Source organism: Ursus arctos, unplaced genomic scaffold (assembly GCF_023065955.2).
Source record: "Ursus arctos isolate Adak ecotype North America unplaced genomic scaffold, UrsArc2.0 scaffold_16, whole genome shotgun sequence".
In the NCBI taxonomy this organism is placed as follows: domain Eukaryota; kingdom Metazoa; phylum Chordata; class Mammalia; order Carnivora; family Ursidae; genus Ursus; species Ursus arctos.
The window spans coordinates 49,288,489-50,364,685 of NW_026622830.1; the positions used below are offsets into that span (position 1 = coordinate 49,288,489).

General features: G+C 47.7%; 12 protein-coding genes and 8 long non-coding RNA genes across 89 annotated transcripts; 11 read left to right on the forward strand and 9 right to left on the reverse strand.

The window, feature by feature from the left end:
* Positions 1 to 20,611: 20,611 nt before the first annotated feature.
* LOC130543822 (uncharacterized) lies at positions 20,612 to 34,618 on the forward strand. 3 transcript variants are annotated; one of them, XR_008959456.1, is made up of 3 exons: positions 20,612 to 20,824; positions 28,580 to 33,480; positions 34,158 to 34,618. It is a non-coding gene; the product is annotated as an uncharacterized LOC130543822 (long non-coding RNA). The 3 variants fall into 3 exon arrangements; XR_008959455.1 differs by lacking the exon at positions 28,580 to 33,480; XR_008959457.1 differs by lacking the exon at positions 28,580 to 33,480 and having other exon boundaries at positions 34,169 to 34,618.
* Positions 22,445 to 33,366, reverse strand: LOC125281392 (DENN domain-containing protein 3-like). 3 transcript variants are annotated; one of them, XM_048214693.2, is made up of 4 exons: positions 33,204 to 33,366; positions 32,178 to 32,292; positions 29,795 to 29,937; positions 22,445 to 22,777 (listed from the first exon to the last, which is right to left on the reverse strand). In XM_048214693.2, exons 1-4 carry the CDS (start codon positions 33,364 to 33,366, stop codon positions 22,770 to 22,772), a joined length of 429 nt encoding a protein of 142 aa, XP_048070650.2. In that variant the 3' UTR covers positions 22,445 to 22,769. The 3 variants fall into 3 exon arrangements, with proteins under 3 accessions (XP_048070650.2, XP_057168772.1, XP_057168771.1); XM_057312789.1 differs by lacking the exon at positions 22,445 to 22,777 and adding an exon at positions 26,417 to 26,819; XM_057312788.1 differs by lacking the exons at positions 22,445 to 22,777; positions 33,204 to 33,366 and adding an exon at positions 26,417 to 26,819 and having other exon boundaries at positions 32,178 to 32,352.
* Positions 34,619 to 81,350: 46,732 nt separating the features above from the next.
* Positions 81,351 to 201,116, forward strand: LOC125281389 (ral guanine nucleotide dissociation stimulator-like). Of its 33 annotated transcripts, XR_008959444.1 has the most exons (13): positions 86,116 to 86,213; positions 132,770 to 132,914; positions 147,818 to 148,090; positions 154,564 to 154,638; positions 156,314 to 156,681; positions 157,455 to 157,670; positions 158,048 to 158,151; positions 159,327 to 159,401; positions 159,833 to 159,907; positions 160,093 to 160,187; positions 160,933 to 161,046; positions 161,246 to 163,721; positions 165,889 to 175,812. XR_008959444.1 is itself a non-coding variant. In XM_057312761.1 (11 exons), exons 5-11 carry the CDS (start codon positions 147,940 to 147,942, stop codon positions 168,252 to 168,254), a joined length of 582 nt encoding a protein of 193 aa, XP_057168744.1. In that variant the 5' UTR covers positions 81,351 to 81,487; positions 83,103 to 83,218; positions 86,116 to 86,213; positions 132,770 to 132,914; positions 147,818 to 147,939; the 3' UTR covers positions 168,255 to 175,812. The 33 variants fall into 33 exon arrangements, 14 of the variants coding, with proteins under 14 accessions (XP_057168744.1, XP_057168737.1, XP_057168743.1 ...); XR_008959445.1 differs by lacking the exon at positions 159,833 to 159,907; XR_008959438.1 differs by lacking the exons at positions 159,833 to 159,907; positions 160,093 to 160,187 and having other exon boundaries at positions 161,246 to 162,073; positions 163,651 to 163,721.
* LOC130543824 (uncharacterized) lies at positions 190,960 to 191,561 on the reverse strand. The gene is made up of 2 exons (XR_008959459.1): positions 191,419 to 191,561; positions 190,960 to 191,226 (listed from the first exon to the last, which is right to left on the reverse strand). It is a non-coding gene; the product is annotated as an uncharacterized LOC130543824 (long non-coding RNA).
* On the reverse strand, positions 191,792 to 215,298 carry LOC125281405 (ral guanine nucleotide dissociation stimulator-like). 2 transcript variants are annotated; one of them, XM_057312750.1, is made up of 16 exons: positions 215,210 to 215,298; positions 214,356 to 214,571; positions 213,883 to 213,987; positions 213,306 to 213,375; positions 212,896 to 212,977; positions 212,615 to 212,781; positions 212,251 to 212,283; positions 211,749 to 211,870; positions 199,389 to 199,493; positions 197,863 to 198,047; positions 195,825 to 196,546; positions 194,831 to 195,046; positions 194,359 to 194,462; positions 193,782 to 193,851; positions 193,102 to 193,173; positions 191,792 to 192,638 (listed from the first exon to the last, which is right to left on the reverse strand). In XM_057312750.1, exons 11-16 carry the CDS (start codon positions 196,224 to 196,226, stop codon positions 192,492 to 192,494), a joined length of 1,011 nt encoding a protein of 336 aa, XP_057168733.1. In that variant the 5' UTR covers positions 196,227 to 196,546; positions 197,863 to 198,047; positions 199,389 to 199,493; positions 211,749 to 211,870; positions 212,251 to 212,283; positions 212,615 to 212,781; positions 212,896 to 212,977; positions 213,306 to 213,375; positions 213,883 to 213,987; positions 214,356 to 214,571; positions 215,210 to 215,298; the 3' UTR covers positions 191,792 to 192,491. The 2 variants fall into 2 exon arrangements, with proteins under 2 accessions (XP_057168733.1, XP_057168734.1); XM_057312751.1 differs by having other exon boundaries at positions 197,863 to 199,493; positions 212,615 to 212,977.
* On the forward strand, positions 202,084 to 205,253 carry LOC130543826 (uncharacterized). Its single transcript, XR_008959461.1, has 2 exons — positions 202,084 to 203,608; positions 204,140 to 205,253. It is a non-coding gene; the product is annotated as an uncharacterized LOC130543826 (long non-coding RNA).
* A 2,516-nt stretch (positions 215,299 to 217,814) lies between the features above and the next one.
* On the reverse strand, positions 217,815 to 571,274 carry LOC125281391 (focal adhesion kinase 1-like). 20 transcript variants are annotated; one of them, XM_057312771.1, is made up of 14 exons: positions 560,704 to 571,274; positions 551,697 to 551,794; positions 522,819 to 523,091; positions 513,440 to 513,514; positions 511,407 to 511,771; positions 510,418 to 510,633; positions 509,937 to 510,040; positions 508,596 to 508,754; positions 508,174 to 508,248; positions 507,306 to 508,059; positions 507,026 to 507,147; positions 504,855 to 505,427; positions 488,240 to 488,469; positions 482,854 to 483,344 (listed from the first exon to the last, which is right to left on the reverse strand). In XM_057312771.1, exons 3-8 carry the CDS (start codon positions 522,967 to 522,969, stop codon positions 508,721 to 508,723), a joined length of 945 nt encoding a protein of 314 aa, XP_057168754.1. In that variant the 5' UTR covers positions 522,970 to 523,091; positions 551,697 to 551,794; positions 560,704 to 571,274; the 3' UTR covers positions 482,854 to 483,344; positions 488,240 to 488,469; positions 504,855 to 505,427; positions 507,026 to 507,147; positions 507,306 to 508,059; positions 508,174 to 508,248; positions 508,596 to 508,720. The 20 variants fall into 20 exon arrangements, with proteins under 20 accessions (XP_057168769.1, XP_057168770.1, XP_057168754.1 ...); XM_057312773.1 differs by lacking the exon at positions 560,704 to 571,274 and having other exon boundaries at positions 507,306 to 507,407; positions 507,529 to 508,059; positions 551,697 to 552,009; XM_057312782.1 differs by lacking the exon at positions 560,704 to 571,274 and having other exon boundaries at positions 507,306 to 507,706; positions 508,680 to 508,754; positions 551,697 to 552,009.
* On the forward strand, positions 359,209 to 482,865 carry LOC125281409 (ral guanine nucleotide dissociation stimulator-like). Of its 3 annotated transcripts, XM_057312747.1 has the most exons (29): positions 359,209 to 359,354; positions 360,945 to 361,060; positions 363,957 to 364,054; positions 387,009 to 387,117; positions 389,212 to 389,443; positions 393,522 to 393,862; positions 423,228 to 423,276; positions 427,720 to 433,299; positions 435,552 to 435,678; positions 439,098 to 439,324; positions 449,516 to 451,082; positions 454,012 to 454,160; positions 455,814 to 456,051; positions 458,461 to 459,477; positions 459,845 to 459,948; positions 460,456 to 460,525; positions 460,854 to 461,581; positions 461,960 to 462,081; positions 474,339 to 474,443; positions 475,785 to 475,969; positions 477,286 to 477,491; positions 477,640 to 478,007; positions 478,787 to 479,002; positions 479,371 to 479,474; positions 479,982 to 480,051; positions 480,661 to 480,732; positions 481,193 to 481,911; positions 482,286 to 482,407; positions 482,600 to 482,865. In XM_057312747.1, the coding sequence occupies exons 20-27, from the start codon at positions 475,818 to 475,820 to the stop codon at positions 481,337 to 481,339; spliced, it is 1,335 nt and encodes a 444-aa protein (XP_057168730.1). In that variant the 5' UTR covers positions 359,209 to 359,354; positions 360,945 to 361,060; positions 363,957 to 364,054; positions 387,009 to 387,117; positions 389,212 to 389,443; positions 393,522 to 393,862; positions 423,228 to 423,276; positions 427,720 to 433,299; positions 435,552 to 435,678; positions 439,098 to 439,324; positions 449,516 to 451,082; positions 454,012 to 454,160; positions 455,814 to 456,051; positions 458,461 to 459,477; positions 459,845 to 459,948; positions 460,456 to 460,525; positions 460,854 to 461,581; positions 461,960 to 462,081; positions 474,339 to 474,443; positions 475,785 to 475,817; the 3' UTR covers positions 481,340 to 481,911; positions 482,286 to 482,407; positions 482,600 to 482,865. The 3 variants fall into 3 exon arrangements, 2 of the variants coding, with proteins under 2 accessions (XP_057168730.1, XP_057168731.1); XM_057312748.1 differs by lacking the exons at positions 359,209 to 359,354; positions 360,945 to 361,060; positions 363,957 to 364,054; ... (3 more) ...; positions 427,720 to 433,299; positions 435,552 to 435,678 and adding an exon at positions 404,775 to 405,143 and having other exon boundaries at positions 449,516 to 449,683; positions 450,365 to 451,082; XR_008959435.1 differs by lacking the exons at positions 393,522 to 393,862; positions 423,228 to 423,276; positions 427,720 to 433,299; ... (19 more) ...; positions 482,286 to 482,407; positions 482,600 to 482,865 and having other exon boundaries at positions 359,221 to 359,354; positions 387,776 to 389,594.
* On the reverse strand, positions 464,226 to 471,690 carry LOC130543823 (uncharacterized). The gene is made up of 2 exons (XR_008959458.1): positions 470,219 to 471,690; positions 464,226 to 469,696 (listed from the first exon to the last, which is right to left on the reverse strand). It is a non-coding gene; the product is annotated as an uncharacterized LOC130543823 (long non-coding RNA).
* A 71,753-nt stretch (positions 571,275 to 643,027) lies between the features above and the next one.
* LOC125281407 (focal adhesion kinase 1-like) lies at positions 643,028 to 716,296 on the forward strand. Of its 2 annotated transcripts, XM_057312821.1 has the most exons (6): positions 643,028 to 643,175; positions 659,192 to 659,321; positions 665,007 to 665,123; positions 668,245 to 668,342; positions 702,638 to 702,864; positions 713,024 to 716,295. In XM_057312821.1, the coding sequence occupies exons 5-6, from the start codon at positions 702,670 to 702,672 to the stop codon at positions 713,192 to 713,194; spliced, it is 366 nt and encodes a 121-aa protein (XP_057168804.1). In that variant the 5' UTR covers positions 643,028 to 643,175; positions 659,192 to 659,321; positions 665,007 to 665,123; positions 668,245 to 668,342; positions 702,638 to 702,669; the 3' UTR covers positions 713,195 to 716,295. The 2 variants fall into 2 exon arrangements, with proteins under 2 accessions (XP_057168804.1, XP_057168806.1); XM_057312823.1 differs by lacking the exons at positions 659,192 to 659,321; positions 665,007 to 665,123; positions 668,245 to 668,342 and having other exon boundaries at positions 643,161 to 643,175; positions 713,024 to 716,296.
* A 23,540-nt stretch (positions 716,297 to 739,836) lies between these two features.
* LOC125281418 (uncharacterized) lies at positions 739,837 to 744,567 on the forward strand. 2 transcript variants are annotated; one of them, XR_008959491.1, is made up of 5 exons: positions 739,837 to 740,072; positions 742,482 to 742,644; positions 743,283 to 743,498; positions 743,866 to 743,969; positions 744,471 to 744,567. It is a non-coding gene; the product is annotated as an uncharacterized LOC125281418 (long non-coding RNA). The 2 variants fall into 2 exon arrangements; XR_007188632.2 differs by lacking the exon at positions 743,283 to 743,498.
* Positions 744,568 to 744,645: 78 nt separating this feature from the next.
* On the forward strand, positions 744,646 to 789,343 carry LOC130543827 (ral guanine nucleotide dissociation stimulator-like). 6 transcript variants are annotated; one of them, XM_057312791.1, is made up of 20 exons: positions 744,646 to 745,231; positions 745,563 to 745,595; positions 745,970 to 746,091; positions 758,559 to 758,663; positions 760,004 to 760,188; positions 761,505 to 761,710; positions 761,859 to 762,226; positions 763,005 to 763,220; positions 763,589 to 763,692; positions 764,200 to 764,269; positions 764,879 to 764,950; positions 765,412 to 765,766; positions 766,099 to 766,131; positions 766,510 to 766,631; positions 779,254 to 779,395; positions 781,572 to 781,778; positions 784,688 to 784,859; positions 785,003 to 785,122; positions 786,357 to 786,469; positions 788,567 to 789,343. In XM_057312791.1, exons 5-12 carry the CDS (start codon positions 760,037 to 760,039, stop codon positions 765,556 to 765,558), a joined length of 1,335 nt encoding a protein of 444 aa, XP_057168774.1. In that variant the 5' UTR covers positions 744,646 to 745,231; positions 745,563 to 745,595; positions 745,970 to 746,091; positions 758,559 to 758,663; positions 760,004 to 760,036; the 3' UTR covers positions 765,559 to 765,766; positions 766,099 to 766,131; positions 766,510 to 766,631; positions 779,254 to 779,395; positions 781,572 to 781,778; positions 784,688 to 784,859; positions 785,003 to 785,122; positions 786,357 to 786,469; positions 788,567 to 789,343. The 6 variants fall into 6 exon arrangements, with proteins under 6 accessions (XP_057168774.1, XP_057168780.1, XP_057168779.1 ...); XM_057312797.1 differs by lacking the exons at positions 779,254 to 779,395; positions 781,572 to 781,778; positions 784,688 to 784,859; ... (1 more) ...; positions 786,357 to 786,469; positions 788,567 to 789,343 and adding exons at positions 755,851 to 756,027; positions 766,824 to 767,087; XM_057312796.1 differs by lacking the exons at positions 779,254 to 779,395; positions 781,572 to 781,778; positions 784,688 to 784,859; ... (1 more) ...; positions 786,357 to 786,469; positions 788,567 to 789,343 and adding exons at positions 755,851 to 756,027; positions 766,824 to 767,087 and having other exon boundaries at positions 765,412 to 766,131.
* Positions 777,128 to 788,753, forward strand: LOC113246787 (SH2 domain-containing adapter protein F-like). Its single transcript, XM_057313036.1, has 7 exons — positions 777,128 to 777,142; positions 779,254 to 779,395; positions 781,572 to 781,661; positions 781,701 to 781,778; positions 784,688 to 784,859; positions 785,003 to 785,122; positions 788,567 to 788,753. The coding sequence occupies exons 1-7, from the start codon at positions 777,128 to 777,130 to the stop codon at positions 788,751 to 788,753; spliced, it is 804 nt and encodes a 267-aa protein (XP_057169019.1).
* Positions 783,493 to 1,016,871, reverse strand: LOC125281422 (dual oxidase 1-like). The gene is given in 48 exon segments (XM_057313037.1): positions 783,493 to 783,599; positions 791,432 to 792,366; positions 792,611 to 792,766; positions 793,818 to 793,976; positions 794,221 to 794,453; positions 794,885 to 794,958; positions 794,960 to 795,036; positions 798,134 to 798,261; positions 799,657 to 799,677; positions 799,680 to 799,705; positions 800,002 to 800,101; positions 800,651 to 800,711; positions 800,713 to 800,771; positions 800,774 to 800,842; positions 801,015 to 801,196; positions 801,740 to 801,871; positions 802,288 to 802,357; positions 804,291 to 804,466; positions 804,709 to 804,799; positions 805,070 to 805,295; positions 807,369 to 807,474; positions 807,476 to 807,528; positions 808,154 to 808,278; positions 808,281 to 808,352; positions 809,087 to 809,200; positions 809,884 to 810,021; positions 810,616 to 810,734; positions 810,945 to 811,120; positions 811,888 to 811,974; positions 812,888 to 813,002; positions 814,327 to 814,351; positions 814,354 to 814,422; positions 814,570 to 814,630; positions 815,058 to 815,230; positions 815,332 to 815,403; positions 815,406 to 815,526; positions 815,664 to 815,851; positions 817,124 to 817,288; positions 817,478 to 817,558; positions 937,090 to 937,143; positions 941,976 to 942,096; positions 943,630 to 943,704; positions 944,880 to 944,983; positions 954,927 to 955,199; positions 970,096 to 970,240; positions 971,777 to 971,926; positions 983,459 to 996,545; positions 1,016,780 to 1,016,871. Coding segments are annotated over 43 exon segments (4,779 nt in total). The 5' UTR covers positions 955,078 to 955,199; positions 970,096 to 970,240; positions 971,777 to 971,926; positions 983,459 to 996,545; positions 1,016,780 to 1,016,871; the 3' UTR covers positions 783,493 to 783,599; positions 791,432 to 792,192.
* Positions 837,283 to 871,776, forward strand: LOC130543833 (uncharacterized). Of its 4 annotated transcripts, XR_008959494.1 has the most exons (6): positions 837,283 to 837,580; positions 842,572 to 842,650; positions 855,775 to 855,823; positions 865,650 to 865,848; positions 868,110 to 868,237; positions 871,667 to 871,776. It is a non-coding gene; the product is annotated as an uncharacterized LOC130543833 (long non-coding RNA). The 4 variants fall into 4 exon arrangements; XR_008959492.1 differs by lacking the exon at positions 842,572 to 842,650; XR_008959495.1 differs by lacking the exons at positions 837,283 to 837,580; positions 842,572 to 842,650; positions 855,775 to 855,823 and adding an exon at positions 867,794 to 867,960 and having other exon boundaries at positions 865,070 to 865,848.
* Positions 886,290 to 908,877, forward strand: LOC125281417 (ral guanine nucleotide dissociation stimulator-like). 2 transcript variants are annotated; one of them, XR_007188628.2, is made up of 9 exons: positions 886,290 to 886,540; positions 888,396 to 888,633; positions 891,033 to 891,195; positions 891,834 to 892,049; positions 892,416 to 892,520; positions 893,028 to 893,097; positions 893,426 to 894,152; positions 894,533 to 894,654; positions 906,904 to 908,877. XR_007188628.2 is itself a non-coding variant. In XM_057312819.1 (5 exons), exons 1-5 carry the CDS (start codon positions 891,103 to 891,105, stop codon positions 893,473 to 893,475), a joined length of 534 nt encoding a protein of 177 aa, XP_057168802.1. In that variant the 5' UTR covers positions 890,681 to 891,102; the 3' UTR covers positions 893,476 to 894,133. The 2 variants fall into 2 exon arrangements, 1 of the variants encoding a protein (XP_057168802.1); XM_057312819.1 differs by lacking the exons at positions 886,290 to 886,540; positions 888,396 to 888,633; positions 894,533 to 894,654; positions 906,904 to 908,877 and having other exon boundaries at positions 890,681 to 891,195; positions 893,426 to 894,133.
* LOC125281421 (uncharacterized) lies at positions 888,286 to 890,894 on the reverse strand. Its single transcript, XR_007188636.2, has 2 exons — positions 890,786 to 890,894; positions 888,286 to 889,328 (listed from the first exon to the last, which is right to left on the reverse strand). It is a non-coding gene; the product is annotated as an uncharacterized LOC125281421 (long non-coding RNA).
* LOC130543836 (uncharacterized) lies at positions 896,832 to 904,267 on the reverse strand. Its single transcript, XR_008959498.1, has 2 exons — positions 902,789 to 904,267; positions 896,832 to 902,264 (listed from the first exon to the last, which is right to left on the reverse strand). It is a non-coding gene; the product is annotated as an uncharacterized LOC130543836 (long non-coding RNA).
* LOC130543829 (ral-GDS-related protein-like) lies at positions 909,735 to 910,859 on the forward strand. The gene is made up of 2 exons (XM_057312803.1): positions 909,735 to 910,056; positions 910,205 to 910,859. Exons 1-2 carry the CDS (start codon positions 909,804 to 909,806, stop codon positions 910,759 to 910,761), a joined length of 810 nt encoding a protein of 269 aa, XP_057168786.1. The 5' UTR covers positions 909,735 to 909,803; the 3' UTR covers positions 910,762 to 910,859.
* Positions 1,016,872 to 1,054,235: 37,364 nt separating the features above from the next.
* On the reverse strand, positions 1,054,236 to 1,055,399 carry LOC130543830 (ral-GDS-related protein-like). The gene is made up of 2 exons (XM_057312804.1): positions 1,055,199 to 1,055,399; positions 1,054,236 to 1,055,050 (listed from the first exon to the last, which is right to left on the reverse strand). Exons 1-2 carry the CDS (start codon positions 1,055,293 to 1,055,295, stop codon positions 1,054,494 to 1,054,496), a joined length of 654 nt encoding a protein of 217 aa, XP_057168787.1. The 5' UTR covers positions 1,055,296 to 1,055,399; the 3' UTR covers positions 1,054,236 to 1,054,493.
* Positions 1,055,400 to 1,076,197: the final 20,798 nt, after the last annotated feature.

Consider the following 1,076,197-nt stretch of genomic DNA (forward strand, 5'->3'; position numbering starts at 1 on the left):
TCCCCCGGGAACCCACACTCCGAGGCTGGCACCTCCTCCTTCCCGCAGCATCCTTGTTAACAGTGTCGGCAGCCAGCGTGGTCACCGTAAGGGGGAAACCGAGGCAAGGAAGTGCCTCACTCAGGGCATCAGCAAATCAGCACCAGAGGTGTGTGGGACACAGGAGTTCTGGGCAGAACCCAGCCAAGAACGGGGATTACCTCATGCTAAATCCACTGTTTGTTGAACGACTGAATGAAGGTTTCCCTATGTACTCCTTTCTCCCCGTGAATATGTACAGTGTGTTACCTTTGACCCTCTGGCTGTGGTTAAAGTGAAGAGAAAAAAGAAAAAAGAAAAGAAAAGAAAAGAGAAAAGAAAGAGAGGTTTTTCTTTGTGATGAGAACTCTCAGAACTTGCTCTTTTCACACCTCTCAAATACACCATAGAGCAGTAATGAACTGTAGTCCTGGGGTGTACTGTAAATCCCTATTCCTTATTGATCTGAAACTGGAATTTGTACCTTTTCATCATTCACTCAATTCCTGCACCCCCTCCGCCCTCTGCTTCTGGTTACTTCAATCTGATCTCTTTTTCTGAGTTAGTCTTCCTCCTTTTCTCTTCTTTGTCTCAGATTCCACAGAGAAGGGAAAAATAGCTCTCTGTCTCTCTCTCTAGACAGGACCGATCTCTCTCTCTCTCTCTATGCTTCTCTACAGAAAGTCTTTGCCCTGTCTCCCTTATTTCACTTGGCAGCATGCTTTCAAAGTCCGGTACTGTTAGCACACTTAGCGGGATGTCCTTTTCTTCTGGCTGATTCCTATGCTATTCTCTAGGTACCACTTCTTTCCCTACTCAGCACTAAAGGGCACTGATGTTTTCCGTGTCCTGGCTATTGAAAATAATGCTTCTTGAACATGGAGGTGCAGGTGTTGCTTGGACATATTCCTTCATTTTCTATGGGTATGTTCCCAGAGGTGGAACTGCTGGATCATCCGGTAGTTCTCTTTTTAATTTTTGGAGGGACGTCCACAGTGTTCTGCATAGTGACAGTACCAATGTGCATTCCCACCAATGGTGCCCAAGGATTCCCTTTGCTCCACCTCCTCACCAGCATTTGTTATCTCTCGACTTTTGGAGGGTCGCTATTCCCAACGATGTGATGTGATGCCTCATGATGCTCTTGGTTGCATTTTTCTGTGGGTTAGTCATGTTGAGGAGCGTTCACTGTGTCTGGGGCCCAGGGACAAGTCTAGTCTGCATTAGACCTTCAGTTCCTCGTTTAGACACACAGGGGTGGGTGCAGCAGCACTCTTCTGGCTGAGGTGCGGGTGCTGGAATCGTAAAGAGGACACCATGGGAGTGGACAGAAAAGGAGGAAAGGGAGGGTTCTGAGGTCCTTTACTCTGCCCAGGGAGCCTGGAGATCCTGCTCCTTTGCTCTGTGACTCTGCAAAGGCACTGTGTTGAGGACCCCTGAGAAAAGGCATGGCTTTTTTTGCTGGTGTGCCTGTGTGGAGCTGTGCCACCAGAGCTGGAGAACTGGATGCAGGGCGCTTCCTTGTCCATGGTACCTGGTGAGTTCTGCTGGAGGAACTGGAGCAGGAAGAGTCAGGCAGAGGCCATTGTGGTTGTTGCCCCTGCCCAGAAACAGCTTGAAAGTTTTAGTAGCATTCTGCAGTCTAGGTGCTTAAGAGGGGAGGTGGGCTCCAAGATCTTCTCAATTATTCATTCAGTAACTACACACTGAGCACTGCCCTATGCCAGGTATCTTGCTGGGCCCGTGCGCGGAGCTGAAATTACCTAGGGCTCCTTTGCTTTAGGAGCTCCCAGTCTACACATGGACCAAAGCTCCAAAGAGAACGCACGTGAAAGAAAAGAGCAAGCGCTCTGTACTAGGAATGAAGTGTGCTACGGAGGAAGGCTGGGGAGTCACTGCATGGAAAGATATGAAAGGCCTCACTGAGGCTGAGGTTGCTGAGTACAGATTGACCAAAGGGAGCTAGACCTGCACACGTCAGGGAGCAGCGTTTCAGGAAGAAGTGACTTGTGCTGCAGACACTCAATAACAGAAGCCAGTTTGGCCAGAGGAGTGAAAAAGGCAGCCAGGGTGGCTGCAGGGACACTAGCAGGAGAGCAGAGGGGAGGGAGGAAGGCAGGGACAGATGCTGAGGCCTGGGAGACTGTTACTTATCTAGAGTTGCCCCGGGACTGCATTGCCCTGATACCCTGCATGTGCAGGTGCATCGCTTTAATTTCTAACAGTATTTGTGGGTGAAGAATGCGGGCCCAAATTAGCATGGTTCCCCAGGCTCAAGGTGTGTCAGTGGCTGCGGCTGTGACCAGGGCCATACTGGAAGAGGATTTTGTCATAAGTTGGCTCACGTGACTCGGGATGCCATCTGGACTCAGAACCTGAGTTCCTGTGTGTCTTTTGGCCTTGGCACTGCCTCCGTTCTCTGTCCTGTGAGCCTCTGTAGGGGCAGCTCAAAACATCGGTGCTTGGTTCTGGTTCAGAGAGAGAGAAGAAGAAGGGAAAGGGAAGGAGTGAGTAGTGGAACATGATGGAAAGTAACTAGGGAGTGAGAAACTCTTTGCATGACATGTAGAGAAGCTCTAGGCATGGTACTTGATCACGTTGAATATGTCCTGTGGGTCAAAAGCCAGTCACTGACCACTTAGCGGTTACAGTCTGATGCCTATACCACAGGTCAGGATCCCTAGGAGCCATGTTGAAAGCCGCTCCCCTCATAGACCCAAACGAGGTAACGGGGTCTCGTTCTTCATATAACGGGAAACAATTGCATGGTTTTACTATAGAGGATGACAATGCCTGCATCTTCTTGCTTTTCCAGGCCATCATGGTGCCCACCTTAAAATGAGGCCAAGAGGGAAAGTGACAGTTGCAGTATTACACGGCTGGAACCCAGGCCTCTTCTGAGCGGCCCTCCATGCCAAGTCCCACCCCTTCTTGTAATTCTTCCATCTTGAAAATTGTGCCTCAGATACACAGGGGATCACCCCACACATGTAATAAATACTCTTATCCACAGACACCAGAGGATGTCCCAAGGAAGTAGATTCTAGCCTGATCCCCACACTGCAGGCTGGGAAAGTGGGGACTACGTGAGAGACGCAATGACATAGGACACACAAGTGCGCAAAGAAACACAGAACGTAAGGTCTGAATTCAGCTCTGCCTCCTGAAGCTTCGGACCCTAGTTCCATTTCCAGAGAGTGGTGGCTGTGGCCTTTTTGGCTCATTGTGTCCAGTTAAGGAGATGACATGGGGGAGAAAGCTAAGGAGTCAACTGCCAAGAAGGGGCTCTGGATAGGTCTGACTGAACACATGGTCCCAGGGATTAGAATCTTGAAAGAGTGACCTCACTTCCTCTGTGATAGGCCCCAACTGAACTTAGAACTCTGGTAACCGGGCACCCAGATTCAAAAGACAACCTGCTCTCCAGCTCACTTGGGTGGAGACGTTCGAGAGAGCAAGATGTTCTCTTGCTGTGTTCCTCCCTTCAGGGTCTCTGGGCCCAGGCATGCCCAGAGAGAGAGACTTTCAAATAATTGTAGACGTCGGCTCAGCCCGCTTTTCCGAGCCCTCTGGACATGTGGCAGGAGACACCAACAGGTAACACGAGGCAGCTCAGGGCAGCCCACTGGAGAGCAGGCAACAACTGTGATGTCACCTCAGCAGGCCCACACCTCTTGCCCCTCATTATGTGTGTCCCTGTGTGTGTGTTGGGGTGGGGGGCTGGTTGTCTATGTGTAGAGAAGGGGACAGAGGATGTGGGACACACCCTTCCTGGGCAGAAGGAAGCTGCCAGGTGTTGGAAGCCTGGCCCATCTTTCATGTTCACACCCCAGGTCATAGCAGGCAGGATGAGAAGCTGAGCACTGGGGACCAAGTTCAACTACCTCGATGTTAATCACGAGCTCTAGAATTTCATCCGGCTACCTCCTTGCTCGATGTCTTTTCAGCTGCCCCTCTTTGCCTCAACTGGAGAACAGGATTTCTAATGCGGGTGGCCCCTTGTGGCAATGTCCCGGGAGGACACTAATGTCTCTTGACCCCATGTCTATGGGGCACTGCATTTTCAGAGCTGCACCCAGGAGGTCATCGAAGAGCTGGTCTGGGACTTCAACTACAACGCCCTAGACAAGTGGCAGGTGCACCAGGCCACCCAGGATCAGTGCCGCTCTGAGGTGAGAATGGGAAGAGGGTTCCACACGCCCAGGGCCCCCACACAAATGTGGGGACAAACCTGGGGCCCTCCCATGGTGTTTCCACATGAGTGCCCCACAGGCCCAACCACAAAGTCATCCCAGTATCCACACCTCCACCACCAGCTGTGGGAGAAGGTAGGAAGACACTCTTCCCATAGGTGGGAATGGTAGAGAATAGTGTTCATGTTTTTTGCAGTTTGGGGCGTGGGTTATTCTGTTTCATTCTGTTTTGTGTGACTTTTCCCACAGCCATGAGTGTCTTTGCATTTTGCTACTGTTTTGAGTATTTTCTTGACTCACCCCAGCCATCCTGTGTAGAACCCAGCTCCACTGTCCTTGGAGAACGTGTCCAAGGCCTTATGAATCCTCACCCCACACAGGGTGATTGAACATAAAAGGAACGGTGGGATGAAGCCATTCTATATGTTCCTCTGTAACGTATCACCTCTCAGAGCACATCGACTCATTGTATGTCCCCCGGGTCACAAGCTGTGTCCTCATATGTCTTTTTGGACCTCCGTATGGGAGGTTGTCTGCCGCCGTGAATCAGCCTTTCAAGCACGGATTGGGTGCAAGGCCTCTGATGCCTCCTGGCCCAGGTAGTGGACTCTGTCTTTTCAGAGTTCAATCCAGGCCATCTTTGAGGAGCTGCTTGCTCCAAAGGCTCAGCTACTCCATCTCCCTTGACAAGCAGCAGGTGCCTCGGCCCACAACAGCATCCAATGCTGGTCTGGGGTGAGAACAGGTCCAGATTGATGTCCAATCTCAGGACCCACAGATGATCACGGCAAGGCCAGAACCCACACTAGAAACAACCGGCTCCCCTGGGGCCTGCCGAGGAAGGTGGATTTCCCCTGAACCTTTCTCCCCACCTTAGGAACAGACCAGGCCGCAGCAGCCTAGGGAAATGCCATGCATTCCATGCTCTGGACAGTTCTCAGGCCCAACGTCTATGATCTCGAGCAGCGTTGGAGATGCTAAGCCTCTGCTTTCTCCTGTCTGCAGTAGGGATGTTGACTGATGACTCAAAGGCATACAGTTCTTAATAAAGCCTATTCAGAGAGAGAAAGGCTGTGGTGGCTCAGCTAACAAGATGTGTTGAAGTGACCAATGCTTTCTCATTTTACCCCTAAAGGCAATTGTACTTTCAAGCCTAGAGCCTTTTTCTGGGTGGGCCCTCAAGTCCCTTTTCTTGCACAAATTCCCGAAGGGATGGGACTCTCTGGTCTGAGCACCAGACCCTGATCATCCTGGTGGTTCGTGGTGTTGAAGCTGACTCCATTGCCCCCCACACCCCCCTTCTCTACCTGGTGGGAAAAGGAATCATCCCTGTCCCTGGATGAGGCCCAGACGATGCTGAGGCTCCGAGAAGGCACAATGGAGCGTTTCGTACAGTCCCTGGTGCCATCCTTCCCAGATGGGAGCATCTCAACCACCTCAACGATCTTCTGCATGTACGAGATGTTCACTTCAGCCACACAGGTCCTGGGCCAGCAGTTCAATAGGTGAGTGCCCACCCCATGCACAGCACAGGGTGAGCCTCCCATCTACTGGGTGTACATCTCGGGAATGGCCCTACCCCTCTCTGACCTTCCCTTCCCTCTTCTGAAAACTGGGGTTGTTAAGAGGATGAACCTCATACAGTTACTGTAGGAAATCATGGGAGGAAACATGGCACGGGCTACTCTGGTGCTTGGCTCTGTAGAAAGGGCTCCTGGACGTGCTGGGCATCTTCTTGCTTAATAGTTCTCTCTCTCCGGTCAAGAAGCTCTCAAGTGCAACCCTCACAGGCCGGTAGCCCTTCTGGGTTGACGAAAGGAAATTCAAAGCAGGCAGTTTCTCTATGTGCAAAGGACTTCTGAGATTCCATCTAGTTGGTTCTGGTAGTTGTCCTTTGTGTGAGCAGCTCAGGGGCACACTGGGAGCAGGCAGACCAGCTCACGGGCCACTCCGGATTTGGAAAGTGCGGGCTGGGAAGTAGTCATTCAAGAATGTATATTAAGCACCTAGGAATGTGAATGGAGAGAGGAGATACAGTGTCTGGGTCTCAGTTCTATTCAGAGGGTCAGATAGGCACTCTGCACACCCTAAGCATGCATGTCCAATGGTTGTTAGATGTGACATCTTCGTAGCCTCCTCTAGCTTTGAAAGGATCCACCGAGAGCTGGATCATAGGACAGATGAAATGATCAAGTAAAACTGGGACAGGGGTTTGGGTCCAGAAGCAGGGCTGGCTGCCTCCACAGAGCAGGGTGGGGGACTACAGGGGTGGTGGCTGGGGAGGGATTTGCCGAACCAGGGATCTCACCGATCTCTTGATTTCCAGTGGGTGGGCTTCATCTGGGGGGCTTCATGTGAAGAAGCAAATGAGTCAAAGAAGGCTGTGGACGGGGTCCCGGGCCCTCTGGGCGGCAGAGCACAGTCTGGGCTCAGTGGGTGCCTGAAACACCCATCCTTTTGACGGTCCCAACTTGTTCTGCCTGCCCCTCCCTGCTGACCACCCCAACCGGGGCCAAGAACCGAGGGTGTGCTGAGCCGACCACTCACAAATCTGCCTCCAACCTGAGCCTTGATACTGGTGTGCATGGAGGATAGAGTAGATCAGGCCCATGGCCAGGTCGAGGAGAGGTGAAGTGGACAAACCAGACTCATTCAGGTTTTCTGGAGGACCAGGCCTTCCACTACGAGGGCAGCTAGAGAGGGGTTGGAAGTGGGCTGGGGCCATCCTCTGGGACCCATACAGAAAGAACGGTGCTGTGGGAGTAGCATGTGCAATGCAAGGCCAGGCCTCTGACTCTGTTCCACATATGACTCTCCCCAGCACCCTGTCTCCCTTCTTGGGTACCTGGCCTGACCAGAATTTGCAGGCTATCTATCAGTCCCTGGGCCGTGACCGTGTCGAGATCAAGGTGGCCTATGTGCATGGGGCCATGGTTCTGAAGTGGCATGCCTGGGACCTGACAAACCATGTCCCCCTTCTCCTGATGCAGCGGGAACTTCTGGCGCTCACTGAGGCAGAGGTGGAGGGTAAGGGGGATGGCAAGCTGGGAAGGCTAACTGGGATGGGGTTCATGGGCTGGGTATTCCTTTCAAGGCCATGGGGTCTGTCCTGGTTTTGCAAAGGCATCCGGAAAGTCAGTGATGTGGATGAACCTTTCTCTGTCTCCTGCCCCAGTGCCAGCTCCAGGGCTCCTTCCAGCGGCAGAGCCAGGAACAGGGCCTCCTATAGAGCTAGAGGCGACCCCGGCTCTGTGTCAACTGTCACCTGCGGTGTCAGAGATAGCCTCCCCTCCGTCAGCTGTTCCAGAACTGCAACCCGTGCTCCCATCTTCTGCATGTGTGCCGGGTGCTGAGCAGCAGTCAGCTGGACCACCCTTTTTGCTGGAAAGTTTCACTCAGGCAACAGCCACAGAGCCCACCGAGGCCCCAGAGGCTTCCTGCCACGGCTGTGTCACCCCAAAGAACCAGCTGGGTGAGGAGAAGCCCGACCTCCTGGACTTCCCTCCCAGGCTGGTGGCAGAGCAGCTCACGTATATGGATGCGGTGAGCAGCTGGGCTCTCAGGGTGGGCCAGGGGCAGGCCTTCCTTCTGCTCTCACCTGCCCCACACCTGCCTTTCGCTGATGTGGACTCCTATGGTCTGGGACCAAATCTCAGCTCCACCACTTCCCAACCCTGTCAGCCCATCAAGGCTCTTAGCCCCAAGCTTTCACTATCCAGCTGCGGACTGTAGCGAGAGACCCTGATAAGCACTGATACGGAGGTACTAGGGAGAAGAAATGAGCCAGAATGGAGAGACCAATGGGCAGGCCCTGGTCCCGTGGGTGGAGGAGGGCAGCTCCCTGTGTTCAGTCAAGTCCATGGGTCACCCACTCATGTGCCTTGGAGGATGAGTACCCTCAGCATTGATTAGGCATCTGATGTGTCCATGAGGACAGGGCAGACGGAAGAACGTGTGGTTGCAGCTCCCGTGTGAGAATGTGCATCTGAAAGGGGGGGAAGGACCAGGGGGATGACCAGTTGGAGGGGAGGGGAAGAAGCCCCCTTGGGTTGGACCACCTTGCAGTGCCACCTGGAGCTGGGAGTTCCTGAGCATGATCAGGGTGCCAATGCCCTCCTTCCTTCCCTTGCTCTGTTTGCTCCTGGGTCATTGTGTACTGGGTTCCCTCAGGGAAAAACAATGGAATGAAATCCACGGTCTCCAACCAGGCTCAGGCCAGATTCTCAGCTCCCTGAGGTCCAGCTCTGACCTGTGACCCCTACGTAGGACATGAGTCTTGCATGGGAAATGGCTGGGTGAACCAAGGTCCGCCTGTTCTCTAGGAGCTGTTCAAGAAGCTGCTGCCCCATCAGTGCCTGGGCTCCGTCTGGTCCAAGCGCAACAAGCCTGGCAATGAGCACCTGGCACCCACAGTCCGGGCCACTGTCGCCCAGTTCAACGGTGTGGCCAAGTGTGTCATCACCACCTGCCTTGGCAACCCAAGCATGACAGCCCGGGACAGGGCCATGGTGGTGGAGCACTGGATCAAGGTGGCCAAGGTATGCAACGGGAAGCCCAGCCGAGGTGCTCTCCTGAGTCTCGGGCACTGCTCTTCCCTTGATCAGGTCTCAGGGTGGAAGGCCCTGGTCTTTGCCCTAGGGACTGTGCAGTCCCTAGGCTCTTCCGTCCAGGGGCATGCTGACCTCGCCTTGCATGGCCCCATGCTGGGATGCTCCGTTTCTGCCTGGCTCCTTCCTTGGAGTGAGGTAAAATCTTCCTCCTCCTCTGGGCCTCACGTGTGCCCTTCAGCAGGTCCCTGGACAGCGGCTTCCTCCAGCAGGAGCGCTTTCCCCTGAGGGGGACTGAAGCTTGAGAGCCAATCAGGTGCTGGCTCCCCACGTGACAGCCCATTCTCTTCCCTCCCCAGGCCTGTCAAACCCTGAGGAACTACTCGTCCTTACGTGCCATCCTCTCGGCTCTGCAGAGTGTCTCCATTCACCGCCTCGAGAACACGTGGGGGAAGGTTTCCAGGTGAGTAGGCCTCTCTCCATGGAGGGACCAGGATGGACGAGGGAGCTCCCAGAGGCTTGTCCTCTTCCTCGTCAGGCAGCTTGGACCTTCTGGGAGGCGGCAAACCCCGACCACAGGACCTGGGCTGGTGGGTGGGTCTCTCAGCCTTCCTGGTGAGGAGGTCACCATGCCTCCCGCTTTAGAAATCAGTTTTGCCAAATGTCTCACATGGGGCTGAGCTGCATTAAATCTCTTCACGTGTTTCCTTGACAGCCACTAAGCTCTCTGCCCATTTGAACCCCAAATTGACCCAAACAGCGTTTCTCAATGAATATGGGAAGGGAGGCCCAGGACGAGCACATGAGAGCTCCCTCCCATGTCCTACAAAGACCTTAGTGCTCAGAGGATCCCAGAAGAAACCCTCAACCAGGCAGGTTGACACTCTGGGGTTCTCAAAGAAAAGGCACTCGCACTCAACCCTGCCACATTATTCGTCCATTGATCCTGCCTCCCTTGCCTCTCTTCAGGAAGCCATTGAGGATCTTTCAAAAGCTGTGCAGCAAGGACACTGCACAGGGCAGGAACCTGCTCATTAAGGTAGCCTGGATGGTGCAGGTCTGGAAAGAGAGGAGGGGTGGGAGGGAACAGGGTCCTGAGTGGATGAAGTCGGGAATGGTCTGAAGCATTCCTTGGGGAGGGGAAGCCTTTGTCATGAATGTGGCGACAGCCTAGGTGAGGATGCCGTTGGCGGCGAGGGGGCAAGCAGGTGGTGTCCAAGCAGACTCCCTAGCCTAGACACCCTCTCTCTCTGTGTCGACAGCTGGTCCAGGTGGGGGCCTCTACAAACCTGGAGAGCCCAGAGGACAGACCTGTGCTCAGTGATGGGGTTGGGCTGGGTTGAGGGCCACAACAATGATGAGAGTAATAGGACCCTGAGTCCTCAGGAGACCATGGGAGATAGGTGGAGTTGTCACGTTTCCCGATGAGAAAACAGGCTCGGGGATGCCAGGCTGCAAGGTCAAGTTCACACATGGAGTGAACGTTGGAGTGAGATTGTTCTGGAATCACTCACGGCCTGCTTCTGGATAATGGGGCCTCAGGATCAGTATGAGTTAGGTCAGATGTCTAGGTTCTGATGTCCAAGATGGTGGGGGCAAGTGGCCTGAGGGTATGATGGTCTCAAGGAACTTGTCCTTGGCCCTGCAGGAACGACCGTCCAACAGATTTGCCACCCTGGTGATGGCCCTCTGGGGAGCCCAGAAGAGGATGCAGAAGAAGGTGAATGTGCCTGAGGCCCAGGGCCTCCAAAGTCAGAGGAGGAGGAGGGCTCCTCCCTGAGGGCTGGAAGCCTCCCAAAAAGGAAAGATCAGGAAGGGGGGGGCGTCCTTCCCACTCCAGCTGCGGCTCCTGGGGCCACAGCTTCTACAATTCTTATTTCAAAAGAACCAGGAGGAGGGTCCAGAAAGGTCCATAGAGAATGGGTTTTGCGGGTGGAGAGGGACCGGCCTAGTGCTCCATTCCCTGGCATTTTTGAAAAGCAGGCCCTGAAGGTGATGAGGAGGAGTCTGATGTTCTGGGGGGGAGGGGAAAGGGAACCCGTGGGGGGAGGCTGCTAAGGGTCCTAGGCTGCTCCACGTGAGCCCATGGGGTGGGCTAGGAGGCTGGAGCGTTTTCAGTGGAGGGTCCCTGTGGACACCAGCGAGCAGGGACTCATCCCAACCCTCCCCCTCATGACACAGGGTGTCGTGCCTTTCCTTGGCACTTTCCTCACCGAGCTGGTGATGTTAGATACCGCCATGGAGGACTATCTGGAGGTGGGTGAGCCTGAGGATTGTGGGGGAGGGACCAGAATCCGGAGGTTTGGGAGCAGAACGCCCCTGTACTGAGCCCTGAGCTCTCAGGACTCGGCAAACCTCCCGTCATGACAGCCTCACGGCTACCCTGTGAGCCTGGGGGCTGTTGCCCATCTCAGGGATGAGCGAGGTGAGGCTGCAGTTAGGCCACGGCTCCCGGTGCCGAAGACTGGTGATGCAGCAGAGCTTCCTGAAGGCAAAGCTGCATGAGGTCTGTCTGAGTGGACCTCAGCCTCCCCCGGTGAGTTTGCCCGTGGGGGGAGAATGAAGTCAGGACCCTCCACGTCAGCAAGCACCTCAGTAGCCGCAGCAGCCCCTTCCTGCCTGAGGCTTCGGCCTCCCCTACTGTCTTCCGAGAGGGTGGTGCTGCAGGGTCCCGACCTGTAGCCAGTCCATCTGCCCCATGTCCTCCTTTCTCTGGACCCCAGAGCCTGGCCTAGATCCCAGGCCCACTATCTGTGTATGCACGGCCCCCTCATGGGTCCTGGCCATGGTGCAGCATGAGAAGGGATGGGAATCAAGTGCTCCTAAGAACCAGGGGCCTCATTCTGATGGACTTTGTCTGCATTCCAGGGAAATGAGATCAACCACCACAAAAGAAATAAGGTGAGCATATGTGGCGCTTCCCGCAGGGAAGGGTAGGGAGTGGGCCTCAGAGATGTCCCTGGGAAGAACATTGCTTGGCTCCATCCCCTCCACCTCACATTTCCTGGGATCCCTTGAGAAGAAAGCAGTGCAAGTCTCATCCCGTTAGGAGATGGGGACAGAGCATGGCATCCAGGAGAACTTCCCGGAGGAGGGGCTACTGATATTCACCTCTGAGAACAGGTGGAGACCAGATGAATCTGCAAGCAGGAGGGTGGCCATGTGTGCCAGGACCTGGGATAGGTCCCCAGTCCCGCTCCTCAACCGTCACCAGGCCCTCCAGCTCCCCCCCCACCCCAGGCTCCCTATGCATCCTGTGCTTCTCTGTCTGCTCAGGAATACCAAGTCATGACGGACATCATGCTGCTCCAGGTGGCTGCCGAGAATTACACCCTAGAGCCCGAGGATCATTTTTGGGCCTGGTTCCAGGCTATGGAGCCGCTCAGCGAGGCTGAGAGGTGAGGCCCATCAGGAGCTGAGTCGGTGAGGTTCGGGGTGGACTCTTTCTGCTGGCCACTCCTGGGATCCTCCTTCCCTGGGCAGCCTCAGGCCTTGTTGCCGGGGCGCCAGACTCCAGCTGTGGGCAAACACTGGCAGGGACTCTTGAATGGAAGCTCCTGGGCAACTCACAGGTGTCCCTCTGTCCTTAGCTACACCCTGTCCTGCCAGCTGGAGCCCCGGTCCTAGCTGGTCAGCAGCACTCAAGAAGGAGAAGAACTGGCCGCAGTCAACCTCAGGGCTGAGCAAGTGTCCAGTGGCCCTGCAGGGATTCCTCAGCAGCTGCATCCTTGCGCCCATTTTCTCCACACCCCTTCCCCCCATCTATTTCCTTATGTAGGGGGCACCATTTAGTTGTTTTAAATAGTACCGTGATAGATTTGCATGTTAGGAGATTAAAGCCCTTGTTTTGTTTTAGAGCCCATGTGTGTGGTTTGGGTCTTTTACTTCCTGCAGTAATGGAAAACTTGCACAGACTCTCATATTCGTTCCTGACGTAGGAAATCTTCCAGAGTCATCAGCTACTGTATGTGGGAGGAAGGAGAAGTGGCAACCCTTCTCCCTAGCCACTGGAGGGCACCCCAAAATCCCCCTTACTCAGAGCACGGGTCCATTTCAGTCAATGAATTTGGGCAAACAGCAGAGACAGCCCCTCAGAACTCCTGAGATTTAGAGGTTGCAGGGACTTTCCCAGGAATAGCAACAACCACTGAAAGTGGGAGTCTTTAAGACTTCTCTGCCCCAGACCTCCTTCCTGCCCCAGGACTGGGGTTGCCTTTCTCCACTCTAAGGCCAGGAAGACTGTGTCCTGCTTCTTCCATTGAGATGCTTTTTTAGTTTTGTGTTTGGTTTTGGAACTTGTCGTATTGTAGTTCAATCTCTGGAACTGCATCAGCACCTAGTGGGGAAAAACACGGAAGGAGATCAAATCCTGCGTGTGAAGGGGACAAAGCCAGAGGAAGATAATTTGCAGATGGACTCAGGGCAGGCAGGACTTTCCAGCCTCAGTCTCCCCGTTGGCCGTTTACCAAGTTTGGAATCTTTCTGGGATTCTTGTCAATGATCTCTGGATTCCCTTTCCTGCTTGTTTTGTGTGTTGGGAGAAGATGGGAGGGGTACCTTAAAGGGCACACCTGAGCCTGGTTCCATGAACATCTATGCTGACGTAGGAGCCAAGATTTCCAGCCTTCGTGCATCTCCTTATGCGGTTCTTCTGAAGCAGCAGTTCCCTCCAGGCCCCAGGCTCTGGGTCAGATGCACAATAGCTACTGTTCCCTGGCTGGCATCTGATGGATCAGGGATGGGTTCTCTCTTGCCAGGATAATGGGAATTTTTTTTTTAATTTTTTTATTATGTTTTGTTATTCCCCATACAGTACATCATTAGTTTTTGATGTAGTGTTCCATGATTCATTGTTTGCCTATAACACCCAGTGCTCCATGCAATACGTGCCCTCCTTAATACCCAGCACCGGCCTAGCCCAATCCCCAACCCCCTCCCCTCTGAAACCCTCAGTTTGTTTCCCAGAGTCCATAGGGGAAGACTTTTTTAAACAAACCCAATTTGATGAGTTTTGACACATGTATATACCCATGATAATGAACATAGTCATCATTCTCAAAAAATTCCCTGATGCCCTTACAATCCTTCCCTCCCCCAACCATCCCGTCACCAGGTAATCACTGGTCTACTTTCTGTCTGTCTGTCTGTCTGTTGGTTGGTTTATTTTTATGCAAGGGTGCTCTTTATTTTTTTATTTAAATCCAATTAATTAACATATAATGTATTATTTGTTTCAGAGGTAGAGGCCAGTGATTCATCAGTCTCATATAATACACAGTGCTCATTACATCACGTGCCCTCCTTAATGCCCACCACCCCATCCCCCACCACCTCCCCTCCAGCAACCCTCAGTTTGTTTCCTATGATTAAGAGCCTCTTATGGCCTGTCTCCCTCTCTCTCATCTTGTTGTATTTTTCCTCTCTTCCCCATGATCCTCTGTTTTGTTTCTTTAATTCCACGTATGCATGAGATCATATGATAATTGTCTTTCTCTGATTAATATATTTTGCTTAGCGTAATCCCTCCAGTTCCATCTACATCATTGCAAATGGCAAGATTTCATTTTTTGATGGCTGAGTAGTATTCCATTATACACACCACATATATATATCCATTCCATATATACCACATCTTCTTTATCCATTCATCTGTCAATGGACATCTGGGCTCTTTCCATAGTTTGGCTGGTGTGGACATTGCTGCTATAAACATTGGGATGCAGGTGCCCCTTCGGGTCACTATATTTGTATCTTTGGGATAAATACCTAGTAGTGCAATTGCTGGGTCATAGGGAAGTTCTGTTTTTAACTTTTTGAGGAACCTCCAAATTCTTCTCCAGAATTAGGTACCAGTTTCCACTCCCGCCAACAGGGCAAGAGGGTTCCCCTTTCTCCTCATCCTTGCCAACATCTGTCATTTCCTGACTTGTTAATGAGGTGGTATCTCATTATGATTTTGATTTGTATTTCCCAAGTGATATGGAACATTTTTTCATGTGTCTGTTGTCCATTTGTATGTTTTCTTTGGAGAATGTCTATCCGCGTCTTCTGCCCATTTCTTGCTTGGATTATTTATTCTTTGGGTGTTGAATTTGATAAGTTCTTTATAGATTTTGGATATTAGCCCTTTATCTGATTAAGACATTTGCAAATCTCTTCTCCCACTCCATCGGTTGTCTCTTGGTTTTGTCGACTGTTTCCTTTGCTGTGCAAAAGCTTTTCATCTTGATGAAGTCCCGATAATTCATTTTTGCCCTTGTTTCCCTTGCTTTCTGTCACTTTAGGTTAATGTTGCATCCCCTGGAATTTTATATACACGGAAACAGGATGGACAGTATGTCCAGTATGGTTTGTTTTACTCACCCTAATACTTTCCAGATTCACCTTTGTTGTGTGCACCAATAGTTTGTTACTTTCCATTGTTGAGGAATATTCCATTATATGGATATACTAAAATTTGTTTATCCATTCACCGGTTGATGAAAATTTCAGTTTTGTCCAGTTTGCTTTTCTACATTAAGCTGCTATGAGCATTCATGTTCACATCTTTGTATGGACATACGCTTTCATTTCTCTGGGAATGGAATACCTAGATCGAATGGGAAACACATAACTTTTTAAAAAACTGCCAAATTATTTTCCCAAGTGGTTTTACACTTCTATCAGCAGACAGCACGGGATGGGGCCACTTTGCCGTCACAAGCTGGAAACTGTGAGACTGGACCCTAGAGCTTCAGGTGGGGAAGCAGCCTCGAGAGATGGGCCTTAGCCAGCCTGACCCGAAGTTCGATGAGTGAGTGAGTCTAGTCCTTTTTTTTTTTTTTAAGCTTTTATTTGTTTATTTGAGAGAGAAAGAGATAGAATGGGGAGAGGAAAGTGGAAGCTGGGAGAGAAAAAACAAAGCTGAGAAGATGGGAGAAGTGGGAAATCTCCAAGGGCAGTCTGCTCACCTTGCAGACACCGGAAAGCGGGCAGCCTTCTGTGCTGAGCATGACAAAATCTGCAGAGAGAACACTGCTTTCGTGGGGATTTAATACTGATAATGACTTTTGTCCAGCCCACGATAGAAACAGGTCCAGGGGAGCCCCTGCAACTGCATTGTCTTTGCTAAACCAGGATGCACTGCCTGTTCACCCTGGAGAGAAGGTGGGGGAGCCTCCTCTGGACTCAGAACTGGTCCTCCCCTCCCCCGCCCTGCCTTGGGAGGCTGAGGAGCTCAGTAACTGAGAGCACAACTTTGGAGCCACATGAGCTGGGTATGAATCCTTTCTCTGCCATTTACTTGGGTAGACTTGAGCTGGGTAGTCATCACCTTCTGGCCTCAGTTTACCCATCTGGAAAATGCATTTAATAGCACTTATCTGATGAGTTGTGACAATGAAATGAGAGAACCAATGGTTTGGGGCAGAATTTCCCAGAAAATGTACATCTTTTCTTCTCTAGAGGCTGGTGCAGGTATGTGGGTGCTCTGGATGGAGGCTAACTTGAGCCCTAGCTGCAAGTTTTCCAGGCCAAATGGGCATTTCCGGTCAGGAAGATGGGAGGTTGTCCCCGTCCGGGACCTGCTGAGTGCTGTAGAGGGAAAGGGTTTCCCCTCTGTGTGTTGAGGGGGGGGGCGGGTTGTGAGTAATGGGAAGTGGGTGTGTGGCCCAGACCTGAGAGCAGTATCCCTGGAGAGCCCCACGGGTGAGGTCCTGGGGTCACTGCTATAGGCGGCTTAGCCCCTAGGGCTGAGCCTCTGGACAGGGCCTGGAAGAGGTCCAGCTAGTGTGCCCTGTATCCCAGGGACCTGGAACGCCATGGCGGGGCAAGGAGTGGGGAGATCTGTGTGAGCAGGTGAGCAGGAGTGCCTGGGGCACCCCTAGCTCCAGCTGAGGATGAAACCACACCTGGGGCAAATCGTTCACATGTCCCCTCAAAAGAGCTGCATCCACTGCAGGCACTACTGGGGGGCATGACCCTTCCCCCCACCCAGAGGAGTTAATAGTCCCACATTCCAACATCCCTACATTAAATTCCTGTGGGAAGTGAAATTTCAAACATATTGTAAAACGTCCATCAGCAGCCTAGTTTTGAAAGTCCAGAATGTTCCCTCCTGGGCAAGGTGCACATGGTGGTTGTGGCCCATCTTGCTTTTACGCTGGCCAGAGTTGAAGGAGGGAATCTGGCTTCTGGTCCCTCAAATTGTCCCTCCTTTGTTGTGCTTCCCCTTTGAGCATCTTCCCTAGGGGTGCCCCCTGGCCCCTTCCCTTCTGCTCTTGCAGCCTCCCCCCTCCCCATTTCACTGATGAGGAAGTTTAGACTCAGAGAGGTAGAGCAGTCCCCTTAGGGCCACTGGGCTGTCACGTGGGGGAGCTGGGGGTTGAACCAGATTGGTCGGACTCCTCTCTCTGTTCTTCTGCAGGGTGTCCCTCTTCCCTGACCAGTCTCCTGGTTCTGACCACCTGAGGGCCAGCATCCCCGGAGGGCAGGTGGCACACCCATACCTCCCAGTGGCCCATCTTACTGGATCTTCGAGTGCCCCGGGCACCGGTTTCCTGGATCCCACTTTTTCTCATTCCAGTGTCTCTGTGTGGATCTGCAGGCTGGTCAGCGCCTTGATGTGGGCAATAATGTGGGCTTCGGTGTGTCCTTGGTGACACCAGCTTCTTACCGCCCACCCTCTTTACTGTGCACCCACCCCCAGTCTTAAAGTGTGCTTCTGTTTCCACTATGAGCAAGTCCCTCCTAGGGACAAGCCCTCATCAGACTAGGGAGGTGGGAGGGTGCTTTTCAAGGAGGAAGTGCTCCCAGGATGCAGCTGCTTTGCCAATACACAGGAAGCCCTTCCTGAATGCTTCCCACATAAGGTCAGCGCTCAGCCTGTGTGGCGCAGTGCAGGAAGGGGAGAAGCCGCATGGTCTTGTGTGTTTTGTTTTTTTATGTGGGGTCTGAGTGTAGCAGAGGCTGCACAGGGAGAGGGAGGAGTGCATGCTTTGCAGTGGGACAGCCTGCAGCTTTGAGCTCCAGCCCTGCCACCTGTCCCATCGCTTGCATTTTTCCTTTGTCACGGTTTTCACAACAATAGAATGAAGATGATGTTAACATGCCCGTGCTGCAGGGCTGCTATGAGTTTTGGAGACTGTGGACACAGCATCTGACCCACAGAGCTGAGGAAAATCAGCTTTTATTAACACTGCACTCTGGGCGGTCCTTTGAATGATCGCCCCTCCATGATCAAGATGAACAGTAACCTGTACAGGAATGCTATTGCTACCCCATGATACTTATGGAGGGTATATTGTGCCAAGCACTCTGCCGAGTGTTTGACAGGAACAGTTCATTTTCTCCCCACAACAACCTAAGGTTATGGAGCTTCTCTGTAACCTCTATTAACAGATGAGCAAGGACGTTATGCCACCTGCTCAGTGTCTGACCCTGGGGAACAGTTGAACTGGAGTCTGCTTCACTGGGTCTGCTTCACTGTCCATGGACTCCTGAACCTGAGCTCTTGGGCACCACAAAGTATGCTCAGGGGATGAGGAGGGTCTCTGCTGCACAACCTGCTGCTCATCTCCTCCGTCTACCTTTCGTCCTCTTTGTATCTGTTTGCATCACTTTTTGTCTTGCCCTTTCCTGATTTTCTGCTTTTATTAGGCAGAGGAATAATCAAAGCCGGCCTCCAGAACATCAGTTTTGAATGCATCATGATAAGGTTGAGGTCATCAAATGTGTCAGTTATCCATGGCTGTGTCACCACGCTAACATCTAGGGCTTAAAACCACAAGTATTTGATTTGCTCGTGATTCTCTGGTTGGCTGGTTGGGGCTGAGTGCATCTCCACAGTTGTGCTGGTCTGCCTGGGTCTCTGGTGGCCGCAGCTGGCTGACTACTTGGCTAGGGCTGGATGGTCAAGCACAGCCTCACCCACGTGTCTGGCAGGTGGCAGCTTGTCAGCCAGGGAGGATCTGCGCTCTTCTACGCGGCCTCCTCACCAGACCTGCTTGGACTTGTTTAGAATCAGGTGACAAGAAAGCCAGACCATCTCCTGCAGCTTCGGCTCAAAAGTCACACCACATCCCCTGTGACACATTTTCCTGGTCAAAGCAAGTTACAAGAGCCATCCGCATTCCAGGGGTGAATGACTGGATTCAATCTCCTGTGGGGAGCAGCGTCAACAAGTTAGTGGCCATTTTTAGTCTACCAAAGCGCCCCCACCGCCCTGCAAAGATCCCCTCACTATAATCCCCTTTGTCCCTCCACTCCCTTCCCTGACTCCCACTCCCTTCTTATACTTTAAATAACAGTTTCTTACTTCCCATCACCCAAAGCTGTACTCAGTTACTCCACAATATCTCATTATGTGCCAGGGACCCAGAAGTGAACAAAGTCCCTGCTTGAATGAATCTAACGTTCTGGGAGAGGGACACACAACCAAGAAATAAACAAGCACACAGTGTAGGGCTGTGGAGGACAACAGCTGCTTTGCAGAACAACAGAGCAGAGTCAGGGGGTGGGGGGTGGGGGTTCCTATTATACACAGAGTGGTCAGTTGGCATCTGATGAGGTGACACATAAGCCTCAAAGACATGAGGGAGTGACACGCTCCAGAGGGAGGAGAGTTCCAGGTGGAGCAAACTCTGGGGACCAAGGCCCTGGGGCTCACATTCAGAGACACACTTCCTTGCAAACTTGGATGGAGTTAAAAAAATTCTACAAATAACCATAATACATTTCATTAAAGAACAACAAAAACATATATAGTAAAACTCTTGCTAAGCAAAATTGTTTTATTTTACCTGCTTCTGTTACAACTAGAGTCAAATGATAGCTTCTGAGGACAGAACGGTGGGTTACCTTTTTGGGCTTCAGGAGTTCACCTTTGAAAAGGAGTGTGGCCCTAACCTGCCTCCTGGCTTGTGGTGAGGATCAAAGTGACACCATAAAGATGAAAGTTGCCCTGCCTCTGGTTTCATTTCCTACCGCAAGGTTGTCATTTTTTTTTTTTTTTTAAAGAACACAAATCAGATATTACTTCCTGCTTGAAACCCTCCCCAGGCTCCCTGCGGCCTAAAGAACAAAGGCCAGGCTCCTAAGGATGCCTGAAGAAGCCCCTGGACAAGTGCATTTTTGCCCCTTCCACTCGGCGTCCTGGTTCTGCTCAGCTGCCCTAGGCCTGGTGACTCCCAGATCCCCGGGGTCCTCCTCTTCTGTCTCCAGCCCTGAGACCAGCGCGCAGGCCCCACATCTGTCTACCTCCAGCCACCTCCCACAGCCTCTTTCAGGCCGTCTTCCAGGGTTCAATCTAAGTACAGCCCAGCATTAGCTGTGATGCCACGGAACACACCCCTGAGCCTCACTCTCCTGTGTGCAGAGGGGCCCGGGACACCTAACTCCTCGGGGTGGGCAGGAAGCCTGGCGAAGACACGCGCGAGGACTCGGGCCAGGCCCCGGCCCACTGCGGGGCTCGACTGCGCGGGTTCCGGCCCTGGGGCTGGGCTGCAGGGCGGCGGGCTAGGGAGGCCCTGCAAAGGGGCCACGTCCGGGCTGTGGGGGGCAGGGCAGCGGGTGGGAGGGCTTCCCCGAGATCGGTCCAGCCCCGCCGGCCCAGAGTGCCGCCGGTGGGAGCCCCGGGACCTCAGCTCGGCAGGCCGCCCCTCCCGGCCCCCGCCGAGGCTTCCCTGGACCCGGCCACCACATGCGCGCTCAGTCCCTTGCCGTCCTGAATTCCCGGCGCGACTGTCCGGCGCGGTCTCGGGAGCGGAGCCCCGTGGCGTGCAGGGCATGCGCGGGCTGCGGGGCGCATTCCCGGTCCTCCCAGCGGGGGGGCAAAGATCGGTGCGGGGACTCGGCCCGGCGCGCGCCTAGGCGGTGAAGCCCGGCTCAGCCGGTCGCCGCGCACGCGCGGCCCGCGCCGACGGACGCAGCACGGCCCCGAGGGTGCAAGCCCGCTGCCACCGCTGCCGCCGCCGGGCCGGGACGGCTGTGCGCCTGCGGCGTGAGGCGTGGGAGGGAGGGCCGCCCGTCGGTTCGCGGCGCCGCCTCGCAGTGGTCTGCCCTCGCCTCCCGGCGCCCCGCGCGGTCCGAGTGAGTGCGGGGCTGGGGAGGGGGCCGGGACGCGGGCGGGCGGGCCGGCTCCTGGAGCTGGGGGTTGGCGGGGCCGAGCGGGGCCAACGAGCCGGTCCGCGCGGCGGATGTGGCGGAGACGGGCCCCTCCCGCGCGGGGCTCGGGAGGCCGAGGATGTGGGGAGGCCGGAGAAGTGGGGAGGACGAGGGAGGGGCCCGGGGAGGACTGCGCTGTGGGGAGGACCGGGGCGCGGGCCGGTCGGGAGATGTGGGGCGGACTGGCGGTCTCCGGGAGGACGGGGATGTGGGGAGGCCGGCGGGGGGACAGGAGAGGCCAGGGAAGGGGGACGAGGGGGCGGGTTCTGGGAGAACGGGGATGGGTGGAGGACGGACTTGTGGGGAGGTCGGCGGGCTCCGGCAGGCCAGGGGACGAGGGGAGGCTGAGGGCTCGGGTAAACGGGGAGGTTTGGGGGACATGAGAAGGCCTGGGGGGCTTCGTGAAAGATGGGGAGGTTGGTGGATTCGGGGGTCTCGGAGAGACAGAGGGGCTGGAGGCCGGAGCGTACAGGGAGGTTGGGAGCTTGGGGAGGCCAGCTGGCTTTCTTGGGAGCCAGCGGATTGCCTCAAAAACAAAAGCGGGGAGAGAGGAAGGAGGAGGAGGAGGGAAATCCATAGACGGGGCGTCTTCCAGTAGGATGGTCCACAGCATTACTGAACAACAGAAGCTTAACCAGAGAAACACACGATCTGGACCGGGACACTGGCTGCTGGGGTCTGCCAAGCCCTTCTCCTGTGCTGGCGTTCCCCTGTGCTGGCGGGTGCGGGGTGGTCCCCACACAGAGCCCGGCCCAGGAGGACATGCCCACTTTAGAGCCAAGGAGGCTGAGTCTCAGTAAGGGCTGGCACCTCACTCAAGGCCACAAAACTAGAAAGCAGCCACGGCCAGGCCGGTTAGCAGGCTCCATCAGTGCCGACACCCACACTCTCCTCGCTGGAGCCCCGGGAATTTAAGGGGACTGGCACGTGACACGGAGTCCCGGCGCCCAGAACCCCCCAGCCTCGAAAACACGCGGAGGACTGCAGGAGGATGGTGCAGACCCGTGACAGCACCCCGCGTGCGTGGAGCCCAGAGCACGAGCCCGAGGGACAGGAGTGCCCACCCTCTCCCTGTGGCCAGGGCACGTGGCCCTCCCTGCAGGGCCCTTTGGAAGCCCCTCTCCGCCAGTCCCCGCAGGGGTCACAAGGATCTGACATTCTACAGCAAATGGCCAAGGCCTAACCTTGCTGACTTCTTCAAAGTAGTCGAGGTGGCAGCCCATGAGGAAGGACGTCGGTGCCATGATGAAGTCTAGCATCTGGCTCGACAAGACGGGCACGAACGTGTGCTGCCACTGCAGGAGGTGCAGGTAGGCCAGGAAGCACTCGGCGACCAGCGGTAGCAGCGCCCAGCTGGAGGAGAAGAACACCATCCGCTGCTCCATGAGGAGGCACGTTAGGATCTGGGGGAGATCAACGACACCGTGTACACACCTCTGACCACGCGCCATGCACTGAACATGTGTGTGAATGCGCCACCAAAACCACGTGGAGCCTAGGTCTCACCCGGTTTCCCTGCTGTTTGCCAAAACAAAAGCCCCTTTAACCCCCAAAAGCACTGCTTGTAAATGGTGTGCACAGTCCTGAATGTCTGCTTGAAGCCAAAAAGCAACTATTCCCAGTGTGTTGTGGAACATTCGGAACATTCTGGAATGTTCTGGAACACACGTGCCCTGGAATCACCCTCCAGACGATGACAGCTTAGATGCCCCACCAAGCCAACCAGCACGGACGCCCCAGGTCCGGAGGGACGCTTACCTGCCGCACTTTCTCGGGCCTGAAGCACAGCAAGGGCAGGTGAAGGTCCAAGTCGATGACCGGGCTCTCAGGGTCCACGTGGGAGGGAAACACGATCTGTAGTGGCTTCATGTTAAATATCTGTGACGACCAAGTTCCGTAATTAGTTCAGAGAGCCGCTCCCAGCAGAGGCTGAAATGCACTGAGACTCTCCGTTCTGGCACCAAGGGTGTCTGACCTAGGATACGTGTTTGAAGACTCACGCTATCCCCGTATATGTCACAGAACCAAACAGTCCAGAGACACACAGAATTGCTGAGCAAGGCTCAGACGTGAATCAAGTACTGAATGTCTTTTTCGGTCAAACTTCCCTAAACTCTTTACTTCATTAGCAGACTGCCCATCGGCAAAGATAAACTGACACCTGGACATCTGTCCCGATCAGCACAGGTTCTAAGTCAAACACGATTGGGTTAATCTCAGAACACTTACTGCATATTACAAATTCTCTTAGTATTTTCAACGTAATTGTCAAAGCTCTTTAAAGACATGCACTTTAAGAAATCGCTGAGAAAGACTTTATTTTTCTCAATGATGGTATCTCAAAATTACACTTTGATTCAAATTCAGTATCTGCAGAATGCCCCTTCTGTGTAAAAGGACGCGGTAGACGGAGGGGGACGGTAGGGGCCCCTCCACCGAGAAGCCTTCCAGCTCATTGGCAAGTTCGTTCCTGACCGTGGGTGTCAGCCTTTTGGGGGGCACCCAGGAGCGTCCCTGGAGCCCTGGGGACCAGCAGAACGGAGTGACCCAAGTGTGAGGAGCACCGGGCCACAAGCACAGAGAAGATTCGAATCTGAGCACAGAGAAGCTCCCGCCAGGAAAAGTGTGGAAGGAGGACACACGGAGAGATGCGGAGCACTGGCTGGAGAACAAATGTTCACGTGCTCACACCTGTGTCACCACGGCTCTGCGTGAACGCTCGTGCAAAGAACCTGAGGGCAGGAGAAGCTTTCTTTCTGCAAGGGCCCCCCGACGGCACCGTCTTGTCACCCACTGGCCCACAGAAGTAAGACACATCAGAATCAAGGCGGACGCGCTGTGTGGACAGTAACATCCTTTTTATTTAAAACAAAACACGGTAGAGCAGAGTTACATGCTCCCAGCGGTGATGAACTATGAATCATTGTAAAGTTTATATGAAAAATTCCCCTCAATATTTCAAAAAATAAACGTATCGACCAGCTTCCCAACTACAGGTAGAAACTAATACAAACACCAGTCATTCTACCAGGGACGCTGTTGGGCCCCCAGGATGCCAGCGACCTCACGTGCGTGAGACCCACACCCTCTGAGCTGGGCTCTGCTGTCCACCCCACCTCTCAGGTGAAGAGACTGAGGAGGGAGAGAGATTTCGGGGAAACACTTTCCAAAGTTCAGCTTTGACTGTAGCCCCACGCAGACAATAGGATCCACGCACAAAGCAACACAGGAAGTGAGTCCGGTAGGGTGAGACGGAAAAGGCGCATTTCGCGTGCACACCCAGCGACTTGGCCGTGCTCTGAAAGCACGTAAAATCAGACCCGCTGGTGGGCAGAGAAGCGGCAGAGCGGGCCCAGGGACGCGGGTGTCTGCTGCTCTCGGGCCGGTGGTCCAGGCGCCGTCCGCGAAAGGGCACCGAGCCAGGCCTGGTGGAGGCTGGGCGCCACCGCCCCTGACGCAGACAGGAGATGCCCCACCCGGCGCCCACACGCTTGATTCACAGGAACCACAGCTCCTGACCACTAGCTACACAGCCTCTCCATCAATGTTTGCTTGTAGTGGGTTCTGGAATTCCATGCTGAATCGGCTCCGGGGTTAGAGAAGAACCTTGGCCTTGCGTTTTTCCAAAACAAGGAACAGCCACAGTGGTTCAACACTCCCAAAGATGGGTCAGGATCACGTATCAATGGGGACCCCAGAGCTGGTGAGGCTGCACAAGGGGGATCACAGTGGCTAGTCTGAGCCAGACTCGGCTCATTCGGACAAATGCGCAAGAACCAAGACGCAGGCCCTGCTCTGTGAACAGGACAGGCTAACACCGAAACACGACCCATCCGTTCATTCATTCACTCGACAGCTGTGGGAGCAGCAGGCATGGTAACAGCGTCACAAATGCAGCTCTGAATGGGGCCTTTTCCTCATGCAGCTTGGAGGCCGATGGAGAAGATGGACATTGAACAAAACACACACGTGTGCGGGCCCTAACTGCAGACCATGCTGGGCTCTGCAGGAAGGGAGCAGGGCACAGAGAGACGGGTGGGAGGTCACACAGAGGCCATCCCGAAGAACCTGACTTCCAGGAACAGCATATGCAAGGGCCTGGGGGCAGCACCTGCGAGGGACTGAAGGAAATCCAGTGTGGCTGGACAACAGTCAGCAAGGAAGTGAGGACATGAGACAGAGCAGGACACTGATACAGGGGCTAGGGATGCAGGACTGCGGCAGCTACGCAGCGAGAAGCCATTGTGGGGTTTTACGCACAAGAGGAGAGTCCAATGGATAGATGTTAACAGTCCCTGCAGCCACTATGCAAAGGATGAACTGAATGAAGGGTCAAGAATGGACGTGACCAGACCAATGGCTCCCCAAGTCACACAGGTGGGACCCAGTGGCCCTGCAGCCACTATGCAAAGGATGAACTGAATGAAGGGTCAAGAATGGACGTGACCAGACCAATGGCTCCCCAAGTCACACAGGTGGGACCCAGTGGCCCTGCGTGGGGTGGTGGCCGTGGCCAACTAGAGGCAAACGCCAGGAGCTGGCCGGTCAGGGATGAGCCATGGATGGAATGCAGGGGTGAAGAGAAGAGGCATCAAGAACGACCCCCAGGAAACTTTCTCACGGGGGTGGTAAAAGTCGGAGAACCAAATATGAATTCATCCAAGACTCCGAGGTACAGAAGATGGGTATGGGTGCGGTTCGTGCATTACTCATGCTCAAAGGCGGAACATAGTACATACGGTTAACCCTCAAACTGCCCTGAACTCGGCTTTGTTCACTGCTTAGCCGGTCCTCAGGGAACACTTGTTGAGTGATTAGAGCAAGAACAGAAACTTTGATGACTTCACTGAACCATAAAAAAATACCAATTATCCACATGATAAAGATGAGAGCCTTGCACAAAACAAGAACCCAATAAACGTCCCTACAAAGGTTTCTGGGAGCGGAACCAAGGTCCTGGGGCAACTCTGTCTCTGGGCCTGGAATGCATCTGGCAGGGTTCCCTCCCCCATCCCACACACTGTAGTGTGATATTAAAAATATACATTTTAAGTTCATGATCACATGTCTCCTGCGAAATAAAATTAATTTTTCAACTGTGAATAATAATCAATACGTAGAGAACCGAGATCTCTATGTCTAAGCTTCCAGAAAGGACTGAGTGAAGCAGAGTCGACATCTATGACCTTCTTCCAGACACTAATCTGGCAGGTGCTTGTTTGAGAACGAGGAAATGCCCGGTGGTTGCGTCAGTCTGCAAGATGCCAGGCCAGACAGGTGTCATCACAGCTCAGCCGTCTTGGCCCATTACTCGGCAAAGGGGGAACGTGGGCTGCCTTTCTGCAACTGTCCTTAGCCCGAAACCCTCAAGTGGTGAAAGAGCCAACAACATCTCAGGACGAGCGTGTCAGGGAACCCAGACCCACGGAAACACTTGGCCACTTATTCAACAACACGGTGGCACTGGGAAAAAACAAAAAATAGGAAGCCAGGTACTTTTCATTAATCACCCCGGACAGGAGAAAACATGAATCAGTTTAATACAATACCCAATATTCCAGACAAATAAACCAAATGAGCCGGTGTGTTAAGCACTAAGGGGGCCCATCACCAGCTCCACACCACGTATCACGGGCCGCCCGGCAAACGCATCTCTAGAAACAGCGTAATTAGATGATTCTGTAAGGAACCTGAGAAGCGTAATTTAAACACCCTGGAACGTAAGAAACAGTTTAAAACATTAAAACCATCGTCGACATAGGACTTTTACTATTCATAAAGAAAAGACAAAATTCCAGATTTAATGACCAAATGAAGCGGTCCAGGCGGCGGGCTAGGTGTCAAAGACAGTTTTGCAGCAAAATCTTTTATGTGATTGTCAACTTCAAAATCTTTACAGAGCTTCAGATGAGTCAATAAACTAAAATAAAAAAAAATCAAATCACAAAATAAGTATGAGTATCCAATTGTCATCTTAGCATTTCTTTTTTTATAATAATTTTTTATTATGTTAGTCACCATACAGTATATCCTTAGTTTTTGATGTAAAGTTCCATGATTCATTACTTGCGTGTAACACCCAGTGCTCCATGCAATACGTGCCCTCCTTACTACCCGTTACAATGGAATATTACTCAGCCATCAGAAAGAACGATTACACAACATTGCAGTGACATGAAGGGGACTGGAGGACATCTTAGCATTTCTAATCAGCGCTGACCTGTCTGCCAGTGCCGGCAGCCCCAGGGCCTTCCAGGCTGGGGGTGGGGGAGGTGGCGGGAGGACACTGACGACAACCCTAGGCCTCAGACGGCAAGGTGAGGCTGCCCGGGGTCAGGACCTGCCTGCAGTGGGGCACAGGAGAGGTGGGGCGTGGGGGGGATGGGGGCTGGTCATGTTCTGTTTCTTGCTGTGGGTGCTGGTTACACAGCTGGAATTCATGCAATTTTCTGTCTGGGTCATACTTCAGCAGCGAGTAAACATCTCAAAGGAAAGTGCTTGGCCACGTTTGTTTCCCAAATGCATTCTGACTTTTGAAGTACGGTTGGCCCTTGAACAATGTGAGGGGTTAAAGGTGCTCTCCCCCATGCAGTTAAAAACCTGCATAGAACTTCTCAACCCCCCAAAAAACTTAATTGCTGATAGCCCGCTGCTGACCTAAAGCCTTACCGACGACACGAACGATCGATTAACAGGTATTCTGCATGTAATATGCATTATATCCTGTATTCTTAGAATAAAGTACGCTAGAAAAGAGGAAATGTTTTTAAGAAAATCCTGAGGAAGAGAAAATACATATACAGGACTGTACTGTATTTGTTGAAAAAAATCCAGGTGTACGTGGACGCGCACAGTTCAAACCGCGTTGTTCAAGGCACAGCGGCAAGTGACTGAAACACGTGACGGACCAGCAGGTGCCTGGGGGCAGGCGGCTGGGAAGCGACCACAGGGTGTAAGGGAACTTTGGGGCGTGGTGAAAATGTTCTCTGTCTTAATGGCAGTGGTGGTGACATGGTCTCTACATTAGGCAAAATTCAGCCAGCTGCCCTGGAAACCCCACCTCTGTGCCCTGGGGCGGTCCCCGGACTCACTCGCCACAGCAGGGCCACAGCAGGGCCCACGCGTGTCCCGCAAGCCAAGCGCTTACGCTGTTACTTTAAGTAACAAATCATAAGTCCGCCTGGGGTCAGTCAGGGCGCCTAGGTGGCGCGGTCGGTTAAGCAGCTGACTCTTGATTGGAGCTCAGGTCACGATCTTAGGGTCATGAGATCAAGCCCGTGTCAGGCTCTGCACTCAGCATGGAGCCTGCTTGGGATTCTCTCTCTCTCTCCCTCTGTCCCTCCTCCCTGCTCTCTCTCTCTCTAAAAATAATAAATGAATAAATCTTTAAAAATAATAATAGCTCTTCCTGAAGTTAGTGTCAGGAAATGGAGATAATTCAATATTCTTCCATATTTTAATTATTGTCAAAGAATAGTATCGAGTTAAAAAAAAAAAAAAACCAGACTCTCCATAATCTAATTCCCCAAATACAACTAAGCATTCTCTCCCAATTTCTGTCCACACAGAGGCCTAGTTTACACGCCACCATTATAGCAGAAAAACAGATTTTAAAAATCTATAAATCTGTATTTATAAACTGCCTTTTGCATTTCTGTCATCTGTTTTTCTGTTTTCTAGTTCGGGTCATTTAGCAACGACCATCAGGAGACAGAAAACTCGAGGAGCAGGGAAACTGAACACGTTTTTCGAGTTAAATGTTCCTTTGCATTAACGTCTAGCAGGATGGTATTTGTTGCCAGTCACACGTGAATGATCACGCGTACAAAGGCCGAGAAAGTGAAGCAGGTGCTGTCCTCCCCGCAGGCCCGAACCCGTTCCGTTCGAGAAAGGGTGGCATCACCACCCCCAATTCACAGAAGAGGAAACGAGATGGGTGCACAAGCCACCTACCCTCAGGTGCTGAAGATTACCAGTTAATTAACGAAAAGGGACCCTGTCCTAATTTATCATCCTATCACTGCCCACGCCCGGGCAGACATGCCCTACTGAGCACGCAGTCCCGGAGGGAGACCCGGCGAGCGCTCTGTTCTGTGTCGGGGGCAATAAAACGCGGGCTAGACCCAAACTATGGGCAAACACCAGCCACATTTTGAAAACTAAAACATTAAGGCGCTGGAACTTGAGCTCCGAAGGTGGTGAGTTTGGTCAGGAAGGATTCCTGCTCATCCCTCTGACCACAGTGTGAGAACCAAAATGATGGTCTTTCCAGAAGTCTGCGACTTGCCAGGGGTGGAGGGTGGGTATTACAGCATTAAGGCAAACCTCCGTTGGCCGCCTCTGTCGTTAACCAAACCACTGAGAATTCCAAGACTAGAACTTTGTGAGAACGAAAACCAGGCGGCCAGGGCGCGTGTGGCCGGGGGACGGACCGTGTCCACACGCCACAATCATCCCCCGACGACAGGCGGCAAGTGCGCCCGACGCGATTCTCTCTAGAGTTTTCAAAACTTCTCTACGTCCTCAGGCTTTCTACTCAATATCATCAGCATTAAGGCACTTCAAGATTCCACCCCAAGAAAAGATAATTCGTTAACTGTCATGAACTTAACAGGACTGACAGCAGCGGCAGCCTGATTTTCTCAGATAACAGGAGAAGAGCTATTTCTGATGGACGTCTTTTTTAAAAAACCAAACAACATAAAATCCTCCATACTAATTTTACTTCCCACAGTTTGGTTTCATCTTCCCTTGTCTGGCAGACCTTCCCCACAGGCTACCGCCTCGGGAAGCCTCTGGGCCTTCACGGGAGCTCCCGTCACCAAACCAGAGCCCGCCCACCACCGCCAGCGCCAGGCGTGGCCTCGCAGACACGCGGGCACCGCACGGGCTCACCAGGACAGGCAGTCCTTGAGGGCGTTGTAGTAGGGGAGCTTGGAGACCACGCACACCGCGAACGGTCCGAAGCAGCCAGCCACGCCCGCGGTCGGCCAGGATGGCTCCCAGTGCGCCTTGCCGTTGTAGAAACACGACTCGTCCTGGAGAGAAAGCAACAGGCCCGTGTCACCCTCCGATCCAGCTGGTCCCAGCTTCTATCCTCAGCAGTGTGGGCCTCTGCAGACAGAAGCGAGAGGGCAGGGGCCCAGACAGCATCCTGCTCCCCTGCCACCCGGCTGGCGCCCCCTCCGGTGTCACCGCAAGTCCCAGTCAGCGTGGATGCCCCCCGCCTCTTGTCACCGGAGTCCCAGTCAGCGTGGATGCCCCCCCTGTGTCACTGGGAGTCCCAGTCCTCGCAGATGCCCCCCTCCCCCAGTGTGTGATGTGCTGAGGTGGCAGAGACAATGACACGTCCCGACCCCAGATGGGAACACAGTGAGAACACAGTAAGACACAGAAGGGGCCATGGGCTCTGCTTACACAGGAAAAAAGCTCCAGCACTGGGCCATATGTGTGTGTGTCGGCGGGGGAGGGGGTGTTCTCAGCTGGAGAAAAGTACCGGCACCGAGATTCCAGAAGGCACAGACCACTGCAGAGCTTACGAGTGGCGCCTCACTGAGGGCCACAGTCTGGCCCCCGTGGAAGTTGTTTGGGGTTTTTCAGTAGGGATGGCGGACCGTGATAACAGCTCCACCTGGGGATGGTGTGAACGCGAGGGTCTTGCAAGACAGGGGGAGAGCCCGGCAAGCAGTGGGCACGCCATTCGTCTACCCACCAACATTGAACCAAGGCCCTCAAGTCAGTGTGCTGGGCCCCCAGGCAAGTCCCCTCACCTCCCTGTGCGACTGCCTGCTCCCTCAGCGGTAAAATGGGGATGATGCTGAGAGTTCCCAGCCCCGTTCGCTGTGGATTAAATGAACGACTGTGCAGGAGGGTCGTCGGCACCGGGCTGAGCACACGGGCAGCTGGCATATGAGGACCACAGTGCCGTCTGCACTCCGGGCGGGGCTGCGCGTGCAGTCCACGGAAAGACAGGAGCGCAGGACAGGGCGTGGCTGGTCACTGGGCACGAGGGGAGGTGGGGAGGCCAGCATGTAGGGCCCAGAGTCACCCTGAAACCACGCAGGCACTGAGAGGATGGGCGAGGGGTCACGCACACCCCAGCAGCCAGGTGTAGTGGGGGAGTCACAGGCAAAGCAGAGGCTGTGACCTTTTTAAAATGTATTTAAGGATAAGAGAAATAACATGTACTTCTCATGCGATCACTTCACAGACAGGCTCCCAAGCACCTTCCTGAATAATCCAGCCTCCCATCCTGTCTCTGCCGGAAGCGCTGGCCAGGGAGGGGCAGGAACTCGGCCCCCGGCTCGTCTCCCACCCCTACCGAACCCAGGCAAGCAGGCAGGCTGCCAACGCCGCAGGCCCAGCAGCCCGCACACACGGCCATGAGGGGTGGCCTCCCCGCGCTGCCCACTGCCCACCCTAGTCCAGGGGTCCAGGGGACGCCTAGTCCAGACACGGAGGTCGCGCACTCAGACATCAGCAGAATGCTGGACTCCCACAGGTTTCCGAGGCACATCCACAGGCGTGAAGGGACAGAGCCCATCGAGTTGAGCCTTATGCCGTGACACTTAGGGATAATTCTCCCAGCACACCTGGCCCAGCCTCTGACAGCAGAGTGGGGAGGAACAACCGGGCAGCCACCGCCCCCTCGGTGTGGGATTCCTGGACTTCCCCGGGGTAAAGCACTGCTGCTTCTGGAAACCCTCTGGACACAGGCCGAGGGTCACCCCGCCTCTTCAGGTGCACGGCGGCCCCTGCGACCTCCAGGGGCCGGCTGGCTCGCACTCGTGGCCCTGCCGGGCGGGGGAGGGCCAAGTCATGCTCTGGAGGCCCAAAGCCGTCACCCCGCATACAAGAACACAAATGTCCCTCCATGGACATGTGGGAAACAAGCTGTGGCTCACATACACTGGGCGGTAGGACTCGGCCGTAAGACAGAGGTGCTGCTGCCCCAACGTGGATGAACTCTGACCCCATCCACTGAGTGCACGAAGCCAGACACAGAAGCCACATGCAGCCTGAGTCCACTGACACCAGGTGTCCGAAGCAGGCAAACCCATGTGGGCAGAACGGGGGCCGGGGGCCGGGGGCGGGACTTCCGGGGTGATGAACGACTTTTGCAACCAGACGCGGCAGGGGCTGCCCGCCAGCGGGAGTGTACTTAGTGCCACTGACCCACACACGCTAAAATGATTACAATCGCGGTGATTGCGGGAAGCGTGTTTCAGCAAAAATAAACACCAGCAGATTTCAGAGGGAATTCACGGCGGTCACGTACGTGCGGGGGTCGGGAGTACTGGGCAACCACGGCATACTTCTGTTCCCACAGACATCGGTCAGCACCAGGAAGTGCACACAGTCCTCCTTCGGTTCGGAGGCCACGTACACGCCCCCTGCGGGTAGAGAAAGAAGAGGAAATCTCGGCACGGCCCCGTGGCATCCACCTCCGAGGCTGGGCTCTCCGTGAGCCCACTTTGCGGCCTATAGAACCTGTCCTCGCCCTGCCAGCTGTGGCACTTGGGGGGTCGGGCCGCCAGCCAGCCGTGGCCCCCTCCGTCCCTCCGTGGGTGCCCATTTCTCAGCCACCCTCTGTGCTCTGCAGAATTTAGCGAAGGAACATAAGAACAACCGCAGACAAACCCTCTGGGGTGTGCCTGGGGGAGGCGACCGTTTCTGAGCATGGCAGGTGCAGGGGTTGTCCCAGCTGTCCCCGGGTTGTAATCCCTGAGACCGGGAGACAGCAGCCATTCCCGATGGAACCTCCCAGACAGGGAATGACGGACGGGAAGTCCCTAGTCTGAGTCTTCTACACCAGCCACTCAGCATTTCTCAAAGACCAGTGAAAAACATGAGGGCCACCCACTGCCGGGAACAGGCCAGGTGGGGAAAGCATGTGAGCCCGGGCTGCAGGCCCCGGGGTCCCCGGAAAACAGGGGCCAGGGAGCCCGGCGGAAGTGCACTCTGGGGGGAGATGCTGCAGGCTAACTGGACTCATCCTGACCCACCGGCCGGACCTCTGGAAGACGGGCCTGTCAATCAGAAGTGAAAATCCTTGGAAAGCACCTCTACCAACCGTGCTGGCGATCCCGACAGCCCTTCGTCTGGGATTCGCTCTCCAAAACATGGGGGCTGCACTATTGGGCTGCACGTCCTTCAGCTCCCAAACCCCCAAGATTAAGAGAACTGAGACCTGCAGTTTGGCCTCGGGGCTGCCAGGGGTAACCAGCCCCCCGTCTGTCACCCTTTCTTGACTTGGTTTCTAGAAAGCACCGTGGGGGAGTTGGGAAAGCAGGGCGGGGGATACCTGGGAAGCAGAGCTGAGGCAGGCCAAGCAGGTCCACACCGTTGGGGACACTAATGTCTTCAGGAGGGAGGCCCTTCCAGGGCTCCGTTTTGGGCTTGTCCCTCTTCTTTCTGAAGGAGCGCCTTCTGGTCTTGCTCAGAGTCGCGGAGGGGGCGCCAGCCATCTGACTGTCATCCTTACTGACGAAAGGAGGCACAAAAACCGACAGGACCTCCAGATCGAGAGAAGAGGGGCTGCTGACCCCCTGCTTCAGGGACACCTAAAGGGAGTAATACGAGTAAGCCAACAGCGCTCACCCTTGCTCCGCTGTGCGCCTTCTGTCCAAGCACCCACTGTTGCTCTGTTCCCCTTCGACCCGCCAGAGTGCCGGTTCCGCACCCACGTGTGTGTGTGGCCTCACCCACCAGTGGCCCAGGACAGGAAGGACGGCAAAGAAGCTGCTTTTAGGGACCCATCAGGCCATGCGTTCAGGCAAGTCACCCACAGCACAGGGTCTGGCTCTCCGGCTGCCCCTGGGCACACAGCCCGGCAGTTGCCAGCCCAGGACTGACAGGCAGACCTCAGTTCACATCCAGCTCTGCTTGGACTGCAGCAGCGAACGCCGCATCCCTGAGCTTCCCTCTCAAGGGGGCAAGGTCGCAGGTCAAAGGCTCAACCCCAGCCCCCACACCAGAGGCCCCAGTGCCCTCCCAGGTTGGGGGGGGCCGCATACTGTCCAGCCCAGTACAGATGGGGTGCCGGCGTCATGCCCCATGCCAGTGGTCCTGTTGCCACTGACCTGGGGACACGGACCGAGGGGTGAGAAGAAGGACTGCCAGCCTCAGAGAGAAGAGACACACCCTTCCTCCAGCAACCAAACGGTCACCCCAGGTCTACACAACAGGGTCATTCAGCCTGAACACTTTCGAACTTTAACTTGGTACCCGATTTTTACAAAACCTTTTGTCTTTTCAGTCTTCCCCCAGATAATATGAAGAGCACGGGCTCTGCCTCCGACCTCCGTTCTGTCTAGCTACGATGCCTGAGACGGGCCACTCCGCAGAGGCAGTTGCCGGGCTGCTCCCCGAGCTCCCAGAAGAGGTCAACAGGCCGTGACAGAGAAACGGGCAGGTCAGCTCCAAGCTAGTGGAGAAACAGAAGTCAAGGGCAGGATTCGCTGGGTGGCAAGCATGTGGGAAGGTGGGAGGATGCCGGGGTGGGGTGGGCTGCGCGGAATCAAAGATCTCTGAGGGACTCAGAGAGGGCATGAGGAAGGACATCGTTGTCACCAGGAGAAATGGAATTGTCACCGGCAGGGAAGGGACAGCCAGCATCACCGTTTCAGTAAGAATCGTGGAGCCAAAGGGGAACTCTTACCCTTGAGAGGATTCATACAAGGAACTCCCATCAGTAAATACACTCTCTAAACTCAAAAAGCTTATTTTTATTCTGTATAATTTAAATTCAGGCAATAATTTCTTTATATTTGGAAAAAAGTTTAGTACCAGTGGGAACAAAGACCAAACATGGGAAATCCATAGTACTGGATAATGTTTACATCTTTGTGTATCAGGCATGAAAGGAAACCACGTCTTGAGTTCTACAAAACCTTTCTAAAACTTTCCTTATCACCATCCAGCAGTTCGGACCTACTTAACTATGAAAGTATGCACGTCCGCTCCTTCCTCACGTCACACATCACATCGGTGAGCACTGGGCACAGGTGGTCACAGCGTGGAGCCGGCCCCTTGCCTGCAAACCCCCCTCTGCTCTTCCCCTCTGCCCTGACGCTCCTGGGTAGGGCCCCGGCAGACCCCTCCTTCCAGGCTGTGACCCCCCCAGGGCTGACTCCTTGCCCCTCCTCAAGTGCCCCGCCTGGCTGGCAGTCTCCACACTCACATGGTGTCCTCACCTAGGGACGGCTCCCAGAGTCCCACTGCCAGCTCAGACCTCTTGCCAGTCCCAGACCGCACCCAGCTGCCTCCAGACATACCTGGCGGGTCCCTTAAACTCACAGCTTCAAAAATTAAGCTCCTGCTGATTTCCCTAAAACCCAAGCTTCCGCCCATATGCTTGCCTGTGATAAAGACAGTGACCCTCGGGTCTTCGGAGCCACCAACCTCAGAAAGGTCTCTGAAAGCAGCCCCAGTGCCAGCCCAGCTGCGCACCTGCAGACCAAGCAGCCACCCACCCCGGGACTTAGAGCAGCTACAGACTCCACAAACTAATCCTTCAAGGGTTCTGCCATGAGAATGGCATCGCCTCCTCCCGCCCGGCCCAGGGCGCCCGACCCGCACTGTCCACTCTCACAAAGGGGGGGCACCTGGGTGGCTCAGTCGATGAAGTGTCTGCCTTCGGCTCAGGTCATGATCTCAGGGTCCTGGGATGGAGCCCCAGGTCCGGCTCCCTGCTCAGCGGGGAGCCTGCTTCTCCCTCTCCCTCTGTGCCTCTCCCCTCCCCGCTGTGTTCACTCTCTCTCAAATAAATAAATAAATAAATAAATAAATAAATAAATAAATAAATAAAAATCTTAAAAAACAGAACACATGTGACCTCATCACCTGCCCCAACGGGCGGTGGCTCCTGCCACTGGCACCAGCTTTTTACCCCTGCAGACCCTTCGATGGGTCCAAACCAGCCTCACACACCATCTCTGTCCCTCCACCAGAATGAAAATGGAATCTGTTTCCATACATTACCGTTATTACCACGTATTCCATGTATGTGGCACACGTGTGCTACGTCACAGGGCAGGACGACGACCTGCATAGTACGCCTGAGCAGCAGGCCAGCCTGCTTCCAAAGCCAGGGTGCCCCCAAAGCCGTGCCCCGCTGAACCTCTCGGTCTCCAGACACAAGCGCCCATGGTCCAACGCTGTGCTTTTTCCCTGCTCTCCACTCCGCCGGACTCGTGCTCACCCCCTCCCCGCTCCTCCTCTTCACCAGGGATGCCCCCTCCACCCCCACTGGAGGGAGACTTTCCTCACCTGAGCCAGGACAAGGCGCCTCTTCTAGACCATCAAGCCCCTGGCTCCTCACCTTCTTCCACCACCTCCACCTCCCCTCCTCACCTCCTTCAGCACCTCCATCCATCACCTCCACCTCCCCTCCTCACCTCCTACAGGACCTCCTTCCATCACCTTCACCTCCCGTCCTCACCTCCTACAGCACCTCCTTCCATCACCTCCACCTCCCCTCCTCACCTCCTACAGCACCTCCTTCCACCTCCCCTGCACCTCCTCCCTCCTCACCTCCTAGAGCACCTCCTTCCGCCTCCCCCTGCCCTGGCTCAGCACCTAGAGCACTGATGCCCTCCACGTTGTACTCTATCACCTTCAGAGCTGTTGGTGGGCTGGGCCGGGAACTGTGTGGTCTCTCTGTGTCCCCACATTCAGCCAGCCGACGGCTCTCAGCGGAGGTTGCTCATCCATTCACATCCTCGCGCTCCGCGACCTCTTAGAGCGCAGCAGTCCGGATGCCGTAGGGAATGCGGTCACCATGCTGACGGCAGGAGACTACCTCTCGCCCCGCCATTTATCTAGTCCCTTAAAGTAAGATGGCCTAAATTCAGCCAACTTGGCATTTGGCCATACATCTCACATCTGTTTTTCCACCGAACGTATGTCCTTGCGTCTTTTCTGGTTGGATAAGCAATACAGTCTCATGTTAAAAGCTAACGACAATACAGGAAGAATAAAATACATAAGAATAGAAAGGAAAGGCCTTCCCCCTAATTCCACGAAAGGGTGGGTAATACTATGCACAGCGGAGATTACAGCCTTCCCGTTTCTTATGTGCGTATATATCAATATGATTTGTCCCCCTACATACAATCATCTCCTTTTACTGGTTCCACTAGCTTTTTTCTCCACTTCAGCATATGGGGTGGCTGATTCCCTGTCACAGCTGTATGGTGCCACACGGGGACGACGCAGTAACAGCCCTACCGAGGGACAGCTGGCATGCTCTCTTCTTCGTCACACGCACAACCTGAGCAAAGGCAGCGGTGAACAGTGTCTGCCATACATATGTGCACGTGTCCGACTGGGTCATCAGAGTAAGTTCCTGAACGCACAGTCCTGGATCCCAGAGCATTGCAACGGCCCCTCCCCTACGGGCGAGACAAGGTCTGTTCTCACAGCCTGGGGACAGTCACTCCTGCTCTTCTCTCGCCCACACTGATTTACTAACCCCTCCCCGGGAACAACCATTTCAGTCCAAAAAACCAGAGCTAATTAAAAAAAATGAGACACACACACCCTAATTGATAGCATCACAGATTTATTTCTTATTCCTTTTTTTTTTAAATTTTATTTATTCATTTGAAAGAGAGAGAGACAGCCCGCGAGAGAGGGAACACAGGCAGGGGGAGTGGGAGAGGAAGAAGCAGGCTCCCAGCGGAGGAGCCTGATGTGGGGCTCGATCCCAGAACGCCGGGATCACGCCCTGAGCCGAAGGCACACGCTTAATGACTGAGCCACCCAGGCGCCCCCACAGATTTATTTCTGTTAGATTATAGAACGGCACTGATCTTCACACAGGATGGGCCATAATCTGTGAAATAAAGCAGAAAACAGATTTGTTTAGCACTCTAGAACTTGCTGTCCACCACCGTTAATAGCCACGTGGCTATTGAAATTGAAATTAAAATTCAATGAAGTGTAAAATCCAGTTCCTCAGTGGCACTAGCCATGCCTCAAGCACCTGGTAGCCATGTGTGGCTAGTGGCCGACACACGGATGGCACAGATGAGGAACACTGGCGTCATCACTCAGAAAGTTCTGGTGGACAGCGCTGCTCTAGAAACCGAAAGCTGGGACGCTCTCCACCAAGAACCGCTACAATGTTGCCTTCACACCAAGAATTACGCCAGTGAGCTACTCGAGGCACGGAGCTCTCGGCCCACTCGGAGGGTTAGTGGTGGATCCTTCCACACCCCACGCCTCGTCTCCACGGCAACCACGGAGTAGAGAGAGATGTAACCAAGCCAGAACCTCCCATGGGGTGGACGTATTCTCCAAGTCTTTGTCACTACCCTCACAAAACACCACCCATCTAAGAAATGAAATGGAAAGTTAGGACTCCTTACTACCCTACCAGGAAGTGGAATGTTTCTCATACCTCCAGGCTTGTTTTCATCTGTCACCCAGCAGGAATGCCTCAACGACAGAGAAATGGTGATTTTCAAAGTTATAAAAAAAGCCTCAGACGTTAGAAATAGAACTGCTATAACAGCAGAGTGGCCAAGTGAAGTCACATGTTTAGGTAACTGTAACGTCAATATCGGCCTTAAAGGAGGCTCAGCCCAGGAAGTTGGATCCGTCCCGAAAGGCTGCCTTTTTCCTACTCCAAATATTTGCGCTCCACCTCTTGCTGAACCCCTAACAGAATCAGCGTGTAGGATAAAAAGGGTAATAGCTAAAATGCAGAGTAGCAAACTGCCACTTGCCTGGGAAAGCCGTGGCCTGTTTGGGGCAGGAAAGCACCACCGTGCCATTCACCCTGCTCTCGAGACACGTCTCACCCTGGGGCAACCAACATGCATGCCGAAATCACCCAAGAAGCAACTGAAACCAGGTCATTTCCTATCAGAAGAAAAAGGAGGCAATGCCATTGGCAAATTAGAGGCAGGGAGATAACTCAGTCAATGAGGGTCAGAGGAGACAGAGGTCAAAAGGGGATGCAGACATCACCGGGATTTGGGGAGTAAGAAAGGAGGAGGGAAATGCAGAAACCATCGAAGTTGGCTCTGTATTAAGGGAGACAGGTCGCCTGGGTGGCTCAGTCAGTTAAGCATCTGCCTTCTGCTCAGGTCATGATCCCGGGGTTGTGGGTCCCTGCTCAGCGGGGAGTCTGCTTCTCCTTCTCCCTCTGCCCCTAGCCCCTCTCCTGCTCTATCTCTCTCTCCCTCACTCAAATGAATAAAATCTTAAAAAAAAAAAAAGCTAAGGAGACTCCCAAGACATTAAGAGACATTTATCCAGTTAATTTGAGCAACATCTAGCTTCTCCTGATGACCTCGACCCTTTCCGCTGCACCCCTAAATACCCGGGTGCCTTCCTGTGCCTCTCACTGCTGTTGTCCAGAATGAGATGAGGACTTGCCCAGGTAACTGGGCGGTAGAGCCGGAATCTCGGAGTACTCTGGGCATCACCACTAACCAGAGAAAAATGCCACAGATAGGGTCATATGGACATCCTGGACCAAGAGAAAAAGAGGGCCACAAACCGATTCAAAAGAAAGCCTGGGTTACACAACCAAGAAAAAGCAGGGGCACAGTAAAGAAACACAGAGAATGAGAGTGTCCAAAACTGCTGCTTTCCGGGAAAAGGGTTTGTCACTCTGGCTGCTAGCACACAGAGAAAGAGAAAAGGGCCCCGCGGCGGGGGGGGGGGGGGGGGGGGGGGAGTAGGCAGCCTTTTCTGCAAGCGAGAAAAACAGGAAGGTTTCATCGCAAAATGACTAAATGCAGAACATTTGAAAGTGCCCCTTACATCTAAAACCCCAAACCTCACGATGCTGTGCCTGGCACAGCACCCACCACCGAGGAGACAGTAAGTCCGGGATAACGAATGAAATCCTTTCTTCCGCCACGTAACCCCAGGCGCCCCGGCGCACCCCCGCCTCCCCCCATCAGCCGCCTTCACCCTGCCCAGGTGTGCTTCCCGAAGACCGAGCGGCCGAAGGCGGAGCACCCGGAGGGGCGTCCTCCGAGCCCGCGCTCCTCTCCGGCGAGGGCTCCCCAGTCCGCAGACCCCCGCGACTCCTCCGCGGCCAGGACAGCCAAGGTCCCCGCACCGGGCGGGCTGCGGTGGAGGGGGGGGTCTGGCCGGAGCCCCGAGCACCGCCCCCACCCCGCAGACGCCCGGGATGCCGGGGCCAGACCAGCGCTCCGATCGTAGCCGCCGCCCGGCCGCGCCCCGCCTCCGTTTCCCCACCGGCCCCTACCTGCTCGGGGCCGCGGGGGCTGTCCCGGGAGGGCCCCAGCAGCGCGCACGACTCCAGCAGCCCTGAGGGCAGCGTCAGGTGCTGCGGTGCGGCCTCCGCCATGGCTGCTTGGCGGCTGCGCCCCGCTGGGCGCACCCCACTCGGGCGCCTGGGGCCGCCGACCCCGACCCCAGCCTGGCGCCCCGCGCAGCGCCGCCTGCACAGCACCCAGGCGGCCCACAGCCAGCCGCCGGGTTCGCGCAATGAGCAGTCTGTGGAGCGGTACCTCCCCCGGGGAGGGGCCTCCTGGGGGCGGGGCCTCCATGGGGGCGTGGCCGGCTGCGGCGCGCGGGGTCCGGTGGGGGCGGGGCCTCTGTGGGGGCGGGGCCGGCGGAGCCCTAACTGGGCCTGGCGGGGCGGGGCCTCCCCGCGGCGGCGCCCCCAGAGGGGCGGGGTCTGGCAGGCGCGGCCGCGGGGCCCCGCGCCAGGTCGTCATTTCCTTACCGGCTCGCGGATCCTGGCGCGTGCGCCGTGTCTGTGCTCGCGCATTCCCTCCCATTGGCCCCGCCTCACCGGCAGCCCCCTTCCCGGGGAACGGAGGAAAGTGGGCGGAGTCCCCAGGTGGCAGGCGAGGGCGCCCAGCCCCCGGGGCGGAGGACATGAAAGTCACCTGCTCTGGCGAGCCCTGGGTCGGCTCTACAGGGCGAGGAGAGACCTAGGCCGGGCGTGATCCCGGCTCTCGCTGCCTCCTGGAAGCCCTCCTGTGCCCTGGACTGCGGAGTTGGTCGGGCGTGGACGCAGAAAAGGCTGACGGGGAAGGGGTAGAAAGATCCATTCCTGGTTAACCCGGTTAACCTTGCTGGCTCTGTCTAGTGAGAGGTTGAGCAACATTCGGCAGGAAACCCCGCGGGGTGGGCACCGCTGGAATGGATGGAGCCTGGGAGCACAGAGATGAGGAGGGTCTGAGAGGAGACAGGGCCCCTATCTGGCCAGCTCCAGACTGGCCTGTTCCGGGGGGCGGGGGGGAGGGACCGTGGGCCTCCCCCAGCCACAGACTGGGGCCAGGAGGCTGGCTTTCGTGGCTGGTCCCAGTCCCAGCTCTGCCTGCCCGCCAACCTTGGCACATCCCTATCCCTCTCTGCAGGCCAGCATAAGCATCTATAAAACCGAGCGGGTAGGGCACTTCGGTGGCTCAGTGGGTTAAGTGTGTGCCTTGGGCTCAGGTCATGATCCTGGGGTCCTGGGATTGAGCCCCACATTGAGAGCTCTGCTCATAGGTGAGCCTGCTTCTCCCTCTACTGCTCCCCCTGCTTGTGCTCTCTCACTCTAGCTCTCTCAAATACATAAATAAATAAAATCTTTAAAAAAGAAAAAGCGGGAAATGATATGAAAGGAACTTTTCTAGTTCTAATAATCCATGATTCATTTTTTAAAAACCACAAATGTTTAATGATAATGTCAAACATCTGTCATCAGCCTAAGATGAAAAGGAACAAAGCAATGTCAGAATCACAAGGGGGATGGGTGGGCCTGGACCTGGGAGTGCAGTATTCCTCCAACCTTCCCAGCCTGGTGAGGCCCTCACTGCCCGCAGCCTGACTCATGGGTTCTGAGTTTCACTCACTAAGTCACCTATTTATTGGCTGTGGGTCACTGCTGGTTCTCACTTAGGTCTGGCATCCGCGATCTCATTGGTAGTTACCAATGAGCCAAGTAGTTACACTCACTGACTTCCAAAGCAGGACAGATTTTGCTCATACTTGTCTGGCTCTCTCCGTGGTGTTTTCGTTGTTGGTGGCCTCAGCACAGGGCAGAGTGGAGATACCCATGAACCCCCAGTGCCCAGGAAAGGCTCACTGATGCGGCTTGGAGGCATGAGCCACTCCAGGAAGGCAGCAAAGCCCTGGGCTCTAGGGACCTGGGCTGGAGCCTGGCTCTTGTGCGAGCTGTGGGACAGCCAAGCTCTTCACTGGCCCTAAGCCTCGGCGGTTTCCTGTTTGTTCAAATGCTGCTGGGTGTGGTCAGGACTCGGGGAGGTAAACACTTGGCGGCTGTCAAGAAGACCTAAGTGAGGCTCGGGCGAGAGCAGTGTCCCTTTTCCTCCAAGAGGTGCAAGGGTGGGTTTGAGGAAGGGAGCTCCGGGTAGGAACGGGTCCGGGCCTGGCTCCCGCCGTGCACGGGGCCTGCGAGGTTCTGCTTCTCTGGGCTTCACCCTTAACACCCGAGAAGGCCACAGGTCCTCCACAGGGCTCCTTCTTTACCCTGTGCTTTTCGGTGAGTCCCCAGTGCTCGTGCTGCAGACGCCTGCCCTGTCCTTGAGTGCTGATGGGATTGGACACAGAAGTGCAGATAACCAGCCACCAAAGGCACAGGTGGAAAAGCCACATAACGGCCATCTAGAGGCAGAAGATGCAGGCAAGGGAGAAGCGGGAGCACGCAGAGCCTGGCTAACGGGGCCACCTGCAAGGGCGTAACACCGCCCCACGCTGGAGCCAGGGAAGGGACAGGTCGGACTGGCTGCAGAGCTCGCTGTTACAGGGGCTCTTGCTGCGGGCACCCCCATCCCGAGGAGCAGCCTTGCTGCTCTGTCTCACTCTCAGGATTACTGTGAAGAGCAAAGGAGAAAATAGATATGAAAATTGTTTGTAAACCGTAAAGGACAGAGGCAAAATAGGGGGATGGGCACACCGTTGTGAGTAATGCTGAACAACACCAAACTGTCGACTTCGAAAAGGTTACTTTTACGCTATGGAGTTTCATCTCAATAAATTTTTTTTAATGGAGTTTATTTTTTTTAAAGGTTTATTACTTAGCGCGTGCAGTGTGGGGGAGGGGCAAAAAGAAGGAGAGAATCTCCAGCAGATTTCCGGTAGGGCTGGATCCCACAACCCCAAGACCCCCACCTGAGCCAAAACCAAGAGTCTGACGCCGACCGACTGCACCACCCAGGCATCCCTCTAACGGAGTTTAGGAGGACCCGGTCTCAAACTGTGGTATATAGCAGCACGCCTTGTGCGTTTTAGCAGTGGTTTAGGTGTTAAAATTCTTTTAAATATAGGGAATAGAGGGAAGCTTCATGACGTTGGATTTGGCAATGATTTCTTGCATATGACAGAAAAAACACAGCCAATGAAAGAGAGAGAAACTGACTTCATCAAAATTAAAACCTTTTTGTGCATCAAAGGATTCTATTAAGAGCATGAAAAGGCAATCCACCGAAGGGGACAAATATTTGCCTGTTCCCTTATCTGTAAAACAGGGATGACCCCCACCTCACCGGCTGTTGGAAAAATTGAACCTACCGGTGACTGTGGAAGAGCCTCGTGTAGAGAGCGGGGACATTTGAATATTTACAAGTCCGACCCAGGAGGCATATGGGCCTTTCGAAGTCTGGGCCCCCATGTTGCCAGCCCCACCCCTCCCTGAGCCTGTCCTGCACTACCCAGACTTGGTCAGGGCCCCCCCACCAAATGCATGGTGCTTTCCGCCTCCCTGCAGGGCTGCCCAGAACACACCTCGGCTGAGGGCTGCACCTGTGTTCTCCTACCTCCTCCCCCAGTGGGAGGGGCTATTTCCCTCCAAGCTACAACCCTGAACTCAGGGTTCCGGCCTCCTCATTCTCATACCCCTGCTGCAAATCCTGATTCCAATATGTGCTGTCTTTGACCTTGGGCAAGTGACTTTCTCTCTCTGGGCCTCGATTTCTTGTCTGTAAGATGGAATAGTACTACCTACTTTGCAGGGTTGTTCTGAGGGTCCAGCGTCACATACACCACAGTCGATGGTCAGGTGCGATCGGCATGACCTTCTGCTCTCATGGTTTATAGGAATCATCTACAGGGCCAGTCCTCTGACTTAATGGTAAGTGGACACTGGGTCATGTTGACATGTATAACCGTAAGCGTCCACACACGACAGAGCCGAAATGCCCACTGCAGCGTTCGGGTGCTCGTCACCATGTTCCAGCCGGTGTTTATTGTCCTCAAATCATTGCCCTTTTTACACCTCTGGCCGAGAGCTCCAGAGGTAATGTGAGTTTCTTCCATCAAGAGTTGAGGTGCCCCATTGCCCTTAAACCTGGTTGCAAATTATTTGACTCTTAACCTATGAAACTTTAATCCTTTGTGTATGTGTGACACGTGTTCATGAGAAAATACATTTAAGCAAAAAGAAAAAGCTCACACCACCCAGGATAAGCAGTTAAGTTTTTGATGTACGTCCATACACACACATGCTCCGCCCACACAGTTTGGGACTTAGTCCTACATTTGTGAGCTGATACTAAACAGACTGCTGTGTAATCTGTTGTGTTTTGCTTTACAGTCTAGAATGAATATACTTTCGCGCAGATGTGTGAAATCTTCCAGTTGAAAAACAGACCTGGAGAACAGGTCAAAATACAAAATCCAGTGCGATGCTGGTAACAAGGAAAGGACCTAACACGAAATTCCACCAGATGATTAAAAGTAAAACAAAGGTCAGGGGTACCCCAGAAACGCTAACAGAAAGAAATCAGGGGCCAGATTTTCACATGAGGCAAAGCAGGAACTCAAGGCCTAGAGCACACACGGTGAGGACAGCTGAAGGAGTGTCTTGGCCTACGAGGCACCAACACAAACTTGTTTCTGACTCTTCTTCTCTCTTCCCTAAGCCTTTCGGGCTCAGCTACTCCTCTGGTCCTTTCTCCAGGGTCCAAATGCCCCAGGGGCGTGTCCTCTTTCCACCCGTGGCCAGGCTGGGTCCGCCCTCCCCGGAGGTTTTCTGTGTGACCTCCTTCTGCTCCCAGGGCATAGCTTCCGGAGGACAGGCTGTCTTGGCCTTTGGCACTTCATCCGATGTTCGCCTATCGAGCATTCTTCTATTTCTTTGGAATAAATTAATCCTGCAGGGATCCAGAGCATTTTCCTCCCCCAGGGCCCAGGAGAACAAGTGTTCTGGAAGGATCGGGGCACTTCTTTCCTTCTCCAGCAACACGGAACTGCACTACAGCTAAAACAGTTAAATTATTTATTCCTCACAAAAGTCCTGAGCTGAGGGCTAGCTGGTTTTCCACGTGAAAATATAAGCCAGGCTTTGACTTTTCTTGGTAAAGTTTACATATCCATAAACAAAGAAAAACATGAGTCTGAATAAAGAGTTTTCTCCGGGGAACGAGAGGACCAGCACATCAGGAGAAAATGTTCGCTATGAAGAAGTCAGACGTGACCGCTCCCAGACCCAAGCTGTCCGAAGGCGCTCGCTGGGAAGCCGCTTCCCCTCCTGAGCCTTCGCGTGCTCAGTTCTATTGGGATGTTTACTGAGCACCTACTATACGTCTGGTCCTGTGATAATAGCTGGGCCCGCAAAGAATAAAATACAAGCCCTCCCCGGCCCTCCCCCCGGAGCTCCCTGGGCAGCAAGTGCATACCAGGGAAGAGAGGGGGGCAGAGGCGCTAAGGAATCAGAGCAGGGCTCCGGCGGGGGGCTCGGGCAAGAGGAGAAAGCCCTGAGACCAGCCAGGAAGGTGAAGAGGCATTTTCCAGGGAGAAAAGGCCTGGAGAGCACGGCAGGCAAGGCAGTGGGGACGGTGTGGCGTGTGCAGAGCCCCACAAGCAAGTCCTTGGGTCCCGCAGCTGAGGAGCTGGTGGGCAGGTCTGTCCTGCCGTTGGCTCTGCCCTGGCCCCGGAACAGGGTCCAGTGCATGGGCTCCAGCGCACATTGGGGAGGGATGAAGACAGCGGGAGAGGGGGCGGGGGCCAGGTTGGGAAGGCTCAGGCGCCATGCTTGGGAGGCTGGCATCTGTCCTGGGGATGGTGGCAAGAGGCTGAGGACTTGGCCCAGGAAGACATGGAGCCAGTGAGGTATTTGAGGAGACTGACCCAGGCTGCAGGGCAGAGGCCGGAAGTGGGATCTGAGCTCTACAGTCATCAGGCTGGTGAGCGAGGGGTCCGAGTGAGCAGTGGGTGCAGAGTGGGGAGGGCCCAGAGTGAGGAACCCTTGGGAGGCAGGATGGCAGGACAGGGACGGGGCTGGGGGGGAGGTGTGAGTCCAGGCTTCTCCTCTGTGGCCCCACAGATGACGGGCCCCCGTGCCACCTCCCCAGCGTGGACAACACCGTCCTCTAGAGGCCTGATGTTCTGCCCTCGTGCTGGTCCGTCCGCTCCCAGGGCAGGGACTGTGGCTGAGATGCCCGCTCCCTTGGAGCCCAGCACAGTGATCGCACAGGAAGATCTCTCTTGTCGGGACCAGGCGGGTGAGCGGGGCAGAGGAGCCTCAGAGGGACTGATGACCTTGACGGACTTGTGAGCATCTAAATGGGGCATCCTGGGGGCTGGGTGTGTGTGTGCATGTGTGTGCACGCGTGGTGAGCAACTCGTGTACTCCTGTGCCTCGGGCTGGGCCTCTTTCGTCCGCTCCCACGGTGCAGAAGGACAGGGATTGCGAGAGAGCCAGGGCGCAGCTCCAGCAGAGGGGACGCGGAACGGCTGCACAGCCGATGAAGCCCGAGCGCCCTCCGGAGAGATGGGGTCGCAGCAAAGCCACGGGGCCGCCACGCCTCAGGGGGGCCGCCTTGCCAAATGCCTCCGACCTGCCCAGACAGCCCACCCTAAGCAGCTAGAGCCCCGCTGTCGAAAGTAGTTTTCTCTTTCAAATATTCGTAAATGAGAGGAAGCCATGTGTTGGTAAATGCTTACCGCCTGTTCACTCGGAGACTGCGTAATCTCTGAGCTCAGCATCTCACAGGGTTTGCACGGGTCCAAAGGGCGGCCCTTCACCCTGGCGTCAGGTCCAACAAGCCCTCCGCCAGGCACCCCCGCGAGCGGTGGAGGGCCATGTGTCGGGCCGGGCCCTGTCGTCCTGCAGGGATCGAGGCCATGCCTGGGTCCAGCCAGGCCTCACGAGCACAGGGCCAATGCTCTATGTCGTCAGTGGTGAAATGAAGTGAGAGTACTTCCCTCCCCTAAAGAGCAACATTCGGTCTGCACAACAAACATTTATTGAGTGTCTAGTGTGTACGGGCCGCCGTTGTGCCTGGCTGTTCTGGGGCGTAGTGGGGTTGAAATCGGACCTGTCCCGACATGGACCCAGCCCGGCTCCAGCAGGCTAGGGGCCCCCAGGCAGGCTCTCTGTGCTCCGGGCACGTTACTTCCCGGGTCCCGGCTCTGCGTCGGGCACAGAGTAATAGGGGTTCAAGGAGTATTTGATGAAAAGAAGATCAAAGTCCCCCTGTCCACTGGTTAGGGTCCAGCTGGGCTGCAGGGTGCCTGCCCTTCAGCAGGGATTTTCCCCGGCCTAATACTGAGTAAAAGGATAAAGTCACAGGAGAACCCCCGCTATGGCATCATTTAACAAAGTCCAAGCGTGGACAGGACACACCTTGGTAAGAGTATGAGGCAGAGCGGGGTGCTGACGCTGAGTGCGGGCCGGGCGCAGTGGCCGTCTGAGGGTTCAGCGGGTGGGCCAGCGGTGCCCGTGTTACAATTAGACATATTCTTTTTTTTTTTAATGATTTTTTATTATATTATGTTAGTCACCATACAGTACATCCCCGGTTTCCGATGTAAGGCTCGATGATTCATTAGTTGCGTATAACACCCAGTGCACCATGCAATACGTGCCCTCCTTACTACCCATCACCAGCCCATCCCATTCCCCCACCCCCCTCCCCTCTGAGGCCCTCAGTTTGTTTCTCATAGTCCATAGTCTCTCATATTTCATTCCCCCTTCTGATTACCCCCCTTTCTTTATCCCTTTCTTCCCCTACCGATCATCCTAGTTCTTATGTTCCATAGATGAGAGAAATCATATGATAGTTGTCTTTCGCTGCTTGACTTATTTCACTTAGCATTATCTCCTCCAGTGCCGTCCATGTTGCAGCAAATGTTGAGAATTCGTTCTTTCTGATAGCTGAGTAATATTCCATTGTATATATGGACCACAACTTCTTAATCCAATCCTCTGTTGAAGGGCATCTCGGCTCCTTCCACGATTTAGCTATTGTGGACAATGCTGCTATGAACATTGGGGTGCATATGGCCCTTCTCTTCACTACGTCTGTATCTTTGGGGTAAACACCCAGTAGTGCAATGGCTGGATCATAGGGTAGCTCAATTTTTAACTTTTTAAGGGACCTCCACACTGTTTTCCAGAGTGGCTGTACCAACTTGCATTCCCACCAATAATGTAGGAGGGATCCCCTTTCTCCACATCCTCTCCAACAATTGTTGTCTCTTACCTTGTCAATTTTTGCCATTCTAACTGGCGTAAGGTGGTATCTCAGTGTGGTTTTGATTTGAATTTCTTTGATGGCTAATGATTTTGAACATTTTTTCATGTGTCTGTTAGCCATTTGTATGTTTTCATTGGAAAAGTGACAATTAGACATATTCTTTGTAAATAAAAAATACTTTGTATATATGAAGAAAGAGAAAGCCAACGGTCTCGTCTATTTCTGGAGCACCATTGTGTTTGAAACGATGCAGTTGCATGGAGGGTACTTCCCCACTTCAGACACCGTGCACCTGTCCCAGACGCCCCGAGACAGCGGGCAGGCTGAGAGAATGGGGACAAAAGGTGACTTCCACAGGAAACAGGGAAGCCAGCCCTGCCCAACGGGTCGTTGGCTGCCACTGTGGTCGGCTGCTGCCGGGTGCTCAGGCGGGAGGAGAGGACAGATGCGAGAACTATCTTAACCCATCCAGACCAGGAATTAAGACAAGTAAAAATAGACAGCTAACAGTAAATGGGGAGAAAAGAGGAAGTCAGGCGCTAACCTGCACTTGAGAGAGGCCCAAGGTGACTCAAGGTAATTTTCCTCTGCACCTGCTGTTCCTGTTGCCCTAGAACGCTCTTTCCCCTTCCCTCCCTGATAACTCTGACCTACCTTTCATTCGTTCAGATACCACCTCCTCCAGGAAGCCCCCTGAACCTGCCTCCCTGATTCCCAAGTTAGGGTGACCCTCTGCACCCCAACACACCCCTCAGTCCCTCGTCACGTCCCTCTGACCATGAGGCTCATGTCCTCTGTGCCTGTCCCTGGGCTTCCGACCTACTGGCCAGCCTCCCCCTCACTGGCTCCTGGCTCCGGAGCCTCGGTTCAGCCCCTCTCACACGGCACTTTTCAGAAGACAGGGTGCTGCCCTACATCCCGTCCGGTGCAAAGAGCATGGGCATTAGAGGCAGAATGACCCCTACAAGCCCACCCTCAACCCTTCACCAGCTGCAAGGGGGGAGAGCCAGGCAGACCCCACGAGGCTGGCATGAGTGATAGGTGGACCCTCAGGAAAAGTCAGACGCTCCTGCTCCACCCTGCCCTGGACTCACCCCTCCTTGGGACCGTCTGCAGTGCTACCCAGCCTGTCCGGGTTCGACGGAGGTGAGGGGCAGGCTGTGGTAATGACGGCAAAGTCTGCGGACTGCTCGCCCAATCGCTGCTCAGTGCCTGATGCATACACAGGCCTTCTCTTATCGATTGTCCCTGCAACGCGACGACAATGTGCCACCCCATCTGGTAGATCAGGACCGAGGCTCATCTTGTCAGCTGTTGACCCAGGAGCGAACGGTGGGCAGTGTGAGGATACGCACCTGGGTCAGTCTGCCCCCAAAGCCCAGGCCCCTGCCCGAGGCCGACCTGCTTCTCTGTGCGTGGTTGGAGCCTTCCCCGGCTGGACAGGCTCACCCCGTGGGCCATTCGGCTCCTCTTCAGGGGGTTCTAGCATTCGCTTGGCAGTTAACAATAGCTCCCTCACTGGAATACTGTATTAGTAGGGATTTTCAGACCATTTGGCCAAAGTCGATCAAATCTATAGCTCCAGGACCGTGAGAGTTCAAGGCCATCACCTCACAGTGCTCTGTAAATCCACTGGGACCTGTCTCCGCACACACAGTGCATGTTGGCATAGACACTGGGGTGGCCTGGTGGCTTCCCTGTCTCCCCACGACCCAGGGCAGTGTTTTCAGCTGGGTCCTGAACGAAGCTCAGAGAGGACAGAACAGGGCCTCAGGAACCCAGAGCAGGGCCTCCAAGGCCAGACTGGAAATACCACCTTCCCAAAAGAGAGGGGATTCATTCTCTCAGGGCTCTTGAGGGAGCCTGTGGAGGCCAGTCCATGCAGGTCACACTCTCTCTCACCAGCCCAGGAGGGTGGTCCTTCTCCTACCCACAGAGAAGGCTCGGAAGTGCTGGGCTTGCCTGGGCCCCGGCCAGGAGCTGGGTCCCTTGGGCCAGCTCAGGTCAGAGTGGCAGTGGGGCTCTCTTGTCCCATCTCTGTCCCTCTTCACCTCCAAAGCCAAAGCCAGGCTGACCCCAGGGTCAGGGAGGGGCAGAGGCCTGGAGGCCCCCCTGCTGCCTAGCCCCAACCCTCCTTTCCAGGTGTGCACTTACACCTGTGTGTTTGCCTCTGCACGTGCACACCTGGGAGGAGGGAGACCGAGAGCTAGCTGGTGGACAGCTATCCCTGGGACCCGGGTCACCCCCTCCTCCGTTCACCCCGACCCAGAGACGTCCTTAGTCCTTATCAAGCACTGGAGCCCTTCCAAGGCCTACGCTCAGCTCAGCTCGGGGCTTTACAGAAGGAAGGTGCCCCTTCCACTTCCCCCCACGCATCTAGGAACATTCCTGCTAAGAGGGTGGAGGCCGCAGGCACTGAGCAGGGGCTCCATGGGAGAGACACCCCACCCTGCATGGGAGGACTGGGGACGCTGACATCAAATGGTCTGGAAGGGCCTGGCCGGGAGAGTCAGCCAAGGTGCATTTTGTTAAAAGCAACACAGGCTTTGGGTCCCAGGCATTTTCATTACCTGAAACACAGCCCTTGACCTGCGAGTGGGTTTAAGAGCTCGTTCCCGCTCCTACTGGGGATCAGACCCTGGAGAAGGAGACAGCTCCTCCCCCGCCAGACAGGGGGCTGCAGGCAGGATGGTGTCCACCTGCTCCCCTTTCAATCAGGGACTGGAAACCCAGGAGAGGGGGCACAGGAACCTAGGGGCATCTTGCACCTCGTCCCCCCACCCAGAACTTGCCCGCAGCCTTCACCTGCAGCATCCCACACTGACCCCCACCCCTCCTCTACTCCTCTCTAGCCGCATCCCCTCCTGGACTGGCCATTCTTGGTTCTGACCTGGGCCTCAATGCCCAGCCTCAGGTCAGCACCATGACCTGGGTTCCCTGGACAACGGAACCAGGTCTGCCCTCCGAGGCAGCCCCTGCATGTGGGGGCGTGGCACACCCTCAGGGCCCCTCCGTGTCCCTCACCCTAGCAACCAGATTGGGGACTGAGGAGGTCAGGGGCCAGGCCAGCCTCCTGCAATGACCTCTGGGCCCCAGGACTTGTCCTTGAGCATTCTCAGTACCACCCGGTGTCTCTCCTTCCTCCAAACCTGCCCCCACAGAGCCCCCCCCCCCGACGCCTGTCCAGCTGGCAGCCAGTCTTGGGCCTGTGGGAGCCACTCTGGATGCCACTCACCCGCCCCACCCCTGGACAAGCCCCAGCCTCTCACCCCACAGCTCTGTGCGTCAGCCCTGTGCCCCTGAGAAGCAGACCTCACATGGGACTGTATCAGGGGACAACTGTGAGATAATACAGGGAAGAAGCAGGAGCGCCCATCAGACCCTCGGCCGGAGGGAAAAGGGTCCCTCGGAATCCACATCCCCTGAGCCTCGGAACGTGACCTTACTCGGAAATAGCATCTTTGCAGATGTGAAGCCACGGTCGGACGAGGTCATCCTGGATTAGGGCAGGCCCTAAACCCGACCTGAGGACAGCTGCCCTTCTGTTTTTCGTGCACAGTGTTGGCCCGTATTTAATGAGTCTCTGAAAGGGGATCTAGAGACAGATTCCCCAATGCACCTACAATGGTGTTCACTGAGTGTCCACTGTGTGTGTCAGGGATGCAGAGACAAGTCAGCAGGTGCCCGCACCCCCAGACCTCCCCACAGTGCCAGGGCCCTGCTCCAGGCCACGCTCCAAGGCGGTGGGGAGGCAGGCCTCAGGCCCGGGTCTAGGGCCCCTGCTCTGCATGCTTGCCCCCAGGGGTGCTAGGAGGCTTGCTAAGCCTGGTGTCAGTCCTTCCTTCTCAGAGACAGCCATTCAGCCCGTGCCAGGCACAGAGAAGCACAGAGCTTGGAAGCAGCAGGGCGTGGCCCCCCCTGCACTGCTCCCCAGCTGAGTGACCGAGTGACCGTCTCGTGCCACTGCAGGGATCTAAGTCAAACGGGGCGACCCTCCCCAACGCCATGGCACCCTGCCCCAAACAGAAAGAGGACTCTGGATTCGTGGGTACTGTGGGGGTTTTCCTACAACCATTTGGAACCGGTTCTAATGAAATGCTTTTTAAAGAATCATAAATGGAAGTGCCGAGTCGACCCGTAATTCTGCTCTTTCCCTTACTGTGAAACCTTTCTTTAGTCAAAAGTGCATCGATGTAAAATAACCTCTCCTCCAACAGACCAAGTGCTGCCCTGATCTCTGCATCCGTCTTCCCAACCCCCAGACGGGTCAGGAGGCCGCCTCACCACTTCCCCGTGCTGGCGGCAGCCGGCTCCGGGGTCCAGTCTTCCCGAAAGCAGTTTGTTCTCACCCTGAGTTTTGCCAGCGTAGCACGAAGGCTAAGCACCTGCCCTCACCGCATCGGCGCCCTGGCTTAACTTCCTGGTTTATCTGTGTTTGACGTGTTGGACGAATGCTCAGCTGATGATTCTGTGGGAAAAAATCCACCCAGAGAAACACATGAAAGACACGTGCGGCGACGCTCTCAGATCCTTTACGCTTGCAAACCTTAGCAGAGCTCTTCCTAAAATCTCAGCATTTGCAGAGAGACCCGCAGGGTGACGATAGTGCCATCTGTCAAATCGTAGCGTTATCTACGGACTTTATTATCGGATCTTCACCACATTTCTTGAGATAAGAACGAGTATCCCATTTCACACCACAGAACGTTGGGGGCTAGAGCTGCCCAGCGTCTTGCAGCTGGTGATTATTGGAGCCGAGGGTTCCTGGATGCCTGCTCTCTTCGAGGGTCTCTGGTCAAGCCTCTCCCACTGACCCCCACCCCACAGCACGCTCTGGGCCAGGACTCCCGTTGGACCTACTTCAGAAAAGTCAGGCGTGGAGGCGTCCCGAGGCAGCTCTGGAGATGGGAGCCAGGGCCACGTGTCTGTCCATCCCCAGAGGCCCGGTGAGCCCTCGGGGCACAGCGGAGTGGAGCATCGATCCTTTGCCACCAAATCTGATCCCCATCACGCACCAGCACCTTAACTCAGGACATCTTTGTTATCCTGGACTTCCGGCACGTCCCCCACCTGCGTCCTAGCCAGGGCTACTGGTGGCCACAGGGCTGCCCTCCTTGTCCAGCCTGGCACTCAGGTCCCCAGCCTGGCCTGGTGGAGCCCCCTTTGCCCCCAGCTGGGGCCTTGGCTTGACCTTGACTGCCCTCCTCAGCGGACGCTATGGCCATAGGGAGCCCGCCAGGCCCCCTAATAGCAGTTGCCCTGCTGGACAGCTGCTTGCTGGCAGAGGGGTCCAGTCCTCACTGCTGCCTGCCATGGGACGTGGCCCTTGGTGCAGGCCGAGCTGAGCAGAAGGCTGGGGGGTGGCACCCAGAGTCTGGCAAGGCTGTCCAGCTGCTCTGCCCACGATCGGATTGTCCTATACCTCCCCGCCTAGGGTGCTCCATGGCTCCCTGGTGCCCTCAAGATGACCTGCAGCCCTCGGCGTGGCCCATGCAAGGCTGGCCTGTGCGGTCTCAACTCCTGCTCCCCACACACCCAACTGCCTCCCAACTAGAAGAGGCTCGGCAGCGTCTAATTCTCCAGGCCCTTCCAGACCCGTCCATGCCATTTTGCCTTCCCCATGTCCCCAGGCAGCAAGCCTCCTCCTTGGAAGTACCCTGGCTTACCCAGCAGGTGCACCCCGGCCCGTGTCCTATCTCACTTTGTAATTAGAAGGAGTGACTCTGAGAACAGGGTGCTAAGTCGGGGTCTAGGGATGGCAGGCACTCAGACACGGACGGAGCCAGATCACGGAGGCACCAAGGGGAGACAACTGCTGGCCCAGCAAACGGACGCAGAAGCAGTTCACCCAAAACAAGATGCTAAGTGAGGTCGCCAGCGTGTTGCCAGGCAGGGAGGGGCCCCCTGGAGTGGGCGGGGTGGGGGGGGCATATGAGCAGAAGCTGGGCTGCCTGCCGCCTGGCTTACCCAGGACTGTTCCTGCACTGAGAGCCCCACTCCCCAGGATCCCCTCCATCCAAAAGGTCCTCGTGGAGGCCCCTTCGTGGCTCAGAGGCAGGACCATCAGGCGAACAGGCTGGGGACCTTACCATGGGCCCTTGTTATTGACCAGGTCACTGAAAACTCCCAGTGAGCTCAGAGCTGGGTGCTCCCCACACAATTCTACACACCCTCCCAGACCCTGTACACGTGGGCCCCATCGGACAGTGAGAGCCCCACTGGGTGGGCTTCGGTGTGAGTCACGTGAGACAGCAGGTTTGGGCCTGGGTGGTGGTCTTACATGAACGAGTGAGTATGTGGCCTCCCCTTCTCTTTAAAGCTGCTTTGCAAATCAAGGACTGAGCCCAGGTCGCTCCTGCCTCGCCCCCGCCCCTCCCCTGACAGAAGCAGCCCTTAATCGGACCCTGTCCTTGCCCTGCCTCCCCTCTCGGGACAGCAGCCAGAGCCGCTCTGGGAAGCCTAAGGCAGCGCTCTGGCCCAGAACTCCCAGTGTTCCCAACATTGGTGTCATCGAAACCGCATCCAGCTGGTTAATTCTACACGTATCTATTTTTCACCATGAAGAAGAAAGGCCCTACCGGAAGTGTGGCGGGTGGCCTGGGATAAATTGTGGCAAAGCCAGGGTGGCTGATGCAGGGGAGCGAGGGGCGAGCAGCCAGGGGCGAGCAGCCAGGGCGGAGGTCACGGAGGACATGGGATGAGAGCCGTTCTGGGCTCAGAATCTCCAAAGCGTCATAGCCTGGAGCCAGCTGACCACAGGGAGCTGGCCTTGGCCACACGATGCCACGGAGCACCTTCCCAGCCCGGGCACCCAGAAAGGACATGGGGTACTCTTCTCTCTTCATGGCCCACTCCGTGGCCTGGGAGTAGGGCTCTAGCTCGCTGCTCCTGGGGGCTCCCTCTCAGGGCATCTGGGCTGCCGAAGGTGGTGACATGCAGCCCCTCCTCTCCCCCATGTCCCCTCTGCACTGCCTTCTGGCCTCCTCCATGTTCGCTTTGGCTTAGGGTCCAGTGTGAGCAGGGGCTTGCTTGCTTGCTTTCTTTCTTTCTTTCTCTCTCTCTCTCTCTCTTTCTTTCTTTCTTTCATTTTTTTTTTAAGATTTTATTTATTATTTGAGAGAGAGAATGAGAGAGAGAGAGCATGAATGGGGGCAGGGTCAGAGGGAGAAGCAGACTCCCTGCTGAGCAAGCCTGATGTAGGACTTGATCCCGGGACTCCAGGATCATGACCTGAGCTGAAGGCAGTCACTGAACCAACTGAGCCACCCAGGGGCCCCAGGGCCTTCCTTCTTTGCTTTTGGTGCCATCCTTGTGAAAAGAGGGTCATTTTAAAAAAATCTATTTTAGTTCTTTTTTTTCTGACATTCAGTTCCTTATATTTGGTTAACGATTACAGTTAATAGAGCTCCTTAACCATGAGGTTGAGGAGGGTGTGTAGGAGACTGTTGGTCTCCCAATATCCATTATCCCCTTCTCCCTTTCTAACAGAACTTTTATATTGCTGGAGATGGCAATGTGCCCAACTGAAAAATGACATTTCCCATCCTTTCTTCAAAATAGGAGTGAGGAGCCATTATGTGAGGCTTCTAGGAACGTTTAAATGCATGACCCTCTTCCTCATTCCTCCTTCCTGTTCCCCAGAGGTAGGATGTGATGGCTGGATCTCTAGCAGCCATTTTGTACCACAAGATGATAGGATGGCAGTGCAGAAAGATCGGAGGCACCTGGGTCTCTGGTGACTGTAGTTCCAGATTTTTCTAACATGAGAAAAAACAAACTTCTATCTTGCATAAACTGCCACTATTAGAGGTTTTCTGTCACTTGTTGCCTAGTCTTAATGGCTACAGAAGGTATAATCCTGATCTCCGTTGTACAGAAAGCAGCATCATGCACCCACTCTGGGCTGGTCCCCAAGCTGAGATCTGCACACACTCTGCCTCAGTAGTCCTCACTGTGGCTCTGTGAGGCAGCTGCCAGGGCCCCTGATATCGGGGAGGAGACTGAGACCAGAGAGAACAGAGGACTTGCCACGACAGAACTGAAGTCCCCCTAATCGGGGTGTCCCTCCTGCTCCAGCCGAGACACCCCAGGGAGTAAACACGTGATGCCGGAGATGTGGGCTTCTGGACACACAGCGAGAAAGCGACTTGGGTAAGTCGAGTATCCTGAGCCCCAAACCACAGGATTGAGGCCTTGTCTGTTCATGGCGGCAACAAGTCATCTGTGCAGTGGTGGCTTGAACCCTTGGGGACTGAGTCTCCCCACCCTTGAAGGGGGCGGGATGGGTGGGGCTGCTGTCAGCCATGGAAACCCCTCCCGGCTCTGGGATTCTGGTGCTGTGCGCTCGAAGACTTCTGCCTGCTTTGTCTGTTTCTAACCCTCCCTGTCCCACAAAGGGGGCAGCCCCAGAGAAGCTCACTGAGCCCCTGCCCAGGCTGGGAGGGAAACTTTTCTGTGGTTCGAGAACCTTCTGAATCAGGCAGGAGCCCTGTGGAAGCGAAAGAGGAAGTGTCCTTGTGTCTACCTCCCTCTGGTGACATCATGCTTCCTTGCTTTGTGCAGAACCTACAGGTCTGCGGCCCGCCCGTCCCCTGGGAGCACCTCACGCAGTTGCTGTTCCGGAAGGGCACATACACAGCCCTGGGCCGGCTCTCCTGGAAACAGGAAATGCTGGTGTGGGGCTGGAGATCCGTTCAGAGGGTTTTCTGGTCTCCTTAGGGGAGGACGGCTCCTTGAGGTCAGTCAGGTCCTGTTCACCAGCACATCCCACGGGGGTGGCCCTCAGTGCAGGGGAGGAGGCCAGCTGGAGGGTCCTGCAGGTGAGTCTGGCAGGCCTCGGAGGGCCCAGGAACCACAGACGGGACAGGTTCCAGCCCCAGCTTTGCATGTAGGAGCCAGGTGACCCCGGGCAAGTTGCTTGCATCTAGTAACAGCGCTTCTCCCCAGGAAGGTGGAAACCGGATGACCCCAAGGGCCCCGTGTGGATCCCGGCACCGCCGGCCAGCTACGCAGCCCTGGGCAGGTCAAGACCTTGATCTCTTCATCTGTCAAATGCAGCTCGAAGCAGTTCAGGCCAGAAAGAAAACTGGGCAGCACGGACTTGAAAGGCCCCCCACAACGGAGCAGGCTCTCGCTGAGCCCACCATGATCACATACGCCTCCACTCTGTGCACGCAGCAGGCACCAGTGAATGAGCGTGCCGGACAACTGTGTGCGATTACACAGTGGTGGAGAAGCAGGCGCCGGGTCAGACACGCACACACTCACCGACCACCCCCCTCTGTGTCCGCTGAGTGCCTACTATGTGCCAGGCCGTGGCAGGGGCTGAAGGTGCCACCACCCACGAGAAGGGCATAGTGTCCTCTCTTGGATCTTACACTCCAGCAGGCGGGGGACATAAAACAAATACAACAATGAAAGCCTTTCAGTCTGTATCAGAAGCCAGGATGCGGGAGAAGAGACCGAGGGAGCTGGAATCTAATGATGAGAGAGGCAGACTGGGGCAGAGCCCCCAACGGGCCCACATGTCATGTCCGGTGTGGCTGGAGAGTGTGCTGAGCGGGAAGAATGGGACAGGAGAGGAGGCAGTGACGAGGCAGGGCCAGATGAGCCAAGGTCTTCCTAGTCAGGGTGGGGAGGCTGAGTTTATTCTAAGTGCACTTGGCAGAAATAGGTGGTTTTCAACCAGGGGAGGGACGTGGGTCTGACATGGCCTCTGCCACTTACTAGCTCTGCACCAGGCTCTCCTTACCCTGTCTGTGCCTCAGTTTCCCCTTCTGTAGAATGGCACCCACACTGCCAACAACTTCAGATGGTTTTGGCTATTCGTGCCTTTACACGGTACCTAGCACGGAGGACGTGCTCAGTAACTGTCAGTGTGGTGGTTTTTAAAACAATGACTGCAAAATCTTGGGCACTCATCCCGCTGAGAGCAGGGCTGTGTGTCCTGTCCCCTCGAGTCTCCGGTTTGGTGAGCGCTCTAGCACTGTGCAGCCGAGGTCACGCAGCACGGCCTCCCGAGGCTGGGTCACGAAAGCCCTTGGACCGTCTGTCTGGTTTCCTCGGACAACTCGTCTCCAGATGTTTCCCCTTGGGATGCTCAGACGTGGCCGCCACGTGGTGAGGAAGCAAGGCCCCACGGTGAGGCCGCACGGCGGGCTCCCGCGGCCTGTCCCAGCTGAGCCCCGTCACCCTGGCATGGGAGTGAAGAAGCCTGCAGGTGGCTGCAGCCTCCAGCTGCTGAATGAGCTCCGTCACAGCTGGGGCCCTGGGTGTCATGGAGCAGAGACAAGCTGTTCCCCTGAGCCCCGTCCAAACTCATGCCCCCAGAATCCGTGAGCCCAGCAGCACAGTGACGAGTTCTGAGGGCTGGGACACAGCCACAGAGGATGGGGAGAGTCCGCCCCTGATGTGACATCAGCCACGCCCGCCTGGCCCACGTTGTCCTCACTCCTCAGGACATCTGCCTGTCTTGTCTTCTCTAGCCCTCACTGTGGTCTCTAACCATAGATAATCTAAACTTGTGGTTTGAGAACTTGTTTTTTAAAGATTTAATTAATTAATTAATTTGTTTGAGAGAGAGAGAGAGCTCGCAAGAGAGCACGGATCGGGGGCGGGGCGGAGGGAGAGGGACAAGCAGACTCTCCGCTGAGCAGGGAGCCCGACTCGGGCCTCGATCCCACGACCCTGAGATCACGACCTGAGCCGAAACCACGAGTTAGACGCTTAACCGACTGAGCCACCCAGGCGCCCCAAGAACTTGTTTTTAAAATGGCAGGATTCTTGGCTTCAAATGAAATCTCAGGCAAATCCAAGTGGAACTGGGGTGGTGAGGCCTGAGTGACCCTCCCCCGCCGCCGCCCCCCACCCCCTGGCACGGCGGCCCCTGGGCGGTCTGGGCACTCGGGGCCCCGGGAGCGCAGTCCTCCCTGGTGTGGACAGGAGGGTCTCTCTGTCTGTCCGGAACTAGAACGTGATCAGCAACAGGGGGCGTTACCGCAGCGGCAGCCGCCTTGCTGGCCGACGGCTCGCTGCACACGTCACACCCAGCCTCTGGTTTGCAGTCTGTCCTCGACACCCCAGGACACAGAGTGGCCATGTCACCCGCCCCTCCAGTCCTCTGCCCCTGCAAGGAATTGGCCTCAGGGGGCTTTACGGAATTCCATGAAGGGGTATAGAGAGAAGTCAGCCCAGGGCGAAGCGTGCGGGAGCTGCTCAGAAATGACCGACCAGGGGACATTCGTACGACATCATAGGTGCTTCACAATGATTCAGGGGTCTCAGCTTCCTCGGGAATCAGAACACCTGAGTGCTGCTCTGGCGGCTCCATCCCCCTGGTGTGCCTCAGTTTCCCCACCAGTGAAATGAGGGGCCTGAGCTCAGTGCCCGAAGAGCCCATATGGCACCAGGCTATGGCTCCGGGCCGCACAGACTGGACTTGTTGGGGTCAGGGACGCTGTCCCTGCGGGCCCCTGCTCGGCCACAGCCTGGCACTTCTCTCTCCGGCTCCGGGTTCTTCTTAGGCTGGCGAGGGTGGAAGCACGTGTTCTAGCACCAGGGGGTGTCTGTGACCATCCTGCCTCCTGACTCTGGCCACAGCTGGAGTCATGGGGCCCCCAGCCATGACTCCCGGCAGGCCTGCAGGAGTTCGGGTGGGAAACAGACTCCCATGGGGCCTGGACCAGCAGCCACTCTGGTCTCTCACAGGCCCAAAATCCAAAGAAAGGAGAGGAGGACCTACAAGCAGACACACCCAAAAGTTCTGGGTTTCTTGTTCATTTCTTCTTTGCTTATGCTTCTCTAAACCAGTGATTCTCAACTGGGGAATTCTGTCCCCAGGGGGCATTTGGTAATACCTGGAAACATTTAATGTCCCAACTGGGGGAGGAGGGGTTGCTGGTGTCTCGTGGATAGAGACCGGGGTGCTGCTGAAATCCTGCAATGCATAGGGCAGCCCGACAACAAAGAATTCTCCACCCCAAATTTCAACAGTGTCAAGGTTGAGAAGCCCTGGTCTAAACCAAATCCCATCCACTCTCCAAGCTTCACCTCCTCCAGGAAGCCATCCTTGGTCTGCTGTCCCTGATTATTCCTACTGGCCTTTAATCAGGTTTTCCAGCAATAGTAACCAGCCTCCCCCACGAGGGGAACAGCGTCTACCACCTTAAAAATCACCTTTCTTTGTTCACGTTTGTATCGTAAGATAAAACATCTACAGAGAAACACACATAACCTATGTACAACTTAGTGAAGTGTCATCAACGGGATCCCTTTTAACTGCCGTCCAGGCCAGGAAAGGAAACTGTCGCCCCGCCTCAGCTGCTCGACGGGCCACGTGACGTCATAGCCTTACCTGCCCTGAAGCAAACGCCGCCCCGTACAGAAATGGCTTTCCTGCAGGCTCTGTCTCCCCTTGTCATCTCCCATTGCCATCGCTAGACAAGGTGGTTCAACTGCGCCCTTTGGAAATACTAGAGTCTTTCCTTTTCGTTGCCAGTGTGGAAGTAATGAACTGACCTGCTTTCACCCCATGCAGGTGACCAGTCAGGGTCTTTGTTTACTCAGCCTGGACACATGGATGTGGACGTAGTTGAAAGTCTCAATCAGTTGCAAGTACGATGCTTTTTCCAGCTGAACTTGACCATCTTTGGCCAGTGGACACGTCTGCAAGTTTGGACCCAGAGATCTTTCAATATGACCCTGGTCTGTGGCGGCTTTCTTGCTCTCTGGTGTGTCCAGATGCTCCAGGCTCATCTTGTCTATTTCCTGCTGCAAACCCCGAATCAGCCATTTCTCCAAAAAGCCTTGGTTTATTTCTGTAAGAAACTGCATTTCAAGAGCACAGTGTGGACCCAGGGACGCTCATTTATACTGAGTTAGTCCTTTTTTTTAAAAAAGGCTTTTTTGGGGACACCTGGGTGGCGCAGTCGTTAAGCGTCTGCCTTCGGCTGAGGGCGTGATCCTGGCGTTCTGGGATCGAGCCCCACATTGGGCTTCTCCACTAGGAGCCTGCTTCTTCTTCTCCCACTCCCCCTGCTTGTATTCCCTCTCTCGCTGGCTGTCTCTCTCTGTCAAATAAATAAATAAAATCTTAAAAATAATAATAATGAAAATTTTAAAAATTAGAAGTTTTTTTGGTGGACAGAGCTAGGAAATATACCAATATTTCTTTTAACTATAAAGTGCTTCATGAGTTCAAACTGATACTTCCAACTCAAACTCCAGGCCTCCAGCATTTTGACTTAAAGTCTGTCGCACACCTGCTACCCCTTTCCTTGCACGTTTAGAATTCAGGCTCAAAGAACCTGATAATCACATCACAGTATCTCATAATTACTCATTTGCTCTCTCCCTCATCCCACACTCCACCGGCTTGGAGTAACAATACCAGTGTTACTACCACAGGGATGATTCCTGAGACAACCCACCGTCTCGCAGGCTCTCCCCAGTCTCACTCTGGTTTCTATGTCTCTCCTGTGCCTATGCCGTTGGTAGGATCTGCGATCCTGTGCGATCCTGTGCAATCCTAGATCCTCACAGACGTCTCTTAGCTTTGGTCCTAGAGCCAATCTTCCTTCCAGACTTTCCCTGGTTGCTCATTCTCCAGATGGTTTTTTGGGACCCTCAGACCCTGGCGGGAGCAGTCCCTGACTCCCCGCAGCCCGTGCCCGCTCACCTCTCCTGCCGGAAGGTCTGGTTTGCTGGAGGCTCGGTACTGGGCTCACATTTACTTTGCTGGGTATCTTACACATGCTTCTCCACTTTCCTCTGGCAGGAAGCATTGCCATTGGAAAGTCTGAAAACAATCGAATTTTCATCCCTGTAAGTCCCTCACTCTTTTTACCTAAATTCCTGAGGGATTTTCCTCCTTTTTCTTTAAAGGATTTTACTAGAATGTGTTTATATTCTCAAATACACGGTGTGCTCTTGATACGTAGTTCCAGCTCCAATTTCAGGGAAGTTGTCTGGAATTTCAGTGTTAGCGTTTGTCCATTCCTCGTCCGTGACCGCCTCGTGCAGGGGCTCCTGCTACCTCTATGTTGGATCTTCTTTGCCAACGGACCTCTGGTAGGCGAGGGTCAGCTTTCTCTGGAATGCTTTTTACCTGCGCCTTTGTTTCTTTTTGGATTTTAAGAGCGTTCCTCCTAGTCACTGTTTTGTTTCTCGCAAGGCTTTATCTACCGTGCTCTTTCTATTTTAGTCTTTATTTCCACAGTTGTTTATTCCTTTGTTTTGAATCTTTCCTGAATTTTGGTGCCTCCTATCCTGGGTTTTCTATCTCCGGTCTACACTGCTCTTTTCCTGGCTTTTACTGTGTCCTTAACATCTGTCAGCTCACCTTGGAATGAAGAGCAGGTTACTTTTCTCCTTTTTCATTTCACGTGGATCATTTTTGGTCCTGAAAACGGTAGGTCACAACTTTGGTCTGGTTTGTGGTGTGTCTTTCTGGACTGCTTTCCTTGTCTACCTGGGGTATTATTCTGCCTTTTATTCTCTCTTTTTACATAAGAACATCATTATGGAATTTTAATCTCAGTGCTTTTCTGTTGCTCACATTTGGGTGAGATTAGTTGGTTTCTGAGCTTTTAGGTGCTATGGTCTGGGACTGCTTCTCTAACTCTCTGAGCCTGCGTCTGCCTGCATCGGGCAAGACACATGGCTCGGTGTCTCACATTCGGGGCTCCCTGGTCATTCTGAGGGTTCACGAGGCTCGGCCCCCACACCTCCTGCAGCCCTTGTGCTCACCTGCTTTGGGACAGTGAGACTCCTGCAGCCAGCGGCTGTCCTCTGAGGCTGTGCACGCTGCTGGCAGGGTCCTGGGGCCGCTTGAGGGCTGTCCTGTTGTCAGGCCGCCCAGCTGCATCCTTCTTTTCCACCCATATGGATGTAGGGTCCTTTGGGGGCCAAGCCCCTACTCTGAGGCCCATCCTCTGACGGGTGGAGTGACGGAACTCCAGATGGGTTTAGGGAAACTGAGATCAGAGGGACCTGAGCTCCCTTTTCTGGGGAGAACCTGAACACTGTCAGCTTATCTCCACTTACTTCTATTTTGGGGGTCATGGGGACATCTTTATCTGAGTCTTGTCATAAATGCTGTTCTTTGATTTTGCTCTCCAATTGTTCTTTTTTTTTTTTTTTTTAACATGGGGATTCGGGGGTATTTACAGCTAGGCTGCCCTCCAAACTGCCATCACCTGGAGGCTTCACAAGCCCTTCCATTCCTATGCCTGTTCCATTTGCTCCTCCCGGTAACCCGGAGCAGCATGCCATGTGACCGGCCCCGAGGGGGAAGCAACCTGGCCAAGGGCCCTCACCTGACCTGTGGCCAGCTGGGATTTGTCTCGGGAGATGACATCGTGGGCCGTGACAGCACCTGGCACCGCACCTGACAGCTAGCGAGCCACCCGGCATCCCTCACTTGCTGAGCACCTACCATGTGCCACACCCCGCGTGAGGATGGGGGTGGGGAGGGCAACTCACCACTGGGCAGCCCAGACTGTGGCCCCCACCACCTGCTGATTCTCCACCCAGACACCTCGCCGACCAGCCACTGCCCCTAGCGGGACCTCACCGCTGCTCCCTGGACGACAGAATATTGTGTGGTCTCTACCTTCACCCCATACCCGTTCAGTGTCCATACAGCCAGAGCCCTCTGGGGCTCCCTGCTCCCGAAGGACCCGGACCAGCCCCCTGGTGGGGCGTTCTGGACCATCTTGGCCTTCCTCATGTCTGTCTCTCTGGCCACATCTGAGCAGGGCTGTGTGCGGGCTGATACTCATGAGCTGCTAACCGCTCAGGGTTTCCCCTAGACTTCCTGCCACCTGCAGCACTTCCCGGATCTGGCCGCGGCCTGGAGGAGAGTTCCAAGCTCCCGGCCCGGGGAAGGGCTGACGGAGCAGTTCACAGAGAACGAGAGAGCCGGCTGCAGGCCGCCGCGCACCTCCGCGCTCCACGCTCCGCAGAAACACATGGGTGAGAGGCACCTGCCTGCCCCCGGCCCGGCCTGCCTCCCACAGTGGAGGCCAGCCAGCTTCCGTCCCCGGCTGAGTCCCCTGTGACAGTGAGGTGGGGATGAGGAAACCCCGGAGAATGCGGGGAAACTGAGGACAGAGGGGATTGGAGCCCTGGCCTGCACCTTCACACTGGGCTGAGGCAGCCTCACGGACATCTCTGCACCTCAGAGTGTGACAGAGTGTGGGTCCCCATGGGCGCGGCAGTGGGCGCCCCACAGAGGCCTTGCTGTTGAGCACAGAGCACGCGGCCATTCTCTGTGTAGACCAACACCCAAAGGTGACAGAAATGGGGCCACTTCAGCCACGTCAGGGCAGGTAGGTGAGGACTCAGAGGGTCAGAGACCCCACATCCAGGCCCCCACCCCCGGGAGCCCAGGACAGAGGGGCAGCGCTAGGGGACCAAGAATATGCCCACAGCTGGGAGCCAGCTGGCCACAAACCCATGTGGCACTGAGCCCGCCCCAGAGCCACGTGCCACATTTGGCACATGGTAGGAGCTGATCAGTGTTTGCAAAGCTGGAAATCCCACGAACACAAACAGAAGGGTACTCTGTCTCACAGATGAAGAAGCTGAGGGACTTGCACGGGTGACCCAGCAAGACTGGCAAAGCTAGGGTCTGACCTGGGGTTCTCTGAGCCCAGAGCCCTGGCTCCCAGCTGGTCCACATGTGGCAACATGGTCTGGACAGGCCACAGGGGCCCTGAGGCCAAGAGAAAGTGCCAGGTGCTGCCAGGGAGGGTACCTGTCCGGCCGGGGAGTCCCAGGCCCTTGCTGCGGTGGAATTGAGGCCTGGGTGAGTGCGGCCTGGCTCGGCAACCCAGAGTTTTCGGGAGGGAAGGACACCGCCTGCCCCCTGCAGCACTACAGGCCTTCCCTCCTGCCCAGCCCCTCCACATGCCGAGCTGTGCTGGGAAGAGGAAGAGCGTCTCAAACCAGTTCCCCAGGGTCTGGCCTGGCCCTGGGCCCCAGCTGTCCACCCTCCTGAGTCAGCTCTGACTTCCTGATGGACAGGAGCCGGGCCGGGGGCTACCTGGGCCCCGCGCCCTCTACATCCGAGCCCTGGCAGGCTGCCCGGGGCTGCGCCCGCATCCTCGAGCATGGACTGCATGCGCGCTGCGTGGCGGGTGCCAGTCTGGGTGGGGTGGGTGCAGCCAGAGCAAAGCTGAGGGGCCGCCTGGGAGTCAGAGGCCACGGGGCTCCGCGCGGAGACGCGTTATTGTCTGCGGAGGAGAGTCTCAGGTGCCGGAGAGGATGGTATCTTCCCAGGGCCCCCCAGCCAGCACACCGCTGCCCTGGACTACGTGCTTGTGTCACCCCAAATTCGTGGTGACACCCTAACCCGCACTGGGGCAGTATTAGGAGGTGGGGCGTTAGGAGATGGTTAGGTCGTGAGGGCGGAGCCGGCCTCGCTCCACCATGTGGGGGCACAGTGAGAAGACTGAACCAGGAGGAGCCCCCCAGGAGCTCCCCCCAGCCGGCTCCCTGCTCTCAGGCCCCTGCCTCCAGACTGAGGATAAGTGTCTGTGGTGCCCGTTACAGTAGCCCGAGCTGACCGAGCGGGGGCCGAGCCCGGCTGTGAGTCCAGGAAACCTGAACCCCAAGTTCATGACAAACACGTGAAATAAATAGTATGTTAGGTGAGGATACATGCAGGCAGCAAAGTAAAGCAGCAGGGGTGGAGTGTGTGTGTGTGTGCGTGCTTGTTCCCGTCTCCGTGTATAGATGTGCGTATCGCTGCGTGTGTGCATGTACACACACGTGTCTGCCTGTGTGTGTGCACATCTGTACCTGAGTGTGCAGCACGTGTGTCACTGTGCATATGTGCACGCACGCGTCTGCATGAGTGTGTCTGTGTGCATGCATGTGTGTGCACGTCTGTATCTAGGTGTGCAGGCACGTGTGTCACTGTGCATATGTGCACACACGCGTCTGCATGAGTGTGTGCGTGTGCGTACCCGGGCATGCTGGGGGAGGTGGGCCGGTCTTCTCATGGCTGGAACCTGCCCTGCGGTGGAAGCTCCCACTTGACCTTGCTTGTTCCTGGGGTCTGTCCCAGGCACGTGGGGCAGCTCTGTCTCCTGTCTTTACTCCCTCTCTGCACCCGGGCCTGGCTGGGGGCTGACCCACGCAGACCTCGCCCGCTCTCCATCAGCCTGGGGCTGGAGGGGGGGCAGCTCGGCCCCGGCAGCGAGGGAAGTGGTGAGGACGAGGCCAGCAGCACTGAGCCTCCGTGGAGCACCTGCTGCCCGCTGGGCACCGTGCCGGGGCCTTAGTGGCATCGCCCTGAACCCTCCCGAACCGGGAAACCTCATCATGCCCACGTGAGGGCTGAGGATTCCAAGGCCAGCAGAAGTAGCATTTCATGCCCAGGGTCCCAGAGAACAGGCTCCCCACACCGGAGTCCCCTGCCACCAGACCTGGAGGTGGCTCGCCCAAGGGCATACGGGCCTGGAAGCCAGTCTCCTTTCTGCTGCAGCCCAGGCAGATGGGCCCAGAGATGGAGCATTCATTCATTCATCCATCATTCATTCTCCATGACAAGGTGGCCAGCGGTGCACCGTGAGCCCCGAGGACTGGCTAACCCAGAGGCAGGAGACACGCTCCGCTCCAGCTCTGCTTCTGCATCCGAGAAGTGAGGGTCCTAACACCTCCCTCATGGCGAGATCAGGGCTGGCGTCCTGCCAAGTGCACAGGCTGCCTCCTGAGATGCCCCTCCCCTCCTGCCCTCAGTGTCGCAGGGGAGCTCTGGTCTGAGGGGCCAGCAGTCTGCCCCGTGGGAGGACGAGGGGCTCCTCCAGAGCGAGCCCAGCCGCGAGAGTGTGCCCCACAGGAGGGCACGGCGGGGAAGACCCCAGGGTGGGGAGCCAGGGCCCCGTCACCTCCACGCCGCAGACTCACCCCAGCAGCTGGGCCATCGCTCCGGCGACACAGGGTTGCACCTGGAAGGGCTTGGCAGGGAAATCTGTGATGTGGAATGCCCTGCATACCCGTCTAAATGGCACGTGTGGGAGCGGCCTGGAGGCACACTGTTTGAGATACCGCGGTGTAGACAGCCACACCATGACACGCTTTGTTTTCTTTAAAGACTGATTTATTAGGGCTCCTGGGTGGCTCAGTCAGTTAAACATTCAACTCCTGATTTTGGCTCAGGCTCTGATCCCAGGGTCATGAGAGGGAGCCCTGTGTTAGGCTCAGCAGGGAGTCTGCTTGGGATTCTCCCTCTCTCCCTCTTCCACGGCCCCTCCCCCATAAAATAAATAAATAAATCTTTAAAAATAAATAAATAAATAATTTTAAAAAGAGAAGATATTCTTCTATTTTAAAAAAGATTTTGATTTATCTGTTTGAGAGAGAGAGAGTGTGAGAGCGCCCGGCAAGGGGAGGGGCAGAGGGAGGGAGAGAATCTCGAGCAGACTCCCTGCTCAGCGACGGGCCCGAGGCGATGCTCCATCCCACGACCCTGAGGTCATGAGACCTGAGAGGAAACCAAGAGTCAGGTGCTCCGCAGACTGAGCTGCCCGGCGCCCCAGCCGTGACATGCTGGGGGCGGGGCACAGATGAGAGGTACTGAGGTACTGAGGCGGCCCTCTCTGTAAATGCACGTCTCTGTTTGGTTCATTTTTGTACCCTGGGCACATAGTAGGTGCTCAGTAAATCTCTGCTCAATGAACAGATCAACAAAGGACGGGCGCTGCTGAATGGTCGTGGGATGACAGGTGGTTTTTCTTTCTTTTTGCCTATTTTTACATTTTTTTGGCAATAATTACATAGAATTTTTAATGTGAGAAAAAAAGAACCGCAGAGATTTCAAAACCTCGTCACTGCACATCTGGTGTGGCCACAAGGAAGTGAAGGGGCTTTGGGGCAACAGCAGCTCTGTGAGGCCCCAAGGGTCACAACGGCCAACGTGACATCTGCATGTGGCTGAGACGCACAGAGGGTCTGGAAGGAACCAAGCCATGGGAGCTGGGGGGCTTTTCTTCCCTCGCTCATGCCCCCTGCTTATCACACTGCTGGGGTAATGGGTCTATTCCAGGAAGGGACACAGGACTGCGGGGCACGAGGGACACGGCTCCAGAGCCTCTCACTTCACTCCAGGGGCCTCGGTTTTCCCACCCGTGAAATGGGCTGACGACAGAGCCCTCGGCCAGTGTGAGAAGTGACTGCTGCCGTCCCAGGGCTTGGCCCCCGCCGTGTCATCAGGCGCGCTTCATTTCCTTCCCTTTTCCTGCCCTGCTGTTCCCAGGGTTAAGCAAGACGTTGCCCATACACGTTACTGCCGGTGGCAGAGGCGCGGGAGAAGGGCCCATTCCCGCATCACTGAGGCTGGCCCGGGGAGAAGGAGGACAGGAGGGTCCTGGGCAAGGAGCGGGGCTGAGCCCACAGCCCAGGGCTGGGTCTCAGCTCGGCCACTCAGCAGTGGGCACAGCACCCCTCTGTGAAGGGGGCACGGCGGGGCCCACCTGTCAGGGCTCTTGAGATGGCTCGCTCTTCCGGTGGGTACCCCCCCCCCCGTGCCCAGAAGACCCTCTGTCCCCACCCTCCTGTGCAACCCTGGCTCAGCCGCCAGCCTGTCTCTGCCGCCCGCCCTTCTCCTGCATCCACTCTCCAGCAGGCCCGGGGCTGGCCTGGAGCACAGCTGGGCCTTTGCTCTTCTCCCTCAAAGCCCAAACTCAAGGAGCTTGACTCACGGTACTGACTGGTCTGCTTCCTTGTGGTTTGGGAGGAAAGGAACATGTGAGACACAACATCGGAGCCTTGGGGCCCATCTCTCTGCTCAACGACCCTGTGCCGGTCCCGCTGCTCGTGGCCCTGCGTAAGCGCTGGTGGGCCCACTGTGTGTGGGACTTCGGTGGGACCGCAGGGAGCACTGGGGAAGCCCAAGAAGCCACGGCCCGCTTCCGTGGAGGATCAGGGAATGTGCACCTGCCCAGTGCCACAGAAACTGTGCGGTTTGTGCGGGGTCATTTGCCAGGATGTGTTCCACAGCAGGGTGGGGGCGGGGCCTGCAGGTCCCTGGATCGAACCAGTCCTGATGCCAACCCACATCTCCTATGCCCCACCCCACGCCAGCCACACTGGGGTGGGTGAACAGCTCCGGGCAGGCGCCCACTCAGGGTGTCACCTGCCGGCCCCTCGCCTGGGCCCGGGATACATCCCACCTGCGTCCTCCCCAAGGCTTCTCCCCAGGTGGGAGGCCCTTGGGGGCAGCTCCACGCTTGAGCAGTCATGCCCGTGCAGCCACCCCTAACCACTCAGCCAGGGGAGAAGCCAGTGGGTAAATGCTGCCCCAAAGACAGTTCTGAGATCCCTCCACAGGCTCCCCGGGAGCTGACACAGGATGGACCCCGGGTGCCCCGGCCGAGCCCAACATGACACCTGCGCCTCAGTTCCTCCTCTGACCCTGCTCCCTGAGGTCAGACTGCGGGCTCTGCAGAGTGGCCACCCCTGAACCGGTTACTCCTGGCTCCTGGGTTCAGAGCCACCCTTCTGATCCACTTGCAATCAGAAGGAAGGAGGACGGCAGTCTCCTGTTCAGAGCAGGGGCACGAGGGGGGCCTCCTGCCGGACAGCGGCTCAGGGACGGCTTTCTCAGAACGGGGGGACCCTGGAAGGAAAAGGCCACCAAACGTGTGTGCCAGCCGGCTCTGCTGGGGAACAGAGTCCCCCACAGTGAACACCCATCCTCCCTCCGAGGGCCTGGGATCCGGGACTGAGCCGCCGGCTGCTTCTGCCCCAGGTCTCTCACCTGGAGTCTGGACTGGGCTGACGTGCCCTCGGCCACGCTGTCGCACTCACGTGGCTGTCCTCCCCACGCGGGCCTCTCCACACGCGCCCGAGCGTCCCCACGGCCCGGCGCGCCTCCCCTGCAGCGGCGGTCCGGGGCCAAGACGGAGGCCACGCCGCTGGCTTCCGCCGCCCCCATGGGTCACATGGGTCAGCCCGCCCCCGATGGGAGGCCACTTCACGATGTGAGTCCCAGGGAGCGGGCTCACTGGAGGTCAGCGTGGAGGCTGGCTGCCCCTGCATAAGAGTAAAAGCTCTGTGACCCGGGTGTCTGAACCGAACCAGCTGATTTGGACACAATGTTACATTTCCCCGTATAAACACCAGAACTAAGTCCCTGCGAGCTCCTTCCTTCGCCCCCTGATCTGCTGCTTCTCGGTTGACACGTCTGGGCAAGGACGGAGAGCATCTAGGACTGGCCTGGTGTTCGCTGGGCCCATGAGAGGGTCCCTCGGTCCCCCCAAAGCCCCCGGTCTCCAGGCCCTGGGCTGGGGGAGGCTGAGCAAAGAGGCGTGACGTTCAGGCACATGGTCAGTAAGAGGTGGGGTGGGGATTTGGACTAGGCTGGCCAGAGCCCAGCCATACGCTGCCCAGGGGAGGGGACAATCTGCAAATAGGGTTGACCCTGGGTCCCACCCCAAGTGTTCGTGTGCCATAGGGCCCCATGCCCCAGCCTCCCACCACCAAGCCCTTTTGGGGCCCTTCCCGCCCCCCCCCCCCCCGGCCACTGGCTCATGAGCTCCTGTGCCTTGCAGCTTGGCTCTGCCCCACATGCTGTGACCTCGTTTGTCCTTCCCAGACACTGCAGCCCAGCCCAGGCCATTTGGCCTGACCCAGTCAGTCCCCTCCAGGGGATGGAGTCTGGAGACTGCCTTTGGCCCCACTAGGGCCAGAGACCCACGGTCTGGAAGCCCTCAGCACTGCTCCCAGCAGGTCCTATCTATTCCGTGTGCACCTACTGTGTGTCAGATGCTGCGCTGGGCCCTGTGACAAGCGACGCCTCGTGCCTGCTCTCAGGGAAGTTACGGGCAGCAGAGGGGACAGGCAGAAAACCAGCGAATGCCTGGATACATTGGGCTCCTTGTTATAAGTGCCTCCTGGCTGGTCACTGGATTCTGTAAGGGGGCTGCGGGGGCGGGGGTGGGGGAGGGGCTTTCCAAGGAGGTGACATTCAGGCTGAGATAGGAAGAACACCAAGGAGTCGCTGAGGCACATAGCAAGGGGAACAGAGCTCTAGCGAGGAGACAGCAGTGCAAAGGCCCTGAGGTTGGAACACTTGGCACAGTGGAGGGACTGGGAGAGGCCAACCAGGTAGGCACCCCCGCCCCGACCTCGCCTCTCTGACCCCAGCCTGTGTAGGAAAAGAGAGATAATAAACCTAGTCCTGGGAACTGAGGATGACGAGGGTGGAACGTCTGTGTGCTCCGTGACTAGCGCTAGTATTAACGACAGTGCAGGGGCACCCAGGAGGCTCAGTCAGTTAAGCGTCTGCCTTTGGCTCAGGTCATGATCTCAGCGTCCTGGGATCCAGCCCCACATGGGGCTCTCTGCTCAGCGGGGAGCCTGCTTCTCCCTCTGCCTGCTGCTCTCCCTGTTTGTGCTCTCTCCCTCTCTCCCTCTGACAAATAAATAAATAAAATCTTAAACAAAACAAAACAGTGTAGACAGGCAGTGGGGTGGCAGGGGCAGCGCGGTCCTGGAAGGAGGGGCCGAGATGGGGTCTTGCAGCTGACCCTTCCCTGCCTGTGACTTGGGGCCGGGTTCCACGGTCAGATGAAGTTGTATGCTCAGGAACAATGCCCCCGGGGGCCAAGCATCTATTTTGTGCGATCCAGACACAGCCCCCGTGTGCCAGGAAAGTGGGGCTCAGAGGTGGGTGCGGGAGTGGGCCCTGGGTCTGGGCTTCCACAGGCCGTCCTCACCCAGGCCACCCCGTCCCTGCACAGGAGCAAAAGAGAGTGTCTCAGGGATCCGGAAGCTGTCCCACCAACCACAGGACAGCTGTGGGCCTAGAGGCTGAACAGCAGACATGGATGGTGGGGGAGCTGTTGTCACATCATCCCTGAAAGGTAAGCCTGGACCAGGGGAGGGCCATCTGTGCAGGAGGAGCTGTGTGTGGGGAGGGTGGGGACACCTGCTTAGAAGCTGGGGTGCTCCCCTCCTCCCTAAATGAACTAGGCCCAGAAAGGGTCTGGAGGACAGAAGCTGGACCCTTGAGGCCCCACTGTGTGCTGGGCTGTGTCTCTGCCCAGCTCCATGCTCAGCTCCATGCTCAGCTCCATTGGGCTTCCATCCTGCTCTGTCCTGGCCTCCTTCTGGTTTCCAAAGCTTCCAGGAAAGGGCAGGAGGAGGGAAGTGGTGGGATGGGCCGGGAACTGCCTGTTCTCTGAGTTCCACTGGGACAACCCAGAAACTGGGGCAGGGAGGCCCAGACAGAAAGGAAAAAGAGGGGAGGGGAAGGGAGGGGAGGGAAAGCAGGGGAGAAGGAGAGGAGGAAGGGAGGGGAGAGTGGGAGGGGAGAGGAGAGGAGAGGGGGAGCAAAAGGGAGGGAGAGGGAGGGGGGAGAGGGGAGAGAAGGCCAGGAGAAGGGGAGGAGAGGGAGGAGAAAGAGGGGTGGAAGGGAGGGGAGAGGAGCCCAGAGAGGGGGAAGGGAGACCTGGCATCCTGGAAGATGCTGTTTGCACACTCGCTAGGGGGAGTGTCTGGCGTGAATGGCGGCCAGGAGGGGTCAGTGTGGGTGTGTGGAGCAGAGCATGTGAGCAGGAGTGTGTAAGAATAAGTGTGTGCTTGTGAGTGAGAGCAAGCGAGGGTCTGTGTGAGTGTGTGTGCAGGTGTGAGGGGTGCTGTGGTGACAGCCAACAGAGCCCAGGAGGCCCAGGGACCAGGAAGGCCCCCCCACCCTGTGCAGGACTTTCCCAAGGCTCTGCCCTCAGCCCAGGAGCTGGGCCCCCCACTCCTGCGTCATCCCCATTCCCCTGGGACAGAGAGGGCCTGTCCCACCTTGGAGGGGACACCCCCACGGGCCCAATGCTGAAGTCACCCCCAGCAGCCCCCTGCAGAGCATCACCCGTTTCACTGACGAGGGCGACTGAGGCCCTGGCAGGGTGCGGCTGAGACGGGAGGTTCACCCCATCGCCCACCTCCTGCCCGGTGGCAGTGAGGGAGCCACGGGGCCGGGCCGCAGCAAGCCCAGGAAGGCCCAGGGTCGCTGGGCAGGACTTTCTGCAGGCACTGGGTCCTAGGAGGAGCCTGGAGGGATAGCAGGACCCTCGGCCATGGCAGGCAAACACAGGGACATGACCTTGTCCTGCATGCATGCACGTGTGTGTGTGTAAGTGTGGCTGGGGGGGAGAGTGGGGAACAGGGACCCTCATCTCCTGGCTCAGTCCCATCTTCCTTTTGCTGGTTCTCCCCCAGCACTGACCCACCATCCCCTGAAACCCCGCCCCACCCTACCCTCTGGGATCCCCGTGGGAGTGCTCCTCCCCAGGACCTTGGCTTCACCCCTGCCAGCTCCCCCACCCCGGCTGCCCAACAGGTTGGAGGGGGTTGAAGTGTCCCCCCAAAATTCATGATCCCCCAGAACCTCGGAATGTGGCCTTATTCGGGAAAAGCATGTTTGCAGATGGCATTAGTTAACACGAGGTCATGTGGGAGCAGGGCGGTCCCTACTTCTAGGGACTGGTGTCCTTGTAGGAGGAAGGGGGACTCACAGAGACACGGGAGGAGGCCACATGGAGACTGAGGCAGAGACGGAGGGGTGCGGCCACAAGCCAGGGAGGCCTGGGGGCCCCAAAGCTGGACGAAGCAGGAAGCATGCTCCCCCAGAGCCTCACAGGGACCCGCCTCGGGGACACCTTGACTTCAGAGCCTCCAGACCCTGGGAGGGTATTTCCTGTTTTCTAAGCCACTTGGTGGTCATTTGTGGTGCAGCCCCAGGACCCAGACACAGGGCTGCCCCCTCCTTCCCTGTCGCCTCCTCACTTCCACCGAGTTCTGGAAAGAGCAAAGCCCCAGTACCTCGGCAGAGGAGGGTTTGTGCAGTGGGGCGGCCCCAGACCCCCACTCAGACCCCCAGCTACAGGTGGCCGCCACCACCCCGGCTTCCCACTCGTGGCGCAGCCCCGGTGTCCCCTGGGTGCTCCAGGGCAGAGACTGAGGCTGGGGAGGGCCACGAGCTCCGGGAGAGGTGCAGGCCACCTCTGATGGGCCACTGGGCTGCAGGACTCCCCGATGGCCTTGCATAACGGAAAGGGACCACGGAATGCTTACGGGCTCCCTCCCTTACCGCACAGACTTGCCCCACAATCCTGCCTGGGCATCTGCTCCCTGGGGGGCCCTGTTCAGTGCTGCCAACACTGCATCGCTCTCCCCACACTGCAGACGCCAAAACCGAGGCTAGAGCAGAGCGGCCTCTCCTGGCCTGCACCCCAGCCTACCCCCTCCGCTAAGCAGCTCTGGGGCAGGCAGTTCCCCCCAGCTGTGGGCCTGGTTGCCATGGCTTCGGAGGAGAAGAAAGAGGAGAGGATTCCTGAGCTGCATCCAGAAAGACAGGCTCGCCCCCCCCCCCCGCCCCTCCTTCCTCACTCCCTTTCTCTGACGTCAAAGTGGCCCTTTGTGTAGCCAGAGGCCCGTGCCACTTCCTCCCCGACGGCCATGGCCGGGAGCAAAGGAGGTCAGAGAGCCCAAGGGGCCAGGAAATGAGTCAGGGGACCCCAGCCTGGCCAAGACTTCCTAGAGTGAGGGCTCCAGACCCTCCTTCCCACAGGGAAGGGCCTCCAGCAGCTCTCCTACTAGCCGCTGCTCTCTTGCCTCTGTGCCTTCGGCTATGCAGTTCCCTCCATGTGGGCAGCCCTTCCTCACCCCTCACGTCCAGCCCCACTGGGAAACGTCCCCCTGCATTCTGCACCTGCCTCCATCCCTGCGTCTTCATGGGGCTCTGAGGTCTCCTTTCCACCCGGTGTTCCCAGGGCCGGGATAGGCTGCTGCTCAGTAAATGAGTAGATGTTGCTTCATTGTTGCAATGTCCCCTTCCAGATGAAGAAGGGAAGGAAGGAGGGAGCTGATGAGATGTCAGTCCCCCTGGTTATCCTCCCCCATTCGCACTGGACCCAGCACGTGGGTCCGGCTGTCCTCGTGCTTCCCAGCACAGATCTCCACCCTTTGTGGTCTGTCAGCTTCCTGGCCTATGAGAGTCTCCTTCCTGGGGGAGTGGGTGCTCTCTCCACACCACAGAAGAGTGGGTGCTCAGAGAATGTGTGGGAAGGAAGGAAGGAGGGAAGGAGGGAGGGAGAGAGAGAGGGAGGGAGAGAGGGAGAGAAGGAGGGAGGAAGGAGAGAAGGAAGGAAGGAAGGAAGGAAGGAAGGAAGGAAGGGAGGGAGGGAGGAAGGAAGGAAGAGAGGGAGGGAGGGAGGGAGGGTAGGAGGGAGGAAGGAAGGAAGGGAGGGAGGGAAAGAAGGAAGAGAGGGAGGAAGGGAGGGAGGAAGGAAGGAAGGAAGGAAAGGAGGGAGGGAGGGAGGAAGAGAGGGAGGAAGGGAGGGAGGGTAGGAGGGAGGAAGGAAGGAAGGGAGGGAGGGAGGAAGGGAGGGAGGGAGGGAGGGAGGGAGGGAGGAAGGAAGAGAGGGGGGAAGGGAGGGCTGGAAGGAGAAGGAGGAAGGAAGGGAGGCAGGCGGGCGGGAGGAAGGGACCCCAGGTTCTGGTCGGGTTCAGGAGTCTCACCCAACCCGTCCAGGACCAGGAGCTCCGGCAGCCCTGACTCTGAGCCAGCCTCAGGGTAAGCAGGAGGTGGCAGGAAGGATGAACATTCGTCCAGGTCTCGGCAGCCCCCACAACGACGCGGGCAGCTAGGTTGAGGGGCTAGAGATGAGGGCACAGGGTCAGGGGGCACGGCTGCCGGCCGCAGGCAGACTGACCGGCACCAGCCACCAGGAGCAGGTTATGCTCAGAAGCCCTCACCTGGGGGGCTGGCTGACAGCAGGCGGGCACGCGGCGGAGGGCCCCGAGCGGTCCCCTTGAGGGCGAGTCCTGCACGCTGGGCTCCAGGCCCAAGGTGGGGAGAAACCAGTCCAACTTTCCACTGAAAATAAATACCCCAGCAGGCCTCTGTGGGTAGGGAGGAGGGCTGGCTGTGTGAATGGCTTGCTTTGCACACTTCCATGATTATCTGAATTTTTACCAAGAGCATAGATTATATACATATTTGTTGAAGAAAAGAAAATAAATATCTGATGACCCCAAGGCCTCTGCCTTCCCTGGAAACTTCTACACTGCTGGGCAGTTGTGACAAAGCCCCAGAAGATCTGTCTTCCCTGGCCCTCAACCCACCTGGGGAACATGTCCTATGGGCTAGACCCCTCACCCAAAGGTGGCCATGCATTTTTTATCAATTTGCTTCTTCATTCCTTCACTACTCTGTGTCAGGCCCATGTCCCCTGAAAGCTGCCAGTCTAACAGGGAGACAGGTACGAGGACCACATACCCACCATGCCACCGAAGAATGTGGTGTAGAAGTATAGCTGTGGGAGTAGTCAAGGAGGGCTTCACAGAGGAGGTGACCTTTGAATGGGGCCTTGAAGAGCGAGTAAGAGTTTGTCAGAAGGAAAGCGGGTAGGGGAAGGACGTTCCAGGCAGCAAGGAGAGTGTGAGCTCCAATGTGGATGTGATCGAGGTGCCAGGAGGAGTCTGGGGCAAAAGGGACACGAGTGTGGGGCAGGGTGGTTAGCAAGAGATCAGGCTGGATGGGTGTGGAAACCAAAATCACAAAATGCCTAGATGCCGGGCAAGGGGCTTGCAGATTTTCCTTTGGGCCAATGACTGTGAACTTGCTCACCAAGGACACAGCTTTGGGTTTTGGGTTATTTATTTTTTTTTCTAAGATTTATTTATTTATTTGTCGGAGGGAAAGAGAGCACAAGCAGGGGGAGCAGCAGGCAGAGGCAGAGGGAGAGGCAGGCTCCCTGTGGAGCAAGGAGCCTGCTGTGGGACTCGATCCCAGGACTTTGGGATCGTGACCTGAGCCGAAGGCAGACGTTTAGCCGGCTGGGCCACCCAGGCGCCCCTGGGCTCTGGATTCTGACCCACAGGCCACGGTGGGAAGTTCCCAGCTGGTTCTGACCAACTCCCGGGGTTGGTGTCCACTGCTGTAGCTGGGGTCATTGCAAATGTGAGAGTGACAGGATCCGGCTAAAGGCTTGGGAGGACAGTGATCTGCCTGAGGCCCCAGGGATAAGGGGCAGAGCCGGCCTCCAACCCAGGTCACTCTGACCCCAAGACCACCCCTGCTGTCTGTCAGCGTGGGCTGGGGCCTCGTGCTCCCTTTGCTCATGTGCTCAGGGGCTTCCAGGGTCTGGCCCTGCTGCGCTCAGGGACACAAAGGTACCAAGTCATGTTTCAGGCGCTTTGTCTCCAGAAGGGAGCATGAAGCTGTCCTCCGAGCTCCCACTCCCAGCCCCTTCCAGGGGCAGCTCCTGACTTCCTTTCCCTCTCCACACAGCATGGGGTGTCCTCGGAGGCTACCCTGAAAGAGCAGACTTTGGCATGAGACAGACCCGAGTTCACGTCCAGGCTGTACCTGGAGGGGACAGGAGGGTCTCAGGCAAGCACGTGCTCCTCCAAGCTTAGCGTCCTCACCTGTAAGCAGGGGTGGAGGGTGGGGAGAGAAAGCATCCCTCAGGGGATGGGGGAAGAGCTTCAGCACAAGGACCTGGGCGCGGGGCCAGGTGCGGAGCCGAGCCTGAGCAAAGCTCACTCCCTTCCCGCTGCCTGCAGGTGCGCCCGGGCTCCACACCTGCCTCACCCTATTTGGAGCAGGATCATGGGGGAGTTTCCACGCGGAAGGGCTGTGTCTGCTGCCAGTTAGGGTGCAAGGGAATTACACGCAGGTTGCAGACGTGTTCTCTGATGACTTCATGAGCGAGGCATGCTTGGGCAGAAAGGTCTCTATTCTCTGAGGCCGGGGACTGTAAAGCTGCAAGACTCTGAGGACTGACCCTGAGCAGTGGTGTTCAGTCCCCTTGGGTGCTGAATACGTTTTGCCAGCAACGCCTTGTGTGGGTGCCCAGTCTATACAACGGATAAAAACTGGGCCGCTCTGCTTGAAGAGGGGGTGTTGAAGGCGGTCCTGGGGAAAGGTCCAGGGTCCCATTTTCCCTGTAGCCCTGGATCCTGGGGAGATGGGGTTGGAGCTGCTCCTGGCTGTGGATCGGGGTAGCTGGGGAGCAGAGCACTGTGGACAGAGTCCAGCAGCCGATATTTACCAGCTGGTATGAAAGGACTTCTGTATCCTCAAAACCGCATGCTGGTGCCAGTGTGGCTGGGCCAGGGAGCTCATGTTTCACAGCAAGAAGTCAGTCTCTACAACAACAATGATCATATGTCTTTGTGAAAAATCATAATGATGTCAACCTTTTAATGTCCCCACGGTCTCTTCTCTTAAACTTGAAGGGATGTTTTATTGAAAACCTCTCTTGTCTAGAAGAACTATTCATATGAATCCAGCAATTCCATTAGCTTCCCTTTCTTTTTCCTTTGTTAAATTCAAGTACAATTACATAAATATAGTACCAATATATGATTCTTCTGGTTTTGTAAGTCTTTCTACCTATCTGTTCCTCACCCATCCTTCTGTTTGTGTATTTGCATGTAAGTCCCCCGAAATGATGTTCACCTAATGCCAGTGGTTATTTCTGGCAGGTGGGACCGGGGCTGGGTTCTCAATTCCATCTTGGGGATTTTGGGCATGTTGTGAATTCTTTGTTATGAGCAGGTAGCACTTTTATTTTGTTTTAATGGTTTTTTTTCTTAAAAAGTAAGATGGAAAGAAAGCATTAAGATCATTAACCAGAATTCATTCTGGAAACTGAGTACTGAGTACTAAAGCCAGTGATGACTGCTATTTTTCTTTTTAATTTCTAAAATCAAGGGAAAACTATTTTACTTTTAAAATGAGGGGGAAAGGACATTGTGGAGATCGTGAATCAAAAGCGGCTGGCAATGATCTATTCATCGACAAATATTTATTGAACAACTTAATGCCAGGGTCCCGTGTTTCCCGTTCTCTTATAACTTCAGGTTTTCAGTCCCCGCATTCTGTAAAACCTTTTCTATCACACAGTCCCTGTAATTCTTATAGGCTGCCACTAGGTGGCAGTATGCACACCCGTATTCTGGGTGGCGCTGTGCTGAGCTGCTCAAGTCAGGTAAGATTTCAGTTCAAGACACCTATTACTGCTTTGTAAGTTCTCATTGGCAGAATTATGTCATATATATCGATATGCATATATCGATATATACCTATATAGCTACATCTGTGTCTATATCTATATCTAAAATCTGCAGTATCTATATACAAATACAGATATATTTTAGGATTGGGAACATTACAATTAAGGGTGCTCGACTACTTGTCTTCCTCGAATAAACACTCCAGACACAAGTCAAACAAGAGACTAAAGCAAACAAACACGATACTTCTGCACACGAGACAGGGTGGCCTAGAGGCCAAGCACCCCAGCTTTGGAAGCCAACAGATAGGAGTCCAAATCCTGGATTCATCCATCATTTGCTTCATCACCTTAGTCAAATTACTTGAGATCCTTTGGCCTCAGTGTCCCTGTTTCAGTGCTGGGGATCTAATGGAGTCTGAATCACGGGGTTGTTCTGAGAGTTAAGTGAAATGGGGTAGGGAAAGAAATGAGGATCTAGCTGTTAGTATTCCTGCAGTCATTTCCACCTAGAAAACTCCTACTCATACCTGAAGACCCAGCTCAAAGGTCTTCTCCTCAGTGAAGCCCCTGCTAACTTTCTCGCAGGGAGTGAGACACTCCAGAGGGAGGAGAGTTCCAGGTGGAGCAAACTCTGGGGACCAAGGCCCTGGGGCTCACATTCAGAGACACACTTCCTTGGAAACTTGGATGGAGTCAAAAAAATTCTACAAATAACCGTAACACATTTCATTAAAGAACAACAAAAACATATATAGTAAAACTCTTGCTAAACAAAATTGTTTTATTTTACCTGCTTCTGTTACAACTAGAGTCAAATGATACCTTCTGAGGACAGAACGGTGGGTTACCTTTTTGGGCTTCAGGAGTTCACCTTTGAAAAGGAGTGTAGCCCTAACCTGCCTCCTGGCTTGTGGTGAGGATCAAAGTGACACCATAAAGATGAAAGTTGCCCTGCCTCTGGTTTCATTTCCTACCGCAAGGTTGTCTTTTTTTTTTTTAAAGAACACAAATCAGATATTACTTCCTGCTTGAAACCCTCCCCAGGCTCCCTGCGGCCTAAAGAACAAAGGCCAGGCTCCTAAGGATGCCTGAAGAAGCCCCTGGACGAGTGCATTTTTGCCCCTTCCACTCGGTGTCCTGGGTCTGCTCAGCTGCCCTCGGCTGGTGACTCCCAGATCCCCGGGGTCCTCCTCTTCTGTCTCCAGCCCCGAGACCAGCGCGCAGGCCCCACATCTGTCTACCTCCAGCCGCCTCCCACAGCCTCTTTCAGGCCGTCTTCCAGGTTCCAATCTAAGTACAGCCCAGCTGATGCCACGGAACACACCCCTGAGCCTCACTCTCCTGTGTGCAGAGGGGCCCGGGACACCTAACTCCTCAGGGTGGGCAGGAAGTCTGGCGAAGACACGCGTGAGGACGCGGGCCAGGCCCCGGCCCACTGCGGGGCGCGACTGCGCGGGTTCCGGCCCTGGGGCTGGGCTGCAGGGCGGCGGGCTAGGGCGGCCCTGCAAAGGGGCCGCGTCCGGGCTGTGCGGGGCAGGGCAGCGGGTGGGAGGGCTTCCCCGAGATCGGTCCAACCCCGCCGGCCCAGAGTGCCGCTGGTGGGAGCCCCGGGACCTCAGTTCGGCGGGCCGCCCCTCCCGGCCCCCGCCGAGGCTTCCCCGGACTCGGCCACCACACGCGCGCTCAGTCCCTCGCAGTCCTCAATGCCCGGCGCGACTGTCCGGCGCGGTCTCGGGAGCGTAGCCCTGTGGCTTGCTGGGCATGCGCGGAGCGCCGGGCGCATGCCCGGTCCTGGGGAGGGGGGGAGGGCGGAAGCTCGGCGCGGGGACGCGGCCGGGCGCGCGCCGTGGCGGTGAAGCCCGCCTCAGCCGGTCGCCGCGCATGCGCGACCTGCGCCGACGCAGCACGCCCTGAGGGCGCTATCCCGCCGCCGCCGCCGCCAGCCCGCCGCCGCCGCCAGCCCGCCGCCGCCGCCAGCCCGCCGCCGCCGCCGCCTCCGCCGCCAGTCCGCCGCCGCCGCCGCCGCCGCCGCAGGGACCGCTGTGCGCCCGCGGCGTGAGGCGTGGGAGGGAGCACCGCCTGTCGGTTCGCGGCGCCGCCTCGGAGTGGTCTGCCCTCGCCTCCCGGCGCCCCGCGCGGTTCGAGTGAGTGCGGGCCTGGGGAGGGGGCCGGGACGCGGGCGGGCGGGCGGGCCGGCTCCTGGAGCTGGGGGTTGGCAGGGCCTAGCGGGGCCAACCAGCCGGTCCGCGCGGCGGATATGGCGGAGACGGGCCCCTCCCGCGCGGGGCTCGGGAGGCCGAGGATGTGGGGAGGCCGGAGAAGTGGGGAGGACGAGGGAGGGGCCCCGGGAGGACGCCGCTGTGGGGAGGACCGGGGCGCGGGCGGGTCGGGAGATGTGGGGCGGACTGGGGGGTCTCCGGGAGGACGGGGGGGACACGAGAGGCCAGGGAAGGGGGAGGAGGGGGCGGGTTCTGGGAGAACGGCGCTGGGTGGAGGACGGACTTGTGGGGAGGTCGGTGGGCTCTGGCAGGCCTGGGGACGAGGGGAGGCCGGGGGCTCGGGTAAACGGGGAGGTTTGGGGGACATGAGAAGGCCTGGGGGTGTTCGTGAAAGATGGGGAGGTTGGTGGATTCGGGGGTCTCGGAGAGACGGAGGGGCTCGAGGCCGGAGCGCACAGGGAGGCCGGGGGCTTGGGGAGGCCAGCAGGCTTCCTTGGGAGCCGGCCAATTGCCTCAAAAACAAAAGGGGGGAGAGAGGAAGGAGGAGGAAGAGGGAAATCCTTGGGGACCTGGAGGGGGGGCGGGGGAATAGCCCTGACCCTATATGGGGACTCACTGGCCCTCAGGGAAGGGCGGGCTTCGCACCCGGGTCCGCGCGGGCTCCTTCCCCGCAGCTGGCGCGCAACTTGCTGTGGCCCTGTGGTTTTCGGGGCGAAAGCCCTGGAGACCTCGTTGATTCATTGTGCCTCCAAGTTTACCTCTTCCCAACCCAGCCCCCAGCTCTGCTTCTGGCTTAGGTGGAAGAAGGACTTGCTGTTTCTTTCTCTCTCCTTTCCTTTCTTTCCTCAGGAGGAGGAGTGAGTGTGTGTGTGTGTGTGTGTGTGTGTGTGTGTTACTTGGTTTTATTTAATTGGAGGATTTAGCTTAATGCACTAAGGGTAAAAAGAAATTTTTTTTAAGTCATTTCAACAGTGTCTCATTCTTGCATAGTTAGCCTGCAGCTGGGTTTTTGGCAGTGAGACTAAGATAATAGTAATGTAGTAATTGTGGGAACTGGTTGAAATACATTCAAGCTGAAGGCGGTGTAAGGATTTGGGGATCTGTACTTAAGACGACCAACGCTGGGATTCTTAGGTAGAATGTTGGGATTTTCTCTTCTTCAAAAGGAGTAATTCTAAAGTACTAGAAAGCAGGTGTCCTGATACCCAAGCCGGCACTCTTTTCATATTACGCAATGCGTACAATGTCAAGCAAGTGTCATCAGGTCTTGGGTTCCATATCCATTAGTGATAGCCAGACTATTAAAGTTCTGTAAGCCCCTGGTGAACTTTTCATCTTTTGGGGAGAATGAGGATATAGGAGAAATATTTGTTTTCTCAGGTGTGAAAAAAAGTTGTAACTCTTTAAAGGCAAGCAAGGCCCATATGTCCTTGAATTTTAGTTCTCCGGAAGGATAGCAGGTATGTGTAGTAGATACTCAGTAACCAAATAAATGCAAAAAAATAAAAAAAAACCTTTGCTTTTGTGTATACCCTTGTAGCAGGCGTTGTACTGGACTCTGCAGGGTGATAACTGGATGAGAAATGATCCTCTCCAAAGGTCTTTGCAGCCGAGGGAGGGAGACAGAGAAGTCAGTCAGTGATGATGGTACAGTGGGTAAGTCCTGTGATAGAGGTGTGCCCAGGGCATTATGACGGGTACTCATCTTTCTTCAGTCCCCCACATTCTTAACCCTTTTTATACCTATTGTTATTTCCCCTCTACCCCAGACCTATTTTCCCCATACCTTCCAGTAGCCTCTTAGTAATTTTTCTTCATGGTCATACAGACTCATCTCTTCTTCACATTTGATTTCTGGCTTACAGTTTCCTGGAGATCTCCGTTCTCTTCTTTTCTGAGCTGCTTGCTCCTTCGGTCTTTTATTGTGTTGTCCCTGGATGTTCCTTTGTTCTCATCGTTTGGCTTTTGTCCAGAGTTGGATTTTATGTTTGTGGCAACTCTTGTCTTTGTCTTTCTTCACTGACTTCTTCCTTTTGGTGGCGTTAATTACTTTAAAAAGATAGTACAGTGTTTTTGGACAAGTTGAAGACAGCCTTCAGCATGCCTTCCTCTTGAGCAACACTGCTCCGGCTTGGACTTGTTTCCCTCTCTCCTGGTGCACAGCCACCATTCTGGAATCTCCCTTCATCGTCGTCCTGGGGATTCCCTTATCCCTTCTAATGGAAGCTCATGCCTTGCTCATTTTTTGTTGATGCTCGTGTTTTGGTGGAAGACTTTCTCCAGGGGCTTTCTGACATAGGATGCTTAGGAGGCAAACCTTTTGGGACCATGCATGATTGAAACTTGATTGATGGTTTCGCTGGGTATAGAGTTCTGTATTGGAATTCATTTTTGTTCATAAATTCAAAGATTGCTCCATTGCCTTCTTGTTTTCATGTTACTGTTTTAGAATTCAGAAGCTATTCTCATTTTTCCTTCGTACTAAACTTTTACCCCCCTCCCATCTTTAGAAGCTTGTAGGAGTTTTACAATTTGTCCAAGTCTTTTGAAATATCGTGATGGTGTACCTTGTGTGGTCGGTTTTCATCCACTGTGCTGCATATTCAGCGGGTCCCTTCATTCTGGTAACTGGGAGTTTTCAGTTCTGGGAATACTCTTTGGCATTACTGTGCTGAGGTTTTCTCTCTTGCTTTTCCTTATTTTGTTTTTCTGGAAGTCTTATTATCCGGAACTTGGCTGTCCTGGGCAAAGGTTGTAATTATCTTAATACCTTTTTCTTCTTCTTCTTCTTCCTTCCTTTGCTCCTCCTTTTCTGCCTTTTTTTTGGGGGGGGTCTTTTTATTCTCTGTTCAGAGAGGTGACTTCAGTTTGACTTAACCTTTTCTTTAGTTTATTATTTCTGATTTCAGAAAGGTTCTTTAGATTTCCAAGGGCTCTTTTTCTATTTTTCTAGGAGAACATCCTGTTTTTCTTTATTGATTGCAGTGTTGTCTTACCTCTATATTATTGATAGTTTGTATAGTCTCTGTTTCTTTTAGGTTGTTTCCTTCCTTTTCCTGTCTGACGTGGTGGGGCCCTTTGACTTTTACATCAGGGTATTCTGGGTGGGCCATGTGTTGAGGGTCCCCAGGGTTAGTATCTTTAGATCTGTCTTTTGGAGCTGATCAGATTCCCCAGAAATATTCTCCAGTCTCTTTCCGGCACAATTCTGACTTCAGAATCTGGAAGCCAGCGGTGTGCGTGTGTGGTCTGTTGTAGGAGAGCTGGAGAATTCACTGTTCACTGTATATACGGTCATTAAGTCCAGCTCTGTTCAGTGCAGCTGGGCAGGGTGACTTCAGTCCATAGACGCCTCTACTTTTCCGGGGAATGCCCCCTCCCATCTTCTTTCAGAGTGAGGGGGCGTCACGTTGTGCCTGGCGTTGAGGTTCTGGTTTCAGCTTCCATGGCCTTCCCCGGCTCCTCTGTATTTGAGGCTATGCCTTCTTTACCCCCGTTCTGTCTACACTGCTGCTGCCACTTCTGGTCTTCTAGGACACTGCTGTGCAAGTGGAAGTGGTTCCCGTGTGTTCCACTGCTGAATTAGGACCTGGCTTTCTTGGGCCTGCTGCCTCCTTTACTCTACTTCAGTCTGTTATAGTTTCTGTCTCCTCCAGGTTTCTTCTTTTTACTTTTTTGTTTGGGTCTCAATCTTCCATGTTAGAAGATTTCCTCAGTACTTCAAAAATCTTGGCTTTTTTCTCCTTTCAGTTCTCCCTGTGCTGTTTCAAACATTTTTTAAAAAGATTTTATTTATTTACTTATTTGAGGGAGTGAGTGTGTGCACACGGGAGAGAGCAGAGAGCACAAACGGGGAGGGGCAGAGGGAGAGGGAGAAGCAGACTCCCTGTTGAGCAGGGAGCCTGACCTGGGGCTCCATCCCTGGACCCTGGGATCATGACCTGAGCTGAAGGCAGATGCTTAACAGACTGAGCCACCCTGGCACCCCTGTTTAGAACATTTTTAAAAAATATCTCTGTAGTATAGTTTTGATGGAAGGCAGTGGAACAGATGTCTATACTCTGTCATTGTATCGTGCACTTATTAGCCAACCACACCCTGTTAATTTATGATTTTTGATATGTTTGAATAGTTTCCAGTTGCTTCACATGTATTTCTTTTTTTTTTTTTTTTTTTAAGATTTTATTTATTTATTTGACAGAGAGAGACAGCCAGTGAGAGAGGAAACACAGGCAGGGGGAGTGGGAGAGGAAAAAGCAGGCTCCCAGCATAGGAGCCTGATGTGGGGCTCGATCCCAGGACTCTGGGATCACGCCCTGAGCCGAGGGCACACGCTTAACGACTGAGCCACCCAGGTGCTCCTTCCTGTGTGTTTCTTAAGTAGAAATAGGTTTGAAGACAGGGACGTGGTGCCCTCTTCTCACCCCTCATCCCAGGCGTTGCCCAGTAGGCTTGCGTGGGAGGTGATGGAACTGGCTGAGGGGTGAGTTCAGTAGAGCTTCAAGAAGTGAAAGGAAGGGGGTTTTAATGCGCATGTTGTCTCTCCTTGTCAGGTTCTCTGAAGACTATGGAAAGAGGAAAGAGAAACCGGGAGCATTTCCTTTAAACCCACGTTTGATTTCTTCACAGAGTTACCGTGGCCTTCAGAACTGTGAGTATAATTCTCTTGCTACATTTGTGTTTTGGTTTTTCCTTTTGTTTTGATTTTTCTTTCATCTGTCTTAAGGTTTCTTTGACATATACTAGAAACAAATAAAAGCTAGTTGATTTTGCAGAGTAGGTGAGGGAAGAAATATTAGTTGTTTAGTGCCTTTTATGTGTGGAGAGAGGCAGGCAGGATGACAGTCCTGTCCCTGATAGTTGTGACAGTAGCAGCATGTGCCCTAGAAGAGTGGCCCAACAGGGTCAGCACTGGGCCATCCAGCTCCTAGGTGAGTCTCTGGCAGTAATCCCCTGAATGAGGCTACCCTTTGCCCCTGTTTCACATTTGCATAACTGAAACAGAGGTTAAAGGTTACTAAGTTAGTAAAAAGCAAAGCTGGGATTCAGACTCAGTATGGCTTTGGAGCCTGTGCTTTTTACTTGTGTTTTATTCTTATGGGCTCTGGATTCAGATGTTGGCTTGGCTGCTTACTTACTAACTTCACTAACTACCGAAACCTAGTTTTCTCTCCATGCGAACTCTTCACTGACTACTTAAACCTAGCCCTTTCCTCTGACAAAGGGTGCTCTCCCAGGGTTGTGGTGAAGATGCCATAAGAAATGTGAAATGTGCTCAGCATTCACAAATGTTAGCAATTGCTATTTGGTGGCAGTTCCCCCACTTTAATGAGAGGAAAACTAAGCCCCAGAGATTGGGTTATTTGTGATTTGTTAATTTGTAACCTTGGCACTTGTGCTGCACTCCACAGTTGGGAGGTTATAGAATTGAGATTCTATTCCAGTTTGTCTTATTTCCAAAGACTGCTCTTTCTGGTAGGCCTAGTGGTAAATCGAGGACAGATCGTTGATAGAAGATTCATCAATCTGTCTTGTGGTATTAGCATTGGTAAGATTTTCGCAATACATTGCTTTGGTGTAAAAGCCCCATAAACTTAGACTTCATGGATTCAGAATTCAGAATCATTTATAATTACGTTGAATTTGACTTTGGCATTGTGTTTGTCTTAGGTGTCCAAGGGGCAGGACCCTGGATTGTTTTTCCATTTCCTTCTGGGGGTCAGTTCACTTTCCTCCTTTGTTCTCTTTTCTCCCCCAAACCCACTTTTGTTTCTGCCAGGATTAGGTATTAGGGAAGGGAAGGAAAATTGTGTCACGAAGTTTCAGTTTCCAAGTAAGGCCTGGAAGTCTTGCTCCTTTTCTCTGATTCCTTCTACCCTTTCTTGGCTATGAGAGGCACCTGTTCTGTGTGCTGTGCCAGGTGTGACTCTGCTGTCTTTTGGAGAAGGCCATGCCCAGCTGTTTACATCCCTTGTCTCCTCCCCAGCCTCCCTGCACATTTCGATGTTTCTTCCTGTAACAGTGGGCTATATTTATTGGGTACAAGTCTGTTTCTGCATCTTTAAGGGCAAAGATTTTGTTATTTCGTTTCTGCATGTTTTCTGCTTGACCCATGGGTAGTTTTCACTAAAGGCTGGATGAAGTAGTGTTTAATGCTTGCCACAAAATAAGTTCTCTTTTCTTAGTGGATCCAAACAAGAGGGAGAATATCAAGTATAACTTTTCATCAGCATTAGCTATTAAAAATCGTTCGTCATGTAGAGCCCAAGACAGTTTCATATTTAGCAGAAATTACACAAAATTTTTCTTCTTAATGTGATGTGCAGCGGAACGAAGGCCTGACAGGGAACTGAGAGCCCCGTTCTTGGCTCACTGGAACTTTGAGCACCGGGATATAATCTGCTGCTTCTAGTTTGGCCCTCCCCTCCCCTCCACCCCTGTTTGAAAATATGTAAACCCAGGAAAAATACCTTATAACCAGTGTTTCTATAATTGTTTCCCCCAATTCTGGACAACTGGTGAGGCCACACGAGTAAGCCTGGCTTTGTACAGCATCGACTTAATGGTGTTCCTCTGAGATCCGGGGCCCTTGATGTACCTGAGGGCCCTGGTCCACTTGAGCCCCTGCAGGATGGATCAGGTTCTTGGTTCTTGATTTGTTTTGGGGTGTTGCATTCTTAAGGCAGAACTTGGGATGGAGGTGTTTTACAATCAGAATTCTAGGAAAGCAAAGTAACGTTTTGGAGGAGTTGAATTGCTGGGATATGTATGGAGATTATTTTCAGGGTTAATGGGGTGTGGGGAGGCAGTAGACAGAAAGGAAGGTTGCCCGGAGACCCATCTGAAACCCCCCCATTTGATGAATAAAGATAGGTTATTTAGCGTCAGGGCAGCTAAGAACAATTGACATAGATTGAACTGTGAGGTTCTGGGGCTGTTTGTCGAAACAAAGAGTTGCTAGGGTAAGGCGGTGCTGGCTTTCGGCTCCGGAGGGCAGCTGTCCCTCCCTCAGTGTTGAGCCCTGAGATTCGGCTGAGGTTTGAAAGGCTAGTGTGTTGGGAATAGACACTGGTGGTGGGGGTTGGAGGGTGGGGGAGAGTAGAGGACAACCAGGAGGTTATCGGCACGCTGTTCAGGGAACCAGGTGAGCAGCAGCGGAGGCTGGGATTGGAGCAGGAAAACTGGAGGTGGTGAGAAGCAGTTGGGCCTTGGATGTATTTCAAAGGTAGAAGCAGTAGGATTTGCTGACAGATTGGATAAGGGGTGTGAGGACAAAGGGAGGAGTTGAGTTGACTAGAAGGCTCTTGGCCTGGGCAACTAGATGGGGGGAAGGCTGTGGGTGGAACTTGGTTTAGAGGGGCAGATGGGGAGCTCACTGTAGGCATTTTAAGTTTGTGATTCTGTTAGGGATCCAAGTAGAGATGTCATGTAGGCAGTTGTAAATAGGCATTTGGAGCTTGGAAGAGAAGTCTGAGCTGGAAGTGGCCATGAAAACGCAGTGACGGTCTGTGGTCACCGAGGGAGTGAGCACAGAGAAGACAAGCAAGCCTGAGCCTCGGGTCACTCTGCCATCGAGTGCTCAAGGACGAACATGAGCAGTGTTTGGCACAGAGCAGGTGTGAAGAAGACCACAAGCACTGGCACCATGGGAAGAAGGGAAGAAGTGTCCAGGAGGAGGATGTGATCAACTCTCTGAAGTGTCAGGAAAGGTCATGATGAGGACTGAGGTTTGGCCTTCGGGTTTGGCGACTTGGAGGACACTCTGGCAAGTGCTCGGCGCAGTGTGGGGGCGTGGTCAGAATGAAAGCCCGCCTGGACGGTGGTGTGAAGGGGGAGAGGGTAGTGAGACAGATTGCATCTGGGTGACTTAGGTCCAGGGTGTACGGTCATCCTCACACTTACTCACCGTCTGGGTGCTGAGCAACGCAGCCGGGTCCCTGAGGTCCGTGGTGGTGTCTTCATGTCACGGGCGGGGAAAGGTCAGGTTCAGAGCTTACAGTAGCTTTCTCAAGAGTACGGAGCCGGCAGGCTGATGCCAGGTCTCAGGCCATGCACGCTGTCCTCAGCTGCCCTGCGTCCTGAGGGTGGAGAGACACTATTGAAGGGGGAAGGGGGTAGTGTGGTTGAAAAGTTGTAGGAAAACGCTTATGTCCTGCTGGAAGTGCTTCTGTTAGAGAATCTGTTTCTTTTTCTTACTTAGAAATTTCACTTCTATCAGAGGGTGGTAGGTGCATGTGTTCAAAAGTAAAACAGTGTTGAATGGTTCATGCAGAACCCAGCGGGCTCCTGTCCTGCCTCCACCATCCGCCTCCCAGAGCTGCCTGGAATCCTGCTTATCTGTTTCTTGTAGCATTTCTGTCCACGGTTCCCAGCAATATCTATGTAGAGGCAGGGCCATCGATGCGTCACTTTTAGAAAAAGTTACATTTTGAACTCCCATCTTCCCCCACATAGTTGTAGCACAATTTTTGTTTAGAGCCATAATTTGGCGAACTGTTTTGACTTTGTTAATGTTGCTCACTATTGAGCTGGTGAATGTAGCATGATTATATTCCCTTTTAGTTCCACTTTTTGTTTTCCTGTTTTCTTGAGCTTAACAGTTGCCACTTTTTTTTTTTTTTTTCTGTTTGCTTGATATTCTTAAGAGTTCTCACTCTCCCTGACAGTAAGGCCTCTTAATAAAATTTGCCATCTGCTCATGTGTATTCCTTCTGTCTTCACCCCCAGGGACATCTGTTTTCTTGCATGCTGGACAGGTTACTCTCCCATGGTAGCAGGGTTGAGGTGCGTAGGGCAGATCCTGCAGGAGCAGGCGAGACCGGGTAGAGAATCCTGATGGGGAAGACAGTGATGGGGAGATCAGAGGGAGGGGGACGGTGTCCTCCTGAGGGAGCAGGTCCGGGCATGGTGAGTGGGGCTCGTGGTAGTTGGGGAAAGGAATTCCAGGTGGAGAAGGTGAGAAAAAGCAGAGCGGGACGAGATCGGTTACTTTTTGTTAACCTACAAAGCCTGTATTGTGGCGCCTCGCTAGGTGGTACATGTTAACTTAGTTACTGACTCTTCCTTTAAGACCTTTAAATAGATTTCCATGGAAAATGTGACATTCAGATCGTTAAACATCTGTCATAAATTTTTTATTTTTTGAAAGATTTTATCTTTTAAGTAATCTGTACACCCAGTGTGGGGCTCAAACTTACAACCCCGAGGTCAGGAGTCGTACACTCTACTGACTGAGCCAGCCAGGGGCCCCCGTCATAAATTTTAATATTTTCTTAAAACCTGCGCATAGGATATATCAAGACACTTAAATCCAAGAGATCATCTTAAACTGTTGATTCCATGTATTCGTTCATGGCAAAATCTTTATGGACTATCCCGTCACTGAGGCGGCCCAGCCAGTCATCGTGCAGGCGTGACCAGTGCAGCCCCCCGCTGCGGTCGTCAGGCGGGAGCAGGATGAGCGACCACAGGACGTTTCAGAGGCTGCTCTGTGTCTAGCTGGATGCGCAGGATGGTGTGCAGGGAGGCCGCGGTGTTGCAGAGGCGGGCAAGCGCAGCCCTGTCTCCGTGGCTCAGTTAGGGAGGCCCGTCGCGAACTCGGGAACGAGTTGGTGCAGAACCAAGAGTGAGTGGATTGGCTTCTTTTGAAAAGAAGCATCGCGCAGTTTGAAATGCTGAGGCAGGATTATAGGAAATAAAGTCCGTAAGTGCCTTTCAGGACTGCCAACTCCAGGGCACCTTTTACGTAAATGTGCTGCACCTTTTATGTGGGTGCCTGGCTATTCTCATGGACGGTCAGGAGCCTGTGTTTAGTTCAGTGGGTCCGCCGTGTCCAAATGTTACCTGCTTCCTGAAGCTTCTGCTTTATGCTCCAGGCTTTGCGCAGGACACCCTTTATCTTGCCAATAGTAGTTACGTTTGTGATTCAGGAATTCTACGTGAGGGAAGTCGTCAGAATTGTGATACCTGCCGTTTATGTGTGTCATTCATCGTGTGTTTTGAGTTGTGTGTAGTGTTTATAATAACAAGGTAGTGATTACTGCCCCCACGCTGCAGAGGAGAGCCCGGAGCCAGATACCAGTCAGCCCGAGGCTCCACGTGGTGGTGGCAGGCTCTCCTGTTCCTTTACATGAAAGCTTAGCCCTTGCTCTGAAGTGCACGTGGTGCTCCTGTGTGCGGGCTCTGCCTGTGATAGAGAGGGGGAGGGCTGCCGCCCACCGAGCGGTCTGCAGACCCTCAGTATTGTCACGTGCCAGCCGTGCTTCCGCCACGTCGGGATGCGTTGTCACTAGTGTTGCCAACCATTGCACGTGGTTCCCCGTCATTGGTGTTTCTGCTCATACTGAAGAAAGATTATGGATTCATCCCATACTTGTAAAAATGGGAAAATACGTCTGTTTCTGACCCTAGTAGTAGGCAGGCAGCTTTTCCTGTGATTCTTACACTCTGACTAAGGGGGAGAGAGGATGTTTCTTTCTTTCTACCTGCTTTGGCATATCGTTGCTATCTGCCAGGGGGGAGGGGCAAGTGGGGCGTTGGGAGTGGCGATGGCAAGGAAACATGTTAGATTTGTGTCTCCTGCTCATGAATTCTAAGTGCTTTAACAAAATAGACAAACTTTCCATCATTTCTTCTTTGATAAACTGTCTATTAAAAGGATAGGTGTCTCAGCAAAAAATTCAACTGGAAAAATGGTGAGAAGCTTTGAGTAGATACTTCATCCATTTCCTGTAGATAACAACATGCACACAAAAAGACTCTCCCCATCATCCCTCATTAGGGAAGTGCCCGTGACAGCCGCAGTGGGTAGCGCTGCAGTCCTGTGAGAATGCCTCCCATTCCCACAAAACAAAGCAGCAGAAGGGGACAGTGCCCAGGTGCAGGGCTGTGGGACAGCTAGAACTACAACGTGCTTTGCTGGTGGGGATGCAAAGGGTTATAACCACTTTGAAAAAGTAGTGTGGCAGTTTCTTATAAACTTGAATATATACTTCTCATACGATCCAGCAGTCCTACATGAAGGCCTTTACCCAAGAGACATGCAAATTTATCTCTACACAAAGGCCTGCATATGATTGCTTATAGCAGCTTTATTCCTATTTACCGAAGATGGAGAACAACTCGGAGGTCCGTCAGGTGGGAAATGCGTGAACAGGTTGCGGTGCACCTGTGCGGTGGGGCAGTCCTTGTACAGCAACACAGAGGTACTGACTGCTGACATCCTCAGCAAAACAGGAGCGCGTCCAGAGCGTTCTGTTACGGGCAAACACAGAGCTCTGTACAACTGTGGTTCCCCCCTGATAACATTCGGATAAAGGCAAAACTATGGGAACAGATTGGATCAGTGGTTGCCGGGGGCTGAGGCTAGGGGAGGAGAGGACTGAGTACAGGAGGGCGTGAGGGTGCTTCGTGGGTGATGGAAGTAGGCCATGTCTGCCCTGTGATGGTGGTCATACACTGACTGTGTCAGTCAGAACCCAGCGAACAGTGTTTTACTGTATGTAAATTTTACCTCAATAAGCCAAACCCAAAAAAAGGTGGATGACTTATGTATATACACACGTAGGTATTACACACACACACAGGCACACACATTTATACCCACGCTTGAGCTCCCTTTTTCTTTCCAGTGGATTAAATTTAATTTTTCTGGATTAGGTATCCTGAAAGTTTAAATGAAATAGATTGTAGCACAGACACTTTGTGAAAACAGAGGATCTTGGAGTCTTTGGTTGATTTTTACATTCTTATTCACGACCTGAAGGCTTTATAATGTGGTTTGTTTTTGTATAACATGGTTATGTAGTATGGATGTCACGTAATTAGCATAAATAAAAGATGTTTTATCAGTTAAATTATTTTAAGATTCCTTCCATGTTGTTCAGGCTCTTGTAGCTGTGGAGAAAAATAGTTTTACTAGCTTTAAAAATTAATAAATGTTTTCTTTGATTCATGACAAACTTAATTATACAGTCTTCAGCTCTGTCTTTAATCAGCTGTAATTGTAGGGTATGATTATATTTCAAACCGCTAGACCTAAGAATGTACACAGAAAATAATACAAGTTAGCTTCACCAAACGTAAGGCTTCATTGTAGTTGCGAGTCAGGTCTCTTCACAGTATGTAAGAGGGTCGCTTGTTATTAGTATGTGGTGCTTTGCGATGCCCTGCAGAGCAGTTGTTCAGCATTTTTTCCTAATAAACCCTTCTTAGCAAAGCCACAACAGTGGGCAGGGAGGGGGATTAGAGTGGAAAGTTGTGTATTTACTTTTCATTTAAAAATCAAAATCTGACTATAGACAATAAGAAGGCCATTCATTTAAATGATGAGGTCTTCATTATTTTGCGATCAGAGGATATTGCCGTGTGTGGTTATAATGGAATCTGATACAGTAAGATGCAGTGTAAGAGGCCCTTCCTGAGCTGCTTTATGTTTGCTTATCCCGTGCGCTGCTCTGGGGGCTGGGGGCTGGCTTCACTGTCTCTGGTAACCTTGTCCTCTGAATGGTCATCACGTAGTCAATATGCACTAACGGCCTCCGTGACCGTTGTGTTTGGGAACAGAAGGAGTAGGCTGTTCTGCCTTGCGTTTGTTCTCGTCTGACTGTCCCTGTGTTTTGCTGTGGGAATCTGTGCGCTGACTGGTTTTGAGGGTTTGGCCCCTGCTGGGATGCTTCTTACAACTGGCGACCTTTCCAGCTGCTGTCCGCCAGGTGGCTGTCCTGCTGCAGTTGTCACCGTGCCGCCGCAGGGGCGCTGTGTGGGTCCCAGTGTGAGTGGTGTGTGCCGCTGGACAGCCCGCCCACGTGGGGGGATGTCTGCGAACAGCTTACAGTGTGACTCGCTGTTCCACTGAGAGGTTGTATTTGTAGAATAGAAGAAAAACGGATGTGGAGCATGAAGTTTGAAAAGTGTTTAACCGTGTTTGTTTTCTCTTGTGGTTCAAAAGGGTACTTAACGGGTCATCTTAAACAAAATGTACTAAAAGATATTAAACTCCTTTGGGGTTTTTCTGGATGACTCAGGATCCTCAGTACGAACACCTGTCATTTTCAGCGTGTGGTGGCCCCGCTTCTGCTATTTTCCTCAATATCAGGCTGTGTGGCGGGCAGCCTCTGAACGCCCTTCTACCACCCTTTCTAATTTGCTACTCCTTGTTTTTGTTGTTGTTGTTGTTTGTTTGGTTTTAAAATGAAGCCTTGTGTGTTTTTCTGGAAAAGTTGTAAGTAGTATAGGCAACTTCCAAATACCCTTTCACCTAGATTGACCAGTTGTTAACATTTTGTGACATTTGCCTGCATGGCCCCCTCCCCCCACCTCTGGATATAGAAGTACACGTGGCACATTTATTTTCACACACTGGAAGAGAGTAAGTTGCACACTTCACGCCCTTTACTCTTAGGTACTTCAGGAAGTATTTACCAAGAACAAGGACTTTTGGGGCGCCTGGGTGGCTCAGCCATTAAGCGTCTGCCTTCGGCTCAGGTGATGATCCCAGGGTCTAGGGATCGAGCCCTGCATCGGGCTCTCTGCTCTGCTGGGAGCCTGCTTCTCCCCTCACACTCCCCCTGCTTGTGTTCTCTCTCTCGCTCTCTCTGTCAAATAAATAAATAAAATCTTAAAAAAAAAAGAACAAGGACTTTTTACATAGCCCAAAATAATCAGTATAGTTATCAAATTGGCAAATTTAACATGGGCCACTCTGTAGTTTACAGTCCATATTCACAGTTGCTCTGTTAATTACAGTAGTTTTCCCCCATACAGGACCCAGTCTAGAATTACATGTGGTATTTATTGATGTTTCTATGGTCTTTTTAGTCTGGATATGTTTCTCAGCCTTTCTCCATCATGGAGACTGTTCTAATTGTTTTGTAGGTCTTTCTTCCGTTTGGGTTCCTGTGATGTTTTCTCATGATTAAACTCAGATTACGCATTTTGGGGGCCAGGCTATCAGAGAAGTGGTGCTGTGCTTTTCTCAGGGCATCATATCATTTCTCATATCCATTATTCGTCTCAGGATGGCACATGATGCCGGCTTGTTCTGTTATTGGTGAGGTTAACATCTAGGAATTTGTGGGGCTGCAGATTCTTGGACCCTACTCCTGACCTGCTAAGTCAGAAACTTAGGGCTTGAGCCTATGTTTTTAACAAGCCCAAAAAATGATTTTGATGTATTCTAAAATTTGAGAATTACTGATCTCAGGTGATCAAGTTAGGGCGGCATCTGCCTAGTGTCTGCTCTCTAAAATTAGCGTTTATCCTTTGTAATGAATGAGGAAATCTGTAGGGAAATATTTGAGGCTCTGTGACCTTTTGAGCTTTTAAACTGATCGTTTGGCGCCCCCACGGATGATTCTTGCTTGAACTAGTTATTACTAGGTAGTCGTGCAGTGGGGACGCTGTTCTTCTCACCTGTCAGCTGGCATTCTCCCTTAAGGAGAGTTTCCCCTCCTTTGTTGACTCACTCAGTTGTTCACCCAGTAGTACTTCACGGATTCTTGTTTGATTCAGGGGCTTATAGTCCTTAACTCTCATTCATTTTGATGCTGGAATGCCCCCTGATTTGGTTTTCCAAATCATCTCCTGTGTTGTTTTGACACGTCCCCATTCTTTTCTGAGCACGACCTTCCTTTTGGCACAGTAAGATACTCCCAGCATTTCCTGTAGTTTCTCTGCCCCTGTGGTGCAATCAGCTATTTCTCCAAGATTCCCTGGTTCCTTTTGGTGGGAGATGGAATTTAGAGGCCGGGATCTGAGTGGGAGGTGTGCTCCTTTGCTGCCAGCTATTACTGCTTCCCAGCGCTTCCTGTGTGTGTGCACGTGCTTGTGCAGCTCTGCTCCAGATGCAAACATCTTGTTGTGTTCGTAGGAGCCGACGAGTCTCCGATCAGTTTCATTGGCTTCCAGTTGATGCATTTTCTTCCCTTCTCTTCTCTTTCTTTCGCAGTCTCACATGCACCTTTCTACTTCGATGGTTAGTCAAAGGTTGGAGTAGAATGTATTCTCAGATTTGGGGGTTTATCTTGGGGTTCCCCTGCTTCCAGCATCCCTCCTTTACATATCAGTTGGTCCTCCAGCCCCCATTTCTTTCTTCTGAGACCTCACACCAGTAAGACTTTTGCTTTCTGCCAGTAGAGCTCGCCCTGGGTTGGGAAGCACGTTTAGTCAGAGGAGCAGCAAACTGGCAGATGTCCTGGGGTAACTCCATTGTTCAGGGGAGAGCCTTCAACTCTGGTGTGTGCTTCTGGGCTTCCTGGGTTGTCCTGCCTATGCGCATTTCACTGTCTGCCAGGGATTTGGGCAGTGTATTTATATTCAGCCTTGGAGCTCAGCATTTTGCAGCCCTCTTGTTTCCAAAATTTCCCCCTTAAATTTATAGCCAGTGTGCTGCGCATTAAGGTGGTACGGTAGGGCTGCAGTCCTGCCCTCCCAGAGTTGGGGCTCACAGTATTGCCAGGCAGGAAAGTGACAAACACTCCCTGGTTTGTACCAGATGCAGGGACAGTTCTGACAGTAACTTCTTCTCAAGTGCTTGCCTGCCTTTGGTCATTTTCCAGTTCCTTCAGATGGTTGGTTTTAGTGATTTTGTCTGATTTTTATAATGATCTATGGAAGAAATTGCTCCATTGTCTTCATGTAACCATTACGGAAGGCTCACTCTCCCTTTTGTCTTATTCTTTTCCTCTGAAATCTAGCTTCATCTTTATTTTTGTACCCAACGTTTCATTATGGTAATTTTCAAACAAATGGCAAAGTTGTAAAAATTTATGGTTAACATCCATAGACTTCTCAATCCCCTGGATTTTACCTATCATGTGTTATTATTCTTGCTTTCTCACGTAAATAACCAATTATCCATTTCTCCATATAGTAATCCATTTTATTTTTTAGGCTGTATTTCAAAGTGCGGATATCAGTATACCTCACCCTATGTGTTTCAGCGTGCATATTGTTTACTAGATAGAGTTCATTGTTTGTTTAGCGTATTTTTCTTTCAGTGTAAAATTTCTATACCAGCTGCACATAACTCAAGTATACATTCACTGAACTGTGGCAAACGCATCCACCTTTGCAACCCAAACACTTATTGAGACATAGACCATTATCATTTCCCCCAAAGGTTCCTTCGTGTCCTTAGTATTCACAGTCCCTGCCGCAACCCCTGCTGCCATTCTCACCCTGACCCCTGACAACTGCTGCGTTCGCCCCCTCAGTTCAGTTCTGCCTGCCCAGGGGTTTCCTGTCAACAGAATCATACCGTGTACATGGTGTACGAGGCTTGTTTTAGCATAGTGTTGCTGAGCTTATCCATGTTGTTAGTGTATCTGTAATTCATTCCTTTTTAAATTATTATTTTTGGGGGGAGGGCAGAGGGAGAGAGAGAATTTTTTTTTTTAAAGATTTTATTTATCCATTTGACAGAGAGAGAGGAGAGGGAGTGCACAGGCAGGGGGAGCAGCAGAGGCAGAGAGAGAAGGCTCCCTGCTGAGCAGGGAGCCCAACTCAGGACTCGATCCCAGGACCCTGGGATCATGACCTGAGCTGAAGACAGACGCTTAACCGGCTGAGCCACTCAGGGGCCCCGGAGAGAGAGAACCTTAAGCAGGCTCCACACTCAGTATGAGGCCGTGTGGGGTTCGATCCCATGACCCTGGGATCACAACCTGAGCCGAAACTAAGAGTCGGATGCTCAACCAACTGGGCCACCCAGGCTCCCCCTTGTCCTTTTAATCACAGAGTTGTGTTACGTTGTATGAGTCTGTCATATCTTGTTTATCCGTTCCTTTCTTGATAAACAGTTTTATTTTTGAAAGAAACTTTTGCTGGATGTGTAGAATTCTAGGTTGATGGTTTTTTTCTTTCAGCATGCTAAACATACTGTCATTATCTTCTCATCTTTGTGCAGATTTCTGAAACTCATTTTCTACAACTTTTCCATCTCTGATACTCTACCTTGCAAATTTGAGCCACTCAGCTTCCCAAAACTTGGAAGTTTTCTCACCTTAACTCCCTGAGGCTGCTGCGCCGTGCTTGGATTCCCTTCCTGTGCCCTGCGCCACGGTGGTTCCCAGCTGAACAGAGAGGGGACGGTGGGGCTCACAGGCCTGTGCCGCTCACTGTCTCCAGATCTGAAAAAAATAGTTTCATGGATTTTTACCGTTTTTCTATTTGTTTACCATGGCGGGGTGGGGGTGGGGGGCATCGTTTTCCGTACCAGTTACTCCTGCACGTCTGAAGTGGATGTCCCTAAGTCAATGCTTTTTAATGGAAAGCAGTTCGTATGCTCTATTTCTAAATTTCCTGGAAAATATTGTGAAAGAAATTTACTTGTTTTAATTTTTTTTTAAAGATTTTATTTATTTATTTGACACAAGAGAGAGACAGCCAATGAGAGAGGGAACACAAGCAGGGGGGCGTGGGAGAGGAAGAAGCAGGTCCCCAGTGGAGCAGGGAGCCCAATGCGGGGCTCGATCCCAGGACCCTCAGATCAAGCCCTGGGCTGAAGGCAGACGCATAACGACTGAGCCACCCAGGTGCCCCTACTCGTTTTAATGTTGATTTAGCTACCGATTTTACGATCTAGAAAATCTCAGGTTGGTTTCCATTTTGACAGAGGGGAACCTGTATTTTGGGCAGACTTTCATTTTAGTTATTTTGTTATTAAACTGGCTTAGGGTAATTGGTTTATTCTGCATCGTATTTAATGGAAAGTAGCATTTCTTGCCTGCCTTAGCAAATGCTGTCCGGTTTGTCATGAACATAACAGTTAATCCCAACTCCAGGAAAAGCCTGTTTGTTCCGGTCTCTTGCCCACCCTGTTGGTGCAGTGTTAGTGTCTCTGAGCCGCAAGGATAGCTGGGCCTGGTAACACGTGAGCATGAATAGGAGGAAACGTGCGAGGATCTAGTCACTCATTCTGCACGTAGCTGAGCTCCTGCAGTGACCCAGGCCCCGTACAGAGGTACTGTTCCTTTTTTCCTCTGATCTTTCAGATGATTGGTTGGAGATTGGGAATTGTTTCTGGCTTTTCTCCTAGTTTTTGATATAAATTTTAGTACCTAAGTCTATGCCTTTAAAAAATACCTTTGTTAATTTGTGAAATTGAGATTATCATTAATAGTTAATGCTAAAACTGTGAGTATTAATCAAAATAATTTTTTATGATATAAATCTTTTATGAAACGACATACCATAAAATGAGTGTGTACGTACCTCGTCGTTTTTACCTACTAGCGATGGCTGCTTTGAAATAGAAAGCCCAGTAGAGTAATGGTGTTTGGGTGTGCGACATAAGTTAGGACCTACTCGAGAATGAGGGACTGACGGTGATTTCTGGGCCCCATGGCTAGACTAGTACTTGAAACTTAATGGGGAAGGATTTGGGCACCTGGAAATGATAATTTTGTTCTGGACCTGCAGTGTTGTTGGAGACCTACCTGTTGCATATTTGTGGAAACTGTTGATCCTACATTTATCATCTTTTGGTGGACCTAGGGCAGATGAGACTTGGTCAGCCCTCAAGCTGAACTTTCTTTACCTGGGAAAACTTTAATCACTCTTGTGTGCGCTTCATTTTGTCATAAATCCTGATATAAATTTCTTGAATGAAAAATTCTTCATTAGTGAGTATATAAGATTTTTAAAATTAATAACTATTGGTCCTCTTGAATTTGACTTTTAATCTTAAATATTTAGATTTATGAAAGATTAGAATATACTTATTAGGCAACGAAGGTCATTTTCTGTTATGGCGTAGACATCTGAAAGATCGTTCGGACAGTTGAAGAAAATATATCCTCCTTTCTGTTTGCCCTCACCCCCTACCTTTTTCCCCCACCTTACTTTTATTTAAGTAAGAAGATGTGAAAGGGAAAGATGGCAGTGTATACCTTTTTATGCAAAAAAAAAAAAAAAAAAAAAGGTGGAGCTAGTTGATGAGTGGATTTTATCAGGAGGGGAGGATAAAAAGCCTGGCCGGGTGTTTGCATGGCATTTACACAGTGATCCTGATGGCTGATTTCATATTAGGACCTATTGTGGCTGCTGCCACGAATCAGCCCCCATGGGGCCGCAGACTTGTTTCCTTTGCTGCTGTTTGTGGGCTTGGTGACTGGTGCCTTCTGTCTGCAGCCTGTGACCTTGTGTAAGGGGGTGGGGATGGGGCTGCGATAGGTGCACACAAGGGAGAGAGCGTGCTGTCGTCTCCCGGAACTGTGAGCCTGAGCCTGGGCTCAGCTGAGCGGGAGGTTGTTAAGAATGAGAGTGTAGGGGCGCCTGTGTGGCTCAGTTGTTAAGCGTCTGCCTTCCGCTCAGGGCGTGATCCCGGGGTCCTGGGATCGAGCCCCACATCAGGCTCCTCCGCTGGGAGCCTGCTTCTTCCTCTCCCACTCCCCCTGCCTGTGTTCCCTCTCTCGGGGGCTGTCTCTCTCTCTGTCAAATAAATAAATAAAATCTCTAAAAAAAAAAAGAGAGAGAATGAGAGTGTACACAGTGTAGTTTTCCACTGTATAGAAAGATCTCGTTGTATGAGGTATGGATTGTAGCTTTGAGGTCATGTGCAAACAGCTGGCAATGTTCTGTGTAAGTTTCAGGCCTAGGAATATGTAGTTCTGTTTTACATTAAACCCTGCAGGTATTGATGCTGTGATTTTTGTGTTCTCTTACTCTTGTTAGATTAATTCACATTTCTGTTATTTACTTAAAGACGGTATTTGATTTCCATAGAAAGCTTGGGAAATATGCGTTAGGAAATTCCTATACTCAGAGGTGGTTCTTAGGGGGGAATTCAGGATGCCAATGAAAGGAGTATGCCTTAAGCCACCTGTGATTCTGTCCAGACTTTATATGTACTTAGAGCAAAAAACAAACTTACTTTCTCTCATAAATAATTTAAATGCACTTTATGTAGACAAAGTCATTCAAAGCTTTATTTTCAGCACAGTGAGGTGTAGAAATACTTAAAACCATAGCAGAACTAAATTATAGTTTCCCTGGGAAGTAAATATAAAAGCATGCAATCATGATTATAAGAAGGAAATTTAAATACTTTTAACATATTTTTCCAGTTCCTTGGTCCTTCTCTCCCCAGTCATTCAATGGGAAGTAACGTAGATTTTTTTAAAAATATTCAAATTATACATACATATATGTATATCTGTGTATACGTGTGTGTATTCAAATTAAACATACATATATGTATATATGTATACATATATGTATATGTGCATATGCATGTATTGTGTGTATATATGTACATGTGTGTGTGTACACACACATGTTTTAAGTAACTCTTGTATTATAGGAGATCCACTGTTTCCCCTTAGGATCAGATTTTGAATGTGTTCAGTTGTTGCTGTTAATTATCTTTCCATTGTTTATGATGTTTAGTTTTCCTGCTTTTAGTGACCACTCTTATTATCTATAAGATGCATGGAAAGACTGCATCCCAGAAGAGCAGTAGTCAGTATTATAATGGTTTTATTTAATTAACTGAAAAAGGTTTTTTTCCTAAAATAATATCTTTCTAGGAAGTTAAAAAAATGTTCTCCAGAATACCTTCTATCTTAATGGATTGAAGGCTGCAGGTACAGGTAATTTTTTAGATTTCAACCTTTTATGGGGCTTAAGTTGAAAATGTTGTATAGTGTTTCAGCTTATAATTTTGCCTACTTTTCAAATGTAGTACACTAAAGGGCATGACTGTGGGACTGGTAAGTTTTGAGTTGCTTTTTTACATTTGCTCTTGGAAGTGTGCAGAGGCCTTATAAGGAGTTTCAGTTTGGGAATTAGGAACAGACAGACTGTCCTTGAGGTAGGTCAGGATCTGATCTTCTTCTCAGGTCAATTAAGGTCCCTCAGTGGGACAAGCGGAGGCAGGAAGGTGCCCACAGTTCGTGTCCCAGGTGAAATGGATTGCCAGCCGGTTGCTCCTTTTGTCTTGGTTGGGGTGTCTTTTCCAGCACGGCTCCCGACCCGCTCCCCAGTCTTACCTGTTAGCCACTTGTAGACTTTGTGATGCTCTGTGCATTTAGCTATAAATGTTGCTTCATCTGTACGTGTTTTTCTTCTGTTGACCTCCTCAGGGGTTTTAGATTTATAAAAAGTAAAATGCCCGTTGCGTCTTCTGGTTTGGCCACTGTTGATTGTATTAGTTAAAAAAAGATTTGAATTGAGAAAGGTTTGACCTACTCTGAGAGGATAAAGACATACTGAGAATTAAGATTACATAGATTGTCAGCACATTAAAAAAAAGTACTTCCCTTTTGTTGGTTTCAAATAACAGAGTGAATCTGAGATAGGGCTTCAGAAGCCGGTTTAGAACTGGATCTTGGCTTCAGATCCCTGAATCCCTCGTAGTCCGCCCAGGATGAGATAACCCTGTATGAGCAGGGAGGTAACTTCCTTATGGGAGGACGTGTCCAGTCAGGGGTCCCTGCAGCCAGAGAGTCATGGATACATCCGAGTCTCCGTATTGTTTATACTGAGAATCCGTCAGGATAAGTTATGATGAGACCTACCTGCTCACTTCTGCACCAGGGGAGCTGCACCTTTGGTGAATTGTAATCTTGATTCTGGATCCCTTCTCAAGACATTCGTGTGAACATTTTTTCCCAGAGTAGCCTGTGCTATAATGTGTGTAATAGAGCAGTTTCCTGGAGCATTGCACGGGTGGGAAATGTTGCTTCTTTCTCCATTTTGGTTCTCTCAGTTGTGGATGGCTTGCCTGGCAGACATGCAGAAAACATCTGTATACTGCTGAAGTTGTTCTGCCCCCACACTTTCCTTTAAAACTCTCTGGATTCTGATTGGCTCTACACGTTAAACATACTGACTTCTGATTACGGGCTTAGGGTGTGTGTGACAACGTTGTATTTACAGTGCTGCTTCATCTTTAACTCAGTTGGGTGTTAGAAAAATAAATGTGTGTGGTAGGTGTTCCCTCAGTTCTTTTAAAAGACTTTTTGTGGAAATTTTGGAAAAATTGGATAATGAACCCTTTTTCAACCTTCTGCCCTTGTTTGTCCTATTTCTTCTCTCCCAGACTTTTGTTTCCTGGGGTATTTTATTACTTTTAAAATTTTTTTTATTTTTTAAAATATTTATTTGAGAGAGAGAACACAAGTAGGGGGGAGTGGCAGGCAGAGGGAGAGGGAGAAGCAGGCTCCCCACAGAGCAGAGAGCCCCATGCGGGGCTGGATCCCAGGACCCTGGGATCATGACCTGAGCTGAAGGCAGACGTTGAACTGACTGAGCCACCCAGGCACCCCAGATTGACTCCTTTCAATATGATTTATTGCCCAGTTTGAGGTATACTATGTGTGTCAGAACATGCCATCTAAAACATACCTGTCTATATGCAGAAAGTCAAACATAATATAATCATTATGTAAGATAGTGTTGTTCCCCAAGTACTACCATTAATAACAAAGTTCTAGCATTTTTTTCAAATGTTTAAGAATTAAAATATACCAGGATAATTAAGAATAATGTTTGGCTCTTTATTTAATTCAGCCTGAGGATAAACCTGAAAGATTAGGGGCCTTAAGATATTTTTCTTTTTTTTCTTTTCTTTTTTTTTTTTTAAGGATTTTATTTATTTGTCAGAGAGAGTGTGTGCGTGCGTGCTTGAAGGGGGAGTGGCAGGCAGAGGGAGAGCAGGCTCTGTGATGAGCAAGGAGCCCAATGAGGGACTCGATCCCAGGACCCTGAGACCATGACCGGAGCCAAAGGCAGACACTTAACTGACTGAGCCACCCAGGTGCCCCTGTTTCGCTGGAGTATTTTAGAGCTAATCCCAGACATTGTATAAAGTTTCACCCATGAAAGTTCATTGTATGTCCCTAACAGATAAAATATATAACCATAATACCTTTACCATGCCTCACATAGTTAAAAGTAATTTAAAATCTTTTCTCTCAGGGCACCTGGGTGGCTAAGTCGGTTGTGTGTCCAACTCTTGATCTCAGCTTAGCTCTTGATCTCAGGGTTGTGGGTTTGGGCCCTGTGATGGGCTCCACACTAGGTGTGGAGCCTACTTAAATTAAAAAAAGAAAGGAAGAAAGAAGGAAAGAAAAAAGTAATAAAATCTTTTCTCTAATAAAACTCGGTAATGTTTAATTTTCAAATTTCCCCATTTTTTAAAAAAGTCTTTGACCTGTCAGTTGGCATATCTCTAACATTTCCCACTCCTGCCTTGCACCCTTTCCGTTTTATTTTTAAATAACAGCTTTTGTTGATGCTCTGGAAGAAACTGTCATTTATCCTATAGAATCTCCCACATTCTGAATTTGGCTGATTGTATTATGTGATGTCATTTAATTCATAAAGTTTAAAACTGGTTGCTAGAAGTCCAGCTAGAATGAGCTTCAACTCTGGGGGTAAGAATACTTGCTGTTGGCTTCACCTCTTAGGGACGGTGACATTAATCATTTGTTCAGATGGTGGTGTGATCCTTCCACCTTGTGGCTTTTGTGGGTGTTGATGGTGGCTGCCTGGGTACTTTGTATCAGAATTGCAGACACGGTGACGATCTGATTCTGCCTTCTGTATTTGTTTGCTGGAGCCCGTGCAGAAAAGGTGGGATAAATGGATAATTCTTGTATTTACTAGCTTCAGAATGAGTTCTCTACAAGTGAAAATTATTTTTAGTCTCATAAATGCATAGATGTTAAAATGACCTATATATGTGTATGTGTACACACATACGTAGATGTTAATTTACTGCATTCTTTCTGATGGTCAGATTGCCCTTCAGAGGTATCTTCTGTGTCATATGCAGACAATGAATCATTGCCACTAGATCAAAAACTAATGACGTACTGTATGGTGACTAACGTAACATAAAAAAAAAAAAAAGATATCTTCTGTGTCCTTTGGAAATGGCTCCAGTAATGTTTTTATAGTTTTCTTGTTTATGGGCACTATAAAATAGTTTCAGACTCAGTTTGTACCCTTATTGCCGCAGACCTGAAACCAGCCATCTCTCTAAGGAGCCTTGATTCCTTGTCACGTTTTAGTGGGAAATGGTGTTCAGGGACTAGAATCTGGATACTGTGATAGGTAATGCTGGAATCTTATTTCTTCTGGGCTTTTTTAGGGTATAGAGATAGGAAGTGTGTATTTTTCAGAAAGAAAAAAAGTCATGAGTTTATCTCGATACTTCCAACTTAAATTTAAGATTACAGTGGGGTGCCTGGGTGGCTCAGTCAGTTGGGCACCTGCCTTCTGCTTGGGGTCATGGTCCCAGGGTCCTGGGATCTGCCCTGCGTCGGGCTCCCTGCTCAGCGGGGAGTCTGCTTCTCCCTCACCCTCTGCTGCTCCCCCTGCTCGTGCTCTCTCTCTCTCTCTCGCTCTCAAATAAATAAAATCTAAAGTAAAAAAATTATAAGATTAAAATGGTTTACTTCTTTGATTTTATGTTTGTATGTCATTTCTCTTTTGCTTAAAATCTTGGTTCTTAACACTAACACGTTTGTGTCATTGCTTCATCATTCATGTCTGTGAAACTTGCGTGTCATTTCAGAATAACAGTGCCAGTGTTGTCACTAACAAGACCTCTGAACGTGTTTGAACGTGGTTTCTCTGTTTCATCTTGGTTTCAGTGATGCTATTACTAAAAGCAGTGTTAGACTTCATTATAGCTCTTGTACGCCATAGGGTGTAGCGCACTGGGATGTACGGTCAGATTACAGCTCCGCGCTGAAGTTACACCACGCTTTGAAAGTTAGGCTTATTTCTTTCGTTTTTGAAGGTTAAGGAGCAGTGGGAACTCTCAGACACAACTAATGGGAGTATCGTTTTGTACGTCCACTTTGGACAGTAGTTTGGTGGCACTTACTACAGTGGAACATGCACACTGGCCTCGTGGTTCCGTTCCAGGTGGACACACAGCAGAGATGCGTGCACGCGTGTACCAAGAAACAAGTGATTTGTGCTAGTCCCAGACTGGAACGGAGAGAGAACTGGGGTACATTCATATGATGACGTGCTCTCCAGCAGTGACTGTGAAGCTCCAGGACACAGCGTGGGTGCTTTTCACAGCATACTTTGTAAAGAATGGCTAAGCCCCAAAGGATACATACTGTGTGATTTTCTTGTAAAATAAAAAAAAAAGGATGTTTTTGAATCTCCATGTTCTAATGTACACGCGTGCATATTTCTCAGTGTAGCTCATCTTGACCGCTTTATTTCACGCTGCAGCCTGCATTCCCCTGCGCGCACACTTCCTGTCCCTCCGACCCTGCTGAACTTAGTAATTTTTAAAATAACACCACTTGACAATATACCGTATAATTTAGTTATTTATGATTTTATTGTTGTCTGTCTCGCCTAATAGAATGTAAACTTCATGTGGGCAGAAAAAATTGTGTGTGTGTGAGAGAGAGAGAGAGAGAGAGAGAGACAGAGAGAGAGAGAGCTACAGAGTCGGTGGTAGCTGGTTGACGCCGTATTGGTAGCTTGAAACCGAACAGGGTGGGTGTATTTATACCACAGAAATCAGCACACACCACAGAGCGGGGCTGCCCCCACTGACTCCGCACAGAGCCAGTTGTTACACACTCACCAGGGCGTCCTGGTGCACATCTCTGTCTTTGCACACACACTGAGGTAGGGATTCATGGTATCGGAACAGTGCCCGGCATGCAGGAGGTGCTCACTAAATTCTGAGGTGAATTTTATTATTGAAGAAATGTTGAGGTGCAAATGGCAGAAACTTACACTAGCTAAAGTGAAAAAAGGGAATATATCATTTTATGTAACTTGGAGTGTATTTAACGAATAAGTTACCGGTTGGTATCTGGAAATAAGTCTCTAGAAAGTCAAATGAGAAAAAGAAGTACCAGTAAATCCTAAAGGAACTGTAACTACCGTGGAAAATAAATAAGAAGTCTAATAGTTCTTTGATGTAGCCTTGTTTAAAATTACAAGAAGTTAAACATCAACTCCCAGTCCGCCCAGCGCCGCCAGCTGCACACCCGCTGGTAGTTGCTGCATCCGTCTTTCTCCCCAGCCCTCGGCAGCCGACCACTGAGCTCTCTGACCCACAGATGTGCCTGTTGTGCACATTTCATGTGATCGGAATCCCGCATCCCGTGCTCTTCCGTGTCCAGCATCTCACTTAGGCTTCCATCCACGTGGGAGCACGTGTGGGCACCGTTGCTTTTTGTCGTGAGTGACGTGCAGCCGTGAAGACGCTGCGTTTGCCTCTGGGTGTCCGGCCCGCCGGAGCGTGCGAGCTGCCCTGGCCTCTGGCGGCAGTCGTGTGCGCGGAGCCCGGGTTCCACTCGTTCCCCAAGTCGACAGATACGTGGCAGAGGTGGACGCAGCTGCGGAGGCCCAGCCCAGCTTCTCGGCTCTTGACCCTCTGAAGCTCTCGCGGCCTCTCTTGTCCCCACTGCCTCAGCAGCTCTCTGAACGGTGTATTTTATGTGCTTTTCACCATTTTCTACTGCCAGCTGTTGCATCCGTCTTGGATTCAGAAATCTCACGTCTCTTTTTTTCATTTTACCTGTTAGAGACTAATTTTTTGATTTAAAAGAAGGAGGAAGGAGGAATGTTTTAATAAGTCAGCCATTTACAAATGTCCTTTTGTGTCAGTCTGGCCCTGATGAGGTTCAGCGTGGCTTGCGGAGTGGAGGCGTTGCTGCTGTCAGTCAGGCCCTTTGGATCGAAGTAAGAAGGAAAGAACTACGATTTCTGCCATGTCAGGGGACATGGGAATATCCACAATCAAGCATTGATTTTGCTAACAGATTTTTAGGACTTACCTCCTTTATTTAAATTCAGACATTTATAAGTCATCGAGTTTTCTGGTCTAATGTAAAAAATTCATTATAACTGTTTCAAGTAAGATAAGGCTCTGACAGTTGAGTTACTGTAGTTCTGGTCCTTGAAAAAGAAACGTTAAGTACCTTTTTTGTCCTCAGAAGAGAACTTTAAAAATTGAGTGATTGTATTTAAGATGCATTGGGCAGAAATGTTTCTAGTTTTACAGACCCCTTAGGTGATAAGGCCTGGACGTGGGGAGCCTTGGAGTCGAGGTGGACGGAGCCACTGGGAGAGAGTGAAATATGGGGAGGACCAGGATTTTGGGGAGGCATTGGTGGAGCCAGTGAAAACCTCGGTAGTCAAGATAAGTAATAGCTTGATGCAGCGTTTACAAAAAAAAAAAACAAAAAAAAACCTTAATGCAAAAAAATCCATGGTGAACAAGATACTAAAATTTTAAATAAAGATAAGAGCAGTATTTTTCATTTTTCCTTTAGCCTTATGTGTTAGCTAATGTGCAGCATTGCTCCTTATTCTGTCTTTATTTCTACTTAGAGTTTAATTTGCTCTTATTTTTCTTACTTCTTTAGACAGTTGATGTTTTTACCTTTTAAATAGAAGCACTTGAAGTTTGAAATGTCCCTCTAAATACTCTCAGCTGTGTCCCAAAGATTTTGATGTTCTAGTTTTATTATCACTGTGTTCTGAACATTTTCTGATTTCTTTTTTGATTTGTTATTTGATGGGCGTGTTACTTAGAAAGGATTGCTTTCTTGGGAAATAGTGGGGACTTCACTAGGTACTGTATCTTTAAAATAGTTAGTTTTTATGTTCACTTATTATTTTGAACAGAAATATAGATGGCACAATATTCAAATGGGCAGGCAGGGAATCCTAACCCTCCCCCTCTTTAACCCGATTTCTGCTGAATTCTGTCTGGAAGAGTCACTGTTCATAATTGTGTAAATGTCTGTGGGTGATCTGTGCATATAACAGGAAGCACATATGTGCATGTATTTTTCCTTTACAATGAAATACCACAGTCTACATACTCCTCTATACCTTTTTTATTATTTGAAATATATATCTTGGGGTTCCTGGTGGCTCAGTCCTTTGAGCGTCTGACTCTAGATTTTGGCTCAGGTCATGATCTTAAGGTCGTGCGATCGAGCCTTGTGTAGGGCTCTGCTCTGGGCAAAGAGCGTGCTTGGGATTCTCTCTCTCCCTCTGCCCCCAACCCCTAGCTTGCATGTGCTCTCGCTTGCTCTCAAAAAAATTTTTATATAGACAGGTATATATCTTGAAAATGTATGCATTTTAGGACTGGGAGTTACAGTTTTCTTTTATACTATGTGGACTTTTTTCATTGATGAGTGTTTTCCAGTGTCAGTGAAGAATTTTCAGTGAGTATCTTTTTCCAAACTTTATTTACTCATTTCTTTTCTATTGACATGTAGGCTGTTCCTAGTTTTTTAGTTTTGTGAATGAACCTATGATTCATTTAAGCCTCAAACTGCCTTAAACCTTAAAGGGGATTACTGGAGGTTTCTTGGACCAGTCTGACGGAAGCTGGATCTGTGGGTGCAGTGACTTAAGTGCTTGTCTTCTTGTGGGCTCTGAACTCCTTAGGGGCCAGACCTCTGTCCGTATTGTCTTCCAATCCCTGATGCTTAACTCATTGCACCAACACAGAAGATGTGGAACAGTGCCCTAGGCACGCAGCACTCTCAAAGCCCTTGATGCTTGTAATACTTAATTCTCATAACAACTGTTTATAACTTTATTTAACTGATGAGAAAACCAAGTTCTAGAGAACAGTTTTTTAAGAAAGTGCCCAGAGTCCTATATCTAGTATGTTGCCACGTGGGGATTCAGGGAGTACTTACCAATAAGCTGAATGGACAACACTGGACTTTCAGGTTGAAGGTGGTGGAAAGATGAATGAGTTTGAGCTTTGGGGTCGTTGATTTTACAAGGTCCGATCTTAACTCCAAGTCCTTTACCTCTGTCAGCCTCAGCTCCCTCTTTCTTGAAAATAATGTTGTTAACCTTGAAAATAAAACTGCCAGTCATTTTACCAGCGAAAATGGGTTTATTTGGGAACAGCAAAGAATTGCAAAGGCAGGCAAGCAAGCAGGGAGGCAGCACAAAGGAGAGGACTGCTCTTTTATAGAGGAAAGGTGGGGAGTTGGGAGGGAGGAGGAACCTTCCTCCCGCTGGGTTAGTCAAGTGGTATCCGCCTGCAAGGTGCACCTCTCCTTGTTGGGCCTGCAGTGGGGGAGGAGTGGGGAGGTGAGAGCTACCCCTGCTGGCCTCCAGACTCCATCCTAAGTGGGGCCTCCTGTTATTAATCTTCACGACGTATTGGTAATGACCTCAGAGTTTCTTAAGGAGTTAACTTTTCCTCGTAGTATTGGACTAGTGTCCTGTCTTTACTCAAGGACCGGTGGTTGTCATTCCCTTTTGCTGCTTCTTGCGCTTTGGGCAAGTTCTAGCGTCTCAAGGCTTTTTTCCCTCATCTACAAAAGTAGACATAATTATATTCGCCAGCTTGTTGTAAAATAAGCAAGAGACACTCCATTAAAGTGGTTTTAGCATTCTTTGAATTTTTATTGTGGTAAACAAAAAACAAACAACATAATTTATCCTCTTAACCATTTTTGTACAGTCGTGTTACATATATTTACATTGTTGGGAACCAGATGGCTGGCACTTTTTATCTTGCACACTGAAGCTCTGTCCCCATTGTTTTCTGAGGTGATAGCACCCTGGGTCACACCATTTTATATTCCCACCCATGGTGCACAAGGGTTCCGGCTTCTCAGTGTCCTGGCTAACGCTTGTTATTTCCTATTTCCATTTAAAAAAAAAAAAAAGAAGAAGTAATCATCCTGATAGGTGTGAGGTTATTTTTAACATTTTTTAAGATAAAAAGTTTTAGGGAGAATTGGAAAAATGACTTTAAATTTCTTGCTAAATCGGAATAGTATCTGTTGATACCACTGTGAGAAAACCAAAAGCATAGAGGAGGGCCTTTGAGCAAGAGGACCCACGACTGTGTATCTGTGTTTGGGAAGAAAAGTCGCCTTCTTCAGGGCTCTCCTTAGGATACAGCTGGGGGAGGACTGGACCCCTACGATGCTGCTGATCCTTCCTGAAAATGGGCAGTGTAGGTGGTAGAAGGGACCTGCTCGCCAGCAGGGCCCCCTGCCACCCACGGGCCTTCCCGTGTGGCTGTGTGGGTGTCACCGCACAGCCGATATCCCGCAAGCCACCACTGTTTTCTCAGCCGCAGTCCCAACAGGGCACTCTGCTGTTTGCTCGGTCAGGTGAGCGATCACACTGGGGGTAAACTGGATTTCCCGGGTAAAATAAGAATCTACGGGGACAAAATGATAAAGTAAGTTGGCTGTATATTGATGTTCACTAAAACAGGAGTTGCAAAGTTTATTCGAATGGTGTTAACATTCAAATAAATAATGGCTTGTTTTTCAGTGTTTGTTACTTGGTCAGTATACGCCAAGAAACCCCACTCTGTTTTATAACACGTACAGTTAGGGTGACAATTTTGGTCAGTTTCTGGCCCCGTGCTGTGTTATGCCTCTACTAGTATATTTGAAAAACTCAAGTGGCGTCTTCTTTGAGATTTCAGGAGCCTTTTTTGGTGGCAAATAACCTCCCAGCAGTTTCTAAACCTAGAATTAGCTTTCATCTCCTCTTTGGCAGAACACATGAGAAATGGCCATTAGTGTCTGTGAAAATACTCTAGTTGAGTATTGTCTAAATTGATAAGAAGTTCAGAATTTTCTGCCTCTTGCGGTTGCAGTTGCCCTTCTATTTTATGTATCTTATTTTGCTTAATTCATTGCTACGTGTATTTCCTGGTGATTGTGGTGCATCTCCCCAGTCCCCGCTCCATGTCCAGCATGTACTGTGTTGGCTTGTATCCGCAGTCGGGGGATCGCAGACTCGGGAGGACTGTCATGGGAGCCGCAGAATTTAGTGAGTTGGAGTGCTGCATGGGGATGAGAGCAGCCTGTCTGTCTCATATTCTTTCTGTGATTCAGTCATCCTTTGTAAGCCGAGGGAGGCCTGTTTCCTGGTTCTCTGGAAGCCTTTGCAGCCTCCGGAGGTGGTGTCGTTACCGGTGGTGGCTTGAGTGTGTGCTCTTGGCAGGTGTCCCAGTGCTGGGGCCAGCTCTGCCGCCGACCAGTTAGCTGTGACGTCAGGCACGTTGCTTCATTTCTCGGTTCCTCGGTGTGTCCGCCTGTCAGGTGTGCCTTGTGAACTTGCTGGTTGTTGGAATTATTGATTGAGAAAATAGGTGAAGTCCTGCAGTGGGTTAGCGAAGGAGCACACGCTGGAGGCTGACTGCCCGAGCGCGATGTCCAGCTCGGCTCCGCAGGAGGTCTGTGACCTCAGACAAGTTACCTAGCACCCCATGCTTCTGTTTGTCATCTCTTACACAGGGGTAGTAGAACCTACCTCATCAAGTTGGTTATTAATACCTGAGTCCATATGTTTAAAGTATCTAGGATAGGGCTTGGCACAGAGTAAGCATTAACTTGGCATCCCCATTGTATCATTATCATTATCTTTTCTTTGTCATCAGTGTTGTTGTTATGCTATTTGCTGACTGCCACGTAGTCCCTACTCACGTGATAGGTATTGTCATTGTCCTTGTGGAAGTTCAGGATGGCGAAACGAGTCTTTCCTTGTCTCACAGATGGAACTGGAGTTCCTTTGTATCTTCCAGTTGCAAATTTAGTGCCTTCCTCAACTTCCCCAGAGTTCCTTCAGAGTAACAGAAGGGAGGAGGTATAGTAATTGTTAGAAACTCTGCAAGAACGGCAAATAACACCGTCACCTTTTGGAGTATGTTGTATTTTGATACCTATTATCTGTTTGTCTTCGGAATATGCTTATATCCATTCTTATGACTAAATTTCTTTAGTCCTTATCAAGTCTTAATTTTTGTTGATAGATTAAAATTTTCAGAAAAGTTACTTCTGTTTTGTGGTGGAAACAGGCACAAAGACATAGGAATGATAACTCTCTGAATCGTAATAGAATTAAGTTTAGGATAGCACACCCAGCTTTTGGAAGTCAGGGTGTGTTGTAGTGATCAGCTGCTAATTGGAGCTATCGTAGTCTAATAGTGTTGGTTTTACTTAGATCTAGAACTGTTGATTAAAGCAAACATAAAAGAAGTAAGAGAGGTAAATTTTGAATTCTGTATGTGTAATATGAATTCCAGTTTTCTTTCACATTCCTCCTGTTAGCTGACTTGGAAGCATTGACTAGGGCTTTCCTCTTCCCAGAAGTACTGCCCTCAAGTATTAAGGCCAGCAAATAAAAGCATACAACTGTATGAGAAATGTGCGAGTCAGACTTGGATTTGTGTGATGTGCTTTTGGTGATATTTATAAGCAGCTTTTTTTTTTTTTTTTTTTAAGATTTTATTTATTTGAGGGAGAGAGAGAAAGTAAGCACAAGTTGGGGGCAGGGGCAGAGGGAGAGGGAGAAGCAGGCTCCCCTGACATGGGACTCTATCCCAGGACCCTGAGATCATGACCTGAGCTGAAGGCAGATGCTTAACTGACTGAGCCACCTAGGCGCCCCTCCTCCACCTTTTAAAAGATTTTATTTATTTGCGGGAGAGAAGCAGCTTTTTCCTTAGTCGTTCTTTCCGGTGACTTTCTCACCTAAGACCAGGTTTCTGTAGGGAAGCTGTAGTGGACAGTACTGCACAGTGTATGAAGGGCTTTGGATTCCCTTTTCTCTCCCTGATCTTGCTCATCACCTTGTTTGCTGGCCTTCTAATGATTTCTGTCTAATCTTGCACAGTATTGTCACTTTTGTCATCCTGAAATTTGAAGTGGAGGTTCTCATGGGAGTACCAGAATACTACAGTTGTGTGATTTATTTTTTATGTGGGATGGGGAGAGGTGGTCTGCATGGTCTTCCTAGATTTTGTGTCAGTTTTTCTTTTCCAATTTTTATATTCTTGAAAAAGCAACATTTTCATATGGTTTACTTCTACTTATTCGGTGAATACTTACCAAGCACCTGAGCTGAGTGGGGTCTCAGAGGTAAAGCAGTGCCCAAGACTGAGGCAGGCCATGCTGCCACTGAGCTTAGTGCCAAGTCCTGACATCTAGAACGTCTAGATGCTTTTTTTGTGACCACGGCCTCTAAAAGAGAAGAGAAATTCCCTCTGTTCTCTCCTTGTTGCCTGTAGGTGACTGATGGATGTGTGGGATGTGGCCTGTATCTCTTCCTGGTCACTTCGGTAAGAAGTCCTGGAAGACAGTATGTGCAGAACAGATCAGATTCTTTCCTATTGTGGAGATGGGGTTGTAGTGGGGGCAGCTGGACAGCAAACGAACGTACTGTGTCAGTCAGTCCCGTGGTATTTGAGAAGGTGTAAGTGCCGTGGGAAATGAAGCAGGGTAAGGGCATGGGGCAGGCAGTATAAAGGTGGGCACGGGCCTGGTGTGGGCAGAGGACAGCAGGGAGGTCAGTGTGCAGTGTGTGGAAGGCCACGAAACAGGAGCCAGGCCGTGGCGAGACAGAGGGTGTAGGTGCGAGGGGAGCCACCTGTACAGGGCCTTGCGGACCATGCTGAGTATGTAGTTTGCACTGCTTCTGGCAGAATTGGGGAGCTGTCGGTGAGTTTTAGCGCAGTGAAATGGTGTGATGGGCGTCACGCAGGGAACTGGTTGGGAACAGAGTATAGGGCCTGTAGCAGGCAGTGGTGGCACATGAGGCCTGTAGCCGCGGCCTGGTGGCACATGGCAACAGCTGGGCTGGTGGTGGCAGCAGACGTAGGGGCATGTGCACGGTCCAGATTGGGGTCCAAGCAAATCGTAGTCTCTTTCTTGTAAGTTTTAATGAGTTTACCTGTGAGGGAGGACTTCCCAGAGTTGCTTTTAACTATACTGATACGATAAAGAGTTTTTTAAAGAAACTAGAACCTTTTAAGGAATGATGGCCTTTATGTTAGTGTGTGAGTTTCTTATTCGGAGCGCATAAAGGGACTGCTCACCTTTTTCACTTAGGCCACCATTAATGTAGGCCTTTCCCGCTCTTTTCAAGACCTCACCGGCTCGAGAATCTAAGAGCCTCATTGGTCTTTCCTGTTTATCGAGAAGCAAACAGGAGTGGTGCCGTCCCAGAGTGACGTGTCCTCGTGTAATTTCTCAGCCCTTTGGCCGTAGGCCCGCGCCCCACTGCCTGAACCACACTCTCCTCTTCGCTGCACGCGGGGAACGAGCTGCTGTGTGTCGGGAGTGACGTGCGGCGGTTTTCTCTGTGAGAGCGCCCAGCGCCCTAGCTTCTCCTCGGTGTGGCGGAGCCCCGTCCTCTCCTGCCCGCCCGTTCTTCTCAGTGGCCCGAGTGCTTCTCGGCTCTTCCGGGCTGCTGCTTCCGGCGGGGCTCTGCTTGGTGGCCTGGAGGGGTCTTGGCCTCTTTCGTCTTGTCATCTTTTGTATCCTCAGAACTCTGCACATTAGGAGGTGATATTTGGATATTGAGATAAATATAAATTAGCTCGAGGGGTGGGAGAGAAAGCTGCCGCCCACTGGTTACTTTGCAGTCAGAGAGTTGGCTTCTCCTCTCTGTCACCTAAAGAGCTCCCACGTCTGTCCTCTCGTCACCTCCTCTACTGCTGTGGAGGCTCCAGCCGCCGTGCCACTTGCTTGCACCAAGCCCTCTCTCTCCCGTGCAGGTGGTGCCGTGGCATTCATTCAGTCTGGCTCAGAAACCTTTTCTGGGTGTGTGCGTACAGGAAGACCTCTGGCTTCTTGGATGACAGGTGGGCTCTGCGAAGCCGTGTCTCTTCCTAGCTAAACGACTCCATCTTTAACTCCTCTTTCAAAGATGTGACAGCACCGGGGCGCCTGGGTGGCACAGCGGTTAAGCGTCTGCCTTCGGCTCAGGGTGTGATCCTGGCGTTATGGGATCGAGCCCCACATCAGGCTCCTCTGCTATGAGCCTGCTTCTTCCTCTCCCACTCCCCCTGCTTGTGTTCCCCCTCTCGCTGGCTGTCTCTATCTCTGTCAGATAAATAAATAAAATCTTAAAAAAAAAAAAAAAAAAGATGTGACAGCACCGATGTTCCTCAGAAGACATGAAAATTGGGTGTGTAAAATATCGTTGGCAACTAGTAAAGGTAGCTTTTGTTTTTTTAAGTCTAGAGTCGTAAGTTCCAAGAGAGACTCCGAGTTTGCCTTTGTGGTTGGCACGTCTGTTACTTGATGGTTCAGATTAAACCCGAAGCCATTCTCAGGGGCCTGGGTCAGATACCAGACTTGCTCCTGTGGCGTGCTTGGATTCCTCCTATGATGAGAGTAGGCCTTTGTGTCCCGAGTGTCCTCAGTAATGGTGATCTTTCTGCTTGTTTCTTCTGTTTCTTTCCTAGCTTGCTTGCCTGTGTTTTTCTGGAGCCCCTTTTCTTCCCAGTGTTGCCTGGGGTCAGAGTTCCTTCTGGTGAATGATATGTTTTCACTGGGGGCATCTAAGAGGTTATTTGAGCTCTGACTGCTATTAGGAGGCTGAATGTAACGCCTGGAGACAAAGCCATCATCGAGAGTAGTATGTCAGAAATGAAACTAGCTGTCCTGGGGCATCACTGGACACAGATAGGCCTCTTGTTCCCCTAGCCTTTTTCAGCTCTTGTTTTCACAAGTTAGTGAATTCATAAAACCCTGGTCGTGGTCACAGTTAAGCAGAGGACTCGATTTTTTCTTCGTTAATGGGATTTGCTACGGACAGAATTACCCGCGTAGTAGGAGAGCTGAACTGTCTATGTCTTGAATGTGTATCACGTGTGCTCAGACAACAGAGGCTGTAGGAGCCCAGTTTCTTACTGTCTCACTGCCAGAGTGGAGTGTGTTTAAATAGCTACATTTTAGAGATGACCCAGACTCTCAGTTTGAATGGAAAAAGTGTAAGTAGCTTTACATTTTTTTGAAAAAAACTTACTCGTACAGATTGTTAAGAGTGTTTTTCTGTCTTCCTTCTTCAGTATGAGTTTAGTACTCACTCATGTTTTGAAATTAAGAAATTGGGCATCTTGAATTCCTCAATATTCCCTAAGCTAGTTTTAAAAGAATCTCGCAACTTCAAATTCTTGTTCTTGTGTGTTTTCTAAATACTTTTATAAATTTGCAGACTTAAAACTATCGATCTGAAAAAACCTTTACCTTGGAAATATCTGGGTTCCTATAGACATAGTTTCTACAGATTTGTTTTTAATGTTGATCAAGATGTTTTCCCCTGCATTATTCATTTTTCATCAAGACAATTACCTTAAGTCTTAAGGTCAGAATTAGGCTGGAAAAAGGCCAAAGGCATGGCTTTGAAAACAAAAATAGTCAGAGGAGCCATCTACAGACATGATCTGGGTCAGACTTGATTTGCAGCTTACTCAATTTTAGAATCGCCTGTTGGTTTTGTGAGCAGAGGTCTGCCAGATGAATTGAGCAGAAGGGTGGGATTAGCATATTAATCAGGTGCTGGCTACTGGCCTTCTTTTTCTCCTCCCTCTTTCCCCTCCCTCCCTCTCTCCTTCCCTGAATGATCTAGGAACACAGGCCCCTGGGGTCACATTACTGGCTGGTTTCCTTCTGCTCTGGAGCTTAATCTAGCCAGGATGGTCTGTGTTTCAGATCGCAGAAGCAGAAGATTCTGTAACTGAGAGGCATTCTTCAGGCTGCCGGAAAATATTACAGAAGGAGCACCTCCCAAATTTTGCTTCAAGCTCTGAGAAAAGGAGCACACAGGGGAAGCTTAGTGTGGCTGTGGATGGAAGCGAACGCTGTGGGAGCGATGAAAGGGGACTTGGTGCGCGGACGCCTGGTCTGATCTTGAGGCCTGAGTTTATGTTGCTGGAACTGGCGGGCCAAGAGGCCCTGAGACCAGCAGGTGCCGTCTGTATGGGGAAGAGCGGCTGTAGTCCCATTTCCGACGTGTTGGGCTAAAGGTATAGGTAACTTAAAAATCTGTTTGGTTTAAATTTTATTCAGATTCATGCTTTTGCATTAAAAAGGTGGATAAGAGTTTTTCAGACCTTATTTCAAATAGATTTACAACGAAATTTAAGGAAAAATGGAAATCGATGTACTGCAGGTTTGCAGCTCTTGGCATAAAACCAACTAGATAGCTTTTAGAAGTAAATAAAAATATTTTTATCAAAGTGCATTTTAAGTAAGTTATCTTTTCTATTCTGTGTCTCTTATAGTTTTATGTTTTATTTCGTGTGTTAATTAAGGCACCCATATCCGTTCTGTGATGTGGAAGTCGAGGCTAATTTTAACTTCAATAGGATTGGAGGGAAAAAGTGATGTGGTTTTTCTTTTTTCAAAAGTTGGTTCTCTTTACTCACTGTAAAGATTTTGTATTTAATTTGAAATTCCATATTATCGTAAGGTGGTCTTATCACTAAGGGTTAGTAATACTTGGATAAACATTTTCCAGTTTAATGTTTTTAGGGTTTTTATTTGTATAAAAATATAAAATACAGCATTTTCATTGTAACATTCAAGACAGTATTTGGGAAGCATGTTTAGAAGTTAAAAATGCCGTGTAATCCATGTATGAATAAGACCAAATAATTTATCTGCTTCTCTTAAAGTATTAGTGAATATTATTCCTGGGGGATGAAGTCCGTAATAAAGAATTTAATACGGATACTGGTATTTTAAAGAGTATATTCAAGTATCACGTTAACCTACTCAGGAAAGACTTTTACAAGGAAGAAACCTGCGCTGGGTGAAGACCTGAAGTATTATAGCAGACCTTCAGGCTGATTCGGCTCAGTGTTTGGCTTGGAACTTTCAGAGCCGCCAGGATGTGGGGGTGCTCGCGCCCGCCAGACCACGGTTTAGATCGCTGTCAGATCGCGTCTCATTTACCAAGTTGTCGGCATCATCTAGTAATTCTTGTCTAGGCTTTTAAACATTTCCCCTTCCTTCCTTCCCTTCTCTTCCCTTCCCTTCCTTCCCTTTCTTTCCTTCTTTTCCTTCCTTTCTTTGCTTTCTTTCTTGCTTTTTAGGTAATCTCTACACCCATCGTGGGGCTTGAACTCACTAACCCCAAGATCAGGAGAGTCGCCGACTGAGCCAGCGCCACTTTTAAACATTTCTAAAACATGTGACGCCAGACCTCAGATGTCAGACCAAACAAAACGCCTGTCACTTTATTACCTAATTAGGTATTTAGAGTAAAGATTTTGCTGAGTTAAATTCAAATTGTTGAATTTTAAAGGGCTTTGGGTATGGAAACTTCTGAAAACTGTAATTTCTCACCTGAGGACTGCACAGTATAATTGAGCATGACCAGTAACGAGTGCTCAGAGGCAGAGAGCTCTTTACTATTCTTGTTGAAGATTTTGGTCTCTCCCAGACTTGTTGGGACCCGTATGCACAATGCTGCCTCCGTGGTGTGACAGTCCTCTGTTAGCCCTGATCCTTAGCAATAAGGCTCTGATTTCACTAAGTCTAGGCTAGATTCATGTCTATGAATCCAGTAGCAATGGATATTAAATAGTTGGCTACTGGGTTTTTAAGAAATTCAAGGTGACTTTAGAAATATGAGCTTCAGAAGGAAAGAGAGACTGAGGTGCTTTTGCTCATCCCAAAGCAATTGATAGAAGCAGCTTATTTCCCAGTATGTTTACTGACTGGCAGAGCTCGTGAGGAGAGGCGTTTTTCACTGAGACGTCATTTCGATAGCGGTCAGGGTTGGGTAGGAGAGCAGAACCACGTGTATGAAAGAGGGGAAGAGGTAGGGACAGCATCAGGCTTAGATCATTGCATTTGCAGGCTGGAGCAGGCCGTCACCTCTGACGCATGGTCTTGTTTCTGGATTGTGCAAGAGGAGTTTTCTGACAACACTAAGGAGGTTGTCACCCTGTCCCCTTCTCAGGGCTGAGTACACCATCTCCCCAGGGGCACGCAGTGCTTATTGCTGTATTGGGATCAAGTGCCATTTAAAAAGTCCAGTCTCATTAAGTGTATGAGTTTCATGAGTCATTGAGTTTTATGGCTTCACAGGTAGGTGAAGCTGGTTACTCCCACCTAGTGAGATGGCCTTTGTCAGGAGCTAGGGAATTACAAAACAACTAACGTGTATATAATGCCGAAAGCACTCTTGACAAGCTGATTTTATCCCCACGGGAGTCCTACGCTGTAGGAACCATTGGTGGCCCTATTTCTGAGATTGAAATTGAGGCAGAGAGTGCTTAAAAAAAACTTGTCCAAGGCCCTATAGCTTCTAGACTTTAGCCAGGCAGTCTGCTCTGGACGTTTTTGCCCCCAACCTTTGCTATTGCCTTTCAGCTAAATAGGGAGAAATAATTGTCAACAAGAGGTTTTAGCTGGACAAAGGAGAGGGAGAGGGTAGCTTTTGGTGTGGTTTATAGATTATTTTCTGGATAAAATGTAAAAATAATAGGAACGGTTTATTGGCTCTTGCTTGGTGGTAAAGGAGAATGAGAAATTAAAGATTTCTTTAAAAATTCAGGAGTGGGGGAGCCTGGGTGACTAACTCTACTAAGCGTCTGCCTTGGATTCAGGTCATGCTCTCAGGGTCCTGGGATCCAGCCCTGCATCAGGCTCCCTGCTCAGTGGGGAGCCTGGTACTCTCTCTCCCTCCTCCTCTCCCCCAGCTTGTGTTCTTTCTCTCTCTCAAGTAAATTAAAAAAAAAAAAAAAAAAAATTCAGGAATGACCCCAGCTCTGTAAAGGTATCTGCTGGTTGTTTCTGTGTGGTTAGTTTGAATGTACTTCTCTGGGGTTCGTGATGATAGTAAGGCAGTGTGCTGGTGTGTCTGTGCCCAATGCTGAAAGTCACCACCCCAGAGGCAGTTTGAGGCCTGAGCTCTGTTGTTCAGCACCTGTCCCCCGTCTCTACTGCTCACCACGAGTGCTATTTGAGGGAACTGCAGTGAGCTCCTTCCCGGGGAAATTGGCAGTTTGACGTTCAGTGCCACTCACTCCCATCATTTCTCACCTGACTACTTAGCTTCCCACTCTTTTGCATTCCCAGGGTGATGCTTAGTTTTTTCTGGTTTTGATTTATTCGCCCTTGTCTCTGAGGCCTTTGTGTGGTTCAGATTTGAGTTGGGAGGCCAGATAGGAGTTCTGCCCACATCTCTGACTGACTGTGTTACCTTGGGCAGGTCACGGGAGATCTAGAACCCGTGGTTTCTTTATCTTCATTGCACCTGCGCCATGTACCTCACAGGGTTATGGGTGAGGGCCAAAAAAAAAAAAAAAAGAAATTCCTGAAAGTGTCTTTTGAAGTATAAATGTATAGCATTATTAATGTTCCCAACCTCCCCAAGTTTCTTTGTCTACTCCCTGCTTTGATGCCATGCATAAGCTTTGGTCATGGTACCTTTTGCATTACTTGTTTACCTCTGTACCCTCAAAGGCCCTGTGTCTTACTGTCTTTGAATTTCCTAGCACTTGGCTCAAGGCACGTTGGAATGGGTACTGGCTCAGTAATGTTCAAATGAATGAGTAAAGAATGTCTGTCTAAGGGATGTTTCTGGTCATAGTTGTTTTTGTCGTTGTTCATCGTTTTTTCTGAATGAAGACTTCCTCCTTGTCTCTATGCTTCTTGAAGTTAGCCTTGTTAAAAATCTGCCCTTTCTTACTTTCTTGTGTTCCCTTTTGCAGGATGTTAAATTCCAGTATCTGTGGCCTCCTTCTTCAAGGGCTAGGCTTACTTTTAAATATTCATCTGATGAGTCTTGCTTTTAAACAGTCAGATAAACAATCAGATAAATCAGTTCTTCCAGCTATTGACTTAGAGATAGAAAATATTTAATATTTATTGTTTGTGTATTCATTTAACAAATACGCCTTGAGTACCTTTTGGGTACCAAGCTCTGTTCCTGGGGCTAGGAACAGAGCAGTGAACAAATTGGATGAGATTCCTGGCCTTATGCAGCCTCCGGTCTAGTGGCGTGTCAGTCAGTGAAGAAGGAAATGAATACATAAGAGAATTTCAACGAATCTTAAGAGCTGTAGGAGGGAATCACGTGAAGAGGGCTTCTAGACCAGTGAGCAGTCGTCATATTTATAAATAAAACTGAATATGTTACCGATGTCGTGCTCTTAGTTTCCCTTTGTATCAGGTTACCTGAAAGGTATCTAATGGTGTTGATGGTGAGTACTTGAAGCTCTAGCCCATCCATGCCTCATCCACAAGAAAGATACAGAATGGCTGAGGAGGAAGGTGGCTATTCCCTGGACTTTTGGTTTCATGAGAGCACCTCAGTCTGTATGAGTGCTCCTCAACCTTGACTAGAACCCTCTTTGTTCAGGTAGCTCTTTTTGAGTATCTCTGATGGACCAAGGGGGACCCAGGAAAGATAAGGGAGTCATCGATCACCCAGTAACTTCGCTGTGCCATCTTGCTGTGTGTCAGTGCACCCACATCCTCAGTGCCAGGGAAACTGCTTGCTTATGGCATTGTGTGTCCACATTCGTTCTCCACATTGTTTACAATGTGCTCTGGATTATAAAGAAACAGTACAAATAAAATATGCCCAAGCCAACACCAGAGTATTTCATTAAGTACATAAGGACTTCCTAAAAAAATTTACTTTTACATGAGTAATTAAAGAGGAATAGACTTCTTCTGACAAAAATTTTTAACAGAAACTGGTAATAGTGACTTCCCCCCACCAAGAAAGAAACTAGGAGGGTAGGGCACAGAATTTGGGATCACAAATTAGCAAATGGTACAAATATAGCAAATAACAGGAAAATCATTCTCTTCCTGGACTAAGGCCTGTTAGGCCACCTCCTAAGTAAATATGTCTTTAACCTGTTCACTTTCTACTTAGTCCAGGTCACCTCTGCTGTCACCTGCATGGCCAGCATGCCTCCCTCTCCTCTTGATCCCCTTGTCTACTGTCCACGCAGCAACTAGGGTGATCTTTTAAAACACAACCATGCCACCAGCAGCCTCACGTGCTTGAAATTCACACCTGGTGTCACCCTTTGCCTGTTTGCTAAGCTTCGGCCATACTGCCCTTCTTTAACTATCACTGTCCTGAGCACCCCACCCTCCTTCAAAGCTCAGGGCCTTTGCATATGCTGCCCCCTCCACCTAGGACGCTGTCTGCCTCACTGAAGCAGGCTTCTCCTTTAGATCTCAGCTGAAATGTTTCTTCCTTGGAGAGAACTTCCCTGATTCCTCAATCCAAGTCTATCTTTAATTAATTATTCTCTCTCGCAGAACTCTGTTGTTTTCCTTCATGGCATGTATTCCAATTTGGTGTATCTGTATTTATTATCTGTCTTCTGCATTAGATTGTGAGGGCTATGGGGGCAGACGTCTTTACTGTGTTGTTTACAGCTGAAATACCAGAGCCACTTATTAGCACGTAATCATTTAGTACATATTTGTTACATGAATTAATGAATGAACAAACTGCTTGGGAACTTGAGTTCAGGACTTTATATCTGCCTTACGCATACTGTAAACCTGCTATGGTTCCGTTCCTCAGTCCATTGGTGAAGATTTTGCTGTATCTCTCCTTAAACATCGCAGTTGGAAAATGCTCCCATTATTCATGTGCTCCACAGATCTTACCAGCATGTTACTGATTTCTATGCCCAAGTAACTGATAAAAACACTGTACCTAACAAAGCCAAAAATGAAACATCAGGTCACAGACGGATGTCTCTCTAGGTTGAGAGCTGAATATCTCACTTCTGATCCTGGAGTTGATACTCCTTTGTGTCTTACTCTTCGCCAAATCAAGAGAACCTATGAAGTTTGTCACACAGCCAAATTGTCCACTGTGCCACCACCACGCTCAGCTCTCGATGTTCTCTAAACCTAGAGCCCTCTCACACACCGCACCGTGGCCTTCTGTAGCACGGATTCTCGGGGAGCTCCACTCAAGCTGCTGGAAATCACTGCTGCTCCTGTTAAGTGTACACATCTCCTGTTATCCCTTTACTGCGCTAAGGTAGCTAGTAGTGAAAATGAGCAGGGGAAACTATAGGTTTCACTTTGTTAGGATTTTTATTTGCTCCTGTCTCATCTCTTTTAGATTCACTCTAATATCTTGCAAGTCGTATCATTCAAATAAATATTTACTGAGCATCTGCTGTGGACCATGCACTATTTGAATCCCCATAGATTTAGGGCGATCAACACAAACCCCCTCAGTCCTGTATAGCTACAGTATGATCAGGCGCACAGAGAATTAAAAAAAATCATATCTAAAAACTGATGGAACATTATCTGATTTCAGTATCCTATTTCTTAAGTTGCTTTAAAATACCAATCTCATTAGGGTGCCTGGGTGGCTCAGTTGGCTGGGTGTCTGGTTCAGGTCATGATCTTGAGGTCCTGGGATTGAGCCCCATGTCAGATTCCCTGCTCAGCAGGGAGCCTACTTCTCCCTCTCCCTTTGCTCTTTGCCCCTGCTCGCGCTCTCTCTCTCTCAAATAAATAAAAAATCTTAAAAAAAAAATCAATCTCATCAAAACTTACACATCAGACTGGTTTTGTTCATATAAAGCTTTCATCTCCTCCAAAACTTGCCTGAGTCCATCCTCCTAGAACATACAAAATGATATTGATACACGTCCATTAATTCCACCAAGTCTGTAGCAATGTCTGATCTACTCTATGTTTATCTTTGATTCATATATCTTATCAAAAAGCAGTACCTGTGGGAATGCCTAGAACAAGTGTTGGTGAGGATGAGGAGAAAGTGGAACCCTCATACATTGTAGGGAGGAATATAAAATGGTGCAGCCCTATGAGAAACAGTCTCATGGTTCCTCAAAACGTTTAACATAGAATTACCATATTATCCAGCAATCCCACTTGTAGGTATACTCAAAAGACTTGAAAACATATGTTCATTCAAAAACTGTGTATAAATGTTCAGAGCAGCATTCTTTATGGCAACCCCGAAGTAAAAACACCCAAACATCCATCAACTGATGAACTAATAAACCAAATATGGCATATCCGTTCAATGGAATATTATTGGGGCATAAAAAGGAATGTAGTCCTGCATGCGTCAACATGGATGACCTTTGGAAACATTATTCTAAGTGAAATAAGCCAGACACAAAAGGATAACTATTGTGTGATTCCACTTACCCGAAATATCTAAAATAGGCAAATTCGTGAAGACAGAAAGTAGATTAGATGTTACCAGGGGCGGGGGGAAGAGGGAAATGGGGAGCTATTGCTTAATGGTTACAGAGTTTCTGTTTCAGTTGATGAAAAAGTTTTGGACAGAGGAGTGATGGCTGCACAATGATGTGAATGTAATTGAGGGCACTGAAGTGCACACTTAAAATTGGCTAGACTGGCAGCTTTTATGTTATATTTTACCACAATAAAAAATAGAGGAAACAAGCAATAAAAGGAATGAATTACTGACAACGTAAGCAATCAACATACTGATGAAGGATATTCTCAAATACACTGTACTCAGCAAAAGAAGTCCGATACAAAGGAGTACATACTGTACGATCCCTACTGGCCCTTCCCAGAAAAAGTATGCAACTCCTGGCACCCTGAATCCAGACACCTCCCCGCAAAAAAAGACAACTATAATCTGTAGTCGCGGAGAGTACATCAGGGATTGCCTACGGCTACAGAGAGTAGGTAGCTACAAAAGGGGAAAAGGGAACCCTTGGGGTGACAGAATCCTTGACTGCGGCGCTAGTTATAAGGATGTATAAATTCATAAAAAACTAAAAAAATCTGCTAAATTTGTATTTTGTTGTATATAAATTATATCTCAATAAAATTAACCAAAAAAACCCACCACTCCTTTAGAAGCAATAAAGCATGACAAAAGTATGTAAATAACTTTAACGAAAACAGATCTTAAAAAATTACTACAAGGGTAGTAGTGATACCTAGTCCTGGGATCAAGTCCCCCATCGGGCTTCTTGCTCAGCGGGGTGTCAGTTTCCCCCTCTCCCCCTGCCCCTCCCCTGCTTCTGTGTATGCTCTCTCTCTCAAATAAATAAATAAAATCTTAAAAAAAGTCACTACAAAAAATGAACACTTTGGTTTGCAACAACAGAAGGACCAAAGGTGTTTCTCTACTATCCACCTTGGGGCAAATTTTTAAAAAAATTTCCTTTCGAAGGATAAAAATATTAAAATTCTGAAGTTCATAGATATTACACAGTAGGTCTGTCAGCAATCCAAAGATAAGTGACCCAACTACTTTTAGGGCCAACATACATGTAGCAAAAACATTTTGGCGCTATTGGTATAACTACAAAATCAAGAACTTAACCCTCTTCAAACATAAGAAAATTACGTAATTCCCAATGAAAAACGTAAGCATGTCTTCTATCTTCCCTTTCATCAAGTAGTTAAACAGAGATCATGGAAAAGTCTGATTTATTAGAATTCAGTTAAATATTCCTATTATCAGCAAATACTATTTTAAGGAATAGCTGAAACTCCTGTATGATTCATAGATCTGCAGGTATACAAAAGACATGTGTGAAATAATTTTTATAAAAATACACACATGGGGGCACCTGGGTGGCTCAGGCGGTGAAGTGTCTGCCTTCAGCTCAGGTCAATCCCGGAGTCCCAGGATTGAGTCCCACACTGGGCTCCCTGCTCAGTGGGGAGTCTGTTTCTCCCTCACCCTCTGCCCCTCCTCCCTACTTGTGTTTTCTTTCTCAAATGAATAAAATCCTAAAAATAAAAACACACACACACACACATATGCTGGGGCCCCTCGGTGTCTCAGTTGGTTAAGTGTCTGCCTTTGGCTCAGGTCATGATATTAGGGTCCTGGGATCAAGCCCCATGTTGGGCTCCCAATTCAGTGGGAGTCTGCTTCTCTCTCTCCCTCTCCCTCTGCCCCTACCCTCTGCTCGTGTTCTCTATCAAATGAATAAAATCTTTTAAAAAAATTAAAAAAAGAAAATACACACATGCTTTCAGATTTAGATTTATCTATAGTAAAAATTGTACTGTTTTGTGTTCCCACCTCAGGCTGGGAGCCCAAGATAATTTTTCTAAAACCTCACTTAAACTATTAGCAGTTCTGCATATAGAAAGTGGACAATTATTTCAGTTTGCTGAATACAGCACCTAACCTTGAGGGCGTGGAATGAACAAGGCAGAGTCCCTCCTCTAGACCCAGTGACTATCATCTTCCTGGGAACAGTGATTCTTGAAAGGTCCTGTGGGTCATGGGCCTATCAGCCCTCACATCAATCAGATAGATTGGCCTGTCCCCGCTTGGCTGTGTCAGAGACTGGCCAACCTCCTCAGGCCGAGTCTTCCAGGCCGCTGAGTCACCTGAGCAGACGGGTTTGTTAGTGGAAGGTGCCTGTGCGGCAAAAAGCTGCAAAAGGTGCTCTGCCAAACTAAAACCTAGAAAAAGGAGTGATTTTATAACTTTTAAGTTTGCCTCTGAACCCCCCAAAAGTGGTAACTTAAGATTTGAGTGAAACAGAGAGCTGCATGGACTGAAGGTCTGAAGAGCCAGTCGTAAGGCCGGGGCGGCCAGCTCCTGCTGGACGAGTCTGTGTCTCTTTGGGCTTGTCTCCTCATGTGTTACATAACCTCCAAAGTGCCTGGTTGTCTGAGTGCAGCATGGGGTCGTATTTTAGAGCCTGCGTGCCTTGGCATTCTGGCATCTCTGCTGCCCGTCCCACCACTGTCTCCTAACTTTTTAAATGAAGTAACTGTTCTGAAAGAACAACAGACAGGAAATCTAGGAAATCTGTGTTCAAGGTGAGGCTTTGCTCCAATATGCTGTAAGTTCAGACAAGTCCCTGAACTTGATCTATAATTTCTTTTGGCTCAGTCTCATTTGCAAAATGACCTAACTGTTCGACCAGGCACTCTCTAATGTTCAAAACAAAACTCACCTTTCCCCAAACACTCTTCCTCCTGATCTCTGATGCTGTATCTGAGAGAGAATCCCCTCAAGATCCTCTGTGATTCCTCCTTCATTCATTACCCATCCCATCTCCACCCCTGTTCTAACAGTTACAAGTCCTGTTTGCCTCATCTCTGAAACCCAGACACTGATTTCTGGGCCCAGCGACCAGACACAGTTTGGACCATACGCAGCTCTCACAGTAGGTCTGTCAAAGAGCGATCATAAGCACCCCTGCCACTGTTCTTTCTTATCTCCAATCTATTCCATGTAGTGCTGCCATCACCACCCTCAAAACGTAAAAAACTGTCCTGTCACTTCCCTGTCTAAAATCCTTTACCAACTTCCAAATGCCTTATACATGAATACACAACTCTCCTAGGCCTAGAACCCACCTTTGTAGCCTCTGCACACACATCAGTCCCCCCTTCCTATGTGACCATGAGTCTCTGCACGGCTGTATCCTTCAGCTGCATTGCCTATCTTCCTTCTCAGAGTGGGGACCTCATCCTTCCAGGCGTGGCCCCAACGCCCCCTCCTCTACCCCAGCTCCTACCAGCATTTCTCCTTATGCTCCTGTGTACACCTCTCTAGTGTCCTCACACTGCATTCTAATACTCACATTTCGTGCCCAGCAGAACATGCCCGGTATCCACGCAATGGCTGCCCTGTGTTAGGGAAAGTAGTCAAGGATGGAATTTAAAGTGCAAGTTTGAAACCAGACTGCCATGGTTTAAATCCTAGTTTCACTTCCCACTGGCTATGGCCAAGATACTTAATCTCCCCAAGCCTCTGGATACATGGCTGGAAGAAATGGTTTAAATCTCAAAGTGTTCTTATAAGAACAACGGGTAACATAGGCCACGTGCTTAGCACCCTTTTGAGGTAGTAAGAGAAAAATAAGAATAATGGTAATAAGTAGTAGTGAGTAAGGGACAGGCAGGGCTAGGTAGGGAGAGAGAGGTAGGGGGCTACGGGATCAAGCTCATACAAATCTCAAAAATTCAGAGATATAAGGAAACCAGAGCTAAGGGAACAAACCAGACCATCCTGTCCCAGGTGTGGGAGCTGGGGTCTTATTATGACAGCTACGTGTGACCAACAAAGAATTACAGGACGCTAAAAAGGAAGCAAGCCACTGACGATGTTATCACTAGTCCTTACTCAAGGGTGCTATCAATAGAGAAGTAAAAAAGATTTAAGTTCCCTGGTTAGCTTTCTATAAAAGACCAACCCTAAAAGCCCACAAGGGTAAACCTGTCAGGACCCCTCCCCCTCCCGAGAGCTTCTTCTGTTTCATCACTTACTGAACCTCTATCGGTTTACTCTCCTTTGTCTGAGAGATTCAGTCTTCGACTAGGTGAGACAAGAACCTCGCTGGTCTCCCACTTCAATAGCAGCGGCAGTGGTAGACAGAAAATTAATAGCAAAGACTGACGTCGCTGCTACTTGTATGTCAGGCATTGTCCAGAGAAGCTGACATATATATATATACCACTCCTAGGGCCCTCGCGACAGGAAGAGTTGAGTACTATTATTATACTCTTTCCCATTTTTGCAGAAGAAACGGACAGCACAGAGAGTCTGAGTAACTGCCCCGAGGTCACAAGTAGGCTCCATGCCCAAAATGGGGCTTGAACTCAGGACCCTAAGATCAAGAGTTGCAGGTTCTGACCACTAAGCCAGTCAGGCACCCCAACCACTGAACAGACAACTTATCCAAGGTTACTCAGCTTCTAAAGTGGCAGACTTTGTATGTAAGCTTTCAACCCCACAGAAGCTCCTTTGATTTTAGAAGAGTCATTTTAAAACATTTGGAAAATAGCTCTAATGGTGAAGTCTACAAAGGGGGGAAAATACCCAGATTCACACGAATTCACACAGCCATAATTTACCTATATGATTATGGAAATTTTCATAACCATATAGAATCAAAGGTGGAAATTACTGCTATAGAAACAGTTTGTTTTACTTGGTTACCTTTTAAAAAGCAACATTTCTAAAAAGAAAATATGACTGCATTCTAGCTAACCCCAGAAACTATGTTCCTCTTTTGCAAATAAAGATACAATAGCTGTGTAATCTGAATTGAGTGACATTTCCTTTTCAGCTCTACAGTCAGGGATAATTTAGCTAAGTTTTATTAAATACACAGATCTATAGTGGACTGTGCTACAGAACTGTATTCCAAAAATCACCAGTACCCACAACCTTCCTCATATACCTTTTTAATTTCAGAATCTCGGCCTGAGCTTCTTTTCCTTACCTGTACAATGGGGCCAACAGTACACACTTCTAAGGGGCTGTGGTGATTGATTACTCTTTAAGCAAATATTCATGAAGTGCTTACTCTATGCTGCATATTGTTCTAGACACTGAAAATAAAGTAGTGAACAAAGTACTTGTTCTCAAGTCTACGTTCCAGCGTGGGATACAGATATACTGATGATAAATATATTAGTGAAAAGTGCTAAGGAGAATAAGCCAAGGCAGGTAAATAGAGTGATGATGAGAGGACCTGAGGGTTTTGTTGGTGTTCAGAGAAGGCACAGACCTGCAGTGTGGAGCGAGTAAGGCATGTGGAAACGGGGCCATAGGTTGGGTAGAGAATTACGGGCAGCAGGAATGTAAGTAAAAGGCCCCAAGGAGGGGAATGGGTGGCTCACACACGTGCCACCCACACCTCTCCTTGGGGTCCCCGCATCAGCAAGGAGGCAGTGACACTGGAGCAGAGTAAGGGAGGGAGACCCTGGTGGCTGATATCAGAGTGAGGGCTGGAGGCCATGTCAGGTAGGACCCTTGTAGGCCCTCTCACAAGTTTTCTGTTTTATTTTCAGTGAGATGGGAAACCATACAGGTATTTTGAGCAAACAAGTGACAGGATTGGAGCTACGTCTTTAAAAAGAACTTTCCGACGGCTGACTTAAGTAGACAAAAGTTGACAATGGTGGAGGCAGGAGACCACTTATGCTATTAAAATAATCCAGGTGAGAGAAGATGGCAGCTTGGGCCAGGGTGTGGATGGAGGCGGTGGTGAGAAGTGGTTGTGTCCTGGATAGATTTTGAAAGGAGTGCTAATACAGACATAAGAAGAGAGGATTCAAGGATGATCCCAGGGTTTTGACCTACGGAAATGTAAATACAAGGTTGCCCTTCCTGAGGTGAGGAAGGTTACACGTGGAGTTGGGGGAGGGAAAAGAGTTGGGAGCTCAGTTTTGAACATAGGAACTTTAGGTGCCTACAGGATATTAGAGTGGATGAGTAGACCATTAGATAGAGGAGCCTGGGGTTCAAGGAAAGGGTATGGACTAGAGATACAAATGTGGGTGTCACCAGTGTAGCATGGTATTTAAAGACCATACAGAAAGTCAATGTGGAATATCAGGAGCAAGAATTTCCTGTCCCCTTCTAGGTCCGTCAAGCTGTACTAAGAATCAAATTGATATGAGACAGATTAACAGGAGAAAATCAAATTTAGTTTCCTACATACAGGGAATCCACACTGACATGGAAATTCCAAAGATAGGCAAAATAAGGTGTGTGTGTATGTATCCATCCTGAACTAAAGAGAATCAGGTGGGGGTCTGGGACTTTGAAGGGAAAGAATGCAAGTCACAGGGCAAGAAGAGCGAATGTTTGGTAATTAGATGCTTGCCTTGCCATATAGATGGGTCACTTGGATAAGACTTATTTCTGGTAATAACCATTATTAAATTGGGGAAAGACCCCAATTTAGATTCTTCTATTAGTCAAGGAAGGGGCAAAAAGTTTCTTTCATAGGGAGGAAGTCCATAGGGTCTTGATTGCCTTTAGGTCAAAATAATCTTCAAGCCAAAGTGGCCCACCTTGGAGCAGCCTGGCCCTTGGCCCCTACAGGACCAAGAGTTGAGGACTGTACGGGTAAGGCCCAATGCCAGCCAGACTCAATAACCCTCACATTTCTCTCTTCTCAACAGCCCTCCCTTCCTTGCTTTTTTTTTTTTTTTTTTTCAATTAAAGAGGATTTTGTGAGTGATAGGGTCAGTTTTTTTTTTTTTTTTTAACTTCGGTTTCTGGATTCCTAATCTCCAGTATGTGCATAACAGTTTAAAGAATTCACCATTTAAATTTTAAAATTGTATTTGAAGCTATCCACACAAATATGAATGCCAGTTGTGATATTTTTTATAACACTGTCAATGAAATTCTTTTGCAATTTAGAACTATCATTACAAAGCTAATAGAAGGAGCTATGAAATTTCTAAAGGCATTTCTAATTGATCTTAAATTTATCAATTGCCAATCGTTTTCAACTTACAGAAATGTTGAAATTTTGAATGTTGAAAGTTCACTTTGTGATAAGTAAGCCAATCTCTCGGTTGTAGATCCTTTCCAAGAAATATTAAAGAATGCCAAAGCTGTAACACTAAATTTGTGAAACAGCTCTTTTCTTTGTAAGATGAATTGAATTAGTTCTTATCTTGGGTTCCACAAGTGTAAATTTATCTTTGAAACAGATTTTTTCCTTTTTTATTTTTTTTAAAGATTCTTCAGTGATCTGCACACCCGACCTAGGACTGGCACCTACAAAGCCAGATCAAGAGTCCTGTGCTCCACCAGCCAGGCGCACCTCCACCAGCGACTACTAACTGCTTTACACAACTCTAAAGTCATATACAGATTTTAAGAAGTAAGTTGTTTAATGAGTTCAGTTTTCATAAATTCAGCCCAATATTTTAAAATTAAATTATCTATATGCTTGTGTTAAAAAAAAAAAAAGTACCTGAGAGCGTATTTTTTAAATTAAAATCTTGTGGAAAATAGTTATGAATCATGAGAATGGTGATTTGTTACCGTTTGCTCTTTGTTTTCATAAGCCATTACAGAAACCTTTCCGAGGGGTTCATTCGTACTGGCTTCCCAGCATTAGGGAAAAATCACAATCTGGGGCGGGAGAGGTGGGAGCCCGCTTTCCTCTGCGGCTCGGGCTCGCTGGGTGCTTTCCGGCCGGCGTCCTCCCACGTTCGGGCCACTGATTTGGGGCAGGACCGGCTGCGTTGGCTCCTGGCGCTGAGCACCCAGGCAAAGGCGGCCCTCTCACCCGCGGCGACCGAGCTCAGACCTCTCAAGGGCACCACCGGTCGCTCGCCCGAAAGCGACTGTGACTCCCCGCAAGGCTTCTCCCGCCCTTCTCCAAAATGGGGGCAGGTCGGCGCCGGGGACGCTGGGCGCGCTCCCGGCGGAAGCATGGAGGGGGCGGGGCCGGTGGGAGCCCGGCGCTGATTGGCAGGCGCGGCCGACCTGATCCCAGGCGCGGGTCGGTAGAGTCGGGCGCCGCGGCCTGGGGCTGGGATGTGAGGGGCTGCGGGCTCCGGGCGGCAGCTGCTCCTGCGAGTCGCGGCGACTGCAGCGCGGGCGGGCGGGCGAGGTCAGCGGACGCCGTCGGCGGCTGGCCCTGTCGGCCGCGGGATGAGGAAGCGGACGGAGCCCGTCGCCTTGGAGCATGAGCGCTGCACCGCCTCGGGCTCGTCCTCGTCGGGCTCGGCCGCCGCGGCGCTGGACGCCGACTGCCGCCTGAAGCAGAACCTGCGCCTGGCGGGCAAGGGGCCGGCAGAGCCGCGCTGCGCCGCGGACGCGGGCATGAAGCGGGCGCTGGGCAGGGGAGGCAGGGCGCAGGGGCGGGGCCCCCTACCTGGCCCGCAGGCAGCTCTTAAGCCCCCCGCCCCTCCGTACGTTTCTTGCCTGCAGGAGCGCCCCACGTCTACCCTGCATTCTCACGTGTCCTCTTTCCCTCGCCTGGCCCGCCAGTGAGGCCCGCGGGCATCCTTTCCCCAGATAGCTGCTTGCCGGAGGGCCCCCGACTGTCCCCTTCCCTCCCCTGGTGCCCTTTTCTGGCCCTCCGCGGAGCCCAGCCCCGTGCCCTTACCCTCCCCAGGTGAGCCAGTGGTACCCCGTCCTCGACCGGCTGGACCAGCGTCTTTCCCAGGGGCTGGGAGCAGGGGGCAATCACGACCCCACGTTGTAGAGTAGAGGAGGGCGTGGGGGGCGTCCCTTGTGAGGCTCCTGGACGCCTCTCACGTAAGAGGTGGGACGTGGAAGGGCAGGCTCCAGAGCCAGAGAGCATTGGGATTCTTGGCCTCAGATCTGCATAGAACTCAAAACTGAGCGCCCCTCTTGCTGGGCTGGCCTGTGCGGAAGCTTACCTTTTCCCGGTTTCTCACTTTGGTAATTTTTTCTCGGGTAACTAGTTGTCAGAAGTGGCATTCTCTGCTGGACCTTTGGGGGAAGGTTCAGTGGTGTGATGTGGCCAGGGGTACACCGCATCGTCAGCTGTTGGAGGGAAACCTGTCGTTGCTTGTGCAGATGGCTAATGGTGCTTGAAATTGGATTACACTGAGTTGTCTCCTTAGGAATCTCTGTAGAATCTGGAAGTCTTAGTTTTTTTTGCGTTGTCTGAATAGGAGATGAATGCATCCAGGTAAAGCTGATTTCAGAATTAAGATAGTGTATTTCACAGGGACAGATCTCTCCATATGCTAGCTTTGTAATTAATCTGGCTGTTCACAGAACGTATCATTCATGGCAAGTTTGAAGTCTGGGTGTTTCACGGTTTTGAACAGGTTAGTATGTAATGTTCTCAGGTGTTGTTGCAGAGTCGTTTCTTTTGGGGTCAACTGGAACGCCCTTAATTGACACTGGCCACTTCAGTGTCAAATATTTATTAAAATAGCCTCTAAAAATATCAATATCATTGCCTAAAAGATCATGAAATTGAAATTGAAAATATTTGGATAAATAATATTTATCCAAATAAATAAATATTTATCCAAATAGGCACTTCAACATTTCAACCTCATTGCTTAAAAGGTTATGAAATTAAACTATAGTCTTCTCTAAGTCAGTGGTTCGCATTCTTGCCAGAAGGGCAGGGACTGACAGTATTTTTTTTTTCTATAAAATTATCTAGTAACTGGTCAATATCTTTTGTGAAACTAATTCTAGCTTGAATGTACTTTTGTAAACAGGTTTGGCATTACACCTAGATAAGTTTGGGAATTCTTCCTTTGAAGAAATGAAATTATTAGGCACAATAGTGTTTGGGGAAACAGTGCTGGCCCGAAAGATGTATTGTATTTCAAAGATACGTTTATTTTCATTTTTGTATCAGGACAAAGAAAGACATTCAAGAGGTGCTCATATCCTTTGGAGGAACGAAAGACTGTTAGGGAATAAAAAGAAAAGCAGAGGGCAGGAAAGCCAAATGTATGTGTTACTCCGTGGTTTCCTTCCCTATTTCTTGGAATGTTCTCCTGGTCATTCTTCTCCTTTGTTTTCTTCTTCACCCAGGTCTCTGCCCAACTGTCACGTCCTCAGAGAGGCCCATCCAAAATAGACTTCTTGCCACTCCCAGCACCCTTATTCTGTTTGCTTTTTTCATCACACTTATCTCCCTTGACCTTGCAATTGTCCGTGTACTTAATTGGCTTTATTGGTTCTCTCCTCCCCTACAATAATGGAACCCTATGAGAGCAGGGGCCTTGTTTCCTCCACTTTTCTGTCTCTAGTGTGTGGCCATAGTAGGTGGCGGAAAATACTTATTGAATTAGTATCTCTAGCATAAATTCCTAAGAAGTGAAATTGCTGGGCCACGGAGTGTGTGTTTATAATTTTGAAAGGTGAGGCCAAGGAGTCCTCCAAAGTACTGATGGATACTTTTTCCCCGGCAGGTCAGTTACTTCCTTTCCCCCAAATACTGAATATCACCAAATATTTGGATCTTTTCTCTATTTGATTGATGAAAATGACATCTGATTTGTAGCTTTAATTTGCATTTCTAATTGTTAGGTGGCAATTTTTGTGTGTTTTTATAAGCCTATTGTGTACCTTTGAGTCTCTCAGTACGTGCCTTTGTTTGGGTCCTATTGTGCACATTTTCAAATACACAAAAGTAGGGAAGAGAATATAATGAACCTGGATGTATCCATCACGTCTTTTTAAACAGTTTGCCATGTGTTGCCAATCTTGAATCATTTGTCCCTCTTCCCTCCATTTCTTTGTAGGGTGGGGGACTAGAATGTTTTAAAACAAATGATTTTATTCGTAACTACTTCAGAGTATAACTTGGGAACTGGAACAAATAGAGACTTTTGAAATATATATAACCTCATTGCTATATTTATCAAAACTTTTTTATATTTATCAAAATTAACAATTTATTGCCTAGTACTAATTTAATGTAATATCCAATCTACATACACATTTCTCCAGTTGTCTCAGAAATGTCTTTAAAAGGTTTGTGTAAAAATCCTGTACATTTCTTAAATTTATTCCTAGTTGATCTTTTTTGTTGTTGAAAATAGGACCCTTTCTTATATTACATATTTTTATTATTGTACTTTACTAATTTTTATTTTATTTATTTATTAGAGAGAGAGGAGCACAAGTAGAGGGAGTGGTAGGCAGAGGGGGAGGAAGAAGCAGGCTTCCTGCCGAGCAGGGAGCCCCATGCGATGTGGGGCTTGATCCTAGGATCCTGGGATCATGACCTAAGCCCAAGGCAGATGCTTAGCCGACTGAGCCACCCAGGTGCCCCTGTACTTACTGATTTTTCAAGCAGGAACTTATGTCATCATATTGTTTCTAGTAGTTTTTGCAGTTGGTTCTCTTGGATTTTCAGGTATAATATCATATCAGTTACAAATAATAAGAATTTCATTCCATGTTTTTTACTTTTTATGTCTCTTGTTTCTCTTTTTTGGTTGCTTTGTATTTCCAGGACAAGATCAAATACTAAGTCAGAATGATAGTGGGTACGTTGTCTTGTTCCTTACTTCACTGAGAATGCTTTTAGTGTTTCTGCCACAGTAGTTATTTTACTAAGGGCTGTGTTGTTGCTCTTTGTTTTTTTAATCAAAAATGGTTGTTGAATTTTATTAAATACTGTTTTAGCATCTGTGAAATTATACAGATGTTCTTCCTTGACCTGTTCATATGAATAATAGTAACAGATTTTGTGTTATTGAATCATGGTCATATTATTGAATCATCAGTGAAAACTCTGTTAGTGTGTAGCCAGATTCTAGTAATATTTTACTGAGTCATTTTACATTGTGATTTGTGAAACCAGTTTGTAATTTTGTTTTTAATGTAATCTTTATCAAGTTGTTTTAGTGCTTTCCTTAGCTTTATTAAAAGCTTTCTCTGCTTTAGCCAGTTTAAATACTCTTGAAATGATCTGTTTCCTTAAATTTGGTGGAATTCCCCAGTAAAACTACCTAAGCTTGGTGCTTTTGGGGCGCCTGGGTGGCTCAGTTCTTAAACCTCTGCCTTCGGCTCAGGGCGTGATCCCAGCGTTCTGGGATCAAGCCCCACATCAGGCTTCTCCGCTAGGAGCCTGCTTCTTCCTCTCCCACTCCCCCTGCTTGTGTTCCCTCTCTTGCTGGCTGTCTCTCTATGTCAAATTAATAAATAAAATCTTTAAAAAAAAAAAAAAAGCTTAGTGCTTTTTTAGATTTGCTATCATTTTCTGGTTTAGTTTTGGTGATTTATACATTCATAGAAAATCATCTGTTTTCTCCAGCTTTTTCCTCTGTATCTGGGGCTGTTATCCCTGTCCTGTTCCCTGATTTTGTGTGCTTACGTTTTTTTCCTTTTTCCCCCTTTCATTTATTTATTTATTTATTTTTTAATAAAGAATTTTCTTTTTTTCTTTTTTTTTTCTTTTCTATTATATTATGTTAGTCACCATACAGTACATCCCTGGTTTCTGACGTAAAGTTTGATGATTCATTAGTTGCGTATAACACCCAGTGCACCATGCAATACGTGCCCTCCTTACTACCCATCACCAGTCTATCCCATTCCCCCAACCCCCTCCCCTCTGAAGCCCTCATTTGTTTCTCAGAGTCCATAGTCTCTCATGCTTCATTCCCCCTTCTGATTACCCCCCCTTTCTTTATCCCTTTCTTCCCCTACCGATCTTCCTAGTTCTTATGTTCCATAGATGAGAGAAATCATATGATAATTGTCTTTCTCTGCTTGACTTATTTCACTTAGCATTATCTCCTCCAGTGCCGTCCATGTTGCAGCAAACGTTGAGAATTCATTCTTTCTGATAGCTGAGTAATATTCCATTGTATATATGGACCACAACTTCTTAATCCAGTCATCTGTTGAAGGGCATCTCGGCTCCTTCCACAATTTAGCTATTGTGGACAATGCTGCTATGAACATTGGGGTGCATATGGCCCTTCTCTTCACTACGTCTGTATCTTTGGGGTAAATACCCAGTAGTGCAATGGCTGGATCATAGGGTTGCTCAATTTTTAACTTTTTAAGGGACCTTCACACTGTTTTCCAGAGTGGCTATACCAATTGCATTCCCACCAACAATGTAGGAGGGAACCCCTTTCTCTACATCCTCTTCAACCTTTGGTGTTTCTTTCCTTGTCCGTTTTTGCCATTCTAACTGGCACAAGGTGGTATCTCAGTGTGGTTTTGATTGGAATTTCCGTGATGGCTAATGATTTTGAACATTTTTTCATGTGTCTGTTAGCCATTTGTATGTCTTCATTGGAAAAGTGTTCATATCTTCTGCCCATTTTAGGATTTGTTTATTTTTTTCTCGTGTATTGAGTTTGAGAAGTTCTTTGTAGATTTTGGATACTAGTCTTTTATCTGTAGTGTCATTTGCAAATATCTTCTCCCGTTCCGTGGGCTGCCTCTTAGTTTTTTTGACTGTTTCCTTGGCTGTGCAGAAGGTTTTGATGTTGATGAAGTCCCACAAGTTCATTTTATCTTTTGTTTCTCTTGCCTTTGGAGATGTGTCATGAAAAAAGTTGCTGTGGCCGATGTCGTAGAGGTTGCTGCCTGTGCTCTCCTCTAGGATTTTGATGGATTCCTGTCTCACATCGAGGTCTTTTATCCATTTGGAGTTTATCTTTGTGTATGGTGTGAGAGAGTGGTCAAGGTTCATTCTTCTGCATGTAGCTGTCCAATTTTTCCCAGCACCATTTATTGAAGAGACTGTCTTTTTTTCCACTGGATGTTTTTTCCTGCTTTGTCAAAGATTTTTTGCCCAAAGAGCCGAGGGTCCATTTCTGGGTTCTCTATTCTGTTCCATTGGTCTATGTGTCTTTTTTTGTGCCAATACCATGCTGTCTTTGTGATCACAGCTTTGTAGTACAGCTTGAAATCAGGCAACGTGATGCCCCCAGCTTTGTTTTCCTTTTCAAGAATTCCTTGGCGATTCGGGGCCTTTTCTGGTTCCATACAAATTTAAGGGCTGTTTGTTCCAGTTCTTTGAAAAATGTCATTGGTATTTTGATTGGGATAGCATGGAATGTGTAGATTGCTCTAGGTAGCATAGATATTTTAACGATGTTAATTCTTCCGTTCCATGAGCATGGAATATTTTTCCATCTTTTTGTGTCTTCTTCAATGTCTTTCAAGAGCGATGTGTAGTTTCTAGAATATAGATCCTTTACATCTCTGGTTCAGTTAATTCCGAGATAATGTATGATTTTTCATGCTATTGTAAATGGAATGGATTCCCTAATTTCTCTTTCTTCAGTCTCATTGTTCTTGTATAGAAATGCAACTGATTTCTGAGCATTGATTTTGTATCCCGCCACATTACTGAATTGCTCTATAAGTTCTAGTAGTTTGGGGGTGGAGTCTTTTGGGTTTTCCATATAGAGTATCATGTCATCTGCGAAGAGAGACAGTTTGACATCTTCTTTGCCGATTTGGAGACCTTTTATCCCTTTTTGTTGTCTGATTGCTGCTGCAAGGACTTTTAGTACTAAGTTGAAGAATAATAGTGAGAGTGGGCATCCTTGTCGTGTTCCTGACCTAAGGGAAAGGCTTCCAGCTTTTCCCCATTGAGAATGATATTCACTGTAGGCTTTTCATAGAATATGAAATTGAGGAATGTACCCTCTATTCCTACAGTCCGAAGGGTTTTAATCAGGAAAGGATGTTGTATTTTGTCAAATGCTTTTTCTGCATCAATTGAGAGGCTCATATGGTTCTTGACTCTTTTCTTGCTGATATGATCTATCACACTGATCGATTTGCGAATGTTGAACCACGCTTGCATCCCAGGGATGAATCCCACTTGGTCTTGATGGATAATCCTTTTAATGAACTGTTGCCTCCTATTAGCTAGGTAGGATCTTGTTGAGAATTTTGGCGTCCAAATTCATCAGGGATATCGGTCTGTAATTCTCCTTTTTGATGGGGTCTTTGCCTGGTTGGGGGATCAAGGTAATTCTGGCCTCATAGAATGACTTTGGTAGTTTTCCTTCTATTTCTATATTTTGAAACAGCTTCAGGAGAATAGGTATTATTTCTTATTTGAATGTTTGGTAGAATTCCCTGGGGATCCGTCAGGCCCTGGACTCATGTTTTTGGGGAGGTTTTTGATCACTGCCTCAATCTCTTCATAATTAATCGGTCTGTTTAAGTAACCAGTTTCTTCCTGTTTCAGTCTTGGTTGTTTATAGGTTTCCAGGAAGGCATCCATTTCTCCCAGGTTGTTTAATTTATTGGCATAAAGCTGTTGATAAAAAGTTTCTAATGATCCTTCCTATTTCATTGGTGTAGGTTGTGATCTCTCCCTTTTCATTCATAATTTTATTAATTTGGGTCCTTTCTCTATTCTTTTTGAATAAGTCTGGCCAGCGGCTTGTCGATCTTGTTGATTCAAAGAACCAGCTTCTAGTTCTGTTGATCTGCTCTGCTGTGCTCCTGGTTTCTAATTCATTGATCTCTGCTCTAATCTTGATCACCTGCCTTCTTGTGCGTGGGTTAGACCTGTTCCAGTTCCAGCTTCTTGAGGTGTGAATATAAAAACTGCATTTTAGATTTTTCTATTCTTTTGAGTGAGGCTTGGATGGCTGTGTATTTCCCCCTTAGGACCACCTTTGCAGTGTCCCATAGGTTTTGGACCGATATGTTTTCATTGTCGTTGGTCTCCATAAATTGCTTAAATTGATTTTTAATTTCCTGGTTTACCCAATCATTCCTGAGCAGGATGCTTCTTAGTTTCCAAGTGTTTGAGTTTCTTCCAAATTTTTCCTTGTGATTGAGTTCCATTCTCAAAGCATTGCGGTGTGAGAATATGCAGGGAATAATCTCAGTCTTTTGGTATCGGTTGAGACCTGTTTTGTGACCCAGTATGTGATCTATTCTGGAGAACGTTCCCTGTGCATTCGAAAAGAATGAGTATTCTGTTGTTCTGGGGTGTAGTGTTCTGTATATATCTATGAGGTCCATCTGGTCCATCTGGTCCGTTCAAAGTTCTTGGTTCTTTGTTGATTTTCTGCTTAGGTGATCTGTCTATTGCTGAGAGAGGAGTGTTGAGGTTCCCTACTATTAACGTATTATTATCTATATCTTCCCTACTATTAACGTATTATTATCTATATGTCTCTTTATTCTGGTTAAGAGTTGGCTTGTGTATCTAGCTGCTTCCCTGTTGGGAGCATAGATATTTATAATTGTCATATCCACTTGTTGGATACATCCTTTAAGAATAATATAGTGTCCTTCTGTATCTCTACCTACCGTCTTTAGTTTAAAATCTAATCTGTCAAGGTACAACACCCAGTGATGACAAAAATACTCAACAAAGTAAGATTAGAGGGAACGTACCCCAAAATAATAACAGTAACCATATATCTAAAACACACAGCTAACGTCATACTCAATGGTGAAAAACCAAAAGTTTTGCTTCTAAGATCAGAAAGAAGACAAGGATGTGCACTCCCAGCACTTTTGTTTAATATAGTACTGCAAGTCCTGACCTCAGCAATCAGACCAGGAAAAGAAAGAAAAGGCATCTAAATTGGTAAGGGAGAAGTAAAACTGTCACTATTCGTGTATAGCACGATAGCACGATACTATATCTAGAAAACTCTAAGGACCCTACCAAAAAAAAAAAAGTCACTAGAACTCATAAGTTCAGTAAAATTACAAGATGCAAAGTTAATACACAGATCTGTTCCATCTCTATGCACTACGAATGAAATAGCAGAAAGAGAAATTGAGAAAGAAATCCCATTTACAACTGCACCAACGATTAAACACACACACACACACACACACACACACACACACACACACACACTTGGGAATAAATTTAATGAAAGAGGCTTTAAGACCGGGACTCTGAAAACTATAAATACACTGATTTAAAGTCATGACACACACACAGAAAGTAAAGACATTCGATGTTTGTCGATTGGAAGAATTAATATTCTTAAAATGTCCATACTATCTAATCCACAGATTTAAGGCAATCCCTATCAAACACCAACAGCATTTTCCACCGAACCAGAACAGACCTAGAATCTGTATGGAATCGCAAAAAATCCTAAATATCCTGGAACATGGCTGGAAGTATCACAATTCCAAACTTTAATTTACGGTACAAACATGTCGTAATCAAAACAGTATGGTACTGGCACAAAAATAGACACACAGAGCGATAGGACAGAATAGGAAGCTCAGAAATAATTCCACAACTATATGGTCAATGAATCTTCAACAAAGGCCACAAAAGTATACAGTGGGGAAAATAAAGCCGCTTCAGCAGATGATCTTGGGGAAACTGGACAGCAACGTGCAGAAGAATGAAACTGGACCACTTTTTTTCCACCATAGACAAAAATTAACTCAAAAAGCTTAAGGACCTAAATATGAGACCTGAAACCATAAAAATTTTAGAAGAGAGCACAGATAATTTCTCTGACATCAGCTGTAACAACACTTTTCTAGATATGTGTATATGATCCTTTTAGTGTATTACTGAATTTGGTTTGCTAATATTTTGTTGAGGATTTTTGTAAGTGTATATTAGGAATATTGGCCTGTAATGTTTTTCTTGCAGAATCCTTGTCTGGATCAGGTATCAGAAGAATTCCAGTTTTATAAAATGAGTTTGGAAGAATTCCCTCCTCCTTTATTTTTTGGAAGAATTTGAGTATTAATTCCTTTTTGAATATTTTGTAGAATTCACCTGTGAAACCATCTAGTCCTGGAGTTTTGTTTTTTGGAGGTTTTCAATTACTGATTCAACCTGCTTACTAATAATCTGTTCAGATTTTCCATTTCATCAGGATTCAGTCTTAGCAAGTTGTATGTTTCTGGGAGTTTTATCAATTTCCCTTAGATTGTCCAATTTTTTGTATATAATTGTTCAGAGTAGTTTCTTATGATCTTTGGCATTTCTCTGGTATCACTCTTTCATTTTTTATATGAGTTCTGTCTCTCCCTCTCTCTCTCTCCTTGTTTTTGGGGGTGGGGGAAATCTAGGTAAAGGCTTGTCAATTTTATTTTCAGAGAATCAGTTCTTAGTTTCGTTGGTATACTCCATTATCCTTTTAGTCCCGCTTCATTTTTCCCTGCTCTAATCTTTGTTATTTCTTTCCTTCTAATAACTTTGGCCTGATGTGTTCTCTTTCCAGTGCCTTAAGGGGTAAAGTTAGGTTGTTTGTTTGAGACTCATCTAGTTTCTTGAGGTTTCATTTATTACTAGGCATATGTGGTGTTTTAAATCCATTTATGAAACAGAAATGAACACTACATTCAGTCATAAATTAAAACAAAACCTAAATATCTTTTGGGGCGCCTGGGTGGCACAGCGGTTGAGCATCTGCCTTTGGCTCAGGGCGTGATCCCGGCGTTATGGGATCGAGCCCCACATCAGGCTCTTCTGCTATGAGCCTGCTTCTTTCTCTCCCACTCCCCCTGCTTGTGTTCCCTCTCTCGCTGGCTGTCTCTATCTCTGTCGAATAAATAAAATAAAATCTTTAAAAAAAAAAAAAACCTAAATATCTTTAGAGTTCAGTAATTCATCTGTTGTGTATAACACTCAGTGCTCATCACAAAACCCAAATATATCATGAGGTTTCATGTGTCCTCACACTTTTCTTTAAGCTTCTAAAGCATATTGTAGAATTTTTTATAAATTGTAAATTTTCCGTATGAGATATGTGAGTTTGCCTGTATTTTTTTAATCCGTTGCTTTTATTGAGTTTATGGAGATGACTATGACTAATTATCCACCCTTGTCTTTGTGCAAACAATGAAAACAATTAAAGCAGTGTTTCTCAAACTTTGGTGTGCATTAGAATTGCCTGGAAGACTTGTTGATGCCAAAGGTAAATCCCACTGGATTCTGATTCAATAGTTCTCTCGAGGGCTAGAGTATTTGCATTTCTGACAAATGTGTAGGTAATGCTGCTGGCTTTGGGGCCATCTTTTTGAGAACTGTGGAATTTGTCGAGCCTCTGGGACCTTAACTATCATCTAATAATTTTTTTTTATTTTTCATACACATCATAAATATACTTTAAACTATATTATAGGCAGCTTGTGTTGAAAACATAGTGCGTTAGTACTGTTAGAATCAGAAAGGCAGTTTCTATCTAACTGAATTCTGACTACGACAAGTAAAGGGTATGGAGTCACAGGGTCAGAAGAGTTAGTGAATAAAGGATATTTGGCTGTGTTCCTGGAATATAGATGCTCCTTCCAAGTGTTCTGTATTATGGTAGCAATTGAAAACAGCAACGTGGGAGCTCTGTGACCTTGGGCTCAAACCGTTTGGATTAAGCTTGGGATTCCTAATATTTCAATGAGGTTGAACTAGAGGACAGCAACTTTCAGCTACAACATGCAGCAGTGTTAACTACAGTGATTGTGTAGCACATGACATTCTCAGGACTTACAGCTGTGGTTTGTACCTTTGATCCCCTTCATTCAGTTTTCCCTCCCGTCACCCCGTGCCTCTGGTAACCATAAATCTGATCTCTTTTTCTATTTGTTTTTCTATTTGTTTTATGTTTTAGGGTCCACATATAAGTGAGATCATCTAGTATTTGTCTTTCTCTGCTGACTTATTTAGTATAATGTCCTCAAGGACCATCCGTGCGGTCTCAAATGACAGGATTTCATTATTTTTATGGCTGAATAGTATTCCATTGGATATACAGACTACATTTTCTTTATCCATTACTCTGTTGATAGATACAGGTTGTTTCCATATCTTGGCTATTGTAAATAATGCTGCTATGAACATGGGGTGGCAATACCTCTTCAACAGGCTAACTTCTTTTTTTTCAACATGTTAATCTCATTTTGTTCAGCTATGTAACCAGAAGTGGAATTGCGGGATCCTTTGGTTATTTTATTTTTAATATTTGAAGAAAGTTCATAGGTTTTTCCATACTGGCTATGCCAATTTACATTCCCACCAACAGTGCACAGGAGTTCCCTTTTTTCTACATCTTCATCAACATTTGTTATCTTTTGTCATTTTGATAATAATTATTCTAACAAGAATGATATCTCGTTGTGGTTTTTGTGGTTTTGATTTGTATCTTCGTAAAGATTAGATGTTGAACACCTTTTTTTTTTTTTTTTAAGATTTTATTTATTTATCTCACAGAGATACAGACAGCCAGCGAGAGAGGGAACACAAGCAGGGGGAGTGGGAGAGGAAGAAGCAGGCTCATAGCAGAGGAGCCTGATGTGGGGCTCGATCCCATAACGCCGGGATCACGCCCTGAGCCGAAGGCAGACGCTTAACCACTGTGCCACCCAGGCGCCCCTGAACACCTTTTTTATGTGCTGGTTGTCCATTTGTCTTCTCTGGAGAAATGTCTATTTAGGTCCTTGGTCCTTTCTTTAGTTGGTTTCTTTTTTCTTTTCTTTATTTTTTTACTTTCTTTCTTTCTTTCTTTCTTTTTTTTACATACAACTGAGTTGTATGAGTTATGTATATATTTTAGGTATTAATTTCTCTTCAGATACATGATTTGCAAATATTTTCCCATTCCATATGTTGCATTTTCATTTTGTTGATTATTTCTTTCACTGTGAGGCTCTTGAGTGTAGTACCACTTTTTTTTTTTTTTATTTTGTTGCTCGTGCTTTTGGTGTTATTTTTAAAATATACTTACCAAGACCAATGTCAAGTAGTTTATTCTCTATGTTTTCTTGTAGGAATTTTATGATTTCAGGTCTTCCCTGTAAGTCTTTTATCTATTTTGAGTAAATTTTTGTGGATGATGTAAGATAGGGGTCCAGTTTTGTTCTTTGACATGTGAATATCCACTTCTCCCAGCATCATTTACTGAAGAAGCTGTTTTATTTTTCTCCATTGAGAATGCCTCCCTTCTCAAAAACCGTATGTGTCTGGGTTTATTTCTGGGCTCTCTCTTGTGTTCATTAGTCTATGTGTTTGTTTTTATGCCACTACCATAAGATTTTGATTTACTATAGCTTTATAATACAGTTGAAATCAGGCAGTGTGATGCCTCCAGCTTTATTCTTCTTTCTAGAGATTGTTTCGGTTATCCAAAGTCTTTCATTGTTTCATTCAAATTTTAGGATTTTTTTTTCTTACTGCAAAAAAAGTCATTGGAATCTTGATAGGAAATTCATTGAGTCTATTGGTGGCTTGGGTAATTAACATTATTTCTTGCAATTCATAAACATGCAATACCATTCAATTCATTGGTGGGTTTCTTTTTTTGTATCTGTCATCAATGTCTTGTTTTCCGTGAAGAGACCTTTCACCTCCATGCTCAAGTTTATTTCTAAGTATTTTGTTGTTTTTCTCCCTAACATAAATGTTCTTTGTATCTTTTCCCTTATATCTTTTTCAGGTAGTTTGTTGTTGGTGTATAGGAATGCTACTGCTAGGTGTACATTTATTTTCTATCCTACAACTTTACTGAATTCATTGATTAGACCTAACAGGGTTGTTTTTATAGTCTTTAGGATTTCTATATGTCACCTGCAAATAGAGACAGTTTTAACTTCTCCCTTCCCAATTTTTATGCCTATGATTTCTTTGTCTTGTCTGATGGTTCTGCTAGGACTTCGAGTACTGTATTGAATAGGAGTGTTGAGAGTGGGCACCCTTGTCTTGTTCCCCATCTTACATGACAAATTTTCAGTCTTTCACCAATGAGTGTGATGTTTGCCGTAGCTGTGGGTTTGCCGTATGTGGCCTTTATTGTGTTGAGGTACGTTTCTTCACGATCCAATTTGTTGAGGGTTTTTATCATGAATGCATGTTGTACTTTGTCAAATGCATGTCAAATGCTTTTTCTGTATCTATTGAGATATTCATATGATTTTTATCTTTCATTCTGTTAATGTGATGTGTCACACAGTGATTGATTTGCATATGTTGAACCATCCTTGCACCCCCTGGACAAATCCCAGTTGATCGTGGTATATGGTCCTTTAAGATGCTGCTGAATTCAGTCTGTTAATACTTAAAGAGAATTTTTTCATCTATATTCATCGGGGACACCAGTATATAATTTTCTTTTCTTGTAGTCTTTTTATTTGGTTTTGGTATCATGGTGATACTGGCCTCTTAAAATGTGTTTGTGTGTATTCCTCTTATGTTGATATTTTTGGAAGAGTTTAAGTAGTATAGGTGTTAATTCTTCCCTTACGGCAGGTCTAGTAGTGAGGAACTCATTTAGCTTTTCTTTGTTTGGAAAAGTCTTTATCTCTCCTTTATTTCTGAAGGACAGCTTTTCCAAATAAAGCATTCTTGGCTGACAGGTTTTTTTCCAAGTGGAGATGTTTTGACCTGGAAGTTTCATTGAAGAAAGGTGACCGTGATCTTGCTGCCCTAGGCCAGAGTTTTCTGCACAGCCGTATTTCCTCTGACCCTCTAAGGAGGCATGGAAATCTGCCAGGGAACAAAGCCACACAGACAACCTCCTCACGTTAAACCCAACCCCCTGACAAGGGGTGGTGAAAGGCCAACCAGGCAGAGCAGCCTGAACAGCCAAGCAGCAGGCCCCTCCCCCAGAAGACAGACCGGAAGAACAGGTAAGTGACACGCTTATTTCCTACAGGACTGCAAAACTCCACAACATGGGTGAACTTTTACATTAAGTGCATTCATAAAAATGCAAGCTTTGACTCCACTTTTGGGACCTACCCAAAGTAGATTCATAAAGACAGAAAGTAGAATGGTGTTGCCAAGGGCTGGAATGAGGCAGTAATGGTAAGTTTCTGATTCATGGTGTAGAGTTTTAGTTTCACAAGATGAAATGAGATGTGAAGTTGGGTTAGACGGAGGTTGTAGAAAGGGTATTAATGCATTTAATACATTTAAAATGTATTCCATGAACTTAATGTACTTAATGAAATATAAACCTATAAATGGTAGATTTGTAGACGGTAGATGGTAGATTTTTGATTATGTGTATTGTATGTCAATAAAAATATTTTTTCTTTAAAAACTGCAAATACAGAGAAATGAACACAGGACCATTTAGTCTTGCCATTTTGGTGCTGCTATTTTGTCTCACCCATTTTCCTGGAGACAACTTTGATCCAACAAAATGTTCTCATTCTGTGCCCACTTAAAAGCTTAAAATCAGAATTTTCCAAAACATGAAAATTTTTTCAAAACGGTATTTTCAGAGTTAATTTAATAAGACATTTTATTCCTTGATCAATTTTTAAAAATGTAGCACAATTTAAAATTCTATTTTATCTACTTTAACTTTAATTCACTGATTTTAAAAATCAGAATCAATTTTTTATGCAAATGGCTTGGATTTTTTATCCATATCATAGTCTACTGACTGTGGGTTCTGCTGTTTTACATTTTGCTTATGTGTCATTATTTTTACCAAGTCAACTTTCCTGATGCCCATTATGAATATTAAAATATTTTTTGCCCAGTTTTATTGATATAATTGATCACTGTATATAATTGACACACTGTGTATGTGTAAGCTATTATGTGATAAGAACTCTCAGAATTTACTCTCTTAACACCTCTCAAACCATAGAGCGGTATCAACTGCAGTCATCATGTTGTACTGTAAATCCCTGTTATTTATCTTAAAACTGGAAGTTTGTACCTTTTCACCATTCACTCAATCCCTGCCCCCACCCTCCCCTCTGTTTCTTGTTACTTTAATCTGATCTGTTCTTCTGAATTAGTTTTCCGCCTTTTCTTTTCTTTGTTTTAGATTCCACATAAAAGGGGAAAATGTCTATGTATCTATCATCTATATAGTATCTGTCTCCCTATATATATCTATACCTACACATATGTAGTGTTTGCCTTTCTCTGTCTCACTTGTTTCACTTGGCATAATGCCTCTAAGTCCAAAACTGTTATCACACTTAGCAGGATTTCCTTTTCTTATGGCTGATTAATATTCCATTATGTAGGTAACACTTCTTTATCCATTCACCACTAATGGGCACTGATGTTTTCCTTGTCTCAGCTATGGTAAATAAAGCTTCTTGCACATGGAAGTGCAGGTATTTCTTAGACATATTCCTTTGTTTTCTATGGAATGTTCCCAGACGTGGAGCTGCTGCACATACCGTGGTTCTGTGTTCAGTGTGTTGAGGACGCTCCATACTGTTTTGCACAGTGCCGGCGCCAGTGCGCATAGGCTCCTTTGCTCCACATCCTCACCAGCATTTGTTGTCTCTTGTCGTTGTTATGACAGCTGCTCCAATTGATGTGATAGGTCATTGCGCTTTGGGCTTGCGCATACCTGCTTATCATTTGTTTATGTTCTCTGGGAAAGTGCCAGAGCACTGAACACTGTCTCTGGGGTCCAGGGGCAAGACCAGTCTCCATTAGACCTTCAGGGTCCTCATTTGGACATACAAGGGTGGGTGCAGAATCACTCTTCTGGCTGAGGTGAGGGTGCTGGAATAGTAAAGAGGACACCATGGGAGTGGACAGAAAAAGGAGAAAAGGGAGGTTTCTGTGGTCCCTTATTCTGCTCTTGGAGCCTGGAGATCCTGCTCCTTTGCCACTCTGACTCTGGAAAGCCACTGCCTTGAGGACACCCAGATAAAAGCACCCCTTTCTTTGGTGGTGTGCCTGCCTGGGGCTGTACCACTAGAGACAGAGAACGTGATGCAGGGTGCTTCCTTGTCCATGGTGCCTCATCAGTTCTGCTGGAGATACTGGAGAAGGAAGAGTCAGGCAGAGGCCATTGTGGTTGTCCCCTTGCCCAGAAACAGCTCGAAACTTTTAGTTGCGCTTCTCCCTACAGTCTAGCTTGTTAAAAGGGGAGGTGGGCTCCAAGATCTTCTCAGTTATTCATTCAGTAACTATACACTAAGCACTCCCCTATGCCAGGTACCTTGGTGGACCCATGAGGAGAGCTGAAAATACCAAGAGCTCCCTGCTTTTAGGGGCTCACAGTCTAGAGATGGACAAAGCACAAACCAAAGACGTGAAAGAAAAGAGCAAGTGCTATATACGACGACTGAAGTATGTAATGAAGGAAGGCTGGGGAGTCATTGGATAGGAAAATATGAAAGGCCTCACTGAGGGTGACATTGCTGAAAACAGATTGACAAAAGGGAGCTAGACCTGCACAAGTCTGTGTGCGGTGTGTCAGAAAGAAGGGACCGCTGTTGCAGACACTCACTAACAGAGCTGGTTTGGCCAGAGGAGGTGAAAAAGGCAGCCCCCGTGGCTGGAGGGACACTAGGAGGAGAGCAGAGGGGAGGGAGGAAGGCAGGGAGAGGTGCTGAGGCCTGGGAGACTGTTACTTATCTATTGTTCCTATGTTACTGCCTTGCCCCAGTAGCCTGAATCTTAAAATGTATATATTTAATTTCTCACAGTTTTTGTGGGTGAGGAGTCCAGGCACAAATAAGCATAGTTCCCCAGGCTCAAGGTGTGGCAGAGGCTGCAGCAGTGACTGAGGCTAGACTGGCAGAGGATTTTCTCCCAAGTTGGCTCACATGATTCGGGAAGCTGTTTGGACTCAGAATCTGAGTTCCTGTGTGTCTTCTGGCCTTGGCACAGGCCAAGTTCTCTGCCATGTGTGCTTCTACACATGGCAGCTCAAAATATCTGTGCTCGATTTTTGGTTCAGAGATCAAGAAGAAAAAGGGAAAGGGAGTGAGACGCAGAACACAAGAAAAGTAACTAGGAAGTTAGAAACTCTTTGCAATTGAAACTTAGACATCACATTTCATCGCATTGGCTGCATCCTATTGGTCAGAAGCCAGTAACTAACCACCTAATGGGTAGAGAGTGATGCCTATACCACAAGTCTGGATCGGTGGGAGCCACTGTGAAGGCTGTTCCGCTCATAGACAAAAATGAGGCAACTGGGGCGCCTGGGTAGCGCAGTCCTTAAGCGTCTGTCTTCGGCTCAGGGCGTGATCCTGGCGTTATGGGATCGAGCCCCACATCAGGCTCCTCCGCTAAGAGCCTGCTTCTTCCTCTCCCACTCCCCCTGCTTGTGTTCCCTCTCTCGCTGGCCGTCTCTCTCTGTCAAATAAATAAATAAAATCTTTTTTAAAAATTTTAAAAAAATGAGGAACTGGGTCTCATTCTAAATATAATGGGAAACAATTGAACAGTTTAACTACAGAGGACAGCAATATCTGCTTCTTCGTTCATTTCCACCCCATCATAGTGCCCACATTTACACAAGGCCAAGTGGGAAAGTGTTCCAATATTACATTGTTGGAACCCAGGCCTCTGTTGAGCGGCCCTCCATGCCAAGTCCCACCCCTTCTTGTAATTCTTCCATCCTGAAAATTGTGCTTCAGATACACAGGGGACCACCCCACCCATGTTACATTATCCACATACACCTGATGATGTCCCAAGAAGTGGATTCTAGCCTGATCCCCACTAAGCAGCTTGGGAAAGTGGGGAATATGTGAGAGACACAATGATTTAGGACTCAGAACTGGGAAAACAAAGAAAAAAGGTCTGAATTCAGTTCTGTCTCCTGAAACCTCAGACCCTGGTTACATTTCCAGAGAGTGGTGGCTATGGCATTTTTGGCTCATAGTGTACAGTTAAGGAGATGACATGGGGGAGAAAAGTAAACAGTTCGTTGCCAAGAGACGGCAGAGGCCAAGGTACTGGAATCTTGAAGAAGCGACCTCACTTCCTTGGTGATAGGCCCCAATTGAACTTAGAACTCTGGTAACCAGGCACATCCATTCAAAGAAAGCCTGCTTTCCAGCTCACTTGACTCGAGACGTTCAAGAGAACAAGATGTTCTGTTGCTGTATTCCTACTTTCAGGGGCTTTGGCCCAGAAAGTCCAGAGAGAAAGACTTTCACATCATTGTAGTCGTCGTCTCAGCCCGCTTTTCCGAGCCCTCTGGACATGTGGCAGGAGACACCAACAGGTAACACAGGGCAGCTCAGAGCAGCCCACTGGAGAGCAGGCAACAACAGTGATCCTACTTCAGCAGGCCCACACCTCTTGCCCCTCACTAAGTGTGTGTGTGTATGTGTATGTGTGTGTAGAGGAGGGGGCAGAGGAAGGATGCCCTTCCTGGGCAGAAGCAAGCTGCCAGGTGTTGGAACCTGGCCCATCTTTCATGTTCACACCCCAGGTCATAGCAGGCAGGATGAGAAGCTGAGTGCTGGGGACCAAGCTCAACCACCTGTATGTTAATCATGAGCCCTAGGGTTTCATCTGGCTTCCTCTTTGTTGGATGTCTTTTCTGCTGCTTCTCTTAGCCTTAACTGGAGAACACGATTTCTAATGGGGGTGGCCCCTTGTGGCAATGTCCCGTGAGGCCACTAATGTCTCTTGGCCCCATATATATGGGGCACTGCATTTTCGGAGCTGCACCCAGGAGATCATTGATGAGCTGGTCTGTGACTTTAACTATTCCAACTCCCTAGACAAGTGTCAGGTGCACCAGACCACCCAGGATCAGTGCTGCCTGAGGTGAGAATGGGAAGAGGGTTCTCCACACCCAGGGCCCCCACACAAATATGGGGACAGACCTAGGGCCCTCCTATAGTGTTTCCACATGAGTGTCCCTCAGGCCCAACCACAAAGTAATCCCAACATCTACACCTCCACCACCAGCTATGGGATAAGGTAGGAAGACTCTTCACATATATGGGAATGGTAGAGAATATAATTAATGTTTTTTTGCAGTTTAGGGGCGTAGGTTATTTTGTTTTGTTGTGTTTTATCTTACTTTTCCCGAAGCCATGAGTGTCTTTGTACTGTTTTTATTATTTTCCCTACTCACCCAGGTATCCTGTGTAGAACCCAGCTCCACTGTCCTTGGAGAACTTGTCTAAGGCCTTATAAATCCTCACACTAAATAGGGTGATTGAACATAAAAGGAATGGTGGGATGAAGTCATTCTATATGTTTCTCTATAACGCGTCATTTCTCAGAGTACATCAAATCATTGTAGGTCCACCAGGTCACAAGCTGTGTCCTTATATGTCTTTTTGGACCTCCGTAAAGGAGGTCGTCAGCCACAGTAATTCAGCCTTTCAAGGCTGGTGGAACTTGACATGATTCAATTCTGTTGCCATTTCAGCAATGCTGCAAGGAACACTTAAGTGTCTTAACAAACTTTTTTTAGCTGCTAGATCTGCCAGAACATAGAACCACAGATTGGGTGGAAGGCCTCTGATGCCTCCTGGCCCAGGTAGCTGGCTCTATCTTTTCAGAGTTCCACCCAGGACATCTTTGATGAGCTGCTCCAAGGGTTCAGCTACTTCATCTCCTTTGACAAGCAGCAGGTGCATCAGGCCACCAACAACATCCAGTGCTGGTCTGGGGTGAGAATGGGTCCAAATTCATGTCCTATCTCAGGACCCACAGATGATCAGGGCAAGGCCAGAACCCACACTAGAAACAATTGGCTCCCCTGTGGCCTGCCAAGGAGGGTGGTTTCCCCTGAACCTTTCTCCCCATGTCAGGAACAGACCAGGCCTCATCAGCATGGGAGGAATGCCATGCATTCCATGCTCTGGACAGTTCTCAGGCCCAACGTCTATGATCTCAAGCAGCGTTGGAGATGCTAAGCTTCTGCTTTCTCCTGTCTGCAGTAGGGATGTTTACCGATGACTTAAAGGCATAGAGTTCTTAATAAAGGCTATTAAAAGAGAGAAATGCTATTGTTGCTCAACTAACAAAATGGGTTAAAGGGAACAATGGTTTATCATTTCACCCCTAAAGCCAATTGCACCTTTAAGCCTAGAGCCCTTTTCTGGGCGGGCCTTCAAGTCCCTTTTCTTGCACAAGTTCCCGAAGCGTTGGGAGTCTCTGGTCTGAACGCCAGACCCTGATCTTCCTGGTGGTTCATGGAGTTGAAGCTGAGTACACTGCGCTCCCCCCCCCCCCCGTCTTTCTGGTGGGGAAAAAGAATTAATCCTGTCCCTGGACGAGGCCTGCACGATGCTGATGCTCAGAGAAGGCACAGTGGAGCATTTCGTACGCTCCCTGGTACCATTCTTCCCAGATATAAACATATCAAATATCACAATTTTCTGCATAATACCATGTGTTCACTTCACCCCAACAGGTCCTGGGCCAGCAGTTCAACAGGTGAATGCCCACCCCAGGCACAGCACAGGAGTGAGACTCCCACCTACTAGCTGTATGTCTTGGGAATGTCACTGTACCTCTCTGAGCTTCACTTTCCTCTTCTGAAAAATGGGGTGGTAAGAGGCTGAATCTCATAGGGTTACTGTAGGAAATCATGGGAGAAAACACGGCACGGGCTTATCTGGGGCCTGGCTCTGTAGAAAAGGCTGCTGAACATGCTGGGCATCTTCATGTTTAGTAGTTCTCGCTCTCCAGTGAAGAAGCTCTCAACCTCAACCCTCACAGGCCTGTGGCCCTTCTGGGTTTACAAAAGCAAATGGAAAGCTCATAGTTTTCCTGTTTGCAAAGGACTTCTGAGATTCCATCTAGTTGGTCCTGGCACTGGTCCTTTATGTGACCAGATTAGGGAGTCACTGGGGGCAGGCAGAGCCGCCCAAGGTCCACTCAGTATTTGGAAAGTACTGGTTAGGAGTCATTCATTCAATAATATGTATTAGGCATGTAGTAATGCAGGCACTTTCCAGTCACTAAGATAACTCAGTCGACAAAGTAGATACAATGTCTGGGTCTCAATTTTAGTCAGAGGGTCAGATAGTCACTCTACACATCATAAGCACCCATGTCCATAGTTCATTAGATGTGACATCTTCATGGCCTACTCTAGGTGTGAATAGATCCACCCATGTTTGTACCATTATGATGGACTATAACAAGTAAAAACACGGTCTTTGGGTCCAGAAGGAAAGACTGCTGCCTCCACAGAGCAGGGTGGGAGATACAGGGGTTGTGGCTGGGGAGGGACTTTCAGAGCCATAGATCTCACAGATCTCTTGGTTTCCATGGGAGGGCTGAATTTGGGGGGCTTCCTGAAGAAGCAAATGAGTCAAAAAGAGCTATGGATGGGCCTTCAAGCCCTCTGGGAAGCAGAGCACAATCTGGGCTGAGCTGGTGCCTAAAACATCCACCCCTTTGATGGTCTCATCTTGCTCTGCCTGCCCCTTTCCGTATCCACCTCTGCTGACCACAACTGGGGCCAATAATAGAAGCTGTGGTGAGCAGACCACTCACAAATCTGCCTCAAACTTAAGCCCTGATACTGGTCTGCATGGAAGACGGAGTAGACTAGACCTATGGCCGTGAAGAGTGTAAGTGGAAAAACCACTCATTCAGGTTTTCTGGATGAGCAAACCACTGCAAAGACAGCTACAGAGGGGTTGGAAGTGGCCTGGGGCCATCTTCTGGGACCCACACAGAAAGAACGGTGCTGTGGGAGTAGCATGTGGAATGAAAGGCCAGGCCTCTGACTGTGCTCCACATATGACTTGAGGTAAAGCGGGGGGGGGGGGGGGGGCTCTGTACATCTGAAGTGCCATGACTGGGACCTGAAAAACCATGCCCCCATTCTCCTGCTGCAGCGGGAACTTCTGGAGCCTGTAGAGGCAGAGGGTAAGGGAGATTGCAGTTTGGGAAGGCTATCTGGAATGGGGCTCATGGATTGGAAATTCATTGGATATATTTTTTTAATATTTTCTTATTATGTTATGTTAGTCGCCATACAGTACATCCCAAGTTTTTGATGTAAAGTTCCATGATTCATTACTTGCGTATAACACCCAGTGCACCATGCAATACGTGCCCTCCTTAAGGCCATGGTATATGTCCTGTTTTTGGAAAGGCACATGGAAAGTCAGTGATGTGGATGAACCTTTCTCTTTAACCTGCTCCAGTGCCAGCTCCAGGGCTCCTTCCAGTTGCAGAGCCAGAAAAAGGGCCTTCTATGGAGCTAGAGGCAACCCCAGCTCTGCATCGACCATCACCTGCAGTGTCAGAGCCAGCCTCCCCTCCATCAGCTGTTGCAGAACTGGAACACATGCTCCCATCATCTCCATGTGTGCCGGGTGCTGAGCTGCAGTCAGCTGGACCATCAGCTTTCCCAGGAATTTTCACTCCAGCTCTGACAATAGACATAGAGCCCACTGTGACCCCAGATGGTTCCTGCTGTGTCACCCCAAAGAACCAGCTGGGTGAGGAGAAGCCTGACCTCCTGGACTTCCCTTCCAGGCTTGTGACAGAGCAACTCACATATATGGATACGGTGAGCAGTTAGGCTCTCAGGGTGGGGCAGGGACAAGCGTTTCTTCTGCTGTAGGCTGCCTCACACCTGCCTTTCCCTGATGTGGACTCCTATGGTTTGGGACCAAATCTCAGCTCCACCACTTCCCAACCCTGTCAACCCATCAAGGTGCTTAGCCCCAAGCTTTCACTGTCCAGCTGCGGACTGTAGCGAGAGACCCTGATAAGCACTGATACGGAGGTACTAGGGAGAAGAAATGAGCCAGAATGGAGAGACCAATGGGCAGGCCCTGGTCCCGTGGGTGGAGGAGGGCAGCTCTCTGTGTTCAGTCAAGTCCATGGGTCGCCCACCCACTTGTTTTGGAGGCTGAGTACCCTCATCAATTACTAGGTATCTGATGTGTACTTAAGTGCAGGGCAGATAGATAAACCTGTGGTTGTAGCTATCATGTGAGAATGTGTATCTGAGAGGGGAGTAGAACCAGAGGGATGAATAGTTGGAGGGGAAGAGTCCCCCTTGGGAGGAGCCACCTTGAACAGCAGCGTGGAGCTTGGAGTTTGTGAGGATGATCAGGATGCAAATGCCCTCCTTCCTTCCCTCGTCTCTATTTGCTCCTGGGCCATCCTGTCCTGGGCCCCTCAGTGAAAAAGAATGGAGTGACATCCAGGGACTCCAACCAGGCTCAGGCCACATTCTCAGCTTTCTGAGCTCTAGCTCTGACCTGTGACCCCTATCTAGGACACTACTCTTGCATGTGAAATAGCTGGGTGAACAAACCTCCCCCTGTTCTCTAGGAGCTGTTCAAGAAGCTGCTGCCCCATCAGTGCCTGGGCTCCGTCTGGTCCAAGCGCAATAAGCCTGGCAGTGAGCACCTGGCACCCACAGTCCGGGCCACTGTCGCCCAGTTCAACGGTGTGGCCAAGTGTGTCATCACTACCTGCCTTGGCAACCCAAGCATGACAGCCCGGGACAGGGCCATGGTGGTGGAGCACTGGATCAAGGTGGCCAAGGTATGCAACGGGAAGCCCAGCTGAGGTGATCTCCTGCGTCTCGGGCACTGCTCTTCCCTTGATCAGGTCTCAGGGTGGAAGGCCCTGGTCTTTGCCCTAGGGACTGTGCAGTCCCTAGGCTCTTCCTTCCAGAGGCTGACTGTGACTTGCATGGCCCAATGTTGGGATGCTCTGTTCCTCCTTGACTTCTTCCTTGGAGTGAGGTAAAATCCTTTGTCTCTCAGCATTGGGACTCTTTGGGCCTTATATGTGCCCTTCGGCAGGTCCCTGGACATCTGCTTCATCCAGGAGGAGTGATTTAAACTGAGGGTGACTGAAGCTCTAGAGAAAATCAGCCTCCACTACCCACGTGACAGCTCATTCTCTTCCCTCCCCAGGCCTGTCAAATCCTGCAGAACTACTACTCCCTGAATGCCATCGTCTCGGCTCTGCAGACTGTCTCAATATACCACCCCAAGAAGACATGGGAGAACGTTTCCAGGTGAGACGGTCTCTCTGCATGGACGGACCAGGATGGATGAGGGATCTCCCAGAGGCCTGTCCTCTTCCCCCTCAGCCAGCTTGGACCTCCTGGGAAGCAGCAATCCCTGACTACAGGACCTGGGCTGGCAGGCGGGTCTCTCAGCCTCCCTGGAGAATAGGCCACCATGTCTCCTGCTTTAGAAATCAGTTTTCCTAAATGTTCCCCCACAAGGCTGAGCTGAATAAATATTTTCATGTGTTTACAACCACTAAACTCTGCCCAATTGAAACCAAAATTGACCAAAACAGAGCTGCTCAATTAATATGGGAATGGAGTCATAGGATGACCTACATCAGAGCTCTCTCCCATGTCCTACAAAGACCTTAGTGCTCAGAGGAACCCAGAGAAAACTGTTATCCAGGCAATTTGACACTTTGGGGTTCTCAAATAAAAGGGACTTGCACTCAATCCTGCCACATTAGTCCTCCAATCGTCCTGCCTCCTTTCCCTCTATTCAGGAAGTGCTTTCAAAACTTTAAAAAGCTGGGCACTGAAGACAACCCACAGAGCAGGAAACTAGTCATCAAGGTAGCATGGAAGGTGCAGGTCTGGAAAGAGAAGAAGGGTGTGAGGGAACAGGGTCCTGCATGGATGAAATAGGGAATGGCCTGAAGCATTCCTTGGAGAGGGGAAGCCTTTGGCATGAATGTGGTGACAGGCTGGGGTGAAGATTCCATTGGGGGTGGAACAACCAGGTGCTGCTCAACCAGATTCGCTAGCCTAGACACCCTGTCTCTCTATGTTAACAGCTAGTCCAGATGGACACCTGTACAAACCTTGAAAGCCCAGAGGACAGGGCTCTGCTCAGTGAAGGGGTTGGGATGGGTTGAGGGCCACAACAATAATGATAGTAATACGATACTGAGTCCTCAGGAGACGATGGGAGGTAGGTAGAATTCTCACTTTTCCTGATGAGAAAACAGGCTCAGGGAGGCCAGGCTGCAAGCTCAGGGTCACACATGGAGAATGTTGGAGCTGAGATTTTTCTAGAATCACTCATGGCATGCTTAAGGATAATGTTTATCAGTTATCAGCGGACTTAAGTCAGATGTCTAGGGTCTGAATTAAAAGATGGTGGGGGCAAGTGGACTGAGGGTGTTACGGTCTCAAGGATCTTGTCCTTGGCCCTACAGGAGCAACCATCTAATAAATCTGCCACCCTGGTGATGGCCCTCCAGAGAGCCCAGAAGAAGAGGCTGCAGAAGAAGGTGAGTGTGCCTGAGGCCCAGGGCCTCCAAAGTCAGAGGAGAGGGGCTTCTCCCTGAGGGCTGGAAGCCTCCAAATCAGTACAGTTGGGACTTCAACTCCAGCTCCACTTCCTGTTGCTTCTAAAATTCTTGTTTCAAAGTGACCAGCAGGAGGGTCTAGAAAGCTGGATCCAGAATGTGTTTCGGGATGGGGAGGAGCCCAGGACTATATACCCTGTGATTTTCTAAAAGCAGGCCCTGGAGGTGATTAGAAAGAGTATGATGTACTTGGAGGGTGAGGGGAAAGGGAATTGAGGGGAGACTGCTAAGGGTCCTAGGCTGCTCCATGTGGGAAACTGGGGTGGGCCAGGAGGCTGCAGCATTTTCAGGGGAGGGTCCCCATGGGCATCAGAGAGCAGGGACTCATCCCAACCCTACCGCTCATGACACAGGGTGTTGTCCCCTAACTTGGCACTTTCCTCACTGAATTGGTGATGCTGGATATTGCAATGGAGGACTATCTGGAGGTGGGTGAGCCTGAGGATTGTGGGGGAGGGACCAGAATCCGGAGGTTTGGGAGCAGAGCGCCCCTGTACTGAGCCCTGAGCTCTCAGGACTCGGCAAACCTCCCCTCATGACAGCCTCACAGTTGCCCTTGTGAGCTGGGGTCTCTTGCCCATCTCAGTGATAAGTGAAGGGACGCTGCACTTAGGACACGGCTCCCGGTGCCGAAGACTGGTGAAGCAGCAGAGCTTCCTGAAGGCAAAGCTGCGTGAAGTCTGTCTGACTGGACCTCAGCCTCCCCTGGTGAGGTTGCCCGTGGGGGGAGAATGAAGTCAGGACCCTCCACATCAGCAAGCACCTCAGTAGCCGCAGCAGCCCCTTCCTGCCTGAGGCTTCGGCCTCCCCTACTGTCTTCCGAGAGGGTAGTGCTACAGGGTCCCGATCTGTAGCCAGTCCATCTGCCCCGTGTCCTTTCTCTGGACCCCAGAGCCTTGCCTAGATCCCAGTCCCATTATCAGTGTTTGCAGAGCCCACAAATGTGTCTTGGCCTTAGCGCAGCATTAGAAGGTGTGGGTGTAAGGTGCTAGTAATAACCAGGGGGCTCCTTCTGATGGACTTTGGCTCTCTGCTTTCCAAAGATGTGAGATCAACCACCAGAAAAAGAATAAGGTTGTGTGTCACTTCCTGTAGGAAAGGGTAGGGAGTAGGCCTCAGAGATGTCCCTGGGAAGAACATTGCTTGGCTCCATCCCCTCCGTCTCACGTTTACTGGGATAGTTTGATAATAAAGAAGTGGAAGACCCATCTAGTTAGTAAGTGGGGATAGAGGAATGCCATCAAGGATAGCTTCCCGTAGGAAGGGCTATTTATACTCACCTCTGAGAACAGGTTGGGATTGGATGAATCTGCAGGCAGGAGGGTGGCCATGTGTGCCAGGACCCGGGACAGTTCCCCTCTCCCATTGCTCAACCCTCACCAGGCCCTGCAGCTACCCCCCCCCCCCCCCGCCCCAGGCTCCCTATACATCCTGTGCTTCTCTCTCTGCTCAGGAATACCAAGTCATGACGGACATCATGCTGCTCCAGGTGGCTGCCAAGAATTACACCCTAGAGCCCGAGGATCCTTTTTGGGCCTGGTTCCAGGCTATGGAGTCTCTCAGTGAGGTGAGAGGTGAGGCCCATCAGGAGCTGGGTCGGTGAGGTTCGGGGTGGACTCTTTCTGCTGGCCACTCCTGGGATCCTCCTTCCCTGGGCAGCCTCAGGCCTTGTTGCCGGGGCGCCTGACTCCAGCTGTGGGCAAGCACTGGCAGGGACTCTTAAATGGAAGCTCCTGGGCAACTCACAGGTGTCCCTCTGTCCTTAGCTACACCCTGTCCTGCCAGCTGGAGTCCCGGTCCTAGCTGGTCAGTAGCACTCAAGAAGGAGAAGAACTGGCCGCAGTCAACCTCAGGGCTGAGCAAGTGTCCAGTGGCCCTGCAGGGATTCCTCAGCAGCTGGGGATTTGCGGTGCATCCGCCCCATGTGCTCCACATCCCTTCCTCCCATCTATTTAGTTATTTGACGGGGGGCAATATTTATTCTCTTAAATAGTAAGTGGTAAATTCAAATGTTATTATATTAAAGCCCTTTTTTCTTTTAGAGCCCGAGAGTGTGGTTTGTTCTTTTACTTCCTACAGTAACGTAGAAGATATAGACTCTCATATTCATTCCTGAACTAAGGAATCTTAAAGCGTCATCAGCTATTGTATGTGGGAGGAAGGAGAAGAGCCAGTCCTCCTCCCTAGCTACTGGAGGGTACCCCCAAATCCCCTTTACTCAGAGGACAGGTTCATTTCAGTACAATAAATTTGGGCAAACAGCAAAGGCAGCCCCTCAGAACTCCTGAGATTTAGAGGTTGAAGGTACTTCCACAGAAATAGCAACAACCACTGAAAGTGGGAGTCTTTAAGAGTCACACTCCCCAGAACTGCTTCCTGTCCAGGACAGGAGCCGCTTTTTTCCACTATAAAGGAAGGTGGACTATTTCCTGCTTCCTTTGTTGACGTGGTGTTCTTGTTTTGTTTTTGTTTTGACCCAGTATCGAGAACTTGTAGTTTTCTAGTTCAATCTCTGGAATTGCACCAGCACTAAGTGGGGAAAAACATGTAAAGAGATCAAATCCTGCATGTGGAAGGGACAAAGCCAGAGGAAGGTAATTTGCAAATAGTCTGAGGGCAGGCAGGACTTGCCATCCTCAGTCTCCCTCTAAGGGCTCCAGGTTCACCATTTACTGAGACTGGAATCCTTCTGGGATCCTTGTCAATGATCTCTGGATTCCTATTCCTGCTTGTTTTGTGTATGGGAAAAAGACGGGAGGTGTACTTTAAGGCCACAGCTAAGCCTGGTTTATTCACATCTATGCTGACCTATGAGCTAGGATTTTCAGCATTCCTGCATTTCCTTACGCAGTTCTTTTTAAGGCAGAAATTCCCTCAAGGCCCCCGCATCTTGGTCAGATACATGGTAGCCACTTTTCCCTGGCTCGGACCTGATGGATCAGGGACTGGTTCTCTTGTGACAGGATAATTGTCCATATCCTTGACCAGAAAAACCCCTCTCTCCTTGCAGGTCAAGGTGATTTTAAGTCCATGTTGTTCTGAAGTCCATGGTCTCAAACATTCACCAGTTTACACATCCGGTCTCAGTTCACACGCTTACACTGGCTTGTCCGAAATTGCTAACTGAGGTTGACTCCTTAGATCCTGGAGACCCTGAGATAGCTCTGCTCTTTTCAGCAGTCTTGTGCTTAGATTATGTCATGGGGTGTATGAACTTCTCCAGTCAGGAGCTTTGAAAGATGATGAATGAGAGGGGAGGATTCAGGGGGTTTCATCAAGGAAATGCCACCAAAGAGATGACCAGAGTAATCAAATGGCAATAAATACAGTCTTATCAATAATTACTTTTTTTAATGTTTTTTTTTTTTTTATTATGTTAGTCACCATACAGTACATCCCTGGTTTCTGATGTAAAGTCTGATGACTCATTAGTTGCGTATAACACCCAGTGCACCATGCAATACGTGCCCTCCTTTTACCCATCACCGGTCTATCCCATTCCCCCAACCCCCTCCCCTCTGAAGCCCTCAACTTGTTTCTCAGAGTCCATAGTCTCTCATGCTTCATTCCCCCTTCTGTTTACCCCCTTTCTTTATCCCTTTCTTCTCCTACCAATCTTCCTAGTTCTTATGTTCCATAGATGAGAGAAACCATATGATAATTGTCTTTCTCTGCTTGACTTATTTCCCTTAGCATTATCTCCTTCAGTGCTGTCCATGTTGCAGCAAATGTTGAGAAATCATTCTTTTTGATAGCTGAGTAGTATTCCATTGTATATATGGACATCTGCTTAATCCAGTCATCTGTTGAAGGGCATCTCGGCTCCTTCCACGATTTAGCTATTGTGGACATTGCTGCTATGAACATTGGGGTGCATGTGGCCCTTCTCTTCATTATGTCTGTATCTTTGAGTGTTTACCCTGTTTAGATGGATTATTTCACATAAATTAGATTCCACTTAGCTAGAAAGCCAAAAGCTCTGTTTTTCACTCCCTTCCTGCTCCTCTCTTTTGCCTTCATTCATACACCAAGGAGGATGGGACATCAGCAGCTCACCTTGCCTCTTAATCACATCCATACCCTCTTGCCCCATGTCCACATCAATCAGAGCTCCCTGAGTAATTTCTGAGCAGCACCATCGGTGTCCTGACAGTTACTCCATGTCCCCCAGACCCCCTGGAGTGCCCATTGGAGGACCTTTCCAGTGACAAGGCAGAGAAAGGGGTCCCATCTCTCCCCCAGGTAAGCTTGACTTCGTCCAAAATAGAAACCTTGCTTCATTTCTTTGTTTTGGGGCCCCTGACTCAACCACTGGTTCCCATCAGGTTTCTTAGAGAGAACAAAAGACTTGTACCAGCAGTGTTTAGGATGATGCCATCCTCATAGTGTTTTGCATTTTTTTAATTGCAGATGAATTCAACAGGAAATAAAAGCATTCCATTTTTTTATAATCACTCATTGAGAAATAATCTACGTGATGAAAAAGGTGGGGCTTTCTTGTCTGCTTTGGTCTGGAGAGCCACCCTGATTCTGGGTTCTTGCTAGGAATGAAGGTTGAGTGTGTAGTGGGAGAAACCAACTGTCCAGTAAAGAACTATGACCATGTTCTACAGGCCCCAGAACAACTAGGTCATTTAGGTTGTGTGGTTTATGTGTGAGGGCTAAGGGGTGTCTATGTGGTGTCAATGTAAATGTGATTGTATTGAGTATGTGTGTGTTTCCTCAGGAGGTATTTCCCATTTACACAGAACAATGCAATGTCAACTTTGCAAAATAATCTCCTCACCACTGAACACTTCACATACAATCCCGAATTCCTCCATCACCACAACTGTGCCTGGAAGTTTGTTGAATGTTCCCTTCCTCAGATGGAGATAGAGCAGAAAAGACTGTCCCAGGTCTTGACCTCCTAAGGAGGAAAGTCAAAGTGTGGACCTAGGCCTGTATCCCCGTTGCTGATGCTCTGTGCTACGGATCTGCACTTATCACTCAGCTACGGGATCGTTAGTCACAGAGCAGGGGGGTTTCAGCATCCGTGTACACTCCCAAAGTACTGAAGTGTACACATGTCCCAAACACTGACCACGTTATAAGGTGGCCTCAATGGTCACATAACCCAGAACAACTATAGATGGATTTAACAGCCAGCTCTGGCATAGTCATTAGAGTGAAACTCACATAGAAAGTCCACATGCTCCTGGTCAGTCCACTGATTCTGAGAGCTAAGAGGCCCCATGTAGGACAGTGCAGGCCAACAGCTGTCATAGCTGAGGTCATTGCTTGTACATGGCCCAGAGCAGTTAAGAATCAGGACGATAATTTAATGTAATTTATGACATCACCATACCATGAGAAATGCTCAAATCCTGTAAGTCCATACCCAAGGTACAGTGGCAAATAGGAATTTAAAGTAAAACTTGGCTTTTAGCTTGGTGCCCATCACCCTTGTTGCAAATCTCCTAAACAGCTGGGTTAGGGAGTGTCAGTGTTCACTCCATGCCTCCTTTACTTTCCCCATTGTGCAATCTTGGCACCCTTGTCACAGATCATTTATCTATGTACGTGTGAGTTTATTTGGGGGCTCTCTGCTCTGTTCCACTGGTCTATCGGCCTGTTTTTATACTAGTACCATTCTGTTTGATTACCGTAGCTTTGTAATATGCTTTAAAGTCAGGAAGTGTGGGGACTCCATCTTTGTTCTTCATTCTCAAGATTGTTTTGGTTATTAGGGGTCCTTTGTGGTTCCATAAATATTTTAGGGTTTGTTTGTTTGTTTCTATGCAGTGACATTGGGATTTCTGTAGGTCGCTTCCTCTAGGACCTGGTGGTTGACCTTACTGTTTAGTGTCCCAGAGTCTTAAGTTGTGCCTGTCATGTGTGCATGAGCCCAGAAATGCCTATACATGAATGATCAGATCAGGCCAGCAAACTACAACCAAGAAACAACCAGCGGAGGGCAAGTGACCTCTTTTTCATCTTTGGATTCTAGAACTGTGCTCTCCAGGGTGCTAGCCTCTAGCCACATGTGTCTGCTTATAATTAATTTTACACCAACATTCAGCGAATTAAAATAACACCACATTGCTCACTCACACTAGCTACATTTCAAATGTGCGCATACTAATTTGAATCTCAGGTGGTAAGTTTGGAGGTAAGAGCTGCAATGTGCCTGTAGAACTGAGAGTGTGAAAGCTGATTCATTCAGCATCTCTGTCTCATTCGAAGGTTTGTAACTGTGATCAATTCTTGTTGAAGGGCTCTGACTCCACCAAGTATAGAGAACTTCTGAGAACCCACAGGAAATATCAGGTTGATGCCGTATGACCCACACAGCCTCAACTAGAGGAGGAGGAAAGGGTGAGCCCCTCTAATTGATGTGTTTCTATATATCATATTTGTGTTTCTATAGATTTTCTTGTGGAGAGCATTCAAGATTCCAGTAGTGAGGAGGATGACTCTCCAGGTAGGGAACAACACTCAGGTAGGAAGCAATGCAAGAGGGTTCCGGGTACAGTTGGGTTGCACCTGCTGCTCTGGAGACTGAGGAAGGTGGATAGGAAAGCAGAAGGGGTAGGGAAATATATGTACAAGTCTAATTTGTTCATTTCATATTTTAATGACATATTAGTAAGAGGAATGGAGTCCATAGGCATCAGGTGTGCTGTGTTTGCAATCATTTTTGCTTTCCTATTTAAAAATTCTTTCCCATGGGGGCGCCTGGGTGGCACAGCGGTTAAGCGTCTGCCTTCGGCTCAGGGCGTGATCCCGGCGTTATGGGATCGAGCCCCACATCAGGCTGCTCTGCTATGAGCCTGCTTCTTCCTCTCCCACTCCCCCTGCTTGTGTTCCCTCTCTCGCTGGCTGTCTCTATCTCTGTCGAATAAATAAATAAAATCTTTAAAAAAAAAAAAATTCTTTCCCCTGAAACCTGTACTTCCTTCTCTTTCCCACTGCCAGATGTCAAAGCTTAGGTTCTGTTTCATTAGCACCTCTTGGGATTTTGGTATCTTTCTTGTTATTAACCTTGATGGATGTAATCCTGTGCGACCCAACAGACACTTGAATCTGGATACAAAGTTCTAGCATGAGCCAGGAGGTAGATGAGAGGTCAACTCTCTCCCTTTTAACGTACAGGACTAGTAACATTATGTTCCTGTCCTGTTTGCTCCTCCTTAAAGGCCACTTCCATAGCTAGGTGAGTTGAAGAATCGTTCCTCTGAAATTATGCATATGCTCCAATGTCCTTTAGCTCATCCCAGCCTCCATACCTCACCCAAGTCTGAACTGTGAATGTGCTTCCGTCTGAAAGAGGCCCATGTGCAGCTGCCCTGGAGACCCTCCATGGCCGGCAGGGATTCTAGAGGACTGTATGAGGAGCTGCTGGGCCTATTTCACACACCAGCTTTTACAGCCCTGCTGACCTGGTCACCTGGCATTGACCACAGGACACGACCTCTCTCTGGGCAGCAGGGCAGGGAGTCAGTGCTCCTCTCAGAACCCACTGCCTCAGCCACACATTGGCCCTGCCCCCCACACCTTGGTCATGCCTACCCCAGGCCTGCCCAAAGCCCACCCTCCCAGTCCTTCCAAGGTTCAGGGCAAACTGTGGCAGGTACTGTGTGTTTATGTGATCGCATCAGCTGTAGAGCCCCTGTTGCCCCACGTATAGACTAAGGGAATTTAGACAAGTTAGCTTACTTCTGATTTCATGTTCATGCTCTCTAGGGGGCTAGGAAACCTATGGGATTTTTTGAGAACGATCTTCAAGTAACTGCAATTACCCCAGGCCCAGGACAGGTAGTATGTGGAACTCATTGCCATTCTGTCCCATAGGGCCCAACAAAACCCCAGTCCCATTACAGGTGCCCCCTGGGTTTGCATGGATTGGTTAATTGATCAATTGATTGATGAGGGAGGGTGGCAGTGTACCCATGATCATTCCTCCGGTGTCCCCATATTTTAAAATAACATGGCTGGTAGAGGCTGACACGGAGAAGGACGATGAACACTAAATAGTGGAGAGAAGTGGAAGGGGAGTACTGAGTCATGAGTACTGAGGAAGGCAACATCACACACAGAAATGCATGCGGATAGTGACTGCCTTCTTGTAAGGACAAGATGACACAGGAGTTCATTCATGGTCACAGTTATGAAATTTGAAGGCTGGAAAAAATATGTTGCAGATCACAGAGACCCATTCCCTCATTGCAGAGGTGAAGACAGAGTCATCCCCAGGTCGGCCTTTATCCTGCCAGGAGCAGTGGGTCCAAGTTCTCACCCCAACCCTGACTGTCCCCGTCCTTTCCCAAGGCTTCCTCCTCCCCACTCCTACAATTATCCATGCACAGGATTACATGCAGGGAGCAAAACTGTGCATGCAATTTATTTCCTCTTTCCTCTCTTTTCACTTTGTTTTTGCTATCTATAAGCTCCTCTTTGTAGCTCTTCCCCCATTCCCTCTTTATAATTCTCATCCTGTAGTATGTGGTCTCATACAGGCACTTAAGGTCCTTGGATCAATGTCTATAAAACCTCCTGCAGCCTACCTCATTCACATTCTTAGTGTTGCTCTGGCCCCTTACGCTGGGTCTGTACCACGGACTCCTGCTGCGCAGCCCTGAATGGCCCCAGCCAGGAGCTGGGCTGGGAGTCGGAAGGGTCCCTGCTGGAGGGGCCCCGGGAATTCTGGATCTGCTCTCAGCATCCTCCACTTAATGGTTACCTGCCCTGGGCGGCTCTGGTTATGCCTGATTCTTGTCTTCCTTTCAGCTGTGAACAAATTTTTTTGTAATGGACTCAAAAGAAGGAAAAGACAAAGCAAATTGGGGCAAAGAAGAACAGGAAGAGGAAATGTGAGTGCAGGGCACTTGGGATGAAAATGGTAAAGCAAACGAGTGCACATGTTCTCCGTTGCTTCCCTAACTTCCTTGTTGGCACCGCAGGAAAACCAACCAAACACTGGGGTGACCGCTGATGCATGCGGCCACAAAAGCGGAGACAGGGTGGTGGTAATAGTACATACAGGCAACATAACTACCTTCCAAGGACGCTGCCACACTCTTTCTGAGCTAATTATGTGTAATCGTTGTGCCTAGACTATACATGGAGTAGATGATTTTATTCATGTAACCTAATAAGTTAGATATTATTCTTAAGTCCTTCTATAGGAGGCTGCCAGGGTCCTGGAGATGCTCTGTGTGTCACATTGGTGTTGGCAACAGATGCATTTATATTACAGGAAACCATAAAGCTAGACATTTAAGATTCGGGGACTTTACAATATGTAAAGTAAACATCAATTAAAAAACAAACGTAAAACTATTTTTTTCTACAAAACAAACTCAGGCACAGATCGTTTCCTCTGATTTCTACAAAGTGTTTTAGAAGTGATGCCACTCTCCGACATCCTCTTCCAGAGAACATATGCAGAGGGAACACACCTACACTGCTTTCATCAGATCAGGAGAATTTGGATGCCACCTAGCAATAGACATCACAGTAAAGGGAAATCACAGGTTAACTCTTCTGAATGTAGATGTCAAGATCCAAAACCAAACATCAGCGGTCTATAAATCCACAGAGTTTTTATAAAGGAATGAAACTGGGATTTCATGGAGTGATTTCCATTGGTTGATGTGAACAGGATTACTGGGTGTTTGGGTGCTGCCTGGGACAGTGGTGAGAAGGGACAATGCCATTGGGTTGGTGGAATGAACATTTGGTGGCAGAGGGAAGAAACTCTCTCCCTGCAACTGCAAGGTCTAGAGAAGGGTGAGGAGTCTACAGAGACTTCAGAGTTTGGGGAGCGGGAAGTGCACACTCAGAGTGTAGGCTCTGCCTGCTCAGGCTATTGCTCAGATCAGTGGTCAGAAGAGAGTGGAGGACATGTCAGCTTCATCTATTAAACCAGCAAAGCACCAGTCCATCAGGTCACTTTCCTCATTAGCTAGTGGTTCATCCAGGGTTGGTTCTTGAAGGCCAAGCTGATTCATTAGAGAGGAGTTATATGTGCAAGTTGGCTTGGAAAATCCTGGGCTCTGGGCCACATAGGAGTCAAGCAGAGCACTGGTCACACCGTCGGTCTGCCTTGAGGCAGCTGATGTGTGATGATGTGGGAGGAGGAGGGATTTTCCCCCTGACCTGTTAAAGGGACTTCCTTTCAGGAAAATATCATAGCTTTTGGGTCAGAGATTGAAATGTTTGGGTGGAGGCATGTGCCCTTCTCTTGGCTCCAGCACCTTCTATGTCCTGGCAGCAACTTTGGGGCAGGAAAATTTGGGGAATGGAGGGAGGGTAGCCCTTGGTTCAGAAGTCCAGCACATGATCTGGAGGACTCAGGGAAGGCGGTGGGGGTTGTTCAGGGATCTCTGTCCCCAAGGAAACAACTACTTTCCTATCTCAGATCTGTCATCAGCCTTGTGACTCCAGGCGTCATTTAAAATCTCTACAATTTAGAGCCATGAATCACAAAACAGGGGTCACAGCACCTACCCTGCATAACCCATGAGGATGATGGGGGATGACAGGAAATGATGACAGATACTCTCCATGAGCTGTAAAGCATCATGCCCATGTGAGGGCTGAAATGTCACCTTGCACCCTCCCCTGCCCTGTATCCGTTCGAGTTTCCTCTCCGGAGGCAGCCACTCCTGTATTCCTTGCTTATTCTTGCAGACAGTTAATGCTGGAACACTTACACAGCACTTACGCAGCACCGGTCATTTTCTCCAGGTGATGTCTGGACTGTCTTATATTAAGCTTCGTAAGGGAATACTAGTAAATAGGCCTCATGCCGCAGAACAGGGAACCAGGGACAAAGGGGTTAAGTAACTTTCCCAGGTACATGTGTCTTCTAGCATGAGTTGATACCAGCCACCAGACACCAGCTCTCATGCTCTCTCTCTCTCTCCGTCCCTGTGCTGTGCTGCCTTTCTACATTGTCTCATCCTCATAAAATCACAGCCCCATCACAGATCATAATACCCCTCTTTGCTCATAGAACAGAAGTGCAGCATAGGAATGAATGAATGTGCTCCCAGGGTCTTCTCTCAGCTGCATATCAACAGTTCTATTTTCAGTATGTTTTCTAGGATTGTGGCTCAGGTTATAAAAAGAAAAATCATAAGGGATTCAAACACGGGATTCACAATATAACTATTTGTGTTTAAGAAGATCTGCTGGCTGTCCACTGTTCTGCTGGCTGTGCCCACAGTGGTTCAGCCACATTGAAATGGGCATCTGACCAAACAACATGGTAGGGCCACAAATATCACCCCCACTAACTACTCCATTGAAGGTGGCATGGGAGTAAAATCAGTAATTAGATTCAAGAAGAAGGACTGTAGTTTGTACAAAAGACACTGGATGTTGGAAAGGAAGGAGTGAGCAGGGAAGGTGCATACTCAAGGGCCAGTGTGGCTACTTCCTGCTCTCAGCCATGCCTTCCGTAGTGGCTGCTCTGAGGGTGGGTCAGATAGTCAGGGAGACACTGGAGGTGTGTAGATTTCATCCACTAAGCCACAAAAGTCCAGCCTGGCAGACCCCTCTCCTAGTTAATGAACTGCTCATCATCCAAGTTTGGTCAGTTGAAGACGAAGCTAGTTCTTTGGGCAACTGTCACGTGGGCAGTTGGTTTAGAATGTCCTGGGTTCTGAGCCAGTTGGGAGGCAAGCAGACTACTGGTCATTCAGGGTGATCACCTGACCACCAGGGAGTCTCACTGAAAGGCAGCAGATAGAATCAAGTGCTGGGGGCAAGTGAGGGGAGATGGAGACATGCTCAGATCCCCCCACTCCATCAGGGGTTGTTCTTCATTTGGAGGAAAGACAATGTATTTTGAGTCAGGGATTGAAACACAGAGCCAGGAGTTGGGTCAGGATTTGAGCCATCCTCTTGGTGCAGGCACCTCCTTGACATACCAGGTGTCTGCCTGCAGAAACCTTGGGGCAAGAGGATATGAGCAAGGGAGTGAGGAAAGGGCTCAATTCAGGTGTCCAGGACCTGATCTCGTATTCAGGTGATCAGGGATCTCTATCTCCAGGGAACCGTCTGTATCCCCTGACTCAGAACCATCATTCAGTTGCAGTTGAGCTGCAACTCTGAGAAAGTCACTTAATCTCTAAATTTCAGTACCTGCACCATGAAATATGGATCTCAGCCCCTACTCCTCCCACCCTGTGAGCATCACAAGAAATGACTTTTCACTATTGGAAGTTGAATATTGAAGCCTCCAATTGTTGAGGGGTCTGTTTCTCTTCATTTTTGTCAGTTTGTTTTATATATTTTGGAGTTCTCTTGTAAAACGTTTATAATCTCGAAGGATGGGCCCTTTTGTCATTATAAAATGTCCTTTTTTTTTCTAGAAGAAAAATGTCATAAAAGTTTGTCTTATATTATCAAAGCCAGTCTCGTTCTCTTTTGGTTACTACTTGCTTAGCATTTATTTTCCTTTTATTTTCAACCTCTCTGTCTTAGACTTAAAGCGTGACTCCCTCATAGGCAGCAAATAGAGATTATAGGGTTTTTTTAAACCCATTCTGCCAATATCTGCCTCTGAATTGGAGTATATAATCCATGAATATTTAATTACTAATCAGCTAGCATTGGTATCTGTTTTTTGTTTTGGTTTGGTTTTTTGGCTGTATATGTCATCTCTTTTCTAATAGTCCTCCATTACCGGTTTTTTATGTTATGTTCTAGCGTACCGAATACATTTCCATGGTGCTTCTTTTGCTATATATTCTGGGTTATGTTCTTAGTAGCTTCCCTCAGATTATAATTAACACCTTAAATTATAACATTCTAATTGGATTAATACCAGATTAATTTCCATGGCATATAGAAACTACCTTCATGTAGATTCAATGCACACCCTCCCCTTATTGCCATGGTCATACAAATTATATCTTTATACACTGTGTGCTCGTCAGCATGTTTATAATATTGACTTCAGGTGGTGCCTTTTAAATCAGGAGAAAATAATACATTGTTTACAATTATACACATCTTACATACTTTTATATTTTTTATTTAAATTCATTAGCCAACATATACATACTTATATATTTACACTTTCTTGTATATTAACCTATGCAACTCTTTATTTCTTCATGTAGAATTAAGTTACTCTGTTGTCTTTTCATTTCAGCTTGAAGGGCCCTTAGTATTTCTTTGTAGGCCTTGTGAAAGCAGTGGGTTCTCTCAAATGCTATCTGGGAATGTCTCAACGTCTCCTTTATTACTGAAAGACATCTGCTAGATGCAGAGCTCTTGGCTGACAGTTTCTGTCTGTTGGCACTTTTCATGTCATCCCACTGCCTTCTGGCCTCTGGTTTCTGATGAAAATTAGCCATAAAATTGAGGAGCCTTTGTGAATGATTAGTTGCTTTCCTGATTTTCTCTTTGTCTTTGGCCTTGAACAATTTTATTATGAGGTGGGTTTATCCTGCTTGGACTTTTTTGAACTTCTTGAATATTTTTATTAATGTTTCTCATGAAATTTGGTGAGATTTTGGCTATTGTTACTTCACATATCTTCACTGTCCCTCTCTTTTATTTATTTTATCTTTTACTTATTTTATATTTCATTCCCTGTCTTTTCTTTTTCTGGGGACTTTTCTTTGTGCATATGTTGGCATGCTTATTGTATTATACAGGTCCGCGAGGCTCTGCTATTTTTTTCTCCCATCCATATTTTTTAACTCACTGTTCATCAGACTGGATCTCTATTAATCTATCTTCAAATTTTTGTCTTTTTCCTGCTCAAATCTGTTGTTCAGCTTTGTTGTGGCTTTGTGTCTCCCCAAATTATACATTAAAGTTGTACCCCACAGTACCTGTGAAAGTATCCTTATTTGGAAATAAGGTCTTTGCAGATATAATCAAGATAAGGTTACACTGGATTAGAGTGTGCCCTGATTGAATGGCTGCTGTCCTTATAAGAGCAGGGAGGTTTGGACACACAGACACAGAGGGGAGAAAGCCACCATGTGATGACAGAGGCAGGGTTTAGAGTGATGCAGATGCAATCCAAGGAAAGCCATGAATTTCCAGAAACTACCAAAAGATAGCAAGGGGCAAGGAAAGATAGTTCTCTAGCTCTTTCAATAGGAAACAGAGCCTAAGTTATAGCTTGACTTCAGATTTCCAGCCTTCAGACGTGTGAAAGAGTAAATTTCTATTGTTTTAGCCCATGTAGAGTGTAGTAATTTCTTACAGCGGTCCTAGGAAGTGAATACAAGCCCCTTTAGTGACATTTTCAGTTGTTACTATACTTTTCAACTCCAGAATATCTGTTTCTCTTTTATAATTCACATCTTTTTTATTGTTATTCTCTACTTGGAGAGATATAAGTCTCATACTATGTTTTAGTTCTTTAAATATCATTTCCCTTAATTCTTTACATATACTTAAAAGAGCTGATACAAAGTATCTGTCTCGTAAGTCCAGTGTCTGGACTTTGCTTAGGGACAGTGTGTATTCATTGCTTTTTTCTCCTTGTATATCAGCTTATGTGTGGGGGACAGCCCAAGAGCACCTCCAACATCCGTCCCTCTAGAAAGACTAACTGAACTCAGTATATAGCCATCCTGATAGCTGTGATTTATTACAGTGAAAGCACACTAAGCAAAATAAGCAAAGGGAAAGGTGCATGGGAGGTTCAGAGAAAACCAGCCACAAGCTTTCAAGAGAACTGCTCCAGTGGCATCACAAAGGTACACTTCATTCCTCCAGCAATAAAGTGTGAAACATCTTCCAGGAAAGCTCATTAGAGACTTTGTACTCAGAGGTTTTTAGTGGGAACTGGTCATTTAGGCACCCTCTGCCTCGCACATACCTGAATTTCAGAGTTCTATCAGCAAAGATATGTGCTGCATAAACCGCAGGGTTTGCACCAACAGTCTAGGCACAGCAAGCCACACTTACCAGAGAATGGTGGGGACCCTCTTGATTCCAAGTTCCCAGACTTCAGACAGGGTCAGTCTGACAAGCAGGCCTGTCATAGGAAAGCACACTTGGCCCTGGTATGCCAACTTTTTTCTGCACAGTCAGACTTCTGGTTTCCCTGCAGGTATCTTGTTACTGGGGAGGGGGACTGTAAATTGGTTATTTAAAATAATATCATATGACAACTCTAGAAATCGGATTCTCACTCTTCCCTAGGATTTGTTGGCTTTGCTATTTTTTGTCATTGCTTTCTCATTAGTGACTTTAATGAACTAATTCTCCAAAGTCTGTATTCTTTGTCACGTGTGACCACTGTAGTCCCTGCTCAGCTCTATGGCGGTCAGCTATTGGCCGGAGAGAGATCTCACGAACAGCCTAGAACTAAGTCATTCAGTCTTTGTCGAAGGGCTTCGTGAGCATGTTGAATCGTATCTTCAAAATTCAGCTGGTAGCTGAAAACCTTCATTGTTGCTTGTGCAGAACATCCAGGTCAGGCAGGGGGAGAGCTAAGGGCCTTCTAGGGTCTCTCCTGGGTATGCTTACAGTGTTCTAGATTCGTAAGAATAAGTCAGAACTTTTCAGATCCCCTCATGGAAATCTCATTTTTTGGTGGTCCTTGTAAGCTTTCTATTACTCTATTGTTTGCTCCAACTAATATCTATCACTTTAACCAACCAACCACAAGTTAAGCAACTGCCTATAATTTCTTTTTTGACAATTATGCTGGGAAAAGGCTTTTTGTTCTGGGCAAGCTCCAAGTGAGATTAAACACAAACAGTCAAACAAGTAGGGTCTTGCAGACATCCCTCAGACCCATTAGTGGTAATTCTCTAGAAATGAGGTTTTGAGGGAGCTCCGGACCCATTCTGTTCTCTCCAGTGGCTGCCGCATTGCTGTCTTTCACTGTGAACATGGGCTTTAGTTTTCTGAACTACTCTGCAGCCACAGGGCAGGGGATGGGACTAGGCCATGTTAAAACAGCACAAAACTCATGGTTCTGACTGAGACTCACCTGTTTTTTTTCCTCCCTCTTCCACCAGTATCAACATTCCCTCTACTGCTGCAAGTTTGAGTTTATTTCCAGAGTTCTTAAGATGTTGGTGGCAATTTTTGCCAGTTTCCTCATTGATTTTTTTTTGAGGAGAGAATTTTTGGAGGTCTTTAAGCTGCCATTTGCACTAAAGTCACTCACCACATCATACTCATACTCAAGCCACAGTCCATGACTGATTATCCTCAGGTGTTTGCAGGAATCACAGTTCAACGTAAACTGTGTCTCAGAGAGACTCCTCATGCAGTTGTGTGCACACTGTTAGGTCACAGACATGAAACTCAACTTCAAAATAGAGTGTCACTTTAAAAGGAATTAAATTTTAAAAAAATAAAAGAATTTTCTTAAACTCGTATACTGAATAATATGACGTGGCACCTCTGGATAATAGTGACCAACCAGATCCTCAGGTTGAATTTAGGTCATTAAACAGGGCTTTGTTGTTATATTCTTCCTCCAACTTAAAAAAAACTAAAGCTTATCATATGCACAATTTTGTAATGGTAGAGTTTGGATATTTAATATATGTATGATTTCTTGAACTTGTAAATTTACTTAATTCATCTTCACAGTCATAGAGAAAGTTATTTGGGAATAAAATCAATTATCTTTGGTCATGTATATTTTACTTATCTTGATAAGGCTTGTACTATATAGAAAGAAAACATGAAGATATACAGAGATTCCAAGATATGGTGTAAAACTGCCTATCATTCTAAATCCACACTGTATCTTTAAAATATATGTACAGGCACCGGGGGGGCTCAGTCGTTAAGCGTCTGCCTTCAGCTCAGGTCATTATCCCAGGGGCCTGGGATCGAGCCCCGCATCGGGCTCCCTGCTTGGCGGGAGGCCTGCTTCTTCCTCTCCCACTCCTCCTGCTTGTGTTCCCTCTCTCGCTGTCTCTCTCTCTGTCAAATAAATAAAATCTTTAAAAAAAAATTAAAAAAATACATGTAAAATTGCTCCAAATTGCCCAAGGCCTCGCTAGAGCAGTCAAGAGGAAGTAGCTGATTTTCATCATCCTGTTTGCCTGGAGACCACTCCAGACACGTACATCACACTGACGTGTGTGCAGCAGACGGTTTGGGAAGGACTCGGCTTCTCGCTGGGCCTCATGTCACAGTGGAAGTCTGAGCCTCACGACAGCATTACTGTGGCTTTGAGTTGACCGCACTGAGCTGTGTCTAGGCAGCATGCGGTTTGCTTGGTTGGTTACGAGTTGTCTGTTGACTGCGAAACAGCTCCAGTCACATTGACCTCCCATCGCCTCGTCCTCAAACTTTCCTCATCGCCTCCTGATTCCATCCATACGATGTTCTTTCTGCAGGCATCACCTCCTCCTCCACTGCCCACTCCAGCCACTACCCAGGCTGCACCCCAAGTTACCCTGAATGCATTCCTCAGATAGGGGTTCAGTCAGCCCCTCTTCCAGAGAACCTCCCAAAATCTCCCTGACTAGAGCTGTGCCCAGGTCATCTTTTTCAGGGATCTCCTATTAGTTGAACTTTTTATTGTGTGGTTATTTTATGTATATCTTCCCAAGAATAATTAGGATCCATGGAGGGAGAGAATGTGAAGTTCTTACCAGTAATCCTGCACTTACCTCCTTGCACCTGGTGAACGGGACAGAGATTCTCCAGAGACAGTGCAGTGAGGACAACACGTTGCAGTGGGGAGGGTGCAGGATCTGAATCTGCATGGTCTGCACCATGCCTCGCTCTGCCATTCACACCACATGACACACAGCAGGATCAAAAAACATTTCTAGGAGACGTCTCCTCATGTCGAAAACAGGACTAACAGTCATTCCTCAAGGGGGCATTTGTGAGGAGAGAGAAAAGTTGTATTCATGTAAGATCTTGGGATGTATCTGTCATGCTACCCTTCACTAAATGTTGGTTGGTGGCCTACTGACAGCCTAGTCTCACATTACTGGGTCATGTCCTCTGAGCAAATCATGATCACTCAGAGAGGCATGCGCCTCTCTGCAGCTCTGAGATCCTTGTCTTGTCACAGCTGTCTCTCTCCATTGTCACAGTCAACCCCAGTCATCCTATGTTATGGGCATTATTTTCTCAGTTCTTTCTTTTGTGTCTGACATTTTGTCTTTTTCCCTGCCACTTTTTCTTAAAACATGGGTGGCTACAGCTGGATGTCTCTCCTGGAGTCTAGAGGATGTAGGATACATAGTAGCACTGCGGTGTCACTGCCCTCCCGGCCAGGTTGACCACGGTCTCTCAGGGTTTTTCCAAAGACCCACCCTCAGGGGTCTTCCACATGTCCTAAGCAGTCAATGCATTTGTTCATTTAGTCCAAACTTGTAAAATAAGTTTGGTCACCTCTGCATGCAGCCTACCTGCAAAGGAGTTAAGTGACTTGTCCAAATTGAGGCAAAAAAGCATGGTTAATCCTATAGTCACGGAAGACATGGGATGAGTCATCAAGACAATTTCCTAGAGAAAAGAACTCACACATGAATCCTTAGAGGTCACTTCTTACATCGATCTATTCAATGAACACATCATTCTAAATATACTCAGTTTTCCGTTGAATAGGACTTTTCACAACTAACTGAAGCAGCATGCATCACCAGAATACCAGAGGAAGCTAAGTGCGGGGGCTTCAGAGGGTCACAGTTTTGAGGACAGCATTCATCCTGTGCCAAAGTCCAATGACGCACTGCGAGCCCAGTGCGAGACACAGCACCTCTCTGTCCAGGAGACCCCGACACTGAGATTCCCGAGACGGTGTAGACTGTGCCCAGGGCCCTGAAATGGAAAGAGACACAGGGATGGTGAGTCTGAGGTCATATGATGTCTATAAGAAGGAAGTGGCAGGGCCTCCCCTGATCCACTGTCAACAAATCACCTGAGCAGAGAGTGAGAGGAGTGGGGAGGAAAGAGGACGAGGCTGTGATGGAAAGACCCTTCGAGTTCTGCTTCCCGCGGGGCCCAAAGTTGATTTTACCTACTGGCCCCACTCAAAGGGAGGACAGGGAAGTCATGCAGATCCTTCCCCTCCCCTTGATGGCCTCCCACAGCTGATGTACCCCAGGGGTTTGTGGCAAGGCAGGCCCACAACTCCTCCTGCTGTGTTAGGGCCAGATGTACATACAGAAGGGGACCTTGGAGAGTGAGTTGCATGCCCATCCACCTGTCCACTATCCCCTCCTCCCAGAGTGGGGTCTCTTCACTGCCCAGGAGCCTCCTCTTAAGACTGCAGCCTCTTCCACAGCCTTGTACTCAGTGAAGTGACCTCCACAGCTTCTTCCTCCATTGTAGATCACTGTAGAGGGGGATCCAGAGGGAACCCAACCTCAGAGAGAACTTGTTCCAGATTCAGAACAGCAGAAGGGGCCCCTGGGTAGCGCAGTCGTTAAGCGTCTGCCTTCGGCTCAGGGCGTGATCCCGGCGTTCCGGGATCGAGTCCCACATTGGGCTCCTCTGCTGGGAGCCTGCTTCTTCCTCTCCCACTCCCCCTGCTTGTGTTCCCTCTCTCACTGCCTATCTCTCTGTCAAATAAATAAATAAAATCTTAAAAAAAAAAAAAAAAAAAAAAAAGAACAGCAGAAGGACCAAAGACCATGACAGATCAGCCAAGACCAACCCACTTTCCACTGTGGCAGTCAGGGGGATCCCCTTCACCTCATCCTGTGTTGCTCTCTCTCCATCATTCCTGATTGGGGGACAAAATAGGGAAGGCCTCAAGGAGAGGGAGAGAGCGCTAAGCACATCTTGTGGGTGCTCCACTCTGAGGAATGGGAGGGACCACCCAGCCCTCTTTGGCACACGCCAGTTAACCTCTGCCTGATACTGGACCCAAGGGTTGATTGGGTCTGTTGTTTGGGTGTACACATATGGTATCAGGAAATTGGAGGGAAGCAGAACTTTCAAGGGAAGAAGAGGGACTCTGCATTTTTTTCCCAGAGCAAAGCTGGTTCCAGTCACTAACATAATAATCCACACCAATACTTCCAGTGCAGGACTGAGTGATCTGACCAAAAGCTCCAGAAATTGTGGACAGCTGGGTCAGCAAACCATACCCAGGATCTTAGAAATGGGGGTGCATCAACCACACAGTATCAGAGAACCAGAGGAGAAAGGACGGCCCCCATTACACTACTCCAGAACTCAGCAGCAGCCACTTGCCCACAAAATGACAGCAATAACTCTGGACAGTGAGAAGGTACAGACAGCCAACAGGTTTTTATCTCACTTCCCTGTGGGCCTTGAGGACAATGTAGGCATCAAGCTGCTGTCCCACACTAAGCAGTAATAATCAGCCTCTTTTCCAGGCTGAAGCCCAGAGATCAAGAAGCCTGGCTGCCTGACCTGGAGCCCAGGAAGCTCTTCTGAGAGGCAATTGCAAATCTGGGGGTCAGGAGTTTGGCAACAAAGCCCAGGTGTTGCTGAAGCTGAGCTGCTCCCCTAGTGCACGTGTTGGTGGCCATCTCTCCTTGGCCCTTGGACACTGAGGGTGGCTGAGTCAACCCCACCTGGACCACAGACCCTGGCATGGGGGAGGGACAAGTAGAACAGTGAGTTGGGTGAATGAGGGAGTGGACCAGAGCTGAATGAGGGGCCCCCCACAAATCTTCCACCCAGAAAAGTTCAGCTCTCATCTGTGCAGAAAGTGAGGAGCACAATGAGAGGGGCACAGGTCGTGTATAGATGCTCAAGAGCTCTGCTCCCTGAGATTCCAGAAAGGGGCAACCCTAAGTCCCTCTTATTCTCTCCCTAGGCACCATGGGGAGATGGGCTCCTGCATTCATATATGTCCCTGCTCCTTGACACTCAGCCCTGGGTACCATCTCTAGCAGAATGATGCCCCCCACAAATGTCCATGTTCTAATCCTTGGAATCTGCCCGCATGTTGCCTTACATGGGGAAGGGGAATTAAAGTTGCAGATGGAATTAGGTTGCCAATCAGCTCACATTAAAATCAGGAGATGATCCTGGATTATCCAAGTGGTCACAAGGTCATTAAAAGTGGAAGTGCAGCAGAAGAGTCCACTAGGATGTGGGGCAGTCAGTCAGCTATTGCTGGCATTAGAGGTGGAAGGGGCAACTAAGCAGGGAGTGTAGACAACCTCTAGAAGCTAGAAAAAGCCAGGAACCAGATTCTCTCCCAGCGCCTCCAAAAAGGAACACCCTACAGACGTATTTATTTTAGTCCAGTGAGGCCCATATGAGACTCTAACCTGCAGAAGTGTAAGACACTATATTTATGAGGTTTGAAGGCAATACATTTGTGGTAATTGGTTACAGCAATGGGAAACTGATACAGTAATTCCCAAGTCAATGGACTGAAGAAGAAGAATCTTGATCATTTCAGCAGATACAGAAAAAGCACTTAGGACAATTCAACATACATTCAAGATTTTAAAAACTCTCAGCAAAATAAGAATTAAGAAAGACTTTGTCAACTTGATGAAGGACACTTACAGTTTATAGTTAACATAATAGTGATGGAAGATAAAATTATTTCCTCTGAATTCAACACGACACAGGAGTTGGTGACTATCATAACAAATACTAGGGTCATCTACTGATTTCATTTCCTTTGGATGTATCCCTAGATATGTGATTACTGGATCATATGGTGGTTCTATTTGCAATTATCTGAGGAAACTCAGTACTGTTTTCCATAATGGCTGTACCATTTTACATTCTCACTAACAGTATATGAATGTTCAAATTTCCATTTTCTTACCAACATATATATAAACCATCCTAACAGGTGACATGATATTGTCCTTTGATTTGGATTTCTCTGATGATTAATGATGCTGAGCTGCTTTTCATATGTCTGTCAGCCATTTGTATTTCTTCATTGGAAAAATGTCTATTGAAATATTTAGCCCATTTTTATGTTGGGTGAAACACTTTCTTAAAAGATTCATTTATTTTGAGAGAGCGAGAGAAAGCACAAGAGGAGGGAGGGTCAGAGGGAGAAGCAGACTCTGCTGAGCAGGGAGCCTGATGTGGGACTTGATTCCAAGACTCCGGGATCATCACCTGAGCAGAAAGCAGATGCTTAACCAACTGAGTTATTCAGGCGCCCCTGGATTAAACACTTTTATTTTAATGATTAGTAGCAGTTTCTTATATATTTTGGATATTAGCCTCTTTTTTATTTTTTAAAGATTTTATTTTTTAGAGAGAGAGTGAGCAAGTAGTAGGTGGGGCAGAGGACAAGGTAGAGAATCTCAAGCAGAATCCAAAATGAGTATGGAGCCCAAAGCAGGGCTTGAACTCATAACCCTGAGATCATGCCCTAAGCTGAAATCAAGAGTTGGATGCTTAATCAGCTGAGCCACCCAGGGCCCCTAGTCTCTTTTCTGATACAAGGTTTGCAATTGGATTCTCCCATTCTATAGACTGCCTTTTCATTCTGTTGATTGTTAAAGAGACTATCCTTTCCTCATTGTGTACTCTTGGCACCCTCATCAAAGATCATTTATCCATGTATGTGTGAATTTATTTGGGGGCTCTCTCTTCTGTTCCATTGCTCTATCTACCTGCTTTTTTTTAAAAAAAATTAATGTATAGTATATGTTTCAGAGGTGAAGTTTAGTGATTCATCAGTTGCATATAATACCCAGTGCTCATTACATCACGTGCCCTCCTTAATGCCCATCACCCAGTTACCCCATCCGCCCATCCAACTCCCCTTCCGCAACCCTCAGGTTGTTTCCCAGAGTCAAGAGTCTCATAAGGTTTGTCTTTCTCTGATTTCTTACCCTTCAGTTTGCAAAGAGCAATGGACAGATGATCTAAGCAGAAGATCAACAATCAACAAGATCTCACTCTTTGCATCAAAAAACAAGGGCTTTGGATGACACACTGGACCAGATGGACTTTAGAGATATATTCAGAGCACTTCATCCTAAAGGAGCAGAATGCACATTCTTCTCAAGTGCACATGGAACATTCTCCAGAATAGATCACATACTGGGTCACAAATCAGGTCTCAACAGGTACCAAAAGACTGGGATGGTTCCCTACATATTTTCAGACCACAATAATGTAAAACTTTTTTTTTTTTTAAGATTTTATTTATTTATTCGACAGAGACAGAGACAGCCAGCGAGAGAGGGAACACAAGCAGGGGGAGTGGGAGAGGAAGAAGCAGGCTCATAGTGGAGGAGCCTGATGTGGGGCTCGATCCCATAACGCCGGGATCACGTCCTGAGCCGAAGGCAGACGCTTAACAGCTGTGCCACCCAGGTGTCCCCACAATGCTGTAAAACTTAAAGTCAACCATAAGAAAAAATTTGGAAGACCACAAATACATGGAGCTTAAAGAACATCTTTTTTTTTTTAAGATTTTATTTATTTATTCGACAGAGACAGAGACAGCCAGCGAGAGAGGGAACACAACCAGGGGGAGTGGGAGAGGAAGAAGCAGGCTCATAGCGGAGGAGCCTGATGTGGGGCTCGATCCCATAACGCCGGGATCACGCCCTGAGCCGAAGGCAGATGCTTAACCGCTGTGCCACCCAGGCGCCCCAGCTTAAAGAACATCTTACTGAAGAATGAAGGCGCCAAGCAGAAAATTAAAGAATTAAAAAAAAAAATGGAAGCAAATGAAAATGAAAACACGACAGTTCAGAACCTTTGGAATGCAGCAAAGGTAGTCCTAAGAGGGAAGTATATAGCAATACCAATCTTTCTCAAGAAACAAGAAAATTCTCAAATACACATCCTAACCTTACTCCTAAAGGAGATGGGGAAAAAACCCAGCAAATAAAGCCTAAAGCCAGCAGGAGAAGAGAAATAACAAAGATTAGAACAGAAATCAATGATATAGAAATCAAAAGAACAGTAGAACAGATCAACAAAACTAGGAGCTCATGCTTTGAAAGAATAAGATTGATAAACCCTAGCCAGACTTATCCAAAAGAAAAGAGAAAGGACTCAAAATCACAAATGAAAGAGGAGAGATCACAACCAACACTGAAGAAATACAAACAATTATAAGAACATATTATGAGCAATTATGTGCCAACAAACTTGGCAATCTGGAAGAAATGGATGCATTCCCAGAAACATATAAACTACCAAAACTGAAACAGGAAGAAATAGAAAACCTGAACAGACCCATAATCAGCAAAGAAATTGAAGCAGTAATTAAGAATCTCCCAACAAACAAGAGTCCAGGACCAAATGGCCTACCAGCGGAAACCAAACATATAAAGAAGCATTAATAACTTATTCTCCTGAAGCTGTTTCAAAAAATAGAAATGGAAGGAAAACTTCCAAACTCTTTCTATGAGGCCAGCACTACATTGATCCCCAAACCAAAGACCCCACCAAAAAGGAGAATTACAGACCAATATTCCTGATGAACATCGATGCAAAAATTCTCACCAAGATACTAGCTAATAGGATCCAACAGTACATTAAAAGGATAATTCACTGTGACCATTTAGGATTTGTTCCTGGGCTGCAAGGATGGTTCAACATCTGCAAATCAATCAATGTGATACACCACATTAATAAAAGAAAGGTCAAGAACCATACGATCCTCTCAATTGATGCAGAAAAAGCATTTAAGAAAATACAAAATCTTTTCTTGATAAAAACTCTCTGCTGTGTAGGGATAGAGGGAACATGCCTCAGCATCATAAAAGCCACATATGAAAAACCCATGGCAAATATCATCCTCAATGGTGAAAATCTGAGAGCTTTTCCCGTAAGGTCAGGAACATGACAAGGCTGTCCACTCTCACTGCTGTTGTTCCACATAGTACTGGAAGTCCTCGCCTCAGCAATCAGACAACAGAAAGAAAAGACATCCAAACTGGCAAAGAAGAAGTCAAACAAGGTACTCTATGGAGAAAGTCCCAAAGACTCCACCCAAAAATTGCTAGGACTCATACAGGAATTCAGCAAAGTGGCAGGATATGAAATCAGTGCACAGAAGTCAGTTGCATTTTGATACACTAAGAATGAGGCAGATGAAAGAGAAGGCATCGATCCCATTTACAGTTGCCCAAAAAACCCATTAAATTACCTAGGAATAAACAGAACCAAAGAGGTAAATGGTCTGTACTCTGAAAATTATAGAACCTTATGAAAGAAATCGAGGAAGACACAAAGAAATGGAAAAACATTCCATGCTCATGGATTGGAAGAACAAATATTGTTAAAATGTCTATGTTACCCAAAGCAATCTACACATTCAACACAATCCCTATCAAAATACCATCAGCATTTTCCATAGACCCAGAGCAAACAATCCTAAAACTTGTATGGAACCAGAAAAGACCCCAAATAGCAAAAGTAATATTGCAAAAGAAATCCAAAGCTGGAGGCATCATGATTCCAGACTTCAAGCTATATTACAAAGCTGTAATCATCAAGACAGTATGGTACCAGCACAAAAACAGACACATAGATCAATGGAACAGAACAGAGAATCCAGAAGTGGACCCTCGACTCTATGGTCAATTTATCTTCCACAAAGCAGGACTGAATACCCAATGGAAAAAAGACGCTCTCTTCAACAAATGGTGTTGGGAAAATTGGACAGCTACATGCAAAAGAATGAAACTTGACCACTCTCTCACACCATACACAAAGATAAACTCCAAATGGATGAAAGACCTAAGTGTGAGACAGGAATCCATCAGAATCCTAGAGGAGAGCATAGGCAGCAACCTCTAGGACAGCAACCTTTTTCATGACACATCTCCAAAGGCAAGGGAAACAAAAGAAAAAATGAACTTGTGGGACTTCATCAAGATAAAAAGCTTCTGCACAGCCAAGGAAACAGTCAAAAAAACTAAGAGGCAGCCCACGGAATGGGAGAAGATATCTGCAAATGTCTTAATCAGATAAAGGGCTAATATCCAAAATCTATAAAGAACTTCTCAAATTCAACACCCAAAGAATAAATAATCCAAGCAAGAAATGAGCAGAAGACACGAATAGACATTCTCCAAAGAAAACATACAAATGGACAACAGACACATGAAAAATGTTAAATATCACTTGGGAAATACAAATCAAAATCATAATGAGATACCACCTCATTAACAAGTCAGGAAATGACAGATGTTGGCAAGGATGAGGAGAAAGGGGAACCCTCTTGCCCTGTTGGCGGGAATGGAAACTGGTACCTAATTCTGGAGAAGAATTTGGAGGTTCCTCAAAAAGTTAAAAACAGAACTTCCCTATGACCCAGCAATTGCACTACTAGGTATTTATCCCAAAGATACAAATATAGTGACCCGAAGGGGCACCTGCATCCCAATGTTTATAGCAGCAATGTCCACACCAGCCAAACTATGGAAAGAGCCCAGATGTCCATTGACAGATGAATGGATAAAGAAGATGTGGTATATATGGAATGGAATGTATATACGTGGTATGTATAATGGAATACTACTCAGCCATCAAAACAATGAAATCTTGCCATTTGCAATGATGTAGATGGAACTGGTGGGATTACGCTAAGCAAAATAAATTAATCAGAGAAAGACAATTATCATATGATCTCATGCATACGTGGAATTAAAGAAACAAAATAGAGGATCATGGGGAAGAGAGGAAAAATACAACAAGATGAGAGAGAGGGAGACAGGCCATAAGAGGCTCTTAATCATAGGAAACAAACTGAGGGTTGCTGGAGGGGAGGTGGTGGGGGATGGGGTAACCGGGTGCTGGGCATTAAGGAGGGCACGTGATGTAATGAGCACTGTGTATTATATGAGACTGATGAATCACTGGCCTCTACCTCTGAAACAAATAATACACTATATGTTAATTAATTGGATTTAAATAAAAAAATAAAGAGCACCCTTGCATAAAAATAAACAGACAGACAGAAAGTAGACCAGTGATTACCTGGTGACGGGACGGTTGGGGGAGGGAAGGATTGTAAGGGCATCAGGGAATTTTTTGAGAATGATGACTATGTTCATTATCATGGGTATATACATGTGTCAAAACTCATCAAATTGGGTTTGTTTAAAAACGTCTTCCCCTATGGACTCTGGGAAACAAACTGAGGGTTTCAGAGGGGAGGGAGTGGGGGATTGGGCTAGGCCGGTGCTGGGTATTAAGGAGGGCACGTATTGCATGGAGCACTGGGTGTTATAGGCAAACAATGAATCATGGAACACTACATCAAAAACTAATGATGTACTGTATGGGGAATAACATAACATAATAAAAAATTTTTAAAAAATTTTCCCCTAGAGCTGATAAGGGGGTGTGGTACCTGGCCCATTTGGTACTCCTATTCTGGAAAATTCTACTCCTTACCTGGCATTCTTAGAGAGGTATTCCACCAAGGCTTCCAAATTGTCTTTCTGTAAAAATATTTTTTCATTATTTATTGATTTAAGAGAGAGAGCGCGAGCACGAGCAGGGCCAGAGGGAGAGGGAAAAGCAGACTCTGCTGAGCAGGGAGCCTGATGTGCAACTTGACTCCAGGCACCTGGGATCATGATCTGAGCTGAAGGCAGACGCTTAACTGACTGAGCCACCCAGGGGCCCCCAAATTATCTTTTGTAAACAGAATGGAATGGAGTAAGTATGTACTTTGATCTGCCTTCTGCTGTAGGCCTGCCAACTCCGGAACCTAGAGTCAACCTCTGTCCCCAGCAGACGAGGAAAATGAAAGGCAATGGGCTGCTCCAAGGTCACTTTCAGGTCATGGCCAACCCAGTGGTTTGTCCTCCCACATGCCAACTGTGGGCCTGTGCTCAGGTCACTGGGACACCTGGCTTCCTAAACCCTTCATAGATGTCCATTGTTTTTCTGGTACGTGTTTTCCCTGTGAGGCTGGATTGAGACCATTTTCTCTGTCGTTCAGAGTTTATAAGGACGCTCTTGGAAACCGGTCTCAGTTTCAGGGCAATGGTATTCCATCCTTCCATTGTATCCCCAGGTCACAACTCTTTCGTCCTCCTGAGCCGCTTTGGTCATTGGTGCCTTTATCCCAACTCTTTACGTGGCCAGCCTCACCCCTCTGGAGACCTCATGAACCCAGACTCTGCACAGGCAGTCTGAGGATCAGGCTGACATACCTGTGCTTGGCCGGGGTAATAAATGCCTTCATTATCCCGGACCACCCAGCTAATATTTTATCTTCAATATGAATGCCTCACTCCACAAAGGCCCTGTTGTTCTCACCCTTAGGCTGTGGCAAAGCCTGACCATAATCTCCCTGTTCCTAAAGGACTCACAGGGCTCAGGTTCAAACTTTTGTGAGCACTTGCAAAATCCTTTGGGAAATCAGTGTAGTTTATAGCAGTGTCTTATGCCACACCTCTCAGGCTCATCTGCCCCACTTAGTGGATTTCCAAGTGAGCCCGTGCACCACACACAGAGTGGCCCCTAGCACCTGCCTCTGCCCACGTGTCAGGGCTGACTCAGGAGCTCAGGCTCCTACCTTACCTCCTTTCAGCCTCGGCCACCCCTCTTGAAAGGACTATGTGCTCTGCACACATCGCAGAGATACGGGAGGGCACAGGAAGGAAACCCACTGAACTAAAGAAGCTCATAAACTATTGACCTCCTTCCATCCTGCCTCCATATACCCCGGAAGAGAAGAGCAGGAGAGGCCTGCCGATGTGGACAAAGACCTGCCCTGGCTGTTTATCTTCCTGACAATAAAAAGGCCTCCTCATTGTAGCCAAACTGTTGCTGAAAATTCTGTTTTCACTGGTGAAACAGATAACTTTTGTCGAATGGCCCGCTGGCTCCTTGTTCTCAGTGTGGTCCGTGGACAAGCAGCCTCGGCATCTGCTGGGAGTATGTTGGAAATGCAGAGTCTCAGGTCCCTCCCAGTGTTACTGAATCAGAATCTGTATTTTCATGAGATCCTCAGGGGATCCGGGCCTAAGATGATGTCTCAAAAAACCACTGTTGAATGTTCCCCAAAGAGAAAGCTAATCAGCACCTTGGTATACCAAATGGGGAAGGCATGGTTGTTTCCTGGGCCTTTTTGGCAGTTTCTAGCATTCTAGAATTCCATAAAGGGTTGATTCTCCAGTGGCCCTGATGGGAATTTTTCTGGAAGAAGGGAAAGAACACCATCCTTGCCGGGAAATTGAGCAAGGACGGAAGCTATGCATGGGCCCAACAGCAAGAGCTCCAACGCGCCAAGGCTGATCCCCTGCTCTAGAGCTCTCTGCTGTTCTTATGCTAGATCCCTTTGTGTCAGGTGATGGGATGGGAGATTGTTCTTGCTTCTGTATTGCTGTAACCCGTCCTCTAAGATTCACTTTTGTTGTACCCCAAAGTTTTGGGACCCATGTCTTATCGTTGTTCTTTACTTCCATTTAATTTTTACTTCATCTTAGAATTCCTGCTTGAATCACTAATCGTTTGGGAGAATGTTCTTTGACCTCCATGTATTCATGGTCTTCCCTGGTGTTTTCTTGTGGTTGATTTCTAGTCCATAGCATTGTGGTCAGAAAAGATGCATGCTATGATTTCCATCTTTTTAATTAGTGGAGACTTGTTCTGTGGCCTAATAGTGATCTGTTCTGGAGGACGTTTCATGTGCACGCAAACGGAATGAGTGTTCTGCTGTTTTAGGACGGGATGCTCTGCATGCGTCTGTTAAAAGCAGTGCATCACCCAAAGCCACTGTTTCCTTGTTGATTTTCATTTTGGATCAAGTCCACATTAATAGAAGTGGGGTGTTAGAACCCCTACTGTATTGCATTACAGTCAATTAGTTGCCTGCTGTTTTTTATTAACTATTTTTTTTTTTTTAGATTTTATTTATTCGACAGAGATAGAGACAGCCAGTGAGAGAGGGAACACAAGCAGGGGGAGTGGGAAGGAAGAAGCAGGCTCATAGCGGAAGAGCCTGATGTGGGGCTCGATCCCATAACGGCGGGATCACGCCCTGAGCCGAAGGCAGACGCTTAACCGCTGTGGCACCCAGGCACCGCTTATTAACTATTTTATAAAAGTATTTGAGTCCTCCTATGATGGGTGTCTAAATATTTAAAATTGTTCTATCTTCTTGTTGCATTGTCTCCATGATTATGACACAGTGTCCTTCTTTGTGTCTTACTACTCTTTTTTTTTTTTTCATTCTGTTTTGTCTGATAGAAGTATTCCTACCTCTGCTTTGTTTTGGCAACCACGTGCATGCTAGATGCTTCTCATCTCCTCACTTTCAATGTGCAGGGGACTCAGTAGGTCTGGGGGCTCAAGCTGAGTACCCAATTTTGGACAAATTGGTGTAAGAGTGGAAACTGAGACTAAGTGTGTAAACTAGAGAATGTTTGAGACATGGACTTCAGAACAACATGGACCTAAAAGTCCCCTTGACCACCAAGGAGAGGGTGGGTTTCTCTGGTCAAGGATATGGGCCATGGGGCACCATCGTGGCTCTGCCTTTAAGTTTCTGCCTTCGACTCAGGTCATGATCACAGGGTCCTGGAATGCAGGACTGCATCAGACTCCCTGCTCCAACAGAAACCTGCTTCTCCCTCTCACACTCCCCTGCTTCTGTTCAATCTCTTACTATCGCTCTCTGTCCAATAAGTTTTAAAAAACTTAAAAAAAAAAAAACGATATGACCCATTATCCTGGCAAGAGAGAACCCATCCCTGATCCACCAGATGCCAGCCAGGGAACAGTGGCTACCATGGATCGGACACAGAGCCTGGGGCCTGGAGGGAACTGCTGCTTCAGAAGAACTGCATAAGGAGATGCACGAAGGCTGGATATCCTGGCTCCTAGGTCAGCATAGATGTTCATGGAACCAGGCTCAGGTGTGCCCTTTAAGGTACCCCTCCCATCTTTTCCCAACACACAAAGCAAGCAGGAAAGGGAATCCAGAGATCACTGACAAGAATCCCAGAAAGATTACAAACTTGGTAAACGGCCAACGGGGAGACTGAGGCTGGAAAGTCCTGCCTGCCCTGAGTCCATCTGCAAATTATCTTCCTCTGGCTTTGTCCCCTTCACACGCAGGATTTGATCTCCTTCCGTGTTTTTCCCCACTAGGTGCTGATGCAGTTCCAGAGATTGAACTACAATACGACAAGTTCCAAATACGGGGGCAATACAAAACCAAACACAAAACCAAAAAAGCATCTCAACGGAAGAAGCAGGACACAGTCTTCCTGGCCTTAGAGCGGAGAAAGGCAACCCCAGTCCTGGGGCAGGAAGGAGTTCTGGGGCATACAAGTCTTAAAGACTCCCACTTTCAGTGGTTGTTGCTATTCCTGGGAAAGTCCCTGCAACCTCTAAATCTCAGGAGTTCTGAGGGGCTGTCTCTGCTGTTTGCCCAAATTCATTGACTGAAATGGACCCGTGCTCTGAGTAAGGGGGATTTGGGGGTGCCCTCCAGTGGCTAGGGAGAAGGGCTGGCACTTCTCCTTCCTCCCACGTACAGTAGCTGATGACTCTGGGGGATTTCCTAGGTCAGGAACGAATATGAGAGTCTGTGCAAGTTTTCCATTACTGCAGGAAGTAAAAGACCCAAACCACACACCTGGGCTCTAAAACAAAACAAGGGCTTTAATCTCCTAACATGCAAATCTATCACGGTACTATTTAAAACAACTAAATGGTGCCCCCTACATAAGGAAATAGATGGGGGGAAGGGGTGTGGAGACAATGGGCACAAGGATGCAGCTGCTGAGGAATCCCTGCAGGGCCACTGGACACTTGCTCAGTCCTGAGGTTGACTGCGGCCAGTTCTTCTCCTTCTTGAGTGCTGCTGACCAGCTAGGACCGGGGCTCCAGCTGGCAGGACAGGGTGTAGCTAAGGACAGAGGGACACCTGTGAGTTGCCCAGGAGCTTCCATTCAAGAGTCCCTGCCAGTGTTTGCCCACAGCTGGAGTCTGGCGCCCCGGCAACAAGGCCTGAGGCTGCCCAGGGAAGGAGGATCCCAGGAGTGGCCAGCAGAAAGAGTCCACCCCGAACCTCACCGACCCAGCTCCTGATGGGCCTCACCTCTCAGCCTCGCTGAGCGGCTCCATAGCCTGGAACCAGGCCCAAAAAGGATCCTCGGGCTCTAGGGTGTAATTCTCGGCAGCCACCTGGAGCAGCATGATGTCCGTAATGACTTGGTATTCCTGAGCAGAGAGAGAAGCACAGGATGCATAGGGAGCCTGGGGGGTGGGGCGGGGAGCTGCAGGGTCTGGTGAGGGTTGAGCACCAGGACCGGGCACCCATCCCAGGTCCTGGCACACATGGCCATCCTCCTCCCTGCAGATTCATCCGGTCTCCACCTGTTCTCAGAGATGAGTATCAGTAGCCCCTCCTCCGGGAATTCCTCCTGGATGCCATGCTCTGTCCCCATCTCCTAACGGGATGGGACTTGCACTGCTTTCTTCTCAAGGGATCCCAGGAAATGTGAGGTGGAGGGGATGGAGCCAAGCAATGTTCTTCCCAGGGACATCTCTGAAGCCCACTCCCTACCCTTCCCTGCGGGAAGCGCCACATATGCTCACCTTATTTCTTTTGTGGTGGTTGATCTCATTCTCCTGGAATGCAGACAAAGTCCATCAGAATGAGGCCCCTGGTTCTTAGGAGCACTTGATTCCCATCCCTTCTCATGATGCACCATGGTCAGGACCCGTGAGGGGGCCGTGCATACACAGATAGTGGGCCTGGGATCTAGGCCAGGCTCTGGGGTCCAGAGAAAGGAGGACATGGGGCAGATGGACTGGCTACAGGTCGGGACCCTGCAGCACCACCCTCTCGGAAGAAAGTAGGGGAGGCCGAAGCCTCAGGCAGGAAGGGGCTGCTGCGGCTACTGAGGTGCTTGCTGACGTGGAGGGTCCTGACTTCATTCTCCCCCCACGGGCAAACTCACCGGGGGAGGCTGAGGTCCACTCAGACAGACCTCATGCAGCTTTGCCTTCAGGAAGCTCTGCTGCTTCACCAGTCTTCGGCACCGGGAGCCGTGGCCTAACTGCAGCCTCACCTCGCTCATCCCTGAGATGGGCAACAGCCCCCAGGCTCACAGGGTAGCCGTGAGGCTGTCATGACGGGAGGTTTGCCGAGTCCTGAGAGCTCAGGGCTCAGTACAGGGGTGTTCTGCTCCCAAACCTCCGGATTCTGGTCCCTCCCCCACAATCCTCAGGCTCACCCACCTCCAGATAGTCCTCCATGGCGGTATCTAACATCACCAGCTCGGTGAGGAAAGTGCCAAGGAAAGGCACGACACCCTGTGTCATGAGGGGGAGGGTTGGGATGAGTCCCTGCTCTCTGGTGTCCACAGGGACCCTCCACTGAAAATGCTCCAGCCTCCTAGCCCACCCCAGGGGCTCACGTGGAGCAGCCTAGGACCCTTAGCAGCCTCCCCCCCACGGGTTCCCTTTCCCCTCCCCCCCCCCCAGAACATCAGACTCCTCCTCATCACCTTCAGGGCCTGCTTTTCAAAAATGCCAGGGAATGGAGCACTAGGTCGGTCCCTCCCCACCCGCAAAACCCATTCTCTATGGACCACTCTGGACCCTCCTCCTGGTCCTTTTGAAATAAGAATTGTAGAAGCTGTGGCCCCAGAAGCCGCAGCTGGAGTGGGAAGGCCCCCCCCTTCCTGATCTTTCCTTTTTGGGAGGCTTCCAGCCCTCAGGGAGGAGCCCTCCTCCTCCTCTGACTTTGGAGGCCCTGGGCCTCAGGCACACTCACCTTCTTCTGCATCCTCTTCTGGGCTCCCCGGAGGGCCATCACCAGGGTGGCAAATCTATTGGATGGTCGCTCCTGCAGGGCCAAGGACAAGTTCCTTGAGACCATCATACCCTCAGGCCACTTGCCCCCACCATCTTGGACTTCAGAACCTAGACATCTGACCTAACTCATACTGATCCTGAGGCCCCATTATCCAGAAGCAGGCCGTGAGTGATTCCAGAACAACTCACTCCAACGTTCACTCCATGTGTGACCTTGAGCTTGCAGCCTGGCCTCCCCGAGCCTGTTTTCTCATCGGGAAACGTGACAACTCCACCTATCTCCCATGGTCTCCTGAGGACTCAGGGTCCTATTACTCTCATCATTGTTGTGGCCCTCAACCCAGCCCAACCCCATCACTGAGCACAGGTCTGTCCTCTGGGCTCTCCAGGTTTGTAAAGGCCCCCACCTGGACCAGCTGTCGACACAGAGAGAGAGGGTGTCTAGGCTAGGGAGTCTGCTTGGACACCACCTGCTTGCCCCCTCGCCGCCAACGGCATCCTCACCTAGGCTGTCGCCACATTCATGACAAAGGCTTCCCCTCCCCAAGGAATGCTTCAGACCATTCCCGACTTCATCCACTCAGGACCCTGTTCCCTCCCACCCCTCCTCTCTTTCCAGACCTGCACCTTCCAGGCTACCTTGATGAGCAGGTTCCTGCCCTGTGCGGTGTCCTTGCTGCACAGCTTTTGAAAGATCCTCAATGGCTTCCTGAAGAGAGGCAAGGGAGGCACGATCAATGGACGAATAATGTGGCAGGGTTGAGTGCGAGTGCCTTTTCTTTGAGAACCCCAGAGTGTCAACCTGCCTGGTTGAGGGTTTCTTCTGGGATCCTCTGAGCACTAAGGTCTTTGTAGGACATGGGAGGGAGCTCTCATGTGGCTCGTCCTGGGCCTCCCTTCCCATATTCATTGAGAAACGCTGTTTGGGTCAATTTGGGGTTCAAATGGGCAGAGAACTTAGTGGCTGTCAAGGAAACACGTGAAGAGATTTAATGCAGCTCAGCCCCGTGTGGGACATTTGGCAAAACTGATTTCTAAAGCGGGAGGCATGGTGACCTCCTCACCAGGGAGGCTGAGAGACGCACCCACCAGCCCAGGTCCTGTGGTCGGGGTTTGCCGCCTCCCAGAAGGTCCAAGCTGCCTGAGGGGGAAGAGGACAAGCCTCTGGGAGCTCCCTCGTCCATCCTGGTCCCTCCATGGAGAGAGGCCTACTCACCTGGAAACCTTCCCCCATGTGTTCTCGAGGCGGTGAATGGAGACACTCTGCAGAGCCGAGAGGATGGCACGTAAGGACGAGTAGTTCCTCAGGGTTTGACAGGCCTGGGGAGGGAAGAGAATGGGCTGTCACTTGGGGAGCCGGCACCTGATTGGCTCTCAAGCTTCAGTCCCCCTCAGGGGAAAGTGCTCCTGCTGGAGGAAGCCGCTGTCCAGGGACCTGCCGAAGGGCACACGTGAGGCCCAGAGGAAGAGGAAGATTTTACCTCACTCCAAGGAAGGAGCCAGCCAGAAACGGAGCATCCCAGCATGGGGCCATGCAAGGCGAGGTCAGCATGCCCCTGGACGGAAGAGCCTAGGGACTGCACAGTCCCTAGGGCAAAGACCAGGGCCTTCCACCCTGAGACCTGATCAAGGGAAGAGCAGTGCCCGAGACTCAGGAGAGCACCTCGGCTGGGCTTCCCGTTGCATACCTTGGCCACCTTGATCCAGTGCTCCACCACCATGGCCCTGTCCCGGGCTGTCATGCTTGGGTTGCCAAGGCAGGTGGTGATGACACACTTGGCCACACCGTTGAACTGGGCGACAGTGGCCCGGACTGTGGGTGCCAGGTGCTCATTGCCAGGCTTGTTGCGCTTGGACCAGACGGAGCCCAGGCACTGATGGGGCAGCAGCTTCTTGAACAGCTCCTAGAGAACAGGCGGACCTTGGTTCACCCAGCCATTTCCCATGCAAGACGCATGTCCTACGTAGGGGTCACAGGTCAGAGCTGGACCTCAGGGAGCTGAGAATCTGGCCTGAGCCTGGTTGGAGACCGTGGATTTCATTCCATTGTTTTTCCCTGAGGGAACCCAGTACACAATGACCCAGGAGCAAACAGAGCAAGGGAAGGAAGGAGGGCATTGGCACCCTGATCATGCTCAGGAACTCCCAGCTCCTGGTGGCACTGCAAGGTGGTCCAACCCAAGGGGGCTTCTTCCCCTCCCCTCCAACTGGCCATCCCCCTGGTCCTTCCCCCCTTTCAGATGCACATTCTCACACGGGAGCTGCAACCACACGTTCTTCCGTCTGCCCTGTCCTCATGGACACATCAGATGCCTAATCAATGCTGAGGGTACTCATCCTCCAAGGCACATGAGTGGGTGACCCATGGACTTGACTGAACACAGGGAGCTGCCCTCCTCCACCCACGGGACCAGGGCCTGCCCATTGGTCTCTCCATTCTGGCTCATTTCTTCTCCCTAGTACCTCCGTATCAGTGCTTATCATGGTCTCTCGCTACAGTCCGCAGCTGGATAGGGAAAGCTTGGGGCTAAGCGCCTTGATGGGTTGACAGGGTTGGGAAGTGGTGGAGCTGAGATTTGGTCCCAGACCATAGGAGTCCACATCAGGGAAAGGCAGGTGTGGGGCAGGTGAGAGCAGAAGGAAGGCCTGCCCCGGGCCCACCCTGAGAGCCCAGCTGCTCACCGCATCCATATACGTGAGCTGCTCTGCCACCAGCCTGGGAGGGAAGTCCAGGAGGTCGGGCTTCTCCTCACCCAGCTGGTTCTTTGGGGTGACACAGTAGTGGCAGGAAGCCTCTGGGGCCGCGGTGGGCTCTGTGGCTGTTGCCTGAGTGAAACTTTCTAGCAAAAAGGGTGGTCCAGCTGACTGCTGCTCAGCACCCGGCACATATGCAGAAGATGGGAGCTCGGGTTGCAGTTCTGGAACAGCTGACGGAGGGGAGGCAGGCTCTGACACCGCAGGTGACAGTTGACACAGAGCCGGGGTCGCCTCTAGCTCTATAGGAGGCCCTGTTCTTGGCTCTGCCGCTGGAAGGAGCCCTGGAGCTGGCACTGGGGCAGGAGACAGAGAAAGGTTCATCCACATCACTGACTTTCCGGATGCCTTTGCAAAACCAGGACAGACCCCATGGCCTTGAAAGGAATACCCAGCCCATGAACCGCATCCCAGTTAGCCTTCCCAGCTTGCCATCCCCCTTACCCTCCACCTCTGCCTCAGTGAGTGCCAGAAGTTCCCGCTGCATCAGGAGAAGGGGGACATGGTTTGTCACGTCCCAGGCATGCCACTTCAGAACCATGGCCCCATGTACATAGGCCACCTTGATCTCGACACGGTCACAGCCCAGGGACTGATAGATAGCCTGCAAATTCTGGTCAGGCCAGGTACCCAAGACGGGAGACAGGGTGCTGGGGAGAGTCATATGTGGAGCAGAGTCAGAGGCCTGGCCTTGCATTGCACATGCTACTCCCACAGCACCGTTCTTTCTGTATGGGTCCCAGAGGATGGCCCCAGCCCCCTTCCAACCCCTCTCTAGCTGCCCTCGTATTGGGAGGCCTGGTCCTCCAGAAAACCTGAATGAGTCTGGTTTTTCCACTTCTCCTCTCCTCTACCTGGCCATGGGCCTGGTCTATTCTATCCTCCATGCACACCAGTATCAAGGCTCAGGTTGGAGGCAGATTTGTGAGTGGTCGGCTCAGCACACCCTCGGTTCTTGGCCCCGGTTGGGGTGGTCAGCAGGGAGGGGCAGGCAGAGCAAGTTGGGACCGTCAAAGGGATGGGTGTTTCAGGCACCCACTGAGCCCAGACTGTGCTCTGCCGCCCAGAGGGCCCGGGACCCCCTCCACAGCCTTCTTTGACTCATTTGCTTCTTCACATGAAGCCCCCCAGATGAAGCCCACCCACTGGAAATCAAGAGATCAGTGAGATCCCTGGTTCGGCAAATCCCTCCCCAGCCACCACCCCTGTAGTCCCCCACCCTGCTCTGTGGAGGCAGCCAGCCCTGCTTCTGGACCCAAACCCCTGTCCCAGTTTTACTTGATCATTTCATCTGTCCTATGATCCAGCTCTTGGTGGATCCTTTCAAAGCTAGAGGAGGCTACGAAGATATCACATCTAACAACCATTGGACATGCATGCTTAGGGTGTGCAGAGTGCCTATCTGACCCTCTGACTAGAACTGAGACCCAGACACTGTATCTCCTCTCTCCATTCACATTCCTAGGTGCTTAATATACATTCTTGAATGACTACTTCCCAGCCCGCACTTTCCAAATCCTGAGTGGCCCGTGGGCTGGTCTGCCTGCTCCCAGTGTGCCCCTGAGCTGCTCACACAAAGGACAACTACCAGAACCATCTAGATGGAATCTCAGAAGTCCTTTGCACATGGGGAAACTGCCTGCTTTGCATTTCCTTTCGTCAACCCAGAAGGGCCACCGGCCTGTGAGGGTTGCACTTGAGAGCTTCTTGACCGGAGAGAGAGAACTATTAAGCAAGAAGATGCCCAGCACGTCCAGGAGCCCTTTCTACAGAGCCAAGCACCAGAGTAGCCCGTGCCATGTTTCCTCCCATGATTTCCTACAGTAACTGTATGAGGTTCATCCTCTTAACCACCCCAGTTTTCAGAAGAGGAAAGGGAAGGTCAGAGAGGGGTAGGGCCATTCCCGAGATGTACACCCAGTAGATGGGAGGCTCACCCTGTGCTGTGCACGGGGTGGGCACTCACCGATTGAACTGCTGGCCCAGGACCTGTGTGGCTGAAGTGAACATCTCGTACATGCAGAAGATCGTTGAGGTGGTTGAGATGCTCCCATCTGGGAAGGATGGCACCAGGGACTGTACGAAACGCTCCATTGTGCCTTCTCGGAGCCTCAGCATCGTCTGGGCCTCATCCAGGGACAGGGATGATTCCTTTTCCCACCAGGTAGAGAAGGGGGGTGTGGGGGGCAATGGAGTCAGCTTCAACACCACGAACCACCAGGATGATCAGGGTCTGGTGCTCAGACCAGAGAGTCCCATCCCTTCGGGAACTTGTGCAAGAAAAGGGACTTGAGGGCCCACCCAGAAAAAGGCTCTAGGCTTGAAAGTACAATTGCCTTTAGGGGTGAAATGAGAAAGCATTGGTCACTTCAACACATCTTGTTAGCTGAGCCACCACAGCCTTTCTCTCTCTGAATAGGCTTTATTAAGAACTGTATGCCTTTGAGTCATCAGTCAACATCCCTACTGCAGACAGGAGAAAGCAGAGGCTTAGCATCTCCAACACTGCTCGAGATCATAGACGTTGGGCCTGAGAACTGTCCAGAGCATGGAATGCATGGCATTTCCCTAGGCTGCTGCGGCCTGGTCTGTTCCTCAGGTGGGGAGAAAGGTTCAGGGGAAATCCACCTTCCTCGGCAGGCCCCATGGGAGCCGGTTGTTTCTAGTGTGGGTTCTGGCCTTGCCGTGATCATCTGTGGGTCCTGAGATTGGACATCAATCTGGACCTGTTCTCACCCCAGACCAGCATTGGATGCTGTTGTGGGCCGAGGCACCTGCTGCTTGTCAAGGGAGATGGAGTAGCTGAGCCCTTGGAGCAAGCAGCTCCTCAAAGATTGCCTGGATTGAACTCTGAAAAGACAGAGTCCACTACCTGGGCCAGGAGGCATCAGAGGCCTTGCACCCAATCCGTGCTTGAAAGGCTGAATCACGGTGGCAGACAACCTCCCATACGGAGGTCCAAAAAGACATATGAGGACACAGCTTGTGACCCGGGGGACATACAATGAGTCGATGTGTTCTGAGAGGTGATACGTTACAGAGGAACATATAGAATGGCTCCATCCCACCGTTCCTTTTATGTTCAATCACCCTGTGTGGGGTGAGGATTCATAAGGCCTTGGACACGTTCTCCAAGGACAGTGGAGCTGGGTTCTACACAGGATGGCTGGGGTGAGTCAAGAAAATACTCAAAACAGTAGCAAAATGCAAAGACACTCATGGCTGTGGGAAAAGTCACACAAAACAGAATGAAACAGAATAACCCACGCCCCAAACTGCAAAAAACATGAACACTATTCTCTACCATTCCCACCTATGTGAAGAGTGTCTTCCTACCTTCTCCCACAGCTGGTGGTGGAGGTGTGGATACTGGGATGACTTTGTGGTTGGGCCTGCGGGGCACTCATATAGAAACACCATGGGAGGGCCCCAGGTTTGTCCCCATATTTGTGTGGGGGCCCTGGGTGCGTGGAACCCTCTTCCCATTCTCACCTCAGAGCGGCACTGATCCTGGGTGGCCTGGTGTACCTGCCACTTGTCTAGGGCGTTGTAGTTGAAGTCCCAGACCAGCTCTTCGATGACCTCCTGGGTGCAGCTCTGAAAATGCAGTGCCCCATACACATGGGGTCAAGAGACATTAGTGTCCTCCCGGGACATTGCCACAAGGGGCCACCCGCATTAGAAATCCTGCTCTCCAGTTGAGGCAAAGAGGGGCAGCTGAAAAGACATCGAGCAAGGACGTAGCCGGATGAAACTCTAGAGCTCGTGATTAACATCGAGGTAGTTGAGCTTGGTCCCCAGTGCTCAGCTTCTCATCCCGCCTGCTATGACCTGGGGTGTGAACATGAAAGATGGGCCAGGCTTCCAACACCTGGCAGCTTCCTTCTGCCCAGGAAGGGTGTGTCCCACATCCTCTGTCCCCTTCTCTACACATAGACAACCAGCCCCCCACCCCAACACACACACAGGGACACACATAATGAGGGGCAAGAGGTGTGGGCCTGCTGAGGTGACATCACAGTTGTTGCCTGCTCTCCAGTGGGCTGCCCTGAGCTGCCTCGTGTTACCTGTTGGTGTCTCCTGCCACATGTCCAGAGGGCTCGGAAAAGCGGGCTGAGCCGACGTCTACAATTATTTGAAAGTCTCTCTCTCTGGGCTTGCCTGGGCCCAGAGACCCTGAAGGGAGGAAGGCAGCAAGAGAACATCCTGTTCTCTCGAACGTCTCCACTCAAGTGAGCTGGAGAGCAGGTTGTCTTTTGAATCTGGGTGCCCGGTTACCAGAGTTCTAAGTTCAGTTGGGGCCTATCACAGAGGAAGTGAGGTCACTCTTTCAAGATTCTAATCCCTGGGACCATGTGTTCAGTCAGACCTATCCAGAGCCCCTTCTTGGAAGTTGACTCCTTAGCTTTCTCCCCCATGTCATCTCCTGAACTGGACACAATGAGCCAAAAAGGCCATAGCCACCACTCTCTGGAAATGGAACTAGGGTCCGAAGCTTCAGGAGGCAGAGCTGAATTCAGACCTTACGTTCTGTGTTTCTTTGCGCACTTGTGTGTCCTATGTCATTGTGTCTCTCGCGTAGTCCCCACTTTCCCAGCCTGCAGTGTGGGGATCAGGCTAGAATCTACTTCCTTGGGACATCCTCTGGTGTCTGTGGATAAGAGTATTTATTACATGTGTGGGGTGGTCCCCTGTGTATCTGAGGCACAATTTTCAAGATGGAAGAATTACAAGAAGGGGTGGGACTTGGCATGGAGGGCCACTCAGAAGAGGCCTGGGTTCCAGCCATGTAATACTGCAACTGTCACTTTCCCTCTTGGCCTCATTTTAAGGTGGGCACCATGATGGTCTGGAAAAGCAAGAAGATGCAGGCATTGTCATCCTCTGTAGTAAAACCATGCAATTGTTTCCCGTTATATGAAGAACGAGACCCCGTTACCTCGTTTGGGTCTATGAGGGGAGCGGCTTTCACCATGGCTCCCAGGGATCCTGACCTGTGGTATAGGCATCAGACTGTAACCGCTAAGTGGTCAGTGACTGGCTTTTGAACCACAGGACATATTCAACGTGATGAAGTACCATGCCTAGAGCTTCTCTACATGTCATGCAAAGAGTTTCTCACTCCCTAGTTACTTTCCATCATGTTCCACTACTCACTCCTTCCCTTTCCCTTCTTCTTCTCTCTCTCTGAAGCAGAACCAAGCACCGATGTTTTGAGCTGCCATCTACAGAGGCTCACAGGATAGAGAACGGAGGCAGTGCCAAGGCCAAAAGACACACAGGAACTCAGCTTCTGAGTCCAGATGGCATCCCAAGTCACGTGAGCCAACTTATGACAAAATCCTCTTCCAGTATGGCCCTGGTCACAGCCGCAGCCACTGACACACCTTGAGCCTTGGGAACCATGCTAATTTGGGCCCGCATTCTTCACCCACAAATACTGTTAGAAATTAAAGCGATGCACCTGCACATGCAGGGTATCAGGGCAATGCAGTCCTGGGGCAACTCTAGATAAGTAACAGTCTCCCAGGCCTCAGCATCTGTCCCTGCCTTCCTCCCTCCCCTCTGCTCTCCTCCTAGTGTCCCTGCAGCCACCTTGGCTGCCTTTTTCACTCCTCTGGCCAAACTGGCTTCTGTTATTGAGTGTCTGCAGCACAAGTCACTTCTTCCTGAAACGCTGCTCCCTGACGTGTGCAGGTCTAGCTCCCTTTGGTCAATCTGTTCTCAGCAACCTCAGCCTCAGTGAGGCCTTTCATATCTTTCCATGCAATGACTCCCCAGCCTTCCTCCGTAGCACACTTCATTCCTAGTACAGAGCGCTTGCTCTTTTCTTTCACGTGCGTTCTCTTTGGAGCTTTGGTCCATGTGTAGACTGGGAGCTCCTAAAGCAAAGGAGCCCTAGGTAATTTCATCTCCACGCACGGGCCCAGCAAGATACCTGGCATAGGGCAGTGCTCAGTGTGTAGTTACTGAATGAATAATTGAGAAGATCTTGGAGCCCACCTCCCCTCTTAAGCACCTAGACTGCAGAATGCTACTAAAACTTTCAAGCTGTTTCTGGGCAGGGGCGACAACCACAATGGCCTCTGCCTGACTCTTCCTGTTCCAGTTCCTCCAGCAGAACTCACCAGGTACCATGGACAAGGAAGCGCCCTGCACCCAGTTCTCCAGCTCTGGTGGCACAGCCCCACGCAGGCACACCAGCAAAAAAAGCCATGCCTTTTCTCGGGGGTCCTCAACGCAGTGCCTTTGCAGAGTCACAGAGCAAAGGAGCAGGATCTCTATTTTTCCCTTCACTGTGGAATCTGAGACAAAGAAGAGAAAAGGAGGAAGACTAACTCAGAACAAGAGATCAGATAGAAGTAACCGGAAGCAGAGGGCGGAGGGGGTGCAGGAATTGAGTGAATGGTGAAAAGGTACAAATTCCAGTTTCAGATCAATAAGGAATAGGGATTTACAGTACACCCCAGGACTACAGTTCATTACTGCTCTATGGTGTATTTGAGAAGTGTGAAAAGAGCAAGTTCTGAGAGTTCTCATCACAAAGAAAAACCTCTCTTTCTTTTCTTTTTACTTCATTTTTGTATCTCTAGAGATGATGATGGCGGCGGACTAAATTTATTCTGGCGATCGTTTCACAGTATACGAAAGGAACATCATTACGCCAGGTATCTTAAACATACACAGTTCTGTATGTCAAATGTATCAAAACAACTGGAGCAAAAAAATATTTTAATATTCATAGAGAGCATCAGGAAATTGGACATGGTAAAAAGAACGTCACGTAAACAAAACTGAAAACAGCAGAACCGAAAGCCAGTAGGTTATCCTAGGGGTTAAAAACTTCAAGCCATTGGCATAGAAAGTCGATTCTGAAATTAAAAATCAGTGAATTAAAATTAAAGCAGATGAAATAGAATTTTAAAATTTTGTTCCATTTAACAATTTGTCAAAGAATAGAAAGTCTTAATAAGTGACCTCAGATAGTAACTTTTGAAAAAACTGTTCATGTTTTGGAAAATTCTGATTGTAAGCTTCCAAGTGGGCACAGAATGAGAACATTTTGTTTGATCAAAGTCGCCTCATGGAAAATGGCTGAAGCAAAATGTCTGAGATGGGACCTAAACAAAAGGATATAAATGGCTAGACGAAATTGTCCTGAGTTCGTTTCTCCGTATTTGCAGTTTACATTTATTTTCATGTCGTTAAGTCCATTAAGTTCATGGAGTACATTCTAAGTGTGTTCCATGCATTAATATGTTTGAACAACCTCCCTGTAACCCAGCTTCACATCTCATTGTATCTTGTAAAATTCAAACTCTATACCATGAATCAGAAACTTCCGATGACCGCCTACTTCCAGCCCTTGGCAACACCATTCTACTGTCTTTGGCAATTTACTCTAGGTAGGTCCTAAGAGTGAAGTCAAAGTGTGTATTTTCATGAATACTCATCTACTTAGCATAATATCCTCAAGGTTCACCCATGTTGTGGCAAATGTCAATGTCTTCTTCCACTTTGAAGAATGAATGCTATTCCAATATGTGTACGTACAACATCTGTTCCTCCCTCGACAGATACTTGGATTGCTTTCATGGTATAGCTATTATGAATAATGATGCCATGAAAATGTGTGTTCAGATATGTCTTCAAGACCATGCTGTCAATTAATTTGGGTATACACCCCAGAAGTGGAGTTACTGGAACACATAGTAAGTCTAATTTTAATTTTTTTTGAAACTACCATACTGATTTCACAACTATGCTGTTAAACATTCCTACCACACACACTGAATAAGGCTTCCATCTTCTCCACATCTTGGCCAACACTTGCTCTTTTTTTCCCTTCTGATTGCTTTTTTTTTTTTTTTTTTTTTTTTGGAAGAGTCATCTTAAAGGATGTAAAATGGTAACTCATTGCTTTTTATAATTTGCATTTCCCTTAACATTAGTGATGTATCTTTTCAAATTTCTTTTCACGTGCACATCTTTGAGGATATGCCTATTCCCAATTTGCACATTCACGCATTGCATTCATTTTGTTGTCTGTTGTTGAGTTCATGTGATCTCTATTCATTCTGGATATTGAGCCCCTGCCAGATAGACAGTTTGCCAATATGGTCTCCCATCTTGTGGATTGTGTTTTTACTTCATTGCTAATGTCTTTAACGTCACAAAGATTGTAAGTATTCTGAATGTCCTGTACGTGAATTTATTTTTCTTTTCTATCCTGTGCCTTGCAGGTCATATCCATTAAAGCATGGCCAAATCCTATTTTGTGAAGCTATGAAAATGAATATTATTGGACTGCACTTCCGAGATGAAAAAGGTTCATTAGTGGAGTAAGAGAGCAGCATGAACTGGAGAAGCACGGGCATGATGATGGGGTCATGACGCTATGTGATCGCAAGAGGATAGGAATATGTATGATGGGCCAGCATGAGCTGTGTACTGGAAATGGGACCTTGTCCATTTTGTGCAGCACCTACGTGGATGATGGGAGCAGTGAGACATATGACTGGACGGATCCCCGAGCTCAGCCCTTCTTCCAAGTTAGACTTTCATTGCACTCTGATCCATTAACGTTTGAAGAGTTTCTTAATCAGATGAGGGACATAGTCTTACATGCTAGAAGGTGATGAACGTGGTGTGTGGGCGTGTCTGCAAGGAACTCCGTATCCCTCCCGTCTTGGTGAGCCACTGTCTGGAGTCCATGGCAAAGAAGGTTAGAGTACTAAATTACACTGGGGTCAAACCAAAGGGGAACAGTATGTCCCTCCTATGCTGAGCTGAAGTCAGGCAAGACCTTTATATGTTTGCTCTGTGTTCCCAGTTCATGGTCCCTAAGTTCTGCAGGTTCCTCTCTGGGAGAGAGGAGATGGACATGTTTGAGGGGGAGCTGGAGAGCTGTATCACCACCAGGAATGAGACCGAGAGCCGACTCCCAGTCATCGTGCAAGTGAAAAAATGGGATCAATGTCATCAAAGAGAAAACCATCAGCCACCAGTATTCATGCCGCCTGTGAGGAAATCTTGTCGAGAGGCACTTGTAAGTGATGGAGGGTGCACACCTGTAGTAACTCTGTGGCAAGTACAGATGTTACCTGCTTGAGGTGACCCACCTTGAAGAGACAAAGTTTTTGCCACCCTGTCAAGGGTGCTCGGAATGGACTCGAAGGGCAAGAGGCCTGGAACTGAAAGCATGTTTGAAAGTCTCTTTAGGGCTGAAATGAAAAAGGCAGCATGCCCTGAAAACTGCCTCACCTTGAATAGGCTAGCTCCCTTCATTGCTTGTGGGAAGAAAAGAAATCATCCGGTATTTTTCGTATTGAAAACAAGAAAACACAGAACCTTGGATTTCCGTTATTTTTTTATTGAAATTCGATTAGCCGACATACAGCCCATCCTTATTTCAGATGTAGTGTTGAATAACTCATCAGTTGCATATACCACTCAGTGCTCATCACATCACGTGCCCTCCTTTATGCTCCTCACCCAATTGCCCCATCCCCCCACCCAGCTCCCCTCCAGCCACCCTCAGTTGTTCTCTGTGCTTAAGAGCCCCTCATGGTTTTGCTCCGTCTCTGATGGCTTCCCGGTCAGTTTTCCCTCCTTTCCCCTATGATTATCATCAGTTTTCACTCATATGTGGAACGTAAGAAACAGTGTAGAGGATCATAGTGGATTTTCTTTAAAAGGATGTTATTTTCTGTCTTTCCATGTTTGACTGCATTTCACTTTTCTTTAAAAATGACACGTTCAAATGATATGTCCATTGACCCTGGAGGGTTGGGCGTTCTTCACACTTCCTCAATGAGTTAGGACCCTGAACCAGGTGTCAGGAGAACCTCCTCTGTGTTATTGTTCCCCGGGTGCCCTTGTTGGGCTTCAGCTTCCTTATCTGTAATACGATGAGAGATACGAATGCTAAATATTTTCCGAAAGTTGTTCCCGCTACAAACGTTCGATGGCTACCGATAGTCGAATATTGCTTCATCCACGAGACAAAGGTTAGGAATCGTTATTTCAATTACTTCGTGAAGACACACAACCAAGTAGAATGAGAACACCAGAGGAGCATCGCTCCAATAGGACTCGAGTGAAACTCTGCTCCAACTGCCAGTAGCATAGGACGTTACCTTTTACGTGAACACAGAGGTGGGCCCTGGCCTTTCCATAGAAACAGACTGTCCTTTTGTCTTTGGACATTTTCATTTACCTTTCATGTGGATTGACGTTCAGCCCGATGAGACCTCATGAGGAAACTCTGCGTATTCTAAGCTTAGATCTCATAGGACCGATTTTTCTTAAGTTTTGAAACTACACTATAATTGAAAGACAGTGTTATATTCCTTTCAGGTGAACAGCAGGGACTCAATAGTTCTGTACATTACACAGTGCTCAGCACCATAAGTGTACTCTTAATCCCCATGACCTATTTCACCCATCCCCCCACCTGGCCATCCCCAGTCTGTGCTCTACATTTGAGACTGGTTTTTTGTTTGTTTTCTCTTTGTTCTTTCTTTTTGTCTCTTAAGTGCCACACAGGAGTCAAACCCATGTTAACATAACACACATCGACTTTAAAGCTTACCTCCGTTTCATGGTCTGGATGAAATGTGGTGACTATACCACCACGTTGACTCCACAGTGGCTCCCAGGGATCCCCACCCGTGCTATATACCTCCCTGTCTATCCACTGCCTGGTTGCTAATAGGTTTCTGACCAAGAGAATATGACAGAACATTGTCACTTTCCTGTTACTCTCTTCTGTTCCCTTCCTTTCTTTCCTGTATCCCTGCACTGGGGAAGCAAGCACTGGTGTTTAGAACTGCCCTACATAAAGGCCCACAGAGGAAGGAACCTAGGGAGTGCCCAGGCTAATAGGCAGAAAAGAACTCAAATTCAGGATTTCGCTTAAACCCACTTTGTTGAGTCTGAGCTAAATCCTGACATTAGTCACATCAGTGACTTGGGAGCAAATCTTACCACAGTTGGGCCTCGGGTGAGGCGCAGATTGCATCACACAGAGACCTGGGGGCAGAAACACCCAGTCTCAACTGTGCAGAGATTCCAGGCCCCCCCGAATTGGGAGCTAGGAAATATCACGCTTCAGAAGTGCTAAGCTTTCTAGTAGTGTTCTCAGAGACAAACAGATAGCTAACTCAGTCGACCAGGCTTCGGCACCTGGCCCTCCCATCCACTGCCATCTCTTGTTCTCACCTCCCAGCCTCCACCAGCCACTCTGGCCACTTTCCGAATCTTCTTTCGTCAAACTAGTTTCTGTCTGAGAGATTTGGCCCCAGCGGTGCCCTCTCCCTGACACACTGTTCCCAGAGGTGTGCAGCTCTTGCTCCCTCTTGTCAATCTGCTACCAGCAGATGTCACCATGTGGAGGCCTTCCAGACCCTCCTCTCCTGTGACTCCCTAGCCCTCCCTACTACACTGTGCTGGTAACTGGAGTATAATATCTGCTCTGTTCTTTCACACGTCTTGCTTTCAAGGTGTTCTCCATCAGAACAGCAGAAACAACTTGGCCATTTGCAGACTGCACTGGGGCCCACCAACTCACCTGGCACAGGCTGAGCGCTCAGAGCATAGTTGCTGAAAGAAGAAATGGGAAGGTCTTGGGGCCCTGCCTTCCATCCTTGTCACCATGTCCATTCCTGAGCCCGTTATGCTAGCACTGGGATGGGCAATGTGAGAGGCTAGAATGGATATCAAGTGGCCAAGATGTACTCGGCTGCTTAGTGCCTTTTCCAGGTTGAATGCGCTTGGGCGGATGTCAATGTGTGATGCAAAGATCATCATACCTGGTGCCCACTCCCATGGGTCCACCTACATGTCTGTTCCCCAGGACTAATTGTCATAAATCTTCTTCCTCCCAGTCCCTGACCAACGAGCCAAATCATCTACCACTGCCACGAGCCAATGTATATTCTTTCCTCAGGCTGCTTTTCTTTCCATACCACCTGAAAGAATTGAAAGAATTTTGAAATGCTTGAAAGAATTTCCCGTCGCTGCATTCTATCAAGACTACCCTGAACGGGGCTGTAGTATATCTGCAGCCACTTTCCATCCTGCAGCCACATCCAAGCCCATTCAGCCATGAACCAACCTGTCTTTTCCCTCCTCTGTCGCATGGAGCAATATTGGGTCTTCTGCTCGTCCTCTCTGAAGCTCCTCTGGCCCGTTCATGGGGACTTGCGAGGGAGCCCGTGCACCACACACAGAGTGGCCCCTAGCACCTGCCTCTGCCCACGTGCCAGGGCTGACTCAGGAGCTCAGGCTCCCACCTTACCCCCTTTCAGCCTCGGCCATCCCTCTTGGAAGGACTTTGTGCTCTGCACACATTGCAGAGATACAGGAGGGCACAGGAAAGAAAACCCACTGACCTAAAGAAGCTCCTAAACTATTGACCTCCTTCCATCCTGCCTCCATATTCCCTGGAAGAGAAGAAGAGGAGAGGCCTGCAGGTGTGGACAAAGCCCTGCCCTGGCTGTTTATCTTCCCGGCAATAAAAAGGCCTCCTCGCTGCGGCCAAACTGTTGCTGAAAATTCTGTTTTCAGTGGTGAAACAGATAACTTTGGTCAAATGGCCTGCTGGCGCCGTTTGTCAGGGTGGTCCGTGGACAAGTGGCCTCAGCATCCGCGGAGAGCGTGTTGGAAATGCAGAGTCTCAGGTCCCTCCCAGTGTTACTGAATCAGAATCTGTATTTTCACGAGATCCCCAGGGGATCCAGGCCTAAGACGATGTCTCAAAAACCACTGTTGAATGTTCCCCAAAGAGAAAGCTAATCGGCACCTTGATATACCAAATGGGGAAGGCACGGTTGTTTCCTGGGCCTTTTTGGCAGTTTCTAGCATTCTAGAATTCCATAAAGGGTTGATTCCCCAGTGGACATGGTGGGAGTTGTTGTGCAGGAAAGGAAAGAACACCATACCTGCTGGGAAATGGAGCAAGGACGGAAGCTATGCATGGGCCCAACAGCAAGAGCTCCAACGCGCCAAGGCTGATCCCCTGCTCTAGAGCTCTCTGCTGTTCTTATGCTAGATCCCTTTGTGTCAGGTGATGGGATGGGAGATTGTTCTTGCTTTTGGAGCTGGCCTGTCTTGCTGTAACCGGTCCTCTAAGATTCACTTTTGTTGTATCCCAAAGTTTTGGGACGCTTGTCTTGTCATTGTTTTTGGATTCCATGTAATTTTTTTTCCTATTTTGAATTCCTGGTTGACCCACTCATTTCTCGGGAGCGTGTTCTTTCACCTCCTTGTGTTCATGGTCTTTCCAGGTTTTTCTCTTGTGGTTGATTTCTAGTCCATACCATTGTGGTCAGAAAAGATGTATGCCATGACTTCCATCTTTTTGAATTAGTAGAGACTTGTTCGGTAGCCTAATATGTGATCTGCTCTGGAGGACGTTCCATGTGCAATCGAAAGGAATGAGTATGTGCTGTTGGAGGATGGAATGTTCTGCATGCGTCTGTTAAAACCAGTGCATCACCCAAAGCCACTGTTTCCTTGTTGATTTTCAGTTTGGATCATGTGTCCATTAATAGAAGGGGGGTGTTAGATCCCCTACTGTATTGTATTACAGTCAATTAGTTGCCTGCTTTTTGTTATTAACTGTTTTATGTATTTGGGTCCTCCTATGATGGGTGTCTAAAAATTTAAAATTGTTCTATCTTCTTGTTGCATTGTCTCCATGATTGGGACACAGTGTCCTTCTTTGTGAGTCACTACTCTTTTTTTTTTTATATTCTGTTTTGTCTGATAGAAGTATTCATACCCCTGCTTTGTTTTGGCAACCAGTTGCATGCGAGATGCTTCTCATCTGCTCACTTTCAATGTGCAGGGGACCCAGTAGGTCTGGGGGCTCAGGCTGAGTACCTAATTTCGGACAAGTCAGTGTAAGTGTGCAAACTGAGACTGAGTGTGTAAACTGTTGAATATTAGTGACAATGGAATATTACTCAGCCATCAAAAAGAACGATTTCTCAACATTTGCTGCAACATAGACGGGACTGGAGGAGATAATGCTAAGTCAAGTCAAACAGAGAAGGAAAATTATCATATGGTTTCACTCATTTATGGAACATAAGAAGTAGGAAGATCAGTAGGAGAAGAAAGGGAAGAAGAAAGGGGGGGTAAACAGAAGGGGGAATGAACCACAAGAGACTATGGACACTGGGAAACAAACTGAGGGCTTCAGAGAGGAGGGGAGTGGGGGATTGGGATAGGCTGGTGTTGGGTATTAAGGAGGGCACCTATTGCATGGTACACTGGGTGTTAGACGCAAGTAATGAGTCATGGAACTTTACATCAAAAACTAGGGAAGTACTGTATGCTGACTAACATAATAAAAAAAAATATTATAAAAGAAATAGAGATGATGGACTTCAGAAAACATGGACCTAAAAGTCACGACGGACAGCAAGGAGAGTGTGGGGTTTCTCTGGTCAAGGATATGGCCCATTATCCTGGCAAGAAAGAGCCCATCCCTGATCCATCAGATGCCAGCCAGGGAACAGTAGCTATTGTGCATCTGACGCAGAGCCTGGGGCCTGGAGGGAACTGCTGCTTCAGAAGAACCGCATAAGGAGATGCACGAAGGCTGGAAATCCTGGCTCCTAGGTCAGCATAGATGTTCATGGAACCAGGCTCAGGTGTGCCCTTTAAGGTACCCCTCCCATCTTTTCCCAACACACAAAACAAGCAGGAAAGGGAATCCAGAGATCACTGACAAGAATCCCAGAAAGATTACAAACTTGGTAAATGGCCAACGGGGAGACTGAGGCTGGAAAGTCCTGCCTGCCCTGAGTCCATCTGCAAATTATCTTCCTCTGGCTTTGTCCCCTTCACACGCAGGATTTGATCTCCTTCCGTGTTTTTCCCCACTAGGTGCTGATGCAGTTCCAGAGATTGAACTACAATACGACAAGTTCCAAATACAGGGGCAATACAAAACCAAACACAAAACCAAAAAAGCATCTCAACGGAAGAAGCAGGACACAGTCTTCCTGGCCTTAGAGCGGAGAAAGGCAACCCCAGTCCTGGGGCAGGAAGGAGTTCTGGGGCGTACAAGTCTTAAAGACTCCCACTTTCAGTGGTTGTTGCTATTCCTGGGAAAGTCCCTGCAACCTCTAAATCTCAGGAGTTCTGAGGGGCTGTCTCTGCTGTTTGCCCAAATTCATTGACTGAAATGGACCCGTGCTCTGAGTAAGGGGGATTTGGGGGTGCCCTCCAGTGGCTAGGGAGAAGGGCTGGCACTTCTCCTTCCTCCCACATACAGTAGCTGATGACTCTGGAAGATTTCCTAGGTCAGGAACGAATATGAGAGTCTGTGCAAGTTTTCCATTACTGTAGGAAATAAAAGACCCAAACCACACACATGGGCTCTAAAACAAAAAAAGGGCTTTAATCTCCTAACATGCAAATCTATCACGGTACTATTTAAAACAACTAAATGGTGCCCCTACATAAGGAAATAGATGGGGGGAAGGGGTGTGGAGAAAATGGGCACAAGGATGCAGCTGCTGAGGAATCCCTGCAGGGCCACTGGACACTTGCTCAGCCCTGAGGTTGACTGCGGCCAGTTCTTCTCCTTCTTGAGTGCTGCTGACCAGCTAGGACCGGGGCTCCAGCTGGCAGGACAGGGTGTAGCTAAGGACAGAGGGACACCTGTGAGTTGCCCAGGAGCTTCCATTCAAGAGTCCCTGCCAGTGTTTGCCCACAGCTGGAGTCTGGCGCCCCGGCAACAAGGCCTGAGGCTGCCCAGGGAAGGAGGATCCCAGGAGTGGCCAGCAGAAAGAGTCCACCCCGAACCTCACCGACCCAGCTCCTGATGGGCCTCACCTCTCAGCCTCGCTGAGCGGCTCCATAGCCTGGAACCAGGCCCAAAAAGGATCCTCGGGCTCTAGGGTGTAATTCTCGGCAGCCACCTGGAGCAGCATGATGTCCGTCATGACTTGATATTCCTGAGCAGAGAGAGAAGCACAGGATGCATAGGGAGCCTGGGGGGGGGGGGGCGGGGAGCTGCAGGGTCTGGTGAGGGTTGAGCAGCGGGACCAGGCACCCATCCCAGGTCCTGGCACACATGGCCATCCTCCTCCCTGCAGATTCATCCGGTCTCCACCTGTTCTCAGAGGTGAGTATCAGTAGCCCCTCCTCCGGGAAGTCCTCCTGGATGCCATGCTCTGTCCCCATCTCCTAACGGGATGGGACTTGCACTGCTTTCTTCTCAAGGGATCCCAGGAAATGTGAGGTGGAGGGGATGGAGCCAAGCAATGTTCTTCCCAGGGACATCTCTGAAGCCCACTCCCTACCCTTCCCTGCGGGAAGCGCCACATATGCTCACCTTATTTCTTTTGTGGTGGTTGATCTCATTCCCCTGGAATGCAGACAAAGTCCATCAGAATGCAGCCCCTGGTTCTTAGGAGCACTTGATTCCCATCCCTTCTCATGCTGCACTATGGCCAGGACCCGTGAGGGGCCGTGCATACACAGATAGCGGGCCTGGGATCTAGGCCAGGCTCTGGGGTCCAGAGAAAGGAGGACATGGGGCAGATGGACTGGCTACAGGTCGGGACCCTGCAGCACCACCCTCTCGGAAGACAGTAGGGGAGGCCGAAGCCTCAGGCAGGAAGGGGCTGCTGCGGCTACTGAGGTGCTTGCTGACGTGGAGGGTCCTGACTTCATTCTCCCCCCACGGGCAAACTCACCGGGGGAGGCTGAGGTCCACTCAGACAGACCTCATGCAGCTTTGCCTTCAGGAAGCTCTGCTGCTTCACCAGTCTTGGGCACCGGGAGCCATGTCCTAACTGCAGTCTCGCCTCACTCATCGCTGAGATGGGCAAGAGACCCCGGCCTCACAGACGCAGCTCTGAGGCTGTCATGAGGGTAGTTTAGCCGAGTCCTGAGAGCTCAGGGCTCATTACAGGGGTGCTCTATTCCCAAAGGTCCAGATTCTGGTCCATCCCCCACAATCTTCAGGCTCACCCACCTCCAGATAGACCTCCAGTGCGGTTTCCAACATCAGCAACTTGGTGAGGAAAGTGCCAAGGAAGGGCACGACACCCTGTGTCCTAAGGGGGAGAGTGGGATGAGTCACTGTTCTCTGTTGCCTACAAGGACCCTCCCCTGAAAAAGCTCCAGCCTCCTGGCCCACCCCAGGTGACCACGTGGAGCAGCTGTCGACACTAAGAGAGAGGGTGTCAAGGCTAGGGAGTCTGCTTGGACACCACCTGCTTGCCCCCTCACCGCCAAAGGCATCCTCACCTAGGCTGTCGCCACATTCATGACAAAGGCTTCCCCTCCCCAAGGAATGCTTCAGACCATTCCCGACTTCATCCTCGCAGGACCCTGTTCCCTCCCACCCCTCCTCTCTTTCCAGACCTGCACCTTCCAGGCTACCTTGATGAGCAGGTTCCTGCCCTGTGCGGTGTCCTTGCTGCACAGCTTTTGAAAGATCCTCAATGGCTTCCTGAAGAGAGGCAAGGGAGGCAGGATCAATGGACGAATAATGTGGCAGGGTTGAGTGCGAGTGCCTTTTCTTTGAGAACCCCAAAGTGTCAACCTGCCTGGTTGAGGGTTTCTTCTGGGATCCTCTGAGCACTAAGGTCTTTGTAGGACATGGGAGGGAGCTCTCATGTGGCTCGTCCTGGGCCTCCCTTCCCATATTCATTGAGAAACGCTGTTTGGGTCAATTTGGGGTTCAAATGGGCAGAGAGCTTAGTGGCTGTCAAGGAAACACGTGAAGAGATTTAATGCAGCTCAGCCCCGTGTGGGACATTTGGCAAAACTGATTTCTAAAGTGGGAGGCATGGTGGCCTCTTCACCAGGAAGGCTGAGAGACGCACCCACCAGCCCAGGTCTTGTGGTCGGGGTTTGCCGCCTCCCAGAAGGTCCAAGCTGCCTGAGGGGGAAGAGGACAAGCCTCTGGGAGCTCCCTCCTCCATCCTGGTCCCTCCATGGAGAGAGGCCTACTCACCTGGAAACCTTCCCCCCACGTGTTCTCGAGGCGGTGAATGGAGACACTCTGCAGAGCCGAGAGGATGGCACGTAAGGACGAGTAGTTCCTCAGGGTTTGACAGGCCTGGGGAGGGAAGAGAATGGGCTGTCATGTGGGGAGCCGGCACCTTATTGGCTCTCAAGCTTCAGTCCCCCTCAGGGGAAAGCGCTCCTGCTGGAGGAAGCCGCTGTCCAGGGACCTGCCGAAGGGCACACGTGAGGCCAAGAGGAGGAGGAAGATTTTACCTCACTCCAAGGAAGGAGCCAGGCAGAAACGGAGCATCCCAGCATAGGGCCACGCAAGGCGAGGTCAGCATATCCCTGGACGGAAGAGCCTAGGGACTGCACAGTCCCTAGGGCAAAGACCAGGGCCTTCCTCCCTGAGACCTGATCAAGGGAAGAGCAGTGCCCGAGACTCAGGAGAGCACCTCGGCTGGGCTTCCCGTTGCATACCTTGGCCACCTTGATCCAGTGCTCCACCACTATGGCCCTGTCCCGGGCTGTCATGCTTGGGTTGCCAAGGCAGGTGGTGATGACACACTTGGCCACACAGTTGAACTGGGTGACAGTGGCCCGGACCGTGGGTGCCAGGTGCTCACTGCCAGGCTTGTTGCGCTTGGACCAGACGGAGCCCAGGCACTAATGGGGCAGCAGCTTCTTGAACAGCTCCTAGAGAACAGGGGGACCTTGGTTCACCCAGCCATTTCCCATGCAAGACGCATGTCCTACGTAGGGGTCACAGGTCAGAGCTGGACCTCAGGGAGCTGAGAATCTGGCCTGAGCCTGGGTGGAGACCGTGGATTTCATTCCATTGTTTTTCACTGAGGGAACAGGGTAGAAGGACAACAGCCCCAGGCATGTAAAGCTCCACTTCCCAACAGAAGCAAGGCACTTCAATATCCCCCTCCAGTCCTGCAAACTATGTGCATTATTCTCTTTTTCTGTGTTGGAACAGTGCCACACTAAGATTCACGCTGCTCAACAACATGATGCAGCTGTGCGATTACTGAGAATCTATTTGTTTTAGGCTTCTAACAAAATATCTATTTTCTCTCTTTTGCACATATATCTCACTCAGTAGTGACAGCTCAAGTTCTTTTTCACAATGAATGATTCAGAAATAAGTATCAAAAACAGATTTGAAGAGAACAGAAGAGACAATTAAAAGATACGGAAACATCCTACTTAATAAAAGGCCATGTATTTATGTTCTGAGTCGAATTTTAAAGCTTTTAAAACATTTTATTCCTATAAATCCATCTTAGATAGCAACTGGACCTCACAGAAGCACTTAAATAAACGTTTACCAGTTGTATCCTGGCGAACAATATTTCTTGCTTTCTCAGCTCCTGGTGCCCCAGATGTGGTGGCGCTCCTCGATCGCACTGGCTCGGCCACATCCGGGTGGCTCCGCCAGCTGAGAGAACAGGATCTCCCCACGGTGGCTCCTTTCGGAGAATAGAACACAGCCTGATAAAGGATAAGACAAGAAAAATAATCTAAAGGCTGACTTCCTTATCATTCATTGCACAGCCTGTGTTACTCAGCAGATTTCATAAATCCAACTGTATATAATCGGCAGCTTCTCTTGTTGCAAAATTAGGTATCACTTCTCTGCTTTCCTCTCCTAGAGCTCTGGTCAAGTATTTCAAATGAGTGGTCAAGGATCCAAGAGAAATACAGGAGATAAGAGACCGAGACAGAGATTTCTGCACAGGTAATGTGCTGGTGGCTGCCACCTATGGGTCGTTTTCACACCCAGGTTCCTGAGAGTATATTTTGTTTCCACAAATCCAGTGCTTAGAAGGCAAGTATTTTTATAATGAACATTTGAATTCATTTTTATTTTTAATTAAAAAAATTTTTTTAAAAATATGTTAGTCACCATACAGCACATCCCTGGTTTTTGATGCAAAGTTCGATGATTCATTAGTTGCGCATAACACCCAGTGCACCATGCAATACGTGCCCTCCTTACTACCCATCACCAGCCCATCCCATTCCCCCACCCCCCTCCCCTCTGTAGCCCTCAGTTTGTTTCTCAGAGTTCATAGTCTCTCATGCTTCATTCCCCCTTCTGATCACCCCCCTTTCTTTATCCCTTTCTTCCCCTACCGATTTTCCTAGTTCTTATGTTCCATAGATGAGAGAAACCATATGACAATTGTCTTTCTCTGCTTGACTTATTTCACTTAGCATTATCTCCTCATAAGCAAGATGATAGATCAATCGGAAATATTTGCCAAAGGCATTAATTACATAATTGAATTCATTCTGTATCATTCCATAAACAGTGTTTTTCAGATTGTTTACCTTCCTATAAATAAATACAGCCACTCACAGACTGCAGCGAAGATATTATAAGAATCAGTCCCATTAATGACATGTTTATATGGTTAAGTAATCACCATAATTGGTTCACACCTCCCCACATCCACATCCTCTGTGGGCCTCTCCCACAATGACCCTGGGCTTCATCACATGACTTGCTTTGCTAGCAAAATGAGCAAGCAGAGATTTGAAATGCGTTGGAAAATCTGGGCTTGCCCTGTTGCTGCTCCTGGAAACCTAAAACCTCACCAAAAAAGCCTGAGCTGGCCTGCTGGGCAATAAAAGGTATGTGGCCAAGTCCCCCCATCACTGCCCCAGCTGACAGCTGGCCAACCCTAGAGCTGCCTGGCTGATTATTTGACAGCCTAGCTGACTACAAACACAGGAGGGAATCCAGCAGAACTGCCCAACTGTGTCCAACCCAAACTGCCAACTCATAAAATCATGATTTAAACAACTGGCTGTTCCTTTAAGTCACTATGTTTTGGGGTGATCTGTCACACAGGAAAAGCTGATACAGTCTATAATAAGGCTATTGTTGAGGCTATGTCTACCCAAAGCAAGCAATGTATACTTTATGCATCTTGGGAGAAGAAACTCCTCCCAAGTTTTAGGACCAAGAAAAGCTATGTATCACCTAAGCTGTCGATGTTCCCCATTTGGAATCTGTGATCCTCTGCTGTAACCCTGTGAAGATCAGAGTCACATCTAAGCTTGCTCCCCTTCTCCCTCCCTAGCAAGCATACAGGGCTCTCTGGCATGCATTCTGGCATCTTAACCACTCCGGCAACTCCGCTCCCTTTAAATTTGCCCCAGTGTCCTTACCCATTTTATCTATTGTATTATAGGTACTTCTATGAACTGCCTCAAAATCTTTACACAATAAATTGGAGTACAAGGGAATTAATCCCAAGACTGTGTCACAGCCTTAAAACAGTAATGAAGACAAATTGTTGTCCCCAGTAGAAACCACCATGGATGTTTTCCACCTTGATCTGACTCGAGGTCTCAAAACAACTTTTATCTAGAAACAAAAAAAGCCAAAATGACTCCCATCTGAAACACTCAGAATTTTTCTACCTTGCCTAAGCAGGCACTGGAATACGTCTTTCTAGTGTGGTGCCCGGAGCTGGACTTGCCCAGCTTCGATTTCTGGCTTTCCCACTTCTCAGCTAGGTACCTTGAGTGAGCCCATCACCATGGACTCTCTGTACTTCAGTTTCTGTCTGTGATACCTGGATAGTAACTCAGAAGTTACCAAGAGGGCGAAGAGAGAGAATACATACAAGCACGAGCCATTATTATTATTCCTGTTGCTACTACTGCTACTCCCCTTCATCTTCTTTCTTCCTCCACAGCCCCTTCATAAATTCATCATCCTTACTACGAGGACAGAGTGCTATGAAACACCATCCGACACCACCATTAAAAAGACACGGCCTGTATGGTTTATTCCAAAATTCCATGCATTAATTGCCTATATGTATAGACACACTCCGCCTCCATCTCAGACATCTGGTATTTCTCTGTAAGAGTAGAAGTACCTTTGTCTCGCTGCTTCTTTTCCTTTTGTTCACTTAGTTTGTCTAGAGGTAGGTTTGTCATCTCAACTCCGTAAGCAGTTCTCGCCAGCACTGCTGTCTAGGAGTCCATGACGTTGGCCCACTCGTTTATGAGTTCTTCCCATTCCGTGAGGGAGGACAGCACACCAAGGAAGTCATCCCAGAGCTCTTGAGAAATGTACACACACAGGTTTGCTCGGATCCACGCCACCATGAGTGTCTAAAACCAACAAGCCAACAAGAGAACTGAATCACCCTCATTTGGAAGAAGAATGAGTTTTAACAAAATATTTTAAATTACTAGGAATAAAATGAACTTTAAAATAAAAAGCACTTGATCTTGATTTTCTTTTAGCGTCTCAAAATTTATTTGATCAACTGTAATCAGGATCTGAGCTACGGAGAAATCAGCTATTATCATGAACAAAACTACTGGTTCAAAATCCTCTGGTGTCTGCAGCTAGTCCTGGCTGTAACTTGGGAGAAGACAAAACTCTCGGTATAACAACTATTCTACTTCTTTTTTTTTTTTTTTTTAAAGATTTTATTTATTTATTTGACAGAGAGAGAGAGACAGCCAGCGAGAGAGGGAACACAAGCAGGGGGAGTGGAAGAGGAAGAAGCAGGCTCCCATCAGAGGAGCCTGATGCGGGGCTTGATCCCTGAACACCGGGATCACGCCCTGAGCCGAAGGCAGATGCCCAACGATTGATCCGCCCAGGCGCCCCTGGAATTTACATCCTAAAATAATCATTTTGATTCCTGTGGTTTCTGTACCAGTGAACTTGCTACCTGATGGGATTCCTTTGGGCCCACCCTCCCTTCATGGGAGAAAGGAAAAGGCTGGACTCCACAGCCCTAGGGGCCCCTGCCAGGTCAGTCCTGCCTCATTTCTATGCTTTCCACCAGGTGCACACAGAGCTTTCCCTTTAGTGCTGACTCAAGGACATCCAGAAAAAGCATCCAGGGGACACCTGGGTGGCACAGCGGTTAGGCGTCTGCCTTCAGCTCAGGGCGTGATCCCAGCATTATGGGATCGAGCCCCGCATCGGGCTCCTCCACTGTGAGCCTGCTTCTTCCTCTCCCACTCCCCCTGCTTGTGTTCCCTCTCTCGCTGGCTGTCTCTATCTGTGTTAAATAAATATATAAAACTAAAACTAAAAAAAAAAAAAGAAAAGAAAAAGCATCCAGAACACAGGTGTGGTAACGGGGCCCCACTGAGGACTTCCAGGAGGGAAGTGGCCACCAGAGCTGGTTTGCAGCAGCCCTGAGCACTGAGCACAGAGGCCAAAGCCCACTGACAGCAGGGCTGACCCAGCCAGGCCGCCCCAGGGCAGCGATGGGTGGGAGGAACACGTAAAGGACGGGCTGGAGAGGCATTTTACAACTAGAACTGAGGGGCATGAAGAAAGAGGGTTACAGAGTGGCTCTGAGGTCTCTGTTGCTGACAACGTCTGAAAGCACCTCCTAAGCTGGAGTGATGCGCTCATCATGGGACGGGGGCGTGGGAAAAACCCACAGCACTGTGTACTTTCGGGGTATTATAAATACAGAGACACCAAACAAAAACAAAGGAGAAAAACGAAAACATTTCGCATAAGCACATTTTCATGACGCCACTATATGTTTGACGGTACTATTATTCGGTCATTCTGACAGTCTGTCATTTCAGATAATTGGTTTACCAAAGTGAATTCAAAGCTTCAAATTGGAAGCAATAAAAATCAGTTAACAGCATTTCAGAGCAATTAACAACCGCTCCTGGGCTTATGAAGAAGGATAGAAAACACCAGTTGCATTGCTTTTCCACAAAGCAGTCTGATGACAATTTAAAATGGAAAAATCTACTATTAAGTAATATGACTACTTTTCATTCAGTAACATTTTTAAAGCCAATAATAAAAATAAACTATCAAAGTGCTGGATACTTACCTTCTTCATAATTCACAGAAACTGTTACAGAAGATTGATTATCATCTTACTGTTCACTTTGTAAAGCCATCAGTAAGTGGAGGCTTTGACGTTCTAATTATTATGTTGAAAAACAGAAACATGTTTTACAGAAATAATGAATTTGAAATAAACTTACCATGTCTTTTTATTCATTGTAAGCTCCATTATCATGCGCCTACGAATAATCAAAACAGCTTTACAGGCATCAGCTTGTTCTCTTAAGAGCATGGGAACTTCAGGACATGGTTCCAACAAAAAGACGTTTGCTGCATTGGTCAAAAATACCTTGAAATCAACAAATTTTACAGTAAACATATAAATGTAACTAAACACATAAATCTGAACAAATTTTTCTTAAAGATAATGATATTAATTTCCCTCTACTAAACAATCACCTTGGAGTCATTTCAACTAAGGCAAGTGGTACCAACACATACTCAAGATTCTTTAAAATGCTTCTCTTAGAATCACCTGACACACTTGAAAGACCTTTCCTAGAAAAAAATTATTAATACAAATTAATAGTGCAACTATAGAAAATTTATGAATCAGAAAACTTTCTGAAGACTTCTTTTTACATTACCTCAAAAGAAAAGGGGAAAACAGTAAGATAGGATCACTGCTTCTGGGTGAGAAATTTTGGGGTCGGGGACGGGGAGAGGAAGAGGAGCAGTGGTCAGACAGTGGCTGGGAAAAACCATCTGATTGCTGTGGAATCTCCCAGCACATGAACTTTGCAGGTAGGAAGCACGGCCAGCACCACCCAACATGGGCGCAGATCTCTAGTAGCTGTAGGGAGGCAGGAAACCGGCAAGGCCACATGGTCAACAGTACATAGCTTCCAGGTGCATATACCTTGACTAGGAGAACGATATTAGGCAGTAGGATATAAAACCTATGTGAATTCTTGAGATAAAAACAGATTTAAAAAAACTTAGATGACCAGCCAACAGCTCTACACTCTACCTCAGACCTTTGGGGTACAAGTTCACTGTCCATTCCTGTCAGGGGTGTTTCAGTAGAAAATGGTGAGATGCACAGATGTGGCCTGTTACGTAGTCGTAAGTGACTGCTTAGGGGCACTACAGTAAAGTTACCACTGTGTTACTACTGACACAGACGACTCCAGTGACCCTTCAGTTTAGGAGACTGAGTTGTCAGTCTGGTGATGAAGGTGGATGGGTACCATCTACCTAGATCCTATGCCTTCTTAAGTCTCCCTTGTGTTCAGCAGTACAAATTCAAAGGATCTGGGAACAAACAGAATTCTCTGGCTCACCTGGGAATGAAATCTATCAACACAACATCTTAAAATAGATGCACAAACGGACTGAAGAAATTAAAATAAACATGCTCAAAAGTCAAGTGGGTGAATTTAAATATTGACAGCCTCTAAGATTATCTTGTGCAAGATTAAAAAGGTGTCAGGGCCTACTTTTCTAGAAAGAATTACTAAATAAGCACTGTAATAATTGGTAACAGATGATAACAGCAATTGTGAAGACTTTCCTAGCTTTCAAGTGGGAAAAAGGAAAACAAAGAACTTTTTGACTAACCAACTCTAGCAGTGGTAGTATAATTTTAGTGGCCATTTTATTTTTTTACTACCCTGACTGAGATCAAGACCTGAGCTGAGAGATCAAGAGTCGGAGGCTTAACCGACTGAGCCACCCAGCTGCCCCTCGGGGCCATGTTTTTGGAAGACGTATGGCATAGACGATCTGCTGCAAGACAGATCTTTCACTCAAGGTATTTGGTTTCTTGATGTGAATTGGAAACTTTGCATACTCCCAAGTAAAAGTGAGGAGTCTTCATATATTATATTCTCCGCTCATTTTCTTTTTTAAAAAAGATCAAAATGCCAACTCCATGAATCTTTCTTACTACCATGTCAGTACTGGTTAAGGTAAAAATTAAAAAAAAAATTAATACGTCCAAATTGTACCTCTCAACAGCAACTGGAGAAGAGTACTAGCTTATTCAACCTGTACTTGGCCACTTTTTCCTAATGAACCAAGGAAAGGACCAAAGATACTGGATACAAAGAGAACAAACACAGCTATTAGAATCCAAACTAAACATTTTTGAACACTGTTGTGCTACAATCAAGTGGAAAGTATTTTTTCTTGGTTTGGCCAAGTCGATGTAACTCATCCTTTCAGAAAACAAATTAACACTCTCCTGAACCTAGGGAGATACTGGCAGTGGGATGGCTGAGGATGGCATATGGCAATCCACTTGGAGGACAAGGAATACCAAGGGACACAGGCTAGGGACTCCGGCATGCACTTCTCTGGTGAGGGCACAGATTTTCCTAACAACTGGCACCAGAGTTCTTTGAAGCTACTCAAGTAAAATCATCTTCATTTTGTTTCAAGTTGATTTCCAATTATTTGCTGATTTTCACTGAAAAATGAGAAGATTCAATAGTTACAGAGTATTAAACTGCTAATGAACCTGAAAGCAAAAAGGATACCATGACAAGGAATCCTACTGAGAGATGGATGACAAAAGCATGTCACTGAAAATTGGGCAACAGGCAAGCTATGCCTATGCTACCTCAGGTGGATATGGGGTAGAGGGTGGGCGCCAGGGAGCAGGGGAAAAAGAGGCATTCTGTGTTTTCACTTAGAGACCTAACAACCTTCCACGTAGATGGGGGCCAAGAGGTAATCAATCTCCCAATCCCCATTTTTGAGGTAAAATCCTGAGGTCTGGGAAGATTAAGTGATCAGCCAAAGTTGTTCTTTCCAATGTTCCCAAATGGCACTGGTTCTATTTAAATATTCATACAGATAAAGATTTAAAAAGTAGAGCATTTATCATCAAACAGGCAATTTTTAAGAAGAATATTCTTTATGGGATTATAGAATCACCATGCTTGTCTTGCAAATTAGAGTCCAGATGATGGACTAACTCCCCATATGTGTTCAGGACATGCTTTTTAAGATTTGGATCTCAGTCATTTCACATTCACTGCGTAATAATCCCTCTCAAAAACCTGCAACCGGCTCATAGGTCTCCTTCGACTAGAAAAGAATCTTTACAAACTGAAGATGAGCGGTCAGGAAGAAAACTCAGAATGAGAACTTAAGGGCTGTTTACTGACAGGTAGATACAAATATCCCCGTACTTTAATGATGCTATCACAATAAACAAAATGTTCAAATGGACTCCAAGCGGAGGTCTTTATGTTTCCGGCCAGCCACGTACCTGCACCATAGCCTGGGCCCCGGCTTTCCCGTTCTTATTTTCTTCTTGCGTCACACATCCTCTGCTCACTGCACTCGTGAAGGAGTATGTTCGTCCCCAACTGGAAGATCGCTTATGACGAGAACCGTCAGATGAGGTCTTTAGAAGATAAAAACCAGTTCACGGAGAGGGAAGAAGTACATGTTCACATATTTAATTCCTTACACTCACCAAAGTTCATGAGAATAGAGGTTTTAGAAGGGCGAGTCTTTTTTCCATTTTGTTCACCACCTCCAGCACCTCAAACAGTGCCTAGTGTTTAGTATGTGCTGAAGAAATAAACGCAGGTCCAGTAACTGAATGAGTCTCTAAAACAGACCTTTAAAATGTGTGATAAATTCCATTTGCTTATCTATTCATTTTGACCTCATGACCAGTTATTAAAATGATTTCACCAATATTAAAAAATCAAAAATTATGGAATTGATACAGATATTTAAAAGTGATATGCCTTTGATTACAAATAGTCTTAAATGTTTGTTGTTAATTGCTGCAACACCCACTTTTAGAAATAATTTCTCAGGGGCGCCTGGGTAGCACAGTGCTTAAGCGTCTGCCTTTGGTTCAGGGCGTGATCCCGGTGTTCCGGGATCGAGTCCCACATCGGGCTCCTCCGCTGGGAGCCTGCTTCTTCCTCTCCCACTCCCCTGCTATGTTCCCTCTCTCGCTGGCTGTCTCTCTGTCACATAAATAAATAAAAATCTTAAAAAAAATAATTTCTCAGACTAGTTTCAAAACAGCATGCCAGAAATAGAAATATGACAGATATTTTGTTTCAGGAAGAGATCCCACTGTGTCGTTTTAGTTTTATCCAGCCTCTAGCTTTACCTAACCAGGACGAAAAGTTCCATTCCAGCAGCACTCACTCTGAGGACAGCACCCAGCCCTGAAGTGAGGCTTCTTAAGAGAGGAGATAGCACTCATTATTGGGTTAGTCCTTTCGGCTGCTCTGGGCAGGCCACTGCACAAGACAAGACTGCCAAAACATTCTAAATTTAGTTTCTCAAATGCTATTTGTTTAAACATGTCAATACCAATACGGCAGTGACATTTTTAGTCTCATACGCAGACGTGTGAACATACGATGGTTCATAAAACAAGTCTGCCGCCACAGTGAATGAAAGCTGCCATGCACAGCCGGACCTAGCCTGAGGGGAAGGAGGTGACCAATGATCCTGAAGACAGCCCAGAAGCAGCCTCACTGAAGCAGGTCCTCACGGAACTCAGCAACTGGAGAGCAGCAACTACGATAAAAGAGCCCCGCTGGCCTGTGCCCCACTGACTGGCACCCTCGCCCGATCGGGTAGACTTTGCTAAAATACGTGTACTCCCAACTGAAACAAGCGACAACGTATTACCTCTTCGCTGTCAGTCTCTGAAAATCCTAATTTTTCAGCATCTTCTAGGGCAGCTTCTTTTTTATCTGGTTCTTCCATGAACACAGGTTTGTCCTGGAGGATCCACTTTCTGTACACTGGAACTACCTTCCTTGTTACAGCGATGTCACAGGAAGGCAACAAAAACGCCTAAAATAAAAAGAGAAGACTTCCTTTAACTCCACACCTGCTCAGATCACTGTAACAGACGCATAACAGACATTTCTAATCACCACCACCAAGTTCAGACTTTCCTCTGAAACAGACGGAGCCAGATATTTTTGTGCACACCCAACTTGCTGAAGAAAAAAGGCATTTTCAATTGGGCCAGAAAATGTCATGCAATTTACAAATAACTTCTGTATTCTGAATATTTTTTTCACAAAAATAGCCAACATGCACGCCTACACAGATACTTTAAGTGGCTATATAAACCATAACAGTTATACAACCCAATGAATTAGAAATTGAGTATAAGACAACAGACAGACTACTGCAGCCAGCTGCAGCCAACTGTCACTCCTCCGCCTAACTCCATGTGCAGGGATGTCGTGCTGGTGACGGAAGGATTATTTACACCACAGAAGTTGGCAAATGCTAATAATTGGAGCCTTTCTTTTTTCTTCCCCTTTGTCTTTCTCTTCCTTCCTTCTTTTTTGCCCCTCCCTTCCACCTTACCATCCCTTTCTGGGAGCCCACATTCACCAGCATACCAATGAGTCAAGACTGTACTCAGGTGTTCTGTACTCGCTGGTATGCTAGTGAATGCGGCTCGCAGAAAACACATGAAAGAGAGCCTCTGGCCAGCTGTAGCACTGTGCACATTGATGTGAACTTTCTTTTTTCCGATTTCTCACATTTATTTGAGAGAGAGAGAGAGAGAGAGAGAGAGCATGTGCCCAGCAGGGGAAGGGCAGAGGATGAGGGAGAGAGCAAGCAGACTCCAGCACTGAGCACAAAGCCTGACACGGGGCTCAATACCATGATGCTGAGATCACTGCCTGAGCCAAAACCAAGAGTCAGACTTTAGCCGACTGAGCCACACAGCACCCCATGAACTTTTGAACATTACAGACTCTCTTTACACATATGCATGTAAGACTTCTGATTTAATGTAAGAGTCCAAACATATAAACAAAACGGTAAAGGAGAAATGTATTTGCCTTTTGAGTATTAGCTCTAAGGAATATTTCTGACTGAGGGGTAAACACAAAGGAGAGGAACTCAATACTACAGAAGTGTTTTCATTCCATAGATGAAAAATTAAGCTGAGGCTCAGAACACATGAGATATTTTCCCAAGGTTACAAAGTAAGTTAGCGATGATTCTAGGTCTTGAAATCTCAAGATTCAGAGATTTCATACTGTCCTTAATGTTCACGCTACAGGATCCAATGACAGGGAGACTTTAGTGTAACAAGGATTCATGCAATATATATATTTCCATTGATGTCACATCAAATTCCAGAATAGAGGAGTCTGTGTTATAACAAGAAGGTAACATATCAATGTGACAAATATTCTGACTTGTATCTCAAGAACAATCAACAAAGACAAAGAAGAATATGACAAAGTACAATGTTGTCCCAGTCTAATGTTGTTCCAAATTGTATTACAAATATTTTCACACATACAATAAAGTAGAAATACTTTAAAGTGAATACCATGTACTGCCGCCTAGATTCTACCATTAGCATTTGCTAGATTTGCTTACCACATACCTATCAACCCACCCCTATTTATCCTTCTTTCAACCCATTTTATTTTTGATGCATTGCAAAGAAATCTGCAAACATCAGTACATTTCACCCCTAAACATTTCAACATGCATATCACTTCCTTACAGTTCAAAATTTCTTTATGGTACTTTACATAAAATTTCTAAATCAGGAAATGCACAAATGTTAAGTGAACCATGTGATGAGTTTGGACAAATGTAGACAATGAGGTAATCCAAATCCAAAATCAAAGGTATATCATGTTATCCTCCTCCTAAGAAGCAAAGAGAAATGTTCTCTAAGGTCACAGTAAAACCCAAATGATTTGTACAAACTGTCTGGTTAATATGATATGTAGCATATTCATTAAAAATCAGAAATATGAGAAAAGAAGTCAACATTAACAACACCACAATAAAAACCAGACAATACTTTAAAGACATAGGAGATCAGGATAAAGAAAGTTTCAAAAAGAAATGGAAATGGAATTGAAAAATAAAATAACCAAAATGAAAAACTCAGTGGGTATGGATTGACAACAGAATGGACATGGCTGAAAACAGGATGAAAAAAACAAAGGAAACACCCAGAGTGAAGCACGGTGAGACGAAAGGACGGCCTACTCAGAAAGGAAGGCAAGAGAGAGAACACAATGAAAAGCTGCTCCTATACTTGGCTGCAGAGGCACAAGGAAAGAAGATTAGCAAAAGAGGGCAGAAATGATATTTGAGGAGAGAATGCCCGAGAATTTTGCCAAAATTGGTAAAAGATGTCAATCCACAGACTCAAGAATCACAAACAAGCAGGGTAAATACAGAGTACCTTACAGTAAAAGTGCTGAAAACCAAGAACAATCAGAAAATCTTACAAGCTTCCAGAGGAAAAAAGAGACATTTCCTCCAAAGGAGCAACCACGTGACCTCACATGACTTCTCAAAGACAATGCAACAAATACTCAATGTGCAAAGAGAGAACAGATGCCCGGGTAGAATTCAATATCCAGAAAAACTGCACTTCCAAACCAAAAGCAAAATAGAGAAATTTTCAGATACAGAAATGAGAAAAACTTTTACCAGGAGATCTGACCTAAGGGAAATACTAAAAGTTATTCTTTAGGCAGAAGGAAAATAATTCTGGATCAGAGATTTAGGAAGAGATGAAAGTGCAATAAACAGGTAATTATTTGGATAACTCTAATTGGATAAAATATATATATATGAATATATATATATAAAAGAATAAAACCGGGTAAAATAATAAATATGAAAGAGATAATATATGTGTATACATATAAATAATATATTCATAATATGGAATTCCAATACAGATGGTCCTCAACTTAGGACAGTTCAACTCAGAAGTTTTCAACGTTATGACAGTGCGAAAGTCACGCATATTCAGTAGAAACTGTACTTTGAATTTTGATCTTTTCCTGGGCTAGGGATATGTAGTATGACACTCTCTTGTGGCGCTGGGCGGTGGCAGTGGCTACAGCTCTCAGTCAGCCCTGGGATCGCAAGGATAAACACCTGATACACTTACTACCGTTTTGTACCCATATAACCATTCTCTTTTTCACTTCTAGTATGGTATCCAATAAATTCCATGAGATATTTAACACTTTATTATAAGCTAGGCTTTGTGTTAGATGAGATCGCCCAACTTGTAGGCTAAAGTAAATGTTCTGAGCATGCTCAGGGTCGGTGAGGCTTAGCTATGATGTTCGGTAGGGTAGGTGTATTAAATGCATTTCTGACTTACTCTATTTTCAACTTCTGATGGCTTTATCGGGACAGAACTGCATTGTGAGTTGAGGCAAATCTGTACATAGCAGGGGCATATGAACTGAGAAGGAATAAATGGAACTGGAGTGCATACTTACAGGGTAAAAGTTGAAATTAATGCTAGATTTTAAGTTAGGGATGCAAACAATAAAATATTACAAATGAGTGTAAAAACACTAAGCTTGAAGAGAAAAACGGGATGCTAAAAACAACCAGCCTGAGAGAATTCAATACAATCAGCAATACAATTAGAGAGCAGAAAGTAAGATAGTGAACTTATACACCATTACAGTAGTTGTTATGTCAACTGTAAAGGGAATAATGCTCCAATCAAAAGATAGAAATTATAAGGTTCGATTTTAATAACTATTAAAAGACCATATGCCATTTATAAGGGGACGCCAAAAACATCCGGATGTAGAGAGGTTGAAAGTAAAAAGAGAGAGATACACCATGCAAACACTAACCAAAAGAAAACTGGTAGAGCTATATTAAGAATAGGCAAGACTGACTTTGAGGCCAAAAAGGAAAAAAAAAGTATTAATAAAGAGAAAAAATTCTTCCTGATGAAAGAATCAGTTCAAAGGAACATATGACATTTGTGAATCCATACTGAAACTAATAATTTTGCCTCAAATATATATATGTGTGTGTGTGTGTGTGTGTATAGCAAATACTGATAGACTTTGAAAAAAAATAGACCAATCCACAGTTATAGTAGGATATTCTCAGTAACTTGCAGAACAGCAGATCAAAAAAATAAGGATAGAGAAGAATGGAACACACGCTTCCTACCTTCTCACCGTATTCTCCATGTCTCGACCTCTCGTATTTTTCATCTTTGTCTCTCTGGGGGACAGTTGGGATAATTTCTTCAGGTCTGTCATTCTGTTTATTCAGTCCTCAGCTGTACCTAACCTGCTATTAAACTCACCCACTAAGGTTTTCCTTTACTATTTCAATTATTACTTTTTTTTTTTCATCTCTAGGAGTTCTGTTTCCTTATTATTCAAATCTGCTTAGTCGTTTGTTATAATTTCTTGTTTCCTGGAAACATTTCCAAGTTGTCTTTTATTACTTTAAACATGTTGAAGGTATTCATACTGAAAATTCTAGAAAAGTTTTGACTTGAAAATTCCTAATTGGAAGAAAGGGTGATCTGAAATTATTATACCCAGTTAAACTGTTTTTCATGTGGAAAAGCAAAAGGGAAACATTCCTCATCACAAAAGAACTCAGGGACTAGAGCCTCAAGACACCTTCTTGAAAACACCCACTCAATGACAAAAAAGGCCATCCAAGAAGTGCATCAAAGCAAGCATGTTAGGACTCAGGACACCAGGAGGAGAGTGTAGCTAAATTCAGAACCAAGACTGAACAACTCTGCACATCAGAATTCCAAAACTGACTGCAAATAATAGTAAATTCAGGCTCACAATTGATAATATAATGAAATAAGTGGATGGGAACAGGAGGCTGAAGAAAATACCAGGCTGATAATTTCTTCAGATTTCTTAAGAAATCAATAAGTGCTATCTAAAATTACACCATGGGGATAAAAACTGATGCCACCACCTTAATGTGATTTTAATCTTCTCATTATAGATAAATATTTTGGTAATTAATATTTCTTGTGTTAAAGGAAATGTTTATTTGAATTTCTACAATTCTGTTTCTCTTTATTTTTTCTGCTGTCAAATTCAAATAAAATAAAATTCAGAGCTCTTCATTAAAAACGCACAAAAGCATCATTAAGAATTAAGATTCCATTGTCATAAAGTTACCTGTCAATCCTTCACCCCCACCCCGGTGCCTCCACATACCCTCCCATTGTCTCTGCCTTTACCTCAGTCAGCCTCTGTCTGGTTTTACCTTCACCCATCCATGGCTGGCTGCCTGCGTGTCCATCTTTTTTTTTTTTTTTAAGATTTTATTTATTTATTTGACAGAGAGAGACAGCCAGTGAGAGAGGGAACACAAGCAGGGGGAGTGGGAGAGGAAGAAGCAGGCTCATAGCAGAGGAGCCTGATGTGGGGCTCGATCCCATAATGTCGGGATCACGCCCTGAGCTGAAGGCAGACGCTTAACCGCTGTGCCACCCAGGCGCCCCTGTCCATCTTTAACTGCCTGCCAAATTCTCTGTCTGCCTGTCTGTCTGCACCTACGCACCTGTCCATCTACACCTCCCTGCTCACTTCCACCTCTGCCAGCTGGCCTGTCTACACCTACCTGTCTCATCTTCTATGCCTGCCTGCCAGTTTGTTTACGTCCATCAGCTCCTCTGTAAGCCTTCCTGTCTGTCTGCCAGGCTGCTCTCTGTTTATATCCTGCCTTACCCATCTCCTCTCTGCCAGGCTCTTATTTGCTTCTCTAGCTAGCCAGGCCAGCAGTCAAATAGACACACGTAGGAATACCTGGAATGATACTCTACAAACATCAACAGGGGTTGCTTAATGGCAGTATTTTGAGTGATTGGCTTGGGACTCTATTTGTCTAATGAATATTCACTTTTTTAAAAATAAAGTTATTTTTTAAAACAAAACCAACACCAACAAAACAACATAATCGACAAATAACCTTTAGAGCAGTGCTTTGAACTTTTCAGACCCATAACCTAAGTAAGACATTTTACAGAAGCATATATGCATTTGGATAATAAATGTTGTTTTAGAAGGTTTACAAAGAAATACTAATCCTTAGAATATGCAGGGTACTCTGAAATGTTTCAGTCCATCCTATTTATTCTCTTCTATTCCATTATTTTAAAACAATACTGGCCTTTTTTTTAAAGATTGTATTTATTCATCTGGGAGAGAGAGACAGAGCACAAGCAGGGGGAGAGAGAGAGGGAGAAGCAGACTCCTCGCTGAGCTGGGAGCCCAGTGTGGGGCTTGATCCCAGGACCTGGAGATCATGACCTGAGCCGAAGGCAGACGCTTACCCATCTGAGCCACCCAAGCACCCCAAAAGACTGGCTTTTGATAAGTTGACTTCATGACCTACAAATGGTCACAACAGGTAAGAAAAACACTGGTAAGAAGACAAGTTTCCAGCGGAGTGACCCCGAGACCAGAACTGCCCCACCTGAAGCTTCTACCACTCACTGTTAGCCTGCCTGCTGGGGGCAGCAGTAAACTGAGGCTGCCCTGAGCACCACTGAACCTCGTCTCCCCTCATTTACCATCTATTTCCACTGCCTGCAACCTACCGAACCATCCAGGCCAAGGAGACTTGCACAGTTAGCCCCTGCCACGAGCCTCTCTGCGCTCGGGGCCCCTTGTCAGCATTTATTTCGACACCACACCCATGGACATCTGACCTTCCTCCATCATGCACTGTTCTCTGGTGCATACACACACATCTTACCTCCTTCACTGAGAACACGAGCTTCCTGAATGTACATTTTAAACTTTAATGGCCTTTAGGCCTAAATATTAAATAGTCAATGAACACTTTAAAATTGAAAACGAAATCACTAGGAAACAAGTCACATTTTGCCATCCTGAAAAGAACAATACAGAGAAAGACAATTATCATATGGTTTCACTCATTTATGGAACATAAGAAGCAGGAAGATCGGTAGGAGAAGAAAGGGAAGAAGAAAGGGGGCGTAAACAGAAGGCGGAATGAACCACAAGAGACTATGGACTCTGGGAAACAAATGGAGGGCTTCAGAGGGGAGGGGGGGTGGGGGAATGGGATAGACTGGTGATGGGTATTAAGGAGGGCACGTATTGCATGGTGCACTGGGTGTTATACGCAAGTAATGAATCATGGAACTTTACATAAAAAACTAGGGATGTACTGTATGGTGACTAACATAATAGAATAAAAAAATATTATTAATTAAAAAAAAAAGAACAGACAAAAAAATCCCGCCCCCCCCAAAAAGAACAATACATCGTTGACCACAAGAGGGCAATAGAATGCAAATGTTAAAACCCATGCCCCTTCAAGAATCTCTACTTCGTATTTTCACATGCACAAGCCTTACAGTTTAAATTTCACATATATGCTTTCAAATTAGATTTGATGAAGAATAATGAGAAGGTGTAAATAAAATGTTTTTTGGCTTCACGGCACAAAGATGTCTCAGAAGTTCGGTCATAAGTAGTCTGCAGTTACCTACTTGGCCCAAGCTACTTCTGAACTGAATTTAGATTGGAGTGAGGACTAAATGGAATGCAGAATTTAGAGCACCCTCTGCCAGCGGTGCAATGTCAATAATGGATGCAGACAAAACTTTCCATATAGTAAATTAACAGTTTACACAATAAAGGTAAAACCACATCAGTTTAGCATTATCTCGTGTGCAAAACTTACAAGCTTTGTCAATCATATCTAGTCTTACAGTAAGCACTGGCGTCCAAGAGCTTAAAACATTGCTACAGATCAGGGCCTGCAAAGTATGGCCTGTCATCCAAATCCAGCCTGCCAAGTGACTTTCCTAAATAAAGTTCCCCGGGAACGCAGCCACGCTTCTTCGTTATGTGCTGTCCATGTCTCCTTTCTCACTACAAAGACAGAGCTAAATAGCTGTAACAGAGTCCGTGTGATCAACAAAGCCTGAAATACTATGATCTAGTCCTTTACTCTATAAAGAATATGACCTCTATCCTCAATTATATGACCGTGATCACTTGAACTCAAATTAAATGGTTAGAAGTACCTTCCGTGGGTACAACAGAATGCAACAGGGCAACGTTAATGGACAGACTAGGGTAGATTTTTAAGTCCTGGACTATTATGATAAAACAATGTTTTGGCAGCATGACATATACAGTATAGGCTAGAAAGGGATGACACAGCAGGTGTGGGGCTCCAGGGAGCATGCTGCTAACCACGGCCAAAGGAAAAGGAAGGAGCAGGAGTGCGAAAGCCCCCTGCATGGCTTGTCCAGGGATGGCTCAGTGGAGGAGCTGGAGACGAGCAGCATGGGAGGGCTGAAATTAATACGCACACAAGGACACGAGCCCCGTTAAAGAAGTGGTCAAGTCATGAGGAGAAGCTGATGTTAGGGAAGAAAATAAGCTCAGCTCTGGCCTCATCATCATTAAGACAGCACTAGAATGTCAGTCAACGTCACCAGGGGGCATTTTAAAAGGCAAGTGTGCAAACAAGAAGCAAGGTCCAGACAAAAAGCTTGAGTGAGAGTCTCATGCCACATGGCTGCTGGCTCCGAGCCCGAAGGAGGCAAGTGTGGACTTACAGCAGAAGAGGCTCAAGCCCAGAACTTGGTCAATTCTTGGAATCTGGGGTCAAAGAAAACAGAGGCCAGGAAATGAGACAGAGAAGACACAGTCAGGGAGTGAGAATATTACGAACCTTTGTATTCACTAAAATACAAAATACGTGAAAACCTCCAGATTGCTGTGGATTACACTGGGACTTTCATTGTTGGTTGATTTTTCCTTAATGACAGTCTCAGAAGTGAAAGGGTTCATCGCTATCTAGAAGTCTTGCCCCTCCTCGGAAAGCTCTGCATACTGCACATGCACCGGTCACGTGTGTGCACAGGGCTCCTCCCCTTCTCCCCACGGACCACAGGTCTCTGCCATTCAGGGGCCTCACCTTCAATGCGTGTGCCCAGACTCAACAGCTACTCACCATCACATGCACACACCCACAAAAGAGCCAGGCTGTGTCTCCCAGGGCACCGGTACCAAGATGCAGGTGGCCAGTGGCTCCAGCCCACACCACAGGTCTGCTGTCTTCTCCGCTGCACCGCGGGTTCTGTTTCCTCTGTCAGAGCTTCTCCACAGCAGCACGACTAACATTTGAGGCCTGATGTTCCCTGTCGTGGGCGAGTGCAGGCCCTGTCCTATGCCTGTAGAATAATCACTGGCTACTACCCACTAGAGGCCAGCAGCATTGCCCTCCCTCCAGTTGTGATGACCAAAAATGTCTCTGGACAATGCCCCTGGGGGGGCAGAGCCAGCCCCGGTTGTAGCTCAGGGCTGCTAATCGTTGCCCGGCCTCTGGTCTCTCTCTGCCATCTTCTTCCGCACTTGCACCTGCTTTCTTGTTTGTACTTCCCCTCCCTTTTCACTCACCACAGTGGCCACCACCAGGGTGCTGTACCAGCGTCATCCCTTGCTTTCCCCTTATTCCCCTCCCCAGCCAACTTTTTCCTCTTACGTCATAAAAACCTCAATCACACGTTCATGCCATGCGTGTTTGCAGGGAAAGTACAACCATCTGCAGAGCCTCCACAGAGCTCCCTCTGGCCCTTGGGACAACACCGGCCTGGGGCTCCTCTTTGCCATGTTCATTGGTTGATGAGTATTCAGCAAGAGCTTTCTTCCCACCTACCTCTGGGTTTCAAGTTCCTTTCCGACACGTGAGGGTATTTTTGGAATGATTTGCTCAGATATAGAATTTCCCCTCCACATGTAGGAATTTTACAAAAACAAAATCTTAAAGAATCATACACAAAATCACAACACTCCGCATGAGAAATTAAAAGCAGGATTAGAGGGATCATTATTCAGTCCAGTAATGTAGCCCAACTCATCAGTAGTATTTCTTGCAGGACTATGCGCAAAAGAACAAGTCTCCTCAATTTCATGAACTTATCTCACACACACACACACACACACACACACACACACACACCTGCGTTAGCAGATGTCACCTATCCGGGAGCTGAAGAAGCCACACCAATTCAAAGTCCCATCAGCCTGGGGTGTTCTGGATCCTCTCCACCCCCACCTCCACCCGGCATTTCTCTTTCACCGTGGTCACTGATATTTACGGCAGTAAGTGTAGAGAGGACTGGGAACACCCTCATTTGATGACTGGCCATTTTGGAAATCTCCTTTTGTGAAACACCTGTTTTTTCTAAAGAGTTGTCATTCCCCCTCCCCAACCCCCATCTGACCTGTAGGCATGCCTTACATATTCAGGGCACGAGGCCATTGTTAGACTCCTATCTTCTGCCACTCCAAGACCTGTCTTTCACTCTCTTGGTGGTATCTTGCAAAACTTATTTTAAAAATCTTTTTATTTTAATGTTATCTTTTGAGGAAGAAAGTTCATAATTTTTATGCAGCCCTATTTATTCGTTTCCTTTTTAGGAAATTCTTTTAATGTTTTGTTTATAAAATATTTGCCTACCCAAACGTTATAAGAAGATCTATTTTTTCTAAAGTTTTATTACTGACGTTTAAAAAAATGTAATAGTCTCACAAGGAAAACATGCAAACAAAGTAGTAAATACAATTCTTTTGGTTCAGTTAAGGGTGGAAAAAATGCAAGGTACACACAAGTTCTGCTAAGAGTCTTAAGTGTCCATCTTCATTAAAATACACAACTGCCGAACAATGAGTTTCCCTTCTACATCTACTCAGAGCGAGGTCAACAATTTACTGCAGATATTCTGCGTGGGGCGGTCATTTGTGGAAGCACACCAGAGTTCGTTTTGAACCGAGGACTTACCAGGCACTTCACATGCACTCTCTCCTAAGCCATGCAGCTGTCAGAGAACAGAGTGCAGTGAGCCACGCTTGGCAGGCCAGGAATCGGTGCTCTGCAAGCAGCAGCGGTCGGTCCCGAGCCACGCCTGGCAGGCCAGGAGACGGTGCTCTGCAAGCAGCAGCGGTCGGTCCTGAGGCTGCACGCTCAGGGTCAGACAGGACACAGGAGGCTTTCACTAGGAATGTCATCTCATTTAATGATAAGGAAACAGACTCTGGATCAAACACTGGGCAGCCTGGCTGCACATCCCTGCTGTGACCAGCCAGCACCCTGACGATGCTGACGATGGCCTCAATGGACACATCATGACTACTCAGGGCCTGACAGTGATGGTTATGAGGACGTGACCCACAGCCTCCTTGTAGTCAGCCATGGGCCTGACAGAAGCAGGAAGGACGTGGGCTCTGCACCGGGACCGCCTGGGCTGGGACTCTGGCTCCGTGGCCCATCCACGGTCTGCCATCGCCTCTCTGCACCTTGGTGTCTTGGCAAGGTTGTCGGGAGCGCAGAACACCGAGCACACGCACCGGCACACAATAATCGCGGGCTCCACGGATTACTTATCACCCTAGTAGTCACTCCACAAATACTGACTCCAGCACCAACCCCATCCTAGGTACAGCTCCCGGGGTTGGGAAGACACCAGTAAACAGAGCAGGCAAAGTGCCGGCTCTCTAAAAGTTTATATACAATTTGTGGTGAAAGTCAGACAGCAAATACACAAACAGCCGTGGGGTGGCAGTAAGCGTGACAAAGACAAATAAGCGAGTTAAGGGTGAATAACAAGTGATGAAGCATTATTCCACACAGGGTAGCTGGCAGAGGACACTCTGATTCAGTGACATCTGAATGAAGATCTGAGGGGAGGAAAGGAGTCGTTCAGTCATGTGCAGGGACAAGAGTTCTGACCTGTTGGAAGAGAATGGGTGACAGCCCTGAGGCTAGAGGATGTGTGGGAAGGCAAAGGCAGCTCGAGCCCAGAGCGCAAGCACTGACTAGGAGGGCTGCAGGGAGAGGTAGGATCGGGAAGTGGCAGATCACAGAGGGCCCTGCACGTCCTGACTACGGAGCTCGGAGCACTGGGAGCACAGCAGGGTCGTCACAGGATGTACGTTTCTCAGACCAGGCAGGTGACAGTGTGTAGGACAGACAACAGGGCCCAGAGGAAGAAGCAGGAGGCCCGGAGGCGAGCACAGTACCCTGGCTGAGAAGTAATGAACCAGGTTAGTATCTCACCCTGTTTTCACTGATGGGAAAGACGCTTCAGGGCTTTAGGTAAGTGGCCCAAGGTCCCACAGGTAGGAAGAGGCAGACAGGGATTCCTCTGCAGCAAGTACATGCACAAATGCCGCGGAGCAGAATGAAACTAAGAGAAGGCCCCTGTGGCTCAAAAACAGAGGAAGAGAACTGACCTTACGCTTGTGCTGGCAGGCCAGCTCTTCAGATCGTGGGAAGGATTCTGGTCCCTGCTTCAATCGGTACAGTCTGGCTTGTCTGTCCCCCCACAGCCCTGCTGAACTGCCCAAGGTTGCCTGATCTAATCGCATTCCATCACCCTGGTTCAGTCCTTAAACCACAGCACCCAACCCCCACAGCCTACTCGTCCACGAGTGCTGACATCCCCACTCCCCTCTCGTCCATGAAACTTACCATTCTCCTTACCCTTCCGTTACTATTCTAAGAGCCTGGCTGCATCCTGAGACACATTTCCACTATTCTGCTGTCTGCCATTCCATGGATTTCTGCATAGCAGCTAAATATAACAGGCCCCAAATACATCGTCCTTTTGCTTCTTCTAAGAAATAACTTCCTATTAAGGCCACTGACACTAACCTCCTCAGTCTTACCACCAACAATGAGCACCAAGATATCCATAAGCTAATCAACTAATGGCGAGGTGGAGTAGGAAGTGTTTGGACAAAGAATCTGTTAACCTTGATACTGAGAAGGGTCAGCTAGCCAGTCTGTGTGTAGTGAAATAAACAAACCACCATTTCCAGAAACAACACAGATATTGTTGTTTCTTGATGGGTCCTGCAAATAATGTGGTATTGGACAACTCTTTCTTACAACAGACTTCCATTTAAAAATCCTCAAAGAAGGATAGAGATAGAAATTCATCATTAGGCAAAAATTACAGCAGTAATAGCTGTAAGAATCATCAATAGTACTGAGATTAATGGGTGAAAATCAATGAGAAACAGAATACCTGCATAGTCTCAATATATCCCCCAGCACGTACTTCTAATTACAAAAGAGAAAACAGTAACTTCACGGTGGAGAAACCTGGCCAGCACCTTAAACCAAGTGATCCAAGTGCAAATCACCTGTAAAAAGGAGTCGCCTCATCATCACAGACTTCCCGATAAGCTGTGCTGTGACGGCTTCAACAGCCTGGCTGTCGTACTCTTGCCAACAACACGCAACGTCAATATAACCATGAAAAAAACCCCAGACCAACCCCAATTGGCAGACACGGTACAAATAACCAGTCACGATTCTTCAGAAGTGTCAAGTTCATGAAGGACATAGACAGACTGAGGAACTGTCCCAGATTAGAGAAGACTTAAGGAGACCGTGAACAGCCACACGGTATCCTAGACCAGGAAAGGGATGGTAAGTGGGACACCTGTGGAAATCTGAGTAACATCTGTAGATCAGTTAATAGCACTGTATCCATGTTAAGTTCCTGGTTTCAATTACGTACTATGTTTATGAAAGTTTCAACATTTTAGGGGAGCGAGGTGAAGAGTATGCAAGGCTTCTGTCAACTATTCTTCCAACTTTTGATACATATTGAGAATCAAAAGAAATTCGCAGACTGATTGTTCCATAACCGTGGTAACAACACCCATAACACCCACCAGAACCGCTCTCCAACCAGCCTCTCTGGAGCCAATCTGTGGCCGCAGACCCACCGGACACGGACGGACACTGACCTATCTCCCTGGTGCTCGTATCTGGTGCAGAAGCATCCAGTACATGTTTAACACCAGCAAACTGAAAGTCCATCCTCGTTTTAAAGGTATCACTTCCAAACCCGTCAGAGCGCTCCTCTCTTTGTTGTCTTTCTGCTTTAAATCTCAGCAATGCAGGATTACAATGAAAGACTTACTTTTAAATGAAGGCATGAGCAGAGGCAGTGTCATTTCAAGGTAACACAGGAAACCATGAAGCATAAATGAAAGCTTCCTAAACTATCATTATTCATTTTCACTTGTCATCTTTGAAAAATGGCACCTTTCCTCTATAAAAGACTTTTTCTCCTGCCGAGGTCTGAAACCAGTGGTGTCCTTGCAGAGCAAGGGGCTGCTACACGGCAGGGACAGAGCAGCGCTAAGCAGGACCGTGTCTTGGTAACAATGAGGAGGGTACTCTGCACTTGCTCGGCAAAGCCCCACAACACTTTCTCAAAGGCCACACGAGCCATGTCTCAGACCTGGCCCTCGAAGCCCTGGATTCGACATCAAAAGGACTGGACCATTTCCCCCAAAGCTCAGACAGTCTATTTATACCTGACTAAGCCAAACAGACCACTCTACACAGGTGACTCCAGATACCCAAATTTAATTACCAAAATTTGGTTCATTAGAAAGATCTAAGTGCTAAACTTCGAAGTTGAAATCTGTCTGGTGGAAATCTCTCAAAACTGCAGGACACTGTTTGCTGCAGTATCGATTAGGACGGTATTGTGACGTCCTGGGGTGTCTCCCTTATGGAGACTTGGGGGGCAAGCTGCTCCTCCCAGAGAGGCTCTGGATGACTTCCCTCTGGTCCTTTACTTACATGAGCCACATTGTCTTACTTAACTGATGTGTTCCCAACAATATTCTTTTAGGGTTTTTTTTCTTCACTTTATAAAAGCTTATCATGCTGTATGTCATCTTCTGGGACTTACTTTTTTTTAAATTAAGGTAAAATTCACATAACAAAAAATTAGCCTTTTCATAAAGTGTACAGTTCAGTGGTACTTAGTGTACTCACAACACTTTCCTGGAAGACTCAATTCTGCCACGAAGTTACGTAGCTAAGATTCGTCCATACTGCTGCACATCCCTACTGTTCGTCCATTTTCACTTGCATGACGTTCTTGCAACTCTAGCCCGGAACAGACACCTAAGAGTCTCTCAAGGACAAAATCTGCAGTGGAAGTGCATAGAGTGGGCAACGCCCGATTTTCAAGCTGTTCACCAGATGGCTGTACCCATTTACCTTCTCACCAGCAGTGCAGGCAAGAGCCTGCTGGAGCCACCGCCTCTCCACTGTCAACAACTTACTTTTGGCCACGCGGAGAGTGGCAGACGGATCGTGCGGCCCAGATGCCCATCTCCCTAATGGGCGAATGAAGCCGACAGTGGCTGCCTATGATTACTGGCCAGACTTGTGTTCTCTTTATGACGATACCGTCGTGTTTCTGGCCCATTTAGTGAATTGTCTGCAATTTTCATATCAACCGGAAGAACTCTTGACACCGTCTTTTGTTCATTACATATGTTACAAATATCACCTCTCACTTGCAACTTGCTTTTTGCACTTTTAAAAATATACCTTTTGATATACAGAAGTTCTTTATCTTAATAAAGTCAAATCTGCTTTCTTTCCATTGATAGTGAACACTTTGGGGGTATTAAATCTTCCTACTGCAGGACCAGAGACACAGTCAACTCTACTTTCCATTAACCTTTTTTCTCACTTGATCCATCTCACATGGGTGTCTGTGTATTATTTGAGGTAGGATCTAACTTTGTTGTTCTTCCCACAAGGAGAGCCGTTCATCAAATCAGCCCTTTCGTTTCCCCAGTGGCGAGTCATGATGCCTCTGTGAGGTCACACTGCCTGCCTCAGTTACAACCCACTGTGTTCTGCAAGCTAGCTCACAGAGGTGTTTGAAGAGCTGAGGACTCAGGAGAGCACGCTTCTATCTCAGGATTACTGGACCATATCAACAGAGCCTATAGCAGAGAGTCCAAAAAAAAAAAAAAAAAAAAAATCTATGTTCAAAAACCTCCCGAGAATGGAGATTGACATCCAATTATTCTGGTGAGTCCTTTGACTAAGACCTTACTTCTCAAAACTAAAGCCAGGCGTGCGGCTGCCCTCACAAAGCCACCCATGAACTGAGAAGACGCCTGCTAGCGAGGAGAAAACACTATCAATCGTTCATTTCTTGTCCGTACCTGTTTTACACAGGAGTAGACAAGAAACAGCTGAGTACATGGACTCCACTCTCTACCCTCCACCAGTGGAAGCTGTAGGATGTCAAAGAAGCTGTTAATAAACCTCTCAGAACAGCAGGTTTCTCACAAGTAAAGTGGAAAAAGGTGAGTACCCACCCACTTGATAAAACTATCATAATAAGAATTAATTTTGGTAAAGTAAGCCAAGTGCTTCGCACAACGCCCTCCACATAGTAAGCAACATGTATTAGTGTGAAAACACTGCAACGGACACACACTAGTAAAGAATACACGTTACTATTCCACCATACTGTGTTTCCTCTTACTTGACACTCTCATCACCACTAATTCACTTCTCACTTAAAAAGTTTTTACTGGGTGCCTACTACTTACCAGGCACAACTAGCTAGAAATGAGGCACAGATCAGACAGTAAGACCAAGGCCCTGTGGGAGAAAAGTCATCCAGTGGATCGGCAGTGGGCCCTACAGACAGAACGGTTGGAGAAGACCACAGGAAGAGGGGAGAGCAGAGCACTCGCCCTAAATGATGGGAGGTCCAAGCCATGCTGGAAACAGCAGGGGAGCACATTCACCAGAGTCCCAGCAGGTACAAAGACTCCAAGGAGCAATACACACTTGGCTTGTTCAAGAACCAGGAAGAGAGCCATGTGGCTAGGGTGGAGCAGGTGGAAAGTTCTCCAAGATAAAAGTCTGTCCCATTCACCAGGCAAGAAAGCTGGCGGCAGAGAAGATCCTGACCCAGTACTTTTGAAAAGGGAACACTGAAATGTCAGAGTGCAAGCCGCCGGAGTGCAGGAAGGGGAGTGAGAGCAAAAGGAGATGGGGCTGAGAGATGATCAAGACTCTCGAGTTGGCTCCACGGATGATGAGGAACTACTGGAAGCCTCTGCAGAAATGATTTACATATTTCCCTGGATGTGTATACTTTTAAAGACTTTTCAGCAAGTCCTATGAGCTCTACCTTAAAAAATCCTTGTATAACTGCTTTTCACTCCTTCTATTACTGCTTCCGCAAGCTACCAGCTTTTAGGATTTTTGTCTGGTTAGGCAAAAACTGGTTTATTGGTTTCCTGTAGGTCTATTGAATGAAAGTGTGATTTCGATGCCAAACGCAGGTCTACAGAGAAAAGAACGAGGAAAAAAGGTCACTGGAGCAGCCCCCAAATTTAAATGCTAAGCAGAAGACAGTGAATGGTCAGTAAAGTAGGAGGGTTGGGCACACAAGAGGTGAAGCACAGAACACTGTTAGGTAAGAAATGACTGACAGCATCAGCTCCTACAGGAAGGTGGACTGGAGGGCGAAGGGGAGGAGCCCATGGGAGGAATAGAACAAGGCAGCAAGCCAGACCCTCAGCAAACTGGGAGTTTTACTTGGAACCATGAACTATTTAGGAATGTGTTTTCAAACTGATTAACACATTGCCATGTGCAGGCCTCTGTATTTCCATGTTAAAAAGGATAGTGAAAATCATAATTTAAAAATTGTTTACTATTGTTTGTTTTCTTTTTAATTATTAGGAGAGCTAAGTTTTAATCTTTTATTACTATTTTTGCTTTATGTATTTTGAGAAATGTCTTTAGAAACTTACAAGTTTAATAGTTCCATCTATTTCTACTCTTCATAAATTCTTGTGAAATGAGCCTTTTATTACTATGTGGTTGTTCTCCATATCCCTAAGAATGTTTTTCTGTCTTGAAACTTTTAAAACAGGATATTAATAAAGCAATACCAATCCCCTCATCCCCCTGGTGAGTAGGTAGGAAAATTCTTCTATTCATCCATCCATCCTTCTCCTATCTATCCATCCACCCATCTCTCCATCCATCCATCCATCCATCCATCCATCCATCCATCCATCCTTCTCTGTATCTATCCATCCACCCAACTTTCTATCCATCCATCTACCCAACACCCATCCATCCATCTCTCCAAACACCCATCCATCTATCTTTCTATCCATCCATCCTTCTATCCATCTATCTATCCATCCATCCCCTTCTCTAACTACCCATCCACCCACTACCCATCCATCTTTCTATCCATCTACCCATCCACCCACCATCCACCCACCCATCCATCCATCTTTCCATCCATCCATCCATCCATCCATCCATCCATCCATCCTTCTATCCATGCATCCACCCACCCACCCATCCATCCATCCACCTGCCCACCATCCATCTATCTAAATAAAATTAAACAGAATAGAATGCCTCTGGATGAAAACCTTAGAATTCAGTGTTCTAGTGAGGCTGGGTATGGTTTTGTGAAGTACATATGTAGACCTATATGTACATAGTTCTGAGACACGCACATGTGTATGTGTACCGCATCTTAAGGTAAAATATTTCTTCCTGTAAGTCACATAAAAATGTCTTCAACATCACTGTTTTAGATACCTGTCATAAAGAGCAGATAGCTGGACTCTATTTTTTAATCACACACTAACAATCTCTGACCAGTTACTGTTAGTCTGCTTGAGCTTATTTCCAAAGTCTAGTCTGTGACTCCTCTTTGTCCTGCTTTCCAGTCCCTTCCTTCTCTCCTTGCTGTGGGTCCCTAACACCTACTCACCCACATATTATTTAGCTTCTAAAATCTACTTCTAATGTTTCATGGCTGTCTTAATATACAATCTTTTTATTTTTTATTTTTTTAATACATAATTTTAAAACGTGGTTGAGAGCTACAATTCTGACAGCCTCTCTTCTGACATGCATCCACTATTTGGGTTCTACTTTTTTAATATAAAAAAATCAGTTCTTATCATTATTTGTTTTTAGAGCCAATGCTTACTTTGAACCACCCAAATTTTTCCCTAGTACTCCTTCCTGTATCTGAAAACCTCCTTCGGAAATCACTTTTCTTTCTCCTGAAATATGTTTGTAGGGTGGCAAACTCTCTGAGGAAAGTACCTCTGTCACCCTGCTCTTGAATGGCAACTGAATCTGACGAACAAATACAGGTCGCCAGTTACTTTTTCTCACCACTTGGAGAGAAATGTGGAGAACTGTGAATTTTTCCCTGGTTGCTTTTAGCATCATCTCTTTTTCTTTTGTACACTATTTGACTAAAATCCACCAAAGTGTAGATTTATTTCATTAACCCTGTTTGGGATCTTACGTTAGTCCTATACCTGAGGACTTCTGGTATTTGCCACTTCTAGAAAATTCTCAGCTATTGCCATTATCTCTTTGGGGTATTTCTTTTTCCTCTTTCTTTCTATTCTCTTTGAGAGCCCTGCCCAGAAATGGGTTGACCTTCTCATTCTTCATGCTACATAACGTGCTTTCATACCTACCACATGTTTATCTCTGTGGGCTATCTTTTGGGAAAATTTTCTCAGATCCACACTTCTGTTTACTAATTTTTCAGCTATATCTAATTTGCTGTTTTATCCATCCAGTGGTTTCTAGAACTTGTGTTTGGTCTTTTTTCAAATCTACTTGGTTCTTTTTAGAATAGTCTCCTGTTTCTTACTGACACTTTAAGTTCCGCCTCCTTTGGCATGCATGGACAGGCAGTATAAAGCCTAACCCTCCCAGAAGCACCTACAGGGCCCACCTGTGCCTCCAGCCTCTTGTCCACACACCTTCACTGGTGCAGACAGTGCACTGTCAGACCACTTCTTGGAGCTAAAACTGCAGCAGTCCTCCTGAGATGGGCACGTTCATTGAAAAAGCCTGCACCGTGAAGTCAGCTACATTCAAGTCAAGCTGTGTCCCGAGCTCTGTCCGTAATTGGAACTTAAATCAAGTTTGTTGCTTGTTTCCTCCGTCTTCACCTTATAAGACTGGAGAGAGCTATGTGACATACATATTTTACAGGCTGCAAATGTACAAAGAGTGCACAGCTGGCCTGGCGCCTGGCTCCAGCCACGACTCGGTGACGATACAGCAGTGGCGGCATCTTCACACCTCTGTCAGCGTCAGGTTCAGCACTGCGTGTGGCAAAGTTCTACCTCGCCCAGTCTATGCTTGCCTTTCTTTTGAGGGTTCAGGCTCCATGAAAAAGAGTAGTGCCCACTCACCTTTACTTGATATCAAGCAAAATAAATTGGCTTAAAAGAACAGAAACAGAGCTTGTATATGCAGAGGTCTACACTCCGCATCTTACTGAGCACTAGGGCTACCGTCATAATGCACTGTGCCTCTGACTTGTCCATATAAATTAAGAAGGAAATAGAATTGTATGGAATAAAAAAACCTACAGGTATTTTTAACTAACTTCTAGGTATTCCTGGCTTTTAAACACTTATTTGATTGACTGGCAAAAGAGCTGGAGGTCAAATCTCTGCTAGCCATTGATGTAACCCAACCAAACTATATTATCACGGAATATCCTGTTAGCTTGTCAGTTCCAGCTGTTTGATAAAGCTGAAAATACAAGCATATTTCTCTGGTAAACTGTAACTAGGACAAGATCGCATTTGACTAGAGATTTATTAACCTTCACATGTTTGTTTTTCTTTTCGAATGTGTCTTCTAATCGATTTGGGTGCTGAACTGAAAGTGACCAACACTGAGTACCGTCCCCAATCCACAACCACCTTTGTCTCTGTGACTGTGTCTACAAAAACGAGGGTGCCTGCGCACGGGGCTCACCTCCTCTCACACTCTAGTGTTTTACACATATGGTTTCCGGCTAACGTGTTGCTCTGCTTAACAGTGGAAAAAATTATTATTTTTTGGAGAGAACCAGAGAAAGGACAATTGTAGAGAATCCTTTTAATTCACTTTCAGTCACAGCAGTCTCACTAAGGTCAGGACGAGTCACTACCTCATTTAATTGTAGCACGTGAATGTCAAGTACACACCCAGTCCTCTCAGGCGAGCCGGAGCGTACCGGGCTCGCGAGCCATGCTGCCCGTTCATGAGATAATTAGATGTGGTCTCCTCAGGGCTCAGGAAGTCCTGCTGCACAAAAGAATGCTAACAGGACAGAAAGGAAAAGAATGAGGAATTGAGCTCTTCGAGCGGAGGCTGAAACAAAGGAGTCCTGACAAGAGAAGTGTGACTAGCCAAAGGCCATCACCACAGAACCCCTGAGAAGCTCAGGCAGTCCAGAGTCGGTGGTGCCACAAAGACAGACGGAACAGAAGTCTAGAAGAGATCACTGGTTAATCATTACCAGCCAATTTTATTTACACAGGAGTCGTAATTACAATCAGTAAGAAAATTAAGCAAAGATGTTCATCCTCTTGTGTGTGATTTAATATGCAAACAAATCAAGTGTGAGTCACGCCAAAGTAGGTATGTAATCTTACTTCCACTCCTCTGGTGGGTGTGCAAGTTCATACTTCTCCCTCACATTGGAGACACCCATATCCAAATGGAGCCAGTGAACCTCCTCTGACCGCAGGTGACTGAGGCGAAATCCATAGCAGGCCATGTGCTTTACTTTGTGACTGTCCACTATCTTCTGAATGATCCCCTAAAACATACCCCCCACAAAAATGACTGTTATAAACAAACAGAAAAAAAACAACTGTATGCTAAAAATTAATGCAATGTGCATTTCTTTTAGTTAGTTAGCAGAAATCTTTGGTAAAAAGAGTATCAAGTTAAATAAATTACTTCATTTTTCTCAGGAATCTTTTTTCTCAAATAGTATTTTTATGAACAAGGAAGAGTTCTGAATAAAACACAAGTGGCTCTTCCCTTTTCATTAGTGATAACCGAGGCACGGAAACGTAACATGCATTTCTGCAGCTCTACCTCTGCGGCACCCCCAAAACCTGACCAAGCATTCCGGCCGCCCCCTGGAGGTCACGTGCTGAGAACTAGACCTAAGGAGGGGGTCCCACTTTCTGAACCCAGGACAGCATACTGGTTTAGACCAGGCTACAACTTCATGTCATTTCTTAAGAAACACAGTTAGAAACATACAATGAAGGCCACGCTTCTGATAGTATCCATGATGTAGGAGAAGTTACTGGAAGCTAGGCCTACCCAATCTACTATGAGCTCTCTGTCGCTTACAATGCAGCAATCTAAAATAGTCCCCAAACCTAATGCTCCTGACACACGTGCCCATGAGTTCAGAGTTGAAGGCGGCAGGGAAGGCTGCCTCGCAAAGATGAAGCTTATCCTGGGACGAGGGCAAGGAAGCCGTAACCCCGAGTCTTGACCTGTGCTCTCACGGTTGTGGAGGTCTCGTGCGTACAGGGATGTAAATGGGCAGCACATATGGAAGACTCACAGGGGAATACAGCAGAGACCATCCGCTCCCTTACGTGAAGGTGTGCTCATGATAACCACTGCACTCTTCTCAACACTTCAGGCCATTCATAATTTTTAATGAGGCTGCTATTAACATGCAAATGACTGCTAAAGAAAATCACTGTTTTTTTAAATTAGCAATTAACTGAAAGCATCATATTACTTGTAATATAAGGCACATCTTAAAAAGTTCCTACGTATACTAAATATGTCTATATTAGGGCATGATGCTGTTGATAATAAGAATGTTCCTATCCCTACTCATGAGAAAAGATAAGTAACGTGTCCTATATATGCAAAACCTGTCAAGGACCCAGTGTGTCCACACTAAAGGCATCATCACCTGCCCGTGGTCAGCCTCCCCTTCAGACTACTGGATCCCAGGAGAAGGTTGTGTATCAAGCACGGGAGAGTGACATCATCGGGGAGAAAGCACGGACAAAGGACAGGCTGGAGGAGTCAAAGGCAGATGAGCTCTCTGTGGGACAGGAAGGATGTGTGCAGCCTACAGATGTCTGGGTAAAACTGAAGTAAGCATAAATGTCCTTCCTGGCTTTTGATTCAAGGCCCAGAATTTCTGTCAGGCCACCACGAAAGACGCTGCAGGTTGTGTCTACCCAAGGGCACCCAGCCACGGGGCAGCGGGAGCCGAAACCCAGCCCGCCCCCTAGTCTTCACCTCTTGTGCTCTGGGGCAGGGGATCTGCCTAGGGGGAAGAGACAGCCATTTCGAGTAATTCTTTCAGCGGCAACTTCTGCAGCTTCTCCTTGCCAACAACACAAATCCCTGAGCTGCACAGGACAGGCACTGGCACCGCTTTCGAATTCCCACGAAAGCGCTTTGTCTTCCTGTCCCAGCTCTGCCAATTCACTACCGAGAGCACACCGACACCGGTGGCCCTCACTAAAGCTCGGGTTTTAGCACATCTCTTTACTCCACAGCAGCTCCCTGCTAGCACAGACTCCAGAGCTGCCTCTCTGCTGTTAGGGCCGAAGTCTATGTTCACATCTGTCCCCAACCCTCTGTCTCAGCAGGTCTATCCTTCGGGGACAAACAGTTTCTTACTGTTGATGTACCATCCACAGTCTGAGGGAAATCCCACCCTTTCTGGATGCCCTCCCTGATGACCCCTAGCAAAGGTTATCTTCATGACCTCTCAAGGAATGGGCACACAGATGCCTACCTGCAGAGAGGCAAGTGTACGGACGCTTAGTCCAGAGCTGTGGAGCCCAGGGGAAAGGCAGGCTCCCAATCTGGAGTTTTATGGGATAGATACAGTTTTAGTCCATTCACTTGATCACGCCACCTGAAGACACCCAGTGTGACCTCAGGTTGGGTTCTGTTGAACAAAGAGTTCCCATCCTGCAGGACCTCCTCATTAAACAAGGTAGCAACTTTCACTTTCCACTAAAAAATTAAAAGCAATAAACACACAGACATTTCCCTTTATTTCACGTTTTGCTTTTTCTTTATGCTTCCATACTGTGTTCTGTCCTGTTTCTCTAGAACTCCTGAATATCTCACTGCTGACTCAGTTTGAATGGTGGCCAAGATTATGAATACACAAGGACTTCTATATTTGAAGCTCAGTACATACACTCAGTAACTTAAATAATTTTGAGAACCAAATAGTTGGTTCTGCATAACTGAAAAATAACTTTGAGGACTAGGTATTTAGTAAGGAATGCATACTCAAAAAAAAAAAAAAAAAAAAAACCCAAACCCAACAGTACTACCATATGGAAAAGTATGCATGTATTATTTCTGGAAGACGTACATTCAGAAAAAGATCTCTAGGGAGATAACAGGACAAGGCTTTATAATTTGCCACTAATGGCAGCTGAATTACATTTAAATTTCTCATCCTGGTTTGATGTCCCAGGACAATCCTACCCTACAGTATATAAACCTACACTTTGCTACTCTGAACTATCCCTTTACTCATCTGTATCATATCCCAGAATTTGGAAATATATAATTTTCCTGATTAATTTTCACATGAGATATTCGCAGGAAAAGAATTCTTCTTGAGGATGAAAAGACACTAGCCAGTGCGTACACGAGGCTTCCATCTCATCAGGAACAGAGCACGTAGCCTCAGAGCCATTCTACTACGGGGGGACAGTTATTGTCTTGTCAGCTTCCTTGCTCCGGGGGAGAAAGGGAAGTGGAGGTGCACGCAATTCTGCTATGAACGAGCTTCTAGCTGGCATCGTACACATGCAGCAGCACTGCTTAGAAACAGACGCACTGGGTCAAAAGCTACTTTAAAATGTGACGTTTTGGAAGTATGGCCACCAGGGAAACTATACCAATTATACTTGGCACACAATGTTAGAGACTGTCCTTCACCTCATGCCAATGCTGGGTAAAATTAATCTTAAAGTGTTTATCGATGTGACGGACCATAGAAGGGGGGGCATTTCATTATTATAATTTACATTTCCCTCATTATATACTAGTGAGATGACACTGTACTTTCATTTCTAAAAGTTCTTTTTATGATTCTGCTTGGTTCCACTTGGTCACTTATCTTTCAGACTATGCTCTAGAAAGAAATAATGACCTTTCCACTGGTAGAAAGAAATCCTGCAAACCATTCCTTCATGTTCATCCACTCTTGAATGTTCACTCACTCTTTTGGTCATTTGCATCTAGCCTACATCTGGTGGTAAGACAGCACCCTTAGCCTCCAAAGCCTTAATCTAGAAGGAGAGAGGTGAGCATGAACAGTCTGTGGGGAAGGTGGCAACAAGATAACAAGAGATACTTGCTGTGTCTAGCTGTCTTCTCACAGTGATTTGCAAGATGTCTTTATTCTGAGAGAGATCTAAAACCACACACTGTGTTGTGAACAGTGCTCGTGTCTCTACTTCCCCCCAGGAGTTACAAGTGCACTCATCACTACTGATCTGTTTGTTACAACATCCAGCCGTTATTTTTCTGCGTCTCTCTTTCAGATGCTCCTCACAGTAAGGAAACCGACAGCTGTTACTGTCCTCGGCTCCTCCTGTGCAGGTCTTTCTGTACCACAAAGAAGGCGTGGAGATCCACACCCTGCTCTCCAACATGAGCGCAGCCCTTCTGTCGGCTCAGCACTCACGCAGAAGTCGGCCCCAACTCGGCCAAGACAAAGCACGCCTGTGTCTATCTGCTCCCTACTGCTGCTGTAACCAATAACCACACACGGAGGGGCTTAAAAGAACACAAACGTATACTTCTCCGTTCTGGAAGATCCCAAATCTGAAATGGGTCTCACTGGGCTAAAATCCAGGTGTTGGAAGGGATGTGCTGCTTTCTGGAAGCTCTCGGCCGGCCTTCTCCAGCTGCTAGAGGCCCCTCTGTGCGTCTGCACTGCAGCCAACCCTTCATCCGCAGTCCCCTCCCTCGGACCACAGCCAGTAAAGGTCTGCGGCTCCTCATCTCCCCCATCTCAAGGTCATCTTCATCTCGGTAACATCTTCAAAGTCCCTTCTGCCATGGAAGGTCACATATACACAGGTTCTAGATTAGGATGTGGACCTCTTTAAGGGCCATTCTTCTCTCTACCACAATCGCCATCTCTAAGCATCTAGTGATAAGAGAATTCTTTCTCATGCTCTTACTGTCTCATATTCTTCTTAACACTGCTTTTGAGTCTGTTTTTTTCCTTAAGGATTTTCTTTCTAGTTTCTTCCTGGATGATACTCTCCCTCCATTAAAGGAATAATTTAACTAAAATCTCTGTAGTCCTTTCCTGCACCAAAGTTATCTGAAAAACCATAATCAGTGTTCGAGCTTTTAAATGCACATTCACCCGATCCTCTATCAGACAGAAAAAGTTTACGTTTGAGACACACATAAGGCATCTGTGACACCACCTAGCAGTGAACACTGGAGACCACGGGACTACCACACACTGAGTTCCCCAGGCAGCCCTCTGGGCTGAACTCAGGGAAAACTGCCTGCTGGCTGCCTTCCCCTACGGCCACTAGCCATTCTTAGCACAGCACTGTTCACAGAGCTCCTAACTCCCACAAACTCAGAGAATCCCACACTGTTCACGTGTCTGCCCACTCTGGTCAGCAAGCCGATTTTAAATTGATCAGAATGCTTCTCTCTACTGTTATTCTTCCTACTACCAGCTTGGTTACAATAGTTAGTCCTAATCCAACCAACTCCATTCACCTTTTAGCAAACTACAGGACTGAATTTCTTGTGTTCACTTCCTCTTGCAGGTTCAGGTAATTACATCACCTTCCTCTAGAGGCTCACGACGAGCACTGAAACCTCGCAGTGTACTACGTAGTCAGGAAAGGGCACTGGGCCTGTTAATAAACTTGAAGATAACTTTGAAGGTGACAAGAATATTGTCCAACAACTCAACTGCAACTTAATCTTTAGCAGCATTATATGGTACTTGCCCAGATTTGGTGTCTGGGTATAAAATGGATTATTCTAGACCCTGTGATTTAAGGAAAATAGTAACAAGGTAGGAATGAAGGTCTGACAGAAGTTATCAGTAAGGACAGGTATGGTTTTCAATAGGTATAATCTCTGATTATCAATTCAATTTCTTTTACGGTCATCAGTCTACTACTTTCTACTTCTGCAACCAATGTTCCTAATTTACATTTCTATCAGAAGTACTCCATTTCATCTAGGATTCGTGTAGTTACTAAAATGGGGCTCTGTCAAGCACCAGTCTGTGTGCCTGCTAGGCCCTGCTGAAGATGCCGGGGACAATACCAGGAGGCAGAAAGGCCCCTGCTGTCACAGAGCTTACGGTCTAGGGGAAGAAAGCAGAGAATAAAAGAGCAAACAAATCAAGAAACAAGACAATCTCAGCAAGGACAAATCATCATCAAAATGGGGTGATGGGCAATAGAAAAGGTGGCAGAGAGGGAGCTCTCTGGGGCTGAGAGGCCGAGGGAACGAGGGCAGTCACTGGAAATAAGAACAGGCCACAAAGAGCCAGATCCTGTAGGTCCTCGTAGGCTGCTGAAGGAATCTGGCTTTCCTCTGAGAGAAATGGGGAGTTGCTGGAGGTTTTGAGCAAATGACTGATTACAAGACTGGCATGTTAGAGAAACGGCGCAGGAAGCTGAAAGTCAAAGGGAGCGAGCTGGAGGAGAGAAGGTCATGGGGCGCGACAGGGAGAGGAGAGTCAGGGGCTTCTGAAGGACCTGAACGTTCACCCTACATGAGACAGGAAGCCACAGGAAGGTTCTGAGTTGAGGAGTGACACGCTCTGGCTTTCATTTTCATAGGGTCACCTGGCTGCTGGGCTGTGAACAGACTCAGGGGTTCCAGGGGGACAGCGGGATGTCAGGAGACCATGTGGCTCGAAGAAGGTGTCGCAGTAGGGGTCAGATGAAGTGGGTGGATTCTAGGTGCATCTGGGGACCGTGTGGCAGGACCGGCTAACGTACTGGGTGTAGGGCGTAAGCAAAGGAGGAGCAACAGATGATTCTAAGTGTCTGAAAGAAGGGAAGCCCTCAGACTGACACACAGTCCTTTCAGAGTCAGAAGCGTAGAGACGGAGGAGAGGGGCAGATGCAGCTGGGCGGCACACAGGTCCCAAGTTCAGAGGGAGACCAGTCAGAATGAGGGCAGGTGTGGAAAAGGCAGAGCTGGATTAAATGGTGGTCACAGCTTGAAGAGACCAAGAAGATGGAGGAGAGGTGCACGGGGGCTGCACGGAGACCACAGCACGGTGGTGACCTGTGGCCGCCTGCATCCCTACAGCACTTCTTTCTGGGTTCACGGATCTGTTCTATTATGTCTCCTGTTTTCTTAAAGACAGCCTGTGGGATTAACGTTCTACACCCTTATTTCTCTAAAGACACCTTCATTCCCAGTCTTCATGATTGGTAGTCTGTCTGGAAGACTTCTGCGGTACAACTCACTTTCCTGAGCCCTGAGAAGATGCTGTTCCAGTGTTGTCCTGCATCCAGCATTGCTGATGAAAAGTTTGATGTAAATGTCATTCTGTTTCCCAAGTAGGGGATTCCTCTGGTAGAATCTGGAATTTTCTATACACCCTTATTATTCTGAAGTACCACTACAATGTTTCTAGATGACCATTCTTATTCAATATAGTCCGGCATGAGTTAACCCCAATCTGAGCTCTGGAGCTGCCTGGGCCTTGCTACTGACCCGGGGCCAACGCTATGGCCGAGGTAGGTGATGTCTGCCCCCATGGGCTGCTGCTTATTTAGGGGCAGGATGCGCCAGTCTGCCAGCACTTGGCAGGAATCATGACCGGCGTTATGACTCGCACCTGATTTTGGTCGCATCTGGGCAGCCACACCAGCCAGGTTGAGGCAGATGACGTAGACAGAACGTGCTTACGTGCCCATCTCACAGAAACCCCCCCCCCCCGAAGAAGGTGCTGGGCCTCCTCCTACACAGGTGGCCACGTGGGCCAGGGATGGCCTCCGAGTGTCCGAGGCCATGAGGCCTGCACCTGAGACACTGCTTTGTACGCTTTGCCTATAAATGGTGGAGTCCTAGGAATCCTTTCAACAACCATTTAAATTAATTAAAATAAAGTAGCACATATCTGTAAAAGGAGTAAAATTACTAACTGCAGCATGAGAAATAAAACCTCTATAATGAATTACAACAAGAATCCAGATATTTTCTCAACGCCTCCAAAGGTGCTGGTTCTTGAGTCAAGCAAATTACTTTCTACTGAGCACAACTGTCTAGCAGAAATGAAAATGCAAGCTGTACATGTTCCTTTAAAATTTCTAAAAATAAATAAATAGAAATGGGTGAATTCCATTTTAATAACATATTCCATTTAACCTACTATATGTCAAGAACATGATCTTTTCAACAGGCAATCAAAACAGGTTATTAATAAGATATTTTACCTTCTTTTTTCACACTAAGTCTTCAAAACCTTGTATTTTTACACTTACAAGACATCGGCTAAGACTGGCTACGCCCGGGTGTCCACCTGCTGCACACAGTGCCCAGAGCAGGCAGTGCAGCAGGGTGGGGTCTGAATCGAATTATTCAGCTCCTTTGGGTTGTTTTCTAATATTCGGTTACTTTGGATAACAGTAAGCTATCTCTTTTCAGAAACTGGGTGGCCTGGCTTCCTCTTTGCTACCATTATTAAATGGTCTGTTGCTTTCTACCAAGTGCCTATGCTTCCAATCTGAACTCAGCCCCGCACCCATTTCTGCCGGAGGTCACTGGGCCTCAAACGCAGCCACGTTCCTTCCACTGTACCCCTAATGATATATGCCGGTTCCTTTATCTGTAGTGTTCCTTGTGTGGTGCTTCTTGGGGAGAAAGACTGCATGGACATGTGCTTCAGTACTATTCTGTTCAGTTGTGCAAATCCATTACTTTAGAATTAAACTACTGCATTTTCAAATGTTATAGCATTAAATGAACATGAGTGATGAATAACGCCCACCTTCCATCACAGGAAAAGCTGTGGTGAACCAATGCCAACTCAGAGTTCTTTGCCTCAAGGTGAAATCATCAACTGATGGGACCTATTTAATTTCAAACATTTATCAATTACTATGAAGTAAAACCACCTGGTTCTCAGTCACATGGATTTGCTCATATTGATCTTCATAAAGGTCCGACGAATATGTTCTCATAACTTAGGAATGTGAATCTGGTTTAAGTTCTTCTTCACAATATAAACGTTTTCATCTGGTAAGTTTGTAACATTGGCTAAAGGCTTGACATGTGCCCAGGGATCATTGGTTTTCTCCTTGATATGGATCCTCTTGTGTATAGTAAATTTGATACCAAAACACCTTTGTCGTGGAGCCTTTCCACGGTGCATTTTCAGTTATAATCAATCTTGAATGTTTGCTAAATGTCTTGTCAAATTCACATCTCTGAAAGGGCTCCCCTCCTGTACAAATACTCGGAAGTTTATTAAGGCTGATGCAGTGCTTTAAGAGACTTCCTCATTCACTGTAACTGAAATTCACAAAGACTAGAACATATACTAAGAGCCTTCCCATAAGCTCTACATTTGCAAGGTTTCTCTCCAATATGAATCTTCCAATTAACATTAAGGTAGAACACTGGCTGCTGGCCTTTCTACCAAGTGACTCTGTTTATAAAATTAAATATAAAATAAAACTATGGGAAAGCTAGAAAAAGCTATCGAGCTTCATAAAAAGTTGAAGCTTTTTAAAACAAGAGACTACTATATTTCAATTATACCACAAGTAGATGTTAGTACATATTTAAACCCTGAATGAATTATTCACCTTTGAATAATTAATCCACCTGAACAGTGAGTACTGCAATATTATAGAGGTAATGGAAATTACATAGAACTTCAATGTAATACTGTGCCCTTCAATCTAAATTCTGTCAATCCCTTTAATTTGCTTAAAAGTACTTAAGGCATATAAGTTTAAGAGCAGCAGATTAAATAGCTTCATTAGTATAAAAAGAAAGGGGGGAAAAAAGATGTATCTGTTCATCCTGGCATTGGACACTGTCCTCCTTAGAGAAGAACACGGAGTAGGCAGAGGGAAGGAAGGAGCAGTTTCTCTGTAACACCTGGCCAAAGTAAACACCTGCTGAAAACTGGCGTCCTGAACTCAGTTGTCTGAAACCACACCGCTACCCTCTCACCCCCCACTCTCAGCAATCTTGGCCCACGAAGCGCCTCTCACCTCTCTTGGCCACGATGCTCACTGACCGCCCACAGGCTACCACCCACACTCAACATTACTCACACAGGCAACCTCGCCACCAGGATTGCCTTGGGAAGCACACTCTGCACTGCAACTAAGGCCATGGGTGTCTCCTCCCCACCACAGTAGACAGTAAGCTGTATGAGCAGGGACCCTTTATATCCCCAGAACCTTGACAAATGTCTGGTGTGTGGAACCAATCAGTTTTTGAAGAACCTATCCTATCTGGAGTCATGCAGATACCTTCAAAATTCACTTTATAGAAAATAATTTATTTCCTAAGTATTAGAGGTTGTTTTAATTGCTTTGTTCTCTTATGTCCTAAAATGTTAAAAAAAAAAAAAAAGAGAGAAAAACATCAATAGCATTATATGAATAACATGATTCAGTTATTATTTTCCTAAGATATGTTACAATTAAAATTCTGTCAGTCACATATTAAGTGAATAAATAATATAAAGAAAAAGTTAACATCACTGTAATATGGGAATAAAAATTTTTATCTTTTTTGGTGTGTGCCATTAACCTAGGCCCATGTAACTTTAATGTCCATGAAGGGTCTCTCCCAGGAAAATGCACTTACCCTGACATCGGTAGCATCTCCATGCCTGATCATACTGGCCCAAGCAGCTGGCTCACTGCTGTTTTCAAAATAATGAAAGACCTTCAACACTCGCTCCATTGCCCCAGGGGAACATTCCACTCCGGTACCCAGGTGAGTTGTGGTACTCGAATTTGGTGTGTGATTCAAGTTTGGGTCAAGGTAAGCAGCTGCCATTATTTTGCTAGATGCTATGTATCTGTCATACTCTAGAAGGGGGGAAAAAAAGCTGTCAGTGTACCATATTTGAAATCTATTAAAATGTGGTTAAAATCTATTAAAACATGATATACTGATCCTTATATTAACAACACTGCTCTATGTTCTTCCCCTATGGTCATGTCATATGCAGAAGGTGAGCATCGGGAGAGCAGAGACCTGACTGACCAAGATAATCGCTGTACTCTCCTGCACCCAGAGCACTACCGAATTCACAATAGCATAACAAATATTTGTTAAATTTTCTTAACAAATTAAAAGACCAGGAGTCCTATTTTAGCTCTGTCAAACATTCACCATGTTATCTATGAACAATGTCACCTCACCGTCCACCCTTTTAAAATCACAGCCTTTAAATCTGTGGGAAAACCTCCCAGGAAAGCCAAATATGTTAATTTTGCTGACTACTTCTGAAAACCTATACATGAGATGCAAGTTCTTTCTTCATACAATAAAAATGCAATGAGTGGTCATGACACATACGAGGCACTGGTGACAAAAACCCCAGAGTTAAAACCAAGTCCTCCCACTTATCCAGTCCCTCAGCAGGAGAGTCAGACAAGTCACAACTGAAAATAAAACGAAACCAGAAAGCACAAACCAACCACTGTCTGGTCTGTCGGTGTGATAGGAAGACTTCCATTTGAATGTGGGGCAATAGCTTGGCCAACATGAACACTCCCACTGAGAAAAGTCAGGTTAAAAACCAGACCAACGGGGCGCCTGGGTGGCACAGCGGCTAAGCGTCTGCCTTCGGCTCAGGGCGTGATCCCGGCGTTGTGGGATCGAGCCTGACATCAGGCTCTTCTGCTATGAGCCTGCTTCTTCCTCTCCCACTCCCCCTGCTTGTGTTCCCTCTCTCGCTGGCTGTCTCTGTCTCTGTCGAATAAATATATAATATCTTTAAAAAAAAGAGAAAAAAAAAAAACCAGACCAACGTTTGGAGTCCAAGATATTGTGAGGCAACCAGGACAGCAGGGGACATAGGTGGAGACATGAAGAGACACTGAACAACAGCTGCCTCTTCCCAAAGGGCATTTGCCAATTCTGGGCCTTCAAGAGCCTGAAGATCCAAGAAAAAGCCACCAATGAGAGAGAAACCAGCTGAGCTTTTGGCAGTGAGAGACCAAGTTATGAGCATGGGGACCCTAGGACTCTGGTGAGCAGGACAGGCTGGAGAACTGAGCCACACACTCCGCTAGTTGTCCCTTTAAGATAGTTACCAATCCTGAAACCAAGCCCAACGGGAGCCATTAGAAGCTCAGTGAAGCTGAAGACAGGCAGAAGAGACTAGGAGTCCACCTGGGCCCAGCAGACAAAACGGGAACAGCATGACAGACAAACTCAACCTAACCAACAGAAAGCACTACACCCAAGCGCAATTCACCTCCGCAAGAGAAGTACCCACTAACTACGCACAGGAGGCAGTCACTAAAACTGACCACGTGGCGGGTGAAAGAGCAAGATTCAATAAATATCAAAGGACTAAAATTATTAAAAGTATATTCTGTCTCTAGCATTAAAGCTGGACAACAACAAAATAATTAAAAAATCACCAACTGTCTGGAAAAAAATCACCGTTTGGAAATTAAGCAACATATTTCAAGTAACCCATTAGCCAAAAAGAAACTCAAAGTATTCTCAATTCAACAATACAATTAAAAAGAAAGATCAATACTACATGCAGACAGAGCTGTCATTAGAATAAAATCTACGCTTTTATTATTTTTTTTAAAGACTTCATTTTTAAGTCATCTCTACACCCAGCCTGGGGCTTGAACTTACAACCCTGAGATCAAGTGTTGCACGTTCCACCTACTGAGTCAGCCTGGCGTCCCTAAGATCAATACTCTTAAATGCATGTATTAGAAATGAAGATTGGAAATTAATCATCTAAATATCCATATTTCACAGTACAATTTGGAAGTTGAACAAAATCAAGGTTTGGTTTTTTTTTTTTTTTTTTAACAAGAATAATGCAACTGATAAACCTCTAGCAAGACTAATCAAGGAAAAAAAAGATAAGGCGAAAACTAATGACAGCAAGAATGAAGCAGAACAGATAACAGAATGTTAATAATAGGAAGTAATGATAGAATATCAGATATTATTAAGAATATCATGAACTATGTCAATGAACATAAAAGTTGAGATGCATACACAATTCTTTTTTAAAAGATTTTATTTATTTATTTAACAGAGAAAGAGCACAAAAGCTGGCAGAGGGGCAGAGGGAGAGGGAGAAGGAGGAGGAGGCACCCCAGTGAGCAGGAAGCCTAGCTTGGGGCTTGATCTCAGGACCCTGGGATCATGACCAAAGCCGAAGGCGGACACCTAACCGACGGAGCCACCCAGGTACCCTGAGATGGGGCATACACAATTCTTTACAAAGTACAACTTAAGCCCAAGCCATTAGAAACTGCTGCTGTACGAAACCAAAACCATAAATATAAAGCCCATTTAAATAGACCTATTCCGTTAAAAATGGTCAATCTGCAATTAAAATTCTTCCCACAAAGGAATATCTGAATTCTTCCAATAATTTAAGGAAGGATAATATTAATCTTACAGAAATTCTTCCACTGAACAAAAAGGGAACATTTCCCAACTTATCTTATGAAACCAGCAAAACACTGACACAAAACCAGTCAAGGACAATATGAGAAAGGGTACGAATCAATCTTTCTTACAAACACAGGTGCAATAATCTTTAAAAAAAAAAAAAAGATCAGCAAATGTCATCACGCAATATTTCATAATGTATCATGACCAAGAGGGACCCGTCAGAGGAAGGCAAGGGTGGATAAACACTCAGACAGAGGTCTCTGTTTGCAGCAGTCTTCGTCACACTGTCAGAGCACGGGAGCCACCAAGACACCCTACAGCAGGTGAAAGGAAAAAAAACACTGTGGTCTATCCAGGCAATGGAATATTTAGTGCTAAAAAGCAATGAGCTACCAAACCATGAAAAGACTTGGAGGAAACTTCAATGCGTATTACTAAGTGAGAGAAGCCGATCACATTATATGATTCCAAATATATGACATTCTAGGAATGGCAAACCCACAGAGACAGTAAAAATTTCAGTGGATGCAGAGTTTGGGGGGGGGCAAGGATGAAAAAGTGGAGCAAAAAGGACTTTTCAGGCAGCAAAAAGATTATGTAGGACAGTATAATGAGGATACATGTCATTATATATCTGTGCAAACCCGCAGAACGTACACCACAAGAGTGACCCTACAGTAAACCGTGGACTTCGGCGATAACTGATGGGTCCATGTAGGTTCACCAGTTATAACAGATGTACCACTCTGCTGGGGGATGCTGATAATGGGGAAGTGTAGCAAAAAGCCTCGCTTGGGACTTCTCATTCCATAGTTGAGACCTGCTCAGGCATCAGAGCTCTGACACTCAGCACACTGCCCCAGGCAGCACTGCGGGGAGGGTGGGGGAGGGGGGTGCAGGGCAGGGCTTCCTAAAACGGAATGCTAATCTCGCTGCTGACTATCGGAGCCTCCGCTCTCCCTTGAACACAGAAGATAGACACCTTTTCTGCTCTTGAAAGAAGTAGGGCAGTCCCAAGTCAGGGTGTGAGGAAACAAGGTGCTGACAAAACCTGGAGTTCAAGCTGGGCCTCACCCCACAGTCTGATATAAATACTCCATAAAATAGCACAGATGCAAGAGAGGAAGCAAAAAACTCCCAGAGTTCCCTAGCTGATATTCACTATAACACCCCAAGATCCCACCAAGACAGCAAACTGATTCTCCTTGAAATATGCCAGCCCTTTAATAAAACTTGAGATGTCTGCCAGAACATGAGAGAAGGAGCAAAGAATGCAAACTGTTACAGCTCAATTTTAAAAACATCAGACATAAACAAGTTTGGAGAGTTTTTAAGAAGTTGGTGATGACCCTAGTTACAGGAAATCCTTAAACAAACTAGACTGCTGTAAAAACCTTCCTCTCCCAAATGTTGTTCTTTCACACAAGATTCGGGTTTCTCTTCTCATCAAGAGTCTAATCTGAATACACTAAATTTCCTATATTGATTTTACTTAACAAAGAGCTAACGTTACTTAAATATTTAATGTTATATCAATACGTGACCGCCTGTATTTTCCAAAAGTCGCTGTGAAAGTGCCTCCTGCTCCAGTGTGACTCTGCCTCTCTCTTCCACAGGTGGAGGCCACGTTCCTTCCCCTCACATCTGGGGGGGCTCCTGACGCACCTAAGAAACATCCCGCGCCAGGTATTAAGAGGCAAACTAGGTTCCCTTGGTTCTCTTGGGCTGCTCGCTCATGAAACCCAACCACATGCTACCCAGAAGCGCAAGAAGCCCGAGAACTGAGCTCCAAGAACCAAAGCCTGAGCTGAGCTGCCCGCTGACAGGCAGCATCGAGTTCCGAGGCCCGTGGCAGAGCCAGCCTCCGAGTGGGCCCTCTGGCTGCCCGCTGTGCCTCCTGAGCTCCCGCCACATGGAAACAGCTGTCCCTGCGGAGCCCTGTCCAGACAACAGATTGGAACAAAATAATTCTTGTCATTTTAAGCCACTAAGTGTTGGGATGACTTGTTATCAGCAAAGATAACTAATATCGCATGGATCCCAACTAAAGGAAGCACGGGTGGTTCTCGCTTTGCACAGGAGTGTGGGGCCTACGATGACTTGACAAAAGTGGTTTGAACAGCACTTGCCTTCTTCTTCCCCTCGCTCTATGACTAAAGACACGGAGTAAGTATCTTTCCAATGCCTTGGCAAACTGTCATGCTCCTTTCTAAGTTTTGGGTCAGCCTCCATCATTATAGCCTCGTACATTCAGTGTCATAAGCCACCTCCGAAAGCGCCTCTGCTGCGAACTTTCTTGCCACGTCTCCTCCTCCAGAACATCCTCTTTTTTGTCACAACTCTCTTCCTCACTTGTCAATAAGTTCACCTTTATTTGCAAAGCTCCTCTGACCACACAACTAGAAAGTCTGGCTCCACAGCAAAGTCAACATTCCTACAGTCAGCTATCTGCTTCTGTGACCGTCTCAGTCAGAACGCTGCACGGTGACCCGCACGGCGCAGGAAGCTTCTGCCGCACCGCACACCACACACTTACACTCTCCGTTACTTCCCGCCGCACTGCTGGGATTTCTGCGTCCGCATCACCTCCAGCTGTAGCACGCAGAGCCTGCCCAAACTCCACACACCGGCTTTAAGAGCTGAAATAACTGCTGGGTCCACTGGCCAGAGTAACGCAACTAAGTCCGCTGGTTCCTGGGGCGGCTTCATGCAAGCCGAGGGCTCGGCTGCTCCCGCTCCACGGTCACCAGCTTCACAGGACCTCGGCCCGGTCAATTTCACTTCCAGTGTTACCATTTCCTGCTTCAACGCTGCAACTCATCTTTGTTGTCCAATTCCCTCCTGTGATGATCCATTTTTGTAAAATGTCACAGGGGTTTATCCCTGGCAAACAAGAAGGCACCACGACTACACATTTGCTGTCTGTGTATAAACTGAGTAACAGACGCAGGGTGGCCAGTCAGCAGCAGACTGGGAAAGAGCTACCGTGACCGGCTGCTGGTCACACTTCACATCTGTTGCTTCTGTAGTGATCTGCAGACCGAGTCTGTACTTGATGCAATTGCCCACAGGTGATACATGTGTTAACTAAAACGGAACCATTCTGTTGAGGACGGGCATTATTTAAGCCACAGAAATTGATATTCGTACATACTGGAACCATGCAAAGCATGGACTGCCGGCATAACAATTCAACGAATATCTTCATTACACAGACTGTTTTTTGGATTTCGGATAATATGGCAAACTATGTAAATCATTTACTTTACTTGAGATATCACTATAAAAATTTTAATGCTATATATCTCATGAAAATATTCAACATTAGTCTTTAATATCAACTATAAATTAATTTCTAAGACTGCTAACACCGAGACCTTGAAAGTAATTGGTGAATAATTTCTGGAGACTTAAAAAAATTCCTAAGGAAATGAGGAATGGCAAAATATAAAGAATACAACTGTGCTGAGTTACATACAGTCTTACTTAATTCAGCCAATTTAAACATGTTATTTGTAAAACCCACATTAACAAAGTGTTGTTAAGATGAACATGTTTTAAATCTAAAGTTAATGTGACAAGTGTAGTTAAGTCATAGCAGTTAAGTCATCATAACCTACTTGTGTTTGTTTATGTATTTATGTTTTAAAGATTTTATTTATTTACGAATGTACGTTATGGGAGATTACTGACTCAATGAAATGATCCAATGTCAGAATCATCAGCATCCCCGAGGGGGTGGAGAAAAACAGAGGTCTAGAAGAGATATTTGAACAAACTGTAGCTGAAAACTCCCCTAATCTAGCAAGGGAAACAAACATTCGTGTCCAAGAGGCAGAGAGGACCCCTCTCAAGCTCAACCACGACAAACCTACGCCACGTCACGTCATAGTGCATTTCGCAAATATTAGATCCAAGGATACAGTATTGAAAGCGGCCAGGGCAAAGAAATTTCTCACGTACCAAGGCAAAGGCATCAGAATTACGTCAGACCTGTCTACACAGACCTGGAATGAGAAAAAGGGTTGGGGGGGCATTTTTAAAGCTCTTTCAGAGAAAAACATGCAGCCAAGAATCCTTTATCCAGCAAGGCTGTCATTCAGAATTGATGGAGAAATAAAGACATTTCAGAATCGCCAGTCATTAACCAATTTCATAACCACGAAACCAGCCCTACAGGAGATATTAAGGGGGGTTCTATAAAGGTAAAAAGGCCCCAAGAGTGATACAGAACAGAAAGTCACAGCCAATACAAACAAAGACTTTACTGGCAACATGGCATCATTAAAATCATATCTCTCAGTTCTTAGAGCCAATCAAATGGTTTAAACACTCCCATAAAACACCACAGGGTTGCAGATTGGATAAAAAGAAATGACCCATCCATTTGCTGTCTACAAGAGACTCATTTGAAACCCAAAGATGCATTCAGACTGAGAGTAAGGGGATGGAGTACCATCTTTCACGCAAATGGACCTCAAAAGAAAGCTGGGGTAGCAATTCTCATATCAGATAGACTGGATTTTAAACGAGAGACTATAGTTAGAGATGCAGAAGGGCACTATATTATTCTTAAAGGAAGTATTCAACAAGTGGATATGACAATTATAAATATATATGCCCCCAACAGGGGAGCAGCAAGATACACAAGCCAACTCTTAACCAGAATAAAGAGACATACAGATAAAAATACATTAATAGTAGGGGACCTCAACACTCCACTATCAGAAATAGAACACCCCGGCAAAAACTAAGCAAAGAATCAAAGGCTTTGAATGCCATACTCGACGAGTTGGACCTCATAGATATACATAGAACACTACACCCCAGAACCAAAGAATACTCATTCTATTCTAATGCCCATGGAACATTCTCAAGAATACACCATGTTCTGGGACACAAAACAGGTCTCAACCGATACCAAAAGATTGAAATTATCCCCTGCATATTCTCAGACCACAACGCTCTGATTGGAACTCAACCAGAGGAAAAATTTGGAAGAAACTCAAACACTTGGAGACTAAGAACCGTCCTGCACAGGAATGACTCGATAAACCAGGAAATCAAAAATCAACTTAAACAATTTATGGAGACGAACGAGAATGAAAACACAATGGTCCAAAACCTATGGGATACTGCAAAGGCAGTCCTAAGGGGAAAATACATAGCCATCCAAGCCTCACTCAAAAGAATAGAAAAATCTAAAATGCAGCTTTTATATTCTCACCTCAAGAAGCTGGAACAGCAACAGAGGGACAGGCCTAATCCACTCACGAGGAAGCAGTTGACCAAAATTAGAGCAGAAATCAATCAATCAGAAACCAGAAGTACAGGAGAGCAGATCAACAGGACTAGAAGCTGGTTCTTTGAGAGAATCAATAAAATTGACAGACCACTGGCAAGACTTATCCAAAAGAAAAGAGAAAGAACCCAAATTATTAAAATTATGAATGAAAAAAGGAGAGGTCACGACCAACACCATTGAAATTGGAAGGATTATTAGAAATTTTTATCAACAGCTATATGCCAATAAACTAAGTAATCTGGAAGAGATGGAATCCTTCCTGGAAACCTATTAACTACCAAGATTGAAACAGGAAGAAATTGATTTCTTAAACAGGCCAATTAATTATGAAGAAATTGAGTCAGTGATAAACAACCTTCCAAAGAACAAAACTCCAGGCCCAGATGGTTTTCCTGGGGAATTCTACCAAACCATTCAAAGAAGAAATAATACCTATTCTCCTAAAGCTATTTCAAAAAATAGAAACAGAAGGAAAGCTACCAAACTCATTCTATGAGGCCAATATTACCTTGATCCCCAAACCAGGCAAAGACCCCCTCAAAACGGAGAATGACAGACCGATTTCCCTAATGAATATGGACGCCAAAATCCTCAACAAGATACTTACTAATAGAATCCAACAGTACATTAAAAGGATTCTCCATCATGATCAAGTGGGATTCATACCTGGGATGCAAGCGTGGTTCAATATTCGCAAATCAATCAGCGTGATACATCATATCAACAAGAAAAGACTCAGGAACCATATGATCCTCTCAATTGATGCCGAAAAAGCATTTGACAAAATACAGCATCCTTTCCTGATTAAAACCCTTCAGAGTGTAGGAATAGAGGGTACACTTCTCAATCTCATAAAAGCCATCTATGAAAAGCCTACAGCAAATATCATTCTCAATGGGGAAAAGCTGGAAGCCTTTCCCTTAAGATCAGGAACACGACAAAGATGCCCACTCTCGCCACTATTATTCAACATAGTACTAGAAGTCCTTGCAACAGCAATCAGACGACAAAAAGGGATCAAAGGTATCCAAATCGGCAAAGAAGAAGTCAAAATGTCTCTCTTCGCAGATGACATGATACTCTAAATGGAAAACCCAAAAGAAGCCACTCCCAAACTATTAGAAGTTATAGAGCAATTCAGTAACGTGGCGGGATACAAAATCAATGCTCAGAAATCAGTTGCATTTCTATACACGAATAACGAGACCGAAGAAAGAGAAATGAGGGAATCCATCCCATTTACAATAGCACCAAAAACCATACGTTACCTTCAAATTAACTTAACCAGAGACGTAAAGGGCCTATATTCTAGAAACTATAAATTACTCTTGAAAGACATTGAGGAAGACAGAAAAAGATGGAAAAATATTCCATGCTCATGGATCGGAAGAATTAACATAGTTAAAATGTCCATGCTACCCAGAACAATCTACACTTTCACTGCTATCCCGATCAAAATACCGAGGACATTTTTCAAAGAACTGGAACAAATAGTCCTTAAATTTGTATAGAAACAGAAAAGGCCCCAAATCTCCAAGGAACTGTTGAAAAGGAAAAACAAAGCTGGGGGCATCACAATGCCGGATTTCGAGCTGTACTACAAAGCTGTGATCACAAAGACAGCATGGTACTGGCACAAAAACAGACACATAGACCAATGGAACAGAACAGAGAACCCAGAAATGGACCCTCGGCTCTTTGGGCAACTAATCTTTGATAAAGCAAGAAAAAACATCCGGTGGGAAAAAGACAGTCTCTTCAATAAATGGTGCTGGGAAAATTGGACAGCTACATGCAAAAGAATGAAACTTGACCACTCTCTCACACCATACACAAAAATAAACTCCAAATGGATGAAAGACCTCGATGTGAGACAGGAATCCATCAAAATTCTAGAGGGGAGCACAGGCAGCAACCTCTACGACATCGGCCAAAGCAACCTTTTTCATGACACATCCCCAAAGGCAAGAGAAACAAAAGATAAAATGAACTTATGGGACTTCATCAAGATAAAAAGCTTCTGCACAGCCAAGGAAACAGTCAAAAAAACTAAGAGGCAGCCCACAGAATGGGAGAATATATTTACAAGTGACACTACAGATAAAGGACTGGTATCCAAGATCTACAAAGAACTTCTCAAACTCAATACACGAGAAACAAATAAACAAATCAAAAAATGGGCAGAAGATATGAATAGACACTTTTCCAATGAAGACATACAAATGGCTAACAGACACATGAAAAAATGTTCAAAATCATTAGCCATCAGGGAAATTCAAATCAAAACCACACTGAGATACCACCTTACGCCAGTTAGAATGGCAAAAATAGACAAGGCAAGAGACAACAATTGCTGGAGAGGATGTGGAGAAAGGGGATCCCTCCTACATTGTTGGTGGGAATGCAAGTTGGTACAGCCACTCTGGAAAACAGTGTGGAGGTCCCTTAAAAAGTTAAAAATTGAGCTACCCTATGATCCAGCCATTGCACTACTGGGTGTTTACCCCAAAGATACAGACGTAGTGAAGAGAAGGGCCATATGCACCCCAATGTTCATAGCAGCAATGTCCACAATAGCTAAATCGTGGAAGGAGCCGAGATGCCCTTCAACAGATGACTGGATTAAGAAGTTGTGGTCCATATATACAATGGAATATTACTCAGCTATCAGAAAGAACGAATTCTCAACATTTGCTGCAACATGGACGGCACTGGAGGAGATAATGCTAACTGAAATAAGTCAAGCAGCGAAAGACAACTATCATATGATTTCTCTCATCTATGGAACATAAGAACTAGGATGATCAGTAGGGGAAGAAAGGGATAAAGAAAGGGGGGGTAATCAGAAGGGGGAATGAAACATGAGAGACTATGGACTATGAGAAACAAACTGAGGGCCTCAGAGGGGAGGGGGGTGGGGGAATGGGATAGACCGGTGATGGGTAGTAAGGAGGGCACGTATTGCATGGTGCACTGGGTGTTATACGCAACTAATGAATCATCGAGCCTTACATCGGAAACCGGGGATGTACTGTATGGTGACTAACATAATATAATAAAAAATCATTAAAAAAAAATAAAGATTTTATTGATTTGACAGAAAGAAAGAGAGAGCACAGCAGGGGGAGGAGGAGGGGGTAGGGGCACAGGGGACAGACAGAAGCAGACCCTGATGTGAGGCTCTATCCCAAAACCCGGAGACCATGACCTGAGCTGAAGGCAGACCAACTGAGCCACCCAGGTGCCCCCACTTGCATATATTTAAACTCAGAAACAGAGAGGTGGCCACTGGCCAACACTGTCATCTATAAAAGGAGGAAAACTTAGAAACAATCAGAAATAACCTTTTCCATGGATCCAATTAGCTAAACACCTAAAACAAATATGAAAGAGATTCTATCTTGGGATCCAGATGGAAAACTGATCTTTTCCTTTCGGAATATTATAGTAACTTTCTACATTGGACATTTCTAACATTGCTAAGCCCTTCTCATTTTTTGTACTTGACAAAAACCAAAACTATACAACTGCTTTGTCAATTTAGAATATTAAAAATAATTAAGGCATACCCTGTGCTGGATTTCCTAATTTTTTTTAAAGATGTATTCATTTATTTGAGAGAGGGAGGGAAGGGGAGGGAGGGAAACATGTGAGCAGGGTGGGGAGAGGGCAGAGGGAGAGAGAGGATCTCACACAGACTCCCTGCTGAGCGCAGAGCCCAACATGAGGAGGGATGCAGGACTCATTGCCGGGCTCAATCCCATGACCCGTGAGACCATGAACTTAGCGGAAACCAAGGGCTGGACATGCAACCATCTGAGCCACCCAGGTGCCCCTGGATTTCTAAACTTCTGATTGCTATGTTACGGAAGCCACCTCTGTGTGCTCGGGTGGCTGCACTGATGGCTCTAACAGGCGTATGTCCTCCCATTTAAAGCCTGAAGCCTGTACTAACACCTGTGAAGGTAAAAGGAGAATCCTGGAGGCCCTACACACAACAAGCAGGTCTTATGTTTCTACTATTTCCGGTATCATGAAACAGTTGTCCAGTTCGATTTAATGAAGCCAGAAGGACTTCAATCAGATAACCCAACTGACCCTACCAAAACTCACAGATACTAGACATCTTTATCTTATGTTGGTTCAGTCTACTAACCTGTTCAGTGACCGTTCCAGTCCTCTCTGCCCTCCTACTATCTTTCCCTTTCCCTGTCTTTCCAAAACAAGCACATTAGCGGACAATCTGTCCAACTGTCTATTTGATTCTCTATCCCTACAACTTTCTAACAAGGACCTTAGAACTGAAGCTAGGAACACAAATGGTACTGTACTTCACCCAAATCTAAGAATCACATTTCCTTTCACCTCCAATACCAGAATATTATTAACCCCAAGACACCTAAACTAGGCTCCAGGCGCCACTAACTAACCAACAATACTGGTTATTTCCCTGAGCCCCAACGGAGCTCAGGGACTCTGAGGAATCGGGAGAACACGTGACCCCGAGGATCAACAGTCTGGGCCAGCAGCCTTCCTCAGAGAACTACACCGACACTAGTATGGCTCTATTTAAATTCTCTCAGGGTATCTGTATGCCCCACCGAGACCAATTTAATTACAGACTGACTGTTAAAAGCCAGGTATCACATGCAATAGATGTATATCCTCTCAAAACATAACCACCCAACTATTCTTTGTGGAATCAGGTGATCGCCCCCAGCGTACCTGATCAAATGAACTCTGCAGTTCCTTGTATTTAGTAACGGTCGGAGGGTCTGAAAACCTGTAGTTCCCCGGTCTGTAGGAGGGTCTCTACGCCGGCTAGGAGCTCCCAGCCGAGAGCACGGGACCATGTTACCGGTAGCTACGGCCCACGGAACACGACACCAGCCCAAGCTCTAAGGGCTCACCTCACCAGCAAAAGTTCATCGGCTCACAGGCTTAGATGTTATAGTCATTCTCGACCATTCACTGGATAGCCAAGGCGGAACTGTACAACAGGTATACTGGGTCAATAATTTAGAAAAGGGGAAATAACTGACGGATTCGAGGGGAAAAAAAAGTCCACTTTGTTATCCAAGACGGACCAACCTGATCCAAGAGACTTTTTCTCTCAGGCCTTAAGCGAACTAGAAAACCAGCCATAATGAAGGTTCCCCCAGTTTCTCGTGACTGTTGTGTTAGCATCTTCTTCTGTGTTAGGTAGCTAGATATTTAAATATTGTAACAAAGCCACTGTGCTGAGCTAAGATCCAATTAACGCTACAGTAACAAAAGGAACCGAAATGGATAAAAAGGTGGTCTGGAGAAACCATGATGAGGAAAATGGCCCAGAAGTGGCCTAAAGAAGAAGGGCCTCCAAGAGGCCACTAGCCGAAGAAGTCACCCAATAGAGGAACGTGTCACGCACACTGCACTGTTTCTAGGAGCACCCGCAGGGAACTGAGGCTGCCTCCCAGACGCCATCCATGTGCTCCAAGCAAACTTCGATAAACTGCAGCCAATCAGCCAGAGGTCAGATCAAGACACAAATGTAAAGGTGCTGCTTAATAATTTCCATCTTCTCTATTCTAACAGAACAATAACATTTAGTGATATGAATGCTGAAACAAACTGGCCTACCCATACAACAGAGCAAAGAAGAGCATTCAGCCATAACAAGGACAAAGTCCTGGTACCACTACACCATGGATAAACCTTGACGTCATTGGGGTAAGTCAAAGAAGCCAGACAAAAAGCCGTATGTTGCAGGATCCATGTATATGACAATCCCAGAAGAGGCAAATCCAAGGGGACAGAAAGCAGGTACGTGCTTGCCAGAGGCTGGAGGGAGGGAGATGGGGAGTGCCTGGCTATCGGTATTGGGTCTCTTTTTGGGGTGACGGAGCCGGACAGCGGCGATGGTCGCACAACCCTGTGTGTACACTTAAAACCACATGGAGAATTTCATGTCACATGTGAAATTCTGTTATGTGAAATTTATCTCCATTTTTAAAATTTATTTTTTAAGTATAGTTTTTCTATGGCTCCAAAATCTTAAACACCAACAATGCTAATAAGCGTGGCAAAGATGTGGAGCAAATAGAGCTTTTCTATGCTGGTAGCTGGGCTATAATCTGATACAGGCCTGTCGGAAACGATCTCTGCTACAGCTGGAGAGCACCGGGACACACACTACAAGCAGCCACTTCACTCTTAGGTACATGCCGAAGAGACACCCAGGCGCAGGGCCACCAGAAGACGCATGCAGGGGGCGCCTGGGTAGCGCAGCGTTTAAGCATCTGCCTTCGGCTCAGGGCATGATCCCAGCGTTCTGGGTTCGAGCCCCACATCGGGCTCCTTAGCTAAGAGCCTGCTTCTTCCTCTCCCACTCCCCCTGCTTGTGTTCCCTCTCTCGCTGTCTCTCTCTGTCAAAAATTTTAAAAAATCTTAAAAAAAAAAAAAAAAGAAGACGCATGCAGTATTCATAGCGGCACCATTCACATAGCTCAAAACTGGAAACAACCCAACCATCCATCAATAATAAAACAAACTGTGGTATATTCTTAAATGGAATACTATATAGCAATGAAAAATGAGGAAGTGCTACATGCAACAACTTGGATGAATTTCACGGACATTATGATAAATAGGCAAAACAAAGTCATGGTGACAGAAATCAAAATGTTGGTCACCTTCCCAGGGATATTGATTGAAAGGAACCATGAGGGAGGCTGCTGGGGCTGGCGACGTTGTAAACACTGATATGGAAGGTAGTAGTTAAACCTACACCAGGATACACAAGACGTATGCATTTTACAGTACACACACACACACACACACACGCACACATTTATTTACAAAATGAGAACAAAAATTTTCCCAGAAGACAAATGACCAAAAGCAACATGCCATGCCAAATGCACTGGCTAAAATCAACTGCCTGAGCCACAATTATCAACCTAGCAAAGAAACGATTCACGTGGGCACATTTCATAAACGGCAACTGTTCTTGATTTTTACGTTTCTGCCTAGGCCTCTCTTCTAATTGTACATGAACATGTTATTGTGCAAAACAGGTAAAATGAATGATGCTTGCAAATACCAAATTACCATTCATTTACCATCTTCTATGAAAGGAGTTCTTTACACACATACTGACATACATATGACAGAGATCTTTGAGAATCTGTTGAAAAATATGAACATTTTCAAGAGAAAATGCATATACATTAAAACACAAAATTTTGTATATGATTGAAAAGTTCATGGATCCCCTAAAACTCAAACTTGGACCCCAGCTCTAAGACCAACAGTCCAATCAACGGAGGCAAATGTCTGCCACTGCCAACACTCATTACAAACAAAATTACTACTTTCTGGGTGACTCTACATGCAAGGAGGACATAGGTCATCTCGGTTAATTTCATTTCCACCTCAACTGCTAGAGGTGGGTGGTGCTTGCCTGGTTACAGCGACATAAAAGTCTAAGATGAAAGACACTGCATGTTCCAAGGACATAAGTCTCCTCCATGGCCAGGTGGTGACAGTGTGACACTGGGGCTCTGAAGTCCTTTCAGTTAAGGTACACCATACATCTAAACACTAGGGAGCCCTTTCACCCCCACCTAACAATGTTCTCTGCCCCTGAAACCCTCGACCTGGGGGAAGCAGCCCACTTTCATCAGTATGCACACATGCGCGTGCACACACACAACTACTGTAGTCCCCACACTAGGAGTAAAAGAGTGTACCCTGATGGGTGCGGCACATCTTGTCACACCTATGGCAGGAAAGGCCAGAGAAATCTGGCACATCCTGGAACGGGGCTTCCTACTGCAGCTTCCCCGCGACTGACTGGCAATGGGAAGAAGAAGGCAGGAAGACATCTTTTTCCTTATCACTCAATCACTGGTAGCTAAAGTGATGAAAAGAAATAGAGGAAGTATGGCCAGATGGAACGGGTGGACGGCCGGTGGGAGGCTGGATTGGTGTGTCTGTGTCACACGACAGGACCCCCAGGTTTCCTGGAAATCACAGCAGTAAGGGCTGTCCCCTTAAAGCCAGGCTGAGGAGGTCCATGCCTGGTTCCTAATTACTTCTACTGAGCACATCAATCAATGATACACATTCTCGAGCACATCTTTGTTACTAATTGCAAATCTCCCAGAGGAAAGAAACACAGCTAAAGTATTTTTCTATAATATTACTTGATAATTGAATTATATGTTTAAAAATGTAAAATAAAAGAGTTAATGCAGGCGTTCAAAATCCATGCAGAAAACGTACATAACTAATTCCTCCAGCACTGCAACATTTCTGAGCTTGTATCTATCATTGTGCACACTGCATCCAAACACTTTCCTTACAAAGAAACTATCTCAATACGAGGCCTTCGAAGAGCAGAAAAATCACGCTTGTAGCCGGGGGCAGGGTGCTCCTCCGGAACCTCTTCTCTACAGGCGTGAGCACTTGGGCTACACCGGCTTCAAGCACCCACGTTCTCCTCGCCATGTTCCACAGCCGTACTCCAGAGCAGTCTTCCCTAACAGGGCTCTCATGCTTCCCCCATTTCCTTGCTACCTCCTGTTCTTAGTAATGCTTCAAGCTTGGCTCCTGGATCCCCTGTGATGAGCCCTGCTAGGCAATGCGCCCTGTACTGGATCCCTGAGCCCTGGGAGGGTTACAGATGCTGAAGCGTCATGTCTGTTCCCCTGAAAGCACTTTCCAACTTGAAAGAGGTGTGACAACAGCGCCTAGCCCTCTGTGATGTCTAGAGACAGACAGGGAAAGCTCCTTGTTACCAGAGGAAACGAAGAAGCTGCAGCCAGTGGGCTAGGAGGTAAACCGAGAGGCTGAGAGACCAAGTCAAGGAAGGAGGTGCCAAACGCACGACCTGGTCAAAGGAAGAACCTCTCTCTGCACCCCAGTGCAGTGATGGGGGGAGGAAATGCCTGCTGAGAGGGAGTTCCACAGAGCTTATAAAGAAAGGAGGTGCAGGCAGGACACGCAAGGAACTCATGGCATTTTGCTGAAAAGGGAGAATGCAGACATGGGGACCCACCTGCAGAGAAGGCAGGGACTTCTGCTGGCCCTGTGCGTGGCACATGAAAGCCACACAACAGATATACCAACTGGAAACAGGTCAGGTCAGGTTTTGCAGATGTTCACTGAATACATGACTAAAATCTCACTGTACTCGAACACAGTATATACTCAGCCTCTACTAAATAAGAAAAAACTTGGGGCACCTGGCTGGCTCAATCTGTAGAGCATGAGACTCGAACTCAGGGTTGTGAGTTCAAGGCCCACATCGGGGGTAGCGTTTACTTAAAAAAAAAAAAAAAAAGGCAAAATTGAGTCTAGTATTATAAGGTAAAAAACAAAAAGCCTTTTACTGAATATTGCCAATGTGCTAGCCACCTAAGCAGTTTTTTATATACATTACTCACTTAATGTAATCCCGATACAAATCCTAACAAGTACACATTAACCCTCCCAACACAGGAGAGAAAAATGAAGACATAAAAATGAGGGAGGAGCAGGGTCTGGATGGACCACCCTCCTCAATAAGCAGCTAGAAAACTGCACAGAACATGGGAAGCAGCTGCTTTTACCCCGACACACGCAGCACCTCACCATGACCTCTGAAGGAGGGGACAGATGGAGTGAGACCTGGCTCTCTGCCAGGGGGCAGTTTCTGGACAGCAGCGCAGGGAGGGTAACCCAAACAGAGCCTGATGAGCTCAAGAAGAACAGAGAGGCAGGACAACTAGAATTTGCCAGAACTCGTGCGGAGAAAAAGTTCCAAATTCTCCATGGAACTCCCCTTGAACATTTGGGTATTTGAATTCATTCGTTCATTAAAATAGTCCTGTCCAGTGGTTTACAAAGAAAAAATTAATGTTTTTAATGGGCTTGGATCATCATCTTAACATTTCAGTCTCTTAAAACTAACTCCAGAACTTAGTGTGAAAAATTAAGTTAGGAGGGGCTACGGTATCACGGTGCTGAGACAGAGGTCTGGGCTGGCTTCAAATCCAGCTCCACGAACATGCGGTTAACATGCCAACAGGACATTTAACCTAGTTGTGAACACCAGTGTGCTGACAGCAGGACAGCAGTGACTTCACAGGACTATCACACGGATTGAATATAAAAACATATACAAAGACAATGTGATCTAGAATGTGCTACATACACAACGAGGAAGCCAATGCCAATGATTCATTTGGTCATGAACACTTGTCCACCAGGCAGCAGGAACTGATGTGCTCAGTCTGAGGGTCTGATCCGCAACCCCACCCCACACGGCAGCTCCCAGGAGTAGCCTCATCTGGGGGCGCAGACAGTGAGCGGCTGCACGACTTGCCCCAGACCCTGCGACTCCCTGTGCTGGCTCACAGTCTGTCTTTCCCTTCCGCACTAGACACCCGCCAATTCGAGGACGGTCCACGGACTAGCAGCACAGGCATCCTATCATCAAGAGGCTGTAAGAGCCCTACCACAAACCTACTTAAGAAGAGTCTGTGCTTTAGAGACGCCTGGGGGGGGGGGGCTCAGTTGGTGAAACATCTGCCTTTGGCTCAGGTCATGGTCCCGGGGTCCTGGGATCGAGCCTGGAGTCAGGTGCCCTGCTCGGCGGGCTGCTTCTGCCTCTCCCCTCTACTCGTGCTCTCGCTTGTGCGCTTACTCTCTCCAATAAATAAAATCTTAAAAAAAAAAAAAAAAAAAAGAATCTGTACTTCAACAAAACTACCATGAGATCCCTATGCAAGTTTTGTCTGGGAGCCACAACATTAGGTACCTGTATCAAAACAAAGAAACGTTCTAATTTTCTTTACTGTATTTATTTACTTCCCACCTACTCATTCATCCCCTCGCCCCAACCAAAACGTATTATAGTAGACTATAAGGTGCTTTCCTGGGCATCAGGGTATCAGGACAGACTGATACTAGGAAAGAGACAGACTGGTCATCAGGACAGAGCAGGACACAGGAAATAGCCCCTGCCCCTATGGCCCTTATAAGAAAGACCAGCACAGACAAGTACATGAAGAACATGGTGTTAGGGGTGATGCCGGGAAAACAGGTACCGCCCAGACATGGGGCATGGTCGAGTTCCTAGAATATGAGTTCCAAGCCGGGATCTTGAGAATGGGTACGTCTAAAGTTACACCCAACAAAAGACATGGCTACAGGTGTACATTAGTGATCCAGGGAGTCAATGCAAAGGTCAACACGGCTTTAATTCAAACAGCAGAGAAGCTAGACAGGCCCAGCTCCAGAGGCAGGTGGGGAGCCTGAACGGTCTTAGGATATGCACCTGGGCAGCAATTAAGCCCATACAGACCAATCTGAAAGCTTCTGTTATAATCCTGACAGCACTAACTATGGCCCAAGAAGTGGAAAGATTTGAGAGCTATAAAAAAATCAAGAGGACAGGGAGTGACTAGATTGCCCACATACAATTAAAGGAAAGTCAGCAACCATTTTTCTTGCTCAGGTAACTGAGTGGAAAAGTGATACCATTCCATGGAGATATAGAACACAAGAGGGGCAGAAACTGTCAGAGAAATGAGGATGAGCAATAAACAGAAGAGTTACTTCGGTTTGGTATTTGTTACTGGGAACAATACAGCCCCACATGCCTGAACTCATGCGAATGGAGATGCTTCCTGCCTGGAGTCAAGGAGTGGGGAGCAGGGAGCTGGACTTCTGGAAGCTTACTCTGGGAAAGGGAATAAGGCTTGGTGGACCCCATCTGCTCTCAGGCTGGGGGGTGAAGGGGGAGGCATCTGATATTCTGACTGGGGCTCTTTGAAGTCTTCCAAAAAAACCCTATAATTTCACAGCTATAACAGAGTCTTTGTACTCCTAAGAAAGAGACGTAAATTTACCTTTGGGAAAATATTTCCATAGGTTCTTTCTTTGGCGAGCATTTTGCAAAAGCAAAACAGCATAATGACAAAGACTCCCAATGTGGAGTTAAACTGCTGTGCCTAATAAAAGAGCAATTTCCCTACTATACAAACACTGACCTGGACCTCATCATGGTAAAAACTGCTCCTGAGACAGGAAGGTTTGCATCTAGACTCAGGGCTTCCAGAGGTTTCTGTAGGTAATTGTTGATGCAACATTACCATGCCAAGACTGTTCTAAGAACTTAAAAATGAAATAATTTAATCCTCATAATAACCTTATTTTGGGGGGGCGCCTGGGTGGCTCAGTAAGTTAAGTGTCCGCCTTCGGCTCAGGTCATGATCCAGGGTTCTGGGATCAAGTCCCACATCGGCAAGGAGCCTGCTTCTCCCTCTGCCTGTCCCTCCCCCTGCTTGGGTTCTCTCTCTCTCTGACAAAATAAATAAATAAAATCTTAAAAACAAAACAAAGCAAAAGACCTTCTTTTTCCCCACTTTCCACATGTGGGAACAGAGAGAAGTGACCCGCCCAAGGCCACATGCCTCCTACATAAGCCTCACAGCCAGGCAGTCTACCTCAAGACTGGGCTCTTGCTTGCCAAGCCCTGCTGCTGCTGGATTCCCATCCTCTCTTGAAAACACTGTCACTGGCGGGTCTCACTCCTGCGTGGCAACACACAGTGGAGTGGCAACAGGTATTCGCCCATCATGTTGTTACCACACACCCCTGTCCTGGGCCAAGGGTCAGCTGGATATGGTATTGCTACTGCCCGCTTTTCCATGGCCACAATGCTTCATGTAGTCATCCAGCCATGCCTGTCCCCCAGGGGCAAATGAATGTGCCACACCACCCTTAGATTAGTTAAGTTGAAAATACTTACTTTACCAAATACTAGGCTAGGCACTGGAACAGATGTGTGGATATATATATATGACCCTACCCTGCAGAGCTCTCAGCCTAGTCAAGGGAGATACACACATGTGACTAATTACAACTGTAATAAATACTACTAAAAAATGGCAAGAGTAGGAAGAGTTGTAAAGGAAGAGACCTCACCCCTTCCACAGTTAGAACGTCACAGCTGCACAGGTGCCGCAAGGCCGCAAGGAGGCTGTCTTGCCACGGGAAGGGTGGAGGAGGAGAGGCCCAAGGGGTAGCCACGGGGCTTCAGTATCCAGGAACCTGCAATCTGGAAACCCTTACCCTTTGCTTCCAGAAAATGTCCTTGTATCAGATCTTTGATGATTTAATCCTTTTGTCTCTTTCTACAACTCTTATTATTTGGATGTTGGACCTTCTCAACTCATCATCCTACTTGCTTTCTTTTCTCCCTCATTTTTCTTTCCTACACATGTTCTGAGAGATATCTTCCACATTATTTCCCACTGCTCTTACTGAGTTTATGTCTACTTTGATGCTTTCAATTTTCCTCTTCTTTGAATGCACTTTTTGAAAGAATTCTAGGGGTGCCTGGGTGACGCAGCTGGTTAAAGCATCTGACTCTTGGTTTTGGCTCAGGTCGTGATCTCAGGGCTGTCGGAGCGAGCCCTGCGTCAGGCTCTGCGCCCAGCAGCAGAGTCTGCTTGGGACTCTCTCCACCTCTCCCTTTGCCAACCCCCCAAAAATAAATAAATAAATCTTAAAAAGAAAAAAAAAGGATTCTGTTGGTCTTTCATGGATGCAGTTCTACTGACATTTAAATTTTTTATCTTCTTTTAGCTTCTTTCTGCTTGTGGTTTCCTCTTTGTTACTCAAAACTGTTTTCTCTCTCTGTTTTGGCCTCACATTTTGAAAGCAAAGGCTGTCTTTATTTTTTTTATCGAAATATAATTGGCATACAACATATTAGTATTAGGTGTACATGTAATGATTCGACATTTGTATACAATATGAAATGATCACCATAACAAGTCTAGTTACCACTTGTCACCATAAAAAGTCACCCAAAAAAAGAACTTTTTTCTTGTGATGAGAGTTTTTAAGATTTACTCTCTCGGCATCTTTCAGGTATACACTACAATATTATCAACTACAGGGAGCATGCTGTACGTTATAGCCCCACAACTTATTGATAACTGGAATTCTGTACCTCTTGACCCCCTCACCCATTTCGCCCACCCCTCCAAGCCCCCCTTGAGCAACCACCGTTCTTTTCTCTGTATCTAGTTTTATTTGTTCGTTTGTTTTGGGTTTTTTGGTTCCACTCGTTACTGAGATCACAAGGTATTTGTCTTTCTCTGAAAGATTAGTCTTATTTCATGTAGCATAATGTCCTCACAATCCATCCCATGTTCTTGCAAATGGCAAGATTTCATTTTAATGGCGGAATAATACTACACGGTATGTATTTATATGTGTGTGTACGAACGCACACACAATCTTCTCCACCTATTCACTCATTAATGGACACTTGGGTTGCTTCCATGTCTTGGCTATTGGAAATAATCCTGTAGTACACATATATCTGTTCAAATTAGTATTTTCACTTTCTTTGGATAAATACCTCATAGTGAAACAGCTGGATCATATGGTTAATTCTACTTTTAATTTCTTGAGGAACTTCCATACTGTCTCCACAGTGGCTGCACCAGTTTGTATTCCCACCAGCAGTGCATGAGGGCTCCTTTCTCTCCACATCCTCAGCAACACTTGTTATTCTCGTCTTCGTGATCACAGCCATTCTGACAGGTGTGAGGTGATACCTCACGGTCGTTTTGATTCGCATTTCCCTGACGATGAATGATGCTGGGCATATTTTCACGTATCTGTTGGCCATCCGGATGTCCTCTTTGGAGAAATGTCTACTCAGATCCTCTGCCCATTTTTTTCAACACTTTTTTTTTTGGTATCGAGTTGTATGAGTTGCTTATATATTTTAAATATTAGTCCTTTATTAGATATATGATTTACAAATATTTTCTCCCATTCTTCAGGCTGCCCTTTTCTTGCCCTTTGGTTGATGGTTTCCTTTGCTGCACAGAAATTTTTAGTTTGGTGTTGTCCCACTTGTTTCTTCTTGCTGTGCTGCAGAGGCTGTCTTTAAACACCTGCTTGTCGAGGAGCCCTGTACATGCGGGTGACCTGATGATCTCTGCACTGAGCAGAGAATCAGCTGCTTGGCTAGAGACCCCAGAACGTTAGTCTGCCTTTTCTCTTGGACCAGTCTCCTTATAAAAGAACGTTTCCATCTCCTGCTAGGATCAGGTAAAAGACTCCTCACAGGATTCTGGGAGCCAAAGAGAAAGAAAGCGTGGCTAACTTCACTTAATCCCCAATTTTGAGTGCAAGAATGCAATTTCCAGGGGCGCCTGCGTGGCACAGAGGTAAGTTAAGCGTCTGCCTTCGGCTCAGGGCGTGATCCCGGCATTATGGGATCGAGCCCCACATCAGGCTCCTCTGCTATGAGCCTGCTTCTTCCTCTCCCGCTCCCCCTGCTTGTGTTCCCTCTCTTGCTGGCTGTCTCTATCTCTGTCAAATAAATAAATAAAATCTTAAAAAAAAAAAGAATGCAATTTCCATAGTAAAACTGTTAACAACCCACAATGGGGAAAATAATGTACTACAATAGCATTTCAACTATTATGGCTTTGACGACTTTCAGTGGTTAGGCAGGCACATCCCTTGGATTATCAAGACTATTAAAGCATCTCTGCCTTGAGCCATCCATTTACTTTCTATGGGCAAGACACCCTAGAGATTATAGGACACCTAAAACTTCACCTAAATCACACAAGTAAACCTTTAAAAGAATGAGCCCAATCTAGTCCCTGAGCCTATAACTGAAGAAGGCTGTGAATTCTACCGAAGAGACAAGTCTCAGTGACGGTTCCAGAGGCCGTGACGTCCGAGCAAGATCCCGACTGAGAAGCAGTGCATGTTACTAATGTTAAAGACTATACCTGCCTCCCCCGCTCCCAACAAGTGACTCTTAAATTATTAGAGGCTCCTTGTCTGCAGAGCACAAGCAGTAACACCCACCATCCTAGAGGAGATAATGAAGGTAGAGTGCTTATTACCAAGATATATTAGAGACAATGTCAGCAACCAATCCGTGGCAGCAGTGCTTAGGAGGGATAACCTGAATTCTCTAGGCCGATGAAAGGGAAATGCTAAGATTGTTTTCAAAATGGAAAGCCTAAAAGGCCCCCCCCATTTAATTAATACTTCAAAAGTCCCATCATAGCCCTAAAAAGCATCTTTCCTGCTACACTTCAAAGCTTTATGAATTCTTGTCAAAAAAAGAAAACAACAGACTATCATTCCCACTATAATACTATCTGGTATGTTTGAAATCTGTAATTAAACCCAATGACCAAATGAAGCACAAGTGTTCCAAGAATTTTCCGCTAAACCTTGCCCTATAAAAAGATAATATGCATTTTTCTAAACTGAAAATATACCAGCAGTACACCATTCCATCATGATCTTACATAAAAGTTAAAACAAACAGAATACCCGACAGTCTGATATTATCTTCTCAATGATTCTGTCAACTTTACAACAGGTAAGATTTTCACAGTAGAAAAGTAAAGTTAGTATATGATATTCTGGCAGTATTTTGTTTCTCTTAAAAAAATTTAAAACGGTTAACAAAACAGACCTTGGGGGAAATACAACATACGGCCTCATCCTGCTTAACAAGGTCCTAAGTTTTTTCCTTGGTTTTTGTTTGTTTGCTTTTAATATAAGACAGACTATGTATATCTTTCAATACAACATTTTTCTGGCCAACATAAATATAAGGAAAGTTTATATTCACGTCCCCTAAACTCATTACATAACATTAAACAAGACTGTGTGAAAAAGTCTCAAGCTGCAACCCAAATAAAATCTGCAGGTCACTGAAACCACCTACAGTCTGAAAAGCAAGGTGTCCGAAAATCAGGGGAACCCTCCCTGTGGAAGTGACTGCTGCAGAGCTCTTTCTTCCGTCAACATCCTGACACCTCTCACAGCACCGCACAGAGACATTACAGTATAAGCGATGGGGGTGTAAACACAGCTCCGGTCTGAAATGTTTCCACCTGCAGCATCAGCCACTGACGGAAGCTCATCAGATGTTCCCAGCAGCAGAGCCACACAGAAGGAAGCACTGGGCCTCTCTGGCACCCGCTCCAGTCCGACTCTGCAGGAGCCGCCCTTCATCCCCTGAATCTCTGCCCAGCAGCTCTCGGCCCCCTTCCTCAACATTCAAGCCTCAATTCTTCTCCTTGCTCCCTGGTTCTAGGAAACGGTTTCCTTTTCTGTTATAAGTTTTGGTCTGCATTTTTTTCTAACAAATTCCTTTAACGCTGTACCACTTTATTACACGTGTAATATTAGGGTATTTTTAAGCATTTAAAATCTCGTATCTCAGATTTTATATATACTCTTTTCCCTGGGCTTTAGGAACCTGGCTTAAGATACCGTGTTGATGCGTCTGATCTTCCCTTTCCAAACTGAGCACAATGCCAGACCTCCAGAGCTGCATCGCTGCGTGGGGGCTGCACACACGGTCCAATTCTGCTAGTCCGGACTGGAGCCTAACGTGTGAGATGCACAAATCCCGAGCTCAGAGCTCCACGGCTTCCTACATGAGCACACACATACATGCGTGTGTGCATCCCCATCCCTGGAATACAACTACACAAGACAACACATTCCTGTTGCTGCTTTACAGCCCTTTGTGACTAGTACCTCGCCACCAAATGGGACTAAGACTCCCAGTACTGCCACGAGAGATTAGTGTCCCTAACTTTACATACACTGGTCATGCAAACGGAAACGTAAGGGGACACCTCCCAGCTTGTTCTATGAGAATGGCGGTACTTGAAATGAGAGCACCACAAAAAGGTCACAAGAAAAAAAATGACAGATTGATACCCCCACGCAAATAGATACAGATTTCCTAAACAAAATATTGCCTATTGATCTAACAATATATAAAAGGATAATACAACATGATCAAGTGGGATTTACCTCAGAAATGCAAGGCTGATTCAACAATCGAAACGTAATTCACCCATTATTTTATAAAACAGAAAATTTCTACAAGCAATTCAATACACACCGAAAAAGCACTTGACAAAATGCAACACCCTCTCACGATTTAAAAACAAAAACAAAAACACAACACCTCTCAGAAAACCAGGAGTTAAAAGGAAAATTTTTACATTCAGCGGAGGACCTCTACCAAAACAAAGACAAAACGAGGACTAAACCCTACTCGACACTGAGAACTTGCTCCCTGAGGCCAGCACATGACAAGAACACTGTAATGAAGGTGCCGGTCAAGGCGAGAGGGCAAGACAGAGAAATAAAAGACATAAAGATTGGACAGAAAAGGTTATTTTCAGATTACACGAGCATAGATTTCTTTGGATTTTCTACTTGCTCCAGTAAACCACCAGAACCAATAAGTGAATTTATATTAAGGCCACGAGATAAACGAACAAGGTGAACCACTGCCACACATAAGCCAAGCGCTGCCCCTTACAACAGCGTTGGAACAGCACGAAGCCCTCCAAACTGAGACGTACCGCACACAACTGAGGGAGCTCACAGACCTCGCTACCTGGACAGGTTGACCAGAAGTCACACTATTGTTCACAGGCCAGTTCGCCCAAATCGATGCACAGATGTGACAGGGCCCCAGGTGAAACAGAAGGGAACCCGAAGCCTGTCAGCTGCGGAAGCTGCTGTCACTGGCAAAGCACCGCCCCCTGACCAACGACTCTGCCGCAGACTGTGCGCAGAGGGCGACACGGACACACACTCCGGAGCGTCAGAGCACAGGAAAGAAGCCAACGGCACGCTGGTCTTCACGCTCAAAGGAAAAACTTACCACCACTGCTTGGTTTTCAATATCAAACTCCTATAAAACATTTAGAATAGGACTCATTTTCTACAACTTTTCAGGAAGAAAGGTACAGAAATGCAGACGTGTATCATCTGAAGAAGGTAAAGAAGATAATGTAGACGGGCATATAAACCTCCGCTCTGGGAGCTACAGTCAATCACACGACCATTTATACAAATATTACTCAAAGGCAAAACAAAACCACTCAGTGATAATTGATTCAAAATGGATTTTTCTCTTTAACTGAAAACAGATAAAGTTATGAAATACAGAAAACTGTTAAATTTACAATAAATTCCTAATAGTTTGAACAATTACAGATGAATTTGAAAGGAAAGATTTGTGAAAACTGCTTTAAAAACTCAGTGTCACTAACCATTCAGGCACTACAAAGTAGTTTTTTAATTTTCACAAAAACCTCCATGACCCTTCTCATCTGCCTCTAGTGATCTGAACCTCTGTCTCTGCAAGCAGACAAGGTGACTAAATCCATCAATCTACTCATCGGCTCACTACAGGAGTCTAGCAGTGTGAGGCCCTGGGGGTGCAGCATTAATCTGGAATGAGCAGTTCCTTGCCTGGTGGGGGGTGGTGCATTTCACTGCAGGACAGCAAACAGTGCAAACAAGTAGACCCCAGAGTGTGCCGGCTGGTGAGAAGGGCGAGCAGGAGCGGGCGCCGGGACAGATGGGGACAGTGGTGCCGGGAGGAGGGTGACCGGGGGGACGACACACTCTACGGGTTCATATAATTACTGCTCAACCAGGAGACTGGGGGCGGGGGCCATGACAGACGGACGGAAGCCTGCGATAAAGCATCAGCTGGTGCACACATTGCCTGGCGCGCGCTACGTGAAACGAAAGGTCCTACGTGAAACGAAAAGCTCTAAAACTGCACATGAAAAGAACACGGGGAAACCAGCAGCTTCTTCTCCAAACACAATGAGGAAAGTGAAACAATCTGAGAGACAAATTATAATACCCACCATATTATTTCTGAGCATAAGGAAGTTGATGTTAATAATATCCAAACTAGGGCTGAAAGGGGGCTCACTGTACTCTCTCGGTTAAGACCTCAGAAGCAAAGGTGAGCCCTTCACGGAGAACACGCTGGCCACGCTGTGCTCCCGTCTCTGTCCAAGCACTGCCCTACTGCGGTGCTCCACCCTGCACCATGTGTTCAGTCCCCTAGCCCAGCCCGCCTCTTTGCAGCACCAGAAAGGCCTACTTAACACGAGCTCCCCTCTTCTGCACACCTACCACATGCTGGGGGCACAAGCACATTTCACTGACGCTTACCAACAATTCGGATTGACAAGGAAAGGAGCACACACTAGGAATCTAAGCTAGAATGGCTTGGTGGTTTCCAGGGTGTCCCCAGGTACAGGGGAAAGGCACTGGTGACCAGGCAGCGGGGGACAGAGGTAGACAAGGTGTGCAAAGCCAAATGGTGGGTGAGCCTCCCAGGAAAAGAGAGAACAGTGTCAAGTGGGTGGACAGGGATAAGACAAAAAGGCTGGAACCACACCTGGGGAGCACAGATCTTTAGGGGCAGGGTAAAGGCTTACAAGAGCCCCGCCCTCACCCCTTAGAGACAGTGGGCGGAGGAGCAAGCCTTCCCTACTCACCTCTCTCCACGAACCTTAACGCAGCCTCCAACTATAATCAGCAGGAAAGCCCATGTTTGCCTAAACACTCCACACACAAGTTCATTTCCCAGTGCCTTTGCCCCCAGAATTCCTACAGTATGGAAGACTCTCCCCACCGTCTCCACCGGCATGAAACAGCACCTCCTTTAGAAAAATGCCCCAGATTTCAACAATTCGGGATTTTTTTCACTCAACAATCACTGAGTGCTGATAACATGTCAGATCACATGGATTCAAAAAGCAGTAACGCTAGAACTTGGCCCACGAGAACTGACAACCAAGGAAGTGAGACAAGCAAATAAAGAAAGTTGAATGAGTTACCAGCTAAGCCTGTGTGTGCAGAGCTGATGCACAAAGATGCCAAAGCCCAGCCCTGTGGTCCAAATGAGAGAGAGGGAGACAGGCAGACACACACACACAGAGCCATGCCCTAGGGCAGAACCCTCAAAGTTTCCCCTTTAAAAAGAATGAATGTTCCAAGCAGAAAAGGAGAAACAAAAGCATAACGGGGGGGGGGGGGGGTGTGGCATGAAGAGGCACCAGCCCGCAGTGCTGAGGCTGGAGCCCATCAGAGCCGAGCTGAGGGCGAGGCCCGTGCAGAGGAGGCAGTGTCTCACAACATCGCTGGCATCAGGGCAAGCGGGGGACAGACTGGAGCTCAGCATTCATTCTCACTGAGGGGCTACTGTGTGCCAGGCACCACGAGCTGTTCCCTCATGCTGGGCACTCCTAAAACTTCATCACTCTTCTGAAAAGCATTTAACACCTTTTACTGTAAACGTATAGATGTCCAGATTATTTACATAAATACAATTATAAAATAAATTCACAAGCTCACATATAAATGTATTTTTAATCTGTCTTCCCCACAAGTCAACTAGCAACTTAAGCTGTCAGACCCGATGGCCACGATCCCAGAGGAGTGGCAGAGGCCCACGGAGATTAATTCCCAGGGAAGCGATCAGGCCCTGGGAGCCCAACCGAGGCCCATCTGTTGAGAGAGCTAGAATGCGGTGTGTGCTGCTATAGGAAGAGACTCAACCACCAATCTACAACTCGCACCCCTGCACGATGAGGCTGGGCCGCCTCAGTGACGGGATATCCATAAAGATTTTTCCATGAACAAATACATGGAATCAACAGTTTAAGATGATCTCTTGGATTTAAGTGTCTTGATATATCCTATGCGCAGGTTTTAAGAAAATATTAAAATTTATGACGGGGGACCCTGGCTGGCTCAGTCAGTAGAGTGTACAACTCTTGACCTTGGGGTTGTAAGTTTGAGCCCCACACTGGGTATACAGATTACTTAAAAAATAAAATCTTTCAAAAAATAAAAAATTTATGACAGATGTTTAACGATCTGAATGTCACATTTTCCATGGAAATCTATTTAAAGGTCTTAAAGGAAGAGTCAGTAACTAAGTTAACATGTACCACCTAGCGAGACGCCACAATACAGGCTTTGTAGGTTAACAAAAAGTAACCGATCTCGTCCCGCTCTGCTTTTTCTCACTATCTCCACCCAGAATGCCCTTCCCCAACTACCGCCAGCCCCACTCACCATGCCCGGACCTGCTCCCTCAGGAGGACACCGTCCCCCTCCCTCTGAGCTCCCCATCACTGTCTTCCCCATCACAATGCTCTACCCGGTCTCGCCTGCTCCTGCAGGATCTGCCCTACGCACCTCAACCCTGCTACCATGGGAGAGTAACCTGTCCAGCATGCAAGAAAACAGATGTCCCTGGGGGTGAAGACAGAAGGAATACACATGAGCAGATGGCAAATTTTATTAAGAGGCCCTACTGTCAGGGAGAGTGAGAACTCTAAAGAATATCAAGCAAACAGAAAAAAAAAAAAAAAAAGTGGCAACTGTTAAGCTCAAGAAAACAGGAAAACAAAAAGTGTAACTAAAAGGGAATGTAATCATGCTACATTCACCAGCTCAATAGTGAGCAACATTAACAAAGTCAAAACAATTCGCCAAATTATGGTTCTAAACAAAAATTGTGTTACAACTATGTGGGGGGAGATGGGAGTTCAAAATGTAACTTTGTCTAAAAGTGACGCATCGATGGCCCTGCCTCTACATAGATATTGCTGGGAACCGTGGACAGAAATGCTACAAGAAACAGATAAGCAGGATTCCAGGCAGCTCTGGGAGGCGGATGGTGGAGGCAGGACAGGAGCCCGCTGGGTTCTGCATGAACCATTCAACACTGTTTTACTTTTGAACACATGCACGTACCACCCTCTGATAGAAGTGAAATTTCTAAGTAAGAAACAGAATCTCTAACAGAAGCACTTCCAGCAGGACATAAGCGTTTTCCTACAACTTTTCAACCACGCTACCCCCTTTCCCCCTTCAACACTGTCTCTCCACCCTCAGGACGCAGGGCAGCTGAGGACAGCGTGCATGGCCTGAGACCTGGCATCAGCCTGCCGGCTCCGTACTCTTGAGAAAGCTACTGTAAGCTCTGAACCTGACCTTTCCCCGCCCGTGACATGAAAACACCACCACGGACCTCAGGGACCCGGCTGCGTTGCTCTGCACCCAGACGGTGAGTAAGTGTGAGGATGACCGTACTCCCTGGACCTAAGTCACCCAGATGCAATCTGTCTCACTACCCTCTCCCCCTTCACACCACCGTCCAGGCGGGCTTTCATTCTGACCACGCCCCCACACTGCGCCAAGCACTTGCCAGAGTGTCCTCCAAGTCGCCAAACCCGAAGGCCAAACCTCAGTCCTCATCATGACCTTTCCTGACACTTCAGAGAGTTGATCACATCCTCCTCCTGGACACTTCTTCCCTTCTTCCCATGGTGCCAGTGCTTGTGGTCTTCTTCACACCTGCTCTGTGCCAAACACTGCTCATGTTCGTCCTTGAGCACTCGATGGCAGAGTGACCCGAGGCTCAGGCTTGCTTGTCTTCTCTGTGCTCACTCCCCCGGTGACCACAGACCATCACTGCGTTTTCATGGCCACTTCCAGCTCAGACTTCTCTTCCAAGCTCCAAATGCCTATTTACAACTGCCTACATGACATCTCTACTTGGATCCCTAACAGAATCACAAACTTAAAATGCCTACAGTGAGCTCCCCATCTGACCCTCTAAACCAAGTTCCACCCACAGCCTTCCCCCCATCTAGTTGCCCAGGCCAAGAGCCTTCTAGTCAACTCAACTCCTCCCTTTGTCCTCACACCCCTTATCCAATCTGTCAGCAAATCCTACTGCTTCTACCTTTGAAATACATCCAAGGCCCAACTGCTTCTCACCACCTCCAGTTTTCCTGCTCCAATCCCAGCCTCCGCTGCTGCTCACCTGGTTCCCTGAACAGCGTGCCGACAATCTCCTGGTTGTCCTCTACTCTCCCCCACCCTCCAACCCCCACCACCAGTGTCTATTCCCAACACACTAGCCTTTCAAACCTCAGCCGAATCTCAGGGCTCAACACTGAGGGAGGGACAGCTGCCCTCCGGAGCCGACAGCCAGCACCGCCTTACCCTAGCGACTCTTTGTTTGGACAAACAGCCCCAGAACCTCACAGTTCAATCTATGTCGATTGTTCTCAGCTGCCCTGACGCTAAATAAGCTATCTTTATTCACCAAATGGGGGGTTTCAGATGGGTCTCCGGGCAACCTTCCTTTCTGTCTACTGCCTCCGCACACCCCATTAACCCTGAAAATAATCTCCATACATATTTCAGCAATTCAACTCCTCCAAAACTTTGCTTTGCTTTCCTAGAATTCTGATTGTAAAACACCTCCATCCCAAGTTCTGCCTTAAGAATGCAACACCCCAAAACAAATCAAGAACCAAGAACCTGATCCATCCTGCAGGGGCTCAAGTGGACCAGGGCACTCAGGTACATCAAGGAACCCAGATCTCAGAGGAACACCATTAAGTCGATGCTGTACAAAGCCAGGCTTACTCGTGTGGCCTCACCAGTTGTCCAGAATTGGGGGAAACAATTATAGAAACACTGGTTATAAGGTATTTTTCCTGGGTTTACATATTTTCAAACGGGGGGGAGGGGAGGGGAGGGCCAAACTAGAAGCAGCAGATTATATCCCGGTGCTCAAAGTTCCAGTGAGCCAAGAACGGGCTCTCAGTTCCCTGTCAGGCCTTCGTTCCGCTGCACATCACATTAAGAAGACAAATGTTGTGTAACTTCTGCTAAATATGAAACTGTCTTGGGCTCTACCATGACGAACGATTTTTAATAGCTAATGCTGATGAAAAGTTATACTTGATATTCTCCCTCTTGTTTGGATCCACTAAGAAAAGAGAACTTATTTTGTGGCAAGCATTAAACACTACTTCATCCAGCCTTTAGTGAAAACTACCCATGGGTCAAGCAGAAAACATGCAGAAACGAAATAACAAAATCTTTGCCCTTAAAGATGCAGAAACAGACTTGTACCCAATAAATATAGCCCACTGTTACAGGAAGAAACATCGAAATGTGCAGGGAGGGTGGGGAGGAGACAAGGGATGTAAACAGCTGGGCATGGCCTTCTCCAAAAGACAGCAGAGTCACACCTGGCACAGCACACAGAACAGGTGCCTCTCATAGCCAAGAAAGGGTAGAAGGAATCAGAGAAAAGGAGCAAGACTTCCAGGCCTTACTTGGAAACTGAAACTTCGTGACACAATTTTCCTTCCCTTCCATAATACCTAATCCTGGCAGAAACAAAAGTGGGTTTGGGGGAGAAAGGAGAACAAAGGAGGAAAGTGAACTGACCCCTAGAAGGAAATGGAAAAACAATCCAGGGTCCTGCCCCTTGGACATCTAAGACAAACACACTTGCCAAAGTCAAATTCAACGTAATTATAATGATTCTGAATTCTGAATCCATGAAGTCTAAGTTTATGGGGCTTTTACACCAAAGCAATGTATTGCTAAAATCTTACCAATGCTAATACCACAAGACAGATTGATGAATCTTCTATCAACGATCTGTCCTCGATTTAACACTAGGCCTACCAGAAAAAACAGTCTTTGGAAATAAGACAAACTGGAATAGAATCTCAATTCTATAACCTCCCAACTGTGGAGTGCAGCACAAGTGCCAAGGTTACAAATTAACAAATCACAAATAACCCAATCTCTGGGGCTTAGTTTTCCTCTCATTAAAGTGGGGGAACTGCCACCGAATAGCAATTGCTAACATTTGTGAATGCTGAGCACATTTCACATTTCTTATGGCATCTTCACCACAACCCTGGGAGAGCGGTCCCATCACCAGCACCCTTTGTCAGAGCAAAGAGCTAGGTTTAAGTAGTCAGTGAAGAGGGGCGCCTGGGTGGCACAGCAGTTAAGCGTCTGCCTTCGGCTCAGGGCGTGATCCCGGCGTTATGGGATGGAGCCCCACGTCAGGCTCCTCCGCTATCAGCCTGCTTCTTCCTCTCCCAGTCCCCCTGCTTGTGTTCCCTCTCTCCCTGGCTGTCTCTATCTCTGTCAAATAAATAAATAAGATCTTAAAAAAAAAAAAAAAGTAGTCAGTGAAGAGTTCGCATGGAGAGAAAGCTAGGTTTCGGTAGTTAGAGAAGAGTTAGTAAGTAAGCAGCCAAGCCAACATCTGAATCCAGAGCCCATAAGAATAAAACACGAGTAAAAAGCACAGGCTCCAAAGCCAGACTGAGTCTGAATCCCAGCTTTGCTTTTTACTAACTTAGTAACCTTTAACCTCTGTTTCATTTATGCAAATGTGAAACGGGCAAAGTGTAGCCTCATTCAGGGGATTACTGCCAGAGACTCCCTGAGGAGCTGGATGGCCCAGTGCTGACCCTGTTGGGCCACTCTTCTAGGGCACATGCTGCTACTGTCACAACTATCAGGGACAGGACTGTCATCCTGCCTGCTTCTCTCCACACATAAAAGGCACTAAACAACTAATATTTCTTCCCTCACCTACTCTGCAAAATCAACTAGCTTTTATTTGTTTCTAGTATACGTCAAGGAAACCTTAAGACAGATGAAAGAAAAATCAAAACCAAAGGAAAAACCAAAACACAAATGTAGCAAGAGAATTATACTCACAGTTCTGAAGGCCACGGTAACTCTGTGAAGAAATCAAACGTGGGTTTAAAGGAAATGCTCCCGGTTTCTCTTTCCTCTTTCCATAGTCCTCAGAGAACCTGACAAGGAGAGACAACATGCGCATTAAAACCCCCTTCCTTTCACTTCTTGAAGCTCTACTGAACTCACCCCTCAGCCAGTTCCATCACCTCCCACGCAAGCCTACTGGGCAACGCCTGGGATGAGGGGTGAGAAGAGGGCACCACGTCCCTGTCTTCAAACCTATTTCTACTTAAGAAACACACAGGAAGGAGCGCCTGGGTGGCTCAGTCGTTAAGCGTGTGCCTTCGGCTCAGGGCGTGATCCCAGAGTCCTGGGATCGAGCCCCACATCAGGCTCCTACGCTGGGAGCCTGCTTCTTCCTCTCCCACTCCCCTGCCTGTGTCTCCTCTCTCACTGGTATCTCTCTCTGTCAAATAAATAAATAAAATCTTAAAAAAAAAGAAAAGAAAAGAAATACATGTGAAGCAACTGGAAACTATTCAAACATATCAAAAATCATAAATTAACAGGGTGTGGTTGGCTAATAAGTGCACGATACAATGACAGAGTATAGACATCTGTTCCACTGCCTTCCATCAAAACTATACTAAAGAGATATTTTTTTAAAATGCTCTAAACAGGGGCGCCTGGGTGGCACAGCGGTTAATCGTCTGCCTTCGGCTCAGGGCGTGATCCCGGCGTTACGGGATCGAGTCCCACATCAGGCTCTTCCGCTATGAGCCTGCTTCTTCCTCTCCCACTCCCCCTGCTTGTGTTCCCTCTCTCGCTGGCTGTCTCTCTCTGTCGAATAAATAAATAAAAATCTTTAAAAAAAATAAATAAATAAAATAAAATAAAAATAAAAATAAAATGATCTAAACAGGGGCGCCTGGGTGGCTCAGTCTGTTAAGCATCTGCCTTCAGCTCAGGTCATGATCCCAGGGTCCAGGGATGGAGCCCCAGGTCAGGCTCCCTGCTCAACAGGGCGTCTGCTTCTCCCTCTCCCTCTGCCCCTCCCCGTTTGTGCTCTCTGCTCTCTCTCCTGTGCATATACTCACTCCCTCAAATAAGTAAATAAAATCTTTTTAAAAAATGTTTGAAACAGCACAGGGAGAACTGAAAGGAGAAAAAAGCCAAGATTTTTGAAGTACTGAGGAAATCTTCTAACATGGAAGATTGAGACCCAAACAAAAAAGTAAAAAGAAGAAACCTGGAGGAGACAGAAACTATAAAAGACTGAAGTAGAGTAAATGAGGCAGCAGGCCCAAGAAAGCCAGGTCCCAATTCAGCACTGGAACACACGGGAACCACTTCCACTTGCACAGCAGTGTCCTAGAAGACCAGAAGTGGCAGCAGCAGTGTAGACAGAACGGGGGTAAAGAAGGCATAGCCCCAAATACAGAGGAGCCGGGGAAGGCCATGGAAGCTGAAACCAGAACCTCAACGCCAGGCACAACGTGATGCCCCCTCACTCTGAAAGAAGATGGGAGGGGGCATTCCCCGGAAAAGTAGAGGCGTCTATGGACTGAAGTCACCCAGCCCAGCTGCACTGAACAGAGCTGGACTTAATGACCGTATATACAGTGAACAGTGAATTCTCCAGCTCTCCTACAACAGACCACACACGCACACCGCTGCCTTCCAGATTCTGAAGTCAGAATTGTGCCGGAAAGAGACTGGAGAATATTTCTGGGGAATCTGATCAGCTCCAAAAGACAGATCTAAAGATACTAACCCTGGGGACCCCCAACACATGGCCCACCCAGAATACCCTGATGTAAAAGTCAAAGGGCCCCACCACGTCAGACAGGAGAAGGAAGGAAACAACCTAAAAGAAACAGAGACTACACAAACTATCAATAATATAGAGGTAAGACAACACTGCAATCAATAAAGAAAAACAGGATGTTCTTCTAGAAAAATAGAAAAAGAGCTCTTGGAAATCTAAAGAACCTTTCTGAAATCAGAAATAATAAACTAAAGAAAAGGTTAAGTCAAACTGAAGTCATCTCCCTGAACAGAGAATAAAAAGACCCCCCCCCAAAAAAAAAAGGCAGAAAAGGAGGAGCAAAGGAAGGAAGAAGAAGAAGAAGAAAAAGGTATTAAGATAATTACAACCTTTGCCCAGGACAGCCAAGTTCCGGATAATAAGACTTCCAGAAAAACAAAATAAGGAAAAGCAAGAGAGAAAACCTCAGCACAGTAATGCCAAAGAGTATTCCCAGAACTGAAAACTCCAGTTGCCAGAATGAAGGGACCCGCTGAATATGCAGCACAGTGGATGAAAACCGACCACACAAGGTACACCATCACGACATTTCAAAAGACTTGGACAAATTGTAAAACTCCTACAAGCTTCTAAAGATGGGAGGGGGGAAAAGTTACATATGAAGGAAAAATGAGAATAGCTTCCTAATTCTAAAACAGTAACATGAAAACAAGAAGGCAATGGAGCAATCTTTGAATTTATGAACAAAAATGAATTCCAATACAGAACTCTATACCCAGCGAAACCATCAATCAAGTTTCAATCATGCATGGTCCCAAAAGGTTTGCCTCCTAAGCATCCTATGTCAGAAAGCCCCTGGAGAAAGTCTTCCACCAAAACACGAGCATCAACAAAAAAATGAGCAAGGCATGAGCTTCCATTAGAAGGGATAAGGGAATCCCCAGGACGACGATGAAGGGAGATTCCAGAATGGTGGCTGTGCACCAGGAGAGAGGGAAACAAGTCCAAGCCGGAGCAGTGTTGCTCAAGAGGAGGGAATGCTGAAGGCTGTCTTCAACTTGTCCAAAAACACTGTACTATCTTTTTAAAGTAATTAACGCCACCAAAAGGAAGAAGTGAGTGAAGAAAGACAAAGACAAGAGTTGCCACAAACATAAAATCCAACTGTGGACAAAAGCCAAACGATGAGAACAAAGGAACATCCAGGGACAACACAATAAAAGACCGAAGGAGCAAGCAGCTCGGAAAAGAACAGAACAGAGATCTCCAGGAAACTGTCTGCCAGAAATCAAATGTGAAGAAGAGATGAGTCTGTATGACCATGAAGAAAAATTACTAAGAGGCTACTGGAAGGTATGGGGAAAATAGGTCTGGGGTAGGGGGTAAATTACAATAGGTATAAAAAGTGTTAAGAATGTGGGGGACTGATGGGGCACCTGGGTGGCACAGTGGTTAAGTGTCTGCCTTCAACTCAGGGCGTGATCCCGGCGTTATGGGATCGAGCCCCACATCAGGCTCCTCCGCTGGGAGCCTGCTTCTTCCTCTCCCACTCCCCCTGCTTGTGTTCCCTCTCTCGCTGGCTGTCTCTATCTCTGTCGAATAAATAAATAAAATCTTTAAAAAAAAAAAAAAGTGGGGGACTGAAGAAAGATAAGTACCCGTCATAATGCCCTGGGCGCACCTCTATCACAGGACTTACCCACTGTACCATCATCACTGACTGACTTCTCCGTCTCCCTCCCTCGGCTGCAAAGACCTTTTGGAGAGGATCATTTCTCATCCAGTTATCACCCTGCAGAGTCCAGTACAACACCTGCTACAAGAGTATACACAAAAGCAAAGGGTTTTTGTATTTTTTTGCATTTATTCGGGTACTGAGTATCTACTACACATACCTGCTATCCTTCCGGAGAACTAGAATTCAAAGACATATGGACCTTGCTTGCCTTTAAAGAGTTTCAACTTTTTTTCACACCTGAGAAAACAAATATTTCTCCTATATCCTCACTCTCCCCAAAAGATGAAAAGTTCACCAGGGGCTTACAGAACTTTAATAGTCCGGCTATCACTAATGGATATGGAACCCAAGACCTGATGACACTTGCTTGACATTGTACGCATTGTGTAATATGAAAAGGGTGCCGGCTTGGGTATCAGGACACCTGGTTTCTAGTACTTTAGAATTACTCCTTTTGAAGAAGAGGAAATCCCAACTCCTTGATATGACCTTTCGGTCCCTGAATGATCAAGCGCAGTCTGACTGTCATGCTATCTCCCGTGAATCCTACAAAGCAGCAACATTAAGCCATTTTCGGTGTACAGAACAACCTGTGCCCTCCTCGACACCTCCTCCACCTGGACCTTCTTCCCCGGGATGACCTGGACGCATGTGCGGTGGGAGCCTTGCCCTTCCCCCAGGTGAGACACCTCTCTCCTGTCCCCCTCAGCACGCCTTCACATGACACCAGTATCTGTGGAGTGGCTGACAAATGCCATGCACGGCCCCAGGCCCCAGGACACAAGGCAATAGACGAGAGAGACGCAGGACTCTGCGGTGGTGGAGCTTCCTGTGCAACAAACTAGAGCGGATGTTAAATCTGGCCTGTCAGTGTCTTCCTCCACCCAAGCAGCAAGATTCTGGGGACAACGACAGCCTAAGTTCCGCAGCCTCAGCACCGCCATCCCAGACAAATATTTAAAGCACTATTAAATAAAACCAAAGTGAAGGTCAAAAAGCCCCAGTGCCTGCAGCAGGTGAGTACCATTTGCTCTTTAAAAGCCCTCTTTTTCTACTGTCGTTGTTTGTTTGTTTGTTTATTGCCTCTTGTCTGTTAGGAGTATAAACCTGAAAATGTCATTCAGGGAAATCTCGCGAGTCCGCTGGAACTGGCTTTATTCTCCTTACTAACCGCAAACACAAGACAGCCCAGTTACTCCCCACGTCTGGTTTCTGTTCGCCACTCTATAACCAACAGCGCGCACTGGACCGAACACCTAAAACACACGATCAGAACACATGCACTTGATGCGTGAATGACCTAATGATGAATAAATGAGCGTATACACTGGCTTTGAGGGCCTTATAATTGCTCCTCACTCTAGTTTCTATTTTAAGGAGAATTCAAGCAGATAGCAACACCGCATTTATCAACACTGGACCTGCTGGATGTCTGCCATTTGAACAGCGGGCAGCTTAGGGCCACGTCCAGCATGGAACTACTAAAATACAAGCATAACAATTTGAACTAGTTCAACTAGGGCAGAAAACTAGGTATTTCCCCAATCCTATAATTAAAATGCTTAAATTCTTTTGCTCTAGACAAAGAAAAATTAAACTTGGTTCATTATACAATGAAATAAATTGCCAGCTCCTTGAAGGTATTTGTAAGATGGACACTCTCTACGTTTCTGGCATAAGTGGGGACATTTATACGTACACGGGGTCCTCAGGCTACTCTGAACTCTCTTCCCCCTAACATGCAAATGAGAATTTCCCACCAGTCACAACACACTCTGAATCTATGCTTCCTGAACAGGTAACATACTCCACACGATCACTTTGCTTCTAATCGTCTCGTTTCAGTGCACAGTCCAACCTGGACAGTCCCTGACACCCGCCTCTCACTCACCCGGACAACAGTGACAACCTGCCATCTGCGGAGGGTGTGGTGTCATAGCAGTCTCTCCCAAGTGCTTTACAAGCACCAGCTCTGGAATCCTCACAGCCCTAACTGATTACTACTCTTGTTCCATTTTGCATGTGAGAAAACAAAGTCCAAAAAAACTTAAGACATTTTCCAAGGTCACACAGCAGACAAGGGAGAGAGAGATCAGGCATTCAAACACCAGCTTACCTTAGAATCACGATGCTATTCTGGCTTCCCAAGTTACCCAGATCTTATTACTGTTAAAACAACGGACATGATTTGGGCTTTCCAAAGCAAACATGACAGAAAGATTCTTTCTGAAGCTGAGTAACAGTCAACATGACACACTGCCATATTAGAAGATCTCTGGCTTGAATTAACCATGCAGGCTGAGCCCCTGGCAGGAAATGGTCCGCTTGATGCTAACTGCCAAATAAAGCCCAAAACCACTGTTTCTCAATGCACAACATTCTAACCATTTAAATTATCTGTGAAGGTCTCTAATGTCCAAAATATATAACCACTTCACACAGGTGTCCCTTCCTCTAAGCTCAGTGTACCAAAGGTTTCTGCACTCAGGCAAGCCGTAGTAACCTGTACTCTGAAGAACACAGGTCAGAAGAAACTTTCTGAAAAACCAAAAATGTATAAAGAACGCAAACATGATTATGAAAGTTATCTGGGCAAACAAAAGCTTCTTTACGCTTCAAAATAATTTTCTAGTCAAACACATTCTAATACTAGACAGTGGAGCAGCTCATAGGTCATAGGTCACTGCATCCCATTCATCTGTGTGCCAGCGCATGGAACAGGGTCTGCGGTCCAACCGGTAGTAAGCTACTGATGATGTGAATACATTAGGGAAATGAAGAGGCAATATTACTAATTGCTGAAAAACCGGTATTAGGAACAACAACAACAACAATAAATCGCCCGTTCTACATGCAGAGTACACGGTGAATACCAACTGCTTGCACTTCTTAGATACGCTGGTCAAACTCATCAGGGAATAAGATTAGCTTTTAAATCCCCACAACAGAAATAACTACATCACTGGGAACTGTATTTGCTGAACCTCAGGCTGATTCTTCTCTAACTAGCCATGTACTAAGAACTATGTTCTGTCACATTTGTCAAAGAGTTATGATAATCTCCACTTAACAGATAAGAAAACAGATTTAGAGCTTAAGGAACCTGGTCAACATGCAGGGAATAAGAATCGAATCTGAGGTTCAAAGCAAGACCTATCCAACACCCATCCTCTTAACCACCATTCTGTTCTACACTGTAAATAATATCCATAGAAAATTCCACTGCGCAAAGGCTCATTAAAAATACGAAAGAAACACTATTCTACTCAAATTAATTAATAGGCACAGTTAACATATTCAAGACAAGACAACGCTTCAATTGTACACAAATGAACGAATGGGCTACTAAGGTATACCTAAGGGTCATTCTGTCTACCTGAGAGAGGCACCAAAGGAAGGACCCATGAACCAAATGCGTGCAGTACTTAGCAGGAAATCTCCTGCAAGGCCTGGGAGTGGTAAGTGATCAAGAGACACAGTCGTGCGGGCATCACTGGCCTCGGTGGAACTGGAGATCACTACCTGGACAAATGGAAGCAGTTTGCAAAGCGAAGGGTCCCAGATCTAGGTAAGGAAGACGAAGCACATTCCCTCCTGCCTCTCCTAGAAAGAGCAACTAGGAAGGCTGGAAAGAGTAACTGCAGAAGCTCTCTGACCACTCTGAAAAGTAAACTGGAGCAGGGGGATTAGGAAGCAAGACTGGATTTAAACCACGACCAAAATCAGCAGATTTCAATACAATGGAAAGTCTCCTTGCATGATATCCTAAATGGGGAGGGCACACCCCAAACTTATTCAGCATAGGAAGAACCAGAAAAGCGTCAATTCCCGTGGGAGGAGAAAATCAACACAAGCCAATATCAAGAAGGGAACAAATATGACAATCAGCCCAGAGGGACTTTAAAACAACTACTGTACAAATAATTCCACAAACAAGCATACACACAACATACTCGATATCGCAAATTCTTCTTTTCCTTTTCTCTCTTAAACCCACTGGCTCTGGCCCCCACCACTCCACGAACTTCTCCCTCTAAGACTACCAACGACCTCTGCACTGCTCAATCCAATCATTAGAGCCCAGGGCTCGTCCTTTCGACAACTGACAAGAGCTGATCTCCCACTCATGTTCTCGTGATTTTCTTCTTACCCCACCGATGGCTCCCTCCTTCCAGAGTCGCCCAGGGCTCTGTCCTTTCTCCTCTCAGCTATGCTTACCTCCCAGGCAAGCTCATTCAAATGCTGCTTCTATGCTAACAAAGCTAAAACTTGTCCCTCCGGCTCAGCCCGACTGCCTGGCCTTGCGCTGGACTGACCGCTGTTCACTCTGCACCGCAGCCCCACCGCGGCCTGCTCCTGCGCATCACCGAGACGGCAGAGCTACTTCTCCCAAAACCCCTTCCCGCTACAGCTCAGGGCGGCGGGCAGGGAACGCTAATAAGAGGCAACGTGGGCAAAATGAAGAGAAACATCATTCTCTTCAACTCTGCCAGCCCTCCCAGCGGTAGGGATGGATTCTAATTCCCCGTACGACTAATTGTCGAGAATGGCCCGGGTTTTCCTGACCAAACCCTGGCAGGTGTACTCTCTGCCGGGCCTGCTTGTAGGCTCCTTGGGGAAGTGGAGCATCACCGAAGAGAACTCAGTGAAACGTCCGACACCTCCAAGCCCAGGTGCTGACTGGCCCGCCCCCTCCACAAACCTTCCTACACACAGCCTTCTCCGTTCACGACAACGTCCGCCTTCCAGCTGCTGAGGCGAGAAACAACGGACGTCATCCCTGCCGCCTGTCTTCCTCCCACATTCCCCATCCGGTCTTGTCAGCAAGTAATGTTGGTTCTTCCCACAAAAGAGGCCCAGACGCTGTCCCCTCGCCATCATGCTCACCAACACCATCGTGACCGGAGCCACCATCCCTCACCGAAATGACTACAGCACTCCGGAACAGGCCTCCCCGCTCCCAGCCCTGCCACCCTAGCATACACGCTCACCACGGCAGACCGATTCCAAGCCTAGATCAGACGGCATCGCTTCTCTGCTCCAAACCCTAAATGGTCCCTCATCTTACATGGATGACAACAGAGAGTCAGTGAAGGAACGAGGCGAAGGACTGAGCCAACAGGTGCTCCCCACACTGCTAGGCTGTTTGTTCAAGAGGTCAATGGGACTGAAGAAGGGGCCTCTGAGGGCAGTCAGTGTGGAACTGCTGGTGAGAACACTTTTAAAGATATTAAGAAAACCCTGATTTAATACAACCTGGAGTAGAATCTGCTAAGACACATTATAACTGATGACAGTAAAAATATCTGCAGAGCAGAAAAAGGGTTAGCTGGAAAATTTACAATGATGAAAATATAAGTTGCTTAAAGCATTTAAACTATGGTTATTCAGTCTATCATTCATGAGCAGGAGCTTTGTGGAAAGTATTCGAACCCATCATGTGTTACTGAGCCAGTAGCACCAACGGCAACCTCATGAAAATAGCCTGACTTGTCCTACCACACTGCAGTTCAATGGTTTGTGCAAGGCTCTGTTGTGACTTTTCAACCGCAGAGCCAAGACTGAAATCTACTTGAAAAAGACCCCCCCTTTACTCATCACTATTACCAAACACTCAATTGCTTCGGAAATTAGCTTTTGCTCCTACATGTTAACATTTCTTCATGAGCTCAGCCTAAATTGACAAGGCACAGCAGCGCTCATATGAGGGACTTCGGGCAGTGAAGGCATTTCAGTGGCTGCAAGCATCTTACTCACAAGCAACGTCCGACGCGGCCACACGGCTCCCCCGCCGCCACAAGTTAGAGCAGCGCCTGCTGACTCACTCGGAGGAGCGTGCAACTCCTGACCTCAGGGTGGAGTTCACGCCCCACGCTGGGCATAGCGGCTAATTAAAAATGAAAAAAATTAAAAGTTAAAGAGAGAAGTGGATTTATGTCCCCACACAAACGTGTAGCAGATGTGTTTTGAGCTCAAACTACAGTTCCAGCGGCATTTCTCAAACCTCAATGCAAGTACAATGAAAATTCACGTATCTCAAACCCACTTCACCGAGCAACTGAGGCACTTCCATCAGACCATCCATCGGAGAGAGGAATCTGCGCTGTAATGACGTGCGGAAAGGCAAACATCAAAAAGAATCTAGTGGAATTCTATCGATGTCTGCCAAACGATGAATACACTAAACTGAAATGATATGCTCCCGAACTGGTATCAGTGTGCAAGAGCACCTACGAGTATGCAGACACTGTCAGAGATGACATCTGTAACCTTCCGTGACGATCAGCCCCGAGACTGAACATTTGTCATTGGTTGTGATGATACGGAACACTACCTGTGAGCTCCAATTACAAAACATGTTATCCAACCCTCCCCCCAAAAAAAATTCCATTCTTATTAGACCTGTATTAAAATATATATACATACTCAACTATTATTTGAAATTCTGTCAATAAAAATTTTATAGATATTAGTGTTCTCTCCTGTTATGTAAGTACTTACATAATATCCTTCATTTTGCCTCTTAGTCTGCAAAACCTAAAATATCTACCATCTGCCCCTTCACAAAGAAGCCTGCCGATCCGTTTCAGTCATCTTCCCCAGATCTTCTGACCACAGGTACAGCTAAGGCACATACCACATATCTTTAACTTCTCAGCTGTTTTTTTCTTTTTAACTTAAGTCTGTCATTTTACCTTTATTCCTTATAAATTTTACCTTGTTGATTTTAGCACTTCATTACAACCTGTCGAAGTATTTTCAAATCCTGATTCTAAAAATGAACGGTCTCCCAGCATTAACTCCTGTTCTTTACTCAAATTCTTGATGAAAACATTACGACAGGTGTCAAGTATGACACACTTCTGGAGACATCTTCACTTGGGTGCAGAAATTCTGGTATTTTAGTTTTGTGGCAAATTACACTACATGTGGTTGCAATGTATCTTCTACCTACAAGCAGTAATTTCTTTTCTTTTTTTTTGGAAGATTTTATTTATTTATGTGACAGAGAGAACACAGCAGGCGAGTGGGAGAGGAAGAAGCAGGCTCCCAGCGGAGGAGCCCGATGTGGGACTCGATCCCGGAACGCCGGGATCACACCCTGAGCCGGAGGCAGATGCTTAAGGACTGCGCTACCCAGGCGCCCCAAAAGCAGTAATTTCTTGAACTCCCTAGTAATGACAGGAATAACAATTTACTTTCTAGGCTGTATGCAGGAAAGGATTAAGCTTGCCCCAGGGAAGATTTGGCCATTGCCCAGCTCCTGGGAAGTCACCTCTGAGCCTTTGGAATCCCCTGCCTGATAAGGCGGTCTTTGTTTAGCTGGGGGCCTTCGGCCACACCAGACAGTCCATGCTAACAATTTGATTTCTGGTGGAGCCTTGCGCCACACACGACACCAGTTTGATCTCCAGAGGGACTGGAGACTAAACTCAGCCATGTAGGCAGTGCCTATGGGACAACCCCCAATACATATCCTGGACACCAAGGCTCAGGTGAGCTTCCCTGGTTGGCAGCATCGGTGCTGGGAGAAGTCAGCACACCTGCACTGCGAGAGGACAACTAGAAGCTCATGCTTGGTCTTCCCTGGACTTCGCCCGGTGTGCCTTTCCTTCACTGACTTCTGTCCGCATCCTTGCCCTGTAATAAACCATAACCATGAGGATAATGGCTTCTCGCAGTTCTCTAAGTCCTTCTAGTGAACCACGGAACCTGCAGGTAGTCTTGGGGGCCTCCCAAACTCTAGGTCCTGATGATTTACAACGTCCTTACAGCAACACTACAGCAGTGTTCTTTCAGCACGAGGAGATGCTAGTTTAAAATGCAGGTGACAGGGGCGCCTGGGTGGCACAGCGGTTAAGCGTCTGCCTTCTGCTCAGGGCGTGATCCCAGCATTATGGGATCAAGCCCCACATCAGGCTCCTCTGCTGGGAGTCTGCTACTTCCTCTCCCACTCCCCCTGCTTGTGTTCCCTCTCTCGCTGGCTGTCTCTGTCTCTGTCGAATAAATAAATAAAATCTTTAAAAAACAAATAAACTAAACTAAAATAAAAAATAAATAAAATGCAGGTGACAGGCGTCCACATCAGCAATGATCATCCAACATCTCTGTGGGATAACACCAGGCATTTGCATTAAAAAAAATTTTTTTTTTGAGAAAGAAAAAGCCAGATCACGAGGCGGTGGGGCAGGAAAGGAGACTCCACACTGAGCACAGAGCCTGACACAGGGCTGGATCTTATGACCCTGAGATCATGACCTAAGCCCAAAACAAGAGTAGGACGCTTAACTGACTAAGGCACCAGGCCCCCCTGCCTGCATCTCTCATATACTCTCCTTGGTGATTCTTACATACACTACTTTCAGGACCACTGACGTACCCAAAAGCTTCCTGAGGCAGTGACCGTCTTTTTTTTTTTTTTTTAATTTACTTACTTACTTACTCACTTATATAATCTCTACACACAACGTGGGGCTCAAACTCACAACCCCAAGATTAAGAACCACATGCTCCACCCACTGGGCCAGCTAGGCACCCCAGGACTGTCTTCTTTTTAATGAATCCCCATCAGGACAAGATGCTCAAGAGTCAAGAGTGACTCAGGACAATGCTCTAAATCTGGTAGAGAAGTGAGAACAACTGGCATTATTAGTCTTCTAAAACTTAGACTATATACACGTGTGAGATTTGTTTTGTCATTCCTCAAATATCCAAGACAATGTAGAAATAAATGACTGAATGCAAACCACAAGTTACTTGGATACAGTGTGAACAACGGATTCAACGGTGTCCATTTCTCACCCATTTTTCAATTACATCCATTTTTTTCAATCTCCTGACAGTTAATAGGAAACCTGAGTTTTAGAAGCTGTCTTCATACCCTTCTCATCTACTAAAAAGATCACCCATGAGCTAAAGGTCAAGACAGCTGAGAGAATCTTGAGAGTTCTCCTCTGTCAGTATCAAGGAGCCATTTACCCAAGGAGCCTTACCCTGTTATTTCTTCCTCTCTACAGTGGGAGCCCCGGACCAGCTGATCCCTAAATTTAGATCAACCTCTAAAACCCTAGACTACCTAAAACAATAAAAATAAAGGAGGCAAACACCCAGTGGAAAAGTTTAGAATTTCCAATGAAATAGTTGAAAGGGCAGACTCAAAGACGAAAATCAAACATCAACTCTTCACCAACCAAATCATCAACCGTCACCCGACAAAAATTAATTCATATGTAGACAACTTGCATTTAAACTAAGTTACTCCTGCTACCTCTTTTATCAAGTCAATTCCTTAGGACACAACTAATGTATTTTTCCCAAAGCAGAAAGCAAAGCTTTTTTTTGCCATGACACAGCCAAGGAGACGCCAAACTTTTTACCTACACTGGAATCACAATTATCCCCAGCCTGAAATCTTAAGGGTGATATTTTAAACAGCCTAGGGGTTTTCACTTCTAACGTCTACACCACCACTGAATTCCATCATTTCTTAGATCTTTGCCATTCATGACACTTGGCCCTTAATGGAGGTCACAGTCCTGTCAACAGGAAAAGGGAAACTTTCTCAGACATAAACCCATTTCCAAACGCTCCCCTCTAAGCCTCAACTTCTATAGGGCAGCCATATATCACCAAAAACAGCAAATCTCTGCACGGACTGCTATAATCTAGAGTCTGTAATTCCTAAATTACATATAACGCTAATGTCAAACACGAACCAATCCAGTTTAGACTCCAGGACACCACATTCATCTGCCTGGTGCGAACATAAACCACCAGCTGCCCAGTTCCTCCTGCATCTGTTCACGGAAGAGCTAACTGTAACAGGACGAGTTAGGTACTGTCTTACAACTATTAACTATCAACGCACTTCTGAGCGGACAGAAAAACTACACTCCTTTTTGGAACTAACACAGCCAACTAAAAGTGACACTGGTCCATCTCTCAGAGCCATGGGACTGTTAAGATATTCCTAATAGTTTATAAACTTTAGCTTCATCTCATGTACAACAGCATGTTGAAACATCCATGCCAACGAGAGTCCCAAACTCTCCTGGCTGGCCTTCTATGTACAAAAACCGGGCCTTGTTTTGTCTCTCGGAGGCCAGGGGAGACATCTGCACTGCTGGCTGGTAGACCTCGGTTGGTACAGTTGGGCTCAGGTGACAGCTTCATGGGCCTGTGTTTTATGTAGCGGTCTGGGATGTATGACACTTACAGTAACAGTCCTGTGATTTGGATGCTTAGCTTTCCCTTACAGCCTCACACCCGGGCAGAGTGTCAGACATCCACAGTCCAATAACAAGGAGTGCCCCCGCCTCGGGCTGGGCTCACTTTTGATAATGGGACGAAAGCCCAAGCATCCTACCCCAGGAAAACAGCTCATGTGCATACACACAATTCTGCGTACCGTTTCTGGGGTTCATGGACCTAGGAGACAGCATTTCCTCCTTAAGCAACAAACAGTCTGATCAGTAAGCACTTAAAAACAAAAAGATCTTCATGGACTTTTCACCAAGGGAGAAATCTGGGAGCCATCCTGGAATTGCTCTGGACACCCCCTCTCTCAGCCCTGGCTCTTCATTTCCCAGGTCAGAGCCTGGAGACTGGCTGAGAAACAGGCTTCAAATCACCCTCTCTCCAGTTCGTCAGTCACGCCCTTAATTAAGGCCTTCTTCACTTGTGTGTACAACGTAATTGCAGAATTAAAAGGACACAGGCTGTTAGATTGGACCATCTGAACTTTGCCCATCACTTTACTAGCTGGGCGACAGACACCGGGCAGCCGTTCCCTTAATGACAAAGGCTGGCTCCTCTCCCTTCTGAAGCGCATGACTGCAACAGCTCCTTGACCGACCCTTGTACTAGTTAACCACCCGCTTGCCATAGGAATCTGCTCCCGTCAGAATCAACCACACGCTGCTCTGATCTTGTCAATAGTATCAACCCTACCTCCTTCTCGACCCAACCCTTTCTGTACTCCTAAACACTAGTAAAAACATCCAGTCTCACAGACCCCAGCCTCTCCCGCCTCTGCACCGTTAGAGCGGGCATGTCCTCCACGAGGCCCTGCCTGCTTCCCACCTTCCACTCTCTTTCTACAGATCCCTGCAGACAGCCAGACCTGCAGAGGTCACGGCATCTGGTCCACAGCCAGTTTCTGTATGGTTCTGGGCTAATCAAGGTTTTTACCCTTTTAAAGGTTGTTTAAAAAAAAAAAAAAGGCAGCTATGTGACAGGCCCTATGTGGCCTACAAAGCCTGAAATGTTTACTATCTGACCTTTAACAGAGAAAGTTTGCTGACCTCTGAGCGTGACCGTGACGGGGACATGCCCTCCAGGTCCTCAGAGCACTCTGCTCTGGCACTATCACTGTAGGCATCACACTGCACGCTGACTGCCTCACTCCCCTCCTGTCTGTGCCCCCAGGGGCTGACACTACACCAGGCACAAGACAGGTATTTAATACTGTTGACGCCTCAACAACTGGGTCCACGTATGCACAGATTTTTTTTTGATACATGCCGCATAGTAAATGTAGTTTCTCATAATTTTCTCAACATCCTCTTTTCTCTAACTTACCTTTTTATAATACAGTATATGATACACATACAAAATATGTGCTAACTGCCGATTCTCAACTATGGGGAAGGGTCCGGCGGCCCGCAATGTTCAGGGGTCAACTGTCCTGGCACTTTACATGTGTACACCATCCCACATAGTAACTGCACGCAGAGCTTCAAAGATCACAGATACTAGAGTTTATATAGACAGTATCAGAAGTCACGTGACTAAAGGCAACGCACCAGTATTTGTACCTCAACCTCCTGTTTCCTAGTTAAGATGCTCTTTCTACTAAAAAGACCTGCGTCTCTACACAAACTATGATACCTAGACATCTTTGATTACTAATACCTGAGACTTTAGCTAAGGGTAAAATTTAATTTTTGACTCGCTATTTAATTTTGATAATTTTTAAATTACTGCTACTTTTTGTAAATTAAAGAAAAAAGAAAGAAACAGACACCCTAAGGAAGCACTAGGCAGGTATTTGTAAATTAAATATCAGTACTTAGTGGTTTTCTACTCAGTGCACCACAGCCTCCCATGATCCCACCTATACCGGTCTGAGAACCCACACCACCTTAGAGACAGGCTCCATGATACGCCTGTCAAAGAGGCTCAATCCTCTGTCTAGCTGTGCCTGCTCTAGGCAGACTTCGGAAAAAGTCAAGAGTCCGGCCAGCACTGTGTAAGAGAACGCTCCATGACGATGAAAATGTCCCATCTCTGCACTGTCCGAGGTGGTAGCCACTAGCCACACCTGCATACTGAGCACCCAAACTGGGGCTAGTGTCACTGTCAAACAGAACTTTTCATTTTATTTAATTTTAATTTAAATAGCCACACATGGCTAGCAACCACTACAGGAGACACAGATCCAAGTCTAGACTCCAAACACTGCAGTGAAATAAAACACACTTTTCCCTGTATCCTTAACTACAGGCTATGTTATCTGGCCCAATCATTCCCCTGAAAAAGACTAAAAAAGATGGACAGAATACTTTAAAATCTTAAAATCAACCAGAAACTGACAAGACAATAAGGAAAGAACAGGCCAAAATTAAAGTGAAATCAGGAACCCAAAGAGATGAACAAGCACAGAAACCACCTCTGCCCTGCAGTCATTTGCCAATTCTGAAAATTTTCAACTTTCATTTTTACAACCATTCAGGGAAAGAGGAGTAAGAATCAAAAGCTGGGTCCCTTAGGGTGTTTAACCAAAAACACTCCCTCCAGAAGCAGGGCCCTAAAGGCTACAGAGCTCAAGATAAAAGAAACCAGAGGTGAATCACCTCTCCAGTAAAATCACAGCACTGGGCGGTCCAAAATACCTCAAGCCTTAAACCTGCTTTAAACTGGTTGAAGCAAAAAAGAAGAAAAAAAAAAAAAGAGCTCTCTGGAAGGAGCTATATCTTCATTCTGTGCCTCAATAGACTCCTACAAATAATCAGAACTAAGTTAAGAATCCTACAAATAATATCCTACACCATAAATAAAAATGAATCACAGACCTAAATGTAAACCTGAAACTTTTCTAGAGGGGGATGGAGGGAAATAAAGGAGAAAACCTTTGTGACCTAGGATTAGGCAACAACTTCTTAACTAGGACACTGAAAAAGCACAGTCCAGGGGTACCTGGGGGACTCAGTCAAATGTCTGCCTTGGGCTCAGGTCATGATCTCAGGGTGCTGAGATTGAGTCCCAAAGGCAGCAGGCTCCCTGCTCAGCGGGGAGTCCGCTGCTCCCTCTCCCTCGGCCCCTGCCCCCATCCCGCTCTCTCTCCCTACCTCGAATAAATAAATAAAATCTTTAAAAAAGAGAGAGAGAATGCAAAAACAAACCATAGCATGAGAGAAAAGCACAGCACACATCTGACAAAGACTTGTATCCAGAATATATAAAGAACCCACCAATAAGAAAAAAAATTTAATAGGCAAAAGATTTGAACACCAAAAGATACACAGGTGGCAAAACCACAAAGAAAAACCATTACACACCTATCGGAATGGCTGAAAAGCTAAAAGACTAACCATACCAAATGTTGCCCCAACGATCCAGCGTGACTGGAACTCTCACACAAGGCTGGGAGGAATATGAAATGGTTCAGCCATTCCAGGACAGAGTTTGACACTTTCTCAAAAAGCCAACATAGGCCTACCACAGGATCCAGCCATTACAGTGCTAGACCCAACCATTTCCAGGAAAAACAAAAGCCGATGGTCACATGAAGACTTGAGCAAAATTATTCAAAGGCTTTATTTGTAATAACTCAAACCAAGAAACGACTCTCCACACACTGATCACGTTCGACGTCATCCCAAGCAACAGCAGGAAGAAATTCCTTGGAACTCAGCAAGGGATTCTAAAACAGATACAGATCTGCAAAGGGTCAAGGATGGCCAAGGTATGCTTAAAAAGGAACCAAGTGGGAAGAGTTCCACAATAAGACCTGTTATAAAACTAAAATAATTGAAGCAACTTAAACTGGGCAGTACCAGTGGAATTCAACAAAGTCCAAAACAGATGCACATACACACGGACCTTTCATTTCCAAGAAAAGGGGCACTGCAGAGCTCTGGGGGAAAGATGCTCTTTTCAATGAATGGTGTTCGGACAACTAGCCTGTCCACATGTTAATGAAGCTGGATTCCTTCTTCAGATTATGCACCAAAACCAATTCTGAGAGAATTACAAAGTTAAAGGTTAAAAGCAAAAGTATAAAAGCATTTAGAGAATAAATGAGGAACTAGTTCATGACCTCAGGGCAGGGAAAGACACAAAAAACTTACAAAAGACTGACAAATGGCACTAATTAAACTTAAGAACTTCTATTCATAAAAAAAAAACACACACACAAAAACCACTGAGTCAGTGAAACTGCATATGACAAAGTGGGAAGAGACAGCAGCAAAATACACAACCAACAAAGAATGTGTGTTCTGAATATATATAGTCTACAAATCAATTTAAAAATAACCTAATAGAAAAATATGGGCACTTCGAAAAACAGTGCATCCGAATGGCCAGTAAATGTATAAAAAGATGTGCAACCTCATTGTAACCAGGAAAAGGCTATTGAAAACCACAAGGCAGCAACACAGCAGAAACCACCAGAAGGGGCGGGGCGGGGCGACTGACACAAGACCAGAGCAGGGCTGAAGCAGTCATTAGAGAGAAGACTGGGGGGCGGCTGGAGCCTCCCAGCACAGCGGGGAGCAACAGGAGACTCCCTCACTGAGAGGTGCTCCAGGCCAGGCGCTCTGATGTACATTTAGTGGGGTCACAGTCTATAACTGACTATAAACTAGAACTTTAACTTCACTTGACCAATGTAAGGAGAAAGAAACTGTTTCAGATCACTTTTTCCCACCAGCTCATTCCTTTTATTTTCTCCATCACAGGGCTACACCACTGACTCAGTCTGATGGGGGCCAGAAGAGGTACGTGGAAACATCCTTTGTACTTCGCGTCCACATTATGGTAACCTAAGTCCACCCGTCTGTCCCTAATTCTCTTCTCTACCTTAGTAACAACTTCCATGTACTTCAAGGTCACAAGGCCCCCTCAGCAGGAGCACAGACTCTTCTTCAATCATTAAACCAATGACTGAGGGCCAACCCACTACAGTAGGAGGAGGAAGCTGTGAAGGACCCACAGATACGTACAGGATAATACAGAGTCCCTGTCCCTGAGCTCACAATATTCTATTTGCCTACAGGTGCGTCCAACTCTGCATAAGACATAGCAGAAAGTAAGCATATCACCAATTCCATCTTTGAACACTAACTTTTATCTAGCTCTGATCTTAGGGAAAAAATAAAGGACAAAGGCAAAACAATACATATTAAATTTAGGTATGACTTTAATGCTAGGCATAGAATCAATTCACACAATACTGTTTTAGTAGTCACCCCAAGACTTGGAAATCATCCTGACTCTAGTAGAAGCAAGCCAATCTCTCAACACCAAAACAAAACCACCAGGGAACACGTGCCTTGAGCACCCACATATACACACTTTCCTGCTATCTGCCAAAAACCACAAGTCCAGGGGCCATACAAATTGCTATTTCAATGCAAAATCATTTATTTAAAATCCAACCAAGAATTTAATGACCTCAGCATAAAACATTCAAAATCCCTAAACAAAATTAGTTGTGAGGTCTTCCCAAGACTCTAGAAAACCTGAAAAACATACTGAAAAAGAGTCCTGAAGTGAAGGCAAATCTAAGTGGTCAGAAGCCAAACACATGCCTCTGCCATTTACGACTGATTTTTTGCCTGCTACGACTTGCATTTCTCTTAAAACACTCTCGAGTAGTGGTTGACAGACATTAGCATGCAACAAAAGCTCCTGGACAGCATGTTCAAACAGACTGCGGGCCCCACCCCCCGAGTCTGATTCAGGAGGTCAGAGGTGGGGCACGAGCACAGGCATTTCTAACCCGGCCAAGTGATGGTGATGCAGTTGTACTTTGAGAACCACTGCAAACAACCAGTTTACTGGTTTACTGTGGTGTGCGCACGCACGTGTTTCCCTTCGCAATAAGCAAGACCAAGGGGAACTTGCTGAGGAAGAACAAACTCTTTTTTTTACCCAAATACTGACTTTTCTTGCCTGAGTGAAGGTAAGTGACCTGTTGCTCAAAACGTTTACTCTGAACAACAACGTAAAAGACTCTCTAAGCAGATCATCGGAAGGCCGGTGTGTCATGGAACTGGCATTACAGTGTTAGGAAGATGGATTTTTTTTTTTTTTAAGATTTTATTTATTTATTTGACAGAGAGAGACAGCCAGCGAGAGAGGTAACACAAGCAAGGGAAGTGGGAGAGGAAGAAGCAGGCTGCCAGCAGAGCAGGGAGCCCGATGTGGGGCTCGATCCCAGGACCTTGGGATCATGCCCTGAGCCGAAGGCAGATGCTTCACAACTGAGCCACCCAGGCGCCCCTGGGAAGATGCATTTTTAAAAATGGTTTCAGGGCATAATGTAAAACCCTTGTAAAGTACATGATGAATCCAACTGATTAGTAGAAGATACATTAGAGCTTCTAGACCAGTCATCAAGGATCTTTTATAAATCCCAACTTCCTAGGTCTTCAGAACATAGAATGAGTCCTAACGAACACATGACCAATTCCTACAAAATTAATTTCTAGAAAAAAAAACATTTGAAAACTATAAAGGGACAGAGAAATGCCTTTTTCCCGCAGCTCAAGTTTGATGATATTTGTAATCTAAAATAAAGCAGACAAAGATAGAAACAGATAATCCAAGTTCTCCCTGGTATCAAGTCCTACCTGGTTTGTAAGTAAGGTTCTTTACCAAGGCAAACAAAAAACAGTGGACTGCTGACTGACGCAGGAACAGTTCTCCAACAACGAATGAGCCTGGGTTCTTTCATTCAATAAATATTGTGTCAGACACTGGGGATGCCATAGTGTGTAAAACAAAGTTTCTGCCCTCGTGTTGCTTAAATTCTATAAAAAGACACACAATGCACTACAAATATGGAATGTATAAAACCACGTCAGCTCTTTCTTCAGTCCATCAAAGACAAACACATGGTGCTTTGGTCACAAGTAGACCCAACAAGCACCTACCGTTCACAGCACAATCCAAAGCACCAGATGGCAGGACTTTTAAGATAGAAAATGGAGGCAGAAAGGAGATCCTAGGCACAGACAGCCCATAGATACAACTTTTTAGGTTCTTCTGAGCCTTGGTTTTGGTCCACTGGCCCTAAATAAAGGAGGACAGAGTACGTCAAGTCTTAAAAGCACGATGGAAAATTCTAAATCGGCGAGAACGAGCACATTCACTTCAGAAACATTTATAGAGCAGCAATGTGTTAGAGATTATAAATTCTAGGATTTACTACAAGGGGATGAAACCTGCATGAGAAATTTACAATTTACTTTTCCCTCACATTACACCTTGCTTCCCACAAAACTATATTCATAAACACTGACACCCCCCCCAAAAAAAGTCACCAATGAAAAAACTCTGTAACAATGTAGAGGTTACTAAAGCACAACCTTGAACAAATAAGCGTCAATCACTGCACTATGCATTATATATTTGTATTTAACTGATTTTAAATTAACTTAAAATAAACAATTTTGGTATGTTCATTAAAATGTTTACCTACACCATGTTGGCCAGATCACAGCTTCATGATATGAAAGCATCAGATTCAAACAGAAAATATAATTATTTCAACTCTCCCAGACACGGTACTTACACCTGCATGCTACTCACTCCCCCTTCGGAAGGCTGGGTTCAGATCTGTGAGACTACTGCTGCTCTAGTCCTGTCTGGTCCTAGAAGCTGCACAGAGAGTTCAGCAGGCCCAGCCAACAAGGACCTACCCCTTGTGGGCCAAGAGGCCCACGGCAAGCTCCTCAAACTCCAAACTTCCAGTGTCTCCTCTGCAAAACTGAGGATAGCAATAGCACAATCAATGGTTCTCAGGAGGAATAAAGGAGAAAAAGCATGAAAGCAATCACCTCAGGTCTGGCACGTGTCATCTCCCAGATTTAATTCATCGGTAAAAAGGTAGTGACACCTACCAACAACACACAATACCCCACACGTAGCAGTAACATTACATCTCCTCCCCTATCAGTGGATAACATTCACATGTATGACTTTGGTCATTTTTCTTGTTCTGAAAAATGAGTTTACAGTAAATGCCAATGTATATCAATAAGATCTAGGCAGAATTTGTTTCGTTCAATACAAAGCTTGCAAGGAAAGACCTTCATGTCCTGACAAATAAGTAAACTCTGTGATGATGCTACTTGTTTCCTTCTCGGAGGCTTTCAACTGCTAAAAAGTGGCAATAGTGCCACCCAGCCAAAAACATCTATTTCATACTTTCCTCTAAAAACCATTTCATTAGTGTTTATGCAAATCAGACCATAATTAACAGCACTTGCTAAAAATCTCACCTATCCTGAAAGTTGAATTACATATGCCTATCTGAATTTTATTTCCATGATAGAGCCTAGCAAAAAAAAACAATACAACTGTTACAGACAGGAAGAGAGGGGGTTCTTCTGGTACTTTATAATCAGAAACACATTTATGTAGTTCTGAATGGTAAGATTTGGCACCATTCCTAGAAATTAATGCCACAAAGTGGTAGACAGCAATTTCATTTCTCCTACACTAGGTTGCCTTTTGGTAGTCATGAAATGGAAGAGAGAAAAAAAAAACCTTGCACAAATATTGGCAGAGAGAAAAAGCCACCAACGGTTTAAATAATCCACTACGAAACATGGTTTTCAGAAGAGACATAAAAAAACAACTACTTAAGGCAGCTGGCTGAGGCACTGAAACACAGGTACACCCAAACAGGAGCTGGAACCGCTCTCATCCTCTTCCACCGAGGATCCTTCTAAGGACAGAGATGCGACTTCAGATTTGAATGCTTACTGCACTCACAAACTTCCTGGAATTTACTACTATTCACTCAAATAAGGTCATTTACTTTGCCCAAGTTTTCAGAATTTGCATTTTAAATAATTTCTATAGGCATCAGTAAAAATTCCCAAAGACCCCCACAGCAATATTTTGCTAATTATTTAAGGGATTTTAGAAGCACATACAGTAATGAAATAAGTTCTTAAGCTCGAGCTTTAAGACAAAATAAACTACTACAGAAACTAAACTTTACTGGTTTACAAGCCAAAAAAAACCCCTCATTTCACAAATGATAGAACTTTTAATTATATTGAAATTTAAAACAAGATTTTAGCTGAAAACTGTCTAAACTGAAAATGTTTACTTTCAAAAGTTAAAGACTTACATATTAAGACTTTGACTCTCATCTTTCCTGTGTTACCCTTGAGACAAGTATTTTCTCAAAATTAAGACACTTAAAAATACAGGAAAAAAGGTTTCCATAAAATCTTTAGAGATAGAGAAGTAGCAACTCAAAACTAACATCCAAAAAAGAAGAGTCATGTTCAAAATGACTCTTTACTACACGATGGAACATATACAGTACACAGAAGACACTATAATTTTTCCTGCGGGAACTAATCAGCATTTTTTTAAGGGGATATCTTTAACAATACAATTGTTATTTAGACAATTTCTCAAACTTCCCAGCGAGAAAAGTTATGTGACTTGCTGAAGAACCCAATTTTAAGAATTGGGATGTCAAGTTCTCTAATTTCCAACAATGGGCATGGAGTGCTAGAGAAACGATGTTAGTGAGAAATGTTCTAATGATCCTCACTGCAGCTCCTAACTTCTGGTTTCACCGGACACTTCCACCCCATCGCACTCATGGAGCTTCACTCCTAATCACGACTCACCTTCAGCGGACCGCCGGCCTGAAAAGAGGCTAAAGTCCTCTCTCCTGTAGGGCTCTGCCCCAGGACTCTTGGTCCCAAACCTTAAACACTAAGTTCTGGATTCAATGTCTTTATTTATCCAAGGACTTGCTTCTTGATGCATCATAACCTCTGAACAATGCGTAGGTCCTTTTATTCAGTGTATATACTCAAGTCTTAGGTTGATTGTGGGACCCTTTAAAAGACAGCAATGGGGGGGCGCCTGGGTGGCACAGCGGTTAAGCATCTGCCTTCGGCTCAGGGCTCTGCCTTCGGCTCAGGGCGTGATCCCAGCGTTATGGGATCGAGCCCCACATCAGGCTCCTCCTCTATGAGCCTGCTTCTTCCTCTGCCACTCCCCCTGCTTGTGTTCCCTCTCTCGCTGGCTGTCTCTATCTCTGACGAATAAATAAATAAAATCTTTAAAAAAAAAAAATAAAATAAAATAAAAGACAGCAATGGGTTTTAAACAATCTTTCCCCAGTTTTCATTATTAAATCAGAGTATATGATAATCACCGGAAAGATATTACTTAAAGAATGTGTAACATGGGATCTTGCTGCTTCAACAACATTTAGCACACAAATGTATTCAAGACACGAGTGGTAGGCTCATTCAGTGTTTCACCTCCAAGGACAGCCACAAAGAGAAAACAACGTACTCATAAAGACACCGGAACGCAAACTTTCTTCAGAAGTTTCATGTGTTTAAATATTGCAGGATGTTAAAAATTATCTCCAAAGCACAATGGCATGAAAAAATCACCTACATTGGATCTCAACAAAAATAAGGTGAATGCTAATTTGCAATGTATCTTTCCATCACTTCATCCACCTTTCAGGTTTTCAAGAGATGAGACAACTGACCAGAGTTCACACATTTCCAAGAGAAGACTGCTTCCATTATGAGTTTTACAAATAAAATATTAAGAGTGAGGCTCTGGTATTTCATTTCAAATAGTAATGGCCTATTTTTCCAACCACGAAAATGTTGACATTCTACCTAAGAATCCCAGCGTTGGTCGTCTTATGTACAGATCCCCAAATCCTTACACCGCCTTCAGCTTGAACGTATTTCAACCAGTTCCCATAATTACTACATTACTATTATCTTAGTCTCACTGCCAAAAACCCAGCTGCAGGCTAACCATGCAAGAATGAGACACTGTTGAAATGACTAAAAAAATTTTTTTACCCTTAGTGCATTAAGCTAAATCCTGCAATTAAATAAAACCAAGTAACACACACACACACACACACACACACCCCTCCTCCTCCTCCTGAGAAAAGAAAGGAAAGGAGAGAGAAAGAAACAACAAGTCCTTCTTCCACCTAAGCCAGAAGCAGAGCTGGGGGCTGGGTTGGGAAGAGGTAAACTTGGAGGCACAATGAATCAACGAGGTCTCCAGGCCTTTCGCCCCAAAAACCACAGGGCCACAGCAAGTTGAGCGCCAGCTGCGGGGAAAGAGCTGGCCCGGATCCGGGTTCGAGGCTCGCCCTTCCCTGCCGCAGGGCCAGTGAGTCCCCATATCGGGTCAGGGCTCTTCTCCCCCCTCCAGGTCCCCAAGGATTTCCCTCTTCCTCCTCCTTTCTCTCTCCCCCCTTTTGTCTTTGAGGCAATTGGCCAGCTCCCAAGGAGGCCGGCTGGCCTCCCCAAGCCCCCGGCCTCTCTGTGTGCTCCGGCCTCGAGCCCCTCCGTCTCTCCAAGACCCCCGAATCCACCAACCTCCCCATCTTTCACGAACCCCCCCAGGCCTGCTCATGTCCCCCAAACCTCCCCGTTTACCCGAGCCCCCGGCCTCCCCTCGTCCCCTGGCCTGCCGGAGCACGCCGACCTCCCCACAAGTCCGTCCTCCACCCATCGCCTTTCTCCCAGAACACGCCCCCTCGTCCCCCTTCCCTGGCCTCTCCTGTCCCCCCGCCGGCCTCCCCACATCGCCGTCCTCCCGGAAACCCCCAGTCCGTCCCACATCTCCCGACCCGCCCGCGCCCCGATCCTCCCCAGAGTGCCGCCCTCCCCGGGCCCCTCCCTCGTCCTCCCCACTTCTCCGGCCTCCCCACATCCTCGGCCTCCCAAGCGGCGCGCGGGAGGGGTCCGTCTCCGCCGCATCCGCGGCGCGGACCGGCTGGTTAGCCCCGCTCGGCCCTCCGCCCGCGGGCCACGGCCCTGCCAACTCCCAGCAGCAGGAGCCGGCCCACCCGCCCGCTTCCCGGCCCCCGCCCCCTCCCCGCACTCACATGGACCACGCGGGGCGCCGGGAGGCGAGGGCAGACCACTGCGAGGCGGCGCCGCGAACCGACGGGCGGCGCTCCCTCCAACGCCTCACGCCGCGGGCGCACAGCGCTCCCGGCGGCGGCGGCGGCGGCGGCGGTCGCGGCGGCGGCGGCGGTCCCGGCGGCGGCGGCGGCGGCGGCGGTCCCGGCGGCGGCGGCGGCGGCGGCGGCGGCGGCGGTCCCGGCGGCGGCGGCGGCGGCGGCGGCGGCGGCGGCGGCGGCGGCGGCGGCGGCGGCGGCGGCGGCAGCAGCAGCAGCAGCAGCGGCGGGCTTGCGCCCTCTGGCCGTGCTGCGTAGGCGCGGGCCGCGCATGCGCGGCGACCGGCTGAGGAGCGCTTCACCGCCACGGCGCGCGCCCGGCCGCGTCCCCGCGCCGAGCTTCCGCCCCCCCCCCCCCCCCCCCCCGGAGGACCGGGCATGCGCCCGGCGGCCCGCGCATGCCCTGCACAACACGGCGCTCCGCTGCCGAGACCGCGCCGGACAGTCGCGCGGGGCATTCAGGACTGCAAGGGACTGAGCGCGCATGTGGTGGCCGGGTCTGGGGAAGCCTCGGCGGGGGCCGGGAGGCGCGGCCCGCCGAGCTGAGGTCCCGGGGCTCCCACTGGCGGCACTCTGGGCCGGCGGGGCTGGACCGACCTCGGGGAAGCCCTCCCACCCGCTGCCCTGCCCCCCACAGCCCGGACGCGGGCCCTTTGCAGGGCCGCCCTAGCCCGCCGCCCTGCAGCCCAGCCCCAGGGCCGGAACCCGCGCAGTCGCGCCCCGCAGTGGGCCGGGGCCTGGCCCGAGTCCTCGCGCGTGTCTTCGCCAGGCTTCCTGCCCACCCCGAGGAGTTAGGTGTCCTGGGCCCCTCTGCACACAGGAGAGTGAGGCTCAGGGATGTGTTCCGTGGCATCACAGCTAATGCTGGGCTGTACTTAGATTGAATCCTGGAAGACGGCCTGAAAGAGGCTGTGGGAGGTGGCTGGAGGTAGACAGATGTGGGGCCTGCGTGCTGGTCCCTAGGCTGCAGAAAGAAGAGGAGGACCCCGGGGATCTGGGAGTCACCAGGCCTAGGGCAGCTGAGCAGACCCAGGACACCAAGTGGAAGGGGCAAAAATGCACTCGTCCAGGGGCTTCTTCAGGCATCCTTAGGAGCCTGGCGTTTGTTGTTTAGGCCGCAGGCAGCCTGGGGAGGGTTTCAAGCAGGAAGTAATATCTGATTTGTGTTCTTAAAAAAAAAAAAAAAATGAAAACCTTGCAATAGGAAATGAAACCAGAGTCAGGGCTACTTTCATCTTTATGGCGTCACTTTGATCCTCACCACAAGCCAGGAGCGTCCTGGGATGGATCCATGCATTGGTCTCCCCACTCAGAGGGGAGTCTGCTTCTCCCTCTCCCTCTGCCCCTCCCCCTGCTCTCTCTCTCTCTCTCAAATGAATAAATAAAATCTTTAAAAGAACAAAGGTAATAAATATCCCAAACTCATCATTTCCTAATGGCTTTACTACATACTGCCATCATCTACGCTCTCGTCTGTTGTATCTTTACAGCAGAAATCCACGGAAATGACATGAGCCGCTGACGTCTCTTCCTGACTGTGTTCAGTAAGGGCAGGCTGGGAGCTTGAAATCAGCCACGGTGGGAATATGCACCCCATGGAGACTGGCACACGCCACAAATCAGCACCCCCCCCCCCCCCGCGGGAGCCTGTTATATTTACCAGCATTGCACGGTCTATGTGCTGCATGGTGAGATGACATACAGTCTGGAAACAATGAGACAGGGACATTTAAAACAAAGCTTCATTTTAGTCCAACGAAATGAAATGCGTTCTGAGCACCTGCGAATTCCGGGCCCACCTCTCGCTTCCTCCGCCGTTGACTCTCCGTGATGACAGCTGTGATTTGTGAGCACCTGGTAGATGCCAGGCGTATGAAGTTGTATTCTCTTATTATCACTTTCCGGTTCAGTGTGAATATTGTCCCATTTCATGAATGAGAAAACGGAGGCACAGAAGGGTTAAGACACTGCCCAGGATCAAACCTTTTGCTCCCTGCCTCAGGGCCTCTTGTCTGGCTCCGTGTGTACCGTCCCCCTTTCTTGCCCGAAGCAACCCAGAATCCGCGACTATGTCATTGGACATGTCGTCACTTTAAGTTCCAATTGATCTTCATATCCACTTGTTCTGCGTTTTCTGAAATGTCATTTATTCTTTGGCTTGAGCGATTTTCCTTTCCATCTTCTCCACTCTCTGTGATTGCATTTAATGGCGACGTTGATAAAGCCCTTTTCTTTAGGGTGATCTTGCCAAAGCGAGGGGTACTTTATAACCTTCAACAGATAATTAATGCGTGTGACAACCCACAGACATTGCACACACTTCAGCAGGAGGATTAGGAGGAGTTCACAAGCACCGGAGCTGGAAATAAATTACAGGGGAAAGGCTTGCACCCCCTCCCCCGGGAACCCACACTCCGAGGCTGGCACCTCCTCCTTCCCGCAGCATCCTTGTTAACAGTGTCGGCAGCCAGCGTGGTCACCGTAAGGGGGAAACCGAGGCAAGGAAGTGCCTCACCCAGGGCATCAGCAAATCAGCACCAGAGGTGTGTGGGACACAGGAGTTCTGGGCAGAACCCAGCCAAGAACGGGGATTACCTCATGCTAAATCCAGTGTTTGTTGAACGACTGAATGAAGGTTTCCCTATGTACTCCTTTCTCCCCGTGATTATGTACAGCGTGTTACCTTTGACCCTCTGGCTGTGGTTAAAGTGAAAAGAAGAAAAGAAAAGAAAAGAAAAGAAAAAAGAAAAGAAAAGAAAAGAAAAGAAAAAAAAGAAAAGAAAGAGAGGTTTTTCTTTGTGATGAGAACTCTCAGAACTTGCTCTTTTCACACCTCTCAAATACACCATAGAGCAGTAATGAACTGTAGTCCTGGGGTGTACTGTAAATCCCTATTCCTTATTGATCTGAAACTGGAATTTGTACCTTTTCACCATTCACTCAATTCCCGCACCCCCTCCGCCCTCTGCTTCTGGTTACTTCAATCTGATCTCTTTTTCTGAGTTAGTCTTCCTCCTTTTCTCTTCTTTGTCTCAGATTCCACAGAGAAGGGAAAAATAGCTCTCTGTCTCTCTCTCTAGACAGGATCGATCTCTCTCTCTATGCTTCTCTACAGAAAGTCTTTGCCCTGTCTCCCTTATTTCACTTGGCATCACGCTTTCAAAGTCCGGTACTGTTAGCACACTTAGCGGGATGTCCTTTTCTTCTGCCTGATTCCTATGCTATTCTCTAGGTACCACTTCTTTCCCTACTCAGCACTAAAGGGCACTGATGTTTTCCGTGTCCTGGCTATTGAAAATAATGCTTCTTGAACATGGAAGTGCAGGTGTTGCTTGGACATATTCCTTCATTTTCTATGGGTATGTTCCCAGAGGTGGAACTGCTGGATCATCCGGTAGTTCTCTTTTTAATTTTTGGAGGGACGTCCACAGTGTTCTGCATAGTGACAGTACCAATGTGCATTCCCACCAATGGTGCCCAAGGATTCCCTTTGCTCCACATCCTCACCAGCATTTGTTATCTCTCGACTTTTGGAGGGTCGCTATTCCCGCCGATGTGATGTGATGCCTCATGATGCTCTTGGTTGCATTTTTCTGTGGGTTAGTCATGTTGAGGAGCGTTCACTGTGTCTGGGGCCCAGGGACAAGTCTAGTCTACATTAGACCTTCAGTTCCTCGTTTAGACACACAGGGGTGGGTGCAGCAGCACTCTTCTGGCAGAGGTGCGGGTGCTGGAATCGTAAAGAGGACACCATGGGAGTGGACAGAAAAGGAGGAAAGGGAGGGTTCTGAGGTCCTTTACTCTGCCCAGGGAGCCTGGAGATCCTGCTCCTTTGCTCTGTGACTCTGCAAAGGCACTGCGTTGAGGACCCCCGAGAAAAGGCATGGCTTTTTTTGCTGGTGTGCCTGCGTGGGGCTGTGCCACCAGAGCTGGAGAACGGGATGCAGGGCGCTTCCTTGTCCATGGTACCTGGTGAGTTCTGCTGGAGGAACTGGAGCAGGAAGAGTCAGGCAGAGGCCATTGTGGTTTTCACCCCTGCCCAGAAACAGCTTGAAAGTTTTAGTAGCATTCTGCAGTCTAGGTGCTTAAGAGGGGAGGTGGGCTCCAAGATCTTCTCAATTATTCATTGAGTAACTACACACTGAGCACTGCCCTATGCCAGGTATCTTGCTGGGCCCGTGCGCGGAGCTGAAATTACCTAGGGCTCCTTTGCTTTAGGAGCTCCCAGTCTACACATGGACCAAAGCTCCAAAGAGAACGCACGTGAAAGAAAAGAGCAAGCGCTGTGTACTAGGAATGAAGTGTGCTACGGAGGAAGGCTGGGGAGTCACTGCATGGAAAGATATGAAAGGCCTCACTGAGGCTGAGGTTGCTGAGAACAGATTGACCAAAGGGAGCTAGGCCTGCACACGTCAGGGAGCAGCGTTTCAGGAAGAAGTGACTTGTGCTGCAGACACTCAATAACAGAAGCCAGTTTGGCCAGAGGAGTGAAAAAGGCAGCCAGGGTGGCTGCAGGGACACTAGGAGGAGAGCAGAGGGGAGGGAGGAAGGCAGGGACAGATGCTGAGGCCTGGGAGACTGTTACTTATCTAGAGTTGCCCCGGGACTGCATTGCCCTGATACCCTGCATGTGCAGGTGCATCGCTTTAATTTCTAACAGTATTTGTGGGTGAAGAATGCGGGCCCAAATTAGCATGGTTCCCCAGGCTCAAGGTGTGTCAGTGGCTGCGGCTGTGACCAGGGCCATACTGGAAGAGGATTTTGTCATAACTTGGCTCACGTGACTCGGGATGCCATCTGGACTCAGAACCTGAGTTCCTGTGTGTCTTTTGGCCTTGGCACTGCCTCCGTTCTCTGTCCTGTGAGCCTCTGTAGATGGCAGCTCAAAACATCAGTGCTTGGTTCAGGTTCAGAGAGAGAAGAAGAAGGGAAAGGGAAGGAGTGAGTAGTGGAACATGATGGAAAGTAACTAGGGAGTGAGAAACTCTTTGCATGACATGTAGAGAAGCTCTAGGCATGGTACTTCATCACGTTAAATATGTCCTGTGGGTCAAAAGCCAGTCACTGACCACTTAGCGGTTACAGTCTGATGCCTATACCACAGGTCAGGATCCCTGGGAGCCATGGTGAAAGCCGCTCCCCTCATAGACCCAAACGAGGTAACGGGGTCTCGTTCTTCATATAACGGGAAACAATTGCATGGTTTTACTACAGAGGTTGACAATGCCTGCATCTTCTTGCTTTTCCAGACCATCATGGTGCCCACCTTAAAATGAGGCCAAGAGGGAAAGTGACAGTTGCGGTATTACAGGGCTGGAACCCAGGCCTCTTCTGAGCGGCCCTCCATGCCAAATCCCACCCCTTCTTGTAATTCTTCCATCTTGAAAATTGTGCCTCAGATACACAGGGGACCACCCCACACATGTAATAAATACTCTTATCCACAGACACTAGAGGATGTCCCAAGGAAGTAGATTCTAGCCTGATCCCCACACTGCAGGCTGGGAAAGTGGGGACTACGTGAGAGACACAATGACATAGGACACACAAGTGCGCAAAGAAACACAGAATGTAAGGTCTGAATTCAGCTCTGCCTCCTGAAGCTTCGGACCCTAGTTCCATTTCCAGAGAGTGGTGGCTATGGCCTTTTTGGCTCGTTGTGTCCAGTTAAGGAGATGACATGGGGGAGAAAGCTAAGGAGTCAACTGCCAAGAAGGGGCTCTGGATAGGTCTGACTGAACACATGGTCCCAGGGATTAGAATCTTGAAAGAGTGACCTCACTTCCTCTGTGATAGGTCCCAACTGAACTTAGAACTCTGGTAACCGGGCACCCAGATTCAAAAGACAACCTGCTCTCCAGCTCACTTGAGTGGAGACGTTCGAGAGAACAGGATGTTCTCTTGCTGCCTTCCTCCCTTCAGGGTCTCTGGGCCCAGGCAAGCCCAGAGAGAGAGACTTTCAAACAATTGTAGACGTCGGCTCAGCCCGCTTTTCCGAGCCCTCTGGACATGTGGCAGGAGACACCAACAGGTAACACGAGGCAGCTCAGGGCAGCCCACTGGAGAGCAGGCAACAACTGTGATGTCACCTCAGCAGGCCCACACCTCTTGCCCCTCATTATGTGTGTCCCTGTGTGTGTGTTGGGGTGGGGGGCTGGTTGTCTATGTGTAGAGAAGGGGACAGAGGATGTGGGACACACCCTTCCTGGGCAGAAGGAAGCTGCCAGGTGTTGGAAGCCTGGCCCATCTTTCATGTTCATACCCCAGGTCATAGCAGGCAGGATGAGAAGCTGAGCACTGGGGACCAAGCTCAACTACCTCGATGTTAATCACGAGCTCTAGAGTTTCATCCGGCTACCTCCTTGCTCGATGTCTTTTCAGCTGCCCCTCTTTGCCTCAACTGGAGAACAGGATTTCTAATGCGGGTGGCCCCTTGTGGCAATGTCCCGGGAGGACACTAATGTCTCTTGACCCCATGTCTATGGGGCACTGCATTTTCAGAGCTGCACCCAGGAGGTCATCGAAGAGCTGGTCTGGGACTTCAACTACAACGCCCTAGACAAGTGGCAGGTGCACCAGGCCACCCAGGATCAGTGCCGCTCTGAGGTGAGAATGGGAAGAGGGTTCCACACACCCAGGGCCCCCACACAAATGTGGGGACAAACCTGGGGCCCTCCCATGGTGTTTCCACATGAGTGCCCCGCAGGCCCAGCCACAAAGTCATCCCAGTATCCACACCTCCACCACCAGCTGTGGGAGAAGGTAGGAAGACACTCTTCCCATAGGTGGGAATGGTAGAGAATAGGGTTCATGTTTTTTGCAGTTTGGGGCGTGGGTTATTCTGTTTCATTCTGTTTTGTGTGACTTTTCCCACAGCCATGAGTGTCTTTGCATTTTGCTACTGTTTTGAGTATTTTCTTGACTCACCCCAGCCATCCTGTGTAGAACCCAGCTCCACTGTCCTTGGAGAACGTGTCCAAGGCCTTATGAATCCTCACCCCACACAGGGTGATTGAACATAAAAGGAACGGTGGGATGAAGCCATTCTATATGTTCCTCTGTAACGTATCACCTCTCAGAACACATCGACTCATTGTATGTCCCCCGGGTCACAAGCTGTGTCCTCATATGTCTTTTTGGACCTCCGTATGGGAGGTTGTCTGCCACCGTGAATCAGCCTTTCAAGCACGGATAGGGTGCAAGGCCTCTGATGCCTCCTGGCCCAGGTAGTGGACTCTGTCTTTTCAGAGTTCAATCCAGGCCATCTTTGAGGAGCTGCTTGCTCCAAAGGCTCAGCTACTCCATCTCCCTTGACAAGCAGCAGGTGCCTCGGCCCACAACAACATCCAATGCTGGTCTGGGGTGAGAACAGGTCCAGATTGATGTCCAATCTCAGGACCCACAGATGATCACGGCAAGGCCAGAACCCACACTAGAAACAACCGGCTCCCATGGGGCCTGCTGAGGAAGGTGGATTTCCCCTGAACCTTTCTCCCCACCTTAGGAACAGACCAGGCCGCAGCAGCCTAGGGAAATGCCATGCATTCCATGCTCTGGACTGTTCTCAGGCCCAACGTCTATGATCTCGAGCAGCGTTGGAGATGCTAAGCCTCTGCTTTCTCCTGTCTGCAGTAGGGATGTTGACTGATGACTCAAAGACATACAGTTCTTAATAAAGCCTATTCAGAGAGAGAAAGGCTGTGGTGGCTCAGCTAACAAGATGTGTTGAAGTGACCAATGCTTTCTCATTTCACCCCTAAAGGCAATTGTACTTTCAAGCCTAGAGCCTTTTTCTGGGTGGGCCCTCAAGTCCCTTTTCTTGCACAAATTCCTGAAGGGATGGGACTCTCTGGTCTGAGCACCAGACCCTGATCATCCTGGTGGTCCGTGGTGTTGAAGCTGACTCCATTGCCCCCCACACCCCCCTTCTCTACCTGGTGGGAAAAGGAATCATCCCTGTCCCTGGATGAGGCCCAGACGATGCTGAGGCTCCGAGAAGGCACAATGGAGCGTTTCGTACAGTCCCTGGTGCCATCCTTCCCAGATGGGAGCATCTCAACCACCTCAACGATCTTCTGCATGTACGAGATGTTCACTTCAGCCACACAGGTCCTGGGCCAGCAGTTCAATCGGTGAGTGCCCACCCCATGCACAGCACAGGGTGAGCCTCCCATCTACTGGGTGTACATCTCGGGAATGGCACTACCCCTCTCTGACCTTCCCTTTCCTCTTCTGAAAAGTGGGGTGGTTAAGAGGATGAACCTCATACAGTTACTGTAGGAAATCATGGGAGGAAACATGGCACGGGCTACTCTGGTGCTTGGCTCTGTAGAAAGGGCTCCTGGACGTGCTGGGCATCTTCTTGCTTAATAGTTCTCTCTCTCCGGTCAAGAAGCTCTCAAGTGCAACCCTCACAGGCCGGTGGCCCTTCTGGGTTGACGAAAGGAAATGCAAAGCAGGCAGTTTCCCCATGTGCAAAGGACTTCTGAGATTCCATCTAGATGGTTCTGGTAGTTGTCCTTTGTGTGAGCAGCTCAGGGGCACACTGGGAGCAGGCAGACCAGCCCACGGGCCACTCCGGATTTGGAAAGTGCGGGCTGGGAAGTAGTCATTCAAGAATGTATATTAAGCACCTAGGAATGTGAATGGAGAGAGGAGATACGGTGTCTGGGTCTCAGTTCTAGTCAGAGGGTCAGATAGGCACTCTGCACACCCTAAGCACGCATGTCCAATGGTTGTTAGATGTGACATCTTCGTAGCCTCCTCTAGCTTTGAAAGGATCCACCGAGAGCTGGATCATAGGACAGATGAAATGATCAAGTAAAACTGGGACAGGGGTTTGGGTCCAGAAGCAGGGCTGGCTGCCTCCACAGAGCAGGGTGGGGGACTACAGGGGTGGTGGCTGGGGAGGGATTTGCCAAACCAGGGATCTCACCGATCTCTTGATTTCCAGTGGGTGGGCTTCATCTGGGGGGCTTCATGTGAAGAAGCAGATGAGTCAAAGAAGGCTGTGGAGGGGGTCCCGGGCCCTCTGGGCGGCAGAGCACAGTCTGGGCTCAGTGGGTGCCTGAAACACCCATCCCTTTGACGGTCCCAACTTGCTCTGCCTGCCCCTCCCTGCTGACCACCCCAACCGGGGCCAAGAACTGAGGGTGTGCTGAGCCGACCACTCACAAATCTGCCTCCAACCTGAGCCTTGATACTGGTGTGCATGGAGGATAGAGTAGACCAGGCCCATGGCCAGGTAGAGGAGAGGAGAAGTGGAAAAACCAGACTCATTCAGGTTTTCTGGAGGACCAGGCCTCCCACTACGAGGGCAGCTAGAGAGGGGTTGGAAGGGGGCTGGGGCCATCCTCTGGGACCCATACAGAAAGAACGGTGCTGTGGGAGTAGCATGTGCAATGCAAGGCCAGGCCTCTGACTCTGCTCCACATATGACTCTCCCCAGCACCCTGTCTCCCTTCTTGGGTACCTGGCCTGACCAGAATTTGCAGGCTATCTATCAGTCCCTGGGCCGTGACCGTGTCGAGATCAAGGTGGCCTATGTGCATGGGGCCATGGTTCTGAAGTGGCATGCCTGGGACCTGACAAACCATGTCCCCCTTCTCCTGATGCAGCGGGAACTTCTGGCGCTCACTGAGGCAGAGGTGGAGGGTAAGGGGGATGGCAAGCTGGGAAGGCTAACTGGGATGAGGTTCATGGGCTGGGTATTCCTTTCAAGGCCATGGGGTCTGTCCTGGTTTTGCAAAGGCATATGGAAAGTCAGTGATGTGGATGAACCTTTCTCTGTCTCCTGCCCCAGTGCCAGCTCCAGGGCTCCTTCTAGCGGCAGAGCCAGGAACAGGGCCTCCTATAGAGCTAGAGGCGACCCCGACTCTGTGTCAACTGTCACCTGCGGTGTCAGAGCCAGCCTCCCCTCCGTCAGCTGTTCCAGAACTGCAACCCGAGCTCCCATCTTCTGCATGTGTGCCGGGTGCTGAGCAGCAGTCAGCTGGACCACCCTTTTTGCTAGAAAGTTTCACTCAGGCAATAGCCACAGAGCTCACCGCAGCCCCAGAGGCTTCCTGCCACTGCTGTGTCACCCCAAAGAACCAGCTGGGTGAGGAGAAGCCCGACCTCCTGGACTTCCCTCCCAAGCTGGTGGCAGAGCAGCTCACGTATATGGATGCGGTGAGCAGCTGGGCTCTCAGGGTGGGCCAGGGGCACGCCTTCCTTCCTCTCTCACCTGCCCCACACCTGCCTTTCCCTGATGTGGACTCCTATGGTCTGGGACCAAATCTCAGCTCCACCACTTCCCAACCCTGTCAACCCGTCAAGGCACTTAGCCCCAAGCTTTCACTGTCCAGCTGCGGACTGTAGCGAGAGACCCTGATAAGCACTGATACGGAGGTACTAGGGAGAAGAAATGAGCCAGAATGGAGAGACCAATGGGCAGGCCCTGGTCCCGTGGGTGGAGGAGGGCAGCTCCCTGTGTTCAGTCAAGTCCATGGGTCACCCACTCATGTGCCTTGGAGGATGAGTACCCTCAGCATTGATTAGGCATCTGATGTGTCCATGAGGACAGGGCAGACGGAAAAACGTGTGGTTGCAGCTCCCGTGTGAGAATGTGCATCTGAAAGGGGGGAAGGACCAGGGGGATGACCAGTTGGAGGGGAGGGGAAGAAGCCCCCTTGGGTTGGACCACCTTGCAGTGCCACCAGGACCTGGGAGTTCTTGAGCATGATCAGGGTGCCAATGCCCTCCTTCCTTCCCTTGTTCTGTTTGCTCCTGGGTCATTGTGTACTGGGTTCCCTCAGGGAAAAACAATGGAATGAAATTCACGGTCTCCAACCAGGCTCAGGCCAGATTCTCAGCTCCCTGAGGTCCAGCTCTGACCTGTGACCCCTACGTAGGACATGAGTCTTGCATGGGAAATGGCTGGGTGAACCAAGGTCCGCCTGTTGTCTAGGAGCTGTTCAAGAAGCTGCTGCCCCATCAGTGCCTGGGCTCCGTCTGGTCCAAGCGCAATAAGCCTGGCAATGAGCACCTGGCACCCACAGTCCGGGCCACTGTCGCCCAGTTCAACGGTGTGGCCAAGTGTGTCATCACCACCTGCCTTGGCAACCCAAGCATGACAGCCCAGGACAGGGCCATGGTGGTGGAGCACTGGATCAAGGTGGCCAAGGTATGCAACGGGAAGCCCAGCCGAGGTGCTCTCCTGAGTCTCGGGCACTGCTCTTCCCTTGATCAGGTCTCAGGGTGGAAGGCCCTGGTCTTTGCCCTAGGGACTGTGCAGTCCCTAGGCTCTTCCGTCCAGGGGCATGCTGACCTCGCCTTGCATGGCCCCATGCTGGGATGCTCCGTTTCTGCCTGGCTCCTTCCTTGGAGTGAGGTAAAATCCTCCTCCTCCTCTGGGCCTCATGTGTGCCCTTCGGCAGGTCCCTGGACAGCGGCTTCCTCCAGCAGGAGCGCTTTCCCCTGAGGGGGACTGAAGCTTGAGAGCCAATCAGGTGCCGGCTCCCCAAGTGACAGCCCATTCTCTTCCCTCCCCAGGCCTGTCAAACCCTGAGGAACTACTCGTCCTTACGTGCCATCCTCTCGGCTCTACAGAGTGTCTCCATTCACCGCCTCGAGAACACGTGGGGGAAGGTTTCCAGGTGAGTAGGCCTCTCTCCATGGAGGGACCAGGATGGACGAGGGAGCTCCCAGAGGCTTGTCCTCTTCCCCCTCAGGCAGCTTAGACCTTCTGGGAGGCAGCAAACCCCGACCACAGGACCTGGGCTGGTGGGTGGGTCTCTCAGCCTCCCTGGTGAGGAGGCCACCATGCCTCCCGCTTTAGAAATCAGTTTTGCCAAATGTCCCACACGGGGCTGAGCTGCATTAAGTCTCTTCACGTGTTTCCTTGACAGCCACTAAGCTCTCTGCCCATTTGAACCCCAAATTGACCCAAACAGCGTTTCTCAATGAATATGGGAAGGGAGGCCCAGGACGAGCCACATGAGAGCTCCCTCCCATGTCCTACAAAGACCTTAGTGCTCAGAGGATCCCAGAAGAAACCCTCAACCAGGCAGGTTGACACTCTGGGGTTCTCAAAGAAAAGGCACTCGCACTCAACCCTGCCACATTATTCGTCCATTGATCGTGCCTCCCTTGCCTCTCTTCAGGAAGCCATTGAGGATCTTTCAAAAGCTGTGCAGCAAGGACACCGCACAGGGCAGGAACCTGCTCATCAAGGTAGCCTGGAAGGTGCAGGTCTGGAAAGAGAGGAGGGGTGGGAGGGAACAGGGTCCTGCGAGGATGAAGTCGGGAATGGTCTGAAGCATTCCTTGGGGAGGGGAAGCCTTTGGCATGAATGTGGCGACAGCCTAGGTGAGGATGCCATTGGCGGCGAGGGGGCAAGCAGGTGGTGTCCAAGCAGACTCCCTAGCCTAGACACCCTCTCTCTCTGTGTCGACAGATGGTCCAGGTGGGGGCCTCTTCAAACCTGGAGAGCCCAGAGGACAGACCTGTGCTCAGTGATGGGGTTGGGCTGGGTTGAGGGCCACAACAATGATGAGAGTAATAGGACCCTGAGTCCTCAGGAGACCATGGGAGATAGGTGGAGTTGTCATGTTCCCCGATGAGAAAACAGGCTTGGGGAGGCCAGGCTGCAAGCTCAAGGTCACACATGGACTGAATGTTGGAGTGAGATTGTTCTGGAATCACTCACGGCCTGCTTCTGGATAATGGGGCCTCAGGATCAGTATGAGTTAGGTCAGATGTCTAGGTTCTGACATCCGAGATGGTGGGGGCAAGTGGCCTGAGGGTATGATGGTCTCAAGGAACTTGTCCTTGGCCCTGCAGAAGCGACCATCCAATAGATTTGCCACCCTGGTGATGGCCCTCCGGGGAACCCAGAAGAGGATGCAGAAGAAGGTGAGTGTGCCTGAGGCCCAGGGCCTCCAAAGTCAGAGGAGGAGGAGGGCTCCTCCCTGAGGGCTGGAAGCCTCCCAAAAAGGAAAGATCAGGAACGGGGGGCCTTCCCTCTCCAGCTGCGGCTCCTGGGGCCACAGCTTCTACAATTCTTATTTCAAAAGAACCAGGAGGAGGGTCCAGAAAGGTCCATAGAGAATGGGTTTTGCGGGTGGAGAGGGACCGACCTAGTGCTCCACTCCCTGGCATTTTTGAAAAGCAGGCCCTGAAGGTGATGAGGAGGAGTCTGATGTTCTGGGAGGGGGAGGGGAAAGGGAACCCGTGGGGGGAGGCTGCTAATGGTCCTAGGCTGCTCCACGTGAGCCCCTGGGGTGGGCTAGGAGGCTGGAGCGTTTTCAGTGGAGGGTCCCTGTGGACACCAGCGAGCAGGGACTCATCCCAACCCTCCCCCTCATGACACAGGGTGTCGTGCCTTTCCTTGGCACTTTCCTCACCGAGCTGGTGATGTTAGATACCGCCATGGAGGACTATCTGGAGGTGGGTGAGCCTGAGGATTGTGGGGGAGGGACCAGAATCCGGAGGTTTGGGAGCAGAACGCCCCTGTACTGAGCCCTGAGCTCTCAGGACTCGGCAAACCTCCCGTCATGACAGCCTCACGGCTACCCTGTGAGCCTGGGGGCTGTTGCCCATCTCAGGGATGAGCGAGGTGAGGCTGCAGTTAGGCCACGGCTCCCGGTGCCGAAGACTGGTGAAGCAGCAGAGCTTCCTGAAGGCAAAGCTGCGTGAGGTCTGTCTGAGTGGACCTCAGCCTCCCCCGGTGAGTTTGCCCGTGGGGGGAGAATGAAGTCAGGACCCTCCACGTCAGCAAGCACCTCAGTAGCCGCAGCAGCCCCTTCCTGCCTGAGGCTTTGGCCTCCCCTACTGTCTTCCGAGAGGGTGGTGCTGCAGGGTCCCGACCTGTAGCCAGTCCATCTGCCCCATGTCCTCCTTTCTCTGGACCCCAGAGCCTGGCCTAGATCGCAGGCCCGCTATCTGTGTATGCACGGCCCCTCACGGGTCCTGGCCATGGTGCAGCATGAGAAGGGATGGGAATCAAGTGCTCCTAAGAACCAGGGGCCTCATTCTGATGGACTTTGTCTGCATTCCAGGGGAATGAGATCAACCACCAGAAAAGAAATAAGGTGAGCATATGTGGCGCTTCCCGCAGGGAAGGGTAGGGAGTGGGCCTCAGAGATGTCCCTGGGAAGAACATTGCTGGGCTCCATGCCCTCCACCTCACATTTCCTGGGATCCCTTGAGAAGAAAGCAGTGCAAGTCCCATCCCGTTATGAATGGGGACAGACGCATGGCATCCAGGAGAACTTCCCGGAGGAGGGGCTACTGATACTCACCTCTGAGAACAGGTGGAGACCGGATGAATCTGCAGGCAGGAGGGTGGCCATGTGTGCCAGGACCTGGGATGGGTCCCCGGTCCCGCTCCTCAACCCTCACCAGACCCTGCAGCTCCCCCCCACCCCCAGGCTCCCTATGCATCCTGTGCTTCTCTGTCTGCTCAGGAATACCAAGTCATGACGGACATCATGCTGCTCCAGGTGGCTGCCGAGAATTACACCCTAGAGCCCGAGGATCCTTTTTGGGCCTGGTTCCAGGCTATGGAGCCGCTCAGCGAGGCTGAGAGGTGAGGCCCATCAGGAGCTGGGTCGGTGAGGTTCGGGGTGGACTCTTTCTGCTGGCCACTCCTGGGATCCTCCTTCCCTGGGCAGCCTCAGGCCTTGTTTCTGGGGCGCCTGACTCCAGCTGTGGGCAAACACTGGCAGGGACTCTTGAATGGAAGCTCCTGGGCAACTCACAGGTGTCCCTCTGTCCTTAGCTACACCCTGTCCTGCCAGCTGGAGCCCCGGTCCTAGCTGGTCAGCAGCACTCAAGAAGGAGAACTGGCCGCAGTCAACCTCAGGGCTGAGCAAGTGTCCAGTGGCCCTGCAGGGATTCCTCAGCAGCTGCATCCTTGTGCCCATTGTCTCCACACCCCTTTCCCCCAACTATTTCCTTATGTAGGGGGCACCATTTAGTTGTTTTAAATTATACCGCGATAGATTTGCATGTTAGGAGATTAAAGCCCTTGTTTTGTTTTAGAGCCCATGTGTGTGGTTTGGGTCTTTTACTTCCTGCAGTAATGGAAAACTTGCACAGACTCTCATATTCGTTCCTGACCTAGGAAATCTTCCAGAGTCATCAGCTACTGTATGTGGGAGGAAGGAGAAGTGCCAGCCCTTCTCCCTAGCCACTGGAGGGCACCCCCAAATCCCCCTTACTCAGAGCACGGGTCCATTTCAGTCAATGCATTTGGGCAAACAGCAGAGACAGCCCCTCAGAACTCCTGAGATTTAGAGGTTGCAGGGACTTTCCCAGGAATAGCAACAACCACTGAAAGTGGGAGTCTTTAAGACTTGTACACCCCAGAACTCCTTCCTGCCCCAGGACTGGGGTTGCCTTTCTCCGCTCTAAGGCCAGGAAGACTGTCCTGCTTCTTCCGTTGAGATGCTTTTTTGGTTTTGTGTTTGGTTTTGTATTGCCCCCGTATTTGGAACTTGTCGTATTGTAGTTCAATCTCTGGAACTGCAGCAGCACCTAGTGGGGAAAATCACAGAAGGAGATCAAATCCTGCGTGTGAAGGGGACAAAGCCAGAGGAAGATAATTTGCAGATGGACTCAGGGCAGGCACGACTTTCCAGCCTCAGTCTCCCCGTTGGCCGTTTACCAAGTTTGGAATCTTTCTGGGATTCTTGTCAATGATCTCTGGATTCCCTTTCCTGCTTGTTTTGTGTGTTGGGAAAAGATGGGAGGGGTACCTTAAAGGGCACACCTGAGCCTGGTTCCATGAACATCTATGCTGACCTAGGAGCCAGGATTTCCAGCCTTCGTGCATCTCCTTATGCAGTTCTTCTGAAGCAGCAGTTCCCTCCAGGCCCCAGGCTCTGGGTCAGATGCACAATAGCTACTGTTCCCTGGCTGGCATCTGATGGATCAGGGATGGGTTCTCTCTTGCCAGGATAATGGGAATTTTTTTTTAAATTTTTTATTATGTTATGTTATTTCCCATACAGTACATCATTAGTTTTTGATGTAGTGTTCCATGATTCATAGTTTGCCTATAACACCCAGTGCTCCATGCACTACGTGCCCTCCTTAATACCCAGCACCGGCCTAGCCCAATCCCCCACCCCCTCCCCTCTGAAACCCTCAGTTTGTTTCCCAGAGTCCATAGGGGAAATCTTTTTTAAACAAACACAATTTGATGAGTTTTGACACATGTATATACCCATGATAATGAACATAGTCATCATTCTCAAAAAATTCCCTAATGCCCTTACAATCCTTCCCTCCCCCAACCGTCCCGTCACCAGGTAATCACTGGTCTACTTTCTGTCTGTCTGTCTGTCTGTTTGTTGGTTTATTTTTATGCAAGGGTGCTCTTTATTTTTTTATTTAAATCCAATTAATTAACATATAATGTATTATTTGTTTCAGAGGTAGAGGCCAGTGATTCATCAGTCTCATATAATACACAGTGCTCATTACATCACGTGCCCTCCTTAATGCCCAGCACCCGGTTACCCCATCCCCCACCACCTCCCCTCCAGCAACCCTCAGTTTGTTTCCTATGATTAAGAGCCTCTTATGGCCTGTCTCCCTCTCTCTCATCTTGTTGTATTTTTCCTCTCTTACCCTATGATCCTCTGTTTTGTTTCTTTAATTCCACGTATGCATGAGATCATATGATAATTGTCTTTCTCTGATTAATTTATTTTGCTTAGCGTAATCCCTCCAGTTCCATCTACATCATTGCAAATGGCAAGATTTCATTGTTTTGATGGCTGAGTAGTATTCCATTATACATACCACGTATATACATTCCATTCCATATATACCACATCTTTATCCATTCATCTGTCAATGGACATCTGGGCTCTTTCCATAGTTTGGCTGGTGTGGACATTGCTGCTATAAACATTGGGATGCAGGTGCCCCTTCGGGTCACTATATTTGTATCTTTGGGATAAATACCTAGTAGTGCAATTGCTGGGTCATAGGGAAGTTCTGTTTTTAACTTTTTGAGGAACCTCCAAATTCTTCTCCAGAATTAGGTACCAGTTTCCACTCCCGCCAACAGGGCAAGAGGGTTCCCCTTTCTCCTCATCCTTGCCAACAGCTGTCATTTCCTGACTTGTTAATGAGGTGGTATCTCATTATGATTTTGATTTGTATTTCCCAAGTGATATTGAACATTTTTTCATGTGTCTGTTGTCCATTTGTATGTTTTCTTTGGAGAATGTCTATCCGCGTCTTCTGCCCATTTCTTGCTTGGATTATTTATTCTTTGGGTGTTGAATTTGATAAGTTCTTTATAGATTTTGGCTATGAGCCCTTTATCTGATTAAGACATTTGCAAATCTCTTCTCCCACTCCGTCGGTTGTCTCTTGGTTTTGTCGACTGTTTCCTTTGCTGTGCAAAAGCTTTTCATCTTGATGAAGTCCCAATAGTTCATTTTTGCCCTTGTTTCCCTTGCTTTCTGTCACTTTAGGTTAATGTTGCATCCCCTGGAATTTTATATACACGGAAACAGGATGGACAGTATGTCCAGTATGGTTTGTTTTACTCACCCTAATACTTTTCAGATTCACCTTTGTTGTGTGCACCAATAGTTTGTTACTTTCCATTGTTGAGGAATATTCCATTATATGGATATACTAAAATTTGTTTATCCATTCACCGGTTGATGAAAATTTCAGTTTTGTCCAGTTTGCTTTTCTACATTAAGCTGCTATGAGCATTCATGTTCACATCTTTGTATGGACATACGCTTTCATTTCTCTGGGAATGGAATACCTAGATCGAATGGGAAACACATAACTTTTTTAAAAACTACCAGTGGAGTTAAGATGGTGGAGGAGTAGGGGACCCCTTTTTCATCCGGTCCCCCGAGTCGAGTTGGATAGGTACCAGACCACCCTGAACAACCACAGAACCAGCCTGAGACGCAGGAAGATACATCTGGATCTCTACAAATGAACATCTCCAGCACTGAGTATTGAGGTACGAAGCGGGGAGCTGTGAAACTGCGCACAGATATCGGAAGATAAACGCAAGGGGGAGGGAGCCACCCTGTTTTGGCGTTGGGAAGCGGTAGCCACCTGCTTGGGGAGCTGGTGGACTCGCTGACCGGCACCCACAAGAGAGCAGACTGAGACCGTGAGCCAGGAACGCATTCCACCGGACTGAAATGGAACTCCGGTGTGATCACTGGAACCAGGCTGAGACCGGGAGCTCCGGGAGCACGCGGGGCGGCTGGCGGCTGGCGGTGTTAGAAACACAAAGGACAGAGACGCGCTGGCCCTGGAAGTGAGGGCTGGGATGCCGGGTGTGGGGCACACATCCCGGGACGCTGCAGGGTTGAGCAGCACCAACAGAAACAGATTAAAATGGCAAGAACATCAGTGGAGAACGGTCCGCAATCCCTCTGTTCTGAGACAGAGGCTGAGATTCGGCCACTGCTGCTCTCTCAGAAGAGGCACAGCAAACTGCCAGGGAAAGCCACCAGGGAACAAAAGCCTGGAAATACCAGCTCACAGGGTGCCCATCCCCATCCCCCCTCGAGGGGACACAGAGACTCTACCCAAACAGGATTGCCTGAGTATCAGCGCAGCTGGACCCTCCCCCAGAAGGCAGGCTGAAAAATCAAGAAGCCCACGTCCCTAAGATCCCTATAAAACAAGTGCGCATGGCCTGGGTCCTGGTCAATAATTTGGGGTCTGACCAACCCCGCAACCTCTCATCATCAGAATGACGAGAAGGAGAAATCCCCCCCACCAAAGAAAAGACAGTGAGTCTGTGGCCTCTGCCACAGAACTAATGGATATGGATGTAACCAAATTATCAGAACTGGAATTCAGAGTAACAATGGTCAAGATGATGTGTAGACTTGAAAAAAGTATTAACGAAAATGTTAATGAGAATATAGAAACTCTAAGGGCGGAAATGAGAGCGAATCTGGCAGAAATTAAAAATTGTACGAACCAAATGCAGTCAAAACTAGAGGCTCTGACGGCCACGGTGAATGAGGCAAAGAACATATCAGCGAATTGGAGGATGGGTTAGTAGAAGAGAAAGCTAAAAGAATCTGGGCTCAAAAAAATCCATTCTCAAGAATGTAGGTTACGGGAGATTACTGACTCAATGTAACGTTCCAATGTCAGAATCATCGGCATCCCCGAGGGGGTGGAGAAAAAGAGAGGTCTAGAAGAGATATTTGAACAAATTGTCGCTGAAAACTTCCCTAATCTAGCAAGGGAAACAAACATTCGTGTCCAAGAGGCAGAGAGGACCCCTCTCAAGCTCAACCACGACAAACCTACGCCACGTCACGTCATAGTGCATTTCACAAATATTAGATCCAAGGATACAGTATTGAAAGTGGCCAGGGCAAAGAAATTTCTCACGTACCAAGGCAAAGGTATCAGAATTGCGTCAGACCTGTCTACACAGACCTGGAATGAGAGAAAGGGTTGGGGGCGGCATTTTTAAAGCTCTTTCAGAGAAAAACATGCAGCCAAGGATCCTTTATCCATCAAGGCTGTCATTCAGAATTGATGGAGAAATAAAGACCTTCCAGAATCACCAGTCATTGACCAGTTTTGTAACTTCTGCGTCGGAGAAGTGAGGGTCCTAACACCTCCCTCGTGGTGAGAGCAGGGCCGGCGTCCTGCCAAGTGCACAGGCTGCCTCCTGAGATGCCCCTCCCCTCCTGCCCTCAGTGTCGCAGGGGAGCTCTAGTCTGAGGGGCCAGCAGTCTGCCCCATGGGTGGACAAGGGACTCCTCCAGAGCGAGCCCAGCCGTGAGAGTGTGCCCACAGGCAGGCACGGCAGAGAAGACCCAGGGTGGGGAGCCAGGGCCCCGTCACCTCCATGCCATAGACTCACCCCAGCAGCTGTACCATCGCTCTGGCGACATGGGGTTGCACCTGGACGGGCTTGGCAGGGAAATCTGTGATGTGAAATGCCCTCCATATCCATCTAAATGGCACGTGTGGGAGCGGCCTGGAGGCACGCTGTTTGAGATACCGCGGTGTAGACAGCCACGCCATGACACGCTTTGTTTTCTTTAAAGACTGATTTATTAGGACGCCTGGGTAGCTCAGTCAGTTTAACATTCAACTCTTGATTTCGGCTCAGGCTCTGATCCCAGGGTCGTGAGAGGGAGCCCTGTGTCGGGCTCAGCAGGGAGTCTGCTTGGGATTCTCCCTCTCTCCCTCTCCCACTGCCCCTCCCCCATAAAATAAATAAATAAATCTTTAGAAATAAATGAATAAATAAATAAATAATTTAAAAAAGAAAAGATATTCTTCTATTTTAAAAAAGATTTTGATTTATCTATTTGAGAGAGAGAGAGAGTGTGAGAGCTCCCGGCAAGGGGAGGGGCAGAGGGAGGGAGAGAATCTCGAGCAGACTCCTTGCTCAGCGAGGGGCCCGAGGCGATGCTCGATCCCACGACCCTGAGGTCATGAGACCTGAGAGGAAACCAAGAGTCAGGTGCTCCGCAGACTGAGCTGCCCGGCGCCCCAGCCGTGACATGCTGGGGGCGGGGCACAGATGAGAGGTACTGAGGTACTGAGGCGGCCCTCTCTGTAAATGCACGTCTCTGTTTGGTTCATTTTTGTACCCTGGGCACATAGTAGGTGCTCAGTAAATCTCTGCTCAATGAACAGATCAACAAAGGACGGGCGCTGCCGAGTGGTCGTGGGACGACAGGTGGTTTTTCTTTCTTTTTGCTTATTTTTACATTTTTTTTGCAATAATTACATAGAATTTTTAATGTGAGAAAAAAAGAACCACAGAGAGTTCAAAACCTCGTCACTGCACATCTGGTGTGGCCACAAGGAAGTGAAGGGGCTTTGGGGCAACAGGAGCTCTGTGAGGCCCCAAGGGTCACAACGGCCAACGTGACATCTGCATGTGGCTGAGACGCACAGAGGGTCTGGAAGGAACCAAGCCATGGGAGCTGGGGGGCTTTTCTTCCCTCGCTCATGCCCCCTGCTTATCACACTGCTGGGGTAATGGGTCTATTCCAGGAAGGGACACAGGACTGCGGGGCACGAGGGACACGGCTCCAGAGCCTCTCACTTCACTCCAGGGGCCTCGGTTTTCCCACCCGTGAAATGGGCTGATGACAGAGCCCTCGGCCAGTGTGAGAAGTGACTGCTGCCGTCCCAGGGCTTGGCCGCCGCCGTGTCATCAGGCGCGCTTCATTTCCTTCCCTTTTCCTGCCCTGCTGTTCCCAGGGTTAAGCAAGACGTTGCCCATACACGTTACTGCCAGCGGCAGAGGCGCGGGAGAAGGGCCCGTTCCCGCATCACTGAGGCTGGCCCGGGGAGCAGGAGGACAGGAGGGTCCTGGGCAAGGAGCGGGGCTGAGCCCACAGCCCAGGGCTGGGTCTCAGCTCGGCCACTCAGCAGTGGGCACAGCACCCCTCTGTGAAGGGGGCACGGCGGGGGCCCACCTGTCAGGGCTCTTGAGATGGCTCGCTCTTCCGGTGGGTACCTCCCCCCCCACCCCGTGCCCAGAAGACCCTCTGTCCCCACCCTCCTGTGCAACCCTGGCTCAGCCGCCAGCCTGTTTCTGCTGCCTGCCCTTCTCCTGCATCCTCTCTCCAGCAGGCCCGGGGCTGACCTGGAGTACAGCTGGGCCTTTGCTCTTCTCCCTCAAAGCCCAAACTCAAGGAGCTTGACTCACGGTACTGACTGGTCTGCTTGCTTGTGGTTTGGGAGGAAAGGAACATGTGAGACGCAACGTCGGAGCCTTGGGGCCCATCTCTCTGCTCAACGACCCTGTGCCGGTCCCGTTGCTCGTGGCCCTGCGTGAGCGCTGGTGGGCTCACTGTGTGTGGGACTTCGGTGGGACCGCAGGCAGCACTGGGGAAGCCCACGGAGCCATGGCCCACGTCCGTGGAGGATCGGGGAATGTGCACCTGCCCAGTGCCATGGAAACTGTGTGGTTTGTGCAGGTTTTCGCTCTGCTGGTGAGAAGAGAATGCGTTTGCATGTACAACCCACGGAATACAATTTGTATGGTCTGGGTGAGTCTGCACACGAGCTGAATGCTTGTATTTAAAACTGGCATCCCACAATATAAACACGGATGACAAAATTCAGCATTTTATTTTATTAGCATTATTAATTTGATCAGTACTTATTCAACAAACCAATGATGTGAAAATTTAACATTTAATGTTTCACTACTCAGAACTTTTCCTTGTCATCCTTCTGTACTTTCTTTTTAAGTTTTTCGCCATTATAACTTTCACCTACTCAAAAAATAAAATTATATTGAAAACCAATCTTGCCATGTTAATGGGTCAAAACACTTAACATTCTTAAGATGGCAACGCTTCTCCAAGTTCATGTACAGACACTATGCAATCTCTATCAAAATTCCAGACCAGAGGAGACCTTGGGCTACCAGACCCTGCTTTGTCCACACATGCAGACAGTCAGAAGTGGCTGGGAATTCACATCTCCCTAGAGTTACCTTCCATGCAGAGATGGACAAGCTGACCCAAAATTTCACATGGAAATTGAAGGGACCCAGAAAGGCTGAAACAATCTTGAAAAAAGAACAAAGTTGGAGAACTCAGACTCCACCGTTTCAAAAGTTACTAGGAATTATGGTCATTCGAGGCTGTGTGGTACTGCCATAAGAATGCAGGTATAGGCAGGTGAAACAGAGTTGAGGGTCCAGAAATAAGCCCTCACATTTTCGGTCAACTGATTTTTGATAAGCGTAGAAAGAATAATTTTTTCAGCAAATGATACTGGGACAACTGGATGTTCATTTGCAAACAGAATGAAGTCGAACCCCTACCTCACACCATGCGCAAGAATTAGCTCACAATGGATCGAAGATCTGAATCTAAGGGCTAAACTATAAAACTCTTAGAAGAAAACATAAGGGTTAATCTTCATGATTTTGGATTAGGCAATGGTTTTAGATATGACCCCAAAAGCACAGACAACAGAAAAAAATAAGAGGCAAATTGAATTTCATTAAAAATAAAACCTTTTGTTTTTCAAGGGGCACCATCAGGAAAGTAAAAAGACAATCACAGAATGGGAAAGAATCTTTGTAATATACAGCTGATAAAAGACTTATATCCAGAACATATGAAGAACCTTAAATGCAAAAATAAAAACGCAAATTTAATTTAATCCAGTTTAACAATGGGCAAAGGATCTGAATATACAAGCACTTCAAAGAAGACATACCAATGGCACCTAGCACCTGAAAGATCGCAGCATCGTTAGCCGACAGAGAAGAGTGAATCAAAACCAAAATGAGATGCAACTTGTATCATCCAGCTCAGCTGCTGAAACAAACACCACAGGCCAGAGGCCGAAACAACAGTAACTTATTTCGAGAAGTCCTGGAAGTTAGAAGTTTGACATCAAGACATTATCAGGGCCAGGGGCGCCTGGGTGGCGCAGTCGTTAAGCGTCTGCCTTCAGCTCAGGGCGTGATCCCGGCGTTCTGGGATCGAGCCCCACGTCAGGCTCTTCCGCTATGAGCCTGCTTCTTCCTCTCCCACTCCCCCTGCTTGTGTTCCCTCTCTCGCTGGCTGTCTCTCTCTGTCAAATAAATAAAATCTTTAAAAAAAAAAAAGAGACATTATCGGGGCTGGTTTCCGGCAAGGCCTCTCGTCCTAGTGTGTGGACAGCGACCTTCTTGCTGCGTCCTCACGTGGCCTTCCCTCAGTGCGTGCTCACACACACACACACACACACACACACACGAGTCTGCTATCTCTCATCTTATAAGGACACCACTGCTACGGGGTTAAGACCCACCCTTATGACCTCATCTAAACTAAATGACCTCCCTACCCTCAAACACAACTTCACTGAGGGTTTAGGGCTTCAACATATGAATTTGGGGGAACACAATTCAGTGCATAACACCACGCATGCCCCTAGGACTGGCTTATTCAAAGAGACAGATGATACCGAGTGTTGTAGAAAGCATGGAGGGATTGGAACCCTTATGTTCTGCTGGTGGGAGTGCCAGGTTCCACAGCTGTATGCCTTGGGAACAGTCAGCAAAAGATGAGTTTTTGAACACCAAAGATTCTTTTTTTATTATTATCGTGATAAAATACACGTTACATGAAATTTACTATTTTAGCCATTTTTAAGTATATGGCATTACGTAAATTCAAATTCCCTTGCAGCCATCACCACCATCTATCTCCAGAACTTTTCCATCTCCCCAAACTGACAATCGTCTCCCCCAACACTAACCCCCCCCCCCAGGTGCCAGCCCCTGGCTCCACACAGTCCTCTGTCTCTCTGCACCTGACCACTCCAGTTCTCTCTCAAGTAAGCGGATCGGGCTCTGTTTGTCCTTTTGTGTCTGGCTTCTCTCAGCCTGTTGTCTTCCAAGGTTATCGTGGTTACATGTGCCAGAATTTCTCTCCCCCTTTCTTTTTTTTTTAAGATTTTATTTATTTATTTGAGAGAGGGAGAAAGAGAGAGAGCGTGGGGGGGATCAAATGAGATGACGTAAGCAGCTGCTGGGCAAGCAGCCTGTGCCTGAGTCAGAGCCCCACCGTGGGGCTGCTATGATCCCACGCCACCTCTCCAGCCTCCCAGCTGACCCTCTTCTCCCGTGCCCCTGATCCCCAGGGCGTCCACGCCCCTCAGCATCACCCCATTTACATCTCCAACATCTTCTCTCGCCTGCTCTCCCCAAACTGAAGCCACCCCCCCTGCCAAATGTGAATGAGTCAACTTCACCTCCTGTTGTGGGTCAAATCGTGTCCCCCAAAAAGATATGTTCAAGTCCTAATCCCTGGTACCTGTGAACACCATCTTATCTGGATATAGAATCTTTGCGGATGGAAGCAAGTTCAGATGAAGTCAGACTGGAATGGGGTGGGTCCTAATCTAGTGACTGCTGTCCTTATAAGAGGGACATTTGGACAGAGATTGGAGGGGTGTCTACGAGCCAAGGAGCGCCAGCGACAGCTGCCAACCACCCGAGGCCGGGAAGAGGCAACGAAGGATCCTCTCCTAGAGGCTTCTGAGAGAGCATGGCTCTGCCAACACCCCGATTCCAGACTTCTGGCCTCCAGAGCTGTGGGACAATACATTCCTAGTGTTCCAAGCCTCCTTGTGGCACTTTGTTAGATGGCCCAAGGTGACTAACACACTTACACAGTCCCCTCCCCAGGATCCCTTCCCCTCAACATCTCCCCCGTCCCAATACTATCTCACCCTTCCAGGCTAGCCTCAAGAGCCTCCTTTTCCTCCAGGAAGCCTTCCCTGAACATCACTCCCCCTCCTCCCCTCCCACGGCTGCTTCTGCAAGTGTGTGCCCCCGCCCCCAACATCTCATAGTGCTTTGTACCCAACTTAACATGTACCGCGTTCTGCCCTAAAGTAAACTGTGTGAGAAGACCTCCTGGAAGGGAAGATGCTTCCTTCCTGAAAGAGGTGTCCCTGAACAGGGTTCTGCAGGATGAGTAAGAGTTTGCCAATTGGCCTAGGATTTGGCAGCTTTGTGACAGTCACTGAGTACATTTGTTTAGTCATGTCTTCACTCAACAATCATTTATTAAGTGACTTTGCCCAGACTTGTTCACCAGAATGTGGCCCCCAGGGGCAGGGCCGCACCTCATTTATCTCTGGCTGGGCCCCCCTGCTCCCAGGATCTCCTAGCTCAGCTTGACTTTATGCCCAGCGAAGTTTGTGACTTGAGGGCATTTTCCAAGGGCGGATGAAGCCTTGGGCATGGGAGCGTCTGGCAGGAGGGAGGGCAGAAGGCCACAGAGCCTCCCAGGTTAGCGAAAATAGGACTGCTCTGTGTTGGAAGCACAGAGGCTAGGGAGACGCTCTTGGTTCCAAATCCCGACCCTGCTACTTCCCAGCTGAGAGATCTGGCGGCGCTAAGGTTCTGGTCTGTACCTGTTAAGAGGGGGTAACAGTGCCCGGGGTCAGGTGGGCACTCGGGGCCAGAGGATGACTCTGCCTCCCGCAGTAACGGCACTGGCCAGCAGGGGTCTCCAGAGCGACTTGAATGCTCTGGCTCTGGCTTTGGCGCAGGGTGGGCGGGAAGCTGGAGGGAGGCTGTGTGGCAAGGTCTGTCCACCTTGCACTCAGCCGACAGGTCCCCCCGCAGAGCTCCAGGACACGGCGGGCGGGTCAGGCTGGGACACTGTGCACTGAGCCGGCCTATGGACCGGCCCTGGGGACAGCGCAAGGTGACACACGTTTCTGCTTCCAGCGGGGTCACCGCCCACGGGTGTCTCACAGGGCCACAGACGATGCCAGCCAGGGCCGTGGGGTGGGGGAGGCCACAGGGCTCTGATGGTAAAGACCTCGTGCTTTGCGCAGCTGCCCAGGCCCAGGCACACTTAACTCATGTGAGCCTTCCTGCAGCCCGTGTTACACGTGAAGAACCAGACACAGAGAGGTTAGGAGCTTGCCTGAGGTCACACAGCAGGTCGGTGGCAGAGCTGGGATGACAACCCAGATGATGTGGTAATACCCACACTCTGACCACCGTGCCTCATGCCTGGTAAAAGCAGCCCTGGCTTCCTGATTAGGCGGGGGTGACAGCCAATGACAACTTAACAGAGGAAAAGGAGAGGAAGGAAGTTCCTGTGGAGGGAACTACATGAGTGGAGGCTCAGAGGCATGAGAATACAGGCAGAGAGGCCAGTCGTGCAGAGGAGCTTCACGGGAAGGAGGGTGCAGAAGGGAACTGCTGTAGAGCTGAACGCAGGGGACTCACAAGGTCAGCTCTGTGGGTGGAACCTTCCCGGCGGCTGTGGGGTGGGCAAGGACTAGGGGGGCCAAGTGGGAAAGCCAGGGAAGAGGCCAGCACTGTCTCCGGGAGGAAGCTGCAGCAGGTTCTGGAGCCTCGGTCAGGCCTCCCTTGGTGACCAGAGACAGAAATCTGCAAACGGCAGTTTTGAGGCTCCAGGAGCATCCCCTCCATGGGTGGCCATGCAGCTGGCCCCTGAAACTGAAATCAGGGCGTGGAAAGCCATAAGGATCCTGTCTGTCTGTCTGTCTGTCTGACCAGCTCCTCTCGGCCCCGGGGCTTCCTCCCTCCCTCTCTCCTGCACCTGTTCTCCACATGGCAGTATATGTGGCCCCTTCAACTCCCAGTGCAGGCATAAAGTCCCACAAAAGGAAGCCACTGGCCTCACATGGGGCAGATGCCCACCCCAGACGGGTTCTGCTGTGGGCGGGACAGATTGTGCAAACGTGTGGCAGGTCCCCGGGAACCATGTGGCTGGAGCTGGGAGTAGTGGCTCCCAGAAGGAAAGAGTAGGGCCACACCAGACCTCTGGAGCCAGCAGACCTCTGCCCTGGCCCGAGCTTGCAGACACCTGGCCTTAAAATCCAGCTTCTCTGAGCTCAGGTAAATGTGAGGTGGCCCAGCCAGCTGGACAGGTCAGTCCTGGGCACAGTTCCACCAGCGTGAGCTTACTTGTCTCTCCAGTGTCTCTGCACCAGGGGGCTTGAAGGCATCAGAGAGCTCTAGGTTCAAATTCTGGTTTGGTCACTACAGTAGTTTAAAGGTGACCATAAATTCTTTGATGTCCTTTCTTTGATAGTCAGGTCCCATAACTGCTTGACCAATAGAATATGGTGGAAGTGACGGCGTCCTTATTTCTGGGCCTGGGCTTTTAGAGAGAGCTGGGTTCTCAGCTCCTGGAGCACCTGCTCTAGGAGCCAGGCTCCCCTACTGTGAGGAAGCCCACGCGAGAGGCTCCCAGCAGAGCCAGGGCCCGCTTGGTGGTGGGGAGCGGACCGTCCAGGAGGCGGGTCCCCATCCAGCGGCCCTGGCTGACGTCGTGGAGCACAGAGCAGCCTTCCCCACTGAGTCCTGCCAACATGCAGGCTTGGGAACAAAACAACATGATATGAAAGGTTTTCAGCCACTGAGTTTGGGGGTGTCTTGTTATGCAGCAAGAGCTCACTTGAAGTAACTTATCACCTGTGTGGCCCTGGGAGGAGGACGCGTGGTTTCTGGAACCTGTTTTCTCATCGGAGAGCAGAGAGAGTCTGTACGTCGCGGGGTTTGGTCAAAATTGAGCATCCAGGGGCGCCTGGGTAGCGCAGTCGTTAAGCGTCTGCCTTCGGCTCAGGGCGTGATCCTGGAGTTCCGGGATCGAGTCCCACATCGGGCTCCTCCGCTGGGAGCCTGCTTCTTCCTCTCCCACTCCCCTGCTGTGTTCCCTCTCTCTCACTGGCTGTCTCTCTGTCACATAAAAAAAAAAAAAAATCTTAAAAAAAAAAAATTGAGCATCCAGAACACTGCTCAGCACTGTCATCCAACTCCCGAAACAGCGTCGAATCAGCGAATCCCCACGTCACAGGCAAGGCTGCTGAGGACGCTTGCCCAGGTCACACACCAGCGAGCAGCCGCACAAGGATTCAAACCCAGGATGGGGCTACAGTGCAGTCCCAGAATTTTCCAGACACAGCCCTGCCTCTGCAAAGCACACACCCCTAAGACAGCCTTCGGGTCCCACTGACTTTGCTTCTTTTCCCAGAAACCACCGTCTTCCCTTTCCAGAGAAATCCCAGCTCCCCAAGAACGGCTGCAGCAATGCTCCCAGCCTCAAGTTGAAGGGCAGATGGGCAGACCCCCTGGGCCCAACTTTCCTGACCGATGGCACGTCCTTCTCCGTGGTGACACTGCCCTGGCCCTGAGACCTGCTGGCCTGGGAGCAGCCCTCCCCGATGGTCACACTGCTGCCGGCAGTGACCCCGAGCAGCGGATGGCAGCTCTGACTCAAGGCTCAAGAACTTCCGGGGGTCTGAGTGCCCACCTGGCATCTGCACCCCTGTGTCGACCGCACCTCCCCCTTTCCTTTCCCTCCCAGAGCGGCTGGAGGACCAGCCCCAGGCAGGACTTGGGAGGCTGGTGACAACATGAGGTTCAGGGTTCAGCAGGGTACCTGGGGCTGCAGGGGAGCCCCAGGAGTGCTGTGCCCTGGGCAGGGGCCTCCAGGGGGCAAGTGAAGGTGTGGAGAGGTGGGGCAGTACTGGGAGCTGGGATCGGTCAGCACCCGTCCGCAGGTCCATTTCTCACCACGTTCATGCGGGAGGTCCCACGGGTGGTTGGCAGAACGCTGAATCAATTTTCTTTTCAAGGTAAAAACAAACAAACAAACAACAACAACAACAAAAAAAAAAGGAACAACTCGGCAAAGAAGGCAGGCAGGTAGAAGCAAAGAATAAATAATGGTGTTGTGTATTCTAAGCCATAGCTGGGGAGACAGGGCCCCCGCCCCAATACAGTGTGATCCCCAGGGAGGTCACCAGCCTGGAGGGATGGGAGGGGACAAAGAGAGCAGTTGCCCAGAAGCTGCAGCGAGGAGTTCCCCTTGCCAGGCCCAGGCCGAGGCCTGCTGTGACCCGCGGCCATGTGGTTTCTGAACCGTGCGTGGTTAGGACACGACACAGTGCACTGTAACGGGACAGTGCTCTTCCCTGTGGCTGAGGCACGGTCACACACAGCTGGCTGGGGGCCAAGGCAGGCAGCCGCAGGGCGACGGGGCACTTACCCAGAGGTCACTGGGAAAGGAGACACGGCCACGGCCAGGGCATTTCCAGCTCTGCTCATTTTCTGCTGTGTGCCCTGGAGGAAGTCCCTCACCCTCTCTGTGCTGAGTGGCCTGGCCTGTAAAATGGGCCCTGGCTGTTCCACACAGGAGTGTGGGGTGACCGTGCGTGCGCCCCACCCACCCCGAGGCTTCCTCTCCCTGGCCTCCCCACCGCCTCACCGTCCTCCCTGTGAGCCCTGCGGGGACTGCCGAGGGCTCCCCTCTGGACTGCCCCCACGGTCCTCTGGAAGGGGCCACTGCTGTCCCTGTCTCCTCTCCAGATGGCACCACCACCTCCCCCGCGGGAGACGTTTTTCTGGAAGGGCTTCGGGCAGGAGACCATGGCCAGGCGTGGGAGCAGAGCTGAGAGAGTCTCCAAGGGAGGCGGCACCCCAGAAACAGACACCACGGAGGTCCCTGGGGCGGCCCCGCCTCCTGCTACAGACAGAGGGACGCTTCCCACCTGACACATCATACGTGCTGCGGGCCGCGTGCTGCTGCTCCAGTGGCTCCCTCACCGCCCCAATGTCACCCCACAACGTCAGCACACACCCAATGCACCGAAGGCCTTTCTGGGCGGCCGAGAGCCCACCTGGCACCTGCACCCCTGTGCCTGCCGGCTCCCCTACCAGGTGTGTGCGCAAGTCCGGCAGCGGGAGCCGACGGGGCTGGGCGGCTGGGTCCAGGGAACCATCTGGAAATGCACATGGAGTTGGGGAGCAGGTCCTGCCCCCGGCCGTTGTAACAAACTCCTGCAGACTCTGTGGCCCAAAACAACTGTGGTCATTTTCTCACTGTTCCAGAGGCCACAAGTCTGCACGCGGATCCAGTGACCAAAATCAAGGTGTTGGTAGGATGTGCGCTCCAGCGGCTCTGGGGGGAGTCCGTTCCCTGCCTTCTCCAGCGTCGGGAGCTGCCTCCCTGCCTCCCCGGGGCCGTCCTGCATCTTCAGCGCCAGCAGGGTGAGCACTGCCTTCTGTCCCTGTCAACTCCCACCCCGCTTCCCTCTCCGACACTCGCGATTGCATTCAAGGCCCATCCAGACAACGCGGGGCAATCCTCCCATCTCAAGATCCTTAACTGAATCACACCGGCAAAGTCTCTTTCGCAGAGCAGGTAATATTCACGGGTTTAGGGGATCAGGACCTGGCTATCCTGGGGGACCCTGATCCAGCCTACCGCAGTGTGGAAACGGCTGGGGGGCTGCTGCACTCTTGTCCGTGCCTGTCATTTATGAGGACTGAAGCCCTTCTCCCACACAGCCTGTGCACAGCCGCAGGAGCCTTCTTAACCCAACACTCAGGCCGCCATTTACCAAGAGGTCAGAGTTGGTTCACAAGCGGAAACTTAGGTGCTTTCTCCACAGTAGGCATTTGAAATCACTTAATTAACCTAAACCATGAGAGGAGTCACCGGGCAATGTTCCCCCGGTGTTAACTTTACCGTACAAACTATTTTAACACATTCTTTCAGCAGAGTTGTGTAAAAGAGAGCTTCTGCAAGGAGAATGAGCAAACCTGAGTCCTAGGGTCATTTGCCAGGATGTGTTCCACAGCAGTGTGGGGGCGGGGCCTGCAGGTCCCTGGATCGAACCAGTCCTGATGCCAACCCACATCTCCTATGCCCCACCCCACGCCAGCCACACTGGGGTGGGTGACCAGCTCTGGGCAGGCGCCCACTCAGGGTGTCACCCGCCGGCCCCTCGCCTGGGCCCGGGATACACCCCACCTGCATCCTCCCCAAGGCTTCTCCCCAGGTGGGAGGCCCTTGGGGGCAGCTCCACGCTCAAGCAGTCATGCCCGTGCAGCCACCCCTGACCACTCAGCCAGGGGAGAAGCCAGTGGGTAAATGCTGCCCCAAAGACAGTTCTGAGATCCCTCCACAGGCTCCCCGGGAGCTGACACAGGATGGACCCCGGGTGCCCCGGCCGAGCCCAACATGACACCTGCGCCTCAGTTCCTCCTCTGACCCTGCTCCCTGAGGTCAGACTGCGGGCTCTGCAGAGCGGCCACCCCTGAACCGGTTACTCCTGGCTCCTGGGTTCAGAGCCACCCTTCTGATCCACTTGCAATCAGAAGGAAGGAGGACGGCAGTCTCCTGTTCAGAGCAGGGGCACGAGGGGGGCCTCCTGCCAGACAGCGGCTCAGGGTCGGCTTTCTCAGAACGGGGGGCCCTGGAAGGAAAAGGCTATCAAACGTGTGTGCCAGCCGGCTCTGCTGGGGAGCAGAGTCCCCACAGTGAACACCCGTCCTCCCTCCGAGGGCCTGGGATCCGGGACTGAGCCGCCGGCTGCTTCTGCCCCAGGTCTCTCACCTGGAGTCTGGACTGGGCTGACGTGCCCTCGGCCACGCTGTCGCACTCACGTGGCTGTCCTCCCCACGCGGGCCTCTCCACATGCGCCCGAGCGTCCCCACGGCCCGGCGCGCCTCCCCTGCAGCAGCGGTCCGGGGCCAAGACGGAGGCCACGCCGCTGGCTTCCGCCGCCCCCATGGGTCACATGGGTCAGCCCGCCCCCGATGGGAGGCCACTTCACGATGTGAGTCCCAGGGAGCGGGCACACTGGAGGTCAGCGTGGAGGCTGGCTGCCCCTGCATAAGAGTAAAAGCTCTGTGACCCTGGTGTCTGAACCGAACCAGCTGATTTGGACACAATGTTACATTTCCCCGTATAAACACCAGAACTAAGTCCCCGCGAGGTCCTTCCTTCGCCCCCTGGTCTGCTGCTTCTCGGTTGACACGTCTGGGCAAGGACGGAGAGCATCTAGGACTGGCCTGGTGTTCGCTGGGCCCATGAGAGGGTCCCTCGGTCCCCCCAAAGCCCCCGGTCTCCAGGCCCTGGGCTGGGGGAGGCTGAGCAAAGAGGCGTGACGTTCAGGCACATGGTCAGTAAGAGGTGGGGTGGGGATTTGGACTAGGCTGGCCAGAGCCCAGCCATAAGCTGCCCAGGGGAGGGGACAATCTGCAAATAGGGTTGACCCTGGGTCCCACCCCAAATGTTCGTGTGCCATAGCGCCCCATGCCCCAGCCTCCAACCACCAAGCCCTTTTGGGGCCCTTCCCGCTCCCCCCCCCCGCCCGGCCACTGGCTCATGAGCTCCTGGGCCTTGCAGCTTGGCTCTGCCCCACATGCTGTGACCTGCTTTGTCCTTCCCAGACACTCCAGCCCAGCCCAGGCCATTTGGCCTGACCCAGTCAGTCCCCTCCAGGGGATGGAGTCTGGAGACAGCCTTTGGCCCCACTAGGGCCAGAGACCCACGGTCTGGAAGCCCTCAGCACTGTTCCCAGCAGGTCCTATCTATTCCGTGTGCACCTACTGTGTGTCAGATGCTGCGCTGGGCCCTGTGACAAGCGATGCCTCGTGCCTGCTCTCAGGGAAGTTACGGGCAGCAGAGGGGACAGGCAGAAAACCAGCGAATGCCTGGATACATTGGGCTCCTTGTTATAAGTGCCTCCTGGCTGGTCACTGGATTCTGTGAGGGGGCTGCGGGGGCGGGGGTGGGGGAGGGGCTTTCCAAGGAGGTGACATTCAGGCTGAGATAGGAAGAACACCAAGGAGTCGCTGAGGCACATAGCAAGGGGAACAGAGCTCTAGCGAGGAGACAGCAGTGCAAAGGCCCTGAGGTTGGAACACTTGGCACAGTGGAGGGACTGGGAGAGGCCAACCAGGTTGGCACCCCCGCCCCGACCTCGCCTCTCTGACCCGAGCCTGTGTAGGAAAAGAGAGATAATAAACCTAGTCCTGGGAACTGAGGATGACGAGGGTGGAACGTCTGTGTGCTCGGTGACTAGCGCTAGTGTTAATGACAGTGCAGGGGCACCTGGGAGGCTCAGTCAGTTAAGCGTCTGCCTTTGGCTCAGGTCATGATCTCAGCGTCCTGGGATCCAGCCCCACATGGGGCTCTCTGCTCAGCGGGGAGCCTGCTTCTCCCTCTGCCTGCTGCTCTCCCTGTTTGTGCTCTCTCCCTCTCTCCCTCTGACAAATAAATAAATAAAATCTTAAACAAAACAAAACAGTGTAGACAGGCAGTGGGGTGGCAGGGGCAGTGCGGTCCTGGAAGGAGGGGCCGAGATGGGGTCTTGCAGCTGACCCTTCCCTGCCTGTGACTTGGGGCCGGGTTCCACGGTCAGATGAAGTTGTATGCTCAGGAACAATGCCCCCGGGGGCCAAGCATCTATTTTGTGCGATCCAGACACAGCCCCCATATGCCAGGAAAGTGGGGCTCAGAGGTGGGTGCAGGAGTGGGCCCTGGGTCTGGGCTTCCACAGGCCGTCCTCACCCAGGCCACCCCATCCCTGCACAGGAGCAAAAGAGAGTGTCTCAGGGACCCGGAAGCTGTCCCACCAACCACAGGACAGCTGTGGGCCTAGAGGCTGAACAGCAGACACGGATGGTGGGGGAGCTGTTGTCACATCATCCCTGAAAGGTAAGCCTGGACCAGGGGAGGGCCATCTGTGCAGGAGGAGCTGCGTGTGGGGAGGGTGGGGACACCTGCTTAGAAGGTGGGGTGCCCCCCTCCTCCCTAAATGAACTAGGTCCAAAAAGGGTCTGGAGGACAGAAGCTGGACCCTTGAGGCCCCACTGTGTGCTGGGCTGTGTCTCTGCCCAGCTCCATGCTCAGCTCCATGCTCAGCTCCATTGGGCTTCCATCCTGCTCTGTCCTGGCCTCCTTCTGGTTTCCAAAGCTTCCAGGAAAGGGCAGGAGGAGGGAAGTGGTGGGATGGGCCTGGAACTGCCTGTTCTCTGAGTTCCACTGGGACAACCCAGAAACTGGGGCAGGGAGGCCCAGACAGAAAGGAAAAAGAGGGGAGGGGAAGGGAGGGGAGGGAAAGCAGGGGAGAAGGAGAGGAGGAAGGGAGGGGAGAGTGGGAGGGGAGAGGAGAGGAGAGGGGGAGCAAAAGGGAGGGAGAGGGAGGGGGGAGAGGGGAGAGAAGGCCAGGAGAAGGGGAGGAGAGGGAGGAGAAAGAGGGGTGGAAGGGAGAGGAGAGGAGCCCAGAGAGGGGGAAGGGAGACCTGGCATCCTGGAAGATGCTGTTTGCACACTCGCTAGGGGGAGTGTCTGGCGTGAATGGCGGCCAGGAGGGGTCAGTGTGGGTGTGTGGAGCAGAGCATGTGAGCAGGAGTGTGTAAGAATAAGTGTGTGCTTGTGAGTGAGAGCAAGCGAGGGTCTGTGTGAGTGTGTGTGCAGGTGTGAGGGGTGCTGTGGTGACAGCCAACAGAGCCCAGGAGGCCCAGGGACCAGGAAGGCCCCCCCACCCTGTGCAGGACTTTCCCAAGGCTCTGCCCTCAGCCCAGGAGCTGGGCCCCCCACTCCTGCGTCATCCCCATTCCCCTGGGACAGAGAGGGCCTGTCCCACCTTGGAGGGGACACCCCCACGGGCCCAATGCTGAAGTCACCCCCAGCAGCCCCCTGCAGAGCATCACCCCGTTTCACTGACGAGGGCGACTGAGGCCCTGGCAGGGTGCGGCTGAGATGGGAGGTTCACCCCATCGCCCACCTCCTGCCCGGTGGCATTGAGGGAGCCAGGCGCCCGCGGCAAGCCCAGGAAGGCCCAGGGTCGCTGGGCAGGACTTTCTGCAGGCACTGGGTCCTAGGAGGAGCCTGGAGGGATAGCAGGACCCTCAGCCATGGCAGGCAAACACAGGGACATGACCTTGTCCTGCATGCATGCACGTATGTGTGTGTAAGTGTGGCTGGGGGGGAGAGTGGGGAACAGGGACCCTCATCTCCTGGCTCAGTCCCATCTTCCTTTTGCTGGTTCTCCCCCAGCACTGACCCACCATCCCCTGAAACCCCGCCCCACCCCACCCTCTGGGATCCCCGTGGGAGTGCTCCTCCCCAGGACCTTGGCTTCACCCCTGCCAGCTCCCCCACCCTGGCTGCCCAACAGGTTGGAGGGGGTTGAAGTGTCCCCCCAAAATTCATGATCCCCCAGAACCTCGGAATGTGGCCTTATTCGGGAAAAGCGTGTTTGCAGATGGCATTAGTTAACACGAGGTCATGTGGGAGCAGGGCGGTCCCTATTTCTAGGGACTGGTGTCCTTGTAGGAGGAAGGGGGACTCACAGAGACACGGGAGGAGGCCACATGGAGACTGAGGCAGAGACGGAGGGGTGCGGCCACAAGCCAGGGAGGCCTGGGGGCCCCAAAGCTGGACGAAGCAGGAAGCATGCTCCCCCAGAGCCTCACAGGGAGCCCGCCTCGGGGACACCTTGACTTCAGAGCCTCCAGACCCTGGGAGGGTATTTCCTGTTTTCTAAGCCACTTGGTGGTCATTTGTGGTGCAGCCCCAGGACCCAGACACAGGGCTGCCCCCTCCTTCCCTGTCGCCTCCTCACTTCCACCGAGTTCTGGAAAGAGCAAAGCCCCAGTACCTCGGCAGAGGAGGGTTTGTGCAGTGTGGTGGCCCCAGACCCCCACTCAGATCCCCAGCTACGGGTGGCCGCCACCACCCCAGCTCCCCACTCGTGGCGCAGCCCCGGTGTCCTCTGGGTGCTCCAGGGCAGAGACTGAGGCTGGGGAGGGCCACGAGCTCCGGGAGAGTTGCAGGCCACCTCTGATGGGCCACTGGGCTGCAGGACTCCCCGATGGCCTTGCATAACGGAAAGGGACCACGGAATGCTTACGGGCTCCCTCCCTTACCGCACAGACTTGCCCCACAATCCTGCCTGGGCATCTGCTCCCTGGGGGGCCCTGTTCAGTGCTGCCAACACTGCATCGCTCTCCCCACACTGCAGACGCCAAAACTGAGGCTAGAGCAGAGCGGCCTCTCCTGGCCTGCACCCCAGCCTACCCCCTCCGCTAAGCAGCTCTGGGGCAGGCAGTTCCCCCCAGCTGTGGGCCTGGTTGCCATGGCTTCGGAGGAGAAGAAAGAGGAGAGGATTCCTGAGCTGCATCCAGAAAGACAGGCTCGCCCCCCCCCTCCTTCCTCACTCCCTTTCTCTGATGTCAAAGTGGCCCTTTGCGCAGCCAGAGGCCCGTGCCACTTCCTCCCCCACGGCCACGGCCGGGAGCAAAGGAGGTCAGAGAGCCCAAGGGGCCAGGAAATGAGTCAGGGGACCCCAGCCTGGCCAAGACTTCCTAGAGTGAGGGCTCCAGACCCTCCTTCCCACAGGGAAGGGCCGCCAGCAGCTCTCCTACCAGCCGCTGCTCTCTTGCCTCTGTGCCTTCGGCTATGCAGTTCCCTCCATGTGGGCAGCCCTTCCTCACCCTTCATGTCCAGCCCCACTGGGAAACGTCCCCCTGCATTCTGCACCTGCCTCCACCCCCTGCGTCTTCATGGGGCTCTGAGGTCTCCTTTCCACCCGGTGTTCCCAGGGCCGGGATAGGCTGCTGCTCAGTAAATGAGTAGATGTTGCTTCATTGTTGCAATGTCCCCTTCCAGATGAAGAAGGGAAGGAAGGAGGGAGCTGATGAGATGTCAGTCCCCCTGGTTATCCTCCCCCATTCGCACTGGACCCAGCACGTGGGTCCGGCTGTCCGCGTGCTTCCCAACACAGATCTCCGCCCTTTGGGGTCTGTCAGCTTCCTGGCCTATGAGAGTCTCCTTCCTGGGGGAGTGGGTGCTCTCTCCACACCACAGAAGAGTGGGTGCTCAGAGAATGTGTGGGAAGGAAGGAAGGAGGGAAGGAGGGAGGGAGAGAGAGAGGGAGGGAGAGAGGGAGAGAAGGAGGGAGGAAGGAGAGAAGGAAGGAAGGAAGGAAGGAAGGAAGGAAGGAAGGAAGGAAGAGAGGGAGGAAGGGAGGGAGGGTAGGAGGGAGGAAGGAAGGAAGGAAGGAGGGAGGAAGGAGGGAGGGAGGGAGGAAGGAAGAGAGGGAGGAAGGGAGGGCTGGAAGGAGAAGGAGGAAGGAAGGGAGGGAGGCGGGCGGGAGGAAGGGACCCCAGGTTCTGGTCGGGTTCAGGAGTCTCACCCAACCCGTCCAGGACCAGGAGCTCCGGCAGCCCTGACTCTGAGCCAGCCTCAGGGTAAGCAGGAGGTGGCAGGAAGGATGAACATTCGTCCAGGTCTCGGCAGCCCCCACAACGACGCGGGCAGCTAGGTTGAGGGGCTAGAGATGAGGGCACAGGGTCAGGGGGCACGGCTGCCGGCCGCAGGCAGACTGACCGGCACCAGCCACCAGGAGCAGGTTATGCTCAGAAGCCCTCACCTGGGGGGCTGGCTGACAGCAGGCGGGCACGCGGCGGAGGGCCCCGAGCGGTCCCCTTGAGGGCGAGTCCTGCACGCTGGGCTCCAGGCCCAAGGTGGGGAGAAACCAGTCCAACTTTCCACTGAAAATAAATACCCCAGCAGGCCTCTGTGGGTAGGGAGGAGGGCTGGCTGTGTGAATGGCTTGCTTTGCACACTTCCATGATTATCTGAATTTTTACCAAGAGCATAGATTATATACATATTTGTTGAAGAAAAGAAAATAAATATCTGATGACCCCAAGGCCTCTGCCTTCCCTGGAAACTTCTACACTGCTGGGCAGTTGTGACAAAGCCCCAGAAGATCTGTCTTCCACAGGCCCTCAACCCACCTTGGGAACATGTCCTATGGGCTAGACCCCTCACCCAAAGGTGGCCATGCATTTTTTATCAATTTGCTTCTTCATTCCTTCACTACTCTGTGTCAGGCCCATGTCCCCTGAAAGCTGCCAGTCTAACAGGGAGACAGGTACGAGGACCACGTACCCACCATACCACCGAAGAATGTGGTGTAGAAGTATAGCTGTGGGAGTAGTCAAGGAGGGCTTCACAGAGGAGGTGACCTTCGAATGGGGCCTTGAAGAGCGAGTAAGAGTTTGTCAGAAGGAAAGCGGGTAGGGGAAGGACGTTCCAGGCAGCAAGGAGAGTGTGAGCTCCAATGTGGATGTGACCGAGGTGCCAGGAGGAGTCTGGGGCAAAAGGGACACGAGTGTGGGGCAGGGTGGTTAGCAAGAGATCAGGCTGGATGGGTGTGGAAACCAAAATCACAAAATGCCTAGATGCTGGGCAAGGGGCTTGCAGATTTTCCTTTGGGCCAATGACTGTGAACTTGCTCACCAAGGACACAGCTTTGGGTTTTTTTTTTTTTTTTTTTTTTTAAGATTTTATTTATTTGTCGGAGAGAAAGAGAGCACAAGCAGGGGGAGCAGCAGGCAGAGGGAGAGGGAGAGGCAGGCTCCCTGTGGAACAAGGAGCCTGATGTGGGACTCGATCCCAGGACTTTGGGATCGTGACCTGAGCCGAAGGCAGACGTTTAGCCGGCTGGGCCACCCAGGCGCCCCTGGGCTCTGGATTCTGACCCACAGGCCACGGTTGGAAGTTCCCAGCTGGTTCTGACCAACTCCCGGGGTTGGTGTCCACTGCTGTAGCTGGGGTCATTGCAAATGTGAGAATGACAGGTTCCGGCTAAAGGCTTGGGAGGACAGTGATCTGCCTGAGGCCCCAGGGATAAGGGGCAGAGCCGGCCTCCAACCCAGGTCACTCTGACCCCAAGACCACCCCTGCTGTCTGTCAGCGTGGGCTGGGGCCTCGTGCTCCCTTTGCTCATGTGCTCAGGGGCTTCCAGGGTCTGGCCCTGCTGCGCTCAGGGACACAAAGGTACCAAGTCATGTTTCAGGCGCTTTGTCTCCAGAAGGGAGCATGAAGCTGTCCTCCGAGCTCCCACTCCCAGCCCCTTCCGGGGGCAGCTCCTGACTTCCTTTCCCTCTCCACACAGCATGGGGTGTCCTCGGAGGCTACCCTGAAAGAGCAGACTTTGGCATGAGACAGACCCGAGTTCACGTCCAGGCTGTACCTGGAGGGGACAGGAGGGTCTCAGGCAAGCACGTGCTCCTCCAAGCTTAGCGTCCTCACCTGTAAGCAGGGGTGGAGGGTGGGGAGAGAAAGCATCCCTCAGGGGATGGGGGAAGAGCTTCAGCACAAGGACCTGGGCGCGGGGCCAGGTGCGGAGCCGAGCCTGAGCAAAGCTCACTCCCTTCCCGCTGCCTGCAGGTGCGCCCGGGCTCCACACCTGCCTCACCCTATTTGGAGCAGGATCATGGGGGAGTTTCCACGCGGAAGGGCTGTGTCTGCTGCCAGCTAGGGTGCAAGGGAATTACACTCAGGTTGCAGACGTGTTCTCTGATGACTTCATGAGCGAGGCATGCTTGGGCAGAAAGGTCTCTATTCTCTGAGGCCGGGGACTGTAAAGCTGCAAGACTCTGAGGACTGACCCTGAGCAGTGGTGTTCAGTCCCCTTGGGTGCTGAATACGTTTTGCCAGCAACGCCTTGTGTGGGTGCCCAGTCTATACAACGGATAAAAACTGGGCCGCTCTGCTTGAAGAGGGGGTGTGGAAGGCGGTCCTGGGGAAAGGTCCAGGGTCCCATTTTCCCTGTAGCCCTGGATCCTGGGGAGATGGGGTTGGAGCTGCTCCTGGCTGTGGATCGGGGTAGCTGGGGAGCAGAGCACTGTGGACAGAGTCCAGCAGCCGATATTTACCAGCTGGTATGAAAGGACTTCTGTATCCTCAAAACCGCATGCTGGTGCCAGTGTGGCTGGGCCAGGGAGCTCATGTTTCACAGCAAGAAGTCAGTCTATACAACAACAATGATCATATGTCTTTGTGAAAAATCATGATGTCAACCTTTTAATGTCCCCACGGTCTCTTCTCTTAAACTTGAAGGGATGTTTTATTGAAAACCTCTCTTGTCTAGAAGAACTATTCATATGAATCCAGCAATTCCATTAGCTTCCCTTTCTTTTTCCTTTGTTAAATTCAAGTACAATTACATAAAAATAGTACCAATATATGATTCTTCTGGTTTTGTAAGTCTTTCTACCTATCTGTTCCTCACCCATCCTTCTGTTTGTGTATTTGCATGTAAGTCCCCCGAAATGATGTTCACCTAATGCCAGTGGTTATTTCTGGCAGGTGGGACCGGGGCTGGGTTCTCAATTCCATCTTGGGGATTTTTGGCATGTTGTGAATTCTTTGTTATGAGCAGGTAGCACTTTTATTTTGTTTTAATGGTTTTTTTTCTTAAAAAGTAAGATGGAAAGAAAGCATTAAGATCATTAACCAGAATTCATTCTGGAAACTGAGTACTGAGTACTAAAGCCAGTGATGACTGCTATTTTTCTTTTTAATTTCTAAAATCAAGGGAAAACTATTTTACTTTTAAAATGAGGGGGAAAGGACATTGTGGAGATCGTGAATCAAAAGCGGCTGGCGATGATCTATTCATCGACAAATATTTATTGAACAACTTAATGCCAGGGTCCCGTGTTTCCCGTTCTCTTATAACTTCAGGTTTTCAGTCCCCGCATTCTGTAAAACCTTTTCTATCACACAGTCCCTGTAATTCTTATAGGCTGCCACTAGGTGGCAGTATGCACACCCGTATTCTGGGTGGCGCTGTGCTGCGCTGCTCAAGTCAGGTAAGATTTCAGTTCAAGACACCTATTACTGCTTTGTAAGTTCTCATTGGCAGAATTATGTCATATATATCGATATGTATATATCGATATATACCTATATAGCTACATCTGTGTCTATATCTATATCTAAAATCTGCAGTATCTATATACAAATACAGATATATTTTAGGATTGGGAACATTACAATTAAGGGTGCTCGACTACTTGTCTTCCTCAAATAAACACTCCAGACACAAGTCAAACAACAGACTAAAGCAAACAAACACGATACTTCTGCACACGAGACAGGGTGGCCTAGAGGCCAAGCACCCCAGCTTTGGAAGCCAACAGATAGGAGTCCAAATCCTGGATTCATCCATCATTTGCTTCATCACCTTAGTCAAATTACTTGAGATCCTTTGGCCTCAGTGTCCTTGTTTCAGTGCTGGGGATCTAATGGAGTCTGAATCACGGGGTTGTTCTGAGAGTTAAGTGAAATGGGGTAGGGAAAGAAATGAGGATCTAGCTGTTAGTATTCCTGCAGTCATTTCCACCTAGAAAACTCCTACTCATACCTGAAGACCCAGCTCAAAGGTCTCCTCCTCAGTGAAGCCCCTGCTAACTTTCTAGCAGGGAGTGAGACACTCCAGAGGGAGGAGAGTTCCAGGTGGAGCAAACTCTGGGGACCAAGGCCCTGGGGCTCACATTCAGAGACACATTTCCTTGGAAACTTGGATGGAGTTAAAAAAATTCTACAAATAACCGTAACACATTTCATTAAAGAACAACAAAAACATATATAGTAAAACTCTTGCTAAGCAAAATTGTTTTATTTTACCTGCTTCTGTTACAACTAGAGTCAAATGATACCTTCTGAGGACAGAACGTTGGGTTACCTTCTTGGGCTTCAGGAGTTCACCTTTGAAAAGGAGTGTGGCCCTAACCTGCCTCCTGGCTTGTGGTGAGGATCAAAGTGACACCATAAAGATGAAAGTTGCCCTGCCTCTGGTTTCATTTCCTACCGCAAGGTTGTCATTTTTTTTTTTTTTAAAGAACACAAATCAGGTATTACTTCCTGCTTGAAACCCTCCCCAGGCTGCCTGCGGCCTAAAGAACAAACGCCAGGCTCCTAAGGATGCCTGAAGAAGCCCCTGGACGAGTGCATTTTTGCCCCTTCCACTCGGTGTCCTGGGTCTGCTCAGCTGCCCTCGGCTGGTGACTCCCAGATCCCCGGGGTCCTCCTCTTCTGTCTCCAGCCCCGAGACCAGCGCGCAGGCCCCACATCTGTCTACCTCCAGCCGCCTCCCACAGCCTCTTTCAGGCCGTCTTCCAGGTTCCAATCTAAGTACAGCCCAGCATTAGCTGTGATGCCACGGAACACACCCCTGAGCCTCACTCTCCTGTGTGCAGAGGGGCCCGGGACACCTAACTCCTCGGGGTGGGCAGGAAGTCTGGCGAAGACACGCGTGAGGACTCGGGCCAGGCCCCGGCCCACTGCGGGGCGCGACTGCGCGGGTTCCGGCCCTGGGGCTGGGCTGCAGGGCGGCGGGCTAGGGCGGCCCTGCAAAGGGGCCGCGTCCGGGCTGTGCGGGGCAGGGCAGCGGGTGGGAGGGCTTCCCCGAGATCGGTCCAACCCCGCCGGCCCAGAGTGCCGCCGGTGGGAGCCCCGGGACCTCAGTTCGGCGGGCCGCCCCTCCCGGCCCCCGCCGAGGCTTCCCCGGACTCGGCCACCACATGCGCGCTCAGTCCCTCGCAGTCCTGAATGCCCGGCGCGACTGTCCGGCGCGGTCTCGGGAGCGTAGCCCTGTGGCTTGCTGGGCATGCGCGGAGCGCCGGGCGCATGCCCGGTCCTGGGCGGGGGGGGGGGGCGGAAGCTCGGCGCGGGGACGCGGCCGGGCGCGCGCCTTGGCGGTGAAGCCCGCCTCAGCCGGTCGCCGCGCATGCGCGACCTGCGCCGACGCAGCACGCCCTGAGGGCGCAATCCCCCCGCCGCCGCCGCCGCCAGCCCGCCGCCGCCGCCGCCGCCGCCAGCCCGCCGCCGCCGCCGCCGCCGCAGGGACCGCTGTGCGCCCGCGGCGTGAGGCGTGGGAGGGAGCACCGCCTGTCGGTTCGCGGCGCCGCCTCGGAGTGGTCTGCCCTCGCCTCCCGGCGCCCCGCGCGGTCTGAGTGAGTGCGGGCCTGGGGAGGGGGCCGGGACGCGGGCGGGCGGGCCGGCTCCTGGAGCTGGGGGTTGGCAGAGCCTAGCGGGGCCAACCAGCCGGTCCGCGCGGCGGATATGGCGGAGACGGGCCCCTCCCGCGCGGGGCTCGGGAGGCCGAGGATGTGGGGAGGCTGGTGAAGTGGGGAGGACGAGGGAGGGGGCCCCGGGAGGACGGCGCTGTGGGGAGGACTGGGGCGCGGGCGGGTCGGGAGATGTGGGGCGGACTGGGGGGTCTCCGGGAGGACGGGGGGGACACGAGAGGCCAGGGAAGGGGGACGAGGGGGCGGGTTCTGGGAGAACGGCGCTGGGTGGAGGACGGACTTGTGGGGAGGTCGGTGGGCTCTGGCAGGCCTGGGGACGAGGGGAGGCCGGGGGCTCGGGTAAACGGGGAGGTTTGGGGGACATGAGAAGGCCTGGGGGGGTTCGTGAAAGATGGGGAGGTTGGTGGATTCGGGGGTCTCGGAGAGACGGAGGGGCTCGAGGCCGGAGCGCACAGGGAGGCCGGAGGCTTGGGGAGGCCAGCAGGCTTCCTTGGGAGCCGGCCAATTGCCTCAAAAACAAAAGGGGGGAGAGAGGAAGGAGGAGGAAGAGGGAAATCCTTGGGGACCTGGAGGGGGGGCGGGGGAATAGCCCTGACCCTATATGGGGACTCACTGGCCCTCAGGGAAGGGCGGGCTTCGCACCCGGGTCCGCGCGGGCTCCTTCCCCGCAGCTGGCGCGCAACTTGCTGTGGCCCTGTGGTTTTCGGGGCGAAAGCCCTGGAGACCTCGTTGATTCATTGTGCCTCCAAGTTTACCCCTCTTCCCAACCCAGCCCCCAGCTCTGCTGCTGGCTTAGGTGGAAGAAGGACTTGCTGTTTCTTTCTCTCTCCTTTCCTTTCTTTTCTCAGGAGGAGGAGTGTGTGTGTGTGTTACTTGGTTTTATTTAATTGGAGGATTTAGCTTAATGCACTAAGGGTAAAAAGAAATTTTTTTTAAGTCATTTCAACAGTGTCTCATTCTTGCATAGTTAGCCTGCAGCTGGGTTTTTGGCAGTGAGACTAAGATAATAGTAATGTAGTAATTATGGGAACTGGTTGAAATACATTCAAGGAAGGCGGTGTAAGGATTTGGGGATCTGTACTTAAGACGACCAACGCTGGGATTCTTAGGTAGAATGTTGGGATTTTCTCTTCTTCAAAAGGAGTAATTCTAAAGTACTAGAAAGCTGGTGTCCTGATACCCAAGCCGGCACTCTTTTCATATTACGCAATGCGTACAATGTCAAGCAAGTGTCATCAGGTCTTGGGTTCCATATCCATTAGTGATAGCCAGACTATTAAAGTTCTATAAGCCCCTGGTGAACTTTTCATCTTTTGGGGAGAATGAGGATATAGGAGAAATATTTGTTTTCTCAGGTGTGAAAAAAAGTTGTAACTCTTTAAAGGCAAGCAAGGCCCATATGTCTTTGAATTTTAGTTCTCCGGAAGGATAGCAGGTATGTGTAGTAGATACTCAGTAACCAAATAAATGCAAAAAAATAAAAAAAAACCTTTGCTTTTGTGTATACCCTTGTAGCAGGCGTTGTACTGGACTCTGCAGGGTGATAACTGGATGAGAAATGATCCTCTCCAAAGGTCTTTGCAGCCGAGGGAGGGAGACAGAGAAGTCGGTCAGTGATGATGGTACAGTGGGTAAGTCCTGTGATAGAGGTGCGCCCAGGGCATTATGACGGGTACTCATCTTTCTTCAGTCCCCCACATTCTTAACCCTTTTTATACCTATTGTAATTACCCCCTACCCCAGACCTATTTTCCCCATACCTTCCAGTAGCCTCTTAGTAATTTTTCTTCATGGTCATACAGACTCATCTCTTCACATTTGATTTCTGGCTTACAGTTTCCTGGAGATCTCCGTTCTCTTCTTTTCTGAGCTGCTTGCTCCTTTGGTCTTTTCTTGTGTTGTCCCTGGATGTTCCTTTGTTCTCATCGTTTGGCTTTTGTCCAGAGTTGGATTTTATGTTTGTGGCAACTCTTGTCTTTGTCTTTCTTCACTGACTTCTTCCTTTTGGTGGTGTTAATTACTTTAAAAAGATAGTACAGTGTTTTTGGACAAGTTGAAGACAGCCTTCAGCATGCCCTCCTCTTGAGCAACACTGCTCCGGCTTGGACTTGTTTCCCTCTCTCCTGGTACACAGCCACCATTCTGGAATCTCCCTTCATCGTCGTCCTGGGGATTCCCTTATCCCTTCTAATGGAAGCTCATGCCTTGCTCATTTTTTGTTGATGCTCGTGTTTTGGTGGAAGACTTTCTCCAGGGGCTTTCTGACATAGGATGCTTAGGAGGCCAACCTTTTGGGACCATGCATGATTGAAACTTGATTGATGGTTTCGCTGGGTATAGAGTTCTGTATTGGAATTCATTTTTGTTCATAAATTCAAAGATTGCTCCATTGCCTTCTTGTTTTCATGTTACTGTTTTAGAATTCAGAAACTATTCTCATTTTTCCTTTGTATGTAACTTGTTTCCCCTCCCATCTTTAGACGCTTGTAGGAGTTTTACAATTTGTCCAAGTCTTTTGAAATATCGTGATGGTGTACCTTGTGTGGTCGGTTTTCATCCACTGTGCTGCATATTCAGCGGGTCCCTTCATTCTGGCAACTGGGAGTTTTTAGTTCTGGGAATACTCTTTGGCATTACTGTGCTGAGGTTTTCTCTCTTGCTTTTCCTTATTTTGTTTTTCTGGAAGTCTTATTATCCGGAACTTGGCTGTCCTGGGCAAAGGTTGTAATTATCTTAATACCCTTTTCTTCTTCTTCTTCCTTCCTTTGCTCCTCCTTTTCTGCCTTTTTTTTGGGGGGGGGGTGTCTCTTTATTCTCTGTTCAGGGAGATGACTTCAGTTTGACTTAACCTTTTCTTTAGTTTATTATTTCTGATTTCAGAAAGGTTCTTTAGATTTCCAAGAGCTCTTTTTCTATTTTTCTAGAAGAACATCCTGTTTTTCTTTGTTGATTGCAGTGTTGTCTTACCTTTATATTATTGATAGTTTGTATAGTCTCTGTTTCTTTTAGGTTGTTTCCTTCCTTCTCCTGTCTGACGTGGTGGGGCCCTTTGACTTTTACATCAGGGTATTCTGGGTGGGCCATGTGTTGGGGGTCCCCAGGGTTAGTATCTTTAGATCTGTCTTTTGGAGCTGATCAGATTCCCCAGAAATATTCTCCAGTCCCTTTCCGGCACAATTCTGACTTCAGAATCTGGAAGCCAGCAGTGTGCGTGTGTGGTCTGTTGTAGGAGAGCTGGAGAATTCACTGTTCACTGTATATACAGTCATTAAGTCCAGCTCTGTTCAGTGCAGCTGGGCAGGGTGACTTCAGTCCATAGATGCCTCTACTTTTCCGGGGAATGCCCCCTCCCATCTTCTTTCAGAGTGAGGGGGTGTCACGTTGTGCCCGGCGTTGAGGTTCTGGTTTCAGCTTCCATGGCCTTCCCTGGCTCCTCTGTATTTGGGGCTATGCCTTCTTTATCCCCGTTCTGTCTACACTGCTGCTGCCACTTCTGGTCTTCTAGGACACTGCTGTGCAAGTGTAAGTGGTTTCCGTGTGTTCCACTGCTGAATTAGGACCTGGCTTTCTTGGGCCTGCTGCCTCATTTACTCTACTTCAGTCTTTTATAGTTTCTGTCTCCTCCAGGTTTCTTCTTTTTACTTTTTTGTTTGGGTCTCAATCTTCCATGTTAGAAGATTTCCCCAGTACTTCAAAAATCTTGGCTTTTTTCTCCTTTCAGTTCTCCCTGTGCTGTTTCAAACATTTTTTAAAAAGATTTTATTTATTTACTTATTTGAGGGAGTGAGTGTATGCACAGGAGAGAGAGCAGAGAGCACAAACGGGGAGGGGCAGAGGAAGAGAGAGAAGCAGACTCCCTGTTGAGCAGGGAGCCTGACCTGGGGCTCCATCCCTGGACCCTGAGATCATGACCTGAGCTGAAGGCAGATGCTTAACAGACTGAGCCACCCAGGCGCCCCTGTTTAGAACATTTTTAAAAAATATCTCTTTAGTATAGTTTTGATGGAAGGCAGTGGAACAGATGTCTATACTCTGTCATTGTATCGTGCACTTATTAGCCAACCACACCCTGTTAATTTATGATTTTTGATATGTTTGAATAGTTTCCAGTTGCTACACATGTATTTCTTTTCTTTTCTTTTTTTTTTTTTAAGATTTTATTTATTTATTTGACAGAGAGAGATACCAGTGAGAGAGGAGACACAGGCAGGGGGAGTGGGAGAGGAAGAAGCAGGCTCCCAGCGTAGGAGCCTGAGGTGGGGCTCGATCCCAGGACTCTGGGATCACGCCCTGAGCCGAAGGCACACGCTTAACGACTGAGCCACCCAGGCGCTCCTTCCTGTGTGTTTCTTAAGTAGAAATAGGTTTGAAGACAGGGACGTGGTGCCCTCTTCTCACCCCTCATCCCAGGCATTGCCCAGTAGGCTTGCGTGGGAGGTGATGGAACTGGCTGAGGGGTGAGTTCAGTAGAGCTTCAAGAAGTGAAAGGAAGGGGGTTTTAATGCGCATGTTGTCTCTCCTTGTCAGGTTCTCTGAGGACTATGGAAAGAGGAAAGAGAAACCGGGAGCATTTCCTTTAAACCCACGTTTGATTTCTTCACAGAGTTATCGTGGCCTTCAGAACTGTGAGTATAATTCTCTTGCTACATTTGTGTTTTGGTTTTTTCTTTTGTTTTGATTTTTCTTTCATCTGTCTTAAGGTTTCTTTGACGTATACTAGAAACAAATAAAAGCTAGTTGATTTTGCAGAGTAGGTGAGGGAAGAAATATTAGTTGTTTAGTGCCTTTTATGTGTGGAGAGAGGCAGGCAGGATGACAGTGCTGTCCCTGATAGTTGTGACAGTAGCAGCATGTGCCCTAGAAGAGTGGCCCAACAGGGTCAGCCCTGGGCCATCCAGCTCCTCAGTGAGTCTCTGGCAGTAATCCCGTGAATGAGGCTACCCTTCGCCCCTGTTTCACATTTGCATAACTGAAACAGAGGTTAAAGGTTACTAAGTTAGTAAAAAGCAAAGCTGGGATTCAGACTCAGTATGGCTTTGGAGCCTGTGCTTTTTACTCGTGTTTTATTCTTACGGGCTCTGGATTCAGATGTTGGCTTGGCTGCTTACTTACTAACTCTTCACTAACTACCGAAACCTAGCTCTCTCTCCATGCCAACTCTTCACTGACTACTTAAACCTAGCTCTTTCCTCTGACAAAGGGTGCTCTCCCAGGGTTGTGGTGGATGCCGTAAGAAATGTGAAATGTGCTCAGCTTTCACAAATGTTAGCAATTGCTATTCGGTGGCAGTTCCCCCACTTTAATGAGAGGAAAACTAAGCCCCAGAGATTGGGTTATTTGTGATTTGTTAATTTGTAACCTTGGCACTTGTGCTGCACTCCACAGTTGGGAGGTTATAGAATTGAGATTCTATTCCAGTTTGTCTTATTTCCAAAGACTGCTCTTTCTGGTAGGCCTAGTGGTAAATCGAGGACAGATCGTTGATAGAAGATTCATCAATCTGTCTTGTGGTATTAGCATTGGTAAGATTTTAGCAATACATTGCTTTGGTGTAAAAGCCCCATAAACTTAGACTTCATGGATTCAGAATTCAGAATCATTATAATTACGTTGTATTTGACTTTGGTAAGTGTCTTTGTCTTAGATGTCCAAGGGGCAGAACCCTGGATTGTTTTTCCATTTCCTTCTGGGGGTCAGTTCACTTTCCTCCTTTGTTCTCCTTTCTCCTCCAAACCCACTTTTGTTTCTGCCAGGATTAGGTATTAGGGAAGGGAAGGAAAATTGTGTCACGAAGTTTCAGTTTCCAAGTAAGGCCTGGAAGTCTTGCTCCTTTTCTCTGATTCCTTCTACCCTTTCTTGGCTACGAGAGGCACCTGTTCTGTGTGCTGTGCCAGGTGTGACTCTGCTGTCTTTTGGAGAAGGCCATGCCCAGCTGTTTACATCCCTTGTCTCCTCCCCACCCTCCCTGCACATTTCGATGTTTCTTCCTGTAACAGTGGGCTATATTTATTGGGTACAAGTCTGTTTCTGCATCTTTAAGGGCAAAGATTTTGTTATTTCGTTTCTGCATGTTTTCTGCTTGACCCATGGGTAGTTTTCACTAAATGCTGGATGAAGTAGTGTTTAATGCTTGCCACAAAATAAGTTCTCTTTTCTTAGTGGATCCAAACAAGAGGGAGAATATCAAGTATAACTTTTCATCAGCATTAGCTATTAAAAATCGTTCGTCATGGTAGAGCCCAAGACAGTTTCATATTTAGCAGAAATTACACAAAATTTTTCTTCTTAATGTGATGTGCAGCAGAACGAAGGCCTGACAGGGAACTGAGAGCCCATTCTTGGCTCACTGGAACTTTGAGCACCGGGATATAATCTGCTGCTTCTAGTTTGGCCCTCCCCTCCCCTCCACCCCTGTTTGAAAATATGTAAACCCAGGAAAAATACCTTATAACCAGTGTTTCTATAATTGTTTCCCCCAATTCTGGACAACTGGTGAGGCCACACGAGTAAGCCTGGCTTTGTACAGCATCGACTTAATGGTGTTCCTCTGAGATCCGGGGCCCTTGATGTACCTGAGTGCCCTGGTCCACTTAAGCCCCTGCAGGATGGATCAGGTTCTTGGTTCCTGATTTGTTTTGGGGTGTTGCATTCTTAAGGCAGAACTTGGGATGGAGGTGTTTTACAATCAGAATTCTAGGAAAGCAAAGCAAAGTTTTGGAGGAGTTGAATTGCTGAAATATGTATGGAGATTATTTTCAGGGTTAATGGGGTGTGGGGAGGCAGTAGACAGAAAGGAAGGTTGCCCGGAGACCTATCTGAAACCCCCCATTTGGAGAATAAAGATAGGTTATTTAGCGTCAGGGCAGCTGAGAACAATCGACATAGATTGAACTGTGAGGTTCTGGGGCTGTTTGTCTAAACAAAGAGTCGCTAGGGTAAGGCGGTGCTGGCTGTCGGCTCCGGAGGGCAGCTGTCCCTCCCTCAGTGTTGAGCCCTGAGATTCGGCTGAGGTTTGAAAGGCTAGTGTGTTGGGAATAGACACTGGTGGTGGGGGTTGGAGGGTGGGGGAGAGTAGAGGACAGCCAGGAGATTGTCGGCACGCTGTTCAGGGAACCAGGTGAGCAGCAGCGGAGGCTGGGATTGGAGCAGGAAAACGAGGTGGTGAGAAGCAGTTGGGCCTTGGATGTATTTCAAAGGCAGAACCAGTAGGATTTGCTGACAGATTGGATAAGGGGTGTGAGGGCAAAGGGAGGAGTTGAGTTGACTAGAAGGCTCTTGGCTTGGGCAACTAGATGGGGGGAAGGCTGTGGGTGGAACTTGGTTTAGAGGGGCAGATGGGGAGCTCACTGTAGGCATTTTAAGTTTGTGATTCTGTTCGGGATCCAAGTAGAGATGTCATGTAGGCAGTTGTAAATAGGCATTTGGAGCTTGGAAGAGAAGTCTGAGCTGGAAGTGGCCATGAAAACGCAGTGACGGTCTGTGGTCACCGAGGGAGTGAGCACAGAGAAGACAAGCAAGCCTGAGCCTCGGGTCACTCTGCCATCGAGTGCTCAAGGATGAACATGAGCAGTGTTTGGCACAGAGCAGGTGTGAAGAAGACCACAAGCACTGGCACCATGGGAAGAAGGGAAGAAGTGTCCAGGAGGAGGATGTGATCAACTCTCTGAAGTGTCAGGAAAGGTCATGATGAGGACTGAGGTTTGGCCTTCGGGTGTGGCGACTTGGAGGACACTCTGGCAAGTGCTCGGCGCAGTGTGGGGGCGTGGTCAGAATGAAAGCCCGCCTGGACGGTGGTGTGAAGGGGGAGAGGGTAGTGAGACAGATTGCATCTGGGTGACTTAGGTCCAGGGAGTACGGTCATCCTCACACTTACTCGCCGTCTGGGTGCAGAGCAACGCAGCCGGGTCCCTGAGGTCCGTGGTGGTGTCTTCATGTCACGGGCGGGGAAAGGTCAGGTTCAGAGCTTACAGTAGCTTTCTCAAGAGTATGGAGCCGGCAGGCTGATGCCAGGTCTCAGGCCATGCACGCTGTCCTTAGCCGCCCTGTGTCCTGAGGGTGGAGAGACACTGTTGAAGGGGGAAAGGGGGTAGCGTGGTTGAAAAGTTGTAGGAAAACGCTTATGTCCTGCTGGAAGTGCTTCTGTTAGAGATTCTGTTTCTTTTTCTTACTTAGAAATTTCACTTCTATCAGAGGGTGGTAGGTGCATGTGTTCAAAAGTAAAAGAGTGTTGAATGATTCATGCAGAACCCAGCGGGCTCCTGTCCTGCCTCCACCATCCACCTCCCAGAGCTGCCTGGAATCCTGCTTATCTGTTTCTTTTAGTATTTCTGTCCACGGTTCCCAGCAATATCTATGTAGAGGCAGGGCCATCGATGCGTCACTTTTAGACAAAGTTACATTTTGAACTCCCATCTTCCCCCACATTTGTAGCACAAATTTTGTTTAGAGCCATAATTTGGTGAATTGTTTTGACTTTGTTAATGTTGCTCACTATTGAGCTGGTGAATGTAGCATGATTATATTCCCTTTTAGTTCAACTTTTTGTTTTCCTGTTTTCTTGAGCTTAACAGTTGCCACTTTTTTTTTTTTTTCTGTTTGCTTGATATTCTTAAGAGTTCTCACTCTCCCTGACAGTAAGGCCTCTTAATAAAATTTGCCATCTGCTCATGTGTATTCCTTCTGTCTTCACCCCCAGGGACATCTGTTTTCTTGCATGCTGGACAGGTTACTCTCCCATGGTAGCAGGGTTGAGGTGCGTAGGGCAGATCCTGCAGGACTAGGCGAGACCAGGTAGAGAATCGTGATGGGGAAGACAGTGATGGGGAGCTCAGAGGGAGGGGGACGGTGTCCTCCTGAGGGAGCAGGTCCGGGCATGGTGAGTGGGGCTCGCGGTAGTTGGGGAAAGGCATTCCAGGTGGAGAAGGTGAGAAAAAGCAGAGCGGGACGAGATCGGTTACTTTTTGTTAACCTACAAAGCCTGTATTGTGGCGCCTCGCTAGGTGGTACATGTTAACTTAGTTACTGACTCTTCCTTTAAGACCTTTAAATAGATTTCCATGGAAAATGTGACATTCAGATCGTTAAACATCTGTCGTAAATTTTTTATTTTTTGAAAGATTTTATTTTTTAAGTAATCTGTACACCCAGTGTGGGGCTCAAACTTACAACCCCGAGGTCAAGAGTTGTACACTCTACTGACTGAGCCAGCCAGGGGCCCCTGTCATAAATTTTAATATTTTCTTAAAACGTGCGCATAGGATATATCAAGACACTTAAATCGAAGAGATCATCTTAAACTGTTGATTCCATGTATTTGTTCATGGAAACATCTTTATGGACTATCCCGTCACTGAGGCGGCCCAGCCAGTCATCGTGCAGGAGTGACCAGTGCAGCCCCCCGCTGCGGTCGTCAGGCGGGAGCAGGATGAGCGACCACAGGACGTTTCAGAGGCTGCTCTGTGTCTAGCTGGATGCGCAGGATGGTGTGCAGGGAGGCCGCGGTGTTGCGGAGGCGGGCAAGCGCAGCCCTGTCTCCGTGGCCCAGTTAGGGAGGCCCGTCGCGAACTCGGGAACGAGTTGGTGCAGAACCAAGAGTGAGTGGATTGGTTTCTTTTGAGAAGAAGCATCGCGCAGTTTGAAATGCTGAGGCGGGATTATAGGAAATAAAGTCCGTAAGTGCCTTTCAGGACTGCCAACTGCAGGGCACCTTTTACGTAAATGTGCTGCACCTTTTATGTGGGTGCCTGGCTATTCTCATGGACGGTCAGGAGCCTGTGTTTAGTTCAGTGGGTCCGCCGTGTACAAATGTTACCTGCTTCCTGAAGCTTCTGCTTTATGCTCCAGGCTTTGCGCAGGACACCCTTTATCTTGCCAATAGTAGTTACGTTTGTGATTCAGGAATTCTACGTGAGGGAAGTCGTCAGAATTGTGATACCTGCCGTTTATGTGTGTCATTCATCGTGTGTTTTGAGTTGTGTGTAGTGTTTATAATAACAAGGTAGTGATTACTGTCCCCACGCTGTAGAGGAGAGCCCGGAGCCAGGTAACAGTCTGCCCGAGGCTCCACGTGGTGGTGGCAGGCTCTCCTGTTCCTTGACATGAAAGCTTAGCCCTTGCTCTGAAGTGCACGTGGTGCTCCTGTGTGCGGGCTCTGCCTGTGATAGAGAGGGGGAGGGCTGCCGCCCACCGAGCGGTCTGCAGACCCTCAGTATTGTCACGTGCCAGCCGTGCTTCCGCCACGTCGGGATGAGTTGTCACTAGTGTTGCCAACCATTGCACGTGGTTCCCCGTCATTGGTGTTTCTGCTCATACTGAAGAAAGATTATGGATTCATCCCATACTAGTAAAAATGGGAAAATAGGTCTGTTTCTGACCCTAGTAGTAGGCAGGCAGCTTTTCCTGTGCTTCTTACACTCTGACTAAGGGGGAGAGAGGATGTTTCTTTCTTTCTACCTGCCTTGGCATATCGTTGCTATCTGCCAGGGGGGAGGGGCAAGTGGGGCGTTGGGAGTGGCGATGGCAAGGAAACATGTTAGATTTGTGTCTCCTGCTCATGAATTCTAAGTGCTTTAACAAAATAGACAAACTTTCCATCATTTCTTCTTTGATAAACTGTCTATTAAAAGGATAGGTGTCTCAGCAAAAAATTCAACTGGAAAAATGGTGAGAAGCTTTGAGTAGATACTTCATCCATTTCCTGTAGATAACAACATGCACACAAAAAGACGCTCCCCGTCATCCCTCATTAGGGAAGTGCCCGTGACAGCTGCAGTGGGTAGCGCTGCAGTCCTGTGAGAATGCCTCCCATTCCCACAAAACAAGGCAGCAGAAGGGGACAGTGCCCAGGTGCAGGGCTGTGGGACAGCTAGAAGTACATCGCGCTTTGCTGGTGGGGATGCAAAGGGTTATAACCACTTTGAAAAAGTAGTTTGGCAGTTTCTTATAAACTTGAATATATACTTTTCATACGATCCAGCAGTCCTACCTGGAGGCCTTTACCGAAGAGACGTGCAAATTTATCTCTACACAAAGGCCTGCATATGATTGCTTATAGCAGCTTTATTCCTATTTACCGAACATGGAGAACAACTCGGAGGTCCGTCAGGTGGGAAATGCGTGAACAGGTTGCGGTGCACCTGTGCGGTGGGGCAGTCCTTGTACAGCAACACAGAGGCACTGACTGCTGACATCCTCAGCAAAACAGGAGCGCGTCCAGAGTGTTCTGTTACGGGCAAACACAGAGCTCTGTACAACTGTGGTTCCCCCCTGATAACATTCGGATAAAGGCAAAACTATGGGAACAGATTGGATCAGTGGTTACCGGGGGCTGAGGCTAGGGGAGGAGAGGACTGAGTACAGGAGGGCGTGAGGGTGCTTCGTGGGTGATGGAAGTAGGCCATGTCTGCCCTGTGATGGTGGTCATACACTGACTGTGTCAGTCAGAACCCAGCGAACAGTGTTTTACTGTATGTAAATTTTACCTCAATAAGCCAAACCCAAAAAAAGGTGGATGACTTATGTATATACACACGCGTAGGTATTACACACACACACAGGCACACACATTTATACCCACGCTTGAGCTCCCTTTTTCTTTCCGGTGGATTAAATTTAATATTTCTGGATTAGGTATCCTGAAAGTTTAAATGAAATAGATTGTAGCACAGACACTTTGTGAAAACATAGGATCTTGGAGTCTTTGGTTGATTTTTATATTCTTATTCACGATCTGAAGGCTTTATAATGTGGTTTGTTTTTGTATAACATGGTTATGTAGTATGGATGTCACGTAATTAGCATAAATAAAAGATGTTTTATCAGTTAAATTATTTTAAGATTCCTTCCATGTTGTTCAAGCTCTTGTAGCTGTGGAGAAAAATAGTTTTACTAGCTTTAAAAATTAATAAAAAATGTTTTCTTTGATTCATGACAAACTTAATTATACAGTCTTCAGCTGTGTCTTTAATCAGCTGTAACTGTAGGGTATGATTATATTTCAAACCGCTAGACCTAAGAATGTACACAGAAAATAATACAAGTTAGCTTCACTAAACGTAAGGCTTCATTGTAGTTGCGAGTCAGGTCTCTTCACAGTATGTATGAGGGTCGCTTGTTATTAGTATGTGGTGCTTTGCGATGCCCTGCAGAGCAGTTGTTCAGCATTTTTTCCTAATAAACCCTTCTTAGCAAAGCCACAACAGTGGGAGGGAAGGGGATTAGAGTGGAAAGTTGTGTATTTACTTTTCATTTAAAAATCAAAATTTGACTATAGACAATAAGAAGGCCATTCATTTAAATGATGAGATCTTCCTTATTTTGCGATCAGAGGATATTGCCGTGTGTGGTTATAATGGAATCTGATACAGTAAGATGCAGTGTAAGAGGCCCTTCCTGAGCTGCTTTATGTTTGCTTATCCCGTGCGCTGCTCTGGGGTCTGGGCGCTGGCTTCACTGTCTCTGGTAACCTTGTCCTCTGAATGGTCATCACGTAGTCAATATGCACTAACGGCCTCCGTGACCGTCGTGTTTGGGAACAGAAGGAGTAGGCTGTTCTGCCTTGCGTTTGTTCTCGTCTGACTGTCCCTGTGTTTTGCTGTGGGAATCTGTGCGCTAACTGGTTTTGAGGGTTTGGCCCCTGCTGGGATGCTTCTTACAACTGGCGACCTTTCCAGCTGCTGTCCGCCAGGTGGCTGTCCTGCTGCAGTTGTCACCGTGCCGCCGCAGGGGCGCTGTGTGCGTCCCAGTGTGAGCGGTGTGTGCTGCTGGACGGCCCGCCCGCGTGGGGGGATGTCTGCGAACAGCTTACAGTGTGACTCGCTGTTCCACTGAGAAGTTGTATTTGTAGAATAGAAGAAAAACGGATGTGAAGCATGAAGTTTGAAAAGTGTTTAACCGTGTTTGTTTTCTCTTGTGGTTCAAAAGGGTACTTAACGGGTCATCTTAAACAAAATGTACTAAAAGATATTAAACTCCTTTGGGGCTTTTCTGGATGACTCAGGATCCTCAGTACGAACACCTGTCATTTTCAGCGTGTGGTGGCCCCGCTTCTGCTATTTTCCTCAATATCAGGCTGTGTGGCAGGCAGCCTCTGAACGCCCTTCCACCACCCTTTCTAATTTGCTACTCCTTGTTTTTGTTGTTGTTGTTGTTTTAAAATGAAGCCTTGTGTGTTTTTATGGAAAAGTTGTAAGTAGTATAGGCAACTTCCAAATACCCTTCACCTAGATTGACCAGTTGTTAACATTTTGTGACATTTGCCTGCATGGCCCCCTCCCCCCACCTCTGGATATAGAAGTACACGTGGCACATTTATTTTCACACACTGGAAGAGAGTAAGTTGCACACTTCACTCCCTTTACTCTTAGGTACTTCAATAAGTATTTACCAAGAACAAGGACTTTTGGGGCGCCTGGGTGGCTCAGCCATTAAGCGTCTGCCTTCGGCTCAGGTGATGATCCCAGGGTCTAGGGATCGAGCCCTGCATCGGGCTGTCTGCTCTGCTGGGAGCCTGCTTCTCTCCTCACACTCCCCCTGCTTGTGTTCTCTCTCTCGCTGTCTCTCTCTGTCAAATAAATAAATAAAATCTTAAAAAAAAAAACAAGGACTTTTTACATAGCCCAAAATAATCAGTATAGTTATCAAATTGGCAAATTTAACATGGGCCATTCTGTAGTTTACAGTCCATATTCACAGTTGCTCTGTTAATTACAGTAGTTTCCCCCCCATACAGGACCCAGTCTAGAATTACATGTGGTATTTATTGATGTTTCTATGGTCTTTTTAGTCTGGATATGTTTCTCAGCCTTTCTCGAGAACATCATGGAGACTGTTCTAATTGTTTTGTAGGTCTTTGTTCCGTTTGGGTTCCTGTGATGTTTTCTCATGATTAAACTCAGATTACGCATTTTGGGGGCCAGGCTATCAGAGAAGTGGTGCTGTGCCTTTCTCAGGGCATCGTATCATTTCTCATATCCATTATTCGTCTCAGGATGGCACATGATGCCGGCTTGTTCTGTTATTGGTGAGGTTAACATCTAGGAATTTGTGGGGCTGCAGATTCTTGGACCCTACTCCTGACCTGCTAAGTCAGAAACTTAGGGCTTGAGTCTATGTTTTTAACAAGCCCAAAAAATGATTTTGATGTATTCTAAAATTTGAGAATTACTGATCTCAGGTGATCAAGTTAGGGCGGCATCTGCCTAGTGTCTGCTCTCTAAAATTAGCATTTATCCTTTGTAATGAATGAGGAAATCTGTAGGGAAATATTTGAGGCTCTGTGACCTTTTGAGCTTTTAAACTGATCGTTTGGCGCCCCCACGGATGATTCTTGCTTGAACTAGTTATTGCTAGGTAGTCGTGCAGTGGGGACGCTGTTCTTCTCACCTGTCAGCTGGCATTCTCCCTTAAGGAGAGTTTCCCCTCCTTTGTTGACTCACTCAGTTGTTCACCCAGTAGTACTTCACGGATTCTTGTTTGATTCAGGGGCTTATAGTCCTTAACTCTCATTCATTTTGATGCTGGAATGCCCCCTGATTTGGTTTTCCAAATCATCTCCTGTGTTGTTTTGACACGTCCCCATTCTTTTCTGAGCACGACCTTCCCTTTTGGCACAGTAAGATACTCTCAGCATTTCCTGTAGTTTCTCTGCCCCTGTGGTGCAATCAGCTATTTCTCCAAGATTCCCTGGTTCCTTTTGGTGGGAGATGGAATTTAGAGGCCGGGATCTGAGTGGGAGGTGTGCTCCTTTGCTGCCAGGTATTACTGCTTCCCAGGGCTTCCTGTGTGTGTGCACGTGCTTGTGCAGCTCTGCTCCAGATGCAAACATCTTGTTGTGTTCGTAGGAGCCGACCAGTCTCCGATCAGTTTCATTGGCTTCCAGTTGATGCATTTTTCTTCCCTTCTCTTCTCTTTCTTTCGCAGTCTCACATGCACCTTTCTACTTCGGTGGTTATTCAAAGGTTGGAGTAGAATGTATTCTCAGATTTGGGGGTTTATCTTGGGGTTCCCCTGCTTCCAGCATACCTCCTTTACATATCAGTTGGTCCTCCAGCCCCCATTTCTTTCTTCTGAGACCTCATGCCAGTAAGACTTTTGCTTTCTGCCACTAGAGCTCGCCCTGGGTTGGGAAGCACGTTTAGTCAGAGGAGCAGCAAACTGGCAGATGTCCTGGGGTAACTCCATTGTTCAGGGGATAGCCTTCACCTCTGGTGTGTGCCTCTGGGCTTCCTGGGTTGTCCTGCCTATGCGCATTTCACTGTCTGCCAGGGATTTGGGCAGTGTATTTATATTCAGCCTTGGAGCTCAGCATTTTGCAGCCCTCTTGTTTCCAAAATTTCCCGCTTAAATTTATAGCCAGTGTGCTGCGCATTAAGGTGGTACGGTAGGGCTGCAGTCCTGCCCTCCCAGAGTTGGGTCTCACAGTATTGCCAGGCAGGAAAGTGACAAACACTCCCTGGTTTGTACCAGATGCAGGGACAGTTCTGACAGTAACTTCTCAAGTGCTTGCCTGCCTTTGGTCATTTTCCAGTTCCTTCAGATGGTTGGTTTTAGTGATTTCGTCTGATTTTTATAATGATCTATGGAAGAAATTGCTCCATTGTCTTCATGTAACCATTTCGGAAGGCTCACTCTCCCTTTTGTCTTATTATTCTTTTCTTCTGAAATCTAGCTTCATCTTTATTTTTGTACCCAACGTTTCATTATGGTAATTTTCAAACAAATGGCAAAGTTGTAAAAATTTATGGTTAACATCCATAGACTCCTCCACCCCCTGGATTTTACCTATCATGTGTTATTATTCTTGCTTTCTCACGTAAATAACCAATTATCCATTTCTCCATATAGTAATCCATTTTATTTTTTAGGCTGTATTTCAAAGTGCAGATATCAGTATACCTCACCCTATGTGTTTCAGCGTGCGTATTGTTTACTAGATAGAGTTCATTGTTTGTTTAGCGTATTTTTCCTTCAGTGTAAAATTTCTATACCAGCTGCACATAACTCAAGTATACATTCACTGAACTGTGGCAAATGCATCCACCTTTGCAACCCAAACACTTATTGAGACATAGACCATTATCATTTCCCCCAAAGGTTCCTTCATGTCCTTAGTATTCACAGTCCCTGCTGCAGCCCCTGCTGCCATTCTCACCCTGACCCCTGACAACTTCTGCGTTCGCCCCCTCAGTTCAGTTCTGCCTGCCCAGGGGTTTCCTGTCCACAGAATCATACTGTGTACATGGTGTATGAGGCTTCGCCCGCCCTTCTCCAAAATGGGGGCAGGTCGGCGCCGGGGACGCTGGGCGCGCTCCCGGCGGAAGCATGGAGGGGGCGGGGCCGGTGGGAGCCCGGCGCTGATTGGCAGGTGCGGCCGACCTGATCCCAGGCGCGGGTCGGTAGAGTCGGGCGCCAAGGCCTGGGGTTGGGATGTGAGGGGCTGCGGGCTCCCGGCAGCAGCTGCTCCTGCGAGTCGCGGCGACTGCAGCGCGGGCGGGCGGGCGGGCGAGGTCCGCGGACGCCGTCGGCGGCTGGCCCTGTGGGCCGCGGGATGAGGAAGCGGAGGGAGCCCGTCGCCTTGGAGCATGAGCGCTGCGCGGCCTCGGGCTCGTCCTCCTCCGGCTCAGCCGCCGCGGCGCTGGACGCCGACTGCCGCCTGAAGAAGAACCTGCGGTGGCGGGCAAGGGGCCGGCAGAGCCGCGCTGCGCCGCGGACGCGGGCATGAAGCGGGCGCTGGGCAGGGGAGGCAGGGCGCAGGGGCGGGGCCCCCTACCTGGCCCGGAGGCAGCCCTTAAGCCCCCCGCCCGCTCCTCCGTAAGTTTCTTGCCTGCAGGAGCGCCCCACGTCTACCCTGCATTCTCTAGTGCCCTCTTCCAGTTCTCCTCCATCCTTTTTCCTCGCCTGGCCCGCTGGTGCCGCCCGTGGGCATCCTTTCCCCAGATAGCTGCCTGCGGGAGGGCCCCCGACTGTCCCCTTTCCTCCCCTGGTGTCCTTTTCTGGCCCTCCGCGGCGCCCAGCCCCGTGCCCTTACCCTTCCCAGGTGAGCCAGTGGTACCCCGTCCTCGACCGGCTGGACCAGCGTCTTTCCCAGGGGCTGGGAGCAGGGGGCAATCACGAACCCACGTTGGAGAGTAGAGGAGGGCGTGGGGGGCGTCCCTTGTGAGGCTCCTGGACGCCTCTCTCGTAAGAGGTGGGACATGGAAAGGCAGGCTCCAGAGCCAGAGAGCGTTCGGATTCTTGGCCTCCGATCTGCATAGAACTCAAAACTGAGCGCCCCTCTTGCTCGGCTGGCGTGTGCCGAAGCTTACCTTTTCCCGGTTTCTCACTTTGGTAATTTTTTCTCGGGTAACTAGTTGTCAGAAGTGGCATTCTCTGCTGGACCTTTGGGGGAATGTTCAGTGGTGTGATGTGGCCAGGGGTACACGGCATCGTCAGCTGTTGGAGGGAAACCTGTCCTTGCTTGTGCAGATGGCTAATGGTGCTTGAAATTGGATTACACTGAGTTGTCTCCTTAGGAATCTCTGTAGAATCTGTAAGTCTTAGTTTTTTTGCGTTCTCTGAATAGGAGATGAATGCATCCAGGTAAAGCTGATTTCAGAATTAAGATAGTGTATTTCACAGGGACAGATCTCTCCATATGCTAGCTTTGTAATTAATCTGGCTGTTCACAGAACGTATCATTCATGGCAAGTTTGAAGTCTGGGTGTTTCACGGTTTTGAACAGGTTAGTATGTAATGTTCTCAGGTGTTGTTGCAGAGTCGTTTCTTTTGGGGTCAACTGGAATGCCCTTAATTGACACTGGCCACTTCAGTGTCAAATATTTATTAAAATGGTCTCTAAAAATATCAGTATCATTGTCTAAAAGACCATGAAATTGAAAATGAATATTTGGATAAATAGAAATATTTATCCAAATAAATAGAAATATTTATCCAAATAGACACTTCAACATTTCAACCTCATTGCTTAAAAGGTTATGAAATTAAACTATAGTTTTCTCTAAGTCAGTGGTTCGCATTCTTGCCAGAAGGGCAGGGACTGACAGTATTTTTTTTCTATAAAATTATCTAGTAACTGGTCAATATCTTTTGTGAAACTAATTCTAGCTTGAATGTACTTTTGTAAACAGGTTTGGCATTACACCTAGATAAGTTTGGGAAGTCTTCCTTTGAAGAAATGAAATTATTACGCACAATAGTGTTTGGAGAAACAGTGCTGGTCTGGCACCTTCCTCAGAAGATGTATTGTATTTCAAAGATACGTTTATTTTCATTTTTGTATCAGGACAAAGACATTCAAGAGGTGCTCATATCCTTTGGAGGAACGAAAGGCTGTTAGGAAATAAAAAGAGAAGCAGACGGCAGGAAAGCCAAATTTATGTGTTACTCTGTGGTTTCCTTCCCTATTTCTTGGAATGTTGTCCTGGTCATTCTTCTCCTTTGTTTTCTTCTTCACCAAGGTCTCTGCCCAACTGTCAAGTCCTCAGAGAGGCCCTCCCAGACCAGCCCATCCAAAATAGACTTCTTGCCACTCCCAACACCCTTATTCTGTTTGCTTTTTTCATCACACGTATCTCTCTTGACCTTGCAATTGTCCGTGTACTTAATTGGCTTTATTGGTTCTCTCCTCCCCTACAATAATGGAACCCCATGAGAGCAGGGGCCTTGTTTCTTGCACTTTTGTGTCTCTAGTGTATGGCCATAGTAGGTGGCGGAAAATACTTATTGAATTAGTATCTCTAGAATAAATTCCTAAGAAGTGAAATTGCTGGGCCACGGAGTGTGTGTTTATAATTTTGAAAGGTGAGGCCAAGGAGTCCTCCAAAGTACTGATGGATACTTTTCCCCAGCAGGTCAGCAGTTACTTCCTTTCCCCCCAATACTGAATATCACCAAATATTTGGATCTTTTTTCTATTTGATTGATGAAAATGACATCTGATTTGTAGCTTTAATTTGCATTTCTAATTGTTAGGTGGCAATTTTTGTGTGTTTTTATAAGCCTGTTGTGTACCTTTGAGTCTCTCAGTACCTGCCTTTGTTTGGGTCCTATTGTGCACATTTTCAAATACACAAAAGTAGGGAAGAGAATATAATGAACCTGGATGTATCCATCACGTCTTTTTAAACAGTTTGCCATGTGTTGCCAATCTTGAATCATTTGTCCCTCTTCCCTCCATTTCTTTGTAGGGTGGGGGACTAGAATGTTTTAAAACAAATGATTTTATTCGTAACTACTTCAGAGTATAACTTGGGAACTGGAACAAATCGAGACTTTTGAAATATATATAACCTCGCTGCTATATTTATCAAAACTTTTTTATATTTATCAAAATTAACAATTTATTGCCTATTACTAATTTAATGTAATATCCAATCTACATACACATTTCTCCAGTTGTCTCAGAAATGTCTTTAAAAGGTTTGTGTAAAAATCCTGTACATTTCTTAAATTTATTTCTAGTTGATCTTTTTTGGTGTTGAAAATAGGACCCTTTCTTATATTACATATTTTTATTATTGTACTTTACTAATTTTTATTTTATTTTATTTATTTATTAGAGAGGAGACAAGTAGGGGGAGTGGTAGGCAGAGGGGGAGGAAGAAGCAGGCTTCCTGCTGAGCAGGGAGCCCCATGCAATGTGGGGCTTGATCCTAGGATCCTGGGATCATGACGTAAGCCCAAGGCAGATGCTTAGCCGACTGAGCCACCCAGGTGCCCCTGTACTTACTGATTTTTCAAGCAGGAACTTATGTCATCATATTGTTTCTAGTAGTTTTTGCAGTTGGTTCTCTTGGATTTTCAGGTATAATATCATATCAGTTACAAATAATAAGAATTTCATTCCATGTTTTTTACTTTTTATGTCTCTTGTTTCTCTTTTTTGGTTGCTTTGTATTTCCAGGACAAGATCAAATACTAAGTAAGAATGATAGTGGGTACGTTGTCTTGTTCCTTACTTCACTGAGAATGCTTTTAGTGTTTCTGCCACACTAGTTATTTTACTAAGGGCTGTGTTGTTGCTATTTGTTTTTTAATCAAAAATGGTTGTTGATTTTATTAAATACTGTTTTAGCATCTGTGAAATTATACAGATGTTCTTCCTTGACCTGTTCATATGAATAATAGTAACAGATTTTATGTTATTGAATCATCGTCCTATTATTGAATCATCAGTGAAAACTCTGTTAGTGTGTAGCCAGATTCTAGTAATATTTTACTGAGTCATTTTACATTGTGATTTGTGAAACCAGTTTGTAATTTTGTTTTTAATGTAATCTTTATCAAGTTGTTTTAGTGCTTTCCTTAGCTTTATTAAAAGCTTTCTCTGCTTTAGCCAGTTTAAATACTCTTGAAATGATCTGTTTCTTTAACTTTGGTGCAATTCCCCAGTAAAACTACCTAAGCTTGGTGCTTTTGGGGCGCCTGGGTGGCTCAGTAGTTAAGCCTCTGCCTTCGGCTCAGGGCGTGATCCCAGCGTTCTGGGCTCAAGCCCCACATCAGGCTCCTCTTCTAGGAGCCTGCTTCTTCCTCTCCTACTCCCCCTGCTTGTGTTCCCTCTCTCACTGGCTGTCTCTCTATGTCAAATTAATAAATAAAATCTTAAAAAAAAAAAAAAAGCTTGGTGCTTTTTTAGATTTTCTATCTCTTTCTGGTTTAGTTTTGGTGATTTATACATTCATAGAAAATCATCTGTTTCATCCAGCTTTTTCCTCTGTATCTGGGGCTGTTATCCCTGTCCTGTTCCCTGATTTTGTGTGCTTATGTTTTTTTCCTTTCTCCCCCTTTCATTTACTTATTTATTTATCTATCTATCTATTTATTTATTTATTTTAATAAAGAATTTTCTTTCTTTTTTTTTTTATTATGTTAGTCACCATACAGTACATCCCTGGTTTCTGATGTAAAGTTCAGTGATTCACTAGTTGCGTATAACACCCAGTGCACCATGCAATACGTGCCCTCCTTACTACCCATCACCGGTCTATCCCATTCCCCCAACCCCCTCCCCTCTGAGGCCCTCAGTTTGTTTCTCAGAGTCCATAGTCTCTCATGCTTCATTACCCCTTCTGATTACCCCCCTTCTTTATCCCTTTCTTCCCCTACCGATCTTCCTAGTTCTTATGTTCCATAGATGAGAGAAATCATATGATAATTGTCTTTTTCTGCTTGACTTATTTCACTTAGCATTATCTCCTCCAGTGCCGTCCATGTTGCAGCAAATGTTGAGAATTCGTTCTTTCTGATAGCTGAGTAATATTCCATTGTATATATGGACCACAGCTTCTTAATCCAGTCAACTGTTGAAGGGCATCTCGGCTCCTTCCACGATTCAGCTATTGTGGACAATGCTGCTATGAACATTGGGGTGCATATGGCCCTTCTCTTCACTACGTCTGTATCTTTGGAGTAAATACCCAGTAGTGCAATGGCTGGGTCATAGGGTAGCTCAATTTTTAACTTTTTAAGGGACCTCCACACTGTTTTCCAGAGTGGCTATACCCACTTGCATTCCCACCAACAATGTAGGAGGGATCCCCTTTCTCCACATCCTCTCCAACACTTGTTGTTTCTTGCCTTGTCAATTTTTGCCATTCTAACTGGTGTAAGGTGGTATCTCAGTGTGGTTTTGATTTGAATTTCCCTGATGGCTAATGATTTTGAACATTTTTTTATGTGTCTGTTAGCCATTGGTATGTCTTCACTGGAAAATGTCTGTTCATATCTTCTGCCTATTTTATGATTTGTTTATTTGATTCTCGCATATTGAGTTTGAGAAGTTTTTGTAGATATTGGATACCAGTCTTTGATCTCTAGCATCATTTGCAAATATATTGTCCTGTTCCGTGGGCTGCCTCTTAGTTTTTTTGACTGTTTCCTTGGCTGTGCAGAAGTTTTTATCTTGATAAAGTCCCACAAGTTCATTTTTTCTTTTGTTTCTCTTGCATTTGGAGATGTGTCATGAAAAAGATTGCTTTGGCCGATGTCCTAGAGGTTGCTGCCTATGTTCTCCTCTAGGATTTTGGTGGATTCCTGTCTCACATCAAGGTCTTTCATCCATTTGGAGTTTATTTTTGTGTGTGGTGTGAGAGAGTGATCAAGTTTCATTCTTTTGCATGTAGATGTCCAATTTTCCCAGCACCATTTATTGAAGAGACTGTCTTTTTCCCACCGGATGTTTTTTCCTGCTTTATCAAAGATTAGTTGCCCAAAGAGCCAAGGGTCCATTTCTGGGTTCTCTATTCTGTTCCATTGGTCTATGTGTCTGTTTTTGTGACGGTACCATGCTGTCTTTGTGATCACAGCTTTGTAGTACAGCTCGAAATCCAGCATTGTGATGCCCCCAGCTTTGTTTTTCCTTTTCAACGGTTCCTTGGTGATTCGAGGCCTTTTCTGCTTGATACAAATTTAAGGACTATTTGTTTCAGTTCTTTGAAAAATGTCCTCGGTATTTTGATCGGGATAGCATTGAAAGTGTAGATTGCTCTGGGTAGCATGGACATTTTAACTATGTTAATTCTTCCGATCCATGAGCATGGAATATTTTTCCATCTTTTTATGTCTTCTTCAATGTCTTTCAAGAGTGATTTATAGTTTCTAGAATATAGATCCTTTATGTCTCTGGTTAAGTTAATTCCAAGGTAACGTATGGTTTTTGGTGCTATTGTAAATGGGATGGATTCCCTCATTTCACTTTCTTCAGTCTCATTGTTCATGTATAGAAATGCAACTGATTTCTGAGCATTGATTTTGTATCCCACCACATTACTGAATTGCTCTATAACTTCTAGAAGTTTGGGGGTGGATTCTTTTGGGTTTTCCATATAGAGTATCATGTCATCTGCGAAGAGAGACAGTTTGACTTCTTCTTTGCCAATTTGGATACCTTTCATCCCTTTTTGTTGTCTGATTGCTGTTGCAAGGACTTCTAGTACTATGTTGAATAATAGTGGCGAGAGTGGGCATCCTTGTCGTGTTCCTGATCTTATGGGAAAGGCTTCCAGCTTTTCCCCATTGAGAATGATATTTGCTGTAGGCTTTTCATAGATGGTTTTATGAGATTGAGGAATGTACCCTCTATCCCTACACTCTGAAGGGTTTTAATCAGGAAAGGATGCTGTATTTTGTCAAATGCTTTTTCTGCATCAATTGAAAGGATCATATGCTTCCTGAGTCTTTTCTTGTTGATTTGATGTATCATGTTGATTGATTTGCGAATGTTGAACCACGCTTGCACCCCAGGTATGAATCCCACTTGGTCATGATGGATAATCCTTTTAATGTACTGTTGGATTCTATTAGCCAGGATCTTGTTGAGGATTTTGGCGTCCATATTCATTAGGGAAATCGGTCTGTCATTCTCCGTTTTGAGGGGGTCTTTGCCTGGTTTGGGGATCAAGGTAATATTGGCCTCATAGAATGAGTTTGGTAGCTTTTCTTCTGTTTCTATTTTTTTGAAATAGCTTTAGGAGAATAGGTATTCTTTCTTCTTTGAATGTTTGGTAGAATTCCCCAGGAAAACCGTCCGGGCCTGGAGTTTTGTTATTTGGAAGGTTGTTTATCACTGACTCAATCTCTTCATAATTAATTGGCCTGTTTAAAAAATCAATTTCTTCCTGTTTCAATCTTGGTAGTTAATAGGTTTCCAGGAAGGCCTCCATCTCTTCCAGATTGCTTAATTTATTGGCATAAAGCTGTTGATAAAAGTTTCTAATAATCCTTCCAATTTCATTGTTGTTGGTTGTGACCTCTCCTTTTTCATTCATAATTTTATTCATTTGGGTCCTTTCTCTATTCTTTTGGATAAGTCTTGCCAGTGGTCTGTCAATTTTATTGATTCTCTCAAAGAACCAGCTTCTAGTTCTGTTGATCTGCTCTACTGTACTCCTGGTTTCTAATTCATTGATATCTGCTCTAATCTTGGTCAGCTGCTTCCTCGTGCATGGATTAGGCCTGTCCCTCTGTTGCTGTTCCAGTTTCTTGAGGTGAGAATATAAAAACTGCATTTTAGATTTTTCTGTTCTTCTGAGTGAGGCTTGGATGGCTATGTATTTCCCCCTTAGGACTGCCTTTGCAGTGTCCCATAGGTTTTGGACCGTTGTGTTTTCATTCTCGTTGGTCTCCATAAATTGTTTAAATTGATTTTTGATTTCCTGGTTTATCGAATCATTCTTGAGCAGGATGGTTCTTAGTCTCCAAGTGTTTGAGTTTCTTCCAAATTTTTCTTTGCGGTTGAGTTCCAATTTCAAAACGTTGTGGTCTGAGAATATGCAGGGAATAATTTCAGTCTTTTGGTATCGGTTGAGACCTGTTTTGTGTCCCAGAACATGGTCTGTTCTTGAGAATGTTCCATGGGCATTAGAATAGAATGAGTATTCTTTGGTTCTGGGGTGTAGTGTTCTATATATATCTATGATGTCCAAATCGTTGAGTATGGCATTCAAAGCTCTTGTTTCTTTCCTGATTTCTTGCTTAGGTGATCTGTCTATTGCTGATAGTGGAGTGTTGAGGTCTCCTACTATTAGTGTATTTTTATCTATATGTCTCTTTATTGTGGTTAAGAGTTGGCTTGTGTATCTTGCTGCTCCCCTGTTGGGGGCATATATATTTATAATTGTCATATCCACTTGTTGCATACATCCTTTAAGAATAATATAGTGCCCTTCTGTGTCTCTAACTATAGTCTTTAGTTTAAAATTCTATCTGTCTGATATGAGAATTGGCTACCCCAGCTTTCTTTTGAGGTCCATTGGCATGAAAGATGGTATTCCATCCCTTTACTTTCAGTCTGAATGTATCTTTAGGTTCAAAATGAGTCTCTTTTAGACAGCAAATGGATGGGTCATGTCTTTTTATCCAATCTGCAACCCTGTGGCGTTTTATGGGAGCATTTAGGCCATTTACATTGAGCCTGATTATTGAGAGATATGATTTTAGTGATGCCATGTTGCCAGTAAAGTCTTTGTTTCTATCGGTTGTGACTTTCTGTTCTGTATCACTCTTGGGGCCTTTTTACCTTTATAGAACCCCCCTTAGGATCTCGTGTAGGGCTAGTTTCACGGTTACGAAATTGGTCAATGACTGGCGATTCTGGAAGGTCTTTATTTCTCCATCAATTCTGAATGACAGCCTTGCTGGATAAAGGATCCTTGGCTGCATGTTTTTCTCTGAAAGAGCTTTAAAAATGCCCCCCCAACCCTTTCTCTCATTCCAGGTCTGTGTAGACAGGTCTGACGTAATTCTGATACCTTTGCCTTGGTATGTGAGAAATTTCTTTGCCCTGGCCGCTTTGAATACTGTATCCTTGGATCTAATATTTGCGAAATGCACTATGATGTGACGTGGTTTAGGTTTGTCATGGTTGAGCTTGGGATGGGTTCTCTCTGCCTCTTGGACACAAATGTTTGTTTTCCTTACTAGATTAGGGAAGTTTTCAGCTACAATTTTTGCTTTTCTCCACCCCCTCGGGGATGCCGATGATTCTGACATTGGAACGTTTCGAGTAAGTAATCTCCCGTAACTTACATTCCTGAGCGTGGATTTTTTTGAGTCCAGATTCTGTTTTCACTTTTTCTTCTACTAACCCATCCTCCAATTCGCTGATAACGTTCTTCTGCCTCATTCACCCTGGTCGTCAGAGCCCCTAGTTTTGACTGCATTTAGCTCATAGAAGTTTTAATTTCTGTCAGATTCGCTCTCATTTCCACCCTTAGAGATTCTATATTCTCATTAACATTTTTGTTAATACTTTCTTCAAGTCTACACATCATCTTGACCATTGTTCCTCTGAATTCCAGTTCTGATAATTTGGTTATATCCATATCCATTAGTTCTGTGGCAGAGGCCACAGACTCATTGTCTTTTCTTTGGTGGGGGGGGATTTCTCCTTCTCGTCATTCTGATGAGGAGAGGTTGCGGGGTTGGTCAGACCCCAAATTACTGACCGGGACCCAGGCCGTTTGCCCTTGTTTTATAGGGATCTTAGGGACGTGGGCTTCTTGATTTTTCAGCCTGCCTTCTGGGGGAGGGGCCAGCTGCGCTGATACTCAGGCAACCCTGTTTGGGTAGAGTCTCCGTGTCCCCTGTGAGGGGGGATGGGGATGGGCACACTGTGAGCTGGTATTTCCAGGCTTTTGTTCTCTGGAGGCTTTCCCTGGCAGTTTGCTGTGCCTCTTCTGAGAGTCAGAGCAGCAGTGGCCGAATCTCAGCCTCTGTCTCAGAACAGAGGGATCGTGGACCGTTCTTCACTGATGTTCTTGCCACTTTAACTCTGTTTCTGTTGGTGCTGCTCAACCCTACAGCGTCCAGGGATGTGCGCCCCACACCCAGCGTCCCAGCCCTCACTTCCAGGGCCGGGGCATCTCTGTCCTTTGTGTTTCTAACACCGCCAGCCACCAGTGCCCCCCCCCCCCGCCCCCCGCGCTCCCGGAGCTCCCGGTCTCAGTCTGGTTCCAGTGAGCACACCAGAGTTCAGTTTCAGTCTGGTGGCGCGCGTTCCCGGCTCAGGGTCTCAGTCTGCTCTCTCGCGGGTGCTGGTCCGCGAGTCCGCCCGCTCCCCTGTGCAGGTGGCTACCGCTTCCTGGCGCCCAAACGCGGCAGCTCCCTCCCCCTTGCGTTTATCTGTGCATGGTTTCACGGCTCCCCACTTCGTACCTCAATACTCAGCCCTGGAGATGTTCATTTGTAGAGATCCAGATGTATCTTCCTGGGTCTCAGGCTGATTCCGTGGATGTTCAGGCTGGTCTGGTACCTATCCAACTCGACTCAGGGGACCGGCTGAAAAATGGGTTCCCTACTCCTCCGCCATCTTAATTCCTCCTCTAATTATAGTTTTTAATATTATTGAACAGTGCTGTGATATCTGTACATAGAAGGTGCTGTGATGGGTACCTATGTGCATATTTAAATTTTCCTCCTATTTCTCTAGGTTGGTTCCTATATGGGAAATTATAAGGCTAAAGAATATAGACTTATTTAAGTCCAAGTTGCTTATTGAACTGTCTGAATTTATGCTCTGACCAGTGATGTTTCAATGTGCTCATTACACTGTTCATTTAAAAACCACTTTGCTGACTTAGGAGAAAAACGGCATCCCAATTTTGTTCAATTTGTAGTTCTTTGCTTGGTAGTGAGATTGATAGTTTTTTTTGTATTTCTTCTGTGAATTATTTTATTTATACCTTTAGTTCACTTTTATATTGGAATTTGTGTGATTTTCTAATCAATAGTATGAGATCCATAGACACTAGAAATAGAAACATTTGGTCTATTGGATTAATTGCAGGTATTTCTCTTTCCTATCATTAGACTTTAAACTTATTTCCTGGGCTTTTATGAAACTTGCCCACGTGTATTTCTGGTTTGTAAAAATGACTCCAATGTTTGCATTTGATTCCTTACCAGCTCCAGAACTTATTCTGATAGAAATGGCCTACTTTTACAAGGAAATTACATTAACAACTATTTCACTAAGTACGTTAGGTAAAGAACACTAGAATTTTTCTTTTTTAAACTGATAACTAATGTTGTACTTTGTCCAAAACTGGAAACAGAAGGGCCCACACATGCTCTTTGTTTCCTCAGAACTGTAGATTCATGTTTTGGAAAACGACTGACCAAAAAGCCTTCGGAAAGCTTAAGTGTTCCTTCAAAACTATCGTGGGATCGTGGAAAGGCTTGTTTGTCCCTTGGGGTAAGTAGAGACCACCTAATGCTCTAGTCTGGGAGTTTTCTGTGGGTGTGGGAAAACTCAAGCACGGAAGCTTTCCACGTGTCCTGGCTTAGTGATAATTCTGGAAGGTTGGGGACTAGAGGAAGCCCCTTTTTATCAGGCGATAGTCTAATACAGGAATGTTTGCCCTCTTGAATGAAGCGATGATCTATTTGTGCAGAAGAGGAAGCATCAGGCACGGTGGTCTCATGGTTGCTACTCAGCTGTGGTGGGTTTTAGGTGTTCAGCATGAACGTAAAATTTAAAATGTTCCTCACACAAAAAGATTCCCCAGCTCACCAAATTGAAAGTAGTTCATTGATATCAGTAAATTAATGGTGACATTTAAGTAGTTCATGAGGAGCTGGCCTTCCTCCATCATTTTGTTCTAATACTGTAGTGGCTTTTGTGGGATGTTTTTGTTTCCTCTGTGGACATTCCCTGTAGTTGTCATGATGGCTCAGCCTGCAAAACAAAGCAAAAAACACAAAACACAAAACAAAAACAGAGAGAGAAAGCAGAATGCAACTGAGTGCCAGGGAGGCCTGGATGCATGTCAGCCTTGATCCCTGAAGCCAACTCCACAGCTGGACGTCCTGGTTGCATGACATAAAAAATTCCCTTTTCTTTCTTCCACTAGCTTGATTTGGCTTCTTCAGAGTTACATTGGAAAAAGTCTTCTCTGATGCTGTTCTGCTGTTGTACTCCAAATATACTTCTGGCGAGTTTCAATCTTCCTTACAATTCAATACCAGTTTTATCTCATTGTTTTACCTTGGGGTTGTTGAAAGTGGGATTTTTAAAAATAACATATTGAACAATACATCTGAAACTAATGATGGACTCTAAGTTGGTTAATTGTTTTAAAAAAAATAAGATAAAATAACTTTTTGTTTTCCATACAACAAAATGCACAATTCTTATATCCAGGTCAAGGATCTGTGACACATGTGTGCACCTGTGTAACAACTGCTCAGAACAATGCAGAATCTTTCCGTTTCACCTGGGAGAGGTCTCACACTTTTCGAGACAGTCTTCACGCCCTGCATGCAGAACCAAGCTGTGATTTCTGTAACTAGAAATCGGTTTTCCCTGTTCTAGAACTTTGTATAAATGGAATCGTAGAATATGTATTCTTTTGTGTCTGGCTGCTTTCACTCAACAGAAGGTTTCTGAGGTTCACCCATGTCCTTGCATGAACCAGAAGTTCTTTCCTCTTTATTGCTGAGTAGTGCTCCGTGGTATCAATGGGCAATTTATCCATCCTTTTTACTGTTGCAATCTGCGTTCTTTCAGAGATCAGATGTTTTTTTCATATTCACGGCACACAAAACTCAGGGGCCCAGCGTGACTCCCATAATATCACAGACAGGAAGACCCACATGTCAAGATCTGGTTTCTCAAATAGATGCTCATCAGAGAGCGTGGACACGATAAATATACCACAGAAGAGCACGACAAACCATAAAGAGGACAGTCTTGTCTGCCTGAAACAGGCAGATGGAGTTCGTCCAACACACATCTGCTAGTGTCCGTTATACTCCAGCCACTCTTGACAGCAGTAAATAAAACGACACCCTGGCCACCGCGGAACTCACGCTACCAGAGGTGCTTTTGTTATGGAGAGCTGTCTGCACATACTTGCACTTGAACAAGATCATTCTGGTGTGCAGGAGGGCCAGGCACTCCTTTAGTTTGGGGGACCTGGGAAGGCCCCCCAAGGTGGTGATGCTAAAGAGGAGGTGGGACAGCAGAAGGCAGCTGTGTGCAGAGCAAGGACTGCCTTTCTCCCAAGATGACAGCAAGGGTAAAACCATGAGGTGGGAACATTCTAGGGAAAGAAAACCAGTATGGACTAAGTGGGGCAGATGAGGGAGAGAGTGCAGCGAAAAGCCTCTGAGGGGTTAGGGTATGACAAACATGCAGGACTCTACAGGCATCTATGGCTTTACTGCCCAGAAGCTCCTCATGAGCAGAAGGAAGCATCCCCGGAGATGCAGCCTACCTGGTGGGCCGTGGACCCTTTCTTGTCTCCAGCGCCCTCTCTCCCCTGCTCCCCTGGCCTCTTCTTCACAGGCCCATTTGGGATGAACCCAAGATGCTGGCAGTGCCTTTGTGTTAACACCCCCACAGAGCACTCTCCAGACCTGGCTCGGCTCTCTCTCCACCTCTGCTCTGTCTACTCCTGGTGACCTCAGGCTGAGTGCTTCAGGGAAACTGCCCTTTACCTGCACTCAAGAGTCTGACTTGGAAAAATGATGCAATTTCGGTCCTGTGCAGGTTGGCGCTTGCAAGGCCCCAAAAGAGGGTAAGTCCACCCTAAACCGTGTTACCTTGACACCTCCCCACTGGCCCATCTCCTATCTGTTGCCCCATGCTGGGATTTCACCCAGGATGCCTTCACTGCTATGAATCACACTTGGTCATGTTAAGAGACTGGTGATTTTGCTAGAGAAAAAGTACCATTGGAACCTAGGTTCTTAAAGCATTTTATTTACAGCGTCTGTTCCAGTGGCTTCTCACTTAGCTTTTCTTGTCTCTTTGCTCTAAAGTAGAAAAGTCTGGATCAGGGGTGCCTGGGTGGCGCAGTTGTTAAGCGTTTGCCTTCAGCTCAGGGCGTGATCCTGTCGTTTCAAGATCGAGCCCCACATCAGGCTCCTCCACTAGGAGCCTGCTTCTTCCTCTCCCACTCCCCTGCTTGTGTTCCCTCTCTCGCTGGCTGTCTCTCTGTCTAATAAATAAATAAATAAATCTTTAAAAAAAAAAAGAAAAAAGTCTGTATCATTTCTAATTCCAAGCCACACAAGGACAACTGATAATTTTGTCTTTTTCTTTGGGCACAAAAGGACATATCTTACCTCCTTTTTCTAACTTACTTGATCTTCAGATGGTCCCTGCGTCTGCGTCAGAGGCAGAGCCTTTAAATATATAAAATCCTTGCCCCATAAGTCATTTGCAACTGTTAGCTAACACTTCAGAAGAAGCTTGGTAACTAGGAGAAATGGGATTCTTGCATGCACTGCCCATAATCTACAGAAGGACCTTGATTAAGGACTTCTATTTCCCCCGAGAAAAGCAATCATTAACGTCTCTGGCTTCACAAAATGATCTGAGTTAAAAACCTTGGCTCTACCATTCCATAGCTGTGTGACCATTTGCAAGTTACCTGCCCACTCTGAGCCTCAGAATGGCAAAGGAATCAAAAAGGTAAAGTGAAGAACCAGACCGGTTGGGGTCAAAAACCAGTCTAATACTTAGTAGCTGTGCAACTTTAGGCAAGTTACTTACCTCAGCCCCCTCATCTGTACAATAGGGATACTAGTAATCTCTACCTCCTAACAATACTGTGTGGATTAAACGAGATAATGAAAGCACACACACATACACACACATACACACACACACTTAGTGCTTCATACATATTATGTGCTTAATGAATCTGAGCTATTTGTATTTTTAAAGTATTATTTCTTTTGGGTGAGTAAGATAAACTATTGACGGCCTGATATCTGCTAGTATAGACATGCCTTCAGATCTCATTAATATTTTAAAAATACTTTGAAATCTCTGAACTGAGGGGACACTCAGAAAGGGGAAGATTTCATTCTTCAGGGTATCACCTCTAAACAGCAGCAGGCGTTGCCTTGATTAGGTAATCAGTGTCCGCCAAACAGCTGAATCATAGCCCCGATTCCTCCTAACGGAAACTCACATGGTCATTGTGCTCACTTTCTATTTTTGAAATATACCTTCATGGATGGAATTTTTGGTGAGGAAGTGAGGAAAAGCCAGGGTTATTTAATTTGGAAACCTTGTGTGCGATCACATCAATTTGGCAAAAATAATTTTTTTGCTCAGAGTTAACTGATTAGAGGTGGGAGAGGAATAATAGCCACTTTATCTAATTCTGAGCAAGAATAAAGAAGTGAAAAGGAATGAAATAAGCCAAATCAACCTGCTATTATTCTAATCAAGTAAGACAGAGCAAGCCAAATCCTGAGTCACCGTCCTGGCCAACTGTTTTTATTGACTTGAAATCACAAAGGATGAAAGCCTGAAATGACCTAGATCACTTTTCTCACAAAGCTGCTTGGTTTCAGTGCCCAGTGCATGAAGCATATCCTGGAATTCCCCGACAAGTGAGGACTGTTTACTTAAGTTGATATTCTGGAAATGGACCTTTTAAGAAGTTGGGAGACAAAGAAAAAACCTAGAGAAAACTTTTGTCAGCCACAGATTAAATAATTTTGTTTTGCAGACTTTGCACAGGACTGATTCTTTAGTGCATGTTTCTTGGATCCAAGAGTAATGATAGTGTGTTTGAGAGAAAATTTTAACACATCATGACAACAAAGTGAAGACAGAAAATGGTGTTTCTTGGCTGATTCAAAGCCAGAGTAGATTCATATATTTTAAAATATGAACAATGTATTTTGGGCGCACAAAGACATAGCAATGATGAGACAAATGCCCATTGAACAATTGCGTTCCTTCCAAGGAACTTGCTGTCACTATGCCCACCACCAGAGGGGACCACCATTGTGGATTTGGTGTCTTCCACCCAACAAGCCCACTCACATATACATGTCGTAGAGATCCTCTGTGTGCACACATATACACACACATACGTTGGGGTGAGGCACAGACAGGCACGTTACATGGTAAAGAGTAGGGACTGTCTTTCCTCAGCTTTGCAATTTGCCTGCCTCTGGCCCCCAGGCTAAGGTCTCAACTTACAGGTCCCATAGATGGCTGGAGCCATCCTTCCCTCCAACTGCCTGTCTGTCTACCTGTCGCCTACTTAGGAGCCCGAGGGTTTGTCTTGCTTGAATCTCATGAACTTAATTCACTTCCATTTAGCTTTTCATAACAGTTCCTAGTTTGCTGAATTCAACATTGGCAAAGATCAACTGTGCAAACCCTAGGTATTATTCTGCTAAAACCTTAGCTCATTATTTTGACTGTGTTCTCTTATGAGGCTGTGTGCTAGCTTGGGATGAAACACAGATCTGAGAGCAAGTAGTTGATTTGGTGGCGGGGTGGGGGGAGTATCCCAGGAAACATAGGCAGGGGAGTGGGGAAGTGAGACAGGGCGGGTTAGGTAACCCAATAGGGTGCATTATCAAGCAGGGAACCAGTACAGTCTTCAGAGTTATTCTACTCCAAAGGTGAGGGAACTGGGATCTTTATCCATCAACTGTTGGTCTGTCACGGGTGCTTATGAAAGCAACAGCTCTCTGGCATGTCCATGGCATGGATGAAATATGCTCCCATGATGAAAAAAAGGCTTTCAGGCAGAGAGTCACAGTGTTTCACAGGAAGTGGCCTTCGGGTGTAGAGGTAAGTGCAGGGGCAGTTGGGTAGAGCACCTAGAACATCTGCTCCGCTCTTGAGTGAAGATTACCAGAGGAAGTCTTATATTTGCCAGTATTTTCCAACCAAGTTCCAACTTCTCTCGTCTCCCAGAGCCAGTTAAATACAAGCTACTGTTTCCTAAGCGTTCACTTTCCAAAGCAAGAATCATACACACCCTACAAATATTGCATTGAATGCCACACTTTTATTGGAAAAATTCCTTTGCATGGGGATATTGGACACATTTCCAGGGGTCAAGGTTTCTAGAAGGTGGGGACTCTCTCATCAGGAACTCATCAAATGTAGCTTTTATAGCTAAAGAAATGTTCACAGGGGAGGACTGCTAAAATCTGAGTTTATCAGTGGGATCACCACGAGTTTGGTCTCTGGAGTTTGGCTATTCAGGTCCAGAAACTCAGTGTTATCATGTCTGCTTGTGGTTTTCAGGCTCTGAGTAGCTAGCCCATACCAAACAACCCAATTCATAACAGACTTTATAAAAAGTCAGGCACAGTCAGAGCATTGGGAATTGGTAGTTCTTAAATGATATGCTGTACCTTCCAACAGTTTTCCCCTTGGTCACCATTAGACTTACGACAGGTGCACTGTCTCCCCACCTCCACCTTGGAAGTCCTAGATAAACACTGGCCATATCCTACTATCTTACTTGCCTTTTAATCAATCATCCAAGTCCCTCTTACTTTGTAGTAGGGAAAGTGTACTATAGCTAAGTCTATTCTACTGTTCTCATCCCAGCAATTCCTTCCTAAAAATACACCTGGGTCTTGTAACAGAGACTTGGAAAAGCCACTAGTACCACCATCAGCACTTTTATTCCCTACCCCTCAGGACAGCCTCCTTCCCCAGACTCCAAAGTCCAGTGGTCTCTATGTGTTTTCAAAAAGGCAGGGGACATTGAAGGGTGGTCACCAAAGGGTAGTCATGAGAATAACCAGGTGGAAATACGAATTCCTTTAAAGTTTGTGGAGAGCAAGATGGAGTCACTCATGTTGAGCAATACCTTATTTCAGGCAGTGATGCCAGCAACCAAGGGCATTGCAGCTAAGACCAGATATTGTCAAGATATTGCCAAAACTGGCAACAGCTAGAACTGACACCCAGCAGAACCAGAGGACATCTGCAAAGGCCCAAGACTCATTAAATCCTAAAAACGGAGGATTTTTGCAGCAAACTATCTAGATGCTGACCCTTTCATATCTGACCACATCACAAAGGCAGCTGCGCCCAAATGCTCCGCCCGATGGATCTCCGAACATCACAGATCTTCCACTACCTGAACATAATAAACACGTGCCAAGAGCTGACCCGCGCCAGTCCGAGGCCTTATCTCACAGAACTGACTTCGTGTTTGGTTCGTTAACTTCCAGTTCCCCTGTTCTGTCTTGTTTGTTGTGCAACTTGTCTTATGCTTTGCTTTGTGTGACGTGTAAGACGCCAAGTTAACATGTAATGAAATGTCATTAGTTTGGAATCTTGAGCCCGCTTTATCATTATTGTCACCTTGCTTTATGACGGAATGAAGCGGGCATTGGGGAGAGACAGAACTTGCGTGTGCGCCGTCATAGCGTGCTCACAACCACGTTGCAAAAGGACTGAGGATCATGCCTAGCAGCAGTCACTCCTTGTTGAAGAGGCAGGCTTCCTCTGCTTCAGTGACCCAGGGGTTAATAATGCTGCCTCATCAGACCCGAGAGCTCCTTCAAAAGGCTCCCTTTTCCATTGTCAAGGTTGATATTTACAAAATAACTTCCATGGTAGATTAATGGTCATAATTCTTTTTGTGTGTGTGTACTGATTTATTGTCCACAAAGATGGAAGTGAGGGAAAAGGGGGAGACAGGAGGGGACCTACTCTCCCACTGGAACTCTGGGGCCCACTGAGGCTCCATTACTGGGGATTTCAGGGTGCCTAGCCATTGCAAATTCTTTCCCCATCAGAGGTCCCTGAAAGAGCCCCGTACGCCTGCTCCAGACCTGTTCATGCACACTAGTCCTCACACACAGACACACACACACGGAGGCAATAAATATGTTCCATACCAAAAGTGCTCCCAGTCTGACATTTCAGGTGGGGCCCCGAAAGGGAGGTCTTGTAAGTGCTCAGTTTCTTCAGGGATGTGGAGGAAGAACTGGGGAGGGGAAGGGCCAGACTCTGCTATCTCCATTTCCTGGTTTGAGGCAATTGGGGTTTTCCCTGGAAGAGAGGGTGGGGAAACCAGCCATTTTTCTAAAGGCCCTGGGCTGCCCTTATCCAGCCAGAGCCCAGGATAGGGGCTTTCCCCCACCCTGCCTCAAATATTCTTGGACCCTCCAGGGGAGGGAGAAGCAGAGTGCTGTGCTTAAAGCTAATACTGATTTGGTTGGCAGCAGCAAGAGGACTGCCTGGGGCAGGGGAGGGGGCAGGAAGGGGGGCGGTGTCTCACCATCCCGGGGTGATGCTCACAGTAACTGGTTTTTCCCTGGCCAAGAAGGAGGGGGCAAGAGAGGCCAGCCCAGCAAGCGGGAGAAGTGCCTTTTAGCTGCATGGGGAGAAGCCCTTGGTACTCAGAAAAGATGGCCCCAACAGCTGGTCCCCAAAGTCCCCAGTCCCTAGCCTTTGCAGCCAGTGCCCCACCACTGAGCACTGGAAAGGAGGAATGATTCTCAGCAATGGGCTGCCTGGTCACTAGGCAACTCTCCAGCAACCGGGACGGTGGCCTTGGCGACCGCTCTGGTCCACTCTGGTCCCCTCCGTCGCCGGGGCTCGGCCTCAGCATCCTGGAGCCCAGCCCTTCATGACCGCGGTCTCGCCCCACCCGGCTCAGAGGCACATTGATCTGCTTGGAGAGCTCTCGCTCCAGGTCCAGGATGAGGGTGTCGAAGTCTTTGAGGTTCAGGTGCGGGTTGAAGGGCACCTCGAAGTCGTCGTCGAAGTCCACGGCGCCCGCTGGCTCGCCCACCTCCTCGTCCTCACCCTCGCTGTAGCTGCCCGTCACGTGGTCGTAGTCCGGCCTGGACAGAAAGTCCTGCCTGCGCGGCAGGATGTCCAGTCCCCAGACGCTCTAGTCACCCACTTAGCGGTTGTTCGGGGGCTCTCGGGGCCGCCCCGGCCGCGGGGCCGACCCACCACTTCGGGGCAGCGAACAGCAAGTGCAGCGGCGCCTGCCCTTTGGGCCGCAGGCATGGGGCGAGGTCCGGAGGCTCCGGGGGCCTGCGGGGATCTGGCCAGGCCTGCGGCAGGTAGTGCAGGACCTGGATGTGGCGCTTGAAGTCCACTGCGTTGGTGAGGCCCGGGCTCGGGGCCTGGCGGGCGCCTGGCGCGCAGGCAGCAGCACAGGACCGAACCACATGGCCAGATTCTGCGGGGTCGTGCGGTTGTGGGCGTGGAAGGAGGAGACGAGGCGCAGGTTGTCCAGAAGTGTCAGCGTGGCCCTCTCCACATCATGAAATGTCATTAGTTTGGAATCTTGAGCCCGCTTTATCATTATATTCACCTTGCTTTATGACTGAATAAAGCGGGCGTTGGGGAGAGACAGAACTTGCGTGTGCGCCGTCATAGCGTGCTCACAACCACGTTGCAAAAGGACTGAGGATCATGCCTAGCAGCAGTCACTCCTTGTTGAAGAGGCAGGCTTCCTCTGCTTCAGTGACCCAGGGGTTAATAATGCTGCCGCCTCAGACCTGAGAGCTCCTTCAAAAGGCTCCCTTTTCCATTGTGAAGGTTGATATTTACAAAATAACTTCCATGGTAGATTGATTAATGGTCATAATTCTTAACCCTTCTCTGTATCTATTCCTTTTGCCCTCCTCCTCTCACTCTTGGCTTAGCCTTGTGAGTTGCTTTGGCCAATAGGATAATGGCAAACATGACAGGCAGGCTTAAAAGTGCTTAAAACGGCTTGTGCGATTGATTTTGCTCACTTCTGCCCTGTGTCATCACCAGTAGAAGGACATGTCCAGGCTAGTCCCTGGTCCCAGGAAAAGGATGAGGAAAATATGGACCAGAGCAGAGTTACCTCAGTTGTCCCAGGAAAGGCCACCCTAGATCAGCGACACCAGATCAGCCAAGATAAGGGATCTCAGCCAAGAGCAGCTAAGCCTGACCCAGATTGGATGAACCCCACAGGCCTGTGAGCTGAATAAATGTTTATTGTCGTAGGCCACTGAAGTTCTGTGGTAGGTTGCCACGCAACACTGTGGTGATATAGATAAATGATATGCCCTCTTCCTGACTCTTCTGGAGCTCCATCTATGCTCCTGCCTGCTCACCAGCTGCAAGGAACTAGTTACAAGTCCAGTACATTTTACAGTGCTTCCTGTAATATGGAATGAATCAAAAGTTAATGTCTCGAGTCAATTTCTGTTGACTTGCATATCTCAGGCTCCTTGGTGCTTTTCCTATGGATATTCGCTTAATTAATCTGTAAATACCTCCCGATGTCCTTTGTGGAGACAAACTCGGAATTTTCTTTCCTTGTTGCCAGCACCCAAACCCTTGGAGCTTCTTCTTCTGTCTGCCTCGACCTCTGGCAGACCATTCTCCCCCCCTTCTTGTCACCTACATTTCTAATCCTTGGTGAGAAAAACAATCCCTGTCAGGCCAGTCATCTTCGGGGTGGGGGGCAAAAATCTCTTTATCATGTAGACACAAGGCTTGTTTAGAGTCACAGGGATGAGCCACAGAGAGTCACAAGCTCAAAGAATTTTAGAACCGAAGGATGTTAGAGATAAGCCAGTGGATGCAGTGTGTGGCTTTGTCCAGCTGAGGAGATAAGTCTTCAGGATTTGTTAGTTCCAGATCCTTGGGGCCATCAGCACACACCTTCTCTGTTTCAGCTACTTATTGGTATGTGACAAATCATCTCCAAACTTAGTGGTACACTCCAACACCTTTCCGTTTAACCGTTCACAATCCTGTAATTTGGGTAAGGCTTGGCTAAGACAGTTCCTCTCTGCTCTACATGGCTGATAGGTTTGACTAGGGCTCAAGGGTGTCCTTGCAAGATGGCCCCGCTCTCAGGGCTGGGAAGTTGGTGTTAACTATTGGCTTGAAGCTCAGCTGAGGCTGTTAGCCAGGAGCTTCAGTTCCTTTCTAGGTGGTTGCTCCACGTGGCTAGATTAGACATCTCACAGGGTGGCAATCTCCAAATAGTCAAACTTCTTACATGGTGACTGGCTTCTTCCAGTGTGCAAAAATGAAAGCCAGCAGGCGTTTTTAAGGCTTAGAATGGAAACTGGGACCCTGTCACTTCCTCTATGTTCGATTGGTTAAAGAAGATTCCAGAATCAGCTCAGATTCAAGGGGAAACGAAAAATACAGGGGTATAAACACTGGGATTGTGGTTCGTTGAGAACGACCATTGTGAAAGATTAGCCCACTCTCCTTCCAGCTTTTACTAAAAATTGAGCTTCCACTGACCTTTCTAGCCAGCAAATAATGTGGTTAAGGTGAACATTGGCCCAGGAATCAAGACACCTGAACTTCTTACCTAGCTTGACTATTAATTAACTTTAGAGATTTGGAAAAGTGACCTGACTCTGAAGTTTGCCTGGATAAACTCTAAATTAGCCTCTGGTTCTAAAGGCAGTAAAGTCTTGGTAAGTTTTAGTTCCCGGGCAAGCCTTTGCATTCTCCTTCATGAGTCTTTCCCACTCTTTTTGAACTGGTCTATCTTGATCTCCAGCTGCCAGGAGACCAACCAGGTCATTTATTTACTTCTTATGCTCTGCTGATCTAAGTCCTTCTGATTCGTCCTTTTGACCTGCTTCTTGTGAGCTGGATGACCTTGGGCCAGCCACACAACTTCTCTTAGTCTCGATGAAATGGGGATGAGAACCCCAGCTTCACGGGCTGTGCTGAGGATTGAATGGGAGAAGGTGCACAAAATTGCTTTGCAATATGGTACTGGGAGGAGATGGCATTGTCCAGCCCCCCTAATGCCACCAGCACATGTTGGATTCAGGTAAATGTTTCCATCCCCAGGTCTGGGGACAACCAACCACTAACCAACTTTGGTTCTTATTTTTCCTTTTTATAATGAGGGAATACACCTGTCAGTCACATTTTACTCTCAACACGTTCTATGACTCCAGGATTTCCTTGCTGATGACACTCGACAATTAGGTGAAATTATTTCGCCTACAGCTATAGTAGGCAATATCCCACCCAGGGCTGAGGTGGAGCAGGGCAGAATTATACAAAGGTAAAGTAAATGAGGGGCTTCTCTTAATACTTTCTGGAAGTTAAAAATAAAAACAGCTTCATATTTATTTTGTAAGCTGTCATCTTTGGAGAGTTTACCCAACCAGATAGTGAGCACCTCAGGAACAGGGATCTTGTCCTTTTTTTTTTTTTTTTAATCTCTATCTATTCAGTGAATAAATGCCCATCAGAAAGAAACTCAGCAAATGCTTTGTAAATAAATGAATGAATGAGAAAAGCCTCAGATTGTGAAAAGGCTCAAAAAAAAAGGGGGCTTATTATTTTGATTGTTAAAATGAATATTTAAGTGACGGAGAAAAATGTCAATTCGCATCTTTTGGATAGATTATTTAAACCAAACCTTTCACACTGCAGGGCGTTACTTTGTTGTTTTGTGACTGTTATAGCGAAATTATTAATTTGATTTATTATAATCTGATTTATAATCATCTGAATTATGACTATAACTTTTGAGAAGACCCATAAAGTATTCATGGCTTTGGTCTTACAGGAATCAGAGGAAGTAAAATATGCCCCGAAACAAACTGCTGAGTCACACATTATGTCCTTTCCCTTAGCCCGCATTCCTAATCCGGTATCATTGACCACCGGGAAAAGAGCAATATTTCACCTGGTATGATGGCGGCATCAGTGAATATGCTCCTCCTTCCCGAGGAGTACTTGTAACAAATGTGTGAAATAAAGGGTTCTGGGATATTACTTCGACCTGTTTTGATGGTGTTCAGATTCGATTATGTAAAACCACGAGAAACCACAGCTGAGTAAACCTCTCCTATTCAACACATTTAGAAATCAAGTGTGCACAATCTTAGCAAGCAGAATTGCCTTGTTTGTATTTTCTCGGTGTAGAGGAGAAAAGAAAAAAATAATAATCATCATTGAACAACATTTTTGTACCAAGCATTGTGTTCAATTCTTTTTATACTCATTTACTCCTTAGAATAAATAGCCCAACGTGAGTTTCTCTCCATTTTATAGATGAAGAAAACTGAGGCTTGGAGAACTGAGTCAACCCATTTCAGATTACACAGCTAGTAAGGGGGAAGGACTGAGATTCAGAGCCTTTGCTTTTGCTGTCTTCCCATCCTGCTTCTACAGAGTCAAAAGAAATTCACTTGTCTCTTCCAGCTTTGGCATCATCACCTTTTACTCTCATTTGGCCCTCTGTTTTTATAAGGCTACAGGAACACACACCCATTATTGCAACCCCTACATTATGCCGAGTACAACCACAAGCACAAACTTGGGTGGCAACCACACAAAACCACACCAGAATGCTTCTGGTGATCTTCACACAGCCCATTGCATTTTCCCCCTTGCCCCGCCTGTGGTGTGCTCATCTCCTTTCTCCAGTTCAGGTGTCACCTCCTCCAGGAAGCCTTCTCTGATACTCCCCTCATCTCTAGTGCCCAGTCCTCCTGGTATCTCCCAAAATGTCCTGCATGCATTGCTCTTATTACTTATTATTATCTAGTTAGGTGTCCATCTCCCACATTAGACTGTGAGCTCTCTGAGGTCGGGGCTACATCTGGCTTCTCAGCTAGACTATGACTACTCTGGGGATTGAGACTGTATCCTCATTCTATTTGTAACTTCATTGCTGTGTATAAACTAGCACAGAGTAGGGACTCAGTTAAGTCTATTGATTGGATCAAAAAGATTACCAAAAAGGACTTTAAAACATGATAAAAGTGTGGCTAATGGAGGGGTTCTTCAATTCAGAGAAAAGAAGGATAATAAAAACATAGTAAAAAGGATAATATAAAAGGAGGTACTTAGTAATGTTCCCTGTGGCATTTGAATTCTTCAAATGTTTTGACTACACAGAAACAACATGATTCAATTCTTTGCAATTAGTCACTATGATGATTTTAGTAATTGCATAATTCACACATATCCTATATCTTAAGTGACATCAGTGGTTTCCCAGTTAAAATTTGGGGAAAAAACTATCAAATGTAAGTCTTCCTTAAAGATTTACTGACAGCAGTAAACTGTGTCTTCCATCTTGTACTAAAGTACAGATCTTAATTATAAATCATTTTCATATTCCAGGGCATATGTTAATTTATGTCAAACAAATCATCGCTTATGATTCACTTTGTTCTTGTTTTTGTTATGGTTCACTCTTTACTGTTGTTGTTATTTTAGCTGCTCAGCATCCAAAATCCCTTCCTCCAATAATACGCTCCATTGTGCTTTGGGGGTATGTCCTATCTTTATAGTCTTGGTATACAAGCGGCTTAGCTAGAGAGATAGCACCTCAGATTTTCTGACCCAGGGCAGCCAGGTGGGTGGACACATGCGCTAGGCACCCAGCTAAGGCTTAGCCAACCGGACGTTCTTGAGACTTTGAGTTTGAAGATGAGCAGGACGGTGGGAGGTCTTTCCTTGTCACGGAAGCCTTGGTATGCTGACCCATGTGCTCTGCTCTATGACTTGTCCAGGCCTCCCAGAGCTGCCTTGGTATCTAATTTTCTAGTTATTTTCCAAGCCTGGATCTCCAAACTCCCATTGATTTTGGGAGCCTGGTATTCTTTGGATGAATCATCTTTACCTAAAAAGCCAGTCAATTTTTGTTGCTTAAAACTGAAAATGCTGTCTGAGACATCAGGTAAAAGCTTTCTCCATTTAGGACATATGTTTACATGTAGATTAGCAAAAAAAAAAAAAAAAAAAAAATTGTATTCTTGTTTTGTGGTTAATAGGCATTATTGTTCTCTAAGAATTATTTTGAGATTCATTTTTCTGAAAATTATAGGAATGTATAAGTAAAACTGTGTGATGGGTTTCTCCATTTTGAATGAATAGTTTTTGTTGACATTCTATAATCTACATTCATTTTTAGAAAATCTAGCACCTGGTTCTAAGTTAGGGAGTAAATCTTATCTAATATTAAACCTAATGGTGGCCTTTTGTGTATTGGGGGAAGAGGTGAGGTAATGAGCACATTTTCACAGGTTTCTCACCTATGAAACTTCATCTCTCTCTAGCCTTTGTACATCATCCGTCTATTCAAGTTGTATTTACTGTTTAGATAGTTTCCATGATTCCTGATTTTTCCAACATTATCATTCAAATATATGGTTTTTTTTTAATTTATAAAAGTTCTTCTGATACTTACTTATGGGCTTATATTTTTCTAATGTTGACGTGTTTCCACGATTCACCATGGAAATATTAATACTATTCTGACGATTAAAAACATGAAAATATATCCAAAGCAAATGACATTGTGGTTGAAATGCACAGCTGTGAATACATCTGCTCGACTAAATTTAGAGAAACGATTAGGTTCTTTTCCCTTAAGGCATTGCTTTGTTATCGCGCATCCATCAGACATATCAACATGGCTAGTACATTTTCAAAAACTTTTTCAAGTCTGTCCTGAAGTGAAATTCTCATATAAAATGATTTATAGTCAAGTTCAAAGGTAAGTATTAGATCTCTTCCTTTGACAGATATTTGGAAAGAAAAGAAACTATTAGGAAATGTTTTTGGAGGAGAAGAAAATCTATTTCCAGTGTGTACAGTAATACATCCTCTGGAAAACGAGGACGTTGGGTTTCTTGTTTCGTAAGTGTTGAGTTTGGCATTTCATTCTCACAGAGGGGCGTCCCTTCTTCCTTAGGGATTTTAGATAGGTGCAGGTTCTCAGGGGCACGACATACACATTGAATGAATTCAGCATTTCAGGGTAAAAGCCGATATTAGAGAAAAATTGCATTTATTAGGTCGTAGCTTTTTGTTTTTTTAAAGAAACTAAGAATGCAAAAGTCGAATGATCAATAAAAATAGTCTGTGTCCCTGGGGTGCCCAGGGGCTGGCTCTCGGGGGCAATAGCATTCAAATGAAGATGCGCAGTATGTCTGACGCGCGAAGAGATCTGACTCCTGAGCACAGGCACCGTGAGCTCATCTGATAGGAGAATCTGCAGCTGGACGTTGAATTTTTCCATATACTAGAATTAATAGAATATTTATCACAACTGGGATTAATGTGCAGGCACAAGATATTTTAGTCAATCTGAAAAAACCCCAAATCCTTCCAAACTGAAGAAAGAGAGAGCACAAGCGGGGGGAAGGCAGAGGCAGAGGGAGAAGCAGGCTCTCTGCTAAGCAAGGACCCCGGGACCATGACCTGAACCAAAGTCAGACACTTAACTGACTGAGCCACCCAGGCACCCCGGAGTTCTACATTTTCATCTGTAAGTAAAAGCTAGGTGTAATGGATGAGATTAATTTAATGCATGGATACCTGTTTCTAATACTACCAAGTTTTGACAGTGTCACATATTTACTGTATGTTGTCCTTTATCTCTTCATTTATTTAGTTGTTCTGCCCCTCAACTAGATTGAAAGCCTTGGAGGACAGGAGACTGCATCTTATACATCTTTTCATCTCCAAGTTTTAGATTCATGCCTTGCACATAGCAGGTCCTCAATAAATGTTCGATGCCAGTGGCAGGTTGCTGTATGATAGACAATTTGAATTCCCTAAGGCAAGTGCATCCTACTTTTTTCAATCAAAGATATCTTCTAAGGGGATGGGGCAGCGAATACTCTGACGTACTATGTGCAACCAGGTACAGGCTAAGTACTGTGACAAAGGCACTCAAAATGCCTTAAAAGAAAAGGCTAGTTCTCTCTTGCAACAGTTTTGGAGGGTTTGTGGCCCTTTTTGAGATGTCATCTGGGGACCCAGGCTGGCATCATCTTGAGTGTGGGGCTTCCATATCTAGATCCGAGATTCATCCATGTTATTGGGTTTATTAGTAGTCCATTCCTTTTTAGAGCTGAATAATATTCCTTTGTATGAATACATCCTGGTTCTATCAATGCTATTTGACAACTCTAAAAATAGAGAGGCTCTAACAACTAGAAGATATGTTTTTGCTTGCCTGGATGAGATAAACAGGACTATTTTAGCTTTCATTCCATTTTATTTAACAAACTTTAAGTGAGTGCTTCTAGAGGCCATATATTATGCTAGTTATGAGAATAAAAAGCTATGTAAATCTCTGGCTTTTCCCCCAACTTACAGATTCCCCTGAATGAGAAAAAGTTGTGTTGTCCCAGTTGGATGGAAAGCATATGATTTTAAACAGCCAGCTTAAGTACTCGCTCCAATGCTGTCAAAATTTGGAGCATCAAAGGATCCAGATGCCAGTAAATAATCCTACAGATCTCTTGTAAGGAATCTCCAGGCCATTTTCCATCTCAAAGCTTTGCTCCAGGTTACAGGCTCGTAGCCTTACAAAACATACCAGTCTGAGAGTCAGGTCCCTCAGGTTCTGGTTCTGCTACTGGATTGCTATGCAGCCTTGCACAACACAGAGAACATGCACTTCCTGCAAAGCAAGACACAAGATCCTAAAGAGCCCTCTGAGCAAGGGACTCGAATACCCCAAGTGAAGCTGGACCCCACAAACCAAGGGGACTGGCTGGACTCCTCACCCAGCGTCTAGGGATGTCCTTCCTGACGCCAAACCCATTTATTTTAGGGTGAAATTGGACCTCTGGTTTTAGTGTGGTCAAAGGGACTTCCCTCCTTGGTGTGAATCTAGAAGTCAAAAGGCAAAATAGTTTTCATTTTAAAAGCCTTGAAATTTTCTTACTGAGATGTTCTTGTTCAAGTGATACTAGAGGAACCTCGGTTGGTAGAATGGACCAAGGGGTGAAGCTTTGGGAGCACTGGGCCTCTCCGGGGGTGGGGATGGGGGTGGGGGTGCGGGGTGAGGGGAGTGGTCAGAGGCCATCCAGCCTTTGGGGGACACCGGAAAGGTAAGTCACCGCGCCTCGCTCCCTGGAGAACTACATTTCCCTAAAGGCCGTGCGGCACACAGCAAGTTGAGGAGGAATGACGTGCTCAGACCCAGCCCATTTACTTCCATCGTGCCTAAGACACACCACCCTGATTGGAGGGCTCTGTCGCTATGCATCCTGGGACTTGTAGTACAGCGTGTTCATGCTCCAAGCTCCTTTGTGATTCGCGGTGCCGACTCTGCGCTCCAGGCGCGCCCTCGCGAGGCGGATCCAAATCGCGTGCGTGTGCGCCGCGCTCTTAGGGCCGACCGGCGCCCCCCGCGGGGCGGGGCCGTAGTTTCCGCGCCGACACCGCCTTCCTGCCCCGCCCTTCGCCGTACCCGGCCCGCCCCTCCTTCCTGGAGCCATAGTTGAAGCGGCGGCGGAGGCAGCGGCGGCAGCCCGGCGGGGGGCGGCGAGTGGCCCGCGCGCCACACGCACCAACCCAGACAGTATGTAGTGATTAGCGCAGGGCAGGCGCCTCCTGCCCCGCCGGCGGGTCCCGGGTTCCCCGCAGCGGGATGTTCTCCCGAAGGAGCCACGGAGATGTGAAGAAGTCCCCCCAGAAGGTGCTGGACCCCAAGAAGGACGTGCTGACGCGCTTGAAGCACCTGCGGGCGCCGCTGGGTGAGGAGCGCTCTGGGGCGCCCGGCTCGGGGGCACCTGCCCGGACGTGGGCCGGACGAGGGTCGGGCCTGGGATGCGGACGGTATGGGGGTGGGGTGCGGTGGGGGTGGCGTGAGACCCTACTTTCCCGGCCCAGCATTGTTCCACGACAGTGGGCACTCTGGCCCTGGGGCTTTGCCCTGTCGCCCAGAGTGTAAACTTACCCCGGATTCACGCCGGGTCACCTCGAGGCCGGCCGAGCCTTGACTCTCTCCCCTCCCCACCAAACCTGCACTCCAGGTGCTCCTGGGCCACACACGCACACGCACACACTGAACTGTCACCTCCCCTCTCGTTTTTTAACTTTAATTTTTAACTCTGACGCCCTAAGTGACTGAGTCTCCAAGTGTTCCCACAACAGACTTAATTGAACTGTCATCTCTTTTGTGGGCCCCCTGTCCTTAAATTTTATTTTTACTTTTGAGTCGGAGTTTTCAAATACACTGAGCCTCGGAGCGCTCCCAGGATAAATTTAATTTAGCTGTCATCTCTCTTCCTATGCTCCTCTTTTTATTTTTATTTTTATTTTGGGTCTGGCTGCTTGGGTTTCTTCGTGTCCTTGGTGTGACGTGGGCTCCTCCTGTCGGAGGAAGGGGTGGCTTTCCTGGGTTCAAGGAGGCGGCTGCTTCTTTATTGCCAGGATGGCAGTGATAGTTATTTGCCTTCTTTCGTTTTTATGGACTGCGGGGTGGAGGTTCTGTGGAGCCCAGGGGGGCCCGCTGTTAACCTGAGATGAAGCTCATCCTTGTGGCTGTGAAGTGTCCACGAGGCTTCCTGTCACCTGCTGCATGTGATCTCTGCCTTGCTGAGCTGTGTTTTGTTTTCTATTTTCTTCCCTACTTAGCCTTAACTTTTGTGAAGGACTAAACACCTCTGCTGTCTGTAGTGTTTTGAGGGGCTGAGAGAAGGACACCTTGTTTCTTCTAGATGTCTTTTTTATTCTTAAAATGAGGAAAAAGCATCTGATTTAGGACACGTAGTCTTAATGTGTCTGTCACTTGAAGAAATATGACATAAAAGAATTCATTTTATATGTGAGAATTTTAAATAAAGATCTTGCTCATGAGATTGAAAGTTGCCAATTATTTCTATTTGTACCCTGCGAAGTACCTCTGAGGAAACACACACACACACACACACACACACACACACACACACACACGGTTTTGCCAAGTTATTCACAGTCTCGGATTCCTTGAGATTTACACTATCTTGTTCAGTTTGGAATGAAATGTAAATTAATTACTTACTGTTAAGAGGGATTAGTTTTAGTTTTCAAGACTTTTGAAAGTGAAGTGTGGTGTCCTTGGTAAACTGCAGCGTCTCCTCCCTGTAGTAAAATCTCATGCACACACAGGTTGTGTTGTGCAGAGTTCTTAGTAGTGACTGATTAACACCTACTGCAGGGACATTTTTGATAGAGGAAAGTTGAACAGTATTTTAAAGCATTTGATGCTCTGGGACTTTTTCTGTGCTAGAGAATTCAAACTTTTGTCCTCGGTCTGCAGGATTAAGTTCGCTCCATTTTGTAAAGGCAGAATCAATTAAACCTAGATCAGTTTGGCTTCTTAGAGATGCACAGTACATTGTTACCATTCTGCGAAAGTAGTTCGTTTTCAAGGCTCTGTAATTGTGGTTTCACTTTAAGGTGCAGTATCTTATTTTGAGGAACTTTCTTTTTTCATTTCATTGAGCTCATTATGACTTCAGTTTTGTACCATAGAGAGGTTCTTTGATATTAGGTTGTTTTTTGTGGATGCATTTGTTTGTGGAATGACCCAGTGTACTTTATTTTTGCAATCTTTATCCGTAGGGACTACGTTTTTGTCAATGTGTCTGAAGAATTCTAGTCATGTCTAACGTAAACTAACACTAACAACTGTGGTGTAAAGACTTTAAACAGTTCATTAAGGTCCTAGTTCCTGACACGTAATATACACTATTTATTTGCTACTTAAAAGTCTATGTAGAAAAAATGGCCTCCTGATCTGAAAGACAGGAATTAGCCAAGATCAAGAAAACTATTTGAAGGAAATGAATGGACATTATTGTTGTATTTTTATTTGCATATTTATGTAATACTCTTGCTTTTCACCTGTTTCGTCTTCAAGCGATAATAAAGATGTTCTTTTTTACATACAAAGATGATACCATTGATCTGGATTTGCAGCCTGTGGCTGCATCACTTTGGCTGGTTACTTAGCCTGTCTTTGAACCTCGGTTTCTTTACACTGTCAAATGGGTATGGTAATGTCTACCTTGTAAAGGTTATTCCAAGTATAATGTATAAACTACTTCAGCTTTCAGCAGGCATGTAAAGTTTCCTCTGCCATTGCTTGCATCCCATCATTAATAGGCTAGGACAAGTATTTTGATAGGTACTTTCCCACACCACCCTTTATATTTTGATAATTGCTATGAATTTGTTCTCTCTTTATAGAAATTAGTCTGTGTTTAAGACAATCGGCTGAGAGATACACATTCATGGTAATGGCTCCAGTTAGAACTTGCTTAGCTACTTTAATCTGGCTACATATTGTAGATTGGCCTGAAATTATTAACTTTATTTGACAAGGAGGGAGACTGAGGCGCAGACAGACCTTACATGGGGCCAAGCTACGGACTAAATGGCCTATATGTATTGTGTTAATTACAGGTAGAACAAAGAGCTATTAGGTCCCCTGACTTCCATTTCTCCCTGCATAGTTGAAATCATCAATGGAAGAATAAATGAGTAAATAAAACAAACCAGAAACCAAAAAAAATTCTGTGCATTGCTATCTTGCTCCAGCAAAGATTACATGCTTAATTAAAAGTTGGGTACCCACTACAAATCCCCATATAGAAATGGTATTGATGTAGCAAGAAGAATTGATGTAATAGTAAGCATATAGTATGGTATGTAATTAGATAGTGGCTTATATGTTGGACTCCATTATAGGGTTTCAAGGGATCAAAAAAGATCATTAAGAATGGCACAAACAGAAGGGCGTCTTGAAGGAGTTTTACTCGTGCTGGTCCCTGAAGGATGGCTAGACTACTGAGCCACATGTGTAACTTACAATTTTTTAGTAGCCCCATTTAAAAAAGTAAAAAGAAACAGGTGAAATTAATTTTAATAATACATTTTATTTAATCCTGCAGATCTAATCTGTATCATATTAACAGGTAATCAATACAGGATATTAATATATTTTACGTTCTGTTTTTCATGCCAAGTCTTTGAAATCCAGTGTGTTTTGTACACTTATAGCACGTCTCATTTCAAACTAGCTGCTTTTTAAGGGCTCAGTATCTATATGTGGCTAGTGGCTGCACACTGGACAGAGCAAAGTTAGAATTTGGGAGGGGCAGCAGGAAGACAGTTCAGGCAAGGGGAGATGGGAGCTGGTAGTGGAAATACACGTGGCAACGATGTAGAAAGGTGAGGAACACCAGGCTGCTCCTCCTCCAGTCCAGTGAGGGAGTCACAAGGTGATGTTGGTCATGAGATGCAGTGCGAGAATTCGTGCCCCAAGGGTGTTCACAGTGTCAGATGCGTGACTGGAGTGCTATGTAGGCCAGGGGTAGGGACAGGAGAATGAGTTGGACTGGGGGATCTTGGTGGGGGGAGAGGAGTGGTGGCCGGACGGGCAGAAGCTGAGGCAGTTTGGGGGCCAGATCAGAAAAGGTCTTGTTTGTCTGAGTTGGAAGCTTGTATCTTACCTTGCAGGTGAGAGGGCCCGCTTGAAGAACTCTTAGTAGGTCAAATGATAAGATTTGAGAGCTGCCTGCCTGTTAGCAAGGCCAGGAAATTGGATTGGGGGGTGACGGGACAGGTGACACTGCTGGCAGCAAGGGAAGAGACAAATGAGGAAGGTCTGAACTAAGGTGCTCCATGAATGGAGGGGGTGGTGCGATTTCAAAGGACCAATGCAGCAGGAGCTAGTGGTTGCCTAAGTGAAATGATGAAAGAGGTTTGTAGAAGCCAGGCGAGGAGTGATCAGTCTGAAGCAGAAGAGATCTGGGATAAGAGGCCATGGTCCAGGCAAATCAAGTGACATCGGGCTTGGGCCAAATATTTGGAGACACAGAAGAGAGAACAGTTTCTCACAAATACTCTCTATATATTGACAGAGTAAAATGGAACATTTTGGTATATTTCCTTTAAAGCATCTGCTGCTTTAGGTAGGGACAAGTTCAATGACAATTTTAAATGTTGCCATTTAAACTTATTTTATTATTAGCATGTTCCTCTCATTTTTATTAACTACAAACATTTGTCGAAATTGTGTACCGTAAGTTAGCTTACCCTTTCCTGGATTGTTAAATTGTTTCCTTCCTTTCTCTCTTTCTTTTGTACTTTTTTCTCTGATATGAATAATACCACTCAAAACATCTTGGGAAGCAGCTTTTTCTATATTTTGTGTTATTTCCTTAGGACAGAATCCATTGAAGTCAAATGGCTGGGTTTGAACGTGTTTCTGACTTGATTCACTGTGCTCTTTCCTAAGTGTTGCTCCCAATGAGCCTGCCAGCAGCAAGGATTGAGACGACCATTTCCACTGTAGTCCGAGTGGCAATAAACACATTCGTGTAATTTGATAATTGGCGGTAGGCATTTTGGAGAACGGGAGTGTCAGGGAGAGGGCCAGAGGAGTTAGGAGGAGATCCTGGCTAATGATAGGGGAAGGTGAATTTGGTGTTCGGGGTGTTGAGTTTGAGAAAAGGGCAAGATCTAAGTGGACACGTCTAGGAGGTTGTTGGACATGGGGTCTGGAACTTAATAAAAGGATAGAAAGCTGTGGTATGGTTGTTTATTGTCATCATGGTTCCATCAAATCTTCCCACAACCTCTGATGCAGGTTGTGTTCCTACCCTCAACCTGTAGATGAGAAACTGAGGCCCAGCGAGCGTAACTACTTGTCTGTGAGCACCCGGTCGGGAAGTGGCAGAGCTGGGATTCCTGATTATAAAGCCCATGTTATGCCTCTGCTAGTTATCTGACTCAAAAGTATATTTATATATCAGAAAATATATTTACCCACCACAGTGAATGTTAATATGTAAACAAAAGCCCTAGAGTTTTTGCATGTCTCCCAAAAATGTTGCTTTGACTTGTGCTGCTCTCTTCCTGGTCTGTTTTACTAGATTCTTCTAGGGAGACTTGAAGCTATATTCGATTTCAGCATGGCAGAAGATTAAAAGACTCCTTTTGGGGGCGCCTGGGTGGCTTAGCGGTTGGGCGTCTGCCTTCGGCTCAGGGCGTGATCCCAGCATTATGGGATCGAGTCCCACATCAGGCTCCTCCGCTATGAGCCTGCTTCTTCCTCTCCCACTCCCCCTGCTTGTGTTCCCTCTCTGGCTGGCTGTCTCTATCTCTGCCAAATAAATAAATAAAATCTTAAAAAAAAAAAGACTCCTTTTGTGTTTTGCTGTTCATTGGCCTCTCTGTGCCCTTGGTGGGCCTAGCAGGTGGTAAAAATATTTGCATGGACGTTAGTGCCAAAGGACCTTCTACAACCAGAGCAGAGCCCGAGGTGTCATTTCAGGCTCCTCAGCCAGTCTTATTTTGTCTCTCTCATTCAACCTTGTTTGAAGCAAAGTCATTTTGCCATAAGGCTCCCTTTGCTAATTTTTCATCAATTACTGACATTTTATATCTGTAGCTTCTAAGATGTAAGATGGACTTTGGACACAGATATGTGTATCACACATACACCAATCCCTGCCTCGAGGGCTCGGGGATGTCTGGAGTTCTGAAGAGAGAAGGGTGAACCTAGGATAAAAGTCCAGTCGAGCTCAGATGGTTTGTTTGGGACAACTGAAAATGGTTGACTTGCTCCTTTTATTCTGGGAAAACAGCTAATTGATCGGCCCAGAATATTTTGACGTAAACTTTTGTAATTTGTATTTTTATTTTGTTTGTAAGTGCTTTACTTGCAGTTGGGCATAAATACTTTTACTGGCTGTTTAGAGTACTGATCTTTCCATAGATAAAACTGTAGAGAATTGTTTATTTAAAAAACGGACTCTCAAAATAGCAAATTGATTCAATTTTTTAAATTATGCTTTAAAGGAGGAATATGTTATTGTATTGTAAAATTAGTAATCTATAAATGTGGTAGACAACTATGCTGTCTTTGGATTTTAAAAAAGTTTCAGTTCCACAGACATTTTTTTCAAGAGTGTATGAGTGAGTGCGTGTGTGTGTCTGTGTCTGTCTGTCTGTTTGCTCAGGAGGGCTGTGTGTTCAGAGATGAATAAGGCAGAAGCCCAGGACCTCTGGTTTAATAGGAGAGGTAGACACAGAAGCAGCTACATTTCCCATGAAGGTGTTAGTGCCTCGGTGGAGCGGGTGAAACCGTAGAGGTGGCCACACGCACGGTGCAGAGGAGGCACAGCAGAGAGGCCTCTTGGAGAGCCGCCAGTGCTTCTTCCTGAGGCAGATGAGGTCCGAGGTGGGTTTGGAATGACGAATACGGGGTTTTCCCAGTGGACAAGTCGGGGACGAAGGGACTGCAGAGAGAGGAACTTGTGTGAAGGTCATGGTGTGGCCACCATGGAGTTACGTGTACAATGGCTTTTATCCTGTGATGTGTGTAGATGTTGGGAACCGGGAAGATGTAGGTAGAGAATAGGAGCCAAATCTGATGTGTCCCCTTGGTGAGTGGCCCGAGAGTGTCAGACTCCCTGATTTTGAAACATGGGTCCCGGGAAAGTGAGAGCTTCCTTCCTTTTGGATTGCAAACCCTGAGGGTGTAGCACGGGCTGCCAGCGTTCATCTTTCCCCAGAGTAGAGGGAACCCACCACAAATTGAATTCATAATCAAAGGGAAGTGGGGCAGAGGGATGGAGGGTGAGACGAGTGCACTGGACCTGTGTGAGCTGAGAGGTTCCCAATGTCTGTGCCATCTCCACCCCTGAGCGTCTCGGTCGCAGGTGCCAGTAACTCCCTGTTTTAGCTTTAGTTAGCTTGAGTCCTATTTCTGGGTCATGGGATGGAAAGAATACAGATTAATATGCCTGAAAGAGAGGGGGGAAATCCCAGATCAAGGATGGGTGGGTGGGTGCATATGTGTGGATATGCTTTTCATATTTTTTAAGAGCTGAGCAAATTTCCGTGTAGATATACGTAGAAGAAGGAACTAATAAAAGAGCAAAATTGAAGAAACAATGCAGAGAAAGGGAATACAAATGGAGAAAGGCGGGGTCTTCAGTGGGATCAAGAGTGTGGGACAGGAGATCAGGCTTGACAAGAGGGACACTGCTTCCTCTAAGGCCACTTGGAGGAGTTAAGAATGGGGTCCTAGATGTGGAGAGAGTTCTCACACCATGGCTTGTGTTTTCTCTGCGAAGGTAAGAGGTAGAGCCAACCAACTGCTGAGCCAGTTTTCTTGCTGGTGAGGTGATAGGAACTGAGGATGTCTTGTTCCCTCTCCTGTGCCATGCATCCCCTCATAAATGCATTTAACTTATGCATTCAGTACTGGGCCAGAAGCCAGGGAATGTATATATATAAAACGAGGACAGTTCAGCTAGTGCACATATTGTCTGGCCTTCCGCACAGTGACCATGTATCGCAGAGTGCAGCAGGTGGGCCCAGGGAAGTGCTGTGTTCTCAGTGGTCTTCTTTCTTTCGTGTCTCTCAACTATGGGGCCATCTGTCCTACTGGGTGTGGCTCTAGTGGTTAGGGGTAATTTTGATCTTCTCCATTTTTGCCGTGAATGCGGTTTAACCTCACGTAAGATGTGCTTTTGCAAAATGTTTTCTAATATTCTCATTGGATCAATATGCTGCCTTAAGCTACCAGTTCAGAAAGGACTTACCTTTTGGATTCTTAGTCAGGCTTTGTTTCTGACTTAGTTCTGAATGCCCATTTCAAGTTTTTAACTGTGATTTTTACAAAAGAGGTATTTCATAACCATTTTTATGTCTTTTATATTTTTTTAGAAACTGAAACCACATCTGAGAGATATTTTAAAAGTAGTTGTAATTTTTAACAGTAAATACGTAATTTCGCTATTGCAACCATGGTTTAGCTTAAAAGATAGGGAGCCCTTTTATGTTGTCTTGTGTTTGATTTTAAGTGATGGTACATATTCACTGAACTTCAACCATGGTTTGAAGGACACATAGGTACTAGTGACATTGCCTGTGCCCAAGCGTGGGAGCCGTGAGAATGTGCCACTCAGGTCTCTGCTGTGGGGATCATGACTGACTAATAGCTCCAGCTGCTGCTCTCTGATTCACCAGCAAAGCTTAGCCAAAGCTAGGCTTCTCTCGGGTTACTTGCAGTTACTGAGCAAGCAGGAGTACTAATGTGGTCCACTCATGCAAGAGCCACATGCCTCTGAAGGGTGACTTTGGCTTGAGGACTCCGCATGGGTGTGGTCAAGACCTTCTCAGGACTGAGTTGGAGTCTGAGACTCTTCCTCCCCAACCCTTCTTCCATCCCCCTCTCCTTCGCCGGGGGTCAGACCTGCACTGTGGTTGAATCCTCTCCCGGCCTTCTCAGGTCTCTCCCCTTTCCCTTCACAGACAGTTCCCCCAGTCAGTCTCCTACATGTGTAATCCTGTCTTGGTGTCTACTTCTCCGGGAGCCCAAAGTGACACACCGTCCCTTTCCCAGAAGGTGTTGCCCATCCTACCGTCTAAAACCCTTCCGGGAGACAGCACGAGCACACTCCATCTTCCACATAAACTCGATCTATCCCTCCGCCCTGAAGTGCTATTTCCTCAGAATTCCCACAGCATTTGGAACTTTGCGTTTGGCGTTGATGGCCTTTGGCTTTGTGTCTGCAGGATATCACCTACTAGTTGATAAATACACTGAGAACATGAAGAGCTTCTTGTTCATCTTGATTCCTTTTGGTAACATACTTCCTTATTTGTAATCGTAGTAATTAGCATTTAATCAGCACTCTCCAGGTGCCAAACACTGCCAGAAATACTTTTACATGGATTAACTCATGTAATCCTCCCAAATGGGATCGGTAATATTATTATCCTCATTTTACAGATGAGACACAGAGAGGATAAGAATCTTGTTCAAGGTTATGCAGCTGGTAAGTGACAGAGTCAGGACTTGAACCCAGGCAGCTGGCTCCAGAGTTCCCTTGTTCATTTAGCAGTTATTTTTTATCCAGACAGAATATGTGCCAGGGGCTATACACAGTGTTGGGGATGCCAGAACTTGCAATCCAAGTCTAGAATAAATAACTATTAAAAAAGCAAACAAACCCAAAATGTGATTTCCAAATAGACGGGTGTAAGTCTGTGGGGGAGTAGCAGCCACCTGATGTTTTGAAAATTTTCTAAAAGCTTTCCTGCACCAAAGATTGTTTTCACAAGCCAGATGTTCCCATCATTAGTGATTTGAGACCGAGAATTAAGGCCTCTTGAAGGAGCCCCCTAACCTTCTCCCTTGTGTACGTTCACTCATTATCAGACCCACCCTCTGATCCCAAGGGGAACAGCTGTGAGAAAGGACTATTTGTGTGGACAAAAGGGAGAAGAGGTTGGGAAAAGAGGTCTGGGGAGAGGGGCAGCCGGACCAGAGGGCTGTGGGTAAGGATAGCCTTGGGTGAGGCTTCTTTCATGGAAACAAAATTGCAGAGACACTATTGTAAAAATTTAAATATACAGAAACCGAAACTGAGTCACTGTCCCCCCAAAAGGACTGGTTATAAGTAGTAAAAATTCTTTCAATGAGATCTTTGATAGTGTTTTTAAGACAGCATGGAAGAGAGGGGAACAGATGACCTATGTTCCTTCGTTACAACTTTTTAAAGGGATTAACGTGTTTTATTTATGTCTGGTCATATTTCTGGAACAAACAGTGTAGACCTCTATTTTCCATGGACTTCATATCTGATAAGATAAGGATGTGTTTGGGTTAGTTCGGCTGATGTAGTAGAACTTGTGCTGAACTTCGGGGTAGAAGTAAAATATCACCTCGTGTGTGTGTGTGTGTGTGTGTGTGTGTGTGTGTGTGTCAGGTTGCAGCTATTTGTTTTGGAAAGAATGGTTCCATTCCTCTCTTTCTGCTCCTTAAATAAATATGTACCCAAACAGACACATCATTTTAACTGAAGTAAGTAAATAACGAACTGGAAAAATATTTGAAATTTATGGGAGAGGATGTAGTTATAACCTCAGTACATAGAGAGCTCCTACATATTAATAGGAGAAATTAGAACAGATGTTTAAAATATACATATATATGTCACAAATGAAGAAATGACAAGAACCAATGTTTTAAATGTCACTTCAGTTATCTAGGATATATAAACTTACAAATAAAAAAGCATCTACCGATGATTTTAGCAAAGTTGCTGTTTCTTCCCTTAATCATTCCTCCTGGTTATCTGTATTTGCTTTCCAATACACCTTTGATAGGATTCTGATTTGGTATGATCTCTCTGGAAAGTAATTTGTTGGTATGTGCCAATGGTCTTAAAAAATGTACATATCATTTGACTTAATTTCCTTTTGTAGGAAATGATGATGGGTTTACTTAAAGGCGATTAAGAAATGCATTGCAGCATTGTTTTCACGTTTAAAATTTTGTTTATTGAGGTAAATTTCACATAGTATAAAATTAATCATTTTCAAGTGAACAATTCACTGGCATTTAGAACATTTGCAGTGCTGTGTAATCACCACACCTCTGTCTAGTTCCAGAGCAGTTTATCACTCCAACAGAAAACCCTGTACCCATTAAGCAGTCGCTCATTCCCTCCTCCCTCCAGCCCCTGGCAAGCAGCTCTGTGTGTGTTTAACCAGCTGAGGTTTTTTTTTTTCCCCCTAAAAATCATTCTGCTCCACCAGGGTGATAGTACAATAGACCCTTGAACAACGGGTTTGAACTGCATGGGTCTACTTCTATGTGGATTTTTTTTTATAATAACAGTACAGGACTGTAAATGTATTTTATCTTCCTTATGATTTTCTTAATAACCTTTTCTTTTCTCTAGCTTACTTTATTGTAAGAATACAGCATATCATGTGCATATTACATACATACAAAATATGTGTTAATTGTTTATGTTATTGGTGAGGCTTCTGGTCAACAGTAGGCTGTTATGAGTTAAGTTTTGGGGGAGTCAAAAGTTGCATGGAGGGAGCAGACAGCCCCAATCCTTGCATTGTTCAAGGGTCAGCTGTATATGTTGAGCATATTTATATGAGTGAGGACTCTTGGTTGCAAGTGGCAGAAACTCAAACTAACTTAAAAGGGGGAGATTTAATGATACACACAACTACTGTAGGGGAACATTTGGCTTTAAGTACATATGACTGTTGATAGGGATGTAAGTGGAGTCCAGGACACTCACTCATTCTCACCTCCACTCTCTTTTTTGACCTCCCTCTTGGTGAAAAATACTCCTTCCACTCTTGGTTCTATGTCCATTTGTTTCCTTTCTGTGGTTTTCCTTCGTTCTCAGGCTGACTCTTCCAGGTGCAGGAGAGATGGTCCCTGAAAGCTAGTGACCCTTGAGAAGAGTGTGGCTCCTCTAGGGCCCCAGGTCCTGAGACCATGCTGATTGGCTTTACTTGGGTCATGGGCCCATTCCCGTGGGAGATGGGGTACTCTGCTTGGCCGGCCTGGATATCATTTGCCCCGTTCCTAGAAACGGAATCTCATTCTGGCTCATATATTCCTGAGAAAGTAGTTCTGGAAAGGCATTCTGATACATTCCCACACAAAATAGTACTGCTCGTATTTCTGCTCATGCCCATGTATATATCACAAGGGCATTGACTTTTGTGTTGATAATCCTCGGGCATTGAGAAAACTTTACATGACGTTTTATAAGTTCTACTTAAGACTGTGGGAGTTATATTTGAGGATTTATCTAATTTGAGGGAAGTAAGGGTTTTCCTTGTAATAAATGGATTTGCCACTCTTTGAATTCTATCTGTGTTAGTATACATTTTTTTAAGTCATTCCACAGGTAGATACTGAGGGTTTGCTGTGTGCCAAGTAAACCTCCAGTTTAATGAGCTTTTCATTCATTCGGGCAGATGGACAATAAATAACAAGTAAATGTATAATTTCAGGTAATGATTATAGAAAAATGAAGCTTGATGGGGTATGTGTACGCTGGTCTAGGCAGCAGGGTCAGGGAAGGCCTCTCTGAAAAGGGGTTAGAGTCAAGATCGGGTTAAGCAGGGAATAGCTTGGTGGTTATTTATGGGAGTAGTGTTCCAAACAGAGGGAACAGTAAGTGCAAAGGCTCTGAGTCATAAATAGGCTTGAGAATCTAATGGAAGTCAGTAGAGTTGGAGGAGTTGTGGGTGGGAGAGGAAAGGGTAGGACCAGGTGGGGCTTGTAGGTCTCATTGAGGATTTGGGATTTACCTCTAACTAAGGTGAGATGGGGAGCCCCAGGGGGGGGACGAGCAAGGGAGTGACCTGAGTTGAACTTCAGGACCTTTCTTTGTAAAGCGTTTCTTTTCTTTTGGCTTACTTTATAAAAAGTGTGATCCTTTGCCCCAATTCTTAGCAGTGACTGGAGACAGAAAAGGGAAGAGGTAAGAGAAAGAAGTGGTGCTGGAGAAGCGAAATGAGTAGCTGTGGAAGCCGTGGCAGAAGCAGGTTTTGCAGAAGGTGGGCACATGTGGCCCGTGTCTGTCCTTATTGTGGCAACAAGCAGTGATGAGAAGACAGGCTGGGAACACTGCAGGCCATGGGACAGGAAAGCTAGACTGCTGTGGGGCCATGTAGAGGGACCCACACAGCAGCCCAAGCTTGTAACAGTATGGAGGTGGACTTGCTGTGTTACCCCAAATTTCAGGAAGAGGCAAGAAGCAGATATATTAGAGAGTACCCCTGGGATGGCTGGGTGGCTCAGTTGGTTAAGCGTCTGACTCTTGATTTCGGCTCAGGTCATGATCTCAGGATTGTGAGATTGAGCCCCGCATGAGCTCTGTGCTGGGCTCCTGCATAAGATTCTCTCTCTCAGTCTCCCTCTGCTCCTGCTCTCCACCGCCCCCCTCCCTGGTGTGCACACAGTTTCTCTTTGTCTTAAAAAAAAAAAAAGTACCCCTGATTTTGACAAAATGTGGAGATAGATCTGCCAGTTGCCAGAAAAGAATGAGCACAGGAAAATGTTGATTGGTCAGGGTCATATTAATTTATCTATATCATGATTGCAAAGAGGAGCCAGTGGTTGGCTCAGTTTCAGGAACCGACCAAATTAGGGCCCCATTTGTACTTTATATTGTGTTTCTTAATGGAAAGACCTGAGGGAGACTTGATCTCTGGCTCAGTGTAACTTGAAGAGATGTGATTTTTATCTCTTATATACCTGTGTAAAATATTCCTTGAAAAATCAAGCCAATAATGTCACTCTGCACAGTCTGTTCTGTATTTAGGCGACAGGATAGTGTAGCCTGGGGAGCTAGACTGGGTTTGGATCCTGGTGCTGTTCTCCCAGCTGTTGCTCCTTGGTCAAGTGACTTCACCTCTCTCTGACTCAGCTTTCTCCTGTCAGCCTCAAACAGGTTAACATGTATCCTGGGATTTCAGGACAGAGTATGGCACATAATATGTGCTCAGTAAATATTAGCTGCCGTCATCACCTTCTTATTTGTTTTATGTAGTCTATTTTGGAAATCCTTACATGTTAGCACACTTATTTCTACCTCAGTCTTATTTATAAAAAAATCTTTCTTTTACTTGAGTAGAGTTGACACACAGTATCACGTTAGTTTCCGATGTACAACGTAGTGATTGGCTCATCACAAGCGTAGCTGCCATCTGTCACCGTACAGCACTATTACAGTAGCACTGACTGTATTCAATATGCTGTGCCTTTCATCGCCGTGACTCGTTCATTCCATAACTGGAAGCCTGTGCCTCCCACTCCCCGTCACCCATTTCACCCATCCCTCTACCCCCTTCCTTCTTACAACCATCAGTTCGTTCTCTGTATTTATAGGTTTGATTCTGCTTTTTGTTTGCTTGCTTATTCACTTGTTTTGTTTTTTTTAGATTACACATGTGAGTGAAATCATACAGCACTTGTCTTTCTCTGACTTATTTCGCTTAGCATAATACCGTCTAGGTACTTCCATGCTGTTATAAATATCAAGATCTCGTACTTTTTTATGGTATGGAGTAATATACCCTCGTACGTATGTACCACTTCTTCTTCTGTTGATGGACACTTGGGCTGCTTCCATATCTCAGCTATTTTAGTAATGCTGCCGTGGGCATAGGGACGCATATATGCTTTCACAATGTTGAGTCTGGTTCATAAACTGCCACAACAGTTGTGGGAACTCTGGAGGGGAGCCAGGTTCGGGAGGTAGGAGGATGAGTGCAGCTTTGGCAGTCTGAGTTGTGGTGCCCGTGGGACACCCAGATGTGGGTTCTGGCTGGGCAGTAAAAATGTAGGAATGGGAGCGTGGGAGAAGAGAGGTGCAATCATGCTGTTGCCAAGGGATGTGTTCTTCATAGAGAGAGTGACAGTTAAGGATTTGGGGTAACTGCTTCTTTTATTGGGCAGATAAAGGAGCAGTGTGTGGAGCTGGGAAGGGGCTTCGATGCCAGGAAAGCAGTTTGTCACAGAAAGCCAGAGAAGAGTGAATTTCAAGGAATGAAATGTCGGCAATGTTTAAGAATGCAAAAGTTGTGGGGCAGCTGGATTAGGAAGTGGTAGTGCATCAAGGAGCTTGTCACTGAGCACTGAAAGAAAAATCTAGGTGAGTGGTGGGATCCTAAGCCAGCAGAGAGATGGAGTGAGTGGGGGTGAGACTGGAGGCTACACACAAGAATACCCTTTTAGAAAGTTTGATGGTGAAGACAGGGGACTGTAACTCAAGGCGTAGCGTGGTCAGGGGAGGGCTTTACAGGCTGCATTTACTGTTTGCAGGCTGACTAAAGGGAGATAACTGATGGTGCACGATGGTGGGGGATGTGGGCTGATGTAGGGTCAGGTATACAGAAGAGGATGCAGAGAGGAATGTATGGGTGTCCTGACCGCTTCTGCAGAACCTAAGGCAGACGTCAGGCATGGAGGGGAAAGAACGTGGTGCGAGGCGCTGTGGCGGTCTCGGACACAGACCAGATGGCTCAGAGTCTGACAGAATGCTCCAGCTTCTAGACGGTCATCAATCAAATACGGGCACGTGCCCAAGGATGCCAACAAGGGGTTTTGTTTTTTGTTTTTCAATGAATTGCTCAGTTTTTTCTCCTGTGAGTTATAAATTGACGTAAATCTTGAGCTTAATTTTTTTCCAAATTGGTAGAAAATTCAAATACGAAACAATCTGACTTTTATCTTGTTTCCTAGTTTTGCTCCACTTAACTTTTTTTCACAGGTGTGTGGAGGAAAAAAGTGTGATATTATGGGTAATCAAAATAGCAAAGAAAGGTATTAGAATCCCTTTTTTAAGAAAAAGCCTTAAACCATGGGGCGCCTGGGTGGCACAGCAGTTGGGCGTCTGCCTTGGGCTCAGGGCGTGATCCCGGCGTGATGGGATCAAGCCCCACATCAGGCTCTTCTGCTGGAAGCCTGCTTCTTCCTCTCCCACTCCCCCTGCTTGTGTTCCCTCTCTCGCTGGCTGTCTATATCTCTGTCGAATAAATAAATAAAATCTTAAAAAAAAAAAAAAAGAAAAAGAAAAAGCCTTAAACCAAAAAACCCCATTTGAAAGCTCCTCTGTCCCTCCTTCTTTCCCCTTTTGCTCTTTCTGTCCTTTTAGAAAAAAATGTAGTTGTTGAAGAGTGTATCAGTTAGTTTGTGCTGCATAACAGATTGCATTACAAACCATCCCAAAGCTAAGTGCCGTAACAAAACAACCAGTCATTTTGCTTACAATTTTCTGGGTTTCTTGGGCAGTTCTGGTTTAGGCTTGCACATGCCTCTCACATCGGCTGGTGGTAGATGGCCTCATTTACGTGTCTTTTGGTTGGCACGCTGTTGACCAGGGCACTCCATGCTTGCAGGCTATCTTGAGCTCCTTTCGATGTTGGCCATAGGGTTCCAAGCTTAGCTGGTGCATAAGGTTTTTCAAACTCGTGCTTGCTTCACGTTTGTTAATGTCACATTGACCAGAACAAGCTCCGTGCCTCTCTGATGCAAATAGAGAAATAGACATCTCTTGCTAGGAGAGGAAAACTCTGCATTCTTGCAGTCTACTACAAAGAATCATCATGAAGAACCAATAAAAATAGGATTGAGATTTTAAAGTTTCTTGCTTTTAATACAATTTGTGTTTTGATTGGAATACCAGGAAGAAAATATACCAAAGAAACAGAAAGAAGGAAAATGTTTGCTGTGAATCATGAAATCATCTTATGATAACGTCAGCCTTCCGTTATTTAGGCCAAAACCCGAGTTTATTGGCTCTACCTTCAAATATATCCAGAGTCATTGGCCTCTTCTCACTGCCTGTGCTGGTATTGCTGATGCTCCCATTATCCTCACGCAGATTAGTGCAGTTATTCTCAGAAATGGTCTTCCCCTTTCCACACTTGTGACCTACTCCCCCCCCCCCCCCCCAATCCCTGCCAGAGTCTCTTCAGAAGAGCAGCTGGAGTGATGCTTTAAAAATATGACTCTGCACCCTCAAATAGCTTCCCAGTTGTGGAACTCATTACAATGGCCTCAGGCCCCACCTACCTGCCAGCCTTTACCCTACCCGCTTTCTAACCTCACCTGCAGCAATTCTCCCCCTTCGCTGTAGACTCAAGGGCCTTCTCGCTGTTTCCTGACCATGCCAGACTTGCTCATAAGGAGTTTGCACGGTCCAATCCCTCTGCCCGGAACAAATTTCTCCCAAATGTCCATATGGCTTATTTCTTTACCCCCAAATGTCCATGTGTTTCTCTTCCTTACCTGTTTCAGATCTTTGCTCGGATGTCATCTTATCAGCAAGGTGTACTTCCCTGGTCAGAATTGAATACTGCCTGTTTGGGCATTCCCCATTAGCCTTTCCTCTTGGTTTTCTCATTTACTGAATGCCTCCTACTGCCAGAATATAAGCTTCCTCAGGGCATGGTTTTTTGTGTTTTGTATCACTCCTGTATCCTCAGGGCCTGGAAGAATCTCTGACACAGAGACATTCTTTTGTGTTTGTTCAATGAACGAATGCCATCTTACCTTACTTCCTAGAGCTGTGGGCATTCCGTTAGATCAGGGGTCCACAACTTAGAACTGGCTGCTTGTTTTGACAAATAAGTTGTTGGACACAGCCATACCAGTGCATTTATGTTACCCATGGCTGCTTTTGCACCATCGTGGCAGCATTAAATGATTACAAGAGGGGCCTAAAACATACACTCCCTGGCCCTTTGCAGAAAAGGTTACCACTTCCCAAGTTAGATGCTGAATGGCAAGCCCTTAGCGCAGGGCCCCCGGCAGAGAGACTGGACAATAAATGCAACTGGCTGCTGTAGGTTTTGTATTTTCTCTTATTGTCACTATCGAAAGAACAGTGCATGTGACCTGAAGACATGCGTGGCTTTTCATAGTTATGACTGCTCTGTGCCTCTTCACATCAAAAAAGCTAGAACTCTTTCTTTGCATCTGCTGTGCATTCCTTCATAATTTGAGCTCATAAGTAATTGAGAAACAAATAAATTGCATTCCACGGGTTGACGTGAGTTGGGAAACGTGGAGGCTGTGGTTAAACAGCTAGCGAAGAATGGCTCTGCTAGGTGTGGACTCAGGTGCTGTGGCTTGGGTGTTTATCTACATTCCCAACAAGGGTTCCATGCTACCTCCTGGTAGTTTTTGAATAAATGAGTGTGTGTTCAAGCTTCAGTGTTTTCAAGATAACATAATTTTTTTTAAAAGATTTTATTTATTTATTCGACAGAGATAGAGACAGCCAGCGAGAGAGGGAACACAGGCAGGGGGAGTGGGAGAGGAAGAAGCAGGCTCATAGCAGAAGAGCCCGGTGTGGGGCTCGATCCCATAACGCCGGGATCACGCCCTGAGCCGAAGGCGTCTGCGCTGTGCCACCCAGGCGCCCCCAAGATAACATAATTTTTAATATCTTAAAATGTACACATTGTCATGATAACTAATTTTTTTTTATACATTCTAGGGAATAAGAAGTCAGAAAGGGAGGAGCTGGACTCCATCCTCTTTTTGAGGTAAGTTTTTGTTAAATTCATTTAGCTTTTGAGATTCTTGTTGAAAATGTGGTACTTTAGCTCTTTAATTTTACTTGAGGACATAAAAAATGATGGACATGTATTTCCTTCCTTCCTTCCACTTTTAAAAACAATGCTGCAAAGAATATTCTTGTGATTTTTAATTTTTTTTGCAAACATGTGGGAGAATTTTTCCTGTATGGTTACCTAGATGTGAAGTTCTTAGATGGAAATGTATCCACATTAAACTACTGATATGACCAAATTGAAGGTCATATAAATTTATATGGAAACTTTTATGGAAGTTGTGTGTAAATTTCCCTAAGCAACACTGGCGATGATTTTTTGTGTGTGTATATATGCAAACTGACATGTTGAAAACCCACTGTTTTTAATATGTTGTTCCTGACTACTAGTGAGATTGCAATCTTTGTATGTGTCTGTGTGTCCGTGTGTGATCACATATTCTTTTCAAAGTTGGAACAGTGTGTTTGGGTGTGGTTCTTGGTCTATTAAGCTTACAGTCTCTCTTGTCCACATGTATTAGACAAGCGGCCAGATTACTGATACCTTGAGAGCTACACTAGAACTAAATTGTAGGTTCTGCAAGTTAATTGTTGGTTATCTAGAAATTATTCATGGTTTGAAGAGACATGTGCTTAGGCTGGTGTGCGATCAACTTTATGACGATAAAAGGAAGGCCTAACGTATATTTGTTGCAGAGCTGGCTGGAGGGAGAGGCCAGGGGAGAAAGCTCTCCAGGGGCTTTTTGGGTTTGTGGAATAAAACAGATCTGAAGACCTCCTGCCCAGTACTTGGCTCCTGGCTGGCCCTCAGTGACTGTGGTTCCCCTTTCTCTCCTTAAAGGGCTGTACTCCTTCCCCAGAGTAAGAGACATTGATTCACTGTTTATGTTATGGTGGTTATTGTGTTTCCTGTGGTAACCCTGCTGTGAATGAAATTTGTACAGAGGAGCTGTCTTTAACAGGAGCTTTAATTAAGCCTGTCACTTAAATATGTATCCATCATTTGTTTGAACTGTCCCATTAATTTAAATTGTCTGGTTTATGTAGCAGTTGAACATTTACTAAAGAATCTATAACATATATGCAAGTTATGAGGCATAGTTCTAAAGCCCCTTCTCTTGACACCGTCCCCCCCCCCCCCATTTTAAGAAGTAGAAGCTACTTCTCCTTGATCCTGTTCTTTTTCTCCTCTGAAGGCAGCCACTCCTCTGCATTATGCCGTTACCCTTCTTTTTTAAAAATGGTTTTTTACCACAAGTACTCGTATCCCTAAACAATGCATTGTGCAGTTTTGTTTGGTTTTGAGTATAATAAAAATGGTCTCACGTGGTGCATAATCATCTGTGGCTTGCTGTTCACATTCAACGGTATTTCTGAGATTTATCCCTGTTTGTGAGTTTAGCTCAAGTTCATTCATTCCATTCCCACTGCTGGATTAAGCGAATATATATGATTTATTTAATTTCAGCGTATTGTCTGCAGATTTTTTGTTTGTGTGTTTTCTTGGTGGACAGTCATTGTCTGTGAATAATGACAAGCTTGCCAGTGAGTCTTTTCTTGTCTTACACTGCTGGCCTGGCCCTCCAGTACGTGGGTAAATAGACACAACAAAGACGGTCATCCTGCTTCTGATTTAAAGTGTTCTGTGTTTTTTTATATAATAATATTTTTTTATTATATTACGTTAGTCACCATACAGTACATCCCTGGTTTTTGATGTAAAGTTCGATGATTCATTAGTTGCGCATAACACCCAGTGCACCATGCAATACGTGCCCTCCTTACTACCCATCACCAGCCTACCCCATTCCCCTACCCCCCTTCCCTCTGAAGCCCTCAGTTTGTTTCTCAGAGTCCATAGTCTCTCGTGCTTCATTCCCCCTTCTGTTTACCCCCCCTTCTTTATCCCTTTCTTCTCCTACTGATCTTCCTAGTTCTTATGTTCCATAGATGAGAGAAACCATATGATAATTGTCTTTCTCTGCTTGACTTATTTCACTTAGCATTATCTCCTCCAGTGCCGTCCATGTTGCAGCAAATGTTGAGAAATTGTTCTTTCTGATAGCTGAGTAATATTCCATTGTATATATGGACCACCTCTTCTTAATCCAGTCATCTGTTGAAGGGCATCTCGGCTCCTTCCACGATTTGGCTATTGTGGACAGTGCTGCTATGAACATTGGGGTGCATATGGCCCTTCTCTTCACTATGTCTGTATCTTTGGGGTAGATACCCAGTAGTGCAATGGCTGGATTATAGGGTAGCTCAATTTTTAACTTTTTAAGGGACCTCCACACTGTTTTCCAAAGTGGCTATACCAACTTGCATTCCCACCAACAATGTAGGAGGGATCCCCTTTCTCCACATCCTCTCCAGCATTTCTTGCTTCCTGCCTTGTCAGTTTTTGCCATTCTAACTGGCTTAAGGTGGTATCTCAGTGTGGTTTTGATTTGAATTTCCCTGATTGCTAAAGATTTTGAACATTGTGTCATGTGTCTATTAGCCATTTGTATGTCCTCATTGGAAAAGTGTCTATTCATATCATCTGCCCATTTTTTGATTTGATTATTGGTTTCCCGTGTATTGAGTTTGAGCAGTTCTTTGTAGATCTTGGATACTAGTCTTTGATCTGGAGTGTCATTTGCAAATACCTTCTCCCATTCCGTGGGCTGCCTCTGAGTTTTTTTGACTGTTTCCTTGGCTGTGCAGAAGCTTTTTGTCTTGATGAAGTCCCACAAGTTCATTTGTTCTTTTGTTTCTCTTGCCCTTGGAGATGTGTTAATGCATGGAATACACTTAGAATGTACTCCGTGAACTTAATGGACTTAACGACATGAAAATAAATGTAAACTGCAAATACGGAGAAACGAACTCGGGACAATTTCGTCTAGCCATTTATATCCTTTCGTTTAGGTCCCATCTCAGACATTTTGTTTCAGCCATTTTCCATGAGGCGACTTTGATCAAACAAAATGTTCTCATTCTGTGCCCACTTGGAAGCTTACAATCAGAATATTCCAAAACACGAATAGTTTTTTCAAAAGTTACTATCTGAGGTCACTTATTAAGACTTTCTATTCTTTGACAAATTGTTAAATGGAACAAAATTTTAAAATTCTATTTCATCTGCTTTAATTTTAATTCACTGATTTTTAATTTCAGAATCAACTTTTTATGCCAATGGCTTGAAGTTTTTAACCCCTAGGATAACCTACTGGCTTTCAGTTCTGCTGTTTTCAGTTTTGTTTACGTGACATTGTTTTTACCATGTCCAATTTCCTGATGCTCTCTATGAATATTAAAATATTTTTTTGCTCCAGTTGTTTTGATACACTTGACATACAGAACTGTGTATGTTTAAGGTACCCGGCGTAATGATGTTCCTTTCGTATACTGTGAAACGATCACCAGAATAAATTTAGTCTGACGCCATCATCTCTAGAGATGCAAAAATGAAGTTAAAAGAGAAGAAAGAGAGTTTTTTCTTTGTGATGAGAACTCTCAGAACTTGCTCTTTTCACACCTCTCAAATACACCATAGAGCAGTAATGAACTGGTTTCCCAGCGATCATGTCATCCCGAGGGCCCTGTACGCTGGAGACACTCATCAGTCCTAACCCTAGTGTGGCTGATGGTGAGTAGCATTAGCAGACCTTACAGGTTGAAATGACTCTTGAAGTTACATTGAGGAATTCCTCGGTTTGCCATTATCATGAATAGAAATCTCTATTTCATAGATGGGTTCAAAGTAGGACTTACTCCCTGCTCATATTCACAGTAAAGTCTTATGGACATTAGAATTGGAAGAATCAGAGCCTATTTTATATGAAATGATGACAGGAGAAATTTACTGAAGTGGTGGAAACAGGAATGGAAGGGAAGGGACAGATGTTGGCAATAGCAAGAAGTAGAGACACGTGGTGTGTCTGGAGTGTTTTCGTGGCTGTTAATGAGATTTAAATCCACCATCCTGAACTACTGTTTATTGTCCTCATGATGATTGTTTCATGAGTGGACATTCATCTGCTCACCCAGGCTCTTTTTGGCCAGCTCTGTATTTTCATGCAGCATTCATGGAAGGACAGTAGTGGCCTCCTGGGAGTATTAATGGCAGCCATTTGAGTCCTGTGAGTTTTCAAGAAACTTGGCAGTTAGGGCCACTGATTTATTAATGCATATCACTTGACTGCCCAATGGCAGGTACTTGATCTTAGGCTGACCAAAGCAGAATTTGAAAGAGAGGGAGAGGGGGCGTCATGGACATTTGTACCATATTTCGAAGCCCTTCATGCACAGTGGCCTGGAGTACAGTGTGAGCAGGTTCCAACGGAGCAGCAGATGTATTTCAATAGCGGCCATTTTTAAAAAGTCCTTTTAACTTTGGTGAAAGAGCTCTCCTTTTTTCCCCACTCTGCAGCAGAGATATATCCAGAAGAAATCACTCCTCTCCTGCCAGCCATATGAGGGGAAAAGATTACTGAGGACCAAACACGCTTTTTTCTTCAGATACTGTTGAAATATATGGTTATTCACGTAAGAGCAGAATCATGGATAATTCAGTAATGGTCTTACTCTTGATGGGAAAGAGAAGACGTTACTTCTTTTCTTCCTGCTTATCCATATTTTGTATCTTTGCTTTTTCCTTGAGGTGATTCTTTGTGATACTTTGCTAGAAATAGAATATGTGTCAGTTCACATCAGCAAAGACCTGGCATACATACCATTTTGTGTGAGTGTGTATGTAAAGGAAAAAAATTCAGTTCTCCATTGCTTTCATATTATTACCACATTCACAGAGAGCACTTTGCTTCTAGCACTTACGGTGGGTAAATGTTTGGGTTTTCCCCTCACCAGACAACTCTGCAACACCAGCTGGATGTCCTGTAGTTTAACTCAGCTTTGATGCTGTCTGCCTTGAGATGGCGTCAGATCCCACAGGTTAAGGGCTCAGTCCCATGAGACTGTTCCATCACATTCAGGTGCTAGTCACAAGTAGGAGGGCCCCAGGTTACCCACAGCTTCTGAACAACTTGACTAAAAATCAGAGGTTCCCACAACTCCTCCTCAGCTTTGACTGATTTGCTAGAGTGGCTCAGGGAACTCTGGGAAACATTTGTTTTCATTGACCATCTTATTAAAGGATATGATAAAGGATACAGATGAATAGCCAGATGCAGAGACACAAGGGATACAGTCTGGGAGGGTCCCAAGCACAGGAATGTCTGTTCCTGTGGAGCTGTCACCCTCCCGGTACGTGGATATGTTCATTCACCTGGAAGCTCCCTGAAACCCCTGCTACTGGGATTTTTATGGAGGCTTCCTCACATAGACATGGTCCACTTCCAGCCCCTCTCCCCTGTCTGGAGGAATGGAGGGGTCGGGATGGGGGTGCTGAAAATTCTAAGTTCTAATCGTGGCGTGGTCTTCCTGGTGACCAGCCCTCTCACTCAGGAGCCATCTGGGAGCCCACGAGACCTCTACAAGCTGTGTTATTAAAACAAAAGAGCTCCTCGTGCGCTTATCACTTAGGAAATTACAAGGGTTTTAGGGGCCCTATGCCAGGAAGTGGGGCAGAGACCCATATATATTTTGTATTCCCTCATAGTATATTCATCTATTCTTGCCTCTTTTCTTCTTCCTGACCCCTAATCCTATGCTAGCAAGGCAGGATCGGGGAGGAGGCAGGCCTAGAAGCTGAATGGGCAGATCAGGAATAGGCAGGGCAGGCCGGAAGATGGGGCGAAAGCATATGGAGGTATCTCTTTGTACCACCAGCCCAGAACAACTTGATGTCACATGTTCCTTTCTCTGATGTTTACCAACTGAATATGGAGTTATGATCATTAGTTCATGATTTCAGTAGGTGATCCCTTCCCCTAGTCTACATTTCTGATATGGTTCAAAAACAAACTACTGAATTCTTTTCTCTCAGCCAACACTTCTGTCTCTGAGTTCTTCCTGGGAACTCTGTCCAGTCTCTGTGTCCTCCACAAGCAAGTTTGTTGATGTTATAATCTTTGCTCAGCCCACTTCCTCTCCTGAGACTCACTTCTACCTGCCCCTTCCCTGTCACTGCTGAGAAGGGGAGTCAAGTCTAGTGGTCAAGTCCGGAGGAAGGACACTTTAGTGTTTCAGGTGATCTGACAATGACTGCCCCTGCTTCATGATCTCTCTCTTCCCCTAATGTTTTCTTCCTTCTTTCCTCCTCCCTTTCTTCTTGCCAGTTTTCTTTAGGGGTCTGTTTCTCTCTGCTGTCCCTCAAGATTCAGTCCTTGCCTCCCTTTCTGACTACTCTTTCCTGTTGGGTAATCTTGTCTGCTCTCCTCTCCCATTTCCTTTATCCAGCACCAGAAACACAAGGACTCCAAAATCCCGAGAGCAGACTGGAGTATTCTCTTGTCCTCTAGAAGCTGTGTATTTTGGCCCTACTGGCCCATTGCACCTGCATTTCAGACTCCACCTGTTCAGAAGTGGTAGAGTATTCCATCTGTCCCCGGAAATTGGCAGGGAGTATCGAGAAGTTGAATGTGTTGGGGCACTTGGGTCTCATTCTAGATGTGTCACTAATGAACTGTGCAACCTCAGATATGACATAATCCCCAGAATCCCACTGGAGGAAGGATGCCGGTGATAGAGGGTGAGGATTTTTATGTAGACTGTGAACCCCCTGAATAGTGTGCAGACTTGTATGTGCATGTCCATCCCACACTTCTTCCCTCCCTTCTCTCTACTGAGTCCTCAGAACAGAGTTTCTCTCTTGGCTCAGCCCGGAGAACTGCTGCCAGGTTGCTGACAGGGAGCCCCTCTGCCCCAGGGGCAGCCAAAGCCCCTCATCCTTTGACCTTAGATGTTGCACAGTTGTTTCCACTTTCTAAGTGGGCTACGGCGTGAAGGAGGTCGGGAAGCTCTGCTTTAGAGTACTCTGTGTGCTAACCAGTATTAGGAACCTGTGACAGGGGCACCTGGGTGGCTCAGTCGTTAAGCGTCTGCCTTCAGCTCAGGGCGTGATCCCAGAGTCCTGGGATCAGTTCCCATATCAGCCTCCTCCACTGGGAGCCTGCCTCTTCCTCTCCCACTCCCCTGCTTGTGTTCCCTCTCTCTCTGCCTGTCTCTCTGTCAAATAAGTAAATAAATAATCTAAAAAAAGAGAAGAAAAGGAAAAAAGAACCTGGGACAGGTGTAGCTGGACTGGCAGGCCTGGCTTATTTTAGCCTGTGGATTCCTTTTAATAAAGACAATGCACTTTTCAAGTTTCTGTAGCTTTGCCTTCTGATGATGATTTTTCACGTACCCATGTAACATTGTGTGAAATTCTTGTGAGGGATTATTTCCTTAATTCCTGTTTACTATAAATGGCCCTTTTTGAGTTAAAAAAAATAGAGATTACATCTGACTAAATATTTTAAGGGCAGAAAGAATGTTAAATCATTATAGAGAGGTGGAAAAAAATACAGGCGTGATGAGTAGAGCAAGTTTAAAAACATGATATCTTTGGGTGATTTTTTTTTAATTCTCAGTAAAAATGTCTTTAACATAGTTAACTACTTTGTTTTAAGATATTCATTCTTGTCATCGTTTGAGTTTTAAGATATGATTTCAGGCGCGCCTGGGTGGCACAGCGGCTAAGCGTCTGCCTTCGGCTCAGGGCGTGATCCCGGCGTTATGGGATCGAGCCCCACGTCAGGCTCCTCCGCTATGAGCCTGCTTCTTCCTCTCCCACTCCCCCTGCTTGTGTTCCCTCTCTCGCTGGCTGTCTCTATCTCTGTCGAATAAATAAATAAAATCTTTAAAAAAAAAGATATGATTTCATTACATGATTGTCAAGATTATTTGTCACCATAATTTGTCACGCTTGTTTTTTAATTTAGGATAGGAATTTTAATAAGATAACAGCATTTCAGTTTAGTAGACATTAAGTTGAAATGTAAATGTATGTATGTTCTTTCCCACATATTATCCAAAGGCTGCAAGCTTGGAGTGGAAGAATAAGGAGAATCAAGATACTGGTTTTAAATTTCTTTTTACATTGTTTCGAAAGTATTATCTTCCTCATTTATTTCCATCATTTACTAAGTTAAACAAACATCCACAAACCTGTACTTGGGAAGTACTGATTGGGCCATGTGTAGAGGATGTCCACAGGGACAAAACAAAGTGACCTTTGTTTATTTTTAAGTAAGATAGTCATTTTATTCTTATATTTAACGGTCACTTTATTATAAGAAGTTTAAGGGTTCCTAATAAACGATTTTACCTGTTTGTACAAACTACCTATTTGTAGCTGAGCTCATAGTAGTAAAGGGGAACTGTGGCTCCTGTACTCAGAAAGAGTTCAACACGTGTCATGATTTTTTTTTGGCGTAATTATATTTCAAATCTTTGAATGTTAAAATAAAGTTTCCTTAAGTCTTCTCTTCCAGGTGGTGGGGTACGGTGACCCCAGACCTTGCTCAGTGGCGAGGCAGGCCAGCCTGGGCCACGCAGCTGCCCATAGTAGGCCTTTCTTTTATCTTGGATCTTTCATCCAGCAGGTGCTACTTACAGCTTCTTACGGAGGGGCCGATGTTTGGGCAGCTGGGCAACCTAGGGAGAGTAAGCCCCGGAAAGGAAGGAAACATAAGGAAATTTCTAATTTCACTGCTAAAGTTTTTCTTCTATGAGAAATGAAGGCTCACAGGACACAAGTATCCCTTAGATTGATGCCGGGGTGGGGAGGCAAATTTTCCTCTCCCAGTTAAAGCAGGCAAAAATTAGTTAAAATGAATAATCAGGAACAATGTTGGAGGGGAGAAGGTCACAAAAGACATTAATCCATCTGGGGGATGTGGACTACTAATCCAGTTGTCTGTGGGTGTTTATATACATACACACACACGTGCACGCTTGGATCAGGGGAAAACAGCAGAAGCTTGATGCATTTTGGAAGACGTAGAAGTACTAACCTTTCCAGGTACTGAGATATGTATTTGTTAGCTGTCTATATGTGGGTATTTTTTTCAGAACTTGTTTCTGATTTTATAAAATAGTCTTATTCACTGTGGAACATATAGCATACTTTAATATGGTGAAATTAAAAGTGATTCGTTGAGAACTTGTCTTCCTCATGCAGGTACCTCCAGTTGTATAAAAGTTAGTAAGAGAGTTGGACAAATCCAATACCGTGTAATTTTTTTGTATGGATTATGAAATAGAAAGAATGATAAAGGGACTTCTTATTAATTCTTTGGAAGTGGTGGTGTTCGATATCTCAAAGGTGAATTCTTTCAGACATAAAGTAGTTTATACTGATTCTATTCTTTGGATTCATCTAAAGGGAAAAGGATATAAAACTAAAGTCCCGTGGATTTGATTAGTGTAATATTGGATGTTAAAATACCTAAAATGATTTAAAAAATAATAAAATACCTAAAATGATGAAAAATGTCTATACATGCTTTTAGATTTATTTCAGTCATAAAATGAGATTAAATTAGTTATAAGGTATGTGAAAATATTTTTACTATTATAATCTCATGTCATGTCTCAAATTTGTTACAAAGAGTTATTAGCTTGGTACTTCCATAGCTCTGTGCCATTGCTGTAACAAGCAAACAGTAACAGTAGCCACCGTCCCATCTTGGTCAGGTTGCAAGGCAGAATCAGAAACAAGTCTACCAAAAGATGTCATCTTTTATAATTTCTGGTTCTTTAATTTTAGTTGCTATTCATACAACCAAATACATATGTGCTCAGTAAGAAACTGAACCATTCGTGGGGGTTACACTCACGAACCTAGTCATGTGTTCTTTTTTCTTCCAGACATCCCCCATTTGAGACCAAAGCCAGTGTACATTACTACAACACGAGACGATGAAAACATTTACAGTACAAAAATTCCATACATGGCAGCTCGCGTTGTTTTTATTAAATAGATTGTAACTTTCTTTTTCAAAAAAAGTATCTAACTACAACACAAAACACTAAAAATGGAGTTGATGTACTGCCCAAAATCATGCAGGTATGCCATTCATCTTATCTTTTACGTAGGTAAAAATATGCTAACACGTACCAAAGTAATTGATTATTAGGGTTTTTGGTTCTTAAAGAATGTTGGTTATGGGGATTGGTTTTATTGGTGGGCTCTCTCTGTATTGCTGAGGTGTCAGAGGGAGCTCTGAGGTAGCACTTGCAGTGCTCTGTTGACATTGCCATGACAAGGCGATCTTGGGGGCCAGGGAGACATTTTGAGGAGGTGGCTGTGGTGTGCAGCCTCCTGGCCCCCTCTTATTTTCCCTCCTTTGATCAAGTACCGGTGACCTCAGAGCATAAGATCAGGTTGCCTTCACCAATCCCCAGCACCAGGAAGGCCCTCGAGAATCATGGAGGTGGGCCATGGGAAGGACCGCGAGACTGCCAAGTGCCCTCTTGGGATCTCAGGGGAAGGAGTTGAAGAGCATCTCAGGATTTCAGGATGCCATGATGGAATCCCTGCAAGAAAAGGCTGTCTCCCTCCAAGGCCTTCAGTGAAGACCTCTTTCTGTGTGGGGCCCGTGGTGTATCTTCCCTCTCTTGCGGTCCTCGGTCACAGACAAATGGGGCTTTCCCAGCAGACTGAGTTGCTTAGGGACTTTGCACTGGGTAGAGCAGAACCACTTGAGGAGGTTTGAGAGCAGCTGCTTCATGGCAGGGACACGTTTTATGCACAAAGTGTGGTCCACTTAGAGCAAGTTTGCTGATGCCCTGGAGTTCCCAGAAGCGTGACTAGGCCTGAGCCGGAAGAGTGACACACACCCGAGTGACAATGAGCATCTTCACAGAGAAGCACCGCTTTGATAAGAACTGACTGAAGAACTGGAGAAACTTCGTTTCAAAGAAGTCTGAGGGGGATATAATTGCAGTAAGAGCAACAAAAGACTTACTGAAGATTTTAAGAGAAAGATTTGGGGCGCCGGGGTGGCTCAATCGGTTAAGCGTCTGCCTTCAGCTCAGGTCATGATCCCGGGGTCCTGGAGTCAAGCCCCGCATAGGGCACTCTGCTCAGCGGGGAGTCTGTTTCTCCCTCTGCCTCTCCCCCTGCTGGTGCTTTCTCTCTCTCTCTCTCTCTCCCTCTCTCAAATCAATAAAATCTTTAAAATAAAATTAAAAACTTTAAATTCATTAGTTTAAAATTTTAATAGGTAAACTGTAAACAGTAATGATCACTGCTGAGAACAAAATTGATTTTCCAAAGGAATATCTGACAACACTGAGGAAAAATTCAAAGAAATGGAAATCAGAAATGAATAAATAAGATCTGAGGAGAGGTCCAGACCTACCTTACAAGTATCAGGAGGACAAAAGGAGAAAAAATCAGAAGTGATCATTGAACTAATGCAAAATTTACTTGAGCTGAAAAAAAGTCATGCCGTAGACTAACAAGGCCTTCGAGTCCCAGGGAGAATTAGCTAAACAGACACAAACCTAAACAGACATAAACCTATTTGACTTTAAGGAATTAAGAGAAAAATTATCAGAGTTCCAGACAGAAACCACAAGTTCCTTCTAGAAAATGAGACAGAGTAGCATTGAATTTTGAATCTAATCTATAACCCTCAGAGCTGAAAGAACTGTCAGTCTGTCTGTCTTTCTCTCTCTCTCTCAGAACCTTGCTTCATATCACATAAGCAGATGTCGGATTGATTTAAGTCCTAAATTGATTTAAGGTCTAAGTATTAAAAAAATAATAAAGAATTTAGTAGACAATCTAGGGGAATATATACATTTGGGAAGTGGTAGACCACCTTAGGTAGAGATAAGACCCGCAAGCCACAGAAAAAATGAGGTCCCACTTTACTTTACAAACTTGAAAAAGTTTGCATGTCAAAAGGTACAGTAAAGCCACACTCAGTCAACAGATGGTGAAAAGCATCTGTAACATCAGAGCTGTTAAAAGAGTTCATGCCTCTGATATATAGAGAGTGCCTACAAACCGATGAGAAGACAAACAGCCGATTGAAAAACAGACAAAAGGAGATGAAAGAGAAGATCACGGAAGAGAAAATAGAAACGACCCTGAATTTCACTGAGCCAGGGAACACCATTAGTTCTGGACCATGCTGAGAGACCTTTATTCACCCATCAGGTAGGCAAAAATTTGTATGAAATCATAGATAAGAAACACAGTCCCATTCTTTGATAAATTTTACATTATATCTTGTGTGATTGTTAAGTCAATTCAAAGTAGTCTGTTTAAAGGCTGTGACTTTTTCCTACCTCGTTTCAAAATTTCAGAAAACCATCACTGAAAATAAGTTTCTCGTTCTTGAAGAATACATTTGGATGATGATAAGTAGCAAGAATAGCAGATTAACCACGGATTCAAGGTTCCAGTTTTTTCCTTCGTTGGTCATTCACACTTGTGAGTCATCTACTTTTATTATCTGGCTTTCTTAGTGTCCTAAAGGTCTGACCCCCGAATGAGTTTGGATGGTTGTATCATCCTAACAGAAGAAGACTCCATAACTCAAAGTGTCTTAAAGGTAAAAAAGAAGTATTTTAATCTCCTATAGAAGCAGCTCATGGCAGGGCTGGCAGAGAATGTGGGTTATTCACACTCTCTCCATGATTCTGTACAGTTTTCCCTACTCTGCCCTTTCCCTCTGGCAGGGTTGGCTTCCACTCCCTGCTGATTGTAAGACGGCGGCCAGCAGCAGGGGCACTGCCTTCCTTGTTCGTGTTCAGAGACAACCCAGATATTTCTGTAAAGCTCTTACCTTTTGTCTGAGTGGGACAACCTAGTTTACTTGTCTCTCCTGGCACAGTAACAAGGCGCTGACTGATTCGAAGCTGGCTATGTGAATGGCCCACGAAACAGAACCGTTCCCTGGTCCTGTGGATGGGGCCAGCTTCCTGTGAGTCACCTGGGCTGCAGGGGAGGAAGCACACAGAGCCCTGGGGTTCCATTAAGGAGGGGGAGTGGATTCTGGCAGACAACTGTCCAGCCCAGCGCTGCCACACGCTGCAGATGGCCGTACCTAGAAATGGTCACCGCCATCGTATAGACTCTCAGTCGGCCTCACAGTGAGTTGTTATAGTAGTCTTCTAGTGCCATTGCAGCAAATGACAAACTTTCAGTGGCTTGAAACAATGCATTTTATGACCTTGCAGCTCTGGAAGTCAGAAGTTCAAAATCAGTCTCGGTGTGGTAAAATCAAGGTGTTGGCAGGTGTGCGGCTCTGCCTTCTGGAGGCTCTCGAGGAGAATCCATTTTCTTGCCTTGTCCAGCTTCTAGAGGCTTCCTGCATTCCCTGGCTTGTGGCCCTTCATCATATCACCTTTTCTCCCTCTGTTTCCATCTTCCCATGGCCTTGTGTCTGATCCTCCTGTCTCCTTATGGATACTCATGATTACATTGGGGCCACCCAGATGATCCAGGATAATCGCTCCCTCTCACACCTGAATTTAATCCCACCTTCTAAATCCCATTTGCCGGGTAAGGTGAGATACTCAAAGGTTCTGGGGATTAGGGCATGGACATCTTTACGGGGGGGGTCATTATTCAGCTAATCAGCTGCCTCCTGTACTCCTGTTTGTGCCTCGCAGCTGTGTTTCCCGCCTCATCTCACATGTGTCTCCTGTGTTTCTCTCTTCATTTGCATTGTACATGAGAAAAAGCAGCAATTTAAACAATTGAATAAGATTCTGGAGACAGAGTTGCAGGAATAAAAGCACATATAATTTCATTTGTCTCCTGAAAGTTTTTGTTTGGAATTTGAAATTTAATATAATTTTGCCTATGTAAAGTGAATATTAGTGAAACAGTTGATCTGAAATCTCTTTTCAAAGAATATACTGTTCTTGTAAAAGCCCTTCAAAACAATATTTTAAGTGCTGTTTCCAAATGGAGTTTATACTTTTGCCCTTATTATTGTACTGAAGGTCTGTTTGAGGGTGTGTGTGTGTGTGTGTGTGTGTGTGTTTTTCCCAAAGTGAATTTGCTTCGGGATCTACTAATACCTTTAATTTTTCACCAGGGAGGAGATGAATTAGTGCATCTTCTAGACTAGGTTTTCTTAGCACTTGGAGAATCTGGTATAACAAATATTCATGGGAGAACGGAAGGACAGTGGCTCTTACATCCCATATACTTTTGACAGCAACAGCATAAACCTGAACAAACTGTACATTCTTGGTGCATCACTTCAGCTGATAATGTGTTCTGTGAAGTATTCTTTAGTCCTTAGTAATTCATTTTTGTATGAGATAAAAGTACTTCAACATACATTAGAGAAAGCAGAGTGGTGATTTTAAAATTTCAGCAGTGACCATTTTTTAGCAGTTCTATCAGCATATTAATTGACGTTAAAACCCATCAAAGCCCATTTGGGAATGAAAAAGTTTGAGATGGTTCAGTTTTGTGTATGATATTTGTATTTATTTGTATGATAACACTTAGTTATACTTTTATTAAGTCTCAGTGCACCATTCAATAATGATTCGTGGGCTGTGGGTTTCCTGAAATTGTATTTCATGGAATGAGCAGTTAGAAAAAGTGAATCTGCACAGCCAAGGAAACAGTCAAAAAAACTAAGAGGCAGGGGCACCTGGGTGGCACAGCGGTTAAGCGTCTGCCTTCGGCTCAGGGCGTGATCCCGGCGTTATGGGATCGAGCCCCACATCAGGCTCTTCTGCTGTGAGCCTGCTTCTTCCTCTCCCACTCCCCCTGCTTGTATTACCTCTCTCGCTGGCTGTCTCTATCTCTGTCAAATAAATAAATAAAATCTTAAAAAAAAAAAAAAACAACTAAGAGGCAGCCCACGGAATGGGAGAAGATATTTGCAAATGACACTACAGATCAAAGACTGGTATCCAAGATCTACAAAGAACTTCTCAAACTCAATACGCAAGAAACAAACAAATCAAAAAATGGGCAGAAGATATGAAGAGACACTTTTCCAATGAGGACATACAAATGGCTAACAGACACATGAAAAAAGGTTCAACATCATTAGCCATCAGGGAAATTCAAATCAAAACCACACTGGGATACCACCTTATGCCAGTTAGAATGGCAAAAATTGACAAGGGAGGAAACCACAAATGTTGGAGAGGATGTGGAGAAAGGGGATCCCTCCTACATTGTTGGTGCAAATGCAAGTTGGTACAGGCACTTTGGAAAACAGTGTGGAGGTCCCTTAAAAAGTTAAAAATTGAGCTACCCTTTGATCCAGCCATTTCACTACTGGGTATTTACCCCAAAGATACAGACATAGTGAAGAGAAGGGCCATATGCACCCCAATGTTCATAGCAGCATTGTCCACAATAGCTAAATCATAGAAGGAGCCGAATGCCCTTCAACAGATTAAGAAGATGTGGTCCATATATACAATGGAATATTACTCAGCCATCAAAAAGAATGATTACACAAATTTTGCAGCAACATGGACGGGACTGAAAGAGATAATGCTAAGTGAAATAAGTCAAGCAGAGAAAGATAATTGTCATATAGTTTCACTCATTTGTGGAACATAAGAAGTAGGAAGATTGGTAGGAGAAGAAAGGGAAAAAGAAAGGGGGATAATCAAAAGGAATGAACCATGAGAGACTATGGACTCTGGGAAACAAACCGAGGGCTTGGGGAGGGGGGGAATGGGATAGGCTGGTTATGGGTATTAAGGAGGCACGTATTGCATGGTACACTGGGTGTTTTACGCAAGTAATGTGTCATGGAACTTTGCATCAAAAACTAGGGATGTACTGTATGGTGACTAACATAATATAATAAAAAATATTATTATTAAAAAAAAGACAAAGAAGTGGTAATGGCTTTCTTCCAGACCGTTGGTGGTGGTGTGGGGCAAGAGATGGTGGCAGAGCTGGATGGCGGCGGCCTGCAGAGCCGGAGAAAAACCATTCCAACAGCAGCACCTTGTCTGACTGAAGACTCAGCAACTCCAGCCATTGTAGCATTGAAGAAGAGCACCGCCCCATGTATGAAATGGTGCAGCGGATTCTCTTGTCAACGCGAGGTTATGTCAACTTTGTGAACGAAGTCTTTCATCAGGTTAGTGTGTGTGTGTGTGTGTGTGTGTGTGTGTGTGATAAGTTCATGAAATTGAAGAGACTTGTTCTTGGTCTTTTGCGCATAGTCCTGCAAGAAATACTACTGATGGGGCGCCTGAGTGGCACAGCGGTTGGGCGTCTGCCTTCGGCTCAGGGCGTGATCCTGGCGTTATGGGATCGAGCCCCACATCAGGCTCCTCTGCTATGAGCCTGCTTCTTCCTCTCCCACTCCCCTTGCTTGTGTTCCCTCTCTCGCTGGCTGTCTCTATCTCTGTCGAAAAATAAATAAAATCTTTAAAAAAAAAAAATACTACTGATGAGTTGGGCTACATTACTGGACTGAATAATGATCCCTCTAATCCTGCTTTTAATTTCTCATGCGGAGTGTTGTGATTTTGTGTATGATTCTTTAAGATTTTGTTTTTGTAAAATTCCTACATGTGGAGGGGAAATTCTATATCTGAGCAAATCATTCCAAAAATACCCTCACGTGTCAGTAAGAAACTTGAAACCCAGAGGTAGGTGGGAAGAAAGCTCTTGCTGAATACTCATCAACCAATGAACATGGCAAAGAGGAGCCCCAGGCCGGTGTTGTCCCAAGGGCCAGAGGGAGCTCTGTGGAGGCTCTGCAGATGGTTGTACTTTCCCTGCAAACACGCATGGCATGAACGTGTGATTGAGGTTTTTATGACGTAAGAGGAAAAAGTTGGCTGGGGAGGGGAATAAGGGGAAAGCAAGGGATGACGCTGGTACAGCACCCTGGTGGTGGCCACTGTGGTGAGTGAAAAGGGAGGGGAAGTACAAACAAGAAAGCAGGTGCAAGTGCGGAAGAAGATGGCAGAGAGAGACCAGAGGCCGGGCAACGATTAGCAGCCCTGAGCTACAACCGGGGCTGGCTCTGCCCCCCCAGGGGCATTGTCCGGAGACATTTTTGGTCATCACAACTGGAGAGAGGGCAATGCTGCTGGCATCTAGTGGGTAGTAGCCAGTGATTATCCTACAGGCATAGGACAGGGCCTGCACTAGCCCACGACAGGGAACATCAGGCCTCAAATGTTAGTCGTGCTGCTGTGGAGAAGCTCTGACAGAGGAAACAGAACCCGCGGTGCAGCGGAGAAGACAGCAGACCTGTGGTGTGGGCTGGAGCCACTGGCCACCTGCATCTTGGTACCAGTGCCCTGGGAGACAGAGCCTGGCTCTTTTGTGGGTGTGTGCATGTGATGGGGACTAGCTGTTGAGTCTGGGCACACGCACAGAAGGTGAGGCCCCTGAATGGCAGACCTGTGGTCCGTGGGGAGAAGGGGAGGAGCCCTGTGCACACACGTGACCGGTGCATGCGCAGTATGAAGAGCTTTCCGAGGAGGGGCAAGACTTCTAGATAGCGATGAACCCTTTCACTTCTGAGACTGTCATTAAGGAAAAATCAACCAACAATGAAAGTCCCAGTGTAATCCACAGCAATCTGGAGGTGTTCACGTATTTTGTATTTTAGTGAATAAAAAGGTTGGACTTAAGAAAATATTAGTGTAATATTCTCACTCCCTGACTGTGTCTTCTCTGTCTCATTTCTTTGCCCCTGTTTTCTTTGACCCCAGATTCCAAGAATTGACCAAGTTCTGGGCTTGAGCCTCTTCTGCTGTAACTCCACGCTTGCCTCCTTCGGGCTCGGAGCCAGCAGCCATGTGGCGTGAGACTCTCACTCAAGCTTTTTGTCTGGACCTTGCTTCTTGTTTGCACACTTGCCTTTTAAAATGCCCCCTGGTGACCTTGTCTGACATTCTAGTGGTGTCTTAATGATGACGAGGCCAGAACTGAGCTTATTTTCTTCCCTAACATCAGCTTCTCCTCATGACTTGACCACTTCTTTAACGGGGCTCGTGTTCTTGTGTGCGTATTAATTTCAGCCCTCCCGTGCTTCTCGTCTTCAGCTCCTCCACTGAGCCATCCCTGGACAAGCCATGCAGGGGAGCTTTCACAGTCCTGCTCCCTCCTTTTCCTTTGACCGTAGTTAGCAGCATGCTCCCTGGAGCCCCGCACCTGCTGTGTCATCCCTTTCTAGCCTATACTGTATATGTCATGCTGACAAAACATTGTTTTATCATAATAGTCCAGGACTTAAAAATCTACCCGAGTCTGTCCATTAACGTTGCCCTGTTGCGTTCCTGTTGTACCCACGGAAGGTACTTGGTAACCATTTAATTTGAGTTGAAGTCAGCAAGGTCATATAATTTAGGATAGAGGTCATATTCTTTATAGAGTAAAGGACTAGATCATAGTATTTCAGGCTTTGTTGATCACACAGACTCTGTTACAGCTATTTAGCTCTGTCTTTGTAGTGAGAAAGGAGACATGGACAGCACATAACGAAGAAGCGTGGCTGCGTTCCCGGGGAACTTTATTTAGGAAAGTCACTTGGCAGGCTGGATTTGGATGACAGGCCATACTTTGCAGGCCCTGATCTGTAGCAGTGTTTTAAGCTCTTGGACGCCAGTGCTTACTGTAAGACTAGATATGATTGACAAAGCTTGTAAATTTTGCACACGAGATAATGCTAAACTGATGTGGTTTTACCTTTATTGTGTAAACTGTTAATTTACTATATGGAAAGTTTTGTCTGCATCCATTATTGACATTGCACCGCTGGCAGAGGGTGCTCTAAATTCTGCATGCCATTTAGTCCTCACTCCAATCTAAATTCAGTTCTGAAGTAGCTTGGGCCAAGTAGGTAACTGCAGACTACTTATGACCGAACTTCTGAGACATCTTTGTGCCGTGAAGCCAAAAAACATTTTATTTACACCTTCTCATTATTCTTCATCAAATCTAATTTGAAAGCATGTATGTGAAATTTAAAATGTAAGGGTTGTGCATGTGAAAATACTAAGTAGAGATTCTTGAAGGGGCGTGGGTTTTAACATTGCATTCTATTGCCCTCTTGAGGTCAATGATGTATTATTCTTTTTTTGGGGGGCGGGATTTTTTTGTCTGTTCTTTTTTTTTTTAATTAATAATATTTTTTTATTCTATTATGTTAGTCACCATACAGTACATCCCTAGTTTTTGATGTAAAGTTCCATGATTCATTACTTGCGTATAACACCCAGTGCACCATGCAATACGTGCCCTCCTTAATACCCATTACCAACCTATCCCATTCCCCCATCCCCCTCCCCTTTGAAGTCCTCAGTTTGTTTCCCAGAGTCCATAGTCTCTCATGTTTCATTCCCTCTTCTGTTTACCTTCCCTTTCTTCTCCTACGGATCTTCCTGCTTCTTATGTTCCATAAATGAGTGAAACCATATGATAATTGTCTTTCTCTTTATTGTTCTTTTCAGGATGGCAAAATGTGACTTGTTTCCTAGTGATTTCGTTTTCAATTTTAAAGTGTTCATTGACTATTTAATATTTAGGCCTAAAGGCCATTAAAGTTTAAAATGTACATTCAGGAAGCTCGTGTTCTCAGTGAAGGAGGTAAGATGTGTGTGTATGCACCAGAGAACAGTGCATGATGGAGGAAGGTCAGATGTCCATGGGTGTGGTGTCGAAATAAATGCTGACAAGGGGCCCCGAGCGCAGAGAGGCTCGTGACAGGGGCTAACTGTGCAAGTCTCCTTGGCCTGGATGGTTCGGTAGGTTGCAGGCAGTGGAAATAGATGGTAAATGAGGGGAGACGAGGTTCAGTGGTGCTCAGGGCAGCCTCAGTTTACTGCTGCCCCCAGCAGGCAGGCTAACAGTGAGTGGTAGAAGCTTCAGGTGGGGCAGTTCTGGTCTCGGGGTCACTCCGCTGGAAACTTGTCTTCTTACCAGTGTTTTTCTTACCTGTTGTGACCATTTGTAGGTCATGAAGTCAACGTATCAAAAGCCAGTCTTTTGGGGCGCTTGGGTGGCTCAGATGGTTAAGCGTCTGCCTTCAGCTCAGGTCATGATCTCCAGGTCCTGGGATCAAGCCCCACACTGGGCTCCCAGCTCAGCGAGGAGTCTGCTTCTCCCTCTCTCTCTCCCCCTGCTTGTGCTCTGTCTCTCTCTCCCAGATGAATAAATACAATCTTTAAAAAAAAGGCCAGTATTGTTTTAAAATAATGGAATAGAAGAGAATAAATAGGATGGACTGAAACATTTCAGAGTACCCTGCATATTCTAAGGATTAGTATTTCTTTGTAAACCTTCTAAAACAACATTTATTATCCAAATGCATATATGCTTCTGTAAAATGTCTTACTTAGGTTATGGGTCTGAAAAGTTCAAAGCACTGCTCTAAAGGTTATTTGTCGATTATGTTGTTTTGTTGGTGTTGGTTTTGTTTTAAAAAATAACTTTATTTTTAAAAAAGTGAATATTCATTAGACAAATAGAGTCCCAAGCCAATCACTCAAAATACTGCCATTAAGCAACCCCTGTTGATGTTTGTAGAGTATCATTCCAGGTATTCCTGCATGTGTCTATTTGACTGCTGGCCTGGCTAGCTAGAGAAGCAAATAAGAGCCTGGCAGAGAGGAGATGGGTAAGGCAGGATATAAACAGAGAGCAGCCTGGCAGACAGACAGGAAGGCTTACAGAGGAGCTGATGGACATAAACAAACTGGCAGGCAGGCATAGAAGATGAGACAGGTAGGTGTAGACAGGCCAGCTGGCAGAGGTGGAAGTGAGCAGGGAGGTGTAGATGGACAGGTGCGTAGGTGCAGACAGACAGGCAGACAGAGAATTTGGCAGGCAGTTAAAGATGGACAGGGGCGCCTGGGTGGCACAGCGGTTAAGCGTCTGCCTTCGGCTCAGGGCGTGATCCCGACATTATGGGATCGAGCCCCACATCAGGCTCCTCTGCTATGAGCCTGCTTCTTCCTCTCCCACTCCCCCTGCTTGTGTTCCCTCTCTCACTGGCTGTCTCTCTCTGTCAAATAAATAAATAAAATCTTTAAAAAAAAAAAAAAGATGGACACACAGGCAGCCAGCCATGGATGGGTGAAGGTAAAACCAGACAGAGGTTGACTGAGGTAAAGGCAGAGACAATGGGAGGGTATGTGGAGGCACCGGGGTGGGGGTGAAGGATTGACAGGTAACTTTATGACAATGGAATCTTAATTCTTAATGATGCTTTTGTGCGTTTTTAATGAAGAGCTCTGAATTTTATTTTATTTGAATTTGACAGCAGAAAAAATAAAGAGAAACAGAATTGTAGAAATTCAAATAAACATTTCCTTTAACACAAGAAATATTAATTACCAAAATATTTATCTATAATGAGAAGATTAAAATCACATTAAGGTGGTGGCATCAGTTTTTATCCCCATGGTGTAATTTTAGATAGCACTTATTGATTTCTTAAGAAATCTGAAGAAATTATCAGCCTGGTATTTTCTTCAGCCTCCTGTTCCCATCCACTTATTTCATTATATTATCAATTGTGAGCCTGAATTTACTATTATTTGCAGTCAGTTTTGGAATCCTGATGTGCAGAGTTGTTCAGTCTTGGTTCTGAATTTAGCTACACTCTCCTCCTGGTGTCCCGAGTCCTAACATGCTTGCTTTGATGCACTTCTTGGATGGCCTTTTTTGTCATTGAGTGGGTGTTTTCAAGAAGGTGTCTTGAGGCTCTAGTCCCTGAGTTCGTTTGTGATGAGGAATGTTTCCCTTTTGCTTTTCCACATGAAAAACAGTTTAACTGGGTATAATAATTTCAGATCACCCTTTCTTCCAATTAGGAATTTTCAAGTCAAAACTTTTCTAGAATTTTCAGTATGAATACCTTCAACATGTTTAAAGTAATAAAAGACAACTTGGAAATGTTTCCAGGAAACAAGAAATTATAACAAACGACTAAGCAGATTTGAATAATAAGGAAACAGAACTCCTAGAGATGAAAAAAAAAAGTAATAATTGAAATAGTAAAGGAAAACCTTAGTGGGTGAGTTTAATAGCAGGTTAGGTACAGCTGAGGACTGAATAAACAGAATGACAGACCTGAAGAAATTATCCCAACTGTCCCCCAGAGAGACAAAGATGAAAAATACGAGAGGTCGAGACATGGAGAATACGGTGAGAAGGTAGGAAGCGTGTGTTCCATTCTTCTCTATCCTTATTTTTTTGATCTGCTGTTCTGCAAGTTACTGAGAATATCCTACTATAACTGTGGATTGGTCTATTTTTTTTCAAAGTCTATCAGTATTTGCTATACACACACACAGACACACACACATATATATATTTGAGGCAAAATTATTAGTTTCAGTATGGATTCACAAATGTCATATGTTCCTTTGAACGGATTCTTTCATCAGGAAGAATTTTTTCTCTTTATTAATACTTTTTTTTTCCTTTTTGGCCTCAAAGTCAGTCTTGCCTATTCTTAATATAGCTCTACCAGTTTTCTTTTGGTTAGTGTTTGCATGGTGTATCTCTCTCTTTTTACTTTCAACCTCTCTACATCCGGATGTTTTTGGCGTCCCCTTATAAATGGCATATGGTCTTTTAATAGTTATTAAAATCGAACCTTATAATTTCTATCTTTTGATTGGAGCATTATTCCCTTTACAGTTGACATAACAACTACTGTAATGGTGTATAAGTTCACTATCTTACTTTCTGCTCTCTAATTGTATTGCTGATTGTATTGAATTCTCTCAGGCTGGTTGTTTTTAGCATCCCGTTTTTCTCTTCAAGCTTAGTGTTTTTACACTCATTTGTAATATTTTATTGCTTGCATCCCTAACTTAAAATCTAGCATTAATTTCAACTTTTACCCTGTAAGTATGCACTCCAGTTCCATTTATTCCTTCTCAGTTCATATGCCCCTGCTATGTACAGATTTGCCTCAACTCACAATGCAGTTCTGTCCCGATAAAGCCATCAGAAGTTGAAAATAGAGTAAGTCAGAAATGCATTTAATACACCTACCCTACCGAACATCATAGCTAAGCCTCACCGACCCTGAGCATGCTCAGAACATTTACTTTAGCCTACAAGTTGGGCGATCTCATCTAACACAAAGCCTAGCTTATAATAAAGTGTTAAATATCTCATGGAATTTATTGGATACCATACTAGAAGTGAAAAAGAGAATGGTTATATGGGTACAAAACGGTAGTAAGTGTATCAGGTGTTTATCCTTGCGATCCCAGGGCTGACTGAGAGCTGTAGCCACTGCCACCGCCCAGCGCCACAAGAGAGTGTCATACTACATATCCCTAGCCCAGGAAAAGATCAAAATTCAAAGTACAGTTTCTACTGACTATGCGTGACTTTCGCACTGTCATAACGTTGAAAACTTCTGAGTTGAACTGTCCTAAGTTGAGGACCATCTGTATTTGAATTCCATATTATGAATATATTATTTATATGTGTACACATATATTATCTCTTTCATATTTATTATTTTACCCGGTTTTATTCTTTTATATATATATTCATATATATATTTTATCCAATTAGAGTTATCCAACTAATTACCTGTTTATTGCACTTTCATCTCTTCCTAAATCTCTGATCCAGAATTATTTTCCTTCTGCCTAAAGAATAACTTTTAGTATTTCCCTTAGGTCAGATCTCCTGGTAAAAGTTTTTCTCATTTCTGTATCTGAAAATTTCTCTATTTTGCTTTTGGTTTTGAAGTGCAGTTTTTCTGGATATTGAATTCTACCCGGGCAGCTGTTCTCTCTTTGCACATTGAATATTTGTTGCATTGTCTTTGAGAAGTCATGTGAGGTCACGTGGTTGCTCCTTTGGAGGAAATGTCTCTTTTTTCCTCTAGAAGCTTGTAAGATTTTCTGATTGTTCTTGGTTTTCAGCACTTTTACTGTAAGGTACTCTGTATTTACCCTGCTTGTTTGTGATTCTTGAGTCTGTGGATTGACATCTTTTACCAATTTTGGCAAAATTCTCGGGCATTCTCTCCTCAAATATCATTTCTGCCCTCTTTTGCTAATCTTCTTTCCTTGTGCCTCTGCAGCCAAGTATAGGAGCAGCTTTTCATTGTGTTCTCTCTCTTGCCTTCCTTTCTGAGTTAGCCGTCCTTTCGTCTCACCATGCTTCACTCTGGGTGTTTCCTTTGGTGTTTTCATCCTGTTTTCAGCTATGTCCATTCTGTTGTCAATCCATACCCACTGAGTTTTTCATTTTGGTTATTTTATTTTTCAATTCCATTTCCATTTCTTTTTGAAACTTTCTTTATCCTGATCTCCTATGTCTTTAAAGTATTGTCTGGTTTTTATTGTGGTGTTGTTAATGTTGACTTCTTTTCTCATATTTCTGATTTTTAATGAATATGCTACATATCATATTAACCAGACAGTTTGTACAAATCATTTGGGTTTTACTGTGACCTTATTTTCCTACAGAGAACATTTCTCTTTGCTTCTTACGAGGAGGATAACATGATATACCTTTGATTTTGGATTTGGATTACCTCATTGTCTACATTTGTCCAAACTCATCACATGGTTCACTTAACATTTGTGCATTTCCTGATTTATAAATTTTATGTAAAGTACCATAAAGAAATTTTGAACTCTAAGGAAGTGATATGCATGTTGAAATGTTTAGGGGTGAAATGTACTGATGTTTGCAGATTTCTTTGCAATGCATCAAAAATAAAATGGGTTGAAAGAAGGATAAATAGAGGTGGGTTGATAGGTATGTGGTAAGAAAATCTAGCAAATGCTAATGGTAGAATCTAGGCGGCAGTACATGGTATTCACTTTAAAGTATTTCTACTTTATTGTATGTGTGAAAATATTTGTAATACAATTTGGAACAACATTAGAGTGGGACAACATTGTACTTTGTCATATTCTTCTTTGTCTTTGTTGATTGTTCTTGAGATACAAGTCAGAATATTTGTTACATTGATATGTTACCTTCTTGTTATAACACAGACTCCTCTATTCTGGAATTTGATGTGACATCAATGGAAATATATATATTGCATGAATCCTTGTTACACTAAAGTCTGCCTGTCATTGGATCCTGTAGCGTGAACATTAAGGACAGTATGAAATCTCTGAATCTTGAGATTCCAAGACCTAGAATCATCGCTAACTTACTTTGTAACCTTGGGAAAATATCTCATGTGTTCTGAGCCTCAGCTTAATTTTTCATCTATGGAATGAAAACACTTCTGTAGTATTGAGTTCCTCTCCTTTGTGTTTACCCCTCAGTCAGAAATATTCCTTAGAGCTAATACTCAAAAGGCAAATACATTTCTCCTTTACCGTTTTGTTTATATGTTTGGAATCTTACATTAAATCAGAAGTCTTACATGCATATGTGTAAAGAGAGTCTGTAATGTTCAAAAGTTCATGGGGTGCTCTGTGGCTCAGTCAGCTAAAGTCTGACTCTTGGTTTTGGCTCAGGCAGTGATCTCAGCATCATGGTATTGAGCGCCATGTCAGGCTCTGTGCTCAGTGCTGGAGTCTGCTTGCTCTCTCCCTCATCCACTGCCCTTCCCCTGCTGGGCACATGCTCTCGCTCTCTCTCTCTCTCTCAAATAAATGTGAGAAATCGGAAAAAAGAAAGTTCACATCAATGTGCACAGTGCTACAGCTGGCCAGAGGCTCTCTTTCATGTGTTTTCTGCGAGCCGCATTCACTAGCATACCAGCGAGTACAAAACACCTGAGTACAGTCTTGACTCATTGGTATGCTGGTGAATGTGGGCTCCCAGAAAGGGATGGTAAGGTGGAAGGGAGGGACGCAAAAAGAAGGAAGGAAGAGAAAGACAAAGGGGAAGAAAAAAGAACGGCTCCAATTATTAGCATTTGCCAACTTCTGTGGTGTAAATAATCCTTCCGTCACCAGCACGACATCCCTGCACATGGAGTTAGGCGGAGGTGTGACAGTTGGCTGCAGCTGGCTGCAGTAGTCTGTCTGTTGTCTTATACTCAATTTCTAATTCATTGGGTTGTATAACTGTTATGGTTTATATAGCCACTTAAAGTATCTGTGTAGGCGTGCATGTTGGCTATTTTTGTGAAAAAAATATTCAGAATACAAAAGTTATTTTTAAATTGCATGACATTTTCTGGCCCAATTGAAAATACCTTTTCTCTTCAGCAAGTTTGGTGTGCACAAAAATATCTGGCTCCGTATGTTTCAGAGGAAAGTCTGAACTTGGTGGTGGTGATTAGAAATGTCTGTTATGCGTCTGTTACAGTGATCTGAGCAGGTGTGGAGTTAAAGGGAGTCTTCTCTTTTTATTTTAGGCGTTTTTGTTGCCTTCCTGTGACATCGCTGTAACAAGGAAGGTAGTTCCAGTGTACAGAAAGTGGATCCTCCAGGACAAACCTGTGTTCATGGAAGAACCAGATAAAAAAGAAGCTGCCCTACAAGATGCTGAAAAATTAGGATTTTCAGAGACTGACAGCAAAGAGGTAATACGTTGTCGCTTGTTTCAGCTGGGAGTACACGTATTTTAGCAAAGTCTACCCGATCGGGCGAGGGTGCCAGTCAGTGGGGCACAGGCCGGCGGGGCTCTTTTATCGTAGTTGCTTCTCTCCAGTTGCTGAGTTCCGTGAGGACCTGCTTCAGTGAGGCTACTTCTGGGCTGTCTTCAGGATCATTGGTCACCTCCTTCCCCTCAGGCTAGGTCCGGCTGTGCATGGCAGCTTCGTCATTCACTGTGGCGGCAGAGTTGTTTTATGAACCATCGTATGTTCACACGTCTGCGTATGAGACTAAAAATGTCACTGCTGTATTGGTATTGACATGTTTAAACAAATAGCATTTGAGAAACTAAATTTAGAATGTTTTGGCAGTCTTGTCTTGTGCAGTGGCCTGCCCAGAGCAGCCGAAAGGACTAACCCAATAATGAGTGCTATCTCCTCTCTTAAGAAGCCTCACATCAGGGCTGGGTGCTGTCCTCAGAGTGAGTGCTGCTGGAATGGAACTTTTCGTCCTGGTTAGGTAAAGCTAGAGGCTGGATAAACCTAAAACGACACAGTGGGATCTCTTCCTGAAACAAAATATCTGTCATATTTCTATTTCTGGCATGCTGTTTTGAAACTAGTCTGAGAAATTATTTTTTTTAAGATTTTTATTTATTTATGTGACAGAGAGACAGCCAGCGAGAGAGGGAACATAGCAGGGGAGTGCGAGAGGAAGAAGCAGACTCCCAGCGGAGGAGCCCGATGTGGGACTCGATCCCGGAACACCGGGATCACGCCCTGAACCGAAGGCAGACGCTTAAGCACTGTGCTACCCAGGCGCCCCTGAGAAATTATTTCTAAAAGTGGGTGTTGCAGCAATTAACAACAAACATTTAAGACTATTTGTAATCAAAGGCATATCACTTTTAAATATCTGTATTAATTCCATAATTTTTGATTTTTTAATATTGGTGAAATCATTTTAATAACTGGTCATGAGGTCAAAATGAATAGATAAGCAAATGGAATTTATCACACATTTTAAAGGTCTGTTTTAGAGACTCATTCAGTCACTGGACCTGCGTTTATTTCTTCAGCACATACTAAACACTAGGCACTGTTTGAGGTGCTGGAGGTGGTGAACAAAATGGAAAAAAGACTCGCCCTTCTAAAACCTCTATTCTCATGAATTTTGGTGAGTGTAAGGAATTAAATATGTGAACATGTACTTCTTCCCCCTCCGTTAACTGGTTTTTATCTTCTAAAGACCTCATCTGACGGTTCTCGTCATAAGCGATCTTCCAGTTGGGGACGAACATACTCCTTCACGAGTGCAATGAGCAGAGGATGTGTGACGCAAGAAGAAAATAAGAACGGGAAAGCCAGGGCCCAGGCTATGCTGCAGGTACGTGGCTGGCCGGAAACATAAAGACCTCTGGTTGGAGTCCATTTGAACATTTTGTTTATTGTGATAGCATCATTAAAGTACGGGGATATTTGTATCTACCTGTCAGTAAACAGCTCTTAAGTTCTCATTCTGAGTTTTCTTCCTGACCGCTCATCTTCAGTTTGTAAAGATTCTTTTCTAGTCGAAGGATACCTATGAGCTGGTTGCAGTTTTTGAGAGGGATTATTACGCAGTGAATGTGAAATGACTGAGATCTAAATCTTAAAAAGCATGTCCTGAACACATATGGGGAGTTAGTCCGTCATCTGGACTCTAATTTGCAAGACAAGCATGGTGATTCTATAATCCCATAAAGAATATTCTTCTTAAAAATTGCCTGTTTGATGATAAATGCTCTACTTTTTAAATCTTTATCTGTATGAATATTTAAATAGAACCAGTGCCATTTGGGAACATTGGAAAGAACAACTTTGGCTGATCACTTAATCTTCCCAGACCTCAGGATTTTACCTCAAAAATGGGGATTGGGAGATTGATTACCTCTTGGCTCCCATCTAGGTGGAAGGTTGTTAGGTCTCTAAGTGAAAACACAGAATGCCTCTTTTTCCCCTGCTCCCTGGCGCCCACCCTCTACCCCATATCCACCTGAGCTAGCATAGGCATAGCTTGCCTGTTGCCCAATTTTCAATGACATGCTTTTGTCATCCATCTCTCAGTAGGATTCCTTGTCATGGTATCCTTTTTGCTTTCAGGTTCATTAGCAGTTTAATACTCCGTAACTATTGAATCTTCTCATTTTTCAGTGAAAATCAGCAAATAATTTGAAATCAACTTGAAACAAAATGAAGATGATTTTACTTGAGTAGCTTCAAAGAACTCCGGTGCCAGTTGTTAGGAAAATCTGTGCCCTCACCAGAGAAGTGTATGCCGGAGTCCCTAGCCTGGGTCCCTTGGTATTCCTTGTCCTCCAAGTGGATTGCCATATGCCGTCCTCAGCCATCCCACTGCCAGTATCTCCCTAGGTTCAGGAGAGTGTTAATTTGTTTTCTGAAAGAATGAGTTACATCAACTTGGCCAAACCAAGAAAAAATATTTTCCACTTGATTGTAGCACAACAGTGTTCAAAAATGTTTAGTTTGGATTCTAATAGCTGTGTTTGTTCTCTTTGTATCCAGTATCTTTGGTCCTTTCCTTGGTTCATTAGGAAAAAGTGGCCAAGTACAGGTTGAATAAGCTAGTACTCTTCTCCAGTTGCTGTTGAGAGGTACAATTTGGACGTATTAATTTTTTTTTTTAATTTTTACCTTAACCAGTACTGACATGGTAGTAAGAAAGATTCATGGAGTTGGCATTTTGATCTTTTTTAAAAAAGAAAATGAGCGGAGAATATAATATATGAAGACTCCTCACTTTTACTTGGGAGTATGCAAAGTTTCCAATTCACATCAAGAAACCAAATATCTTGAGTGAAAGATCTGTCTTGCAGCAGATCGTCTATGCCATACGTCTTCCAAAAACATGGCCGCGAGGGGCAGCTGGGTGGCTCAGTCGGTTAAGCCTCCGACTCTTGATCTCTCAGCTCAGGTCTTGATCTCAGTCAGGGTAGTAAAAAAATAAAATGGCCACTAAAATTATACTACCACTGCTAGAGTTGGTTAGTCAAAAAGTTCTTTGTTTTCCTTTTTCCCACTTGAAATCTAGGAAAGTCTTCACAATTGCTGTTATCGTCTGTTACCAATTATTACAGTGCTTATTTAGTAATTCTTTCTAGAAAAGTAGGCCCTGACACCTTTTTAATCTTGCACAAGATAATCTTAGAGGCTGTCAATATTTAAATTCACCCACTTGACTTTTGAGCATGTTTATTTTAATTTCTTCAGTCCGTTTGTGCATCTATTTTAAGATGTTGTGTTGATAGATTTCATTCCCAGGTGAGCCAGAGAATTCTGTTTGTTCCCAGATCCTTTGAATTTGTACTGCTGAACACAAGGGAGACTTAAGAAGGCATAGGATCTAGGTAGATGGTACCCATCCACCTTCATCACCAGACTGACAACTCAGTCTCCTAAACTGAAGGGTCACTGGTGTCGTCTGTGTCAGTAGTAACACAGTGGTAACTTTACTGTAGTGCCCCTAAGCAGTCACTTATGACTACGTAACAGGCCACATCTGTGCGTCTCACAATTTTCTACTGAAACACCCCTGACAGGAATGGACAGTGAACTTGTACCCCAAAGGTCTGAGGTAGAGTGTAGAGCTGTTGGCTGATGATCTAAGTTTTTTTAAATCTGTTTTTATCTCAAGAATTCACTTAGGTTTTATATCCTACTGCCTAATATCGTTCTCCTAGTCAAGGTATATGCACCTGGAAGCTCTGTACTGTTGACCATGTGGCCGTGCCGGTTTCCTGCCTCCCTACAGCTACTAGAGATCTGCGCCCGTGTTGGGTGGTGCTGGCCGTGCTTTCTACCTGCAAAGTTCATGTGCTGGGAGATTCCACAGCAATCAGATGGTTTTTCCCAGCCACTGTCTGACCACTGCTCCTCTTCCTCTCCCCGTCCCCGACCCCAAAATTTCTCACCCAGAAGCAGTGATCCTATCTTACTGTTTTCCCCTTTTCTTTTGAGGTAATGTAAAAAGAAGTCTTCAGAAACTTTTCTGATTCATAAATTTTCTAAAGTTGCACTATTAATTTGTATTAATAATTTTTTTTCTAGGAAAGGTCTTTCAAGTGTGTCAGGTGATTCTAAGAGAAGCATTTTAAAAAATCTTGAGTATGTGTTGGTACCACTTGCCTTAGTTGAAATAACTCAAAGGTGATTGTTTAGTAGAGGGAAATTAATATCATTATCTTTAAGAAAAATTTGTTCAGATTTATGTGTTTAGTTACATTTATATGTTTAATGTAAAATTTGTTGATTTCAAGGTATTTTTGACAAATGCAACAAACGTCTTTTTGTTGGAACCATGTCCTGAAGTTCCCATGCTCTTAAGAGAACAAGCTGATGCCTGTAAAGCTGTTTTGATTATTTGTAGGCACATGATAATGGAGCTTACAATGAATAAAAAGACATGGTAAGTTTATTTCAAATTCATTAATACTGTAAAACAGAAGTTTCTCTTTTTCAACATAATAATTAGAACATCAAAGCCTCCACTTACTGATGGCTTTACAAAGTGAACAGTAAGATGATAATCAATCTTCTGTAACAGTTTCTGTGAATTATGAAGAAGGTAAGTATCTAGCACTTTGATAGTTTATTTTTATTATTGGCTTTAAAAATGTTACTGAATGAAAAGTAGTCATATTACTTAATAGTAGATTTTTCCATTTTAAATTGTCATCAGACTGCTTTGCGGAAAAACAATGTAACTGGTGTTTTCTATCATTCTTCATAAGCCCAGGAGAGGTTGTTAATTGCTCTGAAATGCTGTTAACTGATTTTTATTGCTTCCAATTTGAAGCTTTAAATTCACTTTGGAAAACCAATTATCTGAAATGACAGACTGTCAGAATGACTGAATAATAGTACCGTCAAACATATAGTGGCGTCATGAAAATGTGCTTATGCGAAATGTTTTCGTTTTTCTCCTTTGTTTTTGTTTGGTGTCTCTGTGTTTATAATACCCCTGAAAGTACACAGTGCTGTGGGTTTTTCCCATGCCCCCGTCCCATGATTAGCGCATCACTCCAGCTTAGGAGGTGCTTTCAGACATTCTCAGCAACGGAGACCTCAGAGCCACTCTGTAACCCTCTTTTTTCATGCCCCTCAGTTCTGGTTGTAAAATGCCTCTCCAGCCTGTCCTTTACGTGTTCCTCCCACCCATCGCTGCCCTGGGGCGGTCTGGCTGGGTCAGCCCTGCTGTCAGTGGGCTTTGGCCTCTGTGCTCAGTGCTCAGGGCTGCTGCAGACCAGCTCTGGGGGCCTCTTCCCTCCTGGAAGTCCTCAGTGGGGCCCTGTTACCACACCTGTGTTCTGGATGCTTTTTCTCGATGTCCTTGAGTCAGCACTAAAGGGAAAGCTCTGTGTGCACCTGGTGGAAAGCATAGAAATGAGGCAGGACTGACCTGGCCGGGGCCCCTAGGGCTGTGGAGTCCAGCCTTTTCCTTTCTCCCATGAAGGGAGGGTGGGCCCAAAGGAATCCCATCAGGTAGCAAGTTCACTGGTACAGAAACCACAGGAATCAAAATGATTATTTTAGGATGTAAATTCCAGGGGCGCCTGGGTGGATCAGTCGTTGGGCATCTGCCTTCAGCTCAGGGCGTGATCCCGGTGTTCAGGGATCAAGCCCCGCATCAGGCATCTCTGATGGGAGCCTGCTTCTTCCTCTTCCACTCCCCCTGCTTGTGTTCCCTCTCTCGCTGGCTGTCTCTCTCTCTCTCTCTGTCAAATAAATAAATAAAATCTTAAAAAAAAAAAAAGAAGAAGAAGTAGAATAGTTGTTGTACCGAGAGTTTTGTCTTCTCCCAAGTTACAGCCAGGACTAGCTGCAGACACCAGAGGATTTTGAACCAGTAGCTTTGTTCATGATAATAGCTGATTTCTCCATAGCTCAGATCCTGGTTACAGTTGATCAAATAAATTTTGAGACGCTAAAAGAAAATCAAGATCAAGTGCTTTTTATTTTAAAGTTCATTTTATTCCTAGTAATTTAAAATATTTTGTTAAAACTCATTCTTCTTCCAAATGAGGGTGATTCAGTTCTCTTGTTGGCTCGTTGGTTTTAGACGCTCATGGTGGCGTGGATCCGAGCAAACCTGTGTGTGTACATTTCTCGAGAGCTCTGGGATGACTTCCTTGGTGTGCTGTTCTCCCTCACGGAATGGGAAGAACTCATAAATGAGTGGGCCAACGTCATGGACTCCTAGACAGCAGTGCTGGCGAGAACTGCTTACGGAGTTGAGATGACAAACCTACCTCTAGACAAACTAAGTGAACAAAAGGAAAAGAAGCAGCGAGGCAAAGGTACTTCTACTCTTACAGAGTAATACCAGATGTCTGAGATGGAGGCGGAGTGTGTCTATACATATAGGCAATTAATGCATGGAATTTTGGAATAAACCATACAGGCCGTGTCTTTTTAATGGTGGTGTCGGATGGTGTTTCATAGCACTCTGTCCTCGTAGTAAGGATGATGAATTTATGAAGGGGCTGTGGAGGAAGAAAGAAGATGAAGGGGAGTAGCAGTAGTAGCAACAGGAATAATAATAATGGCTCGTGCTTGTATGTATTCTCTCTCTTCGCCCTCTTGGTAACTTCTGAGTTACTATCCAGGTATCACAGACAGAAACTGAAGTACAGAGAGTCCATGGTGATGGGCTCACTCAAGGTACCTAGCTGAGAAGTGGGAAAGCCAGAAATCGAAGCTGGGAAAGTCCAGCTCCAGGCACCACACTAGAAAGACGTATTCCAGTGCCTGCTTAGGCAAGGTAGAAAAATTCTGAGTGTTTCAGATGGGAGTCATTTTGGCTTTTTTTGTTTCTAGATAAAAGTTGTTTTGAGACCTCGAGTCAGATCAAGGTGGAAAACATCAGTGGTGGTTTCTACTGGGGACAACAATTTGTCTTCATTACTGTTTGAAGGCTGTGACACAGTCTTGGGATTAATCTCCTTGTACTCCAATTTATTGTGTAAAGATTTTGAGGCAGTTCATAGAAGTACCTATAATACAATAGATAAAATGGGTAAGGACACTGGGGCAAATTTAAAGGGAGCGGAGTTGCCGGAGTGGTTAAGATGCCAGAATGCATGCCAGAGAGCCCCGTATGCTTGCTAGGGAGGGAGAAGGGGAGCAAGCTTAGATGTGACTCTGAGCTTCACAGGGTTACAGCAGAGGATCACAGATTACAAATGGGGAACATCGACAGCTTAGGTGATACATAGCTTTTCTTGGTCCTAAAACTTGGGAGGAGTTTCTTCTCCCAAGATGCATAAAGTATACATTGCTTGCTTTGGGTAGACTATAGCCTCAACAATAGCCTTATTATAGACTGTATCAGCTTTTCCTGTGTGACAGATCACCCCAAAACATAGTGACTTAAAGGAACAGCCAGTTGTTTAAATCATGATTTTATGAGTTGGCAGTTTGGGTTGGACACAGTTGGGAGTTCTGCTGGATTCCCTCCTGTGTTTGTAGTCAGCTAGGCTGTCAAATAATCAGCCAGGCAGCTCTAGGGTTGGCCAGCTGTCAGCTGGGGCAGTGATGGGGGGACTTGGCCACATACCTTTTATTGCCCAGCAGGCCAGCTCAGGCTTTTTTGGTGAGGTTTTAGGTTTCCAGGAGCAGCAACAGGGCAAGCCCAGATTTTCCAACGCATTTCAAATCTCTGCTTGCTCATTTTGCTAGCAAAGCAAGTCATGTGATGAAGCCCAGGGTCATTGTGGGAGAGGCCCACAGAGGATGTGGATGTGGGGAGGTGTGAACCAATTATGGTGATTACTTAACCATATAAACATGTCATTAATGGACTGATTCTTATAATATCTTCGCTGCAGTCTGTGAGTGGCTGTATTTATTTATAGGAAGGTAAACAATCTGAAAAACAGTTTATGGAATGATACAGAATGAATTCAATTATGTAATTAATGCCTTTGGCAAATATTTCCGATTGATCTATCATCTTGCTTATGAGGAGATAATACTAAGTGAAATAAGTCAAGCAGAGAAAGACAATTATCATATGGTTTCTCTCATCTATGGAACATAAGAACTAGGAAAATCGGTAGGGGAAGAAAGGGATAAAGAAAGGGGGGGTGATCAGAAGGGGGAATGAAGCATGAGAGACTATGAACTCTGAGAAACAAACTGAGGGCTACAGAGGGGAGGGGGGTGGGGGAATGGGATGGGCTGGTGATGGGTAGTAAGGAGGGCATGTATTGCATGGTGCACTGGGTGTTATGCGCAACTAATGAATCATCGAACTTTGCATCAAAAACCAGGGATGTGCTGTATGGTGACTAACATAATATATTTTAAAAAAAATTTTTTTAAATTAAAAATAAAAATGAATTCAAATGTTCATTATAAAAATACTTGCCTTCTAAGCACTGGATTTGTGGAAACAAAATATACTCTCAGGAACCTGGGTGTGAAAACGACCCATAGGTGGCAGCCACCAGCACATTACCTGTGCAGAAATCTCTATCTCGGTCTCTTATCTCCTGTATTTCTCTTGGATCCTTGACCACTCATTTGAAATACTTGACCAGAGCTCTAGGAGAGGAAAGCAGAGAAGTGGTACCTAATTTTGCAACAAGAGAAGCTGCCGATTATATACAGTTGGATTTATGAAATCTGCTGAGTAACACAGGCTGTGCAATGAATGATAAGGAAGTCAGCCTTTAGATTATTTTTCTTGTCTTATCCTTTATCAGGCTGTGTTCTATTCTCCGAAAGGAGCCACCGTGGGGAGATCCTGTTCTCTCAGCTGGCGGAGCCACCCGGATGTGGCCGAGCCAGTGCGATCGAGGAGCGCTACCACATCTGGGGCACCGGGAGCTGAGAAAGCAAGAAATATTGTTCGCCAGGATACAACTGGTAAACGTTTATTTAAGTGCTTCTGTGAGGTCCAGTTGCTATCTAAGATGGATTTATAGGAATAAAATGTTTTAAAAGCTTTAAAATTCGACTCAGAACATAAATACATGGCCTTTTATTAAGTAGGATGTTTCCGTATCTTTTAATTGTCTCTTCTGTTCTCTTCAAATCTGTTTTTGATACTTATTTCTGAATCATTCATTGTGAAAAAGAACTTGAGCTGTCACTACTGAGTGAGATATATGTTCAAAAGAGAGAAAATAGATATTTTGTTAGAAGCCTAAAACAAATAGATTCTCAGTAATCGCACAGCTGCATCATGTTGTTGAGCAGCGTGAATCTTAGTGTGGCGCTGTTCCAACAGAGAAAAAGAGAATAATGCACATAGTTTGCAGGACTGGAGGGGGATATTGAAGTGCCTTGCTTCTGTTGGGAAGTGGAGCTTTACATGCCTGGGGCTGTTGTCCTTCTACCCTGTTCCCTCAGTGAAAAACAATGGAATGAAATCCACGGTCTCCACCCAGGCTCAGGCCAGATTCTCAGCTCCCTGAGGTCCAGCTCTGACCTGTGACCCCTACGTAGGACATAAGTCTTGCATGGGAAATGGCTGGGTGAACCAAGGTCCGCCTGTTCTCTAGGAGCTGTTCAAGAAGCTGCTGCCCCATTAGTGCCTGGGCTCCGTCTGGTCCAAGTGCAAGAAGCCTGGCAGTGAGCACCTGGCACCCACGGTCCGGGCCACTGTCGCCCAGTTCAACGGTGTGGCCAAGTGTGTCATCACCACCTGCCTTGGCAACCCAAGCATGACAGCCCGGGACAGGGCCGTGGTGGTGGAGCACTGGATCAAGATGGCCAAGGTATGCAACGGGAAGCCCAGCCGAGGTGCTCTCCTGAGTCTCAGGCACTGCTCTTCCCTTGATCAGGTCTCAGGGTGGAAGGCCCTGGTCTTTGCCCTAGGACTGTGCAGTCCCTAGGCTCTTTGGTCCAGGGGCATGCTGACCTCGCCTTGCGTGGCCCTATGCTGGGATGCTCCGTTTCTGCCTGGCTCCTTCCTTGGAGTGAGGTAAAATCCTCCTCCTCCTCTGGGCCTCACGTGTGCCCTCCGGCAGGTCCCTGGACAGCGGCTTCCTCCAGCAGGAGCGCCTTCCCCTGAGGGGGACTGAAGCTTGAGAGCCAATCAGGTGCTGGCTCCCCACATGACAGCCCATTCTCTTCCCTCCCCAGGCCTGTCAAGCCCTGAGGAACTACTCCTCCTTACATGCCATCCTCTCGGCTCTGCAGAGTGTCTCCATTCACCGCCTCGAGAACACGTGGGGGAAGGTTTCCAGGTGAGTAGGCCTCTCTCCATGGAGGGACCAGGATGGACGAGGGAGCTCCCAGAGGCTTGTCCTCTTCCCCCTCAGGCAGCTTCGACCTTCTGGGAGGCGGCAAACCCCGACCACAAGACCTGGGCTGGTGGGTGCGTCTCTCAGCCTTCCTGGTGAAGAGGCCACCATGCCTCCCGCTTTAGAAATCAGTTTTGCCAAATGTCCCACACGGGGCTGAGCTGCATTAAATCTCTTCACGTGTTTCCTTGACAGCCACTAAGCTCTCTGCCCATTTGAACCCCAAATTGACCCAAACAGTGTTTCTCAATGAATATGGGAAGGGAGGCCCAGGACGAGCCACATGAGAGCTCCCTCCCATGTCCTACAAAGACCTTAGTGCTCAGAGGATCCCAGAAGAAACCCTCAACCAGGCAGGTTGACACTCTGGGGTTCTCAAAGAAAAGGCACTCGCACTCAACCCTGCCACATTATTCGTCCATTGATCGTGCCTCCCTCGCCTCTCTTCAGGAAGCCATTGAGGATCTTTCAAAAGCTGTGCAGCAAGGACACCGCACAGGGCAGGAACCTGCTCATCAAGGTAGCCTGGAAGGTGCAGGTCTGGAAAGAGAGGAGGGGTGGGAGGGAACAGGGTCCTGCGAGGATGAAGTCGGGAATGGTCTGAAGCATTCCTTGGGGAGGGGAAGCCTTTGGCATGAATGTGGTGACAGCTTAGGTGAGGATGCCGTTGGCGGTGAGGGGGCAAGCAGGTGGTGTCCAAGCAGACTCCCTAGCCTAGACACCCTCTCTCTCTGTGTCGACAGCTGCTCCACGTGGTCACCTGGGGTGGGCCAGGAGGCTGGAGCTTTTTCAGGGGAGGGTCCTTGTGGGCAACAGAGAACAGTGACTCATCCCACTCTCCCCCTTAGGACACAGGGTGTTGTGCCCTTCCTTGGCACTTTCCTCACCAAGTTGCTGATGTTGGATACCGCAGTGGAGGTCTATCTGGAGGTGGGTGAGCCTGAAGATTGAGGGGGATGGACCAGAATCTGGACCTTTGGGAATAGAGCACCCCCGTAATGAGCCCTGAGCTCTCAGGACTCGGCAAACCTACCCTGATTACAGCCTCAGAGCTGCGCCTGTGAGGCCGGGGTCTCTTGCCCATCTCAGCGATGAGTGAGGCGAGACTGCAGTTAGGACATGGCTCCCGGTGCCGAAGACTGGTGAAGCAGCAGAGCTTCCTGAAGGCAAAGCTGCATGAGGTCTGTCTGAGTGGACCTCAGCCTCCCCCAGTGAGTTTGCTCGTGGGGGGAGAATGAAGTGAGGACCCTCCACGTCAGCAAGCACCTCCGTAGCCGCAGCAGCCCCTTCCTGCCTGAGGCTTTGGCCTCCCCTACTGTCTTCCGAGAGGGTGGTGCTGCAGGGTCCCGACCTGTAGCCAGTCCATCTGCCCCATGTCCTCCTTTCTCTGGACCCCAGAGCCTGGCCTAGATCCCAGGCCCGCTATCTGTGTATGCACGGCCCCCTCACGGGTCCTGGCCATGGTGCAGCATGAGAAGGGATGGGAATCAAGTGCTCCTAAGAACCAGGGGCCTCATTCTGATGGACTTTGTCTGCATTCCAGGGGAATGAGATCAACCACCAGAAAAGAAATAAGGTGAGCATATGTGGCGCTTCCCGCAGGGAAGGGTAGGGAGTGGGCCTCAGAGATGTCCCTGGGAAGAACATTGCTTGGCTCCATGCCCTCCACCTCACATTTCCTGGGATCCCTTGAGAAGAAAGCAGTGCAAGTCCCATCCCGTTAGGAGATGGGGACAGAGCATGGCATCCAGGAGGACTTCCCGGAGGAGGGGCTACTGATACTCACCTCTGAGAACAGGTGGAGACCGGATGAATCTGCAGGGAGGAGGATGGCCATGTGTGCCAGGACCTGGGATGGGTCCCCGGTCCCACTGCTCAACCCTCTCCAGACCCTGCAGCTCCCCGCCCCCCCCCCCAGGCTCCCTATACATCCTGTGCTTCTCTCTCTGCTCAGGAATATCAAGTCATGACGGACATCATGCTGCTCCAGGTGGCTGCCGAGAATTACACCCTAGAGCCCGACGATCCTTTTTGGGCCTGGTTCCAGGCTATGGAGCCGCTCAGTGAGGCTGAGAGGTGAGGCCCATCAGGAGCTGGGTCGGTGAGGTTCGGGGTGGACTCTTTCTGCTGGCCACTCCTGGGATCCTCCTTCCCTGGGCAGCCTCAGGCCTTGTTGCCGGGGCGCCAGACTCCAGCTGTGGGCAAACACTGGCAGGGACTCTTGAATGGAAGCTCCTGGGCAACTCACAGGTGTCCCTCTGTCCTTAGCTACACCCTGTCCTGCCAGCTGGAGCCCCAGTCCTAGCTGGTCAGCAGCACTCAAGAAGGAGAAGAACTGGCCGCAGTCAACCTCAGGGCTGAGCAAGTGTCCAGTGGCCCTGCAGGGATTCCTCAGCAGCTGCATCCTTGCGCCCATTTACTCCACACCCCTTCCCCCCATCTATTTCCTTATGTAGGGGGCACCATTTAGTTGTTTTAAATAGTACCGTGATAGATTTGCATGTTAGGAGATTAAAGCCCTTGTTTTGTTTTAGAGCCCGGTGTGTGGTTTGGGTCTTTTACTTCCTGCAGTAATGGAAAACTTGCACAGACTCTCATATTCGTTCCTGACCTAGGAAATCTCCCAGAGTCATCAGCTACTGTATGTGGGAGGAAGGAGAAGTGCCAGCCCTTCTCCCTAGCCACTGGAGGGCACCCCAAAATCCCCCTTACTCAGAGCACGGGTCCATTTCAGTCAATGAATTTGGGCAAACAGCAGAGACAGCCCCTCAGAACTCCTGAGATTTGGAGGTTGCAGGGACTTTCCCAGGAATAGCAACAACCACTGAAAGTGGGAGTCTTTAAGACTTGTACGCCCCAGAGCTCCTTCCTGCCCCAGGACTGGGGTTGCCTTTCTCCGCTCTAAGGCCAGGAAGACTGTGTCCTGCTTTTCCGTTGAGATGCTTTATTGGTTTTGTGTTTGGTTTGGTTTTGCCCCCGTATTTGGAACTTGTCGTATTGTAGTTCAATCTCTGGAACTGCATCAGCACCTAGTGGGGAAAAACACGGAAGGAGATCAAATCCTGCGTGTGAAGGGGACAAAGCCAGAGGAAGATAATTTGCAGATGGACTCAGGGCAGGCACGACTTTCCAGCCTCAGTCTCCCCGTTGGCCGTTTACCAAGTTTGGAATCTTTCTGGGATTCTTGTCAATGATCTCTGGATTCCCTTTCCTGCTTGTTTTGTGTGTTGGGAAAAGATGGGAGGGGTACTTTAAAGGGCACACCTGAGCCTGGTTCCATGAACATCTATGCTGACCTAGGAGCCAGGATTTCCAGCCTTCGTGCATCTCCTTATGCGGTTCTTCTGAAGCAGCAGTTCCCTCCAGGCCCCAGGCTCTGGGTCAGATACACAATAGCTACTGTTCCCTGGCTGGCATCTGATGGATCAGGGACGGGCTCTTTCTTGCCAGGATAATGGGCCATATCCTTGACCAGAGAAACCCCACACTCTCCTTGCTGTCCGTCATGACTTTTAGGTCCATGTTTTCTGAAGTCCATCATCTCTATATTTTTTATAATAATTTTTTTATTATGTTAGTCAGCATACAGTACTTCCCTAGTTTTTGATGTAAAGTTCCATGACTCATTACTTGCGTCTAACACCCAGTGCACCATGCAATATGTGCCCTCCTTAATACCCAACACCAGCCTATCCCAATCCCCCACTCCCCTCCTCTCTGAAGCCCTCAGTTTGTTTCCCAGTGTCCATAGTCTCTTGTGGTTCATTCCCCCTTCTGTTTACCCCCCCTTTCTTCTTCCCTTTCTTCTCCTACTGATCTTCCTACTTCTTATGTTCCATAAATGAGTGAAACCATATGATAATTTTCCTTCTTTGTTTGACTTGACTTAGCATTATCTCCTCCAGTCCCGTCTATGTTGCAGCAAATGTTGAGAAATCGTTCTTTTTGATGGCTGAGTAATATTCCATTGTCACTAATATTCAACAGTTTACACACTCAGTCTCAGTTTGCACACTTACACTGACTTGTCCGAAATTAGGTACTCAGCCTGAGCCCCCAGACCTACTGGGTCCCCTGCGCATTGAAAGTGAGCAGATGAGAAGCATCTCGCATGCAACTGGTTGCCAAAACAAAGCAGGGGTACGAATACTTCTATCAGACAAAACAGAGTATAAAAAAAAAAAGAGTAGTGAGTCACAAAGAAGGACACTGTGTCCCAATCATGGAGACAATGCAACAAGAAGATAGAACAATTTTAAATTTTTAGACACCCAGCATAGGAGGACCCAAATACATAAAACAGTTAATAACAAAAAGCAGGCAACTAATTGACTGTAATACAATACAGTAGGGGATCTAACACCCCCCTTCTATTAATGGACACATGATCCAAACTGAAAATCAACAAGGAAACAGTGGCTTTGGGTGATGCACTGGTTTTAACAGACGCATGCAGAACATTCCATCCTCCAACAGCACATACTCATTCCTTTCGATTGCACATGGAACGTCCTCCAGAGCAGATCACATATTAGGCTACCGAACAAGTCTCTACTAATTCAAAAAGATGGAAGTCATGGCATACATCTTTTCTGACCACAATGGTATGGACTAGAAATCAACCACAAGAGAAAAACCTGGAAAGACCATGAACACAAGGAGGTGAAAGAACACGCTCCCGAGAAATGAGTGGGTCAACCAGGAATTCAAAATAGGAAAAAAAATTACATGGAATCCAAGAACAATGACAAGACAAGCGTCCCAAAACTTTGGGATACAACAAAAGTGAATCTTAGAGGACCGGTTACAGCAATACAGGCCAGCTCCAAAAGCAAGAACAATCTCCCATCCCATCACCTGACACAAAGGGATCTAGCATAAGAACAGCAGAGAGCTCTAGAGCAGGGGATCAGCCTTGGCGCGTTGGAGCTCTTGCTGTTGGGCCCATGCATAGCTTCCGTCCTTGCTCCATTTCCCAGCAGGTATGGTGTTCTTTCCTTTCCTGCACAACAACTCCCACCATGTCCACTGGGGAATCAACCCTTTATGGAATTCTAGAATGCTAGAAACTGCCAAAAAGGCCCAGGAAACAACCATGCCTTCCCCATTTGGTATATCAAGGTGCCGATTAGCTTTCTCTTTGGGGAACATTCAACAGTGGTTTTTTGAGACATCGTCTTAGGCCTGGATCCCCTGGGGATCTCGTGAAAATACAGATTCTGATTCAGTAACACTGGGAGGGACCTGAGACTCTGCATTTCCAACACGTCCTCTGCGGATGCTGAGGCCACTTGTCCACGGACCACCCTGACAAACGGTGCCAGCAGGCCATTTGACCAAAGTTATCTGTTTCACCACTGAAAACAGAATTTTCAGCAACAGTTTGGCCGCAACGAGGAGGCCTTTTTATTGCCGGGAAGATAAACAGCCAGGGCAGGGCTTTGTCCACACCTGCAGGCCTCTCCTCTTCTTCTCTTCCAGGGCATATGGAGGCAGGATGGAAGGAGGTCAATAGTTTAGGAGCTTCTTTAGGTCAGTGGGTTTTCTTTCCTGTGCCCTCCTGTATCTCTGCGATGTGTGCAGAGCACAAAGTCCTTCCAAGAGGGATGGCCGAGGCTGAAAGGGGGTAAGGTGGGAGCCTGAGCTCCTGAGTCAGCCCTGGCACGTGGGCAGAGGCAGGTGCTAGGGGCCACTCTGTGTGTGGTGCACGGGCTCCCTCGCAAGTCCCCATGAACGGGCCAGAGGAGCTTCAGAGAGGACGGGCAGAAGACCCAATATTGCTCCAGGCGACAGAGGAGGGAAAAGACTGAGGTTGGTTCATGGCTGAATGGGCTTGGATGTGGCTGCAGGATGGAAAGTGGCTGCAGATATACTACAGGCCCGTTCAGGGTAGTCTTGATAGAATGCAGCGACGGGAAATTCTTTCGAGCATTTCAAAATTCTTTCAATTCTTTCAGGTGGTATGGAAAGAAAAGCAGCCTGAGGAAAGAATATACATTGGCTCATGGCAGTGGTAGATGATTTGGCTCGTTGGTCAGGGACTGGGAGGAAGAAGATTTATGACAATTAGTCCTGGGGAACAGACATGTAGGTGGACCCATGGGAGTGGGCACCAGGTATGATGATCTTTGCATCACACATTGACATCCGCCCAAGCGCATTCAACCTGGAAAAGGCACTAAGCAGCCGAGTACATCTTGGCCACTTGATATCCATTCTAGCCTCTCACATTGCCCATCCCAGTGCTAGCATAACAGGCTCAGGAATGGACATGGTGACAAGGATGGAAGGCAGGGCCCCAAGACCTTCCCATTTCTTCTTTCAGCAACTATGCTCTGAGCGCTCAGCATGTGCCAGGTGAGTTGGTGGGCCCCAGTGCAGTCTGCAAATGGCCAAGTTGTTTCTGCTGTTCTGATGGAGAACAGCTTGAAAGCAAGATGTGTGAAAGAACAGAGCAGATATTATACTCCAGTTACCAGCACAGTGTAGTAGGGAGGGCTAGGGAGTCACAGGAGAGGAGGGTCTGGAAGGCCTCCACATGGTGACATCTGCTGGTAGCAGATTGACAAGAGGGAGCAAGAGCTGCACACCTCTGGGAACAGTGTGTCAGGGAGAGGGCACCGCTGGGGCCAAATCTCTCAGACAGAAACTAGTTTGACCAGAGAAGATTCGGAAAGTGGCCAGAGTGGCTGGTGGAGGCTGGGAGGTGAGAACAAGAGATGGCAGTGGATGGGAGGGCCAGGTGCCGAAGCCTGGTCGACTGAGTTAGCTATCTGTTTGTCTCTGAGAACACTACTAGAAAGCTTAGCACTTCTGAAGCGTGATATTTCCTAGCTCCCAATTCGGGGGGGCCTGGAATCTCCGCACAGTTGAGACTGGGTGTTTCTGCCCCCAGGTCTCTGTGTGATGCAATCTGCGCCTCACCCGAGGCCCAACTGTGGTAAGATTTGCTCCCAAGTCACTGATGTGACTAATGTCAGGATTTAGCTCAGACTCAACAAAGTGGGTTTAAGCGAAATCCTGAATTTGAGTTCTTTTCTGCCTATTAGCCTGGGCACTCCCTAGGTTCCTTCCTCTGTGGGCCTTTATGTAGGGCAGTTCTAAACACCAGTGCTTGCTTCCCCAGTGCAGGGATACAGGAAAGAAAGGAAGGGAACAGAAGAGAGTAACAGGAAAGTGACAATGTTTTGTCATATTCTCTTGGTCAGAAACCTATTAGCAACCAGGCAGTGGATAGACAGGGAGGTATATAGCATGGGTGGGGATCCCTGGGAGCCACTGTGGAGTCAACGTGGTGGTATAGTCAGCACATTTCATCCAGACCATGAAACGGAGGTAAGCTTTAAAGTCGATGTGTGTTATGTTAACATGGGTTTGACTCCTGTGTGGCACTTAAGAGACAAAAAGAAAGAACAAAGAGAAAACAAACAAAAAACCAGTCTCAAATGTAGAGCACAGACTGGGGATGGCCAGGTGGGGGGATGGGTGAAATAGGTCATGGGGATTAAGAGTACACTTATGGTGCTGAGCACTGTGTAATGTACAGAACTATTGAGTCCCTGCTGTTCACCTGAAAGGAATATAACACTGTCTGTCAATTATAGTGTCGTTTCAAAACTTAAGAAAAATCGGTCCTATGAGATCTAAGCTTAGAATATGCAGAGTTTCCTCATGAGGTCTCATCGGGTTGAACGTCAATCCACATGAAAGGTAAATGAAAATGTCCAAAGACAAAAGGACAGTCTGTTTCTATGGAAAGGCCAGGGCCCACCTCTGTGTTCACGTAAAAGGTAACGTCCTATGCTACTGGCAGTTGGAGCAGAGTTTCACTCAAGTTCTATTGGAGCGATGCTCCTCTGGTGTTCTCATTCTACTTGGTTGTGTGTCTTCACGAAGTAATTGAAATAACGATTCCTAACCTTTGTCTCGTGGATGAAGCAATATTCGACTATGGGTAGCCATCGAACGTTTGTAGCGGGAACAACTTTCGGAAAATATTTAGCATTCGTATCTCTCATCGTATTACAGATAAGGAAGCTGAAGCCCAACAAGGGCACCCGGGGAACAATAACACGGAGGAGGTTCTCCTGACACCTGGTTCAGGGTCCTAACTCATTGAGGAAGTGTGAAGAACGCCCAACCCTCCAGGGTCAATGGACATATCATTTGAACGTGTCATTTTTAAAGAAAAGTGAAATGCGGTCAAACATGGAAAGACAGAAAATAACATCCTTTTAAAGAAAATCCACTATGATCCTCTACACTGTTTCTTACGTTCCACGTATGAGTGAAAACTGATTATAATCATAGGGGAAAGGAGAGAAAACTGACCGGGAAGCCATCAGAGACGGAGCAAAACCATGAGGGGCTCTTAAGCACAGAGAACAACTGAGGGTGGCTGGAGGGGAGCTGGGTGGGGGGATGGGGCAATTGGGTGAGGAGCATAAAGGAGGGCACGTGATGTGATGAGCACTGAGTGGTATATGCAACTGATGAGTTATTCAACACTACATCTGAAATAAGGATGGACTGTATGTCGGCTAATCGAATTTCAATAAAAAAATAACGGAAATCCAAGGTTCTGTGTTTTCTTGTTTTCAATACGAAAAATACCGGATGATCTCTTTTCTTCCCACAAGCAATGAAGGGAGCTAGCCTATTCAAGGTGAGGCAGTTTTCAGGGCATGCTGCCTTTTTCATTTCAGCCCTAAAGAGACTTTCAAACATGCTTTCAGTTCCAGGCCTCTTGCCCTTCGAGTCCATTCTGAGCACCCTTGACAGGGTGGCAAAAACTTTGTTTCTTCAAGGTGGGTCACCTCAAGCAGGTAACATCTGTACTTGCCACAGAGTTACTACAGGTGTGCACCCTCCATCACTTACAAGTGCCTCTCGACAAGATTTCCTCACAGGCGGCATGAATACTGGTGGCTGATGGTTTTCTCTTTGATGACATTGATCCCATTTTTTCACTTGCACGGTGACTGGGAGTCGGCTCTCGGTCTCATTCCTGGTGCTGATACAGCTCTCCAGCTCCCCCTCAAACATGTCCATCTCCTCTCTCCCAGAGAGGAACCTGCAGAACTTAGGGAGCATGAACTGGGAACACAGAGCAAACATATAAAGGTCTTGCCTGACTTCAGCTCAGCATAGGAGGGACATACTGTTCCCCTTTGGTTTGACCCCAGTGTAATTTAGTACTCCAACCTTCTTTGCCATGGACTCCAGACAGTGGCTCACCAAGACGGGAGGGATACGGAGTTCCTTGCAGACAGGTGTCGCCCACACACCACGTTCATCACCTTCTAGCATGTAAGACTATGTCCCTCATCTGATTAAGAAACTCTTCAAACGTTAATGGATCAGAGTGCAATGAAAGTCTAACTTGGAAGAAGGGCTGAGCTCGGGGATCCGTCCAGTCATATGTCTCACTGCTCCCATCATCCACGTAGGTGCTGCACAAAATGGACAAGGTCCCATTTCCAGTACACAGCTCATGCTGGCCCATCATACATATTCCTATCCTCTTGCGATCACATAGCGTCATGACCCCATCATCATGCCAGTGCTTCTCCAGTTCATGCTGCTCTCTTACTCCACTAATGAACCTTTTTCATCTCGGAAGTGCAGCCCAATAATATTCATTTTCATAGCTTCACAAAATAGGATTTGGCCGTGCTTTAATGGATATGACCTGCAAGGCACAGGATAGAAAAGAAAAATAAATTCACGTACAGGACATTCAGAATACTTACAATCTTTGTGACTTCAAAGACATTAGCAATGAAGTAAAAACACAGTCCACAAGATGGGAGACCATATTTGCAAACTGTCTATCTGGCAGGGGCTCAATATCCAGAATGAATAGAGATCACATGAACTCAACAACAGACAACAAAATGAATGCAATGCGTGAATGTGCAAATTGGGAATAGGCATATCCTCAAAGATGTGCACGTGAAAAGAAATTTGAAAAGATACATCACTAATGTTAAGGGAAATGCAAATTATAAAAAGCAATGAGATACCATTTTACATCCTTTAAGATGACTCTTCCAGAAAAAAAAAAAAAGCAATCAGAAGGGAAAAAAAGAGCAAGTGTTGGCCAAGATGTGGAAAAGATGGAAGCCTTATTCCATGTGTGTGGTAGGAATGTTTAACAGCATAGTTGTGAAATCAGTATGGTAGTTTCAAAAAAAATGAAAATTAGACTTACTATGTGTTCCAGTAACTCCACTTCTGGGGTGTATACCCAAATTAATTGACAGCATGGTCTTGAAGACATATCTGAACACACATTTTCATGGCATCATTATTCGTAATAGCTAAACCATGAAAGCAATCCAAGTATCTGTCGAGGGAGGAACAGATGTTGTATGTACACATATTGGAATAGCATTCATTCTTCAAAGTGGAAGAAGACATTGACATTTGCCACAACATGGGTGAACCTGGAGGATATTATGCTAAGTAGATGAGTATTCATGAAAATACACACTTTGACTTCACTCTTAGGACCTACCTAGAGTAAATTGCCAAAGACAGTAGAATGGTGTTGCCAAGGGCTGGAAGTAGGCGGTCATCGGAAGTTTCTGATTCATGGTATAGAGTTTGAGTTTTACAAGATACAATGAGATGTGAAGCTGGGTTACAGGGAGGTTGTTCAAACATATTAATGCATGGAATACACTTAGAATGTACTCCATGAACTTAATGGACTTAACGACATGAAAATAAATGTAAACTGCAAATACGGAGAAACGAACTCAGGACAATTTCATCTAGCCATTTATATCCTTTCGTTTAGGTCCTATCTCAGACATTTTGCTTCAGCCATTTTCCATGAGGCGACTTTGATCAAACAAAATGTTCTCATTCTGTGCCCACTTGGAAGCTTACAATCAGAATTTTCCAAAACATGAACAGTTTTTTCAAAAGTTACTATCTGAGGTCACTTATTAAGACTTTCTATTCTTTGACAAATTGTTAAATGGAACAACATTTTAAAATTCTATTTCATCTGCTTTAATTTTAATTCACTGATTTTCAATTTCAGAATCGACTTTCTATGCCAATGGCTTGAAGTTTTTAACCCCTAGGATAACCTACTGGCTTTCGGTTCTGCTGTTTTCAGTTTTGTTTACGTGACATTCTTTTTACCATGTCCAATTTCCTGATGCTCTCTATGAATATTAAAATATTTTTTTGCTCCAGTTGTTTTGATACATTTGACATACAGAACTGTGTATGTTTAAGATACCTGGCGTAATGATGTTCCTTTCGTATACTGTGAAACGATCGCCAGAATAAATTTAGTCCGCCGCCATCATCATCTCTAGAGATACAAAAATGAAGTTAAAAGAAAAGAAAGAGAGGTTTTTCTTTGTGATGAGAACTCTCAGAACTTGCTCTTTTCACACCTTTCAAATACACCATAGAGCAGTAATGAACTGTAGTCCTGGGGTGTACTGTAAATCCCTATTCCTTATTGATCTGAAACTGGAATTTGTACCTTTCACCATTCACTCAATTCCTGCACCCCCTCTGCCCTCTGCTTCTGGTTACTTCAATCTGATCTCTTTTTCTGAGTTAGTCTTCCTCCTTTTCTCTTCTTTGTCTCAGATTCCACAGAGAAGGGAAAAATAGAGATCCTGCTCCTTTGCTCTGTGACTCTGCAAAGGGACTGCGTTGAGGACCCCCGAGAAAAGGCATGGCTTTTTTTGCTGGTGTGCCTGCGTGGGGCTGTGCCACCAGAGCTGGAGAACTGGGTGCAGGGCGCTTCCTTGTCCATGGTACCTGGTGAGTTCTGCTGGAGGAACTGGAGCAGGAAGAGTCAGGCAGAGGCCATTGTGGTTGTCGCCCCTGCCCAGAAACAGCTTGAAAGTTTTAGTAGCATTCTGCAGTAGGTGCTTAAGAGGGGAGGTGGGCTCCAAGATCTTCTCAATTATTCATTGAGTAACTACACACTGAGCACTGCCCTATGCCAGGTATCTTGCTGGGCCCATGCGCGGAGCTGAAATTACCTAGGGCTCCTTTGCTTTAGGAGCTCCCAGTCTACACATGGACCAAAGCTCCAAAGAGAACGCACGTGAAAGAAAAGAGCAAGCGCTCTGTACTAGGAATGAAGTGTGCTACGGAGGAAGGCTGGGGAGTCATTGCATGGAAAGATATGAAAGGCCTCACTGAGGCTGAGGTTGCTGAGAACAGATTGACCAAAGGGAGCTAGACCTGCACACGTCAGGGAGCAGCGTTTCAGGAAGAAGTGACTTGTGCTGCAGACACTCAATAACAGAAGCCAGTTTGGCCAGAGGAGTGAAAAAGGCAGCCAGGGTGGCTGCAGGGACACTAGGAGGAGAGCAGAGGGGAGGGAGGAAGGCAGGGACAGATGCTGAGGCCTGGGAGACTGTTACTTATCTAGAGTTGCCCCGGGACTGCATTGCCCTGATACCCTGCATGTGCAGGTGCATCGCTTTAATTTCTAACAGTATTTGTGGGTGAAGAATGCGGGCCCAAATTAGCATGGTTCCCCAGGCTCAAGGTGTGTCAGTGGCTGCGGCTGTGACCAGGGCCATACTGGAAGAGGATTTTGTCATAAGTTGGCTCACGTGACTCGGGATGCCATCTGGACTCAGAACCTGAGTTCCTGTGTGTCTTTTGGCCTTGGCACTGCCTCCGTTCTCTATCCTGTGAGCCTCTGTAGATGGCAGCTCAAAACATCAGTGCTTGGTTCTGGTTCAGAGAGAGAGAAGAAGAAGGGAAAGGGAAGGAGTGAGTAGTGGAACATGATGGAAAGTAACTAGGGAGTGAGAAACTCTTTGCATGACATGTAGAGAAGCTCTAGGCATGGTACTTCATCACGTTGAATATGTCCTGTGGGTCAAAAGCCAGTCACTGACCACTTAGCAGTTACAGTCTGATGCCTATACCACAGGTCAGGATCCCTAGGAGCCATGGTGAAAGCCGCTCCCCTCATAGACCCAAACGAGGTAATGGGGTCTCGTTCTTCATATAACGGGAAACAATTGCATGGTTTTACTACAGAGGATGACAATGCCTGCATCTTCTTGCTTTTCCAGACCATCATGGTGCCCACCTTAAAATGAGGCCAAGAGGGAAAGTGACAGTTGCAGTATTACACGGCTGGAACCCAGGCCTCTTCGGGTTCCATGAGCGACCCTCCATGCCAAGTCCCACCCCTTCTTGTAATTCTTCCATCTTAAAAATTGTGCCTCAGATACACAGGGGACCACCCCACACATGTAATAAATACTCTTATCCACAGACACCAGAGGATGTGCCAAGGAAGTAGATTCTAGCCTGATCCCCACACTGCAGGCTGGGAAAGTGGGGACTACGTGAGAGACACAATGACATAGGACACACAAGTGCGCAAAGAAACACAGAACGTAAGGTCTGAATTCAGCTCTGCCTTCTAAAGCTTCAGACCCTAGTTCCATTTCCAGAGAGTGGTGGCTATGGCCTTTTTGGCTCATTGTGTCCAGTTAAGGAGATGACATGGGGGAGAAAGCTAAGGAGTCAACTGCCAAGAAGGGGCTCTGGATAGGTCTGACTGAACACATGGTCCCAGGGATTAGAATCTTGAAAGAGTGACCTCACTTCCTCTGTGATAGGCCCCAACTGAACTTAGAACTCTGGTAACCGGGCACCCAGATTCAAAAGACAACCTGCTCTCCAGCTCACTTGAGTGGAGACGTTCGAGAGAAGAAGATGTTCTCTTGCTGCCTTCCTCCCTTCAGGGTCTCTGGGCCCAGGCAAGCCCAGAGAGAGAGACTTTCAAATAATTGTAGACGTCGGCTCAGCCCGCTTTTCCGAGCCCTCTGGACATGTGGCAGGAGACACCAACAGGTAACACGAGGCAGCTCAGGGCAGCCCACTGGAGAGCAGGCAACAACTGTGATGTCACCTCAGCAGGCCCACACCTCTTGCCCCTCATTATGTGTGTCCCTGTGTGTGTGTTGGGGTGGGGGGCTGGTTGTCTATGTGTAGAGAAGGGGACAGAGGATGTGGGACACACCCTTCCTGGGCAGAAGGAAGCTGCCAGGTGTTGGAAGCCTGGCCCATCTTTCATGTTCACACCCCAGGTCATAGCAGGCAGGATGAGAAGCTGAGCACTGGGGACCAAGCTCAACTACCTCGATGTTAATCACGAGCTCTAGAGTTTCATCCGGCTACCTCCTTGCTCGATGTCTTTTCAGCTGCCCCTCTTTGCCTCAACTGGAGAGCAGGATTTCTAATGCGGGTGACCCCTTGTGGCAATGTCCCGGGAGGACCCTAATGTCTCTTGACCCCATGTCTATGGGGCACTGCATTTTCAGAGCTGCACCCAGGAGGTCATCGAAGAGCTGGTCTGGGACTTCAACTACAACGCCCTAGACAAGTGGCAGGTGCACCAGGCCACCCAGGATCAGTGCCGCTCTGAGGTGAGAATGGGAAGAGGGTTCCACACACCCAGGGCCCCCACACAAATATGGGGACAAACCTGGGGCCCTCCCATGGTGTTTCTATATGAGTGCCCCGCAGGCCCAACCACAAAGTCATCCCAGTATCCACACCTCCACCACCAGCTGTGGGAGAAGGTAGGAAGACACTCTTCCCATAGGTGGGAATGGTAGAGAATAGTGTTCATGTTTTTTGCAGTTTTGGGCGTGGGTTATTCTGTTTCATTCCGTTTTGTGTGACTTTTCCCACAGCCATGAGTGTCTTTGCATTTTGCTACTGTTTTGAGTATTTTCTTGACTCACCCCAGCCATCCTGTGTAGAACCCAGCTCCACTGTCCTTGGAGAACGTGTCCAAGGCCTTATGAATCCTCACCCCACACAGGGTGATTGAACATAAAAGGAACGGTGGGATGAAGCCATTCTATATGTTCCTCTGTAACGTATCACCTCTCAGAGCACATCGACTCATTGTATGTCCCCCGGGTCACAAGCTGTGTCCTCATATGTCTTTTTGGACCTCCGTATGGGAGGTTGTCTGCCACCGTGAATCAGCCTTTCAAGCACGGATTGGGTGCAAGGCCTCTGATGCCTCCTGGCCCAGGTAGTGGACTCTGTCTTTTCAGAGTTCAATCCAGGCCATCTTTGAGGAGCTGCTTGCTCCAAAGGCTCAGCTACTCCATCTCCCTTGACAAGCAGCAGGTGCCTCGGCCCACAACAGCATCCAATGCTGGTCTGGGGTGAGAACAGGTCCAGATTGATGTCCAATCTCAGGACCCACAGATGATCACGGCAAGGCCAGAACCCACACTAGAAACAACCGGCTCCCATGGGGCCTGCCGAGGAAGGTGGATTTCCCCTGAACCTTTCTCCCCACCTGAGGAACAGACCAGGCCGCAGCAGCCTAGGGAAATGCCATGCATTCCATGCTCTGGACAGTTCTCAGGCCCAATGTCTATGATCTCGAGCAGCGTTGGAGATGCTAAGCCTCTGCTTTCTCCTGTCTGTAGTAGGGATGTTGACTGATGACTCAAAGGCATACAGTTCTTAATAAAGCCTATTCAGAGAGAGAAAGGCTGTGGTGGCTCAGCTAACAAGATGTGTTGAAGTGACCAATGCTTTCTCATTTCACCCCTAAAGGCAATTGTACTTTCAAGCCTAGAGCCTTTTTCTGGGTGGGCCCTCAAGTCCCTTTTCTTGCACAAGTTCCCGAAGGGATAGGACTCTCTGGTCTGAGCACCAGACCCTGATCATCCTGGTGGTTCGTGGTGTTGAAGCTGACTCCATTGCCCCCCACACCCCCCTTCTCTACCTGGTGGGAAAAGGAATCATCCCTGTCCCTGGATGAGGCCCAGACGATGCTGAGGCTCCGAGAAGGCACAATGGAGCGTTTCGTACAGTCCCTGGTGCCATCCTTCCCAGATGGGAGCATCTCAACCACCTCAACGATCTTCTGCATGTACGAGATGTTCACTTCAGCCACACAGGTCCTGGGCCAGCAGTTCAATCGGTGAGTGCCCACCCCATGCACAGCACAGGGTGAGCCTCCCATCTACTGGGTGTACATCTCGGGAATGGCACTACCCCTCTCTGACCTTCCCTTTCCTCTTCTGAAAAGTGGGGTGGTTAAGAGGATGAACCTCATACAGTTACTGTAGGAAATCATGGGAGGAAACATGGCACGGGCTACTCTGGTGCTTGGCTCTGTAGAAAGGGCTCCTGGACGTGCTGGGCATCTTCTTGCTTAATAGTTCTCTCTCTCCGGTCAAGAAGCTCTCAAGTGCAACCCTCACAGGCCGGTGGCCCTTCTGGGTTGACGAAAGGAAATGCAAAGCAGGCAGTTTCTCTATGTGCAAAGGACTTCTGAGATTCCATCTAGATGGTTCTGGTAGTTGTCCTTTGTGTGAGCAGCTCAGGGGCACACTGGGAGCAGGCAGACCAGCCCACGGGCCACTCAGGATTTGGAAAGTGCGGGCTGGGAAGTAGTCGTTCAAGAATGTATATTAAGCACCTAGGAATGTGAATGGAGAGAGGAGATACAGTGTCTGGGTCTCAGTTCTAGTCAGAGGGTCAGATAGGCACTCTGCACATCCTAAGTACGCATGTCCAATGGTTGTTAGATGTGACATCTTCGTAGCCTCCTCTAGCTTTGAAAGGATCCACCGAGAGCTGGATCATAGGACAGATGAAATGATCAAGTAAAACTGGGACAGGGGTTTGGGTCCAGAAGCAGGGCTGGCTGCCTCCACAGAGCAGGGTGGGGGACTACAGGGGTGGTGGCTGGGGAGGGATTTGCCGAACCAGGGATCTCACCGATCTCTTGATTTCCAGTGGGTGGGCTTCATCTGGGGGGCTTCATGTGAAGGAGCAAATGAGTCAAAGAAGGCTGTGGAGGGGGTCCCGGGCCCTCTGGGCGGCAGAGCACAGTCTGGGCTCAGTGGGTGCCTGAAACACCCATCCCTTTGACAGTCCCAACTTGCTCTGCCTGCCCCTCCCTGCTGGCCACCCCAACCGGGGCCAAGAACCGAGGGTGTGCTGAGCCGACCACTCACAAATCTGCCTCCAACCTGAGCCTTGATACTGGTGTGCATGGAGGATAGAGTAGATCAGGCCCATGGCCAGGTAGAGGAGAGGAGAAGTGGAAAAACCAGACTCATTCAGGTTTTCTGGAGGACCAGGCCTCCCACTACGAGGGCAGCTAGAGAGGGGTTGGAAGGGGGCTGGGGCCATCCTCTGGGACCCATACAGAAAGAACGGTGCTGTGGGAGTAGCATGTGCAATGCAAGGCCAGGCCTCTGACTCTGTTCCACATATGACTCTCCCCAGCACCCTGTCTCCCTTCTTGGGTACCTGGCCTGACCAGAATTTGCAGGCTATCTATCAGTCCCTGGGCCGTGACCGTGTCGAGATCAAGGTGGCCTATGTGCATGGGGCCATGGTTCTGAAGTGGCATGCCTGGGACCTGACAAACCATGTCCCCCTTCTCCTGATGCAGCGGGAACTTCTGGCGCTCACTGAGGCAGAGGTGGAGGGTAAGGGGGATGGCAAGCTGGGAAGGCTAACTGGGATGCGGTTCATGGGCTGGGTATTCCTTTCAAGGCCATGGGGTCTGTCCTGGTTTTGCAAAGGCATCCGGAAAGTCAGTGATGTGGATGAACCTTTCTGTGTCTCCTGCCCCAGTGCCAGCTCCAGGGCTCCTTCCAGCGGCAGAGCCAGGAACAGGGCCTCCTATAGAGCTAGAGGCGACCCCGGCTCTGTGTCAACTGTCACCTGCGGTGTCAGAGCCAGCCTCCCCTCCGTCAGCTGTTCCAGAACTGCAACCCGTGCTCCCATCTTCTGCATGTGTGCCGGGTGCTGAGCAGCAGTCAGCTGGACCACCCTTTTTGCTGGAAAGTTTCACTCAGGCAACAGCCACAGAGCCCACCGCGGCCCCAGAGGCTTCCTGCCACCGCTGTGTCACCCCAAAGAACCAGCTGGGTGAGGAGAAGCCCGACCTCCTGGACTTCCCTCCCAGGCTGGTGGCAGAGCAGCTCACGTATATGGATGCGGTGAGCAGCTGGGCTCTCAGGGTGGGCCAGGGGCAGGCCGTCCTTCTGCTCTCACCTGCCCCACACCTGCCTTTCCCTGATGTGGACTCCTATGGTCTGGGACCAAATCTCAGCTCCACCACTTCCCAACCCTGTCAGCCCATCAAGGCGCTTAGCCCCAAGCTTTCACTGTCCAGCTGCGGACTGTAGCGAGAGACCCTGATAAGCACTGATACGGAGGTACTAGGGAGAAGAAATGAGCCAGAATGGAGAGACCAATGGGCAGGCCCTGGTCCCGTGGGTGGAGGAGGGCAGCTCCCTGTGTTCAGTCAAGTCCATGGGTCACCCACTCATGTGCCTTGGAGGATGAGTACCCTCAGCATTGATTAGGCATCTGATGTGTCCATGAGGACAGGGCAGACGGAAGAACGTGTGGTTGCATCTCCCGTGTGAGAATGTGCATCTGAAAGGGGGGGAAGGACCAGGGGGATGACCAGTTGGAGGGGAGGGGAAGAAGCCCCCTTGGGTTGGACCACCTTGCAGTGCCACCTGGAGCTGGGAGTTCCTGAGCATGATCAGGGTGCCAATGCCCTCCTTCCTTCCCTTGCTCTGTTTGCTCCTGGGTCATTGTGTACTGGGTTCCCTCAGGGAAAAACAATGGAATGAAATCCACGGTCTCCAACCAGGCTCAGGCCAGATTCTCAGCTCCCTGAGGTCCAGCTCTGACCTGTGACCCCTACGTAGGACATGAGTCTTGCATGGGAAATGGCTGGGTGAACCAAGGTCCGCCTGTTCTCTAGGAGCTGTTCAAGAAGCTGCTGCCCCATCAGTGCCTGGGCTCCGTCTGGTCCAAGCGCAACAAGCCTGGCAATGAGCACCTGGCACCCACAGTCCGGGCCACTGTCGCCCAGTTCAACGGTGTGGCCAAGTGTGTCATAACCACCTGCCTTGGCAACCCGAGCATGACAGCCCGGGACAGAGCCATGGTGGTGGAGCACTGGATCAAGGTGGCCAAGGTATGCAACGGGAAGCCCAGCCGAGGTGCTCTCCTGAGTCTCGGGCACTGCTCTTCCCTTGATCAGGTCTCAGGGTGGAAGGCCCTGGTCTTTGCCCTAGGGACTGTGCAGTCCCTAGGCTCTTCCGTCCAGGGACATGCTGACCTCGCCTTGCATGGCCCCATGCTAGGATGCTCGGTTTCTGCCTGGCTCCTTCCTTGGAGTGAGGGAAAATCCTCCTCCTCCTCTGGGCCTCACGTGTGCCCTTCGGCAGGTCCCTGGACAGCGGCTTCCTCCAGCAGGAGCGCTTTCCCCTGAGGGGGACTGAAGCTTGAGAGCCAATAAGGTGCTGGCTCCCCAAGTGACAGCCCATTCTCTTCCCTCCCCAGGCCTGTCAAACCCTGAGGAACTACTCCTCCTTACATGCCATCCTCTCGGCTCTGCAGAGTGTCTCCATTCACCGTCTCGAGAACACGTGGGGGAAGGTTTCCAGGTGAGTAGGCCTCTCTCCATGGAGGGACCAGGATGGACGAGGGAGCTCCCAGAGGCTTATCCTCTTCCCCCTCAGGCAGCTTGGACCTTCTGGGAGGCGGCAAACCCCGACCACAAGACCTGGGCTGGTGGGTGCGTCTCTCAGCCTTCCTGGTGAAGAGGCCACCATGCCTCCCGCTTTAGAAATCACTTTTGCCAAATGTCCCACACGGGGCTGAGCTGCATTAAATCTCTTCACGTGTTTCCTTGACAGCCACTAAGCTCTCTGCCCATTTGAACCCCAAATTGACCCAAACAGTGTTTCTCAATGAATATGGGAAGGGAGGCCCAGGACGAGCCACATGAGAGCTCCCTCCCATGTCCTACAAAGACCTTAGTGCTCAGAGGATCCCAGAAGAAACCCTCAACCAGGCAGGTTGACAATCTGGGGTTCTCAAAGAAAAGGCACTCGCACTCAACCCTGCCACATTATTCGTCCATTGATCGTGCCTCCCTCGCCTCTCTTCAGGAAGCCATTGAGGATCTTTCAAAAGCTGTGCAGCAAGGACACCGCACAGGGCAGGAACCTGCTCATCAAGGTAGCCTGGAAGGTGCAGGTCTGGAAAGAGATGAGGGGTGGGAGGGAACAGGGTCCTGAGTGGATGAAGTTGGGAATGGTCTGAAGCATTCCTTGGGGAGGGGAAGCCTTTGGCATGAATGTGGCGACAGCCTAGGTGAGGATGCCGTTGGCGGCGAGGGGGCAAGCAGGTGGTGTCCAAGCAGACTCCCTAGCCTAGACACCCTCTCTCTCTGTGTCGACAGCTGGTCCAGGTGGGGGCCTCTACAAACCTGGAGAGCCCAGAGGACAGACCTGTGCTCAGTGATGGGGTTGGGCTGGGTTGAGGGCCACAACAATGATGAGAGTAATAGGACCCTGAGTCCTCAGGAGACCATGGGAGATAGGTGGAGTTGTCACGTTTCCCGATGAGAAAACAGGCTCGGGGAGGCCAGGCTGCAAGGTCAAGTTCACACATGGAGTGAATGTTGGAGTGAGATTGTTCTGGCATCACTCACGGCCTGCTTCTGGATAATGGGGCCTCAGGATCAGTATGAATTAGGTCAGATGTCTAGGTTCTGACGTCCAAGATGGTGGGGGCAAGTGGCCTGAGGGTATCATGGTCTCAAGGAACTTGTCCTTGGCCCTGCAGGAACGACCATCCAATAGATTTGCCACCCTGGTGATGGCCCTCCGGGGAGCCCAGAAGAGGATGCAGAAGAAGGTGAGTGTGCCTGAGGCCCAGGGCCTCCAAAGTCAGAGGAGGAGGAGGGCTCCTCCCTGAGGGCTGGAAGCCTCCCAAAAAGGAAAGATCAGGAAGGGGGGGGCCTTCCCACTCCAGCTGCAGCTCCTGGGGCCACAGCTTCTACAATTCTTATTTCAAAAGAACCAGGAGGAGGGTCCAGAAAGGTCCATAGAGAATGGGTTTTGCGGGTGGGGAGGGACCGACCTAGTGCTCCATTCCCTGGCATTTTTGAAAAGCAGGCCCTGAAGGTGATGAGGAGGAGTCTGATGTTCTGGGAGGTGGAGGGGAAAGGGAACCCGTGGGGCGAGGCTGCTAAGGGTCCTAGGCTGCTCCACGTGAGCCCATGGGGTGGGCTAGGAGGCTGGAGCGTTTTCAGTGGAGGGTCCCTGTGGACACCAGCGAGCAGGGACTCATCCCAACCCTCCCCCTCATGACACAGGGTGTCGTGCCTTTCCTTGGCACTTTCCTCACCGAGCTGGTGATGTTAGATACCGCCATGGAGGACTATCTGGAGGTGGGTGAGCCTGAGCATTGTGGGGGAGGGACCAGAATCCGGAGGTTTGGGAGCAGAGCGCCCCTGTACTGAGCCCTGAGCTCTCAGGACTCGGCAAACCTCCCGTCATGACAGCCTCACGGCTACCCTGTGAGCCTGGGGGCTGTTGCCCATCTCAGGGATGAGCGAGGTGAGGTTGCAGTTAGGCCACGGCTCCCGGTGCCGAAGACTGGTGAAGCAGCAGAGCTTCCTGAAGGCAAAGCTGCATGAGGTCTGTGTGAGTGGACCTCAGCCTCCCCCGGTGAGTTTGCCCGTGGGGGGAGAATGAAGTCAGGACCCTCCACGTCAGCAAGCACCTCCGTAGCCGCAGCAGCCCCTTCCTGCCTGAGGCTTCGGCCTCCCCTACTGTCTTCCGAGAGGGTGGTGCTGCAGGGTCCCGACCTGTAGCCAGTCCATCTGCCCCATGTCCTCCTTTCTCTGGACCCCAGAGCCTGGCCTAGACCCAGGCCCACTATCTGTGTATGCACGGCCCCCTCACGGGTCCTGGCCATGGTGCAGCATGAGAAGGGATGGGAATCAAGTGCTCCTAAGAACCAGGGGCCTCATTCTGATGGACTTTGTCTGCATTCCAGGGGAATGAGATCAACCACCAGAAAAGAAATAAGGTGAGCATATGTGGCGCTTCCCGCAGGGAAGGGTAGGGAGTGGGCCTCAGAGATGTCCCTGGGAAGAACATTGCTTGGCTCCATGCCCTCCACCTCACATTTCCTGGGATCCCTTGAGAAGAAAGCAGTGCAAGTCTCATCCTGTTAGGAGATGGGGACAGAGCATGGCATCCAGGAGAACTTCCCGGAGGAGGGGCTACTGATACTCACCTCTGAGAACAGGTGGAGACCAGATGAATCTCTAGGCAGGAGGGTGGCCATGTGTGCCAGGACCTGGGATGGGTCCCCGGTCCTGCTCCTCAACCCTCACCAGACCCTGCAGCTCCCCGCCCCCCCATGCTCCCTATGCATCCTGTGCTTCTCTCTCTGCTCAGGAATACCAAGTCATGACGGACATCATGCTGCTCCAGGTGGCTGCCGAGAATTATACCCTAGAGCCCGACGATCCTTTTTGGGCCTGGTTCCAGGCTATGGAGCCGCTCAGCGAGGCTGAGAGGTGAGGCCCATCAGGAGCTGGGTCGGTGAGGTTCGGGGTGGACTCTTTCTGCTGGCCACTCCTGGGATCCTCCTTCCCTGGGCAGCCTCAGGCCTTGTTCCTGGGGCGCCTGACTCCAGCTGTGGGCAAACACTGGCAGGGACTCTTGAATGGAAGCTCCTGGGCAACTCACAGGTGTCCCTCTGTCCTTAGCTACACCCTGTCCTGCCAGCTGGAGCCGCGGTCCTAGCTGCTCAGCAGCACTCAAGAAGGAGAAGAACTGGCCGCAGTCAACCTCAGGGCTGTGCAAGTGTCCAGTGGCCCTGCAGGGATTCCTCAGCAGCTGCATCCTTACGCCCATTTACTCCACACCCCTTCCCCCCATCTATTTCCTTATGTAGGGGCACCATTTAGTTGTTTTAAATAGTACCGTGATAGATTTGCATGTTAGGAGATTAAAGCCCTTGTTTTGTTTTAGAGCCCATGTGTGTGGTTTGGGTCTTTTACTTCCTGCAGTAATGGAAAACTTGCACAGACTCTCATATTCGTTCCTGACCTAGGAAATCTTCCAGAGTCATCAGCTACTGTATGTGGGAGGAAGGAGAAGTGCCAGCCCTTCTCCCTAGCCACTGGAGGGCACCCCAAAATCCCCCTTACTCAGAGCACGGGTCCATTTCAGTCAATGAATTTGGGCAAAGAGCAGAGACAGCCCCTCAGAACTCCTGAGATTTAGAGGTTGCAGGGACTTTCCCAGGAATAGCAACAACCACTGAAAGTGGGAGTCTTTAAGACTTCTCTGCCCCAGAACTCCTTCCTGCCCCAGGACTGGGGTTGCCTTTCTCCACTCTAAGGCCAGGAAGACTGTGTCCTGCTTCTTCCATTGAGATGCTTTTTTAGTTTTGTGTTTGGTTTTGGAACTTGTCGTATTGTAGTTCAATCTCTGGAACTGCATCAGCACCTAGTGGGGAAAAACACGGAAGGAGATCAAATCCTGCGTGTGAAGGGGACAAAGCCAGAGGAAGATAATTTGCAGATGGACTCAGGGCAGGCACGACTTTCCAGCCTCAGTCTCCCCGTTGGCCGTTTACCAAGTTTGGAATCTTTCTGGGATTCTTGTCAATGATCTCTGGATTCCCTTTCCTGCTTGTTTTGTGTGTTGGGAAAAGATGGGAGGGGTGCCTTAAAGGGCACACCTGAGCCTGGTTCCATGAACATCTATGCTGACCTAGGAGCCAGGATTTCCAGCCTTCGTGCATCTCCTTATGTGGTTCTTCTGAAGCAGCAGTTCCCTCCAGGCCCCAGGCTCTGGGTCAGATGCACAATAGCTACTGTTCCCTGGCTGGTATCTGATGGATCAGGGATGGGTTCTCTCTTGCCAGGATAATGGGAATTTTTTTTTTAATTTTTTAATTATGTTTTGTTATTCCCCATACAGTACATCATTAGTTTTTGATGTAGTGTTCCATGATTCATTGTTTGCCTATAACACCCAGTGCTCCATGCAATACGTGCCCTCCTTAATACCCAGCACCGGCCTAGCCCAATCCCCCACCCCCTCCCCTCTGAAACCCTCAGTTTGTTTCCCAGAGTCCATAGGGGAAGACTTTTTTAAACAAACCCAATTTGATGAGTTTTGACACATGTATATACCCATGATAATGAACATAGTCATCATTCTCAAAAACTTCCCTGATGCCCTTACAATCCTTCCCTCCCCCAACCGTCCCGTCACCAGGTAATCACTGGTCTATTTTCTGTCTGTCTGTCTGTCTGTTTGTTGGTTTATTTTTATGCAAGGGTGCTCTTTATTTTTTTATTTAAATCCAATTAATTAACATATACTGTATTATTTGTTTCAGAGGTAGAGGCCAGTGATTCATCAGTCTCATATAATACACAGTGCTCTTTACATCACGTGCCCTCCTTAATGCCCAGCACCCGGTTACCCAATCCCCCACCACCTCCCCTCCAGCACCCCTCAGTTTGTTTCCTATGATTAAGAGCCTCTTATGGCCTGTCTCCCTCTCTCTCATCTTGTTGTATTTTTCCTCTCTTCCCCTATGATCCTCTGTTTTGTTTCTTTAATTCCACGTATGCATGAGATCATATGATAATTGTCTTTCTCTGATTAATATATTTTGCTTAGCGTAATCCCTCCAGTTCCATCTACATCATTGCAAATGGCAAGATTTCATTTTTTGATGGCTGAGTAGTATTCCATTATACATACCACGTATATATATTCCATTCCATATATACCACATCTTCTTTATCCATTCATCTGTCAATGGACATCTGGGCTCTTTCCATAGTTTGGCTGGTGTGGACATTGCTGCTATAAACATTGGGATGCAGGTGCCCCTTCGGGTCACTATATTTGTATCTTTGGGATAAATACCTAGTAGTGCAATTGCTGGGTCATAGGGAAGTTCTGTTTTTAACTTTTTGAGGAACCTCCAAATTCTTCCCCAGAATTAGGTACCAGTTTCCATTCCCTCCAACAGGGCAAGAGGGTTCCCCTTTCTCCTCATCCTTGCCAACATCTGTCATTTCCTGACTTGTTAATGAGGTGGTATCTCATTATGATTTTGATTTGTATTTCCCAAGTGATATTTAACATTTTTCATGTGTCTGTTGTCCATTTGTATGTTTTCTTTGGAGAATGTCTATTCGTGTCTTCTGCCCATTTCTTGCTTGGATTATTTATTCTTTGGGTGTTGAATTTGAGAAGTTCTTTATAGATTTTGGATATTAGCCCTTTATCTGATTAAGACATTTGCAAATATCTTCTCCCATTCCGTGGGCTGCCTCTTAGTTTTTTTGACTGTTTCCTTGGCTGTGCAGAAGCTTTTTATCTTGATGAAGTCCCACAAGTTCATTTTTTCTTTTGTTTCCCTTGCCTTTGGAGATGTGTCATGAAAAAGGTTGCTGTCCTAGAGGTTGCTGCCTATGCTCTCCTCTAGGATTCTGATGGATTCCTGTTTCACATCGAGGTCTTTCATCCATTTGGAGTTTATCTTTGTGTATGGTGTGAGAGAGTGGTCAAGTTTCATTCTTTTGCATGTAGCTGTCCAATTTTCCCAACACCGTTTGTTGAAGAGAGTGTCTTTTTTCCATTGGGTATTCAGTCCTGCTTTGTGGAAGATAAATTGACCATAGAGTCGAGGGTCCACTTCTGGATTCTCTGTTCTGTTCCATTGATCTATGTGTCTGTTTTTGTGCCGGTACCATACTGTCTTGATGATTACAGCTTTGTAATATTGCTTGAAGTCTGGAATCATGATGCCTCCAGCTTTGGATTTCTTTTTCAATATTACTTTTGCTATTTGGGGTCTTTTCTGGTTCCATACAAGTTTTAGGATTGTTTGCTCTGGGTCTATGGAAAATGCTGATGGTATTTTGATAGGGATTGTGTTGAATGTGTAGATTGCTTTGGGTAACATAGACATTTTAACAATATTTGTTCTTCCAATCCATGAGCATGGAATGTTTTTCCATTTCTTTGTGTCTTCCTCGATTTCTTTCATAAGGTTCTATAATTTTCAGAGTACAGACCCTTTACCTCTTTGGTTCTGTTTATTCCTAGGTAATTTAATGGGTTTTTTGGGCAACTGTAAATGGGATCGATGCCTTCTCTTTCATCTACCTCATTCTTAGTGTATCAAAATGCAACTGACTTCTGTGCACTGATTTTATATCCTGCCACTTTGCTGAATTCCTGTATGAGTCCTAGCAATTTTGGGGTGGAGTCTTTGGGACTTTCTCCATAGAGTACCTTTTTTTTTTTTTTTTAAGATTTTATTTATTTTATTCGACAGAGATAGAGACAGCCAGCGAGAGAGGGAACACAAGCAGGGGGAGTGGGAGAGGAAGAAGCAGGCTCTTAGTGGAGGAGCCTGACGTGGGGCTCGATCCCGTAACGCCGGGATCACGCCCTGAGCCGAAGGCAGACGCTTTAACCACTGTGCCACCCAGGCGCCCCCATAGAGTACCTTTTTTGACTTCTTCTTTGCCAGTTTGGATGTCTTTTCTTTCTGTTGTCTGATTGCTGAGGCGAGGACTTCCAGTACTATGTGGAACAACAGCAGTGAGAGTGGACAGCCTTGTCATGTTCCTGACCTTACGGGAAAAGCTCTCAGATTTTCACCATTGAGGATGATATTTGCCATGGGTTTTTCATATGTGGCTTTTATGATGCTGAGGCATGTTCCCTCTATCCCTACACAGCAGAGAGTTTTTATCAAGAAAAGATTTTGTATTTTCTTAAATGCTTTTTCTGCATCAATTGAGAGGATCGTATGGTTCTTGACCTTTCTTTTATTAATGTGGTGTATCACATTGATTGATTTGCAGATGTTGAACCATCCTTGCAGCCCAGGAACAAATCCTAAATGGTCACGGTGAATTATCCTTTTAATGTACTGTTGGATCCTATTAGCTAGTATGTTGGTGAGAATTTTTGCATCGATGTTCATCAGGAATATTGGTCTGTAATTCTCCTTTTTGGTGGGGTCTTTGGTTTGGGGATCAAGGTAGTGCTGGCCTCATAGAAAGAGTTTGGAAGTTTTCCTTCCATTTCTATTTTTTGAAACAGCTTCAGGAGAATAAGTTATTAATGCTTCTTTATATGTTTGGTTTCTGCTGGTAGGCCATCTGGTCCTGGACTCTTGTTTGTTGGGAGATTCTTAATTACTGCTTCAATTTCTTTGCTGATTATGGGTCTGTTCAGGTTTTCTATTTCTTCCTGTTTCAGTTTTGGTAGTTTATATGTTTCTGGGAATGCATCCATTTCTTCCAGATTGCCAAGTTTGTTGGCACATAATTGCTCATAATATGTTCTTATAATTGTTTGTATTTCTTCAGTGTTGGTTGTGATCTCTCCTCTTTCGTTTGTGATTTTGAGTCCTTTCTCTTTTCTTTTGGATAAGTCTGGCTAGGGTTTATCAATCTTATTCTTTCAAAGAATGAGCTCCTAGTTTTGTTGATCTGTTCTACTGTTCTTTTGATTTCTATATCATTGATTTCTGTTCTAATCTTTGTTATTTCTCTTCTCCTGCTGGCTTTAGGCTTTATTTGCTGGGTTTTTTCCCCATCTCCTTTAGGAGTAAGGTTAGGATGTGTATTTGAGAATTTTCTTGTTTCTTGAGAAAGATCGGTATTGCTATATACTTCCCTCTTAGGACTACCTTTGCTGCATTCCAAAGGTTCTGAACTGTCGTGTTTTCATTTTCATTTGCTTCCATTTTTTTTTTTAATTCTTTAATTTTCTGCTTGGCGCCTTCATTCTTCAGTAAGATGTTCTTTAAGCTGGGGCGCCTGGGTGGCACAGCGGTTAAGCGTCTGCCTTCGGCTCAGGGTGTGATCCCGGCGTTATGGGATCGAGCCCCACATCAGGCTCCTCCGCTATGAGCCTGCTTCTTCCTCTCCCACTCCCCCTGGTTGTGTTCCCTCTCTCGCTGGCTGTCTCTGTCTCTGTCGAATAAATAAATAAAATCTTAAAAAAAAAAAAAAAAGATGTTCTTTAAGCTCCATGTATTTGTGGTCTTCCAAATTTTTTCTTATGGTTGACTTTAAGTTTTACAGCATTGTGGGGGCGCCTGGGTGGCACAGCTGTTAAGCGTCTGCCTTCGGCTCAGGGCGTGATCCCGGCGTTATGGGATCGAGCCCCACATCACGCTCCTCCACTATGAGCCTGCTTCTTCCTCTCCCACTCCCCCTGCTTGTGTTCCCTCTCTCGCTGGCTGTCTCTGTCTCTGTCGAATAAATAAATAAAATCTTAAGAAAAAAGAAAAAAAAAGTTTTACATTATTGTGGTTTGAAAATATGTAGGGAACCATCCCAGTCTTTTGGTACCTGTTGAGACTTGATTTGTGACCCAGTATGTGATCTATTCTGGAGAATGTTCCATGTGCACTTGAGGAGAATGTGCATTCTGCTCCTTTAGGATGAAGTGCTCTGAATATATCTCTAAAGTCCATCTGGTCCAGTGTGTCATCCAAAGCCCTTGTTTTTTGATGCAAAGAGTGAGATCTTGTTGATTGTTGATCTTCTGCTTAGATCATCTGTCCATTGCTCTTTGCAAACTGAAGGGTAAGAAATCAGAGAAAGACAAACCTTATGAGACTCTTGACTCTGGGAAACAACCTGAGGGTTGCGGAAGGGGAGTTGGGTGGGCGGATGGGGTAACTGGGTGATGGACATTAAGGAGGGCACGTGATGTAATGAGCACTGGGTATTATATGCAACTGATGAATCACTAAACTTCACCTCTGAAACATATACTATACATTAATTAAAAAAAAAAAGCAGGTAGATAGAGCAATGGAACAGAAGAGAGAGCCCCCAAATAAATTCACACATACGTGGATAAATGATCTTTGATGAGGGTGCCAAGAGTACACAATGAGGAAAGGATAGTCTCTTTAACAATCAACAGAATGAAAAGGCAGTCTATAGAATGGGAGAATCCAATTGCAAACCTTGTATCAGAAAAGAGACTAGGGGCCCTGGGTGGCTCAGCTGATTAAGCATCCAACTCTTGATTTCAGCTTAGGGCATGATCTCAGGGTTATGAGTTCAAGCCCTGCTTTGGGCTCCATACTCATTTTGGATTCTGCTTGAGATTCTCTACCTTGTCCTATGCCCCACCTACTACTTGCTCACTCTCTCTCTAAAAAATAAAATCTTTAAAAAATAAAGAAGAGGCTAATATCCAAAATATATAAGAAACTGCTACTAATCATTAAAATAAAAGTGTTTAATCCAGGGGCGCCTGAATAACTCAGTTGGTTAAGCATCTGCTTTCTGCTCAGGTGATGATCCCGGAGTCTTGGAATCAAGTCCCACATCAGGCTCCCTGCTCAGCAGAGTCTGCTTCTCCCTCTGACCCTCCCTTCTCTTGTGCTTTCTCTCTCTCTCTCAAAATAAATGAATCTTTTAAGAAAGTGTTTAACCCAACATAAAAATGGGCTAAATATTTCAATAGACATTTTTCCAATGAAGAAATACAAATGGCTGACAGACATATGAAAAGCAGCTCAGCATCATTAATCATCAGAGAAATCCAAATCAAAGGACAATATGTCACCTGTTAGGATGGTTTATATATATGTTGGTAAGAAAATGGAAATTAGAACATTCATATACTGTTAGTGAGAATGTAAAATGGTACAGCCATTATGGAAAACAGTACTGAGTTTCCTCAGATAATTGCAAATAGAACCACCATATGATCCAGTAATCACATATCTAGGGATACATCCAAAGGAAATGAAATCAGTAGATGACCCTAGTATTTGTTATGATAGTCACCAACTCCTGTGTCGTGTTGAATTCAGAGGAAATAATTTTATCTTCCATCACTATTATGTTAACTATAAACTGTAAGTGTCCTTCATCAAGTTGACAAAGTCTTTCTTAATTCTTATTTTGCTGAGAGTTTTTAAAATCTTGAATGTATGTTGAATTGTCCTAAATGCTTTTTCTGTATCTGCTGAAATGATCAAGATTCTTCTTCTTCAGTCCATTGACTTGGGAATTACTGTATCAGTTTCCCATTGCTGTAACCAATTACCACAAATGTATTGCCTTCAAACCTCATAAATATAGTGTCTTACACTTCTGCAGGTTAGAGTCTCATATGGGCCTCATTGGACTAAAATAAATACGTCTGTAGGGTGTTCCTTTTTGGAGGCGCTGGGAGAGAATCTGGTTCCCGGCTTTTTCTAGCTTCTAGAGGTTGTCTACACTCCCTGCTTAGTTGCCCCTTCCACCTCTAATGCCAGCAATAGCTGACTGACTGCCCCACATCCTAGTGGACTCTTCTGCTGCACTTCCACTTTTAATGACCTTGTGACCACTTGGATAATCCAGGATCATCTCCTGATTTTAATGTGAGCTGATTGGCAACCTAATTCCATCTGCAACTTTAATTCCCCTTCCCCATGTAAGGCAACATGTGGGCAGATTCCAAGGATTAGAACATGGACATTTGTGGGGGGCATCATTCTGCTAGAGATGGTACCCAGAGCTGAGTGTCAAGGAGCAGGGACATATATGAATGCAGGAGCCCATCTCCCCATGGTGCCTAGGGAGAGAATAAGAGGGTCTTAGGGTTGCCCCTTTCTGGAATCTCAGGGAGCAGAGCTCTTGAGCATCTATACACGACCTGTGCCCCTCTCATTGTGCTCCTCACTTTCTGCACAGATGAGAGCTGAACTTTTCTGGGTGGAAGATTTGTGGGGGGCCCCTCATTCAGCTCTGGTCCACTCCCTCATTCACCCAACTCACTGTTCTACTTGTCCCTCCCCCGTGCCAGGGTCTGTGGTCCAGGTGGGGTTGACTCAGCCACCCTCAGTGTCCAAGGGCCAAGGAGAGATGGCCACCAACACGTGCACTAGGGGAGCAGCTCAGCTTCAGCAACACCTGGGCTTTGCTGCCAAACTCCTGACCCCCAGATTTGCAATTGCCTCTCAGAAGAGCTTCCTGGGCTCCAGGTCAGGCAGCCAGGCTTCTTGATCTCTGGGCTTCAGCCTGGAAAAGAGGCTGATTATTACTGCTTAGTGTGGGACAGCAGCTTGATGCCTACATTGTCCTCAAGGCCCACAGGGAAGTGAGATAAAAACCTGTTGGCTGTCTGTACCTTCTCACTGTCCAGAGTTATTGCTGTCATTTTGTGGGCAAGTGGCTGCTGCTGAGTTCTGGAGTAGTGTAATGGGGGCCGTCCTTTCTCCTCTGGTTCTCTGATACTGTGTGGTTGATGCGCCCCCATTTCTAAGATCCTGGGTATGGTTTGCTGACCCAGCTGTCCACAATTTCTGGAGCTTTTGGTCAGATCACTCAGTCCTGCACTGGAAGTATTGGTGTGGATTATTATGTTAGTGACTGGAACCAGCTTTGCTCTGGGAAAAAAATGCAGAGTCCCTCTTCTTCCCTTGAAAGTTCTGCTTCCCTCCAATTTCCTGATACTATATGTGTACACCCAAACAACAGACCCAATCAACCCTTGGGTCCAGTATCAGGCAGAGGTTAACTGGCGTGTGCCAAAGAGGGCTGGGTGGTCCCTCCCATTCCTCAGAGTGGAGCACCCACAAGATGTGCTTAGCTCTCTCTCCCTGTCCTTGAGGCCTTCCCTATTTTGTCCCCCAATCAGGAATGATGGAGAGAGAGCAACACAGGATGAGGTGAAGGGGATCCCCCTGACTCAGTGGAAAGTGGGTTGGTCTTGGCTGATCTGTCATGGTCTTTGGTCCTTCTGCTGTTCTTTTTTTTTTTTTTTTTTTAAAGATTTTATTTATTTATTTGAGAGAGAGATAGGCAGCGAGAGAGGGAACACAAGCAGGGGGAGTGGGAGAGGAAGAAGCAGGCTCCCAGCAGAGGAGCCCGATGTGGGACTCGATCCCGGAACGCCGGGATCACGCCCTGAGCCGAAGGCAGACGCTTAACGACTGCGCTACCCAGGGGCCCCTTCTGCTGTTCTGAATCTGGAACAAGTTCTCTCTGAGGTTGGGTTCCCTCTGGATCCCCCTCTACAGTGATCTACAATGGAGGAAGAAGCTGTGGAGGTCACTTCACTGAGTGCAAGGCTGTGGAAGAGGCTGCAGTCTTAAGAGGAGGCTCCTGGGCAGTGAAGAGACCCCACTCTGGGAGGAGGGGATAGTGGACAGGTGGATGGGCATGCAACTCTCTCTCCAAGGTCCCCTTCTGTATGTACATCTGGCCCTAACACAGCAGGAGGAGTTGTGGGCCTGTCTTGCCACAAACCCCTGGGGTACATCAGCTGTGGGAGGCCATCAAGGGGAGGGGAAGGATCTGCATGACTTCCCTGTCCTCCCTTTGAGTGGGGCAAGTAGGTAAAATCGACTTTGGGCCCCGCGGGAAGCAGAATTCGAAGGGTCTTTCCATCACAGCCTCGTCCTCTTTCCTCCCCACTCCTCTCACTCTCTGCTCAGGTGATTTGTTGACAGTGGATCAGGGGAGGCCCTGCCACTTCCTTCTTATAGACATCATATGACCTCAGACTCACCATCCCTGTGTCTCTTTCCATTTCAGGGCCCTGGGCACAGTCTACACCGTCTCGGGAATCTCAGTGTCGGGGTCTCCTGGACAGAGAGGTGCTGTGTCTCGCACTGGGCTCGCAGTGCGTCATTGGACTTTGGCACAGGATGAATGCTGTCCTCAAAACTGTGACCCTCTGAAGCCCCCGCACTTAGCTTCCTCTGGTGTTCTGGTGATGCATGCTGCTTCAGTTAGTTGTGAAAAGTCCTATTCAACGGAAAACTGAGTATATTTAGAGTGATGTGTTCATTGAATAGATCGATGTAAGAAGTGACCTCTAAGGATTCATGTGTGAGTTCTTTTCTCTAGGAAATTGTCTTGATGACTCATCCCATGTCTTCCGTGACTGTAGGATTAACCATGCTTTTTTGCCTCAATTTGGACAAGTCACTTAACTCCTTTGCAGGTAGGCTGCATGCAGAGGTGACCAAACTTATTTTACAAGTTTGGACTAAATGAACAAATGCATTGACTGCTTAGGACATGTGGAAGACCCCTGAGGGTGGGTCTTTGGAAAAACCCTGAGAGACCGTGGTCAACCTGGCCGGGAGGGCAGTGACACCGCAGTGCTACTATGTATCCTACATCCTCTAGACTCCAGGAGAGACATCCAGCTGTAGCCACCCATGTTTTAAGAAAAAGTGGCAGGGAAAAAGACAAAATGTCAGACACAAAAGAAAGAACTGAGAAAATAATGCCCATAACATAGGATGACTGGGGTTGACTGTGACAATGGAGAGAGACAGCTGTGACAAGACAAGGATCTCAGAGCTGCAGAGAGGCGCATGCCTCTCTGAGTGATCATGATTTGCTCAGAGGACATGACCCAGTAATGTGAGACTAGGCTGTCAGTAGGCCACCAACCAACATTTAGTGAAGGGTAGCATGACAGATACATCCCAAGATCTTACATGAATACAACTTTTCTCTCTCCTCACAAATGCCCCCTTGAGGAATGACTGTTAGTCCTGTTTTCGACATGAGGAGACATCTCCTAGAAATGTTTTTTGATCCTGCTGTGTGTCATGTGGTGTGAATGGCAGAGCGAGGCATGGTGCAGGCCATGCAGATTCAGATCCTGCACCCTCCCCACTGCAACGTGTTGTCCTCACTGCACTGTCTCTGGAGAATCTCTGTCCCGTTCACCAGGTGCAAGGAGGTATGTGCAGGATTACTGGTAAGAACTTCACATTCTCTCCCTCCATGGATCCTAATTATTCTTGGGAAGATATACATAAAATAACCACACAATAAAAAGGTCAACTAATAGGAGATCCCTGAAAAAGATGACCTGGGCACAGCTCTAGTCAGGGAGATTTTGGGAGGTTCTCTGGAAGAGGGGCTGACTGAACCCCTATCTGAGGAATGCATTCAGGGTAACTTGGGGTGCAGCCTGGGTAGTGGCTGGAGTGGGCAGTGGAGGAGGAGGTGATGCCTGCAGAAAGAACATCATATGGATGGAATCAGGAGGCGATGAGGAAAGTTTGAGGACGAGGCAATGGGAGGTCAATGTGACTGGAGCTGTTTCGCAGTCAACAGACAACTCGTAACCAACCAAGCAAACCGCATGCTGCCTAGACACAGCTCAGTGCGGTCAACTCAAAGCCACAGTAATGCTGTCGTGAGGCTCAGACTTCCACTGTGACATGAGGCCCAGCGAGAAGCTGAGTCCTTCCCAACCCGTCTGCTGCACACACGTCAGTGTGATGTACGTGTCTGGAGTGGTCTCCAGGCAAACAGGATGATGAAAATCAGCTACTTCCTCTTGACTGCTCTAGCGAGGCCTTGGGCAATTTGGAGCAATTTTACATGTATTTTTTTTTTTTATTTTTTTTTAAAGATTTTATTTATTTGACAGAGAGAGAGACAGCGAGAGAGGGAACACAAGCAGGAGGAGTGGGAGAGGAAGAAGCAGGCCTCCCGCCAAGCAGGGAGCCCGATGCGGGGCTCGATCCCAGGCCCCTGGGATAATGACCTGAGCCGAAGGCAGACGCTTAACGACTGAGCCCCCCCACCCCCCGGTGCCTGTACATATATTTTAAAGATACAGTGTGGATTTAGAATGATAGGCAGCTTTACACCATATCTTGGAATCTCTGTATATCTTCATGTTTTCTTTCTGTATAGTACAAGACTTATCAAGATAAGTAAAATATACATGGCCAAAGATAATTGATTTTATTCCCAAATAACTTTCTCTATGACTGTGAAGATGAATTAAGTAAATTTACAAGTTCAAGAAATCATACATATATTAAATATCCAAACTCTACCATTACAAAATTGTGCATATGATAAGCTTTAGTTTTTTTTTAAGTTGGAGGAAGAATATAACAACAAAGCCCTGTTTAATGACCTAAATTCAACCTGAGGATCTGGTTGGTCACTATTATCCAGAGGTGCCACGTCATATTATTCAGTATACGATTTTAAGAAAATTCTTTTATTTTTTTAAAATTTAATTCCTCTTAAAGTGACGCTCTATTTTGAAGTTGAGTTTCATGTCTGTGACCTAACAGTGTGCACACAACTGCATGAGGAGTCTCTCTGAGACACAGTTTACGTTGAACTGTGATTCCTGCAAACACCTGAGGATAATCAGTCATGGACTGTGGCTTGAGTATGAGTATGATGCGGTGAGTGACTTTAGTGCAAATGGCAGCTTAAAGACCTCCAAAAATTCTCTCCTCAAAAAAAAATCAATGAGGAAACTGGCAAAAATTGCCACCAACATCTTAAGAACTCTGGAAATAAACTCAAACTTGCAGCAGTAGAGGGAATGTTGATACTGGTGGAAGAGGGAGGAAAAAAAACAGGTGAGTCTCAGTCAGAACCATGAGTTTTGTGCTGTTTTAACATGGCCTAGTCCCATCCCCTGCCCTGTGGCTGCAGAGCAGTTCAGAAAACTAAAGCCCATGTTCACAGTGAAAGACAGCAATGCGGCAGCCACTGGAGAGAACAGAATGGGTCCGGAGCTCCCTCAAAACCTCATTTCTAGAGAATTACCACTAATGGGTCTGAGGGATGTCTGCAAGACCCTACTTGTTTGACTGTTTGTGTTTAATCTCACTTGGAGCTTGCCCAGAACAAAAAGCCTTTTCCCAGCATAATTGTCAAAAAAGAAATTATAGGCAGTTGCTTAACTTGTGGGTGGTTGGTTAAAGTGATAGATATTAGTTGGAGCAAACAATAGAGTAATAGAAAGCTTACAAGGACCACCAAAAAATGAGATTTCCATGAGGGGATCTGAAAAGTTCTGACTTATTCTTACGAATCTAGAACACTGTAAGCATACCCAGGAGAGACCCTAGAAGGCCCTTAGCTCTCCCCCTGCCTGACCTGGATGTTCTGCACAAGCAACAATGAAGGTTTTCAGCTACCAGCTGAATTTTGAAGATACGATTCAACATGCTCACGAAGCCCTTCGACAAAGACTGAATGACTTAGTTCTAGGCTGTTCGTGAGATCTCTCTCCGGCCAATAGCTGACCGCCATAGAGCTGAGCAGGGACTACAGTGGTCACACGTGACAAAGAATACAGACTTTGGAGAATTAGTTCATTAAAGTCACTAATGAGAAAGCAATGACAAAAAATAGCAAAGCCAACAAATCCTAGGGAAGAGTGAGAATCCGATTTCTAGAGTTGTCATATGATATTATTTTAAATAACCAATTTACAGTCCCCCTCCCCAGTAACAAGATACCTGCAGGGAAACCAGAAGTCTGACTGTGCAGAAAAAAGTTGGCATACCAGGGCCAAGTGTGCTTTCCTATGACAGGCCTGCTTGTCAGACTGACCCTGTCTGAAGTCTGGGAACTTGGAATCAAGAGGGTCCCCACCATTCTCTGGTAAGTGTGGCTTGCTGTGCCTAGACTGTTGGTGCAAACCCTGTGGTTTATGCAGCACATATCTTTGCTGATAGAACTCTGAAATTCAGGTATGTGCGAGGCAGAGGGTGCCTAAATGACCAGTTCCCACTAAAAACCTCTGAGTACAAAGTCTCTAATGAGCTTTCCTGGAAGATGTTTCACACTTTATTGCTGGAGGAATGAAGTGTACCTTTGTGATGCCACTGGAGCAGTTCTCTTGAAAGCTTGTGGCTGGTTTTCTCTGAACCTCCCATGCACCTTTCCCTTTGCTTATTTTGCTTAGTGTGCTTTCACTGTAATAAATCACAACTATCAGGATGGCTATATACTGAGTTCAGTTAGTCTTTCTAGAGGGACGGATGTTGGAGGTGCTCTTGGGCTGTCCCCCACACATAAGCTGATATACAAGGAGAAAAAAGCAATGAATACACACTGTCCCTAAGCAAAGTCCAGACACTGGACTTACGAGACAGATACTTTGTATCAGCTCTTTTAAGTATATGTAAAGAATTAAGGGAAATGATATTTAAAGAACTAAAACATAGTATGAGACTTATATCTCTCCAAGTAGAGAATAACAATAAAAAAGATGTGAATTATAAAAGAGAAACAGATATTCTGGAGTTGAAAAGTATAGTAACAACTGAAAATGTCACTAAAGGGGCTTGTATTCACTTCCTAGGACCGCTGTAAGAAATTACTACACTCTACATGGGCTAAAACAATAGAAATTTACTCTTTCACACATCTGAAGGCTGGAAATCTGAAGTCAAGCTATAACTTAGGCTCTGTTTCCTATTGAAAGAGCTAGAGAACTATCTTTCCTTGCCCCTTGCTATCTTTTGGTAGTTTCTGGAAATTCATGGCTTTCCTTGGATTGCATCTGCATCACTCTAAACCCTGCCTCTGTCATCACATGGTGGCTTTCTCCCCTCTGTGTCTGTGTGTCCAAACCTCCCTGCTCTTATAAGGACAGCAGCCATTCAATCAGGGCACACTCTAATCCAGTGTAACCTTATCTTGATTATATCTGCAAAGACCTTATTTCCAAATAAGGATACTTTCACAGGTACTGTGGGGTACAACTTTAATGTATAATTTGGGGAGACACAAAGCCACAACAAAGCTGAACAACAGATTTGAGCAGGAAAAAGACAAAAATTTGAAGATAGATTAATAGAGATCCAGTCTGATGAACAGTGAGTTAAAAAATATGGATGGGAGAAAAAAATAGCAGAGCCTCGCGGACCTGTATAATACAATAAGCATGCCAACATATGCACAAAGAAAAGTCCCCAGAAAAATAAAAGACAGGGAATGAAATATAAAATAAGTAAAAGATAAATTAAATAAAAGAGAGGGACAGTGAAGGTATGTGAAGGAACAATAGCCAAAATCTCACCAAATTTCATGAGAAACATTAATAAAAATATTCAAGAAGTTCAAAAAAGTCCAAGCAGGATAAACCCACCTCATAATAAAATTGTTCAAGGCCAAAGACAAAGAGAAAATCATGAAAGCAACTAATCATTCACAAAGGCTCCTCAATTTTATGGCTAATTTTCATCAGAAACCAGAGGCCAGAAGGCAGTGGGATGACATGAAAAGTGCCAACAGACAGAAACTGTCAGCCAAGAGCTCTGCATCTAGCAGATGTCTTTCAGTAATAAAGGAGACATTGAGACATTCCCAGATAGCATCTGAGAGAACCCACTGCTTTCACAAGGCCTACAAAGAAATACTAAGGGTCCTTCAAGCTGAAATGAAAAGACAACAGAGTAACTTAAATCTACATGAAGAAATAAAGAGTTGCATAGGTTAATATACAAGAAAGTGTAAATATATAAGTATGTATATGTTGGCTAATGAATTTAAATAAAAAATATAAAAGTATGTAAGATGTGTATAATTGTAAACTATGTATTATTTTCTCCTGATTTAAAAGGCACCACCTGAAGTCAATATTATAAACATGCTGACGAGCACACAGTGTATAAAGATATAATTTGTATGACCATGGCAATAAGGGGAGGGTGTGCATTGAATCTACATGAAGGTAGTTTCTATATGCCATGGAAATTAATCTGGTATTAATCCAATTAGAATGTTATAATTTAAGGTGTTAATTATAATCTGAGGGAAGCTACTAAGAACATAACCCAGAATATATAGCAAAAGAAGCACCATGGAAATGTATTCGGTACGCTAGAACATAACATAAAAAACCGGTAATGGAGGACTATTAGAAAAGAGATGACATACACAGCCAAAAAACCAAACCAAAACAAAAAACAGATACCAATGCTAGCTGATTAGTAATTAAATATTCATGGATTATATACTCCAATTCAGAGGCAGATATTGGCAGAATGGATTAAAAAAAACCCTATAATCTCCATTTGCTGCCTATGAGGGAGTCACGCTTTAAGTCTAAGACAGAGAGGTTGAAAATAAAAGGAAAATAAATGCTAAGCAAGTAGTAACCAAAAGAGAACGAGACTGGCTTTGATAATATAAGACAAACTTTTATGACATTTTTCTTCTAGAAAAAAAAAGGACATTTTATAATGACAAAAGGGCCCATCCTTCGAGATTATGAACGTTTTACAAGAGAACTCCAAAATACATAAAACAAACTGACAAAAATGAAGAGAAACAGACCCCTCAACAATAACAATTGGAGACTTCAATATTCAACTTCCAATAGTGAAAAGTCATTTCTTGTGATGCTCACAGGGTGGGAGGAGTAGGGGCTGAGATCCATTTTTCATGGTGCAGGTACTGAAATTTAGAGATTAAGTGACTTTCTCAGAGTTGCAGCTCAACTGCAACTGAATGATGGTTCTGAGTCAGGGGATACAGACGGTTCCCTGGAGATAGAGATCCCTGATCACCTGAATACGAGATCAGGTCCTGGACACCTGAATTGAGCCCTTTCCTCACTCCCTTGCTCATATCCTCTTGCCCCAAGGTTTCTGCAGGCAGACACCTGGTATGTCAAGGAGGTGCCTGCATCAAGAGGATGGCTCAAATCCTGACCCAACTCCTGGCTCTGTGTTTCAATCCCTGACTCAAAATACATTGTCTTTCCTCCAAATGAAGAACAACCCCTGATGGAGTGGGGGGATCTGAGCATGTCTCCATCTCCCCTCACTTGCCCCCAGCACTTGATTCTATCTGCTGTCTTTCAGTGAGACTCCCTGGTGGTCAGGTGATCACCCTGAATGACCAGTAGTCTGCTTGCCTCCCAACTGGCTCAGAACCCAGGACATTCTAAACCAACTGCCCACGTGACAGTTGCCCAAAGAACTAGCTTCGTCTTCAACTGACCAAACTTGGATGATGAGCAGTTCATTAACTAGGAGAGGGGTCTGCCAGGCTGGACTTTTGTGGCTTAGTGGATGAAATCTACACACCTCCAGTGTCTCCCTGACTATCTGACCCACCCTCAGAGCAGCCACTACGGAAGGCATGGCTGAGAGCAGGAAGTAGCCACACTGGCCCTTGAGTATGCACCTTCCCTGCTCACTCCTTCCTTTCCAACATCCAGTGTCTTTTGTACAAACTACAGTCCTTCTTCTTGAATCTAATTACTGATTTTACTCCCATGCCACCTTCAATGGAGTAGTTAGTGGGGGTGATATTTGTGGCCCTACCGTGTTGTTTGGTCAGATGCCCATTTCAATGTGGCTGAACCACTGTGGGCACAGCCAGCAGAACAGTGGACAGCCAGCAGATCTTCTTAAACACAAATAGTTATATTGTGAATCCCTTATGATCTTTTTCTTTTTATAACCTGAGCCACAATCCTAGAAAACATACTGAAAATAGAACTGTTGATATGCAGCTGAGAGAAGACCCTGGGAGCACATTCATTCATTCCTATGCTGCACTTCTGTTCTATGAGCAAAGAGGGGTATTATGATCTGTGATGGGGCTGTGATTTTATGAGGATGAGACAATGTAGAAAGGCAGCACAGCACAGGGACGGAGAGAGAGAGAGAGCATGAGAGCTGGTGTCTGGTGGCTGGTATCAACTCATGCTAGAAGACACATGTACCTGGGAAAGTTACTTAACCCCTTTGTCCCTGGTTCCCTGTTCTGCGGCATGAGGCCTATTTACTAGTATTCCCTTACGAAGCTTAATATAAGACAGTCCAGACAGCGCCTGGAGAAAATGACCGGTGCTGCGTAAGTGCTACATAAGTGTTCCAGCATTAACTGTCTGCAAGAATAAGCAAGGAATACAGGAGTGGCTGCCTCCGGAGAGGAAACTCGAATGGATACAGGGCAGGGGAGGGTGCAAGGTGACATTTCAGCCCTCACATGGGCATGATGCTTTACAGCTCATAGAGAGTATCTGTCATCATTTCCTGTCATCCCCCATCATCCTCATGGGTTATGCAGGGTAGGTGCTGTGACCCCTGTTTTGTGATTCATGGCTCTAAACTGTAGAGATTTTAAATGATGCCTGGAGTCACAAGGCTGATGACAGATCTGAGATAGGAAAGTAGTTGTTTCCTTGGGGACAGAGATCCCTGAACAACCCCTACCGCCTCCCCTGAGTCCTCCAGATCATGTGCTGGACTTCTGAACCAAGGGCTAGCCTCCCTCCATTCCCCAAATTTTCCTGCCCCAAAGTTGCTGTCAGGACATAGAAGGTGCTGGAGCCAAGAGAAGGGCACATGCCTCCACCCAAACGTTTCAATCTCTGACCCAAAAGCTATGATATTTTCCTGAAAGGAAGTCCCTTAACAGGTCAGGGGGAAAATCGCTCCTCCTCCCACGTCATCACACATCAGCTGCCTCAAGGCAGACCGACGGTGTGACCAGTGCGCTGCTTGACTCCTATGTGGCCCAGAGCCCAGGATTTTCCAAGCCAACTTGCACATATAACTCCTCTCTAATGAATCAGCTTGGCCTTCAAGAACCAACCCTGGATGAACCACTAGCTAATGAGGAAAGTGACCTGATGGACTGGTGCTTTGCTGGTTTAATAGATGAAGCTGACATGTCCTCCACTGTCTTCTGACCACTGATCTGAGCAATAGTCTGAGCAGGCAGAGCCTACACTCTGAGTGTGCACTTCCCGCTCCCCAAACTCTGAAGTCTCTGTAGACTCCTCACCCTTCTCTAGACCTTGCAGTTGCAGGGAGAGAGTTTCTTCCCTCTGCCACCAAATGTTCATTCCACCAACCCAATGGCATTGTCCCTTCTCAACACTGCCCCAGGCAGCACCCAAACACCCAGTAATCCTGTTCACATCAACCAATGGAAATCACTCCATGAAATCCCAGTTTCCTTCCTTTATAAAAACTCTGTGGATTTATAGACCGCTGATGTTTGGTTTTGGATCTTGACATCTACGTTCAGAAGAGTTAACCTGTGATTTCCCTTTACTGTGATGTCTATTGCTAGGTGGCATCCAAATTCTCCTGATCTGATGAAAGCAGTGTAGGTGTGTTCCCTCTGCATATGTTCTCTGGAAGAGGATGTCGGAGAGTGGCATCACTTCTAAAACACTTTGTAGAAATCAGAGGAAACGATCTGTGCCTGAGTTTGTTTTGTAGAAAAAAATAGTTTTACATTTGTTTTTTAATTGATGTTTACTTTACATATTGTAAAGTCCCCAAATCTTAAATGTCTAGCTTTATGGTTTCCTGTAATATAAATGCATCTGTTGCCAACACCAATTTGACACACAGAGCATCTCCAGGACCCTGGCAGCCTCCTATAGAAGGACTTAAGAATAATATCTAACTTATTAGGTTACATGAATAAAATCATCTACTCCATGTATAGTCTAGGCACAACGATTACACATAATTAGCTCAGAAAGAGTGTGGCAGCGTCCTTGGAAGGTAGTTATGTTGCCTGTATGTACTATTACCACCACCCTGTCTCCGCTTTTGTGGCCGCATGCATCAGCGGTCACCCCAGTGTTTGGTTGGTTTTCCTGCGGTGCCAACAAGGAAGTTAGGGAAGCAACGGAGAACATGTGCACTCGTTTGCTTTACCATTTTCATCCCAAGCGCCCTGCACTCACATTTCCTCTTCCTGTTCTTCTTTGCCCCAATTTGCTTTGTCTTTTCCTTCTTTTGAGTCCATTACAAAAAAATTTGTTAACAGCTGAAAGGAAGACAAGAATCAGGCATAACCAGAGCCGCCCAGGGCAGGTAGCCATTAAGTGGAGGATGCTGAGAGCAGATCCAGAATTCCCGGGGCCCCTCCAGCAGGGACCCTTCCGACTCCCAGCCCAGCTCCTGGCTGGGGCCATTCAGGGCTGCGCAGCAGGAGTCCGTGGTACAGACCCAGCGTAAGGGGCCAGAGCAACACTAAGAATGTGAATGAGGTAGGCTGCAGGAGGTTTGATAGACATTGATCCAAGGACCTTAAGTGCCTGTATGAGACCACATACTACAGGATGAGAATTATAAAGAGGGAATGGGGGAAGAGCTACAAAGAGGAGCTTATAGATAGCAAAAACAAAGTGAAAAGAGATGAAAGAGGAAATAAATTGCATGCACAGTTTTGCTCCCTGCATGTAATCCTGTGCATGGATAATTGTAGGAGTGGGGAGGAGGAAGCCTTGGGAAAGGACGGGGACAGTCAGGGTTGGGGTGAGAACTTGGACCCACTGCTCCTGGCAGGATAAAGGCCGACCTGGGGATGACTCTGTCTTCACCTCTGCAATGAGGGAATGGGTCTCTGTGATCTGCAACATATTTTTTCCAGCCTTCAAATTTCATAACTGTGACCATGAATGAACTCCTGTGTCATCTTGTCCTTACAAGAAGGCAGTCACTGTCTGCATGCATTTCTGTGTGTGATGTTGCCTTCCTCAGTACTCATGACTCAGTACTCCCCTTCCACTTCTCTCCACTATTTAGTGTTCATCGTCCTTCTCCGTGTCAGCCTCTACCAGCCATGTTATTTTAAAATATGGGGACACCGGAGGAATGATCATGGGTACACTGCCACCCTCCCTCATCAATCAATTGATCAATTAACCAATCCATCCAAACCCAGGGGGCACCTGTAATGGGACTGGGGTTTTGTTGGGCCCTATGGGAGAGAATGGCAATGAGTTCCACATACTACCTGTCCTGTGCCTGGGGTAATTGCAGTTACTTGAAGATCGTTCTCAAAAAATCCCATAGGTTTCCTAGCCCCCTAGAGAGCATGAACATGAAATCAGAAGTAAGCTAACTTGTCTAAATTCCCTTAGTCTATACGTGGGGCAACAGGGGCTCTACAGCTGATGCGATCACATAAACAGACACTACCTGCCACAGTTTGCCCTGAACCTTGGAAGGACTGGGAGGGTGGGCTTTGGGCAGGCCTGGGGTAGGCATGACCAAGGTGTGGGGGGCAGGGCCAATGTGTGGCTGAGGCAGTGGGTTCTGAGAGGAGCACTGACTCCCTGCCCTGCTGCCCAGAGAGAGGTCGTGTCCTGTGGTCAATGCCAGGTCACCGGGTCAGCAGGGCTGTAAAAGCGGGTGTGTGAAATAGGCCCAGCAGCTCCTCATACAGTCCTCTAGAATCCCTGCCGGCCATGGAGGGTCTCCAGGGCAGCTGCACATGGGCCTCTTTCAGATGGAAGCACATTCACAGTTCAGACTTGGGTGAGGTATGGAGGCTGGGATGAGCTAAAGCACATTGGAGCATATGCATAATTCCAGAGGAAAGATTCTTCAACTCACCTAGCTATGGAAGTGGCCTTTAAGGAGGAGCAAACAGGACAGGAACATAATGTTACTAGTCCTGTACGTTAAAAGGGAGAGAGTTGACCTCTCATCTACCTCCTGGCTCATGCTAGAACTTTGTATCCAGATTCAAGTGTCTGTTGGGTCGCACCAGATTACATCCATCAAGGTTAATAACAAGAAAGATACCAAAATCCCAAGAGGTGCTAATGAAACAGAACCTAAGCTTTGACATCTGGCAGTGGGAAAGAGAAGGAAGTACAGGTTTCATGGGAAAGAATTCTTTTTTTTTTTAAAGATTTTATTTATTTATTCAACAGACATAGAGACAGCCAGCGAGAGAGGGAACACAAGCAGGGGGAGTGGGAGAGGAAGAAGCAGGCTCATAGCGGAGCAGCCTGATGTGGGGCTCGATCCCATAACGCCGGGATCACGCCCTGAGCCGAAGGCAGACGCTTAACCGCTGTGCCACCCAGGCGCCCCCATGGGAAAGAATTTTTAAATAGGAAAGCAAAAATGATTGCAAACACAGCACACCTGATGCCTATGGACTCCATTCCTCTTACTAATATGTCATTAAAATATGAAATGAACAAATTAGACTTGTACATATATTTCCCTACCCTTTCTGCTTTCTTATCCACCTTCCTCAGTCTCCAGAGCAGCAGGTGCAACCCAACTGTACCCGGAACCCTCTTGCATTGCTTCCTACCTGAGTGTTGTTCCCTACCTGGAGAGTCATCCTCCTCACTACTGGAATCTTGAATGCTCTCCACAAGAAAATCTATAGACACCCAAATATGATATATAGAAACACATCAATTAGAGGGGCTCACCCTTTCCTCCTCCTCTAGTTGAGGTTGTGTGGGTCATACGGCATCAACCTGATATTTCCTGTGGGTTCTCAGAAGTTCTCTATACTTGGTGGAGTCAGAGCCCTTCAACAAGAATTGATCACAGTTACAAACCTTCGAATGAGACAGAGATGCTGAATGAATCAGCTTTCACACTCTCAGTTCTACAGGCACATTGCAGCTCTTACCTCCAAACTTACCACCTGAGATTCAAATTAGTATGCGCACATTTGAAATGTGGCTAGTGTGAGTGAGCAATGTGGTGTTATTTTAATTCGCTGAATGTTGGTGTAAAATTAATTATAAGCAGACACATGTGGCTAGAGGCTAGCACCCTGGAGAGCACAGTTCTAGAATCCAAAGATGAAAAAGAGGTCACTTGCCCTCCGCTGGTTGTTTCTTGGTTGTAGTTTGCTGGCCTGATCTGATCATTCATGTATAGGCATTTCTGGGCTCGTGCACACATGACGGGCACAACTTAAGACTCTGGGACACTAAACAGTAAGGTCAACCACCAGGTCCTAGAGGAAGCGACCTACAGAAATCCCAATGTCACTGCATAGAAACAAACAAACAAACCCTAAAATATATATGGAACCACAAAGGACCCCTAATAACCAAAACAATCTTGAGAATGAAGAACAAAGATGGAATCCCCCCACTTCCTGACTTTAAAGCATATTACAAAGCTACGGTAATCCAACAGAATGGTACTAGCATAAAAACAGGCCGGTAGACCAGTGGAACAGAGCAGAGAGCCCCCAAATAAACTCACACGTACATAGATAAATGATCTGTGACAAGGGTGCCAAGATTGCACAATGGGGAAAGTAAAGGAGGCACGGAGTGAACACTGACACTCCCTAACCCAGCTGTTTAGGAGATTTGCAACAAGGGTGATGGGCACCAAGCTAAAAGCCAAGTTTTACTTTAAATTCCTATTTGCCACTGTATCTTGGGTATGGACTTACAGGATTTGAGCATTTCTCATGGTATGGTGATGTCATAAATCACATTAAATTATCTTCCTGATTCTTAACTGCTCTGGGCCATGTACAAGCAATGACCTCAGCTATGACAGATGTTGGCCTACACTGTCCTACATGGGGCCTCTTAGCTCTCAGAATCAGTGGACTGACCAGGAGCATGTGGACTTTCTATGTGACTTTCACTCTAATGACTATGTCAGAGCTGGCTGTTAAATCCATCTATAGTTGTTCTGGGTTATGTGACCACTGAGGCCACCTTATAACGTGGTCAGTGTTTGGGAAATGTGTACACTTTAGTACTTTGGGAGTGTACACGGATGCTGAAACCCCCCTGCTCTGTGACTAATGATCCCGTAGCTGAGTGATAAGTGCAGATCAGTAGCACAGAGCATCAGCAATGGGGACACAGGCCTAGGTCCACACTTTGACTTTCCTACTCAGGAGGTCAAGACCTGGGACAGTCTTTTCTGCTCTATCTCCGAGGAAGGGAACATTCAACAAACTTCCAGGCACAGTTGTGGTGATGGAGGAATTCGGGATTGTATGAGTAGCTAGGGAGGAGGACTGGCTCTTCTCCTTCCTCCCACATACAATAGCTGATGACGCTTTAAGATTCCTTAGTTCAGGAATGAATATGAGAGTCTATATCTTTTACGTTACTGTAGGAAGTAAAAGAACAAACCACACTCTTGGGCTCTAAAAGAAAAAAGGGCTTTAATATAATAATATTTGAATTTACCACTTACTATTTAAGAGAATAAATATTGCCCCCCGTCAAATAACTAAATAGATGGGAGGAAGGGGTGTGGAACACATGGGGCGCATGCACCGCAAATCCCCAGCTGCTGAGGAATCCCTGCAGGGCCACTGGACACTTGCTCAGCCCTGAGGTTGACTGCGGCTAGTTCTTCTCCTTCTTGAGTGCTGCTGACCAGCTAGGACCGGGGCTCCAGCTGGCAGGACAGGGTGTAGCTAAGGACAGAGGGATACCTGTGAGTTGCCCAAGAGCTTCCATTCAAGAGTCCCTGCCAGTGTTTGCCCACAGCTGGAGTCAGGCGCCCCGGCAACAAGGCCTGAGGCTGCCCAGGGAAGGAGGATCCCAGGAGTGGCCAGCAGAAAGAGTCCACCCCGAACCTCACCGACCCAGATCCTGATGGGCCTCACCTCTCAGCCTCGCTGAGCGACTCCATAGCCTGGAACCAGGCCTGAAAAGGATCCTCGGGCTCTAGGGTGTAATTCTCAGCAGCCACCTGGAGCAGCACGATGTCCGTCATGACTTGGTATTCCTGAGCAGAGAGAGAAGCACAGGATGTATAGGGAGCCTTGGTGGGGGGGGAGCGGGAGCTGCAGGGTCTGGTGAGGGTTGAGCAGCAGGACCGGGCACCCATCCCAGGTCCTGGCACACATGGCCACCCTCCTGCCTAGAGATTGATCCGGTCTCCACCTGTTCTCAGAGGTGAATATCAGTAGCCTCTCCTCCGGGAAGTTCTCCTGGATGCCATGCGTCTGTCCCCATCTCCTAATGGGATGGGTCTTGCACTGCTTTCTTCTCAAGGGATCCCAGGAAATGTGAGGTGGAGGGGATGGAGCCAAGCAATGTTCTTCCCAGGGACATCTCTGAGGCCCACTCCCTACCCTTCCCTGCGGGAAGCGCCACATATGCTCACCTTATTTCTTTTGTGGTCGTTGATCTCATTCCCGTGGAAAGCAGACAAAGTCCATCAGAATGAGGCCCCTGGTTCTTAGGAGCACTTGATTCCCATCCCTTCTCATGCTGCACCATGGCCAGGACCCGTGAGGGGGCCGTGCATACACAGATAGCGGGCCTGGGATGTAGGCCAGGCTCTGGGGTCCAGAGAAAGGAGGACATGGGGCAGATGGACTGGCTACAGGTCGGGACCCTGCAGCACCACCCTCTCGGAAGACAGTGGGGGAGGCCGAAGCCTCAGGCAGGAAGGGGCTGCTGCGGCTACTGAGGTGCTTGCTGACGTGGAGGGTCCTGACTTCATTCTCCCTCCACGGGCAAACTCACCGGGGGAGGCTGAGGTCCAGTCAGACAGACCTAATGCAGCCCTGCCTTCAGGAAGCTCTGCTGCTTCACCAGTCTTCGGCACCGGGAGCCGTGGCCTAACTGCAGCCTCACCTCGCTCATCCCTGAGATGGGCAACAGCCCCCAGGCTCACAGGGTAGCCGTGAGGCTGTCATGAGGGGAGGTTTGCCGAGTCCTGAGAGCTCAGGGCTCAGTACAGGGGCGCTCTGCTCCCAAACCTCCGGATTCTGGTCCCTCCCCCACAATCCTCAGGCTCACCCACCTCCAGATAGTCCTCCATTGCAATATCCAGCATCACCAGTTCAGTGAGGAAAGTGCCAAGTTAGGGGACAACACCCTGTGTCATGAGGGGGAGGGTTGGGATGAGTCCCTGCTCTCTGGTGCCCACAGGGACCCTCCCCTGAAAATGCTGCAGCCTCCTCGCCCACCCCAGTTTCCCACATGGAGCAGCCTAGGACCCTTAGCAGTCTCCCCTCAATTCCCTTTCCCCTCACCCTCCAAGAACGTCATACTCTTCCTAATCACCTCCAGGGCCTGCTTTTAGAAAATCACAGGGTATATAGCCCTGGGCTCCTCCCCATTCCGAAACCCATTCTGGATCCAGCTTTCTAGACCCTCCTGCTGGTCACTTTGAAACAAGAATTTTAGAAGCAACAGGAAGTGGAGCTGGAGTTGAAGTCCCACCTGTACTGATTTGGAGGCTTCCAGCCCTCAGGGAGAAGCCCCTCTCCTCTGACTTTGGAGGCCCTGGGTCTCAGGCACACTCACTTTCTTCTGCAGCCTCTTCTTCTAGGCTCTCCGGAGGGCCATCACCAGGGTGGCAGATTTATTAGATGGTTGCTCCTGTAGGGCCAAGGACAAGATCCTTGAGACCGTAATACCCTCAGTCCACTTGCCCCCACCATCTTTTAATTCAGACCCTAGATATCTGACTTAAGTCAGCTGATAACTGATAAACATTATCCTTAAGCATGCCATGTGTGATTCTAGACAAATCTCAGCTCCAACATTCACTCTATGTGTGACCCTGAGCTTGAAGTCTGGCCTCCCTGAGCCTGTTTTCTCATCAGGAAAAGTGAGAATTCTACCTACCTCCCATCGTCTCCTGAGGACTCAGTATCGTATTACTATCATTATTGTTGTGGCCCTCAACCCATCCCATCCCCATCACTGAGCAGAGCCCTGTCCTCTGGGCTTTCAAGGTTTGTACAGGTGTCCATCTGGACTAGCTGTTGACACAGAGAGACAGGGTGTCTAGGCTAGGGAATCTGGTTGAGCAGCACCTGGTTGTTCCACCCCCAACGGAATCTTCACCCCAGCCTGTCACCACATTCATGCCAAAGGCTTCCCCTCTCCAAGGAATGCTTCAGGCCATTCCCTATTTCATCCATGCAGGACCCTGTTCCCTCACACCCTTCTTCTCTTTCCAGACCTGCACCTTCCATGCTACCTTGATGACTAGTTTCCTGCTCTGTGGGTTGTCTTCAGTGCCCAGCTTTTTAAAGTTTTGAAAGCACTTCCTGAATAGAGGGAAAGGAGGCAGGACGATTGGAGGAATAATGTGGCAGGGTTGAGTGCAAGTCCCTTTTATTTGAGAACCCCAAAGTGTCAAATTGGCTGGATAACAGTTTTCTCTGGGTTCCTCTGAGCACTAAGGTCTTTGTAGGACATGGGAGAGAGCTCTGATGTAGGTCATCCTATGACTCCATTCCCATATTAATTGAGCAGCTCTGTTTTGGTCAATTTTGGTTTCAATTGGGCAGAGTTTAGTGGTTGTAAAGTAAACACATGAAAATATTTATTCAGCTCAGCCTTGTGGGGGAACATTTAGGAAAACTGATTTCTAAAGCAGGAGACATGGTGGCCTATTCTCCAGGGAGGCTGAGAGACCTGCCTGCCAGCCCAGGTCCTGTAGTCAGGGATTGCTGCTTCCCAGGAGGTCCAAGCTGGCTGAGGGGGAAGAGGACAGGCCTCTGGGAGATCCCTCATCTATCCTGGTCCGTCCATGCAGAGAGACCGTCTCACCTGGAAACTTTCTCCCATGTCTTCTTGAGGTGGTATATTGAGACAGTCTGCAGAGCCGAGACGATGGCATTCAGGGAGTAGTAGTTCTGCAGGATTTGACAGGCCTGGGGAGGGAAGAGAATGAGCTATCACGTGGGTAGTGGAGGCTGATTTTCTCTAGAGCTTCAGTCACCCTCAGTTTAAATCACTCCTCCTGGATGAAGCAGATGTCCAGGGACCTGCCGAAGGGCACATATAAGGCCCAAAGAGTCCCACTGCTGGGAGACGAAGGATTTTACCTCACTCCAAGGAAGAAGTCAAGGAGGAACTGAGCATCCCAACATTGGGCCATGCAAGTCACAGTCAGCCTCTGGAAGGAAGAGCCTAGGGACTGCACAGTCCCTAGGGCAAAGACCAGGGCCTTCCACCCTGACACCCGATCAAGGGAAGAGCAGTGCCCGAGACTCAGGAGAGCACCTCGGCTGGGCTTCCCATTGCGTACCTTGGCCACCTTGATCCAGTGCTCCACCACCATGGCCCTGTCCCGGGCTGTCATGCTTGGGTTGCCAAGGCAGGTGGTGATGACACACTCGGACACACCGTTGAACTGGGCGACAGTGGCCCAGACTGTGGGTGCCAGGTGCTCACTGCCAGGCTTGTTGTGCTTGGACCAGACAGAGCCCAGGCACTGATGGGGCAGCAGCTTCTTGAACAGCTCCTAGAGAACAGGGGGACCTTGGTTCACCCAGCCATTTCCCATGCAAGACTCATGTCCTACGTAGGGGTCACAGGTCAGAGCTGGACCTCAGGGAGCTGAGAATCTGGCCTGAGCCTGGTTGGAGTCCCTGGATTTCACTCTATTCTTTTTCACTGAGGGGCCCAGGACAGGACAGCCCAGGAGCAAATAGAGACAAGGGAAGGAAGGAGGGCATTTGCATCCTGATCATCTTCACAAACTCCAAGCTCCACGCTGCTGTTCAAGGTGGCTCCTCCCAAGGGGGACTCTTCCCCTCCAACTATTCATCCCTCTGGTTCTACTCCCCTCTCAGATGCACATTCTCACATGATAGCTACAACCACAGGTTTATCTATCTGCCCTGCACTTAAGTACACATCAGATACCTAGTAATTGCTGAGGGTACTCAGCCTCCAAAACAAGTGGGTGGGCGACCCATGGACTTGACTGAACACAGGGAGCTGCCCTCCTCCACCCACGGGACCAGGGCCTGCCCATTGGTCTCTCCATTCTGGCTCATTTCTTCTCCCTAGTACCTCCGTATCAGTGCTTATCAGGGTCTCTCGCTACAGTCCGCAGCTGGACAGTGAAAGCTTGGGGCTAAGCGCCTTGACGGGTTGACAGGGTTGGGAAGTGGTGGAGCTGAGATTTGGTCCCAGACCATAGGAGTCCACATCAGGGAAAGGCAGGTGTGAGGCAGCCGAGAGCAGAAGAAATGCTTGTCCCTGCCCCACCCTGAGAGCCTAACTGCTCACCGCATCCATATATGTGAGTTGCTCTGTCACAAGCCTGGAAGGGAAGTCCAGGTCAGGGTTCTCCTCACGCAGCTGGTTCTTTGGGGTGACACAGCAGGAACCATCTGGGGTCACAGTGGGCTCTATGTCTATTGTCAGAGCTGGAGTGAAAATTCCTGGGAAAGCTGATGGTCCAGCTGACTGCAGCTCAGCACCCGGCACACATGGAGAAGATGGGAGCAAGTGTTCCAGTTCTGCAACAGCTGATGGAGGGGAGGCTGGCTCTGACACTGCAGGTGATGGTCGATGCAGAGCTGGGGTTGCCTCTAGCTCCATAGAAGGCCCTTTTTCTGGCTCTGCAACTGGAAGGAGCCCTGGAGCTGGCACTGGAGCAGGTTAAAGAGAAAGGTTCATCCACATCACTGACTTTCCATGTGCCTTTCCAAAAACAGGACATATACCATGGCCTTAAGGAGGGCACGTATTGCATGGTGCACTGGGTGTTATACGCAAGTAATGAATCATGGAACTTTACATCAAAAACTTGGGATGTACTGTATGGTGACTAACATAACATAATAAGAAAATATAAAAAAAATATATCCAATGAATATCCAATCCATGAGCCCCATTCCAGATAGCCTTCCCAAACTGCAATCTCCTTTACCCTCTGCCTCTACGGGCTCCAGAAGTTCCCGCTGCAGCAGGAGAATGGGGGCATGGTTTCTCAGGTCCCAGTCATGGCACTTCAGATGTACAGAGCTCCCCCCCCCCCTTTACCTCAAGTCATATGTGGAGCACAGTCAGAGGCCTGGCCTTTCATTCCACATGCTACTCCCACAGCATCATTCTTTCTGTGTGGGTCCCAGAAGATGGCCCCAGGCCACTTCCAACCCCTCTGTAGCTGTCTTTGCAGTGGTTTGCTCATCCAGAAAACCTGAATGAGTGGTTTTTCCACTTACACTCTTCACGGCCATAGGTCTAGTCTACTCCGTCTTCCATGCAGACCAGTATCAGGGCTTAAGTTTGAGGCAGATTTGTGAGTGGTCTGCTCACCACACCTTCTATTCTTGGCCCCAGTTGTGGTCAGCAGAGGTGGATATGGAAAGGGGCAGGCAGAGCAAGATGAGACCATCAAAGGGGTGGATGTTTTAGGCACCAACTCAGCCCAGATTGTGCTCTGCTTCCCAGAGGGCTTGAAGGCCCATCCATAGCTCTTTTTGACTCATTTGCTTCTTCAGGAAGCCCCCCAAATTCAGCCCTCCCATGGAAACCAAGAGATCTGTGAGATCTATGGCTCTGAAAGTCCCTCCCCAGCCACAACCCCTGTATCTCCCACCCTGCTCTGTGGAGGCAGCAGTCTTTCCTTCTGGACCCAAAGACCATGTTTTTACTTGTTATAGTCCATCATAATGGTACAAACACGGGTGGATCTAGTCACACCTAGAGTAGGCCGTGAAGATGTCACATCTAATGAACTATGGACATGGGTGCTTATGATGTGTAGAGTGACTATCTGACCCTCTGACTAAAATTGAGACCCAGACATTGTATCTACTTTGTCGACTGAGTTATCTTAGTGACTGGAAAGTGCCTGCATTACTACATGCCTAATACATATTATTGAATGAATGACTCCTAACCAGTACTTTCCAAATACTGAGTGGACCTTGGGCTGCTCTGCCTGCCCCCAGTGACTCCCTAATCTGGTCACATAAAGGACCAGTGCCAGGACCAACTAGATGGAATCTCAGAAGTCCTTTGCAAACAGGAAAACTATGAGCTTTCCATTTGCTTTTGTAAACCCAGAAGGGCCACAGGCCTGTGAGGTTGAGGTTGAGAGCTTCTTCACTGGAGAGCGAGAACTACTAAACATGAAGATGCCCAGCATGTTCAGCAGCCTTTTCTACAGAGCCAGGCCCCAGATAAGCCCGTGCCGTGTTTTCTCCCATGATTTCCTACAGTAACCCTATGAGATTCAGCCTCTTACCACCCCATTTTTCAGAAGAGGAAAGTGAAGCTCAGAGAGGTACAGTGACATTCCCAAGACATACAGCTAGTAGGTGGGAGTCTCACTCCTGTGCTGTGCCTGGGGTGGGCATTCAGCTGTTGAACTGCTGGCCCAGGACCTGTTGGGGTGAAGTGAACACATGGTATTATGCAGAAAATTGTGATATTTGATATGTTTATATCTGGGAAGAATGGTACCAGGGAGCGTACGAAATGCTCCACTGTGCCTTCTCTGAGCATCAGCATCGTGCAGGCCTCGTCCAGGGACAGGATTAATTCTTTTTCCCCACCAGAAAGATGGGGGGGGGGAGTGCAGGGTACTCAGCTTCAACTCCATGAACCACCAGGAAGATCAGAGTCTGGCGTTCAGACCAGAGACTCCCAACGCTTCGGGAACTTGTGCAAGAAAAGGGACTTGAAGGCCCGCCCAGAAAAGGGCTCTAGGCTTAAAGGTGCAATTGGCTTTAGGGGTGAAATGATAAACCATTGTTCCCTTTAACCCATTTTGTTAGTTGAGCAACAATAGCATTTCTCTCTTTTAATAGCCTTTATTAAGAACTCTATGCCTTTAAGTCATCGGTAAACATCCCTACTGCAGACAGGAGAAAGCAGAAGCTTAGCATCTCCAACGCTGCTTGAGATCATAGACGTTGGGCCTGAGAACTGTCCAGAGCATGGAATGCATGGCATTCCTCCCATGCTGATGAGGCCTGGTCTGTTCCTGACATGGGGAGAAAGGTTCAGGGGAAACCACCCTCCTTGGCAGGCCACAGGGCAGCCAATTGTTTCTAGTGTGGGTTCTGGCCTTGCCCTGATCATCTGTGGGTCCTGAGATAGGACATGAATTTGGACCCATTCTCACCCCAGACCAGCACTGGATGTTGTTGGTGGCCTGATGCACCTGCTGCTTGTCAAAGGAGATGAAGTAGCTGAACCCTTGGAGCAGCTCATCAAAGATGTCCTGGGTGGAACTCTGAAAAGATAGAGCCAGCTACCTGGGCCAGGAGGCATCAGAGGCCTTCCACCCAATCTGTGGTTCTATGTTCTGGCAGATCTAGCAGCTAAAAATGTTTGTTAAGACACTTAAGTGTTCCTTGCAGCATTGCTGAAATGGCAACAGAATTGAATCATGTCAAGTTCCACCAGCCTTGAAAGGCTGAATTACTGTGGCTGACGACCTCCTTTACGGAGGTCCAAAAAGACATATAAGGACACAGCTTGTGACCTGGTGGACCTACAATGATTTGATGTACTCTGAGAAATGACGCGTTATAGAGAAACATATAGAATGACTTCATCCCACCGTTCCTTTTATGTTCAATCACCCTATTGAGTGTGAGGATTTATAAGGCCTTGGACAAGTTCTCCAAGGACAGTGGAGCTGGGTTCTACACAGGATACCTGGGTGAGTAGGGAAAATAATAAAAACAGTACAAAGACACTCATGGCTTCGGGAAAAGTAAAATAAAACACAACAAAACAAAATAACCTACGCCCCTAAACTGCAAAAAAACATTAATTATATTCTCTACCATTCCCATATATGTGAAGAGTCTTCCTACCTTATCCCATAGCTGGTGGTGGAGGTGTAGATGTTGGGATTACTTTGTGGTTGGGCTTGAGGGACACTCATGTGGAAACACTATAGGAGGGCCCTAGGTTTGTCCCCATATTTGTGTGGGGGCCCTGGGTGTGGAGAACCCTCTTCCCATTCTCACCTCAGGCAGCACTGATCCTGGGTGGTCTGGTGCACCTGACACTTGTCTAGGGAGTTGGAATAGTTAAAGTCACAGACCAGCTCATCAATGATCTCCTGGGTGCAGCTCCGAAAATGCAGTGCCCCATATATATGGGGCCAAGAGACATTAGTGGCCTCACGGGACATTGCCACAAGGGGCCACCCGCATTAGAAATCGTGTTCTCCAGTTAAGGCTAAGAGGAGCAGCAGAAAAGACATCCAACAAAGAGGAAGCCAGATGAAACCCTAGGGCTCATGATTAACATACAGGTGGTTGAGCTTGGTCCCCAGCACTCAGCTTCTCATCCTGCCTGCTATGACCTGGGGTGTGAACATGAAAGATGGGCCAGGTTCCAACACCTGGCACCTTGCTTCTGCCCAGGAAGGGCATCCTTCCTCTGCCCCCTCCTCTACACACACATACACATACACACACACACTTAGTGAGGGGCAAGAGGTGTGGGCCTGCTGAAGTAGGATCACTGTTGTTGCCTGCTCTCCAGTGGGCTGCTCTGAGCTGCCCTGTGTTACCTGTTGGTGTCTCCTGCCACATGTCCAGAGGGCTCGGAAAAGCGGGCTGAGACGACGACTACAATGATGTGAAAGTCTTTCTCTCTGGACTTTCTGGGCCAAAGCCCCTGAAAGTAGGAATACAGCAACAGAACATCTTGTTCTCTTGAACGTCTCGAGTCAAGTGAGCTGGAAAGCAGGCTTTCTTTGAATGGATGTGCCTGGTTACCAGAGTTCTAAGTTCAATTGGGGCCTATCACCAAGGAAGTGAGGTCGCTTCTTCAAGATTCCAGTACCTTGGCCTCTGCCGTCTCTTGGCAATGAACTGTTTACTTTTCTCCCCCATGTCATCTCCTTAACTGTACACTATGAGCCAACAATGCCATAGCCACCACTCTCTGGAAATGTAACCAGGGTCTGAGGTTTCAGGAGACAGAACTGAATTCAGACCTTTTTTCTTTGTTTTCCCAGTTCTGAGTCCTAAATCATTGTGTCTCTCACATATTCCCCACTTTCCCAAGCTGCTTAGTGGGGATCAGGCTAGAATCCACTTCTTAGAGACATCATCAGGTGTATGTGGATAATGTAACATGGGTGGGGTGGTCCCCTGTGTATCTGAAGCACAATTTTCAGGATGGAAGAATTACAAGAAGGGGTGGGACTTGGCATGGAGGGCCGCTCAACAGAGGCCTGGGTTCCAACAATGTAATATTGGAACACTTTCCCACTTGGCCTTGTGTAAATGTGGGCACTATGATGGGGTGGAAATGAACGAAGAAGCAGATATTGCTGTCCTCTGTAGTTAAACTGTTCAATTGTTTCCCATTATATTTAGAATGAGACCCAGTTGCCTCATTTTTTTAAAATTTTTAAAAAAGATTTTATTTATTTATTTGACAGAGAGAGACGGCCAGCGAGAGAGGGAACACAAGCAGGGGGAGTGGGAGAGGAAGAAGCAGGCTCCTAGAGGAGGAGCCTGATGTGGGGCTCGATCCCATAACGCCAGGATCACGCCCTGAGCCGAAGACAGACGCTTAAGGACTGCGCTACCCAGGCGCCCCAGTTGCCTCATTTTTGTCTATGAGGGGCGCAGCCTTCACAGTGGCTCCCACCGATCCAGACTTGTGGTATAGGCATCACTCTCTACCCATTAGGTGGTTAGTTACTGGCTTCTGACCAATAGGATGCAGCCAATGTGATGAAATGTGATGTCTAAGTTTCAATTGCAAAGAGTTTCTAACTTCCTAGTTACTTTTCTTGTGTTCTGCGTCTCACTCCCTTTCCCTTTTTCTTCTTGATCTCTGAACCAAAAATCGAGCACAGATATTTTGAACTGCCATGTGTAGAAGCACACATGGCAGAGAACCTGGCCTGTGCCAAGGCCAGAAGACACAAAGGAACTCAGATTCTGAGTCCAAACAGCTTCCCGAATCATGTCAGCCAACTTGGGAGAAAATCCTCTGCCAGTCTAGCCTCAGTCACTGCTACAGCCTCTGACACACCTTGAGCCTGGGGAACTATGCTTATTTGTGCCTGGACTCCTCACCCACAAAAACTGTGAGAAATTAAATATATACATTTTAAGATTCAGGCTACTGGGGCAAGGCAGTAACATAGGAACAATAGATAAGTAACAGTCTCCCAGGCCTCAGCACCTCTCCCTGCCTTCCTCCCTCCCCTCTGCTCTCCTCCTAGTGTCCCTCCAGCCACGGGGGCTGCCTTTTTCACCTCCTCTGGCCAAACCAGCTCTGTTAGTGAGTGTCTGCAACAGCGGTCCCTTCTTTCTGACACACCGCACACAGACTTGTGCAGGTCTAGCTCCCTTTTGTCAATCTGTTTTCAGCAATGTCACCCTCAGTGAGGCCTTTCATATTTTCCTATCCAATGACTCCCCAGCCTTCCTTCATTACATACTTCAGTCGTCGTATATAGCACTTGCTCTTTTCTTTCACGTCTTTGGTTTGTGCTTTGTCCATCTCTAGACTGTGAGCCCCTAAAAGCAGGGAGCTCTTGGTATTTTCAGCTCTCCTCATGGGTCCACCAAGGTACCTGGCATAGGGGAGTGCTTAGGGTATAGTTACTGAATGAATAACTGAGAAGATCTTGGAGCCCACCTCCCCTTTTAACAAGCTAGACTGTAGGGAGAAGCGCAACTAAAAGTTTCGAGCTGTTTCTGGGCAAGGGGACAACCACAATGGCCTCTGCCTGACTCTTCCTTCTCCAGTATCTCCAGCAGAACTGATGAGGCACCACGGACAAGGAAGCACCCTGCATCACGTTCTCTGTCTCTAGTGGTACAGCCCCAGGCAGGCACACCACCAAAGAAAGGGGTGCTTTTATCTGGGTGTCCTCAAGGCAGTGGCTTTCCAGAGTCAGAGTGGCAAAGGAGCAGGATCTCCAGGCTCCAAGAGCAGAATAAGGGACCACAGAAACCTCCCTTTCCTCCTTTTTCTGTCCACTCCCATGGTGTCCTCTTTACTATTCCAGCACCCTCACCTCAGCCAGAAGAGTGATTCTGCACCCACCCTTGTATGTCCAAACGAGGACCCTGAAGGTCTAATGGAGACTGGTCTTGCCCCTGGACCCCAGAGACAGTGTTCAGTGCTCTGGCACTTTCCCAGAGAACATAAACAAATGATAAGCAGGTATGCGCAAGCCCAAAGCGCAATGACCTATCACATCAATTGGAACAGCTGTCATAACAACGACAAGAGACAACAAATGCTGGTGAGGATGTGGAGCAAAGGAGCCTATGCGCACTGGCGCCGGCACTGTGCAAAACAGTATGGAGTGTCCTCAACACACTGAACACAGAACCACGGTATGTGCAACAGCTCCACGTCTGGGAACATTCCATAGAAAACAAAGGAATATGTCTAAGAAATACCTGCACTTCCATGTGCAAGAAGCTTTATTTACCATAGCTGAGACAAGGAAAACATCAGTGCCCATTAGTGGTGAATGGATAAAGAAGTGTTACCTACATAATGGAATATTAATCAGCCATAAGAAAAGGAAATCCTGCTAAGTGTGATAACAGTTTTGGACTTAGAGGCATTATGCCAAGTGAAACAAGTGAGACAGAGAAAGGCAAACACTATACATGTGTAGGTATAGATATATATAGGGAGATAGATACTATATAGATGATAGATACATAGACATTTTCCCCTTTTATGTGGAATCTAAAACAAAGAAAAGAAAAGGCGGAAAACTAATTCAGAAGAACAGATCAGATTAAAGTAACAAGAAACAGAGGGGAGGGCGGGGGCAGGGATTGAGTGAATGGTGAAAATACAAACTTCCAGTTTTAAGATAAATAACAGGGATTTACAGTACAACATGATGACTGCAGTTGATACCGCTCTATGGTTTGAGAGGTGTTAAGAGAGTAAATTCTGAGAGTTCTTATCACATAATACCTTACACATACACAGTGTGTCAATTATATACAGTGATCAATTATATCAATAAAACTGGGCAAAAAATATTTTAATATTCATAATGGGCATCAGGAAAGTTGACTTGGTAAAAATAATGACACATAAGCAAAATGTAAAACAGCAGAACCCAGTCAGTAGACTATGAAATGGATAAAAAATCCAAGCCATTTGCATAAAAAATTGATTCTGATTTTTAAAATCAGTGAATTAAAGTTAAAGTAGATAAAATAGAATTTTAAATTGTGCTACATTTTTAAAAATTGATCAAGGAATAAAATGTCTTATTAAATTAACTCTGAAAATACCGTTTTGAAAAAATTTTCATGTTTTGGAAGATTCTGATTTTAAGCTTTTAAGTGGGCACAGAATGAGAACATTTTGTTGGATCAAAGTTGTCTCCAGGAAAATGGGTGAGACAAAATAGCAGCACCAAAATGGCAAGACTAAATTGTCCTGTGTTCATTTCTCTGTATTTGCAGTTTTTAAAGAAAAAATATTTTTATTGACGTACAATACACATAATCAAAAATCTACCATCTACCGTCTACAAATCTACCATTTATAGGTTTATATTTCATTAAGTACATTAAGTTCATGGAATACATTTTAAATGTATTAAATGCATTAGTACCCTTTCTACAACCTCCGTCTAACCCAACTTCACATCTCATTTCATCTTGTGAAACTAAAACTCTACACCATGAATCAGAAACTTACCATTACTGCCTCATTCCAGCCCTTGGCAAACACCATTCTACTTTCTGTCTTTATGAATCTACTTTGGGTAGGTCCCAAAAGTGGAGTCAAAGCTTGCATTTTTATGAATGCACTTAATGTAAAAGTTCACCCATGTTGTGGCATATGTCAGTGTTTTCTTCCTCTTCTGAGATATTATTCATTCTTATTCCATCGTGTGTATAAACAACATCTGTTTCTCCTTGGACAGATAGTGGATTGTTTTCATGGTTTAGTTATTATGACTAATGATGGCATGAAAATGTATGTTCAGACAGATCTTCAAGACCATGGTGTCAATTAATTTGGGTATATACCCCAAAAGCAGAATTACTGGAACACAGGGTAAGTCTAATTTTAATTTTTTTTAAGAACTACCATACTGATTTCACAACTATGCTCAAATATTCCTACCACACACAATGAACAAGGTTTTAATTTCTCCATATCTTTGCCAACACTTGTTCTTTTCTTTTCTTCTAATTCTTTGTGTGTGTGTGTGTGTGTGTGTGTGTGTGGAAGAGTCATCTTGATGAAAAATGCTATTTCATTGCTTTTTTAAATGTGGATTTCTGGGGCATCTGGGTGGCTTAGCCATTAAGCATCTGCCTTCGGCTCAGGTCATGATCCCAGGGTCCTGGGATCAAGCCCCGCTTCAGGCTCCCTGCTCAGTGGGAAGCCTGCTTCTCCCTCTCACACTCCCCTTGCTTGTGTTCCCTCTCTCGCTGTCTCTGTCAAATAAATATTTTTTAAAATAAGTAAATAAAATAAAATGTGGATTTCCCTAAAAATTAGTGAGTCAAGTATCTTTTCAAATTCCTTTTCATGTGCGTGTCTTTGAGGATGTGTGTATTCACATTTTTTTGCACATTGACACATTACATTTGGTTTGGTTTTTGTTGCTGAGTTTATGTGTTCTCTGTATATTCCGGATATTGAGCCCCTTTCAGACACATGGTTTGCACTACGGTCTCCCGTCTTGTGGATTGTGTTTTTACCTCAGTGATAATGTCTTTTAAGTTGTTTCTATTTTGATCTTCTGCTTAGATGATCTGTCCATTGTTGTGAGTGAAGTCGTGAAGTCTCCCACCATTAACGTATTTTATAGATAAGTTTTTTTACTTTGGTTATTAATTGGTTTATATAATTGACTGCTCCCACATTGGAAGCATAGAAATTTATAATTTTTAAGTCTTCTTGCTGGATAGGCCCTTTAAGTATGATACGGTGTCCCCCTACATCTCTTACTACAGCCGTTAGTTTAAAATCTAATCTGTTTGATATGAAGATTGCTACCCCAGCTTTCTTTTGAGGTACATTAGTGTGGTAAATTGTTCTTCATCCCTTCACTTTCAATCTGGAGGGGCTTTAGGTTCAAACCGAGTCTACTGTAGACAACATACGGATAGGTCTTACTTTTAAAATCCAATCTTCTACTGTTTGTCTTCTTATTGGAACATTCAGAGCATTTACATTCAGAATATGTATTGAAAGCTATGAATTTAGTGCCATTGTATTTAAAATCCCTGTTTCTGTAGATTGTCTCTGTTACTTTCTGGTCTGTTACCCTCGGGATCTGTTCGCCTGCAGTATCCCCCTTATTATTTCTTGTAGGGATGGCTTGGTGGTCATATGTTCTTTCAGTTTGTCTATCCTGGAAACTCTTTATCTCTCCTTCCATTCTGAATGATAGCATTGCTAAATAAGGTACTCGGCTCCATTTTCTTCTCATTTATTACCCTGCCCTTTCTCGCCTGCCAGGTTTCTGTGGACAGGTCTGATGTTATTCTGATGTTCCTCCCTCCGTATGTAAGAAATCCCTTCCCTCTAGCTACTCTCTGCATAGCTTCCTTGGTTTTAGGATTTGCAAGCTTCACTATTATATGTCGTGGTGTTGAACTATTTTTATTGATTTGAGGAGGAGTCCTCTCTGCCTCTTGGACGTGAATGCATGCTTCTTTCCCCAGATTTGGGAAGTTCTCAGCCATGATTTGATCAAATATACCTTCCAGACCGCCTTCTTTGTCCTAATGATCCTGATATTGGTTCTTTCCAATGTACCATTAAATTCTCTAAGTCTCTCTTCATGTGTTGTGGGTTGTTTTTCTCTATTTTCTTCAATTTCCTTCCTTTCCATCAGCCCATCTTCTAGATCACTTATTATCTTTGCTGCCTCACTGACCCTGGCTGTCAGAGCGTCCAATTCAGCCTGCATCGCATGCATAGCATTTTTAAGTTCAGCCTGATTAGATCTCATTTCTGCCCTTATATATTACATATTGTCATTAATGCTTTTTCCTACCCTAGCTATTGATTTTATGATTGCTATCCTGAATGCTACCTCTGACATCATGCTTATATCCTTAAAATTAGTTCTGTGGCAGAGGACATGGTCTCCGGTTCTTTTCTTTGTTGAGAGTTCTCCTTCTAGTCATTCTATTGAGGGATGGTTGAGCGAATACACAGAGTCCAAAATATCAACCACAAACCAAGGAAGACGCACTCTAGAAAATACTCCAAGTGGTCGGAAGCTACCACAGATACTCAAACAAAGCCACGATTATCCTAAACAGTCATTACAGTGGGGCAGAGAGACTATAAGCACTCAGGGTGGACAAGGCGGGGTGATCTGTCTGTTCCTGATTGATTTTTGGTCTCTGTCTTAGAAGACACCATGTCCCAAAATTGCAAACAATCTGGAACTTATATATATAACATATACATTTCACATACATAACAAAATGGAGTAGTGTGAAAAGGATTGGTATGAGGTATAAAAAGTATAAAAGGTAGATATGAAAATATAAAAACCCACTTCAAATCATAAATTGGGAAATAACAGTATTTGAGATGGTAACAAGGTAAAAAAAATTAAATAAATGTAAAATTTTAGCTTGAAGTATAAATGAGTCTTGAGGGAACACCTGGACCTCAATATATTAGTTTCCCCTGGCGCTGGAGTTTTGCAGTCCTGTAGGAAATAAGCGTGTCACTTACCTGTTCTTCCGGTCTGTCTTCTGGGGGAGGGGCCTGCTGCTTGGCTGTTCAGGCTGCTCTGCCTGGTTGGCCTTTCACCACCCCTTGTCAGGGGGTTGGGTTTAACGTGAGGAGGTTGTCCGTGTGGCTTTGTTCCCTGGCAGATTTCCATGCCTCCTTAGAGGGGCAGAGGAAATACGGCTGTGCAGAAAACTCTGGCCTAGGGCAGCAAGATCACGGTCACCTTTCTTCAATGAAACTTCCAGGTCAAAACATCTCCACTTGGAAAAAAACCTGTCAGCCAAGAATGCTTTATTTGGAAAAGCTGTCCTTCAGAAATAAAGGAGAGATAAAGACTTTTCCAAACAAAGAAAAGCTAAATGAGTTCCTCACTACTAGACCTGCCGTAAGAGAAGAATTAACACCTGTACTACTTAAACTCTTCCAAAAATATCAACATAAGAGGAATACACACAAACACATTTTAAGAGGCCAGTATCACCATGATACCAAAACCAAATAAAAAGACTACAAGAAAAGAAAATTATATACTAGTGTCCCCGATGAATATAGATGAAAAAATTCTCTTTAAGTATTAACAGACTGAATTCAGCAGCATCTTAAAGGACCATATACCACGATCAACCGGGATTTGTCCAGGGGGTGCAAGGATGGTTCAACATATGCAAATCAATCACTGTGTGACACATCACATTAATAGAATGAAAGATAAAAATCATATGAATATCTCAATAGATACAGAAAAAGCATTTGACATGCATTTGACAAAGTACAACATGCATTCATGATAAAAATCCTCAACAAATTGGATCGTGAAGAAACGTACCTCAACACAATAAAGGCCACATACGGCAAACCCACAGCTAACATCATACTCATTGGTGAAAGACTGAAAATTTGTCATGTAAGATGGGGAACAAGACAAGGGTGCCCACTCTCAACACTCCTATTCAATACAGTACTCGAAGTCCTAGCAGAACCATCAGACAAGACAAAGAAATCATAGGCATAAAAATTGGGAAGGGAGAAGTTAAAACTGTCTCTATTTGCAGGTGACATATAGAAATCCTAAAGACTATAAAAACAACCCTGTTAGGTCTAATCAATGAATTCAGTAAAGTTGTAGGATAGAAAATAAATGTACAACTAGCAGTAGCATTCCTATACACCAACAACAAGCTATCTGAAAAAGATATAAGGGAAAAAGATACAAAGAACACAATCCATTTATGTTAGGGAAAAAAAGAACAAAATACTTAGAAATAAACTTGAGCATGGAGGTGAAAGATCTCTTAATGGAAAACAAGACATTGATGACAGATACAAAAAAGAAACCCACCAATGAATTGAATGGTATTGCATGTTTATGAATTGCAAGAAATAATGTTAATTACCCAAGCCACCAATAGACTCAATGAATTTCCTATCAAGATTCCAATGACTTTTCTTGCAGTAAGAAAAAAAAATCCTAAAATTTGAATGAAACAATGAAAGACTTTGGATAACCAAAACAATCTCTAGAAAGAAGAATAAAGCTGGAGGCATCACACTGCCTGATTTCAACTGTATTATAAAGCTATAAGAAATCAAAATCTTATGGTAGTGGCATAAAAACAGACACATAGACTAATGAACACAAGAGAGAGCCCAGAAATAAACCAGACACATACGGTTTTTGAGAAGGGAGGCATTCTCAATGGAGAGAAATAAAACAGCTTCTTCAGTAAATGATGCTGGGAGAAGTGGATATTCACATGTCAAAGAACAAAACTGGACCCCTATCTTACACCATCCATAAAAATTTACTCAAAATAGATAAAAGACTTACAGGGAAGACCTGAAATCATAAAATTCCTACAAGAAAACATAGAGAATAAACTACTTGACATTGGTCTTGGTAAGTATATTTTAAAACTAACACCAAAAGCACAAGCAACAAAATAAAAAAAAAAGTGGTACTACACTCAAGAGCCTCTTCACAGTGAAAGAAATAATCAACAAAATGAAAATGCAACATATGGAATGGGAAAATATTTGCAAATCATGTATCTGAGGAGAAATTAATACCTAAAATATGTACATAACTCATACAACTCAGTTGTATGCGAAAAAAAGAAAGAAAGAAAAGAAAGTAAAGAATATAAAAGAAAAAAGAAACCAACTAAAGAAAGGACCAAGGACCTAAATAGACATTTCTCCAGAGAAGACAAATGGACAACCAGCACATAAAAAAGGTGTTCAGGGGTGCCTGGGTGGCACAGCATTTAAGCGTCTGCCTTCGGCTCAGGGCGTGATCCCGGCGTTATGGGATCGAGCCCCACATCAGGCTCCTCCGCTAGGAGCCTGCTTCTTCCTCTCCCACTCTCCCTGCTTGTGTTCCCTCTCTCACTGGCTGTCTCTATCTCAGTCAAATAAATAAATAAAATCTTTAAAAAAAATAAAAAATAAAATAACCAAAGGATCCCGCAATTCTACTTCTGGTTACATAGCTGAACAAAATGAGATTAACATGTTGAAAAAAAAGAAGTTAGCCTGTTGAAGAAGTATTGCCACCCCATGTTCATAGCAGCATTATTTACAATAGCCAAGATATGGAAACAACCTGTATCTATCAACAGAGTAATGGATAAAGAAAATGTAGTCTGTATATCCAATGGAATACTATTCAGCCATAAAAATAAGGAAATCCTGTCACTTGAGACCGCACGGATGGTCCTTGAGGACATTATACTAAATAAGTCAGCAGAGAAAGACAAATACTAGATGATCTCACTTATATGTGGACCCTAAAACATAAAACAAATAGAAAAACAAATAGAAAAAGAGATCAGATTTATGGTTACCAGAGGCACGGGGTGACGGGAGGGAAAACTGAATGAAGGGGATCAAAAGGTACAACCCACAGCTGTAAGTCCTGAGAATGTCATGTGCTACACAATCACTGTAGTTAACACTGCTGCATGTTGTAGCTGAAAGTTGCTGTCCTCTAGTTCAACCTCATTGAAATATTAGGAATCCCAAGCTTAATCCAAACGGTTTGAGCCCAAGGTCACAGAGCTCCCACGTTGCTGTTTTCAATTGCTACCATAATACAGAACACTTGGAAGGAGCATCTATATTCTAGGAACACAGCCAAATATCCTTTATTCACTAACTCTTCTGACCCTGTGACTCCATACCCTTTACTTGTCGTAGTCAGAATTCAGTTAGATAGAAACTGCCTTTCTGATTCTAACAGTACTAACGCACTATGTTTTCAACACAAGCTGCCTATAATATAGTTTAAAGTACAGTTTATTTATGATGTGTATGAAAAATAAAAAAAATTATTAGATGATAGTTAAGGTCCCGGAGGCTCGACAAATTCCACAGTTCTCAAAAATATGGCCCCCAAGCCAGCAGCATTACCTACACATTTGTCAGAAATGCAAATACTCTAGCCCTCGAGAGAACTATTGAATCAGAATCCAGTGGGATTTACCTTTGGCATCAACAAGTCTTCCAGGCAATTCTAATGCACACCAAAGTTTGAGAAACACTGCTTTAATTGTTTTCATTGTTTGCACAAAGACAAGGGTGGATAATTAGTCATAGTCATCTCCATAAACTCAATAAAAGCAACGGATTAAAAAAATACAGGCAAACTCACATATCTCATACGGAAAATTTACAATTTATAAAAAATTCTACAATATGCTTTAGAAGCTTAAAGAAAAGTGTGAGGACACATGAAACCTCATGATATATTTGGGTTTTGTGATGAGCACTGAGTGTTATACACAACTGATGAATTACTGAACTCTAAAGATACGTAAGTTTTGTTTTAATTTATGACTGAATATAGTGTTCATTTCTGTTTCATAAATGGATTTAAAACACCACATATGCCTAGTAATAAATGAAACCTCAAGAAACTAGATGAGTCTCAAACAAACAACCTAACTTTACCCCTTAAGGCACTGGAAAGAGAACACATCAGGCCAAAGTTATTAGAAGGAAAGAAATAACAAAGATTAGAGCAGGGAAAAATGAAGCGGGACTAAAAGGATAATGGAGTATACCAACGAAACTAAGAACTGATTCTCTGAAAATAAAATTGACAAGCCTTTACCTAGATTTCCCCCACCCCCAAAAACAAGGAGAGAGAGAGAGGGAGAGACAGAACTCATATAAAAAATGAAAGAGTGATACCAGAGAAATGCCAAAGATCATAAGAAACTACTCTGAACAATTATATACAAAAAATTGGACAGCCTAAGGGAAATTGATAAACTCCCAGAAACATACAACTTGCTAAGACTGAATCCTGATGAAATGGAAAATCTGAACAGATTATTAGTAAGCAGGTTGAATCAGTAATTGAAAACCTCCAAAAAACAAAACTCCAGGACTAGATGGTTTCACAGGTGAATTCTACAAAATATTCAAAAAGGAATTAATACTCAAATTCTTCCAAAAAATAAAGGAGGAGGGAATTCTTCCAAACTCATTTTATAAAACCGGAATTCTTCTGATACCTGATCCAGACAAGGATTCTGCAAGAAAAACATTACAGGCCAATATTCCTAATATACACTTACAAAAATCCTCAACAAAATATTAGCAAACCAAATTCAGTAATACACTAAAAGGATCATATACACATATCTAGAAAAGTGTTGTTACAGCTGATGTCAGAGAAATTATCTGTGCTCTCTTCTAAAATTTTTATGGTTTCAGGTCTATGGATTTAGGTCCTTAAGCTTTTTGAGATAATTTTTGTCTATGGTGGAAAAAAAGTGGTCCAGTTTCATTCTTCTGCACGTTGCTGTCCAGTTTCCCCAAGATCATCTGCTGAAGCGGCTTTATTTTCCCCACTGTATACTTTTGTGGCCTTTGTTGAAGATTAATTGGCCATATAGTTGTGGAATTATTTCTGAGCTTCCTATTCTGTCCTATCGCTCTGTGTGTCTATTTTTGTGCCAGTACCATACTGTTTTGATTACTACGTGTTTGTACCGTAAATTAAAGTTTGGAATTGTGATACTTCCAGCCATGTTCCAGGATATTTAGGATTTTCTGCGATTCCATACAGATTCTAGGTCTGTTCTGGTTCGGTGGAAAATGCTGTTGGTGTTTGATAGGGATTGCCTTAAATCTGTGGATTAGATAGTATGGACATTTTAAGAATATTAATTCTTCCAATCGACAAACATCGAATGTCTTTACTTTCTGTGTGTGTGTCATGACTTTAAATCAGTGTATTTATAGTTTTCAGAGTCCCGGTCTTAAAGCCTCTTTCATTAAATTTATTCCCAAGTGTGTGTGTGTGTGTGTGTGTGTGTGTGTGTGTGTTTAATCGTTGGTGCGGTTGTAAATGCGATTTCTTTCTTAATTTCTCTTTCTGCTATTTCATTCTTAGTGCGTAGAGATGGAACAGATCTGTGTATTAATTTTGCATCTTGTAATTTTACTGAACTTATGAGTTCTAGTGACTTTTTTTTTTGGTAGGGTCCTTAGAGTTTTCTAGATATAGTATCGTGCTATCGTGCTATACACGAATAGTGACAGTTTTACTTCTCCCTTACCAATTTAGATGCCTTTTCTTTCTTTTCCTGGTCTGATTGCTGAGGTCAGGACTTGCAGTACTATATTAAACAAAAGCGCTAGGAGTGCACATCCTTGTCTTCTTTCTGATCTTAGAAGCAAAACTTTTGGTTTTTCACCATTGAGTATGACGTTAGCTGTGTGTTTTAGATATATGGTTACTGTTATTATTTTGGGGTACGTTCCCTCTAATCTTACTTTCTTGAGCATTTTTGTCATCACTGGGTGCTGTACCTTGTCAAATGCTTTTTTTTTTTTTTTTTGAAATGATCATATGGTTTATATCCTTTACTCTTGTTAATGTGATGTATCATGTTGATTGATTTGTGAATATCGAACACCTTTGCATTGCTGGAAAAATCCTACTTAATTGTGGTAAATAATTTTTTAATGTATCAGATTTGGTTTGCTAATATTTTGTAGACAGTTTTTGTATCTGTGTTCCTCAGAGATATTGGCCTGTTGGTTTTTTCCCCCCTTTTTTGGTAGTGTCTTTATCTGCTTTTGGTATCATGGTAATGCTGGCTTTGTAGAACGAATTTGGAAACTTTCCTTCTTCCGTTTTTTAGAATAGTTTGAGGTGAGTAGGTATTAACTCCTATTTGAATTTGGTAGAACTCACCTGTGAAGCCATCTGATCCAAGACATTGGTTTCGTGGGAGTTTTTTGATTACTGGGTCATTTCACTGCTAGTAGCTTGTTCAATTTTCTATTCCCGACTTAGCTTGGGAAGTTTATATGTTATTAGGATAAACCTTTCTTCTGGGGAAGGAGAAAAGATGGCGGAGGAGTAGGGGACCCCTTTCTCAGCTGCTCCCGAGTCGAGCTGGATATCTACCAGACCAGCCTGAACACCCACGAAATCAGCCTGAGATACAGGAAGATACATCTGGATCTCTACAAATGAACATCTCCAGTGCTGAGTATTGAGGTATGAAGCGGGGAGCCATGAATCTGCACACAGATAACGGAAGATAAATGGAAGGGGGAGGGAGCCGCCACACTTGGGCACTGGGAAGCAGTAGCCACCTGCATTGGGGAGTTGGCCAGACTCGTGGACCAGCACCCGCGAGAGAGCAGACTGAGACCTGGGAACCCGTGTGCAACCAGACTGAAAACCGGAGCTCTAGAGCGCACACTCCAACTAGACTGGAAACCGAGAGCTTGGGAGCGTGCGTGCAACCACACTGAAAATCGGCACTCTGGAGTGCTCACTGCAACCGGACTGATCTTGGGAGTTCGGGAGCGCGCGTGACCAGACTGAAAACCGGCGCTCCAGAAAGCGCGTGAACAACACTGAAACAGGGAGCCTGGGAGCGTGCATGGAAACAGGTGGCAGCTGGCAGTGTTAGAAGCACCAAGGACAGAGACGTGCCAGCCCTGGAAGTGAGGGCCGGGAGAGCGGCTGTGGGGCACACAACCCGGGATGCTGTAGGGGTTTTAGCAGCAGCAACGGAAACAAAGTTAAAGTGGCCAAGAGAGCTCCGTGGAGAGCAGACTGTGATCTCTCTGTTCTGAGAAGAGGCCAGGATACGGCCACTGCTGCTCTGACTCTCACAAGAGTCACAGAAAACCGCCAGGGAAAGCCACCAGAGAACAAAAGCCCGGAAATACCAGCTCACGTTGTGCCCATCCCCAAGGGGGGATCCCTTGCAGGGGACAGGGCGACTCTACCCAAACAGGGTTGCCTGAGTATCAGCGCGGCAGGCCCCTCCCCCAGAAGGCAGGCTGAAAAATCAAGAAGCCCACATCCCTAAGGTCGCTATAAAACAAGTGCACACTACCTGGGTTCTGGTTAATAATTTGGGCTCTGTGCATCCCCGCAACCTCTCCTCATCAGAATGACGAGGAAGAGAAACCCTTGGCAATGAAAGGAGACAGAGACTGTGGCCTCTGCCACAGAAATGATGGATATGGATATAACAAATTGTCAGAGATGGAGTTCAGAGTAACAGTGGTCGAGATGATGCGTAGGCTTGAAAAAAATATTAATGAAAATATTAACAAGAATATAGAATCGCTAAGGGTGGAAATGAGAGCGAATCTGGCAGAAATTAAAAATACTATGAATTAATTGCAGTCTAAACTAGACGCCCTGATGGCCAGGGCAAATGAGGCAGAAGAATGAATTAGTGAATTAGAGGATGGGATGGTAGAAGAGAAAGTTAAAACAGAAACTTGGCGCAAAAAAATCCAATCTCAAGAATGGAGAATACGGGAGATTACTTACACAGTGAAATGTTCCAATGTCAGAATCATCGGCATCCCCTAGGGGTTGGAGAAAGACAGAGGTCTAGAAGAGATATTTGAACAAATTGTAGCTGAGAACTTCCCTAATCTGGCAAAGGAAACAAGCATTCATGTCCAAGAGGCAGAGGGGACCCCTCCCAAGGTCAATGACAACAGAGCTACACCACGTCACGTCATAGTGCATTTCACAAATATTAGATCCAAGGATACAGTATTGAAAGTGGCCAGGGGGAAGAAAATTCTTACGTACAGAGGGAAAAATATCAGAATAACGTCAGACCTGTCTACAGAGACCTGGCAGGCTAGGAAGGGTTGGCAGGGTATTTTCAAAGCTCTATCTGAAAAGAACATGCAGCCAAGGATCCTTTATTCAGCAAGGCTGTCATTCAGAATTGATGGAGAGATAAGGACCTTCCAGGATTGGCAGAAACTTACCGAATTCATAACCACCAAGCCAGCCCTACATGAGATATTAAGGGGGGGGGTGTTCTATAAAAGTAAAAAGGCCCCAAGAGTGATACAGAACAGAAATTTACAATCTATAGAAACGAATACTTCACAGGCAACATGAACTCATTAAAATCATACCTCTAAGAATCACTCTCAATGTGAATGGCCTAAATGTTCCGATAAATGCCACAGGGTTGCAGATTGGATAAAAAGACATGACCCATCCATTTACTGTCTACAAGAGACTCATCTTGAACCTAAAGATACATCCAGACTGAAAGTGAAGGGACGGAAAACCATTTTTCATGCCAATGGACCTCAAAAGAAAGCTGGGGTAGCAATTGTCATATCAGACAGATTAGATTTTAAACTAAAGACGATAGTTAGAGATACAGAAGGACACTATATTATTCTTAAAGGATGTATCCAACAAGTGGATATGACAATTATAAATATCTATGCTCCCAACAGGGAAGCAGCTAGATACACAAGCCAACTCTTAACCAGAATAAAGAGACATATAGATAATAATACGTTAATAGTAGGGAACCTCAACACTCCTCTCTCAGCAATAGACAGATCACCTAAGCAGAAAATCAACAAAGAACCAAGAACTTTGAATGACATACTGGACCAGATGGACCTCATAGATATATACAGAACACTACACCCCAGAACAACAGAATACTCATTCTTTTCGAATGCACAGGGAACGTTCTCCAGAATAGATCACATACTGGGTCACAAAACAGGTCTCAACCGATACCAAAAGACTGAGATTATTCCCTGCATATTCTCACACTGCAATGCTTTGAGAATGGAACTCAATCACAAGGAAAAATTTGGAAGAAACTCAAACACTTGGAAACTAAGAAGCATCCTGCTCAGGAATGACTGGGTAAACCAGGAAATTAAAAATCAATTTAAGCAATGTATGGAGACCAACGACAATGAAAACACATCGGTCCAAAACCTATGGGACACTGCAAAGGTGGTCCTAAGGAGAAAATACATAGCCATCCAAGCCTCACTCAAAAGAATAGAAAAATCTAAAATGCAGTTTTTATATTCACACCTCAAGAAGCTGGAACTGGAACAGGTCTAACCCACAGACAAGAAGGCAGGTGATCAAGATTAGAGCAGAGATCAATGAATTAGAAACCAGGAGCACAGCAGAGCAGATCAACAGAACTAGAAGCTGGTTCTTTGAAAGAATCAACAAGATCGATAAGCCGCTGGCCAGACTTATTCAAAAGAATAGAGAAAGGACCCAAATTAATAAAATTATGAATGAAAAGGGAGAGATCACAACCTACACCAATGAAATAGGAAGGATCATTAGAAACTTTTTATCAACAGCTTTATGCCAATAAATTAAACAACCTGGGAGAAATGGATGCCTTCCTGGAAACCTATAAACGACCAAGACTGAAACAGGAAGAAATTGGTTACTTAAACAGACCGATTAATTAGGAAGAGATTGAGGCAGTGATCAAAAACCTCCCCAAAAACATGAGTCCAGGGCCTGACGGATCCCCCAGGGAATTCTATCAAACATTCAAAGAAGAAATAATACCTATTCTCCTGAAGCTGTTTCAAAATATAGAAATAGAAGGAAAACTACCAAAGTCATTCTATGAGGCCAGAATTACCTTGATCCCCCAACCAGGCAAAGACCCCATCAAAAAGGAGAATTACAGACCGATATCCCTGATGAATTTGGACACCAAAATTCTCAACAAGATCCTACCTAGCTAATAGGATGCAACAGTTCATTAAAAGGATTATCCATCAAGACCAAGTGGGATTCATCCCTGGGATGCAAGCGTGGTTCAACATTTGCAAATCGATCAGTGTGATAGATCATATCAGCAAGAAAAGAGTCAAGAACCATATGAGCCTCTCAATTGATGCAGAAAAAGCATTTGACAAAATACAACATCCTTTCCTGATTAAAACCCTTCGGACTGTAGGAATAGAGGGTACATTCCTCAATTTCATATTCTATGAAAAGCCTACAGTGAATATCATTCTCAATGGGGAAAAGCTGGAAGCCTTTCCCTTAGGTCAGGAACGCGACAAGGATGCCCACTCTCACTATTATTCTTCAACTTAGTACTAAAAGTCCTTGCAGCAGCAATCAGACAACAAAAAGGGATAAAAGGTCTCCAAATCGGCAAAGAAGATGTCAAACGGTCTCTCTTCGCAGATGACATGATACTCTATATGGAAAACCCAAAAGACTCCACCCACAAACTACTAGAACTTATAGAGAAATTCAGTAATGTGGCGGGATACAAAATCAATGCTCAGAAATCAGTTGCATTTCTATACAAGAACAATGAGACTGAAGAAAGAGAAATCAGGGAATCCATTCCATTTACAATAGCACGAAAAATCATACATTATCTCGGAATTAACTGAACCAGAGATGTAAAGGATCTATATTCTAGAAACTACAAATCGCTCTTGAAAGACATTGAAGAAGACACAAAAAGATGGAAAAATATTCCATGCTCATGGAACGGAAGAATTAACATCATTAAAATATCTATGCTACCTAGAGCAATCTACATATTCCATGCTATCCCAATCAAAATACCAATGACTTTTTTCAAAGAACTGGAACAAACAGCCCTTAAATTTGTATGGAACCAGAAAAGGCCCTGAATCGCCAAGGAATTGTTGAAAAGGAAAACAAAGCTGGGGGCATCACGTTGCTTGATTTCAAGCTGTACTACAAAGCTGTGATCACAAAGACAGCATGGTATTGGCACAAAAAAAGACACATAGACCAATGGAACAGAATAGAGAACCCAGAAATGGACCCTCAGCTCTTTGGGCAAATAATCTTTGACAAAGCAGGAAAAAACATCCAGTGGAAAAAAAGACAGTCTCTTCAATAAATGATGCTGGGAAAAATTGGACAGCTACATGCAGAAGAATGAAACTTGACCACTCTCTCACACCATACACAAAGATAAACTCCAAATGGATAAAAGACCTCGATGTGAGACAGGAATCCATCAAAATCCTAGAGGAAAGCATAGGCAGCAACCTCTACGACATCGGCCACAGCAACTTTTTTCATGACGCATCTCCAAAGGCAAGAGAAACAAAAGATAAAATGAACTTGTGGGACTTCATCAACATCAAAACCTTCTGCACAGCCACGGAAACAGTCAAAAAAACTAAGAGGCAGCCCACGGAACGGGAGAAGATATTTGCAAATGACACTACAGATAAAAGAGTAGTATCCAAAATCTACAAAGAACTTCTCAAACTCAATACACGAGAAAAAAATAAACAAATCCTAAAATGGGCAGAAGATATGAACACTTCTCCAATGAAGACATACAAATGGCTAACAGACACATGAAAAAATGTTCAAAATCATTAGCCATCACGGAAATTCCAATCAAAACCACACTGAGATACCACCTTGTGCCAGTCAGAATGGCAAAAACGGACAAGGAAGGAAACACCAAATGTTGAAGAGGATGTAGAGAAAGGGGTTCCCTCCTACATTGTTGGTGGGAATGCAAGTTGGTATAGCCACTCTGGAAAACAGTGTGGAGGTCCCTTAAAAAGTTAAAAATTGAGCAACCCTATGATCCAGCCATTGCACTACTGGGTATTTACTCCAAAGATACAGACGTAGTGAAGAGAAGGGCCATATGCACCCCAATGTTCACAGCAGCATTGTCCACAATAGCTAAATTGTGGAAGGAACCGAGATGCCCTTCAACAGATGACTGGATTAAGAAGTTGTGGTCCATATATACAATGGAATATTACTCAGCTATCAGAAAGAACGAATTCTCAACGTTTGCTGCAACATGGACGGCACTGGAGGAGATAATGCTTAGTGAAATAAGTCAAGCAGAGAAAGACAATTATCATATGATTTCTCTCATCTATGGAACATAAGAACTAGGAAGATCGGTAGGGGAAGAAAGGGATAAAGAAAGGGGGGTAATCAGAGGGGGGAATGAAGCATGAGAGACTATGGACTCTGAGAAACAAACTGAGGGCTTCAGAGGGGAGGGGGTTGGGGGAATGGGATAGACCGGTGATGGGTAGTAAGGAGGGCACGTATTGCATGGTGCACTGGGTGTTATATGCAACTAATGAATCATCAAACTTTACATCAGAAACCAGGGATGTACTGTATGGTGACTAACATAATATAATAGAAAAGAAAAATAAGAAAAAAAGAGAAAATTCTTTATTAAAAATAAATAAATAAATAAATAAATAAATAAATAAATAAATGGAAGGGGGAGAAAGGAAAAAAACGTAAGCACACAAAATCAGGGAACAGGACAGGGATAACAGCCCCAGATACAGAGGAAAAAGCTGGATAAAACAGATGATTTTCTATGAATGTATAAATCACCAAAACTAAACCAGAAAATGATAGCAAATCTAAAAAAGCACTAAGCTTTTTTTTTTTTTTTAAGATTTTATTTATTAATTTGACATAGAGAGACAGCCAGCAAGAGAGGGAACACAAGCAGGGGGAGTGGGAGAGGAAGAAGCAGGCTCCTAGCGGAGGAGCCTGATGTGGGGCTTGATCCCAGAACGCTGGGATCACGCCCTGAGCTGAAGGCAGAGGTTTAAGAACTGAGCCACCCAGGCGCCCCAAAAGCACCAAGCTTAGGTAGTTTTACTGGGGAATTCCACCAAATTTAAGGAAACAGATCATTTCAAGAGTATTTAAACTGGCTAAAGCAGAGAAAGCTTTTAATAAAGCTAAGGAAAACACTAAAACAACTTGATAAAGATTACATTAAAAACAAAATTACAAACTGGTTTCACAAATCACAATGTAAAATGACTAAGTAAAATATTACTAGAATCTGGCTACGCACTAACAGAGTTTTCACTGATGATTCAATAATATGACGATGATTCAATAACATAAAATCTGTTACTATTATTCATATTAACAGGTCAAGGAAGAACATCTGTATAATTTCACAGATGCTAAAACAGTATTTAATAAAATTCAACAACCATTTTTGATTAAAAAACCAAATAGCAACAACACAGCCCTTAGTAAAATAACTAGTGTGGCAGAAACACTAAAAGCATTCTCAGTGAAGGAACAAGACAACGTACCCACTATCATTCTCACTTAGTATTTGATCTCGTCCTGGAAATACAAAGGAACCAAAAAAGAGAAACAAGAGACATAAAAAGTAAAAAACATGGAATGAAATTCTTATTATTTGTAACTGATATATTATACCTGAAAATCCAAGAGAACCAACTGCAAAAACTACTAGAAACAATATGATGACATAAGTTACTGCTTGAAAAATCAGTAAGTACAGGGGCACCTGGGTGGCTCAGTCGGCTAAGCATCTGCCTTGGGGTTAGGTCATGATCCCAGGATCCCAAGATCAAGCCCCACATTGCATGGGGCTCCCTGCTCGGCAGGAAGCCTGCTTCTTCCTCCCCCTCTGCCTACCACTCCCCCTACTTGTGCTCCTCTCTCTCTAATAAATAAATAAAATAAAAATTAGTAAAGTACAATAATAAAAATATGTAATATAAGAAAGGGTCCTATTTTCAACAACAAAAAAGATCAACTAGGAATAAATTTAAGAAATGTACAGGATTTTTACACAAACCTTTTAAAGACATTTCTGAGACAACTGGAGAAATGTGTATGTAGATTGGATATTAGATTAAATTAGTACTAGGCAATAAATTGTTAATTTTGATAAATATAAAAAAGTTTTGATAAATATAGCAATGAGGTTATATATATTTCAAAAGTCTCTATTTGTTCCAGTTCCCAAGTTATACTCTGAAGTAGTTACGAATAAAATCATTTGTTTTAAAACATTCTAGCCCCCCACCCTACAAAGAAATGGAGGGAAGAGGGACAAATGATTCAAGATTGGCAACACATGGCAAACTGTTTAAAAAGACGTGATGGATACATCCAGGTTCATGATATTCTCGTCCCTACTTTTGTGTATTTGAAAATGTGCACAATAGGACCCAAACAAAGGCAGGTACTGAGAGACTCAAAGGTACACAACAGGCTTATAAAAACACACAAAAATTGCCACCTAACAATTAGAAATGCAAATTAAAGCTACAAATCAGATGTCATTTTCATCAATCAAATAGAAAAAAGATCCAAATATTTGGTGATATTCAGTATTTGGTGGAAAGGAAGTAACTGACCTGCTGGGGAAAAGTATCCATCAGTACTTTGGAGGACTCCTTGGCCTCACCTTTCAAAATTATAAACACACACTCCGTGGCCCAGCAATTCACTTCTTAGGAATTTATTCTAGAGATACTAATTCAATAAGTATTTTCTGCCACCTACTATGGCCATACACTAGAGACAGAAAAGTGGAGGAAACAAGGCCCCTGCTCTCATAGGGTTCCATTATTGTAGGGGAGGAGAGAACCAATAAAGCCAATTAAGTACACGGACAATTGCAAGGTCAAGGGAGATAAGTGTGATGAAAAAAGCAAACAGAATAAGGGTGTTGGGAGTGGCAAGAAGTCTATTTTGGATGGGCCTCTCTGAGGACGTGACAGTTGGGCAGAGACCTGGGTGAAGAAGAAAACAAAGGAGAAGAATGACCAGGAGAACATTCCAAGAAATAGGGAAGGAAACCACGGAGTAACACATACATTTGGCTTTCCTGCCCTCTGCTTCTCTTTTTATTCCCTAACAGTCTTTCGTTCCTCCAAAGGATATGAGCACCTCTTGAATGTCTTTCTTTGTCCTGATACAAAAATGAAAATAAACGTATCTTTGAAATACAACACATCTTTCGAGGAAGGTGCCAGGCCAGCACTGTTTCCCCAAACACTATTGTGCCTAATAATTTCATTTCTTCAAAGGAAGAATTCCCAAACTTATCTAGGTGTAATGCCAAACCTGTTTACAAAAGTACATTCAAGCTAGAATTAGTTTCACAAAAGATATTGACCAGTTACTAGATAATTTTATAGAAAAAAAAAAAATACTGTCACTCCCTGCCCTTCTGGCAAGAATGTGAACCACTGACTTAGAGAAGACTATAGTTTAATTTCATAACCTTTTAAGCAATGAGGTTGAAATGTTGAAGTGTCTATTTGGATAAATGTTTCTATTTATTTGATAAATATTTCTATTTATCCAAATATTCATTTTCAATTTCATGATCTTTTAGACAATGATACTGATATTTTTAGAGACTATTTTAATAAATATTTAACACTGAAGTGGCCAGTGTCAATTAAGGGCATTCCAGTTGACCCCAAAAGAAACGACTCTGCAACAACACCTGAGAACATTACATACTAACCTGTTCAAAACCGTGAAACACCCAGACTTCAAACTTGCCATGAATGATATGTTCTGTGAACAGCCAGATTAATTACAAAGCTAGCATATGGAGAGATCTGTCCCTGTGAAATACACTGTCTTAATTCTGAAATCAGCTTTACCTGGATGCATTCATCTCCTATTCAGAGAACGCAAAAAAACTAAGACTTCCAGCTTCTACAGAGATTCCTAAGGAGACAACTCAGTGTAATCCAATTTCAAGCACCATTAGCCATCTGCACAAGCAAGACAGGTTTCCCTCCAACAGCTGACCATGCGGTGTACCCCTGGACACATCACACCACTGAACCTTCCCCCAAAGGTCCAGCAGAGAATGCCACTTCTGACAACTAGTTAACCGAGAAAAAATTACCAAAGTGAGAAACCGGGAAAAGGTAAGCTTCCGCACACGCCAGCCCAGCAAGAGGGGCGCTCAGTTTTGAGTTCTATGCAGATCTGAGGCCAAGAATCCCAACGCTCTCTGGCTCTGGAGCTTGTCTTTCCACGTCCCACCTCTTACGCGTCCAGGACCCTCACAAGGGACGCCCCCCACGCCCTCCTCTACTCTCCAACGTGGGGTCGTAATTGCCCCCTGCTCCCAGCCCCTGGGAAAGACGCTGGTCCAGCCGGTCGAGGACGGGGTACCACTGGCTCACCTGTGAAGGGTAAGGGCACGGGGCTAGGCGCCGCGGAGGGCCAGAAAAGGACACCAGGGGAGGGAAGGGGACAGTCGGGGGCCCTCCCGCAGGCAGCTATCTGGGGAAAGGATGCCCACGGGCGGCACCAGCGGGCCAGGTGAGGAAGAAGGATGGAGAAGAACTGGAAGAGGGCACGAGAGAATGCAGGGTAGACGTGGGGCGCTCCTGCAGGCAAGAAACTTATGGAGGGGCGGGGGGCTTAAGGGCTGCCTCCGGGCCAGGTAGGGGGCCCCGCCCCTGCGCCCTGCCTCCCCTGCCCAGCGCCCGCTTCATGCCCGCGTCCGCGGCGCAGCGCGGCTCTGCCGGCCCCTTGCCCGCCACCGCAGGTTCGGCTTCAGGCGGCAGTCGGCGTCCAGCTCCGCGGCGGCTGAGCCGGACGAGGACGAGCCCGAGGCGGCGCAGCGCTCAGGCTCCAAGGCGACGGGCTCCGTCCGCTTCCTCATCCCGCGGCCGACAGGGCCAGCCGCCGACGGCGTCCGCGGACCTCGCCCGCCCGCCCGCGCTGCAGTCGCCGCGACTCGCAGGAGCAGCTGCCGCCCGGAGCCCGCAGCCCCTCACATCCCAGCCCCAGGCCTCGGCGCCCGACTCTACGGACCCGCGCCTGGGACCCGGTCGGCCGCGCCTGCCAATCAGCGCCGGGCTCCCACCGGCCCCGCCCCCTCCATGGTTCCCCCGGGAGCGCGCCCAGCGTCCCCAGCGCTGACCTGCCCCCATTTTGGAGAAGGGCGGGCGAAGCCTCATACACCATGCACACAGTATGACAGGAAACCCCTGGGCAGGCAGAACTGAACTGAGGGGGCGAACACAGCAGTTGTCAGGGGTCAGGGTGAGAATGGCAGCAGGGGCTGCGGCAGGGACTGTGAATACTAAGGACATGAAGGAACCTTTGGGGGAAATGATAATGGTCTATGTCTCAATAAGTGTTTGGGTTGCAAAGGTGGATGCATTTGCCACAGTTCAGTGAATGTATACTTGAGTTATGTGCAGCTGGTATAGAAATTTTACACTGAAAGAAAAATACGCTAAACAAACAATGAACTCTATCTAGTAAACAATACGCACGCTGAAACACATAGGGTGAGGTATACTGATATCTGCACTTTGAAATACAGCCTAAAAAATAAAATGGATTACTATATGGAGAAATGGATAATTGGTTATTTACGTGAGAAAGCAAGAATAATAACACATGATAGGTAAAATCCAGGGGGTGGAGGAGTCTATGGATGTTAACCATAAATTTTTACAACTTTGACATTTGTTTGAAAATTACCATAATGAAACATTGGGTACAAAAATAAAGATGAAGCTAGATTTCAGAAGAAAAGAATAATAAGACAAAAGGGAGAGTGAGCCTTCCGAAATGGTTACATGAAGACAATGGAGCAATTTCTTCCATAGATCATTATAAAAATCAGACGAAATCACTAAAACCAACCATCTGAAGGAACTGGAAAATGACCAAAGGCAGGCAAGCACTTGAGAAGAAGTTACTGTCAGAACTGTCCCTGCATCTGGTACAAACCAGGGAGTGTTTGTCACTTTCCTGCCTGGCAATACTGTGAGCCCCAACTCTGGGAGGGCAGGACTGCAGCCCTACCGTACCACCTTAATGCGCAGCACACTGGCTATAAATTTAAGCGGGAAATTTTGGAAACAAGAGGGCTGCAAAATGCTGAGCTCCAAGGCTGAATATAAATACACTGCCCAAATCCCTGGCAGACAGTGAAATGTGCATAGGCAGGACAACCCAGGAAGCCCAGAGGCACACACCAGAGGTGAAGGCTCTCCCCTGAACAATGGAGTTACCCCAGGACATCTGCCAGTTTGCTGCTCCTCTGACTAAACGTGCTTCCCAACCCAGGGCGAGCTCTACTGGCAGAAAGCAAAAGTCTTACTGGCGTGAGGTCTCAGAAGAAAGAAATGGGGGCTGGAGGACCAACTGATATGTAAAGGAGGGATGCTGGAAGCAGGGGAACCCCAAGATAAACCCCCAAATCTGAGAATACATTCTACTCCAACCTTTGACTAACCATCGAAGTAGAAAGGTGCATGTGAGACTGCGAAAGAGAAGAGAAGAGAAGGGAAGAAAATGCATCAACTGGAAGCCAATGAAACTGATCGGAGACTCCTCGGCTCCTACGAGCACAACAAGATGTTTGCATCTGGAGCAGAGCTGCACAAGCACGTGCACACACACAGGAAGCGCTGGGAAGCAGTAATACCTGGCAGCAAAGGAGCACACCTCCCACTCAGATCCCGGCCTCTAAATTCCATCTCCCACCAAAAGGAACCAGGGAATCTTGGAGAAATAGCTGATTGCACCACAGGGGCAGAGAAACTACAGGAAATGCTGGGAGTATCTTACTGTGCCAAAAGGAAGGTCGTGCTCAGAAAAGAATGGGGACGTGTCAAAACAACACAGGAGATGATTTGGAAAACCAAATCAGGGGGCATTCCAGCATCAAAATGAATGAGAGTTAAGGACTATAAGCCCCTGAATCAAACAAGAATCCGTGAAGTACTACTGGGTGAACAACTGAGTGAGTCAACAAAGGAGGGGAAACTCTCCTTAAGGGAGAATGCCAGCTGACAGGTGAGAAGAACAGCGTCCCCACTGCACGACTACCTAGTAATAACTAGTTCAAGCAAGAATCATCCGTGGGGGCGCCAAACGATCAGTTTAAAAGCTCAAAACGTCACAGAGCCTCAAATATTTCCCTATAGATTTCCTCATTCATTACAAAGGATAAACGCTAATTTTAGAGAGCAGACACTAGGCAGATGCCGCCCTAACTTGATCACCTGAGATCAGTAATTCTCAAATTTTAGAATACATCAAAATCATTTTTTGGGCTTGTTAAAAACATAGACTCAAGCCCTAAGTTTCTGACTTAGCAGGTCAGGAGTAGGGTCCAAGAATCTGCAGCCCCACAAATTCCTAGATGTTAACCTCACCAGTAACAGAACAAGCCGGTATCATGTGCCATCCTGAGACGAATAATGGATATGAGAAATGATATGATGCCCTGAGAAAGGCACAGCACCACTTCTCTGATAGCCTGGCCCCCAAAATGCGTAATCTGAGTTTAATCATGAGAAAACATCACAGGAACCCAAACGGAAGAAAGACCTACAAAACAATTAGAACAGTCTCCATGATGGAGAAAGGCTGAGAAACATATCCAGACTAAAAAGACCATAGAAACATCAATAAATACTACATGTAATTCTAGACTGGGTCCTGTATGGGGGGAAAACTACTGTAATTAACAGAGCAACTGTGAATATGGACTGTAAACTACAGAATGGCCCATGTTAAATTTGCCAATTTGATAACTATACTGATTATTTTGGGCTATGTAAAAAGTCCTTGTGTTTTTTTTTTTTTTTTTTAAGATTTTATTTATTTATTTGACAGAGAGAGACAGCAAGAGAGAGAACACAAGCAGGGGGAGTGTGAGGGGAGAAGCAGGCTCCCAGCAGAGCAGAGAGCCCGATGCAGGGCTCGATCCCTAGACCCTGGGATCATCACCTGAGCCGAAGGCACACGCTTAATGGCTGAGCCACCCAGGCGCCCCAAAAGTCCTTGTTCTTGGTAAATACTTACTGAAGTACCTAAGAGTAAAGGGCGTGAAGTGTGCAACTTACTCTCTTCCAGTGTGTGAAAATAAATGTGCCACATGTACTTCTATATCCAGAGGTGGGGGGAGGGGGCCATGCAGGCAATGTCACAAAATGTTAACAACTGGTCAATCTAGGTGAAGGGTATTTGGAAGTTGCCTATACTACTTACAACTTTTCCATAAAAACACACAAGGCTTCATTTTAAAACAAAACAAACAACAACAAAAACAAGGAGTAGCAAATTAGAAAGGGTGGTGGAAGGGCGTTCAGAGGCTGCCCGCCACACAGCCTGATATTGAGGAAAATGGCAGAAGTGGGGCCACCACACGCTGAAAATGACAGGTGTTCGTACTGAGGATCCTGAGTCATCCAGAAAAGCCCCAAAGGAGTTTAATATCTTTTAGTACATTTTGTTTAAGATGACCCGTTAAGTCCCTTTTGAACCACAGAAGAAAACAAACACACTTTTCAAACTTCATGCTCCACATCTGTTTTTCTTCTATTCTACAAATACAACTTCTCAGTGGAACAGCGAGTCACACTGTAAGCTGTTCGCAGACATCCCCCCACGCGGGCGGGCTGTCCAGCGGCACACACCACTCACACTGGGACCCACACAGCGCCCCTGCGGCGGCACGGTGACAACTGCAGCAGGACAGCCACCTGGCGGACAGCAGCTGGAAAGGTCGCCAGTTGTAAGAAGCATCCCAGCAGGGGCCAAACCCTCAAAACCAGTCAGCGCACAGATTCCCACAGCAAAACACAGGGACAGTCAGACGAGAACAAACGCAAGGCAGAACAGCCTACTCCTTCTGTTCCCAAACACGACGGTCACGGAGGCCGTTAGCGCATATTGACTACGTGATGACCATTCAGAGGACAAGGTTACCAGAGACAGTGAAGCCAGCGCCCAGACCCCAGAGCAGCGCACGGGATAAGCAAACATAAAGCAGCTCAGGAAGGGCCTCTTACACTGCATCTTACTGTATCAGATTCCATTATAACCACACACGGCAATATCCTCTGATCGCAAAATAAGGAAGACCTCATCATTTAAATGAATGGCCTTCTTATTGTCTATAGTCAAATTTTGATTTTTAAATGAAAAGTAAATACACAACTTTCCACTCTAATCCCCCTCCCTGCCCACTGTTGTGGCTTTGCTAAGAAGGGTTTATTAGGAAAAAATGCTGAATGACTGCTCTGCAGGGCATCGCAAAGCACCACATACTAATAACAAGCGACCCTCTTACATACTGTGAAGAGACCTGACTCGCAACTACAATGAAGCCTTACGTTTAGTGAAGCTAACTTGTATTATTTTCTGTGTACATTCTTAGGTCTAGCGGTTTGAAATATAATCATACCCTACAGTTACAGCTGATTAAAGACAGAGATGAAGACTGTATAAGTTTGTCATGAATCAAAGAAAACATTTTTTATTAATTTTTAAAGCTAGTAAAACTATTTTTCTCCACAGCTACAAGAGCTTGAACATGGAAGGAATCTTAAAATAATTTAACTGATAAAACATCTTTTATTTATGCTAATTACATGACATCCACACTACATAACCATGTTATACAAAAACAAACCATATTATAAAGCCTTCAGGTCGTGAATAAGAATATAAAAATCAACCAAAGACTCCAAGATCCTATGTTTTCACAAAGTGTCTGTGCTACAATCTATTTCATTTAAACTTTCAGGATACCTAATCCAGAAAAATTAAATTTAATCCACTGGAAAGAAAAAGGGAGCTCAAGCGTGGGTATAAATGTGTGTGCCTGTGTGTGTGTGTAATACCTACGTGTGTATATACATAAGTCATCCACCTTTTTTTGGGTTTGGCTTATTGAGGTAAAATTTACATACAGTAAAACACTGTTCGCTGGGTTCTGACTGACACAGTCAGTGTATGACCACCATCACAGGGCAGACATGGCCTACTTCCATGTCTCACGCCCTCCTGTACTCAGTCCTCTCCTCCCCTAGCCTCAGCCCCCGGCAACCACTGATCCAATCTGTTCCCATAGTTTTGCCTTTATCCGAATGTTATCAGGGTGGAACCACAGTTGTACAGAGCTCTGTGTTTGCCCGTAACAGAACGCTCTGGACGCGCTCCTGTTTTGCTGAGGATGTCAGCAGTCAGTACCTCTGTGTTGCTGTACAAGGACTGCCCCACCGCACAGGTGCACCGCAACCTGTTCACGCATTTCCCACCTGACGGACCTCCGAGTTATTCTCTATCTTCAGTAAATAGGAATAAAGCTGCTATAAGCAATCATATGCAGGCCTTTGTGTAGAGATAAATTTGCATGTCTCTTGGGTAAAGGCCTCCATGTAGGACTGCTGGATCGTATGAAAAGTATATATTCAAGTTTATAAGAAACTGCCAAACTACTTTTTCAAAGTGGTTATAACACTTTGCATCCCCACCAGCAAAGCGCGATGTAGTTCTAGCTGTCCCACAGCCCTGCACCTGGGCACTGTCCCCTTCTGCTGCCTTGTTTTGTGGGAATGGGAGGCATTCTCACAGGACTGCAGCGCTACCCACTGCGGCTGTCACGGGCACTTCCCTAATGAGGGATGACGGGGAGCGTCTTTTTGTGTGCATGTTGTTATCCACAGGAAATGGATGAAGTAGCTACTCAAAGCTTCTCGCCATTTTTTCAGTTGAATTTTTTGCTGAGACACCTATCCTTTTTAATAGACAGTTTATCAAAGAAGAAATGATGGAAAGTTTGTCTATTTTGTTAAAGCACTTAGAATTCATGAGCAGGAGACACAAATCTAACATGTTTCCTTGCCATCGCCACTCCCAACGCCCCACTTGCCCCTCCCCCCTGGCAGATAGCAACGATATGCCAAGGCAGGTAGAAAGAAAGAAACATCCTCTCTCCCCCTTAGTCAGACTGTAAGAAGCACAGGAAAAGCTGCCTGCCTACTACTAGGGTCAGAAACAGACCTATTTTCCCATTTTTACAAGTATGGGATGAATCCATAATCTTTCTTCAGTATGAGCAGAAACACCAATGACGGGGAACCACGTGCAATGGTTGACAACACTAGTGACAACGCATTCCGACGTGGCGGAAGCACGGCTGGCACGTGACAATACTGAGGGTCTGCAGACCGCTCGGTGGGCGGCAGCCCTCCCCCTCTCTATCACAGGCAGAGCCCGCACACAGGAGCACCACGTGCACTTCAGAGCAAGGGCTAAGCTTTCATGTAAAGGAACAGGAGAGCCTGCCACCACCACGTGGAGCCTCGGGCTGACTGGTATCTGGCTCCGGGCTCTCCTCTGCAGCGTGGGGACAGTAATCACTACCTTGTTATTATAAACACTACACACAACTCAACACACACGACGAATGACACACATAAACGGCAGGTATCACAATTCTGACGACTTCCCTCACGTAGAATTCCTGAATCACAAACGTAACTACTATTGGCAAGATAAAGGGTGTCCTGCGCAAAGCCTGGAGCATAAAGCAGAACCTTCAGGAAGCAGGTAACATTTGGACACGGTGGACCCACTGAACTAAACACAGGCTCCTGACCGTCCATGAGAATAGCCAGGCACCCACATAAAAGGTGCAGCACATTTACGTAAAAGGTGCCCTGGAGTTGGCAGTCCTGAAAGGCACTTACGGACTTTATTTCCTATAATCCCGCCTCAGCATTTCAAACTGCGCGATGCTTCTTTTCAAAAGAAGCCAATCCACTCACTCTTGGTTCTGCACCAACTCGTTCCCGAGTTCGCGACGGGCCTCCCTAACTGGGCCACGGAGACAGGGCTGCGCTTGCCCGCCTCCGCAACACCGCGGCCTCCCTGCACACCATCCTGCGCATCCAGCTAGACACAGAGCAGCCTCTGAAACGTCCTGTGGTCGCTCATCCTGCTCCCGCCTGACGACCGCAGCGGGGGGCTGCACTGGTCACTCCTGCACGATGACTGGCTGGGCCGCCTCAGTGACGGGATATCCATAAAGATGTTTCCATGAACAAATACATGGAATCAACAGTTTAAGATGATCTCTTGGATTTAAGTGTCTTGATATATCCTATGCGAAGGTTTTAAGAAAATATTAAAATTTATGACAGGGGCCCCTGGCTGGCTCAGTCAGTAGAGTGTACGACTCTTGACCTCGGGGTTGTAAGTTTGAGCGCCACGCTGGCTGTACAGATTACTTAAAAAATAAAATCTTTCAAAAAATAAAAAATTTACGACATGTTTAACGATCTGAATGTCACATTTTCCATGGAAATCTATTTAAAGGTCTTAAAGGAAGAGTCAGTAACTAAGTTAACATGTACCACCTAGCGAGGCGCCACAATACAGGCTTTGTAGGTTAACAAAAAGTAACCAATCTCGTCCCGCTCTGCTTTTTCTCACCTTCTCCACCTGGAATGCCTTTCCCCAACTACTGCGAGCCCCACTCACCATGCCCGGACCTGCTCCCTCAGGAGGACACCGTCCCCCTCCCTCTGAGCTCCCCATCACTGTCATCCCCATCAGGATTCTCTACCTGGTCTCGCCTAGTGCTGCAGGATCTGCCCTACGCACCTCAACCCTGCTACCATGGGAGAGTAACCTGTCCAGCATGCAAGAAAACAGATGTCCCTGGGGGTGAAGACAGAAGGAATACACATGAGCCGATGGCAAATTTTATTAAGAGGCCCTACTGTCAGGGAGAGTGAGAACTCTTAAGAATATCAAGGAAACAGGGGCGCCTGGGTGGCGCAGTCGTTAAGCGTCTGCCTTCGGCTCAGGGCGTGATCCCGGCATTGTGGGATCGAGCCCCACATCAGGCTCCTCCGTTATGAGCCTGCTTCTTCCTCTCCCACTCCCCCTGCTTGTGTTCCCTCTCTTGCTGGCTGTCTATCTCTGTCAAATAAATAAATAAAATCTTTAAAAAAAAAAATATCAAGCAAACAGAAAAAAAAAGTGGCACTTGTTAAGCTCAAGAAAACAGGAAAACAGAAAGTGGAACTAAAAGGGAATATAATCATGCTACATTCACCAGCTCAGTAGTGAGCAACATTAACAAAGTCAAAACAATTCACCAAATTATGGCTCTAAACAAAAATTGTGCTACAACTATGTGGGGAAAGATGGGAGTTCAAAATGTAACTTTTTCTAAAAGTGACGCATCGATGGCCCTGCCTCTACATAGATATTGCTGGGAACCGTGGACAGAAATGCTACAAGAAACAGATAAGCAGGATTCCAGGCAGCTCTGGGAGGCGGATGGTGGAGGCAGGACAGGAGCCCGCTGGGTTCTGCATGAATCATTCAACACTGTTTTACTTTTGAACACATGCACGTACCACCCTCTGATAGAAGTGAAATTTCTAAGTAAGAAAAAGAAACAGAATCTCTAACAGAAGCACTTCCAGCAGGACATAAGCGTTTTCCTACAACTTTTCAACCACGCTACCCCTTTCCCCCTTCAACAGTGTCTCTCCACCCTCAGGACGCAGGGCAGCTGAGGACAGCGTGCATGGCCTGAGACCTGGCGTCAGCCTGCCGGCTCCGTACTCTTGAGAAAGCTACTGTAAGCTCTGAACCTGACCTTTCCCCGCCCGGGACATGAAAACACCACCACGGACCTCAGGGACCCGGCTGCGTTGCTCTGCACCCAGACGGTGAGTAAGTGTGAGGATGACCGTACACCCTGGACCTAAGTCACCCAGATGCAATCTGTCTCACTACCCTCTCCCCCTTCACACCACCGTCCAGGCGGGCTTTCATTCTGACCACGCCCCCACACTGCGCCGAGCACTTGCCAGAGTGTCCTCCAAGTCGCCACACCCGAAGGCCAAACCTCAGTCCTCATCATGACCTTTCCTGACACTTCAGAGAGTTGATCACATCCTCCTCCTGGACACTTCTTCCCTTCTTCCCATGGTGCCAGTGCTTGTGGTCTTCTTCACACCTGCTCTGTGCCAAACACTGCTCATGTTCGTCCTTGAGCACTCGATGGCAGAGTGACCCGAGGCTCAGGCTTGCTTGTCTTCTCTGTGCTCACTCCCTCGGTGACCACAGACCGTCACTGCGTTGTCATGGCCACTTCCAGCTCAGACTTCTCTTCCAAGCACCAAATGCCTATTTACAACTGCCTACATGACATCTCTACTTGGATCCCGAACAGAATCACAAACTTAAAATGCCTACAGTGAGCTCCCCATCTGCCCCTCTAAACCAAGTTCCACCCACAGCCTTCCCCCCATCTAGCTGCCCAGGCCAAGAGCCTTCTAGTCAACTCAACTCCTCCCTTTGTCCTCACACCCCTTATCCAATCTGTCAGCAAATCCTACTGCTTCTACCTTTGAAATACATCCAAGGCCCAACTGCTTCTCACCACCTCCAGTTTTCCTGCTCCAATCCCAGCCTCCGCTGCTGCTCACCTGGTTCCCTGAACAGCGTGCCGACAACCTCCTGGTTGTCCTCTACTCTCCCCCACCCTCCAACCCCCACCACCAGTGTCTATTCCCAACACACTAGCCTTTCACACCTCAGCCGAATCTCAAGGCCCAACACTGAGGGAGGGACAGCTGCCCTCCGGAGCCGACAGCCAGCACCGCCTTACCCTAGCGACTCTTTGTTTAGACAAACAGCCCCAGAACCTCACAGGTCAATCTATGTCGATTGTTCTCAGCTGCCCTGACGCTAAATAAGCCATCTTTATTCACCAAATGGGGGGTTTCAGATGGGTCTCCGGGCAACCTTCCTTTCTGTCTACTGCCTCCCCACACCCCATTAACCCTGAAAATAATCTCCATACATATTTCAGCAATTCAACTCCTCCAAAACTTTGCTTTGCTTTCCTAGAATTCTGATTGTAAAACACCTCCATCCCAAGTTCTGCCTTAAGAATGCAACAGCCCAAAACAAATCAAGAACCAAGACCCTGATCTGTCCTGCAGGGGCTCAAGTGGACCAGGGCACTCAGGTACATCAAGGAACCCGGGTCTCAGAGGAACACCATTAAGTCGATGCTGTACAAAGCCAGGCTTACTCGTGTGGCCTCACCAGTTGTCCAGAATTGGGGGAAACAATTATAGAAACACTGGTTATAAGGTTATTTTCCTGGGTTTACATATTTTCAAACAGGGGTGGAGGGGAGGGGAGGGCCAAACTAGAAGCAGCAGATTATATCCTGGTGCTCAAAGTTCCAGTGAGCCAAGAACGGGCTCTCAGTTCCCTGTCAGGCCTTCGTTCCGCTGCACATCACATTAAGAAAAAAAATTTTGTGTAACTTCTGCTAAATATGAAACTGTCTTGGGCTCTACCATGATGAACGATTTTTAATAGCTAATGCTGATGAAAAGTTATACTTGATATTCTCCCTCTTGTTTGGATCCACTAAGAAAAGAGAACTTATTTTGTGGCAAGCATTAAACACTACTTCATCCAGCGTTTAGTGAAAACTACCCATGGGTCAAGCAGAAAACATGCAGAAACAAAATAACAAAATCTTTGCCCTTAAAGATGCAGAAACAGACTTGTACCCAATAAATATAGCCCACTGGTACAGGAAGAAACATCGAAATGTGCAGGGAGGGTGGGGAGGAGACAAGGGATGTAAACAGCTGGGCATGGCCTTCTCCAAAAGACAGCAGAGTCACACCTGGCACAGCACACAGAACAGGTGCCTCTCGTAGCCAAGAAAGGGTAGAAGGAATCAGAGAAAAGGAGCAAGACTTCCAGGCCTTACTTGGAAACTGAAACTTCGTGACACAATTTTCCTTCCCTTCCCTAATACCTAATCCTGGCAGAAACAAAAGTGGGTTTGGAGGAGAAAGGAGAACAAAGGAGGAAAGTGAACTGACCCCCAGAAGGAAATGGAAAAACAATCCAGGGTCCTGCCCCTTGGACATCTAAGACAAAGACACTTGCCAAAGTCAAATTCAACGTAATTATAAATGATTCTGAATTCTGAATCCATGAAGTCTAAGTTTATGGGGCTTTTACACCAAAGCAATGTATTGCTAAAATCTTACCAATGCTAATACCACAAGACAGATTGATGAATCTTCTATCAACGATCTGTCCTCGATTTACCACTAGGCCTACCAGAAAGAGCAGTCTTTGGAAATAAGACAAACTGGAATAGAATCTCAATTCTATAACCTCCCAACTGTGGAGTGCAGACAAGTGCCAAGGTTACAAATTAACAAATCACAAATAACCCAATCTCTGGGGCTTAGTTTTCCTCTCATTAAAGTGGGGGAACTGCCACCGAATAGCAATTGCTAACATTTGTGAATGCTGAGCACATTTCACATTTCTTATGGCATCTTCACCACAACCCTGGGAGAGCGGTCCCATCACCAGCACCCTTTGTCAGAGGAAAGAGCTAGGTTTAAGTAGTCAGTGAAGAGTTCGCATGGAGAGAGAGCTAGGTTTCGGTAGTTAGTGAAGTTAGTAAGTAAGCAGCCAAGCCAACATCTGAATCCAGAGCCCCTAAGAATAAAACACGAGTAAAAAGCACAGGCTCCAAAGCCAGACTGAGTCTGAATCCCAGCTTTGCTTTTTACTAACTTAGTAACCTTTAACCTCTGTTTCAGTTATGCAAATGTGAAACGGGCAAAGTGTAGCCTCATTCAGGGGATTACTGCCAGAGACTCACAGAGGAGCTGGATGGCCCAGTGCTGATCCTGTTGGGCCACTCTTCTAGGGCACATGCTGCTACTGTCACAACTATCAGGGACAGGACTGTCATCCTGCCTGCCTCTCTCCACACATAAAAGGCACTAAACAACTAATATTTCTTCCCTCACCTACTCTGCAAAATCAACTAGCTTTTATTTGTTTCTAGTATATGTCAAAGAAACCTTAAGACAGATGAAAGAAAAATCAAAACAAAAGGAAAAACCAAAACACAAATGTAGCAAGAGAATTATACTCACAGTTCTGAAGGCCACGGTAACTCTGTGAAGAAATCAAACGTGGGTTTAAAGGAAATGCTCCCGGTTTCTCTTTCCTCTTTCCATAGTCCTCAGAGAACCTGACAAGGAGAGACAACATGCGCATTAAAACCCCCTTCCTTTCACTTCTTGAAGCTCTACTGAACTCACCCCTCAGCCAGTTCCATCACCTCCCACGCAAGCCTACTGGGCAACGCCTGGGATGAGGGGTGAGAAGAGGGCACCACGTCCCTGTCTTCAAACCTATTTCTACTTAAGAAACACACAGGAAGGAGCGCCTGGGTGGCTCAGTCGTTAAGCATGTGCCTTCGGCTCAGGGCGTGATCCCAGAGTCCTGGGATCGAGCCCCACATCAGGCTCCTACGCTGGGAGCCTGCTTCTTCCTCTCCCACTCCCCCTGCCTGTGTCTCCTCTCTCACTGGTATCTCTCTCTGTCAAATAAATAAATAAAATCTTAAAAAAAAAAAAAAAAAGAAAAGAAATACATGTGAAGCAACTGGAAACTATTCAAACATATCAAAAATCATAAATTAACAGGGTGTGGTTGGCTAATAAGTGCACGATACAATGACAGAGTATAGACATCTGTTCCACTGCCTTCCATCAAAACTATACTAAAGAGATATTTTTTAAAAATGTTCTAAACAGGGGCGCCTGGGTGGCTCAGTCTGTTAAGCATCTGCCTTCAGCTCAGGTCATGATCCCAGGGTCCAGGGATGGAGCCCCAGGTCAGGCTCCCTGCTCAACAGGGCGTCTGCTTCTCCCTCTCCCTCTGCCCCTCCCCGTTTGTGCTCTCTGCTCTCTCTCCTGTGCAAACACTCACTCCCTCAAATAAGTAAATAAATAAAATCTTTTTAAAAAATGTTTGAAACAGCACAGGGAGAACTGAAAGGAGAAAAAAGCCAAGATTTTTGAAGTACTGAGGAAATCTTCTAACATGGAAGATTGAGACCCAAACAAAAAAGTAAAAAGAAGAAACCTGGAGGAGACAGAAACTATAAAAGACTGAAGTAGAGTAAATGAGGCAGCAGGCCCAAGAAAGCCAGGTCCCAATTCAGCAGTGGAACACACGGGAACCACTTCCACTTGCACAGCAGTGTCCTAGAAGACCAGAAGTGGCAGCAGCAGTGTAGACAGAACGGGGGTAAAGAAGGCATAGCCCCAAATACAGAGGAGCCGGGGAAGGCCATGGAAGCTGAAACCAGAACCTCAACACCAGGCACAACGTGACGCCCCCTCACTCTGAAAGAAGATGGGAGGGGGCATTCCCCAGAAAAGTAGAGGCATCTATGGACTGAAGTCACCCTGCCCAGCTGCACTGAACAGACCTGGACTTAATGACCGTATATACAGTGAACAGTGAATTCTCCAGCTCTCCTACAACAGACCACACACGCACACCGCTGGCTTCCAGATTCTGAAGTCAGAATTGTGCCGGAAAGGGACTGGAGAATATTTCTGGGGAATCTGATCAGCTCCAAAAGACAGATCTAAAGATACTAACCCTGGGGACCCCCAACACATGGCCCACCCAGAATACCCTGATGTAAAAGTCAAAGGGCCCCACCACGTCAGACAGGTGAAGGAAGGAAACAACCTAAAAGAAACAGAGACTATACAAACTATCAATAATATAGAGGTAAGACAACACTGCAATCAATAAAGAAAAACAGGATGTTCTTCTAGAAAAATAGAAAAAGAGCCCTTGGAAATCTAAAGAACCTTTCTGAAATCAGAAATAATAAACTAAAGAAAAGTTTCTCTCTGTTCTCCCTGAACAGAGAATAAAAAAGCCCCCCCCCCCAAAAAAAAGGCAGAAAAGGAGGAGCAAAGGAAGGAAGAAGAAGAAGAAGAAAAAGGTATTAAGATAATTACAACCTTTGCCCAGGACAGCCAAGTTCCGGATAATAAGACTTCCAGAAAAACAAAATAAGGAAAAGCAAGAGAGAAAACCTCAGCACAGTAATGCCAAAGAGTATTCCCAGAACTGAAAACTCCCAGTTACCAGAATGAAGGGACCCGCTGAATATGCAGCACAGTGGATGAAAACCGACCACACAAGGTACACCATCACGATATTTCAAAAGACTTGGACAAATTGTAAAACTCCTACAAGCTTCTAAAGATGGGAGGGGAAACAAGTTACATACGAAGGAAAAATGAGAATAGCTTCTGAATTCTAAAACAGTAACATGAAAACAAGAAGGCAATGGAGCAATCTTTGAATTTATGAACAAAAATGAATTCCAATACAGAACTCTATACCCAGCGAAACCATCAATCAAGTTTCAATCATGCATGGTCCCAAAAGGTTTGCCTCCTAAGCATCCTATGTCAGAAAGCCCCTGGAGAAAGTCTTCCACCAAAACACGAGCATCAACAAAAAATGAGCAAGGCATGAGCTTCCATCAGAAGGGATAAGGGAATCCCCAGGACGACGATGAAGGGAGATTCCAGAATGGTGGCTGTGCACCAGGAGAGAGAGAAACAAGTCCAAGCCGGAGCAGTGTTGCTCAAGAGGAGGGAATGCTGAAGGCTGTCTTCAACTTGCCCAAAAACACTGTACTATCTTTTTAAAGTAATTAACGCCACCAAAAGGAAGAACTCAGTGAAGAAAGACAAAGACAAGAGTTGCCACAAACATAAAATCCAACTGTGGACAAAAGCCAAACGATGAGAACAAAGGAACATCCAGGGACAACACAATAAAAGACAGAAGGAGCAAGCAGCTCAGAAAAGAAGAGAACGGAGATCTCCAGGAAACTGTCTGCCAGAAATCAAATGTGAAGAAGAGATGAGTCTGTATGACCATGAAGAAAAATTACTAAGAGGCTACTGGAAGGTATGGGGAAAATAGGTCTGGGGTAGGGGGTAAATTACAATAGGTATAAAAAGGGTTAAGAATGTGGGGGACTGATGGGGCGCCTGGGTGGCACAGTGGTTAAGTGTCTGCCTTCAGCTCAGGGCGTGATCCCGGCATTATGGGATCGAGCCCCACATCAGGCTCCTCCGCTGGGAGCCTGCTTCTTCCTCTCCCACTCCCCCTGCTTGTGTTCCCTCTCTCGCTGGCTGTCTCTATCTCTGTCGAATAAATAAATAAAATCTTTAAAAAAAAAAAAAAAAGAATGTGGGGGACTGAAGAAAGATGAGTACCTGTCATAATGCCCTGGGCGCACCTCTATCACAGGACTTACCCACTGTACCATCATCACTGACTGACTTCTCTGTCTCCCCTCCTCGGCTGTAAAGACCTTTTGGAGAGGATCATTTCTCATCCAGTTATCACCCTGCAGAGTCCAGTACAACGCCTGCTACAAGAGTATACACAAAAGCAAAGGGTTTTTTGTATTTTTTTGCATTTATTCGGGTACTGAGTATCTACTACACATACCTGCTATCCTTCCGGAGAACTAGAATTCAAAGACATATGGACCTTGCTTGCCTTTAAAGAGTTTCAACTTTTTTTCACACCTGAGAAAACAAATATTTCTCCTATATCCTCACTCTCCCCAAAAGATGAAAAGTTCACCAGGGGCTTACAGAACTTTAATAGTCCGGCTATCACTAATGGATATGGAACCCAAGACCTGATGACACTTGCTTGACATTGTACGCATTGTGTAATATGAAAAGGGTGCCGGCTTGGGTATCAGGACACCTGGTTTCTAGTACTTTAGAATTACTCCTTTTGAAGAAGAGGAAATCCCAACTCCTTGATATGACCTGTCGGTCCCTGAATGATCAAGCCCAGTCTGACTGTCATGCTATCTCCCGTGAATCCTACAAAGCAGCAACATTAAGCCATTTTCGGTGTACAGAACAACCTGTGCCCTCCTCGACACCTCCTCCACCTGGACCTTCTTCCCCGGGATGACCTGGACGCATGTGCGGTGGGAGCCGTGCCCTTCCCCCAGGTGAGACACCTCTCTCCTGTCCCCCTCAGCACGCCTTCACATGACACCAGTATCTGTGGAGTGGCTGACAAATGCCATGCACGGCCCCAGGCCCCAGGACACAAGGCAATAGACGTGAGAGACGCAGGACTCTCCGGTGGTGGAGCTTCCTGTGCAACAAACTAGAGCAGATGTTAAATCTGGCCTGTCAGTGTCTTCCTCCACCCAAACAGCAAGATTCTGGGGACAACGACAGCCTAAGTTCCACAGCCTCAGCACCGCCATCCCAGACAAATATTTAAAGCACTATTAAATAAAACCAAAGTGAAGGTCAAAAAGCCCCAGTGCCTGCAGCAGGTGAGTACCATTTGCTCTTTAAAAGCCCTCTTTTTCTACTGTCGTTGTTTGTTTGTTTGTTTATTGCCTCTTGTCTGTTAGGAGTATAAACCTGAAAATGTCATTCAGGGAAATCTTGAGAGTCCGCTGGAACTGGCTTTATTCTCCTCACTAACCGCAAACACAAGACAGCCCAGTTACTCCCCACGTCTGGTTTCTGTTCGCCACTCTATAACCAACAGCGCGCACTGGACCGAACACCTAAAACACACGATCAGAACACATGCACTTGATGCGTGAATGACCTAATGATGAATACATGAGCGTATACACTGGCTTTGAGGGCCTTATAATTGCTCCTCACTCTAGTTTCTATTTTAAGGAGAATTCAAGCAGATAGCAACACCGCATTTATCAACACTGGACCTGCTGGATGTCTACCATTTGAACTGCGGGCAGCTTAGGGCCACGTCCAGCATGGAACTACTAAAATACAAGCATAACAATTTGAACTAGTTCAACTAGGGCAGAAAACTAGGTATTTCTCCAATCCTATAATTAAAATGCTTAAATTCTTTTGCTCCAGACAAAGAAAAATTAAACTTGGCTCATTATACAATGAAATAAATTGCCAGCTCCTTGAAGGTATTTGTAAGATGGACAATCTCTACGTTTCTGGCATAAGTGGGGACATTTATACGTACACGGGGTCCTCAGGCTACTCTGAACTCTCTTCCCCCTAACATGCAAATGAGAATTTCCCACCAGTCACAACACACTCTGAATCTATGCTTCCTGAACAGGTAACATACTCCACACGATCACTTTGCTTCTAATCGTCTCGTTTCAGTGCACAGTCCAACCTGGACAGTCCCTGACACCCACCTCTCACTCACCCGGACAACAGTGACAACCTGCCATCTGCGGAGGGTGTGGTGTCATAGCAGTCTCTCCCAAGTGCTTTACAAGCACCAGCTCTGGAATCCTCACAGCCCTAACTGATTACTACTCTTGTTCCATTTTGCATGTGAGAAAACAAAGTCCAAAAAAACTTAAGACATTTTCCAAGGTCACACAGCAGACAAGGGAGAGAGAGATCAGGCATTCAAACACCAGCTTACCTTAGAATCATGATGCTATTCTGGCTTCCCAAGTTACCCAGATATTATTACTGTTAAAACAATGGACATGATTTGGGCTTTCCAAAGCAAACATGACAGAAAGATTCTTTCTGAAGCTGAGTAACAGTCAACATGACACACTGCCATATTAGAAGATCTCTGGCTTGAATTAACCATGCAGGCTGAGCCCCTGGCAGGAAATGGTCCGCTTGATGCTAACTGCCAAATAAAGCCCCAAACCACTGTTTCTCAATGCACAACATCTAACCATTTAAATTATCTGTGAAGGTCTCTAATGTCCAAAATATATAACCACTTCACACAGGTGTCCCTTCCTCTAAGCTCAGTGTACCAAAGGTTTCTGCACTCAGGCAAGCCGTAGTAACCTGTACTCTGAAGAACACAGGTCAGAAGAAACTTTCTGAAAAACCAAAAATGTATAAAGAATGCAAACATGATTATGAAAGTTATCTGGGCAAACAAAAGCTTCTTTACGCTTCAAAATAATTTTCTAGTCAAACACATTCTAATACTAGACAGTGGAGCAGCTCATAGGTCATAGGTCACTGCATCCCATTCATCTGTGTGCCAGCGCATGGTACAGGGTCTGCGGTCCAACCGGTAGTAAGCTACTGATGATGTGAATACATTAGGGAAATGAAGAGGCAATATTACTAATTGCTGAAAAACCGGCATTAGGAACAACAACAACAACAATAAATCGCCCGTTCTACATGCAGAGTACACGGTGAATACCAACTGCTTGCACTTCTTAGATACGCTGGTCAAACTCATCAGGGAATAAGATTAGCTTTTAAATCCCCACAACAGAAATAACTACATCACTGGGAACTGTATTTGCTGAACCTCAGGCTGATCCTTCCCTAACTAGCCATGTACTAAGAACTATGTTCTGTCACATTTGTCAAAGAGTTATGATAATCTCCACTTAACAGATAAGAAAACAGATTTAGAGCTTAAGGAACCTGGTCAACATGCAGGGAATAAGAATCGAATCTGAGGTTCAAAGCAAGACCTATCCAACACCCATCCTCTTAACCACCATTCTGTTCTGCACTGTAAATAATATCCATAGAAAATGCCACTGCGCAAAGGCTCATTAAAAATACGAAAGAAACACTATTCTACTCAAATTAATTAATAGGCACAGTTAACATATTCAAGACAAGACAACGCTTCAATTGTACACAAATGAACGAATGGGCTACTAAGGTATACCTAAGGGTCATTCTGTCTACCTGAGAGAGGCACCAAAGGAAGGACCCATGAACCAAATGCGTGCAGTACTTAGCAGGAAATCTCCTGCAAGGCCTGGGAGTGATAAGTGATCAAGAGACACAGTCGTGCGGGCATCACTGGCCTCGGTGGAACTGGAGATCACTACCTGGACAAATGGAAGCAGTTTGCAAAGCGAAGGGTCCCAGATCTAGGTAAGGAAGACGAAGCACATCCCCTCCTGCCTCTCCTAGAAAGAGCAACTAGGAAGGCTGGAAAGAGTAACTGCAGAAGCTCTCTGACCACTCTGAAAAGTAAACTGGAGCGGGGGATTAGGAAGCAAGACTGGATTTAAACCACGACCAAAATCAGCAGATTTCCATACAATGGAAAGTCTCCTTGCATGATATCCTAAATGGGGAGGGCACACCCCAAACTTATTCAGCATAGGAAGAACCAGAAAAGCGTCAATTCCCGTGGGAGGAGAAAATCAACACAAGCCAATATCAAGAAGGGAACAAATATGACAATCAGCCCAGAGGGACTTTAAAACAACTACTGTACAAATAATTCCACAAACAAGCATACACACAACATACTCGATATCGCAAATTCTTCTTTTCCTTTTCTCTCTTAAACCCACTGGCTCTGGCCCCCACCACTCCACGAACTTCTCCCTCTAAGACTACCAACGACCTCTGCACTGCTCAATCCAATCATTAGAGCCCAGGGCTCGTCCTTTCGACAACTGACAAGAGCTGATCTCCCACTCATGTTCTCGTGATTTTCTTCTTACCCCACCGATGGCTCCCTCCTTCCAGAGTCGCCCAGGGCTCTGTCCTTTCTCCTCTCAGCTATGCTTACCTCCCAGGCAAGCTCATTCAAATGCTGCTTCTATGCTAACAAAGCTAAAACTTGTCCCTCCAGCTCAGCCCGACTGCCTGGCCTTGCGCTGGACTGACCGCTGTTCACTCTGCACCGCAGCCCCACCGCGGCCTGCTCCTGCGCATCACCGAGACGGCAGAGCTACTTCTCCCAAAACCCCTTCCTGCTACAGCTCAGGGCGGCGGGCAGGGAACGCTAATAAGAGGCAACGTGGGCAAAATGAAGAGAAACATCATTCTCTTCAACTCTGCCAGCCCTCCCAGCGGTAGGGATGGATTCTAATTCCCCGTACGACTAATTGTCGAGAATGGCCCGGGTTTTCCTGACCAAACCCTGGCAGGTGTACTCTCTGCCGGGCCTGCTTGTAGGCCCCTTGGGGAAGTGGGGCATCACCGAAGAGAACTCAGTGAAACGTCCGACACCTCCAAGCCCAGGTGCTGACTGGCCCGCCCCCTCCACAAACCTTCCTACACACAGCCTTCTCCGTTCACGACAACGTCCGCCTTCCAGCTGCTGAGGCGAGAAACAACGGACGTCATCCCTGCCGCCTGTCTTCCTCCCACATTCCCCATCCAGTCTTGTCAGCAAGTAATGTTGGTTCTTCCCACAAAAGAGGCCCAGACGCTGTCCCCTCGCCATCATGCTCACCAACACCATCGTGACCGGAGCCACCATCCCTCACCGAAATGACTACAGCACTCCGGAACAGGCCTCCCCGCTCCCAGCCCTGCCACCCTAGCATACACGCTCACCACGGCAGACCGATTCCAAGCCTAGATCAGACGGCATCGCTTCTCTGCTCCAAACCCTAAATGGTCCCTCATCTTACATGGATGACAACAGAGAGTCAGTGAAGGAACGAGGCGAAGGACTGAGCCAACTGGTGTTCCCCACACTGCTAGGCTGTTTGTTCAAGGGGTCAATGGGACTGAAGAAGGGGCCTCTGAGGGCAGTCAGTGTGGAACTGCTGGTGAGAACACTTTTAAAGATATTAAGAAAACCCTGATTTAATACAACCTGGAGTACAATCTGCTAAGACACATTATAACTTATGACAGTAAAAATATCTGCAGAGCAGAAAAAGGGTTAGCTGGAAAATATACAATGATGAAAATATAAGTTGCTTAAAGCATTTAAACTATGGTTATTCAGTCTATCATTCATGAGCAGGAGCTTTGTGGAAAGTATTCGAACCCATCATGTGTTACTGAGCCAGTAGCACCAACGGCAACCTCATGAAATAGCCTGACTTGTCCTACCACACTGCAGTTCAATGGTTTGTGCAAGGCTCTGTTGTGACTTTTCAAGCACAGAACCAAGACTGAAATCTACTTGAAAAAGACCCCCCCCTTTACTCATCACTATTACCAAACACTCAATTGCTTCGGAAATTAGCTTTTGCTCCTACATGTTAACATTTCTTCATGAGCTCAGCCTAAATTGACAAGGCACAGCAGCGCTCATATGAGGGACTTCGGGCAGTGACGGCATTTCAGTGGCTGCAAGCATCTTACTCACAAGCAACGTCCGACGCGGCCACACGGCTCCCCCGCCACCACAAGTTAGAGCAGCGCCTGCTGACTCACTCGGAGGAGCGTGCAACTCCTGACCTCAGGGTGGAGTTCACGCCCCACGCTGGGCATAGAGGCTAATTAAAAATGAAAAAAATTAAAAGTTAAAGAGAGAAGTGGATTTGTGTCTCCACACAAACGTGTAGCAGATGTGTTTTGAGCTCAAACTACAGTTCCAGCGGCATTTCTCAAACCTCAATGCAAGTACAATGAAAATTCACGTATCTCAAACCCACTTCACCGAGCAACTGAGGCACTTCCATCAGACCATCAATCGGAGAGAGGAATCTGCGCTGTAATGACGTGCGGAAAGGCAAACATCAAAAAGAATCTAGTGGAATTCTATCGATGTCTGCCAAACGATGAATACACTAAACTGAAATGATATGCTTCCGAACTGGTATCAGTGTGCAAGAGCACCTACGAGTATGCAGACACTGTCAGAGATGACATCTGTAACCTTCCGTGCAGATCAGCCCCGAGACTGAACATTTGTCATTGGTTGTGATGATACGGAACACTACCTGTGAGCTCCAATTACAAAACATGTTATCCAACCCTCCCCCGAAAAAAAATTCCATTCTTATTAGACCTGTATTATAATATATATACATACTCAATTATTATTTGAAATTCTGTCAATAAAAATTTTATAGATATTAGTGTTCTCTCCTGTTATGTAAGTACTTACATAATATCCTTCATTTTGCCTCTTAGTCTGCAAAACCTAAAATATCTACCATCTGCCCCTTCACAAAGAAGCCTGCCGATCCGTTTCAGTCATCTTCCCCAGATCTTCTGAACCCAGGTACAGCTAAGGCACATACCACATATCTTTAACTTCTCAGCTGTTTTTTTCTTTTTAACTTAAGTCTGTCATTTTACCTTTATTCCTTATAAATTTTACCTTGTTGATTTTAGCACTTCATTACAACCTGTCGAAGTATTTTCAAATCCTGATTCTAAAAATGAACGGTCTCCCAGCATTAACTCCTGTTCTTTACTCAAATTCTTGATGAAAACATTACGACAGGTGTCAAGTATGACACACTTCTGGAGACATCTTCACTTGGGTGCAGAAATTCTGGTATTTTAGTTTTGTGGCAAATTACACTACATGTGGTTGCAATGTATCTTCTACCTACAAGCAGTAATTTCTTTTCTTTTTTTTTGGAAGATTTTATTTATTTATGTGACAGAGAGAACACAGCAGGCGAGTGGGAGAGGAAGAAGCAGGCTCCCAGCGGAGGAGCCCGATGTGGGACTCGATCCCGGAACGCCGGGATCACACCCTGAGCCGGAGGCAGACGCTTAAGGACTGCGCTACCCAGGCGCCCCAAAAGCAGTAATTTCTTGAACTCCCTAGTAATGACAGGAATAACAATTTACTTTCTAGGCTGTATGCAGGAAAGGATTAAGCTTGCCCCAGGGAAGATTTGGCCATTGCCCAGCTCCTGGGAAGTCACCTCTGAGCCTTTGGAATCCCCTGCCTGATAAGGTGGTCTTTGTTTAGCTGGGGGCCTTCGGCCACACCAGACAGTCCATGCTAACAATTTGATTTCTGGTGGAGCCTTGGGCCACACACGACACCAGTTTGATCTCCAGAGGGATTGGAGACTAAACTCAGCCATGTAGGCAGTGCCTATGGGACAACCCCCAATACATATCCTGGACACCAAGGCTCAGGTGAGCTTCCCTGGTTGGCAGCATCGGTGCTGGGAGAAGTCAGCACACCTGCACTGCGAGAGGAAAACTAGAAGCTCATGCTTGGTCTTCCCTGGACTTCGCCCGGTGTGCCTTTCCTTCACTGACTTCTGTCCACATCCTTGCCCTGTAATAAACCATAACCATGAGGATAATGGCTTCTCGCAGTTCTCTAAGTCCTTCTAGTGAACCACGGAACCTGCAGGTAGTCTTGGGGGCCTCCCAAACTCTAGGTCCTGATGATTTACAACGTCCTTACAGCAACACTACAGCAGTGTTCTTTCAGCACGAGGAGATGCTAGTTTAAAATGCAGGTGACAGGGGCGCCTGGGTGGCACAGCGGTTAAGCGTCTGCCTTCTGCTCAGGGCGTGATCCCGGCATTATGGGATCAAGCCCCACATCAGGCTCCTCCGCTGGGAGTCTGCTACTTCCTCTCCCACTCCCCCTGCTTGTGTTCCCTCTCTCACTGGCTGTCTCTGTCTCTGTCGAATAAATAAATAAAATCTTTAAAAAACAAATAAAATAAAATAAAATAAAAAATAAATAAAATGCAGGTGACAGGCTTCCACATCAGCAATGATCATCCAACATCTCTGTGGGATAATACCAGGCATTTGCATTAAAAAAAATTTTTTTTTTGAGAAAGAAAAAGCCAGATCACGAGGCGGTGGGGCAGGAAAGGAGACTCCACACTGAGCACAGAGCCTGACACAGGGCTGGATCTTATGACCCTGAGATCATGACCTAAGCCCAAAACAAGAGTAGGACGCTTAACTGACTAAGGCACCAGGCCCCCCTGCCTGCATCTCTCATATACTCTCCTTGGTGATTCTTACATACACTACTTTCAGGACCACTGACGTACCCAAAAGCTTCCTGAGGCAGTGACCGTCTTTTTTTTTTTTTTTTAATTTACTTACTTACTTACTCACTTATATAATCTCTACACACAACGTGGGGCTCAAACTCACAACCCCAAGATTAAGAACCACATGCTCCACCCACTGGGCCAGCTAGGCACCCCAGGACTGTCTTCTTTTTAATGAATCCCCATCAGGACAAGATGCTCAAGAGTCAAGAGTGACTCAGGACAATGCTCTAAATCTGGTAGAGAAGTGAGAACAACTGGCATTATTAGTCTTCTAAAACTTAGACTATATACACGTGTGAGATTTGTTTTGTCATTCCTCAAATATCCAAGACAATGTAGAAATAAATGACTGAATGCAAACCACAAGTTACTTGGATACAGTGTGAACAACGGATTCAACGGTGTCCATTTCTCACCCATTTTTCAATTACATCCATTTTTTTCAATCTCCTGACAGTTAATAGGAAACCTGAGTTTTAGAAGCTGTCTTCATACCCTTCTCATCTACTAAAAAGATCACCCGTGAGCTAAAGGTCAAGACAGCTGAGAGAATCTTGAGAGTCCTCCTCTGTCAGTATCAAGGAGCCATTTACCCAAGGAGCCTTACCCTGTTATTTCTTCATCTCTAAAGTGGGAGCCCCGGACCAGTTGATCCCTAAATTTAGATCAACCTCTAAAATCCTAGACTACCTAAAACAATAAAAATAAAGGAGGCAAACACCCAGTGGAAAAGTTTAGAATTTCCAATGAAATAGTTGAAAGGGCAGACTCAAAGACAAAAATCAAACATCAACTCTTCACCAACCAAATCATCAACCGTCACCCGACAAAAATTAATTCATATGTAGACAACTTGCATTTAAACTAAGTTACTCCTGCTACCTCTTTTATCAAGTCAATTCCTTAGGACACAACTAATGTATTTTTCCCAAAGCAGAAAGCAAAGCTTTTTTTTGCCATGACACAGCCAAGGAGACGCCAAACTTTTTACCTACACTGGAATCACAATTATCCCCAGCCTGAAATCTTAAGGGTGATATTTTAAACAGCCTAGGGTTTTTCACTTCTAACGTCTACACCATCACTGAATTCCATCATTTCTTAGATCTTTGCCATTCATGACACCTGGCCCTTAATGGAGGTCACAGTCCTGTCAACAGGAAAAGGGAAACTTTCTCAGACATAAACCCATTTCCAAACGCTCCCCTCTAAGCCTCAACTTCTATAGGGCAGCCATATATCACCAAAAACAGCAAATCTCTGCACGGAGTGCTATAATCTAGAGTCTGTAATTCCTAAATTACATATAACGCTAATGTCAAACACGAACCAATCCAGTTTAGACTCCAGGACACCACATTCATCTGCCTGGTGCGAACATAAACCACCAGCTGCCCAGTTCCTCCTGCATCTGTTCACGGAAGAGCTAACTGTAACAGGACGAGTTAGGTACTGTCTTACAACTATTAACTATCAACGCACTTCTGAGTGGACAGAAAAACTACACTCCTTTTTGGAACTAACACAGCCAACTAAAAGTGACACTGGTCCATCTCTCAGAGCCATGGGACTGTTAAGATATTCCTAATAGTTTATAAACTTTAGCTTCATCTCATGTACAACAGCATGTTGAAACATCCATGCCAACGAGAGTCCCAAACTCTCCTGGCTGGCCTTCTATGTACAAAAACCGGGCCTTGTTTTGTCTCTCGGAGGCCAGGGGAGACATCTGCACTGCTGGCTGGTAGACCTCGGTTGGTACAGTTGGGCTCAGGTGACAGCTTCATGTGCCTGTGTTTTATGTAGCGGTCTGGGATGTATGACACTTACAGTAACAGTCCTGTGATTTGGATGCTTAGCTTTCCCTTACAGCCTCACACCCGGGCAGAGTGTCAGACATCCACAGTCCAATAACAAGGAGTGCCCCCGCCTTGGGCTGGGCTCACTTTTGATAATGGGACGAAAGCCCAAGCATCCTACCCCAGGAAAACAGCTCATGTGCATACACACAATTCTGCGTACCGCTTCTGGGGTTCATGGACCTAGGAGACAGCATTTCCTCCTTAAGCAACAAACAGTCTGATCAGTAAGCACTTAAAAACAAAAAGATCTTCATGGACTTTTCACCAAGGGAGAAATCTGGGAGCCATCCTGGAATTGCTCTGGACACCCCCTCTCTCAGCCCTGGCTCTTCATTTCCCAGGTCAGAGCCTGGAGACTGGCTGAGAAACAGGCTTCAAATCACCCTCTCTCCAGTTCCTCAGTCACGCCCTTAATTAAGGCCTTCTTCACTTGTGTGTACAACGTAACTGTAGAATTAAAAGGACACAGGCTGTTAGATTGGACCATCTGAACTTTGCCCATCACTTTACTAGCTGGGCGACAGACACCGGGCAGCCATTCCCTTAATGACAAAGGCTGGCTCCTCTCCCTTCTGAAGCGCATGACTGCAACAGCTCCTTGACCGACCCTTGTACTAGTTAACCACCCGCTTGCCATAGGAATCTGCTCCCGTCAGAATCAACCACACGCTGCTCTGATCTTGTCAATAGTATCAACCCTACCTCCTTCTCGACCCAACCCTTTCTGTACTCCTAAACACTAGTAAAAACATCCAGTCTCACAGACCCCAGCCTCTCCCGCCTCTGCACCGTTAGAGCGGGCATGTCCTCCACGAGGCCCTGCCTGCTTCCCACCTTCCACTCTCTTTCTACAGATCCCTGCAGACAGCCAGACCTGCAGAGGTCACGGCATCTGGTCCACAGCCAGTTTCTGTATGGTTCTGGGCTAATCAAGGTTTTTACCCTTTTAAAGGTTGTTTAAAAAAAAAAAAAAAGGCAGCTATGTGACAGGCCCTATGTGGCCTACAAAGCCTGAAATGTTTACTATCTGACCTTTAACAGAGAAAGTTTGCTGACCTCTGAGCGTGACCGTGACGGGGACATGCCCTCCAGGTCCTCAGAGCACTCTGCTCTGGCACTATCACTGTAGGCATCACACTGCACGCTGACTGCCTCACTCCCCTCCTGTCTGTGCCCCCAGGGGCTGACACTACACCAGGCACAAGACAGGTATTTAATACTGTTGACGCCTCAACAACTGGGTCCACGTATGCACAGATTTTTTTTTGATACATGCCGCATAGTAAATGTAGTTTCTCATAATTTTCTCAACATCCTCTTTTCTCTAACTTACCTTTTTATAATACAGTATATGATACACATACAAAATATGTGCTAACTGCCGATTCTCAACTATGGGGAAGGGTCCGGCGGCCCGCAATGTTCAGGGGTCAACTGTCCTGGCACTTTACATGTGTACACCATCCCACATAGTAACTGCACGCAGAGCTTCAAAGATCACAGATACTAGAGTTTATATAGACAGTATCAGAAGTCACGTGACTAAAGGCAACGCACCAGTATTTGTACCTCAACCTCCTGTTTCCTAGTTAAGATGCTCTTTCTACTAAAAAGACCTGCGTCTCTACACAAACTATGATACCTAGACATCTTTGATTACTAATACCTGAGACTTTAGCTAAGGGTAAAATTTAATTTTTGACTCGCTATTTAATTTTGATAATTTTTAAATTACTGCTACTTTTTGTAAATTAAAGAAAAAAGAAAGAAACAGACACCCTAAGGAAGCACTAGGCAGGTATTTGTAAATTAAATATCAGTACTTAGTGGTTTTCTACTCAGTGCACCACAGCCTCCCATGATCCCACCTATACCGGTCTGAGAACCCACACCACCTTAGAGACAGGCTCCATGATACGCCTGTCAAAGAGGCTCAATCCTCTGTCTAGCTGTGCCTGCTCTAGGCAGACTTCGGAAAAAGTCAAGAGTCCGGCCAGCACTGTGTAAGAGAACGCTCCATGACGATGAAAATGTCCCATCTCTGCACTGTCCGAGGTGGTAGCCACTAGCCACACCTGCATACTGAGCACCCAAACTGGGGCTAGTGTCACTGTCAAACAGAACTTTTCATTTTATTTAATTTTAATTTAAATAGCCACACATGGCTAGCAACCACTACAGGAGACACAGATCCAAGTCTAGACTCCAAACACTGCAGTGAAATAAAACACACTTTTCCCTGTATCCTTAACTACAGGCTATGTTATCTGGCCCAATCATTCCCCTGAAAAAGACTAAAAAAGATGGACAGAATACTTTAAAATCTTAAAATCAACCAGAAACTGACAAGACAATAAGGAAAGAACAGGCCAAAATTAAAGTGAAATCAGGAACCCAAAGAGATGAACAAGCACAGAAACCACCTCTGCCCTGCAGTCATTTGCCAATTCTGAAAATTTTCAACTTTCATTTTTACAACCATTCAGGGAAAGAGGAGTAAGAATCAAAAGCTGGGTCCCTTAGGGTGTTTAACCAAAAACACTCCCTCCAGAAGCAGGGCCCTAAAGGCTACAGAGCTCAAGATAAAAGAAACCAGAGGTGAATCACCTCTCCAGTAAAATCACAGCACTGGGCGGTCCAAAATACCTCAAGCCTTAAACCTGCTTTAAACTGGTTGAAGCAAAAAAGAAGAAAAAAAAAAAAAGAGCTCTCTGGAAGGAGCTATATCTTCATTCTGTGCCTCAATAGACTCCTACAAATAATCAGAACTAAGTTAAGAATCCTACAAATAATATCCTACACCATAAATAAAAATGAATCACAGACCTAAATGTAAACCTGAAACTTTTCTAGAGGGGGATGGAGGGAAATAAAGGAGAAAACCTTTGTGACCTAGGATTAGGCAACAACTTCTTAACTAGGACACTGAAAAAGCACAGTCCAGGGGTACCTGGGGGACTCAGTCAAATGTCTGCCTTGGGCTCAGGTCATGATCTCAGGGTGCTGAGATTGAGTCCCAAAGGCAGCAGGCTCCCTGCTCAGCGGGGAGTCCGCTGCTCCCTCTCCCTCGGCCCCTGCCCCCATCCCGCTCTCTCTCCCTACCTCGAATAAATAAATAAAATCTTTAAAAAAGAGAGAGAGAATGCAAAAACAAACCATAGCATGAGAGAAAAGCACAGCACACATCTGACAAAGACTTGTATCCAGAATATATAAAGAACCCACCAATAAGAAAAAAAATTTAATAGGCAAAAGATTTGAACACCAAAAGATACACAGGTGGCAAAACCACAAAGAAAAACCATTACACACCTATCGGAATGGCTGAAAAGCTAAAAGACTAACCATACCAAATGTTGCCCCAACGATCCAGCGTGACTGGAACTCTCACACAAGGCTGGGAGGAATATGAAATGGTTCAGCCATTCCAGGACAGAGTTTGACACTTTCTCAAAAAGCCAACATAGGCCTACCACAGGATCCAGCCATTACAGTGCTAGACCCAACCATTTCCAGGAAAAACAAAAGCCGATGGTCACATGAAGACTTGAGCAAAATTATTCAAAGGCTTTATTTGTAATAACTCAAACCAAGAAACGACTCTCCACACACTGATCACGTTCGACGTCATCCCAAGCAACAGCAGGAAGAAATTCCTTGGAACTCAGCAAGGGATTCTAAAACAGATACAGATCTGCAAAGGGTCAAGGAGGGCCAAGGTATGCTTAAAAAGGAACCAAGTGGGAAGAGTTCCACAATAAGACCTGTTATAAAACTAAAATAATTGAAGCAACTTAAACTGGGCAGTACCAGTGGAATTCAACAAAGTCCAAAACAGATGCACATACACACGGACCTTTCATTTCCAAGAAAAGGGGCACTGCAGAGCTCTGGGGGAAAGATGCTCTTTTCAATGAATGGTGTTCGGACAACTAGCCTGTCCACATGTTAATGAAGCTGGATTCCTTCTTCAGATTATGCACCAAAACCAATTCTGAGAGAATTACAAAGTTAAAGGTTAAAAGCAAAAGTATAAAAGCATTTAGAGAATAAATGAGGAACTAGTTCATGACCTCAGGGCAGGGAAAGACACAAAAAACTTACAAAAGACTGACAAATGGCACTAATTAAACTTAAGAACTTCTATTCATAAAAAAAAAACACACACACAAAAACCACTGAGTCAGTGAAACTGCATATGACAAAGTGGGAAGAGACAGCAGCAAAATACACAACCAACAAAGAATGTGTGTTCTGAATATATATAGTCTACAAATCAATTTAAAAATAACCTAATAGAAAAATATGGGCACTTCGAAAAACAGTGCATCCGAATGGCCAGTAAATGTATAAAAAGATGTGCAACCTCATTGTAACCAGGAAAAGGCTATTGAAAACCACAAGGCAGCAACACAGCAGAAACCACCAGAAGGGGCGGGGCGGGGCGACTGACACAAGACCAGAGCAGGGCTGAAGCAGTCATTAGAGAGAAGACTGGGGGGCGGCTGGAGCCTCCCAGCACAGCGGGGAGCAACAGGAGACTCCCTCACTGAGAGGTGCTCCAGGCCAGGCGCTCTGATGTACATTTAGTGGGGTCACAGTCTATAACTGACTATAAACTAGAACTTTAACTTCACTTGACCAATGTAAGGAGAAAGAAACTGTTTCAGATCACTTTTTCCCACCAGCTCATTCCTTTTATTTTCTCCATCACAGGGCTACACCACTGACTCAGTCTGATGGGGGCCAGAAGAGGTACGTGGAAACATCCTTTGTACTTCGCGTCCACATTATGGTAACCTAAGTCCACCCGTCTGTCCCTAATTCTCTTCTCTACCTTAGTAACAACTTCCATGTACTTCAAGGTCACAAGGCCCCCTCAGCAGGAGCACAGACTCTTCTTCAATCATTAAACCAATGACTGAGGGCCAACCCACTACAGTAGGAGGAGGAAGCTGTGAAGGACCCACAGATACGTACAGGATAATACAGAGTCCCTGTCCCTGAGCTCACAATATTCTATTTGCCTACAGGTGCGTCCAACTCTGCATAAGACATAGCAGAAAGTAAGCATATCACCAATTCCATCTTTGAACACTAACTTTTATCTAGCTCTGATCTTAGGGAAAAAATAAAGGACAAAGGCAAAACAATACATATTAAATTTAGGTATGACTTTAATGCTAGGCATAGAATCAATTCACACAATACTGTTTTAGTAGTCACCCCAAGACTTGGAAATCATCCTGACTCTAGTAGAAGCAAGCCAATCTCTCAACACCAAAACAAAACCACCAGGGAACACGTGCCTTGAGCACCCACATATACACACTTTCCTGCTATCTGCCAAAAACCACAAGTCCAGGGGCCATACAAATTGCTATTTCAATGCAAAATCATTTATTTAAAATCCAACCAAGAATTTAATGACCTCAGCATAAAACATTCAAAATCCCTAAACAAAATTAGTTGTGAGGTCTTCCCAAGACTCTAGAAAACCTGAAAAACATACTGAAAAAGAGTCCTGAAGTGAAGGCAAATCTAAGTGGTCAGAAGCCAAACACATGCCTCTGCCATTTACGACTGATTTTTTGCCTGCTACGACTTGCATTTCTCTTAAAACACTCTCGAGTAGTGGTTGACAGACATTAGCATGCAACAAAAGCTCCTGGACAGCATGTTCAAACAGACTGCGGGCCCCACCCCCCGAGTCTGATTCAGGAGGTCAGAGGTGGGGCACGAGCACAGGCATTTCTAACCCGGCCAAGTGATGGTGATGCAGTTGTACTTTGAGAACCACTGCAAACAACCAGTTTACTGGTTTACTGTGGTGTGCGCACGCACGTGTTTCCCTTCGCAATAAGCAAGACCAAGGGGAACTTGCTGAGGAAGAACAAACTCTTTTTTTTACCCAAATACTGACTTTTCTTGCCTGAGTGAAGGTAAGTGACCTGTTGCTCAAAACGTTTACTCTGAACAACAACGTAAAAGACTCTCTAAGCAGATCATCGGAAGGCCGGTGTGTCATGGAACTGGCATTACAGTGTTAGGAAGATGGATTTTTTTTTTTTTAAGATTTTATTTATTTATTTGACAGAGAGAGACAGCCAGCGAGAGAGGTAACACAAGCAAGGGAAGTGGGAGAGGAAGAAGCAGGCTGCCAGCAGAGCAGGGAGCCCGATGTGGGGCTCGATCCCAGGACCTTGGGATCATGCCCTGAGCCGAAGGCAGATGCTTCACAACTGAGCCACCCAGGCGCCCCTGGGAAGATGCATTTTTAAAAATGGTTTCAGGGCATAATGTAAAACCCTTGTAAAGTACATGATGAATCCAACTGATTAGTAGAAGATACATTAGAGCTTCTAGACCAGTCATCAAGGATCTTTTATAAATCCCAACTTCCTAGGTCTTCAGAACATAGAATGAGTCCTAATGAACACATGACCAATTCCTACAAAATTAATTTCTAGAAAAAAAAACATTTGAAAACTATAAAGGGACAGAGAAATGCCTTTTTCCCGCAGCTCAAGTTTGATGATATTTGTAATCTAAAATAAAGCAGACAAAGATAGAAACAGATAATCCAAGTTCTCCCTGGTATCAAGTCCTACCTGGTTTGTAAGTAAGGTTCTTTACCAAGGCAAACAAAAAACAGTGGACTGCTGACTGACGCAGGAACAGTTCTCCAACAACGAATGAGTCTGCGTTCTTTCATTCAATAAATATTGTGTCAGACACTGGGGATGCCATAGTGTGTAAAACAAAGTTTCTGCCCTCGTGTTGCTTAAATTCTATAAAAAGACACACAATGCACTACAAATATGGAATGTATAAAACCACGTCAGCTCTTTCTTCAGTCCATCAAAGACAAACACATGGTGCTTTGGTCACAAGTAGACCCAACAAGCACCTACCATTCACAGCACAATCCAAAGCACCAGATGGCAGGACTTTTAAGATAGAAAATGGAGGCAGAAAGGAGATCCTAGGCACAGCAGCCCATAGATACAACTTTTTAGGTTCTTCTGAGCCTTGGTTTTGGTCCACTGGCCCTAAATAAAGGAGGACAGAGTACGTCAAGTCTTAAAAGCACTATGGAAAATTCTAAATCGGCGAGAACGAGCACATTCACTTCAGAAACATTTATAGAGCAGCAATGTGTTAGAGATTATAAATTCTAGGATTTACTACAAGGGGATGAAACCTGCATGAGAAATTTACAATTTACTTTTCCCTCACATTACACCTTGCTTCCCACAAAACTATATTCATAAACACTGACACCCCCCCCAAAAAAAGTCACCAATGAAAAAACTCTGTAACAATGTAGAGGTTACTAAAGCACAACCTTGAACAAATAAGCGTCAATCACTGCACTATGCATTATATATTTGTATTTAACTGATTTTAAATTAACTTAAAATAAACAATTTTGGTATGTTCATTAAAATGTTTACCTACACCATGTTGGCCAGATCACAGCTTCATGATATGAAAGCGTCAGATTCAAACAGAAAATATAATTATTTCAACTCTCCCAGACACGGTACTTACACCTGCATGCTACTCACTCCCCCTTCGGAAGGCTGGGTTCAGATCTGTGAGACTACTGCTGCTCTAGTCCTGTCTGGTCCTAGAAGCTGCACAGAGAGTTCAGCAGGCCCAGCCAACAAGGACCTACCCCTTGTGGGCCAAGAGGCCCACGGCAAGCTCCTCAAACTCCAAACTTCCAGTGTCTCCTCTGCAAAACTGAGGATAGCAATAGCACAATCAATGGCTCTCAGGAGGAATAAAGGAGAAAAAGCATGAAAGCAATCACCTCAGGTCTGGCACGTGTCATCTCCCAGATTTAATTCATCGGTAAAAAGGTAGTGACACCTACCAACAACACACAATACCCCACACGTAGCAGTAACATTACATCTCCTCCCCTATCAGTGGATAACATTCACATGTATGACTTTGGTCATTTTTCTTGTTCTGAAAAATGAGTTTACAGTAAATGCCAATGTATATCAATAAGATCTAGGCAGAATTTGTTTCGTTCAATACAAAGCTTGCAAGGAAAGACCTTCATGTCCTGACAAATAAGTAAACTCTGTGATGATGCTACTTGTTTCCTTCTCGGAGGCTTTCAACTGCTAAAAAGTGGCAATAGTGCCACCCAGCCAAAAACATCTATTTCATACTTTCCTCTAAAAACCATTTCATTAGTGTTTATGCAAATCAGACCATAATTAACAGCACTTGCTAAAAATCTCACCTATCCTGAAAGTTGAATTACATATGCCTATCTGAATTTTATTTCCATGATAGAGCCTAGCAAAAAAAAACAATACAACTGTTACAGACAGGAAGAGAGGGGGTTCTTCTGGTACTTTATAATCAGAAACACATTTATGTAGTTCTGAATGGTAAGATTTGGCACCATTCCTAGAAATTAATGCCACAAAGTGGTAGACAGCAATTTCATTTCTCCTACACTAGGTTGCCTTTTGGTAGTCATGAAATGGAAGAGAGAAAAAAAAAACCTTGCACAAATATTAGCAGAGAGAAAAAGCCACCAACGGTTTAAATAATCCACTACGAAACATGGTTTTCAGAAGAGACATAAAAAAACAACTACTTAAGGCAGCTGGCTGAGGCACTGAAACACAGGTACACCCAAACAGGAGCTGGAACCGCTCTCATCCTCTTCCACCGAGGATCCTTCTAAGGACAGAGATGCGACTTCAGATTTGAATGCTTACTGCACTCACAAACTTCCTGGAATTTACTACTATTCACTCAAATAAGGTCATTTACTTTGCCCAAGTTTTCAGAATTTGCATTTTAAATAATTTCTATAGGCATCAGTAAAAATTCCCAAAGACCCCCACAGCAATATTTTGCTAATTATTTAAGGGATTTTAGAAGCACATACAGTAATGAAATAAGTTCTTAAGCTCGAGCTTTAAGACAAAATAAACTACTACAGAAACTAAACTTTACTGGTTTACAAGCCAAAAAAACCCCCTCATTTCACAAATGATAGAACTTTTAATTATATTGAAATTTAAAACAAGATTTTAGCTGAAAACTGTCTAAACTGAAAATGTTTACTTTCAAAAGTTAAAGACTTACATATTAAGACTTTGACTCTCATCTTTCCTGTGTTACCCTTGAGACAAGTATTTTCTCAAAATTAAGACACTTAAAAATACAGGAAAAAAGGTTTCCATAAAATCTTTAGAGATAGAGAAGTAGCAACTCAAAACTAACATCCAAAAAAGAAGAGTCATGTTCAAAATGACTCTTTACTACACGATGGAACATATACAGTACACAGAAGACACTATAATTTTTCCTGCGGGAACTAATCAGCATTTTTTTAAGGGGATATCTTTAACAATACAATTGTTATTTAGACAATTTCTCAAACTTCCCAGCGAGAAAAGTTATGTGACTTGCTGAAGAACCCAATTTTAAGAATTGGGATGTCAAGTTCTCTAATTTCCAACAATGGGCATGGAGTGCTAGAGAAACGATGTTAGTGAGAAATGTTCTAATGATCCTCACTGCAGCTCCTAACTTCTGGTTTCACCGGACACTTCCACCCCATCGCACTCATGGAGCTTCACTCCTAATCACGACTCACCTTCAGCGGACCGCCGGCCTGAAAAGAGGCTAAAGTCCTCTCTCCTGTAGGGCTCTGCCCCAGGACTCTTGGTCCCAAACCTTAAACACTAAGTTCTGGATTCAATGTCTTTATTTATCCAAGGACTTGCTTCTTGATGCATCATAACCTCTGAACAATGCGTAGGTCCTTTTATTCAGTGTATATACTCAAGTCTTAGGTTGATTGTGGGACCCTTTAAAAGACAGCAATGGGGGGCGCCTGGGTGGCACAGCGGTTAAGCATCTGCCTTCGGCTCAGGGCGTGATCCCAGCGTTATGGGATCGAGCCCCACATCAGGCTCCTCCTCTATGAGCCTGCTTCTTCCTCTGCCACTCCCCCTGCTTGTGTTCCCTCTCTCGCTGGCTGTCTCTATCTCTGACGAATAAATAAATAAAATCTTTAAAAAAAAAAAATAAAATAAAATAAAAGACAGCAATGGGTTTTAAACAATCTTTCCCCAGTTTTCATTATTAAATCAGAGTATATGATAATCACCGGAAAGATATTACTTAAAGAATGTGTAACATGGGATCTTGCTGCTTCAACAACATTTAGCACACAAATGTATTCAAGACACGAGTGGTAGGCTCATTCAGTGTTTCACCTCCAAGGACAGCCACAAAGAGAAAACAACGTACTCATAAAGACACCGGAACGCAAACTTTCTTCAGAAGTTTCATGTGTTTAAATATTGCAGGATGTTAAAAATTATCTCCAAAGCACAATGGCATGAAAAAATCACCTACATTGGATCTCAACAAAAATAAGGTGAATGCTAATTTGCAATGTATCTTTCCATCACTTCATCCACCTTTCAGGTTTTCAAGAGATGAGACAACTGACCAGAGTTCACACATTTCCAAGAGAAGACTGCTTCCATTATGAGTTTTACAAATAAAATATTAAGAGTGAGGCTCTGGTATTTCATTTCAAATAGTAATGGCCTATTTTTCCAACCACGAAAATGTTGACATTCTACCTAAGAATCCCAGCGTTGGTCGTCTTATGTACAGATCCCCAAATCCTTACACCGCCTTCAGCTTGAACGTATTTCAACCAGTTCCCATAATTACTACATTACTATTATCTTAGTCTCACTGCCAAAAACCCAGCTGCAGGCTAACCATGCAAGAATGAGACACTGTTGAAATGACTAAAAAAATTTTTTTACCCTTAGTGCATTAAGCTAAATCCTGCAATTAAATAAAACCAAGTAACACACACACACACACACACACACACACACACCCATCCTCCTCCTCCTGAGAAAAGAAAGGAAAGGAGAGAGAAAGAAACAACAAGTCCTTCTTCCACCTAAGCCAGAAGCAGAGCTGGGGGCTGGGTTGGGAAGAGGTAAACTTGGAGGCACAATGAATCAACGAGGTCTCCAGGGCTTTCGCCCCAAAAACCACAGGGCCACAGCAAGTTGAGCGCCAGCTGCGGGGAAAGAGCTGGCCCGGATCCGGGTTCGAGGCTCGCCCTTCCCTGCCGCAGGGCCAGTGAGTCCCCATATCGGGTCAGGGCTCTTCTCCCCCCTCCAGGTCCCCAAGGATTTCCCTCTTCCTCCTCCTTTCTCTCTCCCCCCTTTTGTCTTTGAGGCAATTGGCCAGCTCCCAAGGAGGCCGGCTGGCCTCCCCAAGCCCCCGGCCTCTCTGTGTGCTCCGGCCTCGAGCCCCTCCGTCTCTCCAAGACCCCCGAATCCACCAACCTCCCCATCTTTCACGAACCCCCCCAGGCCTGCTCATGTCCCCCAAACCTCCCCGTTTACCCGAGCCCCCGGCCTCCCCTCGTCCCCTGGCCTGCCGGAGCACGCCGACCTCCCCACAAGTCCGTCCTCCACCCATCGCCTTTCTCCCAGAACACGCCCCCTCGTCCCCCTTCCCTGGCCTCTCCTGTCCCCCCGCCGGCCTCCCCACATCGCCGTCCTCCCGGAAACCCCCAGTCCGTCCCACATCTCCCGACCCGCCCGCGCCCCGATCCTCCCCAGAGTGCCGCCCTCCCCGGGCCCCTCCCTCGTCCTCCCCACTTCTCCGGCCTCCCCACATCCTCGGCCTCCCAAGCGGCGCGCGGGAGGGGTCCGTCTCCGCCGCATCCGCGGCGCGGACCGGCTGGTTAGCCCCGCTCGGCCCTCCGCCCGCGGGCCACGGCCCTGCCAACCCCCAGCACCAGGAGCCGGCCCACCCGCCCGCTTCCCGGCCCCCGCCCCCTCCCCGCACTCACATGGACCACGCGGGGCGCCGGGAGGCGAGGGCAGACCACTGCGAGGCGGCGCCGCGAACCGACGGGCGGCGCTCCCTCCAACGCCTCACGCCGCGGGCGCACAGCGCTCCCGGCGGCGGCGGCGGCGGTCCCGGCGGAGGCGGCGGCGGCGGCGCTCCCGGCGGCGGCGGCGGCGGTCCCGGCGGCGGCGGCGGCGGTCCCGGCGGCGGCGGCGGCGGCGGCGGCGGCGGCAGCAGCAGCAGCAGCAGCAGCAGCAGCGGCGGGCTTGCGCCCTCTGGCCGTGCTGCGTAGGCGCGGGCCGCGCATGCGCGGCGACCGGCTGAGGAGCGCTTCACCGCCACGGCGCGCGCCCGGCCGCGTCCCCGCGCCGAGCTTCCGCCCCCCCCACCCCCCCACCCCGGAGGACCGGGCATGCGCCCGGCGGCCCGCGCATGCCCTGCACAACACGGCGCTCCGCTGCCGAGACCGCGCCGGACAGTCGCGCGGGGCATTCAGGACTGCAAGGGACTGAGCGCGCCTGTGGTGGCCGGGTCTGGGGAAGCCTCGGCGGGGGCCGGGAGGCGCGGCCCGCCGAGCTGAGGTCCCGGGGCTCCCACTGGCGGCACTCTGGGCCGGCGGGGCTGGACCGACCTCGGGGAAGCCCTCCCACCCGCTGCCCTGCCCCCCACAGCCCGGACGCGGGCCCTTTGCAGGGCCGCCCTAGCCCGCCGCCCTGCAGCCCAGCCCCAGGGCCGGAACCCGCGCAGTCGCGCCCCGCAGTGGGCCGGGGCCTGGCCCGAGTCCTCGCGCGTGTCTTCGCCAGGCTTCCTGCCCACCCCGAGGAGTTAGGTGTCCTGGGCCCCTCTGCACACAGGAGAGTGAGGCTCAGGGATGTGTTCCGTGGCATCACAGCTAATGCTGGGCTGTACTTAGATTGAATCCTGGAAGACGGCCTGAAAGAGGCTGTGGGAGGTGGCTGGAGGTAGACAGATGTGGGGCCTGCGTGCTGGTCCCTAGGCTGCAGAAAGAAGAGGAGGACCCCGGGGATCTGGGAGTCACCAGGCCTAGGGCAGCTGAGCAGACCCAGGACACCAAGTGGAAGGGGCAAAAATGCACTCGTCCAGGGGCTTCTTCAGGCATCCTTAGGAGCCTGGCGTTTGTTGTTTAGGCCGCAGGCAGCCTGGGGAGGGTTTCAAGCAGGAAGTAATATCTGATTTGTGTTCTTAAAAAAAAAAAAAAAATGAAAACCTTGCAATAGGAAATGAAACCAGAGTCAGGGCTACTTTCATCTTTATGGCGTCACTTTGATCCTCACCACAAGCCAGGAGGGTCCTGGGATGGATCCATGCATTGGTCTCCCCACTCAGAGGGGAGTCTGCTTCTCCCTCTCCCTCTGCCCCTCCCCCTGCTCTCTCTCTCTCTCTCAAATGAATAAATAAAATCTTTAAAAGAACAAAGGTAATAAATATCCCAAACTCATCATTTCCTAATGGCTTTACTACATACTGCCATCATCTACGCTCTCGTCTGTTGTATCTTTACAGCAGAAATCCACGGAAATGACATGAGCCGCTGACGTCTCTTCCTGACTGTGTTCAGTAAGGGCAGGCTGGGAGCTTGAAATCAGCCACGGTGGGAATATGCACCCCATGGAGACTGGCACACGCCACAAATCAGCACCCCCCCCCCCCCCCGCGGGAGCCTGTTATATTTACCAGCATTGCACGGTCTATGTGCTGCATGGTGAGATGACATACAGTCTGGAAACAATGAGACAGGGACATTTAAAACAAAGCTTCATTTTAGTCCAACGAAATGAAATGCGTTCTGAGCACCTGCGAATTCCGGGCCCACCTCTCGCTTCCTCCGCCGTTGACTCTCCGTGATGACAGCTGTGATTTGTGAGCACCTGGTAGATGCCAGGCGTATGAAGTTGTATTCTCTTATTATCACTTTCCGGTTCAGTGTGAATATTGTCCCATTTCATGAATGAGAAAACGGAGGCACAGAAGGGTTAAGACACTGCCCAGGATCAAACCTTTTGCTCCCTGCCTCAGGGCCTCTTGTCTGGCTCCGTGTGTACCGTCCCCCTTTCTTGCCCGAAGCAACCCAGAATCTGCGACTATGTCATTGGACATGTCGTCACTTTAAGTTCCAATTGATCTTCATATCCACTTGTTCTGCGTTTTCTGAAATGTCATTTATTCTTTGGCTTGAGCGATTTTCCTTTCCATCTTCTCCACTCTCTGTGATTGCATTTAATGGCGACGTTGATAAAGCCCTTTTCTTTAGGGTGATCTTGCCAAAGCGAGGGGTACTTTATAACCTTCAACAGATAATTAATGCGTGTGACAACCCACAGACATTGCACACACTTCAGCAGGAGGATTAGGAGGAGTTCACAAGCACCGGAGCTGGAAATAAATTACAGGGGAAAGGCTTGCACCCCCTCCCCCGGGAACCCACACTCCGAGGCTGGCACCTCCTCCTTCCCGCAGCATCCTTGTTAACAGTGTCGGCAGCCAGCGTGGTCACCGTAAGGGGGAAACCGAGGCAAGGAAGTGCCTCACCCAGGGCATCAGCAAATCAGCACCAGAGGTGTGTGGGACACAGGAGTTCTGGGCAGAACCCAGCCAAGAACGGGGATTACCTCATGCTAAATCCAGTGTTTGTTGAACGACTGAATGAAGGTTTCCCTATGTACTCCTTTCTCCCCGTGATTATGTACAGCGTGTTACCTTTGACCCTCTGGCTGTGGTTAAAGTGAAAAGAAGAAAAGAAAAGAAAAGAAAAGAAAAAAGAAAAGAAAAGAAAAGAAAAAAAAGAAAAGAAAGAGAGGTTTTTCTTTGTGATGAGAACTCTCAGAACTTGCTCTTTTCACACCTCTCAAATACACCATAGAGCAGTAATGAACTGTAGTCCTGGGGTGTACTGTAAATCCCTATTCCTTATTGATCTGAAACTGGAATTTGTACCTTTTCACCATTCACTCAATTCCCGCACCCCCTCCGCCCTCTGCTTCTGGTTACTTCAATCTGATCTCTTTTTCTGAGTTAGTCTTCCTCCTTTTCTCTTCTTTGTCTCAGATTCCACAGAGAAGGGAAAAATAGCTCTCTGTCTCTCTCTCTAGACAGGATCGATCTCTCTCTCTATGCTTCTCTACAGAAAGTCTTTGCCCTGTCTCCCTTATTTCACTTGGCATCACGCTTTCAAAGTCCGGTACTGTTAGCACACTTAGCGGGATGTCCTTTTCTTCTGCCTGATTCCTATGCTATTCTCTAGGTACCACTTCTTTCCCTACTCAGCACTAAAGGGCACTGATGTTTTCCGTGTCCTGGCTATTGAAAATAATGCTTCTTGAACATGGAAGTGCAGGTGTTGCTTGGACATATTCCTTCATTTTCTATGGGTATGTTCCCAGAGGTGGAACTGCTGGATCATCCGGTAGTTCTCTTTTTAATTTTTGGAGGGACGTCCACAGTGTTCTGCATAGTGACAGTACCAATGTGCATTCCCACCAATGGTGCCCAAGGATTCCCTTTGCTCCACATCCTCACCAGCATTTGTTATCTCTCGACTTTTGGAGGGTCGCTATTCCCGCCGATGTGATGTGATGCCTCATGATGCTCTTGGTTGCATTTTTCTGTGGGTTAGTCATGTTGAGGAGCGTTCACTGTGTCTGGGGCCCAGGGACAAGTCTAGTCTACATTAGACCTTCAGTTCCTCGTTTAGACACACAGGGGTGGGTGCAGCAGCACTCTTCTGGCAGAGGTGCGGGTGCTGGAATCGTAAAGAGGACACCATGGGAGTGGACAGAAAAGGAGGAAAGGGAGGGTTCTGAGGTCCTTTACTCTGCCCAGGGAGCCTGGAGATCCTGCTCCTTTGCTCTGTGACTCTGCAAAGGCACTGCGTTGAGGACCCCCGAGAAAAGGCATGGCTTTTTTTGCTGGTGTGCCTGCGTGGGGCTGTGCCACCAGAGCTGGAGAACGGGATGCAGGGCGCTTCCTTGTCCATGGTACCTGGTGAGTTCTGCTGGAGGAACTGGAGCAGGAAGAGTCAGGCAGAGGCCATTGTGGTTTTCACCCCTGCCCAGAAACAGCTTGAAAGTTTTAGTAGCATTCTGCAGTCTAGGTGCTTAAGAGGGGAGGTGGGCTCCAAGATCTTCTCAATTATTCATTGAGTAACTACACACTGAGCACTGCCCTATGCCAGGTATCTTGCTGGGCCCGTGCGCGGAGCTGAAATTACCTAGGGCTCCTTTGCTTTAGGAGCTCCCAGTCTACACATGGACCAAAGCTCCAAAGAGAACGCACGTGAAAGAAAAGAGCAAGCGCTGTGTACTAGGAATGAAGTGTGCTACGGAGGAAGGCTGGGGAGTCACTGCATGGAAAGATATGAAAGGCCTCACTGAGGCTGAGGTTGCTGAGAACAGATTGACCAAAGGGAGCTAGGCCTGCACACGTCAGGGAGCAGCGTTTCAGGAAGAAGTGACTTGTGCTGCAGACACTCAATAACAGAAGCCAGTTTGGCCAGAGGAGTGAAAAAGGCAGCCAGGGTGGCTGCAGGGACACTAGGAGGAGAGCAGAGGGGAGGGAGGAAGGCAGGGACAGATGCTGAGGCCTGGGAGACTGTTACTTATCTAGAGTTGCCCCGGGACTGCATTGCCCTGATACCCTGCATGTGCAGGTGCATCGCTTTAATTTCTAACAGTATTTGTGGGTGAAGAATGCGGGCCCAAATTAGCATGGTTCCCCAGGCTCAAGGTGTGTCAGTGGCTGCGGCTGTGACCAGGGCCATACTGGAAGAGGATTTTGTCATAACTTGGCTCACGTGACTCGGGATGCCATCTGGACTCAGAACCTGAGTTCCTGTGTGTCTTTTGGCCTTGGCACTGCCTCCGTTCTCTGTCCTGTGAGCCTCTGTAGATGGCAGCTCAAAACATCAGTGCTTGGTTCAGGTTCAGAGAGAGAAGAAGAAGGGAAAGGGAAGGAGTGAGTAGTGGAACATGATGGAAAGTAACTAGGGAGTGAGAAACTCTTTGCATGACATGTAGAGAAGCTCTAGGCATGGTACTTCATCACGTTGAATATGTCCTGTGGGTCAAAAGCCAGTCACTGACCACTTAGCGGTTACAGTCTGATGCCTATACCACAGGTCAGGATCCCTGGGAGCCATGGTGAAAGCCGCTCCCCTCATAGACCCAAACGAGGTAACGGGGTCTCGTTCTTCATATAACGGGAAACAATTGCATGGTTTTACTACAGAGGTTGACAATGCCTGCATCTTCTTGCTTTTCCAGACCATCATGGTGCCCACCTTAAAATGAGGCCAAGAGGGAAAGTGACAGTTGCGGTATTACAGGGCTGGAACCCAGGCCTCTTCTGAGCGGCCCTCCATGCCAAATCCCACCCCTTCTTGTAATTCTTCCATCTTGAAAATTGTGCCTCAGATACACAGGGGACCACCCCACACATGTAATAAATACTCTTATCCACAGACACTAGAGGATGTCCCAAGGAAGTAGATTCTAGCCTGATCCCCACACTGCAGGCTGGGAAAGTGGGGACTACGTGAGAGACACAATGACATAGGACACACAAGTGCGCAAAGAAACACAGAATGTAAGGTCTGAATTCAGCTCTGCCTCCTGAAGCTTCGGACCCTAGTTCCATTTCCAGAGAGTGGTGGCTATGGCCTTTTTGGCTCGTTGTGTCCAGTTAAGGAGATGACATGGGGGAGAAAGCTAAGGAGTCAACTGCCAAGAAGGGGCTCTGGATAGGTCTGACTGAACACATGGTCCCAGGGATTAGAATCTTGAAAGAGTGACCTCACTTCCTCTGTGATAGGTCCCAACTGAACTTAGAACTCTGGTAACCGGGCACCCAGATTCAAAAGACAACCTGCTCTCCAGCTCACTTGAGTGGAGACGTTCGAGAGAACAGGATGTTCTCTTGCTGCCTTCCTCCCTTCAGGGTCTCTGGGCCCGGGCAAGCCCAGAGAGAGAGACTTTCAAACAATTGTAGACGTCGGCTCAGCCCGCTTTTCCGAGCCCTCTGGACATGTGGCAGGAGACACCAACAGGTAACACGAGGCAGCTCAGGGCAGCCCACTGGAGAGCAGGCAACAACTGTGATGTCACCTCAGCAGGCCCACACCTCTTGCCCCTCATTATGTGTGTCCCTGTGTGTGTGTTGGGGTGGGGGGCTGGTTGTCTATGTGTAGAGAAGGGGACAGAGGATGTGGGACACACCCTTCCTGGGCAGAAGGAAGCTGCCAGGTGTTGGAAGCCTGGCCCATCTTTCATGTTCATACCCCAGGTCATAGCAGGCAGGATGAGAAGCTGAGCACTGGGGACCAAGCTCAACTACCTCGATGTTAATCACGAGCTCTAGAGTTTCATCCGGCTACCTCCTTGCTCGATGTCTTTTCAGCTGCCCCTCTTTGCCTCAACTGGAGAACAGGATTTCTAATGCGGGTGGCCCCTTGTGGCAATGTCCCGGGAGGACACTAATGTCTCTTGACCCCATGTCTATGGGGCACTGCATTTTCAGAGCTGCACCCAGGAGGTCATCGAAGAGCTGGTCTGGGACTTCAACTACAACGCCCTAGACAAGTGGCAGGTGCACCAGGCCACCCAGGATCAGTGCCGCTCTGAGGTGAGAATGGGAAGAGGGTTCCACACACCCAGGGCCCCCACACAAATGTGGGGACAAACCTGGGGCCCTCCCATGGTGTTTCCACATGAGTGCCCCGCAGGCCCAGCCACAAAGTCATCCCAGTATCCACACCTCCACCACCAGCTGTGGGAGAAGGTAGGAAGACACTCTTCCCATAGGTGGGAATGGTAGAGAATAGGGTTCATGTTTTTTGCAGTTTGGGGCGTGGGTTATTCTGTTTCATTCTGTTTTGTGTGACTTTTCCCACAGCCATGAGTGTCTTTGCATTTTGCTACTGTTTTGAGTATTTTCTTGACTCACCCCAGCCATCCTGTGTAGAACCCAGCTCCACTGTCCTTGGAGAACGTGTCCAAGGCCTTATGAATCCTCACCCCACACAGGGTGATTGAACATAAAAGGAACGGTGGGATGAAGCCATTCTATATGTTCCTCTGTAACGTATCACCTCTCAGAACACATCGACTCATTGTATGTCCCCCGGGTCACAAGCTGTGTCCTCATATGTCTTTTTGGACCTCCGTATGGGAGGTTGTCTGCCACCGTGAATCAGCCTTTCAAGCACGGATAGGGTGCAAGGCCTCTGATGCCTCCTGGCCCAGGTAGTGGACTCTGTCTTTTCAGAGTTCAATCCAGGCCATCTTTGAGGAGCTGCTTGCTCCAAAGGCTCAGCTACTCCATCTCCCTTGACAAGCAGCAGGTGCCTCGGCCCACAACAACATCCAATGCTGGTCTGGGGTGAGAACAGGTCCAGATTGATGTCCAATCTCAGGACCCACAGATGATCACGGCAAGGCCAGAACCCACACTAGAAACAACCGGCTCCCATGGGGCCTGCCGAGGAAGGTGGATTTCCCCTGAACCTTTCTCCCCACCTTAGGAACAGACCAGGCCGCAGCAGCCTAGGGAAATGCCATGCATTCCATGCTCTGGACTGTTCTCAGGCCCAACGTCTATGATCTCGAGCAGCGTTGGAGATGCTAAGCCTCTGCTTTCTCCTGTCTGCAGTAGGGATGTTGACTGATGACTCAAAGACATACAGTTCTTAATAAAGCCTATTCAGAGAGAGAAAGGCTGTGGTGGCTCAGCTAACAAGATGTGTTGAAGTGACCAATGCTTTCTCATTTCACCCCTAAAGGCAATTGTACTTTCAAGCCTAGAGCCTTTTTCTGGGTGGGCCCTCAAGTCCCTTTTCTTGCACAAATTCCTGAAGGGATGGGACTCTCTGGTCTGAGCACCAGACCCTGATCATCCTGGTGGTCCGTGGTGTTGAAGCTGACTCCATTGCCCCCCACACCCCCCTTCTCTACCTGGTGGGAAAAGGAATCATCCCTGTCCCTGGATGAGGCCCAGACGATGCTGAGGCTCCGAGAAGGCACAATGGAGCGTTTCGTACAGTCCCTGGTGCCATCCTTCCCAGATGGGAGCATCTCAACCACCTCAACGATCTTCTGCATGTACGAGATGTTCACTTCAGCCACACAGGTCCTGGGCCAGCAGTTCAATCGGTGAGTGCCCACCCCATGCACAGCACAGGGTGAGCCTCCCATCTACTGGGTGTACATCTCGGGAATGGCACTACCCCTCTCTGACCTTCCCTTTCCTCTTCTGAAAAGTGGGGTGGTTAAGAGGATGAACCTCATACAGTTACTGTAGGAAATCATGGGAGGAAACATGGCACGGGCTACTCTGGTGCTTGGCTCTGTAGAAAGGGCTCCTGGACGTGCTGGGCATCTTCTTGCTTAATAGTTCTCTCTCCGGTCAAGAAGCTCTCAAGTGCAACCCTCACAGGCCGGTGGCCCTTCTGGGTTGACGAAAGGAAATGCAAAGCAGGCAGTTTCCCCATGTGCAAAGGACTTCTGAGATTCCATCTAGATGGTTCTGGTAGTTGTCCTTTGTGTGAGCAGCTCAGGGGCACACTGGGAGCAGGCAGACCAGCCCACGGGCCACTCCGGATTTGGAAAGTGCGGGCTGGGAAGTAGTCGTTCAAGAATGTATATTAAGCACCTAGGAATGTGAATGGAGAGAGGAGATACGGTGTCTGGGTCTCAGTTCTAGTCAGAGGGTCAGATAGGCACTCTGCACACCCTAAGCATGCATGTCCAATGGTTGTTAGATGTGACATCTTCGTAGCCTCCTCTAGCTTTGAAAGGATCCACCGAGAGCTGGATCATAGGACAGATGAAATGATCAAGTAAAACTGGGACAGGGGTTTGGGTCCAGAAGCAGGGCTGGCTGCCTCCACAGAGCAGGGTGGGGGACTACAGGGGTGGTGGCTGGGGAGGGATTTGCCGAACCAGGGATCTCACCGATCTCTTGATTTCCAGTGGGTGGGCTTCATCTGGGGGGCTTCATGTGAAGAAGCAGATGAGTCAAAGAAGGCTGTGGAGGGGGTCCCGGGCCCTCTGGGCGGCAGAGCACAGTCTGGGCTCAGTGGGTGCCTGAAACACCCATCCCTTTGACGGTCCCAACTTGCTCTGCCTGCCCCTCCCTGCTGACCACCCCAACCGGGGCCAAGAACTGAGGGTGTGCTGAGCCGACCACTCACAAATCTGCCTCCAACCTGAGCCTTGATACTGGTGTGCATGGAGGATAGAGTAGACCAGGCCCATGGCCAGGTAGAGGAGAGGAGAAGTGGAAAAACCAGACTCATTCAGGTTTTCTGGAGGACCAGGCCTCCCACTACGAGGGCAGCTAGAGAGGGGTTGGAAGGGGGCTGGGGCCATCCTCTGGGACCCATACAGAAAGAACGGTGCTGTGGGAGTAGCATGTGCAATGCAAGGCCAGGCCTCTGACTCTGCTCCACATATGACTCTCCCCAGCACCCTGTCTCCCTTCTTGGGTACCTGGCCTGACCAGAATTTGCAGGCTATCTATCAGTCCCTGGGCCGTGACCGTGTCGAGATCAAGGTGGCCTATGTGCATGGGGCCATGGTTCTGAAGTGGCATGCCTGGGACCTGACAAACCATGTCCCCCTTCTCCTGATGCAGCGGGAACTTCTGGCGCTCACTGAGGCAGAGGTGGAGGGTAAGGGGGATGGCAAGCTGGGAAGGCTAACTGGGATGAGGTTCATGGGCTGGGTATTCCTTTCAAGGCCATGGGGTCTGTCCTGGTTTTGCAAAGGCATATGGAAAGTCAGTGATGTGGATGAACCTTTCTCTGTCTCCTGCCCCAGTGCCAGCTCCAGGGCTCCTTCTAGCGGCAGAGCCAGGAACAGGGCCTCCTATAGAGCTAGAGGCAACCCCGACTCTGTGTCAACTGTCACCTGCGGTGTCAGAGCCAGCCTCCCCTCCGTCAGCTGTTCCAGAACTGCAACCCGAGCTCCCATCTTCTGCATGTGTGCCGGGTGCTGAGCAGCAGTCAGCTGGACCACCCTTTTTGCTGGAAAGTTTCACTCAGGCAATAGCCACAGAGCTCACCGCAGCCCCAGAGGCTTCCTGCCACTGCTGTGTCACCCCAAAGAACCAGCTGGGTGAGGAGAAGCCCGACCTCCTGGACTTCCCTCCCAAGCTGGTGGCAGAGCAGCTCACGTATATGGATGCGGTGAGCAGCTGGGCTCTCAGGGTGGGCCAGGGGCACGCCTTCCTTCCTCTCTCACCTGCCCCACACCTGCCTTTCCCTGATGTGGACTCCTATGGTCTGGGACCAAATCTCAGCTCCACCACTTCCCAACCCTGTCAACCCGTCAAGGCACTTAGCCCCAAGCTTTCACTGTCCAGCTGCGGACTGTAGCGAGAGACCCTGATAAGCACTGATACGGAGGTACTAGGGAGAAGAAATGAGCCAGAATGGAGAGACCAATGGGCAGGCCCTGGTCCCGTGGGTGGAGGAGGGCAGCTCCCTGTGTTCAGTCAAGTCCATGGGTCACCCACTCATGTGCCTTGGAGGATGAGTACCCTCAGCATTGATTAGGCATCTGATGTGTCCATGAGGACAGGGCAGACGGAAAAACGTGTGGTTGCAGCTCCCGTGTGAGAATGTGCATCTGAAAGGGGGGAAGAACCAGGGGGATGACCAGTTGGAGGGGAGGGGAAGAAGCCCCCTTGGGTTGGACCACCTTGCAGTGCCACCTGGAGCTGGGAGTTCCTGAGCATGATCAGGGTGCCAATGCCCTCCTTCCTTCCCTTGTTCTGTTTGCTCCTGGGTCATTGTGTACTGGGTTCCCTCAGGGAAAAACAATGGAATGAAATCCACGGTCTCCAACCAGGCTCAGGCCAGATTCTCAGCTCCCTGAGGTCCAGCTCTGACCTGTGACCCCTACGTAGGACATGAGTCTTGCATGGGAAATGGCTGGGTGAACCAAGGTCCGCCTGTTCTCTAGGAGCTGTTCAAGAAGCTGCTGCCCCATCAGTGCCTGGGCTCCGTCTGGTCCAAGCGCAATAAGCCTGGCAATGAGCACCTGGCACCCACAGTCCGGGCCACTGTCGCCCAGTTCAACGGTGTGGCCAAGTGTGTCATCACCACCTGCCTTGGCAACCCAAGCATGACAGCCCGGGACAGGGCCATGGTGGTGGAGCACTGGATCAAGGTGGCCAAGGTATGCAACGGGAAGCCCAGCCGAGGTGCTCTCCTGAGTCTCGGGCACTGCTCTTCCCTTGATCAGGTCTCAGGGTGGAAGGCCCTGGTCTTTGCCCTAGGGACTGTGCAGTCCCTAGGCTCTTCCGTCCAGGGGCATGCTGACCTCGCCTTGCATGGCCCCATGCTGGGATGCTCCGTTTCTGCCTGGCTCCTTCCTTGGAGTGAGGTAAAATCCTCCTCCTCCTCTGGGCCTCATGTGTGCCCTTCGGCAGGTCCCTGGACAGCGGCTTCCTCCAGCAGGAGCGCTTTCCCCTGAGGGGGACTGAAGCTTGAGAGCCAATCAGGTGCCGGCTCCCCAAGTGACAGCCCATTCTCTTCCCTCCCCAGGCCTGTCAAGCCCTGAGGAACTACTCGTCCTTACATGCCATCCTCTCGGCTCTGCAGAGTGTCTCCATTCACCGCCTCGAGAACACGTGGGGGAAGGTTTCCAGGTGAGTAGGCCTCTCTCCATGGAGGGACCAGGATGGACGAGGGAGCTCCCAGAGGCTTGTCCTCTTCCCCCTCAGGCAGCTTGGACCTTCTGGGAGGCGGCAAACCCCGACCACAGGACCTGGGCTGGTGGGTGGGTCTCTCAGCCTCCCTGGTGAGGAGGCCACCATGCCTCCCGCTTTAGAAATCAGTTTTGCCAAATGTCCCACACGGGGCTGAGCTGCATTAAATCTCTTCACGTGTTTCCTTGACAGCCACTAAGTTCTCTGCCCATTTGAACCCCAAATTGACCCAAACAGCGTTTCTCAATGAATATGGGAAGGGAGGCCCAGGACGAGCCACATGAGAGCTCCCTCCCATGTCCTACAAAGACCTTAGTGCTCAGAGGATCCCAGAAGAAACCCTCAACCAGGCAGGTTGACACTCTGGGGTTCTCAAAGAAAAGGCACTCGCACTCAACCCTGCCACATTATTCGTCCATTGATCGTGCCTCCCTTGCCTCTCTTCAGGAAGCCATTGAGGATCTTTCAAAAGCTGTGCAGCAAGGACACCGCACAGGGCAGGAACCTGCTCATCAAGGTAGCCTGGAAGGTGCAGGTCTGGAAAGAGAGGAGGGGTGGGAGGGAACAGGGTCCTGCGAGGATGAAGTCGGGAATGGTCTGAAGCATTCCTTGGGGAGGGGAAGCCTTTGGCATGAATGTGGCGACAGCCTAGGTGAGGATGCCATTGGCGGCGAGGGGGCAAGCAGGTGGTGTCCAAGCAGACTCCCTAGCCTAGACACCCTCTCTCTCTGTGTCGACAGCTGGTCCAGGTGGGGGCCTCTTCAAACCTGGAGAGCCCAGAGGACAGACCTGTGCTCAGTGATGGGGTTGGGCTGGGTTGAGGGCCACAACAATGATGAGAGTAATAGGACCCTGAGTCCTCAGGAGACCATGGGAGATAGGTGGAGTTGTCATGTTCCCCGATGAGAAAACAGGCTTGGGGAGGCCAGGCTGCAAGCTCAAGGTCACACATGGACTGAATGTTGGAGTGAGATTGTTCTGGAATCACTCACGGCCTGCTTCTGGATAATGGGGCCTCAGGATCAGTATGAGTTAGGTCAGATGTCTAGGTTCTGACGTCCGAGATGGTGGGGGCAAGTGGCCTGAGGGTATGATGGTCTCAAGGAACTTGTCCTTGGCCCTGCAGAAGCGACCATCCAATAGATTTGCCACCCTGGTGATGGCCCTCCGGGGAACCCAGAAGAGGATGCAGAAGAAGGTGAGTGTGCCTGAGGCCCAGGGCCTCCAAAGTCAGAGGAGGAGGAGGGCTCCTCCCTGAGGGCTGGAAGCCTCCCAAAAAGGAAAGATCAGGAACGGGGGGCCTTCCCTCTCCAGCTGCGGCTCCTGGGGCCACAGCTTCTACAATTCTTATTTCAAAAGAACCAGGAGGAGGGTCCAGAAAGGTCCATAGAGAATGGGTTTTGCGGGTGGAGAGGGACCGACCTAGTGCTCCACTCCCTGGCATTTTTGAAAAGCAGGCCCTGAAGGTGATGAGGAGGAGTCTGATGTTCTGGGAGGGGGAGGGGAAAGGGAACCCGTGGGGGGAGGCTGCTAATGGTCCTAGGCTGCTCCACGTGAGCCCCTGGGGTGGGCTAGGAGGCTGGAGCGTTTTCAGTGGAGGGTCCCTGTGGACACCAGCGAGCAGGGACTCATCCCAACCCTCCCCCTCATGACACAGGGTGTCGTGCCTTTCCTTGGCACTTTCCTCACCGAGCTGGTGATGTTAGATACCGCCATGGAGGACTATCTGGAGGTGGGTGAGCCTGAGGATTGTGGGGGAGGGACCAGAATCCGGAGGTTTGGGAGCAGAACGCCCCTGTACTGAGCCCTGAGCTCTCAGGACTCGGCAAACCTCCCGTCATGACAGCCTCACGGCTACCCTGTGAGCCTGGGGGCTGTTGCCCATCTCAGGGATGAGCGAGGTGAGGCTGCAGTTAGGCCACGGCTCCCGGTGCCGAAGACTGGTGAAGCAGCAGAGCTTCCTGAAGGCAAAGCTGCGTGAGGTCTGTCTGAGTGGACCTCAGCCTCCCCCGGTGAGTTTGCCCGTGGGGGGAGAATGAAGTCAGGACCCTCCACGTCAGCAAGCACCTCAGTAGCCGCAGCAGCCCCTTCCTGCCTGAGGCTTTGGCCTCCCCTACTGTCTTCCGAGAGGGTGGTGCTGCAGGGTCCCGACCTGTAGCCAGTCCATCTGCCCCATGTCCTCCTTTCTCTGGACCCCAGAGCCTGGCCTAGATCGCAGGCCCGCTATCTGTGTATGCACGGCCCCTCACGGGTCCTGGCCATGGTGCAGCATGAGAAGGGATGGGAATCAAGTGCTCCTAAGAACCAGGGGCCTCATTCTGATGGACTTTGTCTGCATTCCAGGGGAATGAGATCAACCACCAGAAAAGAAATAAGGTGAGCATATGTGGCGCTTCCCGCAGGGAAGGGTAGGGAGTGGGCCTCAGAGATGTCCCTGGGAAGAACATTGCTGGGCTCCATGCCCTCCACCTCACATTTCCTGGGATCCCTTGAGAAGAAAGCAGTGCAAGTCCCATCCCGTTATGAATGGGGACAGACGCATGGCATCCAGGAGAACTTCCCGGAGGAGGGGCTACTGATACTCACCTCTGAGAACAGGTGGAGACCGGATGAATCTGCAGGCAGGAGGGTGGCCATGTGTGCCAGGACCTGGGATGGGTCCCCGGTCCCGCTCCTCAACCCTCACCAGACCCTGCAGCTCCCCCCCACCCCCAGGCTCCCTATGCATCCTGTGCTTCTCTGTCTGCTCAGGAATACCAAGTCATGACGGACATCATGCTGCTCCAGGTGGCTGCCGAGAATTACACCCTAGAGCCCGAGGATCCTTTTTGGACCTGGTTCCAGGCTATGGAGCCGCTCAGCGAGGCTGAGAGGTGAGGCCCATCAGGAGCTGGGTCGGTGAGGTTCGGGGTGGACTCTTTCTGCTGGCCACTCCTGGGATCCTCCTTCCCTGGGCAGCCTCAGGCCTTGTTTCTGGGGCGCCTGACTCCAGCTGTGGGCAAACACTGGCAGGGACTCTTGAATGGAAGCTCCTGGGCAACTCACAGGTGTCCCTCTGTCCTTAGCTACACTCTGTCCTGCCAGCTGGAGCCCCGGTCCTAGCTGGTCAGCAGCACTCAAGAAGGAGAACTGGCCGCAGTCAACCTCAGGGCTGAGCAAGTGTCCAGTGGCCCTGCAGGGATTCCTCAGCAGCTGCATCCTTGTGCCCATTGTCTCCACACCCCTTCCCCCCAACTATTTCCTTATGTAGGGGGCACCATTTAGTTGTTTTAAATTATACCGCGATAGATTTGCATGTTAGGAGATTAAAGCCCTTGTTTTGTTTTAGAGCCCATGTGTGTGGTTTGGGTCTTTTACTTCCTGCAGTAATGGAAAACTTGCACAGACTCTCATATTCGTTCCTGACCTAGGAAATCTTCCAGAGTCATCAGCTACTGTATGTGGGAGGAAGGAGAAGTGCCAGCCCTTCTCCCTAGCCACTGGAGGGCACCCCCAAATCCCCCTTACTCAGAGCACGGGTCCATTTCAGTCAATGCATTTGGGCAAACAGCAGAGACAGCCCCTCAGAACTCCTGAGATTTAGAGGTTGCAGGGACTTTCCCAGGAATAGCAACAACCACTGAAAGTGGGAGTCTTTAAGACTTGTACACCCCAGAACTCCTTCCTGCCCCAGGACTGGGGTTGCCTTTCTCCGCTCTAAGGCCAGGAAGACTGTCCTGCTTCTTCCGTTGAGATGCTTTTTTGGTTTTGTGTTTGGTTTTGTATTGCCCCCGTATTTGGAACTTGTCGTATTGTAGTTCAATCTCTGGAACTGCAGCAGCACCTAGTGGGGAAAATCACAGAAGGAGATCAAATCCTGCGTGTGAAGGGGACAAAGCCAGAGGAAGATAATTTGCAGATGGACTCAGGGCAGGCACGACTTTCCAGCCTCAGTCTCCCCGTTGGCCGTTTACCAAGTTTGGAATCTTTCTGGGATTCTTGTCAATGATCTCTGGATTCCCTTTCCTGCTTGTTTTGTGTGTTGGGAAAAGATGGGAGGGGTACCTTAAAGGGCACACCTGAGCCTGGTTCCATGAACATCTATGCTGACCTAGGAGCCAGGATTTCCAGCCTTCGTGCATCTCCTTATGCAGTTCTTCTGAAGCAGCAGTTCCCTCCAGGCCCCAGGCTCTGGGTCAGATGCACAATAGCTACTGTTCCCTGGCTGGCATCTGATGGATCAGGGATGGGTTCTCTCTTGCCAGGATAATGGGAATTTTTTTTTAAATTTTTTATTATGTTATGTTATTTCCCATACAGTACATCATTAGTTTTTGATGTAGCGTTCCATGATTCATAGTTTGCCTATAACACCCAGTGCTCCATGCACTACGTGCCCTCCTTAATACCCAGCACCGGCCTAGCCCAATCCCCCACCCCCTCCCCTCTGAAACCCTCAGTTTGTTTCCCAGAGTCCATAGGGGAAATCTTTTTTAAACAAACACAATTTGATGAGTTTTGACACATGTATATACCCATGATAATGAACATAGTCATCATTCTCAAAAAATTCCCTGATGCCCTTACAATCCTTCCCTCCCCCAACCGTCCCGTCACCAGGTAATCACTGGTCTACTTTCTGTCTGTCTGTCTGTCTGTTTGTTGGTTTATTTTTATGCAAGGGTGCTCTTTATTTTTTTATTTAAATCCAATTAATTAACATATAATGTATTATTTGTTTCAGAGGTAGAGGCCAGTGATTCATCAGTCTCATATAATACACAGTGCTCATTACATCACGTGCCCTCCTTAATGCCCAGCACCCGGTTACCCATCCCCCACCACCTCCCCTCCAGCAACCCTCAGTTTGTTTCCTATGATTAAGAGCCTCTTATGGCCTGTCTCCCTCTCTCTCATCTTGTTGTATTTTTCCTCTCTTACCCTATGATCCTCTGTTTTGTTTCTTTAATTCCACGTATGCATGAGATCATATGATAATTGTCTTTCTCTGATTAATTTATTTTGCTTAGCGTAATCCCTCCAGTTCCATCTACATCATTGCAAATGGCAAGATTTCATTGTTTTGATGGCTGAGTAGTATTCCATTATACATACCACGTATATACATTCCATTCCATATATACCACATCTTCTTTATCCATTCATCTGTCAATGGACATCTGGGCTCTTTCCATAGTTTGGCTGGTGTGGACATTGCTGCTATAAACATTGGGATGCAGGTGCCCCTTCGGGTCACTATATTTGTATCTTTGGGATAAATACCTAGTAGTGCAATTGCTGGGTCATAGGGAAGTTCTGTTTTTAACTTTTTGAGGAACCTCCAAATTCTTCTCCAGAATTAGGTACCAGTTTCCACTCCTGCCAACAGGGCAAGAGGGTTCCCCTTTCTCCTCATCCTTGCCAACATCTGTCATTTCCTGACTTGTTAATGAGGTGGTATCTCATTATGATTTTGATTTGTATTTCCCAAGTGATATGGAACATTTTTTCATGTGTCTGTTGTCCATTTGTATGTTTTCTTTGGAGAATGTCTATCCGCGTCTTCTGCCCATTTCTTGCTTGGATTATTTATTCTTTGGGTGTTGAATTTGGTAAGTTCTTTATAGATTTTGGCTATGAGCCCTTTATCTGATTAAGACATTTGCAAATCTCTTCTCCCACTCCGTCGGTTGTCTCTTGGTTTTGTCGACTGTTTCCTTTGCTGTGCAAAAGCTTTTCATCTTGATGAAGTCCCAATAGTTCATTTTTGCCCTTGTTTCCCTTGCTTTCTGTCACTTTAGGTTAATGTTGCATCCCCTGGAATTTTATATACACGGAAACAGGATGGACAGTATGTCCAGTATGGTTTGTTTTACTCACCCTAATACTTTTCAGATTCAACTTTGTTGTGTGCACCAATAGTTTGTTACTCTCCATTGTTGAGGAATATTCCATTATATGGATATACTAAAATTTGTTTATCCATTCACCGGTTGATGAAAATTTCAGTTTTGTCCAGTTTGTTTTTCTAGATTAAGCTGCTATGAGCATTCATGTTCACATCTTTGTATGGACATACACTTTCATTTCTCTGGGAATGGAATACCTAGATCGAATGGGAAACACATAACTTTTTTAAAAACTACCAGTGGAGTTAAGATGGTGGAGGAGTAGGGGACCCCTTTTTCATCCGGTCCCCCGAGTCGAGTTGGATAGGTACCAGACCACCCTGAACAACCACAGAACCAGCCTGAGACGCAGGAAGATACATCTGGATCTCTACAAATGAACATCTCCAGCACTGAGTATTGAGGTACGAAGCGGGGAGCTGTGAAACTGCGCACAGATATCGGAAGATAAACGCAAGGGGGAGGGAGCCACCCTGTTTTGGCGTTGGGAAGCGGTAGCCACCTGCTTGGGGAGCTGGTGGACTCGCTGACCGGCACCCACAAGAGAGCAGACTGAGACCGTGAGCCAGGAACGCATTCCACCGGACTGAAATGGAACTCCGGTGTGATCACTGGAACCAGGCTGAGACCGGGAGCTCCGGGAGCACGCGGGGCGGCTGGCGGCTGGCGGTGTTAGAAACACAAAGGACAGAGACGCGCTGGCCCTGGAAGTGAGGGCTGGGATGCCGGGTGTGGGGCACACATCCCGGGACGCTGCAGGGTTGAGCAGCACCAACAGAAACAGATTAAAATGGCAAGAACATCAGTGGAGAACGGTCCGCAATCCCTCTGTTCTGAGACAGAGGCTGAGATTCGGCCACTGCTGCTCTCTCAGAAGAGGCACAGCAAACTGCCAGGGAAAGCCACCAGGGAACAAAAGCCTGGAAATACCAGCTCACAGGGTGCCCATCCCCATCCCCCCTCGAGGGGACACAGAGACTCTACCCAAACAGGATTGCCTGAGTATCAGCGCAGCTGGACCCTCCCCCAGAAGGCAGGCTGAAAAATCAAGAAGCCCACGTCCCTAAGATCCCTATAAAACAAGTGCGCATGGCCTGGGTCCTGGTCAATAATTTGGGGTCTGACCAACCCCGCAACCTCTCATCATCAGAATGACGAGAAGGAGAAATCCCCCCCACCAAAGAAAAGACAGTGAGTCTGTGGCCTCTGCCACAGAACTAATGGATATGGATGTAACCAAATTATCAGAACTGGAATTCAGAGTAACAATGGTCAAGATGATGTGTAGACTTGAAAAAAGTATTAACGAAAATGTTAATGAGAATATAGAAACTCTAAGGGCGGAAATGAGAGCGAATCTGGCAGAAATTAAAAATTGTACGAACCAAATGCAGTCAAAACTAGAGGCTCTGACGGCCACGGTGAATGAGGCAAAGAACATATCAGCGAATTGGAGGATGGGTTAGTAGAAGAGAAAGCTAAAAGAATCTGGGCTCAAAAAAATCCATTCTCAAGAATGTAGGTTACGGGAGATTACTGACTCAATGTAACGTTCCAATGTCAGAATCATCGGCATCCCCGAGGGGGTGGAGAAAAAGAGAGGTCTAGAAGAGATATTTGAACAAATTGTCGCTGAAAACTTCCCTAATCTAGCAAGGGAAACAAACATTCGTGTCCAAGAGGCAGAGAGGACCCCTCTCAAGCTCAACCACGACAAACCTACGCCACGTCACGTCATAGTGCATTTCACAAATATTAGATCCAAGGATACAGTATTGAAAGTGGCCAGGGCAAAGAAATTTCTCACGTACCAAGGCAAAGGTATCAGAATTGCGTCAGACCTGTCTACACAGACCTGGAATGAGAGAAAGGGTTGGGGGCGGCATTTTTAAAGCTCTTTCAGAGAAAAACATGCAGCCAAGGATCCTTTATCCATCAAGGCTGTCATTCAGAATTGATGGAGAAATAAAGACCTTCCAGAATCACCAGTCATTGACCAGTTTTGTAACTTCTGCGTCGGAGAAGTGAGGGTCCTAACACCTCCCTCGTGGTGAGAGCAGGGCCGGCGTCCTGCCAAGTGCACAGGCTGCCTCCTGAGATGCCCCTCCCCTCCTGCCCTCAGTGTCGCAGGGGAGCTCTAGTCTGAGGGGCCAGCAGTCTGCCCCATGGGTGGACAAGGGACTCCTCCAGAGCGAGCCCAGCCGTGAGAGTGTGCCCACAGGCAGGCACGGCAGAGAAGACCCAGGGTGGGGAGCCAGGGCCCTGTCACCTCCATGCCATAGACTCACCCCAGCAGCTGTACCATCGCTCTGGCGACATGGGGTTGCACCTGGACGGGCTTGGCAGGGAAATCTGTGATGTGAAATGCCCTCCATATCCATCTAAATGGCACGTGTGGGAGCGGCCTGGAGGCACGCTGTTTGAGATACCGCGGTGTAGACAGCCACGCCATGACACGCTTTGTTTTCTTTAAAGACTGATTTATTAGGACGCCTGGGTAGCTCAGTCAGTTTAACATTCAACTCTTGATTTCGGCTCAGGCTCTGATCCCAGGGTCGTGAGAGGGAGCCCTGTGTCGGGCTCAGCAGGGAGTCTGCTTGGGATTCTCCCTCTCTCCCTCTCCCACTGCCCCTCCCCCATAAAATAAATAAATAAATCTTTAGAAATAAATGAATAAATAAATAAATAATTTAAAAAAGAAAAGATATTCTTCTATTTTAAAAAAGATTTTGATTTATCTATTTGAGAGAGAGAGAGAGTGTGAGAGCTCCCGGCAAGGGGAGGGGCAGAGGGAGGGAGAGAATCTCGAGCAGACTCCTTGCTCAGCGAGGGGCCCGAGGCGATGCTCGATCCCACGACCCTGAGGTCATGAGACCTGAGAGGAAACCAAGAGTCAGGTGCTCCGCAGACTGAGCTGCCCGGCGCCCCAGCCGTGACATGCTGGGGGCGGGGCACAGATGAGAGGTACTGAGGTACTGAGGCGGCCCTCTCTGTAAATGCACGTCTCTGTTTGGTTCATTTTTGTACCCTGGGCACATAGTAGGTGCTCAGTAAATCTCTGCTCAATGAACAGATCAACAAAGGACGGGCGCTGCCGAGTGGTCGTGGGACGACAGGTGGTTTTTCTTTCTTTTTGCTTATTTTTACATTTTTTTTGCAATAATTACATAGAATTTTTAATGTGAGAAAAAAAGAACCACAGAGAGTTCAAAACCTCGTCACTGCACATCTGGTGTGGCCACAAGGAAGTGAAGGGGCTTTGGGGCAACAGGAGCTCTGTGAGGCCCCAAGAGTCACAACGGCCAACGTGACATCTGCATGTGGCTGAGACGCACAGAGGGTCTGGAAGGAACCAAGCCATGGGAGCTGGGGGGCTTTTCTTCCCTCGCTCATGCCCCCTGCTTATCACACTGCTGGGGTAATGGGTCTATTCCAGGAAGGGACACAGGACTGCGGGGCACGAGGGACACGGCTCCAGAGCCTCTCACTTCACTCCAGGGGCCTCGGTTTTCCCACCCGTGAAATGGGCTGATGACAGAGCCCTCGGCCAGTGTGAGAAGTGACTGCTGCCGTCCCAGGGCTTGGCCGCCGCCGTGTCATCAGGCGCGCTTCATTTCCTTCCCTTTTCCTGCCCTGCTGTTCCCAGGGTTAAGCAAGACGTTGCCCATACACGTTACTGCCAGCGGCAGAGGCGCGGGAGAAGGGCCCGTTCCCGCATCACTGAGGCTGGCCCGGGGAGCAGGAGGACAGGAGGGTCCTGGGCAAGGAGCGGGGCTGAGCCCACAGCCCAGGGCTGGGTCTCAGCTCGGCCACTCAGCAGTGGGCACAGCACCCCTCTGTGAAGGGGGCACGGCGGGGGCCCACCTGTCAGGGCTCTTGAGATGGCTCGCTCTTCCGGTGGGTACCTCCCCCCCCACCCCGTGCCCAGAAGACCCTCTGTCCCCACCCTCCTGTGCAACCCTGGCTCAGCCGCCAGCCTGTTTCTGCTGCCTGCCCTTCTCCTGCATCCTCTTTCCAGCAGGCCCGGGGCTGACCTGGAGTACAGCTGGGCCTTTGCTCTTCTCCCTCAAAGCCCAAACTCAAGGAGCTTGACTCACGGTACTGACTGGTCTGCTTGCTTGTGGTTTGGGAGGAAAGGAACATGTGAGACGCAACGTCGGAGCCTTGGGGCCCATCTCTCTGCTCAACGACCCTGTGCCGGTCCCGTTGCTCGTGGCCCTGCGTGAGCGCTGGTGGGCTCACTGTGTGTGGGACTTCGGTGGGACCGCAGGCAGCACTGGGGAAGCCCACGGAGCCATGGCCCACGTCCGTGGAGGATCGGGGAATGTGCACCTGCCCAGTGCCACGGAAACTGTGTGGTTTGTGCAGGTTTTCGCTCTGCTGGTGAGAAGAGAATGCGTTTGCATGTACAACCCACGGAATACAATTTGTATGGTCTGGGTGAGTCTGCACACGAGCTGAATGCTTGTATTTAAAACTGGCATCCCACAATATAAACACGGATGACAAAATTCAGCATTTTATTTTATTAGCATTATTAATTTGATCAGTACTTATTCAACAAACCAATGATGTGAAAATTTAACATTTAATGTTTCACTACTCAGAACTTTTCCTTGTCATCCTTCTGTACTTTCTTTTTAAGTTTTTCGCCATTATAACTTTCACCTACTCAAAAAATAAAATTATATTGAAAACCAATCTTGCCATGTTAATGGGTCAAAACACTTAACATTCTTAAGATGGCAACGCTTCTCCAAGTTCATGTACAGACACTATGCAATCTCTATCAAAATTCCAGACCAGAGGAGACCTTGGGCTACCAGACCCTGCTTTGTCCACACATGCAGACAGTCAGAAGTGGCTGGGAATTCACATCTCCCTAGAGTTACCTTCCATGCAGAGATGGACAAGCTGACCCAAAATTTCACATGGAAATTGAAGGGACCCAGAAAGGCTGAAACAATCTTGAAAAAAGAACAAAGTTGGAGAACTCAGACTCCACCGTTTCAAAAGTTACTAGGAATTATGGTCATTCGAGGCTGTGTGGTACTGCCATAAGAATGCAGGTATAGGCAGGTGAAACAGAGTTGAGGGTCCAGAAATAAGCCCTCACATTTTCGGTCAACTGATTTTTGATAAGCGTAGAAAGAATAATTTTTTCAGCAAATGATACTGGGACAACTGGATGTTCATTTGCAAACAGAATGAAGTCGAACCCCTACCTCACACCATGCGCAAGAATTAGCTCACAATGGATCGAAGATCTGAATCTAAGGGCTAAACTATAAAACTCTTAGAAGAAAACATAAGGGTTAATCTTCATGATTTTGGATGAGGCAATGGTTTTAGATATGACCCCAAAAGCACAGACAACAGAAAAAAATAAGAGGCAAATTGAATTTCATTAAAAATAAAACCTTTTGTTTTTCAAGGGGCACCATCAGGAAAGTAAAAAGACAATCACAGAATGGGAAAGAATCTTTGTAATATACAGCTGATAAAAGACTTATATCCAGAACATATGAAGAACCTTAAATGCAAAAATAAAAACGCAAATTTAATTTAATCCAGTTTAACAATGGGCAAAGGATCTGAATATACAAGCACTTCAAAGAAGACATACCAATGGCACCTAGCACCTGAAAGATCGCAGCATCGTTAGCCGACAGAGAAGAGTGAATCAAAACCAAAATGAGATGCAACTTGTATCATCCAGCTCAGCTGCTGAAACAAACACCACAGGCCAGAGGCCGAAACAACAGTAACTTATTTCGAGAAGTCCTGGAAGTTAGAAGTTTGACATCAAGACATTATCAGGGCCAGGGGCGCCTGGGTGGCGCAGTCGTTAAGCGTCTGCCTTCAGCTCAGGGCGTGATCCCGGCGTTCTGGGATCGAGCCCCACGTCAGGCTCTTCCGCTATGAGCCTGCTTCTTCCTCTCCCACTCCCCCTGCTTGTGTTCCCTCTCTCGCTGGCTGTCTCTCTCTGTCAAATAAATAAAATCTTAAAAAAAAAAAAAAAGACATTATCGGGGCTGGTTTCCGGCAAGGCCTCTCGTCCTAGTGTGTGGACAGCGACCTTCTTGCTGCGTCCTCACGTGGCCTTCCCTCAGTGCGTGCTCACACACACACACACACACACACACACACACACACACACACGAGTCTGCTATCTCTCATCTTATAAGGACACCACTGCTACGGGGTTAAGACCCACCCTTATGACCTCATCTAAACTAAATGACCTCCCTACCCTCAAACACAACTTCACTGAGGGTTTAGGGCTTCAACATATGAATTTGGGGGAACACAATTCAGTGCATAACACCACGCATGCCCCTAGGACTGGCTTATTCAAAGAGACAGATGATACCGAGTGTTGTAGAAAGCATGGAGGGATTGGAACCCTTATGTTCTGCTGGTGGGAGTGCCAGGTTCCACAGCTGTATGCCTTGGGAACAGTCAGCAAAAGATGAGTTTTTGAACACCAAAGATTCTTTTTTTATTATTATCGTGATAAAATACACGTTACATGAAATTTACTATTTTAGCCATTTTTAAGTATATGGCATTACGTAAATTCAAATTCCCTTGCAGCCATCACCACCATCTATCTCCAGAACTTTTCCATCTCCCCAAACTGACAATCGTCTCCCCCAACACTAACCCCCCCCCCAGGTGCCAGCCCCTGGCTCCACACAGTCCTCTGTCTCTCTGCACCTGACCACTCCAGTTCTCTCTCAAGTAAGCGGATCGGGCTCTGTTTGTCCTTTTGTGTCTGGCTTCTCTCAGCCTGTTGTCTTCCAAGGTTATCGTGGTTACATGTGCCAGAATTTCTCTCCCCCCTTTCTTTTTTTTTTAAGATTTTATTTATTTATTTGAGAGAGGGAGAAAGAGAGAGAGCGTGGGGGGGGATCAAATGAGATGACGTAAGCAGCTGCTGGGCAAGCAGCCTGTGCCTGAGTCAGAGCCCCACCGTGGGGCTGCTATGATCCCACGCCACCTCTCCAGCCTCCCAGCTGACCCTCTTCTCCCATGCCCCTGATCCCCAGGGCGTCCACGCCCCTCAGCATCACCCCATTTACATCTCCAACATCTTCTCTCGCCTGCTCCCTCTCCTTCAGCTCTCCCCAAACTGAAGCCACCCCCCCTGCCAAATGTGAATGAGTCAACTTCACCTCCTGTTGTGGGTCAAATCGTGTCCCCCAAAAAGATATGTTCAAGTCCTAATCCCTGGTACCTGTGAACACCATCTTATCTGGATATAGAATCTTTGCGGATGGAAGCAAGTTCAGATGAAGTCAGACTGGAATGGGGTGGGTCCTAATCTAGTGACTGCTGTCCTTATAAGAGGGACATTTGGACAGAGATTGGAGGGGTGTCTACGAGCCAAGGAGCGCCAGCGACAGCTGCCAACCACCCGAGGCCGGGAAGAGGCAACGAAGGATCCTCTCCTAGAGGCTTCTGAGAGAGCATGGCTCTGCCAACACCCCGATTCCAGACTTCTGGCCTCCAGAGCTGTGGGACAATACATTCCTAGTGTTCCAAGCCTCCTTGTGGCACTTTGTTAGATGGCCCAAGGTGACTAACACACTTACACAGTCCCCTCCCCAGGATCCCTTCCCCTCAACATCTCCCCCGTCCCAATACTATCTCACCCTTCCAGGCTAGCCTCAAGAGCCTCCTTTTCCTCCAGGAAGCCTTCCCTGAACATCACTCCCCCTCCTCCCCTCCCACGGCTGCTTCTGCAAGTGTGTGCCCCCGCCCCCAACATCTCATAGTGCTTTGTACCCAACTTAACATGTACCGCGTTCTGCCCTAAAGTAAACTGTGTGAGAAGACCTCCTGGAAGGGAAGATGCTTCCTTCCTGAAAGAGGTGTCCCTGAACAGGGTTCTGCAGGATGAGTAAGAGTTTGCCAATTGGCCTAGGATTTGGCAGCTTTGTGACAGTCACTGAGTACATTTGTTTAGTCATGTCTTCACTCAACAATCATTTATTAAGTGACTTTGCCCAGACTTGTTCACCAGAATGTGGCCCCCAGGGGCAGGGCCGCACCTCATTTATCTCTGGCTGGGCCCCCCTGCTCCCAGGATCTCCTAGCTCAGCTTGACTTTATGCCCAGCGAAGTTTGTGACTTGAGGGCATTTTCCAAGGGCGAATGAAGCCTTGGGCATGGGAGCGTCTGGCAGGAGGGAGGGCAGAAGGCCACAGAGCCTCCCAGGTTAGCGAAAATAGGACTGCTCTGTGTTGGAAGCACAGAGGCTAGGGAGACGCTCTTGGTTCCAAATCCCGACCCTGCTACTTCCCAGCTGAGAGATCTGGCGGCGCTAAGGTTCTGGTCTGTACCTGTTAAGAGGGGGTAACAGTGCCCGGGGTCAGGTGGGCACTCGGGGCCAGAGGATGACTCTGCCTCCCGCAGTAACGGCACTGGCCAGCAGGGGTCTCCAGAGCGACTTGAATGCTCTGGCTCTGGCTTTGGCGCAGGGTGGGCGGGAAGCTGGAGGGAGGCTGTGTGGCAAGGTCTGTCCACCTTGCACTCAGCCGACAGGTCCCCCCGCAGAGCTCCAGGACACGGCGGGCGGGTCAGGCTGGGACACTGTGCACTGAGCCGGCCTATGGACCGGCCCTGGGGACAGCGCAAGGTGACACACGTTTCTGCTTCCAGCGGGGTCACCGCCCACGGGTGTCTCACAGGGCCACAGACGATGCCAGCCAGGGCCGTGGGGTGGGGGAGGCCACAGGGCTCTGATGGTAAAGACCTCGTGCTTTGCGCAGCTGCCCAGGCCCAGGCACACTTAACTCATGTGAGCCTTCCTGCAGCCCGTGTTACACGTGAAGAACCAGACACAGAGAGGTTAGGAGCTTGCCTGAGGTCACACAGCAGGTCGGTGGCAGAGCTGGGATGACAACCCAGATGATGTGGTAATACCCACACTCTGACCACCGTGCCTCATGCCTGGTAAAAGCAGCCCTGGCTTCCTGATTAGGCGGGGGTGACAGCCAATGACAACTTAACAGAGGAAAAGGAGAGGAAGGAAGTTCCTGTGGAGGGAACTACATGAGTGGAGGCTCAGAGGCATGAGAATACAGGCAGAGAGGCCAGTCGTGCAGAGGAGCTTCACGGGAAGGAGGGTGCAGAAGGGAACTGCTGTAGAGCTGAACGCAGGGGACTCACAAGGTCAGCTCTGTGGGTGGAACCTTCCCGGCGGCTGTGGGGTGGGCAAGGACTAGGGGGGCCAAGTGGGAAAGCCAGGGAAGAGGCCAGCACTGTCTCCGGGAGGAAGCTGCAGCAGGTTCTGGAGCCTCGGTCAGGCCTCCCTTGGTGACCAGAGACAGAAATCTGCAAACGGCAGTTTTGAGGCTCCAGGAGCATCCCCTCCATGGGTGGCCATGCAGCTGGCCCCTGAAACTGAAATCAGGGCGTGGAAAGCCATAAGGATCCTGTCTGTCTGTCTGTCTGTCTGACCAGCTCCTCTCGGCCCCGGGGCTTCCTCCCTCCCTCTCTCCTGCACCTGTTCTCCACATGGCAGTATATGTGGCCCCTTCAACTCCCAGTGCAGGCATAAAGTCCCACAAAAGGAAGCCACTGGCCTCACATGGGGCAGATGCCCACCCCAGACGGGTTCTGCTGTGGGCGGGACAGATTGTGCAAACGTGTGGCAGGTCCCCGGGAACCATGTGGCTGGAGCTGGGAGTAGTGGCTCCCAGAAGGAAAGAGTAGGGCCACACCAGACCTCTGGAGCCAGCAGACCTCTGCCCTGGCCCGAGCTTGCAGACACCTGGCCTTAAAATCCAGCTTCTCTGAGCTCAGGTAAATGTGAGGTGGCCCAGCCAGCTGGACAGGTCAGTCCTGGGCACAGTTCCACCAGCGTGAGCTTACTTGTCTCTCCAGTGTCTCTGCACCAGGGGGCTTGAAGGCATCAGAGAGCTCTAGGTTCAAATTCTGGTTTGGTCACTACAGTAGTTTAAAGGTGACCATAAATTCTTTGATGTCCTTTCTTTGATAGTCAGGTCCCATAACTGCTTGACCAATAGAATATGGTGGAAGTGACGGCGTCCTTATTTCTGGGCCTGGGCTTTTAGAGAGAGCTGGGTTCTCAGCTCCTGGAGCACCTGCTCTAGGAGCCAGGCTCCCCTACTGTGAGGAAGCCCACGCGAGAGGCTCCCAGCAGAGCCAGGGCCCGCTTGGTGGTGGGGAGCGGACCGTCCAGGAGGCGGGTCCCCATCCAGCGGCCCTGGCTGACGCCGTGGAGCACAGAGCAGCCTTCCCCACTGAGTCCTGCCAACATGCAGGCTTGGGAACAAAACAACATGATATGAAAGGTTTTCAGCCACTGAGTTTGGGGGTGTCTTGTTATGCAGCAAGAGCTCACTTGAAGTAACTTATCACCTGTGTGGCCCTGGGAGGAGGACGCGTGGTTTCTGGAACCTGTTTTCTCATCGGAGAGCAGAGAGAGTCTGTACGTCGCGGGGTTTGGTCAAAATTGAGCATCCAGGGGCGCCTGGGTAGCGCAGTCGTTAAGCGTCTGCCTTCGGCTCAGGGCGTGATCCTGGAGTTCCGGGATCGAGTCCCACATCGGGCTCCTCCGCTGGGAGCCTGCTTCTTCCTCTCCCACTCCCCTGCTGTGTTCCCTCTCTCTCACTGGCTGTCTCTCTGTCACATAAAAAAAAAAAAAAAATCTTAAAAAAAAAAAATTGAGCATCCAGAACACTGCTCAGCGCTGTCATCCAACTCCCGAAACAGCGTCGAATCAGCGAATCCCCACGTCACAGGCAAGGCTGCTGAGGACGCTTGCCCAGGTCACACACCAGCGAGCAGCCGCACAAGGATTCAAACCCAGGATGGGGCTACAGTGCAGTCCCAGAATTTTCCAGACACAGCCCTGCCTCTGCAAAGCACACACCCCTAAGACAGCCTTCGGGTCCCACTGACTTTGCTTCTTTTCCCAGAAACCACCGTCTTCCCTTTCCAGAGAAATCCCACCTCCCCAAGAACGGCTGCAGCAATGCTCCCAGCCTCAAGTTGAAGGGCAGATGGGCAGACCCCCTGGGCCCAACTTTCCTGACCGATGGCACGTCCTTCTCCGTGGTGACACTGCCCTGGCCCTGAGACCTGCTGGCCTGGGAGCAGCCCTCCCCGATGGTCACACTGCTGCCGGCAGTGACCCCGAGCAGCGGATGGCAGCTCTGACTCAAGGCTCAAGAACTTCCGGGGGTCTGAGTGCCCACCTGGCATCTGCACCCCTGTGTCGTCCGCACCTCCCCCTTTCCTTTCCCTCCCAGAGCGGTTGGAGGACCAGCCCCAGGCAGGACTTGGGAGGCTGGTGACAACATGAGGTTCAGGGTTCAGCAGGGTACCTGGGGCTGCAGGGGAGCCCCAGGAGTGCTGTGCCCTGGGCAGGGGCCTCCAGGGGGCAAGTGAAGGTGTGGAGAGGTGGGGCAGTACTGGGAGCTGGGATCGGTCAGCACCCGTCCGCAGGTCCATTTCTCACCACGTTCATGCGGGAGGTCCCACGGGTGGTTGGCAGAACGCTGAATCAATTTTCTTTTCAAGGTAAAAACAAACAAACAAACAACAACAACAACAACAAAAAAAGGAACAACTCGGCAAAGAAGGCAGGCAGGTAGAAGCAAAGAATAAATAATGGTGTTGTGTATTCTAAGCCATAGCTGGGGAGACAGGGCCCCCGCCCCAATACAGTGTGATCCCCAGGGAGGTCACCAGCCTGGAGGGATGGGAGGGGACAAAGAGAGCAGTTGCCCAGAAGCTGCAGCGAGGAGTTCCCCTTGCCAGGCCCAGGCCGAGGCCTGCTGTGACCCGCGGCCATGTGGTTTCTGAACCGTGCGTGGTTAGGACGCGACACAGTGCACTGTAACGGGACAGTGCTCTTCCCTGTGGCTGAGGCACGGTCACACACAGCTGGCTGGGGGCCAAGGCAGGCAGCCGCAGGGCGACGGGGCACTTACCCAGAGGTCACTGGGAAAGGAGACACGGCCACGGCCAGGGCATTTCCAGCTCTGCTCATTTTCTGCTGTGTGCCCTGGAGGAAGTCCCTCACCCTCTCTGTGCTGAGTGGCCTGGCCTGTAAAATGGGCCCTGGCTGTTCCACACAGGAGTGTGGGGTGACCGTGCGTGCGCCCCACCCACCCCGAGGCTTCCTCTCCCTGGCCTCCCCACCGCCTCACCGTCCTCCCTGTGAGCCCTGCGGGGACTGCCGAGGGCTCCCCTCTGGACTGCCCCCACGGTCCTCTGGAAGGGGCCACTGCTGTCCCTGTCTCCTCTCCAGATGGCACCACCACCTCCCCCGCGGGAGACGTTTTTCTGGAAGGGCTTCGGGCAGGAGACCATGGCCAGGCGTGGGAGCAGAGCTGAGAGAGTCTCCAAGGGAGGCGGCACCCCAGAAACAGACACCACGGAGGTCCCCGGGGCGGCCCCGCCTCCTGCTACAGACAGAGGGACGCTTCCCACCTGACACATCATACGTGCTGCGGGCCGCGTGCTGCTGCTCCAGTGGCTCCCTCACCGCCCCAATGTCACCCCACAACGTCAGCACACACCCAATGCACCGAAGGCCTTTCTGGGCGGCCGAGAGCCCACCTGGCACCTGCACCCCTGTGCCTGCCGGCTCCCCTACCAGGTGTGTGCGCAAGTCCGGCAGCGGGAGCCGACGGGGCTGGGCGGCTGGGTCCAGGGAACCATCTGGAAATGCACATGGAGTTGGGGAGCAGGTCCTGCCCCCGGCCGTTGTAACAAACTCCTGCAGACTCTGTGGCCCAAAACAACTGTGGTCATTTTCTCACTGTTCCAGAGGCCACAAGTCTGCACGCGGATCCAGTGACCAAAATCAAGGTGTTGGTAGGATGTGCGCTCCAGCGGCTCTGGGGGGAGTCCGTTCCCTGCCTTCTCCAGCGTCGGGAGCTGCCTCCCTGCCTCCCCGGGGCCGTCCTGCATCTTCAGCGCCAGCAGGGTGAGCACTGCCTTCTGCCCCTGTCAACTCCCACCCCGCTTCCCTCTCCGACACTCGCGATTGCATTCAAGGCCCATCCAGACAACGCGGGGCAATCCTCCCATCTCAAGATCCTTAACTGAATCACACCGGCAAAGTCTCTTTCGCAGAGCAGGTAATATTCACGGGTTTAGGGGATCAGGACCTGGCTATCCTGGGGGACCCTGATCCAGCCTACCGCAGTGTGGAAACGGCTGGGGGGCTGCTGCACTCTTGTCCGTGCCTGTCATTTATGAGGACTGAAGCCCTTCTCCCACACAGCCTGTGCACAGCCGCAGGAGCCTTCTTAACCCAACACTCAGGCCGCCATTTACCAAGAGGTCAGAGTTGGTTCACAAGCGGAAACTTAGGTGCTTTCTCCACAGTAGGCATTTGAAATCACTTAATTAACCTAAACCATGAGAGGAGTCACCGGGCAATGTTCCCCCGGTGTTAACTTTACCGTACAAACTATTTTAACACATTCTTTCAGCAGAGTTGTGTAAAAGAGAGCTTCTGCAAGGAGAATGAGCAAACCTGAGTCCTAGGGTCATTTGCCAGGATGTGTTCCACAGCAGTGTGGGGGCGGGGCCTGCAGGTCCCTGGATCGAACCAGTCCTGATGCCAACCCACATCTCCTCTGCCCCACCCCACGCCAGCCACACTGGGGTGGGTGACCAGCTCTGGGCAGGCGTCCACTCAGGGTGTCACCCGCCGGCCCCTCGCCTGGGCCCGGGATACACCCCACCTGCATCCTCCCCAAGGCTTCTCCCCAGGTGGGAGGCCCTTGGGGGCAGCTCCACGCTCAAGCAGTCATGCCCGTGCAGCCACCCCTGACCACTCAGCCAGGGGAGAAGCCAGTGGGTAAATGCTGCCCCAAAGACAGTTCTGAGATCCCTCCACAGGCTCCCCGGGAGCTGACACAGGATGGACCCCGGGTGCCCCGGCCGAGCCCAACATGACACCTGCGCCTCAGTTCCTCCTCTGACCCTGCTCCCTGAGGTCAGACTGCGGGCTCTGCAGAGCGGCCACCCCTGAACCGGTTACTCCTGGCTCCTGGGTTCAGAGCCACCCTTCTGATCCACTTGCAATCAGAAGGAAGGAGGACGGCAGTCTCCTGTTCAGAGCAGGGGCACGAGGGGGGCCTCCTGCCAGACAGCGGCTCAGGGTCGGCTTTCTCAGAACGGGGGGCCCTGGAAGGAAAAGGCTATCAAACGTGTGTGCCAGCCGGCTCTGCTGGGGAGCAGAGTCCCCACAGTGAACACCCGTCCTCCCTCCGAGGGCCCAGGGTCCGGGACTGAGCCGCCGGCTGCTTCTGCCCCAGGTCTCTCACCTGGAGTCTGGACTGGGCTGACGTGCCCTCGGCCACGCTGTCGCACTCACGTGGCTGTCCTCCCCACGCGGGCCTCTCCACATGCGCCCGAGCGTCCCCACGGCCCGGCGCGCCTCCCCTGCAGCAGCGGTCCGGGGCCAAGACGGAGGCCACGCCGCTGGCTTCCGCCGCCCCCATGGGTCACATGGGTCAGCCCGCCCCCGACGGGAGGCCACTTCACGATGTGAGTCCCAGGGAGCGGGCACACTGGAGGTCAGCGTGGAGGCTGGCTGCCCCTGCATAAGAGTAAAAGCTCTGTGACCCGGGTGTCTGAACCGAACCAGCTGATTTGGACACAATGTTACATTTCCCCGTATAAACACCAGAACTAAGTCCCCGCGAGGTCCTTCCTTCGCCCCTTGGTCTGCTGCTTCTCGGTTGACACGTCTGGGCAAGGACGGAGAGCATCTAGGACTGGTCTGGTGTTCGCTGGGCCCATGAGAGGGTCCCTCGGTCCCCCCAAAGCCCCCGGTCTCCAGGCCCTGGGCTGGGGGAGGCTGAGCAAAGAGGCGTGACGTTCAGGCACATGGTCAGTAAGAGGTGGGGTGGGGATTTGGACTAGGCTGGCCAGAGCCCAGCCATAAGCTGCCCAGGGGAGGGGACAATCTGCAAATAGGGTTGACCCTGGGTCCCACCCCAAATGTTCGTGTGCCATAGCGCCCCATGCCCCAGCCTCCAACCACCAAGCCCTTTTGGGGCCCTTCCCGCTCCCCCCCCCGCCCGGCCACTGGCTCATGAGCTCCTGGGCCTTGCAGCTTGGCTCTGCCCCACATGCTGTGACCTGCTTTGTCCTTCCCAGACACTCCAGCCCAGCCCAGGCCATTTGGCCTGACCCAGTCAGTCCCCTCCAGGGGATGGAGTCTGGAGACAGCCTTTGGCCCCACTAGGGCCAGAGACCCACGGTCTGGAAGCCCTCAGCACTGTTCCCAGCAGGTCCTATCTATTCCGTGTGCACCTACTGTGTGTCAGATGCTGCGCTGGGCCCTGTGACAAGCGACGCCTCGTGCCTGCTCTCAGGGAAGTTACGGGCAGCAGAGGGGACAGGCAGAAAACCAGCGAATGCCTGGATACATTGGGCTCCTTGTTATAAGTGCCTCCTGGCTGGTCACTGGATTCTGTGAGGGGGCTGCGGGGGCGGGGGTGGGGGAGGGGCTTTCCAAGGAGGTGACATTCAGGCTGAGATAGGAAGAACACCAAGGAGTCGCTGAGGCACATAGCAAGGGGAACAGAGCTCTAGCGAGGAGACAGCAGTGCAAAGGCCCTGAGGTTGGAACACTTGGCACAGTGGAGGGACTGGGAGAGGCCAACCAGGTTGGCACCCCCGCCCCGACCTCGCCTCTCTGACCCCAGCCTGTGTAGGAAAAGAGAGATAATAAACCTAGTCCTGGGAACTGAGGATGACGAGGGTGGAACGTCTGTGTGCTCGGTGACTAGCGCTAGTGTTAATGACAGTGCAGGGGCACCTGGGAGGCTCAGTCAGTTAAGCGTCTGCCTTTGGCTCAGGTCATGATCTCAGCGTCCTGGGATCCAGCCCCACATGGGGCTCTCTGCTCAGCGGGGAGCCTGCTTCTCCCTCTGCCTGCTGCTCTCCCTGTTTGTGCTCTCTCCCTCTCTCCCTCTGACAAATAAATAAATAAAATCTTAAACAAAACAAAACAGTGTAGACAGGCAGTGGGGTGGCTGGGGCAGTGCGGTCCTGGAAGGAGGGGCCGAGATGGGGTCTTGCAGCTGACCCTTCCCTGCCTGTGACTTGGGGCCGGGTTCCACGGTCAGATGAAGTTGTATGCTCAGGAACAATGCCCCCGGGGGCCAAGCATCTATTTTGTGCGATCCAGACACAGCCCCCATATGCCAGGAAAGTGGGGCTCAGAGGTGGGTGCAGGAGTGGGCCCTGGGTCTGGGCTTCCACAGGCCGTCCTCACCCAGGCCACCCCATCCCTGCACAGGAGCAAAAGAGAGTGTCTCAGGGACCCGGAAGCTGTCCCACCAACCACAGGACAGCTGTGGGCCTAGAGGCTGAACAGCAGACACGGATGGTGGGGGAGCTGTTGTCACATCATCCCTGAAAGGTAAGCCTGGACCAGGGGAGGGCCATCTGTGCAGGAGGAGCTGCGTGTGGGGAGGGTGGGGACACCTGCTTAGAAGGTGGGGTGCTCCCCTCCTCCCTAAATGAACTAGGCCCAGAAAGGGTCTGGAGGACAGAAGCTGGACCCTTGAGGCCCCACTGTGTGCTGGGCTGTGTCTCTGCCCAGCTCCATGCTCAGCTCCATGCTCAGCTCCATTGGGCTTCCATCCTGCTCTGTCCTGGCCTCCTTCTGGTTTCCAGAGCTTCCAGGAAAGGGCAGGAGGAGGGAAGTGGTGGGATGGGCCGGGAACTGCCTGTTCTCTGAGTTCCACTGGGACAACCCAGAAACTGGGGCAGGGAGGCCCAGACAGAAAGGAAAAAGAGGGGAGGGGAAGGGAGGGGAGGGAAAGCAGGGGAGAAGGAGAGGAGGAAGGGAGGGGAGAGTGGGAGGGGAGAGGAGAGGAGAGGGGGAGCAAAAGGGAGGGAGAGGGAGGGGGGAGAGGGGAGAGAAGGCCAGGAGAAGGGGAGGAGAGGGAGGAGAAAGAGGGGTGGAAGGGAGGGGAGAGGAGCCCAGAGAGGGGGAAGGGAGACCTGGCATCCTGGAAGATGCTGTTTGCACACTCGCTAGGGGGAGTGTCTGGCGTGAATGGCGGCCAGGAGGGGTCAGTGTGGGTGTGTGGAGCAGAGCATGTGAGCAGGAGTGTGGAAGAATAAGTGTGTGCTTGTGAGTGAGAGCAAGCGAGGGTCTGTGTGAGTGTGTGTGCAGGTGTGAGGGGTGCTGTGGTGACAGCCAACAGACCCAGGAGGCCCAGGGACCAGGAAGGCCCCCCCACCCTGTGCAGGACTTTCCCAAGGCTCTGCCCTCAGCCCAGGAGCTGGGCCCCCCACTCCTGCGTCATCCCCATTCCCCTGGGACAGAGAGGGCCTGTCCCACCTTGGAGGGGACACCCCCACGGGCCCAATGCTGAAGTCACCCCCAGCAGCCCCCTGCAGAGCATCACCCCGTTTCACTGACGAGGGCGACTGAGGCCCTGGCAGGGTGCGGCTGAGATGGGAGGTTCACCCCATCGCCCACCTCCTGCCCGGTGGCATTGAGGGAGCCAGGCGCCCGCGGCAAGCCCAGGAAGGCCCAGGGTCGCTGGGCAGGACTTTCTGCAGGCACTGGGTCCTAGGAGGAGCCTGGAGGGATAGCAGGACCCTCAGCCATGGCAGGCAAACACAGGGACATGACCTTGTCCTGCATGCATGCACGTATGTGTGTGTAAGTGTGGCTGGGGGGGAGAGTGGGGAACAGGGACCTTCATCTCCTGGCTCAGTCCCATCTTCCTTTTGCTGGTTCTCCCCCAGCACTGACCCACCATCCCCTGAAACCCCGCCCCACCCCACCCTCTGGGATCCCCGTGGGAGTGCTCCTCCCCAGGACCTTGGCTTCACCCCTGCCAGCTCCCCCACCCTGGCTGCCCAACAGGTTGGAGGGGGTTGAAGTGTCCCCCCAAAATTCATGATCCCCCAGAACCTCGGAATGTGGCCTTATTCGGGAAAAGCGTGTTTGCAGATGGCATTAGTTAACACGAGGTCATGTGGGAGCAGGGCGGTCCCTATTTCTAGGGACTGGTGTCCTTGTAGGAGGAAGGGGGACTCACAGAGACACGGGAGGAGGCCACATGGAGACTGAGGCAGAGACGGAGGGGTGCGGCCACAAGCCAGGGAGGCCTGGGGGCCCCAAAGCTGGACGAAGCAGGAAGCATGCTCCCCCAGAGCCTCACAGGGAGCCCGCCTCAGGGACACCTTGACTTCAGAGCCTCCAGACCCTGGGAGGGTATTTCCTGTTTTCTAAGCCACTTGGTGGTCATTTGTGGTGCAGCCCCAGGACCCAGACACAGGGCTGCCCCCTCCTTCCCTGTCGCCTCCTCACTTCCACCGAGTTCTGGAAAGAGCAAAGCCCCAGTACCTCGGCAGAGGAGGGTTTGTGCAGTGTGGTGGCCCCAGACCCCCACTCAGATCCCCAGCTACGGGTGGCCGCCACCACCCCAGCTCCCCACTCGTGGCGCAGCCCCGGTGTCCTCTGGGTGCTCCAGGGCAGAGACTGAGGCTGGGGAGGGCCACGAGCTCCGGGAGAGTTGCAGGCCACCTCTGATGGGCCACTGGGCTGCAGGACTCCCCGATGGCCTTGCATAACGGAAAGGGACCACGGAATGCTTACGGGCTCCCTCCCTTACCGCACAGACTTGCCCCACAATCCTGCCTGGGCATCTGCTCCCTGGGGGGCCCTGTTCAGTGCTGCCAACACTGCATCGCTCTCCCCACACTGCAGACGCCAAAACCGAGGCTAGAGCAGAGCGGCCTCTCCTGGCCTGCACCCCAGCCTACCCCCTCCGCTAAGCAGCTCTGGGGCAGGCAGTTCCCCCCAGCTGTGGGCCTGGTTGCCATGGCTTCGGAGGAGAAGAAAGAGGAGAGGATTCCTGAGCTGCATCCAGAAAGACAGGCTCGCCCCCCCCCTCCTTCCTCACTCCCTTTCTCTGATGTCAAAGTGGCCCTTTGCGCAGCCAGAGGCCCGTGCCACTTCCTCCCCCACGGCCACGGCCGGGAGCAAAGGAGGTCAGAGAGCCCAAGGGGCCAGGAAATGAGTCAGGGGACCCCAGCCTGGCCAAGACTTCCTAGAGTGAGGGCTCCAGACCCTCCTTCCCACAGGGAAGGGCCGCCAGCAGCTCTCCTACCAGCCGCTGCTCTCTTGCCTCTGTGCCTTCGGCTATGCAGTTCCCTCCATGTGGGCAGCCCTTCCTCACCCTTCATGTCCAGCCCCACTGGGAAACGTCCCCCTGCATTCTGCACCTGCCTCCACCCCCTGCGTCTTCGTGGGGCTCTGAGGTCTCCTTTCTACCTGGTGTTCCCAGGGCCGGGATAGGCTGCTGCTCAGTAAATGAGTAGATGTTGTTTCATTGTTGCAATGTCCCCTTCCAGATGAAGAAGGGAAGGAAGGAGGGAGCTGATGAGATGTCAGTCCCCCTGGTTATCCTCCCCCATTCGCACTGGACCCAGCACGTGGGTCCGGCTGTCCGCGTGCTTCCCAACACAGATCTCCGCCCTTTGGGGTCTGTCAGCTTCCTGGCCTATGAGAGTCTCCTTCCTGGGGGAGTGGGTGCTCTCTCCACACCACAGAAGAGTGGGTGCTCAGAGAATGTGTGGGAAGGAAGGAAGGAGGGAAGGAGGGAGGGAGAGAGAGAGGGAGGGAGAGAGGGAGAGAAGGAGGGAGGAAGGAGAGAAGGAAGGAAGGAAGGAAGGAAGGAAGGAAGGAAGGAAGGAAGGAAGAGAGGGAGGAAGGGAGGGAGGGTAGGAGGGAGGAAGGAAGGAAGGAAGGAGGGAGGAAGGAGGGAGGGAGGGAGGAAGGAAGAGAGGGAGGAAGGGAGGGCTGGAAGGAGAAGGAGGAAGGAAGGGAGGCAGGCGGGCGGGAGGAAGGGACCCCAGATTCTGGTCGGGTTCAGGAGTCTCACCCAACCCGTCCAGGACCAGGAGCTCCGGCAGCCCTGACTCTGAGCCAGCCTCAGGGTAAGCAGGAGGTGGCAGGAAGGATGAACATTCGTCCAGGTCTCGGCAGCCCCCACAACGACGCGGGCAGCTAGGTTGAGGGGCTAGAGATGAGGGCACAGGGTCAGGGGGCACGGCTGCCGGCCGCAGGCAGACTGACCGGCACCAGCCACCAGGAGCAGGTTATGCTCAGAAGCCCTCACCTGGGGGGCTGGCTGACAGCAGGCGGGCACGCGGCGGAGGGCCCCGAGCGGTCCCCTTGAGGGCGAGTCCTGCACGCTGGGCTCCAGGCCCAAGGTGGGGAGAAACCAGTCCAACTTTCCACTGAAAATAAATACCCCAGCAGGCCTCTGTGGGTAGGGAGGAGGGCTGGCTGTGTGAATGGCTTGCTTTGCACACTTCCATGATTATCTGAATTTTTACCAAGAGCATAGATTATATACATATTTGTTGAAGAAAAGAAAATAAATATCTGATGACCCCAAGGCCTCTGCCTTCCCTGGAAACTTCTACACTGCTGGGCAGTTGTGACAAAGCCCCAGAAGATCTGTCTTCCCTGGCCCTCAACCCACCTTGGGAACATGTCCTATGGGCTAGACCCCTCACCCAAAGGTGGCCATGCATTTTTTATCAATTTGCTTCTTCATTCCTTCACTACTCTGTGTCAGGCCCATGTCCCCTGAAAGCTGCCAGTCTAACAGGGAGACAGGTACGAGGACCACGTACCCACCATACCACCGAAGAATGTGGTGTAGAAGTATAGCTGTGGGAGTAGTCAAGGAGGGCTTCACAGAGGAGGTGACCTTCGAATGGGGCCTTGAAGAGCGAGTAAGAGTTTGTCAGAAGGAAAGCGGGTAGGGGAAGGACGTTCCAGGCAGCAAGGAGAGTGTGAGCTCCAATGTGGATGTGACCGAGGTGCCAGGAGGAGTCTGGGGCAAAAGGGACACGAGTGTGGGGCAGGGTGGTTAGCAAGAGATCAGGCTGGATGGGTGTGGAAACCAAAATCACAAAATGCCTAGATGCTGGGCAAGGGGCTTGCAGATTTTCCTTTGGGCCAATGACTGTGAACTTGCTCACCAAGGACACAGCTTTGGGTTTTTTTTTTTTTTTTTTTTTTTTTTAAGATTTTATTTATTTGTCGGAGAGAAAGAGAGCACAAGCAGGGGGAGCAGCAGGCAGAGGGAGAGGGAGAGGCAGGCTCCCTGTGGAGCAAGGAGCCTGATGTGGGACTCGATCCCAGGACTTTGGGATCGTGACCTGAGCCGAAGGCAGACGTTTAGCCGGCTGGGCCACCCAGGCGCCCCTGGGCTCTGGATTCTGACCCACAGGCCACGGTTGGAAGTTCCCAGCTGGTTCTGACCAACTCCCGGGGTTGGTGTCCACTGCTGTAGCTGGGGTCATTGCAAATGTGAGAATGACAGGTTCCGGCTAAAGGCTTGGGAGGACAGTGATCTGCCTGAGGCCCCAGGGATAAGGGGCAGAGCCGGCCTCCAACCCAGGTCACTCTGACCCCAAGACCACCCCTGCTGTCTGTCAGCGTGGGCTGGGGCCTCGTGCTCCCTTTGCTCATGTGCTCAGGGGCTTCCAGGGTCTGGCCCTGCTGCGCTCAGGGACACAAAGGTACCAAGTCATGTTTCAGGCGCTTTGTCTCCAGAAGGGAGCATGAAGCTGTCCTCCGAGCTCCCACTCCCAGCCCCTTCCGGGGGCAGCTCCTGACTTCCTTTCCCTCTCCACACAGCATGGGGTGTCCTCGGAGGCTACCCTGAAAGAGCAGACTTTGGCATGAGACAGACCCGAGTTCACGTCCAGGCTGTACCTGGAGGGGACAGGAGGGTCTCAGGCAAGCACGTGCTCCTCCAAGCTTAGCGTCCTCACCTGTAAGCAGGGGTGGAGGGTGGGGAGAGAAAGCATCCCTCAGGGGATGGGGGAAGAGCTTCAGCACAAGGACCTGGGCGCGGGGCCAGGTGCGGAGCCGACCCTGAGCAAAGCTCACTCCCTTCCCGCTGCCTGCAGGTGCGCCCGGGCTCCACACCTGCCTCACCCTATTTGGAGCAGGATCATGGGGGAGTTTCCACGCGGAAGGGCTGTGTCTGCTGCCAGTTAGGGTGCAAGGGAATTACACTCAGGTTGCAGACGTGTTCTCTGATGACTTCATGAGCGAGGCATGCTTGGGCAGAAAGGTCTCTATTCTCTGAGGCCGGGGACTGTAAAGCTGCAAGACTCTGAGGACTGACCCTGAGCAGTGGTGTTCAGTCCCCTTGGGTGCTGAATACGTTTTGCCAGCAACGCCTTGTGTGGGTGCCCAGTCTATACAACGGATAAAAACTGGGCCGCTCTGCTTGAAGAGGGGGTGTGGAAGGCGGTCCTGGGGAAAGGTCCAGGGTCCCATTTTCCCTGTAGCCCTGGATCCTGGGGAGATGGGGTTGGAGCTGCTCCTGGCTGTGGATCGGGGTAGCTGGGGAGCAGAGCACTGTGGACAGAGTCCAGCAGCCGATATTTACCAGCTGGTATGAAAGGACTTCTGTATCCTCAAAACCGCATGCTGGTGCCAGTGTGGCTGGGCCAGGGAGCTCATGTTTCACAGCAAGAAGTCAGTCTCTACAACAACAATGATCATATGTCTTTGTGAAAAATCATAATGATGTCAACCTTTTAATGTCCCCACGGTCTCTTCTCTTAAACTTGAAGGGATGTTTTATTGAAAACCTCTCTTGTCTAGAAGAACTATTCATATGAATCCAGCAATTCCATTAGCTTCCCTTTCTTTTTCCTTTGTTAAATTCAAGTACAATTACATAAATATAGTACCAATATATGATTCTTCTGGTTTTGTAAGTCTTTCTACCTATCTGTTCCTCACCCATCCTTCTGTTTGTGTATTTGCATGTAAGTCCCCCGAAATGATGTTCACCTAATGCCAGTGGTTATTTCTGGCAGGTGGGACCGGGGCTGGGTTCTCAATTCCATCTTGGGGATTTTGGGCATGTTGTGAATTCTTTGTTATGAGCAGGTAGCACTTTTATTTTGTTTTAATGGTTTTTTTTCTTAAAAAGTAAGATGGAAAGAAAGCATTAAGATCATTAACCAGAATTCATTCTGGAAACTGAGTACTGAGTACTAAAGCCAGCGATGACTGCTATTTTTCTCTTTAATTTCTAAAATCAAGGGAAAACTATTTTACTTTTAAAATGAGGGGGAAAGGACATTGTGGAGATCGTGAATCAAAAGCGGCTGGCGATGATCTATTCATCGACAAATATTTATTGAACAACTTAATGCCAGGGTCCCATGTTTCCCGTTCTCTTATAACTTCAGGTTTTCAGTCCCCGCATTCTGTAAAACCTTTTCTATCACACAGTCCCTGTAATTCTTATAGGCTGCCACTAGGTGGCAGTATGCACACCCGTATTCTGGGTGGCGCTGTGCTGCGCTGCTCAAGTCAGGTAAGATTTCAGTTCAAGACACCTATTACTGCTTTGTAAGTTCTCATTGGCAGAATTATGTCATATATATCGATATGTATATATCGATATATACCTATATAGCTACATCTGTGTCTATATCTATATCTAAAATCTGCAGTATCTATATACAAATACAGATATATTTTAGGATTGGGAACATTACAATTAAGGGTGCTCGACTACTTGTCTTCCTCAAATAAACACTCCAGACACAAGTCAAACAACAGACTAAAGCAAACAAACACGATACTTCTGCACACGAGACAGGGTGGCCTAGAGGCCAAGCACCCCAGCTTTGGAAGCCAACAGATAGGAGTCCAAATCCTGGATTCATCCATCATTTGCTTCATCACCTTAGTCAAATTACTTGAGATCCTTTGGTCTCAGTGTCCTTGTTTCAGTGCTGGGGATCTAATGGAGTCTGAATCACGGGGTTGTTCTGAGAGTTAAGTGAAATGGGGTAGGGAAAGAAATGAGGATCTAGCTGTTAGTATTCCTGCAGTCATTTCCACCTAGAAAACTCCTACTCATACCTGAAGACCCAGCTCAAAGGTCTCCTCCTCAGTGAAGCCCCTGCTAACTTTCTAGCAGCCATTAGTTGCTGACTCCTCTGTCCTATACCATAGTCCTTAATCCATTAGATTGTCAAATTTTGCTTTATGTCTTTTGAGGCTACGTTATCAGGTGAGTGCAAACTTAGGATTTCATATCTTACTTTTGGAATGACCTTTTTATTATTTTGAAATGTCCCTTTTTAACTCTGAAGGCTAACATTGATAACATAATGATGGCTGCTCAGATTTCTATCTGATATTAGTTTAACTGCACCACCTTCTTTCCTTCCTTTTTTCCTTTCTTTTGTGTTCATTTGAATGCCAAATTTTTCCCCATCCTTTGACTTTCAATCTTCTTGTGTTTTTAAATTTACAATGCATCTCTTAAAAAGTAGCATATAGTTGGATTGTTGTTGTTATGTTGTTTTCAACCCAATCTGGCAATCATTGTCTCTTCATTGGAGTATTTAGTCCATTTACATTTAGTGCAATTACTAATCTCTTTGAGTTTAAATTTACCATATTACTGTTTATTTTCTATTTGCCCCATCTGTTCTTTGTTCTCTCTCCTGTCTTGCCTTTTGACTTGATTATTCAAATAGCCTATTTCCTTTTTCTTCTTATAGGGTGTTAATTATGCGTTCAATCATTTATCTTTAAATAGTTACTCTAGGAATTACAACATGTATCCTTGACTATTTAGAGTTTACTGTAATTTTTTTCACTTGTCACTTCCTAAGCAATAGAAGGACCTTATATTTTAACTCCATAAACCCCATCCTGACTTTTGTACTACTTTTTATTCTACATGTGTTTTAAACCCCATAAAAATTACTATTATTTTAAACTGTTAATATTTATTTAGTTGTATTTACTTGTTTGCTTATTCTAGCACTCTTTATTCCTACATTACTACCTTCATCTAGAATAATTTTTCTCCTATCTGATGAACTACCTCCAGTGTTTCTTTTAGCGTGGGTCATCTGGTGACTACTGACAGAAAACATCTTTATTTCAAGTTCATTTTTGAAGTATATTTAGCTTACCACAAAATTAGAGGCTCTCCATCATTTTCCTTCCACTCTTTGAATATTGTCTCTGACTTCCATCATGTCCTTTGACAGGCCATCTTTGTTCTGCCCTCACTCCATTTAAAGTAATTGTGTCTTTTTCACTGGCCACTTTTAAGACTCTCTCTTTGACTTTGTTTTTTGCTGGCTTGGCAATGATGTGCCCGGGTGTGATCTTCTTTTTATTCCTCTTGATTGGGATTCTTAGAATTTTTCGACTCTGTGGCTTGATGTCTTTTGTCAAGTTGAAAACGCTCAACAATTATATCTCAGGCTGTGCTCCTGGCTTATCCTCTGCTTTCCTTCAAGGACTATTAAATTTTTCCACCATGCCTCATATCTCTCTAATGTTCTTTTCTGTGTTTTCCTATTCTATCTCTTTTCCCATGCTTCTGTCTGAACATTTCCTACAAACCTAAATTCTAGCTCACTAATTCTCTTTGCTGTAACTAGCCTGCTATTAACCCATCTATGGGATTGTTAGTTTTAGTTATTATATGTTTTGGTCCTATAGCTTCTACTTTTGTATAAGCTCACATTTTTTGAAATTCTCCATCTTGATATCTATATGTCAACATTTTCATTACATTTTCAAATCTAATATTTGCATCAACCGTGGGTTTGTTTCTATTGCCTGAGTATGTCATTTGGGTTTGGTTTGGCTTTGGTTTTGGTTTTCTTTCATTGGCTCTTCTAATGACATTTGAATAATCATGTCTGATGATATGTCTAGTCATTTTTGCATTAAATGCCGGACTCTGTGTTTGAAAAAGCACAGAGGCTCTGGAGGATTTTACTTTCCTCCAGAGAGGGTTTGATTTTCTCCCACTGGCAGTAAGAATAGAGAAAGGTCCCTTGGTACCACTCAGAACTTGAGAGAAAGTAAGACTGGATTCAGGCTTTGAGAGGACTGGTTTCTCTGATTTCGCTTCATCTAGAGCATACCCTACAGGGGTCTTAGCTGAAAACTGGGGGTGTTTACGAAGTCCATCATTCTTGAATGGCTCTGAACTCCAATTTTCTTCTCCCCCAGCCTCTTGAGACTGCTAACAGTACAGCTTATCACCTTGGCCTCTTAGCAGCCACTTTTTGTTGGCTTCCCGACCTCTCACCTCTGAGCCACTCCAGATTCAGCAAAGATTTTGAGAGCCATAGCTGCTGCCCAGAATGCCAGGTGCCCCTGCTTCTGGTTTGCTTTTCTTAGCGTTCTTCCAGCCTCCGCTGCTTTGGTAGCCTCACGCCCCAGTCACTGCGAGGCTGCAAAAGCTGCAGGTGCTTCATGTCCAGCCTCTGTGTGTCACAGCATGATTATCACCCCTATGCCAGAGGGGAACGTGGAAGGTCCCACTTGCTTCCGTGTGTTCCTCCCTAGCTAGGACTGGGGCACCCCAATTCTACGTGACCTTCAATCCTCCACAAAGCTCTCAGATTGGTTTTATTTTGTATTGTTTCTGGCCCTCGTCACTGATTTCTGCAGAAGAGTTGTTTTGATACAAGCTGCTCCTTCGAAGTTGAAAGCAGAAGTGGGCAACACAAGGTGACACATGCCTGTGTCCCTGACGGGACAGACTGTGAGACACCAGAGGCAGAAACTGTGTGTCCTTCCCTCTGTGCAGACATCACCTTATCAGGAGGTCTCCCCTGAGCTCCAGGCTGGGGTCAGTGGCCCCATCACCACCCACACCCTCGCACCCATTCGGCTGCCCGCATCTGCTCAGACCATCATTGACCATGCTTTTCACATAAGGAGAGCAAGACACAGAGGAGTCCCTCCTGGATGCGTACGGAGTGGTAGAGCTGGAAGTGGAAGCAGGCAGCTTCACCGCGAGCCTGCCTGGCCTCCAGCTTACTTGGCCCCCAGAGCACCTGCAGGAGAGGCTTCTAGGTCCTCCCACTGGCGCCTCATTTATGAGAACAGTATGGGCATTTCGTGTGTGGTTCTGAACTGCCCCTTCCAAGGTGCCCCCCCACCAGTGTCTTGGCTGCTAGGCTCCCGTTCCTCTCATCCAGTCTCTGCCGCGCTGCCCCTGTGGCCCACGGAGTCATTCCCCTGCTGTGGTCAGTGGCACTCAAAATGCAATCAATCTGCACTTACAGCTTCTCCAGCCCAGCTGGGTCCTCACCACCGGTTATCATCCCCAGTCCTTCACGGCAGCGTGTGCACACGCTCTCACTTGTATGTTGGCGCACGAACGCAGTCACATGGGTGCACACGCATCCATGCACGCACACAGGCAGGAACGCTCATCCCTCTCACCACAGTGAACCACCTCCTGTTTCCAGTGGGCCACCCTGCGCCCCCACCTGCTCCCTCCATCCGGCTGCCCGCTCCACCTCCCACCCCTCATCCCCCTGCTGACTGGGGAATACAGCCCACTCAGGGCCCCCCCACACCCTCCCTCTGCTCTGCCCTACTCAGACAGCCCTGGTGCCCCAGGACCCTGCCAGGTTCCCAGTGGGAAGTGCTGACTCTGCTAACCTTTTGCTTTCTGACTTTCACGCTCCCTTTCTTCTTTCCTGGCCTGCAAACCCAAAGCCTAGCGATGGAGCCGCCCTCTAAGGATGCTAAAGCAGGGAGCTAGAAGGAGCCTCTGCTGTGACCACCTTCCAGGTGGCTGCTCCAGCCCGGGGCTAGCTCCTCCAGGCTTCTCAGGCCATTAGAAACCCCCTTCTGGTTAAGCCACTGTGGTTCACATAGTGACCTGGTACACCTAGTGACAGAAATCCTAATTGGCACAAAGAGCAGTCCGTGGGACACCTCCTCCAGCACGCCCTCCTGGATTCCCCTGGCAGATGCAGTCCAGGGCGTTGTGTTCTCACACAGGATTGGCTCTTTCCTCATCCCAGTTAACGCTGGCCTCCCAGAGAATCAGGCACACAGCGGAATACACACCTCCTGGGGTTCGGGCCTGGCTTACACTCGCAAGGACGCCTACTTTTTTCTGAGCCGAGTGCCGGGCGTGATGCTTCTGCCCCACGCGCAAGAAAGAGCAGAGCACTCGGACCGGAGCTTGCCTCCAGGTCCCCAGGACTGTGTCCTAGCGCTGCGCCGTCAGCTCCCCTCTTTCAGCTGCTGGTCCTCCAGCTACAAAACCACAGGAAGGCCCACCTGGGGGGCGACATGCATGCGAGGTCTTCGGTCTGGAAAAGATGTGGATGCAGAAAAGCACTGCTGGCCACACGGGACTGTCCATGTCTGCACATCCGTGTCTGGTGAGGCCTGTGCCATTGGAGGCTTGTTGTTCCTGCGGACCCACGGCAGCGCACACATGCCACACACTTCACACACGTATGCCTCACACGCGCCTCACACGCACCCCACACACTCCAAACACCTCACACATACCACACACCTCACACACACCCCACACGTACCACACATGTACGCCTCACACCACACAGGCATCACACACACCCCACACACTCCATGTACCTCACACATACCACACACCTGACACACACCCCACACCCTCCACACATGTATGCCTCACACCACACAGGCATCACACACTCCATGCACCTCACACATACCACACACCTCACACACACCCCACATGCTCCACACATGTATGCCTCACCACACACACCTCACACACACCTCACACACTCCATACACCTCACACATACCACACACCTCACACACACCCCACACGCTCCACACACGTATGCCTCACACCACACAGGCATCACACACACCCCACACACTCCATACACCTCACACAACCCACACACTCCATGCACCTCACACATACCACACACCTCACACACACCCCACACGCTCCACACACGTATGCCTCACACCACACAGACATCACACACACCCCACACACTCCATGCACCTCACACACCCACACACTCCATGCACCTCACACATACCACACACCTGACACACACCCCACACGCTCCACACACGTATGCCTCACACCACACACGCCTCACACACTCCATGCACCTCACACATACCACACACCTCACACACACCCCACATGCTCCACACATGTATGCCTCACCACACACGCCTCACACACACCTCACACACTCCATACACCTCACACACTCCATGCACCTCACACACACCACACACTCCACACGCGTACACCTCACACCACACATGCCTCACACACACCACACACTCCATGCACCTCACACATACCACACACCTCACACATACCACAAACCTCACACACACACCACACACTCCACACACGTACAACTCACACCACACACACCTCACACACAGCTCACACACACCTCACACACTCCATGCACCTCACACATGCACCTCACACATGCCACACACCTCACAACACCACATGCTCCACACACAGACCACACACTCCACACATGTACAACTCACACCACACAACTTACACACGCCTCACACACACCTCACACACTCCATGCACCTCACACATACCACACACCTCACACATACCACACACCTCACACACACCTCACACACTCCATGCACCTCACACATACCACACACCTCACACATGCCACACACCTCACACACAGCCCACACGCTCCACACACCTAACACACCTCAGACACATGCCACACACTCCACACACGTACACCTCACAGCACATATGCCTCACACACAGCTCACATACTCCATGCACCTCACACACTCCATGCACCTCACACACACCACACACTCCATGCACCTCACACACACACCACACGCTCCACACACGTACACCTTAAACATGCCTCACACACTTCACATAAGCCTCACAGACATGTCACACACATACCACACACACCTCCCACATACTACACACACTTCACACATGCATGCCTCTCACACACACGTCAGACACACCACATGCTCTACACATGTATACCTCACACACACCTCACACATGCCTTACACACACCTCACACACACCACACACGTCTGCCTCATACCACACACACCTCACACACACACTTTACACGTACAGCACACACCACACATGCCACACAGACACTTCACAAACACGACACACCTCACACTCCACACATGCTTCACAGAACACACACACCACACACACCACACACAGCATACACCTCACAGACCACACATCTCATACACACAGCATACACACCACACACCATATACCTCGCACACACACCATACATACACACACAGTACACACACCATACATACACACACAGTACACACACCGCACACCACACACATACACCCATAGGCACCCACACACACAGAGGCATGAGTGTGTCTCCTAAGCCAAAGCAACTTGAACTTCCCTTGGAAGCCACCCAAACCAACCTTAACCACAAGATAGTTCATGCTTGATGACATGGTGCTGATTTGAGAACCAGCCCGGCTTCTCTGGGTTGTTTTCTTTGGGCCAAACATGGTGTCATCACATTCTATATTAGCCTTTGGAACCCTGCTTCCCTCCCCTGAGGCACAGGGGAGGCCTTTCTATAGCTTAACAAATGGGGGAGCTGGAAATCAAAGAACCTTCCAGGCCAGGCTGGCTACACGGGCTCTGGAGAAGGACGTGCTGGCCCACTGCCTGCAGCCTAGAGCAAGCAGAGGGACCCTTCCATCCCTCTCAGCCTGTCTCAGCTGAGGGGCAGTCTGACTGTCTCTCCCTGTTTCTCTCTCCCTGTCTCCCCATCAGTCTCTGTCTCAGTATCTGTGTGTCTATCTCTGTGCCTGGGGCCCAGCAGGAGCTTGAAAACCAGGCCTGGCTCAGGCTGGCTCCAAGTGGGCAACCGGGGTGCCAGCCCCTGTCCACACTGGCGGCAACGGTCCATATGTAGACTGCCGGTCCTTGAGCCGACACCACCGGAGTGGCTGCCGTGTGTACAGACTGGGCTCTTTGTGTGTGTGTGTGTGTGTCTGTCTGCCTGTCTCTGTGTCTCTCTCTCTGACTCGCTATGTCGGCTTCCCTCTCTATATAGACATTTCTCTCCATCCTCGTCTCTGTCTCGGCGTCTCCCTCTCATCCAACAATTCCACTTCTGGGTATTTCCTGAAAAGAACGGAAAGCAGAGTCTGCAAGGGATATTTTCTGCCCGTGTTCACAGCAGCACTATTCACAGTGGCCAGAAGGCAGAAGTGACCCCAGTGTCTGGGCACAGAGGAAGGTGACAGTGTGGCACACGCACACAGTAGAATATTACTCAGCCCTGAAAAGGAAGGACAGCCTGACACCTGTTAAAACATGGATGTGCCTCAGGGACACTTGTCAGTGAGATCAGCCCATCTCAAAAGTCCTGTGAGGGCCCTGGTGTCACTGAGTTCGCAGAGACACGGAGTGGACGGAGGAGCCAGGGGCTGGGACAGGGGGTCCGTGTGTAACAGGGACAGAGTGTTGTTTGGGGAGAGGAGAGTTCTGGAGGTGGACAGAGGTGACGGTTGCACAATGCCAAGGACCGCCAGGAGCTCCCAGAAGCTGGAAGCTGCTGCAAAGATCCTCCCCCAGAGCCTCGGGAGGAAACCCTGCCCACACCTTGGCTTTGGACGTCTGGCTTCCAGGGCTGCAGGAGAGGACACTCCTGCGGTCTCAGGCCGCCCAGCGGGGGTCATGTGTCCCTCAGGCAGCTTTGGAAAGGGATTCTGCATGGGAGAGCGAGGCCCTCTCCTCTGTCGAGACCAGCAGGGTGGGACCGAGCTGCTCCTTGACTCCACGCGCAGCTTCCCTCCCTGCGTGTGTCGCTGCCTCTGGGGAGATCCCAGGGAACCCCGGGCGGCCGGGGGACTGGGTTTGGAAAGCACAGACGCTGAAGTCCCCACTAGCCCCGGCCAGCGGGGGGCCGAGGGGACCCAGGCTTTCCTGGGCCGCCTCCTTCGACCTGCTGTCTCAAGGAGAAGCAATCTCTGCGAAAGTGGGAAAGTGCGGTCTGCGGTCCGCGGTCAGAGCAGGGAGGAAGTGGGGAAATGCGCAGAAGTGCCTGCGACCCGGGCGTCCCTGCCCCTTTGCACTCAAGCCACAGCTTCGCTTTTTCCAGCCAAGTGAGCAGCCCTGAGGTCAGTGAAGCTTCAGGGTGCCCTCCCTCACACAGGCCACTTTCAACGCCCTGCACCTGTTTTTGAATTCTTTTTCTTAAAGGGGGCCCCTCCCCAAATTGTAAAAAAAAAAAAATCAGGGTCCCACGAAGCCTGGCTGGCTGCGCGCTAAGGCCAGGGCAGAGCACTTGGCACACGGCTCCCACAGAGCCGGTCGCGTTGAAGCGGCCCTGGTTTTCTGCCCACTGGCCAGCCAGCCGGCCAGCCAGCTCTCCATACCTTCATCCAACCGGCATCACCGGGTCTCGGCCAGGCGCTGTACTCTTGGCTCTCAGTGCTCATGCTTAGAGGAGGGGGAACAGGATACATGGGAAATGGGAAGCCAGGAACCCGGCGGCAGCATGAGGACCGTGAGGAAAGGGATGGGCTGGAAGAAGCTGTGGAGGCAACGGCTGACCCTGCAGACAGTCCTGACTTACGATGGCTCAACTTACGATGGTTCAAGTGTATGATGGTGTGAATGCTGTATACATTTGGCAGAAACCATACTTGGAATTTTGTATTTTAATCTTTTCTGGGGCTGGGGATAGGTGGTATGATACTCCCCCCGATCCTCCCTGGTGAGGCTGGGTGGTGGCCGTGGTCCTGGCTCCCAGTCCGCAATCCCGAGGGTCCGATGCTCCGGCAACCATTCCGCACGCACACAGCCCTTCTGTCGCTTTCAGCACAGTGTTCAAGGAATGACGTGTGAGAGTCAACCTGAGGGAGATCTATACTCGGAAACCATCACAGCCCCAGACCTCTGATCTGGACCGTAAGGATGAGTAGGAGTTTGCCGACGGACAAGGGGAAGGCAGCTTAGGCAGAGGAACAGCACGGGCAAAGGGGTGCGCCAGCCCGGGTCACGTGGGCACCCACAGGTGGCAGTCTGCCTGGCCTGCAGGGCTTCTAGATGAAAAGAAAGACGGAGGGGCTGTCCCGGGCGGGGGGGGGGGGGGGCGGAGGGCAGGGATGTGTCTGCTTCCCACAGCTGCCATCACAATGTGCCACGAGCTTGGTGGCTTCAAACTGCGGAAACATGTCGTCTCACAGTCTGGGAGGCCGCAGGTGTGAGGTGAGGTGTGGCTGGGCCGGGCCCTTCTTTGCCTCTTCTGGCTTCGGGCTGTGGCGGGGCTACTCGGTGCCCCTCGGCGTCCCTCCAGCCTCTGCCCCGATGTCCCCTGGAGCTCTCCCCCGTGTCTGTGTCCCCTTCCCCTTCTTACGGGCACACCAGCCCTCTTAGGTGAGCGTCACCCACATGAAGTAACCTGACTACGTCTACAGACACTCTTTCCAAATAAGGTCTCTGGGGTCAGGGCTTCAACAAATCCTTCTGGGGGGCCCCATTCAAACAACGGGACTTGCCACCATTAGATGGATGACATGGACGACATTGTGTCCCCCTCCAAATTCATATGTTGAAGCCCTAAACTTCCGTGTGACTACATTGGAGACAGAGCCCTTAAGGAGGTCGTCAGGGTCAAGCTCTGACCCTGTAGAAACAGATGTCCTTCCAAGGAGAGGAAGAGACACCAGAGATCTCTCCCCTCCCATACGAGGACACCGTGGGAAGGTGGCTGTCTGTGAGCCAGGAAGAGCCAACCCTGATTTTGGATTTTCTAGCCTCCAGAACTGTGAAAAATAAGTTTCTGTTGTTTGAGACAACGGTGTGGGGCTGGGTGACAGGAAGCAGAGAGGAGTTGACAAGCCCCTGGGTCTGGAGGACGTTCTGACCCACACGTGCTGCGGCTGGATGGCCTGGCGGGAAACTGAGCTTCCGGAGATGAACTGGGCATAGCCTAAGGCCTCTGGGAGCTTGGGGTCAGGTGGGGAGGCAGGAAGGGGCCCCAGACCTGCCAGGTAGCCCTGAGCATGTCTTGGGGACATGGTGCCGGGACAAGGAAGCTGCCTGAAGGGGCAGGGCAGGACGCCAAGCTGTGTCCTTACAAGGGAGCAAGAGCACCTGTTATCATCCCTGACCCAGCTGCGCCGCCCAGCCTGACGTCTCCCCTGAGCTCCTGGACCCCACATAGGGCCCCTGGCTCAGTCCCCTCCACCACCACTAACTATACGTTCTCAGCCAGTTTCACTTGTTCCCCAAACGGCTCTTCCTCTCCCTGTCACTGCTTCTTCTAACAACCTCCATCCTGCCCCTGCCCCTGCCCCTTTTAGGGCAGCCCCTCCCCCCACTGTCCTGAGAAGAGCTTTCCCTTGCTCCCAGCGTCCTCTCAAAGCCCAGGTCGGTGCAGGCAGCAGGTGGAATAGGCAGCCTGCCTCGGGCTTTTGGCCACCGGGCCCCAATTAGGGGCTCTGGCTGGCTGCCTGATCCAGTCTTGTTTCCCACATGTGGTCCCCACTGGACTGTCTTCTGGCTCCACTCTCTCCCGGCCACCTTCCAGGGAGGGTGGGGTGGCCCAGGTGGGATATCTGGATGCTTCCAGGCCTTTGGGCTCCAACCTCAGGGTCATTCTCAATCCCCTGCTCCAAAACTCCATGTTCAATCGGTTTCCAGTTACTGTGGATTGGTCCTCTGAAATGCTTCGCACATTTGGGTCTTTCTTACTCTGGGGTCACATTCCCAGTGGATGGAGTCACAGTGCTTCAGAGGCCACGCGCGGGAAAGTGGCTGCCTCTCTGACCATCTCTCGCCCATTTCACAGACCATGCAGACTGGTCCCCAGAGCCTGCACCTTCCTCCCACCCTCGTCTCCTCTCACTCTGGCAGCTGGTGGCAAGACTCAGGCTTGAAGAAAGGCAAAGGGTGAGGCTCCTGCATGGGGCAAGGTGGGGGTGGGGAGGGGGTCCTACATCCGGGCCTGGACCAAGGGCTCTGACAGAGCCGTGTGTGAAAGGGCAGGTGGGCACAAGGAGCTGGTGACCAGCGTTGGAGCAGCACGCTGCTGCTGTGAATTATGCCATCACCGTGTCCCTGCGGGCTCGCACGCACAGTCTGCTTGCTGTAGCCTGTAACACTGTGTGTTTCAGCCCTGTGGTCCGCTAGCCCGGACTTCAACCCTCCAAGACAGCTGGACACTGTCCATAGCACCTGGTGCGAGAGCTCCTCAGAAGCCACATGAGAGAGCCAGCGCTTGGACTAGTGCATCAGTCAGGCTGCCTTGACCCCTCCGTGGAGGTTGAGAGGTCATGCTCTGGAGCAGGACCTCTGCGTTTCAGTTCCTCTTCCTTATCCCAGCAGCCGGGCGACCATGGGCACTTCACCGCCTCTCAGCATCTTCCCTCACCCTCATACAGAAGGTGAGCAGAGTGCCTCCTGTGAAGCTTGTTGCCGAGTGGGTGAGCCAACATGCACGAAGGGCTCAGCACAGTCCTAGCAGATGTCACATACTCCGTGGGAAAGCCATCACTGTCACTGCCATTAGGATGACAGGCAAGTCTGTGAAAACCCAAGCTCCAGAGGTCAGATTGATTGGGGCCTTTGATCCAAACGTAGAGACTTTTACCTCTGCGGACAGGGGACTTCTAGAAGCCTGATGGGCATGGAGGTGGATGGAGAATCCCTCCGCGCACGAATGACCTAAATTTCCCAGCCCCACGTCTACCTTGCCCGCTAGCTCAGACCGGTCCCTCTGGCTTCCTTTCCGCGGTCACACTGGAGCAGGAACATACACACATGACAGGGTTTCACGTGCACTCGCTGTTGATTCTCATGCCGCTTCACTGTCGCCTCTGCTCTGTGCAAAGCGGGGCTGAGATGAGCACTTAGAAAAGGTGACATTTGGAGGCATTGGCCTCGCAGATGGTTGGCTCTCTGGGTTGGCGAATTCCAGGCTGCCTTCCTCTGCTGCTGTCCTGCCGTTGCCGTTGCCATGGCGTTCGTGTGCGCACGCAAGAGGCTTACATCTCGTCAGCTTCTGAACACTCCTCCAGAGCCTCGGAGTGGGGTGGGGGGAAGACTGTGTGCAGAGAATCAGGGAGGCTGTGGGGCATGGGAGGGACTCAATCTGGCTCTGGCACCTTGTGCTGATGGAGGCTGGGGGAGAGGGAAGAGGCCTCGCTGTCTCCAAACCGGGACACGTGGACGGAGGCACAGTGCGCCCTTGGGCAGGGGTGGCTGCAAGGCATGCTGGGACCTCAGCAGCACAGGCCGGAGGACCGGGGAGTCAGATGGAGGTCCTGGCACCCGGCCTTCTGCGGGCTCAAGCCTGCGCCTGCCCGGCAGCCCGCTCCCCAGACAGCAGTCCAGGTGAGATTTTAAAAACATAAATGACATTGCATCACACCCCCACTCAAGGACCTCTTCAGTGGCCTCCAGTCACCGTTCAAATAGAATCCAAACTCCCTCCCAAGGCCACAGACAGTAGGTTAGACCTATAAATGCAACATCCACGAAGCTGGGACCCACGCCATCCCTTCCCAGTGTTGTGTCATAGCCAGAAAAGCACGGTCCAGCATTCGAGGGCAATGTCCATCTCTTCAAGTCCTTTCACTCTATTTGTCACATACCAGAAAGTTGACACAGTTCATCGATGTGTCCTCCTCCTCGGGAGCTGCCACACCACCTGTGCTCAGCCTCCCCCACACATCCCTGCTTCTCCGCTTCCCCTCTGCCTTCACCTGCTCTGGGAAACCTAAAGATTCCATCTGGTCAGAGGAGGTCGGCCTCGAAGGGCGGGGAAGAAGAGCAGAGCACACGGGCCAGGGCGGCAGCCAGCCAGCAGCCCACGCACGGCAGTAACTTCGGTCCTGTGCATTAGACTGCATTAGACTGTGAGCCACCCCTGCGCACCTGCTCAGGTGACTTCCTACAACTGCCCCAAAGTCACCGTAAATGCACTTTAAATGCTGCTGATTTAACGCTGTGCCTTTAATAAATAAACAAATACAGAGTTCATGACCTGCTGGCATCGCTGTATTCACAGAGTTTCACACGGCTGGCTCATTCTCATCATTCGGGTTTTTGCCCCAAAACTACCTTTTCTTTTCTTCTTAATTTTTTCATTTTTATTTAAATCCGATTAATTAACATAATGGATTATTAGTTTCAGAGGTAGAGGTCGGTGATTCATCAGTCTTATATAAGGCCCAGTGCTCATTCCATCATGTGCCCTCCTTCATGCCCATCACCCAGTGACCCCATCCACGCCCCCAGCAACCCTCAGTTTGTTTCCTGTGATTAAGAGCCTCTTACAATTTGTCTTCCTCCCCGCTTCATCCGATTTTATTTTTCCCTCCCTTCTCTTATGATCCTCTGTTTCGTTTCTTAAATTCCACATATGAGTGAGATCAGATGATCACTGTCTTTCTCCGATTGACTTATTTTGCAAAAGCTGTCTTTTCAGAGAGGCCTTTCCTGGCCCCTACCTTTCCCCGGAAGAGCCCCTCGCCAGCACAGGGCCCTGTTCTGTAGTGTCTGGAAGGATCTGTCTTAAGCTCCAGCCGTGCGCGTGTAGCGTGAGCGTGTCTCCCTGAGTAGGTCATCGCAGGCACCAGTACCACTGGATAAATGAACTGGTGAGCTGGTGTATTCTGAAATCATGGTGGGGTTTCAGAGCACATCTGGTGGAGAGAGATGTATTCCCTGCCGTGTGACCGTGGGAAAGTCACCTGGCCCGACGTCCCACGCTGTGAACGGGGGATGGTGGTAAGTACCCACTGAAGACAGCCCCGAAGCTTCCCCAGAGGTCCCCGGACAGAACTCACTGGCCTCCCGTGAAGCAGGAATGGTGGACAGCTGGGCTCCCGCGTGGCTGGACTCTGGGGTCACCACTCGCAGTTCCCAGGGATGGGGGAGGCTCTGGGGCCACAGGGCTGGGCAAAGAGACTGCACGGGCTTCGGGACACAGGAGGGGAGGGACTTGTCTGAGAGAGCGGGGCTGGGACTTCCGCTGCCCTCCCTCCTGGCCTGCTCTCCCTCCGCAGCTCTGTTCACAGTGTCCTCCAGCCCCAGGACCAGGGTCTTACTCTGACCGCCCCAGGGACTGCAGCCAGGATGGGACGCAGGGAAGCCGGGAGAGTCGGGGGAGGCCAGGAACCATGGAGAGCCTTGGGGCCTGGCTGGTCCGGAGTGGCCTCCCCTCACGGGATGCCGGCCTTCATCCACCCGCCGCCTCTTGGGCACTGTGTCTCCTGCCTCCTCGCAGGGCTCCTGCCGCCACCGGCCAGCTCGGAGCTCTGGCTCACTCACAACTAGATTTTCTATACCTTCTGCCTACTCATGGCTCCCTCCTACTTCCTCAGGATTCGAGCTCCCTCGGGCCCTGGCAGCCCCTCTGGCCGCAGGGCTTCTTCCTGAGTGTCCTTGAACTCCTGCCACCACCAGCAACTCCAGGACTCTCTCCATGTCTCCCTGTCCAAATTCCTGACACAGGTCAGCTGGCCAAACGCCCTGGCTTGGGCAGCTTTCCGGTGCAGCCGGGTCATCTGCATGGCAGGTCCGCGGGCTTCCTCCGGAATGAGCTGCCCACCCTGCCCAGCTCTCCCTGGCTGGGGCTCTGGCAAGGTCAAGGCCATGAGGCTTTGAGGGTCACCTGTGACAGTTTCCCTGGAAGGGAAGGGTTTTTAGGCACCATGACCATGTGCCTGTCCACCCCCTCTACTTGCCTGACGCTCCAGCCAACACCCCTTACCCCCCCACCCCAGCACCTTTGCTTGTGGTCTTGTTTTCGGCCTGCTGTGCTCCCTACCTGCTGTCTCAGCTCAAACGCCACCTCCTCAATGGGGTCCTCCCAGATCGCTGAGTCGAATGTCACTTCTCCGTATTGGGACCTCTAAATCCCCTTGTCCCACTGTGATGCTTCGACTTTTTGTAACTGTGAGTGTGGTGGAAGAATAATGGCTCCCCCTCCCCCAGATATGTCCACATCCTAATCCCTGGGCCCTGTGAATGCGTGACCTAATGTGGCAAAAGGGATTTTGTAGGTGTGACTTAGTTAAGGACCCAGAGAGGGGCCGATCTCCTCGATTGTCTAGTCGTCTCAGTGTAATTACAGGGTCCCTCTGAAGTGGGGCCAGAGGCCAAGAAGGCATGTCTAGAAGCTGAAAAGCCAAAGAAGCAGTGTTCCCTGAGCCTCCAGAAGGAACCAGCTCTGCCGACAGCCTGACTTGAGCTCATGGGATCCACATCGGACTGCCGGCGGCCAGGCCTGTAAGAAAAGAAGTTTGTGTTGTATTGAAGCCCTACAGGCTGTGGTTTGTTCCCGCAGCCATAGAAAACCCATCCCGGTAGCCGATGTGGGATCATTCCTTTGCTGGGGCAGGAGACTCACCAGGGGGGACTGTATCTTGCACGTCTTTGCACATCTACCTACATTTTTTAAAACATGTGTTCATGACTGCACGGGTCTCTCAGTTCTTAACCGAGCGATCCATCCTGGGCCACCCTCCCTCAACCTCCCCCGGGCTCCTCCCCCCGGACCGGCCCTGGGAGGACGATTTCCTGGAGGAAAGGAAGATTTTCCCCTGGCGTGGCAGCACCACTGCCCCCGTCCATGGATGCCTTCCGCGATATTTTTATAAAGTGATTCTCTTATGCAGCACCGTTCACATCCATTGTAAGGAGCAGAGAGGACACTTCCAGGAAATGTCTGCTCCAATAAAGCCACTTTGGCCTCTACCACTGGCCGTCCGACACAGTTTGAGAACTGGCCAGAAAGATAAAATTCACGCTTCTGTGGCTCTTATGCACGGCCACGCAGTCTGGCCTGTCTTCCTCCTGACGCTCGGTGGTTTTTCCCTGTTGCCAAGCCTCGATTCTGGGCCTGCACACCGCCTGGATTCCCTAACGTCCAGACGGTTCCAAGTTTAGGAATCTTAGCAACTGCTGCCTCTCTAGCCTGGAGCGACTTGCCCAGTCTGACCCAGCCCTGCTCTTGCTGGACGATTCGACTGTCACCACGTCCTGTAGAAAATGTCCTTCTGCACGTGGAGATCAGGGGATGTGGGTTCCAAGCAGAGGCTGAGAGTCTTGTGGGGTGAGCCTGTGGTCTCCAAGCCAGGCTGTTGCCCTGACGGGAAGCAAGGGGGCCCTAGGGAGACATCCCCTCTTGCTGGAACATTTTTGTTTTTTTGTTTTGTTTTGTTTTGTTTTGTTTTATAAGTAATCTCCACACCCAACGTGGGGCTTGAACTCACGACCCTGAGATCAAGAGTCACATGCACTGCCAACTGAGCCAGTAGGTGCCCCTCTTGCTGGAACTTCTAAGCTCATGGCTTCTCTCTGTTGCCCCAGCCACGCAGGCCGCTATATAATTTGTGAGCCCAGTACAAAATGAAAACGTGGCGCTCCAGCCAGAGGCAGGAAGTCTACCTCCCTTTCCTGCGGGCCATCACCCCAACCATCGTGGAGAACAACCTCCAAAGGATTAGACAGCTCGGGGACATGTTTGGTGCTTGGATCAGAGAGGGTGCTGTGGGACTACCAGCCAAGGGTGGGGGCAGCCACGACTATGCCCCGCTTGCCAGGGGTGGAAGGCGGCAGCCCTGGGGTGGGTGCGGGAGGGGTGAGGCTGGACAGGACTCAGGACCCTAGGAGGCAAGGAGGCCGGGAGGTGACCAGGGGTGGGGCCAAGGCTCCAAGCCCCCCACCCAGTCTGCTGCATTGTCCCTGGACCTCACTTACAAAACTCAAAGATACAATTAAGAAGAATTTCAAGGGGTTGGGGCACCTGAGTGGCTCAGTCGGTTAAGCGTCTTCAGCTCAGGCCATGATCCTAGGGTCCTGGGCTCGAGCCCCCCATCGGGCTCTCTACTCAGTGGGGAACCTGCTTCTCCCTCTCCTTCTGCCTGCCGCTCTGCCTGCTCGTGCTCTCTCGCACTGTGTCAAATGAATAAATAAAATAAAATCTTAAAAAAAAGAGAGAGAATAATTTCAAGTGGTGTCTGGGTGACTCAGTTGATAAAGCATCAGACTCTTGATTTCGGCTCAGGTCGTGATCTTAGGGTCATGGGATCAAGCCAAGTCAGGCCCTGCCCTGGGTGCGGAGTCTGCTTGAGATTTCTTTCCCTCTCCCTCTGAGTGCATGCTCTCTCTCTCTCTGTCTCTCCATCTCAAAAAAAAAAAAAAAAAAAAGAAAAAGAAAAAGAAAAAGAAAAAAGAATTTCCAGATGGTGACAGCAGGGTGTCGAACCCCAATCATAAGTCCCCTTCTGAGCACAGGGTGCTGTGTGACTGGACTGGTCACACACCCAGGAAGCCAGCCCTCCAGCCAGTCCCCTGCCCAGACAGGGTGGGCCGGGCCTTCACTGCTTGCCTCCTGTGACCATGGCCCTTCCCATCCATCCGCCCACCAGGCTGGCCGCCGCAGGCCAGGGTCCATGCTCCAGAGGTGCACACGGCAGTCTCTGTGAGGGTTGTCCAGCACATTCTGGGTGCCCACGCTGGTCGCAGGAGAACTCCAGGGAGTCTGTGACCCTGACGGGAAATATTTCTCCTGTCCTGCCCCAGGCTGACCAGACTCCTTGCCCCCCACAGGCCAGCTCCTCTGGGCTGCACCCAGTGCCCCCCCGAGGAACAGCTTGTGACTGCCACGACCGCCACTCCTGACGGGAGCTCCTTCCCATGCCAGCAGGCCCTTCACCCCAGAGGGAGACATTGGGGATTGGAGGTCCGGGCCACCGGCTGGGGAGCGGTGGAGCTGGGCTGCCCCCGAAGCTGCAGACCAGCAGTGCTGAGCCCCCACCGGCACCCACTCCCCCTCCCGCCCCCGCTGGGTGCACAGCCTTCCTGCTGCTATTTCCCCCTGCCATATGCACCCTCACTAAATTTACATTAATCATTCAAAAGAGAAGGAGCCTGAGCTTCTGCACCTCTCATCTGCTTCCTGGGCATTAGGACCTCTGCACGAGGCTTCCTTCAAGGCCGCCGCGGTCCTGGGCCCACTGGCTTGCACTGCCTGCCTATCCTTGGTCTGAAGCGACCTTCTCCCCCTCTCCTCTTTCGGGATGTTTTCCACGTTTAGTAGATATGTGCGCCGTGGCTGGTGTGTTTTGGTATCCAGTTAGTAACTTCTGCTTGCAGGCGCGCAGACCAGAAGGAAGCCACCCCTGCGTGCTCCTCTGATCCCTCCTAGGCCTCACCCAGCTAGGGCTCAGTGGCCCTGGTCCGCGGGAGGGGAGGGTCTGCGGGATCCAGAGCTCCGGGAAGCCCAAATTCCTTATCTATTTCCTCCCAGCCAATGCTCTGTCTTAACATAGGACTCTCAGCCTAATACATTTTACAGGCTGCGGTGCTCTGCGGATTGAAGGAGCATTACAGGACGCGACGCGCTGGCAGAGGCTCCAGACATGGCCAACATGTAGAGTGGGGCTCTGGGCGCTGGGCCGCCTGAGCTCAAACCTTCCCCCGGCTCTCAGTCAGCTGCAGGCCGATTGGGCCGCTACCTCTCTGGAGTTCAGGGTCATCTGTCAAAAGGGGGTCACGGGACTCGCGACCTCCAAGGCTGCTCTGAGGTTTAAATGGGTTGAGATCGGCGAAGTTCTTAGAATCAGGCCTGGCACGAGAGCGCTATTCAAATATTTGCTAAGGAAATAAATTCCCTCTTCCCTCCTGAGTTCTAGGCCAATGAGAGAGACGCTGGAGATGCAAATAGTGGCTTTATTAAGGGGGAGACTGAACTTGAGGCCTGACTCACAGCCACAACTGTGCGCCCCAATTGGAACGGAACTTCTCCGCTGCAGGCTGGCCAGCCCTGTCCTATAGGCTCCCTGTGTCGTGAGGCTGTGACCGGAGGGCAGGGCAGTGAGGGAAGGACCAGTGGAACCAAGCCTGGTCAGGCCCCTGCTGGTCAGGCCCCCGTTCCCCACACCCCAAGCAGACAGGAGAGGTGCAGAGAGGCCGGGGCTGTCCTGCCCCTTCCTTCAAACACTGGGGGAGAGGGCAGGGGGTCGATGAGAGAGCATCTGTTACCGCATGCACATCTGGCACGTGTTCGGTTCTTCCCTGCTCACAACAGTCTGACAACGAAGTATCACCATCCCTACTTTTTCAGACAGAACAACTGGGACTCAAAAACTTTAGGTGGGGCGCCTGGCTGGCTCAGTCAAGAGTGTGCACTCTTGATCTCGGGGTCGTGAGTTCAAGCCCCACCTTGAGGGTAGAGATGACTTAAATAAGTAAAACGTAAATGAAAAAAGAAAATCTCAACACATTAGGTGACTTGTCCAGAGGTCCCATGGCTAGGAAGCCACCAAGCCAAGATGTAAGCCCAGCTATTTCGCACTCGGAGGTATGGGCTCTCTCCCCTTCACCATGGCAGCTGTGGTTCCACGGGAGCCACTGGGACATGCTGGTCAGCTATGGCTCTCGGGAGAGTTGGCACAATTTGTTAGCTGTCTCTTTCCTGCGGAAGGGAACACGCTTCGGTGTTGACGCTTGGTCAAGGAGGCAGGCATAACGGGTTCAGATGATGGTGTTTATTGGCCGGTTTCTGTCTTAGGTGCGGGGCCCAGGGATGGGGGAGTCCAGGCTGGGCAGGGGTGTCCTCACGAGGCCCTGCCACTGTGCCCCTGCGAGAAGCAGCCAGGAGCTGAGAGAGACAGTCCCCACCACTGAGCCCACCAGGCCCAGAGTCCCAGCAGCCTTCTGCCTCTGAGATCTGGACACAGTGTGACTGTCACTATTTTGAGGGTGTCAGAGGAAGAGCAGGGGCCAAGAGTAGGACCCCCAAAACTGACAGGTGACACGGTGCCTTGCCCAGCTTAGAGAGAGCACTCCACATAGCAGGGCTGGCTCTGCACGAGGGCAGGGGGGGGGGGCCGTTCTGGCTCATTGGGCACAAGCAATCCAAATGGACTCTGGCTGACTTTAGCACAAAACGAATGTACTGGATGGATATAGATTAGCCTCCACAGTCCAGGGAAGACACAATGACCCAGGCCTGCGCAGGCCAGGAACTGGGGCGGCCCTGGGGGTCCAGGTGGGGATGGAAATAACAGGATGGATTAGAGAACATTTGGCCTGGGAAAGCAACAGGAACTGGTAACGGGGTGGGTAGAGGGGACAGGCAGAAGGAGGACTTGGGGAGGGGGCTATGAAGAGGCCCAGGCTCCAGGAGCAAGGACAGCCTGCTAGGAATGGGGGGCTTCCATCTGGGGGAACTGTGAGCTCAATGTGCCTGTTGGACCCCAGTCTGGAGTCTGGGCAGAGGCCCGGCCCAAGGTCCAGGTTTGGGGGTCATCAGCATAGGGTGACTGTGGAAAAATGAAGGTGTGAAGGGACAGCAGGGACATTGCCTGGAGGGGAGAGGAGATGGGCATGGGCCCTTCCTCTCCCCAGCAGGTGACCCTGTGGTCTACATGGGCCTGTGGCACAGCTGGTACCTTCTCTGCCCTTCCACGGTACGTGGCCTAGCATCGAGCACATGGTAGGTACTCAATGAACACCTGCAGCTTGATGTATCAATTGGAAGGAGACAGCTGGATGCAGAAGCTGCTCCCATGTGTCAGGCCTCAAGGACGACCCAGAACGCATCTCCCACAGAGCTGCATGGGGCCGTTCTAAGTCACACTTTCTGCCTCCTGACCCTTTAAGGCAAACAACTGTGTTCATCTGAACCAGAGTCCCCGACTTGGCATCCCCGTGGATAGAAAAGAAACACAGGATGACACATCCCGCCCGCTCCCAAATGCTATGTTCTGCCCAGAGATACAAACATATCCACATATTTAAATGCAGGCCGCCCACTTGCTTGGAAGGGGGTGGATCCCAGGGTGACAAGTACACGCGGTCCTGGCCGGGTTGACATGGAAGTCTTTCCCCGAAACCTGTCACTATCGGACACGTTGGTCCGCCACCATCCTAGCTCAGCGCCCTTTGTTTGATGCCCTGTCAGGTCTGTGTCTGCAGGCCTGCCCCTCGCAGGTGCGCCTGGGGCCCTGCTCTGATCTGCACCAACCTCAGTTGGTTCGCGACACCGAGGAGCTGGCGGGTTGGTTGTGTGTCCTCGAGATCTGCCTGCTGCCGCACGGCCGTCTGCTGGAGGTGGGGGTTTCCTAAAGCGTTGTTTTAAAGCCGGCACAGCAATGTGTTTGTTGAGCCTCGCTGCTGGCTTTGCAATTCGTGTGAGAGCCAGGCTTCGTCCTGGCCCCGGAGAGCTCCGGTGGGGACCGCCGATAGCCTGCCACAGGCTAAATGTCAGCCTCTTGTGAATTCGCAGGACTTCAGAGCTCAAGGGGCCACCCGGGAGCTCACCTAAGTCCTCTGTCCTTCCACAGAGCAGGGGCGCCAGGCTGAGCAGGGCGACGTGACAGAAGAGGCAGCTCTGGGTCCCCAGCTGTGTGGTCTTTCCTGAGAGGCGAGTGAGAAGCCACGTTGACTTTCACCGGGAGCCAGACCGCTGCCTCCCTTTGGGGCTGGCCGAGGTCCCAGCTCTTTTCCTGTCCCTGAGGCATAGGTGGCATTTCCAACCGGCTGAGTCACCAGGGTTTTTTCCAGGTGGAGATGGTAATTACCAACCAAGCAGAGCCCAGAGCTCCTTTGTTGCCCGTGGAGGCGGCTCTGGGCTGCCAATTTAGGCCCAAGGCTCTCTGTGTAGATATGTGTCCTCAAAGCCCGTTTGTGGAACGAGCAGAGAGTCCTGGTCACTCTCCCCGACACACGAGATGAGCTACAAACTACAGGTCCGTATTGGGGGCGGTGACCGCGGCACTCGTGCCCTCCTGCATCAGACCCAGGGCCCCTATCAGATGAGCATCCGTGCAGGAGATGCGCTGTGAACAAGACGCCCGCTCTTTCCTAGGCAGATGCTGCTTATTCCTTGTAACAGCCACATGATCCCCGTTGTAAACACGAAGGAACTCAATTTTAGGGAGCTTAGGCCACTCTGTTCCTTACCCTAAGGAGTTTACCATGCAGGCAAGTCAAGAAGTACAAAACCACAGCCAGAGGGTCAAAGGTAACACGCTGTACATAATCACGGGGAGAAAGGAGTACATAGGGAAACCTTCATTCAGTCGTTCAACAAACACTGGATTTAGCATGAGGTAATCCCCGTTCTTGGCTGGGTTCTGCCCAGAACTCCTGTGTCCCACACACCTCTGGTGCTGATTTGCTGATGCCCTGGGTGAGGCACTTCCTTGCCTCGGTTTCCCCCTTACGGTGACCACGCTGGCTGCCGACACTGTTAACAAGGATGCTGCGGGAAGGAGGAGGTGCCAGCCTCGGAGTGTGGGTTCCCGGGGGAGGGGGTGCAGGCCTTTCCCCTGTAATTTATTTCCAGCTCAGGTGCTTGTGAACTCCTCCCAATCCTCCTGCTGAAGTGTGTGCAATGTCTGTGGGTTGTCACACGCATTAATTATCTGCTGAAGGTTATAAAGTACCCCTCGCTTTGGCTAGATCACTTTAAAGAAAAGAGCTTTATCAACGTCGCCATTAAATGCAATCTCAGAGAGTGGAGAAGATGGAAAGGAAAATCGCTCAAGCCAAAGAATAAATGACATTTCAGAAAACGCAGAACAAGTGGATATGAAGACTAATTGGAACTTAAAGTGACGACACGACCAATGACATAGTCGCGGATTCTGGGTTGCTTCGGGCAAGAAAGGGGGACGGTACACACGGAGCCAGACAAGAGGCCCTGAGGCAGGGAGCAAAAGGTTTGATCCTGGGCAGTGTCTTAACCCTTCTGTGCCTCTGTTTTCTCATTCATGAAATGGGACAATATTCACACTGAACCGGAAAGTGATAATAAGAGAATACAACTTCATACGCCTGGCATCTACCAGGCGCTCACAAATCACAGCTGTCATCACGGAGAGTCAACGGCGGAGGAAGCAAGAGGTGGGCACGGAATTCGCAGGTGCTCAGAACGCATTTCATTTCGTTGGACTAAAATGAAGCTTTGTTTTAAATGTCCCTGTCTCATTGTTTCCAGACTGTATGTCATCTCACCATGCAGCACATAGACCGTGCAACGCTGGTAAATATAACAGGCTCCCGCGGGGGGGGGCGGTGTGCTGATTTGTGGCGTGTGCCAGTCTCCATGGGGTGCATATTCCCACCGTGGCTGATTTCAAGCTCCCAGCCTGCCCTTACTGAACAGTCAGGAAGAGACGTCAGCGGCTCGTCACGTCATTTCCGTGGATTTCTGCTGTAAAGATACAACAGACGAGAGCGTAGATGATGGCAGTATGTAGTAAAGCCATTAGGAAATGATGAGTTTGGGATATTTATTACCTTTGTTCTTTTAAAGATTTTATTTATTCATTTGAGAGAGAGAGAGAGCAGGGGGAGGGGCAGAGGGAGAGGGAGAAGCTGACTCCCCTCTGAGTGGGGAGACCAATGCAGGGATCCATCCCAGGACCCTCCTGGCTTGTGGTGAGGATCAAAGTGACGCCATAAAGATGAAAGTAGCCCTGCCTCTGGTTTCATTTCCTACCGCAAGGCTGTCATTTTTTTTTTTTTAAAGAACACAAATCAGATATTACTTCCTGCTTGAAACCCTCCCCAGGCTGCCTGCGGCCTAAAGAACAAATGCCAGGCTCCTAAGGATGCCTGAAGAAGCCCCTGGACGAGTGCATTTTTGCCCCTTCCACTTGGTGTCCTGGGTCTGCTCAGCTGCCCTTGGCCTGGTGACTCCCAGATCCCCGGGGTCCTCTTCTTTCTCCAGCCCAGAGACCAGCACGCAGGCCCCACATCTGTCTACCTCCAGCCGCCTCCCACAGCCTCTTTCAGGCCGTTTTCCAGGATCCAATCTAAGTACAGCCCAGCATTAGCTGTGATGCCACGGAACACATCCCTGAGCCTCACTCTCCTGTGTGCAGAGGGGCCCAGGACACCTAACTCCTCGGGGTGGGCAGGAAGCCTGGCGAAGACACCTGCGAGGACTCGGGCCAGGCCCCGGCCCACTGCGGGGCGCGACCCTGCGGGTTCCGGGGCTGGGGCTGCCCTGCAGGGCGGAGGGCTAGGGAGGCCCTGCAAAAGGGCCGCGTCCGGGCTGTGGTGGGCAGGGCAGCGGGTGGGAGGGCTTCCCCGAGGTCGGTCCAGCCCCGCCGGCGCAGAGTGCCACCAGTGGGACCCCAGGGACCTCAGTTCGGCGGTCCGCCCCTCCCGGCCTCCGCCGAGGCTTCCCCAGACCCGGCCACCACATGCGCGCTCAGTCCCTTGCCGTCCTGAATGAGAGGCGCGACTGTCCCGCGCGGTCTCCGGAGCGGAGCCCCAGGACTTGCAAGGCAAGCGCGGGCCGCCAAGCGCATGCCCGGTCCTCCCGGCGGGGGGGGGGGGGGGGGGGGGGGGGGCGGAAGCTCGGCGCGGGGACGCGGCCGGGCGCGCGCCGTGGCGGGGAAGCGCTCCTCAGCCGGTCGCCGCGCATGCGCGGCCCGCGCCGACGCAGCACGACCCGAGAGCGCAACCCCGCCGCTGCCGCCGCCGCCGCCGGGCCGGGACCGCTGTGCGCCTGCGGCGTGAGGCGTTGGATGGAGCGCCGCCCGTCGATTCGCGGCGCCGCCTCGCAGTGGTCTGCCCTCGCCTCCTGGTGTCCCGCGCGGTCCGAGTGAGTGCGGGAACGGGGCGGGGGCCGGGAAGCGGGCGGGTGGGCCGGCTCCTGGAGCTGCGGGTTGGCAGGGCCGCGGCCCGCGGGCGGAGGGCCGAGCGGGGCCAACCAGCCGGTCCGCGCGGCGGATGCGGCGGAGACGGACCCCTGCCGCGCGCCGCTTGGGAGGCCTACCATGTGGGGAGGCCGGAGAAGTGGGGAGGACGAGGGAGGGGCCCGGGGAGGACGGCGCTGTGGGGAGGATCGGGGCGCGGGCGTGTCGGGAGATGTGGGGCGGACTGGGGGTCTCCGGGAGGACGGAGATGTGGGGAAGTCGGCGGGGGGACAGGAGAGGCCAGGGAAGGGGGACGAGGGGGCGGGTTCTGGGAGAACGGGGATGGGTGGAGGACGGACTTGTGGCGAGGTCGGCGGGCTCCGGCAGGCCAGGGGACGAGGGGAGCCCGGGGGCTCGGGTAAACGGGGAGGTTTGGGGGACGTGAGAAGGCCTGGGGGTGTTCGTGAAAGATGGGGAGGTTGGTGGATTCGGGGGTCTCGCAGAGACGGAGGGGCTTGAGGCCGGAGCGCACAGGGAGGCCGGGGGCTTGGGGAGGCCAGCCGGCCTCCTTGGGAGCCGGCCGATTGCCTCAAAAATAAAAGGGGGGAGAGAGGAAGGAGGAGGAAGAGGGAAATCCTTGGGGACCTGGAGGTGGGGCGGAGGAATAGCCCGGACCCGATATGGGGACTCACTGGCCCTCAGGCAGGGAAGGGCGGGCCTCGAACCCGGATCCGGGCGGCTCCTTCCCCGCAGCTGGCGCTCAACTTGCTGTGGCCCTGTGGTTTTCGGGGCGAAAGCCCCGGAGACCTCCTTTATTCATTGTGCCTCCAAGTTTACCCCTCTTCCCAACCCAGCCCCCAGCTCTGCTTCTGACTTAGGTGGAAGAAGGACTTGCTGTTTCTTTCTCTCTCGTTTCCTTTCTTTTCTCAGGAGGAGGAGGAGGAGGGGTGTGTGTGTTACTTGGTTTTATTTAATTGCAGGATTTAGCTTAATGCGCTAAGGGTAAAAAGAAATTTTTTTTTAGTCATTTCAACAGTGTCTCATTCTTGCATAGTTAGCCTGCAGCTGGGTTTTTGGCAGTGAGACTAAGATAATAGTAATGTAGTAATTATGGGAACTGGTTGAAATACGTTCAGGCTGAAGGCGGTGTAAGGATTTGGGGATCTGTACATAAGACCAGCAACGCTGGGATTCTTAGGTAGAATGTCAACATTTTCCAGGTTGGAAAAATAGGCCATTACTATTTGAAATGAAATACCAGATCCTCACCCTTAATATTTTATTTGTAAAACTCATAATGGAAGCAGTCTTCTCTTGGAAGTGTGTGAACTCTGGTCCGTTGTCTCATCTCTGAAAACGTGAAAGATTGAAGTGATGGAAAGATACATTGCAAATTAGCATTCACCTTATTTTTGTTGAGATCCAATGTAGGTAATTTTTTCATGCCATTGTGCTTTGGAGATAATTTTTAACATCCTGCAATATTTAAACACATGAAACTTTTGAAGAAAGTTTGTGTTCCGGTGTCTTTATGAGTACATTGTTTTCTCTTTGTGGCTGTCCTTGAAGGTGAAACACTGAATGAGCCTACCACTCGTGTCTTGAATAAATTTGTGTGCTAAATGTTGTCGAAGCAGCAAGATCCCATGTTACACATTCTTTAAGTAATATCTTTCCGGTGATTATCATATACTCCGATTTAATAATGAAAACTGGGGAAAGATGGTTTAAAACCCATTGCTGTCTTTTAAAGGGTCCCACAATCAACCTAAGACTTGAGTATATACACTGAATAAAAGGACCTACGCATTGTTCAGAGGTGATGATGCATCAAGAAGCAAGTCCTTGGATAAATAAAGACATTGAATCCAGAACTTAGTGTTTAAGGTTTGGGGCCAAGAGTCCTGGGGCAGAGCCCTACAGGAGAGAGGACTTCAGCCTCTTTTCAGGCCGGCGGTCCGCTGAAGGTGAGTCGTGATTAGGAGTGAAGCTCCATGAGTGCGATGGGGTGGAAGTGTCCGGTGAAACCAGAAGTTAGGAGCCGCAGTGAGGATCATTAGAACATTTCTCAGTAACATCGTTTCTCTAGCACTCCATGCCCATTGTTGGAAATTAGAGAACTTGACATCCCAATTCTTAAAATTGGGTTCTTCAGCAAGTCACATAACTTTTCTCGCTGGGAAGTTTGAGAAATTGTCTAAATAACAATTGTATTGTTAAAGATATCCCCTTAAAAAAATGCTGATTAGTTCCCGCAGGAAAAATTATAGTGTCTTCTGTGTACTGTATATGTTCTATAGTGTAGTAAAGAGTCATTTTGAACATGACTCTTCTTTTTTGGATGTTAGTTTTGAGTTGCTACTTCTCTATCTCTAAAGATTTTATGGAAACCTTTTTTCCTGTATTTTTAAGTGTCTTAATTTTGAGAAAATACTTGTCTCAAGGGTAGCACAGGAAAGATGAGAGTCAAAGTCTTAATATGTAAGTCTTTAACTTTTGAAAGTAAACATTTTCAGTTTAGACAGTTTTCAGCTAAAATCTTGTTTTAAATTTCAATATAATTAAAAGTTCTATCATTTGTGAAATGAGGGGGTTTTTTTTGGCTTGTAAACCAGTAAAGTTTAGTTTCTGTAGTAGTTTATTTTGTCTTAAAGCTCAAGCTTAAGAACTTATTTCATTACTGTATCTCCTTACTAAAATCCCTTAAATAATTAGCAAAATATTGCTGTGGGGGTCTTTGGGAATTTTTACTGATGCCTATAGAAATTATTTAAAATGCAAATTCTGAAAACTTGGGCAAAGTAAATGACCTTATTTGAGTGAATAGTAGTAAATTCCAGGAAGTTTGTGAGTGCAGTAAGCATTCAAATCTGAAGTCGCATCTCTGTCCTTAGAAGGATCCTCGGTGGAAGAGGATGAGCGCGGTTCCAGCTCCTGTTTGGGTGTACCTGTGTTTCAGTGCCTCAGCCAGCTGCCTTAAGTAGTTGTTTTTTTATGTCTCTTCTGAAAACCATGTTTTGTAGTGGATTATTTGACCGTTGATGGCTTTTTCTCTCTGCTAACATTTGTGCAAGGTTTTTTTTTTCTCTCTTCCATTTCATGACTACCAAAAGGCAACCTAGTGTAGGAGAAATGAAATTGCTGTCTACCACTTTGTGGCATTAATTTCTAGGAATGGTGCCAAATCTTACCATTCAGAACTACATAAATGTGTTTCTGATTATAAAGTACCAGAAGAACCCCCTCTCTTCCTGTCTATAACAATTGTATTGTTTTTTTTTTTTGCTAGGCTCTATCATGGAAATAAAATTCAGATAGGCATATGTAATTCAACTTTCAGGATAGGTGAGATTTTTAGCAAATGCTGTTAATTATGGTCTGATTTGCATAAACACTAATGAAATGGTTTTTAGAGGAAAGTATGAAATAGATGTTTTTGGCTGGGTAGCACTATTGCCACTTTTTAGCAGTTGAAAGCCTCCGAGAAGGAAACAAGTAGCATCATCACAGAGTTTACTTATTTGTCAGGACATGAAGGTCTTTCCTTGCAAGCTTTGTATTGAACGAAACGAATTCTGCCTAGATCTTATTGATATACATTGGCATTTACTGTAAACTCATTTTTCAGAACAAGAAAAATGACCAAAGTCATACATGTGAATGTTATCCACTGATAGGGGAGGAGATGTAATGTTACTGCTACGTGTGGGGTATTGTGTGTTGTTGGTAGGTGTCACTACCTTTTTACCGATGAATTAAATCTGGGAGATGACACGTGCCAGACCTGAGGTGATTGCTTTCATGCTTTTTCTCCTTTATTCCTCCTGAGAAGCATTGATTGTGCTATTGCTATCCTCATTTTTGCAGAGGAGACACTGGAAGTTTGGAGTTCGAGGAGCTTGCCGTGGGCTTCTTGGCCCACAAGGGGTAGGTCCTTGTTGGCTGGGCCTGCTGAACTCTCTGTGCAGCTTCTAGGACCAGACAGGACTAGAGCAGCAGTAGTCTCACAGATCTGAACCCAGCCTTCCGAAGGGGGAGTGAGTAGCATGCAGGTGTAAGTACCGTGTCTGGGAGAGTTGAAATAATTATATTTTCTGTTTGAATCTGACGCTTTCATATCATGAAGCTGTGATCTGGCCAACATGGTGTAGGTAAACATTTTAATGAACATACCAAAATTGTTTATTTTAAGTTAATTTAAAATCAGTTAAATACAAATATATAATGCATAGTGCAGTGATTGACGCTTATTTGTTCAAGGTTGTGCTTTAGTAACCTCTACATTGTTACAGAGTTTTTTCATTGGTGACTTTTTTTGGGGGGGGTGTCAGTGTTTATGAATATAGTTTTGTGGGAAGCAAGGTGTAATGTGAGGGAAAAGTAAATTGTAAATTTCTCATGCAGGTTTCATCCCCTTGTAGTAAATCCTAGAATTTATAATCTCTAACACATTGCTGCTCTATAAATGTTTCTGAAGTGAATGTGCTCGTTCTCGCCGATTTAGAATTTTCCATCGTGCTTTTAAGACTTGACGTACTCTGTCCTCCTTTATTTAGGGCCAGTGGACCAAAACCAAGGCTCAGAAGAGCCTAAAAAGTTGTATCTATGGGCTGTCTGTGCCTAGGATCTCCTTTCTGCCTCCATTTTCTATCTTAAAAGTCCTGCCATCTGGTGCTTTGGATTGTGCTGTGAACGGTAGGTGCTTGTTGGGTCTACTTGTGACCAAAGCACCATGTGTTTGTCTTTGATGGACTGAAGAAAGAGCTGACGTGGTTTTATACATTCCATATTTGTAGTGCATTGTGTGTCTTTTTATAGAATTTAAGCAACACGAGGGCAGAAACTTTGTTTTACACACTATGGCATCCCCAGTGTCTGACACAATATTTATTGAATGAAAGAACCCAGACTCATTCGTTGTTGGAGAACTGTTCCTGCGTCAGTCAGCAGTCCACTGTTTTTTGTTTGCCTTGGTAAAGAACCTTACTTACAAACCAGGTAGGACTTGATACCAGGGAGAACTTGGATTATCTGTTTCTATCTTTGTCTGCTTTATTTTAGATTATAAATATCATGAAACTTGAGCTGCGGGAAAAAGGCATTTCTCTGTCCCTTTATAGTTTTCAAATGTTTTTTTTTCTAGAAATTAATTTTGTAGGAATTGGTCATGTGTTCGTTAGGACTCATTCTATATTCTGAAGACCTAGGAAGTTGGGATTTATAAAAGATCCTTGATGACTGGTCTAGAAGCTCTAATGTATCTTCTGCTAATCAGTTGGATTCATCATGTACTTTACAAGGGTTTTACATTATGCCCTGAAACCATTTTTAAGAATGCATCTTCCCAGGAGCGCCTGGGTGGCTCAGTTGTGAAGCATCTGCCTTCGGCTCAGGGCATGATCCCAAGGTCCTGGGATCGAGCCCCACATCGGGCTCCCTGCTCCGCTGGCAGCCTGCTTCTTCCTCTCCCACTTCCCTTGCTTGTGTTACCTCTCTCGCTGGCTGTCTCTCTCTGTCAAATAAATAAATAAATAAAATCTTAAAAAAAAAAAAAAATCCATCTTCCTAACACTGTAATGCCAGTTCCATGACACACCGGCCTTCCGATGATCTGCTTAGAGAGTCTTTTACGTTGTTGTTCAGAGTAAACGTTTTGAGCAACAGGTCACTTACCTTCACTCAGGCAAGAAAAGTCAGTATTTGGGTAAAAAAAAGAGTTTGTTCTTCCTCAGCAAGTTCCCCTTGGTCTTGCTTATTGCGAAGGGAAACACTGCGTGCGCACACCACAGTAAACCAGTAAACTGGTTGTTTGCAGTGGTTCTCAAAGTACAACTGCATCACCATCACTTGGCCGGATTAGAAATGCCTGTGCTCCTGCCCCACCTCTGACCTCCTGAATCAGACTCGGGGGGTGGGGCCCGCAGTCTGTTTGAACATGCTGTCCAGGAGCTTTTGTTGCATGCTAATGTCTGTCAACCACTACTTGAGAGTGTTTTAAGAGAAATGCAAGTCGTAGCAGGCAAAAAATCAGTCGTAAATGGCAGAGGCATGTGTTTGGCTTCTGACCACTTAGATTTGCTAGTGAGATTGCCTTCACTTCAGGACTCTTTTTCAGTATGTTTTTCAGGTTTTCTAGAGTCTTGGGAAGACCTCACAACTAATTTTGTTTAGGGATTTTGAATGTTTTATGCTGAGGTCATTAAATTCTTGGTTGGATTTTAAATAAATGATTTTGCATTGAAATAGCAATTTGTATGGCCCCTGGACTTGTGGTTTTTGGCAGATAGCAGGAAAGTGTGTGTATGTGGGTGCTCAAGGCACGTGTTCCCTGGTGGTTTTGTTTTGGTGTTGAGAGATTGGCTTGCTTATACTAGAGTCAGGATGATTTCCAAGTCTTGGGGTGACTACTAAAACAGTATTGTGTGAATTGATTCTATGCCTAGCATTAAAGTCATACCTAAATTTAATATGTATTGTTTTGCCTTTGTCCTTTATTTTTTCCCTAAGATCAGAGCTAGATAAAAGTTAGTGTTCAAAGATGGAATTGGTGATATGCTTACTTTCTGCTATGTCTTATGCAGAGTTGGACGCACCTGAAGGCAAATAGAATATTGTGAGCTCAGGGACACGGACTCTGTATTATCTTGTACGTATCTGTGGGTCCTTCACAGCTTCCTCCTCCTCCTATAGTGGGTTGGCCCTCAGTCATTGGTTTAATGATTGAAGAAGAGTCTGTGCTCCTGCTGAGGGGGCCTTGTGACCTTGAAGTACGTGGAAGTTGTTACTAAGGTAGAGAAGAGAATTAGGGACAGACGGGTGGACTTAGGTTACCATAATGTCGACGCGAAGTACAAAGGATGTTTCCACGTCCTCTTCTGGCCCCCATCAGACTGAGTCAGTGGTGTAGCCCTGTGATGGAGAAAATAAAAGGAATGAGCTGGTGGGAAAAAGTGATCTGAAACAGTTTCTTTCTCCTTACATTGGTCAAGTGAAGTTAAAGTTCTAGTTTATAGTCAGTTATAGACTGTGACCCCACTAAATGTACATCAGAGCGCCTGGCCTGGAGCACCTCTCAGTGAGGGAGTCTCCTGTTGCTCCCCGCTGTGCTGGGAGGCTCCAGCTGCCCCCCAGTCTTCTCTCTAATGACTGCTTCAGCCCTGCTCTGGTCTTGTGTCAGTCGCCCCGCCCCGCCCCTTCTGGTGGTTTCTGCTGTGTTGCTGCCTTGTGGTTTTCAATAGCCTTTTCCTGGTTACAATGAGGTTGCACATCTTTTTATACATTTACTGGCCATTCGGATGCACTGTTTTTCGAAGTGCCCATATTTTTCTATTAGGTTATTTTTAAATTGATTTGTAGACTATATATATTCAGAACACACATTCTTTGTTGGTTATGTATTTTGCTGCTGTCTCTTCCCACTTTGTCATATGCAGTTTCACTGACTCAGTGGTTTTTGTGTGTGTGTTTTTTTTTTATGAATAGAAGTTCTTAAGTTTAATTAGTGCCATTTGTCAGTCTTTTGTAAGCTTTTTGTGTCTTTCCCTGCCCTGAGGTCATGAACTAGTTCCTCATTTATTCTCTAAATGCTTTTATACTTTTGCTTTTAACCTTTAACTTTGTAATTCTCTCAGAATTAGTTTTGGTGCATAATCTGAAGAAGGAATCCAGCTTCATTAACCTTTGGACATGCTAGTTGTCCGAACACCGTTCATTGAAAAGAGCATCTTTCCCCCAGAGCTCTGCAGTGCCCCTTTTCTTGGAAATGAAAGGTCCGTGTGTATGTGCATCTGTTTTGGACTTTCTTGAATTCCACTGGTACTGCCCAGTTTAAGTTGCTTCAATTATTTTAGTTTTATAACAGGTCTTATTGTGGAACTCTTCCCACTTGGTTCCTTTTTAAGCATACCTTGGCCATCCTTGACCCTTTGCAGATCTGTATCTGTTTTAGAATCCCTTGCTGAGTTCCAAGGAATTTCTTCCTGCTGTTGCTTGGGATGACGTCGAACGTGATCAGTGTGTGGAGAGTCGTTTCTTGGTTTGAGTTATTACAAATAAAGCCTTTGAATAATTTTGCTCAAGTCTTCATGTGACCATCGGCTTTTGTTTTTCCTGGAAATGGTTGGGTCTAGCAGTGTAATGGCTGGATCCTGTGGTAGGCCTATGTTGGCTTTTTGAGAAAGTGTCAAACTCTGTCCTGGAATGGCTTAACCATTTCACATTCCTCCCAGCCTTGTGTGAGAGTTCCAGTCACGCTGGATCGTTGGGGCAGCATTTGGTATGGATAGTGTTTCAGCTTTTCAGCCATTCCGATAGGTGCATAATGGTTTTTCTTTGTGGTTTTGCCACCTGTGTATCTTTTGGTGTTCAAATCTTTTGGCTATTAAATTTTTTTTTCTTATTGGTGGGTTCTTTATATATTCTGAATACAAGTCTTTGTCAGATGTGTGCTGTGCTTTTCTCTCATGCTATGGTTTGTTTTTGCATTCTCTCTCTCTTTTTTAAAGATTTTATTTATTTATTTGAGGTAGGGAGAGAGAGCAGGATGGGGGCAGGGGCCGAGGGAGAGGGAGCAGCGGACTCCCTGCTGAGCAGGGAGCCTGCTGCCTTTGGGACTCAATCTCAGCGCCCTGAGATCATGACCTGAGCCCAAGGCAGACATTTAACTGACTGAGTCCCCCAGGTACCCCTGGACTGTGCTTTTTCAGTGTCGTAGTTAAGAAATTGTTGCCTAATCCTAGGTCACAAAGGTTTTCTCCTTTATTTCCCTCCATCCCCCTCTAGAAAAGTTTCAGGTTTACATTTAGGTCTGTGATTCATTTTTATTTATGGTGTAGAATATTATTTGTAGGATTCTTAACTTAGTTCTGATTATTTGTAGGAGTCTATTGAGGCATAGAATGAAGATATAGCTCCTTCCAGAGAGCTCTTTTTTTTTTTTTTTTTTTTCTTTTTTGCTTCAACCAGTTTAAAGCAGGTTTAAGGCTTGAGGTACTTTGGACCGCCCAGTGCTGTGATTTTACTGGAGAGGTGACTCACCTCTGGTTTCTTTTATCTTGAGCTCTGTAGCCTTTAGGGCCCTGCTTCTGGAGGGAGTGTTTTTGGTTAAACACCCTAAGGGACCCAGCTTTTGATTCTTACTCCTCTTTCCCTGCATGATTGTAAAAATGAAAGTTGAAAATTTTTAGAATTGGCAAATGACTGCAGGGCAGAGGTGGTTTCTGTGCTTGTTCATCTCTTTGGGTTCCTGATTTCACTTTAATTTTGGCCTGTTCTTTCCTTATTGTCTTGTCAGTTTCTGGTTGATTTTAAGATTTTAAAGTATTCTGTCCATCTTTTTTAGTCTTTTTCAGGGGAATGATTGGGCCAGATAACATAGCCTGTAGTTAAGGATACAGGGAAAAGTGTGTTTTATTTCACTGCGGTGTTTGGAGTCTAGACTTGGATCTGTGTCTCCTGTAGTCGTTGCTAGCCGTGTGTGGCTATTTAAATTAAAATTAAATAAAATGAAAAGTTCTGTTTGACAGTCACACTAGCCCCAGTTTGGGTGCTCAGTATGCAGGTGTGGCTAGTGGCTACCACCTCGGACAGTGCAGAGATGGGACATTTTCATCGTCATGGAGCGTTCTCTTACACAGTGCTGGCCGGACTCTTGACTTTTTCCGAAGTCTGCCTAGAGCAGGCACAGCTAGACAGAGGATTGAGCCTCTTTGACAGGCGTATCATGGAGCCTGTCTCTAAGGTGGTGTGGGTTCTCATACCGGTATAGGTGGGATCATGGGAGGCTGTGGTGCACTGAGTAGAAGACCACTAAGTACTGATATTTAATTTACAAATACCTGCCTAGTGTTTCCTTAGGGTGTCTGTTTCTTTCTTTTTTCTTTAATTTACAAAAAGTAGCAGTAATTTGAAAATTATCAAAATTAAATAGCGAGTCAAAAATTAAATTTTACCCTTAGCTAAAGTCTCAGGTATTAGTAATCAAAGATGTCTAGGTATCATAGTTTGTGTAGAGACGCAGGTGTTTTTAGTAGAAAGAGCATCTTAACTAGGAAACAGAAGGTTGAGGTACAAATACTGGTGCGTTGCCTTTAGTCACGTGACTTCTGGTACTGTCTATATAAACTCTAGTATCTGTGATCTTTGAAGCTCTGCGTGCAGTTACTATGTGGGATGGTGTACACATGTAAAGTGCCAGGACAGTTGACCCCTGAACAGTGCGGGCCGCCAGACCCTTCCCCATAGTTGAGAATCGGCAGTTAGCACATATTTTGTATGTGTATCATATACTGTATTATAAAAAGGTAAGTTAGAGAAAAGAGGATGTTGAGAAAATTATGAGAAACTACATTTACTATGCGGCATGTATCAAAAAAAATCTGTGTATACGTGGACCCAGTTGTTCAGGAGTAAACAGTATTAAATACCTGTCTTGTGCCTGGTGTAGTGTCAGCCCCCGGGGGCACAGACAGGAGGGGAGTGAGGCAGTCAGCGTGCAGTGTGATGCCTGCAGTGATAGTGCCAGAGCAGAGTGCTCTGAGGACCTGGAGGGCATGTCCCCATCACGGTCACGCTCAGAGGTCAGCAAACTTTCTCTGTTAAAGGTTAGATAGTAAACATTTCAGGCTTTGTAGGCCACATAGGGCCTGTCACATAGCTGCCTTTTTTTTTTTTAAACAACCTTGAAAGGGTAAAAACCTTGATTAGCCCAGAACCATACAGAAACTGGCTGTGGACCAGATGCCGTGACCTCTGCAGGTCTGGCTGTCTGCAGGGATCTGTAGAAAGAGAGTGGAAGGTGGGAAGCAGGCAGGGCCTCGTGGAGGACATGCCCGCTCTAAAGGTGCAGAGGCGGGAGAGGCTGGGGTCTGTGAGACTGGATGTTTTTACTAGTGTTTAGGAGTACAGAAAGGGTTGGGTCGAGAAGGAGGTAGGGTTGATACTATTGACAAGATCAGAGCAGCGTGTGGTTGATTCTGACGGGAGCAGATTCCTATGACAAGCGGGTGGTTAACTAGTACAAGGGTCGGTCAAGGAGCTGTTGCAGTCATGCGCTTCAGAAGGGAGAGGAGCCAAGCCTTTGTCATTAAGGGAACGGCTGCCCGGTGTCTGTCACCCAGCTAGTAAAGTGATGGGCAAAGTTCAGATGGTCCAATCTAACAGCCTGTGTCCTTTTAATTCTACAATTACGTTGTACACACAAGCGAAGAAGGCCTTAATTAAGGGCGTGACTGAGGAACTGGAGAGAGGGTGATTTGAAGCCTGTTTCTCAGCCAGTCTCCAGGCTCTGACCTGGGAAATGAAGAGCCAGGGCTGAGAGAGGGGGTGTCCAGAGCAATTCCAGGATGGCTCCCAGATTTCTCCCTTGGTGAAAAGTCCATGAAGATCTTTTTGTTTTTAAGTGCTTACTGATCAGACTGTTTGTTGCTTAAGGAGGAAATGCTCTCTCCTAGGTCCATGAACCCCAGAAACGGTACGCAGAATTGTGTGTATGCACATGAGCTGTTTTCCTGGGGTAGGATGCTTGGGCTTTCGTCCCATTATCAAAAGTGAGCCCAGCCCCAGGCGGGGGCACTCCTTGTTATTGGACTGTGGATGTCTGACACTCTGCCCGGGTGTGAGGCTGTAAGGGAAAGCTAAGCATCCAAATCACAGGACTGTTACTGTAAGTGTCATACATCCCAGACCGCTACATAAAACACAGGCCCATGAAGCTGTCACCTGAGCCCAACTGTACCAACCGAGGTCTACCAGCCAGCAGTGCAGATGTCTCCCCTGGCCTCCGAGAGACAAAACAAGGCCCGGTTTTTGTACATAGAAGGCCAGCCAGGAGAGTTTGGGACTCTCGTTGGCATGGATGTTTCAACATGCTGTTGTACATGAGATGAAGCTAAAGTTTATAAACTATTAGGAATATCTTAACAGTCCCATGGCTCTGAGAGATGGACCAGTGTCACTTTTAGTTGGCTGTGTTAGTTCCAAAAAGGAGTGTAGTTTTTCTGTCCGCTCAGAAGTGCGTTGATAGTTAATAGTTGTAAGACAGTACCTAACTCGTCCTGTTACAGTTAGCTCTTCCGTGAACAGATGCAGGAGGAACTGGGCAGCTGGTGGTTTATGTTCGCACCAGGCAGATGAATGTGGTGTCCTGGAGTCTAAACTGGATTGGTTCGTGTTTGACATTAGCGTTATATGTAATTTAGGAATTACAGACTCTAGATTATAGCAGTCCGTGCAGAGATTTGCTGTTTTTGGTGATATATGGCTGCCCTATAGAAGTTGAGGCTTAGAGGGGAGCGTTTGGAAATGGGTTTATGTCTGAGAAAGTTTCCCTTTTCCTGTTGACAGGACTGTGACCTCCATTAAGGGCCAAGTGTCATGAATGGCAAAGATCTAAGAAATGATGGAATTCAGTGATGGTGTAGACGTTAGAAGTGAAAACCCCTAGGCTGTTTAAAATATCACCCTTAAGATTTCAGGCTGGGGATAATTGTGATTCCAGTGTAGGTAAAAAGTTTGGCGTCTCCTTGGCTGTGTCATGGCAAAAAAAAGCTTTGCTTTTTGCTTTGGGAAAAATACATTATTTGTGTCCTAAGGAATTGACTTGATAAAAGAGGTAGCAGGAGTAACTTAGTTTAAATGCAAGTTGTCTACATATGAATTAATTTTTGTCGGGTGACGGTTGATGATTTGGTTGGTGAAGAGTTGATGTTTGATTTTCGTCTTTGAGTCTGCCCTTTCAACTATTTCATTGGAAATTCTAAACTTTTCCACTGGGTGTTTGCCTCCTTTATTTTTATTGTTTTAGGTAGTCTAGGATTTTAGAGGTTGATCTAAATTTAGGGATCAACTGGTCCGGGGCTCCCACTTTAGAGATGAAGAAATAACAGGGTAAGGCTCCTTGGGTAAATGGCTCCTTGATACTGACAGAGGAGAACTCTCAAGATTCTCTCAGCTGTCTTGACCTTTAGCTCACGGGTGATCTTTTTAGTAGATGAGAAGGGTATGAAGACAGCTTCTAAAACTCAGGTTTCCTATTAACTGTCAGGAGATTGAAAAAAATGGATGTAATTGAAAAATGGGTGAGAAATGGACACCGTTGAATCCGTTGTTCACACTGTATCCAAGTAACTTGTGGTTTGCATTCAGTCATTTATTTCTACATTGTCTTGGATATTTGAGGAATGACAAAACAAATCTCACACGTGTATATAGTCTAAGTTTTAGAAGACTAATAATGCCAGTTGTTCTCACTTCTCTACCAGATTTAGAGCGTTGTCCTGAGTCACTCTTGACTCTTGAGCATCTTGTCCTGATGGGGATTCATTAAAAAGAAGACAGTCCTGGGGTGCCTAGCTGGCCCAGTGGGTGGAGCATGTGGTTCTTAATCTTGGGGTTGTGAGTTTGAGCCCCACGTTGTGTGTAGAGATTATATAAGTGACTAAGTAAGTAAATTAAAAAAAAAAAAAAAAGACGGTCACTGCCTCAGGAAGTTTTTGGGTACGTCAGTGGTCCTGAAAGTAGTGTATGTAAGAATCACCAAGGAGAGTATATGAGAGATGCAGGCAGGGGGGGCCTGGTGCCTTAGTCAGTTAAGCGTCCTACTCTTGTTTTGGGCTTAGGTCATGATCTCAGGGTCATAAGATCCAGCCCTGTGTCAGGCTCTGTGCTCAGTGTGGAGTCTCCTTTCCTGCCCCACCGCCTCGTGATCTGGCTTTTTCTTTCTCAAAAAAAAAATTTTTTTTAATGCAAATGCCTGGTATTATCCCACAGAGATGTTGGATGATCATTGCTGATGTGGAAGCCTGTCACCTGCATTTTATTTATTTTTTATTTTATTTTATTTTATTTGTTTTTTAAAGATTTTATTTATTTATTCGACAGAGACAGAGACAGCCAGTGAGAGAGGGAACACAAGCAGGGGGAGTGGGAGAGGAAGTAGCAGACTCCCAGCGGAGGAGCCTGATGTGGGGCTTGATCCCATAATGCCGGGATCACGCCCTGAGCAGAAGGCAGACGCTTAACCGCTGTGCCACCCAGGCGCCCCTGTCACCTGCATTTTAAACTAGCATCTCCTCGTGCTGAAAGAACAAGTGTTGCTGTAAGGACGTTGTAAATCATCAGGACCTAGAGTTTGGGAGGCCCCCAAGACTACCTGCAGGTTCCGTGGTTCACTAGAAGGACTTAGAGAACTGCGAGAAGCCATTATCCTCATGGTTATGGTTTATTACAGGGCAAGGATGTGGACAGAACAGTGAAGGAAAGGCACACCGGGCAAAGTCCAGGGAAGACCAAGCATGAGCTTCTAGTTGTCCTCTCGCAGTGCAGGTGTGCTGACTTCTCCCAGCACCGATGCTGCCAACCAGGGAAGCTCACCTGAGCCTTGGTGTCCAGGATATGTATTGGGGGTTGTCCCATAGGCACTGCCTACATGGCTGAGTTTAGTCTCCAATCCCTCTGGAGATCAAACTGGTGTCGTGTGTGGCCCAAGGCTCCACCAGAAATCAAATTGTTAGCATGGACTGTCTGGTGTGGCCGAAGGCCCCCAGCTAAACAAAGACCGCCTTATCAGGCAGGGGATTCCAAAGGCTCAGAGGTGACTTCCCAGGAGCTGGGCAATGGCCAAATCTTCCCTGGGGCAAGCTTAATCCTTTCCTGCATACAGCCTAGAAAGTAAATTGTTATTCCTGTCATTACTAGGGAGTTCAAGAAATTACTGCTTTTGGGGCGCCTGGGTAACGCAGTCCTTAAGCGTCTGCCTCCGGCTCAGGGTGTGATCCCGGCGTTCCGGGATCGAGTCCCACATCGGGCTCCTCCGCTGGGAGCCTGCTTCTTCCTCTCCCACTCGCCTGCTGTGTTCTCTCTGTCACATAAATAAATAAAATCTTCCAAAAAAAAGAAAAGAAATTACTGCTCGTAGGTAGAAGATACATTGCAACCACATGTAGTGTAATTTGCCACAAAACTAAAATACCAGAATTTCTGCACCCAAGTGAAGATGTCTCCAGAAGTGTGTCATACTTGACACCTGTCGTAATGTTTTCATCAAGAATTTGAGTAAAGAACAGGAGTTAATGCTGGGAGACCGTTCATTTTTAGAATCAGGATTTGAAAATACTTCGACAGGTTGTAATGAAGTGCTAAAATCAACAAGGTAAAATTTATAAGGAATAAAGGTAAAATGACAGACTTAAGTTAAAAAGAAAAAAACAGCTGAGAAGTTAAAGATATGTGGTATGTGCCTTAGCTGTACCTGGGTTCAGAAGATCTGGGGAAGATGACTGAAACGGATCGGCAGGCTTCTTTGTGAAGGGGCAGATGGTAGATATTTTAGGTTTTGCAGACTAAGAGGCAAAATGAAGGATATTATGTAAGTACTTACATAACAGGAGAGAACACTAATATCTATAAAATTTTTATTGACAGAATTTCAAATAATAATTGAGTATGTATATATATATATTATAATACAGGTCTAATAAGAATGGAATTTTTTTTCAGGGGAGGGTTGGATAACATGTTTTGTAATTGGAGCTCACAGGTAGTGTTCCGTATCATCACAACCAATGACAAATGTTCAGTCTCGGGGCTGATCTGCACGGAAGGTTACAGATGTCATCTCTGACAGTGTCTGCATACTCGTAGGTGCTCTTGCACACTGATACCAGTTCGGAAGCATATCATTTCAGTTTAGTGTATTCATCGTTTGGCAGACATCGATAGAATTCCACTAGATTCTTTTTGATGTTTGCCTTTCCGCACGTCATTACAGCGCAGATTCCTCTCTCCGATTGATGGTCTGATGGAAGTGCCTCAGTTGCTCAGTGAAGTGGGTTTGAGATACGTGAATTTTCATTGTACTTGCATTGAGGTTTGAGAAATGCCGCTGGAACTGTAGTTTGAGCTCAAAACACATCTGCTACACGTTTGTGTGGGGACACAAATCCACTTCTCTCTTTAACTTTTAATTTTTTTCATTTTTAATTAGCCTCTATGCCCAGCGTGGGGCGTGAACTCCACCCTGAGGTCAGGAGTTGCACGCTCCTCCGAGTGAGTCAGCAGGCGCTGCTCTAACTTGTGGCGGCGGGGGAGCCGTGTGGCCGCGTCGGACGTTGCTTGTGAGTAAGATGCTTGCAGCCACTGAAATGCCTTCACTTCCCGAAGTCCCTCATATGAGCGCTGCTGTGCCTTGTCAATTTAGGCTGAGCTCATGAAGAAATGTTAACACGTAGGAGCAAAAGCTAATTTCCGAAGCAATTGAGTGTTTGGTAATAGTGATGAGTAAAGGGGGGGGGTCTTTTTCAAATAGATTTCAGTCTTGGCTCTGTGGTTGAAAAGTCACAACAGAGCCTTGCACAAACCATTGAACTGCAGTGTGGTAGGACAAGTCAGGCTATTTCATGAGGTTGCCGTTGGTGCTACTGGCTCAGTAACACATGATGGGTTCGAATACTTTCCACAAAGCTCCTGCTCATGAATGATAGACTGAATAACCATAGTTTAAATGCTTTAAGCAACTTATATTTTCATCATTGTATATTTTCCAGCTAACCCTTTTTCTGCTCTGCAGATATTTTTACTGTCGTCAGTTATAATGTGTCTTAGCAGATTCTACTCCAGGTTGTATTAAATCAGGGTTTTCTTAATATCTTTAAAAGTGTTCTCACCAGCAGTTCCACACTGACTGCCCTCAGAGGCCCCTTCTTCAGTCCCATTGACCCCTTGAACAAACAGCCTAGCAGTGTGGGGAACACCAGTTGGCTCAGTCCTTCACCTCGTTCCTTCACTGACTCTCTGTTGTCATCCATGTAAGATGAGGGACCATTTAGGGTTTGGAGCAGAGAAGCGATGCCGTCTGATCTAGGCTTGGAATCGGTCTGCCGTGGTGAGCGTGTATGCTAGGGTGGCAGGGCTGGGAGCGGGGAGGCCTGTTCCGGAGTGCTGTAGTCATTTCGGTGAGGGATGGTGGCTCCGGTCACGATGGTGTTGGTGAGCATGATGGCGAGGGGACAGCGTCTGGGCCTCTTTTGTGGGAAGAACCAACATTACTTGCTGACAAGACTGGATGGGGAATGTGGGAGGAAGACAGGCGGCAGGGATGACGTCCGTTGTTTCTCGCCTCAGCAGCTGGAAGGCGGACGTTGTCATGAACGGAGAAGGCTGTGTGTAGGAAGGTTTGTGGAGGGGGCGGGCCAGTCAGCACCTGGGCTTGGAGGTGTGGGACGTTTCACTGAGTTCTCTTCGGTGATGCTCCACTTCCCCAAGGGGCCTACAAGCAGGCCCGGCAGAGAGTACACCTGCCAGGGTTTGGTCAGGAAAACCCGGGCCATTCTCGACAATTAGTCGTACGGGGAATTAGAATCCATCCCTACCGCTGGGAGGGCTGGCAGAGTTGAAGAGAATGATGTTTCTCTTCATTTTGCCCACGTTGCCTCTTATTAGCGTTCCCTGCCCGCCGCCCTGAGCTGTAGCGGGAAGGGGTTTTGGGAGAAGTAGCTCTGCCGTCTCGGTGATGCGCAGGAGCAGGCCGCGGTGGGGCTGCGGTGCAGAGTGAACAGCGGTCAGTCCAGCGCAAGGCCAGGCAGTCGGGCTGAGCTGGAGGGACAAGTTTTAGCTTTGTTAGCATAGAAGCAGCATTTGAATGAGCTTGCCTGGGAGGTAAGCATAGCTGAGAGGAGAAAGGACAGAGCCCTGGGCGACTCTGGAAGGAGGGAGCCATCGGTGGGGTAAGAAGAAAATCACGAGAACATGAGTGGGAGATCAGCTCTTGTCAGTTGTCGAAAGGACGAGCCCTGGGCTCTAATGATTGGATTGAGCAGTGCAGAGGTCGTTGGTAGTCTTAGAGGGAGAAGTTCGTGGAGTGGTGGGGGCCAGAGCCAGTGGGTTTAAGAGAGAAAAGGAAAAGAAGAATTTGCGATATCGAGTATGTTGTGTGTATGCTTGTTTGTGGAATTATTTGTACAGTAGTTGTTTTAAAGTCCCTCTGGGCTGATTGTCATATTTGTTTCCTTCTTGATATTGGCTTGTGTTGATTTTCTCCTCCCACGGGAATTGACGCTTTTCTGGTTCTTCCTATGCTGAATAAGTTTGGGGTGTGCCCTCCCCATTTAGGATATCGTGCAAGGAGACTTTCCATTGTATTGAAATCTGCTGATTTTGGTCGTGGTTTAAATCCAGTCTTGCTTCCTAATCCCCCTGCTCCACTTTACTTTTCAGAGTGGTCAGAGAGCTTCTGCAGTTACTCTTTCCAGCCTTCCTAGTTGCTCTTTCTAGGAGAGGCAGGAGGGAATGTGCTTCGTCTTCCTTACCTAGATCTGGGACCGTTCGCTTTGCAAACTGCTTCCATTTGCCCAGGTAGTGATCTCCAGTTCCACCGAGGCCAGTGATGCCCGCACGACTGTGTCTCTTGATCACTTACCACTCCCAGGCCTTGCAGGAGATTTCCTGCTAAGTACTGCATGCATTTGGTTCATGGGTCCTTACTTTGGTGCCTCTCTCAGGTAGAATGACCCTTAGGTATACCTTAGTAGCCCATTCGTTCATATGTGTACAATTGAAGTGTTGTCTTGTCTTGAATATGTTAACTGTGCCTATTAATTAATTTGAGTAGAATAGTGTTTCTTTCGTATTTTTAATGAGCCTTTGCGCAGTGGAATTTTCTATGGATATTATTTACAGTGTAGAACAGAATGGTGGTTAAGAGGATGGGTGTTGGATAGGTCTTGCTTTGAACCTCAGATTCGATTCTTATTCCCTGCATGTTGACCAGGTTCCTTAAGCTCTAAATCTGTTTTCTTATCTGTTAAGTGGAGATTATCATAACTCTTTGACAAATGTGACAGAACATAGTTCTTAGTACATGGCTAGTTAGGGAAGAATCAGCCTGAGGTTCAGCAAATACAGTTCCCAGTGATGTAGTTATTTCTGTTGTGGGGATTTAAAAGCTAATCTTATTCCCTGATGAGTTTGACCAGCGTATCTAAGAAGTGCAAGCAGCTGGTATTCACCGTGTACTCTGCATGTAGAACAGGCGATTTATTGTTGTTGTTGTTGTTGTTCCTAATACCGGTTTTTCAGCCATTAGTAATATTGCCTCTTCATTTCCCTAATGTATTCACATCATCAGTAGCTTACTACCGGTTGGACCGCAGACCCTGTTCCATGCGCTGGCACACAGATGAATGGGATGCGGTGACCTATGACCTATGAGCTGCTCCACTGTCTAGTATTAGAATGTGTTTGACTAGAAAATGATTTTGAAGCGTAAAGAAGCTTTTGTTTGCCCAGATAACTTTCATAATCATGTTTGCATTCTTTGTACATTTTTGGTTTTTCAGAAAGTTTCTTCTGACCTGTGTTCTTCAGAGTACAGGTTACTACGGCTTGCCTGAGTGCAGAAACCTTTGGTACACTGAGCTTAGAGGAAGGGACACCTGTGTGAAGTGGTTATATATTTTGGACATTAGAGACCTTCACAGATAATTTAAATGGTTAGAATGTTGTGCATTGAGAAACAGTGGTTTGGGGCTTTATTTGGCAGTTAGCATCAAGCGGACCATTTCCTGCCAGGGGCTCAGCCTGCATGGTTAATTCAAGCCAGAGATCTTCTAATATGGCAGTGTGTCGTGTTGACTGTTACTCAGCTTCAGAAAGAATCCTTCTGTCATGTTTGCTTTGGAAAGCCCAAATCATGTCCATTGTTTTCACAGTAATAATATCTGGGTAACTTGGGAAGCCAGAATAGCATCGTGATTCTAAGGTAAGCTGGTGTTTGAGTGCCTGATCTCTCTCTCCCTTGTCTGCTGTGTGACCTTGGAAAATGTCTTAAGTTTTTTTGGACTTTGTTTTCTCACATGCAAAATGGAACAAGAGTAGTAATCAGTTAGGGCTGTGAGGATTCCAGAGCTGGTGCTTGTAAAGCACTTGGGAGAGACTGCTATGACACCACACCCTCCGCAGATGGCAGGTTGTCACTGTTGTCCGGGTGAGTGAGAGGTGGGTATCAGGGACTGTCCAGGTTGGACTGTGCACTGAAACGAGACGATTAGAAGCAAAGTGATCGTGTGGAGTATGTTACCTGTTCAGGAAGCATAGATTCAGAGTGTGTTGTGACTGGTGGGAAATTCTCATTTGCATGTTAGGGGGAAGAGAGTTCAGAGTAGCCTGAGGACCCCGTGTACGTATAAATGTCCCCACTTATGCCAGAAACGTAGAGATTGTCCATCTTACAAATACCTTCAAGGAGCTGGCAATTTATTTCATTGTATAATGAGCCAAGTTTAATTTTTCTTTGTCTGGAGCAAAAGAATTTAAGCATTTTAATTATAGGATTGGGGAAATACCTAGTTTTCTGCCCTAGTTGAACTAGTTCAAATTGTTATGCTTGTATTTTAGTAGTTCCATGCTGGACGTGGCCCTAAGCTGCCCGCAGTTCAAATGGTAGACATCCAGCAGGTCCAGTGTTGATAAATGCGGTGTTGCTATCTGCTTGAATTCTCCTTAAAATAGAAACTAGAGTGAGGAGCAATTATAAGGCCCTCAAAGCCAGTGTATACGCTCATGTATTCATCATTAGGTCATTCACGCATCAAGTGCATGTGTTCTGATCGTGTGTTTTAGGTGTTCGGTCCAGTGCGCGCTGTTGGTTATAGAGTGGTGAACAGAAACCAGACGTGGGGAGTAACTGGGCTGTCTTGTGTTTGCGGTTAGTAAGGAGAATAAAGCCAGTTCCAGCGGACTCGCAAGATTTCCCTGAATGACATTTTCAGGTTTATACTCCTAACAGACAAGAGGCAATAAACAAACAAACAAACAACGACAGTAGAAAAAGAGGGCTTTTAAAGAGCAAATGGTACTCACCTGCTGCAGGCACTGGGGCTTTTTGACCTTCACTTTGGTTTTATTTAATAGTGCTTTAAATATTTGTCTGGGATGGCGGTGCTGAGGCTGTGGAACTTAGGCTGTCGTTGTCCCCAGAATCTTGCTGTTTGGGTGGAGGAAGACACTGACAGGCCAGATTTAACATCCGCTCTAGTTTGTTGCACAGGAAGCTCCACCACCGCAGAGTCCTGCGTCTCTCTCGTCTATTGCCTTGTGTCCTGGGGCCTGGGGCCGTGCATGGCATTTGTCAGCCACTCCACAGATACTGGTGTCATGTGAAGGCGTGCTGAGGGGTACAGGAGAGAGGTGTCTCACCTGGGGGAAGGGCAAGGCTCCCACCGCACATGCGTCCAGGTTAGCCCGGGGAAGAAGGTCCAGGTGGAGGAGGTGTCGAGGAGGGCACAGGTTGTTCTGTACACCGAAAATGGCTTAATGTTGCTGCTTTGTAGGATTCACGGGAGATAGCATGACAGTCAGACTGGGCTTGATCATTCAGGGACCGACAGGTCATATCAAGGAGTTGGGATTTCCTCTTCTTCAAAAGGAGTAATTCTAAAGTACTAGAAACCAGGTGTCCTGATACCCAAGCCGGCACTCTTTTCATATTACACAATGCATACAATGTCAAGCAAGTGTCATCAGGTCTTGGGTTCCATATCCATTAGTGATAGCCAGACTATTAAAGTTCTGTAAGCCCCTGGTGAACTTTTCATCTTTTGGGGAGAGTGAGGATATAGGAGAAATATTTGTTTTCTCAGGTGTGAAAAAAAGTTGAAACTCTTTAAATTTAAAGGCAAGCAAGGTCCATATGTCTTTGAATTCTAGTTCTCCGGAAGGATAGCAGGTATGTGTAGTAGATACTCAGTACCCGAATAAATGCAAAAAAATACAAAAACCCTTTGCTTTTGTGTATACTCTTGTAGCAGGCGTTGTACTGGACTCTGCAGGGTGATAACTGGATGAGAAATGATCCTCTCCAAAAGGTCTTTGCAGCCGAGGGAGGGAGACAGAGAAGTCAGTCAGTGATGATGGTACAGTGGGTGAGTCCTGAGATAGAGGTACGCCCAGACCATTATGATGGGTACTTATCTTTCTTCAGTCCCCCACTTTTTTTTTTTTTTTAAAGATTTTATTTATTTATTCGACAGAGATAGAGACAGCCAGCGAGAGAGGGAACACAAGCAGGGGAAGTGGGAGAGGAAGAAGCAGGCAGCGGAGGAGCCTGATGTGGGGCTCGATCCCATAATGCCGGGATCACGCCCTGAGCTGAAGGCAGACACTTAACCACTGTGCCACCCAGGTGCCCCATCAGTCCCCCACATTCTTAACCCTTTTTATACCTATTGTAATTTACCCCCTACCCCAGACCTATTTTCCCCATACCTTCCAGTAGCCTCTTAGTAATTTTTCTTCATGGTCATACAGACTCATCTCTTCTTCACATTTGATTTCTGGCAGACATTTTCCTGGAGATCTCTGTTCTGTTCTTTTCTGAGCTGCTTGCTCCTTCGGTCTTTTATTGTGTTGTCCCTGGATGTTCCTTTGTTCTCATTGTTTGGCTTTTGTCCACAGTTGGATTTTATGTTTGTGGCAACTCTTGTCTTTGTCTTTCTTCACTGACTTCTTCCTTTTGGTGGCGTTAATTACTTTAAAAAGATAGTACAGTGTTTTTGGACAAGTTGAAGACAGCCTTCAGCATGCCCTCCTCTTGAGCAACACTGCTCCGGCTTGGACTTGTTTCCCTCTCTCCTGGTGCACAGCCACCATTCTGGAATCTCCCTTCATCGTCGTCCTGGGGATTCCCTTATCCCTTCTAATGGAAGCTCATGCCTTGCTCATTTTTTGTTGATGCTCGTGTTTTGGTGGAAGACTTTCTCCAGGGGCTTTCTGACATAGGATGCTTAGGAGGCAAACCTTTTGGGACCATGCATGATTGAAACTTGATTGATGGTTTCGCTGGGTATAGAGTTCTGTATTGGAATTCATTTTTGTTCATAAATTCAAAGATTGCTCCATTGCCTTCTTGTTTTCATGTTACTGTTTTAGAATTCAGAAGCTATTCTCATTTTTCCTTCGTATGTAACTTTTCCCCCCTCCCATCTTTAGAAGCTTGTAGGAGTTTTACAATTTGTCCAAGTCTTTTGAAATGTCGTGATGGTGTACCTTGTGTGGTCGGTTTTCATTCACTGTGCTGCATATTCAGCAGGTCCGTTCATTCTGGCAACTGGGAGTTTTCAGTTCTGGGAATACTCTTTGGCATTACTGTGCTGAGGTTTTCTCTCTTGCTTTTCCTTATTTTGTTTTTCTGGAAGTCTTATTATCCGGAACTTGGCTGTCCTGGGCAAAGGTTGTAATTATCTTAATACCTTTTTCTTCTTCTTCTTCTTCCTTCCTTTGCTCCTCCTTTTCTGCCTTTTTTTTTTGGGGGGGGGGTGTCTTTTTATTCTCTATTCAGGGAGATGACTTCAGTTTGACTTAACCTTTTCTTTAGTTTATTATTTCTGATTTCAGAAAGGTTCTTTAGATTTCCAAGAGCTCTTTTTCTATTTTTCTAGAAGAACATCCTGTTTTTCTTTATTGATTACAGTGTTGTTTTACCTCTATATTATTGATAGTTTGTATAGTCTCTGTTTCTTTTAGGTTGTTTCCTTCCTTCTCCTGTCTGACGTGGTGGGGCCCTTTGACTTTTACATCAGGGTATTCTGGGTGGGCCATATGTTGGGGGTCCCCAGGGTTAGTATCTTTAGATCTGTCTTTTGGAGCTGATCAGATTCCCCAGAAATATTCTCCAGTCTCTTTCCGGCACAATTCTGACTTCAGAATCTGGAAGCCAGCGGTGTGCGTGTGTGGTCTGTTGTAGGAGAGCTGGAGAATTCACTGTTCACTGTATATACGGTCATTAAGTCCAGGTCTGTTCAGTGCAGCTGGGCAGGGTGACTTCAGTCCATAGACGCCTCTACTTTTCCGGGGAATGCCCCCTCCCATCTTCTTTCAGAGTGAGGGGGCATCACGTTGTGCCTGGCTTGAGGTTGAGGTTCTGGTTTCAGCTTCCATGGCCTTCCCCGGCTCCTCTGTATTTGGGGCTATGCCTTCTTTACCCCCGTTCTGTCTACGCTGCTGCTGCCACTTCTGGTCTTCTAGGACACTGCTGTGCAAGTGGAAGTGGTTCCCGTGTGTTCCACTGCTGAATTAGGACCTGGCTTTCTTGGGCCTGCTGCCTCATTTACTCTACTTCAGTCTGTTATAGTTTCTGTCTCCTCCAGGTTTCTTCTTTTTACTTTTTTGTTTGGGTCTCAATCTTCCATGTTAGAAGATTTCCTCAGTACTTCAAAAATCTTGGCTTTTTTCTCCTTTCAGTTCTCCCTGTGCTGTTTCAAACATTTTTAAAAAAGATTTTATTTATTTACTTATTTGAGGGAGTGAGTGTATGCACAGGAGAGAGAGCAGAGAGCACAAACGGGGAGGGGCAGAGGGAGAGGGAGAAGCAGACTCCCTGTTGAGCAGGGAGCCTGACCTGGGGCTCCATCCCTGGACCCTGGGATCATGACCTGAGCTGAAGGCAGATGCTTAACAGACTGAGCCACCCAGGCGCCCCTGTTTAGAACATTTTAAAAAAATATCTCTTTAGTATAGTTTTGATGGAAGGCAGTGGAACAGATGTCTATACTCTGTCATTGTATCGTGCACTTATTAGCCAACCACACCCTGTTAATTTATGATTTTTGATATGTTTGAATAGTTTCCAGTTGCTTCACATGTATTTCTTTTCTTTTTTTTTTTTTTTTAAGATTTTATTTATTTATTTGACAGAGAGAGATACCAGTGAGAGAGGAGACACAGGCAGGGGGAGTGGGAGAGGAAAAAGCAGGCTCCCAGCGTAGGAGCCTGAGGTGGGGCTCGATCCCAGGACTCTGGGATCACGCCCTGAGCCGAAGGCACACGCTTAACGACTGAGCCGCCCAGGCGCTCCTTCCTGTGTGTTTCTTAAGTAGAAATAGTTTTGAAGACAGGGACGTGGTGCCCTCTTCTCACCCCTCATCCCAGGCGTTGCCCAGTAGGCTTGCGTGGGAGGTGATGGAACTGGCTGAGGGGTGAGTTCAGTAGAGCTTCAAGAAGTGAAAGGAAGGGGGTTTTAATGCGCATGTTGTCTCTCCTTGTCAGGTTCTCTGAGGACTATGGAAAGAGGAAAGAGAAACCGGGAGCATTTCCTTTAAACCCACGTTTGATTTCTTCACAGAGTTACCGTGGCCTTCAGAACTGTGAGTATAATTCTCTTGCTACATTTGTGTTTTGGTTTTTCCTTTTGTTTTGATTTTTCTTTCATCTGTCTTAAGGTTTCTTTGACATATACTAGAAACAAATAAAAGCTAGTTGATTTTGCAGAGTAGGTGAGGGAAGAAATATTAGTTGTTTAGTGCCTTTTATGTGTGGAGAGAGGCAGGCAGGATGACAGTCCTGTCCCTGATAGTTGTGACAGTAGCAGCATGTGCCCTAGAAGAGTGGCCCAACAGGGTCAGCACTGGGCCATCCAGCTCCTAGGTGAGTCTCTGGCAGTAATCCCCTGAATGAGGCTACCCTTTGCCCCTGTTTCACATTTGCATAACTCAAACAGAGGTTAAAGGTTACTAAGTTAGTAAAAAGCAAAGCTGGGATTCAGACTCAGTCTGGCTTCGGAGCGTGTGCTTTTTACTCGTGTTTTATTCTTCTGGGCTCTGGATTCAGATGTTGGCTTGGCTGCTTACTTACTAACTCTTCTCTACTGAAACCTAGCTTTCTCTCCATGCGAACTCTTCACTGACTACTTTTTTTTTTTTTTTTTAAGATCTTATTTATTTATTTGACAGAGATAGAGACAGCCAGGGAGAGAGGGAACACAAGCAGGGGGACTGGGAGAGGAAGAAGCAGGCTCATAGCGGAGGAGCCTGACGTGGGGCTCGATCCCATAACGCCGGGATCACGCCCTGAGCCGAAGGCAGACGCTTAACCGCTGTGCCACCCAGGCGCCCCTCTTCACTGACTACTTAAACCTAGCTCTTTCCTCTGACAAAGGGTGCTGGTGATGGGACCGCTCTCCTAGGGTTGTGGTGAAGATGCCATAAGAAATGTGAAATGTGCTCAGCATTCACAAATGTTAGCAATTGCTATTCGGTGGCAGTTCCCCCACTTTAATGAGAGGAAAACTAAGCTCCAGAGATTGGGTTATTTGTGATTTGTTAATTTGTAACCTTGGCACTTGTGCTGCACTCCACAGTTGGGAGGTTATAGAATTGAGATTCTATTCCAGTTTGTCTTATTTCCAAAGACTGCTCTTTCTGGTAGGCCTAGTGGTAAATCGAGGACAGATCGTTGATAGAAGATTCATCAATCTGTCTTGTGGTATTAGCATTGGTAAGATTTTAGCAATACATTGCTTTGGTGTAAAAGCCCCATAAACTTAGACTTCATGGATTCAGAATTCAAAATCATTATAATTACGTTGAATTTGACTTTGGCAAGTGTGTTTGTCTTAGATGTCCAAGGGGCAGGACCCTGGATTGTTTTTCCATTTCCTTCTGGGGGTCAGTTCACCTTCCTCCTTTGTTCTCCTTTCTCCCCCAAACCCACTTTTGTTTCTGCCAGGATTAGGTATTAGGGAAGGGAAGGAAAATTGTGTCACGAAGTTTCAGTTTCCAAGTAAGGCCTGGAAGTCTTGCTCCTTTTTTCTGATTCCTTCTACCCTTTCTTGGCTACGAGAGGCACCTGTTCTGTGTGCTGTGCCAGGTGTGACTCTGCTGTCTTTTGGAGAAGGCCATGCCCAGCTGTTTACATCCCTTGTCTCCTCCCCACCCTCCCTGCACATTTCGATGTTTCTTCCTGTAACAGTGGGCTATATTTATTGGGTACAAGTCTGTTTCTGCATCTTTAAGGGCAAAGATTTTGTTATTTCGTTTCTGCATGTTTTCTGCTTGACCCATGGGTAGTTTTCACTAAATGCTGGATGAAGTAGTGTTTAATGCTTGCCACAAAATAAGTTCTCTTTTCTTAGTGGATCCAAACAAGAGGGAGAATATCAAGTATAACTTTTCATCAGCATTAGCTATTAAAAATCATTTGTCATGGTAGAGCCCAAGACAGTTTCATATTTAGCAGAAGTTACACAAAATTTTTCTTCTTAATGTGATGTGCAGCAGAACGAATGCCTGACAGGGAACTGAGAGCCCGTTCTTGGCTCACTGGAACTTTGAGCACCGAGATATAATCTGCTGCTTCTAGTTTGGCCCTCCCCTCCCCTCCCCCCCGTTTGAAAATATGTAAACCCAGGAAAAATACCTTATAACCAGTGTTTCTATAATTGTTTCCCCCAATTCTGGACAACTGGTGAGGTCACACGAGTAAGCCTGGCTTTGTACAGCATCGACTTAATGGTGTTCCTCTGAGATCCGGGTCCCTTGATGTACCTGAGTGCCCTGGTCCACTTGAGCCCCTGCAGGATGGATCAGGTTCTTGGTTCTTGATTTGTTTTGGGGTGTTGCATTCTTAAGGCAGAACTTGGGATGGAGGTGTTTTACAATCAGAATTCTAGGAAAGCAAAGCAAAGTTTTGGAGGAGTTGAATTGCTGAAATATGTATGGAGATTATTTTCAGGGTTAATGGGGTGTGGGGAGGCAGTAGACAGAAAGGAAGGTTGCCCGGAGACCCATCTGAAACCCCCCATTTGGTGAATAAAGATAGGTTATTTAGCGTCAGGGCAGCTGAGAACAATCGACATAGATTGAACTGTGAGGTTCTGGGGCTGTTTGTCCAAACAAAGAGTCGCTAGGGTAAGGCGGTGCTGACTGTCGGCTCCGGAGGGCAGCTGTCCCTCCCTCAGTGTTGAGCCCTGAGATTAGGCTGAGGTTTGCAAGGCTAGTGTGTTGGGAATAGACACTGGTGGTGGGGGTTGGAGGGTGGGGGAGAGTAGAGGACAACCAGGAGATTGTCGGCACGCTGTTCAGGGAACCAGGTGAGCGGCAGCGGAGGCTGGGATTGGAGCAGGAAAACTGGAGGTGGTGAGAAGCAGTTGGGCCTTGGATGTATTTCAAAGGTAGAACCAGTAGGATTTGCTGACAGATTGGATAAGGGGTGTGAGGACAAAGGGAGGAGTTGAGTTGACTAGAAGGCTCTTGGCCTGGGCAACTAGATGGGGGGACGGCTGTGGGTGGAACTTGGTTTAGAGGGGCAGATGGGGAGCTCACTGTAGGCATTTTAAGTTTGTGATTCTGTTAGGGATCCAAGTAGAGATGTCATGTAGGCAGTTGTAAATAGGCATTTGGAGCTTGGAAGAGAAGTCTGAGCTGGAAGTGGCCATGAAAACGCAGTGACGGTCTGTGGTCACCGAGGGAGTGAGCACAGAGAAGACAAGCAAGCCTGAGCCTCGGGTCACTCTGCCATCGAGTGCTCAAGGACGAACATGAGCAGTGTTTGGCACAGAGCAGGTGTGAAGAAGACCACAAGCACTGGCACCATGGGAAGAAGGGAAGAAGTGTCCAGGAGGAGGATGTGATCAACTCTCTGAAGTGTCAGGAAAGGTCATGATGAGGACTGAGGTTTGGCCTTCGGGTTTGGCGACTTGGAGGACACTCTGGCAAGTGCTCGGCGCAGTGTGGGGGCGTGGTCAGAATGAAAGCCCGCCTGGACGGTGGTGTGAAGGGGGAGAGGGTAGTGAGACAGATTGCATCTGGGTGACTTAGGTCCAGGGTGTACGGTCATCCTCACACTTACTCACCGTCTGGGTGCTGAGTAACGCAGCTGGGTCCCTGAGGTCCGTGGTGGTGTTTTCATGTCCCGGGCGGGGAAAGGTCAGGTTCAGAGCTTACAGTAGCTTTCTCAAGAGTACGGAGCCGGCAGGCTGACGCCAGGTCTCAGGCCATGCACGCTGTCCTCAGCTGCCCTGCGTCCTGAGGGTGGAGAGACACTGTTGAAGGGGGAAAGGGGGTAGCGTGGTTGAAAAGTTGTAGGAAAACACTTATGTCCTGCTGGAAGTGCTTCTGTTAAGGATTCTTTCTTTTTCTTACTTAGAAATTTCACTTCTATCAGAGGGTGGTACGTGCATGTGTTCAAAAGTAAAACAGTGTTGAATGATTCATGCAGAACCCAGCGGGCTCCTGTCCTGCCTCCACCATCCGCCTCCCAGAGCTGCCTGGAATCCTGCTTATCTGTTTCTTTTAGCATTTCTGTCCACGGTTCCCAGCAATATCTATGTAGAGGCAGGGCCATCGATGCGTCACTTTTAGACAAAGTTACATTTTGAACTCCCATCTTCCCCCACATAGTTGTAGCACAATTTTTGTTTAGAGCCATAATTTAGCGAATTGTTTTGACTTTGTTAATGTTGCTCACTATTGAGCTGGTGAATGTAGCATGATTATATTCCCTTTTAGTTCAACTTTTTGTTTTCCTGTTTTCTTGAGCTTAACAGTTGCCACTTTTTTTTTTTTTCCTGTTTGCTTGATATTCTTAAGAGTTCTCACTCTCCCTGACAGTAAGGCCTCTTAATAAAATTTGCCATCTGCTCATGTGTATTCCTTCTGTCTTCACCCCCAGGGACATCTGTTTTCTTGCATGCTGGACAGGTTACTCTCCCATGGTAGTAGGGTTGAGGTGCGTAGGGCAGATTCTGCAGGAGCAGGCGAGACCAGGTAGAGAATCCTGATGGGGAAGACAGTGATGGGGAGCTCAGAGGGAGGAGGATGGTGTCCTCCTGAGGGAGCAGGTCCGGGCATGGTGAGTGGGGCTCGCGGTAGTTGGGGAAAGGCATTCCAGGTGGAGATGGTGAGAAAAAGCAGAGCGGGACGAGATCGGTTACTTTTTGTTAACCTACAAAGCCTGTATTGTGGCGTCTCGCTAGGTGGTACATGTTAACTTAGTTACTGACTCTTCCTTTAAGACCTTTAAATAGATTTCCATGGAAAATGTGACATTCAGATCGTTAAACATTTGTCCTAAATTTTTTATTTTTTGAAAGATTTTATTTTTTAAGTAATCTGTACACCCAATGTGGGGCTCAAACTTACAACCCCGAGGTCAGGAGTCGTACACTCTACTGACTGAGCCAGCCAGGGTCCCCCGTCATAAATTTTAATATTTTCTTAAAACCTGAGCATAGAATATATCATGACACTTAAATCCAAGAGATCATCTTAAACTGTTGATTCCATGTATTTGTTCATGGAAAAATCTTTATGGATATCCCGTCACTGAGGCGGCCCAGCCAGTCATCGTGCAGGAGTGCCTTTGTAGATTGGTGGTTGAGTCTCTTCCTATAGCAGCACACACCGCATTCTAGCTCTCTCAACAGATGGGCCTCGGTTGGGCTCCCAGGGCCTGTTCGCTTCCCTGGGAATTAATCTCCGTGGGCCTCTGCCACTCCTCTGGGATTGTGGCCATCCGGTCTGACAGCTTAAGTTGCTAATTGACTTGTGGGGAAGACAGATTAAAAATACATTTATATGTGAGCGTGTGAATTTATTTTATAATTGTATTTATGTAAATAATCTGGACATCTATACGTTTACAGTAAAAGGTGTTAAATGCTTTCCAGAAGAGTGATGAAGTTTTATGAGGAAACAGCTCGTGGTGCCTGGCACACAGTAGCCCCTCAGTGAGAATGAATGCTGAGCTCCAGTCTGTCCCCCGCTTGCCCTGATGCCAGCGATGTTGTGAGACACTGCCTCCTCTGCACGGGCCTCGCCCTCAGCTCGGCTCTGATGGGCTCCAGCCTCAGCACTGCCGGCTGGTGCCTCTTCATGCCACACACCCCCCCCCCCCCCCCCGTCCCGTTATGCTTTTGTTTCTCCTGCTTTTCTGCTTGGAACATTCATTCTTTTTAAAGGGGAAACTTTGAGGGTTCTGCCCTAGGGCATGGCTGTGTGTGTGTGTGTGTGTGTGTGTGTGTGTCTGCCTGTCTCCCTCTCTCTCATTTGGACCACAGGGCTGGGCTTTGGCATCTTTGTGCATCAGCTCTGCACACACAGGCTTAGCTGGTAACTCATTCAACTTTCTTTATTTGCTTGTCTCACTTCCTTGGTTGTCAGTTCTCGTGGGCCAGGTTCTAACGTTACTGCTTTTTGAATCCATGTGGTCTGACATGTTATCAGCACTCAGTGCTTGTTGAGTGAAAAAAATCCCGAATAGTTGAAATCTGGGGCATTTTTCTAAAGGAGGTGCTGTTTCGTGCCGGTAGAGACGGTGGGGAGAGACTTCCATACTTATGTAGGAATTCTGGGGGCAAAGGCACTGGGAAATGAACTTGTGTGTGGAGTGTTTAGGCAGACATGGGCTTTCCTGCTGATTATAGTTGGAGGCTGCGTTAAGGTTCGTGGAGAGAGGTGAGTAGGAAAGGCTTGCTCCTCTGCCTACTGTCTCTAAGGGGTGAGGGCGGGGCTCTTGTAAGCCTTTACCCTGCCCCTAAAGATCTGTGCTCCCCAGGTGTGGTTCCAGCCTTTTTGTCTTATCCCTGTCCACCCACTTGACACTGTCCTCTCTTTTCCTGGGAGGCTCACCCACCATTTGGCTTTGCACACCTTATCTACCTCTGTCCCCCGCTGCCTGGTCACCAGTGCCTTTCCCCTGTACCTGGGGACACCCTGGAAACCACCAAGCCATTCTAGCTTAGATTCCTAGTGTGTGCTCCTTTCCTTGTCAGTCCGAATTGTTGGTAAGCGTCAGTGAAATGTGCTTGCGCCCCCAGCATGTGGTAGGTGTGCAGAAGAGGGGAGTTCGTGTTAAGTAGGCCTTTCTGGTGCTGCAAAGAGGCGGGCTGGGCTAGGGGACTGAACACATGGTGCAGGGTGGAGCACCGCAGTAGGGCAGTGCTTGGACAGAGACGGGAGCACAGCCTGGCCAGCGTGTTCTCCGTGAAGGGCTCACCTTTGCTTCTGAGGTCTTAACCGAGAGAGTACAGTGAGCCCCCTTTCAGCCCTAGTTTGGATATTATTAACATCAACTTCCTCATGCACAGAAATAATATGGTGGGTATTATAATTTGTCTCTCAGATTGTTTCACTTTCCTCATTGTGTTTGGAGAAGAAGCTGCTGGTTTCCCCGTGTTCTTTTCATGTGCAGTTTTAGAGCTTTTCGTTTCACGTAGGACCTTTCGTTTCACGTAGCGCGCGCCAGGAAATGTGTGCACCAGCTGATGCTTTATCGCAGGCTTCCGTCCGTCTGTCATGGCCCCCGCCCCCAGTCTCCTGGTTGAGCAGTAATTATATGAACCCGTAGAGTGTGTCGTCCCCCCGATCACCCTCCTCCCGGCACCACTGTCCCCATCTGTCCCGGCGCCCGCTCCTGCTCGCCCTTCTCACCAGCCGGCACACTCTGGGGTCTACTTGTTTGCACTGTTTGCTGTCCTGCAGTGAAATGCACCGCCCCCCACCAGGCAAGGAACTGCTCATTCCAGATTAATGCTGCACCCCCAGGGCCTCACACTACTAGACTCCTGTAGTGAGCCGATGAGTAGATTGATGGATTTAGTCACCTTGTCTGCTTGCAGAGACAGAGGTTCACATCACTAGAGGCAGATGAGAAGGGTCATGGAGGTTTTTGTGAAAATTAAAAAACTTCTTTGTAGTGCCTGAATGGTTAGTGACACTGAGTTTTTAAAGCAGTTTTCACAAATCTTTCCTTTCAAATTCATCTGTAATTGTTCAAACTATTAGGAATTTATTGTAAATTTAACAGTTTTCTGTATTTCATAACTTTATCTGTTTTCAGTTAAAGAGAAAAATCCATTTTGAAACAATTATCACTGAGTGGTTTTGTTTTGCCTTTGAGTAATATTTGTATAAATGATAGTGTGATTGACTGTAGCTCCCAGAGCGGAGGTTTATATGCCCGTCTACATTATCTTCTTTACCTTCTTCAGATGATACACGTCGGCATTTCTATACCTTTCTTCCTGAAAAGTTGTAGAAAATGAGTCCTATTCTAAATGTTTTATAGGAGTTTGATGTTGAAAACCAAGCAGTGGTGGTAAGTTTTTCCTTTGAGCCTGAAGACCAGCGTGCCGTTGGCTTCTTTCCTGTGCTCTGATGCTCCGGTGTGTGTGTCCGTGTCGCCCTCTGCGCACAGTCTGCGGCGGAGTCTTTGGTCAGGGGCCGGTGCCTTGCCAGTGACAGCAGCTTCCGGAGCTGGCAGGCTTCGGGTTCCCTTCTGTTTCACCTGGGGCCCTGTCACATCTGTGCATCGATTTGGGCGAACTGGCCTGTGAACAATAGTGTGACTTCTGGTCAACCTGTCCAGGTAGCGAGGTCTGTGAGCTCCCTCAGTTGTGTGCGGTACGTCTCAGTTTGGAGGGCTTCGTGCTGTTCCAACGCTGTTGTAAGGGGCAGCGCTTGGCTTATGTGTGGCAGTGGTTCATCTTGTTCGTTTATCTCGTGGCCTTAATATAAATTCACTTATTGGTTCTGGTGGTTTACTGGAGCAAGTAGAAAATCCAAAGAAATCTATGCTCGTGTAATCTGAAAATAACCTTTTCTGTCCAATCTTTATGTCTTTTATTTCTCTGTCTTGCCCTCTCGCCTTGACCAGCACCTTCATTACAGTGTTCTTGTCATGTGCTGGCCTCAGGGAGCAAGTTCTCAGTGTCGAGTAGGGTTCAGTTCTCGTTTTGTCTTTGTTTTGGTAGAGGTCCTCCGTTGAATGTAAAAATTTTCCTTTTAACTCCTGGTTTTCTGAGAGGTGTTGTGTTTTTGTTTTTGTTTTTAAATCGTGAGAGGGTGTTGCATTTTGTCAAGTGCTTTTTCGGTGTGTATTGAATTGCTTGTAGAAATTTTCTGTTTTATAAAATAATGGGTGAATTACGTTTCGATTGTTGAATCAGCCTTGCATTTCTGAGGTAAATCCCACTTGATCATGTTGTATTATCGTTTTATATATTGTTAGATCGATAGGCAATATTTTGTTTAGGAAATCTGTATCTATTTGCGTGGGGGTATCAATCTGTCATTTTTTTTCTTGTGACCTTTTTGTGGTGCTCTCATTTCAAGTACCGCCATTCTCATAGAACAAGCTGGGACGTGTCCCCTTACGTTTCCGTTTGCATGACCAGTGTATGTAAAGTTAGGGACACTAATCTCTCGTGGCAGTACTGGGAGTCTTAGTCCCATTTGGTGGCGAGGTACTAGTCACAAAGGGCTGTAAAGCAGCAACAGGAATGTGTTATGTCTTGTGTAGTTGTATTCCAGGGATGGGGATGCACACACGCATGTATGTGTGTGCTCATGTAGAAAGCCGTGGAGCTCTGCGCTCGGGATTTGTGCATCTCACACGTTAGGCTCCAGTCCGGACTAGCAGAATTGGACCGTGTGTGCAGCCCCCACGCAGCGATGCAGCTCTGGAGGTCTGGCATTGTGCTCAGTTTGGAAAGGGAAGATCAGACGCATCAACACGGTATCTTAAGCCAGGTTCCTAAAGCCCGGGGAAAAGAGTATATATAAAATCTGAGATACGAGATTTTAAATGCTTAAAAATACCCTAATATTACACGTGTAATAAAGTGGTACAGCGTTAAAGGAATTTGTTAGAAAAAAATGCAAACCAAAACTTATAACAGAAAAGGAAACCGTTTCCTAGAACCAGGGAGCAAGGAGAAGAATTGAGGCTTGAATGTTGGGGAAGGGGGCCGAGAGCCGCTGGGCAGGGATTCAGGGGATGAAGGGCGGCTCCTGCAGAGTCGGACTGGAGCGGGTGCCAGAGAGGCCCAGTGCTTCCTTCTGTGTGGCTGTGCTGCTGGGAACATCTGATGAGCTTCCGTCAGTGGCTGATGCCGCAGGTGGAAACATTTCAGACCGGAGCTGTGTTTACACCCCCATCGCTTATACTGTAATGTCTCTGTGCGGTGCTGTGAGAGGTGTCAGGATGTTGACGGAAGAAAGAGCTCTGCAGCAGTCACTTCCACAGGGAGGGTTCGCCTGATTTTCGGACACCTTGCTTTTCAGACTGTAGGTGGTTTCAGTGACCTGCAGATTTTATTTGGATTGCAGCTTGAGACTTTTTCACACAGTCTTGTTTAATGTTATGTAATGAGTTTAGGGGATGTGAGTATAAAGTTTCCTTATATTTATGTTGGCCAGAAAAATGTTGTATTGAAAGATATACATAGTCTGTCTTATATTAAAAGCAAACAAACAAAAACCAAGGAAAAAACTTAGGACCTTGTTAAGCAGGATGAGGCCGTATGTTGTATTTCCCCCAAGGTCTGTTTTGTTAACCGTTTTAAATTTTTTTAAGAGAAACAAAATACTTCCAGAATATCATATACTAACTTTACTTTTCTACTGTGAAAATCTTACCTGTTGTAAAGTTGACAGAATCATTGAGAAGATAATATCAGACTGTCGGGTATTCTGTTTAACTTTTATGTAAGATCATGATGGAATGGTGTACTGCTGGTATATTTTCAGTTTAGAAAAATGCATATTGTCTTTTTATAGGGCAAGGTTTAGCGGAAAATTCTTGGAACACTTGTGCTTCATTTGTTCATTGGGTTTAATTACAGATTTCAAACATACCAGATAGTATTATAGTGGGAATGATAGTCTGTTGTTTTCTTTTTTTGACAAGGATTCATAAAGCTTTGAAGTGTGGCAGGAAAGATGCTTTTTAGGGCTATGATGGGACTTTTGAAGTATTAATTAAATGGGGGGGGCCTTTTAGGCTTTCCATTTTGAAAACAATCTTAGCATTTCCCTTTCATCGGCCTAGAGAATTCAGGTTATCCCTCCTAAGCACTGCTGCCACGGATTGGATGCTGACATTGTCTCTAATATATCTTGGTAATAAGCACTCTACCTTCATTATCTCCTCTAGGATGGTGGGTGTTACTGCTTGTGCTCTGCAGACAAGGAGCCTCTAATAATTTAAGAGTCACTTGTTGGGAGCGGGGGAGGCAGGTATAGTCTTTAACATTAGTAACACGCACTGCTTCTCAGTTGGGATCTTGCTCGGAAGTCACGGCCTGTGGAACCGTCACTGAGACTTGTCTCTTCGGTAGAATTCACAGCCTTCTTCAGTTATAGGCTCAGGGACTAGATTGGGCTCATTCTTTTAAAGGTTTATTTGTGTGATTTAGGTGAAGTTTTAGGTGTCCTATAATCTCTAGGGTGTCTTGCCCATAGAAAGTAAATGGGTGGCTCAAGGCAGAGATGCTTTAATAGTCTTGATAATCTAAGGGATGTGCCTACCTAACCACTGAAAGTCGTCAAAGCCATAATAGTTGAAATGCTATTGTAGTACATTATTTTCCCCATTGTAGGTTGTTAACAGTTTTACTATGGAAATTGCATTCTTTTTTTTTTTTTTTAAGATTTTATTTATTTATTCGACAGAGATAGAGACAGCCAGCGAGAGAGGGAACACAAGCAGGGGGAGCGGGAGAGGAAGAAGCAGGCTCATAGCAGAGGAGCCTGATGTGGGGCTCGATCCCATAACGCCGGGATCACGCCCTGAGCCGAAGGCAGACGCTTAACTTAACTCTGTGCCACGCAGGCGCCCCTGGAAATTGAATTCTTGCACTCAGAATTGGGGATTAAGTGAAGTTAGCCACGCTTTCTTTCTCCTTGGCTCCCAGAATCCTGTGAGGAGTCTTTTACCTGATCCTAGCAGGAGATGGAAACGTTCTTTTATAAGGAGACTGGTCCAAGAGAAAAGGCAGACTAACGTTCTGGGGTCTCTAGCCAAGCAGCTGATTCTCTGCTCAGTGCAGAGATCATCAGGTCGCCCGCATGTACAGGGCTCCTCGACAACCAGGTGTTTAAAGACAGCCTCTGCAGCACAGCAAGAAGAAACAAGTGGGACAACACCAAACTAAAATTTTCTGTGCAGCAAAGGAAACCATCAACCAAAGGGCAAGACAAGGGCAGCCTGAAGAATGGGAGAAAATACTTGTAAATCATATATCTAATAAAGGACTAATATTTAAAATATATAAGCAACTCATACAACTCGATACCAAAAAAAAAAAGTGTTGAAAAAAATGGGCAGAGGATCTGAGTAGACATTTCTCCAAAGAGGACATCCGGATGGCCAACAGATACATGAAAATATGCCCAGCATCATTCATCGTAAGGGAAATGCGAATCAAAACGACCGTGAGGTATCACCTCACACCTGTCAGAATGGCTGTGATCACGAAGACGAGAATAACAAGTGTTGCTGAGGATGTGGAGAGAAAGGAGCCCTCATGCACTGCTGGTGGGAATACAAACTGGTGCAGCCACTGTGGAGACAGTATGGAAGTTCCTCAAGAAATTAAAAGTAGAATTAACCATATGATCCAGCTGTTTCACTATGAGGTATTTATCCAAAGAAAGTGAAAATACTAATTTGAACAGATATATGTGTACTACAGGATTATTTCCAATAGCCAAGACATGGAAGCAACCCAAGTGTCCATTAATGAGTGAATAGGTGGAGAAGATTGTGTGTGCATTCGTACACACACATATAAATACATACCGTGGAGTATTATTCCACCATTAAAATGAAATCTTGCCATTTGCAAGAACATGGGATGGATTGTGAGGACATTATGCTACATGAAATAAGACTAATCTTTCAGAGAAAGACAAATACCTTGTGATCTCAGTAACGAGTGGAACCAAAAAAACCAAAACAAACGAACAAATAAAACTAGATACAGAGAAAAGAACGGTGGTTGCTCAAGGGGGGCTTGGAGGGGTGGGCGAAATGGGTGAGGGGGTCAAGAGGTACAGAATTCCAGTTATCAATAAGTTGTGGGGCTATAACGTACAGCATGCTCCCTGTAGTTGATAATATTGTAGTGTATACCTGAAAGATGCCGAGAGAGTAAGTGCTAAAAACTCTCATCACAAGAAAAAAGTTCTTTTTTTGGGTGACTTTTTATGGTGACAAGTGGTAACTAGACTTGTTATGGTGATCATTTCATATTGTATACAAATGTCGAATCATTACATGTACACCTAATACTAATATGTTGTATGCCAATTATATTTCGATAAAAAAAATAAAGACAGCCTTTGCTTTCAAAATGTGAAGCCAAAACAGAGAGAGAAAACAGTTTTGAGTAACAAAGAGGAAACCACAAGCAGAAAGAAGCTAAAAGAAGATAAAAAATTTAAATGTCAGTAGAACTGCATCCATGAAAGACCAACAGAATCCTTTTTTTTCTTTTTAAGATTTATTTATTTATTTTTGGGGGGTTGGCAAAGGGAGAGGTGGAGAGAGTCCCAAGCAGACTCTGCTGCTGGGCACAGAGCCTGACGCAGGGCTCGCTCCGACAGCCCTGAGATCACGACCTGAGCCAAAACCAAGAGTCAGATGCTTTAACCAGCTGCGTCACCCAGGCACCCCTAGAATTCTTTCAAAAAGTGCATTCAAAGAAGAGGAAAATTGAAAGCATCAAAGTAGACATAAACTCAGTAAGAGCAGTGGGAAATAATGTGGAAGATATCTCTCAGAACATGTGTAGGAAAGAAAAATGAGGGAGAAAAGAAAGCAAGTAGGATGATGAGTTGAGAAGGTCCAACATCCAAATAATAAGAGTTGTAGAAAGAGACAAAAGGATTAAATCATCAAAGATCTGATACAAGGACATTTTCTGGAAGCAAAGGGTAAGGGTTTCCAGATTGCAGGTTCCTGGATACTGAAGCCCCGTGGCTACCCCTTGGGCCTCTCCTCCTCCGCCCTTCCCGTGGCAAGACAGCCTCCTTGCGGCCTTGCGGCACCTGTGCAGCTGTGACGCTCTAACTGTGGAAGGGGTGAGGTCTCTTCCTTTACAACTCTTCCTACTCTTGCCATTTTTTAGTAGTATTTATTACAGTTGTAATTAGTTACATGTGTGTATCTCCCTTGACTAGGCTGAGAGCTCTGCAGGGTAGGGTCATATATATATATATCCACACATCTGTTCCAGTGCCTAGCCTAGTATTTGGTAAAGTAAGTATTTTCAACTTAACTAATCTAAGGGTGGTGTGGCACATTCATTTGCCCCTGGGAGACAGGCATGGCTGGATGACAACATGAAGCATTGTGGCCATGGAAAAGCGGGCAGTAGCAATACCATATCCAGCTGACCCTTGGCCCAGGACAGGGGTGTGTGGTAACAACATGATGGGCGAATACCTGTTGCCACTCTACTGTATGTTGCCACGCAGGAGTGAGACCCGCCAGTGACAGTGTTTTCAAGAGAGGATGGGAATCCAGCAGCAGCAGGGCTTGGCAAGCAAGAGCCCAGTCTTGAGGTAGACTGCCTGGCTGTGAGGCTCATGTAGGAGGCATGTGGCCTTGGGCGGGTCACTTCTCTCTGTTCCCACATGTGGAAAGTGGGGGAAAAAGAAGGTCTTTTGCTTTGTTTTGTTTTTAAGATTTTATTTATTTATTTTGTCAGAGAGAGAGAGAACCCAAGCAGGGGGAGGGACAGGCAGAGGGAGAAGCAGGCTCCTTGCCGATGTGGGACTTGATCCCAGAACCCTGGATCATGACCTGAGCCGAAGGCGGACACTTAACTTACTGAGCCACCCAGGCGCCCCCCAAAATAAGGTTATTATGAGGATTAAATTATTTCATTTTTAAGTTCTTAGAACAGTCCTGGCATGGTAATGTTGCATCAACAATTACCTACAGAAACCTCTGGAAGCCCTGAGTCTAGGTGCAAACCTTCCTGTCTCAGGAGCAGCTTTTACCATGATGAGGTCCAGGTCAGTGTTTGTATAGTAGGGAAATTGCTCTTTTATTAGGCACAGCAGTTTAACTCCACATTGGGAGTCTTTGTCATTATGCTGTTTTGCTTTTGCAAAATGCTCGCCAAAGAAAGAACCTATGGAAATATTTTCCCAAAGGTAAATTTACGTCTCTTTCTTAGGAGTACAAAGACTCTGTTATAGCTGTGAAATTATAGGGTTTTTTTGGAAGACTTCAAAGAGCCCCAGTCAGAATATCAGATGCCTCCCCCTTCACCCCCCAGCCTGAGAGCAGATGGGGTCCACCAAGCCTTATTCCCTTTCCCAGAGTAAGCTTCCAGAAGTCCAGCTCCCTGCTCCCCACTCCTTGACTCCAGGCAGGAAGCATCTCTATTCGCATGAGTTCAGGCATGTGGGGCTGTATTGTTCCCAGTAACAAATACCAAACCGAAGTAACTCTTCTGTTTCTTGCTCATCCTCATTCCTCTGACAGTTTCTGCCCCTCTTGTGTTCTATATCTCCATGGAATGGTATCACTTTCCCACTCAGTTACCTGAGCAAGAAAAATGGTTGCTGACTTTCCTTTAATTGTATGTGGGCAATCTAGTCACTCCCTGTCCTCTTGATTTTTTTATAGCTCTCAAATCTTTCCACTTCTTGGGCCATAGTTAGTGCTGTCAGGATTATAACAGAAGCTTTCAGATTGGTCTGTATGGGCTTAATTGCTGCCCAGGTGCATATCCTAAGACCGTTCAGGCTCCCCACCTGCCTCTGGAGCTGGGCCTGTCTAGCTTCTCTGCTGTTTGAATTAAAGCCGTGTTGACCTTTGCATTGACTCCCTGGATCACTAACGTACACCTGTAGCCATGTCTTTTGTTGGGTGTAACTTTAGACGTACCCATTCTCAAGATCCCGGCTTGGAACTCATATTCTAGGAACTCGACCATGCCCCATGTCTGGGCGGTACCTGTTTTCCCGGCATCACCCCTAACACCATGTTCTTCATGTACTTGTCTGTGCTGGTCTTTCTTATAAGGGCCATAGGGGCAGGGGCTATTTCCTGTGTCCTGCTCTGTCCTGATGACCAGTCTGTCTCTTTCCTAGTATCAGTCTGTCCTGATACCCTGATGCCCAGGAAAGCACCTTATAGTCTACTATAATACGTTTTGGTTGGGGCGAGGGGATGAATGAGTAGGTGGGAAGTAAATAAATACAGTAAAGAAAATTAGAACGTTTCTTTGTTTTGATACAGGTACCTAATGTTGTGGCTCCCAGACAAAACTTGCATAGGGATCTCATGGTAGTTTTGTTGAAGTACAGATTCTTTTTTTTTTTTTTTTTTTTAAGATTTTATTTATTGGAGAGAGTAAGCGCACAAGCGAGAGCACGAGTAGAGGGGAGAGGCAGAAGCAGCCCGCCGAGCAGGGCACCTGACTCCAGGCTCGATCCCAGGACCCCGGGACCATGACCTGAGCCAAAGGCAGATGTTTCACCAACTGAGCCCCCCCCCAGGCGTCTCTAAAGCACAGACTCTTCTTAAGTAGGTTTGTGGTAGGGCTCTTACAGCCTCTTGATGATAGGATGCCTGTGCTGCTAGTCCGTGGACCGTCCTCGGATTGGCGGGTGTAGACTGTGAGCCAGCACAGGGAGTCGCAGGGTCTGGGGCAAGTCGTGCAGCCGCTCACTGTCTGCGCCCCCAGATGAGGCTACTCCTGGGAGCTGCCGTGTGGGGTGGGGTTGCGGATCAGACCCTCAGACTGAGCACATCAGTTCCTGCTGCCTGGTGGACAAGTGTTCATGACCAAATGAATCATTGGCATTGGCTTCCTCGTTGTGTATGTAGCACATTCTAGATCACATTGTCTTTGTATATGTTTTTATATTCAATCCGTGTGATAGTCCTGTGAAGTCACTGCTGTCCTGCTGTCAGCACACTGGTGTTCACAACTAGGTTAAATGTCCTGTTGGCATGTTAACCGCATGTTCGTGGAGCTGGATTTGAAGCCAGCCCAGACCTCTGTCTCAGCACTGTGATACCGTAGCCCCTCCTAACTTAATTTTTCACACTAAGTTCTGGAGTTAGTTTTAAGAGACTGAAATGTTAAGATGATGATCCAAGCCCATTAAAAACATTAATTTTTTCTTTGTGAACCACTGGACAGGACTATTTTAATGAACGAATGAATTCAAATACCCAAATGTTCAAGGGGAGTTCCATGGAGAATTTGGAACTTTTTCTCCGCACGAGTTCTGGCAAATTCTAGTTGTCCTGCCTCTCTGTTCTTCTTGAGCTCATCAGGCTCTGTTTGGGTTACCCTCCCTGCGCTGCTGTCCAGAAACTGCCCCCTGGCAGAGAGCCAGGTCTCACTCCATCTGTCCCCTCCTTCAGAGGTCATGGTGAGGTGCTGCGTGTGTCGGGGTAAAAGCAGCTGCTTCCCATGTTCTGTGCAGTTTTCTAGCTGCTTATTGAGGAGGGTGGTCCATCCAGACCCTGCTCCTCCCTCATTTTTATGTCTTCGTTTTTCTCTCCTGTGTTGGGAGGGTTAATGTGTACTTGTTAGGATTTGTATCGGGATTACATTAAGTGAGTAATGTATATAAAAAACTGCTTAGGTGGCTAGCACATTGGCAATATTCAGTAAAAGGCTTTTTGTTTTTTACCTTATAATACTAGACTCAATTTTGCCTTTTTTTTTTTTTAAGTAAACGCTACCCCCAATGTGGGCCTTGAACTCACAACCCTGAGATCGAGTCTCATGCTCTACAGATTGAGCCAGCCAGGCGCCCCAGGTTTTTTCTTATTTAGTAGAGGCTGAGTATATACTGTGTTCGAGTACAGTGAGATTTTAGTCATGTATTCAGTGAACATCTGCAAAACCTGACCTGACCTGTTTCCAGTTGGTATATCTGTTGTGTGGCTTTCATGTGGCATGCACAGGGCCAGCAGAAGTCCCTGCCTTCTCTGCAGGTGGGTCCCCATGTCTGCATTCTCCCTTTTCAGCAAAATGCCATGAGTTCCTTGCGTGTCCTGCCTGCACCTCCTTTCTTTATAAGCTCTGTGGAACTCCCTCTCAGCAGGCATTTCCTCCCCCCATCACTGCACTGGGGTGCAGAGAGAGGTTCTTCCTTTGACCAGGTCGTGCGTTTGGCACCTCCTTCCTTGACTTGGTCTCTCAGCCTCTCGGTTTACCTCTTAGCCCACTGGCTGCAGCTTCTTCGTTTCCTCTGGTAACAAGGAGCTTTCCCTGTCTGTCTCTAAACATCACAGAGGGCTAGGCTCTGTTGTCACACCTCTTTCAAGTTGGAAAGTGCTTTCAGGGGAACAGACATGACGCTTCAGCATCTGTAACCCTCCCAGGGCTCAGGGATCCAGTACAGGGCGCATTGCCTAGCAGGGCTCATCACAGGGGATCCAGGAGCCAAGCTTGAAGCATGACTAAGAACAGGAGGTAGCAAGGAAATGGGGGAAGCATGAGAGCCCTGTTAGGGAAGACTGCTCTGGAGTACGGCTGTGGAACATGGCGAGGAGAACGTGGGTGCTTGAAGCCGGTGTAGGCCAAGTGCTCATGCCTGTAGAGAAGAGGTTCCGGAGGAGCACCCTGCCCCCGGCTACAAGCGTGATTTTTCTGCTCTTCGAAGGCCTCGTATTGAGATAGTTTCTTTGTAAGGAAAGTGTTTGGATGCAGTGTGCACAATGATAGATACAAGCTCAGAAATGTTGCAGTGCTGGAGGAATTAGTTATGTACGTTTTCTGCATGGATTTTGAACGCCTGCATTAACTCTGTTTTATTTTACATTTTTAAACATATAATTCAATTATCAAGTAATATTATAGAAAAATACTTTAGCTGTGTTTCTTTCCTCTGGGAGATTTGCAATTAGTAACAAAGATGTGCTCGAGAATGTGTATCATTGATTGATGTGCTCAGTAGAAGTAATTAGGAACCAGGCATGGACCTCCTCAGCCTGGCTTTAAGGGGACAGCCCTTACTGCTGTGATTTCCAGGAAACCTGGGGGTCCTGTCGTGTGACACAGACACACCAATCCAGCCTCCCACCGGCCGTCCACCCATTCTATCTGGCCATACTTTCTCTATTTGTTTTCATCACGTTAGCTACCATTGATTGAGTGATAAGGAAAAAGATGTCTTCCTGCCTTCTTCTTCCCATTGCCAGTCAGTCCCGGGGAAGCTGCAGTAGGAAGCCCCGTTCCAGGATGTGCCAGATTTCTCTGGCCTTTCCTGCCATAGGTGTGACAAGATGTGCCGCACCCATCAGGGTACACTCTTTTACTCCTAGTGTGGGGCCTACAGTAGTTGTGTGTGTGCACGCGCATGTGTGCATACTGATGAAAGTGGGCTGCTTCCCCCAGGTCGAGGGTTTCAGGGGCAGAGAACATTGTTAGGTGGGGGTGAAAGGGCTCCCTAGTGTTTAGATGTATGGTGTACCTTAACTGAAAGGACTTCAGAGCCCCAGTGTCACACTGTCACCACCTGGCCATGGAGGAGACTTATGTCCTTGGAACATGCAGTGTCTTTCATCTTAGACTTTTATGTCGCTGTAACCAGGCAAGCACCACCCACCTCTAGCAGTTGAGGTGGAAATGAAATTAACCGAGATGACCTATGTCCTCCTTGCATGTAGAGTCACCCAGAAAGTAGTAATTTTGTTTGTAATGAGTGTTGGCAGTGGCAGACATTTGCCTCCGTTGATTGGACTGTTGGTCTTAGAGCTGGGGTCCAAGTTTGAGTTTTAGGGGATCCATGAACTTTTCAATCATATACAAAATTTTGTGTTTTAATGTATATGCATTTTCTCTTGAAAATGTTCATATTTTTCAACAGATTCTCAAAGATCTCTGTCATATGTATGTCAGTACGTGTGTAAAGAACTTTCATAGAAGATGGTAAATGAATGGTAATTTGGTATTTGCAAGCATCATTCATTTTACCTGTTTTGCACAATAACATGTTCATGTACAATTAGAAGAGAGGCCTAGGCAGAAACGTAAAAATCAAGAACAGTTGCCGTTTATGAAATGTGCCCACGTGAATCGTTTCTTTGCTAGGTTGATAACTGTGGCTCAGGCAGTTGATTTTAGCCAGTGCATTTGGCATGGCATGTTGCTTTTGGTCATTTGTCTTCTGGGAAAAATTTTTGTTCTCATTTTGTAAATAAATGTGTGCGTGTGTGTGTGTGTGTGTACTGTAAAATGCATACGTCTTGTGTATCCTGGTGTAGGTTTAACTACTACCTTCCATATCAGTGTTTACAACGTCACCAGCCCCAGCAGCCTCCCTCATGTTTCCTTTCAATCAATATCCCTGGGAAGGTGACCAACATTTTGATTTCTGTCACCATGACTCTGTTTTGCCTATTTATCATAATGTCCGCGAAATTCATCCAAGTTGTTGCATGTAGCACTTCCTCATTTTTCATTGCTATATAGTATTCCATTTAAGAATATACCACAGTTTGTTTTATTATTGATGGATGGTTGGGTTGTTTCCAGTTTTGAGCTATGTGAATGGCGCCGCTATGAATACTGCATGCGTCTTCTTTTTTTTTTTTTTTAAAGATTTTTTTAATTTTTGACAGAGACAGCGAGAGAGGGAACACAAGCAGGGGGAGTGGGAGAGGAAGAAGCAGGCTCTTAGCTAAGGAGCCCGATGTGGGGCTCGAACCCAGAACGCTGGGATCATGCCCTGAGCCGAAGGCAGATGCTTAAACGCTGCGCTACCCAGGCGCCCCCTGCATGCGTCTTCTGGTGGCCCTGCGCCTGGGTGTCTCTTCGGCATGTACCTAAGAGTGAAGTGGCTGCTTGTAGTGTGTGTCCCGGTGCTCTCCAGCTGTAGCAGAGATCGTTTCCGACAGGCCTGTATCAGATTATAGCCCAGCTACCAGCATAGAAAAGCTCTATTTGCTCCACATCTTTGCCACGCTTATTAGCATTGTTGGTGTTTAAGATTTTGGAGCCATAGAAAAACTATACTTAAAAAATAAATTTTAAAAATGGAGATAAATTTCACATAACAGAATTTCACATGTGACATGAAATTCTCCATGTGGTTTTAAGTGTACACACAGGGTTGTGCGACCGTCGCCGCTGTCCGGCTCCGTCACCCCAAAAAGAGACCCAATACCGATAGCCAGGCACTCCCCATCTCCCTCCCTCCAGCCTCTGGCAAGCACGTACCTGCTTTCTGTCCCCTTGGATTTGCCTCTTCTGGGATTGTCATATACATGGATCCTGCAACATACGGCTTTTTGTCTGGCTTCTTTGACTTACCCCAATGACGTCAAGGTTTATCCATGGTGTAGTGGTACCAGGACTTTGTCCTTGTTATGGCTGAATGCTCTTCTTTGCTCTGTTGTATGGGTAGGCCAGTTTGTTTCAGCATTCATATCACTAAATGTTATTGTTCTGTTAGAATAGAGAAGATGGAAATTATTAAGCAGCACCTTTACATTTGTGTCTTGATCTGACCTCTGGCTGATTGGCTGCAGTTTATCGAAGTTTGCTTGGAGCACATGGATGGCGTCTGGGAGGCAGCCTCAGTTCCCTGCGGGTGCTCCTAGAAACAGTGCAGTGTGCGTGACACGTTCCTCTATTGGGTGACTTCTTCGGCTAGTGGCCTCTTGGAGGCCCTTCTTCTTTAGGCCACTTCTGGGCCATTTTCCTCATCATGGTTTCTCCAGACCACCTTTTTATCCATTTCGGTTCCTTTTGTTACTGTAGCGTTAATTGGATCTTAGCTCAGCACAGTGGCTTTGTTACAATATTTAAATATCTAGCTACCTAACACAGAAGAAGATGCTAACACAACAGTCACGAGAAACTGGGGGAACCTTCATTATGGCTGGTTTTCTAGTTCGCTTAAGGCCTGAGAGAAAAAGTCTCTTGGATCAGGTTGGTCCGTCTTGGATAACAAAGTGGACTTTTTTTTCCCCTCGAATCCGTCAGTTATTTCCCCTTTTCTAAATTATTGACCCAGTATACCTGTTGTACAGTTCCGCCTTGGCTATCCAGTGAATGGTCGAGAATGACTATAACATCTAAGCCTGTGAGCCGATGAACTTTTGCTGGTGAGGTGAGCCCTTAGAGCTTGGGCTGGTGTCGTGTTCCGTGGGCCGTAGCTACCGGTAACATGGTCCCGTGCTCTCGGCTGGGAGCTCCTAGCCGGCGTAGAGACCCTCCTACAGACCGGGGAACTACAGGTTTTCAGACCCTCCGACCGTTACTAAATACAAGGAACTGCAGAGTTCATTTGATCAGGTACGCTGGGGGCGATCACCTGATTCCACAAAGAATAGTTGGGTGGTTATGTTTTGAGAGGATATACATCTATTGCATGTGATACCTGGCTTTTAACAGTCAGTCTGTAATTAAATTGGTCTCGGTGGGGCATACAGATACCCTGAGAGAATTTAAATAGAGCCATACTAGTGTCGGTGTAGTTCTCTGAGGAAGGCTGCTGGCCCAGACTGTTGATCCTCGGGGTCACGTGTTCTCCCGATTCCTCAGAGTCCCTGAGCTCCGTTGGGGCTCAGGGAAATAACCAGTATTGTTGGTTAGTTAGTGGCGCCTGGAGCCTAGTTTAGGTGTCTTGGGGTTAATAATATTCTGGTATCGGAGGTGAAAGGAAATGTGATTCTTAGATTTGGGTGAAGTACAGTACCATTTGTGTTCCTAGCTTCAGTTCTAAGGTCCTTGTTAGAAAGTTGTAGGGATAGAGAATCAAATAGACAGTTGGACAGATTGTCCGCTAATGTGCTTGTTTTGGAAAGACAGGGAAAGGGAAAGATAGTAGGAGGGCAGAGAGGACTGGAACGGTCACTGAACAGGTTAGTAGACTGAACCAACATAAGATAAAGATGTCTAGTATCTGTGAGTTTTGGTAGGGTCAGTTGGGTTATCTGATTGAAGTCCTTCTGGCTTCATTAAATCGAACTGGACAACTGTTTCATGATACCGGAAATAGTAGAAACATAAGACCTGCTTGTTGTGTGTAGGGCCTCCAGGATTCTCCTTTTACCTTCACAGGTGTTAGTACAGGCTTCAGGCTTTAAATGGGAGGACATACGCCTGTTAGAGCCATCAGTGCAGCCACCCGAGCACACAGAGGTGGCTTGCGTAACATAGCAATCAGAAGTTTAGAAATCCAGGGGCCTCTGGGTGGCTCAGATGGTTGCATGTCCAGCCCTTGGTTTCCGCTAAGTTCATGGTCTCATGGGTCATGGGATTGAGCCCGGCAAGGAGTCCTGCATCCATCCTCATGTTGGGCTCTGCGCTCAGCAGGGAGTCTGTGTGAGATCCTCTCTCTCCCTCTGCCCTCTCCCCACCCTGCTCACATGTTTCCCTCCCTCCCCTTCCCTCCCTCTCTCAAATAAATGAATACATCTTTAAAAAAATTTAGGAAATCCAGCACAGGGTATGCCTTAATTATTTTTAATATTCTAAATAGACAAAGCAGTTGTATAGTTTTGGTTTTTGTCAAGTACAAAAAATGAGAAGGGCTTAGCAATGTTAGAAATGTCCAATGTAGAAAGTTACTATAATATTCCGAAAGGAAAAGATCAGTTTTCCATCTGGATCCCAAGATAGAATCTCTTTCATATTTGTTTTAGGTGTTTAGCTAATTGGATCCATGGAAAAGGTTATTTCTGATTGTTTCTAAGTTTTCCTCCTTTTATAGATGACAGTGTTGGCCAGTGGCCACCTCTCTGTTTCTGAGTTTAAATATATACAAGTGGGGGCACCTGGGTGGCTCAGTTGGTCTGCCTTCGGCTCAGGTCATGGTCTCCGGGTTTTGGGATAGAGCCTCACATCAGGGTTTGCTTCTGTCTGTCCCCTGTGCCCCTACCCCCTCCTCCTCCCCCTGCTGTGCTCTCTCTTTCTTTCTGTCAAATCAATAAAATCTTTATTTTTTTTAAATGATTTTTTATTATATTATGTTAGTCACCATACAGTACATCCCCGGTTTCCGATGTAAGGCTCGATGATTCATTAGTTGCGTATAACACCCAGTGCACCATGCAATACGTGCCCTCCTTACTACCCATCACCGGTCTATCCCATTCCCCCACCCCCCTCCCCTCTGAGGCCCTCAGTTTGTTTCTCATAGTCCATAGTCTCTCATGTTTCATTCCCCCTTCTGATTACCCCCCCTTTCTTTATCCCTTTCTTCCCCTACTGATCATCCTAGTTCTTATGTTCCATAGATGAGAGAAATCATATGATAGTTGTCTTTCGCTGCTTGACTTATTTCAGTTAGCATTATCTCCTCCAGTGCCGTCCATGTTGCAGCAAATGTTGAGAATTCGTTCTTTCTGATAGCTGAGTAATATTCCATTGTATATATGGACCACAACTTCTTAATCCAGTCATCTGTTGCAGGGCATCTCGGCTCCTTCCACGATTTAGCTATTGTGGACATTGCTGCTCTGAACATTGGGGTGCATATGGCCCTTCTCTTCACTACGTCTGTATCTTTGGGGTAAACACCCAGTAGTGCAATGGCTGGATCATAGGGTAGCTCAATTTTTAACTTTCTAAGGGACCTCCACACTGTTTTCCAGAGTGGCTGTACCAACTTGCATTCCCACCAACAATGTAGGAGGGATCCCCTTTCTCCACATCCTCTCCAGCAATTGTTGTCTCTTGCCTTGTCTATTTTTGCCATTCTAACTGGCGTAAGGTGGTATCTCAGTGTGGTTTTGATTTGAATTTCCCTGATGGCTAATGATTTTGAACATTTTTTCATGTGTCTGTTAGCCATTTGTATGTCTTCATTGGAAAAGTGTCTATTCATATCTTCTGCCCATTTTTTGATTTGTTTGTTTCTCGTGTATTGAGTTTGAGAAGTTCTTTGTAGATCTTGGATACCAGTCCTTTATCTGTAGTGTCATTTGTAAATATATTCTCCCATTCTGTGGGCTGCCTCTTAGTTTTTTTGACTGTTTCCTTGGCTGTGCAGAAGCTTTTTATCTTGATGAAGTCCCATAAGTTCATTTTATCTTTTGTTTCTCTTGCCTTTGGGGATGTGTCATGAAAAAGGTTGCTTTGGCCGATGTCGTAGAGGTTGCTGCCTGTGTTCCCCTCTAGAATTTTGATGGATTCCTGTCTCACATCGAGGTCTTTCATCCATTTGGAGTTTATTTTTGTGTATGGTGTGAGAGAGTGGTCAAGTTTCATTCTTTTGCATGTAGCTGTCCAATTTTCCCAGCACCATTTATTGAAGAGACTGTCTTTTTCCCACTGGATGTTTTTTCTTGCTTTATCAAAGATTAGTTGCCCAAAGAGCCGAGGGTCCATTTCTGGGTTCTCTGTTCTGTTCCATTGGTCTATGTGTCTGTTTTTGTGCCAGTACCATGCTGTCTTTGTGATCACAGCTTTGTAGTACAGCTCGAAATCCGGCATTGTGATGCCCCCAGCTTTGTTTTTCCTTTTCAACAGTTCCTTGGAGATTCGGGGCCTTTTCTGTTTCTATACAAATTTAAGGACTATTTGTTCCAGTTCTTTGAAAAATGTCCTCGGTATTTTGATCGGGATAGCAGTGAAAGTGTAGATTGTTCTGGGTAGCATGGACATTTTAACTATGTTAATTCTTCCGATCCATGAGCATGGAATATTTTTCCATCTTTTTCTGTCTTCCTCAATGTCTTTCAAGAGTAACTTATAGTTTCTAGAATATAGGCCCTTTACGTCTCTGGTTAAGTTAATTCGAAGGTAACGTATGGTTTTTGGTGCTATTGTAAATGGGATGGATTCCCTAATTTCTCTTTCTTCGGTCTCGTTATTCGTGTATAGAAATGCAACTGATTTCTGAGCATTGATTTTGTATCCCGCCACGTTACTGAATTGCTCTATAACTTCTAATAGTTTGGGAGTGGCTTCTTTTGGGTTTTCCATATAGAGTATCATGTCATCTGCGAAGAGAGACATTTTGACTTCTTCTTTTCCTGATTTGAATACCTTTGATCCCTTTTTGTCGTCTGATTGCTGTTGCAAGGACTTCTAGTACTATGTTGAATAATAATGGCGAGAGTGGGCATCCTTGTCGTGTTCCTGATCTTAAGGGAAAGGCTTCCAGCTTTTCCCCATTGAGAATGATATTTGCTGTAGGCTTTTCATAGATGGCTTTTATGAGATTGAGAAGTGTACCCTCTATTCCTACACTCTGAAGGGTTTTAATCAGGAAAGGATGCTGTATTTTGTCAAATGCTTTTTCGGCATCGATTGAGGGGATCATATGGTTCCTGAGTCTTTTCTTGTTGATATGATGTATCACGCTGATTGATTTGCGAATATTGAACCACGCTTGCATCCCAGGTATGAATCCCACTTGATCATGATGGAGAATCCTTTTAATGTACTGTTGGATTCTATTAGTAAGTATCTTGTTGAGGATTTTGGCGTCCATATTCATTAGGGAAATTGGTCTGTCATTCTCCGTTTTGAGGGGGTCTTTGCCTGGTTTGGGGATCAAGGTAATATTGGCCTCATAGAATGAGTTTGGTAGCTTTCCTTCTGTTTCTATTTTTTGAAATAGCTTTAGGAGAATAGGTATTATTTCTTCTTTGAATGGTTGGTAGAATTCCCCAGGAAAACCATCCGGGCCTGGAGTTTTGTTCTTTGGAAGGTTGTTTATCACTGACTCAATTTCTTCATAATTAATTGGCCTGTTTAAGAAATCAATTTCTTCCTGTTTCAATCTTGGTAGTTAATAGGTTTCCAGGAAGGATTCCATCTCTTCCAGATTACTTAGTTTATTGGCATATAGCTGTTGATAAAAATTTCTAATAATCCTTCCAATTTCAATGGTGTTGGTCGTGACCTCTCCTTTTTTCATTCATAATTTTAATAATTTGGGTTCTTTCTCTTTTCTTTTGGATAAGTCTTGCCAGTGGTCTGTCAATTTTATTGATTCTGTCAAAGAACCAGCTTCTAGTCCTGTTGATCTGCTCTCCTGTACTTCTGGTTTCTGATTGATTGATTTCTGCTCTAATTTTGGTCAACTGCTTCCTCGTGAGTGGATTAGGCCTGTCCCCCTGTTGCTGTTCCAGCTTCTTGAGGTGAGAATATAAAAGCTGCATTTTAGATTTTTCTATTCTTTTGAGTGAGGCTTGGATGGCTATGTATTTTCCCCTTAGGACTGCCTTTGCAGTATGCCATAGGTTTTGGACCATTGTGTTTTCATTCTCGTTCGTCTCCATAAATTGTTTAAGTTGATTTTTGATTTCCTGGTTTATCGAGTCATTCCTGAGCAGGACGGTTCTTAGTCTCCAAGTGTTTGAGTTTCTTCCAAGTTTTTCCTCTGGTTGAGTTCCAATTTCAGAGCGTTGTGGTCTGAGAATATGCAGGGGATAATTTCAATCTTTTGGATTCGGTTGAGACCTGTTTTGTGTCCCAGAACATGGTGTATTCTTGAGAATGTTCCATGGGCATTAGAATAGAATGAGTATTCTTTGGTTCTGGGGTGTAGTGTTCTATATCTATCTATGAGGTCCAACTCGTCGAGTATGGCATTCAAAGCCTTTGATTCTTTGCTTAGTTTTTGCCAGGGTGTTCTGTCTATTTCTGATAGTGGAGTTTTGAGGTCCCCTACTATTAATGTATTTTTATCTATATGTCTCTTTATTCTGGTTAAGAGTTGGCTTGTGTATCTTGCTGCTCCCCTGTTGGGGTCATATATATTTATAATTGTCATATCCACTTGTTGAATACTTCCTTTAAGAATAATGTAGTGCCCTTCTGCATCTCTAACTATAGTCTCTCGTTTAAAATCCAATCTATCTGATATGAGAATTGCTACCCCAGCTTTCTTTTGAGGTCCATTTGCGTGAAAGATGGTACTCCATCCCCTTACTCTCAGTCTGAATGCATCTTTGGGTTTCAAATGAGTCTCTTGTAGACAGCAAATGGATGGGTCATTTCTTTTTATCCAATCTGCAACCCTGTGGTGTTTTATGGGAGTGTTTAAACCATTTACATTGGCACTAAGAACTGAGAGATATGATTTTAATGATGCCATGTTGCCAGTAAAGTCTTTGTTTGTATTGGCTGTGACTTTCTGTTCTGTATCACTCTTGGGGCCTTTTTACCTTTATAGAACCCCCCTTAATATCTCCTGTAGGGCTGGTTTTGTGGTTACGAAATTGGTTAATGACTGGCGATTCTGAAATGTCTTTATTTCTCCATCAATTCTGAATGACAGCCTTGCTGGATAAAGGATTCTCGGCTGCATGTTTTTCTCTGAAAGAGCTTTAAAAATGCCCCCCCAACCCTTTTTCTCATTCCAGGTCTGTGTAGACAGGTCTGATGTAATTCTGATGCCTTTGCCTTGGTACGTGAGAAATTTCTTTGTCCTGGCCGCTTTCAATACTGTATCCTTTGATCTAATATTTGTGAAATGCACTATGACGTGACGTGGCGTAGGTTTGTCGTGGTTGAGCTTGAGAGGGGTCCTCTCTGCCTCTTGGACACGAATGTTTGTTTCCCTTGCTAGATTAGGGGAGTTTCAGCTACAATTTGTTCAAATATCTCTTCTAGACCTCTGTTTTTCTCCACCCCCTCGGGGATGCCGATGATTCTGACATTGGATCATTTCATTGAGTCCGTAATCTCCCATAGCCTACATTCGTAAATAAATAAAATCTTTAAAACATAAATACATAAACACAAGTAGGTTATGATGACTTAACTGCTATGACTTAACTACACTTGTCACATTAACTTTAGATTTAAAACATGTTCATCTTAATAACACTTTGTTAATGTGGGTTTTACAAATAACATATGTTTAAATTGGCTGAATTAAGTAAGACTGTATGTAACTCAGCACAGTTGTATTCTTTATATTTTGCCATTCCTCATTTCCTTAGGAATTTTTTTAAGTCTCCAAAAATTATTCACCAATTACTTCCAAGGTCTCGGTGTTAGCAGTCTTAGAAATTAATTTATAGTTGATATTAAAGACTAATGTTGAATATTTTCATGAGATATATAGCATTAAAATTTTTATAGTGATATCTCAAGTAAAGTAAATGATTTACATAGTTGCCATATTATCCGAAATCCAAAAAATAGTCTGTGTAATGAAGATATTCGTTGAATTGTTATGCCGGCAGTCCATGCTTTGCATGGTTCCAGTATGTACGAATATCAATTTCTGTGGCTTAAATAATGCCCGTCCTCAACAGAATGGTTCCGTTTTAGTTAACACAGGTTATCACCTGTGGGCAATTGCATCAAGTACAGACTCGGTCTGCAGATCACTACAGAAGCAACAGATGTGAAGTGTGACCAGCGGCCGGTCACGGTAGCTCTTTCCCAGTCTGCTGCTGACTGGCCACCCTGTGTCTGTTACTCAGTTTATACACAGACAGCAAATGTGTAGTCGTGGTGCCTTCTTGTTTGCCAGGGATAAACCCCTGTGACATTTTACAAAAATGGATCATCACAGGAGGGAATTGGACAACAAAGATGAGTTGCAGCGTTGAAGCAGGAAATGGTAACACTGGAAGTGAAATTGACCGGGCCGAGGTCCTGTGAAGCTGGTGACCGTGGAGCGGGAGCAGCCGAGCCCTCGGCTTGCATGAAGCCGCCCTAGGAACCAGCGGACTTAGTTGCGTTACTCTGGCCAGTGGACCCAGCAGTTATTTCAGCTCTTAAAGCCGGTGTGTGGAGTTTGGGCAGGCTCTGCGTGCTACAGCTGGAGGTGATGCGGACGCAGAAATCCCAGCAGTGCGGCGGGAAGTAACGGAGAGTGTAAGTGTGTGGTGTGCGGTGCGGCAGAAGCTTCCTGCGCCGTGCGGATCACCGTGCAGCGTTCTGACTGAGACGGTCACAGAAGCACATAGCTGACTGTAGGAATGTTGACTTTGCTGTGGAGCCAGACTTTCTAGTTGTGTGGTCAGAGGAGCTTTGCAAATAAAGGTGAACTTATTGACAAGTGAGGAAGAGAGTTGTGACAAAAAAGAGGATGTTACGGAGGAGGAGACGTGGCAAGAAAGTTCGTAGCAGAGGCGCTTTCGGAGGTGGCTTACGACACTGAATGTACGAGGCTACGATGATGGAGGCTGACCCAAAACTTAGAAAGGAGCATGACAGTTTGCCAAGGCATTGGAAAGATACTTACTCTGTGTCTTTCGTCATAGAGCGAGGGGAAGAAGAAGGCAAGTGCTGTTCAAACCACTTTTGTCAAGTCATCGTAGGCCCCACACTCCTGTGCAAAGCGAGAACCACCCGTGCTTCCTTTAGTTGGGATCCATGTGATATTAGTTATCTTTGCTGATAACAAGTCATCCCAACACTTAGTGGCTTAGAATGACAAGAATTATTTTGTTCCAATCTGTTGTCTGGACAGGGCTCCACAGGGACAGCTGTTGCCATGTGGCGGGAGCTCAGGAGGCACAGCGGGCAGCCAGAGGGCCCACTCGGAGGCTGGCTCTGCCACGGGCCTCGGAACTCGATGCTGCCTGTCAGCGGGCAGCTCAGCTCAGGCTTTGGTTCTTGGAGCTCAGTTCTCGGGCTTCTTGCGCTTCTGGGTAGCATGTGGTTGGGTTTCATGAGCGAGCAGCCCAAGAGAACCAAGGGAACCTAGTTTGCCTCTTAATACCTGGCGCGGGATGTTTCTTAGGTGAGTCAGGAGCCCCCCCAGATGTGAGGGGAAGGAACGTGGCCTCCACCTGTGGAAGAGAGAGGCAGAGTCACACTGGAGCAGGAGGCACTTTCACAGCGACTTTTGGAAAATACAGGCCGTCACGTATTGATATAACATTAAATATTTAAGTAACGTTAGCTCTTTGTTAAGTAAAATCAATATTGGAAATTTAGTGTATTCAGATTAGACTCTTGATGAGAAGAGAAACCCGAATCTTGTGTGAAAGAACAACATTTGGGAGAGGAAGGTTTTTACAGCAGTCTAGTTTGTTTAAGGATATACTGTAACTAGGGTCATCACCAACTTCTTAAAAACTCTCCAAACTTGTTTATGTCTGAAGTTTTTAAAATTGAGCTGTATCAGTTTGCATTCTTTGCTCCTTCTCTCATGTTCTGGCAGACATCTCAAGTTTTATTAAAGGGCTGGCATATTTCAAGGAGAATCAGTTTGCTGTCTTGGTGGGATCTTGGGGTGTTATAGTGAATATCATCTAGGGAACTCTGGGAGTATTTTGCTTCCTCTCTTGCATCTGTGCTATTTTATGGAGTATTTATATCAGACTGTGGGGTGAGGCCCAGCTTGAACTCCAAGGTTTGTCAGCACCTTGCTTCCTCACACCCTGACTTGGGACTGCCCTACTTCTTTCAAGAGCAGAAAAGGTGTCTATCTTCTGTGTTCAAGGGAGAGCCCAGGCTCGGATAGTCAGCAGCGAGATTAGCATTCCGTTTTAGGAAGCCCTGCCCTGCACCCCCCTCCCCCACCCTCCCCGCAGTGCTGCCTGGGGCAGTGTGCTGAGTGTCAGAGCTCTGATGCCTGAGCAGGTCTCAACTATGGAATGAGAAGTCCCAAGCGAGGCTTTTTGCTACACTTCCCCATTATCAGCATCCCCCAGCAGAGTGGTACATCTGTTATAACTGGTGAACCTACATGGACACATCAGTTATTGCCGAAGTCCACGGTTTACTGTCGGGGTCACTCTTGTGGTGTACGTTCTGCGGGTTTGCACAGATATATAATGACATGTATCCTCATTATACTGTCCTACATAATCTTTTTGCTGCCTGAAAAGTCCTTTTTGCTCCACTTTTTCATCCTTGCCCCCCCCAAACTCTGCATCCACTGAAATTTTTACTGTCTCTGTGGGTTTGCCATTCCTAGAATGTCATATATTTGGAATCATATAGTGTGATCGGCTTCTCTCACTTAGTAATACGCATTGAAGTTTCCTCCAAGTCTTTTCATGGTTTGGTAGCTCATTGCTTTTTAGCACTAAATATTCCATTGCCTGGATAGACCACAGTGTTTTTTATCCTTTCACCTGCTGTAGGGTGTCTTGGTGGCTCCCGTGCTCTGACAGTGTGACGAAGACTGCCGCACACAGAGACCTCTGTCTGAGTGTTTATCCACCCTTGCCTTCCTCTGACGGGTCCCTCTTGGTCATGATACATTATGAAATATTGCGTGATGACATTTGCTGATCTTTTTTTTTTTTTTTAAAGATTATTGCACCTGTGTTTGTAAGAAAGATTGATTCGTACCCTTTCTCATATTGTCCTTGACTGGTTTTGTGTCAGTGTTTTGCTGGTTTCATAAGATAAGTTGGGAAATGTTCCCTATTTGTTCAGTGGAAGAATTTCTGTAAGATTAATATTATCCTTCCTGAAATTATTGGAAGAATTCAGATATTCCTTTGTGGGAAGAATTTTAATTGCAGATTGACCATTTTTAACGGAATAGGTCTATTTAAATAGGCTTTATATTTATGGTTTTGGTTTTGTACAGCAGCAGTTTCTAATGGCTTGGGCTTAAGTTGTACTTTGTAAAGAATTGTGTATGCCCCATCTCAGGGTACCTGGGTGGCTCCGTTGGTTAGGTGTCCGCCTTCGGCTTTGGTCATGATCCCAGGGTCCTGAGATCAAGCCCCAAGCTAGGCTTCCTGCTCACTGGGGTGCCTCCTCCTCCTTCTCCCTCTCCCTCTGCCCCTCTGCCAGCTTTTGTGCTCTTTCTCTGTTAAATAAATAAATAAAATCTTTTAAAAAAGAATTGTGTATGCATCTCAACTTTTATGTTCATTGACATAGTTCATGATATTCTTAATAATATCTGATATTCTATCATTACTTCCTATTATTAACATTCTGTTATCTGTTCTGCTTCATTCTTGCTGTCATTAGTTTTCGCCTTATCTTTTTTTTCCTTGATTAGTCTTGCTAGAGGTTTATCAGTTGCATTATTCTTGTTAAAAAAAAAACAACAAACCTTGATTTTGTTCAACTTCCAAATTGTACTGTGAAATATGGATATTTAGATGATTAATTTCCAATCTTCATTTCTAATACATGCATTTAAGAGTATTGATCTTAGGGACGCCAGGCTGACTCAGTAGGTGGAACGTGCAACACTTGATCTCAGGGTTGTAAGTTCAAGCCCCAGGCTGGGTGTAGAGATGACTTAAAAATGAAGTCTTTAAAAAAAATAATAAAAGCGTAGATTTTATTCTAATGACAGCTCTGTCTGCATGTAGTATTGATCTTTCTTTTTAATTGTATTGTTGAATTGAGAATACTTTGAGTTTCTTTTTGGCTAATGGGTTACTTGAAATATGTTGCTTAATTTCCAAACGGTGATTTTTTTCCAGACAGTTGGTGATTTTTTAATTATTTTGTTGTTGTCCAGCTTTAATGCTAGAGACAGAATATACTTTTAATAATTTTAGTCCTTTGATATTTATTGAATCTTGCTCTTTCACCCGCCACGTGGTCAGTTTTAGTGACTGCCTCCTGTGCGTAGTTAGTGGGTACTTCTCTTGCGGAGGTGAATTGCGCTTGGGTGTAGTGCTTTCTGTTGGTTAGGTTGAGTTTGTCTGTCATGCTGTTACCGTTTTGTCTGCTGGGCCCAGGTGGACTCCTAGTCTCTTCTGCCTGTCTTCAGCTTCACTGAGCTTCTAATGGCTCCCTTTGGGCTTGGTTTCAGGATTGGTAACTATCTTAAAGGGACAACTAGCGGAGTGTGTGGCTCAGTTCTCCACCCTGTCCTGCTCACCAGAGTCCTAGGGTCCCCATGCTCATAACTTGGTCTCTCACTGCCAAAAGCTCAGCTGGTTTCTCTCTCATTGGTGGCTTTTTCTTGGATCTTCAGGCTCTTGAAGGCCCAGAATTGGCAAATGCCCTTTGGGAAGAGGCAGCTTTTGTTCAGTGTCTCTTCATGTCTCCACCTATGTCCCCTGCTGTCCTGGTTGCCTCACAACATCTTGGACTCCAAACGTTGGTCTGGTTTTTTTGTTTTTTGTTTTTAAAGATATTATATATTTATTCGACAGAGACAGAGACAGCCAGCGAGAGAGGGAACACAAGCAGGGGGAGTGGGAGAGGAAGAAGCAGGCTCATAGCAGAAGAGCCTGATGTCAGGCTCGATCCCACAACGCCGGGATCACGCCCTGAGCCGAAGGCAGACGCTTAGCCGCTGTGCCACCCAGGCGCCCCGTTGGTCTGGTTTTTAACCTGACTTTTCTCAGTGGGAGTGTTCATGTTGGCCAAGCTATTGCCCCACATTCAAATGGAAGTCTTCCTATCACACCGACAGACCAGACAGTGGTTGGTTTGTGCTTTCTGGTTTCGTTTTATTTTCAGTTGTGACTTGTCTGACTCTCCTCCTGCTGAGGGACTGGATAAGTGGGAGGACTTGGTTTTAACTCTGGGGTTTTTGTCACCAGTGCCTAGTATGTGTCATGACCACTCATTGCATTTTTATTGTATGAAGAAAGAACTTGCATCTCATGTATAGGTTTTCAGAAGTAGTCAGCAAAATTAACATATTTGGCTTTCCTGTGAGGTTTTCCCACAGATTTAAAGGCTATGATTTTAAAAGGGTGGACGGTGAGGTGACATTGTTCATAGATAACATGGTGAATGTTTGACAGAGCTAAAATAGGACTCCTGGTCTTTTAATTTGTTAAGAAAATTTAACAAATATTTGTTATGCTATTGTGAATTCGGTAGTGCTCCGGGTGCAGGAGAGTACAGCGATTATCTTGGTCAGTCAGGTCTCTGCTCTCCCGATGCTCACCTTCTGCATATGACATGACCACAGGAGAAGAACACAGAGCAGTGTTGTTAATATAAGGATCAGTATATCATGTTTTAATAGATTTTAACCACATTTTTATAGATTTCAAATATGGTACACTGACAGCTTTTTTCCCCCCCTTCTAGAGTATGACAGATACATAGCATCTAGCAAAATAATGGCAGCTGCTTACCTTGACCCAAACTTGAATCACACACCAAATTCGAGTACCAAAACTCACCTGGGTACTGGAGTGGAATGTTCCCCTGGGGCAATGGAGCGAGTGTTGAAGGTCTTTCATTATTTTGAAAACAGCAGTGAGCCAGCTACTTGGGCCAGTATGATCAGGCATGGAGATGCTACCGATGTCAGGGTAAGTGCATTTTCCTGGGAGAGACCCTTCATGGACATTAAAGTTACATGGGCCTAGGTTAATGGCACACACCAAAAAAGATAAAAATTTTTATTCCCATATTACAGTGTTGTTAACTTTTTCTTTATATTATTTATTCACTTAATATGTGACTGACAGAATTTTAATTGTAAAATATCTTAGGAAAATAATAACTGAATCATGTTATTCATATAATGTTATTGATGTTTTTCTCTCCTTTTTTTTTTTTTTTAAACTTTTTAGGACATAAGAGAACAAAGCAATTACTTTAAAAAAAAAAAAAAAAAAAAAAAAAAGGGGCGCCTGGGTGGCACAGCGGTTAAGCGTCTGCCTTCGGCTCAGGGCGTGATCCCGGCGTTGTCGGATCGAGCCCCATGTCAGGCTCTTCCGCCATGAGCCTGCTTCTTCCTCTCCCGCTCCCCCTGCTTGTGTTTCCTCTCTCGCTGGCTGTCTCTATCTCTGTTGAATAAATAAATAAAATCTTAAAAAAAAAAAAAAAAAAAAGAGAGAACAAAGCAATTAAAACAACCTCTAATACTTAGGAAATAAATTATTTTCTATAAAGTGAATTTTGAAGGTATCTGCATGACTCCAGATAGGATAGGTTCTTCAAAAACTGATTGGTTCCACACACCAGGCATTTGTCAAGGTTCTGGGGATATAAAGGGTCCCTGCTTATACAGCTTACTGTCTACTGTGGTGGGGAGGAGACACCCATGGCCTTAGTTGCAGTGCAGAGTGTGCTTCCCAAGGCAATCCTGGTGGCGAGGTTGCCTGTGTGAGTAATGTTGAGTGTGGGTGGTAGCCTGTGGGCGGTCAGTGAGCATCGTGGCCAAGAGAGGTGAGAGGCGCTTCGTGGGCCAAGATTGCTGAGAGTGGGGGGTGAGAGGGTAGCGGTGTGGTTTCAGAAAACTGAGTTCAGGACGCCAGTTTTCAGCAGGTGTTTACTTTGGCCAGGTGTTACAGAGAAACTGCTCCTTCCTTCCCTCTGCCTACTCCGTGTTCATCTCTAAGGAGGACAGTGTCCAATGCCAGGATGAACAGATACATCTTTTTTCCCCCCTTTTCTTTTATACTAATGAAGCTATTTAATCTGCTGCTCTTAAACTTATATGCGTTAAGTACTTTTAAGCAAATTAAAGGGATTGACAGAATTTAGATTGAAGGGCACAGTATTACATTGAAGTTCTACGTAATTTCCATTACCTCTATAATATTGCAGTACTAGTTCTAGCTTTCCCATAGTTTTATTTTATATTTAATTTTATAAACAGAGTCACTTGGTAGAAAGGCCAGCAGCCAGTGTTCTACCTTAATGTTAATTGGAAGATTCATATTGGAGAGAAACCTTGCAAATGTAGAGCTTATGGGAAGGCTCTTAGTATATGTTCTAGTCTTTGTGAATTTCAGTTACAGTGAATGAGGAAGTCTCTTAAAGCACTGCATCAGCCTTAATAAACTTCCGAGTATTTGTACAGGAGGGGAGCCCTTTCAGAGATGTGAATTTGACAAGACATTTAGCAAACATTCAAGATTGATTATAACTGAAAATGCACCGTGGAAAGGCTCCACGACAAAGGTGTTTTGGTATCAAATTTACTATACACAAGAGGATCCATATCAAGGAGAAAACCAATGATCCCTGGGCACATGTCAAGCCTTTAGCCAATGTTACAAACTTACCAGATGAAAACATTTATATTGTGAAGAAGAACTTAAACCAGATTCACATTCCTAAGTTATGAGAACATATTCATCGGACTTTTATGAAGATCAGTATGAGCAAATCCATGTGCCTGAGAACCAGGTGGTTTTACTTCATAGTAATTGATAAATGTTTGAAATTAAATAGCTCCCATCAGTTGATGATTTTCACCTTGAGGCAAAGAACTCTGAGTTGGCATTGGTTCACCACAGCTTTTCCTGTGATGGAAGGTGGGCATTATTCATCACTCACATTCATTTAATGCTATAACATTTGAAAATGCAGTAGTTTAATTCTAAAGTAATGGATTTGCACAACTGAACAGAATAGTACTGAAGCACATGTCCATGCAGTCTTTCTCCCCAAGAAGCACCACACAAGGAACACTACAGATAAAGGAACCGGCATATATCGTTAGGGGTACAGTGGAAGGAACGTGGCAGCGTTTGAGGCCCAGTGACCTCCGGCAGAAATGGGGTGCGGGGCTGAGTTCAGAGTGGAAGCATAGGCACTTGGTAGAAAGCAACAGACCATTTAATAATGGTAGCAAAGAGGAAGCCAGGCCGCCCAGTTTCTGAAAAGAGATAGCTTACTGTTATCCAAAGTAACCGAATATTAAAAAACAACCCAAAGGAGCTGAATAATTCGATTCAGACCCCACCCTGCTGCACTGCCTGCTCCGGGCGCCGTGTGCAGCAGGTGGACGCTCGGGCGTAGCCAGTCTCAGCCGATGTCTTGTAAGTGTAAAAATAGAAGGTTTTGAAGACTTAGTGTGAAAAAAGAAGGTAAAATATCTCATTAATAACCTGTTTTGATTGCCTGTTGAAAAGATCATGTTCTTGACATATAGTAGGTTAAATGAAATATGTTATTAAAATGGAATTCACCCATTTCTATTTATTTATTTTTAGAAATTTTAAAGGAACATGTACAGCTTGCATTTTCATTTCTGCTAGACAGTTGTGCTCAGTAGAAAGTAATTTGCTTGACTCAAGAAGCAGCACCTTTGGAGGCGTTGAGAAAATATCTGGATTCTTGTTGTAATTCATTATAGAGGTTTTATTTCTCATGCTGCAGTTAGTAATTTTACTCCTTTTACAGATATGTGCTACTTTATTTTAATTAATTTAAATGGTTATTGAAAGGATTCCTAGGACTCCACCATTTATAGGCAAAGCGTATAAAGCAGTGTCTCAGGTGCAGGCCTCATGGCCTCGGACACTCGGAGGCCATCCCTGGCCCACGTGGCCACCCGTGTAGGAGGAGGCCCAGCACCTTCTTCGGGCGGGGGGGGGGGGGGTTCTGTGAGATGGGCACGTAAGCACATTCTGTCTACGTCATCTGCCTCAACCTGGCTGGTGTGGCTGCCCAGATGCGACCAAAATCAGGTGCGAGTCATAACGCCGGTCATGATTCCTGCCAAGTGCTGGCAGACTGGCGCATCCTGCCCCTAAATAAGCAGCAGCCCACGGAGGTAGACATCACCTACCTCGGCCATAGCGTTGGCCCCGGGTCAGTAGCAAGGCCCAGGCAGCTCCAGAGCTCAGATTGGGGTTAACTCATGCCGGACTATATTGAATAAGAATGGTCATCTAGAAACATTGTAGTGGTACTTCAGAATAATAAGGGTGTATAGAAAATTCCAGATTCTACCAGAGGAATCCCCTACTTGGGAAACAGAATGACATTTACATCAAACTTTTCATCAGCAATGCTGGATGCAGGACAACACTGGAACAGCATCTTCTCAGGGCTCAGGAAAGTGAGTTGTACCGCAGAAGTCTTCCAGACAGACTACCAATCATGAAGACTGCGAATGAAGGTGTCTTTAGAGAAATAAGGGTGTAGAACGTTAATCCCACAGGCTGTCTTTAAGAAAACAGGAGACATAATAGAACAGATCCGTGAACCCAGGAAGAAGTGCTGTAGGGATGCAGGCGGCCACAGGTCACCACCGTGCAGTGGTCTCCGTGCAGCCCCCGTGCACCTCTCCTCCATCTTCTTGGTCTCTTCAAGCTGTGACCACCATTTAATCCAGCTCTGCCTTTTCCACACCTGCCCTCATTCTGACTGGTCTCCCTCTGAACTTGGGACCTGTGTGCCGCCCAGCTGCATCTGCCCCTCTCCTCCGTCTCTACGCTTCTGACTCTGAAAGGACTGTGTGTCAGTCTGAGGGCTTCCCTTCTTTCAGACACTTAGAATCATCTGTTGCTCCTCCTTTGCTTACGCCCTACACCCAGTACGTTAGCCGGTCCTGCCACACGGTCCCCAGATGCACCTAGAATCCACCCACTTCTTCTGACCCCTACTGCAACACCTTCTTCGAGCCACATGGTCTCCTGACATCCCGCTGTCCCCCTGGAACCCCTGAGTCTGTTCACAGCCCAGCAGCCAGGTGACCCTATGAAAACGAAAGCCAGAGCGTGTCACTCCTCAACTCAGAACCTTCCTGTGGCTTCCTGTCTCATGTAGGGTGAACGTTCAGGTCCTTCAGAAGCCCCTGACTCTCCTCTCCCTGTCGCGCCCCATGACCTTCTCTCCTCCAGCTCGCTCCCTTTGACTTTCAGCTTCCTGCGCTGTTTCTCTAACAAGCCAGTCTTGTAATCAGTCATTTGCTCAAAACCTCCAGCAACTCCCCATTTCTCTCAGAGGAAAGCCAGATTCCTTCAGCAGCCTACGAGGACCTACAGGATCTGGCTCTTTGTGGCCTGTTCTTATTTCCAGTGACTGCCCTCGTTCCCTCGGCCTCTCAGCCCTGGAGAGCTCCCTCTCTGCCACCTTTTCTATTGCCCGTCACCCCATTTTGATGATGATTTGTCCTTGCTGAGATTGTCTTGTTTCTTGATTTGTTTGCTCTTTTATTCTCTGCTTTCTTCCCTAGACCGTAAGCTCTGTGACAGCAGGGGCCTTTCTGCCTCCTGGTATTGTCCCCGGCATCTTCAGCAGGGCCTAGCAGGCACACAGACTGGTGCTTGACAGAGCCCCATTGGAGTAACTACACGAATCCTAGATGAAATGGAGTTCTTCTGACAGAAATGTAAATTAGGAACATTGGTTGCAGAAGTAGAAAGTAGTAGACTGATGACCGTAAAAGAAATTGAATTGATAATCAGAGATTACACCTATTGAAAACCATACCTGTCCTTACTGATAACTTCTGTCAGACCTTCATTCCTATCTTGTTACTATTTTCCTTAAATCACAGGGTCTAGAATAATCCATTTTCTACCCAGACACCAAATCTGGGCAAATACCATATAATGCTGCTAAAGATTTAAGTTGCAGTTGAGTTGTTGGACAATATTCTTGTCACCTTCAAAGTTATCTTCAAGTTTATTAACAGGCCCAGTGCCCTTTCCTGACTACGTAGTACACTGCGAGGTTTCAGTGCTCGTCGTGAGCCTCTAGAGGAAGGTGATGTAATTACCTGAACCTGCAAGAGGAAGTGAGCACAAGAAATTCAGTCCTGTAGTTTGCTAAAAGGTGAATGGAGTTGGTTGGATTAGGACTAACTATTGTAACCAAGCTGGTAGTAGGAAGAATAACAGTAGAGAGAAGCATTCTGATCAATTTAAAATTGGCTTGCTGACCAGAGTGGGCAGACACGTGAACAGTGTGGGATTCTCTGAGTTTGTGGGAGTTAGGAGCTCTGTGAACAGTGCTGTGCTAAGAATGGCTAGTGGCCGTAGGGGAAGGCAGCCAGCAGGCAGTTTTCCCTGAGTTCAGCCCAGAGGGCTGCCTGGGGAACTCAGTGTGTGGTAGTCCCGTGGTCTCCAGTGTTCACTGCTAGGTGGTGTCACAGATGCCTTATGTGTGTCTCAAACGTAAACTTCTTCTGTCTGATAGAGGATCGGGTGAATGCGCATTTAAAAGCTCGAACACTGATTATGGTTTTTCAAATAACTTTGGTGCAGGAAAGGACTACAGAGATTTTAGTTAAATTATTCCTTTAATGGAGGGAGAGTATCATCCAGGAAGAAACTAGAAAGAAAATCCTTAAGGAAAAAAACAGACTCAAAAGCAGTGTTAAGAAGAATATGGGACAGTAAGAGCATGAGAAAGAATTCTCTTATCACTAGATGCTTAGAGGTGGCGATTGTGGTAGGGAGAAGAATGGCCCTTAAAGAGGTCCACATCCTAATCTAGAACCGGTGTATATGTGACCTTCCATGGCAGAAGGGACTTTGAAGATGTTACCGAGATGAAGAGGACTTTGAGATGGGGGAGATGAGGAGCCACAGACCTTTTCTGGCTGTGGTCCGAGGGAGGGGACTGCGGATGAAGGGTTGGCTGCAGTGCAGACGCACAGAGGGGCCTCTAGCAGCTGGAGAAGGCCAGCCGAGAGCTTCCAGAAAGCAGCACATCCCTTCCAACACCTGGATTTTAGCCCAGTGAGACCCATTTCAGATTTGGGATCTTCCAGAACGGAGAAGTATACGTTTGTGTTCTTTTAAGCCCCTCCGTGTGTGGTTATTGGTTACAGCAGCAGTAGGGAGCAGATAGACACAGGCGTGCTTTGTCTTGGCCGAGTTGGGGCCGACTTCTGCGTGAGTGCTGAGCCGACAGAAGGGCTGCGCTCATGTTGGAGAGCAGGGTGTGGATCTCCACGCCTTCTTTGTGGTACAGAAAGACCTGCACAGGAGGAGCCGAGGACAGTAACAGCTGTCAGTTTCCTTACTGTGAGGAGCATCTGAAAGAGAGACGCAGAAAAATAACGGCTGGATGTTGTAACAAACAGATCAGTAGTGATGAGTGCACTTGTAACTCCTGGGGGGAAGTAGAGACACGAGCACTGTTCACAACACAGTGTGTGGTTTTAGATCTCTCTCATAATAAAGACATCTTGCAAATCACTGTGAAGACAGCTAGACACAGCAAGTATCTCTTGTTATCTTGTTGCCACCTTCCCCACAGACTGTTCATGCTCACCTCTCTCCTTCTAGATTAAGGCTTTGGAGGCTAAGGGTGCTGTCTTACCACCAGATGTAGGCTAGATGCAAATGACCAAAAGAGTGAGTGAACATTCAAGAGTGGATGAACATGAAGGAATGGTTTGCAGGATTTCTTTCTACCAGTGGAAAGGTCATTATTTCTTTCTAGAGCATAGTCTGAAAGATAAGTGACCAAGTGGAACCAAGCAGAATCATAAAAAGAACTTTTAGAAATGAAAGTACAGTGTCATCTCACTAGTATATAATGAGGGAAATGTAAATTATAATAATGAAATGCCCCCCCTTCTATGGTCCGTCACATCGATAAACACTTTAAGATTAATTTTACCCAGCATTGGCATGAGGTGAAGGACAGTCTCTAACATTGTGTGCCAAGTATAATTGGTATAGTTTCCCTGGTGGCCATACTTCCAAAACGTCACATTTTAAAGTAGCTTTTGACCCAGTGCGTCTGTTTCTAAGCAGTGCTGCTGCATGTGTACGATGCCAGCTAGAAGCTCGTTCATAGCAGGATTGCGTGCACCTCCACTTCCCTTTCTCCCCCAGAGCAAGGAAGCTGACAAGACAATAACTGTCCCCCCGTAGTAGAATGGCTCTGAGGCTACGTGCTCTGTTCCTGATGAGATGGAAGCCTCGTGTACACACTGGCTAGTGTCTTTTCATCCTCAAGAAGAATTCTTTTCCTGCGAATATCTCATGTGAAAATTAACCAGGAAAATTATATATTTCCAAATTCTGGGATATGATACAGATGAGTAAAGGGATAGTTCAGAGTAGCAAAGTGTAGGTTTATATACTGTAGGGTCGGATTGTCCTGGGACATCAAACCAGGATGAGAAATTTAAATGTAATTCAGCTGCCATTAGTGGCAAATTATAAAGCCTTGTCCTGTTATCTCCCTAGAGATCTTTTTCTGAATGTACGTCTTCCAGAAATAATACATGCATACTTTTCCATATGGTAGTAATGTTGGGTTTGGGTTTTTTTTGTTTTTTTTTTTTTTTGAGTATGCATTCCTTACTAAATACCTAGTCCTCAAAGTTATTTTTCAGTTATGCAGAACCAAATATTTGGTTCTCAAAATTATTTAAGTTACTGAGTGTATGTACTGAGCTTCAAATATAGAAGTCCTTGTGTATTCATAATCTTGGCCACCATTCAAACTGAGTCAGCAGTGAGATATTCAGGAGTTCTAGAGAAATAGGACAGAACACAGTATGGAAGCATAAAGAAAAAGCAAAACGTGAAATAAAGGGAAATGTCTGTGTGTTTATTGCTTTTAATTTTTTAGTGGAAAGTGAAAGTTGCTACCTTGTTTAATGAGGAGGTTCTGTAGGATGGGAACTCTTTGTTCAACAGAACCCAACCTGAGGTCACACTGGGTGTCTTCAGGTCGCGTGATCAAGTGAATGGACTAAAACTGTATCTATCCCATAAAACTCCAGGTTGGGAGCCTGTCTTTCCCCTGGGCTCCACAGCTCTGGACTAAGCGTCCGTACACTTGCCTCTCTGCAGGTAGGCATCTGTGTGCCCATTCCTTGAGAGGTCATGAAGATAACCTTTGCTAGGGGTCATCAGGGAGGGCATCCAGAAAGGGTAGGATTTCTCTCAGACTGTGGATGGTACATCAACAGTAAGAAACCGTTTGTCCCCGAAGGATAGACCTGGTGAGACAGAGGGTTGGGGACGGATGTGAACATAAACTTCGGCCCTAACAGCAGAGAGGCAGCTCTGGAATCTGTGCTAGCAGGGAGCTGCTGTGGAGTAAAGAGATGTGCTAAAACCCGAGCTTTAGTGAGGGCCACCGGTGTCGGTGTGCTCTCGGTAGTGAATTGGCAGAGCTGGGACAGGAAGACAAAGCGCTTTCGTGGGAATTCGAAAGCGGCGCCAGTGCCTGTCCTGTGCAGCTCAGGGATTTGTGTTGTTGGCAAGGAGAAGCTGCAGAAGTTGCCGCTGAAAGAATTACTCGAAATGGCTGTCTCTTCCCCCTAGGCAGATCCCCTGCCCCAGAGCACAAGAGGTGAAGACTAGGGGGCGGGCTGGGTTTCGGCTCCCGCTGCCCCGTGGCTGGGTGCCCTTGGGTAGACACAACCTGCAGCGTCTTTCGTGGTGGCCTGACAGAGATTCTGGGCCTTGAATCAAAAGCCAGGAAGGACATTTATGCTTACTTCAGTTTCACCCAGACATCTGTAGGCTGCACACATCCTTCCTGTCCCACAGAGAGCTCATCTGCCTTTGACGCCTCCAGCCTGTCCTTTGTCCGTGCTTTCTCCCCGATGATGTCACTCTCCCGTGCTTGATACACAACCTTCTCCTGGGATCCAGTAGTCTGAAGGGGAGGCTGAGCATGGGCAGGTGATGATGCCTTTAGTGTGGACACACTGGGTCCTTGACAGGTTTTGCATATATAGGACACGTTACTTCTCTTTTCTCATGAGTAGGGATAGGAACATTCTTATTATCAACAGCATCATGCCCTAATATAGACATATTTAGTATACGTAGGAACTTTTTAAGATGTGCCTTATATTACAAGTAATATGATGCTTTCAGTTAATTGCTAATTTAAAAAAACAGTGATTTTCTTTAGCAGTCATTTGCATGTTAATAGCAGCCTCATTAAAAATTATGAATGGCCTGAAGTGTTGAGAAGAGTGCAGTGGTTATCATGAGCACACCTTCACGTAAGGGAGCGGATGGTCTCTGCTGTATTCCCATGTGAGTCTTCCATATGTGCTGCCCATTTACGTCCCTGTACGCACGAGACCTCCACAACCGTGAGAGCACAGGTCAAGACTCGGGGTTACGGCTTCCTTGCCCTCGTCCCAGGATAAGCTTCATCTTTGCGAGGCAGCCTTCCCTGCCGCCTTCAACTCTGAACTCATGGGCACGTGTGTCAGGAGCATTAGGTTTGGGGACTATTTTAGATTGCTGCATTGTAAGCGACAGAGAGCTCATAGTAGATTGGGTAGGCCCAGCTTCCAGTAACTTCTCCTACATCATCGATACTATCAGAAGCGTGGCCTTCATTGTATGTTTCTAACTGTGTTTCTTAAGAAATGACATGAAGTTGCAGCCTGATCTAAACCAGTATGCTGTCCTGGGTTCAGAAAGTGGGACCCCCTCCTTAGGTCTAGTTCTCAGCACGTGACCTCCAGGGGCGGCCAGAACGCTTGGTCAGGTTTTGGGGGTGCCGCAGAGGTAGAGCTGCAGAAATGCATGTTACGTTTCCGTGCCTCGGTTATCACTAATGAAAAGGGAAGAGCCTCTTGTGTTTTTTTCAGAACTTTTCCTTGTTCATAAAAATACTATTTGAGAAAAAAGATTCCTGAGAAAAATGAAGTAATTTATTTAACTTGATACTCTTTTTACCAAAGATTTCTGCTAACTAAAAGAAATGCACATTGCATTAATTTTTAGCATACAGTTGTTTTTTTTCTGTTTGTTTATAACAGTCATTTTTGGGGGGGGTATGTTTTAGGGGATCATTCAGAAGATAGTGGACAGTCACAAAGTAAAGCACGTGGCCTGCTATGGATTTCGCCTCAGTCACCTGCGGTCAGAGGAGGTTCACTGGCTCCATTTGGATATGGGTGTCTCCAATGTGAGGGAGAAGTATGAACTTGCACACCCACCAGAGGAGTGGAAGTAAGATTACATACCTACTTTGGCGTGACTCACACTTGATTTGTTTGCATATTAAATCACACACAAGAGGATGAACGTCTTTCCTTAATTTTCTTACTGATTGTAATTACGACTCCTGTGTAAATAAAATTGGCTGGTAATGATTAACCAGTGATCTCTTCTAGACTTCTGTTCCGTCTGTCTTTGTGGCACCACCGACTCTGGACTGCCTGAGTTTCTCAGGGGTTCTGTGGTGATGGCCTTTGGCTAGTCACACTTCTCTTGTCAGGACTCCTTTGTTTCAGCCTCGGCTCGAAGAGCTCAATTCCTCATTCTTTTCCTTTCTGTCCTGTTAGCATTCTTTTGTGCAGCAGGACTTCCTGAGCCCTGAGGAGACCACATCTAATTATCTCATGAACGGGCAGCATGGCTCGCGAGCCGAGCCCGGTACGCTCCGGCTCGCCTGAGAGGACTGGGTGTGTACTTGACGTTCACGTGCTACAATTAAATGAGGTAGTGACTCGTCCTGACCTTAGTGAGACTGCTGTGACTGAAAGTGAATTAAAAGGATTCTCTACAATTGTCCTTTCTCTGGTTCTCTCCAAAAAATAATAATTTTTTCCACTGTTAAGCAGAGCAACACGTTAGTCGGAAACCATATGTGTAAAACACTAGAGTGTGAGAGGAGGTGAGCCCCGTGCGCAGGCACCCTCATTTTTGTAGACACAGTCACAGAGACAAAGGTGGTTGTGGATTGGGGATGGTACTCAGTGTTGGTCACTTTCAGTTCAGCACCCAAATCGATTAGAAGACACATTTGGAAAGAAAAACAAACATGTGAGGTTAATAAATCTCTAGTCAAATGCGATCTTGTCCTAGTTACAGTTTACCAGAGAAATATGCTTGTATTTTCAGCTTTATCAAACAGCTGGAACTGACAAGCTAACAGGATATTCCGTGATAATATAGTTTGGTTGGGTTACATCAATGGCTAGCAGAGATTTGACCTCCAGCTCTTTTGCCAGTCAATCAAATAAGTGTTTAAAAGCCAGGAATACCTAGAAGTTAGTTAAAAATACCTGTAGGTTTTTTTATTCCATACAATTCTATTTCCTTCTTAATTTATATGGACAAGTCAGAGGCACAGTGCATTATGACGGTAGCCCTAGTGCTCAGTAAGATGCGGAGTGTAGACCTCTGCATATACAAGCTCTGTTTCTGTTCTTTTAAGCCAATTTATTTTGCTTGATATCAAGTAAAGGTGAGTGGGCACTACTCTTTTTCATGGAGCCTGAACCCTCAGAAGAAAGGCAAGCATAGACTGGGCGAGGTAGAACTTTGCCACACGCAGTGCTGAACCTGACGCTGACAGAGGTGTGAAGATGCCGCCACTGCTGTATCGTCACCGAGTCGTGGCTGGAGCCAGGCGCCAGGCCAGCTGTGCACTCTTTGTACATTTGCAGCCTGTAAAATATGTATGTCACATAGCTCTCCCCAGTCTTATAAGGTGAAGACGGAGGAAACAAGCAACAAACTTGATTTAAGTTCCAATTACGGACAGAGCTCGGGACACAGCTTGACTTGAATGTAGCTGACTTCACGGTGCAGGCTTTTTCAATGAACGTGCCCATCTCAGGAGGACTGCTGCGGTTTTAGCTCCAAGAAGTGGTCTGACAGTGCGCTGTCTGCACCAGTGAAGGTGTGTGGACAAGAGGCTGGAGGCACAGGTAGGCCCTGTAGGTGCTTCTGGGAGGGTTAGGCTTTATACTGCCTGTCCATGCATGCCAAAGGAGGCGGAACTTAAAGTGTCAGTAAGAAACAGGAGACTATTCTAAAAAGAACCAAGTAGATTTGAAAAAAGACCAAACACAAGTTCTAGAAACCACTGGATGGATAAAACAGCAAATTAGATATAGCTGAAAAATTAGTAAACAGAAGTGTGGATCTGAGAAAATTTTCCCAAAAGATAGCCCACAGAGATAAACATGTGGTAGGTATGAAAGCACGTTATGTAGCATGAAGAATGAGAAGGTCAACCCATTTCTGGGCAGGGCTCTCAAAGAGAATAGAAAGAAAGAGGAAAAAGAAATACTCCAAAGAGATAATGGCAATAGCTGAGAATTTTCTAGAAGTGGCAAATACCAGAAGTCCTCAGGTATAGGACTAACGTAAGATCCCAAACAGGGTTAATGAAATAAATCTACACTTTGGTGGATTATAGTCAAATAGTGTACAAAAGAAAAAGAGATGATGCTAAAAGCAACCAGGGAAAAATTCACAATTCTCCACATTTCTCTCCAAGTGGTGAGAAAAAGTAACTGGCAACCTGTATTTGTTCGTCAGATTCAGTTGCCATTCAAGAGCAGGGTGACAGAGGTACTTTCCTCAGAGAGTTTGCCACCCTACAAACATATTTCAGGAGAAAGAAAAGTGATTTCCGAAGTGGTTTTCAGATACAGGAAGGAGTACTAGGGAAAAAATTGGGTGGTTCAAAGTAAGCATTGGCTCTAAAAACAAATAATGATAAGAACTGATTTTTTTATATTAAAAAAGTAGAACCCAAATAGTGGATGCATGTCAGAAGAGAGGTAGTCAGAATTGTAGCTCTCAACCACGTTTTAAAATTATGTATTAAAAAAATAAAAAATAAAAAGATTGTATATTAAGACAGCCATGAAACATTAGAAGTAGATTTTATAAGCTAAATAATATGTGGGTGAGTAGGTGTTAGGGACCCACAGCAAGGAGAGAAGGAAGGGACTGGAAAGCAGGACAAAGAGGAGTCACAGACTAGACTTTGGAAATAAGCTCAAGCAGACTAACAGTAACTGGTCAGAGATTGTTAGTGTGTGATTAAAAAATAGAGTCCAGCTATCTGCTCTTTATGACAGGTATCTAAAACAGTGATGTTGAAGACATTTTTATGTGACTTACAGGAAGAAATATTTTACCTTAAGATGCGGTACACATACACATGTGCGTGTCTCAGAACTATGTACATATAGGTCTACATATGTACTTCACAAAACCATACCCAGCCTCACTAGAACACTGAATTCTAAGGTTTTCATCCAGAGGCATTCTATTCTGTTTAATTTTATTTAGATAGATGGATGGTGGGCAGGTGGATGGATGGATGGGTGGGTGGGTGGATGCATGGATAGAAGGATGGATGGATGGATGGATGGATGGATGGATGGATGGATGGATGGAAAGATGGATGGATGGGTGGGTGGATGGTGGGTGGATGGGTAGATGGATAGAAAGATGGATGGGTAGTGGGTGGATGGGTAGTTAGAGAAGGGGATGGATGGATAGATAGATGGATAGAAGGATGGATGGATAGAAAGATAGATGGATGGGTGTTTGGAGAGATGGATGGATGGGTGTTGGGTAGATGGATGGATAGAAAGTTGGGTGGATGGATAGATACAGAGAAGGATGGATGGATGGATGGATGGATGGATGGATGGATGGATGGAGAGATGGGTGGATGGATAGATAGGAGAAGGATGGATGGATGAATAGAAGAATTTTCCTACCTACTCACCAGGGGGATGAGGGGATTGGTATTGCTTTATTAATATCCTGTTTTAAAAGTTTCAAGACAGAAAAACATTCTTAGGGATATGGAGAACAACCACATAGTAATAAAAGGCTCATTTCACAAGAATTTATGAAGAGTAGAAATAGATGGAACTATTAAACTTGTAAGTTTCTAAAGACATTTCTCAAAATACATAAAGCAAAAATAGTAATAAAAGATTAAAACTTAGCTCTCCTAATAATTAAAAAGAAAACAAACAATAGTAAACAATTTTTAAATTATGATTTTCACTATCCTTTTTAACATGGAAATACAGAGGCCTGCACATGGCAATGTGTTAATCAGTTTGAAAACACATTCCTAAATAGTTCATGGTTCCAAGTAAAACTCCCAGTTTGCTGAGGGTCTGGCTTGCTGCCTTGTTCTATTCCTCCCATGGGCTCCTCCCCTTCGCCCTCCAGTCCACCTTCCTGTAGGAGCTGATGCTGTCAGTCATTTCTTACCTAACAGTGTTCTGTGCTTCACCTCTTGTGTGCCCAACCCTCCTACTTTACTGACCATTCACTGTCTTCTGCTTAGCATTTAAATTTGGGGGCTGCTCCAGTGACCTTTTTTCCTCGTTCTTTTCTCTGTAGACCTGCGTTTGGCATCGAAATCACACTTTCATTCAATAGACCTACAGGAAACCAATAAACCAGTTTTTGCCTAACCAGACAAAAATCCTAAAAGCTGGTAGCTTGCGGAAGCAGTAATAGAAGGAGTGAAAAGCAGTTATACAAGGATTTTTTAAGGTAGAGCTCATAGGACTTGCTGAAAAGTCTTTAAAAGTATACACATCCAGGGAAATATGTAAATCATTTCTGCAGAGGCTTCCAGTAGTTCCTCATCATCCGTGGAGCCAACTCGAGAGTCTTGATCATCTCTCAACCCCATCTCCTTTTGCTCTCACTCCCCTTCCTGCACTCCGGCGGCTTGCACTCTGACATTTCAGTGTTCCCTTTTCAAAAGTACTGGGTCAGGATCTTCTCTGCCGCCAGCTTTCTTGCCTGGTGAATGGGACAGACTTTTATCTTGGAGAACTTTCCACCTGCTCCACCCTAGCCACATGGCTCTCTTACTGGTTCTTGAACAAGCCAAGTGTGTATTGCTCCTTGGAGTCTTTGTACCTGCTGGGACTCTGGTGAATGTGCTCCCCTGCTGTTTCCAGCATGGCTTGGACCTCCCATCATTTAGGGCGAGTGCTCTGCTCTCCCCTCTTCCTGTGGTCTTCTCCAACCGTTCTGTCTGTAGGGCCCACTGCCGATCCACTGGATGACTTTTCTCCCACAGGGCCTTGGTCTTACTGTCTGATCTGTGCCTCATTTCTAGCTAGTTGTGCCTGGTAAGTAGTAGGCACCCAGTAAAAACTTTTTAAGTGAGAAGTGAATTAGTGGTGATGAGAGTGTCAAGTAAGAGGAAACACAGTATGGTGGAATAGTAACGTGTATTCTTTACTAGTGTGTGTCCGTTGCAGTGTTTTCACACTAATACATGTTGCTTACTATGTGGAGGGCGTTGTGCGAAGCACTTGGCTTACTTTACCAAAATTAATTCTTATTATGATAGTTTTATCAAGTGGGTGGGTACTCACCTTTTTCCACTTTACTTGTGAGAAACCTGCTGTTCTGAGAGGTTTATTAACAGCTTCTTTGACATCCTACAGCTTCCACTGGTGGAGGGTAGAGAGTGGAGTCCATGTACTCAGCTGTTTCTTGTCTACTCCTGTGTAAAACAGGTACGGACAAGAAATGAACGATTGATAGTGTTTTCTCCTCGCTAGCAGGCGTCTTCTCAGTTCATGGGTGGCTTTGTGAGGGCAGCCGCACGCCTGGCTTTAGTTTTGAGAAGTAAGGTCTTAGTCAAAGGACTCACCAGAATAATTGGATGTCAATCTCCATTCTCGGGAGGTTTTTGAACATAGATTTTTTTTTTTTTTTTTTTGGACTCTCTGCTATAGGCTCTGTTGATATGGTCCAGTAATCCTGAGATAGAAGCGTGCTCTCCTGAGTCCTCAGCTCTTCAAACACCTCTGTGAGCTAGCTTGCAGAACACAGTGGGTTGTAACTGAGGCAGGCAGTGTGACCTCACAGAGGCATCATGACTCGCCACTGGGGAAACGAAAGGGCTGATTTGATGAACGGCTCTCCTTGTGGGAAGAACAACAAAGTTAGATCCTACCTCAAATAATACACAGACACCCATGTGAGATGGATCAAGTGAGAAAAAAGGTTAATGGAAAGTAGAGTTGACTGTGTCTCTGGTCCTGCAGTAGGAAGATTTAATACCCCCAAAGTGTTCACTATCAATGGAAAGAAAGCAGATTTGACTTTATTAAGATAAAGAACTTCTGTATATCAAAAGGTATATTTTTAAAAGTGCAAAAAGCAAGTTGCAAGTGAGAGGTGATATTTGTAACATATGTAATGAACAAAAGACGGTGTCAAGAGTTCTTCTGGTTGATATGAAAATTGCAGACAATTCACTAAATGGGCCAGAAACACGACGGTATCGTCATAAAGAGAACACAAGTCTGGCCAGTAATCATAGGCAGCCACTGTCGGCTTCATTCGCCCATTAGGGAGATGGGCATCTGGGCCGCACGATCCGTCTGCCACTCTCCGCGTGGCCAAAAGTAAGTTGTTGACAGTGGAGAGGCGGTGGCTCCAGCAGGCTCTTGCCTGCACTGCTGGTGAGAAGGTAAATGGGTACAGCCATCTGGTGAACAGCTTGAAAATCGGGCGTTGCCCACTCTATGCACTTCCACTGCAGATTTTGTCCTTGAGAGACTCTTAGGTGTCTGTTCCGGGCTAGAGTTGCAAGAACGTCATGCAAGTGAAAATGGACGAACAGTAGGGATGTGCAGCAGTATGGACGAATCTTAGCTACGTAACATCGTGGCAGAATTGAGTCTTCCAGGAAAGTGTTCTGAGTACACTAAGTACCACTGAACTGTACACTTTATAAAAAGGCTAATTTTTTGTTATGTGAATTTTACCTTAATTTAAAAAAAAGTAAGTCCCAGAAGATGACATACAGCATGATAAGCTTTTATAAAGTGAAGAAAAAAACCCTAAAAGAATATTGTTGGGAACACATCAGTTAAGTAAGACAATGTGGCTCATGTAAGTAAAGGACCAGAGGGAAGTCATCCAGAGCCTCTCTGGGAGGAGCAGCTTGCCCCCCAAGTCTCCATAAGGGAGACACCCCAGGACGTCACAATACCGTCCTAATCGATACTGCAGCAAACAGTGTCCTGCAGTTTTGAGAGATTTCCACCAGACAGATTTCAACTTCGAAGTTTAGCACTTAGATCTTTCTAATGAACCAAATTTTGGTAATTAAATTTGGGTATCTGGAGTCACCTGTGTAGAGTGGTCTGTTTGGCTTAGTCAGGTATAAATAGACTGTCTGAGCTTTGGGGGAAATGGTCCAGTCCTTTTGATGTCGAATCCAGGGCTTCGAGGGCCAGGTCTGAGACATGGCTCGTGTGGCCTTTGAGAAAGTGTTGTGGGGCTTTGCCGAGCAAGTGCAGAGTACCCTCCTCATTGTTACCAAGACACGGTCCTGCTTAGCGCTGCTCTGTCCCTGCCGTGTAGCAGCCCCTCGCTCTGCAAGGACACCACTGGTTTCAGACCTCGGCAGGAGAAAAAGTCTTTTATAGAGGAAAGGTGCCATTTTTCAAAGATGACAAGTGAAAATGAATAATGATAGTTTAGGAAGCTTTCACTTATGCTTCATGGTTTCCTGTGTTACCTTGAAATGACACTGCCTCTGCTCATGCCTTCATTTAAAAGTAAGTCTTTCATTGTAATCCTGCATTGCTGAGATTTAAAGCAGAAAGACAACAAAGAGAGGAGCGCTCTGACGGGTTTGGAAGTGATACCTTTAAAACGAGGATGGACTTTCAGTTTGCTGGTGTTAAACATGTACTGGATGCTTCTGCACCAGATACGAGCACCAGGGAGATAGGTCAGTGTCCGTCCGTGTCCGGTGGGTCTGCGGCCACAGATTGGCTCCAGAGAGGCTGGTTGGAGAGCGGTTCTGGTGGGTGTTATGGGTGTTGTTACCACGGTTATGGAACAATCAGTCTGCGAATTTCTTTTGATTCTCAATATGTATCAAAAGTTGGAAGAATAGTTGACAGAAGCCTTGCATACTCTTCACCTCGCTCCCCTAAAATGTTGAAACTTTCATAAACATAGTACGAATTGAAACCAGGAACTTAACATGGATACAGTGCTATTAACTGATCTACAGATGTTACTCAGATTTCCACAGGTGTCCCACTTACCATCCCTTTCCTGGTCTAGGATACCGTGTGGCTGTTCACGGTCTCCTTAAGTCTTCTCTAATCTGGGACAGTTTCTCAGTCTGTCTATGTCCTTCATGAACTTGACACTTCTGAAGAATCGTGACTGGTTATTTGTACCGTGTCTGCCAATTGGGGTTGGTCTGGGGTTTTTTTCATGGTTATATTGACGTTGCGTGTTGTTGGCAAGAGTACGACAGCCAGGCTGTTGAAGCCGTCACAGCACAGCTTATCGGGAAGTCTGTGATGATGAGGCGACTCCTTTTTACAGGTGATTTGCACTTGGATCACTTGGTTTAAGGTGCTGGCCAGGTTTCTCCACCGTGAAGTTACTGTTTTCTCTTTTGTAATTAGAAGTACGTGCTGGGGGATATATTGAGACTATGCAGGTATTCTGTTTCTCATTGATTTTCACCCATTAATCTCAGTACTATTGATGATTCTTACAGCTATTACTGCTGTAATTTTTGCCTAATGATGAATTTCTATCTCTATCCTTCTTTGAGGATTTTTAAATGGAAGTCTGTTGTAAGAAAGAGTTGTCCAATACCACATTATTTGCAGGACCCATCAAGAAACAACAATATCTGTGTTGTTTCTGGAAATGGTGGTTTGTTTATTTCACTACACACAGACTGGCTAGCTGACCCTTCTCAGTATCAAGGTTAACAGATTCTTTGTCCAAACACTTCCTACTCCACCTCGCCATTAGTTGATTAGCTTATGGATATCTTGGTGCTCATTGTTGGTGGTAAGACTGAGGAGGTTAGTGTCAGTGGCCTTAATAGGAAGTTATTTCTTAGAAGAAGCAAAAGGACGATGTATTTGGGGCCTGTTATATTTAGCTGCTATGCAGAAATCCATGGAATGGCAGACAGCAGAATAGTGGAAATGTGTCTCAGGATGCAGCCAGGCTCTTAGAATAGTAACGGAAGGGTAAGGAGAATGGTAAGTTTCATGGACGAGAGGGGAGTGGGGATGTCAGCACTCGTGGACGAGTAGGCTGTGGGGGTTGGGTGCTGTGGTTTAAGGACTGAACCAGGGTGATGGAATGCGATTAGATCAGGCAACCTTGGGCAGTTCAGCAGGGCTGTGGGGGGACAGACAAGCCAGACTGTACCGATTGAAGCAGGGACCAGAATCCTTCCCACGATCTGAAGAGCTGGCCTGCCAGCACAAGCGTAAGGTCAGTTCTCTTCCTCTGTTTTTGAGCCACAGGGGCCTTCTCTTAGTTTCATTCTGCTCCGCGGCATTTGTGCATGTACTTGCTGCAGAGGAATCCCTGTCTGCCTCTTCCTACCTGTGGGACCTTGGGCCACTTACCTAAAGCCCTGAAGCGTCTTTCCCATCAGTGAAAACAGGGTGAGATACTAACCTGGTTCATTACTTCTCAGCCAGGGTACTGTGCTCGCCTCCGGGCCTCCTGCTTCTTCCTCTGGGCCCTGTTGTCTGTCCTACACACTGTCACCTGCCTGGTCTGAGAAACGTACATCCTGTGACGACCCTGCTGTGCTCCCAGTGCTCCGAGCTCCGTAGTCAGGACGTGCAGGGCCCTCTGTGATCTGCCACTTCCTGATCCTACCTCTCCCTGCAGCCCTCCTAGTCAGTGCTTGCGCTCTGGGCTCGAGCTGCCTTTGCCTTCCCACACATCCTCTAGCCTCAGGGCTGTCACCCATTCTCTTCCAACAGGTCAGAACTCTTGTCCCTGCACATGACTGAACGACTCCTTTCCTCCCCTCAGATCTTCATTCAGATGTCACTGAATCAGAGTGTCCTCTGCCAGCTACCCTGTGTGGAATAATGCTTCATCACTTGTTATTCACCCTTAACTCGCTTATTTGTCTTTGTCACGCTTACTGCCACCCCACGGATGTTTGTGTATTTGCTGTCTGACTTTCACCACAAATTGTATATAAACTTTTAGAGAGCCGGCACTTTGCCTGTTCTGTTCACTGGGTCTTCCCAACCCCGGGAGCTGTACCTAGGATGGGGTTGGTGCTGGAGTCAGTATTTGTGGAGTAATGACTAGGGTGATAAGTAATCCGTGGAGCCCGCGATTATTGTGTGCCGGTGCGTGTGCTCGGTGTTCTGCGCTCCCGACAACCTTGCCAAGACACCAAGGTGCAGAGAGGCGATGGCAGACCGTGGATGGGCCACGGAGCCAGAGTCCCAGCCCAGGCGGTCCCGGTGCAGAGCCCACATCCTTCCTGCTTCTGTCAGGCCCATGGCTGACTACAAGGAGGCTGTGGGTCACGTCCTCATAACCATCACTGTCAGGCCCTGAGTAGTCATGATGTGTCCGTTGAGGCCATCGTCAGCATCATCAGGGTGCTGGCTGGTCACAGCAGGGATGTGCAGCCAGGCTGCCCAGTGTTTGATCCAGAGTCTGTTTCCTTATCATTAAATGAGATGACATTCCTAGTGAAAGCCTCCTGTGTCCTGTCTGACCCTGAGCGTGCAGCCTCAGGACCGACCGCTACTGCTTGCAGAGCACCGTCTCCTGGCCTGCCAAGCGTGGCTCGGGACCGACCGCTGCTGCTTGCAGAGCACCGTCTCCTGGCCTGCCAGGCGTGGCTCGGGACCAACCGCTGCTGCTTGCAGAGCACCGTCTCCTGGCCTGCCAGGCGTGGCTCGGGACCGACCGCTGCTGCTTGCAGAGCACCGATTCCTGGCCTGCCAAGCGTGGCTCACTGCACTCTGTTCTCTGACAGCTGCGTGGCTTAGGAGAGAGTGCATGTGAAGTGCCTGGTAAGTCCTCGGTTCAAAATGAACTCTGGTGTGCTTCCACAAATGACCGCCCCATGCAGAATATCTGCAGTAAATTGTAGACCTCGCTCTGAGTAGATGTAGAAGGGAAACTCATTGTTCGGCAGTTGTGTATTTTAATGAAGATGGACACTTAAGACTCTTAGCAGAACTTGTGTGTACCTTGCATTTTTTCCACCCTTAACTGAACCAAAAGAATTGTATTTACTACTTTGTTTGCATGTTTTCCTTGTGAGACTATTACATTTTTTTTTTTTTAAGATTTTTTTATTTATTTATTCAACAGAGATAGAGACAGCCAGCGAGAGAGGGAACACAAGCAGGGGGAGTGGGAGAGGAAGAAGCAGGCTCATAGTGGAGGAGCCTGATGTGGGGCTCGATCCCATAACACTGGGATCACGCCCTGAGCCGAAGGCAGACGCTTAACCGCTGTGCCACCCAGGCGCCCCTATTACATTTTTTTAAACGTCAGTAATAAAACTTTAGAAAAAATAGATCTTCTTATAACGTTTGGGTAGGCAGATATTTTATAAACAAAACATTAAAAGAATTTCCTAAAAAGGAAACGAATAAATAGGGCTGCATAAAAATTATGAACTTTCTTCCTCAAAAGATAACATTAAAATAAAAAGATTTTTAAAATAAGTTTTGCAAGATACCACCAAGAGAGTGAAAGACAGGTCTTGGAGTGGCAGAAGATAGGAGTCTAACAATGGCCTCGTGCCCTGAATATGTAAGGCATGCCTACAGGTCAGATGGGGGTTGGGGAGGGGGAATGACAACTCTTTAGAAAAAACAGGTGTTTCACAAAAGGAGATTTCCAAAATGGCCAGTCATCAAATGAGGGTGTTCCCAGTCCTCTCTACACTTACTGCCGTAAATATCAGTGACCACGGTGAAAGAGAAATGCCGGGTGGAGGTGGGGGTGGAGAGGATCCAGAACACCCCAGGCTGATGGGACTTTGAATTGGTGTGGCTTCTTCAGCTCCCGGATAGTTGACGTCTGCTAACGCAGGTGTGTGTGTGTGTGTGTGTGTGTGTGTGTGTGTGTGTGTGTGATAAGTTCATGAAATTGAAGAGGCTTGTTCTTGTTCTTTTGCGCATAGTCCTGCAAGAAATACTACTGATGAGTTGGGCTACATTACTGGACTGAATAATGATCCCTCTAATCCTGCTTTTAATTTCTCATGCGGAGTGTTGTGATTTTGTGTATGATTCTTTAAGATTTTGTTTTTGTAAAATTCCTACATGTGGAGGGGAAATTCTATATCTGAGCAAATCATTCCAAAAATATCCTCACGTGTCGGTAAGAAACTTGAAACCCAGAGGTAGGTGGGAAGAAAGCTCTTGCTGAATACTCATCAACCAATGAACATGGCAAAGAGGAGCCCCAGGCTGGTGTTGTCCCAAGGGCCAGAGGGAGCTCTGTGGAGGCTCTGCAGATGGTTGTACTTTCCCTGCAAACACACATGGCATGAACGTGTGATTGAGGTTTTTATGACGTAAGAGGAAAAAGTTGGCTGGGGAGGGGAATAAGGGGAAAGCAAGGGATGACGCTGGTACAGCACCCTGGTGGTGGCCACTGTGGTGAGTGAAAAGGGAGGGGAAGTACAAACAAGAAAGCAGGTGCAAGTGCGGAAGAAGATGGCAGAGAGAGACCAGAGGCCGGGCAACGATTAGCAGCCCTGAGCTACAACCGGGGCTGGCTCTGCCCCCCCAGGGGCATTGTCCAGAGACATTTTTGGTCGTCACAACTGGAGAGAGGGCAATGCTGCTGGCCTCTAGTGGGTAGTAGCCAGTGATTATCCTACAGGCATAGGACAGGGCCTGCACTCGCCCACGACAGGGAACATCAGGCCTCAAATGTTAGTTGTGCTGCTGTGGAGAAGCTCTGACAGAGGAAACAGAACCCGCGGTGCAGCGGAGAAGACAGCCGACCTGTGGTGTGGGCTGGAGCCACTGGCCACCTGCATCTTGGTACCGGTGCCCTGGGAGACAGAGCCTGGCTCTTTTGTGGGTGTGTGCATGTGATGGGGACTAGCTGTTGAGTCTGGGCACACGCACAGAAGGTGAGGCCCCTGAATGGCAGAGACCTGTGGTCCGTGGGGAGAAGGGGAGGAGCCCTGTGCACACACGTGACCGGTGCATGCGCAGTATGAAGAGCTTTCCGAGGAGGGGCAAGACTTCTAGATAGCGATGAACCCTTTCACTTCTGAGACTGTCATTAAGGAAAAATCAACCAACAATGAAAGTCCCAGTGTAATCCACAGCAATCTGGAGGTGTTCACATATTTTGTATTTTAGTGAATAAAAAGGTTGGACTTAAGAAAATATTAGTGTAATATTCTCACTCCCTGACTGTGTCTTCTCTGTCTCATTTCCTGGCCTCTGTTTTCTTTGACCCCAGATTCCAAGAATTGACCAAGTTCTGGGCTTGAGCCTCTTCGTTGTAAGTCCACACTTGCTTCCTTCGGGCTCGGAGCCAGCAGCCATGTGGCGTGAGACTCTCACTCAAGCTTTTTGTCTGGACCTTGCTTCTTGTTTGCACACTTGCCTTTTAAAATGCCCCCTGGTGACCTTGTCTGACTTTCTAGTGGTGTCTTGATGATGACGAGGCCAGAGCTGAGCTTATTTTCTTCCCTAACATCAGCTTCTCCTCATGACTTGACCACTTCTTTAACGGGGCTCGTGTCCTTGTGTGCGTATTAATTTCAGCCCTCCCGTGCTTCTCGTCTCCAGCTCCTCCAGTGAGCCATCCCTGGACAAGCCATGCAGGGGGCTTTCGCACTCCTGCTCCCTCCTTTTCCTTTGGCCGTGGTTAGCAGCATGCTCCCTGGAGCCCCGCACCTGCTGTGTCATCCCTTTCTAGCCTATACTGTATATGTCATGCTGACAAAACATTGTTTTATCATAATAGTCCAGGACTTAAAAATCTACCCGAGTCTGTCCGTTAACGTTGCCCTGTTGCGTTCCTGTTGTACCCACGGAAGGTACTTCTAACCATTTAATTTGAGTTCAAGTGATTACGGTCATATAATTGAGGATAGAGGTCATATTCTTTATAGAGTAAAGGACTAGATCATAGTATTTCAGGCTTTGTTGATCACACGGACTCTGTTACAGCTATTTAGCTCTGTCTTTGTAGTGAGAAAGGAGCCATGGACAGCACATAACGAAGAAGTGTGGCTGCGTTCCCGGGGAACTTTATTTAGGAAAGTCACTTGGCAGGCTGGATTTGGATGACAGGCCATACTTTGCAGGCCCTGATCTGTAGCAATGTTTTAAGCTCTTGGACGCCAGTGCTTACTGTAAGACTAGATATGATTGACAAAGCTTGTAAATTTTGCACGTGAGATAATGCTAAACTGATGTGGTTTTACCTTTATTGGGTAAACTGTTAATTTATTATATGGAAAGTTTTGTCTGCATCCATTATTGACATTGCACCGCTGGCAAGAGGGTGCTCTAAATTCTGCATTCCATTTAGTCCTCACTCCAATCTAAATTCAGTTCTGAAGTAGCTTGGGCCAAGTAGGTAACTGCAGACTTCTCATGACCGAACTTCTTTTTTTTTTTTTAATGATTTTTTATTATATTATGTTAGTCACCATACAGTACATCCCCGGTTTCCGATGTAAGGCTCGATGATTCATTAGTTGTGTATAACACCCAGTGCACCATGCAATACGTGCCCTCCTTACTACCCATCACCGGTCTATCCCATTCCCCCACCCCCCTCCCCTCTGAAGTCCTCAGTTTGTTTCTCATAGTCCATAGTCTCTCATGTTTCATTCCCCCTTCTGATTACCCCCCCTTTCTTTATCCCTTTCTTCCCCTACCGATCATCCTAGTTCTTATGTTCCATAGATGAGAGAAATCATATGATAGTTGTCTTTCTCTGCTGGACTTATTTCACTTAGCATTATCTCCTCCAGTGCTGTCCATGTTGTAGCAAATGTTGAGAACTCGTTCTTTCTGATAGCTGAGTAATATTCCATTGTATATATGGACCACAACTTCTTAATCCAGTCATCTGTTGAAGGGCATCTCGGCTCCTTCCACGATTTAGCTATTGTGGACATTGCTGCTATGAACATTGGGGTGCATATGGCCCTTCTCTTCACTACGTCTGTATCTTTGGGGTAAATACCCAGTAGTGCAATGGCTGGATCATAGGGTAGCTCAATTTTTAACTTTTTAAGGGACCTCCACACTGTTTTCCAGAGTGGCTGTACCAACTTGCATTCCCACCAACAATGTAGGAGGGATCCCCTTTCTCCACATCCTCTCCAACAATTGTTGTTTCTTGCCTTGTCTATTTTTGCCATTCCAACTGGCGTAAGGTGGTATCTCAGTGTGGTTTTGATTTGAATTTCCCTGATGGCTAATGATTTTGAACATTTTTTCATGTGTCTGTTAGCCATTTGTATTCATGACCGAACTTCTGAGACATCTTTGTGCCGTGAAGGCAAAAAACATTTTATTTACACCTTCTCATTATTCTTCATCAAATCTAATTTGAAAGCATATATGTGAAATTTAAACTGTAAGGGTTGTGCATGTGAAAATACGAAGTAGAGATTCTTGAAGGGGCATGGGTTTTAACATTTGCATTCTATTGCCCTCTTGTGGTCAATGATGTATTGTTCTTTTTTGGGGGGGGCGGGATTTTTTTGTCTGTTCTTTTTTTTTTAATTAATAATATTTTTTTATTCTATTATGTTAGTCACCATACAGTACATCCCTAGTTTTTGATGTAAAGTTCCATGACTCATTACTTGCGTATAACACCCAGTGCACCATGCAATACGTGCCCTCCTTAATACCCATCACCAGTCTATCCCATTCCCCCACCCCCCTCCCCTCTGAAGCCCTCCGTTTGTTTCCCAGAGTCCATAGTCTCTTGTGGTTCATATCGCCTTCTGTTTACCCCCCCTTTCTTCTTCCCTTTCTTCTCCTACCGATCTTCCTGCTTCTTATGTTCCATAAATGAGTGAAACCATATGATAATTGTCTTTCTCTTTATTGTTCTTTTCAGGATGGCAAAATGTGACTTGTTTCCTAGTGATTTCGTTTTCAATTTTAAAGTGTTCAGAGACTATTTAATATTTAGGCCTAAAGGCCATTAAGGTTTAAAATGTGCATTCAGCAAGCTCATGTTCTCAGTGAGGGAGGTAAGATGTGTGTGTATGCACCAGAGAACAGTGCATGATGGAAGAAGGTCAGATGTCCATGGGTGTGGTGTCGAAATAAATGCTGACAAGGGGCCCCGAGCGCAGAGAGGCTCGTGGCAGGGGCTAACTGTGCAAGTGTCCTTGGCCTGGATGGTTCGGTAGGTTGCAGACAGTGGAAACAGATGGTAAGTGAGGGGAGACGAGGTTCAGTGGTGCTCAGGGCAGCCTCAGTTTACTGCTGCCCCCAGCAGGCAGGCTAGCAGTGAGTGGTAGAAGCTTCAGGTGGGGCAGTTCTGGTCTCGGGGTCACTCCGCTGGAAACTTGTCTTCTTACCAGTGTTTTTCTTACCTGTTGTGACCATTTGTAGGTCATGAAGTCAACGTATCAAAAGCCAGTCTTTTGGGGCGCTTGGGTGGCTCAGATGGTTAAGCGTCTGCCTTCGGCTCAGGTCATGATCTCCAGGTCCTGGGATCAAGCCCCACACTGGGCTCCCAGCTCAGCGAGGAGTCTGCTTCTCCCTCTCTCTCTCCCCCTGCTTGTGCTCTGTCTCTCTCTCCCAGATGAATAAATACAATCTTTAAAAAAAAGGCCAGTATTGTTTTAAAATAATGGAATAGAATAGAATAGGATGGACTGAAACATTTCAGAGTACACTGCATATTCTAAGGATTAGTATTTCTTTGTAAACCTTCTAAAACAACATTTATTATCCAAATGCATATATGTTTCCGTAAAATGTCTTACTTAGGTTATGGGTCTGAAAAGTTCAAAGCACTGCTCTAAAGGTTATTTGTCGATTGTGTTGTTTTGTTGGTGTTGGTTTTGTTTTAAAAAATAACTTTATGTTTTAAAAAGTGAATGTTCATTAGACAAATAGAGTCCCAAGCCAATCACTCAAAATACTGCCATTAAGCAACCACTGTTGATGTTTGTAGAGTATCATTCCAGGTATTCCTACGTGTGTCTATTTGACTGCTGGCCTGGCTAGCTAGAGAAGCAAATAAGAGCCTGGCAGAGAGGAGATGGGTAAGGCAGGATATAAACAGAGAGCAGCCTGGCGGACAGACAGGAAGGCTTACAGAGGAGCTGATGGACGTAAACTAACTCATCTAACACAAAGCCTAGCTTATAATAAAGTGTTAAATATCTCATGGAATTTATTGGATACCATACTGGAAGTGAAAAAGAGAATGGTTGTATGGGTACAAAACGGTAGTAAGTGTATCAGGTGTTTATCCTTGCGATCCCAGGGCTGACTGAGAGCTGTAGCCACTGCCACCGCCCAGCGCCACAAGAGAGTGTCATACTACATATCCCTAGCCCAGGAAAAGATCAAAATTCAAAGTACAGTTTCTACTGACTATGCGTGACTTTCGCACTGTCATAACGTTGAAAACTTCTGAGTTGAACTGTCCTAAGTTGAGGACCATCTGTATTTGAATTCCATATTATGAATATATTATTTATATGTGTACACATATATTATCTCTTTCATATTTATTATTTTACCCAGTTTTATTCTTATATATATATATATATTCATATATATATTTTATCCAATTAGAGTTATCCAAATAATTACCTGTTTATTGCACTTTTATCTCTTCCTAAATCTCTGATCCAGAATTATTTTCCTTCTGCCTAAAGAATAACTTTTAGTATTTCCCTTAGGTCAGATCTCCTGGTAAAAGTTTTTCTCATTTCTGTATCTGAAAATTTCTCTATTTTGCTTTTGGTTTGGAAGTGCAGTTTTTCTGGATATTGAATTCTACCCGGGCAGCTGTTCTCTCTTTGCGCATTGAATATTTGTTGCATTGTCTTTGAGAAGTCATGTGAGGTCACGTGGTTGCTCCTTTGGAGGAAATGTCTCTTTTTTCCTCTGGAAGCTTGTAAGATTTTCTGATTGTTCTTGGTTTTCAGCACTTTTACTGTAAGGTACTCTGTATTTACCCTGCTTGTTTGTGATTCTTGAGTGTGTGGATTGACATCTTTTACCAATTTTGGCAAAATTCTCGGGCATTCTCTCCTCAAATATCATTTCTGCCCTCTTTTGCTAATCTTCTTTCCTTGTGCCTCTGCAGCCAAGTATAGGAGCAGCTCTTCATTGTGTTCTCTCTCTTGCCTTCCTTTCTGAGTAGGCCGTCCTTTCGTCTCACCGTGCTTCACTCTGGGTGTTTCCTTTGGTTTTTTCATCCTGTTTTCAGCCATGTCCATTCTGTTGTCAATCCATACCCACTGAGTTTTTCATTTTGGTTATTTTATTTTTCAATTCCATTTCCATTTCTTTTTGAAACTTTCTTTATCCTGATCTCCTATGTCTTTAAAGTATTGTCTGGTTTTTATTGTGGTGTTGTTAATGTTGACTTCTTTTCTCATATTTCTGATTTTTAATGAATATGCTACATATCATATTAACCAGACAGTTTGTACAAATCATTTGGGTTTTACTGTGACCTTATTTTCCTACAGAGAACATTTCTCTTTGCTTCTTAGGAGGAGGATAACATGATATACCTTTGATTTTGGATTTGGATTACCTCATTGTCTACATTTGTCCAAACTCATCACATGGTCCACTTAACATTTGTGCATTTCCTGATTTATAAATTTTATGTAAAGTACCATAAAGAAATTTTGAACTCTAAGGAAGTGATATGCATGTTGAAATGTTTAGGGGTGAAATGTACTGATGTTTGCAGATTTCTTTGCAATGCATCAAAAATAAAATGGGTTGAAAGAAGGATAAATAGGGGTGGGTTGATAGGTATGTGGTAAGCAAATCTAGCAAATGCTAATGGTAGAATCTAGGCGGCAGTACATGGTATTCACTTTAAAGTATTTCTACTTTATTATATGTGTGAAAATATTTGTAATACAATTTGGAACAACATTAGAGTGGGACACCATTGTAGTTTGTCATACTCTTCTTTGTCTTTATTGATCTTTCTTGAGATACATGTCAGAATATTTGTTACATTGATATGTTACCTTCTTGTTATAACACAGACTCCTCTATTCTGCAATTTGATGTGACATCGATGGAAATGTATATATTGCATGAATCCTTGTTACACTAAAGTCTGCCTGTCATTGGATCCTGTAGCATAAACATTAAGGACAGTATGAAATCTCTGAATCTTGAGATTTCAAGACCTAGAATCATCGCTAACTTACTTTGTAACCTTGGGAAAATATCTCATGTGTTCTGAGCCTCAGCTTAATTTTTCATCTATGGAATGAAAACACTTCTGTAGTATTGAGTTCCTCTCCTTTGTGTTTACCCCTCAGTCAGAAATATTCCTTAGAGCTAATACTCAAAAGGCAAATACATTTCTCCTTTACCGTTTTGTTTATATGTTTGGAATCTTACATTAAATCAGAAGTCTTACATGCATATGTGTAAAGAGAGTCTGTAATGTTCAAAAGTTCATGGGGTGCTGTGTGGCTCAGTCGGCTAAAGTCTGACTCTTGGTTTTGGCTCAGGCAGTGATCTCAGCATCATGGTATTGAGCCCCGTGTCAGGCTCTGTGCTCAGTGCTGGAGTCTGCTTGCTCTCTCCCTCATCCTCTGCCCTCCCCCTGCTGGGCACATGCTCTCTCTCTCTCTCTCTCTCTCTCAAATAAATGTGAGAAATCGGAAAAAAGAAAGTTCACATTAATGTGCACAGTGCTACAGCTGGCCAGAGGCTCTCTTTCATGTGTTTTCTGCGAGCGGCATTCACTAGCATACCAGCGAGTACAGAACACCTGAGTACAGTCTTGACTCATTGGTATGCTGGTGAATGTGGGCTCCCAGAAAGGGATGGTAAGGTGAAAGGGAGGGGCGAAAAAGAAGGAAGGAAGAGAAAGACAAAGGGGAAGAAAAAAGAACGGCTCCAGTTATTAGCCAACTTCTGTGGTGTAAATAATCCTTCCGTCATCAGCATGACATCCCTGCACATGGAGTTAGCGGAGGTGTGACAGTTGGCTGCAGCTGGCTGCAGTAGTCTGTCTGTTGTCTTATACTCAATTTCTAATTCATTGGGTTGTATAACTGTTATGGTTTATGTAGCCACTTAAAGTATCTGTGTAGGCATGCATGTTGGCTATTTTTGTGAAAAAAATATTCAGAATACAGAAGTTATTTGTAAATTGCATGACATTTTCTGGCCCAATTGAAAATGCCTTTTTTCTTCAGCAAGTTTGGTGTGCACAAAAATATCTGGCTCCGTATGTTTCAGAGGAAAGTCTGAACTTGGTGGTGGTGATTAGAAATGTCTGTTATGTGTCTGTTACAGTGATCTGAGCAGGTGTGGAGTTAAAGAGAGTCTTCTCTTTTTATTTTAGGCGTTTTTGTTGCCTTCCTGTGACATCGCTGTAACAAGGAAGGTAGTTCCAGTGTACAGAAAGTGGATCCTCCAGGACAAACCTGTGTTCATGGAAGAACCAGATAAAAAAGAAGCTGCCCTACAAGATGCTGAAAAATTAGGATTTTCAGAGACTGACAGCAAAGAGGTAATACGTTGTCGCTTGTTTCAGTTGGGAGTACCCGTATTTTAGCAAAGTCTACCCGATCGGGCGAGGGTGCCAGTCAGTGGGGCACAGGCCAGCGGGGCTCTTTTATCGTAGTTGCTGCTATCCAGTTGCTGGGTTCCGTGAGGACCTGCTTCAGTGAGGCTGCTTCTGGGCTGTCTTCAGGATCATTGGTCACCTCCTTCCCCTCAGGCTAGGTCCGGCTGTGCATGGCAGCTTCGTCATTCACTGTGGCGGCAGAGTTGTTTTATGAACCATCGTATGTTCACACGTCTGCGTATGAGACTAAAAATGTCACTGCCGTATTGGTATTGACATGTTTAAACAAATAGCATTTGAGAAACTAAATTTAGAATGTTTTGGCAGTCTTGTCTTGTGCAGTGGCCTGCCCAGAGCAGCCGAAAGGACTAACCCAATAATGAGTGCTATCTCCTCTCTTAAGAAGCCTCACTTCAGGGCTGGGTGCTGTCCTTAGAGTGAGTGCTGCTGGAATGGAACTTTTCGTCCTGGTTAGGTAAAGCTAGAGGCTGGATAAACCTAAAACGACACAGTGGGATCTCTTCCTGAAACAAAATATCTGTCATATTTCTATTTCTGGCATGCTGTTTTGAAACTAGTCTGAGAAATTATTTTTTTTAAGATTTTTATTTATTTATGTGACAGAGAGACAGCCAGCGAGAGAGGGAACATAGCAGGGGAGTGGGAGAGGAAGAAGCAGGCTCCCAGCGAAGGAGCCCGATGTGGGACTCGATCCCGGAACACCGGGATCACGCCCTGAGCCGAAGGCAGACGCTTAAGCACTGTGCTACCCAGGCGCCCCTGAGAAATTATTTCTAAAAGTGGGTGTTGTAGCAATTAACAACAAACATTTAAGACTATTTGTAATCAAAGGCATATCACTTTTAAATATCTGTATTAATTCCATAATTTTTGATTTTTTAATATTGGTGAAATCATTTTAATAACTGGTCATGAGGTCAAAACGAATAGATAAGCAAATGGAATTTATCACACATTTTAAAGATCTGTTTTAGAGACTCATTCAGTCACTGGACCTGTGTTTATTTCTTCAGCACATACTAAACACTAGGCACTGTTTGAGGTGCTGGAGGTGGTGAACAAAATGGAAAAAAGACTCGCCCTTCTAAAACCTCTATTCTCATGAATTTTAGTAAGTGTAAGGAATTAAATATGTGAACATGTACTTCTTCCCCCTCCGTGAACTGGTTTTTATCTTCTAAAGACCTCATCTGACGGTTCTCGTCATAAGCGATCTTCCAGTTGGGGACGAACATACTCCTTCACGAGTGCAGTGAGCAGAGGATGTGTGACGCAAGAAGAAAATAAGAACGGGAAAGCCGGGGCCCAGGCTATGCTGCAGGTACGTGGCTGGCCGGAAACATAAAGACCTCCGCTTGGAGTCCATTGAACATTTTGTTTATTGTGATAGCATCATTAAAGTACGGGGATATTTGTATCTACCTGTCAGTAAACAGCCCTTAAGTTCTCATTCTGAGTTTTCTTCCTGACCGCTCATCTTCAGTTTGTAAAGATTCTTTTCTAGTCGAAGGAGACCTATGAGCCGGTTGCAGGTTTTTGAGAGGGATTATTACGCAGTGAATGTGAAATGACTGAGATCCAAATCTTAAAAAGCATGTCCTGAACACATATGGGGAGTTAGTCCGTCATCTGGACTCTAATTTGCAAGACAAGCATGGTGATTCTATAATCCCATAAAGAATATTCTTCTTAAAAATTGCCTGTTTGATGATAAATGCTCTACTTTTTAAATCTTTATCTGTATGAATATTTAAATAGAACCAGTGCCATTTGGGAACATTGGAAAGAACAACTTTGGCTGATCACTTAATCTTCCCAGACCTCAGGATTTTACCTCAAAAATGGGGATTGGGAGATTGATTACCTCTTGGCCCCCATCTACGTGGAAGGTTGTTAGGTCTCTAAGTGAAAACACAGAATGCCTCTTTTTCCCCTGCTCCCTGGCGCCCACCCTCTACCCCATATCCACCTGAGGTAGCATAGGCATAGCTTGCCTGTTGCCCAATTTTCAATGACATGCTTTTGTCATCCATCTCTCAGTAGGATTCCTTGTCATGGTATCCTTTTTGCTTTCAGGTTCATTAGCAGTTTAATACTCTGTAACTATTGAATCTTCTCATTTTTCAGTGAAAATCAGCAAATAATTGGAAATCAACTTGAAACAAAATGAAGATGATTTTACTTGAGTAGCTTCAGAGAACTCTGGTGCCAGTTGTTAGGAAAATCTGTGCCCTCACCAGAGAAGTGCATGCCAGAGTCCCTAGCCTGTGTCCCTTGGTATTCCTTGTCCTCCAAGTGGATTGCCATATGCCGTCCTCAGCCATCCCACTGCCAGTATCTCCCTAGGTTCAGGAGAGTATTAATTTGCTTTCTGAAAGGATGAGTTACATCGACTTGGCCAAACCAAGAAAAAATACTTTCCACTTGATTGTAGCACAACAGTGTTCAAAAATGTTTAGTTTGGATTCTAATAGCTGTGTTTGTTCTCTTTGTATCCAGTATCTTTGGTCCTTTCCTTGGTTCATTAGGAAAAAGTGGCCAAGTACAGGTTGAATAAGCTAGTACTCTTCTCCAGTTGCTGTTGAGAGGTACAATTTGGACGTATTAATTTTTTTTTAATTTTTACCTTAACCAGTACTGACATGGTAGTAAGAAAGATTCATGGAGTTGGCATTTTGATCTTTTTTAAAAAAGAAAATGAGCGGAGAATATAATATATGAAGACTCCTCACTTTTACTTGGGAGTATGCAAAGTTTCCAATTCACATCAAGAAACCAAATACCTTGAGTGAAAGATCTGTCTTGCAGCAGATCGTCTATGCCATACGTCTTCCAAAAACATGGCCGCGAGGGGCAGCTGGGTGGCTCAGTCGGTTAAGCCTCCGACTCTTGATCTCTCAGCTCAGGTCTTGATCTCAGTCAGGGTAGTAAAAAAATAAAATGGCCACTAAAATTATACTACCACTGCTAGAGTTGGTTAGTCAAAAAGTTCTTTGTTTTCCTTTTTCCCACTTGAAAGCTAGGAAAGTCTTCACAATTGCTGTTATCATCTGTTACCAATTATTACAGTGCTTATTTAGTAATTCTTTCTAGAAAAGTAGGCCCTGACACCTTTTTAATCTTGCACAAGATAATCTTAGAGGCTGTCAATATTTAAATTCACCCACTTGACTTTTGAGCATGTTTATTTTAATTTCTTCAGTCCGTTTGTGCATCTATTTTAAGATGTTGTGTTGATAGATTTCATTCCCAGGTGAGCCAGAGAATTCTGTTTGTTCCCAGATCCTTTGAATTTGTACTGCTGAACACAAGGGAGACTTAAGAAGGCATAGGATCTAGGTAGATGGTACCCATCCACCTTCATCACCAGACTGACAACTCAGTCTCCTAAACTGAAGGGTCACTGGTGTCGTCTGTGTCAGTAGTAACACAGTGGTAACTTTACTGTAGTGCCCCTAAGCAGTCACTAACGACTACGTAACAGGCCACATCTGTGCATCTCACCATTTTCTACTGAAACATCCCTGACAGGAATGGACAGTGAACTTGTACCCCAAAGGTCTGAGGTAGAGTGTAGAGCTGTTGGCTGGTCATCTAAGTTTTTTTAAATCTGTTTTTATCTCAAGAATTCACATAGGTTTTATATCCTACTGCCTAATATCGTTCTCCTAGTCAAGGTATATGCACCTGGAAGCTATGTACTGTTGACCATGTGGCCGTGCCGGTTTCCTGCCTCCCTACAGCTACTAGAGATCTGCGCCCGTGTTGGGTGGTGCTGGCCGTGCTTCCTACCTGCAAAGTTCATGTGCTGGGAGATTCCACAGCAATCAGATGGTTTTTCCCAGCCACTGTCTGACCACTGCTCCTCTTCCTCTCCCCGTCCCCGACCCCAAAATTTCTCACCCAGAAGCAGTGATCCTATCTTACTGTTTTCCCCTTTTCTTTTGAGGTAATGTAAAAAGAAGTCTTCAGAAAGTTTTCTGATTCATAAATTTTCTATAGTTGCACTATTAATTTGTATTAATAATTTTTTTCTAGGAAAGGTCTTTCAAGTGTGTCAGGTGATTCTAAGAGAAGCATTTTAAAGAATCTTGAGTATGTGTTGGTACCACTTGCCTTAGTTGAAATGACTCCAAGGTGATTGTTTAGTAGAGGGAAATTAATATCATTATCTTTAAGAAAAATTTGTTCAGATTTATGTGTTTAGTTACATTTATATGTTTACTGTAAAATTTGTTGATTTCAAGGTATTTTTGACCAATGCAGCAAACGTCTTTTTGTTGGAACCATGTCCTGAAGTTCCCATGCTCTTAAGAGAACAAGCTGATGCCTGTAAAGCTGTTTTGATTATTCGTAGGCGCATGATAATGGAGCTTACAATGAATAAAAAGACATGGTAAGTTTATTTCAAATTCATTAATTCTGTAAAACATGTTTCTGTTTTTCAACATAATAATTAGAACGTCAAAGCCTCCACTTACTGATGGCTTTACAAAGTGAACAGTAAGATGATAATCAATCTTCTGTAACAGTTTCTGTGAATTATGAAGAAGGTAAGTATCCAGCACTTTGATAGTTTATTTTTATTATTGGCTTTAAAAATGTTACTGAATGAAAAGTAGTCATATTACTTAATAGTAGATTTTTCCATTTTAAATTGTCATCAGACTGCTTTGTGGAAAAGCAATGCAACTGGTGTTTTCTATCCTTCTTCATAAGCCCAGGAGCGGTTGTTAATTGCTCTGAAATGCTGTTAACTGATTTTTATTGCTTCCAATTTGAACCTTTGAATTCACTTTGGTAAACCAATTATCTGAAATGACAGACTGTCAGAATGACCGAATAATAGTACCGTCAAACATATAGTGGCGTCATGAAAATGTGCTTATGCGAAATGTTTTCGTTTTTCTCCTTCGTTTTTGTTTGGTGTCTCTGTATTTATAATACCCCGAAAGTACACAGTGCTGTGGGTTTTTCCCACGCCCCCGTCCCATGATGAGCGCATCACTCCAGCTTAGGAGGTGCTTTCAGACGTTGTCAGCAACAGAGACCTCAGAGCCACTCTGTAACCCTCTTTCTTCATGCCCCTCAGTTCTAGTTGTAAAATGCCTCTCCAGCCCGTCCTTTACGTGTTCCTCCCACCCATCGCTGCCCTGGGGCGGCCTGGCTGGGTCAGCCCTGCTGTCAGTGGGCTTTGGCCTCTGTGCTCAGTGCTCAGGGCTGCTGCAAACCAGCTCTGGTGGCCACTTCCCTCCTGGAAGTCCTCAGTGGGGCCCCGTTACCACACCTGTGTTCTGGATGCTTTTTCTTTTCTTTTTTTTTTTTTTAGTTTTAGTTTTATATATTTATTTAACACAGATAGAGACAGCCAGCGAGAGAGGGAACACAAGCAGGGGGAGTGGGAGAGGAAGAAGCAGGCTCACAATGGAGGAGCCCGATGCGGGGCTCGATCCCATAATGCTGGGATCACGCCCTGAGCTGAAGGCAGACGCCTAACCGCTGTGCCACCCAGGTGTCCCCTGGATGCTTTTTCTGGATGTCCTTGAGTCAGCACTAAAGGGAAAGCTCTGTGTGCACCTGGCGGAAAGCATAGAAATGAGGCAGGACTGACCTGGCAGGGGCCCCTAGGGCTGTGGAGTCCAGCCTTTTCCTTTCTCCCATGAAGGGAGGGTGGGCCCAAAGGAATCCCATCAGGTAGCAAGTTCACTGGTACAGAAACCACAGGAATCAAAATGATTATTTTAGGATGTAAATTCCAGGGGCGCCTGGGCGGATCAGTCGTTGGGCATCTGCCTTCGGCTCAGGGCGTGATCCCGGTGTTCAGGGATCAAGCCCCGCATCAGGCTCCTCTGATGGGAGCCTGCTTCTTCCTCTTCCACTCCCCCTGCTTGTGTTCCCTCTCTCGCTGGCTGTCTCTCTCTGTCAAATAAATAAATAAAATCTTTAAAAAAAAAAAAAAAGAAGTAGAATAGTTGTTATACCGAGAGTTTTGTCTTCTCCCAAGTTACAGCCAGGACTAGCTGCAGACACCAGGGGATTTTGAACCAGTAGTTTTGTTCATGATAATAGCTGATTTCTCCGTAGCTCAGATCCTGATTACAGTTGATCAAATAAATTTTGAGACGCTAAAAGAAAATCAAGATCAAGTGCTTTTTATTTTAAAGTTCATTTTATTCCTAGTAATTTAAAATATTTTGTTAAAACTCATTCTTCTTCCAAATGAGGGTGATTCAGTTCTCTTGTTGGCTTGTTGGTTTTAGACACTCATGGTGGCGTGGATCCGAGCAAACCTGTGTGTGTACATTTCTCAAGAGCTCTGGGATGACTTCCTTGGTGTGCTGTCCTCCCTCACGGAATGGGAAGAACTCATAAACGAGTGGGCCAACGTCATGGACTCCTAGACAGCAGTGCTGGCGAGAACTGTTACGGAGTTGAGATGACAAACCTACCTCTAGACAAACTAAGTGAACAAAAGGAAAAGAAGCAGCGAGACAAAGGTACTTCTACTCTTACAGAGAAATACCAGATGTCTGAGATGGAGGCGGAGTGTGTCTATACATATAGGCAATTAATGCATGGAATTTTGGAATAAACCATACAGGCCGTGTCTTTTTAATGGTGGTGTCGGATGGTGTTTCATAGCACTCTGTCCTCGTAGTAAGGATGATGAATTTATGAAGGGGCTGTGGAGGAAGAAAGAAGATGAAGGGGAGTAGCAGTAGTAGCAACAGGAATAATAATAATGGCTCGTGCTTGTATGTATTCTCTCTCTTCGCCCTCTTGGTAACTTCTGAGTTACTATCCAGGTATCACAGACAGAAACTGAAGTACAGAGAGTCCATGGTGATGGGCTCACTCAAGGTACCTAGCTGAGAAGTGGGAAAGCCAGAAATTGAAGCTGGGAAAGTCCAGCTCCGGGCACCACACTAGAAAGACGTATTCCAGTGCCTGCTTAGGCAAGGTAGAAAAATTCTGAGTGTTTCAGATGGGAGTCATTTTGGCTTTTTTTGTTTCTAGATAAAAGTTGTTTTGAGACCTCGAGTCAGATCAAGGTGGAAAACATCCATGGTGGTTTCTACTGGGGACAACAATTTGTCTTCATTACTGTTTTAAGGCTGTGACACAGTCTTGGGATTAATTCCCTTGTACTCCAATTTATTGTGTAAAGATTTTGAGGCAGTTCATAGAAGTACCTATAATACAATAGATAAAATGGGTAAGGACACTGGGGCAAATTTAAAGGGAGCGGAGTTGCCGGAGTGGTTAAGATGCCAGAATGCATGCCAGAGAGCCCCCTATTCTTGCTAGGGAGGGAGAAGGGGAGCAAGCTTAGATGTGACTCTGATCTTCACAGGGTTACAGCAGAGGATCACAGATTACAAATGGGGAACATCGACAGCTTAGGTGATACATAGCTTTTCTTGGTCCTAAAACTTGGGAGGAGTTTCTTCTCCCAAGATGCATAAAGTATACATTGCTTGCTTTGGGTAGACTATAGCCTCAACAATAGCCTTATTATAGACTGTATCAGCTTTTCCTGTGTGACAGATCACCCCAAAACATAGTGACTTAAAGGAACAGCCAGTTGTTTAAATCATGATTTTATGAGTTGGCAGTTTGGGTTGGACACAGTTGGGAGTTCTGCTGGATTCCCTCCTGTGTTTGTAGTCAGCTAGGCTGTCAAATAATCAGCCAGGCAGCTCTAGGGTTGGCCAGCTGTCAGCTGGGGCAGTGATGGGGGGACTTGGCCACATACCTTTTATTGCCCAGCAGGCCAGCTCAGGCTTTTTTGGTGAGGTTTTAGGTTTCCAGGAGCAGCAACAGGGCAAGCCCAGATTTTCCAACGCATTTCAAATCTCTGCTTGCTCATTTTGCTAGCAAAGCAAGTCATGTGATGAAGCCCAGGGTCATTGTGGGAGAGGCCCACAGAGGATGTGGATGTGGGGAGGTGTGAACCAATTATGGTGATTACTTAACCATATAAACATGTCATTAATGGGACTGATTCTTATAATATCTTCGCTGCAGTCTGTGAGTGGCTGTATTTATTTATAGGAAGGTAAACAATCTGAAAAACAGTTTATGGAATGATACAGAATGAATTCAATTATGTAATTAATGCCTTTGGCAAATATTTCTGATTGATCTATCATCTTGCTTATGAGGAGATAATGCTAAGTGAAATAAGTCAAGCAGAGAAAGACAATTATCATATGATTTCTCTCATCTATGGAACATAAGAACTAGGATGATCAGTAGGGGAAGAAAGGGATAAAGAAAGGGGGGTGATCAGAAGGGGGAATGAAGCATGAGAGACTATGGACTCTGAGAAACAAACTGAGGGCTACAGAGGGGAGGGGAGTGGGGGAATGGGATGGGCTGGTGATGGGTAGTAAGGAGGGCACGTATTGCATGGTGCACTGGGTGTTATGCGCAACTAATGAATCATCGAACTTTGCATCAAACACCAGGGATGTGCTGTATGGTGACTAACATAATATATTTTTTTAAAAAATTTTTTAAATTAAAAATAAAAATAAATTCAAATGTTCATTATAAAAATACTTGCCTTCTAAGCACTGGATTTGTGGAAACAAAATATACTCTCAGGAACCTGGGTGTGAAAACCACCCATAGGTGGCAGCCACCAGCACATTACCTGTGCAGAAATCTCTGTCTTGGTCTCTTATCTCCTGTATTTCTCTTGGATCCTTGACCACTCATTTGAAATACTTGACCAGAGCTCTAGGAGAGGAAAGCAGAGAAGTGATACCTAATTTTGCAACAAGAGAAGCTGCCGATTATATACAGTTGGATTTATGAAATCTGCTGAGTAACACAGGCTATGCAATGAATGATAAGGAAGTCAGCCTTTAGATTATTTTTCTTTTCTTATCCTTTATCAGGCTGTGTTCTATTCTCCGAAAGGAGCCACCGTGGGGAGATCCTGTTCTCTCAGCTGGCGGAGCCACCCGGATGTGGCCGAGCCAGTGCTATCGAGGAGCGCCACCACATCTGGGGCACGGGGAGCTGAGAAAGCAAGAAATATTGTTCGCCAGGATACAACTGGTAAACGTTTATTTAAGTGCTTCTGTAAGGTCCAGTTGCTATCTAAGATGGATTTATAGGAATAAAATGTTTTAAAAGCTTTAAAATTCGACTCAGAACATAAATACATGGCCTTTTATTAAGTAGGATGTTTCCGTATCTTTTAATTGTCTCTTCTGTTCTCTTCAAATCTGTTTTTGATACTTATTTCTGAATCATTCATTGTGAAAAAGAACTTGAGCTGTCACTACTGAGTGAGATATATGTTCAAAAGAGAGAAAATAGATATTTTGTTAGAAGCCTAAAACAAATAGATTCTCAGTAATCGCACAGCTGCATCATGTTGTTGAGCAGCGTGAATCTTAGTGTGGCGCTGTTCCAACACAGAAAAAGAGAATAATGCACATAGTTTGCAGGACTGGAGGGGGATATTGAAGTGCCTTGCTTCTGTTGGGAAGTGGAGCTTTACATGCCTGGGGCTGTTGTCCTTCTACCCTGTTCCCTCAGTGAAAAACAATGGAATGAAATCCACAGTCTCCACCCAGGCTCAGGCCAGATTCTCAGCTCCCTGAGGTCCAGCTCTGACCTGTGACCCCTACGTAGGACATAAGTCTTGCATGGGAAATGGCTGGGTGAACCAAGGTCCGCCTGTTCTCTAGGAGCTGTTCAAGAAGCTGCTGCCCCATTAGTGCCTGGGCTCCATCTGGTCCAAGCGCAACAAGCCTGGCAGTGAGCACCTGGCACCCACAGTCCGGGCCACTGTCGCCCAGTTCAACGGTGTGGCCAAGTATGTCATCACCACCTGCCTTGGCAACCCAAGCATGACAGCCCGGGATAGGGCCATGGTGGTGGAGCACTGGATCAAGGTGGCCAAGGTATGCAATGGGAAGCCCAGCCGAGGTGCTCTCCTGAGTCTCGGGCACTGCTCTTCCCTTGATCAGGTCTCAGGGTGGAAGGCCCTGGTCTTTGCCCTAGGACTGTGCAGTCCCTAGGCTCTTTGGTCCAGGGGCATGCTGACCTCCCCTTGCGTGGCCCTATGCTGGGATGCTCCGTTTCTGCCTGGCTCCTTCCTTGGAGTGAGGTAAAATCCTCCTCCTCCTCTGGGCCTCACGTGTGCCCTTCGGCAGGTCCCTGGACAGCGGCTTCCTCCAGCAGGAGCGCCTTCCCCTGAGGGGGACTGAAGCTTGAGAGCCAATCAGGTGCTGGCTCCCCAAGTGACATCCCATTCTCTTCCCTCCCCAGGCCTGTCAAGCCCTGAGGAACTACTCGTCCTTACATGCCATCCTCTCGGCTCTGCAGAGTGTCTCCATTCACCGCCTCGAGAACACGTGGGGGAAGGTTTCCAGGTGAGTAGGCCTCTCTCCATGGAGGGACCAGGATGGATGAGGGAGCTCCCAGAGGCTTGTCCTCTTCCCCCTCAGGCAGCTTGGACCTTCTGGGAGGCGGCAAACCCCGACCACAAGACCTGGGCTGGTGGGTGCGTCTCTCAGCCTTCCTGGTGAAGAGGCCACCATGCCTCCCGCTTTAGAAATCAGTTTTGCCAAATGTCCCACACGGGGCTGAGCTGCATTAAATCTCTTCACGTGTTTCCTTGACAGCCACTAAGCTCTCTGCCCATTTGAACCCCAAATTGACCCAAACAGTGTTTCTCAATGAATATGGGAAGGGAGGCCCAGGACGAGCCACATGAGAGCTCCCTCCCATGTCCTACAAAGACCTTAGTGCTCAGAGGATCCCAGAAGAAACCAGGCAGGTTGACACTTTGGGGTTCTCAAAGAAAAGGCACTCTCACTCAACCCTGCCACATTATTCGTCCATTGATCCTGCCTCCCTTGCCTCTGTTCAAGAAGCCATTGAGGATCTTTCAAAAGCTGTGCAGCAAGGACACCGCACAGGGCAGGAACCTGCTCATCAAGGTAGCCTGGAAGGTGGAGGTCTGGAAAGAGAGGAGGGGTGGGAGGGAACAGGGTCCTGCGAGGATGAAGTCAGGAAAGGTCTGAAGCATTCCTTTGGGGAGGGGAAGCCTTTGGCATGAATGTGGTGACAGCCTAGGTGAGGATGCTGTTGGCGGTGAGGGGGCAAGCAGGTGGTGTCCAAGCAGACTCCCTAGCCTTGACACCGTCTCTCTTAGTGTCGACAGCTGCTCCACGTGGTCACCTGGGGTGGGCCAGGAGGCTGGAGCTTTTTCAGGGGAGGGTCCTTGTGGGCAACAGAGAACAGTGACTCATCCCACTCTCCCCCTTAGGACACAGGGTGTCGTGCCCTTCCTTGGCACTTTCCTCACCAAGTTGCTGATGTTGGATACCGCAGTGGAGGTCTATCTGGAGGTGGGTGAGCCTGAAGATTGTGGGGGATGGACCAGAATCTGGACCTTTGGGAATAGAGCACCCCTGTAATGAGCCCTGAGCTCTCAGGACTCGGCAAACCTACCCTGATGACAGCCTCAGAGCTGCGCCTGTGAGGCCGGGGTCTCTTGCCCATCTCAGCAATGAGTGAGGCGAGACTGCAGTAAGGACATGGCTCCCGGTGCCGAAGACTGGTGAAGCAGCAGAGCTTCCTGAAGGCAAAGCTGCATGAGGTCTGTCTGAGTGGACCTCAGCCTCCCCCGGTGAGTTTGCTCGTGGGGGGAGAATGAAGTCAGGACCCTCCACGTCAGCAAGCACCTCCGTAGCCGCAGCAGCCCCTTCCTGCCTGAGGCTTCGGCCTCCCCTACTGTCTTCTGAGAGGGTGGTGCTGCAGGGTCCCGACCTGTAGCCAGTCCATCTGCCCCATGTCCTCCTTTCTCTGGACCCCAGAGCCTGGCCTAGATCCCAGGCCCGCTATCTGTGTATGCACAGCCCCTCACGGGTCCTGGCCATGGTGCAGCATGAGAAGGGATGGGAATCAAGTGCTCCTAAGAACCAGGGGCCTCATTCTGATGGACTTTGTCTGCATTCCAGGGGAATGAGATCAACCACCACAAAAGAAATAAGGTGAGCATATGTGGCGCTTCCCGCAGGGAAGGGTAGGGAGTGGGCCTCAGAGATGTCCCTGGGAAGAACATTGCTTGGCTCCATCCCCTCCACCTCACATTTCCTGGGATCCCTTGAGAAGAAAGCAGTGCAAGTCCCATCCCGTTAGGAGATGGGGACAGAGCATGGCATCCAGGAGGACTTCCCGGAGGAGGGGCTACTGATACTCACCTCTGAGAACAGGTGGAGACCGGATGAATCTGCAGGGAGGAGGATGGCCATGTGTGCCAGGACGGGGGACGGGTCCCCGGTCCCGCTGCTCAACCCTCACCAGACCCTGCAGCTCCCTGCCCCCCCAGGCTCCCTATACATCCTGTGCTTCTCTCTCTGCTCAGGAATATCAAGTCATGACGGACATCATGCTGCTCCAGGTGGCTGCCGAGAATTACACCCTAGAGCCCGAGGATCCTTTTTGGGCCTGGTTCCAGGCTATGGAGCCGCTCAGCGAGGCTGAGAGGTGAGGCCCATCAGGAGCTGGGTCGGTGAGGTTCGGGGTGGACTCTTTCTGCTGGCCACTCCTGGGATCCTCCTTCCCTGGGCAGCCTCAGGCCTTGTTGCCGGGGCGCCAGACTCCAGCTGTGGGCAAACACTGGCAGGGACTCTTGAATGGAAGCTCCTGGGCAACTCACAGGTGTCCCTCTGTCCTTAGCTACACCCTGTCCTGCCAGCTGGAGCCCCGGTCCTAGCTGGTCAGCAGCACTCAAGAAGGAGAAGAACTGGCCGCAGTCAACCTCAGGGCTGAGCAAGTGTCCAGTGGCCCTGCAGGGATTCCTCAGCAGCTGCATATGGACAGTCCTTGCGCCCTATTTACTCCACACCCCTTCCCCCCATCTATTTCCTTATGTAGGGGGCACCATTTAGTTGTTTTAAACAGTCCCGTGATAGATTTGCATGTTAGGAGAGTAAAGCCCTTGTTTTGTTTTAGAGCACAGGTGTGTGGTTTGGGTCTTTTACTTCCTGCAGTAATGGAAAACTTGCACAGACTCTCATATTCGTTCCTGACCTAGGAAATCTCCCAGAGTCATCAGCTACTGTATGTGGGAGGAAGGAGAAGTGCCAGCCTTTCTCCCTAGCCACTGGAGGGCACCCCCAAATCCCCCTTACTCAGAGCATGCGTCCATTTCAGTCAGTGAATTTGGGTAAACAGCAGAGACAGCTCCTCAGAACTCCTGAGATTTAGAGGTTGCAGGGACTTTCCCAGGAATAGCAACAACCACTGAAAGTGGGAGTCTTTAAGACTTGTACGCCCCAGAACTCCTTCCTGCCCCAGGACTGGGGTTGCCTTTCTCCGCTCTAAGGCCAGGAAGACTGTGTCCTGCTTCTTCCGTTGAGATGCTTTTTTGGTTTAATGTTTGGTTTTGTATTGCCCCCGTATTTGGAACTTGTTGTATTGTAGTTCAATCTCTGGAACTGCATCAGCACCTAGTGGGGAAAAACACGGAAGGAGATCAAATCCTGCGTGTGAAGGGGACAAAGCCAGAGGAAGATAATTTGCAGATGGACTCAGGGCAGGCAGGGCTTTCCAGCCTCAGTCTCCCCGTTGGCCATTTACCAAGTTGGAATCTTTCTGGGATTCTTGTCAGTGATCTCTGGATACCCTTTCTTGCTTGTTTTGTGTATTGGGAAAAGATGGGAGGGGTACCTTAAAGGGCACACCTGAGCCTGGTTCCATGAACATCTATGCTGACCTAGGAGCCAGGATTTCCAGCCTTCGTGCATCTCCTTATGCGGTTCTTCTGAAGCAGCAGTTCCCTCCAGGCCCCAGGCTCTGGGTCAGATGCACAATAGCTACTGTTCCCTGGCTGGCATCTGATGGATCAGGGACGGGCTCTTTCTTGCCAGGATAAGGGGCCATATCCTTGACCAGAGAAACCCCACACTCTCCTTGCTGTCCGTCATGACTTTTAGGTCCATGTTTTCTCAAGTCCATCATCTCTATTTCTTTTATAATAATTTTTTTTTATTATGTTAGTCAGCATACAGTACTTCCCTAGTTTTTGATGTAAAGTTCCATGACTCATTACTTGCGTCTAACACCCAGTGCACCATGCAATAGGTGCCCTCCTTAATACCCAACACCAGCCTATCCCAATCCCCCACTCCCCTCCTCTCTGAAGCCCTCAGTTTGTTTCCCAGTGTCCATAGTCTCTTGTGGTTCATTCCCCCTTCTGTTTACCTCCCCCTTTCTTCTTCCCTTTCTTCTCCTACTGATCTTCCTACTTCGTATGTTCCATAAATGAGTGAAACCATATGATAATTTTCCTTCTCTGTTTGACTTGACTTAGCATTATCTCCTCCAGTCCCGTCTATGTTGCAGCAAATGTTGAGAAATCATTCTTTTTGATGGCTGAGTAATATTCCATTGTCACTAATATTCAACAGTTTACACACTCAGTCTCAGTTTGCACACTTACACTGACTTGTCCGAAATTAGGTACTCAGCCTGAGCCCCCAGACCTACTGGGTCCCCTGCACATTGAAAGTGAGCAGATGAGAAGCATCTCGCATGCAACTGGTTGCCAAAACAAAGCAGGGGTACGAATACTTCTATCAGACAAAACAGAATATAAAAAATAAAAGAGTAGTGGGTCACAAAGAAGGACACTGTGTCCCAATCATGGAGACAATGCAACAAGAAGATAGAACAATTTTAAATTTTTAGACACCCAGCATAGGAGGACCCAAATACATAAAACAGTTAATAACAAAAAGCAGGCAACTAATTGACTGTAATACAATACAGTAGGGGATCTAACACCCCCCTTCTATTAATGGACACATGATCCAAACTGAAAATCAACAAGGAAACAGTGGCTTTGGGTGATGCACTGGTTTTAACAGACGCATGCAGAACATTCCATCCTCCAACAGCACATACTCATTCCTTTCGATTGCACATGGAACGTCCTCCAGAGCAGATCACATATTAGGCTACCGAACAAGTCTCTACTAATTCAAAAAGATGGAAGTCATGGCATACATCTTTTCTGACCACAATGGTATGGACTAGAAATCAACCACAAGAGAAAAACCTGGAAAGACCATGAACACAAGGAGGTGAAAGAACACGCTCCCGAGAAATGAGTGGGTCAACCAGGAATTCAAAATAGGAAAAAAAATTACATGGAATCCAAGAACAATGACAAGACAAGCGTCCCAAAACTTTGGGATACAACAGAAGTGAATCTTAGAGGACCAGTTACAGCAATACAGGCCAGCTCCAAAAGCAAGAACAATCTCCCATCCCATCACCTGACACAAAGGGATCTAGCATAAGAACAGCAGAGAGCTCTAGAGCAGGGGATCAGCCTTGGCGCGTTGGAGCTCTTGCTGTTGGGCCCATGCATAGCTTCCGTCCTTGCTCAATTTCCCAGCAGGTATGGTGTTCTTTCCTTTCCTGCACAACAACTCCCACCATGTCCACCGGGGAATCAACCCTTTATGGAATTCTAGAATGCTAGAAACTGCCAAAAAGGCCCAGGAAACAACCATGCCTTCCCCATTTGGTATATCAAGGTGCCGATTAGCTTTCTCTTTGGGGAACATTCAACAGTGGTTTTTTGAGACATCGTCTTAGGCCCGGATCCCCTGGGGATCTCGTGAAAATACAGATTCTGATTCAGTAACACTGGGAGCGACCTGAGACTCTGCATTTCCAACACGCCCTCTGCGGATGCTGAGGCCACTTGTCCACGGACCACCCTGACAAACAGCGCCAGCAGGCCATTTGACCAAAATTATCTGTTTCACCACTGAAAACAGAATTTTCAGCAACAGTTTGGCCGCAACGAGGAGGTCTTTTTATTGCCGGGAAGATAAACAGCCAGGGCAGGGCTTTGTCCACACCTGCAGGCCTCTCCTCTTCTTCTCTTCCAGGGCATATGGAGGCAGGATGGAAGGAGGTCAATAGTTTAGGAGCTTCTTTAGGTCAGTGGGTTTTCTTTCCTGTGCCCTCCTGTATCTCTGTGATGTGTGCAGAGCACAAAGTCCTTCCAAGAGGGATGGCCGAGGCTGAAAGGGGGTAAGGTGGGAGCCTGAGCTCCTGAGTCAGCCCTGGCACGTGGGCAGAGGCAGGTGCTAGGGGCCACTCTGTGTGTGGTGCACGGGCTCCCTCGCAAGTCCCCATGAACGGGCCAGAGGAGCTTCAGAGAGGACGGGCAGAAGACCCAATATTGCTCCAGGCGACAGAGGAGGGAAAAGACTGAGGTTGGTTCATGGCTGAATGGGCTTGGATGTGGCTGCAGGATGGAAAGTGGCTGCAGATATACTACAGCCCCGTTCAGGGTAGTCTTGATAGAATGCAGCGATGGGAAATTCTTTCGAGCATTTCAAAATTCTTTCAATTCTTTCAGGTGGTATGGAAAGAAAAGCAGCCTGAGGAAAGAATATACATTGGCTCGTGGCAGTGGTAGATGATTTGGCTCGTTGGTCAGGGACTGGGAGGAAGAAGATTTATGACAATTAGTCGTGGGGAACAGACATGTAGGTGGACCCATGGGAGTGGGCACCAGGTATGATGATCTTTGCATCACACATTGACATCCACCCAAGTGCATTCAACCTGGAAAAGGCACTAAGCAGCCGAGTACATCCTGGCCACTTGATATCCATTCTAGCCTCTCACATTGCCCATCCCAGTGCTAGCGTAACGGGCTCAGGAATGGACATGGTGACATGGATGGAAGGCAGGGCCCCAAGACCTTCCCATTTCTTCTTTCAGCAACTATGCTCTGAGCACTCAGCCTGTGCCAGGTGAGTTGGTGGGCCCCAGTGCAGTCTGCAAATGGCCAAGTTGTTTCTGCTGTTCTAATGGAGAACACCTTGAAAGCAAGATGTGTGAAAGAACAGAGCAGATATTATACTCCAGTTACCAGCACAGTGTAGTAGGGAGGGCTAGGGAGTCACAGGAGAGGAGGGTCTGGAAGGCCTCCACATGGTGACATCTGCTGGTAGCAGATTGACAAGAGGGAGCAAGAGCTGCACACCTCTGGGAACAGTGTGTCAGGGAGAGGGCACCACTGGGGCCAAATCTCTCAGACAGAAACTAGTTTGACCAGAGAAGATTCGGAAAGTGGCCAGAGTGGCTGGTGGAGGCTGGGAGGTGAGAACAAGAGATGGCAGTGGATGAGAGGGCCAGGTTACCTGAGTTAGCTATCTGTTTGTCTCTGAGAACACTACTAGAAAGCTTAGCACTTCTGAAGCGTGATATTTCCTAGCTCCCAATTCGGGGGGGCCTGGAATCTCCACACAGTTGAGACTGGGTGTTTCTGCCCCCAGGTCTCTGTGTGATGCAGTCTGCGCCTCACCCGAGGCCCAACTGTGGTAAGATTTGCTCCCAAGTCACTGATGTGACTAATGTCAGGATTTAGCTCAGACTCAACAAAGTGGGTTTAAGCGAAATCCTGAATTTGAGTTCTTTTCTGCCTATTAGCCTGGGCACTCCCTAGGTTCCTTCCTCTGTGGGCCTCTATGTAGGGCAGTTCTAAACACCAGTGCTTGCTTCCCCAGTGCAGGGATACAGGAAAGAAAGGAAGGGAACAGAAGAGAGTAACAGGAAAGTGACAATGTTTTGTCATATTCTCTTGGTCAGAAACCTATTAGCAACCAGGCAGTGGATAGACAGGGAGGTATATAGCACGGGTGGGGATCCCTGGGAGCCACTGTGGAGTCAACGTGGTGGTATAGTCAGCACATTTCATCCAGACCATGAAATGGAGGTAAGCTTTAAAGTTGATGTGTGTTATGTTAACATGGGTTTGACTCCTGTGTGGCACTTAAGAGACAAAAAGAAAGAACAAAGAGAAAACAAACAAAAAACCAGTCTCAAATGTAGAGCACAGACTGGGGATGGCCAGGTGGGGGGATGGGTGAAATAGGTCATGGGGATTAAGAGTACACTTATGGTGCTGAGCACTGTGTAATGTACAGAACTATTGAGTCCCTGCTGTTCACCTGAAAGGAATATAACACTGTCTGTCAATTATAGTGTAGTTTCAAAACTTAAGAAAAATCGGTCCTATGAGATCTAAGCTTAGAATACGCAGAGTTTCCTCATGAGGTCTCATCGGGCTGAACGTCAATCCACACGAAAGGTAAATGAAAATGTCCAAAGACAAAAGTACAGTCTGTTTATATGGAAAGGCCAGGGCCCACCTCTGTGTTCACATAAAAGGTAACGTCCTATGCTACTGGCAGTTGGAGCAGAGTTTCACTCGAGTCCTATTGGAGTGATGCTCCTCTGGTGTTCTCATTCTACTTGGTTGTGTGTCTTTACGAAGTAATTGAAATAACGATTCCTAACCTTTGTCTCGTGGATGAAGCAATATTCGACTCTTGGTAGCCATCGAAAGTTTGGAGCGGGAACAACTTTCGGAAAATATTTAGCATTCGTATCTCTCATCGTGTTACAGATAAGGAAGCTGAAGCCCAACAAGGGCACCCGGGGAACAATAACACAGAGGAGGTTCTCCTGACACCTGGTTCAGGGTCCTAACTCATTGAGGAAGTGTGAAGAACGCCCAACCCTCCAGGGTCAATGGACATATCATTTGAACGTGTCATTTTTAAAGAAAAGTGAAATGCGGTCAAACATGGAAAGACAGAAAATAACATCCTTTTAAAGAAAATCCACTATGATCCTCTACACTGTTTCTTACGTTCCACATATGAGTGAAAACTGATGATAATCATAGGGGAAAGGAGGGAAAACTGACCGGGAAGCCATCAGAGACGGAGCAAAACCATGAGGGGCTCTTAAGCACAGAGAACAACTGAGGGTGGCTGGAGGGGAGTTGGGTGGGGGGATGGGGCAACTGGGTGAGGAGCATAAAGGAGGGCACGTGATGTGATGAGCACTGAGTGGTATATGCAACTGATGAGTTATTCAACACTACATCTGAAATAAGGATGGACTGTATGTCGGCTAATCGAATTTCAATAAAAAAATAACGGAAATCCAAGGTTCTGTGTTTTCTTGTTTTCAATACGAAAAATACCGGATGATTTCTTTTCTTCCCACAAGCAATGAAGGGAGCTAGCCTATTCAAGGTGAGGCAGTTTTCAGGGCATGCTGCCTTTTTCATTTCAGCCCTAAAGAGACTTTCAAACATGCTTTCAGTTCCAGGCCTCTTGCCCTTCGAGTCCATTCTGAGCACCCTTGACAGGGTGGCAAAAACTTTGTTTCTTCAAGGTGGGTCACCTCAAGCAGGTAACATCTGTACTTGCCACAGAGTTACTACAGGTGTGCACCCTCCATCACTTACAAGTGCCTCTCGACAAGATTTCCTCACAGGCGGCATGAATACTGCTGGCTGATGCTTTTCTCTTTGATGACATTGATCCCATTTTTTCACTTGCACGATGACTGGGAGTCGGCTCTCGGTCTCATTCCTGGTGGTGATACAGCTCTCCAGCTCCCCCTCAAACATGTCCATCTCCTCTCTCCCAGAGAGGAACATGCAGAACTTAGGGACCATGGGGCGCCTGGGTGGCGCAGTCGTTAAACGTCTGCCTTCAGCTCAGGGCGTGATCCCAGCGTTCTGGGATCGAGCCCCACATCAGGCTTCTCTGCTGGGAGCCTGCTTCTTCCTCTCCCACTCCCCCTGCTTGTGTTCCCTCTCTCACTGGCTGTCTCTGTCAAATAAATAAATAAATAAAAATCTTAAAAAAAAAAAAAAAACTTAGGGACCATGAACTGGGAACACAGAGCAAACATATAAAGGTCTTGCCTGACTTCAGCTCAGCATAGGAGGGACATACTGTTCCCCTTTGGTTTGACCCCAGTGTAATTTAGTACTCTAACCTTCTTTGCCATTGACTCCAGACAGTGGCTCACCAAGACGGGAGGGATACGGAGTTCCTTGCAGACACGCCCACACACTATGTTCATCACCGTCTAGCATGTAAGACTATGTCCCTCATCTGATTAAGAAACTCTTCAAACGTTAATGGATCAGAGTGCAATGAAAGTCTAACTTGGAAGAAGGGCTGAGCTCGGGGATCCGTCCAGTCATATGTCTCACTGCTCCCATCATCCACGTAGGTGCTGCACAAAATGGACAAGGTCCCATTTCCAGTACACAGCTCATGCTGGCCCATCATACATATTCCTATCCTCTTGCGATCACATAGCGTCATGACCCCATCATCATGCCAGTGCTTCTCCAGTTCATGCTGCTCTCTTACTCCACTAATGAACCTTTTTCATCTCGGAAGTGCAGCCCAATAATATTCATTTTCATAGCTTCACAAAATAGGATTTGGCCATGCTTTAATGGATATGACCTGCAAGGCACAGGATAGAAAAGAAAAATAAGTTCACGTACAGGACATTCAGAATACTTACAATCTTTGTGACGTTAAAGACATTAGCAATGAAGTAAAAACACAATCCACAAGATGGGAGACCATATTTGCAAACTGTCTATCTGGCAGGGGCTCAATATCCAGAATGAATAGAGATCACATGAACTCAACAACAGACAACAAAATGAATGCAATGCGTGAATGTGCAAATTGGGAATAGGCATATCCTCAAAGATGTGCACGTGAAAAGAAATTTGAAAAGATACATCACTAATGTTAAGGGAAATGCAAATTATAAAAAGCAATGAGATACCATTTTACATCCTTTAAGATGACTCTTCCAAAAAAAAAAAAAAAAAAAGCAATCAGAAGGGAAAAAAAGAGCAAGTGTTGGCCAAGATGTGGAGAAGATGGAAGCCTTATTCAATGTGTGTGGTAGGGATGTTTAACAGCATAGTTGTGAAATCAGTATGGTAGTTTCAAAAAAAATTAAAATTAGACTTACTATGTGTTCCAGTAACTCCACTTCTGGGGTGTATACCCAAATTAATTGACAGCATGGTCTTGAAGACATATCTGAACACACATTTTCATGGCATCATTATTCATAATAGCTTAACCATGAAAGCAATCCAAGTATCTGTCGAGGGAGGAACAGATGTTGTATGTACACATATTGGAATAGCATTGATTCTTCAAAGTGGAAGAAGACATTGACATATGCCACAACATGGGTGAACCTTGAGGATATTATGCTAAGTAGATGAGTATTCATGAAAATACACACTTTGACTTCACTCTTAGGACCTACCTAGAGTAAATTGCCAAAGACAGTAGAATGGTGTTGCCAAGGGCTGGAAGTAGGCGGTCATCGGAAGTTTCTGATTCATGGTATAGAGTTTGAGTTTTACAAGATACAATGAGATGTGAAGCTGGGTTACAGGGAGGTTGTTCAAACATATTAATGCATGGAATACCCTTAGAATGTACTCCATGAACTTAATGGACTTAACGACATGAAAATAAATGTAAACTGCAAATACGGAGAAACGAACTCAGGACAATTTCGTCTAGCCATTTATATCCTTTTGTTTAGGTCCTATCTCAGACATTTTGCTTCAGCCATTTTCCATGAGGCGACTTTGATCAAACAAAATGTTCTCATTCTGTGCCCACTTGGAAGCTTACAATCAGAATTTTCCAAAACATGAACAGTTTTTTCAAAAGTTACTATCTGACGTCACTTATTAAGACTTTCTATTCTTTGACAAATTGTTAAATGGAACAAAATTTTAAAATTCTATTTCATCTGCTTTAATTTTAATTCACTGATTTTTAATTTCAGAATCAACTTTCTATGCCAATGGCTTGAAGTTTTTAACCCCTAGGATAACCTACTGGCTTTCGGTTCTGCTGTTTTCAGTTTTGTTTACGTGACGTTCTTTTTACCATGTCCAATTTCCTGATGCTCTCTATGAATATTAAAATATTTTTTTGCTCCAGTTGTTTTGATACATTTGACATACAGAACTGTGTATGTTTAAGATACCTGGCGTAATGATGTTCCTTTCGTATACTGTGAAACGATCGCCAGAATAAATTTAGTCTGCCGCCATCATCATCTCTAGAGATACAAAAATGAAGTAAAAAGAAAAGAAAGAGAGGTTTTTCTTTGTGATGAGAACTCTCAGAACTTGCTCTTCTCACACCTCTCAAATACACCATAGAGCAGTAATGAACTGTAGTCCTGGGGTGTACTGTAAATCCCTATTCCTTATTGATCTGAAACTGGAATTTGTACCTTTTCACCATTCACTCAGTTCCCGCACCCCCTCCGCCCTCTGCTTCTGGTTACTTCTATCTGATTTCTTGTTCTGAGTTAGTCTTCCTCCTTTTCTCTTCTTTGTCTCAGATTCCACAGAGAAGGGAAAAATAGAGATCCTGCTCCTTTGCTCTGTGACTCTGCAAAGGCACTGCGTTGAGGACCCCCGAGAAAAGGCATGGCTTTTTTTGCTGGTGTGCCTGCGTGGAGCTGTGCCACCAGAGCTGGAGAACTGGGTGCAGGGCGCTTCCTTGTCCATGGTACCTGGTGAGTTCTGCTGGAGGAACTGGAGCAGGAAGAGTCAGGCAGAGGCCATTGTGGTTGTCGCCCCTGCCCAGAAACAGCTTGAAAGTTTTAGTAGCATTCTGCAGTCTAGGTGCTTAAGAGGGGAGGTGGGCTCCAAGATCTTCTCAATTATTCATTGAGTAACTACACACTGAGCACTGCCCTATGCCAGGTATCTTGCTGGGCCCGTGCGCGGAGCTGAAATTACCTAGGGCTCCTTTGCTTTAGGAGCTCCCAGTCTACACATGGACCAAAGCTCCAAAGTGAACGCACGTAAAAGAAAAGAGCAAGCGCTCTGTACTAGGAATGAAGTGTGCTACGGAGGAAGGCTGGGGAGTCACTGCATGGAAAGATATGAAAGGCCTCACTGAGGCTGAGGTTGCTGAGAACAGATTGACCAAAGGGAGCTAGGCCTGCACACGTCAGGGAGCAGCGTTTCAGGAAGAAGTGACTTGTGCTGCAGACACTCAATAACAGAAGCCAGTTTGGCCAGAGGAGTGAAAAAGGCAGCCAGGGTGGCTGCAGGGACACTAGGAGGAGAGCAGAGGGGAGGGAGGAAGGCAGGGACAGATGCTGAGGCCTGGGAGACTGTTACTTATCTAGAGTTGCCCCGGGACTGCATTGCCCTGATACCCTGCATGTGCAGGTGCATCGCTTTAATTTCTAACAGTATTTGTGGGTGAAGAATGCGGGCCCAAATTAGCATGGTTCCCCAGGCTCAAGGTGTGTCAGTGGCTGCGGCTGTGACCAGGGCCATACTGGAAGAGGATTTTGTCATAAGTTGGCTCACGTGACTCGGGATGCCATCTGGACTCAGAAGCTGAGTTCCTGTGTGTCTTTTGGCCTTGGCACTGCCTCCGTTCTCTGTCCTGTGAGCCTCTGTAGATGGCAGCTCAAAACATCAGTGCTTGGTTCAGGTTCAGAGAGAGAGAAGAAGAAGGGAAAGGGAAGGAGTGAGTAGTGGAACATGATGGAAAGTAACTAGGGAGTGAGAAACTCTTTGCATGACATGTAGACAAGCTCTAGGCATGGTACTTCATCACGTTGAATATGTCCTGTGGGTCAAAAGCCAGTCACTGACCACTTAGCGGTTACAGTCTGATGCCTATACCACAGGTCAGGATCCCTAGGAGCCATGGTGAAAGCCGCTCCCCTCATAGACCCAAACGAGGTAACGGGGTCTCGTTCTTCATATAACGGGAAACAATTGCATGGTTTTACTACAGAGGATGACAATGCCTGCATCTTCTTGCTTTTCCAGACCATCATGGTGCCCACCTTAAAATGAGGCCAAGAGGGAAAGTGACAGTTGCAGTATTACAGGGCTGGAACCCAGGCCTCTTCTGAGCAGCACTCCATGCCAAGTCCCACCCCTTCTTGTAATTCTTCCATCTTGAAAATTGTGCCTCAGATACACAGGGGACCACCCCACACATGTAATAAATACTCTTATCCACAGACACCAGAGGATGTGCCAAGGAAGTAGATTCTAGCCTGATCCCCACACTGCAGGCTGGGAAAGTGGGGACTACGTGAGAGACACAATGACATAGGACACACAAGTGCGCAAAGAAACACAGAACGTAAGGTCTGAATTCAGCTCTGCCTCCTGAAGCTTCAGACCCTAGTTCCATTTCCAGAGAGTGGTGGCTATGGCCTTTTTGGCTCATTGTGTCCAGTTAAGGAGATGACATGGGGGAGAAAGCTAAGGAGTCAACTGCCAAGAAGGGGCTCTGGATAGGTCTGACTGAACACATGGTCCCAGGGATTAGAATCTTGAAAGAGTGACCTCACTTCCTCTGTGATAGGCCCCAACTGAACTTAGAACTCTGGTAACCGGGCACCCAGATTCAAAAGACAACCTGCTCTCCAGCTCACTTTGGTGGAGACGTTCGAGAGAACAGGATGTTCTCTTGCTGCCTTCCTCCCTTCAGGGTCTCTGGGCCCAGGCAAGCCCAGAGAGAGAGACTTGCAAATAATTGTAGACGTCGGCTCAGCCCGCTTTTCCGAGCCCTCTGGACATGTGGCAGGAGACACCAACAGGTAACACGAGGCAGCTCAGGGCAGCCCACTGGAGAGCAGGCAACAACTGTGATGCCACCTCAGCAGGCCCACACCTCTTGCCCCTCATTATGTGTGTCCCTGTGTGTGTGTTGGGGTGGGGGGCTGGTTGTCTATGTGTAGAGAAGGGGACAGAGGATGTGGGACACACCCTTCCTGGGCAGAAGGAAGCAGCCAGGTGTTGGAAGCCTGGCCCATCTTTCATGTTCACACCCCAGGTCATAGCAGGCAGGATGAGAAGCTGAGCACTGGGGACCAAGCTCAACTACCTCGATGTTAATCACGAGCTCTAGAGTTTCATCCGGCTACCTCCTTGCTCGATGTCTTTTCAGCTGCCCCTCTTTGCCTCAACTGGAGAACAGGATTTCTAATGCGGGTGGCCCCTTGTGGCAATGTCCTGGGAGGACACTAATGTCTCTTGACCCCATGTCTATGGGGCACTGCATTTTCAGAGCTGCACCCAGGAGGTCATCGAAGAGCTGGTCTGGGACTTCAACTACAACGCCCTAGACAAATGGCAGGTGCACCAGGCCACCCAGGATCAGTGCCGCTCTGAGGTGAGAATGGGAAGAGGGTTCCACACACCCAGGGCCCCCACACAAATATGGGGACAAACCTGGGGCCCTCCCATGGTGTTTCCACATGAGTGCCCCACAGGCCCAACCACAAAGTCATCCCAGTATCCACACCTCCACCACCAGCTGTGGGAGAAAGTAGGAAGACACTCTTCCCATAGGTGGGAATGGTAGAGAATAGTGTTCGTGTTTTTTGCAGTTTGGGGCGTGGGTTATTCTGTTTCATTCTGTTTTGTGTGACTTTTCCCGCAGCCATGAGTGTCTTTGCATTTTGCTACTGTTTTGAGTATTTTCTTGACTCACCCCAGCCATCCTGTGTAGAACCCAGCTCCACTGTCCTTGGAGAACGTGTCCAAGGCCTTATGAATCCTCACCCCACACAGGGTGATTGAACATAAAAGGAACGGTGGGAAGAAGCCATTCTATATGTTCCTCTGTAACGTATCACCTCTCAGAGCACATCGACTCATTGTATGTCCCCCGGGTCACAAGCTGTGTCCTCATATGTCTTTTTGGACCTCCATATGGGAGGTTGTCTGCCACCGTGAATCAGCCTTTCAAGCACGGATTGGGTGCAAGGCCTCTGATGCCTCCTGGCCCAGGTAGTGGACTCTGTCTTTTCAGAGTTCAATCCAGGCCATCTTTGAGGAGCTGCTTGCTCCAAAGGCTCAGCTACTCCATCTCCCTTGACAAGCAGCAGGTGCCTCAGCCCACAACAACATCCAATGCTGGTCTGGGGTGAGAACAGGTCCAGATTGATGTCCAATCTCAGGACCCACAGATGATCACGGCAAGGCCAGAACCCACACTAGAAACAACCAGCTCCCCTGGGGCCTGCCGAGGAAGGTGGATTTCCCCTGAACCTTTCTCCCCACCTTAGGAACAGACCAGGCCGCAGCAGCATAGGGAAATGCCATGCATTCCATGCTCTGGACAGTTCTCAGGCCCAACGTCTATGATCTTGAGCAGCGTTGGAGATGCTAAGCCTCTGCTTTCTCCTGTCTGCAGTAGGGATGTTGACTGATGACTCAAAGGCATACAGTTCTTAATAAAGCCTATTCAGAGAGAGAAAGGCTGTGGTGGCTCAGCTAACAAGATGTGTTGAAGTGACCAATGCTTTCTCATTTCACCCCTAAAGGCAATTGTACTTTCAAGCCTAGAGCCTTTTCTAGGTGGGCCCTCAAGTCCCTTTTCTTGCACAAGTTCCCGAAGGGATGGGACTCTCTGGTCTGAGCCCCAGACCCTGATCATCCTGGTGGTTCGTGGTGTTGAAGCTGACTCCATTGCCCCCCACACCCCCCTTCTCTACCTGGTGGGAAAAGGAATCATCCCTGTCCCTGGATGAGGCCCAGACGATGCTGAGGCTCCGAGAAGGCACAATGGAGCGTTTCGTACAGTCCCTGGTGCCATCCTTCCCAGATGGGAGCATCTCAAACACCTCAACGATCTTCTGCATGTACGAGATGTTCACTTCAGCCACACAGGTCCTGGGCCAGCAGTTCAATAGGTGAGTGCCCACCCCATGCACAGCACAGGGTGAGCCTCCCATCTACTGGGTGTACATCTCGGGAATGGCACTACCCCTCTCTGACCTTCCCTTTCCTCTTCTGAAAACTGGGGTGGTTAAGAGGATGAACCTCATACAGTTACTGTAGGAAATCATGGGAGGAAACATGGCACGGGCTACTCTGGTGCTTGGCTCTGTAGAAAGGGCTCCTGGACGTGCTGGGCATCTTCTTGCTTAATAGTTCTCTCTCTCCGGTCAAGAAGCTCTCAAGTGCAACCCTCACAGGCCGGTGGCCCTTCTGGGTTGACGAAAGGAAATGCAAAGCAGGCAGTTTCTCTATGTGCAAAGGACTTCTGAGATTCCATCTAGATGGTTCTGGTAGTTGTCCTTTGTGTGAGCAGCTCAGGGGCACACTGGGAGCAGGCAGACCAGCCCACGGGCCACTCAGGATTTGGAAAGTGCGGGCTGGGAAGTAGTCGTTCAAGAATGTATATTAAGCACCTAGGAATGTGAATGGAGAGAGGAGATACAGTGTCTGGGTCTCAGTTCTAGTCAGAGGGTCAGATAGGCACTCTGCACACCCTAAGCACGCATCTCCAATGGTTGTTAGATGTGACATCTTCGTAGCCTCCTCTAGCTTTGAAAGGATCCACCGAGAGCTGGATCATAGGACAGATGAAATGATCAAGTAAAACTGGGACAGGGGTTTGGGTCCAGAAGCAGGGCTGGCTGCCTCCACAGAGCAGGGTGGGGGACTACAGGGGTGGTGGCTGGGGAGGGATTTGCCAAACCAGGGATCTCACCGATCTCTTGATTTCCAGTGGGTGGGCTTCATCTGGGGGGCTTCATGTGAAGAAGCAAATGAGTCAAAGAAGGCTGTGGAGGGGGTCCCGGGCCCTCTGGTCGGCAGAGCACAGTCTGGGCTCAGTGGGTGCCTGAAACACCCATCCCTTTGACGGTCCCAACTTGCTCTGCCTGCCCCTCCCCGCTGACCACCCCAACAGGGGCCAAGAACCGAGGGTGTGCTGAGCCGACCAGTCACAAATCTGCCTCCAACCTGAGCCTTGATACTGGTGTGCATGGAGGATAGAGTAGATCAGGCCCATGGCCAGGTAGAGGAGAGGAGAAGTGGAAAAACCAGACTCATTCAGGTTTTCTGGAGGACCAGGCCTCCCACTACGAGGGCAGCTAGAGAGGGGTTGGAAGGGGGCTGGGGCCATCCTCTGGGACCCATACAGAAAGAACGGTGCTGTGGGAGTAGCATGTGCAATGCAAGGCCAGGCCTCTGACTCTGCTCCACATATGACTCTCCCCAGCACCCTGTCTCCCTTCTTGGGTACCTGGCCTGACCAGAATTTGCAGGCTATCTATCAGTCCCTGGGCCGTGACCGTGTCGAGATCAAGGTGGCCTATGTGCATGGGGCCATGGTTCTGAAGTGGCATGCCTGGGACCTGACAAACCATGTCCCCCTTCTCCTGATGCAGCGGGAACTTCTGGCGCTCACTGAGGCAGAGGTGGAGGGTAAGGGGGATGGCAAGCTGGGAAGGCTAACTGGGATGTGGTTCATGGGCTGGGTATTCCTTTCAAGGCCATGGGGTCTGTCCTGGTTTTGCAAAGGCATCCGGAAAGTCAGTGATGTGGATGAACCTTTCTCTGTCTCCTGCCCCAGTGCCAGCTCCAGGGCTCCTTCCAGCGGCAGAGCCAGGAACAGGGCCTCCTATAGAGCTAGAGGCGACCCCGGCTCTGTGTCAACTGTCACCTGCGGTGTCAGAGCCAGCCTCCCCTCTGTCAGCTGTTCCAGAACTGCAACCCGTGCTCCCATCTTCTGCATGTGTGCCGGGTGCTGAGCAGCAGTCAGCTGGACCACCCTTTTTGCTGGAAAGTTTCACTCAAGCAACAGCCACAGAGCCCACCGCGGCCCCAGAGGCTTCCTGCCACCGCTGGGTCACCCCAAAGAACCAGCTGGGTGAGGAGAAGCCCGACCTCCTGGACTTCCCTCCCAGGCTGGTGGCAGAGCAGCTCACGTATATGGATGCGGTGAGCAGCTGGGCTCTCAGGGTGGGCCAGGGGCACGCCTTCCTTCTGCTCTCACCTGCCCCACACCTGCCTTTCCCTGATGTGGACTCCTATGGTCTGGGACCAAATCTCAGCTCCACCACTTCCCAACCCTGTCAACCCATCAAGGCGCTTAGCCCCAAGCTTTCACTGTCCAGCTGCGGACTGTAGCGAGAGACCCTGATAAGCACTGATACGGAGGTACTAGGGAGAAGAAATGAGCCAGAATGGAGAGACCAATGGGCAGGCCCTGGTCCCGTGGGTGGAGGAGGGCAGCTCCCTGTGTTCAGTCAAGTCCATGGGTCACCCACTCATGTGACTTGGAGGATGAGTACCCTCAGCATTGATTAGGCATCTGATGTGTCCATGAGGACAGGGCAGACGGAAAAACGTGTGGTTGCAGCTCCCGTGTGAGAATGTGCATCTGAAAGGGGGGAAGGACCAGGGGGATGACCAGTTGGAGGGGAGGGGAAGAAGCCCCCTTGGGTTGGACCACCTTGCAGTGCCACCTGGAGCTGGGAGTTCCTGAGCATGATCAGGGTGCCAATGCCCTCCTTCCTTCCCTTGCTCTGTTTGCTCCTGGGTCATTGTGTACTGGGTTCCCTCAGGGAAAAACAATGGAATGAAATCCACAGTCTCGAACCAGGCTCAGGCCAGATTCTCAGCTCCCTGAGGTCCAGCTCTGACCTGTGACCCCTACGTAGGACATGAGTCTTGCATGGGAAATGGCTGGGTGAACCAAGGTCCGCCTGTTCTCTAGGAGCTGTTCAAGAAGCTGCTGCCCCATCAGTGCCTGGGCTCCGTCTGGTCCAAGCGCAACAAGCCTGGCAATGAGCACCTGGCACCCACAGTCCGGGCCACTGTCGCCCAGTTCAATGGTGTGGCCAAGTGTGTCATCACCACCTGCCTTGGCAACCCGAGCATGACAGCCCGGGACAGGGCCATGGTGGTGGAGCACTGGATCAAGGTGGCCAAGGTATGCAACGGGAAGCCCCGCCGAGGTGCTCTCCTGAGTCTCGGGCACTGCTCTTCCCTTGATCAGGTCTCAGGGTGGAAGGCCCTGGTCTTTGCCCTAGGGACTGTGCAGTCCCTAGGCTCTTCCGTCCAGGGGCATGCTGACCTTGCCTTGCATGGCCCCATGCTGGGATGCTCCGTTTCTGCCTGGCTCCTTCCTTGGAGTGAGGTAAAATCTTCCTCCTCCTCTGGGCCTCACGTGTGCCCTTCGGCAGGTCCCTGGACAGCGGCTTCCTCCAGCAGGAGCACTTTCCCCTGAGGGGGACTGAAGCTTGAGAGCCAATAAGGTGCCGGCTCCCCAAGTGACATCCCATTCTCTTCCCTCCCCAGGCCTGTCAAACCCTGAGGAACTACTCGTCCTTACATGCCATCCTCTCGGCTCTACAGAGTGTCTCCATTCACCGCCTCGAGAACACGTGGGGGAAGGTTTCCAGGTGAGTAGGCCTCTGTCCATGGAGGGACCAGGATGGACGAGGGAGCTCCCAGAGGCTTGTCCTCTTCCCCCTCAGGCAGCTTGGACCTTCTGGGAGGCAGCAAACCCCGACCACAGGACCTGGGCTGGTGGGTAGGTCTCTCAGCCTTCCTGGTGAGGAGGCCACCATGCCTCCCGCTTTAGAAATCAGTTTTGCCAAATGTCCCACACGGGGCTGAACTGCATTAAATCTCTTCACGTGTTTCCTTGACAGCCACTAAGCTCTCTGCCCATTTGAACCCCAAATTGACCCAAACAGCGTTTCTCAATGAATATGGGAAGGGAGGCCCAGGACGAGCCACATGAGAGCTCCCTCCCATGTCCTACAAAGACCTTAGTGCTCAGAGGATCCCAGAAGAAACCCTCAACCAGGCAGGTTGACACTCTGGGGTTCTCAAAGAAAAGGCACTCGCACTCAACCCTGCCACATTATTTGTCGATTGATCGTGCCTCCCTTGCCTCTCTTCAGGAAGCCATTGAGGATCTTTCAAAAGCTGTGCAGCAAGGACAGCGCACAGGGCAGGAACCTGCTCATCAAGGTAGCCTGGAAGGTGCAGGTCTGGAAAGAGACGAGGGGTGGGAGGGAATAGGATCCTGAGTGGATGAAGTCGGGAATGGTCTGAAGCATTCCTTGGGGAGGGGAAGCCTTTGGCATGAATGTGGCGACAGCCTAGGTGCGGATGCCGTTGGCGGCGAGGGGGCAAGCAGGTGGTGTCCAAGCAGACTCCCTAGCCTACACACCCTCTCTCTCTGTGTTGACAGCTGGTCCAGGTGGGGGCCTCTACAAACCTGGAGAGCCCAGAGGACAGACCTGTGCTCAGTGATGGGGTTGGGCTGGGTTGAGGGCCACAACAATGATGAGAGTAATAGGACCCTGAGTCCTCAGGAGACCATGGGAGATAGGTGGAGTTGTCATGTTTCCCGATGAGAAAACAGGCTTGGGGAGGCCAGGCTGCAAGCTCAAGGTCACACATGGAGTGAATGTTGGAATGAGATTGTTCTGGAATCACTCACGGCCTGCTTCTGGATAATGGGGCCTCAGGATCAGTATGAGTTAGGTCAGATGTCTAGGTTCTGACGTCCAAGATGGTGGGGGCAAGTGGCCTGAGGGTATGATGGTCTCAAGGAACTTGTCCTTGGCCCTGCAGGAGCGACCATCCAATAGATTTGCCACCCTGGTGATGGCCCTCCGGGGAGCCCAGAAGAGGATGCAGAAGAAGGTGAGTGTGCCTGAGGCCCAGGGCCTCCAAAGTCAGAGGAGGAGGAGGGCTCCTCCCTGAGGGCTGGAAGCCTCCCAAAAAGGAAAGATCAGGAAGGGGGGGTCCTTCCCACTCCAGCTGCGGCTCCTGGGGCCACAGCTTCTACAATTCTTTTTTCAAAAGGACCAGGAGGAGGGCCCAGAGTGGTCCATAGAGAATGGGTTTTGCGGGTGGGGAGGGACCGACCTAGTGCTCCATTCCCTGGCATTTTTGAAAAGCAGGCCCTGAAGGTGATGAGGAGGAGTCTGATGTTCTGGGAGGGGGAGGGGAAAGGGAACCCGTGGGGGGGAGGCTGCTAAGGGTCCTAGGCTGCTCCACGTGAGCCCCTGCGGTGGGCTAGGAGGCTGGAGCATTTTCAGTGGAGGGTCCCTGTGGACACCAGCGAGCAGGGACTCATCCCAACCCTCCCCCTCATGACACAGGGTGTCGTGCCTTTCCTTGGCACTTTTCTCACCGAGCTGGTGATGTTAGATACCGCCATGGAGGACTATCTGGAGGTGGGTGAGCCTGAGGATTGTGGGGGAGGGACCAGAATCCGGAGGTTTGGGAGCAGAACGCCCCTGTACTGAGCCCTGAGCTCTCAGGACTCGGCAAACCTCTCCTCATGACAGCCTCACGGCTACCCTGTGAGCCTGGGGGCTGTTGCCCATCTCAGGGATGAGCGAGGTGAGGCTGCAGTTAGGCCACGGCTCCCGGTGCCGAAGACTGGTGAAGCAGCAGAGCTTCCTGAAGGCAAAGCTGCATGAGGTCTGTCTGAGTGGACCTCAGCCTCCCCCGGTGAGTTTGCCCGTGGGGGGAGAATGAAGTCAGGACCCTCCACGTCAGCAAGCACCTCAGTAGCCGCAGCAGCCCCTTCCTGCCTGAGGCTTCGGCCTCCCCTACTGTCTTCCGAGAGGGTGGTGCTGCAGGGTCCCGACCTGTAGCCAGTCCATCTGCCCCATGTCCTCCTTTCTCTGGACCCCAGAGCCTGGCCTAGATCCCAGGCCCACTATCTGTGTATGCACGGCCCCCTCACGGGTCCTGGCCATGGTGCAGCATGAGAAGGGATGGGAATCAAGTGCTCCTAAGAACCAGGGGCCTCATTCTGATGGACTTTGTCTGCATTCCAGGGGAATGAGATCAACCACCAGAAAAGAAATAAGGTGAGCATATGTGGCGCTTCCCGCAGGGAAGGGTAGGGAGTGGGCCTCAGAGATGTCCCTGGGAAGAACATTGCTTGGCTCCATCCCCTCCACCTCACATTTCCTGGGATCCCTTGAGAAGAAAGCAGTGCAAGTCCCATCCCGTTAGGAGATGGGGACAGAGCATGGCATCCAGGAGGACTTCCCGGAGGAGGGGCTACTGATACTCACCTCTGAGAACAGGTGGAGACCGGATGAATCTGCAGGGAGGAGGATGGCAATGTGTGCCAGGACCTGGGATGGGTGCCCGGTCCCGATGCTCTACCCTCACCAGACCCTGCAGCTCCCCGCCCCCCCTCCCAGGCTCCCTATACATCCTGTGCTTCTCTCTCTGCTCAGGAATATCAAGTCATGACAGACATCATGCTGCTCCAGGTGGCTGCCGAGAATTACACCCTAGAGCCCGAGGATCCTTTTTGGGCCTGGTTCCAGGCTATGGAGCCGCTCAGCGAGGCTGAGAGGTGAGGCCCATCAGGAGCTGGGTCGGTGAGGTTCGGGGTGGACTCTTTCTGCTGGCCACTCCTGGGATCCTCCTTCCCTGGGCAGCCTCAGGCCTTGTTGCCGGGGCGCCAGACTCCAGCTGTGGGCAAACACTGGCAGGGACTCTTGAATGGAAGCTCCTGGGCAACTCACAGGTGTCCCTCTGTCCTTAGCTACACCCTGTCCTGCCAGCTGGAGCCCCGGTCCTAGCTGGTCAGCAGCACTCAAGAAGAAGAACTGGCCGCAGTCAACCTCAGGGCTGAGCAAGTGTCCAGTGGCCCTGCAGGGATTCCTCAGCAGCTGCATCCTTGCGCCCATTTACTCCACACCCCTTCCCCCCATCTATTTCCTTATGTAGGGGGCACCATTTAGTTGTTTTAAATAGTACCGTGATAGATTTGCATGTTAGGAGATTAAAGCCCTTGTTTTGTTTTAGAGCCCGGTGTGTGGTTTGGGTCTTTTACTTCCTACAGTAATGGAAAACTTGCACAGACTCTCATATTCGTTCCTGACCTAGGAAATCTTCCAGAGTCATCAGCTACTGTATGTGGGAGGAAGGAGAAGTGCCAGCCCTTCTCCCTAGCCACTGGAGGGCACCCCCAAATCCCCCTTACTCAGAGCACGCGTCCATTTCAGTCAATGAATTTGGGCAAACAGCAGAGACAGCCCCTTAGAACTCCTGAGATTTAGAGGTTGCAGGGACTTTCCCAGGAATAGCAACAACCACTGAAAGTGGGAGTCTTTAAGACTTGTACGCCCCAGAGCGCCTTCCTGCCCCAGGACTGGGGTTGCCTTTCTCCGCTCTAAGGCCAGGAAGACTGTGTCCTGCTCCTTCCGTTGAGATGCTTTTTTGGTTTTGTGTTTGGTTTTGTATTGCCCCCGTATTTGGAACTTGTCGTATTGTAGTTCAATCTCTGGAACTGCATCAGCACCTAGTGGGGAAAAACACGGAAGGAGATCAAATCCTGCGTGTGAAGGGGACAAAGCCAGAGGAAGATAATTTGCAGATGGACTCAGGGCATTCAGGACTTTCCAGCCTCAGTCTCCCCGTTGGCCGTTTACCAAGTTTGGAATCTTTCTGGGATTCTTGTCAATGATCTCTGGATTCCCTTTCCTGCTTGCTATGTGTGATGGGAAAAGATGGGAGGGGTACCTTAAAGGACACACCTGAGCCTGGTTCCATGAGTATCTATGCTGACCTAGGAGCCAGGATTTCCAGCCTTCGTGCATCTCCTTATGCGGTTCTTCTGAAGCAGCAGTTCCCTCCAGGCCCCAGGCTCTGCGTCCGATCCATGGTAGCCACTGTTCCCTGGCTGGCATCTGGTGGATCAGGGATGGGTTCTCTCTTGCCAGGATAATGGGTCATATCCTTTTTTTTTGAAGTTTTTTTTAATTTATTTGACAAAGAGCAATAGTAAGAGATTGAACACAAGCAAGGGGAGTGTGAGAGGGAGAAGCAGGCCTGCAGCGGAGGAGCCTGATGTGGGACTCGATCCCAGGACTCCGGGACCACACCCTGAGCTGAAGGCAGATGCTTAATGACTGAGCCACCCAGGCGCCCCTCATTTTCATTTTCTTAATGACTAATGATGTTACACATCTTTTCATGCATATAGTTGCCATTTTAAAACCTTTTTTGGGAAAGTGGCTGTTCAGGTCTTTTGCCCTTAAAAAAAAACCAACTTGGGTTTTCTTAATATTGAGTTAGAAGAATTGTTTATATATTCTAGATGCAAGTCTTCTTCAGATATATGTTTTGCAAATATCTTCTCCCATTTTATGCATCATGGAGGATTTTTGAGAATCAAGAAGTTACGGCCTGGGGGGTAGATAGTACTCCCAGGCTGGTGTGTTTCATTCTAGAGTCTCTGATACTTTCGTAGCTGCTTCTGCTGCCAGACCTTCCTCCAATTCTCTCTCACCACAGTGACATGGAAACATCATGTCACCTCCACCTAAAAACTGCAGGTCAGCTCTGGCCTCCACTGCCCACCCTCCACCTCACTGGAAGCGATGGTGCTCACCTCCATACTTTTCTTCCTTGTTTGGTAACACATAGGAGCAATTTTTTCCTTGTATATCAGATTATCACATTATATGCCTTAAAAACATGCACTTTTGTCAGTTATAGCTCAATTTAAAAAATCGAGCATCATGTAGCGTTACTATTGCTGCATAACAAATGACCCCAAATCTTATCGTCCAAATAACCACCCTTTGTTATTGCTCGGAAGTCTACAGTTCTGCTGATAGAAGGCAAGCTCAGCTGATCTCAGGCGGGCTCGCTTGCACACCTGCAGTCATATGGAATCTCAGTCTCTCTGTAAGTGGTTCAACAGAATCCAGCCCCCATATTACCATTAGCCTGCTGTTTCTGTCTCTGTGGTTCCAGTTCATCTAACCGCATTGCTGTACTAACACGGCTTCCAGCAGCCTCTGGAATCCCTCTCATGTGCTGCTGGGCCCAGAGACGGCTTGTAGACCTCTAGGATTGTTTTGATTTGGTTCTCTGAGAAGCAGACCCTGAGAAAAACACTTAAGTATAAGTAGCTCATTTCAGGAAGTTGAGAAGTGGAGAAGGAAAGGAAGGTAGAGGGGCAGCCAATACAGTGTCTGTGTTAATGAAGAGGCTACCACTGAGAAACTGGGGCACAGTCCCACTGGGGATGTGCTTCCAGATTGTCCCATCTAAGGGACAAAGAATGGAACCTTTGTTGAGGTTGAGAATCATCTGGTGAGAGTTAACGTGAGCCTCTTTCCTCCTTAATCAGGGTTTTGACTCTGAGGCTTCTCCCTCAAGGCTTTACTGCAAAGGAGTTGCTGGCCGTGGAGGCTGGGTCTAGTCTTGTCAGCTAGGTTCCCATTTAACTATTTTAAGTCCACTATAAGTAGGTGATATTTACCTGGTGGGTAATCACAAAATGCAAATGGACTCAAAGGATACCAGAAGGAAGTCTGACCTGTTTTCCTTCGTGGCATAATCAGCTAAAGCCCCTCCCACCCCCTTCAGGGACCAAGGGGGCTGGATTTCTGGATTTAAGGCTGCTGGTGTGCCAGTAGTGCATTGGCTGCACCTGTTAGCGCTTTCCTGTGGGCAGCAGGATGGAATGCCCATCAGAAGCCAGCACTCCATCCTCTCGTGCATGCATCACCAAATAGAAATCTGCTTTTAATGAAGCAGCAGATATTTTTAGTGATTTATCAGGAAACGTTTTGTTACACGGGATGATGGAATACCGCAGAACATTCACGTAATCCCTGCGGCCTCATGATTTGAAAGTCTATGAAGGAATTTAAGCAGTTGGATGTAAGCAAGCTTAACAGTAGGAAGAGCACAAAATGGCCTAATTTATCAGAAGATATTGTGTTAAAACTTGCACAAGGTGGCTTCTGAGCTTGCTGTGCTCAAAAAATGAACAAGGGTTGTGACAAGTCCCTGCTTCAGATCCACTGATTCTCTCCCAGGCTCAGACTAAATGTTTCTAGGCCTGTGTATTTTTCTGCCTTTCAGATTTTCACCCTCTCACAAGACTGTGTTGGACCACCATTTTGGCTCTTGTCCCCTCCCCTGCCTATCACCAGCCACGCTTTCAATCTGTTGTAGAGATGGATACCACTATGAGTATCTTCTTGCTTTCCAGGCTGAATTAGCCCCACCAGTATCAACGTTCACACCTGGGTTAATTGATTAACACATTCATTTGTTTCAGGAAGTAGTGTTGAAAGTATCTGTGTGACCAACATTAGGGCGCTCAGCAAACACAAAGCCCCAATATTTACTTACACTCTCTTGATGTCAAACATTCCAGTTTGAAGGTGGGGGGGGAACAATGTTCCAGTTTAAAGGCCATGAGGCCGGAGGGATTCTCTCTAAGTCAGGAAAGGGAAGGCCTCTTTGTTCTATTCTGGCCTTCAGTTGATTGCATGTGGCCCACCCACATGGGAGAGGGCAATCTGCTTCACTGTCTGCCAATTTAAATGTTAATCTCATTCAGAGACACCCCCCACAGACACAGCCAGAGCAATGTTTGACCAAAATATCAGGGCGCCCCATAACCTAATCAGGTTGACACATCAAATTAACCATCATATTATTCTTCGTTTCTTTCAGCAGCTCCAATTATGGATGTGCCTTAGTTTATTAAATCAGTCTCTGTTCATGGACAGTTGATTATTTTTAATCTTTTGTTATTGTGAGTAACTCTGCGATGAACAGCCTTGGGCACACATATTCATTTGTTTGCCACTGCATCGATGGTTCAGCTTCCCAGAGGTGGGATTTCTGGGTAAAAGGGAAAATGCATATGTAATTGCCCCTTCCTGGAGACTGTACCACTTTGCGTTCTACCAACAATGCCTGAAAGCCCTTGTTCCATGGGGAAACAGGGATCCATGTTTGGTCAAGGAGAACACCATCACTCTTGGCTATGGAGATTGCTTTAGGACCAAGCTGGCCAATGGGAGTGATCAATGGGAGTTTTTTGTGAAAGCATCAGGACACAGAAGCTGTCTCTCCCTGGGGATGGCTCAGCTAGGTGTTGTAAACCTCCAGTGTCTAGGGGCGACCACATAGAGAAAGCCTGGTCAAGAATGATACAAAGAAGTAGTGCCGAGAGACACAGAAAGGACAGTAAGATGGAATCCTGATGGAATAATAGAGCCCCTGGATCCAGCTGGACCTGAATCAGAGGCTATTCCTACACTTATTCAGTTATGAGACCAAAACTTCAGTTTTTAAAAGCCAAATACAATTTCACCTATATGTGGAATCTAACAAGTAAAACAAACAAGCAAAAGTGCAGAAACAGAACCATAAATAGAAACCAGTGGCTGCCAGAGGGGAGGGGGTTGGGGGATGGGCAAAACGAGTGAAGGAGAGTATAGGCTTCCAGTTATGGGATGAACAAGTCACAGGGATTAAAAGTACAGCATAGGGAATATAGTCAATGGTATTGTGATAGCATCGTATGGTGACAGATGGTAGCTACACTTGTGAGCATAGCATAATGTATAGACTCGTCCAATCACTATGTTATACACCTGAAACTAACATAAAGTGTATATCAACTCTACTTCCATTTTCAAAAAGTTGAAATGAATCCATTTTCCTAAAACCAAGAGAGTCCTAACAAATGCAGCATGCTGCACAAAACAGGATTTCTGCTTTCACAGTAATTTACAATTGAAATGAAGGCATAAAAATTGAGCTACCCTATGATCCAGCCATTGCACTACTGGTTATCTACCCCAAAGATACAGACGTAGTGAGGAGAAGGGCCATATGGACCCCAATGTTCATAGCAGCATTGTCCATGATAGCTAAATCGTGGAAGGAGCCGAGATGTCCTTCAACAGATGACTGCATTAAGAAGAGGTGGTCCATATATACAATGGAATATTACTCAGCTATCAGAAAGAACGATTTCTCAACATTTGCTGCAACATGGACGGCACTGGAGGAGATAATGCTAAGTGAAATAAGTCAAGCAGAGAAAGACAATTGTCACATGGTATCACTCATCTATGGAACATAAGAACTAGGAAGATCGGTAGGAGAAGAAAGGGATAAAGAAAGGGGGGTAATCAGAAGGGGGAATGAAGCATAAGAGACTATGGACTCTGAGAAACAAACTGAGGGCTACAGAGGGGAGGGGGGTGGGGGAATGGGATAGACTGGTGATGGGTAGTAAGAAGGGCACGTATTGCATGGTGCACTGGGTGTTATGCGCAACTAATGAATCATCGAACTTTGCATCAAAAACCAGGGATGTACTGTATGGTGACTAACATAATAAAAAATATTATTATAAAAAAATGAAATGAAGGCACGAAAAACAATGAGAACAACGCAAGACAGAGTATTATCAGGTGCTATACTTTCTGTTATAGACTGAGCGCCATTAGTCCTTCCGAAGTCAGAGGAAGGGCAGGCAGTGGGCCGTGAGGTGATAGGATTTGGGTGGGTGGGACTTCGAAGAGCTCCATAATCCTGTGCCTGCAATTTGAAATCTGATATGGTCTGAGAACCAAAGTTTTTGTAGTGTTGGGGCAAACTTGTGTTCAAGGTGGAGGTGAAGGAATTTTAAACTGTCAGCTTAGGGGCTATGGCCTCAGACCCTGCCAGGGGTGATAGATATGTCACTTTTGGTAGATGTACAGTTTTACACTTCCAACGTCTGAACTATTTAAATTCTGAAACACTTTTGGCCCTACAGAGTGCCTAAAAGACTGCTTCTGTGCTTCACGTCTCAGGGAAGTGAGGGGATGTGTTTTCTGAGGCCTCGATGTTGGGGTGGGTGACCCCAAGGGAACCCCAGAGGCATGACTTGACAGGCACCCATCCCATGGGCAGCAGGAAAAAGCTAGGATGCCTTAAGCACTTGAGATGTGTAAACTCTCCGTGTCTCCAGTTTATAAGTCTCTACTACCATCCCAGTGGGGCTGCTGCGTAAAACTAGTCAGACTGTGACCTGCACGAAGTTGCTTTATCAAGGGAGGGGGCGGGATAACATCCAGGCTGGGCCCCCCTTCACTGGCCACGTGGGCGCTCTGGCGCCGGCCGCCCACTCAGCACTGTTGGGTGATGTGATGGTGGTGGCGACAGTGAGGCAGAGGGAGCATTATTAGGCCTTGTGCTTACTATTGACCAGTTAGTGTCCTCTCCCTGACCACTGCCCATTGGCACATGGGCCTGAGCTATCCCTGGCCTTCCTCTCTGCAGTCTTGGAATGGCCTAACAGGCTGCCCCCCAAGCCATGGGCTCCTCTAGGACAAGGACCATTGTCCTCCTCATGTCTGTATTTCCCAAGTGCCTGACATGCTTAGCACAGAAAGGGGTGAGTGAACTACGTCCGTTGAATGGTGACTGTCCATTGCTAGGGTGACCCGAAGGTCAGAGACTCCCTTAACCACAGCTCCCTTTTGTACATTTCCCCACAGAGACTCCCAAGGAAGGGGCTGCACCCACACGGCCGTGGGTGATCCACAGCCTCTTCTCACCGAGGGCATCCACGCCTCAGCCTGGGTCAGCTCTGTGATCTGTGGGCTGTTCAGACCTTAGGGGCCAAGAGGTGTCTGACTCCTTTGTCAGCTGCAGGGACAGGAATGAAATCCAGCAGGATCTCCCAGGAGCTACACAATCTGTGGTTTCTTCAGTGGGTGTGATGAGAAGCATCCAGGACGCCATCAGACTGGCTCAGGGGCAGGGACATGGTCTCTGCGGGCCCTGACCTGGAGCCTCCCACCATTGAGAGAGAGCAGCTCCTCTCGTTTAGGAGCAGAGTTTGGGGGATCCCAGAGTCTTCCCTTAGGAAGAGTCCAGGCTAGGTACCTTAGCCCCTTATCCTAAACCCAAGTTGCTGTGCCTGAGTGGTGAGCTGGCCCATTGAGCTGGAGTTTCTCTTCTGTGCAGTGTTTTGTCCTGATTCTCTGTTCCTCTCCTCTCAGCCATGCGGGTCTTCTTGGCTTTTTGCTGTGGGGTCACTTCCTGAGGTGAGATAGGGACTATAGACCAGGATGTGCCTTAGGCTGGCCCACTTTCCTTCTTCTTCTTCTGGAGCCCAGTAGCTGGTGGGTGGGTCAGAACCCTGTGAGAGGGCCTGGGTCGTGAGGTTTGATGAAATGGGTGGAAATACTTCTGTGATGAGAAGATTGAGGAGAAATGAGCCCTGTGGAAAGTGAATGTGGCGGGCAGGAAAGAATGGGGATTTAGACAGGGCCCTGAGAGGACCTCCCCATGCGGGGCTCTGGCTACTGGCCCTCCCTGAGACCCACTGCTGCATTTGGCAAGGGGGCAAGGGTGGCCATCTGGGCAGGACTGGCAGGGCAGGTGTGGGAGCAGCAGGAGCCGCACCCTGAACCAGGCAGGCAGGGCCTCGCCATCTGGCCATAGGAAGAACTCCTTCACGGTGCTGGGCCCTGTCTGGCCTCCAGGCCACATGGGGCTGCTGCTGCAGGATCGTGCCAGGATTTCTATAGCATTAAGTGACACTGGCCTGGGTGCTCAAAGGGACCCACCACCTAGAAGACCTGGTCCTTGCCTTTTTTGAGTTTGTTTGTTCTTGCTTTTTCTTCTTATAACTTCCACTGAGTCTGGAGTTCTGATCTGTTTATTTTGCACATGTCCTCCGAGGGAGGCAGACGGAGGAAAAGAGAAGGGTCCCGGACCTTTGCGGACTGGTTAGATCTCTTACCCCTTTGGGGCCTGGGCTGGCCATCTTTGCTGCCATTGGTGCTTTGCTGGGGTTGGGGGGCTACTGCTGAGGCCTGCGCTACCAGGGGATTTTATGGCAGGCCCGTCCACTCCTCCCACTGCTGCCTCCTCATGCTGTGGCACTCTTTCGGGAAGGCATTTGCAGCTTGTTGGCTTGGTCAGTGACTCAGTGACACCTCAGTCAGCCCTGGAACTCCACCTGTTGGAAGCTGGGAACGGCTAGGGCGCTGGGGAACATGGGTGGGAGCAGCTGGCTGGGGCCTGGGGCTTGGAAGGGTAGCTGTTGCCCCCTCCAGCTTGCCCTCCCCGCAGAACCAGCGGGACGCTAGTCATGCGAGAGCAGAGGGGGAGCCCAGTCCCTGCATGCAGTGAGCCTGCGTTTCCTCCAGAGTCTGGGGCGCAGCCCCGGGGCTTCACAGCACCTCAAGGTACCTCACTCTTTTGGAGTTTGCTTTGTGGCTGTCACTGTGAGCTCCTGGAGGACCCAGAAATTTGGTCTTTTCATCTTTAATGATATAATGGCAGACAATTACCTAATACCTACCGTGTGCCTGGTACCATTTTGAAGCAGCCGATATGTTTTAGCCCAGTAGCTTCTGACAACCCTATGAGGAAGATTCTGTTATTATCCCCAGGTGATATAGGGAGACTGAAGCACAGGAGTGTTGGATCACATGGTTTCACAGCTAGCCAGTAGGAGAGCTGAGGTTCACAGCCAGGTAGCCTGATGGCAGACTGGCTGCCGACACCATGCCATGGGACCGTGGCATCTTCGGGGAGCCCTGCAGACAGGAGATGGGAAGTGTTCACCGAGCACGGGAAGGAGACTCAGAGAAGGAATGAAGAGTGCATCCCGTGCTGAGTTCACCATTTCCTGAACCTGAAGGCCAGCACTAGCCACCCAGGCCTGAGGTGGCCCCAGACACACCTTAAAAGGGTTGTTGACGTCCATTGTGTGTCTGTGATGTTCAAATGTCTTACAAGCATGACATTTCTTCGTACTTAGAAAAAGATGATAACAAATTTGTTTCATGTGAAGGAGTTTCCATGGCAGATAAAATTGGGAAGGGCGTTGCAGGAAGTGGGAACAGAGGGTGCAAAAAGCTTGATCTTGGGGAAGGTAAATAGTATACCATTTCCAAAACTGACAGACTTTCAGCAGAGAAAGGATTTCACGGTTAAATACTTTGGAGAAATGCCGAGTTAAACAAAATTAGACAGCTCTCTTTGCTACACGATTGCTCAGAGCCTTTAACATGCTGAAGTGTATTTTAAATCTACGAGTAGAGGAGAGAAGATGCTACATTTCCCAAGTTGTCTGGAAAATCTGCAGCAAGGCACTGAGAGTCAGGAGACCTGGGTCGCAGTCTTGTCTCTACTGATGCCGTCTGTGTACCCTGTCGAGCACCTAAACTCTGGGCTTTAGTGTCTGAATAGAAGAGATCAGCAGCAGGGCTAACATCTATCGAGCACTGACTCCATTCTAGCCTCCAAACTAAGGACTTTTACACTCACTGTCCTCTTCCCAATCCTATGAGATATTCTACAGGAGAAAAACCAGAGGCTTCCAGATGTCAACTGAAGACATGGAGGAAAGGGGGAGGGGTAGACTTTGGGGACCTTGCAGAGCCCAAATCCTGTGGCATGTGCCCCCTCCTAGCTCCCCTTGGACTGGCAAGCCCCATGGGTGGGGTCAGGAACTCCTAGCAGGGTCCAGCTGCAGAGCGGAAGGTCACGCCAGATGGTGGGCCTGCCAGCTATCTCAGGAGAGGCTGAGGCAGGAAGGAGAGCCAAGCAGGACAGCGGCTCTGGGAGGGGCACTGCCCAATTGGAACAGGCACAAGAGCCTGGTCTGGAGCCTGCTAGACGGCAGGAGGGAGGGGATCTGGTTGGCAGGAGGTGTGGGGACAAGGGGACCTCTGAGCAGCAGCTACTTGCCTACTAGTTTGGAAGTATTTCAGCCTTTCAGTAGCATTCTGTCTACCAGAGGGTTTGCCTAAATATTAGCTCTGGTTTTAGGGGCCTTTCCTGCCAGTTCTTCCTTTTTGCTCTTGAACCAGAGGCTTTGCTCCCCATTCAAATGTTGGTTCTCCTGACAGCCTGCTCCCACAGCAGCTCCTGGTCTGTCAGAGTGGTCAGAGTGGGGGCGAATGGGGATCTGAGAGTCTGTGTCACTCCAGAAGATAGAGTCTGAGGAGAGGGAGACCTTTGGAGCATCGAGTAAATGTGCACTGAGCGCCTACCCTGTGCCAGGCCCTGTGACGGATGTGGTATACCACAGTGAGTACAGCGGTCAGGTAAAGGTCCCATCAACAAAATAAGTCAGGGTAGAGCAAAGGTGTCAGAAGCCTGCAGAAGCAGCTTTCCCCCACAGAGCAGTTTCACCTCCTCACGTGACCTGGAAACCACTGGGAAGGCAGCCCTGGCCTCTGACAGGGATCCTATGTGCCCAGGGTGGGTGCCCTTCTTGCCAACCTTCCAGCAGGTGTTTCTGCTTCTGCTCCGGACTCCCGGCCCCGTGGGTGGCTCCTCTGGGTGACCCGCCTAGGGCGGGGGGCTAGGGTTTCCTGGAGCAGGGTGTGGAGTCAGGGATGGAACAGAGGAGCCATTGAGCTGCCCACAGAGCTGCTGCCTGGTTGCCTACAGGCACCGTGGGCTAGCCCCAGGGAGGCCCGTGCTGGGCCTGGGAGGGGTCACAGCTCAAGTCCAGCCCAGGACTCCAGTGGGAAGGGCACTGGCTTGGTCAGGGAAGGGCTGGGGGAGGGGGGGCTCTGTAGAGTTGGGGGGACTGGGGCTTGGGCCAGGCACTTCTCACTGAGCAGCTTCCCGGGACTCAGTGCCCCCCATCCCTGTGACCCCTCCCAGGCCCAGCACAGGCGGCGGGGGGCTCAAAAAACATGCAGGAGGGGCTCCTGGGTGGCATAGCGGTTAAGCGTCTGCCTTCGGCTCAGGGCGTGATCCCGGCGTTATGGGATCGAGCCCCACGTCAGGCTCCTCCGCTATGAGCCTGCTTCTTCCTCTCCCACTCCCCCTGCTTGTGTTCCCTCTCTCGCTGGCTGTCTCTATCTCTATCGAATAAATAAATAAAATCTTTAAAAAAAAAAAAAACATGCAGGAGGAGTCTCTGTGGTGGGCAGGCAATCAGTCCCCATAGCCTCCCTGCTCAATTGGCTCCCACAATCCTGATCTGGCCCAGACCCAAAGCCTCCACCAAGGATGGAGAAGAGGCAGGAGTGACCCCTCCTCATGCCACAGGCCCTGGAGCCACCTCCTGTCAATGCCTGTCAACTCAGTGTGCGGTGCTTCCCCCGAGGTGCTGGCAGCCCTGGGTGGGCTGGGCTCTGTCTCCACCTCAGCCTCCCCCCTTCAAGAAGCCTGTGCCCAGCTTGGAGAAAAGCTCTATTGTCCTCAGCTGCACCCCGCCCTGAGCACCTTGAGCTCTTCCTCAGGGCGTGTGGCTTAGAGTTCGCTCTGCCTTGACTGGAGCAGGGACGGAGGGTTGGTCATGAACCACTTGTGAGGGAGAAAGGGGCAGTGTGGGATGTGGAGGGTCAAGGCTACGCCTTTCCCGTTCTTGTCCTCCAGGAACCAGGGGATTTCAGCAGAGCCCAAACCCTGGCTTTCTTCAGGGCTGTCCTAAGGTGGTCTCTCTCCCAGAACGGCCAAGATCCCCACTGGGGGCAGGTTGGCAGCATAATATTGCACAAAGGACACAAGTTCCAATTGGGTTCCTCCACTTCCGTGGAACGGTCTTGGGCACGTTGTTCCCTACCTGCCCTGAGCCTCCGTTTCCTTAAAATGAATATAATAATACACATATGACATGCTGATGAATGTTCTCAGGATAAACCAGCAGAACTGTGCCATAAAGTGAGTAGTTGGCTTTTCTTTTCTCGCTGGTCCGCAAATTTTTCTTTGTTCAGCATCTGGGATTGAACTTGTGGGCATGGACCGAGTTAATCTCTGAGCTGCCTGCTATTCCCTACTTGTTCTTTGAATTCCTCCAACACCTTTGTAACTGGCTCTCTGAATTAATTCCTTCTGTTGAACCATCTGGTGTTAAACACCTCTATTGCCCTGCCTAGACCCGGACTGAGGCAGGCCTTAATGCTCGGAGCTTCATCCTGGCCATTTAACCTACGGGATGGCCCAGAGGCACAAAAGTGACAGAAAAGGTAGATCTGCCACTCTGCTGGCAGCCTAGTAGGGGACTCTGCAGAGGAAGACCCAGAGCTTGTCCCCATCCAAGCTCAGAGCCTGCCCTTGGATACCTCGGGCTCTGGGTCTAAGACATTCTCTCCAGGACTCACTCCCATGGACAAAGCACCTGGGGAGAAGCAGAGCTGTCTCTCAGATGTCTGAAGCCTGCTCTCCTCACTGTCTTCCCACAGTTGGCAATCCTCGAAGACTACGCGGACCCATTTGATGTTCAGGAGACTGGCGAAGGCCCAGCAGGAGCTTCAGGAGCCCCAGAGAAGGTCCCTGAAAATGATGGCTACATGGAGCCCTATGAGGCCCAAAAGATGATGGCTGGTGCGTGATGGAGTCAGGCTAGGGGATTGCTCTCTGAAGCCTGGGTATTTGCACAACAGGCTCTGGGACCCACAAGACTAAGAGTGGTTCCATGATCCCTTTACTGGGTCCTTGGAGACCATGGGTCCACCGTGGACCCCCTTGGGTCCTTGGCCACTGCCTTCAAGAGAGTCGTCTTGGAGAAGGAGCGATGGCCTGTGGTGCCTGAGATGTGAGGTGGTAGAGAAGGCCACCAAAGATCAGGCAGATAGAGTGAGGACAGTCAGGAAGGGCAGGACAGTGGTTGGACCGGGAGTCATGGAACCCAAAAAGAGAATCACTAACTTTAGGGAAGGTGGTGAACTTGAGATGATGTGATGTCAGAGTGAAACATCTTTATGGCAATTGGAACCACATGGCTTGAGAAGGGCAAGCCTGTCAAGGAGCGGGGGCAGACAGCAACGAATAAGACCTGGTCTTGGGGAGCAGAGCAGAGGTCAAGAGAGGATCCAGGGAAAGAGTGAATGGGGGTGATCCGAGAGGAGGACAGGGGTGAGTCAGTCCAAGGCAGGATGAAAGGAAGGTTTGCTCAGGGGTAGTTTTAGTGTTGGGCATACTGAGGAGCCAAGATGAGAGGGGCCACAGGGGCAGTGAAGGGCCTCAAAGGCTGGAACGAGGCATTTGGACTTGCTCCAGAAGAGGAGGGAAACTAATATGAATTCTCAAACAAGACAGAAACAGGATAAATATGGCATTTTAAGGGGATTATTGAGGCTGCGGTGTACAGAACAGACCAGAAGAACTGGGCATCAGAAAGATGAGTTAGCAGTTGTGGAAATTGCTGAGGCTTTAAGGGAGCAATAATTAACATGGCTTTCTTCCCCTCCTGAGCTTGGAGATCATTGAGAAGTCAAATCAAGGTAACAGACTGATGAAGACAAGAATGTCAGTTTTATTACTGATAAAATAGATTGGAGAACATGACTTAGCTATGTCTCCCACAATGGGCTGCTTAATACTTCACAGAGTTAAACTTGCCCACTCGGGCTTGGGCCATGAGGCACAGCTGTAAGCCCTCTCACGGGGGCCAGGAGAAGAAAGAGCCAGAAGGCAGAGCTGAGAAAGAGAGTGAGCATCTACGGGTGATCAGATAAGCTGCTCTCCCTCCTTGGGAGAGGGGTGGGGGCCAGAGAGCGGTCAGGAGTGTTCTTCCACGGAGCTCGTGGAAACGTGAGCTGGGAGAGTGGAGGTTCACCCTAGTAGTAATCTAGACGTGGAGTGACGAGGGTAAGAGTCATCGGGTACTGGTGGTGAACAGGTGGAATTTAGACGCTGAACGGGGGCCAGGACCGACGAGAGCAGTGTAGTGGACGGAGAAGGAGAAAGTGGGAGGGAGACTGCCCTATTTAGATCAGAGGGGTGTGTACCCCTTGGAGGCCCATGAATGCCCTGGAACTGTATATGGAAATTTGCACATTTTTCTGGGGAGTAGCCCCATAGCTTTTATTCGATTTTCACTGGGATCAACGATCCCAAAAAGGGAATCACAGAACTGACTAGAAGAACTTCTGGGGAAAGTGGCAAGTTTGAAACATTAAAGTGAAAGATCTTGATGGTAACCGGAAGTGTATAGGGTGCCATGAGACTGGGCAAGGATGTGGGTGAATTAAGACCTGGTTCTGGGGAACAGAGACCGAGAGGGGCCAGGGGAAGAGTCCAAGGGTGATGGGAGAGGACAACCACGAAAATGACTTGTCAGAGGGGACAGTTTCAAGGAGGGAGTGATCAGGAGTATCTGGGCAACGAAGAAGGATTTTCGGATTGTCAAGTGATACTGCTTGGGATGCAAAGGAAGAACTGGAGCTGTGTAGCCAAAAGGAGGTGGATTAGGAGAGGACCCTGCCTCCGTTTCCAAAACGTGTAAGCCTCATTTCCTAAGCCCTTGCTGGCCACCTAAGGATCTCTTTCTGTCTTTCACTCTGGTGCTTCTCTGCCCCGGCCTCCATTGGATCCCATGCTTTTGGAACCCCAGAGGTGTTTTAAGGGCAAGGGACCCCAGATGTCCGGCCATTGGGTCCCCAAAGCCAGTGGCATCTCTTCTGAAGGAGGCTTGGTGTGTTGCTGAGGGCGCTGCCAGAGGAGCTGAGGAGGGCAGCCAGGGATGCTCTCATACCTCCCCGCCACCTTGCCCTGGCAGAGATCCGGAGCTCCAAGGAGACGGCAGCTCAGCCCCTGCCTCTATATGACACGCCCTATGAGCCAGAGGAGGAGGGGACCACCCCAGAGGGTGAGGGGGCCCCCTAGCCCCGGGAGTCCCGGCTGCCAGAGGATGGCGAGAGGCCCCCTGAGGAGTATGACCAGCCCTGGGAGTGGAAGAAGGAACAGATTTCCAAAGCCTTTACAGGTAAGCCCCTGGCTGGGGAGGGTGGGCCTGCTGGGGCCTCTAAACAGCTCTCCAGGCCCAGGGGAAGGGAAGGAGTGGACCCCAGGGGTTGGGGGAGGCCCAGCAGCTGGGCTCCAGGGAAGCACGGTTGAGCGCATCACAGAGATTGGTGAATTGGGCAGTGTGGGCGCGGCACTGTGTGCAGGGTCAGGGAACGGGCACAGGAGGATGAAGGGTCTCCCTGCATCACCACCTCTCAGAGGCCAAGAGGCTTAGGCCACTTCCGTCTTTTGGGAGACAGGGCCTATTTTAAAATAAAGAAATTCCAAACAAAATGATAAAACTTGTGACATATGTTAAATACTTACATTTAACAAAAGAAGGCATTGAACACCCCAGACAAGGAAAACGGCTGTGTGTATAACCTTTCGAGAACCCAGCCCTGAATCACAGAGCTGTGTCTCCCAGTAGCAGACTGTGCCAGACCAGGGACGCCTGTGCCCCGGGGGGGGGAATTCGGAGGAGCAGGAACTGGTGGGGAGAGGGAGGCTGTGAGAAATGCCCTTTGTTGAATGAGGGTTAGGTTTCTCCTGTACCAAGCACCCCAGCGCCTATCCCAGGCCTGGAGTCCCACCTGGGAAGGTGTGTGTTGGTGGTCTGAGTGGGTGCTGCTGCAGCCTGGAGAGCCTGGAGAGTGCTTTAGCTCCTGGGTTCTTGATTCGGTGAGAACATAAAGGATGTAAATACCATTCGACTTCACCCCCACTCCCAGGGCCCCCCACCCCTCCTTGGGCACGGGGCTCATCCTGGAGCCGGACTCAGCTCTCTGCCCTGTCCTCCCCTCCCTGGCAGCCAGACTAGGAAACCACAGGCTTCTGATTTGTTTCCGGTAAAGCATGCACCATTGAGTGGGACCGTTATCTCCAGAAGTCTCCTTGCAGAATCAATACTGTTTGGATTGCTTAATGGGGAAATCTATGCTCGTCATTAGGAAACCTCGTTAGCAGCCCTGCAGCCGCCAGTGGCATCCCTCTCTTAATTGTCAGGGCTCGGGATTGAGGGCGTGGGGGGTAAATTTCAATAAAACATCTGCCCCCACATCGGAGTATTCATGACAGCCTGGAGCTGGGCTGTCCGTCTCACTGCCCATGGCTTCCCAGGCCGTGGGGAAAAGGAGGAAGGGCGGCAAGTCTGAGGGTGCCAGGAGGCTGTGGGAACCTGGGTGTGGTGCTGGGAGGCGAGGGCAGCTCGTTGTCCCTCGTTTCCTCCTTTCCTGGTCCTTTTGGGCCCTGGAGGCTTATGAGGGTTCAAGTGAAGGGGACCCACACGGCTGGCAGGGCAAGACTCTGCCTCCGGCTATTTGCTACCTGTGCCTCCCCCCTTCGACTACGCAGCCTGGTGTGGTCACTGTGGCTCCATCCAACCCTCCGAGAGTCCTGCTCCCCCCTCAGAACCCGTCCCTGCCTCTGCTCTGACCCTCCTCCTTTCTAGGCTATTCTGTGTCCTGGCTCTGGGTTTTGGTGTCTCAACCTCTGCCTCTCTCTGTCTCTCTCTCTGTCCCTGTTTGTGTCTCTTCTCCCTCCTGCTACTGGCTCCAGTTGACATTAAGGTCATCAAAGACCTACCTTGGCCTCTGCCGGTGGGACAGCTGGACAGAAGCTGCTCCCTGCCTGACGGGGACAGGGACATCTCCGGTCCAGCCTCACCCCTCCCTGAGCCCAGCCTGGAGGACGGCAGCGGTGGGTCCTGTGGGAGCTTCTGGCCAGGGTGACATGTCCTCTCACACCTCAGGCCCTGTGGGCTTGGGTTGGCAGAGCTGAAGTGGGGTAGGGTTTGGAGAACCTGGAGGAAGAAAGAAGGGACAAAATACACATTCCTCCTTCCTCCCAAAGGTGTGGGGAAGGTGTCTTCTAAAGGAGTCTCTTTCTAAATATCTTGCCCACCATGCCACAGAAATCCACTATTTTACATTCACTTCTTTGTGAGTATTTTGCCTGACCCAATCCTTTGGCAATGCAAGTAACTCTTGAGGTGGGGGTGATGCTAGCATAGGAAGTGTCTGACCCCTTCGGGCAAGGGACGGGTCTGGTCCTTGCATCTGGTGACTGAGAGACAGGAAGGTCCTGAAAGTGCTACAAGGAGAGAAAAAGCCCAAATGAGGAGAAAGGAAGCACCGAACACTTCATCTCTGTCAGTTTGGTACAGAACGGGCAGCCAAGTGCTTGTGAGCGCCTGTTTGTACATTTGTGCCTGAGTGTGAGGGCTACTTTGTAAATGCAGGATGAAGGAGGGTCTCCATCGCCTGTCCGTGGGTGCCTGTGCTCATGTGACCCACTGGCTTCCTCCCTCGTGCTGGCTCAGTGGTGGGCCTGCCCTGGTCTGGGAGGGCAGAGCCGCCTCAGCTGGGTGTCTCCGGTGGGGGCGGGGAGCCTGTGGGCAGCAGCCCTGGGGGCGGGGGAGGGGCGGGCCGGCGGCGGCTTGGGGCAGGATGAACCTGTCAGGATGGCACCAAGGGGAATCGGATAATTGTTCTCAAATGCATAAGTCACTTCGACAGAATGGCTTGGCAGGGTGATATGGAGAACGGTCATGAACTCTGAGGAGGCGAAAGAAATGATATTATCGGCGCTGAAGCCTCCCGGAGGGGGAATGGAACAGGGGAAGGCAGGCAGCTGCTCCAGAGGGAGAAGTTTAAGTGGTTTCTCATGTTGCTTCTCTCCCCTCTCCTCCCACAGCGTAGGGACTGGTAGGCGCGGTGTGGCCTAGGAGGGCTGCGCCCCACCCCCACAGCCAGTCAAGCCCAGGAGCATGTCCCACCCTTCCAGAACATTCCTTTGACCCCTTTTGGCAGAAAATGGTGGAGCCCTTGTTATTCTATAGGGCTCTATCTCTAGGGTCCTCAGAGTCTATGACTGGTATATTCCCCACAGCCCAGTTTGAAGGATCTGAGAAGAGCTGCCTGTCACCTGGCCGGGAGGAGAAGGGGCGGCTACCTCCCCGACTCTCTGCAGGGAACCCCAAGTCAGCCAAGCCCCTAAACGTGGAGCCCAGCAGCCCCCTTGGGGAGTGGACAGACCCAACATTGCCTCTGGAAAACCAGGTGTGAGTGTCTGTGTCCAGCTGGGGACTCTCTCCCCTCCCTTCCCCTCCTGCCACTGGCTTGCCTGCAGGGGACACCCAGAATGGGTGGGCCAGGACGGCGAGGGACCCAGCAGAGATGCCCCCTTCCTCTCTCTTGTCCTCAGCTGGTACCACGGGGCCATCAGTGGAACAGATGCCGAGAACGTGCTCCGGACGTGCAAAGAGGCCAGCTACCTGGTGTGCGACAGCGAGACCAGCAAGAACGATTTCTCCCTGTCCCTCAAGTGAGTCGGGGTGGGCCTGCGGTAGGCAGGATGAGCTTGTGAGGATGGCACCAAGGAGGATCCATGGGAAGACAACCAGCAGGACAGGAGAAGACTCCAACCTTCCCCCCATGCCCAGCCAAGCTGGGGAGAAGTCCATCCCCAGGAACTTTTGCTGACTCTGGGCCCTAGGGACCTGGAGCAGTCTGAGGCTCCTCCCCTGACCTCAAGGAGCTCAGAGTCCGTTAGAGGAAACAGTCAAGCTACAGTGTCCAGCTCCAAAGTTTATGTCACTTACCAGCTGTGTGCCCTGGGGCCCCCTGAACCTCTCTGGGCCTCAGTTTTCTTACTTATAAAGTAGGGGAATAATAATATCTACCTTATAGGGAAGGATCCAATGAAATAATATATGGGAGGCACTTAACATGGTGCTAAGTGCTAAATAAATTATCACCTTCATCTTTACTAATGGCAGTCCAGATGTTCTTGAAGCACCGGCAAGGAGATAGGAACTTTGCCTGAGGGGCTCTGCAGGGGGAGGCGGAGGCTGGATCCTGGGAGGAGGGTGGAGCAGTGGACACAAAGCTATCGTTCACTCTGAAGAAGTGGGCAGGAGGACCGGGCGCTAGTGGCTGATAACTGAGTTTTAAAGGATCCAGGAAGATGGGGGAGGCAGGGCGCTCCCTTCCCATCAGCCTTCCTCCTAGGGAGTAGATAGACACAGAGAGGTACTGGCCTCCTACCAGAATGGCCAGCCCTCCCCTCGGTATCCAGGAGTCCTGCCCGATAGAGCCTGCCCCCCACATGGCAGCCTGTCAGATGGTGGGTTCATTCGCATCGCCCCCATCACTCCTGGGACATCTGTACCACCTCCTACCACATTTCTCAGGGGCATTAGAATACAGGTATACCCCCACTTCAAACAAATGCAATATACAGCAATGTGGGACTATTAAACAGACATTTGAGGATAATTATTGAACTTCAACTAAAAGATAATGGGAAAATGCCAGTCTAGAGTCAAACAACCTGAATTTTATTCTTGGGTTTCATAAAACTAGCTTTGTGACCCCAGGCAAATCATGGAACCTCTCTGGGCCTTGGTTTCTCCCTTTGCAAAATGCATTGATGGGTACCTCTTAGGTTTCTTGCAGCTCTCATACTCTGCAATTGTCATAAAATCAAAGGAGCATTTAGGAAAAGTTCATCTGTCAAAAATCTGATATAACCCTAGGAATGTGTGTTGCTTTAACAGTTAAGAGTCACAGAGCACCTACTGTGTGCTGAGCCATGTATACACCGTCTCCAAACCAACTGCCGACCTGGAAGATGAATCTCTTTCTTATAGACAGAAAGAAATACAAAGAGGTATGTGACTTGCTCAAGGCCACCAGGTAACAAAGTGCCAAAAGCAGGATTTGGACCCAGTTCAGTTCAGTCGGACTACAAGAACCGCACTATTCCATTGCATCGCTCCACCAGTCCTCAAGTCTGGAACAGTCCAAGGCTGAGACGGCAAGGGTCTGGCTCTGTGAAAGGAGCAGGGCGGGGCTCAGCCTTATCCTGGGGAGTAAAAGGGGAGGCAGGCCTGGGTGCTGCTTCGGCCCAGGCTGATCCAGCCCCACCAGCAGCTGTCCACCAGAGCCTCGCTTGCATATAAATGGCTTCTCTGAAATACAATTAAGGTTTCTCTGCTCTCTGTAATGGAAGGGCTTTCACTGGTGATTAAACAGCTTCCTCCAGAAGCCATGTCAGCTCTGGCCCTACCGCCCAGCTAGTCCCACCCAGACTCCTGAGGGTTGGGCAATGACTCTGCTTGGGACTTTATCCCAGGAGGTCAGTTATCCAGATGGAGGCTTGTTGCCACTTTATTGCCCTTTTTGGCCAGATCTGTCCCTCAAGGAGAAGATATAATGTAGTTTTGGGGAGAGGTGATTATCCCAAGTGGATTGTGGTTAGGGGGTTTTCTCCAAACTGTGAGAGGGAGAGGGAAAGCAAGGCCCAAGCTGCTGCCCACAGCTTTGGGCCTGGGCCATGGCATAGGGCAGACAGGGGAGGGGGACTACTCATGCCTCCCCTCTCTACCACCCCCAGGGACTGCACATTTTCCTCAGGCCCTTAGCTCCCTTCCCCAGGGCCTGTGTGGTCACTGTCAGCCTCAGCCATTATCTCGGGCCTACAGAAGAAGGATGCCCCCACCCCCCCCACCCCCGCCCATACACACATACACCCAGCCTGGGGCCCCCAGCAGGCTTTAGGGCACAGTATCCTGGGGCAGGGAGAAGGAATTGGAAGCATGGGTGATAAAGGACTGTTTTTTTCCTGTCATCCCTTTCCTCTCTTCAGTCATCCACTCTCCATCTTCACTTGTGGGCCCAGTGAAATGGGTCCCGTCAGAAGCCTCTTTGTACGCAGGCAGGGGAGGGAAATGAGGTTTGTCAGCCTCACCTCATATGAGGGCCCCCCTCACCGGTCCTACCTCCCATACTAGTTTCTGAGCCCTGCACTTGTCCCCAGGTAGGCTCTGGCCCCGAGAGACAAGTATTCAGGCTTCAGGGCTCCCCCAAACACTGCTTCCTCCTTGCTGTGGACCAGGCCTGGTAGCTTGGGCAGACACTGTTCTTGCTCGGGCCCCACCCCCATGCTTTCTCTCTAAGACAGGGTGCCCGGACAGCTGGGAGCCGGCCAGAGCTCTGAGCAGCAGGGTCCTTGTCTTGAGGGCAGGGCCAGGCACTGATGTGGATTTCCTGGATCGTGTCAGGGAGCTGGGAGAGGCAGTGGAGCCTTTCTCTCTGAGGGAGGGAATGGAGTTACAGCCTCACCGGTGATGGCATCCCAGGCTGCAGGGACAGAGGAGCTGGGGGCTTGGCCCAAGGCCCAGTTAGCAGGAGGGTAAAGGGATATCCCCAGGACAAGGCGGTTGAGCCTCCCCGGATTTGGGGTGGGCTTCCAGAGCAGCTAGCTCACCCCCTCCCCTGGTTTCTGCAAGAGAGAGCCTCAACCAAGATTCGCTCGGTTGTCACATCTGTCCACACACGGTCCTGCCAAGGATGTTTGTGTCTCCACATGCGTCACTAGGAGCCCCCACCGGTGTCATCCCCCACAGCTCAGAGATGGAGAGGGTAGACCAGCTTTGGCCACACAGGTTGGAGGGCACCGGTGCTCGGGTCCCAGGGTCTGGGGCAGGGAGGGTGGTCGCTCCAGTTTCCACCTGCACACGCCCTGTACACTCACTACACACACATTCTTGGCACACCCAGGGCCCTCACCACAAAGCCAACGCCTAGGGTTACCTACTCACAAAATCCCCTCTGCCTCCTCTCTGTTTTCTGGACTGACCTCCACCTTCCCTAGTCACCTCCCCACACAGCTGGCTCAGAACAGCCACATTTGCTGCGGGCGTGGGGGAGGGCAGGGGGACTGGAGAGGGCCCCTACTCACCAGGGTCTCCTCTCCTCTTCCCAGGAGCAGTCAGGGCTTCATGCACATGAAGCTGTCCCGGACCAAGGAACACAAGTACGTGCTGGGCCAGAACAGCCCACCCTTCAGCAGCGTCCCTGAAATCGTGCACCACTACACCAGCCGCAAGCTGCCCATTAAGGGGGCCGAGCACATGTCCCTGCTCTATCCTGTGGCCATTCGGACTCTGTAGATGTGAGGCCCGGGCACTGTGACAAAGCTGGACCCAGGCCTGCGCCCATCCCCTGGCTGAGGGCGCTGGCCCTTCCCAGGGACATGTTCTGTCAAGTCTTTCTTCCCCTCTCCCAGAGATCGAGTGGGACCTGCAGATTCCTTAATTTATTCTAAACGGGAAGGCCTTCTGGGGCCTCGGAGTAAAAGGTTGTCTGGAGCGAGGACAGAGGAATCCCTGGGGAGAGAGGATAGCCCCTGGATGAAGGGGGCTTCAGAGCCGCTGGTCTCCGGAGGAGTTTAAGATCCGCAGCTCCCCGCCGCTTCCGCCCCCAGGGCACAGGCGGGGATCCCCTTCCCCACGGCAGCCTTCCCCCTGGGTCAGTGCGGGGCGCCCTGGCCATCTCTCCGCCTCCACCCCTAAACCACCGGCGGGCTCTGTTCAGAGTCTGGTGAGGGGATTGGGGAAGGCAGACACCCCCCCCCCCAGGACGGAGATGGCCTCGGGGGTGGAGAGAGGAGGGGAAGGGCTCGGGCCGGAGGGAACTTGCGCAGTCCCCGGGCTGCCCCAGCTCCCGGCCAGATGCAAGAAATAAACCCAGTCCTGCCAGGCCCAGCCGCGTCCGCGCCCCCAGCGCCGCCCCCCCCCCCCCCCCGGGGCTGCCGGGGGAGGGAGCGGCGAAGCGAGCGCAGATTCTGTTCATAAATCAGCTCTGGAGCGACCCAAGCCAGCTGTGAAAAGCACTTTGCTTCCCTAGACGAGATGTCAAAACATCCCCCGCCGCTCCCGCCGGGCTGGGGGCACCCGGAGCCGACCGGCCGCGCGGCGCCCCCTCCCCGCCGCGCCGACGAGGGCCGCTCCCCCGAGCGCGTCCAATTTCCTGCCAACAGCCGTGCGTCTGGGAGGAGGGGAGCCGCGGAGAGACGAAGAGGCAGCGCGCCAGGCGAGGGGGGCGGGCGGCCCTGCCACGCGGAAGCCGCGCACCCGCACCCGCGGGAAAGCTGGCGCGCCGACCGCGTTTTCTTCCCAGGGGAAGCGGGGCCTGCCGCGCCTCCCCCATCCCCCGACCGTGAGTCCGCCCCCTGGAGACGTGCAGCCCGCAGGTCTGGGCCCGGATCTCCCGTCGGCCGGGGCTTCGGGCTCGCGGCCGAGCCTGGCGGGGCGCTCCGCGCCTGCCCCCTGCTGGTCGTGCCTCTAACCGCGGGTCGCGGGCGCCCGGCCACACCGGACCGGCCCTGGAGACGCCCCACCGCACCCAGGGCTGGACCGGCCGAGGCCTGTGCGCCCGGCCCCCGGGCATACCCCCTGCGCCGCCGGTCCCAACTGCCGTTGACCCACTCCAGGCCCGCCCTCCTGCCCCCACGGGGCTCCCCGCGGGGCTGAACAAACATCCGCTGCTCTGGGAGCGCAGTCCCAGGGCCTCTTTACAGAACCTGAGCAGTGTCAATCATGGGAGTTCGGATTTTCTAATCCCCGGCTATTTCATCGAAATCGAGGATATGTGACCTGACAAATGTAAGAATTCGGTGAGGACAATCGAGAGGCTCACTTGAAATTGGGCCCTGCTTTAGAAATTCCCTCAGAGGGTTGCCCTATACCTTGGAGGGTATGAGTCACTTTCCAGATGAGAAAACAGGCTGAGTGTTCAGGTGATGTGCTCATCCGTCTCCTTGTGCTTTCATCTCTTTACCTGGAAGACCCATGGAGGCACGGGTGGTCCACTGCTGTTGCTCAGAGGTCCTGGAGCCAGCCAGGCCAACTCTGGCTCCTGCTCTGTCCTGCCACGCACACCCGCACTTTGTGCCCTGCCCGCCTTCTCCAGAACTCCCATCCCTTCTCTCTCTGCCCTTCCTGGTCAGGCTTGAGAAGCCCCACACGAGCCACCCTGAGAGGCCTGGGTCAGGAAGGGTGCCCCTGAGCTGGGAAAGGGGTCTCCAGCTAAAGCCCTCGGCCTTGGGCTGGTTCCTTTATTCGGTAGATGCTGGCAGGTTCAGAACACTGTCTGCAGCAGCCTGGGTGAGTTGGCTGGTTAGTAGCTTCCTTTGCCAGCGCCCACCCCCATCCTGGGGCAGAATAAAGAAAACCAGAGGGCAGAAAAGTGGTTTGTTTGTAAAGGAGACTATTGCAGTGGGAAGAAGAGACAAGGCCTGAGGAGCACGACATAGATATTGGGCCAGATTCTGACTACAGCACATGTTTAAAAACTGGGGAGAAATCAGTTGTGCTGTTAGGCTAGGATGCTGAGGGGGTTCCTGTAGATTTCTCTCTGTGGGCCCAGCCTCTAGCCCACCCCAAGGCATTTGCCAGCCCTTTTGACAGTGGGGAGCCTAGAGGAGGGGGAGGTTTTGGGGGAGGAGTTCCAAGATGCCAGCATCTGTGCTCCCACTCCGTCCTTAGGCCCACAGCCCCCTAGTGCACATACACACTGCTTGTCAGCTCCAGTCTTTTGAGGCTTTTTCTTAGTTTGGAAGAAGAGGTGTCACTTTGCCCCAAAGTAACAATAGCTCTCCTACCTCCCAGGCTCCGTTTCCTAGACAGTGCCCCCCAGCTTCTCCAAGCTGAGACAGTCTGCACTTGGGGGTCTCTGAACCCGTATGGGGTGACTGACCATGGCCACCTGGACCAGGGATGAGAGGTAGGAATGGGGAGGAGGCAGAGAGTCAGAAATAGGAAATATAGAGCGAGGTGTGGGCCCAAACCTCTGCTCAGCTGGGCAATGGGAAGAGCTCCTGGCCAGGAGGCCTAGAAGTTCTCATAATGGTCGGAGGAGTGAGTCCGGTCCTGCTTGTTGATGAGCTGACAGCCCTTTTCCACATTCTTGGTCATGCCAGGGGGGCCACAGCTAAACACCCCAATCTTCCGGACCTGTTAGGGGAAGGAAACGTGAAGCCTAGCTCAGTGTTCATGGAAAGACAGGCAAGACTCCTTGGTGGGGACTCCTTCCATGTTTCTGATAAAGGTTCGCTTCACACCCTGTGTGGTGAGGGCTGGCTCGGTGTGTGCGTCTAGCTCAGCTTTGGTAGACTTGCTTTGTGTGGGTCCGCCCTCCCCCCTCTCCAAGGCATTTGGGGTAAAGGATCAGTGTTTCTGACAGGGGCTGGGTTAATCAGCGTTCAAGTTAAAGGCTAGCTTACTGTGTCATTGAGGGCTAGGCCATTATTTACCAGAGCAGTGGCTAGCCCAGTGTTCACGGTAAAGATCAGCGTCTCGGGTGAGGGCGGGCTCAGTATTCATGGTAAGAATAGCTTTGAGTTTATCATAAGGATGAACTGAGCTGTTCCTTCTGGACAGGCACCATGGCTTTAGAAGTGGCGAGTCCCTGTTGCTGCTTCCCCCCTGAGCCCCTCAGAGTGACCGCTACTGTTTTTCCATTCCATTCTCCCCACTTATCTCTTGGGTGATGAGTTCTTATCAGCAGTTCCTTCCCTCCTGGAGCTGGGTTGGGAGGTTTGCTTAGACCTCAGGTGATAAAGGCCAGGAGAACCTTGATATGGGGTGGACTGACTTGTGGGTGGACCTCCTGCAGGGACTTGAAGAAGGGCTCGAAGGGGGGGCGGCCAAAGTGCATGATGGAGCGCAGGCCCGTGAACAGACTCCTGTTCAGCACCTTCTGGAAGTGCCGCTCACAGATGTACTGGGGGCACAGAGGCAGGTCAGGCCAAGGACAGTCAGGGTCCGTGCCTAGCCCAAGCCAGCCTGCAGCCCAGGAGACAGAGAATGGGGTGGGGAGGGAGCTGGAGGCTGAAAATCGGGACTACCATCTCTGTGCCTCCTGCCGTCTGAACCTGGCTGTCCGCCCACCTGCCCTGGCCATCTGAGCCTCACCCAGCCAACCCATCGACCCACCGAGTCGCCCCGCCTGGCTGTCCCTGACCCACCAGCATGGTGGTCCTGAGGTCAAACTTCTCAGCCAGCTGGGTGACGTAGGTGTGCACGGACACCAGGTCCTGACGGTCATTCTCCTCCACCTCTCGGATGACGTCAGCCATCCGCTCAAACTGCCGCTGTGTTCTCGTCACCCAGATGAAGTAGATCTGGGGACACAGGGGAGTTCAGGACCTGGCTAAGCTCAGGCTCCCTATATCCCCGGGATCCCCACAGCAATAGAACTCTTCCGGGCTCCGTCAGCTTGTGCCTCTCCCCAGACACTCTGGGGAATGGAGTGTTGCGGGGGGCCCAGGGCCAGGCTCTGGGCGGGAGATGGAGTTACCCCAGGCATGGAGAGAGAGAAGGGAGTGATAACCTGGGGTGATGAAAAAGGACACTTGTCAAGTGAGCTGAAGGTCCGATGGGGTGGGAAGCGGCTTTTTCACACAGAGCCTGCCGTTCCACTCCCTGCAACGGGCCCTCCACAGGCTGCTGGGCTCCCAACCAACCCCAGCCCAGAGGGATAGGGTTCCACTAAGGGGCATGTCACAGAACAGCCTGAGGGAAGACCCAGCTGGCTGCCTGAGGCAGATGGGAATGGGCTCAAAGAGAGAGCCGGAGGATAGAAGCTGCCATAGAGGGACCGACCTCCCGCTTCTGAAGAGGCTGAAGTGGGGCCGTGTGGGTTAAGAAGCAGAGGCAGAGCCGGCATGGACAGAGGAGCGGGGGAGCTGCCTGTCACCCTCTGAATGCCGACAGTACGTGGGCTTGGCCTCTGCCTGCTGCGTTCCTGTGCCCCCGACTCACCTGCCAGGCCCAGAGAGACAAGCAGGGGCCTGCTACCAGGTCCGGGCTGGGGTGAAGGGACCCGGGATAGAGGGGGCCTGAGGGCCTGGGCTGTGTTCCTGCAACTAACCCAGCCCACCAGCCCTGCCTCGCCACCTCCCCTCTTCTTCCTCTTGAAAGCAGAGCAGGTTTCACTGCCCCACCCCAAGTGTTCCCTTCCTTCTCCCAACCTGACAAGGCTCCCTTCAGGGGCTGGCCTCCTCTGTACGACAGAGTGGGTTTCTTTACCCCTCTCCAACTCTGTTCTTTAGGGTCCGAGGATATCAGACCCCTCTGGGGTCAGGCCAAGAACAGAGGCAGGAGAGACAGGCAGAGACGGACACAGTGATAGGGAGCAGGGGCCAGGGGTCAGCAGGAGGAGAGGGCACTCACCTTCTTACAGAACACTTGGCAGCTGACTGATGATTTGAAGACCAGGTCTTTGAGGATGGAGGCAAAGGGGGTGACTCCAACGCCCCCTCCCACCAGCACTGAGACCTCAAACTTATGCCATTCCTGGTGGCCCTCTCCAAATGGTCCATCAAGGTACAGCTGCAGGAGAAGGAGTGGGTCTGAGTTAAGCTCCGCCACCACAATAGCTCTGAAGCTAGAAATGGGAGGCAGGGAAGGCAGGTATGTTTATGGAGTGAGGAGAGAGGGGGTGCCGCGGCATTACCTGGAATGGCCAGTCTCTGGATGGGAGGGGAGGAACACAGTGGGCAGCCCGGGGCTGTGGGGCCAAGGCCTGCTAAGGGGATGTGGGGGCGGGTAGCTCATCCGGTCTGTGTCTGGTCACCTTCGGGTATCTGGCACAGCCACCTCCCGTTGGAGGTGAGTAGATCACCCTGAGCCGAGTGGTCCAGGGCCCTGCTGCCCGGATGTGCAGGCTGAGCGTGTCCTCATCGGGTGCAGAAGTCAGCGTGAAGGGGTGGTACTCAGTGGTCCCCAGAGCCAAGCAGGCGATCCGCACCCACTGTCCCGACTTGTACTCAAAGCCTTGGGGCCGCTGGAGCTGCAGGTGGGTCACTCCTGAGGAAAGGAAGTGGGCAGGAGGCTGCTATCCAGGACCCAGCAACCCTGTGGCCTCCAGAAAGATCCCCCCCCCCCCCGCCCCCGCAGCCTCAGCTCTCCTTCTGGAATATGCCAAGGCCTCTCCCCATCAGAAGGCATTACTCCCCTCTGGCCATGTCCACCCTGCGGAGGGGCAATGCGGCGCTGGTGCTGGTGGTCAGCAGGGAAAGGAGCAACCTGGCCCGGGCTCCTCCTCCCTCTGTTGTGAGAGAGGCTCGGGTCCCCCGGCCAAGAGCTTTGCTTGCTAGCTCCCTCATCGCTGCCGCCTCAAGGCCCCTGCCAACTCCACTGGACCAGACCAGCGGATTGCAAGGTCCAGGCTCTGCCCCTGCCCTGTGGGCTTTCTCAGCACTACCCAGCTGGTCCCTGACAGCCTGCAGGCCTGGTGCCTGAAGGCAGCAGCTCGGCCTTCTCCACGCTGATCTCCACCTTCTTCAGGCTCAGGCTCACCAGCTTGTCCCCCATAGATGAGTGCCGGGACCGGGAAGAAGATGTGGAAACGGGGCAGCTGGGGCAGGCCGAAGCTGCCGTGGACAATGAGCTGGATAGAGTGAAGAATTCGGCTCAGACCAAGTCACACCCACAACAGTGTCTGTGGCCGACTCGGGCCTTAGCCCCTTGCACCCTCCACCCACCCCAGCCCACCCCCACGGGCACCCTCCGTCCCCACCTCTCCGTGTACCACGCTCCCTCCAGGTCCCCAAATCTAACCACTCCCAACCCCAAGCCCATCCTGCAGATCGTCCATGATGAGTGAGACTATTTGCGCCTTCCTGGCACCATCCTGAACCAGCCACCTTGACTCTCGCCTGGTCTCCTGCAGTAGCCTCCCAGCTCGTCTTCTAGGGGGTTGCCCCACCGTGACCCATTGTCTTCAAGGCAGCCACTGCGACTTTCTGAAGTTCATTTTATCACGCCGTCGCAGTGTAACCAGCCTTAGTGGACTTCCCATTATACCACAAGGCCTCGAGATGCTCTGGCCTCTGCCTGCCAGCGTTTCCGCCTCCCTGTTCTTCAAACACGGCAAGTCCTTTCTGCTTCAGGCCCTGGGCACCCACTATTCCCTCTCCCAGGGATGCCCCCTCCCTGCTTCTTGCCATCCCATGAAGGTCTCCTTTCATTTGTTCCCAGGGCTGGCCGTCTGTGGCACTAGCAACCACCTGCTCCTTGCCACATCTGCTGCGTCTCTGGGGCCACTCGCTTCCCATCTCCTCCACTGGCTCTCTGTTCCTTCTCCCAGCCCTGATCCTGCATGTTGCCCAAACCTGATTTTCTCACTCTCTGCACTCCTCAGTCTATGCTGTCCCGTGTGGCATGGCCCCTCGGCCGCCCCCGCAGCCGCACGGGTCCTGCCACCACCTAATACCCTGGGGCCACCCACAGCCAGGCCTTTGCGCCCTGAATACACTATCCTCATTTCCACCTCTGCACCCGTGCTCATGCCCTTTCTTCTACCTGGAATGCTCTTCGGATTGCACTCTGCCCTGTCGGATCTTAGCTTACCTCTCCTTAAGTCTTGGCTCCAATCCCATCTTCTCCCCAAAGTCTTCCCTAACCAGTTTGGCCCGAATGAAACTCCCTTCAGCGAGCTGCTAGAAATCACTGTTTGCAGCACTCAGCTCAGCATGAATCCTGTATTGTCTGCTCATTCTGATCAAGGCAAGTGCACGGCACTTATCTCCACCCCAAATCCTAAGTTCTCCAGGGCGGAGCTTCGAGTCTCCCCCTCCTCCCCCAAACTAGTACGTAGCACCGAACAACTGTGTACTAGACCCTTCGACAGATAACTGTTAAACTGAACTCTGGCTCCTCAGTCCGCTCTGCCTTTCCCCAGCTTCGTGTTCCTTTGCCCACAGGACTAACTTAAACCTCTCTGGGCTCTTCTCTGAACTGGCTCCGGTCCCCCCAGGTTCCTCTTTCATTATGGAGCCCACCCCCACCCCCAAGGCTTTCTGAGCATCTAACCAGGCTGAGAACGACGTCTGGGTGGCCTCATACTGCTCTGTTTATACGTTCCATTTGGTGTTGGCTCTACTTTTAAACCCCAGAACTGCTGCAGACCCGCGGTTGGCTGAGGAGCTGGGGGGCTGCCGCCAGCTCAGCTCCCGCTGTGCCCGCCCTGCCCGCTTCTGCCTGGGTCGGGAGCCCGGACAGCCTTCTGCAGGGCCGGCTCCACACTGGGTCCTTTACTTGTCGCTTCTCTTTCTGCCCCAAGTCAAGCGGACACACCAAGGGTAAATGGGGAGGAGGCGGGTGTTTTGGCCCTGATATCCCCCAGGTGAGACTGTCCCTAGCGGCCAGGGTTGGGTTGCCCAGCAGAGGGTCCTGCACCTTTCTGAGCTGCTGACTTCCCTGCTGGCAGGAAGGGAGGCTCTGAACCCCAGGGATCCCCCAAACCCAGGGATAAGTCAGAAGGGGGTCTTGGTCTCAGGGAGCCAGTGTGGCCACTCTTCCGGGTCTCCCATTGAGCTCAGCTGCTTTTTCACCAGGAACAAGAACATCATCTCCACCCCTAACAGAAACAGTAACCGGGGAGCTAGGGCTCCCCCTAGCAGGGGTGGGTAGGGAGGGATAAATCAGCCTCAGCTTCCAAAGAAGACAGAGATTTCTCTGGAAACAAACATCAGTTCTAGGAAACGACCTAAGCCGAGGCCGGGTAGTCCTCTTCAGAACCGTGAAGTGCTGAGCCTCAGCAACATGGAAACAGACCGTCTGATCACTGAGGACAGAACTGCACCTGGAGGACGCAGGGCATCCCACAGGTGCCAGCTTGACCCAGGCCATGATGGACTCGCCCTCTGTTTCAGGACTGTGTGCAGTTCTGCCTGGAGCCAGGTGACAGATGGCAACCATCTGGGCTCTGCGCTTCTGAATGCTGACGGGCAAGTATCGTTGGTGGGGACGCTGGGGCCTTGGGACTTAGTTTAGCTTCTCAGCAGGACCCTCGGGTGCTCTTTAGGGAACCGCCTGTATCCATGAGGAAGGCAGGCCAAGCACAGATCAGAGTCCCTCTGGAACTAACTAGCTGGCGCACCTGACGGCAAACCCAGGGAAGGTAAAGGGAACAGGAGGACGAGGGAAGGGAGGGAATGTGAAGGAAGGGAGGCAGGAGCTTAAGGAGAAGGAAAGGGAACAGGTAGACTCTTAAAAATCCATCTCATCAACAGTCCAAGTGAGGACGTTTTGAGCAAGCTCGTTGACTCTACAAGTGGCACTTTGCTGAGTGGGGTGCAGACACCCCAGGAAACAGGATCAGAACAAAAGTGGCAGAACAGAATTAAGATAGACTTCTCTAAAAAAAAAAAAAGTGTGCTGCTCCCTTGAAAGTGGGCGGTCAACCCTGGAGCTCACACCAGCCACCGGAACTGGGGAATGACCGGCTGGGCAGAAATGATGCGGGGGTGTCTGCAAGGAAGCGACCAGCCTGATAGGGCTGCTACTGCCAGCCCCATGCCGGGCACCCATCTTCCAAGCGCTGCGGCCCGGGGTCCATCTGCTTGACAGGCCTACACTATCCTCTCCAGCTGTGATGTGAGAAGTGGAGGGGATTCCTGAAATGACTGAGGGGACGGAGAACGGATGTCTCAGCCCTCATGGCCTCCCTGGGATCATCCTGCCAAGACCCCGACAGCCCTCACCAGCCCGGAGAGCAGGACGTAGAGGTGGTGGGTCAGCCAGAAGCCCCGGAAGCTGCGGCGCCGGAAGTGGTGGGAGGCGAAGACATACACGATGGCCAGGACCAGGAGCAGCAGCACCCCCGTGAGGCCTGCAAAATGAACGCGGGGTGAAGGGCGGAGGAGCGGGGCTGTGCTGGGGCTGCCGTGGGTCAGGGTCCCATTCCACTTCACTGCTCTGGGTGGGGCCATGGAAGCCCAGGCTTCTCCTCTGTTCTTCTCTCCCCACACCACTGATCACAAGTGCCTTTTATTTCAACAGACTCTGCTCATCCCTCCAACACCTTGTCCCGATTGTTCTTTTTCAAGGACCGGTGTCATTCGTTTTTTGTCTGTCACTTCCCTGACTGTCAGGCCCACAAGAACAGGGACCAGGCTGCTGGTTCAGCATGGGATCCTAGCGCCTTCTGTAGGGCTCGCCCCCTGTGGGCCTCGTCTACACCGGTGCTGACGGACTGAACGTGCGGGGCACCTGCTCTGGGCCCTCTGGGTCAGACTTTGGACATTGCAGGCCCTGCCCCCACGGAGTCAAGACTCGGTCTACATCCCCCTAGCCCCCGACTTGGCTCCCACAGCATGAGCAGTGGCGCCATTAGTGAGGAAGTGCGACCACCCGAGCCCCCTGGGTTCAGCCCAGGGTTGGCGGGAGGACCCTCCTCTCACAGGAGATCCCAGGCCTGGGGTACACGAGAGAGCAGTACTAGAGTCAGGACAGGAGTGAGGGGCCAGAGAACGGCCCCTCAAGTGATCGAGGAGGAGGGAGGCAGAAATTAAGAAGATTAGAGCCCTGCAGTCTGGAAAAGCAGAGGTTAAGAAGGGCCCTAACCAAAGCCTGTAAAGGCCTGAACAGAGAGGAGGGCCTCAACACAGCCTTATCCACTAAATCCCAGTGCGCAAGAATTAGCAAGCACTCTGAAGTTCAGAGCAGGTTGTTTTAGGATTAAAAAAAATGCCGTGTTTCACGGAGAGGAGCGTAGAAAATGTATTATGCCAAGGAGGAAACAGACTGAAAATATAAATAGGTTCAAGAAGCTTTTGAACAGATTCACAGCTAATAGCTCTAAAATGGGTGATTACGGGGAGTAAGGAATACGTCCCTCAACAGCCCTGGTCAAGACGGACTACAAGGGGTGGGGGTCTCTGCCTAGTTTGACGAGCCTGGTCCCTCCACCGTGCTGCTGGGACACGGCATTCCTCCAAGCCACTGTCACGGTAGGTGTGTAGGTTGGGGCAGGGGGAGAGGGGGTCCATTCTCATTCCACGGAAGAAGGATGTTCCGAGTTGGGGCAGGACCCCAGCCAAGCTCCCAAGAGAAGGACTAGAGAGCAGAGGCTCCTACTTCCCAGCAGAGCTGTCAGGACCAGAGGGCAGAGTCTGGCCCACTGTGAGACCTGAGTGAGCGCTACTGGGCTGCCTCATGGCAGATAGAACCCGGAGCTCAGAGCTCAGAGCCAGACCCAGAAATTCAGAGCAGGGAGGGCTCTCACCTAGCACAGTCTGGAAGAACACCAGTAATACTTCTGGGGACACTCAGACCTGTGGAGAAGGGAAAGCAAGCAAGGATGCTGAGAGGAGATGCCTGGGACTTCCAGAAAGAATCCTCCAGAGGAAACACCTCAACCCAGGCACCAGTCTCCCTTTCTGCCCACTCGGGGTCAGGGCTCTGGCTGGTCATTGTCTGTCCCATTGCCTGGAAGGTGACACTCTCCTCTGAGCCAAGAGAATTTGCTTCTTTCCATCCATAAAGGATCCCCCCACATTGACTCACACACACACACACACACACACACACACACACACACACACACACGCACAGTAGCCCACTCACTCACCCGTCGTCACGGAAGAGTCCAGGGAAGAGGCAGGAAAGGACGCTGAGCGGGCTGACGGAGAACAGGTACCCATTTACCACATGGCCCGCACTGTGCAAGACTAAGGAAGGCCAGACAGGGTGGGAGTGAGCCAGGGGGCAGCCTGGTGGGGGCGCTCACCCATTCAGCCCAAGGTGGAGGACTCCAGCCACCCAGCCTTGGGGGCCTGAAGAAGGACCCTCGGGGTCTGCACTTCTGGTCTCTAGCCATCCTCCTGTCCCTCCCTACCCCTGCTGAGCCCCATATGTACCATCCATGAGCCCAGCCACAGGAGTCTGAAATTATACCATTAGAAGTTCATTCTTTGGGTTTCTCTCACAGAGTATGTTTTCCAACATAAAAACTGGGAGAGATCACACATGATGTGCCCATGTTCTGGGCTGTTGCTAACTTGTCAGCTGGAGGCTGAGGAGGTGGCCCTGAAACCATGGGAAGAGGCACCAGGAAGGGGCGGGGTGGGGGGCTCCTGGCCTCACTTCACACCACTGCGGGCCAGCTGCATCCTTCTGAGAAGGACATCTAGGACTCACACTCAAGCACAAAAGAGAGGAGGGGCAGGCAGCAGGGGCAGGAGGACACGAACAGAAGCCCTGGGACTCCCGGGCCCTACCTGTGAGGACGATGGCCACGGAGGCAATGAGCCGATGGAAGGTCTCTCGCAGGAAGGTGATGCAGGCTGCGGCACGTGGTGAGCAGGACGCAGGAGAACATGAAGGAGATGCTGGCGGCCGGCCCCGGGACAGGATGATGCCCACACGGGTGGTGTCCGTGATGCCCATGCGGTGAGCCCCAGAAGCATAGTCTGTCGGGGAGCCCAGGCGGGTAAGAGGGGAGCAGTGCAGAGGAGAGAGCGCCGCTGAGGCGGGTCAAGGGCCCGCCCTGGCCGCCACCCCTTCACGCAGGCCCCCTCTGCAGCCTCCGTTCAAGCAGGCCCCATGCACCCACGGGGGCCCCGACCCCGGGGCTGCCCACACTCACAGCAGGCCTGCTCCAGGAAAGGCCCCCGCTGATGGCGCAGAACACAGCCACGCAGCCGATGTGGCGGCGGTAGTTCTCGATGACGCGCTGGAACTGCTGCAAGGTCTGGTGGTGCCGGCTGCGCTGAAACTTCTCCCCGGGGGCCTCCGTGAACAGCAGGGGCTGGAATGATGCTACCCTGGGGACAGGAAGTCTCGGCTCTGGCTACGAACCCCCCCTCCCAGTGCAACCCGCCTCCCAGGAGCAGAGAAAGGGCACCAAGTTGCTCAAGCCAAGCAGGGTTCAGACCCCAAAAGCCCTACCACACTCCTCTGACAAGGCTGTCAGAGTAGGGATAGTCTTGCAGTGCTCACTGGGTCAGTTTATCCCAGGGAACGTACTCCCTCTAGCCCAGGTCCCACTCACACTCAGACAGCCCTCTCCCCTCCCAGTCTGCAGCTCCCCATTCTCACCCTGCTCTGTTCTCACCCTTTACTGGAAGCGCAGAAGTCACCCCCTCCAGGAAGCCTGCCTTGACTTACCAGGCAGAGGTGAGCACTTCCTTGAGCTCCGAAGCTCCTTGCTCTGACCACTGTCACAACATTCATCGGTGGGACATGGTGATTATCAGTGTAGCAGCCACCTTGTCAGACTGTGGTCTGCGCGGGCGTGAACTGCTCATCCTGCCCGCAGCCCTGCACGCTAACGGGATGCATGAACTCAAGGAGAGGAGCAGGCGTACTTCTTGCCAAACCTCCGTCGAATCTCCGGGGGGGGGGGGGGGTCTGTGTCCGTGGGGCACTGCAGTCTCTGTGCTGTCCGCTCCACGTCAGCGTTGCTGTGGGGACAGCGAGCGCTCACTCTGGGGGAGGGACTAGGACAGGAATGAAAGAGAGAGGATTCTGGCCACCTGAGCCACTGGATCCTCGCTGCCCCTGGTCTCTCTGCAGACCGACTCTGCTGAGGAGGGGTCAGAGCTCTCAGCCAGGGGCCAGCAGACTTCCCACAGAGACCTGGACAGAGAATGAGTTAGATCCTGGGGACACACATACAAGCTGTGTCCTTCACAAGGGCATCTGACCCTGGCAGCAGGTGGGTGCCGAAGTCCAGCAGGCTCTCTGCTCTTGCTGGTACAGGGCTGTGTCTGCCTACAGCAAGGAGCCCTTTTTTCTAATTTGCATAAAGACACTACATAGGCTGGTAGGGCCCTGATCCCAGGCATCCTGGGGAGAGAAAAGGCAACCCCCCCAACCCCAGCCCTCCCTCCAACATTCCCAGATCAGGGCTCACCAGATCTTTTCCCGGCTGATGTAGGAGGCTCGCCGGCACAGGTCCTTGAGGACTTCAGGCACCTCTACCCCTGTAACACAGAGCTGATCTCGGGAACAGCTCAGGGCCCAGAGCCCAGGAAGACCTGGCACTCACCCCATGTCCATACTGTAGAGGGTCCTCGGCCAGCACCCTTGCCTTTGGGTGCCCCAGCCCCAGCCTGCTCCCCCAGTGGGAGCTAGACCCAGCCATGAGGGGGCAGGGAGAAGACCTGAATTTGTTGGCCAGACAGTGTCCCTGGATGTGTGTCCACCTTCAGCCCACTCCTGGGACTGGTATCAGGCTTGTGGGGTAGAGTTCAGAAACTGTGCCACCTGCCTGCTGAGACCATTCTGCCACAAAAACCCTGCTAAAGCCTCCAGCTTAAAGCCTCCTGGGAATTAAATGTAGTTCTGGGTGGCGCATTTATGGGATCACCATGAAATTCTTTCCACCTTCCTGTGTTTAAAAATGTTCATAATAGTATGTTGGGGGGAAGTACTCTCCCTTGAGCCACCCGTTCCTCTCTGTCTGGCCCGAGCGTTGCAGGGGAGGGCGGGACTGAGCTGCAAAGCCATGTTCTCACAGGAAGCCCGGGAATGTCCAGGTCACTTCCGAGTGCTAAACTAATCTTGATGACTACCCTGGTCTCCAGCCCAGGGGGCACAAGTGATTAAGGTGAATTTCATGAAATCAGAATGTTTACAACAAAGTATGGATATTTATCCGTCAGATTTCAACCAGCAGCAAATGCGGCAACATGGTAACCAAAGGCAGGTGAACGGGGAGATCTAGGTGACCGGGGAAAGGGCTGCTTCCTGCGCTATTCTTGTTCCTTTTCTGTAGGAACATTCGAAATGTCTCATAGTAAAATCTGAAGGAAACAACAAGGCACAACAACAATTAAAAGCAAAACAAAACAGGACTCAAAGCTACCCTTCCGCATAATCCTCACTCCCCCAGCCTGGTCCTCCACCCCAGGGGCTGAGTGGTCCCAGGACTCTGGCCCGGGCTCACCTCCGGACACCTGCCCCTGCTCAGCCCTCGGGCCCAGGTGCCTACTGCCTGGCTGCCTGGGAAAAGTGAGAGGCTGAAGAACCAGGAGTGCTGGTCTGCACTCCAGTAGTTCTCCTCCAGCCCTGGGACATGGAAGCCCTCACCAGAGCCGCAGTGGTGTCCTGCCCAACTCGCCCCTCTCCCACATCTGGGCTGCTCAGCTCCCCCAAGTTCTCGTCATCCTGGGAGGGGCTGGGTTTGGTCTCCACATGCCCCAGCGAGAAACCGTGAAGGCACCGTAACAGCTCAGAGTAGACCACAGAGAGTCCTGCTACCTGCCCCCTCCTCACCCTGGCTCTAGCCTCCACCCACCTGAGACACAGGTGGGACAGGAAGTAGGGGGAAGGACAAGAGAAGTGGGTCTCCGTGCACTCAAGCAACATTAACCAAGCGCTCAGCCAAGGGATATAAAGGCAAACAAGACCAGAGCCCCCCCTGCCAGCAGACACCCTAGCTCAGGTGAATATGGCCTGGAGAGGGCTGTAACAAGGAGACACTGTCCCCCCCACCCCACCCCCGTCCTGGGCACCTGGCACAGGGATCTTCGACAGAGAGCTGGAAGAAGCAGAGTTCTGTCTGCTGTCCCCCACCCCATCCTGACCCTGCCCACCCTGGGAGCAAAGCTGCATTAGGACTTTTGTGGGCCCTAGGCACTGTCACCTTCCTAAACCACTTCCGCCCTTAAAAAAAAAAAAAAGTATATACATGTCTTTATAAAAGATAAATATTTTTTACAATCACGTTGGTACATAGAAGGATATAATCCAGGCTGGATATATTATCACCTATTTATTATTATTATACTCATCCTTCTGACTTTAAAAGGAATTAAAGCATTTCTGTGGGCTCCTAAAAGGAGGTGGGCCCGATGCACTGTGCCTGCTATGTCTAATGGCTATGTCAGTTGACCCCAAGGCCAGGCCCCCCACCTTTGACGCAGAGCTGTGTGAATCGCAGCTCGCTGTCATGGTCCCGCAGCGTGAAGTGGAAGTCCTCCCACGTCAGCTCCTCCCTATCCTGGAAGCCGGACTCCCGGAACGTGGACTCCACCACCTCCGTCAGCTGCGCCTTGGACAGGCAGTTGTTGGAGATCTCGATGAAGGACCTGGGGTTGGGGGAGGGAAACCATCGGGCCCTGAAAAGAAGCTTGAGGCCTGGACAGGAGGGCCTACTGGCCATCCCACCAGGCCTTCGGAGCCCACAAGGAAGGGCCCCCTCCTAGTTATAATAGTCTTCGGCTATATGGCCCCTGCTCTTTACCCTCCTGCTTCCACCTTCATGCCCCCACTTCTTTCCCCCAGCAGGCCCTGTCCTGGCCCACTCTTCCGGCCATCCCACAGGACCAACCTCAGCATCCTGATGAACTCGTCCTCGGAAATGAGACCATTCCCATCAAAGCCATACATGCGGAACATAAGGCGAGACTTCTCAGGAGAGCCTGGGAGGAGGAGGACCCCGTGAGAGCCCCAACCTACCTGCCTAAACCCCAGGCTGACCAGAAGGGGCCTCACATGAGTCTGACCCACTGCTGATCACAACAAGGGGTCACTCTGCTTCCTGATCTCTACCTGGGTGCTCCCAGATGTCTGCCGTGGCTGGAGACCAGGCCCCGGCACTTCCCCTTCTCCAACAGGTCAGCTACCCTCCAGCCTCATCTCTAGCCCCTTCCATCTTCTCCTACCTGGACGATCACTTCCTTTTCCCCTACCTTTCATGAAGACCACCAGGATGTCCAGAAACTCCCAGAAGGACAGGTAGACCTTGCCATCTTTGTCTGCCAGGGAGAACATGGACTCCACAAACATGTCCTGGGGCTTGAGGCCCAGGAACTCGGCAAACTCAGCTCTGCTCAGCTCGCAAGTCAGGGCCTCCCGTACCTTCTGCGATGAGTCTAGGGGCAGGGTCCCTGCGTCCACCTGGTCGATGTCCAGCACCTGCACCCGGGCAGCAACAGAGGGAGGGAGAGAGAAGGAGACAGGGTTTCCTTGATTTGAAGTCCAGCTGAGGCTTGTAGGAGCCACCTTTTCCAGGTGTCTGCCCAGCACCCTGTCTCCTGAGCACCTGCCCGTGCCCTGCAGGTGGTCCCTGGGGCTTTTTGTTCTACAGAGCCCCAGTCCTCTGTGTTAGCTGATTGCACCAGGGATGCACACTTGACCCAAGCAGATGATCTGGAATTGGGACTAAGAGGTCCCAGGTCTGTCTTGACCTGAGCACAACAAAACTCAGAAGTTGTGGCCTGCCACGTTCTTCCAAGTGCTCAGAGACCCAGACAGAGGGAAGTAAACACACGGAGAAAACGAGGCAGGCTAAGAGAGAGAAGTGGCTTTGTTTGCTGGCAACTGTCCCTTTCCTAGCCCCTTCCAGGCCAGGTCACAGTCCTCCCTTCGGAATTGCTGAGACATCAGCACAGCCTCAGAGTCAACTGACCTTTTATCAGTGCGAGCTTGCTCTTAGACCCAAAGGAGTTTTGACTGAGAAAAAGCCTCAGCTGAGCTGAGAAAAAGTGGGGTTGGGAAGGGGGAATTCTCATGGTGGGCTATCTTTAGCCCACCCAGGGGCTGCCCCAGCATCAGAACAGGGGGTGAGGGAAGCAGACAGGCCTCAGGCACAGCACCTGTTCTGCCTGCCTGTCAACCGGGGCCCCAGTCCAAGCCTGGCTGCGGTTTCACGATGCAAACCTCGTTGCTCCAAACAGGGAGCTTTAGTGGAAAGAGCCTGGGGCTGGAGGCAGAAGATCGGGCTCCTGTCCCAGCTCTGCCACCCCCTCGCTGTGTGACCTCAGGCGAGTCGCACCAGTTGTCTGTCATTCATTTTTCATATGTGCCCTACTTATCTCACAGGGCTATTGTGAGAATCAACAAGAGACGCTGTATGGAAAATGTCTTGAAACCTGGAAGCACTGTGCAGACGGACAGGGCTGCAGCTACCCCTAAGACATGGTAGCACCCCCTTGCGCCCCCAGCACAAGGGTCCCCATAGCCGAGTAGAGGTGCCCCGGCCCCGCCTGGGCCCTGGGAATGAGTCTCCCCACCTGGGGAGGAGGTCCCTCCATTCCAGTGCATACTCAAGTTCAACTGGCTTGGGGAGTAGATGACAAAAGCCATGTGCCCGGCACGTCGTAAATGACCATTAAATGGTCACTTCCCTCATGAATCCTCTCCCCAGTCAGCCAACCCTGTTTCTTCTCCTCAAACATTAATTTTTTTGCCCTTCTACTAGACACCTCTGTGCAGTCCCTCCTGCTCCTTTCCTCTGAGCCAACAATTTTTCACCTCTTTTTAAGTCTCCGTCAAATCTGACCCGAACCACGACCGTCCACCGGCCTGAAGACGCAGCACCTTTTCTGAACTCCTACATTGCTTAGCTCATGGCTGTCTTACACTCATCATTCTGTGCTGGTTACCTTCCTTTCTGTGTCTGTGCCTTCTTCCCAGAGGGGTGACAAACTCCTTGAGCGGGGCCTGGGCTGGAGGGATCTTATCTCTACCAAGCTTCTCCTCTCCACCCTTCTGGACCCAGGCTGCTCTATTTCTGTGCCAGACGTGCATAAAAGTCCTCGCATTTCTCTTCCTGGCTTGTTTCCCCACATCTCCTCGGTAGTTCTTGGAAGTCTGCAAGGTGGGCTCATGTCCCAAGGAGGCCTCTGGCAGCGGCACTGCACCAAGGAGGGGGCACCAAGGGCTCTCGCTGGCCCCATACTGACCCTGAGTTTCTGCGGCCTTTTGGCTAGGATGAGTTAAGTGAGGGCAGAGAGGCTGGACAGCCCTGAGGAGAGAGCTGAGCGACACATACAGATAAGCTCCTGACGCGGCCTCCCTGGAGTGGCTCAGGTAGGTGTCAGAGCATCTCCTTACAGAGAGGCCAGGGAATTGGGCCAAAAATGCAGTAGACCTGATTATTAGTGTCAGGGCTCCTGACTGTCCCTGGAGTCACCCCATGGCCTGTGTGCAGGTAAGGGCACCGCCATAGGCAGACATGCAGGGACAGACCTGAGCCTACCTACACACCTGGGAGAAAAGGTGCCTGAAAAAGGTCTCCAAGAGGTGGCTCCTCTGCTCTTGGGCCACGGCTGCCCTCATCAGCTCCTGGAACCTCAGCCCGCTCTCCTTCAGGGCGAAGGTCTTCCACCAGCACCTGCCGCTCTTCCTCCAGGTTAAACAGCAGCACCTATGGAGTGGCGACAGGGAGGGCAACCACTTGTCGAGGACTCCTGGGGCCAGGAGCTTTGCGTGAGTTTTGTCAGGGGCCACTGGAAAGAACGCCCTCGTAAAAGGGATTTACTGTTATGTCCTGGGCTTGGTGGAGTTCCGGGCTCATTTATAGGCACAGAAACTGCATTCAGAGACATACGTCTAAAGCCATTCCTCCCTCTCTGTTCACATGGGAGAAAAGAGTCAGGAAGGCAGGGAGGACAGACGACGGAGGGGCCCGGAAGCCAGACAGTCAGAGCTGAAAATCAGCCTCTGATTCAGTTCCCCTCCACACTCTCGAACAATTCACTAGATCCTAAAATCAGGGGGCAGAGAAGAGGGCCTGGCTTCTTCCAAGGACTCCAAGCTAGGGCCCACTGGGGCATCCCTAGAAAGGGGCGGGGAAGACTGCGCAGGAAGAAGGCCCTGTGCAGATCACGTCACCCCACAGGCCCAGAACGGGATGAGTGTGTTCACGTTCCTCTCTCAGTTACCACAGCCAGGGACTAGAAGCCACAAACCCTGCCTGATTCAGCGCTCCTTCCCCTCCACCTGGCTGCCTCCCTGGCTGTGGACCAGGAACGGGACCCTCTGGGCCACACCAGGTCCTACTCCTTGGGGATCTTGAGCAGCAGGGCACGGCGTCCGCGGTTGCCGGACAGGATGACGCTGACCTGCTGTGGGGGCCGCAGCTGGAGGGCGCGGAGCACAGAGAGCCTGCCGTCACCACGCACGTCTGCCCGGGCTGCAGGTGCACGAGCACAGGCCGAGAGGGCTCCTTGTGGCCCTGCCATTCCAATGCTGGAGAGACAGGGCTGGTCAGCCGGGGCCAGGATGAAGGAGGCCGGCTTAGAGCTGGAGTTAGGTCAAGGCCTCCGTAGCTCCTGGCCCCTTCTTGGGTACTGAGGGTCGTCCCTTCCCCAACAGTCCTGCTGTGCCTTTAGCCCACGTGAAGAATAACCAACATTTCCTGAGTGTTTACTGTGTGCCCAATACTGTACCAAGTACTTGGCGGGAACTAGTTAATTTAATCTTCATAAACCTTCATGAGGTAAGTGCTATTATTATTCCTGTTTCACAGATAAGAAAAAATAGGTTTAGAGGGATTAAAAAATCTGCCTAAAGCCCAAAAGCCCAAGTGGTGGAATCAAGATTCCAATCCTCCTTCAGTGTGACTCTGAACCTTCATTAATTCCTTCTCTGTTGCCTGAAATTCCAGTGTAAGATGCCACAAAGCATCCGTTGCTGGGGATTCTAGAGAGTTACAGTAAGCCTGTGAAACGTAGTCAGGGCCCTGTGACTCCTCCCCGTGAGTCTATCACAGGCCCTGTATGTGGGACCACGGGGAGACCTACGGAGGGTGGAGAACTCCAGGTCCAACTTCCACCTGATGCCTCCATGGCTCTTTCCACCTGCCCTGACCTGCTTGGAGGCCTAGAAAAGGGGGGCCTTTTCCTTAGGCTGCTGAGGTGGGGGTGGTCTGCAGCCCTGAGTCATGTCCTCCCCTGCACCACCCTGGCCAGCTCCAGGCCTACCTTCCATGCCCCCCACGAGCTTCTCAGACGTGACACTCTGGCGGTCCTGGCCCTGGAGCCTCTTGAAATTTCTCCTTCGGAGCTGGGCAACAATCCAGGCACTCAGCAGGCTCACTGAAAGGGCAGAGGCAGGAGGATGGCCAGAGGAAGGTGGGGGTTTGGTGAGATCAGTGACCCCTTTCCTTGGCAGAACTCCCTCCTTTCCCCACCTCCTAGGTCGGCTCATTCAATTGGCTCAAATTTTGAAGCTCCCTGGTGGGGGCTGGGGTGGGGGTCGGGTGGGGGTGGGGAGGGAGCTTAGGGTATCGTCTAAGATGCCAGCACCGCCTCTGCTGCTTCCACCACTCGGGTCCCTTCCCAGCCAGAGACTAAGACCAGAGTGCTTGTGCCAGAGACCGGACCCGCTCTGCCATGCAGCTGGTGGGCTCACACACAGCCATGCCAGAGGCGAAGTCTCAAGCCTTTGCCCAGCTAGTTCTCAACTGGTTCTCAAGCAGGGTTTGCCTTGGACAGTTTCCCAGGCCCAGGCTCCTTCAAATAACTGTGAAATAGATTCCTTGTGGCTCTTGACCAACCTGGGCCCTGGAGGGACCCCAGGAGAACAGGAAGGCAAATTTCCTTGCAGCTGATTTATCTGCAGGTCAGACACTGCTCATGTCCCCTCCTGCTTTGATGTGTTCCGTCATGTGCCCAAAGAAACAGTACTGTACATGGTCAGCTGTCATAGATGAAACCACCCCACTGCCACCCCTTAGATTACGCATTTCACCCAACACCACCCTGTGCATCACTTTTACCAAGGGGGAAGCAGCAGAGAGTCCCGATGGTGACCCCAGAGCCAAATCCACTGCCTTCGAAATAGTCCCGCATGATGGAGGGAGCACAGGCTGGCAGGCCCTTGGTGCTGAGCTGTCTGGGCTGCGGGCAGGGGTCTCCTGGGGAAGTAGAGGAAGCTAGAGTCCTGGGGGGTGCTGGGCCAGAATCACTGAGGAGGTTAGGGTGGCAGAAAGGGTAGGGTGGGGGGCCTCTGGGTAGCAGATGGGTGAGAGCTGCTTACCCCTGTCATTATACCAGGAATGTGGTGTTTGCCTAGTGGGGTAACAAGTGGGGTCAGAAACGAACCTCACCTCTCTCTCCCTCAGATGCACATATGTACACGCACACACACACGCACACACACACAGCCCTTCCCTCGTCACTGCTGTGGAATGAGGATATCCTCACTGCACTGGGCCTTCCCGATATCCCACCCACCCCAGGCTCAGCCCGGCCGATGGGAGCCTTCCTCCCTAGGTCTCTCTGAGTCTCAGTCTTGCCCCCACTTGGGTACCTCCTGGGGTTGTGCGGAAGGGGACCTACACAGCCACATGCGGCCACCGTGGTGCCCGGAACCAAAGTTCCCAAGGGCAGAACCATGGCTCACTGACTCTTTGGAGTCTACTGCCGAGCCGCCCCTGAACCAGGCCCATGGCTGAGGCGGGATGAGACACCCGACTCCAGGCCCCTCCAAGCACCCCCTGGCCACTCACCCGAATGCCAGAAGAAGACACTGGGCTGCAGGGCACTGGGGTTCAAGTTGGTGAGAGCCACTAGGACATCCCGTAGGGAAGTGTTTCTGATCTCTGCGATTTCTTCCTCAGAGAACAGCCTGCAGGAGGGAGAGGCGGGGAGCTGCTGCATTGGGAGAGAGATGCCTGTTCTGGCCCGAGGACCCAGATGAGGAAAGAGACCCAGAGGGGCTGAGGAAGTGGGGAGGCCAGTTGGGACTCAAGGGCCCGTGGGGCTGCTGACATTACACGCAGAGGGCCTGGGGCCCAGGCCAAGGTAAGTCTGAGGAAGGGACCCAGGCAGGCCTTACCCATTGCTGGTGTTCTCAAACCAGTAGCGGTCGCCGTCCCGCAGCCTCACAAACTGGTTGAGGACAATAGCGCTAAAGAGGGGCCCGGGGTCCCCATGGCTCTCCAGGAGCCCCCCAGGGAGCAGCTCCAACCGGGACAGGTCCCGGTTGTACAGGGCAGCTGTGGACTCCAGCACCTGGGGCCAAGAAGGGACAAGAGTGAGTGCAAGGACCCGGCACCCGCCCTGGGGCAAGGGTAGTTCGCAGGGATCAGCCCCAGGGAGGATAATAATAAATGACAGTGACGATCCCTCACTTATTATGCCCCTGGCACCGCTCTGAGTGCTTTACACAAGTTAACTCATTTATGGGAACTCGCTCACAGATTCAGCTGCCTCTTGTAGAAAGTTGGAATAAAACAGGCAGCCAGTTCCCTATGTGGCTTGTTCTCAAAAAGATATGAAAGTTGAGGGTCAAAATCACTACAAAAATTGGAAAGGTTGAATGATGTGTAGAAAAGGTTTCTGTTCTTTTTTTTTTTTTTTTTAAAGATTTTATTTATTCATTTGACAGAGAGAGAGACAGCCAGCGAGAGAGGGAACACAAGCAGGGGGAGTGGGAGAGGAAGAAGCAGGCTCCCAGCGGAGGAGCCTGACATGGGGCTCGATCCCAGAACTCTGGGATCACGCCCTGAGCCAAAGGCAGACACTCAACGACTGAGGCACCCAGGTGCCCCGAAAAGGTTTCTATTCTTGAGAGCTAAAAAAGTTTGTATAAATCAAATCCCTGCATAGACACTGCCTTTTGGAGACAGACTTCAACCTTCTATGAGCAGCATTTTCTACCTGACCTTGACTTTAGTTCTTTTCTCTGCAATGTAAACAAACATTTGCTCAGCTTAAATTCCAGCGAGGCCCAGGGGAGCTAAAGACTTGCTACTTTTGGTGCGCCTGGTGATTCCTACCTTTCTATTGACTGTATAAAGTTGATACGCCCCACGTGCATATTGCCTCTTCATCGGCCTTTCACTTCTCCACTTTCCAACAATCTTCTAAACAGTACGGACGAAAGCAGTAAAACCAGCGTGCAATCGTAGAAACGCCACTATGCCAAGATGGTAAGGCCACCAAAACTGCTCTGTTGGCTGGCAGGCAATGCCACGTGGCCCAGGCGACAGCTCAGGGAGTAACAGTTGACTCCCCAAAGGCAGCCCGAGTGTCAGTGTATAAAAAAGTACAGCTTGTTCCTGGGTTGAGGACCTTCCACACCTGCTCAGATGGCTGTTGGGAAGAGTAAACGAGATAATGCTTATTAAGTGCCTGGCGTGCAAGACATGCTCAACAAACATTTGCTGGATCTGCAGAGTCACAAGGTCTACTGCCAAATCCTGCTGGTCTGGTAACTTCCATCCTCGTAGATGATATTGGGAAAAACCATGTGGGTGAGTCCCATCCCTCTCACCAAGGACTTGTCTCTAGTGTTTGTGCCTCACTGCCTTCCTTCCATGTCTTGGGCCAATGTGCCTTGGCCCTCCCACCCTGCCCTCTGCGTCCCAACCCCTCCTTATGGTGTGGTTGCTCTGGGAGAGTGCAGGGTTGATGTCCTGCCATCTGGTAATCGGAGGCAGACCCAGTGCTTCCCTGGCCTTGGTATAAGAGGGCAGGCCCAGATCCCAGCCCCTCTGCACACAGCCAGCCGGGTGGTCTGTACGGGAAAACTTCAGGGGTCCTGGCCAGAAATCTGGGGATGAAATAGCAGAGAATCTGAGGGAGCACCGGGCCACCACAGCTCCACTAGCCCAGGACCCAGTCTCCAACCAGCCCCAGGGGGGCCAGAATCACACAGAGGGAACCATGGTCAACAGGTGTCTGAGCAGTGAGAGAGTGCAGGCTCCCAGCCCTGGTCACTCCTCCTGGCCTGACACTGGAGCTCCAGCAGAATCCCCACCCAGGTGACAGCAGTACCCAGCCTGCAGGGACAGCCTCAGCGTCACCTAGCACATCCTCCACCATGACATGGTCCTCTCGCTCAGCGATCTGGGAGGCCATGCCCAGCAGCAGCGCGTCCACATCTTCAGCTCTTCGTAGATTTGGATGCTTTGGGAATGGGGAGAGAAGACGGGGTTGGAGGTTGAGCAGACAGGCTCTCCCCACACCACAGTCCATGCCCTGGAACCACCCAGTGCTGATGTTCCCTCTGAAACCAGCAGGCCATTCCTCCTCCATAGGTTGATTCCCCACTCGGGGTGAATGATGTCCCCATCCGAAGCTCATGCTGCTGAGAGCAGGTCTCCAGAACACACAAGGGATCTAAAACTTTACTTCTATTTTAGGAGACTTGACAGCATGATTGACAAAGGCACTAGAACATCTAGGTCTGGGTCCTTGCTCTGTTAGTGAACAGCTGTGTGACCATGGGCAACTCACAGGACCTCTCTGAAGAGAGATGTGTATATATATATATACACACACACACACACACATATATATATACACACACACATATATATACATATACACACACACATATACATATAACATATATATGTAAGTTAAAACATTTTTAAAGGATTTTTCATTGTTCTTTCGAAATTACTTATCTGTGGATAAGTCCATTGCTATGATTTCTTGGCTATTATTAGGCATATCCAAAAATTGTTTCAGAGTAAGAAAATCTAACCTATGAATTGTTTTTTCGTAAATATTTTATTTATTTATTTGACAGAGAGAGTGTGAGTATGAGCAGGGGGACGGGGCAGAGGGAGAGGGACAGGGAGAAGCAGACTCCCTGCTAAGCAGAGAGCCTGATGCGGGCTCAATCCTAGAACCTTGGGATCATGACCTGAGCCCAAGGCAGCTGCTTACCTGCCTGAGCCACCCAGGCGCCCCTAACCTATGAATTGTTTTTAAATTATAATGCAATTGTAAAAAATAAACTGACATGTTTTGTTCCATATACATTTAATTAAAAATTTTTTTTTTACTTTAAAATTCCCTTTTCATTATTTTGGAGTCAAAATGTTTCTTCGGCTCTCACACTTCTTTTATTATAATTCCCCGCAAGACCTGGCTCCTCTGCTTACAGCTAAAAATGCCCCCAGTGCAGTGTCAAGACCTAAGGTTCAGACCAGCGGGCTTCGTGACTCATCCTCAGCCTCGATTAGCCTGTGTTTAATTGGGGAGTTAATATATACACCAGCTGTGGGAAAGTGGACATAAAGTGCTTAAAAATCACAATGATGTCTTTTTTAACAATTGTTCTTCCCCCTCCAAATTCACTGTTCCCTGGGGAAATTAGCACACTTCAGACTGATAATCCTTTCCTGAGGGCTCCTGAGGACAGATTTTTCTCAAATGACATCCCCACTCCTGCCAATACACAAACCTTTGCACTTTGCCCTCACCTCATGTAGCCGCCAGGAGGCACCTGGTAGAGAAGAATTGCTCAGAAGCGGCCAGGAACTCTGGGGAGATGCTGGGGTCCAGGAAAGGGCTGTGTCCTGGGGGAAGGGGAGAAGAGGGAGGATAGTAACACTTAGCCCTTAAACCACCCAGCCTCCTCCCCCCCCCTCCCCCCCCACACACCCCTTCTCCCTGCCCCAAAAAACTCCTGCTAGCTTTCCCATTCTCCTTCCCCATCCCCTCACCTGCATACTTGGGGGGTGTTTTCTGCAGGAAGCTGGGCAGCCACTCATACAGAACGATGTTCTGAGGGTCAAGAGAGGGCAAAAGGGAGGCAAGGGCTGGAGCAGCCACGCTGGGAGGGGTCTGAGCCCAAGGAAGGCTTAGGTGGGAGATGAGGGCCAGGCAGGGGCAGTCACGAGGGGGGCAACTGCAACAGGACAGGTGCGGAGGCCTGTGCCCCACTAGGAACATGGGATGGGAGTGGGCTAATAACATAACCACAGCCCAGTCTCGTGTATAATAGCCCTTCGCCTGCTCCTCATCTTCGGGGTCCATTCCTAGCCGCTAGCTCCAGTTCTGGGGAGCAGTGTCCTCCTGGAAAAGGGCGTTTCAGGGGGCTGCTTGTGCGACGATGGAGGGCTCTGCGGGGCAGCGGAGTCTCCCGCGCAGCAGCCTGGGGGAGGGGGGAGGAAGGAGGGGAGGGAGGACGGAGAGAGGCCGAGTGACGGACCTGGTAGGTGGCGGTGACCCTCTCGCGCGCCTGCTGGAACAGCTCCTCGTCCCCCCATTGCGGGTGCTCGCGGGCCAGCCGCTGCGCGCACAGGTTGTGGTAGCGGCCCCACAGCAGGCCCGGCGCCTGCAGGAAGGGGTCGCGGTTCCCTCGCTCCGCCGCGAAGGCTGGACGCGACGCGGGGCCGCAGGGGAGGAGCTGGGCGGCGGCGCGACCGCGGGCAGCGCAACTTTGCCGCCGCAGCCCGCCCCGCGCCCCGGCCGCCCCGCCGTTCAGCCCCCGGGGCCGCGCTGTTCGGTGGCGGGGTCGGCCGCCGTCCCCACGAGCGGGGGGCTTTGTGCGTCGCGGGGAAGGCGGGGTCGGGCCCCGAGGCCAGCTGCCCGCGGGAGAAGCTCCGCAGCGCGTCGCTGCACGAGGGCGAGGAGCCATAGATGGCGCTGCCGTCCAGCCGGCCCGTCACCTCGTTGGTCTGCGGGGGCACCAGGAGGGTGAGCCGAGGTGCGCCCGGGGTCGGGTAGCGGAGGCGGGTGTCGGTGGGCGAGGGGGTGGGAGTCTCTCCCCGCCCGGCCCGGCCCAGAACCCGGCACCCCGCCCGTCTCGTCTCACCAGGTCCCGGGGATTACTGGGGCTCTGTCCGGTCTCGGGGTCCCAGCAGCTCCTCTGGAAGGGGAGGACCACGTTCCCGCGCCGGTCAGGGTCGAACACCGGGTCCCCGGGCGGGATGTGGATGTTGAGAAACTCGGCTGGGCAGCCCGGGGTCTCCAGGCTCACCAGGTCCGAGAGCACGTGGTAGCCTGTCCACAACGGGGGAGGGCGTGCAAGGACCAGCTAAGGACCACTCTCCCTTCAGCATCAGGTATCTGGACTCCCCCACTCCCTTTGAAGCTTCAAAAGATGACTCAGCCACTTTTGGCAAGTCCAAGTCTTGACCTCCTCCACCTTTCCCAGTGCTTTGTTACACCCTGGTCCAAACTGCTTTCGTTGCCGGTTTGGTCCTCTCCTTGGTAACTGGGAGGTGCCGGGTCAGTGTGCCTGGGCAGTCAGGCTGGGAACACCTGCTTCAACATGCAGCTGGGAGCAGCCTGCCCAGAGAAACTGCCAGTCTCACTGCAACACCGGACACTGGGAATCAAATGTAGGCACCTTGGGTGGCCAGCAGGAGCCCAACATTCCTGTTGGGAGCCAACAACCCACAGTCACTGGGGTCAGACCACCCACCCTAGCACCCCCATTTTGACACCCCGGCCTCCAGCGCTCTTGTCAAAATCAGAACCCTGGCCTGAGACTGTCCCAGGAGTCACAGGGACCATGAGTGAAAACAGGGTCCACCAAGAGCCCCTGCCAGATTATTGTCAGGCTCCAGCCTCTACCTGTAGTCCCATCGGCAGCTCAGTGTGGGGCAAATTTATGCCTCCCCCACTCAGACTTTCTCCCTCTACTTTTCCTTCTCCAGAAAAAGAAATACAAGACATAGCTTTCTTGACTTAAGAAAAATCCTTTTAGGCCCCAGACATCTTGTGATTTATGACTACTCGCTCAAAGCACATTCTTGAGTTATCTTTGCAGGATTTAAACTTCTTTGAATATTCAGATATCAGATCGATTAAAGGCAGACAATTGATGCCAACCCTTGCTGGCCCTTGTGACTTCCATCAATTAAGACCTGGACTCCGTCATTCTATGATGACTTTAGCCTAAATTCTAGGCTGAATTCTCCATTGCACAAGTGCCTTCGTGAATCCATACAGACCCTTAGCTTAAAACTTCCCCAGTTTTGTTATTCGGGAACAGACTGCTTTGGGAAATATCCTCCATGTTTTCCCTTACTTGTTCCAAGTAAAACTCTCTAATCTTGGCTTTCCTGTGTCTTTTGGCTAAATACCCACCAAGAGGCAAATCCAGTTTTGGGTAAGAATACCCCATCCCATTGCCTGCCCCTTCATCTCTCACCCACATCTCTAAGACCCACCATCACTTCTCTCCCTCACTTCCTGACTCCCCTCTCAGACATAGAGGTGTCCAGCTGACCCTACTGGCCTCCCTCCCCCAGAGGTTGAGGCCCTCACCAAAGAAGACTCCCAGCACTGTTCGCTTTCGCAGGGAGGCCTGCCCTGCAGGGCCCCTCGTGGCAGTGTTGCTAAGGTCTCTGGGGTTGGGCAGCTGGGGTTCTCCCAAGGGCTGGTACACACCATCTGCATAGCTGGCTGGAACTAGGCGCTGGAGCCGAGAGCCTGGGGTAGGAGGGGTAGGAACAAAGATAAATCCTCAGTGGGGCTCCCTTACCTCCCCTCTCCCAGGCTTCCATCCATACCACAGATCCTAAAACCTTAAGAATGCATCAGCCTCCGCTGGTACCTGCCAGCCCTTGCCCCTTCGGGTAACCCTGCCCCTAGGCCTGTTTCCACTTGGCCCTCACCTACCTTTGCTGCCCCATCTGTGCTCCATGAGGTTGTGCCACCCATCAAATCGCTGCACCTCCCGGGAAATGGGGTTCTGAATTCCTGTGTGAGAACAGAGGGAAGGGGCAGCTGGGCAAGTCCAGGCATGAGAGGACAGGCAAGCCTGCAGGATATGCGTCTTGGTAGCCTGGCAAGGGGAGCAGCAGAAGGTGGAAACCCAGCACAGTGTGGAAGGTAGGCGGCGGAGGGAGAGAACCAAGGACAAAGTGATATCCAAACTCGAGCTCATTCTTCTAGCTGCTCAGTGGGGGAAACATGGCAGGGAGCCCTGAAGCAGTGGAGACAGGGGCAGTGTGTGCTGACAAATAACCTCAGAGAACAAGACAAAGCTGGAGAACAGTGGCGATGTGGAGGGGCATGCAGGAGCCTTCTAGTGCCCTCACCCCTCAGCTCCCTAGGGACAGGGCAGGACAGAAACCAGTCCCAGCCCTAAGATATACGGAGCAAGAGCCAGCCACTGCCCCAAAGCCAACCACTCTTCCACTCAGGAAAGGAGAGGTCATTCTGTGACCACTCCCTGGGTACGGGCAGTGTGGAGAGGGGCTTGGCCCTCTCCTGCTGAGCAGAGCCGCCCCCCCACCCAGGGCAAGTGTGTGGGCCCTGGGGCTGTGGCTCTGCCGCCTATTGCTATTCTGGTCTCTTTTCCAGTTTCTGGGGGTGGGATCAGGGACTTCCTGGTCAAGGGAGAACCTTGCCTCCTCCTCCTTTGAGGAATCATGTTCCTCATGTAATTCCTCTTATTGACCCTATTATACTTTCCAAAAACTAGGATCTGGGAGGGAGCACTCAGTTGTTGAGGGAAGAACTCAGGCAGTGAGGGAAGAGGGAAAGGTTCAGAATCAGAGATGGAATGGAGGTCCTTCTGGTCAGCAGATCAGGTGACCAGTCAGATTCCATCTTCCAACTTACTCAAAAGTGCCCTGTGCCACATGGTATTTCAGATCCTTAGCCTGAGGCAGGTTAACCCCTAAAGGCAGAGCCTGAGGGAAGGATTTGAGACATGTGGCTAACTGGGAGGTGGCCCAGGATGTGCTGGAGGAAGTGGGGAAGTAAGGCAGGGACATCAATATGGGACTTGTCACGGAGTGAGTTACTGCTGAGGGAAACTGGGGCTCACTCCTGTTGGTGGCCTCTCGAAGACTGTATGGGCACACCTCAGAATTGCCTGTTGAGCAGGGAGGAAGCCAGGGAATCTATCCACCAACTGGCTGAATGTTGCACTAGGGGCAGTAAGTGTCTTCCAGCCCTCAGGTGGAGAAGGAAGGAGAGGCAAGCAGGTACTGGAGGTAGGAAACTGTCAGGGTACGTAGAAACTGCCCGCCAGCTGTGGGTGAGCACAAGGTGGGCTGAGAGGATGTGGCACATGATATCTTCTTCAGGGACCGCACTAAGAGTTCCCACCCAACATTTCCGGTTCTTGGTTGGCCACAGTGTTCAGCTTCCTCTCTTCTCTTGCCACCTAGAAGTCCCCTAGGGTCAGGAACTGTTTCCACTCATAGCTGTATCCTCCATACCTAGCATGATGTGTGCGTCAAATCAGTGTCCAGTTAGGATTTACCAAATGAACAGATACCGCCATATTTGTTTCAGCTTCTCCATGGATTCTTTACTCCAACTGTTCTCCAAAGAGTGCCCTGCCCGTAAGATGGCAGTTTCCCTGCTGCCACTGACGGAGGCCAGGGCTGGCAAGGAATCCATTCCATGTCCCCACATTAACCACTTTTAACCCTCGCTCTGGATGCTGAGGCAGGAGGCCTCTGTGGCTGAACCGAGTCATTGCTCTGCTTCCTGCAAACTCCTGGCAGGAAGCAACCCTTTACTTTATGTGCCTTGGTAGGGTAAGGAGGCATCCTCACTTACACACCACACGACAGCTCTCGTGCTGGCCATCATACAAGTCTTAGAGCTGGTTGGCTCTCTCTGGGTTTCCAAAGATGAGCAGACTCACTGCTGCCCAGATGTCTGGCTGGTGCCTGGTCCTCAGGTAGGTTCATTCACCAGCTTTGTAGTGATGTAGAAAGAAGGCTCTTCTGTCAGCTTAGGATAAACTTAATCCTCTAAGCAGCGACTGAGCAAAAATTTCCATACAGGCAGGGTTTAGGGGCGGCCACCTGGTTCAAAGGGGGATCAGGGGACTTATATAGAGCCACCTTAATACGGCAAGAACCTCAATACAATTTGGGTGGTTTGTTAATTTGGGGTGGCTTAATGGAGGGGTCGGTAGATTACAGGAAGCTAAAGGACGCCATCACTTGGCCCCTAGTCCTTATGAACAAGATACACTATGATAGAATTGGGTGAATGTGACGGGTGAGGGGCAGAGCAAAGCCAGAGAAGGAGACCTGGATGTTTAGCCACCAAAAATTCATCTGACCTCTGCTAGTTTTGTTTTTAATAATGTGAGTGTTTTTGTAGGCAAACTGGGTTATATCTCTGTCAGAAAGAACAACCATCACTCTCGAGCTTGGATGAGTATCTTCTGTTTTGAGTCTTACAGTTTTCGATAAATCCCCTGGAGCAGTCCCTGCCATCCAGATCCTGACCTCCTCAGCTTCTGGCACTGGAGAGCCGTCTCCATCTGTCTAGCTGTGAAACCCTGTTTACCACATCATTAACTGATCAGCAGAGATTGCGGGATTTGTAAATCTCAGTGTTTCTCTGAATGAAAACAGACATTGTGCCAGAAATTCATTGTCAAAGAGGAACATCTAAAATTGGTAATTAGCAACTAAAAAAGAGGCCAGAGTGCCCATCTTAAACCAAGACTCTTCCTCACAGGATGGATGCGACTGGGTGAAGTAGTGAACAGAATTCTTTTCTATTAATAATATTTTTTATTATATTATGTTAGTCACCATACGGTACATCCCTAGTTTTTGATGTAAAGTTCCACCATTCATCACTTGCGTATAACACCCAGTGCACCATGCAATATGTGCCCTCCTTACTACCCATCACCAGCCTATCCCATTCCCCCAGCCCGCTCCCCTCTGAAGCCCTCAGTTTGTTTCCCACAGTCTATAGTCTCTCATGGTTCATTCCCCCTTCTGTTTACCCCCGCTTTCTTCTTCCCTTCTTCTCCTACTGATCTTCCTATTTCTTACGTTCCATAGATGAGAGAAACCATATGATAGTTGCCTTTCTCTGCTTGACTTATTTCGCTTAGCATTATCTCCTCCAGTCCCGTCCATGTTGCAGCAAATGTTGAGAAATCGTTCTTTCTGATGGCTGAGTAATATTCCATTGTATATATGGACCACCTCTTCTTAATCCAGTCATCTGTTGAAGGGCATCTCGGCTCCTTCCACGATTTAGCTATTGTGGACATTGCTGCTATGAACATTGGGGTGCATATGGCCCTTCTCTTCACTACGTCTGTATCTTTGGGGTAAATACGCAGTAGTGCAATTGCTGGATCAAAGGGTAGCTCCATTTTTAACTTTTTAAGGGACCTCCACACTGATTTCCAAAGTGCCTGTATCAACTTGCATTGCCGCCAACAGTGTAAGAGGGATCCCCTTTCTCCACATCCTCTCCAACAATTGTTGTTTCTTGCTTTGTCAGTTTTTGCCATTCTAACTGGCATAAGGTGCTATCTCAGTGTGGTTTTGATTTGAATTTCCCTGATGGCTAATGATTTTGAACATTTTTTCATGTGTCTATTAGCCATTTGTATGTCCTCATTGGAAAAGTGTCTATTCATATCATCTGCCCATTTTTTGATTTGATTATTTGTTTCCCGTGTATTGAGTTTGAGCAGTTCTTTGTAGATCTTGGATACTAGTCTTTGATCTGGAGTGTCATTTGCAAATACCTTCTCCCATTCTGTGGGCTGCCTCTTAGTTGTTTTGTTTTTTTTTTTTTTTGACTGTTTCCTTGGCTGTGCAGAAGCTTTTTATCTTGAAAAAAATATTATTAATTAAAAAAAAGAAAAAAAAAGTAAAGATGAAGAACGTAGGTTCGAAGGAGAGCAGTATGTAATCTGTACAGAGCTGTTATGGCCAAAATGATTCAGAAGAGCCTTTAATTTAGATGTGAAGGTTTCTATTTAAATGTTGCTTGTGATTCTGAAAAAAGAATATGGTATGGAAAAGTATGGATTAACATACGATTTTGTTGTTTACTGAAAACGAAAACTTTTTGCTGAGAAGTTATTATTTAATAAATATTTAATCTGTGTTTTATCTTACAAAAAAAAAGAATTCTTTTCTACTTCTATATGTGCATTTGGAAGTGGAATCATGTCCTTTCACAAAGACCTGGGTTTTAAAACACAAAAGATGTTATGTCTTTGTGGGATTGGAAACATGTAAGTCTTCCTATGGTGAGGGGCTGAGTCAGTGGCAGATATGAGGTGTCCTGTGGGTTGATTTATTTTTTGCTAACCTCTAAACAGCCAACACGGAGATGCCTTTTTTCACACAGCTCAGTCCCCAAAAGTCCTCAAGAGTGTTTTGTGACCTGAAAACTGGCCGTTTCTAACTATTCCTTGCAATAGTGCCAGTCTTTGAATTTCGGTGTTGATGACTACGAACTACATCATACCACTTACGTGTCCCTTTTTGAAAGAAAATTATCGTAGCTCAAACATAAACCTTACAATTTCAAATATCCTCAGAGCGGTTACCCAGGAAACCATGCCATGTATAGAACAATTCCAACTTCAAATACTCCATCCCTTTGTCTCCATAAATCACTGAAACATCTCAGAAATCCCAACATTCCAAATCCAGATAGTAAACCTTAAAATAAGCCTGTAAACATTAGAATAACTGTATTCAAATGTCACATCAGACCAACAATGGAGTCTATGATTTATTGTAAATCATGTGTGCGTTAGCCCGTCCTCTTTATTTATTACTGCTGTGTTTACTTCACGTATCTGGGCTTTGTTTTTTGAGTCATAAAGCTCATCAACATCTCACTGCTCTAAATACCTGTTCAATTGTGGACTACGAATTGCATAGGAGTTGGTGCTGATGTGCTAAGCATGACAGAATTTCCGAGTCTGTTTGTACATAGTTTAAATTGAAGAAGGTTTCAATATGATTTAATTATAAGGCATTATATTAGTGTCAAAATGAGTGCAAAGGACAGAAGAGAAAGTGTTCTAGGGTAGCTTTATGGAAGGAATACATCTGTGTTAAAGAAGAAATGACACCGAGCTTGATAGATAACACTGCTACTCACATGGCAGTTGACTTGGCTCTTCATATTCTAGCTAAAGACATTCAGTGAACAGTCAGCCCTGTTACCTCAAGAGCTGCAGGGATGGCATTTCTTAAAGCAGTGCCATCCAGCTGCCTCAGTTTCCCAGGTGACAATGAGTGGTTGGAGTGTATTTGTCCACGTTCCGCTCTGTGCACATCCACACAGCATCGCCTCTGCTCTCCCCTCTCCACTTCTCCCCACACCCCCTGCCATTTCATCTCCTTGACCCAGTCCCCTCTCCTCTCTCCTCAGAATCCTCCAACAACTTCCCATTGCCGAAGAAAATGGTTTGCGCTCCTTAGGCTGGTGAGCTCGAAACTGCTACCCAACATCCATTCTTCCTTCATGTCTTAGGACACTGATTTTATTCCAGGAAGAAATGCCCCGTTAGAAAAGAGCACTGACCAGCCTCCCTTGCAGCCAGGGGTGGTCTCAGAGCTGTATGTGGAATCCCTGGGGCTTCCTTAAGAAAACTCTCGTAGGGGAGCTAACTCACCTGAAGAGGCATGGCCTATCATCCTTTTGCTTCTCCTTCTCAGGATCAGACCTACAACATGGACAAGATGGTGGGGGCGCCTACTGCCAACAGATAGCCTCAAGGGTGGAGAATCAGAAAAGTAGATGGAGCCTGGGTTCCCGAAGCTGTCATACCAGTTCTAGAGAGCCGACCTCCTGACTTCTTATCCATGAGAGAGTTACCACCTAATATACTGAAGCTACAGAATTTGGATCTCTGTCACAGTGGCTGACCCAATTGCTAATGGATACGGTTGGCATTGAAGGGTCTCCATACTTGGCTCCCATCTTCCCTTCCAGCTTTTGTGTCACTTATTTCTCAGTCCTGCCTCAAGATAATACCAAACAGACAATTATCTTGGACTCCTGCCCAGATTTGCCAGCATGCCACTTCCGGTGACTTTCTACTTCCTCCCAGATGGTCTACGATCAAGCCTGATTGCTCCTTCCACCCAGCCTTTTACAACGATTTAGGGCAGGATCTCTGACAGCAGACTCTCTGGTTCTACCTCTTACTATTATCCTTGAGGTCTTCTTGAGCAACTTATGGGGCAATGGAAGTGTCAGACTCTTTACAAGGAAAGAAATCATACTAATTAGGAGAGTAGACAGTGGTCTGAACTCAGAAACCCAGACAAGGGTTGATAAACCCATTTCCATGAGGTCCTGGAACTATGCTTGAAAAAAATTTTAGGAGACCTACTCCATTTCTCTGCTTGAGTTCCCTTTCCACAAAGTGGAGACTGATGGTTTATTAAGATTTGGAAATGATAGGAGAAACAAAGGGCACTTTTTAAGGTTCAAAAATGTTTGTTTCAGCCCAACAGCATACGTGGTTATGAATGCCTTAAAAACCACCCAGGGACTGGTAAGAGAACCTAAACTCGAATGTTTTCATGGAAGTTAGCCTGTAATTTTCCTGTTAACATGGATAGTTTATTCACTCAGCCTGTGCTGAAATAGTCACGCCCACCTCTGTGTATGTTGCCAGGATCCGGCTTATTGCACTTTTAAGTCCCCAGGCTTGTTTTCTCCATTTGCTCTAATACGAGAACAGATAAACAAGGGGGCAGTGATACGTTTTTCATTTGGTGGATTTTAAAAAGCTTTCTAATGATCTTCAGAGTATATGCACCAGGAATCAGGACAGGTGGACAGGCCCTGTTCAGGGGTGGGAGGTGGGGTCTGGCCTCAGCTGCCTCTGGGCACCTGGCGGGTCACGCCCTTGCTCCATTCCTGGACACGGTGATGGAGCGCTTAGCTGCGTGGGCTTGTCAGCTTCCTTCCGGGCACGTGGACCTTTATTTTAAAGATGTGATACTTTGAAGATATTATCTCGGTCACCAGGAAGAGAAAGCTCTTTCACAAACAATGTGATGATTGGAGCGACTCCTCCCAGAGCCCCTGGTCAAGAAGTCAGGCTGTAGCTGCTAACCGTAGTCTGTCTGAGCTCCCACCTGCTAAGGAAACCCCTTCTCAAAGAGACAAAAGCTGCTTTAAAGGAAAATGAGTCTATGGGTGAATCAGCACGCTAGGTGAATGGCTACAGCCTCTATTTCCTACGAAAAATGAAGGAAAAACAGGAATTCAGTTGGATAATTCATAGGTGAAGGAGATTAAGAGGTCGCTTGTGATGAGCGCTGAATAATGTAAACTGTTGATATCGTACCCCTGAAACTAATATGACACTACATGGTAACTACGCTTGAATAAGAATTATTTTTTAAGATTTCATTTATTTATTTGTCAGAGAGAGAGCGCGCGAGCACAAGCAGGGGGAGTGGCATGCAGAGGGAGAAGCAGGCTCCCCTCTGAGCGAGGAGCCCGGTGCGAGACTCGATCCCAGGACTCCGGGATCAAGCCCTGAGCCAAAGGCAGACGCTTAACCAATGGAGCCACCCAGGCATCCTGAATTTTTTTTTCTTAAAGTGCCTCACTAATACAATGATGAGGTTAGATTTTAAAATTGGATGAAAACATGAGGCAAACTTTTAGTGATGTCGCTTGAAGTTGTGGCCGATTTGTCATTTTGCTCTTATTCTTCATAATCTCTACCGGCCGATTGACAAAACCTCTTTATTCACAACAGGATTCAGTCTCTCTCTACCTCTCTTTCTCTTTGTTTTTATCCCTCTTTTTAATCTGTTAGGTCCTAATTTAGGGCTTTAGGTGTAAGTTTATAAATCTTTGGGAACAATCTCGGTCACTGAAGTTCGTGCCACGTTCAGAAGCACCATTAGCCTATTTAACAGGCGGGAAGCATGAACGTCAGGTTTGCTGAGCCGCCGTAGGTCAGAAATCAAGTCCGTGTTGGAGATTTCAAGTGCACTGACTGTTTTCATTGAGCCGAGATTTTTATCGTGGATCCTCTGAGAACAGGTGGCCATTTGTGAATTCAAAGGTGTTTACTAATTTGTCTGCTTGCTTTTCTCTCCCTCATAAGTAACGATATAAATACGTAGTCACACTCGTGAAAATCAAGCACTCACGTGCTTTACTTAATCACATGGAAGCCCTTTCTCCACTAAAAGCAAACGATCTACCGTCTATGTTTGTCTCGTCTGCTTCCTAACACCCAAATGAGGTAACAGGTTCAGAGCGCAAAAAAATTAAATAAATTTACCCATAAAATTAAAGAGACCTAGAAAGTTAGCGACGGGTAGTTGAGAGATTTCAACACATTTCTTGGAAATAGCAAACACAGGAAATGTGTGGACCCACAGAGAGAAAGAAGCCGCTGCCCACTTTACCCTAAGAGATTGCTGCTGGGACATGGGGGCTGGACTGGTTGTCGGGATTCCAGAGGCTTTGGTGTGAACCGGCGGGTCTGGTGGAGGTGGGGAGTAAGGAATGGAGCCAGACACAGTGGAAGTGAGGAATGTTTACACAACTGCTCCTGAGAGTCCCTATCTCCCATGTGCAGAATCCCCCTCGAAATCTGGGGACCCTTCTCTGAAAAATCTGCAGGTACTGGGAGGGGTGTGTTCTCATGAGTGGTTGTCGGTGCTTTTCAAATACAACCTCCGATTCTGGCCTCTGCAGAGTGTGCAACTTGCCAGTTGGCCTAAACCTACTCAGTTGTGTCATTAGGTCCTGACACCCCAATTAGAATAATGCACAGTGGGCTTCGCTGTAAGGGACTGCACCAGACTCCTCTAACACTGCTTCAGGTCCTCTGGGCCTCAACTGTTTCTTGGTCCAGCCACTGCTTCAGTGGCCACTTGACAGGCTCCAACTGCCTTTTTGCAGATGCAATTCAGTAACGTCTGTGGAGCCAGTCCTTACTGGCTTGGGAGGATTAAAACAGCCGTTATTTAAAAATTAAGTTATATAAACTTACAACTAAATAAATTATATAAGAAACAAAGGCAGTGAATATTCAAAACTCATTACTTTTTACCTATTTTGCTACATTTTACTATTATTTATACTCTGGAGTATATTCTATTGTATCTGTATGATGCCTATTGTACCCGTTATGGTGAACATACCATACAAGACACCGTTTTTCCACATCTATATTGAAATCAGCCGTGGTGAGAATTCACACCATGGAAATGGAGAGCCAGTTGTCAAACATTTAGTACCACCGCACTGGTGCCATCAGCCAGCACATGCCTCATACCTGCCCAGCACACCTTTTACTTCCGCCCTAGGGCTTAATGAGCGGACTGAGTTGGGACACTAGGAGACCATGCTTGGAGCCCGCCACGTGCCACCTGAAAGTGCTGGTACATGAGCACCTTGTGGAGTTACTGCTCTTTGGCAAACGGGAGATGGGAGCTGGTGGACAAACCTTTGCCCCCGTCTTCCCCCGGACAGCCTGTCTTACTTCCACCCCATCTGAGAACATAGTCCTGTTCTTAGGACTGAGCAACCAGCGTACTCAGTGGCAGCCGGCATCATCCTGTCTCCTAGTACCAGCTCCCCCTCCTTAACCCCATTTCCTTATTCCTCTGCTCTGGGATTGAACTCTCTGATAAAAATAGCATGTTGCCTCTGGCTCTGCCTTCTAGGGAGGTCAAGGTAAGGTGAGTCCTAATAAGGAAAGTCAGTGGGGGGGGGGTACTGGGAAGACAGGGGATGGTGCTAGATCCAAGGCCAGAAGCAGCAGGGCTGTCATAACCCCCAGTTGAAGAGACGAGGGCAGGGAGCAGTCAGCAAAAGCTGGAGGGTGAGTCATTTTGAAAAGATCTGAGACCTTCTGCTGATGAGCACAGACAACCCGAAACAACATGCGGGGAGGAAGACAGGAAAGTAAACGCACTGACCACACTCTGTTCTCTCTGTCTCGTCTCTTACCAGCGTGCCTCGTTGACCAAACACAACTGGGAGGGCAGAGATCAGGAGGGATCGGGACAGGGTGGCAGGAAGGGCAAATGGAAAGTGTTCCTCACAATATCCTGGAGCAACATCTGTCTATGAGCAGTCACAGCACTCAGGTGCACTTTCCACCCAGGAGAGCGTCTGGACGTAATATTGACCAGCTGTCTCGACAGCAAACAGCAAATCAGCTGTGTGTGTGTGTGTGTGTGTGTGTGCGTGCGTGTGCGCGCACGTGTGTGTGTGCGTGTGTGTGTGTGTGAGAGAGAGAGAGAGAGAGAGAAACCAAAACAAAGAAAAAACTGATTCTGAAAGAAACAAAGACAGGAACTTGAGAACAAACTTATTATACATCTATGTAATAGGAATAGGGTGTTATGAGTAAAAGGAACAATCAGATAAACACGAAAGAGTTTTTAGAAATTAAAAAATGATTATGGAAGTAAAAATTTCAATAGATGAAGTAGAAGATAAATGGAGAAAAGTTTTCCAGATCCTAGGGCAAAGCCTTAGAAAATATGAATCCATAGATAAGAGTCACAGAAGTTTCATCCAAAATAGTAACCCAGGAAGACAGAAAAAAAAAATTGAAGAACATATCAGCCATAGCAACATTTTTTCTAGATACATCTCCTATGGGAATAGAAACAAAAGCAAAAAAGGGGGGGATAAACAGAAGGGGGAATGAACCATGACAGTCTATGGACTCTGGGAAAGAAACTGAGGGCTTGGGGAGGGGGGATGGGATAGGCTGGTGTTGGGTAGTAAGGAGGGCACGTATTGCATGGTGCACTGGGTGTTATATGCAAGTAATGAGTCATGGAACTTTACATCAAAAACTAGGGATGTACTGTATGGTGACTAACATAATAAAAAATATTATTAAAAAAATAAAAAATAAACTGTTGGGACTACAGCAAAAGAAAAAGCTTTTGCACAATGAGGGAACCACCAACAAAACAAAGAACCTACTGAATGAGAGAAGATATTTTCAAGTGATAGATCTGCTGATAGGCTAATCTGGCCAAAATATATGAAGAACTTCTACAACTCAACACCAAACAAACAAACAAACCACTAATCCAACGGAAAAAAACAGGCAGACGCCCTGAATCGTTGTTTTTCCAAAGACATACACCCCAGATGCCCAACAGACACACGAGAAGATGCTCAACATCACTGATCAGCAGAGAAACGCAAATGAAAATCGCAGTGAGACGTCATGTTACACCCGTCAGAATGTCTGAAATAAAAAAGACAAGAAATAAAAAGTGCTGGTAAAGATATGGAGAAAATCGAATCCTCGTGCACCGTTGGTGGGAATGTACATTGGGGCAGCCACTGTGGAAAACAGTATGGAGTTTCCTCAAAAAATTAAAAATAGAATTCCCAAAGGATCCAGTAATTCCACTAGTAGGTATTTACCCAGAGAACACAGAAATACTAACTTGAAAAGACATATACACCCTGTGTTTACTGCAACATTATTTACAATAGCCAAGATTCGGAAGCAGCCTGTGTCCGTCAATAGATGAACGGGTAAGGAAGATGTCTCACACACACACACACACACACACACACACACACACACACACACACAATACTACACGACCATAAAAAGGATGAGGTTGTACAGTTTGAGACAACATGGCTGGACCTAGAGGGTATTACGCTAAGTGAGTAAGTCAGACTGAGTATGACAAATGCCGTATGATCTCACTCATACGGGGACTCTGAAACAACAAATGAATAAACAAACAAAAAACAAAACCAGACCTACAAACACAGAGAACAAACTGATAATTGCCAGAGGGGAAGGCTTTGGGAGGTTGGGCAAAATGGGTGAAGGACATATTGGCTACAGTGATGGCATGACCAAGTCACAGGAATAAAAGACACAGCATACAGATCTCATCAATGATACTGTCAGAGTGATGTATGGTGACAGATGGCAGCCACACTGTGGTGAACTTAGCACCATGTATAAACTTGTTGAATCACTACAGTGCACACCTGAAACTAATGTGACATTGTGTGTCACCTATACTCAATTTTTTAAAATATGTTCAGTTAGCCACCACATGTGACATCCTTAGTTTTTGATGTAGTGTTCAATGATTCATTAGTTATGTACAACACCCGGTGCTCATCACAACCCATGCCCTCCTTAATACCCACCACCCGGTTGCCCCATCCCCCCCACCCCCTCCCTTCTGTAACCCACAGTTTGTTTCCCGGAGTCCCTAGTCTCTTATGGTTTTATACTCAATTTTTTAAATAAAAAGAACATACTGAAAACAGATAGATACATAGATAGATAAAATATGAAAATGTTCCAGGGTTAAAGATCCAAATCTTCAAAAGGACTAGACCTTTGTACCCCTTTATTGACCAGTCACTGGACATGGGCTGCCTTCAGGGAGGGGGTGGGTGTAACCTTGAGTAAAGTGGCTCCCTTCAGCCAAGGCAACGCCTGGAGAGGGATTGAGCCGTTAGCCATCAGCAATCAAGACCTCTGGCAGCAGGGAAAGAGACTCAAGTCCAGTTGCTGAAATAGACATTCATGCCATCTGGGAACAAGCTTGTCCAGGATTCTGCTTTGGGCATCCCCTGGGAAAACAGAAGGGGAAGCAGTGAGATCAGCTATAATCCCCATAACTGCTGCTGGTCTGGAGGCTGGAGCTGATTCTCCCTCCTCTATTTTATACCCTCACCTCTCGTCACCTCTGGCACCTCTGCTGGACTGAGATTGTTTCTCTGGAGGCTGGGAGTCTGAGATCAGGGTCTGGCATGGTTGGGGGCGGGCATCTTCAGGGTCTCTGACTTCTGTTGTACCCTCAGGTGGTGGAAAGGGCTAGGGAACTCACTCAGGCCTCTTTTGTAAGAACTGTAATCCCATTCATGAGGACTCTGCCCTAATCACCTCCCAAAGGCCCCACCTCCTAACTGAGGGTTAGGTTTCAACATATGGGTGTGGAGGGGGGGACGACACATTCAGGCTAAAGCAACCTCTATGCCAGTGGCTCTCACAGGGGGATGATTTTGCCAGCAGGGGATATTTGTGGATGTCTGCAAACATTTGGATCACAGCGCGAGAGGGAGGGGCGATACTAGGGCATCCGGCAGGTGGAGGCAAGGGATACTGCTGGACATCCCACAATGCACAGGACGGCCCCACACAACAAAGAACGACCTGGCTCGAATGAGCATGCTCCATGAGCATGTCGGCAGTGCCAAAGCTGAGCAGCTCTGCTCTATGTGATAGAACACAGGGCTTCGTTAGCACAGGATATTCGGGCCAAAACTGCAACTGGGGTAGTAGACCAGAGAAGGGAGCAAGACTAAACCAGTAAAATGTCAAGAAAATCCCACCGAGGGCCACTTTGGCTCAGCCCTGGTGAAGGGCACACTTGGAGTTGACCAGTCAGGGTGGTCAGCCCCCGTCTCCACCCCTGGACCACCCCACCCCAACCCCAGTGAGTCACAGGTCAGGGCTGCCCCCAGGGGCAGTAAATCCCCAGGCGTTTGTGTTTTCTGTCTGCAGGCAAAGTGAGTTCCCACAGTTTGGGAACAGCCCTGCCGAAGAGGCTCAGGAGGCGGCTGTGGAAGGTGAAGCCAGCCCAAGAGCAGGTGCGCCAGAAAATGCAAAGGGCCCGAGGACGCGTGGGTGGAGCTCTGACAACACCGGATCCAGACTGAAACCCAGATCGACAACGATTGAGGCGGAGAAGGCGAATCGAAAGTAGAACCAATTATCTTTCAAGTTTATATAACTGTTTATTTAAAAGCAACTCTGACATTTTTTTCTCAAAAACATCCAGGCGTGGGGGGTGGGGCAGGTAGGGAAAGGTTAGTAAAAGGGTATGAACTTTCAGCTATAAGATAAACAAGGTCTGAGGAGCCAATGTAACATATGGTGACTATAGTGGATCACATTGTATTATTTAATTGAAATTTGCTAATTGAGCAGAACATAAATGTTCTAAACTCCCCCCCAAAAAAAGATAAATATGGGAATTGATGGATGTAATTAGATGGTGGCAACCCTTGTAGGATGTATGCATCTATCAAATCACCACGAGGCACATTTTAAGTATCTTAGAAATTTCTTTGTTAATTATACTTAAGTGAAAGTGAAAACAATCAGGGTAGTATTAATGCTTCAGCTTCTCCCGAGCTCCCCTGTCTGCCACACTGAGGCTTCAGCAACCCTGCCTGGGATAGTAGAGGGGTCTTGCAGACACAAAGAAGGATCAGAGTCTTCCCAGCCGCGTCATATCTATAGAGAGCAAATAAGCCAAAGGGGTGGGAAGCCACTTGCTTCAGCAGGCAAATTCAATGTATTTCCCAGATCTACAGTAATGAACTTTGCCTCAATAAGGCCTTCGGGTTGTGAAAAAGAAAGTCCATCAGTGACTTCCTCAAGCACTGAAGGGTTTAGTTAAGGTGAATCAGAAGTTATCCTCAAAATGCTTTTCCCCTAAGTCATACTGCAGAAGCTTGCTTACAGACTTATTTTCTTCCTCTCAATATTTTTTTCCTTGCATCGCTAGAGAGAAGCTTCCAGAAAGAAATTTTAGAACTCTTGTTTCTTTGCTTCTTGTAGGGGTGGGAAATGGATCAAAGATGTCTCCCCATTGCAAATCGCGGCTCAGATTTGGCTTTTCCACGATGAATTTGATCATTGCTGATAGTGGGACCAGATAATTCTGATCCAAATACTGTCCCCCCTGAAATCCAAGTTATCTGTCCGGGTGGTTTATGTGAGCTTAGCCAGAAATTGTCAAATCTCCACGAAGTACTATGTAAGCACCTGTGGTATAACTCAATTTACTTTCTCTTTTATTTTTCCTTGTTTTTGTATTTGTTTATTTGCTTTTTGTTTTTTTAGAACAGTTTTAGATATACAGAAAAATTGCAAAGGTAGTAAAAATATAGCCCCCTGCCCACAGATTCCCCTATTATCTAACGTCTTCCACTAGAATTGAACATTTGCTACAATTAATGAACGAATGTTGACATTCTTATTAAACAGTTTATTCAGATTTCCTTGATTTTTAACCTAATATCCCCTTTCTGTCCCAAGATCCCATCCAGGAGACCACATTACATTGATCATTATGTCTTCTTGGGCTCCTCTTGACTGTGACGGTTTTTCAGACTTCCTTCGTTTTTGATGACTTTGGTAGTTATTTTTTAATTTAACGTTGTTAGTTACCCTACAGTGCAATATTGGTTTCTGGAGTAGATTTCAGTGATTTTTCACTTACATACAACACCCAGTGCTTATCATGACAAATGCCCTCTTTAATGATTTTTTATTATATTATGTTAGTCACCATACAGTACATCCCCGGTTTCCGATGTAAGGCTCGATGATTCATTAGTTGCATATAACACCCAGTGCACCATGCAATACGTGCCCTCCTTACTACCCATCACCGGTCTATCCCATTCCCCCACCCCCCTCCCCTCTGAAGTCCTCAGTTTGTTTCTCATAGTCCATAGTCTCTCATGTTTCATTCCCCCTTCTGATTACCCCCCCCTTTCTTTATCCCTTTCTTCCCCTACTGATCATCCTAGTTCTTATGTTCCATAGATGAGAGAAATCATATGATAGTTGTCTTTCTCTGCTTGACTTAGACAAATGCCCTCTTTAATACCCATCACCCGTCTAGCCCATCCACCCCCCACCCCCCTCCATCAACTGTCAGTTTGATCTCATCATTAAGAATCACTTATGGCTTGTTTCCCTCTCTCCTTTTTTCCTTTAGCCCCTTCCCATATGTTCATCTGTTTTCTTAAATTCCACGGAGATCATACGGTATTTGTTTTCCTCTGACTGACTTATTTCACTTAGCATAATATACTCTAGCTCTAGCCATGCCATTGTGAATGGCAAGATTTCATTTTTCTGATGGCTGAGTAGTATTCCATTGTGTATATATACACCACCTCTTCTTTATCCGTTCACCAGTCGATGGACATTTGGGCTCTCTCCATGGTTTGGCTATTGTTAATAATGCAGCTATAAATATCAGGGAGCAGGTACCCCTTTGAATCTGTATTTTTGTATCCTTTGTGTTAATACCTAGTAGTGCAATTGCTGGATCATAGGGTAGTTCTATACTTAACTTTTTGAGGAACATCCAAAGTGTTCTCCAGAGTTGCTGCACCAGTTTGCATTCCCACTAACAGGGCAAGAGTGTTCCCCTTTCTTTGCATCTTCGCCAACACCTGTTGTCTCCTGTGTTGTTAATTTTAGCCATTCTGACAGTGGGAGGTGGTATCTCATCACGGTTTTGATTTGTGTTTCCCTGATGCTGAGTGATGTTGAGCATCTTTTCATGTGTCTCTTAGCCATCTGGACGTCTTCTTTGGAAAAGTGTCTATTCGTGTCTTCTGTTTTGAGAAGTTACTGGCCAGCTATATTGCGGGATGTCCCTCTATGAAGATTTGTCTGCTGTTTTTCTCACCATTAAAATGGGATGATGGGTTTTCAGGAGGAAGCTCACGGAGCCATCTTCCTCACTTCAGAGCAAGGGCACACACTATCGACATGAATATGACTGCTGATTTTGCCTTTGAGCACCCGGCTAAGGTAGTGTTGGTCAGGTTTCTCCACTGTAAAGCTCTTCTTTTATTTCCCCTTTCCACACAGTGCTCTTTGGAAGGAGGTCACTGTGTGCAGCCCAGCCTTAAGGAGTAGGGAGTTGTGCTCCACCATGTTGAGCCTGGAATACCCACATAACCTACTTGAAATTCTGCCTGGGACTTTTGTCTCTTCTGCCCCATTAATTATTCATCATTTACTTGTATGGGCTCATACTCAGTATGGGCTCATAGATATTTATTTTTTATTTTACTCCTGCTTTATTTAATACCATTTTATTTATTTTCTTGCTCACATTGTTCTAGCTTTGGCCATTGAGATCTCTTTCAGCTGGCTACTGTGGTCTTTTGACATACCCCCATCAGTGTGTGTGTTATACTTTTTAGTACTTTTTTATTTTATAGCACTGTAAGTCTCCAGGCTCATCTGGTATATTTCCCACCCCAGTTGTAAAATAAGCGATTTCTCCAAGGATCCCTGATTCCTTTCATTGGATGGTGGGATTAGAAACCAAGATCTGGGCACTAGGCGTGTTCATTGCCATGAGGGTGTCATTGCTTTTAGGCTGTCTCAAGGTGACAGAGCAAAGAAATACATGTATAAACACACATATCTATCTGTTACCATGTGTACTTACTTTGAGTTAAACATGAGTTCTTACTGATATCTCTAACTCCATCCCATTACCACGTGGCTCATTCCAGCTTCCTCCCCTTGCTCACATGCAAATTCCCACTCCAACAATGAGAAACTGGCTCCCATCATCACCATCCATCAGAGTAATTGTTCTGTTCCATATACAGGTATAACAGCATCAAACTCGTTAACTCTTCCCCTATGAGAAATAAGTTGATCAAACAGAGCACAAGGTTTGGTGCGGTTCCTTTTGCCTTTAGGAGTATAGACTCCGTGCATTTCCAAAGTTACTTGGGGCAACACCTTCCCCTCGATCCCCCTCCCTGACTCTCTTCAGTGAAGTTATTTCATATTTGCAATACAGTTAGATTCTCTTATTGTAGTTTGCATCTTCCCCCTGGGATTCTGCCTAATTTGCTTCAGATTGGTAAATTTGAAGTGGTTTTTCTCTCCCCTTCAGAGTGCATCAAACAGAAACCATAAAGAGCAAAATCATTTTCACTGGTAATGCAGCGACATAAAAAAGTTGCCATCAACTCTGAATACTTAGAAGGTGTAAAGCAGGCCACGTGTTAAGGAGAGTGACAAATTGTTTAACTCCTATGTAACTATATATTCAATTTTCCTCTAAATCACAAAATGATAAAAGTGGTCCCTACCTCTCAGGGGTTTTGTAAGGTTTAAATGAGTTTAATACACTTGACAGCCTCAGAACAGATTCTAGCTCCTAGAAAATGCTTCACAAATGCCCTGATTATTATTACCACCAGCAAGCTTTCAGTGGGAGAGCACTGTGGCATGAATAACATCTTAAAAGATCATTCTGGAAACTGAAGTCAGGAAGCGAAGAGGCTATTGTTAGAAATCCAAGCGAGGGGTGGGGGCAGCATGGGGTCAAGCATGGAGAGAGGGAGAAGGTTAGTTGCCAATGGGTATGATTGGATATGAGGTGGAAAGAAAAAAGTCAAGGATCATATGTAGTATTTGTCTTGAACAACCAGGTGCCAGAAGAGTGGTGTCATTTACCGTGGGGAGAAGACTGGGGGCCTTGGTTTGGATAATCCCGAAAGCAGAGCCTTCCCAAAGTCTATTTGGAAGGTGGTCACAGAAAACTGGAGCGAGGGATAGTGACAAAGGATGTGTCATTGGGCCGTTATTGGGATGACCCATTCGGATGAGTCATTACTATGGGCCACTGGACTCACTCCTCCTGAGGACATGCTTCAGAGTTGTTCCATCAAAGGATAAGGGGTTGGGATGTTTACCTACAGGCCCTAGTCCCTTTGGTGGAGGGGTACCCTTAGAAGAATGAACTTCCCCATATTCCCTGCCCTTCCAGCACTTGCTATAGATTATATGGGCTTCCATTAGCGTTAGAGAAAGCCTTGGGGCAGAAAAGGAAAAGGTGCTGTGGTGGCAGAACAGCCAGCTTAAGTACTTGCTCCAATGCTGTCAAAATTTGGAGCAGCAAAGGATCCGGATGCCAGTAAATAATCCTACAGATCTCTTGTAAGGAATCTCCAGGCCATTTTCCATCTCAAAGTTTTGCTCCAGGTTACAGGCACCTAGCCTTAAAAAACATACCAGTCTGAAAGTCAGGTCCCTTAGGTTCTGGTTCTAGCTAATGGATTGCTATGCGGCCTTGCATAACACAGAGAACGTGCACTTCCTGCAAAGCAAGACACAAGATCCTGAAGAGCCCTCTGAGCAAGGGAACCTAATACCCCAAGTGAAGTTGGACCCCACAAACCAAGGGGACTGGCTGGACTCCTCACCCAGCGTCTAGGGATGCCCTTCCTGACGCCAAACCCATTCATTTTAGGGTGAAATTGGACCTCTGGTTTTAGCGTGGTCAAAGAGACTTCCCTCCTTGGTGTGAATCTAGAAGTCAAAAGGAAAAAAAGTTTTCATTTTAAAAGCCTTGATATTTTCTTACTGAGATGTTCTGCTTCACGTGGCACTAGAGGAAACTCGGTGGGAAGTATGGCCCAAGGAGTGAAGCTTTGGGAGCACTGGACCTCTTCAGGGGTGGGGGTGGTGGTGGGTGGTGGGGGGAGTGGGCAGATGCCATCCAGTGGCTTGGGGGACACTGGAAAGGTAAGTCACCGCGCCTTGCTCCCTGGAGAACTACATTTCCCTAAGGGCCTTGCGGCACACAGTGGGGTGAGGAGGAAGTACGTGTTCAGACCCAGCCCATTGACTCCCATCGGTGCCTAAGACTCGCCAACCTGATTGGAGGGCTCTGTCGCAGTGCATCCTGGGACTTGTAGTACAGAGTGTTCATGGTCCCAGCCTCTGATTCGCGGTGCCAACTCGGCGCTCCAAGAGCGCCCTCGGGAGGCGGAACTAAATCGCGTGCTCGTGCGCCGCACCCGAAGGGCCAGCCGGCACCTCCCGGGGGCGGGGCTGTCGATTCCGCGCCGACACCGCCTTCCTGCCCCGCCCTTTGCCGTACTGGGCCCGCCCCTCCTTCGTGGAGACACAGTTGAAGCGGCGGCGGCGGTTGCAGCGGCTGTGGCGGCGGTTGCAGAGGCTGTGGCGGCTGCCCCGCGGAGAATGGCGAATGGCCCGTGGGACACGCGCCGACCCAGACCGCATGTAGTGATTCCCGCGGGGCAGGCGCCTCCTGCACCGCCGGCGGGGCCGGGTTCCCCACAGCGGGATGTTCTCCTGAAGGAGCCACGGAGATGTGAAGTTCCCCCAGAAGGTGCTGGACCCCAAGAAGGACGTGCTGACGCGCTAGAAGCACCTGCGGGCGCTGCTGGGTGAGGAGCGCTGTGGGGCGCCCGGCTCGGGGGCACCTGCCCGGATGTGGGCCGACGAGGGTCGGGCCTGGGATGCGGACGGCATGGGGGTGGGGTGCGGTGGGGGTGGCGTGAGACCCTACTTTCCCGGCCCAGCATTGTTCCCCGACAGTGGGCACTCTGGCCCTGGGGCTCTGCCCTGTCGCCCAGAGTGTAAACTTACCCCGGATTCGCGCCGGTCACCTCGAGGCCGGCCGAGCCTTGACTCTCTCCCCTCCCCACCAAATCCTGCACTCCAGGTGCTACACACACACACACACACACACACACACACACACACACACACACGCTCGAGGCCGGCCGAGCCTTGACTCTCTCCCCTCCCCACCAAATACTGCACTCCTGGTGCTACACACACACACACACACACACACACACACACACACACTGAACTGGCACCTCCCCTCTCGTTTTTTAACTTTAATTTTTGACTCTGACGCCCTAAGTGACTGAGTCTCCAAGTGTTCCCAGCACAGACTTAATTGAACTGTCATCTCTTTTGTGGGCCCCCTGCCCTTAAATTTTATTTTTACTTTTCGTCGGAGTCTTCAAATACACTGAGCCTCGGAGCGCTCCCAGGATAAATTTAATTTAGCTGTCATCTCTCTTCCTATGCTCCTCTTTTTATTTTTATTTTGGGTCTGGCTGCTTGGGTTTCTTCGTGTCCTTGGTGTGAAGGGTCTCCTCCTGTCGGAGGAAGGGGTGGCTTTCCTGGGTTCAAGGAGGCGGCTGCTGCTTTATTGCCAGGATGGCAGTGATAGTTATTTGCCTTCTTTCGTTTTTATGGACTGCGGGGTGGAGGTTCTGTGGAGCCCAGGGGGGCCCGCTGTTGACCTGAGATGAAGCTCATCCTTGTGGCTGTGAAGTGTCCACGAGGCTTCCTGTCACCTGCTGCATGTGATCTCTGCCTTGCTGAGCTGTGTTTTGTTTTCTATTTTCTTCCCTACTTAGTCTTAACTTTTGTGAAGGACCAAACACCTGTGCTGTCTGTAGTGTTTTGAGGGGCTGAGAAAAGGACACCTTGTTTCTCTAGATGTCTTTTTTATTCTTAAAATGAGGAAAAAGCACCCGATTTAGGACACATAGTCTTAATGTGTCTGTCACTTGAAGAAATATGACATAAAAGAATTCATTTTATATGTGAGAATTTTAAATAAAGATCTTGCTCATGAGATTGAAAGTTGCCAATTATTTCTATTTGTACCCTGCGAAGTACCTCTGAGGAAACACACACACACACACACACACACACACACACACACACACACACACCTGGTTTTGCCAAGTTATTCACAGTCTGGGATTCCTTAAGAGTTACACTATCTTGTTCAGTTTGGAATGAAATGTAAATTAATTACTTACTGTTAAGAGGGATTAGTTTTAGTTTTCAAGACTTTTGAAAGTGAAGCGTGGTGTCCTTGGTAAACTGAAGTGTCTCCTCCCTGTAGTAAAATCTCATGCACACACAGGTTGCGTTGTGCAGAGTTCTTAGTAGTGACTGATTAACACCTACTGCAGGGACATTTTTGATAAAGGAAAGTTGAACAGTATTTTAAAGCATTTGATGCTCTGGGACTTTTTCTGTGCTAGAGAATTCGAACTTTTGTTCTCGGTCTGCAGGATTAAGTTCGCTCCATTTTGTAAAGGCAGAATCAAACCTAGATCAGTTTGGCTTCTCAGAGATTGTTACATTGTTACCATTCTGAGAAAATAGTTCGTTTTCAAGGCTCTGTAATTGTGGTTTCACTTTAAGGTGCAGTATCTTATTTTGAGGAACTTTCTTTCTTCATTTCGTTGAGCTCATTATGACTTCAGTTTTGTACCATAGAGAGGTTCTTTGATATTAGGTTGTTTTTTGTAGATGCATTTGTTTATGGAATGACCCAGTGTACTTTATTTTTGCAATCTTTATCCGTAGGGACTACGTTTTTGTAAATGTGTCGAGGAATTCTAGTCATGTCTAATGTAAACTTACGCTAACAACTGTGGTGTAAAGACTTTAAAGAAAAACAGTTCGTTAAGGTCCTAGTTCCTGACACGTAATATACACTATTTATTTGCTACTTAAAAGTCTACTTAGAAAAAATGGCCTCCTGATCTGAAAGACAGGAATTAGCTAAGATCAAGAAAACTATTTGAAGGAAATGAATGGACATTATTGTTGTATTTTTATTTGCATATTTATGTAATACTCTTGCTTTTCACCTGTTTCGTCTTCAAGCGATAATAAAGATGTTCTTTTTTACATACAAAGATGATACCATTGATCTGGATTTGCAGCCTGTGGCTGCATCACTTTGGCTGGTTACTTAGCCTGTCTTTGAACCTCAGTTTCTTTACTCTGTCAAATGGGTCTGGTAATGTCTACCTTGTAAAGGTTATTCCAAGTATGATGTATGAACTACTTCAGCTTTCAGCAGGCATGTAAAGTTTCCTCTGCCATTACTTGCATCCCATCATTAATAGGCTAGGACAAGTATTTTGATAGGTACTTTCCCACACCACCCTTTATATTTTGATAATTGCTATGAATTTGTTCTCTCTCTATGGAAATTAGTCTGTGTTTAAGACAATTGGCTGAGAGACACACATTCATGGTAATGGCTCCATTTAGAACTTGCTTAGCTACTTTAATCTGGCTACATATTGTAGATTGGCCTGAAATTATTAACTTTATTTGACAAGGAGGGAGACTGAGGCACAGACAGACCTTACATGGGGCCAAGCTACGGACTAAATGGCCTATATGTATTGTGTTAATTGCAGGTAGAACAAAGAGCTATTAGGTCCCCAGACTTCCATTTCTCCCTGCATGGTTGAAATCATCAATGGAAGAGTAAATGAGTAAATAAAACAAACCAGAAACCAAAAAAAATTCTGTGCATTGCTATCTTGCTCCAGCAAAGATTACATGCTTAATTAAAAGTTGGGTACCCACTACAAATCCCCATATAGAAATGGTATTGATGTAGCAAGAAGAATTGATGTAATAGTAAGCATATAGTATGGTATGTAATTAGATAGTGGCTTATATGTTGGACTCCATTATAGGGTTTCAAGGGGTCAAAAAAGATCATTAAGAATGGCACAAACAGAAGGGCGTCTTGAAGGAGTTTTACTCGTGCTGGTCCCTGAAGGATGGCTAGACTACTGAGCCACATGTGTGGCTTTTATTTAAAAAAGTAAAAAGAAACCGGTGAAATTAATTTTAATAATACATTTTATTTAATCCTGCAGATCTAATCTGTATCATATTAACAGGTAATCAATACAGGATATTAATATATCTTACGTTCTGTTTTTCATGCCAAGTCTTTGAAATCCAGTGTGCTTTGTACACTTATAGCACGTCTCATTTCAAACTAGCTGCTTTTTAAGAGCTCAGTATCTATATATGGCTAGTGGCTGCACACTGGACAGAGCAAAGTTAGAATTTGGGAGGGGCAGCAGGAAGACAGTTCAGGCAAGGGGAGATGGGAGCTGGTAGTGGAAATACACGTGGCAACGATGTAGAAAGGTGAGGAACACCAGGCTGCTCCTCCTCCAGTCCAGTGAGGGAGTCACAAGGTGATGTTGGTCATGAGATGCGGTGCGAGAATTCTTGCCCTGAGGGTGTTCACAGTGTCAGATGCGTGACTAGAGTGCTATATAGGCCAGGGGTCGGGGCAGGAGAATGAGTTGGACTGGGGGATCTTGGTGGGGGGAGAGGAGTGGTGGCCGGACGGGCAGAAGCTGAGGCAGTTTGGGGGCCAGATCAGAAAAGGTCTCGTTTGTCTGAGTTGGAAGCTTGTATCTTACCTTGCAGGTGAGAGGGCCCGCTTGAAGAACTCTTAGTAGGTCAAATGATAAGATTTGAGAGCTGCCTGCCTGTTAGCAAGGCCAGGAAATTGGATTGGGGGGTGACGGGACAGGTGACACTGCTGGCAGCAAGGGAAGAGACGAATGACGAAGGTCTGAACTAAGATGCTGCATGAATGGAGGGGAGGGGGTGCGATTTCAAAGGACCAATGCAGCAGGAGCTCGTGGTTGCCTAAGTGAAATAATGAAAGAGGTTTGTAGAAGCCAGGCGAGGAGTGATCAGTCTGAAGGAGAAGAGTTCTGGGATAAGAGGCCATAGTCCAGGCAAATCAAGTGACATCGGGCTTGGGCCAAATATTTGGAGACACAGAAGAGAGAACAGTTTCTCACAAATACTCTCTCTATATTGACAGAGTAAAATGGAACATTTTGGTATATTTCCTTTAAAGCATCTGTTGCTTTAGGTAGGGACAAGTTCAATTACAATTTTAAATGTTGCCATTTAAACTTATTTTATTATTAGCATGTTCCTCTCATTTTTTTCCCCTCTCATTTTTATTAACTACAAACATTTGTCGAAATTGTGTACTGTAAGTTAGCTTACCCTTTCCTGGATTGTTAAATTGTTTCCTTCCTTTCTCTCTTTCTTTTGTACTTTTTTCTCTGATATGAATACCACTCAAAACATCTTGGGAAGCAGCTTTTTCTATATTTTGTGTTATTTCCTTAGGACAGAGTCCATTGAAGTCAAATGGCTGGGTTTGAATGTGTTTCTGACTTGATTCACTGTGCTCTTCCCTAAGTGTTGCTCCCAATGAGCCTGCCAGCAGCAAGGATTGAGACGACCGTTTCCACTGTAGTCCGAGTGGCAATAAACACATTCGTGTAATTTGATAATTGGCGGTAGGCATTTTGGAGAACGGGAGTGTCAGGGAGAGGGCCAGAGGAGTTAGGAGGAGATCCTGGCTAATGATAGGGGAAGGTGAATTTGGTGTTAGGGGTGTTGAGTTTGAGAAAAGGGCAAGATCCAAGTGGACACGTCTAGGAGGTTGTTGGACATGGGGTCTGGAACTTAATAAAAGGATAGAAAGCTGTGGTATGGTTGTTTATTGTCATCATGGTTCCATCAGATCTTCCCACAACCTCTGATGCAGGTCGTGTTCCTACCCTCAACCTGTAGATGAGAAACTGAGGCCCAGCGAGCGTAACTACTTGGCTGTGAGCACCCAGTCGGTAAGTGGCAGAGCTGGGATTCCTGATTATAAAGCCCATGTTATGCCTCTGCTAGTTATTTGACTCAAAAGTATATTTATATATCAGAAAATATATTTACCCACCACAGTGAATGTTAATATGTGACCAAAAGCCCTAGAGTTTTTGCGTGTCTCCCAAAAATGTTGCTTTGACTTGTGCTGTTCTCTTCCTGGTCTGTTTTACTAGATTCTTCTAGGGAGACTTGAGGCTATATCCGATTTCAGCATGGCAGAAGATAAAAAGACTCCTTTTGTGTTTTGCTGTTCATTGGCCTCTCTGTGCCCTTGGCGGGCCTAGCAGGTGGTAAAATATTTGCATGGACGTTAGTGCCAAAGGACCTTCTACAACCAGAGCAGAGCCTGAGGTGTCATTTCAGGCTCCTCAGCCAGTCTTATTTTGTCTCTCTCATTCAACCTTGTTTGAAGCAAAGTCATTTTGCCATAAGGCTCCCTTTGCTAATTTTTCATCAATTACTGACATTTTATATCTGTAGCTTCTAAGATGTAAGATGGACTTTGGACACAGATATGTGTATCACACATACACCAATCCCTGCCTCGAGGGCTCGGGGATGTCTGGAGTTCTGAAGAGAGAAGGGTGAACCTAGGATAAAAGTCCAGTCGAGCTCAGATGGTTTGTTTGGGACAACTGAAAATGGTTGACTTCTTCCTTTTATTCTGGGAAAACAGCTAATTGATCGGCCCAGAATATTTTGACCTAAACTTTTGTAATTTGTATTTTTATTTTGTTTGTAAGTGCTTTACTTGCAGTTGGGCGTAAATACTTTTACTGGCTGTTTAGAGTACTGATCTTTCCATAGATAAAACTGTAGAGAATTGTTTATTTAAAAAATTGACTATCAAAATAGCAAATTGATTCAATTTAAGTTTTTAAATTATGCTTTAAAGGAGGAATATGTTATTGTACTGTAAAATTAGTAATCTGTAAATGTGGTAGACAACTATGCTGTCTTTGGATTTTAAAAAGTTTCAGTTCCGGGACGCCTGGGTGGCCCAGCGGTTAAGCGTCTCCCTTGGCTCAGGGCGTGATCCCGGTATTATGGGATCGAGCCCCACATCAGGCTCCTCCGCTATGAGCCTGCTTCTTTCTCTCCCACTCCCCCTGCTTGTGTTCCCTGTCTCGCTGGCTGTCTCTATCTCTGTCGAATAAATAAATAAAATCTTTAAAAAAAAAAGTTTCAGTTCCACAGACATTTTTTTCAAGAGTGTATGAGTGAGTGCGTGTGTGTGTGTCTGTCTGTCTGTTTGCTCAGGAGGGGTGTGTGTTCAGAGATGAATAAGGCAGAAGCCCGGGACCTCTGGTTTAATAGGAGAGGTAGACACAGAAGCAACTACATTTCCCATGAAGGTGTTAGTGCCTCGGTGGAGCGGGTGAAACCGTAGAGGTGGCCACACGCACGGTGCAGAGGAGGCACAGCAGAGAGGCCTCTTGGAGAGTCGCCAGTGCTTCTTCCTGAGGGAGATGAGGCTCGAGGTGGGTTTGGAATGATGAATACGGGGTTTTCCCAGTGGACAAGTCGGGGATAAAAGGACTGCAGAGAGAGGAACTTGTGTGAAGGTCATGGTGTGGCCACCACGGAGTTACGTGTACAATGGCTTTTATCCTGTGATGTGTGTAGATGTTGGGAACCGGGAAGATGTAGGTAGAGAATAGGAGCCAAATCTGACGTGTCCCCTTGGTGAGTGGCCCGAGAGTGTCAGACTCCCTGATTTTGAAACATGGGTCCCGGGAAAGTGAGAGCTTCCTTCCTTTTGGATTGCAAACCCTGAGGGTGTAGCACGGGCTGCCAGCGTTCATCTTTCCCCAGAGTAGAGGGAACCCACCACAAATTGAATTCATAATCAGAGGGAAGTGGGGCAGAGAGATGGAGGGTGAGACGAGCGCACTGGACCTGTGTGAGCTGAGAGGTTCCCCATGTCTGTGCCATCTCCACCCCTGAGCGTCTCGGTCGCAGGTGCCAGTAACACCCTGTTTTTGCTTTAGTTAGCTTGAGTCCTATTTCTGGGTCATGGGATGGAAAGAATACAGATTAATATGCCTGAAAGAGAGGGGGAAATCCCAGATCAAGGATGGGTGGGTGGGTGCATACGTGTGGATATGCTTCTCATATTTTTTAAGAGCTGAGCAAATTTCCGTGTAGATATATGTAGAAGAAGGAACTAATAAAAGAGCAAAATTGAAGAAACAGTGCAGAGAAAGGGAATACAAATGGAGAAAGGCGGGGTCTTCAGTGGGATCAAAAGTGTGGGACGGGAGATCAGGCTTGACAAGAGGGACACTGCTTCCGCTAAGGCCACTTGGAGGAATTAAGAATGGGGTCCTAGATGTGGAGGGAGCTCTCACACCATGGCTTGCGTTTTCTCTGCGAAGGTAAGAGGTAGAGTCAACCAACTGCTGAGCCAGTTTTCTTGCTGGTGAGGTGATAGGAACTGAGGATGTCTTGTTCCCTCTCCTGTGCCATGCATCCCCTCATAAATGCATTTAACTTATGCATTCAGTACTGGGCCAGAAGCCGGGGAATGTATATATATAAAACGAGGACAGTTCAGGTAGTGCACATATTGTCGGGCCTTCCACTCAGTGACCATGTGTCCCAGAGTGCAGCAGGCGGGCCCAGGGAAGTGCTGTGTTCTCAGTGGTCTTCTTTCTTTCGTGTCTCTCAACTGTGTGACCGTCTGTCCTGGGTGTGGCTCTAGTGGTTAGGGGTAATTTTGATCTTCTCCATTTTTGCCTTGAATGCGGTTTAACCTCACATAAGATGTGCTTTTGCAAAATGTTTTCTAATATTCTCATTGGATCAATCTGCTGCCTTAAGCTACCAGTTCAGAAAGGACTTACCTTTTAGATTCTTAGGCTTTGTTTCTGACTTAGTTCTGAATGCCCATTTCAAGTTTTTAACTGTGATTTTTACAAAAGAGATTTTCATAACCATTTTTATGTCTTTTATATTTTTTTAGAAACTGAAACCACATCTGAGGGATATTTTAAAAGTAGTTGTAATTTTTAACAGTAAATACGTAATTTCGCTATTGCAACCATTGTTTAGCTTAAAAGATAAGGAGCCCTTTGATGTTGTCTTGTGTTTGATTTTAAGTGATGGCACATATTCACTGAACTTCAACCATGGTTTGAAGGACACATAGGTACTAGTGACATTGTCTGTGCCCAAGCGTGGGAGCCGTGAGAATGTGCCACTCAGGTCTCTGCTGTGGGGATTGTGACTGACTAATAGCTCCAGCTGCTGCTCTCTGATTCACCAGCAAAGCTTAGCCAAAGCTAGGCTTCTCTTGGGTTACTTGCAGTTACTGAGCAAGCAGGAGTACTAATGTGGTCCACTCATGCAAGAGCCACATGCCTCTGAAGGGTGACTTTGGCTTGAGGACTCCGCATGGGTGTGGTCAAGACCTTCTCAGGACTGAGTTGGAGTCTGAGACTCTTCCTCCCCAACCCTCCTTCCATCCCCCTCCCCTTCGCAGGGGGTCAGACCTGCACTGTGGTTGAATCCTCTCCCGGCCTTCTCAGGGCTCTCCCCTTTCCCTTCACAGGCAGTTCCCCCAGTCAGTCTCCTACATGTGTAATCCTGTCTTGGTGTCTACTTCTCCGGGAGCCCAAAGTGACACACCGTCCCTTTCCCAGAAGGTGTTGCCCATCCTACCATCTAAAACCCTTCCGGGAGACAGCACGAGCACACTCCATCTTCCACATAAACTCGATCTATCCCTCCGCCCTGAAATGCTATTTCCTCAGAATTCCCACAGCATTTGGAACTTTGCGTTTGGCGTTGATGGCCTTTGGCTTTGTGTCTGCAGGATATCACCTACTAGTTGATAAATACACTGAGAACATGAAGAGCTTCTTGTTCATCTTGATTCCTTTTGGTAACATACTTCCTTATTTGTAATCGTAGTAATTAGCATCTAATCAGCACTCTCCAGGTGCCAAACACTGCCAGAAATACTTTTACATGGATTAACTCATGTAATCCTCCCAAATGGGATCGGTAATATTATTATCCTCATTTTACAGATGAGACACAGAGAGGATAAGAATCTTGTTCAAAGTTACGCAGTTGGTAAGTGACAGAGTCAGGACTTGAACCCAGGCAGCTGGCTCCAGAGTTCCCTAGTTCATTTAGCAGTTATTTTTTATCCAGACAGAATAGGTGCCAGGGGCTATACACAGTGTTGGGGATGCCAGAACTTGCAATCCAAGTCTAGAATAAATAACTATTAAAAAAGCAAACAAACCCAAAATGTGATTTCCAAATAGACGGATGTAAGTCTGTGGGGGAGTAGCAGCCACCTGATGTTTTGAAAAATTTCTAAAAGCTTTCCTGCACCAAAGATTGTTTTCACAAGCCAGATGTTCCCGTCATTAAAGTAGTGATTTGAGACCGAGAATTAAGGCCTCTTGAAGGAGCCCCCTAACCTTCTCCCTTGTGTATGTGCACTCATTATCAGACCTACCGTCTGATCCCAAGGGGAACAGCTGTAAGAAAGGACTATTTGTGTGGACAAAATGGAGAAGAGGTTGGAAAAAGAGGTCCGGGGAGAGGGGCAGACGGACCAGAGGGCTGTGGGTAAGGATAGCCTTGGGTGAGGCTTCTTTTATGGAAACAAAATTGCAGAGACACTATTGTAAAATTTTAAATATACAGAAACCAAAAGTGAATCACTGTCCCCCCAAAAGGACTGGTTATAAGTAGTAAAAATTCTTTCAATGAGATCTTTTTTAGTATTTTTAAGACAGCATGGAAGAGAGGGGAACAGATGACCTATGTTGCTTCGTTACAACTTTTTAAAGGGATTAACGTGTTTTATTTATGTCTGGTCATATTTCTGGAACAAACTGTAGACCTCTATTTTCCATGGACTTCATATCTGATGAGATAAGGATGTGTTTGGGTTAGTTCGGCTGATGTAGTAGAACTTGTGCTGAACTTCGGGGTAGAAGTAAAATATCACCTCGTGTGTGTGTGTGTGTGTGTGTGTGTGTGTGTGTGTGTGTCAGGTTGCAGCTATTTATTTTGGAAAGAATGGTTCCATTCCTCTCTTCCTGCTCCTTAAATAAATATGTACCCAAACAGACACATCATTTTAACCGAAGTAAGTAAATAACGAACTGGAAAAATATTTGAAATTTATAGGAGAGGATGTAGTTATAACCTCAGTACATAGAGAGCTCCTACATATTAATAGGAGAAATTAGAACAGATGTTTAAAATATACATATATATGTCACAAATGAAGAAATGACAAGAACCAATGTTTTAAATGTCACTTCAGTTATCTAGGATATATAAACTTACAAATAAAAAAGTATCTACCGATGATTTTAGCAAAGTTGCTGTTGTGTATGTTTCTTCCCTTAATGATTCCTCCCGGTTATCCGTATTTGCTTTCCAATACACCTTTGATAGGATTCTGATTTGGTGTGATCTCTCTGGAAAGTAATTTGTTGGTATGTGCCAATGGTCTTAAAAAATGTACATATCATTTGACTTAATTTCCTTTTGTAGGAAATGATGATGGGTTTACTTAAAGGCGATTAAGAAATGCATTGCAGCATTGTTTTCACGTTTAAAATTTTGTTTATTGAGGTAAATTTCACATAGTATAAAATTAATCATTTTCAAGTGAACAATTCACTGGCATTCAGAACATTTGCAGTGCTGTGTAATCACCACACCTCTGTCTAGGTCCAGAGCAGTTTTATCACTCCAACAGAAAACCCTGTACCCATTAAGCAGTCGCTCATTCCCTCCTCCCTCCAGCCCCTGGCAAGCAGCTCTGTGTGTTTTTAACCAGCTGAGGTTTTTTTTTTTTCCTCCTAAAAATCATTCTGCTCCACCAGGGTGATAGTACAATAGACCCTTGAACAACGGGTTTGAACTGCATGGGTCTACTTCTATGTGGATTTTTTTTTTATAATAACAGTACAGGACTGTAAATGTATTTTATCTTCCTTATGATTTTCTTAATAACCTTTTCTTTTCTCTAGCTTACTTTATTGTAAGAATACAGCATATCATGTGCATATTACATACATACAAAATATGTGTTAATTGTTTATGTTATTGGTGAGGCTTCTGGTCAACAGTAGGCTGTTATGAGTTAAGTTTTGGGGGAGTCAAAAGTTGCATGGAGGGAGCAGACAGCCCCAATCCTTGCATTGTTCAAGGGTCAGCTGTATATGTTGAGCATATTTATATGAGTGAGGACTCTTGGTTGCAAGTGGCAGAAACTCAAACTAACTTAAAAGGGGGAGATTTAATGATACACACAACTACTGTAGGGGAACATTTGGCTTTAAGTACATATGACTGTTGATAGGGATGTAAGTGGAGTCCAGGACACTCACTCATTCTCACCTCCACTCTCTTTTTTGACCTCCCTCTTGGTGAAAAATACTCCTTCCACTCTTGGTTCTATGTCCATTTGTTTCCTTTCTGTGGTTTTCCTTCGTTCTCAGGCTGACTCTTCCAGGTGCAGGAGAGATGGTCCCTGAAAGCTAGTGACCCTTGAGAAGAGTGTGGCTCCTCTAGGGCCCCAGGTCCTGAGACCATGCTGATTGGCTTTACTTGGGTCATGGGCCCATTCCCATGGGAGATGGGGTACTCTGCTTGGCCGGCCTGGATATCATTTGCCCCGTTCCTAGAAACGGAATCTCATTCTGGCTCATATATTCCTGAGAAAGTAGTTCTGGAAAGGCTTTCTGATACATTCCCACACAAAATAGTACTGCTCGTATTTCTGCTCATGCCCATGTATATATCACAAGGGCATTGACTTTTGTGTTGATAATCCTCGGGCATTGAGAAAACTTTACATGACGTTTTATAAGTTCTACTTAAGACTGTGGGAGTTATATTTGAGGATTTATCTAATTTGAGGGAAGTAAGGGTTTTCCTTGTAATAAATGGATTTGCCACTCTTTGAATTCTATCTGTGTTAGTATACATTTTTTTAAGTCATTCCACAGGTAGATACTGAGGATTTGCTGTGTGCCAAGTAAACCTCCAGTTTAATGAGCTTTTCATTCATTCGGGCAGATGGACAATAAATAACAAGTAAATGTATAATTTCAGGTAATGATTATAGAAAAATGAAGCTTGATGGGGTATGTGTACGCTGGTCTAGGCAGCAGGGTCAGGGAAGGCCTCTCTGAAAAGGGGTTAGAGTCAAGATCGGGTTAAGCAGGGAATAGCTTGGTGGTTATTTATGGGAGTAGTGTTCCAAACAGAGGGAACAGTAAGTGCAAAGGCTCTGAGTCATAAATAGGCTTGAGAATCTAATGGAAGTCAGTAGAGTTGGAGGAGTTGTGGGTGGGAGAGGAAAGGGTAGGACCAGGTGGGGCTTGTAGGTCTCATTGAGGATTTGGGATTTTCCTCTAACTAAGGTGAGATGGGGAGCCCCAGGGGGGGGACGAGCAAGGGAGTGACCTGAGTTGAACTTCAGGACCTTTCTTTGTAAAGCGTTTCTTTTCTTTTGGCTTACTTTATAAAAAGTGTGATCCTTTGCCCCAATTCTTAGCAGTGACTGGAGACAGAAAAGGGAAGAGGTAAGAGAAAGAAGTGGTGCTGGAGAAGCGAAATGAGTAGCTGTGGAAGCCGTGGCAGAAGCAGGTTTTGCAGAAGGTGGGCACATGTGGCCCGTGTCTGTCCTTATTGTGGCAACAAGCAGTGATGAGAAGACAGGCTGGGAACACTGCAGGCCATGGGACAGGAAAGCTAGACTGCTGTGGGGCCATGTAGAGGGACCCACACAGCAGCCCAAGCTTGTAACAGTATGGAGGTGGACTTGCTGTGTTACCCCAAATTTCAGGAAGAGGCAAGAAGCAGATATATTAGAGAGTACCCCTGGGATGGCTGGGTGGCTCAGTTGGTTAAGCGTCTGACTCTTGATTTCGGCTCAGGTCATGATCTCAGGATTGTGAGATTGAGCCCCGCATGAGCTCTGTGCTGGGCTCCTGCATAAGATTCTCTCTCTCAGTCTCCCTCTGCTCCTGCTCTCCACCGCCCCCCTCCCTGGTGTGCACACAGTTTCTCTTTGTCTTAAAAAAAAAAAAAGTACCCCTGATTTTGACAAAATGTGGAGATAGATCTGCCAGTTGCCAGAAAAGAATGAGCACAGGAAAATGTTGATTGGTCAGGGTCATATTAATTTATCTATATCATGATTGCAAAGAGGAGCCAGTGGTTGGCTCAGTTTCAGGAACCAACCAAATTAGGGCCCCATTTGTACTTTATATTGTGTTTCTTAATGGAAAGACCTGAGGGAGACTTGATCTCTGGCTCAGTGTAACTTGAAGAGATGTGATTTTTATCTCTTATATACCTGTGTAAAATATTCCTTGAAAAATCAAGCCAATAATGTCACTCTGCACAGTCTGTTCTGTATTTAGGCGACAGGATAGTGTAGCCTGGGGAGCTAGACTGGGTTTGGCTCCTGGCGCTGTTCTCCCAGCTGTTGCTCCTTGGTCAAGTGACTTCACCTCTCTCTGACTCAGCTTTCTCCTGTCAGCCTCAAACAGGTTAACATGTATCCTGGGATTTCAGGACAGAGTATGGCACATAATATGTGCTCAGTAAATATTAGCTGCCGTCATCACCTTCTTATATGTTTTATGTAGTCTATTTTGGAAATCCTTACATGTTAGCACACTTATTTCTACCTCAGTCTTATTTATAAAAAAATCTTTCTTTTACTTGAGTAGAGTTGACACACAGTATCACGTTAGTTTCCGATGTACAACGTAGTGATTGGCTCATCACAAGCGTAGCTGCCATCTGTCCCCGTACAGCACTATTACAGTAGCACTGACTGTATTCAATATGCTGTGCCTTTCATCCCCGTGACTCGTTCACTCCATAACTGGAAGCCTGTGCCTCCCACTCCCCGTCACCCATTTCACCCATCCCTCTACCCCCTTCCTTCTTACAACCATCAGTTCGTTCTCTGTATTTATAGGTTTGATTCTGCTTTTTGTTTGCTTGCTTATTCACTTGTTTTGTTTTTTTTAGATTACACATGTGAGTGAAATCATACAGCACTTGTCTTTCTCTGACTTATTTCGCTTAGCATAATACCGTCTAGGTACTTCCATGCTGTTATAAATATCAAGATCTCGTACTTTTTTATGGTATGGAGTAATATACCCTCGTACGTATGTACCACTTCTTCTTCTGTTGATGGACACTTGGGCTGCTTCCATATCTCAGCTATTTTAGTAATGCTGCCGTGGGCATAGGGATGCACATAGGCTTTCAGAATGTTGAGTCTGGTTCATAAACTGCCACAACAGTTGTGGGAACTCTGGAGGGGAGCCAGGTTCGGGAGGTAGGAGGATGAGTGCAGCTTTGGGCAGTCTGAGTTGTGGTGCCCGTGGGACACCCAGATGTGGGTTCTGGCTGGGCAGTAAAAATGTAGGAATGGGAGCGTGGGAGAAGAGAGGTGCAATCATGCTGTTGCCAAGGGATGTGTTCTTCATAGAGAGAGTGACAGTTAAGGATTTGGGGTAACTGCTTCTTTTATTGGGCAGATAAAGGAGCAGTGTGTGGAGCTGGGAAGGGGCTTCGATGCCAGGAAAGCAGTTTGTCACAGAAAGCCAGAGAAGAGTGAATTTCAAGGAATGAAATGTCGGCAATGTTTAAGAATGCAAAAGTTGTGGGGCAGCTGGATTAGGAAGTGGTAGTGCATCAAGGAGCTTGTCACTGAGCACTGAAAGAAAAATCTAGGTGAGTGGTGGGATCCTAAGCCAGCAGAGAGATGGAGTGAGTGGGGGTGAGACTGGAGGCTACACACAAGAATACCCTTTTAGAAAGTTTGATGGTGAAGACAGGGGACTGTAACTCAAGGCGTAGCGTGGTCAGGGGAGGGCTTTACAGGCTGCATTTACTGTTTGCAGGCTGACTAAAGGGAGATAACTGATGGTGCACGATGGTGGGGGATGTGGGCTGCTGTAGGGTCAGGTATACAGAAGAGGATGCAGAGAGGAATGTATGGGTGTCCTGACCGCTTCTGCAGAACCTAAGGCAGACGTCAGGCATGGAGGGGAAAGAACGTGGTGCGAGGCGCTGTGGCGGTCTCGGACACAGACCAGATGGCTCAGAGTCTGACAGAATGCTCCAGCTTCTAGACGGTCATCAATCAAATACGGGCACGTGCCCAAGGATGCCAACAAGGGGTTTTGTTTTTTGTTTTTCAATGAATTGCTCAGTTTTTTCTCCTGTGAGTTATAAATTGACGTAAATCTTGAGCTTAATTTTTTTCCAAATTGGTAGAAAATTCAAATACGAAACAATCTGACTTTTATCTTGTTTCCTAGTTTTGCTCCACTTAACTTTTTTTCACAGGTGTGTGGAGGAAAAAAGTGTGATATTATGGGTAATCAAAATAGCAAAGAAAGGTATTAGAATCCCTTTTTTAAGAAAAAGCCTTAAACCATGGGGCGCCTGGGTGGCACAGCAGTTGGGCGTCTGCCTTGGGCTCAGGGCGTGATCCCGGCGTGATGGGATCAAGCCCCACATCAGGCTCTTCTGCTGGAAGCCTGCTTCTTCCTCTCCCACTCCCCCTGCTTGTGTTCCCTCTCTCGCTGGCTGTCTATATCTCTGTCGAATAAATAAATAAAATCTTAAAAAAAAAAAAAAGAAAAAGAAAAAGCCTTAAACCAAAAAACCCCATTTGAAAGCTCCTCTGTCCCTCCTTCTTTCCCCTTTTGCTCTTTCTGTCCTTTTAGAAAAAAATGTAGTTGTTGAAGAGTGTATCAGTTAGTTTGTGCTGCATAACAGATTGCATTACAAACCATCCCAAAGCTAAGTGCCGTAACAAAACAACCAGTCATTTTGCTTACAATTTTCTGGGTTTCTTGGGCAGTTCTGGTTTAGGCTTGCACATGCCTCTCACATCGGCTGGTGGTAGATGGCCTCATTTACGTGTCTTTTGGTTGGCACGCTGTTGACCAGGGCACTCCATGCTTGCAGGCTATCTTGAGCTCCTTTCGATGTTGGCCATAGGGTTCCAAGCTTAGCTGGTGCATAAGGTTTTTCAAACTCGTGCTTGCTTCACGTTTGTTAATGTCACATTGACCAGAACAAGCTCCGTGCCTCTCTGATGCAAATAGAGAAATAGACATCTCTTGCTAGGAGAGGAAAACTCTGCATTCTTGCAGTCTACTACAAAGAATCATCATGAAGAACCAATAAAAATAGGATTGAGATTTTAAAGTTTCTTGCTTTTAATACAATTTGTGTTTTGATTGGAATACCAGGAAGAAAATATACCAAAGAAACAGAAAGAAGGAAAATGTTTGCTGTGAATCATGAAATCATCTTATGATAACGTCAGCCTTCCGTTATTTAGGCCAAAACCCGAGTTTATTGGCTCTACCTTCAAATATATCCAGAGTCATTGGCCTCTTCTCACTGCCTGTGCTGGTATTGCTGATGCTCCCATTATCCTCACGCAGATTAGTGCAGTTATTCTCAGAAATGGTCTTCCCCTTTCCACACTTGTGACCTACTCCCCCCCCCCCCAATCCCTGCCAGAGTCTCTTCAGAAGAGCAGCTGGAGTGATGCTTTAAAAATATGACTCTGCACCCTCAAATAGCTTCCCAGTTGTGGAACTCATTACAATGGCCTCAGGCCCCACCTACCTGCCAGCCTTTACCCTACCCGCTTTCTAACCTCACCTGCAGCAATTCTCCCCCTTCGCTGTAGACTCAAGGGCCTTCTCGCTGTTTCCTGACCATGCCAGACTTGCTCATAAGGAGTTTGCACGGTCCAATCCCTCTGCCCGGAACAAATTTCTCCCAAATGTCCATATGGCTTATTTCTTTACCCCCAAATGTCCATGTGTTTCTCTTCCTTACCTGTTTCAGATCTTTGCTCGGATGTCATCTTATCAGCAAGGTGTACTTCCCTGGTCAGAATTGAATACTGCCTGTTTGGGCATTCCCCATTAGCCTTTCCTCTTGGTTTTCTCATTTACTGAATGCCTCCTACTGCCAGAATATAAGCTTCCTCAGGGCATGGTTTTTTGTGTTTTGTATCACTCCTGTATCCTCAGGGCCTGGAAGAATCTCTGACACAGAGACATTCTTTTGTGTTTGTTCAATGAACGAATGCCATCTTACCTTACTTCCTAGAGCTGTGGGCATTCCGTTAGATCAGGGGTCCACAACTTAGAACTGGCTGCTTGTTTTGACAAATAAGTTGTTGGACACAGCCATACCAGTGCATTTATGTTACCCATGGCTGCTTTTGCACCATCGTGGCAGCATTAAATGATTACAAGAGGGGCCTAAAACATACACTCCCTGGCCCTTTGCAGAAAAGGTTACCACTTCCCAAGTTAGATGCTGAATGGCAAGCCCTTAGCGCAGGGCCCCCGGCAGAGAGACTGGACAATAAATGCAACTGGCTGCTGTAGGTTTTGTATTTTCTCTTATTGTCACTATCGAAAGAACAGTGCATGTGACCTGAAGACATGCGTGGCTTTTCATAGTTATGACTGCTCTGTGCCTCTTCACATCAAAAAAGCTAGAACTCTTTCTTTGCATCTGCTGTGCATTCCTTCATAATTTGAGCTCATAAGTAATTGAGAAACAAATAAATTGCATTCCACGGGTTGACGTGAGTTGGGAAACGTGGAGGCTGTGGTTAAACAGCTAGCGAAGAATGGCTCTGCTAGGTGTGGACTCAGGTGCTGTGGCTTGGGTGTTTATCTACATTCCCAACAAGGGTTCCATGCTACCTCCTGGTAGTTTTTGAATAAATGAGTGTGTGTTCAAGCTTCAGTGTTTTCAAGATAACATAATTTTTTTTAAAAGATTTTATTTATTTATTCGACAGAGATAGAGACAGCCAGCGAGAGAGGGAACACAGGCAGGGGGAGTGGGAGAGGAAGAAGCAGGCTCATAGCAGAAGAGCCCGGTGTGGGGCTCGATCCCATAACGCCGGGATCACGCCCTGAGCCGAAGGCGTCTGCGCTGTGCCACCCAGGCGCCCCCAAGATAACATAATTTTTAATATCTTAAAATGTACACATTGTCATGATAACTAATTTTTTTTTATACATTCTAGGGAATAAGAAGTCAGAAAGGGAGGAGCTGGACTCCATCCTCTTTTTGAGGTAAGTTTTTGTTAAATTCATTTAGCTTTTGAGATTCTTGTTGAAAATGTGGTACTTTAGCTCTTTAATTTTACTTGAGGACATAAAAAATGATGGACATGTATTTCCTTCCTTCCTTCCACTTTTAAAAACAATGCTGCAAAGAATATTCTTGTGATTTTTAATTTTTTTTGCAAACATGTGGGAGAATTTTTCCTGTATGGTTACCTAGATGTGAAGTTCTTAGATGGAAATGTATCCACATTAAACTACTGATATGACCAAATTGAAGGTCATATAAATTTATATGGAAACTTTTATGGAAGTTGTGTGTAAATTTCCCTAAGCAACACTGGCGATGATTTTTTGTGTGTGTATATATGCAAACTGACATGTTGAAAACCCACTGTTTTTAATATGTTGTTCCTGACTACTAGTGAGATTGCAATCTTTGTATGTGTCTGTGTGTCCGTGTGTGATCACATATTCTTTTCAAAGTTGGAACAGTGTGTTTGGGTGTGGTTCTTGGTCTATTAAGCTTACAGTCTCTCTTGTCCACATGTATTAGACAAGCGGCCAGATTACTGATACCTTGAGAGCTACACTAGAACTAAATTGTAGGTTCTGCAAGTTAATTGTTGGTTATCTAGAAATTATTCATGGTTTGAAGAGACATGTGCTTAGGCTGGTGTGCGATCAACTTTATGACGATAAAAGGAAGGCCTAATGTATGTTTGTTGCAGAGCTGGCTGGAGGGAGAGGCCAGGGGAGAAAGCTCTCCAGGGGCTTTTTGGGTTTGTGGAATAAAACAGATCTGAAGACCTCCTACCCAGTACTTGGCTCCTGGCTGGCCCTCAGTGACTGTGGTTCCCCTTTCTCTCCTTAAAGGGCTGTACTCCTTCCCCAGAGTAAGAGACATTGATTCACTGTTTATGTTATGGTGGTTATTGTGTTTCCTGTGGTAACCCTGCTGTGAATGAAATTTGTACAGAGGAGCTGTCTTTAACAGGAGCTTTAATTAAGCCTGTCACTTAAATATGTATCCATCATTTGTTTGAACTGTCCCATTAATTTAAATTGTCTGGTTTATGTAGCAGTTGAACATTTACTAAAGAATCTATAACATATATGCAAGTTATGAGGCATAGTTCTAAAGCCCCTTCTCTTGACACCGTCCCCCCCCCCCTCATTTTAAGAAGTAGAAGCTACTTCTCCTTGATCCTGTTCTTTTTCTCCTCTGAAGGCAGCCACTCCTCTGCATTATGCCGTTACCCTTCTTTTTTAAAAATGGTTTTTTACCACAAGTACTCGTATCCCTAAACAATGCATTGTGCAGTTTTGTTTGGTTTTGAGTATAATAAAAATGGTCTCACGTGGTGCATAATCATCTGTGGCTTGCTGTTCACATTCAACGGTATTTCTGAGATTTATCCCTGTTTGTGAGTTTAGCTCAAGTTCATTCATTCCATTCCCACTGCTGGATTAAGCGAATATATATGATTTATTTAATTTCAGCGTATTGTCTGCAGATTTTTTGTTTGTGTGTTTTCTTGGTGGACAGTCATTGTCTGTGAATAATGACAAGCTTGCCAGTGAGTCTTTTCTTGTCTTACACTGCTGGCCTGGCCCTCCAGTACGTGGGTAAATAGACACAACAAAGACGGTCATCCTGCTTCTGATTTAAAGTGTTCTGTGTTTTTTTATATAATAATATTTTTTTATTATATTACGTTAGTCACCATACAGTACATCCCTGGTTTTTGATGTAAAGTTCGATGATTCATTAGTTGCGCATAACACCCAGTGCACCATGCAATACGTGCCCTCCTTACTACCCATCACCAGCCTACCCCATTCCCCTACCCCCCTTCCCTCTGAAGCCCTCAGTTTGTTTCTCAGAGTCCATAGTCTCTCGTGCTTCATTCCCCCTTCTGTTTACCCCCCCTTCTTTATCCCTTTCTTCTCCTACTGATCTTCCTAGTTCTTATGTTCCATAGATGAGAGAAACCATATGATAATTGTCTTTCTCTGCTTGACTTATTTCACTTAGCATTATCTCCTCCAGTGCCGTCCATGTTGCAGCAAATGTTGAGAAATTGTTCTTTCTGATAGCTGAGTAATATTCCATTGTATATATGGACCACCTCTTCTTAATCCAGTCATCTGTTGAAGGGCATCTCGGCTCCTTCCACGATTTGGCTATTGTGGACAGTGCTGCTATGAACATTGGGGTGCATATGGCCCTTCTCTTCACTATGTCTGTATCTTTGGGGTAGATACCCAGTAGTGCAATGGCTGGATTATAGGGTAGCTCAATTTTTAACTTTTTAAGGGACCTCCACACTGTTTTCCAAAGTGGCTGTACCAACTTGCATTCCCACCAACAATGTAGGAGGGATCCCCTTTCTCCACATCCTCTCCAGCATTTCTTGCTTCCTGCCTTGTCAGTTTTTGCCATTCTAACTGGCGTAAGGTGGTATCTCAGTGTGGTTTTGATTTGAATTTCCCTGATTGCTAAAGATTTTGAACATTGTGTCATGTGTCTATTAGCCATTTGTATGTCCTCATTGGAAAAGTGTCTATTCATATCATCTGCCCATTTTTTGATTTGATTATTGGTTTCCCGTGTATTGAGTTTGAGCAGTTCTTTGTAGATCTTGGATACTAGTCTTTGATCTGGAGTGTCATTTGCAAATACCTTCTCCCATTCCGTGGGCTGCCTCTGAGTTTTTTTGACTGTTTCCTTGGCTGTGCAGAAGCTTTTTGTCTTGATGAAGTCCCACAAGTTCATTTGTTCTTTTGTTTCTCTTGCCCTTGGAGATGTGTTAATGCATGGAATACACTTAGAATGTACTCCGTGAACTTAATGGACTTAACGACATGAAAATAAATGTAAACTGCAAATACGGAGAAACGAACTCAGGACAATTTCGTCTAGCCATTTATATCCTTTCGTTTAGGTCCCATCTCAGACATTTTGTTTCAGCCATTTTCCATGAGGCGACTTTGATCAAACAAAATGTTCTCATTCTGTGCCCACTTGGAAGCTTACAATCAGAATATTCCAAAACACGAACAGTTTTTTCAAAAGTTACTATCTGAGGTCACTTATTAAGACTTTCTATTCTTTGACAAATTGTTAAATGGAACAAAATTTTAAAATTCTATTTCATCTGCTTTAATTTTAATTCACTGATTTTTAATTTCAGAATCAACTTTTTATGCCAATGGCTTGAAGTTTTTAACCCCTAGGATAACCTACTGGCTTTCAGTTCTGCTGTTTTCAGTTTTGTTTACGTGACATTGTTTTTACCATGTCCAATTTCCTGATGCTCTCTATGAATATTAAAATATTTTTTTGCTCCAGTTGTTTTGATACACTTGACATACAGAACTGTGTATGTTTAAGGTACCCGGCGTAATGATGTTCCTTTCGTATACTGTGAAACGATCACCAGAATAAATTTAGTCTGACGCCATCATCTCTAGAGATGCAAAAATGAAGTTAAAAGAGAAGAAAGAGAGTTTTTTCTTTGTGATGAGAACTCTCAGAACTTGCTCTTTTCACACCTCTCAAATACACCATAGAGCAGTAATGAACTGGTTTCCCAGCGATCATGTCATCCCGAGGGCCCTGTACGCTGGAGACACTCATCAGTCCTAACCCTAGTGTGGCTGATGGTGAGTAGCATTAGCAGACCTTACAGGTTGAAATGACTCTTGAAGTTACATTGAGGAATTCCTCGGTTTGCCATTATCATGAATAGAAATCTCTATTTCATAGATGGGTTCAAAGTAGGACTTACTCCCTGCTCATATTCACAGTAAAGTCTTATGGACATTAGAATTGGAAGAATCAGAGCCTATTTTATATGAAATGATGACAGGAGAAATTTACTGAAGTGGTGGAAACAGGAATGGAAGGGAAGGGACAGATGTTGGCAATAGCAAGAAGTAGAGACACGTGGTGTGTCTGGAGTGTTTTCGTGGCTGTTAATGAGATTTAAATCCACCATCCTGAACTACTGTTTATTGTCCTCATGATGATTGTTTCATGAGTGGACATTCATCTGCTCACCCAGGCTCTTTTTGGCCAGCTCTGTATTTTCATGCAGCATTCATGGAAGGACAGTAGTGGCCTCCTGGGAGTATTAATGGCAGCCATTTGAGTCCTGTGAGTTTTCAAGAAACTTGGCAGTTAGGGCCACTGATTTATTAATGCATATCACTTGACTGCCCAATGGCAGGTACTTGATCTTAGGCTGACCAAAGCAGAATTTGAAAGAGAGGGAGAGGGGGCGTCATGGACATTTGTACCATATTTCGAAGCCCTTCATGCACAGTGGCCTGGAGTACAGTGTGAGCAGGTTCCAACGGAGCAGCAGATGTATTTCAATAGCGGCCATTTTTAAAAAGTCCTTTTAACTTTGGTGAAAGAGCTCTCCTTTTTTCCCCACTCTGCAGCAGAGATATATCCAGAAGAAATCACTCCTCTCCTGCCAGCCATATGAGGGGAAAAGATTACTGAGGACCAAACACGCTTTTTTCTTCAGATACTGTTGAAATATATGGTTATTCACGTAAGAGCAGAATCATGGATAATTCAGTAATGGTCTTACTCTTGATGGGAAAGAGAAGACGTTACTTCTTTTCTTCCTGCTTATCCATATTTTGTATCTTTGCTTTTTCCTTGAGGTGATTCTTTGTGATACTTTGCTAGAAATAGAATATGTGTCAGTTCACATCAGCAAAGACCTGGCATACATACCATTTTGTGTGAGTGTGTATGTAAAGGAAAAAAATTCAGTTCTCCATTGCTTTCATATTATTACCACATTCACAGAGAGCACTTTGCTTCTAGCACTTACGGTGGGTAAATGTTTGGGTTTTCCCCTCACCAGACAACTCTGCAACACCAGCTGGATGTCCTGTAGTTTAACTCAGCTTTGATGCTGTCTGCCTTGAGATGGCGTCAGATCCCACAGGTTAAGGGCTCAGTCCCATGAGACTGTTCCATCACATTCAGGTGCTAGTCACAAGTAGGAGGGCCCCAGGTTACCCACAGCTTCTGAACAACTTGACTAAAAATCAGAGGTTCCCACAACTCCTCCTCAGCTTTGACTGATTTGCTAGAGTGGCTCAGGGAACTCTGGGAAACATTTGTTTTCATTGACCATCTTATTAAAGGATATGATAAAGGATACAGATGAATAGCCAGATGCAGAGACACAAGGGATACAGTCTGGGAGGGTCCCAAGCACAGGAATGTCTGTTCCTGTGGAGCTGTCACCCTCCCGGTACGTGGATATGTTCATTCACCTGGAAGCTCCCTGAAACCCCTGCTACTGGGATTTTTATGGAGGCTTCCTCACATAGACATGGTCCACTTCCAGCCCCTCTCCCCTGTCTGGAGGAATGGAGGGGTCGGGATGGGGGTGCTGAAAATTCTAAGTTCTAATCGTGGCGTGGTCTTCCTGGTGACCAGCCCTCTCACTCAGGAGCCATCTGGGAGCCCACGAGACCTCTACAAGCTGTGTTATTAAAACAAAAGAGCTCCTCGTGCGCTTATCACTTAGGAAATTACAAGGGTTTTAGGGGCCCTATGCCAGGAAGTGGGGCAGAGACCCATATATATTTTGTATTCCCTCATAGTATATTCATCTATTCTTGCCTCTTTTCTTCTTCCTGACCCCTAATCCTATGCTAGCAAGGCAGGATCGGGGAGGAGGCAGGCCTAGAAGCTGAATGGGCAGATCAGGAATAGGCAGGGCAGGCCGGAAGATGGGGCGAAAGCATATGGAGGTATCTCTTTGTACCACCAGCCCAGAACAACTTGATGTCACATGTTCCTTTCTCTGATGTTTACCAACTGAATATGGAGTTATGATCATTAGTTCATGATTTCAGTAGGTGATCCCTTCCCCTAGTCTACATTTCTGATATGGTTCAAAAACAAACTACTGAATTCTTTTCTCTCAGCCAACACTTCTGTCTCTGAGTTCTTCCTGGGAACTCTGTCCAGTCTCTGTGTCCTCCACAAGCAAGTTTGTTGATGTTATAATCTTTGCTCAGCCCACTTCCTCTCCTGAGACTCACTTCTACCTGCCCCTTCCCTGTCACTGCTGAGAAGGGGAGTCAAGTCTAGTGGTCAAGTCCGGAGGAAGGACACTTTAGTGTTTCAGGTGATCTGACAATGACTGCCCCTGCTTCATGATCTCTCTCTTCCCCTAATGTTTTCTTCCTTCTTCCCTCCTCCCTTTCTTCTTGCCAGTTTTCTTTAGGGGTCTGTTTCTCTCTGCTGTCCCTCAAGATTCAGTCCTTGCCTCCCTTTCTGACTACTCTTTCCTGTTGGGTAATCTTGTCTGCTCTCCTCTCCCATTTCCTTTATCCAGCACCAGAAACACAAGGACTCCAAAATCCCGAGAGCAGACTGGAGTATTCTCTTGTCCTCTAGAAGCTGTGTATTTTGGCCCTACTGGCCCATTGCACCTGCATTTCCGACTCCACCTGTTCAGAAGTGGTAGAGTATTCCATCTGTCCCCGGAAATTGGCAGGGAGTATCGAGAAGTTGAATGTGTTGGGGCACTTGGGTCTCATTCTGGATGTGTCACTAATGAACTGTGCAACCTCAGATATGACATAATCCCCAGAATCCCACTGGAGGAAGGATGCCGGTGATAGAGGGTGAGGATTTTTATGTAGACTGTGAACCCCCTGAATAGTGTGCAGACTTGTATGTGCATGTCCATCCCACACGTCTTCCCTCCCTTCTCTCTACTGAGTCCTCAGAGCAGAGTTTCTCTCTTGGCTCAGCCCGGAGAACTGCTGCCAGGTTGCTGACATGGAGCCCCTCTGTCCCAGGGGCAGCCAAAGCCCCTCATCCTTTGACCTTAGATGTTGCACAGTTGTTTCCACTTTCTAAGTGGGCTACGGCGTGAAGGAGGTCGGGAAGCTCTGCTTTAGAGTACTCTGTGTGCTAACCAGTATTAGGAACCTGTGACAGGGGCACCTGGGTGGCTCAGTCATTAAGCATCTGCCTTCAGCTCAGGGCGTGATCCCAGAGTCCTGGGATCAAGTCCCATATCAGCCTCCTCCACTGGGAGCCTGCCTCTTTCTCTCCCACTCCCCTGCTTGTGTTCCCTCTCTCTCTGCCTGTCTCTCTGTCAAATAAATAAATAAGTAATCTAAAAAAAGAGAAGAAAAGGAAAAAAGAACCTGGGACAGGTGTAGCTGGACTGGCAGGCCTGGCTTATTTTAGCCTGTGGATTCCTTTTAATAAAGACAATGCACTTTTCAAGTTTCTGTAGCTTTGCCTTCTGATGACAATGATTTTTCATGTACCCATGTAACATTGTGTGAAATTCTTGTGAGGGATTATTTCCTTAATTCCTGTTTACTATAAATGGCCCTTTTTGAGTTAAAAAAAATAGAGATTACATCTGACTAAATATTTTAAGGGCAGAAAGAATGTTAAATCATTATAGAGAGGTGGAAAAAAATACAGGCGTGATGAGTAGAGCAAGTTTAAAAACATGATATCTTTGGGTGATTTTTTTTTAATTCTCAGTAAAAATGTCTTTAACATGGTTAACTACTTTGTTTTAAGGTATTCATTCTTGTCATCGTTTGAGTTTTAAGATATGATTTCAGGCGCGCCTGGGTGGCACAGCGGTTAAGCGTCTGCCTTCGGCTCAGGGCGTGATCCCGGCGTTATGGGATCGAGCCCCACATCAGGCTCCTCCGCTAGGAGCCTGCTTCTTCCTCTCCCACTCCCCCTGCTTGTGTTCCCTCTCTCGCTGGCTGTCTCTATCTCTGTCGAATAAATAAATAAAATCTTTAAAAAAAAAAAAAGATATGATTTCATTACATGATTGTCAAGATTATTTGTCACCATAATTTGTCACGCTTGTTTTTTAATTTAGGATAGGAATTTTAATAAGATAACAGCATTTCAGTTTAGTAGACATTAAGTTGAAATGTAAATGTATGTATGTTCTTTCCCACATATTATCCAAAGGCTGCAAGCTTGGAGTGGAAGAATAAGGAGAATCAAGATACTGGTTTTAAATTTCTTTTTACACTGTTTCGAAAGTATTATCTTCCTCATTTATTTCCATCATTTACTAAGTTAAACAAACATCCACAAACCTGTACTTGGGAAGTACTGATTGGGCCATGTGTAGAGGATGTCCACAGGGACAAAACAAAGTGACCTTTGTTTATTTTTAAGTAAGATAGTCATTTTATTCTTATATTTAACGGTCACTTTATTATAAGAAGTTTAAGGGTTCCTAATAAACGATTTTACCTGTTTGTACAAACTACCTATTTGTAGCTGAGCTCATAGTAGTAAAGGGGAACTGTGCCTCCTCTACTCAGAAAGAGTTCAACACGTGTCATGATTTTTTTTGGCGTAATTATATTTCAAATCTTTGAATGTTAAAATAAAGTTTCCTTAAGTCTTCTCTTCCAGGTGGTGGGGTACGGTGACCCCAGACCTTGCTCAGTGGCGAGGCAGGCCAGCCTGGGCCACGCAGCTGCCCATAGTAGGCCTTTCTTTTATCTTGGATCTTTCATCCAGCAGGTGCTACTTACAGCTTCTTACGGAGGGGCCGATGTTTGGGCAGCTGGGGAACCTAGGGAGAGTAAGCCCCGGAAAGGAAGGAAACATAAGGAAATTTCTAATTTCACTGCTAAAGTTTTTCTTCTATGAGAAATGAAGGCTCACAGGACACAAGTATCCCTTAGATTGATGCCGGGGTGGGGAGGCAAATTTTCCTCTCCCAGTTAAAGCAGGCAAAAATTAGTTAAAATGAATAATCAGGAACAATGTTGGAGGGGAGAAGGTCACAGAAGACATTAATCCATCTGGGGGATGTGGACTATTAATTCAGTTGTCTGTGGGTGTTTATATACATACACACACACGTGCACGCTTGGATCAGGGGAAAACAGCTGAAGCTTGATGCATTTTGGAAGACGTAGAAGTACTAACCTTTCCAGGTACTGAGATATGTGTTTGTTAGCTGTCTATATGTGGGTATTTTTTTCAGAACTTGTTTCTGATTTTATAAAATAGTCTGTATTCACTGTGGAACATATAGCATACTTTAATATGCTGAAATTAAAAGTGATTCGTTGAGAACTTGTCTTCCTCATGCAGGTACCTCCAGTTGTATAAAAGTTAGTAAGAGAGTTGGACAAATCCAATACCGTGTAATTTTTTTGGTATGGATTATGAAATAGAAAGAATGATAAAGGGACTTCTTATTAATTCTTTGGAAGTGGTGTTCGATATCTCAAAGGTGAATTCTTTCAGACATAAAGTAGTTTATACTGATTCTATTCTTTGGATTCATCTAAAGGGAAAAGGATATAAAACTAAAGTCCCGTGGATTTGATTAGTGTAATATTGGATGTTAAAATACCTAAAATGATTTAAAAAATAATAAAATACCTAAAATGATGAAAAATGTCTATACATGCTTTTAGATTTATTTCAGTCATAAAATGAGATTAAATTAGTTATAAGGTATGTGAAAATATTTTTACTATTATAATATGTCATGTCTCAAATTTGTTACAAAGAGTTATTAGCTTGGTACTTCCATAGCTCTATGCCATTGCTGTAACAAGCAAACAGTAACAGTAGCCACCGTCCCATCTTGGTCAGGTTGCAAGGCAGAATCAGAAACAAGTCTACCAAAAGATGTCATCTTTTATAATTTCTGGTTCTTTAATTTTAGTTGCTATTCATACAACCAAATACATATGTGCTCAGTAAGAAACTGAACCATTCGTGGGGGTTACACTCACGAACCTAGTCATGTGTTCTTTTTTCTTCCAGACATCCCCCATTTGAGACCAAAGCCAGTGTACATTACTACAACGCGAGACGATGAAAACATTTACAGTACAAAAATTCCATACATGGCAGCTCGCGTTGTTTTTATTAAATAGATTGTAACTTTCTTTTTCAAAAAAAGTATCTAACTACAACACAAAACACTAAAAATGGAGTTGATGTACTGCCCAAAATCATGCAGGTATGCCATTCATCTTATCTTTTACGTAGGTAAAAATATGCTAACACGTACCAAAGTAATTGATTATTAGGGTTTTTGGTTCTTAAAGAATGTTGGTTATGGGGATTGGTTTTATTGGTGGGCTCTCTCTGTATTGCTGAGGTGTCAGAGGGAGCTCTGAGGTAGCACTTGCAGTGCTCTGTTGACATTGCCATGACAAGGCGATCTTGGGGGCCAGGGAGACATTTTGAGGAGGTGGCTGTGGTGTGCAGCCTCCTGGCCCCCTCTTATTTTCCCTCCTTTGATCAAGTACCGGTGACCTCAGAGCATAAGATCAGGTTGCCTTCACCAATCCCCAGCACCAGGAGGGCCCTCGGGAATCATGGAGGTGGGCCATGGGAAGGACCGCGAGACTGCCAAGTGCCCTCTTGGGATCTCAGGGGAAGGAGTGGAAGAGCATCTCAGGATTTCAGGATGCCATGATGGAATCCCTGCAAGAAAAGGCTGTCTCCCTCCAAGGCCTTCAGTGAAGACCTCTTTCTGTGTGGGGCCCATGGTGTATCTTCCCTCTCTTGCGGTCCTCGGTCACAGACAAATGGGGCTTTCCCAGCAGACTGAGTTGCTTAGGGACTTTGCACTGGGTAGAGCAGAACCACTTGAGGAGGTTCGAGAGCAGCTGCTTCATGGCAGGGACACGGTTTTATGCACAAAGTGTGGTCCACTTAGAGCAAGTTTGCTGATGCCCTGGAGTTCCCAGAAGCGTGACTAGGCCTGAGCCGGAAGAGTGACACACACCCGAGTGACAATGAGCATCTTCACAGAGAAGCACCGCTTTGATAAGAACTGACTGAAGAACTGGAGAAACTTCGTTTCAAAGAAGTCTGAGGGGGATATAATTGCAGTAAGAGCAACAAAAGACTTACTGAAGATTTTAAGAGAAAGATTTGGGGCGCCGGGGTGGCTCAATCGGTTAAGCGTCTGCCTTCAGCTCAGGTCATGATCCCGGGGTCCTGGAGTCAAGCCCCGCATAGGGCACTCTGCTCAGCGGGGAGTCTCTTTCTCCCTCTGCCTCTCCCCCTGCTGGTGCTTTCTCTCTCTCTCTCTCTCTCTCTCCCTCTCTCAAATCAATAAAATCTTTAAAATAAAATTAAAAACTTTAAATTCATTAGTTTAAAATTTTAATAGGTAAACTGTAAACAGTAACGATCACTGCTGAGAACAAAATTGATTTTCCAAAGGAATATCTGACAACACTGAGGAAAAATTCAAAGAAATGGAAATCAGAAATGAATAAATAAGATCTGAGGAGAGGTCCAGACCTACCTTACAAGTATCAGGAGGACAAAAGGAGAAAAAATCAGAAGTGATCATTGAACTAATGCAAAATTTACTTGAGCTGAAAAAAAGTCATGCCTTAGACTAACAAGGCCTTCGAGTCCCAGGGAGAATTAGCTAAACAGACACAAACCTAAACAGACATAAACCTATTTGACTTTAAGGAATTAAGAGAAAAATTATCAGAGTTCCAGACAGAAACCACAAGTTCCTTCTAGAAAATGAGACAGAGTAGCATTGAATTTTGAATCTAATCTATAACCCTCAGAGCTGAAAGAACTGTCAGTCTGTCTGTCTTTCTCTCTCTCTCTCAGAACCTTGCTTCATATCACATACATAAGCAGATGTCGGATTGATTTAAGTCCTAAATTGATTTAAGGTCTAAGTATTAAAAAAATAATAAAGAATTTAGTAGACAATCTAGGGGAATATATACATTTGGGAAGTGGTAGACCACCTTAGGTAGAGATAAGACCCGCAAGCCACAGAAAAAATGAGGTCCCACTTTACTTTACAAACTTGAAAAAGTTTGCATGTCAAAAGGTACAGTAAAGCCACACTCGGTCAACAGACGGTGAAAAGCATCTGTAACATGAGAGCTGTTAAAAGAGTTCATGCCTCTGATATATAGAGAGTGCCTACAAACCGATGAGAAGACAAACAGCCGATTGAAAAACAGACAAAAGGAGATGAAAGAGAAGTTCACGGAAGAGAAAATAGAAACGACCCTGAATTTCACTGAGCCAGGGAACACCATTAGTTCTGGACCATGCTGAGAGACCTTTATCCACCCATCAGGTAGGCAAAAATTTGTATGAAATCATAGATAAGAAACACAGTCCCATTCTTTGATAAATTTTACATTATATCTTGTGTGATTGTTAAGTCAATTCAAAGTAGTCTGTTTAAAGGCTGTGACTGTTTCCTACCTGGTTTCAAAATTTCAGAAAACCATCACTGAAAATAAGTTTCTCGTTCTTGAAGAATACATTTGGATGATGAAAAGTAGCAAGAATAGCAGATTAACCATGGATTCAAGGTTCCAGTTTTTTTCCTTCGTTGGTCATTCACACTTGTGAGTCATCTACTTTTATTATCTGGCTTTCTTAGTGTCCTAAAGGTCTGACCCCCGAATGAGTTTGGATGGTTGTATCATCCTAACAGAAGAACACTCCATAACTCAAAGTGTCTTAAAGGTAAAAAAGAAGTATTTTAATCTCCTATAGAAGCAGCTCATGGCAGGGCTGGCAGAGAATATGGTTTATTCACACTCTCTCCATGATTCTGTACAGTTTTCCCTACTCTGCCCTTTCCCTCTGGCAGGGTTGGCTTCTACTCCCTGCTGATTGTAAGACGGCGGCCAGCATCAGGGGCACTGCCTTCCTTGTTCGTGTTCAGAGACAACCCAGATATTTCTGTAAAGCTCTTACCTTTTGTCTGAGTGGGACAACCTAGTTTATTTGTCTCTCCTGGCACAGTAACAAGGCGCTGACTGATTCGAAGCTGGCTATGTGAATGGCCCACGAAACAGAACCGTTCCCTGGTCCTGTGGATGGGGCCAGCTTCCTGTGAGCCACCTGGGCTGCAGGGGAGGAAGCACACAGAGCCCTGGGGTTCCATTAAGGAGGGGGAGTGGATTCTGGCAGACAACTGTCCAGCCCAGCGCTGCCACATGCTGCAGATGGCCGTACCTAGAAATGGTCACCGCCATCGTATAGACTCTCAGTCGGCCTCACAGTGAGTTGTTACAGTAGTCTTCTAGTGCCATTGTAGCAAATGACAAACTTTCAGTGGCTTGAAACAATACATTTTATGACCTTGCAGCTCTGGAAGTCAGAAGTTCAAAATCAGTCTCGGTGTGGTAAAATCAAGGTGTTGGCAGGTGTGCGGCTCTGCCTTCTGGAGGCTCTCGAGGAGAATCCAGTTTCTTGCCTTGTCCAGCTTCTAGAGGCTTCCTGCATTCCCTGGCTTGTGGCCCTTCATCATATCACCTTTTCTCCCTCTGTTTCCATCTTCCCATGGCCTTGTGTCTGATCCTCCTGTCTCCTTATGGATACTCATGATTACATTGGGGCCACCCAGATGATCCAGGATAATCGCTCCCTCTCACACCTGAATTTAATTACACCTTCTAAATCCCATTTGCCGGGTAAGGTAAGCTACTCAAAGGTTCTGGGGATTAGGGCATGGACATCTTTGGGGGGGGTCATTATTCAGCTAATCAGCTGCCTCCTGTACTCCTGTTTGTGCCTCGCAGCTGTGTTTCCCGCCTCATCTCACATGTGTCTCCTGTGTTTCTCTCTTCATTTGCATTGTACATGAGAAAAAGCAGCAATTTAAACAATTGAATAAGATTCTGGAGACAGAGTTGCAGGAATAAAAGCACATATAATTTCATTTGTCTCCTGAAAGTTTTTGTTTGGAATTTGAAATTTAATATAATTTTGCCTATGTAAAGTGAATATTAGTGAAACAGTTGATCCGAAATCTCTTTTCAAAGAATATACTGTTCTTGTAAAAGCCCTTCAAAACAATATTTTAAGTGCTGTTTCCAAATGGAGTTTATACTTTTGCCCTTATTATTGTATTGAAGGTCTGTTTGAGGGTGTGTGTGTGTGTGTGTGTGTGTGTGTGTGTGTGTGTGTTTTCCCAAAGTGAATTTGCTTCGGGATCTACTAATACCTTTAATTTTTCACCAGGGAGGAGATGAATTAGTGCATCTTCTAGACTAAGTTTTCTTAGCACTTGGAGAATCTGGTATAACAAATATTCATGGGAGAACGGAAGGACAGTGGCTCTTACATCCCATATACTTTTGACAGCAACAGCATAAACCTGAACAAACTGTACATTCTTGGTGCATCACTTCAGCTGATAATGTGTTCTGTGAAGTATTCTTTAGTCCTTAGTAATTCATTTTTGTATGAGATAAAAGTACTTCAACATACATTAGAGAAAGCAGAGTGGTGATTTTAAAATTTCAGCAGTGACCATTTTTTAGCAGTTCTATCAGCATATTAATTGACGTTAAAACCCATCAAAGCCCATTTGGGAATGAAAAAGAAAGTTTGAGATGGTTCAGTTTTGTGTATGATATTTGTATTTATTTGTATGATAACACTTAGTTATACTTTTATTAAGTCTCAGTGCACCATTCAATAATGATTCATGGGCTGTGGGTTTCCTGAAATTGTATTTCATGGAATGAGCAGTTAGAAAAAGTGAATCTGCACAGCCAAGGAAACAGTCAAAAAAACTAAGAGGCAGGGGCGCCTGGGTGGCACAGCGGTTAAGCGTCTGCCTTCGGCTCAGGGCGTGATCCCGGTGTTATGGGATCGATCCCCACATCAGGCTCTTCTGCTGTGAGCCTGCTTCTTCCTCTCCCACTCCCCCTGCTTGTATTACCTCTCTCACTGGCTGTCTCTATCTCTGTCGAATAAATAAATAAAATCTTAAAAAAAAAAAAAACTAAGAGGCAGCCCACGGAATGGGAGAAGATATTTGCAAATGACACTACAGATCAAAGACTGGTATCCAAGATCTACAAAGAACTTCTCAAACTCAATACGCAAGAAACAAACAAATCAAAAAATGGGCAGAAGATATGAAGAGACACTTTTCCAATGAGGACATACAAATGGCTAACAGACACATGAAAAAAGGTTCAACATCATTAGCCATCAGGGAAATTTAAATCAAAACCACACTGGGATACCACCTTATGCCAGTTAGAATGGCAAAAATTGACAAGGGAGGAAACCACAAATGTTGGAGAGGATGTGGAGAAAGGGGATCCCTCCTACATTGTTGGTGCAAATGCAAGTTGGTACAGGCACTTTGGAAAACAGTGTGGAGGTCCCATAAAAAGTTAAAAATTGAGCTACCCTTTGATCCAGCCATTTCACTACTGGGTATTTACCCCAAAGATACAGACATAGTGAAGAGAAGGGCCATATGCACCCCAATGTTCATAGCAGCATTGTCCACAATAGCTAAATCAAAGAAGGAGCCGAATGCCCTTCAACAGATTAAGAAGATGTGGTCCATATATACAATGGAATATTACTCAGCCATCAAAAAGAATGATTACACAAATTTTGCAGCAACATGGACGGGACTGAAAGAGATAATGCTAAGTGAAATAAGTCAAGCAGAGAAAGATAATTGTCATATAGTTTCACTCATTTGTGGAACATAAGAAGTAGGAAGATTGGTAGGAGAAGAAAGGGAAAAAGAAAGGGGGATAAACAAAAGGAATGAACCATGAGAGACTATGGACTCTGGGAAACAAACCGGAGGGCTTGGGGAGGGGGGGAATGGGATAGACTGGTGATGGGTATTAAGGAGGCACGTATTGCATGGTACACTGGGTGTTTTACGCAAGTAATGTGTCATGGAACTTTGCATCAAAAACTAGGGATGTACTGTATGGTGACTAACATAATATAATAAAAAATATTATTATTAAAAAAAAGACAAAGAAGTGGTAATGGCTTTCTTCCAGACCGTTGGTGGTGGTGTGGGGCAAGAGATGGTGGCAGAGCTGGATGGCGGCGGCCTGCAGAGCCGGAGAAAAACCATTCCAACAGCAGCACCTTGTCTGACCGAAGACTCAGCAACTCCAGCCATTGTAGCATTGAGGAAGAGCACCGCCCCGTGTATGAAATGGTGCAGCGGGTTCTCTTGTCAACGCGAGGTTATGTCACCTTTGTGAACGAAGTCTTTCATCAGGTTAGTGTGTGTGTGTGCGTGTGTGCGTGTGCGTGTGTGTGTGTGTGTGTGTGTGTGAGATAAGTTCATGAAATTGAAGAGACTTGTTCTTGGTCTTTTGCGCATAGTCCTGCAAGAAATACTACTGATGAGTTGGGCTACGTTACTGGACTGAATAATGATCCCTCTAATCCTGCTTTTAATTTCTCATGTGGAGTGTTGTGATTTTGTGTATGATTCTTTAAGATTTTGTTTTTGTAAAATTCCTACATGTGGAGGGGAAATTCTATATCTGAGCAAATCATTCCAAAAATACCCTCACGTGTCGGTAAGAAACTTGAAACCCAGAGGTAGGTGGGAAGAAAGCTCTTGCTGAATACTCATCAACCAGTGAACATGGCAAAGAGGAGCCCCAGGCTGGTGTTGTCCCAAGGGCCAGAGGGAGCTCTGTGGAGGCTCTGCAGATGGTTGTACTTTCCCTGCAAACACACATGGCATGAACGTGTGATTGAGGTTTTTATGACGTAAGAGGAAAAAGTTGGGTGGGGAGGGGAATAAGGGGAAAGCAAGGGATGACGCTGGTACAGCGCCCTGGTGGTGGCCACTGTGGTGAGTGAAAAGGGAGGGGAAGTACAAACGAGAAAGCAGGTGCAAGTGCGGAAGAAGATGGCAGAGAGAGACCAGAGGCCGGGCAACGATTAGCAGCCCTGAGCTACAACCAGGGCTGGCTCTGTCCCCCCAGGGGCATTGTCCGGAGACATTTTTGGTCATCACAACTGGAGAGAGGGCAATGCTGTTGGCCTCTAGTGGGTAGTAGCCAGTGATTATCCTACAGGCATAGGACAGGGCCTGCACTCGCCCACGACAGGGAACATCAGGCCTCAAATGTTAGTCGTGCTGCTGTGGAGAAACTCTGACAGAGGAAACAGAACCCGTGGTACAGCGGAGAAGACAGCAGACCTGTGGTGTGGGCTGGAGCCACTGGCCACCTGCATCTTGGTACCGGTGCCCTGGGAGACAGAGCCTGGCTCTTTTGTGGGTGTGTGCATGTGATGGGGACTAGCTGTTGAGTCTGGGCACACGCACAGAAGGTGAGGCCCCTGAATGGCAGACCTGTGGTCCGTGGGGAGAAGGGGAGGAGCCCTGTGCACACACGTGACCGGTGCATGCGCAGTATGAAGAGCTTTCCGAGGAGGGGCAAGACTTCTAGATAGCGATGAACCCTTTCACTTCTGAGACTGTCATTAAGGAAAAATCAACCAACAATGAAAGTCCCAGTGTAATCCACAGCAATCTGGAGGTTTTCACGTATTTTGTATTTTAGTGAATAAAAAGGTTGGACTTAAGAAAATATTAGTGTAATATTCTCACTCCCTGACTGTGTCTTCTCTGTCTCATTTCTTTGCCCCTGTTTTCTTTGACCCCAGATTCCAAGAATTGACCAAGTTCTGGGCTTGAGCCTCTTCTGCTGTAACTCCACACTTGCCTCCTTCGGGCTCGGAGCCAGCAGCCATGTGGCGTGAGACTCTCACTCAAGCTTTTTGTCTGGACCTTGCTTCTTGTTTGCACACTTGCCTTTTAAAATGCCCCCTGGTGACCTTGTCTGACATTCTAGTGGTGTCTTAATGATGATGAGGCCAGAGCTGAGCTTATTTTCTTCCCTAACATCAGCTTCTCCTCATGACTTGACCACTTGTTTAACGGGGCTCGTGTCCTTGTGTGCGTATTAATTTCAGCCCTCCCGTGCTGCTCGTCTCCAGCTCCTCCAGTGAGCCATCCCCGGACAAGCCATGCAGGGGGCTTTCTCACTCCTGCTCCCTCCTTTTCCTTTGACCGTGGTTAGCAGCATGCTCCCTGGAGCCCCACACCTGCTGTGTCATCCCTTTCTAGCCTATACTGTATATGTCATGCTGCCAAAACATTGTTTTATCGTAATAGTCCAGGACTTAAAAATCTACCCTAGTCTGTCCATTAACGTTGCCCTGTTGCGTTCCTGTTGTACCCACGGAAGGTACTTGGTAACCATTTAATTTGAGTTGAAGTCAGCAAGGTCATATAATTTAGGATAGAGGTCATATTCTTTATAGAGTAAAGGACTAGATCATAGTATTTCAGGCTTTGTTGATCACACGGACTCTGTTACAGCTATTTAGCTCTGTCTTTGTAGTGAGAAAGGAGCCATGGACAGCACATGACGAAGAAGCGTGGCTGCGTTCCCGGGGAACTTTATTTAGGAAAGTCACTTGGCAGGCTGGATTTGGATGACAGGCCATACTTTGCAGGCCCTGATCTGTAGCAATGTTTTAAGCTCTTGGACGCCAGTGCTTACTATAAGACTAGATATGATTGACAAAGCTTGTAAATTTTGCACGTGAGATAATGCTAAACTGATGTGGTTTTACCTTTATTGGGTAAACTGTTAATTTACTATATGGAAAGTTTTGTCTGCATCCATTATTGACATTGCACCGCTGGCAGAGGGTGCTCTAAATTCTGCATGCCATTTAGTCCTCACTCCAATCTAAATTCAGTTCAGAAGTAGCTTGGGCCAAGTAGGTAACTGCAGACTACTTATGACCGAACTTCTGAGACATCTTTGTGCCGTGAAGCCAAAAAACATTTTATTTACACCTTCTCATTATTCTTCATCAAATCTAATTTGAAAGCATGTATGTGAAATTTAAAATGTAAGGGTTGTGCATGTGAAAATACTAAGTAGAGATTCTTGAAGGGGCATGGGTTTTAACATTGCATTCTGTTGCCCTCTTGAGGTCAATGATGTATTATTCTTTTTTTGGGGGGCGGGATTTTTTTGTCTGTTCTTTTTTTTTTTAAATTAATAATATTTTTTTATTCTATTATGTTAGTCACCATACAGTACATCCCTAGTTTTTGATGTAAAGTTCCATGATTCATTACTTGCGTATAACACCCAGTGCACCATGCAAAACGTGCCCTCCTTAATACCCATTACCAACCTATCCCATTCCCCCATCCCCCTCCCCTTTGAAGTCCTCAGTTTGTTTCCCAGAGTCCATAGTCTCTCATGTTTCATTCCCTCTTCTGTTTACCTTCCCTTTCTTCTCCTACGGATCTTCCTGCTTCTTATGTTCCATAAATGAGTGAAACCATATGATAATTGTCTTTCTCTGTATTGTTCTTTTCAGGATGGCAAAATGTGACTTGTTTCCTAGTGATTTCGTTTTCAATTTTAAAGTGTTCAGAGACTATTTAATATTTAGGCCTAAAGGCCATTAAGGTTTAAAATGTGCATTCAGGAAGCTCATGTTCTCAGTGAGGGAGGTAAGATGTGTGTGTATGCACCAGAGAACAGTGCATGATGGAGGAAGGTCAGATGTCCATGGGTGTGGTGTCGAAATTAATGCTGACAAGGGGCCCCGAGCGCAGAGAGGCTCGTGACAGGGGCTAACTGTGCAAGTCTCCTTGGCCTGGATGGTTCGGTAGGTTGCAGGCAGTGGAAATAGATGGTAAATGAGGGGAGATGAGGTTCAGTGGTGCTCAGGGCAGCCTCAGTTTACTGCTGCCCCCAGCAGGCAGGCTAGCAGTGAGTGGTAGAAGCTTCAGGTGGGGCAGTTCTGGTCTCGGGGTCACTCCGCTGGAAACTTGTCTTCTTACCAGTGTTTTTCTTACCTGTTGTGACCATTTGTAGGTCATGAAATCAACTTATCAAAAGCCAGTATTTTGGGGCGCTTGGGTGGCTCAGATGGGTAAGCGTCTGCCTTCGGCTCAGGTCATGATCTCCAGGTCCTGGGATCAAGCCCCACACTGGGCTCCCAGCTCAGCGAGGAGTCTGCTTCTCCCTCTCTCTCTCCCCCTGCTTGTGCTCTGTCTCTCTCTCCCAGATGAATAAATACAATCTTTAAAAAAAAGGCCAGTATTGTTTTAAAATAATGGAATAGAAGAGAATAGGATGGCCTGAAACATTTCAGAGTACCCTGCATATTCTAAGGATTAGTATTTCTTTGTAAACCTTCTAAAACAACATTTATTATCCAAATGCATATATGTTTCCGTAAAATGTCTTACTTAGGTTATGGGTCTGAAAAGTTCAAAGCACTGCTCTAAAGGTTATTTGTCGATTATGTTGTTTTGTTGGTGTTGGTTTTGTTTTAAAAAATAACTTTATTTTTTAAAAAGTGAATATTCATTAGACAAATAGAGTCCCAAGCCAATCACTCAAAATACTGCCATTAAGCAACCCCTGTTGATGTTTGTAGAGTATCATTCCAGGTATTCCTGCGTGTGTCTATTTGACTGCTGGCCTGGCTAGCTAGAGAAGCAAATAAGAGCCTGGCAGAGAGGAGATGGGTAAGGCAGGATATAAACAGAGAGCAGCCTGGCAGACAGACAGGAAGGCTTACAGAGGAGCTGATGGACATAAACAAACTGGCAGGCAGGCATAGAAGATGAGACAGGTAGGTGTAGACAGGCCAGCTGGCAGAGGTGGAAGTGAGTAGGGAGGTGTAGATGGACAGGTGCGTAGGTGCAGACAGACAGGCAGACAGAGAATTTGGCAGGCAGTTAAAGATGGACAGGGGCGCCTGGGTGGCACAGCGGTTAAGCGTCTGCCTTCAGCTCAGGGCGTGATCCCGACATTATGGGATCGAGCCCCACATCAGGCTCCTCTGCTATGAGCCTGCTTCTTCCTCTCCCACTCCCCCTGCTTGTGTTCCCTCTCTCACTGGCTGTCTCTCTCTGTCAAATAAATAAATAAAATCTTTAAAAAAAAAAAAAAAGATGGACACGCAGGCAGCCAGCCATGGATGGGTGAAGGTAAAACCAGACAGAGGTTGACTGAGGTAAAGGCAGAGACAATGGGAGGGTATGTGGAGGCACCGGGGTGGGGGTGAAGGATGGACAGGTAACTTTATGACAATGGAATCTTAATTCTTAATGATGCTTTTGTGCGTTTTTAATGAAGAGCTCTGAATTTTATTTTATTTGAATTTGACAGCAGAAAAAATAAAGAGAAACAGAATTGTAGAAATTCAAATAAACATTTCCTTTAACACAAGAAATATTAATTACCAAAATATTTATCTATAATGAGAAGATTAAAATCACGTTAAGGTGGTGGCATCAGTTTTTATCCCCATGGTGTAATTTTAGATAGCACTTATTGATTTCTTAAGAAATCTGAAGAAATTATCAGCCTGGTATTTTCTTCAGCCTCCTGTTCCCATCCACTTATTTCATTATATTATCAATTGTGAGCCTGAATTTACTATTATTTGCAGTCAGTTTTGGAATTCTGATGTGCAGAGTTGTTCAGTCTTGGTTCTGAATTTAGCTACACTCTCCTCCTGGTGTCCTGAGTCCTAACATGCTTGCTTTGATGCACTTCTTGGATGGCCTTGTTTTGTCATTGAGTGGGTGTTTTCAAGAAGGTGTCTTGAGGCTCTAGTCCCTTAGTTCGTTTGTGATGAGGAATGTTTCCCTTTTGCTTTTCCACATGAAAAACAGTTTAACTGGGTATAATAATTTCAGATCACCCTTTCTTCCAATTAGGAATTTTCAAGTCAAAACTTTTCTAGAATTTTCAGTATGAATACCTTCAACATGTTTAAAGTAATAAAAGACAACTTGGAAATGTTTCCAGGAAACAAGAAATTATAACAAACGACTAAGCAGATTTGAATAATAAGGAAACAGAACTCCTAGAGATGAAAAAAAAAAAGTAATAATTGAAATAGTAAAGGAAAACCTTAGTGGGTGAGTTTAATAGCAGGTTAGGTACAGCTGAGGACTGAATAAACAGAATGACAGACCTGAAGAAATTATCCCAACTGTCCCCCAGAGAGACAAAGATGAAAAATACGAGAGGTCGAGACATGGAGAATACGGTGAGAAGGTAGGAAGCGTGTGTTCCATTCTTCTCTATCCTTATTTTTTTGATCTGCTGTTCTGCAAGTTACTGAGAATATCCTACTATAACTGTGGATTGGTCTATTTTTTTTCAAAGTCTATCAGTATTTGCTATACACACACACACACACACACACACACATATATTTGAGGCAAAATTATTAGTTTCAGTATGGATTCACAAATGTCATATGTTTCTTTGAACTGATTCTTTCATCAGGAAGAATTTTTTCTCTTTATTAATACTTTTTTTTTCCTTTTTGGCCTCAAAGTCAGTCTTGCCTATTCTTAATATAGCTCTACCAGTTTTCTTTTGGTTAGTGTTTGCATGGTGTGTCTCTCTCTTTTTACTTTCAACCTCTCTACATCCGGATGTTTTTGGCGTCCCCTTATAAATGGCAAATGGTCTTTTAATAGTTATTAAAATTGAACCTTATAATTTCTATCTTTTGATTGGAGCATTGTTCCCTTTACAGTTGACATAACAACTACTGTAATGGTGTATAAGGTCACTATCTTACTTTCTGCTCTCTAATTGTATTGCTGATTGTATTGAATTCTCTCAGGCTGGCTGTTTTTAACATCCCGTTTTTCTCTTCAAGCTTAGTGTTTTTACACTCATTTGTAATATTTTATTGTTTGCATCCCTAACTTAAAATCTAGCATTAATTTCAACTTTTACCCTGTAAGTATGCACTCCAGTTCCATTTATTCCTTCTCAGTTCATATGCCCCTGCTATGTACAGATTTGCCTCAACTCACAATGCAGTTCTGTCCCGATAAAGCCATCAGAAGTTGAAAATAGAGTAAGTCAGAAATGCATTTAATACACCTACCCTACCGAACATCATAGCTAAGCCTCACCGACCCTGAGCATGCTCAGAACCTTTACTTTAGCCTACAAGTTGGGCGATCTCATCTAACACAAAGCCTAGCTTATAATAAAGTGTTAAATATCTCATGGAATTTATTGGATACCATACTAGAAGTGAAAAAGAGAATGGTTATATGGGTACAAAATGGTAGTAAGTGTATCAGGTGTTTATCCTTGCGATCCCAGGGCTGACTGAGAGCTGTAGCCACTGCCACCGCCCAGCGCCACAAGAGAGTGTCATACTACATATCCCTAGCCCAGGAAAAGATCAAAATTCAAAGTACAGTTTCTACTGACTATGCGTGACTTTCGCACTGTCATAACATTGAAAACTTCTGAGTTGAACTGTCCTAAGTTGAGGACCATCTGTATTTGAATTCCATATTATGAATATATTATTTATATGTATACACATATATTATCTCTTTCATATTTATTATTTTACCCAGTTTTATTCTTTTATATATATATATTCATATATATATTTTATCCAATTAGAGTTATCCAAATAATTACCTGTTTATTGCACTTTCATCTCTTCCTAAATCTCTGATCCAGAATTATTTTCCTTCTGCCTAAAGAATAACTTTTAGTATTTCCCTTAGGTCAGATCTCCTGGTAAAAGTTTTTCTCATTTCTGTATCTGAAAATTTCTCTATTTTGCTTTTGGTTTTGAAGTGCAGTTTTTCTGGATATTGAATTCTACCCGGGCAGCTGTTCTCTCTTTGCGCATTGAATATTTGTTGCATTGTCTTTGAGAAGTCATGTGAGGTCACGTGGTAGCTCCTTTGGAGGAAATGTCTCTTTTTTCCTCTGGAAGCTTGTAAGATTTTCTGATTGTTCTTGGTTTTCAGCACTTTTACTGTAAGGTACTCTGTATTTACCCTGCTTGTTTGTGATTCTTGAGTCTGTGGATTGACATCTTTTACCAATTTTGGCAAAATTCTCGGGCATTCTCTCCTCAAATATCATTTCTGCCCTCTTTTGCTAATCTTCTTTCCTTGTGCCTCTGCAGCCAAGTATAGGAGCAGCTTTTCATTGTGTTCTTTCTCTTGCCTTCCTTTCTGAGTAGGCCGTCCTTTCGTCTCACCGTGCTTCACTCTGGGTGTTTCCTTTGGTTTTTTCATCCTGTTTTCAGCTATGTCCATTCTGTTGTCAATCCATACCCACTGAGTTTTTCATTTTGGTTATTTTATTTTTCAATTCCATTTCCATTTCTTTTTGAAACTTTCTTTATCCTGATCTCCTATGTCTTTAAAGTATTGTCTGGTTTTTATTGTGGTGTTGTTAATGTTGACTTCTTTTCTCATATTTCTGATTTTTAATGAATATGCTACATATCATATTAACCAGACAGTTTGTACAAATCATTTGGGTTTTACTGTGACCTTATTTTCCTACAGAGAACATTTCTCTTTGCTTCTTACGAGGAGGATAACATGATATACCTTTGATTTTGGATTTGGATTACCTCATTGTCTACATTTGTCCAAACTCATCACATGGTTCACTTAACATTTGTGCATTTCCTGATTTATAAATTTTATGTAAAGTACCATAAAGAAATTTTGAACTCTAAGGAAGTGATATGCATGTTGAAATGTTTAGGGGTGAAATGTACTGATGTTTGCAGATTTCTTTGCAATGCATCAAAAATAAAATGGTTGAAAGAAGGATAAATAGGGGTGGGTTGATAGGTATGTGGTAAGAAAATCTAGCAAATGCTAATGGTAGAATCTAGGCGGCAGTACATGGTATTCACTTTAAAGTATTTCTACTTTATTGTATGTGTGAAAATATTTGTAATACAATTTGGAACAACATTAGAGTGGGACACCATTGTACTTTGTCATATTCTTCTTTGTCTTTGTTGATTGTTCTTGAGATACAAGTCAGAATATTTGTTACATTGATATGTTACCTTCTTGTTATAACACAGACTCCTCTATTCTGGAATTTGATGTGACATCAATGGAAATATATATATTACATGAATCCTTGTTACACTAAAGTCTGCCTGTCATTGGATCCTGTAGCGTGAACATTAAGGACAGTATGAAATCTCTGAATCTTGAGATTTCAAGACCTAGAATCATCGCTAACTTACTTTGTAACCTTGGGAAAATATCTCATGTGTTCTGAGCCTCAGCTTAATTTTTCATCTATGGAATGAAAACACTTCTGTAGTATTGAGTTCCTCTCCTTTGTGTTTACCCCTCAGTCAGAAATATTCCTTAGAGCTAATACTCAAAAGGCAAATACATTTCTCCTTTACCGTTTTGTTTATATGTTTGGAATCTTACATTAAATCAGAAGTCTTACATGCATATGTGTAAAGAGAGTCTGTAATGTTCAAAAGTTCATGGGGTGCTCTGTGGCTCAGTCGGCTAAAGTCTGACTCTTGGTTTTGGCTCAGGCAGTGATCTCAGCATCATGGTATTGAGCCCCATGTCAGGCTCTGTGCTCAGTGCTGGAGTCTCCTTGCTCTCTCCCTCATCCTCTGCCCTTCCCCTGCTGGGCACATGCTCTCTCTCTCTCTCTCTCTCTCTCTCTCAAATAAATGTGAGAAATCGGAAAAAAGAAAGTTCACATCAATGTGCACAGTGCTACAGCTGGCCAGAGGCTCTCTTTCATGTGTTTTCTGCGAGCCGTATTCACTAGCATACCAGTGAGTACAGAACACCTGAGTACAGTCTTGACTCATTGGTATGCTGGTGAATGTGGGCTCCCAGAAAGGGATGGTAAGGTGGAAGGGAGGGGCGAAAAAGAAGGAAGGAAGAGAAAGACAAAGGGGAAGAAAAAAGAAAGGCTCCAATTATTAGCATTTGCCAACTTCTGTGGTGTAAATAATCCTTTGTCACCAGCACGACATCCCTGCACATGGAGTTAGGCGGAGGAGTGACAGTTGGCTGCAGCTGGCTGCAGTAGTCTGTCTGTTGTCTTATACTCAATTTCTAATTCATTGGGTTGTATAACTGTTATGGTTTATATAGCCACTTAAAGTATCTGTGTAGGCGTGCATGTTGGCTATTTTTGTGAAAAAAATATTCAGAATACAGAAGTTATTTTTAAATTACATGACATTTTCTGGCCCAATTGAAAATGCCTTTTCTCTTCAGCAAGTTTGGTGTGCACAAAAATATCTGGCTCCGTATGTTTCAGAGGAAAGTCTGAACTTGGTGGTGGTGATTAGAAATGTCTGTTATGCGTCTGTTACAGTGATCTGAGCAGGTGTGGAGTTAAAGGGAGTCTTCTCTTTTTATTTTAGGCATTTTTGTTGCCTTCCTGTGACATCGCTGTAACAAGGAAGGTAGTTCCAGTGTACAGAAAGTGGATCCTCCAGGACAAACCTGTGTTCATGGAAGAACCAGATAAAAAAGAAGCTGCCCTACAAGATGCTGAAAAATTAGGATTTTCAGAGACTGACAGCAAAGAGGTAATACGTTGTCGCTTGTTTCAGCTGGGAGTACCCGTATTTTAGCAAAGTCTACCCGATCGGGCGAGGGTGCCAGTCAGTGGGGCACAGGCCGGCGGGGCTCTTTTATCGTAGTTGCTTCTCTCCAGTTGCTGAGTTCCGTGAGGACCTGCTTCAGTGAGGCTGCTTCTGGGCTGTCTTCAGGATCATTCATCCTGTTTCCTCCTTCCCCTCAGGCTAGGTCCGGCTGTGCATGGCAGCTTCGTCATTCACTGTGGCGGCAGAGTTGTTTTATGAACCATCGTATGTTCACACGTCTGCGTGTGAGACTAAAAATGTCATTGCCGTATTGGTATTGACATGTTTAAACAAATAGCATTTGAGAAACTAAATTTAGAATGTTTTGGCAGTCTTGTCTTGTGCAGTGGCCTGCCCAGAGCAGCCGAAAGGACTAACCCAATAATGAGTGCTATCTCCTCTCTTAAGAAGCCTCACTTCAGGGCTGGGTGCTGTCCTCAGAGTGAGTGCTGCTGGAATGGAACTTTTCGTCCTGGTTAGGTAAAGCTAGAGGCTGGATAAACCTAAAATGACACAGTGGGATCTCTTCCTGAAACAAAATATCTGTCATATTTCTATTTCTGGCATGCTGTTTTGAAACTAGTCTGAGAAATTATTTTTTTTAAGATTTTTATTTATTTATGTGACAGAGAGACAGCCAGCGAGAGAGGGAACATAGCAGGGGAGTGGGAGAGGAAGAAGCAGGCTCCCAGCGGAGGAGCCCGATGTGGGACTCGATCCCAGAACACCGGGATCACGCCCTGAGCCGAAGGCAGACGCTTAAGCACTGTGCCACCCAGGCGCCCCTGAGAAATTATTTCTAAAAGTGGGTGTTGCAGCAATTAACAACAAACATTTAAGACTATTTGTAATCAAAGGCATATCACTTTTAAATATCTGTATTAATTCCATAATTTTTGATTTTTTAATATTGGTGAAATCATTTTAATAACTGGTCATGAGGTCAAAATGAATAGATAAGCAAATGGAATTTATCACACATTTTAAAGGTCTGTTTTAGAGACTCATTCAGTCACTGGACCTGTGTTTATTTCTTCAGCACATACTAAACACTAGGCACTGTTTGAGGTGCTGGAGGTGGTGAACAAAATGGAAAAAAGACTCGCCCCTCTAAAACCTCTATTCTCATGAATTTTAGTGAGTCAGGAATTAAATATGTGAACACGTACTTCTTCCCCCTCCGTGAACTGGTTTTTATCTTCTAAAGACCTCATCTGACGGTTCTCGTCATAAGCGATCTTCCAGTTGGGGACGAACATACTCCTTCACGAGTGCAGTGAGCAGAGGATGTGAGACGCAAGAAGAAAATAAGAACGGGAAAGCCGGGCCCAGGCTATGCTGCAGGTACGTGGCTGGCCGGAAACATAAAGACCTCCGCTTGGAGTCCATTTGAACATTTTGTTTATTGTGATAGCATCATTAAAGTACGGGGATATTTGTATCTACCTGTCAGTAAACAGCTCTTAAGTTCTCATTCTGAGTTTTCTTCCTGACCGCTCATCTTCAGTTTGTAAAGATTCTTTTCTAGTCGAAGAAGACCTATGAGCCGGTTGCAGGTTTTTGAGAGGGATTATTACGCAGTGAATGTGAAATGACTGAGATCCAAATCTTAAAAAGCATGTCCTGAACACATATGGGGAGTTAGTCCGTCATCTGGACTCTAATTTGCAAGACAAGCATGGTGATTCTATAATCCCATAAAGAATATTCTTAAAAATTGCCTGTTTGATGATAAATGCTCTACTTTTTAAATCTTTATCTGTATGAGTATTTAAATAGAACCAGTGCCATTTGGGAACATTGGAAAGAACAGCTTTGGCTGATCACTTAATCTTCCCAGACCTCAGGATTTTACCTCAAAAATGGGGATTGGGAGATTGATTACCTCTTGGCTCCCATCTAGGTGGAAGGTTGTTAGGTCTCTAAGTGAAAACACAGAATGCCTCTTTTTCCCCTGCTCCCTGGCGCCCACCCTCTACCCCATATCCACCTGAGGTAGCATAGGCATAGCTTGCCTGTTGCCCAATTTTCAATGACATGCTTTTGTCATCCATCTCTCAGTAGGATTCCTTGTCATGGTATCCTTTTTGTTTTCAGGTTCATTAGCAGTTTAATACTCCGTAACTATTGAATCTTCTCATTTTTCAGTGAAAATGAGCAAATAATTGGAAATCAACTTGAAACAAAATGAAGATGATTTTACTTGAGTAGCTTCAAAGAACTCCGGTGCCAGTTGTTAGGAAAATCTGTGCCCTCACCAGAGAAGTGCATGCCGGAGTCCCTAGCCTGTGTCCCTTGGTATTCCTTGTCCTCCAAGTGGATTGCCATATGCCATCCTCAGCCATCCCACTGCCAGTATCTCCCTAGGTTCAGGAGAGTGTTAATTTGTTTTCTGAAAGGATGAGTTACATCAACTTGGCCAAACCAAGAAAAAATACTTTCCACTTGATTGTAGCACAACAGTGTTCAAAAATGTTTAGTTTGGATTCTAATAGCTGTGTTTGTTCTCTTTGTATCCAGTATCTTTGGTCCTTTCCTTGGTTCATTAGGAAAAAGTGGCCAAGTACAGGTTGAATAAGCTAGTACTCTTCTCCAGTTGCTGTTGAGAGGTACAATTTGGGCGTATTAATTTTTTTTTAATTTTTACCTTAACCAGTACTGACATGGTAGTAAGAAAGATTCATGGAGTTGGCATTTTGATCTTTTTTAAAAAAGAAAATGAGCAGAGAATATAATATATGAAGACTCCTCACTTTTACTTGGGAGTATGCAAAGTTTCCAATTCACATCAAGAAACCAAATACCTTGAGTGAAAGATCTGTCTTGCAGCAGATCGTCTATGCCATACGTCTTCCAAAAACATGGCCGCGAGGGGCAGCTGGGTGGCTCAGTCGGTTAAGCCTCCGACTCTTGATCTCTCAGCTCAGGTCTTGATCTCAGTCAGGGTAGTAAAAAAATAAAGTGGCCACTAAAATTATACTACCACTGCTATAGTTGGTTAGTCAAAAAGTTCTTTGTTTTCCTTTTTCCCACTTGAAAGCTAGGAAAGTCTTCACAATTGCTGTTATCATCTGTTACCAATTATTACAGTGCTTATTTAGTAATTCTTTCTAGAAAAGTAGGCCCTGACACCTTTTTAATCTTGCACAAGATAATCTTAGAGGCTGTCAATATTTAAATTCACCCACTTGACTTTTGAGCATGTTTATTTTAATTTCTTCAGTCCGTTTGTGCATCTATTTTAAGATGTTGTGTTGATAGATTTCATTCCCAGGTGAGCCAGAGAATTGTTTGTTCCCAGATCCTTTGAATTTGTACTGCTGAACACAAGGGAGACTTAAGAAGGCATAGGATCTAGGTAGATGGTACCCATCCACCTTCATCACCAGACTGACAACTCAGTCTCCTAAACTGAAGGGTCACTGGTGTCGTCTGTGTCAGTAGTAACACAGTGGTAACTTTACTGTAGTGCCCCTAAGCAGTCACTTACGACTACGTAACAGGCCACATCTGTGCGTCTCACCATTTTCTACTGAAACACCCCTGACAGGAATGGACAGTGAACTTGTACCCCAAAGGTCTGAGGTAGAGTGTAGACCTGTTGGCTGGTCATCCAAGTTTTTTTAAATCTGTTTTTATCTCAAGAATTCACATAGGTTTTATATCCTACTGCCTAATATCATTCTCCTAGTCAAGGTATATGCACCTGGAAGCTCTGTACTGTTGACCATGTGGCCGTGCCGGTTTCCTGCCTCCCTACAGCTACTAGAGATCTGCGCCCGTGTTGGGTGGTGCTGGCCGTGCTTCCTACCTGCAAAGTTCATGTGCTGGGAGATTTCACAGCAATCAGATGGTTTTTCCCAGCCACTGTCTGACCACTGCTCCTCTTCCTCTCCCCGTCCCCGACCCCAAAATTTCTCACCCAGAAGCAGTGATCCTATCTTACTGTTTTCCCCTTTTCTTTTGAGGTAATGTAAAAAGAAGTCTTCAGAAACTTTTCTGATTCATAAATTTTCTAAAGTTGCACTATTAATTTGTATTAATAGTTTTTTTCTAGGAAAGGTCTTTCAAGTGTGTCAGGTGATTCTAAGAGAAGCATTTTAAAAAATCTTGAGTATGTGTTGGTACCACTTGCCTTAGTTGAAATGACTCCAAGGTGATTGTTTAGTAGAGGGAAATTAATATCATTATCTTTAAGAAAAATTTGTTCAGATTTATGTGTTTAGTTCCATTTATATGTTTACTGTAAAATTTGTTGATTTCAAGGTATTTTTGACCAATGCAGCAAACGTCTTTTTGTTGGAACCATGTCCTGAAGTTCCCATGCTCTTAAGAGAACAAGCTGATGCCTGTAAAGCTGTTTTGATTATTCGTACGCGCATGATAATGGAGCTTACAATGAATAAAAAGACATGGTAAGTTTATTTCAAATTCATTAATTCTGTAAAACATGTTTCTGTTTTTCAACATAATAATTAGAACGTCAAAGCCTCCACTTACTGATGGCTTTACAAAGTGAACAGTAAGATGATAATCAATCTTCTGTAACAGTTTCTGTGAATTATGAAGAAGGTAAGTATCCAGCACTTTGATAGTTTATTTTTATTATTGGCTTTAAAAATGTTACTGAATGAAAAGTAGTCATATTACTTAATAGTAGATTTTTCCATTTTAAATTGTCATCAGACTGCTTTGTGGAAAAGCAATGCAACTGGTGTTTTCTATCATTCTTCATAAGCCCAGGAGCGGTTGTTAATTGCTCTGAAATGCTGTTAACTGATTTTTATTGCTTCCAATTTGAAGCTTTGAATTCACTTTGGAAAACCAATTATCTGAAATGACAGACTGTCAGAATGACCGAATAATAGTACCGTCAAACATATAGTGGCGTCATGAAAATGTGCTTATGCGAAATGTTTTCGTTTTTCTCCTTTGTTTTTGTTTGGTGTCTCTGTATTTATAATACCCCGAAAGTACACAGTGCTGTGGGTTTTTCCCATGCCCCCGTCCCATGATGAGCGCATCACTCCAGCTTAGGAGGTGCTTTCAGACGTTGTCAGCAACAGAGACCTCAGAGCCACTCTGTAACCCTCTTTCTTCATGCCCCTCAGTTCTAGTTGTAAAATGCCTCTCCAGCCTGTCCTTTACGTGTTCCTCCCACCCATCGCTGCCCTGGGGCGGCCTGGCTGGGTCAGCCCTGCTGTCAGTGGGCTTTGGCCTCTGTGCTCAGTGCTCAGGGCTGCTGCAAACCAGCTCTGGTGGCCACTTCCCTCCTGGAAGTCCTCAGTGGGGCCCCGTTACCACACCTGTGTTCTGGATGCTTTTTCTTTTCTTTTTTTTTTTTTAGTTTTATTTATTTATTTAACACAGATAGAGACAGCCAGCGAGAGAGGGAACACAAGCAGGGGGAGTGGGAGAGGAAGAAGCAGGCTCACAGTGGAGGAGCCCGATGCAGGGCTCGATCCCATAATGCTGGGATCACGCCCTGAGCTGAAGGCAGACGCCTAACCGCTGTGCCACCCAGGCGTCCCCTGGATGCTTTTTCTGGATGTCCTTGAGTCAGCACTAAAGGGAAAGCTCTGTGTGCACCTGGTGGAAAGCAAAGAAATGAGGCAGGACTGACCTGGCAGGGGCCCCTAGGGCTGTGGAGTCCAGCCTTTTCCTTTCTCCCATGAAGGGAGGGTGGGCCCAAAGGAATCCCATCAGGTAGCAAGTTCACTGGTACAGAAACCACAGGAATCAAAATGATTATTTTAGGATGTAAATTCCAGGGGCGCCTGGGCGGATCAGTCGTTGGGCATCTGCCTTCGGCTCAGGGCGTGATCCCGGTGTTCAGGGATCAAGCCCCGCATCAGGCTCCTCTTATGGGAGCCTGCTTCTTCCTCTTCCACTCCCCCTGCTTGTGTTCCCTCTCTCGCTGGCTGTCTCTCTCTCTGTCAAATAAATAAATAAAATCTTAAAAAAAAAAAAGAAGTAGAATAGTTGTTATACCGAGAGTTTTGTCTTCTCCCAAGTTACAGCCAGGACTAGCTGCAGACACCAGGGGATTTTGAACCAGTAGTTTTGTTCATGATAATAGCTGATTTCTCCGTAGCTCAGATCCTGATTACAGTTGATCAAATAAATTTTGAGACGCTAAAAGAAAATCAAGATCAAGTGCTTTTTATTTTAAAGTTCATTTTATTCCTAGTAATTTAAAATATTTTGTTAAAACTCATTCTTCTTCCAAATGAGGGTGATTCAGTTCTCTTGTTGGCTCGTTGGTTTTAGACGCTCATGGTGGCGTGGATCCGAGCAAACCTGTGTGTGTACATTTCTCGAGAGCTCTGGGATGACTTCCTTGGTGTGCTGTCCTCCCTCACGGAATGGGAAGAACTCATAAACGAGTGGGCCAACGTCATGGACTCCTAGACAGCAGTGCTGGCGAGAACTACTTACGGAGTTGAGATGACAAACCTACCTCTAGACAAACTAAGTGAACAAAAGGAAAAGAAGCAGCGAGACAAAGGTACTTCTACTCTTACAGAGAAATACCAGATGTCTGAGATGGAGGCGGAGTGTGTCTATACATATAGGCAATTAATGCGTGGAATTTTGGAATAAACCATACAGGCCGTGTCTTTTTAATGGTGGTGTCGGATGGTGTTTCATAGCACTCTGTCCTCGTAGTAAGGATGATGAATTTATGAACGGGCTGTGGAGGAAGAAAGAAGATGAAGGGGAATAGCAGTAGTAGCAACAGGAATAATAATAATGGCTCGTGCTTGTATGTATTCTCTCTCTTCACCCTCTTGGTAACTTCTGAGTTACTATCCAGGTATCACAGACAGAAACTGAAGTACAGAGAGTCCATGGTGATGGGCTCACTCAAGGTACCTAGCTGAGAAGTGGGAAAGCCAGAAATCGAAGCTGGGCAAGTCCAGCTCCAGGCACCACACTAGAAAGACGTATTCCAGTGCCTGCTTAGGCAAGCTAGAAAAATTCTGAGTGTTTCAGATGGGAGTCATTTTGGCTTTTTTTGTTTCTGGGTAAAAGTTGTTTTGAGACCTCGAGTCAGATCAAGGTGGAAAACATCCATGGTGGTTTCTACTGGGGCAACAGTTTGTCTTCATTACTGCTTGAAGGCTGTGACACAGTCTTGGGATTAATTCCCTTGTACTCCAATTTATTGTGTAAAGATTTTGAGGCAGTTCATAGAAGTACCTATAATACAATAGATAAAATGGGTAAGGACACTGGGGCAAATTTAAAGGGAGCGGAGTTGCCGGAGTGGTTAAGATGCCAGAGAGCCCCGTATGCTTGCTAGGGATGGAGAAGGGGAGCAAGCTTAGATGTGACTCTGATCTTCACAGGGTTACAGCAGAGGATCACAGATTCCAAATGGGGAACATCGACAGCTTAGGTGATACATAGCTTTTCTTGGTCCTAAAACTTGGGAGGAGTTTCTTCTCCCAAGATGCATAAAGTATACATTGCTTGCTTTGGGTAGACTATAGCCTCAACAATAGCCTTATTATAGACTGTATCAGCTTTTCCTGTGTGACAGATCACCCCAAAACATAGTGACTTAAAGGAACAGCCAGTTGTTTAAATCCTGATTTTATGAGTTGGCAATTTGGGTTGGACACAGTTGGGAGTTCTGCTGGATTCCCTCCTGTGTTTGTAGTCAGCTAGGCTGTCAAATAATCAGCCAGGCAGCTCTAGGGTTGGCCAGCTGTCAGCTGGGGCAGTGATGGGGGACTTGGCCACATACCTTTTATTGCCCAGCAGGCCAGCTCAGGCTTTTTTTGATGAGGTTTTAGGTTTCCAGGAGCAGCAACAGGGCAAGCCCAGATTTTCCAACGCATTTCAAATCTCTGCTTGCTCATTTTGCTAGCAAAGTAAGTCATGTGATGAAGCCCAGGGTCATTGTGGGAGAGGCCCACAGAGGATGTGGATGTGGGGAGGTGTGAACCAATTATGGTGATTACTTAACCATATAAACATGTCATTAATGGGACTGATTCTTATAATATCTTCGCTGCAGTCTGTGAGTGGCTGTATTTATTTATAGGAAGGTAAACAATCTGAAAAACACTGTTTATGGAATGATACAGAATGAATTCAATTATGTAATTAATGCCTTTGTCAAATATTTCCGATTGATCTATCATCTTGCTTATGAGGAGATAATGCTAAGTGAAATAAGTCAAGCAGAGAAAGACAATTATCATATGGTTTCTCTCATCTATGGAACATAAGAACTAGGAAAATCGGTAGGGGAAGAAAGGGATAAAGAAAGGGGGGGTGATCAGAAGGGGGAATGAAGCATGAGAGACTATGAACTCTGAGAAACAAACTGAGGGCTACAGAGGGGAGGGGGGTGGGGGAATGGGATGGGCTGGTGATGGGTAGTAAGGAGGGCATGTATTGCATGGTGCACTGGGTGTTATGCGCAACTAATGAATCATCGAACTTTGCATCAAAAACCAGGGATGTGCTGTATGGTGACTAACATAATATATTTTTAAAAAAATTTTTTTAAATTAAAAATAAAAATGAATTCAAATGTTCATTATAGAAATACTTGCCTTCTAAGCGCTGGATTTGTGGAAACAAAATATACTCTCAGGAACCTGGGTGTGAAAACGACCCATAGGTGGCAGCCGCCAGCACATTACCTGTGCAGAAATCTCTGTCTCGGTCTCTTATCTCCTGTATTTCTCTTGGATCCTTGACCACTCATTTGAAATACTTGACCAGAGCTCTAGGAGAGGAAAGCAGAGAAGTGGTACCTAATTTTGCAACAAGAGAAGCTGCCGATTATATACAGTTGGATTTATGAAATCTGCTGAGTAACACAGGCTGTGCAATGAATGATAAGGAAGTCAGCCTTTAGATTATTTTTCTTGTCTTATCCTTTATCAGGCTGTGTTCTGTTCTCCGAAAGGAGCCACCGTGGGGAGATCCTGTTCTCTCAGCTGGCGGAGCCACCCGGATGTGGCCGAGCCAGTGTGATCGAGGAGCGCCACCACATCTGGGGCACGGGGAGCTGAGAAAGCAAGAAATATTGTTCGCCAGGATACAACTGGTAAACGTTTATTTAAGTGTTTCTCTGAGGTCCAGTTGCTATCTAAGATGGATTTATAGGAATAAAATGTTTTAAAAGCTTTAAAATTCGACTCAGAACATAAATACATGGCCTTTTATTAAGTAGGATGTTTCTGTATCTTTTAATTGTCTCTTCTGTTCTCTTCAAATCTGTTTTTGATACTTATTTCTGAATCATTCATTGTGAAAAAGAACTTGAGCTGTCACTACTGAGTGAGATATATGTGCAAAAGAGAGAAAATAGATATTTTGTTAGAAGCCTAAAACAAATAGATTCTCAGTAATCGCACAGCTGCATCATATTGTTGAGGAGCGTGAATCTTAGTGTGGCGCTGTTCCAACACAGAAAAAGAGAATAATGCACATAGTTTGCAGGACTGGAGGGGGATATTGAAGTGCCTTGCTTCTGTTGGGAAGTGGAGCTTTACATGCCTGGGGCTGTTGTCCTTCTACCCTGTTCCCTCAGTGAAAAACAATGGAATGAAATCCACGGTCTCCACCCAGGCTCAGGCCAGATTCTCAGCTCCCTGAGGTCCAGCTCTGACCTGTGACCCCTACGTAGGACATGAGTCTTGCATGGGAAATGGCTGGGTGAACCAATGTCCCCCTGTTCTCTAGGAGCTGTTCAAGAAGCTGCTGCCCCATCAGTGCCTGAGCTCCGTCTGGTCCAAGCGCAACAAGCCTGGCAGTGAGCACCTGGCACCCACGGTCTGGGCCACTGTCGCCCAGTTCAACGGTGTGGCCAAGTGTGTCATCACCACCTGCCTTGGCAACCCAAGCATGACAGCCCGGGACAGGGCCATAGTGGTGGAGCACTGGATCAAGATGGCCAAGGTATGCAACGTGAAGCCCAGCCGAGGTATCTCCTGAGTCTCAGGCACTGCTCTTCCCTTGATCAGGTCTCAGGGTGGAAGGCCCTGGTCTTTGCCCTAGGACTGTGCAGTCCCTAGGGTCTTCCGTCCAGGGACATGCTGACCTCGCCTTGTGTGGCCCTATGCTGGGATTCTCCGTTTCTGCCTGACTCCTTCCTTGGAGTGAGGTAAAATCCTCCTCCTCCTCTTGGCCTCACGTGTGCCCTTCGGCAGGTACCTGGACAGCGGCTTCCTCCAGCAGGAGCGCTTTCCCCTGAGGGGGACTGAAGCTTGAGAGCCAATAAGGTGCTGGCTCCCCACGTGACAGCCCATTCTCTTCCCTCCCCAGGCCTGTCAAACCCTGAGGAACTACTCCTCCTTCCGTGCCATCCTCTCGGCTCTGCAGAGTGTCTCCATTCACCGCCTCGAGAACACGTGGGGGGAAGGTTTCCAGGTGAGTAGGCCTCTCTCCATGGAGGGACCAGGATGGACGAGGGAACTCCCAGAGGCTTGTCTTCTTCCCCCTCAGGCAGCTTGGACCTTCTGGGAGGCGGCAAACCCCGACCACAAGAACTTGGCTGGTGGGTGCGTCTCTCAGCCTCCCTGGTGAGGAGGCCACCATGCCTCCCGCTTTAGAAATCAGTTTTGCCAAATGTCCCACACGGGGCTGAGCTGCATTAAATCTCTTCACGTGTTTCCTTGACAGCAACTAAGCTCTCTGCCCATTTGAACCCCAAATTGACCCAAACAGCGTTTCTCAATGAATATGGGAAGGGAAGCCCAGGACGAGCCACATGAGAGCTCCCTCCCATGTCCTACAAAGACCTTAGTGCTCAGAGGATCCCAGAAGAAACCCTCAACCAGGCAGGTTGACACTTTGGGGTTCTCAAAGAAAAGGCACTCGCACTCAACCCTGCCACATTATTCGTCCATTGATCCTGCCTCCCTTGCCTCTCTTCAGGAAGCCATTGAGGATCTTTCAAAAGCTGTGCAGCAAGGACACCACACAGGGCAGGAACCTGCTCATCAAGGTAGCCTGGAAGTTGCAGGTCTGGAAAGAGAGGAGGGGTGGGAGGGAACAGGGTCCTGCGAGGATGAAGTCGGGAATGGTCTGAAGCATTCCTTGGGGAGGGGAAGCCTTTGGCATGAATGTGGTGACAGCCTAGGTGAGGATGCCGTTGGCGGCGAGGGGGCAAGCAGGTGGTGTCCAAGCAGACTCCCTAGCCTTGACACCCTCTCTCTTAGTGTCGACAGCTGCTCCACGTGGTCACCTGGGGTGGGCCAGGAGGCTGGAGCTTTTTCAGGGGAGGGTCCTTGTGGGCAACAGAGAACAGTGACTCATCCCACTCTCCCCCTTAGGACACAGGGTGTCGTGCCCTTCCTTGGCACTTTCCTCACCAAGTTGCTGATTTTGGATACCGCCATGGAGGACTATCTGGAGGTGGGTGAGCCTGAAGATTGTGGGGGATGGACCAGAATCTGGACCTTTGGGAATAGAGCACCCCTGTAATGAGCCCTGAGCTCTCAGGACTCGGCTAACCTACCCTCATGACAGCCTCAGAGCTGCACGTGTGAGGCCGGGGTCTCTTGCCCATCTCAGCAATGAGTGAGGCGAGACTGCAGTCAGGACATGGCTCCCGGTGCCCAAGACTGGTGAAGCAGCAGAGCTTCCTGAAGGCAAAGCTGCATGAGGTCTGTCTGAGTGGACCTCAGCCTCCCCCGGTGAGTTTGCTCGTGCGGAGAGAATGAAGTCAGGACCCTTCACATCAGCAAGCACCTCCGTAGCCGCAGCAGCCCCTTCCTGCCTGAGGCTTCGGCCTCCCCTACTGTCTTCCGAGAGGGTGGTGCTGCAGGGTCCCGACCTGTAGCCAGTCCATCTGCCCCATGTCCTCCTTTCTCTGGACCCCAGAGCCTGGCCTAGATCCCAGGCCCACTATCTGTGTATGCACGGCCCCTCACGGGTCCTGGCCATGGTGCAGCATGAGAAGGGATGGGAATCAAGTGCTCCTAAGAACCAGGGGCCTCATTCTGATGGACTTTGTCTGCATTCCAGGGGAATGAGATCAACCACCACAAAAGAAATAAGGTGAGCATATGTGGCACTTCCCGCAGGGAAGGGTAGGGAGTGGGCCTCAGAGATGTCCCTGGGAAGAACATTGCTTGGCTCCATCCCCTCCACCTCACATTTCCTGGGATCCCTTGAGAAGAAAGCAGTGCAAGTCCCATCCCGTTAGGAGATGGGGACAGAGCATGGCATCCAGGAGGACTTCCCGGAGGAGGGGCTACTGATACTCACCTCTGAGAACAGGTGGAGACCGGATGAATCTGCAGGGAGGAGGATGGCCATGTGTGCCAGGACCTGGGATGGGTCCCCGGTCCCGCTGCTCAACCCTCACCAGACCCTGCAGCTCCCCCCCCCCCCCCCGCCAGGCTCCCTATGCATCCTGTGCTTCTCTCTCTGCTCAGGAATACCAAGTCATGACGGACATCATGCTGCTCCAGGTGGCTGCCGAGAATTACACCCTAGAGCCCGAGGATCCTTTTTGGGCCTGGTTCCAGGCTATGGAGCCGCTCAGCGAGGCTGAGAGGTGAGGCCCATCAGGAGCTGGGTCGGTGAGGTTCGGGGTGCACTCTTTCTGCTGGCCACTCCTGGGATCCTCCTTCCCTGGGCAGCCTCAGGCCTTGTTGCCGGGGCGCCAGACTCCAGCTGTGGGCAAACACTGGCAGGGACTCTTGAATGGAAGCTCCTGGGCAACTCACAGGTGTCCCTCTGTCCTTAGCTACACCCTGTCCTGCCAGCTGGAGCCCCGGTCCTAGCTGGTCAGCAGCACTCAAGAAGGAGAAGAACTGGCCGCAGTCAACCTCAGGGCTGAGCAAGTGTCCAGTGGCCCAGCAGGGATTCCTCAGCAGCTGCCTTATGGGCGGTCCTTGCGCCCTATTTTCTCCACACCCCTTCCCCCCATCTATTTCCTTATGTAGGGGGCACCATTTAGTTGTTTTAAATAGTACCGTGATAGATTTGCATGTTAGGAGATTAAAGCCCTTTTTTTGTTTTAGAGCCCAGGTGTGTGGTTTGGGTCTTTTACTTCCTGCAGTAATGGAAAACTTGCACAGACTCTCATATTCGTTCCTGACCTAGGAAATCTTCCAGAGTCATCAGCTACTGTATGTGGGAGGAAGGAGAAGTGCCAGCCCTTCTCCCTAGCCACTGGAGGGCACCCCCAAATCCCCCTTACTCAGAGCATGGGTCCATTTCAGTCAATGAATTTGGGCAAACAGCAGAGACAGCCCCTCAGAACTCCTGAGATTTAGAGGTTGCAGGGACTTTCCCAGGAATAGCAACAACCACTGAGAGTGGGAGTCTTTAAGACTTGTACGCCCCAGAACTCCTTCCTGCCCCAGAACTGGGGTTGCCTTTCTCCGCTCTAAGGCCAGGAAGACTGTGTCCTGCTTCTTCCGTTGAGATGCTTTTTTGGTTTTGTGTTTGGTTTTGTATTGCCCCCGTATTTGGAACTTGTCGTATTGTAGTTCAATCTCTGGAACTGCATCAGCACCTAGTGGGGAAAAACACGGAAGGAGATCAAATCCTGCGTGTGAAGGGGACAAAGCCAGAGGAAGATAATTTGCAGATGGACTCAGGGCAGGCACGACTTTCCAGCCTCAGTCTCCCCGTTGGCCGTTTACCAAGTTTGGAATCTTTCTGGGATTCTTGTCAATGATCTCTGGATTCCCTTTCCTGCTTGTTTTGTGTGTTGGGAAAAGATGGGAGGGGTACCTTAAAGGGCACACCTGAGCCTGGTTCCATGAACATCTATGCTGACCTAGGAGCCAGGATTTCCAGCCTTCGTGCATCTCCTTATGCAGTTCTTCTGAAGCAGCAGTTCCCTCCAGGCCCCAGGCTCTGGGTCAGATGCACAATAGCTACTGTTCCCTGGCTGGCATCTGATGGATCAGGGACGGGCTCTTTCTTGCCAGGATAATGGGCCATATCCTTGACCAGAGAAACCCCACACTCTCCTTGCTGTCCGTCATGACTTTTAGGTCCATGTTTTCTGAAGTCCATCATCTCTATATTTTTTATAATAATTTTTTTATTATGTTAGTCAGCATACAGTACTTCTCTAGTTTTTGATGTAAAGTTCCATGACTCATTACTTGCGTCTAACACCCAGTGCACCATGCAATAGGTGCCCTCCTTAATACCCAACACCAGCCTATCCCAATCCCCCACTCCCCTCCTCTCTGAAGCCCTCAGTTTGTTTCCCAGTGTCCATAGTCTCTTGTGGTTCATTCCCCCTTCTGTTTACCCCCCCTTTCTTCTCCCTTTCTTCTCCTACTGATCTTCCTACTTCTTATGTTCCATAAATGAGTGAAACCATATGATAATTTTCCTTCTCTGTTTGACTTGACTTAGCATTATCTCCTCCAGTCCCGTCTATGTTGCAGCAAATGTTGAGAAATCGTTCTTTTTGATGGCTGAGTAATATTCCATTGTCACTAATATTCAACAGTTTACACACTCAGTCTCAGTTTGCACACTTACACTGACTTGTCCGAAATTAGGTACTCAGCCTGAGCCCCCAGACCTACTGGGTCCCCTGCACATTGAAAGTGAGCAGATGAGAAGCATCTCGCATGCAACTGGTTGCCAAAACAAAGCAGGGGTACGAATACTTCTATCAGACAAAACAATATAAAAAAAAAAAGAGTAGTGAGTCACAAAGAAGGACACTGTGTCCCAATCATGGAGACAATGCAACAAGAAGATAGAACAATTTTAAATTTTTAGACACCCATCATAGGAGGACCCAAATACATAAAACAGTTAATAACAAAAAGCAGGCAACTAATTGACTGTAATACAATACAGTAGGGGATCTAACACCCCCCTTCTATTAATGGACACATGATCCAAACTGAAAATCAACAAGGAAACAGTGGCTTTGGGTGATGCACTGGTTTTAACAGACGCATGCAGAACATTCCATCCTCCAACAGCACATACTCATTCCTTTCGATTGCACATGGAACGTCCTCCAGAGCAGATCACATATTAGGCTACCGAACAAGTCTCTACTAATTCAAAAAGATGGAAGTCATGGCATACATCTTTTCTGACCACAATGGTATGGACTAGAAATCAACCACAAGAGAAAAACCTGGAAAGACCATGAACACAAGGAGGTGAAAGAACACGCTCCCGAGAAATGAGTGGGTCAACCAGGAATTCAAAATAGGAAAAAAAATTACATGGAATCCAAGAACAATGACAAGACAAGCATCCCAAAACTTTGGGATACAACAAAAGTGAATCTTAGAGGACCGGATACAGCAAGACAGGCCAGCTCCAAAAGCAAGAACAATCTCCCATCCCATCACCTGACACAAAGGGATCTAGCATAAGAACAACAGAGAGCTCTAGAGCAGGGGATCAGCCTTGGCGCATTGGAGCTCTTGCTGTTGGGCCCATGCATAGCTTCTGTCCTTGCTCAATTTCCCAGCAGGTATGGTGTTCTTTCCTTTCCTGCACAACAACTCCCACCATGTCCACCGGGGAATCAACCCTTTATGGAATTCTAGAATGCTAGAAACTGCCAAAAAGGCCCAGGAAACAACCATGCCTTCCCCATTTGGTATATCAAGGTGCCGATTAGCTTTCTCTTTGGGGAACATTCAACAGTGGTTTTTGAGACATCGTCTTAGGCCTGGATCCCCTGGGGATCTCGTGAAAATACAGATTCTGATTCAGTAACACTGGGAGGGACCTGAGACTCTGCATTTCCAACACGTCCTCTGCGGATGCTGAGGCCACTTGTCCACGGACCACCCTGACAAACGGCGCCAGCAGGCCATTTGACCAAAGTTATCTGTTTCACCACTGAAAACAGAATTTTCAGCAACAGTTTGGCTGCAACGAGGAGGCCTTTTTATTGCCGGGAAGATAAACAGCCAGGGCAGGGCTTTGTCCACACCTGCAGGCCTCTCCTCTTCTTCTCTTCCAGGGAATATGGAGGCAGGATGGAAGGAGGTCAATAGTTTAGGAGCTTCTTTAGGTCAGTGGGTTTTCTTTCCTGTGCCCTCCTGTATCTCTGCAATGTGTGCAGAGCACAAAGTCCTTCCAAGAGGGATGGCCGAGGCTGAAAGGGGGTAAGGTGGGAGCCTGAGCTCCTGAGTCAGCCCTGGCACGTGGGCAGAGGCAGGTGCTAGGGGCCACTCTGTGTGTGGTGCACGGGCTCCCTCACAAGTCCCCATGAACGGGCCAGAGGAGCTTCAGAGAGGACGGGCAGAAGACCCAATATTGCTCCAGGCGACAGAGGAGGGAAAAGACTGAGGTTGGTTCATGGCTGAATGGGCTTGGATGTGGCTGCAGGATGGAAAGTGGCTGCAGATATACTACAGCCCCGTTCAGGGTAGTCTTGATAGAATGCAGCGATGGGAAATTCTTTCGAGCATTTCAAAATTCTTTCAATTCTTTCAGGTGGTATGGAAAGAAAAGCAGCCTGAGGAAAGAATATACATTGGCTCATGGCAGTGGTAGATGATTTGACTTGTTGCTCAGGGACTGGGAGGAAGAAGATTTATGACAATTAGTCGTGGGGAACAGACATGTAGGTGGACCCATGGGAGTGGGCACCAGGTATGATGATCTTTGCATCACACATTGACATCCGCCCAAGCGCATTCAACCTGGAAAAGGCACTAAGCAGCCGAGTACATCTTGGCCACTTGATATCCATTCTAGCCTCTCACATTGCCCATCCCAGTGCTAGCATAACGGGCTCAGGAATGGACATGGTGACAAGGATGGAAGGCAGGGCCCCAAGACCTTCCCATTTCTTCTTTCAGCAACTATGCTCTGAGCGCTCAGCCTGTGCCAGGTGAGTTGGTGCGCCCCAGTGCAGTCTGCAAATGGCCAAGTTGTTTCTGCTGTTCTGATGGAGAACAGCTTGAAAGCAAGATGTGTGAAAGAACAGAGCAGATATTATACTCCAGTTACCAGCACAGTGTAGTAGGGAGGGCTAGGGAGTCACAGGAGAGGAGGGTCTGGAAGGCCTCCACATGGTGACATCTGCTGGTAGCAGATTGACAAGAGGGAGCAAGAGCTGCACACCTCTGGGAACAGTGTGTCAGGGAGAGGGCACCGCTGGGGCCAAATCTCTCAGACAGAAACTAGTTTGACCAGAGAAGATTCGGAAAGTGGCCAGAGTGGCTGGTGGAGGCTGGGAGGTGAGAACAAGAGATGGCAGTGGATGGGAGGGCCAGGTGCCGAAGCCTGGTCAACTGAGTTAGCTATCCGTTTGTCTCTGAGAACACTACTAGAAAGCTTAGCACTTCTGAAGCGTGATATTTCCTAGCTCCCAATTCGGGGGGGCCTGGAATCTCCGCACAGTTGAGACTGGGTGTTTCTGCCCCCAGGTCTCTGTGTGATGCAATCTGCGCCTCACCCGAGGCCCAACTGTGGTAAGATTTGCTCCCAAGTCACTGATGTGACTAATGTCAGGATTTAGCTCAGACTCAACAAAGTGGGTTTAAGCGAAATCCTGAATTTGAGTTCTTTTCTGCCTATTAGCCTGGGCACTCCCTAGGTTCCTTCCTCTGTGGGCCTTTATGTAGGGCAGTTCTAAACACCAGTGCTTGCTTCCCCAGTGCAGGGATACAGGAAAGAAAGGAAGGGAACAGAAGAGAGTAACAGGAAAGTGACAATGTTCTGTCATATTCTCTTGGTCAGAAACCTATTAGCAACCAGGCAGTGGATAGACAGGGAGGTATATAGCACGGGTGGGGATCCCTGGGAGCCACTGTGGAGTCAACGTGGTGGTATAGTCACCACATTTCATCCAGACCATGAAACGGAGGTAAGCTTTAAAGTCGATGTGTGTTATGTTAACATGGGTTTGACTCCTGTGTGGCACTTAAGAGACAAAAAGAAAGAACAAAGAGAAAACAAACAAAAAACCAGTCTCAAATGTAGAGCACAGACTGGGGATGGCCAGGGGGGGGATGGGTGAAATAGGTCATGGGGATTAAGAGTACACTTATGGTGCTGAGCACTGAGTAATGTACAGAACTATTGAGTCCCTGCTGTTCACCTGAAAGGAATATAACACTGTCAATTATAGTGTAGTTTCAAAACTTAAAATCGGTCCTATGAGATCTAAGCTTAGAATACGCAGAGTTTCCTCATGAGGTCTCATCGGGCTGAACGTCAATCCACATGAAAGGTAAATGAAAATGTCCAAAGACAAAAGGACAGTCTGTTTCTATGGAAAGGCCAGGGCCCACCTCTGTGTTCACGTAAAAGGTAACGTCCTATGCTACTGGCAGTTGGAGCAGAGTTTCACTCAAGTCCTATTGGAGCGATGCTCCTCTGGTGTTCTCATTCTACTTGGTTGTGTGTCTTCACGAAGTAATTGAAATAACGATTCCTAACCTTTGTCTCGTGGATGAAGCAATATTCGACTATCGGTAGCCATCGAACGTTTGTAGCGGGAACAACTTTCGGAAAATATTTAGCATTCGTATCTCTCATCGTATTACAGATAAGGAAGCTGAAGCCCAACAAGGGCACCCGGGGAACAATAACACAGAGGAGGTTCTCCTGACACCTGGTTCAGGGTCCTAACTCATTGAGGAAGTGTGAAGAACGCCCAACCCTCCAGGGTCAATGGACATATCATTTGAACGTGTCATTTTTAAAGAAAAGTGAAATGCAGTCAAACATGGAAAGACAGAAAATAACATCCTTTTAAAGAAAATCCACTATGATCCTCTACACTGTTTCTTACGTTCCACATATGAGTGAAAACTGATGATAATCATAGGGGAAAGGAGGGAAAACTGACCGGGAAGCCATCAGAGATGGAGCAAAACCATGAGGGGCTCTTAAGCACAGAGAACAACTGAGGGTGGCTGGAGGGGAGCTGGGTGGGGGGATGGGGCAATTGGGTGAGGAGCATAAAGGAGGGCACGTGATGTGATGAGCACTGAGTGGTATATGCAACTGATGAGTTATTCAACACTACATCTGAAATAAGGATGGACTGTATGTCGGCTAATCAAATTTCAATAAAAAAACAACGGAAATCCAAGGTTCTGTGTTTTCTTGTTTTCAATACGAAAAATACCGGATGATTTCTTTTCTTCCCACAAGCAATGAAGGGAGCTAGCCTATTCAAGGTGAGGCAGTTTTCAGGGCATGCTGCCTTTTTCATTTCAGCCCTGAAGAGACTTTCAAACATGCTTTCAGTTCCAGGCCTCTTGCCCTTCGAGTCCATTCCGAGCACCCTTGACAGGGTGGCAAAAACTTTGTCTCTTCAAGGTGGGTCACCTCAAGCAGGTAACATCTGTACTTGCCACAGAGTTACTACAGGTGTGCACCCTCCATCACTTACAAGTGCCTCTCGACAAGATTTCCTCACAGGCGGCATGAATACTGGTGGCTGATGGTTTTCTCTTTGATGACATTGATCCCATTTTTTCACTTGCACGATGACTGGGAGTCGGCTCTCGGTCTCATTCCTGGTGGTGATACAGCTCTCCAGCTCCCCCTCAAACATGTCCATCTCCTCTCTCCCAGAGAGGAACCTGCAGAACTTAGGGACCATGAACTGGGAACACAGAGCAAACATATAAAGGTCTTGCCTGACTTCAGCTCAGCATAGGAGGGACATACTGTTCCCCTTTGGTTTGACCCCAGTGTAATTTAGTACTCTAACCTTCTTTGCCATTGACTCCAGACAGTGGCTCACCAAGACGGGAGGGATACGGAGTTCCTTGCAGACACGCCCACACACCACGTTCATCACCTTCTAGCATGTAAGACTATGTCCTTCATCTGATTAAGAAACTCTTCAAACGTTAATGGATCAGAGTGCAATGAAAGTCTAACTTGGAAGAAGGGCTGAGCTCGGGGATCCGTCCAGTCATATGTCTCACTGCTCCCATCATCCACGTAGGTGCTGCACAAAATGGACAAGGTCCCATTTCCAGTACACAGCTCATGCTGGCCCATCATACATATTCCTATCCTCTTGCGATCACATAGCATCATGACCCCATCATCATGCCCGTGCTTCTCCAGTTCATGCTGCTCTCTTACTCCACTAATGAACCTTTTTCATCTCGGAAGTGCAGTCCAATAATATTCATTTTCATAGCTTCACAAAATAGGATTTGGCCATGCTTTAATGGATATGACCTGCAAGGCACAAGATAGAAAAGAAAAATAAATTCACGTACAGGACATTCAGAATACTTACAATCTTTGTGACTTTAAAGACATTAGCAATGAAGTAAAAACACAATCCACAAGATGGGAGACCATATTTGCAAACTGTCTATCTGGCAGGGGCTCAATATCCAGAATGAATAGAGATCACATGAACTCAACAACAGACAACAAAATGAATGCAATGCGTGAATGTGCAAATTGGGAATAGGCATATCCTCAAAGATGTGCACGTGAAAAGAAATTTGAAAAGATACATCACTAATGTTAAGGGAAATGCAAATTATAAAAAGCAATGAGATGCCATTTTACATCCTTTAAGATGACTCTTCCAAAAAAAAAAAAAAAAAGCAATCAGAAGGGAAAAAAAGAGCAAGTGTTGGCCAAGATGTGGAGAAGATGGAAGCCTTATTCAGTGTGTGTGGTAGGAATGTTTAACAGCATAGTTGTGAAATCAGTATGGTAGTTTCAAAAAAAATGAAAATCAGACTTACTATGTGTTCCAGTAACTCCACTTCTGGGGTGTATACCCAAATTAATTGACAGCATGGTCTTGAAGACATATCTGAACACACATTTTCATGGCATCATTATTCATAATAGCTAACCCATGAAAGCAATCCAAGTATCTGTCGAGGGAGGAACAGATGTTGTATGTACACATATTGGAATAGCATTCATTCTTCAAAGTGGAAGAAGACATTGACATTTGCCACAACATGGGTGAAGCTTGAGGATATTATGCTAAGTAGATGAGTATTCATGAAAATACACACTTTGACTTCACTCTTAGGACCTACCTAGAGTAAATTGCCAAAGACAGTAGAATGGTGTTGCCAAGGGCTGGAAGTAGGCGGTCATCGGAAGTTTCTGATTCATGGTATAGAGTTTGAATTTTACAAGATACAATGAGATGTGAAGCTGGGTTACAGGGAGGTTGTTCAAACATATTAATGCATGGAATACACTTAGAATGTACTCCATGAACTTAATGGACTTAACGACATGAAAATAAATGTAAACTGCAAATACGGAGAAACGAACTCGGGACAATTTCGTCTAGCCATTTATATCCTTTCGTTTAGGTCCCATCTCAGACATTTTGCTTCAGCCATTTTCCATGAGGCGACTTTGATCAAACAAAATGTTCTCATTCTGTGCCCACTTGGAAGCTTACAATCAGAATTTTCCAAAACATGAACAGTTTTTTCAAAAGTTACTATCTGAGGTCACTTATTAAGACTTTCTATTCTTTGACAAATTGTTAAATGGAACAAAATTTTAAAATTCTATTTCATCTGCTTTAATTTTAATTCACTGATTTTTAATTTCAGAATCGACTTTCTATGCCAATGGCTTGAAGTTTTTAACCCCTAGGATAACCTACTGGCTTTCGGTTCTGCTGTTTTCAGTTTTGTTTACGTGACGTTCTTTTTACCATGTCCAATTTCCTGATGCTCTCTATGAATATTAAAATATTTTTTTGCTCCAGTTGTTTTGATACATTTGACATACAGAACTGTGTATGTTTAAGATACCTGGCGTAATGATGTTCCTTTCGTATACTGTGAAACGATCGCCAGAATAAATTTAGTCCGCCGCCATCATCATCTCTAGAGATACAAAAATGAAGTAAAAAGAAAAGAAAGAGAGGTTTTTCTTTGTGATGAGAACTCTCAGAACTTGCTCTTTTCACACCTCTCAAATACACCATAGAGCAGTAATGAACTGTAGTCCTGGGGTGTACTGTAAATCCCTATTCCTTATTGATCTGAAACTGGAATTTGTACCTTTTCACCATTCACTCAATTCCTGCACCCCCTCCGCCCTCTGCTTCTGGTTACTTCTATCTGATCTCTTGTTCTGAGTTAGTCTTCCTCCTTTTCTCTTCTTTGTCTCAGATTCCACAGTGAAGGGAAAAATAGAGATCCTGCTCCTTTGCTCTGTGACTCTGCAAAGGCACTGCGTTGAGGACCCCCGAGAAAAGGCATGGCTTTTTTTGCTGGTGTGCCTGCGTGGGGCTGTGCCACCAGAGCTGGAGAACTGGGTGCAGGGCGCTTCCTTGTCCATGGTACCTGGTGAGTTCTGCTGGAGGAACTGGAACAGGAAGAGTCAGGCAGAGGCCATTGTGGTTGTCGCCCCTGCCCAGAAACAGCTTGAAAGTTTTAGTAGCATTCTGCAGTCTAGGTGCTTAAGAGGGGAGGTGGGCTCCAAGATCTTCTCAATTATTCATTCAGTAACTACACACTGAGCACTGCCCTATGCCAGGTATCTTGCTGGGCCCGTGCGTGGAGATGAAATTACCTAGGGCTCCTTTGCTTTAGGAGCTCCCAGTCTACACATGGACCAAAGCTCCAAAGAGAACGCACGTGAAAGAAAAGAGCAAGCGCTCTGTACTAGGAATGAAGTGTGCTACGGAGGAAGGCTGGGGAGTCATTGCATGGAAAGATATGAAAGGCCTCACTGAGGCTGAGGTTGCTGAGAACAGATTGACCAAAGGGAGCTAGGCCTGCACACGTCAGGGAGCAGCGTTTCAGGAAGAAGTGACTTGTGCTGCAGACACTCAATAACAGAAGCCAGTTTGGCCAGAGGAGTGAAAAAGGCAGCCAAGGTGGCTGCAGGGACACTAGGAGGAGAGCAGAGGGGAGGGAGGAAGGCAGGGACAGATGCTGAGGCCTGGGAGACTGTTACTTATCTAGAGTTGCCCCGGGACTGCATTGCCCTGATACCCTGCACATGCAGGTGCATCGCTTTAATTTCTAACAGTATTTGTGGGTGAAGAATGCGGGCCCAAATTAGCATGGTTCCCCAGGCTCAAGGTGTGTCAGTGGCTGCGGCTGTGACCAGGGCCATACTGGAAGAGGATTTTGTCATAACTTGGCTCACGTGACTCGGGATGCCATCCGGACTCAGAACCTGAGTTCCTGTGTGTCTTTTGGCCTTGGCACTGCCTCCGTTCTCTATCCTGTGAGCCTCTGTAGATGGCAGCTCAAAACATCGGTGCTTGGTTCTGCTTCAGAGAGAGAGAAGAAGAAGGGAAAGGGAAGGAGTGAGTAGTGGAACATGATGGAAAGTAACTAGGGAGTGAGAAACTCTTTGCATGGCATGTAGAGAAGCTCTAGGCATGGTACTTCATCACGTTGAATATGTCCTGTGGGTCAAAAGCCAGTCACTGACCACTTAGCGGTTACAGTCTGATGCCTATACCACAGGTCAGGATCCCTAGGAGCCATGGTGAAAGCCGCTCCCCTCATAGACCCAAACGAGGTAACGGGGTCTCGTTCTTCATATAACGGGAAACAATTGCATGGTTTTACTACAGAGGTTGACAATGCCTGCATCTTCTTGCTTTTCCAGACCATCATGGTGCCCACCTTAAAATGAGGCCAAGAGGGAAAGTGACAGTTGCAGTATTACATGGCTGGAACCCAGGCCTCTTCTGAGCGGCCCTCCATGCCAAGTCCCACCCCTTCTTGTAATTCTTCCATCTTGAAAATTGTGCCTCAGATACACAGGGGACCACCCCACACATGTAATAAATACTCTTATCCACAGACACCAGAGGATGTCCCAAGGAAGTAGATTCTAGCCTGATCCCCACACTGCAGGCTGGGAAAGTGGGGACTACGTGAGAGACGCAATGACATAGGACACACAAGTGCGCAAAGAAACACAGAACGTAAGGTCTGAATTCAGCTCTGCCTCCTGAAGCTTCGGGCCCTAGTTCCATTTCCAGAGAGTGGTGGCTATGGCCTTTTTGGCTCATTGTGTCCAGTTCAGGAGATGACATGGGGGAGAAAGCTAAGGAGTCAACTGCCAAGAAGGGGCTCTGGATAGGTCTGACTGAACACATGGTCCCAGGGATTAGAATCTTGAAAGAGTGACCTCACTTCCTCTGTGATAGGCCCCAACTGAACTTAGAACTCTGGTAACCGGGCACCCAGATTCAAAAGACAACCTGCTCTCCAGCTCACTTGAGTGGAGACGTTCGAGAGAACAGGATGTTCTCTTGCTGCCTTCCTCCCTTCAGGGTCTCTGGGCCCAGGCAAGCCCAGAGAGAGAGACTTTCAAATAATTGTAGACGTCGGCTCAGCCCGCTTTTCCGAGCCCTCTGGACATGTGGCAGGAGACACCAACAGGTAACACGAGGCAGCTCAGGGCAGCCCACTGGAGAGCAGGCAACAACTGTGATGTCACCTCAGCAGGCCCACACCTCTTGCCCCTCATTATGTGTGTCCCTGTGTGTGTGTTGGGGTGGGGGGCTGGTTGTCTATGTGTAGAGAAGGGGACAGAGGATGTGGGACACACCCTTCCTGGGCAGAAGGAAGCTGCCAGGTGTTGGAAGCCTGGCCCATCTTTCATGTTCACACCCCAGGTCATAGCAGGCGGGATGAGAAGCTGAGCACTGGGGACCAAGCTCAACTACCTCGATGTTAATCACGAGCTCTAGAGTTTCATCCGGCTACCTCCTTGCTCGATGTCTTTTCAGCTGCCCCTCTTTGCCTCAACTGGAGAGCAGGATTTCTAATGCGGGTGGCCCCTTGTGGCAATGTCCCGGGAGGACACTAATGTCTCTTGACCCCATGTCTATGGGGCACTGCATTTTCAGAGCTGCACCCAGGAGGTCATCGAAGAGCTGGTCTGGGACTTCAACTACAACGCCCTAGACAAGTGGCAGGTGCACCAGGCCACCCAGGATCAGTGCCGCTCTGAGGTGAGAATGGGAAGAGGGTTCCACGCACCCAGGGCCCCCACACAAATATGGGGACAAACCTGGGGCCCTCCCATGGTGTTTCTATATGAGTGCCCCGCAGGCCCAACCACAAAGTCATCCCAGTATCCACACCTCCACCACCAGCTGTGGGAGAAGGTAGGAAGACACTCTTCACATAGGTGGGAATGGTAGAGAATAGTGTTCATGTTTTTTGCAGTTTGGGGCGTGGGTTATTCTGTTTCATTCTGTTTTGTGTGACTTTTCCCACAGCCATGAGTGTCTTTGCATTTTGCTACTGTTTTGAGTATTTTCTTGACTCACCCCAGCCATCCTGTGTAGAACCCAGCTCCACTGTCCTTGGAGAACGTGTCCAAGGCCTTATGAATCCTCACCCCACACAGGGTGATTGAACATAAAAGGAACGGTGGGATGAAGCCATTCTATATGTTCCTCTGTAACGTATCACCTCTCAGAACACATCGACTCATTGTATGTCCCCCGGGTCACAAGCTGTGTCCTCATATGTCTTTTTGGACCTCCGTATGGGAGGTTGTCTGCCACCGTGATTCAGCCTTTCAAGCACGGATTGGGTGCAAGGCCTCTGATGCCTCCTGGCCCAGGTAGTGGACTCTGTCTTTTCAGAGTTCAATCCAGGCCATCTTTGAGGAGCTGCTTGCTCCAAGGGCTCAGCTACTCCATCTCCCTTGACAAGCAGCAGGTGCCTCGGCCCACAACAGCATCCAATGCTGGTCTGGGGTGAGAACAGGTCCAGATTGATGTCCAATCTCAGGACCCACAGATGATCACGGCAAGGCCAGAACCCACACTAGAAACAACCGGCTCCCCTGGGGCCTGCCGAGGAAGGTGGATTTCCCCTGAACCTTTCTCCCCACCTTAGGAACAGAGCAGGCCGCAGCAGCCTAGGGAAATGCCATGCATTCCATGCTCTGGACAGTTCTCAGGCCCAACGTCTATGATCTCGAGCAGCGTTGGAGATGCTAAGCCTCTGCTTTCTCCTGTCTGCAGTAGGGATGTTGACTGATGACTCAAAGGCATACAGTTCTTAATAAAGCCTATTCAGAGAGAGAAAGGCTGTGGTGGCTCAGCTAACAAGATGTGTTGAAGTGACCAATGCTTTCTCATTTCACCCCTAAAGGCAATTGTACTTTCAAGCCTAGAGCCTTTTTCTGGGTGGGCCCTCAAGTCCCTTTTCTTGCACAAGTTCCCGAAGGGATGGGACTCTCTGGTCTGAGCACCAGACCCTGATCATCCTGGTGGTTCGTGGTGTTGAAGCTGACTCCATTGCCCCCCACACCCCCCTTCTCTACCTGGTGGGAAAAGGAATCATCCCTGTCCCTGGATGAGGCCCAGACGATGCTGAGGCTCCGAGAAGGCACAATGGAGCGTTTCGTACAGTCCCTGGTGCCATCCTTCCCAGATGGGAGCATCTCAACCACCTCAACGATCTTCTGCATGTACGAGATGTTCACTTCAGCCACACAGGTCCTGGGCCAGCAGTTCAATCGGTGAGTGCCCACCCCATGCACAGCACAGGGTGAGCCTCCCATCTACTGGGTGTACATCTCGGGAATGGCCCTACCCCTCTCTGACCTTCCCTTTCCTCTTCTGAAAACTGGGGTGGTTAAGAGGATGAACCTCATACAGTTACTGTAGGAAATCATGGGAGGAAACATGGCACGGGCTACTCTGGTGCTTGGCTCTGTAGAAAGGGCTCCTGGACGTGCTGGGCATCTTCTTGCTTAATAGTTCTCTCTCTCCGGTCAAGAAGCTCTCAAGTGCAACCCTCACAGGCCGGTGGCCCTTCTGGGTTGACGAAAGGAAATGCAAAGCAGGCAGTTTCCCCATGTGCAAAGGACTTCTGAGATTCCATCTAGATGGTTCTGGTAGTTGTCCTTTGTGTGAGCAGCTCAGGGGCACACTGGGAGCAGGCAGACCAGCCCACGGGCCACTCAGGATTTGGAAAGTGCGGGCTGGGAAGTAGTCATTCAAGAATGTATATTAAGCACCTAGGAATGTGAATGGAGAGAGGAGATACAGTGTCTGGGTCTCAGTTCTAGTCAGAGGGTCAGATAGGCACTCTGCACACCCTAAGCATGCATGTCCAATGGTTGTTAGATGTGATATCTTCGTAGCCTCCTCTAGCTTTGAAAGGATCCACCAAGAGCTGGATCATAGGACAGATGAAATGATCAAGTAAAACTGGGACAGGGGTTTGGGTCCAGAAGCAGGGCTGGCTGCCTCCACAGAGCAGGGTGGGGGACTACAGGGGTGGTGGCTGGGGAGGGATTTGCCGAACCAGGGATCTCACCGATCTCTTGATTTCCAGTGGGTGGGCTTCATCTGGGGGGCTTCATGTGAAGAAGCAAATGAGTCAAAGAAGGCTGTGGAGGGGGTCCCAGGCCCTCTGGGCGGCAGAGCACAGTCTGGGCTCAGTGGGTGCCTGAAACACCCATCCCTTTGACGGTCCCAACTTGCTCTGCCTGCCCCTCCCTGCTGACCACCCCAACCGGGGCCAAGAACCGAGGGTGTGCTGAGCCGACCACTCACAAATCTGCCTCCAACCTGAGCCTTGATACTGGTGTGCATGGAGGATAGAGTAGACCAGGCCCATGGCCAGGTAGAGGAGAGGAGAAGTGGAAAAACCAGACTCATTCAGGTTTTCTGGAGGACCAGGCCTCCCACTACGAGGGCAGCTAGAGAGGGGTTGGAAGGGGGCTGGGGCCATCCTCTGGGACCCATACAGAAAGAACGGTGCTGTGGGAGTAGCATGTGCAATGCAAGGCCAGGCCTCTGACTCTGCTCCACATATGACTCTCCCCAGCACCCTGTCTCCCATCTTGGGTACCTGGCCTGACCAGAATTTGCAGGCTATCTATCAGTCCCTGGGCTGTGACCGTGTCGAGATCAAGGTGGACTATGTGCATGGGGCCATGGTTCTGAAGTGGCATGCCTGGGACCTGACAAACCATGTCCCCCTTCTCCTGATGCAGCGGGAACTTCTGGCACTCACTGAGGCAGAGGTGGAGGGTAAGGGGGATGGCAAGCTGGGAAGGCTAACTGGGATGCGGTTCATGGGCTGGGTATTCCTTTCAAGGCCATGGGGTCTGTCCTGGTTTTGCAAAGGCATCCGGAAAGTCAGTGATGTGGATGAACCTTTCTCTGTCTCCTGCCCCAGTGCCAGCTCCAGGGCTCCTTCCAGCGGCAGAGCCAGGAACAGGGCCTCCTATAGAGCTAGAGGCGACCCCGGCTCTGTGTCAACTGTCACCTGCAGTGTCAGAGCCAGCCTCCCCTCCGTCAGCTGTTCCAGAACTGCAACCCGTGCTCCCATCTTCTGCATGTGTGCCGGGTGCTGAGCAGCAGTCAGCTGGACCACCCTTTTTGCTAGAAAGTTTCACTCAGGCAACAGCCACAGAGCCCACCGCGGCCCCAGAGGCTTCCTGCCACCGCTGTGTCACCCCAAAGAACCAGCTGGGTGAGGAGAAGCCCGACCTCCTGGACTTCCCTCCCAGGCTGGTGGCAGAGCAGCTCACGTATATGGATGCGGTGAGCAGCTGGGCTCTCAGGGTGGGCCAGGGGCAGGCCTTCCTTCTGCTCTCACCTGCCCCACACCTGCCTTTCCCTGATGTGGACTCCTATGGTCTGGGACCAAATCTCAGCTCCACCACTTCCCAACCCTGTCAACCCATCAAGGTGCTTAGCCCCAAGCTTTCACTGTCCAGCTGCGGACTGTAGCGAGAGACCCTGATAAGCACTGATACGGAGGTACTAGGGAGAAGAAATGAGCCAGAATGGAGAGACCAATGGGCAGGCCCTGGTCCCGTGGGTGGAGGAGGGCAGCTCCCTGTGTTCAGTCATGTCCATGGGTCACCCACTCATGTGCCTTGGAGGATGAGTACCCTCAGCATTGATTAGGCATCTGATGTGTCCATGAGGACAGGGCAGACGGAAAAACGTGTGGTTGCAGCTCCCGTGTGAGAATGTGCATCTGAAAGGGGGGAAGGACCAGGGGGATGACCAGTTGGAGGGGAGGGGAAGAAGCCCCCTTGGGTTGGACCACCTTGCAGTGCCACCTGGAGCTGGGAGTTCCTGAGCATGATCAGGGTGCCAATGCCCTCCTTCCTTCCCTTGCTCTGTTTGCTCCTGGGTCATTGTGTACTGGGTTCCCTCAGGGAAAAACAGTGGAATGAAATCCACGGTCTCGAACCAGGCTCAGGCCAGATTCTCAGCTCCCTGAGGTCCAGCTCTGACCTGTGACCCCTACGTAGGACATGAGTCTTGCATGGGAAATGGCTGGGTGAACCAAGGTCCGCCTGTTCTCTAGGAGCTGTTCAAGAAGCTGCTGCCCCATCAGTGCCTGGGCTCCGTCTGGTCCAAGCGCAACAAGCCTGGCAATGAGCACCTGGCACCCACAGTCCGGGCCACTGTCGCCCAGTTCAACGGTGTGGCCAAGTGTGTCATCACCACCTGCCTTGGCAACCCAAGCATGACAGCCCGGGACAGGGCCGTGGTGGTGGAGCACTGGATCAAGGTGGCCAAGGTATGCAACGGGAAGCCCAGCCGAGGTGTTCTCCTGAGTCTCGGGCACTGCTCTTCCCTTGATCAGGTCTCAGGGTGGAAGGCCCTGGTCTTTGCCCTAGGGACTGTGCAGTCCCTAGGCTCTTCCGTCCAGGGGCATGCTGACCTCGCCTTGCATGGCCCCATGCTAGGATTCTCGGTTTCTGCCTGGCTCCTTCCTTGGAGTGAGGGAAAATCCTCCTCCTCCTCTGGGCCTCACGTGTGCCCTTCAGCAGGTCCCTGGACAGCGGCTTCCTCCAGCAGGAGCACTTTCCCCTGATGGGGACTGAAGCTTGAGAGCCAATAAGGTGCCAGCTCCCCAAGTGACAGCCCATTCTCTTCCCTCCCCAGGCCTGTCAAACCCTGAGGAACTACTCCTCCTTACATGCCATCCTCTCGGCTCTGCAGAGTGTCTCCATTCACCGCCTCGAGAACACGTGGGGGAAGGTTTCCAGGTGAGTAGGCCTCTCTCCATGGAGGGACCAGGATGGACGAGGGAGCTCCCAGAGGCTTGTCCTCTTCCCCCTCAGGCAGCTTGGACCTTCTGGGAGGCGGCAAACCCCGACCACAGGACCTGGGCTGGTGGGTGCGTCTCTCAGCCTTCCTGGTGAGGAGGCCCCCATGCCTCCCGCTTTAGAAATCAGTTTTGCCAAATGTCCCACACGGGGCTGAGCTGCATTAAATCTCTTCACGTGTTTCCTTGACAGCCACTAAGCTCTCTGCCCATTTGAACCCCAAATTGACCCAAACAGCGTTTCTCAATGAATATGGGAAGGGAGGCCCAGGACGAGCCACATGAGAGCTCCCTCCCATGTCCTACAAAGACCTTAGTGCTCAGAGGATCCCAGAAGAAACCCTCAACCAGGCAGGTTGACACTCTGGGGTTCTCAAAGAAAAGGCACTCGCACTCAACCCTGCCACATTATTCGTCCATTGATCCTGCCTCCCTTGCCTCTCTTCAGGAAGCCATTGAGGATCTTTCAAAAGCTGTGCAGCAAGGACACCGCACAGGGCAGGAACCTGCTCATCAAGGTAGCCTGGAAGGTGTAGGTCTGGAAAGAGAGGAGGGGTGGGAGGGAACAGGGTCCTGAGTGGATGTAGTCGGGAATGGTCTGAAGCATTCCTTGGGGAGGGGAAGCCTTTGTCATGAATGTGGCGACAGCCTAGGTGAGGATGCCGTTGGCGGCGAGGGGGCAAGCAGGTGGTGTCCAAGCAGACTCCCTAGCCTACACACCCTCTCACTCTCTGTCGACAGCTGGTCCAGGTGGGGGCCTCTACAAACCTGGAGAGCCCAGAGGACAGACCTGTGCTCAGTGATGGGGTTGGGCTGGGTTGAGGGCCACAACAATGATGAGAGTAATAGGACCCTGAGTCCTCAGGAGACCATGGGAGATAGGTGGAGTTGTCACGTTTCCCGATGAGAAAACAGGCTCGGGAGGCCAGGCTGCAAGCTCAAGGTCACACATGGAGTGAATGTTGGAGTGAGATTGTTCTGGAATCACTCACGGCCTGCTTCTGGATAATGGGGCCTCAGGATCAGTATGAGTTAGGTCAGATGTCTAGGTTCTGACGTCCAAGATGGTGGGGGCAAGTGGCCTGAGGGTATGATGGTCTCAAGGAACTTGTCCTTGGCCCTGCAGGAGCGACCATCCAATAGATTTGCCACCCTGGTGATGGCCCTCCGGGGAGCCCAGAAGAGGATGCAGAAGAAGGTGAGTGTGCCTGAGGCCCAGGGCCTCCAAAGTCAGAGGAGGAGGAGGGCTCCTCCCTGAGGGCTGGAAGCCTCCCAAAAAGGAAAGATCAGGAAGGGGGGGGTCCTTCCCACTCCAGCTGCAGCTCCTGGGGCCACAGCTTCTACAATTCTTATTTCAAAAGAACCAGGAGGAGGGTCCAGAAAGGTCCATAGAGAATGGGTTTTGCGGGTGGGGAGGGACCGACCTAGTGTTCCATTCCCTGGCATTTTTGAAAAGCAGGCCCTGAAGGTGATGAGGAGGAGTCTGATGTTCTGGGAGGGGGAGGGGAAAGGGAACCCGTGGGGGGAGGCTGCTAAGGGTCCTAGGCTGCTCCACGTGAGCCCATGGGGTGGGCTAGGAGGCTGGAGCGTTTTCAGTGGAGGGTCCCTGTGGACACCAGCGAGCAGGGACTCATCCCAACCCTCCCCCTCATGACACAGGGTGTCGTGCCTTTCCTTGGCACTTTCCTCACCGAGCTGGTGATGTTAGATACCGCCATGGAGGACTATCTGGAGGTGGGTGAGCCTGAGGATTGTGGGGGAGGGACCAGAATCCGGAGGTTTGGGAGCAGAGCGCCCCTGTACTGAGCCCTGAGCTCTCAGGACTCGGCAAACCTCCCCTTATGACAGCCTCACGGCTACCCTGTGAGCCTGGGGGCTGTTGCCCATCTCAGGGATGAGCGAGGTGAGGCTGCAGTTAGGCCACGGCTCCCGGTGCCGAAGACTGGTGAAGCAGCAGAGCTTCCTGAAGGCAAAGCTGCGTGAGGTCTGTCTGAGTGGACCTCAGCCTCCCCCGGTGAGTTTGCCCGTGGGGGGAGAATGAAGTCAGGACCCTCCACGTCAGCAAGCACCTCAGTAGCCGCAGCAGCCCCTTCCTGCCTGAGGCTTTGGCCCCCCTACTGTCTTCCGAGAGGGTGGTGCTGCAGGGTCCCGACCTGTAGCCAGTCCATCTGCCCCATGTCCTCCTTTCTCTGGACCCCAGAGCCTGGCCTAGATCCCAGGCCCACTATCTGTGTATGCACGGCTCCCTCACGGGTCCTGGCCATGGTGCAGCATGAGAAGGGATGGGAATCAAGTGCTCCTAAGAACCAGGGGCCTCATTCTGATGGACTTTGTCTGCATTCCAGGGGAATGAGATCAACCACTACAAAAGAAATAAGGTAAGCATATGTGGCGCTTCCCGCAGGGAAGGGTAGGGAGTGGGCCTCAGAGATGTCCCTGGGAAGAACATTGCTTGGCTCCATCCCCTCCACCTCACATTTCCTGGGATCCCTTGAGAAGAAAGCAGTGCAAGTCCCATCCCGTTAGGAGATGGGGACAGAGCATGGCATCCAGGAGAACTTCCCGGAGGAGGGGCTACTGATATTCACCTCTGAGAACAGGTGGAGACCAGATGAATCTGCAGGCAGGAGGGTGGCCATGTGTGCCAGGATCTGGGATGGGTCCCCGGTCCTGCTGCTCAACCCTCACCAGGCCCTGCAGCTCCCCCCCCACCCCAGGCTCCCTATGCATCCTGTGCTTCTCTGTCTGCTCAGGAATACCAAGTCATGACGGACATCATGCTGCTCCAGGTGGCTGCTGAGAATTACACCCTAGAGCCCGAGGATCCTTTTTGGGCCTGGTTCCAGGCTATGGAGCCGCTCAGCGAGGCTGAGAGGTGAGGCCCATCAGGAGCTGGGTCGGTGAGGTTCGGGGTGGACTCTTTCTGCTGGCCACTCCTGGGATCCTCCTTCCCTGGGCAGCCTCAGGCCTTGTTGCCGGGGCGCCTGACTCCAGCTGTGGGCAAACACTGGTAGGGACTCTTGAATGGAAGCTCCTGGGCAACTCACAGGTGTCCCTCTGTCCTTAGCTACACCCTGTCCTGCCAGCTGGAGCCCCGGTCCTAGCTGGTCAGCAGCACTCAAGAAGGAGAAGAACTGGCCGCAGTCAACCTCAGGGCTGTGCAAGTGTCCAGTGGCCCTGCAGGGATTCCTCAGCAGCTGCATCCTTGCGCCCATTTTCTCCACACCCCTTCCCCCCATCTATGTCCTTATGTAGGGGCACCATTTAGTTGTTTTAAATAGTACCGTGATAGATTTGCATGTTAGGAGATTAAAGCCCTTGTTTTGTTTTAGAGCCCATGTGTGTGGTTTGGGTCTTTTACTTCCTGCAGTAATGGAAAACTTGCACAGACTCTCATATTCGTTCCTGACCTAGGAAATCTTCCAGAGTCATCAGCTACTGTATGTGGGAGGAAGGAGAAGTGCCAGCCCTTCTCCCTAGCCACTGGAGGGCACCCCAAAATCCCCCTTACTCAGAGCATGGGTCCATTTCAGTCAATGAATTTGGGCAAACAGCAGAGACAGCCCCTCAGAACTCCTGAGATTTAGAGGTTGCAGGGACTTTCCCAGGAATAGCAACAACCACTGAAAGTGGGAGTCTTTAAGACTTCTCTGCCCCAGAACTCCTTCCTGCCCCAGGACTGGGGTTGCCTTTCTCCACTCTAAGGCCAGGAAGACTGTGTCCTGCTTCTTCCATTGAGATGCTTTTTTAGTTTTGTGTTTGGTTTTGGAACTTGTCGTATTGTAGTTCAATCTCTGGAACTGCATCAGCACCTAGTGGGGAAAAACACGGAAGGAGATCAAATCCTGCGTGTGAAGGGGACAAAGCCAGAGGAAGATAATTTGCAGATGGACTCAGGGCAGGCAGGACTTTCCAGCCTCAGTCTCCCCGTTGGCCGTTTACCAAGTTTGGAATCTTTCTGGGATTCTTGTCAATGATCTCTGGATTCCCTTTCCTGCTTGTTTTGTGTGGTGGGAAAAGATGGGAGGGGTACTTTAAAGGGCACACCTGAGCCTGGTTCCATGAACATCTATGCTGACCTAGGAGCCAGGATTTCCAGCCTTCGTGCATCTCCTTATGCGGTTCTTCTGAAGCAGCAGTTCCCTCCAGGCCCCAGGCTCTGGGTCAGATGCACAATAGCTACTGTTCCCTGGCTGGCATCTGATGGATCAGGGACGGGCTCTTTCTTGCCAGGATAATGGGAATTTTTTTTTTTAATTTTTTATTATGTTTTGTTATTCCCCATACAGTACATCATTAGTTTTTGATGTAGTGTTCCATGATTCATTGTTTGCGTATAACACCCAGTGCTCCATGCAATACGTGCCCTCCTTAATACCCAGCACCGGCCTAGCCCAATCCCCCACCCCCTCCCCTCTGAAACCCTCAGTTTGTTTCCCAGAGTCCATAGGGGAAGACTTTTTAAACAAACACAATTTGATGAGTTTTGACACATGTATATACCCATGATAATGAACATAGTCATCATTCTCAAAAAATTCCCTGATGCCTTTACAATCCTTCCCTCCCCCAACCGTCCCATCACCAGGTAATCACTGGTCTACTTTCTGTCTGTCTGTCTGTTTGTTGGTTTATTTTTATGCAAGGGTGCTCTTTATTTTTTTATTTAAATCCAATTAATTAACATATAATGTATTATTTGTTTCAGAGGTAGAGGCCAGTGATTCATCAGTCTCATATAATACACAGTGCTCATTACATCACGTGCCCTCCTTAATGCCCAGCACCCGGTTACCCCATCCCCCACCACCTCCCCTCCAGCAACCCTCAGTTTGTTTCCTATGATTAAGAGCCTCTTATGGCCTGTCTCCCTCTCTCTCATCTTGTTGTATTTTTCCTCTCTTCCCCATGATCCTCTGTTTTGTTTCTTTAATTCCACGTATGCATGAGATCATATGATAATTGTCTTTCTCTGATTAATATATTTTGCTTAGCGTAATCCCTCCAGTTCCATCTACATCATTGCAAATGGCAAGATTTCATTTTTTTGATGGCTGAGTAGTATTCCATTATACATACCACGTATATACATTCCATTCCATATATACCACATCTTCTTTATCCATTCATCTGTCAATGGACATCTGGGCTCTTTCCATAGTTTGGCTGGTGTGGACATTGCTGCTATAAACATTGGGATGCAGGTGCCCCTTCGGGTCACTATATTTGTATCTTTGGGATAAATACCTAGTAGTGCAATTGCTGGGTCATAGGGAAGTTCTGTTTTTAACTTTTTGAGGAACCTCCAAATTCTTCTCCAGAATTAGATACCAGTTTCCACTCCCGCCAACAGGGCAAGAGGGTTCCCCTTTCTCCTCATCCTTGCCAACATCTGTCATTTCCTGACTTGTTAATGAGGTGGTATCTCATTATGATTTTGATTTGTATTTCCCAAGTGATATGGAACATTTTTTCATGTGTCTGTTGTCCATTTGTATGTTTTCTTTGGAGAATGTCTATCCGCGTCTTCTGCCCATTTCTTGCTTGGATTATTTATTCTTTGGGTGTTGAATTTGATAAGTTCTTTATAGATTTTGGATATTAGCCCTTTATCTGATTAAGACATTTGCAGATATCTTCTCCCATTCCGTGGGCTGCCTCTTAGTTTTTTTGACTGTTTCCTTGGCTGTGCAGAAGCTTTTTATCTTGATGAAGTCCCACAAGTTCATTTTTTCTTTTGTTTCCCTTGCCTTTGGAGATGTGTCATGAAAAAGGTTGCTGTCCTAGAGGTTGCTGCCTATGCTCTCCTCTAGGATTCTGATGGATTCCTGTCTCACACTTAGGTCTTTCATCCATTTGGAGTTTATCTTTGTGTATGGTGTGAGAGAGTGGTCAAGTTTCATTCTTTTGCATGTAGCTGTCCAATTTTCCCAACACCATTTGTTGAAGAGAGCATCTTTTTTCCATTGGGTATTCAGTCCTGCTTTGTGGAAGATAAATTGACCATAGAGTCGAGGGTCCACTTCTGGATTCTCTGTTCTGTTCCATTGATCTATGTGTCTGTATTTGTGCCGGTACCATACTGTCTTGATGATTACAGCTTTGTAATATAGCTTGAAGTCTGGAATCATGATGCCTCCAGCTTTGGATTTCTTTTTCAATATTACTTTTGCTATTTGGGGTCTTTTCTGGTTCCATACAAGTTTTAGGATTGTTTGCTCTGGGTCTATGGAAAATGCTGATGGTATTTTGATAGGGATTGTGTTGAATGTGTAGATTGCTTTGGGTAACATAGACATTTTAACAATATTTGTTCTTCCAATCCATGAGCATGGAATGTTTTTCCATTTCTTTGTGTCTTCCTCGATTTCTTTCATAAGGTTCTATAATTTTCAGAGTACAGACCCTTTACCTCTTTGGTTCTGTTTATTCCTAGGTAATTTAATGGGTTTTTTGGGCAACTGTAAATGGGATCGATGCCTTCTCTTTCATCTGCCTCATTCTTAGTGTATCAAAATGCAACTGACTTCTGTGCACTGATTTCATATCCTGCCACTTTGCTGAATTCCTGTATGAGTCCTAGCAATTTTTGGGTGGAGTCTTTGGGACTTTCTCCATAGAGTACCTTGTTTGACTTCTTCTTTGCCAGTTTGGATGTCTTTTCTTTCTGTTGTCTGATTGCTGAGGTGAGGACTTCCAGTACTATGTGGAACAACAGTAGTGAGAGTGGACAGCCTTGTCATGTTCCTGACCTTATGGGAAAAGCTCTCAGATTTTCAGCGCTGAGGATGATATTTGCCATGGGTTTTTCATATGTGGCTTTTATGATGCTGAGGCATGTTCCCTCTATCCCTACACAGCAGAGAGTTTTTATCAAGAAAAGGTTTTGTATTTTCTTAAATGCTTTTTCTGCATCAATTGAGAGGATCGTATGGTTCTTGACCTTTCTTTTATTAATGTGGTGTATCACATTGATTGATTTGCAGATGTTGAACCATCCTTGCAGCCCAGGAACAAATCCTAAATGGTCACGGTGAATTATCCTTTTAATGTACTGTTGGATCCTATTAGCTAGTATCTTGGTGAGAATTTTTGCATCGATGTTCATCAGGAATATTGGTCTGTAATTCTCCTTTTTGGTGGGGTCTTTGGTTTGGGGATCAAGGTAGTGCTGGCCTCATAGAAAGAGTTTGGAAGTTTTCCTTCCATTTCTATTTTTTGAAACAGCTTCAGGAGAATAAGTTATTAATGCTTCTTTATATGTTTGGTTTCCGCTGGTAGGCCATCTGGTCCTGGACTCTTGTTTGTTGGGAGATTCTTAATTACTGCTTCAATTTCTTTGCTGATTATGGGTCTGTTCAGGTTTTCTAGTTCTTCCTGTTTCAGTTTTGGTGGTTTATATGTTTCTGGGAATGCATCCATTTCTTCCAGATTGCCAAGTTTGTTGGCACATAATTGCTCATAATATGTTCTTATAATTGTTTGTATTTCTTCAGTGTTGGTTGTGATCTCTCCTCTTTCGTTTGTGATTTTGAGTCCTTTCTCTTTTCTTTTGGATAAGTCTGGCTAGGGTTTATCAATCTTATTCTTTCAAAGAATGAGCTCCTAGTTTTGTTGATCTGTTCTACTGTTCTTTTGATTTCTATATCATTGATTTCTGTTCTAATCTTTGTTATTTCTCTTCTCCTGCTGGCTTTAGGCTTTATTTGCTGGGTTTTTTCCCCATCTCCTTTAGGAGTAAGGTTAGGATGTGTATTTGAGAATTTTCTTGTTTCTTGAGAAAGATCGGTATTGCTATATACTTCCCTCTTAGGACTACCTTTGCTGCATTCCAAAGGTTCTGAACTGTCGTGTTTTCATTTTCATTTGCTTCCATTTTTTTTTTTAATTCTTTAATTTTCTGCTTGGCGCCTTCATTCTTCAGTAAGATGTTCTTTAAGCTGGGGCGCTTGGGTGGCACAGCGGTTAAGCGTCTGCCTTCGGCTCAGGGCGTGATCCCGGCGTTATGGGATCGAGCCCCACATCAGGCTCCTCCATTATGAGCCTGCTTCTTCCTCTCCCACTCCCCCTGGTTGTGTTCCCTCTCTCGCTGGCTGTCTCCGTCTCTGTCGAATAAATAAATAAAATCTTAAAAAAAAAAAAAAAAGATGTTCTTTAAGCTCCATGTATTTGTGGTCTTCCAAATTTTTTCTTATGGTTGACTTTAAGTTTTACAGCATTGTGGGGGCGCCTGGGTGGCACAGCTGTTAAGCGTCTGCCTTCGGCTCAGGACGTGATCCCGGCGTTATGGGATCGAGCCCCACATCAGGCTCCTCCATTATGAGCCTGCTTCTTCCTCTCCCACTCCCCCTGCTTGTGTTCCCTCTCTCGCTGGCTGTCTCTGTCTCTGTCGAATAAATAAATAAAATCTTAAGAAAAAAGAAAAAAAAAGTTTTACATTATTGTGGTCTGAAAATGTGTAGGGAACCATCCCAGTCTTTTGGTACCTGTTGAGACCTGATTTGTGACCCAGTATGTGATCTATTCTGGAGAATGTTCCATGTGCACTTGAGAAGAATGTGCATTCTGCTCCTTTAGGATGAAGTGCTCTGAATATATCTCTAAAGTCCATCTGGTCCAGTGTGTCATCCAAAGCCCTTGTTTTTTGATGCAAAGAGTGAGATCTTGTTGATTGTTGATCTTCTGCTTAGATCATCTGTCCATTGCTCTTTGCAAACTGAAGGGTAAGAAATCAGAGAAAGACAAACCTTATGAGACTCTTGACTCTGGGAAACAACCTGAGGGTTGCGGAAGGGGAGTTGGGTGGGCGGATGGGGTAACTGGGTGATGGGCATTAAGGAGGGCACATGATGTAATGAGCACTGGGTATTATATGCAACTGATGAATCACTAAACTTCACCTCTGAAACATATACTATACATTAATTAAAAAAAAAAAAGCAGGTAGATAGAGCAATGGAACAGAAGAGAGAGCCCCCAAATAAATTCACACATACATGGATAAGTGATCTTTGATGAGGGTGCCAAGAGTACACAATGAGGAAAGGATAGTCTCTTTAACAATCAACAGAATGAAAAGGCAGTCTATAGAATGGGAGAATCCAATTGCAAACCTTGTATCAGAAAAGAGACTAGGGGCCCTGGGTGGCTCAGCTGATTAAGCATCCAACTCTTGATTTCAGCTTAGGGCATGATCTCAGGGTTATGAGTTCAAGCCCTGCTTTGGGCTCCATACTCATTTTGGATTCTGCTTGAGATTCTCTACCTTGTCCTCTGCCCCACCTACTACTTGCTCACTCTCTCTCTAAAAAATAAAATCTTTAAAAAATAAAAAAGAGGCTAATATCCAAAATATATAAGAAACTGCTACTAATCATTAAAAATAAAAGTGTTTAATCCAGGGGCACCTGAATAACTCAATTGGTTAAGCATCTGCTTTCTGCTCAGGTGATGATCCCGGAGTCTTGGAATCAAGTCCCACATCAGGCTCCCTGCTCAGCAGAGTCTGCTTCTCCCTCTGACCCTCCCTCCTCTTGTGCTTTCTCTCTCTCTCTCAAAATAAATGAATCTTTTAAGAAAGTGTTTAACCCAACATAAAAATGGGCTAAATATTTCAATAGACATTTTTCCAATGAAGAAATACAAATGGCTGACAGACATATGAAAAGCAGCTCAGCATCATTAATCATCAGAGAAATCCAAATCAAAGGACAATATCATGTCACCTGTTAGGATGGTTTACATATATGTTGGTAAGAAAATGGAAATTTGAACACTCATATACTGTTAGTGAGAATGTAAAATGGTACAGCCATTATGGAAAACAGTACTGAGTTTCCTCAGATAATTGCAAATAGAACCACCATATGATCCAGTAATCACATATCTAGGGATACATCCAAAGGAAATGAAATCAGTAGATGACCCTAGTATTTGTTATGATAGTCACCAACTCCTGTGTCGTGTTGAATTCAGAGGAAATAATTTTATCTTCCATCACTATTGTTAACTATAAACTGTAAGTGTCCTTCATCAAGTTGACAAAGTCTTTCTTAATTCTTATTTTGCTGAGAGTTTTTAAAATCTTGAATGTATGTTGAATTGTCCTAAATGCTTTTTCTGTATCTGCTGAAATGATCAAGATTCTTCTTCTTCAGTCCGTTGACTTGGGAATTACTGTATCAGTTTCCCATTGCTGTAACCAATTACCACAAATGTATTGCCTTCAAACCTCATAAATATAGTGTCTTACACTTCTGCAGGTTAGAGTCTCATATGGGCCTCACTGGACTAAAATAAATACGTCTGTAGGGTGTTCCTTTTTGGAGGCGCTGGGAGAGAATCTGGTTCCTGGCTTTTTCTAGCTTCTAGAGGTTGTCTACACTCCCTGCTTAGTTGCCCCTTCCACCTCTAATGCCAGCAATAGCTGACTGACTGCCCCACATCCTAGTAGACTCTTCTGTTGCACTTCCACTTTTCATGACCTTGTGACCACTTGGATAATCCAGGATCATCTCCTGATTTTAATGTGAGCTGATTGGCAACCTAATTCCATCTGCAACTTTAATTCCCCTTCCCCATGTAAGGCAACATGCGGGCAGATTCCAAGGATTAGAACATGGACATTTGTGGGGGGCATCATTCTGCTAGAGCTGGTACCCAGGGCTGAGTGTCAAGGAGCAGGGACATATATGAATGCAGGAGCCCATCTCCCCATGGTGCCTAGGGAGAGAATAAGAGGGACTTAGGGTTGCCCCTTTCTGGAATCTCAGGGAGCAGAGCTCTTGAGCATCTATACACGACCTGTGCCCCTCTCATTGTGCTCCTCACTTTCTGCACAGATGAGAGCTGAACTTTTCTGGGTGGAAGATTTGTGGGGGGCCCCTCATTCAGCTCTGGTCCACTCCCTCATTCACCCAACTCACTGTTCTACTTGTCCCTCCCCCGTGCCAGGGTCTGTGGTCCAGGTGGGGTTGACTCAGCCACCCTCAGTGTCCAAGGGCCAAGGAGAGATGGCCACCAGCACGTGCACTAGGGGAGCAGCTCAGCTTCAGCAACACCTGGGCGTTGTTGCCAAACTCCTGACCCCCAGATTTGCAATTGCCTCTCAGAAGAGCTTCCTGGGCTCCAGGTCAGGCAGCCAGGCTTCTTGATCTCTGGGCTTCAGCCTGGAAAAGAGGCTGATTATTACTGCTTAGTGTGGGACAGCAGCTTGATGCCTACATTGTCTTCAAGGCCCACAGGGAAGTGAGATAAAAACCTGTTGGCTGTCTGTACCTTCTCACTGTCCAGAGTTATTGCTGTCATTTTGTGGCCAAGTGGCTGCTGCTGAGTTCTGGAGTAGTGTAATGGGGGCCGTCCTTTCTCCTCTGGTTCTCTGATACTGTGTGGTTGATGCACCCCCATTTCTAAGATCCTGGGTATGGTTTGCTGACCCAGCTGTCCACAATTTCTGGAGCTTTTGGTCAGATCACTCAGTCCTGCACTGGAAGTATTGGTGTGGATTATTATGTTAGTGACTGGAACCAGCTTTGCTCTGGGAAAAAAATGCAGAGTCCCTCTTCTTCCCTTGAAAGTTCTGCTTCCCTCCAATTTCCTGATACTATATGTGTACACCCAAACAACAGACCCAATCAACCCTCGGGTCCAGTATCAGGCAGAGGTTAACTGGCGTGTGCCAAAGAGGGCTGGGTGGTCCCTCCCATTCCTCAGAGTGGAGCACCCACAAGATGTGCTTAGCTCTCTCTCCCTGTCCTTGAGGGCTTCCCTATTTTGTCCCCCAATCAGGAATGATGGAGAGAGAGCAACACAGGATGAGGTGAAGGGGATCCCCCTGACTGCCACAGTGGAAAGTGGGTTGGTCTTGGCTGATCTGTCATGGTCTTTGGTCCTTCTGCTGTTCTTTTTTTTTTTTTTTTTTTTTAAAGATTTTATTTATTTATTTGACAGAGAGATAGGCAGCGAGAGAGGGAACACAAGCAGGGGGAACGGGAGAGGAAGAAGCAGGCTCCCAGCAGAGGAGCCCGATGTGGGACTCGATCCCGGAACGCCGGGATCACGCCCTGAGCCGAAGGCAGACGCTTAACGACTGCGCTACCCAGGGGCCCCTTCTACTGTTCTGAATCTGGAACAAGTTCTCTCTGAGGTTGGGTTCCCTCTGGATCCCCCTCTACAGTGATCTACAATGGAGGAAGAAGCTGTGGAGGTCACTTCACTGAGTGCAAGGCTGTGGAAGAGGCTGCAGTCTTAAGAGGAGGCTCCTGGGCAGTGAAGAGACCCCCCTCTGGGAGGAGGGGATAGTGGACAGGTGGATGGGCATGCAACTCTCTCTCCAAGGTCCCCTTCTGTATGTACATCTGGCCCTAACACAGCAGGAGGAGTTGTGGGCCTGCCTTGCCACAAACCCCTGGGGTACATCGGCTGTGGGAGGCCATCAAGGGGAGGGGAAGGATCTGCATGACTTCCCTGTCCTCCCTTTGAGTGGGGCCAGTAGGTAAAATCGACTTTGGGCCCCGCGGGAAGCAGAACTCGAAGGGTCTTTCCATCACAGCCTCGTCCTCTTTCCTCCCCACTCCTCTCACTCTCTGCTCAGGTGATTTGCTGACAGTGGATCAGGGGAGGCCCTGCCACTTCCTTCTTATAGACATCATATGACCTCAGACTCACCATCCCTGTGTCTCTTTCCATTTCAGGGCCCTGGGCACAGTCTACACCGTCTCGGGAATCTCAGTGTCGGGGTCTCCTGGACAGAGAGGTGCTGTGTCTCGCACTGGGCTCGCAGTGCGTCATTGGACTTTGGCACAGGATGAATGCTGTCCTCAAAACTGTGACCCTCTGAAGCCCCCGCACTTAGCTCCCTCTGGTATTCTGGTGATGCATGCTGCTTCAGTTAGTTGTGAAAAGTCCTATTCAACGGAAAACTGAGTATATTTAGAATGATGTGTTCATTGAATAGATCGATGTAAGAAGTGACCTCTAAGGATTCATGTGTGAGTTCTTTTCTCTAGGAAATTGTCTTGATGACTCATCCCATGTCTTCCGTGACTGTAGGATTAACCATGCTTTTTTGCCTCAATTTGGACAAGTCACTTAACTCCTTTGCAGGTAGGCTGCATGCAGAGGTGACCAAACTTATTTTACAAGTTTGGACTAAATGAACAAATGCATTGACTGCTTAGGACATGTGGAAGACCCCTGAGGGTGGGTCTTTGGAAAAACCCTGAGAGACCGTGGTCAACCTGGCCGGGAGGGCAGTGACACCGCAGTGCTACTATGTATCCTACATCCTCTAGATTCCAGGAGAGACATCCAGCTGTAGCCACCCATGTTTTAAGAAAAAGTGGCAGGGAAAAAGACAAAATGTCAGACACAAAAGAAAGAACTGAGAAAATAATGCCCATAACATAGGTTGACTGGGGTTGACTGTGACAATGGAGAGAGACAGCTGTGACAAGACAAGGATCTCAGAGCTGCAGAGAGGCGCATGCCTCTCTGAGTGATCATGATTTGCTCAGAGGACATGACCCAGTAATGTGAGACTAGGCTGTCAGTAGGCCACCAACCAACATTTAGTGAAGGGTAGCATGACAGATACATCCCAAGATCTTACATGAATACAACTTCTCTCTCTCCTCACAAATGCCCCCTTGAGGAATGACTGTTAGTCCTGTTTTCGACATGAGGAGACATCTCCTAGAAATGTTTTTTGATCCTGCTGTGTGTCATGTGGTGTGAATGGCAGAGCGAGGCATGGTGCAGGCCATGCAGATTCAGATCCTGCACCCTCCCCACTGCAACGTGTTGTCCTCACTGCACTGTCTCTGGAGAATCTCTGTCCCGTTCACCAGGTGCAAGGAGGTAAGTGCAGGATTACTGGTACGAACTTCACATTCTCTCCCTCCATGGATCCTAATTATTCTTGGGAAGATATACATAAAATAACCACACAATAAAAAGGTCAACTAATAGGAGATCCCTGAAAAAGATGACCTGGGCACAGCTCTAGTCAGGGAGATTTTGGGAGGTTCTCTGGAAGAGGGGCTGACTGAACCCCTATCTGAGGAATGCATTCAGGGTAACTTGGGGTGCAGCCTGGGTAGTGGCTGGAGTGGGCAGTGGAGGAGGAGGTGATGCCTGCAGAAAGAACATCGTATGGATGGAATCAGGAGGCGATGAGGAAAGTTTGAGGACGAGGCGATGGGAGGTCAATGTGACTGGAGCTGTTTCGCAGTCAACAGACAACTCGTAACCAACCAAGCAAACCGCATGCTGCCTAGACACAGCTCAGTGCGGTCAACTCAAAGCCACAGTAATGCTGTCGTGAGGCTCAGACTTCCACTGTGACATGAGGCCCAGCGAGAAGCCGAGTCCTTCCCAACCCGTCTGCTGCACACACGTCAGTGTGATGTACGTGTCTGGAGTGGTCTCCAGGCAAACAGGATGATGAAAATCAGCTACTTCCTCTTGACTGCTCTAGCGAGGCCTTGGGCAATTTGGAGCAATTTTACATGTATTTTTTTAATTTTTTTTAAAGATTTTATTTATTTGACAGAGAGAGAGACAGCGAGAGAGGGAACACAAGCAGGAGGAGTGGGAGAGGAAGAAGCAGGCCTCCCGCCAAGCAGGGAGCCCGATGCGGGGCTCGATCCCAGGCCCCCGGGATAATGACCTGAGCCGAAGGCAGACGCTTAACGACTGAGCCCCCCCGGTGCCTGTACATATATTTTAAAGATACAGTGTGGATTTAGAATGATAGGCAGTTTTACACCATATCTTGGAATCTCTGTATATCTTCATGTTTTCTTTCTATATAGTACAAGCCTTATCAAGATAAGTAAAATATACATGACCAAAGATAATTGATTTTATTCCCAAATAACTTTCTCTATGACTGTGAAGATGAATTAAGTAAATTTACAAGTTCAAGAAATCATACATATATTAAATATCCAAACTCTACCATTACAAAATTGTGCATATGATAAGCTTTAGTTTTTTTTAAGTTGGAGGAAGAATATAACAACAAAGCCCTGTTTAATGACCTAAATTCAACCTGAGGATCTGGTTGGTCACTATTATCCAGAGGTGCCACGTCATATTATTCAGTATACGAGTTTAAGAAAATTCTTTTATTTTTTTAAAATGTAATTCCTTTTAAAGTGACACTCTATTTTGAAGCTGAGTTTCATGTCTGTGACCTAACAGTGTGCACACAACTGCATGAGGAGTCTCTCTGAGACACAGTTTACGTTGAACTGTGATTCCTGCAAACACCTGAGGATAATCAGTCATGGACTGTGGCTTGAGTATGAGTATGATGTGGTGAGTGACTTTAGTGTAAATGGCAGCTTAAAGACCTCCAAAAATTCTCTCCTCAAAAAAAAATCAATGAGGAAACTGGCAAAAATTGCCACCAACATCTTAAGAACTCTGGAAATAAACTCAAACTTGCAGCAGTAGAGGGAATGTTGATACTGGTGGAAGAGGGAGGAAAAAAAACAGGTGAGTCTCAGTCAGAACCATGAGTTTTGTGCTGTTTTAACATGGCCTAGTCCCATCCCCTGCCCTGTGGCTCCAGAGTAGTTCAGAAAACTAAAGCCCATGTTCACAGTGAAAGACAGCAATGCGGCAGCCACTGGAGAGAACAGAATGGGTCCGGAGCTCCCTCAAAACCTCATTTCTAGAGAATTACCACTAATGGGTCTGAGGGATGTCTGCAAGACCCTACTTGTTTGACTGTTTGTGTTTAATCTCACTTGGAGCTTGCCCAGAACAAAAAGCCTTTTCCCAGCATAATTGTCAAAAAAGAAATTATAGGCAGTTGCTTAACTTGTGGTTGGTTGGTTAAAGTGATAGATATTAGTTGGAGCAAACAATAGAGTAATAGAAAGCTTACAAGGACCACCAAAAAATGAGATTTCCATGAGGGGATTTGAAAAGTTCTGACTTATTCTTACGAATCTAGAACACTGTAAGCATACCCAGGAGAGACCCTAGAAGGCCCTTAGCTCTCCCCCTGCCTGACCTGGATGTTCTGCACAAGCAACAATGAAGGTTTTCAGCTACCAGCTGAATTTTGAAGATACGATTCAACATGCTCACGAAGCCCTTCGACAAAGACTGAATGACTTAGTTCTAGGCTGTTCGTGAGATCTCTCTCCGGCCAATAGCTGACCGCCATAGAGCTGAGCAGGGACTACAGTGGTCACACGTGACAAAGAATACAGACTTTGGAGAATTAGTTCATTAAAGTCACTAATGAGAAAGCAATGACAAAAAATAGCAAAGCCAACAAATCCTAGGGAAGAGTGAGAATCCGATTTCTAGAGTTGTCATATGATATTATTTTAAATAACCAATTTACAGTCCCCCTCCCCAGTAACAAGATACCTGCAGGGAAACCAGAAGTCTGACTGTGCAGAAAAAAGTTGGCATACCAGGGCCAAGTGTGCTTTCCTATGACAGGCCTGCTTGTCAGACTGACCTGTCTGAAGTCTGGGAGCTTGGAATCAAGAGGGTCCCCACCATTCTCTGGTAAGTGTGGCTTGCTGTGCCTAGACTGTTGGTGCAAACCCTGTGGTTTATGCAGCACATATCTTTGCTGATAGAACTCTGAAATTCAGGTATGTGCGAGGCAGAGGGTGCCTAAATGACCAGTTCCCACTAAAAACCTCTGAGTACAAAGTCTCTAATGAGCTTTCCTGGAAGATGTTTCACACTTTATTGCTGGAGGAATGAAGTGTACCTTTGTGATGCCACTGGAGCAGTTCTCTTGAAAGCTTGTGGCTGGTTTTCTCTGAACCTCCCATGCACCTTTCCCTTTGCTTATTTTGCTTAGTGTGCTTTCACTGTAATAAATCATAACTATCAGGATGGCTATATACTGAGTTCAGTTAGTCTTTCTAGAGGGACGGATGTTGGAGGTGCTCTTGGGCTGTCCCCCACACATAAGCTGATATACAAGGAGAAAAAAGCAATGAATACACACTGTCCCTAAGCAAAGTCCAGACACTGGACTTACGAGACAGATACTTTGTATCAGCTCTTTTAAGTATATGTAAAGAATTAAGGGAAATGATATTTAAAGAACTAAAACATAGTATGAGAATTATATCTCTCCAAGTAGAGAATAACAATAAAAAAGATGTGAATTATAAAAGAGAAACAGATATTCTGGAGTTGAAAAGTATAGTAACAACTGAAAATGTCACTAAAGGGGCTTGTATTCACTTCCTAGGACCGCTGTAAGAAATTACTACACTCTACATGGGCTAAAACAATAGAAATTTACTCTTTCACACGTCTGAAGGCTGGAAATCTGAAGTCAAGCTATAACTTAGGCTCTGCTTCCTATTGAAAGAGCTAGAGAACTATCTTTCCTTGCCCCTTGCTATCTTTTGGTAGTTTCTGGAAATTCATGGCTTTCCTTGGATTGCATCTGCATCACTCTAAACCCTGCCTCTGTCATCACATGGTGGCTTTCTCCCCTCTGTGTCTGTGTGTCCAAACCTCCCTGCTCTTATAAGGACAGCAGCCATTCAATCAGGGCACACTCTAATCCAGTGTAACCTTATCTTGATTATATCTGCAAAGACCTTATTTCCAAATAAGGATACTTTCACAGGTACTGTGGGGTACAACTTTAATGTGTAATTTGGGGAGACACAAAGCCACAACAAAGCTGAACAACAGATTTGAGCAGGAAAAAGACAAAAATTTGAAGATAGATTAATAGAGATCCAGTCTGATGAACAGTGAGTTAAAAAATATGGATGGGAGAAAAAAATAGCAGAGCCTCGCGGACCTGTATAATACAATAAGCATGCCAACATATGCACAAAGAAAAGTCCCCAGAAAAATAAAAGACAGGGAATGAAATATAAAATAAGTAAAAGATAAAATAAATAAAAGAGAGGGACAGTGAAGATATGTGAAGGAACAATAGCCAAAATCTCACCAAATTTCATGAGAAACATTAATAAAAATATTCAAGAAGTTCAAAAAAGTCCAAGCAGGATAAACCCACCTCATAATAAAATTGTTCAAGGCCAAAGACAAAGAGAAAATCATGAAAGCAACTAATCATTTACAAAGGCTCCTCAATTTTATGGCTAATTTTCATCAGAAACCAGAGGCCAGAAGGCAGTGGGATGACGTGAAAAGTGCCAAAAGACAGGAACTGTCAGCCAAGAGCTCTGCATCTAGCAGATGTCCTTCAGTAATAAAGGAGACGTTGAGACATTCCCAGATAACATCTGAGAGAACCCACTGCTTTCACAAGGCCTACAAAGAAATACTAAGGGCCCTTCAAGCTGAAATGAAAAGACAACAGAGTAACTTAAATCTACATGAAGAAATAAAGAGTTGCATAGGTTAATATACAAGAAAGTGTAAATATATAAGTATGTATATGTTGGCTAATGAATTTAAATAAAAAATATAAAAGTATGTAAGATGTGTATAATTGTAAACAATGTATTATTTTCTCCTGATTTAAAAGGCACCACCTGAAGTCAATATTATAAACATGCTGACGAGCACACAGTGTATAAAGATATAATTTGTATGACCATGGCAATAAGGGGCGGGTGTGCATTGAATCTACATGAAGGTAGTTTCTATATGCCATGGAAATTAATCTGGTATTAATCCAATTAGAATGTTATAATTTAAGGTGTTAATTATAATCTGAGGGAAGCTACTAAGAACATAACCCAGAATATATAGCAAAAGAAGCACCATGGAAATGTATTCGGTACGCTAGAACATAACATAAAAAACCGGTAATGGAGGACTATTAGAAAAGAGATGACATATACAGCCAAAAAACCAAACCAAAACAAAAAACAGATACCAATGCTAGCTGATTAGTAATTAAATATTCATGGATTATATACTCCAATTCAGAGGCAGATATTGGCAGAATGGATTAAAAAAAACCCTATAATCTCTATTTGCTGCCTATGAGGGAGTCACGCTTTAAGTCTAAGACAGAGAGGTTGAAAATAAAAGGAAAATAAATGCTAAGCAAGTAGTAACCAAAAGAGAACGAGACTGGCTTTGATAATATAAGACAAACTTTTATGACATTTTTCTTCTAGAAAAAAAAAGGACATTTTATAATGACAAAAGGGCCCATCCTTCGAGATTATGAACGTTTTACAAGAGAACTCCAAAATATATAAAACAAACTGACAAAAATGAAGAGAAACAGACCCCTCAACAATTGGAGGCTTCAATATTCAACTTCCAATAGTGAAAAGTCATTTCTTGTGATGCTCACAGGGTGGGAGGAGTAGGGGCTGAGATCCATATTTCATGGTGCAGGTACTGAAATTTAGAGATTAAGTGACTTTCTCAGAGTTGCAGCTCAACTGCAACTGAATGATGTTTCTGAGTCAGGGGATACAGACGGTTCCCTGGAGATAGAGATCCCTGATCACCTGAATACGAGATCAGGTCCTGGACACCTGAATTGAGCCCTTTCCTCACTCCCTTGCTCATATCCTCTTGCCCCAAGGTTTCTGCAGGCAGACACCTGGTATGTCAAGGAGGTGCCTGCACCAAGAGGATGGCTCAAATCCTGACCCAACTCCTGGCTCTGTGTTTCAATCCCTGACTCAAAATACATTGTCTTTCCTCCAAATGAAGAACAACCCCTGATGGAGTGGGGGGATCTGAGCATGTCTCCATCTCCCCTCACTTGCCCCCAGCACTTGATTCTATCTGCTGCCTTTCAGTGAGACTCCCTGGTGGTCAGGTGATCACCCTGAATGACCAGTAGTCTGCTTGCCTCCCAACTGGCTCAGAACCCAGGACATTCTAAACCAACTGCCCACGTGACAGTTGCCCAAAGAACTAGCTTCGTCTTCAACTGACCAAACTTGGATGATGAGCAGTTCATTAACTAGGAGAGGGGTCTGCCAGGCTGGACTTTTGTGGCTTAGTGGATGAAATCTACACACCTCCAGTGTCTCCCTGACTATCTGACCCACCCTCAGAGCAGCCACTACGGAAGGCATGGCTGAGAGCAGGAAGTAGCCACACTGGCCCTTGAGTATGCACCTTCCCTGCTCACTCCTTCCTTTCCAACATCCAGTGTCTTTTGTACAAACTACAGTCCTTCTTCTTGAATCTAATTACTGATTTTACTCCCATGCCACCTTCAATGGAGTAGTTAGTGGGGGTGATATTTGTGGCCCTACCATGTTGTTTGGTCAGATGCCCATTTCAATGTGGCTGAACCACTGTGGGCACAGCCAGCAGAACAGTGGACAGCCAGCAGATCTTCTTAAACACAAATAGTTATATTGTGAATCCCGTGTTTGAATCCCTTATGATCTTTTTCTTTTTATAACCTGAGCCACAATCCTAGAAAACATACTGAAAATAGAACTGTTGATATGCAGCTGAGAGAAGACCCTGGGAGCACATTCATTCATTCCTATGCTGCACTTCTGTTCTATGAGCAAAGAGGGGTATTATGATCTGTGATGGGGCTGTGATTTCATGAGGATGAGACAATGTAGAAAGGCAGCACAGCACAGGGACGGAGAGAGAGAGAGAGCATGAGAGCTGGTGTCTGGTGGCTGGTATCAACTCATGCTAGAAGACACATGTACCTGGGAAAGTTACTTAACCCCTTTGTCCCTGGTTCCCTGTTCTGCGGCATGAGGCCTATTTACTAGTATTCCCTTACGAAGCTTAATATAAGACAGTCCAGACAGCACCTGGAGAAAATGACCGGTGCTGCGTAAGTGCTGTGTAAGTGTTCCAGCATTAACTGTCTGCAAGAATAAGCAAGGAATACAGGAGTGGCTGCCTCCGGAGAGGAAACTCGAACGGATACAGGGCAGGGGAGGGTGCAAGGTGACATTTCAGCCCTCACATGGGCATGATGCTTTACAGCTCATGGAGAGTATCTGTCATCATTTCCTGTCATCCCCCATCATCCTCATGGGTTATGCAGGGTAGGTGCTGTGACCCCTGTTTTGTGATTCATGGCTCTAAATTGTAGAGATTTTAAATGACGCCTGGAGTCACAAGGCTGATGACAGATCTGAGATAGGAAAGTAGTTGTTTCCTTGGGGACAGAGATCCCTGAACAACCCCCACCGCCTCCCCTGAGTCCTCCAGATCATGTGCTGGACTTCTGAACCAAGGGCTACCCTCCCTCCATTCCCCAAATTTTCCTGCCCCAAAGTTGCTGCCAGGACATAGAAGGTGCTGGAGCCAAGAGAAGGGCACATGCCTCCACCCAAACATTTCAATCTCTGACCCAAAAGCTATGATATTTTCCTGAAAGGAAGTCCCTTTAACAGGTCAGGGGGAAAATCCCTCCTCCTCCCACATCATCACACATCAGCTACCTCAAGGCAGACCGACGGTGTGACCAGTGCTCTGCTTGACTCCTATGTGGCCCAGAGCCCAGGATTTTCCAAGCCAACTTGCACATATAACTCCTCTCTAATGAATCAGCTTGGCCTTCAAGAACCAACCCTGGATGAACCACTAGCTAATGAGGAAAGTGACCTGATGGACTGGTGCTTTGCTGGTTTAATAGATGAAGCTGACATGTCCTCCACTGTCTTCTGACCACTGATCTGAGCAATAGCCTGAGCAGGCAGAGCCTACACTCTGAGTGTGCACTTCCCGCTCCCCAAACTCTGAAGTCTCTGTAGACTCCTCACCCTTCTCTAGACCTTGCAGTTGCAGGGAGAGAGTTTCTTCCCTCTGCCACCAAATGTTCATTCCACCAACCCAATGGCATTGTCCCTTCTCACCACTGTCCCAGGCAGCACCCAAACACCCAGTAATCCTGTTCACATCAACCAATGGAAATCACTCCATGAAATCCCAGTTTCATTCCTTTATAAAAACTCTGTGGATTTATAGACCGCTGATGTTTGGTTTTGGATCTTGACATCTACATTCAGAAGAGTTAACCTGTGATTTCCCTTTACTGTGATGTCTATTGCTAGGTGGCATCCAAATTCTCCTGACCTGATGAAAGCAGTGTAGGTGTGTTCCCTCTGCATATGTTCTCTGGAAGAGGATGTCGGAGAGTGGCATCACTTCTAAAACACTTTGTAGAAATCAGAGGAAACGATCTGTGCCTGAGTTTGTTTTGTAGAAAAAAATAGTTTTACGTTTGTTTTTTAATTGATGTTTACTTTACATATTGTAAAGTCCCCGAATCTTAAATGTCTAGCTTTATGGTTTCCTGTAATATAAATGCATCTGTTGCCAACACCAATGTGACACACAGAGCATCTCCAGGACCCTGGCAGCCTCCTATAGAAGGACTTAATATCTAACTTATTAGGTTACATGAATAAAATCATCTACTCCATGTATAGTCTAGGCACGACGATTACACATAATTAGCTCAGAAAGAGTGTGGCAGCGTCCTTGGAAGGTAGTTATGTTGCCTGTATGTACTATTACCACCACCCTGTCTCCGCTTTTGTGGCCGCATGCATCAGCGGTCACCCCAGTGTTTGGTTGGTTTTCCTGCGGTGCCAACAAGGAAGTTAGGGAAGCAACGGAGAACATGTGCACTCGTTTGCTTTACCATTTTCATCCCAAGCGCCCTGCACTCACATTTCCTCTTCCTGTTCTTCTTTGCCCCAATTTGCTTTGTCTTTTCCTTCTTTTGAGTCCATTACAAAAAAATTTGTTCACAGCTGAAAGGAAGACAAGAATCAGGCATAACCAGAGCCACCCAGGGCAGGTAACCATTAAGTGGAGGATGCTGAGAGCAGATCCAGAATTCCCGGGGCCCCCCCAGCAGGGACCCTTCCGACTCCCAGCCCAGCTCCTGGCTGGGGCCATTCAGGGCTGCGCAGCAGGAGTCCGTGGTACAGACCCAGCGTAAGGGGCCAGAGCAACACTAAGAATGTGAATGAGGTAGGCTGCAGGAGGTTTGATAGACATTGATCCAAGGACCTTAAGTGCCTGTATGAGACCACATACTACAGGATGAGAATTATAAAGAGGGAATGGGGGAAGAGCTACAAAGAGGAGCTTATAGATAGCAAAAACAAAGTGAAAAGAGATGAAAGAGGAAATAAATTGCATGCACAGTTTTGCTCCCTGCATGTAATCCTGTGCATGGATAATTGTAGGAGTGGGGAGGAGGAAGCCTTGGGAAAGGACGGGGACAGTCAGGGTTGGGGTGAGAACTTGGACCCACTGCTCCTGGCAGGATAAAGGCCGACCTGGGGATGACTCTGTCTTCACCTCTGCAATGAGGGAATGGGTCTCTGTGATCTGCAACATATTTTTTCCCGCCTTCAAATTTCATAACTGTGACCATGAATGAACTCCTGTGTCATCTTGTCCTTACAAGAAGGCAGTCACTATCCGCATGCATTTCTGTGTGTGATGTTGCCTTCCTCAGTACTCATGACTCAGTACTCCCCTTCCACTTCTCTCCACTATTTAGTGTTCATCGTCCTTCTCCGTGTCAGCCTCTACCAGCCATGTTATTTTAAAATATGGGGACACCGGAGGAATGATCATGGGTACACTGCCAACCTCCCTCATCAATCAATTGATCAATTAACCAATCCATCCAAACCCAGGGGGCACCTGTAATGGGACTGGGGTTTTGTTGGGCCCTATGGGACAGAATGGCAATGAGTTCCACATACTACCTGTCCTGTGCCTGGGGTAATTGCAGTTACTTGAAGATCGTTCTCAAAAAATCCCATAGGTTTCCTAGCCCCCTAGAGAGCATGAACATGAAATCAGAAGTAAGCTAACTTGTCTAAATTCCCTTAGTCTATACGTGGGGCAACAGGGGCTCTACAGCTGATGCGATCACATAAACACACAGTACCTGCCACAGTTTGCCCTGAACCTTGGAAGGACTTGGGAGGGTGGGCTTTGGGCAGGCCTGGGGTAGGCATGACCAAGGTGTGGGGGGCAGGGCCAATGTGTGGCTGAGGCAGTGGGTTCTGAGAGGAGCACTGACTCCCTGCCCTGCTGCCCAGAGAGAGGTCGTGTCCTGTGGCCAATGCCAGGTGACCAGGTCAGCAGGGCTGTAAAAGCTGGTGTGTGAAATAGGCCCAGCAGCTCCTCATACAGTCCTCTAGAATCCCTGCCGGCCATGGAGGGTCTCCAGGGCAGCTGCACATGGGCCTCTTTCAGATGGAAGCACATTCACAGTTCAGACTTGGGTGAGGTATGGAGGCTGGGATGAGCTAAAGCACATTGGAGCATATGCATAATTGCAGAGGAAAGGTTCTTCAACTCACCTAGCTATGGAAGTGGCCTTTAAGGAGGAGCAAACAGGACAGGAACATAATGTTACTAGTCCTGTACGTTAAAAGGGAGAGAGTTGACCTCTCATCTACCTCCTGGCTCATGCTAGAACTTTGTATCCAGATTCAAGTGTCTGTTGGGTCGCACAGGATTACATCCATCAAGGTTAATAACAAGAAAGATACCAAAATCCCAAGAGGTGCTAATGAAACAGAACCTAAGCTTTGACATCTGGCAGTGGGAAAGAGAAGGAAGTACAGGTTTCAGGGGAAAGAATTTTTTTTTTTTTAAAGATTTTATTTATTTATTCGACAGAGATAGAGACAGCCAGCGAGAGAGGGAACACAAGCAGGGGGAGTGGGAGAGGAAGAAGCAGGCTCATAGCGGAGCAGCCTGACGTGGGGCTCGATCCCATAACGCCGGGATCACGCCCTGAGCCGAAGGCAGACGCTTAACCGCTGTGCCACCCAGGCGCCCCCATGGGAAAGAATTTTTAAATAGGAAAGCAAAAATGATTGCAAACCCAGCACACCTGATGCCTATGGACTCCATTCCTCTTACTAATATGTCATTAAAATATGAAATGAACAAATTAGACTTGTACATATATTTCCCTACCCTTTCTGCTTTCCTATCCACCTTCCTCAGTCTCCAGAGCAGCAGGTGCAACCCAACTGTACCCGGAACCCTCTTGCATTGCTTCCTACCTGAGTGTTGTTCCCTACCTGGAGAGTCATCCTCCTCACTGCTGGAATCTTGAATGCTCTCCACAAGAAAATCTATAGACACCCAAATATGATATATAGAAACACATCAATTAGAGGGGCTCACCCTTTCCTCCTCCTCTAGTTGAGGCTGTGTGGGTCATATGGCATCAACCTGATATTTCCTGTGGGTTCTCAGAAGTTCTCTATACTTGGTGGAGTCAGAGCCCTTCAACAAGAATTGATCACAGTTACAAACCTTCGAATGAGACAGAGATGCTGAATGAATCAGCTTTCACACTCTCAGTTCTACAGGCACATTGCAGCTCTTACCTCCAAACTTACCACCTGAGATTCAAATTAGTATGCGCACATTTGAAATGTAGCTAGTGTGAGTGAGCAATGTGGTGTTATTTTAATTCGCTGAATGTTGGTGTAAAATTAATTATAAGCAGACACATGTGGCTAGAGGCTAGCACCCTGGAGAGCACAGTTCTAGAATCCAAAGATGAAAAAGAGGTCACTTGCCCTCCGCTGGTTGTTTCTTGGTTGTAGTTTGCTGGCCTGATCTGATCATTCATGTATAGGCATTTCTGGGCTCATGCACACATGACAGGCACAACTTAAGACTCTGGGACACTAAACAGTAAGGTCAACCACCAGGTCCTAGAGGAAGCGACTTACAGAAATCCCAATGTCACTGCATAGAAACAAACAAACAAACCCTAAAATATTTATGGAACCACAAAGGACCCCTAATAACCAAAACAATCTTGAGAATGAAGAACAAAGATGGAGTCCCCACACTTCCTGACTTTAAAGCATATTACAAAGCTACGGTAATCAAACAGAATGGTACTAGTATAAAAACAGGCCGATAGACCAGTGGAACAGAGCAGAGAGCCCCCAAATAAACTCACACGTACATAGATAACTGATCTGTGACAAGGGTGCCAAGATTGCACAATGGGGAAAGTAAAGGAGGCATGGAGTGAACACTGACACTCCCTAACCCAGCTGTTTAGGAGATTTGCAACAAGGGTGATGGGCACCAAGCTAAAAGCCAAGTTTTACTTTAAATTCCTATTTGCCACTGTACCTTGGGTATGGACTTACAGGATTTGAGCATTTCTCATGGTATGGTGATGTCATAAATTACATTAAATTATCGTCCTGATTCTTAACTGCTCTGGGCCATGTACAAGCAATGACCTCAGCTATGACAGCTGTTGGCCTGCACTGTCCTACATGGGGCCTCTTAGCTCTCAGAATCAGTGGACTGACCAGGAGCATGTGGACTTTCTATGTGAGTTTCACTCTAATGACTATGCCAGAGCTGGCTGTTAAATCCATCTATAGTTGTTCTGGGTTATGTGACCATTGAGGCCACCTTATAACGTGGTCAGTGTTTGGGACATGTGTACACTTCAGTACTTTGGGAGTGTACACGGATGCTGAAACCCCCCTGCTCTGTGACTAACGATCCCGTAGCTGAGTGATAAGTGCAGATCAGTAGCACAGAGCATCAGCAACGGGGATACAGGCCTAGGTCCACACTTTGACTTTCCTCCTTAGGAGGTCAAGACCTGGGACAGTCTTTTCTGCTCTATCTCCATCTGAGGAAGGGAACATTCAACAAACTTCCAGGCACAGTTGTGGTGATGGAGGAATTCGGGATTGTATGTGAAGTGTTCAGTGGTGAGGAGATTATTTTGCAAAGTTGACATTGCATTGTTCTGTGTAAATGGGAAATACCTCCTGAGGAAACACACACATACTCAATACAATCACATTTACATTGACACCACATAGACACCCCTTAGCCCTCACACATAAACCACACAACCTAAATGACCTAGTTGTTCTGGGGCCTGTAGAACATGGTCATAGTTCTTTACTGGACAGTTGGTTTCTCCCACTACACACTCAACCTTCATTCCTAGCAAGAACCCAGAATCAGGGTGGCTCTCCAGACCAAAGCAGACAAGAAAGCCCCACCTTTTTCATCACGTGGATTATTTCTCAATGAGTGATTATAAAAAAATGGAATGCTTTTATTTCCTGTTGAATTCATCTGCAATTAAAAAAATGCAAAACACTATGAGGATGGCATCATCCTAAACACTGCTGGTACAAGTCTTTTGTTCTCTCTAAGAAACCTGATGGGAACCAGTGGTTGAGTCAGGGGCCCCAAAACAAAGAAATGAAGCAAGGTTTCTATTTTGGACGAAGTCAAGCTTACCTGGGGGAGAGATGGGACCCCTTTCTCTGCCTTGTCACTGGAAAGGTCCTCCAATGGGCACTCCAGGGGGTCTGGGGGACATGGAGTAACTGTCAGGACACCGATGGTGCTGCTCAGAAATTACTCAGGGAGCTCTGATTGATGTGGACATGGGGCAAGAGGGTATGGATGTGATTAAGAGGCAAGGTGAGCTGCTGATGTCCCATCCTCCTTGGTGTATGAATGAAGGCAAAAGAGAGGAGCAGGAAGGGAGTGAAAAACAGCTTTTGGCTTTCTAGCTAAGTGGAATCTAATTTATGTGAAATAATCCATCTAAACAGGGTAAACACTCAAAGATACAGACATAATGAAGAGAAGGGCCACATGCACCCCAATGTTCATAGCAGCAATGTCCACAATAGCTAAATCGTGGAAGGAGCCGAGATGCCCTTCAACAGATGACTGGATTAAGCAGATGTCCATATATACAATGGAATACTACTCAGCTATCAAAAAGAATGATTTCTCAACATTTGCTGCAACATGGACAGCACTGAAGGAGATAATGCTAAGGGAAATAAGTCAAGCAGAGAAAGACAATTATCATATGGTTTCTCTCATCTATGGAACATAAGAACTAGGAAGATTGGTAGGAGAAGAAAGGGATAAAGAAAGGGGGTAAACAGAAGGGGGAATGAAGCATGAGAGACTATGGACTCTGAGAAACAAGTTGAGGGCTTCAGAGGGGAGGGGGTTGGGGGAATGGGATAGACCGGTGATGGGTAAAAGGAGGGCACGTATTGCATGGTGCACTGGGTGTTATACGCAACTAATGAGTCATCAGACTTTACATCAGAAACCAGGGATGTACTGTATGGTGACTAACATAATAAAAAAAAAAAAACATTAAAAAAAGTAATTATTGATAAGACTGTATTTATTGCCATTTGATTACTCTGGTCATCTCTTTGGTGGCATTTCCTTGATGAAACCCCCTGAATCCTCCCCTCTCATTCATCATCTTTCAAAGCTCCTGACTGGAGAAGTTCATACACCCCATGACATAATCTAAGCACAAGACTGCTGAAAAGAGCAGAGCTATCTCAGGGTCTCCAGGATCTAAGGAGTCAACCTCAGTTAGCAATTTCGGACAAGCCAGTGTAAGCGTGTGAACTGAGACCGGATGTGTAAACTGGTGAATGTTTGAGACCATGGACTTCAGAACAACATGGACTTAAAATCACCTTGACCTGCAAGGAGAGAGGGGTTTTTCTGGTCAAGGATATGGACAATTATCCTGTCACAAGAGAACCAGTCCCTGATCCATCAGGTCCGAGCCAGGGAAAAGTGGCTACCATGTATCTGACCAAGATGCGGGGGCCTTGAGGGAATTTCTGCCTTAAAAAGAACTGCGTAAGGAAATGCAGGAATGCTGAAAATCCTAGCTCATAGGTCAGCATAGATGTGAATAAACCAGGCTTAGCTGTGGCCTTAAAGTACACCTCCCGTCTTTTTCCCATACACAAAACAAGCAGGAATAGGAATCCAGAGATCATTGACAAGGATCCCAGAAGGATTCCAGTCTCAGTAAATGGTGAACCTGGAGCCCTTAGAGGGAGACTGAGGATGGCAAGTCCTGCCTGCCCTCAGACTATTTGCAAATTACCTTCCTCTGGCTTTGTCCCTTCCACATGCAGGATTTGATCTCTTTACATGTTTTTCCCCACTTAGTGCTGGTGCAATTCCAGAGATTGAACTAGAAAACTACAAGTTCTCGATACTGGGTCAAAACAAAAACAAAACAAGAACACCACGTCAACAAAGGAAGCAGGAAATAGTCCACCTTCCTTTATAGTGGAAAAAAGCGGCTCCTGTCCTGGACAGGAAGCAGTTCTGGGGAGTGTGACTCTTAAAGACTCCCACTTTCAGTGGTTGTTGCTATTTCTGTGGAAGTACCTTCAACCTCTAAATCTCAGGAGTTCTGAGGGGCTGCCTTTGCTGTTTGCCCAAATTTATTGTACTGAAATGAACCTGTCCTCTGAGTAAAGGGGATTTGGGGGTACCCTCCAGTAGCTAGGGAGGAGGACTGGCTCTTCTCCTTCCTCCCACATACAATAGCTGATGACGCTTTAAGATTCCTTAGTTCAGGAATGAATATGAGAGTCTATATCTTCTACGTTACTGTAGGAAGTAAAAGAACAAACCACACTCTCGGGCTCTAAAAGAAAAAAGGGCTTTAATATAATAATATTTGAATTTACCACTTACTATTTAAGAGAATAAATATTGCCCCCCGTCAAATAACTAAATAGATGGGAGGAAGGGATGTGGAGCACATGGGGCGGATGCACCGCAAATCCCCAGCTGCTGAGGAATCCCTGCAGGGCCACTGGACACTTGCTCAGCCCTGAGGTTGACTGCGGCCAGTTCTTCTCCTTCTTGAGTGCTACTGACCAGCTAGGACCGGGACTCCAGCTGGCAGGACAGGGTGTAGCTAAGGACAGAGGGACACCTGTGAGTTGCCCAGGAGCTTCCATTTAAGAGTCCCTGCCAGTGCTTGCCCACAGCTGGAGTCAGGCGCCCCGGCAACAAGGCCTGAGGCTGCCCAGGGAAGGAGGATCCCAGGAGTGGCCAGCAGAAAGAGTCCACCCCGAACCTCACCGACCCAGCTCCTGATGGGCCTCACCTCTCACCTCACTGAGAGACTCCATAGCCTGGAACCAGGCCCAAAAAGGATCCTCGGGCTCTAGGGTGTAATTCTTGGCAGCCACCTGGAGCAGCATGATGTCCGTCATGACTTGGTATTCCTGAGCAGAGAGAGAAGCACAGGATGTATAAGGAGCCTGGGGCGGGGGGGGGGGGGGGGGTAGCTGCAGGGCCTGGTGAGGGTTGAGCAATGGGAGAGGGGAACTGTCCCGGGTCCTGGCACACATGGCCACCCTCCTGCCTGCAGATTCATCCAATCCCAACCTGTTCTCAGAGGTGAGTATAAATAGCCCTTCCTACGGGAAGCTATCCTTGATGGCATTCCTCTATCCCCACTTACTAACTAGATGGGTCTTCCACTTCTTTATTATCAAACTATCCCAGTAAACGTGAGACGGAGGGGATGGAGCCAAGCAATGTTCTTCCCAGGGACATCTCTGAGGCCTACTCCCTACCCTTTCCTACAGGAAGTGACACACAACCTTATTCTTTTTCTGGTGGTTGATCTCACATCTTTGGAAAGCAGAGAGCCAAAGTCCATCAGAAGGAGCCCCCTGGTTATTACTAGCACCTTACACCCACACCTTCTAATGCTGCGCTAAGGCCAAGACACATTTGTGGGCTCTGCAAACACTGATAATGGGACTGGGATCTAGGCAAGGCTCTGGGGTCCAGAGAAAGGACACGGGGCAGATGGACTGGCTACAGATCGGGACCCTGTAGCACTACCCTCTCGGAAGACAGTAGGGGAGGCCGAAGCCTCAGGCAGGAAGGGGCTGCTGCGGCTACTGAGGTGCTTGCTGATGTGGAGGGTCCTGACTTCATTCTCCCCCCACGGGCAACCTCACCAGGGGAGGCTGAGGTCCAGTCAGACAGACTTCACGCAGCTTTGCCTTCAGGAAGCTCTGCTGCTTCACCAGTCTTCGGCACCGGGAGCCGTGTCCTAAGTGCAGCGTCCCTTCACTTATCACTGAGATGGGCAAGAGACCCCAGCTCACAAGGGCAACTGTGAGGCTGTCATGAGGGGAGGTTTGCCGAGTCCTGAGAGCTCAGGGCTCAGTACAGGGGCGCTCTGCTCCCAAACCTCCGGATTCTGGTCCCTCCCCCACAATCCTCAGGCTCACCCACCTCCAGATAGTCCTCCATTGCAATATCCAGCATCACCAATTCAGTGAGGAAAGTGCCAAGTTAGGGGACAACACCCTGTGTCATGAGCGGTAGGGTTGGGATGAGTCCCTGCTCTCTGATGCCCATGGGGACCCTCCCCTGAAAATGCTGCAGCCTCCTGGCCCACCCCAGTTTCCCACATGGAGCAGCCTAGGACCCTTAGCAGTCTCCCCTCAATTCCCTTTCCCCTCACCCTCCAAGTACATCATACTCTTTCTAATCACCTCCAGGGCCTGCTTTTAGAAAATCACAGGGTATATAGTCCTGGGCTCCTCCCCATCCCGAAACACATTCTGGATCCAGCTTTCTAGACCCTCCTGCTGGTCACTTTGAAACAAGAATTTTAGAAGCAACAGGAAGTGGAGCTGGAGTTGAAGTCCCAACTGTACTGATTTGGAGGCTTCCAGCCCTCAGGGAGAAGCCCCTCTCCTCTGACTTTGGAGGCCCTGGGCCTCAGGCACACTCACCTTCTTCTGCAGCCTCTTCTTCTGGGCTCTCTGGAGGGCCATCACCAGGGTGGCAGATTTATTAGATGGTTGCTCCTGTAGGGCCAAGGACACGATCCTTGAGACCGTAACACCCTCAGTCCACTTGCCCCCACCATCTTTTAATTCAGACCCTAGACATCTGACTTAAGTCCGCTGATAACTGATAAACATTATCCTTAAGCATGCCATGAGTGATTCTAGAAAAATCTCAGCTCCAACATTCTCCATGTGTGACCCTGAGCTTGCAGCCTGGCCTCCCTGAGCCTGTTTTCTCATCAGGAAAAGTGAGAATTCTACCTACCTCCCATCGTCTCCTGAGGACTCAGTATCGTATTACTATCATTATTGTTGTGGCCCTCAACCCATCCCAACCCCTTCACTGAGCAGAGCCCTGTCCTCTGGGCTTTCAAGGTTTGTACAGGTGTCCATCTGGACTAGCTGTTAACATAGAGAGACAGGGTGTCTAGGCTAGCGAATCTGGTTGAGCAGCACCTGGTTGTTCCACCCCCAATGGAATCTTCACCCCAGCCTGTCACCACATTCATGCCAAAGGCTTCCCCTCTCCAAGGAATGCTTCAGGCCATTCCCTATTTCATCCATGCAGGACCCTGTTCCCTCACACCCTTCTTCTCTTTCCAGACCTGCACCTTCCATGCTACCTTGATGACTAGTTTCCTGCTCTGTGGGTTGTCTTCAGTGCCCAGCTTTTTAAAGTTTTGAAAGCACTTCCTGAATAGAGGGAAAGGAGGCAGGACGATTGGAGGACTAATGTGGCAGGATTGAGTGCAAGTCCCTTTTATTTGAGAACCCCAAAGTGTCAAATTGCCTGGATAACAGTTTTCTCTGGGTTCCTCTGAGCACTAAGGTCTTTGTAGGACATGGGAGAGAGCTCTGATGTAGGTCATCCTATGACTCCATTCCCATATTAATTGAGCAGCTCTGTTTTGGTCAATTTTGGTTTCAATTGGGCAGAGTTTAGTGGTTGTAAACACATGAAAATATTTATTCAGCTCAGCCTTGTGGGGGAACATTTAGGAAAACTGATTTCTAAAGCAGGAGACATGGTGGCCTATTCTCCAGGGAGGCTGAGAGACCCGCCTGCCAGCCCAGGTCCTGTAGTCAGGGATTGCTGCTTCCCAGGAGGTCCAAGCTGGCTGAGGGGGAAGAGGACAGGCCTCTGGGAGATCCCTCATCCATCCTGGTCCGTCCATGCAGAGAGACCGTCTCACCTGGAAACGTTCTCCCATGTCTTCTTGGGGTGGTATATTGAGACAGTCTGCAGAGCCGAGACGATGGCATTCAGGGAGTAGTAGTTCTGCAGGATTTGACAGGCCTGGGGAGGGAAGAGAATGAGCTGTCACGTGGGTAGTGGAGGCTGATTTTCTCTAGAGCTTCAGTCACCCTCAGTTTAAATCACTCCTCCTGGATGAAGCAGATGTCCAGGGACCTGCCGAAGGGCACATATAAGGCCCAAAGAGTCCCAATGCTGAGAGACAAAGGATTTTACCTCACTCCAAGGAAGAAGTCAAGGAGGAACAGAGCATCCCAACATTGGGCCATGCAAGTCACAGTCAGCCTCTGGAAGGAAGAGCCTAGGGACTGCACAGTCCCTAGGGCAAAGACCAGGGCCTTCCACCCTGAGACCTGATCAAGGGAAGAGCAGTGCCCGAGACGCAGGAGATCACCTCAGCTGGGCTTCCCGTTGCATACCTTGGCCACCTTGATCCAGTGCTCCACCACCATGGCCCTGTCCCGGGCTGTCATGCTTGGGTTGCCAAGGCAGGTAGTGATGACACACTTGGCCACACCGTTGAACTGGGCGACAGTGGCCCGGACTGTGGGTGCCAGGTGCTCACTGCCAGGCTTATTGCGCTTGGACCAGACGGAGCCCAGGCACTGATGGGGCAGCAGCTTCTTGAACAGCTCCTAGAGAACAGGGGGAGGTTTGTTCACCCAGCTATTTCACATGCAAGAGTAGTGTCCTAGATAGGGGTCACAGGTCAGAGCTAGAGCTCAGAAAGCTGAGAATGTGGCCTGAGCCTGGTTGGAGTCCCTGGATGTCACTCCATTCTTTTTCACTGAGGGGCCCAGGACAGGATGGCCCAGGAGCAAATAGAGACGAGGGAAGGAAGGAGGGCATTTGCATCCTGATCATCCTCACAAACTCCAAGCTCCACGCTGCTGTTCAAGGTGGCTCCTCCCAAGGGGGACTCTTCCCCTCCAACTATTCATCCCTCTGGTTCTACTCCCCTCTCAGATACACATTCTCACATGATAGCTACAACCACAGGTTTATCTATCTGCCCTGCACTTAAGTACACATCAGATACCTAGTAATTGATGAGGGTACTCAGCCTCCAAAACAAGTGGGTGGGCGACCCATGGACTTGACTGAACACAGAGAGCTGCCCTCCTCCACCCACGGGACCAGGGCCTGCCCATTGGTCTCTCCATTCTGGCTCATTTCTTCTCCCTAGTACCTCCGTATCAGTGCTTATCAGGGTCTCTCGCTACAGTCCGCAGCTGGACAGTGAAAGCTTGGGGCTAAGCACCTTGATGGGTTGACAGGGTTGGGAAGTGGTGGAGCTGAGATTTGGTCCCAGACCATAGGAGTCCACATCAGGGAAAGGCAGGTGTGAGGCAGCCTACAGCAGAAGAAACGCTTGTCCCTGCCCCACCCTGAGAGCCTAACTGCTCACCGTATCCATATATGTGAGTTGCTCTGTCACAAGCCTGGAAGGGAAGTCCAGGAGGTCAGGCTTCTCCTCACCCAGCTGGTTCTTTGGGGTGACACAGCAGGAACCATCTGGGGTCACAGTGGGCTCTATGTCTATTGTCAGAGCTGGAGTGAAAATTCCTGGGAAAGCTGATGGTCCAGCTGACTGCAGCTCAGCACCCGGCACACATGGAGATGATGGGAGCATGTGTTCCAGTTCTGCAACAGCTGATGGAGGGGAGGCTGGCTCTGACACTGCAGGTGATGGTCGATGCAGAGCTGGGGTTGCCTCTAGCTCCATAGAAGGCCCTTTTTCTGGCTCTGCAACTGGAAGGAGCCCTGGAGCTGGCACTGGAGCAGGTTAAAGAGAAAGGTTCATCCACATAACTGACTTTCCATGTGCCTTTCCAAAAACAGGACATATACCATGGCCTTAAGGAGGGCACGTATTGCATGGTGCACTGGGTGTTATACGCAAGTAATGAATCATGGAACTTTACATCAAAAACTTGGGATGTACTGTATGGCGACTAACATAATAAGAAAATATTAAAAAAATATATCCAATGAATTTCCAATCCATGAGCCCCATTCCAGATAGCCTTCCCAAACTGCAATCTCCCTTACCCTCTGCCTCTACAGGCTCCAGAAGTTCCCGCTGCAGCAGGAGAATGGGGGCATGGTTTTTCAGGTCCCAGTCATGGCACTTCAGATGTACAGAGCCCCCCCCCCCCCCCCGCTTTACCTCAAGTCATATGTGGAGCACAGTCAGAGGCCTGGCCTTTCATTCCACATGCTACTCCCACAGCACCGTTCTTTCTGTGTGGGTCCCAGAAGATGGCCCCAGGCCACTTCCAACCCCTCTGTAGCTGTCTTTGCAGTGGTTTGCTCATCCAGAAAACCTGAATGAGTGGTTTTTCCACTTACACTCTTCACGGCCATAGGTCTAGTCTACTCCGTCTTCCATGCAGACCAGTATCAGGGCTTAAGTTTGAGGCAGATTTGTGAGTGGTCTGCTCACCACAGCTTCTATTATTGGCCCCAGTTGTGGTCAGCAGAGGTGGATACGGAAAGGGGCAGGCAGAGCAAGATGAGACCATCAAAGGGGTGGATGTTTTAGGCACCAGCTCAGCCCAGATTGTGCTCTGCTTCCCAGAGGGCTTGAAGGCCCATCCATAGCTCTTTTTGACTCATTTGCTTCTTCAGGAAGCCCCCCAAATTCAGCCCTCCCATGGAAACCAAGAGATCTGTGAGATCTATGGCTCTGAAAGTCCCTCCCCAGCCACAACCCCTGTATCTCCCACCCTGCTCTGTGGAGGCAGCAGTCTTTCCTTCTGGACCCAAAGACCGTGTTTTTACTTGTTATAGTCCATCATAATGGTACAAACACGGGTGGATCTATTCACACCTAGAGTAGGCCATGAGGATGTCACATCTAATGAACTATGGACATGGGTGCTTATGATGTGTAGAGTGACTATCTGACCCTCTGACTAAAATTGAGACCCAGACATTGTATCTACTTTGTCGACTGAGTTATCTTAGTGACTGGAAAGTGCCTGCATTACTACATGCCTAATACATATTATTGAATGAATGACTCCTAACCAGTACTTTCCAAATACTGAGTGGACCTTGGGCGGCTCTGCCTGCCCCCAGTGACTCCCTAATCTGGTCACATAAAGGACCAGTGCCAGGACCAACTAGATGGAATCTCAGAAGTCCTTTGCAAACAGGAAAACTATGAGCTTTCCATTTGCTTTTGTAAACCCAGAAGGGCCACAGGCCTGTGAGGGTTGAGGTTGAGAGCTTCTTCACTGGAGAGCGAGAACTACTAAACATGAAGATGCCCAGCATGTTCAGCAGCCTTTTCTACAGAGCCAGGCCCCAGATAAGCCCGTGCCGTGTTTTCTCCCATGATTTCCTACAGTAACCCTATGAGATTCAGCCTCTTACCACCCCATTTTTCAGAAGAGGAAAGTGAAGCTCAGAGAGGTACAGTGACATTCCCAAGACATACAGCTAGTAGGTGGGAGTCTCACTCCTGTGCTGTGCCTGGGGTGGGCATTCACCTGTTGAACTGCTGGCCCAGGACCTGTTGGGGTGAAGTGAACACATGGTATTATGCAGAAAATTGTGATATTTGATATGTTTATATCTGGGAAGAATGGTACCAGGGAGCGTACGAAATGCTCCACTGTGCCTTCTCTGAGCATCAGCATCGTGCAGGCCTCGTCCAGGGACAGGATTACTTCTTTTTCCCCACCAGAAAGACAGGGGGGGGGGGAGCGCAGTGTACTCAGCTTCAACTCCATGAACCACCAGGAAGATCAGGGTCTGGCGTTCAGACCAGAGACTCCCAACGCTTCGGGAACTTGTGCAAGAAAAGGGACTTGAAGGCCCGCCCAGAAAAGGGCTCTAGGCTTAAAGGTGCAATTGGCTTTAGGGGTGAAATGATAAACCATTGTTCCCTTTAACCCATTTTGTTAGTTGAGCAACAATAGCATTTCTCTCTTTTAATAGCCTTTATTAAGAACTCTATGCCTTTAAGTCATCGGTAAACATCCCTACTGCAGACAGGAGAAAGCAGAAGCTTAGCATCTCCAACGCTGCTTGAGATCATAGACGTTGGGCCTGAGAACTGTCCAGAGCATGGAATGCATGGCATTCCTCCCATGCTGATGAGGCCTGGTCTGTTCCTAAGGTGGGGAGAAAGGTTCAGGGGAAACCACCCTCCTTGGCAGGCCACAGGGCAGCCAATTGTTTCTAGTGTGGGTTCTGGCCTTGCCCTGATCATCTGTGGGTCCTGAGATAGGACATGAATTTGGACCCATTCTCACCCCAGACCAGCACTGGATGTTGTTGGTGGCCTGATGCACCTGCTGCTTGTCAAAGGAGATGAAGTAGCTGAACCCTTGGAGCAGCTCATCAAAGATGTCCTGGGTGGAACTCTGAAAAGATAGAGCCAGCTACCTGGGCCAGGAGGCATCAGAGGCCTTCCACCCAATCTGTGGTTCTATGTTCTGGCAGATCTAGCAGCTAAAAAAAGTTTGTTAAGACACTTAAGTGTTCCTTGCAGCATTGCTGAAATGGCAACAGAATTGAATCATGTCAAGTTCCACCAGCCTTGAAAGGCTGAATTACTGTGGCTGACGACCTCCTTTACGGAGGTCCAAAAAGACATATAAGGACACAGCTTGTGACCTGGTGGACCTACAATGATTTGATGTACTCTGAGAAATGACGCGTTATAGAGAAACATATAGAATGACTTCATCCCACCATTCCTTTTATGTTCAATCACCCTATTTAGTGTGAGGATTTATAAGGCCTTAGACAAGTTCTCCAAGGACAGTGGAGCTGGGTTCTACACAGGATACCTGGGTGAGTAGGGAAAATAATAAAAACAGTACAAAGACACTCATGGCTTCGGGAAAAGTAAGATAAAACACAACAAAACAAAATAACCTACGCCCCTAAACTGCAAAAAAACATTAATTATATTCTCTACCATTCCCATATATGTGAAGAGTCTTCCTACCTTATCCCATAGCTGGTGGTGGAGGTGTAGATGTTGGGATTACTTTGTGGTTGGGCCTGAGGGACACTCATGTGGAAACACTATAGGAGGGCCCTAGGTCTGTCCCCATATTTGTGTGGGGGCCCTGGGTGTGGAGAACCCTCTTCCCATTCTCACCTCAGGCAGCACTGATCCTGGGTGGTCTGGTGCACCTGACACTTGTCTAGGGAGTTGGAATAGTTAAAGTCACAGACCAGCTCATCAATGATCTCCTGGGTGCAGCTCCGAAAATGCAGTGCCCCATATATATGGGGCCAAGAGACATTAGTGGCCTCACGGGACATTGCCACAAGGGGCCACCCCCATTAGAAATCGTGTTCTCCAGTTAAGGCTAAGAGAAGCAGCAGAAAAGACATCCAACAAAGAGGAAGCCAGATGAAACCCTAGGGCTCATGATTAACATACAGGTGGTTGAGCTTGGTCCCCAGCACTCAGCTTCTCATCCTGCCTGCTATGACCTGGGGTGTGAACATGAAAGATGGGCCAGGTTCCAACACCTGGCAGCTTGCTTCTGCCCAGGAAGGGCATCCTTCCTCTGCCCCCTCCTCTACACACACATACACATACACACACACACTTAGTGAGGGGCAAGAGGTGTGGGCCTGCTGAAGTAGGATCACTGTTGTTGCCTGCTCTCCAGTGGGCTGCTCTGAGCTGCCCTGTGTTACCTGTTGGTGTCTCCTGCCACATGTCCAGAGGGCTCGGAAAAGCGGGCTGAGACGACGACTACAATGATGTGAAAGTCTTTCTCTCTGGACTTTCTGGGCCAAAGCCCCTGAAAGTAGGAATACAGCAACAGAACATCTTGTTCTCTTGAACGTCTCGAGTCAAGTGAGCTGGAAAGCAGGCTTTCTTTGAATGGATGTGCCTGGTTACCAGAGTTCTAAGTTCAATTGGGGCCTATCACCAAGGAAGTGAGGTCGCTTCTTCAAGATTCCAGTACCTTGGCCTCTGCCGTCTCTTGGCAACGAACTGTTTACTTTTCTCCCCCATGTCATCTCCTTAACTGTACACTATGAGCCAAAAATGCCATAGCCACCACTCTCTGGAAATGTAACCAGGGTCTGAGGTTTCAGGAGACAGAACTGAATTCAGACCTTTTTTCTTTGTTTTCCCAGTTCTGAGTCCTAAATCATTGTGTCTCTCACATATTCCCCACTTTCCCAAGCTGCTTAGTGGGGATCAGGCTAGAATCCACTTCTTGGGACATCATCAGGTGTATGTGGATAATGTAACATGGGTGGGGTGGTCCCCTGTGTATCTGAAGCACAATTTTCAGGATGGAAGAATTACAAGAAGGGGTGGGACTTGGCATGGAGGGCCGCTCAACAGAGGCCTGGGTTCCAACAATGTAATATTGGAACACTTTCCCACTTGGCCTTGTGTAAATGTGGGCACTATGATGGGGTGGAAATGAACGAACAAGCAGATATTGCTGTCCTCTGTAGTTAAACTGTTCAATTGTTTCCCATTATATTTAGAATGAGACCCAGTTCCTCATTTTTTTAAAATTTTTAAAAAAGATTTTATTTATTTATTTGACAGAGAGAGACGGCCAGCGAGAGAGGGAACACAAGCAGGGGGAGTGGGAGAGGAAGAAGCAGGCTCTTAGCGGAGGAGCCTGATGTGGGGCTCGATCCCATAACGCCAGGATCACGCCCTGAGCCGAAGACAGACGCTTAAGGACTGCGCTACCCAGGCGCCCCAGTTGCCTCATTTTTGTCTATGAGCGGAACAGCCTTCACAGTGGCTCCCACCGATCCAGACTTGTGGTATAGGCATCACTCTCTACCCATTAGGTGGTTAGTTACTGGCTTCTGACCAATAGGATGCAGCCAATGCGATGAAATGTGATGTCTAAGTTTCAATTGCAAAGAGTTTCTAACTTCCTAGTTACTTTTCTTGTGTTCTGCGTCTCACTCCCTTTCCCTTTTTCTTCTTGATCTCTGAACCAAAAATCGAGCACAGATATTTTGAGCTGCCATGTGTAGAAGCACACATGGCAGAGAACTTGGCCTGTGCCAAGGCCAGAAGACACACAGGAACTCAGATTCTGAGTCCAAACAGCTTCCCGAATCATGTGAGCCAACTTGGGAGAAAATCCTCTGCCAGTCTAGCCTCAGTCACTGCTGCAGCCTCTGCCACACCTTGAGCCTGGGGAACTATGCTTATTTGTGCCTGGACTCCTCACCCACAAAAACTGTGAGAAATTAAATATATACATTTTAAGATTCAGGCTACTGGGGCAAGGCAGTAACATAGGAACAATAGATAAGTAACAGTCTCCCAGGCCTCAGCACCTCTCCCTGCCTTCCTCCCTCCCCTCTGCTCTCCTCCTAGTGTCCCTCCAGCCACGGGGGCTGCCTTTTTCACCTCCTCTGGCCAAACCAGCTCTGTTAGTGAGTGTCTGCAACAGCGGTCCCTTCTTTCTGACACACCGCACACAGACTTGTGCAGGTCTAGCTCCCTTTTGTCAATCTGTTTTCAGCAATGTCACCCTCAGTGAGGCCTTTCATATTTTCCTATCCAATGACTTCCCAGCCTTCCTTCATTACATACTTCAGTCGTCGTATATAGCACTTGCTCTTTTCTTTCACGTCTTTGGTTTGTGCTTTGTCCATCTCTAGACTGTGAGCCCCTAAAAGCAGGGAGCTCTTGGTATTTTCAGCTCTCCTCATGGGTCCACCAAGGTACCTGGCATAGGGGAGTGCTTAGTGTATAGTTACTGAATGAATAACTGAGAAGATCTTGGAGCCCACCTCCCCTTTTAACAAGCTAGACTGTAGGGAGAAGCGCAACTAAAAGTTTCGAGCTGTTTCTGGGCAAGGGGACAACCACAATGGCCTCTGCCTGACTCTTCCTTCTCCAGTATCTCCAGCAGAACTGATGAGGCACCATGGACAAGGAAGCACCCTGCATCACGTTCTCTGTCTCTAGTGGTACAGCCCCAGGCAGGCACACCACCAAAGAAAGGGGTGCTTTTATCTGGGTGTCCTCAAGGCAGTGGCTTTCCAGAGTCAGAGTGGCAAAGGAGCAGGATCTCCAGGCTCCAAGAGCAGAATAAGGGACCACAGAAACCTCCCTTTTCTCCTTTTTCTGTCCACTCCCATGGTGTCCTCTTTACTATTCCAGCACCCTCACCTCAGCCAGAAGAGTGATTCTGCACCCACCCTTGTATGTCCAAATGAGGACCCTGAAGGTCTAATGGAGACTGGTCTTGCCCCTGGACCCCAGAGACAGTGTTCAGTGCTCTGGCACTTTCCCAGAGAACATAAACAAATGATAAGCAGGTATGCGCAAGCCCAAAGCGCAATGACCTATCACATCAATTGGAGCAGCTGTCATAACAACGACAAGAGACAACAAATGCTGGTGAGGATGTGGAGCAAAGGAGCCTATGCGCACTGGCGCCGGCACTGTGCAAAACAGTATGGAGCGTCCTCAACACACTGAACACAGAACCACGGTATGTGCAGCAGCTCCACGTCTGGGAACATTCCATAGAAAACAAAGGAATATGTCTAAGAAATACCTGCACTTCCATGTGCAAGAAGCTTTATTTACCATAGCTGAGACAAGGAAAACATCAGTGCCCATTAGTGGTGAATGGATAAAGAAGTGTTACCTACATAATGGAATATTAATCAGCCATAAGAAAAGGAAATCCTGCTAAGTGTGATAACAGTTTTGGACTTAGAGGCATTATGCCAAGTGAAACAAGTGAGACAGAGAAAGGCAAACACTACATATGTGTAGGTATAGATATATATAGGGAGATAGATACTATATAGATGATAGATACATAGACATTTTCCCCTTTTATGTGGAATCTAAAACAAAGAAAAGAAAAGGCGGAAAACTAATTCAGAAGAACAGATCAAAGTAACAAGAAACAGGGGAGGGTGGGGGCAGGGATTGAGTGAATGGTGAAAAGGTACAAACTTCCAGTTTTAAGATAAATAACAGGGATTTACAGTACAACATGATGACTGCAGTTGATACCGCTCTATGGTTTGAGAGGTGTTAAGAGAGTAAATTCTGAGAGTTCTTATCACATAATAGCTTACACATACACAGTGTGTCAATTATATACAGTGATCAATTATATCAATAAAACTGGGCAAAAAATATTTTAATATTCATAATGGGCATCAGGAAAGTTGACTTGGTAAAAATAATGACACATAAGCAAAATGTAAAACAGCAGAACCCACAGTCAGTAGACTATGATATGGATAAAAAATCCAAGCCATTTGCATAAAAAATTGATTCTGATTTTTAAAATCAGTGAATTAAAGTTAAAGTAGATAAAATAGAATTTTAAATTGTGCTACATTTTTAAAAATTGATCAAGGAATAAAATGTCTTATTAAATTAACTCTGAAAATACCGTTTTGAAAAAATTTTCATGTTTTGGAAAATTCTGATTTTAAGCTTTTAAGTGGGCACAGAATGAGAACATTTTGTTGGATCAAAGTTGTCTCCAGGAAAATGGGTGAGACAAAATAGCAGCACCAAAATGGCAAGACTAAATTGTCCTGTGTTCATTTCTCTGTATTTGCAGTTTTTAAAGAAAAAATATTTTTATTGACATACAATACACATAATCAAAAATCTACCATCTACCGTCTACAAATCTACCATTTATAGGTTTATATTTCATTAAGTACATTAAGTTCATGGAATACATTTTAAATGTATTAAATGCATTAATACCCTTTCTACAACCTCCGTCTAACCCAACTTCACATCTCATTTCATCTTGTGAAACTAAAACTCTACACCATGAATCAGAAACTTACCATTACTGCCTCATTCCAGCCCTTGGCAACACCATTCTACTTTCTGTCTTTATGAATCTACTTTGGGTAGGTCCCAAAAGTGGAGTCAAAGCTTGCATTTTTATGAATGCACTTAATGTAAAAGTTCACCCATGTTGTGGAGTTTTGCAGTCCTGTAGGAAATAAGCGTGTCACTTACCTGTTCTTCCGGTCTGTCTTCTGGGGGAGAAGCCTGCTGCTTGGCTGTTCAGGCTGCTCTGCCTGGTTGGCCTTTCACCACCCCTTGTCAGGGGGTTGGGTTTAACGTGAGGAGGTTGTCTGTGTGGCTTTGTTCCCTGGCAGATTTCCATGCCTCCTTAGAGGGTCAGAGGAAATACGGCTGTGCAGAAAACTCTGGCCTAGGGCAGCAAGATCACGGTCACCTTTCTTCAATGAAACTTCCAGGTCAAAACATCTCCACTTGGAAAAAAACCTGTCAGCCAAGAATGCTTTATTTGGAAAAGCTGTCCTTCAGAAATAAAGGAGAGATAAAGACTTTTCCAAACAAAGAAAAGCTAAATGAGTTCCTCACTACTAGACCTGCCGTAAGGGAAGAATTAACACCTATACTACTTAAACTCTTCCAAAAATATCAACATAAGAGGAATACACACAAACACATTTTAAGAGGCCAGTATCACCATGATACCAAAACCAAATAAAAAGACTACAAGAAAAGAAAATTATATACTGGTGTCCCCGATGAATATAGATGAAAAAATTCTCTTTAAGTATTAACAGACTGAATTCAGCAGCATCTTAAAGGACCATATACCACGATCAACTGGGATTTGTCGAGGGGGCGCAAGGATGGTTCAACATATGCAAATCAATCACTGTGTGACACATCACATTAACAGAATGAAAGATAAAAATCATATGAATATCTCAATAGATACAGAAAAAGCATTTGACATGCATTTGACAAAGTACAACATGCATTCATGATAAAAACCCTCAACAAATTGGATCGTGAAGAAACGTACCTCAACACAATAAAGGCCACATACGGCAAACCCACAGCTACGGCAAACATCACACTCATTGGTGAAAGACTGAAAATTTGTCATGTAAGATGGGGAACAAGACAAGGGTGCCCACTCTCAACACTCCTATTCAATACAGTACTCGAAGTCCTAGCAGAACCATCAGACAAGACAAAGAAATCATAGGCATAAAAATTGGGAAGGGAGAAGTTAAAACTGTCTCTATTTGCAGGTGACATATAGAAATCCTAAAGACTATAAAAACAACCCTGTTAGGTCTAATCAATGAATTCAGTAAAGTTGTAGGATAGAAAATAAATGTACACCTAGCAGTAGCATTCCTATACACCAACAACAAACTATCTGAAAAAGACATAAGGGAAAAGATACAAAGAACATTTATGTTAGGGAGAAAAACAACAAAATACTTAGAAATAAACTTGAGCATGGAGGTGAAAGGTCTCTTCACGGAAAACAAGACATTGATGACAGATACAAAAAAAGAAACCCACCAATGAATTGAATGGTATTGCATGTTTATGAATTGCAAGAAATAATGTTAATTACCCAAGCCACCAATAGACTCAATGAATTTCCTATCAAGATTCCAATGACTTTTTTTGCAGTAAGAAAAAAAAATCCTAAAATTTGAATGAAACAATGAAAGACTTTGGATAACCGAAACAATCTCTAGAAAGAAGAATAAAGCTGGAGGCATCACACTGCCTGATTTCAACTGTATTATAAAGCTATAGTAAATCAAAATCTTATGGTAGTGGCATAAAAACAAACACATAGACTAATGAACACAAGAGAGAGCCCAGAAATAAACCCAGACACATACGGTTTTTGAGAAGGGAGGCATTCTCAATGGAGAAAAATAAAACAGCTTCTTCAGTAAATGATGCTGGGAGAAGTGGATATTCACATGTCAAAGAACAAAACTGGACCCCTATCTTACATCATCCACAAAAATTTACTCAAAATAGATAAAAGACTTACAGGGAAGACCTGAAATCATAAAATTCCTACAAGAAAACATAGAGAATAAACTACTTGACATTGGTCTTGGTAAGTATATTTTAAAAATAACACCAAAAGCACAAGCAACAAAATAAAAAAAAAAAAAGTGGTACTACACTCAAGAGCCTCACAGTGAAAGAAATAATCAACAAAATGAAAATGCAACATATGGAATGGGAAAATATTTGCAAATCATGTATCTGAAGAGAAATTAATACCTAAAATATATACATAACTCATACAACTCAGTTGTATGTAAAAAAAAGAAAGAAAGAAAGAAAGAAAGTAAAAAAATAAAGAAAAGAAAAAAGAAACCAACTAAAGAAAGGACCAAGGACCTAAATAGACATTTCTCCAGAGAAGACAAATGGACAACCAGCACATAAAAAAGGTGTTCAGGGGCGCCTGGGTGGCACAGTGGTTAAGCGTCTGCCTTCGGCTCAGGGCGTGATCCCGGCGTTATGGGATCGAGCCCCACATCAGGCTCCTCTGCTATGAGCCTGCTTCTTCCTCTCCCACTCCCCCTGCTTGTGTTCCCTCTCTCGCTGGCTGTCTGTATCTCTGTCAGATAAATAAATAAAATCTTAAAAAAAAAAAAAAAAAGGTGTTCAACATCTAATCTTTACGAAGATACAAATCAAAACCACAAAAACCACAACGAGATATCATTCTTGTTAGAATAATTATTATCAAAATGACAAAAGATAACAAATGTTGATGAAGATGTAGAAAAAAGGGAACTCCTGTGCACTGTTGGTGGGAATGTAAATTGGCATAGCCAGTATGGAAAAACCTATGAACTTTCTTCAAATATTAAAAATAAAATAACCAAAGGATCCCGCAATTCCACTTCTGGTTACATAGCTGAACAAAATGAGATTAACATGTTGAAAAAAAAGAAGTTAGCCTGTTGAAGAGGTATTGCCACCCCATGTTCATAGCAGCATTATTTACAATAGCCAAGATATGGAAACAACCTGTATCTATCAACAGAGTAATGGATAAAGAAAATGTAGTCTGTATATCCAATGGAATACTATTCAGCCATAAAAATAATGAAATCCTGTCATTTGAGACCGCACGGATGGTCCTTGAGGACATTATACTAAATAAGTCAGCAGAGAAAGACAAATACTAGATGATCTCACTTATATGTGGACCCTAAAACATAAAACAAATAGAAAAACAAATAGAAAAAGAGATCAGATTTATGGTTACCAGAGGCACGGGGTGACGGGAGGGAAAACTGAATGAAGGGGATCAAAGGTACAAACCACAGCTGTAAGTCCTGAGAATGTCATGTGCTACACAATCACTGTAGTTAACACTGCTGCATGTTGTAGCTGAAAGTTGCTGTCCTCTAGTTCAACCTCATTGAAATATTAGGAATCCCAAGCTTAATCCAAACGGTTTGAGCCCAAGGTCACAGAGCTCCCACATTGCTGTTTTCAATTGCTACCATAATACAGAACACTTGGAAGGAGCATCTATATTCCAGGAACACAGCCAAATATCCTTTATTCACTAACTCTTCTGACCCTGTGACTCCATACCCTTTACTTGTCGTAGTCAGAATTCAGTTAGATAGAAACTGCCTTTCTGATTCTAACAGTACTAACGCACTATGTTTTCAACACAAGCTGCCTATAATATAGTTTAAAGTATATTTATGATGTGTATGAAAAATAAAAAAAAATTATTAGATGATAGTTAAGGTCCCAGAGGCTCGACAAATTCCACAGTTCTCAAAAAGATGGCCCCAAAGCCAGCAGCATTACCTACACATTTGTCAGAAATGCAAATACTCTAGCCCTCGAGAGAACTATTGAATCAGAATCCAGTGGGATTTACCTTTGGCATCAACAAGTCTTCCAGGCAATTCTAATGCACACCAAAGTTTGAGAAACACTGCTTTAATTGTTTTCATTGTTTGCACAAAGACAAGGGTGGATAATTAGTCATAGTCATCTCCATAAACTCAATAAAAGCAACGGATTAAAAAAATACAGGCAAACTCACATATCTCATACGGAAAATTTACAATTTATAAAAAATTCTACAATATGCTTTAGAAGCTTAAAGAAAAGTGTGAGGACACATGAAACCTCATGATATATTTGGGTTTTGTGATGAGCACTGAGTGTTATACACAACAGATGAATTACTGAACTCTAAAGATATTTAGGTTTTTTTTTTTTTAAAGATTTTATTTTATTTATTCGACAGAGATAGAGACAGCCAGCGAGAGAGGGAACACAAGCAGGGGGAGTGGGAGAGAAAGAAGCAGGCTCATAGCAGAAGAGCCTGATGTGGGGCTCGATCCCATAACGCCGGGATCACGCCCTGAGCCAAAGGCAGATGCTTAACCGCTGTGCCACCCAGGCGCCCCAAAAGATATTTAGGTTTTGTTTTAATTTATGACTGAATGTAGTGTTCATTTCTGTTTCATAAATGGATTTAAAACACCACATATGCCTAGTAATAAATGAAACCTCAAGAAACTAGATGAGTCTCAAACAAACAACCTAACTTTACCCCTTAAGGCACTGGAAAGAGAACACATCAGGCCAAAGTTATTAGAAGGAAAGAAATAACAAAGATTAGAGCAGGGAAAAATGAAGCGGGACTAAAAGGATAATGGAGTATACCAACGAAACTAAGAACTGATTCTCTGAAAATAAAATTGACAAGCCTTTACCTAGATTTCCCCCACCCCCAAAAACAAGGAGAGAGAGAGAGGGAGAGACAGAACTCATATAAAAAATGAAAGAGTGATACCAGAGAAATGCCAAAGATCATAAGAAACTACTCTGAACAATTATATACAAAAAATTGGACAATCTAAGGGAAATTGATAAAACTCCCAGAAACATACAACTTGCTAAGACTGAATCCTGATGAAATGGAAAATCTGAACAGATTATTAGTAAGCAGGTTGAATCAGTAATTGAAAACCTCCAAAAAACAAAACTCCAGGACTAGATGGTTTCACAGGTGAATTCTACAAAATATTCAAAAAGGAATTAATACTCAAATTCTTCCAAAAAATAAAGGAGGAGGGAATTCTTCCAAACTCATTTTATAAAACTGGAATTCTTCTGATACCTGATCCAGACAAGGATTCTGCAAGAAAAACATTACAGGTCAATATTCCTAATATACACTTACAAAAATCCTCAACAAAATATTAGCAAACCAAATTCAGTAATACACTAAAAGGATCATATACACATATCTAGAAAAGTGTTGTTACAGCTGATGTCAGAGAAATTATCTGTGTTCTCTTCTAAAATTTTTATGGTTTCAGGACTCATATTTAGGTCCTTAAGCTTTTTAATTTTTGTCTATGGTGGAAAAAAAGTGGTCCAGTTTCATTCTTCTGCACGTTGCTGTCCAGTTTCCCCAAGATCATCTGCTGAAGCGGCTTTATTTTCCCCACTGTATACTTTTGTGGCCTTTGTTGAAGATTAATTGACCATATAGTTGTGGAATTATTTCTGAGCTTCCTATTCTGTCCTATCGCTCTGTGTGTCTATTTTTGTGCCAGTACCATACTGTTTTGATTACTACATGTTTGTACCGTAAATTAAAGTTTGGAATTGTGATACTTCCAGCCATGTTCCAGGATATTTAGGATTTTTTGCGATTCCATACAGATTCTAGGTCTGTTCTGGTTCGGTGGAAAATGCTGTTGGTGTTTGATAGGGATTGCCTTAAATCTGTGGATTAGATAGTATGGACATTTTAAGAATATTAATTCTTCCAATCGACAAACATCGAATGTCTTTACTTTCTGTGTGTGTGTCATGACTTTAAATCAGTGTATTTATAGTTTTCAGAGTCCCGGTCTTAAAGCCTCTTTCATTAAATTTATTCCCAAGTGTGTGTGTGTGTGTGTGTGTGTGTGTGTGTGTGTGTGTGTGTGTTTAATCGTTGGTGCAGTTGTAAATGGGATTTCTTTCTCAATTTCTCTTTCTGCTATTTCATTCGTAGTGCATAGAGATGGAACAGATCTGTGTATTAACTTTGCATCTTGTAATTTTACTGAACTTATGAGTTCTAGTGACTTTTTTTTTTTAGTAGGGTCCTTAGAGTTTTCTAGATATAGTATCGTGCTATCGTGCTATACACGAATAGTGACAGTTTTACTTCTCCCTTACCAATTTAGATGCCTTTTCTTTCTTTTCCTGGTCTGACTGCTGAGGTCAGGACTTGCAGTACTATATTAAACAAAAGTGCTGGGAGTGCACATCCTTGTCTTCTTTCTGATCTTAGAAGCAAAACTTTTGGTTTTTCACCATTGAGTATGACGTTAGCTGTGTGTTTTAGATATATGGTTACTGTTATTATTTTGGGGTACGTTCCCTCTAATCTTACTTTGTTGAGTATTTTTGTCATCACTGGGTGTTGTACCTTGACAGATTAGATTTTAAACTAAAGACGGTAGGTAGAGATACAGAAGGACACTATATTATTCTTAAAGGATGTATCCAACAAGTGGATATGACAATTATAAATATCTATGCTCCCAACAGGGAAGCAGCTAGATACACAAGCCAACTCTTAACCAGAATAAAGAGACATATAGATAATAATACGTTAATAGTAGGGAAGATATAGATAATAATACGTTAATAGTAGGGAACCTCAACACTCCTCTCTCAGCAATAGACAGATCACCTAAGCAGAAAATCAACAAAGAACCAAGAACTTTGAACGGACCAGATGGACCAGATGGACCTCATAGATATATACAGAACACTACACCCCAGAACAACAGAATACTCATTCTTTTCGAATGCACAGGGAACGTTCTCCAGAATAGATCACATACTGGGTCACAAAACAGGTCTCAACCGATACCAAAAGACTGAGATTATTCCCTGCATATTCTCACACCGCAATGCTTTGAGAATGGAACTCAATCACAAGGAAAAATTTGGAAGAAACTCAAACACTTGGAAACTAAGAAGCATCCTGCTCAGGAATGATTGGGTAAACCAGGAAATTAAAAATCAATTTAAGCAATTTATGGAGACCAATGACAATGAAAACATATCGGTCCAAAACCTATGGGACACTGCAAAGGTGGTCCTAAGGGGGAAATACACAGCCATCCAAGCCTCACTCAAAAGAATAGAAAAATCTAAAATGCAGTTTTTATATTCACACCTCAAGAAGCTGGAACTGGAACAGGTCTAACCCACGCACAAGAAGGCAGGTGATCAAGATTAGAGCAGAGATCAATGAATTAGAAACCAGGAGCACAGCAGAGCAGATCAACAGAACTAGAAGCTGGTTCTTTGAATCAACAAGATCGACAAGCCGCTGGCCAGACTTATTCAAAAGAATAGAGAAAGGACCCAAATTAATAAAATTATGAATGAAAAGGGAGAGATCACAACCTACACCAATGAAATAGGAAGGATCATTAGAAACTTTTTATCAACAGCTTTATGCCAATAAATTAAACAACCTGGGAGAAATGGATGCCTTCCTGGAAACCTATAAACGACCAAGACTGAAACAGGAAGAAACTGGTTACTTAAACAGACCGATTAATTATGAAGAGATTGAGGCAGTGATCAAAAACCTCCCCAAAAACATGAGTCCAGGGCCTGACGGATCCCCAGGGAATTCTACCAAACATTCAAATAAGAAATAATACCTATTCTCCTGAAGCTGTTTCAAAATATAGAAATAGAAGGAAAACTACCAAAGTCATTCTATGAGGCCAGAATTACCTTGATCCCCCAACCAGGCAAAGACCCCATCAAAAAGGAGAATTACAGACCGATATCCCTGATGAATTTGGACGCCAAAATTCTCAACAAGATCCTACCTAGCTAATAGGAGGCAACAGTTCATTAAAAGGATTATCCATCAAGACCAAGTGGGATTCATCCCTGGGATGCAAGCGTGGTTCAACATTCGCAAATCGATCAGTGTGATAGATCATATCAGCAAGAAAAGAGTCAAGAACCATATGAGCCTCTCAATTGATGCAGAAAAAGCATTTGACAAAATACAACATCCTTTCCTGATTAAAACCCTTCGGACTGTAGGAATAGAGGGTACATTCCTCAATTTCATATTCTATGAAAAGCCTACAGTGAATATCATTCTCAATGGGGAAAAGCTGGAAGCCTTTCCCTTAGGTCAGGAACACGACAAGGATGCCCACTCTCACTATTATTCTTCAACTTAGTACTAAAAGTCCTTGCAGCAGCAATCAGACAACAAAAAGGGATAAAAGGTCTCCAAATCGGCAAAGAAGATGTCAAACTGTCTCTCTTCGCAGATGACATGATACTCTATATGGAAAACCCAAAAGACTCCACCCCCAAACTACTAGAACTTATAGAGAAATTCAGTAATGTGGCGGGATACAAAATCAATGCTCAGAAATCAGTTGCATTTCTATACAAGAACAATGAGACTGAAGAAAGAGAAATTAGGGAATCCATTCCATTTACAATAGCATGAAAAATCATACATTATCTCGGAATTAACTGAACCAGAGATGTAAAGGATCTATATTCTAGAAACTACAAATCGCTCTTGAAAGACATTGAAGAAGACACAAAAAGATGGAAAAATATTCCATGCTCATGGAACGGAAGAATTAACATCGTTAAAATATCTATGCTACCTAGAGCAATCTACACATTCCATGCTATCCCAATCAAAATACCAATGACATTTTTCAAAGAACTGGAACAAACAGCCCTTAAATTTGTATGGAACCAGAAAAGGCCCCGAATCGCCAAGGAATTCTTGAAAAGGAAAACAAAGCTGGGGGCATCACGTTGCCTGATTTCAAGCTGTACTACAAAGCTGTGATCACAAAGACAGCATGGTATTGGCACAAAAAAAGACACATAGACCAATGGAACTGAATAGAGAACCCAGAAATGGACCCTCGGCTCTTTGGGCAAATAATCTTTGACAAAGCAGGAAAAAACATCCAGTGGAAAAAAAGACAGTCTCTTCAATAAATGGTGCTGGGAAAAATTGGACAGCTACATGCAGAAGAATGAACCTTGACCACTCTCTCACACCATACACAAAGATAAACTCCAAATGGATAAAAGACCTCGATGTGAGACAGGAATCCATCAAAATCCTAGAGGAGAGCACAGGCAGCAACCTCTACGACATCGGCCACAGCAACTTTTTTCATGACACATCTCCAAAGGCAAGAGAAACAAAAGATAAAATGAACTTGTGGGACTTCATCAACATCAAAACCTTCTGCACAGCCAAGGAAACAGTCAAAAAAACTAAGAGGCAGCCCACGGAACGGGAGAAGATATTTGCAAATGACACTACAGATAAAAGACTAGTATCCAAAATCTACAAAGAACTTCTCAAACTCAATACACGAGAAAAAAATAAACAAATCCTAAAATGGGCAGAAGATATGAACACTTTTCCAATGAAGACATACAAATGGCTAACAGACACATGAAAAAATGTTCAAAATCATTAGCCATCACGGAAATTCCAATCAAAACCACACTGAGATACCACCTTGTGCCAGTTAGAATGGCAAAAACGGACAAGGAAAGAAACACCAAAGGTTGAAGAGGATGTAGAGAAAGGGGTTCCCTCCTACATTGTTGGTGGGAATGCAATTGGTATAGCCACTCTGGAAAACAGTGTGAAGGTCCCTTAAAAAGTTAAAAATTGAGCAACCCTATGATCCAGCCATTGCACTACTGGGTATTTACCCCAAAGATATAGACATAGTGAAGAGAAGGGCCATATGCACCCCAATGTTCATAGCAGCATTGTCCACAATAGCTAAATTGTGGAAGGAGCCGAGATGCCCTTCAACAGATGACTGGATTAAGAAGTTGTGGTCCATATATACAATGGAATATTACTCAGCTATCAGAAAGAATGAATTCTCAACGTTTGCTGCAACATGGACGGCACTGGAGGAGATAATGCTAAGTGAAATAAGTCAAGCAGAGAAAGACAATTATCATATGATTTCTCTCATCTATGGAACATAAGAACTAGGAAGATCGGTAGGGGAAGAAAGGGATAAAGAAAGGGGGGGTAATCAGAAGGGGGAATGAAGCATGAGAGACTATGGACTCTGAGAAACAAATGAGGGCTTCAGAGGGGAGGGGGTTGGGGGAATGGGATAGACTGGTGATGGGTAGTAAGGAGGGCACGTATTGCATGGTGCACTGGGTGTTATACGCAACTAATGAATCATCAAACTTTACGTCAGAAACCAGGGATGTACTGTATGGTGACTAACATAATATAATAGAAAAGAAAAAAAAAAGAAAAAAAGAAAATTCTTTATTAAAAAATAAATAAATAAATAAATGAAAGGGGGAAAAAGGAAAAAAACGTAAGCACACAAAATCAGGGAACAGGACAGGGATAACAGCCCCAGATACAGAGGAAAAAGCTGGATAAAACAGATGATTTTCTATGAATGTATAAATCACCAAAACTAAACCAGAAAATGATAGCAAATCTAAAAAAGCACTAAGCTTTTTTTTTTTTTTTAAAGATTTTATTTATTAATTTGACATAGAGAGACAGCCAGCAAGAGAGGGAACACAAGCAGGGGGAGTGGGAGAGGAAGAAGCAGGCTCCTAGCGGAGAAGCCTGATGTGGGGCTTGATCCCAGAACGCTGGGATCACGCCCTGAGCCGAAGGCAGAGGTTTAAGAACTGAGCCACCCAGGCGCCCCAAAAGCACCAAGCTTAGGTAGTTTTACTGGGGAATTCCACCAAATTTAAGGAAACAGATCATTTCAAGAGTATTTAAACTGGCTAAAGCAGAGAAAGCTTTTAATAAAGCTAAGGAAAGCACTAAAACAACTTGATAAAGATTACATTAAAAACAAAATTACAAACTGGTTTCACAAATCACAATGTAAAATGACTCAGTAAAATATTACTAGAATCTGGCTACACACTAACAGAGTTTTCACTGATGATTCAATAATATGACCATGATTCAATAACACAAAATCTGTTACTATTATTCATATGAACAGGTCAAGGAAGAACATCTGTATAATTTCACAGATGCTAAAACAGTATTTAATAAAATTCAACAACCATTTTTGATTAAAAAAACAAAGAGCAACAACACAGCCCTTAGTAAAATAACTACTGTGGCAGAAACACTAAAAGCATTCTCAGTGAAGTAAGGAACAAGACAACGTACCCACTATCATTCTGACTTAGTATTTGATCTTGTCCTGGAAATACAAAGCAACCAAAAAAGAGAAACAAGAGACATAAAAAGTAAAAAACATGGAATGAAATTCTTATTATTTGTAACTGATATGATATTATACCTGAAAATCCAAGAGAACCAACTGCAAAAACTACTAGAAACAATATGATGACATAAGTTCCTGCTTGAAAAATCAGTAAGTACAGGGGCACCTGGGTGGCTCAGTCGGCTAAGCATCTGCCTTGGGCTTAGGTCATGATCCCAGGATCCTAGGATCAAGCCCCACATCGCATGGGGCTCCCTGCTCGGCAGGAAGCCTGCTTCTTCCTCCCCCTCTGCCTACCACTCCCTCTACTTGTGCTCCTCTCTCTCTAATAAATAAATAAAATAAAAATTAGTAAAGTACAATAATAAAAATATGGAATATAAGAAAGGGTCCTATTTTCAACAACAAAAAAGATCAACTAGGAATAAATTTAAGAAATGTACAGGATTTTTACACAAACCTTTTAAAGACATTTCTGAGACAACTGGAGAAATGTGTATGTAGATTGGATATTACATTAAATTAGTACTAGGCAATAAATTGTTAATTTTGATAAATATAAAAAAGTTTTGATAAATATAGCAATGAGGTTATATATATTTCAAAAGTCTCTATTTGTTCCAGTTCCCAAGTTATACTCTGAAGTAGTTACGAATAAAATCATTTGTTTTAAAACATTCTAGTCCCCCACCCTACAAAGAAATGGAGGGAAGAGGGACAAATGATTCAAGATTGGCAACACATGGCAAACTGTTTAAAAAGACGTGATGGATACATCCAGGTTCATTATATTCTCTTCCCTACTTTTGTGTATTTGAAAATGTGCACAATAGGACCCAAACAAAGGCACGTACTGAGAGACTCAAAGGTACACAATAGGCTTATAAAAACACACAAAAATTGCCACCTAACAATTAGAAATGCAAATTAAAGCTACAAATCAGATGTCATTTTCATCAATCAAATAGAGAAAAGATCCAAATATTTGGTGATATTCAGTATTTGGGGGAAAGGAAGTAACTGACCTGCCGGGGAAAAAGTATCCATCAGTACTTTGGAGGACTCCTTGGCCTCACCTTTCAAAATTATAAACACACACTCCGTGGCCCAGCAATTTCACTTCTTAGGAATTTATGCTAGAGATACTAATTCAATAAGTATTTTCCGCCACCTACTATGGCCATACACTAGAGACAGAAAAGTGGAGGAAACAAGGCCCCTGCTCTCATAGGGTTCCATTATTGTAGGGGAGGAGAGAACCAATAAAGCCAATTAAGTACACGGACAATTGCAAGGTCAAGAGAGATACGTGTGATGAAAAAAGCAAACAGAATAAGGGTGTTGGGAGTGGCAAGAAGTCTATTTTGGATGGGCCTCTCTGAGGACGTGACAGTTGGGCAGAGACCTGGGTGAAGAAGAAAACAAAGGAGAAGAATGACCAGGAGAACATTCCAAGAAATAGGGAAGGAAACCACGGAGTAACACATACATTTGGCTTTCCTGCCCTCTGCTTTTCTTTTTATTCCCTAACAGTCTTTCGTTCCTCCAAAGGATATGAGCACCTCTTGAATGTCTTTCTTTGTCCTGATACAAAAATGAAAATAAACGTATCTTTGAAATACAATACATCTTTCGGGCCAGCACTGTTTCCCCAAACACTATTGTGCCTAATAATTTCATTTCTTCAAAGGAAGAATTCCCAAACTTATCTAGGTGTAATGCCAAACCTGTTTACAAAAGTACATTCAAGCTAGAATTAGTTTCACAAAAGATATTGACCAGTTACTAGATAATTTTATAGAAAAAAAAAATACTGTCAGTCCCTGCCCTTCTGGCAAGAATGCGAACCACTGACTTAGAGAAGACTATAGTTTAATTTCATAACCTTTTAAGCAAAGAGGTTGAAATGTTGAAGTGCCTATTTGGATAAATATTTATTTATTTGGATAAATATTATTTATCCAAATATTTTCAATTTCAATTTCATGATCTTTTAGGCAATGATATTGATATTTTTAGAGGCTATTTTAATAAATATTTGACACTGAAGTGGCCAGTGTCAATTAAGGGCGTTCCAGTTGACCCCAAAAGAAACGACTCTGCAACAACACCTGAGAACATTACATACTAACCTGTTCAAAACCGTGAAACACCCAGACTTCAAACTTGCCATGAATGATACGTTCTGTGAACAGCCAGATTAATTACAAAGCTAGCATATGGAGAGATCTGTCCCTGTGAAATACACTATCTTAATTCTGAAATCAGCTTTACCTGGATGCATTCATCTCCTATTCAGACAACGCAAAAAAAACTAAGACTTCCAGATTCTACAGCGATTCCTAAGGAGACAACTCAGTGTAATCCAATTTCAAGCACCATTAGCCATCTGCACAAGCAACGACAGGTTTCCCTCCAACAGCTGACGATGCGGTGTACCCCTGGCCACATCACACCACTGAACCTTCCCCCAAAGGTCCAGCAGAGAATGCCACTTCTGACAACTAGTTACCCGAGAAAAAATTACCAAAGTGAGAAACCGGGAAAAGGTAAGCTTCCGCACAGGCCAGCCCAGCAAGAGGGGCGCTCAGTTTTGAGTTCTATGCAGATCTGAGGCCAAGAATCCCAATGCTCTCTGGCTCTGGAGCCTGCCCTTCCACGTCCCACCTCTTACGTGAGAGGCGTCCAGGAGCCTCACAAGGGACGCCCCCCACGCCCTCCTCTACTCTACAACGTGGGGTCGTGATTGCCCCCTGCTCCCAGCCCCTGGGAAAGACGCTGGTCCAGCCGGTCGAGGACGGGGTACCACTGGCTCACCTGGGGAGGGTAAGGGCACGGGGCTGGGCTCCGCGGAGGGCCAGAAAAGGGCACCAGGGGAGGGAAGGGGACAGTCGGGGGCCCTCCGGCAAGCAGCTATCTGGGGAAAGGATGCCCGCGGGCCTCACTGGTGGGCCAGGCGAGGGAAAGAGGACACGTGAGAATGCAGGGTAGACGTGGGGCGCTCCTGCAGGCAAGAAACGTACGGAGGGGCGGGGGGCTTAAGAGCTGCCTGCGGGCCAGGTAGGGGGCCCCGCCCCTTCGCCCTGCCTCCCCTGCCCAGCGCCCGCTTCATGCCCGCGTCCGCGGCGCAGCGCGGCTCTGCCGGCCCCTTGCCCGCCAGCCGCAGGTTCTGCTTCAGGCGGCAGTCGGCGTCCAGCGCCGCGGCGGCCGAGCCCGACGAGGACGAGCCCGAGGCGGTGCAGCGCTCATGCTCCAAGGCGACGGGCTCCGTCCGCTTCCTCATCCCGCGGCCGACAGGGCCAGCCGCCGACGGCGTCCGCTGACCTCGCCCGCCCGCCCGCGCTGCAGTCGCCGCGACTCGCAGGAGCAGCTGCCGCCCGGAGCCCGCAGCCCCTCACATCCCAGCCCCAGGCCGCGGCGCCCGACTCTACCGACCCGCGCCTGGGATCAGGTCGGCCGCGCCTGCCAATCAGCGCCGGGCTCCCACCGGCCCCGCCCCCTCCATGCTTCCGCGGGAGCGCGCCCAGCGTCCCCGGCGCCGACCTGCCCCCATTTTGGAGAAGGGCGGGAGAAGCCTTGCGGGGAGTCACAGTCGCTTTCGGGCGAGCGACCGGTGGTGCCCTTGAGAGGTCTGAGCTCGGTCGCCGCGGGTGAGAGGGCCGCCTTTGCCTGGGTGCTCAGCGCCAGGAACCAACGCAGCCGGTCCTGCCCCAAATCAGTGGCCCGAACGTGGGAGGACCCCGGCCGGAAAGCACCCAGCGAGCCCGAGCCGCAGAGGAAAGCGGGCTCCCACCTCTCCCGCCCCAGATTGTGATTTTTCCCTAATGCTGGGAAGCCAGTATGAATGAACCCCTCGGAAAGGTTTCTGTAATGGCTTATGAAAACAAAGAGCAAACGGTAACAAATCACCATTCTCATGATTCATAACTATTTTCCACAAGATTTTAATTTAAAAAATACGCTCTCAGGTACTTTTTTTTTTTTTAACACAAGCATATAGATAATTTAATTTTAAAATATTGGGCTGAATTTATGAAAACTGAACTCATTAAACAACTTACTTCTTAAAATCTGTATATGACTTTAGAGTTGTGTAAAGCAGTTAGTAGTCGCTGGTGGAGGTGCGCCTGGCTGGTGGAGCACAGGACTCTTGATCTGGCTTTGTAGGTGCCAGTCCTAGGTCGGGTGTGCAGATCACTGAAGAATCTTTAAAAAAAATAAAAAAGGAAAAAATCTGTTTCAAAGATAAATTTACACTTGTGGAACCCAAGATAAGAACTAATTCAATTCATCTTACAAAGAAAAGAGCTGTTTCACAAATTTAGTGTTACAGCTTTGGCATTCTTTAATATTTCTTGGAAAGGATCTACAACCGAGAGATTGGCTTACTTATCACAAAGTGAACTTTCAACATTCAAAATTTCAACATTTCTGTAAGTTGAAAACTATTGGCAATTGATAAATTTAAGATCAATTAGAAATGCCTTTAGAAATTTCATAGCTCCTTCTATTAGCTTTGTAATGATAGTTCTAAATTGCAAAAGAATTTCATTGACAGTGTTATAAAAAATATCACAACTGGCATTCATATTTGTGTGGATAGCTTCAAATACAATTTTAAAATTTAAATGGTGAATTCTTTAAACTGTTATGCACATACTGGAGATTAGGAATCCAGAAACCGAAGTTAAAAAAAAAAAAAAACTGACCCTATCACTCACAAAATCCTCTTTAATTGAAAAAAAAAAAAAAAAAAAAGCAAGGAAGGGAGGGCTGTTGAGAAGAGAGAAATGTGAGGGTTATTGAGTCTGGCTGGCATTGGGCCTTACCCGTACAGTCCTCAACTCTTGGTCCTGTAGGGGCCAAGGGCCAGGCTGCTCCAAGGTGGGCCACTTTGGCTTGAAGATTATTTTGACCTAAAGGCAATCAAGACCCTATGGACTTCCTCCCTATGAAAGAAACTTTTTGCCCCTTCCTTGACTAATAGAAGAATCTAAATTGGGGTCTTTCCCCAATTTAATAATGGTTATTACCAGAAATAAGTCTTATCCAAGTGACCCATCTATATGGCAAGGCAAGCATCTAATTACCAAACATTCGCTCTTCTTGCCCTGTGACTTGCATTCTTTCCCTTCAAAGTCCCAGACCCCCACCTGATTCTCTTTAGTTCAGGATGGATACATACACACACACCTTATTTTGCCTATCTTTGGAATTTCCATGTCAGTGTGGATTCCCTGTATGTAGGAAACTAAATTTGATTTTCTCCTGTTAATCTGTCTCATATCAATTTGATTCTTAGTACAGCTTGATGGACCTAGAAGGGGACAGGAAATTCTTGCTCCTGATATTCCACATTGACTTTCTGTATGGTCTTTAAATACCATGCTACACTGGTGACACCCACATTTGTATCTCTAGTCCATACCCTTTCCTTGAACCCCAGGCTCCTCTATCTAATGGTCTACTCATCCACTCTAATATCCTGTAGGCACCTAAAGTTCCTATGTTCAAAACTGAGCTCCCAACTCTTTTCCCTCCCCCAACTCCACGTGTAACCTTCCTCACCTCAGGAAGGGCAACCTTGTATTTACATTTCCGTAGGTCAAAACCCTGGGATCATCCTTGAATCCTCTCTTCTTATGTCTGTATTAGCACTCCTTTCAAAATCTATCCAGGACACAACCACTTCTCACCACCGCCTCCATCCACACCCTGGCCCAAGCTGCCATCTTCTCTCACCTGGATTATTTTAATAGCATAAGTGGTCTCCTGCCTCCACCATTGTCAACTTTTGTCTACTTAAGTCAGCCGTCGGAAAGTTCTTTTTAAAGACGTAGCTCCAATCCTGTCACTTGTTTGCTCAAAATACCTGTATGGTTTCCCATCTCACTGAAAATAAAACAGAAAACTTGTGAGAGGGCCTACAAGGGTCCTACCTGACATGGCCTCCAGCCCTCACTCTGATATCAGCCACCAGGGTCTCCCTCCCTTACTCTGCTCCAGTGTCACTGCCTCCTTGCTGATGCGGGGACCCCAAGGAGAGGTGTGGGTGGCACGTGTGTGAGCCACCCATTCCCCTCCTTGGGGCCTTTTACTTACATTCCTGCTGCCCGTAATTCTCTACCCAACCTATGGCCCCGTTTCCACATGCCTTACTCGCTCCACACTGCAGGTCTGTGCCTTCTCTGAACACCAACAAAACCCTCAGGTCCTCTCATCATCACTCTATTGACCTGCCTTGGCTTATTCTCCTTAGCACTTTTCACTAATATATTTATCATCAGTATATCTGTATCCCACGCTGGAACGTAGACTTGAGAACAAGTACTTTGTTCACTACTTTATTTTCAGTGTCTAGAACAATATGCAGCATAGAGTAAGCACTTCATGAATATTTGCTTAAAGAGTAATCAATCACCACAGCCCCTTAGAAGTGTGTACTGTTGGCCCCATTGTACAGGTAAGGAAAAGAAGCTCAGGCCGAGATTCTGAAATTAAAAAGGTATATGAGGAAGGTTGTGGATACTGGTGATTTTTGGAATACAGTTCTGTAGCACAGTCCACTATAGATCTGTGTATTTAATAAAACTTAGCTAAATTATCCCTGACTGTAGAGCTGAAAAGGAAATGTCACTCAATTCAGATTACACAGCTATTGTATCTTTATTTGCAAAAGAGGAACATAGTTTCTGGGGTTAGCTAGAATGCAGTCATATTTTCTTTTTAGAAATGTTGCTTTTTAAAAGGTAACCAAGTAAAACAAACTGTTTCTATAGCAGTAATTTCCACCTTTGATTCTATATGGTTATGAAAATTTCCATAATCATATAGGTAAATTATGGCTGTGTGAATTCGTGTGAATCTGGGTATTTTCCCCCCTTTGTAGACTTCACCATTAGAGCTATTTTCCAAATGTTTTAAAATGACTCTTCTAAAATCAAAGGAGCTTCTGTGGGGTTGAAAGCTTACATACAAAGTCTGCCACTTTAGAAGCTGAGTAACCTTGGATAAGTTGTCTGTTCAGTGGTTGGGGTGCCTGACTGGCTTAGTGGTCAGAACCTGCAACTCTTGATCTTAGGGTCCTGAGTTCAAGCCCCATTTTGGGCATGGAGCCTACTTGTGACCTCGGGGCAGTTACTCAGACTCTCTGTGCTGTCCGTTTCTTCTGCAGAAATGGGAAAGAGTATAATAATAGTACTCAACTCTTCCTGTCGCGAGGGCCCTAGGAGTGGTATATATATATATGTCAGCTTCTCTGGACAATGCCTGACATACAAGTAGCAGCGACGTCAGTCTTCGCTATTAATTTTCTGTCTACCACTGCCGCTGCTATTGAAGTGGGAGACCAGCGAGGTTCTTGTCTCACCTAGTCGAAGACTGAATCTCTCAGACAAAGGAGAGTAAACCGATAGAGGTTCAGTAAGTGATGAAACAGAAGAAGCTCTCGGGAGGGGGAGGGGTCCTGACAGGTTTACCCTTGTGGGCTTTTAGGGTTGGTCTTTTATAGAAAGCTAACCAGGGAACTTAAATCTTTTTTACTTCTCTATTGATACACCCTTGAGTAAGGACTAGTGATAACATCGTCAGTGGCTTGCTTCCTTTTTAGCGTCCTGTAATTCTTTGTTAGTCACACGTAGCTGTCATAATAAGACCCCAGCTCCCACACCTGGGACAGGATGGTCTGGTTTGTTCCCTTAGCTCTGGTTTCCTTATATCTCTGAATTTTTGAGATTTGTATGAGCTTGATCCCGTAGCCCCCTACCTCTCTCTCCCTACCTAGCCCTGCCTGTCCCTTACTCACTACTACTTATTACCATTATTCTTATTTTTCTCTTACTACCTCAAAAGGGTGCTAAGCACGTGGCCTATGTTACCCGTTGTTCTTATAAGAACACTTTGAGATTTAAACCATTTCTTCCAGCCATGTATCCAGAGGCTTGGGGAGATTAAGTATCTTGGCCATAGCCAGTGGGAAGTGAAACTAGGATTTAAACCATGGCAGTCTGGTTTCAAACTTGCACTTTAAATTCCATCCTTGACTACTTTCCCTAACACAGGGCAGCCATTGCGTGGATACCGGGCATGTTCTGCTGGGCACGAAATGTGAGTATTAGAATGCAGTGTGAGGACACTAGAGAGGTGTACACAGGAGCATAAGGAGAAATGCTGGTAGGAGCTGGGGTAGAGGAGGGGGCGTTGGGGCCACGCCTGGAAGGATGAGGTCCCCACTCTGAGAAGGAAGATAGGCAATGCAGCTGAAGGATACAGCCGTGCAGAGACTCATGGTCACATAGGAAGGGGGGACTGATGTGTGTGCAGAGGCTACAAAGGTGGGTTCTAGGCCTAGGAGAGTTGTGTATTCATGTATAAGGCATTTGGAAGTTGGTAAAGGATTTTAGACAGGGAAGTGACAGGACAGTTTTTTACGTTTTGAGGGTGGTGATGGCAGCACTACATGGAATAGATTGGAGATAAGAAAGAACAGTGGCAGGGGTGCTTATGATCGCTCTTTGACAGACCTACTGTGAGAGCTGCGTATGGTCCAAACTGTGTCTGGTCGCTGGGCCCAGAAATCAGTGTCTGGGTTTCAGAGATGAGGCAAACAGGACTTGTAACTGTTAGAACAGGGGTGGAGATGGGATGGGTAATGAATGAAGGAGGAATCACAGAGGATCTTGAGGGGATTCTCTCTCAGATACAGCATCAGAGATCAGGAGGAAGAGTGTTTGGGGAAAGGTGAGTTTTGTTTTGAACATTAGAGAGTGCCTGGTCGAACAGTTAGGTCATTTTGCAAATGAGACTGAGACAAAAGAAATTATAGATCAAGTTCAGGGACTTGTCTGAACTTACAGCATATTGGAGCAAAGCCTCACCTTGAACACAGATTTCCTAGATTTCCTGTCTGTTCTTCTTTCAGAACAGTTACTTCATTTAAAAAGTTAGGAGACAGTGGTGGGACGGGCAGCAGAGATGCCAGAATGCCAAGGCACGCAGGCTCTAAAATACGACCCCATGCTGCACTCAGACAACCAGGCACTTTGGAGGTTATGTAACACATGAGGAGACAAGCCCAAAGAGACACAGACTCGTCCAGCAGGAGCTGGCCGCCCCGGCCTTACGACTGGCTCTTCAGACCTTCAGTCCATGCAGCTCTCTGTTTCACTCAAATCTTAAGTTACCACTTTTGGGGGGTTCAGAGGCAAACTTAAAAGTTATAAAATCACTCCTTTTTCTAGGTTTTAGTTTGGCAGAGCACCTTTTGCAGCTTTTTGCCGCACAGGCACCTTCCACTAACAAACCCGTCTGCTCAGGTGACTCAGCGGCCTGGAAGACTCGGCCTGAGGAGGTTGGCCAGTCTCTGACACAGCCAAGCGGGGACAGGCCAATCTATCTGATTGATGTGAGGGCTGATAGGCCCATGACCCACAGGACCTTTCAAGAATCACTGTTCCCAGGAAGATGATAGTCACTGGGTCTAGAGGAGGGACTCTGCCTTGTTCATTCCACGCCCTCAAGGTTAGGTGCTGTATTCAGCAAACTGAAATAATTGTCCACTTTCTATATGCAGAACTGCTAATAGTTTAAGTGAGGTTTTAGAAAAATTATCTTGGGCTCCCAGCCTGAGGTGGGAACACAAAACAGTACAATTTTTACTATAGATAAATCTAAATCTGAAAGCATGTGTGTATTTTCTTTTTTTAATTTTTTTAAAAGATTTTATTCATTTGATAGAGAACACGAGCAGAGGGTAGGGGCAGAGGGAGAGGGAGAGAGAGAAGCAGACTCCCACTGAATTGGGAGCCCAACATGGGGCTTGATCCCAGGACCCTAATATCATGACCTGAGCCAAAGGCAGACACTTAACCAACTGAGACACCCAGGGGCCCCAGCATATGTGTGTGTGTGTGTGTGTTTATTTTTAGGATTTTATTCATTTGAGAAAGAAAACACAAGTAGGGAGGAGGGGCAGAGGGTGAGGGAGAAACAGACTCCCCACTGAGCAGGGAGCCCAGTGTGGGACTCAATCCTGGGACTCCGGGATTGACCTGAGCTGAAGGCAGACACTTCACCGCCTGAGCCACCCAGGTGCCCCCATGTGTGTATTTTTATAAAAATTATTTCACACATGTCTTTTGTATACCTGCAGATCTATGAATCATACAGGAGTTTCAGCTATTCCTTAAAATAGTATTTGCTGATAATAGGAATATTTAACTGAATTCTAATAAATCAGACTTTTCCATGATCTCTGTTTAACTACTTGATGAAAGGGAAGATAGAAGACATGCTTACGTTTTTCATTGGGAATTACGTATTTTCTTATGTTTGAAGAGGGTTAAGTTCTTGATTTTGTAGTTATACCAATAGCGCCAAAATGTTTTTGCTACATGTATGTTGGCCCTAAAAGTAGTTGGGTCACTTATCTTTGGATTGCTGACAGACCTACTGTGTAATATCTATGAACTTCAGAATTTTAATATTTTTATCCTTCGAAAGGAAATTTTTTTAAAAATTTGCCCCAAGGTGGATAGTAGAGAAACACCTTTGGTCCTTCTGTTGTTGCAAACCAAAGTGTTCATTTTTTGTAGTGACTTTTTTTAAGATTTTATTTATTTATTTGAGAGAGAGAGCATACACAGAAGCAGGGGAGGGGCAGGGGGAGAGGGAGAAACTGACACCCCGCTGAGCAAGAAGCCCGATGGGGGACTTGATCCCAGGACTAGGTATCACTACTACCCTTGTAGTAATTTTTTAAGATCTGTTTTCGTTAAAGTTATTTACATACTTTTGTCATGCTTTATTGCTTCTAAAGGAGTGGTGGGTTTTTTTGGTTAATTTTATTGAGATATAATTTATATACAACAAAATACAAATTTAGCAGATTTTTTTAGTTTTTTATGAATTTATACATCCTTATAACTAGCGCCGCAGTCAAGGATTCTGTCACCCCAAGGGTTCCCTTTTCCCCTTTTGTAGCTACCTACTCTCTGTAGCCGTAGGCAATCCCTGATGTACTCTCCGCGACTACAGATTATAGTTGTCTTTTTTTGCGGGGAGGTGTCTGGATTCAGGGTGCCAGGAGTTGCATACTTTTTCTGGGAAGGGCCAGTAGGGATCGTACAGTATGTACTCCTTTGTATCGGACTTCTTTTGCTGAGTACAGTGTATTTGAGAATATCCTTCATCAGTATGTTGATTGCTTACGTTGTCAGTAATTCATTCCTTTTATTGCTTGTTTCCTCTATTTTTTATTGTGGTAAAATATAACATAAAAGCTGCCAGTCTAGCCAATTTTAAGTGTGCACTTCAGTGCCCTCAATTACATTCACATCATTGTGCGGCCATCACTCCTCTGTCCAAAACTTTTTCATCAACTGAAACAGAAACTCTGTAACCATTAAGCAATAGCTCCCCATTTCCCTCTTCCCCCCACCCCTGGTAACATCTAATCTACTTTCTGTCTTCACGAATTTGCCTATTTTAGATATTTCGGGTAAGTGGAATCACACAATAGTTATCCTTTTGTGTCTGGCTTATTTCACTTAGAATAATGTTTCCAAAGGTCATCCATGTTGACGCATGCAGGACTACATTCCTTTTTATGCCCCAATAATATTCCATTGAACGGATATGCCATATTTGGTTTATTAGTTCATCAGTTGATGGATGTTTGGGTGTTTTTACTTCGGGGTTGCCATAAAGAATGCTGCTCTGAACATTTATACACAGTTTTTGAATGAACATATGTTTTCAAGTCTTTTGAGTATACCTACAAGTGGGATTGCTGGATAATATGGTAATTCTATGTTAAACGTTTTGAGGAACCATGAGACTGTTTCTCATAGGGCTGCACCATTTTATATTCCTCCCTACAATGTATGAGGGTTCCACTTTCTCCTCATCCTCACCAACACTTGTTCTAGGCATTCCCACAGGTACTGCTTTTTGATAAGATATATGAATCAAAGATAAACATAGAGTAGATGAGACATTGCTACAGACTTGGTGGAATTAATGGACGTGTATCAATATCATTTTGTATGTTCTAGGAGGATGGACTCAGGCAAGTTTTGGAGGAGATGAAAGCTTTATATGAACAAAACCAGTCTGATGTGTAAGTTTTGATGAGATTGATTTTTTTTTTAAGATTTTTTATTTATTTGAGAGAGAGAGAGCGCGAGCAGGGGCAAAGAGCAAAGGGAGAGGGAGAAGTAGGCTCCCTGCTGAGCAGGGAATCTGACATGGGGCTCAATCCCAGGACCTCAAGATCATGACCTGAACCAGACACCCAGCCAACTGAGCCACCCAGGCACCCTAATGAGATTGGTATTTTAAAGCAACTTAAGAAATAGGATACTGAAATCAGATAATGTTCCATCAGTTTTTAGATATGATTTTTTTTAATTCTCTGTGCGCCTGATCATACTGTAGCTATACAGGACTGAGGGGGTTTGTGTTGATCGCCCTAAATCTATGGGGATTCAAATAGTGCATGGTCCACAGCAGATGCTCAGTAAATATTTATTTGAATGATACGACTTGCAAGATATTAGAGTGAATCTAAAAGAGATGAGACAGGAGCAAATAAAAATCCTAACAAAGTGAAACCTATAGTTTCCCCTGCTCATTTTCACTACTAGCTACCTTAGCGCAGTAAAGGGATAACAGGAGATGTGTACACTTAACAGGAGCAGCAGTGATTTCCAGCAGCTTGAGTGGAGCTCCCCGAGAATCCGTGCTACAGAAGGCCACGGTGCGGTGTGTGAGAGGGCTCTAGGTTTAGAGAACATCGAGAGCTGAGCGTGGTGGTGGCACAGTGGACAATTTGGCTGTGTGACAAACTTCATAGGTTCTCTTGATTTGGCGAAGAGTAAGACACAAAGGAGTATCAACTCCGGGATCAGAAGTGAGATATTCAGCTCTCAACCTAGAGAGACATCCGTCTGTGACCTGATGTTTCATTTTTGGCTTTGTTAGGTACAGTGTTTTTATCAGTTACTTGGGCATAGAAATCAGTAACATGCTGGTAAGATCTGTGGAGCACATGAATAATGGGAGCATTTTCCAACTGCGATGTTTAAGGAGAGATACAGCAAAATCTTCACCGATGGAGTGAGGAACGGAACCATAGCAGGTTTACAGTATGCGTAAGGCAGATATAAAGTCCTGAACTCAAGTTCCCAAGCAGTTTGTTCATTCATTAATTCATGTAACAAATATGTACTAAATGATTACGTGCTAATAAGTGGCTCTGGTATTTCAGCTGTAAACAACACAGTAAAGACGTCTGCCCCCATAGCCCTCACAATCTAATGCAGAAGACAGATAATAAATACAGATACACCAAATTGGAATACATGCCATGAAGGAAAACAACAGAGTTCTGCGAGAGAGAATAATTAATTAAAGATAGACTTGGATTGAGGAATCAGGGAAGTTCTCTCCAAGGAAGAAACATTTCAGCTGAGATCTAAAGGAGAAGCCTGCTTCAGTGAGGCAGACAGCGTCCTAGGTGGAGGGGGCAGCATATGCAAAGGCCCTGAGCTTTGAAGGAGGGTGGGGTGCTCAGGACAGTGATAGTTAAAGAAGGGCAGTATGGCCGAAGCTTAGCAAACAGGCAAAGGGTGACACCAGGTGTGAATTTCAAGCACGTGAGGCTGCTGGTGGCATGGTTGTGTTTTAAAAGATCACCCTAGTTGCTGCGTGGACAGTAGACAAGGGGATCAAGAGGAGAGGGAGGCATGCTGGCCATGCAGGTGACAGCAGAGGTGACCTGGACTAAGTAGAAAGTGAACAGGTTAAAGACATATTTACTTAGGAGGTGGCCTAACAGGCCTTAGTCCAGGAAGAGAATGATTTTCCTGTTATTTGCTATATTTGTACCATTTGCTAATTTGTGATCCCAAATTCTGTGCCCTACCCTCCTAGTTTCTTTCTTGGTGGGGGGAAGTCACTATTACCAGTTTCTGTTAAAAATTTTTGTCAGAAGAAGTCTATTCCTCTTTAATTACTCATGTAAAAGTAAATTTTTTTAGGAAGTCCTTATGTACTTAATGAAATACTCTGGTGTTGGCTTGGGCATATTTTATTTGTACTGTTTCTTTATAATCCAGAGCACATTGTAAACAATGTGGAGAACGAATGTGGACACACAATGCCATAAGCAAGCAGTTTCCCTGGCACTGAGGATGTGGGTGCACTGACACACAGCAAGATGGCACAGCGAAGTTACTGGGTGATCGATGACTCCCTTATCTTTCCTGGGTCCCCCTTGGTCCATCAGAGATACTCAAAAAGAGCTACCTGAACAAAGAGGGTTCTAGTCAAGGTTGAGGAGCACTCATACAGACTGAGGTGCTCTCATGAAACCAAAAGTCCAGGGAATAGCCACCTTCCTCCTCAGCCATTCTGTATCTTTCTTGTGGATGAGGCATGGATGGGCTAGAGCTTCAAGTACTCACCATCAACACCATTAGATACCTTTCAGGTAACCTGATACAAAGGGAAACTAAGAGCACGACATCGGTAACATATTCAGTTTTATTTATAAATATGACGACTGCTCACTGGTCTAGAAGCCCTCTTCACGTGATTCCCTCCTACAGCTCTTAAGATTCGTTGAAATTCTCTTATGTATTCATTTCCTTCTTCACTGACTGACACGCCACTAGACCGGAGGCTGCATAAGGCCAGGAATCTCATCCAATTTGTTCACTGCTCTGTTCCTAGCCCCAGGAACAGAGCTTGGTACCCAAAAAGTACTCAAGGCGTATTTGTTAAATGAATACACAAACAATAAATATTAAATATTTTCTATCTCTAAGTCAATAGCTGGAAGAACTGATTTATCTGATTGTTTATCTGATTGTTTAAAAGCAAGACTCATCAGATGAATATTTAAAAGTAAGCCTAGCCCTTGAAGAAGGAGGCCACAGATACTGGAATTTAACATCCTGCAAAAGGGAACACAAGAAAGTAAGAAAGGGCAGATTTTTAACAAGGCTAACTTCAAGAAGCATAGAGACAAGGAGGAAGTCTTCATTCAGAAAAAACGATGAACAACGACAAAAACAACTATGACCAGAAACATCCCTTAGACAGACATTCTTTACTCATTCATTTGAACATTACTGAGCCAGTACCCATTCCAACGTGCCTTGAGCCAAGTGCTAGGAAATTCAAAGACAGTAAGACACAGGGCCTTTGAGGGTACAGAGGTAAACAAGTAATGCAAAAGGTACCATGACCAAAGCTTATGCATGGCATCAAAGCAGGGAGTAGACAAAGAAACTTGGGGAGGTTGGGAACATTAATAATGCTATACATTTATACTTCAAAAGACACTTTCAGGAATTTCTTTTTTTTTTTTTTTTGGCCCTCACCCATAACCCTGTGAGGTACATGGCGCAGGTGCAATGAAGATAAAGAAACCACGGGTTCTAGATCTCCCGTGACCTGCCCAAGGTAACACAGTCAGTCAGAGATGTGGGCAGAACTCCTATCTGGCCTCCCAACTCAAATCTGAACCACACAAAGGCCTCAGAGACAAGGGCGAATAAATCAAAACCAGAAAAAACTAAGCATCACCCTGGGAATGCAAAAGAGTGGGAAGCTAAGTAGTCAGGTGAGAAATGATGGGAGTGAGTGGCACTGAACGTCAAACTGCCAATTTCCCCGGGAAGGAGCTCACTGCAGTTCCCTCAAATAGCACTCGTGGTGAGCAGTAGAGACGGGGGACAGGTGCTGAACAACAGAGCTCAGGCCTCAAACTGCCTCTGGGGTGGTGACTTTCAGCATTGGGCACAGACACACCAGCACACTGCCTTACTATCATCACGAACCCCAGAGAAGTACATTCAAACTAACCACACAGAAACAACCAGCAGATACCTTTACAGAGCTGGGGTCATTCCTGAATTTTTTTTTTTTTTTTTTAATTTACTTGAGAGAGAGAAAGAACACAAGCTGGGGGAGAGGAGGAGGGAGAGAGAGTACCAGGCTCCCCACTGAGCAGGGAGCCTGATGCAGGGCTGGATCCCAGGACCCTGAGATCATGACCTGAATCCAAGGCAGACGCTTAGTAGAGTTAGTCACCCAGGCTCCCCCACTCCTGAATTTTTAAAGAAATCTTTAATTTCTCATTCTCCTTTACCACCAAGCAAGAGCCAATAAACCGTTCCTATTATTTTTACATTTTATCCAGAAAATAATCTATAAACCACACCAAAAGCTACCCTCTCCCTCTCCTTTGTCCAGCTAAAACCTCTTGTTGACCATTATTTCTCCCTATTTAGCTGAAAGGCAATAGCAAAGGTTGAGGGCAAAAACGTCCAGAGCAGACTGCCTGGCTAAAGTCTAGAAGCTATAGGGCCTTGGACAAGTTTTTTTTAAGCACTCTCTGCCTCAATTTCAATCTCAGAAATAGGGCCACCAATGGTTCCTACAGCGTAGGACTCCCGTGGGGATAAAATCAGCTTGTCAAGAGTGCTTTCGGCATTATATACACGTTAGTTGTTTTGTAATTCCCTAGCTCCTGACAAAGGCCATCTCACTAGGTGGGAGTAACCAGCTTCACCTACCTGTGAAGCCATAAAACTCAATGACTCATGAAACTCATACACTTAATGAGACTGGACTTTTTAAATGGCACTTGATCCCAATACAGCAATAAGCACTGCGTGCCCCTGGGGAGATGGTGTACTCAGCCCTGAGAAGGGGACAGGGTGACAACCTCCTTAGTGTTGTCAGAAAACTCCTCTTGCACAATCCAGAAACAAGACCATGCGTCAGAGGTGACGGCCTGCTCCAGCCTGCAAATGCAATGATCTAAGCCTGATGCTGTCCCTACCTCTTCCCCTCTTTCATACACGTGGTTCTGCTCTCCTACCCAACCCTGACCGCTATCGAAATGACGTCTCAGTGAAAAACGCCTCTCCTCACGAGCTCTGCCAGTCAGTAAACATACTGGGAAATAAGCTGCTTCTATCAATTGCTTTGGGATGAGCAAAAGCACCTCAGTCTCTCTTTCCTTCTGAAGCTCATATTTCTAAAGTCACCCTGAATTTCTTAAAAACCCAGTAGCCAACTATTTAATATCCATTGCTACTGGATTCATAGACATGAATCTAGCCTAGACTTAGTGAAATCAGAGCCTTATTGCTAAGGATCAGGGCTAACAGAGGACTGTCACACCACGGAGGCAGCATTGTGCATACGGGTCCCAACAAGTCTGGGAGAGACCAAAATCTTCAACAAGAATAGTAAAGAGCTCTCTGCCTCTGAGCACTCGTTACTGGTCATGCTCAATTATACTGTGCAGTCCTCAGGTGAGAAATTACAGTTTTCAGAAGTTTCCATACCCAAAGCCCTTTAAAATTCAACAATTTGAATTTAACTCAGCAAAATCTTTACTCTAAATACCTAATTAGGTAATAAAGTGACAGGCGTTTTCTTTGGTCTGACATCTGAGGTCTGGCGTCACATGTTTTAGAAATGTTTAAAAGTGGCGCTGGCTCAGTCGGCGACTCTCCTGATCTTGGGGTTAGTGAGTTCAAGCCCCACGATGGGTGTAGAGATTACCTAAAAAGCAAGAAAGAAAGCAAAGAAAGGAAGGAAAAGAAGGAAAGGAAGGGAAGGAAGGAAAAGAAGGAAAGGAAGGGAAGGAAAGGAAGGGAAGAGAAAGAAAGGAAGGAAGGGGAAATGTTAAAAAGCCTAGACAAGAATTACTAGATGATGCCGACAACTTGGTAAATGAGACGCGATCTGACAGCGATCTAAACCGTGGTCTGGCGGGCGCGAGCACCCCCACATCCTGGCAGCTCTGAAAGTTCCAAGCTAAACACTGAACCGAATCAGCCTGAAGGTCTACTATAATACTTCAGGTCTTCACCCAGCGCAGGTTTCTTCCTTGTAAAAGTCTTTCCTGAGTAGGTTAACGTGATACTTGAATATACTCTTTAAAATACCAGTATCCGTATTAAATTCTTTATTACGGACTTCATCCCCCGGGAATAATATTCACTAATACTTTAAGAGAAGCAGATAAATTATTTGGTCTTATTCATACATGGATTACACGGCATTTTTAACTTCTAAACATGCTTCCCAAATACTGTCTTGAATGTTACAATGAAAATGCTGTATTTTATATTTTTATACAAATAAAAACCCTAAAAACATTAAACTGGAAAATGTTTATCCAAGTATTACTGACCCTTAGTGATAAGACCACCTTACGATAATATGGAATTTCAAATTAAATACACAATCTTTACAGTGAGTAAAGAGAACCAACTTTTGAAAAAAGAAAAACCACATCACTTTTTCCCTCCAATCCTATTGAAGTTAAAATTAGCCTCGACTTCCACATCACAGAACGGATATGGGTGCCTTAATTAAAACACACGAAATAAAACATAAAACTATAAGAGACACAGAATAGAAAAGATAACTTACTTAAAATGCACTTTGATAAAAATATTTTTATTTACTTCTAAAAGCTATCTAGTTGGTTTTATGCCAAGAGCTGCAAACCTGTAGTACATCAATTTCCATTTTTCCTTAAATTTCGTTGTAAATCTATTTGAAATAAGGTCTGAAAAACTCTTATCCACCTTTTTAATGCAAAAGCATGAATCTGAATAAAATTTAAACCAAACAGATTTTTAAGTTACCTATACCTTTAGCCCAACACATCGGAAATGGGACTACAGCCGCTCTTCCCCATACAGACGGCACCTGCTGGTCTCAGGGCCTCTTGGCCCGCCAGTTCCAGCAACATAAACTCAGGCCTCAAGATCAGACCAGGCGTCCGCGCACCAAGTCCCCTTTCATCGCTCCCACAGCGTTCGCTTCCATCCACAGCCACACTAAGCTTCCCCTGTGTGCTCCTTTTCTCAGAGCTTGAAGCAAAATTTGGGAGGTGCTCCTTCTGTAATATTTTCCGGCAGCCTGAAGAATGCCTCTCAGTTACAGAATCTTCTGCTTCTGCGATCTGAAACACAGACCATCCTGGCTAGATTAAGCTCCAGAGCAGAAGGAAACCAGCCAGTAATGTGACCCCAGGGGCCTGTGTTCCTAGATTCATTCAGGGAAGGAGAGAGGGAGGGAGGGGAAAGAGGGAGGAGAAAAAGAAGGCCAGTAGCCAGCACCCGATTAATATGCTAATCCCACCCTTCTGCTCAATTCATCTGGCAGACCTCTGCTCACAAAACCAACAGGCGATTCTAAAATTGAGTAAGCTGCAAATCAAGTCTGACCCAGATCATGTCTGTAGATGGCTCCTCCGACTATTTTTGTTTTCAAAGTCATGCCTTTGGCCTTTTTCCAGCCTAATTCTGACCTTAAGACTTAAGGTAATTGTCTTGATGAAAAATGAATAATGCAGGGGAAAACATCTTGATCAACATTAAAAACAAATCTGTAGAAACTATGTCTATAGGAACCCAGATATTTCCAAGGTAAAGGTTTTTTCAGATCGATAGTTTTAAGTCTGCAAATTTATAAAAGTATTTAGAAAACACACAGGAACAAGAATTTGAAGTTGCGAGATTCTTTTAAAACTAGCTTAGGGAATATTGAGGAATACAAGATGCCCAATTTCTTAATTTCAAAACATGAGTGAGTACGAAACTCATACTGAAGAAGGAAGACAGAAAAACACTCTAACAATCTGTACGAGTAAGTTTTTTTCAAAAAAATGTAAAGCTACTTACACTTTTTCCATTCAAACAGAGATAGTCTGGGTCATCTCTAAAATGTAGCTATTTAAACACACTCCACTCTGGCAGTAAGACAGTAAGAAACTGGGCTCCTACAGCCTCTGTTGTCTGAGCACACGTGATACACATTCAAGACAGACAGTTCAGCTCTCCTACTACGCGGGTAATTCTGTCCGTAGCAAATCCCATTAACGAAGAAAAAATCGAGTCCTCTGCTTAACTGTGACCACAACCAGGGTTTTATGAATTCACTAACTTGTGAAAACAAGAGCTGAAAAAGGCTAGGGGAACAAGAGGCCTATCTGTGTCCAGTGATGCCCCAGGACAGCTAGTTTCATTTCTGACATACTACTCTCGATGATGGCTTTGTCTCCAGGCGTTACATTCAGCCTCCTAATAGCAGTCAGAGCTCAAATAACCTCCTAGATGCCCCCAGTGAAAACATATCATTCACCAGAAGGAACTCTGACCCCAGGCAACACTGGGAAGAAAAGGGGCTCCAGAAAAACACAGGCAAGCAAGCTAGGAAAGAAACAGAAGAAACAAGCAGAAAGATCACCATTACTGAGGACACTCGGGACACAAAGGCCTACTCTCATCATAGGAGGAATCCAAGCACGCCACAGGAGCAAGTCTGGTATCTGACCCAGGCCCCTGAGAATGGCTTCGGGTTTAATCTGAACCATCAAGTAACAGACATGCCAACCACAAAGGCAAACTCGGAGTCTCTCTTGGAACTTACGACTCTAGACTTTAAAAAACAGAAGCTACCTTTACTAGTTGCCAACGATATTTTACACACCCAATTTTCACGTCTTCTGAGGAACATCGGTGCTGTCACATCTTTTTTTTTTTTTTTTTAAGATTTTATTTATTTATCTGACAGAGATAGAGACAGCCAGCGAGAGGGGGAACACAAGCAGGGGGAGTGGGAGAGGAAGAAGCAGGCTCATAGCAGAGGAGCCTGATGTGGGGCTCGATACCGTAACGCCAGGATCACGCCCTGAGCCGAAGGCGCCCCAGTGCTGTCACATCTTTGAAAGAGGAGTTAAAGATGGAGTCGTTTAGCTAGGAAGAGACACGGCTTCGCAGAGCCCACCTGTCATCCAAGAAGCCAGAGGTCTTCCTGTACGCACACACCCAGAAAAGGTTTCTGAGCCAGACTGAATGAATGCCACGGCACCACCTGCACGGGAGAGAGAGGGCTTGGTGCAAGCAAGTGGCACGGCGGCTGGAGCCTCCACAGCAGTAGAGGAGGTGACGAGAGGACAGACGTGGGAGCTCTTTAGGTGACAGAGAGGAGAAGCCAACTCTCTGACTGCAAAGTAACCAGTGGGCGGCAGCTTTCTCTCCCACCCCTCGAGCTAATTTATATTTATCTCAATATCCAAATATCACCTCCTAATGTGCAGAGTTCTGAGGATACAAAAGATGACAAGACGAAAGAGGCCAAGACCCCTCCAGGCCACCAAGCAGAGCCCCGCCGGAAGCAGCAGCCCGGAAGAGCCGAGAAGCACTCGGGCCACTGAGAAGAGCGGGCGGGCAGGAGAGGACGGGGCTCCGCCACACCGAGGAGAAGCTAGGGCGCTGGGCGCTGTCACAGAGAAAACCGCCGCACATCACTCCCGACACACAGCAGCTCGTTCCCCGCGTGCAGCGAAGAGGAGAGTGTGGTTCAGGCAGTGGGGCGCGGGCCTACGGCCAAAGGGCTGAGAAATTACACGAGGACACGTCACTCTGGGACGGCACCACTCCTGTTTGCTTCTCGATAAACAGGAAAGACCAATGAGGCTCTTAGATTCTCGAGCCGGTGAGGTCTTGAAAAGAACGGGAAAGGCCTACATTAATGGTGGCCTAAGTGAAAAAGGTGAGCAGTCCCTTTATGCGCTCCGAATAAGAAACTCACGCACTAACATAAAGGCCATCATTCCTTAAAAGGTTCTAGTTTCTTTAAAAAACTCTTTATCGTATCAGTATAGTTAAAAGCAACTCTGGGAAGTCCTCCCTCACAGGTAAACTCATTAAAACTTACAAGAAAGAGACTACGATTTGCTTGGACCCCAATCTGGACCGTGCACATGCCCCTACGTCTGCTGCCACCACCAGCCCAGCTGTTGCCATGTGCCACCAGGCCGCGGCTACAGGCCTCATGTGCCACCACTGCCTGCTACAGGCCCTATACTCTGTTCCCAACCAGTTCCCTGCGTGACGCCCGTCACACCATTTCACTGCGCTAAAACTCACCGACAGCTCCCCAATTCTGCCAGAAGCAGTGCAAACTACATACTCAGCATGGTCCGCAAGGCCCTGTACAGGTGGCTCCCCTCGCACCTACACCCTCTGTCTCGCCACGGCCTGGCTCCTGTTTCGTGGCCTTCCACACACTGCACACTGACCTCCCTGCTGTCCTCTGCCCACACCAGGCCCGTGCCCACCTTTATACTGCCTGCCCCATGCCCTTACCCTGCTTCATTTCCCACGGCACTTACACCTTCTCAAATACCATGGGACTGACTGACACAGTACGTTCGTTTGCTGTCCAGCTGCCCTCACTACAACCCCATCTCCACGATAGGAAAGAATCTGATCTGTTCTGCACATACTGTCTTCCAGGACTTCTTACCGAAGTGACCAGGAAGAGATACAGGCCACATCCCACACATCCATCAGTCACCTACAGGCAACAAGGAGAGAACAGAGGGAATTTCTCTTCTCTTTTAGAGGCCGTGGTCACAAAAAAAGCATCTAGACGTTCTAGATGTCAGGACTTGGCACTAAGCTCAGTGGCAGCATGGCCTGCCTCAGTCTTGGGCACTGCTTTACCTCTGAGACCCCACTCAGCTCAGGTGCTTGGTAAGTATTCACCGAATAAGTAGAAGTAAACCATATGAAAATGTTGCTTTTTCAAGAATATAAAAATTGGAAAAGAAAAACTGACACAAAATCTAGGAAGACCATGCAGACCACCTCTCCCCATCCCACATAAAAAATAAATCACACAACTGTAGTATTCTGGTACTCCCATGAGAACCTCCACTTCAAATTTCAGGATGACAAAAGTGACAATACTGTGCAAGATTAGACAGAAATCATTAGAAGGCCAGCAAACAAGGTGATGAGCAAGATCAGGGAGAGAAAAGGGAATCCAAAGCCCTTCATACACTGTGCAGTACTGTCCACTACAGCTTCCCTACAGAAACCTGGTCTTAGGTGAGAAAGTCACCGGAAAGAACGACTAAGGAAAAAGCTGCTTCTCTCCCGCAAATAAATAAAATCTTTTAAAAGGTGGAGGAGGGGCGCCTAGGTGGCTCAGTCAGTTAAGCATCTGCCTTCAGCTCAGGTCATGATCTCAGGGTCCTGGGATAGAGTCCCATGTCAGGGGAGCCTGCTTCTCCCTCTCCCTCTGCCCCTGCCCCCAACTTGTGCTTACTTTCTCTCTCTCCCTCAAATAAATAAAATCTTAAAAAAAAAAAAAAAAAAGCTGCTTATAAATATCACCAAAAGCACATCACACAAATCCAAGTCTGACTCGCACATTTCTCATACAGTTGTATGCTTTTATTTGCTGGCCTTAATACTTGAGGGCAGTACTTCTGGGAAGAGGAAAGCCCTAGTCAATGCTTCCAAGTCAGCTAACAGGAGGAATGTGAAAGAAAACTGGAATTCATATTACACATACAGAATTCAAAATTTACCTCTCTTACTTCTTTTATGTTTGCTTTAATCAAGAGTTCTAGATCTAAGTAAAACCAACACTATTAGACTACGATAGCTCCAATTAGCAGCTGATCACTACAACACACCCTGACTTCCAAAAGCTGGGTGTGCTATCCTAAACTTAATTCTATTACGATTCACAGAGTTATCATTCCTATGTCTTTGTGCCTGTTTCCACCACAAAACAGAAGTAACTTTTCTGAAAATTTTAATCTATCAACAAAAATTAAGACTTGATAAGGACTAAAGAAATTTAGTCATAAGAATGGATATAAGCATATTCCGAAGACAAACAGATAATAGGTATCAAAATACAACATACTCCAAAAGGTGACGGTGTTATTCGCCGTTCTTGCAGAGTTTCTAACAATTACTATACCTCCTCCCTTCTGTTCCTCTGAAGGAACTCTGGGGAAGTTGAGGAAGGCACTAAATTTGCAACTGGAAGATACAAAGGAACTCCAGTTCCATCTGTGAGACAAGGAAAGACTCGTTTCGCCATCCTGAACTTCCACAAGGACAATGACAATACCTATCACGTGAGTAGGGACTACGTGGCAGTCAGCAAATAGCATAACAGCAACACTAATGACAAAGAAAAGATAATGATAATGATACAATGGGGATGCCAAGTTAATGCTTACTCTGTGCCAAGCCCTATCCTAGATACTTTAAACATATGGACTCAGGTATTAATAACCAACTTGATGAGGTAGGTTCTACTACCCCCGTGTAAGAGATGACAAACAGAAGCATGGGGTGCTAGGTAACTTGTCTGAGGTCACAGACCTCCTGCGGAGCTGAGCTGGACATCGCGCTCGGGCAGTCAGCCTCCAGCGTGTGCTCCTTCGCTAACCCACTGCAGGACTTCACCTATTTTCTCAATCAATAATTCCAACAACCAGCAAGTTCACAAGGCACACCTGACAGGCGGACACACCGAGGAACCGAGAAATGAAGCAACGTGCCTGACGTCACAGCTAACTGGTCGGCGGCAGAGCTGGCCCCAGCACTGGGACACCTGCCAAGAGCACACACTCAAGCCACCACCGGTAACGACACCACCTCCGGAGGCTGCAAAGGCTTCCAGAGAACCAGGAAACAGGCCTCCCTCGGCTTACAAAGGATGACTGAATCACAGAAAGAATATGAGACAGACAGGCTGCTCTCATCCCCATGCAGCACTCCAACTCACTAAATTCTGCGGCTCCCATGACAGTCCTCCCGAGTCCGCGATCCCCCGACTGCGGATACAAGCCAACACAGTACATGCTGGACATGGAGCGGGGACCGGGGAGATGCACCACAATCACCAGGAAATACACGTAGCAATGAATTAAGCAAAATAAGATACATAAAATAGAAGGGCAACTGCAACCGCAAGAGGCAGAAAATTCTGAACTTCTTATCAATTTAGACAATACTCAACTAGAGTATTTTCACAGACACTAATGGCCATTTCTCATGTGTTCTGCCAAAGAGGAGATGAAAGCTAATTCTAGGTTTAGAAACTGCTGGGAGGTTATTTGCCACCAAAAAAGGCTCCTGAAATCTCAAAGAAGACGCCACTTGAGTTTTTCAAATATACTAGTAGAGGCATAACACAGCACGGGGCCAGAAACTGACCAAAATTGTCACCCTAACTGTACGTGTTATAAAACAGAGTGGGGTTTCTTGGCGTATACTGACCAAGTAACAAATACTGAAAAACAAGCCATTATTTATTTGAATGTTAACACCATTCGAATAAACTTTGCAACTCCTGTTTTAGTGAACATCAATATACAGCCAACTTACTTTATCATTTTGTCGCCGTAGATTCTTATTTTACCCGGGAAATCCAGTTTACCCCCAGTGTGATCGCTCACCTGACCGAGCAAACAGCAGAGTGCCCTGTTGGGACTGCGGCTGAGAAAACAGTGGTGGCTTGCGGGATATCGGCTGTGCGGTGACACCCACACAGCCACACGGGAAGGCCCGTGGGTGGCAGGGGGCCCTGCTGGCGAGCAGGTCCCTTCTACCACCTACACTGCCCATTTTCAGGAAGGATCAGCAGCATCGTAGGGGTCCAGTCCTCCCCCAGCTGTATCCTAAGGAGAGCCCTGAAGAAGGCGACTTTTCTTCCCAAACACAGATACACAGTCGTGGGTCCTCTTGCTCAAAGGCCCTCCTCTATGCTTTTGGTTTTCTCACACTGGTATCAACAGATACTATTCCGATTTAGCAAGAAATTTAAAGTCATTTTTCCAATTCTCCCTAAAACTTTTTATCATTAAAAAATGTTAAAAATAACCTCACACCTATCAGGATGATTACTACTTCTTTTTTTTTTTTTTAAATGGAAATAGGAAATAACAAGCGTTAGCCAGGACACTGAGAAGCCGGAACCCTTGTGCACCATGGGTGGGAATATAAAATGGTGTGACCCAGGGTGCTATCACCTCAGAAAACAATGGGGACAGAGCTTCAGTGTGCAAGATAAAAAGTGCCAGCCATCTGGTTCCCAACAATGTAAATATATGTAACACGACTGTACAAAAATGGTTAAGAGGATAAATTATGTTGTTTGTTTTTTGTTTACCACAATAAAAATTCAAAGAATGCTAAAACCACTTTAATGGAGCGTCTCTTGCTTATTTTACAACAAGCTGGCGAATATAATTATGTCTACTTTTGTAGATGAGGGAAAAAAGCCTTGAGACGCTAGGAACTTGCCCAAAGCGCAAGAAGCAGCAAAAGGGAATGACAACCACCGGTCCTTGAGTAAAGACAGGACACTAGTCCAATACTACGAGGAAAAGTTAACTCCTTAATAAACTCTGAGGTCATTACCAATACGTCGTGAAGATTAATAACAGGAGGCCCCACTTAGGATGGAGTCTGGAGGCCAGCAGGGGTAGCTCTCACCTCCCCACTCCTCCCCCACTGCAGGCCCAACAAGGAGAGGTGCACCTTGCAGGCGGATACCACTTGACTAACCCAGCGGGAGGAAGGTTCCTCCTCCCTCCCAACTCCCCACCTTTCCTCTATAAAAGAGCAGTCCTCTCCTTTGTGCTGCCTCCCTGCTTGCTTGCCTGCCTTTGCAATTCTTTGCTGTTCCCAAATAAACCCATTTTCGCTGGTAAAATGACTGGCAGTTTTACTTTCAAGGTTAACAACATTATTTTCAAGAAAGAGGGAGCTGAGGCTGACAGAGGTAAAGGACTTGGAGTTAAGATCGGACCTTGTAAAATCAACGACCCCAAAGCTCAAACTCATTCATCTTTCCACCACCTTCAACCTGAAAGTCCAGTGTTGTCCATTCAGCTTATTGGTAAGTACTCCCTGAATCCCCACGTGGCAACATACTAGATATAGGACTCTGGGCACTTTCTTAAAAAACTGTTCTCTAGAACTTGGTTTTCTCATCAGTTAAATAAAGTTATAAACAGTTGTTATGAGAATTAAGTATTACAAGCATCAAGGGCTTTGAGAGTGCTGCGTGCCTAGGGCACTGTTCCACATCTTCTGTGTTGGTGCAATGAGTTAAGCATCAGGGATTGGAAGACAATACGGACAGAGGTCTGGCCCCTAAGGAGTTCAGAGCCCACAAGAAGACAAGCACTTAAGTCACTGCACCCACAGATCCAGCTTCCGTCAGACTGGTCCAAGAAACCTCCAGTAATCCCCTTTAAGGTTTAAGGCAGTTTGAGGCTTAAATCAATCATAGGTTTATTCACAAAACTAAAAAACTAGGAACAGCCTACATGTCAATAGAAAAAAAATGAGTAAATAAAGTTTGGAAAAAGATACTCACTGAAAATTCTTCACTGACACTGGAAAACACTCATCAATGAAAAAAGTCCACATAGTATAAAAGAAAACTGTAACTCCCAGTCCTAAAATGCATACATTTTCAAGATATATACCTGTCTATATAAAAATTTTTTTGAGAGCAAGCGAGAGCACATGCAAGCTAGGGGTTGGGGGCAGAGGGAGAGAGAGAATCCCAAGCACGCTCTTTGCCCAGAGCAGAGCCCTACACAAGGCTCGATCGCACGACCTTAAGATCATGACCTGAGCCAAAATCTAGAGTCAGACGCTCAAAGGACTGAGCCACCAGGAACCCCAAGATATATATTTCAAATAATAAAAAGGTATAGAAGAGTATGTAGACTGTGGTATTTCATTGTAAAGGAAAAATACATGCACATATGTGCTTCCTGTTATATGCACAGATCACCCACAGACATTTACACAATTATGAACAGTGACTCTTCCAGACAGAATTCAGCAGAAATCGGGTTAAAGAGGGGGAGGGTTAGGATTCCCTGCCTGCCCATTTGAATATTGTGCCATCTATATTTCTGTTCAAAATAATAAGTGAACATAAAAAGTAACTATTTTAAAGATACAGTACCTAGTGAAGTCCCCACTATTTCCCAAGAAAGCAATCCTTTCTAAGTAACACGCCCATCAAATAACAAATCAAAAAAGAAATCAGAAAATGTTCAGAACACAGTGATAATAAAACTAGAACATCAAAATCTTTGGGACACAGCTGAGAGTATTTAGAGGGACATTTCAAACTTCAAGTGCTTCTATTTAAAAGGTAAAAACATCAACTGTCTAAAGAAGTAAGAAAAATAAGAGCAAATTAAACTCTAAGTAGAAATAAAGACAGAATAAGGAGCAATGCTGCACATTAGCTAACACATAAGGCTAAAGGAAAAATGAAAAATACTGCTCTTATCTTTATTTAAAATTTTAGTATCTTGTTCACCATGGATTTTTTGCATTAAGGTTTTTTTTTTGTTTTTTCTTTTTTAAACGCTGCATCAAGCTATTACTTATCTTGACTACCGAGGTTTTCACTGGCTCCACCAATGCCTCCCCAAAATCCTGGTCCTCCCCATATTTCACTCTCTCCCAGTGGCTCCGTCCACCTCAACTCCAAGGCTCCCCACGTCCACGCCTTATCACCTAAGGGGTCTGTAAAACTAGAAACATTTCTGCCCAATGCATCTTAAATACAATCACTCAATTTTTAAAGTTCTCTTCTGAGGACAAAAAAGGTACTTAACGTTTCTTTTTCAAGGACCAGAACTACAGTAACTCAACTGTCAGAGCCTTATCTTACTTGAAACAGTTATAATGAATTTTTTACATTAGACCAGAAAACTCGATGACTTATAAATGTCTGAATTTAAATAAAGGAGGTAAGTCCTAAAAATCTGTTAGCAAAATCAATGCTTGATTGTGGATATTCCCATGTCCCCTGACATGGCAGAAATCGTAGTTCTTTCCTTCTTACTTCGGTCCAAAGGGCCTGACTGACAGCAGCAATGCCTCCACTCCGCAAGCCACGCTGAACCTCATCAGGGCCAGACTGACACAAAAGGACATTTGTAAATGGCTGACTTATTAAAACATTCCTCCTTCCTCCTTCTTTAAAATCAAAAAATTAGTCTCTAGCAGGTAAAATGAAAAAAAGAGACGTGAGATTTCTGAATCCAAGACGGATGCGACAGCTGGCAGTAGAAAATGGTGAAAAGCACATAAAATACACCGTTCAGAGAGGCGCTGAGGCAGTGGGGACAAGAGAGGCCGCGAGAGCTTCAGAGGGTGAAGAGCCGAGAAGCTGGGCTGGGCCTCCGCAGCTGCGTCCACCTCTGCCACGTATCTGTCGACTTGGGGAACGAGTGGAACCCGGGCTCCGCGCACACGACTGCCGCCAGAGGCCAGGGCAGCTCGCACGCTCCGGCGGGCCGGACACCCAGAGGCAAACGCAGCGTCTTCACGGCTGCACGTCACTCACGACAAAAAGCGACGGTGCCCACACGTGCTCCCACGTGGATGGAAGCCTAAGTGAGATGCTGGACACGGAAGACCACGGGATGCGGGATTCCGATCACATGAAATGTGCACAACAGGCACATCTGTGGGTCAGAGAGCTCAGTGGTCGGCTGCCGAGGGCTGGGGAGAAAGACGGGTGCAGCAACTACCAGCGGGTGTGCGGCTGGCGGCGCTGGGCGGACTGGGAGTTGATGTTTAACTTCTTGTAATTTTAAACAAGGCTACATCAAAGAACTATTAGACTTATTTATTTTCCACGGCAGTTACAGTTCCTTTAGGATTTATTGGTACTTCTTTTTCTCATTTGACTTTCTAGAGACTTATTTCCAGATACCAACCGGTAACTTATTCGTTAAATACGCTCCAAGTTACATAAAATGATATATTCCCTTTTTTCACTTTAGCTAGTGTAAGTTTCTGCCATTTGCACCTCAACATTTCTTCAATAATAAAATTCACCTCAGAATTTAGTGAGCACCTCCTGCATGCCGGGCACTGTTCCGATACCATGAATCCCTACCTCAGTGTGTGTGCAAAGACAGAGATGTGCACCAGGACGCCCTGGTGAGTGTGTAACAACTGGCTCTGTGCGGAGTCAGTGGGGGCAGCCCCGCTCTGTGGTGTGTGCTGATTTCTGTGGTATAAATACACCCACCCTGTTCGGTTTCAAGCTACCAATATGGCGTCAACCAGCTACCACCGACTCTGTAGCTCTCTCTCTCTCTCTCTCTCTCTCACACACACACATTTTTTCTGCCCACATGAAGTTTACATTCTATTAGGCGAGACAGACAACAATAAAATCATAAATAACTAAATTATACGGTATATTGTCAAGTGGTGTTATTTTAAAAATTACTAAGTTCAGCAGGGTCGGAGGGACAGGAAGTGTGCGCGCAGGGGAATGCAGGCTGCAGCGTGAAATAAAGCGGTCAAGATGAGCTACACTGAGAAATACGCACGCGTGTACATTAGAACATGGAGACTCAAAAACATCCTTTTTTTTTTTTTAATTTACAAGAAAATCACACAGTATGTATCCTTTGGGGCTTAGCCATTCTTTACAAAGTATGCTGTGAAAAGCACCCACGCTGTGTCCTGGAGCTTCACAGTCACTGCTGGAGAGCACGTCATCATATGAATGTACCCCAGTTCTCTCTCCGTTCCAGTCTGGGACTAGTGCAAATCACTTGTTTCTTGGTACACGCGTGCACGCATCTCTGCTGTGTGTCCACCTGGAACGGAACCACGAGGCCAGTGTGCATGTTCCACTGTAGTAAGTGCCACCAAACTACTGTCCAAAGTGGACGTACAAAACGATACTCCCATCAGTTGTGTCTGAGAGTTCCCACTGCTCCTTAACCTTCAAAAACGAAAGAAATAAGCCTAACTTTCAAAGCGTGGTGTAACTTCAGCGCGGAGCTGTAATCTGACCGTACATCCCAGTGCGCTACGCCCTATGGCGTACAAGAGCTATAATGAAGTCTAACACTGCTTTTAGTAATAGCATCACTGAAACCAAGATGAAACAGAGAAACCACGTTCAAACACGTTCAGAGGTCTTGTTAGTGACAACACTGGCACTGTTATTCTGAAATGACACGCAAGTTTCACAGACATGAATGATGAAGCAATGACACAAACGTGTTAGTGTTAAGAACCAAGATTTTAAGCAAAAGAGAAATGACATACAAACATAAAATCAAAGAAGTAAACCATTTTAATCTTATAATTTTTTTACTTTAGATTTTATTTATTTGAGAGCGAGAGACAGAGAGAGAGAACGAGCAGGGGGAGCAGCAGAGGGTGAGGGAGAAGCAGACTCCCCGCTGAGCAGGGAGCCCGACGCAGGGCAGATCCCAGGACCCTGGGACCATGACCCCAAGCAGAAGGCAGGTGCCCAACTGACTGAGCCACCCAGGGGCCCCACTGTAATCTTAAATTTAAGTTGGAAGTATCGAGATAAACTCATGACTTTTTTTCTTTCTGAAAAATACACACTTCCTATCTCTATACCCTAAAAAAGCCCAGAAGAAATAAGATTCCAGCATTACCTATCACAGTATCCAGATTCTAGTCCCTGAACACCATTTCCCACTAAAACGTGACAAGGAATCAAGGCTCCTTAGAGAGATGGCTGGTTTCAGGTCTGCGGCAATAAGGGTACAAACTGAGTCTGAAACTATTTTATAGTGCCCATAAACAAGAAAACTATAAAAACATTACTGGAGCCATTTCCAAAGGACACAGAAGATATCTTTTTTTTTTTTTTATGTTACGTTAGTCACCATACAGTACGTCATTAGTTTTTGATCTAGTGGCAATGATTCATTGTCTGCATATGACACAGAAGATACCTCTGAAGGGCAATCTGACCATCAGAAAGAATGCAGTAAATTCACATCTACGTATGTGTGTACACATACACATATATAGGTCATCTTAACATCTATGCATTTATGAGACTAAAAATAATTTTCACTTGTAGAGAACAAACTCATTCTGAAGCTAGTAAATACAAGAATTATCCATTTATCCCACCTTTTCTGCACGGGCTCCAGCAAACAAATACAGAAGGCAGAATCAGATCGTCACCGTGTCTGCAATTCTGATACAAAGTACCCAGGCAGCCACCATCAACACCCACAAAAGCCACAAGGTGGAAGGATCACACCACCATCTGAACAAATGATTAATGTCACCGTCCCTAAGAGGTGAAGCCAACAGCAAGTATTCTTACCCCCAGAGTTGAAGCTCATTCTAGCTGGACTTCTAGCAACCAGTTTTAAACTTTATGAATTAAATGACATCACATAATACAATCAGCCAAATTCAGAATGTGGGAAATTCTATAGGATAAATGACAGTTTCTTCCAGAGCATCAACAAAAGCTGTTATTTAAAAATAAAATGGAAAGGGTGCAAGGCAGGAGTGGGAAATGTTAGAGATATGCCAACTGACAGGTCAAAGACTTTTTTAAAAAATGGGGAAATTTGAAAATTAAACATTACCGAGTTTTATTAGAGAAAAGATTTTATTACTTTTTTCTTTCCTTCTTTCTTCCTTTCTTTTTTTAATTTAAGTAGGCTCCACACCTAGTGTGGAGCCCATCACAGGGCCCAAACCCACAACCCTGAGATCAAGAGCTAAGCTGAGATCAAGAGTTGGACACACAACCGACTTAGCCACCCAGGTGCCCTGAGAGAAAAGATTTTAAATTACTTTTAACTATGTGAGGCATGGTAAAGGTATTATGGTTATATATTTTATCTGTTAGGGACATACAATGAACTTTCATGGGTGAAACTTTATACAATGTCTGGGATTAGCTCTAAAATACTCCAGCGAAACAGGGGCACCTGGGTGGCTCAGTCAGTTAAGTGTCTGCCTTTGGCTCCGGTCATGGTCTCAGGGTCCTGGGATCGAGTCCCTCATTGGGCTCCTTGCTCATCACAGAGCCTGCTCTCCCTCTGCCTGCCACTCCCCCTTCAAGCACGCACGCACACACTCTCTCTGACAAATAAATAAAATCCTTAAAAAAAAAAAAAAGAAAAGAAAAAAAAGAAAAATATCTTAAGGCCCCTAATCTTTCAGGTTTATCCTCAGGCTGAATTAAATAAAGAGCCAAACATTATTCTTAATTATCCTGGTATATTTTAATTCTTAAACATTTGAAAAAAATGCTAGAACTTTGTTATTAATGGTAGTACTTGGGGAACAACACTATCTTACATAATGATTATATTATGTTTGACTTTCTGCATATAGACAGGTATGTTTTAGATGGCATGTTCTGACACACATAGTATACCTCAAACTGGGCAATAAATCATATTGAAAGGAGTCAATCTGGGGTGCCTGGGTGGCTCAGTCAGTTCAACGTCTGCCTTCAGCTCAGGTCATGATCCCAGGGTCCTGGGATCCAGCCCCGCATGGGGCTCTCTGCTCTGTGGGGAGCCTGCTTCTCCCTCTCCCTCTGCCTGCCACTCCCCCCTACTTGTGTTCTCTCTCTCAAATAAATAACTATTTTAAAAAATAAAAAAAATTTTTAAAGTAATAAAATACCCCAGGAAACAAAAGTCTGGGAGAGAAGAAATAGGACAAACAAGGGCAGAAGGTTGAAAAAGGGTTCATTATCCAATTTTTCCAAAATTTCCACAAAAAGTCTTTTAAAAGAACTGAGGGAACACCTACCACACACATTTATTTTTCTAACACCCAACTGAGTTAAAGATGAAGCAGCACTGTAAATACAACGTTGTCACACACACCCTAAGCCCGTAATCAGAAGTCAGTATGTTTAACGTGTAGAGCCAATCAGAATCCAGAGAGTTTTAAAGGAAAGTGTGGGGGCAGAACAACTTCAGCAGTATACAGATGTTTTCTGCATGTCTGCCAGGCAAGCCATCCACAACTGAGAGAACCAAAATGGAGAAAGAAGCAACATTTCCCACCCGTGCAATGCTCCAGGAAACTGCTCTATTACACACATTATAGCACAGGCTACTCTGGGAAAAAATGTTCACACGAATGTCTTGAGAAGGGATCCAGAATCAAGATTACAATTCACCAAAGGTGCAGCTCCCCTGGTGCAGAAGTGAGCAGGTAGGTCTCATCGTAACTTATCCTGACGGATTCTCAGTATAAACAATACGGAGACTCGGATGTATCCATGACTCTCTGGCTGCAGGGACCCCTGACTGGACACGTCCTCCCATAAGGAAGTTACCTCCCTGCTCATACAGGGTTATCTCATCCTGGGCGGACTACGAGGGATTCAGGGATCTGAAGCCAAGATCCAGCTCTAAACCGGCTTCTGAAGCCCTATCTCAGATTCACTCTGTTATTTGAAACCAACAAAAGGGAAGTACTTTTTTCTAATGTGCTGACAATCTATGTAATCTTAATTCTCAGTATGTCTTTATCCTCTCAGAGTAGGTCAAACCTTTCTCAATTCAAATCTTTTTTTAACTAATACAATCAACAGTGGCCAAACCAGAAGACGCAACGGGCATTTTACTTTTTATAAATCTAAAACCCCTGAGGAGGTCAACAGAAGAAAAACACGTACAGATGAAGCAACATTTATAGCTAAATGCACAGAGCATCACAAAGTCTACAAGTGGCTAACAGGTAAGACTGGGGAGCGGGTCGGGAGCCGTGCTGGAAAAGACACCCCAACCAAGACAAAAGGAGCAACCGGCTGGCAATCCATTTCACCTGGGACACGAACTGTGGGCACCTTCCTGCCTCCGCTTGTCCCACTGAGGGACCTTAATTGACCTGAGAAGAAGATCAGATCCTGACCTACCTCAAGGACAGTCTGTCTGTTCCTAATTCCCAAACTGAAACTCCTTATAAGGCCTCTGCACACCTCCAAGAGCAAATGTAAAAAAGCAACTCAAAACTTACCAGTCCCACAGTCATGCCCTTTAGTGTACTACATTTGAAAAGTAGGCAAAATTATAAGCTGAAACACTATACAACATTTTCAACTTAAGCCCCATAAAAGGTTGAAATCTAAAAAATTACCTGTACCTGCAGCCTTCAATCCATTAAGATAGAAGGTATTCTGGAGAACATTTTTTTAACTTCCTAGAAAGATATTATTTTAGGAAAAAAACCTTTTTCAGTTAATTAAATAAAACCATTATAATACTGACTACTGCTCTTCTGGGATGCAGTCTTTCCATGCATCTTATAGATAATAAGAGTGGTCACTAAAAGCAGGAAAACTAAACATCATAAACAATGGAAAGATAATTAACAGCAACAACTGAACACATTCAAAATCTGATCCTAAGGGGAAACAGTGGATCTCCTATAATACAAGAGTTACTTAAAACATGTGTGTGTACACACACACATGTACATATATACACACAATACATGCATATGCACATATACATATATGTATACATATATACATATATGTATGTTTAATTTGAATACACACACGTATACACAGATATACATATATGTATGTATAATTTGAATATTTTTAAAAAAATCTACGTTACTTCACATTGAATGACTGGGGAGAGAAGGACCAAGGAACTGGAAAAATATGTTAAAAGTATTTAAATTTCCTTCTTATAATCATGATTGCATGCTTTTATATTTACTTCCCAGGGAAACTATAATTTAGTTCTGCTATGGTTTTAAGTATTTCTACACCTCACTGTGCTAAAAATAAAGCTTTGAATGACTTTGTCTACATAAAGTGCATTTAAATTATTTATGAGAGAAAGTACGTTTGTTTTTTGCTCTAAGTACATATAAAGTCTGGACAGAATCACAGGTGGCTTAAGGCATACTCCTTTCATTGGCATCCTGAATTCCCCCCTAAGAACCACCTCTGAGTATAGGAATTTCCTAACGCATATTTCCCAAGCTTTCTATGGAAATCAAATACCGTCTTTAAGTAAATAACAGAAATGTGAATTAATCTAACAAGAGTAAGAGAACACAAAAATCACAGCATCAATACCTGCAGGGTTTAATGTAAAACAGAACTACATATTCCTAGGCCTGAAACTTACACAGAACATTGCCAGCTGTTTGCACATGACCTCAAAGCTACAATCCATACCTCATACAACGAGATCTTTCTACACAGTGGAAAACTACACTATGTACACTCTCATTCTCTCTCTTTTTTTTTAGAGATTTTATTTATTTATTTGACAGAGAGAGAGACAGCCCCCGAGAGAGGGAACACAGGCAGGGGGAGTGGGAGAGGAAGAAGCAGGCTCCCAGCGGAGGAGCCTGATGTGGGGCTCGATCCCAGGACCCCGGGATCACGCCCTGAGCGGAAGGCAGACGCTTAACAACTGAGCCACACAGGCGCCCCTACACTCTCATTCTTAACAACCTCCCGCTCAGCTGAGCCCAGGCTCAGGCTCACAGCTCCGGGAGAAGACAGCACGCTCTCTCCCTTGTGTGCACCTATCGCAGCCCCATCCCCACCCCCTTACACAAGGTCACAGGCTGCAGACAGAAGGCACCAGTCACCAAGCCCACAAACAGCAGCAAAGGAAACAAGTCTGCGGCCCCATGGGGGCTGATTCGTGGCAGCAGCCACAATAGGTCCTAATATGAAATCAGCCATCAGGATCACTGTGTAAATGCCATGCAAACACCCGGCCAGGCTTTTTATCCTCCCCTCCTGATGAAATCCACTCATCAACTAGCTCCACCTTTTTTTTTTTTTTTTTTTTTTTGCATAAAAAGGTATACACTGCCATCTTTCCCTTTCACATCTTCTTACTTAAATAAAAGTAAGGTGGGGGAAAAAGGTAGGGGGTGAGGGCAAACAGAAAGGAGGATATATTTTCTTCAACTGTCCGAACGATCTTTCAGATGTCTACGCCATAACAGAAAATGACCTTCGTTGCCTAATAAGTATATTCTAATCTTTCATAAATCTAAATATTTAAGATTAAAAGTCAAATTCAAGAGGACCAATAGTTATTAATTTTAAAAATCTTATATACTCACTAATGAAGAATTTTTCATTCAAGAAATTTTATCAGGATTTATGACAAAATGAAGTGCACACAAGAGTGATTAAAGTTTTCCCAGGTAAAGAAAGTTCAGCTTGAGGGCTGACCAAGTCTCATCTGCCCTAGGTCCACCAAAAGATGATAAATGTAGGATCAACAGTTTCCACAAATATGCAACAGGTAGGTCTCCAACAACACTGCAGGTCCAGAACAAAATTATCATTTCCAGGTGCCCAAATCCTTCCCCATTAAGTTTCAAGTACTAGTCTAGCCATGGGGCCCAGAAATCACCGTCAGTCCCTCATTCTCGAGTAGGTCCTAACTTATGTCGCACACCCAAACACCATTACTCTACTGGGCTTTCTATTTCAAAGCAGTCATCGCTAGTAGGTAAAAACGACGAGGTACGTACACACTCATTTTATGGTATGTCGTTTCATAAAAGATTTATATCATAAAAAATTATTTTGATTAATACTCACAGTTTTAGCATTAACTATTAATGATAATCTCAATTTCACAAATTAACAAAGGTATTTTTTAAAGGCATAGACTTAGGTACTAAAATTTATATCAAAAACTAGGAGAAAAGCCAGAAACAATTCCCAATCTCCAACCAATCATCTGAAAGATCAGAGGAAAAAAGGAACAGTACCTCTGTACGGGGCCTGGGTCACTGCAGGAGCTCAGCTACTTGCAGAATGAGTGACTAGATCCTCGCACGTTTCCTCCTATTCATGTTCACGTGTTACCAGGCCCAGCTATGCTTGCGGCTCAGAGACACTAACACTGCACCAACAGGGTGGGCAAGAGACCGGAACAAACAGGCTTTTCCTGGAGTTGGGATTAACTGTTATGTTCATGACAAACCGGACAGCATTTGCTAAGGCAGGCAAGAAATGCTACTTTCCATTAAATACGATGCAGAATAAACCAATTACCCTAAGCCAGTTTAATAACAAAATAACTAAAATGAAAGTCTGCCCAAAATACAGGTTCCCCTCTGTCAAAATGGAAATCAACCTGAGATTTTCTAGATCGTAAAATCGGTAGCTAAATCAACATTAAAACGAGTAGGGGCACCTGGGTGGCTCAGTCGTTATGCGTCTGCCTTCAGCCCAGGGCTTGATCTGAGGGTCCTGGGATCGAGCCCCGCATTGGGCTCCCTGCTCCACTGGGGACCTGCTTCTTCCTCTCCCTCCCTGCTTGTGTTCCCTCTCTCATTGGCTGTCTCTCTCTGTGTCAAATAAATAAATAAAATCTTAAAAAAAAAAATTAAAACAAGTAAATTTCTTTCACAATATTTTCCAGAAAATTTAGAAATAGAGCATACGAACTGCTTTCCATTAAAAAGCATTGACTTAGGGACATCCACTTCAGACGTGCAGGAGTAACTGGTACGGAAAACGATGCCCCCCACCCCCACCCCGCCATGGTAAACAAATAGAAAAACGGTAAAAATCCATGACACTATTTTTTTCAGATCTTGAGACAGTGAGCGGCACAGGCCTGTGAGCCCCACCATCCCCTCTCTGTCCAGCTGGGAACCACCGTGGCGCGGGGCACAGGAAGGGAATCCAAGCCCAGCGCAGCAGCCTCAGGGAGTTAAGGTGAGAAAACTTCCAAGTTTTGGGAAGCTGAGTGGCTCAAATTTGCAAGGTAGAGTATCAGAGATGGAAAAGTTGTAGAAAATGAGTTTCAGAAATCTGCACAAAGATGAGAAGATAATGACAGTATGTTTAGCATGCTGAAAGAAAAAAACCATCAACCTAGAATTCTACACATCCAGCAAAAGTTTCTTTCAAAAATAAAACTGTTTATCAAGAAAGGAACGGATAAACAAGATATGACAGACTCATACAACGTAACACAACTCTGTGATTAAAAGGACAAGGGGGAGCCTGGGTGGCCCAGTTGGTTGAGCATCCGACTCTTAGTTTCGGCTCAGGTTGTGATCCCAGGGTCATGGGATCGAACCCCACACGGCCTCATACTGAGTGTGGAGCCTGCTTAAGGTTCTCTCTCTCCGGGGCCCCTGAGTGGCTCAGTCGGTTAAGCGTCTGTCTTCAGCTCAGGTCATGATCCCAGGGTCCTGGGATCGAGTCCTGAGTTGGGCTCCCTGCTCAGCAGGGAGCCTTCTCTCTCTGCCTCTGCTGCTCCCCCTGCCTGTGCACTCCCTCTCCTCTCTCTCTGTCAAATGGACAAATAAAATCTTTAAAAAAAAAAAATTCTCTCTCTCCCTCTGCCCTCCCCCCAAAAATAATAATTTAAAAAGGAATGAATTACAGATACACTAACAACATGGATAAGCTCAGCAACACTATGCTAAAACAAGCCTCGTACACCATGTACACGGTATGATTCTGTTGACAGGAAACCCCTGGGCAGGCAGAACTGAACTGAGGGGGCGAACACAGCAGTTGTCAGGGGTCAGGGTGAGAATGGCAGCAGGGGTTGGGGCAGGGACTGTGAATACTAAGGACACGAAGGAACCTTTGGGGGAAATGATAATGGTCTATGTCTCAATAAGTGTTTGGGTTGCAAAGGTGGATGCGTTTGCCACAGTTCAGTGAATGTATACTTGAGTTATGTGCAGCTGGTATAGAAATTTTACACTGAAAGAAAAATACGCTAAACAAACAATGAACTCTATCTAGTAAACAATATGCACGCTGAAACACATAGGGTGAGGTATACTGATATCCGCACTTTGAAATACAGCCTAAAAAATAAAATGGATTACTATACGGAGAAATGGATAATTGGTTATTTACGTGAGAAAGCAAGAATAATAACACATGATAGGTAAAATCCAGGGGGTGGAGGAGTCTATGGATGTTAACCATAAATTTTTACAACTTTGCCATTTGTTTGAAAATTACCATAATGAAACGTTGGGTACAAAAATAAAGATGAAGCTAGATTTCAGAGGAAAAGAATAAGACAAAAGGGAGAGTGAGCCTTCCGTAATGGTTACATGAAGACAATGGAGCAATTTCTTCCATAGATCATTATAAAAATCAGACAATATCACTAAAACCAACCATCTGAAGGAACTGGAAAATGACCAAAGGCAGGCAAGCACTTGAGAAGAAGTTACTGTCAGAACTGTCCCTGCATCTGGTACAAACCAGGGAGTGTTTGTCACTTTCCTGCCTGGCAATACTGTGAGCCCCAACTCTGGGAGGGCAGGACTGCAGCCCTACCGTACCACCTTAATGCGCAGCACACTGGCTATAAATTTAAGGGGGAAATTTTGGAAACAAGAGGGCTGCAAAATGCTGAGCTCCAAGGCTGAATATAAATACACTGCCCAAATCCCTGGCAGACAGTGAAATGTGCATAGGCAGGACAACCCAGGAAGCCCAGAGGCACAAACCAGAGGTGAAGGCTCTCCCCTGAACAATGGAGTTACCCCAGGACATCTGCCAGTTTGCTGCTCCTCTGACTAAACGTGCTTCCCAACCCGGGGCGAGCTCTACTGGCAGAAAGCAAAAGTCTTACTGGCGTGAGGTCTCAGAAGAAAGAAATGGGGGCTGGAGGACCAACTGATATGTAAAGGAGGGATGCTGGAAGCAGGGGAACCCCAAGATAAACCCCCAAATCTGAGAATACATTCTACTCCAACCTTTGACTAACCATCGAAGTAGAAAGGTGCATGTGAGACTGCGAAAGAAAGAGAAGAGAAGGGAAGAAAAATGCATCAACTGGAAGCCAATGAAACTGATCGGAGACTCGTCGGCTCCTACGAACACAACAAGATGTTTGCATCTGGAGCAGAGCTGCACAAGCACGTGCACACACACAGGAAGCGCTGGGAAGCAGTAATAGCTGGCAGCAAAGGAGCACACCTCCCACTCAGATCCCGGCCTCTAAATTCCATCTCCCACCAAAAGGAACCAGGGAATCTTGGAGAAATAGCTGATTGTACCACAGGGGCAGAGAAACTACAGGAAATGCTGGGAGTATCTTACTGTGCCAAAAGGAAGGTCGTGCTCAGAAAAGAATGGGGACGTGTCAAAACAACACAGGAGATGATTTGGAAAACCAAATCAGGGGGCATTCCAGCATCAAAATGAATGAGAGTTAAGGACTATAAGCCCCTGAATCAAACAAGAATCCGTGAAGTACTACTGGGTGAACAACTGAGTGAGTCAACAAAGGAGGGGAAACTCTCCTTAAGGGAGAATGCCAGCTGACAGGTGAGAAGAACAGCGTCCCCACTGCACGACTACCTAGTAATAACTAGTTCAAGCAAGAATCATCCGTGGGGGCGCCAAACGATCAGTTTAAAAGCTCAAAAGGTCACAGAGCCTCAAATATTTCCCTACAGATTTCCTCATTCATTACAAAGGATAAACGCTAATTTTAGAGAGCAGACACTAGGCAGATGCCGCCCTAACTTGATCACCTGAGATCAGTAATTCTCAGATTTTAGAATACATCAAAATCATTTTTCGGGCTTGTTAAAAACATAGACTCAAGCCCTAAGTTTCTGACTTAGCAGGTCAGGAGTAGGGTCCAAGAATCTGCAGCCCCACAAATTCCTAGATGTTAACCTCACCAATAACAGAACAAGCTGGCATCATGTGCCATCCTGAGACGAATAATGGATATGAGAAATGATATGATGCCCTGAGAAAGGCACAGCACCACTTCTCTGATAGCCTGGCCCCCAAAATGCGTAATCTGAGTTTAATCATGAGAAAACATCACAGGAACCCAAACGGAAGAAAGACCTACAAAACAATTAGAACAGTCTCCATGATGGAGAAAGGCTGAGAAACATATCCAGACTAAAAAGACCATAGAAACATCAATAAATACCACATGTAATTCTAGACTGGGTCCTGTATGGGGGAAAACTACTGTAATTAACAGAGCAACTGTGAATATGGACTGTAAACTACAGAGTGGCCCATGTTAAATTTGCCAATTTGATAACTATACTGATTATTTTGGGCTATGTAAAAAGTCCTTGTTCTTTTTTTTTTAAGATTTTATTTATTTATTTGACAGAGAGAGCGAGAGAGAGAACACAAGCAGGGGGAGTGTGAGGGGAGAAGCAGGCTCCCAGCAGAGCAGAGAGCCCGATGCAGGGCTCGATCCCTAGACCCTGGGATCATCACCTGAGCCGAAGGCAGACGCTTAATGGCTGAGCCACCCAGGCGCCCCAAAAGTCCTTGTTCTTGGTAAATACTTCCTGAAGTATCTAAGAGTAAAGGGCATGAAGTATGCAACTTACTCTCTTCCAGTGTGTGAAAATAAATGTGCCACGTGTACTTCTATATCCAGAGGTGGGGGGAGGGGGCCATGCAGGCAAATGTCACAAAATGTTAACAACTGGTCAATCTAGGTGAAAGGGTATTTGGAAGTTGCCTATACTACTTACAACTTTTCCAGAAAAACACACAAGGCTTCATTTTAAAACAAAACAAACAACAACAACAACAAAAACAAGGAGTAGCAAATTAGAAAGGGTGGTAGAAGGGTGTTCAGAGGCTGCCCGCCACACAGCCTCATATTGAGGAAAATAGCAGAAGCGGGGCCACCACACGCTGAAAATGACAGGTGTTCGTACTGAGGATCCTGAGTCATCCAGAAAAACCCCAAAGGAGTTTAATATCTTTTAGTACATTTTGTTTAAGATGACCCGTTAAGTACCCTTTTGAACCACAAGAGAAAACAAACACGGTTAAACACTTTTCAAACTTCATGCTCCACATCCGTTTTCTTCTATTCTACAAATACAACTTCTCAGTGGAACAGCGAGTCACACTGTAAGCTGTTCGCAGACATCCCCCCACGCGGGCGGGCTGTCCAGCGGCACACACCACTCACACTGGGACCCACACAGCGCCCCTGCGGCGGCACGGTGACAACTGCAGCAGGACAGCCACCTGGCGGACAGCAGCTGGAAAGGTCGCCAGTTGTAAGAAGCATCCCAGCAGGGGCCAAACCCTCAAAACCAGTCAGTGCACAGATTCCCACAGCAAAACACAGGGACAGTCAGACGAGAACAAACGCAAGGCAGAACAGCCTACTCCTTCTGTTCCCAAACACAACGGTCACGGAGGCCGTTAGTGCATATTGACTACGTGATGACCATTCAGAGGACAAGGTTACCAGAGACAGTGAAGCCAGCCCCCAGCCCCCAGAGCAGCGCACAGGATAAGCAAACATAAAGCAGCTCAGGAAGGGCCTCTTACACTGCATCTTACTGTATCAGATTCCATTATAACCACACACGGCAATATCCTCTGATCGCAAAATAATGAAGACCTCATCATTTAAATGAATGGCCTTCTTATTGTCTATAGTCAGATTTTGATTTTTAAATGAAAAGTAAATACACAACTTTCCACTCTAATCCCCTTCCCTGCCCACTGTTGTGGCTTTGCTAAGAAGGGTTTATTAGGAAAAAATGCTGAACAACTGCTCTGCAGGGCATCGCAAAGCACCACATACTAATAACAAGCGACCCTCTTACATACTGTGAAGAGACCTGACTCGCAACTACAATGAAGCCTTACGTTTGGTGAAGCTAACTTGTATTATTTTCTGTGTACATTCTTAGGTCTAGCGGTTTGAAATATAATCATACCCTACAATTACAGCTGATTAAAGACAGAGCTGAAGACTGTATAATTAAGTTTGTCATGAATCAAAGAAAACATTTTTTATTAATTTTTAAAGCTAGTAAAACTATTTTTCTCCACAGCTACAAGAGCCTGAACAACATGGAAGGAATCTTAAAATAATTTAACTGATAAAACATCTTTTATTTATGCTAATTACGTGACATCCATACTACATAACCATGTTATACAAAAACAAACCACATTATAAAGCCTTCAGGTCGTGAATAAGAATGTAAAAATAAACCAAAGACTCCAAGATCCTCTGTTTTCACAAAGTGTCTGTGCTACAATCTATTTCATTTAAACTTTCAGGATACCTAATCCAGAAAAATTAAATTTAATCCACTGGAAAGAAAAAGGGAGCTCAAGCATGGGTATAAATGTGTGTGCCTGTGTGTGTGTGTAATACCTACGTGTGTATATACATAAGTCATCCACCTTTCTTTGGGTTTGGCTTATTGAGGTAAAATTTACATACAGTAAAACACTGTTCGCTGGGTTCTGACTGACACAGTCAGTGTATGACCACCATCACAGGGCAGACATGGCCTACTTCCATCACCCACGAAGCACCCTCACGCCCTCCTGTACTCAGTCCTCTCCTCCCCTAGCCTCAGCCCCCGGCAACCACTGATCCAATCTGTTCCCATAGTTTTGCCTTTATCCGAATGTTATCAGGGGGGAACCACAGTTGTACAGAGCTCTGTGTTTGCCCGTAACAGAACGCTCTGGACGTGCTCCTGTTTTGCTGAGGATGTCAGCAGTCAGTACCTCTGTGTTGCTGTACAAGGACTGCCCCACCGCACAGGTGCACCGCAACCTGTTCACGCATTTCCCACCTGACGGACCTCCGAGTTGTTCTCCATCTTCGGTAAATAGGAATAAAGCTGCTATAAGCAATCATATGCAGGCCTTTGTGTAGAGATAAATTTGCATGTCTCTTGGGTAAAGGCCTTCATGTAGGACTGCTGGATCGTATGAGAAGCATATATTCAAGTTTATAAGAAACTGCCACACTACTTTTTCAAAGTGGTTATAACCCTTTGCATCCCCACCAGCAAAGCACGTTGTAGTTCTAGCTGTCCCACAGCCCTGCACCTGAGCACTGTCCCCTTCTGCTGCCTTGTTTTGTGGGAATGGGAGGCATTCTCACAGGACTGCAGCGCTACCCACTGCGGCTGTCACGGGCACTTCCCTAATGAGGGATGATGGGGAGAGTCTTTTTGTGTGCATGTTGTTATCTACAGGAAATGGATGAAGTATCTACTCAAAGCTTCTCACCATTTTTCCAGTTGAATTTTTTGCTGAGACACCTATCCTTTTAATAGACAGTTTATCAAAGAAGAAATGATGGAAAGTTTGTCTATTTTGTTAAAGCACTTAGAATTCATGAGCAGGAGACACAAATCTAACATGTTTCCTTGCCATCGCCACTCCCAACGCCCCACTTGCCCCTCCCCCCTGGCAGATAGCAACGATATGCCAAAGCAGGTAGAAAGAAAGAAACATCCTCTCTCCCCCTTAGTCAGAGTGTAAGAATCACAGGAAAAGCTGCCTGCCTACTACTAGGGTCAGAAACAGACGTATTTTCCCATTTTTACAAGTATGGGATGAATCCATAATCTTTCTTCAGTATGAGCAGAAACACCAATGACGGGGAACCACGTGCAATGGTTGGCAACACTAGTGACAACGCATCCCGACGTGGCGGAAGCACGGCTGGCACGTGACAATACTGAGGGTCTGCAGACCGCTCAGTGGGCGGCAGCCCTCCCCCTCTCTATCACAGGCAGAGCCCGCACACAGGAGCACCACGTGCACTTCAGAGCAAGGGCTAAGCTTTCATGTCAAGGAACAGGAGAGCCTGCCACCACCACGTGGAGCCTCGGGCTGACTGGTATCTGGCTCCGGGCTCTCCTCTGCAGCGTGGGGGCAGTAATCACTACCTTGTTATTATAAACACTACACACAACTCAAAACACACGATGAATGACACACATAAACGGCAGGTATCACAATTCTGACGACTTCCCTCACGTAGAATTCCTGAATCACAAACGTAACTACTATTGGCAAGATAAAGGGTGTCCTGCGCAAAGCCTGGAGCATAAAGCAGAAGCTTCAGGAAGCAGGTAACATTTGGACACGGCGGACCCACTGAACTAAACACAGGCTCCTGACCGTCCATGAGAATAGCCAGGCACCCACATAAAAGGTGCAGCACATTTACGTAAAAGGTGCCCTGGAGTTGGCAGTCCTGAAAGGCACTTACGGACTTTATTTCCTATAATCCTGCCTCAGCATTTCAAACTGCGCGATGCTTCTTTTCAAAAGAAGCCAATCCACTCACTCTTGGTTCTGCACCAACTCGTTCCCGAGTTCGCGACGGGCCTCCCTAACTGAGCCACGGAGACAGGGCTGCGCTTGCCCGCCTCTGCGACACCGCGGCCTCCCTGCACACCATCCTGCGCATCCAGCTAGACACAGAGCAGCCTCTGAAACGTCCTGTGGTCGCTCATCCTGCTCCCGCCTGACGACCGCAGCGGGGGGCTGCACTGGTCACGCCTGCACGATGACTGGCTGGGCCGCCTCAGTGACGGGATAGTCCATAAAGATTTTGCCATGAACGAATACATGGAATCAACAGTTTAAGATGATCTCTTGGATTTAAGTGTCTTGATATATCCTATGCGCAGGTTTTAAGAAAATATTAAAATTTATGACGGGGGCCCCTGGCTGGCTCAGTCAGTAGAGTGTACGACTCCTGACCTCGGGGTTGTAAGTTTGAGCCCCACACTGGGTGTACAGATTACTTAAAAGATAAAATCTTTCAAAAAATAAAAAATTTATGACAGATGTTTAACGATCTGAATGTCACATTTTCCATGGAAATCTATTTAAAGGTCTTAAAGGAAGAGTCAGTAACTAAGTTAACATGTACCACCTAGCGAGGCGCCACAATACAGGCTTTGTAGGTTAACAAAAAGTAACCGATCTCGTCCCGCTCTGCTTTTTCTCACCTTCTCCACCTGGAATTCCTTTCCCCAACTACCACGAGCCCCACTCACCATGCCCGGACCTGCTCCCTCAGGAGGACACCGTCCCCCTCCCTCTGATCTCCCCATCACTGTCTTCCCCATCAGGATTCTCTACCCGGTCTCGCCTGCTCCTGCAGGATCTGCCCTACGCACCTCAACCCTGCTACCATGGGAGAGTAACCTGTCCAGCATGCAAGAAAACAGATGTCCCTGGGGGTGAAGACAGAAGGAATACACATGAGCAGATGGCAAATTTTATTAAGAGGCCTTACTGTCAGGGAGAGTGAGAACTCTTAAGAATATCAAGCAAACAGAAAAAAAAAAAAAAAAGTGGCAACTGTTAAGCTCAAGAAAACAGGAAAACAAAAAGTGGAACTAAAAGGGAATATAATCATGCTACATTCACCAGCTCAATAGTGAGCAACATTAACAAAGTCAAAACAGTTCGCCAAATTATGGTTCTAAACAAAAATTGTGCTACAACTATGTGGGGGAAGATGGGAGTTCAAAATGTAACTTTTTCTAAAAGTGACGCATCGATGGCCCTGCCTCTACATAGATATTGCTGGGAACCGTGGACAGAAATGCTACAAGAAACAGATAAGCAGGATTCCAGGCAGCTCTGGGAGGCGGATGGTGGAGGCAGGACAGGAGCCCGCTGGGTTCTGCATGAACCATTCAACACTGTTTTACTTTTGAACACATGCACCTACCACCCTCTGATAGAAGTGAAATTTCTAAGTAAGAAAAAGAAACAGATTCTCTAACAGAAGCACTTCCAGCAGGACATAAGCGTTTTCCTACAACTTTTCAACCACACTACCCCCTTCCCCCTTCAACAGTGTCTCTCCACCCTCAGGACACAGGGCAGCTGAGGACAGCGTGCATGGCCTGAGACCTGGCATCAGCCTGCCGGCTCCGTACTCTTGAGAAAGCTACTGTAAGCTCTGAACCTGACCTTTCCCCGCCCGTGACATGAAGACACCACCACGGACCTCAGGGACCCGGCTGCGTTGCTCAGCACCCAGACGGTGAGTAAGTGTGAGGATGACCGTACACCCTGGACCTAAGTCACCCAGATGCAATCTGTCTCACTACCCTCTCCCCCTTCACACCACCGTCCAGGCGGGCTTTCATTCTGACCACGCCCCCACACTGCGCCGAGCACTTGCCAGAGTGTCCTCCAAGTCGCCAAACCCGAAGGCCAAACCTCAGTCCTCATCATGACCTTTCCTGACACTTCAGAGAGTTGACCACATCCTCCTCCTGGACACTTCTTCCCTTCTTCCCATGGTGCCAGTGCTTGTGGTCTTCTTCACACCTGCTCTGTGCCAAACACTGCTCATGTTCGTCCTTGAGCACTCGATGGCAGAGTGACCCGAGGCTCAGGCTTGCTTGTCTTCTCTGTGCTCACTCCCTCGGTGACCACAGACCGTCACTGCGTTTTCATGGCCACTTCCAGCTCAGACTTCTCTTCCAAGCTCCAAATGCCTATTTACAACTGCCTACATGACATCTCTACTTGGATCCCTAACAGAATCACAAACTTAAAATGCCTACAGTGAGCTCCCCATCTGGCCCTCTAAACCAAGTTCCACCCACAGCCTTCCCCCCATCTAGTTGCCCAGGCCAAGAGCCTTCTAGTCAACTCAACTCCTCCCTTTGTCCTCACGCCCCTTATCCAATCTGTCAGCAAATCCTACTGCTTCTACCTTTGAAATACATCCAAGGCCCAACTGCTTCTCACCACCTCCAGTTTTCCTGCTCCAATCCCAGCCTCCGCTGCTGCTCACCTGGTTCCCTGAACAGCGTGCCGATAACCTCCTGGTTGTCCTCTACTCTCCCCCACCCTCCAACCCCCACCACCAGTGTCTATTCCCAACACACTAGCCTTTCAAACCTCAGCCGAATCTCAGGGCTCAACACTGAGGGAGGGACAGCTGCCCTCCGGAGCCGACAGCCAGCACCGCCTTACCCTAGCAACTCTTTGTTTCGACAAACAGCCCCAGAACCTCACAGTTCAATCTATGTCAATTGTTCTTAGCTGCCCTGACGCTAAATAACCTATCTTTATTCATCAAATGGGGGGGTTTCAGATGGGTCTCCGGGCAACCTTCCTTTCTGTCTACTGCCTCCCCACACCCCATTAACCCTGAAAATAATCTCCATACATATCCCAGCAATTCAACTCCTCCAAAACGTTACTTTGCTTTCCTAGAATTCTGATTGTAAAACACCTCCATCCCAAGTTCTGCCTTAAGAATGCAACACCCCAAAACAAATCAAGAACCAAGAACCTGATCCATCCTGCAGGGGCTCAAGTGGACCAGGGCCCTCAGGTACATCAAGGGCCCCGGATCTCAGAGGAACACCATTAAGTTGATGCTGTACAAAGCCAGGCTTACTCGTGTGGCCTCACCAGTTGTCCAGAATTGGGGGAAACAATTATAGAAACACTGGTTATAAGGTTATTTTCCTGGGTTTACATATTTTCAAACAGGGGTGGAGGGGAGGGGAGCGCCAAACTAGAAGCAGCAGATTATATCCCGGTGCTCAAAGTTCCAGTGAGCCAAGAACGGGGCTCTCAGTTCCCTGTCAGGCCTTCGTTCCGCTGCACATCACATTAAGAAGAAAAATTTTGTGTAATTTCTGCTAAATATGAAACTGTCTTGGGCTCTACATGACGAACGATTTTTAATAGCTAATGCTGATGAAAAGTTATACTTGATATTCTCCCTCTTGTTTGGATCCACTAAGAAAAGAGAACTTATTTTGTGGCAAGTATTAAACACTACTTCATCCAGCCTTTAGTGAAAACTACCCATGGGTCAAGCAGAAAACATGCAGAAACGAAATAACAAAATCTTTCCCTTAAAGATGCAGAAACAGACTTGTACCCAATAAATATAGCCCACTGGTACAGGAAGAAACATCGAAATGTGCAGGGAGGCTGGGGAGGAGACAAGGGATGTAAACAGCTGGGCATGGCCTTCTCCAAAAGACAGCAGAGTCACACCTGGCACAGCACACAGAACAGGTGCCTCTCGTAGCCAAGAAAGGGTAGAAGGAATCAGAGAAAAGGCGCAAGACTTCCAGGCCTTACTTGGAAACTGAAACTTCGTGACACAATTTTCCTTCCCTTCCCTAATACCTAATCCTGGCAGAAACAAAAGTGGGTTTGGGGGAGAAAAGAGAACAAAGGAGGAAAGTGAACTGACCCCCAGAAGGAAATGGAAAAACAATCCAGGGTCCTGCCCCTTGGACACCTAAGACAAACACAATGCCAAAGTCAAATTCAACGTAATTATAAATGATTCTGAATTCTGAATCCATGAAGTCTAAGTTTATGGGGCTTTTACACCAAAGCAATGTATTGCGAAAATCTTACCAATGCTAATACCACAAGACAGATTGATGAATCTTCTATCAACGATCTGTCCTCGATTTACCACTAGGCCTACCAGAAAGAGCAGTCTTTGGAAATAAGACAAACTGGAATAGAATCTCAATTCTATAACCTCCCAACTGTGGAGTGCAGCACAAGTGCCAAGGTTACAAATTAACAAATCACAAATAACCCAATCTCTGGGGCTTAGTTTTCCTCTCATTAAAGTGGGGGAACTGCCACCAAATAGCAATTGCTAACATTTGTGAATGCTGAGCACATTTCACATTTCTTATGGCATCTTCACCACAACCCTGGGAGAGCACCCTTTGTCAGAGGAAAGGGCTAGGTTTAAGTAGTCAGTGAAGAGTTCGCATGGAGAGAAAACTAGGTTTCGGTAGTTAGTGAAGTTAGTAAGTAAGCAGCCAAGCCAACATCTGAATCCAGAGCCCATAAGAATAAAACACAAGTAAAAAGCACAGGCTCCAAAGCCAGACTGAGTCTGAATCCCAGCTTTGCTTTTTACTAACTTAGTAACCTTTAACCTCTGTTTCAGTTATGCAAATGTGAAACAGGGGCAAAGGGTAGCCTCATTCAGGGGATTACTGCCAGAGACTCACCTAGGAGCTGGATGGCCCAGTGCTGACCCTGTTGGGCCACTCTTCTAGGGCACATGCTGCTACTGTCACAACTATCAGGGACAGGACTGTCATCCTGCCTGCCTCTCTCCACACATAAAAGGCACTAAACAACTGATACTTCTTCCCTCACCTACTCTGCAAAATCAACTAGCTTTTATTTGTTTCTAGTATATGTCAAAGAAACCTTAAGACAGATGAAAGAAAAATCAAAACAAAAGGAAAAACCAAAACACAAATGTAGCAAGAGAATTATACTCACAGTTCTGAAGGCCACGGTAACTCTGTGAAGAAATCAAACGTGGGTTTAAAGGAAATGCTCCCGGTTTCTCTTTCCTCTTTCCATAGTCCTCAGAGAACCTGACAAGGAGAGACAACATGCGCATTAAAACCCCCTTCCTTTCACTTCTTGAAGCTCTACTGAACTCACCCCTCAGCCAGTTCCATCACCTCCCACGCAAGCCTACTGGGCAACGCCTGGGATGAGGGGTGAGAAGAGGGCACCACGTCCCTGTCTTCAAACCTATTTCTACTTAAGAAACACACAGGAAGGAGCACCTGGGTGGCTCAGTCGTTAAGCGTGTGCCCTCGGCTCAGGGCGTGATCCCAGAGTCCTGGGATCGAGCCCCACATCAGGCTCCTATGCTGGGAGCCTGCTTTTTCCTCTCCCACTCCCCCTGCCTGTGTTTCCTCTCTCACTGGCTGTCTCTCTCTGTCAAATAAATAAATAAAATCTTAAAAAAAAAAAAAAAAAAGAAATACATGTGAAGCAACTGGAAACTATTCAAACATATCAAAAATCATAAATTAACAGGGTGTGGTTGGCTAATAAGTGCACGATACAATGACAGAGTATAGACATCTGTTCCACTGCCTTCCATCAAAACTATACTACAGAGATATTTTTTAAAAATGTTCTAAACAGGGGTGCCAGGGTGGCTCAGTCTGTTAAGCATCTGCCTTCAGCTCAGGTCATGATCCCAGGGTCCTGGGATGGAGCCCCAGGTCAGGCTCCCTGCTCAACAGGGAGTCTGCTTCTCCCTCTCCCTCTGCCCCTCCCCGTTTGTGCTCTCTGCTCTCTCCCGTGTGCACACACTCACTCCCTCAAATAAGTAAATAAATAAAATCTTTTTAAAAAATGTTTGAAACAGCACAGGGAGAACTGAAAGGAGAAAAAAGCCAAGATTTTTGAAGTACTGAGGAAATCTTCTAACATGGAAGATTGAGACCCAAACAAAAAAGTAAAAAGAAGAAACCTGGAGGAGACAGAAACTATAACAGACTGAAGTAGAGTAAAGGAGGCAGCAGGCCCAAGAAAGCCAGGTCCTAATTCAGCAGTGGAACACACGGGAACCACTTCCACTTGCACAGCAGTGTCCTAGAAGACCAGAAGTGGCAGCAGCAGTGTAGACAGAACGGGGGTAAAGAAGGCATAGCCTCAAATACAGAGGAGCCGGGGAAGGCCATGGAAGCTGAAACCAGAACCTCAACGCCAGGCACAACGTGACGCCCCCTCACTCTGAAAGAAGATGGGAGGGGGCATTCCCCGGAAAAGTAGAGGCGTCTATGGACTGAAGTCACCCTGCCCAGCTGCACTGAACAGAGCTGGACTTAATGACCGTATATACAGTGAACAGTGAATTCTCCAGCTCTCCTACAACAGACCACACACGCACACCGCTGGCTTCCAGATTCTGAAGTCAGAACTGTGCCGGAAAGAGACTGGAGAATATTTCTGGGGAATCTGATCAGCTCCAAAAGACAGATCTAAAGATACTAACCCTGGGGACCCTCAACACATGGCCCACCCAGAATACCCTGATGTAAAAGTCAAAGGGCCCCACCACGTCAGACAGGAAAAGGAAGGAAACAACCTAAAAGAAACAGAGACTATACAAACTATCAATAATATAGAGGTAAGACAACACTGCAATCAATAAAGAAAAACAGGATGTTCTCCTAGAAAAATAGAAAAAGAGCCCTTGGAAATCTAAAGAACCTTTCTGAAATCAGAAATAATAAACTAAAGAAAAGGTTAAGTCAAACTGAAGTCACCTCTCTGAACAGAGAATAAAAAGACCCCCCCCAAAAAAAAGGCAGAAAAGGAGGAGCAAAGGAAGGAAGAAGAAGAAGAAGAAAAAGGTATTAAGATAATTACAACCTTTGCCCAGGACAGCCAAGTTCCGGATAATAAGACTTCCAGAAAAACAAAATAAGGAAAAGCAAGAGAGAAAACCTCAGCACAGTAATGCCAAAGAGTATTCCCAGAACTGAAAACTCCCAGTTACCAGAATGAAGGGACCCGCTGAATATGCAGCACAGTGGATGAAAACCGACCACACAAGGTACACCATCACGATATTTCAAAAGACTTGGACAAATTGTAAAACTCCTACAAGCTTCTAAAGATGGGAGGGGGGTAAAAGTTTAGTACGAAGGAAAAATGAGAATAGCTTCTGAATTCTAAAACAGTAACATGAAAACAAGAAGGCAATGGAGCAATCTTTGAATTTATGAACAAAAATGAATTCCAATACAGAACTCTATACCCAGCGAAACCATCAATCAAGTTTCAATCATGCATGGTCCCAAAAGGTTTGCCTCCTAAGCATCCTATGTCAGAAAGCCCCTGGAGAAAGTCTTCCACCAAAACACGAGCATCAACAAAAAATGAGCAAGGCATGAGCTTCCATTAGAAGGGATAAGGGAATCCCCAGGACGACGATGAAGGGAGATTCCAGAATGGTGGCTGTGCACCAGGAGAGAGGGAAACAAGTCCAAGCCGGAGCAGTGTTGCTCAAGAGGAAGGCATGCTGAAGGCTGTCTTCAACTTGTCCAAAAACACTGTACTATCTTTTTAAAGTAATTAACGCCACCAAAAGGAAGAAGTCAGTGAAGAAAGACAAAGACAAGAGTTGCCACAAACATAAAATCCAACTCTGGACAAAAGCCAAACGATGAGAACAAAGGAACATCCAGGGACAACACAATAAAAGACCGAAGGAGCAAGCAGCTCAGAAAAGAAGAGAACGGAGATCTCCAGGAAACTGTAAGCCAGAAATCAAATGTGAAGAAGAGATGAGTCTGTATGACCATGAAGAAAAATTACTAAGAGGCTACTGGAAGGTATGGGGAAAATAGGTCTGGGGTAGAGGGGAAATAACAATAGGTATAAAAAGGGTTAAGAATGTGGGGGACTGAAGAAAGATGAGTACCCGTCATAATGCCCTGGGCACACCTCTATCACAGGACTTACCCACTGTACCATCATCACTGACTGACTTCTCTGTCTCCCTCCCTCGGCTGCAAAGACCTTTGGAGAGGATCATTTCTCATCCAGTTATCACCCTGCAGAGTCCAGTACAACGCCTGCTACAAGGGTATACACAAAAGCAAAGGTTTTTTTTTATTTTTTTGCATTTATTTGGTTACTGAGTATCTACTACACATACCTGCTATCCTTCCGGAGAACTAAAATTCAAGGACATATGGGCCTTGCTTGCCTTTAAAGAGTTACAACTTTTTTTCACACCTGAGAAAACAAATATTTCTCCTATATCCTCATTCTCCCCAAAAGATGAAAAGTTCACCAGGGGCTTACAGAACTTTAATAGTCTGGCTATCACTAATGGATATGGAACCCAAGACCTGATGACACTTGCTTGACATTGTACGCATTGCGTAATATGAAAAGAGTGCCGGCTTGGGTATCAGGACACCTGCTTTCTAGTACTTTAGAATTACTCCTTTTGAAGAAGAGAAAATCCCAACATTCTACCTAAGAATCCCAGCGTTGGTCGTCTTAAGTACAGATCCCCAAATCCTTACACCGCCTTCAGCTTGAATGTATTTCAACCAGTTCCCACAATTACTACATTACTATTATCTTAGTCTCACTGCCAAAAACCCAGCTGCAGGCTAACTATGCAAGAATGAGACACTGTTGAAATGACTTAAAAAAAATTTCTTTTTACCCTTAGTGCATTAAGCTAAATCCTCCAATTAAATAAAACCAAGTAACACACACACACACACACACACACACACACTCACTCCTCCTCCTGAGAAAAGAAAGGAAAGGAGAGAGAAAGAAACAGCAAGTCCTTCTTCCACCTAAGCCAGAAGCAGAGCTGGGGGCTGGGTTGGGAAGAGGTAAACTTGGAGGCACAATGAATCAACGAGGTCTCCAGGGCTTTCGCCCCGAAAACCACAGGGCCACAGCAAGTTGCGCGCCAGCTGCGGGGAAGGAGCCCGCGCGGACCCGGGTGCGAAGCCCGCCCTTCCCTGAGGGCCAGTGAGTCCCCATATAGGGTCAGGGCTATTCCCCCGCCCCCCCTCCAGGTCCCCAAGGATTTCCCTCTTCCTCCTCCTTCCTCTCTCCCCCCTTTTGTTTTTGAGGCAATTGGCCGGCTCCCAAGGAAGCCTGCTGGCCTCCCCAAGCCCCCGGCCTCCCTGTGCGCTCCGGCCTCGAGCCCCTCCGTCTCTCCGAGACCCCCGAATCCACCAACCTCCCCATCTTTCACGAACACCCCCAGGCCTTCTCATGTCCCCCAAACCTCCCCGTTTACCCGAGCCCCCGGCCTCCCCTCGTCCCCAGGCCTGCCAGAGCCCACCGACCTCCCCACAAGTCCGTCCTCCACCCAGCGCCCTTCTCCCAGAACCCGCCCCCTCGTCCCCCTTCCCTGGCCTCTCGTGTCCCCCCGGCGGCCTCCCCACATCCCCGTCCTCCCGGAAACCCCCCCAGTCCGCCCCACATCTCCCGACCCGCCCGCGCCCCGGTCCTCCCCACAGCGCCGTCCTCCCGGGGCCCCTCCCTCGTCCTCCCCACTTCTCCGGCCTCCCCACATCCTCGGCCTCCCGAGCCCCGCGCGGGAGGGGCCCGTCTCCGCCATATCCGCCGCGCAGACCGGCTGGTTGGCCCCGCTAGGCCCTGCCAACCCCCAGCTCCAGGAGCCGGCCCGCCCGCCCGCCCGCGTCCCGGCCCCCTCCCCAGGCCCGCACTCACTCGAACCGCGCGGGGCGCCGGGAGGCGAGGGCAGACCACTCCGAGGCGGCGCCGCGAACCGACAGGCGGTGCTCCCTCCCACGCCTCACGCCGCGGGGGCACAGCGGTCCCTGCGGCGGCGGCGGCGGCGGCGGCGGACTGGCGGCGGAGGCGGCGGGCTGGCGGCGGCGGCGGGCTGGCGGCGGCGGCGGGCTGGCGGCGGCGGCGGCGGCGGGATAGCGCCCTCAGGGCGTGCTGCGTCGGCGCAGGTCGCGCATGCGCGGCGACCGGCTGAGGCGGGCTTCACCGCCCCGGCGCGCGCCCGGCCGCGTCCCCGCGCCGAGCTTCCGCCCTCCCCCCCTCCCCAGGACCGGGCATGCGCCCGGCGCTCCGCGCATGCCCAGCAAGCCACAGGGCTACGCTCCCGAGACCGCGCCGGACAGTCGCGCCGGGCATTCAGGACTGCGAGGGACTGAGCGCGCGTGTGGTGGCCGAGTCCGGGGAAGCCTCGGCGGGGGCCGGGAGGGGCGGCCCGCCGAACTGAGGTCCCGGGGCTCCCACCAGCGGCACTCTGGGCCGGCGGGGTTGGACCGATCTCGGGGAAGCCCTCCCACCCGCTGCCCTGCCCCGCACAGCCCGGACGCGGCCCCTTTGCAGGGCCGCCCTAGCCCGCCGCCCTGCAGCCCAGCCCCAGGGCCGGAACCCGCGCAGTCGCGCCCCGCAGTGGGCCGGGGCCTGGCCCGCGTCCTCACGCGTGTCTTCGCCAGACTTCCTGCCCACCCTGAGGAGTTAGGTGTCCCGGGCCCCTCTGCACACAGGAGAGTGAGGCTCAGGGGTGTGTTCCGTGGCATCAGCTGGGCTGTACTTAGATTGGAACCTGGAAGAGGGCCTGAAAGAGGCTGTGGGAGGCGGCTGGAGGTAGACAGATGTGGGGCCTGCGCGCTGGTCTCGGGGCTGGAGACAGAAGAGGAGGACCCCGGGGATCTGGGAGTCACCAGCCGAGGGCAGCTGAGCAGACCCAGGACACCGGGTGGAAGGGGCAAAAATGCACTCGTCCAGGGGCTTCTTCAGGCATCCTTAGGAGCCTGGCCTTTGTTCTTTAGGCCGCAGGGAGCCTGGGGAGGGTTTCAAGCAGGAAGTAATATCTGATTTGTGTTCTTTAAAAAAAAAAAAGACAACCTTGCGGTAGGAAATGAAACCAGAGGCAGGGCAACTTTCATCTTTATGGTGTCACTTTGATCCTCACCACAAGCCAGGAGGCAGGTTAGGGCTACACTCCTTTTCAAAGGTGAACTCCTGAAGCCCAAAAAGGTAACCCACCGTTCTGTCCTCAGAAGGTATCATTTGACTCTAGTTGTAACAGAAGCAGGTAAAATAAAACAATTTTGTTTAGCAAGAGTTTTACTATATATGTTTTTGTTGTTCTTTAATGAAATGTGTTACGGTTATTTGTAGAATTTTTTTGACTCCATCCAAGTTTCCAAGGAAGTGTGTCTCTGAATGTGAGCCCCAGGGCCTTGGTCCCCAGAGTTTGCTCCACCTGGAACTCTCCTCCCTCTGGAGTGTCTCACTCCCTGCGAGAAAGTTAGCAGGGGCTTCACTGAGGAGAAGACCTTTGAGCTGGGTCTTCAGGTATGAGTAGGAGTTTTCTAGGTGGAAATGACTGCAGGAATACTAACAGCTAGATCCTCATTTCTTTCCCTACCCCATTTCACTTAACTCTCAGAACAACCCCGTGATTCAGACTCCATTAGATCCCCAGCACTGAAACAGGGACACTGAGGCCAAAGGATCTCAAGTAATTTGACTAAGGTGATGAAGCAAATGATGGATGAATCCAGGATTTGGACTCCTATCTGTTGGCTTCCAAAGCTGGGGTGCTTGGCCTCTAGGCCACCCTGTCTCGTGTGCAGAAGTATCGTGTTTGTTTGCTTTAGTCTCTTGTTTGACTTGTGTCTGGAGTGTTTATTCGAGGAAGACAAGTAGTCGAGCACCCTTAATTGTAATGTTCCCAATCCTAAAATATATCTGTATTTGTATATAGATACTGCAGATTTTAGATATAGATATAGACACAGATGTAGCTATATAGGTATATATCGATATATGCATATCGATATATATGACATAATTCTGCCAATGAGAACTTACAAAGCAGTAATAGGTGTCTTGAACTGAAATCTTACCTGACTTGAGCAGCTCAGCACAGCGCCACCCAGAATACGGGTGTGCATACTGCCACCTAGTGGCAGCCTATAAGAATTACAGGGACTGTGTGATAGAAAAGGTTTTACAGAATGCGGGGACTGAAAACCTGAAGTTATAAGAGAACGGGAAACACGGGACCCTGGCATTAAGTTGTTCAATAAATATTTGTCGATGAATAGATCATTGCCAGCCGCTTTTGATTCACGATCTCCACAATGTCCTTTCCCCCTCATTTTAAAAGTAAAATAGTTTTCCCTTGATTTTAGAAATTAAAAAGAAAAATAGCAGTCATCACTGGCTTTAGTACTCAGTACTCAGTTTCCAGAATGAATTCTGGTTAATGATCTTAATGCTTTCTTTCCATCTTACTTTTTAAGAAAAAAAACCATTAAAACAAAATAAAAGTGCTACCTGCTCATAACAAAGAATTCACAACATGCCAAAAATCCCCAAGATGGAATTGAGAACCCAGCCCCGGTCCCACCTGCCAGAAATAACCACTGGCATTAGGTGAACATCATTTCGGGGGACTTACATGCAAATACACAAACAGAAGGATGGGTGAGGAACAGATAGGTAGAAAGACTTACAAAACCAGAAGAATCATATATTGGTACTATATTTATGTAATTGTACTTGAATTTAACAAAGGAAAAAGAAAGGGAAGCTAATGGAATTGCTGGATTCATATGAATAGTTCTTCTAGACAAGAGAGGTTTTCAATAAAACATCCCTTCAAGTTTAAGAGAAGAGACCGTGGGGACATTAAAAGGTTGACATCATTATGATTTTTCACAAAGACATATGATCATTGTTGTTGTAGAGACTGACTTCTTGCTGTGAAACATGAGCTCCCTGGCCCAGCCACACTGGCACCAGCATGCGGTTTTGAGGATACAGAAGTCCTTTCATACCAGCTGGTAAATATCGGCTGCTGGACTCTGTCCACAGTGCTCTGCTCCCCAGCTACCCCGATCCACAGCCAGGAGCAGCTCCAACCCCATCTCCCCAGGATCCAGGGCTACAGGGAAAATGGGACCCTGGACCTTTCCCCAGGACCGCCTTCAACACCCCCTCTTCAAGCAGAGCGGCCCAGTTTTTATCCGTTGTATAGACTGGGCACCCACACAAGGCGTTGCTGGCAAAACGTATTCAGCACCCAAGGGGACTGAACACCACTGCTCAGGGTCAGTCCTCAGAGTCTTGCAGCTTTACAGTCCCCAGCCTCAGAGAATAGAGACCTTTCTGCCCAAGCATGCCTCGCTCATGAAGTCATCAGAGAACACGTCTGCAACCTGCGTGTAATTCCCTTGCACCCTAACTGGCAGCAGACACAGCCCTTCCGCGTGGAAACTCCCCCATGATCCTGCTCCAAATAGGGTGAGGCAGGTGTGGAGCCCGGGCGCACCTGCAGGCAGCGGGAAGGGAGTGAGCTTTGCTCAGGCTCGGCTCCGCACCTGGCCCCGCGCCCAGGTCCTTGTGCTGAAGCTCTTCCCCCATCCCCTGAGGGATGCTTTCTCTCCCCACCCTCCACCCCTGCTTACAGGTGAGGACGCTAAGCTTGGAGGAGCACGTGCTTGCCTGAGACCCTCCTGTCCCCTCCAGGTACAGCCTGGACGTGAACTCGGGTCTGTCTCATGCCAAAGTCTGCTCTTTCAGGGTAGCCTCCGAGGACACCCCATGCTGTGTGGAGAGGGAAAGGAAGTCAGGAGCTGCCCCTGGAAGGGGCTGGGAGTGGGAGCTCGGAGGACAGCTTCATGCTCCCTTCTGGAGACAAAGCGCCTGAAACATGACTTGGTACCTTTGTGTCCCTGAGCGCAGCAGGGCCAGACCCTGGAAGCCCCTGAGCACATGAGCAAAGGGAGCACGAGGCCCCAGCCCACGCTGACAGACAGCAGGGGTGGTCTTGGGGTCAGAGTGACCTGGGTTGGAGGCCGGCTCTGCCCCTTATCCCTGGGGCCTCAGGCAGATCACTGTCCTCCCAAGCCTTTAGCTGGATCCTGTCACTCTCACATTTGCAATGACCCCAGCTACAGCAGTGGACACCAACCCCGGGAGTTGGTCAGAACCAGCTGGGAACTTCCCACCGTGGCCTGTGGGTCAGAATCCAGAGCCCAGGGGCGCCTGGGTGGCCCAGCCGGCTAAACGTCTGCCTTCGGCTCAGGTCACGATCCCAAAGTCCTGGGATCGAGTCCCACAGCAGGCTCCTTGCTCCACAGGGAGCCTGCCTCTCCCTCTGCCTCTGCCTGCTGCTCCCCCTGCTTGTGCTCTCTTTCCCTCCGACAAATAAATAAATAAATCTTAGAAAAAAAAATAAATAACCCAAAACCCAAAGCTGTGTCCTTGGTGAGCAAGTTCACAGTCATTGGCCCAAAGGAAAATCTGCAAGCCCCTTGCCCGGCATCTAGGCATTTTGTGATTTTGGTTTCCACACCCATCCAGCCTGATCTCTTGCTAACCACCCTGCCCCACACTCGTGTCCCTTTTGCCCCAGACTCCTCCTGGCACCTCGATCACATCCACATTGGAGCTCACACTCTCCTTGCTGCCTGGAACGTCCTTCCCCTACCCGCTTTCCTTCTGACAAACGCTTACTCGCTCTTCAAGGCCCCATTCAAAGGTCACCTCCTCTGTGAAGCCCTCCTTGACTACTCCCACAGCTATACTTCTACACCACATTCTTCGGTGGCATGGTGGGTATGTGGTCCTCATACCTGTCTCCCTGTTAGACTGGCAGCTTTCAGGGGACATGGGCCTGACACAGAGTAGTGAAGGAATGAAGAAGCAAATTGATAAAAAATGCATGGCCACCTTTGGGTGAGGGGTCTAGCCCATAGGACATGTTCCCCAGGTGGGTTGAGGGCCAGGGAAGACAGATCTTCTGGGGCTTTGTCACAACTGCCCAGCAGTGTAGAAGTTTCCAGGGAAGGCAGAGGCCTTGGGGTCATCAGATATTTATTTTCTTTTCTTCAACAAATATGTATATAATCTATGCTCTTGGTAAAAATTCAGATAATCATGGAAGTGTGCAAAGCAAGCCATTCACACAGCCAGCCCTCCTCCCTACCCACAGAGGCCTGCTGGGGTATTTATTTTCAGTGGAAAGTTGGACTGGTTTCTCCCCACCTTGGGCCTGGAGCCCAGCGTGCAGGACTCGCCCTCAAGGGGACCGCTCGGGGCCCTCCGCCGCGTGCCCGCCTGCTGTCAGCCAGCCCCCCAGGTGAGGGCTTCTGAGCATAACCTGCTCCTGGTGGCTGGTGCTGGTCAGTCTGCCTGCGGCCGGCAGCCGTGCCCCCTGACCCTGTGCCCTCATCTCTAGCCCCTCAACCTAGCTGCCCGCGTCGTTGTGGGGGCTGCCGAGACCTGGACGAATGTTCATCCTTCCTGCCACCTCCTGCTTACCCTGAGGCTGGCTCAGAGTCAGGGCTGCCGGAGCTCCTGGTCCTGGACGGGTTGGGTGAGACTCCTGAACCCGACCAGAACCTGGGGTCCCTTCCTCCCGCCCGCCTGCCTCCCTTCCTTCCTCCTTCTCCTTCCAGCCCTCCCTTCCCCCCTCTCTTCCTTCCTCCCTCCCTCCCTCCCTCCCTCCCTCCCTTCCTCCCTCCCTCCCTTCCTTCCTTCCTCCCTCCTACCCTCCCTCCCTTCCTCCCTCTCTTCCTCCCTCCCTCCCTCCTTTCCTTCCTTCCTTCCTTCCTTCCTCCCTCCCTTCCTCCCTCTCTTCCTTCTTTCCCTCCCTCCCTTCCTTCCTTCCTCCCTCCTACCCTCCCTCCCTCCCTCCCTCTCTTCCTTCCTTCCTCCCTCCCTCCCTCCCTTCCTTCCTTCCTTCCTTCCTTCCTTCCTTCTCTCCTTCCTCCCTCCTTCTCTCCCTCTCTCCCTCCCTCTCTCTCTCCCTCCCTCCTTCCCTCCTTCCTTCCTTCCCACACATTCTCTGAGCACCCACTCTTCTGTGGTGTGGAGAGAGCACCCACTCCCCCAGGAAGGAGACTCTCATAGGCCAGGAAGCTGACAGACCACAAAGGGTGGAGATCTGTGCTGGGAAGCACGAGGACAGCCGGACCCACGTGCTGGGTCCAGTGCGAATGGGGGAGGATAACCAGGGGGACTGACATCTCATCAGCTCCCTCCTTCCTTCCCTTCTTCATCTGGAAGGGGACATTGCAACAATGAAGCAACATCTACTCATTTACTGAGCAGCAGCCTATCCCGGCCCTGGGAACACCGGGTGGAAAGGAGACCTCAGAGCCCCATGAAGACGCAGGGATGGAGGCAGGTGCAGAATGCAGGGGGACGTTTCCCAGTGGGGCTGGACGTGAGGGGTGAGGAAGGGCTGCCCACATGGAGGGAACTGCATAGCCGAAGGCACAGAGGCAAGAGAGCAGCGGCTAGTAGGAGAGCTGCTGGAGGCCCTTCCCTGTGGGAAGGAGGGTCTGGAGCCCTCACTCTAGGAAGTCTTGGCCAGGCTGGGGTCCCCTGACTCATTTCCTGGCCCCTTGGGCTCTCTGACCTCCTTTGCTCCCGGCCATGGCCGTCGGGGAGGAAGTGGCACGGGCCTCTGGCTACACAAAGGGCCACTTTGACGTCAGAGAAAGGGAGTGAGGAAGGAGGGGCGGGGGGGGGGGGGCGAGCCTGTCTTTCTGGATGCAGCTCAGGAATCCTCTCCTCTTTCTTCTCCTCCGAAGCCATGGCAACCAGGCCCACAGCTGGGGGGAACTGCCTGCCCCAGAGCTGCTTAGCGGAGGGGGTAGGCTGGGGTGCAGGCCAGGAGAGGCCGCTCTGCTCTAGCCTCGGTTTTGGCGTCTGCAGTGTGGGGAGAGCGATGCAGTGTTGGCAGCACTGAACAGGGCCCCCCAGGGAGCAGATGCCCAGGCAGGATTGTGGGGCAAGTCTGTGCGGTAAGGGAGGGAGCCCGTAAGCATTCCGTGGTCCCTTTCCGTTATGCAAGGCCATCGGGGAGTCCTGCAGCCCAGTGGCCCATCAGAGGTGGCCTGCACCTCTCCCGGAGCTCGTGGCCCTCCCCAGCCTCAGTCTCTGCCCTGGAGCACCCAGGGGACACCGGGGCTGCGCCACGAGTGGGAAGCCGGGGTGGTGGCGGCCACCTGTAGCTGGGGGTCTGAGTGGGGGTCTGGGGCCGCCCCACTGCACAAACCCTCCTCTGCCGAGGTACTGGGGCTTTGCTCTTTCCAGAACTCGGTGGAAGTGAGGAGGCGACAGGGAAGGAGGGGGCAGCCCTGTGTCTGGGTCCTGGGGCTGCACCACAAATGACCACCAAGTGGCTTAGAAAACAGGAAATACCCTCCCAGGGTCTGGAGGCTCTGAAGTCAAGGTGTCCCCGAGGCGGGTCCCTGTGAGGCTCTGGGGGAGCATGCTTCCTGCTTCGTCCAGCTTTGGGGCCCCCAGGCCTCCCTGGCTTGTGGCCGCACCCCTCCGTCTCTGCCTCAGTCTCCATGTGGCCTCCTCCCGTGTCTCTGTGAGTCCCCCTTCCTCCTACAAGGACACCAGTCCCTAGAAGTAGGGACCGCCCTGCTCCCACATGACCTCGTGTTAACTAATGCCATCTGCAAACATGCTTTTCCCGAATAAGGCCACATTCCGAGGTTCTGGGGGATCATGAATTTTGGGGGGACACTTCAACCCCCTCCAACCTGTTGGGCAGCCGGGGTGGGGGAGCTGGCAGGGGTGAAGCCAAGGTCCTGGGGAGGAGCACTCCCACGGGGATCCCAGAGGGTAGGGTGGGGCGGGGTTTCAGGGGATGGTGGGTCAGTGCTGGGGGAGAACCAGCAAAAGGAAGATGGGACTGAGCCAGGAGATGAGGGTCCCTGTTCCCCACTCTCCCCCCCAGCCACACTTACACACACACACGTGCATGCATGCAGGACAAGGTCATGTCCCTGTGTTTGCCTGCCATGGCCGAGGGTCCTGCTATCCCTCCAGGCTCCTCCTAGGACCCAGTGCCTGCAGAAAGTCCTGCCCAGCGACCCTGGGCCTTCCTGGGCTTGCTGCGGCCCGGCCCCGTGGCTCCCTCACTGCCACCGGGCAGGAGGTGGGCGATGGGGTGAACCTCCCGTCTCAGCCGCACCCTGCCAGGGCCTCAGTCGCCCTCGTCAGTGAAACGGGTGATGCTCTGCAGGGGGCTGCAGGGGGTGACTTCAGCATTGGGCCCGTGGGGGTGTCCCCTCCAAGGTGGGACAGGCCCTCTCTGTCCCAGGGGAATGGGGATGACGCAGGAGTGGGGGGCCCAGCTCCTGGGCTGAGGGCAGAGCCTTGGGAAAGTCCTGCACAGGGTGGGGGGGCCTTCCTGGTCCCTGGGCCTCCTGGGTCTGTTGGCTGTCACCACAGCACCCCTCACACCTGCACACACACTCACACAGACCCTCGCTTGCTCTCACTCACAAGCACACACTTATTCTTCCACACTCCTGCTCACACGCTCTGCTCCACACACCCACACTGACCCCTCCTGGCCGCCATTCACGCCAGACACTCCCCCTAGTGAGTGTGCAAACAGCATCTTCCAGGATGCCAGGTCTCCCTTCCCCCTCTCTGGGCTCCTCTCCCCTCCCTTCCACCCCTCTTTCTCTTCCCTCTCCTCCCCTTCTCCTGGCCTTCTCTCCCCTCTCCCCCCTCCCTCTCCCTCCCTTTTGCTCCCCCTCTCCTCTCCTCTCCCCTCCCACTCTCCCCTCCCTTCCTCCTCTCCTTCTCCCCTGCTTTCCCTCCCCTCCCTTCCCCTCCCCTCTTTTTCCTTTCTGTCTGGGCCTCCCTGCCCCAGTTTCTGGGTTGTCCCAGTGGAACTCAGAGAACAGGCAGTTCCCGGCCCATCCCACCACTTCCCTCCTCCTGCCCTTTCCTGGAAGCTTTGGAAACCAGAAGGAGGCCAGGACAGAGCAGGATGGAAGCCCAATGGAGCTGAGCATGGAGCTGAGCATGGAGCTGGGCAGAGACACAGCCCAGCACACAGTGGGGCCTCAAGGGTCCAGCTTCTGTCCTCCAGACCCTTTCTGGGCCTAGTTCATTTAGGGAGGAGGGGAGCACCCCAGCTTCTAAGCAGGTGTCCCCACCCTCCCCACACACAGCTCCTCCTGCACAGATGGCCCTCCCCTGGTCCAGGCTTACCTTTCAGGGATGATGTGACAACAGCTCCCCCACCATCCATGTCTGCTGTTCAGCCTCTAGGCCCACAGCTGTCCTGTGGTTGGTGGGACAGCTTCCGGGTCCCTGAGACACTCTCTTTTGCTCCTGTGCAGGGATGGGGTGGCCTGGGTGAGGACGGCCTGTGGAAGCCCAGACCCAGGGCCCACTCCCGCACCCACCTCTGAGCCCCACTTTCCTGGCACACGGGGGCTGTGTCTGGATCGCACAAAATAGATGCTTGGCCCCCGGGGGCATTGTTCCTGAGCATACAACTTCATCTGACCGTGGAACCCGGCCCCAAGTCACAGGCAGGGAAGGGTCAGCTGCAAGACCCCATCTCGGCCCCTCCTTCCAGGACCGCGCTGCCCCTGCCACCCCACTGCCTGTCTACACTGTTTTGTTTTGTTTAAGATTTTATTTATTTATTTGTCAGAGGGAGAGAGGGAGAGAGCACAAACAGGGAGAGCAGCAGGCAGAGGGAGAAGCAGGCTCCCCGCTGAGCAGAGAGCCCCATGTGGGGCTGGATCCCAGGACGCTGAGATCATGACCTGAGCCAAAGGCAGACGCTTAACTGACTGAGCCTCCTGGGTGCCCCTGCACTGTCGTTAATACTAGCGCTAGTCACGGAGCACACAGACGTTCCACCCTCGTCATCCTCAGTTCCCAGGACTAGGTTTATTATCTCTCTTTTCCTACACAGGCTGGGGTCAGAGAGGCGAGGTCGGGGCGGGGGTGCCTACCTGGTTGGCCTCTCCCAGTCCCTCCACTGTGCCAAGTGTTCCAACCTCAGGGCCTTTGCACTGCTGTCTCCTCGCTAGAGCTCTGTTCCCCTTGCTATGTGCCTCAGCGACTCCTTGGTGTTCTTCCTATCTCAGCCTGAATGTCACCTCCTTGGAAAGCCCCTCCCCCACCCCCGCCCCCGCAGCCCCCTTACAGAATCCAGTGACCAGCCAGGAGGCACTTATAACAAGGAGCCCAATGTATCCAGGCATTCGCTGGTTTTCTGCCTGTCCCCTCTGCTGCCCGTAACTTCCCTGAGAGCAGGCACGAGGCGTCGCTTGTCACAGGGCCCAGCGCAGCATCTGACACACAGTAGGTGCACACGGAATAGATAGGACCTGCTGGGAGCAGTGCTGAGGGCTTCCAGACCGTGGGTCTCTGGCCCTAGTGGGGCCAAAGGCAGTCTCCAGACTCCATCCCCTGGAGGGGACTGACTGGGTCAGGCCAAATGGCCTGGGCTGGGCTGCAGTGTCTGGGAAGGACAAAGGAGGTCACAGCATGTGGGGCAGAGCCAAGCTGCAAGGCACAGGAGCTCATGAGCCAGTGGCCGGGGGGGGGGGGGGGGGGGGCGGGAAGGGCCCCAAAAGGGCTTGGTGGTGGGAGGCTGGGGCATGGGGCCCTATGGCACACGAACACTTGGGGTGGGACCCAGGGTCAACCCTATTTGCAGATTGTCCCCTCCCCTGGGCAGCTTATGGCTGGGCTCTGGCCAGCCTAGTCCAAATCCCCACCCCACCCCTTACTGACCATGTGCCTGAACGTCACGCCTCTTTGCTCAGCCTCCCCCAGCCCAGGGCCTGGAGACCGGGGGCTTTGGGGGGACCGAGGGACCCTCTCATGGGCCCAGCGAACACCAGGCCAGTCCTAGATGCTCTCCGTCCTTGCCCAGACGTGTCAATCGAGAAGCAGCAGACCAGGGGGCGAAGGAAGGACCTCGCAGGGACTTAGTTCTGGTGTTTATACGGGGAAATGTAACATTGTGTCCAAATCAGCTGGTTCGGTTCAGACACCCGGGTCACAGAGCTTTTACTCTTATGCAGGGGCAGCCAGCCTCCACGCTGACCTCCAGTGAGCCCGCTCCCTGGGACTCACATCGTGAAGTGGCCTCCCGTCGGGGGCGGGCTGACCCATGTGACCCATGGGGGCGGCGGAAGCCAGCGGCGTGGCCTCCGTCTTGGCCCCGGACCGCTGCTGCAGGGGAGGCGCGCCGGGCCGTGGGGACGCTCGGGCGCGTGTGGAGAGGCCCGCGTGGGGAGCACAGCCGCGTGAGTGCGACAGCGTGGCCGAGGGCACGTCAGCCCGGTCCAGGCTGCAGGTGAGAGACCTGGGGCAGAAGCAGCCGGCGGCTCAGTCCCGGACCCTGGGCCCTTGGAGGGAGGATGGGTGTTCACTGTGGGGGACTCTGTTCCCCAGCAGAGCCGGCTGGCACACACGTTTGATAGCCTTTTCCTTCCAGGGCCCCCCCGTTCTGAGAAAGCCGACCCTGAGCCGCTGTCCGGCAGGAGGCCCCCCTCGTGCCCCTGCTCTGAACAGGAGACTGCCGTCCTCCTTCCTTCTGATTGCAAATGGATCAGAAGGTTGGCTCTGAACCCAGGAGCCAGGAGTAACCGGTTCAGGGGTGGCCGCTCTGCAGAGCCCGCAGTCTGACCTCAGGGAGCAGGGTCAGAGGAGGAACTGAGGCGCAGGTGTCATGTTGGGCACGGCCGGGGCACCCGGGTTCGATCCTGCATCAGCTCCCGGGGAGCCTGTGGAAGGATCTCAGAACTGCCTTCGGGGCAGCATTTACCCACTGGCTTCTCCCCTGGCTGAGTGGTCAGGGGTGGCTGCACGGGCATGACTGCTTGAGCGTGGAGCTGCCCCCAAGGGCCTCCCACCTGGGGAGAAGCCTTGGGGAGGATGCAGATGGGGTGTATCCCGGGCCCAGGCGAGGGGCCAGCGGGTGACACCCTGAGTGGGCGCCTGCCCAGAGCTGGTCACCCACCCCAGTGTGGCTGGCGTGGGGTGGGGCAGAGGAGATGTGGGTTGGCATCAGGACTGGTTCGATCCAGGGACCTGCAGGCCCCGCCCCCACCCTGCTGTGGAACACATCCTGGCAAATGACCCTAGGACTCAGGTTTGCTCATTCTCCTTGCAGAAGCTCTCCTTTTACACAACTCTGCTGAAAGAATGTGTTAAAATAGTTTGTACGGTAAAGTTAACACCGGGGGAACATTGCCTGGTGACTCCTATCATGGTTTAGGTTAATTAAGTGATTTCAAATGCCTACTGTGGAGAAAGCACCTAAGTTTCTGCTTGTGAACCAACTCTGACCTCTTGGTAAATGGCGGCCTGAGTGTTGGGTTAAGAAGGCTCCGGCGGCTGTGCACAGGCTGTGTGGGAGAAGGGCTTCAGTCCTCATAAATGACAGGCACGGACAAGAGTGCAGCAGCCCCCCAGCCGTTTCCACACTGCAGTAGGCTGGATCAGGGTCCCCCAGGATAGCCAGGTCCTGATCCCCTAAACCCGTGAATATTACCTGCTCTGCGAAAGAGACTTTGCCGGTGTGATTCAGTTAAGGATCTTGAGATGGGAGGATTGCCCCGCGTTGTCTGGATGGGCCCTGAATGCAATCGCGAGTGTCGGAGAGGGAAGCGGGGTGGGAGTTGACACGGACAGAAGGCAGTGCTCACCCCGCTGGCGCTGAAGATGCAGGACAGGCCCCGGGGAGGCAGGGAGGCAGCTCCCGACGCTGGAGAAGGCAGGGAACGGACTCCCCCCAGAGCCGCTGGAGCGCACATCCTACCAACACCTTGATTTTGGTCACTGGATCCGCGTGCAGACTTGTGGCCTCCGGAACAGCGAGAAAATGACCACAGTTGTTTTGGGCCACAGAGTCTGCAGGAGTTTGTTACAACGGCCCGGGGCAGGACCTGCTCCCCAACTCCATGTGCATTTCCAGATGGTTCCCTGGACCCAGCCGCCCAGCCCTGTCGGCTCCCGCTGCCGGACTTGTGCACACACCTGGTAGGGGAGCCGGCAGGCACAGGGGTGCAGGTGCCAGGTGGGCTCTCGGCCGCCCAGAAAGGCCTTCGGTGCATCGGGTGTGTGCTGATGTTGTGGGGTGACATTGGGGCGGTGAGGGAGCCGCTGGAGCAGCAGCACGCGGCCCGCAGCACGTATGATGTGTCAGGTGGGAAGCGTCCCTCTGTCTGTAGCAGGAGGTGGGGCCGCCCGGGGACCTCGGTGGTGTCTGTTTCTGTGGTGCCGCCTCCCTTGGAGACTCTCTCAGCTCTGCTCCCACGCCTGGCCATGGTCTCCTGCACGAAGCCCTTCCAGAAAAACGTCTCCTGCGGGGGAGGTGGTGGTGCCATCTGGAGAGGAGACAGGGACAGCAGTGGCCCCTTCCAGAGGACCGTGGGGGCAGTCCAGAGGGGAGCCCTCGGCAGTCCCCGCAGGGCTCACAGGGAGGACGGTGAGGCGGTGGGGAGGCCAGGGAGAGGAAGCCTCGGGGTGGGTGGGGCGCACGCACGGTCACCCCACACTCCTGTGCGGAACAGCCAGGGCCCATTTTACAGGCCAGGCCACTCAGCACAGAGAGGGTGAGGGACTTCCTCCAGGGCACACAGCAGAAAATGAGCAGAGGTGGAAATGCCCTGGCCGTGGCCGTGTCTCCTTTCCCAGTGACCTCTGGTAAGTGCCCCGTCGCCCTGCGGCTGCCTGCCTTGGCCCCCAGCCAGCTGTGTGTGACCGTGCCTCAGCCACAGGGAAGAGCACTGTCCCGTTACAGTGCACTGTGTCGCGTCCTAACCACGCACGGTTCAGAAACCACATGGCCGCGGGTCACAGCAGGCCTCGGCCTGGGCCTGGCAAGGGGAACTCCTCGCTGCGGCTTCTGGGCAACTGCTCTCTTTGTCCCCTCCCATCCCTCCAGGCTGGTGACGTCCCTGGGGATCACACTGTATTGGGGCGGGGGCCCTGTCTCCCCAGCTATGGCTTAGAATACACAACACCATTATTTATTCTTTGCTTCTACCTGCCTGCCTTCTTTGCCGAGTTGTTCCTTGTTTTTTTTTTTTGTTTGTTTGTTTGTTTTTACCTTGAAAAGAAAATTGATTCAGCGTTCTGCCAACCATCCATGGGACCTCCCTCATGAACGTGGTGAGAAATGGACCTGCGGACAGGTGCTGACCGATTCCAGCTCCCAGTACTGCCCCACCTCTCCACACCTTCACTTGCCCCCTGGAGGCCCCTGCCCAGGGCACAGCACCCCTGGGGCTCCCCTGCAGCCCCAGGTACCCTGCTGAACCCTGAACCTCATGTTGTCACCAGCCTCCCAAGTCCTGCCTGGGGCTGGTCCTCCAGCCGCTCTGGGAGGGAAATGAAAGGGGGCGGTGCGGTCGACACAGGGGTGCAGATGCCAGGTGGGCACTCAGACCCCCGGAAGTTCTTGAGCCTTGAGTCAGAGCTGCCATCCGCTGCTTGGGGTCACTGCCGGCAGCAGTGTGACCATCGGGGAGGGCTGCTCCCAGGCCAGCAGGTCTCAGGGCCAGGGCAGTGTCACCACGGAGAAGGACGTGCCATCGGTCAGGAAAGTTGGGCCCAGGGGGTCTGCCCATCTGCCCTTCAACTTGAGGCTGGGAGCATTGCTGCAGCCGTTCTTGGGGAGGTGGGATTTCTCTGGAAAGGGAAGACGGTGGTTTCTGGGAAAAGAAGCAAAGTCAGTGGGACCCGAAGGCTGTCTTAGGGGTGTGTGCTTTGCAGAGGCAGGGCTGTGTCTGGAAAATTCTGGGACTGCACTGTAGCCCCATCCTGGGTTTGAATCCTCGCGCGGCTGCTCGCTGGTGTGTGACCTGGGCAAGCGTCCTCAGCAGCCTTGCCTGTGACGTGGGGATTCGCTGATTCGACGCTGTTTCGGGAGTTGGATGACAGCGCTGAGCAGTGTTCTGGATGCTCAAATTTTTTTTTTTTAAGATTTTTTTTTTTTTTTATGTGACAGAGAGACAGCCAGTGAGAGAGAGGGAACACAGCAGGGGAGTGGGAGAGGAAGAAGCAGGCTCCCAGCGGAGGAGCCCGATGTGGGACTCGATCCCGGAACTCCGGGATCACGCCCTGAGCCGAAGGCAGACGCTTAACGACTGCGCTACCCAGGCGCCCCTGGATGCTCAATTTTGACCAAACCCCGCGACGTACAGACTCTCTCTGCTCTCCGATGAGAAAACAGGTTCCAGAAACCACGCGTCCTCCTCCCAGGGCCACACAGGTGATAAGTTACTTCAAGTGAGCTCTTGCTGCATAACAAGACACCCCCAAACTCAGTGGCTGAAAACCTTTCATATCATGTTGTTTTGTTCCCAAGCCTGCATGTTGGCAGGACTCAGTGGGGAAGGCTGCTCTGTGCTCCACGACGTCAGCCAGGGCCGCTGGATGGGGACCCGCCTCCTGGACGGTCCGCTCCCCGCCACCAAGCGGGCCCTGGCTCTGCCGGGAGCCTCTCGCGTGGGCTTCCTCACAGTAGGGGAGCCTGGCTCCTAGAGCAGGTGCTCCAGGAGCCGAGAACCCAGCTCTCTCTAAAAGCCCAGGCCCAGAAATAAGGACGCCGTCACTTCCACCATATTCTATTGGTCAAGCAGTTATGGGACCTGACTCTCAAAGAAAGGACATCAAAGAATTTGTGGTCACCTTTAAACTACTGTAGTGACCAAACCAGGATTTGAACCTAGAGCTCTCTGATGCCTTCAAGCCCCCTGGTGCAGAGACACTGGAGAGACAAGTAAGCTCACGCTGGTGGAACTGTGCCCAGGACTGACCTGTCCAGCTGGCTGGGCCACCTCACATTTACCTGAGCTCAGAGAAGCTAGATTTTAAGGCCAGGTGTCTGCAAGCTCGGGCCAGGGCAGAGGTCTGCTGGCTCCAGAGGTCTGGAGTGGCCCTACTCTTTCCTTCTGGGAGCTCTAGGTTCAAATCCTGGTTTGGTCACTACTACTCCCAGGTCCAGCCACATGGTTCCCGGGGACCTGCCACACGTTTGCACAATCTGTCCCGCCCACAGCAGAACCCGTCTGGGGTGGGCATCTGCCCCACGTGAGGCCAGTGGCTTCCTTTTGTGGGACTTTATGCCTGCACTGGGAGTTGAAGGGGCCACATATACTGCCATGTGGAGAACAGGTGCAGGAGAGAGGGAGGGAGGAAGCCAGGGGCCGAGAGGAGCTGGTCAGACAGACAGACAGACAGACAGGATCCTGATGGCTTTCCACGCCCTGATTTCAGTTTCAGGGGCCAGCTGCATGGCCACCCATGGAGGGGATGCTCCTGGAGCCTCAAAACTGCCGTTTGCAGATTTCGGTCTCTGGTCACCAAGGGAGGCCTGACCGAGGCTCCAGAACCTGCTGCAGCTTCCTCCCGGAGACAGCGCTGGCCTCTTCCCTGGCTTTCCCACTTGGCCCCCCTAGTCCTTGCCCACCCCACAGCCGCCGGGAAGGTTCCACCCACAGAGCTGACCTTGTGAGTCCCCTGCGTTCAGCTCTACAGCAGTTCCCTTCTGCACCCTCCTTCCCGTGAAGCTCCTCTGCACGACTGGCCTCTCTGCCTGTATTCTCATGCCTCTGAGCCTCCGCTCATGCAGTTCCCTCCACAGGAACTCCCTTCCTCTCCTTTTCCTCTGTTAAGTTGTCCTTGGCTGTCACCCCCGCCTAATCAGGAAGCCAGGGCTGCTTCTACCAGGCATGAGGCACGGTGGTCAGAGTGTGGGTGTTACCACATCATCTGGGTTGTCATCCCAGCTCTGCCACCGACCTGCTGTGTGACCTCAGGCAAGCTCCTAACCTCTCTGTGTCTGGTTCTTCACGTGTAACACGGGCTGCAGGAAGGCTCACATGAGTTAAGTGTGCCTGGGCCTGGGCAGCTGCGCAAAGCACGAGGTCTTTACCATCAGAGCTCTGTGGCCTCCCCCCACCCCACGGCCCTGGCTGGCATCATCTGTGGCCCTGTGAGACACCCGTGGGCGGTGACCCCTCTGGAAGCAGAAACGTGTGTCACCTTGCGCTGTCCCCAGGGCCGGTCCATAGGCCGGCTCAGTGCACAGTGTCCCAGCCTGACCCGCCCGCCGTGTCCTGGAGCTCTGCGGGGGGACCTGTCGGCTGAGTGCAAGGTGGACAGACCTTGCCACACAGCCTCCCTCCAGCTTCCCACCCACCCTGCGCCAAAGCCAGAGCCAGAGCCAGAGCATTCAAGTCGCTCTGGAGACCCCTGCTGGCCAGTGCCGTTACTGCGGGAGGCAGAGTCATCCTCTGGCCCCGAGTGCCCACCTGACCCCGGGCTCTGTTACCCCCTCTTAACAGGTACAGACCAGAACCTTAGCGCCGCCAGATCTCTCAGCTGGGAAGTAGCAGGGTCGGGATTTGGAACCAAGAGCGTCTCCCTAGCCTCTGTGCTTCCAACACAGAGCAGTCCTATTTTCGCTAACCTGGGAGGCTCTGTGGCCTTCTGCCCTCCCTCCTGCCAGACGCTCCCATGCCCAAGGCTTCATCCGCCCTTGGAAAATGCCCTCAAGTCACAAACTTCGCTGGGCATAAAGTCAAGCTGAGCTAGGAGATCCTGGGAGCAGGGGGGCCCAGCCGGAGATAAATGAGGTGCGGCCCTGCCCCTGGGGGCCACATTCTGGTGAACAAGTCTGGGCAAAGTCACTTAATAAATGATTGTTGAGTGAAGACATGACTAAACAAATGTACTCAGTGACTGTCACAAAGCTGCCAAATCCTAGGCCAATTGGCAAACTCTTACTCATCCTGCAGAACCCTGTTCAGGGACACCTCTTTCAGGAAGGAAGCATCTTCCCTTCCAGGAGGTCTTCTCACACAGTTTACTTTAGGGCAGAACGTGGTACATGTTACGTTGGGTACAAAGCACTATGAGATGTTGGGGGCGGGGGCACACACTTGCAGAAGCAGCCGTGGGAGGGAGGAGGGGGAGTGATGTTCAGGGAAGGCTTCCTGGAGGAAAAGGAGTCTCTTGAGGCTAGTCTGGAAGGGTGAGATAGTATTGGGATGGGGGAGATGTTGAGGGGAAGGGATCCTGGGGAGGGGACTGTGTAAGTGTGTTAGTCACCTTGGGCCATCTAACAAAGTGCCACAAGGAGGCTTGGAACACTAGGAATGTATTGTCCCGCAGCTCTGGAGGCCGGAAGTCTGGAATCGGGGTGTTGGCAGAGCCGTGCTCTCTCAGAAGCCTCTAGGAGAGGATCCTTCGTTGCCTCTTCCCGGCCTCGGGTGGTTGGCAGCTGTCGCTGGCGCTCCTTGGCTCGTAGACACCCCTCCAAACTCTGTCCAAATGTCCCTCTTATAAGGACAGCAGTCACTAGATTAGGACCCACCCCATTCCAGTCTGACTTCATCTGAACTTGCTTCCATCCGCAAAGATTCTATATCCAGATAAGATGGTGTTCACAGGTACCAGGGATTAGGACTTGAACATATCTTTTTGGGGGACACGATTTGACCCACAACAGGAGGTGAAGTTGACTCATTCACATTTGGCAGGGGGGGGTGGCTTCAGTTTGGGGAGAGCTGAAGGAGAGGGAGCAGGCGAGAGAAGATGTTGGAGATGTAAATGGGGTGATGCTGAGGGGCGTGGACGCCCTGGGGATCAGGGGCACGGGAGAAAAGGGTCAGCTGGGAGGCTGGAGAGGTGGCGTGGGATCATAGCAGCCCCACGGTGGGGCTCTGACTCAGGCACAGGCTGCTTGCCCAGCAGCTGCTTACATCATCTCATTTGATCCCCCCCACGCTCTCTCTCTTTCTCCCTCTCTCAAATAAATAAATAAAATCTTAAAAAAAAAGAAAGGGGGGAGAGAAATTCTGGCACATGTAACCACGATAACCTTGGAAGACAACAGGCTGAGAGAAGCCAGACACAAAAGGACAAACAGAGCCTGATCCGCCTACTTGAGAGAGAACTGGAATGGTCAGGTGCAGAGAGACAGAGGACTGTGTGGAGCCAGGGGCTGGCACCTTGGGGGGGGGTTAGTGTTGGGGGAGACGATTGTCAGTTTGGGGAGATGGAAAAGTTCTGGAGTTAGATGGTGGTGATGGTTGCAAGGGAATTTGAATTTACGTAATGCCATATACTTAAAAATGGCTAAAATAGTAAATTTCATGTAACGTGTATTTTATCACGATAATAATAAAAAAAGAATCTTTGGTGTTCAAAAACTCATCTTTTGCTGACTGTTCCCAAGGCATACAGCTGTGGAACCTGGCACTCCCACCAGCAGAACATAAGGGTTCCAATCCCTCCATGCTTTCTACACTCGGTATCATCTGTCTCTTTGAATAAGCCAGTCCCAGGGGCGTGCGTGGTGTTATGCATTGAATTGTGTTCCCCCAAATTCATATGTTGAAGCCCTAAACCCTCAGTGAAGTTGTGTTTGAGGGTAGGGAGGTCATTTAGTTTAGATGAGGTCATAAGGGTGGGTCTTAACCCCGTAGGAGTGGTGTCCTTATAAGATGAGAGATAGCAGACTCGTGCGCGTGTGTGTGTGTGTGTGTGTGTGTGTGTGAGCACGCACTGAGGGAAGGCCACGTGAGGACGCAGCAAGAAGGTGGCTGTCCACACTAGGACGAGAGGCCTTGCCGGAAACCAGCCCCGATAATGTCTTTTTTTTTTTTTTAAGATTTTATTTATTTGACAGAGAGAGACAGCCAGCGAGAGAGGGAACACAAGCAGGGGGAGTGGGAGAGGAAGAAGCAGGCTCCAAGCGGAGAAGCCTGACGTGGGGCTCGATCCCAGAACGTCAGGATCACGCCCCGAGCCAAAGGCAGATGCTTAACGACTGCGCCACCCAGGCGCCCCTGGCCCTGATAATGTCTGATGTCAAACTTCTAACTTCCAGGACTTCTCGAAATAAGTTACTGTTGTTTAGGCCTCTGGTCTGTGGTGTTTGTCACAGCAGCTGAGCTGGATGATACAAGTTGCATCTCATTTGGTTTTGATTCACTCTTCTCTGTCGGCTAACGATGCTGCGATCTTTCAGGTGCTAGTTGCCATTGGTATGTCTTCTTTGAAGTGCTTGTATATTCAGATCCTTTGCCCATTGTTAAACTGGATTAAATTAAATTTGCATTTTTATTTTTGCATTTAAGGTTCTTCATATGTTCTGGATATAAGTCTTTTATCAGCTGTATATTATAAAGATTCTTTCCCATTCTGTGATTGTCTTTTTACTTTCCTGATGGTGCCCCTTGAAAAACAAAAGGTTTTATTTTTAATGAAATCCAATTTGCCTCTTATTTTTTTCTGTTGTCTGTGCTTTTGGGGTCATATCTAAAACCATTGCCTCATCCAAAATCATGAAGATTAACCCCTATGTTTTCTTCTAAGAGTTTTATAGTTTAGCCCTTAGATTCAGATCTTTGATCCATTGTGAGCTAATTCTTGTGCATGGTGTGAGGTAGGGGTTTGACTTCATTCTGTTTGCAAATGAACATCCAGTTGTCCCAGTATCATTTGCTGAAAAATTATTCTTTCTACGCTTATCAAAAATCAGTTGACCGAAAATGTGAGGGCTTATTTCTGGACCCTCAACTCTGTTTCACCTGCCTATACCTGCATTCTTATGGCAGTGCCACACAGCCTCGAATGACCATAATTCCTAGTAACTTTTGAAACGGTGGAGTCTGAGTTCTCCAACTTTGTTCTTTTTCAAGATTGTTTCAGCCTTTCTGGGTCCCTTCAATTTCCATGTGAAATTTTGGGTCAGCTTGTCCATCTCTGCATGGAAGGTAACTCTAGGGAGATGTGAATTCCCAGCCATTTCTGACTCTCTGCATGTGTGGACAAAGCAGGGTCTGGTAGCCCAAGGTCTCCTCTGGTCTGGAATTTTGATAGAGATTGCATAGTGTCTGTACATGAACTTGGAGAAGCCTTGCCATCTTAAGAATGTTAAGTGTTTTGACCCATTAACATGGCAAGATTGGTTTTCAATATAATTTTATTTTTTGAGTAGGTGAAAGTTATAATGGCGAAAAACTTAAAAAGAAAGTACAGAAGGATGACAAGGAAAAGTTCTGAGTAGTGAAACATTAAACATTAAGTTTTCACATCATTGGTTTGTTGAATAAGTAATGATCAAATTAATAATGCTAATAAAATAAAATGCTGAATTTTGTCGTCTGTGTTTATATTGTGGGATGCCAGTTTTAAATACAAGCGTTCAGCTCGTGTGCAGACTCACCCAGACCATACAGATTGTATTCCGTGGGTTGTACATGCAAACGCATTCTCTTCTCACCAGCAGAGCGAAAACCTGCACAAACCGCACAGTTTCCGTGGCACTGGGCAGGTGCACATTCCCTGATCCTCCACGGACGCGGGCCATGGCTCCGTGGGCTTCCCCAGTGCTGCCTGCGGTCCCACCGAAGTCCCACACACAGTGGGCCCACCAGCACTCACGCGGAGCCACGAGCAGCGGGACCGGCACAGGGTCTTTGAGCAGAGAGATGGGCCCCAAGGCTCCGACGTTGCGTCTCACATGTTCCTTTCCTCCCAAACCACAAGCAAGCAGACCAGTCAGTACCGTGAGTCAAGCTCCTTGAGTTTGGGCTTTGAGGGAGAAGAGCAAAGGCCCAGCTGTGCTCCAGGCCAGCCCCGGGCCTGCTGGAGAGTGGATGCAGGAGAAGGGCGGGCAGCAGAGACAGGCTGGTGGCTGAGCCAGGGCTGCACAGGAGGGTGGGGACAGAGGGTCTTCTGGGCACGGGGGGGGGGGTACCCACCGGAAGAGCGAGCCATCTCAAGAGCCCTGACAGGTGGGCCCCGCCGTGCCCCCTTCACAGAGGGGTGCTGTGCCCACTGCTGAGTGGCCGAGCTGAGACCCAGCCCTGGGCTGTGGGCCCAGCCCCGCTCCTTGTCCAGGACCCTCCTGTCCTCCTTCTCCCCGGGCCAGCCTCAGTGATGCGGGAACCGGCCCTTCTCCCGTGCCTCTGCCGCCGGCAGTAACGTGTATGAGCAACGTCTTGCTTAACCCTGGGAACAGCAGGGCAGGAAAAGGGAAGGAAATGAAGCGCGCCTGATGACACGGCGGGGGCCAAGCCCTGGGACGGCAGCAGTCACTTCTCACTCTGGCCGAGTGCTCTGTCATCAGCCCATTTCACGGGTGGGAAAACCGAGGCCCCTGGAGTGAAGTGAGAGGCTCTGGAGCCGTGTCCCTCGTGCCCCGCAGTCCTGTGTCCCTTCCTGGAATAGACCCATTACCCCAGCAGTGTGATAAGCAGGGGGCATGAGCGAGGGAAGAAAAGCCCCCCAGCTCCCATGGCTTGGTTCCTTCCAGACCCTCTGTGCGTCTCAGCCACATGCAGATGTCACGTTGGCCGTTGTGACCCTTGGGGCCTCACAGAGCTGCTGTTGCCCCAAAGCCCCTTCACTTCCTTGTGGCCACACCAGATGTGCAGTGACGAGGTTTTGAAATCTCTGTGGTTCTTTTTTTCTCACATTAAAAATTCTATGTAATTATTGCCAAAAAAATGTAAAAATAGGCAAAAAGAAAGAAAAACCACCTGTCATCCCATGAACACTCGGCAGCGCCCATCCTTTGTTGATCTGTTCATTGAGCAGAGATTTACTGAGCACCTACTATGTGCCCAGGGTACAAAAATGAACCAAGCAGAGACGTGCATTTACAGAGAGGGCCGCCTCAGTACCTCAGTACCTCTCATCTGTGCCCCGCCCCTGGCATGTCACGGCTGGGGCGCCGGGCAGCTCAGTCTGCGGAGCACCTGACTCTTGGTTTCCTCTCAGGTCTCATGACCTCAGGGTCGTGGGATGGAGCATCGCCTCGGGCCCGTCGCTGAGCAGGGAGTCTGCTCAAGATTCTCTCCCTCCCTCTGCCCCTCCCCTTGCCGGGCGCTCTCACACTCTCTCTCTCAAACAGATAAATCAAAATCTTTTTTAAAATAGAAGAATATCTTCTCTTTTTTAAATTATTTATTTATTTATTTATTTATTTATTTATTTATTTCTAAAGATTTATTTATTTATTTTATGGGGGAGGGGCAGTGGGAGAGGGAGAGAGGGAGAATCCCAAGCAGACTCCCTGCTGAGCCCAACACAGGGCTCCCTCTCACGACCCTGGGATCAGAGCCTGAGCCGAAATCAAGAGTTGAATGTTAAACTGACTGAGCTACCCAGGCATCCTAATAAATCAGTCTTTAAAGAAAACAAAGCGTGTCATGGCGTGGCTGTCTACACCGCGGTATCTCAAACAGCGTGCCTCCAGGCCGCTCCCACACGTGCCATTTAGATGGATATGGAGGGCATTTCACATCACAGATTTCCCTGCCAAGCCCGTCCAGGTGCAACCCCATGTCACCAGAGCGATGGTACAGCTGCTGGGGTGAGTCTGTGGCACGGAGGTGACGGGGCCCTGGCTCCCCACCCCGGGTCTTCTCTGCCGTGCCTGCCTGTGGGCACACTCTCACGGCTGGGCTTGCTCTGGAGGAGTCCCTCGTCCACCCACGGGGCAGACTGCTGGCCCCTCAGACCAGAGCTCCCCTGCGACACTGAGGGCAGGAGGGGAGGGGCATCTCAGGAGGCAGCCTGTGCACTTGGCAGGACGCCGGCCCTGCTCTCACCACGAGGGAGGTGTTAGGACCCTCACTTCTCCGACGCAGAAGTTACAAAACTGGTCAATGACTGGTGATTCTGGAAGGTCTTTATTTCTCCATCAATTCTGAATGACAGCCTTGATGGGTAAAGGATCCTTGGCTGCATGTTTTTCTCTGAAAGAGCTTTAAAAATGCCGCCCCCAACCCTTTCTCTCATTCCAGGTCTGTGTAGACAGGTCTGATGCAATTCTGATACCTTTGCCTTGGTACGTGAGAAATTTCTTTGCCCTGGCCACTTTCAATACTGTATCCTTGGATCTAATATTTGTGAAATGCACTATGACGTGATGTGGCGTAGGTTTGTCGTGGTTGAGCTTGGGAGGGGTCCTCTCTGCCTCTTGGACACGAATGTTTGTTTCCCTCGCTAGATTAGGGAAGTTTTCAGCTACAATTTGTTCAAATATCTCTTCGACACCTCTCTTTTTCTCCACCCCCTCGGGGATGCTGATGATTCTGACATTGGAACGTTACATTGAGTCAGTAATCTCCTGTAACCTACATTCTTGAGAATGGATTTTTTTGAGCCCAGATTCTTTTAGCTTTCTCTTCTACTAACCCATCCTCCAATTCGCTGATATGTCTTCTGCCTCATTCACCGTGGCCATCAGAGCCTCTAGTTTTGACTGCATTTGGTTCATACAATTTTTAATTTCTGCCAGATTCGCTCTCATTTCCGCCCTTAGAGTTTCTATATTCTCATTAACATTTTCATTAATACTTTTTTCAAGTCTACACATCATCTTGACCATTGTTACTCTGAATTCCAGTTCTGATAATTTGGTTACATCCATATCCATTAGTTCTGTGGCAGAGGCCACAGACTCACTGTCTTTTCTTTGGTGGGGGGGATTTCTCCTTCTCGTCATTCTGATGACGAGAGGTTGCGGGGTTGGTCAGACCCCAAATTATTGACCAGGACCCAGGCCATGCGCACTTGTTTTATAGGGATCTTAGGGACGTGGGCTTCTTGATTTTTCAGCCTGCCTTCTGGGGGAGGGTCCAGCTGCGCTGATACTCAGGCAACCCTGTTTGGGTAGAGTCTCTGTGTCCCCTGCGAGGGGGGATGGGGATGGGCACACTGTGAGCCAGTATTTCCAGGCTTTTGTTCTCTGGCGGCTTTCCCTGGCGGTTAGCTGTGCCTCTTCTGAGAGTCAGAGCAGCAGCGGCCGAATCTCAGCCTCTGTCACAGAACAGAGGGATCGCGGACCGTTCTCCACTGATGTTCTTGCCACTTTAAATCTGTTTCTGTTGGTGCTGCTCAACCCTGCAGCATCCCGGGATGTGTGCCCCACACCCAGCGTCCCAGCCCTCACTTCCAGGGCCAGCACGTCTCTGTCCTTTGTGTTTCTAATGCCGCCAGCCGCCAGCGGGCCCCCCCCCCCCCCCCCGCCCCCTGCGCTCCCGGAGCTCCCGGTCTCAGTCTGGTTCCAGTGAGCGCACCGGAGTTCCGTTTCAGTCTGGTGGCATGCGTTCCTGGCTCACGGTCTCAGTCTGCTCTCTTGTGGGTGCCGGTCAGCGAGTCCACCAGCTCCCCAAGCAGGTGGCTACCGCTTCCCAACGCCAAAACAGGGTGGCTCCCTCCCCCTTGCGTTTATCTTCCGATATCTGTGCGCGGTTTCACAGCTCCCCGCTTCGTACCTCAATACTCAGCCCTGGAGATGTTCATTTGTAGAGATCCAGATGCATCTTCCTGCGTCTCAGGCTGGTTCTGTGGTTGTTCAGGTTGGTCTGGTACCTATCCAACTCGACTCGGGGGACCGGATGAAAAAGGGGTCCCCTACTCCTCCGCCATCTTAACTCCACCGGTAGTTTTTAAAAAAGTTATGTATTTCCCATTCGATCTAGGTATTCCATTCCCAGAGAAATGAAAGCGTATGTCCATACAAAGATGTGAACATGAATGCTCATAGCAGCTTAATCTAGAAAAACAAACTGGACAAAACTGAAATTTTCATCAACGGGTGAATGGATAAACAAATTTTAGTATATCCATATAATGGAATATTCCTCAACAATGGAAAGTAACAAACTATTGGTGCACACAACAAAGGTGAATCTGAAAAGTATTAGGGTGAGTAAAACAAACCATACTGGACATACTGTCCATCCTGTTTCCGTGTATATAAAATTCTAGGGGATGCAACATTAACCTAAAGTGACAGAAAGCAAGGGAAACAAGGGCAAAAATGAACTATTGGGACTTCATCAAGATGAAAAGCTTTTGCACAGCAAAGGAAACAGTCGACAAAACCAAGAGACAACCGACGGAGTGGGAGAAGAGATTTGCAAATGTCTTAATCAGATAAAGGGCTAATATCCAAAATCTATAAAGAACTTATCAAATTCAACACCCAAAGAATAAATAATCCAAGCAAGAAATGGGCAGAAGACACGAATAGACATTCTCCAAAGAAAACATACAAATGGACAACAGACACATGAAAAAATATTCAATATCACTTGGGAAATACAAATCAAAATCATAATGAGATACCACCTCATTAACAAGTCAGGAAATGACAGATGTTGGCAAGGATGAGGAGAAAGGGGAACCCTCTTGCCATGCTGGTGGGAATGGAAACTGGTACCTAATTCTGGAGAAGAATTTGGAGGTTCCTCAAAAAGTTAAAAACAGAACTTCCCTATGACCCAGCAATTGCACTACTAGGTATTTATCCCAAAGATACAAATATAGTGACCCGAAGGGGCACCTGCATCCCAATGTTTATAGCAGCAATGTCCACACCAGCCAAACTATGGAAAGAGCCCAGATGTCCATTGACAGATGAATGGATAAAGAAGATGTGGTATATATGGAATGGAATGTATATACGTGGTATGTATAATGGAATACTACTCAGCCATCAAAAAAAACGAAATCTTGCCATTTGCAATGATGTAGATGGAACTGGAGGGATTACGCTAAGCAAAATAAATTAATCAGAGAAAGACAATTATATGATCTCATGCATACGTGGAATTAAAGAAACAAAACAGAGGATCATAGGGGAAGAGAGGAAAAATACAACAAGATGAGAGAGAGGGAGACAGGCCATAAGAGGCTCTTAATCATAGGAAACAAACTGAGGGTTGCTGGAGGGGAGGTGGTGGGGGATGGGGTAACCGGGTGCTGGGCATTAAGGAGGGCACGTGATGTAATGAGCACTGTGTATTATATGAGACTGATGAATCACTGGCCTCTACCTCTGAAACAAATAATACACTATATGTTAATTAATTGGATTTAAATAAAAAAATAAAGAGCACCCTTCCATAAAAATAAACCAACAAACAGAAAGACAGACAGACAGAAAGTAGACCAGTGATTACCTGGTGACGGGACGGTTGGGGGAGGGAAGGATTGTAAGGGCATCAGGAAATTTTTTGAGAATGATGACTATGTTCATTATCATGGGTATATACATGTGTCAAAACTCATCAAATTGGGTTTGTTTAAAAAAGATTTCCCCTATGGACTCTGGGAAACAAACTGAGGGTTTCAGAGGGGAGGGGGTGGGAGATTGGGCTAGGCCAGTGCTGGGTATTAAGGAGTGCACGTATTGCACGGAGCACTGGGTGTTATACGCAAACAATGAATCATGGAACACTACATCAAAAACTAATGATGTACTGTATGGGGAATAACAAAACATAATAAAAAAATTTTAAAAAAAATCCCATTATCCTGGCAAGAGAGAACCCATCCCTGATCCATCAGATGCCAGCCAGGGAACAGTAGCTATTGTGCATCTGACCCAGAGCCTGGGGCCTGGAGGGAACTGCTGCTTCAGAAGAACTGCATAAGGAGATGCACGAAGGCTGGAAATCCTGGCTCCTACGTCAGCATAGATGTTCATGGAACCAGGCTCAGGTGTGCCCTTTAAGGTACCCCTCCCATCTTCTCCCAACACACAAAGCAAGCAGGGAAAGGAATCCAGAGATCATTGACAAGAATCCCAGAAAGATTCCAAACTTGGTAAACGGCCAATGGGGAGACTGAGGCTGGAAAGTCCTGCCTGCCCTGAGTCCATCTGCAAATTATCTTCCTCTGGCTTTTTCCCCTTCACATGCAGGATTTGATCTCCTTCCGTGTTTTTCCCCACTAGGTGCTGATGCAGTTCCAGAGATTGAACTACAATACGACAAGTTCCAAAACCAAACACAAAACTAAAAAAGCATCTCAATGGAAGAAGCAGGACACAGTCTTCCTGGCCTTAGAGTGGAGAAAGGCAACCCCAGTCCTGGAGCAGGAAGGAGTTCTGGGGCAGAGAAGTCTTAAAGACTCCCACTGTCAGTGGTTGTTGCTACTCCTGGGAAAGTCCCTGCAACCTCTAAATCTCAGGAGTTCTGAGGGGCTGTCTCTGCTGTTTGCCCAAATTCATTGAATGAAATGGACCCGTGCTCTGAGTAAGGGGGATTTTGGGGTGCCCTCCAGTGGCTAGGGAGAAGGGCTGCCACTTCTCCTTCCTCCCACATACAGTAGCTGATGACTCTGGAAGATTTCCTAGGTCAGGAACGAATATGAGAGTCTGTGCAAGTTTTCCATTACTGTAGGAAGTAAAAGACCCAAACCACACACCTGGGCTCTAAAACAAAACAAGGGCTTTAATCTCCTAACATGCAAATCTACCACGGTACTATTTAAAACAACTAAATGGTGCCCCCTACATAAGGAAATAGATGGGGGGAAGGGGTGTGGAGGAAATGGGCGCAAGGATGCAGCTGCTGAGGAATCCCTGCAGGGCCACTGGACACTTGCTCAGCCCTGAGGTTGACTGCAGCCAGTTCTTCTCCTTCTTGAGTGCTGCTGACCAGCTAGGACCGGGGCTCCAGCTGGCAGGACAGGGTGTAGCTAAGGACAGAGGGACACCTGTGAGTTGCCCAGGAGCTTCCATTCAAGAGTCCCTGCCAGTGTTTGCCCACAGCTGGAGTCTGGCGCCCCGGCAACAAGGCCTGAGGCTGCCCAGGGAAGGAGGATCCCAGGAGTGGCCAGCAGAAAGAGTCCACCCCGAACCTCACCGACCCAGCTCCTGATGGGCCTCACCTCTCAGCCTCGCTGAGCGGCTCCATAGCCTGGAACCAGGCCCAAAAAGGATCCTCGGGCTCTAGGGTGTAATTCTCGGCAGCCACCTGGAGCAGCATGATGTCCGTCATGACTTGGTATTCCTGAGCAGAGAGAGAAGCACAGGATGCATAGGGAGCCTGGGGGGGCGGGGGAGCTGCAGGGCCTGGTGAGGGTTGAGGAGCGGGACCAGGGACCCATCCCAGGTCCTGGCACACATGGCCACCCTCCTGCCTGCAGATTCATCTGGTCTCCACCTATTCTCAGAGATGAATATCAGTAGCCTCTCCTCCGGGAAGTTCTCCTGGATGCCATGCATCTGTCCCCATCTCCTAACGGGATGGGACTTGCACTGCTTTCTTCTCAAGGGATCCCAGGAAATGTGAGGTGGAGGGGATGGAGCCAAGCAATGTTCTTCCCAGGGACATCTCTGAGGCCCACTCCCTACCCTTCCCTGTGGGAAGCGCCACATATGCTCACCTTATTTCTTTTCTGGTGGTTGATCTCATTCCCCTGGAATGCAGACAAAGTCCATCAGAATGAGGCCCCTGGTTCTTAGGAGCACTTGATTCCCATCCCTTCTCATGCTGCACCATGGCCAGGACCCGTGAGGGGGCCGTGCATACACAGATAGCGGGCCTGGGATCTAGGCCAGGCTCTGGGGTCCAGAGAAAGGAGGACATGGGGCAGATGGACTGGCTACAGGTCGGGACCCTGCAGCACCACCCTCTCGGAAGACAGTAGGGGAGGCCGAAGCCTCAGGCAGGAAGGGGCTGCTGCGGCTACTGAGGTGCTTGCTGACGTGGAGGGTCCTGACTTCATTCTCCCCCCACGGGCAAACTCACCGGGGAGGCTGAGGTCCACTCAGACAGACCTCACGCAGCTTTGCCTTCAGGAAGCTCTGCTGCTTCACCAGTCTTCGGCACCGGGAGCCGTGGCCTAACTGCAGCCTCACCTCGCTCATCCCTGAGATGGGCAACAGCCCCCAGGCTCACAGGGTAGCCGTGAGGCTGTCATGAGGGGAGGTTTGCCGAGTCCTGAGAGCTCAGGGCTCAGTACAGGGGCGTTCTGCTCCCAAACCTCCGGATTCTGGTCCCTCCCCCACAATCCTCAGGCTCACCCACCTCCAGATAGTCCTCCATGGCGGTATCTAACATCACCAGCTCGGTGAGGAAAGTGCCAAGGAAAGGCACGACACCCTGTGTCATGAGGGGGAGGGTTGGGATGAGTCCCTGCTCGCTGGTGTCCACAGGGACCCTCCACTGAAAACGCTCCAGCCTCCTAGCCCACCCCATGGGCTCACGTGGAGCAGCCTAGGACCCTTAGCAGCCTCCCCCCCACGGGTTCCCTTTCCCCTCCCCCTCCCAGAACATCAGACTCCTCCTCATCACCTTCAGGGCCTGCTTTTCAAAAATGCCAGGGAATGGAGCACTAGGTCAGTCCCTCTCCACCCGCAAAACCCATTCTCTATGGACCTTTCTGGACCCTCCTCCTGGTTCTTTTGAAATAAGAATTGTAGAAGCTGTGGCCCCAGGAGCCGCAGCTGGAGTGGGAAGGACCCCCCCCTTCCTGATCTTTCCTTTTTGGGAGGCTTCCAGCCCTCAGGGAGGAGCCCTCCTCCTCCTCTGACTTTGGAGGCCCTGGGCCTCAGGCACACCCACCTTCTTCTGCATCCTCTTCTGGGCTCCCCGGAGGGCCATCACCAGGATGGCAAATCTATTGGATGGTCGCTCCTGCAGGGCCAAGGACAAGTTCCTTGAGACCATCATACCCTCAGGCTACTTGCCCCCACCATCTTGGACGTCAGAACCTAGACATCTGACCTAACTCATACTGATCCTGAGGCCCCATTATCCAGAAGCAGGCCGTGAGTGATTCCAGAACAATCTCACTCCAACGTTCACTCCATGTGTGAACTTGAGCTTGCAGCCTGGCCTCCCCGAACCTGTTTTCTCATCGGGAAACGTGACAACTCCACCTATCTCCCATGGTCTCCTGATGACTCAGGGTCCTATTACTCTCATCATTGTTGTGGCCCTCAACCCAGCCCAACCCCATCACTGAGCACAGGTCTGTCCTCTGGGCTCTCCAGGTTTGTAGAGGCCCCCACCTGGACCAGCTGTCGACACAGAGCGAGAGGGTGTCTAGGCTAGGGAGTCTGCTTGGACACCACCTGCTTGCCCCCTCGCCGCCAACGGCATCCTCACCTAGGCTGTCGCCACATTCATGCCAAAGGCTTCCCCTCCCCAAGGAATGCTTCAGACCATTCCCGACTTCATCCACTCAGGACCCTGTTCCCTCCCACCCCTCCTCTCTTTCCAGACCTACACCTTCCAGGCTACCTTGATGAGCAGGTTCCTGCCCTGTGCGGTGTCCTTGCTGCACAGCTTTTGAAAGATCCTCAATGGCTTCCTGAAGAGAGGCAAGGGAGGCAGGATCAATGGACGAATAATGTGGCAGGGTTGAGTGCGAGTGCCTTTTCTTTGAGAACCCCAGAGTGTCAACCTGCCTGGTTGAGGGTTTCTTCTGGGATCCTCTGAGCACTAAGGTCTTTGTAGGACATGGGAGGGAGCTCTCATGTGGCTCGTCCTGGGCCTCCCTTCCCATATTCATTGAGAAACGCTGTTTGGGTCAATTTGGGGTTCAAATGGGCAGAGAGCTTAGTGGCTGTCAAGGAAACACGTGAAGAGATTTAATGCAGTTCAGCCCCGTGTGGGACATTTGGCAAAACTGATTTCTAAAGCAGGAGGCATGGTGGCCTCTTCACCAGGAAGGCTGAGAGACCCACCCACCAGCCCAGGTCCTGTGGTCGGGGTTTGCCACCTCCCAGAAGGTCCAAGCTGCCTGAGAGGGAAGAGGACAAGCCTCTGGGAGCTCCCTCGTCCATCCTGGTCCCTCCATGGAGAGAGGCCTACTCACCTGGAAACCTTCCCCCACGTGTTCTCGAGACGGTGAATGGAGACACTCTGCAGAGCCGAGAGGATGGCACGTAAGGACGAGTAGTTCCTCAGGGTTTGACAGGCCTGGGGAGGGAAGAGAATGGGCTGTCACTTGGGGAGCCGGCACCTTATTGACTCTCAAGCTTCAGTCCCCCTCAGGGGAAAGCGCTCCTGCTGGAGGAAGCAGCTGTCCAGGGACCTGCCGAAGGGCACACGTGAGGCCCAGAGGAGGAGGAGGATTTTACCTCACACCAAGGAAGGAGCCAGGAAGAAACGGAGCATCCCAGCATGGGGCCATGCAAGGCGAGGTCAGTATGCCCCTGGAGGGAAGAGCCTAGGGACTGCACAGTCCCTAGGGCAAAGACCAGGGCCTTCCACCCTGAGACCTGATCAAGGGAAGAGCAGTGCCCGAGACTCAGGAGAGCACCTCGGCTGGGCTTCCCGTTGCATACCTTGGCCACCTTGATCCAGTGCTCCACCACCATGGCCCTGTCCCGGGCTGTCATGCTCGGGTTGCCAAGGCAGGTGGTGATGACACACTTGGCCACACCGTTGAACTGGGCGACAGTGGCCCGGACTGTGGGTGCCAGGTGCTCATTGCCAGGCTTGTTGCGCTTGGACCAGACGGAGCCCAGGCACTGATGGGGCAGCAGCTTCTTGAACAGCTCCTAGAGAACAGGCGGACCTTGGTTCACCCAGCCATTTCCCATGCAAGAGTCATGTCCTACGTAGGGGTCACAGGTCAGAGCTGGACCTCAGGGAGCTGAGAATCTGGCCTGAGCCTGGTTGGAGACCATGGATTTCATTCCATTGTTTTTCCCTGAGAGAACCCAGTACACAATGACCCAGGAGCAAACAGAGCAAGGGAAGGAAGGAGGGCATTGGCACCCTGATCATGCTCAGGAACTCCCAGCTCCAGGTGGTCCAACCCAAGGGGGCTTCTTCCCCTCCCCTCCAACTGGTCATCCCCCTGGTCCTTCCCCCCTTTCAGATGCACATTCTCACACGGGAGCTGCAACCACACGTTCTTCCGTCTGCCCTGTCCTCATGGACACATCAGATGCCTAATCAATGCTGAGGGTACTCATCCTCCAAGGCACATGAGTGGGTGACCCATGGACTTGACTGAACACAGGGAGCTGCCCTCCTCCACCCACGGGACCAGGGCCTGCCCATTGGTCTCTCCATTCTGGCTCATTTCTTCTCCCTAGTACCTCCGTATCAGTGCTTATCAGGGTCTCTCGCTACAGTCCGCAGCTGGACAGTGAAAGCTTGGGGCTAAGCGCCTTGATGGGTTGACAGGGTTGGGAAGTGGTGGAGCTGAGATTTGGTCCCAGACCATAGGAGTCCACATCAGGGAAAGGCAGGTGTGGGGCAGGTGAGAGCAGAAGGAAGGCCTGCCCCTGGCCCACCCTGAGAGCCCAGCTGCTCACCGCATCCATATACGTGAGCTGCTCTGCCACCAGCCTGGGAGGGAAGTCCAGGAGGTCGGGCTTCTCCTCACCCAGCTGGTTCTTTGGGGTGACACAGCAGTGGCAGGAAGCCTCTGGGGCCACGGTGGGCTCTGTGGCTGTTGCCTGAGTGAAACTTTCCAGCAAAAAGGGTGGTCCAGCTGACTGCTGCTCAGCACCCGGCACACATGCAGAAGATGGGAGCACGGGTTGCAGTTCTGGAACAGCTGACAGAGGGGAAGCTGGCTCTGACACCGCAGGTGACAGTTGACACAGAGCTGGGGTCACCTCTAGCTCTATAGGAGGCCCTGTTCCTGGCTCTGCCGCTGGAAGGAGCCCTGGAGCTGGCACTGGGGCAGGAGACAGAGAAAGGTTCATCCACATCACTGACTTTCCGGATGCCTTTGCAAAACCAGGACAGACCCCATGGCCTTGAAAGGAATACCCAGCCCATGAACCGCATCCCAGTTAGCCTTCCCAGCTTGCCATCCCCCTTACCCTCCACCTCTGCCTCAGTGAGCGCCAGAAGTTCCCGCTGCATCAGGAGAAGGGGGACATGGTTTGTCAGGTCCCAGGCATGCCACTTCAGAACCATGGCCCCATGTACATAGGCCACCTTGATCTCGACACGGTCACAGCCCAGGGACTGATAGATAGCCTGCAAATTCTGGTCAGGCCAGGTACCCAAGAAGGGAGACAGGGTGCTGGGGAGAGTCATATGTGGAGCAGAGTCAGAGGCCTGGCCTTGCATTGCACATGCTACCCCCACAGCACCGTTCTTTCTGTATGGGTCCCAGAGGATGGCCCCAGCCCCCTCCCAACCCCTCTCTAGCTGCCCTCGTAGTGGAAGGCCTGGTCCTCCAGAAAACCTGAATGAGTCTGGTTTGTCCACTTCTCCTCTCCTCTACCTGGCCATGGGCCTGGTCTACTCTATCCTCCATGCACACCAGTATCAAGGCTCAGGTTGGAGGCAGATTTGTGAGTGGTCGGCTCAGCACACTCTCGGTTCTTGGCCCCGGTTGGGGTCGTCAGCAGGGAGGGGCAGGCAGAGCAAGTTGGGACCGTCAAAGGGATGGGTGTTTCAGGCACCCACTGAGCCCAGACTGTGCTCTGCTGCCTAGAGGGCCCGGGACCCCCTCCACAGCCTTCTTTGACTCATTTGCTTCTTCACATGAAGCCCCCCAGATGAAGCCCACCCACTGGAAATCAAGAGATCGGTGAGATCCCTGGTTCGGCAAATCCCTCCCCAGCCACCACCCCTGTAGTCCCCCACCCTGCTCTGTGGAGGCAGCCAGCCCTGCTTCTGGACCCAAACCCCTGTCCCAGTTTTACTTGATCATTTCATCTGTCCTATGATCCAGCTCTCGGTGGATCCTTTCAAAGCTAGAGGAGGCTACGAAGATGTCACATCTAACAACCATTGGAGATGCGTGCTTAGGGTGTGCAGAGTGCCTATCTGACCCTCTGACTAGAACTGAGACCCAGACACTGTATCTCCTCTCTCCATTCACATTCCTAGGTGCTTAATATACATTCTTGAATGACTACTTCCCAGCCCGCACTTTCCAAATCCTGAGTGGCCCGTGGGCTGGTCTGCCTGCTCCCAGTGTGCCCCTGAGCTGCTCACACAAAGGACAACTACCAGAACCATCTGGATGGAATCTCAGAAGTCCTTTACACATAGAGAAACTGCCTGCTTTGCATTTCCTTTCGTCAACCCAGAAGGGCCACCGGCCTGTGAGGGTTGCACTTGAGAGCTTCTTGACCGGAGAGAGAGAACTATTAAGCAAGAAGATGCCCAGCACGTCCAGGAGCCCTTTCTACAGAGCCAAGCACCAGAGTAGCCCGTGCCATGTTTCCTCCCATGATTTCCTACAGTAACTGTATGAGGTTCATCCTCTTAACCACCCCAGTTTTCAGAAGAGGAAAGGGAAGGTCAGAGAGGGGTAGTGCCATTCCCGAGATGTACACCCAGTAGATGGGAGGCTCACCCTGTGCTGTGCATGGGGTGGGCACTCACCGATTGAACTGCTGGCCCAGGACCTGTGTGGCTGAAGTGAACATCTCGTACATGCAGAAGATCGTTGAGGTGGTTGAGATGCTCCCATCTGGGAAGGATGGCACCAGGGACTGTACGAAACGCTCCATTGTGCCTTCTCGGAGCCTCAGCATCGTCTGGGCCTCATCCAGGGACAGGGATGATTCCTTTTCCCACCAGGTAGAGAAGGGGGGTGTGGGGGGCAATGGAGTCAGCTTCAACACCATGGACCACCAGGATGATCAGGGTCTGGTGCTCAGACCAGAGAGTCCCATCCCTTCGGGAACTTGTGCAAGAAAAGGGACTTGAGGGCCCACCCAGAAAAAGGCTCTAGGCTTGAAAGTACAATTGCCTTTAGGGGTGAAATGAGAAAGCATTGGTCACTTCAACACATCTTGTTAGCTGAGCCACCACAGCCTTTCTCTCTCTGAATAGGCTTTATTAAGAACTGTATGTCTTTGAGTCATCAGTCAACATCCCTACTGCAGACAGGAGAAAGCAGAGGCTTAGCATCTCCAACGCTGCTCGAGATCATAGACGTTGGGCCTGAGAACAGTCCAGAGCATGGAATGCATGGCATTTCCCTAGGCTGCTGCGGCCTGGTCTGTTCCTCAGGTGGGGAGAAAGGTTCAGGGGAAATCCACCTTCCTCGGCAGGCCCCATGGGAGCCGGTTGTTTCTAGTGTGGGTTCTGGCCTTGCCGTGATCATCTGTGGGTCCTGAGATTGGACATCAATCTGGACCTGTTCTCACCCCAGACCAGCATTGGATGTTGTTGTGGGCCGAGGCACCTGCTGCTTGTCAAGGGAGATGGAGTAGCTGAGCCTTTGGAGCAAGCAGCTCCTCAAAGATGGCCTGGATTGAACTCTGAAAAGACAGAGTCCACTACCTGGGCCAGGAGGCATCAGAGGCCTTGCACCCAATCCGTGCTTGAAAGGCTGATTCACGGTGGCAGACAACCTCCCATACGGAGGTCCAAAAAGACATATGAGGACACAGCTTGTGACCCGGGGGACATACAATGAGTCGATGTGTTCTGAGAGGTGATACGTTACAGAGGAACATATAGAATGGCTTCATCCCACCGTTCCTTTTATGTTCAATCACCCTGTGTGGGGTGAGGATTCATAAGGCCTTGGACACGTTCTCCAAGGACAGTGGAGCTGGGTTCTACACAGGATGGCTGGGGTGAGTCAAGAAAATACTCAAAACAGTAGCAAAATGCAAAGACACTCATGGCTGTGGGAAAAGTCACACAAAACAGAATGAAACAGAATAACCCACGCCCCAAACTGCAAAAAACATGAACCCTATTCTCTACCATTCCCACCTATGGGAAGAGTGTCTTCCTACCTTCTCCCACAGCTGGTGGTGGAGGTGTGGATACTGGGATGACTTTGTGGCTGGGCCTGCGGGGCACTCATGTGGAAACACCATGGGAGGGCCCCAGGTTTGTTCCCACATTTGTGTGGGGGCCCTGGGTGTGTGGAACCCTCTTCCCATTCTCACCTCAGAGCGGCACTGATCCTGGGTGGCCTGGTGCACCTGCCACTTGTCTAGGGCGTTGTAGTTGAAGTCCCAGACCAGCTCTTCGATGACCTCCTGGGTGCAGCTCTGAAAATGCAGTGCCCCATAGACATGGGGTCAAGAGACATTAGTGTCCTCCCGGGACATTGCCACAAGGGGCCACCCGCATTAGAAATCCTGTTCTCCAGTTGAGGCAAAGAGGGGCAGCTGAAAAGACATCGAGCAAGGAGGTAGCCGGATGAAACTCTAGAGCTCGTGATTAACATCGAGGTAGTTGAGCTTGGTCCCCAGTGCTCAGCTTCTCATCCTGCCTGCTATGACCTGGGGTGTGAACATGAAAGATGGGCCAGGCTTCCAACACCTGGCAGCTTCCTTCTGCCCAGGAAGGGTGTGTCCCACATCCTCTGTCCCCTTCTCTACACATAGACAACCAGCCCCCCACCCCAACACACACACAGGGACACACATAATGAGGGGCAAGAGGTGTGGGCCTGCTGAGGTGACATCACAGTTGTTGCCTGCTCTCCAGTGGGCTGCCCTGAGCTGCCTCGTGTTACCTGTTGGTGTCTCCTGCCACATGTCCAGAGGGCTCGGAAAAGCGGGCTGAGCCGACGTCTACAATTGTTTGAAAGTCTCTCTCTCTGGGCTTGCCTGGGCCCAGAGACCCTGAAGGGAGGAAGGCAGCAAGAGAACATCCTGTTCTCTCGAACGTCTCCACTCAAGTGAGCTGGAGAGCAGGTTGTCTTTTGAATCTGGGTGCCCGGTTACCAGAGTTCTAAGTTCAGTTGGGGCCTATCACAGAGGAAGTGAGGTCACTCTTTCAAGATTCTAATCCCTGGACCATGTGTTCAGTCAGACCTATCCAGAGCCCCTTCTTGGCAGTTGACTCCTTAGCTTTCTCCCCCATGTCATCTCCTTAACTGGACACAACGAGCCAAAAAGGCCATAGCCACCACTCTCTGGAAATGGAACTAGGGTCCGAAGCTTCAGGAGGCAGAGCTGAATTCAGACCTTACGTTCTGTGTTTCTTTGCGCACTTGTGTGTCCTATGTCATTGTGTCTCTCACGTAGTCCCCACTTTCCCAGCCTGCAGTGTGGGGATCAGGCTAGAATCTACTTCCTTGGGACATCCTCTAGTGTCTGTGGATAAGAGTATTTATTACATGTGTGGGGTGGTCCCCTGTGTATCTGAGGCACAATTTTCAAGATGGAAGAATTACAAGAAGGGGTGGGATTTGGCATGGAGGGCCGCTCAGAAGAGGCCTGGGTTCCAGCCGTGTAATACTGCAACTGTCACTTTCCCTCTTGGCCTCATTTTAAGGTGGGCACCATGATGGTCTGGAAAAGCAAGAAGATGCAGGCATTGTCATCCTCTGTAGTAAAACCATGCAATTGTTTCCCGTTATATGAAGAACGAGACCCCGTTACCTCGTTTGGGTCTATGAGGGGAGCGGCTTTCACCATGGCTCCCAGGGATCCTGACCTGTGGTATAGGCATCAGACTGTAACCGCTAAGTGGTCAGTGACTGGCTTTTGACCCACAGGACATATTCAACGTGATGAAGTACCATGCCTAGAGCTTCTCTACATGTCATGCAAAGAGTTTCTCACTCCCTAGTTACTTTCCATCATGTTCCACTACTCACTCCTTCCCTTTCCCTTCTTCTTCTCTCTCTCTGAAGCAGAACCAAGCACTGATGTTTTGAGCTGCCATCTACAGAGGCTCACAGGACAGAGAACGGAGGCAGTGCCAAGGCCAAAAGACACACAGGAACTCAGGTTCTGAGTCCAGATGGCATCCCGAGTCACGTGAGCCAACTTATGACAAAATCCTCTTCCACTATGGCCCTGGTCACAGCCGCAGCCACTGACACACCTTGAGCCTGGGGAACCATGCTAATTTGGGCCCGCATTCTTCACCCACAAATACTGTTAGAAATTAAAGCGATGCACCTGCACATGCAGGGTATCAGGGCAATGCAGTCCCGGGGCAACTCTAGATAAGTAACAGTCTCCCAGGCCTCAGCATCTGTCCCTGCCTTCCTCCCTCCCCTCTGCTCTCCTCCTAGTGTCCCTGCAGCCACCCTGGCTGCCTTTTTCACTCCTCTGGCCAAACTGGCTTCTGTTATTGAGTGTCTGCAGCACAAGTCACTTCTTCCTGAAACGCTGCTCCCTGACGTGTGCAGGCCTGGCTCCCTTTGGTCAATCTGTTCTCAGCAACCTCAGCTTCAGTGAGGCCTTTCATATCTTTCCATGCAGTGACTCCCCAGCCTTCCTCCGTAGCACACTTCATTCCTAGTACAGAGCGCTTGCTCTTTTCTTTCACGTGCGTTCTCTTTGGAGCTTTGGTCCATGTGTAGACTGGGAGCTTCTAAAGCAAAGGAGCCCTAGGTAATTTCATCTCCGCGCACGGGCCCAGCAAGATACCTGGCATAGGGCAGTGCTCGGTGTGTAGTTACTGAGTGAATAATTGAGAAGATCTTGGAGCCCACCTCCCCTCTTAAGCACCTAGACTGCAGAATGCTACTAAAACTTTCAAGCTGTTTCTGGGCAGGGGTGAAAACCACAATGGGCTCTGCCTGACTCTTCCTGCTCCAGTTCCTCCAGCAGAACTCACCAGGTACCATGGACAAGGAAGCGCCCTGCATCCAGTTCTCCAGCTCTGGTGGCACAGCCCCACGCAGGCACACCAGCAAAAAAAGCCATGCCTTTTCTCGGGGGTCCTCAACGCAGTGCCTTTGCAGAGTCTCAGAGCAAAGGAGCAGGATCTCCAGGCTCCCTGGGCAGAGTAAAGTACCTCAGAACCCTCCCTTTCCTCCTTTTCTGTCCACTCCCATGGTGTCCTCTTTACGATTCCAGCACCCGCACCTCTGCCAGAAGAGTGCTGCTGCACCCACCCCTGTGTGTCTAAACGAGGAACTGAAGGTCTAATGTAGACTAGACTTGTCCCTGGGCCCCAGACACAGTGAACGCTCCTCAACATGACTAACCCACAGAAAAATGCAACCAAGAGCATCATGAGGCATCACATCACATCGGCGGGAATAGCGACCCTCCAAAAGTCGAGAGATAACAAATGCTGGTGAGGATGTGGAGCAAAGGGAATCCTTGGGCACCATTGGTGGGAATGCACATTGGTACTGTCACTATGCAGAACACTGTGGAGGTCCCTCCAAAAATTAAAAAGAGAACTACCGGATGATCCAGCAGTTCCACCTCTGGGAACATACCCATAGAAAATGAAGGAATATGTCCAAGCAACACCTGCACTTCCATGTTCAAGAAGCATTATTTTCAATAGCCAGGACACGGAAAACATCAGTCCCCTTTAGTGCTGAGTAGGGAAAGAAGTGGTACCTAGAGAATAGCATAGGAATCAGGCAGAAGAAAAGGACATCCCGCTAAGTGTGCTAACAGTACCGGACTTTGAAAGCGTGATGCCAAGTGAAATAAGGGAGACAGGGCAAAGACTTTCTGTAGAGAAGCATGGAGAGAGAGATCGATCCTGTCTAGAGAGAGAGACAGAGAGCTATTTTTCCCTTCTCTGTGGAATCTGAGACAAAGAAGAGAAAAGGAGGAAGACTAACTCAGAAAAAGAGATCAGATTGAAGTAACCAGAAGCAGAGGGCGGAGGGGGTGCGGGAATTGAGTGAATGGTGAAAAGGTACAAATTCCAGTTTCAGATCAATAAGGAATAGGGATTTACAGTACACCCCAGGACTACAGTTCATTACTGCTCTATGGTGTATTTGAGAGGTGTGAAAAGAGCAAGTTCTGAGAGTTCTCATCACAAAGAAAAACCTCTCTTTCTTTTCTTTTTTTTCTTTTCTTTTCTTTTCTTTCTTTTCTTTTCTTTTCTTTTCTTTTCTTTTCTTTTCTTTTCTTTTCTTTTCTTTTCTTCTTTTCACTTTAACCACAGCCAGAGGGTCAAAGGTAACACGCTGTACATAATCACGGGGAGAAAGGAGTACATAGGGAAACCTTCATTCAGTTGTTCAACAAACACTGGATTTAGCATGAGGTAATCCCCGTTCTTGGCTGGGTTCTGCCCAGAACTCCTGTGTCCCACACACCTCTGGTGCTGATTTGCTGATGCCCTGGGTGAGGCACTTCCTTGCCTCGGTTTCCCCCTTACGGTGACCACGCTGGCTGCCGACACTGTTAACAAGGATGCTGCGGGAAGGAGGAGGTGCCAGCCTCGGAGTGTGGGTTCCCGGGGGAGGGGGTGCAAGCCTTTCCCCTGTAATTTATTTCCAGCTCCGGTGCTTGTGAACTCCTCCTAATCCTCCTGCTGAAGTGTGTGCAATGTCTGTGGGTTGTCACACGCATTAATTATCTGTCGAAGGTTATAAAGTACCCCTCGCTTTGGCAAGATCACCCTAAAGAAAAGGGCTTTATCAACGTCGCCATTAAATGCAATCACAGAGAGTGGAGAAGATGGAAAGGAAAATCGCTCAAGCCAAAGAATAAATGACATTTCAGAAAACGCAGAACAAGTGGATATGAAGATCAATTGGAACTTAAAGTGACGACATGTCCAATGACATAGTCGCAGATTCTGGGTTGCTTCGGGCAAGAAAGGGGGACGGTACACACGGAGCCAGACAAGAGGCCCTGAGGCAGGGAGCAAAAGGTTTGATCCTGGGCAGTGTCTTAACCCTTCTGTGCCTCCGTTTTCTCATTCATGAAATGGGACAATATTCACACTGAACCGGAAAGTGATAATAAGAGAATACAACTTCATACGCCTGGCATCTACCAGGTGCTCACAAATCACAGCTGTCATCACGGAGAGTCAAAGGCGGAGGAAGCGAGAGGTGGGCCCGGAATTCGCAGGTGCTCAGAACGCATTTCATTTCGTTGGACTAAAATGAAGCTTTGTTTTAAATGTCCCTGTCTCATTGTTTCCAGACTGTATGTCATCTCACCATGCAGCACATAGACCGTGCAATGCTGGTAAATATAACAGGCTCCCGCGGGGGGGGGGGTGCTGATTTGTGGCGTGTGCCAGTCTCCATGGGGTGCATATTCCCACCGTGGCTGATTTCAAGCTCCCAGCCTGCCCTCACTGAACAGTCAGGAAGAGACGTCAGCAGCTCGTCACGTCATTTCCGTGGATTTCTGCTGTAAAGATACAACAGACGAGAGCGTAGATGATGGCAGTATGTAGTAAAGCCATTAGGAAATGATGAGTGTGGGATATTTATTACCTTTGTTCTTTTAAAGATTTTATTTATTCATTTGAGAGAGAGAGAGCGAGCAGGGGGAGGGGCAGAGGGAGAGGGAGAAGCAGACTCCCCTCTGAGTGGGGCGACCAATGCATGGATCCATCCCAGGACCCTCCTGGCTTGTGGTGAGGATCAAAGTGACGCCATAAAGATGAAAGTAGCCCTGACTCTGGTTTCATTTCCTATCGCAAGGTTTTCATTTTTTTTTTTTTTTTAAGAACACAAATCAGATATTACTTCCTGCTTGAAACCCTCCCCAGGCTGCCTGCGGCCTAAACAACAAACGCCAGGCTCCTAAGGATGCCTGAAGAAGCCCCTGGACGAGTGCATTTTTGCCCCTTCCACTTGGTGTCCTGGGTCTGCTCAGCTGCCCTAGGCCTGGTGACTCCCAGATCCCCGGGGTCCTCCTCTTCTTTCTGCAGCCCAGGGACCAGCACGCAGGCCCCACATCTGTCTACCTCCAGCCGCCTCCCACAGCCTCTTTCAGGCCGTCTTCCAGGATTCAATCTAAGTACAGCCCAGCATTAGCTGTGATGCCACGGAACACATCCCTGAGCCTCACTCTCCCGTGTGCAGAGGGGCCCAGGACACCTAACTCCTCGGGGTGGGCAGGAAGCCTGGCGAAGACACGCGCGAGGACTCGGGCCAGGCCCCGGCCCACTGCGGGGCGCGACTGCGCGGGTTCCGGCCCTGGGGCTGGGCTGCAGGGCGGCGGGCTAGGGCGGCCCTGCAAAGGGCCCGCGTCCGGGCTGTAGAGGGCAGGGCAGCGGGTGGGAGGGCTTCCCCGAGGTCGGTCCAGCCCCGCCGGCCCAGAGTGCCGCCAGTGGGAGCCCCGGGACCTCAGCTCGGCGGGCCGCGCCTCCCGGCCCCCGCCGAGGCTTCCCCAGACCCGGCCACCACAGGCGCGCTCAGTCCCTTGCCGTCCTGAATGCCCCGCGCGACTGTCCGGCGCGGTCTCGGCAGCGGAGCGCCGTGTTGTGCAGGGCATGCGCAGGCCGCCGGGCGCATGCCCGGTCCTCCGGGGGGGGGGGGGGGGGCGGAAGCTCGGCGCGGGACGCGGCCGGGCGCGCGCCGTGGCGGTGAAGCGCTCCTCAGCCGGTCGCCGCGCATGCGCGGCCCGCGCCTACGCAGCACGGCCAGAGGGCGCAAGCCCGCCGCTGCTGCTGCTGCTGCTGCCGCCGCCGCCGCCGCCGCCGCCGCCGCCGCCGCCGCCGCCGCCGCCGCCGCCGCCGCCGCCGCCGCGACCGCCGCCGCCGCCGCCGCCGCCGGGACCGCCGCCGCCGCCGCGACCGCCGCCGCCGCCGCCGCCGGGAGCGCTGTGCGCCCGCGGCGTGAGGCGTTGGAGGGAGCGCCGCCCGTCGGTTCGCGGCGCCGCCTCGCAGTGGTCTGCCCTCGCCTCCCGGCGCCCCGCGTGGTCCATGTGAGTGCGGGGAGGGGGCGGGGGCCGGGAAGCGGGCGGGTGGGCCGGCTCCTGCTGCTGGGAGTTGGCAGGGCCGTGGCCCGCGGGCGGAGGGCCGAGCGGGGCTAACCAGCCGGTCCGCGCCGCGGATGAGGCGGAGACGGACCCCTCCCGCGCGCCGCTTGGGAGGCCGAGGATGTGGGGAGGCCGGAGAAGTGGGGAGGACGAGGGAGGGGCCCGGGGAGGGCGGCACTCTGGGGAGGATCGGGGCGCGGGCGGGTCGGGAGATGTGGGACGGACTGGGGGTTTCCGGGAGGACGGCGATGTGGGGAGGCCGGCGGGGGGACAGGAGAGGCCAGGGAAGGGGGACGAGGGGGCGGGTTCTGGGAGAAAGGCGATGGGTGGAGGACGGACTTGTGGGGAGGTCGGCGTGCTCCGGCAGGCCAGGGGACGAGGGGAGGCCGGGGGCTCGGGTAAACCGGGAGGTTTGGGGGACATGAGCAGGCCTGGGGGGGTTCGTGAAAGATGGGGAGGTTGGTGGATTCGGGGGTCTCGGAGAGACGGAGGGGCTCGAGGCCGGAGCACACAGAGAGGCCGGGGGCTTGGGGAGGCCAGCTGGCCTCCTTGGGAGCTGGCCAATTGCCTCAAAGACAAAAGGGGGGAGAGAGAAAGGAGGAGGAAGAGGGAAATCCTTGGGGACCTGGAGGGGGGAGAAGAGCCCTGACCCGATATGGGGACTCACTGGCCCTGCGGCAGGGAAGGGCGAGCCTCGAACCCGGATCCGGGCCAGCTCTTTCCCCGCAGCTGCCGCTCAACTTGCTGTGGCCCTGTGGTTTTTGGGGCGAAAGCCCTGGAGACCTCGTTGATTCATTGTGCCTCCAAGTTTACCTCTTCCCAACCCAGCCCCCAGCTCTGCTTCTGGCTTAGGTGGAAGAAGGACTTGTTGTTTCTTTCTCTCTCCTTTCCTTTCTTTTCTCACGAGGAGGAGGATGGGTGTGTGTGTGTGTGTGTGTGTGTGTGTGTTACTTGGTTTTATTTAATTGCAGGATTTAGCTTAATGCACTAAGGGTAAAAACATTTTTTTAGTCATTTCAACAGTGTCTCATTCTTGCATGGTTAGCCTGCACCTGGGTTTTTGGCAGTGAGACTAAGATAATAGTAATGTAGTAATTATGGGAACTGGTTGAAATACGTTCAAGCTGAAGGCGGTGTAAGGATTTGGGGATCTGTACATAAGACGACCAACGCTGGGATTCTTAGGTAGAATGTCAACATTTTCGTGGTTGGAAAAATAGGCCATTACTATTTGAAATGAAATACCAGAGCCTCACTCTTAATATTTTATTTGTAAAACTCATAATGGAAGCAGTCTTCTCTTGGAAATGTGTGAACTCTGGTCAGTTGTCTCATCTCTTGAAAACCTGAAAGGTGGATGAAGTGATGGAAAGATACATTGCAAATTAGCATTCACCTTATTTTTGTTGAGATCCAATGTAGGTGATTTTTTCATGCCATTGTGCTTTGGAGATAATTTTTAACATCCTGCAATATTTAAACACATGAAACTTCTGAAGAAAGTTTGCGTTCCGGTGTCTTTATGAGTACGTTGTTTTCTCTTTGTGGCTGTCCTTGGAGGTGAAACACTGAATGAGCCTACCACTCGTGTCTTGAATACATTTGTGTGCTAAATGTTGTTGAAGCAGCAAGATCCCATGTTACACATTCTTTAAGTAATATCTTTCCGGTGATTATCATATACTCTGATTTAATAATGAAAACTGGGGAAAGATTGTTTAAAACCCATTGCTGTCTTTTATTTTATTTTATTTATTTTTTTTTTTTTTAAGATTTTATTTATTTATTCGTCAGAGATAGAGACAGCCAGCGAGAGAGGGAACACAAGCAGGGGGAGTGGCAGAGGAAGAAGCAGGCTCATAGCGGAGGAGCCTGATGTGGGGCTCGATCCCATAACGCTGGGATCACGCCCTGAGCCGAAGGCAGACGCTTAACCGCTGTGCCACCCAGGCGCCCCCCATTGCTGTCTTTTAAAGGGTCCCACAATCAACCTAAGACTTGAGTATATACACTGAATAAAAGGACCTACGCATTGTTCAGAGGTTATGATGCATCAAGAAGCAAGTCCTTGGATAAATAAAGACATTGAATCCAGAACTTAGTGTTTAAGGTTTGGGACCAAGAGTCCTGGGGCAGAGCCCTACAGGAGAGAGGACTTTAGCCTCTTTTCAGGCCGGCGGTCCGCTGAAGGTGAGTCGTGATTATGAGTGCGATGGGGTGGAAGTGTCCGGTGAAACCAGAAGTTAGGAGCTGCAGTGAGGATCATTAGAACATTTCTCACTAACATCGTTTCTCTAGCACTCCATGCCCATTGTTGGAAATTAGAGAACTTGACATCCCAATTCTTAAAATTGGGTTCTTCAGCAAGTCACATAACTTTTCTCGCTGGGAAGTTTGAGAAATTGTCTAAATAACAATTGTATTGTTAAAGATATCCCCTTAAAAAAATGCTGATTAGTTCCCGCAGGAAAAATTATAGTGTCTTCTGTGTACTGTATATGTTCCATCGTGTAGTAAAGAGTCATTTTGAACATGACTCTTCTTTTTTGGATGTTAGTTTTGAGTTGCTACTTCTCTATCTCTAAAGATTTTATGGAAACCTTTTTTCCTGTATTTTTAAGTGTCTTAATTTTGAGAAAATACTTGTCTCAAGGGTAACACAGGAAAGATGAGAGTCAAAGTCTTAATATGTAAGTCTTTAACTTTTGAAAGTAAACATTTTCAGTTTAGACAGTTTTCAGCTAAAATCTTGTTTTAAATTTCAATATAATTAAAAGTTCTATCATTTGTGAAATGAGGGGGTTTTTTTGGCTTGTAAACCAGTAAAGTTTAGTTTCTGTAGTAGTTTATTTTGTCTTAAAGCTCGAGCTTAAGAACTTATTTCATTACTGTATGTCCTTACTAAAATCCCTTAAATAATTAGCAAAATATTGCTGTGGGGGTCTTTGGGAATTTTTACTGATGCCTATAGAAATTATTTAAAATGCAAATTCTGAAAACTTGGGCAAAGTAAATGACCTTATTTGAGTGAATAGTAATAAATTCCAGGAAGTTTGTGAGTGCAGTAAGCATTCAAATCTGAAGTCGCATCTCTGTCCTTAGACGGATCCTCGGTGGAAGAGGATGAGCGCGGTTCCAGCTCCTGTTTGGGTGTACCTGTGTTTCAGTGCCTCAGCCAGCTGCCTTAAGTAGTTGTTTTTTTATGTCTCTTCTGAAAACCATGTTTCGTAGTGGATTATTTGAACCGTTGATGGCTTTTTCTCTCTGCTAATATTTGTGCAAGGTTTTTTTTTTTTTTTTCTCTTCCATTTCATGACTACCAAAAGGCAACCTAGTGTAGGAGAAATGAAATTGCTGTCTACCACTTTGTGGCATTAATTTCTAGGAATGGTGCCAAATCTTACCATTCAGAACTACATAAATGTGTTTCTGATTATAAAGTACCAGAAGAACCCCCTCTCTTCCTGTCTGTAACAGTTGTATTGTTTTTTTTTTGCTAGGCTCTATCATGGAAATAAAATTCGGATAGGCATATGTAATTCAACTTTCAGGATAGGTGAGATTTTTAGCAAATGCCGTTAATTATGGTCTTATTTGCATAAATACTAATGAAATGGTTTTTAGAGGAAAGTATGAAATAGATGTTTTTGGCTGGGTGGCACTATTGCCACTTTTTAGCAGTTGAAAGCCTCCGAGAAGGGAACAAGTAGCATCATCACAGAGTTTACTTATTTGTCAGGACATGAAGGTCTTTCCTTGCAAGCTTTGTATTGAATGAAACGAATTCTGCCTAGATCTTATTGATATACATTGGCATTTACTGTAAACTCATTTTTCAGAACAAGAAAAATGACCAAAGTCATACATGTGAATGTTATCCACTGATAGGGGAGGAGATGTAATGTTACTGCTACGTGTGGGGTATTGTGTGTTGTTGGTAGGTGTCACTACCTTTTTACCGATGAATTAAATCTGGGAGATGACACGTGCCAGACCTGAAGTGATTGCTTTCATGCTTTTTCTGCTTTATTCCTCCTGAGAACCATTGATTGTGGTATTGCTATCCTCATTTTTGCAGAGGAGACACTGGAAGTTTGGAGTTCGAGGAGCTTGCCGTGGGCTTCTTGGCCCACAAGGGGTAGGTCCTTGTTGGCTGGGCCTGCTGAACTCTCTGTGCAGCTTCTAGGACCAGATAGGACTAGAGCAGCAGTAGTCTCACAGATCTGAACCCAGCCTTCCGAAGGGGGAGTGAGTAGCATGCAGGTGTAAGTACCGTGTCTGGGAGAGTTGAAATAATTATATTTTCTGTTTGAATCTGACGCTTTCATATCATGAAGCTGTGATCTGGCCAACATGGTGTAGGTAAACATTTTAATGAACATACCAAAATTGTTTAATTATTTTAAGTTAATTTAAAATCAGTTAAATACAAATATATAATGCATAGTGCAGTGATTGACGCTTCTTATTTGTTCAAGGTTGTGCTTTACACAACCTCTACATTGTTACAGAGTTTTTTCATTGGTGACTTTTTTTTGGGGGGGGGGTGTCAGTGTTTATGAATATAGTTTTGTGGGAAGCAAGGTGTAATGTGAGGGAAAAGTAAATTGTAAATTTCTCATGCAGGTTTCATCCCCTTGTAGTAAATCCTAGAATTTATAATCTCTAACACATTGCTGCTCTATAAATGTTTCTGAAGTGAATGTGCTCATTCTCGCCGATTTAGAATTTTCCATAGTGCTTTTAAGACTTGACGTACTCTGTCCTCCTTTATTTAGGGCCAGTGGACCAAAACCAAGGCTCAGAAGAACCTAAAAAGTTTTATCTATGGGCTGTCTGTGCCTAGGATCTCCTTTCTGCCTCCATTTTCTATCTTAAAAGTCCTGCCATCTGGTGCTTTGGATTGTGCTGTGAACGGTAGGTGTTTGTTGGGTCTACTTGTGACCAAAGCACCATGTGTTTGTCTTTGATGGACTGAAGAAAGAGCTGACGTGGTTTTATACATTCCATATTTGTAGTGCATTGTGTGTCTTTTTATAGAATTTAAGCAACACGAGGGCAGAAACTTTGTTTTACACACTGTGGCATCCCCAGTGTCTGACACAATATTTATTGAATGAAAGAACCCAGGCTCATTCGTTGTTGGAGAACTGTTCCTGCATCAGTCAGCAGTCCACTGTTTTTTGTTTGCCTTGGTAAAGAACCTTACTTACAAACCAGGTAGGACTTGATACCAGGGAGAACTTGGATTATCTGTTTCTATCTTTGTCTGCTTTATTTTAGATTACAAATATCATGAAACTTGAGCTGCGGGAAAAAGGCATTTCTCTGTCCCTTTATAGTTTTCAAATGTTTTTTTCTAGAAATTAATTTTGTAGGAATTGGTCATGTGTTCGTTAGGACTCATTCTATATTCTGAAGACCTAGGAAGTTGGGATTTATAAAAGATCCTTGATGACTGGTCTAGAAGCTCTAATGTATCTTCTACCAATCAGTTGGATTCATCATGTACTTTACAAGGGTTTTACATTATGCCCTGAAACCATTTTTAAAAATGCATCTTCCCAGGGGCGCCTGGGTGGCTCAGTTGTGAAGCATCTGCCTTCGGCTCAGGGCATGATCCCAAGGTCCTGGGATCGAGCCCCACATCGGGCTCCCTGCTCCGCTGGCAGCCTGCTTCTTCCTCTCCCACTTCCCCTGCTTGTGTTACCTCTCTCGCTGGCTGTCTCTCTCTGTCAAATAAATAAATAAAATCTTAAAAAAAAAAAATCCATCTTCCTAACACTGTAATGCCAGTTCCATGACACACCGGCCTTCCGATGATCTGCTTAGAGAGTCTTTTACGTTGTTGTTCAGAGTAAACGTTTTGAGCAACAGGTCCCTTACCTTCACTCAGGCAAGAAAAGTCAGTATTTGGGTAAAAAAAAGAGTTTGTTCTTCCTCAGCAAGTTCCCCTTGGTCTTGCTTATTGCGAAGGGAAACACGTGCGTGCGCACACCACAGTAAACCAGTAAACTGGTTGTTTGCAGTGGTTCTCAAAGTACAACTGCATCACCATCACTTGGCCGGGTTAGAAATGCCTGTGCTCGTGCCCCACCTCTGACCTCCTGAATCAGACTCGGGGGGTGGGGCCCGCAGTCTGTTTGAACATGCTGTCCAGGAGCTTTTGTTGCATGCTAATGTCTGTCAACCACTACTTGAGAGTGTTTTAAGAGAAATGCAAGTCGCAGCAGGCAAAAAATCAGTCGTAAATGGCAGAGGCATGTGTTTGGCTTCTGACCACTTAGATTTGCTAGTGAGATTGCCTTCACTTCAGGACTCTTTTTCAGTATGTTTTTCAGGTTTTCTAGAGTCTTGGGAAGACCTCACAACTAATTTTGTTTAGGGATTTTGAATGTTTTATGCTGAGGTCATTAAATTCTTTTGAATCTTGGTTTGGATTTTAAATAAATGATTTTGCATTGAAATAGCAATTTGTATGGCCCCTGGACTTGTGGTTTTTGGCAGATAGCAGGAAAGTGTGTATATGTGGGTGCTCAAGGCACGTGTTCCCTGGTGGTTTTGTTTTGGTGTTGAGAGATTGGCTTGCTTATACTAGAGTCAGGATGATTTCCAAGTCTTGGGGTGACTACTAAAACAGTATTGTGTGAATTGATTCTATGCCTAGCATTAAAGTCATATCTAAATTTAATATGTATTGTTTTGCCTTTGTCCTTTATTTTTTCCCTAAGATCAGAGCTAGATAAAAGTTAGTGTTCAAAGATGGAATTGGTGATATGCTTACTTTCTGCTATGTCTTATGCAGAGTTGGACGTACCTGAAGGCAAATAGAATATCGTGAGCTCAGGGACAGGGACTCTGTATTATCCTGTACGTATCTGTGGGTCCTTCACAGCTTCCTCCTCCTCCTATAGTGGGTTGGCCCTCAGTCATTGGTTTAATGATTGAAGAAGAGTCTGTGCTCCTGCTGAGGGGGCCTTGTGATCTTGAAGTACATGAAGTTGTTACTAAGGTAGAGAAGAAGAATTAGGGACAGACGGGTGGACTTAGGTTACCATAATGTCGACGCAAAGTACAAAGGATGTTTCCACGTACCTCTTCTGGCCCCCATCAGACTGAGTCAGTGGTGTAGCCCTGTGATGGAGAAAATAAAAGGAATGAGCTGGTGGGAAAAAGTGATCTGAAACAGTTTCTTTCTCCTTACATTGGTCAAGTGAAGTTAAAGTTCTAGTTTATAGTCAGTTATAGACTGTGACCCCACTAAATGTACATCAGAGCGCCTGGCCTGGAGCACCTCTCAGTGAGGGACTCTCCTGTTGCTCCCCGCTGTGCTGGGAGGCTCCAGCCGCCCCCCAGTCTTCTCTCTAATGACTGCTTCAGCCCTGCTCTGGTCTTATGTCAGTCGCCCCGCCCAGCCCCTTCTGGTGGTTTCTGCTGTGTTGCTGCCTTGTGGTTTTAAATAGCCTTTTCCTGGTTACAGTGAGGTTGCACATCTTTTTATACATTTACTGGCCATTCGGATGCACTGTTTTTCGAAGTGCCCATATTTTTCTATTAGGTTATTTTTAAATTGATTTGTAGACTATATATATTCAGAACACACATTCTTTGTTGGTTATGTATTTTGCTGCTGTCTCTTCCCACTTTGTCATATGCAGTTTCACTGACTCAGTGGTTTTTTTGTGGTTTTTTTTTTTATGAATAGAAGTTCTTAAGTTTAATTAGTGCCATTTGTCAGTCTTTTCCTTTGTAAGCTTTTTGTGTCTTTCCCTGCCCTGAGGTCATGAACTAGTTCCTCATTTATTCTCTAAATGCTTTTATACTTTTGCTTTTAACCTTTAACTTTGTAATTCTCTCAGAATTGGTTTTGGTGCATAATCTGAAGAAGGAATCCAGCTTCATTAACCTTTGGACAGGCTAGTTGTCCGAACACTGTTCATTGAAAAGAGCATCTTTCCCCCAGCGCTCTGCAGTGCCCCTTTTCTTGGAAATGAAAGGTCGGTGTGTATGTGCATGTGTTTTGGACTTTCTTGAATTCCACTGGTACTGCCCAGTTTAAGTTGCTTCAATTATTTTAATTTTATAACAGGTCTTATTGTGGAACTCTTCCCACTTGGTTCCTTTTTAAGCATACCTTGGCCATCCTTGACCCTTTGCAGATGTGTATCTGTTTTAGAATCCCTTGCTGACTTGCAAGGAATTTCTTCCTGCTGTTGCTTGGGATGATGTCGAACGTGATCAGTGTGTGGAGAGTCGTTTCTTGTTTTGAGTTATTACAAATAAAGCCTTTGAATAATTTTGCTCAAGTCTTCATGTGACCATCGGCTTTTGTTTTTCCTGGAAATGGTTGGGTCTAGCACTGTAATGGCTGGATCCTGTGGTAGGCCTATGTTGGCTTTTTGAGAAAGTGTCAAACTCTGTCCTGGAATGGCTGAACCATTTCACATTCCTCCCAGCCTTGTGTGAGAGTTCCAGTCACGCTGGATCGTTGGGGCAACATTTGGTATGGTTAGTCTTTTAGCTTTTCAGCCATTCCGATAGGTGTGTAATGGTTTTTCTTTGTGGTTTTGCCACCTGTGTATCTTTTGGTGTTCAAATCTTTTGCCTATTAAATTTTTTTTCTTATTGGTGGGTTCCTTATATATTCTGGATACAAGTCTTTGTCAGATGTGTGCTGTGCTTTTTTCTCATGCTATGGTTTGTTTTTGCATTCTCTCTCTCTTTTTTAAAGATTTTATTTATTCGAGGTAGGGAGAGAGAGTGGGATGGGGGGAGGGGCCGAGGGAGAGGGAGCAGCGGACTCCCCGCTGAGCAGGGAGCCTGCTGCCTGCTGGACTCAATCCCAGCACCCTGAGATCATGACCTGAGCCCAAGGCAGACACTTAACTGACTGAGTCCCCCAGGTACCCCTGGACTGTGCTTTTTCGGTGTCGTAGTTAAGAAATTGTTGCCTAATCCTAGGTCACAAAGGTTTTCTCCTTTATTTCCCTCCATCCCCCTCTAGAAAAGTTTCAGGTTTACATTTAGGTCTGTGATTCATTTTTATTTATGGTGTAGGATATTATTTGTAGGATTCTTAACTTAGTTCTGATTATTTGTAGGAGTCTATTGAGGCATAGAATGAAGATATAGCTCCTTCCAGAGAGCTTTTTTTTTTTTTTTCTTTTTTGCTTCAACCAGTTTAAAGCAGGTTTAAGGCTTGAGGTATTTTGGACCGCCCAGTGCTGTGATTTTACTGGAGAGGTGACTCACCTCTGGTTTCTTTTATCTTGAGCTCTGTAGCCTTTAGGGCTCTGCTTCTGGAGGTAGTGTTTTTGGTTAAACACCCTAAGGGACCCAGCTTTTGATTCTTACTCCTCTTTCCCTGCATGGTTGTAAAAATGAAAGTTGAAAATTTTCAGAATTGGCAAATGACTGCAGGGCAGAGGTGGTTTCTGTGCTTGTTCATCTCTTTGGGTTCCTGATTTCACTTTAATTTTGGCCTGTTCTTTCCTTATTGTCTTGTCAGTTTCTGGTTGATTTTAAGATTTTAAAGTATTCTGTCCATCTTTTTAAGTCTTTTTCAGGGGAATGATTGGGCCAGATAACATAGCCTGTAGTTAAGGATACAGGGAAAATTGTGTTTTATTTCACTGCAGTGTTTGGAGTCTAGACTTGGATCTGTCTCCTGTAGTCGTTGCTAGCCATGTGTGGCTATTTAAATTAAAATTAAATAAAATGAAAAGTTTTGTTTGACAGTCACACTAGCCCCAGTTTGGGTGCTCAGTATGCAGGTGTGGCTAGTGGCTACCACCTCGGACAGTGCAGAGATGAGACATTTTCATCGTCATGGAGCGTTCTCTTACACAGTGCTGGCCGGACTCTTGACTTTTTCCAAAGTCCGCCTAGAGCAGGAACAGCTAGACAGAGGATTGAGCCTCTTTGACAGGCGTATCATGGAGCCTGTCTCTAAGGTGGTGTGGGTTCTCAGACCGGTATAGGTGGGATCATGGGAGGCTGTGGTGCACTGAGTAGAAAACCACTAAGTACTGATATTTAATTTACAAATACCTGCCTAGTGCTTCCTTAGGGTGTCTGTTTCCTTTTTTTTTTAATTTACAAAAAGTAGCAGTAATTTAAAAATTATCAAAATTAAATAGCGAGTCAAAAATTAAATTTTACCCTTAGCTAAAGTCTCAGGTATTAGTAATCAAAGATGTCTAGGTATCATAGTTTGTGTAGAGACGCAGGTCTTTTTAGTAGAAAGAGCATCTTAACTAGGAAACAGGAGGTTGAGGTACAAATACTGGTGCGTTGCCTTTAGTCACGTGACTTCTGATACTGTCTATATAAACTCTAGTATCTGTGATCTTTGAAGCTCTGCGTGCAGTTACTATGTGGGATGGTGTACACATGTAAAGTGCCAGGACAGTTGACCCCTGAACAGTGCGGGCCGCCGGACCCTTCCCCATAGTTGAGAATCGGCAGTTAGCACATATTTTGTATGTGTATCATATACTGTATTATAAAAAGGTAAGTTAGAGAAAAGAGGATGTTGAGAAAATTATGAGAAACTACATTTACTATGCGGCATGTATCAAAAAAAATCTGTGTATACGTGGACGCAGTTGTTCAGGAGTCAACAGTATTAAATCCCTGTCTTGTGCCTGGTGTAGTGTCAGCCCCCGGGGGCACAGACAGGAGGGGAGTGAGGCAGTCAGCATGCAGTGTGATGCCTACAGTGATAGTGCCAGAGCAGAGTGCTCTGAGGACCTGGAGGGCATGTCCCCGTCACGGTCACGCTCAGAGGTCAGCAAACTTTCTCTGTTAAAGGTCAGATAGTAAACATTTCAGGCTTTGTAGGCCACATAGGGCCTGTCACATAGCTGCCTTTTTTTTTTTTTTAAACAACCTTTAAAAGGGTAAAAACCTTGATTAGCCCAGAACCATACAGAAACTGGCTGTGGACCAGATGCCGTGACCTCTTCAGGTCTGGCTGTCTGCAGGGATCTGTAGAAAGAGAGTGGAAGGTGGGAAGCAGGCAGGGCCTCGTGGAGGACATGCCCGCTCTAAAGGTGCAGAGGTGGGAGAGGCTGGGGTCTGTGAGACTGGATGTTTTTACTAGTGTTCAGGAGTACAGAAAGGGTTGGGTCAAGAAGGAGGTAGGGTTGATACTATTGACAAGATCAGAGCAGCGTGTGGTTGATTCTGACGGGAGCAGATTCCTATGACAAGCGGGTGGTTAACTAGTA

Coding starts and splice junctions, on each gene's coding strand:
- LOC130543827 (XM_057312791.1), top strand. CDS start 760,037: ATGCTGAGGCTCCGAGAAGGCACAATGGAGCGTTTCGTACAGTCCCTG. Junction 761,711..761,858: donor CACTGAGGCAGAGGTGGAGG/GTAAGGGGGATG, acceptor CTCCTGCCCCAG/TGCCAGCTCCAGGGCTCCTT. Junction 764,270..764,878: donor GCAGGAACCTGCTCATCAAG/GTAGCCTGGAAG, acceptor TTGGCCCTGCAG/GAGCGACCATCCAATAGATT.
- LOC125281405 (XM_057312750.1), bottom strand. CDS start 196,226: ATGTGGATGAACCTTTCTCTGTCTCCTGCCCCAGTGCCAGCTCCAGGG. Junction 193,852..194,358: donor ACATGGGGGAAGGTTTCCAG/GTGAGTAGGCCT, acceptor GCCTCTCTTCAG/GAAGCCATTGAGGATCTTTC. Junction 193,174..193,781: donor GCAGGAACCTGCTCATCAAG/GTAGCCTGGAAG, acceptor TTGGCCCTGCAG/GAGCGACCATCCAATAGATT.
- LOC125281392 (XM_057312788.1), bottom strand. CDS start 32,339: ATGCCACGGGGCCGTGCCGAGATTTCCTCTTCTTTCTCTACCCGCAGG. Junction 29,938..32,177: donor AGTACTCCCGACCCCCGCAC/GTACGTGACCGC, acceptor CTTTCTCTCCAG/GACGAGTCGTGTTTCTACAA. Junction 26,820..29,794: donor CTCAAGGACTGCCTGTCCTG/GTGAGCCCGTGC, acceptor TTTTTATTTTAG/TTTATTGACTCATCTGAAGC.
- LOC125281391 (XM_057312771.1), bottom strand. CDS start 522,969: ATGGAAATCTGCCAGGGAACAAAGCCACACGGACAACCTCCTCACGTT. Junction 513,515..522,818: donor AAGACAGACCGGAAGAACAG/GTAAGTGACACG, acceptor TCACCCCAACAG/GTCCTGGGCCAGCAGTTCAA. Junction 510,041..510,417: donor ACTGGATCAAGGTGGCCAAG/GTACGCAATGGG, acceptor TTCCCTCCCCAG/GCCTGTCAAATCCTGCAGAA.
- LOC130543829 (XM_057312803.1), top strand. CDS start 909,804: ATGCAAGGCCAGGCCTCTGACTCTGCTCCACATATGACTCTCCCCAGC. Junction 910,057..910,204: donor CACTGAGGCAGAGGTGGAGG/GTAAGGGGGATG, acceptor CTCCTGCCCCAG/TGCCAGCTCCAGGGCTCCTT.
- LOC113246787 (XM_057313036.1), top strand. Junction 781,779..784,687: donor GATTTCCAAAGCCTTTACAG/GTAAGCCCCTGG, acceptor TATTCCCCACAG/CCCAGTTTGAAGGATCTGAG. Junction 785,123..788,566: donor GATTTCTCCCTGTCCCTCAA/GTGAGTCGGGGT, acceptor TCCTCTTCCCAG/GAGCAGTCAGGGCTTCATGC.
- LOC125281417 (XM_057312819.1), top strand. CDS start 891,103: ATGTGGCCGAGCCAGTGTGATCGAGGAGCGCCACCACATCTGGGGCAC. Junction 892,521..893,027: donor CGTGGGGGGAAGGTTTCCAG/GTGAGTAGGCCT, acceptor GCCTCTCTTCAG/GAAGCCATTGAGGATCTTTC. Junction 893,098..893,425: donor GCAGGAACCTGCTCATCAAG/GTAGCCTGGAAG, acceptor TCTCCCCCTTAG/GACACAGGGTGTCGTGCCCT.
- LOC130543830 (XM_057312804.1), bottom strand. CDS start 1,055,295: ATGGTTCTGAAGTGGCATGCCTGGGACCTGACAAACCATGTCCCCCTT. Junction 1,055,051..1,055,198: donor CACTGAGGCAGAGGTGGAGG/GTAAGGGGGATG, acceptor CTCCTGCCCCAG/TGCCAGCTCCAGGGCTCCTT.
- LOC125281407 (XM_057312821.1), top strand. CDS start 702,670: ATGGCAGCTGCTTACCTTGACCCAAACTTGAATCACACACCAAATTCG. Junction 702,865..713,023: donor GAGATGCTACCGATGTCAGG/GTAAGTGCATTT, acceptor GGTATGTTTTAG/GGGATCATTCAGAAGATAGT.
- LOC125281389 (XM_057312754.1), top strand. CDS start 147,940: ATGGAAATCTGCCAGGGAACAAAGCCACACAGACAACCTCCTCACGTT. Junction 154,639..156,313: donor GAGACTCCCACCTACTAGCT/GTATGTCTTGGG, acceptor AACCTGCTCCAG/TGCCAGCTCCAGGGCTCCTT. Junction 158,152..159,326: donor ACATGGGAGAACGTTTCCAG/GTGAGACGGTCT, acceptor TTGGCCCTACAG/GAGCAACCATCTAATAAATC.
- LOC125281409 (XM_057312747.1), top strand. CDS start 475,818: ATGCTGAGGCTCCGAGAAGGCACAATGGAGCGTTTCGTACAGTCCCTG. Junction 477,492..477,639: donor CACTGAGGCAGAGGTGGAGG/GTAAGGGGGATG, acceptor CTCCTGCCCCAG/TGCCAGCTCCAGGGCTCCTT. Junction 479,003..479,370: donor ACTGGATCAAGGTGGCCAAG/GTATGCAACGGG, acceptor TTCCCTCCCCAG/GCCTGTCAAACCCTGAGGAA.